At 37.4% G+C, this 1,039,259-nt stretch overlaps 6 protein-coding genes across 13 annotated transcripts; 3 read left to right on the top strand and 3 right to left on the bottom strand.

Moving 5' to 3' along the window:
• Positions 1-31,201: 31,201 nt before the first annotated feature.
• On the bottom strand, positions 31,202-54,292 carry LHX8 (LIM homeobox 8). The gene is made up of 8 exons (XM_046645880.1): positions 54,212-54,292; positions 53,666-53,827; positions 49,749-49,870; positions 47,488-47,708; positions 46,871-46,974; positions 42,058-42,153; positions 35,720-35,903; positions 31,202-31,278 (listed from the first exon to the last, which is right to left on the bottom strand). Exons 1-8 carry the CDS (start codon positions 54,284-54,286, stop codon positions 31,202-31,204), a joined length of 1,041 nt encoding a protein of 346 aa, XP_046501836.1. The 5' UTR covers positions 54,287-54,292.
• Positions 54,293-338,225: 283,933 nt separating this feature from the next.
• TYW3 (tRNA-yW synthesizing protein 3 homolog) lies at positions 338,226-353,765 on the bottom strand. The gene is made up of 6 exons (XM_046645701.1): positions 353,580-353,765; positions 350,711-350,791; positions 349,204-349,302; positions 348,914-348,985; positions 346,329-346,462; positions 338,226-338,470 (listed from the first exon to the last, which is right to left on the bottom strand). The coding sequence occupies exons 1-6, from the start codon at positions 353,751-353,753 to the stop codon at positions 338,245-338,247; spliced, it is 786 nt and encodes a 261-aa protein (XP_046501657.1). The 5' UTR covers positions 353,754-353,765; the 3' UTR covers positions 338,226-338,244.
• Positions 353,766-353,867: 102 nt separating this feature from the next.
• Positions 353,868-377,254, top strand: CRYZ (crystallin zeta). Its single transcript, XM_046645699.1, has 9 exons — positions 353,868-354,003; positions 359,188-359,311; positions 360,732-360,884; positions 364,313-364,476; positions 369,064-369,115; positions 372,995-373,144; positions 376,345-376,446; positions 376,547-376,642; positions 377,081-377,254. Exons 2-9 carry the CDS (start codon positions 359,201-359,203, stop codon positions 377,240-377,242), a joined length of 990 nt encoding a protein of 329 aa, XP_046501655.1. The 5' UTR covers positions 353,868-354,003; positions 359,188-359,200; the 3' UTR covers positions 377,243-377,254.
• A 33,252-nt stretch (positions 377,255-410,506) lies between these two features.
• On the top strand, positions 410,507-513,280 carry ERICH3 (glutamate rich 3). Of its 5 annotated transcripts, XM_046645868.1 has the most exons (16): positions 438,935-439,028; positions 440,286-440,989; positions 441,116-441,239; positions 441,473-441,598; positions 445,113-445,184; positions 446,772-446,900; positions 451,559-451,717; positions 456,016-456,234; positions 467,456-467,639; positions 472,324-472,510; positions 478,079-478,380; positions 483,265-483,501; positions 492,897-493,346; positions 504,319-504,444; positions 507,897-510,307; positions 510,998-513,280. In XM_046645868.1, exons 2-15 carry the CDS (start codon positions 440,859-440,861, stop codon positions 510,287-510,289), a joined length of 4,839 nt encoding a protein of 1,612 aa, XP_046501824.1. In that variant the 5' UTR covers positions 438,935-439,028; positions 440,286-440,858; the 3' UTR covers positions 510,290-510,307; positions 510,998-513,280. The 5 variants fall into 5 exon arrangements, with proteins under 5 accessions (XP_046501825.1, XP_046501824.1, XP_046501827.1 ...); XM_046645869.1 differs by lacking the exons at positions 440,286-440,989; positions 441,116-441,239 and adding an exon at positions 410,507-410,881; XM_046645871.1 differs by lacking the exon at positions 440,286-440,989.
• Positions 513,281-530,001: 16,721 nt separating this feature from the next.
• On the bottom strand, positions 530,002-828,831 carry TNNI3K (TNNI3 interacting kinase). 4 transcript variants are annotated; one of them, XM_046645714.1, is made up of 27 exons: positions 828,683-828,831; positions 827,175-827,342; positions 825,870-825,962; positions 798,451-798,559; positions 787,203-787,288; positions 785,992-786,089; positions 768,239-768,349; positions 722,759-722,857; positions 717,770-717,908; positions 711,599-711,743; positions 711,406-711,510; positions 707,621-707,715; positions 706,881-707,030; positions 694,486-694,572; positions 693,385-693,441; positions 692,352-692,444; positions 692,213-692,270; positions 691,893-692,087; positions 691,042-691,146; positions 625,486-625,538; positions 624,886-624,938; positions 620,929-621,061; positions 606,055-606,164; positions 581,601-581,660; positions 578,396-578,565; positions 533,768-533,847; positions 530,002-530,535 (listed from the first exon to the last, which is right to left on the bottom strand). In XM_046645714.1, the coding sequence occupies exons 1-27, from the start codon at positions 828,762-828,764 to the stop codon at positions 530,459-530,461; spliced, it is 2,811 nt and encodes a 936-aa protein (XP_046501670.1). In that variant the 5' UTR covers positions 828,765-828,831; the 3' UTR covers positions 530,002-530,458. The 4 variants fall into 4 exon arrangements, with proteins under 4 accessions (XP_046501670.1, XP_046501668.1, XP_046501667.1 ...); XM_046645712.1 differs by lacking the exons at positions 825,870-825,962; positions 827,175-827,342; positions 828,683-828,831 and adding exons at positions 799,164-799,304; positions 800,947-801,142 and having other exon boundaries at positions 785,992-786,053; XM_046645711.1 differs by lacking the exons at positions 825,870-825,962; positions 827,175-827,342; positions 828,683-828,831 and adding exons at positions 799,164-799,304; positions 800,947-801,141.
• A 106-nt stretch (positions 828,832-828,937) lies between these two features.
• Positions 828,938-1,032,265, top strand: LRRIQ3 (leucine rich repeats and IQ motif containing 3). The gene is made up of 8 exons (XM_046645668.1): positions 828,938-829,083; positions 847,621-847,869; positions 851,606-851,929; positions 876,946-877,079; positions 935,032-935,182; positions 979,163-979,292; positions 1,022,547-1,023,276; positions 1,031,995-1,032,265. Exons 2-8 carry the CDS (start codon positions 847,621-847,623, stop codon positions 1,032,149-1,032,151), a joined length of 1,875 nt encoding a protein of 624 aa, XP_046501624.1. The 5' UTR covers positions 828,938-829,083; the 3' UTR covers positions 1,032,152-1,032,265.
• The last annotated feature ends 6,994 nt before the right edge of the window (positions 1,032,266-1,039,259 follow it).

The following is a 1,039,259-nucleotide window of genomic DNA, read 5'->3' as shown; positions in this document are numbered from 1 at the left end:
AGTATGGGCAGAATCTGACCTGCTACACAGAATGAGAGACTATCTTACTGACATAATAACAAGGGCTGATTGTTTTCTCATAGTTATGTTTACAATAACGTTCATGCCAAACGATGCTGTTTGTTAAAAAAAAAACATTTTGACCTGCTGTGAAGCAAATGGGCAGCAGATGGCGATGTTACTTCTCTTACAGTTTTGCTGTGATATTTACTCTGTGCCATTCTTCCTCCTAGTGGAAGATTTAGAAAGAAATGATGGTTCTACTGCAAGACCCTATTACATGAGTCAATCTCTGCTGAAGATTATGAGCAAGCAAAGTTCACAAACTAAGAAGCAGTAGAAGTGCAAACTCTGGTCATCCTGTAGCGGTGTGTTACCTCTTCCTCATCTGCTGTGTCTGTGCAACACTCGTCTCATAAGTGCTTTGTGTTTGCAATACTGTATTCATGACCTTGTTGGCTTTTATTTGCATGTTTTATACCAAAGCCTACACTGTAATATGTGAAGCCATCAGAAGTCGCAAGGGAATTGTTAATAACATGGAACATTTTTATACTAAGAGCTTTTGTTTTGTAGTTCATTTTTAAGTCTAGTGGCTTGGATGTTTTGAAAATACTAGTGAATATGTTAATATTCTTTTAAATATTAGATTGAAAAATGATACCTTATTTAAATTGATAGCTCCTAATTAATATGTTTTTTAAATTACAACTAAAAGACTTCTGCGGGGAAAATTGGTAAACAACATGAAAGAGAAAATTTTAAGGTTTTCCCCACTGCTGTTTGACCATAAATTGGTAAAAGGACGGTCCCAGTCCGGATTTTGCTCTAAGTACAGAATGTTTCCTATTAAACGAATTGCCAACCATCCAGCCTTTACTACTTCATCCTCTCTGACAAAGTGCCTTACTGGCTGTTTAATATTACCCAGCTTTTGCGGGCAAGTTTACAAACATTAAAAAGAAAAAACAACCTGTAATGTTTAGTGATTAAAATAAGTCTTCTTGTATTTGCTTTCTTCTTAGTGCACTGGTTGGAAATATTTGTCGTTCCAGTATGTCTGATATCCTCACTAAATAGAGTACATTTTGCAGCATCAACAATTTCCCTTGCGCCTAGTGGACATTCTTGAATGTGTACTACACGCAAGAAAAAAAAATCTGAAAGGACATTTGTTGGGTTTGTTTTTTTACTAAAAGCAAGAAGTTTAAAAATGTAATCTTTTCTATAGCAGATCTTTGAAAATACAATAGGTGTGCAACTACATTTCTCAATGTTTTACACAGCTTCGAAAGGGAAACCGAGAAATTACAAAGGGAAACTACCCCTAGCAAGGGTGCTCCTACATGTCATGTACTGAATTGCTCCATTTTAAATGATCGTTTCTTATTATCAAGGAGTGTTCTATGTATGTTATTTCATTTTCTAACTTTTGATATGAAATAATCAGTTTACTTATATTGATTTTTATTGTGCTAATATACACAGGAACATAATTTCTAATTCAACTTTCAATAATTTTACTAATACTATTAACTTTAAAGAAAATGAATTCAGAAAGAGTCTATAAAGCATTCACCCTAAGGGAATGTCAATCATATATGATAATTTGTGAAAGCTTTGAGAATCAACAGTAAGTTACTATCAGTTTATCTATTATCACATTTGTTTAAATGTGACTTTAGATATTCTTTTATGCCAAAAACACTCACATGAGCACATGACAGTCTGAGCTCTATAATCAGTGTGCTTCTGCTGTGCAGAAATATTAGGAACATATTGTCTAAGTATCTTTGATAACTGAAATGTTTAATATTTAATGAAATTTGTTGTTACTCATTGTTTTAAATCTATTTGTTTCTTCTTCTAATAAAGATTTAGATAAGAAAAAACTGTCTGCCTTTTTATTTCTTTAAGCTAGAAAAAGAGAAATGCTTTAGTTGTTAAAACCCACCTTACTGTGACAGGATCTTCTTTGTATCAAATATCCAGGTATTTTTTACATCTAGTTTTTTTTTAATTTTCATTTTTCTCTAGTGTGCATGGTTTCTAAATGAAATAACTGACACTGATAATTTATACAAGTAAATAAATCAAAGCTAAATGAATAAGAGGTGGATTTTGTTCAACCCAAACAATGGCCTAAATTAGTTAGTTGGTCTGTTTTATTCTGCCAAAGGTTTGTTCAGTCCGTCATTTGGTTTCGCCAACATCCATAAGAAACAAATCTCATCATTTTAAAGGCAGGGATAAATTCAAAGAACCTAAAATATGTGAACAGTAATTATCAATGATTTTACAAAGCAAGATTGAATGTACCTATCATTGGTTTATCTTAAGCTATAAGTTTTCTTAGATTCAGATAGTCCTTAACAAATGTAGAAGAGTCTATTTTTAAATTGAATTATATGTTAAATCTTCAAAATTAATGTGTTTTTAAAATTTAATGTTTCTTTAAATAAACAGAGTTCTTGCAGTTTTCAATGTTCTTTTAAAATGTTCTAAATCTAAGATGTCTGTTAATACAAGTAATGATTCTTTTCTTGTTTAAAACAAAAATAGTTTGATTTTCAGAAGAAATCCAAATTCTGCTTTAGATCTTAATAATAACTCCTACTTTTAGATAATAAAGCACTGATCATATTTGTAAATAAATAGTTTGAAGTTAAACTATGATTGATTGGATTTTTCTGTGTACCTAGAAAGCTAAAAAAGAGTTTGTGAAGCCATACAGTAAAATCACACTATTGAAGGTTCTGTGGGATCATCAGGCATAATGTGGTTATTGTTTAAACTAATATTGGAAAACAGGCTCTGTGCAACCATTCCTTATTTTTCTTTTACTATATAGCTGACCAGCACTCATTCCAATGTATGTTCTTTCACTTTTACAAGTGGTGCCTCAGGAAATTGCTCTTAAACTCTAACCAGGCACAGCAATTATCTCCAGTATTATCTGGTTCTGGACTGGGGAACATGCTTTGTAAATCAGTCTTTGTTGGCATAAGATCTGGGGACAAAATTGAACTGAAATCATTATTGCAGACCATGGGATATGACATGGTGTCTTCTCATTTTTTCCAGTTTCTTGAAAATTATCCCTAGATGTCTGAAAATGCTTTTTTTTTTAATATAGCTGTATGATTATAAGAATAGAAATCGATAAATCATTGATGAAAAGAATATCTTACCAATATAGCAGGAATAAATTACTTCTCCAAAGTTACTTTCCGTACACCACGTTTTCAGCCTTGGGGTTAAAACAGGTATTGAAGATTTCTCTCGAGACTTAGCTGAGTTACTTCTGGTCTGTAGTGAACCTATCATCACCCAGAAAACAAAGCCAACTCCATTAAAACAAATGCAAATTCACTCATTCACGTAAACTGAGTACCACTTTATGCAAGGCTTGGACATCAGGATGATGTCACTATCACGGACCCTCTTAAAATTCATCAGGCCAAACAGAACCACCATCTTCCCCATTTACGACCTTCTAATTGCTTGAAATGAAAGGTAGCCAAAACAGTATAGAATCTGGCAATATCTTCTCTAATGGTTCCTGTGCTGGGAAGAATGGGGGCTGTCCTGTCACACATTTAAAAGCAATCAATTCAATTTTACTATTTGAAGTCACTAGCTTTTTTTTTTTTTTTTTTTTTTCAATGCCTTGGCTCTTTTTTCCAGACCTTAATATATTCTGTATGACTCAGAATTAATTTAAACAAGTGGAGAAATGAATCTCGGGAATAAAGTAAAATGTCCTTCCACAGCAGGCTCAAAAACATGGGCATCTTCATAGTCTGGCCCTTTGCTATTAAAGAGCACAGTGTGTTAACCAAGGTGGGAGAAGCTTATCAAACAAAAAGATGGTTTCATTTTGCATATAAATTAAAGTGATCTCAGACTTGATTCATTGTGAGATTAACCTTGGCGTCTCCATATTCTTCCAGCCAGATGTCTGTATTACTGCTGCATGTGTGTCTGCACTGCACAGAAAGGAGAAAGTGAAGGCAAGATGTGGGGAAAAGCATTGGTGTCCAAGGAGAGAACAGAAAAAGCTAAGAATATACAAAGAAATCTCTAGCAGGATCCAAGAGGTCAACGTTTTAGAAAGTGGGGTGCCTTCTGAAAGCAATTCATAACTCTATTGAAAAAGAAATTCAATAGTGAATTAGAAGCCAGTAATTAAAGAAAAATATTTTTCAGTCTTCTGGTAAACAGCATTGAAACAGACTATGTTGCAATAAAACTAATCACATAGATGTATTTAGCCCAAAAAAACAAACAAAAAAGAATGCCCCAACATGATTTATGTTTAAAGGATTAAAAAACATCTGCCTCTTTTTCTCAGTGCTCTTGCACGTTAGCCAAAACTTTGCTGCCATGATGAGCTGGTGTGCTTCTCTCTCTTTCCTCTCAACTCTAAGACGGATTCCGTTTCGGAATTTCTCACTTCCTTTAATCCAATTCAGTCTCTTCCTTTATCTCACTTTCCCTTGCCTGTGAGAAATTGAGGCTCTACTAAGGTCTTTGGATGGAAATGTAGATGGGAGAGGAAAAGGAAGAACGAAAATGAGGATTTCAATTAGCAGCTTGGGTTGTGCTAAGGAGCGGCAGGTTCACAGTATGAGTTCTGAACCACACTGGGGCATCAGAAAAGGCAAATGACAGAGCCCAGCAGCAGAGCATGGTGGCTTTTAGGATGGGCTTTAGAACCAGACCAGGTAAGCTTAGATTCCAAGTTACCCTGTTACTATGTGACAAGGGGCAAGGTGTTTAACTGCTCAGAGGGCTTCTTGGCTGAAAACTGAAGCTAGCTCCTCACAGTGCTTCCAGGAAGGCGACATGAGAGCATGTGCGCCGTGCCTGTTTCTGTGAGGGCCTGGTACACAGAGACATTCAATGCCTTGTAGCCGTGAGTGGTGGTGTTCTCTTGACTGAGGACTTTTGGTGCCCTTGGTGATTTGACTTTATCACCTCTCCTATACCAAAGAGCAGCTTACTTGGGCCTCTCAGAGAAGCTGGTGAAGGGCATCATAGCACTGGGTGCCTCCTCTCATCGCTATACCACTCCTAGGCCAGATAAATGTCTTCAGAACATGGATGGGTCCCACGCCTTACCTGGAGCTTCACTCCAAGTCCCACATAAGACCTTTGAACAGCGCCTGAATTCTTGGGCCACTGATGACAGACCCCTTCTTGAGTAGCCAAGGAGTATTTCACTGAGATTTCAGCTCTTCTGACTCAGACTTCTTCACTATTACCTTCCTTTTTATTTTAAATTCTGGCATTAAACCAGCTTTGTGAAGTTGGCAGATTGGATGGGATTTCTATAGTCCTTTAAACGTCTTGTTCTCTAAGTAAAGCTGAAAACTGAACAACGTTTCAATTTGATGTTGCACAAATGGAAGATTGTAGCCTTCAAAACTGAAGCCATGGGGCTGCTCTTTATACATCTGGGCGTCGGCTTCCTTGCAGGCTCTGCTCCAGGAATTTGTGTGGGTCTGTGGGAAGACATCTTTCACTCTGCTTCCCCACACTGGGTTCCTAGGCAGGAAGACCGATGAACTGCAGGTTTCAGGCCTTTCTTGAGGATCTACTGTTTCAGGCCTCTATGAGGGCTCCTGTTTTCCTAAGGCAGAACAAGACGGCTCCACAGTCTTAAATAAAATCAGCAGAGAAGAAACCGTGCTTAAAAGCAAGTGTTCCCTTTCTTTTGGTGGGTCCTAATTAGCTTTTGGGGGCCATAAAAGAGAAAAAAGGAGTGGCTAGAAATCATTTTATGCTATGTTATTTAAATAATTACAGTGTTTATTTCAACACAATGTAAACCAGTGAATAGGCAAATCATTTTGCCATCTATAACATGACACCTGACATATTACCGTGTTTTTGGGAGGGGGCATTAAGAAAAATCAAACTACTAAAAGATTTTAGGAATTGTACAATTAGGTTCTTTTTCGTACAATTTGCTTGGAGCATCAGGGTATTTTTAGATTGCTAATTTAGCATTTGTGATAGAAAGAATATCTGAGCACAAAACATGTTTCCCAGCTCACACAAAAAGTAGATATTAAGATAAAGGAACAAAAAATATGGTACAAAATGGATCAAACATTAACAATGTTCCTGTGTTTTCCTAATTTATTATTTTAAAGTATCTGTTGAATTTTTAATTTAACCTTTTTTGAAAAGCAAAGTTGTTTTATTTTTGCTGCTATTTTTGCTGCTATGTCTTCTTTTAAAGATAATTTTGCTTTGTTTCTGACACAATTTGTTGCCCTTATTGTTGTTATTTTGCATATGTTAGCCTTGGGCATAGAAATTGCTCTTAAACTGGTTTTCCCAAATGTGGGCTGTTATGAAATAGTCACTCTCAAATGGTGCTTAAGGGAATTTAAACGCAGAAAATAAGCCACAAGTAGAGAGGACCCTCGATGGGCCCTGATGGCCTTAGAGCACTATGCCTGCCCCGTGCACGCCTGTACGAGTGCAGGAGGTGGAAATGTGTGTGTGTCAGGAAGATGGGATGGCGTGTGAGCCCAGCACACAGTAGAGCACGTAAGTAACTCTTACCTAGCACTACTATCTCAAAAATACTAAAAATAACCTCTCTCTATCTCTTTACAAGAAGCTTAGCCAGAACCCAAAATTACCTTAATATTAAGAACAGAAATAAGAGCTGATCTAAAATGTTTCCTATTACATTCTGATCTATATCCCCAAACCACTGAACACCCTCATTAGGTCTATAACATGGTGCTATCTGAGAGAAGAACTCCACTGATGCAATCTTCAAAAGGAAGACTCACAATGATGGCAGTGTAAGCTATTTGGCTGTCATTTGTTCCCCAGCCAGCTTTTAGCTGTATGTGCATTGAAGTGTGCCATGTGTATTTCATTCAAGCTCCAGAGAATTGGAATTCCTGCCAGTACCACCCAGTCAGCCTCCAAAGAAGCAGCTGCTTGATCCAGGCTGTACTTGCAACTGTGCGGAACTGCTCCAAGAATTTCTTCCACCTGGGACTGGCTACTTGATTATCAGCCACCTCTGAGGTGTCCTAGTCCACAAAGATCTCAGAGTCCTGGCAATGATACAGGACCCAGATGCAAATGCATGCTACTAGATCCTGCCACCAGATCTTCTCTCAGATTTGAAAAAATTCAACTTGAGTTACTAAACTCTTTCTGGATAGGAGACAATGTGGAAGATTTAAAAGTATATTCAGTTGTTCCTGCCCCATGCTTTCCCTTCAGGGAAGTCGCTACGAGTACTCAGTTACTTATTTACACTAGACTATAAACCCCACCAGACTGTAATCTCCATGAGGGCACTCAGTGTCTGTGTGGTTCTCTACTCTATGCAGGACCTGTCATATAGCAGGTGCTTATTAAATATTTCTTTAATAAGTGAATGAGATTTGGCAAGCCTTCGCGGAAAAGGTAAGACTTGTGTTGTCTTCAGAAGGATATTGAAGGTAGGAGCAAGATATCGAAGGAAGAAACATATTAAAGATATCAGGAAGAAAATGGGCCTTCCAAAGGGGAGGTGAAGAGGGAGAGAAATGAGTGCCCTGTTTTGAAGATTGGTCTGTGCACTCCTGGAGCAGGCACAGCAGGCAATTGTTGACCAACTACAGCTGGGGAAATAGGTGGGGGCTTCAAACAGAGTGTAACAAGTGTTTGAGGCAGGAGGACAATGGAAACCCCAGGAGTGGATACCATCTCAGAGAGAGGGTGTGAGCCAGGAGGAATGAGGGCTGGAGAAGCTTCTCAGCATGGAGCCCACAAGGACTGAACAATGAGACTCAGAGTTCAGAAGAGAGAAAGGGAGAGAGAGTGGGAGAAACCCAACGAAAAGGTAAAGTAAGGATATCCTGATCATCTGAGGATGCAGACTGTTTCCTTTTGCTCCCTTTCATACCACCAGCTGGCAGGGCCCTTGCTGTTGGCCACCAGGTCAAGTTTTCCTTTGAGAAAGGGTTTTGGGGCATGGTGCATCATCCACACACTTGCTCCATGCTCTGGGACAGGTCACTTCACCTCTCTGAAACTCAGATTCTCATCTGTAAAATTGGGGTGACACTGGCTTCTTGGAATTGGGGTGGTAATGTCAAAATTTAGTGTGATAGGGCATCCAAAGCACCAAACACACAGTACCTGACACATTGCAGAAGAGATACATATAAATTACATGTATATACTTTTCTTTCTCCCATACAGCCACTATACCTATCTATCTATCATCTATCTATCTATCTACCTAAGCTATGGATATAGTTTGCTTCCTCCCACGTAGCCACTTTGGCCTGGACTCAGGAGACTTAAGTTTGAGGCCTCACTCTGCCGCTAGGCTAACATGCCATCATGGGCCTCAGTTTCCTCACTAAGGAAAACATGAGGAGGGGGCTGGTCCATCTCTAAACTGCCTTCAAGCTCTAAGATTCTGTAATTCTCAGATGATAAAGAGGAATGTTTGGGAATCATATATTTAAGTTTTTTAGCAATGTAATTTCTCAGGAAAGGCAGAAGTCCCAAAATAACTGGTCTTCACTTAGCCTCATCAATAAGCTTCAAGGACACCATGACAACACTTTCTGATCTTCCTCCTCACACAGGCAACGGATGCGTCCGTGAGACCTAATTCTTAAGAGAGTCATTCATGAGTGAATGAGTCATGAGAGGGTTTAAGTCCATGAGAAAAAGCCCCTGCTTTCTTTTGAGGCCCTAGTAAAGTTAAGCGTGTCAGCCTCAGACAGCAACACTGGAGTGAATAATGAAAGCACAGGTGGTGGCTATAAATGTTGGGAAGGAAGGCTATCAAGTACAGAGACAGAATTACATTGAAAGCACATTTCTAGACAAATCCTCATGGCGTGTGTTTAATAAGTGTGCTATCTCCAGAGCCATAGGCTTTTAGAACATAATAATTATGTCACGGACCAGACTCACAGCTCCATCAGTCCAGGACTCTGCCTCAGGCAGGGCTCCTAGCAACTCATGGTGGGAGCTTCAGTGATCACCCCCACCCGACCAGATGGCGGGGACGTTCAGGATACTGGCCTTATTCTTTGGATCCTGCACAGCCCTGAACATGAGGTTTTACATAGAAGCAGCACTCAGTAAATATAGGGTAAATGAAGGAAAGGTGGGAGAGATGCCCCGAAAGTCCTAGGCACCCTCAATAATGGCTAATTGTTCAGTGGTGTATGAAACTATCTAAGCCTTTTTTGGATTTGTTTCATATTCTCAGCCTGTATGAGTTTGCATAATTAGTGACAATGTGCATCCGTTCATTTGTTCTAAATGGTTCTTTCCTGCTTGGAAGCATTTCCTCAAGGAGCCCTGAGTCTGATGGGAGAGGTGGCAGATGCATAAATATATAAATTATAAAGCAGAATGTTAATCATCAGAAAGAAAGTAAACAAAGCAACATGGGCATTTAAAGGAGAGGATGAATTTTAGGGAAATATAAATGTTTTGTGGACAGAGTGGTATTTGTGTCAGGTCTTTAAGGAGCTGTAAGATTTCGAGTAACAGAAATAAAAGGAGGAAGATGACATTTCAAGCAAAGTGAAAAGCCTGAGCAAGGCATGAAGGCAGAAGGTGAAAAACACATCCCTAAAGCAACTAGTTAGATTAAATGTAGGCTAGGGATTGTAGGAGTTAAGGCAGAAACACAAATTGAAGTTTTATTGTGAATAGATTTTATTTACTACTGAATTATGTAAGTCATAATATTTTCACAGGGAAGAATAGGATCAAACCTTAGAAATACTAACCTGAAAATCGGATTAAAAAGAAAACATCTGATTTCTGGGGCTCTCACTAGAGGACTATGTGCCTTGCTCTGGAAAGTCTGGTGGGTGACCAGCAGCTTTGGTACCACCTGGGAGCTGGTTAGAAATGTGGAACCTCTGGCTGTCCAGACAGACAGAATCGGAGTCTGCATTTGGACAGAATTTCCAGGTGATGTGTGTGCACATTAAAATAGAAGAAGTACTGGTCAAAGGAGAGCCAAGAAGAGCCTGAACACGGGTGGCTGCTCAAGAATGACAGGGAGGAGACAGAGAAAAGAGATGTCAAGAGGCAATGCAGACCAAGAGCATCAAAGGTATCTGAAGCTTTGCTCTGGGACCAAGAGAATGGTGGGGTCACTCTCCAGAAGCTGAGGAGGGAAAGGATATAGCTGCATGGGATGATAGGAGGGTGAAAATCTGCCTTCACATATAGAGGTGGAGGAGCCTGCAGGGAGCACCCAGGTGGAGATGCCCAGAAGGCATTTGGAGAAGCACATCCAAGACCACAAGCAGAGTCCTGTTGCACTTTACCTCAGCAACAAAGACATTCAAATGAAAAGGTAAAAAATCACCTAAAATGTTTGAATAGAATAAGAAAATGTCACAACTTAAAAGAAGCACAGATGTGATCTAGTCCAACCCTCTCCTGTGACGGGGGGAGTTGCAGGCTCAGGAAGGGGAAGTGACTTTAACAGGTGACCCAGAGAAATAACTCAACTAGATACTGAGTCACCCACTTCATTGTTATTTTAATAATACAGGCCTTGGAAACCAGGAATACTGGAATTGGATTCAAGGAAGATACAGCTAGAAATCCTGAAAGAATCAGTGAAAGTCTTAGTAAATGACTCAGCAAGGAAACTTCAGGAACTTTATAAACAAGCTTCTCGTGGTTCAAAGACTTTGGTGAGGTTTCAGGGTTATTTCAGATCACACTTGGTATTGGTATACCAAGACCAACTCTGATCTGGAACGTTTATTATATGACAACCATATGAACTAGCATTTATATAGCACATCTTATGTGCTAGGCACTGTGCCAAGAGCCTTACATGTATTAGCTTACTTAATACAACAACCACACAAAATGGGCATTCATAATCTCCCCCTTGTTACAGATAGAGACACCGAGGCACAAATACATTAACCAACCCTCCCAAGTTCATGCCACTAGTAAGTGGTAGCGCTAGGATTCAAACACGCAAGGATTTATCTTCCTCTTGGAAGATTGGCCACACATATGTTTCCTTCTTTTCATGTAAAACTATAGACCTTTCTGCGAGATTCAGTTCTAATCCTGTACAGACTGGTGAGCTAACACAAGTGCTCGGCTTGGGTTATGCATTAGTCTATATCCTCTTTGGCTAATCCTTGTGCAGTTTTGATCTAACACTGGCTTCTGTCCAATGATGTTAATCCACTCCCATATCCTTTTTAACGCTTCTCAGTCCCACTATCTTTAGGTCATTTCTAATGACCATTTTAATGTGTTTGCCTCTCAATGTGTTTCAGTAATAGGAGTCATGAAAAGATACTGCTTCTATTATTTTCAAAGGGTGAAGGCTTCTTAACTGGGTTTTCCTTTGTTCAGCTTTGGGGCTGAGATATCTGTTCAGAAGGGCTGAGTTTCCTTAGATGGAGACCAGGGGCACTGGCTGTGGTTGGCTCCCTCTCTGCATCCTGAGGAAGATGCTTCCAGCATGCCACCTGTGCCTCCTTTGCAGCATTGCTTGGTAAAATGTGCTCCAACTGTGTTTCCCTTGGAGGATGCTGGCACAGCTCCTCTGAAATAAATCCTCACAGCTGGAGAGAGCCGGGGCTGGGTGCAGAGGGAGAGGCTGTCTTATGGGGACCTTCATTAATGGTCTGTGGGTTGTCTTGATTTTCCACACGTTTGACCAAGTCAGTTTCCTGTCTTGGATCTCGTTCCTTCTTGTCAAATACCAAGTTTTTGGCTCTTCATTCTTGGCCTGACTGTGTGGGTGATTGATTTTAATTTTTCTGCTTGAAATGTCCCAAGCGTTTGCCTTCTGGAAAGGAGTCCAGAGCAGTGTCAAGGGAAAGGCCCAAAGTTTAATTTTCTCCAAATGATAAAACTGAAAGTCTATTTTCTTCTCTTTCTCCCTCTCATCTCTTTTCTTTTTTAAAAAAAATTTCTTAATTTTATTTTTTAAACGTACATACAATAAAATCAACCCTTTAAATATATGATTCTACAAATTTTAACAAATGTATAGAGTCACGTATCTACCAACATAATCAGTTCTTTTCTTTTAACGCCAAGTCCTTGAACAAAATATTAAGTGAACATGCTAATATTTCATATAAAATAATAAAATTATTATTAGCACAAGACTTGGTGACTTTTTTCCCCCAAAGAGGATTGTTATTCATTAAGATGTTTTAAACTTTGCAAGGTTTTGTTTATCTCTAAGAGGAACTTCCAGTTCTTGAACATACAGATGTAAGTAAACAAGATCAACATTTTCATGGTCTAATACAATTGATTCTACCAAGTGTACCTTTAAATTTCTTTTTTCCCTTTGGACTAGTATAAACGATGTTTTGATGATTTATTTTAAAGAATCTTGATTTTATTACTTCATTTGGGCACTTATTTATTTAGGACAAGAAAAATAAATGATATCTGGTTGAGAAATGATATTTACATCTCGTAATGTGGAAGACAATGTTGTGAAAACAAAACAAGTAGAGGGATATGAATGTAGGCAAGCTTGACTATCACTTCAAATCCCAGTTTCTAGATTTGGGGAAAAGTAGTCACCACGTGGAAATGAGGCTACAGGGAATAATGTGTCTGCAGCTTTGTATTTGAAGCCAAAAAATATAGGGGGAAAAAAGAATTTTATTAATGGAGAGTAATCTGTATGATTTTGAAAGGCAAAACAAAACGAAAGCCCAAAAAGTCATTTCAGATAGTCTCAACTTTTAAGTTCTTGAAAGAAATTATTTTTTCTCAGATTTCTTTATTTCAGAGTCTTTGCATACTCCATCTGTTTCTCTCTCTGGCCTCTCACTCTTCAAGACCCAGCTGAAAGGAATCCTCTGAAAAGCTTTTCTGGTTCCCCAGGGTGGAGTTAGCCATTCTCTCCTCTGTGTTCAGCTCCAACACCTCCTAGAGCATTGACCATTTTGTGTCACAAACATCTATCTATAAGTCTGTCTTCCTCCTTGAGCTATGAACTCCTTGGGTAAGGGGCCATGGCTTATTTACCCTTGTTTTAACAGAGTCCTAGCAAAGAACCCACTCGTTAATGAACGAAAAATGAGTGAATAAATATCACCGAGCAATTGATTAAATAGTCAACATTCATACACATTCAATTAATAACGTTAGTTAGACGGAGCAAAGTGCTGGGAATACAATGATGAACAAAATTGCCCTGGTCTTTGCCCTCATAGAGCTTAAATCTGGTGTGGGAGAACAATAATAAATATTGCCATTTTTAGAGACGGTGTTTTTTCTTGATTGATAGAATGCATTTTAAATCGTCAGCTAATATATTTTCTGATATCACTTTTATGACACTACTAACATTTGATCTTACTCTGATGAGATTTTAGTTTCAGCAAAGGGCTTCTAAATATGACATTCACATAATTAGAAAATATGTGGGTTTTTTATTTCTTGGGTTTTCTTGTTTGATGTATTAAGTTATAATATATATAAATATTCAATCATATATATATAAATATATACTAGTGGAATCTGGTAAAATGAACAAATGAATTCAAGTTAGGAGATAATGATTCTACATCTAGATTTGCCACCAAGCAACTCACTGAAAGCTTGCCTTTTGACACCCAATTCATAAGTTACATTGTGCATACCAGCTGCATGGGCCACTTGTACCGAAATCAATAGAATGGGCTGCTAGTTCCTTTCACTTCAATTTAAGGCTTGAATTACATTTATGATGATATTTTTATAAACTAATGGTTTGCTTGGCTGATCTAGTAACTTGCATACAAAACATCCAAATTTTGATGGCAAACTTTCTCTTTGGAAAATGGTTTGATTAAATATAACAAAACAAGGGGAAAGAAAGCATCAGAATTTTCTGTTTACTCATTGGTGTTTTGTTTTCCTCCATCCCAAGAAAGAAGAAGCTTGCTTATGTTTTGATAATAGCATTTATTTGTCAGATGGTGCAGGCAGGATCCAGCTGTTTCCCATAAAGATATCTTGGGAAATAGTGATGGTGCTGTCTACAATGGCAGATGCTATCTGATACCATTTCTAGGGGGTAGTTCCTGTTGAAATGTTGTACAAGAGTTTTTTAAAGAACAGGCCAAGATGTCAAGAATGGTTAGTGCTGATACATGCCAAAGTCAATGCAAAATAAGTAGAGAGGAAAACAAAATCCTCTTTGAAAGAGGAAGGAAAGGTTCAGAAGACAGTTAAAAGCAGGCAATGCCCACAGTGTGTTGAGAGGGGGATTGGTAAAACTGTCTGATAGTGAGGCTGAAAGCTGAAAGCTATGGCCGTAGTTACTGGTGCCCAGATCTTAGTAGATGTTTTCAGAATGAAGGTTAGGAATCTGAGCTTGACAATAGGAGGAAGAGAAAGCAAACTCAGAAGCCCTCACATGCTTGGAGCTAGGTCATTTATGTAGGTTGATCTTCCACTGAAGGACATTAAGAATTCTCCTCACAGTCAGCAAAGAGGAATAAAGCCTCCACATATGGAGTGCTGGACCCAGGTCTGGGCTCCATATGGGTGAGAGGCAAGACAAATGGCAACAATTCCAGAAGAGGGAGCCCAGGGGAGAGAGAACTGTGAAGCTACGGTCCATGAGAAATGAATATGGAGACAAGGGGTTCAGGGGAGACAGGACAAGCTTCGGTCAAATGTTTTAAGAGATGTCATATGGAAAGTCTTGGTCTGTGAGTTCCTTAAGGCTGGGCTGGAATCTACAGGCAGAAGTCACAAAATGTATAATTCATCTGAACATGAGTAAAACCAGTATATGGGATAAGCAAAGTGGGTATAAACATAAATGAAAGTTGACTTTCATCTCACACTGTCTTTTTAAACCTGTTCTTTGGAAGTAGTCTTTCCCTACTCTGGATGAAAAGTTGGGCAAGCCCATGACTTTTATGTTCCCTTTTAGGTAAAAGAAAGTTCCACAGCTACTTAAAGTCGAAAACACAGCCTCAAACCAGCAATTAAAAATGACGGCGATGTCAAAGGGGGTGGCCCTTCTCTGTTTCCCCGCCTGTTGCTGCTTCTCTTCCCCCAGCTTGCTCACTGTGATTTCCCACCCTTCCAGGTAGAAGCAAAGGAAGGAAGGAGAGGAGGGGGCAGGAAAGGCCGAACTGGCTGCTCTGCTACATGGTCTCATGTCTGCAGTTCAGTTGACCTGGGGAAATGCAATCCGGTCTGACAGTTGCTCCTTTCCCCTCTGCCCCTGGGAATCCTCCTCCCGCTCCTCTTGTGCTGAATCTTTAGTGTCCTTTTAGTGGCCATAAAGAGCTAAGAAAACTAGCACTATGTCTTGTTTTTACAAACACACGATCTGGAAGAGCAGGCCCTTCTTCATATAGCAGCATTTCTCTTCTGCTTCACTGGCAAAGCAGCTGGCCGAGCCCTTCTCTCTACAGCCTCCCTTGGTTCCCTGTGCTTGCCAACTACAAGAGGCAAGCATCCAGCTCTTCTAGTGGACCCACCGAAGCCCTCTTTCCCTCGAATTGAGATGATGGTAAAGAAGGCACTCTCCAACCTTTCCCCCACAAGAGCCTTTCCAATCTCTTACAACTTGACCCTTTTATACCCTACACATTGCAGACAAGTCTTCTAATAATTTCTCAGCCATAGCCATGTGTCTCGCAATTCCTTTTGGAATTTGCTGTTTATCATCAAGAGAAACGGAAATTAGAAGAGCTCCATGTTAATACCTTATTACCCAAGGGAGGAATTTTTCAGATAAATACTACATTATTTATTGTGCTGAGTTGGGGCCTGGAGTCAGCTGGTGGTTTCCAAACTTTACCTTGGCCTTAATTTGCAGTTTTATGGCAGTGTCTCAGGGACTGTAGGTGGAGACAAGAGGGATGTCTCAAGTGGTTCTCTGGCTCCTCCACCCTCGCATCAACTGGAGCAGCCCCACTATTTTTTCCTATATTTTAAGTTTTTATGTAAAGTTTTTTTGGAAGAGGGTTATGCTGACAAATAAAAGGCTGCTAACCCAGTAAAAACCCCCTGACCGAAGACTCAGTCACTCATTTGCCTACTCTAAGGAAGACACCATCCTCAGCAGGTTGACTTTGATCCTAGGTGTTCAGAACTGCTATCACAGCTAATCAGCAGTTTCCAGTTCCCCTTACTATGAAAAATAGCTCTTTTTAGGTCAGCCATCTACTCTCTGGGGAAACTTGGTTGAGTTACTGAAATTTTGCATATTTCAGTTTTCTCATCTGTTAAATACCTATCTGGTAGTATTGTTTCTGGTAGTATTGAATCCTATATATCGAATGCCTAACCTGATATTGCAATCACTGTTGGTATTCAGGAAATCACAGCTATAGGGCCTTTCAAATCTTCCTTGGAAGTTAGCAGGCAACATCCCCAGGAATCATCCTCTGCTATGTCATCAGTTTGAGGATTTTGCTCTGATGATACTTGTGCCAAGGGGACACCATTGGTCCTCTCAAACCATTTCCTTCTCCTACTCCTGAAGAAATTTAAACCTCTCAGAGAGTTTCCTTGGAGCCTTTTATCATAGGTACAGGCACAAATTGCCCATCTGGGCAGCTGTTCCTAAACAGAAACTTGAGCAAACCTCATTACTGGATAGCCCAGAAATGGCCTCTGCAACTTGTGACAGAGCAGCCACAAGGCACCAGAAGGAAGTCTTATGAAGATAAAAGAATTAACAATTGTTATAGATTCTGCTTGGAAATTGCAGTCATCTCAAGTCTACTAACTTCTAACATTTCTTAGTGTCCCCAGGAGGTAATTCCCAATATCATAAATTCCAGATGAAGGATGGATCTTGTGAGAGTTAATTTTTTGTGTCAAGTTGGCTTGGCTATGGTGCCTAGTTGTTTGGTTTAGATGTTGCTGTGAAAGTATTTTTGCATGTGATTAACATTTAATCAGTAGATTTTGAATAGAGCAGATTACCCTCCATAATGTGGGTCGGCCTCATCTGATCATTTGAAGGCAAAAACTAAAGTTTCCTGTAAAAGACGGAATTCATTCTCAAGACTGCAACACAGAAACCCCGCCTGAGTTTCTAGTCTGTCTGCCCTGCCCTGCAGATTTCAGACTCAAGACAGCAACATCAGCTCTTACTTGAATTTCCAGGCTGCTGGCCTCCCCTACAGATTTCAGACTTGCCAGCCCCCACAATCACATGTGCCAATTCTTTAAAGTAAAGCTCTCTCTGTATCTATATATGTCCTATTGGTTGTTTCTCTGGAGGACCCTGACTGATAAAGACCCCATCTCGGTACTCCTCACAATACCCAACACAGTGCTGAACTGACTTTCCTTCGGGGGGTTGGTCATTCCTTGAACATGAGCTATAGTATAAGTGGCCACAAGATTGGGCTCTATGTGGAAGAGCACTGTCCAGGGTTTAACTCTGCCCTGCCACTTACGACCTGTACCGCGCTCATTTTTGGCGCTCAGCCCTGCAACCTTCTTGTCAACTCAGCCACATAAAGCCCAGGTCATTCCCTCTGACATTGCCTGTGGTCTTTGCTCACAAGGAATCCTTTGTGGCAGAAGTCACAATGACTTCAGCACCTAGGCCCACTAACAGGACCAATGGGGACTCTGTTTTCCCAAAATGGTTGCCAAGAGGTGATAGGTGACAAACTGGAAGTGAAGAAAAATTAATGCCAAGTGAGATAGATGTTAATAAAGAGAAAGACAGGAGATAAGAAGGAACCAGAAGATAAAGTGCATGCTCTCGCTCTCCACGGTGAGCTGTCCTGAGATGCGGTGGTTCCACAGGGATGTCTAAACTCTTCAGGGAATCCCACAGGACCAAGCAGACCACTGTAGAGAAAAGCTCCCAGTAAAGCACCACTTTGAACTGCTTTCCCTCCTTCCTTGCCTCACTTTTCCTTTTCCTTCATCTACGACTCCCTGGAATGGCATGCCCCACACCTCAATAAAGTGTCCACATGTAAGTTTTGTCTTCTAAAGACCTGAGCTAAGACACTAGCTATATGACCTTGATAAATCACTGGTCCAACCTAAGCTCCAAATTCCTCATATTTAACATGGAAACAGTAAGAATAGTTTCTTCATAGGGATGTTTCGAGGATTGGATGACATAATGCACAGATCCTGGGGATGCTTTTGATGGATGACAACTACGGCTGTTGCTGCCCCAGGCAGTAAGTGCACAGGGCCCCCTTACATGCAGGAGGAGCAAACACTTCCCAGTGCCGCCTGTGACCAAGCGGCTCACTCTGTCTAATTCTGGGACCCATTGATAGGAAGCTCAGTGCTGTCGCACAGGTAAGCCAAGTTCTCTGATAACACCAGAGCAGAATGCCTGTTCCCCAGGGGCAGCTGTCTCCCAGGTGCAAGAGGAGTGAGGAACTGACCATTCCCACCACTCCTCCTAACCTCACTCATCAGTATCTCTGTTTCCGTAGGGAGGAGCAGAGGGTGGGGCAATCAGCCAGAAGTGTTCAGAGAAAGTTCCTTCTTATGAAAACCAGGAGTGGTGAAGACATACTCCATCTGCTGCCATGCACTGTAGCACTTTATCATGTCCTAACTTGAAAAAGAAACTGTTGGGGTGGGATTGGGAGGATTTCCTAGAGGAAATGTCATTTATCCTGAAACAGAAAATAGGATGGATTTTGAGGCTGCAATTTCAGAGCTAGAGTGCAGAGTTAGGGAAAGGAGCTGGTTCTAGGCTTCAGGCCCTTGCAGACGTGCCTTGGGGAAAATGGTGTGTGGATATGTGGGAGGGGGTGTTGGGGGGAGTGTGCGTGCACCGGCATACATGTATAAAATAGAGAAGCTATAGAACCAAGCATATAAAATGATTGAGAACCTGGGTTTATGGGGGCAGGGAGAGTCTAGCTGAGTACACCCTGGGTGAGGGATCAGAAGAGAGGCATCCTCTTCTCCTCTGCACCTGGAGAACCCCCAGCCACACCAGAGACAGGAGCAGGGACCTGATGTCACCACTCTTCTTCAACAGATAGAGGTTGTACCAGGCTCCAAGATTGCCAGGCTAGGCGGTGGGGGTTCATGACCAAGTCACTAAGCTGCCAGTGTTTCAGTGACGCCATGTGGGACAGCAGCCAAAAGAACGGGAGTCTTCAACAGAACAAAAAGGGTTCTCTCTTCAGGGCCATACTGATAGAGAACTCCTTAGGCTGAGGAAGTATAATTGGGATTCTAGAAGCTACCATGATGGGAAGGAAGAAGGACACACTTGTGGTTAGGATGAGGTCTCAGAGTTATTTCCTTAGATTATTTAAAAGATCATTTCCTTTTCTTTGATTCTCTAAATTGGTAACTTAAGATGGTTTCTTGTTTACATCTTAGTTTTTTGGAGAAAGGATAGCGTAATGATTAAGAATATATATTCTGGAGCTTAACTGCCTAGATTTAAATCCTGGCTCTGCCATTTGCAAGCTTTGCGACCTATGCTTCAGTCCCCTCAAATGTGAAATACGGATGGTAATAACTAACTCACAAGATATAGGGAGGATTAAAGAAAGCTAACACAAGTGAGCACTTGGCACAGTGCCTGGCACACAATACGTGTTCACGAAATGAAATGTCAGGTAGTAATAGTGCCTTGGCTTTTCCTAGGGATCTTGCTTTACCCAGTGGAAATGGAGGTTCACAAAAGGTTCTCAGAACTGGCTGAGCACATTCACAATCTACTCAATGATGGAGCCCTTTCTTCAAAAGAAACAAAGTGAGCTGAAGAGATAGAATGCCAGAATTCAGAGTTTGATGGTAGGGCTTCCAGCTGAGAGTTATTTTAAGGTACAAGCAGGTAGTGTCATGAAGACTTGGGAGCAGCTCAGTGATCCCACAGAGACACCACTGGCAAGCAAATCGTGTAGCAGAGCCCAGGGTGTTCCCCGGAGATTCAGCCGTGGGCCTGAACTGGATTATTTTTGTTTCCATTTCTAAGGAGAAGCTGGAAGGGAGGGGAAGTTGGATTCAGAGAGTAAAATAAGGGTATTGGATAAGATGATCTCTAAATACTGTTCCAGCCTTCTGCAAAGCAGGGAGTCTGTGAGCATGACAAAAAAAGGGAGATTTAAAAATATTCAAGGCAGGGAGAATCCAGGCAGATGCTCAGGAAAATATGTCCCAATCAAATTCCTGCTGAGCCTCAGAATACCCTGGTAAGGGAAATGATGTGAGTTTCATACTCAGACTTAAGGAAAATAAAATGAAGCACATGAGGTTGGGGGAAAATCTTAGACTGGCAGAGAGATAAGCTTCTTTATCCAGCCAGTCTCTCCTCATTTCACCATGGCTAGAAGTTGTGTTTTGTCAAAGAATGCTTTAAAAGGATTTGGATGGACAAGTCCGACAGTGGCAACAATTAAGTGATCCTTATTCTCTTTTGAAATGTCCTGTTTGAGCAATGGTTATTAGGCCCGGACTTACTAGGGTAAAATAATTCATGAGTTACATTCAAGTGTGACTGTCTGAAGATCTCGGGACTAATGGAATAGCCCTACATGTCTCTAGGAGGCAGTCCAAATAGTTGTGATGTGCAGTATAGTTTGTGTGCTATAAGGTCATGAAATTAGACTGTAAAACTCCATTTGATGGATAAGGATATTAAAATGGAATTAACGTATTGTTGCAAGAGAGGAATTCTTGTGCTTCAAGAGATGAAAGACGAGGGAAGCTTTGGCAAGACTAGGGATGAGACAAGCAGCTGCTGTGCAGATCTTTTTGCCATTATTCTACCAGAGCATCCCTAAAATTTCCAGTGCAGGATCTCTCGCCCTACACAAACACCAATCATTCTGCCAAGATGTTGGCTCAACTCTCAACGGAGGAGCTGAAGCCACTCTATTCAGTCCATCAGCAAAGCCTCAGACTCACCATGCTCCTTCTCTCTTAGCCATTCTGTCTCTAAGACGGCCTTGTCACCCTGCTTGTCATTCTTTCTTCGGAAGAAAGAAGAAGAGAAGAGAAGAGAATCTTAGGAGGCATCAACTGAAATCTGAGACGAGACAGCAGTCTTCCCCTAGTGCTGTCTTCCTGCTCACACCAAGCTTCACTCTCTTAAAAGCATAGCACAATTTTAGAAAGCAAAGCAAAGCATTAATGTTATGGCTCCAGCTTGGGCACAGAGGACATGCCTGTTAGTACAAATACCCTTTATCTCCAGATGTCAGCTTCTTTAGGAAAGGATTCTCACATGAGAATGACCTCCAACACCACCAAGGATATGGGGTTCTTACCGTTTTGGGAAGAAGTAGTTATATCCATGCAACTTAGCATACCAGGTAAAGAAAATATACCCGCCTCCAAAAAATTAGCCCCATCTTCTTGGTCACTCAGTGACTCAGATTTCCTACCTGAAAATTAGAAAACTAGGCTCAAGCTAATGTCTCTGTGACTAGCCAAAATGTCTGAATATTTAAAAATATGTGGATGTGGGGTACCAAAAGTGCTCATCCAGAGGGCTGACTCACTTTTTGGCAACTGTGTAATGCCAAATAGCATCTCGGTCAAAGATTTCAAGGAATTTTTGGTGTAAACGAAATAGACCCAATTATTTGTTATAATTTCTTGAATGCCCAGGGCTGCCTTAGCTCTGACTGTGCGTTGGTTGGTTTGCTGCCAGGCCACCTGTCTCACTTTCTCAACCTTCACTGTAACATATGCAGTAAAAAAAAGTAATCTAAGACGTGGGTTCAAATTCCAGGCTAGTAGGAAAGTTTCTTGGCCACCTGAGCTTCATTTCTATCATCTGTAAAGTGGAAATGAGAATAACTTACCCTGTAGTATTGTCGTGAGGAGTAAATATAACGTATGTTAAGCCCCCAGCTCACAGCAGACCCTTAATAAAGAAATAGTAGCTTAATGAGGGCAAACACAGTGTGAATTAGCACCTGCAGAGGCAGGATCATTCATCATGAAACTGCTGTTTAAACTCCCTCCCACTGTCCCAGGGTTTCCCACAAGTGTGTTCTCTGACCATTTGCTGCAGAATCCCTCAGAGTGCTTATAAGAGATAGAGATTTCTGGTCCCCATCCCAGATGTGGCAAATCGGAATCTCCGGGAATCACCATCTCTTAACATCTCTCCAATCTCCAGACGACTCGAGTATTTTAAAATTGGAGAACCACTGAATTAGAGCACTTGTTAAAACATATTACTCTTTTTAGTCATGGGTTTGTAAAGAAATAGACGTGTCATATGTTTCAAAGATTTTTAAAGCACTCTCTGCAGTTCTTGAGTCCTGAGGTCTGCAAGTCCTCTGAAAGATTAGGTAATATGGTCAATTTGGGGGTTTAAAAAGCTAGTCAAGGTAGTTCATGGTGAAGCTGTCCTTTTATTTTTCCTTGATTTGCTGCCCAACTAAGTAATTCTGCACTATTATTTAGGCCCAATGAGCAGCACTTAACCAATTCCCTGGGCTGTTAAATACAATTTTATATTATTTGCTCATTTAGCCTAATAAAACTCCAACTACCGTAGAAGATGCCTGGTCTCAAATCCACTTATTCTTAGACTCAATCTTCCAAAAGAAACTTTGACCGGAGCACAGACGTCTTGAACTTACAGTTGAACAGAGAAAAATTACCCAGCAGCATGAGACACTGGGCTAGTATGGATACATGTGAGCACAAAGGTGAAAATCTGAACAGCAAACACTGGCCACTTCTTTGGCAATGTAGAATACGGCACAGCTCTGGGGCATCTGCTGTAAACGCAGAAACAGGGTTGGCAGAGCTGTCAGGTTACCAGTGTTCATCCAGCAGTGAAACCAGGGAATCTCCATGAAGCCTGAAAAGGAAGTGAGTCAATTTCACTGGCAAAGCCTGAAAGCTCCCCCGACGTTAGTGGAGGCTTTATTAAATGGGACCCACAGCTGAGTGGTGATATGGAGAACTTGGAGAGAGGCCATGAAGGGCAATCAAGATCAATCAAGCTTTGGAGGAATAAATTCTTTGAGGGACTGGTCTCCTTAAGACCAGAGCAATAGAGTTGTGGGCTGGAAGAGCGGCTGTTCAGGGGAGATTAACCGTACATTTAGATGACTAAGTGATAGTTAGAGTGTAAATACTTCTACTAAGAACATCAAAAGAGTAAGCTTGGGCTGAACTTCAGCAGAAATTGGGCTTGAAATTGAAGACTGGTCGTGAGGGAGAGTGTTACTGTTTCAGTGTTTTAGGGAAAGTTCTAAGGCTGCTTTTCCACTTCAGAGCACCCGCTCCCCTCCGCCTGCTACTCGCCTCACCCCTCACTGCAGTAGCCACCACTTCTTGATTTAGGACCAACAATATGCCAGAGACTAGGCTTACTGCTTTATATTTCCTATCTCATTTAATCCTCATGGTAACCCTGCTACGTGGGTAGTGGCGTGCTCATTCACCAGACAGAAAACAGGCTCCACGAGATTAAGCAACTTTCCCAGGCTCACACAGTCATAAAGTGGCAGACCCTGTGTGTCTTGTTCCAAATCTCTAAGCGTATTTTATTCTGCCCATTCGCTTGTAGGTCAAGAAGCCAGTGTGGCTGGAAGCAAGCGAGAGAGTGAATGAGTGAGTGAGTGAGTGGGGGCGAGGGCAGGAGATGAGGTCAAAAAGTAATAGGCTGGGGGCAGGGGCAGCCCCCTGATGATAGGTGCCCTTCAAGGCCGTAGAAGATGTTGGATTTTCTTCTGAATACGAAGGGAAGCCACTGCAGGTTTTGGGCAGAGAAGCACTAACCTCGGTTTTAAATAGATCTGTATGAACATATTTTAGAGAAGAAGGGGTGAAAGCCAGGAAAATAGTGGTGTAGCTGTTTAATAGTCCAGCTGAGAGATGGTGGTTTGCACTAGGTGTTGGTGGCAAAGATATGGGGAAATGCGTAGATTCTAGAGATATTTCAAGGGTCAAACAAACAGCATGTGATGAACTGGTAAGCGATATGCCCAGCATCAGTAGTAAGGCTGGGCTAGGGCTGGAATGAGGCTCTGACTACCTGAAACCAAACCCTGCGATCTTTCTCCAAACTGCAGTGAGCCATGGTGACAGGTTACTGAGAAAAGGATTTCCTGAGCCTGAGGCCAAAATACAGAAAGTTTCCAGCATGTGAAACTTAGGACTGAGTTGTCTGCATGTGTATCCTGTGTCTGTGGCCTGTTCTCCTCTCATACCAAAAAAGAAGACAGTTGACAGCAGATTACCTAGAACACAGATAAAAAACAATTGCCAACCCCATGTCCAAGCATTTCAGCCCCCTTTGAAGACTGATGGAGCCAGGTCAGCTGCTGGCCTAGAGCAGCTACTGTGGGCATGGCGAAAGGTAAATCTTATGGGTTAAGCTATATCAGGTAGAGGATGGGAGGAGCCAGTCAACAGAAACGGAAGACAGTGGCCACATTTACACAGCAAAAGCCAAGTGTAAGATTGAGCAATTACCCAATAACTGCAGGCTGGGGAGTCAGCCAATTTGGGTAACTCAGATAAAAACATGTGCTTTGGCTGCTTCTCTCGCCTGAATTACTCGATAATGACCCAACTGTCTGTTTTGCTTAGTTGAAGAGAACAAGAAACAGGTCCATCCGAGTTGGACACCTTCCATCTGAGTTGGACACCTTCCAAGGGCCATGGTGTAGCCCAGGCTGAGGGGTCGGCAGGGGAAAGGCTGCCCCCAGGAGCCTGTCTTCAAGCTGGCATGATGTAGTTAACCTTGATAAAGGGTGCGCTCTGTCAGTACCCTGTGCTGGAGACCCTAAGAGGAACAATCCCTACTCTGACGTTTCTCAAAAGCTAGACTCGAGATCAACTCAAGAAAGGATAATTATAATAAAATGTGTGAAGCATGGAGATGCCTTTGAGGAAATGATGGGAACAAGTGACCCACGCTAGGATGGGGTGTGGGCTGGGGAATAATCAGGGAAGGCTTCCTGGAGGAGATGATGCCTGAGTGGGGTCCTGGAAGATGAGTAGTTATTAGCCAGGAAAAGAAAGTTGGGGAAGGGAGAGGGAAGGCTAATGTGCAGTCTGGTGGCATTTTTTTCCTCTGGTGGTAAGAGTTTACCAAAGAATATTAACAGATAATATTCAGGTTTTACTATGCACCAAGCACCTTAGTAAGCACTTCATAAGCATTATGTTATTGCATCTTCACAATAACCATTTGGGAATGGCGCTACTATTGTTCTGTTTTGTGTATGAGGAAACTGAGGCACAGGACAGTTCAATAATTTGCCCACAGTCACGCCAGTGGGTTGTGGCAAAACCAAGACTTCAGACTGAGTGACTTCAGAGTCTTTGCATTGTTTCTCCCCATCGTGGTTTTGTTTGTAACTCGGCTTCTGCAGCCCTGGGTACTGCCATGCAGTTGCCACACATCCATGACAGATCAGAATTGATTCACACTTCACAGAGGCCAAAAGTCTGCTCTCAGAGTGGAACTCTAGCAGGTGAATACACGCAGAGGTAGCAATGCCACCTTTACTTGCCTGGTCCTGAGCCAGCTCAGCATCACCTCAACTCTGCCCGATTTGTCCCTGGCACCTAGTCCCCAGCCCTGTGGGAGCTCAGTGCACTCCTCAGAGCCCATGAATTCCCTGCAGACTCTGGCTGCCTCCACTTAGTTTCACCACGGTCTCTCTTCTTCCATCCCAATAGGAGTGCAAGCCTGCCGGAGGGTGGGATCCACGTCTTTGTTAGAATTTTCCTGATGGCTCTCCCACCTGCCTTCCATTACTGATCTCCTGTAAGTGCCAGGCTCTGCTGAGGAGACTGCGAAGCTAGCTTTGCTCATCAAGACATGTTTTTACCATTGTCATAAAATGCAGGCCATGTTCTGAAAGATAAATGATGAAGTAGGAGAATTGCACATGGTCTTGCCTGGAGGAGTTTCAATCAAAGATGAATTTTGTGGTTCAGATCCAAGCTGGCGAAGTAGCAGACTCATTCCAGTGCATCTGAAAGAAGTGAGCTAATAACTAGTGGTGGTTCTCTGGAGACTTCACTCTGGTTCCGGGAAGTAAATATTTTGAAATTGAATTCGCAACAATGGTTTCCATTTTCAAATATAGCACCATAATTCCTTTGGGTTTCAAAAATATATTTTTGCAAACGTTCAGATCACCTAAATCACACGGAGATTTTCTACATCCAAGTTACAGGTGACAACTCTACTTGCCCGCAAAACTCTTTAAGATCAAGAAGGGAGTTTACGTGGACAGCGAATAGATGTTTTCCGTTTGTACTAGGTTGGGATAAGAGAGGAACTTCATCTGAGAACATGGAATTCATTACCAGTGCAGATGCTCCACCTCTGACTCTATCTGAAGAAATGGATGACACGCCGCCTCCTCGGGTTGCTGGGGTTGGGGCAGTGCTAGCCAGGATTCTCGTGCTCCAGCACCCAGACTTGGTTTGCCTGGTCTCCTGCCACCAGCCCCACCCTCCTAAATTAATAGATCATGTTTTTACCATCTCTTCTCCACTTCTTATCTCACTTTAGCCTCACAAAAATCTTCCTTTCACTGTTGAGGAAACCAGCATCCAGGGAAGCTAAGTGTCCTTGTTACAGAGTTCATTGGTGTCAGAGAATGTGCTAAATTCTAGGTGTTCTGCATCTCACACTAAATGGTGTAAAAAGAATTTAAAATGCCCACAAGTATATCAAAAACATTTGCTGAAGGAAAGGAGGAAGAATACTTTCTGTGAGAATTTTAAGAAGAGTTCTTTTGGAATTTGAAGTCATCCTAGGATGCTCAAGCATGGAACATCATTCTGACTGTTTTTCTACCACCCTCCTTCAGTCAACTGAGTGCTTACCTAGTGCCTACTCTGGCAGGCACTGTGGAAGGCAATGGAAACAAGTCCCTCCCAGGACTCACTACCTCTTCTCTTACTTCTTAACATCCTTCTTTCTTCCTGTGATACCCCTCCCTCCCCCCTCCATACACACGGTCTACCCCTAAACTCTGCTCTCAGGCCCCACCAAGTGCAGATCCTTGGTAAGTACTGTACACGTTGACATAACATAGAAAGGGAGAAGGGTGTTTCCTGCAGGGGTTTTGACAGCCTCTAAGCCTAAGGAAGTCTATCTTCTTTGGAGCTGCTTCTGAAACTCAAGCAATTGGGAACCACTTATGAATTTATTCTCCTGAGATCTCTACAGATTTATAAAAATAATCTGGTGCTCTGGAGAACTCTTACATATTAAAACCACAGGCCTAATTATGTTCATCAAAGTTCCTTAAATTTCAGTTCACCCCACCTGTTGGATGGAGACATGGTGACACACAGAAATGTGTTTGAAGTGTGAAGGGCCATGTAAATAAAGGTACCAATATGATCATCAACAAAGCTAATATAATGTGATAACATAAAGAGTGCCAGGTACTAAAGTAAAATATCTGGTATCAAGTGAATGACACTTCAGCTGAACAAATGCTGAAGAACGTTCACTTAGCCATGGGTGCAGAATAACTGAAGGAAGAAAGATCACAAAAGTGGTAGCCTGTGTTTAACTTAACTCCCTTCACAAAGAACTAGTTCTCTGAAATGTAAATTAAAATGTCATGTAAAGTAATAAATGAAACATAAGGCTTTAAAAATTATCTTTTTGGGGCCAGCCCAGTGGCATTGTGGTTTGAGTTCTTGCGCTCAGCTTCACTAGCCCAGGGTTCGCAGGTTTGGATCCCAGGCCTGGACCTACACATCGCTCATCAAACCATGCTGTGGTGGCATCCCACATACAAAATATAGAGGAAGATTGGGACAGATGTTAGCTCAGGCCCAATCTTCCTCTCACACACACACACAAAATTATCTTTTGCCCAAGAAATTGGAAAAATAATTAAGATATTAATTCCACTGGTAGGCAACATAGACAAGTGCTCTGGAAACACCTCAACCACTCCTCATGGAGATGTAAATTAGTGCAGCATTGTGGGGGCAATTAATGACTTTCAAGAGTCTTAAAACTATGCATGCATGTCCATTCCACTTACAAGAATTCATTCTTGGGAAATGAGGATGTGAATGAAAAGGTAGCTATGAAGATGCTCATCACGGTGTTGCTTAAAATAGCGCTTAAAGTACAGAAGTGAAGAATATGGCATCTGAAGTCAGTGAGCCGTTAGATTCAAATCTTGGCTTTATTATTTCTCACCAAGACTCTGGACGTATTACGTTTTAATTTCACACTTGTAAAATAAGGGTGATAATAATAGAACCTGTTTCATGAGATGGCTATAAATATTTAACACAATACATCTAAGGCACTGAGGGCGCACTGAGAGCACTCACGATGTTAGATTACGTGCATTATAATGAAACATTAGAAACAACCTACATATCTAACAAATTGTTTCATCCAAGCAACGTAGTACTATATTTCAACTAAAATGATATTTTAGATGAAAATTTCACTTGGAGAGATGTTTATTATATTAAAGGGGAAAAGCAGGCTATAAAACAGTATTTACTCTCTGAATCCAAGCAGACATTTATTACACGTTATCCAGTATACCTGAACTTGTTTTGAATTCAAATTCATTTCTCTCTCTCAAAATTTAGTTGTATTCCAAAGGAGCAAAAAACAAATAGTGCTAATTTCAGTTCCTTTACCTCCTGGGATGGAGGCCATTGAGAATTTTTCCTGGGCTACGATACTTTTGGTACTTAGTGTATTTCAGTCCAAATGATTTCTGTTCTAAATAACAAAATAGAAGCATTTCTTTTACTAACAGGTAAAGTCCTCCAAGCCGTAGCAAAAATCCCAAGATCCCATCTAGTCTCATAATGCTACTAGAGTGATTACATACATAATTTACCAAGTCAAGAAATACTACAGCTATCAGTTTTCAAATGCCTATAGCAATTTTTAAAAGCATGAACCTTGATTCTAACAATGTTTATTATGGGACACTCAAAACAGATGTACTTACAATTTAAAGTGATATAGAATTTTAAGAATATTTGCATAATGCAAAATTACTGCTAAATGTTAACGCTACCTTGTGCTACTAACAAAAGGACACTTAAGAGTATTGACTTAATGTGACTTCTGTTTCAATGTTTCAATTGGTGATTCAACTGATTTGCATAGCAAAAATGTTATCCTTACCATTTCCCAGTTCAGGAATCTCTGAATGCCTAAGAGATAACTACTCATTACTCAGGTCTTTGCTAGCACAAAAATACAAAGGTTTCTTTCTCCAATCTTGACAAAAGCTGTTTGATCACCCCTCAATTTCAAGCAAACAAGTACTGTGCCCACATGCTTACACTGAATATTAATAGCATGGAAATACTTCAATTCTTTCCTAACGTGCAAATTCTTTTTAGTACTTTCATATCTATCTCATTTCATCACTAACATTAACAAGTATATATGCAGGATAATAAACCTCATTCGTTTTGACAGCTTTGAGGCCCTCTGTTACGGAAGTTTTACTTAACTTCGGGCATTCATCTTTGGAACTAAAAAGGGTAGTGATGTGGTTTGTAAAAACTTTTGGTACAGTCAGTGAGTGGGAGCACAGGAAAAAGACAAAAGAGAGAGGAGAAGGAATCACAATCAAGCACCTTCCAACCTAAATGATGCCAATTATATCCAGCTGGGAAGTGCTATAAGCCGCTAACAGTGCAGAGCTGGGCTAGACCACAAGAGCTCTCCTGACATCTGGGAAAGGTAAAGCTGACCTCCCCACTTGTGCCTGGGACAGGTAGACAAAAACCCAAGGAGATTAGCATCAATCTCACAAGATCAGATAGAGTGACTGTTGGCTACCTTCTTTGTGTTCGGCCAAAAAGATTTAACTGGAGTAGCTGGTTTAAAAAAAAAAGAAAACTTTCTTCCTCCCTCCCCCATAGTGAAACTTAGGTTCGTTGCTTCTGGTTTGAGGCAGATAGCAAGTTACTTACATCCACATGACTGCTTTCTGGTTGCATTTATGATTACTAGAATAGAATTACAAATACTCCGCTATTACTTCCAGTCCTCAGCCAGATGTGACTCAGCTAAGTTAAACAAAGGCTTAAACTGAAGATCTTTTCTCATTACCTTGTTTTTCCTGACTGGGAAATGAAAGACAAGAAGTATGTACTGATTGAGTTCTTTAAATCCAAAAATTGGTGAGGGTGGCACTCCTTACTTTTGCAATGCCCAGACTAGTGCCCACGGCTACCCAGAATCAAGTCCTGAGGTTTAGATCTCAGCTCTCAGACTCACAATCCCCAAAGAGAGTTCACTAGGAAGAAAAAGTACAGTCTTGGCTCAAGAAAGCTTCCTCAGCAACTCCAAATGCTTCCAGGTCTCCTTTTACTTCTTCTCCCTAAAGAAATATATTCTCATGGTCTATATTTCACTTCTGACTTAGGATACCCAGACAGTCATTTTGAAAAGTGCTCTGCCTTTTCTTTTACATTAATTTTCATTAATGTGAAAAAAAAAAGTTTCATCTAAGTTTCCTTTAAAAATGTATTCACAACGCAGCTCAAAACAAAAATTTTTTTAATTGAGTTGTTATATTTGAAAGAGACTAAAGTCAACTTACAGCTGAAAACAAACACAAAAGGACCAACTGGTTGAAATTTTCACAAGAATGGAAAATGTTTAATAAACTTAGAATGGTGGGCTTATTAAACTATAGTGTTATTTACAGCCATAATTCATCAATCACAAACACAATAATGTGTTTGCATGGCATGCTACAACAGAAGCTTTATTCAGTTCATTCAGAAAACATTGGCAAAATAAATTTCAGTTGCAAATTCACAGATAACAAGCTTCAAAGTATAAAGTTGTATATAACCAAAAAAAATACAGGTAATATTTATAACAATAACTTACAGATACAAACTAATGATAAACTACAATTTCACAAAGGATTGTAAACATTTTGCACACTTGTCAGTCCTTTCTTTTAGGCAAAGTGCTCTTTTGATGACAAATAAATTAACAGATACACACTAGAGTGAACTATTTCCAGACAACACACAAAAAAAGTTTCGATTTGTTTTCTTCTTGTAAACATAAGTTTTACAAAAAAATGAAGAATCAATAAAAGTGTCTTGCAGGCCAACTAGAGATACATACCTGGTCAGCAAAGTGATGTTGGAAATGCTTTGGGTGTTAAATAAAAAATTAACATTAATATCTTTTCAGTGGTATTTTATACATAATAAATGACAAGTTTATATCCTTAATCATTTCTATCCCTGAAAAAAGGAATTAGGTATGACTTATTGGCAGTTGTGTCATTGAATGGGGTAACAAGGGCTGGAGTCCAAGAGTTGTTGGTGAATGAGCTACAAAATAGAAAGAAATTTGTGGATCAGTTTTGTAGGGTAAATAAAACTGATTTAAAAACAAACAAAAACAACCCAAGGCACTATGCTTTCATTACTCAGTACAGCTGAGGGCACCAAACTACATTCATTCCACTGACCTCAGCAGAAGAATTAACTTATTCAGCATAGTAAGTACAGTATTAAATAAGAATCCAGGAATGGTTTACCCCTGAATTTTTATTTGGGGCCACAACTGTTTCCACTTTAATGTCCTCCATCCATACCCCATTCACTGCACTTCACCCTGCAGCTAGAAAGACACATGAGCTTTGTCTGCAGAGATGTTGCTAGATTTCATACGACAGTGTCTGTATAGGGTGACCGTCCCCCCACCCCAAATTCTCATTTATGAATGCTTAACTGCCTCTTCTCTAAACATACATCAAAACACATTTGACTCAGGCAACACTGCAGTCATTGTGAACACACACAATTTCACTGCTAGTATAAGTAAATGGCAACAATGGTACAGGCTCTGATTTTTTTTTTTTTTTTTTAACCAAAACTTAAAATGAAGCTTCCACTTTCAGCAAGGGCTATCTTGCTTCAAACCAAACCTCCCTCTAAGAGCAACTAGGAAAGCTGAACAAAATTTTTAAAAATTTGTTTGAAGGCATCTGAAAGATACCAAGGTAGTGAAAACTTTCAAAGTCAAGTCCCAGAAGAGAAGGGGAAAAAAAATGTGGCTACTTTTCTCCCAGAAGGTTAGTGATGATTTTAAAAGAAAAAGAATATCTGAGAGGCTGAGAGGTTTAGCAGAGTTTTCAGGAGTTAGAATTTGGCTAGGTTGTGGGGCACAAAAATTAAAGATCAGGGACGATGGAAGAGAAGTCTAAGTGAAAGAACAAAATAGAACACAGACTTTTCTTGGGGATTCCCTGAGGGCTAAGTCCAAGGAGGAGGAACCAGAAATACCCCAGCCCTCCAGGACTGATGCCTGATTGGATTAAGTTCATCTTCCCCTAGCCTAACCCCTTGCCAAAGGCAAAACTAAATCCTTTCTAGTGGAAGATATCGTCCAGAGCCACAAATTATTCCTTGTTTTTTATACCCAACATCTGAAATGCAAAAAATAAAATGACAAGGCAAATAAGACATGACTTGACTGAAAGCAAAGAGGAAAAACCCAAAAACAATAGAACAGACCCACAAAAGATGCAGATATTGGAGTTATCAGACACAAATTTTACTATAATTAGTATGACAATTATTTAGTTAAGGAATAGGTGACAAAATAGATGATTCCAGCATAGAAGTAGAAACTACGAGCATACCTCGTTTTATTGTGCTTCACTTTATTGTGTCTCACAGATACTGGGATTTTTACAAGATGTCCCTCAAGCAAAAGATTATGACTCACTGAAGGCTCAGATGACAGTTAGCATTTTTTAGCAATCAAGTATTTTTTAATTAAGGAATGCACTTTTTTTAGACAAAATGTTATTGCACACTTAGACTACAGTATAGTGTAAACATAACTTTTATATGAACTGGGAAACAAAAAAAATTCCTGTGACTTGCTTTATTACAATATTTGCTTTATTGTGGTGGTCTGGAACTGAATCTGCAATATCTCTGAGGTATGTCTGTATATAAAAGAATGAAATAGAAATTCTAAAATTGAAGATAAAATAACTGAAATTAAGAACTCAGTGGATGAGTTTTACAGTATATTAGTGAACTAGAAGGTGGGTCAGAAGAAAATATCTAGACAGAAGCATGGAAGGTCAAAAGGCTGGAATACATGGAATGTTTTTCATAGGGCAGAAACAATATTTGAAGAGACAAAAGCTGAAACTTTTCCACAATGAAAGGCATCCAACTACATATTCAAGAAGCACGTCTAGGCACATTATAACAAAACTGAAAATCAAACACAAAGAGAAAGGCTGGGGAAAAAAAAAAAGACTCACTTTCAAAGGAGCAAGAATAAGGTCAAAAGCTGACTTCAACAATAAGGGGTATCAGGTTAATTAACTATCCATATTCTAAACAAGAGAAATAATGGAAACCAGAAGACAATGTTATCTTCAAAATGGTGAAAGAAAATAGCTGCCAACCTGGATTTCCACATGCAGAGGAAATATCATTCACAACTGCATCAAGACAAATATGAATAAACCTAACAAAAGATGTGCAAGTTTACTAAACAGAAAACTCTAGAATGTAAGAGAAAATTCAGAAATGACCTAAATAAATAAAAAGACTAATTTTATGGTATGGAAGACTATATTATTAAGATAGCAGATTCCTACAAATTGATGTAATAGCTTGAGATTATGATACAACTGTTTTCCCTTTGTGTATGTGTGTGTGTGTGTGTGTGAGAGAGAGAGAGAGAGAAAGATTGGCCCTGAGCTAAAATCTGTCACCAATTTTTCTTTTTCCTTGAGGACGATTATCACTGAGCTAACATCTGTGCCAATCTTCCTCTATTTTATGTGGGATGCCACCACAGCGTGGCTTGATGAGCAGTGCTAGGTCTGCACCCAGGATCTGAACCTGCGAACCCTGGGCCACTGAAGCAGAGCATGAGAACTTAACCACTCTGCCACCAGACCAGCCCCATTGTTTTCCCTTTTTTAGTGGAAATTGACAAGCTGGTAAAATTTATGGAAATACAAAGGGTCAAGAATAGGCAATACAAAGTTGAATAACAACCAAGTGGAAAGACTTGTACTACTGGCTATCAAGAATTATAGGACTAGCATAATTAAAACAATTAGGTATTAATATAAAAATAAGCCAATAAAACAATAGAGGGTACAGAAAGTGACACATACATTATACGGACACTTGATTTATGACAAGTGTGGCACTACAAAGCAGCTGGGAAATTGGTATTTTCATCAATTTAACAAAAAAGCGTTGCTTCCTATCTCACACCAGATACAAAATTCAATTCCAGATGGAATGTAAATGTAAACACCAAAGATAAAACAAAGTTTCTAGAAGATAACACAGGAAGAATAACTTCACTATCTCTGAGAAGGAACAATTTCTTGAACAGGACTCAAAAACAATGCCCATGCAGGAAAAAAAGTGATGAAGTGAATTACATTAAAATTAGAAAGTTGTGCTCAACAAAACATACCCTTAAGAGAGTAGAAAAAGGCAAGCCACTGAATAGGGGGAGATATTTGCAACACATAATCATCAAAAACTTATTTAAATGCAAAATATAACAAGAACTAAAACAAATCAAGGAAAAAACAAACAGACAAACCAATAGACCAACAGGCAAAAGACATGAACAGGCTTTTCACAAAACAGGATACACAGATGCCCAACGAAAGAATGGTTAATCTCATCAGTCAGGAGGAAAAAGCAAATTAAAATAACGAGATGGCACTACACAACCATCAAATTAGCTAAAATTAAGATGTCGCACCATCCCAAGTGTTGGTGAGGACATGGAGCACCTTGAACTCTCTTGAACTCTCATATACTGTGCGTCCAAGTGTAAACTGGTTCAACCACTATGGAAAACTGTGGCAGAATCAACTAAAGTTGAGTGTATGTGTAGCCTAAGACCCTATGTTCCACTCCTAGGTACACACCAAATAGAAATGTGAATTAATGTGCACCAAAAGGCATGTACAATCAAGTCCGTAGCAGCATATTCATAAAAGCCCAAATGAGAAAAAATGCAAACGTGTATCAACCATTAAACGGGTAAATTATGGTATATTCCTACAGCAGAATCCTATCTAACAATAAAAGACAAATCACTGATTCTTGCAACAATACAGATGAATCTCACCAACAACGTAATTGGATGAAGTGAGACACCCAAGAATACGTTCTGTATGCCTCAATTTATATAAAGCTCAAAAACAGGCAAAACTAAAACATGGTTTTAGAATCAAAGAAGAGGATAATAATTGGGAGGGGACATAAGAGAGGCTTCTGGGTGCTAATTATGTTCTGCTGCTTCATGTGGGTAGCATTTACATGGATATGTTCACTTTATTAATTCATCAAGCTTCTATATGTATGCTTTGCTTCAATAAAAAATTTAACAAAGCTCAGTAAACCCCAATCTAAAAATCTGAGTGTGAATACTTTCTCTGACCATAGGAAAATAAATTATTTAAATATTTTTCAGATGAAAGCCAAAACAAACAAAAAAGCTTTCTAAGTAAAAAAAATCAAGCACTAAGAGTCATGTTCTATATCCGTATTTTAGCTGTAAAGTGGTTGTTAAATTTGTCCCTTAAAATGCAGCCACAGATATAAAAATGTCTGGATAGTTCTGCTCCCTGCTGCACCCCCCACAACATTTGTCAGCTACTACTGAGGTAATATTTCAAAATGTGAATCCTATCAATAATCTAAGATTAGAAATTATCAGCTTTTAATTGCTTGGGAGATAGCTGTTAAATGTTGGGATACCTACCATCCATATAACTATGCAGCGCAGTTAACATCGTCCCGTCTTGGGGCACGTAGGCAGAATAAGCCATTTCTTCTAACATCGGTGGAGACAGCCTGGAGGGCGGGCCTGCTGTGACTGGGGTGGAGGAAGAGTGATTAGGGCTGACGTGTTTCTTGTGGCGAGCTCTACAATTCTGAAACCACACCTGAGGGGGGAGAAAAGTAATGCAGCTGTATCACATGTCGGCTTCTGAGGATATTATCAGCTCAGTTTAAAAAGGAATGCAACCTCAATTACTTTACCATATGAGCACAGTATAAAACTAAATAACCTTTTTAAAAAGTTCTGCAGGCAGAAGAGAAACATTCTAGCACAAATAACAATGGTCATTTTCTTCTCTCAAATAATAACTATCTGGTGATTTACTTAAAAGTCAATTCTATACTAAACCAGAATCTTCCAAAAGTCTCCTTGGTTTTACTACTGGCATTTGAGACAAAAAGAAAAGCAGAAAAAGCCCTTTTAATCAGAACTTAAAATTTTTTTTTAAACCACTAAAAAACGTATTCTTAGACACCTGCTGGACTTATTTCAAATCCTTTCTCAACTGACTAAAATCCCTACTGAGAGCTTAAAGCTTTCTACAAACCTCTTGATTCAGTTATTCCAGTCACATTTTAACCTGCCGAGTTCAATTTTCTTCAGTGAATACATAGGCTATTCCCTAAGAAGCATGTTACGGTCAGGCCTATAATATGGAAAAACCGGTAACGTTTAAGTAGAATAAAATACAAATACATACATTGGTGAACGAGTTCACAAAATGTAAAGAGCTACCCACCCTCTTGTCCACTCTATCCCAGAAATAAAGGAAGTGCATTCAAGGGCCAGCGGAGTTTTCCATCCAGGTCCGAGTAAGTGAGGCTAAAATGCCAAGAATGCTTCCAGCAACTCACCTGCGTGAGTTTGAACTCCCTGCCATTAGATAAAACTTGACTATAAAGTGTTACTCTATTAAAGTATTACAGCATTTATTTGCTATCACTCCAAGACAATTCTGTCACAAGAAGAAAGAGAAATGGAGAGATAAAAACTTGAAGGAAATCAAGAACATTTGGGATCAGAGGAGAAGGCCCAGGTAAGGTCAGGGGCACAAGGTTCTGTCCAGGACTAGGAGGTAGTGACTTGATGGCACAAGGGTATCGAAGCTGGAGAATGTGGAAGAGAAGGAAGCTGCAAAAAGATTTATATGAAAAAGCTGGCCTGATTGCAAAGACACACCCTGCCCTTGGGACTCAAAAATAGAGGGCTGGTAAAGTATAAACTCAAGGGATTAAAACTAAAGGAGTAAAAATTAATAATGGAATGGGGAATGCAGCTCTGATCAGGTGGCTGAAAGGCAGCAGCCAAGGAATGTTTTAGGAACAAGACAAGGCAGATATCAAGGAAAAGGAGCAGAAAGTCACAGCCTTCTCCCTGTCTTCCAGAGTGTTAGTTGGACTCTTAGTACAAAGACCACACCCAAAGTCTCCAGTCACAGTTCTTTCCACAGGCTCCTTAACAATAGGTGCCATTACTGTCACCCAACCAGCCAAGAAGATACACTCACAGAGTCTCCAATTTGTCAGAGGCAACTGCTGCCACCTGCCTTTTCCCCTGACAGTACCCACAAGACACACACCCCAGAGGACTACATATAACCTAACACACATGGCACTGTGCTTCCCAGAGTTTCTTCAAAGTATCTTCTGTCTCCAATAACTTATATATTGGATGGAACCTACTCAGTTGTTTAAAAAAAAATCCCAGACTTTGGAAACAAAAGAAGGCATGACATAAACAGCAGAATAACTACCTTAACGCTGATTCGAATAGCCTCTTGGAAAGACCATCAACAAGTCATCAAGCAGAGAGAGGTTTTTAAACACAAAGTGTGATGTAACTTGTAGAGCAAAATATAGCTGAGGATTCCAGACATCAGAAAATAAGTTCTGACATGAGGGCTACCCAGCTTCAGAATTCAAATACAAGTCATGTTGACTCTTCTCACTGACTTAAAATTTCCTCCTGCGTCACAAATCTCTAACAAAGTTAAAATTTCTTCTGAGCAACATACTTTAAAAATTTGTGAGTTCTAAATTGTAACCTATAAAAGTTGAAACCAGGCCCTGTAGACATTCTGCAAAAGACAAAGATTAAGGTGTAAGATGAGTCTCTTAGAAAGCCCGAAGAGCCAAATAAAAGAATTTAGTGTAAGAAAAAGATGGAATATTAAATCACTGCGAAACCCTGGTATACTACTGATTTAGAGAAAGCTGGCTAATCTTTTGGGAGAAAAAAATAGAAAAATCCCTACCTCACATGTAACCAAAAGTCAATTTCAGATAAATCAAAGTTTAGATATAAATAATTGGAACCATAAATGTTTGAGGAAACAAAAGCCATTACTGATATACTCTGAGTGGAGAAGCATAAAAAAAGCCAAATCTATGAAAAAAAAAATGAGGGGACTTGAATACAAAGAAATATAAAAGTTCGATGTGGAAAAAATGAATGAAAAGGAAATTGATGAACTATGAAATTTAACATAATAAATGAATTAATAAATGTCAGTAAGATGGAGGGAAAAGAAAAAACACCAGTAGAAAAATGGGCTAAAAATGTACGATTTTTAAGATTGCAAAATAAGCAAACATTAAAACTCATTGATACTAAAAGAAATGTATAAAATAATGAGATTTTCTGACTACCAAATTGGAAAATATATAAAAGAACGGCAGTATTCAGGATTCACACGGGTTGGGGAGAGGGAACTTTCATATGTAGCTGCTGGCAGAATAAACTGGTATGAACTTTCTGGAAGGTGATTTTTGTACTCAGTTAAGGCCCCAAAAATGTTTTATCTTTTGACTCATTAATCCCAGTTCTAGAAATGTATCTATCCTACAGAAACTACTGAGTAAGCATGCAAGGTATATATACAATGTTGTTCATTGTAACATTTTTATGATAGTGAAAAACTGGAAATAAATTAGCTCAATATGTGCAGCAATAAAAATGATGTAGATCTTAACATGGGAAGGTATTCCCAGTACACCAAGTGGAAGAAACAGCAATGTTTTATTCTGTTTCTGTAGAATATACAATTCATAATTCACCTAAGAGGCTATGTGAACAGAGATTATATAGGGACACAGAGTGTTAAAAGTAAAATTACCCATTTTTATTCTGTGATTTCAGTACAATGATGACCTGTTCTGTTACTAATGTCTCACTAAGCAGACTTTAGTTAGTAAAGGTATGACTGTCCCTATAATCAGACCACTGTTTCTACCTAATCTTTAGATAACATAGTTTGTATATTAGGATCAAGGCCTAATAATCAAAACTTTTCTTTAACTTTTCTAAAGTGTGCCCAATGCTAGGAAGTAGGCTGAGCAAAGAGGTTATAACTACTATTTGAGATCACAGTAATTAATTCTTCAAAAATACTGTGAAGGACTATATATTTAAATTACATACACCTATGTATATATAAAAATAATATATATATATATGCATGTTAGTACTCCTTCCTTTGTCATCTTATCTAAAATATTTAAATTTAATCCTCACATATTAAAAGCCACCATTCAATAATGTGTTCTTCAAGTTCTAGTTCTTGGAGTCAAGTTAACTTGCTCATAATACTGATGACCTAAATACCTGGAAATTACATGACAGATGTCTGTCTGGGGTCTTTACTTCTTCAAACCATAAGAAAAGCTCTCAGAAAACCCTCCACAGGGGCCGGCTGGTGGCACAGTGGTTTAAGTGTGCACATTCTGCTTTGGCGTCCCAGGGTTCACTGGTTTGGATCCCGGGTGTGGACATGGCACCGCTTGGCAGGCCATGCTGTGGTAGGCATCCCACATATAAAGTAGAGGAAGATGGGCACAGATGTTAACTCAGGGCCAGGCTTCCTCAGCAAAAAGAGGAGGATTGGCAGCTGTTAGCTCAGGGCTAATCTTCCTCAAAAAAAAAGGAAAACCCTCCATTTTCTTTTGCTTCCAACTTCAAAATAATCTAAAAAATAGTAGTCATGAATCTGACTTAGCTGCAGCTGTCACAGTCATTGAACATATAGTCTTAGATTAGAAGGACCCCTCAGCCCGTTGAGCCTGAACTACAACAAAGGAAGCTTCACTTCTGGGCATAGGAAACTCACTACCTCCAATGGAAACCCACCCTATTTCTCTAGGCTTTCATACTGAGAAAGTTCTTCATCATGAGTGAAATCTGCCTTTTTCTACATCCCTTGCAGAGACTTGATTCTGCCGTCTGCAGGACAGCCTGTCGCATATATTTAAAGATAGCTACTCTGTTTATACTATTCCATCCCTCATCATCTCCTGATCTTATCTCCAGATAAATATCCCTGTTGCCATTAATATTAGCACATGTTTTCTTGATCTTTCATGACCTTATTTGCCTTTCTCTAAAAAAGGGGACTCTTTTCAGATTGGTTCCTTGTTAGTCCCTTTTTAAAATTTGGCACTGTGAAATAAACACAGTACCCTGAACATTTGAAAAGCACCAAGGTCATGGGACTCGCCTCCTCAAGAGAGCCTCACCCCACTGCAGTCAACCAAATCCACTGGGAATCTAGGTGTCCAGAGAAGCTGCAGTACCATCACATCTTTCCCACTGGTTTCTTTGTATAGATGATTGGTTAATTATGAAATACTTCAGTCTTAATAAGAATAAACACCTGTTTATCAACCACCCAATTTAAGAAACAAAACATTACACGTACAATGTTGAACTTTACCTTTTTTTTCCCCTGCTGACTTTCATCTTGCTGATTATGGTTACTTGCATTAATTCCTTAAACTTTTTTGAACCCTGAATGTTATTTAAAATTATTTTCCATTTCCCTGACCTCTCTATAAGATCTTGACACAGTTGACCACCTCCATCTTGAACCCACCTCACCCCCTCAGCCTCCATGATGCTTCTACACCAGACTCATTTCTTGATTCTGGCTGTTATTACATCCCATTCAACCAGCACTTCTTACCCTGCTCTCTCCCTAAAGTCCATTTTTTACTTTTTCCTGTCTATGATCTCTTTCTAAAGGATCTTATCCAATTTCATGGCATTAGATCTTTTCACTTGAGTCATGGTCATCCTTTAAAATACCTTTTTACATGCTCAATTGCCACCATCATTGTATGATTAGTAGAGCTAAAAGGGAATTCATCTCCCTCCCAACTACCAAACCAGCTTTCTTCTGACTTCAATATTCCTTTCAATAGCACCATTCCCATGGATACTTTGACTTCAAATTTAATAGTCATCTTTGACTTCTCTCTGCTTCCCCTTTACAGTGTCCAGCTCCATTTCTTGTCTCCCGAGCATCCATCACTGCCATCAGCGTGCAGTCAATAAAATGCTACTACCCCAGTTAAGTATCTGTTCAAAAATCACTATCTTGCAGGGTATCCCAACTAATCTGTCTATCTCTATCTAGCCTCTCACAACTCAAATTCCTCCCATGTACTATCTCCAGCCCTTTTTTCTTAAAATCACATATCAAGGCTTTCTCCTGCTCAGGAGAGAACACTGCATTCACAGGCCTCTCCAACAATTTCATCTCCCCAAATTTGCAAACATAGATCCTACATTCCAATAAATTTGTTCTAACTCATCCTTCCCTAGCTTTCTTCACACTACTCTTTCTACCTGGATCTTTAACAAAGACCATCAACATCCCCTACATACACATATTCACTCACATACACAATCATAGAAAAGTAGAAAAAAATATTGGCCTGAGTGGTTAAGTTTGCATGCTCCACTTCGGCGGCCCAGGGTTTCACCGGTTCGGATCCTGAGCATGGACATGGCACCATTCATTAGGCCATGCTGAAGCAGTGTCCCACATAGCACAATCAGAGGCACTTACAACTAGAATACACAACTATGTACTGGGGGGCTTTGGGAGAAGAAGAAGAGGAAAGAAAAAGAAGATTGGCAACAGTTGCTAGCTCAGGTGCCAATCTTTGGAAAAAACAAAAAACAAAAAAAACTGGCCTCAGAACCAGATCTGGCTTGGAACTGCAGTTGTCCTCTACAGCCTGAGGAACTTAGGGTTGTTGTGAGCACTGAATGAAGTAACTTCTGCGAAGAGTCATTTAACAAATGGTAGCCCAGCCCAAGCAGGCTAATTATCAGGTTTAAAGAAATTGAGTTAGAGTGTGAAGAGACCTAAAATGGGAAGCTAATGCTTTGACATTTCTTCACATAAAAAAATGCAACCTCATAAATACCTAGAATAGAACTTTTAGTATCTCTTGATTAACTTTTAAAATAATTACCTGTATCACACGTCTGCTCAAGCCTGTCCTTTCTGCCAGTTTCTGGAGGGTCTGTGCATCTGGGTTGTTGTCCTGAGCAAATTGTGCTTGCATAACCTGTTTTTTAAAAAATGTAGGTAGTAAATAGCTAAAAATAAGAAGCTCAATCTCCTGATTTTGATGACACGTGAGATAAGACATGCACAACAAAATGGGATACTTATATTTTATTACTGGGACATCAATATGGGGAAGTATGTATAAATGAAAAGAATGTATATTTTGTAAGTTTACATACAACTTGCCATGTTACATCTTTAAAAAATAATCCATTTCAATATAAGAACTTGTCTCTCAACTAAACAATCAAAAATAAGCTCAGCTTTTCTTTTCTTCCATTCTCAAAACCCACAAATGAAATGCATAAAAAGTATATCTATTTAGCATTTTTCTGCTTTGTTAAAAATTGCTAGCATTAGAAAACTTTTAAAAATACAAAAATCATTATCACATTTATCTCCAACCTCTACTGAGCTAAACAGGTTCAAGGCCTCTATCACAATTTTTATCAGTCTGCAAATAGTACACAATGCAACAGATAGACTCCATTTAATTGCAATGACTCCATTATTGTTTTGAGCACTTGCTCTATGCAAAGGAATATCTGAGATCTTAAAAAGGGAAACCCATCAGCCTACTGAATAAGAATTTCCTAGGATCTAAATATCTATATATTGAAAAAGCTCCCAAGTGATTCTAATGTGAACCTTTGGATTGGAGCCACTGTGCTAAGTACCATGAGATAGTGATACCTGAAAAAACTGTCCCTGGTCTCAACTTCCTGGGAGAAAGACACAGACATGCCAATAACTACCGACAATACAGGGTAAAGGGAGAGGCACGGAGGAGGAGGTGGAGGGAGGACCCGAACAAAAGCACAAGCCAAGGGCTTTGGATTCTTTCAGAAAAGGGAATCATGGCAATCAAGTGGGATGTTTGAATTTTATTACTTAAAAGTCAAGCGATCAAGGGAAGTATTATGAAATACAAAGAAAGTATTATAAAGAATGAGAGGGGCTCTGGCATCCAGCACGATTGTGTATGTCCACGGGCACGGAATGCGGGTGAGCAATCTAGCTACAGACCTTAAGCATCGCTGACCTCAACACCATTTCCAACAGGCAAAATTAATTGCATTCTCCACTATGCTCCTCATACAATACTGTCTTCTGCCACCGCACTTGTTACAGGGTAGCTCAATAATTGGTTGGCAAGTCCAGCTCTCCGTAGCAGAAAGTGAGTTTCTTGAGGGCAAAGGGAATGGCTTTCTCTTTATATCTCCAAGAGTTAACCTACCTTCCTGTCACATAGTACGTTTAAGAGTTTGTGACTGAATGAACCTTGACAATAAGAGGAAAATCTGAAGACAGTGTGGAGAAAAAGATCGATGTTGTTCCAGGAAACCTTATGAGGTTTACAAATTAAGTTCTCTCTGATTAGAGCCTCTTGTAGAATATGGTATTCCTGGCTTCCTGTCCAACTATATTTGTCCACATACTCACTGGAAACACCACATGTATTTTTGCTTTAAAAAATAGGCAGAATCAGCCTAAAAGTTTATAATCTCGCTCAGTGGACTTCATTCCTTTCCTACCTCCAATGTCTTACTTTAATATCTTCATGTACAAATAGAGTTGTGTTTACGTGTAGCAGAGCGTATAACATCCCAAAGAGAAAAAAGAATGAGCAAATTAATTATGTCTTTGTTTTTTAATTTTCCAAGGAGAAAAGCTGAACAGATATTTAAGGTTTTGCTTATAAGGCCATTATTGATAATTTATAAAATAAAAATAGCATGCTTTTCACAAATGCATTTCAAATTCTCAAGTTTAATAATGGAACCAAATTACATTTAATAAAGCAATTTCTCATCAAGTAATAAAGCAAAACTTAAACCAACACTGAGGGTTTAGAACTGGAATGTACTAAAGGAAAAGTAAGATATGCTTACAAGTGTTTCGTCTCTCTCACACACACACACAAAAAACCCTTTTAATTTCGACTTCGTTTCATTATTCTCCAGTCACTAATGATGCCAAAACCCACCCTACCCCTTTTCTCAGTTCTTTGAACGTGGTCAAAGAGTGAACCTCTGTGGACACTCATCATTTTACGGCCAGGAAATCTACCAGAAATGTCAGGAGTCTGCGTGGTAGCAGCTGACCAACTCAATCTGAAAACAGATTAAAGTCAGTGCTAACCTTGGCATGTTCAACATAATAATCATTGAGCAAGTGCTTCCAACTACAATAAGCAAACCATAATATTGGCAAGAACTTCTTAAATATCATTTCTACAAATGGGACAATATTTGAAAGGTTTTTGCCAACACAAAATATATTCTATTTTGTGAGACAAACTATTTTTTCTTCCCGTAAGTTTCTAAAGAAGAATTTTGGGAAATTATCTTGTTTATTCCTCCCATTTTAACTCTCCTCTGTCCAAAGCAGGTACTTCATGAATAGTCTTACTTACTGATCATCTATAATATAATTTTGCTGAATTCAAGTACTATTGAATATATTCAGCTTTCTGAAAGGTAGGACAATTTGACAATGCATTACTTGATTGATTAGAGGTTCTGGCAAAATATAATGACTCGAGTTTTTAAAAAACCTACAGCTATCCCAGATTCTAAGTTATAAAGAACCACTTGAGGACAAAGATTGTCTCATTTGTTTTAGCTATCCCTGGCATAGATACATGCTAACAAATACTGGATAAATGAGAACATGCTTTGAAGGCATATCATTTCTGTTTTCACTCTTTAAAACCTATGATTCTGATATCAATGTTTTTAACTTATGATTCAGATCACATTTTTCAAATAATAATGCATGAATTACATGGTTTATGCATGTTTGCAACTTAAAACTTTAAGATTATCTACAAGATTCAGAATCTCACTCTTGTTTTAGCTGCTGCTGCCATTAAGTGAAGTTTTGTTAAGGCAGAGTTTTACTCATGGTCTCCTGAGAGGCCAAGCAAAATGAAAAGACCAGAGGTTTGGGAAGCAGGGTCCAAATCTCTTCTCTGCCATTCCCTTGATGGTCTGCCTTGAGAGAAGTTCCTGTACCTCTTGGAAGAGGCCACCTACACTGAAGAATTGTTGAGTTAAAGGAGATAATATAAAGAAATGCCTGGCATAGGACTTAGTACACAAAGACCTCTGAAAATATTATTCCCTTTTTAATTGGCATGTGTAATTATCTTCCTATCTAAGACTGTGTATCCATTTAAAGTGGTTTTAGACTTTCACAATTACAATTTCAATAATAAATGTTTATATTAAATAAGTTATCAACCTTATAATTATTAAAATTATAGCCAGCCTTTCATGAAAACTTTAACAACAGGATATATTTATATTAGAGATTCTATTCTAACACAGACATCTTTTAGCCACTGGGTATTGCTGCCAGGTCTCGCACAGGGATTTATATCTCTAATTTAGGACTTTATGTGATCTTTACTACAACTCAGTGAGGCATCCAGAAAAGCAAGGGTCAAACAGAGATATGTCTTTAAATTGCCTTATCTTTCATTTATCACTTATTGACCACATAGTCTATGCCTAAGAAATCCCAAACCATCATTTGGAACTTTGTCAGAATGGATCTAGATTTTAATGCTAGATTGCTTTCCAATGCCATTAAGTTCCCTCGGACACATCAAGTTTTCTTTCTTAATCATTCTTTCTTAATCTTTCTTTCTTAATCATTCTGAAAAATCCTCTCTTGAAACCCTTTTATTGTATTCATCTTAAATGTTGACAAGTCTTGGAACACTACACGATTTTTCAAAAAACTACTTCCACTTATTTGTTAACATTGTATAAATGTCCTTTAGAGTCTGAGCTAAGATGGTTACTCTGTATAAAGCACCTGGCAGTATGTGTTAGGTGCTCAATAAATGTTACTTTACCTTAACATAAAACAAATACCTCAGCCACATTAATCTTTTAGAAAATGTGATTTCTTTATCTGAAAGAATGCCAGAAAAAATCATTATTTGAGTAGACTTAAATACAAAGCAAGGAGTAATTATTTAATTATTTTTGTGAAAATTTGCATAAATTGAATTTATAATAATTATATTTAGGGCAGCTAAGCCGAAAGTAATCTCTCCCTCTTCAGGGGACATAATCAACCTTTAACATCAAATTATAGAATTACTCCCTCTATCCTCTGCAAAAACAAGAAAGGGTCTATTTGATTGGAGTCAATCAGTAGATTCCTGATCATGGTAAGGCATATTCAATTTCTTCCTACTCAGAAAACATACAGTCTTGTCCATTAAAAGTCTCATTGTGGTTTGTTAAAAAGATGAACACATTAGTGTCCCATAGACCCACATACTGTATGTCTCTTTCTGTTAAGAGTCTTAGAATATTTTGCCTTCTATTACAATTACATGTAGTAATGTAAATGCCTGGGTTAAACTGATTTTATCAGAAAGTTAGGACAGATAAACATTTTGTTTCCACTTTGATGTTAATATCAATAGACCCCCAGAGAAACAAGGCTTGAATGACTAGTTCATACCATATCATGCCTCTGGAAATACTGATAAACATTTTAGGGCAATAAGGATGTTTTCATACATTCACCAAGTTAGTTTTCACAAAAACCACAGTCTAAAATTTTGAAAACATAAAAATATTTTTAGACAACATGGAGATTGTTTTTCTGTCTCATTTTGTTTGTTTGGGTTTTAGTTTTTTGTTTTTGGTAGGAAGGGGCTTCAAAAATCATAAATTCATTGTCATGGCTACCTGGAGCTGATCTGCTGTAAAGCTGGTCCGAGCTCTTTTTGCTGGTTTTGGATGATTAACATCTTGCTCTGTGAGGAGGGCACCTTCAACACTAATCCCATTACCTGCATTTAAAAAGCACACCATACATGTTGGTAACTCCAATGGGTCCACCAGTCATGCAATAATACGTTTCTTGCATCTCTTGCCTTGGTGTGAAACTGTATACATCTTCTAGACTGTCAAACCCCTTAAGTTTTAAAACACACTAGAAACATACTGTGAAACAATATTCCATATGTAGGCTTATGTATTAGTCAAAAGTGCAAAAAGTTAGAAGTGCACATCTAAGGCTCATCCTTAGAAAGGAAAATACAGGAAAACAACTGGTTACAAAAAGCAAACAGAATCCTAAACTCAAGGCTGCTGCCTGAGAATATGGCACAAGACTAAAACACATGCCATGGCTTTCCCTGTAAATAAACAGATGGAGACCATCCCTAACAGTAGAGTCCTTAATGAGTTTTACCGCAATTACACTGCACAAAATAATGCATTAAGATGACCTTAGGAAAAATCGTTTTATTCCTGTATTCACTGTCCCAAAAGACTCAAAAGTATTTTAAGTATATATTTACCATTTTCCACTTCTCTTTTTAAATTATCCAGCATGCAGTCATAATGCACTCTGCAGAGGACTTTCTCTTCCACCAAAGCAAACTCCTCTCCCGTGGAAAGTTGTCTTTTGCAAGAAAAGCAGGCAAAGCATGCCAAGTGATAGACATTCCCCTTGGCCCTCCGGACCCAGTCAGTAGAGTGGATGTGCCTCCCACAACGAGAACAGCGAGTTCCATACCTTCTACATAAATAGAAGGGCAGGAGATGGAGATTTTAATGCTTGGTGAGAAATTCATCAGTCTAAGAGTAAATTAACATGTTATAATACTCATTGGAGCAACCTAAGTATTTAAATCTTTTGAAAATGAAACAGGAATCAATTATTTTTCTAAAAGTCAATATGGTAAGCAATGAAGACTTGAGATAGGGTCATAATTCAAAGCTGTTTATAAAACAAAAACTTTCCATTGTTACTCTAAAGGAAGATTGCATTTTTTCTTTTAAAATAAATGAAATATGAGTTTCAATATCCTTCTTTAAACAAATATCAGCGCATTTATAAATTACCTAGAGATTCAAGATACAAACACACACACACACATGCTCCAGATTGAAACCCAGAAGTGCAAAGCCTACCACTGAAGACACAAATAATGACTTCTTAAAACAGAGTTGAGATAATTAAAAAATGCTCTAAATACTTTTCAAAAAGTTAAAACATTTAAACACTTAAAATTGATATTATCAAAGAATGAGTAGGACAGAAATTGTTTATCCTGGGGGCGAGGAAAGAAAACTCAGAGATCTCTCCTTTGGTCAATGAGCTGTTGCACTGCTATCCACAGAGGAGGGGAAATATCACCTAAAACGTCCAGAGACATATCTGAACATTAAATGTAGGTTAAACTTAACAAAATGCCTGATGTAAACATTTCTTTTTTCTCTCAGTCTGAGTTACTGGACATTCTGTCACAACTCTTATCACAATTAGTCATGGCCTGGAACAACTACACCAAACTGAACAAGTATGTGTCTGTGTCTCCTCCTTAATATATCTTTAGAGCTATTGTCAGCTTTTTTTCAGTTTAACTTGAAAAACTGAACTCTAAATAAATTTGAGAATATAATAAAATATGAAGTATAAAAAAATCCTGAAGAACTAGACTTTTAATAAGTCTCTGAAACCAAACCTTTCAAAGGGCTTTAAATTACCATAAAAAATTAAGATTAGCATATCCTAAGTGAAAAAGGAGGCAAATTGTTACTATTTTTGAGGAAATGGAGAATAAATCCAATGAGAAATATACATTTTCAGTAATTATAAAATTCTGTGACTTTATAAAAGACTCTGGATTTCACGAAGTGCTTTAAATTACCTAGCAATTTTATTCAAATCAATCACTAAACTCTCTGAAGTCAATTTTTGAAATGGAGTATAAACATAATTAGTATTAACAAACTTCATTATATAATACTAACGTCCCACTTTTACAATGAACATTCTTCTTCATTGGGAAGTGCAAATGAAGAAAAACTATGGTAATTTTTAAAAGTCATGCTTAAGGATGATTTCAATTTCTAGGTAGCTATACATTAGTAATTGAATTATATCTAGAAGAAACAATTATAAAGCGATCACACAAAAAATCTTACATTTAATATCTTAGGCAAATATAATGTCACAAAACAAAGATTAAAGAACAGACAAAAGAAACAAGACTTTTAGGCAGAGTAATTAGACCTAGTGCATTTCTCATACTAGAATGGTCAATTCTTCTGAATATTATGGTTTATCACAGTCTCCAAACTGCTGATATTTTACAGGCATATAACTAGGGATCGTTCTGTAGTAAACAAGTAATATTTTTATCCTCATAATATTTTTATTTCATCTTCCTGCTCCCCCATAATATTTTCATTTTGTCTTACTACTCCCAAAAATAAGGGGCTTTGTCACAATAAGTCATCTTCTGTTTCAAGCTGTATACCTGCACACAGCAAAGAAGTTTCCTAGTTTTTAAGACCTAAAACTTTCACTTGCCAAAGTGGAAATATTTAAAATTAGTTTTTGTATACTGATTCCTACAACATAAACATACTTATTTTATTTCTTTTAATACAAATTACACCTCCAAATATAGGAAACATTCTCATTTTGAAATCCATAATATAAGAAAAGCTAGGTTTTAATAAAACTAAACAAGAAAGTGTTTTTATAAAATTCTCTTTGCAGGATAATTTCTTGGAGTATCTACTTTCTAAAAAAAAAGTTTCAGTGTACCTGAAATAGTCAAGTTTGCAGAAAATATCTTTGTCTTTAATATAACAGCTGGTATGCCTTCCTAAGGAGGTTCTGCAGACACTGCAGGAGAGACACCGAACATGCCAGCACAGGTCATTCACCTGTGAAGCAAAAAGGGGCAGGATGAGATGCTATTCTAATAAGAGTATCATTCATTGGTTTTGTGTATTTGTCAATTTAAAAAGCTGACCCTTTAATATTTTAACACATTCTCTGAATGTTTCCATCTAAAAGGAGTAATTTACACAAAGAGGCATCTAGATATATTCTCTTCTAGAACCCAACCAGAAAATCACAATAGTATATTCTACATTTGTGTTAAAAAAATTTTTTTTTATTTCTTTAAAGAATTCAGATTTTTTTTTTCTTTTTAAAATTGAACTTCTATGAACACAGGGAAAATTGTGGTCACTTTAAAGTCCTACATGCTGGTTGGCTTTTTCTTTTACCAAATTCTTCCCACGACGAAAAGTGGTAGCTAAAGAAGTCAAGCCACATATCTTCTCAATCTATTTTTCGGCTAAATAATTATAAACTGTGCACCAGTTAAAGTGAGAGAGAAAGACAGTGAAAAACAAGCTTTGTATGATCAGTACTTACCCTTGTAAAGAAGCCAGCCAATCCATTTTGCTTACAAAATAGAAACTGCTAAGGTGGATTTAAATGTTGATATGGCAGAAGCCCTGGCTCCTTTCTAATATTAAGTACTAGAATCCAGGAGGAAAGCATTGGTTACCCTACTTGATTTGGTTACTGAAGAAGAAAATAAATCTGATTATAAGTGGATCTACATAGGCAGCCAGCATTGTTTGCCATTTATACTTCAAGTAGTAAGGCATAAAATGGTGTTTAATAAACCACAGCACTTTGTATCTTCTAAATAGGAACATGAAATATTGTCAACTCAGGGAACACATCATAATTACCCTCACCTTAAACTGTTGCCATCATACTATAAGATTTAACCTTCAAGAATGAAGGTGTGTATTGAATTGAACTTGCCTTCTAATGCAAGCTCCTAAAGTTTGCTCCTGTTAACTGGACACAAGAATTAGGTTTATGCTTAAATTTCATGTAAAAGAACAGTAATGATGCAAAAACACTAGTCACATCCTACAAATGAATCTAATGCCTAAAATAGGAATTAGGAAATTGGAAAAATGGGAAATTGTGAAATATGGCTTTTGCTACACTATTTCATAATAAAAACTATGTGTCCAATGATTCTATCAGATTAGCACTACTGTTCAACATGTTTTTCTGTGATCTGAAATAGAACAATTACTTCCAAGCTGAAGGAAATAGTTTCACCGACTTCTAATTATAGTTATATGCCTCTTTCCAAAGCATTAATGAGAGTATCATTTTGGTGAAATTTTGAAAGTTTTAGGTTTTAGTCTTGCTACAAAAGAGGTATACATTCACTATACAAGAAAACATGAAAAATAACAAATAAATAATAGAAAAAACCTGAGGAAATCAGAATAAAAAGATGTTAACAATGGTGAACACTGTACTGGAAATAAAGATGCGTTTTCCTTCTATCTTTTCCTAAAATGGGCCCAGTTAAGTTAAAATTTAGAAGTACAGGCTTCCTTTAGTAGTCCACTGTTTTGGGCCTTCTGCATTTCCATCTTATCCAGGTTTTCTCTTTTTCTGAAAGCAGGGTAGATTCAGACATCGAGGCAGAGTCATGGCCACCCTCCAACTCCCTAAAACCAGACCTAATGCCTCCTTTGCCACCTGTCCTCAAAGTTTACTTTCAAAAAAAAAAAAATGTTCTTTTATCTTCTATTTCTCTTCCAGGGAGGAGAGTAAGGTGAAGAGATAAAATTCTGGAGACTATAAACCTTCCTTGATGGCTGGTATTGATCCAATCTGTATACGTACATAGGACCAGCCAGAAAAACCAGCCAAATGACAGGGCACTGAAGCATTAGATAGAGCAGATGCATCTATCTCCTCTCATACTTTTTGTTCTAACTGCATTTTACCTGTCTCACAATACGGTGTTTTCCTATATTAAACAGTTACACCTTCAAATACTCTACTAGAGCTAACCATTATTTTTTACCAATGAATTGAATTGAATTCCAACTTATCTGGAAGACTAAATACTCAAAATGGAAAAAAAAAAAAGTTAAGAACTCTGTTTTTATATAATCGCATAGTACCAAGTTTTCATTAGAGCTAATATATATTCTAATACGTACAAGAAGAGTCAGAATCACACTGTACCTAGACTTCATTGGGAGGAGTCCAGTCCTGCTACAAAGGAAAGCTTTAAACAACTCATTTAGACAACTTAGATATTTTATATAATATAAATATATAATATATAAACATTTTTAATCAAAGATGAACACCAAAAACTATTTTGCCTATTTCAGAGGGTAAGAGTCACTTTATAATAACCTTTTTTCTATATCTTCTCTGCTATAAGGTGTGTAACATTTATAGATCCATTCAGAAACATTCTCAAAGATTAGGCTAATTATCAAGAGGGTTTATTGAAAATAAGAAGCTAGTTTTAACCCAAAGGATGGTTTTTAAATATCCAAAAAGGCTCAGGTCAAGAAACATTGGAATGGGAATCTTAAGAACGCAGATTTAAAGAGAAAGCCATGTTAATTTACCAGCTTTAAGAATCAACCACCAATTAAGATTAAGTTAATCACTGTTTAATGTTTTCACCAAAACTTCTTTGGGCGCTTTATCTGGGTTGTATCTGTAGGCTATCATTCTCACTTTACAGATGAAGCAGCTTTGTATGTTGAGGCAGAAACAATGAAACTCACTAACTTGCTTTTTGGACTCATATTCTCCATAATTAATCCTTTTAAAAACTGGGGGTGGAAGGGTGTTGGGGGGAGGGAATAGAAAGTGAACCGGTTTGCTACTAATTCAGTGTAGGAGAGATCATTATTTTAAATACTGGTTTTAAAAAATTATTGAAGTTGAAAACCCCTGGGTTTGGGATTAAGACACATGGGACCATGATCCTGCATGCAATGACATGGGTAACAGTGGCTTGCCAGAATTTCTACTCTGAAACTCCCCCACAATATTTTAAGAGAGAAGTAAAACAAATTAAAACAGACAGTCAACTCTCAAAGCACCACTTGAAGTACTTCATCTCAGGCATTTTTCCTTCTTTCTTTCTTTCTTTTTTTGTCGAACTGTACATCAATTTCCATTTTTTTCCCAAGTACTGGAGAAGAGATAAGAAAGCATTGGGTGGCTTTTAGATATTAAACCTTAATAAGAGGAGGAAAGTTTCAAAATAGTTTTTCTTTAAATGTTCCTATGAACTTTTACTTTGGAAAAGCCTCATGTTACTGTAAATAAACATAGGAATATGTAAAAAAAAAAACCAAAAAACAAAAAACAAATCTGTCCAGAAAAGACCCTTTAAGGAACTTGACAGTGGTTCTCACCAAAGGAGATACTGCAAAGGGGAAATCAGGTAACGTGTTACTGACCTGGAACTCTCATAAGCAGGCAGGTGTGTGGGTGTTATTGGAGGTGGAGGGACCATAACCCGGGGCTCGGGAAAAATAATCAGGCGGGACCCTGTTTCAGAACGGTAAGAGTTTCCCCACTTGCGTTCCTTTAGGAGTCGGTGGCTGACTCCAGTACATATACAACACCGGGTACCGGCACTTCCAGACCACGATGTGTCACACAAGCTGTTTTGCAACAACGCCAGAGATTCTAAGATTTCTTCTCCCACTCTTTCCCACTGCATGAGTTGCCCTTGCCTGGGCTCTTTTGCTGAGAAAGCCTACAACCTTGAGAGAGAACTTGAGTGGAAAAGAGGGAAAAAATAAACTTTTCTCTTTTCTGGAGTTCCCAGGGTAACCCCGCTCCGCTTGGGCCCCGCGGCTCCGCCCTACCTTGAGAAGGTACTTGTCCACGATCTCCAGGCCGCAGCTGTTGCACACACACTTGCCAGAGGGGCAGACGGAGCCCGAGGCCATGGACCGGGGCGAAGACGACGGGGACAGCGGGGCCGAGGAGGAGCACGAGTCCTCGTCCCCCGCTCCCTCGGGGCTCACCTGCAGGAAGCCACGAAGCGCGTCGCAGGCCGTTCTAGACCCCTCCTCCCTCCTCATCCCACCGACCCACGGGGGCCCCCCCACAGCCTCCCGTCCCACCCCCAGTTCGTGAGGTCTCGCTTCTCGCCCTCTCCCGGGGTCCCAGCTCTCACCACGCACCCGCTGGGGCTGCCGACCCCTGACCTCGAGGACCCGGGGCGCTTGCAGCCCTGCCCAGCCCGCAGCACCGGCTCAGCCTCCCACCCCGCCCCGCCCCAGTCCCTCCCTCCACCGGCTAGCGGAGGGGCCAGCTGGGCCCCGGAAGGGGCGCGAGGACAGCAACCCTCGGTCCAGGCCGCCTCTCCACCTCCAGTCTCGCCAGCACCCAGGTCCCTCCCCACTCACCAGGCCCTCTTCCCCGGCGCCTTTCCGAGTCCTCCCGGCCGCCAGGGCTGCAGTCCGCCCGCACTCCTCCGACATGAGCCCCTGGCACTGCGGGGCGGGGGTGGGGGAAGTGGGGAGAAACAGACGAGAAGTCCTGAGCCGGCACGCGCGGCCCAGAGCCTCAGCCTCTCCGCGCGCGGGGCGGGCTAATGAAGGCCCCTAGCGCGCCGGGCCGCGCGCCGCGCTCAGGGCGCCCGGGCCCGGCGCCGCGGGCAAGCGGGCGGAGAGGCGTGCAGCCTGCTTGCGGGCAGTGGGCGGCGGCAGCGCAGCCCCAGCGTGCGGCGAGGCGGCCACTCAAGCGCCGAGGGCTCGCCCGGCGCTCTCGGGGCTCCGGGTCCCCAGTGCTCACCGGAGCACGTCGGTTCCCCACCCCCCTCCCGGGGGTAACAAGTTAATAACAATCATCCCCGCACAAAGCATTTTCTTTCTAGACGTCAATCACCGCGGAGCGGGGATCACCCGGCTAAAGGAGGTGCATGGGCGGGGGGGGGGGGGGGGGTGGGAGAGAAGAAAAGAGGATTGAGGAGGGGGTGGGGGGAAGAAACTTGATTTCTTTAATAACCTCAATTAAAAGAGCAAGACACATATATATTTTTAAAAGGGGGCTTTTTGAATTGGATAGCCCGAAAGGTGAAGAGGTTTAATAGGATACTTGAAAGCTAATTACAGCGGGATTTAAGAAGCCTGGTGTTTGTTCCGATGACAATTTGAATGAAAATGCTTCAGATTAAACCGAGCCAGCAGCTCTTTCGTAAACTTACAGCAATTAGAGCTGCGAGTGATTTACACTCGTTTCTTTAAGGTGTAAATTGCCACTTATTGCTCAGTAAGTCAACATTTGAGCTACTAAAGGATTATTTTTAACCAGCGCAAAAAGCGGGTCGAATAATGGAAAATATCCAGCTGAATTTAATTTGTGCCATTAAAAAAACTCACCCAACGTCGGCCAAAATGTTTTAAAGCAGCAACGCGCATTACTCAAGTGTTTCCAAGCCTTTGCTGGAGTTTTGATCTTAAACAAAAACTCAGCCTCTCTGGGATTTTTCTGCCTTGGTTTACGAAAACCCTGGCTGGGGTGGGGAGCGCCGAACTTGAGAGGCCCCACACCTCTTAATTTCTGACTCTTCGCCTCCCTTTTTCCCTCCCTCTGACAGCATCAGGCGAGATACCGTCCGAACCCGAGAATCCCCGGGCTCTCTGCCCGGACCCTTGGGTGCGCTCCCTACGCCGGACCTGGCACCGCCGCACGGAGGCCGCGTCCTGGTAGACACAAAGAGAGTTTAAGCAGAAACGCCCTGCGTTCGCCGGGTGTTCCCCACCAGCGTCGGAGGAAAGACCAAGTCAGTGGTGCCCCGTGCGGGAACCGCTGAGCCGCTCAAACAGGCTGCAAATGTTTTCAAACTAAAAACGCGAGACACCCACAGGTCCTGCCTGCAGAGAGGTGAGAGCTCGTCAGTTTCCCCCATCCACTAGACGAACGGTGTGACTTGCATGCCCTGCAGTCTGCTTCTTTTGGTATTTTAAGTCAAATAGCCCTCCGGGCCCGCCTTGGGGATCCCCGAGGCCTTCCAGGAGCTACGTCTGTCTCTGGTTCGCCGTGGGCCCCCGGCAGCGCGGATCGCCCGGCGGCCGGAGGCGCGCCTCGGGGTCCGCAGGCGGCCGGGCTCAAGGAGCCGCCCCTCGGTTTGGTCCCACCCGACAGTCACCCGGAAGTCCCGACTCGCTCTCCCCGACCGCCACGATCACCACGGCAAATAGAACAAAAGCACCACTCACATGTACCCGAGAGCGCCTTAGGTTCGAGGCTTCGTCTCCCAAATTACAGTCTCCATGCCTCAGGTTAAGTGAGCTTGTGGGGAGGGGAGGCAATGATTACTGACTAACGCTACTACGTAATAAAAAAAATTGCCAGGTCTGAAGATGAGGCCGGTTACAGGTAATTTCTGAACCTCGTTTAGGAGCCCAAACAGCTCGCGTTTCAAAGAAACTGCGATTCAGCTGGTCTGGCCAGGCGTCGGCTCGCTCACCTTCTCAGTGGGAACTGCCAGCTCCGGCACGTCCTTTTCTTCTAGTTTACACACAAACATCTGATCGCTTTTCCAATACATGGCACTGCTAGAGCTGCTTATCACATACCAACTCCAGAGGGTCAGAGGCTGTCCGTGTCTGCGATCTTCCCTCCCTCCCCCGCCCCAATGCACTAATAAAAGCTGACACCGAAGAGTAAGAAGGCCACAAGTTAGGTCTTCGTCCAAAGAGGCCGCTGTGGCCGTAACCACTCTCTGATGGACTGTTCTTAAGATTCTTTTCCCAACTTCACTGAGGTCTGTCCCTCCAGGAAAAGAAAAAAAAAACGTTTTGTTTTCCAGAGGGTGGAACCTTACTTAAAGGGAGGGATGGGGGTGTGGGGAGCAAAGTCTTTTCCTGGAGGAATAGCCTCACCTCCTTAAGGAAAACCCGCCTTCTGTACATGTTAAGATCTTTATCAGGACAAGCCAACTTACTCCAGATTTAGTATTAAAGAAAAAAAAACCCATTGGGAATGGCCTGTTAACTTTCGACTTAAAAAAAAAAAAATCTGCTCTGTGCATTTGCAGTGGCTTTTTAATTCTCGCTCCCCAACCAAAACCTAAACAAAGATTCAGGTTACATGTCTTTCTGCAGTAAGCAGAAGGGGAAGCGGAGGTCTGGGGGACTTGAACGTTTTAGTCATCCTCCTGAAACGCACGGCTCTCCTGTCTAGCCGAGGAACGTGACCGCTCCCTGGCAGCTGACTTATCTAGCGGTTCGCGCTCCCTTTGCGAAAAGTTTTCTCATTAAAGATAAAGAAGGAACATCTGATCAGCACAAAAGCTTATGATTTGCGACTAGATTTGAAATCAAGGCTACAGGAAAGACAAAAGTATGTTGCTAATAGTATTGCTCTTTCATCTCGTCCTAGACAAAATTTAAGTCCTCGAAATGGCCTGCTCCTGCCTCAAATTTTGGCTGCGGGTTCGCGCGGAGGGGAGGGGTGTTCTCAGAATACCGTGATTTTGATTAGGATTGGGGAGTGTGTTTGTTAAATAGCTTCTTTATGGTATAAATTTTACTTCATTGTTTAGTGTATGAAGGGGAATTTGGTAAGAGACTAACAATATCTTATTTCCAATTTTCCCTTTTTAAGAAAAAAAAGTCAAACTTCCACATTATAAATAACGTAAGAATAACTGGGAGTCTCTGTTTCCTAAAGGCCTTTAACAAAACCGTGATGTTGCTCCGATTAGACTGGTATATATATATATATATATATATATATATATACACACACACATATCTTATCTCCTTGCCTTATTTGTCTAGACGAGGAAGATCGAAGTGCTCTCGCGCAGACGGGTCAGCCGACTAGAGGGCCAGTGGGCAGAGACAGGTAGACGTTCCTGTAATGAAGTGAGCCTGCGCAACAGTCTGGGACCCAGGAACGACTGCAAATTTAGCTTTTCCTCAATTACATTTTTCTCCCATAAACACGAGGGTCTCTAGAGCATTTTCCTATCGCCATTGTTTTCCTTTCCACGCAGCTGCGCACACGTTAATATTAGCCATCCCTCTGCTGGTCCTCTCTGGGAGATCTCGCTTAAATTTAGGCAGTAGGGGGAGGGGGACGCTATGATAACCTGTGCCCTCTCGCAGAATTGAAGGCTTGAGCTGGGCCAACTTCTCGAAAAGCTAACCTGTGCGTGGAGAACAGACAGACTTGTGTTTTTCATCAGGGGTAAAAATTAGTATTTTGGGAAAAATCCCACATAATGCATTTTCCATGAAATAGCATCGGTCTCGAGATGGTTCTTCGGAATGGAAAGAGTCGAGCAGAACGTTGGCTCTATCCGACCGTTGTGTAGAAAAGGATTGAAAGTGGAATTAAAAATAAAGATACAGTTCGGAGATTTAGTTACAGTTTCTATTTGTTAGGATCTGCAAAATGAATCTGGGGTACTGTTTGGCTACTATCCGGGAGAATTAATCGCGCGGGTCATTTGGAGATCCCGAGAGCGCTGGAGCTGTTTTGGGAAGTAGGGCGGGGGCGCGGGCGTTTATGCGGTCTTTCCACCCACCCTCGCCTAATCAGGCGGCTCTCAATCAGGTTTTCAAAATACTAATCTTGATCTAAGAGCTCCTATCTCTGCATAAGTGGAGGAAATGATTCATTTTTAGAGGCTCTCGGCTTGGGCAAGAAGAATGGTCGTCAGACACGAGAAGACCTAAAAGCCTGGTCTGGCTGGCGTGCGCTTTACTCCCGGGGCCGGCCGCACGCGGACCTTTCCCGCGGTGTCTTTGCCCGCACCCAGGCTTGCTCTGTAGGCCTCCGGGCGGTGAGTGTGTTTCTGCGTCCCGGGTGGTGTAAGCCGTGGGCTGGGGGTCGTGTGTGGAGGTGGGAGGAGGGGGATGTGCAGGTATTTGCTATGAATGTCGGGGCTGAGCATCCTGCCTGTCCTGGACCCACTGACCTCCTGACCCCTTGTCGGGGCAAGCACACCGAGGGGTTGCTCTTGCACAGTGGCCCGGCTTCTTGGAGCTCTCATCACACCTCTTACCCCCGCTCCTCCTTGGCTCCGGCAAAGAAAAAGTTCGCCTGCTGTTTTGTAGAGTACCTCTTTCTATGTTAGGTGCTTGTGCTAAAAATCAGGACTCCTTTTGTCTTCGTAATGAGGGCTTTTAGCCAAAAATCCAATTGAGAGCAATTTTGGTCGAACGAGGACAGACCAAAAAGCATCATCTTGTGTATCTGCAGGTGGGGGAGGAATCGCTCGCGTTGGGGCGAATACTACCTACTAACTTGAAATTTCTAGATGGCCACTCTCAAGTGAAAATCAGAGACCGCAGGCCCACCCGGGGGCACAACCAACACCCCAGGACGGCAGGGCTCTCAGCAAAGGCGGGGAAAGAAAGCTGGAGTGTCTTGGGAGTGCGTCCCGTCCTGGGCTGCGCCGCGCCCAGAGAGTTGAGAGGCGCTGGGTGTGTCTCCCTAAGCCCGAGGGGGTCCGGGAAGGGGTCTGGGTCCCTTAGAGCCAGGCCTCGATTGGAGGTCTGAGGCTGGAGAGCAGGAACACCAACGCTCCCTGACCCCCACAGTTTCCACTCACCGCGAAGAGCTGCCTAATTGGGCTGCGAGCAGCTGCGAAATTTGTAATCGCCTAATAAGCCTTCCACCTCGGTAATTCTTATCAAAAGGCATAAAACTGATATTTTCACACTCGGCTTGCACCACAGGAGCCGTTTATAAACATCCTTCATCAGTGGGATGAAATTAAGCCCGCATTGACAGAGGTCTCTGGAACTCGATATTTAAAAGCAATAGATCCGAATTAGCAAATTATTACTTTAAGTAGGGAAAGTCCCCACCAACTTGACTATTGAGCCCTTTGCCTCTGAGCTCCTCGCAGTGTGTAACCACATGTTTGAGGGAACTTAACCTGGAGTTTCCGCGGCACTCCGGCAATCTCCGAAATCTTGCTTCGGCTCGGGCTCCCAGCCCTCCCACCCGCCTTCGAGGACGCGCGCAGGTCAGACGGGTGGAGGCCTGGGCGAGGCACAGCTGGGGCCTGGACGAAAGCTTGAGCAAACTAGACGCGTGCAGGACTCCCGCGCCCGCAGGCGCAGGGCCAGCAGCAGCCCTCGGGGCCCCGCGCTTTCCCGGGCCGACGCCCCTCGCTGACTGCCCGCAGCACGCGCGCCGGGCCTGCCGGCCGACTGTCGGCGGGTGGAGGTGCGGGAGACCTCCGCGCTCCGCGCCGGCGAGTAGGCGCGGCTCTGGCTGATTCTCGTGGCGACCTCTTTACCCGTGAAAGTGAAGCTCAGCCCAGAGCGCTCTGAAACTGCGCGGGTCACCCTGGGCTCTCGGGTAGGAGAGGGTGTCCTTCGACTTTTGCCCACGCCGTCTAACCATTATTAATACTGCTCTGGAAAGGGACTGAAGGAGATAGCTTCCAGCGGTTTTTCCCACAAACTTGAGCAACTCAGAAGCCGCGTCACCCCTCAGAGATGGCGGAGCGGGAAACTCGCTCACCTTGGGACTTTACCGGTCCCAGGCTCCTTCTTTGACCTTGTCACCCACTTTCCGAGGGAAAGGGAGGGGTGCCTTTATTCACGCCAGTGGAGGCCGTCCAAAGGTGGCGAGGGCCTCGGTCTTAAACACCCTGGTCTCTCCCTCCCTGCAGGCCGAGGCCGAGGCTCGCGGGGCTCCCGGCGAGGCCAGCGTGCTCGGCCGGGCGCGGGAGAGCCGGTTGCGCACCGGCGCGCGTCCCCGGCCTTGGGGATTCGGTCTCGCGGCCTCTGTTTTGCTGACGGCAGTCGGGTGCTCCCGCTGGGGCCAGTTGTCTCCAGCGGTGCTAGAACAACAATTGAAAACCGAGTTCTGCGCCCGAGAGTTGTACATGTGGATGCGGCGTTTTTTCAGTCGGCGCGCTCGTCCCCCAGAGCGCGAATGAACTGGCCCGGGCGGCTCAGAAGGAGAGGGGAAGCTTTTCTCGCCTGGTAGGGCGGGTGACGGGAGAGAGAGTTAGGAGCCGTTTAGAGCCCGAAATTAGGCAGGGGGCAGTCTGGGACGCTCCTGGGCTAAACGCTACTGTGCCAAGCGCAAAAGTCCACTACACCATTTACTCATTGTGACATTTCCAAGCCGACAATCTCGCCTTAAGCACGCTTGTGGTTTGGAGCTGCTGATTTTATATGCATTTTATAGTTCAGAGTGAGCAACACGGTAGGAACAGCGGAAACCTGATTCTAACCTGCTTTTACAAACCTCTGCCCACACTGCTCTGTAAAAATCAAACTAGGAGGTGGAGAGAAAAATACCGAAAATCCCAACAGCTCTCTAACCCCATTCTCCCCTGCCCGGTGTTTTCCTCCACATCCTAGGCGCCTGGGGCGGATCCAGCCCGGAGCTCGCTAATCTAGAAAGAGGACGGAAACCCAAGACCCACAGGCTTCCCCTCCTCCACTCTTCTGTTCCCTAGGGACCGCTGAGAGCCGAACTCAAACCGGGCCAGGGAGACAGGAAAGCCAAACTTGATCTGAGTGCAAAAACATGGGCGCCTGACGCTGTCTCGTGGGTGGCGTGGGGAGGGGTGGCGGTGACAAGGAGCTGTGTGAGCCTCCTATTCGCAGGCTTCGATCCGGTTTTGATAAGGGAACACGCAGCTCCGGTTGTCAGGCAGTGTGAGAGCGCCCCACACAAGCCCGCACCGTCCTGCCCACAACCTCGGTGTTAGGCGTTTCTCCCAGGCAACACTTGCACGTCTCGTCGTAGCTTATCCGATGTGTCTTGTAAAATGATACTTAAAAAAAAAAAGTCTGAGGAATAATCTTGAGCCGTATATTTTTAGAGTTAAATAACTTTCTATATGGATTTCTGCTACAGGAGACTGGTTCTCGGAACTGTGGCAGTGTTTTCTTCCTTTCTTTCCTCTCCTCCCCCTCTCCCTCCTCCCTTCCTCCTTCCCTTGCCTTCCTCCTTCCCTGACTGCCTTCCTTCTCGGGAACTCAGAGTTTAAGAGCCAGACAACGTGTTATTATAGGAAGAGTACAGGATTTGAAGTTAATCAAACCTGTAATGGATTTTTGAGCAATTTAACAACTTAATACTTCGGTTTTCTCATCCTTAAAATGGAGATGACAGCAGTTATGTTGAAATGTCTTCACCCACACACAGTAGGTTCTCAATGAATGCAACTTTCTTCCTCTCCTCCGGTGCTCTCTTTCTCTGCCCTAGAGAGCCCTGGGTGCAGGGGCGTCACCAAAGGCCTCATTCCCCAGGTGAAGGGGAAAGGCCGATGCTCCTCAGCACCAACCTCGCTTCCAGTTGGCCATTTCCAGGAGTTCACCAGATCCGGTGGCCGGCTCCGGAGGAGCCTCTCAGGTCTGCAGAGGCTCTGGAGAAGAGCTCTCAGCTGGCAGCCACTTCTACTAGGGCGTCTCGGCCCAAGGACGCACAATGAACAACTTTTCCTCTCCTTTTGTCACTGGTTTATTTTGGATTGTTTAAATGCTTGGCAGTCTGACTTCTGTCAGTTTGTGCAAACTTCTGAATATTGTGAAAGTAGCAGTAATCATAGCTGTTGCTTATTACTCGTCAAACGTCCCACTGGCGCTGAGGCCCGTAACCCTACTTGTAACCTACGTGAGGCCACCTTAGGAGGCTGGGTCGGAATTCGAACCCGGATGCCAGGCCCGGCTTGCTTGCTTTCTTTTTTAAAGGCCTGCCTTTTAACTATTCCGCTATATTGCTATGTTGTCCTCTTTGCAGTGAGTTCAGAAACGGACCCTTTCACTTAATGGATTCGTATGCCCCAACTTGAGATGGTTCTTTACATAGTCTTGTTGACTTGGGTTTAGGCTCTAGCGCAGCTGGTCCAGCCACAGCCCCTGGCCCGGGCCGGCTTCCGGCCAAGCGGCAAGCTGCTGGCAGCTGCGGGGATTCTGGTATCCGGTGGGAAAGAGCGCCCCCTTCTCACCTCTACTCTCGCTGTGCTGAGGTTAAATAGCATACAATGGTTTGGAGTTGTCACATAAAGCAGCAGCAAAGGGGAAAAAGTAGTCGAGCATTTAATCGGCGGTAAAATCTTTCTCCTTTTCTTTGCACATTGCAGAATCCCATGACTAATCATCAGGGAGTGATCAAAACCTGGATAGAACAAATGACCACCGCTCTCTGTACCTCCTTCAATTTAAAGGCGGGGGCTTACTTCTGGAACTTTGCTTTCGCCTTCGACCATAGTTCGGGTCGCTACGTGGAGTCTTCAGAGACCGCAGTGCCCGGCTCAGGCTGCGCAAAGATCATCTCGCCTCACTATCACCACTCGGGAGAAGTCCTTAGAAATAGTTTTACCGACAGAAACAAGTGAATAAAGCCGCCCCCAACAGATCATCCCTCAGCTCTAGGCTTCTAGCATCTTGGAGACGGGAACCATGTGCCTGGCACCCGACAATAAAGGATGGCTTTTTGAATGAAAGAAAGAATGTACTGGCAGGTATAGAGGGTTTCGTGTCTTTCTCTGTATTCTTAATTCTAGCTTCCTACTTCTTCACATTGGCACTTTCTTGCCCAGGAGCTGAATCTTTTAATCCCTAGAAGACCGAGGCAAGGAAAGGCACGGAGATTCTGACAACTTAAATTGAGGGAATTCCAGGGCTCCACTTTCCTGCTAGTGCCAGGGACTTGTAACCTCCCATGGATCATCAGGCACAATGGTTCATTTCCGCCCCTCTGGAGAGTCTTTCAGACCTGTGTTTGCAATTAAATTGGAAACCTACTCTGGGTGCCTAAGAGACCATCGGGTCTGAGCCTCAGTTGTGGAGGAGGTGGCTACCGGATCGGGAATCGGAGTAGGAACGTGTTGGACCTCAGAAGCCTGGGAAAGCCTCTATTACCCACTCTGACTGCACACATGGAAATGCTGTGTGTGTTGGCCGGCACAAAAGCTGATATAAGTTTTGGCTTGCCCCGTGGCAAGAATGGGGCCTAAGAATGAGAGTCAGGATGGGAACCGCCAAGATTCGGAGCCACATGCTGGTGTTCTCAGGCCTCCCTGGCCTGGAATGGAGATGCACCCCTGTTTGCATACTGCAAAACGGCAAAAGACCACGGAAGAGACGCGCGGGTGGTAGATGGAGTCTTGAACAGGACAGATCCCTGCTCTGCGCCAGGTCGTAATCCTGTGTCCTGGATGCCTCGGTGGCTCGGCCCAGTCTCTAATCATCCCAGCCGGTTGGGAGCAGGAACAGTAGCCGTGGGACTCAGGGACTAAGGCCCCAGAGTCCTGGAAAAGGGCTGGAAGAGGTCTCTTGACCTTGGATGGTTGCACCAGCCCCCATGGTGTTGAATTTACCCTGACACCAAGGGGGAAAGCACTAGAGCTTTATTATGAAGACTCCAATCTCTAGGCAGACTCACCAAGAAAGTTTGCAAACTCAGCCACTGTTGCTGCAGGCATACAAACTTGGCAAAAATCGTTTTAAAAAGTGTCAAATCCCCCTCATTTCCTTTGCATAGCTGCCCCTGGAGGGACTCAGAGGGGCGATTTTTAAAAGGGTGCCTTCAGGTTGCACCACCTTTCAGGTATAACGCCTTGACCCGGCTCAGTGCTTTATAGTTTGCGTTTATTATTGCTTTTGAGTTTCAAAATCAACAGAAACAATAGGCAGCAGTTTCTTGTGAAACTTTGAATACATACAATGTTTTTTTCAAGACTTCTTCCTCCTCCTCCTTTCAAAATACTTTTGCCTTGCTTCAATAATTTATTCTAGGGGTATAGTGGGAAAAGTCTCTCGCATTAAAAACTATCTGGGTCAGTCCATGTAAATGTGCTTTTTAAAGGTCAGGGTGGAAAACAATAGGCAGTTAGTAAACTAAGCCATAATTCCAGATTCTTCCCCCCAGCCCCGTAAGATATCTTTTTTCCTCCTAAAAAAACCTTTCTATTTTTAGAAGTGTATACGTACATATGTAGCTATCCTTTTATAAGAAACACCATTTATTGTTTAGCATCCCCCACAGTTCACATATGTTGTCACGGTATATTCCTCACAATCATCTATGAGGTAGCTATCATTATGCCCAATTCACAGATGGGGAACCTACAGCTCAGAGAGGAGGCCCAAGTTCTTAGGGCGAATTAGCGACAGTCTAGATGCAAACCCATTCCAAGGTTTTAACCATTGTGCTAGATATATAGGATATACTGTGAACTGTGCAGGAGGATGTGAAGCCAAGTGCCCCCTCCTGCTGGTTGGACATGAAGCTCCTCCCTTTTTCCTGGAGTCCCAGAAGCCCGGATTCCCTTGGGAGTTGGAGGGGGGAGGGGGAGCAGGGGTAGCCTGGAAGCTTGAAGGACCTGATCGCGCCGGTGGTCAGTTGTGTAGGGCTTAGGTGCACGTGGGGAGCCCACGGGGAGGCCGGGGTAGAGGGATTAGGAAACTGTCGGGGGAGGGGGGGGGGGGTGTAGATCGCGTGCTGGGCGCACACTTTCTCAGCGTCGGCTGCTCGTAAATATTGTTGCATTTCCTTGGTAACCCCCAGGCCGCCTCCTGTGGGAGCCGAGGCCCTCCCGCCGGCGCCCGCCTTCGGAGGCGACCTCCCGAGAGCAGCCTTGAGCCCCGGAGGCCCTGGTGGCCTTCAGGCCCCTGTTCTGCGGCCCCCTTGACTTCGGCCCCGCCGGCGCGGCCCCGGGGCAGGCCGGGAGCGTCCCCGCGCGATGCACCCCGGGAGGCGCCGCGGCGGGTGGGCGCAGCGCCCCGGAAGTGTGCTCTCGTCTGAAAGCTGGGGGAGGGGGGGCCCTGCGTGAAACCCCCACCTCATCACTAGTCCACACTCGGGGAGAAGGCGGGGAGGAGGGTGGCCCGAACGCCTACCCCAGGCCCGGCTCTGAGGCAGGCTCGTCGCCCTGTAGGGTCCCACCGGCGCGCTCCTCGCGCCCTGTTCCGTGGGCGACCCGAGGGCGGAGGCTTGGGTCTCAAATGCGGAACCTCCGTCTCCTGGAATCAGATCTGGCTTCCAGAGGATGTTAAGACTTTTCCTTTCTGAGAAAGTCAGCGCCTGGAGGAGACCCAAGGCCCGGGCCCTTCTTCCCCTCAGCCGTATCTGTCTGTCCGTAGGTAGGTAATTCTTGCTCAACCCTTCAGAAGGCCCAGAAGGCACATCCGGTACCTCACAGAAAGCTGTTGCAAGAAGGGGGAAAGCCAGAAAGCCAGCCGGGAACAGGGCCTGGGGCAAGGCCGGAGCAGGCCGGAGCGGCGCGTGCCGAGCTGCTGAGTTAGTGATGCGGCCCCGCGAGGAGCGAGCGTCCTTCCAGCGAGGCATCCACGCGGGCAGCTGCGGCCGCGCACGGCTGGGCCCCGGGGGCGGCGGGCCGGAACTGCGCTCCCGAGGGGCAGGGTTACAGCCTCAGCCAGGGCCTCCCCAGGGATTCGAGTTTCTTCTACTTGGCCTTGGTTTCTGTGCCAGCCATAGTCGCTTGGCTCTTGGTACTTTTAATACTGTTGTGCAATGCTTGGGCAAATACTTGTAATTACCAGGCCCTTGTCTAGAGCTCTTGGAAAAGGGGTGTGTTTGTGTGTGTGTGTGTGTGTGTGTGAGAGAGAGAGAGAGGAAGAGATTTTGCTGGGCTGATGAGAATATTTTCAGTGCCAAATAATGGATAAGAGTCCAGAGATCCCCTCAATTTCTTATGTTAAATCATGGACTTTTCTTTTTGTATGACTAGGGTTTTTTTTGACGTGCGTAAAAGAATTTATATTCCTAATTTTGGCCACCCTGATAGAGGTTTAATACCAATGCGTAAGAGGAAACCAAACGGAAAATATTTGTATGCCAACCTTGGTCTGGAAAAATATCAGTAGCATTTCTTATTTGACAAGGAAATGCGTTTGTTCAGTCTTTTTTCTTTTCGGTTGGCAAGGGCATCGTTTTAATGTATATCCCGTGTTTATTGTTTCTGTTTGGTACTTTGGTCATTTGCAGCACATCTGTTTCTGATATTTTTCCTGTGTTAAGCACCCACTATTGTGTTAGCAAGATTTTACACCATCTGTTTGAGAAAATTCTTGCCAATGCTATTTGATGCCCAGTTGAACTTTAGCCAAACTTCTTCATTTTGTAATGTTCTCTCAGTCCTGAGCATATATAATACACTTTAATGAAATTATGCTTTTATGCTTGCTGACAGACATCAGAAACACATTTGCCCAGGTCAACGGCAGTTTAGCTAAATGTTGGATAGGAGGCACAATATTAAAATAGTAAAGATGTTGAAAAAGAAAATATTTGGAAACAAAACAATTAAATTAAAATCAAGTAATGATCGAAATAAACAACTGCTACACACACACACGCATTTAAATGTGGCTGTTGGGAGTTAATGTATAGTTCTGACTATTTATGTTTCTTCATTATATATATTAAACTTAGAAATTCGTATTTTTGACATTATTCCCAAGGGTGTAACAACTGGTTTAAAAAATAATAAAGTAGAATAACATGGTAATGTGACTGTATCAAATATATATTCAATGTAACACATACAGATGAACTTAAGCATTGAGCCTAACTAAAGTGTTTTTTTTTTTTTTCTGTGGGCCCCCCTAAAGATTTTACACCGTGTTATGAAAAGCTAAGAGGCAATGTTGCCCACTTCTGAGTTCTTTAAAAGTAGGATTATTTGTGACAGCTCAAACAATATTCAAGGATGTATATTTGATGGCTAAGTATATATATATCGAATAGTGGCATAACTACGAGACGGAATTGACTTGAAAAAGTGAATACTGGCTGTATGTTTTCAAATATCTTTTCTAGAACACAACACTCCTGTTGATACATTGACCTGTTTTGTTTACACTCAGCATGTGTACCCCGGTGTAAAGACCTAGAAATTATAATTGCACATGATATTTTAGTTATACCCCAGGAAATATCAGCCTTGACTCTTGGGTTAATAAGCTTATGACATTCATTGCTGGAAATCAGTATCCTTCAGTTGACAAAGAACTTTCCTTTGATTGAAATCTGTCAAAAACAGGTCATCACATCCTTTCAGTTGTTACCTGGACACACTGCTTTTATTGCAGATGCTGCGCTTAAAAGTGTGGGCATTAGATAACTCCTTAGGGATGCGTAGTCTCTGTTTCTTTAGGAAAACCAAATTTTCCTAAAGAAACTGGTGTATCTAATTTCTAAACAAAATGTATCCTTGGTGATATAGCTAATTCACATCATTTATGCAAGACAGTTGGAATTCAGTACCTGTTACTGTGAGATAAATGGGGTTGTAAAAAGGGAACCAGTCTCATAACATTTCTAGCTACATATACTTCTAAAAAGTTATTTATCAAGATCCACATTTTCCTTAAATTGTTAATTTAGATGTTCTGAAATATGACCTATAAATTTCTTTTTTAATAACTGATGTTACGAGAAAGCAAACCTTATGAATCTTCACGTCTGGTTCCAATTAATCTGCTTAGACTATTTAATGGAAAAAATAACAAGCCTGATTTGGTCAATCTGGAGTTCTACACCATTTTTCTATGTGCTTCTTTAAGTTCTAATGCTTTTTCCTACATATTTAGTTCATAGTTATATAAATTATATAAAACTGGGATTAGAGGAATAACTAGATGCATTTTTCTAAAAAAAATATTTTGCAGTTACATCTGTATAAAAGGAAGATGCTCTCAAAATGAGTGTCAATGATTATTGAAAGAAAGCTGTGTACATCTTTATGTGTTTAATTCATTAAGCACCTACAATGTACTGGGTGCTGGGCTTACAGAGAAGAATAGGACATGGGTGGTCCTTGTTCTCAGAAAATTCCCATCAGTTAAGGAGACTGACAGAAATACAACCAGCTCAACCCTGCAATTCTATATTGATTTCTGTCCACTGGTTGGGCTTTGAATTGGTAAAGTATCAGATGATCTCATCACAATACTTTCTATATGTTTTTTAAATTTTAAAGGCTAACACTGTATTTTAATTGTCTTCTGTTTAATCACGTCTTTTGGAGTAAGTCTGTATTATGCTTTCCTTTTAGAGGATATTGCATCTCATTTCCCTCATCATAGTCACCGATCTGTTTATGTGAACAATTGATTCCTACTGGCTGTTGTCACACATTTCATTTCTGGTTCTCTCCATTTTCCTCAAGTCTTTGCTTCTTAGAAAGCCAGAATGCTGAAGTGAAATCTCTTGCAGATGGAGTCTGCTGACTTGTATTTCAGTTTTAGCCCCTTCGATTTTTAGCTGTGTGATGACCTTGGGGAAATCACTTAACTTTCTGAGCCTTAGTTTTTCCGTCTTTTTGCGAGATAACAGTCATCAGAGTAAGCTATCATTGAAAATCTTTTTAGCTTTTAATGGTAAATCACTATTCACAAATTTTCAAGAGCTTTTCTTAAACTAGCTTTGAAATCTTAGTTATGACAGTCCTCCAGAGGGAAATTTTTCTTCAGGTTGTCTCTCTGTTTAAGAGTACCGTTATGTCATAGTATATACTAAAATCAAGTTGAGGCTGAACTTGCCTGTAACCAGCAGCAGTTTCTTCTCCAAAGCTAGAAAAAATTATCTTAAGAGACATTAACTCTGAGGCCAGCCCAGAGTCTGAATTCAAGTCTAACAAAATGAGAAATTCCAAAACAAGCTTCCTCAATCTTCCACTTCTCTTCCTTCGACCTTTAAAACCTAGCCTGAATGCTACCTTCTCCTTGAACATTTCCATTCAAGCTGGAGGTGATTTCTCTTTTTTTTGAGCAACCATTTTCATCAAGTTGGGCAGTTGCTTGTTTATTTAGTTAGGGCCTACTACAGGCACAGCTGAATGTGATTCTCCTAATGTTATAGCTCTGGCATCTTGTTTTCGGTGATTCAGCCTTAGAGTTTGGGGTTAAGTAAACCCCACTAATGATGCAGATGAGGCAGAGCTAGAAACTTGTAATGTTATCCGATAGGTTGTTTGTTAGTAAGTTCAGCGTATTCTACTTTGTGTCCTTTATTTCAAGGAGACTTCTCACTCATCATGAGTATGTCATATATTTTTATGTTTGTTTTGTGGTAGTCGTAATGTATTTGGACTGAAATGTCCATCCTCTCTTCTGGTCTCCTTAGTAGATATTTGCAGGGCAGTGGACTTAAGTCAACGATGAAAGCTGTGGCCATGAAAGAGACTAAAAGAAGCTAGGACACTGTTGGCTTGGTCTGGAGTGTGATGATATTTTAATTTACAAAAATGTATGTTTTTAAAAAAACTTATTCAACATATTTCCTGGCATTAATTATGGTGGTAAAAACATTGGCATGGCTAATGTTGTTTTTAGGTGGTTGGCATCTCAGTAACAGCTGGGTAGAACAGAAGTCTCATCATCCTGTCTGGCTGGGATCTGCAGGCCATTTTACAACTGCAGGGGATTACTTCTGTTATCCCCAAGGTATAGGTTATTTCCATATAAAGTAATTCTGTATATATCTCTCTTTTCAACTCATATAGGATTCTGTATGAATTGACCTAGTTGATTATCAATATCCATTGCCAAAATATTAATATGTGAGAGTGATAAGACATTGAAGTTGACTTACCTTTTCTGTTCTATTCCTTACACCATTGCATAGTAACTGTGCAGTTTAATTAGGAGTGAGCCTAACCCTAGGTCTAGGAGTGGCAAACTAATGAAGTAACCCAATCCTCCACCTCTCTGTAGTTGATGCAGGGATGGTTACAGGAACTTAAGCTCCATAAAGATAGGGAATCTCTTGTTCATGACTGTATTCCCAGTGCCAAGAATAGTACCTGACATACAGTAGGTGATCAATAAATATTTGTTGAAAGAATGAATAAAGCAAGATTGCCTGATCAAAATGATCTTTGGGTGTTTTGTTTGATCCTCAGAATGTTGGAGAGTCCCTATCTTTCCTAGGTACAAACTAGGAAGCATGTAGCAGGTGTATCCATTTTGTGGTGGTGAAGGAAATGCCCAAGGATGAAACACACAAGGAGGAGGGAGGGCAAAGCTAAGAATATGAGTAAGAAACAGACCCTTTGTGTTAACCTGTACGTCTGCATTACCTCTCTGGTTTAAACTATCTTGAATTAGATTTTTTTTTGGTTCAACCAAGAGCATCCTAAATGATATACTGAAAATGGTTCAAGGTATATAACAAAGAACAATTAGTACATTCATTCATTAGCTCTTTTCCTATAAATACCAATTCTTGAGGCTAAGAGTTTAAAGACTTGAAAACAAAATTACCACATGACAGTCTTTGACTGAATTAGAGTTTTTGGTAGAAAACTCTAAGACGTGAAATCTAAGCAGTTTTCATATCATGGTTGAGCCAGAGCTCCTTTAACAAACCCACAAATAGTTTCAAAAAATATAATTCAGTTTTTCTAGATCCAGAGGCTTAGTGAATATTAGATAATACATGGAAAACTGGATATGTTCCTTTTAGGTAAATTTATGTTGCTTTTTACTTTCCGTGAGTTTGCTATAATACATTCATGTGTATTTAGAACACAATGCTATATGAAGTGCTAAATAAAACATTTGAAATGGCTTTAATCTAACTATAATATAGAATAAATTTTCTTTATTGATTAGAAATAAGCATCTCTCTTACCTACCTTTTCAGTATATATTGAAGATCTATTTAAAACATTTTTAAATGTATGTTAGAATTGTAGCAGTTGGCTTTCCTCCAAAACAGTTACCAGTTTTTAACACAAATCTGTAATGATTTGAGCTGATTTGAGCTTAACCTGAAGCTAAGTCTATAGTTTTCATTCCATATGACAGAATGTTAATAAGAACTCAGAATTTAAACTTTGAAAGCTACACTCTGGAATGCCATTTGAAAATCAAAGTGAGAGAGGTAATGCAGACCTATAATAGCCATACAGTGATTACCTTCCATGATCTAATCCCCACATTCTGATTTAAATACCTGATCTTTGCTTTGTACTTGGGTGGCACTTTGCACATTCCTCTATCTGCTACCCTGTTGTCCAGATGGGCTTGTCTGATTCCCTCACTAGCTTAAAACTTTTTGAGGATAGTGACCATGTCTTATGGAACTTCCCAGTGTCTCAAATAGTGCTTGTACTGTGTTTGACAAACAAATGGATGGATCAATGAATAAATGAATGGCTGTTCTTTTGATAGGGTCTGATTGCAGATTGCTTTAGTGACCACGTAGTAATGTGAATGTGGAAAGGGGCCCAATAAAATACAATAGGGGATGGTAGGCTTGTGACGTACTTGCTTATGCACACTCAAATTATTTTTGGTTTTAAAAATCTGAGTGTCAAGACGCTGATGAAGATTGCTAGTTTGGGCTCCCTGCATTAGATCTTCTTTTAAAAAAATCTGAACTTAGTAAAAGACTCAGCTCTGCTACTTACTAGCCTTGTGACCTTTCTGTGCCTGCTTGTTTTTTTAAAGCTTGGCACCTGAGCTAACCACTGTTGCCAATCTTTTGTTTTTTCTTCTGCTTTTTCTCCCCAAATCCCCCCCGTACATAGTTGTATATTTTAGTTGTGGGTCCTGCTAGTTGTGGCATGTGGGACGCCACCTCAGCGTGGTCTGATGAGTAGTGTCATGTCCACGCCCAGGATCCAAACCGGCGAAACCCTGGGCCGCCGGAGCGGAGCGTGCAAACTTAACCACTGGGCCCCGGGGCCAGCCCCTGTGTCTGCTTTTTTATTTAGAAAATGAAGATAATAACTTCTTTGACTAACTTATAAAGTCATTTTGAAGATCAGATGAAATAATGAATCAGAGATGCTTTTTAAAATGTAAAGCAATAAACAGATCTTAGATAACCGTATGAATTTCTAGAGTATAAATTGTGGAGGACATTCTGAATGCAAACAAACAAAAAAAAGCCACAGGGATAAGGGCTCATTAGCACTTAGGGACCATAATGAGGAAGTCTGATAGTGGTTTCTATTATAATTCGTATCTAAATTCAGTGATTTGGTTTTGGTAGATAATGTACAACCTAGGGGTTTAGAACTGCTTGGGACTTTTAAAGAATTGATAAGATGAGATCCAAAAAGACTTCCTACTAAGAGAAAACGCATTGGGAAGTCCTGGTGGAATGGCAAATGGACAGACACTGCTTGAACTAGGCTACATACCCACAGAGGTTCACTACATTTCTCCCAGCAAATTTGTGCTGCTTCTTGGTCTTCACTTTACAGTGAGGCCTTTAGGAAGGCAGAGTCTAAAACTCCTCTGTGGGGAAGGAAAAAGCTGCGGCACTAAGGTTCTTCCCTCAAGAGGGGAGTAGGTAGGTAGAAGTTGTTTTTAAAAAAGTACAGAGTGTAAATAACCTAAGTGATGAGCAGAACAGCAGTACATCTTTTCTTTTGATAGCAAGAGAATGGAAAAGATGGCTTGTGAATATTCACTCAGCAAGTATTTACTGAGCACTTGCTATGTACCAAGTGCTGTCACAGGCCCTAGGGACATACTGATGAACAGAAGAGACACAGTCCCTCTGATCCCTTGATGCTCTCCGGCAGGTGGCTGTCATAGACATTAAACAACTTACTTTACAAATAATTTTTCCCATGGATGAGAATAGATGATAGTGCAAAAATATTTACGAACCAGTTCTCTAATGTAGAATAATATAATTCTTTCATCTTTTCTTTTCAAACTAATTTTCTTGCATCCTTCAGAATAAATTGTATCGCACTTCTTTGTTTTTCTTCTTCAAGGTTACTGTCAAGTCTGATTGTTTAAGTATGTAGAATCAAATTCAACCCTGAAAGTAGACATAGGCAAATTCTCCAAAATCTCAAAGTGAATAAAGCAAATAATTAAAAAACAAAAAAAGTAAGAATAAAAAGCAAGTTTGATAAATAGTTTAACTATAAACGCTCTTGCAAACTTTTTATTTAGATAAATTTTAGTGGGTTTTTTTAAAGGTAAAAGGTCCATTAAAATATATTTCCCATTACTTCTTATTCTTATTTATCTCATTTGTAGCAGATGCTCAATAAATATTTGTTGCATAAATGAATAAATTCATGGTCAGATCCTGAAGGACGTGGAAATACAGTAGGGAAAAAAATGAGATTTTACTTTCCTCCTACAGGCTATGACCCTATGGAGCTGATGATTGTAGTTTTAATTTAAAAAACAACAATATCAAAAACCTGAGAGTCTACAGGGCAGAAAGAATTAAAAAAAAACCAAAAAACTTCAAAGCCAAATAAACACTATTTAGAAATTGCTGGCTTCAGAGTCAGTTGTAAATCAGTCAGTTTTAAATACTTCCGTATTTACTACCTATCTCACATCACAAAAGACTATTTAGAAAACTATTTTGCAAAGAGGCTTTCCACATCTGTCCATTATTTCTAGCTACCAGCTAATCTGGTAGTTTAGATCAGAGAAAAATAAATAATCAGACTGGCTTGCTTATCATGATGCAGCTAGCTTCCATTTTTAGAAAGTATTTCATACTTCTAAATGACTGCCAAATCACCAATTCCACCGTTTTATGCTTTATAAAATATTTTTAAGCTGTTGAGTATGTAATGAGTCATTAATTCAGAGTGTCTGCTAAAGGATTTAGGCTTTCTTGTTTGCTAAACTTTAAACTGTCTCCTAGATGCGTTTGAGAGTTTGCTTTGGGGTATTGCCTTTCTCCTATATTGAGCTACTGTTCACTTGTTTTGCTTATGGTATTTTCCAACTTGTGGATTTACATGGGGCAAATACTCCTCATAGATTACTTTTTTCTGGTTCTTGAGAAGTAAAGAGTATGTTAAAATTTTGATGTGTTGATTTTCATGTTGTAAAGAGAAAAATTATGGAAACTTGTGGTTTAAAGTAAAGCATAGTAACCTTTTATTTTTGTGAATGTCTCTTAAAATGTACTTCTGCCCTAAATAGAACCAAGAGGAAATTAAAAACTCCAACTTGAGAGCTTTTGAAAATGATGAAATCCAGGGGGTAAATATATTGCTGATATTTGCCAGCTAGAAATTCAGAACAAGTCATGCTTCAGCTCTAATAGTTGAGACTTTCTACTATATATTGCATTCATCTAGACTTTTCTCACTATTTTAATTGTTGAGGGGTACATTTAAAAAATTTTACAGTAAATGTCTCTGTCTTCAGGTGTTTGCCTCTCTCTGGCTTAGACTCTGATTTTAAAGAGTCTCTAATGGTGAGGTTAAGTGGGAAAGTCTGTAGTTCCTTCTAGCATAGGCACTGAGTTCTAGAGCTCCAGTTAGGGTGGAGGACTTTCCAGGACTTACATGGCATGTTTTTTGGTTTTTTTTTTTGACTCTGGCTCTTTTTGCAATTTCCTCATATAAAGCTTACCAGTTGGCAACCTGTTAAACTCTCTGACCATCAGCAGTTGTGGTGACAATAGGTAATTGACCAAAGGCATATGTATTAGTAATTCTAGAGACTTTCCAGAATATTGGTGGTTTTTAAAGTAAGTTGTTAATATATAGGACATGCAGTTTGAAATACGTTCAGTGCTGATCTTTTTAGGTTGGAAATCTAGTATCTTCTTTTTTTTCCTCCTACTAAAACTTTAAGTATAGGAAAATGCTTCATTACAAATCTGGCAATTTATAAGTATATACTATATTTGATGTATTTAAAATGCTCACAAGTAATTAATTAGTTCATATCTTTTAAGTTCAATGAAAATGTAATGGGTAAAATGCCATTATTTGTCTTTCAGCTGGGGCCACTGTTAGATCTACCTAGGATATTATAGTTTAATCAGCATTTTGTCTTTGGAAAGGATTTCTAGGCATTTAGGGGAAAGGAGAGATAAAGTAAAAATACCCTTAATACTCAAGTATAACTTATTTTGGCTGCCTTGCTGTTAATCGTATCTATTGCTAAATGTGGTTTTTTTTTTTTAAGAGAACAAGCCAAAAGTCTCAGCAAGATTTAAATTTCAAGTAAAACATCTCTAATTTTAGGGCATTTCTTTTTTACTCTTCTCCTTAGAAAGCAAGAAAATGTTTAAAATAATACTGTTGATAAAACATTTTATCTTAAATTATCAAAGAGAAATGCTAAATAGAGATTTATGAACAACAGAAATGATAGAAAAAATAACCAAAATTTGAATTAAATTGCACAAATGAAGAGCTGATATTTATTCCATTTGGAAAAAATTTTCAAATAATGTGTTGTAGAAAATACATTATTATAGTGTTTTTAGAAAATTGGTCAGTCATATCTTGAATTTATTCTCTATAGGTGTATAAAAGTAATTGATCAGAATTAGAGTGTAAATAAGGTGGATTTTAATAGACTCTTAGTTCCAAGTACACTTTCACTCTTTATTTTTGATAAAGTCTTTGGAAATTGAGCTTTTATTCAAGGTAAAATAGTGATAGATTTCAATGTTTTTTATTGTTTTATTAACATCTTGATTCTTCACGTTAAGTTGCTATTATGGTGGAGGGAAATACAGTATTAAGGCAGTGAAGATTAACTTCTGTTACTGAGCTGGCAAAGTAAAATATTTTCTGGGAAAAATGATATTGCAGCAACCACTTTTTAAAAATTGTGATATATTTCTTTGGGTATTTTCTGTATAGACTTGAAATCATTACTAAAATGAAATTGCAAAAATATAAAAAGAAAGATTTTGTAGACACTATAAGAGTTTATTTCCCTTCTGATCAACTACATATTAAACATTCTTTGTATTAAGGAAATAATGCTCTTAAATTTAAGCTTTTCTTAAAGTAACAATAAAAATTAAAACACTAGTTTATATTTTAAAAAGTATTAGAATATGCAGTTTTATTACCAAAATACTTAGATAATCATAATTAAGATGTTTAATATTACATAATATTTTACATATGAGGAATTATAAATATAGTTAACATTTATAATCCTTTGTTAATTATATTTGTATCTGGTTAACAGAATATTATAGTACATATTCCTTAGTTAAGATTATAGGTCATTATAAACATGTTGGCATTAAAATTAAGGATTACAATTTAGGCATCAATTTTATATGAATTCCCTTGTGAATCTGTTCCAAAATGTTCAAAGCCAATGTCAAGGCAAAAAAAAAAAAACCAAAACAAAAAACTCAACAAAGTCATTTTGAAATAATTGATGTATTCAATCAATTTACAAAGCTACTATAATGAAGAGCCTACGTTGTTTTGTTTTCTTTTGCATTTCATAAAGTATGCCAGCGCTAGATATATTTTTACATTTTATAATTTGAAATAATGAGCTATGTTTAGACAAAGTAACAGTGCATTCAGAATTGGAAGCTTTACTTTTTATTTTCTTAGCTGCATTCCATCTGTTTCGTCAAAGGCATGGTTCCAGCAGTTTCATCATGTCCAAATCATTAGACACAAAGCCTTTGTATGTATGTGAATCAGGGTAGATTTGTTTTATGTTTGACTTACTTTGGAGAAAAGAACAGGAATGATCATGCAGTACTTAGATGATTCAGAAATGCTTGAAGAGAAAACCATATATGGATCCCTAGTTACAGTAATTGTTTAAAAAAAAGTATGATTTTGAGCCAGCATATTTTTATTTGTGAACTATTTGATTTGGTGAATTATAATAGTAGATATGATGACTTCATGGCTTCATTTTTAGGACTACTAACATTTTTTTCCCCTAACGGAAATAAATATGTAGTGCTGTGTTAAGCAAACTTTTTTTTCAGGAAGGTATATCAGAGAAGAATGTTTTGGGGCTAATTAAAAATTATTCTGTTTTTTTTCTAACTATAAATATGGTATATATACTCATTGGAAAATTAAAATATTAAACATACAAATAAAGAAACCCAGACAATATCTCACATGCAGACTGTGTTACATTGTAAATGATAAAAGATTGTTTCTTCATTTTATTGGATCCCATGGAAAAAGTGTAGATTCTTAAAATGTATACTGTTGATTTCATTGTTAATGAGAAAAATGCCCTACTTTTTAGCCAGTAAAATGTTAATACATGAGTATGTTTGTAAGGGAACAACATGGAAGTTTTCTAATTTTTTATGAAGAAATTAAGGAGAGCATATCTTGAAATTAGATTACATCTGAGCTGAGTTTTTACCATCCCCCTACCTCTGATTTATTACTGATAGAGAATATCTGAATTGGCTTTAATTGCATCATATTTTTTTCAACTAGAAAAAAGATCTAAACAATTTGAAATTGCTTTATTTCTGAAAATAATCTGAAATGTTCTGACAAGATTTTAACTAGCGCATTCTAATATATGCTTGGTTAAATTTCTCTAAGAGTGAAACATTTATGGGTAGTGGTGCTGCTTATGTAGAAATTCTTAATATTCATTGGCCAGCTTGGTTGCTAATAAATTGAAATTAATATGTTTTACTTATAGAATGAAGGCTTCAAACTCTTTTCCCATGTAGATTTTTAAATGTATTTTTTAGCTGAGAATTTTCTAAACCCCCGAAAGCATCAAAATGAGAGGACATGAATAATAATTTGATAAACTTTTTATAATTTACAAAATAACTTTCAAAGTATATAATATAATTAAAAGTATTTTAAAAAACTATGTGGAACTAGAAAGACAATCTGTCACTTGAGAATTTTGTGGGATAAATGCTTATATTGACAATGTCCATCTGATTAAAATAATAACTTTTATAATCTTGAGTGAATTAAAATGAAATAGTATTTTTGTGAAATCCATTCCCTACTATTAATGTAATGAAAGGAAGAGTTTTGCCAAGATTTTTTTAGATATTTTTCCACTTAAAAAATATATTTATTATATGAAAACTGATTTGTTTGCTTATTTTACTCTTTCAAATTAAGGATCCTGTAGAGGACCTGAAGTTGATGCTATGCATTGTTTCTTGTCTTCTGGAAATCCTTTTATGCTGAATAGGCTATAAAACTATAGAAATCCCTATGGAATGTCTATATCTGGTAGCATCTCTGTATATGCACGGACTTTTCCTATATGAGAAAAACCACATGAATTACGATTATCATTTTATGGTCATCTCTAGCCTTTAAAGTGACAAAAGGTAGGTGGCACACTTAATCTACTTTCAGAAAAGGCTTATTAATTTAAATTCTGCTAATTTAGAGTTGATGATCATATAAATGGAAGTTAGCCTTTCTTAAGAAAGAGTGACTACTCATGGATAATTTACACAATTATTATTTTGGTAATATTTAAAATATTTCAGGGAATTTTTTGGTGTACCATTTATATGTGAACTATGATATGTTAAATAAAATTGGCTTTGTGTATTATTTAAATAGTAAATTTTCTAACATGGTGAAATAAATTTGCAGTAAATGTGACAAAGAATTGATAACCTTGTTCTATAAAGAGCTCATGTAACTCAATAAGAAAAATAATAAATCCCATAAATAAATGGGCAAAAAGCATGACTATCTTAGAAAAGAGGAACTTAGCCACAAATGGCTAAGAAGCATATGAAAAAAAACTTTAACCTCAATAGTATCTGAAAAAATACAAATAATAGAGTAATGAGGTTACTCATTACTCAAATCAGATTTCAAAGCCTATAAAAGATATGTAATGCTGGTGAGGGGGTAGGTCATCAATACTCTTGCTAGGAGTAAAAACTGGTTCAGCTTTTAACAATATTTAGCAAAAAAGCTTTAAGATGTTTATATTGCAGTATTTCCCTTTTTAGTAATCTATGCAAAGGAAATGATATAAAATTCTCACTAAGGTTTATACTCAAAGACGTTTGGCACAGCCTTATTTATAACAAGGAAAAATTGTAAACAGTTTAAATGCCCAGGGATATAGTTAGGTAAATTATGCTTCACTCAAATGGTGGAACATAATGCAGTCATTAATAATAACTATAAATAAATTTAATGCCATATGAAAATGCTTCTGATATGTTAGATGAGAAAAGATGGCTATAAAAGTATATATGCAAAATAACTTCAAATATGTTAAAATGAATGAAAAAAGACTGGAAGGAAATATGAACAGAATGTGGTTGCACAAGGAGGAAAGTTATGGGCATTTTTTTCCCATTGCTTTTTTATTTACTGCTAGTAACCAAAGAACATTATCTTATTTTAAATTAGGGAAGAGGGACCTTAAAAAAATTCATAACTTTTCCTCAGCTATCTCACATCTAGAAATCTATCCTGAGGAAATAATCCTAAATATAGACTCAGATTTGTGCAAAAGGAGTACAAATTTGTAGTTGTATTTAATAGCAAGCTATTTGGAGCATGCAAGTTATCCAAAATAGGTGAATCATTAAGATATAGTATATTTCTAGAATAGAATATTGTATAGTTCTTAAAGTTATTTTTCTGAAGAGATTTTCAAGTGAGAAAATTATACAGTTAAGTAAAAAAGGATGTCATATATAAAGTATGATCTCAACTATATGCAGAATAATATAGGGATAGAAAAGAATAGAATGAAGTGTGTCAAAATGTTGGTGATTTTTATTTTCTTTTTAAAATGATTTTACATTTTCTAAATATTTTCAATATGTGTCCTCAATTACTTTTACAATCAGGAAAACATAGGAGTTGGAATTTTTAATAAGCAAGTTTTAAAAATATTTCTCCTGAATGAAATTTGTTAGCCTTAATTTAGTTACTTAAATAATAATATATATTTCTTATAACTTAAGTAATAACTTGAAAAGTAGTGACTTGGAAATAACAACAGCTTTTAAGTTTCATGTCAGACTTTTACCAGTGGACAGAACTCTTTTCTTTTAACCTACATTAAGGAGGTTTTCTTGTAGAAGCATGTAATTTCACTAATAACAAATAACCTATGGTCTATTAGGATTTTGATACCTGAGTCACTGTTCAAAAACATACTCAAACAAATGTAGAAAACCAAATCAAGAAGGCTAGCAAATGTGCCTGATGGTATGGTTTCACGCTTCTCACCAAATCAAAGTTCCTGAGTGCCATGGATAACTTTTTAAAATGAGTCTTATTTTGCAGAAAAGTGCAGTCTCATGGGGGAACGTATAGAAGGTGACACATGGAGATACTAATGATGGTGCTGACTGCAGTGTCAAACTGAATGAGAAAAAAGGTACAGCAAAGCCTATTTTCAAACAATACAGGATAGTGTGGGACCCATCTTGGTAAATAGTTAGGAAGGTAGACCCACCTACTAGCTATCATAGGTTGTAGCTAGCTGTATAGTCTGAAAAGTTTAGATGTTCTTAACAAAAAACAGTTATTTCCACCCCTGTAACATATAGGGATGGCAGGCAAGATGAACCTTTCACAGCCCGTTCACATTCATATGACTATAGAATCATCAGAAGTATTATCTTGGAATGTCAAGTACATTCCATTAATATACACACGTATTTCAAAATACATCAGTGGTCATTATAAAGACCTAAAACACTCGTGCTTTTTTAAAACGTAATTTAAAAGAGAAATTTGGCCAAAAGGGGAAAATAAAAATATTTTAAAACATAGAATAAAGTTTTTGTCTTCCTTTAAAAAATCCATTTCAAATAAAAATATATGATACCATAATAAGCATAAGAAATCTACTCACATAAGACATCTGAACTTGAAAGTACTAGAATTAAATGTTAATATTAAATGTTAATACTTATATCTTCTTTAATCACTATGTTTATAGATGAATAAATGAATGCTATAAACAAGTTTGTATTAAATATATATTCACAGGATATCAGTTCAGCTAATCAAACCATATTTTCCTGTCTCATCTCAGAAGCACACAGTAAGAATTAAACTGCTCAAGATCCCCAAATCAGCTTTCTTTCTTTTTAAAGAAATAACTGTTCTTGAAAAAGCACGTGCTTTCTGATTGTGGGGAACCAAGGATATAAGAGTTCATAAATATCTAATAGGGGATCTTGTAAGAGATGTATCTGTTGTTATATATCACAACATTTTTTTTTCTCAAATTTAGTTCCATTTTCTGTCTTTCTACAAAAAAAGGCCCAAATCAGTTTAAAACATCCCATCTACAACCCCTTTCTCCTCCCCACAACTCCCCAAAAGCAAAAAAGAAAAAAACAATTTCGTTCATGTGATATTTCCCTTGAGGTCTTAATCGGTTTAGTCTGTAGGATTTCCTTTTCGGGTGACATTATCAGAAGAAATTACCCTGTACCATTACCTATGGTCAATGAGGTTTGACAGGCTTTCCTTCTCTTTAGTCTGCATCAGGGTGGAGGTTGCAAGCAATTCCCTGAGACAGGAAGGTGTCGTCTAGATGTGACCCTTTGAAGTTTTCTTTACTTCCATCTTTAGCTCATTGAAAGTTCATTTTGGAGGGTCTTCAACCTTAAATACTCAGAGCCTGTGGACAATGCTGCTTTAGTTATAACCATTTACTGTAGTACTCTGTACTGGAGGAAAAGTCAGGCTGCATATGGAATTTGCCTGGAATTCATTCAGTGTCAATCTTGGGTGGCCCTTACCCAGGCAGTGGCTTCAGGCCAGGGAGGAAGACAGGAAAAACCTGGGAAGAGATCTTTGCAAATTGGGAAGGTGCAAGGGAGTTTATCTCAGTCATGTAATAGTAATTTTTCTTTTGTTTTTCTGAAGAACAGAGCATTCATTTCAATTTTGCAGTTTAAACTGGTAATAAACAGTAATGACAGAAAAGAATGGTGCTCCAGGCAGTTTCTTAACTAATTTAAAAAGCTTGAATTGTTTTGCTTTTGTTTTTTGTACATTACCCCCACAAAGCAATGTAGTTAAATTCTCTTGATACTAATACATTATGCAAAGTTTCAAAGGAGTGAAAGTTCGTCACCTTAGGAAAAATGCTAATTTTTCATAATGTACCCTACTTCTTCCAGTCATACAGTAGATTGGGGATAAGGGGTTGATATTTCTGTCTTTAGCATAGTCCTTGGCTTGTTCATCGTGAGTACAATATTAAAGAAATGGTAACCTTAATAAACCCTGAAACTCCCTTAGACTTTTACCTAGAAAAAAATAACAGCTTCCAGAAGTCAGTCTCATAGTCAAGGAGTACTTTTTGGGAGAGGGGGAGAGATGGGGTTAGAGTGTGGGTTGCATAGTAATTCTAGATTTTTTTCTTCTACTGGTAAAAGGATAAACTTTAGTGTTTCATTTTACATACCCATTTGTTTGTTTGTTTGAATGTTAGTAACTCCCCTTCATGTTCTCCTTCTGCAGCAGGAAAAAGGTTCGTTCATTTCAAATTCACATCTGCCTTGTCTGGGTTGCAGTTTCAGGGAAAATGTGGAAGCGGTGAGTTTGCCAAAACCTTTTGTAAGTAGGGCTTTATGGTTCCTCTGCCAAGGTCTTAATTCCAGTGGGGAATTACTAATTCCAATTACTAATTAGTTAGAGAACATGGTGGGAACAGGGCTCTTAGAAAACCCCAAGAAATGCACTTAAATTTCTCAGATAGTGCGCTAGGTCTCTTATTATCAGATAATTGAAATGAGTCCTGAGATTTAGGAGGATGATATTTGGAGTTGATTCCTATCACAGAGCAGTGAAATGGAAGAAAGGATGCAGCATAAATATTGCTAGGCCAGAGAGGGCAGTCCTGGGAATAACACTTCTTGCCTTATGGAGTGTTCTATAGTTTAAAACAGCATTTTACCTATATATCCTCTCACTTTGATTTTGATCCTAAAAACTATCCTTCGTAAATAGGCCATCATCAAATAACCATCACCAAAATTCCACTTTTCAAAGTATAGAAACTAAGGCTCCTGCTGAGTAACATTCTTAAATTTGCATAGTTAGTAAAGGGAAAAAGATTGAAACCTAGGACTTCTGATTGCAAGATCTTGCCACTATACCAAAATTTAATGAGGATACTTTAGTGGGAAGGGAATTATAGAGAAATTTGGTTCCTTGAGATTTGCCAAAGGCTAAACCTGTGTAAGCATCATTAAGCCTGAGAATAAATCGAATCTGCAAAGTACAGGGAAAATATGTATTGTTTTAAACACCCACAAATTGATTTATAAGTTTTTTTTACATTCTTTTACAAAGCATTTTACAGATGTTCAGTTTTAATTTGATTGACCTTGTACATTTTTACTTGTATACATAACCGTTCAATATATTATAAACATTCCCCCCAAATTATGCCACATATATTTGGGAAGTGGTTTTCCGACTATTTTTCAGAACAAGTTATGTGGCATGTGGGATAGAGTAAGATTTTTAAATCTGATGTTTAAGGTTGGGGACTGAGAAAGGTAGATTTTTAAGGCTCCTAAGAGATGAAAAGTTATACGTTATAGATATGCAGAAGAGTTACTAAGATTATTTTCTTTGTGATTCAAATGGGTAGGTTTGTTTTTATTGTGGATTCAGTTGTAGACTGAATTTTCTACTTTTGTTTATTTTTTAATTCATTAGATCTTAGAAAAAAATTATTGTACATCTGCTCTTAAAAACTTGTCCATAGGGGCTGGCCTCGTGGCCGAGTGCTTAAGTTCCCGTGCTCCCCTTCCTCGGCCCAGGGTTTCACCTGTTCGGATCCTAGGCGCAGACAGGGCACCGCTTGTCAGGCCACGCTGAGGCAGCATCCCACATGCCACAACCAGAAGGACCCACAACTACAATATACAACTAGGTACTGGGGAGCTTGGTGGAGAAAAAGGAAAAATGAAATCTTTTTTAAAAAAAAAACCATCCATAAAACCAATAATGAAGTTTTAAAAAGTAAAACTTTATTATTTGTTGATTAGATTATCATATACCAATACTGCATGGTCACAAATATTTAAAACTAAAAGTAACAATACTAAAAAAAGGTATAGTCAACCATTTTAATGGTGAGATTGTGTGATTTTTTTTCTTTGAGGAGTTTGGTTTGTAATGTTTTAATAAAAAATTGTCATGCCTAATTTTTTATAAGAAATTTTTTTATTATAAAGAAACTACCAGGAAAGTAATTTAAAAGCTGAGAATTTATCACGATATCATCTGTTTAATAACTTTCTTTCTAGTCTGGCCCATCACAACTTATTTCTATTTTCTGATTTTTAAAATTAGGGGACTCTTCATTAGTGCTTTATCATCTAGCAGAACCAGAGGATTTCCCCCTCAAAATGGATCTCACTGTGATTCTGAATCATTCCAGTAATTTTATTGGGCCTCAAAGTGTTCTGAGCCTGGAGGAAATACTCTGTGTAAAGCACAGATTCATCTGGTAGTGATTTGTCATTTACCATGTTTTGGGCTTGTAGCCAGGTCAGCTGTTGCCAAGAGAAGGCATACAGGGGAGTGAAATTATTATCAAGAAAAGGCTTGGAAATATACTGAATGAAGCAAACTGAGACAAACTCATACAAAATCTAGGATGTAAGACTCCCAGAAATAACTTAAAGGGGGCTAGAAAAAGAAGAGGATTCAATCCCTCTAGGCTAGTTTTCTTTTTTTTTTTCTTGCCCTTGACATAACAAGTATTAGTCTTTAAATTTATTTAATTAATTGGACAACTAGGAATAGATTTCCGCTAACATTTTAGTCAATTCGGTTTTATGACCTGGAAATTTGCCCATGTTGTTGCTCCTTCACCACTGTTTTAGTAGTTTAAAATGTAATTTCTAGCAGGTTTATCTCTCAAATGCACTATTTCTCAGATTCACTTAATAAAATATGTAAATCTATAATAAAAAGAAGTTTAAGAAAAAAAAGTAGTTTAAATCTAATAAGAAAACATTATGGGCTGAGAATTCCAAGTGTACTTGGAGGTTGAGTATATTTGAGTCTTATAATTTTAGTAAAAAGATTCTCAATAAAGGTTGATAACCTATAGATAAATCCCTGCCATATGTAACTCAAAAGTATTTGTCACAGACTTGAAATTAAGATAAAAAATCTTGAGACTTGAAAAACATCCTTTAGGAGCTCACCAAACCTCATTAGTTCTTTTGGTACTTTTTAATTGAGGTAATTATAATAATCACTAATATTTAATGGGTACTCTAAGTTGATACTATTTACTAAAAAGCTAAAGATGGAATTTATGCACAGTCAATAAATTTAAGTTGAATCCTTTTGTCTTATGGGAGCTGTAATTATAGGACAGACAATATTGATGATGACTAAGAGATAGCAGATAGAAGACACTTAGATAATTTGTTTATGTTGTAATCTATCTGAATGTAGAGAACGTCTAAGAATGATGACCATTTATATATGCCCAGGAAAGCAGTGAAATAATTTAGAATGTCGAGTTGATTCATATGTCTAAAATAGTAGTTTGTCTCAAATGAATTACTTTCTGAGAGAACTTTATTTAAAGTTAGAGGGTATTGTATAGCGTAAGTGGAAAGATCACTGATTTGGCATCAGGCAGACCCTGGCTGGAATCCCAACTCTACCACTTACAACCTGGCTGACCTTGGGCAAGCCATTTAAAAAGTTTCCTCATGTATAAAGGGGTCAGGGGTTGTAATAATAATATCTTCCTCAGAGAATTCTTGCTGATGATATAGTGAATGATAAATGATACCTGTAGGAGTTCAATAAATGGTGACTACCATTGTTGTTATAATATTTCTAATGACTGCTTTATTCTGAGCTTTTAAATTCTTAACATTTCATAATAAAAAAGTATAAACTCATGCTTCATTTCTGATGTGAAGTTCTTCTAGGATTGTTTCTTGATTGTATTATGTTGACTTCAAGCATCTTGAGATAGGCTGGTGCATGGTTTGGGGTAAACGAACAGACTTGAAGCTCGATGTTGATGTGCTCAGGTTTATCATGCTGGCTTTCTGGGCCACTGTCCTACTGAAGCCAAATTTATAAAGCTCAGGATTGCTGCTTCTGGGCCACAGGACAGGCAAAAGTGCTAATAGCATTTTGGAGTAATTCTTATTGTGTAGAGTTTGTAACTTACTTTTTTTCATTTGACATTGTATCATGAATATTTGATCATGCAATTATTCTTAAATATTTAGATTTTATAAGGAAAAAAGATAAAAATAAAATCAACAAACAAAAACACCATAAAATAGACTTTAAGAAGTAATATATATTCCTTTCTATACTGATGATGGCATGAATATATGTGGGATATGGGCTGTGCTGTGTATTAGTTATCTACTGCTGTGAAATAAATCACCCCAAAACTTAGTGGCTTAAAATAACGATAAACATTTATTATCTCACACAGTCTCTCCCAGACAAAAGTTCAAGAGTGGCTTAGCTTGGTGGTTCTGGCTGTGGCTCTGTCATGAGGTTGTAGTCAAGATGTTGGCTGGCCTGCAGTCATCTGAAACCTTTATTAGGGCTGGCATTTTCGCTTCCCAGGTGGCTTACTCAAGAGGCTGACAAGTTAGTCCTAGTTGTTGGTGGGAGGCCCTATTTTCTCTCAACCTGGACCTCTCCGAAGGGCTGGTTGAGAGTTGTCAGAACATGGTGACTGGCTTCCCCTACAAGTGATCTGAGAACCTAAGATGGTTCTTGGTTCTAAGGTAGAACCTAATGCATAAGGCCTTTTATGACCTAGCCTCAGAAGTTACATATGTACTGTCACTTCTGCAATATTGCATTAGTCACCCAGGTCAACCCTGTTCAGTGATATAAATCACCTTTGCTGAGCTATAGAATAGAAATGACCATTAGAAATATGTTGACAATAATGGAATCTGACAGAATATTCAACTGAAATTGCCATAGAATGAAAATAGTTACACTGAAATATAACCTTAGGACTTGAGATATAAGGGTGGTGTAGCTGTGGAAAACAAGGTTTGTATGTTGTTTTTGAAAGGAAAATTTCTCTTTATTACTAAAAATCATAATGGTGAAGAATAGGTTAATGATAAGTGAAGAAATTAAATTAAATTGGATTTCAGTGTTTTAGTGAAGTGGTATGTTGAGAAAAATTTTCCACCTTTGATTTAAAAATATTCTCTGTTGAAGATTAATTTATGCAGAAAATTGAGCCTGAAAAGCAGCTTGAAACCAGTAACGCACATAGTAAGAATCTATACAGCGTGAAGTAGAGTTAAGGCATTTTCTGATGGATGAAATAGGTATATATTGTAGATAGTCGATCTGGAAAATGCAGATATTACCAAAAAAGTTATTAGTATTTTTAGTAACTGTTTTCCTTTGTTGATTATCCACAAAACCAAAACTGATCCATGGAATCCTAGTGTATTAAAACTGGAAGATAGTTTGGCAATCAGTGAGACAGTACTCCATCCAGTACAATAATTCTTTCTGTAGTGTTTTGATAGATGTCCTTTAATTGGATATCTCTGTTTTGGGGCAATTCTAGTATTTTAAATATTCTTTTTTTTATATTGAATCAAAATGTAACATTTTATAACCCATCTCTTTCTGCCTTTAGAGTAGCAAATAATTAATCTCCTTCTCCTACATTCCAGTCCCCAGATATTTACCTTCATCTTTCTTTCCCTATGTCATATATACCAAGATCCAGGTTATTCACAGAAAGGATTCATTGTCGCTATCTACTTCTTTATTACTTCATTTTACCTCACTCTGCTATCGTAAAAGCAGTCTCAAAATATGACTAGGAAATATAGATATATTTTGATCTGACAGAATTTGAATTTAATACTTTACTACAGTGTAAACTTCATGAAGGTAGGGGCTACATATTTTTACTCAGCATTATATCCCTAGCACCTAGCAAACTGCCTAGCACGTAATAAATACTTGTTGAAAAAATGAATAAATGAATATAGCTCAACTCAGTGTATGTGTCTTTTTGCCAGATCCTGGATTTGTTCCTTTCTTAAAATTTCAAGGTTACATTATCAGTGGAAAACAATTCTTTGTATTTTTTAAAGTTTATCCCAACATTTCAAAATATTCGGTGAACAAATTAGTGAACCATCCCTATAACCATTGGACAATGTCTGTCTTTTATTGAACAAGCACTACCTTAGGGGCCTAAAGCCATTTTTAAAACCATGAAATGGAAATTATGTCCAGTAGGAAAGGAAAGTGGAGCAAGAACAACTCTGTGAACTGAAATAAGACCACATGACAAGGATAGACTCTTTATTCATATTCTTATAAAAGTCAACCATAGAATTTTATAATTCCTTTTGAAAAAACAGAACACAATAAACAAAAAAACCCACCTGTTCTTCCATTTGGGAATCATTAGATTTAGATCTGGTGCAGAATGAAGACTCCTTACTGTATCATCTACACACTTTCTGGAATTTACTAAAACTGTTTGTTGTAAGTATAGATTTAGCGTCATTTTATTAAGCTTGTGGTAACTGATGGAATCAGTGTCAAAGGTAAGAGGTTTACTCCACATTGAAGCTATTGGGATTAGCTGGGATGATTTTGGCTTTCATGTCAACCTTAAGTGGAATCTACTTACGTGTTCTAGTTGTCAAGAATTACTGTCAAAGCTGCCAAAACATCTGCATTAGAAAGTCCCCAACTTAATTATTTGATTGCAACCCAACTAACCAAAGTATAGTTAGTACCTTGGAGCAAAGTGAGGAGCTCCTAAAACTTGGAAGTAAGACTACTTTCTAAATGTAAGGCAAGTAAGAGTCAAGCTTTACATGAGATTAGCCATCTATAGAAACTGTTGATGTGTACCTGAGGTTGTTCATAGTTTAGATAAAAAATACTCTTCCAAACTCAATTTGCTCAGATTACTTGCTTACAAAGCTACTTTCTGATTAATAAGTCAGTCTTCTAGATATTTTGATCTAGAAGATCTATTTCCTTGAATAACAGACAGACCTGTGTCAATGGTCACTGGAAAACACATATTCCTCATTGTAAATGAATGTATTGCTTCAGGAATCAGCCTCTGATGAGCTTAGCTAGGCTAAATCAGGATTCAGGAGCCTATTCAACTCTGGGTGCACTGAAAACATTGACAATGACCTCTCAGGGTGTAAAGATACAGTGTTGTGTGATTAGCCTTTTATAAATGTGTGTGGCCAGCTAACACTTCTTTTATTTTATCCCTAATCTCTCAGCTAACTTTATTTGAAACATTTTAAAGCATTACACTACAGTTGTCAATACAGTGAGTAGATATCACCATCACCATTATTTGATAAAATTCTGATTTGAACACACAATTTTGACAGTATGCAAAGTACCAGTTGGTTCAGCTCATTAAAGCTTTCTGAGGTGTGAGCTGAATTTGACAAAGCAGCAAGGGCTGGCATGTCAAATTGTGTATTTGCCTCGTATTTTGGCACCATCAGCTCAACAATAACTATGTAACAAAGCAGTTTATCATAATATCTGTAAAGAAAATATTTTGGAATTGTACAAAATTATCTAGTTCAGAATGTGTATGGGAGATTCACTATATATAAGTAAAACATGTTTTTTAAGCATTGTAATCAAACTAGGAATCTCAGATTTTGATTGAAAAATTTTGGTGTCTAAAGTAAGGAATCTTTGCTGTTTCAGGAGAGTGCCTAAAACTGCTGTAATCTATTTACAGAACCATGAAAACCAAGAATAATATAAATATTTATTCAGATAATATAACAGTAAAAAGAGTATGTGGGTGTGGTAGAGAAAGTGGCACCCCCAAGGATATTTTCATGCCATAATCCCCAGATCCTTGTATGTTACCTTGTATGGCAGAAGATGTGGTTAAGGATCTTGAGAGGAAGAGCTTGTCCTGAATTATTGACTGGGCCCTAAAGGCAATCACGTATTCTTATAAGAGAGAGACAGAAGGGAGATTAAACAGACAGAAGAGGAGAAGAACACACACTGAGGGTAGCAATGTGACAGCAAAGCAGAGAGAGATGCCAAGGAATGCTGACTGCCACGAGAAGCTGGAAGAGGCAAGGAATGGATTCTCCCCAGAGCCTCTGGAGACAGCGGGGCCCTCTGACACCTTAATTCTGGACTTCTGATCAGCAGAACTATGAGAGAATTAGCTTCTGTTGTTTTAAGCCACCAAGTTCGTGGTAATTTGTTACAGCAGCTGCAGGAAATGAATACAGTGGGTATAGGTTTGCAAAAATTTTGTTTTCCTCCCCAACTTAAAATTTATATGGTTATGTAAACTTATAAGGATATATAATAGTTTGCTACATCAAAATGTTCTCCATTTTTTAATAATGAAGAGTCTTATATACTCTTCATGTAAAAAACATTTGGCTAGACTGGGAAGGTGTCAGAATGATAAAAATTAAGTTATGTGGTTTTGTTTTGTTTGCTTTGGTGAGGAAGATTGGCCCTGAGCTAACATCTGTGCCAATCTTCCTCTATTTTGTATGTGGGACACCACCACAGCATGGCTTGATGAGTGGTGTGTAGGTCTGCGCCTGGGGTTTGAACCCTTGAACCCTGGGCCATGAAAGTGGAGCATGTGAACCTAACCACTATGCCAGTGAGCTGGCCTAGGTTGTTTTTTTTTTTTTTTGGAAGATTAGCCCTGAGCTAACTGCTGCCTATCCTCCTCTTTTTGCTGAGGAAGACTGGCCCTGAGCTAACATCCATACCCATCTTCCTCTACCTTATATGTGGGACGCCTACCACTGCATGGCTTGCCAAGGGGTGCAATGTCTGCAACCCGGATCCAAACTGCCAAACCCCGGGCCCCTGAAGTGTAATGTGTGCACTTAACCGCTGCGCCACTGGCTCGGCCCCAAGGTTGTGTTTTAATTTACCTCAATACAATTTGTGTTTGTCGTCTTTTTTTTTTTGATATATGAATAAAAACACAATGACAACTTATGATGTTCGTTTTTCTGTTCTCTCTGATGTTTCAGGTCCAACAGTGCACATTCTAGAGCCAAAGAAAGGAGCACTTATCTCAGATTCTTGCTTGAGTTTTGCACTTACTAGTACTTCACATAGAGAATTCTTTGTTTCCTTTCTCTCCCTTTATTCCCCAAGTATTTATTTAGTTGGTATTATGTACTATAGACTATTTAAAATGCTGAGGATATAGCAGTGGATGAGGGAGATATGGTCCTTGTCTCCAGTCACCACTAGCTCATTAGTGCCTTTGCACAATTAGTAAAAGGTGCTTCCTTTCAGCAGCACAGCCTGAGGGTACAGGGTTTGTCCTGCTGAATAAAACTGGATTTTAGCCCCACTTCTTCCCTTGGCTGCATAGTTTTCTGCACAACTTGTGCAGCTATAGGCAGAAACCCTGCTTTGTCTCAAGAAGATTATTATGTAGCCATAGCAGATGGTTTTCTCAGTTAGTACCTCCAGCACTTCTCTTTGCTTTGAAAAAGAGACAAAAAACTGTTCCTGGATTATTGAATAGAGCAGGCTCCATTTCCAAATAAGGTTGCATACACCTGAGAACAGAGAAGCTGAGAAGGTGACTATTGATACTTTACGCTATCGCATGCCTTGTCCTGTAGAAGCTGATGGCTTTATCTCAACAGGTTTTCTTGAACCTAATTCTAGCCCACAGATGAGAGAATTTATTCTATTCTATGTTTTCTAGAAGGTGAAATGCTGACAAGCCTTGTCAATGGGTAAGAAACAAACTACTGTGATGCTTAGGAATATTTTGTGGGCTGTGGGCTGCTAAAATTTGTGGAGAGGTGCTAATAGGCTGTGAGAAACTATTTGGGAGGATGATATATTGAATGAAAAAAATATTACAAGAACACATGTAGCCAGAGCTACAACACAGATGTGTGTGGAGAAAATGCCACTCTTTTGGGACTACTCAGAATTATCACATGATAAAGATGGAGAAAGTTCTTGAATTCTCAGTATACTTTGTCTTCACTCGCAGCAAAGATGCATGTGGATAAATTGTTCATACCTCTTCCCAAAGTGAAGATATATTGTTTCAAAAAATAAATTATTATATATTGGAAACTTGAGAAGATTGTGGGATTTAGGGGATGTGTGTGTGTGTGCGTGCGTATGTGTGTGTGCCTGTACGCCCGCACACACACGTAGGATAATTAGGCATGTTTTGCTTTAAAAAGATAATGGGAGAATAAAATTTCTCGTCTTTCCTATCACAGCATAGGGATTTAGGGACAGAAAAATAACTAATAAGTAATTTTTTAAATCAGCAAAAAAAAAAGCCTGAATCAGTAATCTAGCTTGCCAAATGGAGTCTGATGTATAAGAAAAATTTGTATTTTAGAGGACGGGGTTGAGTGGGAGTGGAGGAAAGGATGTGAAGTGGGAAAAAGTAACAAACAACAGGCTGCAAATAGTTAGGAGGGAGCCAAGAAAGAAAGACAGAGCCAAGATCTGGAAGATTCATTCCATTCTAAAATCAGTGTCTCCATTGCTTTGTTAAATTGAGAGACTGGTTTATGTTAAAATTGCCTGGATGTGGGGGATAGCTCACTAAAACCTTTCTTTTGAGATGACTGAACCACTTATTCGCTTATAAGTAGGTTGGTCAAAATAGAAAGTTCTTTCTTTGAGTTCTAACTATTCAGATAGATTTGTTGTTACATTATGTGGACAATTGAGTGTGATACAAAACTGTGCTTGAACAGAAGTTGAGGTACCTTTAAAGTAGCCTTATTTTTCACTTACTTTTCTTTTCTTTTTTTTTTTTTGCCAACAGTGAAGAGAAAAATACCTGTAAAGAGTCATTGTTCTTTTCTTCAATTTCCATGACTCTGTTGAATATGAGAGGCAGAGTTTATCTTCTTATATTGTCTTCACAGTTTAGATAAGACAGGCCATAAGGTTAAATGTCTCTAGTTTATACCACTATACTAGCTCCTAGTGTGGGCGGGGAGCGTGGCTGTAGAACTTAAGTGGGCTCCATTCCAAGCAAAACTGTTTTTTTTATTTTTATGTTTTTGAGGAAGATTAGCCCTGAGCTAACATCTGCTGCCAGTCATCCTCACGTTTTTGCTGAGGAAGACTGGCCCCGAGCTCACATCCGTGCCCATCTTCCTCTACTTTATACATGGGACGCCTGCCACAGCATGGCTTGCCAAGCGGTGCTGTGTCCGCACTCGGGATGTGAACTGGTGAACCCCTGGCTGTCGAAGCGGAGCGTGCACACTTAACCACTGCACCACCGGGCAGACCCCTAAAACTGTTTTTTTGTATTTTCAGATTCAGAACAATGAGTTTGCAAAGCAGACCTAATCTCCTGACTATAACTGACAAGAGACAGATCTGAAAAGACACATATTGAATCAAATACAGATATAGATGATCAGTGGATTTTCGTTTCAGAGGATGGCTGCAATGTGGCAGTGGGGGCCATAGTAGTATCTATTATAAACTGTATCTTCAATACAACTAAGAGCAGTGGCATCCCTCTTCCTCCACTTCTCATGAAAGCCTGGTTCCTACTGAGTCTTTTGGTGGTCAGTCTGCATCTGGATTCCTGAATGCTGAGTCAAAGTCTCTTTGCCCCCAGCCCACCTGATGGCCACCCTTATAAGTAGAAAGATGTGTTAATTCACAAAGGAGGAAGTGGTGAGGCCCAGAAAAAGTACTTTGCTGCTCCAGATAGCTCTTTCCTCTGGCAAATTGCTGAAATATGCCAAAGTATAGGAAGCAATTCCCAGATCGCAGCCTGGGAAGAGTTTATTCACTACTGGAAGGCAGCATAATGTAGTAATTAAAGTTCTAAAGGTGGAATTCCTGGATTGCAGTCCAGCTCCTAAAGGTCAAGAGGGCTTTGAGCAAGTTAGTCAACTTCTTTGTGTGCCTGTTTCTTCATTATTATTATTTTTTTTAAAAGATTGGCACCTGAGCTAACATCTGTTGCCAATCTTTTTTCTTCTTCTTCTTCTTCCCAAAGCCCCCCTGTACATAGTTGTATATTTTAGTTGCAGGTCCTTCTGGTTGTGCTATGTGGGATGCCACCTCAGCATGGCCTGATGAGCAGTGCCATGTCCGTGCCCAGGATCCAAACTGGTGAAACCCTGAGCTGCCGAAGCAGAGGGCGTGAACTTAACTACTCGGCCATAGGACCAGCCTCCCTTCATTATTAAAATAGTGATAATAACAGTACCCATCTCATAGGAATGTTGCCAATATTGAGTTAATATAAGTAAAGTGCTTAGAATAGTGCCTGGCTCACAGTAATCACTAATAAATGTTAGTTATTTGTAACTTCAGTTCTTATTTTTTTAAAATAACAGTGAGCATTGCCAGCAAGATACTATTTAAAGGGTACAAGAGTGATATCTCAAGTTATTTGCCTTGAAGGGTTTGCTAATGCCTTACATTTGTTAGTAAAAATCACTCAAGGATTCAGAGTAGAATGAAATTAAGGCAGGGGATTTGTCATAGGGACCAGAGCCAAAAACTGGAAAGAGGCCAGTATTGGGGCCAACTGGCAGTGATAAAAGGTAAGGATAAACATTCTTTATAGTGTTCCTAGTTAGGAGGTAGTTTTGTCTGAGAATTTGGCTCAAAACTGAGTTTTCAAGTGAGAACTAAATTGGTTAGTCTAGCTTTGGTGTAGGGTCTAGCTACAGAGACACCAAACCAGGTTAGTTAGCCCAAATGATATCATCATGGTGGTCTTAAAAGATCTGAAGAGTTACCTCTTGGAAGAAATATTATACTTGTTTATTGCTGTAAGATAGAACTAAAATGAATGACTGGAGGTTTCATGAAAGTAGTTTTGACTCCATTTGGGGAAAAGGTTTTCAACCACAACTGTTTTAAAATAGAAAGGGCCGCCTTATCAGATAATCTTTCTAACACTAAAAATGTTCTAATGGAAGCTAACTTGCCACTAATCAGAAATGTACCTTTATATTCATCTGTAAAATGGGGATAATAATCATCCAACCACATAATTATGAGGATTAAATGAGATAATATGCGTATGGTGATTAGCATAGTGCCTGACACATTGTAAATATTCGGAGACTGGTAATTGTTGATACTACTGCAACCACCACTGCTGTCACCACTACTACTGTCATTACTATTATTAATGGGGATTTTTAAACTGAGCTAAGAGGCTGGACTATATGATCTCTCTAGTTTCTATGAAAATAGATTGTTAGCTTATGCTTTTTAAGTTCTCTTTCCACTCAGGAAGTTTAAAATACTTAGAAATGGGAGACGTCTTACATTGTAGGATGTGGTGTTACTCTTCATGTGTTTATTATGCTAGCTTCTTTGCCTCTTCTATTATTTATTATTTTCTACTTTATTTAGAATGGTTTAACCCGTGTGTAGTTCAGCTGTATTCTTTGTTAGTATAGTAATTATAGACTTTCTTTTGTTTATAAAGATGAAAAAGAGGTGGGATAAAGAGATGAAAAAAGTTTCAAGTTTAAATGCCAAGGTCTTTTATTTCTCAGCTGGTAAACAGGTTAGATGAGAATTATTTTAGAAAAAAATGGCACTTTGTTTATTTTCTCCTGAAAGATTCAGTATGTTCTAAATGCAGACTTTGAAAGTTTTAATACTTTTTTTGGTAAATCTTTTCTTGCGAAAAGAAATTACGTTAGCATTTAAATAAAAATCAGTGTATTTCCCTCCAAGGCAAAAGGACAGAACTTGCAACATAGGAACAAAAAATCTAAAGGAAGGATATGTCTAAATGAAGGGAAAAAGTGAAAGCCATTATTTCTCCTATTGCTGTAAATATATGCTCTTGGTATAAAGTGTTTTCTATTACTAAGGACACCTCTAATTTTTCTCACTCTATGCATTCATTGATGCTGAGGTTGGGCTTCACAGGACAAATTAAAAATTTCAGATTTATCAACATCTATGAGAAAATAGTAGACAACAAAAAGGAACACAGATAGTGAAGTTATAAAGGATTCAGAATCATAAATGGTTTGCTCTAAAATCTCTGCCAGTTAGTAGATGATAAATGGAAGCCCTATTGGAGTTTGGCTTCATTTTTATTTTTCCTCTGTTTGTGCAGTTTACATAGACTCCCTTTCCCTTCGAGGATTTTTTTCCCTTGCCTGTAGGCCTGCAGAGGCAATCAAGCCTGAACAATAGGTGCCTTCTTATTTCAAGTGGGCAATTTGCATTTCTGAGGATCTCCTGACTGGATTAAACACATTTCACAGAGGCTTCTGCAGCTCCTGGGATTATTCCTTCTAGAAATTTACCTCATGTTTGGCAGGGTAGGATGTTGCTCAGCTTTCACACTCCTGAGAAACACAAGGCACCTGAATTTGTCCAAAGTAATTGTTTTCATTTCCTCTGTGATTCAGTTATTCATAAATTCAGAGCTGTTGAGTTCATACTCTTTCCTAATTTTCACACTGTTCATTTGAGTGTTTTACTTAAAATGGAGCAGGCAAGCCATGAAAGAGCAGGAAACTGGAATTTTGAAAACCTGTCTTTGATGAGTTCTGTGATTGTAGTTCAACTACTTGGCCATTCCAAGCTTCAGTTTCCTCATTTGTAACATGAAGAGTTACTACCCTATAGAGCTCCAAGAGATGAAACTCCTGTGCAAAAGCTACCACTGGCTAACCCTCCTTTCCTTCCTGTGACAAAGAAAGAATGTGTATGTACCAAGTGTCAGGCACTATAGGTACAAAGTGGATAATGCATGGCCTTTGCCCTCAGAAAGCTTACTGTTTACAGGGAGAGGCTGACATACAGTAAGTGCAATATGTTGTGATAATTGTAAACAAAATGCTTCAGAAGCAGGATTTACAGTGGAGGTGGAATTTTGCTTGGATCTTAAAGAAAGGAAAGGAATCCAGTAATAAACAGTCTGTACTGAGAGAGGGGAGAGGTTGGGGCTATGGGAGATATCAACATCTAAGGTCTGTGTAGAGGAAGCAGAACTCACAGTGGAGACTCAAGGAGGTGTAGAGGAGGAAGACATTTCCTTTACCCGTTCTGGGTTCTTCTGGCTGGAGGACGAATTAAATTCACATGAGACTGAATAACAGGAGAAAATTAAACAAAGCTTTATAACATGTATACGTGAGAGAGGCTCAGGCAAACTGAGCAACTCACCAAAATGGCTGAAACCACCACCTTAAATATCATCTTCAGCTAAAGACAAAGTAGGATGTTGGGGGTTGGGGGTGTCGATCATGGGAGATTACCACACAAGTACAGTAAACAAGAGGTTATTATGCAGACTTGAATCCTTGCCTTCCACGTTGATGAGAGTTTCTAGAGATAAGGTCATCCCTCCTTCCTGGTACAGAGAGGGAGACATCTTTACAGATGGAGATTTCCTTTATAATGTAAATGTCTCTTAACAAAGGGTGAGTAAATTCTACTTTTCAGAGTTTCTTTCCTGTCTGCAGTTTTTAACAGTAACCAGCCCAAAATAATCCTCGTGCCAAAGAGACATATCTTGGGGTGGCCAATTCCAGTCCCCCACAGAGGTCAGAGAGGTAAGGGGAAAAGCAAGAGAGACCAGAGTCCTGGGAGCCAAAGAAGAAGGCTTCAAGGGGATGCTTATCAGTCCTTTCAGATGTCACAAAGGGCCCACTTAAGGCTCATGTCTGTTAGAACAGGCAACAAAGTTAACTGAAGACTTTTCTCATGAAGTTGGGTAGACCAATGGGATAGTAGACATATTGCAGCAGGTTTAGCAGTCGATGTGAAGTGCAGACTGGAAGTGTGGATTACTGTTCTCAGAAGCTTAGCTGCTTGGTTGGGAAGAGAAGGAAAATACAGGAAAAGTTACAGAAATGTAGGATCAAAAGAGATTTTCTTCTTAAAGGAGGAAAGACATTGGTATGTTCATATAGTCATGTACCACATAACATTTCAGTCAGTGACAGACCACATATAGGACAGTGGTCCCATAAGATTAGCACCATATAGCTTAAGTGTGTAGTAGCTATAGCATCTATGTGTAAGTACTGTAGGGGAGGAAGAAATTTTCTTCTACCCTTCTAGGTTCTTCTGGCTGGCCTAAGAATTAAATTGACATGAGACAAATTAACATGAGAAAAACAAACAAGAGTTTAATAACATGTGTACATGGGAGAAACCCAGGAAAACCGAATAACTTGCCAGAGTGGACAAAGCTGTCACTTTAAATGCCATCTTCAGCTAGAGACAAAAGAAGATGTTGGGAGTCTGGAGAGTCAGGGACTTCAAAGGGAAGGAAGGCAATTCACAGGTAAATGAAAAGGAGCAAAGGTTTGGAAAACAAGTGTTTATTTGGCCACACAGAAACAGAGTAATACAGAGGGAGCCCAACAAATAGGCTTTTCTAGTTTCCTGCCTGTCTACCACCTAGTTCATGTTTATGCTAAGGTGACAGCTCGATTTCTGAGATGGGTTTTTTTAATCTGACTTCTTTTAGGCAGTTGAGGGGGAGGTAACAAGAAAAACTTTCTCAGTCTTTTGTTTCTTAAAAATAATTGGCCTAAGGTGATCCTTGTGTTAAAGAGACGCATTTTGGGGTGGCAAATTTTGGTCCCCTTTGCTATGCTCTATGATGTTTGCACAGTGACAAAATCACCTAACAATGCATTTCTCAGAACGTGTCCCCATCATTAAGTGACGCATGACTATGGATTGGGGGAACAGAGACAGTAGAGAAGGGATAGTAGATGCATGCCAAGAAAGAGATGCAAGCCACTGTCCTGGTTGAAATTCTCTAGTCTTTTTGGCTTGGCATACAAGTCCTTTGAGTTCTGATTGTTCTTTACCTCTCTAGCTTTAACTGTCATCATCCTCCACATGCACTTGGACTAAGCAGTGCAACTGAACTAAGGACATTTCCTTGAATGTCATTGTATATGCTGCCCAAAATGCCTTTCCTTTCCTCCTTCCCCTCACCTTCCCTCTCCTCCTTCCTTTTCCCCCTGTATCATCTTCTCTCTTCTCCTCCTTCTTTACCTGGCTAATTTTCACTTATTCTTAAAGCCTTTTCAGATGACCCCTTTCTGTGGGAAACATTTCCTGATTTCCCTCTCCTCACCCTCACCTCAGCCAGCGTTAGTCACTTCAATTTGAACTTCTTTAACATTCTTTGTAGACTTTTATGTTATTAATCACATAATACTAAAATTTCCTGTTTATTTGTCTGCCTCCTACAGGTGGCCATTAATTCCTTGAGGCCAGAGAACATTACCTGACAGGTCAGTGCTCAATAAATGTTTATTAAACAAGGCAGGGAGGGCAACACGTGGGTATAATGGTGCCTAAATGAACTTTTGCTTTGCTTCAAACATCCTTTGTTTGAATGTCTCTTTGTCCCAAGTTCTCCCCTAAAATAACTGCAGCCTTCTTAGTCATTAGGAGGAACTGCTGGGATGGCAGATAGTTATAGTACTCAGATTGTCACTTGTTCCAAGCCCAAGGCAGACACCATGTATCAATTACTGCACATTGTCACACAAGCTGGACACTACCTCTTTTCTTGGTAGCTGTTATTAATGGATCAGAGTTGACGTTTGGGACAAGAACTATTTGCTGTTCTTATACATCTCACAGAGTATCTTGTTTTTCTTAATTTTTTTCTAGAAATACAATATGAAACCTCTCTTCTACTCTAAAACTGTGTTCCCTAGGCTCTCCAGAAATCTACCTGGCCACTTTCATATGTGTATGGTCTTCAAGCAATGAAGCTTAGATGGATTTTCATTTTTTAAGTAATTTATGATAGGAATTATATAAACACATTGTATTAAGCCCACTTTCAGTGAAGGGGCTGGGAACCATTAACTTTTTAAGAATTATAGGAGGGGGGATGTGGAGGGGGAGAAAAGATGACATTGTACCTACATAGAAAGATTACATTGTATCTACACAGGAAAAAATATGGAGAAGTGAGGAATTCATCCTGATCATTACCTTTTTCTTAATCCCTTGTTCTTCATTCCTCACTCCACACTGTATCATTCAGCTTAACAAAAATTTATTGAGTACTTACTTGTGCTAAATACTCTACTAGAAACAGGAGATGGAAAAATGCATAAGACAAGCAGCCCTCAGGGAGTTTGCAGTCTTATTAGGGAAGGTGTTAAGAACTAAAGCACAGGGATGCATAGGGTGAAGTGGAAAACATGCTAAGATAACTTGATCTGAATCGTCTGGTATATCCAGCTGTGTCTCTAGAATTCACGAGATCATTGCTAACCTTTTAATTTAAATGATCAAAGTTGCTTAGAAATTTTGTTCTTAATCTTGAATCATGTTTGTATATAGGATAATTCCCTTGAATCATGGAAACCGTGTGCAGATAAGAGCTGATAGTCTCAAAGTATGCTTTTATGGATAAAAACATTTAAAAATATTGCAAATATTAAGTATTATAAATGAATGCTTACTTATTTTCTGGGTCAGAGAGTCAGAAGTTAGAATTCAGTAAGACTTAAGAATTGATGAATTTAGAAAATATCACTATTTTTTTTTAAAGACCATTCAGACTTTGTTGAGTCTGTAGAATTGGTTATAAGAGGAAAAAGACAAACTTTATTTAGAAAATTAAACACAAAAAAAAGACATCTCCCCCCATTTAATTTACTCTTTCCTCAAATTGGAGCACAAGCATTAAAGAAAGCCTTGCTAAACTCATTGTGTTCTTCAGTGAATATTAAAATTAGCACCCACATGAATATTATAAAAATAAGGAACAAAATGTTCACAATAAACCTCAGTAAAATTCTGATGCCGATAAGGCCAAACGTTTCATTTTTGTTTTCTAATGTAATGCTGTTACAACTTACTTGCAACATTATTCCCTGCATGGCGGCCCCCTAATTATTTCATCATGCAGCAGGAAATCCTGGTAGGTCATATATAAACAGCCTGAGGCAAGAACCTCTTCATCTGATAGAGTATGACATCTGACATCTGTGCAGCCTGCTGCTCGCCTGCCACAATTAACCAGGAAGCTCAGACATTAGTTAATGCAAAGGCAACTGGGAGCTTGGGAGAATGTGGAGTAGCAAAGGTCTTTCCTAATCCAATAAATTCCTATGAAGATGAAAAAGTGACAGCAAATAGGTGACAATTTTCTCAGGAACTGAACCTTTGTGGTCTTTTTCCTGTTTTCCAAGAAGCAGCAAGTCACCTTTCTCATCTGCCCTCCCCTCCCACTTCTCATGTATGCATAATTTCCCTTGACTTTGAATGAGACTTAAGTGCACTTAAAGGCTGCTGGATTTAGCTCTTGGTATTGTTTATGCTCACTGCTGGAGTGGGCGTAGAAGTCTCTTTCTGGGTTTCACGAACTAAATGAAATCCAGAATGGGACCTCTGTGTAGAATGTGTTAAGGGATTGAACCAGCACCTGCTTTAGAGGCTAATTGTTTCTACCAGACATTTAATGTTTATTATTCTGTTTGGAGGCAAATGCTAAGGGCAGTGAGCAATTTTCATTACCAGGAGTTTCATTATATTACCTGCTAAGAAAATATAATTTTAATATTTTATTTCAGTGTTTTTATTAAACAAATATTTACTGAGTATCTACTATATGTCAGACACTATGCTTGACCCAGGGCTGGAGAAGATCATCTCTGCCCATGAGCTTGGTCTATTGAAAGAGACTGCCTGCCATGTAAAGCAAATGACATGCAAATGTGGTTACATGGACTAAGAGTTGATGAGGAGGAAGCAGCTAACTCAATAGGGGGAGGGTCTGGAAAGATAGCATGGAGGAGGTGACATTTGTTCTGCATGTTGAGTGCTGAGTACGTTTTTCAGGTTCACAAAGTGAGAAAGAGTTTTAGAGAGTAACAGAGACAAAGGCACTGAGATATTGAAGAGCCAGGGATGTCTGAGGAAATTCAGGGAGGATTGATGTTGTGCACATAGGGCTTGTGGAGGGGAGAGGAAGGAGATGGGGCTAGAAAGGTAGGCCCAGGACATTGTGGGCCATGCTGAGTTATTGTGCAGGAAGTGATTAGCTGGATTTTCTTTTAAAATTAAAGGAAAATTATTGCTGGAACTCGACTCTTGGAAGATTGTTCTGGTAGAAGTGTGTGGGATAGATTGGAGAGGGAAAAATTATTTGAATCAGGAAGTCAGTTAGAAACTGTTTCCATAGGGAGGCTTCACATTCATTTGTTGATTCCTTCAACAAATAAATGCCTAAGAAGGTCAAAAAAGATACCTTTGAATTCATATGTCTTGGTATTTTAAATGATACTGTATGGTTTTGTGATTAATTTCTCTATCCTCTCTTCTCCTTAGTCCTCTGCTCCATTCCCCATTTTCTTTTCTCCATTTCTGAGCCATCTGAAACCAGAAATCACTAAAATCACACCCCTTTGAGGTTAAAGCTCTTGGCCAACATCCCAATCATTTCAACACTATCCAAGCTGGACTCTTTGAAGTCCATGCCTTGCTGGTAATGATATAGCAGATATTTGTCTAAAATAATCACTAGTGAGTTTATAAGAGAGAAGGAAGCCTAAGAAGCAAGGATTGGAAAATACATATGGTCAATTATGAATTGACTTAAAAAAAAAAGTAGGCTGCAGGAATCTGATAAGAAGAAGTCTGTAGGATTCAGCACAAACATACTGTATTAATTATTATTATTCGTTCTACATTGCCACAAGTGTACACAATGCTTTATAAATGGTTGACAGTGCTGGAGAAAGAATAATATCCCAGCCCTGGAGCACTTATAATTTATGTAAACACATCTTTTTATTTTGTTTTTCCAAGCCATGTCTCTGAATTGTGATTCTGCTTATTTTGCTCATATTCATATTTCATCTCTGGTTCTCATATAAACTAAAAAATGAGTTGTTTTAGGAATCACACATGTTTTTTCCAAAATGATGGTTCTCCTCCATAATGCTAGAAGTGTTGCATTGGGAATTCTGAGTACAGAGCCACTCCTTTGTTGGGGTCCCCATGAATATATGAAACAAGAAAAGGGGGGTGTATTTAAGGCCCTCTGGAGATGAATGTGGCTAGAAGAGTGTAGTGTTATTAGGAGCTTTTCTTTAGTAGAGTAGTATTAAAATCCTTCGCCTTTCAGAGTTTTTGTTACTATGAAAACATAGAGGAAGCCATGTAGAGAAGATTAGTACCAATGTTTGTTATTACCCTAAGTTCCTTGCTAGTTCTGCTTCCTGATCATACTGTTAATTCATCAGGTTCAATGGTCTCCCCCAGTATACATTCATGTTATATTATTGCTTTGTTTTACCTTGGCCGTGAAAATCTTTAAGCTGGTTTAGTTTAGAAGCAGACTGAGTGATTTATACAGCCTCTTCGGTTTTTGTTAGATAGCAATAAGCATCCCACAGACAGGCAAATTCAGTATGAATATGAATGTGATAGTGGAGAAACTTATGTTTTTCCTGCAACTACACGTATTACTTGTTTCACTACATTTTATTTTACTATTTCAAAACATTTGAAAGACACAAATATTGACACAACCTGTATTAGTCTTTGAAAAGCTTTTCCTTAAATTCAGAAACAAAATTTATGACCAAATTTGAAACCTCTAATTTGAAGGTCCTATAAAATGATTGTTAGTCGTATCTATTTTCTGATTTGAAATAACCACCATTTACAAGAAATAAGTAGGAGGCCAAGAAAAATGAGTTTATTTTAATTCTCTAATATTAATTAGGCCTTTCATTGTGTGAGGCATTGTACTAGTCCTATTAATACTATGGTGAATGAAACAGACATATTCCCTGAGCTTACAGGTGTATATAATATAAACTGACAATCATAGTACTTGGTGGAAGTGTTTTGATAGGAGAAGTACAGAATAAACTGTGGACGCTCTTTTAGGCCCCAAACTCATAATTATCAGGGAAGACGTCCCAGAGGAAATGATGTCTAAGTAGTGATCTAAAAAATGAGTGAGAGACAGATGAAAGTGAGGGGTGGGGGTTTGGAGAGGATTCCAGATAGAGGGAAGAGAAAAGTCTAGAGGCAAGTGAAATCCTAGTAAGAGTCTAGAACTGAAAATAGTCCAGTGTGGTTTGAATTTAGATTGCAAAGAGATGGCAAAGGAGGAGGGAAGAGAACTAAAGGAAAGTCAAATTATTCAGCATTGCATAAGCCAAGATAATATATTTTGACAGTATGCTAAAACAGGGGTTCTAAACTTGGGTTCCTTGACCTTGAAGGGAGTCATGGATGAACTTGAGGGAATTGCCTGTGAAAATTTTGTGTGTAAACAAATTCTTAAAGGGTTTGGACAGGCCACTCTCCTTAAGAACAAAATTCTCTTCCTTGATGTCCATCCCCTACCAACATGCTATAACTCTTTGTGAAATGTTACCAGTTGAACCTTGGCAACTTTATTCATTCACATATTCATATATTCAACAAATATTTGTTGAATTTTTCATAAGCAAGGGATACAGTGGTGAATAGACAAGACAGTTCTAAAGGAGGGGGACAGAAAATAAGTAACAAATGAGATTTCATAGTAATAAGCAAAATAAAGAAACTAAAATAAACGACTTGCTAGAGAGCAAGGCTTCCCTGAGGAAGTAACATTTGAGCTAAAACTTCAATTGGCAAGAAACTGGAATAGCTAGTGCAAAGGGTCTGAGACAGAATTGATTTGATGTATTTACTAAATGGAAAGAAGGCCAGTGTGGCTGCAGTATATATAGTTGGTAAGAGAGTAGTAAAAGTAGGATGTGACATTGGAGAAATGGGCCAGGAATCAAGTCATGTAGGTCATGGTCAGGAATTTGAATTTTATTCTCAGTGTCATGGGAAATCATTGAACAAATTTAACAGTAACATTACATGATCTGATTTATGTTAAGGAAAAAAAATTGTAAGGAAGGAAATTGTGAAACAGGGAGACTCGTTAGCAAACTGCAGTAGTTCAGGTGAGAGATGATTTTGTCTTAAACTAGGGTGATGATAATGGGAATGGAGATGAGTATATAAATTTGAGATGTATTTTGGGGCAATATACGGCTGCCTGTGTGCAGGCATGGAAAGATGCCAAACTGCAGTGCATAAAATTCTCCAATACGAATACCTCTAAAAGGAAAATACTAAAGATATTTAAACAAAATTACTTTAGGGATCTGCCTGGCAGACAAAACCCAGTCAGGATATGTGAGTTTAAACCTTTAACCTATCATTTGTGACCTTGGGCTGACCACTGATTCACCTTCTCTGCATCAATTTTCTCATCTAAACGTGGAGTTAATAAAATGTGAAAGCAACCGATATGCCTGGTACCAAGTAAATTTTGTTTAGTTTTAAGTGAACAGTAATTAATTTTAGCAACAACCAAATGATCTTTGAGAATGGGTAGCTGAAAGGGGAGATAAGAAGAGAATCTAAAGAAAAAAATACCATTTTTACCAAAAGTGAAATTGCTATCTTTCTGATCATGGCTGTTCCATATTGAAAATTTGCTTTTAGGACCCCATTAAACATGGTCTTAACTACTCCTTTTGTTTCTGTGTTCAGAACTGCACACACACAAGCTAGTTGGTGAGGAGATTTCCAAGGCTGTGTAAACAATGTAGTCTGGCTTCTGAAAATTCATTCCGCATATATTACATGCATTGATATTCAAATATTCACATGAACTTCCCGGCAAGCTCACAGTGATTATGACCTTCACAATCACCTTAATTGGCCCAGCCCCTCTCCAAGAGTGTGCCCAGGAGTCACTGAGGATGAGCTCAGACCTTTGTGGCTATGTATTTACAAATCCTGTCTTCCTTTCTCTTTTCCATTCTCTGTGAAAGCTCTGCCATTAAAAGTAACTCTAAGAAGCAGGTTTGGGGCCGTGGTGTAGAATAGGGACTCAAAAAGCTTTAATTAGATACCTACTTTGTAAAAACCAGGGCCTAGCATTGTTTATGTGTTTCTTTAAAAAATTATTTGAAGTATCTTTTGGTGTCTTATCTTAAGCAGTTAGTCAGAGTTAACTAAAATTATGGCTTAATGTTTTAGAAATAGGGGGTTCTTTCTCATACTGCCTACTGGTCTAAAACCAGAGGATCACCACATGCCTTTGTTACTCCCTTGGTATAGAAATAAAGCTCTTGATTTGGGTGAGAGGTGGCTTGGGTAGGGAGTGTGGGGGATAGGTATTTAATGGCATACATAAACTTTCCCATTTGGAACGTCTGGTATTCTCAGCCTGCTCCCAGAATCCTTTGAATGGACTTAAAGCCACATGGCCAAAGCTGGTCTGGAAGGAACCTGCTAGAAATAAGCAAACATTTCAAAAATTTTAAAAGAAAATAAATGCTTTTAAGATTTCAGAAACCTTAAGAGAAAACATGCTTTTAGCTTGTGCCTATGAATATTATATAACTAGTATTTATTGCAGTGCCCCTGTGGACAAGAGAAAAGATTTTGAATGTTAATTTTGGTCATTCTCTAGATTGCTGCTCAGATATCTCTCCTTTCATCCATGTTGATGTATTTGAAGAAAAAAATCCCTTGAGTCTGGTCACCTGAGCTTTCTACACTGCTGGAATATTCCTTTGAATAGCAGGGCAGGAAATCTTCCTGTAAAGTATTACAGTAAGTGAAGTTTGCCCTAACGAAGGTGCCTCTCATGCTCTTTTGACATATCCCCTTTCATTCTTTTACCCTACAGTGTGATAAAAGATAATTAAAAGACAAAAAAAAGTAAAATCATGACTCTCATACAGATATAAAATGAACATGTGTTAAAGATTTTGTTTAACTGGTTCAATGAGGAAACCAGGCAGATGTTATAAGTGGTCAAAAGAGAATCTGTAAAACAGACGGATTTGTAGATCAGGAGTATTGAAACAAACACCCAAATGAAGGCAAAGCTGGTTTTTCCAGAGTTGGAGAGGGAAGTCCAATAAATCTCTATCTGACAGGACAGAATTTGCATTTTTATCAGTTACCTACATTTTACAGAGTTGTAAAAATAGCTCAAAGACAATGAAAGACTAAAATCAGATAACCTAAAGTGGTATCTTGTAGACAATGCATAGTTTTCCATTGAAGGTCAAAATTTCTTCTACATTTTTTCTTCACTTCTTCAAATTTATTCATAATATAGAGCAGAGTATCAAGTAAGTATGGCAAGTGTCATCTAGAGTGCAATCTTTGATCAATTGACAAATGGCTGCCTGGTGCCTTCTGTTGAGGTTTTTAGGTTCAACAGGAAAGAGTGCCACATAGATTAGCAATGTCTGTCAAGGGCAATGGAGTAGTAAGTAGTGGCATTTGTGGCAGGTTTTTGCCACTCTGTTATAGAAGAATGTCATCTGTAAACTAATTTACCCCAGAATATTGTAGATTCATTGTGTTCTTCTTCCCAGAGCATTTACATTTAAAAAGAAGAAAGATACTATCAAGGAAAATATTTAATTCCTTTTTTCTTTTACATATATGAAATTGCATACTTTGGAAAAGTTTAAACTGAAAAAATTCAAGCATTACAGAGTGGAACCCAGTGAAAAGTTTCCCACTCCTGCTTACTGGTTCCTCTGTTTCTCTAAACAAAGCAATTGCTGGTTACCAGTTTCTTGTGTATCCTTCAAGAGATATTACATACAAAGGTTGCACACAAAATCCATTGCATGTTAGTAGAAATTATTTTGTTTAGAATTATATTGTTTGATTCTTTCCAGTCTTTGTATAGATTTTAACTCTTCTCAATATTCTGCTTGACAAGTTTTTCCATGTTGATTTAATTGTAAGTAATGAGGATGGTCCCATAATTGTTTTCAAGGCCTTCAACTGTTAAGTGGACTCCCTATGTATGAGACTGTGAAAGACAAATTTCTCGTGCACCTTAATTTTTTCTTAAAGTATTTTTTTAAATTATGAAATATTGTAAGTATATAGAAGTTCAGAAAATAATGTAATAGACATTTATGTACCTACCACAGATTACAGATTTAGAAATTTTAGCAGATCTCTCTTATAAATAAATAAATAGGGGCCGACCCAGTTGTGCAGTAGTTAAGTTCGCACATTCTGCTTCAGTGGCTTAGAATTCGCCAGTTTGGATCCCAGGTGCGGAGCTACCCACTGCTTGTCAAGCCATGCTGTGGCAGGTGTCCCACATATAAAGTAGAAGAAGATAGGTACAGATGTTAGCTCTGGACCAGTCTTCCTCAGCAAAAAAGAGGAGGATTGGTGGCAGATGTTAGCTCAGGGTTAATCTTCCTCAAAAAAAAAAAAAAATTAAAAAAGAAATAGGTAATAAATAAATGTTACTGAGATAAAGTTTCACTCTCCTAGCATATCCTTTTCTCTCTTGCACCAAATGGAACTACAGTAGTATTCTGGGGTTGGGATTTATCATTTCTATGCATATTTTTTACTGCATATGTATATATCCAGAATATATATGCATATGTATATATCATATATATATGTAAGCTATTGATATGTGCTCAGAATTTTACATTATCTTGCTGTATGTATCCTTTTGCATATCCTATTGAAACTTTATTAACATTATTTTTTGAAATTTATCCATAGTGGTACACTAGATACAGTTAATTTATTTTAATTGTTATATAGTGTTAAAAGATAGACATATTAAAAATTTTAAGCGTTTGTTTGAGCAGAAGTTGATTCGAATTGGGCAGTGCCAAACCAGAAGTGATTAGGAGTGCTCCACCAACAGGATCTAGGGGAAAGACTTTCATAGAGAAGAGGCAGAAGCAAAGCAAGGAAATTATTTGCTTAGCTACAGTTAAAGGGTTGCCTTATTTGGAAAGGGCTAGTTGGCTGTTTGTGATTGGTTGTCCTTAGGTTTTGATTTCTTAACCTTGAAACATTTTGGGCTTAGGTTTTAGTTTGCTTAGGTAGGCTGCTAAGGCATTAGAACCACCTCAGCCTAATGGCCTCCTTGCTTAATTAATTTAACAATAGATTCTATTGTTTGAATAAACAGTCTATTTTCTATCCCCAACTGAGGGTCTATTAGGTTAATGTCACTTTTTTGGTGTCAAAAGTATTCCAATAAACATTCCAAAAGTATTCCTTTTCATGTCTCCTTATATTTATGTGCAAGTTTTTTTGTTAGAAACCTGGAAGTGAAATTGCTGTGTTCTATAGTATATACATCTTCGCATATAGTACATATTGTTAAATTACCTCTTCAAAGTGGTTTTACCGGTATGTACTTTAACATCAACTTATGACTATACTTTCCCTCAATCCTCACTAATTCTTAGTGTTTTCAGATTTACTACATTTTGCCAATCTGGAGACTATTGTTATTTAATTTTAATTTAATTTAATTTTATTTTATTTTCTGATTTATTAATGAGGTCAATCATCTTTTCATTGTCTATTATAGATTTTCCTTCCCTGAATTGTCTGTTTATCTGTTTGGTCCCTTGACTTTTTCTTATTGATGTGAATGAACTTTTAAAATATTCTAGATAGGAATACTTTTGGGATTAAAAAGATTTCAAATTTCTTTTACCAGTATGAGGATTATCTTCTAATTTTGTTTATTGTATCTTTTTTTTTTTTTTTTTGCTGAGGAAGATTGGCCCTGAGCTAACATCTGCCAGTCTTCCTCTGTTTTTGTGTGTGGGTTGCTGCCACAGCATGGCTGATGAGTGGTGTAAGTCTGTGCCCAGGATCTGAACTCACGAACCCAGGCTGCTGAAGTGGAGTGTGCTGAACTTCACCACCAGGTCACAGAGCTGGCCCTGTTTATTGTACCTTTTGACATCCGGGAGCTTATAATGTTAATTTTGATCTGTCTTTTCTTCTATGATTTGTGCCCTTTTGGGGTGGTTATAAGAAATTCTTTCCTAATTATGGTGGCTTTATAATGTGTCAGTTTCACTAGGCTGAACTACATTTCTCGGAATTTCCTTCTATGTGTTTCCAGCTAGGTAGGCCAAAAGAGAGACTCTTGTGTGAGATTTGGTGGGCTGAAGTTAAACAACAGTCATTTGTAACTCGTACACTTTTATCATATATCTGATAAAGAACCTCAGTGGCAGGAAGCAGGAGTCAGGCTGTAAATGATTTATTTCTTCCTGGCTCCTCCTTTAGCTTCTCTAACACCTCAGTCAGATATGTGTGTTTTAGCTCCATGAAGAAGAGCTCCCGTTTCTATAGGACACCTATGCCATCAAGGTCAGAGGCAGCAAGAACTGACAAAGATTTTAGCCTGTTCTTGTTGGTTCCAGCTTGTGCCTATGAGTTCCAGGTTGTTCTTGCTGTTCCCCACTTCACATTTATTTGCCTTTCTGACTTGCTGCCCTGTGGACTTAAAGCTCCTACATAATGTTGGAAGACAGTAGGCCTACAGAACCTGGTTAACCAGCTTCCACAATCACATAAGGTCAAATGCCTATAACAAATCTGTGTGTGTGTGTGTGTATATGTATCTCACACTGCTTCTCCAATTGAAACCCTGGCAGAGACAGTATTTTTATGTCATGAAGAAAGTCTTCTGGGGCTGGCCCCGTGGCTGAGTGGTTGGGTTTGCGTGCTCCGCTGCAGGCAGCCCAGTGTTTCGTTGGTTCGAATCCTGGGTGCGGACATGGCACTGCTCGTGAAACCACGCTGAGGCAGCGTCCGACATGCCACAACTAGAAGGACCCACAACGAAGAATATACAACTATGTACCGGCGGGCTTTGGGGAGAAAAAGGAAAAAATAAGATCTTTAAAAAAAAAAGAAAGTCTTCTATAGTTTTTTGTAATTTTATTTTTCACACATAGATATTTAGTCCATCCAAAATTTACCTTTATGTGTCGTGAGTTACACATACAAAAATTTTATTTTTTTTCATATGGATGGTTATTTGTCCATCCTTTTCCCACTGATTTGTAATGTCACCTCTGTCATAAACAAAATGTCCATATGTATGCACATGGACCTTTTAATTCATTCTGTTTCATTAGTCTACTTACCTGTGGATAGCACAATGTCAGAATTATTTTGCCTTATGGGTAGTCTTGAAACCAGGTAGACAAGTCCTCATTTTGTCCTTTCTCTTCAAAATCATATTGATTATTTTTGACTCTGTATACTAACATAGGAATTTTAGTGTAAACATGTTAAGTTCCATGAAAAAATTGAATTTGTCTGTAGTAATGCTTACTATATAGATCAAATTAGGGAGAATTACTCTGTTAACTCCAAGACCTCTTTGTATATGTTTTGTTAGATTTAAACCCAGGTATTTCTTCCTTTTTTTTGATTCTAAGGTAAATGGTAATTGTTTTTTTAATTTTTAATTTTTTAAAATTGAAGTCATAATAGTTTATAACATTGTGAAATTTCAGTTGTACATTATTATTTGTCAGTCACCATATATATGTGCCCCTTTACCCCTTATGCCCACCCCCCAATCTCCTTCCCCTCTAGTAACCACTAATCTGTTCTCTTTGTTCATGTGTTTGTCTTCCATGTATGAGTGAAATCATACGGTGTTTGTCTTTCTCTGTCTAACTTATTTTGCTTAACATCATACCCTCAAGGTCCATCCATGTTGTTGCAAATGGGGCGATTTTGTGTATTTTGAGGCTGAGTGGTATTCCATTGTGTATACATACCACATCTTCTTCATCCAATCATCATTCGATGGGCACTTGACTTGCTTCCACATCTTGGCTATTGTGAAGAATGCTACAATCAACATAGGAGTGCCTAGGTCTCTTTGAATTGTTGATTTCAAGTTCTTTGGATAGATACCCTGTAGTGGGATATCTGGGTCATATGGTATTTCTATTTTTAATTTTTTTGAGAAATCTCCATACTGTTTTCCATAGTGGCTGCACCAGTTTGTATTCCCACCAGCAGTGTATGAGGGTTCCCGTTTCTCCACAACCTCTCCAACATTTATTTTTTGTCTTAGTGAATATAGACATTTTAACAGGTATAAGGTGCTATCTTAGTGTACTTTTGATTTGCATTTCCCTGATGATTAGTGATATTGAACATCTTTTCATGTGCCTGTTGACCATCTGTGTATCTTCAATCTCATTGTAGTTTTGATTTGTATTTCCCTAATGTTTAGTGATGTTGAACATCTTTTCATGTGCATGTTGGCCATTTGCATATCTTCTTTGGAAAAATGTCTGCTCATATCCTCTGTCCATTTTTTAATTAGGTTGTTTGGTTTTTTGTTGTTGAGTTGTCTGAGTTCTTTATATATTTTGGAGATTAACCCTTTGTCAGATATATGATTTACAAATATTTTCTCCCAGTTGGTGGGTTGTCTTCATTTTGTTCTTGGTTTCCTTTGCCTTGCAGAAGCTCTTGAGTCTGATGTAGTCCCATTTGTTTATTTTTTCTTTTGTTTTCCTTGCCCAAGTAGACATGGTATTTGAAAAGATCCTTCTAAGACCAATATCAAATAGTGTACTGAGTATGTTTTCTTCTAGGAGTTTTATGGTTTCATATCTTACCTTCAGGTCTTTAATCCATTTTAAGTTAGTTCTTGTATATGGAGAAAGATAATGGTCTACTTTCATTCTTTTGCATGTGCCTGTCCAGTTTTCCCAACTCCATTTATTGAAAAGACTTTCGTTTTTCCATTGTATGTTCTTGGCTCCTTTGTTGAAGATTAGTTGTCCATAGATGTGTGGTTTCATTTCTGGGCTTTCAGTTCTGTTCCATTGATTAGTGTGTCTGTTTTTGTACCAGTACCCTGCTGTTTTGATTACTATATCTTTGTGGTATATTTTGAAGTCAGGGCTTGTGATGTCTGCAGCTTTGTTCTTTTTTTTCAGGATTGCTTTAGCTATTTGGGGTCTTTTGTTGCCCCATATGAATTTTAGGATTCTTTTGTTCTATTTCTGTGAAGAATGTCATTGGGATTCTGATTTGGATTGTATTGAATCTGTAGATTGCTTTAGGTGGTAGGGACATTTTAACTATGTTTATTCTTTCAATCCATGTGCGTGGAATATCATTCCATTTCTTTATGTCATAATCAATTTCTTTCAATAATGTCATAGTTTTCAATGTATAGGTTTTCCACCTCCTTGGTTAAATTTGTTCCTAGATGTTTTATTCTTTTTGTTGTAATTGTAAATGGGATTGTAATCTTGAGTTCTCTTTCTGTTGGTTTGTTATTAGAGTATAGAAATGCAGCCGATTTTTGTAAGTTGGTTTTGTACCCTGCAACTTTGCTGTAGTTGTTGATTACTTCTAATACTTTTCTGATGGATTCTTTAGGGTTTTCTATATATAGAATATGTCATCTGCCAACAGCAAGAGTTTCACTTCTTCATTGCCAATTTGGATACCTTTTATTTCTTTTTCTTGCCTAATTGCTCTGGCCAAAGCCTCCAGTTCTATATTGAATAAGAGTGGTGAGAGTGGGCACCCTTGACTTGTTCATGTTCTCAGAGGGATGGCTTTCACTTTTTCCCCATTGAGTATGATTTTGGCTGTGGGTTTGTCATATATGGCCTTAATTATGTTGAGGTACTTTCCTTCTATGCCCATTTTGTTGAGAGTTCTTACTGTGAATGATGTTGTATCTTGTCAAATGCTTTCTCTGCGTATATTGAGATGATCATGTAGTTTTAGTCCTCATTTTGTTAATGTGATATATCGCATTGATTGCTTTGCAGATGTTGAACCATCCCTGCATCCCTAGTATAAATCCTACTTGATAATGGTGTTTGATCCTTTTAATTTATTGCTGCATTCAGTTTGCCAATATTTTGTTGAAGATTTTTGCATCTATGTTCGTCAGTGATATTGGCCTGTAATTTTCCTTCTTTGTGTTGTTCTTGTCTGGCCGTGGGATCAGTGATGTTGGCCTTGTAGAATGTGTTAGGAAGTGTTCCATCTTATTCAAATTTTTGGAATAGTTTAAGAATGATAGGTATTAAATCTTCTTTGAATGTTTGGTAGGATTCTCCAGAGAAGGCATCTTGTCCTGGACTTTTATTTTCTGGGAGGTTTTTGATTACTGTTTCAATCTCTTTACTTGTGATTGGTCTATTCAGATTCTGTATTGCTTCTTGATACAGTTTTGGGAGGTTCTATGAGTCTAAGAATTTATCCATTTCTTCTGGATTGTCCAATTTGTTGGCATATAGTTTTTCATAGTATTCTCTTATAATCCTTTGCATTTCTGTGATATCTGTTGTAATTTCTCCTTTTTTACTTCTGATTTTATTTATTTGAGCCTTCTCTCTTTTTTCTTAGTGAGTCTGGCTAAGAGTTTGTCAGTTTTGTCTATCTTCTCAAAGAACCAGCTCTTAGTTTCTTGATTGATCCTTTCTACTGTTTTTTTGGTTTCAATTTCATTTATTTCTGCTCTAATTTTTATTATTTCCCTCCTTCTGCTGACTTTGGGTTTTGTTTGTTTTTTTTTTTTTTCTAGTTCTGTTAGGTGTAGTTTAAGATTGTTTCTTTGAGATTTTTCTTGTTTGTTAATGTGGGTGTGTATTGCTATGAAGTTTCCTCTTAGGACTGCTTTTGCTGCATCCCACATGAGTTGGTATGGTGTATTTTCATTTTCATTTATCTCCAGATTTTTTTGATTTCTCCTTTAATTTCTTCATTAATCCATTTGTTGTTCACCAGCATATTATTTAGTCTCCACGTATTTGTCACTTTCCCAGCTTTTTTCTTGTGGTTTATTTCTAGTTTCATAGCATTATGTTCAGAAAAGAAGCTTGATATGATTTCAATCATCTTAAGTTTATTGAGGCTTGTCTTGTTTCCCAACATATGGTCTATCTTTGAGAATGTTCTATGTGCACTTGAGAACAATGTGTAGTCTGCTGGTTTCGATGGAGTGTTCTATATATATCTATTAAGTCCATCTGGTCTAGCTTTTAGTTTAGTTCCATTATTTCCTTGTTGACTTTCTGTCTGGATGATCTATCTATTGATGTAAGTGGGGTGTTGAGATCCCCTACTATTATTGTGTTGCTGTTGATTTCTCCTTTTACGTCTGTTAATAGTTGCTTTATGTATTTTAGTGCTCCTGTGTCAGGTGCATATATGTTTATATGTGTTATGTCGTCTTGGTGGATTGTCTCTGTTATCATTATATACTGTCCCTCTTTGTCTCTCATTGCCTGTTTTATCTTGAAGTCTACTTTATCTGACATAAGTACGGGAACACCTGTTTTATTTTGTTTGCCATTAGCTTGTGGTATCATCTTCCACCTCTTCACTCTGAGCCTGTGTTTAGCTTTACAGCTGAGAAGTGTTTCCTGGAGGCAGGGTCTTGTTTTTCAGTCCATCCAACTGTGTATTTTGATTGGAGAATTCAACCCATTTACATTTAGAGTGATTATTGATATATGAGGGTTTAATATTACCATTTTATCTCTTGTTTTCCGGTTGTTCTGTATTTCCCTTGTTTCTTGTCCTGCGTATTTCTGATTGCCGATTCAATTTGGTTATTGTCTATGATGGTTTTCTCAGTTTTCTCTTTATTTGTGTCTCCTTATTTTCTCATCATTTGTGTCCCTATTCTAATTTTTTTGTTTACTAGTTATCATGAGGTTTGTATAAAAGATCTCATAGATGAGATAGTCTGTTTTCTGATAGCCTCTTATTTTCTCAGACTAAGCAGTTTCCATCCCTTTCCTCTTCCCTGTCTAAATTGTTGTTGTCACAACTTATTCCATTTTGTGTTGTGAGTTTGTGGTTAAAATGAAGTGGTTATAGTTATTTTTTGTGTTTTCCTTCCCTTTATCTTTAATGTTATAATTAACTGTTTGCAAACCTATTCTGATAGAAAGCTGCACTTTTCTGATTTTGTCTGCTATTTATCTCCTTGCTCCAAGCTTTGTAAACCCTTTCTTTCTTTCTTTTCTTTTTTCTTTTAGGTATGAGGGCCTTCTTGATCATTTCTTGTATGGGGGGGTCTTGTGGTGATAAACTCCCTCAACTTTGTTTATCTGGGAAAGTTATTATTTCTCCATTGTATCTGAAGGATATTATTGCTGGATAGAGTATTCTTGGCTGAAAGTTTTTGTCTTTCAGAATTTTTTATATATCTTTCCACTCTCTCCTAGCCTGTAAGTTTTCTGCTGAGAAATCTGCTGAAAGCCTGATAGTGGTTCCTTTGTAGGTTATTTTCTTCTGCCTTGCTGCCCTTAATATTTTTTCTTTGTCATTGACTTTTGCCAGTTTTACTAATATATACCTTGGAGAAGGTATTTTTACATTGATGTATTTAAGAGTTCTAATAGCTTCATTTACATGTAATTCTAGCTCCTTTGCAGGTTTGGGATAGTCTCAGCTATTATTCTCTGAACAAGCTCTTTGTTCCTTTCTCCTTCGCTTCTCCCTGTAGAATACATATAATCCTTATGTTGCATTTCCTAATTGAGTTTGATATTTCTCAGAGAATTTCTTCATTTCTTTTTAGTCTTAGTTCTCCCTCCTCCTCCATCTGGAGCATTTCTGTATTTCTGTCCTCTAAATTACTAATTCTGTCCTCCATAAACCAGCTCTGTTATTTAAGGATTCCAGGTTTTTCTTTGTCTCTATCATCATGTTTTTCATCTCCAAGATTTCTGATTGTTTTTTTTTTAATAGTTTCAATCTCTCTTGTGAAGAATTCCCTTTGTTCATTAATTTTACTCCTGATTTCACTGAAGTGTCTTTTTGAGTTTTCTTGTAACCCATTGAGTTTCTTTATGATAACTATTTTGAATTCTCTGTCATTTAGATTGTAAATTTCTGTGACTTCAGGATTGATTTCTGGGTATTTGTCATTTTCTTGGGTGTTAATATACCTCTTTATGCTATTTGATGGGGTGGACTTGTGCTGTTGTGTAATAGTAGTATCTGGTCACAGATTCCACTTGCTGCCATGGGGCTGGGGGTAGGAGCTGTGTTTTCTGAGCCTGCTATGATCCTTGGCAGCTGTGCCATTCTGTTGGAAGCTGTGCTGGCAGGGTCTGTCTGTATTTGCCTGCTGGCTGCTACTGCTTTATACAGTTAGGTGTGCAGGAGCTCTGGTGTGGGGGGGGGTCCCCTGCTTTGGCTAACCAGTTGAGCTGGTGCATTGGGGGGGGGCTGTGGGGAGGGGCGCTTTCTTTCATGCATGTGATCCCAGGCACTCCTGCTCTTCACTGGCTTTCTACCCTCCTGGGCTGCTCTGCCCCTGTGATTGCTTAGCCTCCTCAGTGTGGAGCATTCCCATGAGCTGGGAGGCAAGTCTGAGAGCGAAGGTGTTCCCACAGAGGGCTGCCCTTTCCCACCCCCTCCTCTGAGAGTCATGTGCCAGCCACCACACAAGGTCCCATGCCCTAGGTCACTGCTGTTTGGGAGGGAGAGGAGATCCCCTTACCTCCTTCCACTGCTTTCCAGGAGGTCTGGCATCTCCACCGTCAGATCTATGGCTGTGTGGATTTCTTAGATGTCTAATGTGTTGTGTGAATATCCTCTGTTGGTTTATGAATGTCCTTTTCATTATATCTTAGTGGGGAGAGACTAAGCAAAGAGCTCACTTCATGATGAAGCTGACATCACATGCTGGTATTGTATTTTAAATATCAAAATCTAATTGTTTATTGTTAGTGTGTAAGAAAGCAATTGACTTTTTAAGCCTTTTTATATTCATCTTGCAACCTGCAGTCTTGCTATGATTGCATATTAGTTGCAGGAGGGTTTTTTGTTCATTTTTAAAGATTTTCTATTTAGACAATTATGTCATCTGTGAAGAAAGAGTTTTATTTCTTCCTTCCCAATCTCTATGCCTTTTGTTTCCCTTTCTTGTCTTATTGCATTAGCTAGGACTTCCAGTGTGACATTGAAAAGAATGAGCAGAGTGAGAGGGGACATCCTTGCCTTGTTCTTGATCTTAGTGAAAGGACTAGATAGTCCTTTCTAAGGACCTTTTTCGTGTCCATAGCCAGACATGATGTACCAGGCATATAAATAGGCCTGTAGAAATGTGGTTGTAATGTGTTGGGGGAGGGGAGCTTTCTTTAGTCCCATGATTAGGTCTTAGTCTCTTAGTGAGTGCCTCTGTACTGTGAACTTCACATGTTCTCCTCAGTTTTTTTTCCTACTCCCTTAAGTGGGACAGGATGGCTAGAATTGGCTGCGGTTGAGCATTTCCCTTCTTCCATGTGGAAATCTAGAGCTGACTAGAGTTGAGTATTTCCCTTCCCCGGGTCAGTTAGGCTTTGATAATACTGCATCAGGTTAGGCTCTAGTTAACCAGTTTCCCCTGAAGGCAGGCCTTGTTGAGAAGAACAGAGCACTCTAGTACATTACAAAATGGTTCCTTTTTCCCTCTCCCTGCCAGAAGCCTGAGGGAATTTTTTTCCTGATATTTATTGTGGGAATCTAATCTAGGTCCTGGAGGTAAATCTCATGATATTGGGGGGCCCTCTCTCTGACTGGGTCTTCCTGGATTTTCTAACTCTCACAGTTGTCTGCAGTGAGCCTCCAGGAATTCATCAATTACAGCTCAGGTTTTCCTATCCTGGCACTGCTTCCCATGGTGGCTTTTGCTTCTGAGTCTCTGATTTTGTAAGCTATGACTGCCTGTATTTACCTATCTCTCTCTCTAATCTTGGGGCACAGTGGGTTCTCCTGTGTCCTCCCCTCTCTTAGAGATGCAAAAAGTGCTGTTGATTTTTTTTTTGTTCAGCTTTTACTTTTTATTAGGATCGAGTGGCTACTTTCAAGCTCCTTATGTGTGAAATCAAAAACTGGAAGCCCTATACCTCTCATTTTTATCCTTATTTTTGAACAGGACTGTGTCTTGTGGTTGACCTATCTCTGTCTCTCTATTGTATGTGGGTGTATACATATATACAAGGAAACATATACGTGTATACAAGGGGAAATAATTTGTCTCCTTGGTTCCTAGGTCTTCAAATTGAAAGAAGAATTGTATGTGAGGATCCTCATGCACACTTGGACTTTATTTAAGTCATGATATCTTGTACTTCAAACCAGAGCCTGATTCTGTAATGGGATGAGGTTTTAGAGGTAATCGGAGTGACTGAGCGTATTTTACTTGTGGGAAGAACATGAATCATTACATGATAGAGGGTAAATTAGTAGTCTGTTACATTGTTCATTGCCAATGGATCATGCCATATTCACACTCTTGTGTAGCTCTTTCCCTTGACTATGGACTGGCTTAAAGACTGCTTTGAACACTATAATGTAGGTTAGAGGCCTAGGACTTCTGAGTTCAGGCATTAAGAAGATTTGGTAGCCCTCATTTATTTTTTTACCACTTGAGAGCCCTGAGCTGCTACAGAAGAACTCCAGCTGCCATGTTGGAGAGGTGACATGGAGAGGAAGAGGCATTGAGACTGGAGGAAAATTGAGGAACCTAGGTGATTGTGAGCACCATGGCCCCAGACAAATGATGTCACTTGAGTCTGCTTACTCTACTTACTCTCCAGCGATTTGAACTATTCTAGCTGAGGTACCAGTTATGTGAGTGAAGAAGCCATCTCAGACACGCCAACACCAGCATTCACAAAGTAGGGTAGGGGCCGGCCTGGTGGCACAGCAGTTAAGTTCGCATGTTCTGCTTCTTGGTGGCCTGGGGTTCACCAGTTCGGATCCTGGGTGTGGACGTGGCACCACTTGGCACACCATGCTGTGGTGGGCGTCCTACATATAAAGTAGAGGAAGACGGGCACAGATGTTAGCTCAGGACTAGGCTTCCTCAGTAAAAAAAGGAGGACTGGCAGTAGTTAGCTCAGGGCTAACCTTCCTCAAAAAAAAGGGCAGAAATGAGCCATCCCAGTTGTGCCCTTTTCAAATTCCTGACTCCCAATCCTGAGGAATAATAAAGGATATATATGCCTATCTAACACAGATACTTCAAATCTCACTGGATCTTTTGAGTCACAAAGTCCAAATGGCAGGGAGGGTTGCACTTGGCCTGGGTTTGTTAAGGAATCCACTCAAAACTGGCAATCTTTTGGGCTACTTGGTGACTGAGTTAGAAAATGACAAGAAATGTGGCACATATTACCTTCATAATCCAAGGACATCCACCAAATGTTGTGCCTCTTCTTCACTGTGAGCAGTGTAAGGTTAAAAATTACCCCCATCTTGTGTGTTTATCTCCTGGACTGTTATTATTTCAGTTCTGTGTCAGGCAGGATCCAATCAGGAGACCAAAACCACATGGTAATTTGAACAGAAGTTTAATATAAGAAATTATTAACTCTCATAGACAGTTGGAGTAATGACTAGAATTGGGTTAGGATAACTAAAGAATACTGGAATAGCAGACATAGGGAGCAGTTACCATCCCTAGGGCTGAGATAGAGCATCCAAGGAAGAGCCTCTCTACCACTCTGGGCTAAGATCCAGATCTTGTTGGAGAGAATGCAGTTCACTGGATGGTGGAGGAGTTTGCTGAGGTGGTGTGCCAGTAGGACTCACTGAGAATGTGCTTTCTGGGAGCTGGAGAAAGCTGTCCATCGAGAGATGGTTCACCTCAGAACCTACTACCAAGCTTTCCAAGGGCTGCTAAAGGAAGGCTTCTAAAGGGAGGTGCCATACTTCAGAAATCATTGCAAAGCCATCCAAGGATGAGCCATTCATGGGTGGTGCCAGATGCTGTTAGCTCCAGGTACTGCTGACCCTCGTGTCCTTTGGGAGCTGAGCACTACAGAAGTCACCTTAGAGGGCACTGAGGGAAGCTATTTACGGGGATGTGTCATACATTATTGGCCCATAGTACTATATATAGTATAGGAGAAATATGTACAGGTTGCAAAGCAGGCAGTGAAGGGTGGATTTGGATGTGAGAGGCACTAAATTAGTAACTGGAGCACCAGCCATTACATATTTATTTCTGTTAATTCTATATCAAGGAAGTAACCTAAATTAGAAATTTTGTGGGTATCTTGTTTCACAACTACGTACTGATTACAATAAATGCTTTCATTTTAATGTCATTTTATTAATGACCCAGAGGTATATAAATCAAATTTATATATGACTCAAAGCTGGAAGAGCTAGCCAACAAATGGTGGGTAATGGCACATAGTGGGTATTCCAATAAATATTTGTTAGATGAATTGTTAGGTAAATGGATAACTGTATTATCCTTTAAAAAGATTTCAAAAGACTCAAATCAACTTTTGACATTTTAATAAATTTTCAAAAATTAATTCCAAGTAATAGGATGGAGGAGGAGTATAGGAGATTTTTATGACAATTCTTTAAAAAGATAGAAGGATTTTAGGTGACTCTAAGCTCAAAATGAGCTAAATGAAAGAAAGGGGGAAAAAAAAATCTAGGCAGATTCCAGATCTAGAAATGAGGTTAGTTTCTCCTTTAGAGATTCCTCTGGTAAAATGGTAGTATCTTCCCATAGCTATCTTTTGATAAGAATTGTGAATCTGCTTTGGGGCTCAGTGGTAAATAGTTTAGTGATTGATTAGCATTATATGAGTGTGGGAGGGAGCAGTATCAAGTGAGATAATGGCTTCAATCTTGCCCACTGGTATGTCAACTTCTGCAATATTGTGTTCTATGCTGGATATCACATTTAAGGGTTACATTGAAGCAAATGTTTTTACTATTTTTAGAACTTTATGAAAGTCATGAGCTTTCTCTTGGAAGAATGCACATTGCATATATATGTAAAATTTTGTATGCAACTGCAAAAGCTTCATGGAATCTAGATTAAGAATTCTTGAGTTGGAGGATATAGGAAAACATACCTTAAATAATAATTAATAGGAGCTACATTTAGTGAACAGTTCTATGGGCCAGTGCTCTACTAGGCAATAGCATATATAATATCTCCTTTAAGATGCAACAACAATCTTGCAAAATGGATAGTATTACTTCCATTTTGCAATAGAGGTAACTGACAGTGAGAGACATTCTGTAATTCACTTAAAATCACACAATGGCACATCTGGAATTCCAGCTCAAGTACCTCTCACTCAAAGCTCATTGTTTCCGTTTTCTATAAAGGAACATATTTTGCATATAATGCTTAGTAAATGTTTGAACAGTAAATAAATGAAAAGCTTCCATGTGGAAAATAGCTTATTTTGTATTGCTCTGGAAGAAGTGCATGGGCAGAACTTATATGGAGTGATGTTTGATATTTGAAATTTATTTTTTGAAAAACCCTACTTTACTAGTCCTTTGCATTTACTTATTTGTTTGTCTCTTTTAAGACCTTGCTTTCACGTATAACTTCACATGACTTTCACCCTATGAGGAAGATAAGGTAGATATAATTACCACTGTTTTATAGATAATGACACTCAAATAAAAGGATTAAGTGATTTGCTCAAGGTCAGACAGCAAATTACGATCAGAGTTCCAGGTCTCCTCTAGTCATCTAGTCTCAGCTCCTTCAACCATGGTATTCTGCTTCTCAGAACATCTCACTGGAAAATGAGACATAAGACAATAACAGGGACGTGATATATTTAGGTGTGATACAGTCCACTTTGGCTGCCCAGATAAATGAAAACATCCCTTTAGAAAGTCTAAATTAATTATTAATAATTCATATTTATATTGTCCCTACTGCTGTAAAGGAGTTCAGAGATGTACAGTTAAACCTCCTGACTCTTGGAATTGAAGAATATGACTTCTGAAATCTTTGGGGGGAAAATTTCACACTAGGGCTCACTGGTAACAAAGGATTCCATAGGAGCTTCCCTGCTGCCTTTTTCTCTTCCTTCTACTACTATTTCTCCCAGGATTAGCAAAAGTTCCTTCTTCTTCCCTGTATTTACAAAGCAAAGTGCAAGGTTTCACAGGGTACCTTAGCTATGACCTAATTCCAGTGCTCATATTAATTACTCTAAGTGTTTTATGTGGAATTTTACAATTTACAGAGTTCTTTCATGTACATTGTGTCTATTGATCTTCAAACCACTCTGATAGGCAGAACAGACCTTGTTTATCCTGATTTTAGGAATAAAAAAATTGGGGTCCAGAGAGGTTGAAAGACTTCCACTAATCACACAGCTATATGTAGTAGATGCAGGGTTTAAGTCCACCTGCTTTTCTGCCTCTTTCCACTAACAGACCTGAGAGAAGAGAGTCCAATAAGTACAAATTGGAAAGTGGATGATTTTTGTAGTTAGCAGCAGCACTGAAAGCTTTGAGGACGACTTGGATCTGTTTTTTGAGCTACCTTCAATCTTGTTTTTTAGGACAGTCTGTTTACCTATTCTGGTATGGAGCAATCTGGTTTTCTTTGCTGTGTTCAGAACTTCTCTTAGGAAAAGTAAAGGGGACAAATTGTTCTCATGACAGTTCCAGGGTTTTGGATGGATCCAGAAGTTTTTTCTGAACCTGTCAAGTGCTCCCAATGATTGAGATTTTGGCTGGAGATGCTTTTGGCAGTTCACTCAAGTACAACCCTCTTATCTTTCTTCCCTCTGCTTGTTTTTGTCAAGTTAGGGCCCAACTTACATAGGTCTGACTATTTATTAGAGAGGGCCAAGAATGAAAACAAAAAGGAAATCTATTCACACTTTCAAAGGTAAACCACACTCCATTTGCTTTTTTTAAAAAATGAGATATTGACATATAACATTATATTAGTTTCAGGTGTACAACATAATGATTTGATATTTGTATATGTTGCAAAATGATCACAATAAGTCTAGTTAACATCCTTCACCACACATAGTTACAAAAATATTTTTTTCTTATGATGAAAGCTTTTAAGATCTACTCTCTTAGCAAATTTCAAATATAAAATACTCAATATTATTAACTGTAGTTACCATGCTGTACATTACATCCCCAGGACCTATTTATTTTATAACTAGAAGTTTGTACCTTTTGACGTCCTACACCCATTTTGCCCGCTCCTACCCCTCACCTCTGGCAACCACCAATCTGTTCTCTGTATCTATGAGCTTGGTGTTATTTTTTGATTCCATATATAAGTGAGATCATATAGTATTTGTCTTTCTCTGTCTGACTTACTTCACTTAGCATAATGCCCGCAAGGTCCAACCGTGTTGTCACAACTGGAAAGATTTCATTGTTTTTTATAGCTGAATAATATTCCATTGTATATATATATATATACACCACATTTTCCTTATCCATTTATCCATTGATGGACACTTAGGTTGTTTCCATATCTTGGCTATTGTAAATAATGCTGCAGTGAACAGGGGAGTGTATATATCTTTTTGAGTTAGTGTTTTTCACTTTCTTCAGACAAATACCCTGAAGTGAAATTGCTGGATCAAAGCTAGTTCTATTTTTAATTTTTTGAGGAACTGCCATACTGTTTTCCACAATGGCTGCACCAGTTTACATTCTCACCAGCAGTGCAGTGTTCCCTTTTGTCCACATTCTCACCAACACTTGTTATTTCTTGTCTTTTTGATAGTAGCCTTTCTAACAGGTGTGAGGTGATACGTCATCGTGCCTATTCATTTTTTTAAAGAAATTGTTATGATAGCTTCATTTCTTTGTTGTATTATTTTTCATAATAGCTTTATTAACAATAATTCGCATCCTATAAAATTCACCCTCTTAAAGTGTACAATTCAGTGCTTTCTAGTATATTCACAGAGTTGTACAACCACTACCACCATCTAATTTTAGAATATTTTCGTTAGTCCAGAAAGAAACCAGCACCCATTAGCCTCCACTTCTCATACCCCTCCTTCGGTTCCTGGCAGCTACTAATCTACTTTTATCTTTATACATTTACCTATTCTGGACATTTCATATAAATGGATTATATAATATGTAGTCTTTTGAGACTGGCTTCTCTCAGTTGGCATAATATTTTCAAAGGTCATCACTGTTGTAGCATGTGTGTTTCGTGATGTAACATGTATGTTGTAGCATGTATTATAACATGTACTCATTTGTTTTTATTGCCAAACAATATTCCTTTTGTATGGGTATACCAAATTTTGTCTATCCGTTTATCAGCGATGGCCATTTGGGTTGTTTTAATTTTTTGGTTAATATGAATGTTGTTACTATAAATATTTATGACAAGTTTTTGTGTGGACATGTTTTTGTTTCTCTTGTGTATATACCTAGGAGTGGAATTTCTGGGTCATATGATAACTCTATGTTTAACATTTTGAGGAATTGTCAATCTGTTTTTCAAAGAGGCTGGACCATGTTACAGTCCCATCAGCAAAGCACAAGAGTTTCAGTTTCTCTAGTCATCCTAAGCACTTGTTGTATGTCTTTTTTATTTTTTATTTCAGTCATCCTAGTTGGTATGAAGTGCTTGCTCATTGTGATTTTGACTTTCATTTCCCTAGTGACTAATGATGTTGAGCATCTTTTCAAGTGCTTTTGGCCGTTTGCATGTCTTCTTTAGAGAGATGTCTATTCAAATCCTTTGTTCACTTTTTACTTGGGTTTTTATATTATTGGTTTGTAAGAGTTCTTTATATATTCTCAATACCAGTATACCTTATCAGATATGTGATTTGCAAATATTTTCTTCCATGGAGTCTGTGGATTGTCATTTTGTTTTCTTGGTGGAGTTTGTTGGAGAAAAGTATTTGATTTTTTTTCTAAGTCTAATTTATCTATGTTTTCTTAGGAAACAATTGCCTGGAGCTGGCCCCGTGGTTGCGTGGTCCCCGGGTTCGGATCCTGGGCGCAGACATGGCACCGTTCATCAGGCCATATTGAGGTGGCGTCCCACATGCCACAACTAGAAGGACCCACAACTAAAATATACAACTATTTGCTGGGGGGATTGGGGGAGAAAAAGCAAAATAAAAAAAAAAAATGAAACCGTTGCCTAACAAAAAGTCATGAAGAAATAATTCTATGTTTTCATCCAGGAGTTTTATAGTTTTAGTCCTTACATTTCGGTCTGTGACCCTCCTTGAGTTAATTTTTATGTATGGTGTGTGGTCGGAGTTGAACTTTGTTCTTTTGTATGCAGATAACCAATTGTCCCAGCACCATTTGTTGGAAAGATTATTCTTTCCCCTTTGAATAGTCTTAGCACCCTTGTTGAAAATCAGTTGGGCTTATTTCTGAACTCTCAATTCTATTCCATTGATTTATTGTCTAGTCATTTGCCAGTACTATGCTATCTTGATTTCTGTAGTTTGGTAGTAAACTTTGAAATTAAGAACTATAAATTCTCCAATTTGATTCTTAGTCAGGATTATTTTGGCTATTTTGGGTCCCTTGCATTTCCATATAAATTTTAGGATCAATTTGTTAATTTCCGCAAAAAGGGAGATGGGATTTTGATAGAGATTGCTCTGAATTTGTAGATAAATTTTGTGAGTATTCCCGTCACAGCATGTTAAATCTTCAGATCCATGAACATGGATGAATTTCTGTTTGTTTAGATTTTCTTTGAACAGTGTTTTATAGTTTTCAGTAAACAAGTCTTGCACTTCTTTTGTTAAATCTAAGTGTTTAATTATTTTTGATGCTATTGTAAATGGAATTGTTTTCTATTTTTGTGTATGTTTGTGTGAGGCTAACATCTGTGCCAATCTTCCTCTATTTTATGTGGGATGCCACCACAGCATGGCTTGACGAGCAGTGCTAGGTCTGCACACAGGATCCAAACCTGTGAACCCTGGGCTACTGAGGCAGAGTGAGCAAACTTAACCACCTTGCCACTGGGCTGGCCCCTGGAATTGTTTTCTTAATTTTGTTTTTGGATTCTTCATGGTTAGTGCCTGGAAATACAATTGATTTTTACATATTAATCTTGTATCTAGTACCTTATGGAAATTTTTTATTTGTTCTAGTAGTTTTCTTTTTTGGTGCATTCATGAGGATTTTTTTATATTAAAAATATGCTAATAGAGGTAGTTTAAATTCTTCCTTTTCAATATGCATGACTTTTATTTCTTTTTCTTGCCTAATTGCTCTGCCTAGATCCTCCACTACAATGTTGAACAGAGGTGGCAATAGTAGACATCTTTGTCTTATTCCTGAGCTTAGATGGAAAGTATTCTGTTTTTCAGTATTAACTATGGTGTTAGCTGTGGGTTTTTCATAGTTGCCCTTTTATTACATTGAGGAAGTTCCCTTCTATTCCTGGTTTGTTGAGTATTTTTCCCATGAAAAACTGTTGGATTTTGTTAAATGTTTTTTGTGCAAATATTGAGATCATGCAATTTTTGTCCTTTATTCTATTAATATGATACATTACCTTCATTGATTTTTAGATCTTAACCCGACATGCATTCCTGGAATAAATCTCACTTGGTCATTGTGTATAATCGTTTTTATATGTGGCTGGATTTGGCTTGTGATATTTTGTTTGCTCTTTATTCGTAAAGGATCTTGGTCTATAGTTTTCTTGTGATGTCTTCTGTCTGGTTTTGGTATAGGGTAATAGTGACTTCATAAAATGACTTGAAAAGTGTTCCCTCTGCTTCTGTTTTTTCAAAGAACTTTTGAAGGATTGGTATGAACTTTTCTTGAAACGGTTGATAGAATTGACCAGTAAAACCATCTGGGCATGGGCTTTATTTTATAGGAAATTTTTAACTTACGAATTTAGTCTCTTTACTTGATATAGGTTTACTCAGATTTTCTATTTATTCTTAAGTCACTTTCAGCAGTTTGTGCCTTTCCAAGAAATTTTTCACTTTATCTAGGTTATTCAGTTTTTTGGTATATAGTTTTTCCTGGTATTTTAATCCTTTTTATTTCGCTAAGATTGGTAGTAATATCCTCTTTTTCATTCCTAATTTTCATAATTTGATTCTTCTTTTTTTCTCCTTAGTCTAGCTAAAGGTGTGTTAATTCTGTTGATCTTTCAAAGAACCAGTTATTGGTTTTGTTGATTTTTTAAATTGCTTTTTCATTCTTTATTTGTTTGCTCTGATCTTTATTATTTCCTTCTTGCTTTGGGTTTAATTTGCTCTTCTTTTTCTAACTTTTTAAAGAGGAAGTTTGCATTCCTGATTTTAGATCTTTCTTCTTTTTGAATATAGGTGTTTACAGTTTTAAATCTCCTTAACCACTGCTTTAGTTGCATTCTGTAAGTTTGGTATATTCATTCACCTCAAAATATTTTCTAATTTATCTTCTGATTTCTTCTTTGACTCATTGGAATTTTAGGAATGTGTGTTTAAATTAGACATATTTGTGAATTTCTCACATTTCCTTTAGTAAACGATTTTCTAACTTCATTCTCTTGTGGTTTGAGAACATTGTCGATTCTGGAGAATGTTCCATATGCAGTTGATAAAAATGTGTGTTCTGCTGTTATTGAGTAGCATGTTCTATAGATGTCTTTTAGATCTAGTTCATTATAATGTTGTTCAGATCTTCTATTTCCTTGCTGATCTTCTGTCTAGTTGTTCTATCTTTTATTGAAAGTGGGATATTGGAGTCCCTGACTATTATTATTGATGTGCCTATTTCTCCCATCATTTCTGTGAGTTTTTGCTTCATATATTTTGAGATTCTGTTGTTAGATACATATGTGTTTATCATTATTATGTCTTCCTGGTGGATTGATCCTTTTATTATTATTAAATGCCCCTTTGTGTATCTAGCAAACATTTTTATCTTAAAGTTTGTTTTGTCTGATGTAGTTTATTCACTCTAGCTCTCTTTTGGTTACTATTTGCATGGTATATAATTTTCATTCCTTTTATATGCAACTTATTTGTGTCTGTGAATTTAAATCGTCTCTTCTAAACAGCATATATTTGGATCATTTTTAGAAAACAATTATGCCAATGTCTGCCTTTTGATTGGAGTGTTTAATTCAATTATATTGAATGTAATTTATGGTAAGGTAGGATTTATGCCTGACGTTTTGCTCTTTGTGTTCTATATGTCTTGTGTTATTCCCATATTTTTCCCATATTTTTCTGTTTGTGCTGCCTTTTGTGATAGATGTTTTCTAGTATACCAATTTAATTTACTTGTTTCTTTTACTACATATTTTTTTGAATTATTATCTTAGTTGTTGCCTTGAGGATTACAATTCTCATTTTAGCTTAAAACAATCTAGTTCAAATTAATACCAACTTAATTTCAATAGTATATAAAAACTTTGCTCTAACAATGCTCCATTCCCTACTTCTCCTTTGTGCTATTATTATTGTAAAAATTATATTTTATGTATTATAACCTCATCAACATATAATTATTGCTTCATGCTGTTGTCTTTTAAATGAGAGAAGAAAAGAGTTACAAACAAAAACACATTTTTATGGTCTTTTATGTCTACCTGTGTAGTTACCTTTATTTATGATCTTTATTTCTTTGTGTGGGTCTAAGTTACTGTCTAGTGTCTATTTACTTTAGACTTAAGGACTCCTGTTAATATTTCTTGTATGGCCGGTGACAAAATATCTTTTTTTTTTTAATCTGAAGTGTTTTAATTTCTCCTTCATTTTTGAATGATAATTTTGATGTTTATAGAATTTTGAGTTGGCATTCCATTTCTTCCAGCACGTTGAATATGTCCTACTGCTACCTACTGGGTTCCATGGCTACTGATGAGAAGTCAGCTGTTAATTTTATTGAGGATCCCTTGAATGTGATGAGTTGTTTTTTACTTCCTGCTTTCATTAGTCTCTCTTTGATTTTGGTTTTTGACATTTTGAGTATGATATGTTTAAGCATGGATCTCTTTGAGTTTGTCTTCTGGTGTTTGTTGAGCTTCTTGGTTGTGTAGATTGTTTTTAATCAAATTGGGAACTTTAGGCCACTTTTTTTTCAGATATTCTTTCTGTCACTTTCCATCTCCTTTCCCATATACATATCTTGGTATGCTTGATTGTGTCCTATAGGTCTTTGAGTCTCTGTACGTTTTTCCTCATTCCTTTTTCTTTCTGTTATTCAGACTGGCTAATCTCAATTGACTTATCTTTAATTTTGCTGATTTTTTCTTTTTGCTAGTCTGCTCATTCTTCTATTGAGATCCTCTAGTGGATTTTTTATTTCAGTTATTATACTTTTCAACTCCAGAATTTCTATTAGCTTTAAAAGAATAATTTCTGTCTCTTTACTGATATTTTCTATTTTATGAGGTATTGTTCTCATATTTTCTTTAATTCTTTGGACACCGTTCGTTTAGTTCTTTGAACATATTTATGATCATTTATTTAAAGTTTTTATTCAGTAAGTCTAACATCTGGACGTCCCAGGCATATTTCTATTGATTTCTTTCTATTGATTGCTTTCTTTCCCTCTGTGTATGGTTCATACTCTCCTGTTTCTTTGCATGTCTCATAATTTTTTGTTCAAAACTAAGCATTTAATGTAGTGTGACAGCTCCTGAAATCATATTCTCCCCTCTCATGTATTTGTTGTTGTTGCTGTTGTTTGTTGTTGTCTCTGTTTGTTTGTTAAGTGATTTTCTGGATTAATTCTGTAAAATCTGTATTTTTTATTGTGTGTGGGTACTTAAGTCTCTGTTCAGTGGTTGAATGGTCAATGAAATTCAGTCTTTTTTTTTTAATTTTAATAAACTCTTCTTGGGTTGTTGCAAGCCTTCAGTTAATTTTCAGAGTTCTGAAAAAGTTGGTTTTGGCAATTGTTTCTAGTGTTTGCAATGCTTTTATAGAGGAGTGGATTTTCTGAGTTCTCTACTTCACTATTCCCGAAGTGCTTCCTTCTGCATTAATCCCTATTCATTTTTACCAAGGCTAATGGAAAAATGTAACTCCTTGAAGATTCCTAGCAGTACTTATCTCATATCATTTTTTCTGCAATGCTATTGAAGTATGTCGAGCTGAACATCAGATTGTCTTCTTATGAGCAGAGATTTTATTTTGAATTCATTTTTGTATGACATTATTCAAGAGTACTAACTATGTATCATTAGAAACAATGTTAGGCCTGGTGACTAAATTCTATTGTTCCCATCTATGTTATTTCTCACTAATGTAAATATGCCTTCCTCAACCCTCCTGGGTCATCTTACAGCTATAATAATAAAATCTAAATGTAGCCACTATTTATAACTTGTCAGCAATTTAATTAAGTGCTTTACTTGCATTATCTCATTTGGTGTTCACAGTAACTTTACATGGTCAATCCTTTCTTTAGCCCCGTTTTACAGCAGAGGAAACTGAAGTTGGAAAGGTCAAGCAACTTGTCCAAGGTCACCCAGCTAGTAAGTAGCAAAGCTGATATTCAAACCCAGGAAGTCTCATTGCAGAGGCAAGATGTGCAGTGACTGCATTCTGCTGGTCTTTGCCTCACAGAGGTATCAGGAAATCGGAGGGTCTGGAAAGTAGAGGAAGACTAAACTGATCTCAGAGAGCTCTGCTGGTGGAGACATTTTTGGCACTATAAATGTATATTCTTCTTTGTCTTTGCAGATCTTTCCTTCAGAACTGCTATGAAGAATCTTTAGGGGTGCTTTGTTAATTAATCTGACCAGTTTCAGAGGGAAATCACAGACATTCTGGGCACATGGCTCAAATATCATAATTAAATTCTTTTTCAGATTTAAATGTAAAGATGGAGGTAAGGGATTTATAGACTCAGAGTATTTCAATTGGGTAGAATAATTATAGTGATTTTTGATAAAGAGAATTAAAATGCCAAGTTATATGCCTTTTACATAATAGATAATACACTAGAAGAATGAATGAGAAATGTTTTATAGGGAATTTATAGGAAATATTTCAAAAAGTCAATTAAAAAATCAAGGTAAGTATATTTTTCTTGATTTTGTGATGTAATGGTTGTAAAAAAGTAGTTTATTTTTCCTAAGAAAATTATGGTTTTCTTAGTGATGTTTATAATCACAAATTCCTCAACTTGGAATTATGGTGTTAAATGTAACCATATTTAAATTTTTGAGGTAAAAATGCTACACTCTAGGAGCTATATAAAAATATTCCTTGGGCCAGTCCGATGGTGTAGTGGTTAAGTTCGTGTTCCCAGGGTTCACGGGTTTGGATCCCAGCCATGGACCTACACACTGCTTATCAAGCCATGCTGTGGCAGCATCCCACATACAGAAGATGGAGGAAGATTGGCACAGGTATTAGCCTAGGGACAATCTTCCTCAAGCAAAAAGAGGAAAGATTGGCAACAGATGATAGCTCAGGGCCAATCTGCCTCACCAAAAAAAAAAAAAAGAAAGAAAGAAAGAAAAGAAAAGAAATTCTTGTACATATTATAGTCTTTTCATTCATTTTAAGGAAATAAAGCTAATTTATATAGCTCAGAGAAACAATGAATTGGAACCTGTTTGCCAAGCTCAAGAAAGTAAAAAATATCTAGGCAAATTTTATTTCTAATTATATAATATGCATACATTGATATTATTTAAACATACAAACTTATATTTTATTCATTAATGTGTGCATTGATGTCATGTAGTGGTATTTAATATTTTAAAGAGTGGCATTCTGAATTAAATTTTTCTCCTATTCTTATTTTTCCTTCCACTTGAAGGAAAAATCACATTAATTTTATAGAGATTTCAAGGTCACTTTCAGTTTACCATGGATGAATATATTAATAACATTTTATTTAAGGTGTCTGTTGGGGTTTAGCTAAGAAGCTCCTAAATAACTAATGGAAAAGGACAAAAGAGTGAAAGAAATGTTCTGAACTATTTCTTCAGATTAGAGTCACTGAACATTTCACCTGTGGTAGCTGGTTTGTTGTTGGCACCCATACTCCTCTGGCTGGCCACCACGCAGAGCAGAGGAAAGCAATCCTTGTAGTCTGGGTGTATGCTGGCACATCTGTTTTGGAAGTCTGGTGGATGTGCTTCTTGCAAGCAACACACTCCAGCTCTTAAGCTTATGTTCAAGTTGCTTAGTTTGCTCTCTTGGTCGTGTGTCCCCAGCCACTTGGCCTGAAAGTGGCTAGAAAGGCCTGTGAGAACTGCTGCTGACCCTAGAGCAAGGGGCAGTTTCCAGCGTCCCTTCATAAATGGCAGGTAATAGAAATCTGGCTACCCAGAAGCAACCTTGCACAGCTGCCTCCCATCAGAGTTGCAGTCAGCTAATCCTGCTGGAAGATTAGCTGCTGTAGACAGTTAAGCAGGTTATTGGATCAATGTTTTCTGGCTTGCAGCCCTGCCAGGTGCTTCAGGTTTTGCCTCATTTAGCCAGATTTAACCAGAGATTTTTTTCCTCTGGGTATTCCATCAGCCTTTGAACCCTGGGGACATGGACTTTGGAACAATAAAGCTTACTCCTTCAGAATTCTGTCAATTGCAGGTGTTTTTCTGCTGTGCATTTCAAGCCATAATAATTGGTATTCAAAGATATGGGTCCATAAAGGGAGGAGGTTATAGTGTAATAATTAGGATATCAGCTATGGAGTTAGGCTAATGTGGATTTGAATCCTGGTTTCAATACCTACAAACCCTATGACTAGTTTTCTCATCTGTAAAGTGGGATAAAGTGGGAAGATATCTTCCTTATGGGTTGTAAAAAAGTTTAAGCTAGTTAATACACACAGGGGTTTAGCATAGTATCTGGCAAATAAAATTCCATTTTTTCTGGAACGTTCTAAAATGTTCTAATGATTTGACAAATGGTATTAACTATATGGGATATGTATCACTTTGTTATCCAAGCCCTTGATTAATCAGAATACTACATTCCAGATGATATTAATTCTAATATATGTATAAATTCCAATTTCTGAAATCTTTCTAATTGTATCCTTTATTTGAACAATAACTGTCTTAGTCCATTTGAGCTACTATAACAAAATGTCACAGAGAAGGTAGTTTATAAACAGAAATTTATCTCTTGCAGTCTGAGATCTGGGTGCCAGCATGGTCAAGTGAGGGCCCCTCTTCTGGGTCCTAGACTTCTCATTGTATTTTCACATGGTGGAAGAGTTTAGAGAGCTCTGTGGGGTCTCTTTTATAAGAGCACTAATCCTGTTTATGAGGGCTCCACCCTGGTAACCTAATTACCTACCAAAGGCCCCACCTCCTAACACCATCACATTAGGCATTAGGATTCCAGCATGTGAGTTTTGGGAGGACACAAATGTTCAGACTACAGCAATAACCATTTAGTAAATTTGTAATATATCTCCGGATTAGGTATCAGGAGGCATACAAAAGAAGCAGAAGACAGTTTCTATTCTAGAAGAGGTTGTAATCTCTTTTTAGCTTTGTAAGAAAAGCCAGTTAGCTCACTTCTAGCATCCTTCTAGTCTTGGAATTTGGAACAGTTCTTTAGTGTTATACTGGGCTGGAGCATCATACTTCTCTTGGGGTTTTAATCATATGTAGAGGTTTCACCGACGATCTAGCAGTAATTTTATATACATACCTAATAATATGGGGCTATCACCATGGTTTATTCTGCAGTGAAGAGCACTAAAGTACCTTCTGGGATATCAAAATGTTTCCTGTTTCTAATAAGATATTCTGGCTAATGACAGCCTCTTAATTTTCCTTTCTACTGTATTTCTAAAGCCATAACAGGTGTTTTCTCTACTGGGTAGGTTGGATGACGGAATATGACCAGACACTGAATCTTAAAAATTGGCTAGCGTGTGATATTAGGAATAGGGAGAAGAGGGGACAACATCTTTTTGGTATATCTCTTCTTCTGAGAAATTGCTCCATTTTTAAAAATACTTACTTTCAGTTTTTTCTTTTTAGTATGACCACAGTTTAGCTGGAAGCTGCTACGGTCTAAATGTTTGCACATCCCCACCAAATTCCTATGAAATTCTAATGCCCACTGTGATGGTATTTGGAGGTGCAGCCTTTGGGAAGTGACCAGGTCATGAGGGTGGAGCCCTCACGAATTGGATTAGTATTCTGATAAAGAGACCCCACAGAGCTCCCTATCCCCTTCCACCAAGAGAGGACACAGACAGAAGTCGACAGTGTGCATCCTGGGAGAGGGCCGTCACCAGAAGCTGACCGTGTTGGCATTCTGATCTTGGACTTCCAACCTCTAGGACTGAGAAATGCATTTTTGTTGTTTATAGGCCACTCAGTCTGTGGTATTTTGTTATAGCAGCTCAGATAGACTAAGACATCAGCCGAGTTTTTTAGGAATGAATGCATCAAGGTGAGAATTACCAGAATAATGATGGCCAGGTTTCCTAAACTAATGGGACATTTGAAGCAATGATCAAGAAACTTCAGATTTTAGAGAGGTTGTTAATTGACAGTGAGATTTTCTAGCCTGGCTTGAGTTGGCCATCAAGAGATTTCCGTGTACAACTGCTCCACCCTGTTTTGTGCTATATAGAGTAGTATTGAAAGAGGCAAGGTCTGCAGTTATCCATATGATTCTAAACCCCAAACCTTAAATCTAGCAAATTATTGAATTGTCTATAAATATGTATATAGCCAATAGCTGCAACACAAGCTAAGAATCCTTTTCTTGAAATGCCTCGATAATGATAATAGTAGTTATCTGTGTTAATATGCAGCATCCAAATTTTACAAATGCTCTCCACCTACCTTATTTGTAAACTAGCTTCATTTGATAATGAAAAAACAGATGGGAAATTGGGATACAGAGAGGGTAAGTGACTTGCTTTAGGCTACACAGCACATCAATGGAGAAGGACTCAAACCTAATTATTTTGTTTGCAGGACAAGCCTAACAAAGTCTAATACCATGTCGCTCTCTGTGAGTTAAACTCCATTCAGAATATGACTGATAACCACATGCATTGGTAGCAGACTTTTAAAACTTGAGCTATACTCTCAATTAGTCTTTTGCTTGTCAGGTGCAAAATTCACAATGGAGTCAGCTTGCCTGTCACGTGAAGTGTAATGATGACAAATCACATTCCACATTGCTAGGGTTTTTACAGTATACTTAAGCTTTACTGGCTGTAGATCTTTCTTTGAGAAATGGAAATGTGAACAATACATTGGCAGAATACAAAACATCTGTTAGATTTTCTTGTCCCTAAACAAGTGATGTTTAACAAGAATTTCAAGATAAGAAATAGCATGCCAGTAACAAGGTATGGAAGCTAGAAAAGTAGTAATTACGTGAGTTAGCTTCTGAAGGATGGTTGTTTTTGTATACTTAAGCTTCTAGATGACCCTTGCATAAAGTATATCCCAACTTGATCTAACTTGACTGTGGCTTTTAATACCATGTACAAAGAAAAGTTTAGGCTAAAAATGAATGATTGTAACTTACAAACAGTGTAATGGGGAAACACACAGAGCCAACATACTGAAGTGTTTTCTGTTATTTATACTAAACAGTTATAGGAATTATATAGATGTAGGATATAATGACTCTAAATTATATACCTTCTATAATAGTCTTATTCAGTAACGTTTATCCTCCACTATGAATAGACCCTTTTCCAGAAGTGGGATGGGAATAGGAAAAAGAACCAAAAAGTTCACATAGCCCTGGATTAGACAGTGCTGAGTATAGCTGACTATTTCCCTTATTTTGAGCACATATACATTTTTTCCTTTGTGCTAATAGAGGACGTTTGCATGCCTTTATCTCAGCGATCTTTCATCATTCTTGATAATGTGGCTTGTATTTTAAGTAATTGAGGGAAAAAAAAATCTGGTGCTCAATTAATTCCTTTCTATGAATAACTGCCTGGCAAACTGGTGGGATGCTTGGAAACAGTTGGGATATGGTAAGCAGCTATCATTCCCGATAAAATAAACCCGGGACACTTTATTATAGCTCTTGAATACCATTTGACATATGCAGTTGTGAAAGAACATTTACAAACATGCAAGAGGAAAACAAAAATATTTTCTGTTCCTTTGCATCCCTTTTGGAAATATACAAATTTTCATATTCCTTACACCAGGGGATTTGTAAATAGTTATTCTAAAATAATTCTTGAGATAAGTAATAAGTGGATATTCAAGTTTTATTCCATCTCTTATAGAAACATGGAAGAACTGTTGTCCACTTTGAGCACAAGTTTTTCCTTTCTTTTTTTCAATCATGAATCTACACTGTCCATAAATAAATTTATCATGCAAAATCAGAAGACTTATGTGTATGTTTTTGGCTAAATATTTACGACATGGAATGAATTAGCAGATAGCTATTAAATTTGGGCTTTGCAGACAACAAAAATCAGTGTAGGCCAAGATCCAAACAAAAAGAAAAACACTCAAACATTCAAATAAGCAAAAAGCACACACTTGATTTAGCCTTAACTAACTTAAAATTCTAGAGTTCTTTTACCTGGTTTCCTTAGTTCTGTTTGTAAAATCAAAATAAGCCTTTTCCTATTTTCATTAAAGACTGGGCTTAAAGAAGATGATGAAAGTAAGAAGATTTTAAGAAAAATGTTTTGCATATTCAGAAAGAGAAGTTTAAAGACAAAATAAAAAACATTCTTGGTTCCTAATAATTCTTTAAGAGTACCATGGGTATGTTTTCACTCAGCCAATATGATCATCAAAGAAGCCTGGATTTTAATGAGATAGGTATCTCAGAGATCAAACGATTGGCAGAAGCAGTCTTTTTTCCTCATGTGTCAGATTTCAAAATCCAAGCGGCTCCTGCACTTTTCAGTACTTTAAAAATGTATGAACATTGCATGGAAAATGCTTTCATTACCCATTGTGTCATGTCAGTTACAGGTCAAGGCATTATTTGTGCCATTTACTATACTGCCTAGAACATGTTTAGGATCTATAAAAAATGTAAAATAACTTGAAGACAGTAGTTGTCATCAGCATTAACAAAGATTGATAGTTGATAATTTCTCATCAGTATTGTATAACCTAATTTCTCAGGAAACCAAGGAATAAGTGACAGAGGAAAGAAAGAGTTCAGAGTAGATAAGATGTCATTGTGAGTGGACAATAACAAGGTTATAGGAAAAGAAAGGCCTGGCCAACCCTTAGGAGAAAGGAGAGGAGCGCTATCACTGCTCTGAAGATAGTTATCATTCTGTGCCAAAAGCTTCGAGAGGGATTTTTTTTTGGTGCTTCGTTCTGGGTTTATGAAATGGGAATAAGAGAGATCTTAGTTTTGGCCCAGCTCTGCCAGCTGTGTGCTCATGGACAAATAGATCACTGAAGCTTTTTGGGCTTTGATTTTCTAACCTATAAAATTAGAGATTTGGATGGGGATCTCTATGGCCCTTTCTAGCCTTAAAATTCTAGAATTCTAGAAGAGAATAAACAGGAGAAAAGCACGTGAGGATTATAATCAATTTCTAAGCAACACTTCTCCTACCTCCCTGAAAGAACTTTTTTGGGAGGCAGCCCTGTGGTGCAGCGGTTAAGTGCGCATGTTCCGCTTCAGTGGCTCAGGGTTCACCGCTTGGGATCCCGGGTGTGGACATGGCACCACTTGGCAAGCCATGCTGTGGAAGGTGTCCCAAATATAAAGTAGAGGAAGATGGGCACGGATGTTAGCTCAGGGCCAATCTTCCTCAGCAAAAAGAGGAGGATTGGTGGCAGATGTTAGCTCAGGGCTAATCTTCCTCAAAAAAAAAGAACTTTTTGGAAGTAGAGGTCTTTAGGTTTTCCAGGTCCTATCTATAAATATGTGTGTAAGGATGAGGGAACATCTATTGAGCACTTGTAAACGTTAGATGTCACATTCTCCAGGAAGTTTTTCCTACCCTCCTGCACACTTTTTAAAATAGATATTCACTCCCACGTCTATGTTCCATCTGCATCTTCTGCGAGCTCTTATTATTATTGCATTGTACCTATTTAAGTGTCTGTTATCTGTACTAGACTGCTACTTCCTTGGGTATGGAACTGCATTTTAGTGTCTTATTCAACTTTTTAATCCTAGTTCTCTTACCCAGACTCTGGCATATTAAAGGCACTTAATAAATATCTTTGGAATAAATAAATATTTGTTGGTTTACATATGCTATCTCACTGAACCCACATAATATTTTTATCTCTAAGAAAATGAACTCAGCACGGAAACATAACTTCTTCATGTCACACTGCGGATAAATGATAAAGCAAGGATTCTACTTTGGATCTCTCTAATTCCAAATCTGAGTTCTTTCTATCTGATCAAGCTGCCTTCCATACAGAGTAATGAGAAGGCCAGTAGGACTTACAGAAAGTCAGAATTTGGGTCATAGCTTGAAGGGGAAATTTGTTCAAATTCAACATTGTTGAACAATGTACATACACGTTTGTCTCTCAGTATGGCTGATGTACCTGTTTTCCCTAGGGAAACGGAGTTGGTTTGGATGCTTATTTTGAATTTTTAAACTTTGAGTGCTATTGATCTTTGCATTAAAAAAAATCATTTCAGCCACAAGTGAGATTGTCAGAGACAATGGGGAAAGCAGAATTCACTTGCTGTCTTCTCAGTCTGGGCTCCATGATGGGTTCCGCAACCCTCTATTCTCCTTTGCAGTCAACTTATTATCTCACTGCCTGTTTTGTTATGTTCATAGGCTATCAGTATTCCTAGAGAAAGTCACAATATCTCTGTCTCTGACTCCACCACAAATCCTTGCCCTAACCTTGGCTGGACGTCATCACTGCTTTTGATAATGCTTTCGTTCCTGCCAGATTGATTCCCTGTTGCATTCCCCACATCTTTTCCAAATCTTTTGCTCTTTCCTCAGCCTCCTTATTCCACTCTCATTTTCCTTCATTTGCTTCGTCTTCATCTCCAACTTTGTGGATAGATTTGCAATTACTTTATAATGGGAATTTGAGATTTTCTCTCCTCTACCTTAATCTTTCTTTTCTATTTTTCTCTGCTTCACTGGCATGTCTTCTTCCTCTTGCCTCTTAAATGGTGGTGTTTCCTAAGGTTGTACCTTCCACTGTCCCCTCTTAATTTGCTATTTTGTGATCCTGTGTTTCCCATGACTTAGACTATCATCTCTGTAGGTATGACTTTCAAATCTACATCTAGCTCTGACCTCTGAAATCAGTTTCCATCCTTGCCTTTAAAATTGCTATTTGGAAATCTCCACTTAGCTGTGTTTTACTTACTTCAAACTCAGCATGTTATTATCCTGATTCTAAATCATCTTTTCCTCATTTCCTTGTTTCTGATAATAGATGAGAGTTCTTCCTACATGGTTGCTAGACTCATCTCCTGGAGTATAGTTCTTATTATGTCATTCCCATTGCTGATTCTGTATTTAACCTTCATAAGCCTCAGTTTCCTCAACTTACTGTGTTGTGAATGTTTGGATTATGGTGATTAAAGTATAAACTCATATGTACTAGGCCAAACTTGGTGCCTGGTGTATGGTAGGCGTTTGTGGGTAGACTTTCCCTTATTTAAACACCTCTGCTGGCTCTGTATTGTTTACAAAATAGAGTCAGTGCTTCTCAGCCTGACATGCAAACTCTCATTAAGTTGTCTCCTGAAAAGTGCTTCACTTTTCCTTATTTTTCTCAGGTTTTTTTCTCTTCATCTCTTCATCATCTCCTCCTCAGAAAGTTGGCCCTTTATCATCTATACCTGTTGAAATCCTAACCACCTTTCAAGGCCCAGTTTAAGTACTTTCATTAAAGACTTCCATGAAAGTCTCCTAATGTTCACAATTAGATGTGAAGTCCCCCTTTCCCTTGGTAACCCTTTCTCCACAAATTACAAATTCTGCCTTGAATTATAGTTACAGGTAAGGATGACATCTTTCTGTTAGAGTTTTACATTCATTTTGAGAGCTAATCTTATTCTTAACTATTTTTATAACCTTCACAGTGTTAATAGAGGGCTTTTTCCATAATAGACCCTAAAAAATATTTATTGATTAACTATGTTTTGTTTATACTTTCAGATTTCCAAATGCTTCAGTGGGAAGAACTGATTGTGAAATATGATAGAGTCATGAGTCATGACATTCTAAAAATATGCTAAAATGACATTTGATTAGATCATGGAATAGTCTGCTAGAGAAGGCATATATGGCTTGTTCACTTTATGTTGCATTAGGAGAATGGGACCAGGCCTAGACTAAACATTTTCATAATCTTTCATTGACCTTCCTGGAGAGAGTCTCCTCAGTCTTTGCCATCTCTAATTATTGTAATTTTGTGCTTAGAACACATGTGTTATATGGAAATCTCCCTTTCCTATACTACCTCCCCATGCCTTGCTAGCAAGGACTGTAGGTAGTTTTTGAAGTTCCACTTTGCAAAGCCTGCAGTTAAACTCAAAGAATTTGGAAGAGAATTCATGGGTCTATTCAGTCAAAGTGAAGGGGGAATTAAAGAAATTAAAATATCTTATTCATGAAAACAGCTTTTAAAAACCAATAAAACCTATACTATAACAGCATCATTATTGAGGACAAGAAGAGGAGAGTGTAGGGGTAGGGAAATGAAACATATGAAAATATGAAGAACTTTCTACCAGAAGAGCTCTCTACTCTGATTATAATTTCTCAGCTCTTAATCTGCCTTTCTCTGTATACATACGGCCTTATGATTCCTAGAGCGCTTTGTACAAAATTGGAATGTTCTTGTTTAGGAGGCAACTTTGGTATAATGGAAAGAATGTTGGCTTTGGCATCAGAGGAACTAGGTGCAAGTTTTGGCTCTTGTGTTACTATCTGACCTTAGACTAGTCACTTAACATCTCTCATGCCATGGTTTCCATCTGTAAAATGAAGCTATTAATATCTGACTTGTGTGGTTGTTGTGATGATTAATTGAGAATAATGTTGTACAACACTTCCCAAATTGTAAAGTGTTCTGTGAGTAATCACTCAATGAAGGGGCTATGGTGGTTCCTGAAACCAGAAGATGTGTGAAGCTTTTAATTCTCACCTCAGGGGATCTTGGTTTTTCCTCTGTCTGGAACTCTCTTTTACTCTGCTCATTATGCAACTTCTAATTTTAAATTTGCTCCCAAGGGAAGAGAGGCTCCCCTTGACTATGGTATTAGTTTTCTAGGGCTACTCTAACCAAGTACCACAGATTGGGTGACTTAAACAACAGAAATTTATTTTCTCACAGTTCTGGAAGCTAGAAGTCTGAAATCAAGGTGTCAACAGGGTTGGTTTCTTTTGAAGTCCTTTTTCCTTGGTTTGTGGATGGCTGTCTTCTTCTGGCATTTTCACGTGGTCTTCTCTCGGTGTCTGATTGTGTCCTAATCTCTCTTCTTATAAGGTCACCAGTCATACTGGATTAGACCCCACCCATACGACCTCATTTTACCTTAGTTATGTCTTTAAAGGCCATATCTCCAAAGACAGTTACATTTGGAAGTACTGGGGGTTAGAACTCCAACATATGAATTTTGGAGTCCATAACAACTATCTTATGGAAAGTAGTTCCCCCAATATTCTTTACCTTGTTTTCTTTTCCTTTTATAGTGCTTATTTAAAATTATTTTATTTGTTTATTCTTTTTGTCTGACTTTTTCATTTGAATGTAAACTTTATGAAGAAAAGTAGTAGATATTACTACTTTTGTATCCTCAGCTTTTGGCAAAGTACCTTGCAGATGGTAAGTATCTTGTTTTGTCACTTACTAGTCATGTGACTTTGGGAAATTTTTTTTTTTTTTTTTTGCTGAGGAAGATTCGCCCTGAGCTAACATCTGTGCCAATCTTCCTCTATTTTGTATGTGGGACACTGCCACAGCATGGTCACCAACAAGTCGTGTAAGTCTGTGCCTGGGAACTGAATCTGGGCAGCTGAAGCAGAGCATGCCGAACTTAACCACCAGGCCATGGGGCTAGTTCCTGGGCAAATTCTTTAATCCCTCTGTGCTTCAGTTCACTTAGTAAGGTGGAGATCTTACAATTATCCACTTCCTTTTATGATTGTCATTTTTCAGTGCTTAGAACAGTATCTGGCACATAGAAAATGTTCAATAAATGTTAGCCATTATTCTTGCTTCTCCACACATTTATTGACAAAGTGAATGAATGAATCAAGGGCCTTTTAAAAAATTTTTAGTATTTAAATATTTCTGAATTGATTTTCATGGAGCAATCTATTCGCAAAGTAGACTTTTTTTCATTTCAGAAAGTGGTATCCTTCACTGAATACAGAAACAACCATAAAACTCCCTTGGTGCTGGAAGGGTTGTGATTTTAGCTGCATCTTTAGTGACTTCTCTCCAGTTTCTTTGACTGCATGCACTGGGTCTCTTTGGTGTGTCTTTTTGTACTTGTGTTGAATGATGGTTTTGTGTGTCTGCAGTTTTTTATTCAGAGTTAACTGGAAATAGGAAAACAAGCATGTCTACAAGATAAAATGACTCTAGATTCCAGGAGAACTAGAGATCAAAAGCCTAGCTCTGGTAGAAGAAGACATGAGTTCATGGAAGTTGGGATCCAGAGAGCTGTTGAGCAAAGAGCCAAAGGAACGGTTCAGGAACTCAGCGTAGCTGGGACCAAGAATCCAAAGAGGGCTAGATAAGAGCTAGTCCTTCTTTGGATGTCTAGCCTGTTTCAGGGGCGGACACAGCTGGAATCTCAGAGAGCCAATGGGCTTCTCAGTAGGAGTTGGACCAGGAATGCCTGTGTACATCCATGTCAGGATGGATGTATCTGGACTGAGAGATCTTGAAATGATCTAATCAGTTCAGAGGTACTTCCTACTTACTTTAGGGCTCTATAATTCTCTATTTATATGTAGAGGGTCCCAGGTCAATCTCCACTCTTATAGGAAAATAAATGAACTTATTTCACAGAAGATTTTCCTGAAAGTATACTAAAATATGTTATTTATACATGCATTCAAGAAATAATGAATTAATAATAATGGCTCATGTATAGATGTGCCAGGCACTGTGGTAAGCACTGTAAATGTATTATCACATTTAATTATCACACGTCTGTGACATAGGTGATATTACAGTTTAAAAAGAAAGAAACGGAGGCTTAGAGAAATTAAGCTGGCCAAGGTCACACAGTTTGTAAGGGTAGAACAGGATAGAAATTAGATTGTTTGCTTATAAACCTCTCCACTCTAGTTCCTTTCCAATTAGCTCTTATTGATTATGTCCCCTGTGCTGTATGTGCTAAATGGTATGTGAAGGTTATAGCTTTAAATCTTGGCAAAAGTTTTTTTTATGTTCAATATTGTAATTCCTAATTTCCCAATGTGGATGCTGAGGCTTAGAGAGGTCTGCCCAGGGAGTTCACTTTGGTAGACAGAATCATAAGGAAGAATTTCAGGTCTTTGAGTGAAAGTAGTAATGGCAAAGATTTTGTCTTATTGTCACCACTCTACTTATATTTGATGTATTTTTTATATTTGCAGTCCAGATGTAGTTAAAAAAAACCCCAGCACAGTTCAGTTACCATAAATAGAAGGAGGAGGGGTCTCTGGATTAAGTGGTGGTAAATATCATGCGGTTTTATTCAGTGTGAGGCACAGAGGCTTCCACACAGGAGTGCCTCCAACACTAATGTAGCATCTGTGCTTCTCAAGCCAGTTCTTTCTCAAACTGAATACCCTCTTATTTGGACAGTGCTGGCACTAGAGACCATGACAGGAATGACTCCTGACAACACATTTTTGAGAGAAATAAGATGGCAAAAAAAAGTGCATATGTAAAATGAAGATTTGGCAAATGGACTATCCAATTCTAGACATCCCTGCAAATTCACTGTAATCAAAAATAAAATATAGCTTTCCCTTTCATTTCTCCTAGGATAATCTCTGAATTCCCATGTTGAATGGAAAATACTAAAATATCAACATCCCTATGAATCACTCCCTTACCCCAATAAACCCTGAAATTCAACCTCAGAATTCTGTAGTTACAGGCCCACCGCAAGTGTGTTTCTTTTAACACATGACAATATCCATGTGCACTAATGCTGCATGTTCATTCTCTCCAGAGGTTGCAAATAATCCTACACAGTATATGTGGCTTCTTTTCTTTTTTATAACTGCAGAAATAGATCAAAAGCTGTGGGGAAAACGAAGTATCTGCTTTTCCCTCACTTCATGAACTCTTTAGTCTGATTGTTGGACCCAAGATAAGTAAGACCCAAGATAAGTAAGCTCTTAATTAAAGCTCTTTTCATGGTGTACCCAGAGGCACCGCTTAAGAGTGTGCAAACCAGATGAGATGAATAGTAAGTACTATGGTTCACTCCCCCAAAGATTATCTATGCATTTTTGTTTTGAGAAATTGATGTTAGGAATTTAAACAAGAATCCTTAACACTTAGGAGAAAAGTATGCATATTTGTCAATCATTCTTATGTATTTGTGCTTCCACAACAAGGGCTTTACAAAGAAACTGCCATATGGGTTGGGAGTGAGGGAAGGAACAGGAGAGTGTTCTCACCTACAAAGAAAGAAAGTATGCTTCTCGTGCCCTTGAATTGCCTTAGCACTCTCTCAGTTCTCTTAATTTTCTTGTCATTGAAACACATGATTATAAATTTGTAGTTATGTGATTGTTGTGTGAATAAATGAAAATAGAAAAATGATAGTACTCATTCTAGAAAACAGGATGCCTCAACAGGATCTCATAAAACTTGAAAACAAAGACTTCACTTTGCTTTTTAGATATAGGAACAAATGGAGAAAATGGGAGAAAATCTGCTTGTCTAGATTTAGTTTCAAGAACTATGAGTCAAACACAAATAAACAAATTGCCCAGCATTTAAGCTCTAGATTCCTTATCCATCCTATTCTCCATTTTTATAACCTATCTGTTTGACTTTGGGTTTTTAACCTTTCTGATTCTCAGTTTTCTTATTTGTATTAATGTTAAGCAAATTTTAGGCATTGTGCAGAGCTCTTCTTGCATCATCCCTTTTAATCTTTACAATAATACCATGAAATAGCTATTTCCTATTATACAGGTGAGGAAACTGAGGTTTAGAGAGGCTAAGTAACTTGTCCAACTTGATACAGCTAGTAGAAGAGTTAGCATCAGACTCAAGACATTCTGACACCAACACTCAATGTTTAACCCCAGGTGGTTGTAGGATTGACTAAGATAGTGGTTACATAGTATGGGCATAACAAATGGTTTATTAATTTGACAAATATTTAAGAATGCTTCTACTACGTGCCATGTACTGTTCTTTGCATTTAGGCTATAGCAATTAATAATAAAGACAAAGTTAATGGACTTATGAAACTTACATTACAATGAGGAACACAGATAATTAAAAAATTTTAATATTTCAGGTAGTGATGACTGCTGTTAAGAAAAATGAGGCAAGGTAAGGAATAGAGAATGATGGAGATGGGATGACTATTTCAAGGTTTCTCTGATACAGTGACATTTGAGCAGACCCTTGAATAAAGTGAGGGAGTGAGGTACTTAGAAATAAGTGGGAAGAATATTTCAAGCGGAGGGACAAGTAAGTACAAGTATTCAAGGAACACCGAGGAGTTCTGTCTGGCTAGAGTGGAGTGAGCCAGGGGAAAATGTTGGGAGATGAAATCAGAGAACTAGGGGCAACATCATGAAGGGCCTTGTAGACCAAAGTAAGAACTTTGGATTTTAAGCTAATAAGAAGGGAAGCTATTATAGAATTTTTAATCAGAGGAATGATACTATCTGGTGTAAATTTTAAAATAAGTGTTAAAGCACAAAATTCAGTCAAGTAAATTTGAAGATCTAATTGGCTTTACTGAACGATTCATGAATCTGGCAGCATCCAATCTAGCAAATACAAGGGTGCTCTGAGGAGTTGTACAAAATGGAAGGTTTTTATAGGCAGAAGGAAGATGGGGTAAGGATGTTAGCAAAAGAAAAGAAAGTGTTATCTTAGGCCAGGACATCTCTGCGGGGAAGGGAACAAGCAAGGGTTTTATCATGCAGATTGCTTCATCCTCTGGGAGATAGAGAGGACCCAGGTGACAGTTACCTCATTATTAGTGACCAGAAAATTCCAGACTGGTTGATTAAGATTATATTTCTGAGGAAGGTCCAAACTGCAGTTAGGTTAGGTGTTAAATCTAGGTTTGGTATCATGGGCTTTAGTACAAGTGACCCCATTTTGGGTTTTGTGGTTTTTATCTTTAACATAAGAAATACCCTGATTGTTTATTAGATTTTAGGGTAAATTATTAGACTGAAGCCAGATTGAAGGTAGAGCTAATAGGACTTGCTTATGGATTGGATGTGGCTGGGAGTGGTGGTGGAGGATGTCAAAGAAGTTTTTAACCTGAGCAACTGAAAAAAATGGAGTTGCCGTTTATAGAGTTAAGGAAGTGTGGGGGGTAGAAATAGGAAAACAAGAGTTCAGGTTGGGAGATCTTATATATGAGATAGCCACTAGGCATACAAATGGAAATATCCAGTGGGCAATTGGATATACAAATCTGGAATTCAAGGGAGAGGTTGGAGTTAGAGATATCTATTTAGGAGCTATTAGTCTGTACATGGTATTTAAAGCATGGAAGTGGATAAGATCACTAGAGTGGGGTTAGCTAAAGGACAGAGGGATCTAAGGCCTAAGGTATCTAGTAAAAGTTTTGGAAGATAAATAGAAACCAGTGGAGAAGATTGAAAGGAGAACTGAGAGAGTAGAATGAAAGCCAAGAGAGTGCTGTTATGGTTGCCAAGTGAAGCAAATGATTTGAAAGGAAAAAATGATCAGCTGTGTCAAATGGTGCTTATAGGACAAGTAAGATGAAGACTGGATTTGGCAAAGAGGAGGCATTGGTAATGTTGACAAAAGAGGTTTTCAAAGAGGTGTTGGGAAGAAAACCTCATTAGGATGATTTCAAGAGAGAGAATGGGAGGAAAGGAAGTTTAGACAGTGAGTATAAACAGGATTTTGAAGATTTTGTTTTAATGTGGAGAATAAACATTGAATGATAGCTAGAGGGAAATCTGCACAGGAAAGCTCTTTTTTAAGATAAAGCATATCATCCTGATGCTGATGGGATCATCTCTGTAGAGGGAACAACAGATGATCAGGAAAGAGAGGGAACAGTTTATTATTGTTATTTTACTGATTCATTATTATTGCTACTAACTTTTACTGCTACTGTACAATGAGAACTGATATTGAAATTTTATATCCATAAACTTTATAAATCTCTCAATTATACTAATAGCCAATATTTTTTGAGTGTTTACTGTGTGACTGGGACTATTTCAAACACTTTCAGTTATCATTATCTTGCTTAATCCTCTCAATGCCTCTATTATCACCCCTCATTTAACATATGAGAACATATAAGCTTAGTAGAGTTAAGAATTTGCCCAAAGTCACACACTGGAGCTCAAACCCAAACCCAAGTATGACTGCTCTCAGATGGGCCATTAATCTTTGCTAAACTGCCTCTGGTCCACTGTTTACTATGCTTCACTCAGGAAGCATTTGAGACTTTTTGTGGAGATTTCAACAAATAACTTTCTGGTCATTCCAAAGTCAACCAGAAATTTTATATCTTAGTGAAGGTATGGTCTTTACTCAGATTACCCACTCCATATATCTTACTTTTCACTTAAACGTAACTATGAATCTTAAATCTCTGTGAATGACACTGGACATTATGTAAGTTAAAGGGTCGTTTTAGGACAGCAAGACAACTGGTCCCCTATTCTTATAGTTGTCTTCAAGACCAGCATATGGGGGAGATACTAAAAGATCACTTACCAAATTTTTTGGCCTTGGGCAGATTATTTAATATTTATTAGTCTCAGTTTTCTCATCAGTAAAATGGAGATACTGTGTACTTTGCAGGATTATGGCAAGGATTGCATACACTTGAGGGATAATGTGTGTAAACTGCTTAGTACTATGCCTGGCACAAAGTAAGCACTTAATAATGCTCATTATTGTTTGTCTTCTTTCAGTAGCTTGGAAAAGGCAGTTCTTCATTTCCAACTGTATTCCAAGGAGCTTTGTGAAACTTACAGGGCCAAGGGAATTCCTTAATTGGAAGAAACTATTGGGGGGATTGAACAGGAAAATATATTTAGAATTTTGAGTTGCAAAGAGACTATCTCATGCTCCACTTCTACTCAACCCAGTTTCAGCTGGGCACCATATGAAGCACGTCCTTCTCATTATAAGGGTAACTCACCTAGACAGCTGGTTCAGTTTATCTTATAAAAACATCTTCATGAAGCAAACATTTTGAAATTGTGCTATATTATCACTGACCTAATCCCAGTGTTTTTCAAACTTCTTGTAGCAGTAGAATCCCTTCTTATGAATAAAATGTTACACAGGGTCTCAAAACACAAAATAAATAGAGGCAAACTGCTTTGATTGAAGCTAAGCTAGGAGTGGGGGCCCACCTCACCCTCCTCATCAGCAGTTTCCCTTCCCCACCTCAAGTGGTCCCTAAGGCACAGCAATGGCACTTTAGGATTCTGTGGGGTCTAGTTTGAAAATCACTGGCCTAAACTGTTTGGTCACTAAGAGCATCAATAAATATATCTTTCAATAGTATTTATCAGTTATATACTATATTCCAGGCACTGTGCTGAGTGGTGATAGGGAGACTATGGTGAATAAGTCAGGGCCAGCCTCAAATTATGTAGACTTTAATCATAGAGAAATTTATGGTATCAAATGACTATAAGTCCAGAACTAGAGTGGCTATGGAAGGCAGTATAATGGCTGCCCAAAGGTGTCCAAGTCCTCCTTCCTGAAACATGTGACTATGTTACATTACATGACAAAGGGGAATTAAAGTTGCTAATCAGCTGACCTTAAAATAGGGAGATTATCCTGGGTTATCTGGATGAGTCCAATGTAATCACAAGAGTCTTTAAACGTAGAAGAGGGAGGCAAAAGAGGGGTCAGAGTCAGAGAAAGAGACATGATGATGGAGCAAAAGTCAGAGTGAATCAATGTGAGAAGGACTCAAACTACCATTGCTGGCTTTGAAGATGGAAGAAGACCAGAAGCCAAGGAATCTGGGCAGCCTCTAGGATCTTGAAAAGATAAAGAAATGGATTTTCCCTAGCATTGCTAGAAAGGGATACATCCCTGCTGACACCTTGATTTTTCCTCAGTAAAACCCATTTTGGACCTCTGTTCTCTAGAACTTTAAGATAATAATTTTTTTTTTGTTTAAGCCATCAAATTTGTAGTAATTTGTTGTAGCAGCAATAGAAAATGAATATAGTAGTTGTCAGAGTTTGTTAATTCAGCAACTCAAAAAGTCATCAATGGCATAAACATAGACATATAGACTAATAGAATGAAATTGAGATTCCAGAGGTAAGCCCATATATTTATGGCCAATCGATTTTTGACATGGGTGCAAACTCCATTCAATTGAGAAAGAATATTCTTGGGACAACTGGATTTCCACACACAAAGGAACGAAATTGGACCCCTACCTCACACCATATACAAAAGTTAACTTAAGATGGGTCAACAACCTAAATATAAGAGCTAAAGCCATAAAACTCTTAGAAGAAAACATAGGGATAATCTTCACACTCTTGAATTTGGCATTAGATTCTTAGATCTGACACCAAAAGCAAGAGTAACAAAAAGAAAAATAAATTAGACCTCATCAAAATTAAAAACTTTTGTACATCAAAGAACATTGTCAAGAAAATGACAACCTACAAAATATTTGTAAATCATATCTATGATAAAAGTCTATATCCAGAATATATAAAGGACTCCTACAACTCAACAACAAGAAGACAATCTAATTAAAATATGGGCAAAGACTTGAATAGACATTTCTCTAAAGAAGAGATATAAATAACCAATAAGTACATGAAAGATGCTCAACATCATTAGGCATTAGGGAAATGCAAACCAAAACTACAGTGAAATACCACTTCACACCTACTCAGATGGCTATAATAATTTTTTAAAATGAAAATAATGAATATTGGCAAATACGTGGCCAAATGGAAACCCTCATATGTTGCTGGTGGGAACGTAAAATGCAGCTGCTGTGGAAAAGTGTTTGACTGTTCCTCAAAAGCTAGGCATAGAATTACCATGAGCCAGCAGTTCCACTCCTACGTATATAATCAAAAGAATGGAAAGCAGGGACTCAGATACTTGTACATCAATTTTCCTTGCATTATTATTCACAAAAGCCAAAAGGTGCTATTGGGGAAGTGGGAGAATTCCCCCCCCTTTCCCTTAAGGTTCTTATCACTGGTCAAATAATTAAAAAAGGAAGGTTAGCAGGAGAAAATCAAACAAAATTTAATAGCATGTACACATTGGAGAAACTCAGGAGAAACCGAGTGACTCACCCATCTGGCCGAGGCTGCTGTTTAATCATCTTCAGCTACAGACAAGGAGGACATTGGGGGTAGTGATTTAGGGCTTCAAAGGGGAGGAAGGCAATTCACATAGAAATGGAAAAGCAAATGTTTGGTAAATAGAACTTTGATAAGAGTGAGCTTAGCAAGGATCCTCCCAGTGTACGGAAACCCAGAGGTATCTATGGGATGGCCTGTCCTGGGAATAGGCCTTTATTTTAACTTTTTTTTAGGCAGTTAGTGGGGAAAGGTCGAATGTTCTTCCTGATTCTGAGCCTTTATTGTCTTCAGGTTGGAATAATCCGCATACCAGAGTGGCGCATCTTGGGGTGGCCTGCCCTGAACCCCGTCAGTGCAAATAATCCAAGTGTCTATTGACAGATGAATGGATAAACAAATGTATACATGTACAATAGAATATTATTCAGTATAAAAGTAATGAAGTTCTGCAGTATTTTTTTACACTAAACATTTATTAAGCTGTAATTTTCACAATATTTTAATTCTATTCTGAAATCTATCTACAAATATCTCTATATGACACCAAAGCCAGTGATTTAGTAAATGAGAGTAATGTATGTATCACTTTGCCAAAAATATATGTTTGTTGCCAAACAAAACATATTTATGTTTATATATGATATTTTTAGAATCAGTTTCCCAAGGCTCATGGAACTAAAGTGGGCACACATCTCACACACACACACACACACACACACACACACACACGTACTCACCCCACTATCTTCAAATCAAATGCATTTATATTGTGTCAAATTAAATGCCATATAAAATTTATATCCAGATACACAAAATATGAATTGAACTGCTGTTGATAATGGATACCATACCTCACAACCCTTGAACCTTGAAAACATTGTGCTAAGTGAAATAAGCCAGACAGAAAAGGACAAATATTCTATCATTCCACTTATGTGAAATATGCCAGACACAAAAGGACAAATATTGTATGATTCCACTTATATGAAATATCTAGAATAGGCAAATTTATAGAGACAGAAAGTAGATTAGAGGTCACCAGGGGCTGGGGACAAGGGGGACTGGGAGCTGTTGCTGAATGGTTACAATGTTCCTGTTTGGAGTGATGAAAAAGTTTTGGAAATAGATAGTGGTGATGGTGGCACAACATTGTGAATGTAATTAATGCAACTGAATTGTCTCCTTAAAAATGGTCAAAATGGCAAATTTTGTGTTAAATGTATTTTACCACAGTAAAAAAAAGTCATCAAGGACCCAGGTCTTTTTATTCTTTTCTCTTTGCCACCCACAGCATCAACTGTATGCTAAGGCTAGTTATTTCTTCCTCATCCTCTTCATCCTCCTCCCTCAGACAACAGAAACTGTAACTGAGTTATGAGATCACTAGAACCTTAGGAGAGCAAGATGAACTATATTAACATGCAGATCACAGGAATGATGCAGCCGAAAACAGTGATGTCAAGAAAAGTAAGTGATGTCAATGTGGATTTCAATCTCCAAAGACACGTCAGCATCAGTCTAGGTCCATCTGGAAGGACAGCAGGGCTACAGTGGCAGGAAAACTCAGGCTTTCCTGGGTCCTACCAGCGTAGTACAAGACTACATTGTAATATGAATTCAGTGAATGTCGTTCATCATCTCTAGAAAACTCTTAGTTTTCTAAGGGTCATGGAAAAATTTGTAGAGATTTTAGAGCCTGATCCTAAATAAAATAAATTATTCTGGGTCCTAAGGAAGAGAGTCATGGTTAAAAATGGTCAGTTTAAAGGCAACCACAAACCAAATGTGGCATTTCTGGGAGAATAAGGAGAGATGTTGTGGGTGAGGCAAGACCTATAGATAGTAAAGAGGATATTGGGTTGATTTTAGCAGAAATCTACTAAGGGAGGAAGAGGATTCAGCAACGGGGCCAACCTTAGGAAAATGTGATGGCTAAAAAATTGGTCTGCTATTCTGCTCCCAACAGGTACCTTGAAGCCTAGGCCTGCTTTCTCAGCCTAGGCTTGCTGCCCTCCTGCTGTTCCTCTGGCATGCTGGTTATGGCCAGAATCTCCCACAATGAGAGCCCTTCTGGACATGATATGATATTTATGGGGCAATGTTCAAGGGTAGGGCCTGGGTTTCACAGATTTTTGTTCTCTAGAACTTAGCTCTATGGTCTTCGCCAGGGTGGATATTTGTTATTGTTGTTAATAAAGATAAGGATATGGTAAGCCCTTTTGGTCTTACTGAATGAGATTTTTATGACAAGTAGTTAAGGAAGACAATGAAATAATATGTAAAGAGAAAAACACTGTTGTGAAGTTTGGTGTTTTAAAGCCCATAAAATACACCATATTGGCAGCCACATCAGACCTTTTCCCTATATTGGGCTGAATGTTGGTTGGGCCTGGGATCACATTTATCACTAGTGGAAAGGGTGGTCAGCCTCGGGGGAGTAAGATGTAAAAGGCTGAGGCATGAGATTGAAACCAGATCCAGGATGTCAGTCAGAAGGTAACATCTAGGGGGCTGAAACTCAGGAAAGATGATGTTCCCAGAAAGTTGAGATATTGTACTACCAGCCAGACTCAAGTGTGTTCAAAGAGCTTGGAATCAGCAGGTCTGAAATATAAACAGAATGCTAGATTTTACTTACTCTCTAGCCTCAAGCTGACTTTTATAGCCTTGTTGTTTGTTCTGTATGATTTAAAGTTCTGGCAGTTTCCTCTGTAAGCAAAGGTTCTGATGGGCAGAGATTGAATGGATTCATTTAATGGTTCAGGCTCAAAGTCATGATGATTAGAGGGAAGAATGGTATATCCTCAGATTGATGAAGGCCTTTGCGATCTCTGGAACATATAATTCAGAAGTTTGATCTTCTAGGGTTACTTGAGAGCTGTGACAGTATCTGAGTCTTAACCCTTTCAAGCAGGATCCCTACCATCCATTGAGAACCTTTGTGTGGATTAGAAAAAGGTGTCCTCTCCACTGGTGTTGCAAGCCCCAAGCTGGGGTACAAAGCTTGTTGAGCTGAGTTCAGGCTGGATTTCAGCCCCCAGTCATTGTTTTCATGAACATCTTTATGTAGTAAGCAACCTGCACAATCATACAGGATAGCTGCCTAACCTTTAGAGAAAGTACATGATGTTGACCATGATTAGCAGATTTTAGCAAATCTCAATGCATGAGAGTGTTGTCAAGTACATCAAATAGAAAGTGTTTTGATTAGCTAATGAATGGAAACAGAACTAAGAAGCCTCACTTTCTGACCGGTCTTAGATGCAACATTACTGTGCCCCGAGGATCCTTGCTTTTTTCTTACATTATCATGTAAAATTTCTGTTTTATTTCAACTCGTTTGATTTCAACTTGTTCAGTTTTCTACGTAAAAGGGGTGTGCAAGAAGGTTTCGTTTCATTTTAGCAGACTAACATCTTGATACTTGATATCAAGGTTAGGTTTTGGTTTTCCTTGTGCCTAGGATGGCCTCAATTTGGGGTAGGTAGAATTTATGTGTGTGTGTGGGGGGGGGGGGTGAAAAGAGGATTTATGGTCAGCTTGGAGCAAATTGATCTAGACTCAGTATTAGAATGAGTTATAAAAGGAGTTTCTTGAAAAATAGAGATCTCTGAAAGAAGTGTCTGAACAGATTATAGTATGTAATGTTCATTTTGAAATATCATTACTATTTCCTGCCACCATAGAAAGTTCAAGAAGCTCTGTTTGGATGAGGAAATATTATTACCTCTGCCTGGTGTTTTGTTTTTGTTTTTGTATTATTTTCTTTTGTTTTTTCCTTTGCCTACTTTAATTGTTTACTGCTGATTCACTGAAATACCCATCCAGCCATCTTACAAACTTGATAGAAGATTATTCTCATTGGGTGTAGTCACATTCTTCAGATTCAGAATCTGGAGGCAGAGCCACAATTCTTGGGATCTATGTCCCTTAACTCTTTTTTAAATTTAAAACATGTCTCCAGCTATATTGAGATGTAATTGGTATATAACATTGTGTAACTTTAAGGTGTACAGTGTGATGATTTCATAGAGGTATATATGGCAAAATGATTATCACAATAAGGTTTGTTAACACATCTGTCATCTCACATAATTATCATTTTGTTGTGTGTGTGGTGAGAACATGTAAGATTTACTCTCTTAGACACTTTCAAGTATATAATACTGTATTGTTAATTATAGTCACTATATAGTACATTAGGTCCCCAGAACGTATTTCTTATTACTGGAAATTTGTACCCTTTGACCAACATCTCCCCATTTTCCCCAAGCCCCAACCTTGGCAATCACCATTCTACTCTATGTTTTTATCCGTTCAGCTTTTTTTAGATTCCACATATAAGTGATATCATGCAGCATTTGTCTGCCTGACTTATTTCACTTAGCATAATGCCCTCAAGGTCTATCCATGTTGTCGCAGATGGCAGGATTTCCTCCATTTTTTTATGTCTGAATAATATTTCATTGTATATATATATATATATATATATACACCATATTTTCTTTATTCATCTGTCAATGGACACCTTGGTTATTTCTATGTCTTGGCTATTGTGAATACTGCAGGGAACAAGAGGATACAGATATCTCTTTGAAATAGTTATTTTATTTCCTTCAGATATATACCCAGAAGTGGGATTGCTAGATCATATGGGAGTTCTATTTTTTTGTCTAATTCTTCTTTTAAAATATCATCTAGATTCAGAATGTGATATGTCGGGAGTATAGACCCCAAGTCGCAGAATCCGGTCCACTAATTAAATATTAATTGATGGCCTTCTGTGTTCTAGGTGGCGTACTAAGAGCTGGGAGTACAAAGTTGATCAAAAAGACAAAAGCAAGCAGAGGAAGCTGCGGTGTGGTATTCTTAGCTCTTATTATAGGTTCTGCAGTAGTACGGGGGTGGGACAGTGAGCTCAGTCTTGGGAAGCCCTCTTTGAGGAAGTGAAGGCATAAGACTTAGCCAAGTGGAGATGTGCAAACCCCAGAAGCAAGAGGGAGCATGGCACATGCAGGGAGCTGTAGGTAATTAGAGAAGGCTAGGGCACAGACTCCATGGGAGGTAGTGGTAAGAAGAGGGAACTTGTAGGAAGGCAGGTAGAATAGTTAGGAGGTTATATTAGTAATCCATGTGAAAGTTGATGGTGCCCTGAATGGAGGTATTGACAGTGGAGATGGAAAGAAGTGACAAATTCAAAAGACATAAAGGATGTGGAATGAAAGGATCCGTGCTTGATTTGGATATGAGGGAGTGAGAGAGTGAAGTGTCATGTATGGTACCTAGGTTTCTGACTTGGGCATTTGAGTGGTATGTTGGGGCTAGTGACAAGAGAGTGAAATATGAGAAAGAGAGGAGTTTGTGGGGCTTCACTTCCTACTTGGTAGCCTGCTTGGTTACCCTTCCTGGTATCCCAGTCAGGTCTTCTAGGGATCTAGCATCCCTCCTGAACTCAGGCTATTGCAAGGTCCTGACAGTCTCATTTGTCTCTGTGAGGGCTAGTACTATGCCCCTAGAAATAAGTCCATAGTCACCACTTCCACTGGCAAGAGACCTCTCAAATATGGACAGAATTCCTTGGATCATAGTTACAATACTCCAGGACACTAATGTAAGTTCCTGCCTAGATCCCCCTATGCAATGCTCAGTCTGACAAACAGGCCCCTGGTACTAACAATCTTATGCCTGGAGTTGCTCTGACCTTTAGCATGACCTTGACCTATGTCTTCACTCAGTCATCATCTATTACCAGGTCAGCAGCTCTAATAATGATTTTTTCTCTTTCCTTGGTGACTTAGTATTGCTAGTGACACTGCAGCCTTATACCAAACTGGCCTGAGTGATAACACTGTGGATAATGGGGTGTGCAAGCTTAAGTAGCACCCAGAATTCTACTTCGCCAGCTCATCTGCCTTTGACAGATGAACTAAAATTGAATATCACTGGAGCTGCAGGAAGCGCATACTTTCCCGTTATTTCTCTCAGAGAACACATAACTGAAGGGTGCCCTCTGCTAAGTACCAGTGACTTTTACCTTCTTAGCTATGATTTGAAGCTAGTTCCTGGTCCTGTAAACTTAAAACAAAGGGCAACTGAACCAAAGAGAGACCTAATGAGAATTAGAAGGCTCTCAAGCCATTAGGTTGCCTCTTAAAATTCTTACCCGTGGTGAGTACACAACATTCAACACCTTCGCTCCATGTGCAGCCTCTCACTAGGCAGTTATAACCAATTACCTTATGTATGGATTTGTCAGAGTGCTTGAGTTAATGTGACTCATTAAAACCTCATGGAGATAAGTGACTCACAGATCCCTGCTGGCCAGAACACCTCTTCTGGTCAAGTTTTCACTGCTGACAGGAAACCTGACTAACCAGCAAATTTGACAGGGTTTGAAATGACTCAGAAGTTAAAACCTGCACAGGAACTTTATGAAAACCTCATGGGCTGCCATGCTGGGGAATCAAACCTTTTCCTAAGAATAAGGACGTGCAGGAAAGTGTTAGAGCTGGGGGGAGCAGTCAAAAAAAAATGTCCTGTGGCCATTTTCCTGTATGGAATTGTGGTATAGTTCTTGGCACATTCCCCAGCCACCCCATTTCCATCTCCCTCCTTGAGCAAAAGTTGGAGGTCACAGAGAGGCAGAAGCATGGCACCCAGATAAGAAAGCATGAGTAGTTGGTAGGGAGGGGGCTGTCAATATCTCTTCTCTTTTCTCAGAGATAATGGACCTGAACATTGGAGCTACCCTGAATACGCCTGCACATTGGGCTGTGCTAGCTCCTCCAGCCGTGGTGGAGTCGATGAGCAGAGTGCTGGAGCTGAGGTGGACCTGAGAAAGAGCTATGACTTCCTGGAGGCCAGTAAACTCCCTAAACTGGTAGTAGAGGAGCCAGCTGGATTTTAATGGCAAAAGGGAGGCTCCTGTAACAGTGGTGCTGTATTTTAGTTAGCAGGAGCTGGATTATGGCAGGCCCTGCTGTTTGACACTCTAACCTGACACATGCTGGAATAGCCTCAGTCTTCAAGTAGCCAGCATGGCGTCCCAAAGGGCACACACCATGAGGTGGAGAGTTGTAACTTGTGATGGAAGTGGTCCCAAGCAACCACTTCCAGATGTGTGGGGCCTTTCGTTGTCTATTGTGTGCTTGGGGAAGTGTTCATCAAGAGAGTTTGCAGAGAGATCAGAGGGACTTGTTTTGGGAAGGGCTTTAGGCAGTGACACAGTCTGGCTCTGACTGATTGTTGGAGAAAATAAACATTGAGCACATCAATATACACATATTTCTTATGTAATAGTTATCATTTACTGTGCACTTACTCTCAGGAACATTGCATACAACTTCCCACTCTATACTCACAATGCTCTTAAAAGGCATGTATTATTACCCCAGTTATACAGAGGAGGTACGAAAGACTGAGGTACAAAAAGACCAAGTAATTTGCTCTCCAAACATGTAGTCTTAATCACTTTTTATGCTGTCTCCCAGTTCTGTGTGGTTCTACTAGTAGCTAAGGACTTCATTTCTTAAAATTATCAGCTTAATTTGATGAGGAAAATGTTTTATTTTTTTCAGTTAACCTGTTAGACTCAGGCTGTTTATAATAAACAGGTTGACATCTCCAGGTGAAGAGAATAAACCTGAGTGAAATACAAATGCCTTCTCTCCTCTTTGCGTGATGGGGACCTGAAGCTGGTTTTTGGTGGGATTGAATAAAGAAATAATGCACGTGATATACATGAATAAAGCATGCACCCTGGAACCTAGTAGAAGCTTTAAAAATCTTAGTTTAGTTTATTATACTCCATCCTAGAGTTTGTAAGTTAAATCTTTAATTAGACAGAGATTCAAAAGAAAATCCTAACAAGTCTAAAGAATATTTCAGATTTTCTTTAAAACTGAAAGACTTTCTCATTTGAGACAGATTTTAAAAAGACTTCGAAAATTTATTCTCTCTTTCTTTTTTCAATCACCTCTAAATTTAGGTCTAAACATTTTACCTGTCAGCTATCTGTGTACTTATACCCTTTCCTTATATTAAGACCATAAACATAGGATAGGGATGAATTAGGGATGGGTGAATCCAGCTGTACTCTTGAGTTCACTGAACATCTCAGATGCTTTTTCAAATGTTTTGGGCTCAGTGAAATCCAAAACAGGTTTCACCCATGCTTATACTCTTCAGTTCAGAGCATGTGCAATTTAAGGGAAATTTAATCCATATGTTTCTGATTCGTTTACACTTAAATAGTCAAAATATTGTTTTTAATAGTTATTTGATGCCCAAGTAGCCTTTTGAACCTTTTAAATAAGCTTTTAGAAGCCTGCATTTCTCTTGAAAACAGGAAATTGTGTCTTTCCAAGGCGGTAAACTAATTTATACATCTGAAAATTCAGGTTCAGTGAAAAACACCCGAAAGCACAGGTTTTTAATGGCCTGTCTGCTTGGCAAATGAACACTCAGCTTTAGACTAAATGCTATTTGAATGCACCTACTTCTTGCTATATATTTGGACTGGACATCCATTTCAGTTGGTGTTGGGATGTTTTGAGTACTAGATTTAGGGTCCTGAAGCTTGGAATTTACCTAGTTTTTACTTTGGTACAGTTATTTTCTGTTTTAATTCATTCTAGCTCTCCTAGTTAGTAGACTAACATGGCTACTTGTTTTTCCAAGTATTTCATGTACAATGAATTCTTTTTGTGGTTTTCTTTTTTCTTCCTTTTCTTCACTGATTGTCTTGTATTTTTTTAAAGTAAATCAACATATCTGATTTCCAATAAAACGATGCATGACTTCAACTGAGATATGAACACTATCTTTTACCTGCAAGCCCAGATACTGAGTAAAATCATGGTAGCCCAAAGGAAATTAGGCAATACACCTTGCAAAAGAAAATAAATAAGGAATAATGAGAGTTAGTGGAAAAAAAAGAGGGTTAATTATTTTTACTTATTTTGTGAATTTGTTTTAAAAGGATAAGGCACTTACTTAGAGAAACTGAAGTATAGTTGCATGACTCCCATCTCCTACCCCTCTCTCCTCATTAAATATTTGTTAAGTGAATGAATGAGGATAGTTTTTGGCTTACATGTATGTTTTATGATGCAGTCATTTTTCAAAGAATTTACAAATATTTATTATTATTAATATGGATACAGATTGCTGACACATGCTTAGTCACTAGCTGTGTGAACTTGGATATGTCATTAAACCCCTATCTGTGCACTTCCCTCATAAAAGGAAGATTAATAATAGTACTTAGGGTTTTTTGAGGATTAAAAAAATGCACATAAAGCCCTTATTACCAAGTCTGTAAAATAGTAAGTCCTCAGTAAATAGTGGCAAAAAAAACATTAAACAAACTTCGGAGAGGGGGTACTTACTGTGTCTGAGGCATGCAGCTATTCTGGAGACATAGATTGTACTTTCTTCCCCTGATGGAACTGTTCTTCCCCAATGCTAACTATTACTATATAGTTTTAGAAATGCTTCAGTAGAAGTTCATCTAGAGTGATAGTGAAATCCATTTGAAGGGTATTTAGACTTGGTAGGTGAGGAAAGGCTTGAGCCGCATCGTCTAGGACAAATAGACCTTATCGGTAAAGGGGAAAGAGTAGAAGAAAATGGTGTGCCAGGTGGGGGAACAACCTGCAGAAAGGCACTGAAGCACAAAATAGTGTAACCTGGGTAGTTTGGTGTGGTAAACTCTGGGGGGCTTACTATAGCCAGATCACATGGTAAGACTAAGATGGTCACATTTTTCTGACGCTGGTAGAAAATCATTGAAAAATTCTAAGAGGAATGATATTATCAGATTTGGGTTGTAACTCAGCAGTCAGCAAGGTACAAGGCCATTTAAGAGTCAAATGAAGTTTGCTTGAAGTTCAAACCACAAGTGATGGAAGTCCTATTTCCCTCCCAATCTCTCAGGGGATTTAGTGGAAGAGCAGGGAAGAGAAGGTAGTTGGATTTCCTTGGGACTCTGGCTCAAAGTGTCTGTTCCTGCTGAACTGGTTCAATGTATAGATCCTCTCCTTATCCTGCACATATCCTTAATCTTTACCTTGTCCAAATTGATGCAGAATTTAGCTCCTTTCTTCCTTTGTTTTTCTCTCCTTCTCTTTCAGGAAACAATCTGTTCAAATTTGTCCTGTTTTACCATGCATGCTACTTATGTGAAGGAGGAGAATATTTTTTTTTTCTTTTTCTTTCTTTCTTTTTTTTTTTTTTGAGGAAGATTAGCCCTGAGCTAACATCTGCTGCCAATCCTCCTCTTTTTGCTGAGGAAGACTGGCCCTGAGCTAACATCCGTACCCATCTTCCTCTACTTTATATGTGGGAAGCCTGCCACAGCATGGCCTGACAAGTGGTGCATAGATCTGCACCCAGGATTTGAACCAGAGAACCCCAGGCCACCAAAGTGGAACATATGAACTTAACCGCTGAGCCACTGGGCTGGCCTGAGAGGAGAATATTTTTTGCCTCCTGCCAAAACAAAGTCCCTCTAGTGGAAGTGTGAGTAAATAATGACTTGGAGAGGATCAGGACAAGAGACAAGTAGCCAGGTAGGAGGCTATTATCAAAGAGCAAAATGCTGAGGACCTAAAGTAAGGCAGTGGCATTGACAGTAGGAATGGCGAGGGAAGAATATTTAAGATATGTTTATGAGATAGAATCCACAGGACTGGACCCAGTGACTAAGTCAACCTGGAGCAGTGGTACAGGGGAGCATGATAGACGAAAGGTATAAAAGGGATTGGTAGGGCATGCAGGGTTCTGTTTGTAATTTGAGATTTTTGGGGGATAAGTGAACAGTCAGAGGTGACATTCACTGTTGTTTGAGATACAAAAAAAAGTGCATATTTTGGGAGAAATTTATGAGTCCAGTTTTGGGCCAGTTGGGTTTGAAGTGTTAAACGGAGACATTACTAAAATACTTAGATGTATGTATCTGGAATTCCAAAGAGTGATCTGGACTGGAGAAGCTAGGTTTGGGAGTGGATCATTTGGAGACTATGCTCAAGTCTAAGTCTAAGAAACCCATGTATAGGAGATTCACCAAAAAGTGAGCTATTTTTCTTACATTACAAGAGACCCAGAGTTAAGTAGTACAGAACTAGTTGTGGTGGTTCCAAGATTTCACATGTTTCAAGCTCTTTTTTATCTTTCCGCTCCATCATCCTTAATGTCTTTAGTCAGAATTCCTAGAAGTTAAGTCTGAGATGAGAATTCAGGTCATGAGATTCATTAAGGGAATGCTCTTCAGGAAAAACTCATAAGGGAAATTGTAAGGCAGGATAGAGAAGGAGAGAGAGCAGGTAGTCTGACCAACTAACCAAATTATTAAAAGTGGGCCATGGATGAACCAATGATGAGTGTGTCATGAACCAAGCGATATGATTAATCCCATTCTGTGAACATGTGGCCCAAGGAAAAATCAAAAGAATGGATGAAGAGAAGAAAGAACTCAAGGAATACACAGCTCTTCTTTCAAGTAGCTTGACTTTGAAAGGAAGAAGAGTAGGGAGTAGTTGACATGGGTTAAAAGAGAATTTTAAATAATCGAACTGTTTAAGAGAATGTGATAAAGTGAAAGAACCAGTAGAGAAGACAAGATTGAAAATTTAGAAATGAGAGGAATTGGTTGGTGGAATGATAGGATAGAGTTGGGAGGGAGTCCAGAGCACAGATGAAAAGATTAAGCTTTGGATATAAGAAAGGACACCTTTTTACTGATCATGGAGGGAAAGATATAAAAATAAGTGGATTTACAGATAAATTCATGATTGCAGCAAGTCAGGAGCTGGGAAATTACTATGTGATTGCATTTAAATTTATTTTCTCACCAAAATACAGAAAACATCATCTGTTGAGCATGTGTGTGTGGATTAGGAAGTGTCAGTTATGGTAGGATGGGGAAGAGGTGTCGAAGGCTTGAGTGGTGAAAGTTTGGAACAGCCACTGAGAGGAAGAGGAGAGAGATTGACTCAAACTGCCTGGCAGCATTTCAGGCCAAACTGAGGTTGAAGATCATGAATTTTTAGTAGCCGCAAACCTGGTTGTGTGATTTTCTCCAGCTATGCTTTATAGTTGGGGATAGCATCTGGGGGGATGAGTTGGGCTGTTAAATCAAGAGGCATTACACATGTGATACATTTTCTAGTTGTTAAAGACCTTTCAGTTGTAGGTCACAAAGAGACCATGGATATATATAAGTGTATGCACCTATGTTTAGGCAGTAGAATGTAACACTATTGTTTGATTTGGGTGGATTTAGGAATCAGCCAATAGAAGTTTCAACTTTTCTTTTGGTTATTTGGTGCTGAAGTTATTATTGATTACAATTTAGAGACCAAATGGGGTTACATAGATGGATGACTCTAAGGGCGAGTTTGTAGGACGAAAAGAATTGACCTGCTCTCCACATGTTTGTGTCTACTTGATTTTCTTAGGGCCCAAAGATTTCTAATCCTTTCAGAATTCTGTGGCCTGATAAATTTCTCTAAAACACATCACTGTGCAGAAGCCTTCAGTGGCTTTTCACTATCTGTAGTATTTGACCTAATTGTATTAGCCTGATGATTTCAAGGCCCTCAATAATTTGGCCTCAATCTACTTTTCTTTATTTTCGCACTGCTTCCTATACTCAGAAAGTATAGCTTTGTGGTTAAGAGCATAGGCTTTGCATTTGTGTTTGAATCCTAGCTTTTTAAATTGCCAGCTGTCTAATCTTAAGAAATTTCACTCTCTTAGTTCTAGTTTTCTCACCAGTAACACGGAGATAACAATACATACCTTATAGGATGATGAAAATTCAATGAAATAATATAGTGTGCTTAGTCCATTGCATGGAGTACAATGTATTTGCAATGATTTCAGTACTTCATATAGTTAACTTACATAGTGCTTGGACACTACTCTAAATACTTTATAAACTCATTTAATCCTTATAACAACCCTCTGAAATAGATAATATCATTATCCTAATTTTATAGATGAGAAAACTGAGGTTTAGTGAAATTAACTCACTTACCATGTTAAAAGCTAGTAAGTGGTAGAATCATGTTTCAAACCCGGGGAGTCTGTCTTCAGAGGTCATGCTTTTAAACACTAAGCCATGTTGCCTTTCAATAAATGACAACTCTTATAAGTACTCTACTTACGGTTCCTTAAAACATGTCATGCATATTTCTATATCTTTGTTATTATTCATATCATCAACTATGCCAGGAGAGCCCTTTCTCCTTTTGTGTACAAATCCTCTTAATCTTTTAAGTCTATCTCAATGTCTGCCCCTTCTGTGAAGCTTTCCATAATTCCTCAGTGACCAGTGATCCTTCTCCTCTCCGAATCCTTGGCGCCTGTTGCCTACATAATTTAGTTGGCACTTAAAATACAGTGTTCTGTAGTGCCTATATTGCTTTATGTTGTTATTTAATCTGTCCTTGGTTTTCAGCTAGATGAAATTTCTGAAGGTAGGAACAATGTGTTGTTAGATTCTTTGTGTCCTTAGCACTGTTTAATGGGAAGTTCACTGAACTTTGCATCAGAGGACCCAAATTCAAGTCACAGCAGTGACACTTAATAACCTGGTTACCTAAGACATATTAACTCGACTTCTTTGAGCTTTAACTACATTATCTCTAAAATGGGATTAAGAACTCATCTGTCTTAGAGAGTTATTGTGGAGATTAAATGAAAAGTATATGTGAAAAATTATGAGGTTCTATGCAGAAGTTAGATGTTTTGTGCATAGCATGCTCTCTGGAAATATTTGTTAAAGAAATGGATAAATGAATTAATGGATTCATGAAGGATGGAAAGAAGTCAAAATACGTGAAAATAAACTATACAACTTTTAATCTGTATTGTCTTCAGGTAATCACTTAACCACTCTGATCATTCTTTTTTACCTGAAAATCAGATAAGCTAGGTGTATATAAGACACTTTGAAAGAATGTAGGCCTTTACGGATTTCAGCTTTGGACTGAAGTATAAAGGGCCTGGGTCTCCAGGATAGAGAAGAAAGGTAATAGGAGATAGGGTACAGACATACAAGAAATGGGACATTGTAAAACACAAACTCTTACCTTTTTGATCAAGCTAAGCTCTGTGCCTTTAGCATATGAAGAAAGGCTAAAATTCCTTAGATTCATATTTTTCACAGATATATCACTGACTAGCATATCTGAAGTTCCTCTCTTGGCGCCAGGGTAAAGAATTCCAGCCAATTTCTCCTCATAAAAGTTCAGCTTGAACTTAAATTCCCTACCCACAGGAAAAATCTATCCAAACTTTCACATTACTGACATATAGCCTTTTAAGATTTCTCAAACCACATAACCATGGATTCTAAATAGTATGTGAAACTTCTTATTAGGCTTACTGGTATAAGTCCAGCCAACTTTCACATTTTTCCCCCTTCTTGATAATTCTTCCAAAATAAACCACCAGTTGCTAAATTCTTAGAGCTTATGATATGCCCTTATATCTCAGGTATCTGTCACCTTTCCATAGTCAAGGTTTCCATAACCTAATCCCCCTCTGGTCACTTGCTACTTTTCTTTCTATCTTATTCTGATGGCTAATTACTCTTTGTTTTTGTCTGGCATCTGTATCCTTATGCTTAGAATCGGCTCAGGTCTCTTTTTTCTCCTTTCTCAGACTTAACACAGACAAATTCTGTGGCCTACATGTTGTAGGAATGAAGTAAAAGAGGAAGAGAAAAGACCTTAGCTGCTAGTAGAAGAGTTGGGGATGAGGTGGTTAAGAAAAAATTTTGAAAATGAGAGACATGAAACCACCTTGGAAAAAAAGAATTTCAATTTGTGGGGAGAGAGTCTTCCAGGCAGCCCTTAGCTCCAAAGAAATGGTGCTTTTGTTGGAACCTGCCTGCCCTACTTCCACCCCTGGTCTATAATTACGTATGTCATTTACAGGCTCATCACAGTCCATCACAGTCTAGTGAGATTTAGAGTCTCTCTCTCTGTTTATTTCCTTATAAATAGGACCTGAAAAGAGATTATTCCACCCTTTCCATAGTTGTATAAGGACCTAGAGAGTGATTAGCACATTAGAGGCCACTACCTTGTGCTTCAGGACCCTACATAACCTCCATCAGGCTCTGGTACTTGGATATTCTACCCACTTTCCCTTTGCTTATTCTCCCAGGGAATATGAAATCTAACCTTAAATCCTAGCCAGGAGGCTGGAGATTCTGACTTCCTTGTTGAGTTTTAGCTAGCTACTTTCTCTAGAACTGAGGCCTGCTTCTCTGAAATTATTTAATTCCTAAGAGTGATGTCAGCAAGAAGGAGGTATAGAGTTTCTAGTGCTTGTTCTGTCCTATAAACATCAATTTGAACAAGTATCCATGCACAAAAATACCTTTATAAGGTCTAAGGATTTGAGGTGAGGGTTAACAGAACCTGGTTGGAGCATAGAATTAAGAAAAGATGCATTGAAGAAGGTAGGAAAGACAGTTTCACATTACCCTGCCACCCCTCCCCAAGCCTGGGCAGCCCAGCATGGAGAGAGACCTTCTTGTGGGGGAGGAAGAGTGAAGTGAGTGACTTCATCATGGACCACAGCACTGGCCCACACCAGCACCTGGTTATCTCCCATGGTCCTTGACAGCTCTTGCCCCAGGCTCCTAGCCCACTGCAGTGCCAGGCCAGCCCTCACGGGTCTAGATCCAAATAAGCTACTGTGGGCTCCTGACCCTCCTAAGCACCACACTGGTTATCATAGTCCCAGACTTCTGGCAAGCCCCAACCCAGGCTGGCTCCCACAGACCTAGACTCCAGGCCAGCTGCCATGGCCCCAGGCCACAAAGATCATGAATAATCAAAGAAACATGACATCAACAAAGAAAAGTAATAAAGCTTCAAATGACAGATCCTAAAGAAATGGAGATCTATGAACTGTCTGACAAAGAATTCAGAATATTTCTCCTAAAGAAATTCAGTGAATTACAAGAAAACCGATAGACAACTAGATGAAATTAGGAAAGCAATACATGAACAAAATGAGAAGTTCAACAAAAATAAAAAACCGTTATAAAAACCAAAAGGAAATCCTAGAGTTGAAGAGTGTAATGACAGAACTGAAGAATTCAACAGAGATCTTCAAAAACAGACTAGGCCAAACAGAAGAAAGAATTAGTGGACTAGAAGACAGGTCATTTGAAATCATCCAGTCTGAAGAGCAAAATGAAAATGAGTGAAGAAAACCTATATAAACTATGGGATACCGTTGAGAGAAACAATGTACTTAATATTGGAGTCCTAAAAGGAGAAGAGAGGGAGAAAGGGGCAGAAAGCTTATTTACAGAAATAATGGCTGAGAAATTCCCAAATCTGGGGAGAGATTTGTACATCCAAGTTCATGAAGTTCACTGTCCCCCTAAAATTTCAACTGAAAATGATCTTTTTTGAGACACATTACAATAAAACTGTCTAAAACCAAAGACAAAGAAAGAATTTTAGGGAGCTGGCCCCGTGGCCAAGTGGTTGTTTGCACGCTCCGCTTCAGTGCCCCAGGGTTTCACCAGTTCGGATCCTGGGCATGGACATGGCACTGCTCGTCAAGCCAGGCTGAGGCAGCATCACACATGCCACAACTAGAGGGACCCACAACTAGAATATACAACTAGGTACTGGGGGGATTTGGGGAGAAAAAGCTAAAAAAAAAAAAAGAATTTTAAAAGGAGCAGGAGGAAAAAACCTCCTTACAAACAAAGGAATCCCCATAAGGCTTTCAGTGGATTTCTCAGCAGAAACCTTGGAGGCCAGGAGAGAGAGGGATGATATATTCAAAGTGCTGAAAGAAGAAAACTGTCAACTAGAATACTTTATGCAGCAAAGTAGTCCTTCAGAAATAGAGGCGAGAGACAGATTTTCCCAAAGAAACAAAAGTTGAGGGAGTTCATCACCACTAGACCTTCTTACAAGAAATGATGAATGAAATTCTTCAACTTGAAATGAAAGCATGCCAATTCGTAACACAGAAACATGAAAATATAAAACACACTGGTAGAGGTAAGAATATAGTCAAATTCAGAATACTCTACTACTGTAATGTGGTGTGTTAATCACTTAATTCTAGGATAAAGGACAAAATTATTACTAATAATTATGGCTACAATAATTTGTTAATGGATACACAATATAAAATGAGGTAAACTGATTTCAAACACATAAAATATGGGGGAGAGTAAAAGGGTAGAGTTTTGTATACGATCAAAGTTAAGTTTTTATCAGCTTAAAATAGACTGTTATAAGATGTTTTATCTAAGCATCATGCTAACCAGAAAGCAAAAACCTACAGTAGATACACAAAAGATAAAGAAAAGGGAACCAAAACATACCACTATGGAAAATCATCAATTCATAAATGAATACAGTAAGAGAGGAAGAAAGAATAAGAAACTAGAAAACAATTAATGATATTTTAAAAGATAATCTTTGAAAGATGGCATTACTAAGTACTTACCTATCAATAATTATTTAAATGTAAATGGCCTCAATTGTCAAATCAAAACGCACAGAGTGGCTGAATGGATAACATAAGACTCAATTATATGGTACCCTAAAAGACTCACTTCCGCTTTAAGGACAGCTATAAGCTCAAAATGATGGAATGGAGAAAGATATTCCATGCAAATGGAAACCAAAAGAGAGCAGGGGTAGCTATACAGTCATGTGTCACTTAAAGATAGGGATATGTTCTGAGGAATGCATTGTTAGGTGATTTCATCATTGTGTGAACATCATAGAGTGTACTTACACAAACCTAGATGGTATAGCCTACTATACCCTTAGGCTATATGGTACTAAACTTTTGGGACCACCATCGTATATCTGGTCCATTGTTGACCATAACATCATTATGCAGCTCATGACTACTTATATCAGACAAAATAGACTTGAAGTCAGAAACTAACAAGAGACAAAGTCATTACATAATGTTAAAGGAGTCAATACATTAAGAGGATATAATAATTGTAAATATATATGCACTCAACATTGGAACACCTAAATACAGTAAGCAAATATTAAGTGTTCTGAAGGGAGAAATAGACAATACAATAATAGTAGGGGACTTCAATACCCCACTTTACACAATGGATAGATCCTCTAGACAGAAAATCAATAAAGAAACATTGGATTTGAACTATACTTTATACCAAATGGATGTAACATACATAGACATTCTATCCAATAGCAGCAGAACACACATTCTTCTCAATTGTACACAGAAAATTCATCAGGGTAGATCATATGTTAGGCCACAAAATAAGTCTTGCCAATTTAAGAAAACTGAAGTCATACCAAGTATTTTTTATGAGCACAATGGTATGAAACTAGAAATCAATAACAGGAGGAAAATTCACAAATATCAGGAAATTAAACAATATGCTCCTGAACGACCAATGGGTCACAGAAGAAATCAAAAGGGAAATAAAAATATATATTGAAACAAATGAAAATGGAAACACAACATAACAAACTTATGGGATGCAGCAAAAGCAGTTCTAAAAGGAAAGTTTACAGCAATAAATGTATACATTAAGAAACAAGGAAGATCACAGGTAACCTAGAAAAAGAAGAGCAAGCTAAGCCCAAAGTTAGTAAAAGGGAGGAGATAACAAAAGTCAGAGCAGAAATAAATGAAATAGAGACCATAAAAACAATAGAAATACTCAATGAAGCAGAGATAGTCTCCTCAATAAATGTTGGTGGGAAAATGTTGTTCATATGCAAAAGAATGAAATTGGATCCTGTCTTGTAGAGTTCACAAAAATTAAAATGGATTAATGACCAAAGTATAAGATCTGATACTGTAAAACTCATAGAAGAAAACACAGGGGAAAATGTCCTTGACATTGATCTCAGCAATGATGTTTTTAGATATGACACCAAAAGCACAAGCAACAAAAGCAGAAATAAACAAATTGGACTATATCAAACTAAAAAGCTTCTGAAACAATCAACAAATGAAAAGGCAAGCTATAAAATGGGAGAAAATATTTGCAAATCCTGTGTCTGATAAGGAGTTAATATCCTCAATATATAAAGAACTCATGCAACTCAATAGCAAAACAACAGCAATGAATAATATTGCCAACAGGTACTTGAAAAGGGGCTCAACATCACTAATCATAAGGGAAATGCAAATCAAAACCACAATATTATATTACCTTACACCTGATGGAATGGTTATTATAGAAAAAAAAATAAGAGATAATAAGTGTTGGTGAGGGTGTGGAGAAAAAGAAATCCTTGTGCACTGTTGGTGGGAATGTTAATTGGTATTGCCACTATGGAAAACAGTATGGAGGTTCCTCAAAAATTTAAAAATAGAACTACCATATGATACAACAGTCCCACTTCTTGGTATATATTTGAAGAAAATAAAATTACTATCTTGAAGAGATGTCTGCACCCCCATGATCATTGCAGCATTATTCATAATAGCTCAGACATGGAAACAACCTAAGGGTCCATCAATGGATGAATAAATAAAGGAAATGTGGTATACATGGAATATTATTCAGCCATAAAAAAGGAAATCCTGCTATTTGTGACAACATGGATGGACCTTATGGACATTATACTAACTGAAATAAGCCAGACAGAGAAAGACAAATACTGTATGATCTCACTAAAAAAACCAAACTCATACAAACAGAATAGAATGGTGGTTACCAGGGACTGGGGGTTGGAGGAAATGGGGACATGTTTTACAAGAGGTACAAACTTCTAGATATAAGATGAATACATTCTGAGGATGTGATGTACAGCATGGTGACTATAGTTAACAATACGGTATTATATACTTGAAAGTTGGAAAAAATATAGGAAAACAAAATTTTCCACAACTAGAAGGACATGCAACTAAGATATACAACTGTGTACGGGCCGGGGTGGGGGGGGGGGGGATAAAGCAGAAAAAAAAAGAAAAAAATGGTTGGCAACAGTTGTTAGCCCAGGTGCCAATCTTTAAAAACAACAAAAAAAATTTAATCCTCAAATTTAAATCTTAATCCCTTACTTGACATGAGAACCACTGTTGCTTAGAAGTCTTAACATTAGTGGAATGTGGGTAGAAGTTACATACACTAATTCCGTGCCTAGTCCATAAAACCGTCTGAGCAGGTCACTCTCTCTCATATATGGATCTGTTTATTTTTGCCTATTTCTTTTGTCCATTTTGATATACCAGCTTCGTTTTGGTTAGTGCTTGCGTGGTGTATTTCTCCCATATTTTTTACTTTCGACCTTTCCATATACTTATACTTAAATTGTTTCTTGTAAGCAGCATATAGTTCTTATATTCTTTTGCCTTCTTTTGGAATAATTAACTTTTATTTCATTTTTCACTTCTATTATTTTATCATATGCTCTTTCTTTTTTTGGTGGTATTTTTTCCTCACCACTTTGAAGATATTATCCATAGCCTTCTAGCTTCCATTATTTCTATTGAAAAATTCTATTGTAGGTTGTATTGTTGCTCTGTTTAAAATAATAAATTTTTTTCCTGTCTGCCTTTAAGATTTTCCCTTAATATTTGGTTTTTAGCAATTGTAGTGAGATAAAATTTAGTGGATATGGCTTTCTTTATTTATTCTGAATGGAGTTTATATTGCTGCTTATATTTGTAACTTGATGTCTTTAATCAATTTTGAAAAACGCTTGAATCTTATATTTAAAAATGTTGCTTTTGTCTATTCTCTCTCTCTCTGCTTTCTCTCTTGCTTGCTCTCACTCTCTCCCTTTCTCTTCTTCTGAGACTCCAGTCACATGCATGTTAAACTTTTATATTATATTTCATATCTCTTTTTTTTTTTCCAGGCTTCAGTCTGGATATTTTCTTAGACCATATCATGTCGCTCAGTAATACTTCTTCAGCTATGTTGAAGCCCATTGAATTTTTCAATAACTTATTTATATTCAATAACTTTATTTATTTATCTGTGAGGAAGATTGTCCCTGAGCTAACATTTATGCCAACTTTCCTCTATTTTGTATGTGGGTCACTGCCACAGCATGGCTTGATGAGCACTGTGCAGGTCCATGCCTGGGATCTGAACCTGTGAACCCCAGGCCGCCAAAGCAGAGGGTGTGAACTTAACCACTACGCCACCAGGCTGGCCCCTCAATAACTTTATTTTTTGTTCTAGAATTTTCATGTGATTCTTTTTTCATAATTTCCATTTATCTCATGGAATTCTCCACTATGTCAGTAAATTATTTGACCATATTAATCATAGGTATTTTACAGAATGTATTTAAAATTTCAATATCTAGATATCCTGTCAGTTTATTTCTATTTTCTGTTTATTTGTTCTTTTTCTTTTTAGTCAAATCTTGTTTTATTGTATGCCAGGTTATTTTTATTTCAGTGCTAGGCATTTGTGCATGAAAAATTACAGACATTGTTTAAGCTCTAGATGACATCTTCTTCCAGAGAGGATTTAATTTTTCTTCTGGCAGGCAATCAAATTCAGAGATCACTATAATCCAATAAAGATTGAAATGATTCAAAGCTGGGCTTCACTTCTTTTGAGAACTGACCTACTTCTTACTCTTTACTATGTAGCCCTGCCTTTGGAAGGCAGGTTACTAGCAACAATTTTTCCTTTTATTTTTCCTTCATTTTGAAGAATAATTTCTCAGAGTAATGAATTCTAGGTTGGTGGCTTTTTTCTCTCAACGTTTTCAATATTTCACTCCACTTTCTTCTTGCTTGCATGGTTTCCAAGAGATTGGATGTAATTTCTATCTTTGCTCCTCTATAGGTAAGCTATTTTTTCCTCTGGCTTCTTTCAGGATTTTTTCTTTATCTTTGATTTCCTATAGTTTGAAAATTATGTTCCTAGGAGGAGTTTGTTTTGACATTATCCTGCTTGGTGTTCTCTTTGCTTCCTGGATGTATGGTTTGGTTTTTAACATTAATTTGCAGAAATTCTCAGTCATTATTGTTTCAAATATTTCTTCTGTTCCTTTTTCTCTTTCTTCTCCTTTTGGTATTCCTATTATGTGTATGTTACACCTTTTGTAGTTGTCCCACAGTCCTAGGATGTTCCGTTGTGTTTTTTTCAGTCTTTGTTCTCTTTGCTTTTCAGTTTTGGAGTCTATTCTATATCCTCAAGCTCAGAGATTCTTTCCTTAACTGTGTCCAGTCTACTAATAAGCCCATCAAAGGCATTATCATTTCTGTTAGTGTTTTTTATCTTTAGCATTTCTTTTTGGTTCTTAGGATTTCTATCTTTCTGCTTATATTACCCATTCTGTTCTTGCATGCTGTCTACTTTATCCATTAGAGCCCTTAGCCTATTAATCATAGTTTAAATTCTCCACCTGATAATTCCAACATTCTTGCCATGTCTGGTTCTGATGCTTGCTCTGTCTCTTCAAACTGTTTTTTTTCACCTTTTGGTATCCCTTGTAATTTTTCTTGATAGCCAGACATGATGTACTGGGTGAGAGGAACTGTTGTAAATAGGCCTCTAGTAATGTGGTAGTGAGGATGGGGGAGAGGAAGAGTTCTATAGTCTTACGATTAGGTCTCAGTCTGTTAGAACTATGCCTCTGCACTGAGACCTTTACAAGTGCTTCTCTTTTTTTCTCCTCTGTTAGGTGGCACAGGATGGCTAGAATGGGCTGCAGTTGGGTATTTCCCTTCTTCCATGTGGAAGGCTAGAGCTGACTAGAGTGGGTGTGTCCCTTTCCCCAGGTCAGTTAGACTCAGATAATACCACAGCAGGATAGGCTCTGGTTAACTAGTCTCCCCTGAGGGCAGGCCTTGTTGAGAAGAACAACTCTGGTGTATTTCAAAATGGTTTCTTTTCCCCTCCCCTTGCCAGAAGCCCGAGGGTATTTTTCTTTAGTATTTATTGTGGGAATCTGTCCAGCTCCTGGAAGTAAATGTTGCCATATTGTGGGCCTCCCCATGACTGGGGCCCCCTGAAGCTTTGAACTCTCAGCGTTGTCCACATTCAACCGTCAGCAGTTCATCAATTACAGTTCAGAATTCCCACCCCAGCACTGGTTATCGAGGCGGTATTTGCTCATGAGTTCCATTCTGGTAAGATAAGATGCCTGTATTTGCCAGTCTCTCCAGTCTTGGAGGCAGCAGTTTGCTTTGTGTCTTCCCCTCTCTGCGGATCCAAGAAAAGTCATTGATTTTTCAGTCTGTGCAGCTTTTTACTTGTTGTTAGGGCAGAGTAGCAACTTCCAAGCTCATTACATCCAGAACTGGAAACTGGAAGTCTTCTTCTCTAATTGGATATTTAAAAAACGTTTTCCTCTTTTCTGGTTGTTCTTGGTGTTGAGGTAGGCCTGAACAGCTTCTTCCACTGTTGCCACAAGTAACTCAGCTCTGCTTGGTCATAATCCTACTTTTTAACTCCCATTTTCAGCCCTAACCTTGTGCTTTAATCTTGTCTACTTATCTTGGTTTCCCTGGTTAGATCTTCACACTTTCTGAAATCTTCGGCTTGGATTCACATTCTCTGTGCTTCCTCTTCCTAATTCTCACAAGCATTTCTAGAACCCAAACAGCACAACTGGCTGTCTTGACTGATGCTCTACTTGTCCAACCAAAGCTCTTTTCTTTATAAAGAATACTAGTGCAAGTAAAGGATAGTTTTTGTGAGGATACAGCTGATGATCTTATGAACATTTAATAACAGGAAGTGAAAAACAGCCTGCTTTCATATGTCTTAGCATTGGAAAAGGTATTCTTTTTATTTCTGTGCACACACATTCTCTCTGTCTCTGTTTTTTTTTTTAATTGTTTCTCAGTTTACATAGGGAAGACAATTCAGTTCTACACTTTTTCTTATACCATTTATAGACTTTTTAATTTAGGAGTGTTTTAATTTTGTGCATACCAATTTTTAAATCCCTTAAAGGTAAGAGGGCATGATTACTAATTATTTAAAGATTCAGTTACTTGAAGCCTATCACTCATTTCTTCTTTCTTCTAAAGGATTTATACAAAATTAGTAACAGTTAAATGATGAATAAAGTACAAATATATTAATTTCTCTGTAAGTACTATATATCCCTAAATAAATGTTGAATCAAGTTGGAGCACATGGCTGAGGCTAAAGGCCAAAATTAGGCCTCTTCCTTTTCCTAAATCCTTATCAGTTTCCTAATTCCTTATCTATTCCTCCTTCCTTCTCCCCACACTGAAGGTGAAATCTTTCTTTCTAGAGCAATAACACACACATTCTTCAATATTCACTTCTTTCTGCTTCTTTAAAGGTATCTAATTAATTATTTCCTCTCTTTAGCAACAAGGTTTTTCTCTTACTGATTTTTCACATGGCCTCACATGGGCGTCCTGGCCCTGATCATCCAATTCAAGTCTTTTTACTAATTACTATAGTCTCCATTTCTTCTTCTTTCAAATTATTCATTTGTTTGTGGCTAAGCAAAGAATTGGTCTTGGACCTGGTGTCCATTCTTGTCTAATAAGCTGTGAACATGGTGGTAGGGTCATATGGCATTAGGAGTTCTTCTTCCTGGCTCTCTGAAAGGGAAATTAAATCCAGGAAAAGGAATTAGATGTGTGGGAAAAATTGACATCTTCAGAACACCTGCCTAGATTGGGTTATTCACTAGGATTAAGACATATGTGGACAGAGTAGAATGTTAAAAGGAATAAAATGGGTGACAGATAATCTGATTGACCAAAGAGAAGGATATGTTACGAGATCCAGGACTAGGACAATATCACAGTTTTTTTCACTAGCATATATTACTAATAAATTGCTGCATATTTATATATGATTAAATTAATAGTTATTGAATAGTGACATCCAACCATACTTAAGTAATAATCTTTGAGTAGGTAAATATGAAGTTATATCCCTATGCATATTTATTGATACAGGCATAGATAGGCAGATAGATAAAAATAACTTGACAAATACATTGATCATAAATTTTATGCTCTTATAAATAAGATCACTTAATTTGGTCTTATTTAATTTTAATAGAAGAAAAACTGAACTGAAGCTCCTGAGCCACCATATTCAGTTGTTCAGATTACAACATGAATGGTGCTCTCTGGAGCTAGGCAGTGAAAAATCTGCATAACTGTATGTTGCAGCCCTGTCAACTTCAAATATAAATTTCTACTTTGTAAGAAGTATTGTTCCATAAAAATCCCTCTAAAGTTAGTATAAAGATTATGGAAAATAAGTTTTAAATGACATTTTCTTTTTACATATTATACTTTCTTACACTTCTCTCTTCTTGTAATTTGCATATTATATTATTGTTTTTTCATTGTTAAGATTAACAACCTTTAAATCAACCTTCATTCTTTCAGCATCACTTCTCCGTTCCTGACTTTTTGATTGACTTACCTACTAATGGTCTAGATTTTGAGTGGCTTTTGAAAAGTAGCTCATGGCTGCTGTATTCTCTGAGTTTTTCATTTTTGAAAATATCTTTTTTTAATTTTTGGAAGATATCTTGGCTGGATACAATATTCTTGGGCCATACTTTCTTTCTCTCAGAACTTTATAGATATTGCTCAAAGTTCTTTGGAAATCATTGTTGTGGGGAAGTCTGAGGCCAATGTGACAATGTGACATTTTTTTTCTGCAGAGAATTCCGAATTTTTTGTTTATTCTTGAAATCTAGTAACAAACATGGCATACCTTTTTGCTGATCATTGTTTTTTTTCCTGGAACAGAGTGTCTCTTTGATATGCAAATTTAGGCTTTCCTTCATTTCTGGGTAATTGTATTATATCTTTGGATATATTTTGTTCTTTTAGGGTTATATAATTCAAAATCACTCATTATATCTTTATTGTCTAGGCTTGTCCTTTATATGTATTATCTCTTCTCTAATTGCTTTAATTGTTTTGGCTTTTTCCTCTGCATTTGCTATGATTACTTCAAGGTTTTTCTCTATATCAGGAATTCTATTTTGTTTCTTGCTTTCTCTAGTTTGTTGAGTAGTTCTTGAAAAATGCTATATTTTCCTTGTGCTGCAGTTTCCCGTTTCATCTCATCTTATTGCTTTTTCATGTCATCTTTTAGGCTGATGAAAAGCTTATTTTATTAAATTAATCTTTTCTATTATGTTCTTCTATAGCAACACACTCATAATGAATTTTTTCCGTACTTTGGATTTTTGTTCCAGAAAAGACTATTGAACTCCATTTTGTACACCCTTATTATTTCTCCACTATTTTATTTCCATAGTGCAGTATCTATAGTTGCTATGCCATTTCACTCCACTAAAATGTTGCTTATGTTTAACATAGGTATCACTTTTACAGACATTCTATTTGCTTTGACATAATATGGGTTAATTTGATTTTGGTTCATTTTTTCCTCTAAGCTAAATTTTTGGGCTGGGTAATTTGTGCTCCATCTACTTTTCTGTAGCTCAAGGGTATGGAAAGGTTTCTGGAATTGGTTAGAAAATTTTATGAAGTTTTACTGTAATACCCTGAGCTTTGCTCTCCTGAGATTTGTAAAATATAGCATATCAAAATTCACTTTACCTTATCATAAACATATTCCATTCCCATGGTGAGGAGATACCCTAGGGCTTTAAGTAACCCTCTTAACTCAGTCTAGTGCCCCAGAGACTTTGTTTCTAATACAGCCCTAAAAACTTCTCTAATTTTGCCAGTCTCTAATCTCTCTCTCTCCACATCTAACTCCTATCCTTTTTCCCCAAGCTAATCAGGAGAGAGAAAGAAAGAGAGAGAGAGAGAGAGAGAGAGAGAGAGTGAAAGATGGATATCATCTCACCTTAGGTTACTTATCTCCAAATTTGGGTTGGTTACTGAGAATTCTCAGAATTTTTCAAGTCAGCAGAACTTCTCTTGCAGCATTAGAAGGCACCTGGTGCTAGAAATTCATAGTGTTTATAAAGGCTCTATGAAGACCTCCACTAAAGAAATCTACTTGATTTTGCTAAGTTCAGCAATCCCTATATTTATATAAATTCTTTTCTCTAGGATAGTGCCCAGTATTAATTTGGGAACCCTGATTTCTGAAATCCCCTGAATTCACATATCCTAAATAGGGATTTGACAGCCAACCAGAATTAAAGTCAGTCCCAGTGTGTAGTTGACCAGAAACTGTGTGTTGGGGAGGAGGGAGAAGCCTACATGGGGCACAGGTCAGTGGGACATCATGAATGGTGCCCCATGGCTGGAGCTTCACTGACATGATTTTTTGGTATTGGCTGAGAGTAAGAAAAGTCAGAGAATCAGTATAAGTTGTATTCTAGAGAGGATGGAGGGTTCAAACTAGAAAAATCAAATTCCAGGGACTAAATGTTCAGTCAGGAACAGAAGATTAAAGCAAGAAGATTTAAGAGTTGGATAAATGTAGGAACAGGGTGAGGAATGAAGAGCAAAGATAGGAGGTAGGATATATCAAAAGTATAAAAGATAATTGCCTGGCATTGAGCTGGGGCACCCAAGTTTGGTGTCTCTGGGAAGCTCAGTCTATGTTAGAGGCTCTGGAGTGTAGGCGTATTGACTGTTAGTGAACTCTGTTTCAATTATAAGTTCTGTCTCTGATGAAGAGGACTATTTCATTTGATCCTTGGGTATTCAAACAATATGAGGTTTTCTAGTTTCTAGCTTACCCTGGAAGTAACTGTCAATTGCATAAAAAAATATTTTCAATGGCCTGACATTAATACAATGAGTATATACATGACGTAACTGGCACAGTGCTTTGCCTATACCTGTAGAAGATTTTTCGGTAAGTTTTTCAAGAATTCAAGTCATTTGAGGTTCTTGGAAACTGTGGTATATTTAGCTCTTACTCAAAATCACACAACAGTAGGTTGGGGTGCTCATTCTATAAGACAGTTACCAGTCTGTGTTTTATACCACACATTTTACCAGGGTGTTGATACACAGAGTTGAACAAGATATAGATCCTACTCTCAGAGAACTATTTTATTTATTTATTTATTTATTTTACTGAGGAAGATTCACCCTGAGCTAAGGTCTGTTGCCAAGCTTCCTCTTTTTTTGCTGAGGAAGATTTGCCCTGAGCTAACATCTGTGGCCCGTCTTCCTCTATTTTGTATGTGAGCTGCCGTCCCAGCATGGCCACTCACAAGTGGTATAGATTCATGCCTGGGAACCAAACCTGGGCCGCTAAAGCAGAATGTACTGAACTTAACCACTAGGCCGCTGGTGCTGGCCCTCAGAGAACTATTTTAAATCCTAAGAGAGACCACCATATTAATTAGTTCCATCGGAGTTAATGCCAAACTCTCTTTAACAATATTTGAAAGAGTTTATTTAAAATGACATCTTAGAGCAACAGTTCTCAAATTTGGTATCACATTAGAATCAACTGAATAGCTGATATCCGGGTCCTCTTCCAGGCCAGTTAAATCAGAATACTTGGATTTGGGCTTATGCATCAGTATCCTTTAAAAACATCCTAGGTTTGATCTATGTTGAGAACCCATGTGTTAGAGGGAAAATACAGTCAATTGGGGAAAACTAAAACAACACAATGGGTGAACTGTGTACGGGGTTTTAAATAGTTAAGCATATCTATAAGTATGTATACAAAAAATTATAAATATAACACATAGTTATGTAGATCATCAGTTTTGTTTTGGTGTTAATTACCAATCTCCCTTCATTAGGGTATTGGTAAAACCCATAGCTAGTTTTGACTGAGTTAGTGTCTTTGTTCTGACTTTGTTATTGACTTTGATCCAATACTTTTCTATTTTATCTTATCCTTCATTATTTACATTAGAATGAAATTGCTCATTCTGTAACTGCTATAATTTAATCCTTGGAATATAAAACAGTCGTTCTTAAATCTGGCTTACATTTAATTACCTGGAGAACTTTTAAAAAATGCTGATGACCAGGCTTTACCCCAGAATCTCTAGGAGTGAGACCTAGTCATTAGTATTTGTTTAAAAGTGTCCCAGATGATTCTGTGTACAGTTGGGTTTAAAAACCCTAGGGTGATTGAGTGTTATAATAATGGACCCCAAAGAATTATGCCTCCATATGTTCATAAACTTTTACGGTGTGACTTACCCCATCAACAGGTGGAGTCTATTTCCCCACCTTGCCTGTAGGCCCTTAGCTGACTCTCCAGGTGAACATAGCACATGAGTTAAGTACATGTGAGATCAGAAGAGGAACCACCCAGCCAAACCCTCAGAATAGTGAGAAGTAATAAAACATTTTTTAAGCCATTTAGTTTAGGGACGGTTTGTTACCCAGCAAAATCTAACTGAAATACACAATTATGGATGCCTTCTGTCATAAGTTATGACAAAGAAGGGCTACTCTTGATTTTTTCTTTACCTCTATTTTGTTGCTATTGCAAGAACCACGTAACAGTTGCCTCTGAAGTTCTTTCTATTCTCCCAGGATTCTCTTTCAGACTCTCTTACTGCTGGCAGAATGAGATTTAGGCAGAAAAAAACCCGAATTTTATGTCGTTGTACAAATCCCCTCCAGTTTTTCTGTGGTGTACTTTTTCAGTCTGATTACCAAATGTTTCCTTTACAACTGTAAAGACCAAAGGAACCACCTGCCCCTGGGGCCATGGCTCAAGCTGACTTTCATAACACTACATGTGGATTGCATCAACACATCCTGAAATTTGCCGAGACTCAGTTTCACAAGTTAAGGTCCAGAATAAAGAGATCCCCTTGCGTTAGCAAGATAGCCACACTGAGGTTGATCCAGGAATAATGTGAAGTCTCCAATCAATTTGCTTAGTGCAAATCATGTAAAAGAGTTGTGGTTTACATCTTCACTATGCTATTAGTGATGAAAATTACTGTAATTTTGCCTTAATAATAAGATCAACTCTTTTAACATGTCTGACTAGAATGTCTTCCTTGTGAAATCAGCAGTGAATGAAAACAAAAGTTGTCTGTATCAATACTTGGTAGGTAAATCTAAGTTGGTGGGAGGAAACGTCATGGACTTGGAGTCCAAAGACATGGTTTTGACACTCAGTTCTACTACTTAGCTATTGTGTAACCTTGAGTCAATCACTAACTTTTTTTTTATCTTAGTTGCCTTATCTGTAGAATTGAGATAAAAATAATTATCGCCAGAGTATATCTAAGGATCAAAAAAGATAGCTTATATTATATCCCTTTGTAGTCTTTAAAGCTTAATTTAAATGTAAGATGTTATTTCTTTTGGTATAGATAGCTGTTGTTTGGATAGCACCAGGAAAGAATAAATATGGAAAAAATGCTTTGACAACAGCTGAGAAAAGTCACTCACGTTCTCACAGTGTTACGGAAAGTGAATACCTTATTTGGTTTCACAGTTTTCTTTAATCTCTAAATTGCAAAGCACCTTGCAGAATACTTAATTAATTTATAAAACCCCATGAAATACATTTGTTCCCCCTTAAACTTTCTTTTCAACAAGGTAACTTTTCTAGGACATGTAAATTTAAGCCTAACCCACTAAGGGCCATCAGATTTGTGAATGAATAAAGAGGGCTTATGATCCTTTTTTATGTTGTAATTTTTGTGTCTTATTTAAAATATGCAAGTCTCTTGATCTTGTCTGCCTTCCCTCAAAGCCTGTCCCTTGATGCTTTGATGTGGCGAACATGCCTATGAAATTCAAATCCTAGACAGGTGGCAGTCTTTTCATTCCTTACATGTTAGGGATAGGGTTTGGAGATAATTTATTAATCTCTTTCTCTCTTAAGTGTTTGAAAGATGCCCAGTAAAAATATGTGAACCAGAGTCTTATTCTGCCCAGGTTGAATTCTAGTTGGAGTCGGAGTCTGGGTGCAGGGTATGTTTTAATCTTTGGTCCTTGACTAGCATGTAGGAGTTTTTTCATTTGACTTACTAAATGGTAATCTGCTGATATGCATGAGCTAATGGGGCTTACAGCCTAGATGTGTTTAGGCGCTAGGAAATGTAGCTATAATTATTCTCTGTATTTCTATGGCTTCTTTTTCAAGGAGTTCAGACAGCTCTATATACATTATTTAATATTCCTAAAGTAAGGTGAGCTAGATGAATTATGTTAGAAAAATTTACCTTGACTCCAACTTTCTATTGTCATATCTACTGGCACTTTTACTTATCTTACTGGTATTTAGTGATCTGATTTTTTCCATGGATGTTCCAGATTGTTCTGTTTCTCCTATTGAAATAAACCTGATTTCTATCTATTCCCTCAAACTCTGCTCTTAAAGGAAAGGGTATGTATGTGTATGGATAATTAACATATATTACATCCTAGTCCAAAGAAGTGCCATTACTGGTGAATTTCTTAATTTGAGGCCAGTAGTGTGTGAGAAAGGATGATACATTTTGGGGACACATGGACCTTTGGCTATGCTTCAAAGTAAACCGCATAGATTTTTGCATGTGCATAGAACTGATGCTGTTTATAATATCTTCTTTTGGACAGGAATTACTTGTTACAAACTCTATTTTAGGAGGAGGGAGACTGAGGCACAGTGCAGACTGGTAACACAAAAAGAAAACGTAAGTTAATTTTTGGTAGGTTATGATTCTGATTAATAACGTTTATGGCCTAATATCTGCTTTTGACATGGTCTCACTTACAGAGATTTCCAGTACCCATGCTGAAACTTTGATCAGATAATTAGAGCATTTGAATTTGAGGCTGCCAGAGGTTTATCAAACTGATTTTTCTTTATAAATTTTGCTCAATGATTTCCTCTTTAACTCAACACATGTTTTTTGCAGGGAGTTTTCCATATTAGGCTAGTTGAAAAATGAGCCATTTTTTTTTTTATGAGGATGTTTTTTTTTCCCTCCGAGACAGACACACACAGACATAGAAGTTTTTAGTTTTGAACTCTGGTAATTATTAATTCAATGGTATGTGCAATATACATGTGCAGGTGATATGAGTAGTTAAAACACCAATAATGTTTACTTCACTTACTAATGTAGGACCCATTCCTCTAGGCCTCAAATTCATCATCAAACTGCCACAGGATTGTTCAGTTTCATATAGGATTACACTTTCATGGATGTCTTCCAGAGTTTATTCACAGGAGACTTACGCAGAGGTCATGCTGGCTTTTCTAAGTAACTTTCTGGAAGAGAAGAGCATAATTGCCCCCTTCCAGGAAACTGGTATTCATCAAGAAAGGTTTGCTTTTCATGTCTTCCCTGGTGGACATCAGTGGATTTATCAGGATGCTGTTCAGGATCTCTCCAATTCTCTCTGTGTTTTTTGCTTCCATCTGTCTTTCTTTGAATTGCATTTTTCCTGATTGATCTGACTAAAGGTAAGTCAAACTAAAACACAAGAAGGAAGTAAACATTTATAACAAAATGATCCCTTACAAAGAAGAATAATTTCTTAGTATATTTTTATAAAGTAAAATCTCTAAGTAAAATATATTTTGATGTTCAGACTCAATTGGCATTTTTCTCCTCTGCTGGAATTGTTTACCATAATGAAAACATACATGTGCTATCACAGGCAAACCCTAAACTTGAGAATTTTCTTTATCTTTTAACACATAGATGATTGCTTTTGCAGTTTGAATATGTTTTCCTTTGGCAGTTTGATACAATAGAAAGAAAGAGTATGAACTTTGAAGTTAGAAGGGTCTGGGTTTGAATCTATGTTCTGCTGCTTATTGGTTGTATAACCTTAGGCAAGTTAGTTAACCTCTTTAAGCCTATGCCTCTTTCTCTGTTAAAGGAGATTAATAATGCCTACATTATCAGAGTGCCTAAAGAATGAGACAATGCAAATGATGGTGTGTGACACCTGCCAATCTTAGTGAGTCCTCAATAAGTATTCGTTACTTTTCCTTCCTGCTATGTTGGCCAGAGAGTAATGTGGTATTTTTGCTTAATAAGATAAAATAATGTATAAAAATAAATAATGAGGCATACAAATATAATGAATCTTAAGAATCATTTTGCACTTTGTAGGGTACCTAATTAACTCAGGGAACCTAATAGTTATATATAAAATGCTACCATATTCCTGTGAGATAGAAAAATAATATTAATAAAAATGCATTTGCACTTTTTTTGGTCAAATATTGATTGAGTACTATTATTTGTTAAGTAGTGTGCTAGGTCCTAGAGGTAGAGTGATGAGGAATAGAGACATGGTTCCTAGACTTGACCTCCTAGGATACTGTCAGTTTAGAAATAGGAAAAATTAAGAGGGAATCCACCTAAAGAGCACTGACTTTGATCTCAGTTAATATACAAGCCCTAGTGTCATGCCTCAACTGGGATTTATCGTCATCTTGCAGCCAATTTACTCTCCTTAGTTCCAGTCAGTAATTGGGAATTTTTCCTTAGGCTGTGCCTCGAAGCTCCACGGATGTGATGTTATTCCGGGTTTTTCAACCGTCACAAGGATCTTTGACTGAAGGTCAATTTTAGGTCATTTATAACCCTGAGGCCACTTAATATTAAAAGAAAGAATTGGGGCTGGCCCTGTGGTGTAGTGGTTAAGTTTACGTGCTCTGCTTCATCAACTCAGGGTCCATGGATTCAGATCCTGGGCATGGACCTAGGTACCCCTCATCAAGCCATACTGAGGTGGCATCCCACGTACAAAATAGAGGAAGATTGGCACAGATGTTAGCTCAGGGCCAATCTTCCTCACAAAAAAAAGGGTGGGGGGAAGATTCCGTTTTTTCCCTCTTAAGAAAGCAATATTGACCAAAGCCAGTTAGTACTCCAGGAAGAGAGAAAATTCACCATTTTTGCGCTAAACAGCTCTACCTCTACCTCATCTTTACCCCCAGGAAGAAAGCTTGGCATGAGGATGGCTTATGTTTCCTGTGTTACTGCACTCTTTTGCTCCCACGGGAGCAACTTGCCCCATCCCCTGGAATGATGAGAATGAGACACTCATCCAAACTGCTGCTTACTCACTTTGTTTAGTGCCTGTGGATGATGGTTTTAAACCAAAGGATGGTTGAGAATAACCACCAAAGAGATTATTTTCCCTTATGCGCTGTCTCTCCCTTTCCTCCTCTCTCCTCTTTCTTTCATTTCCTTTGTTACCCTCAACCGTTCTCTTTACTTTCTCTTCACCTCTGATGCCCAGCAACTTAGTTTGTTGGAGTTTTGCTGTTGTGTGAGGTTTAATCATGTCCCCAGGAAGAGGGATAATTATTAAACCACTGGAAATTTAATGATGGGTATTTATTCCCCAACCTTAGTCATTTTGGTGTCTGAGGTTTGGCATGCCAGTCAGTGGAAACCAAAGTGAATAAATGTCGTCAAACCGCACGTGATTTTCCAGTGATTTACGTGTGTTTATTGTACTCCAGATGGGCAATTACTGATGCCCTGCTCTGCCCTTTATCTGCAAGCCTCTCATCATCAAAATAACAAAGACTTAAAACAAGTTCGTCTCTCCATCGTGGTGGAGAACAGGTGTCGGTTTCCCCAATGTGAAGCCACTTCTTTGTAACACTGTTCTGTGCAACATTTCCTCTTTGGTGCGCTTAAGCTCAGGTCCCCTGGGCTCCTTTTTGTTATTTTAAAAGTTGTCTTTCCCTCTAACTTAAGAATTCAAATTGTTAGGAAAAATGTTGGACTTCATATTTCCACCAATGAATTAATGTTAACCTTCTAACATATGTGTTTACTTATTTATTATATTTATTTTTATTGTCTGTCTCCTCCCACTAAGATTTAAGTTCCCCAAGGGCAGTGATCTTTACCTCTTTGGTTCGTTAATGTATCTCATGTGTTTAAAATAGTGCCTGGCACATATTAGGCATTCTTTTAATATCTGTTGAATAAATGCTGAATGAATGAATGCTACTAAATTCTCAGTAGAAAATTTGCATGGAATTGCTATTCTTATAGATGGGAGAGAACTGCGTTAAATTTGCTTCTTTTTATCTGTGTAACCTTAGCAAGTTACGTAACCTTTCTAGGTATTTATTTCTTTATCTGTATAGTGGGGATTTTTTGAAGATTAAAAGGGATTAATTGAATGGGATAATGCATGAAAAAGTGTTCACCACAGTACCTGGCATACATGGTCAGTGCTCAAGAAATTGTAACTGTTACAAAGTTGTTAACCTTCAATTTAACATTGTATAATTGTGAGAAATATAGGACTATGTTCATGAAAGAGAAGTTTTTTCAATGTTGGTCTTTGTTTTGTTTTAGCTGAAGCTCCACTGGAATGTAAATTCAACGAAGATAGGAACTTTGCGTGTTTTTTGTTCCTTAATGTACCTTAACAGCTAGAATGGTGCCAGACATAGAGAAGGTACTCAATAAATATTTGTCAAGTGAATTATTGAATGTTTAAGATGAGGATTAACTCCACAAGCCTAACCTTGGGAACCCCAGTGGTAATCAGTTGAATTAACGCCAGAGATCGCAAAATACTGTTCTAAAAATGCCTCAAATCTTTTGTTGTGTGGAATCAAGACGAAGGTTTTGAGAATTAAAAGTAAAGCGGGGAGGAGCTGGAAATTACCTAGAAATTCGGGCCATGCAGAGTTATTTTGGGCAATTCAGAATCAAATGGACATTTTATTTTCTTATTATCCCATTTGACTTTCTAAAATACGTGGATCCACAATACTTAATTTCACTTTATATCCTATAGCTTTTGTCCAAAACAGAACATTTCATTTAATTTTAGCTGCTTCTAGGTAAATGTCTTGGTGTTAGGCATGTAGGTTTCAGGAGAAAAGATACTATGCACTCACTGGTAAATATACCTTTCCAGTCCTGCTGCAAGCCTGGGCTCTGAAAATACCACAATCCAAAGGGCATGCTGAAATGTAGGTCTACTATGAAGTTAAAACAAACCAAACCAAACAAACAAACAAATCCTTGGTCTGTTTCCCACCCTGTTAACTCAAGTTGTTCTGCTAACTGACTGCTTTGCTTGCTTGATCCTCTATTGTACTTTCAAATGATTAAGGGGGTCGTCAGTCTATTTGTAACCAAACATTTACTGGTGACTCTCTATGGCTACTTAAAAAAAATTGCATTTTATTAAAACAACATTTGATAGGATCATCAACTAAGTTTTTCTCAAAAGAATTTACATCAGGCAATTGACAGCTATATGATTTTGACATTTTCATACTTTTTTCAAGGCGCAGGTTTTGGTTTTGTTGTTTGCCTTCTAACAAATACAGTTCCCTTTCATTAAATTAAATTTTAGCAATCAGAAGTATTGCTATTGCTATCCACAATGATAAGTGTTTTAAATGCATGCTATTATTTTACTTTTATTATTTGTTATTTTAGAGGATAAAATGTTTTAAGTGGATTTTGCAACTGCTGAGGTAAAGCCTGAAACTTTTCCAGAAATAAAGATTCTGAATAGTTTAGGTTTTAAAATATGTTCACAACTGCAGCTGAAGACAATGAAAGTTGCAGATAACTTTAAGAATACTGTGTCCATATCATGTGGATAAATTTAGATAATCTTTATATTGCCTTTTGATGACCAGTATTTTAAGTAAAATTATGAAAATCCAACATCTTTTGCAGTTGTCGGAAGAACAATTTCGCCAGTACTTGTTAATTCAGTTGGAACCAATTCGTAAAAAACTGAACCCCCAAATATTTTCCTACACCTACGTTTTGAGGTTTTCTTTTTTCTTGCAAAATATATTTGCTTTTAAAAAGTATAAGAAAGCAGGGAGTATCTTTTAGAAATTTTCAAGAAAAAGAACTGGAACAGACACAGAAGTGTAGAAATGACAGAATTACACTGTGGACATATGACGGTGCGTGTAGTTTTGAGAAATATTAATCCTGGGGACTCAGATGCAGTGTGATCATAGCCTGTGACTCCACTAAATTCACAGTCATTATTAGGAAGGGCAGTTGTCTTGAAGTCGGCTTCCTTATCTTCTGCATTGACGGAAAAAGCAGACACGGTCTGGTGGCAAGAAAAATAGATTTGTACTTATAAAGTTTGAAAGTTGTTTTTCAAGAAGGAGAACATATCAGCTTTTCTCCCCCCTTGCTCTATAAATAGCTGCTGGCAGGCAGAAACAACCCTGATTGCACGAGATGAAGGAGAACAAGCAGCAGGCTGTAGTGCAGAATCAATGGCACTGTGCCAAGAGCTTCATCAAATGAATAATAGCTTCCACTTGACAATCAGTAAAGTGCCTCTTCTCCTACGGATTTAGTTTTTAATGATGATTAGAGAGGATGGGCCCCTAAAATTTCTCTGGTAGAAATGACCTCCTATTAATTTCTATTCCTTGAAATGCTGAATTTCAAAGCTATTTTACAGCTGCAAAACCAAAGGCACTGACATAAAGGAACTATTATCTTTGTAATTGTAGCAACAAGTACTAAATTTGTCATTGATTAACAGAGACTTTTTAACTTCATGATCCTTTGTTGCTTGAGTCCCCTATTTGGAACTCTGGTGATTTACTTGCTTTCAAAGACCCAACAGCTATCAGAATAATGTCCTTTGTTTTAATATAATAAACACTTCCTTATAACGTCTTACATTGATTATTATGCATTGAAGGGTGAGGCTCAAAGTTAGGGTTTATTAATTCTATACTGTGTTTTATTTTCTGTGCAGGTAAAAAAAATTCTAAATAGGTATGCTTAAAATACATACAGAAAAGCAACATTTATTAAGCAAAGAACTTCATCAGAATTTTTAAAATTCCTAACAGGTTTTCATCTATGAGTATATATATAAAGTATATTTTCCAAGAGGAATTAAAGACAGAACAGAGCCCTTTAAAGAGTGAAGATGTTTATATTGATATCAAGTAATGAGACTATAGGCCTACTTTGTCAAATCAGGCTATTAGTTACAAAGTAATGTTACAGGTATTAAATCTCAGTCATATAATATGTGGCATTCTGTTGTTTTATAAATGAAAGTTTTGAGCGTAAAAAGCAATTCAAGAGAAGATAGTGGCACTTTACAGTGCTTCCTGTTTAGTGTTCTTAGTAGTTAGAAAGAAAAGCATAATAAAATGCTTATTTCAGGGGTTTTTAAATTTAGGATGGCTTTGTAAAGCCACAGAGTCCATACTGTTGAATCTCATATATTGTCATATATCAGTTCATAAAACTTACAGAAAAAATAATTGAAAAGTTTGGAGGGAAATACTATTAAGAATTTAAAAATTTTGCCAACCTCTGGTTCAAGAGGCTGCCCAGTGATGATCAGATGTTCTTTTTCAGTGTTCCCCAGAGAAATGAGAACATAGTGAGTTCATTGCTTAATTTATTCAGTGAAAGGACCTCCGTCATAATTAAAATGTCCTTTCTTTTATGAAATAATACGGTTAGTATCTATTACTTTTAAATGTCTTTACTTGATAAAATAAAAAGTTGGCAATCATTTGTATGTTCCACCTTTGCTTTAAAAATACCATCCTGTGAAATCCAAAAGTTATGCATCTACTAGCTTAGGAGAACTTAGAAGTTAGTTGGCAGAGCTTTGTTTTTTATTATGTAAGCTGTTACAAAAAATCTGTCACAGCCACAGGTCAACCAATTGCATGAGGAAGAAATATGACAAAAAATTAGCAAGCAACAACACCCAAAAGAAGAATAATTTCTCAAACTGGTTTTAGAAAAGATCAATCGGGAATTAAAACAATAGGATAAAACTTTCAGGAAGAGTCAAATGTCAGAGCTCTGAAGAAAAGCTTAAGCATGTTACTTTCTTTGCATTGCCACTAATATACATGTTACTTTTTTAATGGAACCTACAGAACACATCATTGTTTGAATGTAGAAGATTTAAAAGGAAAACAAAAATATCCATTAGGGAACATTGTCTTTGCTACTATATCACTTATTTTCCATATAAGAATGAAGTAATTTTGTACTTTATTAAGATATGGCTATCCCGGTAGGCCTACAAAGCTAAAACTACACTTTTTTTTTTTTTTTTTTTGAGGGGGCAGCATTTCCTTTGAAGTAAGACTTAATTCCTGGTATTAGTCATCCCGGGAAGAGAGAAGTCTCTCTGAGAGGAAACTAGGACTCTCTGAAAGAATTAAAAACTACTTAAAGGGAAAGTTTGTGGGACGGTAAGGGGAGTAGAATGGACTGTTATGTGGAGTGGTTAAGTCATAGGCTTTGTAAGAACAAGCTTGCTGTCCTAGGGCCACAACCATTACTCTGTCAGGTGGACAATTTCTATTCCTTGTGCATTCTGTGTTTATTTTTCCTTTTTTTCCCTTGCTATTTAACAAATCCTATCTGAAATTTCTGACTTGGTTCAGCTGCACGAAGTGGCACAAAGAGCATTACTTGAATCTACAGAGTAGTCAAGGGAGGAATGCAGCCCAGAAGCCAGTGTGATGGTGGCACTAGGACCAGAGTGAGAGACTCTCAAGAAGAAGATCAAATTCAGAGGAACAGAGCCATATGATTGGTATGCTTCTTTTTCCGACCAGGAAAGTTTTCTTTCACTACTGATCCTGAGAGATTTAGGCAGAGCTGGCTATATAATTTGCAGGGTCCAGGACAAAAGGAAATTGTAGGGCCCTAACCAGGGGTAGAGAAGTCAATCTCCTCCTTGCACAGACCTGCTGCTGCTCAGTTTACTGCAGATGGGGTCCAGTACCAGCTCTCACTTGATATCTGGGTGAGATTAGGAGAGAGATCCCATGGAGTCACCCACTGAATGCACTGCTGCCCTGCTGGCCTGAGACACAATGGGGTACACATCTGACCCAGACCGTCCCTGGACCAAGCTCCCTGAGAGGGAGCAGGGAGGATGCTTGGAGGAGGGGGATGTGCCCTCCTCCAGCCAACTCAAATTGTACTCCAGAGAGAGGGTGGCAGTGTTGGTGGACCAAAGCTGAGAGAATTTCAAGATGGCCACCCCAGAGCATTAAATTCCAAGCACAGGGCATTAAACCCTAAGCAGGGCCCTTCTGAACATGAGACGTTGTGAGCTTGCACTGGTTGCACATCCGGGAAGCTGGCCCTGGATATAGGATATATTTTATTAGATACTGGGCCTTTGTAGCTATACCATGGCCTTGACTCTCTTCCCTAAACATTTGTTTGTTGCTATAATTGGTCACTTTTTTATCTCTTTGCTCTAGTAGAGTGAAAACATTAAACACAGATACCCTGGAGGTTCCCTAGGCCACAGGACTTGGAGGGTGCACTGTTAGCAAGCTAAAGCTCACTTTTTTATAGTAGGGGATTGTCAAAGTGAGATGCAAATAACAAGGCCAAATCTGATTTTGAAAATGCAAGTGTGGATTCATTTCTGATAGGAAATAAGTATAGGTATCCATAGTGCTGTTGAACATGAAAAAAGTTAACCAGTTCTGGCTTGTAGCCATTGAGAACTTTATAGAGCAGAAGAGTTAGCTGGCCAAGGAGACGGAAAATGAAAGGATTCTGATAAATTGTTGCGTGTCTCACTAATGTGAAGACTGAGCTCCACATTCAGTTCTTTCCTTTTTAGGGTTAGTTCTCTCAACCCTAAAGACATAGGAGTCTACAGTGTACGGACAAGCAAGATACTTATTTTACTAGTCTTATTACTTTTCACCTTTCTTCTGTTTCTCTTCTGATTCTCTTCCCAACCTCCTCTTTATTTCCTTTTTGATGTGGTAATTATGAATAGAGAGAGGTTCACTAGGAACATAGATTTGTACTGCTGGCCTAGGGTGATGAAGGAAGGTAATGCTAGGACCTAATATTAGAATAACTCACGTTTTCAGAGATAATATAGATAACATTTAAAGTTTCTCCTTCTATATGCCCCATATTCTTACTACCGTTACCCTCAGGTCAGCTTCCTAGATTACAGACCTGTGAAAAGTAATTTTCACCAGATTCACAGAATTGCTTGTTATATTTGGAAAACACCTTAAGGAGTATACAGAGGAAGCAACAGTATATAACATAAAGAAAGGCAGACTTAATTTTGTAGCATTTATATTTACTTGATTATGTAGTATTTATATGTATAATTTTTTTATTGTTTTATTATTTTTTTGGACTTAGAGTGCAGAAGACTGAGTTAGCTGCATTTAGAATGTGGTACACTGTCATCACTAATCTATACAATGATCTTTTCTTGCTTTATTTATTTTCTCTTTTATCATTATTCCTGACCCATTCTAAAATGTGGTTTGTTTTTTTGTAAAATATATGTTTATTTTATTATCTGTATATTATAAATGTATATTATTTATATTATTTTTGTGCACATACATTTTTATTTATATAATGGTATAGTGCTATAAATCTCATTCTGTTTCTTGCTTATTTTATTCAACCCTCTGCTTTTAATACATGTTAGATATCTCTTGTTTCTAATGGTTTTATAGAATTCTACATTTTACTTACCCATTCATTCAATGATGGAGACCTCCAGTGTCTCCATTTCCCTACTACCAGAAACAGCCTGTAATGAACATTCTTTTATGTATCTCCTTTTCTACCTGCATAAGGATTTCTGGGGATATCTACCTAGGAGCAGGATTGTTGGGCCAAAGGGCATATGTATACCTAATTTAGCTGGGCTCTGTCAGACTCTTTCCAGTATGGCTGTATCTACATTCACATCAAAAGTGCAAGGATATACCTATATCCTTATTGCTTGGCATTACTCAATATTGGCCCATTTGATGGGCGCAAGTGATATATCATCGTTTAAATTTTTATTTTTCTAATTTCTAATAAAATTTAGCATCTCCTAATATGCTTTTTAGACTTTTGGATTTCTTCTTGTGTAAATTGCATGTTAATAGATTTTGACCACTTCTGATTTTCATTTTTTTATTTGCTTGCATAAGTTCTTTTTTCATATTTTAGATTTTATGCCTTTTTAATTTTAGACATTGCCAATATACTTTCCCAGTTTGTTATCTGTCCACTAACTTTGTCCATGGTGTTTATATTATTTAGGAGGTAATTTTGGCTTTGTAATAGAGCCCCTCATTAACAATGGCTCAAACAAGAAAAGAGATTTATTTCCCTCCTTAGTAACACTCTGAACGAGGTGATCCTTCTGTTTTACTATTCCACCATTTCTAAGGTATTGCCTTTTTAAACATGGTGCAAAGTGGCTCTCACTAGCTATTAGGCAGGGGAAAAGAGGGAGAAGAGGGTAGTAAGTCCCGTGGTTTTAAGGGCATGGCATAGAAGATATGTACATTTGTTGGAAGTTTGCTCCCATTTAATTGACTGGAAAGTAGTCATAGGGACATATCTAGTTACAAGGAAGGCTGAACAATAGTCTTTTACCCAGGTGACCATGCTTCCACCCCAAATTTAGGAATTTTGTTAGGTTTAGAGACAGGGGAGAATGAATTTGGAGGAAAATTAGCAGTCTATGCCACATTGTCCGTCATTGGACAGAAATCTTTAATTTTGATGTTCTCGAATTAATACTTTTGCCTTATTTGTGCTTTTGGAGTTTTGTTTAAGGAATCTTTCACTACCACTCGATGATTATCTTCTTTTAACTTTTCAGTTATACCTTTCTTAAGTTTTAATCTATCTAGAATTCACCTGCAATTGTGGTATGAGAGAAAGATGCAATTATGTTTTCTTTATACAGGAGGCAATTTTTCCAATAACATATCCAACAATCTATCCTTTCATCATTTTTTGTATGTTAGTTCAGGTCCTTTTAGAAGCAGATGCTAAAATGGGTTTAGACATGCAAGAGATTAATTGGGGGAAACACCTGTGAAGGATAAAGGGCTGGGGATCCTAGAAGACCACTCTTATATTTCTGACACCTGTGAAGGAGAGGCGGCAAGCAGATGGATTGAGGAGGAGGAATCTCAAATCACAGCACAGTTCTAAGAGAGTTGTGGCCAGGCCAATGGAGAGTCCTCAAACCAAAGTTACCTGTCATGGGAGAATCATGTCCTGTGGGAATAAGCCTGAATTAGTACCTTCACTGTGATCAGTCATTGGCTGGGAACACCCTCCAGGAAGTGACCTTTGCATGAATTCGATCATGGATGCAGAGGGAGAGCATCTGGGGCCATCAATTAACTATGTTTTTGCAACAGGAACTCTGAGCTGTTCATTTGCATGACCACACTTTGTAGGGCTAACTTTATCAGATATAATGTTCTCATATTTGCATGTGTCTGTCTTGAGTTCTTTATTATATTCTGTTGACCTATTCATCTCATACAGTCCCATATTGTCTTTTTTATTTACTCTTCTTTTTCAAAGTTGCCTTCAACTAATCATAACTTTTTATTCCTTGAAACCAATTTTAGAATAAGTTTTATCTTAAAAAATATACTTGGAATTTTGATTGGAATTACATTGCATTTATAAATTAATATGAAGAAGAACTGGATCTTTATTATCATCTCTTCCAAGTATATAGAATATCTATTCTTTTATGATTTTCAATAGAGTTTAAAATTTATCTCTATAAAACTGTGGGTACTTTTTAACTGATAGAATTCTTTTAGTTTTTGTTACTTTTATGAATGGTATCTTAATTTTATTATATTTTCTAGTTGCTTATTGCTGCTCTAGAGAAATGCTGCTGATTTTGTATAGGTTGAATTTGAATCTGGCAACCTTGCTGAAATATCTTAGTTAATATTGTTTATATGTTGAATTTGTTGTTTTTACTATGTAGAAGATCTTCAAATAATGAGAGTTTTATCTCCTCGCTTTTAATACTTTACTATATTCAACAATAGCAAAGACAATGGGTATCTTAGTCTTCTAAATTTAAAGGGGATGTGTTGAAAGTTGAAGGGTTTGTGCACATAAATTTTACCTGGTTAAGGAAGTTTCTACTAATTCCTAGTTTGATAAAAGGTTATATTATAAGGTGTTGAACTTTTTCATTTTCTACGTATTTATTTAAAAATCTCTGATTTTGTTCTTTATTAATGTGGTGTATATCATTGATAGATTTTTCTCATGTTAAACAATATTGCGGTCCTGGAATAAACTCCACCTGTTAATGCTGTACTTAAAATACAATGTTGGATTCATGTAGCTAATACTTTATTTTGAAGTTTTACATCTATCCTTATAAGTGAAATGACACATAATTTTCTTTTCTTGTGTTATCCTTACCCAGTTTTTGAATAAAGAGTACAGTAAACTCATAAAATGAACTGGTCAGTCTTCTTTCCCCTTCTATTTACAGGATTAACTAATCTTTGAAAGTTTGGTAAAACTCAGCTGTAAAACATTCCATATTGTTGGGGCCTGAGACTTTTTTGGAAAACCTTTGCTCCTAACTTAAATTTCTTTAATGGCAATTTGTCTATTCACATTGTCTTTTGTTTCTTGTATATAATTTTGAATTTTATGTTTTTTCAGAAATTTATCCATTTCATTGAGGTTTTCAGATTTACTTGAATATAATTTTTCATAATATTATTTCATTATTATTAAAAATCTATGTTGAGTTTATAGTTATTTCTCCTTTTTATACTATATATTGTTTATTTGCATCTCCTTATCTTTTTTCTTTTGTATTTAGCCCTATCTGAGACTTATTTAACTTATATTAGTAAGTTAATAAGTTTTAAAATAATGAACTTTTGGTGTTATGATCCTATTTTCTTTTAAATTTTCTATTTAGTTGAATTCTGCCCTTATTTTCTTTTATTGTTTCCTTCTTTGCAGGATATTCTTCTCTTTGACCTTTTTTCACCTTCTTGCTTTGCTGTATTTTTCCTTAACCCTAATACAAGTATTCAAAGTTATAAATTTCTCCACAAATACTGCTTCTGATGTGCCCCCCCAAATTTGGACATATAGTGTGAATTTCATTGTTCAATTCTAAATGCTTTGTCATTTCTCTTAGGATTTCCAAAGGCTATTTAGTGCGTATTTTGTAGATTTAAGACATGGGGGATTGAAAATTTTATTAACTTTTCTTTTTATTGCAATACAATTAAGAAGCTAGAATTTAATCTTGTTTTCTTGATCAGTTTCCAAGGGTGTATGTTGAAGTCTCCAGCTACAATTTTTGATTTATCTATTTTTTTCCCACAATGCTATCTATATTGTACATTTATGTTTATGATGACTAAATTTCCTTGCTTTATTGTTCCCTTTATTGAGATATAATATCTCTCCTTGTCCTTTATGATATTTTTTCCCATGAATCTTTATCTTGTTAGATGTTAAGATGCAATTTCAGCTTTTGTTGGATTTTGAACAATTGACAGATTGTCTTTTCCAATCCTTTCTGTATCCTCTTGTTTGAATGGGACTTCTTATAAACATTATGTTATTAAATCTTTTTTTAATTTAAAAAAGTATGAAAATCTCTCTCTCTTTTTTTTTTTTTTACTGAGGAAGATTAGCCCTGAACTAACATCTGTGCCAGTCTTCCTCTACTTTATACGTGGGTCACTGCCATAGCATGGCTGATGAGTGCTGTAGGTCTGTGCCTGGGATCTGAATCTGCAAACCTGTGCTGCTGAAGCAGAGTGTGCCGAACCCAACCACTATGCCACAGGGCCAGCCCTGAGAATCTCTGTCTTTAGGTAATATTAAACTCATTTAAATTTGTTGTAGTCACTATTATATTAGGACCTATTTTTACAGTACATCTTGGATATCTGGCACTCCATCATGCATCTCCTTTATATTCCTGGTCAGAGGCAATCCCTTTAGTTATAATCCACCAGCTCTGGGAGTTTAGATAGGGAAGAAGTATAGAAGTGATTGATGGCATGTGACTAGTGGGAATATAATTTCACTCCAGCAGGACTTTTTTCTGCCTTGATATTACCTCAACTGTTGTGGATTATTTGGTGATGGGGCAGAGGATGACCATTCTAACATAAGAACAGAATTTTAAAGCTCTCACTAAACCAATCCTTAATGCTGAGACATAGTACCCTTTGCCCCAGGCTGCCCACCCTACACACTGTCTTCTATAGCTTTCTCGCCAGGAGTTTCCTCATTGTTTTTATATTAGTTATTCAAATCCATGTTTCTCTTTCAAGTCTGTAGTTTCTCCAGGGTTGATTTTGGAGAAAAAGAACTCATATTCTGTGCTAGTATATCATCTTGTTAGGAATTCACAGATATATTTTATGAATATAGTCATAAGAATGATAGTACAGAGATATTTTGAAAAAAGTTACCCATTAAAAACTACTTGAGGGCCGGCCCTGGTGACCTAGTGGTTAAATTCAGCATGCTCTGCTTTGGCAAACTGGGTTCAGTTCCTGGGCATGGACCTACGCCACTCCGTTAGCAGCCATGCGGAGCTGGCTGCCCATATACTAAAAAATAGAGGTAGATTGGCATGTATGTTAGCTCAGGGCTAATCTTCCTCAGGGAAAAAAATAATAAGCCCTATTTTAAACCCCCAAACAAGGTGACCTTGGGAAATCACATAGTAGGAATATTAGAAAAGCCAAAATGTTTCACACTTGCATCCAATACTTTCTTCATGACCCAAACAATCACCCCACTGTACTCCTAAATCTTGGAAGATAGCTTACCACGTTAATTTCATTAGTTTTCCCATCTTTTCTTTCTCCCTTTAAGAATTTCTGTGCATCCCCTTTTTTATGATCTTCCTGTGGCTCAGTACTTTTTTGCAGCTCATTGTTGATACCATGCCAGTCTCTGCTGACTGTGGGCAGTTCAGCTTCCCAGGTGGTGGGCTATTTAACAGGTTGAGATTGCTTTCTCCTACTATCAGCAGGCAGCAGTGTTAACAGCATTAATCCTTAAACCCCGTTCATTTACCTTAATGACACACTCGTGCACTCACGTGTGTTAATCGATGGCATAAGGGGACATCTAGTCTGTCCCTACCTCCTCCATTAAGTGACTCACTTAACTGAAGACCAGAGTCACTATTTCTTTACTGCTTTTCGGAGGAATGACTCTTGCCAGTGTTTCTTGAAGAAATTCTTGTAGTCCCTCCTCTCCTGTGATTAAGGGATGGCATTGCCAGCCACAAATGAGCAGGGATGCAAACCAATTCAGTTAAATAAGTTGTGGAGTATAAAGGTCTGTTTTAGAAAGACAAATCCCAGAGGATTGATTTTATTACATTTTGTATCAGAGCCTAAATTCCCCATCTTACTATTCATTTGGATTAAGGGATCAGAAACTCTATGTCTAAATGAAAATATTTTCTTAGAAGGCTGAAACATTAAGCAGCAAGGGGCTATGGATAAAAACAATGGAATGGGAACTGAGAAACATAGATGTTAGTTCCAGCTAAAGTATTAAGTAGCTGAGTGAAATGAGACAACTTCTCTGGGAATTTGGCTTCTTCATCTATAAAATAACCTTCCTCAAAAATCCAACATTCTATAGTTATAAGATCCTAAGACATTTTTAGCTAGGATCATTTTTGCCCCTATACAGAAGTGTTAACAATTTATCTAGTAGGGTCATAAGTGAATGCATGTAAGTTTTCAGAAGAATGGGTGTATCCTAAATTGGGGATTGTTCTGCTGGGGAGAACATACCCAGGCAAGTTGCTGCAAACTAGAATGTGAAGACCTGGGATTCGAGGAGGCACAGGGGTTGAAAGGGAGGGGCATGCCTATAGGAAAGCGAGGCCATTGTAAAGATACTCTACCCCTAACAAAATCCTGCCTAGGGCCATTCCCGAGTCCCTGAGTGAGAGGAGGACCTTTTGCTTGCTCTTTATTTGTAGGCTGTGTGTGAAACTCCCTGCCTAGACTGATGAAAGGCATACACACATGATATATAATGTCAGTTTTTTAACTGTAAGTCAGCTTTGTTACAGATTGATGGGTTCTTTTTAGAAAAGGCTTTTCGTGTAGAATGCTCATTTGCCACCCCCATCTTACCCATCTATCTCCACCCTACCCCCTACTTCACCTAAGAATCACATAGGAGTGGAATAAAGTGGTCTAGACATATTTTCAAGATTGGAGCATTTTTTCCAGACGATGATAGGACAACCCCAAATGTGATGCAGATGGGTTTTCCTTGGGTGGCCTGTGGTGCCTCAACCCCAACCCTGATTCTCTAAGCAACCTAAAATTCATGTTTTTCAGGTCTTTAATTAAGGATAGAGACAATTTTATAACCTTGCTTACTTGAAGGAGAAGTAGTCTGACTCTGTACAGGAATACTAAGGGGACTTATCTAATGCTTTTAGCTTTTCAGGACCAAAAGTCAGGTTTCTAAGTTCCCCTATCTTTTGGCCTTTTGCATAGCTTAGTTAGCAACGACTTAGAGCAGAATAAGTTAGCTCTCTGCCTTTCTCAGATGGCAACGGATGGCTGAATAGAGCCGTAAATGTCACCTTGAAATAAATATATAAAAATGTAAACAAAAATGTAAGCCTATTCATCATCCACTAATGACTTATGTTCAACAATAATTTGGGAGGCACAGAATAATGTTTGGGAAGTATACTAGAGGTGTAAAAAGAGAAAGATGCTTTAAAAAATAATTATACTGCATTTTGGCACAACAGAAAATCTTCTCAGTCATATCGTAAGTGATATAATTAGGTGTTTGCAGGAAGGTAACTATATACCCCTTTGGCCATCTCACCCTTTAGGACAATTGTAAATGGACAAAAACCAGCAGCAAATGTACCACAGTTCTTTTTCAATGGAATTTATTTATTTAATTTAGATTCCACTAAGTGAAAATAATATTTTAAAATTCCAATCAGTCCCTGAAGGCAGCGGGAGATCCGTGGCCTCCTGCCTAATGATGTAATTAAGCTTAGCTCATCATTATCCAGGCAGACAACACATACACACACACATACTGCTATGAATTGCAACTGTGTTTGGAAGATTAAGGGGTCAGTAAATGATTGGGGGCATGTGGGGGTTGAAGAACAAAAAGTCTTAAGGGAATTTTAGTCTTTGGACTAGGTATGTGTTGACGTGTTTTTATAGAAGCTAGACAAAGACAGGGATGTTTTGGTGTGAAAGAACTGGAAATCATTGTAAGAGACAGTAAAATATGCAACACTTGTTATCCATTACAAACATACTTAAATAAAAATGAAGATTTTATGTACTTAAAGAACACATATTTTATTATTTTTCAAATTTTAGTGTTTATCTTATAGATTAATGCAGAAAACACTGAGTCTCTTTGGAACGTAGAGATTTTAGTTGTCTCATAGCCACTTTAAAATCACTCTCAGCCATGATGAGAGAGTGTTTCTTTCAAATACTGTTTTAGTCTGTCTTGTAAAGACTGCAGGACGTGAGAGTGAGTGTTGTATAAGATTTTGAATACCTATCCTGGGTATGCCTTTGCACAAGAGGATCATTTATCAAATATAATTTATCTTGCCAAATGGAAGTACAATTAAAGAAATTATTTTGAAAATAAGGTTTATGCTACATGAAAAACTGTCATGAAGTGCCTTTAAACACCTGCGCAAGAATGCTCAAACACTAGCCAGTCTCTGCTCTGCACGGTTTAGTTTGACTTCTCTCATCACATTTGAGACTTTTTTTTTTAAAGCTATAATTACCTGATGGGAATTTTCACAGTTGGTATTATGGCCACAGTGGTTAATTATTAAGGATGTAGGACATATGGAAAAGGAATTTCTTGCGCAGCTATTGAAAAAAATCCTCACCTATCTGAATAAAACTGTTTATTGATTTATTGTTAGATGATTCCATGTACTAAGAAACTAATTTATTCCGAATACATAAACAAAGTACTCCCAAATCTATTGCTTTGGGGAGCCTCTAAAATCATTTCTTAGCTCTCCTGAGACATCTATCTGGCACCAAAGCTACAAGTGAAATGAGTTTGGGGAAGTCTTATGGCTTTGCCAATGGCTAACAATAGCTATGTAGAAGTAAGAAATAGATTACATCACAGGGTGCATTAAATTCTAGCTTGCATAAAGGACAGGCCATAGAATAAACTTTAAATTCTCTGGACAATTGAGGATGATGTAGGGACTGAGGTACTTTTATGGTAAAAGCCTTGAAGAAAAGAGAGTCAAGCTAGATAAAGATGTTCTTGTTGGTAAGAGAAACAGGGTCTTGAAAACCAACTAAGAACTACAGGAATGTTTATTCTGTGTGAGTAGGATACAAGATGTGATAAGAAATAAAAAGCTGGAAAACTTTAAGGTAGGATGGATGGCACAGGCCATGCTAATTTCCATTCTTCCACTGTTTCATTTGTTCCATTAGTAAGAATTTATTAAGTGTTGAGATGAGCCCAAAAGGGTGAGGAAGAGGCAGCCAAGTGGACCACTGGATAAAGAGCGCTCTAAGCAAAAGGGTAATACGTGAAAAAGCCTGGAGTGAGGAAGGACTGGTGCATTTGAGAAATCAAAAGGAGGCCTATACAGGCGGAGCGTGGTCTGCCAGAGGAATGGTGATACCAGAAGAGGTTAGGGAGGTCGGCAGGAGCCAGATCACGCAGGGCCTTTGTCATTATGGCAAGGAGTTCGGATTCTCTTACAAAAGCAATGGAAGCAATTTAAGCAGGGGAATCATAAGATCCAATTTACATCTAAAATATATCACTCTAGTATGCTTTCATTTTGAAAATAAAGAAAGGATTGTTCATGGAAACTGAATCAACACTTTTTACGGAAATAAGTCCACATTATTGAAATCTTCAAGGATGATTAGACAGAGAAATTTGTGGCAAAATCAGACAAGGAATTATCTTGCTGCCTTCAGATTCCCCCACATGTGGATTCACTATCAGGAGTTTTTATAAACCTTCTCAAAATAATATTTCAGCCAGAACACAAATCTTTTAATTCTGGCAGAAATATCAATGGAAGTTCACAAGGTAAAAACATGTTCTGATGATAAATCTATTGGAAGTTTTAAAAATGGCAGGACCATTTTTTTGTGTATCATTGGCAGGGCCTTCCTCGGTCCAGAAAAGCCCTCTTTGTTGTAGGAGAAGAACAAGACAGGGGAATGATGGCCTGATCCAATCTTTCCCGTTCTCAGGAGGATATACCTCCGTAGTCTTTCTAGGCCTAATAGAACTTCTTGATCCTCTATGTCTAGACTTACCTGTGTAACATTCTCTACTCTATGGCCAGCCCTGAGTAGAAACATTTCTTGACTTCTTCTTCATTAGTATTTGTCTAATATTCATTAGACATTTTTACAACAGTACCTGGGATAGATGTCATTGGGATATTCAGAATCAAAGCAATTATTAAAAAAACTTAAAATATACAGTTAAAGTATAAATAAATTTACTACGTTATTCCTATAGAAATGTTTACCAACTATAGGTATTCTATGTTGATAGCATTCTAAAAGAAGAGCATGGAAAGAATAAAGAGTTAGCCTAACTTGCACTCAAACCTTGGCTTAGCCACTTGCTAGCTCTGTAATATTGGTCATTTCATGTTTCTGGCTCCAGTTTTTTCATTTATAACATGGAGATAGTAATATCTGCCACACAGGGTTATTATGAAGTTTAGAGGTAATGTATATACAGTGCTTGGCATATAAAAATTGCTAAACTAACAATAGATTTGATTATGTTTTTATTGTTATATTTGGCCAATTTCTCTCCATAGAGTTAAAAATCTCTTTCTAGTCTCAGTGTTCCAATCCCTTTTGTCCTCTCTGATCTATTTATTCGATTGTTCATTTCAGTCCACTTTGGCCACCTTGTTTCCCTCTCCCCCAAGCGATACGTCACAACTAAACTCCCAAGTTTCCCTTCACATAAGTTACCTTTGACTTAGGCTCTTGAATAGGATGCTGTAAATGGAGCTTCCAGTTTTGCTGATGCAGGTGGTAGGAGAAGGACTTGTGACAATTGTCCAGGATTTGCAGTATTTGTTTCTGAGGCATCAGTAGTGCTGGTGATGGTGATGTCAGTGATTGCAGTAAAGTCCAGCTCCTGGGGTTGGTGGAGTTCGCTGGAGAAACTGGGGGGCTTTATTCCTTAGCCTTGAGGATCCTTGACCTAATATCCTATATTAAGTCCCCCTTTCAGCTTTTTCTAGTCAGAGTTTTTCTAGTGAATTCTGTGGTTTTTTGGTTTATTTTGTTTTGTGTCATTTTTAATAAGAACTCTGACTTTGGTACAGATAGTTAGTTTCTATCCTATTATTAATCCTTAATATCTCCATTATCTGGTTCCTTTCAGTTCCCACCCTGCTCTATATCATGTAGGGGGCTTATCGATTCCCTTCTGCATAGACCTAATTATAAGCCTTTTCCACTTGCTTGTTACAAAAGCATGTGAACATAGTGTATTGAAAATTAAACTCGTTCATTGTCTTTCCCGAAACTTTCTTTCTCCAGTATTTCCTACTTTGGTGAATGACCCTATACATCACCAGTTGTCCACACCTGAAATCTGGAAGTCTTTCAGATCCCTCACTCCCCTTTACACATACATACTATGGATTCTGTTGCCTAAAACTTTTCCTTCTTTCCATTTTCATCCTTCTGCTTTATTTGGTTCAGACTCTTAACATCCCTATACTATTGTCATAATCTCCTTGCTGGCATCCTTGTCCTCACTTTCCTCACCTTTTTTTCTTTTATTTTGAGGAAGATTAGCCCTGAGCTAACCTCTGCTCCTAATCCTCCTCTTTTGGCTGAGGAAGACTGGCCCTGAGCTGACATCTGTTCCCATCTTCCTTTACTTTATATGTGGGAAGCCTGCCATAGCATGGTTTGCCAAGCAGTGCCATGTCCATACCCGGGATCCGAACCGGCAAATCCTAGGCTGCTGAAGCAGAACGTGCGAACTTAACCTCTGTGCCACTGGGCTGGCCCCCTCCTCACCTTCTTTATATCCACTTACACCAGAATGACAATTCTGCTATAAAAATCTTCTGTTATTACTCTTCTGCTAAAAAATCTTAGTTGTTCCTCAATACCGATAGGATAAAATCTAAACTTCTTTGCATGGCATTCAAGGCTCTTCAAATTGTAGCCATTATGTTTCAGTCCAGCTTGATTATCTGCTACAACTCCCCTTGAATATCATATGTTAGCTATTCTGTACCAATTTAAGTTCCCCAAATATTGATTACTTTTTCACATTTGAAAATTTGAACTTATTGGCCTTCCTTGCTGGAACCCACTTCTCTATTATCTGCTTAGAAAACTCCTTATCCATCTACTTTCAGTAAAAATAAAACATTCTCCCAGACAGACTAGGATCCCTTCCTTCTAAAGCCCACTAAACATGATTCTCTCCTCACTACACTTCTTGTAGGCAAGGATTGTCTTTTCATCTTTGTAGTCTTATCTAACACCTGGTTGGTGCTCAATACAAATTTGTTGAATGAATGAATGATAATTTTCTTCCCATAGAGCCAACAGTTATTGGAATCTTTTCTGTTCCTGCAGCTCTTCTGGTGGCTGCTCTTGTTTCTGGCCTGCATTCACTACAATTTTCTCCATTTTCTCTGTATCTACACATTTATGCATTATGTTTACGGGGCCCTTTTCACTCTCTTCCACTCTCAAGGTTATATGTTTTTTAGATAGATAGCCCATAAGCATAGGTCTCACTTCACCACTAAGGGACCTCTGCCTGGTCACAGTGCCAATTGGTTAACTCTGTGTTTTTTTCTGTGCACGTTAACCACTCTGGCTATAGTGGTCGTACTTGTCAGTCTGATTCCAGGGCTATGCTAGACACCCACTGGCTTTCACATACCTTGGGTCTTACTAGTTTGATTAATCACAGTTTTCTCTGAGTCTGATCATAAGTATTAATTTCATCCATCTACAGATAGAAAAGGCTACTTATATACCATCCTCATTTTGGGCAAGAAAGTGTTAGCTTTCTGACAGAAAGTTATAATAAATAGTATTTCCCATAGGAGACAACAATATGTTTATAAGGGTTTCTGTTCCCCTAGTTCAAAATCTGTTCTAGTATAATGACAGGACAAATAAATCCCAGCTCAGAAAGAACTACTTCCCATTGAAAAGATATTTTGGAACTTTTAATTCCTTATCTATTTCCCTTCCATTATACTTGAGATAAACTTACAGCAAAAAGGAACAGGTAAAATTTGACCAAACTCATTTGAAGGCCTGACATCCTACAACTTGCTTATAATGAAAACGAAAATAAGCAAACAGACTCTAACAATAGAAACCAAAAAGAATAAAAAGCTATTTGTGACTATTCCTTTTATTCCTGCAACTTATGGTTGGTGTGACTTCTAGCTGTCTGCTGAGATGATCACGATACACTCCTGGGACTGTGATCTTCCAGAATGACATGTAATTCAGTCATAGTTATGACTAAAGTGACTTTTGTGGCGCTTTGAATTTAAAAAGGCACACTATGAAAAACTGGCTTTGGCTATAGACTAGATGGAGTTACTTGGTTCAAGAATGATTTATTTTATTTGGTGTTTCCTGCCTTCACTTATGCTACGTAAGAGGAAGGGAAATGACATTCCTTGAATGCTTACTTGGCCAGGCACTGTAGTAAGTTCTTTAAACTTCTCAGCTACCTTATGAAGAAGACATTGTTACCTCATTTTACAAATGAGGAAACTAAACCTCGTATAGATTAATACATTTTCCAGAATTGCACAGCTGGTAAATCGACGGCCAAGGAAGAAGCCCTGTTCTGTCTGACTTCAAATCCCATACTTCTCCTACCATTTGGTGATGCATTTTAGCAGTTATAATTATGGACTGCAGATATAGTTGAGTTATTCTGGATATTTCTGCTTCCCTTGGGAACTTGTGCAACATCACATATTCTTTTCCCACCATCATCCAAAGAGATTTCATCCTTGAAGAGATTCTCAAAAAGAGAGGATTTTTTGCCACTGGAGACCTGCATAATTTGCAATGGGCAAAGATATAAGAAATATTTTTTTGCATGGAGGCTCTGCATATATTCTTTGACCATTCTCTTTTTCCTTTCCTAATACAAGGGAGGCTGCGAAAGGCTAATCTGGAATGATTGCTATCCAGCAGTCACCATTTTGCAAGATACCATGTAGATTATGATGGCATGAAACCACTAAGTGCCAAACGTATAGATGTTAAATGTTATAGGAGTTCAAAGGTAAGATTAAGAAAGGTTTCATGGAGGAGGTTGGAATAAATGTTTGTGAAACTGGTAGGTGCTTGAAGGATGAGTAGGTTTTGATAGGTTGAGGTAAAGAGGTAAAAATAGGCATTTCAAGATAGGAAAAATACGAATTAAGGGACAGAAACATAAATAAATATGCCTCGTGCAACTGGGTCACCTCCACCACATGACTTAACTGTCAGAAGCTATGCATTGGTACCATCAAAATATAACAAGTAAAATTTATTGAGTGTGTGCTATATGTCATGCACTACTTAAAACTCTTATATTGTGTACTTTATTTAACCTATTTAATTCTCACAGTAATCCTGTGTGGCAGGCATTGTGATCATCCCCATGTTACAGATGAAGAAACTGGTGAACATGAAGTTCAGTCACTGTCACACATCTAGGCAGTGGGAGAGCTAGAGCAGTCTGGCTCCAGAGTCCGTGCTCTTAAGCCCTAACCCTGGCACAGTTATGGAGGCATTACCCGAGAGTAGCTGAGGATGAAGAGGGTTGAAAAAAATGTCCTATATTGGGAAAATTCACATGAATTTTAAGACCTTTTTATTTTTTTGCTATTTCCTTTCCCTTCTCTATTTTCCCAATTTAAAAAACTTAATTTCTAGTTAGTCTTCATTCTCAGATCTGCACTTGCATGCTCCTTGTTCCATCCCATTTGATTCTTTTTCTTTTGATTTTTCTCCACTTCTTTTCTTTTTCCTTTTCTTCCACCCTCCTTTTTTATTTTCTTTTTCCTTCTCTTCCTTCCTCCCATTTCTGGATTATTGGAACCTGTAATATTTCTTCCTATTTGTAGGACTATGGTTCCGGAACTGCACTATTCCCATAGGAATCTCCAGGGCACGAGTGGAAAAGGTTAACAAATTGCAGAAGTTAGGGACAGCTGGAAACAGAGCTCAATCAAGGGTCAGTGAGCTTAGCTCTCCTCTCCCTCCACCCACCACCCGCCTTGTCCTGTCAGTCTAGCAAGACTCGAATGTCAGAGAGATGAGAGTCCTTAGCACAGAGAATCAGCCTCAGAGCCTGTGCCAGGATACGTTTTGCCTCCCCTGCAGGCCCTTAGGAGACAGTTGTTTTTGTCACCTTGCCAAGCACAGCAGTGGATTTATTTGTTGTACAGGAGGTAAAGCCAAGAGAATCTGGGCATAGTATTCCACAGCTCTATCTTAGTTTTCTGGAACTTGAAACCCATACCTGTCTAGAATTTTTTACTGGGTATTGGAATGGGTCTCTTTGGTTCTAAAAATGGAAGAAAAGAAACAAACAAAAAAGCAATTTCTGATGGAAATAGAACCACTAATTTAAATCCACGGACTCTGAGTTGGTTGGAATTGCCCAGGTGGTTTTTATTATGTCTCTTTCTGATTGCTAGTTGCCTCCTACAGAAATAAGGGCAGAGAAGTTTTAGCATTATAGACATTGGTTGAGTGCCCATCATGTGTCTTCGTTTTACATAGTACTGAGGAGAAGTGTAGGGGGAGATATGAGACTAAAAACAAACAGTCCTAAAATGATATATAAAAATAAGTAAAGTCTATAACAATGTCAAATCAATAGGAGGCTGAAAGTTATACATTTAAAAAATTTGAGGAGCCCCTTTTTCAGGAATTATAGTCATAACTATTTGAGATACAAAACAGTCAGTCTGAACAACACTGTGCTTACTCATTTACCTTAGTACTGGATTTGGTGACAAATAAGTACTGATTGTTTTGCACAATAAATTTCATCTTCAGAGAAAGAAAAGTCATTATTACTAGGGCTGCACAGAAGAATTTACTGTAGGCTTCATGTACTAAAAATGGCAGCAGTGTAGAACAGGGACTAAATCCCAAAGTGACTACTTTGAAGAGAATAACTTTCATCTGAGGGTATTAAGTTTTTGAATGCTTGCTTAAAAATAAAGTTGCATTATTTTATGGTTATGTTATGGACACAATGTCACTGACGTTAGATTAAAATTTTGTGAGAGCTATACATATAAGACTTTTAAAGAATAACTGAAGGCAGAATAAAAGCAATTGTCAGTGTGGCATACACACACACACACACACACACACAATGAGATGTTATCCAGTCTTAAAAAAGAAGGAAATCCTGCCATTTGTGACAACGTGGATGAATCTGGAGGGCATTATGCTAAATGAAATAAACTAAACAGAGGAAGACAAATATGCATGGTGTTACTTATATGTGGAACCAAAAAAAAATCAAACTCATGGAAACAGAGTAGAATGAGGGTTAGCAGGGGCTGAGGGGTGGGGGAAAATGAGGAGAGCTTGGTAAAAGGGCACAAAATCTGAGTTATACAACGAATAAATTGTGAGGATCCAATGTATAGCATAGTGACTATAGTTAATACTGTTTCATATGATTGAAATCTGTTAAGAGAGTAGATCTTAAGAGTTTGTACCAAAAACAAAACTATGTTAAGTGATGTGTGTGTTAATTATCTTGATTGTGGAAATCTTTTCACAATGTATATGTATATCAAATCATCACGTTGTACACTTTAAATATATTACAATTTTATTTGTCAATTATACCTCAGTAAAGCTGGAAAAAATTTATAAAAGAATGCATTATACAAACAAAAACAAAAACAAAACCCAATTGTCAAAATAGTGGTTGAGGAAGGGAATCATATAGACTGGAATTCTTGCAACAGACCTTGGGGAAAGTGAAACTTCAAATGAGTAAAATTTGGGAATCTGGAACATAAAAAATTTGAATCTAAGGTTTAAGTGCAAGAGCAGCCATTAAACATTATCTTTAAATTAAGCAATCTATTGAAATAATAACCATAAAGATATTGGGTGATGTTATATGAGTTCTCTAATCAATGTTAAAAAATGACCTACTTTGTCCTTATTTGACCTGTAAAATAGTGGTAGCTCTTGACAGGTGTCTTAGGAAATAATCTTGGGAACATTGCCTAGTACATTAGATGTATTTTCTTGAGGCTGTTCGCATGTCTGACTAACCCAGAGACTATAGATCCCTTAGAGTGCCGTATTCCCAGAATCCCATAGAATGTAGTGACTTAAGAAAGTCTTGCAGCAAGAAATAACAAGTGCTGCAGAGGATGTGGAGAAGAGGGACCCTCATACACTGCTGGTGCAAATGCAAACTGGTTCAGCCGCTATGGAAAACAGTATGGAGAGTCCTCAAAAAAATTAAAAATAGAAATTCTATATGATCCAGCTATCCCATTACTGGGTATTTATCCAAAGAACATGAAATCAACAATTCAGAGATTTATGCACCCCTATGTTCATTGCAACATTATTCATAATAGCCAAGGCATGGAAGCAACCCAAGTGCCCATCAACAGATGGATGGATAAAGAATAGGTGGTATGTATATACAATGGAATACTACTCAGCCATAAAAAAAGACAAAATCGTCCCATTTGCAACAAAATGGATGGAGCTTGAGGGTATTATGCTAAGCGAAATGAGCCAGACAGAGAATGACAAACACTGAATGATTTCACTCATGTGGGAGACAAACACATGGATAAGGAGAACAGATTACCAGAGGGGAAGGAGGTGGGAGGTAAAGAGGCACATGTGTATGGTGATGGATAAAAACTAGACTATTGGTGGTGAACAAGAGGCAGTCTATGTAGAAACTAATATATAATAATGTACACCTGAAATTTATACGATGTTTTAAGTCCATATGACCTCAATAAAATAATTCAAAAAAAAAGAAAAAAGTCTTGCAGTCCCAGCTAGTAAAGTCAGCCAGGCTTCCACAATAGCTAACAGTCTATAATTATACATGGTTGTTTGTCCAGAAAGTACTCCAAGTAGTAAATGAAGATTAATAGACAAATATACAGGGCAAAATAAGTTCTGAAAACTAGCGACATATTTATTTCTCTAATTATGATCTGAAGATTAAAAAATATTGAAATGAACTAAATGGCTGTAGTTTTACTGGCTCTTTGCTTTGTAATCAAAAGTTCCAAATTCGGCCTTTTCTTCAATCAAGCAGTTCCATATCAATCCAATCAATCAATATGTTCCATAGATTTAAGAAAAAGGAATGTGACTTTAAACTTGTCACTAATTTCCAATTATAACATTAAAGGCTTAGATGAAAATCCACTATGAGGAAAAAGATTCATTCTGAATCAAATCAACTTTCATAGGCATTTAGTACAATAATAAATTATATTTACTGAGCATCAGTTAAGTGCAAAACACGGTACAAGGTGATCTATTTAATCCTTATAACAAACCTTCGAGATGAGAACTGTTACAATCCTTATTTTGTAGATGTGAAAAAACGAGGCATAGAGAGGTTATGGAACTAGCACAAAGTATTGAGAGGCATAAATAGGACATAAACCCAGCTATTTCAACTCCAGAGCCCCACTTAAAAAAATTTATTTATAACAGTAATAAATGCGCATAGTTTAGAGGTAAAATAGCTACAAATCTTGTAATTAGGTTGAACACTTAATTTGTTGTGCACTTTTGAGATGAAAGGGGGTTGCTAACTGCTTAGGACACTGGGAAAACAGGCATAAAACAGGACATTTCTGAGAAACGCGGCATGTACGGTCACCTGATTTATAATGCAAAGTAGCCCTGCCTGTCTACAGTAGCCCTTGCTCCCCAGTTCCTGCTCCTCAGAGGCAACTATTTAAATTGTTTTTGCTGGTGGTTTTTTTTTTTTTTTTGGATTTTACATTTGGGAGTTCTTTTTTCAGGGATCATATCGACGACTATTTATCCAAATAACATGCTATACTATAAATTTTTGACTTTTCAATTTTACATAATTATATATTGATTCCTACTATGGAACACAAGACTTTAGCTTTCTCATACTTTCTGACTAAACAAACTTTTCCTACCTTCATTCTTCTAATTTGTTTGTTAAATAATTTTGTATTTATATTAGTAAGACTATACAAATTTGGTTACAGTTGATCCACATGTAATAATCTACTGTATTTTTAAAATCTACTTACTGTTTTTCTTGGAGCTAACTATCTTGGGTGTTCATTTTTGCTTAGTTTTCTATGGACCTGTTGCTCATTCAGCCCCAAGCTTTTTTGCTAAATTCTAAAGCTCCTCTTATTATTATCAAACCTCATAGGTAATAGATAAGTTCCACTTTTCCCCTTAGTGACGTCTTTCTTGGGTTCTCCATCTTTTTGATTCAGTATGACAGACTACCTTCTAAATCTGCTATTCCATAGTTTTCTTGGAATCTATCATCACCATTACCCTGGGATACTTTCTCTTTCTTTTTTTTTTAGATTTTCTATATCCTGGATTGCATGTCTTTCTCTTAGCGTCCCCCACACCAGAGCCTCTCTGAGTCAGTCTCTTACTAGAGTAATGTCGTGTTTTCTGTTGGCAGGGAAGGGTGTAGTTGACTGGCCGTGTAGGGTGGGGGAGAGCATCTAAACTCTGAATGCTCACATTACAAACTCAGAAGTGAAGCCTCACCCTGTCTTGCTCCTTACTCTTCAAAGTCACCTGGTACCTCCAATTCCTGAATCTTTCTGGAGTTTAGCAGTGTGAATGTGCTTGTTTCTCATTGACATCTCCCTTTCGAGGCAGTTGGGTTTCAACTTTCTCTGACTGACTGAGTCAGTTGCTATTCATTTCATCTTTTTTACGTCCTCCAAAACTTTGTTTTCTTTGTCCTGAAGAGTTTATATCATTTTTTAAAAAAAAAATTCTTTAATTTTTAGAGCAGTTCTAGGTTCACAGCAAAGTTGAGCAGAAAGTACAGAGTTCCCACGTACCCTCTTCCCCCAAACATTCACAGCCTCCCCCACGCTCAACATCCCTCACCAGAGTGGTATATTTGTGGTAATTGGTGAACCTACATTGACACATCACTGTCACCCAAAGTCCAGAGTTTACACTAGGGTTCACTCTTGGGTTGTACATTTTTGGGTTTTGACAAATGTATAATGACATCTATTCACCATTGTAGTATCATACAAGAATAGTTTCACTGCCCCAAAAATCCTCTGTGCTCTGCCTCTTCTACCCACCCTCCCCGCTAACCCCTGGCAACCGCTGATCTTTGTAATCTTCATATTCTTGGCTTTTCCCAGAATGTCATATAGTTGAGATCATACAGATTGGGTTCTTTCACTTAGTAATATGTATTTAAGATTATTCCCTGTTTTTTCATGGCTTAATAGCTATTTCTTTTCAATGCCAAATAATATTCTATTGTATGGATGTACTAGTTTATTTATCCATTCACATACTGAAGGACATTTTGGTTGTTTTCAAATTTTGGTGACTATGAAAAAAGCTGCTATAGACATCCATGTGCACGTTTTTGTGCAGACATAAGTTTTCAACTCATTTGGGTAAATACCAAGGGGCGTAATTGTTGGATTGTATGATAAGAGAGTATGTTTAATTTTGTAAGAAAATACTGAATTGTCTTCTAAAATGGCTGTACCATTTTGCATTCTCACCAGCAATGAATGAGGGTCCCTGTTGCTTCACATTCTCACCAGCGTTTGGTATTGTCAGTGTTCTGGATTTGGCCCATTCCAATAGGTGTGTAGTGGTATCTCTGTTTTAATTTGCATTTCCCTGATGACATATGGTGAGGAACATCATTTCATATGCTTATCTGTCATCTACTTTTCTTCTTTGGTAGGGTGTCTGTTAAGGTCTTTGGCCAACTTTTAAATAGTACTTTTTTTCCTTATTGTTGAGTTTTAGGAGTTTTTTGTATATTTTGGATACCAGTCCTTTATCAGATATATCTTTTGCAAATATTTTCTCCCAGTTTGTAGCTTGTCTTTTCATTCTCTGAACAGTGTCTTTCACAGTACAGAAGTTTTTAATTTTAATGAAGTCCATCTTATCAGTTATTTCTTTCATGGATCATGCCTTTCATGCATTATGTAAAATGTCATCACCAAACTCAAGGTCATCTAGATTTTCTCCTGTGTTGTCTTCCAGGAGTTTTGTAGTTTTGCATTTTACATTTAAGTCTTTCATCCATTTTGAGTTAACTTTTGTGAAAGGTGTTTCATTTTGTGAAATGAAAAAAGATTCTTTTTTTTGAATGCAGTTGCCCAGTTGTTCCAGCACCATTTGTCAAAAAGACTGTCTTTGCTCCTTTGTATTGCCTTTGCTCCTTTGTCAAGGATCAGTTGACTGTATGTGCCTGGATCTATTTCTGGCCTCTCTGTTCTGTCATGCTGATTTTTTTGGTCTACTCTTTCACCAGTACCATGCTGTTTTGTTTACTGTAGCTTTATAGTAAGTCTTGAAGATATCCACAAAATAATTTTCTGGGATTTTGATTGGAGTTACATTTAATCTATTTATCCAGTTAGGAAGACCTGGCATCTTGACAATATTGAGACTTCCTATCCATGAACATGGAATATCTCTCCAATTTTTCATTCTTCTTTGATTTCTTTCATCAGAGTTTTGTAGTTATCTTTATAGAGATCTTGTATATATTTTCTTAGATTTATACCTATGTATTTCATCTTGGGAGCTGCTAATGTAAATTATATCATGTTTTTAATTTCAAGTTCCAATTGCTCATTGCTGATATATAGGAAAGTGAGTGACTTTTGTATGTTAACTTTGTATCTTGCCAGCTTGCTATAATCACTTATTAGTCCCAGAAATTTTTTTTTTAATTCTTTGGGATTTTCTACATTGACAATCATGTCATCCATGAACAAAGGCAGTTTTATTTCTTCTTTCTCAATTTGCATACCTTTTCTTTTCTTTCCTTCTTTAACTGCATTAGCTAGGACTTCCAGTATTTCTAGTAATGTTGCAAATCAGTGGTGAGAGTGGATATCCTTGCCTTGTTCTTGATCTTAGCAGGAAGGTTTCTAGTTTTTCATAGTTAGACATCACGTTAGTTGTAGGGTTTTTTGTAGATTTTCTTCATGAATTTGAAGAAGGTTCCCTCTACTTCTAGTTTGCTGAGAGTTTTCAACATGAATGAGTATTGGATTTTGTTAAATGCTGTTTTTTAGCATCTATTGATATGAACATGTGGTTTTTCTTCTTTAGCCTATTAAGGTAATAGATTGCATTAATTTTTTAATGTTGAACTAGCCTTACATGCCTGGAATAAATCCCACTTGGTCATGGTGTATAATTCGTTTTAAACATTGTTGAATTCAATTTACTAACATTTTGTTGAGGATTTTTGCATCTATCTTCATGGGAGATGCTCATCTGTGCTTTTTATTTTTTTATGATGTCTTTGTCTGGTTTTGGTTTTAGGATAATGCTGGCCTAGGGCTGACTTTTTCCACTTTGTTTTTGTTGAGAAAAAGTGTTGTTTTCTTCTGGTGCCTGGTGGTATTCACCTCACCTTCTGCAGAAAGGGATGTATGGGGGAGATGGAATTAACCTGGGCTTTGAAGGAGCAAAAGGGAAGAAGGTAGTAGAGTGTGGTGGCCAAGAATGCAGGCTTAGGATTCAAATGAGACCTAGATACAAGTCCTGGCTCCGCAATTTACAAGCTATCTGACCTTGAGTAAATTACTGAAACTCTCTAAACCTCAGTATCCTCATTTGTGTAATGAAAACAGTAATATTGCCTTCCTCATAAAGTTGTCAGGAGGATTATAAAGAGGGTAAAACACATAGAGTGAGTGCCCAGCACTCAGTAAGGATTTGATAATTGTTAGTTATTAATTTTTTTTAGAAGGCAAAGGGTGGGGCCAGCCTGGTGGCATAGTGGTTAAGATCTTGCTCTCTGTTTTGATGGCCTGAGGTTCACAGGTTCAGATCCTGGTCATGGACCTAGCATCACTTGTCAAGCTATGCTGTGGCAGCATCTCACATAAAATAGAGGAAAATTGGCACAGATGTTAGCTCAGTGACAATCCTCCTCAAGCAAAAAGAGGAAGATTGGCAACAGGTTTTAGCTCAGGGCCAATCTTCCTCACATACTCACATGAAAAAAGGCAAAGGGCAATGGTAAACTCTTTTTAAATGGATGAATAACATTGAAATAATGACCAGAATAGCAAAGATTTAAAGCAGAATGTGCCATGGAGGGCCTTAATTAAGCCCAAGGATTATGTGAAGAGTCTTTTAGTAACTGATAAGATTTTGTGAGGGCATAGGAGACAAGTTAGAAGTTAACTTTCACCTGTCTCCTACGTAGAAGCTGAGCCTCCAGGTCTCAGCCTTCAGGAAGCCTGCCTTGACTTTCCACCTTACATTTCATTAATTGGGTGTTCCCCTTACGGGCTCCTATAATAGTCTGTACTTCCCATATCCTGGCATTTACCATATTATATTGAAACTTGTCAGAATACCCTGCTACCCTCTATGCTCCTCAAGGCCATGATTTATGAATGTCTTATTTACAGTGCCAGTGTCTGGCACATAATAGGCACTCAATAAATTCAGGTCAACTAAGTGAGTGAGTAAATGAGAATACAGTAGAGAAGCAGCACATAGAAGGCCTTGGGTTGATAGTGTAATTATGGTGCATATATGGTATAAGATATACAATGTTTGGGAACCTGAAATGCAGTTCTGCAACATTATGCTTCTGAATACTGAGTGATATGATAATAAAATTGGACATATAGGAATGAGCCTAGCTGAGTGTCCAGCACACATGCAGTAAATTTGTGTTAGATTTGGGCTATATAGATAGAGCTAGGGCTTTCTCAACAAATGTTCTCAAAGTTCATAGGGTTTGGGGTTAGGTGCTGGCATGGGGGGGATGGAGGCAAAATTGTATATTTTTTTTACAATACAGTAAAATTTGAAAATAGTCTCTAAATTTGGAGAGATTGACTTGGAATGATGGGCTTCTCTTTGGCAAATCTATTTTTAATTAAATGGCATTTTTTTGATCATGTATTTGTTATAGTAGTCTAACTTTTTTAAAAAAAGAGTAAGTATGTAATAATTTTTCAAAAAATATACAATGGCTAGTTCAGTATGAATTGGTGATTCCCAATCTTGCTATTACAAAGAAAAATTTGCAGTAATTTTGAAAAATTGCTTGGAATCACCAAGTTTCATTATTCTCTTGCTTGTTCCTAGTTTTATTGCATGTTTGAGTGAGTTAAACTATCTGATTATGTTTCAGACACACCTGAGTGAAATACGTGCTGAGCTGTGGACTGCTCTTCCATATGAACATAATTTCTTCCTTTCTCGGCCTCAGTGCCTTCTGGGTCTTTTCTTTTTTTCTCTACTCATTCCTACAATGTTTCCTTTTCTTTTCTATATGCTGCATCTTACTATTTCTCTCACCCAAATTTAACCCACATTAGTTTTATAAAAAGGAAGAAAACTGTTACCTATTTAAAAAATCCATTTTTTCTTTTTTCTCTAGTTAATGCCTTATCTAATTCCATCACATTTGGCTAAGGTGTTGGGCAGTTGCTTACTTAGTCTGTGTCTTTCCTTTTTGACTATAAATCCCAAATGGATAGTTATTTTTTAGACTACTTTTGCATGGCCCAGATTTTCTTAATGTGGTATTTAATTAATACCACTCCAACTCTATTCTACATTTCTAGTCTAAATAAATGTTTAAGTTATAACCACAGCTTATAATTCAGTCCGGAGAAAGCTAGAAAACTCTGTGTGTGTGTGTGTGTGTGTGTGTGTGTGTGTGAGGGGGCGGTGCATATATATAGGGAAATGATATGTAATATATCTGTTGCTCATTTAAAACTTTGGCGTGGCCTTCGTTACCTACATGTCCTGTATATCTGTGTAAGATCACAGTGAGCCTGTGTGTAATATTTACCATTGATACTGCCAAAGTCCTGAATTGAATTCTTTCCAGAAATGGTAAGGTTTGAGTTTATTGTTTCAAGTTAATGAGTGTGCCTTTAACTCAAGGCAAAGACAAGGGTTGAAACCAGATTATGTGGCCTTAAACCACACAACAATTTCCCTTGTGAAATTTTTTGCTGTTTGAGTTTAGTTTGTACAAAATAATCAAAACACTCTGTAGGAATTATAAGCTTTTAAAGTGTTTTATCCCCACAGAGCAGTTTAGATCATGTGTGGCAGTCCGGAACTTAGAAAGTGGTTGACAATTTATCGTAAGCATTAGAAATCAAAGTTAGCATTAAAAATCTACCCCTTGTGACTTTCCCCCTCTGAGTTGAGCTTACATAAAACAATCGAATACACTATAGGACTCATCAGCTTTTGGTGAACTTTTAATTTGATTGTATAATGGTTTAAATTGGTTATAAAAGTTTTGGAATCAAACTTGAATCACTTCTACTTAGCTCTGAAAGTCATTAAAACATAGAGACCTGTAGACTTTTATTGGTAAACATTTTGATTACAGTTTTATTTTAGAGGACAATTCTTAGTTTACATGTTTGTGTACTTGTGGGCTTCCAGGAAGATCTTATCGGTCATCCTTTCTTCAGAATTATTCAGATTAAACATATTGTAAAGGTTTTTTTTAGTTTTATGTTGAGAAATGGATGTATTCTTTGTCTTTTCCAATATAAACTTAATATATAAGAAACTTGTATATTGTGTGAGCATTTACATATGCTTTGTATATGCATAGAGTAATTTATTTAAAATTAAAGTTAGCATAGGAGAGTGGAAGCTTAAAAAGCCTATTGCCTAATAACTTTAGTTTGTTGAAGAGAGCATTAGTTCAAAACAAAATGAACAAATTAGAAACTGACTTTATTTACTAAGGTTTTAAAATACATCAAATTCTCTATAGTTAACGGATTATATTGTTAATAAATAATATAACATCAATGGCATATAATTTTCTACAAATGAAATTTGTGTATCATATAAATATTTTAATACTCCTTTTTATACATTGCCTTTTTTCCAAGAAGAATAAAGAAAAAAATCAACTTTTCTAAAATAAATACCAAAAAGAAGGGGAGGGATTGGTAACTGTAAAGTCAATGGACTATAATGTGGGATGAAAGTGTCTTTACTTAATACTGATCACTTTTGAGAAATAACTGGATATTTTAAGGTGACAACTCTGTAATTATTTTTGGAATACTGTGTTTGCTTTATGAAATCCGCAATCATTTCTGTTTTCCTCTTAGTACAGCAATTTGGTGAACTGTAATTTACTGCAATTTGTGTGGACAAAGATTGTAGATTATATTCTGCTAATAATATTCCCAAATACAAATTTGTGTCAACAAATCCAGAGGTGGCATATGACCAAATTCAATGACTTATGCTTAAGAAAACAATATTAATTATAGTTTTAAAAGGTAGTATATTTTTCAGCCATTCAAAAACACAAAACAGTCTTCCAGCAGTAATCTGGGGTTTGTATCAAATGAAGGCATCTTGCTGGAATGTCTGTGGGACCTCTCTGAGGCTTGGTGTTCACTGGACGTGCATGTAGAACAATTTACTGTCCAGAGGGCTGATTAGGACAGTACAAAACCAAAGCAGTCACTAATAGCCTAGCCCCTTGCACTCCCAACAATTCAGTCTCTGTATTTGCTAATAGATTGGAAGGTGAATATTCATTATGGTAGATACATATACATTAAATTGTGCCTCTGAGTACTATATGGAGTTATGTGCAAAGAGGAGACAGCTGGTTTGATGTTTGTTTGGAGGACACAGAAAGATCTTCTCAGCCTTCCAATTAACTCCTATATCAGTCACCTGTGTCACCTGACATTCTTATTATAAAAATTCATCCTATGGGTTAAGACATTAGCCAAGAAATAAGACTCCCTTAAAGAGTTTTTGACTCACAAGTCAATAATTTTATATATTTTTTACCAGTATTTTATAATTTACAAAGTTATTTATGACAATTCTGCGGGCCATTGTCATTCTCGTATTAGCAATAAGGAACTGAGGCTCAGAGAAGTTATATAACTTGCCCAGGCTCATATAGCTAATGGCAGATGGAAGCTTCCAACTCTAAATCTAACACTTTTATTATTACATTGCAACAAGGATATAAGAAACTCCTGGCTCACTAGTTAATACACAGAATAGTTTAGCAGATTAGTGGGTCAGAGATGAGAGAGAGTTGGAAAGGTGACTTAGATCACAGTGAAGAGGGAGGCAGTCAAAGACACGGGGGACCCAGGGTTGGGGCTGGGTAGGGGGTAGAGTTGAGGTGAGAGATGGAGCTGATCACAAAGAATCAAGATGGCGAAGACAGAAATAGAAATCCGATGACCAACCTCACTCTTTTTGATTGTTCATGTCTGTAAGAACAGTAACTCTTTCTCCTCTTGCCACAGCTCCTAAGAGGTTCCATGGCATCTTTTCACCACCATTCTTCCATGTTGGGAGATAGACGAAAGGGAATTTAGACATTTACCTTTTTGAAAAATTCTTTATGGGACTTATTTAGGCAAGAAAAGATATATGGCACTCTATAAGTACTCTCTGTGTGAATGGCTTCAGTGATATATAGGAGAGTCACATGCTAGCCATGTGACTTTGGGCAATTTCCTCATATGTTAAATAGTCATAATAATAGTAGCTACCTCATAGGTTGTTGTAAGAGTTACATAAATAAATACATGCAAAGATCTTAGAACAGTGCCTGGTTCAGAGTAAGCTTTCAATGAATTTGCTATTATTACAATTCACAGAAAGTTATAATCAGGGCATGCCACAAGAAATGTGGATATACAGTAGTCTTTCCTTATCTACAGGGGATACATTCTAAGACCCCCAGTGGATGCCTGAAACCACGGATAATACTGAACCCTATATACTGTGTTTTTCTCTGTACATACATATTTAGGTGCAACAGCAAAACTAGCATGAATTTCTTTCTCCTTCTTCACAATTTCATGGATAGAAGATTCATTCTTACCATAGATCTCAGCAACCTCAGCATATAACTGTTTTTCTTTACTTATTAAATTGAGAACTTTTACCTTTTCACTTTAAGGAAGCACTTTGTGGCTTCTCTGGCATATCTGAATTGCCAGAGTTATGACTCTTGCACTTTGTGGCCATTATTAAGTAAAATAAGTGTTACTTGAACATAAGCACTGTGATACTGCAACAATCAATCTGACATTCGAGAAAGCTACTAAGTGACTAATGGGCGGATAGTGTATACAGCGAGGATATGCTGGACAAAGGGATGATTCATGTCTCAGGTGGGATGGAAGGGGATGCTGCAAGATTTCATACACTACTCAGAGAAGCATGCAATTTATATCTTATGAATTCTTTATTTCTGGAATTTTCCATTTAATATTTTCAGACCATGGTTGACAGAGGACAACTGACACTGCAGAAAGTGAAACTGCAGATAAGGGTGACTATTATAATTGAAAAGACTACCTAAAAATTTTTGAGGTTTTGATTTATAGTAATTCTTAGTATTTTTCTTAACATTTTTTTCTTTTATAGTTAATCAATAGCTCTTTGATGAGACTGCTTTTCTAGATGGGGACACATAATGTAAATTAGTAATTTTATTCCATAAAAATGTTTCCTAACAAAGTATCAGTTGCTTCTTTCATCTTCTTTCTCATCCTTGAGAAAGTAAGAGTCAAGTCTTTTGCCTTATAACACACAGAATACCAAGAGAAAGATTTATTTAATAAGCAGCTGGAAAGACCAGGTACCACGAGATGTAAGAAATAAAACATAAGGAGACTGGACAGAATTTGAACAGAGTAGGAAAGGGGACCTTTGGCCTAAAAAGAAGGTTCTGAGAAACTCAGATGTGGGGAGAAAAATTACTGTACTCTTTTCTTTGTTTGTTGAAGCCAGTTTATTTCTCATCCATGTTATATGAAGACGATAGAAGCTATTTAGGGTAAGCTAAAAGAAAATAATGCAGTTGCTTGGTACTTATTTATCTGAATTTTTATTCTTTGTTTCTTCATAGTTGTTTCTGTTTCTTGAACATTCTATGCTCTCTTGCCTTTTGAAGGGTGGAACTTTGCACATACTGTACCCATCTTGCAAAAAATTCCAAAACAAACTCACCCTTTGCCAGGTTAACTTCTCATCTCTGAAGCCTCTGTTTAAATGCCTCATGCTTGAGATACTTTACCTTCCCCTAGATCAGGTTAATTCCCATTAGATGCTCTCATACAACCTTCAGAACTTCCCCATTGTCTTACTGTATTGTACTTCTCTAATGTTTGTCTTCTCCTCTAGGTTGTAAACTCCATGAGAGCACTCCCCCCATTATCTCTGGGGCTCTGGATAATGTACTCTATCTTGATAGGGATGCTGGTTTATATACACAAAATTCATTGATTTGTACATCTAAGATCAGTGCTCTTTATTCTATGCAGGTTATACCTCAATAAATAAGAATAAAACATCAAGCACTTATTAAGACATTTAATCTGCAAAATACCAAACCTTGAATTTAAGTTGAACACGTTGTTAGTAAAGTTCTTCCTTTACTGAGTTGAAATATGCATTTCTATAATTTTAGTCCGTTGGCCATATATCCATTCTTTGAGCCAACATTAAAAAATTCTATTTCTCATTTTACACGATGCCTTTTAAAATATTTGATGAAAACTTTTGTGTTCCAGGCTAACCTCAACCATACCTCTCATGACAGTTTTAGTTTTTTAATCATCTTGATCTTTCTCCAGCAGATGTTCTCTAGTTTATTAATGTCCATCAAAATGTGGTACCTAGAACTGAACACAGCATTCCTAGTATTATCTGACCAATGCAGAGTACAGCTTGCCATCACTTCCCTTGTAATGCATATTTTGCTGCTATTAAATAGACTAAAACACTTTTCATTAATTGTGTTTAATATTATCTCTTCTCATATTAAGACTCTTTTTCAACTCCATTTAAAAATTGCCATTAAACTAACTCCCTTCCATTCGTATTTGCATAATTCACTTTTTAAACCTATTTCAGGCCATTACACCACGTGGGCTTCAAGTGATAATGGGTTCCAACTTATTCCACCCAAAATTACATTCTCTCTCTATTTCATAGGTTTGTTATGACACTTAAATATGATAAGGCCTAGAAATATGTTTTACAAAATGCATAGTGTATGCAAATTTAAAGAAAATAATTGTTGAGATAATTTTGAAACCCAAGTCTTTCGTCATTCCATGTTGTTTATTAAGAATATTAAATATAAAAAGCACAGGGGCAGAGCCTATAGCATAGCTCCCTTTCCAGTTGACATCCATCATACTTTTTCTCTTACTTGTTTAATCATTATTAAACAGAAACATAGCATAATGCCATATGAAAAATCAAAATATATTAAGGAGCATATAGAAACAAGATTGAATAGTTTCTGGTTTTTGCTGCCGTCTCTCAACATATAATTAACTCCTTAAGCAGTAATCCTATACAGTCTTAATTACTACAGCTTTATAATACATTTTTGTATCTGGTAGATCTTGGCTGTTCTTGGCCCTAGAAATTTCCATACACTATTGAATATGCTATTCTAATCCTGCACGCACACACACACAACTTGTTTAGGATTTTCACTCGGATTGCTTCGAGCATATAAATCAATTGGGAGAGAATTGACATCTTTAAAATAATGATTTTTCCAGTCTATGAGCGTAGTGTGTCTCTCCATTTATTTAGATCATTTTTATTGTCTTTCAGTAAAGTTTGTAATTTTTTCTATAAAGGTCTCACACATCTTCCTTTGTATGTCGTATTTTTGTACTAAGTGGTATGTTTTTTTAAATACTATTTTCTAACTTTGTTGTTAGTATATAGAAACATAATTGTTATTTGTTTATAGATTTTGTATCCGCTAACCTTGAAAACTCTAACCAAGTCTAACAATTTTTTAGAGTTTTTTCCAATTATTATATACGAAGTCATGCTATCTGTGAATAATGACAGTTCTGTTTCTTCTTTTCCAATTCTTTTAACATATATCTTTCTATATCCTCCTACTCCAACCCATCTCCCTGCCTGCACTCTCCTGAATCCTATTTTTAATCATTTATTTAATGTTTTAAAATATTATTTTATCATATATATGTATTCCTTTAAAATAATACTGTAACTTTAATTGCTTTTAACTTTATAAAAAAGATACTGTATTGTATATAATATTCTGGGACTTAAAACAAATATTGGATTATGTCATATTGCTACATAAAGAAAACATAGCTGAATACCTTCTTGATTTGGTGTAGGGAATGATTTTTAGCAGACTACGTAAAATTAATATCTCTTTTCAGCAAAGAAACTTTAAATAAAGTAAAAACACATATTACAGAAAGCAGAGACTTGAGCAGATTTGTACACCAGTGTTCATAGCATTGCATTTCCCTCAAATACCTGCCTGGTCTGCTCCCTCATTTCCTTCTCTACTAAAATGTTACCTTCTCAGTGAGGCCTTCCGTGACCATACTATAAAAAATATCAATTTCCCTCATCACCCCATTGTGTTCTATCTACTCTACTTTATTTTTTACATTTGCCACATATAAAATAATATATACAATATAAAATTTATATAAATTATGAAACATAATCATAAAATGATCATTCATGAACACTCTACCCTACTTAAGGGTCAGACACTACCAACGGTATGGAATCAAACTTTGTTCTTTCTTTCTTTTTTTGAGGAGGAGGATTAGCCCTGAGCTAACTACTGCCAGTCCTCCTCTTTTTGCTGAGGAAGACTGGCCCTGAGCTAACATCCATGCCCATCTTCCTCTATTTTATATGTGGGATGCCTACCACAGCATGGCGTGCCAAGCGGTGCCATGTCCGCACCCAGGGTCGAACCGGCGAACCCCTGGCCACCGAGAAGCGGAACGTGTGAGCTTAACTGCTGCACCACTGGGCTGGCCCCTGTTCTTTCTTTCTCTTGCCCCTCCCACCCGCTGAGATAACCAACATCCTGGATCATCTACCCTTTGCTTTAAAAAAATTGTTTTATTACATATATTTTTTATTTTTGCATAACTTTTCAGCTTTATAAGGTGATGTCGTTATAAGTCTTTTTTGGATTCATTAGTATCCTAAAATCTAAAATTGGGTTTGTAAAATGAATCTGTTGTTGAGAATTTAGTTCATTCATTTTCACTGTTATACTATTCCATTGTAGGAATATATTGTCCCATTCTCCTGCTGGGTTGTTTCATGGGTTTTTTTTGCTATTGAAATCAATGCTGCTATGGACATTTTCATACACATCTGCTGGTACATAGATGCAAGGGGTTCTGTAGGGTATGTACTTAGGAGTGGAATTATCCCTGTTCACCTTGATGAGAAAATTCCAAATTGTTTTCCAAAGTGATTGAACCAAGACACTCCAGCTAGTAATATGCAAAAGTTCCCATTGTTTCATATACCTACATGGTATTGTCAGACTTCTTGGTTTTTCTCCTTCTTCTTTTTTTTTTTTCCAATCTAATAGATATAAAATGGCATTTATTGTTTTCTTAATTTGGTTTCCAAGATTACTAATGAGACTAAGCTTTTTACCACATGCTTATTTGCCATCTATATTTACTTTTATATGAAATGTATGTTTATGTATTTTGCCCATTTCTCTATTGGGTCTTTTGTCTTTTTATTGTTGAAAGATTCTATTTTAGATATATGCTAATTTTTAATCCTTTGTTGATTGTAGCTGTCATAAATATCTTCTCCTTTTTATTGCTGCTTGTATTTTCCCTTTCTTTATATTTTTTTGCAGGGTGGAACTAGATAATTTGTTTTTCTCACTAGTTATAGAATGAAAAAACTTCCTAACGTGTTACAGTTAATTCTCAATTTTTCATTAAAGAAAGGTTGCTTTACCCTCTCATCCACCATCATTTTGAAGGTCAGTTTTGTTTTCTTTCCTCTTCAAATGAAGTTTTCTGTAGATCTCAAGTAGATCTTTCTTCTGACATCCCTTCCCCAAGTCTGATAATAACATATGCTGGAGGCAGGGACAGAAGCAGTGTAGGTGGGCCACTACCCTTGATGGCAGAACAAAGGGGTCACCCACTGTTTTCAAGATGGCCCTAATCTTCTCTGTCTTGGCTTTAGCAACATTGGCTTTGATACCTCGGGCCAATATTTTACAACTTTTTGAGGTTTATGATCTGTTTCACTTCACAGTTTTGCCTCATCATATGGAAAATGTACATGTACATTAAATGTACACTAAAATGTATGCATTCTTTTGGTTTACAGATGTCTTTCTCTTCTACTAGCTCAGGAATGCCTTGGCAGAGGGTACCTGGCACCATGCCACCCAAGTATTCTATCTTGGATCTTCAGTTTTTTTCTGATTTCAGTTACTCATTGAGGCCTGAAATCTCCCGGAGTATCAAATCAGACGTATCCTGAAATAACTATTGCATAGTGTGTGTTTGGCATAAGAACGTTTACCTCTTGGGGGTATTATCCAGGAAAGTGCTGGTGAGGACCTTGGCCTTCGCTCCTTAAAGCGTTGAGACTCCTCAGCAGCCTTAGTACATACTTTGTAACAGTTGATCAGGAGGACGGTGTCCAAAGGAGGTGAGGAATCAGGAGTCATGGTCAGGAAGCAGAAAGGTCACATGCAGCTCTGCAGGCAGAGGGAGAAGAGGTAGATACTGCTCCTGAGGAACATGCAAGCAAGGAGCGACTCGGTGGTTTCTTTGGCTGAATTTGACTTTTATTTTTACCTGTATTGAGGTATAATTGACATATAAGAAAACAATCCATACTTAAATTATGCAATTCGATAGATTTTGACTTATATGTTCCTGTGAAACATCACCACAATCAAGATAATCACCTCCAAAAGTTTCCTCCTGTTCCTTTGTAATTCTCCCTCCTGTCCCTTCATGCACCTTCTTCTACCTCCAGGCAACCACAAATCTATTTTCTGCCATTATAGATTAGTTTGCACTTTATAGGGTTTTATATATATGAAATAATAGAGTATATACTCTTTATTTTGGGGGCTGGGATTCTAGGTTCTTCATCGCAGTGTATTTGAGGTTGATCCATGTTGTTGTATGTATTAATACTTTGTTTCTTTTTATTACTAAGTAGTATTCCATTGTAGCAATGTACCACAATTTAGTTATTCATTCAAATATTGATACATTTGTGGTGTTTCTGTTTTTTGCCAATTACAAATAAAGCTGCTATTAACATTCATGTACACATCTTTGTGCGGACATAAGCTTCCGTTTTTCTTGGGTATTTATCTAGGAGTGGAATGATCAGATCACATGGTAGATGTGTTTAACTTTGTGAGACTGACAAACTGTCAAAGTGGTTATACCATTTCACATTCCCATTGGTAGTATATGAGAGTTCTACTTGTTCCACATTCTTGCCAACACTTAGCATGATCAGAATTTTAAATTTTATCTATTGTAATAGGTGTGTAATGGCATCTCAATTTGATTTTAATTTGTAATAACTAGTAATAACTAATAATATTGGTAACAATAACAATTGATGATGCTGAGCACTTTTTCATGTGCTTATTTTTAGTCTATATATCTTCTTCAGTGCAATGTCTGTTCAGATCTTTGCCCATTTTAAAAAATTGGGTTGCATTGTTTTCTTATAATTTGAGAGTTATTTATTGTTGTGGATAGAAGTCCTTTATAGGATATATGATTTGCAAATGTTTACTGGCAGTCTATGGCTTGTCTTTTTATTCTCTTTCCTGAAGTAGAAATTTTTAACTTTGATGAAATCCAATTTATTGTTTTCTTCTTTTATGCATCAGGATTTTGGAGTATCTACCACATGAATTTTAATGTCAAATTTGCCAATGTTTCTTTTTATGGCTAAGACATTTTTGCTTGGTTTAAGATATAATTCCAAGTCTGAGGTCATAAATATGTCATCTTGTGTTTTCTTTACGAGTTTTAAAGCTTTTAATTTGTTTTTTATTCATATGGCATTGATTTTTATGTATGCTCTGGGGAACCATCCCATTTTTTTCTGTATGAATACTCAGTTGACTAAGAATAGTTTATTGAACAGTTCATCTTTTCCCCACTGCATCAGTTGGGGTAAACTCACTTATGCTGTAGTAATAAACAATCCCAAAACCCCTGTAGAATAACACAATAGTCTGTTTCTCAGTTCTTGCTTTATGTGTGAGACAAGTCAACACGGACTCTGCTTATGAAAGCCACTCAGGCACCCAGGCTGACGAAGGCTCTGTTCTGACATAAGCTTCTAGAATTACTTTGACAAGGGAAGAAGAAGACAAATTCGTGACTGGTTTTTGAAGCTTTTTCAAGGAAGTGACATACTTGTACTCACATTCCAATGTGGGTCGCAAGTCCACACCTACCATAAAAGGGAGTGGGAAATTGCAATCTTCCATGTACCTAGGAGGAAAACAAAAGGAAATATTTGGTGAATAATATTAATAACTACCCTATGACTTATCTGTAAAGGCACCTATGTAATATGTCGATTTTCATGTGTGTACAGATCTGCTTCTGGGCTCTTTATAGGTCAATTTTTCTAATTTTTTTCTAACTCTAATTATAGTGCAATTCTTAATTATTATCACTCTGTATGTATTTTGACATCAGATAGGACAAGTCTCTCCAGAGTTGGGGAAAGGTAAGAAATAAGGTCAGAAGTAAAAACGAAAAAAGCCAAAAATTTGAAGGTCTGGAAGATGAGAGATGAATTAGGAGTCTTGAATTTCTTATGGTAACCAAGGTAAACAGAGTTAAAGGGCATAATGAGATGGCCTCAGGGCATATAGAGTAGGAGATGCTCTGCATGTGGACAGTGGAGGGAGGAGAAAGAGTCTCACCAGGAGCATAAAGAGTTCTATGGCTCTCTCCTCTTCTCTACTGCCAGTGATGGTGTGGAGACAGATTGGGTGGAGGGTCTTATCTAGAGCATTTAGTGCCTGGGCCTTCTCTCAATGCTTGCCCATGGAAGCACGGAGACTTAGGGAAGAGGATACTCAGGAGCTCCCTCCTCTAAGAATGACAGAATATTTGAGAGAGAGATAAAAAGAAACTGGGAAAATAAAAGCAACCTGGAGGAAACAGAAAAACGCACAATAAAACTTTGCCCAGACTCTAATATCCTCAGAGAGATAAAAGTAGGTATTACCTCTATAAATAAGAATAGGATACTATGTAAAACGAGCAATCAGAAAACAAGAATAATCTCTTAGAATAAAAAAAAATAGTCAAAATTTGAAAAAAAATGCAATAAAAATTTTGAGAGTTAGAATCAAGAAAATCTTCTAGAAAATAGAATAAAATGATAAAGAGATGTAAAATAAGAGAGAAAAAGTACGAGGCTTTGAGGATCAATCCATGAATTATACATCTAATTAATAGGAGTTCCAGAGAAAGAAAATAGAGGGCATAGAGGGGAGGAAATTATCAGAGAAAAAAAAATCAAGAAAATTTCCTATAATTAAAGGATATTTGTCTAGATGAGTGGCTCTTAAACTTTAGCATGCTTCATCAGAATTATGTGGAAGACTTGTTAAAACACAGATTTCTGGGCCCCAACCCCAGAGTGTCTGACTCATTAGGCCTAACATGGGGCTCAAGAATTTTCATTTCTAACAAGGTCTTAGGTGATGCTGATGCTGCTGACCCTGGGACCGCAGTTTGAGAATTGCTGTTATAGATTAAAAGGGCACATGGAATGGCTACCACAATAAGTGAAAATACCTACACCAATGTATATAATCATGAAATTCTCAATATCAGGAACTTTTTAAATCCTCAGAAGATTTCAGAAAGAAGAAAAGAAGTTACATACATAAGAATGAGAATTGGGCTTCCATCAGACTTCTCAAATGCAGCAATGGATAATAAAAGACAATGGAATACAGTCTTCAAAATTCTGAGGGAAAATGATTTCTTACTCAAAATTCTGTACCTAGACCAAGGATTAGTGAAGTGCAGGAATAGAATAAATAAAATTTTCAGAAATGCAAGGTAGAAATGCACAACTTCATAGGAAGCTATGAGGTTATGCAGCAAAACAAGGAGGAGACCAAGTTAAAGAAAACTATAGCGCCCAGGGAATAGTATATCAACCATAGGAGAGCTGTGTAACAAAATCCTAGGATGACCACATCAGGCCTAGAGAGTAGCCAGTTCATACTGGAGGACTGCAAAGAAACTTAATTATACAAAAGGAAGTGTGCAATCATTGTATACTACTTAGCTCTGAAGTGGGTACCATTTATAGAGTCCTAATAATGTAAACTGTAATGATTAACTAAAACTTGTAATATAAATATCTTGGGTGGATGGGGAGAAGTTAAATAATTGCATCTTCATTTGCCAAAACAGAAAGCCAATGGAAAAGATCTAAATGTGATAAGTCAAGGAATAGTAGTATTGCTCTAGGGTGACGGAAGAGAGTCTGATTAGGTAAGCAGAAATCCTTCCTGTCCTAGTGTCTAGGTATCTTCCATTATGGTCTAGCTAATGTTGTTTTCTGAAGCTATATCAGTAGGTCTGGATTTACCCTCATGAGGCAGAGTCTGATACCAGTAGTATAGCTTTCATGGTACAAAGTGTCTCATACATCTCTTCTGTGTTACATTTTCCACTCACCAGCTTCTTAATATTCATGTTGATTCCTGCTCCCCTCTCAGAATAATTTTCTTTCTGGTCTCTTTCCTGGAAAGTTCACTATGTCGTAAGAAGGCTTCTATCTACAGGTACAGGAGACAATTTATAGGGACTTAAACAAATAAGCAGTTATTTTTTCATACTATGATGTGTGGAGGTAAGCAGTAGCTGACAGGTGTTTAGTGGCTCAGATATATTAGTGTCACCATCTCTGTAATGCTCTTGACCTCCTTCTCATGCTGTGAAGATGGCTTCCCAGTTTTAGGCTGCTGTCTAGTTATCTCTTTTCAAGGCAGAAAGAGGAAGTAGTGGTATCCTCTGTTTCTTTTAACAGGAAAGAGAAACTTTCCTAGAATTTATCCCCACTCCCAAAGACTTTCAGTTCCATCCTAAATGAATAAAATTCTGTCATGTGGCTAGCCCTAACTGCAAGGGAAATTGGAAAGCAACTAGAAGATGACAAGGACTAGGAATGGATTTGCAGTCAGCCATTCTATCTTGGGGCACTTCATTCTTTCTTGTAAGTTGAAAGATAGGGGAGAAGGTATGTTGAAATGGCAAAGATATCTTTAATCCATTTTCATCATTTCTCCAGTTAGAAAACTGGTTTGCATTGGCAGTGCATAGAATTGATAAGTCTCTCATGCTAAAAGTCTCTCAGTGCAATGCATTGTCAGTGCATATAATTGACAAAAGTCTCTCAGTGCATATAATTGATAGGTTTCTCACTGTTCTGATACCATTCTTCATTTCAAATGCCACTAGGCCATATAGTTGCCTCTTATCACCCTACTGGAAACAATTCCTCTTTCCTCTGAATTCTCATATTTACTTATCTCATATGACACATGTTCCTTTTAATCTTGTATTTTAAAAAAAATGATATTTATTTTTATCTAATATAAAATTAACATTCACAGAATTTTTGACATTTTTGAAAATTCAAAACAGTAGAAACGAAGCACCTACAGATAGAATTCCTCAGGTAGATATTCTCAAAACATACTATAAGTATTCTTTAAAACACTCATCAGTCTTGTAATTACTTGTTTTATGTTTGTATTTTTTTATAAACACCATGAAGACAAAGATCATACTGTCTTATTCATTGATGCACCCCCATGTATCCAGCACAGTGCCTACCACATACTAGGCATTTAATAAATACTCATCAAGTGAATAAACTCAGACTACCATTAATGTTTTGTGCATCTATTTTACTTTTTAAAGTGATTTTTTATTCATGACTATAAGTTCCTTAAGAATAGAATCTGTGCCTGATTTGTCTTTTTACCTACCCTCCCCCAATCAACAAACAGAAGACTTGACACATATTAGGTGCTCAATAAATAAATATTTTTGAATGATTATATGAGTGGATAGTATTCCATCAATCTGTTATATGAACACATAGTAACAAATAGCACCTTGCTCACGGATGCTCACTCCTCTTCTGCCACTCTTTGGCCCGATCCCAGAGCAGACTAGGATGTTCTAAAGCTCCAGCAGGAGGGTTTTTGTGACCATGACTCAGGCTCTAGATCAGAGATTTGAATTTAAAGCCCATCTCTGCCATTTCTTGGTTGTGTAAATCCAGGAAATTACCTTCAACTCTGTTAGCCTGTGTTTCTTCATTTCCAAGGTGGGAATAATAATACTACTTCATATGGTTATTTTGGGAATTAAGAATTCATGAGACAGCACACAGTACCTAGTAACTGCTGTATAATTTTCAAAAAAGTTCAAAAGCATAATTTTCACACAACTATAGAATGGACATATGTCAAGATTTAACTGATTAATCAGGGAGTCAGCAGGATAATAAAACTGACTCAAAGGGCACTTGAAGAACTGTGTACTTAAGGCATTGAAGAAGAAATGTTGGAATAAGACTGTCAGGTTATATCCCAAACTGGTTAAGGTCCTGGAGAGCGTACATATAATCCTTGGGTTTACCTCTTGTCCTAGACAGAAGTTATTTGAAGTTTTACTAGACAAAAATGTGCAAAATAACACTAAACTTAATAGTTTGGCCCCTTGACCAGCAGTCAAGCAATGCTACACCCCTCCAGGGAGTCAAATAATCCTTGGGGGACCTGCTAGACAATGTTCCAGTATGATATTGAAAGAACATGTGGTCTTCTTTTTACTTTATTTTTAAGCTTTAGACAATTTCCTTAACAATATAAACATAATGGTGTATAATACAAGATATGTTAGAAGATGTAATGAGGAAAGAATCTCTTCTCTTATGCAACAGTGTTATGCTCAATTGATACCAAGGTTTACACTTTTCAGGTAGAGAAGAGTTTTTCTCCTTAATCCTTGGAAGATCAGAGTTATAGGGAAAAGTTTTGTGAAAGATATGAGACTGCATCTGACTCCTAAAGGACAGATTTAAATAAAGAGTATGACATTAGAATAAAATAATGTGGATCACTGTTAGCTAAAATGTGGATTTTAGTTTTATTTTAATTGAACTGTCTCTTAAGACAGCAGCTTAGATTTTATTAAAGAAAAGAGCAAAAAGCAAGCAGGGCTATGAGAATCAAAGAATAAAAGAGACTTCAACAAAATGAAACAAAAATTGCATTTGCCTGAAGGAGCTCAGGAGATAACATTCATTCATTCAAGGCCATATGCCCATTCTGGCAGTGTGTCTCAGGGCTGGAGATGCTACAGAGGACGGTTCAGTTAGTTATTAAGCACCATGATGTCCACCACTCACACTCACACTACTATATAGTCTTTTTTAATAAAGGTGCTTGGAGGGACTGGTCCTGTGGCCAAGTAGCTAAGTTTGTGCGCTCTGCTTCAATGGCCCAGGGTTTCGCCAGTTCGGACCCTGGGCGGGGATATAGCACCATTCATCAAGCTGCATTGAGGTGGCATCCCACATACCACAACTAGAAGGACCCACAACTAAAATATACAGCTATGTACTGGGGGGATTTGGGGAGAAAAAGCAGAGATAAAAAATAAAAAGAAGATTGGCAACAGTTGTTAGCTCAGGTGCCAATCTTTAATTAAAAAAAAAAAAAGATGCTTGGACTTGATCTGGTCTGAGAAGTGTGATCTGTGTCAGCAAAGGCAAGATTCAAAAATCCCTTAGGAGCTTGAGCTTGGTAGGTAGGACTTGCTGGGGTTATTGCGGGAAAAGCACTAAATTTGATGGATAAAGAACTAGATGCGAAAACTGTGTCAGTTAGCAGCAGTGATAACACTGGGCAAGTCATTTGTTTTCAAGGTCTTATTTTCTTCATCTGCAAAATGGAAACAGTAATATCTATATCACAGAGTTTCAACAAGAATTAGATAAAAGAAGGTGTCTTAGTCTGTTTGGGCTGCTATAACAAAATACCACAGACTAGGTGGCTTATAAACAAGAGAAACTTATTACTCACAGTTCAGGAGGCTGGAAGTCTGAGATCAGAGTGCAGCACGGTCAGGTGAGAGCCCCTTCCAGTCGCAGACTTGTTGTTGTATCCCCACTGGCGGAAGAGGCTAGGGAACTCTTTTGGCCCTCTTTTACAAGGGCACTAAGTCCCATTGATAAGGGCAGAGCCTCTCGAAGGCCATACCTCCTAATACCATCACCTTAGTGGTTAGGTTCATAACATTTTAATTTTGGGAGACACAAACATTCAGACCAAAGCAGGAGGTATGTGAAAGTACTTCTGTTAATGATTAATGTAAAGGGAACTCTATCTGGTTTTCTTGATCTTGCCCTCTGCTGGCCGGGAGGTATCCTGTAACCTAACAGAGGTGCTTTTTCTTTGACCTAGTTTCCAGGCACAATGATTGAGGCTTAGAATAACCAGTCATTTTCAAGCATATGGCAGATCCTGATGATATTCTCTAGCTCTGTGCTCTGTATTGCCTTTTATTTTAACCATCATTAAGAACTTTCAAGCAACTTTGAGGAAGAAACTGGAGCAGACTCCAGCTTGTACCTGTAGCTGTTTTATTTTATTTTATTAAGATCAGGCCTAACACATCTGGACTATGGTGGGATGTTTAGAGACAGATCATTTTATGAAAGTCTTGACAGCAGGATTTGGAGCACATGTTGCATGTACTGTCACTTTTTACTTCCATCTGGTGAACAGAAGCCTAGTTGAGACTCAGAAGGGAGAATGATTTATGCATTTTAGTGGAGACCCCATTTATAACATTCATAAAGCAAGATAAAGTTAGTAGGTTAATTTATTTACTAACTATTTCTACTCTGCTTCATTTCCACAGAAGATTCGAGGAAGTTAGGTAGGAGAGTTGATTGAGAGTAAGTCTGTTACTTAGAAAGCTGTCAAAATTGTAGCAAAATTAGCTTGAAGTGTTGATTTAGTTGTGTTCTTCAAGAAGAATTTACATGAGAGAATATATGTTATAGCCTGTGTCCATACAGGGAAAATTACAGGAAGAATTTATGTATAATTCAAGACACTAAGGACAATTCCTTTTGCTTTAGTAATATTGACATATAAATATATGTACATTTGTATGTGTATAAATGCACACACATATATTTATGATTTTTCTGGAATTAACTGAATTTCATGATTATCCTGTTTACTGTGCTCTGTATGAGCAATTCATTGACAGGAAAGTAGCAGAAAAGTTTTTGTCAGGCAATTTTGTCAAAGATATTCCATTAGCACACAACTGAATCATTGGGTCTGTCAGGTAGTAAATGCTTAACCAGAACTTCTAATTTCTTTACTGTCACGTATTTCTTAGGCAGATGCCTTTTGATGAATCAATACATTCTGCTTTATGTATATGAAACCAGTCTGATGTCACATCTTGTTGTGTGTGTGTGTATATATACATATATGTATATCTCCTTTGTTCTGGGTAGGTTACTACATCTGCCCTTATTCATGTAAGCCAGGAATAATCCTTTTTCACTTATTCTGTAGACATTTTATCATCTCCAGGACAAGGTTTAATCAGGGAACAGTAAGATTGGGGGAAAATTTGATTAAGGCCAGATCTTTCTTACTTTTCATTATTTTAAAAGAAACTGAACTTGGAATAGGCAGAGAAAGTGATCATTCATTAAATACTTTTCAGGAAGTAAAACATATTTCAAGTTAATTTCTCAAAATTTTGGGTATATATAACATGTGACTCTCTATTTATACTTGTATTTCTTAATACTTTTTTCATTATCTCCCTGCTACTATCAAGTGTGGTGTAAAAACTGTGATTTTTTAAAAAGTAAAGTAAATAAATTTAAGTAAATTCTATTTTGAGAGAATAGAGGCAGATAGCTTCTGAGGAATCAGTGCATTTTACTTTATGTATATAAAACCAGTCTGACTTGTTACAAACCTTAAAATAATTGGGTTATTCTTGAGTGTTTAGTCATTCATCTTTTCACCAAATATTCATGAGCTTCTACTATGTATCTGCCACTTTGATAAGGCAGAGGATTTAGCAGAGAACAAAATAGACCAAGTTCCCAACTTTATGGTCTTTACAGCTTACAGAGGGAGGCAAACAGTAAACAACCACAAAAGTGGGCAGGTATTTAGAAATTGTGATAAATGCAAAGAAGGAAAAACATGGGATTCAATGACTGAAAATTAAAGGGACACCCAGTTTAGACTGAAAGAACAGGAAAAGATTTTTGGAAATTACAATTAAACTGGTAAAATATGGGAGGGTTAAGTTGAAGGTGTCTGAGGAATGAGAGAAGGCAATGTTTCTGAAGTAGAGTGATGGAAAGAGAGAATGGGACAAGGCAAAATTGAGAGATAGATTCAGGTAGATTATACGAGCACCTGAGGGCCATATTATAGTTTTAAAATTTGCTCTTACGTGCATTGGGAGTCATTGGAGGATTTTAAAGGCATCTGAAAGAATAAGATTGGTATTTTTGACTGATTCACTGACTTCTGGTTATGTGGAGACTAGATTACAAGAGAACAAAAGTGAAGAGAGATGGGGTGTTAGTGGAAGATATCCATTAAGAGGTCATTGCATAGGGCTAGGTGAAAGATGATGGTGATTTGGACCAGATTACTGCCAGGCAGTGGAGACAAAATGAAGTGGACAGATATCGTGAAGGCAGTGTAAATCGACCATGGTGTGGATTGGATGAGCCAGGTGAGACAGAATGAGAAGCCATTATTAAGAATGCCTTCCATTTTCTATCATGAGCAACCAGGTGACTGGAGGTATTATGGATGCACAGAAATGGAGAATGGAACAGGAGCAGATTTAACAGAACTACTAAAAATGCAGAGGTAGAAATCATTGTTCTAGAGAGGTTGAGAGGAAAGATGTAGTGAAAGGCAGACATTTATAGTAGCAAAGGAGCAATCCTGAAGATAAAAGAACCGGTAGTGAAAGTTCAACGGGGATACATCTTGAGTGACAATCCTCATAATTTAGGAGAATGATGGACCTAGGTGCTCCGTAAGAACCTCAGAAGCAGACACAAGAACTCTTGATTACTGACAACTTGTTTGCCTTTGGACAAATCACTTAACCTTTTGTTCTCTACTCATTCATCTCTTAAATGACCACGCTGGATAGAATAAGGTACCTTTTTATTCTAGCATTCTATGCTTCTATGTAGTGGGAGACAGCAGGAGTTTTGGAGTTACAAAGGCAGAATTCAATTCCAGGTCTTTAAATCCAGATCCATAAAATGGGACTAATACTAATGAAGTAGCACATATAACGTACCCTACATGTTGGAAGTGCCTTTCTTTCTTTCTTTCCTTTTAATGCTAATCAAGAGTTCTTGCATATTTCATTTAGAAATTAGTCATATACTTTACTATACTCTTTTCTAAAGTTTGAGAGAGAAACTTGGAGAAGAATCTCACCTTCAATACCTTTTTATGTGTTTTATTTTTGTCACCTGATGTTACTTCTCTGAGGCTCTATTTTTTTGTTTGTAAAATGAACATCACAATATGTAGTTTATAGGGTTGGTATAAAGTTGGAATGAAACAATGCATGCCAAGGGCCCAGCGAAGTAATCTGTAACATCGTAGGCTCTCAGAAGATTCGGTTCTCTTTTCCTTTATTTCTTAAGTAAAATTAGTTGAACTATAATTTTCTCTGTAGATTTCATTTCGAGGCAAAATGGAAGTTAGGAAAGTAATCTTAGGCCAGAACTACTTTCTATAGTTACTGGGTGAGTGATCATGTTTAGATAGAGAATATGTACATCTATACCCGTATCTAAATATAGATACATAGAATTGTTCTATAGTCAAGAGTTAACTGAATTTTTAGGCAGTCACTAAGTATCTTGATAATACTTTACTATAACCAGGGGAATTCTGACTTTCTCATTGGTGAGAGAAAACAGCTCCAAGAACATGGAAAACTTCCCTAAGCCTAACTGGCATCCATCAAAGCATTGTGGTATATGTTGTTTAATGCCAGTGAAAGTCCAGTTTGTATTTTAATGGCAATAATGATCTTTAAAATAGGTAAAAAGATTCTGGAGTGCTCTGTAAAAGAAAACACCACACACACCCTTTGTCTTTAAGAGTGCAGCAAGCCTGATTTGGGAGCCATTACAATCAGTGAGCTGCTCAACTCTCTCTCAGACTGCCCTTTTCTGTTGTATCCAATTTTCTGCCTTTTAGACCTAAGGTTATCTTAAGTGAATTGCTGAAGAGAAGACAAAAGGTCCATCCCATAATATGCCTAGCATACTGAGGCCAGGTTAAATGGGATTCCTAGCACCTTTGTGTTTCAAGCTCTGGTTTAGCTCACAGGTGGCTGTAATTCTGCCTGGCAAGGCCAAGAGCGTCTTGAAATATCGACCAAAGTTCTTTCTTCACCCAGCCTTTAAAGCATGCGAATTGGGAGGTTTAAACAATGTAAGTTTAAGATTTTATCACCTCAGGCTCTGGCTATTACAATAAACCCTAACTCCTATCTCTCCCTCGAATCTCTCTGCCACCAGTTTCTCTCTCCTTCATTTCTGACTTCCCTTGGATTAATCTTCCTAAAATAGCTCTTGAACAGTCTCACCTCATCTTAAAACTTGTCAACCTCTGTTAAACAAAACTCCATAAAGTGGCAAAATCTGACCCAAAACTATCTGCTTAGATTTTTGTCTCATTATAATCTTTCATGAACCTGAGATATGATTTACATTCCCACCAATGGTGCACAAGGGTTCCAGTTTCTCCACATCCTTGCCAACACTTGTTATTTCTTGTCTTTTTGATAATAGCCATTCTAACAGGTGTGAGGTGATAGATATCTTATTGTGGTTTTGATTTGCATTTCCCTGAAGAGTAATGATTTTGAGCACCTTTTCATGTACTTATTGGTCATCAGTATGTCTTCCTTGGAAAAAATCTACTCAGATCTTCTGCCCATTTTTTAATCAGATTGGGGTTTTTTTGCTGTTGAATTATATGAATTTTTATATATTTTGGATATTAGTCTCTTATGAGATATATGATTTGCAAATATTTTCTCCCATTCAGTAGATTGCTTTTCGTTTTGTTGATGGTTCCTTTTGCTGTGTAGAAGCTGTTTAGTTTGATGTAGTCCTACTTGTTTATGTTTGCTTTTATGGTTTTGCCTTTGGTATCAGATTCAAAAAGTCTACACTGAGACCCATGTCAAGGAGCTTACTGCTTATGTCTCCTTCTAGGAGTTTTATGGTTTCAGGTCTTATGTTCAAGTCTTTAATCCATTTTGGTTAATTTTTGTGTATGGTGTAAGATACTGGTCCGGTTTCATTCTTTTGCGTGAGTCTATCCCATTTTATCCAACACCATTTATTGGAGAGACTGTCCTTTCCCCATTGTATGTTCTTGGCTTTTTGTTGTAAATTAATTGACCATATATGTATGGGTTTATTTCTGGGCTCTCTATTCTATTCCACTGATCTATATCTGTGTTTTTGTGCCAATACCGTACTTTAAAAAATTACTATAGCTTTGTAATATAGTGTTAAATTAGGGATCATGATGCTTCCAGCTTTCTTCTTCTTTCTCAAGATTCTTTTGGCTATTTGGGGTCTTTTATGGTTCCATACAAATTTTAGGATTTTTTGTTCTATTTCTGTGAAAAATGTCATTGAAATTTTGATAGGGATTGCATTAAATCTGTATATTGCTTTGGGTAGTATGGACATTTTAGCACTATTGATTCTTCCAATCCTTGAGCATGGATTATCTTTCCACTTGTGTCCTCTTCAATTTGTTTCATTAATGTCTTGTAGTTTTCAATATACAGGTCTTTCCCCTCCCTGGTTAAATTTATTGCTAGATATTTTATTCTATTTGATGCAATTGTAAATGGAATTGTGTTCCTAATTTCTCTTTCGATAGTTCATTATTAGTGTATAGAAACACAAATTTTTGTGTATGGATTTTGTATCCTACAACTTTATGGAAGTTTTCAATTAGTTATAACATGTTTTTTTCAGTGTTTTCTTTATATAATATCATGTCATCTGTAAATAGTGACAGTTTTACTTCTTCCTTTCCAATTTGAATGCGTTTTATGTCTTTTTCTTGCCTAATTGTTCTGGCTAGGACTTCCAGTATTTAGTTGAATAAAAGTGGTGAGAGTGGGCATCCTTGTCTTGTTCCTGATTTTAGAGGAAATGCTTTCACCTTTTTACTGTCGAGTATACGTTAGCTGTGGGCTTGTCATATATGGCTTTTATTATGTTCAGGTACATTCCCTCTATATCTGCTTTGTTGAGAGTTTTTATCATTAATGGATGTTGAATTTTGTCAAACGTATTGTCTGCATCTGTTGAGATGATCATATGATTGTTATCCTTCATTTTGTGAATGTGGTGTATCACATGGACTGATTTGCAGATGTTGAACCACCTTTGCATCCCTGAATAAATCCCACTTGATCATGGCATATGATCCTTTTAATGTATTGTTGAATTTGGTTTGCCAGTATTTTGTTGAGGATTTTTGCATTTATGTTCATCAGGAATATTGGTCTGTAATTTTCTTTTCTTGTAGCATTCTTGTCTGGTTTTGATATCAGGGTACTGCTGGCCACATGAAATGAGTTTGGAAGAGTTTCCTCTTCTTCTATTTTTTGGAAGAGTTGAGAAGGATTGGTATTAATTCTTTGAATGTTTGGTAGAATTCACCAGTGAAGCCATCTGATTCTGGACTTTTGTTTGTTGGGAGGGTTTTAATTACTGATTCAATCTCCTTACTAGTAATTGGTCTGTTCAGGTATTCTATTTTATCATGATTCAGTCTTGGTAGTTATGTGTTTCCAGGAATTTATCCATTTCTTCTAGGTTGTCCAATTTATTAGCATACAATTGTTCATAGTAATCCTTTATGATCCTTTATATTTCTGTGGTATCAGTTGTAACATCTCCTCTTTTATTTCCGATTTTATTTATTTGAGTTCTCTTTCTCTCTCTGTCTCTTTTTTTTTTTTTTTTTGGTGAGTCTAGCAAAAAGTTTGTCAATTTTGTTTGTCTTTTCAGAAAACAAATAGTTTCATTGATCTTTTCTGTTGTATTTTTAGTCTTTATTTCATTTATTTCTGCTTTAACCTTTGTTATTTTCTTCCTTCTGCTACTTTGGATTTTGTCCTTTTTCTAGTTCCTTGAGGTGTAAAGTTAGGTTGTTTATTTGAGACTTTTCTTATTCCTTGAGGTAGGCATTTATTCCTATAAACTTCCCTCTTCGAACTGCCTTAGCTGCATCCCATAAATTTTGATATATTGCATTTCCATTTTGTTTGTCTCAAGATATTTTTCTATTTCTCCTTTGACCTATTGTTTGTTCAGTATCATATTGTTTAATCTCCACATATTTGTGATTTTTCCAGTTTTATTTGTGTAGTTAATTGCTAGTTTCATACCATTGTGCTCAGAAAAGATGCTTGATATGATTTCAATCCTTTTAAATTTATTAAGACTTGTTTTGTGGCCTAACATATGATCTGCCTTGGAACATGTTCCATGTGTACTTGAGAAGAATGACTATTCTGTTGCTTTAGGATAGAATGTTCTGTAAATATCTGTTAAGTTCATCTGGTCTAATGTATCATGTAAGGCCAATGTTTCCTTATTGATTTTTTATCTGGATGATCTACCCATTGATGTAAGTGGGGTATTAAATTTCCCTACTATTATTGCATTGCTGTCTATTTCTTCCTTTAGGTTTGTCAATGTTTGCTTTATGTATTTAGGTGCTCCTGTGTTGGGTGCATAAATATTTGCAAATATTATATCTTCTTGTTGGATTGACCCTTTTATCATTATGTAGCACCCTTCTTTGTCTCTTATTACAGTCTATATTTTAAAGTCTATTTAGTCTGATATAAGTATAGCTACTCCAGCTTTCTTTTGGTTTCCATTTGCATGGAATATCTTTTCCCATCCCTTCACTTTCAGTCTATGTGTATCCTTACATGTAAAGTTAATCTCTTGTAGGCAGCATATAGATGAGTCTCTTTTTTTATCCATCCAACCAATCTGTGTCTTTCTATCAGAGGATTTAGTCCATTCATATTTAAAGTAAGTATTGATAGGTATGTACTTATTCCCATTTTGTTAATCGTTTTCTGGCTGTTTTTTGTAGTTCCTCTTTGTTCCTTTCTTCTTCTCTTGCTCTTTTCCTTTGTGGTTTGATGACTTTCTTTAGTGGTATGCTTATATTCCTTTATCTTTTGTGTATTTAATATAGGTTTTGCTTTGTAGTTACCAAGAGGCTTACATATAGCAACTTATATCTGTAACAGTCTACTTTAAGTTAATAACACCTTAACTTTGATCTCATTGTAAAGCTCAACATTATTACTCTTCCCTCCATGTTTTATGTTTTTGATGTCACATTTTACATCTTTTTATCTTGTGTATCCCTTATTGTAATCTTGTAGTTATTTTTACTTCTTTTGTCTTTTAACCTTCATACTAGTTTTATAAGTGATTAATCTACTAATTTTGCTATATATTTACCTTCCCAGTGAGATTTATTCTTTCGTATATGTTCTTATTACTAATTAGCATACTTTCTTTTCCTCTTAAAGAAATTCTTAACATTTCTTGTAAGACCAGTTTGTGGTGATGAACTCCTTTAGCCTTTGCTTCTCTGGAAAACTCTTTATCTTTCCTTTACTTCTGAATGATAACTTTTCTGGTTAGAGTACTCTCAGATGGAAGTTTTTTTCTTTTAGCACTTTGAATATATTAGGCTACTCCCTTCTAGCCTGCAAAGTTTCTGCTTAAAAATCTGCTGCTAGCCTTGTATGTAACAAGTTGTTTTTCTCTTAATGCTTTTAATATTCTCTCCTTGTCTTTAACTTTTGACATTTTAATTACAATGTGTCTTGGTGTGGGTCTCTTTGGGTTCCTGTTAATTGATACTCTCTGGGCTTCCTGGACCTGGATGTCTGTTTCCTTCCCCAGGTTGGGGAAATTTTCAGTCATTATTTCTTCAAATAAGATTTTTGCACCTTTCTCTCTCTCTTCTCCTTCTGAGAGCCCTTTGATGCGAATGTTAGTCCATTTGATGTTGTCTCATAAGTCCTTTAAGTTATCGTCACTTTTTTCATCTTTTTTTCGTTTTGCTGCTCTCATTGGTTGAGTTCTACTGCCCTATCTTTGAGTTGACTGATCCTTTCTTCTGCTTCATCTAGTCTGCTTTGAAACTCTCTAGCGTGTTTTTCAGTTCAGTTATTGTGTTCTTCAGCTCTGTGACTTCTATTTGGTACTTTCTTATATTTTCCATCTCTTTGTTGAAGTTCTCACTGTGTTCATCCATTTTTCTCCACAGTTAGTTGAACATTTTTATGATGATTACTTTGAACTCTTTATCATATAAATTACTTATCTCCATTTTATTATGGTTTTTTCACTTTAATAGGTTATCTTGTTCTTTCACTTGGGACATATTCCTTTATTTCTTCATTTTGCTTGACTCTTTGTGTTGGTTTCCATATAGTAAATGAAACAACTACCTCTCTCAGTCTTCAAAGAGTGGACTTATGTTGGAGATGAACCTTCTTATTTAACCCTGCCTCAACTCCTGTTTGTCTCTCAAACCTCTGTGCTGTCCAAGCAGCCTCTTATATTTTTAGTAGCTCCCAGTAGTTGAGGATGTGCCAAGACTTGTCAGTGTCTAAAAGAGGGAGATCTCAGCACCTAGATTCAGGCTGACTGGAAGCCAGATCCCCAGGCATAAGCTGTTAAAAGAATGAAAATATACAGTCCTGTGGGACTGGCTAAAGATATCCATTTGGGAATCATTGGCTTATGGATGATATTTAAAGCAATAATACTGGATTCATTCACTAAATGAGTTAGTGTAGATAAGGAATAGGTCTAAATATTGAGTGCTGGGGCACTCCAATTTTAAGAGGTCTGCAAGAAGAGGAAAAACAAGGAAATGACTGACATGATGCAGCCAATGAGATAGGGCAAAAACCATGGTTGGTTATATGGACATTTTACAGGAAAGGCAGAAATCAAACCTAAGTTGCCTCAGTTGCCTCAGTTTTTAGGCAGGGCAGGTTGACTTCCTCTTCAGCACCATCACTGACTATGTTTTCAGGTGTGCCTTAGTTGTACTGTCATCGCTAACTAGAGTTGAAGCACTGACTTAAGAGTCATAGAAAATTTTAATATCATGCTGTTACAGCCATGGGTTGGTAGGGGTTGAAGGGAAAGATTAATTTTAATGTTAGCATTTCCTGATGAATCTCAATTTTAAAGTTCATTATTTTTGTTTTCCTGGTGGCTATGTCAGAAATGAGCATTTTCATAAATCTTATATAAATACCAAATCTCGGATTCATACCACTCAATTATTTCATCCCACAGCTTAAACTCTCAGAATAATTTCAAAACTCTTCGGATGATATAGAGGAACATTTGTGGTCTGGGTCTTGATTTTCTCTTTGCTATCATCTCTCATCCCTACTCCCCCACTCTCCTTGTTCCAGCCAAATTGACATACTGTACTTGCAGTTCCCTGACTGGGACATGCTCTCTCTTGCCTCTAAGTCTTTGCATGTGACCTTCCCTTGGAATACTTTCTCTACTCATCAACTGGTTAGCTATTTGTTCATTTTTACATCTTAGTTTAAATGTTACCTCAGTCTTCCTTAATCTCCAAATCCTGATTTGGAACTGCAAGATTCCCACCTCACAGCTCTTATTAAACAGTATTATAATTTCCTATATACTTGTCCATTTCTCCCTCTAGACCAGAGGTTGGTAAACTTCTGCTGTAAAGAAAAAGATAGTAAACCTTTTAGGCTTTGTGGGCCATACATTCTCTGTCACAACTACTTGACTCTGTCATTGTAACATAGCCATGGCAAACTAGCCACAGACAACACATAGTCAAATGATTGTGTTCTACTAAAACTTTATTTATGAAAAACAGACATGACGGGGATTGGATTTGGCCCATGAAGGTAAAAAATATATTTTTGTTGATTGTTATGTCCCCAGCACCTCACACAGTCCCTGAAACACAATAAGAACCCCACAAACATTTGCTTAAGGAATAAAGAAGAATCTAGTAAACCTTGCCAAGAAAAATAGCTTCACTGTGATCATGAAAATGTTGTGCAATTTAAGTGACTTTGTGTGCATTCTTTAAAGCAATCCTCAGTCATTAAAATCTTTCCTTTGTTGCTCCTGTCTAACATCAGCATCCATTTAATAGTTCAACTCAATTTTGCTGATTTATTCTGTGTGGTAAGGCAGTTGTTACACAGACAAATAGGGCTATTGTTTAATCTGCACATTTCTAGCTGGAACCAGGAATTGTAGATATTGCTTTCTCTTTACATGAAGTTGAAATGGAGTTGTCCCTGAGATTGAGTCTGTGCATTGTGGTTATTGGGAGTCTGGTATTTATTGACCATTCTTGTCTCTCTGTAGTGCATGGAATTTGGGTAAGAAGTGACTCATTTGCAGAGATATCATTTATTTAGATTTATTTAATGGAGTTCCTTGTGGTTTCTCAGCCATAGTTTACTTCCCCAAATTATGAACGGGAAATCAGAAGGTTTACGAGAATTTTGGCTTGTACCTTTGCCAGGTAATGAGTAAAACATGGTGTAGGGGATGAGAAGCTATGTTTGCGGTAGTCACATCTTTTAACCAGACATTGTCAGGAGTTGAGCCAGATATGGTCAGATGAGCAAGTTAATCCCTGGGAAGTCTCATTACTTCTGGGTTATTTAAAACAAAAGGAAAATAATAGAAAAGATGCTTGTATTTTTAAAGTGACTCCACAGAACCATAATTATTTCTATGTTTTTTCTAGATTTAACCCTACTTATGTAGTACCAGGGGATTTTCAGTTGGTTTTGAGTACCAAACCCAGAAGAGAAGGGGCTTTAATACCCCATCCATCCTTAACTGGCCACATGAGCCAGACATGGCGAAAGGCAGGCATAGCCTGCCCTTGGTGCAGAAGTCTTGACACTGGGCTTACAAGCATGTGCAGAACTTGCCACTGCTGTGAGTTGAAGTACTATCTCAGGCCAAGTGGTTTTTCAACTGTTTGTGAATTTTAATAAAATCCTTTCATGTTTTAAAGTTAAATGCAGACTAAACAAAGAGGGACAGGGGTTAATGAGAAGTTAGAACAGAAGAGAAAGGATTAGAAAAGAAGCCATAAATAGGAATAAAAAATTTTAAAATTCCCTTTATATTTATATTTATATTTATGTAGTGCTTTATAGGGTAAAACACATTCCTAAATAACTTTTACCTTTAATTCCTTCAACAGCCATCTGAACTAAGCAGGGTTAAGAATTCCCTTTTTGCAAATGAGGAAACTGACTTTCAGAGATATTGAGTGACTTGATCCAGTAGAGATCCTTATGATAAATGAGGGAAAGGGCCTTGCTTATTTTCATTGCCACTCACCTGTTCAATTCGCTACTTTCTTCCATAAGATTCACTGTTTCTTCCATAGTTTCTTTTCAAACTCTAAAACTGGGGGTTCTCAGAGTTTAAGGACTGAGTATTTGTCGGCCAACGTTTTTCTTTATCCTCACAGCTTGGTTTAGTTGTTTCATTGTTTTCCATCACTCTTAGAGTTCAGTGTATCAGCCTAGGGAGAGGTGAATATGGGAGAACAGAGACTCGGTGAAATGGTGACCAGGACTGGGCAGTTATGTGTATTGAGTTAAGAGGAAGTTGTAAGTGAGAAGACTAGCAGTTGCTATAAAAATGTTCATTTCCCAGATAGGAGGAAACATTACTTTTTTTTCTTTTTGATGATTGGTATAATAATTGATGTTATTCAAGGTTATACATAAAATGATGTAGTCATTTTATAAAGAGCATAAAGCACACATCCATTTTATAGTGGTCCATTAAAGGTATGTCAATGAACATTTTAGCAAGCAAGATCAGTTGTAGTTTCCATTTGAATTAAAATGCTACACACAGTTTTCTATTAGGCTGGACCTATGAGCCATATGAATAGACTTTCCTGTTTTAAGTTTAGAAGGTATATTTGTTTCTTTGAGATTTGATCCCTGCTGTTCTCAGATGGCACACCTCTAGGTGGAAGAAATCTTACATAGAGATATAATCTGCTTTACTTGATATAGCATGATGCTATCGTTGCATATTAACATTGTATTTATTTATGTCTTGGAAACATTTAAGAGTTGTGCCCATATTTTCTTCACTAGCACTCAGGGTACCCTACTGGAAATTACCACCTTACATTTATGTAAACAATCATCCAACCATGCAAAATGTTTTAGATACAAATCCCAGATTCCCTTGTCTGTGTTAGGGAAGGTGCCCCAGAGCTCACTTCAGCCAGACCCAGTTAAACTTATACACATGGAAATGCTATTCTTTGTTTGCGTAATACCTTTGTACTTAAGTTTTCTGCTCTGTTTTAACACATGGAGTTAGTTCCTCAGACTTCATATCAATCACTGAATAAGGAATTCTTTCATCTAGTTGCAGATATTTAACATTTGTCTTCACATTTTTTTATGCCATTCCTCAGTTTCAAAAGAAACTCTAATCCTATACATGACAGGCCTTGGGTTGTTATTGTCATTATTATCACCATCGACATTATTTTCTGCCAGTTTTTTAGGTCATTCCTGGTTCACTATCAGAAGAGGAATCAGACTACAGAAAGTTAAAAGTTAAGTAAAATTTGAAAACACAGATTAAAATGATTTGGTATATTCACATGGAAGAACAGAAAAAAGAAGTGTACAATTGGGTCCAAGAATAATAATCAGTTTATAGAATGAAAAATCTCTGAACCAAGTTTTAAAATAGTCAGGTGGCTTCTCAATTCATCTATTCTTTGGCCTCTGTCATCATTTCCACAACATAACCACTATTTTGTCCTTTCACAAGCCACTGGCTATAGATGTGGGTATTGAAAGGGCAAATGGACGAGAAGCCAAGAAATCTGGATTCAAGATCTGACTTCACTGCTAGGATAAATCACTTAAAGTCTCTAAGTTTGTTTTTCCAGCTGTAAAATGGGATCAATGACATCTGGCTGCCTCCTCTATGGGATTAAGGTGAGGTAAACATAAGAGAATGTGGAAGCATTTAAAAAATTCTACAACTTTTTGCCTACATAAGGAATTTTTACAGTGAGCATTATTTCTATACTCAGTTACACTAGAAATTTCAATAACTTACTTTATGCTCCCGCAATTTTTTTAGAAGAGGTATTTTACCTGTAAGGGACGTGGATTTGGGGACTGAGGCTGTTGTTTCTCAGCAGCAATTTTTAGATTGTGTATATTGATGAGCGATTGCTGCCAGAACCCAGCTGATTCAAAAAAGAAAAGCAGAACAGAAGAATGGAGGCAGATGTGATAAGAGGAATTGGTGAGAAACCATGGAATTCCAGAGAGTTCTTGATAAAGTGTGAGCTGAATTTCTTGCCCTGGGGTTGTGGGAATATCCCTGATTCTTTATAATACACTGTAAATCTCTCATTCCTAAGGCCAGCTTAAGTGTAGTTCAGTTTTTTTGAATCAACTCCAAGCGACCTGACTGTGAAGAAAAAGAATGTCGGTAAAAGAGAAAAGCAACCAGAAACAGATCAAGGAAACCAACTGACTGTTGTTACATGAGCTAGTCCACAGTGCTCTGGAATTGACACTTGATGCTACAGTTGTATTGTCTTTGGTGACATCTGAGTAGGCTAGTGGAATGTCACTGTTGATCATTGATTATTTTTATATTTATTTTGAAAAACTATTTTGTGCTGAAAGTGTGAGGCTCCTCCACCTAGGAAATCTCAAATAATCATTAAGACATATTTCAATCTCCACAGGAAACTAAATGACATCACGAGTGGCATAGAATCATGGAAAGAACTTGTACTAGGATCAGGAAACCTCTAATCTTAGGCTTAGTTCCACATATGTGATGCTGGATATGCTGCTTCATTCATCAGGGCCTCAGTATCCTCATCTTTAAGTTGTGGAAGTTGGCACTGATGATTTTCCATGCCCTTGCTGCTCTAACAATTTCATTATTCTACTAATGATGGTGCTATGTAGGTGCCATCACAGTTGGTTGACATAGAATAGAAATTTTTGCAGAATGCCTAAATGATAATAATTCGTTATATAGATAAAAATGCTAACTGGTAGAATCAGAGTCAGTCAAATACCAAAGACCTTAAAACAATGAGGAAATAAAGTCGATTGAAGGATTAAGAAAACTGAATCCTTAAGTCAAAAACTATGGATCACACAAATGGTTAAGAATATTTCCTTATCCCAACTTGAAATTCTGTCAAATCTATGGGACACAGTTAAGTCTCTGTCTGTCAGGTACTACTTCATTCAAAAAAAAAAAAAATGGTCGATATATTTTCACTAGATCAGAGGGATATATTTGGGATAGTTTAATATAATAGAGATGGGTTTTGACAGTTTCAATTTTCTCCCAAAACATCTATTGGGACCTTCCTTTTCATACCACCACTCCTTTCCAAGTGACAAGGATCCCATTGTCTCTGTTGAGGAATAACAACTTAAGAATGCTCAGCTATTAAAGAAGGGGAGTATCCACATGGAGCAGACCAGATAAGGCTCAGCAGAGGCTGGGAATGGGTAAATGTCCTGTTGAATGATAATATAACAAGTAATATACCAGGGGCTGTCAATATAAGTCCTTTACTCAACAGAAATGAAAAGAATATGTCATGGTGCTCCCACAAACAGTGACTCATGGTCTGTAGATATCAGCACAGATTTTGTGAGTCTCCTTGGCTCTGGCCCTAGGCTATAGTCAGAGCCTCCTAACACTCACTCTTCTCCTTTCCTAGTGTTTTATCCTTGTTTTGTTTTATCATTTCCAGTCCCCTGACCAAGGTAATACTAATACCATCTCCATTTCCCTAATCTCCTCAGCTCCAGTTATTATCATCTGTTCCCTTGTAGTAAAGATGAGAGTAGAGTGCAGAAGATAAAAGAGTATATCTAGGGTTGTCTGGCCTTTTTTCTATTCTCTTTCTATTTCTGATATTATGACACAAACTCTTTGCTTTTCCTTTCTGGAAAGTTGTTTTAATCCTCAAGAACCCATTTTGGCAGTTAAAAAATATTATCAGTTTCTTGTTTGTTTGCATCTTATTTATAACAATTTTAATTGACTAACTAACTTGACTAACAAGAGGAAGGGTCACATAAAAGACTGGAAAATAAAAGAACAAAGATTAATATTTTAAGCTAGAGGTTGGCAAACTATAGCCAGAATATCAGCCACTCATTTTTATAAATAAAGTTTTATTGAGTCTCAATCACATTCGCTCATTTGTGTATTGTCTATGGCTGCTTTTGTGCTACAATGGCAGAGTTAAGTATTTGTGACACAGACTGGATGGCTAACAATACCTAAAATAGTAATGTTATAGTAGTAGCAGTAGTATGCTAATAGTGTGTACCATCCAGCCCTTTAAGAGAAAGTTTGTTAATCCCTGTTTTAAGATATTATCTTGCAAAAATTTGACTTAAAATATAGTTTAATGTTCTTATCTCTGGTCAAGATAGACTGGCAGGGGCCAGATTTACCCTTTCACCTAAAATAACCAAAGGAAATGAGATAAAATGTAGGAAACAACAGTTTTCAACATTCTAGATGTCAGGCAATTGACTGTGATAATTCAGAGACAAGAAAAAAAACGAGTTAAGCCCTATGATTGCCTCACATTACTATCTTGAGACAGTTTCCAGGTCACAGTGGAGGAGTAACACCCAATGCAGAGCCCAGAGGGCTCCCTGAGTTCAGGAGATGGAGCTAAGAGTCTGTTGCTTGCCTGGAAATACATGAAGCAAAAACTAACAGAACTGGAAGAAAATATAAACAGTTCAACAATAACAGTTGGGGATTTCAATGTCTCACTTTCAAAAATGGATAGAACAAGTAGGCAGAAGATCAACAGGAAACAGAAGACTTGAGCAACAGTATAAACCTACTAGACCAAAAGACATCTATAAAACACTACCTCCAGTGGCGGAATATCCAAGAATAGCCTCCTTGAAGGTATATGGAACACTATCCAAGACAGACCATGTGCTAGGCCTTAAAACAAATCACAATGAATTTAAAAGGATGAAACTCATAGAAAATTGTATCTGAGTACAGTGAAATAAAAGTAGACATCAATAATAGAAAAAATTTGGGAAATTCACAAATATGGGGAAATTAAACTTCCTAAATAGTCAATGGGTTAAGAGAAGAAATCACAAGGGAAATTAAAAAATTCTTTGAGATAAATGAAAATAAATACACAACATACAAAAACTTATGGGATGTAGCTAAGGCAGTGCTTAGAGAAGGATTTATACCTATAAATGCTCATGTTAAAAAATAAGAAAGATCTCAAATCAATAACCTAAGCTTCCACCTTAAGACACTGAAAAAAGAAGAGCAAATTATATCCAAATCTAGCAGAAAGAAGGAAATCATAATGATTAGAGCATAAATCAATAAAATGGAGAGAAAAAAACACAATAGAAAAAAGTCATGAAACCAAAATTTGGTTCCTTGAAAAGATTGAGAAAATTGACAAACCTTTAGCTAGACTGACTAAGAAAAACAGAGAGAAGACTGAAGTTACTAAAATCAGAAGTGAATGAAGGGACATTACTACTGACCTTATATAAATAAAATTGATTGTAAGGGAATACCATAAACAACTCTGTATTAACAAATTAGATAAACTACATGGAATGGACAAATTCCTAGAAAGACACAAACTACAGAGATGGACCCAAGATAAATGGAAAATCCAAATAGTCCTATAATAAGTAAAGAGAATGAATTAATAATTTAAAAACTACCTAAAAAGAAAAGCTTAGGCCCAGATGGCTTTTCTGTTAAATTCCACCAAACATTTAAAAAGAATTAGTAACAATTCTTCACAAACTCTTCCAATAAATAGAAAAGGAAGGAACATTTCCCAACTCATTCTATGGGTATGCTGCGTAAAGTGAATGCACTTTATTTTTTTATTTAATTTTTTTTAATTGTTTTTATTTTTCAGGAAAAGATTTTCCTTGAGCTAACATCTGTTGCCAATCTTCCTCTTTTTTTTCCCTCCCCAAAGCCCCAGTACATGGTTGTATATCCTAGTTGTAAGTTGTTCCAGTTCTTCTATGTGAGCCGCCACCACAGCATGGCAACTGACAGACAGGTGGTGTGGTTCCGTGACTAGGAAATGAACCCGGGCTGCTGAAGCAGTGAGTGCCAAACTTTAACCACTATGCCATCAGGGCTGGCTCAAGAAATGCACTTTAAATATAAAGACACAAATAGGTTAAACAAAAAGGATAAACAAAGATATACCATGCTAACACTAGTCAAAAGAAAGCTGGAATGGCCTTATTAATATCAAAGTAGTAAAGAATAGTACCACGGGTAAGGAAGCTCAATCCATAATGATAAAGAGGCCAATTAATTAAGAGGACATAATCAATTAAGTTTATACACCTAGTAAGAGAGCTTTGAATACATGAAGCAAACTGATTGAACTGCAGGATAAATAGCAAAATCATCAGAGTCAATCATTGATAGAATACGGGTAGAAAATCTACAAGGATTTGAACAAATCTATATAGATTTGAACAACACTATCAACTGACTTGACTTGACTGACATTTGTCAAAGACTCCATCAAACAACAGCATAATGCACATTGTTTTCAAGTGCATACTGAACATTTACGAAGCCACGCTATATTTGGACCACAAAACAAATCTCAATAAATTTAAATAATTCAATTCATACAAAGCAGGTTCTCTTACCACAATGGAATTAAATTAGAAATCAATAACAGAAAGATTCCAATTAAAATCCTAGCAGATTTTTTTTTGTATTTTGTAGAAATTGACAAATCAATTTAAAAATTCAGTCGAAATAGGAAGGATGTAGAACAGACAAAATAACTTTGAAAAAAAAAAGATGGAGGCTAACATGATCTGATTTCAAGAATTATTACAAATTGCAGTAATCAAAACAACATTGTATTAGATAAATTTAGACAAAAAGATCAATGGAACAGAATAAGAAATCCAAAAATAAACTCACATTTATGCAGACAACCGATTTTTCACAAAAGTGCAAACCAATAGAGTGGAGTAAGAGTAGCCTTTTCAACCAATAGTAGTGGAACAATTAGATATCTGTGTGTGTGTGTGTGTGTGTGTGTGTAAAAGAACTTGGATACATCCCTCACGTTATATACAAAAATTAACTCAAAATGGACCATAAGCTTCAACATAAAACTTTAGAATTTCTAGAGGTAAACACAGGAAAAATACTTTGTGATCTTAAATTAGTCAAAAATTCCTTAAATATGACACCAAAAATATAATACATAAAAGAACAAACTGGTAATTTGGGCTTAATTTCTGATCATCAAAAGAATGGAAAAAATAAGCCAAAGACTGGGAGAAAATATTCGCAAACCATTTATCTAATAAAGGACTTGTATTCAGAATATATAAAGAACCCTCAAAACTCAACAATAAAAAAACAAACAACAAAATTAACAAATGACAACAGACTTGAGTAGACACTTCACCAAAATGATGTTCCGATGGCAAATGCTAAAAAAAATGCTCAACATTATTAATCGTTAGGAAAATGCAAATTAAAACTACAATGAGATATCGTTACACACCTGTTTAAATTTCTAAGCTAAAAAGACTGACCATATCAAGTACTGGTGAAGGTTTGGAACAACTGGAACTCTCATACACTGCTGATGAGAATGTAAAACTGCGTTGGCAGACAGTTTGACAGTTTCTTTAAAAGTTAGAAATACAGTTAGCATACTGCCTAGTCATTTCATTCCTAACTATCTCCCCAAGAGAATAAAAGCATATATCCATAGACAGACTTTTAAATGAATGTTCATAGCAGCTTTATGTATAATCATCAAAAACTGAAATCACTTTTTGATTTCAAAACCATTTGAAATGTCCACCAAGAGGCGAATGAATAAACAAATTGTGGTATAGCTGTATATTGCAATAGTACTTAGCAATAAAAAGGAGTGAACTATTGATACATGCAACAACATGAATCAGTCTCAAAATATGCTGAGTGAAAGCAGTCAGACAAAAAAAGTGCATATTGTATGATTCCATTTAAATAAAGCTTTAGAGAATTCTAATCCACCAGTTTATATACTGCGCACTCTGCCTTTCCTTTTTTCATGATGGTCTGGGCACCCGTCTATGGAACCCCACCTTTTTGGATAAGGGATTCATTTTTTCGATCTCACATGTAGATGTGGGAGTGCCTCAGAGTTCAGTCTTTGGCCATCTTCTCTATCTACACTTGTAACCTACACCTTCTCTCTGGGTAGTCTCACCTAGTTCTATGGCTTTAAATACCATTAATATGCTGCTGATTCCAAAATTTTATCTCCAACCCTGGTCTGTCCACTGGATTCAACTACATTTCACCTTCACTGCCACCATTTCAGTTTAAGCCACTTTCATGTATTGCCTTCATATGTTACCAGCCTCCTGCTTCCATTCTTGCCACTCCCTTCCATCCATTCTCCATTCAGCAGCCAAAGTGATATTTTTAAAGCCTAAATAAGATCATATTAGTTCTCTATTTTAAAACTACACACTGGTTTTTGCAGCCATTAGAATAAAATAAAAATTCCTGACTATGACCTAGAACAGGAGTCAGCAAACTACAGCTTACAGGCTGAATCCAGCCTGCCACTTGTTTTTTAAATAAAATTTTATTGGAACGCAGCCATACCCATATATTTGCTTATTATTTATGGCTGGTTTAGTGCTACAATGGCAGACTGAATAGTGACAACAACGACTATATGCCCTGCAAAGCCTAAAATATTTACTCTCTGGCCCATTCAGAAAATATTTGCCAACCTCTGATCTATGACATCTTGGGGCAGGGTGGGGCATAGGGGGAGAAAGAAAACAACAGCAATTAAAAAAAAAAAAAGTTTGGTGATATTACTTGAAGTCCAAATTAAGGAATTTGGAGAGTCTTTTGGCTTCCTTGGTAACTCTTTCAGTTGGCCATGGGTTTTGCCAGTCATTTTATGACTTTTGAAAGAAATTTGCTGATAGAATTTCTAAGTTTGTGCCTTTTTGCTAAGAATTCTGCCAATGAAGTAGATGCATTCTTGAAAAATTGCCTGTGTAGATGTAATTAGAACACTACTTATGTCTCAGGATGAAAATTTTTTCCATAAAAACAATTTTACAATTTTTTAATATAAGTGAGAAAATAGCTTTGCTACTCAGAATTTTGCATTTAAAGCAATTTTTCAGGAACACATCTGCTCTTGTTCATAGATAAACACCAAATTGGTCTTTCCTCCTAGAATTTATCCAGGTGATTTCAGGCCAAGGAATGCCTGTCAGGCCATTTAAAATCCCTCTTGCTATGGTTGATTCTTCTTGTAGATGCTTTGGCCTTGCAGAATCAAGAAATGTGTTAAAAGTGAGAGTGTAACGTAAGGGAAACAGGAAGAAATCAACACAGGATTTCCTCAGCTATAGTGAGAATTCCTTTCTTCATATAATATTTTTCTGGAGATAAACAGCCAGAATTATGTTGCTATGTTTCTAAATCTTATTACACTGCCACATCCCTAACTCCCTAATATTCGTTGCAATATAAATACTACCAAAATATTGAGCCTGCACACGTATCGTACGTAGTAAGCACATAAGCATATTTGTTGAACAATTATAACACAAAACAAAAAGGATTTTTTTCCTGTTGGTTTTTCAGGGTTTTTTTCTATTGTGGTAAAAAAATATATAAAATTTACCATCCTAATCATTTTTAAGTGTACAGTTGAGTAGTGTTAAGTACATTCACATTGTTGTGAAACAGACCTCCAGAACTCTTTCATCTATCAAATCTGAAACTCTATACCCACTAAATAACTCCCCTTTTCCCTCTATGGCTTACTCCTTGTAGCCACCATTCAGCTTTCTGTTTCTGTGAATTGGACTACTTTAGATACTTCATATAAGTGGAATCACACAGTGTTTGTCTTTTTGTGACTGATTTATTACACTTAGCATAATGTCCTCAAGGTTCATCCATGTTGTAGCATGTGACAGGATTTTGCTCCTTTTTGAGGCTGAATAATATTCCATTGTATGTATATATGTACCACATTTTGTTTATCCATTCATCCATCCACTGACATTTGGGTTGCTTCTACCTCTTGGCTATTGTGAATAGTTCTGCTATGGACATGGGTGTGCAAGTATCTTTTTGAGTCTCTGCTTTCAATTCTTTTGGACATACATCCAGAAGTGAGATTGGTCTATCATATTATAGTTCTACTTTTAATTTTAACAAAAAGTTTTATTCAGTTTAACTTAACTTAATGGATTGGAAATTTGGTTCATACTGTATGGTCTGTTTCCCAGTGTGGTTCGATGGAGGCTATGAAGAGTAGAGAAGATATAAATAGATTTTATGGTGAGTAGGAGAATGAGGTCACAACAGGAACATAGTAAGAGCATACTAAAAATGCTAGATAGAGTTGAGGTGCAAGTTTAGGTTGGTGATCAGAAATTTATAATGATAGTAATATAGGTGGACGCTGTTATTACAATCACTACCACTACTGTTACCACTACCACTACGACTACTACACTATAGTGTAGTGTAGATTGGCTTTTGAGTTAGTAGCTGGGGTATTTTATGGTAGATGAGGAGTCTGTACCACTAGGAACCGTCAAATGTGGAGTTCTGAATTCGAAGCACTTTCTCTGGAATATGCTTCTCACTATTTGGTCATAAAGAACAACATGGTCCCAGAAGTGACCTACTCAGAGCCACCAACTGAAAATGCTAGTTCGGGAAGCAGCAGGAGTGCAGGCCCTGAGGTCGTCACCATGTGTAGCTTTCTTAAGTTTCTTTCTTAAAGTTCAAAGTCATTAAAGTAATTCCTCAGCAGGAGCTCCACTCATCATACTTTGTTCTGCAGGGGTAATTACCATCAACACTAATGGGAATTCTGTATTTGACTCAAGAAGTAAGCACAACACTAGCTCCTAAAACAGAACAGAAGACTTATTGATCTGCATCTAAATGTTCTCCCAGGTTTCCAAGGAGGAGAAAATTCAGTGGGCATTAGAAAAATACTTAAATAAATTCTTCCATTACTTCTGTACTTATTTATATTTTTCTAGAATTTAAGAATGCATGAAAATGTAAAATATTGTTTACTGAGACTAGAACAGCAATAACAATCATTTAAATGCTTACTATGTGTGAGGCAGTAAGCTTAGCATTTTACTTATTTACTCTATGTTTTCCTTTTTTTCACAGCAGCCTTTGAGGTAAGTGTTAGCCCAGCCTTACAGTGTGGAAACAAAGAATAGAGATGATCAGTAGTTTCCCAACACTTAGCACAGGTTCTCAACCTGTGAGCCAAGGACTGTGGGAGAAATGTAGAGAGGACTCCTTGTAGGTCACATTTGAAAAAATAAATCCATGTCTGTTACCACAGAAGAAGAAAGTTATGATATTATGTACAGCAATGCAGGCCCAACCCTACTTCTCAGGGTCCTGTCTAGAAAAATGAATGTGTCTCTGATACCAATGGCAGCATGTTCAGCAACGTAAGCCAAAACCTATAATTTTCAGGGACTGGAGTAAGAGTATATACATGGAGGCACGCATACCATATATCTGAATGTTTAAGCCAAGCTATCAAACTATTGAATTAAATTTGTACTATCTTCCTATTTTGATAAGTGTACTTTTACAGTGACCTATAAGGCTGGCATTGAATTTAGAATTCTGACACCCCAGAGTTCCATGCCAGAATGTGGCAGAGTGGAGAAAGCCACCAGCCTGTGGCTTGCCACCATTCTCTTCCCACCCCTGACTCTGACCCAGTCTGCAAAGGGCCTATCACAGATGTGTGTGGCTCCATCCACAAACCCTCCTACCCCACATTCAGCCATCCCCTAGCTATGCACTTGGCTTAGGGGTGCATGTGTTGATAGTCTGGCATCCTCTTGAAAACATGGATATCTGCATAGCTCTTGGAAATGGGTCTGGGGCATTTGACAGGGAATCCCAGAATCCTACATGAAGCATGATCTAGAAGAAGAGGCTGAGTGACACATCCTCTTGGTTCTATGGGAGCCTCACCCTGTAAGGAGGAGTGACCAGGGGAGGGCCAAGTCATGTCTCCCTAAAGTCTGGGCTCAGTCAAGGTGTCTAAATGCTCAACTTGACTTTTCATTTTAGAGAGAAATTAGAATATCAACGGAGAAGTTCAACATTTTCTAGATTCCCCAGACTCTGTGATCATCTTCCCCAGGCCTTTTCCTCATATAGTCCTCACCATCTCAGTAAATTCTATCAGCATTCTTACAGTTGTCCAGGCCAAAAACCTTGAAGCCATCCTTGATTTTTCTCTTTTGCTCATAAGTCGCATCCAATCCCTGAGGACAAATCTTGTCAGCACTATCCCCAAAAGGTATCCAGAATTTGACTACTCTTCAACACCTCCAGTGTTACCACCCTGGTCTGAGCCACCGTCACCCATCTCCTGGATTAACTAGTCTCTGCATGTCCTGCCCCACGCCTAGTCTATTCACAGCACAGCAGTCCAAAGGACTTTGGTACTTGCTCTCCTCTCTGCCTAAAATGCTGTAATACAAGTAGTGGATGGCTTGCTACCTCACCTCCTTCCCTCAAACGCCATTTTCTCAGTGAGGCCCTTTCTACTTGCCCCATCTAAAATGGCCACCCGCCTGGCACTGCCTATCCTCTTTCACTTCTTTATTATTTTTCTCTTTGCACTTATCATCTTCTGACAAACATTTATTTTGCTTATTTGATTGCGTCTTTTCTGTCTCCCTCCACTATAATACAAGCTCATGAGGACAGGAATTTTTTAGCTCTTTTGGTGCTTGGTGCACAATTGTCACTAAATAGATTTTTGATGAATGAATGAATGAATGAATATCAGCAGGAGTACAAGCTAGCCAACTCTTGATTCACTGGCTATATGATATATATAGATATATAGATTTATCTATACATAAATAGATAGAGAGAGAGGGAGAGGGAGAGAGAGAGATCTATATATATATGCCAGAATAGGAACACAGGGGCAGCAATCAGAGTGGTTTCTAAATCTTGCCTTGGACCTATCCTGACACACACTAAATCCTGGATAATAACCTAACTGATGCTTGATCAGAAACTTCATGAGACATATTTTATATAGTAGATTTTTAGAAGTGACTGAATCAACCCAAACCCCTTCTTTGGTACCAGCCCCTAACCATCAGTCCTGCAGAAAGGCCAGGTCTTAGGAACCACATTTGTACTATGAGTTTCAACTGTTCTGACCCAAGTGTAACAGAATTACATTTGGCTGTGAGTTGTGCAAAATCAGAATAATAGTGGCCTAAACAAAGTCAATCTCTCTCTCTCTCACACACACACACATAAATTGTCTAGTGGTAAGCAGGCTAGGCCTTGTTTGGCAACGGCTAACAAGGGCCAAGACTTCTAGTTTGTTCTTCTCCCATCCTCAAGATAGGCTTATATTTCATGGTATAATATGGCTGCTTAAGCTCCAGCAATCAAGCTCACATTTCAGGGGGGCAGAAAGGTTGGAAAACTCAGGATGGGTCTGGAATATCTTCTTGTCAGAAAGCAAGTGTATGTCCAATGATGTTGGAGGCAGTGTTAAAAATATAAAGGAGTCAATGTGGGGGGGCTCCCACTAGTCAATTTGAGCATCACAAGGAGAATAATAATTTAGGTTAACAAAAACAAGTAGAATCTAGGATTGGGCAAGCATTCATAACGATGCCAAAAAGAAGCAAATTAATAAAAAATGTGTGAAAAGGTAAATATAATATAAAAGAAAGATGATTGTAGTAGGTTTTGTTTAAATTTTATTTTATATTTAGAGTTATTATAGTGATTTTAAAATTTTTTTAAGAATATATGTTGCTTGGAAAGCATTTATTCCAAACAGTGGGCTAGCATATGGTTATGAAAAAGATCTCTGGAACCAGACAGTCTGAATTCAGTCCCAGCTTTATCATTTACTAATCTTTCTATGCCTATTTTCTTAGTTGTAAATAAGAATAGTAGTACCAACTTCATAGGATTGTTGTGAATTTAAATGAGATAATACAAGTCAAGCACTTAGAACTTTGTCTAGTATATCACAAACATGCCACTTTTTAAAATTTATCTATCTGTCTACTGACCTACCTTACTATTTGTCTCTAAAGCAAAGAAGGGAAACTGTTTCTATTTACCTACCTACCTACCTATTTCTGGCAGGATATGAACATAAAATCTTGTTTTCTCTAAGAAATACCACTTTCTAAGTCACCTATGCAATTGAGCAGCCAAATATTTGATCCATCGTGAACTAAATTTTCAAATTTATTCCAGCTATGTAAGCACAAATTCATAATGATGGCAAAACAAGTGATCTGTTCTTGAGCATATTAGTATGCTCATATTTACACATTTGACTCAGAGACTGTTTCCTTTCTTTGCTTTAGAAATGTATAGGTAGGTAGGTAGGTAGATAGATAGATAGATAGATAGATAGATTTAAAAAAATAGCAACAAACATTAGTTTGAATAGGGTTTCTGTTACTGTCAATAGAAAATGTCTTGGCTACTGTAATTATAAATTCCTCAAAGGAAGTATCTCCAATGCTGAGAAGAGTGCCTGGCATATAGCCTGTGGTTAATAAGTTGGTGCTGAAGTGCAATAGACTGAAAAAATGGAAAGTTAATTTAATATTAAGATTTGGAATATATTTTCAAATATTCCATTAGAAATAATTAGCTTTGTTCATCTTTATGGGTACTTGTGACAGATTGATATAGGTCTTCCTTAATATTCCCTCTTAGTAATTTTATTAACTTATCAGTTAAACTTTATTTGAGACACCAACACATCCAGCTATGGGACCACATTTACTAGTTTCCCTTCTAGTTAAGTGTGGCCATGCGACTAAATTCTGTTCAGTAAAGTCTAAGTGAAAGTGTGGTGTAGGACTCCTTAGAAGCCTTCTTAAAAGAAGGGTCCATGATATTCCTTTTTCCCCTTATTTGTTTCTGCTTCCTGGCATACAGATATGATGGCTAGAGTTCAGGCAACCATTTCAGATCTTGAGGCGATGCACTGTGGATGATAAAGCAGAAAGATGGAGGAAGCAAGACATTGCGGAGCTACCGTACCATTCTTGGACTGCCTACCTATGTATTCGTTTTGAACATGAAAAGGATATGTGCTTCTGTCTTATTTAAGCCATTGTTATTTTTGTATTTTTTTATTATATTCAGTCAAATCCAACTCCAAATAACAAACTAATATCCAGTTATTTAATATGTATTTGAAAATGTACTGTGTACAAAGCACTGTACTAGGTACTATGTCATATACAAAATTGTTTAAGATGTTGATCTCTATCCTTCAAGATCTTATAATTTAATAAGGAACAAAAATATATACACAAATAATTGCAATATAATGAAGCTTGCATTAGTTGCACAGATTCAAATTTTTTAATTTGTTTGCTCTAGATAATCCTGTATAAGTGGTTGCCCATAAGTACATGGGAAATGGATTAAGAGTGATATAGCTAGTAAGAAGTGTATAGAATATTAAGATACTAATAAAGACGGGATTCATTTTCTCTCTCACACTATGTATTTTTCCCTCTCAGCCATCTCAGTGTCAATTAGAGATATTGTGATGGGAAGGTAGAGTCTTGATAACATACATCTATAAAATTATATTTCACATTTGACTGTAGCCTAGATTGAATTCAGAATCAGTAAGACTGTATAGATTTAAATCAAAACTTATGTTTTGAAGGTTTGATGTCGTGTTTATTTCACGATAGGATGAGGGCATGGCTTACGTCTTCTGTATGAAATTACTCCTTACATTTGACCTCAACTCATCACAGATGATAACAAGAAAGGATCGAAAGACAAATGATAAACGAATAGGAATTACATTGAAAACATACTCATTGGACTTTTAAGAGATGTAAATAATCAATAAAACTTCAGTGTAATTTTCTACTAATAAAAGATAACTGTGGATTCATGCCAAAACAAAATATGTAAGTGATACAGCATGTTGCTTACTTTGGTTTAAAAGTCCCATTTAAGAATGTCTTTAAGAAAATGCAAATGGGTATATTTTTCTGTATCTATCCCAGGACTAGAAACTGATAAGCTTGAGCATACAAATATGTGCAAGAACACATCACTTGTTTTACCATCATTATGAATTTATGCTTATATACCGGGAATAAATCATTTGAAAATCTACTTCAGGATAGATCAAATATTTAGCCACTCAACTGTATAGCTGATTTAGGAAATCTTGTTTCTTAGAGAAAACAAGATTTTATTTCATATCCTGTCAGTGAAATTTAGATAAAAAAGAACTATTTCAAGCTATATTACCTTTGCCCAAGCCAAAAGTGTCAATTTTATTTTCACTGTTCATAACACCTTTCACAGTTTCGTTGCTTAACTTCTAAATACCATCATCAACCTTTCAGTGTGTCTAAAAGACAAAGTCTTCAGGTCCAAGAATGTCTCTTTTCCGTCTTATATACACAAGAAGAACTCAATGAGTCTTGATATTTAAGAGTTTGTGTTGTGGGCCTTGTGGTAAAATCTCATTGCCAAAGAGATACTCCTCAGAAAGGCAACCTGGTGATGACGTGGCAAAAACATGGGCTTTGAAGTAAAAACCAAAACCAAACAAAACCCTGGGACTGAGTTCAATCTGTTCTTTATAATTGTGTGATCTGAGATGGGTTTTTAAACTTCTCTGAGTCTGATTTTACTAAGTTGTGAGGAAATATTATTCAGAGGTTAAAATGATGGATGTTGAAGTTTTAATCCTCACTGGCTGTGTAATAAAATTACAAATTTTATTACAATTTACTTAAACTCTTTTAGCCAAATGCTCCATGTGTGAAATGAGTATAACAATAGTACTTGTTCCACAGAGTTGTTTAAGGCATGAAAAGTATTTAGAACAGTGTCTGTCATAGAGTAATTTTTTAGTATATGATAGCTATTATTATTATAAGTATATAATCACTCCTTCCTTATTATTTCTAATGTATATAAAATGGGGAAAATCATATGTACTTTGTTGAGGATTAAGTTGAATAATATACATAAACGATCCCTAATGTTGCAGAGTAGATGCTCAATAAATGTCAACTATTGTCTGTAAAATACTTTGTCCTTATTGTGTGAAGAGTAACTGAGATAATACATTTAAAGCCCAGCATAGAGTACAGAATAGATGCTCCATAAATGTTAGTGCTAACATGGAAATATTTTCTTTTTCCACAGACTAAACTGTGACAAGACATGAAAAGAAATACTAGAAATAAATTCCTTGTTAGGCATATTTCTGGTAGCTTCAGTGTATTGACATTTTAAGGACAAGTCAGTCCTCATTCATGTTAACATTGGAGAAAACCACTGTGGTGTCAATTCAAATATCTAAAGAATTACCTACGAACTAAAGACTAAAGTTGACCTCTCATGCTTGTGATTCTTCCACATTCTCTTTCATTCTTTGACATCAGTGAGGGGCTTAAAGATGCATTACATCTTCCTGTCCATGAAAGGCTAACTTTCTTGGGACATCCATCTTCCATGTGAAACTGCTGATGCTGTCTGCCTCATTTCCCCTTTTGGGCTTGCAGCAACCCAAATCACATCACTCCCTGGTGCCCCACCAGTACTATGGATATGTAATCACTGTCCACGCATGCACCTCACCAGCCTTCTGTGAGCATTTAACAGGGGAAACCACATTTGGGACTGAGAGCACTGGGTTGTAAGCCCTGGGGGTCCAATGGGAGGTGGGTGCTGCAAGAGTTCCAGACAATCTGTTTATTTTTATTGTTTTTATTTCCTATGTGAAAAGCATGTACCTCCTAGTACCACAGCATAGATGCTGCTGCCAAAACTACTCATGCCCCAGCCTCAATTCCCAGGCTGAGTCATACTCCTGCATTTACTGTGATTATCAACATTCTTTACACCAAACTGCCCTCAGAGCAGCGGGCTTGGCAGGGCTCAGCAGCAGTGTCAGCAGCTTCTCAGTTTTGGGATTTCAGTTTCAGAAATGGAAGATTTCAGAGCCCAGAACTACGGATATTTTGCTCAACATCTGCTTCCCTCTGCAGGGGGCAGGAGGTAGCCTGGGAGTGGGCTGGGTGTCTGTGGTGATTGTTTCCATTGTTTGTCTCGGGCACCCAGGGAGACAGCAGAGTCTAATGGAAAGAGCATTGGCTGTGGAGTTAGTCAGACCTGTGTTCACATCTCAGCTATGTCCTTAGTTGTGTGTACTTGGGAAAATCACTTAAATCTTTCCGAGACCATTTTTGTCATCCATAAAATGGGTTTCCTGATTACAGAACTTGCAGTGTTGGTGTGAGGATTCAATTAAGTAATTACAGACAGACATTCAACAGATGTTCCTTTTCCCTTCAATTTTTGCTCAACTATCTTGAGATAGACACATATGACTTCTTGACTTCCCTGAGCATAGTTTCATTGCTACTGTAAGTGTCAGAAAGCTTGTGTCTGCTCAAGCGCTATAAATGAAATAGGTAACTGATCATTATCCTAAATATTCCTATTTCTACAGGTTGCACCAAGCTTAGTGACAACAGAGTATAGGGATCTGACATAGTGGTTTTTAACTCCAAACTCCATCCTCCTCACTCCCCATCCCCTGCCATCTTTCCACCACTACTGAAAGTTGATGATTTCTGGCTACTGTTGCTGGTGTAGTCTCCATTCTATCCACTCCTGGATGTCATGTTCTGTAGCAGCTGTTGCCGTTGTCGGAGCCTGTTAAAAATGACCAGTTCTGATGCCTCAGGTGCTGTGGCTGTCAGCTTTTCTGATGGCATTTGTCATCACAACTTCTCACTTCTTGCTGCTGCCTTCATCACAATGACTCCTGGCATTCCCACCCCACGCATCTTCTTAGTCTGGGAAGCCTGTCTCCTTGGAGTGATTCTGGATCTCGCCTCACTCTAGGTTTTAGGGGTCTGCTGAGGAACTTGAAAGACACAGATTTCCAGAGGCTGGCCTGGTATTGTACAAGAGACACCACTCAGGATTGTATATGAACATACTTGGTGTCTCTGAACCAGTCAGTGTCTAAGGATTGGGCCTGTGTACCTCAAATTCAGCTCCCTTCTACCAAGAAAATCTTTGCCATAGCGTCCAAGGGATTATTTCAGCCTCCAAATATCTTCTCTGACCCCCAGATGTAACTAACCCATCAAAGCCATGAGGAAGTAAATAACAAAGGCCTTACCCATGCAGCAGTTTATCCTGGTGGGCAGCTTGGTACTTTATCCTTAGAGTTCAGTTTTAATTATATACAATTATATAGCTGTTGGTGCCTTGGGGCACGGGACAATTGTGAACAAAGGTAAAAATAGAGAAAGTTATCTTGGGTGATGGTGGAGAGTCTCCAGACAGGTAAATGTAGCCCCAAAGTGTGGAAGCTTAGAGTGCATTGCACAATTTCACATCTGGAAGAATTTGGGTTAACACATCTAAGTGATGGCAATTAGTAACAGAAATAGTAAGGGCTAAGACATGTACTTGCTGATCTCTGTATGGAAGAGGAATAAAGATTTTGAAAGATTGAACTTTGAGCAGTTTAACACAGAGAAACTGCTAAGCTCTTCGTTCTCTTTACAGTATTGACTATATTGATATTTTTAGCCAGGAGGGCCAGACTAGTGTGAACCAAGCAGAGACAGGATATGTAGAAAAAAAGAATATAAGAGAATTCATGCTAAGAGACACATATAAACCATTTGGGGCTCAGATAATGTAGCCATAAAATGTAAAATCTATGCTCTAACTCTCTTGAGAATAACAGGGGTGCTATTATAATGAAACTCTCTCAGACACAAAATTAGAAGGTATGGTCACCCTAGGCTTAGAGCCTCACCAATTGCTAGTGAGGATTGATCCATAGCTACACCAAATGTGTGCCTGTGTATGACTTATAATTTACTGTGATTGTTTATATTTAAGTTTAATGTTGGTTAACTGTATGTTACTCCATAGCAAAGATTCAAGTCATTTGAATTAATTTTTTTGCTATTGTTACACATTTTGAAGTTAAAAGAACCCTTCAGGGATTGTTAGAGAGGTACTTGATCCAATTTGAAATTTGTGGTCCCTATATTTATGCTCAAAGAAGGATTAACATTGATTTTATATTTCAAAATGCTAGTTTACCACCAACTTCATTTTACTTCATGCTCTGAAAACTCTGGAGCAAATGCTGATGACTGAGCTGCTTACTGGAGTAAATATTTATATTTATGCAAACTACTTATTTCTATTCACTACTAAGATTTAATTTTTTTAGTGCCCCTTTTAGTTATAACTGATCCTAAAATAAAGTTTAATTTATTTACTTATTTTACATACATTATACTATTTTGTGGTTAAAAGAAAGTGCATTCATCTTTTAATCTAAAGTAGGGAAGGAATACATTTTGATATATTTTATAGGTCAGGAGACTTTGCCCTGACCTTGTAGTCTCAAGATAATACCTCTCTAAGGTAAGTCATTTGCTAAGATGTATAAAGGCATCTAACTTAGAAGTAGTACATTTGGTCTTAGCCAAAGGCATGAGAAATGCTGTACAAAAAAAGCTGAATAAAGGCACATTGATTCTGACAGCATATTACAAAATAAAACTTTGCTCTTGATTTTAAAAGCCACTACTTCTTAGATTACTCAGATGTTGAGTAAATGAATAAAATGTTCCAACTTGCTTTATTTTCTCGGTTCACTGGATAGTTTTTCTGCCCATCCCATTTCAAAATCAATCATATACTTGAAAGAAGTAAAGATAAAACTCTGCGCATCTCTGTAGGTGCTTATAGCAAATAGTATATGGCCTGCTTACCTCGACCTCTTCTTCGTAGATTGAGGGAAGTCACTCTCTGTACACATCTGTTGTTGGCATCCTGCCATTCCTAATATTGACTAGATTACTCGTGGGGCATGTCCTTTTATCTCTCCTTTCCAAGCAAAGTCTGATTGGTTTCCTGATAACCTTATTCTCGAATGTCTATACTAAAGCGAGGGCCTACAATTTCCCTCTTCTAGCCAAATTTCACTTAAAAAAAATAGAAGATTAGGAAAAGACTTCCTTCATACTCAATACAAAGAGAAAGGAGTACTTTTCTGGTAAAATAATGATCTCTGCTGGTGTATTTGCAATGGATTTGTGATTGGGTCATTCTTGCTTGTACCACATCATCTGATGTCACCTATAACTCACTAGTAGCTAGTAAGCTTCTCTTTCTTTCCTGAGTTTGGTGAGGACCTGGAGAGATTATTGTTGTATAGCAGTGAGTGAAACAGCCATTGTTTGCTTTACCTGGAATCAGGAGTGAGTGTGTAAAGACGTTCTTATTCGTTTAGCAGGAGACGAAGATAGAGGGTTCTGTTTCTCACTTATCACTAGTCAAAAAGAATTACAGTTCTCAGGAGCAAATTGAAAAGTTAGGAGGAAAAAATATTTTCAAGAGTACAAGTTCTACAGGTGCTGAAGGGATTGAAGACATCAGATCTGATGAATGTATCAATACTGACATTTGTGAGAATGTGCCTGAAGAAATATACACTGATTTTAAACTGCAGGCCACAAAAGCCTGAAAAATAATGCATGATTTTCCATCTTCTTACTTAGATGGAAAAACATGTGTTTTGCTCACAATTTTGTCTAAGGGAAAAGTGAACTCACAACCAATTGCATTCACATCAGGCCGGTTTTCTGAGATTGCTTTCAAATGTAAGCATAATATGTGCTGTTCTGTTAGAAAAAAAAATAGTAAAGTGAACTTTTACAATGTAAGTTCCTAATATATAGGATTATAGGAAAAAGTTGTGTTGTTTAAAACAATGCGTAGTTTTACCTGTAGGTGGATTCATAGGGATGGGGGTGAGGGGTAAGGGATTTTAACCCTTGCGTATTTTACATTACCCCATGGTGCCTGCGTGTGTCAGAACAACTTTCCTCTGTTGGGGTGTAGAGAGTCAAGCTCAATAACCACATTAGGAAGAATAATAGGCCAATGGCACAAGTGTTGACAGATGTTTCTTATCCAGTGGAAAGGAGATAGAGGAAATTAGATGATGAATTTTAAGGACTGAAGTATACATTGTACTTTTTCTAAATCTCCAAGTATTGTGTTCTTCCTGAGGTCACCAACTATGTGTTGGCTGCCTTTGGTGAAGCTGAAAAGTCCTTGGAGTCTAAATGAATGAGCTCTGGAATTGCTCCCATGATAAACTGCTGACCAATTTGTCTCAACCGGCACATGAATGCAAAATTAAAAATGAAGGTCCTCTGGACTGCATTATGGCTTGTGGAAGAGCACTGAATGATTTATTCTCACTCATTTTCTCCACTTTCCATGCTAAAATATTTTAACACGGTCAATAAATTATGAAGGCTGACATTAACAAGATGAACTGTGGATGAAAATATGTGAACCTGAATATTTATAAGAATGTGGAATTGATATTTTACTTTTCCTCCAACCAGCTCTGGACTTGTGGGATCTCAGTTAAATGGGGGCATCTAACTTAATTCAGATTAATTTAGTAAGAGGTCCTGGAGACTGATGAATCATACATCATTAATAATGGAAAAGAGAGTGCTTAATTACTTAGGACATTTTAGAGAAAGAAGGTGACATGTTCAGAACAAGTTAGATGAGCCCCTCTCACTCCCTTTTGGGGAAGCCTTTGGCATCAAAACACTGGACTTGTTGCTGACCTGGGGCCATACATGAGTTCTGATGTGCTGGTGATGTCTGCTTATCATTCAAAGGATCAGGTTAGCATTTGGCAGAGGTTGCTGAGGGGTAATATTACAAGCTGTCTCAATGATGGAGGCATGTTCTAAGAAAAAAGGAAGGGAAGTTTAATTCAGGCATAGTCATTTAGGCATGGGGGAGAAGGTAAAATGGTCTACTTGGAGAATGTTAAATGACTTACTGCTGAGAGGAAAAAACCCCAAATGATTTGAGAAATTGAAATGCTGCAAAGGAATCATCAAGAAATGAGTGTCTTAGGTAGTTGACAGGGAAGAGCAGTCCTAGCAGCTAACATTTTGATCTTTACAATATACTATGCTTTGCACTCTACTTCTTGTACTTTAGTTAACTCTCAAAACTATACTATGAGATGGACATGTCGTAGGACCTTTCTAATTTTTTGGTTATGGACTCTGGCATTTGTAGCAATAATAACAAATGTGTTAAGCCTCTGTAGGTTACAACTCTTCAACCTAATTCTTTGAGCAGGAGGCAGGTAGGCAGTTTTAAAAAATCAGAAGAGAAAATCATTGCTAAATACTTCGTACTATGTTGATTTATATCTGGATTTTGCATAATCAGTAATCTGAAGCTCCATGTGTTTTTCAGTCCTGACGGGGATAATTTAATATATTTCCTAGAATCCGTTAGGATCTAAATATTGACATTTTTTTTAGATGCCAACTTCCTGAGCTCAAAGGAACTGACATGACAAGCACTTGGAGTGTGTGAGATGCTTGTGACCTCATGAACCGTGAAATGAGAGATGATGAAGCTTATTTTTAGCAGAGTATTTAGAGGGGCCCCATAGGCTAATTTTCACTTAGGGCTGCTCATATAGCAGTTGAAGATGCGCTAATAGGGCACAGTGCCAAGGTCTAGGATTGTTGTTATTTAGCACTTTATTTTAAGAGCTTTAAACATCATCCAGAAATATTTATCAAGTACATGTATGTGCAGGGCGAGGCTGTCTGAGTGCTGGATAAGCTTTGTAGATCTCAGAAGTGAATAATTTCAGCCTTCAGCACGTGATGAGAAATGAAGAACCACTATTCCCTATGCCCCTATTGAGCAGAAGAGAGCACGATTTGCTTAGTTCTTTACATAAAACCTATCAAGATCCTTGAGGATTTGGAATCAAGCTTTTTCTACTCAAGTTACCTTATCACACACTATATATTACATATCATCAGAATGATCTGGAACCCCAGAGCTGATCAAGTTCTTCTTGCCGAGGAAGGGAACAGAAAGCTTTCAGCCTTGCATGGCAGCCAGAACCCTGTAGAGACTATCCAATGACTTGTCCAAAAAGGGGTGGGATGCTCTGATTGCTCCATGACTTTTCCTGAGGAAAAATGTGAGAGTCTGTGAAGACTTTTGATTATAACTTCTTTTTGCCTTATTTGCACAAAGGACAGGTTTCTTCGTCCTCAATCTGTGGTTAAGAACATAACTAAAAGAGCAAGAAAACAATTCATAGACAAGGTGCTTTCAGCAAGTATTTGCAGATATTGCTTATTTTTCTTCTCTGCAAATAAGCATCTTAAATTTAGGGAAAGAGTATAATGACTTCAGCATACCCTAAGAATAATGATCATAATCTAATTAGACCATGCATTGCCATGAAAAGAAAAACTCATTACCAGGGGTGCCAGAGATCTGAAGTCTCAGGCCTTGATACAGTTAGTCTCATGAATGTCTTGGCTGAAGTTCATATATTTTCAAATGACCAACAACAATCAATAAAAGAGTGCATTGTCCTTACTTTGGCATTTATTTGTTTACCCAATGATTTATTTAATTATTCTCTAGTAGATATTATTAACACAACACATATTGAAAAATATGTATATTTATCTAATAATTAGCCATGTGAACAAAGAGTAAGCATAAGCATGCATTATTATTTTGCTAGACCCAACTGTTAGTACTGCATAAAATAAAGAAACAAAGCCATGAATTAAAATAATTACATTAGGAATTTGTTATGATGATCAAATAGATATTTCTGTAATGCCTTTCACAGTGCTTGGCATATGTAGGTGCTTAATAAATCTTTAGTAGAATGTTTTTGGGAAAAGGTATTGATCACCTATTAAGGAAAGATGAACTGCTTCCCTTGCATCTATTTCTGAGGGTAGGGATTGTATTTTATTAATCTTCGTATACCCAGTACTCTCCAAAGCTGTTTTTTGAAATGTGCCTTCATTTTTCTCTTGTGTCAGAGCCACCAGTTCTTTGATTTTATGTCTTCCTCTTTCTTGCTTTACTCCATTTTCTGGAGCACGTATATAATATCTTCTTTTTGTTTCTTTTTCTTTTTTGATTGTTAGAAGATTCCCAGCATTTAGTTAATTAACACATCCACCACCTCACATATTTAGCTTTTTTTTTTTTGGTGAGAAAATTTAAATTCTACTCTCTTAGCAAATTTCAATTATGTAATACAGTGTTATCAATGATAGTCACCATGTTTTACATTAGATCTTCAGATGTTACTCATCTTATAACTCAAAGTTTGTACCCTTTTACCAACCTCTCTATTTCCCCCATCACTCAGCCCCTTGTGACCACTTTCCTACTCTCTGTTTCTACGAATTTGACTTTTTTTAGATTCCACATATAAATGATACCATCCACTATTTGTCTTTCTCCATCTGGCTTATTTCACTTAGCATAATGCCCTCAAGGTCCATCCATATTGTTGCAAATGGCGAAATTTCTTTCTTTCTCATGGCTGAATAATATTCCATTGTGTGTATATATATATATATATATATATATGTACATACATATATATATACACACCACATTTTCTTTCTTTTTTCTTTTTCTATTCATCTGTTGATAGACACTTAGGTTGTTTCCCTGTCTTGGCTTTAGCGAATAATGATACTATAAACATGGAAATGCATATCTCTCTTCAATATTCTCTTTTAATTTCCTTTGAATAAATTCCCAGAAGTAGGATTCTTGGATCATATGGTAATTCTAGTTTTAATTTCTTGAGGAACCTTCATACTGTTTTCCCTAGTGGCTTCACCAATTTACATTCCTAATAGTGCACAATGGTTCCTTTTTCTCCACATCCTTGCCAACACTTATCATTTTATGTTTTTCAATAATAGTCATCCTAACAGGTGTGAGGTAGTAGATATCTTATTGTGGTTTTGATTTGCATTTCTTTAATGATGAGTAAGGTTAAGCATCTTTTCATGAATCTGTTGGCCATTTGTATGTCTTCTTTGGAAAAATGTCTATTCAGTTCTTCTGCCTAATTTTTAATGCTTGTTTGGTTTTTTTGCTATTGAGTTGTATGAGTTCTTTGTATATTTTGGATACTAACCTCTTATCAGATATAGGATTTACAAATGTTTTTTCTCATTCTATAGATTGCCTTTTCATTTTGTTGATGGTTTCCTTTTCTGTGCAGAGCTTTTTAGTTTGTTGTAGTCCCACTTATTGAATTTTGCTTTTGTTGCCTTTGCTTTTGGTGTGATATCCAATGAATCATTGCCAAGACCAATGTCAAAGAGCTTACTCCCGGTGTTTTCCTCTAGTTTTATGGTTTCAGGTGTTATGTTTAAGTCTTTAATCCATTTTGAGTTAATTTTTGTATATGGTGTAACATAAGGATCCCGCTTCATTCTTTTACGTATGGCTGTTCCAGTTTCCCCAACACCATTAATTGAAAAGACTATCCTTTCCCCATTGTATGTTCTTTGCTTTTTTGTGATAAATTAATTGATCATATGTGTGAGGGTTTATTTCTGGGCTCTCTCTTCTGTTCCATTGATCTATGTATCTGTTTTTATGCCAATACCATACTGTTTTGATTACTATAGCTTTGTAATATAGTTTGAAATAAGGAAGTGTTATACCTCTAGCTTTGTTGTTCTTTCTCAGGGTTGCTTTGGCTATGTGGGGTCTTTTGTGGTCCATACAAATTTTAGGATTGTTTTTTTCTATTTCTGTGAAAAATGCCATTGGATTTTTGAACCTGTAGATTGTTTTGGGTAGTATGGACATTTTAAGAATCAGTTCTTCCAATCCATCAGCACAGAATATCTTTCCATTTATTTGTGTCTTCTTCAAATTCTTTCATCAGTGTATTATACTTTTCAGTGTAGAGTGTACCACCTTGGTTAAATTTATTCCTAGGTATTTCATTATTTTTGATGCAATTGTAAATGGTGTTTTTTTTAAATTTCTTTTTCTGATAGTTTTTTCTTAGGGTATAGAAATGCAACTGATTTTTGTATATTGGTTTTGTATCCTGTAACTTTATTGGACACAGTATCTTCTTAAACTAAGGTATGTGGCAAGAAGATGTTTTGAGATTTTGATTTCAAGTGTTTTTATTGTAATCTAGACAATATAATTTAGTTGGTTAAAGAATTCTAGGTTAAAAGTAATTTTTCTTCTGTTTTTTGTTATGAGTTGGTTGTGTTGGTTCTGTTGGATCTCAGTTATCTGGATTTTTTTTTTAAAGGCATTGTCCAATATCTCCTGGCATCTGTTGCTGCTGCTGAGAATTCTGATTCCAGTCTGTTTCTATATGCTTTGTAGTTTTCTTTGATTTATCTTTGAAAGTTTTCAGGATATTGTCTTTATTCTTAGTGTTCTGAAATTGAAAAAATGATAAATTTCTTGGAAAAATGTTTGCCTTTCATTCTTTTTTTTTTTTGGTATATTCTTTTGTGTAAGTGTTTCCTTAATTCCTTTATTTGTGTCTTCTCTTTCCTTTATTCCTGTAGGTCTAATTAATCAGAAGTTGGACCTCATGGATTTATGCTCATGTCTTTTAATTTTTGTCTATCATTTTCTCTCGCCTTTTTGTTCTTTTAAGGAGACATTCTCAAATTTATATTCCTTTTTAAAGTTTTGGCAGTCATATTTTGATAGTTTTCCAAGAGCTCTATTTCTCTTAGTTCCTTTCATAATATTATGTTTTTGTTTAGAAAATACAGTGTCTTCAAAAGCCATCCTGAAGATACCTATTAGAATTAGGTATATACATATATTTTTTAAAAACTAAGTTCTTTTCCCTTAAATACCAGTTTTTCTCTGGCATCACTTTGTTCTGTAAGCAGATCGTGGTTTCTCGTTCATGTTCTACAATTTCCTTAAACGTCTGGGAGCCTTGATTGAAAGTTTGTATTTAAGAATGAGGCAATAAAAAGCCACGTTAGAGCTCTAGATTCAAGGATAGGGCTTGTTAACTTTTGTGCTTTGGGTTAGTGGGTTGAAGGACCTGTTCATTACATCAAGGGATCTCCAAATGTCAGAACACAGAAATCTTCACTGGAGCCATTCAGCTTCATCAGTGAGGAACCCTTCCAACTCTGGCCCTCTTGGGAATAGGAGAATGGGAAGAAAGATGTCTGGCTCCTGGGAATTCTGCGCCATGGGGATATAAGAGTTTGAAGACATCCTACACAGAATTTAAATCATTACCCTTGTCTTCAGCCCCAAGTCCCAAGTCCTGAGCCTCTCTAGAGTTCTGGAGGAACATGGACTTACTTTCCACTGTATTCCTGTCTCTTTGTACTCTAGGTTATCACTTCACCTACTCTGCTTAATCAGATCTACTTCTCTATTTTATGTTTTCCAAAAATTTTATTGACAACTTTCAGCTGTTCATGATTTCCCCCCATTCCTCTGTCTTTGTACGATTATTCAGTTATATTTTTTAAAAATTGCTTTGCTGTGATTTACCAAGATCTCAAAGAGTGAGGATATTAGCATGTTGTCACTCTACAGTATGACTCCAGAAGTCTCAAAGGGGCTTCATATTGTGTTCCTATTCCAGTCACTTAATAGTGGATACCTAGAGCACTATGTTCAGAAGGATTCTAAGACAACGTTTGGGCTACATCATGGAGCACAGAAAGGGAGAGAAGTGATACCTGTGCAATGTAATGCTGTCCCTATATGTATCACGATATGTACAAAACTAGAGCACATAATATACATTTCTGTACAGGATGTATGTAAAAAAAAGCTTGGAGCTGGAGTAGATTGAGAAAATAATTAAAAAGTTAAAGGTGGACACAGAATCTCTAATTTAAAAATTTATACCTTTTCATTATAGAGAGATAAAAGCTGAGTAAACCATCAAAAACTTTATGGGTACCCTCGTAGTTTGATAAAGAATATGGAGTTCTAGAATTGGTGATTGTCCCTAGAACTTATACAAGCTTAAAAAATAAATAGATTCAAAAAGTGTTTAGATAAATTTATGGATTGTGGATCTGTAGCAGTGAATAAAGGAAATTGGGGATATTTACTGATTTGTTTACTTCTGAGATAAAAGAACTTGTCATTATTGAAAAGATATGTTGGTACCACTGTCACTTTGATAGGAATGGGCTTAATCAGCATGGCATTTATTATGTAATCACTATCCAGAGATATTAAAATTCTCAATGCATTTTATACCCGAGTAGATAACCATGCAAGCTTTGCAGTGATCTTGAGAAACCATGTTCAATGATAGAATAAGTAAGAGTTAGGAGGCTTGGATGCCAGTCTGGGATAAGCAAATAACTCCATGAAAGCCTGAGCTAGTCATTTAGGCTTCTCAACAGGACTTCATCTCTAATGAATGATGGGACTGCTATATTTCCAAGACTCTGTTAACTCTTACAGGAGAAATCATACCTCTCATCTTTCTTGCTCCCCAGGCTGCATACCTTATAGCTAAAAGCCCACATCATATAGCATATCAAAGTACCACTAACATTTGAAAAGTAACCAAATGCCCCAATGTATTTATTACAGTCACTTCTTTATTATCCATGTTAACAGACAGAAAAAATAGAGGATCATCTTTTTTAAGCAGATGAGCTTTAAAATTGTACTTGGCTTGGGATAGTGTCACGCATAATAATATTTTTATGAGAACTTTCTTTCCAGGCTATGTTTTACTTTTGCTATTGTAAAAGTTGTAGATACTTCCTAAGAACACAACATTTGGAGAAGGCAGCCTTAGAATCAACTCGATATGAAATGTTTTACATTTGTTATTAATAGTCCCCAGAGAGAATCATCTGCAGCTGGATAAAATTAATAATAATAATACCTACGCTTTATAGCAGTTTCTGGTTGTTTTAAAAGATGTCTGCAATTCTTTGGCACTCCCCCTATGAAGAGGTGGAGTCTGTATCCCCTCCTATCAATCTGAGGAGGACTTGAGGACTGCCTTGATGAATACAATGCAGAGAAGTGATGCTATATAACTTCTGAGGTTAGGTTAGGAATGGCTATGCTTCCTCTGCTAGTTTTTCTTGGGATACTAACTGATGGAGCTTAAGCCACTATGTAGGAAATATGGCTATTCCAGAGCTGCCGTGTGGAGAGCCTACATGGAGTGATGACATATGGAGAGAGAAATGGCCCCAGCTCCAATCCCCAGATGTTTGAGTCTTTCCAGCCCAAGCCCTGTGAAGAAAGAAGCTTTAGAGATGACCAAAGCCCTAGTCACTGTCTGACTTCAACTCCATGAAAGACCCTGAGCAAAAACTGTCTAACTGAGCCTTATCAAAACCCAGACTCATTATGGAAATAAATAACAGTTATTAAATCATTGTTTTTTGTGGGTTGTCCTGCAGCTATAGATAAATAGAACACACTTAAAAATCACTTTTATCTCCCAGATTTCTCTGGGCAAGCAGGCTTATATTCCTGTTTCATAGACGAGGAAATTGAGACTCAGAAAAATTAAATGGATAGGTGCACTAGTCTAGTCCAAGTTTCAGAGAAATGAAATGGATCGTTACTAGTCTAATCCAAGTTTCTCTGTCCACCAATGAGGAAAATGATAGGTGAGATGACTCAGAAACATCACACAGCCCGTCAGTGGAAGTGGTGAGACTTGTCCAGTCCTCTTTCCAGTAATTGGCTATATGTATGTCTCCTGCTCCACACCAACCAGACTTGCTTTTCATCCAGGGAAATAGAAGTGGCCAGAATCACTTTTATATTCAGGTCATGTTTTTCTTGGATCTGTAGAAATAGTGGAAAGACCATAGGCCTTTTGGTGACAAAAGGATTTAGTTTCAGATCAACTTGCTCATAGTTAAGTTATTTAACATCTCTGAACTATATCTTCATCATCTGTAAAATGGAGATCAAAGTGCTTTCTTTGGAGTATTGTTATAAAAGCAAGATATAGTGAATATTAATTGCCTGGCCCAAATAAGTACCTGATAGATGCATGTCATAAAAAGTCTCTTATAAAGTAAATTTTCATTATCATCATTATCATTTTTTTCCAGAGAGCCTAAAATGATACAATTGATAATATTATAGTATAGTGATAATAGCAACTATAATTCAGCTCATTTAATCTTCATAGTCATCACATAAGTTCAGTAATATTATTCACATTTTTAGATGAAGAAATAAGTGTGGAGTGGTTAAGTAATATGCCAGTGTTAGCTGGGAGTTAAATCTTGGCAGATTGAGAGGGGAGAAAAAATAATCTCTTAGCATTATGGTAAAAAACGTATATTGTTACTATTTGACCTCCCCTTAAGGCCCTTTAGGGGAATAAAACTTAGTATACCTGATAACAGCCAAGTCTTCCACCAAGCCAGATTTTTTCCTAATCTTGCTGGAAAGTAAATCAGATTGTATGCAATTGCATCTAATGTTTATGTTGCTTTAGAGAAGGTCTTTCTGGGATATCTGGGATTCATTGTCTAAGGTCTTCAGTGTAATATTCATATTCCAGATAAGGGCTCCTAACCTGAAATGTGCATGTTCTAATGATGCTATGAAGTGTGTTTGCAAACTGAAGCACAAAATACTGTCATTAAGGACTGTTTCAGGCTCAGGGTGAACCTGAAATGTGTGTTTGAATTGCACTATAATTTTCAGATTCATGTTTATTGTAATGTTACAACTATCTAGTACATGTGGATTATATTACTTTTTATTTCCAGTCTTGTGGTTTTTACATTATAAAAAGCCCAGCCATTGGTCACATCATTCTTTAGTACATAATGTAATACAGTTATTACACTAGTACAAACTTCTAGCGTGCAAGTATCTTTGAAAGTTGTCACAAAGAAATTCTAATAGTTTTGATCATATCTCTTGGCAGCTCACTAAGTATTGCTCTCTGGGGAAAAATCTCAGATGTTAAAGCTCAAAGGCACACCGTATCTGTGAGTTCTTGATACACTCAGAATTCAGACTATTACAACAGTCAGCTCATGCTCTATACTTTCTCTTCTGCCCTCCATAAATATCTCCAGGCCCTTCCTTATCATTCCCTGAAGCTCAGATAGTAAATGAGAATGCATTGCTTAACTAATATAGTTACATGGATACTTTTGGTTCAGGAGAGAGGAGCTGATGATTTAGCATGTTTGAGAATCAAGGCCAGCCTTTCACTTTCCTAGAAGCAGTTGGTACTTACATATCATTTGAGAGTACTGGGAAGTGAAGTGTCCACTCTAAATTTTTTCCCAGTTTTGGTAGCCATGTCTAAAATTTTACTAACGGAGATGGATTCCTACAGCTTTGACAACATAAACACATAGAAATGCTGGGTAAAATAACTTAAAACATAGCAAACAAGAAAAGGAACCTACATGTGTTAGAATTAAGAGTGAACAATAGCTGTAATGATAATCATGTGAGCTCATGAGGCCATGGACCAGGAAGACATAGCACCTAGACAGAGGACGTAAAATCTACTCATGAAAAAAATGTAGACTACAAAAAGAAACAATCTATCACCAGGTAGAGAAATAACACAACAAAAAGGACAATTTGCACCCCAAGAACCTGAAATGACAGAACTACCCAAAATATATATATAGATATCGATATAGATATAGATATCGATATCTATATATATATAAAATAAAGACATTTAAAGTGATTAAAGAAATAAAATATGAAAATAGGGATTTTTATGAGATTATAAGGAACTATAAAAAAAGAACAAGATTATTTGAAAGAGGACATTTTAGAAATTTTAAAACAGCATTAAAATTTAAAAGTCAGTGACAGTCCTATGAGGAAAGTACTGTCATCATCATCTCCGTTTAACAGATAAAGAAACTGAGGCTCAGGAGGTTAAATAATTTATCCAAGTTCACATAGCTTATAAACAGTGGAGCTGGACTTGAACTCAGGTCTCTCTGACTCCAAAGTTTATCTTTTTAACTATTACTTTATACCACCTGACTAAAGTATGGATCCCATAACTATAATAAGGGCGAATATATATCTTTATATTTTTATATATAACATGTAATGTGTGCTATATATATATATATATATATATATAAACATGTGTGTACGCAAACACAGGGATATAGTAATATTAATAGTGGTGAATTATGGTGGTTGATTTATTTGTGATTTTCTTTGTATCTAGAATTTTCTACATTAAACATTATAATAGAATAATAAATAAACACACCCTAAATCTTCCTCAATAAATACATTAGATGAAGCAAGGAAAAATTGTGAAACAATTCAAAACAAACCTCAATGATGAAGATAAAAAGCAGATTAGGCTCAGCTGAAGAGAGAATGTGTGGCATGAAAAACAGGTTGAAGAAATTACCTAGAATGCTGCAGAAAGAAAAGTTATACATTCTATGCTGCCCTTATATTTTTAACATGCATATCTGATTTTACATACTCTTAAATTAATCAATATCTTTAGCCTCTTCCCAAACAACACAAGTTCCAACTTTTAACTTTGATCATCTTTTTGTTTCAAATAAAATTTTTGCTAGTATTTTATTTCCAACTTCTTTGCATGACCCCATTATTGCCATTATTTATTTTTTTATTATTATTATTATTTTTGGTGAGGAAGATTGGCCCTGAGCTAACATCTTTGCCAGTCTTCCTCTATTTTGTATGTGGGATGCCACCAAAGCACAGCTTGATGAGCTACATGTGGGTCCGCACCCAGGATCTGAACCCTGGGAACCCTGGGCTGCTGAAGCAGAGTGTGCAAACCCAACCACTATGCCACTGGGCTGGCCCCTATTGCTATTATTTATATTTCTTATAGAGTCAATGCTTGTTTAGAGTTACTCATTGCTTCTTATATCTCCAGTTTTCATCTTAAAATATATTGTATTGTATTCCATGGCAGTATAACAAATTATTACAAACCTAGTGGTTCAAAACAATATACATCTGTTACCTCTGTTTCTGTGGGTGAGGAGTCCAGATGCAGTCCAAAGCTTGGGCTTCTGCTCACTTTCTCTAAAGGTTGACATCAGATTGTCAACGGGGCTGCACTGCTTTCTGGAGGCTCTAGGAAAGGATCTCCTTCCAAGATTATTTAATATGTTGGTAGAATTCAGTTCTTTGCTGTTATAGGACTTAGATTCCCATTCTATTGTAGACATTGGCCACTCAGCTCCTAGAGGCTTCCCACAGTCCCTTGCCATGTGTCCCTCTCTATGTACCCTTACATACTTTGAATCTCTCTCACTTCCTCTATCTCTGACCCCTACGCCCAGATTTAATGGCTCACGTGATAATCTCCCTATCTTAAGATCAAATGATTTTGGGGACTTCGATACATCAGTAAACTCTCTTCACAGCAGTACCTAGATTAATGTTTGATTGAATAACTAGTAGAAAGTGTGTTTACAACAGGGGCAAGTATCATGGGGCCATCTTAGAATTCTGCCTACCACATAAACTTTTAAAGATTTTTTTCAAAAGAAATTGTTAATAGTAAAATCTCTCAGAATTTTCCTATCTTAAAATCTTTATATAACTTCACTCTTGAATTTTTGTTTAGCTGAATATAGAGTTCTGTGTTGACAGTCATTTTCTTTCAGCTTGAAAATATTATTCCATTGTCTTCCGGCTTCTTTTGTTGTTGTCTGTGAGTCTGATGTCAGTTGAGTTTTCAATCTTTGCGGCAAATTTGTCCTTTTTTTATAGTTTATTCTTCTTTAAATTCCTCTTAGTTTTTGATGTCCTGCAATTTCACTAAGGTCTATCTAGTGTGGATTTATTTTTATTTATCCTGCTTGTTACATTACCTGAGTCTGAGCATTCATGTCTTTTAGCAACTTTGGAAAATTCTCAGCCACTATCTATTTGAAAATTACTTCTCTTTGCTTTTTTCCTCTTGAAACATCTATAACCTTCTTATTCTATCCTCCATTTCTCTTTATCTCACTGGACTGGACTCTGATTAATTTCATAGATCCATGTTCTAGTATATTAATTCTCTTTTCACCTGTGTATAATATATATTTGATTCATCCATTGACTTGCTAATTTCAATGACATTGTCTTTCATTTCTTTGCTTCTTTTTCAAATCTTCCTGGTATTTTTTCTCCATTTTCTTTTCAGATCTTTTCCCTCCTTTATTTTATATCTTAATTTATTAAAAGTATACTGATTTACTGTCTTTTGGCAACTAATATAGTAATAATTGTTTCAGGAAGGAATCACCAAGGGATCCTAAAACTAATGAGTGAAAAGTTTGACAAGAAATAGTATATTTACATAGTCTCAAAGTATCTCCTCACACAAAATTCACTCATCACAAAGGAGAAATAGTAACTTTATAGTAAAGAAACCTGGCACACATTACTTAGTGCTCAAAGTTAACTTCCAAAGTAATGGGGAAAATAGACATCATTTGCCTCCTGATATAATGCACTGAGAAGGATACAAGATTACCTCTGTGGCATTCCTGCCAAAAATGCCTAACCTGAATCTAATCATGATGCTTTGTTCCCCATCAGTTGTAATTTACCTTTTGAGAGCTATCAAGTTCTATTAATCTATAATGATGTAATATATATTAGCTACTTATTCAGAGTACAGGATTTGGAGTTATATGGACCTGATTTTCAGAACTTGAGCCATGATCCACCTTGAAGATATGGAAAGTTAAAGCTGAAATGGCTGGGAAAAAGGATTACTGTGGAGAATGCTCTTGCTGTGTTTTGCTTTTCCACTCCTGTGGGATAGACCTCTTCCCCCTTAATATAAATAAGAAAGAGGGCTTCAAGGGAATTACGTGGAGGGTTTGACCTAGTATCCTGGAGCCTAGAAGCATAAGGATCGCAAGAGAACCTGGAGATAGATTGGCCCAAGACAGTTGAGCAGAGAGAAAGAGGACTACCTTGGGAGTAAAAATCTCTTCCACCAACAGCATGGCAGCACTAGGATGTATGAGTTTTTCTTGTGGATCAGATATGGGCCACATGGGAGAGAGACAATATGGAGCTACTTTGAATTCCATCTCTCACCTCAAGACACTGTGTGGAGGAAGGTGTGACCCCAATGAGAGCGTTTACTGCCACATGCTCAGAGACTGAGGGAAGAAGTTTAAGCAGCCAGAAAGCAACCAGGGAGCATCAGGGAAGTTGTGATTGGAGAGATCCAGTGGGATATCACTGAGGAACTCACAAAAGCATCCTACAAGGGGAAGTACTAGCTTTGGAACACTGCCACACTCAGAGGGTTCCATCACAGATTACTTCCATGCCACTCAAGTAAGATCTTTCCTGTTGCTTAAGTGTCCTCCCTCTCTGCCCCACCCACCTTCAACTGTGATGGACCCAGAGAAGGCCTAAAAACCTAAGAGGAGAAGAAGATGGAGAAAAGAGAGAAGCCACGAGTGCTCTTCCCCCATTCTGGGTTCCAGGCCTAAAGCAATACCAAGATAAGGGTGAGGTAAGGGCCGGTGGTAGGGTAAGAATAAGGAGCAGTGATTATGACATTGTTAGTCCTATAATGAGACTATGATTATGCATTAAAGTGACTGGAGTACTTCCATCATCTGAGCATACTGGAAAGATTCTGCCAAAATTTCATCGTAGCAGTGAGTGAGAAACGGCCCATAGAGTATATTTGAAAGGACAGCAGTGAACAAAAATGAAGTCATTTTATTTGTTTTTTGTTTTGTTTTGTTTTTTTCTGCTTGTATCCTATTGAGTTCAATTCATTCAATCTCCAGATTCATGCACAAATTCTCCAGATCATGTGGTAGTTAATTGACAAGCTGGAACTGAAATTCAGGTACTATTTACATTATGTGATAATGACTTTCATTAAAAAAAAAAGAGATTAAGTGAGAGACAGAGAATATTGGGTACTTATTTGCATAATTAGAAAGCTTAGTTTCATCTTTGGATAATTTTTGGCTCAAAGGATAAACATGTGCAAAGTGCCGGATCTACAAAATCTTCTCTCCAAGAAGGACAAGCCTAGTCTTTGCTGGCTTGAGTATGGAATTCCCTGGATGTGAGGCTGAGACTTTGAGAGGCCAGGATTTCCCTGGGGAGCCAATACTCATGGAGAGAGCAGATGGTTTCCAAAGTGAAACCTAGAGAGTTCCCCAAAGGGGGACCAGATCTTACATTTTTGGCAGAGAGGAGGTTGTTTTACTAGTAGAGTGAAAACATCCCACCCCCCAAATCCGCTTCCCTCCATACACTCACTTGCTGAACTTTTTCTCCAAAATGACAACACACAGCACGGGGTTCACCACTAAAGGATGATCATATCTTCCTGTTGAACACCGTGGGCTTTTCAAACAGATTATGAGGAGCCTGTGTTTTGTCGATAAACCTCTAGTAAGACCCAGAGGGAAACCAGAACACGGACTTGGGATTTGAGACTCTAGCCTGGCTAGTGACAGGAACCAGGCCTGGGTCGTTCTCCCCTCTCCGCTGTGGAGGGGCTGGCAGGGAGGTGGGAGGGGGAACCAGGTGCAGCACGGGAAGGGGATTTTGTGCAGGATCGGCTTTCAGCTCTGCATCAGTTGGAAACGTCACTCTCGCTGGAAACCATGTTAATGAATGGCAATCAAAGCACACAGGGGTGTACTGTTTTATAACGCAGTGTTTGTTTCTACCGCCGCTGGCCCAACTATTTGCATGAAATTTATGTTTCAATGTAATATGGCTGCAATGTATTGTGAGGGGCAGGACACCAGGCAGAAATTAGATGGGAGTTTGTTACAAGAAATTTGCTGTCGAAGCACTTTGCCAGCCCTAAAGCTCTGAAAACCAGCATGTCAGTTCCCTTCAAGCAAACCATCTCAAGCTGTCTGGAGGACTCAGTATTGACAGGAGCCTTTGGAATCGGGTTTATTCCTCCATCTCCTATTTTATAAAAGTTACATCTCTGCCTCTTTTCTCCAAAAACACCTGCAAGTAATTTTCATTTACTTGTAGATATTAGGAAGGGAAGAAAATAAAACTGATAACAGCCAATGTTCTTTTTATTTGAAATTTTAAAACATTCTTCAAGAACACATTATCCCCAGAAATCATTCTCCATTAATGGCAGCCTTAATTATTTGGACATAATTTGTTAGAAGTTCAATGTTTAACTAAAAAAAAATTTAGCAAAATGTATTAAATTATGACATAGAAAGTATTGTAGTAAACTATAATAATAAATATTTCTCTCTTTGAACAGTGACCCAAAATATATAACCTACTTCATTTCTTTATACACGCCTTCATTTCCTGCATAAAGGCATAAAGAAATATTGATTGTATGTTCATCATTTTTTCCATCCCTGGTTCTGATTTTATTATTAATGTTGACAGTCAAATGATAATCTTTCAGTTTATACATGTTTGTTGTGTTTAGAATAGGAGTCATGATGGGGAGGTAGATTTAGGACAATTTCCCTGAAATATCCTTCCCTCTCAGACCTGAACTTGGTGTGAATGACAGATAAAAATAACCATTTACGTATGTAGGATCACAAAATAGTAAATGTGAAATCTGTTGCTTTTCTCTCTCTTACTCTCTCAGTAATTCTCTGAGTGTGTCTACTATTAATGGACTGGCCTCCCCTAATTCTAGGAGAAATTGGAATAAGTTGCATGCTGATCTAAGAAAATATCTGATGAGAATATGAATTATTTTAACATATTGGGAGATATAAAAATGAATACTATTATATAATTGGAACAGTTTTTCATTTACATGTTTATATACTAGGTATTTCATTACCTTGGTGCCTGACATCTGTTAAAAACAATACCCTACTATCAAATATTTAAGGAAAAAATAATACCAATCCTACACAAATTCTTTCAGAAAACCAAAGAGAAGGGAATATTTCCAAGCTCATTTCATGAGGCTCACATTACCCTGATTCCAAAAGCAAGAAAAACATTAAAAGAAAAGTATAAAGCTATATCCCTCGTGAACAGAAACTCAAAAATCATTCACAAAATATAAGCAAATTAAATACAGCAATACATAGAAAGATACTGTATCATGACTGAGTGGATTTTTATCGCAATTACACAAAGTTGGTTAACATTTGAAAATCAATCCATGTAATTCATCATATTAACTGAATTAAAAAAGAAAAAAACATTGTTATTTTAAAATATATAGAAAAAGCACTTGACAAAATCCAATGTCCATGACTGGTTAAAAAAAACCAACAACTCTCTTCAAATTAGGAGCAGAAAGGAATTTCCTGAATTTGACAAAGTGTATTTATGGAAAACGTACAGTTAATATTATCCTTAAGAGTGGAAGACTGAGTTCTTTCCCCCAAGATTCTACTCAACATCCTAGTCTATACACTAAGGCAAATAAGAGAAAGGAAAGGCATGAAGATTGGAAAGAAAGAAAGGAAATTGTCTTATTTGTGGACACCATGATTGGGTACAGAGAAAATCCTAACAAAACTAAACAAAAGCTGTTAGAACTTACAAATGAGCTTGGCAAGGTCACAGGATGCAAAGTCAACAGACAGACACCAGTTATATTCCCCTATACAAGCATAAAGCTGGAAATTAAAATTTGAAAATAAAAAAATGCCATTTACAATTGCATAAAAATAAGAAATATGTAGCGATATAGTTAGTAAAATAGTTTGAGTCCAATGAACTGAAAACTGGCAAACACTTATGAAGTTGAAGAAAACCTAATTTAAAAGTATGCCATGTTTATGAATCAGAGAATTCGATATTGTTGTCACTTTTCCCCAAATTCATCTATAGATTCATGCAATCCCAATCGAAGTCCTAGCAAGTCTTTTTGATAGAAATTGACAAACTTTTTAAATCCATATGGAAATGCAAGTACTTATAATATCTAAAATATTTCAGAACAAGAATATAATTAGGGACACATTATTTGATCTCAAGACATATTATAAAGCTATAGCAATAAAAACAGTGTGGTATTGGCCTAAGGATAATAACATAGATCAGTAGAAGAGAATAGAAAATCCAGAAATAGACCCCCAGTTGACTGATTTTCTACGTGCTGCCAAAGTAATTCAATAAAGAAGGAAAAGTTTTTCAACAAATCATGCTAGATAAGCCCTCTCTTTATATAGTATCTATAATATATATATGAAAACTAATAGAACCTCAACCATTACCTCATATTATACATAAAAATAAACTCAAAATGGATCAAGGCTAAACAAAAGCTAAAACTATAAACCTTCTCAAGAAAAACGTAGAAAAAAATCTTCATGAGCTTGGATAACATAGATTTCTCAGATAAGACAAAAATAGCACGAAGAGTAAAAAATTTGATAAAATGGACTTTATCAAAATTTAAAATTTCTGCTGTTCTAAAGATATCGTTAAGAAAATCAAAAGCAAGTGATAGACTTGAAGAAATATTAACAATTTATATCTCTGACAAAGCACTCATATTCAGATTATAGAAAGAAATCTTACAACTGAATAATGACAAACTTGTTGTAGTGCAATAAAAAATGGCCAAAAGATTTGAACAGATGACTCACAAAAAAAGTTATAAATAACTCATAAGCACATGAAAAGAATCAATATATTTAGCCATCAGGGAAATGTAAAACCACAAAGAGAGAAAATATCAGTAAAGCCATAGGATATTTGAATGATCCTATCAGAAACCTTGAACTAATTGACATTTATAGAATACTGCATCCAGCAATTGCAGAACACACATTCTTTTCAAGTACATGTGATAAATTCATCAAGATAAATCATATGTTGGACCATAAACAAGTCTCAATAAATTTTCAAGGATCGAAATTATATAGACTGTATTCTCTGACAATAAATCAATTATTTATGAATAGTAAAAATAAGATATATAGGACAACTCCAAATATGCTGAAAACAAACAACATATTTCTAAATGATTCAAAACCCTTCCCCAAAAGAAAATTCCAGGCCCAAGGTGGTTTCAGTGGTGAATGCTATCACACATTTAAGGAATTAATAACTCAAATCTTATATAACATTTTAAGAAAATAGAGGATGAATTATCACTGCCTAACTCATTTTTTGAGGCCAGCATAATACTAAAACCTGATAAAGATATTGTAAAAAACTGAAAGGTATAGACAGATATTCCTCAATAATATAGATTTAAAAATCTTTAACAAAATATTAGCAAAACAACCCAGCAATATATAAAAAAGATAATACATTGTGATCAAGTAGGGTTATCCCAGAAGGAATGAAAAGTTGGTTTAATATGTAAAAATTAATCAGTGTGATTAATCTTTTTAACAGAATAAAGGAGAAAAAAACCCCACATGATTGCTTCAATATTTTCAGAAAAAGCATCAACACTCATTCATGGTAAAAATTCATGGCAAAATAGAAATAGTAGGAAACTTTCTTAAACTGATAAATGTTATTTCCACCCCCCCCCCCCGAAATTGAAAACAAACAAGGATGCCCACTTTTAGCACTTCTGTTCAACATTGTGCTGGAGACATTAGCTTGCAATAAGTCAAGAAAAGATTAAAAAGACATGAAGATCAGAAAGGAAGACATAAAACTGTCCTTATTTGCAGTTAATATGCTATTTATGTAGAAAATCCTAGGAAATCTACAGAACAGTTTCTAGTAAATGAATTTAGCAAGTTCAAATGATATTAGATTAATATACAAAAATAAAATCTATTCTCATATACTAACAGCAAACAATCTTGAAAGAAATTTTTAAAATTTTATTTACAATCATGCCAAAATACAATATACCTAGGAATAAATCTAATAAAAGATGTACATGTCCTGTATACTAAAACCCACAAAATATTGTTATGAGAAATTAAATGGAGAGATATACCATATTTGTGAATTGAAAGACTTGATAACATTGCAGCTCTCCTCAAATTCATCTATAGATTCAATGCAATCTCAATCAAAACTCTACCAGCTTTGTTGTAGAAATTGGCTGACTGATTCTAAAATTCATATAAAGCACAAAGAACTTAGAATAACCAAAGCAATTTTTTTCAAGATTTTATTTTTCCTTTTTCTCCCCAAAGCCCCCTAGTACATAGTTGTACATTTTAGTTGTGGGTCCTTCTAGTTGTGGCATGTGGGACGCTGCCTCAGCGTGGCTTGATGAGCGGTGCCATGTCTGCGCCCAGGATCCGAATCGGTGAAACCCTGGGCCGCCGCTGCAGCGGAGTGCGCAATCTTAACCTCTTGGCCATGGGGCCAGCCCCAGCAATTTTTAAAAGTAAGAACAAAGTTCTATCTGATTTCAAAACTTTCTACAGTACGGTTTAATAGAATTCTCTGTCCTAATGGACGTGTTCTATAATTTTGTGGTGCCGTATGTAGTAGTCACTACTTACATGTGGCTGTCAAGTACTTGAAATGTGGCTCTTGCACCTAAAGAACTGAAATTCCAATTTTATTTTATTTTAATTAATTTAAATAGCCAAGTTAGTGGCTACTGTATTGCACAATGCACACATATTATAAGGCTACATTAATCAAGACTGTTTGGTATTATCAAAAAGAAAGGCTTGTAGATCAATAGAACAGGTAGAAGTCTGGAAATAGATCAATGCATACATAGTCAACTGATTTTCCACAAAGGAACCAAGGCAAGAAGTCTTTCCTCACCCTCAGCGTTACATAGTAGCAAATAAGTAGGGTACTGTTGAAAGGACGCTGGTCCTTTTAATTTATAATTTTAAAAAGTAACTATAGGGGGGCTGGCCCCGTGGCCGAGTGGTTAAGTTAGAGCACTCCGCTGCAGGTGGCCCAGTGTTTCGTAGGTTCGAATCCTGGGCGTGGACATGGTACCGCTCATCAAGCCACACTGAGGCAGCGTCCCACATGCCACAACTAGAAGGACCCACAACTAAGAATATACAACTATGTGGGGGGGGGGTGCTTTGGGGAGAAAAAGGAAAAAAAAAACTTAAAAAAAAAAAAGTAACTATAGGGGCCAGCCCAGTGGTGCAGCAGTTAAGTTCGCACGTTCTGCTTCTCAGGAGCCCGGGATTCGCCAGTTTGGATCCTGGGTGAGGACATGGCACTGTTTGGCAAAAGCCATGCTGTGGTAGGCATCCCACATATAAAGTAGAGGAGGATGGGCATGGATGTTAGCTCAGGGCCAGTCTTCCTCAGCAAAAATAGGAGGATTGGCAGTAGTTAGCTCAGGGCTAATCTTCCTCAAAAAAAAAAAAGTAACTATAAAAACATTCAAGCAATTGATAGAAAAGTGCAGGGAGGAAAACAAAAAATAAAAATTCTTACCATTCAGAAATCACCAAAGTTAAAATTATATAAATATCATTTCTGACAACTCTCATTGCAGATATACTGATAGTAGGGTAGATATTTACAGGCAATTTTTTTTTTAAATTTTCATTTTTTTCGGATGTACATCATATTTCAAATTCTGGATACATTACATCATGTTCACCACCCGAACACTAATTATAGTGCATCCCCTCACATGTGACCCTAATCACTCCTTTTGCCCTCCCCCCTCATCCCTTCCCCAATGGTAACCACCAGTCCAATCTCCAATGCTATGTGTTTTGTGTGTTTTTTTGTCGTTTTTATCTTCTACTTATGAGTGAGATCATATGGTATTTGACTTTCTCCCTCTGACTTATTTCACTCAGCATAATACCCTCAAGGTCCATCCATGTTGTCACAAATGGCCGGATTTCATCATTTCTTATGGCTGAGTAGTAGTCCATCGTGTATAAATACCACATCTTCTTTATCCATTCGTCCCTTGATGGGCACCTAGGTTGCTTCCAAGTCTTGGCTATTGTGTATAATGCCGCAATGAACATAGGGGTGCAAGTATCTTTATGCCTTTGTGTTTTCAAGTGCTTTGGATAAATACCCAGCAGCGGAATAGCTGGATCATATGGTAGATCTATCCTTAATTTTCTGAGGATACTCCATACTGCTTTCCATAGTGGCTGCACCAGTTTGCACTGCCACCAGCAGTGAACAAGGGTTCCCTTCTCTCCACACCCTCTCCAACATTTGTTGTTTCCTGTCTTGTTAATTATAGCCATTCTGACCGGAGTGAGGTGATACCTCATTGCAGTTTTGATTTGCATTTCCCTGATAGCTAATAATGTTGAGCATCTTTTCATATGCCTGTTGGCCATCTGTATTTCTTCTTTGGAGAAATCTCTGTTCAGATCTTTTGCCCATTTTTTAACTGGATTGTTGGTTTTGTTGTTGTTGAGCTGTATGAGTTCTTTGTATATTTTGCATATTAACCCCTTATCTGATATGTGGTTTGCAAATATCTTCTCCCAATTGTTAGGTTGTCTTTTCGTTTTGTTGATGGTTTCCTTTGCTGTGCAGAAGCTTTTTAGTTTGATGTAGTCCCATTTGTTCATTTTTTCTTTTGTTTCCCTTGCCCGGTCAGACATGAGACTTTAAAATATGCTGCTCAGACCAATGTCATAGAGCGTACTGCCTATGTTTTCTTCTAGAAGTCTCATGGTTTCGGGTCTTACATTCAAGTCTTTAATCCATTTTGAGTTTATTTTTGTGCATGGTGTAAGGGAATGGTCTACTTTCATTCTTTTGTATGTGGCTGTTCAGTTTTCCCAACACCATTTATTGAAGAGACTCTCCTTTCTCCATCGTATGCTTTTGGCTCCCTTGTCGAATATTAGCTGTCCATAAACGTGTGGGTTTGCTTCTGGGCTCTCAATTTTGTTCCATTGATCTGTGTGTCTGTTTTTGTGCCAGTACCATGCTGTCTTGGTTACTATGGCTTTGTAGTATAATTTGAAATCGGGGAGTGTGATACCTCCAGCTTTATTCTTTTTTCTCAGGAATCCTTTGGCTATTCGGGGTCTCTTGTCCCATATAAATTTTAGGATTCTTTGTTCTATTTCTATAAAAAATGTTGTTGGAACTTTGATAGGTATTGCGTTGAATCTGTAGATTGCTTTAGGAAGTATGGACATTTAACAATGTTAATTCTTCCAATCCAAGAACATGGAATATCTTTCCATTTCTTTGTGTCTTCTTTGATTTCTTTCAACAATGTCTTATAGTTTTCAGCGTACAGATCTTTCACCTCTTTCGTTAAGTTTATTCCTAGGTATTTTATTCTTTTTGTTGCAATTGTAAATGGGATTGTATTCTTAATTTCTCTTTCTGCTACTTTGTTGTTAGTGTATAGAAACACAATGGATTTTTGTACATTGATTTTGTATCCTGCAACTTGATTGTATTCCTTTATTATTTCTAAAGGTTTTTTAGTGGACTCTTTAGGGTTTTCTAGATATAAAATCATGTCATCTGCAAAGAGTGACAGTTTCACTTCTTCTTTTCCAATGTGGATCCCTTTTATTTCTTTTTCTTGCCTGATTGCTCTGGCTAGGACTTCCAATACTATGTTAAATAAGAGTGGTGACAGTGGGCATCCTTGTCTGGTTCCTGTTCTTAGAGGGATAGCTTTCAGTTTTTCTCCATTGAGAATGATATTTGCTGTGGGTTTGTCATATATGGCCTTTATTATGTTGAGGTAGTTTCCTTCTATACCCAATTTATTTAGAGTTTTTATCATAAATGGATGCTGTATCTTGTCAAATGCTTTCTCTGCATCTATTGAGATGATCATATGATTTTTATTCTTCATTTTGTTAATGTGGTGTATCACGTTGACAGATTTGCGGATGTTGAACCATCCCTGCATCCCCGGAATGAAACCCACTTGATCATGATATATGATCTTTTTAACATATTGTTGTATTTGATTTGCTAGTATTTTGTTTAGGATTTTTGCATCGATGTTCATCAGAGATATTGGTCTGTAATTTTCTTTTTTTGTGTTGTCCTTGTCTGGTTTTGGTATCAGGATAATGTTTGCTTTGTAGAAGGAGTTAGGGAGCCTCCCCTCCTCTTCAATTTTTTGGAAGAGTTTGAGAAGGATAGGTATTAAGTCTTCTTTGAATGTTTGGTAGAATTCACCAGGGAAGCCATCTGGTCCTGGACTTTTATTTTTTGGGAGATTTTTAATTGCTGTTTCGGTCTCCTTACTGGTGATTGGTCTATTCAAATTTTCTACATCTTCTTGGTCCAGTTTTGGAAGGTTGTATGTTTCTAAGAATGTATCCATTTCTTCTAGATTATCCCATTTGTTGGCGTATAGCTTTTCATAGTATTCTCTTGTTATCTTTTGTATTTCTGAGGTGTCCGTTGTAGTCTCTCCTCTTTCTTTTCTGATTTTATTTATTTGAGCCTTCTCTCTTTTTTTCTTGGTGAGTCTAGCTCAGGGTTTGTCAATTTTGTTTATCTTTTAGAAGAACCAGCTCTTGGTTTCATTAATTTTTTCTATTTTTTTTTAGTGTCTATTTCATTTATTTCTGCTCTGATTTTTATTATTTCCTTCCTTCTGCTGATTTTGGGCTTTGTTTGTTGTTCTTTTTCCAGTACCTTTAGGTGCACTTTTAGATTGTCTATTTGGGATTTTTCTTCTTCGTTGAGGTAGGCCTGAATTGCTGTAAACTTCCCTCGTAGAACCGCTTTTGCTGTATCCCACAGATTTTGGCATGTCGTGTTTTCATTTTCATTTGTCTCCAGGAATTTTTTGATTTCTTCTTTGATTTCTTCATTGACACAATCATTGTTCAGTAGCATTTTGTGCAATCTCCACATTTTTGTGGCTTTTCTGGTTTTCTTTCTGTAGTTGATTTGCAGTTTCATACCTTTGTGGTCAGAAAAGATGCATGGTATTATTTCGATCTTCTTAAATTTATTGAGACTTGTTTTGTGGCCTAATATGTGATCAATCCTGGAGAATGTTCCATGGGCATTTGAAAAGAATGTGTATTCTGTGGTTTTTGGATGGAATGTTCTGTATATATCTTCTAAGTCCATCTGGTCTAATGTGTCCTTTAAGGTGAGTGTTTCCTTATTGATCTTCTGTTTGGATGATCTATCCATTGGTGTAAGAGGAGTGTTAAAGTCCCCTACTATTATTGTGTTACTGTCTATTTCTCCTCTTATGTCTGTTAATAATTGCTTTATATGTTTAGGTGCTCCTGTGTTGGGTGCATAGATATTTACAAGTGTTATATTTTCTTGTTGGATTGTTCCCTTTATTATTATGTAGTGCCCGTCTTTGTCTCTTATTACAGTTTTTGATTTAAAGTCTATTTTGTCTGATATAAGTATTGCTACCTCCGCTTTCTTTTCTTTGCCTTTTGTGTGGAATATCTTTTTCCATCCTTTCACTTTCAGTTTGTGAGTGTCTGTAGGTCTGAAGTGTGTCTCTTGTATGCAGCATATACATGGATCTTGTTTTTTTTATCCAGTTGGCCACCCTATGGCCTTTGATTGGAGCACTTAATCCATTGACATTTAAAGTAGCTATTGATAAATATGTATTTATTGCCATTTTGTCACTTTTTCTTTTTTTGGGTGTTTTAGTAGTTCTTCTCAGTTCCTTCTTTTTCTCTTGCTCTCTTCACTTGTGGTTTGATGGCTATCTTTAGTAATATGTTTGATTTCTTTTGTCTTACTTTTTTTCCTGCTTGTTATAGGTTTCTGGTTTGTGGTTACCATGAGGATCCTATTTAATATACTATGCATATAACAGTCTATATTGAGTAGATAGACTCTTTAGCTTGACCTCTTTCTAAAAGCTCTACTTTTTCACTCCCCTCCTCCCACATCATATGTTTTTCCCATCATATATAGTCTTTTGTTTAGTGTGTGTATGTCCATTACCCTTTTATCATTGAAATAGGTAATTTTAGTACATTTGTCTTTTAACCTTCATATTACCTTCACAGGTAGTTGATCTGCTGCCTTTACTATACTTTTACCTTACAAGTGATTTTATTGCCTGTTTTTTCTTGTTGTTGTTTTGGGATTTTTTGATAATTTTTTTTCTTTTATCTCTATTTGTGGTCATTACTTTCCCACTTAAATAAGTCCCTTCAGCATTTCTTGTAGAACTGGTTTCTTAGTGATAAACTCCTTTAATTTTTGCTTGTCTGGGAAGCTCTTTATCTCTCCTTCCATTCTGAATGACAGCCTTGATGGATAGAGTATTCTTGGTTGTAGGTTTTTTCCTTTTAGCACTTCAAATATGTCATGCCATTCTCTTCTTGCCTGTAGGGTCTCGACTGAGAAGTCTGCTGACAGCCTGATGGGCTTCCCTTTATATGTCACTTGTGGCCTTTCTCTTGCTGCTTTTAGGATTCTCTCTTTGTCTTTAACTTTAGACATTTTGATTATAATATATCTCAGTGTGGGCCTCTTTGGGCTTCTCTTGTTTGGAGCTCTCTGTGCTTCCTGAACTTGGATGTCTGTTTCCTTCCTCAGGTGAGGAAAATTTTCCTCTATTATTTCGTCAAATAAATTTTCTGCCCCTTTGTCTCTCTTTTCTCCTTCTGGGATCCCTATAATCTGAATGTTAGCATGCTTGATATTGTCCCAGAGTTCCCTTACACTGTTCTCATTCTGTCTAATTCTTTTTTCTCTTTTCTGTTCTGCTTGGGTGATTTCCTCTAATCTTTCGTCTAGCTCGCTGATCCGTTCTTCTGCTTCCTCTAATCTGCCATTGAGTCCCTCTAGTGAATTTCTCATTTTGATTATTGTATTCTTCATTTCTGATTGGTTCTTTTTTATATCTTCCAATTCTTTGCTGATGTGCTCACTGTGTTCATCCATTCTTCTCTGCATATCTGTGAGCATCCTCATTGTATTTTGTTTGAATTCCTTGTCTAGGAGGTCGCTAGTTTCTATTTCACTTAGTTCTTTTTCTGGTGTTTTGTAGTGTTCCCTTGCTTGGAAAGTATTCCTTTGTCTCCTCATTATGCCTCTTTCTCTGTGCTATTTTCTTTGTACTAGGTGAGTCAGCCATGTCTCCTGATCTTGGAGAAGTGGCCTTATGTATGAGATGCCTTATGAGGCCCAACAGTGTGCTTCCCTCTCATCACCAGACCATAAGAACCAGGAGTGACCCCTTTGTGGGCTACTTGTGTTCTTCTGCTGTGGCATGGTTGCTCCCACTGCAGGTACCCTGGGAGTCTGATCTTTCCTTCCCTGGCCAGCTGTTTGTAAATCTGGTTTGGAGGGGCCTCAGCACTGTTGGCTACAAAGTCTATTAGCAGACTCGTATTTCAAGTGTCCTCTTAATTGGATTGGTACCCAGTGTAGCTGGTTGCTAGGCTCAGGGGGGTACAGTTGTGATAGGCCTGAGGCCAACAAGACTGATGTCAGTTCTCTTAGGAGTGCAGCTGAGTGGGGCTAGCCCTTGGCATGGAGGCACTCAGTTGTTTCAGGCTTTGAAAGGTGGGGCTGATCCTTTTTATGGCTATTTGTGAAGCACAAGTCTTCTGCCTCTGATAAGCCTCACCCCCCTCTGGACCACATACACTGTAAACACAGTCCTTGTCTGTGCACACTTCTCAACCCTCTGGAGTGTACCCCACCGCCACACTGCAGAGGCCCCCACCTCTGCCCCAAGGCTCCCCTCACAGTTCACCTGGTCCTCACACAAGCCCTGCCCCACAGAGGCAGACACCCTTGCCTGCCTGTAGAGGATCAAGGTACTCAGTCAATGCAGGCTGAAAAGTTGCCTGAGGGCGTGCTGTTAGGTGGGGCCAATCCCTAGGGCAGGTTGCTAACAGCCCAAGGGATGCACCTCAATGGCCCCCACCAGTGTCCCTATCAGCATGCCTGGACCAGCTCAGAGCAACGGCCCCCACCAATGTCTCAGTCTCAGGAGAGGATCCTCCTCTCACCAAGATGCCCCCAGAGCCCACTAGGTGAGTCTCGTTTCACCAAAGGACAGTCAGCCTTCTCTCTGGTGATTTTAGGTTGCTGCAATGAGTGAGTTTGTGCATGGGTCCTTTAAGACCCGAATCTTTTCGGCTTTCGCCGATAGCTTTTCTGGGGTGTCCTCCTCGCTGCAGTTAATAGCCAGCAAAGCCAGATAGTAAGACCCCCCTCTCAGTTGGGATGAGTCCGAAGGATGGTTATAGCAGTATTGCCGCTGCTCCGGACCTCACTCCTCCAGGGAGGGCTGCGTACCTTAGGGTGGCTCCCGCCTGGCCAGCCGAGAAGCTCCGCTGCTCCCAAAAGTGGCTTTTTTCCTCTCTGGCCGGAGTTACTGCCTCTTCTGCTTTCGTCAGGACTGTCCCTTGTCGTGGGGGTTCTTTTTATCCAGTTTTCAGTTTTAATCCAGGGTGATTCTCCCCAAAATTGTTGTAACCTGGTTGTGCTCGTGGGAGGAGGCGAGTTCAACGTCTGCTCACAGCGCCATCTTGACGAGAACTCTAGAGGCAATTATTTTAAGGGAGGATGTTATAGACAGAATTGTGTCCCCTCAAAATTCATATGTTGAAGCCTTAACCTGCAATGTGACTATATCTGGGGATAGAATCTTTAGGAGGTACTTAAGGTCAAATGAGGTCATAAGGTGGGGCCCCGATTTGATAGGACTGTGGCTTTATAAGAAGAGGAAGAGATCTCTCTCTCTCTCTCTGCCATGTGAAGATAAGTGAGAGGGTGGCCATATATAAGGCACAAAGAGAGCTCTCATCTGAGAGCTATGGTGCTGGAATCCTGATCTTGACTTCCCAGCCTCCACAGAGGAAAAAAATCTCTGTTGCTAAGCCACCTACTCTGTGGTATTTGTTATTGCAGCCTGAGCTGACTGAGACAGATGAGGTGATACTGTACTTAGAAAACTTTTCATTAAAAGTAGAAATTTAATTTTATGTGAGTTTAAGAGGAAAAGAAAGAAAGCAAAGTGAGACAAAAACAAATTATTAAAGGTTCCCAGAGGAGGAATTACCTTTTTCTTGATACAGAGTTAAGTTTTTTGTAGAGGCTTACACTCCCTTCACAAGGAAATGAGAATTCACATTTCACCACATTCTCGCCAAAAATGAATATGGGTATTTTAAAAAGAATTTTGCAATTTTTTCAATGAAATATTGTATTTTTCGATAATTTACATTTCTTTGATTCTTAGAGAGGTAATGATGTTTTTCTTTTTGTGGATCATTTATATGATCGTTCTTTTTCAAATAATAATCTGTCACTCTATTTTCTCCATTTTCTTATACCAGGATGTTAGAGATGTGTAAACTAAAGGAATGAAGGAATTGGAAAACCTCCTTTGAGCAACTGTAATAATACTTCCCGACAAGAACCATTAGTGGGTCCTAAAATTGCCCTCTACTAAAGAGAGCTGCCTTGCCCAAGGTTACCCTCTCCAAGGGGATAGTCCCCATCCAAAGCCAGGAGAGTACATGTGGGACTGGATCTTGAGTACTTAATCAAGGGGATAGAATTTAAAATTGGAGAAGCACTAGTAAGCTTCTAGAATGACTGTTGAAAGCTTGGGAAAAGTGATAGCCCACACTAAAATGAAGGAGAAATGCCCAGAAATGCCATGGCAGATGGTGGAAGAAGGGATTAAAAGGCTCGAAAAGGTGAGCAGCTAGACAGTCAACTATGTTTAGCTGGAGGATACTCTGTTTGTCAAAGCAATAAGGAATGTGCTGGTGAAGGGGGCATTAGAATCATTGAGAAGATTAATGGTGCTGTCCTCTATAATTCAGGACTGTTCTAGAATTTGGCTACCTAATAGCAATGGGGGTGAAAGGATTCTGAAATAATAGAGGCAAAATGGCAGCATGTAACCATCAGAAGCAGAATGAGTAGAATTATCATAAGTAGTAGCAATTTCAGAGTGACAGCCAAGGGGCCTGACCTGCACAGAGCTGTAAAGATAGTTAATAGAACATGGTATTCCCACGGGTAAGATAATGGGCAGCCAATAAAGGTATGCTTAATTTATTTAACCCAAAGAAATGAAGATGGATAATCAGAAGGCTGAAGGCCCTAACCCCAATTCATGATTCATGATTCATGATTTGGACCTGAACTAGGCAATTTTCAGACTTACCTAAGAGAGAGGCTCTGTCCCCATGATGCAGGATCCTCGAAAAGCATGGCAAGTGTTTGTGGTAATGATTCCCACTATCCTTCTTGAAAGGGACTTAGGGCTTTTTACTTGGGTGACCACACACTGGGGAAAAGGGAATACCCAGGCATTTGGAGGACTATTGGACACAATTGTACAAGTCGACATTGAAGGAAGTGTCGTAGTAGCCCCTCCCTTTAAAGCCAAAGAGGGCCAAGTAGTAAATGAAATTCTAATCTTGGTCTCACTCACAGTGGGTCCACTGTGTTCACAAACCCAACCAGTGGCCAGCTCCCCAAGCCTTACGTGTAAAATTGGAATGTACATGCTTAGTAATTGGCAGAACCTTCTCACAGATTTGTTGACCTGTGGGATAAGGGATAGCACAGTGACAAACACCACAGGGAAGCTTCTGAAACTGTCCCCTCCCCTTGGCCAAGTAATGAAAAGTGTTGTCACATTCTGGATTGGGTTTTTAATGGCTTGAAAAAGTATAAAGTAGTTTTGGAAGCAGTGACACTATTATGATATTCATCCTTCAGTTCCCAGAGTGATATATATGTCTTTCCAGTTATTCCAAGTTTCTTTTATGTTTCAGTAGATGTAGTTTCTTACATATAAATATCATATTTTTTGAGAAAGTTATTTCTATATATTTTACAGATTTAATTGCCATCATGAATAGAAAAGTTCGTTACATTCGCTAAATGTTGGTGGTTTCTGAAGAGCTGTCCAGCTGCCATTTTAATTCCTTAATCCAGGATGGGGATTGTGACCTGCATGATTCAGAAAAACACTCAGTTGAGGAACATTCATAAGGACAAAGGAACCAATTCAATTTTGTTTTGTTTTAGGGAAAGGAACAACTAATTGTTTATTCAACAAGTATTTGTTGAAGGATTGAACTGGGCGCTTTGTAGGTATAAAAAGATGAATATGTGGGCCCTGTCCTCAACAAGCTTATCAGTTTGTAAGAGAGATAAATCTTCATATCAATAATAATAACGACACTGACAACAAGAAAGGTAGGGAATTATTAGGGCAGAGGGAGAGAGAAGGAGAAAGGGAGAGAGAAAAAGGGAGGGAGGGAGGAAGGGAGAGAGAGCGGGAGAAAGATGGGAATTGTAGAAGGAGTTGTGTTCTGAGTGACGGAATTGCAGATGGCATCAGGGCACAGGGCACACTGTCAGTCTTGGATAGGCAGTTCTCTTTCCCCCAATTATAAATAGAAGGGTTGTAAAGATAAATTCAGGAAAGAAAAACAATAGAGACATTCTTAGTGGTTGTCAAAAGATGGAAACTGAAGAAATTTACCTTAGTTACCTTGTTCTCTGTAAAGTAATATGCAAGATCATCTGTAAATAGTGGATATTGGAGTTTAAGAAGAAAAGAAGAGGTTTTGAAACTGGTAACATTGGAGATAGTGTTGAGAACAGCAAAAGATGAGTGAAAGCAGGATTTCACTAAGTGTGATCGTAGAGAACACCTACAGCAGAATCACCTGTGCGTGTTCGGTAAAAATGGAGAGTCCTCAGTCCCACTCTAAAATGACTGTTCAGATAAGGTTAGGTAACTGGAATTTGTCTATGAAACACTCAGTTAATCTGAATTTTATGTTAAGACCAAGGAGTAGGAAACAAAAGCTGTCTTTAATACTAATAGCCAAAAATAGAAATATACTTAATATTCTGATAAAGGCCAGCTAATGACTTGTGGGAAGGTGACAAAAAGATGGGAGGTGTATTAGAAGTATTAGAAATAGTAGAGTAGCAGAGTTCAGGTATATTGCTGGAAACAAGACAATATCCAAAATTCATTTGTGTAACATCTATACTCAAGCATCAAACTATATAATGAAGTTATAAAAAAGGTACCATTTGTGATACCAATAAAACCTATATAATACTCAAGAAAAATCTAGTAAAAGATGTGAAAGAAAGACTTACATGGATAAAAATTGGAAAAGATGACTCAAATAATTAGAGAAATATGCCATGTGTATTAGTTAAGTTTCCCCAGAGAAATAGAACCAATAGGATGTGTGTATGTGTGTGTATATACATTTATATATATATTAAGTAACTGGTTCCACAATTATGGCAGGGGCAAATCCCAAGATCTGCAGGGTGAGTGGCAAGCTGGAGACCCAGGAGAGCTGATGGTTGAGTTCCAGTCTGAGTCCAAAGGCTTGAGACCCAGAAGAGCTGATGCTGTAGTTGCAGTCCAAAGGTCAGCAGGCTCGAAACTCAGGAAGAGCCAATGTATCAGTTCAAGTCTAAAGGCAGGAAAAAAAATTGATGTCCCAGTTTGAAGACAGACAGACAGGAAAGAATTCTTTGTTACCCAGGGGAAGGTCAGAGTTTTTGTTCTATTCAGGCCTTCAACTGGATGGATGAGGCCCACCCACAATAGTGGGAGCAATCTGCTTTACTCAGTCCACCAATTTAAATGTTAATGTCATCCAAAAACACCCTCACAAAAACACTCAGAATACTGTTCGACCAAATATCTGGGCACCTTGTGGCCCAGTCAAGTTGACACATAAAATTAACTGTCACATCATGGTTATGGATAGAAAGAGTTAACATTATGAAAGTGGCAATTCGTACCAAATTGGCTAGAATTTAATCTAATAATTCTCTCTAAAATTCCATTTTTCACACAATTTGATAAATTCTTTCTAAAATTCAAATAGAAGAGTTAAGGGCCAAAAATAACCAAGATAACCTCAAAAAAGAAACAGTAGGAGAGAATTGTTCTTACTCTTGTATTAGTTTTCTATGGCTGCTATAACACATAACCACAAAATTAGTGGCCTGACATAACTCAAATTTATTTTCTTACATTTTTGTAGATTGGAACCTTCACAGATCACACCAGGCTTAAACCATGGTGTCAGCGCGGCAGTATTCATTTCCGGAGGTTCTGGAGGAGAAGTTTTCTTGCCTTTTCCGGCTTCTAGAGGCTGCTGGCATTCCTGGCTCATGGCTTCCTTCCTCCATCTTCTAAGCCAACAGTGTTGCATGGGTCTTACCAGTCTTCTGTGGTCGGGTCTCCGTCTCACTCTGCTCTCAGCTGGGAATGGTTCTCCTCTTTTGAGGATTTGTGGATTACATTGGACCCACCTGGCTAATCCAGGATACTCTCCCCATGTCACCGGACTTAATTTAATCATATCTGCCAAGTTCCTTTTGCCATGTCAGGTAACGCAGTCACTGGTTGCAGGGATTAAGATGCCTACGATACTACTTATCGAATTTAAAATTACGTTATATAAGACAGAATGGTATTGGTATAAGTCTATAAGGATAGAGACCTAGAAAGAAAACCATGCGTATTTAGAAGCTTAGGCCTTTAGCTTTTCATAGGAGCTTTAGGCCTTCTATGAGAAAGGAGACTTGCAAATAATAGGGCGAAGGATAAATTATTTGATACTTGGGCCAGCCTGGTTGCATAGCGGTTAAGTTTGCATGCTCCACTTCGGTGGCCCGGGGTTTGCAGGTTCGGATCCCAGGTGCAGACCTAGCACTGCTTGTCAAGCTACGTTGTGGCAACATCCCACATGAACTAGAGGAAGATTGGCACAGACGTTAGCTCAGCCACAATCTTCCTCAAGCAAAAAGAGGAAGATTGGCAACAGATGTTAACTCAGGGCCAATCCTCCCCATAAAAAAAAATTTAAAAATATTAGCTGATACTTGGCACAGGGACAAGCTAAAAACAGATTCCCATATTATATTTTATGCAAAAATAAATTTTAAAAATAATATGAAAAGAGAAGCTGTAAATCTTTTAAAAGAAAACATTAGAGAATAATTAGAAAATACTTTTATGGCATTTTTTTGAAGAAGCATTTCTTTACAGGCTACAATAAGCAGAAACCATAAAAGAAAAGATTGATAAATTTGAACACTTTAAATGAAAAGCAATTTTCATGAAAAGACATCATAAATAAAGTGAAAAGTGATACAGACAGGGACATATTTTGCAACCTATATTTTAAAAATCAGTAAGAAGAAAAAGACACGCAAGCTGAAAGAGAAATGGGTAAAAGATATGAACAAACAATTCACGGAAGGAGTGTAAACAGTTGATAAAAATATAAAAATATTCTCAATATCATGAATAATCAGAGAAATAAAAATCAAAATCTCCATGAGATATAATTTCATAACCATTAAATTGATAAAAATTAATTAGTGGGATGACATCAGGGATTAGCGATAATGTAAGGAAACAGCAATTTTTATTTATTGCTGGTGGTAGTGTACACTGTTACTACCATTTGAGAGAGCAATTTAGCGATACCTGATAAGGTCAAAGATGATCATTCAATAGGATCTAGTAATTTGACTCCTAGATTTCCCTCTAGGAAAACTGTCGTATATGTGCTCAAGGCTACATGTACAAAAATGTTCATTTCAGCATTGTTTGTAATAGTAAAAAACAAAAACCCTGCCATCAGGAGTCACATTTTTCTGTGAACTCTCATACCTACATACATTAATAAAAATACCTGATTAAAAAAACAATCTGCCATCCTATTAAACAAGGCCAATCTAGCAGCTACTGAGGACATGGATGGTCCCTCAGGAGAGGAAAGGAATGCTGTATTGCTGTTAAATTGAATGAACTAAATCTACATGTATCAATATGAATAAATCTTAAAAATGTGTTAATTAGAAAGTTGCAAAAGGGTAAATACAGCAAAATGATATGTATGAAAATCGTTAAAATGATAGTACATAGTGTTCAGGAACACATACTTATGTTAAAAGTTCAAACATATGTGCAAAAATGATAAAAACAATTTCAGATAAATTTTCACCTCTGCGCAGGGGTGAGGGGAAAAGGATGAAGGCGTGAGGATATATCTATATAACATTTTATGTCTATAAAAGAGGGAGATATCAAGCATATATTGAAAAATGTTAACATCTGCTTAATTGTGGTGGTGGAAAACAGAGGTCTGTTATATTATGTTCTGTACTTTCCTGCATTTTTTATATTTCACATGAAATGTTTCATCATTTTTTTATAAAGGAAAGACAAGCAGAGATGGGCAAGAGAGAAGAGACAGACCAAGCAGTGAAAGAAAGCAATTCTTGAACTGAAAATTATTCACTACTTTTTCAACAGGCATTTATTACAGATTTACTATGTGACATTTTTGTGCTAGGAATTTGAACAAACACCTATTTTTTTTAAGCCACGCCGATAGTAATTATATCACTGTTATTTAATAGTGGAACACTATGTCTTATGACTTCAACCAGCTGAAGTTAAACCCAGTAGGGACGCTTTATTTTGGATAATACAGACCAGTCCAAGTCTTCAGTCACTGCTAGATTGTTCCTGTGTAATTGGATGGCTGCTGAATCTTTTAAGGATATACTGCTGTTCATTCACTCAGCTTCTTCCGCATCATTCAGTGAAAACTAAACCATCTGTTGTAATGAATATAAGGCTTCCTGCTCTCAGTTCTATCTTCTGATTCCCCCGCTAAATGCTGGTTGTCTCTTTCAATTTAGAGAAACATCGTTATACTCTCCAATTCCTCCTTTAGAATTTTCCTGTAAGGATCTCAAAGCACTTTATCTATTCAAGGCAGGCATTGCAGTTTGTCCAGGGGATTCAGTTGTGGTGGTAGCTCCATTTTATAGCCTGGACAAATGGAGATTTCAGACTTCCAGGGTTTCGTAAGCATCACTGTGAAAGTTAGTGCCAGTCAAGAAGCAAAGTATGAGTTGCTGCTCTCAGACCAAAAGTGTCAACACCAGGCAGTGCTCTGTGGAAAGATTTCAGAAAACCGTTCACAGCATTAGAATCTAACCTGATGGACTCTGTGTCAGCTGTAGCTGACAGGTTTCAGCACTTTTCCGTTTGCAGGCTGTGGGTGGTCTCCAGGCTGCAGGCCCTAGTAGAGCTGGCTAGTGAATCTGATGGGCCTGGAGGAGAGAGGTGCGTGGGGAAGAGAGGCTGTGGGTGGTGAGCAGGAGTAGGGAAGGCTTTTCCCAATGAAAGCAGACCTTAGAGTGGAAAAACTGGACATTAGAAGGGAAAGTGTGAAAAAAGCTGTTAATTAATCAAGTTGTAATAGGAAAGGCAGAAAATTCTTATTTGGGCATAGGAAATAGAAAATTTCACCTTAGTAACCACAAAGCAAGGAATTAAAAAGTGAATTAATCAGTTCTCCTGATGTACTTGTTTCCTTTTCTTCACTGCTTTCTTCTTCTCTTCCTTTCTCTCTTCTTTCAGAAGCCTCTTGATATCCATTAAAGATGGTCCATGGGATGTTGTCATGAGGCAGCTCAGCAGTCCGACCTTCTCAGATCCTGAACCACAAGATGTTCTCATTGATTGTTTTCTGAGACTCCAAGTAACACAATTCATTCCACTCAATTAGGAAATTTAAATTTTCATTTTCTACTCTCTGTTAAAACAGAAAATCAACTTCTTAGCAATCTAGGATATACCTTGGTCTTGAGCACTGAATCCAACCTATTGTTGTTGTTTTTTTTTAATGGAGGTATAATTGACATAACATTATATTAGTTTTAGATGTACAACATAATGATTCAATATTTTTATATATTACAAAATGATCACCATAATAATTCTAGTTAACATCTGTCACCATACATAGTTAAAAATTTTTTTCTTATGATGGGAACTTTTAAGCTGAACCCATTTTTTTAAAGAAAATATAACCTATATCATGTTTAGATATTAGCCTAACAAAAATTAATGAGACTACATTAAAGAACAAAACAACTAGTGACTTCACTGTGCAAGCACAAACTTCTGATTTGTCAAGAAAATGAACTTTTCAGTCTGAACAACCAAACACCACTCTTCTTGTTTGAAGACTATATTAATCTGCTTTGTACCCTGAATATGGCCACTCAAAAGAAATCTTATGAGGTTCTGGCTTGTCCTTTTTATTGACAGATTCAGATCTCAACTATATCAGGCCCATGTCTTAAGTCTCTTTGTTAGGGACCAGCAATAAATTACCTGAGGTCAAGTTCTGTTTATACAGTGGACTGTTCCGAGAGAATTACCTTCTTGACTTAATAGCTTCCTTTCGGGTGACATTTCTCCCTGAAAGAAGACAAATTGTCTAAGGTCAGCCTGCAGATCAACTCTGAGTGTAGGAGGAAATTGTAGTGGATCAGCCAAATTGCACCAGCTCTACCCACCAGCATCAGGCAGCACGCCGCCAGTCAGAGGCCTGCCCTGAGGGACCGCAGCCCATGAAGCCTGGGGCTGCTCCCTGAAGAGCAGAGTTTTCAAAATCTTTCTCTTTGGGCTGCTCTTGAATTTGATTCTGCCCCCCGCCTCTCCCCCTCATCAAAAATGAAGTGGTTCAGAGCTGAGTTGCTTTCAAAGTTCTTTATTCCCTTCCATCCACTAAAGCTCATTTGGGAGTCTGAATGGGAAATGAGGGTGAGTTTAAACTCAACGTGAGTTTGAGTCTGGTTCCATCCACTGGAGTGGTGGGGAGAACTCCAAACGGTCATTGTTACTAAAGGGGGAACTTTAGAAGTTAGAAGTGGACTCAACACAATTAATAGGTTTGGGAGCACTAAAAACAGAGTAGTTTATTCTTAAAGTTGACTGTCTTCTACGTGGAGCAATTCAAAAATACAATTTCCTTATTTCATGTTCACCTACAAAGGAACTGGTGGCTTTGCCCAGTAAGTGGGTATTTTACTCCTCCTTTAAAGGAAAAACACAGAGAAAGGGAGAAAAATAGAAATACAAGTCCCTTTTTAATTAAGCATTTTGTCCTTTGAAGTATTTCTGATTTTTTTCACATTGATGATGTAATTTATGTAAATAATCATCTATCTATGAAAGGAGTGTGTCTGTCAAAAGCTGAAATAAAAAACATCCGTCATTTTGAAGTGATTAACATTCTCCAGATGTTTAAATCATCAGATTTCAGGAGTTTCTCTTTGTTGTGATAATGATATAGTATCCAGAACAAGAATGTTTACTTTTTTGTATGGGTCAAACGCAGATTTTTCACAATCCTATTAAGGCATGCAGCTCATTGTAATTGTATGTGCAGATGAAAGCATATGCAGTTATTATTATTCCCCTTAATTGTAAACTGCTGCTGGTAATTTTACTGTAAAGCTCAAACAAAAGGAGTGTACTTGAAAGGACCACCACTGCCCACTTATGTAATCAATTTATATATGTCAAGTTTGTACTGGGATGGTTATCCCCTTCTGTTACCAGACATGTGACATGCTACCACCCTGCAGCACGGGGCCATGCACGCATGCTGCTGGCTCCCTTTGCAGGCTGCTTGGAAATACAGTACATGTCGGTGGTAATGTTAAATGACAGTTCCAAACTATTTCCCTTAGGCCTGTTTGACCCTTGGGTGCAGGGTAAAACAAGAATGGTTCCGCTTACCTTCAAGGCCTGAGCATCCTCACCACTTAGCAGATTTAACTTGGAGGCTCAGAGAAGCTCCCAGAAGGCCCAATTACCCTTGTTACGGGACCTATTGAAACATTAATGACATGTAGGCACTTCATTCATAAAGTTGGGCTCAATTCATGTCTAGCATTACCCCCCACACACCCTTGCCGGCTTCAGATCTGAAATGCTTGTAGGGATTTATTAAAACCGTGTGACTAGGGCACAAACTGACTACACGCTTCTTATGTGCTACCTAAATGCAGACAAGGCTTAGGGGGTGGTCTCCATGTGCCCAGCTCAGTCTTACAGAACTGCATTAATTAAGAACAAGAGATACAGAATAATTTCTCAAGGACTGTGCATTAGTAACAATGTCTCTGGCCTTTTTTGTCTATTGACCCCTTGATAGATATGTTCAGGAATTTAATGCAATATTATTCCATCAATGGCCACACAATTCTTCTCTCCTGAACATCAGAGCGATCTCTTGGCATCAACAGAGGGAGAGAATGTCTTCCTTTACTGTTCTTACAAGAAATCAAAGCATTACAAGGGTTAGATGATGATGAGTAAGACATAGAATACCTTCTTTCTTACTGAACTGAAGCCTTGGTAATAGGCTAATAATTAATAGTTACCATCTGCTATCCTTTATGCCCAACCTTCAAATCATTCTTCAATTGTATTTGAACACACACATTCCTTTTAATCATTCCACGGCCATTTAAGTACTTTGATAAGCCTTGGGTCCCAAAAATGTTTCCAAATCATCCCCATCTGACATAGACCCTTGAAATGGAACTTTATTAAAGAGGAAGTGTGCATAATAAGTGACAAAAGGCTGTAGCACTGCACTGGGAATTGGTATCTTGGGCTCTCTTCCTTGTTATGTTCAACCATCAAAGCAAATGCTCAAGCCACTCCATTAGCATTCTCGTCCCTACCTCTTCTGAAGAATTGTAATGGTTCTTCTGTCACATAAAGATGAATGTTTCAACCCTTCTCCCTACATACCTCTCCTCTTTCCTCCATCTAGAAGAATGTTGGCTCTGGAATTATTTGGGACCTGAGCATCCATTCTTTCTTTAAATTAGAGAAAAAGATTTTCTTCCAGATTTTTGTACAGCCTTTCAATTCTGTTCCTCTCATAGTTAATGGGTCCAAATTTTCCTGAATAATGGAAAACATGTGCAGAGAAATCTGGAGACATCACAATATCACTTTCTATTCGTCACCATTGTCACATTAAGTCAACATCACTTGACTTAATATTGAGAGAGCACATTTTATCTCTTCATAGCAAATTAAAATGAGAATATTATTTAGAAATTTTAAAGTGGATCCAGATAGGGTCAATGGCTTACCTGAGGCCTTATATTTGTCCATTTACTGAGCACCTACAATTGCTGGGCACTGTGCTTGATGCTTGTAATAGAGCAGGAATAAGATAAGATCCCCTGTCCTAAAAAAAGGAGTGGAGCCGAGACTAGAAAATTAGGAGCAGGACAACTGCTTCTGCTTCTACTTCTGACATTTTTTTCTCACATGTGGACTCATTGTTTTTAAGCATAAAAAGATTTTCCGTCATGTTATGATTCTATTTTGACAATTAATCCCCTGGTGTAGATGGTAGCCATACTTCTCCAGGTGGGATAGGTGATGGCCACAGAGGAGGAGAAAGACCACACAACTTATTTTTTCAAAGTGTTTACCTCCATGTTATGATAATTATTTTTGCCTGAGATCTACAACTAGTGTTTTTGCTGACACTAAAAACCAAATCATGTCATTGCCAGAACAAGGTTCTTTAATAAGCCAAAAATTCCTAGCCCAATTTTTGGCTCATTGGAAATTTGTGACAATTTTCAGAAGAGCTCTGAAAAATTTTATGACAAATTTTTCATCTTGAACAATTTCTCACCAACAAGCTAGTATCGTGGACCAGTGATGCTAAAGAGCTTTGAAGTTCACGAACGTGAGAAGTTGGAAAAACAATGGAGAAAATATCGACAAGATATCTTCAAGACTGGTCAATCCTCCTGGATCCCTAGGAAGTAACGTAGCAAGAGACAGAGACAAACTTGTTTACTTTTACAAAGCCAAATTAGTCATGTTTCTTACCAAAGCCTGTAGGTGTCCTCTTCTTTGGCTTTTGAGGCTTTTAAATTATGGCGCTTGAAGTCTTAGGTAAATCTTTCCTATTTCATCACAAAAATGTGATGTTCAGTTTAAACCTACGTATTTTAAAAAGTTCAGTGTGAGTGGCTACAGCCTGTTGACAGAATAAAGTTTTTGGTTATTGGTTATGCAAACGAATCTAACAAAATCCTTTCTCTCTCTCTCTCTCTCTGTGTCTGTATTACTCTCTTTCCCTTCCTCCTCTCCCTCTCCTTCCTCCTCCCATCATTGGTTTTCCCTGGTATATTGCCCATAGAGACTTACTGCCTTTTCCTCCTTGGTCTGTGTTGGACCTAATTGTTTCTATTACCATACCTAGGCCTAGCAAATACTTCCTAGCTCTTAGCTTTAAGTTCATTTTTTCATCTCCTGAGTCACTGCCAGATTAATTTTCTTCGTATTTCATTTTTGTATTAATACATATCCACTAGCTATTATTAAATCCAAACTCTTTGGCGTGAACTTTACAGTTTTCCATCACCTCACCCTCTCAGAACTCATTTCTAGGCAAGTATGATCTAACACATTTCTGTTTGGCATGTATTTCGCATCTGATAGCCTGTGAGAGCCTTGTAAAAATCTGAGATGAAGCTCAGAGAGGTTGAGTGACTTTTCAAGGTCTCACAGATACTGAAAGACAGTGCTCAGGCTTGAACCTTGGCCTATTGCATCTAAACCCTACTTACTTGTAGAAGGGTTGGCAAACTCTGACCTGAGGGCCAAACACAGCCTGCTGCCTGCTTTTTACTTCACTTTGTAAATGAAGTCTTAATGGAACATAGCTATGACCTTTGACTTTTCCTATACAGTGGCAGAGTTGAATAGTTGCAACAGGCAGTGTATAGCCTGCAGAGCTGAAACTATTTAATATCTGGACCTTTACAGAAAAAGTTTGCTAACCCTTGGTCTAACGTATCAGAATCTGACCTTTAAAATAAAAAATACTCCTTAAAAAAAATCACCCTTTAAAAAATTATCAAAGTAATGCATGTTTACTGTAAGAACTTTGCAAAATATCAAAAAACTCCAATACTCATCCTAGTTTTGTTTTCTTTCCTTTCCCCTGCTAGACTAATTGGATCTTAGAGCCATTTGATGCGGCAGAGCAGGCACCTGCACCTTGGGGTGGGAAGTTGCCATGGCCCAGAGCAGGGGTTCTCCTTACCCTATCCTCTTGGAGTCCTTAGGATTAGGACTTCTTCATAGGAGGACTGTCCTGAGCCCGAGCAAGGTAAAGAGGGCATCCCTGTGGATGGGCAGCCCAACATGTAGTACAGAGCTCCGGTGGGGTGAGGTGGGTCGGGGTGGGGGTGGGCTGCTATGAGGAGTCAGAGCCCTAGCGGGACAGGAGATTGGTTACATCTAGGGGCGTTAGTCACATAACTTAATATATTAAGAATAACGAGGCAGGCCTAATGGCAAAGTGATTGGAATTCTGTGAGCTCTGCTCTGGCAGCCTGGGTTCGCAGGTTCAGATCCCAGGTGCAGACCTGCTCCACTCCTCAGCCATGCTGTGGAGGCATCCCACATGCAGAGTGAAGGAAGACTGGTATGGATGTTAGCTCAGGGCTGATCTTCCTCAAGCAAAAAAAAAAAAAGGAAAAGAGGAAGATTGGGAACAGATGTTAGCTCAGGACGAATCTTCCTCACTAAGAAAAGAAAACAAAGAAAGAGTAATAGGAGCTAGGTTTCTCAATGTCAGGGAAGGGATTTGCAAATACAAAAAGGAAGAACCCTGTGATATGTGATTGGAACCGAAGACATTGGTATGAACTGATAGATTTCTATAACTATAGAGAGATATGCTAGTAAATACAGATATAAATATGTATGTAAATACATATATTCCCCAGCTCCATGCACTGAGAGAGCCTGAGAACAGTGACACACCAATAACAATGAGCACATCTAGCTCCACTATCTTGGCTTTTAAATACCATTCTCCAGTAAAAGGCAACAGAGTTCTTTGGAGAGGAGACTAATTCCAGGACTGGGGCAAAGAAAGTAAAAGATGAGCCCACAACATCTTGCTGTGACAGAAAGCAAAGTACTCAACAAATGATGGGGGCATGCCAAAAAACATGTAGAAACCAGCTTGAATAAGCACCCCCTGCTCAAACAGGAGACAACTAAGCATCAAAATGAATAACACTATTAATGAATTATAATAAAGTGGGAAACCATGAATCCTTAGTGTTAAAAATGAAAAACTTGATGTTTGATGAAGTGCAGTATATTTACGTAGTCCCAAAATGTCTCCCCACAAAAGTACTCTTAATTACAAGTGAGGAAAGAATAACTTGGCAGTGAAGAAACCTGGGAGACACAGGTTTAATAAAGTGGTTGAAGTGAATATCATTGCAGTGCTGACAAATCAAAATCGTGAGCTCCCTGATAAGATGCACTGAGAAGAACGCATTGTCACTTTTCAGCATTCCTGCCGCAGATGCTTACCCATAATCTAATCGTGAGGGAATAGCAGACTAACACCTCTCTCAAAAATGGAGAGACACTCCACAAAAGTACTGGCTTACAAACTTTAAAAGCATCAAGTCATGAAAGTCAGAGAAAGACTGAGAAACTATTCCAGAACAAAGGAGACTAAAGGGACCTGAGAACTAACTGCAACATGTTATTCTGAAGTAGATTTATTTTGCTATAATATGCATTTTGGGGACATTTAGTGGAAATTGAATGGTGTTGAGGAATAGATGGTAGAAATGTATGATCAACGTTATTTCTGTGATTTTATAGTTTCATTGTGGTTATGCATAGGAATGTTCTCATTTGTAAGAAATACACCCTAAAGTATTCAGGGGTGTTGGGGCAACATGTTGACAAATGACTCTCAAGTAGTTCAGAACATAAAATTTATTTTTACAGTACTTACAACTTATCTGGAAATTTGAGACTGTTTCAAAATTAATAAAAATTTTTTAAGTTAAAAGAAGAGAACAAAAGTCACATGTGAGTTCCCGATCTAGAGATATATAACCATTGGCAACCTTGATTTATAGCTTTCCAGCTTTTGTTTCTATATATATATTTTTAAATATTATTTTATTATTCATTATTTTAGTGAATCTAATCATACCATTCTTAATATTTTATAGTTTTATTTTTTACTTAACAATAAACATGATAATTTTCTCATTTTGTTTAATATTCTTATTACTAAAGTAAAATATCTCCTGATGTTTCATCATTTGGATTATAACAATTTATTTAATGAATTTCTTATTATAGGACACTTAGGTTTTTTTCAATCCACCTCTAGTTATTTCCTTATGGAAATTAATAGAAATATAATTGCTGAGTTGAAGAATATGGATAATTTTAGGGTTTTGATACGTATATCTTCCAGAAAAGTTGAACCAAGTTACATTACCATTATCAAATATTAATGTCCATTTCTCCATAAGCTCACCAATGATAGTTATTATAAATAATTTTATCTTTTATTAAAGAGTCAAAACAAAGTCTAATTTTCACTTCAATTTTATATATATTATACATTTTATAAATATTATTAGCCATTTATATTTCTTCTTTCGGAAATTTTCCAAATTTTCTTTGCTTTTTTTCTGTGACAGTATCCTCTTCTATTGAATATACTTATACATTCTCTTTATATAGAATGATATTTACCTTTTCTCTCTCATTTATATTGTAGGTATCTTTTTTCCATTTATATTAACATTATTTCTGTTGTAATTATTCTTAGGAAACAAAAACCTTTTCAGTTATGATTTGTCTTTTCTCCTTTTTATGCTGCCAAATGTATTTATTTTATTTACAGTCAAGTTTAGGAAAGCATTTACCACCTGAAGATCATCTATTTTATATATATTCTATTTTAAAAGTTATTTTGTCTGGAATTATTTAAATGTACATTGTGAAGTAGGGATACAGCTTTTTCCGAAAAAATAGTGATTGTGAAGATCCATCGTTGGTCACAGAAGACAACAAGACTACAAACAATGAACTCTGCTCACTTCAGTCTGCTCCAAGACGCTGAGGCTCGCTCTCAGCTGAGGAAAACCCTTGTTTATAGGCCTGGTTTCTTGGAGCAGGGGGAGGAGCAGTTGTCAAGCTCCAGAAATAGAGTCTGACTATGCAGTTTGGGGGCCAATCGGATGCAATGAGGCTTTCCACATGCTGGTCCTTGTAATTTTTCTGTTTGTAGTTTCTATCTTGAAGGAATAAAAATCTGTGCTTTTTATAGTGCAGCAGAACAAACAGAGTTGCAAAAATTTACATCTTTTAAAAAATACATCTATTCAATAAAATATCTGTGGTATTAAGAGGTAAAGATGTCTTGGTGTATCTGAAGTATGTTGAAAAATCGGTGATTTGTTTTCCAATAACTTACACCCAATTGAGATTTAGAGTCCAATTTCTGAAACAACTTCAGACAACAATAATTAAGATTAACCCTTTTTGAGTCTAGATGGCAACTTATTTTCTTTCTTAAATTTAGTTTTTATTTTTACTAAAACATGTTTATAGATTAAAGAGTCAAACACTAACACTAACAAGTGTGGTAGTCTTTCTGCCAAATATTTCGGGTCCTCTCCACTTTCGAGCACATGAGAGGGTTGCGTGATTTGCTTCCCTTGTAGGTGATGCAGCCAGTGAGCTGTAAGCAGAAAGAAGGAAGGAAGCAGTGTCACTTCCAGGTTGGAGCATTTAATTACTAAAGTGAGACTCTCCGGAGTTTTTTTCACTCGGGCACCGTGACTGGCACCATTCAAGATGGAAGCTGCTCCATCAGCCCACATCTATGAGAATACAATGAACAGAGACTGTTGCTGTCAGCAGCGGACATTTCATTCGAGCAAGAAATAAACATTCCTGCTTAAAGTCACTGAGATCTTGAGATTTTTGATGCTGCAGCATAACCCAGCCTGTCCTGATTGACATGATAGTAATGTATAAATACTATTTTATTATTTTATGTCATTTATCATAAATATTTTATCTTTACTATCATTTTGTTTTATATTGTTAGTTTATGTTATTTATTCATATTTATTAGTGTATCATTATAACTATTACAATAGCAAATACATCATTCTTATTATGTGTCAGGCACTATTCCAGTGCTTTACATATACCAACTCACTTAGTGTTCATAATTATCCACTGAGGTGAGTACTGTTATTATCCCCATTTTATACATGACAAAACTGAGAACACGGAGGTTAACTAACTTATTCAAGTAAGTGGTGGAATTGAATTTTGGACTCAGGCAATTGTTCCAGAGTCCAGCGTCTTAACCACTGAGGCAGTTCTGCAAAGCTTCATTACTTTTCTATGCTGCAGAACATATTACCAAAACGTGGTAGCTTAAAGATTTATTGATTATTTCAGTTTCTGTGGATCAGGTGTCCACGCCTGACTTAGTTGGATTCTCTGCCTCAGGATCTCAGCCGGCTGCAGTAAAGGTGTTGGAGTGAAGGCTTGACTGGGGAAGAATTCACTTCTAAGCATTTTCAGATTTGTGGTAGAATTTCTTGGCAACTGTATGACTGAGGAATCTGGCTTTTTGCTGGTAGTAGACAGGTGGCCACCCTCAGGTCCAAGAGGTCACCTGCAGTTCCCTGTCATGTCAACCTTTCCATAGGCAGTCCACAGCACAGAAATTTGTTTCTTTCAGGCCAGCAGGAAAGTCTCTCTAGTATGTGTGTGTGTGTGTGTGTGCATGTGTGTATACACACACCCATATATATATATGGTTTCACCTTGCTAGTTTCTCTCTCTGTATGAAGTCTTTCTCTATATATGAAGCCATGTACAGTGCCATCTTGCTAGTCTCTCTCTGTGTATGTATATATATATATATATATGTATATGTTTATCATAATGTAACCATAGAATTGACATCATATTATCTTTACCATATTACTTAACCTACTTATGGAAGTGTCAGTGCTTCAGCTTTGCTATATGATGAAATCTAATCACGTGGGTGGCATCCCATCACCTTTGTCATATTCTATCAGTTAGAAGCAAGTCAACATGCCACGCACACTCAAGGGGAGGGGATTATACAGGGTGTGAACCACTGGGGGGGTGGTCCCCCTAGGGTCTGTCTATTAGAGGTGGCAAGCAGAAAATGGAAGTGGAAGGACAAATAGAAAGTATCTACCACATTTTCCGAATAGCTCATGTACAGAATTCTATAAAAAGGGAAAAGACATTCAAAGAGTAAAACAGGCTTGTGGATATTAAAAATATGATTAAGTTTTTTTTTTAATTTATGCAATCATATTTTTAATTTCCAAGGTCCTTCTTATTCTTTGAACATCCCTTCTCCTTTTGATAGAATTCTGGGCATGTATTGTAGATGCATTATCTCCTTTTATCTCAGAGAATTTTAATAATAGTTGCATTTTTCAATATTTCTCATCCCTGTATCTCTTTGCTTCATCTAAGTTTCTTTTATCTGTTTGTTTATTTGGGTTTCAATCTTGCATATTAGGTGCTTGCCTCAAAGGTCTAGTGATTGTTGACTATTGGCTCATATTTAAGGATGTGGAATTAAAAAGTTGAGTGACAGCTCTGTGATTGTGGGTGAGGTTTACCTATTGGATTCTTTGCTATAAGGTGATCTCATTGGGCCCTTTCTTGCACCTCCATTGTTAGCATTTTGGGGTCTATTCTCTTGCATTGGTCAGTTCCCCCTGTAAAAGACTCTTTCAGTCATGTGTGTGGAGGGCACGTGCCTGGCTGTCAGCATTTAGGGAGCTGAGAACTGGGAGAAGCCTAGAGACCTCAGAATTAAGTGAGAAAACATGCACAGAATCCCTCAACTATACCCAGTGTCCCCCAGTTCAGAGAGTAAACCTCAGAGAGTAAAGTCTTTCAGCTGAGTAGGGGAGGGAACCTGATGACTAACTGCTTTCAATTACATCCCCCAATTTCTAGCCCCACCTTCATCTCCACTTCCAGAGGTACCTAGTGCTACCAGTTCCTGAGACTCTTCAGAGCTCCTGGATGTAAATCATGCTGCCTCTGAGCTTTTTCCACTGACAGCTTAAGATGCTGTTTTCTCAAGTCTGCAAGTTCAGTTACCTCTCATCCACGTGTTTGCCAGCTTCTGGAGTTGCTGCTGCAGCCTCCTCTCCCATTCTCTCTGCCTTTGTGATTTATGTCTTTAAAACAGAAAGCTCAATAAGTTTCAGGGAAGAATTGAATGCAAATGTGTCTGTTCAATCTGCCGTTTTTAACTTGAAATGATGGCTTGCAATTTACGTCATTGATTTCATGCAATACCAAATTTCATGTTCTACCATATTTCTAACAATTTCCATTTTTTCATCTCAAGGAATGACAAGATGTTACACTGGGATATCACTCCCCTGCCTGTCTCACCCTCCATCTGAACCAAGCTCTTAACATACTCAAAAGAGTCATCTTGGTTTTTTCTTTTTCTCTAAGGGACATATTCTCCTCTTCTTGTCCAACAAAGGTTTATGGGGATCTGTACCTGTGTATCAGGTATATTATACACTGAAGACAGCTGGTCCTTTAAAGGATGGTTTAGACATGCATACGGTATGGAGAAATAGCAAAAGCAAAAAATCCTCTTGTTTAGGATAAAAAGAACTAACTTTCCTGGGTCTTCTCTGAGCCTGATTTTCTCATTCTTAAAAACTAATACTACTTCTTATTTCAAAGGTTGTTGTGAAGTTTCAAAGGATAGCACATACAAAGTGTATAGCACAGATAGATTACTAGTTTAAAATGCCAGATAGAAACTCTAGCAGAGAAATGTGTCCCTTAAGAAAAGAAAGGTGCCACCACAACAATCAAATAAGAAAATGGTCAATAAACTTCAAAATCTAGCAACCATAAATAAGAACTGCACATTCTAAGAAGCCTTGGTTCCTGAACAACTACCCTCCACCCCCTACCCTGCTCAAAGACCAGTCTGGTCCATCAACTGATAGGAGCCAAAGCCTGAGAATATTTCTCACATAGGAATGACATGATCTCCCCCCAATTAGTTTTTTTATTATAAAAAATACAGACAAGAGATCATGGTGGCTTGGAGCAGGATGCTGGATGAGAAGAGTGATAGTGGGAAAGATGATTAAATTCTGGATTAAATTTGAAGGTAGAGTCTACAAGATTGCTTGTGGGTGTGAGAGAAACAACGGCATCAAAGATAATCCCAGGTTCTTTTGGTGTGAAGATCTGAAAGTATGGAGTTGCCATTAATTGAGTTAAGGAAGATTCTAGGGCAGTAGGTTTAGGTAGGTGGGTGGGAGAGATAAGGTGCTTAGTTTTGGATATGTTATGTTTGAGACACCTGTTAGACATTTAAGTAGAGATGTCAAGTCAAGTAAGTAGTTGGATATATAAATGTGGCATTCTGAGAAATCTGGGCTAGATATGTAAATTTGAGAAGTATTAGAATATACATATGTGTATATGTGTATGTATATTTGTATATACACGAACGTGTGTGTGTCATGGGATTGAGTGAGTTTATTATTAATTCAAAGAATGAGGGAAAAGAGGGGTACTAAATACCTAAGGAAACAGTTGTAGCAATCACCTAACTTAACTGAATATTTTATAAGCCTATGACATATAAAGTGAAAGAGCATTACTTTTTCTCTGAAAACCACGTTGGGGAGATTTCTGGTTAGGATGTAATAAGTTGTAAGAAACCATTACTCTCTACTTAATTACCAACACAAGCTGGATAAGATTTAAAATCATTGTAGAACTGAGAACACAAAGAAACCAAAATTAACCATATTCCAGAAAATGACATACCCTTCATAGAAGAGAAGAGACACATGGCTGCTCTCATCCCTACTGGAAGAGTAGGAGGAGGAAGAGTTTACCAGAGATAAAGATAAGGAGAAACCAACGAAAGCTTTGAAGAACTTTTAATGGCTACAAGTGGGCAGGTATGACAGATTAGAATTCCAAGGAGCCTCTGCCCCAGACAGAACTGTATCCACCCACCAACGCTTTTCTAAGGACTGCACTGAGCACTAGGGGGTAGTATGCCAAAGCCTGAGGGCAGAGCAGGCAAGCTGAGAAAGTGGAAGACAGGCAGCCACCTGAGGGCAAGAGACAGGACAAGAGCACTGAAGAAACTGCCATTCAAGGCACTCTGGGATTTCAGCTACCAATGTTGAGGTTGGGCAGAAGGGCTAAGAGAAAGCTTTCCAAGGCATTCTGGACCTTCATAGAGTATAAGCAGCCACCCTCTGAAGTTGGGAGCAGAGCAACAGGGAGGAGAGAGATTTCAGGTGCGTAAATCCTGAAGCCAGCTGGAGAGCAAAGATAACTTTCAAGCAACTCCAAAATCTGGCATCCTTGCTGTAAATGGAGAGAGCTCTCCCACAGTTCAGAAAGCTACAGGCACTGCTGTAAAGAGATCTCAGGACCCTCATCAGTACTCAGAGGCTAACTCCTACTGATGGGAAAGTCCCAATCCCATCCTCAAAACATTTAAAGCCAGTAGTGAACTGAATCAAACTAATGCTGCCAAAAAGACCAGATCCACCTTGACAGCAAGATAGAGTCACTCAGCACCTCCTCCCCACTCAAGCTGCCTGGCAGGAAAAGGGGTGTGTCCTCTCTGCTGGAGGTAAACAGGTAAACATTATTTACTTTATTCTATACTGTTCGTTTATTAAAAATATCTGAAATACAGTAAGATATTACAAGGTACACATAGAAGCAAGAAAATGTGCTCAAGAGAGGAAGCAGTCAGTAAAAGTAGACTCAGAGATGACCCAGTTGTTGGAATTATCAGACCAGGACTTTGAATAACAATGATACAAATATTGACGGATCTAATAGAAAAGGTGAAAAACATGCATGAAGAGATGAGAAACTTAAGCACAGACATGGGAACTATAAAAAAAGAGCCAAACTGGGATAGAGCAGCAAATCTGAGTACTGTGTGTGTAGTGCTTGGCACCTGGATCTATACCCAAACAGCCCCTATGGAGAGAGGACTATAAGTTCAAAAGAAAGAGGAGGAGGAGAAGGAATGATGATGTTTGGGGCACACTATGGTACCTAATAGAAGCAGCAGTGAAGGTCAATAAATGTGCTAGCACCCCATGGGAAGAGTCGAACAGCAAATATCTCAAGATCACTCACTCAGTTTATTCATAAATACACGATACCTCCTGAGGACTCGTAGGAAGAAGAACTGAGGCCTTTTCAGGGCTCTGAGGTCTTGCAGAGTGTGCGCGGGCAAAAAACAATAAAGTCTGGGTGATTACCGTTAATATCATTCCAGCTATAAAGTAGACTGATGAGACCTGCTTGAACTCAGGTGTTGATGAATTATAACAAATCTAGTTCCTTTCTTCTAGAACTTTCATGATGGGGAAAAGTGGCTTATTTCCTTCCTGTGTATAAAGTTGCTCAGTTGATATAACACAGTCACTGAGGAGATCAGAGAATATTCGCCTTGTTTTAGAATAAGTCTTATTGATCTAAACCACAGGTGGTGTTCTACTCACGGTTCCGTTTGTTCCTTGGAGAAATCAACAGTCTTTCTCTCCTTCTATTTGTCATTTCTTTCTTTCCAGAGCACAGGTTATTGTGTGGGGCTATGCCTTTTCTGTTTTCATTTTATAAAAGCTACTAGGAACCGTTTTAGTTACGTGACATTTATCTAAAAATTTCTTGTTCCCAACTCACCTGTTTTTATTTCTAGTGAAACTTGACTGTAATTAATAGGTCTTTCTATTTTAATTAAGTACTTATTAGCACTGCATTTCAACTTGACTAGGTTGATTACAATCAACACCTTTAACTTCACCTTCCTTCAGTTCAGGTTTCAGTGTGTTAATTTGAACAAATATGCAACTCTGTCAAAAATGGATTAATCGTGTCCTTAAGACTCAGTTATGTTCTTAGCAGAGCCTCAACTGAAAGTCGCTTTTTAAAAAAGCAATCCAGGTGACACATAGTACTAGGTTAAGTGTAAAAATAATACAGATAATCAGTTCTTCCTATTCATGTACAACAGAGTTTGAGGAAACATTTAGGCTACACAACAATGGCAATTTTTAACTCTATATTTGCAGCAACATTTGCATCTATAAGATAAAAGGTAACAATAGTAATTACTGAATTCTTAGTTATAGCCAGAGTTTTGGTTAAAAAATAAACACTCTGAAGTTTACTATAAAGTCAAGTAAAAATGCTCCTCAATATTTTGTGCAATTGTATATGCTTTTTGGGTATTGGGGGCTAAAATCATAATGGTACAAAGGTGGAAAAGAAGTGAGAGGCATCTAGGGCGACCAAACTGCATTGTGGGTATATCTCGCCTATGATGAACAACAAACGTCAGATGAAAATCTGGACTTACAAAGTCAGCTCATTAACAGTTGATTCTTTAATTTTCAAAAGGATTCATTGCTGGGTACTTTTATGTTGTAGGCTCTGGAAAGTATTGAAATGCTCACCACTTTTGCTGCTAGAAGCAAGGTACATGTACCTGTGCTATGCTGATCTTTGGCAGTGGTTGTAAATTTGCTGCTACTAATCACTTATGTGGGTGTTCCTAAGAAGAAGGAATTTCGCAAATAAGGTGAAATAGTGGGCCTGGGAGGGCAAAGCTTAGGGTCTCCTGCCTGAGAATAAGCTTCTTTGCATCCTGATTTTTTTTTCAGCCGTTTACTCTTACTCAGAGGTAGAAGCACAAAGAGTAGAGTTCATGGCTTCAGGTTTGTTTATATATGCGCCCTGTTCAAAACCATCTGTGACCTGGGCAAGGATGAATTTTGAATTTCTGCTACCCTAGTTAACAAAAGATTCAATTGACACACTGAAGTTAGCGATGAAGAGTTAAAAAAAAAAAAAACACCTTATTTTCCTAGTGAAAGCTTTCAGATTATTTCAAAGGAAATGGATTAGCAAAATCATTTTCCCACACTGACTCAAGTATAGTTACTGATTTTGTTTTTAACCTTTTACTTCTTTCTCTCTGATCCTCTAAATAATTATATTTAGAACTGATGGAACGTTGTACTCCGTTAAGAATTCAAGAGAGATTTTCTCAAAATTAAAAACTTTTGTGCTTCAAAGACACTATAAAGAAAGTGAAAAGTCAACCCATGGACTGGGAGAAAATATTTGCAGATCATATATCCAATAAAGGACTTATATCCATAATATATAAAGAATTCTTACAAGTCAATAATAAGAAAACAACCCAATTAAAAAAGTGGGAAAAGGATTTGAATAGATATTTCCCCAAAGAAATATATAAATAGGTAATAAGCACACGAAAAGATTGTCATCATCATTAGTGATTAGGGAAATACAAATCAAAACTACAATGACATCAATTTTTCATCTACTAGAATGGCTATGATAAAAAAGATGGACAATGATAAGTGTGGACAAGAATGTGGTGAAATTGGAGCTCTCATACATTGCTGGTGGGAATGTAAAATGATGCAGCCATTTTGCCAAACAGTTTGGCAATTTCTTAAGTTAAACAGATTTAACATGACTTAGAAATTCTACTTCTGGATATCTAACCACAAAAACTGAAAACACACATCCATACACAGACTTGTACATGAATGTATGGAGCAGCATCAATAGCAACATCCAAAAAGTCAAAACAACCCAGATGTGTGTTATCAGATAAATGGATAGACAAAATGTAGTGTATCTATTCAATGGAATACTACTCATCAATAGAAAATGACAACATGCTAAAATATAGATGAACCTCCAAATCTCAAAAATATCTCAGTGAAAGATACTGACATAAAAAAATATTATTTCATTTATATGAGATGTCCAAAAAAGGCAAATATAAAGAGACAGAAAGTAGATTAGTGGTTGCATAGGGCTGGGAGTGGGAATGGTGAGTGATTGTAAGTGGGCATGATGTTTCTTTTTTGGATGATGGAAATATTCTAAAATTAGATTGTGGTGAGAATTGTACAACTCTATAAATAAACTAAAATACATCGAATTGTACATTAAAATGGGTGAATGTTATGGCTGGTAAATTATATCTCAATAAAGCTGGGGAAGAAAAAAGATTTATTATGAATTCTGCCCCAGATCTTGAGGGAACTACTGCTTACCAGATGATATTCTTAATTTTGGTGAGCTTCACTTTATTATGCAGGTTTATTATGAGCCAGGCTTGGGAAGTGTATTTATAAAATTGCACATTTGGTATTTATTTCATGGAAGTTATCTGGGCATTTTTATTTGGGGCAACAGAAGCAGAATTGGGGTGATAGGACACAGAGTCTTATATGTGCATTATTATTTAATGATGACTCACAGGATCCAGGAAAGTGCCCAAGATGATAGCTAATTCTAACTTTGAAATTCCAGTTTCTTCTGGGAATTCTCTAATGAGTAAGATGCGCTGAACTTAACTTTTAGCAAAAATATTCCCTTATTGCTGACAACAAGAACAGGTCATCTTAAATTAGAGGAGGTATTAAATAATTTTTAAACCTGACAAAACAGGACTCCAATTTCAAGAGCTTTTAATACCTTTTTCGTATAGACCTTAAATTTGGCGAAAAACTTATGAGATGCCCTCCAAAAGAAAAGCAAAGTAAAAAGCCCTCGTTTCTGTATCATTTCCCAGAGAACAAAAACTATGGTCATGCTAAAGCTAAATGTGCCCTCAGATGCCTTAGTGTCAGCTCTGTACCCCTACACCTGTTTTTTTTATCGTGGGATAAAGAAAGAAATGGAAAATATGCTCTAACAAGCTTCAAGTCTCTGTCCAAAGTTATTTATTGCGTGTAGAAGTCCAAGTTCCAAAATGATTGTTATTTTGAGTGAAAAGTTTTCTCTGAACATTTAAAATGGCACATTAAGAAGCCAAATATACGTTAGTTACCTGCTCCCATCCCCCACCCTTTGTTATTTTTTTTAAAGGATATATTCTGCATGATGGAGGCTAAAAGGTGGCAGCTGTGCCAAAGTAGTGGACCCTAAATCGCTGAGCAAAAATGAGAGAGGGGAGCCTCTGATTGCTCGCAGCACAGGAGTGAATATGCGCTCTCAACCACAAATCAAGCAAGCTGGAAAAAAAAAAGGCCCAATCAAGGCAGTAATGGCCTCCACTTCACAATCAGACAAGTGCTTCTTACTTGAAAAATCCTACCATTTATAGCTGATTGCTAACCCTGGCCTCATTTCTAATCTAAAGGGCGAGTAATAATTTGGAAAAGGAATTATAACAACTTCCCAACAATTTAGCAAATTGTTATTATTTCAGGGGGAGGAGAAGAGGGTGGAAAGGAGTTGCTTTTGTAACGTGTTTCTCTTGTGGGCTACCATTTTCATGACATCAAATCCCAATGCTGCCATGCTAGAATAGCAACTAACATATATTGGAAATATGTTTTTTTTTAAATGGTGATATTGTATGCTATGTCACATATTTCATGTGGTCAAAGTTATGGGTCTCCAAAAAAAAAGAGAAGAAGAGGAACCGTCAATTCTTTTGGACACATTTACCTCCAATATTCCCAAATAAGTTTAGTGAATGTCCTTGAGTATCACTGTTTTAGAAAGGATTTTGACTTCATAAAAAATAATGCTCCACTGAGTTTTCCTTTCAGGGTTGCAGTGTTGATGGATTTGGTTCAGGTAAGGTTTCTGTTACTAGAAACATAGTAATATATAGTCATCTTCTGCACTCATTTTTTGAAGTTCTACATTAAAATGAATACATATATGGTAATCACTTAATTAACATGTTACATCCAAAAAAGCTAGTTACCTTTTACATGGGTACTGTTTTGGAAATTAATGTAATTATTTTCTACTGAGCAAGACACTCACACATGTCTGTAAAGTATTTTCTTCACAAAGCAGCTGAACATACGTATCTAATGTAATGTACGAACGAGGTTAGGACCATGTTGCTTTCTGAGAAAGAAAACTAACTGATCAGAGTAGAGGACAGAGGGCTATATTGAATCATAGAGGTAGAAAAGAAGGTGGAGACCACCCTATTCAGCCTCTTAATTATTATGCAAATAGGGAAACAAGGGCTGGGCAAGCGTAGTAACTTCCTAAAGGTCACGTGGCCAGTAAATGACAGAGATTAAATTAAAACTTGGATATCCTTACTCCCACCATCATACCTTTTGCATTACAGCCTATTCTTTCAACGTCATTCTTCCAAATGGCTTTAAATTATGTGTGTTTAGGCGTGTGGCATGTTAGCCTCATATAGTACAGTCATCAGTGATTTTTGTACTAGGATGGCCTTCACATCAACATGCATCTTTAAGACTATAGTGTGAGCAATAATATTGTTTCTGCATGTTTCACCACTTTCCATTATCCTTGTAATAAAAGTTCTCTGTAGTTTAGAACACTTTTGTCCTTAGATATGAGAAGATTCAAATGTCACCTATTAAAAATATACTTCATTCTATTTTCCAAATTAAGACCGGTTCCCTAAAACAAAACAGACAATTAGTAGCAGAACCAAAGCACAGCATCGTTCTTTCATTTCTCTTTTCAGGTAGGCAACCAACAGAAGAATTCTCTGGGCAGAATGCAGGCCTCTGCAGCTGTAGCCCAGCACAGGGCAGCCGACGTGCCAGCAAAATCAGGCCGCAATTCCGATTCTAAGTTAGAAAAGGTGGAACTCCCCATCATTTGAATCAGTGGAAGCATAATGAACATTTTTTTTATTATTTATTCATTTTTAGTAGAAAAAATAACTTTCTTTTGGTATTTTCCATATGTCTAGCAAATACTAGTATGGAAAATATATCTAGTTTTTGAATCAAAGGAAATACTTTGATTTTAAATTGAAAATGTTAAACACAATACACTATGCTTTCTGAGGCACAACAGATTTTAAGCAGATCTAAAAAACTGGATTTAGAAAAACAAATATAACTATCTTTATTTATGTGTGTAACTAGAGTAAGAAGGCTAAAGTTTTCAGATACCCAGAAATGATTTATAGCTCGCAATTACCCACTCCATTCAATATAAACAGGATCACAATTCATATTACATAATCTACAACGCATTCTAAAATACAGAATGCTACTCTGAAAAGAATATTTTCCTTATATCATCTCTTATGTCCAGCACCACAGCCTTAAAATGAATTTTTTAAAAGAAATAAGGAATTGATATTATTAAGCCCCAGAGAAGGGAACCAAAGTACTTTTAGGAAGGAGCTTGAAATTTAAAAAGTTTAAGAGTAGGAAATCTGAGTATTGTATTGGATGGTATTCATTTTGTTATGGGGAGGAAAAAGCTCGGTTCTAATGGATACATTTGCTAGTCTTCACAGCAGTTTGAAAATTAGGGAAAAATAAGCAAGACTTTCACTGTGGCTCAGGAGGATCAGAATGTAAAGGCTTGAGGAAAAGGACCAAGCAAACCCAAAAGCTGACAAAATAAAAAGTAGCGACCACAGGCAAAAATGTGAGCTAAGAAGTAGCCTGCAAATTTTAGTAGAATTAATAAAACTGAGCTTTAGATAAGAAACTCAAAGCATACCTTTGTTTTGCAATTTTAAAATTAGACAAAGTAACGGAATCTATTCACAGTCCAACTAGGGGAAAATAAGGGATCTGAGTCCAGCAAAATGTTTCTCAAGGATAACACTTTTTTAGGAAATGTCATATGTCTAACTTTCTCTTTTATTAAAACGAAATATCTTAGAATATTACCACAGGCTAAAATGACCCCTATGTTAGGAAATAGATTCCTTAGGGTGAGCCATAAGCACCAAATATCGTTTATAAAGACAGTAATGTCAGCACACTCATTTAGTCACTGCTTGTAACACAACTGGCTGTGTTAACACAAAAAGACACAAAGTGTACAAAAAAGGCAATCTCTTTTCTCTTGCCCATTAAAGAAAAGAATATCTAATGCCCAGATCCACTCAAGCAATTTTAGATTTTTGTCTTTCAGAAAGCACTTTTCTCTCATTACAAAAAAGATGTTTATAAGCTATTAGTTATAGCAGATTTAGCTACAAGGAGGAAAAAAGGCAGGATTTTTTAATAAAAATTCTGGTAGCACCGTCAAGGACAATGTGTGGAACAATTTCAAGGCAGGCTTCTTGAGTAGTAAAGTTACCTATATATGGGAAATCCTAGCTTTTATGGAGTAAATGGAAAAGTACTCAAGTGGTTTTAGCTGTGTAAATCATTAGACACGTTATAAGGAGACTAAAATTTGTAAGTATTAAAAAGCACTTGTATCATTAAACCTAGACAAATGCATTTTGTAGTAGCCATTTAACAGTTAATTTTTATATTTGAAAGAGCAAATTTTGGAGGGGAAATATAATATTAAGGAATGCAGTTCCCACAAGGTGTCAGAGAGTGCGACACGCATGTTGTAAAGGGATCTTTTCACTAAGAACAACACTTCCGAAAGAGGGTTGCATTAAGATTTAAAAATGAATAACTAAACCTCATTATGATTTTTTCGTGTTTGTGGCAAATAAATAAAACTAGGAAATACCAGTCAGTGTGGTTTAGAAAGGCAAGGAGCTGTTAGAACAAAAATTAACAAAAAACCTGCACTTGTAATAAATGCAAAATGAAACATTAAATACAAAATATGGGCATATATTTAAGCTTTTTAGAAACTATTGATCATAAATGATAGACACGTGTTAAAAATGAAGTTTTATTTGCACTGAATTATTTATCAATGAATATTAGAAAAAAGTGAAAGTAAGAGCTGAAAAAATATAGATTTATGATATATGTTAAAAAATAAAAATTACTTACCTAACATCCAAGTACAATGTAATTAAATTTGGAAAAAGATTAATACAACATACATATGGATTTAAAAATAAACAAAACCACTTGCAAATATGTGTTTTGAATTCTGCTCTGAGCCTTATTTAAAAGCTTTCCTGGAAAAGAAAACACCGTGCATCTTCCTATGCGCTTATTGCTACCAGAGCAATTATCTGAGAAGAATGTGCCATGATGATAAACTTCATTACTCAATAACATTAGTAAACATTAAAACATTTAAAGAATATTGTACTGCATTATGGTTTATTCTATTTAAATCTCACAATTATAGCAGCCTTTTCTTCTTGTATTTCTCCGTGGGATGAATTGCTAGGATTTGATAATCTGCTGTTAATGCGAGCTGATATTACAGTCATATGACCTAATTAAACATCAGGATTCATATTTAAAATATATAATTACCAGAGTGTCATTTTTAAAAATGTAATTACTAGTTTCTACTTTAATAGCAAAAATTGATGTTCATATCAACAGACTATGGAAAGTTTTTTGGAAAATGTTTTTCTTTTCTGATTATAAAGAAACAATGGAAAATCTCAGTGTTGAAACCCATTATTAATATTATTTTCATGGAATAAATTCCCTTGTCTTTTATCACTGTGGAAATTTCTGCTTCCAGAAGTATATTACGTGTCATTTCTTATTGTCACTTGGAAAGTATACATGTTTCTTTACAGGAACATATTTTCATTTTTGGCATTTGAGAAGTCCATGCACAACACTAGCATGATAGGTAAGTGAAGCAACAAATTCCCATTATTTTAAAACAAAACAGACTCAAAGATTTGGAGCTTTGACGGGGGGGATTTTTCATTTCTGAATTGCACAAAATCATTCATAATTACCTCTTAGTGATTTCAATATCACAAATCCCTTCTGATTAGCCCTCTTAAAAAAAGAGACAAACCCGCTTCAGAATTGTTTGGCCCTGTTGGAAGCCCTGTCTTAAAGAACGACAGATTATGTAATTAAATTGAATCGTGTATTTTCCATAGAAACAAGGCATGATACTGGAACTGATGCAAGCTATACGCTCATTTCTATATTTAGACTGTTCAGCATCAACAGGGCAGCAGTCCACTGACCGACCGACCAAGAGTTAAAGCATCATATGCAGCTTTTCAATTTTAAAAATATGGAAAGACGGAAAAAAGAAGTGACTATAGAAATGGCTGATGAAATATAACTCTTTGAAAGAACTATCCTTCACTCCTTGAGGGAAAGAATGTCCCCACAAATAGTATTTTCCCATTTAGAGGACTGAGTGCAGGATAGAGAAGTCTGGGGAAACAGTTAAGTTTAGGATCCAAAAAGGAGATGCAGAGAAGAAAGCAAAGACGTAAGTTCACGGAGGAACACATGCCAAGTACCTCCAAAAGTCTGTAAGCGAAAATACAAATGTAATATTTAAGAAAAATGCTCCTTTGTTTTGCAAATTCAAAGTGTAAATTAGAGATTACAAGGACAGACCAGATGTCACTGTGACGACATCTAACGCACAATAGTGGGAGGAAGGAAACAAATCGGTAAAAGTTCCTCAGCATTTGATTCTCTTCATCTTTGTATTAAGGACACTATTTCTTACGAAGCTTCACTTCCAGATTCTCTTACTTTGTTTCTGCTTTTTACCACCAAAGCACAATTGTAGTCCTAAGTACCCAGCTGTGCTGTATTTTGAAATCCTCAGCACTACACTCTAAATGGAAAGTGTATTATTTACATTTTACCTCTACAATCACAAAGAAAACCCAGTGTCACAAAAGTACCTCAAAATCAAGGGATCAAAAAATCTGTCAATGGTTGTACAAAATCTAGAATACATTGTCATCAGGAATCAATGAACATTGATCTTAGAAGGATTGTTTTAAACCAACAGCAATGGATTATTTATAGACTTGGTGATTGAAGGTAGATATATAAATTTTGTAACTACTTGTCTAAGTATTGAACATTATATTTGACATCAAGAATAAACAGGACAGCATGAGGGATAGTAACACTAAAAATAATAAAAAAAATTTGACTTGGAAATCTACAGTCCTGGTAAGTTTAACTATAATTACCCACTCTTTTTCTAGGATACCTGTAGATTAAATACGGATACACAGAGAGAGAGAGCAATTTCCTTAGAGGCCTATCCACAAATAAATACATAGATTCATCTTTTGAATTTATACAAAGTGATGTTTATTATGAATTCCTTATACATACACTTTATGTGTGAAAATATTTAAAAATATGAAGATGATCTAAGAATTCTAACTACATGTAGATTTTAGACTCAAGCAGACTAAATATTTGAAGTAAAGCTTGTTCCTAATATTTCTTTCATTTTACATCTTAGACAGAATACAATTTTAGTGGCATATTGGAACAACAAAGGTGGAAACTTCTGGATATATACCTTTTGCTATTAAACTATCAAACGACTAAAATATCATATCTGGTCATTTGACATTATACTACTTGATTTTATAGAATAAGAGGCAGAGTTCTTTCTTCATAATATTTAATATTATTTTCCTTAAAAATAAAAACATCAAAATATTCTGGAATTGGTTTTATAAGGAAAATAAAACAAACCAAAGCCGGCACTCACCACCTCAGTCTTAAATGACGCTCATACTGCTCTGCCAGGTCCGCTGTGTGCAGTGTGCTCTGCCACCTGGTGGCTGCTTGTGAAAAACCTGGACACTGTAGCTGGGCATTCTGTTTCTTTCTTTCCGCTCCCCTTTATAGAACTGATGAATAAACTTCAATTTGACAATATGCTTGTTGCTGCGAGGAACATTGGCTAGTTTATGTACTTACTAATTTGCTTTTGCCTCATCCAAAGCATCAGTCAAAATTAGCTGCAAGATTAACAGGAAGTTTGAATAAGTTACTGGCAATTGTTAAGTAAAATGAAATTAGCCAGAATTTCTTGATCTCTGCATAGTGCTTTTCCCCAAGGAGTTAAGAACAGTTTATTTAAGTCTTACCATATCCTGGAAAATAGGTAGGGGCATATATTAAGTCATGAAAAGCAGAGGAACAAAGTAATACATTAAATGAATATAATGAGACAGCATTTCTGTGTATTAATATGAACATTTCTGCAGCTATATCACAGAGAAATGAACTTAGTAGGTGGTTTTAGAGGTCATTTCTCTCAACAAATCTCATGGATGATGTAAACTGCAAGATTCAACCATTGAATAACGATCACTTACTAAATAATTATTATACATTGATGAATCATTCCATAATTACATATACGTGTATATATATATATGTGTATATATATATATATAAACTTGCTGTCATGAACACACCTAGTGTTCAGAACGCAGTTTCTAAATGCCAAGGAACCAGAGCTCTGTGGCTGATTCTATGGCTGGGGCAGTACAAGATGAACCTGGAGCATCTTCCTGTGCGAAATAATAAGGACATGCTCAAAACCTGATGGGAACATGTCAAAAGAGCACCCGAGCCAATGTGAAGTGCCCCCCACTGCCCAAATCTGGGACAATATAAGCATTAAAATAAAGAGTGATGGCAATAGATTATAACCCATTGAATAAAGTAAGAATCTATGAATCCATATTGATCACACACACACACACATATGGTGAAGAAGCTTTCTTCTTGAAGTAGATTGTCCACTAGTAAATGGAATAAAGAAATACTAAATCACCATTTTGCAATCATCCCTTATAATAACTGATTCAGACAAGAAATATGCTAAAACTAGCAGGTAAAAGTTTGATGATAAACGGGTTATTTACATAATCCTGAAGTACAGCATCCTACAAATTTCTTATGGAATACAAAAGGAAAAAATATTACCTTTCAAGTGGAGAAATCTAGAAGGTACCACCTTAGCCAAATGATCAAAGTTAACATCACCAATATTGGGAGAAACTGAAGTCACGTGCCTGCTGAAGTTTCACATTGACATGAACATATTATTTATGCAGTATTCTTGCCAAAAATGCATAACCTGAATCTCATTATGAATAAATATGAGAAAAATATAAGTTGATAGCTATTAAACAAAAACCCTCTTTATATATTTCTCAAAAATGTCTGCATTATGAAGGACAAAGTCTTACTAACTGATTATTAATGATTAAATGAGACTAAAGAAACACAACAACTAGATGAAATTCCTATTCCTAAATTGGTTCCTGGACCAGAAAAACAAATTACTAAAAAGGATATCATTGAGACGATTGATGAAATTTGAATAAGATTTGTAGATGATATGATTATGTTGCATAAATTTTAAATTTCCTAATTTTTATATTTGTGCTGAGATTATGTGAGACTATCCTTGTTCTAAGGAAGTATGCATTGAAGTATTTAAGAGTAAAAAGGCATGGAATCTTCGACTTACTCTCAAATGGTTCAGAAATAGAAGTTTATATATATACTTGTGTATATATACACATACATATAATATATACACACATATATGCGTATATATAAGGAGAGAGAGACAGAGACAGAGGGAGATGGAGTGGTCAATCAGGGTAAAGTGTATTCAGAAGTTCTTTATACTATTATAACTTTTCTGTAGATCAGGAATTATTTCAAAATAAAAAGCTTTTAAAAAGGCTTGCTTTATGTAAAAACAGACAGGACCTATAGCCTTTAGTCACAAAGTATATCGTGGAACTTGGGATGCTGGGTCTGGAAACTTGGATATTTTGTCAGATATACAGCACGATATTATGCACACAGTGTCCTTTAAGCTTATTTTTCCACTCTAGTCCCTTAATTTGATCAATCATATAGTCAAGATACTTCCAAGAAATGAATTTCTTGTAATGAATGAATTTCAGGTATTATGATTTGATTAGGAATTTTGTCTTTTGTCTGTAAAACAATAAATTAGATAATGCTCTGGAACTCTCATACAATGTACTTATAAATTGAAATAGCGTGGAGAGTACTTCTTAGAAATCAACAACATGCAAGACACTGGAGATACAAAAGTGATGGAAATACATCTTTCTCCTTCAGGTAGTCAAAGTTTAATATAGTGGTGGTGTTGGATGTATATGTGTGCAATTAAATATTAATCTACTCCTTGATATGTATGATTATAGAGGTGTGAACAAAGTGCTATGTAACGTATAGCATTACAAAGTCTAGCAATGGGAAAGTGCTGTGGGAACACAGAGATGGAAGAAGTTAATTCTGAAATGGGCTATCAGGAAAGCTTCTCGGAAGGAGCAACATTTGAGCTGGGCCTTGATTGATGAGTAGAAGCGTCACTGGACCAAATGTGAGTCCCCTTTTTGGTGAGTTAAATCAAACTACACCAGAAGTAGTTGTCATGCAAAGCAGAAATTTTATTTGTGGCAAGCATCAAAGAAAATGGAGGGCATAGGGAGTAACTTCACAAAGCTATGGCTCCCTGAGCAGGGAGTGGGTGCCTTTTATTTGGGGTAAGAATATGTATAGAGGAAGCTTTATCTCGGGGCATGTGCAGATCTCCCTTCTTTTGCATGGCACCTTCTGCACGTCTCCTTCTGTGCACAGCACCCCATTGCCATCTTGGATCTTTCTGGTTTGGACTGGTTCTGTGGTTAGGCCATCTGACAACATTCTGTCCCAATGTGCTGTCTTAATTCCTGTAAGCAAGCATAACTTCAAAACGAAGTGCCAGGTATGGAAAGTTGTCTTAAGGACTTCCCAACTACTTTGAGGAACTACTAACTGCTGATGGGGCTTTTCTTTTTTAAGCAACTAAGCAACAAGCAACTCTTTAAGCCTAAGTAACTTTTTAAGCAACTCAGAGGAGCTAGCTGGTGACAGAATTGAAAGAGCACAGAAGATCCTAGGCATCTGTGTGACAGTGTCCACAATATAACATTACTAGAAGGAAAGCTCTGTGAGAGTGGGGACTTTGTCTTCTCCTTATGTGACTGACACACAATAGGCGCTTCTTAGCAAGAACCGGATGCATAAAAATCCAGGACTCTAAGCTGTTGAGCTTAAGAACATAAGCATTTATGGGTATTAAAATAATTTTCCATTAGGAGAAGCCCGCATGTTGAGACCAGCACAATAGACAAAGAAAGGAGAGGCTTGAGGGTCAAAGCCCAGTGTAAAGGCCAAAGATCCTAACCAAAAACTATTCCCTGTTATAAACCTGACATGGCGGTGTTAGATTTGCTCCCCTCTCCCCACTAGATTAAAGCCAGTTCAAGGGCCCACCCATAGAAGGATGACAGCAGCTGTTTTTCAAGGTTCTTCAACACTTAGCCGGGGAACTTACACAACTCCTGTCAAAATGGGGAAAGCCCTTGTTTCCAAAACATGGTGCTCCTCACTGCCTTTGCTCTCATTTGAAGCCAGGTGCCTCTGAAGAAGGCTCCATTTCACTTGATCTAAGCTTAGCCACGGAGATCTTTGCCTTAGCTTCCAAAACATCCGTGACGAGCGCTCAGTCCTCGCAGGTTCCCAAACAGCACCCATGGTCCTGCCACTGCGAGCAGGGGGCGCCTGCGAGCAGGCGTCAAGTCCAAGCGCATCGCAGAACCTTCGGCACTATGCGCCTTTCCTAAAGCGGGGCGGAAGGGCGAACACTCATTCCCTTCTTTAGCTCTTGAAGCACCGCGCCTCGAACCCAGGGCCGGCCTCCTGGGTGCATAACTGTGCAGTTGCACAGGGCCCTGTCCTCAGAAATGCCCTGCACTTGACTTAGTGCTCTGCTGTTGCCCTTTTGTAATTCTTTCATTTATTTATTTATTTTTTAAATTTTTTTTTAAAGATTGGCACCTGGGCTAACAACTGTTGCCAATCTTTTTGTTTTTTCTGCTTTATCTCCCCAAACCCCACTGTACACAGTTGTATTTCTTAGTTGCACGTCCTTCTAGTTGTGGGATGTGGGACGCCGCCTCAACCGTGGCCTGACGAGCGGTGCCATGTCCGTGCCCAGGATCTGCACCCTGGGCCGCCACAGCGCAGCGCGCCAACTTAACCACTCGGCCGCGGAGCCGGCCCCCCTTTTGTAATTCTTAACCGTTTTTTTAACAAGGGCCCCCGCATTTTCATTTTGCACTGTCCTCTGCAAATTATGTAGCCAGTCCTGCTCTAATCTCTTATGTATTGTGTAATATATTAACATCATAATATAGTTTAATTCTCCCCAAAGTTCTAAACAGGGTTGCCAAGGCTCGTTGCCACACGGACCATGGAAGTGGGAAGGACTGCAGCAGGTGAGTCAGGGAGCCAGTAGGGGGCGCTGTGACTGTGGCGATCAGGAGAGCAAGCTTTATCCAAAAGGGGCAGCCAGTTCTTGGCTCCAAGTGTTGTCATGTGGGAATGTGGGCCCAGTGTAGCCAGATCTTCCAATGTTCAAAGAAAAACTGGAGATGTACTTAAAAAAATGAAATCATCATATTTTAAAATATTGGCTCAATTAGAAAAAAGATCCTTTGTGTGGGCCAAGCAAAACACATCTGCTTGGCCATACCTTGGCCACTAGTTTATGACCTCTGGCCCAGAATTTCAAAAACAAAAGCGTGTTTCTTAGTTTCCCTCCCCGTTTCTCAATAAATCTGACAACTTTTTTTCCTCTTTCAGTTGTTAACTTGTAGGCGATATGGAGAAATGGAGAGTCCAGGCCTTAGGAATAAATCCCTGCCTCCATCCTGGGGGAAGGAAAAAAAATTCCTTTCCTTTTGGATGGATCAACAACAATGAAAACAAAACACAAGATAATTCTCAATAAGTGATCTTGTATATTAAATTATTAGTAAATTGCCCTGCTGCAGTTATTAATATTGTTCATCAGGCACGTGGATTGACTAATACATAAATAATATAGTAAGGGGTGCTAAGGATTGAGTGGGATTCAATGTCTTCTTGGGTTTATGGCCAGCACCTGGTCTCTCTTCTCTACCAACCAAAGAGGTCCCAGGCAGTCCTGTCGCTATCTTAGAGAAAGGGATCAGGAGGCAGCCCCTCTCTTCCAGATTCTCATGCATGTTCTCAGTTTATAGAGTCTTTGGAATACATAGATCCCTGGGGGATCAGTTTAAATGAGTGAAAGAAAGCCAACGGATTATGAGCGCTTTAGAGATATTTTTAAACAGCAGAATACACAATCATGCCACCACAGGGCTCTCTTCCCCAAACACTGACCCCCCACCCCTTTTCCTACAGGGGCTTATGTATTTAGGACTTAGTTTTAAATTGTTTCTCTTCTCTTTCCATCTATCTGCCTGGCAGATATTTCCATATTTTATTCATTAAATTAGAAGAAATGGTCCAGACCTTCTGACACTGTAAGATTTATTTCCTGCCCAAATTCCCTTTTGGCAGGACTGCTGTATATGTTAGGATCTAAGAATGTGCACTGCACAACTTCTGTGAGTGCCCTGTGCCACTCATATTGTCGTGAATGGGAGTGTCCCCTCCTGGAGCCATACAGAGTGCAATTCCCACAGCTGTACATGTTGCCATGCCTCCTGGCACCTGCCTTAGACCTAAGGATAAGGACAGAGAATTAATTGATGCAGTAGAAGCTCCTGCTTACCCTCCTATAATGTGCAGATACAGAATCTGTGACACAGGTACATTGCAACATCTGATCATCTCACTTTTCTTCTTCTTTACTAAAACCCCTCAATTCCTTTCCAATGCCTTCAGGATGAAGTCTGTTACCACTGGACTCTAAAAGTGCTGGGCTGATTTTATCAGAATCACTTGAATGAGTTGGTTAAAAAATAAAGATTTCCAGACTCCAGATTGAAGATTCTGGCTTGAGAGATCTAGAGGAAGGCCTGAGAGTCAGTGTTTGAGAAAGCAGCCCCCACGCCCCGCCCTAGACTGGCTAATTCCACCTCCATGCTGGACTACAGCGCCTTTCACAATTGGGCTTCACTTCACAGCTTGATTCATTTCGTACCACATGTTGTATCTCAGCTTTTCTGGAAGATTTGCCGTCACTGAATATATCATGCTCTTGGGTGCTTCAGTTGCATTACACATTCCCTCTGTCTCCAAGAGCTTTCCTTGGATTTTTTTTGTCAAGTGAACTTGTTTCTTGTCCTTTAAGACCTATATGAAATGATAGTCCCTTGAATTGGACTTCTAGTACTCCCTCACCCAGAATTAATTATTCCTGCTTCTGGGTTCTTCTAACGTATGTGTTATAGAAGTGATCCTCAACAAGTGTTGGTTAGATACTCCCCCAGAAGAATTTTTAAAACTATGTACTTAACATCATAAATTTATCTGCATCATTTATATCATGTTTAAATCACTACCAATGATATAATTTTTAGCATATTAAAACATCAGCTCTATAATAAATGTATGCCATCACTTTTTAAATATATGCAAAGTAATCTCAGTACCTTAGGTCAGGTTCCTGCAGATGAAGACACCATTCTAGTGCAAGTGATTGATTAAGCAGGCGCTCCCGGGAGAAACGGCAAGGGAGTGGGAAAAATATGATAGGATTCAGGTGGAGTCAGCCTCAGCCTGATGCTGCTGGGAGCTGAAATGGCAATTGCACGTCCAAGTTTATCCCATTTCTGGGCAACAGAGTTGTCTTTTGAAGCTCTGCACTTGTCATTATTGGCTAGGAGACAGCGGGTGTGTATGTGTTGATGGGGACTGGGGAAGAGAAGAAACAGACGTCCAGGCTTTTCCCTCTGTTTCAGGGTGGAGAGGCCCCAGAAGCCTAAAGCAAGAGCAGCAAACCAAGTAAGCCGGGAGATGGGGTGCAGCACTAAATTAAGGGTCTGTGGCTATTTGGATGGGTTCCACGGGTGTCCTGGACACCCCCACAATGTGATATTATCAATAATTTAAAAAATACACTAGACTTCTGATTTGGGGAAGATGGAGTAGATATACTTTTTCCCATTCCTTCCACTAAGTGCAGCTAAAGACTCTGAACAGTGTATATAAAACAAACATTAGAAGACTCTGAAAGGTCAAGAGGGGAAGTAGGACTCCCTAAGATTTAGGGACCTAAACAACAACACAGGGGTGAGCTCTCTAGGCTTTCTTTTTACCTCACGTATCCCAGACTCAGCATTGGAAAAGCCAGCAACCCAGAAATGCCAATGGGGGCAGACAAAAAAAAGTCCCAACAAAAGCCTGCTCTTTCTAGCCAAAGAACCAGGAAAGGAACAGTCTAACGAAAGAGAAAATGTTTAGAAAGGAACAGCCCTACAGGAGAGGCCCAGCAGTTAACGGGAGCGTAAGAGACAGGGTGGGACAGGAGAATTGGGAGAAACTGGCTCAGAGGTTAGGGCCGCTGGATGGATGAGATGGCAAGGGTGAAGAGAGGAGTGCAAGATGAGGGCCAAAGACAGACACCTGGCAATGCCTACAGCGTTATCACTCTTTGGTTTGCAACTAGAGAACTTGGCAGCTTTTACAAAAACACACATGCCCTAGAGATTTTTTCGAAGTTCTAAACATGATTCTAAGGTGCCGTAAATGTCAAAACTGAAAGGACTGGAAAGAAAAAGAATCCAGAAGGATTCACCATTAACAGGGAAATAACTTAGAAGACAGTGTTCAGGACACCAGGAAAGGGCAGAGCCATCGGATGTGAGGGGTCGCCAGAGCCCAATGCTGCAGGATGGCGAGGGGACTGAGGGCTCCGTGGGGGGTCTTTCTGAAACAGCCAAGCAGAGGACTGTATTAAGACTTCCTAAATGGGCTGGGAATACTAAGAGAAATTACGAAAGTAAATATTCGTATCTCGTTTTAAAGGCCAAAAGAGAGCTCAGTTGTGATAGAAAAAAGGAGTAAAGAAAAAATCTCACAGTTAACTCTAGAGCTGTCTCGACAGTATCTTTTATGATTTTATTTAGAGGCTAATAGATGTCTCTGAAGTCAATATATTTAAAAAATGAGAATACAAAATGTTAGAAGGTAAGCATCTGAGATGCAGATCTAATTTATATAAAGACTTAAATTTCTAAAATATTAGGAAATGCCAAAATCTCAACTCAATGTTTACTATCTTATATAATTTTTGTTTTATGTTCAGGTATTTTTATAATTTATTAGTTCTATGACTAGTAATTTCCTTTTAAATGCATATTTTTTATGATTTGCTACATCCTGAAAATACCACGTGAAAGCATCTTCAGTATATAACGAAAATAAACAGGACAGTACATAGTAGCATACATGCAAAAGTCTACTAACTGCCTTCACATTTTTATTTAACTTGATCCTAAGGTATAAATATAGCAAGTATTAGAATTACGATTATGCAGATGAGAAAGTGGAAGCCCTTGGAAAGTAAGTGATTTGCTCAAGGACCCCCAACTCCTGTGCAGCAGTTAGAACTCGAAACTAAAGACTTCTGATTCCTTGCAAGTTTCCATAGCATGTTCTATTAAGATTCCTGAGTTTTAACTTATCACTTCTTATCAGGGTCAGCAACAAACCATGCCCACCTGTTTCAGAGACTGCAGTGGTGAGCTCAGGTCTGTGAGGAACAACAGAGGATAGTTCAGGTATCTTGTCCTGAACAGAAAGGGTAACAGTTAATTTTCCTCCATTAAAGAGAGGAAAAAACTTATCATTGGACTCCATGGCAACAAGAAGCAAACTCTGATTCCCTTTTAAAGGGTGGAGATTTCAAAAAATAAATAAGACATTACTATGATTTTTATTCAAATATTCCTAGTGTTAAGATTCTCTTGAAAGGGCATTATAGTTCTCTAGTTTTGTAGAAGTAGAAATTGAAACTTAAAAAAAAGAGAGACATTAAAAATCTTTTTATTTTTGTAATGAATCTCTACGTGACTAAAAGATGGTATTTAATGAGCAAACATTATACACAGCTATTTTATCTTTTTTTGTGCGTGAGGAAGATTGTCCCTGAACTAACATCTGTTGCCAATTTTCCTCTTTTTGCTGGAGAAAAATTGTCCCTGAGCTAATATCTGTGCCAATTTTCTTCCATTTTGTATGTGGGATGCAGCCACAGCTTGGCTTAATGAGCAGGTCCACACCCAGGATCCGAACCTGCAAACCCCGGGCCACTGAAACAGAGCACGCAAACTTAACCACTATGCCACCGGGCCGGTCCCTATACAAAGCTATTTTAAAAAGGCATCTATGTTTATAAGATGGGTTTCTCTAAAATATAGAGAAAATTAAATCTTGCTTTTCTGAATGTCTCATACATCAAAAAACTAAAATACTCTTATAAAGAGCAGCTTTATAATATCTATTAGAAACATTATTCTACCAAGACACTTCAGAACCAAATTTTAGTAATCTTCAGGGAAGAAAGGAACACTGATTCCTGGATCATCGTCATCATCATTTTCAAGTTCTTTATCATTTTCTTCAGTAATACATTTGCCACGTGCTTTTTCTGTGTTTCTTTTTTTCTTAGGAGAATATGATGAGTTCTTTTCCCCTCTGATTTTCTCTCTGGGATGTGAGTTAGTAATAGCTTCTCTTTCCAAAGCATGTTGTAGGCAGCTGTAAAACCTGTAAAGAAATAAGTACTACTGTTATAACGGTGTGTACTGAAATGGAATAACCAAAAGAGACTTAGAACTTACAAATTATATAAATTTGATGTCTCATATTAACTTTTAAATATAAAATGAATCAAAGAAATAATATGCTCCTTGCTTTTATAATTGTTTAATTAGGAAAATAAATATGTTTTCAGTTCTTTAAGAACAGTCCTGAAAATTGGGTTGGAATCGCCTCTTGACAACCTCTGTCCTACCTCAATTTCTATTCCACATGTAGGGGTCAAACAAAGAAGGTAAAAACAAAATTATTATTTCTTTGTAAAAAACCATAAATGCAATAGAGGCTCGTTTTAGAGAGTCTGGAAAATACATGAAGTTACAATATAGATCACCTCTACATAACTACCTAGAAATAACCAATCTCAATAATTTTCTTTCTTTCCAGTTTATTAATGTATTCTGAATTTATGTATGTATGCACACAGATACCTATCTTTTACACAATTGTGGTATCACATAGAAAGGTTAACATTGTTTTTTCAAATTTAATATTTCTTGAAAACAGTTTCCATATCATCAAATTAAATACAAAATAACATGTTTTAATGGCTGTATAACATTACGTCATCTAGATTGGCCTTAATTTATTTTCAAATTTTCCCTAATACAAACAACGTGACAAACATTTTTGAAAATGTGATCTGACTTTCTAGCTATTTCTTTACAGTAGACACCTAGAAATGTAATGGCATAGTGAAAAGGTATACATGTTTTAAGGCTCTTGATAAAGACTATCTGTTTTCCAGAATGGATGTTCAAAACACATGCCTCTGACAGCAGTACTCGAGAGAGCACTTCACCCATACATTAAATATTTCCATCAAAAAATACACTTTAATAGGTTACAATGGTATCTCATTATTTTAATTTTCATTTCTTGTTTGCAAGTGAAACTGAGTGTTTTTCATTTATTAGCTATTTGAATTTTTTAAATGTAAATTTTTCTTTTCCTTTAATTTTCAATTGCAGTTTTAGTGTTAATTCCGTGACAAAATAAACTGTCAGTCCCCTGAAAATCGGGCTTCATTTCTCTTCCACTCCCACAGTGATACCTGGCACGAGCCCCGCCTCACAGGGGAGCCTTCGGCGCGTGTTGGAAGGCAGTAAGGGCTGCATGTGCTTCACACCAGCCTTCCACTGAGAAAGCTGAGGTTAGCTAATTCCAACCTTACTGAGTCTTGATTTCCTCATCTACAAAACTGGCTATTATCCTGTACCTAGTGGGGTTGTCAGCGGGTTACAGGTAACATATGGACCTAGCACAGTGCCTGGCACAGAGTAAGTTCTCTATAATGACTATTTTTATAGAATGTAAACTCCACGAGATCAAGGACTCCATCTATGTTGCTTTCTGTTATATTCTTAGTATGTGCTACACTGCTGACACACTTGGTAAAAATAAGCTAAATAAATGAATAAATAACTACTGAACAAAAAAGGTAAATATGGATATATTATCCTAGTTCCAAAATTAGAATGATCTGGAAGTTGAGAATTCCCTTCACATTGTAGGGATCTCATCATGCTACTATAATGAAAGACTAAGACAGGAAATTTTTGACATCTACAAAAAAGATTGCTATTTGGACCAATTTTCTCCTTTCTTTAATTTAATGAACAGGCTAAGTTCTACCTGCAAAGGCTCTACAACTGCCCTAAAAAACTCCTAAATCCACCTATTCCCAAATATTCCACAGAACTCTAATATATACCTAACATGATTACTACGTACCCTGTCTAGATTTCAAGAACGTACATATTTACCACAGTACACCCTGATATCCAGCACCATGTTGGCATCTAACAGGTGCCCAATAAATGTTTCTTCAATGATTAAATCAATCTCAAAGAGAGAGATACAGTAAAAGGAAAAACTGTATAGTAAGAGGTATAGCAAAAGCTTTGAAAAATATTAACTGAGATACAACTGTTTAGACTCTGTTCCATGGTAACAATCTTTTCATTTAATGCACCCTTTAGGTCCTTTCTTAACTGAAACCTGGCCTCCCTACAAAGGCGCCATGTGCCCTTTCCTCTCATGGGGAGACCACTTCTTCTGTCTATATCCCGCCTACCAGAGCTGCGGGCTGAGGTCAGAATTCAGCAGGCTCACTGCCACTTTGCCAGACTAATCCAAGCATGCCACCCTGCACTTCAGACTCAGGGAACCAAGGACTTTTTCTGGCTTATACTTTATTCCTAGGAAATTAAAGGGAGGATTAAACTGCTCTTTTATCATCACAGAGAATTAACAGCTTGTGTAAAATATCTTATCAATCAATTAAAAAAAAGCTAATTAAAGAGGAACAGGTGTCTTACTTCAGTCTTCCATTAAAGAACCTAAGAATTCAAAGCTACATCCTTTGGGGCCAAAAAACAACTGGTAAAATGGAACAAAGACTTTTCATGCTGAAAGCCAAGAATAAAAACTTCAAATACTTTTTCCTTTTCCTTTTGTAAGGGAACCTTTAAAAAGGCCTTTGGGAAATTATCTGACTCAATAAGTCAGAAATTTGTTTTCCAATTACACATTCTCCCCTCATACTATGACCCTCGACACACCATTCTAAAGCCCAATTCTCAAAGAGTAATTTTCTCAGCTCTCACAGGCCACAAAAAGAGCTCAGAGGACAAAAAGAAAGTAATGCTCAGGCAACTGGTTTTTCTCCTCTCAAAAGAAGATCAAATTGTCTTCAGTTTTGCGTCGGCAGTGGAGGGTATCATGCCATGGGGCAAGCTGTACTTAGTTCTCTTCTTGAGAGAACTTTCCAGGCCAGCCCTAGGAAAATCAGTTCTTGGTTTTCAAGTCAGTTAGAGGACCACTTGCAATAAAAAGCTGACATTTCTTTGACTTCTGAAATAGGAATATAAAATTAATGAAATCTAGGTATAATTTCATACCCTTTTAGGCTTCCATTATTCACAAATAATAAAGAAGACTATTCTCATATATTATATATTTGGATTTTAACTGATTAAGCTCTATCTATCATTTTTATTAAAAAAATATGTATGTGACAAGGCCTGTGTCAGGTGCTGGAAACAGAGGTAAGTGACATGGTCTGTGCCCTCAAGGAACTCAGAGTTTAATGGGAGCTTTAGAGCTCTAAAGATACATTCAATGTGCCATGAAAAAGATAAGATAAAGTGGGAGCACACTGCTTCAAGTGAGATTGTAAAGTGCTCCCTGGAAGAAACCCAGCCTGGGCTGAATCACAAGGATGAATGGAAGTGGCTAGGTGATGGGAGATGAATTATGAGAGGAAAAAAACGATGGAAGGGGATATCCAAAGAGAAACTATCAGAAAATATATGTTTTCACTTTACATTTTTTACTTTTTTGATCTTAAGTATATAGGGAAATGGGTGAGTTATTTATTTACTGGTTTTAGTCCATTTTTAAAAACAAGACTGGCAACTATGGAGTCTAAGACACCTGTTGTCCTGGTCTCCTCCTCTTCTACCGCTGTCGAAGCTGTTGCCATGTTCAGTTTCTATTCGCAGCGTCACTCCCATTCATCTTGCTACTCAGGGTCCTGCACTTCTTACCTGGGTTATGTAGCAAGAGCCTACTCCTGCTCACTCCATCTCTAAGCCATCTTACATGTCTTCCAGAATAATCATCCTAAGACTTTGAAGCCTTAAAAGTAGCACTATTGAAGGAAAAAGTCAGTTAACTAAATTTACCAAACATCTATTAACCACTATTTTCATGCCAGACACTTAGAAGATACTGATGAATAAGAAATTGTCTTTGCCTTTGGGGAACTCAATATTAATGTGTTAATTTTTAAGTTGCTTTACTGTTTATGATTAATTCCATAAACATTTATTGGGTTCCTCCTAGAAGCCAGATACTATATAAAGTTTTAGGATAAGAGATATTTAAAAACTGTGTGTGTGTGTGGTTGGTGGTGGGGAGAAGTCAGTCCTATTTTCAATGTGCCCGTGTTGTAGTGGAAAAAAAAGATACACATGCAATTAAATAAGTGTAATTCAATATGGTTCACATTTCTGTTTTGCACTGAGGCATGAGCTGTAATGATACTGGTAAACGATAAGAAAAATCCAAACCAAGGGGTTGAGACTAGGATAAGAAGGATGTTAAGGAAAGGCTGATGGGATATTTTAGTTTGATGTGTTCAATAGGTTATTGGGCATATGGGCCAAGACTTGGGAGAAATCTGGAAGACCCACCAGTATATAGGGAAGTAGCTGAAGCAAGGGACCAGGGATGGAATCTTGGAAAGCAACAATGTTTAACACTAGGTAGAATAATAAGAGAAATCCAGAAGGAAGCTAAGAAGGAACACCACAAACAGGAAGGAAAGCAGCAAAGTGATATAAGAGAAATCCTTACCAACAGGTATCTGAAAAAATGCTCAATGTCACTTATCTGCAGGGAAATGCAAATGAAGACCATAATCAGATATCACCTCACATCTGTCAGGATGGCAATTATCAAAAAAATAAAAGACAACAAGTGTTGGCAAGGATGTTGAGAAAAGGGAACCCTTGCGTGTGGCTGGTGGGAATGTAAAATGGTGCAGTTCTTGTGGAAAACAGTACAGCAGTTCTTCAAAAAATTAAACGTAGGATTAACATGTGATCAGCAATTCCACTTCTAGGTATACACCCAAAAGAAGTGAGAGCAGGGACTCCAACAGATAGCTGTATGCCACGTTCACAGCAGCATTATTCACAACAGCTAAAAGGTGGAAAGAACCCAAATGCCTATTGATGGATAAATGGATAAATAAAATGTGGCATATAAATACAATGGAATATTATTCAGCCTTAAAAAGAAATGAAATTCTGATACATGCTACAACATGGATGAACCTTGAAGACACCATGCTAAGTGAAATAAGCCAGACACAAAAGGACAAATATTGTATGATTCCACTTATATGAGGTACCTAGAATAGTCAAATTCATAGTGACAGAAAACAGAATAGAGGTTACCAGGAGTTAGGATTTCGGGGAATTGTTGACGGGGTAGAGAGTTTCGGTTTGGGATGATGAAAAGGTTCTAGAGATGGATAGTGGTGATGGTGAATGTACTTAAGGCCACTGAACTGTACACTTAAAAATGGTTAAAATGGTAAATTTTATGTTATGAATATTTTACCACACACACACAAAACAACCGATTGGAAGTAGATTCATTTTCTTTCCGATTTCCTTTATTTTTATCAACAATATTATAGGTCAATATATTCAGCCCTTTTATTCTATAGTTTATTTAACATTTATTTTCTTATTACTCAGTTGGTGGAAAGATGAACATGGCTAATTTTATTCTGCTCATAGCCAAATGTGGGGTTCATTGGACCCAAGTGAGACCTGGTCTCTTATTAACAGGTACAAAGATAGCCTTTGTCATGTGATTAGTGAACAGATCTCCAAATCTCACATTTTTCACCTGGAAATAATTATATATGAAATTATCTTACTCTTTCCACTAAGAAGTAGGCTTGAGAATTGTTTTTCACAAACAAGATCTTTTTCCTATCAAAAATATTTTACCTTTTAACTTTGATTTTCCCATTTCCAGAATATTTCTTGTTGCTGAAAGTTACTCATTAGGATTTTGACTTTTAAAAATTCTCTTACTATAACTATTTGAATTGTGTAACTTTGGTCCTATGACAAACCAGTTTTAGTATTCAATGTCTGATTGCAGAACTCATCACCTCCAGTGTTTATCATTTTTTCTCTTCAACATCAGAAGAGTAACTTTCTCTGCATTCGGTTGCATGTACAGCTGTTCCCAAAGGAGCTCCCTAATTTGTTCACCCTTCCTGAATTCACATGTAATCTTCTAATCAGTATCTTAAGACACTTTTTACCCTTCTTTAATTTTTCCCTGATTTTGTATGATGAGCATGGCTCTCTTGATAGCAGCATGCACACTATAATCTCAAAATACATTTTTGAGTCAATGGATCTAAAGCATAATTTGATTTTATAGTTGGTGAACGTGGCTCAATTAACTTCACCAGGTGTATAGTTAGTTGATCTTCAGCTATATTTATAATCTTGTTGAAATTCAAGTAAGGAAACAGAGAAACTGATTTGCTACCTCCTATGTTTTAGCAAACAGTCTCGCTGGAATAGTGTCTAACAAATGTAGTAAACTTTTGGAATGGTACCAATAAGCACCTACAAATAGTTCAAACTCTGTAGTCTGGTGGAGTGAGTGGCCAGGTGCTCTTTAGTTGCTTACTGGAAATCGTCACTTTACTTAGAATGTTTACTCAAAGCACCTTGAGGCCAGGTAACCTCTCAGAGTTCTGCTAGAAAATTAGCCCTAACGCCCTAAGACATCCATTGTATATAATGAAGTAACTTCTCCCCAGTATCTAGAATGGTACAAGTTATATACCATCGTTGGGAGAACAGAGAAATAGTCATCCAAATGATTTTATGAATTCTGTCATTCAACTGAGAAGCCCTGGTTGAGAGAGGCTGCCTAGCGGTAGTGAAGTGATATAGGTTTATTCTCACATGAATTAATGAAGAAAAAGAAGGGCTTTCCTATCCTGAGAATCCATGACATGACAGAGGCAGGGCCAGTCATTACACATACGCTGTTTAATGTCTACTAAAATTGTTCTTTAAGATAGGTATTTCCCTCAAGTTAGAGATAAGAAAAATGGAGCCAAGAGAATTGAGTAAGCAGTGATGAAACCTGGATTGAACTCACTTTGGCCTCTGGAGCCTAGGTCTACCTCTTCCCACCATGCTACACTGCTACCACTGGCACTCCTGGCCTTAGCTACTTCAAAAAAGTTCTAGGTATTAAAGAATTTTAGGAAGGCAAGTTAAGCAATAGGATTCCTTTGCACGTTACAGACAGGATTCTGATGGTGCTAAGGGAGAATGGCTTAGCAAAGAGACATACTAGAAGCATCCTACTATGAGACCAGCTAATGAGGCTATCACCATAGTCTTGAATGAACAAAGTGGCAATGAGGATGGAGAGAAGAAAGATTCAAGAGTTATTTAGGCAGTGACTGACGGGTTGTGAAGTGGCTAAGGGGGTGGGAAAAGGGGAAAAAGAAGTTATAAATGACATCAAGTTGCCATAATTCCCTGAATAACCAGGAAGTGTACATCTTGCTAATGGCAGGTCAGTGGCATAGGTCAGTGGCATTATCTTCATATGTGAAAGGCAGCACAAGAGTCACTCTTTTATATCAAAAACGCTATTCTTAGGAAAAATTTGGAAAAGAAAGTGATGTAATACTTTAACCTGTCAGGATGTGAAGTTTAAGAACAAGAGAAGTATAAAGATGTGAACTGACAGCCACGATCCTTCCTACTGGGACAATTATGGCAATTTAGATCTCATCCATGGTGAGAGCTGGGTATTGAACTAGCCAGAGGTGTAAAATATTTATCAGGCTAGAATTAACCAGGCTGTTCTTCTCAAAAGGAGATTCTAAGTAATCTCCAGTAGATCACACCCAGGGGCAGTGTGGACCTCTTCCCCGGCTGCCTTCAACTTGATCAGTATGGTCCCTGTGACTGTTGGGCTCTCTTGCCTGAATGATTACATTTCTGTCCTTAATGCCTGTGGCCGGGAGTCATGTGTCCCACTATCCTCCATGGAGCTTCCCCATTATGCTCCATCACGGTCCGGCTACTCTCATCTGTTACTTTGATCATCTTTTTATTATTGGTAATAAGGCTACAAGTAGAAAAGCAGATGGGCAAATAAACTGAAGATGGTGTGTATTAATATTTTCAAAGATGACCTAGGCATGTAAGACTATCATGGAAGTATCCAATTAATATACCTTTCAATTCTCTTCTTGTTTTCCTCCATTTTTTGATTTGCTATCTTTAATAGGAAGTCTATATATTCCTCTGTCACCATCAGTTGTCCCTTATGGCTTAATGGAACTTCTAAGCCATGTGTGCTCCGGACAGCCTACAAAGAACAAACAATTTAGATATGAAGACTTATGTACTAGAGACACTGACGATAACTAAAGAAAAGTCCCAGTCAGGGCTGTGTGTAAACATAGTTCAGTTCCATTACAGCATTTAAGCTTGTGCTTTGATATAATTTAGCTAAAAGTTGAATCAAAGGAGATTCCATAAAATTTCCCATCAAATAAAGTCATTTCTAAAGAAAGTCATTCGACACATTGTCTTTCAGAGAAGCAGATAATATCAAAGAATCCAATAACTTTAACAGTTTCAATCTCACTAAAGCTTAGGAAGCTTTAATACACTATTTAAAGAAAAGAAATAAATGAAATCTCAACAGAAGCTTCAAGGGAAAATCAAAATGGACTGGATGCAAAAGACCCTCTTATTGCTGCGTGAGCAGAGTGTGGGCACAGGAATAAACCACGCCTCTTCTACCCACGAAGCAGGGGCTTTCTCAGGGCTTTAGGTTGCCAATCTCAGTAACCCTGCCCATGAAACACTCAACATGTTCTGAGTAAATCCAAACACTGGATGGAGGTGAAGAACAACAACAAAAATTATGAGAAATAAATATTCATTCAACAAACCTTCACTGAGCATCTGCAATGTCCTAAGCCCCACATAAGGTGTGAAGACACAGGATGAATACAACATGGGCCCTGCCCTTAAAAGCCCACACTTTAGAACCGGAAATAAACACATGAACAAAGAATTGCAACAGAGGTGCTATGAAGGGAGAAACACGTACATGTATGTGGGCATGTGTGCATGCACGCATGCACACACACACACAATGCTAAGGAAATGTAGCAGAGGAGCAGCTAACTGAGACCGAGGCCTTGGCTTTATGAGAAAGGTGGCATTCGAGTTGGGATTTTTAAGGGATAAGTTCAATTTTGCCAGACATAAAAATGGAGGAAGGGGGGCATTCCAGCCAGAGGAACAACTAATCTATAGTCATGGAGACATGAAAAGCATGATACGTTTGGGAAATAACTAATAGTTTTCTACATGGCTGGAGCATAAGTATGCTAGCAAGAGAGGAGCAAAAATAAGGTAGGTGCAAAATGGTTTACATAAGGCCTTGACTATCAGGGAAAATATTTGGAAACTCTGACTTTTTTAAAAGGCGGATTCTCATGGTATTGGTGGGAAGGACTGCAGGAGAAGATGGATGGCAGGAAGACCAGTCAGGAGGCTCCTGAAAGACTGAGGTGAGGGACAATGAGGGCTTAAGTTGGGGCAGTGGCTTGCAGGTGGGGTCAGGTGTAAGAAATTAGAGGCAGATGTGAGAGGACTTGTAACTAACTGAAAATGGATGACAAAGGAGGAAGGTGAAAGAATGGCTCTGCTCTCGCTTGGCCACCAGATGCAGGGGGAGTGACACAGGGACACAAACCGGTACTGTGGGCTTACATTTTCTATTTAGTCAGGCTTTATGGGTGTCTTCTTTTGTAAGCCACCTCTGTTGGCAAATAGGCTATTTGTTAAAAATAGACAGAAAATAGCAAAGTCTATGGAGCTAGAATGGAGGACAATTTGAAATAGTTCAAAAGCAAACAATGCATACCATGCCAAACAGTAAACCCAACCGTAACTACTACAGGAGATGAGAACAGGGCAAAATCGCTAGGAGTTAGCTTGGCCAGGAAAGGACTCAGAGAGAGTGAGGGACGTAGAAGGGACCTTAAAGATTATCTAGCCCAGGGCTCAGCAAACCTTTTCTGTAAAAGGATAGATATTAAATATTTTCAACTTTGTAGGCCATACAGTATCTGTCACAACTACTCAATTTTGCCATTGTAGCGCAAAAGCAACTTCAGACAATAATTAATCAAATGAGTGTACTGGCATCTGGCCCCTTTGAGCTGGACCCCAGTTTGCTGGACCCCTGACATGGCTGAGAAAATTCAGACCCTAAGAGATCAAGGAGCTTGCCCAAGTCCACATAAAACAGCTGTGGTCCCACCAGTATCTGTGCAGGGGACTTTAGACCCCCAGTCTGTGATCTTGCCACCACATCATGGTGTCTATTAAATTGGGCCTTGACTATTTAGGATGGACGGCACAGAGAATCAGGTTATAAGTAAGTGGAGAATATGATAAAATAAGACCTCAAATGTGAATCTAAGAACTCTGGACTCTGCCCTGTAGGAAACAGTAAGTCACTGAAGGTTTCTGAGCACGGGGATGGCAAGAAGATATGAATCGGGAGAGACTAAAGGCAGGAGCCTAGTTAGAAGTGATCCGATAATCTGGACCACTTCATGCTTAAAGGGTTGCTCTTTGCCAAAAGGTATTATTTTTAATTATTTTATTGAGGTCACAATGGTTTATAACATTGTAAAGTTGCAAGTGTACGTTATTATTTATCAGTTTCTGTGTAGACTGCATCATGCTCACCGCAAATAGTTTAATTTTTATCCATTGCCAAAAGGTCTCTTACCAACATGGTCTTTCCTCTCTTTCCTACTGTTATGCCCGAGTTCCTGAAGCCAGAATCTATTGCCACTGAATGCTGTAAGAAAACAAATTTGTTAAATTCTGATAATTTGCCTAATCAGATAAACTGTTTAGCTCTACAAACTGCAGAAACACATATTACCCCAAATGTGTAATTAAATAAAGAACTAGTTGAGTAAACTAACATTGCATTAACTTTTGGTAGGAGATTTAAATCTTAAAATTAAACCTACCTACATACCTATAAATTCAAGTATAATTACAAAGTTTTACCAGAATCTGTGCATCCTGCAGCTGTCGACACTGCACATGAAGAATAAATGGCTCAAACTTCAAAATGGCATCACTGTTCGCCTTCTTCAGAGCTACAATCTAAATAAACGAAAGACGTTAGGATCAGACACAAATACATGATCGTCCTGATGACCCTTTATCATACATAACTTCAGTTTTTCCCGGAAACTTTCAGACTCATTCAGCAGCCTTTTCCCACAGACTGTTCACTCTGCTTTCTTGGTCCTTCTCTCTCCAAAAACTTATTAATCTGCTTATTTTTTGAAAAGACTTGATTTCTAATTCTCCCATAAACCTTCTGTGTCATTCTTTCCAACCATACCTTGAAAAACTAAACTACTACTACTCTATTTAGTTCCATCACAGATTTCTCATTAGGCAATATGGTATGTAAAGACTGTGCTCGAAGGTCTGTTTAAATGTTCTGAGGTTAGACTGAGGTTTAAGACACACGTACTATTATGTCTGAGCTGGAATTTATACAAGGCAGTTGTAATTTCTGTCTCCCTACTATCCCTGGGAGCATCCTCCCTCCTTCCCACCATTTGATGCTGGTGGGCCTGTCAATCATGACCCTGCCACTCATCAGTCCTGCCATCATAGTATCAGAGACGCCAAGTGCCTCAGTCTGATCAAGGCCAGAGGGAGAACACCTAACCCAAGCAGGATGACTCAGGGCCCTTCTCTGGGAATGACACACGGATCTTAGGAAGAAGAGACTTTTTCTGTTGGGGTCGCTGGCAGCTATCTTTCCTGTCAAAAAGATCACCTGCAGCAGAAGAGAACAAGGGCAAACATGCAGAGAGCACCAGGACCCAGAGGTGGAGACACAGCGAGCACTGGGGAGGCAGCATGTCAGCACCTGAACCAGGAAGGCCCGAGGCCAGGTCTACTCCTGTCCTTTCCAGTTAAATCAACTATCTTTTTTACTTAAGACATTTAGAATTGGATTTCTAAATTCACCAGGAATGTAAAGCCCCTCACTAATACAAACTTATATGAACTCATCTAAACATTTTAATTTAGGAAACTAAATAATCCAGCACAGATAGGAAGATGTTCAAGAAGCAATCCAGGTAAGTAATGTATAATTTATTTACATCAGTATGCTGGTAATACATAGATAGTACTAATCCCTTTCTCCTAGCTCCCTTCTCGTTCTATAATTTTTTCCAGGTTACAGAGTTATCACATGGCAGGACTGAAATCAGAATCTGTATTTGACATGTGTCCAACGTCCATGAACTCTCTGCTATGTCCAAGAGGATAGTCCTGCTGAGCAGCCGTAAGTAATGTTTGCATACATGTTTATACTTTTACCTCCTACAACTCAAATAAGCCATTGTAATGAATGCTCTTTGGGCTTTATAATCTTCAGTTATTATAATTATGCGCATAAGTCACCCTGAATTTTCTATTCTTTTCATATATATTTAAAGTGACGGCAAATTAAAGTTTGTTTCTAAATTTATATATAAAAACTTACCACATCATCTTTTACACAAGGTTTGTGTGTAACCAGTAGCCAGCAACAGTTTTGTTTCTGAACCTCAAAACCGTCTACACCCTAAAATAAAAAAATGATATAACTTAATCATATAATATTTACAAAAATAATAAGCACAATGCATAGCATTTTGTAGGCTTTGTTAAATTAATAGTCCCAAGCGGTGATTTTAAGTATTACTGAGAACAATTCAATGGGCTTCTGGGTAAAGTTAACCCCAAACAAAAATGAAAACAAATCACTTGAGATAGAAAGAAAATAATTTGTTTATTAGGGTCAAAGTACTTAATAAATATTTTCTGAAATATGGTCAGGCTTTTGTCAGGAGAAAAGGGATTGTTACAAGGGTTGTAAACTAGCAACCCTTGAGTTGTACTCTAGCTGTTTTACTTGGCTAGCACAATATTAAAAAAGAAAAAGAAAAAGAAAAAAGAATTTGAATTCCTTTTGTAAGAAAGCACTGTCCCAATCCTGCACAGGACCCACTACTTTATTTTTGCAGGGGAAGATTTGCCCTAAGCTAACATCTGTTACCAGTCTTCCTCCTTTTTTTTTCTTCTTTTTCTCCCCCTAAAGCCCTAGTACACAGTTGTGTATAGTTGTAAGCTCTTCTGGTTCTTCTATGCGAGCTGCTGCCACAGCATGGCTACTGACAGACGAGTGGTGTGGTTGTACAGCCAGGAACTGAACCTGGGCTGCCAAAGCAGAGTGCACCCAACTTTAAATGCTAAGCCATCAGGGCTGGCTCAAGACCCACCACTTTTTACTGACACCTCCAATGTTCACATCCTTTAAGACATCCTGATCTTTACAGTAGAAATTTGTGACCTCTGGATTAGACTTTATATGTAGTCACAAAGGGCAGAACTAGGACTGAACGGGCAAAGTTTAAAGAAAGCAAATATCTTAACACTAAATTTTTTGTTTATTAGCTAGAAAAATGTTTGTTTGCAAAGTTCTATTAGGTACTTTGGGTATAAACAGATCTTACCCTCAAGGACACTAGAAAGAGGATGCAGGAATGCACATGACTTTTAAATCACTGTACTTCTACAAAGTAACTATTTATACAGTGAGTCTACAGGAAATTTTTCTCTCTGGACTTGGAATGGGGAAGAGCTGTGCTTGTCTTAAATAACCGGTTTGTTTTAACAGAATGACCCCAGTGACTTATGTATCTGATCTGATGCTGACCACTCTAAATCTTAGAGCCAAATGTGTGTCCCACCTTTAGCAAATTTACAGAATCTCATGGCATGTTTTGAGAAGTGACACCATGACTGGCTTTATCTTATCTATACTCCCTTTATCCAGACTTTCCCACTTTTTATTTTTCTTCTTGTACTGTCCTTTTGTAAGTTGCTCCAAATCCTTCCTGAAATAACGCAAAGTGAAAATAAATACAATACAAGGTATGAGATACATAAAATGAAAAGAGGTTCAGAAAAAGTCCTAAGGCAGTTCAGAAGAAGCATTTATTCCTTCCAAGTGGATGTGTGTGTCTGTGTTCAGGTGGGAGGCGGGAATTTAGGGAGCCATGTCTCAGATATGCAGAGATAGGGAAAACATTTCAGGAAAGACAAACATGAGCAAAGGGAGGTAATATAAGATGAAAAAAAGAATAGTTTAGTTTCAGTAAATAGATAAAAATGAAGAGAAATAGCAGATAATAGGGTTGAAAGATATACCAGAGTAGGGATTTGGATTTTCTGATGATGAAAAATGTGTAATAAAAGATTTCAGCATAGATAAGTGACATGCAGCACAGAGCTGTGGTTCAGAAAGGTGAATATGTTAACAGTGTGTAACAAGATTTGGGGTAGGAAGACTGGTAGTTCAGTGACCTGTTAGGAAGCCACCACAGAAATCCAGGTAAGATAGGACAGCAGAAATGGGGAAGAGAGAGAGCAAGCCAAGCAAGAGTGCCAGTGCTCAGGAGGCAATGGAAGCAAAATAAAAATGAACAGGCCCTGCTAACCTGGGAGACTGGAAGATGATCAGTGAGGGATCTAAAGAATGAGTCTGAGTGTGCTGATTTTCATGCTCTGGACTCAATCGGAATACTAAAATTAACACAAAGCTAACTTTTACACTGCACTTCATATGGGCCAGGCACGATGCTAAATGTTTCAAACAAATTATCCCATTTCTTCTACACAAAATCCCCACGAAGCAGACACTCTTTATTATCCTCAGTTCATGGAACAGGAAGGGGCTGAATGTAGATAACTTTCCTAAAGTCACACGCCAATAATTCCCATAACTGGTTTAGAATCTAAGTAGTATCACTCCAAAGCCTGAGGGGTCCGCCACTCTCTCGGACTACATAGTACTATTGTACTCAATGTAATGTGAGAATTACCGAAACTGTAATGATGGAGTGGGCCACTAGGAGGCAGTGAACTCCTTAACCCTGGCGACGTTCAATCAAGTATGTAGTTAGGATGACCTGATAGAGCGGTTGAAGAGGACACTCCAGCTTCTCCAGGCTGGGAAGTCTTTGTTTCCTTAGTATTCAGAAAATCAAATTCTCTAACCCTTGCAACTCAAGATCATTCCCAGGCCAGCAATTTAGGCATCACTTGAGGGCTTGTTAGAAATGAAAAGTATCAGACTCCACCCCAGACCTACAGAATCAGAATCTGTATTTTAAGACTCCCCAGGTGATTAATAGACACATTAAAGTTTTAGAATCACGGATCCAATTCGCCCTCTAAGTTTCAAAGATAAAGAATCCGAGACCACCCACGGGAAGGCTGGACTGAGGGGGTGTTGCACTGGGTGGGCACAGGGCTCCTGGTGTTGTACGCTACAGGCCAGGTGCGGGCAGGGGACAAAGGGGCCTCACCCCGTCCAGGAGGATGATGCGGCCAGCACAGGAACTGGTAGTGAAAAACTCTTCTCGCCCATTCAGGAGCTGCACAAGCTCTACCACATCCTCGTCCACACTGCCCTTCCGGCTGAGGTCCGCTTTGCTCAGACACTGCGCCTTCCATCTCCTGAACTCTGCGCTACGATCCATGCGATGAGGGATATAGAGTCTGTGCTTTCACGTTCTCTCTCGCCTTTCCCTGGGGGCAGCCATATTGAAGGGAGTGGTGGCCGAAAAGGTCCAAACTTACTCGTCGTTCCGAACTCGGGAGATTCTCCCGTCGTCTTCTGGGGGCGGGGCGGGGCGGAGCCAGCAAACGGTGAAGCGGGCCAGGCCTGCCCCTCTTTTCTGTAGAAGCCGAAGAACCCTCGCAGATTTTGATTCCCTACTCTAGAACCAGGTAAGTAGTTGGAAAAGTCCCCATAGTTATTCAGGCAACGGTCCTCCTCGCCGCTCGTCCCTAGGGAACCGAGCTGATTTTGGCTGCGCTCTTGTCCTGCCGGAGAACCAGTGAATTTCGGACTCTCGCCCGAATCCCGTCCCTCCAGGGGCTGCAAGTTCTTCAGCCGTAGAGCTGCAGGGTAGTTTGACGTGCTGGTCTTGAGCGCCCAGCCCCGGCTGTTCAGCGCGGGGCGTCCCGCCCGCCCCCCGATTTCCCTATGGTGAAGGCGGCCGTGGACGGCGGCCGCAGCGCCCCGCTGGGCGAGGGGGGTTGCTCCTCCGCGGCTCCCCAAGCTGCGGGCTTCCCAGAGCTGCCTTCTTACTTTTGGAAAGAAATGTGTAGGGTCTTATTTTTTTGACTTTTTTCCCCCGTGGCCCCTACCTAGAATAATCTTCAAAGGAAAAAATTACAAAACTCTGTTAACACATCTTGGGGACTTATGCACCTTCCCCGGTCGCTGAGATTGATGATTGAACCATCTGAAGGCTAACCTTTGGACTGTTTGTGCGCAGCTAGTGGAAATGGCTTGTGATTCCCACTGAAGCCGCTGGGACGCCCCGCGAGTGTCTGGTTAGGGGCAGCAAATCCCACCGAGCCTGCCCCCCCCCCCCCCCCCCCCAACACTGGCGAGCAGCCTGCCCCATTCCATCCAATCTTTTCATCAGAGGACCTGGGGGCAGTGGGTTGGAATTTTCTGTTCAACTCCTCCTCCTCCACCCCCTTTTATCAGAAGTGGACACTGAGATCCAGACCAGTGAAGTCACCTGACAAAGTCACCGAGCCAGGAAGAGACTTTTCTTTGGCCAGTTTTAATTTTTTTCTGGGTTAAGAATAATAAATGTTTACGTGAGTCATTCTTGATCAACAGCAGCACATTTTTAATTAGTGGTTTTTCCACGTTTTTATTTCTTGCCAGAAATTCTTATTTAATTTTACTTCTGCTTTCCTCTCATAATGTGGCTTTGCTCTGGCTTTGTGAATTGGTCTGTTCCTTCTGTGTTAAAATGTATTTCTAACATTTTTCATATTCCTTTAATTTTCATTTAAACTAGATGGATTCAAGCGTAGCATGGAAAAGATCACTGAGGATGAATTTTCAACTCTCTATTTTCTGGATTTGTAAAGTATGGTTGGCAGTCTTTCATAGGTGAAAAGTAAAACCAAATATTAAACCAAGGAGTACTCTAAATAATTTTTTAAAGTTTATAATTGATAGAAAAACCTGTTTAAGTATCGTTTAATTAAAAAACACAAGCAGGGCACGGCCCCGTAGCCAGGTGGTTAAGTTTGCATATTCCACTTTGATGGCCCAGGATTTCGCCCATTTGGATCCTGGGCGTGAACATGGCACCGCTCATCAAGCCATGCTAAGGTGATGTCCCACATGCCACAACTAGAAGGACCTACAACTAGAATATACAACCATGTACTAGGGTGCTTTGGGGAGAAGAAAAAGAAGGAAAATGAGATTGGCGAAAGATGTTAGCTCAGGTGCCAATCTTTAAAAAAAAAAAAAAAAACACAAGCAATATGACAAGCCTGCTGACTGCAAATGATTTCCTTTGAGTAATAGTGCAGCCAGGTATGCTGTGAAACGCTCACCATGTGCTGTGGTAGTTAATTTTCACAAGGATCCTATGCTAGGTAGTATTGGCCCCATTTTATAGATAAGGAAATTGTTAGTTTTCCTAATAGAATCATGCCCTAATTTATGAGCATTTGAGAAATTTCAAACTGTAAGCAGATGCCTTAATCATAAAATATGTAATCCTCCTTGCAGGTTAGTTGAATTTCATATTTCTAGCTCAGTCTGTCTCACTATCATCATTATAAAGTATATCTCTAAGAAATTAAGGGTCCTCCATGCCAGCATTTAAAAGGGTGAGATGAAAAGGGTGGTACAGTAAGAGAAAAAAATCATCTAACAACACTTAAGGTTGTTAAAAAACAAAATTCAACTGAGTAAATTTGAAGATCTAATTGGCTTTATTCAACGATTCATGAACTGGGCAGCATCCCATTTAGCAAATTGAAAAGAGCTCCCAGGAGCTGTACAAAATGGAAGGCTTTTATAGGCAGAAGGGGGCAGGAAAAGGAAGTTTCTAACAAACAGTGGATTATTTCAGACAAGGTTACCTTCCATTGGGGGGAGCACAAGGGTCTATGATGTGGATCACCACTCTAGTGCTGCCCAGGTGATTCCAGATTAACTGGTTAAAGGTCACGTTCCCAGGACAGGCTGAAACTGCAATTAGGTTAGATATGAAGTCTTGTTTTGCTGTCATGAGGCAAGTGACTCCATTTTGGGCTTGTTTCCTTTTTTAAAGGACTTGGGTTCTAGCTCTGCTTCTTTGTGACCCTGCTGAGTCTCTTAACCTCTTGGAATGTTTTCTCCTCCATAAAATAGATGGCGTTTTATTCCCATTTCTGCATACAATTAAATGGTGGTTTTAGTAACTTGCTTCTCTACATGTTGTAAAAATAATTATATCAATGGATGTCAAAGATGTGCTTTTTAGAAGAAATCAGGTATTGCAGGGGTTTAAGAGTCATAATTACTATTAGTGTGTTGTGTTTTTTCTTTTTGTTGTTCCTTTTGACCTAACATTCCAAGAGGTCAGGAGACTCACCAGGGTCACACAGAAGCAGAGCTAGAACCCAAGTCCTTTAATTTTGGTTTTATTATCTCTACAGTTTTTTGAGGATAATAGTGATGTCTGTTGGTGAAAAGATAGATGCGAGTGTTTGAAAGAAAGAAATAGGTAGGAAGTAGGTAGATATTGAAAGTGGATAAAGAGCTACGAATCTTCCATGGCATGTGTGTACATGTGTGAGAGAATGAGGGCCCAGAGTGAGCAGCAGCTAGGGGAGGGGCTGGGCACTTTCACGTTGCCCTTTGGGTTCTTGAGTTTAGGACAGTGCCTCGCTTACAGCTAATGTTCAACAAAACACTGAATGAATGAATGAATAACAACCGGTGTTTTGTAGTAGTGTTTTTTTTAAATGATTCTCTAGACTGCAAACACTTTGAGGCTAAGGACTTTTTACAACCAGAGGCCTGAAATAGTGTTATATTCAATCAAAGATGATTATAGAATAATAGAATTTGGAACATTTTAATTAATAAGAAATTGGAAAGGAGAAAATAGATGGGCCAGGAATACTGATATCTACTATATATAGGAGTAAACATTTGCCAGGTTCTGTGCTTGATCTGTCATGTCTCCAGCACAGTAACCCTGAGTGGGAGCCCAGTTTTCAGCTGAAGAGGCTCAAAAAGTCGACTACCTTGCCCAAGGCAATGTGGCTAGTAAATGATGATAGAGCTGGGATTCATACTGAGAGCCGCCAGATTCCAAGGCCTACACTCTTTCCATAACACCTTGTCGAAGACAAGAAGGAAAAAAATAAGCAGCTGTGTTCTTATTTCCAGAATGGAAAACTCTGATCTGGGCAACCTTTTCTTTTTGTTTTATTTTTCTTCATTTTTCACTTTATTGTCTAAGAAATACCAGCTTGAGTGAAGACCCAGACAGAAATGCAGCAATGAGACGTTGGGTAGGTGCGGAGTGAGCTGCCCTTCTCAGTCCCGGCTCTCTGCGTGGGTCTTCCACACCCAGGGCCTGCCCAGCTCCTCCACAGGCGGTTAGGTTTATGACTTCCGCCTGCTTCTGTCCCCTTTTATTAGAGGGCTGGCCTTTGGGATATCTCATTGCTAAACAACCTTTTAGCAATGGAAAATTTACTCTCCTCTATGCTACATACTATATTAAATTATTTTAAATACAGGGTTTTAAAATGACACAACTTCCGATTAATTATGTCAAGAACTTTTCATTAGTAACACCATGAAAATGCCCTTGATTCCCCCGTGCGTGGGACGACACTTAGGAGTTAGCATGGGCTCTGTCCTGAGTAGCCCTGTGTCGAACTTCAATACAGTAAAAGCCTGAGTTCTTTCATCTCAAGTCCTAGTTTCTGCAGCTCTTCCTGACGTTTCAGCTGCTTGTGGTTGATGCATATGATTATTCCAGAAGTTAGCAAAGATGTTCTAGGTGGTGGCAGAGTCTAACAATACTTGATGTGGGTAATTTCAAGAAATTTTGATAATGCACAAATAAAATTATGAAGATAGTCAAAACCCTTTCATTACATCTCTATAGGTATGGAAGATTTCCCAAGTTGTCTAATTTTATGTACAAATGTTCTTTACCTTTTCTTTGAGTTTATTTTACTCTGAGTTTCTTTTCATTTTAATATTAACAGTGGTAGGACAGAAAGGTTAACTGTGAATTACCCTTGTAATTTACAAAAGATCACATACAAAGCAGTGTTTTTATTTTCTTTATTTTTATTGAAGTATAGTTGACATACAATATTTTGAAAGTCGTGTTTTTAGTTTTTAATGCTTTTCCTCCTTTGTTAAAATGAATGAACTTCCTAAAGCCAAGTGCTTCCACGTTGATTAAAATCCCAAAAACTTAATGCTGAAAGGAAAAAGCAAGTTGCAGAATTAAGTGCAGTACGAGCCAATCTAAATAAAGTTGAAAAACATGCAGAACAATAGCACGTATCTTTTACTCCTGCGTCCACGTGAGGTAGTGGGAATGACGAGCATGGGGTCCATGGTAATACCGCCTCATTAAAAGGGCGGCACAGAAATGGAGTTGGGAATGGGTACAGGAGGCTTCAGTTATGTCTATAACGTGTTAAGTTTTTAAAATGTTAAGATTTGTTAAAGCTGGGTGGCAGGTAAATGTGCTTATTATATTCTTTATTTTTTTCTATTTATCTCATGTTAATAAAACTTACATTAGCTCCTAAAATTTCCGAGATGTTGGAGCCCAAGCTTACACAAAAGGGAACCTAAGTATCATGCTATGTCTATCCAGACATTTTTGTTTGCATGTTTGATTCCCTCGTGGCAGGCCGAGTCCCTACTGGAAGTAATATGAAGTATTTTGCTTTGTGAGCTGAAGGATTTGTAAGATGAAAGGTCCTTAAACTTGAAATGAGATCAGTGGTAGGCTCATGATTTAAATTGTTGTTTGAAAAGTTGTTTGATCTGCCCCCTCCAGGGGAAAAAACATAGTGAGAGCCTAGATACAATAGGACAATACATGAATTTGTTTTTTTTTTTAGTATCTAGATCACCATGGCAACTGGACAGAAGTTGATGAGAGCTGTTAGAGTTTTTGAATTTGGTGGACCAGAAGTGCTGAAACTCCTGTCGGATGTTGCAGTACCAGTTCCAAAGGACCATCAGGTGGAAATAATTACTTAAAAACAGGCAATAATTACCCTGAGTGTGAGTCTCTAGCACATCAGGTTAATGTTCGAAAGAAGCATACTCACATTTGTGAAGACACTGAATTAGGGCAAAGTTTACGCTGTTTGTATCTACGAGCTCTGACAGAGAGAACTTAATTCCAATAATTAGTGGAGTAGAGGTATGAAAAGGAGTAACATCGTGTTATGAGAAAATTTTTGAAGTTGGGAATCATCTACACAGTGCAATAATTGAATTTTTCTGAATGAAGTCATAAGTCATTTTGAACAAGTTATTCTTTTACAAACTTTCATGATTTTTATTTTGTGCGTGGTAGGAAAGCAATTTTCTTCTGCATACGTGCTTTTTAGCATATGATTTAAAAGAATTTAAATGTAGAGTTAAATCATTTCCGGTGACTTTTTCAATAAAAATTATGTATTTTTATTACTGTACCTTCCATGACTCCCAAATCTAATTTCCTTAGCAAACCTTATGAGAATTTTTACAGTTTGGCCATAACCTATCTTTATAGATTTATTTCTATCACTCCTTCTCGATAGACCGTGCTGTGACAGCATCGAGCTTTATCTGGTTTCCCCAAGAAGCTCTTTCATTGCTTCTGTTTTTGCACATACTATTCCTTTGACCTGAAATAGCCTTTTTCTCCCATTCCAAAAGAATTCCTGCTCATCCTTTAAGGCATGGTTCAAATAGCACTTCTTTTGTAAGGCTTTCCCTTACTCTGATAGCAGAAGTAATCATTTGGTATTAATTAAGGTAAAATTAGCTTTTATAGTAGATGTAACCTCAAAATCTCAGTGGCTCAACAATAGAAAATTATTTCTCATGCACTAAATTCCAAAATTCTAAAATGTTCTTGGGTAGCTTTCCTCCAACAGGGATTTGGGGACTCGGGCATATTCCATCATGTGGCCCTGCCACCTTCAACACCTGTCCTCTGAGGTCGCTGTGAAAGGGAGTGAGCACAGTGTGGATTGCCTAGGAAGGTCTTTATGGGCCAGGCCTGAAAGTGGCTCTCATCACTCTTGCTCATGTTCCGTTGGCTAGAACTTAAACATATGGCTACTCATAACTGTGAGGGAAGCCAAGAAATCATATTCTTCCTATGTACCGAAGAGCAGGAGGAAATAGGTTTGATGAGCACATAGTGGTCTCTGCTACACATCCCCTCAAATATTTCCACCACTGTTTTCCCAAAATGTTTTTAATAGCACATAAACCATTCTGTCACATCTTTTCATTTATTTGTTGGTTTGCAAAACTGGAATGCGAGCTAACTGAAGGCAAGGTTTTTTCCTCCATTTTTATAGCTCCCATAATCAGTACAGTTCTAGCATAATGCTAAATGAATACCTAAATGCTCTGTGTGAACTTAAATACATTGTTATTGCAGGTTCTAATCAAAGTCCACGCATGTGGTGTCAACCCAGTGGAGACATATATTCGCTCTGGCACTCACAATATAAAACCAGTCTTACCCTATACTCCTGGTTCAGATGTGGCTGGGGTGGTAGAAGCTGTTGGAGATGATGTATCTGCTTTCAAGGTATTACATTTTTAGTTATTTCTATTTTGGCTTAATATTTTTTCTTAAAACATTTTAATGTAGCTTTAAAATGTATCTGTATTTAAGTCTTTAAAAGGCCCCATTACACAATTTCTACCACTTGGGGGACTCCTCTAGTCAAGAAAGAAATTACCTTTATCCACAGGCCTTGCTTGTTTGCATTGTTGGGAATAAGTGCTGGGTGATTTCTGGATCTTCACATCCCCACAGAATTGAACTATGATCCTTTTGATTTAATGGAAATACGTAAGGAAAGAAAACAAGCAAGGAAATTAAACTATTTCCTAACTCTTGATAACACACAAGCCAATGTAATCTTTAATTCCTTCTCTAAATTTAGCTTCACAGAATAAAAGGAAGGCTAAATCTTTTGAAGAAGTGAAAATGAAGAAAATGCAAGATCACTATGCAGTTTTAGAGCTCTGACTCAGACCAAGGGGACTGAGTCAATGACAATGTTATAGTGAGGGCTTTTGTTATTTATATGCCAAAAGACTTAGAAAACGTAGATAGCATATTCATGGTCTAGCATCTTTCCTCATAATTCCTTGACCTCCTCAACTTTGGCAGCACATATACCAAAATTGGACTGAGACTGAGATTAATGCTGCCCTGCACAGGAAGAGAGGCGGATTCCTACACTTTCCACTCCTCAGCCTGTGGCAATCTGGCCTTTGCCCCCATCGCTTCACTGGAATGATTCTTGGATTCTTGCTAATGTCACTAATGGCCTCTATATTGCTGGAGTTAATGGGCCCTTTTATGTCATTATCTCTCTTGACTTCTCTGTGACATCTGACACTCTCAGCCACTTACTTATTCTTAAAAAAACTTTTCCTTCAGCTTCTGTGACACCATTGTCTCCTGCTTTCCTCCCTGCTTCCTCTCCGGGCATTCTTTCTCAAGCCTCTTTTTCTCTGGGTGCTCCTCAAATCTTAGTGTTGCCCAAGGCTCTCAGTCCCTACTTAGACATCTGCTCTTTGTATTGTTACCTTCTTCTTATCACGCATGATGTCTTTAGCTTAGAATTTTCTACTAAGCTCTAGACCTGTCCTGTCCAATACAGTAGCCACTAGCCGCATGTGGCTATTTAAAATTCAAATTAAATTAAAATAAACAAGTCACTGCCTCAGTCACACTAGCAACATTTCAAATGCTTAATAGCCCCATGCGTCTGGAGGGTCCTGTATTGGGCAGAACTGATGTAGAACATTTCCGTCATCACGGAAAGTTGTTGGAGAGAATGGGACCCACACTGTCAGCCTCTAGGAACCCCTTACTCCGTGTCTAAAACCGAGCTTGGCTTATCTCCCATCAGATCTGCTCCTCTCTCTTGTGACTGTCTTGGTGACTTCTGGGGTTTGACTTACTCCTTTACTCTCCCTCACTCAGCTTTCCCCTTACTAAAACCCTTTTCTCTCTCTTCTTTCTAATCCCACTGCCTGTAGTTTCATTCAGGTTATTTTACCTAGTCCCTTACCTGGATTTCTGTAACAGATGCTTAATTTACCCCCCCCCGACCCCGGCCCCCCTTGAATCTATCCTTGCTTTCTAAGGAGTAATTTTCTGAAATGTAATTCTGATTGTTTTATACCTCTGTTTTAATTCTTGCATTAATTCCTTGTAGATTTCAGGGTATTGTTGAAACTGCTTATGTTTTGAAGGAAGATTGTTTCATGCTCTCTCTCCCACCTTTCCATTCTTATCTCCCATTCCTTCTCGCCCTGTAGTTTATTCTTTAGTAATGAGTTTGGTTCTTCCCTGCGCATCCCATGCTCTTTCATCTCTGTGTCTTTGTTCATACTGCTTCTTCTGCTTGGCAGGATTAAACTGAAACTTATAAACACGGATTCAAGGGATTTTACACCCTAGCTTTAATTTCTTTTCATTTTACCTCCTGAAGCTATTACATTCCATACATCGGACCACTTACTCATTGGGGATGAATGCTGGCGATTTCTCAGCATGTGTTCCTGTCACTATTCCTTTACTTTGTCTCCTTCACCTCTAATGACTCTTCCCAGTTATGCTTTTCAAAATCTTGTCCTATCCTTCCAGACCGACCTCAAATATGAGCTTCTCAGTGAAGCTATTCTTGATTCCCTCAACTGAGAAATCATTCCTTTCTTTTTCTTATACTTATCTTTGATGGCTCATCATGTTTGCCCTGCTTTGTAATTCCTTCTATCCCTTTCTTCTCTCTCTTCCTAGAGTTTAAGCTGCTTGAGTTTTAAGGAGCATGTTTTGCTATTAATAATCCTCACAGAGCTTGAAGCAATGCTTATATAGTGGATTCTTAGTGAATGTTTGGGTTATATTGAAATCAATGCAAGATGTTTTGAAGCTATAAAAACAGGATTAATCTTAACACAGTCATTCTTGACCATTTGCAGGCAACGCTGTTAGCACTGATGCTTACCTTTGACTCCTCGATGCCTTTGAATCTTGTTTGTCAATCCCCTACTGCACAGTGCTGTTACTTTTTCAGATCTCTTTATAATAGGACAAATTCAAGAATGCTGAGAGTTACTGCCTTAATGTTTTGCTTATTCCAAGGAATATTTACATTTTTTTTCAAGAAAGAGAAGTTAGGGCAGGTGTCTGCAGTGGGCAGGCTGATTTCCTAGCATGCAGGTCCTACTGGGCAGGCCTGTCACGCTCGCACAGTGCCTCACCTCACCTTCCGTTACACATCTGCTGTTCAATAGAGAGGCCCTGGCAGATGTTTATGGAGAGTTTGCTGTGTTTGTGGTGCCCTGACAAGTGAACACACCTATCCTGGCTTATCCTGCTGTTGGGATCGGGGAGGAGTTTCCTGCTTTTTGGTATATGCATGCAAAGTGAGCGAAATGCTGGTTGAGGAAATCTATGGAAAGGATTTAGAACAGGTATTTAATGTGTGGAAGAAACTTTACATTTTATTTGTTTCTTCTCTGTAGTATTTTAGGCAAAAAACGATTTATATTAACTGCCATTTACTGACTGCTTGACCTGAGCAAGTTACTGAACTTCTTTTTGCCTCAGTTCCCTTACCTGTATAGTGGGATTAGTCTAAAATGGGGATGATAAAAGTTTTTATCTCATAGGCTGTTGTGAAGATCAAATTAGATGTTACTCAGAAGAGTCTTAATGCAGGGCCTAGCACAATGACCTCTCAGTAAAGCCTAGTTATTCATTCTAGGGGTTCTCTTGCGTCTTTTCCTATTTCTCTTAATTTTTCTTCTCACTGGTTCCCATTAATAAAACATTTAAAAATGTTCAGTACTTTAAGGTTATTTTTATAAAACTTTAAGATGTAGAAAACAATATATGAATACTTCTTGTTAAAAAGGCTGCATTATAAAAGATTGTACCCATTTTGACATTTTTAATCCCTGGTGCATTTATGAATTTATTGCTTTTCCCAGAAAGGTGACAGAGTTTTCACTACCGGCACGCTCTCCGGGGGCTATGCAGAGTATGCTCTTGCAGCAGATCACACTGTTTACACGCTGCCAGGAAGACTGGACTTTAAACAAGGAGCCGCCATCGGTATCCCATATTTTACTGCGTACCGAGCTCTGTTCCACAGGTAATTATATAGCCCACACCAAAGAGGGCAGTACTAATTGCCTTCCTTCCTAACATCCGTCCATCCATCTATCTATCATTTTTGGTTACCAATTAGTTACCATTAAGCTTTTATGGTGTACAAGCTGTGCTAATTTGGGAGATTATTCTAATCACTGGGGATACAAAGAAGAGCAAAACACTGTCTTTGTCTCCAAGATCCTCATAGTCTAGTTAGGGAGATATACATAGGAATACTATTTATATACAGTGTGAAAAGGACAGTGACAGAGATGTCCGTAGGGATTTATGAGATCACAAGGGATGTGCCCTGGTGATGAGGTAGAGCTTCCTGAAAAGGTGTAAAACTTAGATTATTTTAAAGCTACGGTTTAAAAAATCTCATTATCCAGCCGTGGAAACTAATTGCTGCAATTTGAAAATGTAGTATAGGGCCCCACCCTAGACCCACTGGTCAGTTTCCATGGCTGGGATATGAGAACCTATATTTTAATCAAATTCCTTAGGTATTTGAAAAGGATCAGAATTAGGAATTGCTGGGGGAAGAGTAGCTGGGAGGGGAGAGAGCATTCTAGACAATAGGAGTAGCCTAGTGTGTGGGGAAAAACATGGCATCTGGGGAGAGCTGTAGCAATTTGGTTTTGTTGGATAGAAGATTTTGAGGCAAAGAGTGGCAAAGAGTAAGGTTGGAACATAGTAATCTCTCAATAAATGTTAGCTGTCATCATCAAATAGGTAGATTTCAGATTCTCAAAAGCTAGATTATAGAGCTCACACATTGTTCTGTGAGGGATTGGCGTCATGAAATGCTTTATTCAGGAGAGTGTTAGTGTCATGTTTGTGTTTTAATGAGATCACTTATCTGCTGTGTAAAGGATGGATTTGATGACAGGAATGGAGAAAGAGATGGAAGGATCTTATAGTAGTGTCCTCTAGGCCAAATTCTTATGGGCCAGAGCAAGGGTCATGCGAGAAAAGGTAGAGGGGAAGGGACAACTATTAGGGGGTAAAATCAGGACTATTGGGTGACTGTTTGCATGTGAAGAATGAGGGAGAGGAGAGCTTAAGAACACTTCCAGCTTTCTAGCTCGAGTCATGTCTAACTGTGACAAAGAAAAGGAGGAAAAACTTTTAAAGGGAAGCTGAGTTCAGTTTTGGACTTGAAACCGACATGGATGTCATAATGGAGAAGTCCAGCAGCCTGGTGGATGAAAGTCTGACACTTGAAGGCTAGGGATATAAATTTGGGGATATCAGCATGTGGGTGAGAGTTGACGAGATAAAAGTGATTGAAATCCCTCAGGGAATGAGAACAGCGGAGTGAGAATAGAACCTTAGTGAACATCAACATTTAAGAGTATAGTCAGACATAGAGGTCAGAGTCCTAAAAGAACCAAAGAGAGTGTATCCCAAGGCCAAGAGAGTCTAGAGGTCATGGTGTCCATTAAACGTCTGTTAAGCTCATGGGCTTTGAAGACAGGAAGACTTGGGTTAGAATACTATCTTCCCCTGCTACTAGCTGGAAGACCCTGGTCAAGGTTCTTCCCTGTCTCATCTGCAGCTTACTGATTGAAAAACTAATAGCACCTTCCTCATAGGGGTGTGGTGAGAATGAAGTGAGGTAACACATGTAAACCTCTTAATACAGAGCCCAGCACAGGGTAAGTGCTCAATCAGCATTGATAGTGTGGGGTGGAGGCTGGTATTGCTACCAAGGAGGGAAGCTAGCTGTCAAATGCAGCAGTGAATAAAATGACAGTTGGGCTTAGCAATTAGGAGGTCATTGGTGACTTTAGTTAGATCATTTCAGTAGAGTGGTGGGACAGGAGCTTGATTGAGTAGGTTGAAGAAGAAAGAGGAAATCAATTCCTTGAATGGAGACTATTCTTTTTAAAAATGGGGGAGGCAGAAAGGAGGGAGTAGAAGAGTATTTGAGGAAAGTGTGGAGACAAAAGGGTTTTTTTAAGGATGGACAAGACTGAGAAAGGATCTAGCAAAGAGGGAGAGATTGAAGGTTTGGAAGAGAGGGCAGAGTGGCAGATGGAACAAGATCCTGTATAAGGCAAGGTGGAAAGGACTTATGACACAGGTGGAGAGATTGGCTTCAAATATCGAAAGGACAGCTCATCCGTTAAACCTAGAAGAGGCAAAGATGGTATAATTATGGAAGAGTTTGTGGGGAGGGGATGGGATGTTGAAGGAACTCAGATGTGATTCCTTCACTTTTCATAGTTAAATAGGAGATAAGTGACCTTTTGAGAATCAGAATGGAAGGGGCACCAAAATGCATGGTCGTGTGATTTCTTTTTTTCATAGACTTTAGCCATTTGGATAAATTATCAGGGAAGTTAGATTTTAATAATAATCCAGGTCAGGAATATTAGTGGCAAAATAGACTAGTGCAAAGGAAATGAGAGCACTGGAGAGAAAGAGAGAGAAGTTGGGGCAATCTACTAGCGGGTCCAGGCTGGCTGGGGAAGGAAGGGAGGCCAGGAGCAGCAAGTGGGCAGAAATAGAGCAAGCGAGAGACAGCAGTCTCTGTGAATCTTGAAGCTGAAGACAAGGTTTTTAGAAAATACGGGTTTACAGAATTAGGATAGGAGATTGCTGTGCTAATATTGATTTAAGTGTCTCATATTTCTCAGGTAGAGTGGTCAGGGGTGTTACCAGGTTTAGCCCTGGGAGTGGCTAAAGTGGAGGAGAATTCAGGAATTCTGATGCAAGGTTTTCCTCCAGGCACATGTTGAAATCTCCTTGATTGGGCCTGGATTTGAGGTGGAAGAGACGGCCTATGTGCCAGGTACTAGTCTTTAGTGACTAGAAGGGAGTCGGGGATAGCAGCATGGAAGGCCAGGCCATGTGTTGGAGCACCTGCCATGAGCCTCAGCGGGAGGTGACTGTATTAGTCAGGGTTCTTCAGAGAAACAGAACCAAGAGAATGTGGAGGGGAATGGGGGTGGGGGGGGCGGGGCTGTTTTTGAGGAATTGGCTCATGTGATTGTGGAGGCTTGGTGAGTCTAAAATCTGATAGGGTGGACCAGCAGGCTGGAGGCCCAGGGAAGGGCTGCAGTTCAAGTCCAAAGGCAATCTGCTGTCACAATCCCTCCTTGTTTGGGAGAAGTCAGTCTTTGTTCTGTGAAGGCCTTTCAGTGATTGGATGAGGCCCATCCACGTTATGGAGGGCATCTGCTATTCAAAGTCTACCAATTCAGTGTTAAGCTTATCTGAAAAACACCTTCACAGAAGCATCCAGAGTAATGTTTAACCACATGTCTGGCACCATGGCTCAGCCAAGTTGATACATAAAATTAACCATCACAGTGACTCTACATAAGGATAGAAGGATCCTAGCAGTGGGCATCTGGGAAGGGTTAGTCCTTTTTCTGCACCCACCCCAGGCCCAGGGGTTTAGGAGAATGGGCTCTTAGTGTCAGAGGGGTTGTTTATAAGATAAAAAAAATTCATTAGGAAGTATTTCATAGCCCATAGAGTAACTTTAGTTATCCTGTTCCCTTACATTTGTATTATACTTTTTAGAATGTAAAGTGCTTTGGTGACAGCTATCTCCGTTTATCATTTCATACCCTCAGTTTAACTCCCTGCCCTCAGTGTCCTTATCTCCAACCCAGAGTGTTGGAGAAATAATCTTTGTCTACTGCTCATAATTGCCATTTGTCAGCAGTTAGCACACAGCCTCGAGCTGGACTCCAGGTTACTGTGTTCTCACGCCCAGACTGAACATGATGTCTGTACAGGGTGGCCGCCCCTGTTGTTCTAGAAAGTGAGATCCGCCCTGAGAGGCAGATCTGGATCACACAGCAGCTGCTGGCTTGTGACATTAGCACTGGTCCGTCTGGAGTAATAAAGCAGCCCCTGTCTGTCTTGCTGCAAGTGTCTTGTTTTCAGTAGAACAGAAAAGTAGTGGTATGAACCACAAGTAAAGAGAATATGTCATTTCACCAGAGCACCCTTAGAGGGTGCAAGGGAACCTTTGTGACAGATTTACTGTATTTCTTGCTCTCCTACCACTGCTGACTCAGCTTTGCTTTCTGAACCGAGGGCTTACAGGCTGTGCAACCTGGTGTTTGAGGCATGGAGAAGGAAAAATGTTCTTTAAGTAGTCCAGCCGCTGTGTATACTTGGGTGTTACTCTGGAGCACAGAGTGAGACTGGGCTATAATAAACCTGTTTTGAGACGCTGTCTGTGGGAACCTGTGGGAATGAGAGACTCCAGTGCCTCTTGGTTCAGCAATTTCACTGAACACACCTGCACGGAGTGCAGCCTCTTAGAGGGTTCCACCCTGATGTGACCCTGACACCCAGCACAGTGCCTGGCACGTAGCAGACTCCCAGTAAACATGTGTCGAATGAATAAATGAATTGAAATTTCTTTTTTATCTGTGACTCTGAAGAACCATTGTTTGAGCCCATGGAGTTTGGAGAATATCTTGGGTTGCGTGTCAGGATGAGTTTCCTCTTTGGGTAAGTGGTAGCTGAACTGAGGGTAGAATTTCCTTAAGGATGGTGAGAAACACCTGAACTTAATTAGCTCCAAAGGCCGGCGATGAGCCTGTGCTTTGTTTTGCAGTGCCCAGGTGAAAGCTGGAGAAAGTGTTCTGGTTCACGGGGCCAGTGGAGGAGTAAGTATTTTTTTTTAAGTTTATTTTTAAATGAGCTTATGTTTGCGGGTTTCATATTCTGTTTCTTTCAAGTCAGTTTTAAAAGCCAAATTTATAAATATAGTCAAGGGCGCTTTCTCCCTTTGTGTCGTGAAGCTTCTTTAAATTGTGTCTTCTGAAGGTGATTCCTTGTCATTAGTTTAGCATTTCTTGGTTAATAAAATTAAACAGGTTACCCCATCAAAAATGTAATATATTAGGTTTTCCCCCTTATGTTGGGTGTGGACAAGATAACCCATCTTTGTTTTTGTCTTCAGGTAGCAAATGTTATAAGAATATTTATTTAGAATTTTAAAGAGTCCTTGAAGGTTAATATAAATTCCATATTCCCTTAGATAAGGAAAGTAGGCTCATTAAGGCTTTACCTGTGTCACCCCAGACAGCACGGCAAAGCCACACCGTGAATCCTTAGTCCTTCCCTCTCCCTTCCACTGCCTGCCTGCTGCGCTTTGATGACATTCATGGAGTGCACAGTATACGGCTGTGTCCTCAACACCGCAACCCGTGGCTTAAAATGCTAATGGAGGGGCTGGGGAGGGAGGACTCAGAACTTATCAAATAAGCCCTTCAGTGAAATCACCCAGTGCCGGGCTGTCAGAAACCTCTTCAAGAGACAGGCTGTCAGTCTGCCTCTGAGGAGCTTAGGGGGAAAGTTAGAGCTGTGAGGTTGGAATTTAACAAGAAATCCACATGACCTCTATCCTGCATGGAGAGGCTTTAGAAATTTTGGAGACAAGATTTCAAATTTTTAAAATAAAGGGCCTGGGGCTAGATGGCTCACCTTGAGAAGCTGGTTAACCCTTTCAGAGCGCTGTGTATTCCGGAGAGTAGATTGAAGGAAGTAACCTATCAAATGGCACATTGTCCCCGGAATAATGAGCGGCATTCTGAAAATGTGAATTTACCTCTAAAGGTGGCCAGGTAATACAAACAGAGAATTCAGTCCATTGTGTTTCTCTTACTTTAGATTGGTGAATCACAGGGTTTCACCCCCAGCTTCCTCTGTACCGCAAATAGATCAATTCTGAAGGATTTCGCAGATCAGACTATTTACTAAAAAACACCAAGATTGTCTGTATGGGGCTTGGGAAAATATGAAAGACATACCTTGGAATAAACTCCCATTGTTTAGCTTCACCAAAGAGGCTATTTTGGGGTTAAATTTTAACCCTAAATAATGAAAGCATCTGTCAAACACATGCATTTATTTAAATTTCTTTGGCTTTCAGAGAGCTAACCTTGTGCTCTGTATTGAGGGAGAGATTTCAGTAGGAAGGGGAGAGAAGAGTTTAAAGAAAATCTCTTTTTATTCCCTTTACCCTTTTGTCGAAAGCCTCGTTGCTTCACCATGACTTTTTTTTTAAAGGCAAAATCCGCCCTGTTCTCTGAGCTGGCTGAGTTTGTTAAATCCTCAGCTGGCAGGGGTGGGCCGGCGGCCCCAGTGTGTGCAGCGCTTCTAATGCTGCCTGCCCTATCACAGGGAAACAGCGCCGGGTTTTGTCTTGCTTCTGTTTGTACTTTCTGTCCTCATTTAATTCAAATTCCTTTGGGATTATTCTGTGTATTTAAAATGGTGTGAAATTTATGAACACAGCTATTATCCAGATATGTTGGTGGGGAGTACCCTACTTTAGTGTCAGCAAAATAAATAGAAGCAAAATATTTGACACATAATGGTACATAATCTATTGAAGGAGTATTAGTAGTGTAATTGTTGACAAGAATAGAATAAATAGTGTCTTTAAAATAGCTATTGAGTGCCCCTTTAAAGTGGTTAGAGCATAAGTAGATGTATTTACATTAAATCTTTAGTTTAAAATGTGGTTTTAATAGAGGCCTAGTTCTTTTTAAATCGAAAATTAAAGTAGAAAAAAAATCAATCATGCTAACCCCAAGGTGATTGTATTTCATGGGATCGACTGTCTCTCCCCCTCATCAGTGAGGTCCATGTGTGTGTGTTGTGGTTCAATCAAGCAGGTCACCGCCATCACCCAGCTGAGTTCAGGCTCATCACCCCCAGACGCTGTACGGTCCTGAAGGTCTGGTTCAGGCCTGGGAGTCTGCGATTCTGTTACAATTTTAATTAGTTTCTGTCATCATTTTTCGGTTGTCACTACTGGGTAGAGGTTGGCATCTAGTGGGTGGAAGCCAGGCATGCTGCCAGCCATCCTTCTATTCACAGGATAGCCCCACAACAAGGAATTCCAGCCCCAAATGTCAAAGGGCCAAGTTTGAGAAACCCTGCTCTAAATATACCTGTACCGTTCGTTTGACATGTAACCAAACATGTATTTCCTAGTACAATTTAAATAATGGCCTTTACCTATATTCCTAACTGCTTTCATTTCTCCTTTAAGCACATTTATCTGATGATCTAGTGATTTCATCTGATCCCATGGCTTAAATACCATCTATAAACTGATGAATCTCAAATTTATATTTCCAACTCTGAACTTTCAACTCCATACCCGTATTCAGCTGATTACTGAACATCTTCAGTTAGGTGAGCAGTACGCAGCGCAGCGTGTTCAAAGGGAAGTGATGCTCACACAGACTTGATCCTCCCTCTTCCTCAGCCTCGGTAATCTACCCAGTTAATCTGGCCATAGACATGGAGACATCCTTGATTTTTCTCTTTTCCTCACCTCTCACATTCAGCCTCTAAGGAAGGCCCAGTCTTCCTATTCCCATTTTCCCCCTCACCTTTCTTTTTGCCTCTCCTATAATTGGAGTGTTCTTTTGAAAGCCTAAATCGGATCACATCACCCTCCTGCTTAAGCTCTTCAGCAGTTCTGCATAGTTCTTCAATATACTCCAAAGTCTTTACCTCCAAGGGTCTGTGTGCCTGGCATCTCTATGTCCCTGTGGCTTCACCTTCCACTGTCTCCCACGTGCCCCGCCCTCAAGCCACATTGACCCTCTTTCTGTCCTTTGAACACCCCAAGCTCATTCCCATGTCACCAGGTTCACCACAACATTCTGCCCACGACGTTCTCCACGAGGTTTCCCACACCTGCCTGTGGCTCATCCCTCACTTCATTCAGGTCTCATCTCTTCCGAGTGGCCTTTCCTGACGACCTAACTAGCCCCTCTCCCTGTCTCTTTCTAACCCAATAGACTGTTTTTTTTCATGGCACCTTTAATTTTCTGAATTTACTTTATTCATTCATTTGTTAGTGTGTTTATTATCTTCCCCCTTCCTTAGAATGTCGGTTTCTTACATGAAGTACCATGTCTAGCACATAGTAAACTCTCAATGATCATATATGGATAAATAAATTAATTTGTCCATGTACTTGTCTCTTCCACTTAAATGAGAGCAGTCTTACATTTGTTATATAGTATTTTATATGTGCAGTTAAAGTATGAAGTCAGCATATTTGGATTATCTTTAAGCCCATCCCCCTTTGTGCAAAGCAGATGCTAGGTAAACCCTTTCATGCAGTGGTTAAAAGCTCAGGATCTCCAGTCCAATCTGGTCCAGCTCTGGGATTGGCCCTGATTCCATCTCCGTGACCTGAACAAGTTACTTACATTTTATAAGCTTCAATTTTCTCATCTCTAGAATATGGATGATAGTAGTATCTACTTCACAGGCTCATTCTGAGGATGAAATAAAGCAGTGCATAGGAAAGCTTTAGTTTGGTACCTGACACATCCATTGTAAATGTTCCATAGAACTTAGCCAGTGCTGTTCTCGTTTCTTCATTTAGACTCGACGTTCCTTGAGGACAGGGTAGGGCCTAGAAGCACCTTGAGTTCACTATATGTATTTAATAAATGTTTGCAGGGATGCAAAGAATCAAAAACTGCTGTGTTATATTTTGTTTTGTTCTTCAGGTTGGACTAGCAACATGCCAGATTGCTAGAGCTTATGGCTTAAAGGTTTTGGGCACAGCTGGTACTGAGGAAGGACAAAAAGTTGTTCTGCAAAATGGAGCCCATGAAGTGTTTAATCACGGAGAAGTTAATTATATTGATAAAATTCAGGTAAAATTGTTCTACAATTTTCTAGTAAAATTTTGTTTCTTGGGAGACTTGCATTTTTTTGGTAAGTTCTTTTATCAACTACTCTCTTAAAGTTCTTTGCTCCTTTTTTTAATGCGTATGTGTTTTTTTATGCCTATGTGTGTTTAAAGTTTTAATTAATTTAAAGGGTAGAGATGTCTCATTTTCAAACCTTCACTATCATTTCTGTCTTATGTTTATCAGATAAAATATAGCCTTTCTAGAGTCTTATAGCTATAAAAATTGGTACTCCTTAATGCAAATCACATTTGAAGTAAAGCCAAAGCTTTGTATTTGGAGTTGTGAGGTGTTCTTTCTTTTCTTTTGACATCTGTATATATTGTCAAACAATCACCATAGTAAGTCTAGTTAACATCTGTCACCACAGAGTTACAAATTTTTTTTCTTGTGATGAGAACTTTTAAAATCTCCTCTCTTAAGAACTTTCAAATATGTAGTACAGTATTATTAACTATAGTCACCATGCTGTACATTACATCCTCATGGCTTATTTATTTTATAACTGGAAGTTTGTACCTTTTCACCCCCTTCACCAATTTCGCCCACCCCACCAACCCCCGCCCCTGGCAACTATAATATGTTCTTAATATAATTTGTATTGGTGTAAATTTTCCATGGAAAGTTAGGTGTCCACAGATTACAAACTGGATCTGTCTGGCCTAGGGAATAACGTTGATTATTAACTGGATGCTTTGGAGGAATAATGACTACCTTATCCAAAGTGGTGAGGCAGCTTTAGTTAGTTGTTGCATATATTCCATTACTGCAAGAGAATTCAAGAAGATTCTGAAGTTCTCCATATGTACTGTTGTAGCAATTTACTAAACACTGATTACTTTGCTAATCCTCAAACTAGTTGCTCATGTTGAGAAAGAATTAGAATTTTTCAGGTGCTGATTACTGTGTAAACTAGGTAATTACCAACTGAGGAACAATATGAGTGAGAGTTTGTTTATTACCACCAAATCATGAGGCCAAGAAAACTGAGAAAAGGCACTCCTTCATTATGTTAGGAAACCTAAAATTAATTGAGTATCCACTCCTGATGCCATTATCCAAGAGTATTTACAAAGGCAAAAAATGGCCAGTTATTTTAAGAATATATTTTTGTTTTGCAGTAATGTAATTTTAAGACCATGAGGTCTTGTAGCTTCCATCTCTTCTGTTGGTTCCTTCTGCTTAAGTCTCTCTCATTCTTCACGTCATTCTCTTAACCTTTTATCTCACCCCACTCCTCTGCTTTACCACCAAACTTCTTGAAAAAGTAGTGAGTACTTAATCCTTTCACTTCCTTACCTCCTATCACCTCACATTGCTTTTTACTTCCACCCTCACTACTTACACTGCTCCTTAGAGGTGCTAAGCTCCTCTTACCAGTCTGCTGTTCTTGTCTTAGTCCTCATCCTGTTTGAGTTTTCAGCAACAGTTGACCCTGACCACATCTCCTGGAAGCTGGTTCTCCTCTTACTTCCCTGACTTCATTTTCAGTCCTCTTCCTCTTCGTATTACTTAATGTTGATGTTCCTTAGGTTTTTTCCCTTGGTTTCTCATCTTCTCTGGTGCTAGCCCTTCATCCCAATCAATCTTATATATGCCCATGGCTCCAGATAGTACCCGTATACTGTGGATTTCCAACGCTGTCTCTGCCCTCATCAGCCTACTCGACATCATCACTCATCTGGTCACCCAAGACAGAAACGCATGTTTCATTTTTTATTTCTATCTTTTAATCACCATTCTCCCCCCCACCCCGGAAGTCGGTCATCTCATTCTATCACTTTCATCTCTCACATGCCTTTCATATATAGCTCTTTTCCTCTATGCTCTTCACCAGTGTGACTGAGTTTAGTCCTCAATCTCCTCAGCCTTGACTATTATTTATCACTGAGCTTATATCCCCTTCTATCTTCTCTGCTGCCTCCAGAGTTATTTGGTTCACCTTTAAAAAAAAAACATACCTCCAGAAATAACTAAAATGGGAGTTTCATGAGGATAGGAATTTTTGTCCCTTGTTCCCTGCTGCACCTCCAGAGCCTAAAACAGTGCTTGACGCAAAAATTAATTAATACTTGCCCCCCAAAAGTCCAAATCCTTCAACGTGGCATTCAGTGTATTTTTACAATTTGTACCAGTTTACGGTCTCGTCCTCCCTCTTCCTTCCCTACCCCCAGCCTCCCCAGTTACACTCCTGCTCTGCTGGGCTCCTTTCCACTCCCGCCTTGTACTCTCAGTTCCTACATCATTGCTTTTCTGTTTCTTCTGTCCAGACCATCTCTGCTTCCCCTTGCTCCTCTTCCTTCCTTTTTGCTTAAGGAACTCCTATTCATCCCTTGGTGCCCACATCATCATCTCTGTGGAGCTTTCTCTGACCATTACAGGTGATCAGAGTTGTAACTTTTTTTTTTCTCTATAGCCTATGGTTTATTTCGGCTAACGTAGTACTTAGCCCATTACATTACAGCTATGACTGTAGAATCTTCCATCTTTCTCCCTGGCTTTGTTTTGAACTCCCTGTGTCCATCTTTGAATTTCCAGTACCTAGCACAGTGCCTGACATAGATATTCCTTTTTTTGTTAAAATAAAATGAATATAAGGCAGATATGTGTAACTTATTTAAGAACTAGTTTTGAATGTTGGGAACCAACATCTGAGAGCCCAAAAGAAAAGAAGTAGTATGCCAAGCTGACTATAAACCACTGGGAACGAAACTGAATGCCGGCAAAAAATCTTGCAACGCCGAACAGCCAATGAGGTTTTCTTTTGTTTTTCAATAAAAATGGGAACCCCGTTGGGGTTTTGGATTTTTAACTTGTTTGTTTTCTAAGAAAATACATTTTGAAGATAGAAAATTTTCAACCAAGGAAAAAGTATTTTATAGTCAAGTTGAGTCTAAGCATCTAAAAATTCTAGACAAATGTTATTTCATTATAGCAACTTATTTAGTACAAATGTTTATCATTTTAGATGTTGTGGCTGATACCTTAGAATTACATCAACACTTTATAAATAGATCATTTTAAAATTTGAATTATTAGTCTTAAACCTACAGCATTTTATATTATTTGAAACACATTTCTGTAATATATTGGACTATGATAACTATTTTACAGTGTTTTTTAATTGTTTTCTTATCTTGCTCTGCATTCTTTTATATAAATAGAAATCTGTTGGTGAAAAAGGAATTGATGTGATTATTGAAATGTTAGCTAATGTAAATCTTCGTAATGATTTGAATCTTCTGTCACGTGGAGGACGAGTAATAGTAAGTATTTCATTTTTTTTTACCACTTTGACAATTTTACCATAATTTAACACTATTTTGCAGTAATCTTTAACCATAGATGTGTTATTTTTCGTAATAGGTTGTTGGCAGCAGAGGTCCCATTGAAATAATCCCACGAGCCACCATGGTAAAGGAATCTAGGATAATTGGAGTTTCTGTCTATTCATCAACCAAGGTAGGAAAAGAAGGGATTCTGATTTTGGTAACTTAAACATTGAGATAATTTGCCTAGTCAGGCACACTGAAAGTTTAAGTAAATGTTAAACATAGTTATCTGACTACGCGAATGGGTTAAGGATTAGTCACTAGAAGATAACTCGGGCTACCGTATAATTTGTTTTCCAAATCAGGACACTTTTGAGAGAGATAGGAGATACTATTAGTAATTACTCCAGGACAATAGGTATTTTGTGAACTGAGACCGTCTCAGACAAATTGGAGTTACGGTTGCCTTATAGAAAACTACTTTTTCTGCAGTTCTGGGCAAGTTGACAAAATCCACACATTTGTAGGAAATCTTTATGCTCTAACTCTTAGATTCTGAGAATTTTTAATGCTTCTGAAAATTAAGTCATATATTCCTCTACAAAAAAAACCTTTTTCTTTCACTTAGGAGGAATTTCAGCAGTATGCAGCAGCCCTTCAAGCTGGGATGCAAGTTGGTTGGTTGAGCCCTGTCATAGGTTCTCAGTATCCACTGGAGAAGGTGGTCCAAGCTCATGAAGATATCATTCACAGCAGTGGGGCTAAGGGAAAGATGATTCTTCTCTTATAATGATTAATTCTCTCTTGTGTTTCCTATGTAATGAGAGGTTTCTTACCCCAGTTTCACGTACACCATCTGTGCTTTATTTAGCATTCATTTGATTCAGCGAGTTTCTTGTATTAAAAAACAAGATTTATCTTTAGCGATCATAAGCTTTGGATACAGGTTATTTTATAGCTGGCAGTACTCTCTAAGCCTTTCACCTCAAATCAAGAAGTCTTCATAAGAGGAAGTAGAATGTCAGTGATCATAGCATTGAGGTGCATTACAGAAATTCCTAACTGATACTTGATCGTTAGTTCCACACCTTCAAGTAAAACATTCAAATTCAAAATAAGCCTGCTTGATTTCCAAGCCTGCTTCCCCTTATAAAGGTTCTTTACTCTCTAATTAGCCGAGAACTGTATTAGACTCTGAAGATTTTCTAGACTAAACAAGACCCCTTTTCCAAACTAATCTCATCTAGATCTGCAAGTATCTTGGAAGGGCAAGATAAACAATGTCCAGAGAAATTTTGTTAGTTTTCCAATATTTCCTGCAATTTTAGAACATTCACTATGTTAGTGGTTGATTACCAGTGATCCATAGATTCTATGAGGACAGCAGCCTTATATTTGGTATAATATGATAGTAGGTACATAGTCTCCAAATAGATACTTCTTGATTGATTGAATTTTCAAAGTAGATTTAGAATTATCTGTTTGGGGGCCAGCCCTGTGGCTGAGTGGTTAAGTTCCTGCACTCTGCTTCAGCAGCCCAGGGTTTCGCTGGTTCGGATCCTGGGTGCAGACCTAGTGCCGCTCATCAAGCCACGCTGTGGCAATGTCCCACACAGCACTAGAAGGACCTACAACTAGGATATACGACTATGTGCTTGGGGACTTTGGGGAGAAGAAAGAAAAAAAAGATTGGCAACAGATGTTAGCTCAGATGCCAATCATAATAAAAAGAAGAATTATCTGTGTGATGGGGATGATATAAACAAATTTGATACAATAAGAATGATCTGCTTTTGCACAACCAGAGGCACTCACAGCTAGAATATACAACTATTTACTGGGGGTCTTTGGAGAGAAGAAAAAGAAAGAAGATTGGCAACAGTTGTTAGCTCAGGAGCCAATCTTTAATCTGCTTTTGTTTTCACAACATGGTAACCTGCAATAAAGTCTACAGGGAATTAAAAACTGTGTTTGTCTATTTTGTCTTTATGTGGAACTTGCCTTACCTCTCTTGCACAGCTCCTGATGGTTGCTTCATAACAGTGTTCTGTGCTGAAAGTCTTTATCAAAACTAATAAAGGGATGATTCCTTAGAAACCTTACCGTCCGTATTATGTCTGAGGAAATGGAGTTTGATTGTTATTTTTGTTTTTCTTCATATGAACACAGTCTTCTGTTGTTGCATTATGTGGTGGATTCTCTTGACCTAAGTTGTTCTGTTGAGTGACAATTTCTAGTTTGAACATGAAACCTGCTTTAATAGTGAACTGTTAACTTCCGTAATCGAGGGGTGTCACTGACTTCTGCTGTATGTGCCATGGCCTAAGTGTTGCTATTAGCATTTTCTAGGCTTATTTACTATTTCTTTTATAAGTTAGCCATCCTGTGGAATAACATGTTTGATAAAAGTTTTAAAAAACAATGTCGTGAATCTAGAGACTAGCATTTTATGTACATCCTAAAATGGAGGATTCCTTCCCATACAACAAGATAAAGGAATAATTATTCTGTGAAAGTCAGTTTAATCTGTTTTCACATTTGCCTCATCTATAGAATGAGCTAAAGCCCACACTGCCTTAATACTTCACAATCCATTGATACAGTTCAGTGTATCTCAAAGCAAAACTAGTCCAACTTTATGCATTAACTACCATATTTACGGTTGTGTAGCATTGGACCTGTTCCCTGCATGAATCTCCTTCTAATTCTAGTTCTATTCTTGTCCTACCCTTCAGTCAACTGTTTTCACTGCACCGTTGGGGCCTAGAGCCTAAGGGCTACCACACAGTCGCCAGCACCTGTCCAGATACAAAGTAGAGAGTAACCCGCAGAATCAACAAGCGTCATTTCACGCCTCAGCCTGCTGTTTCTGTTCCTGTTTCCTTTGACCGTAGATTTATATTTGCTGAGAATCATATAACGTGTTAGAGATCAAGTGGATCAGCCACCCTGGGCTAAGAAGGTGGAACAACATGCCAAAGGTGACATGATGAGTAGATTCAAACTCAGCCAACATTTTATAGTAGGCTTTTGATATAAAACCTGAATTTTAATTTCCAGGCCTTTGGATTTCCTGGCTTACTGTACCTCTAGCTACTTTAGGAGCTGAGCTGCCTGCTTTCCAGCCTCATTTTGCCTGAGATTCCTAGTTCATGCCCCTATTAATCATCCTTGCATCAGTTGTCACTTACCTCCTGATTGGATAGTCGTTTATGAAGGGATTATTCTATTCATCCATTAGTTCAAAATATTTACTGAGTGCTTAGAGTTTGGGAAGGCACTGTGCTGGAATTTGAGGATACTAGGATGTATAAGATAGTCCACATACTTGACTTACAGTTGAGCAGGGACAAGAGCCAAGTAAAACTTTTTAGAGTATTGTGTACGTGTATATACAGTCATGCGTTGCTTAATGACAGGGATATGTTCTGAGAAATGTGTTGTCAGACGATCTCACCATTGTGTGAAATCATAGCGTGTACTTACACAAGCCCAAATGGTATAACCTGCTACACACCTAGGCTATTTGGTACTAATTTTATGGAACCACCATTGTATATGTGGTCTGTCATTGACTGAAACATCATTATGCGGTGCATGAATGTTTATATCTATACACACATGTGCATTATACATACATGTGTATGTATAAAGAGATTTATTTCTAAGAGTTTTCTCATGCAGTTATGGGGGCTGACAAGCCCAAACCTATGGGGCAGGCCAGCAGGGTTTCTATATTGCAGTATTAAGGCAGAATTCTTTCTCTAGGAAATCTCAGGTTTTGCTCTTAAGGCTTTCAACTGATTGAATGAGGCCCACCTGCATTACTGAGGATCATCTTCTTAAAGTCAACTGGTGACCCTTTGTAAACAAAACATGATGACATTATGTTGACACAGAAGACTAACCATCACAAGAGGGTGACACAGGGAGACAATGAGGGGCCCTTCTACTTTATATGTGGGAGACCACCACAGCGTGACTTGATAAGCGGTATGTAGGTCTGCAACCAGGATCCAAACCCGCGAACCGTGGGCCAGTGAAGTGGAGTGCACGAACTTAACCACTATACCACCAGGCTGGCTCCCACATTTAATATTTTTGATGCATTTGTTATCTCCCTTTCTCCATAGTAGCTTTGGCCATAAAAGAACAAAATAATCTGGATGCATCCGAAAGGGGGAAAAAAATCAAATAGCATTTTATAATGTCCTTAGCTCGGCTTTATTGAGGCAAGAAATTCTCTGTGTGCCAAGGGGCGTCCATAATTTACGGTATGAAGAGCTTTTTTTCTGCATAAGATAACTCTCAGGAACAGAACAACCTCTCAGGTCACTTTGACCCGGCTCTCAGCTGTCTCAACTGCGTCTCAGACAGGAAAACACCCAGCTCAATGCTTAATTTTATTTCAACACTACTGCTTTTTAGTACAGTGATTTTTTTTTTAAAAGTCGTTTGAAAATTGTAAGAAAATTTTACTAATCCATAGGGCTTTAGGAATAGCTCATATTGGGAGAACTTCCTACGTCCAAGGAAAGAGCCTAGGAAATGTTACATTGCAGAAAGAAATCTAGACTCTCTTTGGTCTGTGTCAGTGAGCACTGAGTACTGATGCAGACAGTCTATATATGTTCTTTTCAAGTGAGTCTAAATCCCAAACCCATCATATGATATAGATGCTCATTAAATGTGTGTTAAACATGGCCGGGGATTAGTGGTCCCTGATTGTCCTTTCCCAGCTTCATGTAAAAATACCCACAGAAACTGAAATAGTACTAGAAACTAAAGATAAACGGAAACTCTGCCAAAATCCACTCGGAATTTATGCTAACTCCAGAGTCAATCACTGAATACATTGACCCAAATTAACTGCAGAGTAGGTAGGGAAAAGCCTCAACTCAGACACTGCCTCTAACTCGGGTCAAAGGAGCTGCACTGCCTGGAAAATCAAGCCCTTATTGCCCAGCCACCATCTGAGCTAGCTAGAGTTGAGATCTGTGCCCACCCCTCAGCATCCCTCAGCTCCTTGCTTTTGCCTGCATTTTAGAGACGATCAATTTCAACTTTTGGCACCACTGCAGATTCAGGAGGGAGGGGACGTTGCAGCCTTGGATGTTCAGTCACCACGAAGAAAACCTTGTAGAAGGGCGGAGAGTGGAGGATCCCTGGATTGTAGCAAATGCTGGGGAGTGTACAACAGTTGAACAAAGAACATTTGTCTGGCTCCAGCAAAGCCAGATGATCTAAGAATTGGAGCAGAAGATGCTCATGCCTCAGCCCAGCAGCCAGACAGTGACACAAGGTCCTTATGAGGCCACCTCACTCCAGGTATAGATCCGAAAGGAACTGAGCTCCCTTATGAGCAGGGAGGAGGCCCAAGGGCACATGAAACCCCCTGGTGGGGTTAAGAGCTTGGGTAATGGAGGCAGAAGACCTGGCTTTAAATCCTGGCTCTACTACTGACCAGCTGTGGGGTCTGGGGCAGATTATCCAGTCATTTTGGCTTTTGATTTCCTCACATTTAACATGGGAGTGATATCTACCTCAGAATTTGCAGAACGTAGGCAAGCTAATGTCTGTGAAGTACTTCGCACTCACTTGTACAAAGAAGTATGTAAATAATCTTTCATTTTTATTAGTTGTAAAGAAAGGATAAGTTGAGATAAACAGGAGGAATGAAAGGGGATCATCCTGAAATATACAAAAAATAAAAGGAAACCCAAATGCGAATTCCCGTGGGCGTACAAATCAGCATAACTGACACTACGGAAAATTTCAGGGTCATATGGGCACTCTCCAAAAATCTAGAGAAGAGGGATGAGAAAAAAATAAGATAGAGCAGACAAAAAAGAAATGAAAATGCGACCTTTGAATTATGGGTTTTCCCCTAAAAAACAAAAGAAATGAAAGAAGTAATAATTAAAGAAAACTTTCCTGAACTAACCAAAAGAGCTAAGTTTATTTACTGATAGTTTTTATTATGTGTATGCAAAATTAATGAAAACTACTAGTAATAAGACATAGCCTTTAAAATTTTACATAATTAGATATTGGCAGGGAGCATACAGAAGAATCATTATTTACAATTATGTTATTCAAAACCTGAGAATGCAAGAGAACAAATGGAAAAACTATTAATGAGTTCGGAAAGGTAGCCAATTGCATAATAAACATACAAAAATTAATATAAGCCAGTTGATCGATTAGAAAATATAATGGAAAAAGCTGTTGTTCACAGTACTATTACTAATTTAAAATGCAGTGAAATAAAAGTGACCAAATTTACAAGAAATGTACAAGACCCTTAAAAAGAAAACTATAAAACTCTCCAGGGGACACAGAGGAATATTCAGAGAAAGAATTCTTGGTCAGATTCATGTAAAGATTTTCCCTTCAAACTCTAGAAATTCAAAGTAATTCATAACAAAATCTCAGTGGGACTATTTAGGAACTTTTAAAAATGTTTCCAAAGTTTTTTTGTGTGAAAAAGGGGCAAATAACCAGAAAAATTCAGGAAAACAAATGAGCTGGAACGAGTCCCAGCAGATATGAAAATCTTTCCCGAGTTAGAGTTGCTGAAATGGAGTCACACTAGTCCGAAAGTGACTAGATCAGTGGAACCAAATAGTCTAGAAAGACTTCTCACTCTGTGTGTGATAAAAATGGCTTTTCAGTGAGGATAAAGGCTATTCAATAAGAGAACTGGCTACCCATTTGGGAAAAAGAAATAAAACTAGAATCTGACTTCACATATAAAAACAGAAGACTTTTAGATGGTTCAAAAATTTAAATATAAAAAATCATATAAAACACAGACATGGTAGAATAGTTTTTATAATCTTGAGAGGTGAAAAGCCTCTTAGACCATTAATCAAAAGCCCGAACTATAAAAGAAAGAGCAAAGTAGGCAAAGTAGAAAAAGATCTCCAATAATAAAGATTAATGATCTTAAAAAAAAAAAAGAATTCTTCAAATTAGTTAGTAAATGATGAACGCCTCACAAGAGAAATGGACATGAGTAGATAATCCATAAAAGAATAGATACATACAGCCAGCAAACTTTTGGGAAGAGTTATTCAACCTCACTAGTAATACAAGAAAGGGACACCCATGGACTATTGAAGGGAATACAAAATTGTTTCTGTTCTGGAGAGCAGATAGGCAATGTCTATAAGTTTAAAATGGGGATCCCCCTTCACCCATAAACTTCACTACAGGAATTTATTCTAAAGAGATAGACATGTCTGTAGACATGTGTCAAGATTGTTTTCATTGCAGCGTTGCTTATCATCCTACAGCATTGGAAGCAACCTGACTGTCCATCAGTTGAGTGATTAACAAGCTAATTCATTCCTACAAGGTAATACAAGGTAGCTACTATAATGATCATGTATATCCATAGTGACTAACATGGGAAGATATTCAAGGCACAGTATTAAGAATATAAATTTAAAGAACAGATATAGAATATGTATAATGTAATTCCACTTCTATATAATTGTCTGTGTTTACTTATGCATTTCAAGAGATACCTGGTAGATATTTATCAAATTTTTTTGTCTTAGTGGTGGGGTTAGGTTCCCAGCATTTTCAAATATTTTTTTAACGAAAAGTCATTTCTGAAAAATCAATGGCTAAATTCCATTTAAGATAAATGCCTTCTTAAATAATAAATAGTAGGATCTAAAGAGTTTAATATCAAAAAGCAAAATGACTGACATTAAATTTCTGAGTACATGTATATCTTACTTTGAATATTCTGTAGTTATATGTCTGCACATTCAGAAACATTCAGAATTCACTTCTTGCCAGTGCTGATAATTTATGATTTATTCTTATGACATGCTCTGTAAAAAATTATAGTGTGTTTGTATTAAATTTGCACTAAGTGGATCATAACTTCATAACTGTTTATTTTATTCTTTTTTTTAAAAAAAATAATAAATTGTCCTTAGAAAATATTCCATTTCGTTTTAAAAATATAAAGCATTCTTCAGGTGGTGTGAACAATCTGATCCTGGGAAAACTTTGTGTTTGCATCCCTCGTAATGAACCCTCAGATTTAACTCATGGTTAATAAAAAACCCAAGAGGAACTTGGGCTTATCAGTTTGTTTTGGATGTTTATTTTGATTGCAGCATCACATCTGAAATCCAATTGTGAGCATCACTTCTAATCAAGGCACTTTTAGTAGGTGTGACAAATGCATTTTAACAAAATCGTACCCATGTATTATTTGGTGAAATCTTATTTTGCTTAGGAATTAACACTGTAATTCTGCTTCACAGAGTATCCATGTAAGTTGCGTTTTTGCACGTCTTGCAGTTTCCTTCATCCTAGAGTAGTTTTAAGTTTATTAGCTGGCTATTAGTTTTGTTTATAGACCTATTGCTATAGCTTCTAAGTGTTTCTCAGGTTATGTTCCCTTTTACGTCTATCAAATGATGTTTCCACATAAATGAAAACTCATAAGTTGCTGGAATTCTTTGCCTCTTTATTGTCAGCCTGCTGGTTAATCAAATGAGGAACATTGTTTTCTAGAGTTTTCCTCCACCCAATGGTGGGCAATTTATCTGGAATTTTTTCCACAATGGAGAAAATATGAACCCTATTCACACTTACAAATTTATTTGCATCCTTTTGTCTTTATCTTCTGTTTCATTGGAAGTGATGACAACCCCCACCACCACTTATTCAGCATAATTTCTCTATCTTTTCTCTGAATCCCATTGCTGTGGCCTCTTCATGAACTTTACTCTATCAGGCAAACCCTGAATTCTGTAGCTTCATCATCTGCCTAAAAATATAAACACCTCCATTTCTTTCCCATCCTGACTTCCATAGCGTCATTCTCCTGATGCTGCTGGTCCCTTCTCAGTTTCCTTTGCAAAGATCTCTTCTTCTTTTCGCATCTTAAGTGTTGGTGTGATTTATTTTTTGACTTTGTTCTGTATACATTCCCTGTGACTGGCGCTGGAACCAAGGCATCAGTATCACCTTTGGGCTTTCAGACCTTCATCTCCAACCTGTTCTAAGGACCAGCCACTGAACAACACTTGGATATTCCACAAACTTCTCAAAATCAATATGTCCAGAATTGAATTCTTCCCAATTACAAACCTGTTCCTCTTGTATTTCCTATCTCAGTGAATGAAGACAACTTGTACCTTGTTACCCAGGTCCAGCAGTCATTCTCAAGGCTTCCCTCTCCTGTGTCCGCAGGCCTGCATCCAGTTGGTCAATAGGTTGCATGGCATCTATTGTCTCTGTACCCACAGAACCTGCCTCACTGCCAGTGCCTTGGTCTGAATCCTTGCTGCTTCCTTCTTGGCTTTCTGTCATGGCATTCTCTCTGGCTGCTCCGCCTTTATCCTTGCCCTACTTTAGATCCATTGGCCACACACTGCCAGAGTGATCTTTGTAAAATGTCTGATTAAAATCCCTTAATGTGCTTTAGGAAAAAAACATTAACTCCTTATCTTTGCACAAAGGCCCTGTCTCAGTGCTTCACAACACCCTTATCCTTCTAGGCTGATTGTTCTTCCTTAAATACATCGTACTCTTTTATATCTCTGGTATGACATGCTTTTCTCCATTTCTCCACCTACCTAAATCTTATTCATCTATCAAAACTCAACGAACCCAACTGTTCCAATCACCTCCTTCTCACTGTGTTGAAGGAGGGATCCCCCACCCTAAATAGTGTGAGATGCCAAACACACAACACCCAGCACCAGTCAGATGAGACTGGCAAGAGTTATTAGTCACATAAATTCACAGCCTGAGGAAGAAGGCGCTGAACGCCATGCAGGGCCACATGGCCCTTCCTCTCTGCTCCTTGAGAAAATCTGAACACTTGCCACCCTGCCAAGGGTGTTAAATTCTTTTTGGAAGAAGATGGATGTACACACACACACATACACACACACACACACCCCCCACAAACAAGCACATCTTGCACTATTGCAATTTACTATTTCTTTGGCTGCTTCTCTCACTAGAGTGGTGTGAATTTCTTGAGTGGAGGGACTCTGTCTGTCATTTGCTAAACCCATCTCTGTGCCTCCCACACAGAAGGAACTAGCAAATGTTTACTGAATAAATTAATAAATATTTATTATGCACTGATTTGTGGAATGTATCCTAATTTCTGCATGAAAATATAGGGACAATGCATTTGAAAAGTAAAAATTCAGAACACTATATGATTTTACCAAGGAATGGGGTGGGTCCTAGCACCGTGCCCATTTTTCCCAGGGGAGGGTCAGAGGCAGACGGGGGACTGGTGTGCCCAGAAGAGTAGCAGCGCTCAGTTCTTGGAGCCACAGGCCCAGCGAAAGGAGACATGGTCTAGACCGGCCTGGGTCCCCCAGAAATACTTGGGAAAGATTTCTCAGAGAGCTGGAGGGCCTGAGCCGGACACTGGACTCACTGAAATGACAGAATCTCTGTTATTACTATCAGGAGGCCCGGGGAAATTTCAGTTAACACACCTTTCTAAAGTGATTACAGAGGGGAGAGATCAGCTTCCAGTTTAAAGGCCTTTTCCCTTATTTTAATTATTTCTGCTCTTCGACTTCATCTAGTCCCTCCGTTCCTTTGATCCCTCCTTGCTCCTCAGTCCACCAGCCTTCACCTTCCACCAAGCCTAGGTGGTCACTAGAATCTAACCCTCAGGGGCCAGCAGCACGGCCAAGTGTTTAAGTTTGCACGCTCTGCTTCAGCGGCCGGGGGTCTGTCAGTTCAGATCCTGAGCATAGACCTGCACACTGCTTCTCAAGCCATGAGGCATCCCACATAGAGGAACTAGAATGACCTGCAACTAGGTTATACGACTATGTACTGGGGCATTGGGGAGGGAAAAAAAGAGGAAGATTGGCTCAGGGCTAATCTTCCTTGCAAAAAAAGAATCTAACCCTCAACTACCTTGAACCACCAACCTACAAAAGTCACTCAATGAAACTAACCTGGATCACACCCATAATCAGCCTCCAACTTGCAGCCTCACTTTCGCCACTTCACTTCATCTGGGCAAGCTCTAGGCAATCAAAGGGAGCACGTGCTGCTGAGCCTTCTCTTCTGATTTGCCCTTCAAACTCAGAACTTTCCTGCCTTTACTCCTGTTCATGCCATTTATTCTCCATTTATTACCCTTTCTCTAGATACATTTGGAAATTAACCATCTGATTAATTGTAAGATGACCGTGTCTGTCCCTGTGTGCAGTGTTTAGAAGAGGAGCAAGGCTTTCTCCCCGTGGAAGGTGGGTGGAATATGGGAGCAGCTATTCATCAGATGCCACTCAAACCACGAGTGGAAGTGAATTGCTAGAAACCACACAAAGGAAAGAAGATGGAAGGGCTGAAGCTGAGTCTGATACACTGTTGCTAATCAGGAGCAGTGAATATTTTCATCTTTCAATTTAGCGTTTTTGCACTAGACCTTAAGCCTCGTGAGGTGAGGACGAAGACCTAGCACAGAGCTCGTGGAGGGCAGGCACTCAGTGTCAGAGGAGTGAAGGGCTATAATGGTGGTTAGGTTTTCCTACCTCTAAAATGTTCTATTTCAAGTTTTATATACATATTCTTTTAGGTATTTACATTTTTTATATATAACGTTATTTATATATACATTATAAATATGTGTGTGTGTATAATATAATGTATATTATGTATATATATTTAATTTTAAGTTTAAATTGTATCACAGAAGAACACACAGAGGCATGTAAACATGTTTGTACATTACCTGTAAATTGGAAGTTTGATATTTGGATCAAGTAGGAAAAGTTGGCTTTATGTGCTGTCAAAGCTCAGCTCTGGATACCTGCCATCTTGCTTCCAAGAAAACCTCACTTTGGATGGTTAAGAGAAAAAAAATGGAATCCTTAAAAAAATAGAAGTAAAACCAATCCATTAAAATATTTTATTTTTCTTTATTATTTTGTTTGGATGAAACCAAGCATCTAATCCTCTTAACCTTATTTAATTTTTACCTTGAAAACTTTTAACAGCCTAACTCTTAAACTTATATTCTAAATATAGAAAGTGCATAACTGGGTCAATATTAATTTTTAAAATGTCAAATCAACTAAGTAGGAAAGAAAGCAATTGATGCTCTTCCGTAATAACTTCCACTTGTTTTCAACTTGTTTTATTAAAGCTCGCAATTCTATTTAATTGGCACATAATTTCGTTGCCACGTAAGTTATTTAATTATATACTATAAATGGAAAATGTTGTTTATAGACAATCATATGTCTTTTGTTAAAATCCGGAATAGCAGACCATCCTCAATCTTGTGTTTATATGTAATTCCTTCGTGCTGATTATCTGCATTGCATAATTGAGTTATATCACATATTAAATTGATTTTGCCGTTGTTTATAATGTGGTGTGTGTGTTTGTATTTTCTACTGTGTTTCGATAACTAATTCAGAGAGCCAAAATTTAACCTACTTTGTAAATGAAAACAAGGGCCCAGAAGATCCACGTTTCTTTTTTTACGGGAAGTACAATATCATGATGCTTCTTCACACATGCTATTCGCTCAGGCCAGCACGCCCACCCTCCATTCTTCGCCTAACTCCAGCGTATTACGTTTGAAGGTTTACCTTAGGTGTTACTTCTACTTGGAAGGCTGTTCTGACCCCACTAACAGGTTAGATGGCTTTTCTCTATGCTAACAATATAATAATAATATATATTATCATAGAATTTATATAGAATTTTATATAGAATAATATATATTATAGAATAACAATATAAATCTTATTATGCCTTTGCATAATGCTTCACACATAGAAAGCAGGAGAAAAATTTAGCTCTCTTCTATTAAATGCTCAATAAATATATGGTGAATGAATGAATGGATTATAACTATCTATTTTTTTCCCAGCTGTATTGAGGTTTAATTGACTACAGTTATCTGTTGGCTTGTCTGACTCCCACTGCTCTAGTGGTTTATCCAGGGATGGGTTGGTGGGCCTTGTTCTCGTGTAAGGTAGAGAACAGTACCGGCCACATAGCAAGTGGTTGGTAAAGTGTGAAAACCTCAAGCTTGCCCATCTGACTAAAAACTTTCACAAATACTGCAAATAAGCATCATTCATTTAAGAAATATTTGTCAAGCACCTGCTCTGAGCCGGGCATTGTTCTACAGGCAGGTTATACATCAGTGACAGACGCTGGTTTCACAGCATTTGCATGTTAGTGGAGAGAGACAGTGATAAGCAGATAGACAGGTAAGTACATGGGATGTTGAATGACGGTAAGAGCCACAAGGAATAAAACAGAGTAAGGGGTGAGAGAGTGTTGGGAGTAGCTGCTGTTCTGTGTAGCATGGTCAGGGAAACCCCCCCCCCCGCCCCCCTGAAGGTGATATTTGAACAAGAGACTTGAAGGAAATGAGGGAGTCAGTCATGCAGACAGATATCTGGACATAGAGCTTTCCAGGCAGAGGGAAGAGCAAGTGCAAACGCCCCAAGGAAGGAGTGTGCAGGTGTGTGTCAGGAAGATGAGGGGGCTCTGACTGGGTGGAAGAAGGGAGAGGGAGGGTACTGGAAGATGACGTCAGCAAGTTAACCAGGAGCCTTGAAGATCAGTGGAAATATCTAGATTTTTAATCTGAGTTAGATGGAAAAGTGTATCCATTAGGGTTTGGATACAGAGATAAAAACACTCAGCTGTGTAAAGTAGAAGCAGTTTCTATGGGGAATAAGTGCTTGAATATCACGGGAAGGGACAGAGGGAAAGGGTGTAGGCTGGACCTCAGGAATGACTCCTGGAACAGGCCTTTGAAGTGGCTGCTAGGAGGAGTTCTATCTCTCCTTCCATCGGGGAGGTGGCGAGTTAGGAGGGCCACTCACTGCAATCCAGGGATTAGCAAACCACTGGCAACACCACATCCACTCTGCCACCAAAGAGTTTGTGACCGACCTCAGAGCACTGATGGAGGGAAACCCAAGGTCTCCATAATCCTGCTCACCAACGCAATGGCCAAGGGGCAGGAAGATGGCCCCACTTAACTTCTGTCGTTCACACCTGGCTCAGGTGCGTGTAATTGAGAGAACTTAATTTTATCACAAAACTTGGCTTTCTAGCATTTGCAATACAAAGAGGCAGACTAGAAGGAGGCCCCCATAGCTGCTGACATCCAGTCACAGGATAGTTCACTCACCATCCACTACTGGCAGCTACGAGAGGAAATCAAGGAAATACATGATCTGAGTTGAGTTTTAATAAGACCACTCTGGCTGCTATATAGAGAATAGGCAACAAATACCACTTGGCAGTCCATGCAATAATCCAGTGAGAGATGACGGGATTTTGGTGTAATCTTGTGTTAGAAGAAATGTATAATCTAGTCAAACTCACTCATTGAACTGATGTCATTCATTCATTCAACAGTTTATGTATTTTATAATAAAATAGATTGCGTCTCTAAATCTCGAGGAAACACACGTGTGTGATCTGATTGAAAACTGACTGAACATTTCCGGAAAACTGACAGAGAAATGTGTGCAGCTGTATGAATCAAAGCTTAATTTAAAATCATCTTCCCTATAAATGGCTAAATATGTCCACAGATTTCAATAGATTTTTAAAAGCTTTCTTTCATTCATTAACATCAAAAGAGAAGTTGGGTTATCTCTTATTTTGAATTCACTTGGCTACATGTAAAAGTTTGTGGGAAAGCCAGTTATGGACAATTATTCCCTCTCCGGCCTGACAGAGGACCAAAACACCTTGCACATTTGGCAGTGTGTTGCTTATTTATCTGACACTTGTGGAGGTTTAGTATTTTGTAGATCAGAATGTGGTGAACATTCTGATAAAGAAATCAAGATTATGTAGCCAACGCTAGTTTTTTTTTTTTTAAAGATTTTATTTTTTTCCTTTTTCTCCCCAATGCCCCCCGGTACATAGTTGTATGTTCTTCGTTGTGGGTCCTTCTAGTTGTGGCATGTGGGATGCCGCCTCAGTGTGGTTTGATGAGCAGTGCCATGTCCGTGCCCAGGATTCGAACCAACGAAGCACTGGGCCACCTGCAGCGGAGCGCACGAACTTAACCACTCGGCCACGGGGCTAGCACCCAAAGCTAGTTTTTATAAGAAATTTGGAGTTATATTTTTTTAGTTCTTGAAATTCACCTTGATGTAAAATCCCAAAATAGGAATAAATGCCACCTGATGACATTTAAATTAGCATCTGAAATACATGTTGTAGATATTAAGCAGATGATTCAGAAATAGACTTCATAATAAACATAACTTTTATTTTCTAATCAAATATTTTTATAGGTAAAAATAACTCAGCTCACCTGTTTGGTTACTGTGGGACACGTGTTCTAGGTGGTGGTTGTAACCACATTACCTGGCAACAGTAAACCACTTTATGTTTGAATTTTGATTTTCCTTGTGCTGCTTCTAATATATTCAATACCTATTTTGTCTTTGAAAAGAATACAGTAGTCCACCCTTATCCATGGTTTTGCTTGCCATGGTTTCAGTTACCTGCAGTCAACCAAAGTCTGAAAATATTAAGTGGAAAATTCCAGAAATAACTATTCATAAGTTTTAAATTGCACATCCTTCTGAGTAACATGATGAAATCTTGCGCCATCCCACTCCATCCCGCCTGGGACATAACTCAACCCTTTGTCCAGCATATCCACGCTGTATATGCTGCCCCTCCACCCCATGGCCCCCTGCCCCCCATTAGTCACTTAGTAGCCTCCTCAATGATCAGATCTACTATCTCGATATCATAATGCTTGTGTTCAAATAAGCCTTATTTTACTTAAAAATTGCCCCAAAGTTCGAGTAGTGATGCTGGCAATTTGGATTTGCCAAAAAGAAGTTACCCTTGTTAACCTCTTACTGTGCCTAATTTATATATTAAACTTTATCATAGGTATGTATGTATACAAAAAAACATTGTATGTATAGAATTCGGTACTATCTGCAGTTTCAGGGAATCACTGGGGGTCTTGGAAATTATTCCTCTGTGGGTAAGGGGGGACTACTGTACTGTCTATAATAATTATTCTTGTGGAACCATGTAATGTATTAAGTGAAACAGTTTTTAAAATGCATATCTTCTGTATATAGTACCCAAAGAAATACACATACATATGTGTCTCTCTCTATATATATACATGCAGTCATGAGCCACATAATGACATATCGGTCAACAACAGACCACATATACAACAGTGGTCCCATAAGGTAAGTACCATACAGCCTAGGTGTGTAGGAGGCTATACCATCTAGGTTTGTGTAAGTTCACTCTGTGATGTTCACACAGTGATGAAATTCCCTAAGGATGTGTTTTTCAGAACGTATCCCCATCATTAAGTGATGCATGACTGCATATAGATAAACACACAATGATTTGGGGTTGTTAATTCAACAGTTGCCTGATTTCTTCTTTTTTTAGTTTCTACAAGTTTCATTTTAATGCGCCTCATTAAGGAAAGGATAGCATATCATAGGTGTATGACATAGATTGTTAAAGGTATGGTATAATATAATGCATTAAACCTGTAAGGATATGTTTTTACATTAAAAAAGATGAGTTAATCTGTTCTCTTCAGCTGTCACAGGTCAAATATGTTAAATAAAAGAGATTTTTAGTTGTTTATGCCTAGCATATTTCCTCACACCTCATGGTTTGAGACTATTGTTTAAAGGGATGTAACATATAGTGTTATATGTGCACATACATATATGTATCTGTGTAGACTTAATATATTGTACATACATGGATATGTACATATACATTTTTTAATAAACCAAACTGTCTATTCATGGAAGGCAAAGGATTCGCATTATTTTTCATAACTGTATCTTTCATGGTAGCTCATACATACAAACATCCAGTAAATATTTGTTGAATAAATAAATATAAGTGTGTGCCCTTGTCTGATACTCAATGGAGACAATATATTCCTTACATTTATTTCGACAGCAAGGGAAATCATGGCTTCTTTTGCATTATATTCAACTTCTCAACTTATAACTAGAGCTGTTCATTTAAAAATTTCAAACTTTCCTTTGAAAAACATTATGGTGATCCATCCAAATTTCCCAAGGACCTTGGGTATGTTTTTTATGTGAGTACTTAAGCACTGTTGATACAAATTGGTGTCTCCGGGCCCTTGTTTCCAAATTGCAGTCATAAAACGTTTTCAGGTGCAATCAATATTTTTTGAAAGTCTCCAAATTTAGTTCGTAAAATTGCATGCTTGGATTGTGGAGCAATTATGCTCTCCTATGATGAGAAATATTTAACTCTTTTCCTAAGACCACATACAAAGAAAATGAAGATATCTGCATTAAAAGGTGGGGCTTTCTCTCTTACAATGTTCCCTTTCTTTGTAACAATAAGCATAAAGCAACTTTGAAAATCCTTCTTCTTTCTCAGAGTCCCAGAGTTCTTTCTCAGAGCATCCGAACATGCTCTAACATTGGCTGATGCCCTTTTTCCTAAAACACTTTCTACCCCGCACATCCCTGCATTGTCTGCCCCAGTTCAAACTCTCATGTCTCAAGAGCTCTTTTGACAGCTTCCTACTTTACCTCCCTGACCTTAACTAGTCTTCCTCTCTCCCTTCACACTGCAGCCAGGGTGATTTTTCTAAGGCGAAAATATGATCAGATCCCTGTCATGCTTACCTCTTCCAATGGGTCCCTGAAGCCTAGCTCATAGAACCCACACTTCTGAGTTGAGCTTTCAAAGCCCTCTGGCTTGGGGCCCTCTCCATCTGCCTAGCCTCATCCCTCTCCATGCACTCTATTCTCCCGGCAGACTTAAGTTCTGTCATAGGGGCCTCTTAAGTAAACATTAAGTAAACATAGGGGCCTCTCAGCCTTCTGTACATGCTGTTCCTTTGGTTTCCCATGTGTGGCACCTTCACCTCCGCATGCCCTACCACCTACGTTACTGTCTCACAAAATTTACTCATCCTGCTAGACTTCAGCATCACTGCCTCTGTGAAGCCCTTCCTGATGCGTGAGAGTAAGTTGCCTCTGTGGCATCTTACGTGTACCCAATCCAAGTACAGCGCTGACACGCTTGATTGTAATCTTTCTATAGATGGGTCTGTAGATAGAGATATTTCTTCCCCAGGAGGCGGTTAGATTCTTGAAGGGAAGGATCATACTTTGCCCCATCAGTAGTTCCAGTGGCTGTCACTGAGCCTGAGACATACCAGGCATTCACAAAAGACAGATTGTCGGAATAAAACGGATCCAGGAAGACCATCGTCTGAAGTAGCTTTCGCTGCTGTTGACAAAATGCAGTCTGTCCCTCACCAGAAGGTGTCGCCCTCGCTCTACGTTTTCCGCCGGGTGTTTGGCTTTGCAGCTTTACTCTAACGTATTAATTGGGTTGTTACGGGAAGGAGATGATAATTTAGGCACTGTTTACAGAATAAAACTGATTTAACCTTCAGTTTCTCTGTGAACGCTTCTTCAAATGTAGTGTTCTAACTGAAATTGCCAAAGTAAAAAGGAAGACTTCAAATTTAAAAAATGATGAGAGTGAAATAAAAGATTCAAGATAGGGCATCAAGTTAAGAACACAGGGAAAATGTGAATCACAAAGTCAACACCTTGGAATGGTAATGCACAATAATAGCCACACGGCTGTTTCTTTCCATCTCACAAGCAAAGCCCAAATCATGTTTGGCATTTGAGCAAAAGAGATAGAAACAGGCCCAGAGTGAAATGTGCCTTTTTGGTAGGGTTTCTTTAACTTTGAAGAGCTCAAGATCCTGCATAAAGAACTTTTCATCATGGATGTATGAACATTATGCATGTAACGCTTTTACAAACGGAGAACCAGGGGGAACAGAGAAGCAGGCAGCAAGGGAAACACAAGGAGATGATAAATGATCCTTGAAGGTAGGAAGACACAGAGAAGAGAATGTTGTCAATAAGACAGAAAGTGTCTGGGTATGCGTTACTGAATACTTGCAGCTCGGAGATGTAAAGGAGAGAGAGGGGCTTGGAATCAGAAGATGCAGGTTATGGATTCTAAAACGTACTAGCTGTGTGATCTCAGGCTACACAGGTCTGACCTCTCAGATAATCTGTATTTTCAAACAAGAAATAAAGCCTATCTCCAAATGGTCTTGTGAGTTTCCAATAAGACAACGCATGTAAACACGACTTGCGTTCTTTAAAATGCCATGTTAAAGTGAAGTAGTATTAGAGGAGTATTGGTGGTATTAATACTGAGCATTTACTCTGTGCCAGGTAAGTGCTAGGCACTTTACATAAAAACACCTTTGTTTTCTTCCAATGGGCAAGATTCTCTCTTAGTCAATGAACTGCAACACTGCCCTCTCCTTCCTACATCCCCTTTCTTTCTCAACCATCACCATGTTCCCATAAATCTCTCCCAGATCTGGAAATTATAGATATCCTTACCCATCCCTAAACATTGAGGGATCTTCGCGAGGGGTGAACTTTAGCAGAATTGGTAGTTTCCAGCTTGTAGCTGCCTTGTGGTAGTGAGGAGTGACAACTTCTCAGGAAGCTTGGGATGTGTTTGCCAGCGAATTCCTGGCGGAAACTTTCTTTTGAAGGAAAAAGATGTCAAAGAATTTGTCATCAACTCAAGATCGCATATACCTCTTAGACCTTATCAGGTGGATAGAGGAGCCTTTTTTTTTTTTAATTCAAAGGTTTCTTCTACTACAGGGTAAAACCAGTTCTGGAAGACACCACCTGGGGACAACGGCAGTAATCTTGCCCCAGATGTGCCCTCAATAAATGTTCACTAAATAAATGAAGATTAGTCTCTATACCTGACAATATTGGCAATCTATACTTCTAAGTTTATTGATTTCAACATATGAACAGAATTACAAGTTGTTTAGTAGTTTGTGATTTCCATTCCAGAAATAATTGGATTTGAACAGGCAGAATATGTTTGCTTGCATGTACATATTTCTGGATGCATTGGAGTCAAGGATGTTATTATTCTAATGAACTCCACATGGGCTGGGTGAAAAAGAAGTAGCAAATAATAGTGAAAGAGAGAAAGGAAATCCCAAGATCTTACTTGGCTTGAGGTGCAGAAAGCGAACTCCACGGCAGTGCATGTCCTCAATTCAATCTTTTTATTTGTCCTTAGCTTTTATATAGACTATATTTGAGGGATTTGCTGCTAAAGGAAACCAAATAGAGCAGGAAATCAAACTTTTCATGCTAAAAAATTTGTAGAAATTTGCATCAGTATCTCACAAACATATTAGAATATCAACAATCTAAGCAAGGGATTATAAGGTCCATAGATTTTCTTGTGCACCTCTGCAAAACTTTATTATTTCCATGGCTGTTGAACTGAAACTGTTGCCAGTTACTAAAAAGGCAGGTCCAATATCATGTCAATCGCTGATTAGTAGCTCTATGCCCTGATGAGTTACCAGGGCTGCCATTTGATGTTCTGCAGAGTGAAATTAGTGTTATTCCAGGAGGTAATGGTAATGAACTAAATTTCACATCCACAAAGGAGACTGGACAGCAGGGCAGTCTTGCACTTTGGTCTTTATCTGTAATCAGATGCTTTATCACCACAAATTCTGTCTGTCAAGCTCCCCCAAATAAGCTGGATTTATTAATACGGGCTGTTACTCCTTGTTCCGATAATGAGCTGCACTACTGGTGGTTGCTCAAAGAACCAGAGAAAAGAAAAGCAGAGGACCTGTCATTAGACAGCAGACTACATAGGCAGTGGGAATTGGATATGGCTTTTAACTCCATGCCATCGATGGTAATTTTTGGTTGCTTGCCTGATTTGCCCGGGGCAACTAAAAACATCACCTTAGTTTTATTCAGGCTAATTGTCAGCCTGTGCAGTGGTGCCAAATTTGAGAACTGATTGACAACTGGATATATATCCTCAGGTGTACGACCCTCCAGTTCATAGCCATTAGCACTCAGTCACTCAGGGCTGACCTGCCCCAAAGACATTGGTGGAAGCCAGCCGTCTGATGAGACCAAAGAGCTCTGGGGAGGAACGCAGCACATTCTCCCCAGGTGTTCCCGATTCTTGTTGCATCACTGACCATGCCTGCACAGGAAAAGCTGGATGGCTTAGGGCCTACTGACGACCTTGTTTGACACCCGTTTGTGTGCAGGGGTGGTTCAGGCTGGACGCCATCTGGCCTGACTTGGCCGGCCGTTTCATCATGTGGCTGCCTCTCCATATTGATGGATTTCTCTGCATAGCTCGAGAATGTCGAGCATTAGCTAAGTAAGTAAAAAGAAATGTGTAAACACTAATGTTGCTCATCACATTTCTTCTCAATCTAGAAAATCATAAAGGCTGCCTCCCTGCAGTTTGTCTATAATTTTGAGGAACACGTATGATTATAGAGTAGATTATTATAATATCTGAATATTATGTCCATCACCTTTACAATTTAACCATATCTCAAGCTCTTTCTCTTTTTTTCTGTTTTAACACATTCCCCCACACAGTGAAACATAATTATTCTGCACCTGTCATTTTTTTGGTACTTCTAGCGTTCTATTGTTTAACCAAACTTGTATCAAAACTAAAATCCATATGAACAAGCTGTCAGAGTTTACATCTGAAAACAGGGCCCCCATCAGATGCTCTGGGTCCTGAAAGGTTACACCTTAGTCAGAGAAAGGCACAAAATTATACAGTAACTATGACTTCCCCCCTAGTCTGAGGAAAAAGCATCCAAGGAATGAAAGCATTCACAGGGGTCTTCTGGTGGTCATTCTGTTTCTATCTTTGCTGAACTTCCTTAGATCTCTGCTCCTTCCTAAGAATGTCTTTCTCTTTAAACTTGGCCTTGAGAATTTTGATTTAACACTTGGGAACAATCTACTCCCTACAGGGGCTGGCATTGCCTGAGGATCCAGTGGTCTTCCCAAACTTATTATTCATTTGACAATGGACCACCCAGGAGCTCCAGCAGGATGGCACAGGGCAGTCTCTAGCCCTTCAAACCCTGCAGAGCAATCTCAAGTGGGGGAGTCACCTTAATTGGGCCTTCTTTAGATCTCCCTACCAGCAGAGTTGTTCATGATTTTCTTTGTCTTCAGTTGCCCAGTAGACACCTGTTGGCTCACATGGAGATGTACGTGCCTGCATGGGCTCCCACCCACCCTCTCTGAAGGACAAGCCTTCCTTTCCAGAGACAGCAGAGTTCTAAAGCTGGTAGGCAGAATTCTAAGCGCAAATAATTTTTGCTTGGCATACATAGTGTTCTAAAAATTAGAAAATTTCACCAAAAACATCTGGCTTCTTTGGAAAAATAAGATGTGGCCATTCTAGAAGGCATTTCTGGAAAGTAACAAACAGCCAAGCCCAGGAGCAGCTGCCTTTTAGACAGGCCCGTGTGGTCTCTTCTGCTGCAGGCCTGTCACTCCCTTGTGTCTTCTGTTTTTCTTCCTCCTTTGGGTTTATTGATTCTTGGTTTAAGACAGTAAGAAGCAAGAAAAACATTCTAGATCAGATACCTCTCTCACAGTAGAGTTGGAAGAACTCAATATACAGAGCAATGTTACAATCTTTATTTCTATTCTTACTCCCTTTTCAAATTGTGAATCTTGGGTTTTCAAGAAATAAAAAATAAAACAGGTCCTTTGCTAAACCATATACTCTCTGTGGCTGTTTGCTTAGCTACATAAGACCTGACAGAAACTTTGAACTTGCCACATGAAAGGGTTGGATCAAGCACCTATCTAAGGCCTCAACCTCCTTCCAGGAGGGAGGTGAAGGGATTTCCTTCTTCCAGGGCAGGTGGAAGTTCATAGGGGATTGTTGCAGTCTGCATACCATCTCACAGTCACAGAGTTAAGTTTCCTTGAAGAAGCGTTATAATCCATTTAGTTCAATGTAACTCTATGTGAGCATCTCCTCTAAAACATTGATGATTCCCCTTCTTGATCATTTCTAGAGACAAGGAGCTGTCTACCATCAAACTGCCCATTTTCAGATGTATCCTCTATAACATGAGTATAAAATGTGCCTTACTCATAGGGTTGTTGCAATAAGATTTCTACTTGTTGTTTGGTTCTGGAAAGTTCTTTCTTTTACTGAGTTAAAAATCATCTTATAACTTCTTCTAATTATCTCCCATGAAACTTCTCACTTCTGCATAAGATTCTTTCAAATATTTGATAACATGTTACTTTCCATAGTCCTATCATGTTTAATTTAGAATCACTAGTTATTTCAATGGTTTCTCCTATGAGATGATTTCTAGAATATTCACTATTTTAAGAAACTTATACTTGATATTGCATTTTTAAATGCAACTTTTATCTTGGAATATTGAATGTAATACCCAGAGGTAAGTGAAACAGCCTTTTTCTATCTTAATTTCAGCAGAATCCCATAGGCAGAGAATAAAATAATAGGTGTCAACAGGGCTGCCAAGTTGCACAGCTGCAGGGGGCACCATTCACATCACAGCCTATGTGAACAGTACACCCAGGAGTTATGCATGCTGTGCACAGCGTGTGTGACCCGTCCTGGGAGTCCCAGACACATTCTAGAGAAGAGTGCTGGATACACATGTAGGATGTGTGTTAGCTCCTCTCTCACTTCCAGGGCAGAAGAAAGAAGACAATTCATTGCAAGAAGGAAGAAGCTGGTGGTGAAGATTTCACTGGAGAGAGCTATAAATGTGTTGATCTCTCCTCGTTCCCACACATACCTACCAGAGACGAGAGGGAACGCTTCTCCCTTATCTTAAACCAGACAAGGAGGGCTTTCAGAGCACAACTCAGAGAGCTTTAGCCTTGCCTTTGAACTTGAAGAATGCAGTGACTGATAACTACCTTTAGACGTAACTCTACCATATAAGCACAGTGGTCCAGATGTGATCAAATCAATGCAAAATACAGAAGAACTTGTACATCTGAGGATGCAAACCAGTGTCACATTGATCTTTTTAGTTTTGAGATCACACTGATCTCAAATTGCCTTATATTCAGTTTCCAAGCAACCATCCAGATACTTCTCATACAAACTGCAATTCGGTCAGATATCTTGATATTTTATATGGGTAAATCATTTTTTTGAGGCTAAATCAGAATCAACTTGCTACAGAGGCAGCATCATTAAACGTGGATTTGGAACACCTTGGTTTGTCTCTCCCTTCATCTACTTAGTTGGCCGACCCCTTAATCTCTCAGAGCCTCAACTGTCTCATCTGTGCCATGAGAATAATACTACCTCCCTCTCCTCTCCTGGAATTGTGAGAATTTAATGAGATAATGTGTGTGTATGTTTAGCACTTTGGAACCCTTAATAAATACGAGTTCCCTTCTGCCTCTTGATGGCACCCTCAATTCGTGGTTTTGCTCATCCCCAGCCACCCTGCAGGGGACAGTGTAACACAGGGGCTGAGAGCCACTGCTAAGGTGCCGTCACCACTTAGAAGCCTCTGACTCCAGGCAAATTGCTTCAATTCCCTACTTCTCAGAACTTTTCTCTATAAAAAGGGGGAAATAATAGTATTTGAGTATAAGATGAGACACGACATTGAAAGCATTTAGCACAGAGCCTGGCACACAGCATGTATTCAGTAATTTTATTTTAATTGTCATTACTGCTGTGACTCTAGTGGAGTTTTTTATTTGCTTCGATGACAAGGCCTATAACCATCCTCCAGAAATCTGAACAAAAGTTCTCTTAGAAATGCTCTTAACTGCTGTGCTTTCTCTGGGGACTACTGAAGTGCCTTTAATTGAGTCAACCTGCAAATGAGGAGCCGATTTCCAGCAGGGGGAGGTGGAGGGAAGAATGGCCACAGAAGGCCCTTTTGACCGTCTCTCATTCATTTAGACCCACATTTCCTATAAAAATCTCTTTCCAATTCTTCTGAGATGTATCCTCCCCAAAATTCTAGGCGTCCTGTCTATGTCCCCCAAAGTGACAAGGTTACTTTGATTCTGTCACTTTAATTTCATCCATCAGCACCTCCTTATATGACATTAACTAAAGAGTGGTTGCTTCCCTCAGGGTTCCTCTGAGTTCCCGCCCCTGCTGACCCGCCTGCTAATACCACAGTGTTTGCATCTATGTTTCTTGCTGCGCTGCCTCCCAGCTGCTCTCTGGACTGTAGGGGACAACCCAGGCTATCAGGAACTAAGTTGCAAAAACAGAGAAAAAGGTAAATTTAGGCTTGTCCTGGCCAAAATTTGAGATTTGGGATATCGTAGTGTTTAACAACCTTTTTATAACTAAGAGCCCTTGTATTCTTTAAAAAAATCCACCTAAATGTACCAAAGCACGTTGTACATTGTGCCGATATACAAATGTGCCATAATAGGATGATCCATTATAAATTATGATAAAAAAGGATACTGTTACTTTTATTTAGTTTGGGCCATCTTGCCCTCTGTAAATATATTGTTTATTCTAGATTTGTGGAAATCCTGAGAAAAGCTTGAAAACCCATATTATTACCTTAATAAACCCTTAGGAGTTGGCAACCTTAGATTTGGAATTGCTGGGTATGGCTTTAGCTAGAACCATCAAAACCAAATCATTTAGTAGGAAAGATGCCATGTATATTGAAGAAACTTATGCTTTAAGACTCTAAATAATTTATTCCCTTTTTGTTTCTTTTTTTTTTTAAAGACTTTATTTTTTCCTTTTTCTCCCCAAAGCCCCCCGGTACATAGTTGTGTATTCTTCGTTGTGGGTTCTTCTAGTTGTGGCATGTGGGACGCTGCCTCAGCGTGGTCTGATGAGCAGTGCCATGTCCGCGCCCAGGATTCGAACTAACGAAACACTGGGCCGCCTGCTGCGGAGCGCGCGAACTTAACCACTCGGCCACGGGGCCAGCCCCTCCCTTTTTGTTTCTTTAACGTTAAGATGTTTATTTTAATTACTAATATATTGTAACTAAGTTCTCACTTATTTGGAGGTGGATTAGCTACTTTTAGGGGAGAAGATGTGGTGGAGAAAAACAAGACTCCTGGGGCAGAAAGATCTGGTTCTTCTACTTACAAGCGGGTTGATCTCCATGAAGCTAGTCAACCTCTTTGAGGCTTGGTTTCATCACCTATGAAGAGATCGACACCACCTACCTTATATGATTGTGTGAGGACGAGAGGTGACAGCCATAAAGGGAAGATGGTGACTGGCACAGCGTTCGTAGTTAGGAAAGTGTAGTTGTTATTATGAGGAAGAGCAAGTTACCATTTTCATAATGCTTACTATATACCAGGCCCTCTTCATTTTCTGATGAGAAAACTGAGGGTTGGAGACTGTCAGTAGCTGTCCCACAGTCACATCGCTGTTATGCGGTTGTATTAATCACTGTAGGCCAGCTTGCCTGTGATAACCAATAACCCCCGAATATCAGTGGCTTTAAATAACAGAGCTTTGCTCCTCATTTGTGTTCCTGTCTCTTGGGGGTTTGTGGGGGGCACTGGTCTATGTTGTCCTCACTTGGGAGGACAGGCTGAGGAAAGCATTGCCATCTGGAACGTTGCTGATTGCTGGGGCCAGGAAAGAAAGATGGAGAATCCTGCAGGAGCTCGTAAAAGATTCTACCAAGAAGTGACACGCGTCATTTCTCACTCATATTTTATTGGTCAGAACACTCCCATGGCCATAAATAACTTCAAGGTGATGGAGACATGCAAGTCTCTCCTATCACCTGAAGCGGAGAAGAAACAGACGCTGCTGAATAGGAACACCTTCCACAGTGACAGAGCCCCAGTTCAAATCCGGGTCTCCGATTTACATATGGACACCGCAGCAGAGCCCAAACCTCTCACCTCTTCCTAAACCAGTTCTTTATAATATGGCCTCACTGGTACATCTGAGGAAAATTCTCACAATTTACAATATCATATACACGTAACTACTCAAGTCTGGTGCAAAGGCACAATGCCAAGCAGAGTAGAGGAGTTTATGGGTTTCCTGCTTTTTGTGATCATGGATAATTGAAACTAAGTACCTTCCATTGAAGATTTTGCCTTTCTTTGTCATTTATTTGCTTTTTAAGTCAAGAAAGCTGTATTTTCTCCTCTTGACTTCTTTCCCCTGCTCACTAAATGCTGCTCCACACGACAGCACACCCCAGTGCTAACAACTCTGCCTTCACCCGCTTCGGCTCACCGCTGAGGAAATAGCCTCGGTTGCTGCGTGTGACTGCAGAACACATGGGAGGGACGAGGCCATGAAATTCCGTGCTTCCGTTTCCAATGTTGCAGAACTTCTACTCATCAGATCACTTCTGCCTCATCCCCGCCTGACCGACCATTAAGCTCAGGGATGAAAGCTCCTGCTGGTGACAGCCTGTGCAGGTGCAGACAATAAACCATGTAGTCGTGATTCCTCCTCCTCAACCAAAATGTGGAATCTGAGGTGGCCTTCGTTAAATGAGAGAAAAACTTACTTAAAACAGAAACTTAGAGGAAGGGAGAAATCCCATAATTCTGATCTTGGGTCGGCTCTGGGGGCCATGTTACAAAACTCTCCATATCTCAAGGAATCACCAGATTTTTCTCTCCAAAGGCATTTGTACAGCTCAGGAGCTCATGGCTTTTCTGTTTTAGTCTGCCTACATATTGATTGATTTTCTCTGCTTTGGGTTTTCCTAGTTGGCCAGTGGATAACCTCTCTCTCCAGCTCCCATTCCAGAAGGATATTTCCCCTTTGTGTGTTCTTTGATGCTTCGTCCACACTTCCACTTCTTTTATCACAACAGGAAAGTCTCATTAATCCAGAATTTGTGATCACTCCACCAATGATGAGCTTTTTTGTTAACCTTTTTCTCTTAGGGAGAAAGAGTTGGCTTGAGCAATTATTTGTGAAAGCATACTCAAACTCCTTCAGTGGGGCTTACTTACACGAAACTAATATGTTAATCACCAAAAAAATGTTTATCTGGACAATATCTATTTCTCAAGGACCCTATCAGGGAGCAGTTATTTAGTTTGAGTTACAATATGAATTTGTAAGTAATAAAGCTATGATTTTTATTTAAAAATAGTATAGTTCAGATGGTTGATTCTATGAGCTTGACTTCCATCTACTCCCCATGTGAACAATCCCAGTTTTCTGCTCAAAACCATGAATCTACGTCTAATCTGAGTTTAAGAAAAGCAAAGTTTTGTCTATGAAATCGGAGCCAGGGGCTCACAGTTCCCCCTTTCCCTCCAGCTGTAGAGATGGGGAGAACAAGATAATTCAGTGGGCAGTTTGTGAGGCCAGAATACTTGAAGACAGTGCTGTTCTGCTTCCATGGAAGAGCCAAGTCCAATGTCATTTAAACCAAATGAAGCTGTAAAACTTGTTTTTTAAAGATTGGCACCTGGGCTAACAACTGATGCCAATCTTTTTTTTTTTTTTTTCTGCTTTATCTCCCCAAACCCGCCCTGTACATAGTTGTATATCTTAGTTGCAGGTCCTTCTAGTTGTGGGATTTGGGACGCCGCCTCAAAGTAGCCTGACGAGCGGTGCCACGTCCGCACCCAGGATCTGAACCCTGGGCCGCTGCAGCGGAGCGCGCGAACTTAACTACTCGGCCAAGGAGCCGGCCCCGAAGCTGTAAAACTTTTTAGAGTCAGTTGCTCTTAAAGGCCGGAAGGTGTGGAATATTCTACTTACTCTGTCAGAAAACAAATGTGAGGTAATAAATGAAATTCTTGCTCTTCTCTTTCTTCTTACCAGCCACATTATTGAGCCACTGTGCACGGGGCAAGTTGGGAGGAGAATGGTTGGTACAACTGAGAACAACTTTCCTTTGAGATCAGTGACCTTACAATTATTACCCTCCCCATGTGTGGTTGGGATTCCTTACTGCTGGGGGTTAAGAAGGAATAGAGCAAAATATTTAGGAGTGTGAGTTCTGGAATCATGGAGAATGAGATCTGCTCTCAGCTATGCCACTTACCAGCTGCTATTTAATTTATCTGAACCTCAGTTTCCTCATCTGTAAAACAGGGATAAAAATAACACACACCTTAGAGTTGTAAGGATTCGGTGAATGAAGCACTGACTGTAGTGATTGATAAATGGAAAGTCAATGGATATTCTCTGATACTGGGCTACATGGTGCCTAAGTGGAGTTTTGTGTACTCCAAGTATGCTCTCTAGTTCTCATGGCAAACAGTAGTGTCAGTCATCTGCAGTGCTTAGGAAACATTTGGTCAAGTAAGCAAACCTAGTCTCCCATTGCATCAGGCCATTGTGATGGCTCTGTTCAGTTCCTCTCCCCAAATCCCCCAAATTCAGTGCCTGTAGTTTAGAGTATATTTTTGGCTAATGGTGGAAAATCATAGATATGGTGAGCTCCTTAACATCTAACAGATTCACTCATATGCAGGTGGGGCCAGAGCCAGAGAAATAATTATTTACGACTCTTATTATGTCACCTTATTTACACCCTTTCCTCCAACTGGAGTATCCAGGGAAATATGGATTACACTTCTTATATCATTTATTCAATAAATACTTATTAAGTACTTCCTCAATTCATGGTGATTTGATTGGCACTGAAGGAGAGAGCAGGACCTTAGCCTGGCATTGCGGGAGGAGTACATGCGTGCAAACAACACAGTATATGAATATGCGGCGTGAGCCCCACAGACAGTACACATTAGAAGAGGAGGTGACCCCGCAGCAGTGTCTTGACACACCTGAGCCCTGTTCAAATCCTGTTTCCTTGATGAAGGCATCACCTTCCTACCTCTTCTCCTTTTTCTGCTCTTCCTTCTTTCTGTTCCAAATCACAACCTCCATTAAGGTTTGGGCTTCAGAAACCAGGACAGGGTCTAGAGACACTGGCTGAGTCTGCTGTTGGCTTGAGGAACTTAGATGGGGAGGTCTTGGTTTGTAGAAGACATACCTCTTTCTCTTCAGCCCCATCTACTTGGCCAACTCCTGCACATCTTTTGCGGCTCATCTTAAGCACTGCCTCCTCTGTGAGTCCTTCCCTGACTGCTCTAGACAAACGTTTTTGGGGTAAGGTGGAGAATGTATTTATCAGTGATATAATTATTAAAAAACCACCACAAATGTACTTTATTATGCTGCAGATTTCTTGGCTATGCCTCCCCAACAGCCTCTGTTTCTTTTTCCGCTTTTCTTCTCCATCATCTTCCCAATCTCCAATCTCCACTCTCTTCCCTCTCCTGCTGTAGAATCCCTCGGAGAGGATGATGAGGAAGGATCAGAGCGTCAGGGTAGAGGAAATAATAATGTGCTCAGTGAGAGTGATTTGCAGCATCACAAAGAGGGTGTGCACGGCTAGAAATGGTTGGGGATGGGGACAGGGCAGGCACATTACTCAGAAGAGACCTAGATAGTGCACCTCATACACACTTCCATCACAGCACTTAGCCCTTTACCAAATAAGTTCATTGACTTCCCCATTCCAACTGATTGGTCTTCAGATTCAATCCAACTCATGAATAGGGATAGAAAGATCTGGAAACACCTTACCTATCCAGGTACTCAGAACTCTAAATCAGGGATATTCCTTTGAGTTTGTCAATCTGTCTGTTGTACATGCCCTCTGAGCCCTTCCTGTACCTAATGCCATGCTTCAGTAAATAGCTCCTGGAATTAAGCTTGTTAGGGAAGGCTGGAAAACCATTCCAGGGTAGTGCATGCCCTCCTGCAGTGTTGTGCAGTTAAATCCTTGTACATTTGCTGTCCATTCTCCAGCTTCTCAATGCTACAGGTTTGAGCTACAAGAGCTACCACTGCGGGGTGTGAGGTATTAGGAAGCTCTCCTGTAAACGTAACCACCTGCAAGATGGAGTGTGTCCTGATGAAATTCTCACATTACTCACCTCCCCCTGGGGTTTGGTATGTTGTTGATAAAAGAAGGTAGCCCTGGGCTCACTTCATATCATCATGCATATCTGTTAGATCTGGGGAGAAAGTCTTGATGACTTGACCTTCATCTGTGGGAGAACGATAAACACCTGGGACAACTTATCTCTCCCATCTATTCGTTCATACCTTCATCTGTTTATTTACTGAGCATTCACTCTGTGAGAGGCGCTGTGGTGGGTGTTGGGGATAAAAGGGTGAAAGATGTGGTATCTGTTCTCAAAGGACGTGGGGAAATTGCCTCTCCGATTGTGGTGACAATCTAGGCCTGGGGTCAATAAACTTTTTCTGTAAAGGCCCAGAGAGTAAATATTTTAGATTTTGTGGGCCATAAGGTCACTACTGCAACTACTCCACTCTGCCATTGTAGCATGAAAGCAGGCACAGATAATTCATAAACAAATGGGTGTGGCTGTGTTCCAATGAAACTTTATTTGTGGATATTGACATGAATTTCATGTAATCTTCATGTATCATATAATGTTATTCTTCTTTTGATTTTTTTCCAACCATTTACAAATGTAGCAACCATTCGTCATTTGTGGACTATATGAAAACAGGCAGTGGGCTGGATTTGGCTCACAGACCGTAGATTGTCCACCCCTGACCTAGGAGGTGGTCACTGACTGTTTAGATCTGTGATTACTAAGTCTGGCTCCTGTTCAACCAAAGCAGAGATCCCATCAGCATCATAGGAGGGGTCCTTGTCTTTTCTCCCCTCCTACTTCTGTCAGTCTCCTGTCCCCAAACCCCAACTCCACAGGTCTTTCTACAAAATAGAAATCTTTTTACAAATTTTTGGTACAACTGGGGACATCTGGGGACTTGTTTTCCTGTGAGAAAATGAAAATCTCTCCAGTCACTATTTGGTCTCTGAAATAGTTAATTTAGTTTTTTTCTTTTTCTCCTTTCTCTGTCTCCATACTAAAAATTAACATAAAAATTCCTTCTGGCTAAATTCCCGATACATTTTCACAGTGAGCATTTTCTGAAGTGAAAATTAGTAGCTTCCTTGCAGTTTTCATCAGGGATGTGAAATTGTGCAGCTCACAGGGGTGGAGAACTCAAACCCCATTTATGAATTAATACATGCTGCTGAGGGTACCTCGCTGTCTGCTGAGTGCCAGCGATTCTTTTCTACAGAATCCAGAGTATCTAAATAGTGTATTTTAATTTCCTTTCTCATTCCACGAGCGAGAGAATACCACTTTCTATTTGCACAAATGAATTAATACGTAACAACTAGCACCTATATAAGATTATATTATTTACACCATTCTTAGGGGTTGGCAGCACTTGGGCAAATTATCATGTCTCTCTCTTGTCCCTCCTCCCTCCCTCCCAATTTTTATCCAGGTGAAATCCAGTTACAATGAGCATTAAGGACACCCTCAAATGGGGACCACAGTCAGTGGCGGCAGACACAGAGCAGGAGGAACTGGCTCAGCTCCCATTTATAGCTGCACTATGATTAGGTATCTACAGGGCTTCGTTGTTTAAGCATAAGATGCCACTTTCACACATCACATCTTCCTTCTTTGATAACCTCTGCCTCTTTCTCGCTCTAGCCATCTGGTCCTCAAAGCAGCCTTAACCTCAGTCTCAAGATCTAAGCTATTGAGCTAAAACCCTATTCCCCGCCCCCACCCCCAGGATGGCTCTGTTCTTTCAGGTCAGAAAATCTGATAGTATATAAAACATGACATTTGCAGCAATTCACAAGAGTTATGGGAAAAGGAATGTTGTAATTGTTAAAAACACAGGCTTTGGAATCAGACAGACTTGGATTTGAATCCTGGTTTTCCCACTTAGGAGTTATTATAGACTTCAGGCAAAATAATTACTTCTCTGAGTCTTTGTTTGGATAGCTCTGAAATGAAGGAAAAAAGTTGCCTCATAAAGGAGAGACGAAGATTAAATGAGATAATGAACAGTTAGTAAGCACTCAATGACAGGCTGGGGAGAAGATTTAATAAGAACTGGACAAAATGCTACCACCTTGAAAGAGATTTTTTTTTTCCTTCATTTGTACTCAAACATTGGTTGAACTGCCGTTTGCTTCTGAGAATAGAGAAAAATAAAATAAGTGTACAATGTGAAATAGAAGAGCTCACGTTCAAGTAGAAAAAGAAGCCAGAGAACAGCAAGTGTCGTACAGGTGGATGAGTGTAAAATTGAAGTATGTCCAGGCAGAGTGGGGCCCCAGAGGTGGGAATCATCAACACACCTGGGCACCTCAAGGAAGGTAGTATTCAGCTAAATATTGAAGGATGAATAGAAACTTGTCAGGTATTCAAGGGTGGAAGTATGTTCCCATTAGAGGGATAGAATTTCGGGTAGCAGAAGTGGAGAAAGTGGTCACAGGTGTGACTGATGAACGATGCTGGGGACAGATGATGAAGGGCCTTGAACGTCAAGCACAGAAGACTGGACTCTGACATGCTCAATGGGCCTTTATGATGTGTGGGAAAGCAGAATGCCATAAATGAGGTGACACCTCCCCCCTGTAAGTGTGGCTGAGCTAGAATAGAGATCCATGTAGAGCTCAGTCACCTCGGATGTGTCCAACTCATCACTTACACGTGAGGAACTTGAGGCCGGTGATCAAGTCACCCAGCAAAAACTCTGACAAAGTATGAACAAGACTAGGAATAGGTCATCTGAATCCAGTGCTTTAAGTTCCATCCACACCAAGGCCTTCTCATCTAAATCCAGGCCTCTTCATTTAAGCTGTGCGTTCTACAGACTGGATTCAGATACAAGTACCATTCCAGCATGCTTTACTGAGTAACGGCATCTTCCTCACTTTCTGAATGTCAGAACTGTCAGCCTTGCCTGCTGGGAGTGGGGATATCAGCTAGGAGCAAGGATGGGGATTTTGCAAGGAGGAAATGAACCAATTGCAACGCCTTGCAGATGCAGAAACAAAATCAAAACCTAAAGCAGACTGAGAAAGACTTCTTTCTTCCCCTTGAACTTGCAGTCTAAGCTCTGTTTTACAACTGGTAAGGAATGCATCACACTGCAGCTGCTCCCAGCCCTTATTCCCTTACCTCCAGCCACTACCCAGCCCTTCCTTCCCCAGGGCCTAGCAGGAAGCACACCAGCCTGAACAGGTGTGTGTGTGTTTGCTTGTTTTCTGATTACAGGTGCCTGGGGATCCCATGCTCCAAGCAACAGAACAGGGGCCGGCCTGGGTCTCTTCCCACACTGGGACCCAGAAAAAGGGCTGGAAGCTTCACTTCACTTCCAGCTTCCCCCGGCTCTGTTCCAGAAGCGCCTGGGCTTCTCCAGAACCTCTGCGCTTGACTCCCTCCTCTCTTAGCAACCGGAAGGCTGTGGATACCATCAGCGGGTGGGGGCCGGGCGGCCGCGAGGCCGCGAGCAGCCCGAGAGCTCAGGGCAGCGGCGGCCCAGCCCAGGTGTCCGGCACCCAGGCGACCGCAGTGCGGAGCCACCCGCGAGCGCGACTGTCGCGGCGTCAGCGTGCACGGGGTCCCACCCACCCACCCTCCGCACCTGCCGCGGGGTCCAAAAGGGATCCTGCAAAAATGAGCCATTCTCACCCCGCTGGGTAAGTGACAACGGGAGCCGGTCCACGCCGCAGCAGCTGGTGGCTCCAGCCAGCGGCCCCTCCTCCCTCCTGCTGCGGAGGGAAGGGGCGAGAGGGGAGCGCGGGGCGGGGGCTGGTGAGAGGAGAAAAAGAATACGGATTCTAGGTTGCAGCGAGGATGGCAGAAATCCCAGGCTTCGCATCTCCTCCCTCCCCTTCCTCGCTTCTCTCACCGACGTTCGCCCCTTTTGAAATTTTCACCCTGGAAGGATTAAAAAATGGATGTGAAAAACGCATACATTAAGCAGGGACGTTAGCTGAGATCGAGAGGATCCTGTGATGTGGAACATATGTGTTTAAATGTAAGGGTAGAGGTCACGAAAATAAGCATTCGTCATTGTGGCGACTGGCATAAAAGGAGGTGTGAGTTGATTTAAAGTTGAGGGAGGTTTCTTTGGGAGGAGTGCCCCTTATTTCAAGATTCTTACTCTGCCCAATCTCAAAAGGATCCTGGGGGCCTTTGAAAATATTTTGACCAGGAAAGGTGGTGTGACACAGCAAAGGAAGGAGAGAAGGAAGGAGTCCTGTGCCTGTGTGTTTACACAGGATCTCCCGTTGCTTTGGGCAGGGTGACTCCTCAGAAGACATATTTTGGCAATTATTCAATCTATTCTAGAAAGTTAACTCGGTCATTATTGGCTGTTGCAAAAAACAAAAAAGGTCTTGGTCCTTTCCTTGGAAGGGAGAATATCCAGTTTCCTTCTGAATTAAACAATGTAATGCTTATTAGATGTTTTTTTAATTATGATAATATCCTAGTTGATCTTGCAACTAATTTGAAGATGCTTTCCTTTTAAATTGAATTTATTGCACATTTTCAAGAGCAGCAAATTAGCAGAGGACAACATATTTAAGATCACTTGGAGTTTGTGATGTCTGAAATACCACGTTAGTCGTTATGCTTCGGATTTACAGTCAGAGAGAGATTTTATTTTTTAATGAGTTCTGTGAGCATAATGACATAAACGAGAAAGTGTTTGAAAAAACGAAAAGCATTTAAGGGGCCATGTTGGAAGTCAGTTTGAGAACTTTCTGGAAAAGTCACATAACTCTGACTACACAAGCTGCTGCTTTTATCTCAGATTGAATTTAGCTTAGGTGTTTTAAGCCTGCAACGCTGAACTCCTGTGCAGTTTTAGTTAGCCGGGGGCCATGTGAGATGTAAATAGCACTATTTTTCTACAGCTGCTGTTTGCGGGATGTCCACATTTTGGAAAATGAATGTGTCAGTCATGGTTGTCTTCCTGTGTTTTTCAAGTTTTTGGCTAAGTTAGAATCTGATTAGACCATTTAATCGTCTATTTTAGAATGTGGAAAAACCTGTAGCTGCTTATTAAATTGCGCGTGATTAAGATTTCAGAAACTGAAGTGAAATTTTTCTGAAGCTGTTAGTTCCTAGCTCATGGGAAAAAGGAAAATTTGTGATCTCGTGAAAGAGGATGCTTCCGGGTACTCTTCAAGAAAGATATTAATATAACAGCAGTAAGTTTGCACTAAAATTGAAAGCTCCTGGAGATTAGGCACCAATCTCATTCATCTTTGCGCCCTGTTTGCCTAGCAGAGTGTCATGCATAAAGGAAAGCTCAACAGATGTTTGTTGAATGAATGGTGTGGCCCGGTGATGCAGCCAGTCTAGAGCTGGATGTAGTATTCACGTGTGAAAACCATATTTCATATATGAAAACCAAAAAACATTTATCAGGTGCCTACGATGTGCCAGGTTCTAGTCTAATGTTTTACGTGAAATACCTCATTTAATCTCCCCACCTCTTCCACGAGGCACGTTCTAGTCACCCTTATTTTCACAGATAAGGAAACTGAGGACTGAGAAATTTCTAAAGGTCTCCCAGATAGGAGGGGTCAGGGCTGGAGTGCAAAGAGCCTGTGGGCTTAACCGTTGCACTACATTGCCTCCCGTGGTCAACAGCTGAGACGCGAGGAGCCCCAAATACATAAAAAGTCGTATCCAAATCAGACCAACATCTCGCAGGTGACAGCTGTACATAACTACCTAGTATTTTGATACCTAATTAGAAAATAATTTTATAATAGTGTGTTTATATTTTTTGTTTTAGGCCATCAAAAACAAATGAACACAATAAACGTAACAACTCTAAATGCCTTAAAATTCACTCAGGAACCAAATTATTCAAATTGCTACAGTTTTCCCTCAGTATAAGGAGTGATTATTTTTCTTGCCTATGCTACCATTTGGAAATAATAAAAGTTTCAGTAGCAAATAAAAGGTTTCATTAAAGCTGAGAAAGCTTTTCCATCATTACTGAAGCAGTTTGTACTTATTCCATCTTAAGGATAAAGTGGTAATAAAGTGCAGTTGTACAATCAGACAAACTTGAAATCCCTGAAATTCCACCCATTAACAAGGGATGCCCTAATGCTTTCTCTTGGTGCTTCCTTTGAGTTCACTGCTTGCTTAATTACAACATGAAACACTTGACACAAAAATTGCAAGAGCTGTGTTGACTTTGTTCAGCTAGAGTTTGGAGTAAATAAAAATGATCTTAAAAACTTCTGCCAAAGATTATAATAGACTTTGAATCTGAGCTGCATTGTAATTTGCAGGAAGTCGACTATACAATACCGTTTCTGGCACCGCCATCTTTAATGAAATTGTTTCAGAATGGAAAATTTCAATTGATAGTCCCTCTGGTTTGCTCAGTCTCACCCTGAGTTGTGATTTGTTTGTGTGTGTGTTTGTGGGTTGTGCACTAGTCCTAGAGGAGGAATGGGGAATTTATATCCCTCAGTCATGCATGAGGATAAAATGATCCGGCTCTTCTGACTCCTTCAAAGGACTGCCACTGGATCCGTGTGAAGTCGGCCTCTTGTTTGAAGGATACGCTGAGCTCTAAGTAGAGATAGTCACACTCGTCTGTAAATTTGCTTTGAGGAACTGGAAAAATGGGGAGCATTATAGTTTATGACAACATAAAAATGCAGAAGGTGTTGTACGTTTGGAAATGTTGTTCCAAGGTTTAAAAACATTTTTTTTTGTTTACATTTATTAATTTACACTTTTTACACAAGTGCTTCTGTGGTGACAGAGTATACTGCAGTGTGGTACAGAGAGAATGAACACATCCTGAGTACTCCCTGATCACTCAGTCCTCCTTCATCGAAGGCAGAGTAAAAGCTGCTGTAAGTGAAACTGTCAATTTTTAGGTAGCAGATATGTGTATCCAGAAGTGACAAAAAATTATAAGCCCACCATGTCATTTATAATTGGAGTGCCCATTGCACTTTGTTTCTGGCTCCCTCTTTTTTTAGATCCAATGTGGTGTTTTTTAACTTTTTAAAGTTGAGATATTATTAACATATTATATTAGTTTCAGGTGTACAACATAGTGATTTGATATTGTATATGTTGTGAAATGATCACCACAAATATGATCTTACCTATATGTGGAATCTAAACAAACAAAACTCATCGAGGGGCCGCCGGTGGCTGTAGTGGTTAAGTTTGCGCCCTCCACTTCGACACCTGGGGTTCTTGGGTTTGGATTCTGGGAACTGACCTACACACTGCTCATCAAGCCATGCTGTGGAGGCATCCCACATGTAAAATAGAGGACGATGGGCACAGATATTAGCTCAGGGCCAATCTTCCTCGCAAAAACCAACCAACCAACCATAAAAACACAACTGATCAACACAGGGAAAAGACTAGTGGTTGCCAGAGGCCAGGGGGTGGGAGGTGAACAAAATGGGGGACGGTGGTAAAAAGGTACAAACTTCCAGTTAGAAAATGAACACTTTGTAACCATGTGTGGTGATGGATGTTAGCTAGAGTTACTGTGGTGTCTCTGCTCTCTCAGTTGGCAAACAGCAGTAGTGTGTACCGCTGTAGCAGCATTCTTGTCTGTTGCTCACCACTCATTCCCACCTTCAAAATTATCTCTGTCACACAGAATTTCGGACTTGAAGTCATTAAATATTTGAATTCAATTGGATAGTTTCTGTTCACCCTCCTGTTAAATAGTAACAACTTACCATTAAGGAGTGAATTGTTTCTGGTTAAAAGAGGTGAATCAAATGTGCTCATTTGTCTTGACTTCCTATCTGATAATTTTGTTACAGATTCTGCTCTTTTTTCAATAGATATGATGTCTTCTCTTATCCCTTCAATTAACAAACCTTTTCAAATAAGTAGTTGAAAATGGGAACAGATTTGTTATGCGACACCACTCAATTCTTTGAATGCCTTCAGAGTTATGTGCCAAATATCACCTAGGGATCTATCACCAAAAAGTGTGTTCGAGGTTCTGATCTTTCAAAGGACGACTCAATTATATCCTCCTTTAGTTGTGTTGAAAGCAAAGGATTGGAAACTCTTTGCAGTCACATTTGTTGCAAACATGTGTGTTGTATCAACATCTATACAATACTTTAAATTGTCCCTTTGTTTTTCATATGTTTTTATAAGTCCAGTGCACTGAATAGGATGCCAGACGGTGAGAGGTGTGCCTTTCTGTTGTAAAAACAGAAAGATGATTATAAAAGTGAAGAGTAGGGGGATCAGCATGACTGGAAGTGCATTTGCAGGCAGATCAGTTTTAGGAGAGTACAAAGGAAACTTGAGTGTCTAGAAATTGATGCCCCTAACACTATCCTTGCCTGAGTTCCCCTAGGAAAGTCTTTGGGTGTCCCCAGGGTGACATGTCCTAGTTTATACACTTCTGGTTTGGAGAACAGGTGCAGTCAGATGCAGTCTGCTATGGCGTTCCACTTCCTTTCTCCCCGTCTCTGCTGAAGAGAGGCATCTTTAACTGGGAGAAGTGCAGACTCCCCCAACTTATTTTGATTATTAATAAATATGTAAAAGTTTTTCAGGGAGATGAGAAAAATAAAACTTCTCTGACCCAATTTTCAATTCTAAAGTCAGCCTCAAATAATCTGGACCTGGGGTGTTTATGTATTTTTGAGACTTTGAATTTCCAGAAATATCGTTTTCAATGAAAACTTCAGATTCTGGAAGACAGTACTAAAATAATCTTTTAAACTTTAGTTACTAATTTTGGCACAGACCAAGAGAAGCAGTGCGCAGATTGGATTATTGGATCTGTCCCTTCAATGGCTTACTCACTTCCCCAAACAAATACTTGAAAATACTGTATGCTTTGGAATGATTCCAGAGATGTCTATCAGTTTTAAAAAAACTGTCAAATTAGATGGGGGTAAAATTTATAAAAAAGAAAAAAATCTGGGATTCAACGTTCATATTGGTTTGCAAGTCTCTTTGTCACTTTTCCCTAAACTTGAAATCCCAAATGATATATTCTGAGTATGATTTATATTAAAGAGAAGGATAAGGAAAGAGGGCAATCAGTTGAGTCACATTAAAGTAAAATCCTTGGCACTACAAAAAAAATTAGTGAGCAGACATATATTTATGCTTTCCATTAAAATAAACTAAGGTAAATGTATTTATATATAGTTACCTCATTAACTTAGTGTTGTGTTTAAGTGATCAACTACTGGTCCTGATTGCATTGAATAAGACTTGTGTAGTGCCCTCAAAGGAGAATTATTTGAGTGTGTAGACACTGCATTTTGATTTCTCTTTAGTTTTTGGCTTTGGCCTAGCTCCGTGGTTCTCAAACTTCAGCATACAAAGAATTACTGAATAGTTTGGTATAGACAAAATCATGTGTATTGTACTTTATGGGTTAAATTAATAATTTTTAGGGACATTTTTGACCATATAGTACATTTGCATCTTGTGCTGACTAAAAAAGTGAACGCAAAAGTAAGACAGGACCCTGATTTCCAGCTGAGCAGAAGCCTTTTGGTTCTTCACTAGCCAGAACCTCTAAATCACCTTTTCCTACAAGAGCCCCAATTAGGGAATACAGCTGTCATTGGCAACATCTTTGCTGCCAATTGTTGTTTCAGAAAATAGATCTAGAGTAAAGTAATTCACCAGAGAGCTTGCCTTTCTGGATTGATGCTTTTCCATCCCAACTTCCTACATGAAATGAGGTAGGATCCTGAAGGTGTCTGTTCCTCTTTTTGATGGATCAGCAATAATCCTTTTCTGTTTGCCAGCACAGATAATTCAGAGTCCAAGTGTGGCAGTTTGGATTTCTATGTACCCAGGAAAGTTCCTGTGCAGCCCTTTGTTTCTTCTTTCTGAATCCATGCTATGTACTTAAATTGGTCGGCCTTCTGGTTACACCTATTTTATGGACTGACTTGGGTCCCCCGCTCCCAACTCATATGTTGAAATCGTAACTCCCGGTACCTCATATGTGATTGTATTTGGAGGTAAGGTCTTTAAAGACGTAATTAAGATTAAATGAGGTTGGTGGGTGCACCCTAAAACGATGTGACTGGTGTTCTTATAAGAAGAGGAGATTAGGACACAGACACGTACACACAGAAAGACCATGTGATGATGCAGGGAGAAGATAGCCATCTGGAAGCCAGAGAGAGAGGCCTGGAACAGTCTCTGCACTCAGGACTCTCAGAAGAACCCAACCCTGCTGACACCTTGATGTTGGACTTCTAGCCTCCAGAACTATGAGACAATAAATTTCTGTTGTTTACACCACCTGGTCTATGGTACTTTGTTATGGCAGCTCTAACAAACGAATACGATTTGTCTGCCACTGCTGATGCTCTTCATTACCTGGTCCTGCAAAAACCGAAGATGGTTTTTGTGAGAAATGCAGGGTCATTGCAAATAAATGATTTAACAATATGAGAGTCATGAGGAGTGGAGATTGGAAGCCAAAAGTTCAAAAGGGAGATGAAAATCAACGCAGACAGAAAATATCATTCAAGGACTAGCGAAGAGAAGCAGTTAAGATAATAAGTCAATGCTCTCCACTGGTAAGTATTAAACTTTTCTTTTGTTAAGTCCGGTTAGTAATCAAATTACTCCCCACCTCTCAGTGCCTGACACTGGTTGAGAAAGAAAATTGAACATTTTAAGCTGGTGATCCATTTTTCTGTGACTGCTATTATTTTCTTATAATAGTAATAAACACTTATAAATTAATGAAAATTCTTCAGGCAAGATATTGAAGCAAGGGAAGAAACAGCAGGGAGCTAAACAGACAATATAAATTGCACATAGTAGTTATGAAACAGCATTAAAAACTAAGGATTTTAAATTGAATTGAATCCTAGTGTTTTATAGTAGCAGTTAATTTGGCACTCTCTGTATGCCATGGATTGTAATATTTCATATTTGTGAATATTATGTGGCTCTCATATTAAGAAGTTGTTCTTCGTAGCTTGCTCCAAGATATTTACAATAATACTGTTTCTGTTGTTTAGATTCAAATAAAAATAATCTCTTGTAAATTAGAATAATTGATTTAGCAGGGATTGCAAATCTCTGGGCACTAAGGATGCAAGTGGTTTTTAGTTTCCTCTTTGTACTTATCTGTATTTTGAAAATTTCTACTTTCAGCAGAAAAATACAAAGAGGAAAACAAAACTTGCTTGAAATTCTACCATCCACAAACAATCATAGTTAGCGTTTTTGTCATTTTCTTTCTTCCCCATTTTCCTGTGGATTATTCCTATTTTTAAAGCTATACTGACAAAGCTATACTGTTTGAAAAGCCGTTTCTAAGACTACTGTTTTTCAAGCTGCACCAGCCAGCACCATGTGGGCGCTTCCCTCATAGCGTTCTGGTTGTCTTCAATTTCCCTTATAAACCGCAAGCTCTTTGTGGCTGGAGGCCACACCTCTCTACATATTTTGCTCCTCCATGTGCCCCTAGGACTATGCCCTGAACTTAGCTTAACAATTGCTGACATATGTCTCCTATCTTAGTGATCACTTATGATAAGTCCCAAGAGTACATTTGCTCATTCATTCAATTAATATTTGCTGAGTGCCTACTATGTGCTAGTCACTAAGCTACCATATTAAGCACTTACTTTGTCCCAGAAATTCATTTGAGTTCTTGAAAAAATATGAATAGTGAGTTTTTAAGAAAGCTTTCAGAAGTCACTGATCTTCACTGAGTTTTTCTGTCGTTGGGCAGCAGGGGGATTGTACTAGTTAGAATACGTTCAACTGCAAGGGACAGAAAACCAAATGAATAGAGGCTTAAGCCATGACAATATTTGTTATTTATTTGAGAGGTAGTCTGGAGGTATATGATTCTTTTTTTTTTGTAATATCAGGACTTGGGTCCTTATCTCTACAATTTTCTTGGTCTTTTCCTTATGGTAGCAAGATGACTACCCTAGATTCAGGCATTGTATCTTTATAAAAGCATCCCAAACAGAAAGGAAAAAGACAGATAAAAGACGATATTTTTTATTCAGGGAGAAAAACATTTCCAGAACTTTCCAGCAGACTTTCCTTTATATCCTGTCGGTCAGAACCACATCAATGAGCATTCCTACTACAAGGGAGAGCGGGAAAGAGTGTATTTGACTTTTCCAACTTCTGTGGGAGATAGGCAAGGGAGAAGAGTTTGGGAATGGCTTCTGGTAGCCAGTCAACTGTGTCCAGCACACTGCTTTAATCATCAGCTGTCTGGCTCTGGACTTAGAAAGTCTGAGTTCAGATTTGCCTCATAGCTGCTGTGTGACCCTAAGCAAATTCTGTGTAATCTTTCTGATTTTTGTTTTCTTTTCAGTTCTGAGCTAGGTGTAGAGTTGGGTTAATTAGACAAGGCATCCCAGAGGGGTTAATTTTGGGAAAGAGTTTTGAAGGAGGGGAGAAACATAAAATAATGTATCTGAAAACATTTAAAGTAAAAAGTACACTCTCAAAACACAGTATTATAATTACAATCATTATTGACAGAGCAATAGGGGCCCATTGTGATTTTGAATAAGTGAGAGGAGACAACATTACTTGTTTAGCTGACATGTTCTTAGGAGCAGGTAAGGGTGCTATAAAACCAAGAGAAAGTTGGCCTGGCCTAAGAAGTCAATACTTCAAATTTGGTTTTGTCTTTATGTGGAACTTAAATATCTTTAAGTGATATTTAAACTTAAATGTCCCTTGCTCATATTTTGGAACCTTGGATACAACACTAAGTGTACATACTAGGGTTTTTCTTCTTTAACTGAAAGATCTTTGCCTTCAATTCAAAGTCAGAAATTAATTTCAGATTTATTTCTGTTCATATCCTGGACCTTTATAAGAGTGAGTTTGAATATTTCTTCTCCTTGAAATCAATGGTTTGGAATCTCTTTCTTGAACTGCCAGCAAATGACTATTTCATCACAATTCATAGGGATTTGTAAAAGGTTATCACTGTTAAATTCTTCTTTCCTGTAATTTCTTCTTTCCTCTCAGTCAAACTTGAGGTTAGAGCTTTGACCCAGGCTGGAATCTTCCAGAACGGGAAGTGGGCTTAGGGAGCGGGTGAGGCTGAAGCAAGGCTGCAGTCTGTGAAAGGTGTTATTGAGATTCCAGTCCTTGGTGAGGAGATTGGCTCAGAGAAGAAAAAAAAGGAAAGTCTGAAGTTTCAGGGCCAAATTCAAGAGTGTGGATCAGGAACCAGATCTCAAAAGTCCTCTGATGGGGAGCAAGGAAGCTGGGAGACAGGGCCCAAGGAAATTTAGGAACTGTAGTGGGGAATGTGAACAGAGCTTAGAGCATTTCAAAGGAGGCACAAACATGGGTTTGAAGTGTCTGAAGGATTGGAACTGTCTGAAAATTGTCTTTCTTGTTTTGTTGTGTTCTTCTAAATGAAGAGGAATGAAATCCCCAAAGGAATATCAATGTTCCATAAAAAAATTCTGAAATAAGCATGCTGTAGTGGAAAGAGGAATGTTTTTGGTGTTAGCAAGATGTAGGTGTGAATCTCAGTCATGTCTTATGTGAACTTGGGAAACTTAATTTCTCTGTGCCGCACTTTCCTCTTTCAAAAAATGGGGCTAATAAGTACCTTCTCTGCAGGAACATTGGTACATATTAAAGACTCAATGAATGGCAGCTGTTGTGTACTTATTTTGACCTTTGTGCAGAGCATATGTTGCTTGTCTTTTTAAATTTTTTTCCCTCGTTTTATTTTTCCAGGTTTATTGGGATGTAATTGACCAATAACACTAAAGTGTACAATGTGATGATTTTATATGCATATATGTTATGAAATGGTTACTATAGTAAGGTTAGTTAACATATCTTAAGTCTTAGGATTTAATTCTTAAAGTACATCAACCAAAAATACATAAAATATACAACTTAAAATAAGCAGAGATATCCCAAACTAGTTGCGAGGGAAGACAGGGAATGTGTTCCCAGTCCATAAATCACGTTGTTGTTTAATCAAACTAATTTATTTTAAATGGTAACCTGTTCTTAAATTCATGAATTTTTAAAAAGTAAATTAACACTGACCCATCTATTAATAATCCAAAAAGTATGGTTGCCCCTTTAAAGAAATGATGATCTGGATAACCGAGAAATCTAATAAGACTGAAAACTATGACCCAGAGCATTTGTACTTCTCCAGCATATTCTCAGGCTTATTCTTCTTCTCTAATTTGAGAATTCAGGATAAACTCAGGAAGCTGCATCATTACTTTGACATTAAGAAATGGTAGAAAGACTGGTGAAAATATTATGGTTGTTTTTCTTAGTGATTGATCATTTAAAATTTAGTCAACCTCTTTAAGCTTTGACCAGATGTCTTTACTATTTTAAATTTCACTCTGGTATGTAAAAATTACATTTTAGGAGAATGAGAAGATTTTTGAAGAGATTGATTATGTTACCCTTCCCCACTCAACACACACAGTAATTTTGTTGGTGTTGACCTCTTTGGTGACCATGTTTTGTTTTTGTTTATTTTAAATTTTAAGTGGGCTCTTTGTATCTCTAAGAGACTGCATCCCAAGATCAGGTATAAATAAAGAGTGATCAGAGTTCTAAGCCAACACAGCCCACTAAGCCCGTTTGACATATAATGGGTGACTGACTTAATTGACAATTTAATAACACTATTAGAACGCAGTTCCCTTTTGCTGTACTAATTCTGTGGTAAATAATTAACAAGTTTCAACTTGAGCATCAGGAATTTGTGATGTCCCTCTCTGGGACATTTTGTATATGACGTTCCCACTTCTTAGCAGGAGTCTGGACAGAACCTCTGCCCCATCATCACCCATCCACGTTTTACTCCCTCCCTCAACACTTGACTTGTCATTTAGGATGCAGTTCAGATTTCAGTTCTTCTGGAATACTCGTCCTTTGTGGGCATAGTTCACTTATTTGTGAAATGGGGTGAAAACCTGATAAATATAGGATGTTTTGAAGTTTAAATGAGATCGTGTGTGCCGGGCACAGTAAATGTCAGCTGTTATGATTGTAGCCCATCAGACTGTCCTGCCATTATTCATTTGTTGGATTGTAAGTGCATTGAGGGCAGGGACTGTGCTTATACTGCTCTGTAACCTTACAACAGCAGAGGGCCTGTTATCTGGTGAGTACTCTGTATTTGCATATAATAATTGTATTAATCTCCTTCCTGTCTGGCAGCAGACGTGCTGAGCACTCTCTTCTTAGATTTATCCTCTGGCCTTTGAAACACAGTGGGTTCCTCCATGTTTCCCATGGGGGCTCTGAAAGTGTGTATGTGTGTGTGTGTGTGTGTACGCATACGTGTGTGCATGCAACAGGGATGGAAATAAGAGCTCCACCTGTGGCAGGAGGAGAGCCTGGCAGAAGGACAGAGTAAAGAGAGGGACCATGGTGCTCTCTAGTCCCTGGGCCTTTGCATATGATAGTCCCTCTTTCTAGAAAAATCCTGATGCAAGTTCCCTCACCTCCCCCTCACATGGCTTGGCACTTATTAGATTTCCTTCTACTGGCTCAGACTTTACTTCGTTCCTGATGTTTTGAATGGTCCCTCTACTCTCAAGTCTCTTTGATATACCTCCTCTGTGATCTCAAAGCATGATGTGTTTACCCCTCTCAGAGCACAAGTAAATGTATATGTGGCTCATTTAAGATAAAACATTACTAAACAGTAGAGCAGCTAATGGTGCCCCACACTGTATTAAATGCTTGATTGCGTGATCTTGTTTGATCCTTATCGGAAGCTCTGTGGGAGAGGCACTTTTACTTCCCCCCTTTTACAGATGAGGAAACTGAGGATAATAGTGATTAAACAACTTGTTGAAACTCATAGAGTAAAAGTGGCAATAAAGGCCTTAAACTAGATTTTTCTGATTCCAGAGGGTGGAGGTAAGTGGGTAAACCACTGGTAACATGGTCTTGAAAATGATTAGAAAAGCCTGATTTTTTAAGAAGAACTAGCATTCTGAAACTAACTTAAACTTTGGAGGACATAAATGACAGACATTTGACATAAATTCTTTAGTATAATTTTAATTTTTTTCCTCATATGATAGCCTCAATAATACATTTAGAAAGCATAGCACCATTTTTTGTTAAGTGCACAACTGCTGGTAGGTCTGACCCATTAAGAATTTATCAATTGTTCATCGATAGCTCAGCCCCATGCCGAGAGCTGTCTACACGGTTATCACTGACCCAGCAGAAGGGCTGAATATTAAATGTGAAGATAAAACCAGTTTGGGGAAATATGAGCATCCAGAAGCACATGGAATCAAAGTTCAAAATTCTTTTAGTAAATTTGAATTTTGTTCAGAAGTAATTTGAATGAGAGTTACCACAGAAATTTTCAGATTGGATTATGAGAAGGGAAAAAAAAGGGACTTCCCAAATGAAATCGGTTGTGACATCAAGGAGTGGCAATACTTATACTACTTGGTGACATTTTGTGTTCTAACTTGGATTAGTGTGGTTAAAGCAGGTAAGATCTTTATGAAACAGAGAAGATTATTACCTCCAAATTGGATTTCGGAAAGCATTCTCTGCTCCCCAAAGTCACCATTTAACTTGAGTTTCTGATTCCTAATTCATAATCAGAGCTTGTGCCCTAGAATTAAGAATTTGATCCTGTCAAAATATAAATATCCCCGCAAGAAGAATGCTGTGCTGTGATTGACACAGAGAGGCACCACCCAGATCCCCTTGTGTGGAGATGTGTCTCTAGATCCTCCAGCTGTCAGCACCTTCAGGGTCTGCTTTAGCTCCAGAGCATGGCCTTGTTCAAGGGAAACCTTCCTTCCTGAACAGCCTCATTGGTGACAGCCTGGAAGGATATAAAGGCTCGGCCCTTTCAGACTGGTGCTGGACAACCTGAGGAGAATACTTGCTCCAGAGTTCCCTGCTGGGCTGGTCAAGGCTGTGCTTGATCTGTGTGCAGTTTGAATTGTCCCTCTGCCCAGTCCTGCTTTCACGTTCTTCCTTTCACAGATGTTGGCCCCTACTAAACGTCTTGCCCCTAAACTGCATTTCAGCATGTGTACTGAGCAATTCTGACAACTGCTTTCCTGAGAGTAGCTGAATATGGAAAAATAGGACAAGGAGGCAGGGGGAGGAGGAGGAAGAATCTGACATTGCCAGATGGTACTCTGTGCAGAAAGATTGTCATTTAGGAGTGAGAAAGGATACAGGAAAGGAAGGTTGGGTGTGTTGGCAAAGCAATCTTTACCTACTTATTAATTTTACATAAGCCAGCTCTGGATATCAGAATATCTAAGTAGAATAACATGGAGGTTTTTCAGGTCCAAAAGACTGCAGTTTTCTGAATGTTAACTCAAAATGGATATTGACAACTAGAAAAGAATTTTAGGATCTACAAAAGGAACCATATTTATTTATTTGTACATTCAAAAATTATGTTCCAGGAGTTGTTTTGTGTAACTGGAATACTAGGCCCTAGTGAACAGGACAAAGCTAATGTTCTCATAGGGTTTACAATATAGAGAAACGATAGTTAAGGAACCTGCTTTCTATCTTCAGAAAGATGGTGCTCACACTTACATGAGCCTGTCCCTAAGCGGGTCATGATTAACCACTTGTTGAAGAACAAATAGGGAGAAATAGATTTTAAGCATAACCTCCTTAAGGAAGGTTTTTCTTGCCAGTAGGGGAGGTTAAATATGGGAAGAAATTACTCATGGTGGAAGTCTTTAAGGAGTATTTGGTTTTATCAGTATAGTATTACTTCAGTTTGGGCTTAAATTGTTGGGAGAGGAGGTGTGTACTCAATGATAACTTCCTACATTCATTGAGCCTTTACTATGTGCTAGGTAAATTGCCAAGTATTTTATACACATTGACTTGTTTAATACTCTAAATGACTCTCTGAAGAAGCACCATTACTATTTCTGTTTTCAGAGGAAGATATAAGGCACAGGGACATTAAGTCCCTTTGCCTCTGGTTGCTAATCTACTAAATAATCTAGTTAAGATTCAAACTCAGGAAATCAGACTTGAGAGATCAAACTCTCAACTACCACACTCTGCCTCCTCAAGACACAGCAGGAGGATTTCGGTGTTAAAAGGAGAGTTAGAATAAGCCAGTCATGCCATTTCCCTCCTTAAATCTCCACTGCACGGGGCCGGCCTTGTGGTGTTCCACTTCGGTGGCCCGGGTTTGCTGGTTCAGATCCCCTGCGTGGACCTACATACCGATTATCAAGCCCTGCTGTGGCAGGCATCCCATATGAAATAGAGGGATGTAGGCATGGATGTTAGCTCAGGGCCAATCTTTTTCAGCAAAAATAAGGAGGAGACTTGGCAGTGGATGTTAGCTCAAAACTAATCTTGCTAAAAAAAAAACACATGTCTCCACTGCTGTCAGAAAACCATCCAGTCCCAGGAGCGTTGGGGAGGTCTTACAGGTCACTCCTTTGATTTTTAAACAATTTTCCTTTAATTGAGCCAAAATATCCTCTCTGTACTTTTGCTCATCGTTTGTGATGATTCTGCCTTCTTAGCATCTTTCCCAGGTCAACCATTCACTTACCTGACCACCTACGTGTCTTTCCTTTTCCAGGCTGAGCTCTATGGGACTATTGACTGTACCTCATACAGCACAGTCCAGTTTAGTGGTTAAAACAGAACAGTCCCTGATTTGAACCCTGGACCTGCCTTTAACTAGTTGTGAGCCAGTTATCTAACCACTCTACACTTGTTTACTCGTCTCTGAAGGGGGAGAATAATAGTACTTTGCAGCTTGTTTTAGAATTAAAATATACAGTGCATGTTATATAGAGTGTTGACGTTGTGCACTGTGAAAAAAGTAAGTGATCAGTAAATACTAGTGGTGAAAATTGTTGGTTTCTGGAACTTTCCCTCCTATCACTCTTCCTCCAAACAGGCTCATTATCGCCTCTCGTTTGGATACTGTTTTTCTAATAATGCATATTTTTAAAGTGGCCACAATTTTTTTTTTTGTCTGTTCAACGATGTGAAATTCTTATGTCTCTAGAGAAGAGCTTGAAGGCTCAAACTGCGTCTTATAGAGAACTGGCCCAGCTTAGTGGGTCCCAGGCCTGCTGACTCCCCAGGTACTGTTTTCCTATTGCCTCATCTGTGAACATTGCAAAACTATCTCGCCAGCAGTCAGCACAGTTGGAGACTAGTTTTGTTTTTACTAGTCACTTCAAACCATCATATTAGGGCTATAAATAAAATAATATGGTTTTCATCTGGCCGTATCGTCAGAATAAGCTGAGAGAAATTGTAAATCAATATTTAGCATAATTGCTGATGATCTGTCAGGTTTGGATGCAAATAAAAAGAATGAAGAATGTAATATAAAATCATTTATATGATATCAGTTCAGTCACCCTCTATGAAGTGGCAGGCAGCAGAGCCTCATGGTCCACTTTTAGTTGGCAAAGAGTTCTCTTCTAAAGAGTCAGAAAATAATTGACCTTTATGTCAATTGCTCTTCTGTATTGGTCTTTCTTCAAGTTTCCTCAAAAGGTTTTTTTTTTCTGTCTCCCAGGGAACTTTTTCTTCTAATGCAGTGTTGTAGCACACTGCAAAGGCACTTATTTGACAAAAACAAAGCAACAAAACTAACATTGTCAGCATGATCATTCCCACTGAGCGTTCTGCATTTTAAAAAAAGCCAGAATATGTGCAACATGCTTTTGAACCTATTTTGTTATAGCCTATTTTCAGTTATCCTCAAGCAGAAGAAAGGTTATGATCCTTATACATGGATTTTTTTAAAAGATTATGTGTCAAGGAATTGGACCAGTATGCTTTGTTTCCATGAACTGATGTATTCATTCATTCAACAAATATTGGCTGAGTGTTTACTGTGGGCATGGTGCCATAGTACAACTTGTGAGAGGGCTATGGGGAGGAATCTTAGATGAATCTAAAAAGAGTGATGGATGAAAGAAATTCTGCTGGAAGGTAGCGAGACAAGGACCCTAGAGAAGGGATAGGTACAATTCTGTGGGAATTTCTGTGACATTCTGGCATCTTCTTTTTAAGGCATTTGATCTGAGTTTACAATGAACCATGCCTACTTTAAGAACCTCAGCTTCCGGAGTATAAAGTGAGGGAATTGGCTAGACCTTATGTGGTCATTTCCACATAGGAATTTCTATAACCCAATGATGTAGCAGGTCTAGGTAAATACATTTCCAGACTAGCAAACTTCGATCATCCTCTTCAGGAAGCAGTCACAGCATTTTACTTCATGGTGATAATTATAAACGGAAGAAGATTGAATTCTCCAGGGGCGTGAATCTCAAAAGGGGTAGAATTAGAATTTGACCTCAAGCCTTCCACCCCCAAATCCCATCCTTTATTTTTATCTCAGCAAATTTATTTTGGGCAGGAACTGTTTGATATAGATTTATTTGCCTTAAGTAATTGAAGGAAAATTGTTGCACCTCTTTAGAGTTAAGGTGTCTGGTCATGTATTTCCTACATTTTCTCATGCAAATAACAGATGCGATTTTTAGTGATACAAGCTAAATAGTTTAATTTTCCTTTATTTTTCTGGTTATTGGTGCTGCTTTCAGACATTTTTTAGGGGGAAGTTGTTTCAATTTAGATTTTATTAACTTTTTTGCTAAGACTCTTGTTGAGATTCAAAGTCTTAGACTTGGGTGGCTTGAGTGTGATGAGTTTCTTCATAAAACTGGAATTCAGTGGATTCTTGCAAATCTTTTCTGATGGACAATAAGAGAAGCATTTGGGTCAGGAGAAGGAGCTCTGTTGCTTGTGAATTATCACATAATATTAATCAAGGTACAATATCCTGTGATTTGTTTAACTTGACTTCCCAGTACAAGGACTTGATATGTGAGTTGCGGAGATGTTTTATCTGGCTGTCATTGCTAGAAGCTTGCCTTTGCAGTGGAGGTTTGATATTGGCCCTCCTTGAACGCTATCAAACTCCTACAAATTGCAGATTTAGTGACCTCTGAAATGCAAAGCACCTCTCCATTAGGCTTCTCAACTTTAGTAATAAAACGGTGCTCATTCACCTGTCTCCCTTGATTCTGTTGAGCATAAAATGGTGTAACCAGTTTTTCCAGATTGGTAGGTGAGTTGAACTTTTCCATTTGTGGCAATGTAAAGAGATGTCTTGCATAAAATTTTTTGATTGAAATGCTGCTGAAAAATGTCAATGCATTTGCTAGAGTCCTAATGTTCTTTTTGTTAGGGATAGGAAATAGTTGAACAGGTATATGAGCCCCTTTGGTCAAATATTGCATACAAAAGATGAGTTTCTGGATTAAAGGTAGGTAAAAAAATACTTCTGTACGTTGGCTCATAAAATGAATCATTTTATTAACCCCTTGTGATATACCTTGCTAATCACTTTCTAAATTTAGTTAGTGGTGTGCTGTTAAACTGGCTTTTCAGAAAGAAAAAAGAGCCCTGATCTGTGGTGTTTGTCAGTTTCTATGATATAAACACTCCCACGATGGCCAATTTCAAGCTAACAATGTTAGCTTGCAAAAATCCTGAAAATTTTAGCAATTATCTCATCAGAGCCAGTATGAGCCAGACCAACACACCATTGTTGGTGCTTTTTTTTTTTTAACAACTTGAATTTGAGGGTTTTTTTTTTAAGGTATGCTTTTGGGTGAGGAAGATTGGCCCTGAACTATTATCTGTTACCAATCCTTCCTCTTTATTTTCTTTTTCTCCCCAAAGCCACAGCACATATTTGTATAGCCTAGTTGCAGGTCATTCTAGTTCTTCTATGTGGGATGCTGCCACAGCATGGCTTGATAAGTGGTGTGTAGGTGTGCGCCCAGGATCTGGACCAGTGAACCTCGGGCTGCGGAAGCAGAGTGCACAAACAACCCCTCGACCACAGAGCCAGCCCTGATGCTTTTAAATATGCTTTTGTATGCTTTCTAATTGTTTTAAACATAAAATCCTTGTCTCTAATCTCATTTTGAGGCTCTTAATGCCTCTGCCATGTTCTTGTGTGTGCCTTTTTTCCCTCTTCCCTAGTGCAGTAGTCAGCACGTGCAGCAGTAAGCATGCATGGTAACCTATTTCATCAATACCGAGATGATTTTTTAACACATTTTAACATTACTAAAATCGTTTGCTGCTTATAATCAATGGCATGTCATAGTGTAATTGGCAAAATTTTCTTCTTAGAGTTTCGTATAATATTTATTTCAACTTAGCGAAATATATTAAGTGCTGAATAAATGGAGTTTGACATGATTACAATTACATCCTGTGGGCTAATCTGTCTTTTCACATGTTAGATTCACCTAAAGCAAGTTACCTTTACACTGTTATCCTTATGGAAAAAAGTGTAAATAGTTTGAAATGCTCCTTAGTGTACCTCCTGTTCTTTTGTCTCAGTGCTCACATTTGGCACATCAAAATTAGATCAGCAAGGTAGGCCTGTTGCATACATCCCAGTGTGGTACTGAGAACTGTCTTCCTCCATCTGGGAAGTATCCTTTTAGACAGCGAGGATCTCCGGCATGATTGATCATTGGATGATATATGTTATAGCCCAGTTGCCATAACATTCAGCATCCAGTGTTTCAGCTCCTTGGCATCCGGCATATAGGAAAAACCTTATTATAGGCAGAATAATAGTCCCTCAAAGATGTCCATGTCTTAGTCCTCAGAACATGTGAGATGACTAGGCACATGTGTATGGTGATGGATTGTAATTAGTCTTTGGGTGGTGAACGTGATGTAGTCTACACAGAAACTGAAGTATAATCATGTACATCTGAAAGAAAAAAAAAGAACATATGAATGTGTTCCTTTATGTGGCAAGGGGAAATTAAAGTTGCCGATGGAATTAAGGTTACTAATCAGCTGACTCTAAAGTAAGAAGATTATTCTGGATTAGTCTGGGTGGACCCAATGTAAGTAATCACAAGGGGCTCTACATGAACAAGATGGATAGAAAGAGCCAGAACTAGAGAGATGGCATCATGAGGAAGACTTGATCGGCCATTGCTGACTGGCAATGGAAGGGGGCCAGGAGCCAGGGAAGGTGGGCAGCCTCTGGGATGTGGAAAAGGATTCTCCCTTAGAGCCTCCAGAAGAAGTGCAGCCCTACTGACACCTTGATTTCAGCTTAGTGAGACCCCTTTTGAACTTCTGACCTCCAGAATTATAAGATAATGAATGTGTGTTGTTCAAAATACTAACGTGTGGTACTGTGGTACAGCAGCAAGAGTAAACTAATACAAACTAATAAATAGTAAACAGTACTAAATAGTAAACTAATACAAACTTCCTTAATTCAGAGAGGCTAAGCCACAATTTAAGCTAAATAAAGCTGGTCATGTCAAATGTATTCTTTATAGTCTCTCTGAACAAATTTGCTAAGTAAATTTGTAGTATAAAACGGATTTCAGAAATATATACATTTAAGAAAATAAGACTTTAATCCATTTTGAGTTTATTTTTGTGCATGGTGTAAGGGAATGGTCTACTTTCATTCTTTTGTATGTGGCTGTCCAGTTTTCCCAACACCATTTATTGAAGAGACTCTCCTTTCTCCATCGTATGCTTTTGGCTCCCTTGTCGAATATTAGCTGTCCATAAACGTGTGGGTTTACTTCTGGGCTCTCAATGTTGTTCCATTGATCTGTGTGTCTGTTTTTGTGCCAGTACCATGCTGTTTTGGTTACTATGGCTTTGTAGTATAATTTGAAATCAGGGAGTGTGATACCTCTGGCTTTGTTCTTTTTTCTCAGGAATCCTTTGGCTATTCGGGGTCTTTTGTTGTTCCATATAAATTTTAGGATTCTTTGTTCTACTTCTGTGAAAAATGTTGTTGGATTAAAGACTTGAATGTAAGACCCGAAACTATGAGACTTCTAGAAGAAAACATAGGCAGTACGCTCTATGACATTGGTCTGAGCAGCATATTTTCAAGTCCCATGTCTGACTGGGCAAGGGAAACAAAAGAAAAAATGAACAAATGGGACTACATCAAACTAGAAAGCTTCTGCACAGCAAAGGAAACCATCAACAAAACGAAAAGACAACCTAACAATTGGGAGAAGATATTTGCAAACTGCATATCAGATAAGGGGTTAATATCCAAAATATACAAAGAACTCATACAGCTCAACAACAAAAAAACCCAACAATCCAATTAGAAAATGGGCAAAAGGTCTGAACAGAGATTTCTCCAAAGAAGATATACGGATGGCCAACAGGCATATGAAAAGATGCTCAACATCATTAGCTATCAGGGAAATGCAAATCAAAACTACAATGAGGTATCACCTCACTCCGGTCAGAATGGCTATAATTAACAAGACAGGAAATGACAAATGTTGGAGAGGGTGTGGAGAGAAGGGAACCCTTGTTCACTGCTGGTGGGAGTGCAAACTGGTGCAGCCACTATGGAAAGCAGTATGGAGTATCCTCAGAAAATTAAGGATAGATCTACCATATGATCCAGCTATTCCACTGCTGGGTATTTATCCAAAGAACTTGAAAACACAAAGGCATAAAGATACTTGCATCCCTATGTTCATTGCGGCATTATACACAATAGCCAAGACATGGAAGCAACCTAGGTACCCATCAAGGGACGAATGGATAAAGAAAATGTGGTATTTATACACCACGGACTACTACTCAGCCATAAGAAATGACGAAATCCGGCCATTTGTGACAACATAGATGGACCTTGAGGGTATTATGCTGAGTGAAATAAGTCAGAGGGAGAAAGTCAAATACCATATGATCTCACTCATAAGTAGAAGATAAAAACGACAAGAAAAAAAACACAAAACACATAGCATTGGGGATTGGACTGGTGGTTACCTTTGGGAAAGGGGGGGGAGGGCAAAAGGGGTGATTAGGGTCACATGTGAGGGGATGCACTATAATTAGTGTTCGGGTGGTGAACACGATGTAATGTATCCAGAATTCGAAACATGATGTACATCCGAAAAAAATAAAAATTAAAAAAAAAACCCAGAAGAAAAAAAAAGAAAATAAGATGATTTAAAGATTTCAGCATTTTGTTTTCATAGTAATGATATAGCTAATTATGAATGAAAGTTATGTATTCACTAATTTTTGTCTATAAGAATTTTCTTTTAAAGTTTTCCTATCTCTACACCGGGGAATTGGTGGAATTACATCTCTCTGTCGATATTTCATGATTTTTATTTTTCCATGAATATGCTTGGCATTCTGGTCCCCACCTTAGCTAGCCCTTGTGAGTAGTGTTTCACTGATTTGGGGAATGTTATCAGGAAAAGCTTTAGGTTATATGGTCTTTGGCAATCGACTTAAACTAAGGCTTGTTTTCCTCATCCACAAAATGGGGACAATTGTGCCTTCTGTTATGGGCTACATGTTTATGTCCCCCTCAAATTCACGTGTTGAAATCACAATCCCCAATGTGATGGCATTTGGAGATGGGGCTTTTGGGAAGTCGGTCATTAGGGTGGAGCCCGTGATGGGATTAGTGCCCTTATAAGAAGAGACACTCTAGAGAGCTTGCCTCTCTGCCTACTCTCTGGCATGTGAGAACACAATGAGAAAATGGCTGTCTATAAACCAGGAAGAGGGCCCTCACCAAGAACCTGACCATGCTGGCACCTTGATTTTGGACTTCCAGCCTCCAGAACTGTGAGAACTAAATGTTTGTTTTTTAAGTCACCCAGTCTATTCTGTTACAGATCCTGAACAGACTAAGACAGAAATCGGTGCCAAGGAGTGGAATGCTGCTATAACAAATACCTACAAATGTGCCAGCAGCTTTGAAACTGGCAATGGGTAGAGACTGGAAAAGTTGTGAGGTGCAATAACTTTTTCTCCATCTTTCCTGAGATATAATTGATATATAAGATTTTGTAAGTTTAAGGTGGGCAATGTGATGATTTGATACACGTATGTATTGCAAAATGATTACCACGATAAGATTAGTTAATGCGTTCATCACCTCAAATAATTACCTTTTTTTTGCTGTTGTGAGAATATTAAAATCTACTCTCTTAGAGCTCTCAAGTATATAGTACAATATTGTTAACTATAATCAACATACTGTACATTAGGCCCCCAAAACTTATTCTTCTTATAACTGGAAATTTGTACCCTTTGACCAACATCTCTCCATCCCCCCTACACTCTGGCAACCACTATTCTACTCTCTATTTCTATGAGTTTGGCTCCTTTAGATTCTACATATAAGTGTGATCATACAGTATTTGTCTTTCTCCATCTGAATTATTTCACTTAATATAATGCCCTTGAGATACATCCATGTTAATGCCAATGGCATGATTTCCCTTTTGTATGGCTGAATAACATTCCATTGTGTATGTATATACTAGATTTTTTTAAATCCATTCATCCGTCGATGAACACTTAGGTTGTTTCTGTGTCTTGGCTATTGTGAATAATACTGCATTGAACTTGGGGGTGCAGACATCTCTTTGAGATCCTGATTTCATTTCTTTTGGATATATGCCCAGAAGTGGGATTGCCGGATCATATGGGAGTTCTATTTTAATTTTTTGAGAAACTTTCATACTGTTTTCCATAGTAGTTGCACCAGTTTCCATTCTCACCAACAGTGCACAAAGGTTCCCTTTTCTCCATGTCCTCACCAACACTTATTTCTTGTCTTTTTGATAATAGCCATCCTAACAGGTGTGATAGCTCATTGTGGTTTTGATTTGCATTTCCCTGATGATTAGTGGTGTTGAGCATCTTTTCATATACTTCTTGGCCATTTGTATGTCTTCTTTGGAGAAATTTCTATTCAGGTCCTCTGCCTATTTTTAAATCAGATTATTTGTGGGGTTTTTTTGCTGTTGAGTTATATCAGTTCCTTATATATTTTAGATATTAATACCTTATCAGATATATGGTTTACAAATCTTTTCTTGTGAAGGGACTTTTAAAGGTGATTCTGGTGAGGGTTCAGAAAGAAAAGAGCTAGAGAGAAAGCTCCCATCTTCTTAGAGAATACATAAATAATAATCACGTACAAAATGTTAGTAGAAATGTGGATGGTAAAGGCCATTTTGATGAGGTCCCAGACAGAAATGAGGAACATGGTATTGGAAACAGGAGGAAAGGTGATCCTTGTTATAAAATGGCAAAGAACTTGGCTGAATTGAGTTCACGTTCCAGTGTTTTGTGGAAGTTAGAACAATTGAGGAGTAGGGAGGTTAAGTCACTCACTCCCAGTTTATGGAGCCAGTAATGGTGGAGCCAGGATTGGACTAGAGCTGGAATCTTAACCACAACGTCCATCTCCCTCTGAAGGGGAGACAGTGTGGAGACAGGCAGTACTGGGAGAGGAGGTTGGGATTCAAGAGGGCTGCAGGCCGGAAGAAATTCCTCTATTAGTGTGATCCATGAAGAAGTGTTATTTTAGTCAGGTTTCCCTAGGACTGACTCACATTAAGCAATAATCTTGTTTTGGAGCTTTTCCATTTTAGGAAGATGGAAGAGCTATAATACTTAGCTCACATTCCAGGATCCTCAAAGAAATCACTGAGACTATGTATGTGGAAGTGCTTTGTAATCTGCAGAATGGAACAGGGATGTTACACTCCTTCCCCAGGAGGGCACAGTGTCTGACATGGGGACCCTCAGACACTCAGGAAGTATTTGTGAATGAATTAGCCTATGAGACTGGAAGAAATGAAGTGCGCGCGCGCACACACACACACGCACGCACCCTCTATGTGTATGTACATATACTTCCCCATTAGACTGGGAGCTCTGTGATGCAGTGTCTGTGCCATCTCTGTGTCCCCAGTGCCTTACAGAATGCCCTGAAAATAGTCAGTACTTAATACATGTCTGTGATTAACAATATTATAGTGCCTCTCCTTTTAGTGGCAGTTTTTATGGGATAGACTCTCTCTTTTTGGGGGCAGATGGAGGAATTGCTAGGAATCACTGACTTTGTTACTTCAGAGCCCTATTTTTATGTTCCACGTGCTGGGAGGCAGGGGTTTGCGGCTTAGTGTTGAAAGACTGTAGCTAGGAAGGCAGCACTCCCAGTGATTCAGCAGCCTCTGTCTAATCCTCAGCACCACGGGGATGTGTGCATTGGAGTGGGGGAAACAGGACCCATCCTAGAGACAGGGTTGCTTTGTTTTCTGGGGGACTGTTTTCCCTGGTACATTGAGCCAGAAGGTGAGTTGTTCTTCACCTAGTGACCAGGAAGTGGGTAGGTGGTCTTGTCCTTGGGATAAAGAAGCTAGCAAGTTAGGCCAGTCTGGGCAGGTAGTTGTGGGACTTGGTGTGAATAGCATGGCCTTTGAGTGATATAGTCACAGTGGTCTGGTGGTTCCCGTGACCAATGCAGTGGTTGATCCTATGGACGGGAGCAGGGGAGGATCATGGGACTGAGGTATGTGACCAGGAAGTCCAGCTCTGCCAACAGATGCAGAGAGTGACTTACAAAGGGAGTGGAGTGCTCAAGGTGTGACACAATCAACAACACAATCAGCAGGCCCAGGGGAGGTGACCACATCTGGTCCAGGCCTGTGCTGAGCACAAGAAAGAAAAGAAAAGTATGTGTATGGGGGAAACAGTGGCAGTGAATGGAATGGAGAAGACCGAAGCAGAAACATCAGAAAAGCTTTACTAATCTAAGTTTGCGGCTGGTCGGGAAAGCTCTTGTACTTGAGTAAATGCAAAGGGCGGCTACAAGCCCATACCCAGCACACATGAAGAGGAGTGGAGTGGAAAGGATCAGACAGACCATATGGATTACTACCATCCCCCTGTGAAGGGGGCTTGATGATCAGAATGAAGTGGCATTTGTATGTATACAGTAGAAATGTTTGCATTGACTGCTGTCTTAGTCTGTTGGGCTGCTATAACAGGATACCATCGACTGAGTGCTTAAACAACAGAAATTTATTTCTTTCAATTCTGGAGGCTGGGAAGTCCAAGGTCAAGGGTCAGCAAAATCAGTGTCTGGTGAGAGCCGCTGCCTGGCTCAAAGGTGGCCATTTTCTTGCTGTGTCCTCACATGGTGGAAGGGATGAGGGAGTTCTCTGGGGTGTCTTTTATAAGGGCAGTAATCTCCTTCATGAGGGCTCCACTCTCATGACCTAATCACCCCCAAAGGCCCCACCTCCTATACTATCATATTGGGGGTTAGCATTTCAACATTTGAATTTTGGGCGGAAACAAACATTCAGTTCATGACCTCTGTTTTACTAAATCTGTATATAATTTACTCTAGTACAATGTCTTACTGTCAAACAATTCATTAATCTAAAGTTTTACTTAAAAAAATTCAGGCATTGTCTGAAAAAGAAATAACTGAGCCTGGGTGGAGTCAGCTAGTTATCATTCGGCTGTCTTGCCACAGCCAGTTGTATGACGATAGTTATGGAAGGAGTTGCTTTACAAATGGCATCCCAACGAGGGAGGCTCAATCTTTCCTGGACAGAAAAAGGTGAGAAAACTGATGTGCGCAAAGGTTTCAGCTCAGCTGGATCTCCTCGACCTTTCAGTAAGACTGGAGGGGCATCATGTGCACATTCTCGTTTAATAGGAGCCTGAGAGAGAAGAATTAAATGAAGTGCCAAAGCTGGCTAAGCATTATTATTAGGACCCAAATATTTAAAAAGCTACAAATTCTGAATTAAAAGAGGGAATCTTTCATTAGTCAATAGGGAAGTTGAAGTCCAAGTTACGCTCCTTTTTGACCCTACTCTACTTTATTTAATCAGGGTTTTAGCACTCACAGCTATTCCAAAACTATTGATTTTTTAAAAAACTTGAGCCTGAAAAACAGACAAAAGATATATATGCTATCAGTCCAATGATTTATCTTAGGCGTCTGTGGACTGGAATCATGATTGTTAAGACTGAGAGGCACCTGCTCCTTTCCGAAATGAGTTGCTGAAGAAAGATTCTGAGATTCAGAAAGGGTAAGGGATGCAATGTTGACCTTTCGGAGACAGGAAACCTTTGAGGAACTATAGGACACCAAGACAGTTCATTTAAAAGATGGTTTCAAAGCATTTTCTGGGGCTGGTTTTGTATGTGCATTACTGAAGCCCTCCGCTTGTCTCTTTACATAAACCCAGTGAAATGATGGTTTCCGCAGTTGCTCATATGTCTGCAGCCTTCATGTGGCACCTTGGCTTCCAGGCTTTGTAACTGCTTTTCAGTCTCCTTTGTGGATGAAATTAAACTTTCTTTACCATTTGACAGCATGGAACTTTCCTGAGATGGGCATTAAGGAGAAGAGAGACAGGAAAAAGTCGCCGATACCATCTCCATGTAATTAAGGCAGTGCAAACAGCTAAATAAAATCGTTGCTAATGACACTTACTGGATTCTGTAATATGAGTCCTTGCTCTAGTCTTGGGATAAATTAAGGATGAGCTGCTCATGAAATGTACAGATTGTAATCTTTGTTGCAGGTAATAGGGTGTGCATTTTTTTTTGTAAGGCAGCTTTATGTTAGGGCTATGTTTAGGCTTGTATGTTCTCTTTCTCTGCCTCTGTCTCTCTGTTTCTGTGTCTGTCTCTCTATATACGTACACTCACATTTATGTATATATATACATATGGATGCACATATATGCGTACATGTATACGGACATGTATACGGACATGTACATGTATGTGTTTTTGTAAGGTAATAATAATTAGTAAAGGATAGGTTAACACTTAGAAAAAATAGCTTCAAACTTTGATTTATAGACTTAGCTGACCAGCTACCAAGGTATAGCATGTAATCAAGGAACCAATTTGCCCTCTTTTAACTCTTAAAATGAAAGACTAAAAATCAAAACTAATCTATGAATATGTTTTTTCTTTTGGTTCTGGATGTGGAATTAATGAAATTGTCTGAATGTATATGAGAAGGTGAAGACTTCTAAACTGCTGAGCTTAAATTTAGTTAGAAATTTATACCAGTGAGAATGAGTTCCAAACAAAACTGTCTTCATTTATTGAACACGTCATTATTTAGGAACACAATCAATAACATTGCTAGAGATACTAAGAATAATGCACCATCCTGGCCTTCAAATCTAGCAGAGGAGACTAAGAAATAAATAATAACATATTGCGGGATATGTAATGTGACTCAGGGTCTTAAGGGAGTGGACTGGAAGGTGACACAGCCCCCCTAATTTGTATCTGGGAATGTTGCCTGGGAGAAGAGATGCTTGTGCATCATGGGTGTCATCCACTAGCTAACAGGTGAAGGAAAGGCCTTCACAGGACAGGGACTGTGCATTGTGACCTGAAGAAGGAAAGAATACGTGGAGGGTGTGCAAGTCAGTTTGAGTAACTAGAATTCAGGGTGTGTAATGGGAGGCTGAATAGTCCTCTGAAGGAGCCCCAACTTTTCCATCAGGTTTCCTCCGTGAAGACTCTCCTGACAGCTGGAGCTGGTAGTCTCCTCCTCTGTGTCCCCATAAGTTTTTGCATATTTCTATTATTGGATTTTTACAGCCAACTTAATTATTCATGTCTGATTTCCATATTTGTCTGGGGGATAAACAATATCAGGACTGTCTCCTACTTCTTATAAAACCTAGAAAACAGTAGGTGCTCGATAGCTGTTTATTAAGCACATATGTGAATGTTTGGCTGGCTGGATCAATGAATGATTATGCACTGTTTGGGGATGAGAAAGTCAAGGATTGCCTTGGTTATCAAGTAACACTTCATAAAACCTTAATGGTTTCATTTTTCTGTTTCAGATTACTTGCAGCATATAATAGTCTTACCGATAAACACCTGGCTGGATATTTTAACAATACAAGGATAAGGCGGCATCTCTTAAGATCAGGGCTGGTAAGATTTGGTTCACTTTCTTCTACCCGCCCTCTTGTTCCATGAAGTCCAATAATTCCCTCCCTTTTCTGGTTTCCTCTTTGCCTAATCAGTGACATCCTTTCCTTCCTCCTCATTTTAGAAAAAGCTCTGATTTATCTTTTTTTAGGCTGTGTTCCAAAAGATAGGAAGAGAGGTCACAATAACCGCTAACACAACTTGTAAATTATTGAGGAAAAACTCTGTGGGTTTCCAACAGCATATTTCACTTGTTTGTTTATTTATTCATTTATTCAACACATATTTATCGAACACATTGTTTGAGCCGGGAACTGTTAGGGATTAAGGATAGAGAAGACTTTACTGTCTTCAGGAAAAAAATAGTGTTTTTAATAATCACAGACTATGATGTGGAAAACATGGACAGTTCAAAATTTCTCCTTGAATTTTTTAAAGCTGTTTCATTTCCTGGGATGGTTTATTGATACATTAGTGTTTTTTTGTTAGCTCCCAAACTATCATTAGCACAAAATTTCCATTCCTCTAAATGTGTTTAATGTGAAACCTTTTAAAAATGCTGTCGTTTTGCATTGAAAGAAATAGGTGTGGTTATAGAAAGTGTGATGAGTGATTTTAGCTGTTTACCTTCTTAAAACACAGTGGCTTTCCTTAACTATTGTTGCCATGGTGTTGAAAGGACATGCGTTGCGTTTCTAATTGTTGTTTTACGCGCTCTGGCTGGGTAGATCTTAGAGAGCTTGCTTTTTGTCCCCTGGGGCTTTGTTATCAGACAGACCTGACTGAAACCTGGCTCTGCCATTTACAAGACAGAATCTTGAGCAAATCACTTAACTTTCTCAGCTTCAACTTCCTCAATTCTAAAATGAAGATAATGATACCCAGCCCTCAGGATTGTTGTGGCAATTAAAGATGTATAATAAACGGTTGTTGTAATTGTTGTGGTTACTATTGACATTGCTTCTTTGGATAACAATCCGTGAGCTTCAAGTGTAAATGGAAAGGACTTTTTTATTTACTCATCAACATCATTAACAAGCACTTACTGAACATTGGTTATGTGCATGGCAACTCAAATAAGGAAGATACAGCCCTAGCTGACTCTAGCGCAGTCATTCACATAAAGTCCCTGAATCAGCCGTGTTCAGCATCACCTGGGAACTTGTTAGAAAATGCAAATTTTAGAGCCCCACCCCAGACCTATTGAGTCAGAAACTGTGGGGTGAGGCCTATCAATCTGTTTTTCAACTTGCCTTGCAGGTGATTCTGATGCAGGCTCAAGTTTATGAACTTCTGCCCTGTGCCAACGTCCAGTCTAGTTGAGGAGCTCAGACAACTCCCAGGGGAGAGATAACAATGACTCAGGTTAACTGCAGAGGGAGCAGCAGCGCAGGACGCTCTCAACACTTTCCCCGGTGGACACACATGACATGATAGCCGATGGACAACACACTTCAAGGACTGTAATTGAGTTATTCATAATTCCAAGCACACTTTCTGTAACCACAACCCTTTCTTCCATTGTAAAATGTATTCATCAAAAAAGATTATCAATAACTAATCGCTGGTAGCCCATCTCTAGCTGATCTCAACAACAGTGTTAAAAGACCAAAGTTATCAAAATTAAGAAATACGTGGTCTTGGATTAGACCTGAAAAGAAGAGCAGGGCTTAGGTAAGTGGAAAGGAAGAAGATGAACAATCCGGGAAGAATAACACCCTCTGCTTACAGAAGATGTAGAAAAATACAACAAATATGCCCATAGAGAGGATTAAAAGAAAATAAAAACAAATAAATAAAAACCAGAACCTACCGCTCCTGAGACTGGCATTAATGCCCATTGAAACCAATCTGGAACACTTTATATCTGCAGTACTGCATAATCTGAAAAAATCTGAATCACAACAAATTAAATTACATTCTGGGCTGGAGAGTGAAAGAAGAAAATGCAGTGTGAAAACAAAGTAATTAAACCAATTATTTTTAGAATAAACTGATGAGCGCCTCTGTAGCTTACATGTTTTGCTCTTCAAAGTATTTCCTGTGAGATCATCAGACCTGTGAGCACTGCTTCTTTTCATTGTTTCAAGGTATCGCCCCACCCCTTCTTCCCGAATGTGTTCAAAAAGAGAAGTGAAAACCACACCTGGGTTCCATCAAGGGAAAATTGTTACTCTAATGAGAACCTTGTTTTCAACGTCAAGTGCAGCACCTGTGTGTATTTTCACAATGATGGGTATATGAGCCTGCCTTTCTCTTCTTTTCCCTTATGAAATATTCATTAAAAGTGAAAGTTTATCAACCATAGTACAATCCTCCTTTAGGCTTAGAAGACACTGCCACTCTCTCTGTGTGTCTGTCTGTCTCTCTCTCTCTCTCCCTTTTTGGTAACTAACACCACATTTTCTGCTTTGTATTTCTATGTATGTTCTATTTATTCATGACAGATCACAAGAAGTGGAAGAATTCTTTCTGAAAAAGAATACAAACTAAATATCATGAAGAGGGATCACCAAAAATATATCCGGGAATGCTTAGCCCAGGCTATTTTCCATAAGGTTCTTGATATGGAGGTACAAGTATTTATTATTTTCTTTATAACTTATATTTTTTAATATGATAATTAATAATACTTCTGTACCCAGAAGCAGGGGAATTCTTCCTGTATTTCATGAAAAAGGAATGGAACAAGGTGACCTGAGAAATACCCTTTATCCCTCCAGGTGGCAAGGAGCTGAGACTGAAGTCAGCTTTTCTCCATTTCATTTAGGGACAAATGTGGACATCGTTATATATTTTGTGATATTTAATTTAACAAATGCAGATTTTTAATCCATAATGGCTACTCTAAAACATACCATCCCTCACCATCTGCACCTCAATTTCCATTTGCTAAAAAAAAAATGTGACATCTGTTTAAATATCAGTAATTCCACTGCCATGAATTATTTCAGATTTGTTATTCTTTTAAGGCTCTGAAGCTTGGCCGTATGCTAAATTTCAAGGAATAGGCATTGAAACATCTGCTATTCCTCCTACTTTAGGCCGCATTGGTCAGCACAGATTCACAACCCAAGCACCAACACTTTTTTTAAATCTGACATGGCATTTTTAGTAGGATATCTAGCTCACTTGAAGAATTATTTTAGCCTTACTCCATGGAACTTGTAGTTTCAAGCATCAACACCGTTTTAATTTGTGTGAAAAAGGATGTCACTTCTTGGCTTGACCATGCAGCGGTAAATCAGGACACTTGGCTCATAAAACCATTGACCTGTGGGTGCAGTAAACATTTATGAACAACTGTAGAATCATTGATAAACCAATGGTAAGTGTAGTGCCACTGAAAACATTTATTATTATGCTACCGTTATATTGAGTAAGTGTTATATTCACTTACGATGTATATGATCTGTTAATTTAGGAATTCATTTTGTGCTTTAGATCATGTGCATGAATTACATAGAATCATTGTTCATGGTCCCCAAATTCACTTGCTTATAAGTATTAGTTGAAATTTACAACTGATGTTAAAAAAAAAGTACAGTGTGAAATTAATCTATATCTAGTTTCTAACTTAATCAATAGGCACCAAGTTCCTTGAAGTTTGGTTTTCTAAAATTTCATGTAACCGACACATCATAACTGCTAAATATGCTATTATTTAAGAGTATTTGTGTATTCTTAAAGTTTGGAATAAATATCTTAGATAAATATTAATATGTATGTATAATATACTTTTATATAGTATATAATTATAATATATAATGTATGTTAATATAATTAACAAATAGAATATTTCTAAATTGTCACATTTGTCTCACATTTAGTTTATGCTGATGCTGTTTACTAATGTTGTTGTATTAATATTCATGTGTTCATTCATGCAACAAACATTAATTGCAGGCTTACCATGTATCAGTATGAGGTTATGTGATGTAGCTGCAAGATGTAATTAAAAAAATACTGTAGAAAATGATCAAGCGCTAGAAGAGAGGAACAAACAAACGGAGGTCAGAAAAGAAAGGAATGATGGCTTGCCTCTGTGAGAGTCAGGGGAAGCTAAACGGAAGTCCTCTATTTGAACTGGACCTTGAGGACTGTGCAAGAGTACATGAACACATGAGAAAGGCATTCCAGAGAGTGAAGACAGCAGGTGTGAAGTTACAGAGGTGTGAAAGGACATTGTAAATGGACAGGAAAGCTCACTGAGGCCCGACTGCACAGTGGGTTGATTGAAAGACTGGCAGGAAGTGACACTCCCCAATAAGTTGGGGCCCAGTTTCTGAGGGCCTTCACTTCCCAGCTAGGTTTGGAGTTTAGGAGATGAGGTGATAAAACGTTTTTCAGCAGGGGAGTGAAATAAATGAGCAGAGCTGTCTTAGAAAGATGATGTTGCTAAAAATGTGGAAGATGGATTAATGAGCTGGAAAAGATGAGAGGTGGGAGGTCAATTAGGAAGATGGTGCCAAGGGGTGTGGGCTGACAGCGGTAGTGGAAGCGCTGGGGAGATGCAGCTGTCCACAGAGCCATGGAAGAGGGAGAAAGACAGACATTGCCTGAACAAAGAGGGGTGAAGAGATGGAGCCCAGAGCAACTCTCAGATTTCTAGCTTAGTGGGTGGTGCATTGCAGGAGATCAGGAACAACATGGGCTGGAAAAGAACCTTTAAATGGTGGAAAAATGTGTCTGATAGAGTGGTGTCCTGGAAGCCAGGATGCTCTCATAAGCTGTAGAATGGTTAAATAAGATGAGCACTGAGAAAAAAAAGAAATTAGGTTTGACCCCGAGGACAAAGACATCGGTGGCCGTGGTAAAAGTTGTTTCAGTGACGGTGAAGGGTGGGGGGTGGGAGTGGATGACTGCTGTGAGCTGGAGGTACATGGAAGATGGAAAATGGTTGATAGTGAATTTAGTAATGAATGGGTGAGAGAACAGGAAAAGGGAGAGAAGCAAGGGACTTGTCAAGAAGAGGATTGATGACGCTTAAGCAGGGAATGAATGAGTCTGCAGGGTCCCAAAGGCAACGGGAAAGGATCAAGAACAGAGACACAACACTTTTTAAAAGGGCCAACAGGTAAAACACTCTCAAAGTGTCTAAATGATTTCAGATCAAATTGTAAGCAGATTATTTTCACATGGGGTTTACTTTTAAACTATATAATTAATATATTACAGAAAATTTGGAAAAGAAAGCTTAAAAACAAGAAAGCATAAAAAAGGAAAATAACCATGTATGATCCCTCCTCTCAGAGATAACTGCTATTGACAGGCTCACATTTCCTTTCAGTCTCTACTTATATGTAAACATTAATAAAAGCTCTATGTTGTGAGAGGGGCATGGTTTTGTGAAAAAAATAAGAACCAAAAAACGAGAAGTTAGCGTCAGACAGACCAAGGTTCAAATTACCGTTCCACTGCCTACGAGATGTGTGACCCGTGGCAAGCTCATGATCCTCTGCCTCAGTTTCTTCATTTGTCAAGTGAGACTGCTTCACAGTTAGAGTTGTTCAAGAAGGGGCAATGCACCTTCCTAGCACAGGGACAGGCACACATTATGAGCCTGATCAGTTAACTTGTATTTCTGGGCAATTCTGTGTCCTACTTTTTTTCTGCATTACGTGCATTTTCCATTTTTTTATACAGAATCTTTATGAATCTTATTTTAATGATTATATTCTATTCCATTATATGGATGTGCCAAAAACTTAACCATTCACTTTAAGGCTTGTGTTGCTTCTGAATTTTTTCTTTGAAGGAAAAACATAAAAAAAACTTTCAGACAGCATCTTTGTTCATAACACATTTAAAAAAAATTATTCAGATTCTCCCCTAGGTTTGGAAGTGAAATTTACTGGTAAAAGGGTAGAGACACTTTCAACAGCCTAATCTACGTTAAGAATTGGCTTTCCAAAGAGTTGTACCAATTTATATTCCTGCTTGCACACTTATGCAGATGATTCTCCTCCATCTCAATGACAAGAGGGGTAATTGAGAATACAGTTGGTTGCTAGGGTTATTTTCCTCTAAAAAATTCTTTGCTATAATTGATATGATTCTCTTCTCTGTCCTTTCCTGTATGCTTAGCGTTACCATCAGCTTGAAATAAGAAAGAAACTGGAGACCTTAGCTAGGAAGGAGCGAATTCAGAGATTTAAGGTAAGGACCTACATAACTGTCTTTTATTTGACAATATTATTTTGTGATTTTGAAAGCCAATAATGCTATTATTGAAGTTCCTTGGGGCACTTACATTTGGGTAACTCATAGCTGAGGTCAAATGACAGTTCCATCAAGCCTAAATTTTGGCCACCGTTGTTACAGAAGATCATAACAAAGTAGGAGCTGCCTGTGCAAAGTAAGTTTTATAAGGCACAAACCTTTCAAAGAAAAACTTGAAAACATTCAGGTTTTAAGTTTTGCTCTTGTATTTTCTTAACTGATATGTGATAGAGGCCAAAGGATTTTTTGCTTTTTTGTCTTAGGAAGGTAAAAATAGATAGTGATGTTCCCAATGTGATGGAAACCAGGGCATTCTAAGAATTATCCAATGGCACATTTTCCTGTGAATGTGAGCCTTGAAAATATATGGTAGGAAAGATCTACCTTAGCAAACAAAAGCATAAGATTTAGACATTTTCTATAAGGTATTTGAAAATCCTTACTTGTTTTCTGTTTTTGTATTTGATATTCCTACTTCAAAGTGAAGTTACGAAAATGTATAAATTTGAGTCAAGAGATGAGAGACTCAGTTAGGCATGTTTGAAAGGTTTCTCCTTAGGCTGGCAGTTTTACTCAATTTCTTGGGCCATTCAGATTTACACGTTGTTCTTCATTTTCTGTGTCGTATTACAGATGTGGGGCTCAAGACTCATTTCACAAACTGATCAATATTTGTAAAGCTTCTGTAGAATAACTTGCCATCTAAGACAGTAATTTTTCCCTCTCACTTGACAGACTCAAATCTGTCTATTTTATCATGGCCAAAAGATAATCGTGTTACAAAACTGTTATTAAATACTAGAAGATAGGTCAGTTTTTCAAGATCAGAAAAGTTGGTGTGTAGAGATTTGTGGTTAATTCAACGTTGCCAATATTGTCCTACATCAAGGACTGAGGTATAGATTCTGTAATGTTGATGGACTAAAATGGTTACTGGAAATAAAGAGTGACTGGCACTGCCTGAAGCAGATTGCCAGACCTGCTAATGAAGTACATGTTATAGCACGAGCGAAGTTCATCAGAGACACTCCAGTTCCTCCTGTGTGATTTTTATCTGTAACAATTTTCACTTTATAGCTGCGCTTGAGGAGATACCTATGTTTAAGTCTCTTTTTTGTAATAAGCAACCCTTTTGCTGAAGGCATTCTTTAATTATTTTTAAAGGTAGGAAGTAATATTTTCTGGTAGTCCCTACTCATCAGTGTAACGAGGAGCACTGTGCTTCTTGTGGCGATCTACTTAAAGCAGATGAATAAATATTATCACAGCATTGAGGATACTCTGCTTCCACAGCTATTTCTTTGAGTAAAGTAGACTCAGTTTCCCACCTTTCACTACCACACCCAACTCCCAAGGACAGCTGTGAAAACTTTTTCTGACTCTCACGATAGGTCTCACAAGGAACATTCTTGAAAGTAATGAGAAAGGACTTTTTAGTCATATGGTATCTCTTACTTGGCAGACAAGAACATAACCTAGATTACTAATGATGCATTAATTTGTTAAATCACTTTCTTATTCTAGGGAGAGCCCACAAGATGGTCTATAGAAAATAACATGCCAATCCTATCTCCCCACCCACCAGTTGGCCCAAAGACCAACCGTGGCCATAGTGTTCTGGTTGATGAAGGACATTCCAGTCTAACAGCACTGGTGAGTCGCATTAAACACTCTGTCATACACTATCCCAACTAATTAATTTATAATTTCTTATCATTCCTAGAAAGAATGCTCTCTGGGTATATGTCTGTACAATCCTGCAAATGCTGCTGAGTAAAAACATAGTCTTGCATCTGTTCAACTCTCTCTTTACAGAATGCCCCACCTCTAATCAATGTCACCTCTGTCAAGATCTGTCAAATCCATTTTGCTTGTTACTGCTAGATTTGTTTTCTTGAAGTGCAGATTACTTATGACACATGCCCGAATGCCTTCACAGCCTCTGTGTCACCTATAGAAAAGCCTAGACTTTTTCACCTGACATTTAAGACCCTAAACCATATGACCTCTATTTAGCTATTGACATGATTACCCTTTTGTACTGTGCAATGCAGCAAAAATGTACCACTACTTGTTCCATACACGTTCTGTATTTCCTGATCTCTGGATTTTGTTCTTGCTGTTCCCTCTACTCTCACCTTGTTTATGCACAAAGTCAGTGGTACTGTATAGCATTTTGGCCAGATACTTATATTTGTGCTTCTTTTATGAAAAGTATGTGCACATACTCTAAGATAAAAACAATTAAATGTACAGAAATTCTATTTAAAGAAATTATACACTGATATTTCATTCCAATTTCATTCATTTATAACCTAGAGGTGGTATTTGCTTGAAATAAGGTAAGGTAGCTTGAAACAATACAGATACAGGAAAAGATTTGCAAAATATTTCCTGGAGGTTGATGGTTTATGTTGTAAATGACCTGCTTGATCACGTCTTTATTCTTGCTTTGTGTAGCCTAATATGTTTCCTTGTTAGCATGAACATTTTTTTGGATTCTACAATATTTATAGAAAAATTGCAGTGCTTTCACAGATTGATGAAGTAGGTTTATCACATATATGTAGTGTTAAGCTTTGACATTTTTCAAAAGGTAAATATGTTTTGACATTTCCCGAGGAACAGCTCAAGTTAGGAAGAGCAACTGTCTTCCCTTTGTTGTTACCATATTTCCAGGCTTCATTTAAATGGATACGTACACAAATAATTCTTTTATTTGATGGCAAATTCACTAGAGTCTCAAAAGCTCGGCCTGGTGAAACAAGAGAAACAATCAGGTGCTATTTTCTATCTTCCCACCTGTTTAGGAGAGGAAAAACCCTTGAAAGGCTTTCTTTTCAATTTTCCAGCTGAACACCCTCAATAAGTAGTTTATGATACATCCAGGAGATCTTAATGTGGCAGGAGTGAGAAGGTAATTTAAAAATTACAGGAACACTGACACCAGCACTTCAGAAACCTTTCTCTCTGGTGAGCCGCAATTCTTCGCTCGGTCCCCGGCTATGGTGCTTCTGCTCCGTAAGGGATACCTGTTGTGATTCTGGAATCATAGTTCCCATTTTACAGAGATACATGTTCTCCTCTTTGTTTTCCCAATCTGGATACGTATCCTTTAAATTTGACTCCTGTCCTCCAAGTGCTGTTGAGATGAAGATAACAATCATTTTGGGATGTTGCTGTTGATTTTTCTTGTTTAACTTTCTTGAATGAATAAGGAGAGCATCCAGTGAATGGTTATTGCACTTGGTCACTAATTGCACCTAAACTTTCAAAATAGCATATAGGCTTTAGCTGCACGGTTCCTATTAAAACTGGAAAATCATTCAACTAAATCTGTACATGCTTGGAAAATTCAGCCCCAGAGATCTTCTACTGAGAATTAGAAATGCTCAGCTAAGCTGAGTAATCACCAGGTAGTCCATTTCAGTTCACATTCATGTGCAGTTTTGGAAACGTTAAGCTACAGTGTCATATTTATTCCAAGAAAATATATTACAAACGATTTAAAATACAGCAAATTTAAGGTGGCCTCTCATGTGAACTACGATAGTTTGTAGCTCACAGCTGGTAGTTGAATGATGCAGATTTATTTTTACAGATAAATGTAATCAGTTAAACATTTGACTGCCTTATTCATCTAACTGAGTGATATCTGTATGCAAATGTGAAAAAGGAAAATTTCGCGTTTAGCAGACAACAGATCATGTTCTAATTTGCAGTAGCCTGCTTTCTTGAATTCCTACATTAGATTTTCAGTGTTTTTGTGTTCCAGTGGATTATTTGACAGGAAAGAGTCTTAGATATATTTGTTTTACAGAGTTCAAAAGAATTCTTTTGGATGATCTAATTCCCTTGTTCAGAAACCTTTAGTTTGATTTCTCTTTGTGGGTTTAAAGACAGTTCACCTTTTGGCTCATATAGTGTTATGTCCTGTTTCTTTAAATCAAAGGCTGCTCCAGTCCATCCACTTGGCTTCCTGTATTAGTCATGACATAGGTTTGTGTGCAGAGACCCAAAGTAACAATGACTTAAAAAAAAGGATGCCCTCCCCACCCCAACAGGCATATGCGACTCTCAGCTGGTGTGCCATCTCTACTATATTAAGTCATCAAAAGCTCAGACTCCTACTGTGTCATTTTTCTGCCAAACTTAGTTTGTTGTCTTCATCCACATAAGCCAAGATGGTGTTTCATCATGTGGCTATTTCAGCCAGAGGGGAGAAGGTAAAGTGAAAGTGACAGCACACTTCTTCCAAGGGCATGATCTGGAAGTTTCATGTATCATTTCTGCTCACGTCTTATTGGCCAAAGCTGAGGCATACATTATACAGATTTGCAAGAGATCCTGGGAAATATAGTCCTTATTTGTGAGAACCATTCTCCTTGATAAGAATTCTGTTACTGGTGAAGAAATGAAAAGAGATGTTGGGGAATATTTATGTTTGCTACCCTTCCCATGTCTGACTCACAACTGTTCTCTTCTTACCCAGGTATTCAAATTTCCCATTCCTCGTCTCTGCTCATCCATTTTCTTCTTTTGCTCATCCATTTGGATAAAATATAATTGCTTCTGTGAAACTTTAATTTTTACTCGTCTCATTGGCTTGCTCCAAATAACTTTAAGTTCTAAGATGTTTTAATTCTCAGGTATCTTGTTGTTATTGTCTCTTTGGCAGTACGTGCGTGGTTCATTTGGCACTAATTGTCTTATGTCACCATTACATGTTAAAAATTACTTTTTCATCTCCACATAGTGCCTATAGTTGGAATCCAATAAATGTTGACTTAACAAAATCAGAGATTTAGCAACATATGACATGCTTTTCAAGATGGCGCTGAGGCCGAATTTTTGTAGTAGGACCTACCCCGTCGTCATTTTTTTTCTGTATTTACACAACACTTTTCCAGAGTTGGATATTTGTTGTTCATGATTCTTTAGAGTCAATGTATTGTACCTTATTCATGAGTCATTTATATACCATCCTTTTCACAACCTCTTACCCAAATACTCATGTATTATTCTTAACAGATTTTCTACTCTCTTATTGTAATCAAACAACTGGGCCAAAAGCCTTGTTTTTCCCACTTTTGAAACATTTCTGATCTTTATACTAAAGTTACAATGTTCTGTCAGTGCCCCAACAGGCACTTCTAATGCTTCATACTGGCACTTTTGGTATTCTCTGCAGTACAGTGTTGATTAGAAAATGCATCAGTCAGGGTCTCAGCAGGAAACAGATGGCTCACACAAATAGGGTAATTAGGAAGGGTTTAATAAAGAAACTATTTACAAAGATGCAGGCAGGGTTAAAGGAAACCAGCTAAGGATGTTAAGCATGCTGGGGTCAGCAAAATGGGAAACAACACCACATTGGCCTAAGGGAGAAAGGGAGGGATTGGATACCAGAACTGGCAGGCAGGACTTGTAAAGTAGGAGAGGACTTCCTGATAGAAACTGTGGACTTTGGTGGAGGGACTCAGCTGGCCCATCACGACCTTGGTGGAAAGGGTCCAGGAGAATTAAGACTGCAATCTCGTTCCCTTCTGTCTTTTGATCTACCAGTGCCTTTCATCGGCCAAATCCAACTGGCATCCTGAGGTTAGCTGGTGTAGTCCATAAAGAAATGACTCCCACCGGCCAGAGCAGGGCAGAGAAGAGGGGCAAATGGAAGATATCCAGCCTGGAAAAGGTCTCCATTTTTACACAGTGTTATCTAATGTTGCCAGTTAACTATTTTTCATTTTTGTTTTCCTAATATTTCAAGGAAGAAGTAGAATAAATGGTAATGCATCACAGTTGAACATCCGCCTTTCCTGTTTTGAATCACATTGTCTGCTTTTATTTCAGCACCAGTCTTAAGACTTAAAAGACTCACAGGAGAATTTATGTTGAAGACATTTAAACAGAAATGAGTCCATTCTAATCATATCCCTTTAGATCTCTAAAATAGGAACATTATTCAACTTAACATTAAATAGAGCAAAGCTATTCTACGCATAGCATAAATTGGGTGTTGTCAGCAAGTTTACAGTATGAATAAAATACAGGAAACTAACAGAGAACATCTCCTTTGTCTAGAATACTCTAGAATTGTAGCATTTAGTTATGTAGAGGACTTCCACACCATATGTTTTAACAAATACTTTGGGTCATAAGGGTATGGATAATGGAGGGACATAATTAAAGTTTAATCTGTTCAGTAAAAAGGCACCATTAATTACTCTAGGCAATTTGTTGGGTTATTAATTGGTTCTGGAAACCTGTCAAGATACTAATTTAAATGGAATTTTTTTTCCCTAATTGTCTAGACAGCCCCTCGACCATACACTGCCCCAGGAAATATGCAGCCTCCAATTCGATTACAGCCTCTTCCCAGTAATCCTGCAATAGGAACTGTTCCAAAGATGACTTCGGGGTCCAGATCAAAAGCCTCATTGCTGGAAAATGAAGCTCCGTTTCCCATTGGGGTAAATGTTATTTCTTCAAGAAATATCTTTTTTATTCTTGATCACTGTATTAGATTACCACAGTTTTTAAGGTGCCAGATTCAATTAATCTACTCTGCGAAATTTATATTGAAATTTACTGTTTTTTCCGTGTATTTCTGTTTACTTATACCTTACTCTAACTGGAAAGCCTATAATTTCTGTATTATTGGGCAAAAAGAATAAGGCATAAATTTGTAATAATATAAGGTGATCTCTCATTAATTTGAAGGGTTGTATGAAAAATAGAGGACTTTTTAGAGCCAGATATGACTTCTATCAGAATAGACCCAGTGTTGATCCAAATTTTAAATGCGTGAAAACTAGAAAATGAAACTTTCCAAGAATAGGTTTGCATTTGCATGCCGACTGACTTTACCATCAGTGTATGAAATTGCTGCAAGTTTGACTCTGCAGAAGGTTAGATATAGAAGGAAAAGAATGTCCATCTTTAAAAAATGCTGAATTAATCACACACAGGAGCTTGAAGCTGCTTCCTTTTCAAGGTTGTGTCTCAGATAATTTTTACTTATTTTATTAGAGTACAGGAAGGAGGTATGGTAACCATAAAATATGAGTTGCTTAACCAGGGAGGAATAATTAGGACATTTAGTAATTAGGGATGGTATTGTTTGTATTTCTAACATGAAGAAGAAACATTTGCCAGCTTAAGAAAGAAGCTGTGTCATGAGTGTAATTGTCATTGTGTTCAAATGGGTGAATTTAATTCCATTCCTTATTAGGAAATGTAAGACATATGAAATTAAGATATTTTTATCTAAGACTGACAGATAATCTTGACACTAAGAAATTAATTCAGACAAATAAATGATTGTGTTTCACAGTAAAAGTATAAATGTAACTCTAAAAGTGGTAACCAATATTTTAGTCCATTTGATATGCTTTTCAGCTTGTGAAGCAATTTTCACAAATCATATTTAGTATCTTCTCAGAAAGCAGGAGAAATTAAGCCAAAAGTAGTGGCACTTTGTCTAGGGAAGACTGCTTAGAGCTAAGCAGGAACTTGTTAGGTCAAAAGTCAATTAGGTTGACAACTTCTAGGATCTGGTCTCTTTTTTGAGGGCCCAGAGATTTCCTGTTCCAGCTCGTACCAGGAATGGTCAGGTCCCGAGAGATTGTCTCAGGCTAACTAAAATAACTCATAACAAGCTCATTTTTCTCCCTTTAGTAGACCAAAATTGGGAACCAAATCATAATCAGGCGCCATTAATTCACCAGATATTAAGTAATCAAAGCTTGTAGAAGCTGTGCATTTTCCCCTGGAGACAGACCTACATGAGAAGCCAGTTCACAATGAGAAGGTTGCCTGGTGAGCATGGAATCAGAATGAGGGGATAGGGTGAAATGGAATGTTAATGGCATCAGGCTAAGATGGCTTGATGCATCTATCTCATCCTAGGAATGGGCTTGCCAAAGGTACCAGAAAACTCCAAGGTCTTTGGCTAAAACCCCCTCTATCCTCCAGGGATAACTTTGCCGTTAGGACCGGAAATATTCAAAGTCCAATGGGTGGGATTTCCTCTCCCCTAGATAGTACTCAGATGGGCACTTTCCACATTTGCCAAGGTGATTATATTCTTTTCTAAGCTCCTATAAGTATTAACTCTACTTTGATAGACACATTTTCCTGTTAGATATGTGAATACTATCAATCAGGTAATATTCAAATTCTGCTGGCTATGGAGGGAGTTTTTATCTTTCAGGTGATTTTCCAAATCTGCTCTGAGACACTGGGTGGATTTGTTAATTAAATCCGCACAGGGCCTTTTATTTTCCTGTTTGCCAGTTTTGGGGTGTGAGTGACTGAGGGATAGGCACTTAATGGAAGTTTACATGGGCTGACAAGATTGGGATCAATTCTGTGTTAATTTAAACTAGCGAAACATAGTTTTCCCATTCAGTAACTATTTATTGGGCACTTACTATGGATTAGGTACTGCTCTAGGCATTGGTGATACATCAATTATCAAGTCAGACAAATGTATCTAACTTATTGGAGCTTATACTGTATTGTACATAGGCAAAATATACTGCTAGAAAAGACGTGCAGTTTTTTCAATGTCGTTGATGATGAAATGATTTAAAATAAAATCAGACAAGAAATTCCTAAAGAATACTAGTCTGCATGATTGCTGAGTATGTAGTGAACACCCACTAAATTCTTATTGTTTTCTTAAAGAGTAAAAGATATGCATGTGGGAATTGTTTGAAAGTGCAACAGATATAACCAGGTTGAACTTTCTAAGCATCACGAATGAGGATCTTTGATTTAGGCAAAAGCAATGTGGTCAAAAAACAGACTGGTTGAGATGCAACCGAGTAAAAATAATGACTTGATTGAAAATGATTATCCTTAGAATGAGAGTTTCTTGTACACTATAGATAGGAGTAGAAATTGGTAGAACTATTTGTGAAGGCAATATTGGAATATCTATCAACATTTTAAATGAACATGCTCAAACATTTTAGCATATAGGAATTTATCCTGGGAATACACACAAATGTGGAAAGACATAGATTTAAGAATATTTAACAGTATAATATTTGCTATAGTGAACAATTGAAAGACACCTAAGGATTTAAATAGAGTATTATTTAAAAATGTTATAGCATATTAAAGTATGTTAAAAAAATAAGGTAGAATTATTTATACTGCCATGGAAGGATGTCCAAGATACTTTGGGCTAAAAAAGCAAAGTAAGGAGCAGCATGTTTCTTAAAAATTTACTAAACCATTCCCAAATAAGTGATGCAATTGACTGATAACTCCTTAGAAATTTAAAAAACAAAAATCCCCAGGCCCCAAAATTTCTGGATTCATTGATTTTATTATTATGATGATTTTTACTTCTTTAATTTATACTTCTTGTTACAATATCAAAGCACACATCACAGAAAAATTGGGAAATGTAAGAAAAGCGAAAAGAAAACATAACACTTGCAATTTCAACTATTCTAACGATTCTAAACTCCTTAGTGAATATCTGCTTAAATCCCTTTCTGTTCACATAAATGTTGTTTTCAATCAAAATATGGACTATACATGCGTTTATTTAACCTGACTTTACTTATTTAGCAATGAGAAATGTTTGGAGAATGACTTCTCTTTCTTAAAAATGAGTTTTCTCAAAGTTTAAACATCTCAAAATAAAGAATAAGTTGGGTGAAAATTAATTTAAAATCATACCAAATAAATTTGTATAAAATGGATAAAACTGATTAAAGATTCCTTAAACTTTGAAAAACTATCCCAGATACATAAAAATTACCAATTTATGAAAATTCAGAGACTCAAATATGCCTGAAAAATGTAATATAATTATTGGTTACACCTTTGGTGCTTTTTAATCATTAAGGTAATGCACATTGATTAAATTTTCAAATAATACAGAGATATATGAAATGGAAAATGACATCCCCCTGATAATCCAAATCCCCAAAGGCAACCTCATCTTCAAAGTCTTCCAGTCATCCTTGATTTTGTCAAAATCCACATATAAATTATTTAAAATAAACATGTGATCACACCGCATGGACCTTTTTAGGTCACATTATTCTTTTTAAAGCCTGATGAGAATCTATTATAAGAATAAAGCAAAATGTAGTTAAATATTCTCCTATTGATGGACCTGATGGTTCAACTAAATTTGTTATACGTGTGTGTGTGTCTATGTATGTATGTATCCTTATACACATTTACATCAGTGTGCTTGTGTAATTATCTGGGTAAGATATATTTCCAGAAGTTGAATTTCTAGGAGAAAATAAGCTATATAAAGTCTTTGGGTCAGCATCTGGGTTTGGTTCCTTGATGTTATATTATCAAGGACCATTACAATACCTGGATGGGTGAAATCAATGTGAAAAAAGTACTCACACCCCATTGTTAAGTGGACTATCTAACCCTACTGCAAAGGACAACACTTCAAACTTCTTGATTTTAAATTGTTTAATTATGCTGAGTCCCCATAGCTTTAATGGGTTGTTGAGAAAAAATGTCAAAAGTACTATAAAAGTGCCATCACTGTCTCTTTGGTTTAAAAATATACTTAAGTAAAGTTAGAAATTCATGAAAATTTAATTTGCTGTGGATACTGCAAAATGCCATTTTTCAGCAGACTGGAGTGCTTTGAGTTTCCCTATTGATATCAGTTGTGTTTGCATGCAATGCCAATCATGCAATCTTCTCTTTAATTTTGGGTTACATTGGGTCACCACTTCTATTTCACTGGTTCTGATGTCATGAAATGTGATTACAGGGCAAGAAAGCAGTGATGAAGTTCAGGAACTCCATGGAAAATTCACAGGGAATGAATCGATATCAATTTCCGAACATTAACAATTACATGCTGCCTATTCCGCCTCCACCTCCTCCCCACAGTGGAACAATCACAAGGGGAAATAGACCTGAAACATGCAGAAGGAGAAGATTTCGCCCAATCACTGCTCCAAATGGCTTAGAACCTCTCTTTACCAAGGTGATTGTGGAATCAAGTTTTCTTTTATTAATTTAGCACAGATTACATTGCACTATTAGATTTCCGGATGTGCAGGAAAAGAATCTAGGGAAATCAAATGCAAAATGCACTGTGTAAAGAAATGTATTAATTTTATAAATGTAATTGTAAGCTTGAATGAATCTGAAACCAAATATTTGAATAGTTCAGTTGAGTAACTAATTTAGCACAATTGATAAAAAATCCAGCAATTCTTGTGGTCAAATTTAGTTTGTGTTCTACCTATTTCCAAATAATTTATTACCTTTAATTTGCCCATTCAATTGTATGTTGTCAGAAGTATTTTAAGATTTAATTTGTGAAAATTCAGGGACTTACATATACCAAAAAATTTATACCATATAAAATACCTGATTAAAGCTTACTCTTAGTGATTTTTGGCAAATTAATGTACGATATTAAGAAAAATTTTTCTTTCAGTGTTCTTCAAAAATAGTGTAGTTTGTTGTACTTATTTCCTCAAAATACTGATAAAGAAAATAGTCCTAAGGCCAGTTAGACTTTATGCAGATACAGGCTAGTAAAAAGGCAAAAAGAGCTCTTAATTTTTATTGTGTAAATATACAACTAATAGTAACTATAGGTGACTTCTATGATTATTAGCAGATAGCTGGGTCAACGTTTCACCGATGGAGAATCAGGGTGCGGTATTTACTGCTTGTCCACATCTCGCTCCTGGCATCTATCCTCACAAATAACTTTCTCAAAAAGTTGGTACTGTCTTCCTTGTGCTTGCTCAAATTTCGTCCTTTCAATTCTGTTTTCTCCACTTCTCTTCCTTTGTTCCAGTCTCTGGCAGAGGACTGTATCCCTTATGTCTGAGGCCTACCCTCCACCCTGTGTCCTTGATTTTCCTTTTTCACTGCCTGTGGAAAACCAACACCATCTGTCATTCTCCTTTCTAATTTGCATTTTCATCCTCCCTCTGATATTCATCTCTGTCTTTCAACACATCCAGGTCTTATATGGAGTCACATTCTGTAGCCTTAGACTTCTGTTTTTCTTCTTTCCTACTGCAGAGTTCTCTGAAGCATAGTTTACTGCAACTTACTCTAACAAACAACCGCAGGCAACTCAGCTGACAACAACAAAGCTTTCTTTCTTATTTTCATTATTGTCTGTTGTTGGTCAGCTGCAATTCTGGAACCAGACCAGAGGAGTGGTCCCTGTCTGGGATATGTTGGCCTCATGGACAGCAGAACCATGGAATGCTTTAAGATTCTATTCAGGAGTGACACATGTCACTTACACTTGAACTCCATTACCAAAGCCTGACAGCAATGGAGTAGGAGGTATCCTCCTGTCACAGAGAGGGGCAGTGAATATTTGGGGCAATGATAGAATCTACCATATCCACTAACTTACTTTTGAACTCTTTGCCTGCTGGCATTGGTCTTCACTAGGCCAAAAAACATGCTCTCCTCAAGGATGTGGCCCCCGCTTAGCAAAAACAGTGACTTCCTAATCATCCTCACTTGGTGGCAGCATTTGATTTTCTGATGTTAAAATACATTACTGGGATAAACTCTTCCTGGTCATACTTTTTAAAAAAAGTTTAAATGTCTCATAAACCCTAAGAGTATGTAAAATCTTTGTGTACAGGTTAAACAACAATAATCAAAAAAACACCCATGTTCACACCATTACTTCTTAACAAAGTAGAACACTACAGTCATGTTATGAGCACCCTATTTCCTGCCCCATCATATCCCCTACAGCTTCCCAGAGCAACCACCACACGGACATCTTTGTTAACTGAGTTCCTGCTTTTCTTTGGAGTCCTATCACTTATATGCATTCAACTTCAGAAATGAGCTCAAACCTAGCATTGTAATGAAAGGACAATATTTCCAGAAGAAAATAAGTTGAACAGAGTCTTTGGATCACAGTGTGGGTTTGGTTTCTTGGCAATTTTAAAAGCCCCTTCTGGGGAAGTCAGAGAGGCTGCGTCATGAGTGAGTCCTAGGAAAATGGGCTCACCGGAGTCAGGGCATCTAGTGAGGTCCTACTGTGGGCCAGCCACTGGACATCCAGCAGGAACGTGCTCAGGGAGGTAGGCTTCTGTAGCTTGGCACAGAGGAGAGAGCAGCAACTTCTGCGTTCCGTGGTCATGACAAGTGAAGCACAGATAAGCATCTGAGGCAGCTTCCCCTGGGCATTCTGCCTCCATGGTGCCAGCAGGCGTCCTGGCTTTGACAGACCTTAGCAGTCTGTCTCTTGAGTCATAAGCCTTCAGTCCGACCTAGGTGATTTTTTTTTTTTTAAACTTCTGTTCTCTCTTTTTGAAATCTCTTTTTTGGGAATGTTGGAACTACTAGACTGATGCTCTAATATTCTTAACTTTTCTCTCCTATTTTCTACCTCTTAGACTTTTTGTTCTTCTTGCTAGGAGATTTCTTCAATTTTATCTTCTACACGTTCTACGGAATTTTTCCTTCTGCTGACTTAATTCTAAGAACTCCTTCTGTGATCACTGAGTGTTACTTTTAAAAAGCATCTTATTCTTGTTCTGTGTGGTATTGATTCTTTGGTATTCATGGAGACTTACTTTGTGGGCTAATACATGTTTATTCTTTGTAAAGAATGTGATTCGCTAAATGCTGGGAGCAGAGTTCTATAAATGTCCAATAGATAAGAAATTTAAATTGTGTCATTTGTATTTTTACACCCTTAGCCTTCTTTTTTATTTGCTTGGTCTCTTTAGTTCCTGAGTTCTGATGATGATTCATTCTCTGTCATTATAGATTTATCAATTTTTCCTATAATTATGTCAAGTTCTGCTTTGTAAGTGTTGACAATACCTTGTTATATGCTCTCAGATTTAGGATTACTTTGTCTTACTGGTGAAGTGATTCTTTATCATTAAAAAATGATCTTGTTTGTCACGTTGCTTTTGGCCTTAAAATCTATTTTGTCTAATAGATTCTCATTTTCTTTAGATTGATGTTTAACTGGTACATACATATTCCTTTTACTTTCAGCTTTTTGAGTCTTTATGTTTAAACTTTAGGTTTAAAATGTTTTCATGGAGTGTATGGGTGTTCTGTGTTTATTTCAAGCTGAGAATCTCTGTTCCTTTAATAAGTGAGTTTAGTCCAGCTACATTTACTTTATTTAGTAGTATATTTAGACTTATTTGTGTGATTTTAGTTTGTATTTTCTGCTTACCTTGATTTTTTTTATAGTAGCATCTTATGCTATTATTGCCTCTTCCTTGAAACTTTCCTCTCTTGCCTTCCATAGCACTCTACTTTCATGGTTCTTTGCTGTCTCCTTTTACCTCTCGTCTTGCTCCTTTGTAGATCTTCTTTGTGTTGACTAGCTATCACCATAGGCTTACACTTTGTTTTTCTATTCAAGATGTGGTCATCTTTGCATGTGGCTTCAATAGCTTTCTAAATGTCTCTTGGATTTGTGACTATTTCCTGGGTCCTGGGGTGTAGAATGAAATTGGCACAGAGGGGCAAGTCATGTACTTTAATTTAGTACTTGGATTTATTTTCTCTTGATCTAGAAAAGATTCATTTAAGGGAGAGGCAGCTCTCATGACTAATTTACACATTAAATTCAGTCTTTCATTTTATGACTACCACCTTTAAAGCATCCTTAAAATGCTCTGAAAAGGAAAGAAAGAGGTAAAAGGCAAAGGAATATGGCTTGCTGGTGGCCTCCCACCTGTTCTTCTATGAATGTGTAGAACATGGTCCCTGGCTTCAGTGATCTCTGTCTCTAGGGGATGATGGGTGGAGCCAAATGACAAGGCGTGGTAGCTCTCACAGCCCAGCATGATGCTTCTATACCCATTGCTTTGTTTCATTCTGTTCCAAGACCTGAAGAGCTTTGTACAGCTTTTATAGAATCCATAAGACTAGTTAGCTTTTGCTCTGAGGTTTGCCTCACCCATCTGCAGAATTTTGTGTTCTCACTCAGGATTGCTGGTCACCTACTCTACAGAGCAGCCTACTGAAAATGGGGATGGTCCCATAAATAGTGTTTATAAATGTGAAAATACAGGCTTTAAATACAAACCTATTTAACCATTATGTTTATCAATTAAAAAAACAAAACAAGTGTGTTTTAATTTTTTATATGTTTTGTGAAAGAGAGGGCAAAGAGCTCCTCCAGGCATGATTCAGTCTGGGGCTTTCTCCATGTCTGGTTGAGGCCTCCTGTCCACTTCCTAGACTGCAAATGAGCCCTGTGCAATTACAGATGCCTGACTGGTAGGTCCTACTGCCCCTCAAATTTGACATGGTTACAATTTAAGCCAGCTTCTCTGTTTAATTGCGTTATTGCTCATAAAGCATGACCTTTTCCCCCAGTAATTTAGGCTCAAAATCTAGGGTTCCTTTTTCCCTCTTCATCACACGTCCAGTTAACTGCTAAGTCCTCTAGATCAGAGATGTCCAACAGAAATATAACGCAAGTCACATTTGCAATTTTAATTTTCTAATAACTACATTAAAAAAGGTAAAAAGAAACGTGAAGTTAATTTTAATAATATGTTTTCTTTAATCAAGTATATCCAAAATATCATTTCAACATGTAATCAACATGAAAAATTTTCATAAGTTATTGCACATTAAATACCATGTCTTTAAATTCAGTAAGTATTTTATACTTACTGTATTTTATATAACACATCTCATTTGAATGAGCCACCTTTCAACTGCCCAAGAAACAAATGTAGCAAGAGGCTGCCGCCTCAGTACAGCTCTAGCACCTTAAGAGTGGCTCGTGTACCTGATAATCCTTTTCCATTCTCACTGCCATATCTCCAGTTGAGGGGCTTGGTACTTGCGTCTTGCCTTTAAACCAATAAATAGCTCAATTCAGCTTTTATGGATAATGACAAGAACTATGCTAGGTGCTGAGGTTACCAAGATGAATAAGACCGAATTCTAGTTCTCAGAAAGGTTGTAGTTTAGCAAGGGAGACAGAAATATCTACAATTATCCGTGATACATTGTGATGAGTACTATCATACTGGTATAAATAAAGCACAATGAGAACACAGAGGAAGGAAATATTAGTTCTGACTGAGGAAATTGGAGAATGCTTCAGAGAGAAAGTGGCATTTGGAATTGCCTTTGAAAGATGAGTAGGAAGTTAGCAGTTAGAATCAGGGAGCAGAGGGTAAAAGGCAATAAAGGGAAAAAAGAGTAAGGAAAGTCCATCTCAGTATTAGTAGATTCTACATAATGATGTTAAATTAAACTTTGTAGAGTAGCTCCCAACATGCTCCTCGCCTCCTTAAAATCATCAGTAGCTCCCCCTTTCCTAATGAAAGCAGGTATATTCTTCTGCCTGGCTCTTTTAAAATGTAGGTTTTATTATTATTCAGATATTTTGAGACCTGTAGATCAAGAGACAATTGCCATTAAAAAGACAGTTTGTAACTTACAGTTCCCAAGAGGAGGGGGTACACCACATATATTCGTCAGGGTTCCATCCAGAATAATGTATGACAACATATCTGGGCACCATGGCCCGGCTAAGGTGACAGATGAAATTAACCATCACACCATATCACACAGGGCCACGCAGGGAATCACCAGGGTTGGTCAGGAGGCTGAGGGAGTGGGAGGAAAACGTGGGCAAGAACCTTTGTTGTGGTTTCCGAGGGAAAGGATGGGCCAGGCAAGGTAAACAGGTTTAGGATTGGATAGTATGAATAATGTTGGCAGGTTCTGGAGTGTAGGGGCTGTCTTGAGTTATCTGATACCTGGTCCAGGGGTGATTAGGCAGAGGAACATTGGCCCAAAGTGTAAGATCCCGATAGAAAAGGTGAGGGCAGGGTGGATGTGTGCTCTGCGTTGTCTAGTTTGCACGTGAAAAGCACTCTTCTAAGCAAGTCATTTATTAAGTGTAGGAATTGGTTTATCCTGGGAAGGGATAGTCTCCCCAGGGTCAGTAAACCCCAGGTGTCAAAACATCAGGATAAGAAAACATGCTCAGTACACTGGCATTCAAGAGCTTTCAGATTTCAGCCCCTTTCCAGCTTTCTCTCCACTCCTATCCAAGCCAAACTGAATGACTCCCTACACCCTCAGTGGGTTAGTCCACCATTTCCCCACCTCTGACCTCTGCCCTTTTTTGTCACTTTCTGCTAGAAGTTCACCCACTGTCGAATCATCTATATTCTCTTTTTTCTCATTTAATTGCATGCTATCATGTTTTTGCCTTTTGTTAACTCTTAAAAAAATATGTAAGTTTATACTCAATGATGACAACAATGACTATACCTTTTATTTAGAGGGCCTTTGCCATGTGCTGGAAGTTTTGCCCGGGATTTTACATGCATTTTCTCGTTTAATACACACAATAAACCCAAGAGAGAGAATAGTTTCTCCATTTTAAAGATGAAACTGAGACAAGAAAGGTTAAATAACCTGCCCAAAGTCAGATCGCTAGTTAGCAGCAGACTAAGTGTACACACCCAGTAGGCTGACACTTAGAGCCCGGATTTATAATCCTCAAATCCGAATTATATGGATTTGATTTGCAAGTCTTTTTCTCTCAAATCTTTGAAGATATTAATTGTAATTGATCATCTATTTCTTCAGCACAGAGACCAGTTAGATCTCTAACTGATATTTCTATTAGGAAGGCAAATGCTGTTTTTCTATGAATTGCCTGAGTGCCTGAGAGAGATAAGAAGGGTGTGTTTCCATACCCGCCCTTCCCAGCCCTGCAAAGGCTTTGTGCTCTCCGGTGTATTTCTCTACATGGTAATAGGATTCCATCTCTTCCTCTCTTCAAAAGGATTTTGTTACTTTTCTTATTTCCCTTACTACATTCTGCTTAGTATAAATACTCAAGTACCTTTATTATTCCCTATTTCTACTACCAGATTATGAAGCTTGTTGAGGGCAGGCATTTGATTTTCCTTATATTTGAGCAAGTATATCCATGCAAAAAATTAAACTCTTAATTTTACTTTTTAGGTGAGGTAAATATCATGGAAATCAATATGCCTTTCAGATATAGATCTGTTTTCCCCAACAACCAATAAAGCCTAATGAATATTAGCTTTGCTGGAGAAATTGCACATTTCTTTTGTTTGACTTAATTTTGAAATATTTGTTCAATTTCCATTCTAGTCAATGCATTATCTTGGTATTTTTACTCTTGGTTTTTCTCACCAGTGGACTCAGGTTTGAGAACGAGAAAGGAAAATATTAGCATGATTTTAATATATAATTCAACATGTCTCATAGTAGGCTTGATTTATTTCAGATAAACCCTTTGCTGTAAACAATGTTTTTGCTTAAAATTAACATTGCAGTTTGGTAACTACATAACTGAAAAAGACTTTAAAAACAGTTTAAAAAGCCAATTCAACAGTCAAAATATCTCAGCAGCTGGTACTGTGGAACACAAGCCCAGAAGAAAGGAAGTACCAAAGATGCTTCTGGGTGCCTGCAGCAGGTGGCGGTTAAGGGCAGACCTCTCTACTAAGAGGGTCAGATTTTGAGGCCTTTTCACCAAGAGCAAAATCCAACTGGGTAATTTCTGGGTCTTAACAAACTTACTGAATTCATTCTGTGGAGGGAGATGAGGAAGGGGAGGCTCATGTGTCAACTCAGCATCCTCAAAATCTGAAGCTCCGATACCTCCAGGATTGACGTGTTTGAGGGCATGTCAGGTATAAGCATGAGGTATGGGTTACACAGTAGTAAGAAAAATGGGCAAGAGGAAAGTGAAAAGAGGAAGCACAGTAAAAGCAAAGGAGGGAGGAGGAGAGAACAAGGAAAAAGCAGCGCGAGAAAGAGAAGAACCAAATGAGTATAGCGAGGAGAGGTTTCCATTACAACCAGCTCCTCTGAACCTTCAGGATGTGAACACTTAGTGCTTGTCCTCTGGCTCCTATCAGAATTTTCTCTTTGTAAGATCTGAATCAGAGTCAACATGGGGACTGCCTGCCACTCGTTATGGTCAGAGTTTTTGTCAATCTTCATCAAGACTCAATCATTAAGGGTGGTGTTTTGTTGAACAGGACACTGCGAATCAGTTTTCATGTTCTGGTACCTATCAAGCTCTTATAAATGTAGAAATCTCCTGATTTAGGGCAGGGTCAACCCTACTGTAGCTTTTGTCTCAGCAAAGAACAGAATGTGGAATGCCTAATTGTTCCATGTCTGTGTCTAGCCAGATCAATGTTTATGAGGCCCTTACTAGATGTCAGCACTGGCAAGACACTAAGGGCATAAAGATTGGTGAGATGCTGTCCTTATCTGCTGAGAGAGAGAAATACAAGGAAATAGTTTCAATACTATGTGATTCATACAGTTAAATAAGCCTGTAGATTAAAAACATGTTGGTAGTGTTTGGGCCACTACAATTAGTTCAGTTGCTGGAACTTTAAATGTAACATGAGGAATTGCAATAGTTGAGAGACAGTAGATTAGAGAATGCAAGACATTTTATATTGTCTGAGGAATGTCGGACCTCATCCCGTGGATGTTGGGAATCACTGAAGGATGTTAAGCAGGAGAGTAATGTGATCTATTTAGTGACAACAGATCACTCTGATACCCAGGAGGAGGGAGATTTTGAGGGACATAGGCTAAAAGTGGAGAGACCAATTAGTAGGGTGACCTTACTAACTAGAAGTTTACTGTAGTGGTCCAAGTAAGACTTCATGATGTCCAGAGTTCATCAGGGCTTGGCCAAGTGGATGGAGAGGAGTTGCTATCAGCAAGAACGGGCGCTTTGACAGCCATACAGTCTCTCAAATCCACCCCTCACATAGGCCTGGGCAGGGATGAAAGAGATCCCAGTGAAAATTAGTATGTCAATTGAATGCTGAATGTTAAAAATATATCATGGCTGACTGGTTAACCACTCAGTGAGCTTGCTGTTTATTTGTCAGCTCAGATTGTGCTTGCCTGAGAAATAGGAAAAGAAATGGGAAGGAAGTTCACAAGCAGCTGGTGAAGGGAAGTGTGGAAGGTAACCCTTAGTTGTGAGGGGCATGAGGCCTTGCTCTTGTTCTTGAAATTGGACTGAATTTTTGTGGGAGATTTTAATGCTTTGTTAAACTTTCATCAGTCTGGGGTCACTATAACCTTGGAAGATGGTGTGTATAGAGGCAATTTAGTCAACTGAAAGAAACAACCGTTCATTTCCTAGTGCACGTATTTAATCATGAGCTGTCACTTGGGCCTCCCTTAGAACCCAGAAAAGGTTACTCAGTGGCAATAACTGGGGAATATTTTAAAAAGAGTGAAGTAACTAGGCCCAGGAGAAAAGAGATGTTGCTATCAGGAATACATTTCAGCAAAAAAAAAAAAAAAAAAAAAAAAAAAAAAAAGAAGAGTAAATGAAAAGGGTAAAAGCTGTCATTTCCTTTATTTTATTTTTAACTCTTCTTCCTTCCAGTTTCTCATTTTGCACATACAAGGCAGGCCTTTCCTCCACTCTAATCCTACTATTACCTTGTATTTATATAGTGCCTATCTCCTAGAAGCTCACAGGGCTGCCTCTGAATCCATGCCACTTTAGAAAGTGTTGCTTAGCAAAAGGGGGACACTCTTATTTAATCTGTCCTATCGTTAAATGTTCTAGTGGGAGCTTGGAGCTGGATTTTCCATAGGCTGCTGATTGTGCATTGGGCTGCACACATGCATGTCACAGCAGAAGTGGCCCAGGCAAGAGGAAAGGTAGGATGATTTTGCATCTAGGAGCCAAGCCTGCCATCATCCCTTTGCTTCAACTGTGACTCAGGGGGGTGTTTTTAATCTGCAGAGAATTATCCAGTTTGCTGATTTCCCTTCATGGCTCTTGATGTCCCTGAAACATTTCTGTTGATTATCTCTCTATTTGGGAGCTCCTTGTCCATAGACAGGACAATTTGCTTAAATTTCAAGTCTCGGGCTTGTCCCCCCATTTACAGTTGTCGGACTGTCACTTGCAGAATTTCACTTATTTCCTCTGGGTTTTGCTTCAGAGAAATAGAATTTAATGAGAAAAAAATTCCACTGAGGTGGAAGGGGATGGGTTTGGAGATGGAAATATTGTGGTAATTCCTTCAGAAATTTTTGTTGCAGGTTTGTTATTCTTTAAAAAAAATGCATCCTTCCAAGGCATCCATAATTCAATGAACTCAAACTCCAATAACTACATTGGATTCATTGAAAGTTGGTCTCTGCACATTTTTTGTTTAGCTAAAAGTTGGTTTTTAGAAAAGTGAAGTGGGTTAAAAGTCATGAGTGACCTCTGTATAATTTTAGAAGCTGACAATATTCTTACTAGGCCCTCTTAAAGTCTCTCCACGTGCCATTTCTCTTTCTCTGCCTCGTCCTCCTCTTCCTTTTCCTGTTTCACTTTCCTCATCTTCCTCTTGGAGGTTAGACAAACACTATGCTCTTTCACTATTGTGAAAGTACTTCAAAGTATAAACTAGGAGGCAACGCATAGGATGTTTCCTTTTGTCTCTGGAATTGATTATTTTATAAATAATTTAAATTTGCCAACGCCATAGAATATGAGATAGGCTTATGAGGTGATTATTCTCTTGTTGGGTATATTGTTTGATATTAAAAATAATATTAATGTTGGTTTTTCATTGAACTGAAAGCCTCCTATGAAGCTGGATAATCCCAGACACATAATGTACGTTGTCCCTAGTCCTCAGAGTGACCACAGAAGGAATCAAATGTGTTTCATCTCCCTCTCACATAGAATAAACTCAGGGAAGGATATATTGTCAGTGCTCCAATGTGAAGACAGCTCTCAATTACAAACACAATTGCTAAATCACAGTCAATATCTATTCAAATTAGAACAAAATTATGTCACCAATACTTAATTAATTAGTTTGATTTGGATGTTTATTTCATAACTAGCTAAAAGAGCCAAAGGCAGTGTCCTCTTAGAGTCATTGACATTTCTCTTGTATGTAAAACACACGCACACGTAAAATAAAAAGTGACAAACTTTGTCCAAATCCCCAGCATTTACATTAAAAATACAAAGCCAAAATGTATGTGTTATAATTGCTAGAGGCATTTATTTTGTAGTGGGCTTGACTTTCTGTGCACCAAGTAGACTGACATATTATAAAGGTTTTGTTGCTAGGTACATAAAAATAGCCTTTTCTACTCTTCATATTACCATGTCATCACACTCTGATTAGAAGGTAATTAGTTGATAAGCTCCCTTTTGTTGTTTGTTCTAGGATTCAAGAAGAATTCATAATAAAACACCACTGCATAGTAACGCAGCTATTACAATGATCTATTTGGGGAAAAATGTGCACCTATCCTATGATGACCCAGACTTCCGGGATGAAATAAAAGTTTATCAACAGCACTGTGGTGGGGAAAACCTCTGTGTCTACAAAGGCAAACTACTTGAAAAAGGTATACATAAAACACGAATTTTTTTTAACTGCTTGGAGTTGATGCTATAGATAAGCCATTGTTGATATAATATCAAAATGACTTCAGTCACTCTATGAAATTACGCATATCCAGGGACTTGTAAACCAGCTGCCTAAAAAGCAAATCTAGATTTACTTCTCCGTGATTGAAACCGAAGCAGCAATTACCCTTGCAGACTGGGGAAGAAAGAATTTGGAGTGATTTAATCCAGTAACAGATTAATTTGGGGACGGAGAAATATGATCATTAAAATGTTGCACGAATAAATTGTCCCCCCAATTACAAGTTAAGTATTTGGCTTGCCATAGTGAATTATATTGTACATTATTCTAAGAGAAAAGTACCAGATTGGCAATTTGTTCTTTCGAAGGATGTTGAGATAAAATCACAAATTCAATAAACTTCAGGGTGAATCACACCTAAATAACATGGTGCAGAATTTGGCTAAATGGCCTTTAGTACATTTCTGCTTTCATTTGACCATAAATCCATGTTTGTTAGCATAAGATAACTTTTGCATCCAATATAGGGTTTCACATATTGTACTCAAGTGGTTTTCATCAATATTTAGTTCTGTGGAACAGCAGTTAAAAGGATGAGTTGTTACAGGATTGTGTTTGTTATTTCCTTGCTTAAGAAACTCTGTTTAGAGAGTAATAGTGTTTTTACTAATTAAAAGAAATATTGATATTTGGGGAATCTTGGTATCGACTTGGGGCTTAAGGGAGGAGTTCGGGGCAAACATGGCGCTTGTTACTTTTGGTTTTTCTGATTTATCAATCAAAAACAGGGACTATTAATTTAAAAAAGAATTCAGGTACTTGAAGAGAAACTATACCTATGTAGAGATTAAATGTTTAAAACTTTCCAACGTATGAAAGAGTAAACATTTGAATGTTAGTTTCAACTTAAAGTAAAATATATAGTATTTTACTTTATAAAAATGGATAAAATTTATTTATAAGAAATAATTCTCAATAATGCTAGAAACTATTTTTCCCCATTTTATATACTTGGCTGAAATATAATTTACTTTTGTCTCATTTTGTTATAGCATTTGAATGTTCATTCCTCCCATTTTGTAGATGAGGAAAATGAGAGGAGTCCACAGCACAGTGGCTTCTCAAGGTCACGTGTGCAGCCCTGGACAGGGTCAAGAGCCATCCCGGCCCCCTGACTAGTTGCAAGACCCTTGCTCAGCACTATTCAGCCCCACTTAGTTATTCTCAGTAGCAACAGGTTTCCTATACTTTCACAATATGAGGGGTATGAAACCCTTAACGATAGTGGCATAGATACATACACTTATATTTTAAAAGTATAACTTTCAACTCTTCCTTTAGGAGAGTTACTGAAATTAACCATAGTCTAAAATCGGAATTAACACAATGAAACTTCTCCTGTGCCTTAGATCACACTTCATTTAACAAAATGCGTGTATAATATCTATTTTACTGCTGGAAAAATGTACATACAAGTGAAAAAAGAACCAGACTTAAAGACTTAGCCGAATGATTTTCTGGGAGACCGTATGTACTCTGTGATCAGAGTGCAAAACCAAAGGTTATGGGAGAGTGTAACTTGGCTGAGTGTTATTTTGCATACATAGTGATCCTGGGGCTGACTTTTTGTTATGTCATTTGACAGTCTTGAATAATAGGACGGAATGGGGACCTAAATAATTGAATCCTGTCCACACAATAATTTTGTCTCAGCTTGCCCTTGATTGCCAGGAAAGTAATTGTTCAAAATTGAAAAGTTGGGTGGCTCAGAGTTGACTTGTGGTTCAGCAAGCTTAGCAATTTAGCTGGACTGAAAAGAATCTGCCCTTTTTACAAATCAAAGCTGTGCATGATTCAGTGAAATGTGAATAGGTTTTTAGAAGATTTCTGTTAAAAAAAAAAAAGAGTGTTTGACGTCAAGCTTGGAGCAGTAAACTCATTAAAAGTGTGGCATTCGTTAATTTGTCTTGCTTTTGGATGAGAAATAACAATAAAATTAATTATTTAGGAGTGTGGCAAGCGCATCTTTTATTCCCATGGTAATTCATGGTGTCTCGCAGTTTGATTTTAGACATCAAGCCACACGTTGATTGTTTATTGAGTATACCTATGAAGTCACCAAGTATATCTGCTCCTTGTAAAAAATACAGGTCTTCTCATTTTAATTTTTTTCTATCGTGTTCATCCTTTCAAACAAGGCAAACCTTAGCTCCTGGGTTCATGTGGATACAAAGAACAAAGTAACTTTTTTCTGGCCCTCTTATAATCCCCTTTTTCTTCTGCCTCATTTTCTTGTATTCCCATAACCTGATCCTGTTGTACCTGTCTGTGCATTCCTCATTACTCCCTCACAAATACGGCTGCTTCACTGGCCCCGGCACTCCCTAATACTGTTATCTTGTCTTTTCTGTGCTATTTCCTTTGTCTGCAGTAGGACAAAGGATTTTAAATTCAAAATAGGATTTTACATGTCTTCCTCACTTTTTAAGATTCAGATTAAGGCTGTGAAGCTTTGTCAGCTGACTTCTAGTCTTTTTTATCCCTCTCTCTTGATGTCTCTGGCTCTTAGACTACATTTAAAACTGAAGCGTTTCATTGTACTGTGACTTATATTAATTGTGTTTTATTTTTCTTTTACTCGTTATTGTATGTTGATTTTAGTTTTTAAAAATAGCTTTATTGACGTATAACTTACATTCCATAGAATTCATCCATTGTAAGTGTACAATTCACATATTTTGGGGAATTGTGTAGGGTTGTGCAGCCATTATCGCAACCCAGTTTTAGAACATCTCTATCACTTCAAAAAGTTCCCTTGTCCACATTGGCAGTTAATCCCCTCTCTCATAGCCAGCCCCAGGCATCAATTGATCTGCTTTCAGTCTCTCCAGGTTTGCCTTTTTGGGACATTTCATATAAGTGAAATCATATAATAGGTAGTATTTGTGTTTGGCTTCTTTCACTTAGCATAATGTTTTTGAGAGTCATCCATTTGTAGCATCATCTAGCAATAGTTGCTCTCTTCTTATATCACTGAATATATTCCATTACGGGAATATACCATGCTTTCTTGTTTTTTTTTTTTTTTTTTGAGGAAGATTACCCCAGAGCTAACTACTGCCAGTCCTCCTCTTTTTGCTGAGGAAGCCTGGCCCTGAGCTAACATCCGTGCCCATCTTCCTCTACTTTATATGTGGGATGCCTACCACAGCATGGCGTGCCAAGTGGTGCCATCTCCGCACCCAGGATCTGAACCAGAGAACCCCGGGCCGCTGAGAAGTGGAACATGAGAACTTAACCGTTGCACCACCGGGCCGGTCCCTATACCATGTTTTATTTATCCACCCCCAGATGATGGATGTTTATGTCATTTCCAGTTTTGGACTATTATAAATCATGCTGTTATGAATATATAGATACAAGTTTTTGTGTAGACATCTGGCTTCCTATACCATTGTCCTGGGATCTGGAGAAACAAAGATGAGTAAGGCCAGTTACAGCTCTCATGGATTTCACAAACATGCAGGGCAGCAAACATCTAGATCAGGGTTCTCAAAATGTGGTCCCTGGACCAGCAGAATAAATGTCACCTGGCAACTTGATAGAAATGCAAATTCTTGGACCCTACCTAATCAGAAACTCTGGGGTGAGGCCCAGCAATCTGCGTTTTAATAAGCCTTTTAGGTGATTCTGATGTACACTAAAGTTTGAGAATCACTGGTGTAGCTATATTTTAATATATTGTAATAAGTGCAACAATAGGAAATATGTCACAGCAGATAGGTGAAAATTATCACCTCTATTATTGGTAAAAGTGGAAGAGTCCAGAGAGGCTTCTTTTGTAGGAAGTGACATTAGAAGTGTCATGAGAAACAGACTTCTGAGTCTTGGTAGACTCTGAAGAATAGGGTTTCTCAGACTTGGGGTTTGGGAACTCTAAGCTGAGACCTTTTCAAAGAGCATTATAAAGACTTGGAATGATTAAAAACTATTAATTGCAAGCAGTGGTTCTTAATTTATTGGTTGGACTTTTGGGTAGGTGGGGGAACAAGAAAGATTCTCAAATCCAGGCAGAGCTGAGAATGCATTGGAGATGGAATAATTCTGCCTCATCCATGTATGTGTTAGGATGTTTCAAAATGCAACTAAAAATATAAATTTATTTAAAAGCATTACTGAGCTCATGGTAGCCTTTTGTCACGTACTTTATTGCTAGATAACATAACAAAGTAGAGGCATGGCATGTAGAGAGATGTCTGGAGTCAAACACTAACTCTTCCACTCACTGTGTGATCTTGGATAAATTACTGAATTCCTCTAAACTTTAATTTCCACACAAAGAAATGAGTGATAACAAATTCCCACTTCATGCGCTTGTTAAACACAGCCAAGATAATCAGGCATAATGCCTGGCCATAGTAAGTGCTCATATAATGGTAAGTATTATTATTTTCTTAGAAATCAAAGAGTTTTATAACATCTTGGAGTATTTTATTATAAATAAAAGTAATAAAATATTATTTATGATTAAAAAATTGTCCTCGAGTTAAAAAGGTGATCTAGAGCATAATATTGTACTTATCTAACAAGAAAATGTGATTTTGAACCTGTTAGTCCAAAGTCAGTAGTTTTCACTAATGTATTTCCTTTTTTAATTGCAGAGACCTTTCAGTTTATTTCCAAAAGGCACCATGGTTTCCCCTTCAGTCTCACCTTTTACCTGAATGGGATACAGGTGAACAGGTTAAGCTCCTGCTGTGAATATAAGCATCGAAAAGGTTCCAGACTTGGAGGCAAACGAGGCTACTTCGGATTTGTGTGTGTCGAGAGATCATCTCCTTGCTACAAGTATGGAAACACATGTCCTTTGGTAGAGGGCAAGTTTTGCTACATTTTCTTCATATGCTTTTACTGATGTATTTCTCAGCACAATTTGTTAAGAAAGATATCAGTGTAGATAAGCCTAACATATCAAAGTTAAAGGTTATTTATTACAACCCTGTGTCTTGCATTTGAAATTATAAGACATAAATTAGATTTCCAGATGTGTTATGTAATGGGGATAAATGCTGGTGCTGTTTCAAATTTCTCTTTCTCTTTCTCCCTTTTCTCTTAGTGCTTTAAGTTCTGTTTCTGAAGTAAAGGAGAGAGTTGCTTTTTTTCCCTCATTCCTCTTAGTAACTCGTTTTGGGCTGAACCCCAAAGCATGTGCCAAGCATCTGTCTTATATGGTTGGATATTATAGGATATACATATTAGATGTGTACTTGCGTTATGACCTGGCCCAATTATCATCTCATGCTCCTAGTTTTAATCTCAGGAGTAACAAAATGCATAATAAAAGGTCAGTTTTGACTGTTGGTTATCAGCTTTCGTATTGGACATTCTGTTTGAAATCAGGATGCTAGCTTGCAGGCTTTCTTTAACTTTTTCTGAAAATACTCATGGAGAATTAACTATATGCCAAGCTAGAACACAGGACTGAACCAACCAAAGTGCCTGCCCCATGGAGCCCAATCTAATGGGGGAAGGGCAAATAACGTACCAATAAACCAATTAATATATGTCAGATGGCAACAAACTTGGTGAACACAATACAGAGTAAGGGAGATACAGGGAGTGAGGAGGGGCAAGGGTCAGAGGGCGGTGTTATTTTGTCTAGGATGGTCAGGAAGGGCCTCTCTGAGAAGATGTCTTTTGAGCAGAAACCTGAGGAAAAGTCTCCTCTTTCACATAGTTTTTCAGGGAGAGAAAAAGCATGTACAAAGGATGTGAGGCAGGAGCGTTCTAGGTGTGCCTAAGCTAGTGTGGCCAGAGCAAAAGGAAGGAATTGGGCAATGATAGAAGATGAGGTCAGAGAGACAGTGGAGCCAGGTCATGTAGAGTCTTAAAGTCACTGCAAGGACTTTGACTTTTATTCGAAGGGAGATGTGAAGCCTCTAAGGTAGGTTTGGAGCAATGACCTGCCATGATCTGACTGTAGCTCCTATGGGAAAAACAAACTAGGGGGGAGGAGGGGAGAAGAGCAAAACCTACTTTAATCCGGAGGAGAGAGGATGGTAGAAAGAATTAGAAGTGATTGGAGTCTAGATATATTTTGAGAGTAGAGTTTACAGGATTTATTGATGGATTGGATGCAGGGCATGAGATAAAGAGCAGAGCCAAAGATGATTAAAAAGTTTTTCGCCTGAACAACTGGACAGATGTCCAGTTAACATGTACTAAGATGAAGAAGACTGGAAGAAGCAGGTCTGGGAGTGGAATGAAGGGGTTTTGGTTTTGAACACATTAAACTTGAGACGTCTACGAGATATGCAAGTAGAGATGTTGAGTAGGAAGTTGGATATGTGAATCTGGGTCCAGGCTGGAGATATAAATTTGAGAATGGTTTGTATATAGATGGCATTTAAAGTTATAAGATGAGATAAAATTCCTTAAAAATTGAATGCAGATAGAGAAGATGTCTGAGTAATGAGCTTCAGGTCACTCCAGTTAAAAAATGAGGGAGATAAAGAACAACCAGCAAAAGGCCCAAGAACGAAAGCCAGTGATCAGAAGGAGTGATGTCTTGAAATGAAAAAAATGTTTGGAGAAGAGGGCATCATCAACTGGGTTGAATGTGTGGAGAGGTGAAGCAAAATGAAGAAGGGAGATGGAGCATGATTTGGTAATGTGTTGGTTATTGGTGATCTTAGACAGATTAGAGTGGAGTGGTAGGAATGCAAGCTTGATTGGAGTAGGCTTAAGACATAATTGGAGAAGAGTTAAGGGCAGAGAATATAGATAACTCTTTTTAAATAGTTTTCTATAAAGGATAGAAATTGGGTGGTAGCCAGGAGGGAGGATGTAGGGATCAAAGGGGGCTTTTTATTTCTTAAGATGGGAGATATTATAGTATGGTTATATGCTAACAAATAAGACTGATACCCTAGAGAAGAAAAACTTGATCAGCATCACAAAGAGGGAGAAATTGCTGGAGCAAATTGCTTGAGTGGACTAGAGGAGATGAGATCTGGGGCTCAAGTGGAGGCATTATCCTTAGAGGAGGAGAAACATTCTTCCATAGTCACAGGAGGAGAGATGGCACATAATATATAGAGAGGTAAGTTGGTGGATGTCTTGGGACCAACTGGAAGTTCTCTGTTGATTGTTTCTATTTTTTCAATCAAAAAAGAATTTATCAGCTGAGGTTAAGGCTGAGGGAGGAGGGATTGGAGACTTTAGGAGAGAGAGGATGTATGAGAGTCATCCAGCAAGTGGGAGAGTGAATGGCCGAGAACAATATAGTAGGAGCGCCCAGGTGTACTTAGGACCCACCTGAAGTTGCTTTCCTGTTCCAACTCAAATATGCTTTCTCCAATTTTGTGAGCAAGTCATTTAATGAATTTCTGTTTGGCTCCCAGGAAAACTTATGAGCTTATACAATCATCCACATGCAAACACTTTGCATTCTTTGGGAGTTGCTGTATAAATACAAGCTGTAAATGTTTGGTCTTAAACACTTTCTATGGAGGTTTAATAATCAGTACCAAAATCTGATTGATGACATCTACTCTCCTACTCAACACTTACTAGCCTCTGTACAATTCTTTATACGATTTCACTTGGTCCCTTCTAGCTTCTTTCTTTGACCTTTTCAAATAATGATAACAAAATGGTTGAGGTATTAAAAAGTAAGGCCTATTTCCTTCAACTAAAATGGCACAGTCCTTACAGGACATTGATTTTCAATGTTTTCTTAGCTGCATAATCATTTCTCCAAATGAAATCTGTGAATGTCCAAAGTAGAACAGTGTGGTGTCATTTTATGTCTCCCTGGCGCAGACTAGGTAAAAGTCGAGGCAGACTGGTTTAAATGGGGCAGGGAGGCATGGGTGAGTGCTAGAGCCTTGCTTATTTGGTTCTGTCCTGCTAGAGACTACTCTGGTTATTCCAGAAGCACCAACACTGCAGAACTCCAGTGAAAATTGAGAACAACCCCTAAGGAGACTCATATCACTTATCATATTGCATGACCTTGTTTTTTTGGTCACATCCATAAAAATACTTTCAGTTATTTTAGGGATGTACATTATGCCCTCCAATTTGTTGGAAATGAAATTAATTTTAATTCATTTAAAAAAATTGGTTCCTGAAACATTTATTACGATAAAATAAAACAATAGGGAGTTCTATTTCTAAATATGATTATGAATTACCTGTTTAAGGTCCTCAGAAAACAAGAAAAGCTCAGCTGTGGTCACTTCCAAAGTGTGGAGATTCCACAATTGTACTCATCCTTCAGTTTCTGGAACAGTGTGAAGAGACATGGTAGCTATTTTCAGCTGCTGGAGTGAAACACAGGAAGAAGAATTGCCCAACCAAATAGGACGCAGACTGCTGTGAGCTTTAGTGATCAGAATCAACACCTCAAATTATACTCGGAAGTCACATAGGTAGTCAGTGACGAGGACACACAGATGTTACTCACTTTGTGCGTCCAATTCCCTCAAGCAGATGGGCACTAAAAAGTCTGTGTGTGCAGTAGGGAGGCATCAAAGCCTCTACACGGTCACAACATAAACTAAAAGTAACAGCATATCAGAGGCTCCAAATCAATGGATTTGGGGTTGCCATTGACAAGGGAAGAACAGCTTGAACAGAAGGCAATGCTAGTCATCATATTCTGGGGAGATTCATGACACTTCTATTCCAGGGAAAGCAATGTGCTAAGTACATCATCATTACAGTCAAGAAATATTTATCATGCTTAATATGGGTGAGGTAAATGTATTCTTATTATCTCATTTTTTAGAGCCTGATAGTTACTTTGAGTGCAAATCCTTTTAGCTTTATTTTATGGGGAGCTATTGAAAAGATAAGTGATATAACTAAGTTCTCATATTTGCTTGTTGGGAAAATTGATTAAGATCAATCTCTATGCTATTTCTAGACTGGGGATGGCTGAAATTCAGCGAAATCTTCAGTTTAAGAAATTACCAGTGGCTTTGATTCACATTGAGGCAACTTTCAGATTTTACATATTATATCTGTTCTTCCCGACCTGACAAGTCTTGACTTTATTCTGATCCCTGTTCACCTGCTCACTCTAATTGATCAGTTCCCTGATAGTCGTGTAACACGTAGAGAAGGTGACGTGTAGTTCTAGAGGAGGAGGTGTGTGAAGACGGATAACTGCCAGGCGCCTTCCTCAGGTTGTGGATTTTCTCTAGGCGTAGTTTTCTCGGTGAAAACTTCTCCGGATTGTGTTCGTTTCTGGTGAGGAGAGTGAGTGCTTTCCCTGGCGTCAGTCCAGCAGTGCAACGTTCGTTGGTGTAACTCGGCATCTGAGAGGCTCTACCCACCGTCTAATGATGTGGTTGTACTTCTGTGTGAGGTGATGGAGTCTAACAGTCCTGGGCTGGAATCCAGCTCCATCACTAACCTGCTGGGTGAACTTGGGCAAGTCATGGAACCCTTTAAGCCTCAGTTTCCTCATTTGTAAAGCAGTGACAATAGTTCTTAACTCATTGGTCTGTGGGGTAATGAATCCTGTAAGATAATGTATGAAGTACCCAGCAGCTCAGCATAGAGGGAGTGCTTAATAATCTTGTTATTAGCATAATCATCATTTTTATTAATGTATTATTGTTGTTATTGGAATTCTTATTTCAATATTAACTCGAGAGAGAGAAAAAAACTATATAGAATTTATTCCCATTACTTTCATTATAATTGATTTAAAAAATATTTTTTACTGTCTTAATATGTTCAGATTATCTGCTCAGTTCACCAGATTTGTCTTTGAATGACTTTATGACCTCTATAAATTATTGCCGTCTTCAAGGAACAAAAGCTTATTGCCAGCAAAAATCACCAAGATTTATAGGCTTCAAAAGGCCATTCTAAAAGCAATAATGACAGTTCTATTAAAATAAGTGTGCAGGCTCCCCAGGTGTTTATTTAAAGGGCATAACAACATTTGACTATATATGTTTCTTAAAAAGTCAGTCATATTTATTTAGAGTCAACCTTGTAAGTCAGTCTTTTGCTGTTGTGTTGTTGAAATAGTAAATTGTCAAACACTGAATGGCATCTTTATTCTTCTGATATATACACATATAAATCATATATATAGATCTCTGTTATGAGGCCAAAAATATGCTTTAAGGCACAAATTATATTTTGAGACTATAGTTCTTAATTGTTTTCTTTCTTTGTTTATTATTGTGGATAAAATTATTAAGAATTTATTGTGTTCACTTATGAGATTTTAGTGTTAATAAAGATAAAACAGTTTATTTTAATTAACTCTGTACTATAATAAAAATATTCCTTATAACATGTCTTACTGGAATAAGTGATTTAAGAAGCGCTGAGGTTCCACTGCACTATATATAAAAGTTAATAAATACTTTATGTTAATATTTTTCATAGGTGCATTATTGCCATGGGCCTTGACAAAAAACCAACATCACCAAAACTTCGGAAAGAAAAGAGTATTGAGAAAAGAGAGGAACTGAAGAAGGGTGAGGGGAAACTGAAGAAGGATAGAGAGTACATGATGCCAAGAAGGAATGAGATGGAGGGGAGCAAAACATCGGCTTCAGCCATTTTTTCAGCTCAAGAAGAAAAAACAGGGTTCCCAGAAGTGAGAACTGCTGTAGAAGAAATGGAACTGCGAGGAAAACCAGGGCAAGATGTTTGGGAAGATGACCAGGAAAATATACTTAAATATGGTAATGGATAACACTGGTTCTTTTGTTGTTGCTTTTCTTAAGTCTTCAAAATCTGATTATTAAAATTTGCAAAAATATCCATTAAATGTTGTTCTCGGTTATCAACTTTAGGCAGCTCCATTCCTTGTGAGGAACCCCTGACCATCTTCCTCCGCTGCTTTGCATGGAGCCCTGTGTCACCTACCTCGGAGGAGGGCAGGCCTAAGTCCAGAGGGGTTGAAGTGCTTGTAGGGGCACGAGGGGAAGGGGAGTGTATGGTTGTGTGAGCCTGAGGCTCTGTGCACTTCTGCAGAGAGAGACCATTTTGACCAAATAGAATTTTGCCAATTTCTTTTTTAGTATTTGAATCTACTTGCTTTGGTGAAGTTGATGATTTGGCCTCAGGTAGGCACAACCTATATAGTTGTATGGTGATAGAATATTCCATAACTAAAACAGTTGACATACGCTTGGGGTCCTGGAGCCTGTCTGTCTGCCTGTCCGGCTTTCTTATTCTTCTCTCCCTTCCTCACCCCTTCCCACCTCTCTCTTTCCCTCCCCTGCCCTCCTCTCCTCTCCTCTCCCTTCTTCTTCCTCCTCCTCCTCTTCTTCCTCCTCTGTCTCCTTTTCTTTCTTTCTTTCTCTCTTTCCCTGTCTCTCCCTCTCCCTCTCTCTGTTTCTGTCCACACACACACACACACACACACACACACACACACACATCCATATATACAGTAGTAGTAGTAATAAAAGTGCCAGGCACTGAGTACTGGGTCAGGCACTTTCCACACACTATTTCTTCTTAGCCTCCCCATTCCATGTGGTAGAACTATTACCCCCTCCAGTTTACTGGTTGGGAAACTGAGACTCAGACATACAGAGAGAAAGTAACAGAACTAGGATTCATACTGTAGGAGAGGAAAAACTGTTTTCCCGCTCCCCATCTTAGGTTCATTGGCTGGGGTCTTGTGAATTACACTGACAAAAGAGGTTCAAAATGGAAAAAGAAACAGACGATTATTAGCATGTGCATTGCACACACACATAAGAGCACTCAGAGCTGAGTACCTCAAAGAGATGGTTAGAACTTGGGTTTATATGGCATCTTAACAAATGAAAAATGCATTTTTAGAGAAATGCCAAGACAAAGGAAAAGGCTTTGAGTTTCTAGGGGCAGCAGATTGTGGGAAGGCAAGTATATGGGGGAGCTAATGTTAGTTTTAGTGAGGTTTGTAATGTTGATTCCTCTGGTGCCATCTCTGGGCTGATAAGCGTCTAGAGTTGTCCCCTAGGATTAACGTCTGTCTTCCTGGTAGAGAGGGGAGCAGAGAAACCTCCGAAAATTTATGCCCTGCTTTTAGGCAAATAGGAGGAGGGCAGAGAGCTTTTCTTGCATTTATACTTCTCAGTTGCCTTCAGCTCACAATAATCCTTATGCCAGAGTGGCGTATTTTGGGGCAGCACACTCTGCTACCCTTAATCCCCAGGCTTGTTTAATTCCAAAGCCCAGGCTTTCAAGCACTGTCCAACCTCCTATTCTGTGCAAGTTATCCCTGATGTTACCTGGTTGTGGGTGAGGTGTTCAAAGAATCAGAAAGGAGGAGCTGCCTGAGTGTCCCTCTTGCACCCAGGAGACAAAGCTGGACTAGAGGAGCAGTAGCCATGGGCTGGGCTGAGCTGCGGAGGGGCTGGCACCAGGAAAGGGGCAGATCCCAGGTCTCTCCTTCCTCACCGCATCTTGTTGCTGCCCAAGGGGATCAGAAATCCAAGAGAATAACTACAGGGCTGTTATAGCACTGGACTTCATGTTTATTTATTACTGAAAGAATGTGACTGTCTTGAAGAAGATTTCACTTACAACACTTTGACCCAGTTTAGCTCTCTCATGATCCCTTCTAGCCTTTATTCTTATCTTAGACTGAGAATGAAAAATATCTATGGCAACAGTAGTAGCAGAGAGATTAACAAATGGGATGTGTTTTTACTTTCAAGACGTGGGTTTATTAAGGCCGTGTTCAATAGATGCTTTTCGTTTTCTTCATTTTTTTCTTAAACCAACATGGCCAGTACTACGCATAGTGTACATTATGAGTATAATACAGCTTTCCTCAAGATCTTTCTTCTGTGTTGAATAGTTAATGGACTTTAAATGCCCATTGCTATTTAAAAAAAGAAGAAGAAGAAGAAGAAGAAACAGCTGCAGCCAGGCTTGAGCTGCCTGCAGAACAGCCGCTGATGGTAAGGGCAGTAGAAGCTTGAGTGGAGGTCAGCGAGGGAGGGTTGCAGCTGGATTGATGTTGACCTCGTATTGACTTGCTTCCTCATTAGTGGGGATGATAAACAACAAGCTAATTAAATTCTCTGGAAGAAGGAACATGAGATGGGGGAAACAGAAGAAATTACAAAAAGGAATCCAGAAAGCATGCCACCAGTTCATTCACATTGAAAACACAAGTAGATGACACCGAGGAGGTGTGCTTTGTGCTGTAATGCTAATACAGTGCTCCTGGTTAACAGAAGCCTAGTATTCACATATGGTGGTGGTGGTGAGTAGAACAAAGCCAGGGCAGCCTTGAATTTCATATTTTGAGAGAAAAACAGAAGCTCCCGCAAAGTAGGATGCAGGGACTGTTCTTGTGGTTCATTACATGTTCCTTCAATTTTATGCTTTGTTTCAATAATATAAGTGTAATGGTGTCCTAATTGTGGACATTTGTACTTCTCTTAATCAGGTATCTCCATTAAAGTGTATTGCTGTCAACAGAGCACATATTGTGTGTGATTTCTCCTGTTCTTTGATGAACTCCCTCCACCCCAGTCACAATCACTGTGACTACTAATCCCTAATATTTATTAGGCACCTCCTGGCCAGGCACAGGACTAAACATAGCCCAGGGATTACTGCTTATAATACTCACCACAGCTTTGTGATGCTGGTACTACCCGTGTCACAGATGAAAAAACTGAAGCTTAAAGATGTTAAGCAAATTGCCTAAGCTCACTCAGCTAGTAAGTGTTTTAACTGGGACTTGGGCATTGCTTGACTCCAAAGATCTCCTATTTCACCACTATGTAATACTCTTGATGGAATTGCAGCAATTCACTCATGTTCTGTCCGGCCCCCTGCTTGTTCTGTGACCAGCAGCAAATATCTGTAAAGAGATGCTTGTTTCTCTGTGTGTGTGTATTCTGTGGCTAACGTATACTCCTTTTATGAAATCTTTCATGATCTCCAAATGACATTCTGCCCTACTATGATTCCATTCCACTCATCTGACACTATTTCACACAATCATAAGTCCTATATAAAAATCCATAGCAACTGAGCCCAGTAGTGTTGAAACTAATGTTACTGAGGACCACGTATAAAAACTACTATGAGTACAACATGTCTTGTGTACCTACATCTTATTTCTTCAAAAAAAAAAAGAGGAAATTCCTTGATAGCAGGGGTTGTGTTATTGTAATGTCTTTTAGCTTGCAATTTTATCCCTTTCTGCATAGAAGATTCTCAATAAAGGCTTATTGATTGACAGCTAACTGGGACTAGTCAGGAACTATCCTATTACTTGGCCTGAAATATTTGGATCAAAATATACGTTTTCATTAGTATTTTCTGTTTGTTTCATGCAATATAAACTGAATTCTTCATCTTCTTTCTTATTTTACAGTTTTGTTTTATTGATAATAATTTGCATTTCTTGTTCCCCATATTAAATCTCTTTCATGAAAACCTTCTTGTGATGAATTCTCTTTGTTTGCCTTTCTTCGTTACAATTTCCGATTTCACTTTTCCTCGTACATCTCCCTCGTACATTCTCTGCCTTTACAGAGCTTTCTTCGTATGCACAGGGCGTGCATTTCTAAATTAAGTTTCTTTCCTTGCAACAGGGTGGATAGTTCTCAAGTAATTACCCGAGAGGCCCCCACCACTGGAAAAGAAGCCAGAATATCTAATAACTAAAGCACAGAGAATACAGAAAGCTTTATTTTTCCTGTAGTTTTTATTTTAAAGATAATTGTTTATTTGCTTAATTGGTTCTGCTTGAAATCATTTTGCTCTCTATCCTTGGCATGTTGTCACTTCAAGATTTTTAGTTTTTGGCAGAAGCAAAAAGGGGAACAATTAAATATGAAAGGTGAAAAATTATAACCACAAGGGACAGCTGGAGTTTATCTGATGTGACAATTTTCTTTTTCTGCTACAGATTTGTTACACCTCTGTAGGGAATGAAGCAAATTAGTGGCTGTGACAGGAATGTTCTATTTTATAAGAATTTTTATCCTTGGAGAGTAATTATTTTATTGATTGTAGGGATGAATAATGCATATGATTCAGTTCTGACCTAGGTATAGAATCCTTCCTAATGCCTTTTCTTGATGTCCATTGGGTTCTAAAAGAATGTGCTATTCACAGTGTTACTTCTTAGGTCCTTTGGACTTGATTAATTGAATTTTTCCACTTCACTATTCATTAACTTGATATCCAAATATTTTGAACATTCTTCACATGAAATATGACTCCCTGGGTCTCCAAATTAACTTTTATTATTATAATCCTGTTCTCTTCATTTTTAATTTATTTCTAATGTATTGTTTTCTATCAAGTTCTCCTCTTGTCCATTTTGGTTATTGTAGATGATGATATCCATTTGTAAATGAACTTTTATTAGGTTTCAGGCTTGTCATTTGGAGCTTCATTTCTTTTGTGCTCTTGTGTATGTAACTGATTGCAATCTTTGATCATTTGCTGTTAGTTTTTCATGTTCACTAATTGTGTGAAAAAGAAGTGAAGAAAGGCCGGGAGAAGAGAGGATAATGGAGTCAAGGTTCTCATTAAAGTGAAGTGGATTAAGTATCAGGGATTCTATTTTCATTCTCATAGTGGAGATTTTCTTTTCTCAGAATATGAAGAAGATTTTGAAGCAGATGAAGAGAAACAAGATGAGAAAGCTAATGAAGAAGGACAGGCTGATGATCAAATGAATGGAATGTCAAAGTCACCCTCAGATGATGAAAAAGATAATTTAGACCCTGAAAAGGAGAGTGAAACCTCGTGGCAGAAGGCACCAGATGCTGATGACAATATGAAAGATGAAGGTGATGGATGCTCTGAAAGTGAATTGGAAGAGGATAAGCAAGGCAAGTTGTTCAGCTTATCATATGACATAGGCTGTTTAGCAAGTGTGCTTACTGCTTTTCTTTCCTTACGTTTGCTGAAATAACCCTCTTTTAAGGGACTATTTAGAGCCCTGCTCCATTCCCTGATCAGGGGATGCTGATGAATCAATCTTCTGTAGATATCCAGATTCTAGAGTCACTCTTTAATCTTTTTTCTTCCCTTAGTTTTCTGAGATTTTTCACGGTGTCAGGTAAAGCTTGTAGTGATGACCGTCTTCTGTTTACTTACAAAGTTACTACTTTTTTTTCTTTTTAAGTTCCAAACTATCCTCTCTTACATACACACACACACACACACACACACACACACACACACACGACTCATTTTGTGGGTTTTGAAAAATGAAAATTACCTCCTATTCAATTAATGGAAAAGTTGAAGATTCCTGTCTTAGGTTCATTTTTTTTTCTCAGCTTACTTTGAACACAGGATGCTGGCATATTAGTCTCATGCAAGGATTATCTCTCTTTGCAAAGGTGCATCCCTCATAATCTTCAAGCCTGAAATGACTCTGAGAAAGAAATCCTCCTCATCTGAAGCCTATCTTAAGTTTTTAAGACCTTTTTAAAGAACTTAATTCACCAAAATAATGTCTAGTCAAAGAAGGAAACCATTGCCTGCTTTGTCCTGTGGAAGGATTTGGCCAAGGCTTTGTGGTTCTTAGTTAATCAAAGATCCTCCTTGGTACATTGAGAGCATTTAACAGTAATAACAATAACCCTCTCTTATATGTAAATATGTGTGTGCCTGTGTAGTTTGCTTTAGACTGGAGAACGAGGTCACCTTATGATGACTTTTTGAATTGCTCTCCCTTTTCCCCATTCTTTTCACCTCTCAAATTTTTTTCTGTATAAAATCTTAAAATTTTGAATTCAAGGAATATATTAGAATAACATAAAGTAAGAGTAAATTAAGTAATGAAGTAATCACAAGAGCAAATATTTATAGTTCTACTCTCTTCAGGAAGGAATTCAAGCAAACTTATTCTAAAATTTCATGCATGCAGATACAAGGCAATAAAATAGAGAGCAGAAATTCTATAGAGTGAAAGAGAAGATAATTTTACTAGGAACTGTAGATGGGAGCATGACTATGCTAGAACTAAAAATTTAACACTGAGCTTCCTGACGGGCAAAGGAAAGAGTGAAGCACAATGTGAAAAGTTAGAGTGATGTTAACTTTCAGTAAATTTGAACACAAGATTTGCTGCCCTTTTTATTACACTTGAAGGAACTACTCAATAATAATAGACATTGAAAGATTTTTTGTAAAGTCTTAAACTAGGCCTTTTCTATAATTTTTCTTAATACTTAAATTTTGTATTTCTAGACGTGCTTAATATATAAGCTCTTTTCTCAACCTGAATTTAAGTTTATATTCCTATATGACATAGGGAAAGTTAAAGACTTCAATGGAAAAGTGTTATCACCTGAGTCAGTGATTTTAAAGAAACTATACCAGTGACTTGAACCTGGAAGAAGATCGAAAGTCTGTTTGCATATAAACATAACTGGTTCAAAACACAAAGGACTCAACTTTTTATTTCTTCAGTAATGGTGGGGAGTTTTCAAGTGTTGATTCATGGAGATTCAGTACATTCTTTCAATATATGGTCATCGGGGGATTATTTTTGTGCTGCATAATCACCTTGCTTTCTCGAGATCAAATGGATTTTTTCTAAGACAGAGTAATTTTTTTTTATGTTCAAACAGAGAAGGATGTAGGCAGTACTTGAATCTTCCTTGGAGAGAAAGCTTTAATCATTAGACTTGTAATTATAGGATAACTGAGAGCGATAGGTGAGCTTTGGCATTGAATACTGCTTGCATATAAATAATTGGAATCCTGTGTTTGGAAAGGCCTCCTATAGGTATTGCTTATTAAGACTCTATTTTGTGCTAAGCCCTGTGCCAAATATTTTACATGAATTATCTGATTTACCTCAAACAACCTTAAAAAGCAGGTGCTTTTTCTTTTTATCTCCATTTTACAAATAAATAAACTTGGAAATGGTGAGATTAAGTAACTCACACAGCCAGAAAGTGGTGGAGCCAAGATGCAAACATCTAACTTCAGCACCTGGGTTTTGGAGAAACAATATAACATTTCTCCAAATCAAAAAATATCTACTTATCTAAAAGTAAAGCAAATCCCCCCACTACAAGGATTTTGCTTCCTTAAGAATATACATTTTAGAGGCATCTATCTTGAGCTCTTCACCTTATCCTATTCTCTAGCTTCTTTTTTTGTTTTGTTTTGAAACAGAGGAAATAAAAATGGACATTTTCTAATTTTACCCAAATTTACCCTTCTCCTCCCTGCATGGACCTCCCTCCCCACTCCCTGTCTTTCTGCTCAGTTCCAGCTCATCCTCCTCCTCTTCCATGACACTCTCCTATTTTGGCAGCCTTCATTGAGCTCTTTACTTTAGAAACTCCATCATTCGGTAGTTCATTTTTCACTTGTTCATGTGTGTTAAATTTTGCCCCTCGAGTTAATTACACTAGTTCATAGCACACAAATTAATTACACCATGAAAGCTCGGATTGTATGTTGTCTTTGTTGTTCCTCATAGAGGTGATTTCCTAAAAGATATTTTGCGACTATTGAGCAATTACTTGATTGTGTTCACACCAAGAATACTAAGGTGCTTTTGTTAGCGCCATGATATCTAGTTACATTTATGCTATATGATTACCAGTGGGAGTTTATTGAAAAAAACTGTATAGAGTTAGAGGCATTAAATAGATATAGAATATAGAATATAGAATATTTTAAATAGGTATGTAATGAAAGCTATCAGAACATATGAAATCTAGTCCACAAATGTTGGGAAATTTTAGAGCCAAAAATTAAATTGGCCAACTATTTTATCTTGTTGTTTTAATCATAACAGTATAAAACTATTCTTTTAAGAGCTCCTTTACCTTCTTGGTATTTACATTAAAACTTTGCCATTATTCTGAGATAAAATCTCATTGCTTGTTACTGTTTCTTTTTCCCACCTCCAGGTTCTTTTCTTTTCCATCCCTTTATTTTGATAACCTGACCTTGTGTTATTCAAAAACATGCCTTTTAGCATGTGGAGTATCAGAATTAGAGATTTCATCCAGCAAACAAGAAGCATGTATTAAAAATGATAATGACATGATAGCTTCCTTCGAACATTGTTGAAAAGCCAGACAACATTTCATCTTCAAAAGTGTAAGAGGCATATTGTGACCACTGAATGCCAGACACCAGTACATCCCTTTTATTGACATGATTAAGAATCTTGCTGTTAGTATTTGGATGTGTTTCATTTGAACCTGCCTGCACCTGTTCCCAGAGGGCAAACAATTGCCCGGGCTGTCACTCTTGTGACAAGTTGGCCCCATTTGAACTGCCAGCTAACAATTGCGTTGGCCGCCTTGATGAATACACTGTGCTGAGCAGCCCGTGAGTGATCGAGTGCTGCGGACTGAGAGCTGACTGAGAGAGGACCCCGCTTTAGGAGTGATGTGTGAGACTCACCATCGTTTAAAAAGAACGACAGCTTCCTTTTCTCTGCATTTATGTTGGCAACCCCAGGCGCTAATTCACCAGTTGAAAAGATATTGTCATAGATGAATGTTATAAAGGCTGGGGGGAAAAGTGTCATGTTGCTCAGAGTAGCCTTTTAGACTTTTATGGGCAATTTGGATGATAGTGCCTATGAGTAAGAGGGAGAGACTAAGTAGCTCCTCATGAGAAAGTTGAGAGAGAACTTATTCCCACAATACGAAGAAAAGAAAATAAGACTAAAAACAATTAGTTTTTTTCTAGTAAGAGAGATATTTTACTTGTGCTATTTTTCAATCTGTTGAAGAAGTAAACTTTAAAGACTTTTAAAATCCCAGAGTCACAAAACTATTGTTTACTTGGCTCACTGACTTCAGAAGCTCACTCTTCATTTCTTGGCCTGATGGTGGGCTTGAAGAGAAGGCCGAGGGGAGCTGCTCCTTCTGTGGTGAGGTTATACACTCCATGGACTCACTGTAACTTGTCTGCTCACTGGGCCTGAGAGGATTAGGGGAAGATTGTGTGTGTCCTTCTGGTCAGAGTCTATATGTGTGATTTTTGCATAATTAGTCAAACTCTAATTTTTCTTAATGGTGAGAATTCTTCAATCTATATTCACTTTTTGATTGTTGAAGTAGAAAGTCATGGCTTTCAGGTGAAGACTTAAATTCAGCTTCATCTTTTCATTCACATAAAATACTTTTCTATGAGGGTTTTCTCTAGTTTTGAATCTGCCTTATACATGGCAAAGGCGCTACTGAGACAACCAATAAAATCTTGTGGAATGCACAGGTGATTGACTAGATTAATGGATAAATATAAAAAGACTTAGGCAGCACATTGTGATAAAAGATTTGATTATATTCTCGATATTCTAGGTGTGCACTTTAGTGTTTAGAAAGTGCAATTAAAAGTAAATATGGAGGAACTTTTAAGCTTTCTTTATTTCTTCTTCTCCTCCTGCTGTATCTGCATTTACCTTTAGATATTTACCCTTACAAAGTAATGTATATATTTGTCTCATTGATTAATTGAGTGAATGAATTATCCATATGAGGACATATGCTCTCCTTTGAGACAAATAACTAGTCACTGTTCATAACTGGGAGTTAATGATTTCTACTTCTATTTTCATTAAGCATACTCTTATTCTACAATATTTGTGGAGTACAAAGCACTTGTCTAATTAGGCATTATTGTACATGAAGATATTGACTGAACTACAATATCTAATATAAAATATAAACAGATTTTTATGAACTCATGAGTATAATCAAGATAGAACTATTAATACAGTGATAGTAGGATATATAAATTCACATGTAATGGTTGATTTGAGGAACATAGGAGCAGTATTTATGCAGATTTTGCTGAACCCTTGGACTAAAGAAAGGGAAAGAGAGACACAATTCGTACTAGAGTTCAGAAGGGTTTTGTGTCCACTGGGTTGGGACACATGGTACGTCATTGGAGTGATCTAAATATTTAACTGAATTTATGTATTTGAATTTGTGCACTTTAATCAAAGCATCTGTATAGGCTTCAAGCTAGTAAGCCAAAACAAAGTAGTTAAAATCAGGCCACTAATGGAGAAAATGACGAATTTAAACTGTAGTAACACTGTGCTCCATGCTAGGGGGTGAGGCAATGATTGAAAACTAAGGTCAGGACTTGTAATTGGTTCAGAACAGACACTATGGCTACTGATTGCAGTATGAGAATAACAACAGCTTCTAGGGGAGCTAGCCACAGTCACTTTAGGAAAATGAACAAACACTTTCCTGAACATGCACAGTTGACCCAGTGTGCTCATGCAGAGGGAGGCAGTGTGTGTCCAGAGTGTGTAACCTCTGTGGAAGCAGGGACCTGGCCTGCCTTTTTCTCCATTGTGTCCTCAATACCTAGAACATTGCCTGACACATGGGAGGTGCTCCTTTAGTGAATGAATGAATCTATGTAAGTGGGTAGGAAAGTGGAGGACAATTCAGAACCTCAGTTATGAGGAGGAAGAGCTGAGTTCATCCTGAATTTGCTGGACTGGTGTTGACTGTGGATGTGTCTGTGGTTTTTGCCCTTGGTCAGGTGTATATCAAGTTTGCTAGGCAGGCAGTATAAACAGTGGAGATTCAATTCCACTGGTTAAAATCAGTGGAGTTAACTGATATATACATATAATTTTTGTGAACGCCCACACAGTGTTCAGTAGCTATTTGTTAAGTAACAAATCACTGGATGACATATATTTTCATGCACATAGTGTCATGGCCAGTATTATAAATAAACCAAGGAAGGTTTTGACAGCTATCTTTTCCTTTGTATTCATATTGTATGCCTCAGAGTGTTTTAATTGGACTGTGTCTGGGTTCCAGAGTGGTGAACAAAATGAAGAATGACCAAAAGATATAAAAGGGAGGGCAGACCATGAATTCCATGAGTTCTGGTGTTTTGGAGGGAACTATTTTCCATTCGTATTCTGGGGTAGTAGTAATAGTGGAAAGTGAGGTGAGAGAAGCAGTGGCGGGTCCCTGACAGTGGGGACTTTCTGTCTGAAGGCCTTTTGGCAGATAGAAGGGTCTTGGTTTTACTACAGTGGGTCATTACAAAGAAGTGTTTTACAAAACTTGCTACCTTATAGCTAGTGGACATTTAACTTCCCGGGGCCTTACATTCTAGATCTAGAAAAAGAGGATAAATAACTATTCTTTGGGATTAAATGAGATGATTGTAAAATGCTTACCTTATTATTTGGCACATAGTAGGTACATAATCATGATCAGGTTTTACCTTTTATCCCTCAATAAATGGTAACTGTGATTACTGTTCTTAATATAATGTACAGGGTGGAATCATGAGAAAGACATTTATTAGAATATACTATACGTATGATTTCATAGAGGGAAAATGACTGAAAGTCATAAAGAAATGATTAATTGGTTTGATTAGGTGAAAATTTTTTTGTCATGTAATTTCTACAATAACTTATGGAAAGCAAGTAGAGTTATCTCATTTTGCAACCAAGAAAACAGAGGCTTAGAGAAGTTAAGTAGCAAAGCTAAAGTCAAAGCTAATAAGTAGCTGAGTCATGATCGGAACACCTAGGTTTATCTTTACAGGAAAACATATTATTTTCTCTCAATCTTATGTTGCATGAAATAGTAATGATGCAAAAGAAGGAATAGTTATCAATGACAGGAAAAGAGAAGGCAGTAAAGGATTTGAGGACTGACTGAAGGTGGAGAGAGAAAAGTCAGAGATGCTGTGTAGGACATGGAAGCGCAGCACCAAACTCGCTGGCTTTGGCCAAGGACTCAGGCAATGAGTGCAGGTCATTTCTTTACCATAAAGACCAACAGCAGATTCTTTCACCATCAGTCCCTGGGGGGAACACTGGAGAGACAAATGGAATTGGGTAGGAGGCAGAGTTGTTTACCAACCTGCCTCGAAGATAACTTTTTACCTCCTAATGACAAAAAAACTTACATATGTGTCCTCAAACTTCCTTTATATAAAAACTTGCTTTATTTCTAAGAGAATAAATAAAAGCAGTGTTGAAAATCCCATTCCATGGCCCTAAAGCATTTTGGGCTTTTTCTTAACCAAAGTCCCCAAAGTGTCGGTATGAAAATGAGAGCAAGAAATGAGAGTGAAGCTAAATCATGCAATGAGGTTAAAGAGAGATTTGAAAGCGGAAATGAGTTTATATGGGAGGTCAGGTCCCCTCTCTACTTTGAGGCCATTCATTCTCTTGATTTTTCTTCTCTAAAGGACTGACCCAAAGTTGAACTAGGGCGTGTTTATTTCAGTGTTTTGAAATAAAAGAATACAGTTAATAGAAGCTACTCAGGAAAGATAGAGGAGCACTCAAGTATTTATTCTGTGAACAACTTTTAGAGTCAAAAGTAAGAGTCAGCATGTCAATATTCAGCTGGTAAAGATGCATATTTTTGGAAGTGCAAAACAAGTATAACATTGTGTCCTAGTTAATCGTGCAGTTAATGAAAGCCATTGATCAAACTACTAGCAAACAGGAGTTGTTTTTCTTTTTTAAACAAACAAATGTGAGATACTTCATAGAGGAGGAGGTCATAGTCCCTAAAGTTTCTGAACTGGTACAAATAAGAGAGAGGACAACTGTCCTTGATCTGCTTTGTTCCCTACGGAGAGACAGCATATCCAGGTTTTATAAAATGGAGAGAAAGAATGAGTGGCTAAAGCATGTGATTCCTCTGAGAAACAGTGGTCATCAGGTGCCTGTCAAGGTACTGGGACACAAGAACAAATGGAATTGTGCTTAAGGGGTTCTGTTGCTTAAAGGCTCTTTACAGTTTGTTTTTTACTGCTGTGTAGCATCTCTTGAATCTTTGTGGAAACTCTGATATGTCTCTGCGACTATACTTAAAATGCTAAGCCCTGTCATGGAGAGCCGTTGGGGCTGGAGGAACTGAGATGAGAGGATAAAAGTAAAGACAGGTTTTTCTTTCCTTAAACCCTGCACCAGCTGCTGCAGCCATCTATGCCGCTGCCACGCAGAAATAAGAGAAACAGAGAGCAAGGAGAGAGCAGAGAAGAGAAAACAAGAAAGTTAGGCAGGTTGAAGTATAGGGTATTTAATTTGAAAATGTGTTCTATAAAAACAATTATAAGCACAGACTTATTGGTTAAAAAATCAAAAGCAATTTTGTATATCTCTGGCCTGCATTGTGAGCGGTGACTTTTAGGCGTCCTCTTCCTTATAGAGATTCAGTGTGTATATTACTTTCTTGGAGATTTTTGGAAGTTTTTTGGGTAGTACCAAACCATTTTTGGCTACCGTAAATTTCTAGACTGCATATCTGTAGCATCATATCAGAGTACTGCCTAGATCTCCGAGAATCTCTTTCACAGATTCTGTGTGCCCAGCTCCCAGCTTCCATACCGTCTGCTGTCTTCAGAGGACAACCCTGGGCTACCAGAGTTACTTCACCCTCAGGCACAAAGTGCCTGGAAGTGCCAGGGAGTTATGTCCCCTAGGGTGGCCCGCAGCCATGTCTGACTGGAGCAGAGTATGAAAGTTCAACTCCTTCCTCCAGGGAGGAAAATTCTAACGTCATTTAGACTTCAGAGGGCCCCGTGGGATCCAGCTGAGGTTGAGATGTTGCTTGAAATTGGTCCCTTGATTGACTTCTTCCCTTCTCTGCCCTGCTTCTCCTACACTCTTAAGAGTTTCTCCTGGAGCATATCCTTAATACGTCACTTCCACATGAATCCTCATCTCATCGTCTGCTTCAAGGGAACCTGAAATAAGACAATATCTCCTTCTCCACACAGACACGTACACAAGCATCACTTTAAAATATTTATTAAGTGTCCAGGTATTGTGTAAATGCATAGACCTTCTTACCATACCCAGCTACCAGGGTATACAAGTATGGTGGATATTACAATTGATAAAAATTTAAATTTGATGCACAGAGAATACTGTGGCTATCCAAGGCAATAATTAAATAAGGGCTCTTGCTGAACAAGCAAAAGATTAGTCAATTTCTTCTATAACAAAATAGGTGCTTACAAAGCTATCCCAATAAAACGGCTTTCAACAAATAAAAAAATACAGTTGGTTTTCAGTTAAATGCGATTTCCTGTTGAAGACTTCTATAGATTCATAGATTACAAAGGTTTTTCTTCAACATGACAATTATCTAGAATATATGGGGAAAGGATATAAAATCTAAGTTATGTTAAAAATTTCAGTATGATTCATTACTAACATAATTCTCACAGTTAAATAAGTTGCTTTATGGAAAAACAGTGATGTCATCATTTTTATTTCTTGTAGATATAAAAACTGCTTCATCAACCTCATCCAGAAGTCACTCGTATTCTAGTTGCAGTGAAGATGAATCTGCACTGGGGGACAGGGAAGTCCACATGGAAAACAGTCCAAATGAAAGTGCCAGAAGTTCATCTTCACAGGACCTGAATGGAAACGATGAGCCAGGAAAACCCCACCTTCCAATTGAGGATCCCCTAGAAATTGACACTGAAGACCAAGAAATGATAAAAGCAGATGTGGAGACAAAGCCTCTGCCAATAGAGGAAAGCTTGGAGAATGTTCTTGAAGAAGAAACGAAGAAAGGAACCCCAGAGATTGCAGAGGGCTCATCTGAGGAATCCAGGGAACATGTTTCCAAGGAAGAAAAGGAAAAGGATAAGAGTAAGCTTTGGGAAGGAAGCACGGATAAGGCAAAGGACAAAAAGGCAGGTGCCTGTAGGGTGGAGCAAGGTGGTAAGTATGGTCAGTGAGTTGACTGCCATTGTCCTCATGCATGGAAGCTGATTTTGGTCATTGCATTCTGCCAAAGCTTGAGAAATACTATTGTGATAATCCCAGAGGGATTCAATTTTTTTCCTATTTCTCTCTTTGTCACACAATCATACATGTATTTTCAGCTTCCTGTTTTCCTTCTATTGCATTTAAAAAATTACTTGAAATTCTTATATGGCCTGTTTCCTATTTTCTGTAAATTCCTTCCTATGGTAATTCTATCTCAAGAATCAAATAAAACACAATATGTGTCTGAAGGCAAGGGTATGTGTGGCTTTTTAGAGGTTATTTAATACTAGTAATGCTATTTATTTTTAGCTATATATGCACTTCTATATACATAGCTAACACTGATAGCGCTTACTATGTGCCATTTCTAAAGACTTACAGACATTAACTCATCTAATTCTCACAACAGCCCAATATCCCCATGAGTTAGGTTCTATGATAATTTCTCTTTTTTACAGCTGACAAAATCATGGCTTGGAGAGGTTAAGTAAATTGTCAGGGATTCCACAGCTAATAAGGATTCCTAGGATCTAAATGCAGGCAGAGTGATTTCAAATTTTCTAAAGATTCCCTATTATATCTGTCTAATAGGAATTTAGATTTAGATAAAAATATAAAAATTTCATAGAAAATTCCAAACTTTACTTTGAGCTCTTCTCTGAAACCATGTAACTTCCTCGTCCAGGTGGTGCCTGGGTGTGTAGGACAGTCCCGTTTGACGCGGGAGAGTGAGAAGTGTCCCAGGGCAATCAGGCCCCAGTACCCTAGACACATGGGAGGTCTGACACTTTTCTTGACTTTAGAGGGCAGGTAAAGGACTGAGTTGTATCCTGTGGGCAGCAAATTGTGCCTGCCAGATACTTGACTCTCACACAGCACCCTGTGCCCTGTAACTCATGCCTCAGTCCTTTCCCTGCTCTCTCATCTGTCTCCCGTGCCAACATGCCAAGCATTCTACTTGATTCCAAGATAAAATATGTTTTTACATTTTAACATTACTAGAATCCATCTGTATTTAAAACTTATGAATACTTTAACAAATGTCTATAATATTTCTTTTAGGACCTTACAAGCTGTTAATAAACTACTGGGGCCTGAATTTAGGAATTGAGGATGTTGAATAGTTAGCTTTCGATCCAACCATTGTTATTAACCTTCTACTATGTGCAGGGCACCGTGGCCAATAAGAAATGTGTAAGAGAGGGTTCTTCTCATAAAATATTAAGGGGAAGGCTTGGCACACCAATAACTGGACAAAACCAATAGTCATACATAAAACCAGACAAGGTACAAAGGCTGTGGAGTTTCAAAGGAAGAGAAGTCACATTTGGTTAAGGACACCCTGAAAATGTTTATGAAGGAGGTGTTTGAGGAAGACTTTAAAAGTTAGGTAAGATTTTGAAGGCAGGGTGGAGAAAGATGAAAGCATTCCAGACAGTGAGGTGTAGCAAAGAATATGGCCTTTGAATAAGTTATCAAAAATCACACTAGAACGAACAGTTTGACAAACTTCAGCCCATGGGCAAAATCTGGCCCTCAACCTTTCTTTTTGTGTTGCCTGTAAGTTGAGAATTTGTTTTCTTTTATTTTTAAATGGTTGGAAAAAATCAGAAGAAGAATAGTATGTGTTGACATGTGAAAATTATATTAAATTCAAATTTAGATGTCAGAAAATAAAGGTTTTTTGGGAACAGAGCCATGCTTATTCATTTACATCTTATTAGTGGCTGCTTTGTGCACTACAAGGGCAGAACTGAGTAGTTGCAACAGAGATCCTATGGCCCACGAAGCCCTAACAATGTACTCTCTGGCCCTTTATAGAAAAAGTTTGCCAATACCGCCCTAGAATTATAATGCAAAGACCCTTCACATTTTCAAAAAGATTTTCCCACCTATGAGTCAAGATTCTTGTTAAAATATGTATAAAACAATTCAAATCTTTGATCTTAGATTTCATTGCTCCATTCTGGTGTATATAATGTATAACCTAGAAAATTTGTACCATTTGGCAACCGTTGATCACAAAAGGTAGAGATGTTAAAGTTCAATAGTAATACTGACATCATTATTATTATTCCTTTTATTTCCACTTCAGAAAACTAGATTGTTTACTTGGACTTATGTAATTAGACATCTTTTTATAAAGATGCACAAAATGTAGTCTGTAATTAGGCGATGGACAGAAGCAGAGGTGTTGGACTAGGATCATGTCACTGGAAGATAGTGTTTTTTTCTGGATTTGTGAAATGAAAAGTGTGTTGGTTTATTATTTTTCTCAAAAACATTGGGAAACCTGTTTTCTTGACTTGATAACATCTATAATTTTAAAGCATTTTGTTATTATCTTTTTATTAAGGCAGGTTCAACACTAGATGGCAAGGTTTGTGACTATTTATCTTTCTTACACTCTAATATATGTACCAAGTCTCTTTATCAATGTTTATTTTTCATTAGGAGCTTATGAAATACATGAAATAACATTTAGAAAATACAGAAAAGTAGGGGCCGGCCCAGCGGTGTAGCAGTTAAGTTTGTGTGCTCCACTTCAGCAGCCTGGGGTTTGCTGGTTTGGATCCTGGGTGTGGACCTGCATGTTGCTTATCAAGCCATGCTGTGGCAGGCATCCCACATATAAAGCAGAGGAAGATGGGCACGGATCTTAGCTCAGGGCCAATCTTCCTCAGTAAAAAGAGGAGGTTTGGGGCCCGGCCCCGTGGCTGAGTGGTTAAGTTTTCATGCTTCACTTCAGTGGCCCAGGACTTTGCTGGTTCAGATCCTGGGGCGCAGACACGGGACTGCTCATCAAGCCATGCTGAGGTGGCGTCCTACATAATACAACCAGAAGGACCTACAACTAGAATATATAACTATGTAGTGGGGGGCTTTGGGGAGAAGAAGAAGAACCAAAAAAGATTGGCCACAGAAAAAAGAAAAAAAAAAAGAGGATTGGCAGCAGGTATTAGCTTGGGGCTAACCTTCCTCAAAAAAATAAAGAAAGAAAAGAGAAAATAGAGAAAAGCAGTTTAAAAAAATTACCCATAGATTTATCACACACAAAAAATCTTTGCCTTATTGGGTCAGGCTTTTTATTTATAAACTTAGTTTACAAAGGTGTCATATTTTTTGTCATCTTTTTATAAAATGTTATATTCTGCTTTTTATTCTTAATGTTATACTATAAGCATTTTTATGTTGTTATGTAATCTTTATGAACATATTTAATGTCTGTGAATTATTCTATTCTGTGGTTTTCTCATAATTTAACCATTTCCTTATTATTGGATATTATATTTTTTCCTACTTTCACTATTATTAATACTTTAGTATCTTATTACCTAAGGTAATTTCAAATTTATAATTACTTTCTTAGGCTAGGTTCCTAGAAGTATAATTTCTGGAGCAAAGGTTATAGACATTTTAAGGTTTTTGATACATGTTTTTTCTTACAAAAAATTGGTTGAAAAGTTTAAACAACGCAGAACGGATGAGAATAAAATGAGAGCTGAATTCTTCCTTGTCCAGTCTCTACTCTTTTTCCCGAGACAGAGAGAGAACTGTGGATAACACGTTTTTTGTACATGATTCCAGAAATTTTTATATGTATATATATATATATATATATAAATGTATTGATATATTATGTACATGCATATATTATTATATACAGATGGAAACATATGATACATTTTGTTTTGAAACTTCCTTTTTTCACTTAACAGTATCTTGAATATCTTTTCATATCAGCACACATAACTGTACTTTATTCCTATTTATTGTACATATTATTTCATTATATTGCCTTAGTATTTTATAACTTGGCAAATTTTCTTAAAAACATCTTGCTTTCTGTGCAAGAAATCCTAGTTTCGTTCTCTGGCCCATCTTATAGAAAAAAACAAAATTTCTGGGTTATGGAGGCCTAGAGAGTATAATGTGCACTAGAAAATAAGACATTAATAGATAAAACAAAACAAAGACTATGTGAAATATTCAGATGATGTCGAAGGACTAACGCCTTCAAAACCTGAGCATGAGTGGATTATAACAGTTGGGTGCTGATGTTTTTAATTTTTTATTTATTTTTTTGGAGGTAAGTGCCAGGCTGAGCTTATCTTGAACTTAGAATTATAGAACACCAGAGCTAGAAGAAAAATTTAAGATCACTGAATTCGACTTAAACATAGAGAAGGAAAACAAAATGACTGACAACTGGAAAGTGGCAGAACGAGGATTAGAATTCACATCTGGTTTATAACTCGGTGTTCTTCCTGCCATACCGTGCTCTTTGTGGTTCTCAACTTTTCACTGAACTGTTCATCGACATAAAGCTAAATCAATTAGAATGAGAAAATATAACTGTGAAATTTATATATGCTAATTCATATCAGTTTCTGGAATTGGAGTAGATTTGAGTAGAGGAAAATCGGAAATCAAATTCAACTTTTTTATAGTTTCTTTTGTACTTTATCGTATGTATAATTTGGCTTACCCCTCAAAACCTATGACCTTTTAAATATATACACAAGGAAATAATGCAATAAATTTGTAAATATTTAAAGTAACAGACTAAAAGAAGTTCTAAATATTCTCAAAGTCCTTTATATTAATAAACATTTCTAAGAAAATTTCAGATAAAACCAAGCAGGTCTTGATTGCATAGTTCACTACGTTGATATTAAAGTCGGGCAAAGAGGTTATGGCTAGTTTCTCTTTCTTAACCGAGTCTTCAGTTAGATGCCTCAAGGAGAGAGGGATGGCACCTGTTATATACTTGAAATGAAGGTCATTTAGGTGACTATGCTGCAAAACCAGCTTATACAAATTAGAACAGAACGCTGGTGAAGATTGAAATGTGTATATTTTACTTAGATCTGGACTAAGTAACCTTAGGTCAAAATGAAATGTGGGCTGAGATAATGTATAAAAGATTTTCTCTCTGGTGTCGGCCTGGTGGCCCAGCGGTTAAGTGTGTATGTTCCGCTTGGTGGCCCATGGTTCCCAGGTTTGGATCCCGGGTGCGGACATGGCACCACTCGGCTTGCTGTGCTGTGGTAGGCATCCCACATATAAAGTAGAGGAAGATGGGCATGGATGTTAGCTCAGGGCCAGTCTTACTCAGCAAAAAGAGGAGGATTGGCAGAAGTTAGCTCAGGGTTAATCTTCCTCAAAAAAAAAAAAGATTCTCTCATATTTATATGGTGCTGAATTAATCATTTTTCAATTAGACTTGGATTAAGAACTGTGATTATGTTAAGAATAGTCTCTGGTCTAAAAAATTACCTACAATTAATGATGTTTTGTAGTGTCTGAACTAATACAACTTAATCTGAATTGTTTTCACTTAAGTTCATAGCAGGAGTTAAATTAGTAAAGTACTACATTCAGTGCCTTTGTACCTTTCAGATTGATAACATAAAATGATATTTTACTTCTAACTACTTTATAATACCTCTGACTTAATTGGGCTTTGCCCAGTCTACCAACAAATCAGGTGAATTGATGTAAAAGATGTGTTGTCCTCAGTTAAGTGGATGAAGTAAAAGCTTATAATTGCTAGCCAAAATGACATAGTGTCCTTGGGAGTTAATTCAGTATTATAGGGCATAATGTTATTTTAATGTGTTTATTTTTCTTTGTTATTTTTGGTTTAAGCTGTCTTAATGCATTGCGACACAATCTTTGCAAGGTTCTAATGGTGGAATAATTCAGGTGCATTAATTTGTGAAGTTAATATAATGGATACATTATGAATATAAAAACATAATTGAAGAATAGAGTATTTTGATGTAAAGTATAATATAAAAAGTATATGGAAGTAGGCATTTTATACTTTTACAGGTTTTCCCTGCCATCCGAAAGTAGAGCATTTCTATAAAATCTTTTGTAAGCTGAAACGGCGTAAAGCAAAGAAGCAATTACCATTAATTTGTATGGGAAAAATTTGGGGGCGTTTCCAGACCCCCAAAATAACCTCCCAAAATAAATCGAGATAAAGCACAGATGCTCACAAACACAGTTCAAAGCTTGGTGCTGAAATGCTGAGTGCAGTTCCCGGGGACGGAGCTGGGAGCGCCCACTCTTGCTCTTGGGGTGTGCGGGGTGCCTGCTGCCTCAAGCAGGGCTCACTGCCAAACAAACACTAAAGCTATTTTTCACTTTTTGCCTGTTTTCGTAAAAACGGACAGCCTCTTCGGATTTCTTTCGATTGGTGAAAACAGGTACTAATGTAGGTCTTTCGTACAAGTAAAGTGACTAAAGTGAGCAAACTTTTGGTTGATAAGGGAAACCTGTATATGGGATTCAGGAGAAGTCCTAGTGCTTGGCCAGGTAATTTAAACCTAAATAATGGTATGAGGAAAGTACAATGCAATTTTGTCATTGCACAGGCAGAATAGAATCGTCCTGACGAAAAAACAAGAAAATTCTGTGTTCTAAGACTTGCAGTCTAAGTACAACTTCTGAATGAACTGTGAAAGAATGATTATTGGATCCAATAGATTTCTTTTTGTTGGGCGTCTGCTTTATGCCACACACTGTTCTTGGTGCGAACATGATGAAGTCCTTGCCTATATGAAGTTTCTATTCTAGGGGGAGAAACGCCCAGCAAGTAAAAGATAACCATGTAATGGGCTATCTGGGCTAAGTGCTAGGAGAAAAATAAATTAGGGTGAGCCATAGAGTGATCGTTTGGGGAAAGGGTGACATTTTAGGATGGCTTCTTTGGTGAGGGAACATTTGAGCAGGGACCTGAATGAAGTGCAGGCGTGAGCCACACTGTCATCTGCAGCGGGAATGACATTTGCAAAGACCCTAACTGGGAGCAGAGTTGCTGAATGAAGGATTCGGAAAGGAGGCCAGGGTGACAGCAGCAGAATAGACAAGCCAGAGAGTGGTAGAAGATGAGGCCAGGGGGAGAATTTTATTCTGAGGTAGGAAACCTTTGGAAAAATTGGGGCATACAACTGACCAAATGACATGACGGGAAAGTTTTGAAAAGATTATTCTGGCTGCTGTGCGGAGGATAGACTCTAGCTTTCTGCAACTGTTATCTTTGAACAGCTGTGGTCTTGAGTTTGTAATTAATCCTGGGTTTTCATGGGCCATGTTTCAAAGCCAAAGGTAACACAGGAACATCTTTACTGTGTAGGTAGATGATGTTAGTGATGAATTTTGTCATGAGGAGTTGTTGGGAAGATAATTGATTGGCTACATAAGGAATGATCCAAGAGCTGGGCTAGTTTTCAAGGTGACCGGGAACTTGGAACAAAGTTAGGTATATCTTTACTCTGCTTTTATAGCCTCCTTACATTCTTAAAATGTTCTTGAAATTCAGATGAAAATTTCTTGGCAAAGCTTTCTTCTGATATTGACTTGCCAAGAATTATTATTATTATTATTTTTTTAAAGACTGGCACCTGAGCTAACAACTGTTGCCAGTCTTTTATTTTCTGCTTTATCTCCCCAAATCCCCCTGGCACATAGTTGTATATCTTAGTTGCAGGTCCTTCTAGTTGTGGCATGTGGGACGCCTCCTCAACGTGGCCTGATGAGCGGTGCCATGTCTGCGCCCAGGATTCGAACTGGAGAAAACCTGGGCTGCTGCAGTGGAGCACCCGAACTTAACCACTTGGCTATGGGGCTGGCCCCTTGCCCAGGATTCTTAGCATGTTTTAAGATGGGATCAGTTTGTTTTGTTTCAAAACAAGCAGAGGAGAGGGGCTGAATTTAGACAGCTTGCTTACTAATATTGAAATCTATATCCTTGCCACTACTTTTTAATTACTAAATTATCAAATGTAGAAAGAATTGGTGGAAATTGTGGCATTGTTGGCTGTAGTGCAGGAACATAAGGCCTGTCATCATTATAGGTGAAATTGTCAATTGATACCTAGATTTTTGAAGAACATCTAGAAACATATATCAAAAGCTTCTAAAAGTATCATGTTCTTTGACCCAGAAAATCTAATTCCAGGAATTTATGCTAGGGGAATAGTCAGAAATAAGTACAAAAATGATTGTAAGTAGTACTATAAAAGTACTAGCTTTATAATCACACACAAAAAATAGAAATAACTCAATATCCAATACCAGGCACTTGGTTAACCAAATTTTAGTAAAACCTTATTAGAACATTCTATGCAGTTATGGAGAATCTTTTTTATTTAATGATATGTGGAAATCATCACAATATATCGCTCAATGAATAAAATGGGATACAGAATGCTATCTATAGTAAGAGTAGAGTAAAAAAATACTTAGAAATCCACCAAAATGTTAACGAGTAGTTCTCTCTGAGTGGTGGAACTAGAATAATTTTAGTTTTCTTCTTTACACTTTTTTATCTTTTCAAGCTTTAGGTAATAAATATGTACTATTTTGATATTTAGGGAAATTACAGTGCATATTATTCTAAAATGTATTTATTTTCATAATAAAAAAGCTAAGATTATAATCCAAAAAATTTTGGTACTTTAAAATATATCTTATGATATCCTATATCATTTGGGTGGAAAAGGTGCTTTTCTAAGAAAGTCTCTGTATGGGTCTCTTTGATTTTGCTATTAATACTCTGAGAACTGACAACTACCTTTGCTTTCAGTGGTCACCTTTATGGAGAGGTAACGGAGGGAGCCTTGGGGGATGAAGGGCTAAACAGATAGCGGAAACAAAGTGATGTGTCACCTTGCTGGCATGGGGGTCTCAGCGTGCACAGTCCTCCCTCACTGTAGTAGTTGAAAACAGTCAAGGTTACACACTGGCCATGTTCTTGCTTTTAAGTTTCAGTTTCAGAAGAGCATCTGAGAAAAAATAACCAAGTGAGGCCTTTTCTGGTCTCACACCTGATGAGCCCTTGATGCTCAGGCCAGAATCTCACTCTTGCTGAATCTGAAACTGCCACCATCTAACTGTACAGGCTCTCATCTACTTCCAAAGCCTAACTCACCAGGGGCAAGCAGCAGACGTGGGCAAGTGGCCAGCACAGTCCTGAGACACAGGGACTACAAGCTTCACTGGCAATTCTGAGTGAGTTGTAATTTTGAGATTATGCTAGCACTGTTTGGCTTCTTAAAATAGTCTTTTGGTTCAATAGCTGCTAATTATTTATTTTAATTATTGCTTATTATTATTATTGTAAACCATATTTCTTTATAGTCTGGCAACTACTTGGGAAAAAGCCCTAGAGGTATTGTTGGTTCTAATGAAAGAAAGCTTCATGTAATTGCTATGAAATCAGACTTCCTCCCATCCCCCTGTCCTAGGGATTCTTGAGTTAAGACAGTTCTATTGTTCAATTAGCCAAGCAGATTTATATGCAAAGACCTAAAATACTCTTTATTTAAACTCTGTAGTTATACGGTATCAACATTATTATAGTGGGTAAGATGGTATTTAACTTATATGTACTATGTATATGAAGTTTCTAAAATAAAGGTTGACTTGATAACAAACCCAACTATAATGTAATTGTCATGAGTTGATGTCATCTCTAAACTACATTTTTGTAAAAACTTTTTTGTTTGGCATATTGGATGAATGAGGAAAAGATGTTAATTTTGTTTAAGAGAATACATTTGAATTCCATGATGTAACTCTCTTAATTTCCATGTTTGTCCTCTTAAGATTAATATAGTTAAGTCATTCCATTTTTTCCCCAAAAGCCACATGAGGCAGGCATTTCACTGTTTGTTTTCAAACACAGAGAGAGATCAGAAAGTAACTAATTACTCCTTAGCAATTCACCTTAAGGTGAGCAAGAGACCATATTCTAGTTGTTTTTCTATAGTTACAGTCTTTGGATAAACTGAATCAGAATATCTGAGAGGAGAGGAAGGAAGGGAGGGAAGGAGAAAAGGAGAGAAAGAGGGAGAGAGACATAGTGGGAGGGGGGAAAGGACATTTTGGCGATACCATGTTCTCACCTAGGAAGGCAGATCTAGGACTAGCGTTTCTTGAGTGAGCTTTTGTTAACCAGAAAGTGGCATAATGGCAGATGTCAGGGATTTGGAACATGGATCATCAGATGATAGGCAAGGGATGTAGACAGGAAGGTGTTAGAGACTAAAGACAAACTCAATTGATGTTACAGCGTTGCCTAGAAGAATACCAGATTGGGTGATGATACTTAGAATAGAAATGCTCATCATCTTCATCATAGCGATTACTAATTACATGCTTAGGAACTTGCTGATGAGTGGAAAATAAGCACGCTCTACATAGATTCCTTCATTTAATCCTCCCAATAGCCATTGAGTAGATGTATCTTTTTGACAGATGAGTAAACTGAGGCTTAGGTTTAGGTCAAAGAACTTGCCCAAGGTGACTCAGTTAGTATGAAATCTGGGCCCTGAACTTAGGTCTTCGTGATCCTGAAGCTCCATGCTAGTAATCAGCTGCAAATAATGGAATTCACACAACAGCTTTTACTGTCAAATTTGTAGGAATCATGCGGTAGCTTTTTTGCTGTGTCCACATGGAGTGAGTATTGGGGTCAAATCACTAAAATCTACTAATGGATGAGCTGCTCGTAGTGGACTCAGCTCTGGTAGTTTTAGCAATTTAAAAGAGCAGTGATGATTAGTGTCATAAAAGCTATGACACATGTTTGTAGAAAGGAAAAGGCAACTAAACTGCATTTTCAATCATTTCATTGCATGTGCATTTGGCAAATCTCTCACTGCTTCTGGCTGTTGTTTTTTGTTGATGCAAATATTTCTTTGCATGGATTCCTTTGCTTCATGATCTATTGTCTTTTCTTTTTGAAATCATAGCTTGGAAGCTGTTTAATCTTCATAGATTTTTAAAACATGGTCACATTTTAATGTGAATGCTTTTAAATTAACCCCACTTGCCGAAATGTGAAACAGCTCAGCAATGTTCCCATGACTTTTTATACCTTTTGATATTTTATATGGTCTCCAATCAGTTGGACAGATAATAGATGAAGCCGTGGAGCCTGGCTGCCACTGCCTCGATGATGCTGAGTCTGGTGTCAGCAGCCCAGACGAGGGGGAGAAGTGCTCCAGGAGGCCAGAGATGGATACAGGTGCAGGTAAGGGCACATCATTACCTACGAGAGACCTTCTGAATCCTCTGCAAAAGACAGCCCCATCCCATCTTTCATCTTCCTGTCCCTGTTTCCTTCTTCTGCCACCTTTCTTTTCTTTTCAACTAGTGAATATGGTGGCAGGAGGTGGTTGCGAAGCCTGAAGGGGACCTTTAAAGCTGACATCAGATAGGAATGTCATTATCCTTTTTTGAATGCATTGGTGCCTAGAATGAAAAAAAGGACTTCAGATAATAAAAAATATTGGTAGGGATTTGCAGATCAGTCTATTTCCTAGCCCACCTCCCAGTTAGTTGACCAGGTAGGTGGATTTGTCTCACCGACCCGTTGGAGACATGGAGAGCCAAGGCACATTTCACAATGATTTGTCTGAGCTCCTTATTTTTTAAAATTAGGGAAGAATTCATTGCCATCAGTATGACCTGGCTCTTGGTGATGAGCATTCCAGCTGCAGGAGTGCCAATTAGAGTGACTCAGCAAACCATGACTCCTATACATCTGGTCAAACGGCTGTGTCCTTGAAATCAGCTTTCTCCATATTTAGTGGGTAACTTTTTAAAGACATCCTGATTTGAATACATGTGTCTGTGTGTGCGGGTGTGTGGGAGGGGATGTTATTCATTTTATTCATCATACGGTCGCATCACTCCACCTCCCATTTTCAAAGATAGTCATCAAGCATTCTGAGGTATTTGAGATTTTACCCCATTTTCAAGCCAAGTTACCCATTTTCAATGATAGTCATCAAGCATTCTGAGGTATTTGGGATTTTACCCCATTTTCAAGCCAAGTTACCCAAGTTTCAGGGATGCTAGCAGAAGATACAAGATTCCTGGGTCAGAGAAAAAGGACTTTATTACTCCCAACAAATAGCAACAGTCAGAATATTTGCACTTAACACTGGCTCCGTGAGCTCCAATTCCCCCTGGACAAGGTGGAGAGGGCCAGGTGGCACTTGAACATGCAGTGGGCAGAGTGACAGGAGAAGGACCCTGAGCTTAGAGAATCCACATCTTTTAGAATGGGCATTCAGCCAGAGGAGTTCTGGTGCACCTCCCCAAACATTTTGCAAGGCAGGCACAGGAGTTGTTATCCATCAACTCCTATTTCAGCAAGAAAATCTAATCTACTGTAAGCAGTGGGAGGAAAGAGTGGAAGGAAAGTTGGTTAGGGCTTTCTGTGTTCCAGGCACCGTGCTGAGCATTTTACCATTTTCTATCACAAGGATTCTGTTCCCATTTGATGGCTAAGAGAATGAAGGCTTAGAGAGGTGTTCTTTCCCAAGTTCATCCAGATAGTAAGTGGCAGAGCTGGCATTCTCACCCAGGTCTGTCTGACTCACAAGCACACACTCATTCCACTAAATCAAATTGCTCCTGTTTGTGAATATTGCTTGCTCTCATATTCATTATTTTTTTCAAAAGCCAATGAGGTTACCATCAAAAACCCTAAGTCATGTATTTACACTGATATTTCTTAGAAGGGCTTTAATTACTCTTTCTGACTTGCTTCAGGGATGTCCTGACGCCCCTATGGTGTGTGTGTGTGTGTGTGTGTGTGTGTTCATATAATAGCTCAGCTGGATGCCATTAGCACTTTCTTTCCTAGAATTTAAGCATAGTATATTATTATATAATGGCAAGGCAATTTTATTCCTCTGTTTTCCTAAATGTTCTTTAATTAATCTATAAATTTAGAGGCCAGCTTAGCAAGATAGAGGACTTTATTACAGTTTTTCATAACTGATTTTTAAATATACTTTCATGCAGGAATTTGATTAGCAACAGATATACTATTAAAGAGACTTGACACGCACTGTTGTTTCTCATTGTTTCCATTTAATTTTGTTTTAAACCCAGTAATAATCTGTAATGAAATACAATGGACCATAATCTCCCAGGTGTGTGGGCTGCATGTCCTCTGAGTGAACATTCAGTTCTACATTTCCCTTTGGGAGCTTCTAGGTACAATTTAGGAAATAACTGCTGTGATATGCTGATGGCCACCAATGAAAGTCAGCACCAAACCCACTGATAGACCTGAAATTTCTATCTTACTCCTTTGAAAGAAGATATTAAAACTTACCTTCCAAATACATTTTTAAGGGAAATGTAATATCTGCTATTATTGGCTTGCCTCAAAATGGTTTATTGTAATAGCTGGCAAGAGACCAAGGGAATGCAACAAAGGATAGCCATGTTTTTTATTGGGAGAGGAAATGGAGTGATAAGACAGTCTTGAATGAGGTAGCAGAATAGGAAAGAAGTGAGTAAGATTAGGGCTTTAGGTTTCTGGTAGACTGTGGGTGATGGGATGGGGTGTGATGGCTAGCAAGTAAAAAAGGCAAGTGAGTAAAAAAAATGAGGAAGACACCTTTGCCTACTTCATAAGTTTACATAATTTGAAGGCTGACACCTTGGTATGATAACTTCTTTTATAGTATCTGGTCCAGTGTCTTCTATAAATGAATAAGATTAGATTGATGGAAATTATGAAGAAGACCATTTTAGAAGCTCCTCTCTCCCTAAGAATTATCCTGCATTTGGAAAATTTAAATGCTTTGTGTATTTGGAATGACATGCCTTTATTTATTTTGCACGAATCATTCCAACAAAAATACATGTATTTGGTAAATAATAAGAAATCCATTTGAAGCCTTTTAAGAAATACATTGAAGTTATATTTATAGAAGTATGATAGCTAGTACACCCAAATTTGCCAGGGAATTATGGATGAGAACTTATGAAATACTTCAAGAAGGTTATTTATGTTGAAAATTGTCCCAGACTACAAAGTTCTGTCTTGCTCTGTGATCCTGTTTTGCCAAAGGCAAATCAGTTTCTGAACATAGATGGGAGGTATCCTGACCTGTAATACAAATTGGTATCTTTAGTAAAAAGTCTTACCTTGAGCTACAGTGTTATTTGATGACTAAATCTAAATAGAGTAGCTTTAATATATGAGAGTAATGTATTGTATAATGATCAGCTCACACTGTATTATGATTGTGTTGCTAATGCCCACATGAGTATAAGAAACATAAGCCCAGGACAGGCGTAAGATGATGCTATAGGGAATGATGGTTTTTCTAAGAAAATAAAATACTCATTGCTTTTCTTATTGCATAATTTTTCTGCAAGTCCTAATATTTCAAATGAAAGTAGGAAGGGGGTATGTGTGTGTGTGTGCACGTGCATGTGTGAGTGAGAGAACGAGAAATTTTGCTATTCCAAGATAAGGAATTTTTGTTTTCAACATTTCTGATGCTCAATTTTCCTTTAATATCAATGTGTCCATTAAATTTGATAGCATTTCTTTTCATCATGGAAAACCCTTGATATATATAAATGTCTCATATTATATAAGATTATATGTAATATCTCCTCCCTTGTGCTCTTTGATTAAAGTAACCTTATTTTCTAACCTTATTTTTATAGCACCGAATGGGAATTTAATGATGGTAATGATGGAGGAAAGTCCAGCATTCGACTCAAACAAGGAATCAAAGCAAGCTGTATCAGAAATGTCTACACTGGAGAAGACAGAAGCGGTGGAGGAAGACGAAGTTCCCCGGGGCAGGGATGCTGACATCATAGAGGAGAAGGGGGACGTAGCACTGAGGGAAGAAGCAGGGGCCGCCGAGGTCCCCTTGGACCGGTGGAAGCCCGAAGCAGAGCAGTCAGCAATAGTAGGGCAGTTTACAGAGGAAAGAGAGATCCCTCAGGGCATAGCCAGTGGGGCAGAGGTAGCAGTAGAAGGGGATAAAAGGCTGGATAAAGAGGAGTTAAACCCCATGGGAAAAGAAGCAGTAAGACACTCGGGAGGTTTGAGTGAAGACCAGGCTCCTGAAGAGCAGGCCTTGACGCAAACAGTGCTGCAGACAGAGAAGGCAACTCCTGAAGAGGAACAGGGTTTGGAGAAGGTGGTGCTTGCAAGCAAGGCAGCAGCTCTGACCTTTGAGCACATTCCGGAGGCAGCAGCCCTGAAAGAAGCGGTGACTCCAGAGAAGGGAGAGTCTGAGAGAGGGGCAGCTGTGAGCGAGGCAGGGCCCGAAAAGCCACATATGGAGGACAGTGAAGAGGAAGCATTCACAGACCTAGAGGACGTGGGGCCCGTGGAACACACTGCATCTGAGAGAGAGGATGGGTCAGAAGAGGCAATACTCAGGAGAGAGGAACCAGCCAAAGAGAGGAAGGCAATTAGGGAACTAGAAACACCTTTGAGCCCCTCAACTTCTGAGAAGGTCCAGGCAACCCAGATGGGGGTTTCAGAAGACAGCCTGGAAGAGCTTTGTGAGGAAGACGTGGAAAGGGAGAAGGCTGAGAGTGAGGCAGAATCTAATAGGGAAGATGATAGGAAAGAAATGTTACCTGGGGAATTAGATGCAGCAACAGAGAGGAGGAAAGCTGAGAGGCCGAAAACAACTCTGGGGGACACTGAATCTGAGAGAGAAGAGGTGACGAGGGCAAATGCCTTTCAGGATGAAGAGCAAAAGTGTAAAGGGGGAGAGAGGGAAACTGTGAGGGAAGGAAGACCTGAGGAAGAGACACAAGCCCCCCAAAATGAAATGGAATGTGATGCTGAGAATGAAGCACTGGTGGGGACATCTAAATTGATTGAAGACACAGGGCCTCAAGGAGAAGATTCACTGAAAGAGGGACAGGTGACCATGTTTGAAGCAGCACCTGGATTTGAAAAGTCACTGGAAGATATAACAGCTCTGAGGAAAGAGGGAGGAGGGGAAAGACTGAGAGACGGTGGAGACAGGGAGCAGGAAGGCAGAGCAGAGCTGCTCGGCGGGGAGAACATGGCTCCCCCAGAGAAGGAGAACAGAGTTTCCTCAGAGCAGGATGAAGGGCCTGGACCAGAGGGAGAGGGCATGTTAGGAGCTCCTGAGAGTGAGCTAGCAGGAGAGGCACAGGCCCCTGAGGCCAGGATGACAGCCACAGGCGAGGCCCAGGAGTGGGCAGCCAAAGGTCAAGATGGCCTTGCAGGATGGGAGGGGAGAGAAAACAAAGAGCCTTTACAAGGGCCAGAGGGAGTGGGGGTCATGACAATGACCCAAGAAGATGTTCCTGAAGGTGACTCCATGATGGCAGGAAAGTTGAGTGAGGAAGTGATGGATGAGGATCCAGAGGAAGAGGTGGATAAAAAGTGCACACTAGGGACAGGAGTGATGAGGAACAGGGCCACAGAGGGGGACAGGAGCTTGCAAGGAGGAGTGGCTGTGGCTGAGGAAGCTCTCCACCAAGGAGGAGGAGCCGCAGAGAAGAGGGAGTTGTTGGCAGATTCGAAGACAGCTGAGGGGAAAACAGAAGCAGAGAAAGCCGCCTCCTTTTTAGATGTTGCTGGTGAGGAAACTTGCCACCAAGCAGATGAGTTCCTAGGAAACACGGCAGCTGCAGAGAAGGTGGTGGCAGAGGAAATAGAGCTGAGCAGGGAGGAGGTGCCAGTGGTGGAGAAGGTGCCAGTGACTTGGGCACCAGAGGTGGGGGTGGGGGCTCTAGGGGGACGCTCAGATCTAGAAGGGAAGGCCCCGCAGCCAGGGCAGGATCAAGAGGACAGGGAAGCTGAAACCACTCAGCGGGCAGAGTCAGAGGGGAAGGAGCCTGGTGCGGGGAGCTGTGGTGGGAGGCAGGAGTGGGGCACAGCTGAAGGATTCAGACTAGAATTATCCCAAGAGAGAGAGCCAGAGCTGAGGAGAGAGAGTCTGCTGGATGGGGAAACACTTCCTGTAAAGCCTGATTGCACTGGAATCCAAGAGAAGCAAGAGCAGACAGTGCAAAGAGAAAGCAATACAGACATTTCCCTGAACAGCAGGAGGGCCTAAGAGACCTGGTGACAGATGGTGAGTTTAAGCCTGATCTGTTTGCAAGACTAAACAGATACCCCACCTGGAGTCCCCTCCCCTTTGGGATGGCTCATCTCTTTATCAGTCCCTGCATACACACAGGCTTCAGTTCTGTGCTGCTTAGCCCCAAGCCCATCAGGACACAGCCAGTAACATGGAGGTGGGCCCAGAGCACATGCAGCGACCCACCACCCACCTCTATCCCCTTTGCAACTCTGAGTCACCTTCTCTGTCTTTGCAAGCACAGCTCTCTGGAATAGGGAGCCCCGTACCTCTCCTCCAGGGCCCCAAAGATGAAATACAGAGAGAACGTGCCACAGGGACCCACCACAGAAGGAAGGAATCAAACTCTCTTCCAGAATTCATTTCTCTTTTAGTGTTTAAAAGGATGGCTGAGATTATTTATTTTTAAATGGGCTCTATGCCTTCCTTCCTGTAGTTTTGTGAAGTTGAATATATATATATGGATATATAGCATAAATATATGATATATCAAAATATTAAAAATTTATAAAAATATATGTATACATGTAAAATATTGAAGATTGTAACCAAAGGCCAAAATTATTTTTAGCGTTTCCTTGTTTTCCTGCTCTTTCCTTGATGCCCTCAGATCCTTTGTGCCCAGTTCCTACTATCCTGAGTGATTATATTCATAGTTCCCCTATCCTTTTTATTATTTTCCAGGATGTTTTAAAGATGTCTTCCGGAAGACGTAAAGAGTGGAGAAAGATTCACCCAAGCATCTCACCAGGACTTTAGACTTTATCTGGTTTGTTGTTAGTCACTGTGCTTGTTGGAGCTGGTTCCCAGTTGTCAGTGCTGGTGGGCAGCTCAGTGCGCACCCGGAGAATAGCTGACTAGATCCGTAGGACCTCCTGAGGGCAGTGCTTCCTAAGGGAGGACTGTGAGGCTGTTAGCTAACGTGTCTATGTTCAAATCAAATGACTAGTTTTCAACTGTTTGACTTTTACCAAAGATCACCGGAAAGGCCCAGTCCTGATGTCTGGGGTTTGTTTAAATTCCTCTTTATTTGTAATCAAATATTACTCCCAGTTTCATACACGAGAGTTTTATTTAAAGTCTGTGGCTTGAGGCTTTAATGACTTGCTCTGTGAAGATGCGCCCTAAGGGTCCTTCCATGTACATTCAGTTCTACAGTTGGCTCCAGACCTGTCAGCCCTTCCAGGACAGGATTCCATGGCGTGTGTATTCACTTACACTGAGAAATGTCCATTCTTTCTATTTATGCCAGAAGCATAATTTAAAGCAGAAATCTTATTTCAAAATGCCCTTTTTTGTGTATGTTTCTGTAGTTTTGCTTTCTGAGGTAGACTGGTGCATGCATGTGGCATTTTGTCCCTGGGGGCCTTATTTACAGGGCTGCTCAAATTTAAATTGAAGTAGTGAATAATTTAGCTGAGTGAAATGAGTAACAATAATTATAGCAGGTAAACGTTGCACCTCAGTACAAATACCAACATTCTAGACTCTAGACTCTTCGCTTGATGTCATTCAATGGAAAAGAAACTTGGATTGAATTAGTGTGCAGCTCACCTTCCTGAGTTAGGTTATTTCAAACCTGTGAACTGACCTTGCAGTGCATTGTAAATCAAGTCACCTGGCTTTCTAAATTACTCCCTGATATTACTAGAGATAGTTGTGCATCAGTGTGCCTCCTGGAGATTTTGATTTCCGTGAAGACATCTTCGTTCACACCAGTCCTCCAAAAGGCACACATGTTTGGCCATCCTTTCTTCATGTGAGGAGGTGAAAGAAAATTTCCTATTGCAGTGGTTCTCCAGCCACACTACACATTAGACTTTCATGGGGCGCTTTCATGAATGAGTCAACCCCTGGCCCCACCCCAGAGATTCAGATTTAATCAGTTGTAGATGGATGTAGGTGTCAGTATTTTTTATTTTTAATTCTTTAGTTGATTCTACTGTGTAGCCAAAATTGAGAACTGCTGCCGTAAATCATCATACGATCCATGCTGGCTGCCCTATGTCCCTAGGGACCAGGCATATTCTCTTTATAGGTGTGTTTCGTTCTAATAAATGAAGGAGTCATTCAATGATCAAAGATATAATGGACTAGTTGCTCTCAAAATATGGTCCCTTGATCAGAATATCAGCATCACCTGGAACTGTTCCAAATACGAATTCTTGCCCTCATCTCATGCCTATTAAATTGGAAGCCATGTGGGAAGCGCCTAGCAATTAGTGTTTTAACAAGCCCTCCAGGTAATTCTGATGTACACTGAAGTCTGCAAACTGCTGTCATGAACTACTGATTGTACTGAGGATTAGTCTCAGTTGGAAAATGGGTTGCAGAAGTATTGTGAACTTTCTCTCTTTGTTTCTCTACATCTCTCTCTCTCTCTTTTTCTGTCTACATTTCTTTCTTTCTCTGGGAAAGGGTACTCACTATAAAAGTGATGAATTCAACTTTAAACTCATTTTTATTACGACTATGATGATGTGTACATGAAGTCCTTCAGCCCCAGCCCCTATTGAGGATGAGCATCACTCATGCACATCATAGATCCTATTGTCTGTCTGAGGTTTTACAGATTTTGTCTACATTGTATCCAATTTTGTTTATTACTGAGCTGCATTACTGTGGAGCTCTACAGTATTTTTTCACTGTTCTCAGTCTCAATGCTACAGAGCACTTTGAATACGTAGCACCTTATGGGCAAGATTGTAAACTCGTTAATTCCATTGAAGAATGAGATTTGTACGATGTGCTAAATGGAAATTGCATTGGATTATTTTTATATGTAACACATTCCGTCAAAACATTCTGTAACATAATTCTACAATCTGCATGTGGGTTTAACTGTGAAATTCAGTGTTGTGATATTTTGATGAAGTGAATTCTTTCTCTGCAAATACCATGTTGATAAAATTATTTCTATGTTCAATTGAACTGATTTTTTCCCTAAGTTCATTATTAACGGCATAAATAAACCATATGTTTACAGATAAGACATGTGAATGATTCTTTATAAATGACTAGACTTTCGACATCTTCTTTGTCCTTTTCTTACAAAACTGAAACTCCATAAAGCAGAGCAGAGAGAATTAGTTTCACTGGGCTGTGTTTTTGAGTATATGTGTTTATATCAACTGACTGCATTCATACATGTCTTTCACATAAATGGAATAATGCCAGAGAGGAAAATTATCACCACCGTTTCATACATAAGTAAATAGAAGCTCAATAAAGTTAAGTGGCTTATCTAAAATCGTGGTCAATCTCAGGTTTTCTCAATCCAAACTCTGATTTATGTTTTTAGTCACATAGATTTCCTTCTAGGAAGAGGTATAAAATAGATACTAGGATACTGTATGTGAATCTTACATATTTTCGTTTATTTGCAGAAGAGGAAAAAGCAAATTTTATTAATATATCCTGTACCAACAAGAAGGAAGTTATATTTCCAGCCAGTGTAGGTCAAAGAATACAGTAGATTATTTAAATAATTCAAGAGAAAAATAGATAACCAAAGTAAAAGTAGGGAGAATTAAGTGCCTTGAATTTCTTGAGTTAAGCCTATTCTATGGCTTTGTAAACTCTTGTGTTGCAAATGTAAAGTATAGTTGTGTTCCTTAACACTTCTACGATCAATGATTTTGCCACAATGATTGCGCTTGGAAAATGATTGATTGTTTGAGAAAAGTAAAGAAAGCCTTAGAAAAAGATTCCTGTAGTATGCGAAATATTCCAACAGCTTCAAGGATGGCCCAGGACAGGCCACTTCTCACTTTGGGTAACATTTCCTTCCAGTTTTCTATACCACCTGATTGTGTCATTTAAAAGAAGCCACTATACCAGCAACAAGAGATATAAGAGAACATGGAATAAATGCAGCTGGAATTCTTTAAAAGTTGCTCTCAAACTCACCCTTCTTTCAAAAATTTATTCAGTTTTCCCCTTCCCTCTAATATCATGCCCTGTGACAGGAAAACTATGCTCTTCAAATTAAAGGGAAATATAAACTCTGTATGATAAAATGCCGGATATTTGAGAATGCACATTTCTTTAGAAATTTCTTCCAGAAGTCTCAGACTGTTTAATAATCTGTGCAACTTTTAAAATATTTTGGAATGATGCAATACCCCCATTTTTTATTAGAGAAAATGTACACAGGAGATTCCTGTGACGGATAAGCTGGTACCAAAGTCTAAGAATCAGATCTCTGCCTCCTTTGTCAAATGTTTCCTGGTCTTATGAAATATCTACTTATAATTAGAAGTTATATTAAGAACAAAATTGTAGGAGAAATCTCACAGTTGTTCAAGAGCTGTGTGCTAATGTGACACGGAGTCCTTCAAGCTGGTGGGGGTGTACCCCTTGCGGGGAGATGCGGCTTTTCACAGACTCACTGGCAAGGTTCCTTTGCAGATGTTCAACCTCCTCTGCACGTTTGTCATAAAATGGACTTGTCTGAGAGCTAGCCTGCAGTCAGAGCCTTCTTTTTTGCCAATCCCCCATTCTCTCTTCATAATAGAGGCCAACTCTTTATTCATTACCAATACTACTGTGTTGTCTCTGGAATGTCACAATTGACAAAGGAATGATTTGAAATATGGTGTAGGTATCGAAAAAGAGAATGACTTTGATGCCTGGTTAACAAATCCTTCTGTAAGCCAAGTGGTTTCCAATTCTTTGTTTTCAAGCAAACTAAATGAGGACCTACTGGAATTGTCAGCTGATAAGCCATTAAAATAATTTTTGGTATTTAATCAGTCTGTGATTTTTGGTAAATCACTCAGAAGTTTATAGAAGAACATTGCTGCACATTACTGCACCCAAACTACTCCCATTCCCATCTACATATTTATGTGACAGGCACCAATTCTGTTTGCACATATGTACAATAAAATAGAAAATGGAATAGAACTGATGTTGAACACTCTCATTCTACAGGAAATAATATTTGTTAACAGATATACAAACTAATTAAAAATAGAAATCACTTAGAGAAGCATTTCTATTTTTATGTGTAATGTTTATCAAAATTTATAATATATGTATGTTGTTTTGATCAAATGTATATTACTAATTGTTGCAATGATAGCTCAGTCCAGAATAAATTTAACACATGGAACCTTAGGTTCATAAGAAATTTTTTAAATTAAATTTTAATTTACGTAATAATTTAGTTTCAGAGAAATATGACAGGGTGATCAATAAAAGGCTTCCAAGCATGAAAATATACCATGGTAGGATGAAAACCTGTGGGCAAAGTGGAATGGAAATGTAAGTTTATTAAGAAAAAAAATAACATGAGATTTCCTAAGCTAAAGAAGAGCTTATATACATACTTTTGAAAATGGCTATCTTAGACCAGGTTCCCCGGGACACACTCAAGAATACAGGTTTGTACACAGAAGGTTTATTGAGGTGTGCTCTTGGGAATAACACTGTTGGGGAGTGAGGGAAGCAGAAATGGGTCAAGAGAAAACAAGGGCGGTGATGTACTTGCCCTGGAGGCTGCATCCATCCCATGGGGAGCTCTGGAGCTTGGATGGCAGGATGAAGGTGAGGGGGCCAGGTCTTCGAGTGCCCACAATAGACCAGTCACTGGATGTTGGCTGCCTCCCCAGGAGGGAGCATAACCTTTGACTAGGTAGCTCCCTTCAGTCAAAAGCACTTCCTATGTAGAGACTCAGATAGATGCCAGCAGCAGCCTCTATTCTGGGAAATGAATGTGTCAGCTTACATAAAGAGGGTATCAGGGTGGCACCCCACAGCATCCATTACATGGATAAAGGTGAGACAAATTGAGATAGCATTTCGATTTCTTTGGATACATTTAGGAAAGAGATGTAACCATTTTATCTTAAAATATCCCATTTTATAACACACTAGGAATTATATCTATAGTTACTCTTTAAACTTATGAAAATTTGTAGATGTCACTGTAAAAAATGTGTGAGAGAGTACCGACAGTTTTTTAAAGCTCTCTTAGTGGTATGTGAGCAAAAATATTTGAAGAGCTTCGGTATAATGGACGAGGTGAACGAGTTTCTCAAGATACAAGGCACAGCGGCCATCACAGTTGAGTTGTAAAAATTTTGATTAATGTGTGAGGTTTCTTGTGGCTGCATACCATTAAAGCGATGTCTGTCAGAAAAATAAATGCGTGGGTCCTGCAGTTTAGTGTTGCTACAAGGAAGAAGTAAGAGTCCTAGCACAATGTCTAATTGTTTCTAGGGAAGGAAACGTGCCCCTTGAGTGTGTCTGAGTACAGGGGAGCAGTCAAGAGTTGTGCTTAAACAGGAACTCTGTGTTAAAGAGCAGGGGCCAGCAAACTTTTTCTATAAAACTTTTTCTAGTACACGTTTCAGGTTTTGCACAACACACAGTTGAAACTACTCAGTCCTTCCATTTGAGGGCATAAACAGCCATAGACAACACTTGAAAGCAGCCGTAGACAATACTTAAATGAATGCACGTGGCTGTGTTCCAATAAAACTTTATTAACCAAAAAAGATGGCGTGCTAGATTTGGCCTGAGAACTGTAGTTTGCCAACCTGTGCTAAAAAGCAATGAAGTAAACAGTTCTATTACTATGTAGTCTAATACTTCCTCACCCCAATATGCCACAGAAAGTTTAGTTTTCAAAAGTACGCCTTAGTCACAAAAGTTTGGAAACAACTAGTGCAAGAAACTAATTGCCCTTTAACCCCTTGTTAGAATGGATGATTTATTATCTTTCTCTCTTTTTAAGACTATTATTAAATTTGAGTCAGGTTTTCAATCCCTCCTTCACCATCTTCTCTGGTACATCTGTTGGAATGCAAATGTGAGACGTTGTGAAGAAGGAAACAGGAACTGTACAGGAAATTGCATTTGATGTAACACAGGCTGACTCGTTCTTCAGTAGAATGTCAGCTCCATGAGAGAAGAGACATGGACCGTTCTGGTGCGTGTTCAATTCCCTGTGCCAAGAACAGTGTCTGGCACATGACACGCGCTCGATAAATTTCTGGTAAATGACTGACAAAATGAACTGAAGTGCAGATTGAGGTCATATTGTTACATGTTGTTCTGAAATTTTTCGAGTCCAAATCTGATTGATGCTGATAGGAAGTAGGGAGTATCTGAATTTATTGACTGCAGAGAAAAATGATAATTACTTTCATAAAATAATAGAGGTAATGGGGACTAGAGATCAAAGATTCTGCCAGCCCCTCTTTAGATATCAGACTGAGAATGCAGAGACCCAGAGTCTGAGGAATGGGCTAGGCATTAGAAGGAACAAAACGGACTGCAGCTCCTCTCTAGTCCCGAGCTTGTTTCACTTGACAATGCTGCTTCTCAATAGATTTTCTTCTTAGAGATACAGAATCTTAATTTCTAATCAAATTCACTTTCTAAAACTTGTTTTGTTTTTTTTTTTTTTAGAACAGCCAATTTTGTTCTTGCCTTGCAAACACTGAAATACAAGTTTTCAAATGCAGCCTAAGTGAACATTTTGGTTGTCTGGGTTATAGACGTCCCTGAGGTTTCTCATTGCCCATTTGAAATCCCAACTGAGAATGCAAAGGTTTATGGTTAGAGACAGCAGAAGCCCACATACTAGTTATTTTATGCACACACACACGTACATGTATACACACATACACCTGTCATTGATTAAAGCAAAGACAATCTCTGAGAACGAATGGAAGTGCTCCCCATTGAACTAATCATGTTACTGCTCCCTCCTTAGCACAGAACTCCCCAGGAGAATTCAACAGATTACAAATCCATCTAGGCATATACAAATTGACTTCAAATCAAATCTCAAACACTGGTTCTCAACTTTGGCTGCACATTAGAATTCTCCTCAGGAGATGTTTTTAAATCTCTGGGCGTGAGAGTTGAGCATCAGGACTTAAAGAGGTCTCCCCAGGTGATTACTATGCGTGGCCAAGGTTTTGCCCCACACAAGCCAAGTCAGAATAACCACTGAGATTAAAGGTAGACTGTAAATGTGATTCAGATGCCTAATTTAAATCTGTATAATATAGCTTAACCCACTATGCCTTCACTATTTTACTCATTTTATTCTTTTACTCCTAAGCCTCACAATGCTATGAGGAAGGTCCTAGTAGCCCCATTTTACAGCTGATGAAACTGAGACACAAAAAGACGAAGCAACATATTCGAGTCACAGTGCTGGGAAGCGTCAGAGCTGGGATTTAACCCCCCAAAAAATGGCTCCACGTGGACGAGGAGCTCTCAAAGTTTAGCTCGCATTGGAATCACCTGGAGGGCCCATTACATTAAAATTTCCTAGGTCCCTCTCCCAGAGCTTCCAACGCATTAGGGCTGAGAGGCACCTGAGAATCTGCATCTCTAACAAGTCCCCACATGATGCTGATGTTGCTGAACTGGGGACCAGACTTTGAGAACCGAGAGTTCAAATTGTGTTTTAAAAAGCCTACCAGGTGATAATGGTCCAAAAAGAAATGTGAAAAACACAGTTCTCAAAGGTTCTCAGCCTGGGCTGCACTTAGAATCCACTTGGAAGTATTAAAAAATCCTGACACCCAGGCTGTTCCTCAGACCATCAGAATCTCTGGGGAGTAGGGCCAGGAGCCAGTCTTTTCTAAAACTCTCGTGCAGCTAGGGTAGAGAACCACTGCTTTAGAGCCTACTCTCTTAGCCTCAACATTCTATCCTGCCCTCCATGCCATGGAGATGTGGGCTTCCAATGCACAGTACTACTAATTACAAGAATAACTCTGGTGGGGCTGGCCCAGTGGCACAGGGGTTAAGTTCGCATGTTTCGCTTCAGCAGCCTTGGGTTTGCCGGTTGGGATCCCAGGTGCAGACACAGCACCGCTTGGCAAGCTATGCTGTGGCAGGCATGTCACATATAAAGTCGAGGAAGCTGGGGCCAGTTAGCTCAGGGCCAGTCTTCCTCAGCAAAAAAACAGGAGGATTCGCAGCAGATGTTAGCTCAGGGCTAATCTTCCTCAAAAAAAAAAAAAAACAATAAAAGAATAACTCTGGGATCATTGTTCTGTCAACTGAGAAGCAGTAATTCAGTCATATTGTATTAGTCCACTTTAGGTGAGCAGGATTTGCCACCCCAAAAAGTCACTCTTTGGCTTGATTATTTTTAAGAACAAAAGACTCAGGAAGAAACTTTGACCTTCCCCCTAACTGCCTAAAGGAATTTAAGATAGAAGACCTGTTTTAGGCAGGAGCTATCACCATAATAACTATAGTGTGATAGGAACTTGGTGTGATAGACAGGGAGGAATCTAGCGAGGCCCATTTGATCCAAGTCCTCTCTATTGTCTCTGCATGGCATGGCAAACATTTGTTTACCAAGCATTTGCTTTCCATCTCCATGTGAATTGCCTTCCTCCCCTTTGATGTCCCAAACCACCACCCCCAACATCCTTCTTTGTCTTTTGCTGAAGATGGTATTTAAGGTGGTGGCTTTGGCCATTTTGGACAGTTAGTCAGTTTTCCTGGGTTTCTCTCATGTGTACATGTTATTAGTCTGTCTCAGATCAATTTAATTCTTAGACCATCCAGAAGAACCTAGAAGGGTAGAGGAAAATTTCTTCCTCCCCTACACTACTTATACAATGCTTATAAATATTGTTCCCTTGACCACTGAGGCCTCTTCCAGAGAGGAATGCTTGTCAATAATTAGATTCTGTTGTTTTCAAATCTTTAATGTCCATTTTCAAACTGTAAGATCTATGAAGCTATCTTGGTAGATTCGTGGCTGATTTAGCTTCTGGACAGACATGGAGTGTTAAATGCTGCTTCTCAGTAGGAGAGCCTGTGCTCCTGGCACTTTTTAGCCCATGTGTCTCCTAAGGCTTAGTGTAAAATGGTTGTGCACCCTGACCCACCCAAGTCAAGGGGTCTCCTCTAACCTGAGCACCTCTAACCAGTATGATAAATAGCTCCACACTTGTCCAGTTCACACCTGAAAACAAGTGCTCGGTTGATTTAAGGGGTTGAGAAAGGGCCCTGTTTGTATTCACATTGCCTCCCAATAGCGAGGTTTGGGAAAGTCAGGTTTGAGGAAAACCAATGAAGAGAAAAATAAGTTAGATGAGGATAGCCTGAGGGAAAGAGACAGAAAGGGACAGAGGTAGTCTGGTTATACCTCGTTGGTATACAATAGTGGTTTCCTCTCACAGGTTATTATGTCTCATACTTTGCATTGTTCTCATGAAGTAGAATCTGGTAGCAAACAAGCGAACAAGATAGGGCAGGTATTTTAATTCCTATTTTACAGATGAGCAAAAAAGCTCTCAGATTTTTCCACCTTTCTCCTCCTAAATGTTGCGTTCTATGTAATTTCAGAGCTATCTGCCAATTCTCTTTTTTCTTTATCTGTCTAATCTTCTGTTTAACGCATCTGGTAAACCTGTGCTTTCAACAATTTTATCTTCATTTCTTAAGGTTGTATTTAATCTTTAGTCCAAATCTACCTGTTCATTTTTGATGGTCCCATGCTGCTTGCTAATTTTTTCCTACTTCATGTCATTTCATTTTTTAAATTTAAGTATTTTATATGTAGTTATTTTCTACTCTGAAATCAGTTCTTCTGATATCTGGTGTCCTTGGTGGTCTGGATCTGTAGTTTGTTATTTCTGCTGACTTTTATTCATGGTGGTTTGTTTCTCACTTGTTTGTGAATGTTGAGTTAATCTTAACTTGTGAGTAATCCTTTCAGAGTCCAGTTTAATGTGGCGATCTTCAATCAATGCTCCCCTCATTGTTGCTCAAGGCTTAATCTCCAATTTCATTATTAATATTCCACTGCCCTCAGGGCAACCTTGGTTTTCCCAGATCACTAATGGTTTTAGGTCCTTTTTTTTTTTTGAAAGAGTTTCCTTATTCCCTGCAAATTCAGCAATAAAATAAAAGTTTAACCTTTATGCAGGATCTACTTGTACTGCAGTGGGAAGGCCCTTCAACGTACTGAGACCCTATATTACAAGAGGCAGACTTTGACATACCCTTCAAAATGATTACATCATTTAATTGTAAAGGGGGAGAATATATTCATGGGTACAAGTTCCCAAGAATAAAGTTTGGATTGACTATGACGATACTAGGAATTGAGACTAAAATTTTCCACAACTGAAGCTTCTTAAATGATGGTTTAACACAATTGTCTTCAAATGGTTGTGGAGAGATTTTAAAAGCGCAATGCTCTTGTTATTGGCATTTAACATTGTAATGCTCTTTTTAGTGGCATTTAAAATTGTAATGCTCTTGTTAGTGGTATTTCTTCCCTTATTTCAGCTCCAAGGAAGAGTTCATCTAGGGGTCACGGGAACAGCTAGGCTGTATGAAACTTTACAGAAGCAAAGAAGTATCTTTGGAGTATCTCATTTTTCAGTTTTTCTCACTCTCATGTAACTTGTCCACTGCAGCTGGTAAAATCAGATGGGCTCACGGCCTCTTTCCACTTAGAGGCTAGCAACAGGCCCTTTAAAAAGGGGAGTGGACCAATGTCAAGTTCTAGGTTTCAATATTGTGCTGTAATTATGCAAGATGTCCCACTGGGGGAAACTGGGTGAAGAAAATACAGGACCTCTCTGTACACTATTTTGCAAATTCCTGTGAATTGACCATTATCTAAAATAAAATGTTTTAAAAAAATAGCAGAGTGGAAACTAGGGTAAGGCCCAGAGGCAAGGGGGTGTGCAGGAGGATGTTGCGCCTGTCTCTGACTAGGCCTTAAAAGAGTGGGAGAAAGGGACTCTTTGTGTCACACACATGATTTATCCTAGTTCTCCGAAGGCATTGGGGGCCAAAGCTCTAACTATTGATAACAAGCATTCACTTACCCGCTGTGTACTCAGCTCTGAGATCCTCCAGCGACCCAGCAGGGTGACAGGCTGCTGTGTGAGGTTGCCCAAACCAGTCATCTTCTCCTTGGAGACACAACTAATAGCTCACTTTAAATGCATGGTGTTTTTTGATAGTTATTAATGCCAATGTTTACAAATAAATACCATAAATTAGCACCACAGGAGAAATGAACTCTACAGAGTCTATAAAACTAAGAGAAAACATGACTTTGAAGGCAGATCATTTAAAATTATAAGGGGAAAAAGGAAGACCTGTTTTTGAACTAGGCTGGGAACTAACAGCATTTGTAAACATTTGTAAATACCTCTGTTTGTCGTGCAATTTGGCTTTGATTAATTGCGATGTATGCTTCTATTATGAATAATCACTTTCAATACAGTAGTAAGACATCTAACAGAGAAATTGCAAATAAGGAGGTGTCTCTCTGTGATTCTTGAGCTATATTAATATTTTAAATCAATTGACAGTTTAATGGATACGGTGGGGGAAAGGAACAAACTAATTTAGCTTCAGCAAGCAACTTGAACAGTTTCCACTACTCACTACTTCACATTTTGCAGAACTTCCACTTGTATTAATAACTTATTGCTTCTATTAAACATGCATTTTCCCTAAAGTCTAATGTTTCTTCAGTAGAGATCAATTAACTGGGACAGTCTTTTCTTAGCTGGCCAATTATTTTAATTACTACAACTTGAAAAAATGTGCTTGCTTCACATAGATTTGACCAGTTGCACTTCCCTCCGAAATGCATAGAATTTGTATTCCAGGAGACGGAAGGTTTTTGGTGAATATGTGGATGCCAAAAAAGCCTTTTAGACCTTTGGGATTCTGTAGAGCAGCAGACTAACAATCCTGCACCTTGACTCCATTGCTTTTCACCCTTAACCTGGTCACTTTCCAATCCAGCAGTCCTTTGTTCATTTTTTATTCAGCTTCCTTGTTCTCTTTGTGAGGAACTATGACTTGAAGGATGGGCCTGCAATTACTGTAACTAAGGAGGAGCTGTAATATGGTAGGTGGGGCTCTATCATAACAAAACTTGAGCATTTGCTTCCTTATTCTTTTGGGACTGGTGTTAAGAAGTGTAGGAAGCTCATATTCAATGAGCATTGAAGAGTTAAAAGCAAAAGCAATCAAAGCGCCTTTCATTCATTAGACCTCCAAAGGGGTGAGGGCTGCTTAAGCTGAAAGGACAAGACGCACCATAGCTACAGAGTTTGTTTGGGGCTTAGTACCCACCTGGCAATGCCAGGAAGCCAGTCATTTTCATGCAAATGACAGGACTTCCTGAAGGGCTTGTCAAAAGTCATTTCCAACTTGCAGAGAGACACTGGACATGCAATGAGGGGGGAAAATGAATCCAGTAATGATGAGAAGGTTAAATAGGAATATGCTAATAAAGTAGGAGAATGAGTAATCAGATTGGCAGAATGAGAGAAATAACAAGAATCAAAAAGGGAGAGAAAAAAAATAGCCTATAGAAATTTAGAGCAAAGGTAGCAAAATCCTCATGACACGGGACGAGTTTTGCTGGTGATGGGGGCATTTCCAAAGGGCGTTTGCTGGGTAGAGCACCCCACACAGAAAACTGTGAAACAGAGTGGAAACAGTGTGAACAAAGAAGGAGGCCATTGGGCTGAGATGGCTCTAACGTCTCAGGAGCCTACAAACAAACCAAAACCTAAGCCTGAAATGCCTCAAGGTTAAGAAATCAAAACCTAAGGACAACCACTCACAAACAGCAACTAGGCTTTCCCAAATAAAGCAACCGCTTAACTACAGCCAATCAAATAATATCCTCGCTTTGCTTCTGTGTCTTCTCTATAAAATTCCAGCCCCTAGCTCCCATGGGTGAGGTATTCCTAACCACTTCTGGTTTGGTGCTGCCCAATTTGAACAGATTTTTGCACATAAACTTACAATTTTTAATATGCATCAGTTTATCTTTTAACAAGAGGAGACTCAAAGGAAGCTGAAGGAAACAAGGTTAAAATTATGATCCGAACCCCTGCATTCATTGGTTAATTCATTCTTCCTCTCATTCAATCATTCAATTATTCAGTTGCTCACTTATTCCTTCATCCCATAAGCTACTCCTTAGTAAGGAGGAAGTAGAGGTCAACACTCAATTTATCTGCATCCTGTCTATTCGAGTCTTGTCTCCCCAGAAAGCAGAGCCTGAGCAAAAGCTCATATGTTACTACATGCTAGGAAGTGCAATCTTGTGGAAGCAGGAATGAGAAAAGTGGGAGTGAGACAGGAAAGGAGGGAGAGCCACCCCTACAGTTGTGGTATTGAGCTGGATGCTGTTTGACATCAAGGGGAACTGTCAGCCTCCCCAAATCACCCTCTGCAGCTCTAAGAGTAACCATGCATCAGGACAACTGGGGTTGCCGTGGAGAAGGGAGAAGAATTTGCTCCCTGGCTCTGGTCTCCCAGTGGTCAAAAGTTCACTTCACAGGTCAACAAGTGTTAACTGCCAGGTTGAGTTGCAAAGGCCCAGGAAAGCTGGGACATGTCTCCTCACGGCAACCTGGGAGCTCTATGGCAGTGATCTGGGTGTGGAGGGCAGTAGGGAGCTGGCCTGACATGAGGCAAGGTCTAATCAGGCTGTGTCCACAGCAAGTTATGGCGATGGTGATGGTGGGTGACTCAATGGCCAATGGCATAGGTAAGGCTAAGAAGATCTGAGGCGACATCTAAGAGGTGTCTAATACACATTCCTTGGAGATATTTGTAATTAACTGTTTATGTTTAACTTAACTGCACCTTCAAATCTGGTTGTAATTTTATCCATGTTGTGCTTTTTGTGTTATCCACATGTTCTTTTTGTCATATAGCCTTGTTGCAGGACCTAATTTAGAGCTTCTTTGTCTTACAAACACGTAAATTTTCTCAAGCTGTAATCCTTTCAGTAGCATCCAGGAGCTGAATGATTAATCCTTGGTTGATTTCCCTCTCAGTCATGTCATATCCAGCATGGCCATTGTTATGGAACATTTATCAGGTGCCTAGGACTACGCTATGTGATTTTCATGCATTATTTTACTCAGTCTTCTCTATGAGGTAAGAATCATTTTCTCCACTTTATAGATGGCCTATCGAGGATTGGAGAGACTAAGTAACTTGCCCACGGAAGCTCACACAGCGAAGGGAAGAAGCAGCCCTTCACCCAGGCCTGACTCTAAAGATCCCGCCCTGTGTCACTATGTCAAGTCTGGTCCCGGGACCAGCAGCATCAGCATTCCCCAAGAACTTGTTGGAAATGCAAATTCTTGGGCCCTACTCCAAAGCTTCTGATTCTCAAACCCTGGGGCCAGGGCCCTGCAATCACCTCCAGTGATTCTGATGTAGGTAGGCTGAAGTCTAAGACCTGCTCCATGCTGTTCTGCCTCCTACAGGTTCGCACCTGGTATAGGATAAACATACACCATCTAGTGACCCATTCATTTTGATTCTCATCACCTCAGATTACCCCAACCTTGACATTGATTCTTTTTCCTTTATTTTGAGTTTGTGAAAGCCAAAAAAGTACCCTGAAAGAAGAACCTCATATTTTTCACTGAGGATTAATTTTTGAAGTGGTGTTAAACAGACCATGTGTTATTACAAGTAAAAAAACTGAAGGACAAACCAACATTTGAATTATTTTTATTGCATTTCATGGTCTTGTTGGAATCTTACTCTTTCCTGATTAGTTGAGATAAAAAAAGAGATGGAGGTTAGTGAAATTAGTGAGCTTCAAAACTGTCTTTAACGATGGTGGAGGTATCTTTTTCTTTTTTACCTATGAGGCCATTGCTTAAAAGACAGATACTTCAGACAATATTCTTTTTATCTCACTAATTAAACATGAAGCTGGACCAAGAGTGCTTTGGAGATGTGTCCTCATCAGCAGGGCCTGGCACCCATGGCAGTGTTTTAATTCCAGGAGCCTAATTTAATTAGCATCCTGCCACAGGGTCGGCTGCTGTGCTGCCTGGGATCTCTGGCCTGAGGAGAAATGTGCATCCCCTGCTCTTTTTATTTCTACTTAGCCTCATCAAAGGTAGGATGTCCAAGGAGGAGGAGGAACTTTGCTTCTCCATCAGGTTTTACAGACAGTGCTAATTGAGCTCACAGTCTTCGACCACAGTCTGTTATTGCAGCAACTGAGCCTTCAGCCGACACCTTGGGAAGGGCTTGCAAATGTCAAATGCCTCATCTTTGCCCTCGTGGCTCTTGAAATATGGAAGGGAATTGATCTGGGGGAGCTCTTCAGACTGCACGCTTGAGTAACTGCAAGCAACACAAAACCAGGAAGGAATAAGGTATTCAGATCCTACTGGTAATGGCTACCTCATCTCCTCGCTTTCCCCACCCAGCATGCTAATGAGGAGAGCAAAATGTGAAACTCCTTGGCTTCCCTAATTGCTGTGCTTTGCCCTCATAGCTGTTTTGTTCCTGCTTATCATGGTGAGAGTCTTGCTTCTGTCAATCATTTCTGGTTCTTCCTGCCTAGAAAATAACAATGGATGCTTTTCGAGCCTTGAGATTATTCCAGCCCCATCTCTTCCAGAATTAAAACAGGGAAAATGTTGATGATTTTTTTGGTTTTACTTTGCAATCATGAGCCATAACAATCAGGAAAGGCTTGTTTTTCTGGTCCCTGAAACTTCTTCTGGGTTGGTTCCCAAATTTCCTCAGGACTGCAGAACTGTAGACTGGTTTGCTCCCGCCGCAATTCTGGATCGTGAGTGTCTGCTCTTCTCGTCCCTCTCCCTCCGTCGTCGTGGAGCGAGACTGGATAGCGAACAAATCAAGGAAACTATACAAGACAGACCTAGTTTTGAGACCTGGCTCCCTTCTATACAGCGTGTGTTCATTACTTCACCCACTCGAAAAATAAAGCAAAAAATTCTCCTTTCCAGAGCTATTCAGAGAACTAAGTGAAATAATACACTTAAAATCACCTAAAAACAGTTCCTACTATATAGCAGGGGTCAACAAATGTGTTTTCTTTCTATTGGTACTTAGTATCCCCCCTTGTTTTGGGAATTCTTTCTGGTTCTTGTAGTTGATTTAAAGGATTTGATTTCTCTTTTGGTTTTATTTCAGGTGTAAATAAGACATTGCTACCCAAGTCTGCTGGGATGGCTCAAACTGCCTCAGAAGTGTAAGATTGGCAGCTTGCTCTTTGCATAGATGGGGTTTGTAGAGATGTTGATAGTTATTATCACAAGAGGAAAAAACTCCACCCTTTTCATGCTCTCCTTTTGTAGTACAGCTCTTTGGCTACATGGTGATATAACAGTAATAATAAGCAACAACAATATTTACAACAACATCTGTTATGGTGTGCCAGGAACTGTTCAATGTACTTCATATTATTTGCAATCCTTATAGCAATTCTACAAGCTGAAATTTGTTTTTACCCTCTTATACATCATAAACTGGAGCTCAGATAGGTTAAATGACTTGCCTAAGGTCACACACGGTAGAAGGTCTGAGTGACTTCAAAGTCAATATGTATTGTTCGAGAAAGAGAAGGAAGGAAGTTTCGAAGGAAGGAAATTAAAGAAAGAAAGTCAGAGAGCAAGAGAGAGCAAAAGCAATCAGGCCTTTCATTTCAGATGGATTATCTACCAGCACCCATTTTTTTCTCTTTCCCAGGGAAATGCCAGCTTTGGAAATAATTTAACCCAAATAATCACTCTGTTGGAATAACTCTCTCCTGGTGCTGCTGTAATTTGGCTTACAATTATAGCTAATTGAACATCTTCAAAGTGAGCTCAGTGCTGCATGCACGTGAAAAAAAATTTTAATGTGCTAAGCATGCAAAAACATGATCAGAGAAGTTCATTTTTACCAGCAGAGAAGGAAAGCAATTAGTGAGACATTTTTGAGCAAGGAGGAAAAAAAAAAGCACAAAAAAATCCATGGTCTTGAGACAAGCTCTAAGATGATCCGTGGGCCCCATTAAAGGTGCAGTAATGAAAAGGGTTTGTGAGCTACAGGTTGGCATCTGTGAAAAGGTTCCCCTTCTCAGGAATCAAGACACATTAGTCTCATTATTTGCAGATACTTGACAAGACAAGAGCCAGAGGGAAGCGGCAACATAAGGAGATACAGTGTGGAGAGAGGAGGTGGCTAATTAAAGGAAACAAAGAAAGAGAGCTTGACAAATTTGTTCTAGAAAATTCTCCTCTAAAAGAGGGGTATTTTAGAAGCAAACAGTCCTTCCTCTGGATATGAAATGACCTCCATTGAATGGGAACCTGGGAGCACACCTAGTTTGCCCCAGCACTGTTCTTTACTCACAGATCTGGCATTACATCTACCGTGAATCTTTTAGTTAAGGCAGGTATTTACTTATTTTTTAACCTTCTAAGGTATTCCTTTCAACTCAACACATAAAAGGATTAAGCCCCAAACTCTCCCGGGCTAGGGGCTGGCTCATTCCCTGAAGCCTCCAGAGCAGAGGAACAGAGGGGGAGCCGTGGAGACAGGTTCTCTTCAACCAGCTCCTTTTCTCCTCTTTTCTGTCTTCACCAGAGGCTTTATGGCTGTCTGGCCACTTTAGGCTCCTTGGTCCTGCTTATTCTAAAGCCCCTTGACAACTTGCTTGGTGGGATAGAGTACTTGTGACTCCAGAATAATTGGGTGGGGAAATGAAAAGGCTGGGGGCTCAAAACGGGTAAATCTAATTGGAAGTACCATGGTTTTAACTTCTACCTCTGGACTCACATTGGGCAATTGCCCAGCTATTCAGAGCAAGTGGAGACTTTCAACTTTGCAACCACAGGTCATAAGAAAAGGCTCAGAGGGATTTTAGAGGTGGGGTTGCAGTTCTGATGGAAATTGCCCTCGAGAAATCTAATTTCTAATTGGTAGGGGGATTGTGGAGGATGGAGAAACTTGCCACAGACATGGAAGGAGCAATCAGCACTTCTCTTCAGTTCCATTTGTATAGCAATCCACATTACTCCACACCAGAGTGCGGCCCAGGACACTGGAAAGATATCTGAGGTACCTGCTGCCTTCATGTACCTCAGTCAGTCAGAGTCTGCTCCCTATTGCCTTCATTGCTCTTCAGGCCCCTAGTTCTAAAACTCCTCCAGGATTCAGAGCAGTACTTCTCAACCTGGGGCATTTTGTCCCTGAGGACACATTTAGAAGTGTCTGGAGACAGTTTTGATTGTCCTTACTTACGGGAGCTTTCACTGATATCTATGGTGTAGGGGCCAAGAAGCTGTTACACCTCCCCCAGTGCATACGACAGCCCCACAAAGGATCACCCCCCTCCCCAAATGTCAATAGTGCTGAGGTCGGGAACCTTGATTCAGAGGATGCCCAATCATCATTTACTAACTTGATTTCTCTTGCCAAGCTTAAAAGCAGTAATGATCACGTTGAATTCTCATGGTTTCCTGCCTGCTTTTCCCAAATCTGACTCTCAATGCAAAACTATTTTGTTTGGTGGAAGTGTTCCTGTCTTCTGGTTGGAACCAGCATGGAGGGCAGAGTTCTTGTTTTCTGAAGGCAGCAGATACCTCTGAATTCTTTCCAGTGCCCTGGGCCGCACTCTGGCGTGGATGGCAGGTTTGCATTCATAGGCTGATTTCATAACTGTACCAACAGCATGTGTGACACCTTGGTGCTGACACCGACAGGTCCAAGCAGAGCACAGAGCACTCGGTACGATGTAGGAAGGAGGTTAAATAACTAAGTGCTATACTTTTGCAAGCTTCTTGATCTGAAGGTCATGACTCCTTTTTCTCAGTACGTCTGAAGGAAGGTAGACTCAGGAGAAGTCTTTTGGAATGAAATACACTTCTGAATCAATTTCGTACGCCATCAAAGAATCTTTAATCACAGAGCTCGACACTAGAAGTAACATAATGAGGTAAGAAAATGAACAATATCCTAAGAAATCAAACCCGTGGCTCTCAAATACAAGTGTTCATAATTCAGTCTAGGATAACATAGTAATTGTTAAATGATTGTTAAGTGCTCACCATGGACTTGGGCTCAATCTCCAAGTAACAATATAAATTTTTTTTTTTCCATTTACAAAATTAAAACCAATTCTTCAAATACATTCTGTCTTGGTTATTTTGCATTTCATTCCTTAGCCACAAATCCAAAGCCTAACCTGTGATAGGGATTTAAATAGGACCAGTATAAACAGGCCAATTTAAGGAGACCTTAGAGGGTAAAATATTATAATTGGAAGCACGCCTGCCATGGTCGGAACTGCTGCTGTCAGTTTGGGGGAAAACTCTCCTTAGGTGTGTGCGAATGCTGTCAGCTGCTGTCCTCAAAGCTGCCACTATTCCGGCAAGAATGAAAATGCATCGGGCTCAGGGGATCAGACACGTAGCCTGCATCAGAAAAGAAGTTCAGCTGTTACTTACTGGCCTTTCAGTCCATCTCCCCATTTCTCACACCCAGCCTCACCCGGTGCAATTCCCAGCTGCCTAGCTGCTTCTCTCAGCTCATGTGAAAAGGGAGTCTGGACAACAGTTGTTGGCAAGCAGTTGCAAAACAAAAGTAAAACGTAAAATGAAAAGACAGAGCTGAGACCAGAGGAACATAAATGATGGATGAATGATTTGGACCCACGCTGGCCAGGTGACATTTTGAGTTTGGAGTAAAGAAGGGTGCAGTGCAGGAAGGTGGTATATCCTGATGGCTAAAGGCTCAGGTTTTCACGTCAGGCAGATCTGGGTTTAAATCCTGGCTCCACTGCTTACTGGTTCTCTGATTTTTGTTAACTTAACCTTTCCAAGCCTCAGTGTCTTCATCTGTAAATGGGAGAAGTATTAGCACTTACTTATAAGGTTGGTAGCAAACATAAGACAATTAGTACAGTGACGCATAGTCAGTGCTAAACAAATGATGGCTAAAAAGGAAGGGGAAACAGCAGTAGAGAAAAAGGAAAGAACGATTCTCTATTGCAGTTTGTTTTCTTATCCCCGAGAACCCAATTTTTAAGTGTGCATCAATGCTTAAGTGTAAATATCAGTGACATTTGAGGCTCGTTGAAACAATATCTCATGGTGTGTCTAGAGAAGGGAGCTCGTGGCTCAAGACCGGGCCACTGTCATAGAGAACACACGACACGTGCAGGGAAGCAGTTACCTTACGCTTGAAGTAAGGAAGCCATTCATTGCTTCTGTGAAAATGGGCCTATTTGCCAATAGTGATTGCTGCTTTAGCTCCCCTTGGATAGCTGGATTTTCAGAACCAACTCAGCCATCTACATTTTCATGAGGACGTGGAGCAATAGGCAGTTGGATGGCATGTTTATTTTCATAAGTAAGGTCTCTGTCCAAATCTCTCAGGCAGCACACAAACTCTCCTGAGAGGAGCAGCCGGCTGCTGTGGCCTCTGCTGCTGCCATCCTCTCTGACTCATCTCTAGTGGGGCTGCCCCGGTCAGATATGAGGAAGGTTGTAGCGGGGGGGGGGGGGGGGGCGCTAAGACAGGAGTATGCATCAATGAACAATAATACTTGGTGGACTAAAACAAAATCTACATCCTAGAGCAAAACATTTCCTTTTGTCCAGCCTGAAATGGTGACTTCACTCCAGGCATAGATAGATGCTTTAATAAGCTCATAATCCCTTTATCACTATACTCAACCCTCTAATGTACCACATGCGATTTTACTGGCCTGTGATTCTGCATGCCTCTCTCCCCACAGGACTCCACTAGGCATCTGATGGTGAGTGTACAACCCTCCAGTGTGGGCAGGCTCTCCTCAGGGATAGGTAGCAAAATCAGCAGGGAATTGATGCTGGCCTTTATTACTGATGCCATTATTGCCAGAGTTGAGGGATGAAGGTGTTGCACTTATGTAGCTGCTCAGCTTAAGAGGGCCCCAAGTGAAATATGACCACAGGCTTTAGGAAAAGACTGAACCACATCTGCACGTTTTCTTACTTTAGGGTGAAAGGTCTCAAATACGGAGAAAATAGCTACGTACTTAATTTTATCTTCATTCTCTAGCCTGCTCTTCGGGGAAAAAAAGAAGAAACTTCATACAGTTGCCATTATACCACAAGGGGTTTATGAAATGGGAATGGAGGGCAGTTGAAGTGTTCTTCCTTGTATGCTGTGATGCTCCTGGTGGGAAATATTAAATGAATCTTCTTTGTCTATAGACGCTCTCACTCCCTTCAAACAGCGCGGTGTTTCCTTAGACCCTGGTACAGATATGCACAGGAAGACTCAGCTTTTGTACTATTGCATCACTTTGTCTTACTTCTCCATCTTGAGGAATTCTGCTCAAGGTCTTATCCTTTTAAGAAACAGGTAAAGAAATGCCTCATCTTGAAACTCCACCATGAAAGGAAAGACTTCTGGTCAAACACACATTTCAAAGGGTGCCCTGTATTTTGTAACTGTGCAGTCAGATCTGTAAAGGTTTGAGAAAATGATATTATATCTATAAAAAAATGTGATGATGTGACACCTAGAGCACATTTCCCTCTGTTATTAGACTGCCTAATTATGCTGTAAAGCTGATGATAAAAAGCATTTGGCTGCATTCTAGACACGTATCGGGAATCAGAAGCACGGAATTTCCTTTCTTTAAGGTTCCAAGTAGTTTGTCTACATCTATCCAGGCAATTTTTTTTCTTTGTTTCCTAAAGTCTTCCTGATGCTTGAAGTAATGATGCTCTGCAGACAAGGTCATTGGTGATGATCCCAAAACCAAGCGTCCCCAGGGTCTACTGCTATCTAAATCAGAGAACTGGGAACACATCATCCAACTGATTCTTCTCCAAACCCAGTTCTTGTAATAAATCTGATCTTTTCAGCTGGCATACATTTTTCCAGTCCTCCATATTGTCAAAGGAAGTTGCCATGAAGAAATGGGCCCATTGTGCTAAAATTCCAATTAAATACAGAGCCTCTCAGGCTTAGAGTTGGGAAAAGGACATCCCAGGTCTAGCACATTAACATGGCAGCTGACGATAAGGGCAATTGCCCGTCTTCTGGCTTCCCAGGCCCAGCATAGAAATGTGCTAGTTATTTCAGAGAGCTTCATTAATTCTTTTTAAAGCAGTTCTGTGCAAAATGAATCCATCAGCAGTACCCTCACCTCTTCTCCAGATGTTTGAGGGAATGGCCAGGTTTACATTTTCCTCTTGGGTACATGCTAAAGGGGAAGTGCTCCTCCAGCATATTGTGGAAACTCTTCTCTTGTTTTTCTCCTCCCTCCCTACATAACTGTGATGTGGGGCTTAGAGGCAGTGGACACAATAAGGTGGCAACAAGCTGTTTGGCATGTCCGGAGATTCAGCAGATTATTTTCATATGAAGAGTTGTGTTTTTCCCTTGTGCACAGGCACTCCCATGAACTCGCACATACACACACACCTATGCACACACAGTCACATACGCTCACCTCGTTATTAACCTCAAAGGTAAATGTAGAGTTATACAAGACTTCTAAGATCCAGGTTTGTACCTTTATTATATAATATTTTTAAAGTATCCCTCATTTCTAGTTGTTAAAAAATACAATCTTTTCTTCCTCATTGTCAAATAGATATCACCTCCTGGGGTAGTTTCCTTAATCATCTGAAGAATCTGAGTACTTACCGTATTTGTCAATGGGTGAGAACTGAAGACTTCTCTTCATCTCCTCCAAAGACAGGCCTTGAGAGGAACACTGTCCAGCACTGGAAAATTCATGAGACGCACAGTTTCACACTGTAGTGGTTTGCTAACAACACTTTTATAAAACAGAATTTATTCACTAAGCAAAGACCCCCAGAGAAATGGCAAGTGATACAAAGGTGTTTTTGTCTCACAAGTGACTAGTTGAGGAAAAGTTCAGAATTATTTGGAGTAAGTCAGATCTGGCTGTGAGTCCTGGCTCTGCCAGGCAGGCTACAATTCCTAGCTGTGTAACCACAGACATGTCACTCTTTCTGAGCCTCAGTCTATTTATCTGTAAAATGGGGAAAGTACATAAATAATTTCCAATTTGTTTTGATATTAAATATAATAAAAAGGAGTATTGAATCTAAAGTCTGTGTTAATATACTTGCAATCCTTACTTAAAAGGAACAATAACCAGAGCATTATTATCTGAGTAGTGATTAATATAAATGGAACACATCGCAAGGAGTATCATTATTATTATATTGCTAATTTTTTTTTTGGTCATTCTTTTGCTCAGGAAGATTTGCCCTGAGCTCACATCTGTTGCCAGTCTTCCTCTATTTTGTATGTGGGTTGCTGCCATAGCATGGGCACCAATAAGAGGTGTAGGTCTGGGTCCAAGAACCAAACCCAGGCCACCAAAGTGGAGCGCACTGAACTTAACCACTAGGCCATGGGGCTGGCCCCTATACTGCTATTATTATAATGGTAATTATAAGACACAGTGAAAATTATGGTTACTGCATGATTCCTAGGTGTTAAGCATTTACATTTGTCATCTCATTTAATCTTTGTCCCTATCTTATCATCACTATATCATTTCTCTCACTTTACACATAAGAAAACTGAGGCTGAAACAAGTAACTTGTTACACAGTTTGGTAAATGGCTCATCTAGGATTCAAATCCAAGTCTTTCAGTTTCCAAAGCCTGTGTGCTTGTCCACTATTCAAACGTGAATTTCTTCCTCACTCCTGGCCTTCATTAATTCTTCTCTTCCTCAAACTCTTCCTACTCTTTCACCATTTTGGAAAATGATGTTGCTTCCTTTCTACTGCAACACACTCAAAACTTAAATTTACCTAAACCTTCACCCTAATATCTAATCAAATCTGTCAGTTAATTATATATTGATAGTGTCTCTTGTATCCACTTCTCTCATCCATCCATTAGCTTCCCCAAAGAGCCTATCCTAGAGACCCCCAGAACTGTCCACAAGCTCTTCTTGTGACAAAAATCTCACGAGGGCACTCTGCTGCTCCCCGCTGTACCTCCTCAGGCCGATGTCCAGACCTTCTGTAATCTAAATCAACTTGCATTCTGTGTGTATCTTGCATTGTATAATTCCTCAATCCATTTTTTCCCCAAATTCAAGCCACACTAATGGACTTTGGACTTTCCAAACATTCCTGAACTTGCCTTTCTCCATGGTTGTGGCTGAGCTGCTCCCGTTACTTGAATCTGCTTGTGACATTTTATTTATCCCTAATAGGAGGCAGTATGGTGTTATGGTTAAGAATGAGCATTCTGGGACCAGACTCCTTAAATTTGAATTCTCACTCCATCACTTATTAGCTCTATGACTTTTGGCAAATTATCTAACTGCTCTATGTCTCAGTTTACGCAACTCTAAAAGGGGATTCCCACTAGACAGAGTGCTCCTGGAGATCAGAGGTCCTGTCGAACATCTTTGGATCTCCCACAGTGTGTAGCCACTACCTTGTAAGTAGTTAAAATAATAAAAGTTGTTAAATGAAATAAAGCTATCACAAAATGTTCATTTAAAGAAATTAGATTTTTCTAAAAGCTGACATCGATTCACACTGCTTCATTCACTTAGCTGCCTTAAAAATGACCTTATATTTGACCTTGCTTTCTCAGGTTATAAAGTAGAAATGTTGCTTTTTAGAGAAAAGCAATGACTAAAAAGAAGAAGAAAAAGTATTGGCTTAAAGTGGGACATGATGTGACCTTGGTCAATGTTAAATGGCAAACTACACTCAGTTCTGGGCAATTGAATGTCATTCAAGATATTTTTCCAAATAAAATTTACCTTACTAATTCCTGTAACCTCTTTAGCACTCTACCTCTTTTTAAGAAGGGTGCTATACTCAGTAGTCTTGGCAACAACAAGATAATAGGTAATAAATATTTTATCACCAAAAAGGCTATCTGTTTTCCTATGAATAGAAAGCCCATCTTATTTATTCAGTTGCTGAAGGCAATTCATGCCAGGGGACTTAACCTTCCTGCCCAAGAGATACCACATAGGCTGGCCCTGGACACTGTTCTAGAATGACAGACAGATGGGAGCTAAGCACGCCCAAGTCAAACAAAGCTGAAGAAACAAGACCCTGGTTAATGGAACTAGTTGTCCTCAACCCAAGAGCATCCAGACTTCAGCAGGAACTTCACAGGAGCCCCGAGTCCCCGAGGCACACCAGGACCCCTGTTTGCTGAAGTCGTGCTCAGGGAAAACTGGCCTTTCCAGGGATGCAGCTGCCCCATGCGTTCACTGACAGCAAATGGGAAATAATGGCAGGTAAGGAGGGCACTCGGTGCCGCAGTGTGTCCATATTACTGGTCAACGAGGTAACCTTCTTTATGCTAAAGGAAGATCCATATCAAATATGGGCATACATATGAATGATATATAATTTTACATGGGTAATTTCATGTATACTTCCTACGAGAATGGAATGAAATTTTCTCTTTTAAAGAGAATAAGGTAGTCTTTAGGTCAGTTTTTCCAAACTACCACATTATATTGATATATCTTATTTTTGTTTCAGTCATTTTATGCTAAAAGGTTCATATTAGTTCTGTGATATATGTGTAAAGATAAATATAATCAGCAGCGTTGTCTCTTATAAAGGTGCACTAAGGAATGAACGATTTATCCAGAATGAAGAACAGAACAAAAATTTTAAAAATATTTCTTGTTCCTCAATCCATGCTTTATGGGTATAGACTACCTAGTACACTGTCTGCTAATTAGGCCAGTACACACCCAAATCTACAATATGTAATTTATATTTTCGTGTGTGCACGCCATTGAGGCCATGGTTTGTCAGCACAAACTAGCATGTTTGTAAATAGTCACATGGCTTGTGAATGGACTCATGCACCCTAAGCAAAGATAACAAGAGCATTCAAAACAAAAATATGAGGCTATGTTGGCTGAAATGAATGCAGAGATAATGACGCTTATGACAAGCACATTAAGCAAAAAATATTATCCAATGAAAAGTAAATCAATATGTATATAAGACTATGGAAGAGCTATGAAGAATGGGAAAAGTGGTAGAAGATAGAAGATACCCAAATATAGCTTCAGTTCTTCAAAGCAGGAGTAAGGCAGAATCTACAAACTAAACTAGTGGGTTAGTGTACATCGTAGGCAAAGCTCCAGAAAGGAATATTAAAAGAGAGTTTTTCTGAAAATTTTCAAAAAGCACTGATTACTAGAAGCTACCATGGGTTTAGTAAGAAAAAGAATCATGCTAGATTTGCTTAATTTCTTTTTGGTGAGGATAAACTTAAAGGGGAAATCCACAGGCTAGAACACTGATCTGGATTCCCGCAGACACTGGACAGAGTTTCTCCTGATTGCTTGGTAAGTAAGAAAGGGAGATCCATGCCAGATGACAAATGGTCAGATTGGATTGTCACTGTTGAATATCCAGAACTGATACAGATCTCAGGTAGGTGACATTGCCCACAGGGTTAAATTGAGCCTTAGACACTGGGAATAGATAGAACAAAACACCACATTTCTTAAAGTTAGAATTGTCTACAAATAGACTGAATTATTTCAGAAGGGGTTACTGTCCCCTCTCTGAAAGTGTCCAGGCTGTGACTGGAGCACCTCATGGCCCTGGGTGCTGTAGATGGATCCAAGCATCACATGATGTGACATCCCAAGTTCCTCCATTTCTTTAGAAGGTATTCGTGAACCATGTTGGCTTTGTGAAACCAGCTTTGACATGTTGGAAAGGTAGAGTGAGATCACACATTCCCACTTAGGCAGAAAATTTTTCTCTTCCTTATCTGAAGTGTCTGACGTTTGGCCAGGCCTGAATGCCTGATTCCCACATGCACGCCACAGCCTATCTGGCTACACACTACCACTACCGCTCAGGGTTGTGTTTGTAGCTTTTTGTCTATACACATTTCATTTGAAATAGTAACTGAACCATGCTATTTGCTTGAAGGACCCATCTCCTTTAGTGCTCTGTTTCAAAAGAAGAACCACACCGCCATCTAAGATGAAGCAAAGGAAAGTGTGGGGAAAGCACCTTTACGTAAACCCATCATTAGGGATCTGAATGACAGGTTGTGTCAGGCTGGTACCGGAAAATCTGTCACTGCTTCACAAAGGTTTTTATATGAGGTAAATTTGTAGAATATTCATGTTGCAGTGCCTGAGGAGGGGGAACCTAAAACCCTATGTCATCTCTTAATCTAGAAAGGTGCATTGTTAAGCAAGGCCCAAGAGGAAATAAGGAAAATACTGTTTTGAAGAGACTGCAGGGAATTTTGGTGCCATCTCTCCAGATTGGTGGGAACAGGCAGTGCCACAGTGAGTCCAAATGGCCTCATTTAGAGCCACACAGCAGCCAGTATTGTGGCTTCCAAACGATAGCCCGCCAAATGCTTTTGGTATTGGAGCAAGGAATCATGATTTTGGCTGTGGGGTTTCATGAATTCTCAGTATATTTGCTAGTGCCATAATTGCTTCTGACTGAATTACATTCCAAAGACTTCAGAGGGACACACAATCCAAAAGAAACCATTTTTATCACATTCTTCCAAGAGTGGCCTTTGCAGAGCTGAGGACTTTGATTTGGTAAATTACAGCAAATGTAGACTTGTCTACATGGCTTGAAAGCAATAGTGAAATTAAAACAATCAAATAAAAATAAAGAGACCTAGAACATTAAGGGGCCAGCCCTGTGGCTGAGTGGTTAAGTTCACGCACTTTGCTTCGGTGGCCTGGAGTTCGCTGGTTCAGATCCTGGGCGTCGACTCAGCACCATTCATCAAGCCATGCTGAGGCGGCATCCCACATAGGAGAACCAGAAGAACCTACAACTAGGATATATAACTATGTATTAGGGGGGGCTTTGGGAAGAAAAAAAAAGAGGAAGATTGGCAACAGATGTTAGCTGAGGGCCAATTTTCCTCACCAAAAAAAAAAAAAAGAAGAAGAAGAAGAAGAAGTGAGGAAGTGAGCAATGATGGCAAACTTCATATTTACCAAAAAAAAAAAGACCCAAAATATTAAGTTCTACCAAAATGATATAATAATAATTTCTTATATTTGCTGAGGCTTTGTAGCTTGCACATACTTTTCTATTGATTAGCTGAAAGCATTTTTACAAAACCTCCATGAGGTGTCTGGGAAGGCATTAATTTTACATCCGTTCTATGCAAGTGGAAAGTCAGGCTCAGAAAATTTGAATAACCTGCATAAACTCACAGAGCTAGCAAGAGGCAGAACCAGAACCAGAAGAAAAGGTCTCCAGATGTCCAGTCCATGCTCTTTCTTCTAAAACACACATTTAATAGCAGCACATGTCAAACTCTTGGTTTGTTACCATTTGAGGAGCTCACTGAATTAGTCACACATTACAGACCTTCAGACCCTTCCTTTGCATATAAAGATGCAAATGACATTCTTCATGGAGAAATATCCCTCATCATCATAGAGAACCCAGAATCAGCTTTCCTGTGTCTTGCTTTGTATAAATGAAAAAATTATACTTTCCTCTGTGCAACAATGGCTGGCCTGTCCCCATGCAGTGATGTCAAAACATGAGACACACAGAGTAAAGTTTCCAAATGAGATGTTCATGTTCCCCCCAACTTTCTGTAAGGTTTTCTAAGCTGCATGCATGGATTCATCTTCCTATATACTGCCTTCCTGTGCCAAATGAACAGAAAACCATCACCAGTGTGATGAAAGACTTCAGGCAAAATTTTCTTCCATTCAAATTGGTCCAATTAGTTTTTATGCAGCTAAAAATGCCCTTAGGCTACCTGTAACCTGGAAGACTTAGCCATTCGGATTTGGCAGAAGGCAACACCATCCAAGCTTTGCAAATATGCTTTAGGTTTGTTGGATCATTTTGCCATTTGTCATAACGATGCTACCTGTGTAAGAACATTAGCATGAGGATCAACGCCATATGCACCCTTATCCCTCTACTCAAGAGGAATGCATCATTTCTTTCACTCAAAAAGAAATACATATGGGTAACATCTGGCCAGAATTTCAGTTATTTGATGCTAATCTAAGGGACTAATACAAAGACAAGGTGGGAGAAACAGCCTGCTGAGATCTCTAATAAGGTGTTTACACTCGGAAAACAAATGCCCTGCCATAGAAAAGGCTGTGAGAGTCATCTAGTTGCTCCTTTTGGCATTTAGCTGAAAACAAATAGATCTACTTAAAACAGATCTGTCAGAAGGGATAATTGCCTTTCTACACTTCGCAATGTCTTTCTATGCAGCCCACCTTTTCTTCGGCCTAAAGAGAAAGAAGAGATTTCTATTAGAAATGAGATCACCTTTGGCTTAACTTTGAAATAGTCCAGTCAGACTCTTATGAATAAATATTTGTTAATTTATCAGCTAGATTCAACATAGTTATTTATTCATGATTTCATTCTGGCTGTTTTCAAAACATTATTTTGTCTTTGTCCATATTCCCTGTTTGATAATATTCTAAATTAAAACAAATTTTTTGCTCCCATTAAAATGAATGGGCAATGGCCAAAGTATTTAATGGGGCCAAGAGGTCAGTGCAAAATATCTCTTTCAGGAAAATCAACCCCATCAGCTTTCTTTCAATGGCAAATGTCCCCAGGCTCTAAAAGGACTGAAAGCCTTGGCAAAGGGTCAGGGCTCTGTTTGAGCCATTAGGCAAATATCCAAGTTCTAAGCACCCTCATTTTTAAGAGAAAAAGCAATTAGGCAAAGAATTATGAATAAGGAAAAATTCAGCAAGAACATAAAGTGTGTGTGAATTCCTTGATGGCTCAGAAATTATTAATGTGCTCGACAGTAACCCAACAACACTGCCACTTCTCAATTTACCTGTAGGTTAAGCAGGTATAAATGAGTCAATCGTACAATCCAGTAGGAGGTGCCTCGCTAAAACTGAGGAACATCCTTTAAATACAGCAAAATCTTTCCTATCTCTCACCTTCTGTACTCACTATCATCCAAAAACAGGAAAGCATTTTAACTTTTGAAACTATGAGATTGTGGTAGCATGGCAGTCCTAAAACCCACTCTTCTCTCGTCCATTTTCCCACCTCCCATTTTACAGAAAAGGAAACTGAAGCCTTTCAAAGTGACAGAACTTATCCACATTCATATATTAAGGTTATAGTGAAGTCAGGAATATAATCTGGAGTTCTAAACTGCTAGTCTTCTTTGATGGTTTTTCTTCTTATTTTTAAGGATTAAAGAGAAACTAAAATTTCTTCCATACCTGCTAAAGTGCCAGGGACTCCACCAGATATTTCCCAAAATTTATTGCATTTGTTCCCCGTAACAACCCATTTCCCATGTGAGGAAATGAAGGCCCAGAGAGTCTCAGTCTTGCCCAAGATCACACCACTGTTAATTCAGACCTAGGACAGGCAGTATGCAAATCTCTGGCTTTCTCCACTTAACCCTGTTGGCTCTAGAAATGATTCCCAAATTCATACCTGTAACCTTGCCTCTCTCCCTCTCTCCTTGGCTGTTTATCAAGCACAATGCCTGGCGCTGTGCTAAATTCTAGGGGTACAGATTTGAGAATTACAGACATAGACTGTGCCCTCTGGGGTAAACAGAAATGTAGACACGCACAGGTAAGCTTCAGCACCCTGGAAGAGACACATACTCTACAGGGTACCCTTCCTACACAGAAGATGAAGGACAATCAAGGGTTTCCCAGGAGAGGGGGGATCTGGGGATAGGTAGGGGCATGTGCAAAGACCTAGGAAATCAAATGGCCATAGTAAACATATAATATTAAATATGATATTAATGTGATAATATATTAATATTAAATATATGTACTTTAACTCTTCATTTTGAAAGAATCTCAAACATGAAGTTGCAACAATAGTACATTTTTCTTTTCTGAACTGTTTGAGAGTAAATTGCCAATCTGATGCCCATCATGTCCCAAACACTTTAGTGTATTCCTAAAATAAAGATATTCTCCCACATAACCGCAATATAACCATTTGATTCTACCATTTACTCTCAGATCTTGTTCAAGTTTTGCCAATTATCTCAATAACATTCTTTATAGCAAGAGGATCCAATTCAAAACCATACACTGCATTTCATTGTCATGTTTCTTTAATCTCCTTCAATCTGAAACAGATTTTCAGTCTCGACTTGAATTTTATGACCTTGACATTTTTGAAGATGACAAGACAGTCATTTTGCAGAATATCTTTCAATTTGGTTTTATCTGAGGTTTCCTAATGATTAGACTCAAATCATGCGTCTTCGGCAGGAAGTATCACAGAAGTTCTTTTCATTGCATCTTTTCATTGCATCCCATCACACTTTGATTTGTCCCATTATTGTGCTGCTAATTTGATCATTTGATTAAAGTGGTACCTGACAGGTTCCCCACTACAAAATTACTCTTTTTCTCTTTGTAATTAACTATTCTGTGAGGAGGTACTTTAAGATTATATAAAGATTCCATCTCTCAACCAAATTTCAATATCTTCATTTATTTATGTCTGTATGGATTTAAAGTTACTATTTTATTCAATGGATTATAATGTTACTGTCATTATTTATTTGGATGCTCAAATCATCTCATAGCTGGTACGTGGGAGCCCCTTCAAGCTGTTCCTTTGACATATAGCCATCTTTCTTTGAGTAGCTCTTTACTTTCTTACATAAGATGTTCCAGGCTTATTTTGTACATTCCTTGTCCCATACTTGAAATCTGCCATTTCTCCAAAGTCCCCTGTTTTCTGTTAGTGGAGAACAGTATTTAGAAATACTAAATACTTCTGCTTGCTTTGCTCCTTGCCATTGATGTGTTGTTGCTCCCAGGCCCTGTCATTGAGCAGGCAAAGCTGGAGAATGTGCATATATATACATACAGGTGTAAAGCTATTTAGGTCTCCCCTGTCCTTAAATCATAAATTCATCTCCAGTTCCAATCCAACATGACAGGGTTTTCTAGTTTTCTCCCCTTCCACATCTATAACACCCTTCTCTGACAATGAGAAACCTGCTTCCCATTACCCTTAATATAGTTACTTATTTGATCACAAATCTCTGGTTGCTGTCACACTGCTTGTCAACATACACACAGACACACTCCTTTACTCCACTTGGGCTCCAACATCCCACACCCACTGTTGCTTCCATGTGGATGCCCTCCTTACCCTCCTGTGTTCTGACACCCTGCTCTGGGCTATTTCCTACCTGCCTGCCCCAAGTGGGTGCTCTCCTCACTTACGTTGGGCTTCGGCACTCAGCACTGAGCTGTGCACCGTGCCATGCCCTGCTCGAGTTTCCATCACTTGCACTGGGCTGCCGGCCCACACTTACACCCTCTCGCCACCCTCATGCTCCAGCTTCTCCACCCCAGGCATCTTCCTCTACAGACAGACCTTCTCAGTGGGCATGGAACCACAGTGGCCACCACCTCCCGGCCTGAACACCCTTCTTACTGTGCTTGGGCTCCAACACCCCATGTGGGGCTACTGCTTTACCACCCCCTCTCAGAGATGACCACCTTCCCAGGCTAGGACACAACCTCCCATGCCAGGTTGCTCTCCCATGTGGACACCTTCTTCATCAGACCTAGGTTCAGCACCTTGGCAGGGCTGCCCCAAGGCCCAGAGAAAATCCTTTCCTCCTCCCACTCTGGCTTTGACACCTTATGCCAGGCAGCTGCCACTCACCACTCTCACTGTCCACATGGACATTTTCTGCACCATACTTGGACTCAGACATCCTGCTCCACACTCTGGGGAATTCAGTCTTGCTTTGCCCTGTCTAATGTCTTCTGGACTAAACCATTCAGGAAGGGAAGAGAGAGAAGAAGAGTAACAAGGATGAACTTTTAAAAATGTTAATCAGATCATGTCACGTCCCTGCTCAAAATCCCCCAGTGCCGCCCAACATGTGTAAGACAGCAACCTAACGCCCTGTCCTGGTGAATACAGCCCTCATGGTCTGACCTTTACTTACCTACCTGGGAGTTCATCCTTTTCCACTCTCCCCCTGCCTCCTACTCTCTGTCCACCACGGAGGCCATCTATTTCTCCTCTTTATTCCTCCCTTATGAACTCTACACTTGCTTTTTAGCTCTGCCAAATGCTGTTTCCCAGGGTCTTCCTTGTTTTTGCCATTCTAACCACCCCATCTGAATTAGCCTTTCAGTCACTCTTTGTTCCATCAGCCTATTTTGTCCGCATAGCACTTACCAGTTTTCCTGTATGTTTACTCATTGTTTGTCACCTGTACAGGCAGGTGAAGTACTCTTCTTATACTCCTTGACCTCTTGGAAGTCACCTTCAGAGGTTTCTATGGATGCTCCAATTTTTCTGTGTCTCTCTGTCCCTAAAGGAGAGGCGGGAGCTAATGCTCCTTTCCACCCACCCAAATGACCCTTAATCAATGAGGCACAAGAGTTGGTGGATAAATACTCCAGCTTCTTTGCTGCTCACTGGGAGAATTCTGAGGTGTGTTCTATACCCTCGGAGGTTACAAGATGAGATTAAGCCTCAGTTGCCCACAGCAGTGACTTACTCACTAACATACCCCTTATTTACTTTCCTTCCTTCCCTTTCCCTCACTTTGCTTGAGATCAGATCCCTGAAAAGTGATTTACATGTAAATCCTTGTCTCATGGTCTGTTTTTGGAAAAATCCAAATTAAGATGGCCTCTCCTGACTAGAATGAAAGTTGCCAGACAGCAGGGACTTGTCTGTCTTGCATGCTACTGTGTCTTGATCCCAGTGCCTTAAACTTATTGTTATATACTAGGTACCTAATAAATATGTATTAAATGTGATTGAATGAATGATTGAATTACAATGATAATTCTTCCCTCACAACTTTATTTATGTTTATCGTTGTTTGTTTATCTTTGATTAATTGGTCAACTTCTTTCCGTTTCTTTAGCCACAGCTCAAGAACAAGCTGTATCCCCTGACTGTTACATGCTTAGAGCAGTGACCTTTGCAGAAGGCTCTCTGTTCCTACTCCCTGTCCAGCCTGTTCCATCCCCTACATCATTGCCAGAGAAATCTGAGAATGGGTCTCCGTTATGGCACTCCTCATTCATTCGGTGGGTCTCAGTGCCTTCTTACAGATGGGAAAGTGAAATGGAGCACAATGGGGAGTTTCTGTTCAAACTTCATGTCTTATGGGCTGGAGGTGATGGCCATACAGGAAGGAAGAAGGAACCGCAGTGGCCTCAGTGCTGCCCCAGCCATTTGCTCTCATCATTGGCTCAGAACTTGTCTCATATTGCATATTCATCTGACCCACAACAAGACTATGGATTCTTCACAGGGAGGGACCCTGCCTTATGAGTCTTTGTACCCCCAGGCCTCACACAGCATTGCCTCAACCTGGCATTGCCTAGTTGAAGTAAACATGTTGACTTCTTGAACGCAGCCTTTATATTTTCCCTGGGGAGAACATGAGTTTCCAGTGCATGCAGTTTCAGAAATACGTGACTTGGAAAAATTGGATTTTTGTATGTTTCTAGAGCAGGGGTCAGAAAATTTTTTCTGTCAAGGGCCAGATAGTAAATACTTTAGGCTTTGCAGACCATATGGTCTCTGTTGCAACTATTCTATTTTGTGCTGCTGTAGCACAAAAGCAGACGTAGACGATATGTAAGCAATTGAGTGTGGCTGTGTTCCACTAAAACCTTACAAAAACAGGTGGGGAGTTTGATTTGGCCTTTGAGCCATATTTTATCAACCTCTCCTTTAGAGCAATAGATAAACCCTATATGTGTTGCTTCCCTAAGCTGTCTTCTACCTTTGGGCCAAACGAAGCAATCTCAATGAAAGTAGGATTTCCACTCATGTTTCATTTTGATAGTTTCTCCTAGAAGAGGAATAATAAAGACTAAAATACATGAGCTAATGGCAAAACCAAAAAAATCCATAGTTTACATTTATTCAGTGTTTACCATATATCAGACATGTATAAATTATATTCTCACTTCTCCGACATTGAAATGCTAGGAAAAAGGTGATATTCTTATTTTCATCCTATAGATGAGGCATTTGAGGTTTGGAGAGCTCAACTTGCCCAAAGTCACACAGCTTATAAATGGTAGAACTTGAATTTGAACTCAGGGCCATCTGAGCCAGAGCTCTTAACCACGACTTTATAATAATGGCCACTGGGTGGGTCTATAAATAAAAGTCACAAAACCAATTTCACTGATGGAAGATAAAAGCAATAACGAGATCCATGCCTGCAGAGCAGTACATATAGCTTCCCCTTTCAGATGGAGGAAAGTTCGAAGGCCGTCTTTGTGGATTTGACATCTCTAGGCTCCGTTGTGTGAATGCGGATCCCTGCAAGAAATTCCATGTTCCTTTGTTCTTTATGACAGGCCAGTCTGAATGGGAAGATTTTAAAACTCCCTAAACTCTTTGAACATGCAGAACATTGATCTTCACAAACCATTTGAAACACCCTAAGGAGGTTACAAAATTACAAGCAATGTTTTTTTGTTTTGTTTTGTTTTAAGTGAATGTATACCAAACCTCTGGGACCCTTTGCCTCGTCATACAACACCAAAGCTCCCTTTTCCTCCTCTGTGTATTCTTTGCTGTCAGACCCTGAATAATAAAATGGTATTATGTTGCCAGGGTGCCTTGTTCTCACTGAGAAGTTCTTCTCCTGCCAGTAATGTGGGGTCCCTTACCCTGGTCTGTGTGATGTGCTGTGTGATGCTTCTTTGAATCCTGGGGCAACCCAGGGTTGGACGCTTCCTGCTGAGCCGACCACTGCTCCTGCCTTCTGTGTTGGCAGGAACATGACTGTAGATCCTGTAAGAAGTGCTCTGCGGCCTTCGGCACAGCTACACCTCCAGGGTCATTTTTGTCTTGTGTATTTATTAAGCCCTGCTTCATGGCACGCCAGACGGGAGCCTGCAGAACAGGAGCCACGTTCTGTTATTTTTCTCTGTAGCCCCGGCATTTGGGGTCTGGCACAGAGAATGCTCTCAATACATACTCAGAAAATGAATTTGGTGGGTGAACTCCTGGTCATTTCTCAAGCCTCATCTCGCAGCCCTAGTGCTCTGTGCAAGTTGGCCAAGTGGTTAGGAGCAGAAGGTGTGAGTCAGACAGACTCAGATTTTCAGTCCAGGCATCTCCACTGCCTGGCTGTGGCCCTTGAGCAAGTTACTTAACCTTCCTGTGCCTGACTTTCCCATCCTGTACCATGGAGGATAATAACAGTGCCCATCATGTACGCAGAATCTTTGTGTAGGTTACATAAGGACACACGCGTGAAGTATATAGAAGAATCCCTAACACACGATTGTCATTCTCGTTCCCATTCAGCCTATCGCACTCTTTCCTTCTCTTCTTCCTCGAGTAATGCTACTCACCCTGCAGGCCTTGCTTCCTCCTCCCCAACATGGCTTAGCCGCCCTCTTTAGCATGGTCTTCATCATATCACTCATCATTGCTTTTTTCACTTGCTGTCTCCCCCAGGGCCCAGCCCACAGCCTGTGCTAAATAAATATTAAATAATTGAATGAGAGGAAGGTAGGTTTAAAAGAGCAGATTAACTGACTACCATTCCTCTCAGTGCCGTAAAGTATGTCAGATAGAGTGATCCTTTTAAGAAGCAGCCCAGTCGTGTCACTTCTCTGCTCAGATCCCGCAGTGGCATGCCTCTCGATCTCAGCAAATGCCCACGTGCTCCCAACAGCCTGCGCCTTCTTCATAATCTGGCCCCCTGTCACTTCTCTACTTTGTCTCCTGTCACTCTTCCCTGTGATCATTTTGTTCCTTCTTGCCTCCTGGCTGTTCCCTGGATTCACAGACATGTTCTCACCTCAGGGACTTTGCACTTACTGTTCCTACCATCTGGAATGCTCTTCCAGGCACCTGTGGTTTTCTCGTTCACTCTGTTTACATCTTTGCTCAAATGTTACCTTCTGGGGGAGGCTTTTCCTGACCATCCTGTTTAAAACTGCAAACCACATCTCTTTTTGCACTCCTTATCCCCCCTCCCTGCTTTAATACACTACATAATTTACTTTAAAAAAAGGTCTGTCACTCCCTTCTCCCACTAGAATAAAAGCTCTATGAGGGAAGGGATTATTTTGTTTGTCTTATTTGCTGCTGTATTGAATAACCTAGAAGTGTAAGCCCAGGATAAATATTTGCTGAAGGAATGAATGAATGAATGAAATTAAAGGATGCCCACAGCCCCCAGAGCAGAGAAAAATCTTTTATGAGCTTCTTTCTGGAGAGATTTATGTGGCTTTTTGCTAATGCATTTTTCTGTATAATTTTTGCATAAAAAGGGGTTTGTGGAGGCCCTGCAGTGAGTCATCAGCTGGCCCTACCCCAAGTCTGGCCACCGCCAGGGGACCAGGCTGCAGAGCAGGAGTCCAGAGGGTGCCAGGCGCAGAGGGTCTGCCCTTCCCAGTTGGAAGGACCAACCCCCCTGGACTCCAGGAAGCCCCCAGAGGCACCCCCTCTGCAGGTCTCGGGAACCAGCTGAGTGGGGCGGAGATCAGGCTGTTAAAATACCCAACAGGCCCTTCTGAATGCTTCCAAATGCTAGCTGGTACCAATTACCACCTAGTTACTGTGTGTTTTAAAGACTTTTCACATAGAAGCCTTTACTTTTGTGGACACTGCAGCAAACATTACTCCACTGTGTTTGTGGCGGGCGACAGTGGGCTGTTGCCAAAAGCCAAAGTTTTGCAAAAACACTTATCTCGTGAAAGCAGGAACTCCACGTTGGCCCGTGCCTGTGGAACTGTGGCTTGGGAGAATTGCTCTTTTCTCTTAGATACGTGACCCAGAGCACACAGCCAAACACAAGTATCACACTCACAATCCTATGACACATGTCTTTCCAAAGCCGCAAGTCTCACAGAAGTATCAATTAGGATAATGTCTATAAAAGCACTTTCTAAAATCCTAAGTGTTAGAACATCTATTTTACATATATATTTAATTTCTCATTCACTCTTCCCAGCAACCATGTGGGATGGGTATTATTATTATTATTTTATGAAAAAATCAAAGGGCAGAAAGGTCAGGTAATTAGTCAGAGGTGAGTGACCTGGCCAGTGACAGTGTGAGGGGTGGGACGCACCCTGGGGCTCGCTGGCTTCCTGCTCTTCAGTGTAGCTGCGTTACAGGAAGCCTCAGGGCCTGCCGAGTGAAGTGGACGTGTGGGGCTCTTCTCTCTCATTAGTCATTTGGATTTTTCCATTTCCAGTGGACAAGTGGGCTTGCTGTTAGAAATTCGGGCTCTGGTCATGAACCGATTGAGGCTTTGGATCACGCAGTGCTGGGTTTTATGTGTTCACAGTCTAATCTAGAATTCTCTCCACAGGCAAAGTTTCCACTAAAGTCAGGGGCTGAGGGAAAAGACAACAGATTCTGAACTTGAAAAAATACCAATTTTAATCCAGATTTGAATCATGCAATCAATATTCCAATCAGAAGATGAATAATGTTATTCTGAGATTGCTTCCTTAAATATTTCACACACACACACACACACACACACACACATACACACTTTAGGGACTTAGAAAAACAACAGCTTACATTTTTGGAATAAGTGGAAAAAAGACCCCCTCTTTTTCATGCGACTCTTTGAATGTATAAGATCCTGAGGAGTAAGTCCTCTATACTGTGTTGGAGATTAGCCACGCAGCTCCCACTACAAATACGCCCCCAGCACCGCTCTGGAAGCGCATCCCTGGTCTACCTTTTAACATGAGACGCGAGGCTGAAAGAAGCGGTGTCTGTGGGCCGGTAATCCGAGCTGCCGCGGGTTCCCATGGGAACGCCAGGAACACGCTTCCTTTATTTATGCACATTTGCAGCAGCTGCCTCCTTCGGATCCTGGCTCTTAGCAAGTGCAGGCAGCAGCTCCCAGTGCAGAACTGCCCTAAATGGCTCTCTTTGAAGCCCTTCAGTCCCCAGCCTTCCATTTGTGTCTGGCTCTGACTCATCAGGGGCCTGAATGCTTCACCTGCTATCTTAAGTTTCCAGTAGAGCCTGAACCAGATTTTAACAAAAGAACAATCCTTGACCAGAATCTCAGCAGGAGAGAGTTGGAGAAGTGAGGAGGGTAGGACCCAAGGCAGATCGCAGATCACAGTCACTTCCTGCCATCTATCTTTCGAAAGATACTGATCTTTCTCCCTCCTCTGGGTTTTTTGCTCTACCTGGATCCCAGCTCCCTGTTTACAAGGTTAACACCAGCTGGATGCAGACCCACACTCACTCTGGGCTTTGGAGTAGTTATGATTCAGAGCAGAAATGGCAGCATGAATAGACTGGCACAAGTTTTAAAGAAATTTTTACCTATTTTCAGGGATCAAAACACTTAATATTTACGTAGAAGTAGCTAGAAACATTCATCCACCCATTTATTCATTCATGCTTCACTTATTAGACCCTGTATGTGCCCCTCTTATCACAGAATGTATCATGCTGTGCTGAAATGGCCCGTTCACCAACTCTGTGAGGGCAGAGGTTGGGTGCTTCTTGCCGATCACTATATTCCCTGTGCCTGGAATATAGCAGGTCCTTACCAATTATTTGCTAAACAAAGAAAGGAAAAAAGGGAAGAAATGAAAAAGGCTTTATGGAAATAGTAGCATTTAATATAGAAGATATATATATGTGTGTGTGTGTGTACGTATGATAAGGTAGGAATTTATCGTACTAGTATATTTCATATAATAGCTAACATAGATTGAGCAGCAACTATGTGCCAGACGTTTTAAGTGACTAACGTATATTGTTTCATTTAATCCTCAGAATAGTCATGAAGTAAATGTTATTATTTTCCCCATTTTATAGGTGAGGAAGCAAACAGAAAGAGGTTAATGAGCTTGGCCAACATGACACATAAGAGATGGTATTGCCAGAATGTGAACCCAGACTGTTCGACTGGGAGGGTCTGTTGTTTATCACTACTACACACAGCCTACAGATAGACCATAATTTCACCTGTGCTAACCCTCAGGGAGATGGAGAGAAGACATTTTCTAAAAATGTTCTGAAGTTGAAGCTGGGGGTTGAGCTGTTGCCCAAAATGGAACTACCTCTAAGAACACTGTCCCCTCAGGGCACAGGGAGCACAGAGAAAGTGGGTCTGTAATCTCATAGATAGGACCCTGACACTGCCATACGGACCACTGGGGACTACTCAAGCTCCTCTTTACCTCTGCTCCTGTGTCACCCCTGTTCACAACTGAGCAAATTAAATCCTCAAACACCCCAAGATGAATCAGCTCTACATGGAACTTCCAGGTCTATGTTTGGTGAGGGGCTTCCCTGCCTTCTATCAGCCTGACTTCGAGTCTCCCCAACCCAGCTGCTTAGACATGTTACAATTCAGAGACCTTTCTCTGTCACCCCCAAGTGGACCAAGACCCACTACCTCTAAATACGCTCCAGGGCTCCCTCCTTCTCTCTCTTTTGCTGTCAGTATATTAATATATTAAAAATGGAGGTGGAACAACAGGTTGTTGCTTTTTAAAAGCTGTGAGACATAAATTTTGGTGTCAGAGGACAGCAGGGAGAGAGAAGGTCAAAGGAGACAAGTAGGGACTGAGGTAGAAAGAGCCAGAGGCAGAAGAAGCGAGAGGGACGTGGGTGGACCAGCGAGGCCTGGGAGAAAGGGAGGTCAGGCCTCGGAAAGGAGAGGCACTATTTCTCTATCTGAACGTAAAGAGGGGATTCATGTTTTAAAGACGTTTGGAGGAACTGAGGAAGAAAGGTAATGGCAATCATGAAGATGGTCTCAAATTTTTAAGAAAAATAGGAGGCAAGGGCAGGTGAATTCTATGAGTGTATTTAAATGTCCTGCATTTACGTTTTCACACTAAACATCCTAGCTCGATGTTTTGAAAAAGTGAATTGTCATTCATGATCAAAGCATAGATAACAAACATTTCTTAAGAGAATGGTGAGCATTATAAACATTAACCTTTGGTTCACCTCAGCCATAACGTGTCCTCCTTACAGACACCTGTCCTCACTTTAGGAAAATTCCATGTGTAAAATCTAACTTTCCTTTAAAAATACATTCTGTGGGATTGTTTTGTAAAACCAATTACTTTATAAACAGAGTCTCAGAAGTTTTCTTTCCTATCATTCTAGCTCCCCTGTTATTTTAGTTTGGAAAAATCAGTTTAGGGACTTCTAAAAATTGTTCTTTTAAGGTAAGGTAATTTGTTTTAAGTTGAAGACTGAGTACTCCCTCAAGGATGCATATTTGTAAATGGTGTTTTAAAATGCATCCTTTACTTATGGAAAAGAAATTACGTAAAAACAAAATGTGAGACCAAAAACCAATACAATAATTTTGAACTTAAAAAACGGATATTATTTTGAAAATTGTTTATCATGGGTTACGAGGCCTCTGTCACTAACAGTATGTTCCCCACATAGGCTTCAGGTAAAACACAGAAACCATAAACTTAGTCACAATTCATAGAAGCCACTAAGATCCTTGAGCAGAGCGTGAGCCACACTGCCATGCCACAAAGTGGTGCTTGCTGGCAGGAGTGGAGAATCAGAAGTCCTCTGGGGGCAAGAATAGCATCTCAGAAGAGAACAAGAGTCTATAGCTGCCCTTTGGAGACATTTGTCCCATAGGTAAAGAGGAAGAAGGCAGTGCTATGGAAATCTTATCAATAAAAACAATAAAAGGAGTGGATGATAGGAAGCTATGTGGAAATGGAAGGTGAAATACACAAGAAGGCAGATGGCCCTCCTGTTCTCTCAATTTCTATGAATGGCTCAACAATTCTTCTAGCTACTCCAACCAAAAAATAGAGGGTCACCTCTGATCATCCCTTTTTCCTCAATCAATCAGCAAATCCTCTCCATCTATTACCATCTCTCTGTTTCTACTTGCCTTAGCTGGCAACCTCCTGGTCTGCCACCTGTCCTCTAGTGCCCTACACACAGCTGCAAGATTTTTTTTTTTCTTGAAGAAGATTTGCCCTGAGCTAACATCCATTGCCAATCTTCCTCTTTCTTCCTTTTTTATGTGAGCTGCCAGCACAGCATGGCCACTAACAGACAAGTGGTGATGGTCTGTGCCCAGGAACTGAACCTGGGCTGCTGAAGTAGAGCATGCCAAACTTAATCCCTAGGCCACCAGGACTGGCCCCCAGATTAGTCTTTTAAAAGCAGAAATCTGGCCAGGTCACCACTTGCTCAACAACCTTGAACGACTTCTCACTGTGTCCTGAACACGGTCAAAGACGATTACATGAAGTCTTGCTTACCGCAGTGGTTCTCAAAGTGTGGTATCTGGATCATCAGCCTCAGCATCCCCTGGGGACTGGTGAGAAATGCAGATTTTTGGGCCTGCATCACACCTACCCAATCAGAAACTCTTGGAGTGGGCCCAGCAATCTGTGCTTTAAGAAGCCTTCCAGGTGATCCTGATGCATACTAAAATTCAATAACCATTGGCTTAGTGATTGAGACCATGAAGTCTGGCTTTAGATGGTCTAGTCTCAAATCCTTTTTCTGCTTGCTAGCTGTCTTCCTTACACAAGTCCCTGTCTAAGCCTGTTTCCTCATTTTAAACATGGGGTGTATTTGAGGTTGCCACTGTGAATTACAAACAACAGATCATATATAATGCTCAGCACAGGGCCTACACCTATGAAGCCCTCTATAAATATCACTAACTATTGTTATGAAGGGCTACCCCTGCACTGATCCTAAACAGCTTTCCACAGGCTGGCTAGTTGACCCACACACCATTCCCGGCAGGTCTTCTACCACTAGCACGGTGCCTTGCTCCTAACTCATATATGGGCTCAACTGTTTGACACATGAATCAGTGAGGAGCTAACGCCAGAAAATTCCTGATACTAATTAAGTGCCTTAGGGAAAGAGCTTAGTTTGAAATTGAATGGAGTGAAAATTCTAATGAATGCTAATGAGGCATTGATTTACTCTCTGGCCTGAGAAAATATGATAAACCAGTTGCTTTTGTTCCCATCTGTAAAATGGGATTAATGTTATTAACGTCCTTTAGAAGAATTACCCCTACAGATACGTTGCACGTAGAAAGTGCCCACAGGTGCTGAGAATGAGTCCTGTGATCCATCATAATGAATTGCATCTGCCGAAATGGGGACAAGCTTTGAAGAATCTCTGTCAACAGAGCTGGGGACAATGATGTATCTGTTTTGTTTTGAATTGTTATCAGTGTTTCCTCATAATTCTGCTCATGGGAACATGCACTGTAAATATTTCTTTTAGACTTCTGTCACATTTGGAGAGAGCTTGCTAGAGAAAATAGTCTATTGTGTGGTTCACAATTAGTGAGATCATTTGTGTGAATTGTCAGTAAGGACACATCACCCATGTAGAGTATTCTAACACCAGAAAATACTGGAAATAAGCTGCCGTAACCTGTCATTACAAGGGTTAGGGAAAATGTGGACGTCTGAGGACACATCCATTATTACTACTGGAGAAACAAAATGTTTGAATTAGTGGTGGGGAATATGTAATGCCATCCTCATCTACGAAGTAGATACTATGTTATTTACGATCTGAATTACCCCCACAAGACTTGTCATTCCTCTTTTAAACCTAGTAAAATTAACTAAAGCCTGATTCTGACAATATTATAACTGTTTTCCTCTGCCACCAGGCAGCCCCTTCCCCTCTTCAGGCCACAGCACAGCTGTGGAAATGAGCTTCCTATAAAATAAGGCTGACCTTGCCACCTCCTGCCGAGGCCCCTTGGCCCACAGGAGTGAGGCCCCATGGCCCAGGTCGCTAGCAGCAGACCTGGGTTGACTTCTGCAACCTGTTGCTCTCTGCCTCATCAGGTAGGCCTGCCCCAATAAACTCCTTTCTCACAGTTTCCCTCACATACTAAGCCCCACAGTGGAAGGACTTGCTCTCGATTATAGGTACCTTGCATGTATTGTGTGGATTTGATAATGCCTTCCTGACTGGACTGTTATCATCTTAAGTCGGGAACCATGTCTTATTGTCGCCTTTATTTTCAGCATTTAGCAAAATATCTGAAAGTTAGGAAGCCCTCCCAATTCCAGTAAATCGTGCTTGAACAAACAGGCAGATAGTGAGTAGAGAGCAGCATTTGTTGACCAGTCTCAACATGAGCTAATCTTTTTCTGGCTAGTGAGAAATTTCAGAACAAAAAGAAATGGCCAGATTTTTAAAAATCTTGAAATACAAAAGTTATCATCAATAAAAATTACAGAGATGGATGATTTGCACTTCAGATTCACATTTTCAGCCCAGTTCCAGCTCAAAGAACCCCGAGGATGACTTCATGAGTAAGTGGATGATCTTTTCCTCCTCTCCATTGAAGCTTCTAAAGACATCAATACTGTTCTCCATTCGCATTCTCTGCTGAAGGCAAGTTCCTCCTTCTCAATTGAGTCAGATATCAACATCTTGAGGGAATAAGGGAAACAAACTGGCTCCCCTGGGCCTTAGGCTGATGTAGGTAAGTATAGTCCTTTTAATAACTGAAGATCTCCAGTCTAAAGAAAAGGCCAACTGAGGAAGACTAGATTTCTGAAGACGAAAACCTCAGACTTACCCTAATTTCATCAAACTTATATTTGACCTAGCTCGAACGCCCTTGTCAGATCCAGCTTTTAATTATTTCCCTCAGCGTTCAGTCTCCAGACCTCACCTGTTGTGTCTGTCCGCCTCAAACCTTGATCCCCTTCATTTGCCTACTTCAGATGTCAGTCACCTGCCTGACCTCAGTTGTGTTTGACCTCAATTACCTGCAATCTCTTCCTGACTCCTGCCCTAATTAGGACTTCACTTGTGCCTCTTGTAGGACTGGTTGCCAACAGCAACCATCAGAGAGACACCAGTGAAACCTCAGTTAAAGAGCACATCCTCTTCCAGTGTCCTTGTGACATTTACGGGCATTATAAAATGTTAGAATTTAACCATAACTTTGGTTTGTCATATATATTTTCTTTCTGAGAAGGCACCAAAAACATGTCTTTCAAATCTCTTATTGGATAAGGTGTGGGTTTTCCGTGCGACCACAAATGATGAAGGAAAAAGAACAAATGACTGTGTCTCCCCATGTGGGCCACTGGCCTAACATCGAGTCTTGGGCTTGTTTTCTTCCTGGGCTCGATAAAGCTCTATTAGGCCCTGGGTTCATTTCCTAGGGCTGCTGTAACAAAATTCCACAAACAGGAAGGCTTAAAACAACAAAAATTTATTCTCTTACAATTCTGGAAGCTAGGAGTCCAAAATCAAGGTGTTGGTAGGGTTGGTTCCTTCTGAGCACTCTGAGGGAGAGTCTGTTCCATGCCTGACTCTAGCTTCTGGTGACAGCAATTACTGATGTTCCTGACTTGTAGATGCATCGCCTCTGCCTCCATTGTCTTCACATGGCCTTCTCCTGTCTGTCTCTCTCCTCTTTTTATAAGAACACAAGTCATATTGGGTTAAGAGCCTACTCTACTCCAGTATGACCTCATCTTAACTTATTATATCTGCAACAACCCATTTCCAAATAAAGTCACACTTTGAGGTACTGGAGGCTAGAAGTTCAACATATCTTTTTGGGGGACACATTTCACCCATGACATCCCCTCACACTTTTAAGCAAAGCTTTGACCTTGTTTTTATCATGAGTTCCAAACAAAATTTCTTATTTTGTCTTGGAAAAAACACACATGGGCTTGGGGTTAGTCAGACTCCCTATTTACCGTCTCAGGGCATATTTCATGTTTTGACCAGTCCTACCATCTTCAAAATGGAGATAGTATTGACCTTCTAGGTAGCTAGGAATATTAAATTAGATAACATATGACAGTACATAGTAAGTTCTCAATAAATCCTGTTGAGAATTTCCTTCTTTAATAAATGATAATTAAACAGCAGAGATAAGAAAAAGCAATTTTTATTAAAATGAACCTTCACATCAATGTTTCTCTTGGACTTAATAATGAACATTTGAGCACAAGAACGTATATAGTCACAACAGTTGCTGAATGCATCATAAAGCCCTTTCAGTTTGTCAGCTTGTGAACCTCAAACAGAAGCAGAATTGTGGGGAAGCGCCTTAAAACAATCACTCTTGACATTTTGGTAAGAATGCATTTACTAGACTGGATCTCAGACTTGATTGTGAAAATAAACAAGAGCCAAAATGATCTGGCTTTAAACGCTCTATAAAATCTGCATTTCGGTAGTACCCTGTTCTATGAATCATAAAGAAAGCTTCTATTATGGTGAGCCTGGGTAAATCTGGCTATGTAAACTTTGAAATGCCTTTGAATTAAAAGACGTGGTTATGATTTACTGCTTGACAATCTTCTCAAGGGAAAAGAGGCAGCACTGCTTCACCTAGATAACTTTATTTAAACTTAATTAGTCGTTGGAAGATTATTTACTACCCTTAGTCTGTAAAAAAAAAACCAAAGGTCTGTCAACACCAAATGCATCTGATTTTTGCAGATGTGGTTGTGGTTTCTGAAATCTTTAAAGATTCATCTTAAATATGCCTTCAGGTCTCCCTGTTGTGAAACTTTGACAGCATAATAGAATTAGATTTGCTGAATTTCACTAAACTGTAAAGTAACGTGTCATCAGCTTCACTTACTTCTGAAAAAATATTTCTCTCTGGTAATGCTCATCACTCTAGCTTTTCAACCCCTAAACATGAAACTGAAACAAAAAGGATGACTCCATCAGTTTCACAAGTGACAAGATGTTAAACATTTAACACTCCCACATTGTAGTACCAGCTGCCTCTGGATAATGTAGATTTGCTTAGGTTTAGTTTAGAGAAAAAGGGAGGAGGAGGAGAAGAAAGAAGGAAGGATGGGAAAGGAATTACTCTTGCAGTGAAAATACAAAATTCTCTGCAGATGTGGAGGATTCTGAAGAGAGATGTGCCGACTGAACAAACCTCTTTTCCCCAGAGGACACTGCAAGTGAGTCACCATCGGGTTCTGCACTCCTGGCTGTGCCCTGTGTCTCCAGCTTCCCATGGACTCCCTCTGATAAGATCACGTAGTGCTTTGGATTAGAATAAATTGTTCCTTGAGAGAAGGTATAGGCCTGGTCAAGTATGTTCCCAAACCCTATTTAAGTGCTCAATGAATGTCGGCTGAGTGAACGAGCTGGAAAAGCACGTGTGGCCCTCTGGGTCACTCCAACTCTTTCTCCACAGCCGATTCCTCATCTCAGGCACCTCTGCTGTGATCTCAGGCCAGTCACACAGTATTGACTGAGCAACCTGTGTGCTCAGTTGATCTAACCAAAATCCTTTGACAAAGTCTTTGTTAACAATCCAAAACTAGTATCCACTTTAAAGAGCCAAGAGTGTTCTCTTCTTAAAGTGTCTTGTCAAGAGAGGTGGTTGTGAGATGGAAAAGTTATCTATGGCTTTCCATGGTGAGCCATTTTCCTGGGTGAGAGGCAGAAAAGGCTAACTTTGGGATCTTGCACAGCTGCCCAGTCATAAGGCTTGTTAAGAGCGAGGTTTTCCATGTGGACTGAGGCATGCCACAGCCGAGGGCCCATTTTGAAGAATATACTATGAAGCTCCCAAAAGGGAAGACAGAACTGTATAAATAGCACCCTGTCAGTGGTAGGTGGTAGTTCTTCTACTCAACAAACTTTTGATGAGGAATTACCATGTGCCGGGTGCTATTCTAGGCACTACAGGACGAAGGCAGATGGGAGTGGTGTGGGAGTGGAGATGCATATAAAGAGGAAAAAGGCATATGGCTGAGACGCTGGGCAGTTAACTCAGTAGGTCTCAGTTTCATCATCCATCTTTCAATGTAGAGATTAGCAAACTACAAGCTGTGAAACCTTTGGGTAAGTTAATCTTTCCTTCTTTCTTTTTTTTTTTTTTTGTTCAGTCATGATGCCTGGATCCTCACATCTTTATTTCTCTTTCCTCACCATTTAAAGAGACATCCTCAAAAACAGATGATCATGTGCGTGGTGTCATCAATACAGGACTAGCTGAGTGCCAAGAGCCACCCTGTAGTGCTGCCAAGTTTGCACAGTTCCGGGGCCATTCTTGGGTTCAAGGTGGAGCCTCACCGTGTCTATGTCACTCATGTCTCATCTGTATCACCACATTTTCTCTACCCCACTTGAGTCTTTCCGATGACCCATTCTAAACACAGCTATAGAAATCATGCTCGTTCAGAGTTACTCGAAATTTAGAGTCATGCCCCAGTGCAATTTCAACAAAGAATACTGGTTTCTGTATCCAGTTCCATCCAGAGCCTTACATGTTCAGTGTCTGGGTGAAGAGTCTAAGGTCTTAGTGACTGGAGAGGAAGCTACATAAAAGAAAGCTGTTCTCTTCCTTCCAATATTCCTTGGATAACTGAACTCACTTGTCTCCACATTCCTCTCTTATTTCTACTTCTGCCCACATTAAATCACCATGCATCTCTTCTGCTCTAGTCACACCCAACTCTTTGCCATTCCCCAAATGTATCACGCAGGTTCCCACCTCCCTGCCTTTGCTCCTGATGCTTCCTTTCCTTAGCACACTTTCCTTCCCTTCTCTGCTTGGGTAATTCTCCCAGATTCAAGTTAAACAGCATTGGCTTCAGGAAGCCTCCTCTGACCCTCCCCCAACCCCCAGGGTCTTCTACACCTGGCTCAGTACTAATCTTCCTGTTTGTTTCTCTTACCCCCTCACTAGACTAAATTCTCTCAGGGCTAGAGAAATACGGTATCCATTCTGTAGTCCCAATATCCACTAGGACCTGGCACATAGTAGGTGCTTAATAAATGTTAAATAAATGTATCTCCAGTAACAACCCAGAGAAAGAGCAATAGAATCAAGTAAATGAAGGGTGAGAGTAACAAGGGAACATGGCACACACTTTGGGTTTTCCTCACTTATATGTGAAATAATGCTAATCCTTTAAATGAAGAAAAAAAGGGAAAGATAAAACAGGAGGAAAGAACAAAAGATAATGTACTCAGTTTGTCAAAAGTGTTTATATAAGACTAGCTATCAAAATATTGGGGGTTCTCTGGATAGGGCACAGTTCTGAGTACCTAGTAGGAGCTCAACACATATTTGTGAGTTAACTGATTAATTCCATGAACTTTCCAATTCTAGCCATATTCAGATTAAATTAAACTTTGAATATGGTTCAAGTTCCTATATATGTTTCCCTAAGATAAAGAGGCGTTTATTTAAACAAATGTAACACATAGATCTTTGTACTTTAGGACAAATGATAGTGCAAGGTGCAGGCTTAATTTAATGGTCAGTAATTGAAAAACAAACAACAAGAAACTTGATAATATTTCAATTATCTCTTTTTTCCTCTTCCATCCAAATATAAGAAAAAGAATGGGAATTTATCGCCCTTTGTGGTAAGGATCTTAGTAAGTAAAAATCTGGAGGTAAATAACACAGTTCAAGTTTTCTAAGTAGTCTTTAAACTCAGAATTGTTCACACTTTAAAAAAAAGAAAAATAGCCAAAGAATACACAAGCAGTATAAAACTTATTTAAAAAAAAGAAATTCAGATCACTCAATACCAGAAAGTAGTTCACAGGTACCTTTCATGGTCAAACACTCTATTTCTTAACATGTCACATGTCAAAAACAACAGCCAATGTATTAACATGGTGTTTTGGCGTCAATTTTTATTTTATTTATTTTATGATTCCATAATTTTTTTCCTCTATGCTGATTTGGTAAAATGTTATTGAAGAAAAGAGTATAAGCCTCATCTTGCCTCTGACCAATAAAGATTTTTTTTTGGTAGAATGAAAAATGTTCATTTGAGTAAAAACAGTATATTGAGATTTGTTGTTTCTCAAGTATTTTAAATCTTTTCCATTTTCATGTAGTATTCTAGCATTTAGCAGGCACAGTCACAATTAACCATAGTTTTTTTTTCAGGGATTACAAAGAAGGAAAAATTGAAATCCTCGAAAGTCATTTCCCCTGATTTCTGTCATTTTCATGTAAATAGCTGCTGCATAGAAAACATCCAGAAACCTTGACTTTAATCCAAATGGCACCTTGACTGAGGAATGATCAACATTATTGAATTGGACAAACAAGTAGTGTAGATAGGTGAGGAAAAGGGATGAGAAATTTATGGGCAAAGCTGCTATTTAATGAGCAAAAGGAGTGTCCTATGATCTCAAAGAGAATAAGTGATAAAAAGGAGAAGAGAGTGCCCGAATTAGGATTCTGAATCCCAGGCAGACAGAGGGTTTCTCTTCTCAGCCTCAGAAAGGTGTTTATGCATCTCTGGGTAGAGCTATGAATTACTGGACAATTATCTCTGGTTTAAAACAACACAAACTTCACAGGGGTGATACTGTTTTATATGTATTTTCTCCAATTTTTGCAAAAACCAGGCAAGATAACATCATGATACCTATTTGAGTAAACCCAGGCCCAAATTCACACTGTTCTTAGGAGGCAGACCTGGGATTTGAACACAGATATCTGGGGCTCCAGGATGCATGCTCCTTTCCAGTGTAGCACACCAACTCCCAATTCCATTATTAACAAACCACCTGCTTCCTCCTGAGCTTCTCTTCTACCAGACACCTGCCCGGGGCCAGGTTCTGACCATTGACTCACTGTCAGGATTCTCAGAAGGCTTTTGATTTCCTGCTACAAGGATATGGGACAGAAAAACATGCTGGTACACACTGGCCCCCATGCCTGCTTTAAATGAAGACATGATGCCTGGAGCTGTTGTAGTCACTTTGTGACCATGTAGCTACAAACGTGAGAAAGATAGACCAACATGCCAGAGATGATGAAGGGGTAAAAATGAGCCTGGGCGTCCATGGGCTGTGAAGCTGCAGAACCACTGCCCATGACTATCTCCTTCCAGACTTCTTGTGTGAAAAACAAGCTCCTATTTTCTTAAACAACAATTATTGAATTTTCTGTTACTATCAGCTGAAGGCTCTCCTACCTGATACATTAGTGTTAGCTGAAAGCTAACTAATTAGGTATTAGGTGACTAATGATATATTGAGTAGGCAAGGAAGAACTTGATCTCTCTCCCTTCCCACTTCCTATTCCTTATCCTGACACCATCTGGAGGAGAGACAAACCTGATATGCCCTGAAGGCTTGTGTCTTTCTCCTGTCAGAAGCGTAGGAAAGGACTGGCTCTGTAGGTCCAAGATATCAGAGGTCAGCTCCAGAGACTGCCCCTTTCTAACAAGGCCATTTCTCTGCCTGGCAGAGAAGTGTCACCATTAAATAGTCATCCAGCTCTTCCCTGTTTCATTTTCCTTTTAAAAATATAGAGAGTAAAAGCAGAGGATCCTTCTATGGAGTGGGCCATTCTGAGGGATAACGTGAGCTCAGGGGATTGTGTACACTTGGATACTTCTCTGTTTATAACTTCCTCTCATAAACCTTGTTTAAATTTACACCCTGTGCTGCTAATGAGCCTGTGCCCCACAGCTTTCCTTATCTTCCGTTCTATGTTTTCAGCGTCTCTCCTCCTCAGTAGGGATTCATTGCCTGGCAATCCACAGCTAGTGTTCTTCTCCCTTTCCAATTTCACTGTCCTTTCCAGAGACAGAAAAATGAGTGACCTACTGGACATACTTCAAGGCCACTGGTCTGTCTCTCTCCACTCTCATTAATACTGCCTTCTTTGTTTACATGACCCAAGAGTCACGTGCCCAATATAATATCATATTGTATTATAAATACATTTGGGGTCTATTTTCCATCCTCGTCTATTTAAAAGGAGGGAAGACCATACTATGCACCTTTCTTACCATCTCCAATCCCTGGCGAACTCCTGGCACAATGTAGGCACTCTGTAAATGTTTGAATGTATGGATGACCGACTGACCGAGGGAGGAGAAAAACAAACACTGCTTCAATTTTTAACCTCAGGTGTCCAAAAGGTACTCAAGTTCCTAAGTCTCAGGGCTCACATGCCTGGATGACTACTCATGTGACACTAAATTAAAGTGCCATATTAGTAGAGAATGCCAACATGGCTGAAACAAGTACTTCTTAAATCTCACCACATGCTTCTCCATTTTCTCGGTGTCAATGAACCCTAATGTGGAGCAAAAAAGAGACTTTGGAGTCAAAAGATTTGTATTGATTGAGCCATTCATTCATTCATTTGAGATACACATGCCTGCCACTTACTATGTGCCAAGCGTTGTGATACATATTAGGAAGGTAAAGATGAAAGACACAGTTTCTGACCTCAAGGGAGTGTGCAATGTGTCTGTGTGTCTGAGTCCAGGGGGGTAGTTGAAATGATTATAAAATGGTATCCATGTTCTGATGGGATATGCACAGAATAAGACGGCGATAAACATGACAGGTATTTAACCAGTTGTGGGCATCCAGGGAGACTTCCTAGAAGAGGAGATTTTGGGGTTGAGCTTGGTCTTAATTGAATCTTTCATTTATTTGTGTGCTAAAAAGGTGGAATGAGAAAGTTTGAAAACCTCTTATGCGTGCTATTTGCAAGCTTCTTTGGACCCATATTAAAAGAACTGTTAGGGTGTGTCTGCCTTGAAATATTCATAATAGACAATATGGGGATCTTGCAATCAGAGCACTATAGATACAGTAACTAGATTAAGATAATGATTTATTCAACATTTCTGTCAACATATTTTCTTTAGTGCAACATACTATGCCAGTTGATATTACAGGTACAAAATTATTTCACATGGATGGGTCTTCCCCATCAAGGAACTTACACAACACAGTCATGATCTAAGTAGAAGGTGGAAAGTGAATTAAGGTAAGTGAAACTTTCCTTAGAAGAGAGAAAAAAATCTTTCCATCAAGTGTAAGGATGGGATTAGGAATGTGTGTTTGAAGAAGTGATGCAAGCTTGGAGGAGGAGCAGGACCTAGGAATACAGAGATAAGGGGGACAACATTCTAAATATACTAGAGCTAGAAGGGTCAACAGAGACTGACAAGTCCTACGCTTCTAAAATTTTAATGTACATTCACAAGTCACTTGTTAAAATCTTGTTAAAATGCAGATTGTGATTTAGTCGGTCTGTGGGGGGCCTGGGTGTCTGAATTTCTAACAAGCTCCTAGGTGATGCTCAGCTGCTGGTCCATGGGCCACACCTTGAGTAACAAGGATCCAGTTCACATGCCTCAGAATAGAGGAGAATCATGGAACCCAGGGCAGGAGGGGACTTGCCTATGCCACACAGCTGATCAGTATGAGAGCAACTCTGTCTCGCACGCACCACAATAGCAGCTCAGCAAGCAGTGCAGAGATCATGGGCTTTGGAGTCGCGCTGCTCTGGGCTCATTCTTGGCCCTGCTGCTTACTAGTTGCAAAGTCTTGGGCAGGTCATTTATCCTTTCTGTGCTCCAGTTTTCTCATTTGTAGAATAATGATAAGTAACTCCTACCTTGTGGAAAGGTTGTGATAAGTCAGCGATATGACTAGTGTACAAAAAAAGCAAAATAGTGTCTTCTGGAACACAGAGGTGATCAAAACTCAGAATGTGTCTTCTCTTTTCCTTTTTTTGGCCAGGTTAACTTTGCCATCAGTGCACACGCCCTTATCTCAATCATATCTCCCCTAGGGCCTGGACTGTGCTAGCACCCAGTGACACATAGTAGAAGAGTTAACACTGGCTGGCAAACAGGTGCCTGATTAAGGCCAAAAAAAGAGGATTTCATTTTTTTCTTTTTGCTGTCTCTTTGGAAGAGGATTCAGGAAGGTAAACATATGTCCACTAGTGATTTTTTTGTACTTCTTTGCAATAGAGACCTTTAAAACATCTACTCATTAATAGAAAATGCTCAGCTAATATCACAAATATTAAGGGTGGATGTTTTTCATTCCACTTTAGTTAATATCGGAATTATTTTTTTTCCTGGGTCCACGATTTTGTCAGGCTGTCTTAGCTGCTTACTTAAATATGAAGAAAAACTCAATCTCATAGTTTCCAAGGTGATAATAAGAAACAATGACTTGTGAAATATCTCCTTTAACAAGAAACTTCCTGTTTCAAATACCAGCAAGCTAAGGGAAGGATGTTGTCACTTTTTGCATTATTTGAGGGTTAGATTTAGTCTCAACTGGACTAAATTGGAAGGTGCTAAAGGTGAAAGAAGAAAAGAAATCTATAAGGAATTAAACCTGTTAAACTGTGCAGTGCCATTGCAAGAGCTGCTTCAGAAATCCATTTAGAAATCATTGCTCTTGTATCTGAATCATTACAGAGACACCAGCATCACCCACTTCTTATTACTGCAAACATAGCAACAGTTGCCATGCTAGCAACAGCTTCGTAGCGCAAACACTGGAGTCAGGAGAGAGCAGGGCGGGGCCGAGCTGGAGTCAGGTGTTGAAGGCGCAGGGCGCTGGCTGTACAGATTTAATGAGGCCAGTTGTTCTCTTTGGTCCCTGTGCTGTGTCCTGTCAGACATTTCAGCAGAGCAAAAGAAGTCTCAAAAACAGCATTTTGGGACCAGTCTTACTTTCAATTGTCCACAAACGTCACCGCCAAAGGCAGGATGTGTGTGCTTTGATGTACCCGAGTGGGTCTCGGCCCTCTTTTGGTTATGAATGGAGAAAAGGCCAGGGTTTCTCTTCATTTCCAGGAATGAAAAACTCATAAAACTCTCATCATTAGAACATCAGGCTATTCATTGTCCCAATATGTCATTTCTTCTAATTGAAAACGGAGAAATCTGTCACCGTTTATTTAGCCGTTTGCCTCTGGCGAATCTTTGTAGGTTCCCTTCCTGTGGCTGGGATTAGTTAATTAGTATCACAAAACACTTGAAGAGGGAAATGCACTCTGGCTCGCCCTTTGGGTTATGAGGGAGCCCGTTTCAGGTTGCTAACAAGCACGCTGAAGGATGGAGAACACTACGTTACAGCATCAGAATGGCCACGGCAAAGGCTGCGTCTCATTCTCTCAAGTGCATATGCTGTAGCCTTGCTCACTCTTTCCATGCAAATCTTTTATGGTTGACAATAAATTCAGGTCCTCACAGCTCATAAAGAAGGTGCCAATTTTACACACGTAGGGCTCTTCTCATATCTCCACTGTTATTAATTTCCCATTTTTCATCACTTCCTCCTCTGAACAGAATATTTGGTTTGATGTTCTTTCTTTTACATTTTTCATGGAGAAAGGCTGTTTCAAACTAAGGGTGGTTTTGAAAGTCAAGGAATGGAAGGAAAAAATTGACATTTTTTACATGCTCCTAACTCTCAGGCTGACAGCCTTTGTTCCACGTGAAATCGCAAAGCCTCTCTCCTTGGTACAGCGGGCAGAAAGGCAGCAAGCCCCACTCGCCGTTTGCCAGCTGATTGCTAGGTGGTGCTAGAGAGCTAAGTCCACATGAGCTGAAAGGGAGTTCTTAACGGAGAGCCCTATCGCATTTCAGCACAGACTATTTCCAATTCTGATGATTTGTAGCATAACAGTAGCATGAAATGCAGAGGGCTCTAGCAATCAGTGCATAGTCTTCCGTCCACTTTTTGTGTGTATGAGTGCATATGGGAACTGTTGGCTTATTTCACCACAGTGCTTTCTGGGCATGGCACCTAGGGCTGTGGTGAAGAGGTTTTATGTAAATACAAATAGATGGCTATGCTTACTTTTTGGACCTTCATGGAAACAGTGTTAACTTCCTGCAAGACCCCTCTCCACTTCCTTTAATTCTCCCTCCTTATTAGATGACATTCAGGGACATGATTAGGAGGTATACCAAGTTCTTTCACACCCTCAAATCAATGTGAATAGCTCTATATTTTCTCTCTCAACTCCATACTCCATCACATTAAGAAATTTTCTGCTTTTGTTAATTAGAAAAATTTATGGGCACCTCAAGAAGATCTGAGCTTAAAAAGAAAGAGATAAAAGGCAACTGACAGGCATCCTGGCACTGGCTTAGATTCTAGCTACACTCCTTTGGCTTTTATGTTTTTCCAGTGCAGACCCTTAATGAGCTTGATAACTGACCTTCAGCAAGTGAGTGTCACAAAAATTATACATCCCAGAGGTGATAACTATCCTGAGAAAAGCAGCTGTCTTGTCTCTAGATTAGGCAAACAACATCTTACTCTCCTCATTATACAAACAATGTGAGCAAAGCCCGCAGAACTTAAGCCAAGTGAGTCAGTAAGGCCTCTCTTTGTACAAGCTCAGACGACAGCACTGAAGTGAGAGTTAGATACCAATGTGATGCTCTGAAATGCATTGAGGTCTTTTGTAAATTCCACAGATGTCATATTTTAAATCAATAATCTTTAATAAGTAAGAAACAGTTCAGAAATCCAAAGATGATATATTTTTATTGTTTCCTTAATTTTATAAATCTTAAAATTATTTCTATGTAGAATCAGCTAAGAGAGTCTAGGCATTCACTGTGTTTATGAGTGAGAAAGGGCAGTCTTGTTGAGATTGAAAAACTCATGAAATCCTCATCATTAGATCGTCAGGCTTTTTGTTGCCTCAAAATGGCAGCAAAAGGATTCTCTTAAAAAATACAGTGAATGCAATTGATTACTGTAGTGGAGAATATATTTAATGAGGAAATTAAAAATAAGCCTAGTTTTACAGTGTACTTAATTCAATAAAGAAATCATACTAAAGTAGAATTATCCTCAAAATTGGTCCCCAAATGTCTAGAGGGAAAGAGTTTGTCGTTTTATATGTTCTGATTGGGTTTTTGCTGCTTCAGAAATGTGGCCACGAAGTTAGGCTGGCTTCCAGAGACATCCATTAAAGAAGATAAGGGGGCAGGGTTAGGCCACAGCATGCTGGTGAATGAGGCAGGAGATGTGGAGTTTGCTGTGTTGAGGTTAGGTCTATATTAGTGCAGGCAGCTGATTACAAAGATCTGTTATGAGCAGGCCTAAGCTGAGGTAAAGTGGCTAGTTTCAGAGGTAGTCAGAATGAGAAAGGAAAATTTCCCTGCAATCGAACTTTATATTTGCTATAGACTGAGAGTGCACTATGTCCCATTGGATCTGGCAGAGCTTCAGAGGGAAGTGGTTCAGCACTGTGGACAGCTCCCTACTGATTCTCCTCAAAGTGCAGACCAGAGGTTAGACGTTTCTGCTTCTTAAAGATGGTTCAAACATGCTGGTAAATCATAGTCTCCAGAAACAGCATGGTATAATGGAAACACTACCAGACAGGCCCAGATTCAACCATTAACTACCATTTTCCCACTACATAGTTTCATACAAATTACTTAAATCATTTGGGTTTCGATTTGATTTACATGAAAAATGGAAACCATGAGGCCTACTTTACAAGACGGTTATGAGGATTAAATGGCATAATATTTGTGAGGACCTGTCATGATCATTCATTCATTCCACAAATAGGTATTTAGCACCTACCATGTGCCAGACATTGTTCTAAACATTGGAGATACAGCATCAAAAAGGAGAGAAGTTTATGTTCGCATGAGGCTTAAAATTTAGTAGAGATAATAATGAAAAAGTAAATGATTGGCTAAAACTATAATTACAGGTGGATGTAAGTGCTATGAAGAAGCTCTCATACTGATTCTTGTTGGTCTAAAGTTTGAACTTTACTGGACCAGCTGGGGGAAACCCAGCGTGGCCCAAGCAAGGTGGGAGGTCAGATAAGAAACACTGGTATAAAGCCAAAATCCTAAAAGATAACCCCAGGGTGAACCAGCAAAAATAAAATCCACTCTATATAGGGAGATCCAGTGGATAAGTGCCCTATTTTATCCTTGGCTCCAGGTAAAGTGAGAAAATGAGAAAATGAAATATTTGCCCTGAGAAGTCCATACACAAGGCCACACACATATAAGTTTTAAAAACAAAAATATTACTACATGAGTTTTATGAAAAACTCCAAGTTGAAGTTTTAAAGTGGTCCTGTGGGGTTAGTGTTCCTAGATGATCAGCAAGAGCCAAAGCAAACCATCTGTGAAGTAACTTACACCAAATAAGGGCCAAAGAATTGGCAGAGATAAAGTTCCAAGGAACAAGATCTCACAATAGGAACAAAAATTTCTAAATACATGATGAAACCAGGTGCAAGAATTAGCAGAAACAACAAACTACACAGTTAGATCTACAAAGACTGCAGAGATTAGAAATATTGGATATTCAGATATAGAATATAAAATAAATATGTTTGAAGAAAGAAAAGAATCAATTAAAAGTATGTGGAAGGAACAAGAGATTTCCAAAACTGTCCAGTCTAATTGCAAAAAACCACAACTTTTAGAAATGGAATAGAAATTAGAGATGAGTTGAAATAGAAATGCAGTGAACAGAACAATATATTAGATCTAGTTACTGAAAGAATATGTGAACTGGAAGATAGATTTGAAGAAATTACCAGAAAGTAGCATAGAGAAAGTAAAGAGCAGGAAATATTTAAAAAAATAGATTGAGAAATATGCAAACGTGAAAAATAGTGTGAGAAGATCTAAAATACTTCTAGAGTTCCAGAAAGAGAGAATAAAGAAGATGTGGTAAAGAAATATTAAAAGAGATAGTGGCTGAGAATTATCCAGAATGTATGAGTGATGCCAACCCTCTGATTCTGGACACCCAACGAATCCAAAGCAAGATAGATAAATTAAATCCATAACTTCACACGACATATTTAAATTGTAATGTACCAAAGACAAAGAGAAGCTCTAACAGCAGTTAGAAAAGGCAGATTGAAAATAAAAGTAATGATAATTAGATTCACAGATGAAATTTTACCAGCAACAAGGAAAGTCAGAAACACGTGGAATGCATCTTGAAGGTGCAGGGGAAAAGTAAACACCTCAAATCCCATATCCACTAAAATATCTTTTAAGAAAGAGGGAAAATTAAGATGTTTTCAGATGCTTAGTTCTCTAACAGAGTCATGTTAAAGTAATTTTTAAAGATGCACCTGAGGGGCCGGCCTGGTGGCGCAGCAGTTAAGTTCGTATGTTCCGCTACTTGAGGAAAAGGAGAATGATCTAGGAGGAAAGTGTGAAATGTAAGCATAATTAACAATGAAACAGTTAATATGGGTAAGTCTAAATAAACCATAGCTGTATAAAATAATAAAATAATATCTAGGCTGTCAAATTAAAAAAATCATGATGAAACTAAAATAATGGACAGAAATATAGATTTCAGGAAGGAATAATTTGCAACTAAAATGCTCTAAAATCTCTCTTTTGTTTGGGAGTAGGACAAATATATTAAGTATAGAATTTGTTAAGTTAAATAATGTGCTAAAGTTTTTAGGATACCCACTAAAGAATAGAAAACAGAGTGCATATTCAAATAATACCAAGGAAAACAAAAAAAAAGGATAGGGTGAGAGGGGTAAAAAAAATCAAGAGAATAAAATAATATGGTAGAAATGAATGCAAATTATTTCAGCAATCACAATGAATGTAACAATCAATATGACAAAAGGTGTATAAGAATCTCACAGAGACTACTCTAAAGTCTAACTAAGAGATATTAAAGAACATCTAAATAAATGCAAAAATGCACTATGTTCATGGGAAGGGAAACAATATCATAAAGATATCAGATCTTCCGATATTCATTATAGGTCTAAAATATCTATAAGCAGGGGCCAGCCCGGTGGCGCAGTGGTTAAATACGCACGTTCTGCTTCTTGGCAGCCCGGGGTTTACTGGTTCGGATCCCAGGTGCAGACACGGCATTGCTCGGCACGCCGTGCTGTGGTAGGCGTCTCACGCATAAAGTAGAGGAAGATGGGCATGGATGTTAGCTCATGGCCAGGCTTCCTCAGAAAAAGAGGAGGACTGGCAGTAGTTAGCTCAGGGCTAATCTTCCTCAAAACAAAAAAAATCTATAATCAAAATCCTACTTTTTGTATGTGGAAAATGCAAGCTGATTATAAAATTTAAATGGAAGAGTAAAAAGCAAAGAACAATCAAGAATAGCCAAAATGAGACATGCCCTACCAGATATTGAGACATTTAATAGTGCTACTATAATTAAAATTGTGTACTACTGACACAGGGATAAATAAATATCCCAATGGAACAGAATAGCAAAACTGAAAACACACCTATCTAAATGTAGATCTCTGATATTTGAAAGAACTGGTATTACAGATCAGTCAAGAAAGGGATGCCTATTCTTTTTAGGAAGGAAGGAAAAGAAAGTTCATGATCATTCTTTCATGTTTGTTCATCCTTTTCTCTTTATACCTGGACTACGTCTTCATCATCTGCCTCTTCAGTGAAACCTTTCTTTCTTTTGAGGAAGATTAGCCCTAAGCTAACATCTGCCGCCAATCCTCCTCTTTTTTCTGAGGAAGCCTGGCCCTCAGCTAACACCTGTGCCCATCTTCCTCTACTTTATATGTGGGACGCCTACCACAGCATGGCTTGCCATGCGGTGCCATGTCCGCACCCAGGATCCGAACCGGCGAACGCCAGGCCGCTGAAGCAGAACGTGCACACTTAACTGCTGCACCACCAGACCGGCCCTGAAACCTTTCTTAACCACTTCAACACAAAGCAATCTCTCCTTTTTCAAACAGATTGGGAATGAATGCGTCAGTCACTTCTCTCCTCACGCATTTCAGGTACCTACATTCTATCTTTTGTTTGTTAAAAAGAAATAAGTGGATATTTAATGCCCTAATGGTGAGGGAGTGAGGGGGAAAAATGTTTGAATTATCACGTGGTTCACTATTTTTGGATAAGAGTAGACTTGAACTTGACAGGAATGGAGGGGTCAAAACTTGAAGTGCCAGAGTTTTACTCACTTAAATGCAGAAATGCAAAGCATGGCATCCATAGCCCAACCAATTTTCCCCTAATTTATTACAAATAAAAGTATTTAATATTCACCACATACGGTTAAATTATAAACGAGATATTGTAGGCACCTGAATAAAAACAAAAGAAAAGACAATTTCTGTTCTTAAACTACTTGTGAGTTAATGGGGAATAAAGATTAAATAATTATAACATAAGACAAGATAACGTAAGTGCATAAAGTAGCACAAAATACTACGGCCTTTCTTAAGGCATGGGTGGGCATGGGGTAGCCCCAGAAAAAGCTCTCTCGGGACATAGTGATTAAGCTGATTGAGATATTACAGGGGGCTGATTAATATTTTAACAAGATTGGGGGGGTGTCAAAGTTAAAAACAGTTGGGATACAGGGACAGGTCAACAGTACAGTAAACACAGGGTGTGCACACGAACCAGCAGAACTTCTGGTTTTTCTTTAGTGTGTGTCACCAGCGATTCCATCACTGTTTTGTGCAGGATAATTCTTTATTATGTAGGATTCTCCCAAACACTGTAGGAACTTCAACATTCTGGCCCCAGCCCACTAAACATCAGTAGCACCTCCCTAGTCACTGTGTCTACCAAAAAATGCCTCACACAGTTCCAAAAACCCCAGGATGCAATTGAGAAGAGAAAGAGTGACAGTATTATTCTGTCTGGAACCACTGGAATGTGTCATGTTCAGTGGGAGTTAAAACTGGAAATGTGTATCATTGATCATTTGGGATTCCAGAATGACATAATTTCATTTCATTTTAGAGGCAATGGAGAATTATTGGTGGTTTAAAAGTAGAGTGAATGATGTAATTGGAGTTCTACAGAAGGAAAATTCTCCTGGCAGTAGACGGTTAAGTGGATTAGGGCATAAGGAAGCTGGAATGGGAGAGAAGTTAAAGACTTTACAAAGAAAGCAGCGTGGTGTCAAGGTTGGACACATGAACTGAGGTTAACTCTGTGTGTGAGTGTGTGTGTGTGTATAGTGCGTGCGTGTGAGAGAGAGCTGGAGCCATGGATTGCATGAAATCACAAGTAAACTCATGAGGAAGAGAGAAGCAGGGTGGGAGGAGTTTGAGGTGGTCATGAGCTCACTGTTGAAACTGTGGTGAGCTGGCAAAAGAAATAAAATGGAGATGAAGAAAGAATTGGAAGAAAAGAGAACATTTAAGGAGCCTGAGGGAAGTTTTAGTGCCAAACAAGCATGAGGAGAGGTGGTAGTTTAAAAAGGGCAGTATTTGACTTTTGGTGATAAGGAGGAGACACCACTCCTGTTACTCTGTTCCACAGCAGCAAATGGACACAGTCCCCTCAGCGCTCTCTTTTTCTCATTCCTCCCAGCAACATCAGTTTCGTAGTGCTATCATCTTACACAATTGCTTCATTGCAGAAAAACTATGTGTAAATTAAAATTTTATAACTTATATTCAACTTTTATAGTTGAATTGCATTCTAAGTACACTAGGCAAGCTTTCTATTTAAAGGAACCCTTTGATGCACCCTTTTGTAATGTGAAAAATTAATTCCAATGTATCCGTTTTACAGTTCTGATCTCTGGATCTCTGATTCTCTTCTGGACAGCTAACTAGGTCACAGCTTTCTATTCTCAGAGCCCAGCCCCACACAAACACTAATTGGTTTTCGGATCTGAAAGGTTGTGCATCACTTTGCCATTTCTAAATTTACATGATGTAATCCATGTACAAGATGGCAGATTTCATACCCTGTGGGAGGAGCAAGTGCCACATGCTTAGTTTTCCAAATATATCTAGAGACATAAAATATTTTAAAAGAGGCAGAACTTCAGGAACGCCTTCCTCAATCTCAGATTTCAGCAATTTGTAGTTTTAATAGAAATTAGTGCACTTCTATTACTTATGGAGAAAATATCTGACACAATTTCCCATCTTGACATTTAATTTATGAAGGAAAGTAATAATCATTAAAAACAAATATGCAAACAAACAGCAACCAAAACCTCCATCAAATCAAGCATTACAAAACTACGGACTGTAAACTCCAGAACCAAAAACTGAAAAATAAACGCACTATTTTAAAGACATTGTTGAGGGCTCTGAGGCCCAGAATTGGAAACATTCATTAGGTAGGACTGTAGGCCAAATCTTGTACCCTTTTATTCACAGGCATGAAGCCAGGCTAAAAATTATGCCTTGTGTGATTTCAACGAGTGAGTTAGAATGCCTCTTAGATCAGAGGTTACTAGTACATTACAAGGACTTTTGGGAGAGACCATACAAGTAATCGACCTTCAAAATGATCTCCTTCGGTCACAGCTGCTGTTTCACGAACCTCTGCTCTCGCTTTTCTCTTCTGTTTATCCCATCAGTTGCATCCCCTTCCCACAGAGTGACTGGCAGCTTAGCACTGTAGCACTCTGGTCTAGCACGCTTCTCGGACTTGGATGTATATTGGAACCACCTGGGAAACTTTGAAAGCTTCTGACGTGTGGGTGCCACTCCTGCAGATTTTGGTTTAAATGGTCCTGGGCATTGGTATTTGTAAAAGCTCCCCAGGTGATTATTTTAACTTGCAGCCAAAGTTGAGAGCCACTGTCTTCCAGGCTGTCAAACTGGCCCTCCCAGAGTTAGCCCATCAGTTCCTGTGTCGTCTGGCTCTTTGACTTTAAAAACCTATTGATCTCTGGTCTCACTTGCTCAGTCTTCTATATACACAAGCTGAATAGGCAGGCTTGGGAGGAGGAGCTGAATTCTTTCCCTGACCAACTTCCAGAAGAAGCTGGAAGAAGTCCAACAGATACAAGTATTGGCAAAACATATGAAGCTTCTGAAAAGTGCCACCTCTTGTGCCAGAGAAATTCAGAAAGCATGGGGGAGTGCTGGGTGAGAAGTCGAGCTCTGCCTCCATAAACCTAGAAAGCTACTTACCCTGTCTGAGCCTCAGTTTCCTCATCTATAAAAATTGGCATATCTACTTCCTGAGGCTTACTTAGATGACTATTCAGTGTCTAAGATAGTGTGCAGCATGCAGTGTATTCTCGATAGTGATAGCAATTTAAATGGAAAGAATAGAGAAAATAGTTGAAGCTCGTTCACTGATTATGCTCCAAATTAATAATAATTAAGATTTATTGAGCCAATTTATCCAATTCTTCACAAAACAAATATTTATTACATAGTGACTTTATGCCAATTATACCGCTAGATACCAGGGATACAGTTATAAATAAAACAGACATGATTCCTATCTTGGTGTACCTTACAGCTTAGCTAAATGGTTTACCTATTTCTGGAGTTGGTTTCAAGCAGTCCAAAGATTGAGCTCACCAGAGGGATGGGAAAACTCACAAACTGAACTTCAAAGCCCTCTCACAGCAAATACTCAGGGTGTGTTAGGTTGTTAAGAGAGATTTGAACCAAGTACACAGACAAACACTTATCAGAGTTCCGTAACACTTGTGAAGGGCCCGGAGGGTATAAAAATCCTTGTGAGAATATCAAAGGGAGAATCTCAAAAATTCTGATTTTTTTTTCACTCCATTCTGGCAGTTGCATGAGCGGTGGTGTACCTCTCTACGTTCCCTCTACCCCCAGCTCACCCAGTTGGGAGCGCTGCTCTCCCTCCCATGCTGTGTAGCTGTCTATGTATTGTAAGTTGAGTGACTTATCTACATTATAGGAACTTGTGTCCTTTGCTTGGGTCTGCTGGCATCTTTTAATCACTCACTCACTCCTGTGACAATACTGTCTCTCTAAATAACAATTCTAAGAGCTGGTATTATTATCTGTGTTTTACATATAAAACCTCGGTAACTTGCCCAAAGTCATTGAGCTGGTAAATGGCAAAGTCGAGATTGAATGTCAGATCTGACTCCGCAACTCATCCTCCTAACCTCTGCCTCAAGTGCACAAACCTCAGGTGACTGTGCTTTGGAAATATCAAAATCTGACTGCTCAGAGAATTAATTTTAAAATCACAAGCAGAGAATGAGAAGAACAGATGGAACTAGAAGATGACGCTGTGACCGAACCTAATCTAATCTTGGCCTATGAACCGCTTAAGAAATTATGTGAGAGACTGGAAGCCAATAAAGAATTGTGTCCAGTTGGCCTGGTTATCAATCAAATCCGCTGATACTTAAGATCATGACATTCTGTAGACTAAAATCTTCATGATTCAGACTCCCATCTATTCATAGCTGCAGCTGCAACTCTTTTGTCAGACCAGGAATATAGTACCTATGGCTAAAAAGGCAACCGTAGCAATTTGTAGGTGGGATAAGAGCCTTGCTAACTCCGGATAATCTTTCCCCACCTTCAAGATAAAAATTTTTACTCTGATGATGGAGTGTGAATGTGTGTGCGTATATGTGTGTGTGTGAGTGCACATATGTAACGACTCACGTGCAAATGCTCGTGAGCTCATGTGGAAGGACAGAGATTTCAAGCCAGTCTTTTCTGATTTTCCGTGGGTTGGAGCACGCACTTCCTAGAGTATCCATCCAGTTCATACACATGACTGCCTTTTCTGCTCCCCATCCAGAACAGGGCCCCCAGCAGACATGTTTATATTAATGAAACATGACCCCACCTCCATTCCAACCACATTTGCTTAGACCGGAAGTGTCCATTTGATCCAAAAAAGGCCAGTCAGTCTCTCTTATGGCAGACTGCATTTACTCCTAATTCATCATGCTTTTTGTGTCTACGTTCTTTGGCACGTGACTTTGCAGTTCCTCCCACTGGAGGTTGAGTATAGTTTCTCTCCCTATTGATGTTGGACTCAGCTATGTGACTTGCCCATGGGATGTCAGAGGATGCAACTTGAGCAAAAGCTTTAAATGTGCATGCGAAGTTGGGCTTATCCTATTGAGTTCCTAACCTTTGCTCATGAGAAGAACATGCCTTAAGTAGCTGCCGGTCCAAGGAGTGGGAGAGACACGGAGCTGACCTGGGTACAACCTGCAGATCAGAGTGAAGCCCACCTAAAACCAGCCCACAGACACATGAGCAAGAAATAAATACTTATGGTTATATATCCTTAAGTTTGCATACAGGTTTATGTAGAATTATTATGGCAATAGATGACTGATGTGGCTCTCCTTGAAACTTCCAATTAAACTGAGAGGCAAAGAGACTATTGGGAACTGGGGCATGTATACGGCAGAGCTTGCTATGGAATAACACTGAACTTTTTTTTTCTCCTTTTCTGACTTTCCCCTTTGCTTACATTTTTTTTTTTTTTGGCTTTTTTTCATTGAAGTGAAGTTCACATAACATAAAATTAACTCTTTCAAAGTGAACAATTGAGTAGCATTTAGTACATTCACAGTGTTTTGCAGCTACCACCTCTATCTAATTCCAAAATGTTTTCATCACCCCAAAATAAAACCTTGTACTCGTTAAGCAGTTACTCCCAATTTCCCCCTCCCCCAGTCCCTGGCAAGCACCAATCTGCTTTTTGTTTTTATGGATTTACCTATTGCTATGGACTGAGTTGTGTCCCTCTTCCACAAAATTCATATGTTGCAGCTGTAACCCCATATGTGACTGTATTGGAGAGAGGGCCTTGAAGGAAGTGATTAAGGTTAAATGAGGTCAGAGGAGCGAACCTTGGTATGACACAACTGGTACCCTTATGAAAAGATGAAAAGATGCCAAAGCTCTCTCTGCCGCTTGAGGGCCCAGTGAGAAGGTGGCCATTGGAAGTCGAAAAGATGGCCAGCTGTAAGTCCCACCAGAACCTGACCATGCTGGCATCCTGATCTTGGACTTTCAGCCTCCACTGTGAGAAAATAAATTTCTGTTGTTTAAACCGTTCCATACATGGTTTTTGTTATGGTAGCCTGAACTGTGTAATACACCTATTCTGGATATTCATATAAATAGGGTTATACAAAATGCGACCTTTGTGCCTGGCTTCTTTCATTCAGCTTGCTTTCAAGATTCATCTACTTTGTAGCATGCATTGGTACTTCAATCCTTTTCACGGCTGAATAATATTCTATTGTATGGATACAACATTTTGTTTATTCATCCATTGATGGATATTTGGGTTATTTCCACCTTTTGGCTATTGTGCATAGTGCTGCTATAGACATTTGAGTACAAGAATTTGTTTGAGTACCTGTTCTAATTCTTTTGGTTATATATCCAGGAGTGGAATTACTTGGTCATATGGTAATTCTCAGAATTCTGAACTTTTGGTGCTCAGATCTTCAAAGCTGTTTCTTGGTTCCCACACAAGGAATTATTCCTTGAATTCCATAAGATAACCCCAGAATACTTCCAATAAATTCCTTTTGTTGCTGTAGCTAGATGATTCTTCCCTAAGCTAGAATTAATTGCTGTTACTTGAAACTTGGAGAACCTAAACTAATAGACAATGAAATTTCTAATTTTTGGTCATAACATTATAAGAAAAATGAGCTCAAAACTCCTTTTTCAAAGTTTGCCACAGGGGTAGTAAATCCCCTGTCAATACTAACCAAGTCAGATGACTATTTTGATGAGATTCTGGAATCTGACTTGACTAGGGGACTGTTGCTTAGATTACACTTACCTTTGGGAGCAGGCAGCATAGGACCTTGCATTCAGAGCGTATTCCAATTCAAAACGGCTCCTTAAAGCTGCCACATGGCTCCGGCCAGGCCCTCCTCGGCTCGCCAGGCAATCAGAAGAAGAGGAAGGCGAGAGAGACCCGCTGCTGTTACTCGATGCAGGAGACATCAGCTGAATGAAGGAGAGGCAGCGTCAATCCTTTAATAAATCCAAGGGCTTAAAGGCATAGAATATGCATTTATTTTAACTTTCTATTCTAGGATTTCTCATATTTTAATTTCTATTCTTCTCAGCTTGCTTCTGGCTTTTCCTTTTGGCCTCTGATGGCAACAACTGGCTAGCTTAATTTACTTTTTTGACTCAGTTCTATGCTGAAAGCTGGCCCAGTAAACTTAGGCTCATCTTCCAGAAAATACAGTAGGCTCAAATCTGATTCATAAAATAGATATTTAGAAGGTTATTATTTAATGGGTAAAAGATCCTCTACATTTTTCACTATGATGATAAGATTTCTGGCAGAGTTCCTTTAAATTGTAACTTAAAATTATTCCCTTTCCATGAGATTATTCCCTTTACATAAAGTGGATTTGCACACTTTTCCAAGGATACATCTGTTTTAGGAAATGAAGGATGCTTTACTGTTTGGCAAGCATGAGGACTAAATAGAGTTGTTGCAAAAGCATTTTTAAAAATAGTTACAAATAGTTAAGTATAGTTGGAAAATAGAAGATGGAAGAAAATGAGAAAAGAAGAAGAAAAATAGAAGATTAGTTTTCTTGAATTTTTGACAACCTTACTGTTTGTCCATTCTACCTAACGAAACCGAGAACATTAGTGCTTTTGACATTATAATTTCATTAGACATGTAGACAGTAGACTTTGGTTTTAAAAAAACAATATATATAAATTCTAAGTTCTTCATAGTAGACAGGACATTTCTAAGTAAAGCTCTGAGAATCATGTGATTTCAGTGTTAAAATGAGCCTTCAAACTTGTCAATGATTGAATCTCTTCTGTGCATCCTTTTCAAGTCAGCTATGCAGGCTGATGGGGAACCTCCAGTGATGGGGAACTCATTGCTTCTAGATCCGTTCATTTATCTTAGGACAGCTCTCATCATTAGGAAGTTCTTCCTCATAATAAAGCAAATCTATTATTGCACTTCATTTCCATCTGTTGCCCACAGAGAACAAGGCCAATCCCCTTGCCATATGATAGTTCTTCAGATGTTTAAAAACAGCTGTTGGACTCATCCTAATTTTTCCTTCTCTGGGACAAGCATCCCTGGTTCCGCTAATTGATTCTCACATAATGATTTTCCATTCATTCACCATTCTGATCTCTGTTCCTTAAAATTTGTCTTCCAGTTTTAACTCTCCCTTTCAAAGGACATAACTGCGTACTATTTTGTTTGGCTATCTCAGAACGGAGAGGAATGATTACATCCTTTTTTTCTGTAGCAAGACAGCTACTTCAAATTCTAACTCCCAAGAGCTTATTATGCACCAACATTCATGATGTTCCTAAACCATATCTCCACCATTTAATACTTTTACTATTGTTCCTTTGACTCTGGTGAGTGACATTCTATTTATTCCTGTTAAATTTATTCTAGTTAGACATGTCATATTACTTTATCTTCCAAGATATTCTAAAATCCTGCTTTTGAATATTCGCTGTCTCTCTCAACTTTGTTATATTTGCAAATGTGATGAGCAGCACCCTCTTGACCTTGATCTAAACCACTGACTAAAAAGTTAAAGAGTAGAGAGAATAGAGCATCATGGAACTCCATAAGTCAAGCCCCTTAAAGTTGATTCTCTTCCATTAATTAGTGCAACCCAGTTCAGCAAATTCTCTTTGCATGTAGCCCATAGTTATTAATCTTTTCCACTAGGGGAGATTGTGTTAAGAGGCCTGGTCAATATAACAAGACAAGATAGTTTGGCAGATCCTACCATCGTCCTGTTTCTGGAATCCGCTCTCTGATCTAATTGGATGTATCCCCAGACTGGGAGCAAATTTGCCCTGTCAAACACAAAGGTTCAAAGTGAGAGGATACTTGGAACTCAAGTCTTAAAGGCATCTGCCAGCATCCAAGGCCTCTGGCAGGTGCTCTGGTTGGTAGGGGCTGCTGAAGCCCCACCAAGTATACTACTACTTCTCTCCACTATGTATATTTCAGGACTGAAGAGAAGAGAAAGGAAGTTTTACATCTAAAGACTGAAACATCCCTCTACAGAATAGGCTTACTTTTCAGAAGTTCTAGTAAACAGTCATGAGACAGAGCCACTCACTGCAGGCTGCAACTGCAGACCTGGAACCCTTTGCCAACAGACGAGGTTCCAGTGACTCTTACTTGAGAATTTTTTTAAGGACAGAAAAGTTTCTTTGAATGGTTCCACTTTGGGATTTAGTTGTGCAATCTCAGGTTGATGCTGTTTCCCCCCATTTTTGCCCCTTCCCTTCACATACGCATGTATACATGAGCCTATGTGTGTAATGTCCATCCTCCTTTCCTGTGGCTCTCATTTGCACTTGGGAATATATTATTATTTTTTAATTAGTGCTCATAATTTAGCTCCTTTGACTATCTTCAAATGCTATCCCCTGACCAGGTGTATAGAAAATTAAGGCAATTATGGAGAAAATTAAAGCAAACATCTCCTTGATATTAAGGGAAGACAATTTCATTAGCCTGATTAACAACATATATCACTTTATACAACATGTGTGGTATAAAAGCCATGCCTCCCAATTAATTTATGCACTAATTTTAGTGATAACTTTTCTTTTTCTTGTTGAACATAAATAAACAATGGCTTAATCTTTTAGCTTATGTTTCACGTATGCAGGGATTTGTGTATGTATAGAAAAAATTGATTTAAATAATTACCTTCTAACATATTTGTCATATTTTCAAATTCCTACATAACAATTTTTTAAGCTGGGTATACCTGTGTTCATTTGCCTGCCTGACTATTTGTTGGAAGGCCTCAAATTCATTCTGAACTTGCCTTTGCTCCTGCAGATGCAGTCAATTCTGCTCCACCCTAGGAACTTAATGAACAGAGTAAAAATATGCAGGGAGTTATGGGCCCTCACACTTACATTCTCTCCACAAGCACCATTTTACCTACATTCCCCAACATCCTTGGGTAGTCACGGCTTCTCTAAGGATGTATTTCAGAAGCTAAAGTTCTTACCTCAATGTTGCACAGACACTCTTCTAACTTGGTAACAACTTCAGAAAATTCTGGTCTTCCCTGTAAATAAAGAAAAGAATTTTTTCCTAAAGAATAAAAGGGAGGCAACTCTTTGGATTTTAAAATTGGGTATTTGCATTTGTAAAGAATGAGATTAACAATAAAGTATATTTTTTTATTTCAAATACACTTGTATTGAGGCGTTAATTGAATGTTCATTTGCTGCTCAGGGAAGAATGTTGAGTTTTCCTCTGATAAGAGTTTCAAGTCAGAATTTGCAACTACATTCAGATAATGAAATAGTGGAAAAGCTTTAATTAGCTTTGCCTGTTTTTAAATGGCAGGTTTTCCTCTTCAAAATGAAAGAATAAAAGTGAATGCTAAAAACTATTAACTATCTCAGCGCCTTATAATATACTGTCCAATGTGTCTGTAGGAAAAGAACTACTCAAGCTAAACTTTGAAAATAACGTCTCAGATTCAAAACTAAGATATATAGAAATCTCATGACGATGACCTATTTTAGGGGTTATGGTAAGCTTTTTATTTTCAAAAACTGTGATTACAGATATTGTTCATGAACCTCTGTGTCAAATGAGTTTGGTTAAACAAACATGTACTGTATTCTGATTATATTCCAAGTTTTGTTCTAGCTGCTAAGGATATAAAAATGTCTATGGATCTATGGAAAAAATTCTTGGAGATTTTAGAAAATGTTGGTCTCTTCTGAAGGAATTATATGCCTCCTTTTGTCATATCCGGAGGACTACATAACCCATCATTTCTCCCTTTATGAAACTTTCACTGCCAGGAGGTGGATAACCCAATTTAACATTCAGGTGCAGTAACCAACTAATTTAGATTCTTAGTAGAACAATTTCTTCCTTAATATCTAGCCCTCCCCTGAGGACACTGCTTTCCCCAGAGCCCTCTCAAATGGAAGCTGTTTTCTGTCCCATATTCCTTGTACCTCTAGGTTGGTGGAGGTGGCAGTGGGGTGAGTGGGGGTCTGTATCTTCGTTACTGTCATTGCAATTTCCAAATGGCTTCTCTTCTAAAAACCACCAGCTTATAAGGCTATTCTACTGAGTCTCTCTCCTGAAGGTTTTAGCATTTGGCTCACTGTCATATTCTACAACACCACTCAGTGCTTTTATTATCCAAGTAGATAATCATGACAAGGGCCTGATCTCTGGGTTCCTTTGTCTCCTCTTCTGCAGTGGTCTTATCCTCCACCCTCCCTTCGTCACTTAGCTCCTTGGTCATACCCTAGACCCTGTTATGAACAATGCCTGCAACCCCTCCATGCTCTCTAGCCTCTCAGTTTCCATCAGATCACTTTCTCGGTTCAATCTCCTTCCTTTCTAGCTACTTCTTCTGGAACCCTGACTCCAACAATCTTTGATCACACAAATCATCTTACCATTAACAAAACCCAGCTTTTTATTGTGAACATTTCCAAATATACTTTAAAGTAGAAGAGAATAGTACAATAAACTCCATGTATATATCACTCAGCCTTAAAAACCATACTTTTGCTAATATTGTTTTATCATCTCTCTATCTGTCGAATCTATCTCCCTTATTTTTTGTTCACATTACCATCTTCTCACTGTCATTCACTCATCTCATTTCTTCCCTCACTTAGCTCAGATTTCATTGGAAATCATAATCACAGCAGGTTTGTTTGCTTGAAGAACCAGAGGACAGAATCCAGGGCAACCAGAGCGATTGGCTATGGTTTTGTGACACATTCATCACAAATTTACTGGTTTAAAACAACACCTACTTATTATCTCACAGTTTCCATGGGTCAGGAGTCCAGTATAGATTAATTGCGTCCTTTGCTTAGGGTCTCATCAGACTAAAATCAAGGTGTCAGCTAGCTCTGTGATTCTCATCTGATCCTCAGGGGCCTCTTCCAAGCCCACTGGTTATCAGAAGAATTCATTTCCTTGTGGTTGTACGACTCAGGTCCCTGTTTTCTTGCTAATTGTTGTTTGGGGTTGACTCAGCTTCTAGAGGATGTCCACAGTTCCTTGCCACATGGTTCCTATATGCAGTTCACAACCTGGCCATTTACTTTCTCCCAGACCAGCAAGGGCATGCTTCTCTTACTTCTTCCTCTGTGACCAACTGGAGAAAAATTCTTTGCTTTTAAAAGGCTGATCTGATTAGGTCAGGTCGGGCCAACCCAAGATTATCTTCTTTTTGCCAAATGAGGAAACATAATTATGGGAGTAATATCTCACTATTTTCACAGGTTCTGCTCACACTCAAGGGAAGGGGATTATCCTTGGCATGTACACCAGGGGGCAAGAATCTTGGGAGTCGTCCTAGAATCTGCTTATCACACATAGACACTAGAAAACAAGAGGAGATCCTGGAAGAAGAGTCTGAGACAGGGAGCCCTAGAATCTGCATATAAACTCTTTCTAAATCTCTGGCTGACCTCTGAACCACATGTGCAAGGGGCAGACTCTAAGCAGCCCAGGTAGGCTAAGAAAAGTGAACTGAGATTAGATTTTTTGTCCAGTGCAAGGACATTGTTCTATTTCGTCAGACTGGAATTATCTAACTCTTATTCTCTAACCGTGGAAATCCTCTGCTCTCTTCAAGGCCCAGCTCACAAGACACAACCTTTTAAAGTTTCCAAGTGATTCCACAAAATAATTTTTCACTTTTTTGTTTTTTTGTGAGGAAGATCAGTCCTGAGCTAACATCTGTGACAATCTTCCTCTATTTTGTATGTGTGACGCCACCACAGCATGGCTTGACATGCGGTGTGTGGCTTTCATGCCTGGGATCTAAACCTGTGAACCCTGGGCCACTGAAGTGGAGCACACAAACTCAACCATTACACTACCAGGCCAGCCCCAATTTTTCACTTTTATTTAGATTTGCTTCATTCTTTCCTGTTCTATAACTATGTATTTCCATGTCTATATCACTAGCTAGAAAGTGCTTTGAGGGTAAGCAATGGTTTATTTACTCCTGTATACCTAGCATCTTCCATTGCACAGGATAGCTTAGTTGAGTTCAAATTTGTTACATGAAATTACATCATACTAACAAAAAATTATTTAGAATCTGACTACTTCTCATCCTTGTCTAAAATATCATCATGTCTGGCTTGTATTATTATAATTGCCTGTATTATAATGCCTTGTATTATAACTTTTGCTGCTTCTGTTCCTTGCCTATTAAAAGTACGTTTCCAACATGGCAGCCAACCCACAGCTAACATCATACTCAATGATGAAAAACTAAAAGCTTTTCCTCTAAGATCAGGAACAAGACAAGGACGCCCAATCTCACCCCTTTTATTCAACATAGTATTGGAAGTCCTAGCCTGAGCAATTAGGCAAGAAAAAGAAATAAAAGTCACCCAGATTGGAAAGGAAGAAGTAAAACTGTCACTATTTGCAGATGACATAATATAATACATGGAAAATCCTAAAGATTCCACCAAAAAACTCTTAGAACTAGAAAACAAACTCAGTAAAGTTGCAAGATACAAAAATCAATATATAAAAATTTGTTGTGTTTCTATATACTAATGACAAACTATTAGAAAGAGAAATTAAGAAAACAATCCCAATTACAATTACATCATAAAGAATAAAATTCCTAGGAATACATTTAACCAAAGAGGTGAAAGACCTGTACACTGAAAACCGTAAGTCATTGATAAAAGAAATTGAAGAAAACACAAATAAATGGAAAGATATTCCATGCTTATGGATTGGAAAAATTAATATTGTTTAAATGTCCATACTGCTCAAAGCAATTTACAGATTCAGTGCAATCTTTATCAAAATTCCAATGGTATTTTTCACGGAAATAGAATAAAGAATCTTAAAATTTGTATGGAATCAAAACAGAATAGCCAAGTGATCTTGAGAAAGAAGAACAAAGCTGGAGGCATCATGCTCACTGACTTCAAACTATATTACATAGGTATAGTAATCAACACAATAGCCAAAAGAATCATTTCAAAATGTACTATAGATCAGGCAATGCCACTCACAAAAGCCTCCAATTACTCTTATCTTACTTGGATGAGAAACCAAAGTCCTTGCATTCATCTGTAAGAATAGTAAGAGCAGCCTGCCCCTGCCATTCTCTGGCTGTCTCTTCCTCTTGTGTACTCCACCATGCCGACCTCCTCAGTCCAAGCACTCTATGCTTTCAGGGACTTTGCATTTGCCATTCTGTCCATCTGGAGTGCCCAGCGCCTTCACCTTCTCCAGGTCTTTGTTCAAATGCTACTTTATCAGAGAGTTTTTCCTTGTCCACCATATTTAGAACCCCCAAGCTAATGCTATCTACTCCCTTTCTTGCTTGATTTATTCCATAGCACTTATCATCAGGTGACTTAATACAAATCTTCAATTTTATTTGCTTATTGTTTATGTCCCTTCATAGGATATCTACCCATGAGGGCCGGGATTCATTGTTGAACCCTCCTCAATCCCCAGGGCCTTGAGCAGTGCCTGGCCTGCAGAAGGTGTCCAAGAAATACTTGTTGACCGGAGGATAGTATTCATAATTTTATGTTTTATTTATATTTTATTTAATTCTCAAACTATCTTATTGTATGGGTAGAGGGTTCTTATAATTTGTTTCAAGTTTTTTTTTTCAATTAATCAGGGAATACATTATAAATGAATGGCCTTTTTTTGAACATTAAATCTAAATGGTGTTAATATTTCATTGGAGGGCTGAAAAAACAACAAAATAATGGTAAAATTTAACATTTACTAAACACTTAGAGCATTTCATGTAACTCTTACAATGCTCTTAATGTAGGCATTTATTATTCCTATTTTAAACATGAAAAGGCAAAAAATAAGAAAAAATAAATAATTTCTCTAAGATGGTATTCTCTAAGATGGTCATTACAGAACTGAATCAAAGCCAGGTAGATCTTGTGATCTTGGTTCTTCTTCATACTCCCTCTTTAAATGTGGCATCTAGATCCGTGGGGAATACTCAGTTGCAATCATAGAAAATGCAGTGCCTGAGATGAGCTTCTGCACAGCAGAGAGAACACTGGACTAAGAGTGGATAGACTTGAGGTTAAATACCGAATGGCTGTGTGACTTTGGATGGTTTATGAACCACTCTGAGCTTTAGTTTTCTCAGCCTCAAATTGGGTTGCAGAATTAAAAGAGTTAAATAAGATAATGCGTGTGCAAAAGCTCAATACTGTAAAGTATTTTACAAAGTAACTATGTTTTAATAATCGATATTAATGGCTGTGCCCTGGATGTCAGATCTCTGAATGTACGGTCAAATGCTTTAACAGTTCAGTTTAAATTCCATACAAATTAAGGATTCTAGCCATTTCATTTATCTGACACCTTGTGAGAACCTAAGGTGCTCAATAAAAAGCAGAAATCATCAAAATGCCTATGAGCTGAACATACTGAAGTCACGGATAATAACTGCCACCATCATGACGTGCCCTTGTGTCTACTTTCCTTTCAGGTGGATGGCTCATACTCTTAGCCATCATGCTGCGGTTGGTGGTGGCTTGTCCTGCGTCATGTGCTGTGTGTGCCAAAGATGTGACCCTCTGTCACCAGCTAACCTATATAGTAGGTAATAAAACCGACAACTCTAAAAAGTGTTTCATGTACCTAGCAAATTTGTTGCCATGCCTTTCATTGTACTACTGCTCTCTAGGCTCAGCCTGAAAGAGGTAAACTTTTAAAGAGTAAGCCTTGCATGGTGACTAAAGAATGATAATATTATTTCATTTTCTTGGTGGTTCCTGGTGGTTCATTTGGTTGCTGGTGGTCTCACCAAAGCTGTTTTAAGACATTTAGAGGTAATTGAGATATCTTGCCACTACAAAAGAATGCCACCATTTCATGCAGCTACACACATTTTTTTAATTAAAGAAAAAAATAGATCCCTTTAATTATATTTTTGTCCACACTTTGTGCAGGTTTGAACCCTACCACTGGCTGGAGGAAATATCAATGAATCGAAAATCTGAACTGCAATTGTTCAGCATTAGTAAGATTAAGTGATGTACCAGCAAAACAGATTATTATCAAAGTGCATCTAATTTTGAAAGTCTGGTCTTTTTTTATTGGTGGCAAATGAGCTGTAGAAATGCTAACAAGATGCACTGCCTGTATTCATTACATATTGCTTGCTTAAGTCAACAATTTAATAAGACACCTTATTAACAAATTTGAGGAGAATGTGATTTACATCCTGATATCCAAGGAAAGATAAACAAGCTATAAGCCCTGCCAACGGAAAATTTTCAGAAACAAGTCTGAGTTAAGATGGAGTGAAAGAAGATGATTTCTTTTATTTGTAAAATCCTATGGCTCTCTGAGAATTAAGAGGTAGCTGTTATTGTCATCCCTGACAGAAGAGAGACAGCTTCAAGGCTAGTTGGTTGCATACTGTTTCCAATCAGTATTGAAAACACTTAAACCCTAAACTCTCATCCTTTCAAGTGGATTTCCTGACTACATATTTTTTCTGATCAGAGATAGCTGATGTCTGCAAGAAAGAAACATTGTGCATCTACATTGCTGCACCTCTGCAACTGTATCTCCCTTCTCATTTACAGAATAACACATTTGCGAAGTTAGATTTCATAAACACTGAAAATTAAATGGATGATTTGTGAGTGGAGACTCTGTCTACTGCTGGACAAGAAGCAACAGACAGAAACAATAGCCTGCTCCCTCAGGGTTGACAAATCCCTAGAGGATGGGGGACCCATAAAAGCAAAACTCCCTCAACCCATGCCAAAACAATGATGATAAGAACAAAGTGCCAAACCGGCCAGAATTAATAGAAGTCAAATAATCAGTAATACGTACTACAAAAAATACCATGATTTACGCTTGCTTGTGCTGCAGAGATGGGAGCAATTCTTCCAAAGGAAGGCACTCTGAAAATCCTTTGTCTTTTACTTTTTTTTTAATCTCTTTATTTCAGTGGTGTTGTCTGAATTTCATAAGGGAATAGTGATTTGCTTCTCCCACGGTCGATTGTTCTAATATCACCTGCAGACCTCCCAGGGACAATGGACTCTTCCATCCTTATGACACTGTCATCCGCAGTCAAAACAATTTTAGCATGATAAAGATGTGGCACAATAACTCCTGATTATAATACATCTTTATTGAGTTAAAGTGCTTTGATTTCTAATGACAGAGCAGTGATAGCGCTGAGGTGATTATGGTGAAGGGATTTAACAGTTGGAAGCCCTGAGTACCACCTGTCATCACATGATGGACTTCATTGGAGGGAACAGATAATAGACAGGAGGCCAAGAAGGCCCAGACTATAATGAGAACCCCACTGACAGATCCTCGGGTTGTCTGGAGAGAATATAGATCCTTACCAAGTTGCCAACTTTTAGCCTGGAGCTAAAAAGCAGAAACCAATGCTCCTTCTCACTCCCCTAACCCCAACCCACACCTTTATGTTTGAGAGAAAAGATGATTGACTTCACAGCATAAATATACATTGCTGGTGGAAAACTGTTTAGGAAGCCAGACGCAGAAGCGGCTTTGGGTGAATCTGTACAGGGCCAGCAGGGCTGGAGCAGGTCAGTACACAGCCCCACAGAGAGGAAGCCTAAAAAGCCACCTTCAGAAAACATCAATGATGATAATCCCAAACAACGAATTAACTTTGACATCTAAAGGAACAGATGGGTTTATGTTTCTCAAACAAATATGACATAGTAACAAAGAATATGAAAATCCATCATTCTGATAAAGAGCTGGCTTCCCCCTCAACTAAGGAATCAGAGAATTATCTTCCTTTTGCATATTGTCCTTACCCAGGTGATAAGCTTGCTCAGAGGGTAGAGATTATCTGTGCCCTCCACTGTACCCACCTGCGTGTACCTTGCTTCTAGTTTGTGCTTTTCTTCCCCACAGCAGCTCCTGTGACCACGAGGGTTTTAATCCTCACTGACGGATACCTCTCCTCTATAGAGAGCACAAATCTGTCTCTCCTGTTTAATCTTGCCCTGCTCTCCTTGAGCAGAAATGGCATCGAGGATGTTCGGGAAGATGCCCTGCATGGCCTCGCAAAGTTGCGGACGTTGCTGCTGGAGCACAACCAAATATCCAGCTCGTCGCTCACTGATCACACCTTCAGCAAGCTTTGCAGCCTGCGGGTGCTGGTGCTCAGCAATAACGCCCTCCGCACCCTGCGGGGCTCCTGGTTCCGAAACACCAGGGGCCTGACCCGGCTCCAGCTGGATGGGAATCAGATCGCTAATCTGACAGACACTTCCTTTGGAGGCACACATCTCCACAGCCTCAGGCATCTGGATTTATCTAACAATTTTATTTCCTACATTGGGAAAGATGCCTTCCGGCCCCTGCCTCAACTGCAGGAAGTGGACCTTTCCCGAAATAGGTTGGCCCACATACCGGATGTTTTTACTCCACTGAAGCAGTTAATCCTTCTGAGCTTAGATAAGAACCAGTGGAGCTGCACTTGTGATCTCCACCCCCTCGCTCGATTTTTAAGAAGCTACATTAAGTCTTCTGCCCACAAGCTCAGGAATGCCCAGGACTTAAATTGTCAGCCCGCCACCACAGCCGTGGTCGCTGCAAAGAGTGTGCTAAGGCTGTCTGAGACCAACTGTGATTCCAAGGCTCCCAACCTCACTCTGGTTCTAAAGGACAGAAGTGCCCTCCTCCCAGGGCCGGATGTGGCCCTGCTGACTGTCCTTGGCCTTGCAGGTATGCCATGGAGAAGTGCCCTCCTCTTTTCCCTTCTCTTGTCCATAAGCCTGTTTACACTCAATGATGCCTTTCTCAGGCAGCTGGGGAAACTTGCCAGGGCTGGTGGAAGAGAGGTTGTCAGTAGATGCGGGATGATGTTGGCTGATTTGGCACAGGTTGCAAGAATTTCCTGTTGCAGAGAAGCTAACATAGAGGAAAGGGTTTTGCACCAGAACTCAAGAGCTCTAGTCCTGGTATAACTAGCACTGTGATCGTAAGTTCATTTGCTATTTAGACTTCAGTTGTCCTAGAGTATCTGTGTTTCATCAATCATCCATTCGCCGAGGAGTACTGGTACATCCATTAAGACGCTAGGAGACAGGGATTAAAGGAGTTTGAGACCCAGTCCCTTTCCTCGAGGCACTCATCTGTGTGCCTCTCCATGGTGTAGTAAGCATCAGTGGGCTTTACCAAGTGCATGGGGAGATGCTATTATGACAGCCACACGCATCCTACTCTATAGTGCTTGTATAGCACAGCGACTGAGTGCATGAGCTCTGCTGTTGGACTACCTACGTTTGAATTTTGGCTCTGCTCTTACTTGCCATGTGACTTTGGGCAAGTTATTTGACCGTTCTGTGTCTTGATTTCCTCCTGTTTGGAGTTTTGAGTTCTTCTAAGATTTCTGTTTGTTCAACTCTTTCAAAAACTTGGCCCATATTTCCCCAGACTGACTAAGGAGAAGATAATGTTCAACCCATTAAATTTTCGATGGTAATTAAAAAAAATTTAAACTATGCACCAGCTATCATTATATCTCACTGGATGAATGACATAAAGTGATGCTTGGTGTGATTAGTTGAAGACCAAATATGCATGAGATTTCTTGAGTTATCAACCTCCATGTGTGTTTTTCACCTATGCTTTCAGTGCATGGTGAAATCCTCTGCACCTGTGGGTAACTATGGTGATGAGAATTGTGCACCTGTGTGTCGGGGGCGGGGGTGGGGGGGTGGGGGGGCGGGGGGGAGGACCCAAAGCAGAAAAACCAAAGGCTCACAAATGGCATCCAAGACTGAACTGATGTCTTTTGAATATGTGCTACAAATAATTATTCTATAGCCGGTTTCCAGTGAATTAATTGAACATCAGATTTTTAACTCCTGACCATTACACTTTAATCATGATAGATGGAGACCAACATCAGGTTGAGACAATGGAGCTACCATTAACAATAATCAAACTCACTTGGAAGTGAATTCAAATGTTCTCAGAAAGATAAATTGTTTTAAAAACTGTGTAAACATGTCAGTAATTATATGTATTGAGAAATAATTTACCATAAAACACAAAAGCAATATGGCAGCAGAGAATTTTTCCTTAAATGTGCTTCTTAGAATACTAGTTCGAGAGGATAATTAATAGATATTCCAACAAAAACACACACAGATGCACATATAAGCAATATGCTGTGGGGTTCAAATAGATTTGGGCAATGCTGGATTAAACAAAGTGAAACAGACTTCGTTACTGCGGCATCTCTCACTGCCTCTAATTTTCTAATAAGCATTATGAATCTCTAAGAGGAAGATAGAATATGGAGCATTTCTCAACTTTATTTGACCATAAACCCTTTTTTTCACTCAGGATTTCATTGAATTAGTGTTTCACAGGACATTGTTTTGGAAACATTACAATAGGGTAATTTTCAGTATCTTCTAGGTATCTTTTGCATCTATTTTCAGAAAAGATTTTGCTAACTTATCAACTGCATTGTGTAGAGATAAATAGAAGTTTTGGAAGATTCCACAGGTTTTGTCAAAATGATAGGAAGCTTAATATGCATGGATAAATTCTGATAAGTTATAAATATGATTATATACATGTTAGATTTAAGGTGTGAAATTATCACACTAACGTATCTTTCATTGAGTAATTGTTAAAGGTAATATTTTTAAAAGAGATTCTTTTTTTAAAAAAACTCTGACTTTTGATATCAATTTATTCCATTAAAATTCTACTCCTTCTAAAGTAAAAGTTTAGTCAATTATCTATTCCTCTAGATTGTGGGGAAAAGGCTTAGAACTATAATTTGGCCTCTGATTCCATTTTCTTTTTCAGCTATAGATAAATCATCACAATTCAAAGGAATATAAATAATCATATTCAGGGAATTTAAAACTAAAAGTGGTTATTTGGCACCAAACATTGACATCTTGATGTTTCCCATTCTGTGACCTGGTGGATATAAAGAGAATGCTTTCATGAAGCTGTAACTTGTTTCCAATACTTCAATGAGAACTTATCATTAATTTTGCTTTTTGCTTTGTTTTGTTTTTCCAACTCAGAAAGATTGTTAGAGTACTTTTTAAAAATAGCAACAATGCCCACGGCAATGAAACGTCAGCCATCCGAACAGCACGTTCAGCCTGCCTGCAAGTTTCCTTTGCTGCTGTTGCTCTCTGCACTAATAGATGGTGACCACAGCTGAGTGGTCACACGATACAGACACAACTCCAGCATCGACAGTGGGGGAGTCAGTGGTTCCTTGCCGATTAGACACAATTAGAAGAGAAACTCTATCCTATAATCAGATTATGCCTACTCTCATTTCAGTGGCTGCTGCATGTATCTAAGAAGATTTAGGTCTTTCTTTCCTTTATTACGTGGTTTAGTAGATGCACCAGCCATACAGAGTATTCTTTTAATGATTTGTTTTTTTGATTTTTTTTCCCTAACGGCTGGGTCTTCTAGAACATAATAGGGCAATACAAAACCTCAACAGCAGCAGCAGCAATCACAACCATAAATCACAAGGACCACTCATTGAACCTTACTATATCAAAGCACTGTGTTAAACACGTCACATATATGACGTCATTTAATCTCCGAGTGGTGTTGATTATCCCCATTTGACAGAGGAGGAAAAATAAGGCTCAGAGAGGTTAGAAAGCTTGCCCAAGAAGTGTCAAAAGAGAGCGCTGAATCTTGAGTTTTCTTACTCTATGTAAGCGATAGAGTCTTTCTAAAACTATTATTTTCATATGTTTTTAACATTTTAAAACTAAAACCTTTGTTTAGAATAACTCAAATTCTAGGATCAGCCAATAAAAATGTTTTTATTAGTAGGAGTTTTGCTACTACTTTTAAAAAATCTGTGCCTTTAATAAAAATTAAATTATTTCAATACGTTGTAGCACTCTCCAACAGTGTATTGTTGTCAAATAAATTAAAATGGGGCTTATAAGACCTTAAGATCTGCTAAACTGCACAAAGGTTGGAGGATTTTACCAGAAACTGCTATTCTCCTTAGTTAATCTTCATCTTAACAGAAAAAGTGAAATAACTATGCCTGACACCTTCCCTTTTTTTTTCAAGTTCAAAAATTACCGTCACATTTCCACTAAAGTTGTCTGCAGTGGAGAGAATCAGGCATGAGGCAGTCAATCAATGAGCCTAAGAGGCTGACATCATCTCATTCACATCTCATTCATCTAGGGATGTCTTCACTGCCAGAGTCAGGGAGCTGAGGTCTCTGAGGGAGCTGACTTGCCCAAGGTCACACAGCAAGTTGTAGGCAGAGCTGGACTTAGAACACAGAGCCCCTAACTCAACTGATACTGACACCATGTCTTCCTGATCACCATTTTGGGGATTTGTAGGATTAGACCACTTAGCACTTTTCATTATTAGGATTTATAAACAGAATTTCTTCTGCTTATTTAAAAATATCTAATAAACATTTCTGGAATGCCTCCTCTGTACCCGAGTCATGGGCACTGGAGACACAATATTGAACACGACTGAAAAGATTCTCTTCATCACAGTGCTTGATTCTAGCAGGGGAGGACAGACGGTGAACAAGAAGATGCGTAAGTGAACACAATAATTTTATACTGTTATAAGTGCCAAGGAAAAAGGGAAATCACTGTGACAGAGAGGGAGACGGGGTATAACTCAGAGACGTGGGTTTGAACATCTAGGTGGTTGAAGATGCCACTTCTTGAGATGGGAAACTGTGGGGGAAAAGCATGTTAGACTCTGCACTTGGGTTTGAGAAACATTGTCCTTTACACTTTCATTCAGAAAGTAAGCTATACCTACATAGAACATGCAATGATAGGACCAGGCAGTCTGAGACTAGATGTCAATTATTTTATTGTGGGAGTTCATAGAAGGGTGTGATCTTTGCAAGATGGAAAAAACAGCAAAGGTATCAAGAAATGTGGAGGTATTGATTTAGATTTTAAAGGATAAATAAAATTCCAATAAGCAGAGATAGGATAAAGTATTATAAGCACCACCAAGAGCACACAGAAAGCCTTAGAAGTACATTTTAAGACTAATGAATTGAAGAGTTTGAAACATGGTATTTGAATGGGGGAAATAATGAAAAATAAGGGAGGTTATAGCCGGATTGCACTGTGTCTTGAATGTCAAGCAGTTTGACCTTTATGCTAATAGGAATCCAATGACGTATTCTGAGCTGGGGGTGGATCTTTAGGAATGATTAAAATATAGCAATAGCATGTAGAATCAATTTTTCTTTTTGAGGAGGTTATGGTATATGAGAATTTCAGGGTATATACTAAATGAGGTCTATTTGGGGGATTGATTACAGGATTAAGAAATAGGAAATTTGGAATTAAACTGGTTTGCCATAGGCAGAAAAAGAAATTTAATGCAGGAATTATTTTATCTTGAATGAATTTTAGTCCATAAAGAAAGCTTTTTTCTACCAAAGATATTCCAGATGGTATTGTTTCTTATAATTTTTAACAGATACAGATAAAGATCCAAATTAGAAAGCAGAACAATGTTGATTAAGCAGCCTCTGTCTGGACCAATGTTTTTCCACATGGTGATGGACTTCCCACGCATTCCGATGCCCTTTAAACCATTAACCTTGATATTTGTGGATTTCACACTCGGTGATTTATATGTTTCTCCTGTGATGTTATCTTTTAATGGTCTCTCTATTTGTCACAGGAGCTGTTGGTCTCACTTGCCTAGGTTTAGTTCTATTTAACTGGAAACTCCAACAAGGCAAAGCAAATGAACACACATCAGAAAACCTTTGTTGCAGAACCTTTGATGAATCCTTGTGTGTTCATGAGGCAAGAAATTACCACGCTAAGGGATACTGTCACTGCCACTTAACTCAGGAAAACGAGATAAAGGTCACGTCCATTGTGGGATCCAGAAAGGAAATGCCACTTTTACAGGAAAGCAGCCATCAAGCAGCACTGGCCTCTGAGTCCACAGCCCTTGATGGATCATTTAGAAACCTGAAAGGGAAGGACCACGGGGCAGACAGCACTTTCTTCTGCCTTGGTGGCAGATTGCTACAGTCAGGATGTTCAGAGCCTCCTGGGAATACGGCAGCTTTTAATGAAGCAGGCTTACTTACAAGAGGTTGTCCAAAGAGAGTTGAAAAGCTAAGGAATCTTGAGCCTGGGGAAGTTCAACCTCAAACTCTGCCACAGCATGTAACAAGAATAATAGGTGAGTTGTCTTGTTTTAGAAAATCCAACTCTGTTTAAATACCTCTGAAGGAGGTGGCCTCTTTTAATTTCCTCAAAAGAGGAATGCCCCCAAAATCATTGTAGCACTAATCTATTCCTCTTCTAAAAATACTGAACCTGTGTGTATATGTGTGCTCACACGTGTGTGTGTGTGTCTGTGTGTTTGGGGTGAGGTGTCGATGGAGATTCCTCACCCTCAGGAGCTGAGAGTACATCTTGCACCTGTTGGACAGTGAATTTTGTGACCTAACAGCTATCAATGTTTTTTTTTAAAAAAGAAGCCTTTTAAATAGCAATAGTGCTGGTAAGATTTATGGGAGGCTAAGTATCGGCTTCCAATCCAACATCTTTCGAGTTCTAATGCCAATTCTGCAGTAAGCAACCCTCCCAGAGCATGACATGTTAGAGGAATGGGTCTTCTAATGCTAGTGATTCATTTCAGGAATGATGTCAAGACACACACTTTGCTTGCTGAGCTGTCAGGGATGATAACTTTCCAGTCCAGGGAAAGTCAGGACTTAATTCATCGTCCCATGTTGGGAGCCAAGTGAATCTGGCCATGACATCTACCCACGGTATGTGGGCGATGTCAATATTTAGGTGGAGGCAATGAATTAAATGTCTTCCTTTTCCTTCCTGAACAGTAAGGCAATGCTTTCAGTCTCAGCAGTGAAAACTTTGACAGCTGCTCTGTAAAGGAGTTCCTGTCATTTATTTGAATTGGTTCACAACAAGCAGAGCTTTCTCTCAGAACACGAATGACAGAAGTGCTGCACCAAGAAATTCTTATCATGGGGATCCGGATCTCAGGATGGATTTGGGGGCAATTGGAAAAGAATGAAACTGTATGTTATTTCACGTGTGGCATAAGGCAGGATGTGAATTTACTCCATTGCATTCCCCAGACTCTACTTCTTAACAGTTTCTGGGAACCGATGATCTGACTCAAGAGAGCAATGGCCGACAAAAGAAACATCTGCCATAGAAACCAGATCAGATTGGTTTTATTTTATAAAGAAATAAGCACTTAGCCTTTCAATAGAATCGTACCTTAGGCAGATGTTTCTTTTTGGCTTTGTCCAACGCCTTAACTTTCTCTAGGAAACTCCTAGGTGGGAGGAAATGTGGTCTCTTAACCATTTAAAACCCAGTCCCTTGTTTCACACAGAGAACACTGGTTTGTCAAATTAATACAGTTACTTTTAAGAAAGACTTGAAATTCTGTTTCATGCCCGGCATTGTACTGAAGCTGGAGAGGACAGGTGTTTGAGGAGAAAGCAACTAAGGCCACACCTGCTCCAGAACAGAAGTCAGTAAGAGGCAATCTCAGTCTGATTATGTCTTCTCCCTTGGGCACACAGAATCTGTATTTCAGGAGAAAAGGAGACTTTAGAGGTGATCTAATCCAAAGTCTTAATATTTATCTTCGAATCACAGAGCTCTCTTAGACTCTGATAAAGGCTACAAATTCTTTCCCCAGAATAATTTTGTATCCACATGAAGTTCCCATCTAAGTCTAATCTCTTGACACCCAGTGAGTAAATGGCTTCTCCAAGGTCACTCAAAAAGTTTAAGGCAGATCTTAGATTAGAATTAGATGCTAGCCTGGGGCTTAATTCATGTCTTTCTTTCTATCACTGGACAGAAATACTTCTTTCCTCCTCTGGATAAAACAAAATTTCACAAAACAAGAGAAAGTACAGTGATAAGATGTAATTTTAAACTTAGTATGTATCGTGGTTAAGAGGATAGGGTTTAGTATCAGACAGACCTGGGTCAAGTTCTGCCTGTGTCATTAAGCTGACACATGACTAGGGGAGAACATTCAGTCTCTCTAAGCTTCTTCCTTCATCTCTACCAGTGATAGGATAATAGGACCTGTCCAATGGATCAGGTCTCCTGTGATTATTAAATGAGATAATGAACATACAATACTCAGCACAATGCCTGGCTCTTAGTGTATGCTCAATTAATGGTAAATATTACTATTACTTAGTCATTAATATTATATTAAAATGCACCATTTAAAAGTTCCAGACAGAGATTCCTGCAACACAGACCAGGCCATATTCCAAAACACTTATTTATTTAACAGATATTTAATGAATACTGTATTATGTGGTGGGAAATAAACCAGATATGGTTTCTTCTTTAATGACACCAACAGTATCACAAGTATTTCTCTTCGGTTGTTGAGATTTTTCTCTGTTTGAAACCTGAACACTACTCAATATTAAATCATGTTCTTCCTTATATTTAGTTCCAAGTGGGAAATAAATGAAGAAAAAAATTACTATGGCCATTTGAGAAGAATTTAGATATTACTCATATTTAAAGCTAACCTAATCAACAACTAATCTAAAGGTATACAGCTATGAACATTTTTATTTCAAATCCACAACTTTTAAGTCAGTATCACAACTGATTAAAATGAGGCACTAAAGACTGCCATTGTAAACACACCAAATAGCCAAAAGTCATTTGTGGGTTTGGTCAAAAATTAGGAAATATTCAAGAATTGTTTAATCAGAGGAGCCATTTTTGCACCTTGCATAAGATTTCTAAGCATCTGTTTGGTTGGGGTAATAAAACTCTGCTCAGTGCTAAATTCCTGCATTTATTGTTCAGCAGATATCAGCAGTGACACATTTAGTAGAAGATATGCAACATCCGCTTCAGCCTTGGCAAGAGAAAGTCTTGAAAAGCATTTAACAAATGAATCATGGCAGCCTCCAATAGAAAAAGAAGACAATGGCTTACAACCTCACAGGCAGAGACATTTTATTACAAGCTCATCATCCAAGCCTTGTGAGCCTGAGGAACACTATGTACAAAAGATCTTACAAAAACATGAATCAAAATATGATGATCCTTGTGGACTGTTAAACCGGAGTAGGCCTAGGTATTTTCAGCCAAACAATTCTCTCATCTGTAAATATGTGCCCTGTGATCAATTTCAAGATTATGTGAAAGAAAAGAAGCCAAATCATCAAGAACATTCAAAACCCAAGAAAGAGCAAATCCAAATTAACAGTGCAATAGAAAGATTCCTTACGAGTGAGAACAACATGGAGTTGTTGGGGTTATCAACAAAAATCAAGAAAACATATTCCCCTAAGAGGGTTAGCTTCCATGATCCTGATTTAGTAGAAAAAAATAGGTTGGTGATGTCATCCAAAGCATCAACCCATTGGACACGGCAGAAAAATCAAAGTAACCACCTGACCAAATTGGATCTCAAAAATCGTAGCAATCCTCAGGAGAGATACAAAGGAGGAAAATGGCTTACTGATCCACAGATTCTGAAAAAGAGGAAGACCATTCAATCTGACCTTAAAGGGAAAATTAAAGGACAAAATTTAAGGATAAAATTAAATTTACACCCTTTTAGAAAAATCAGAGTCTATCCCGAAAAATCCTTGCCAGAACTCCCAAATAAATGCAAACAAACATTGTTACCTCCTAATAAATTATCCAAAGCTTCTGAGAAAGAAGCCAAAACAAACCTTGTGTCCTCTGCTGATTTTTCCCAACAGCCAGAGAGTAATAACTATTCTAGACTCACTTCAAAGAGGCTGCCTCTCAAACATGCTCCAAAGCAGACCCCATATTACAAAAAAAACACTAAAAAAGCTCTTCTGCTCAATGCTAGCAACTTATCTGTAGTCAATCAGAGCTCTGTGGAAGGCAACAGTCAGCCTAATGGTCACATTCCTGGTAGAAACCCATCAACATTGCTTCAGCCCACACCCATCGTACCTGAATATGGGCATTCACACTCTCAACTCCCAACTGAGCAAGTGGAAGGTGCAACTCACCTTGCATTGGAAGTTCCTAGTTATTTACCAGCTACCTGGGAAAATACAGGAAGTGATGTTTTACCATCCTGCCATTCCCGGGAAGCTACTGATCAAGGGGCACCAGAGTCCACTGAGCACATGGAGCAGGACAAATCAAAGACCAGTGAGCTGAACCAGTTTGCTTTGTCCCTGGGGAATCAAACACAACCTGCAGGCGGCCACAAGACTGACACCTACAAGAAACATACTTTGGATCAAAATCAAACTTTACAACATGTAGAGCAACACTTAAGTCGTGAACAATTTGGAAATGAAGAAAAACCACTAATGATAAAACCCAAAACATCACATCAAGTTGTGGAAAGTTGTATTATGGATGAGGGAAATATTGCAGAAAAAAACCTTCCTAAAACTGACACTTATGATGCCTCTCCCATTCCCCGGACACAATCCAAGGGCAACCTAACATTCATGAAGACAAATTCTATTCTATACCATGATAGACTAGAGCTTCCTGAGGATATCAGTGCTTCTCTCAGATCTCAAACCATGGGGCATCTCACCGATAGTGGTGAAAAGGAAAACGCATTGGTTAGAGATGACAGCACTGAAGCACTAGAGATAAAAATAGCAGGGAAAGAAGAGAAGAAAATGCTTGATGAAAGCAAGGCAAATTCCAGTATATTAAGTAGGACCACGCAGATGACTTTAAGAGGTACCACAAAAGAAAAACAGCAAACCTGGGAAAATGGAGAAAGTGGAAAACATGTATTACATGATTCAAGCTCTGTTGAGGCGACTATTATAGCTAAGGATTTGAGTACCACGAGTTTCCACGGAACTGAAAATAGACTACCTCATAGTGAAACAGATCTTAAAATTAACGGTAATATGCATACTTTCAGAGAAGTTCAAAATACTCAAGCAGATAAAGATAACAGTGCACACAAAGAAGATGCAATGACAGTGGAGACGCATGAAGCATTCTCTCTCTTACCAGAGTTAAAAGACTTCAGTTTTGAGGCAGAAAATGAGATGCCTCTAATTCCTAGAAGAATAAATGAAGCTGAAAACTCGGCTCCCAAACCTGCACTGTCTCCCCCATCTGCTGATTACGCTAATCCATCACCTTTAGAGGCAGAACCGAGTGAACAAAATAACTCAAATAATAATCATTTTCTACTTTAGCTTTCTTCAAAAGGACACACAAACACCCCCTAGCCTTTGCGTGCATTTCAAATGCATTATTTTGGAGGAAAAAATCCCAGTAACTCTTTGTTATCAGTGAAATAAAAGTACGTGGTTGAATATAATGCAAAAATCAAAGACGGAGACACAAGATATGTTTGACACAATTAATTGAATTTGCTTCTCTAAGGAATGGGAAAGAAAAGTTTTGCCTAGTCCTGGAAAAGAAAGCAAACTAAGAAAAAAAAAAAAAAAACGCCTTAAGCAAATGGAAGATTAAATAAGAAAAAAATACTTGAGCAGATTTACACTTGATGTTTATTTTATGGAAATTACCATACACATCTCAATTAGTGGTATTACAATATTGCTTTGTACACAGATGATTATATATTCATACTCGTGCCTGATCTGTTTTCCTAATTATGTTATGAAAATAAAAATTGAGCTTTGTTTGTTAACTATAGTCTAGCTGATACGCATATTGGTATATTTCAACCATTAGCAACCGTTCTGTTGACAATTATCCTAAATCGTAAGTAGAAGTTTTTAAAACCTGTTATTTCTCTAAGAAAAAAACATCACGGTACTTCCAGGGCTAGTAGGACATTTCTGTATGATCTGTAAAATCCTGTAAATCCACTAGGTGGAGATCTCGTCTTCAATCATTTTAGAAGAACAAATGGGGCTTCAAGAACACAATGGATCCTGAACAAAAGGAATTTTAATGAGATTTATTGCCAATTGTTATTAACTTTAGATTTTGAAAACTAAATTACCCATTAGCATATAAGCTTTCAAGGTTTGATCTCTTGAATTTAGCATGCCACTGTTGTTTGCTGTCAGTATTCCTCCTTGTGCACAAGAATTAAACATCCTTATAAATATTAGTTTAAAAGCAATAGTAGAATAAGCATCTCTCATTCAAAGCCACACATTTGAAAGACAGAGATGTACTCAAACAATTTTCTTACTGATCTCCCAGTAAGATGTTGAAAACAAACCTTCATGGTATATAATACAGTATTTCACGTTTCCTAGTGGGAAAAGAAGTTGCAAAGGTAATTAACTTTCTCTGCCCCTAGCGCTATATCTAAGTGTCTGTATCTTTATATCCATATTTGGCAACATATAAAGCTTAAAAGACTATTAGAACAATGTAAATATTGCTTACATGTCCCACCTAGCTTCTGTTTTCTTTCCTATTCAGGATTGCCAGCAATGATGTAACTTTCTTATTTTGAAAGTCCCTAACCTTCTTCTCTCTCCTTCTTCTCTCTTCTCCTTGGATTCAAAATTTTCTTGCTTTTAAGTCCAACTCCTCTCCCCTCTATTTGTGCTCAGCCTCTCTGCTTGAGCTTAACTCCTCTGCCATCTGGCTGCCTCCCCTGATCTCACTTCGTTGGGGTAAGCACCTTTAAGGTGAGAAGAGCATCTATGCCAACTTCTTGCACAATAATTTCACTGGATTCTAATTGACAGCTCCCTCAGTTTTGCGGACTAGGTTACTTTTTTTCTTGGTAGCTACCTTTCTTTTTCCTTTCCTTTTTTGTTTTAAGCACCTTCACCTTACTGCAGAGCCCTTAGCTTTGTTCTCTCTCACTGCCAACAAGATGCCAGATATCTAAGGGTCTAATGAGTACTCTGGTCACTAGCTGACTCTCAGGAGGCAGTGATGATGGTTCTCCTGGACTCTCTCCTCTCTTCCATTTCCTAAATCCAGTCTTTCACCTCCTTATGATGTTATGTTTCCTCTGAAGTAGTTCTCAGGTTTACCCTTGCTCCTGGATCCCCCTGGTAACTACTGTAGTCTTTGTGTAGTAATCGGCTGGATTCCTGCAATCAGAGCCCTGCTGGATGCTCTGATTGCAGTGTCTTTTGCGTCCGTTTCAGCCCACTAGTTAGTTCTCTGTCTTTACTGGGCACAAATCTCCTGGGGTACTTGTTAAAATGCAAAGTCCCAGGCTCCATCCCAGAGATTTTGATTCAGCAGATTTAGAATAGGGCCCCAGAATCTTCGTTTTAACAAATACTCCAGGGTAATCTGGAGTGTAATGTGCAGCCCACACATTAAGAACAACGCTTAGCTGTTAGCGAACAATGCCCGCTAGGAGATAATTCAGTGCCTGCCTCACTGTAGGAACTGCATACAGTTCTTTGAGTAACTGAATAAATCCTTTTATACCAAACTCAGATGAATTTTCCAAAACAACTACTTTTATCATATCTCTTCACTGCTTTAGAGACAAAAATATAATTTCCCAGGATTTTATGTCCAAATTCCCTGTTCCGGTTTCCAAAGATTTCCAAAATCTGATCCCATCTAACTATCGGGACTTTTTCTACCTCTCACTGTTTTCTGATAAGCATTTCGCATCTCCAGTAGGCTGGTGTTCTCACTGTCCTTTCTGTCTCCATGGGTCTTGACTATGAGGACGTACATAAGAGACAATAATGAGCTTCAAATTCAAGGAGTGAGGCAAAGACAGACACGAAAGAAAGAATGAGTAGTGAAGTTGATAACCTAGAAAGCGATGACCAGGAGAGCATGATGTTAGTGTCTAAAAATGAACTTGTTTCAAATGATGCCTGGTAGAGAGATTTAACCCCTCAGTGGCTACAAGTTTCCAATAACTAATAAGCCTCTCCCTTGTGTCCTTTCTGTAATGAAGCTGCATGTGGTCTCTTCACTTGGGCTGTTTTTCTCTCTCACCAACCCCCTTCATTCAGCAAACTCCTATTTATGCTCATGATCTCAGCTCAAGTGTCACTTCTTCCAGGAAGCCTTTCCTGACCTACACTATTTTTTTGTCCCCCACCTGCTCATGTCCTTTAGTATGCATTCTCATCTACTCTTGTTTTCCTTCATTTAGGCTTGTAACTATAAAATCATTGTTTATTCATATAAAACCAATGTGTTTATTCAATTAATCTCCATATGGCCACTAGGTCTTAGGCTCCATTGAGAGCACATCACCAGTGATCCGCCACTCCTGTTCCTGGGGCTGTATACAGTAGATACTCAATAAATAACTGTTGAAGGAAAGAATGAAAACTAGCACAATTGTTCCCTTTTCCTCACCACTCAGCCTACTGATATGGTGAAGAGCTTACAGGGCAATGCAAAGATGACTCAGGCATGTCACATACAGAAGCAGCTCAGCTTCGTGCTGCTGAGGTGGCTACCACAGCCATGCCAGGGCCCACCTGACTGACCAGCCCAGATACTAATAGCCGGTCAGAGCCTCTGCTTTCCTGCCATGCTCTGCCCCATCCTCCACCCCGAAGGTCACCCACAGGGCCCAGACCCTCTGCTCATACGCTTCACTGAACAGCAATCAAACCTTTCCACTTAAGTACTCCCAATTTGAGCCCTCTTAGGATTTTTTAAAATCTTAAATGTACTCCTTTGGCCCTATTCTGCTTCTTTTCCATTTTTTAGCCTATTACTTGTGACATCATTCTACCCAAAAAAATCTTTTTAGAAGCTGCCAATGACTTGCTTCTATCTCCAAATTAAAACTCCCATATGTCCCTTATCTACAGTCATGAAGAGTCAGTTAATAAAAGCAAAGGGAATTCCCTTGGTTGTTACTTTACATTATACTGTGGAACAGCTCACATCCCACAGAGAGGAGGAGATTCTAGATTAAGTGCTTGACACACATATTCCCGGAAAATACACCTCAAGTTTATATTGAAAGACAAGGGAAGCTTTTCCCAAACTATTTTATGTCATGTAATTTTCAAGACAAAATTTTCTGGACATCGAAATTCAGATGAGGGATTGGAGGCACTGAGAAGCAACAGTGGTATTCATTCATTTACTCAACAAATATTTTTGAGCATCCACTCTGTACAGGTCTAGGTGCTGGGGTTACAGCAGCAAACAAAACACAACAAACAAACAAAAATACCTGCTTTTATGGAGCTAACATTGTGGTAGTGAGAGAAGATTCTGTACAAACATATAATGTGTCAGATTGAATGGTCAGGAGAAGAGGTTATTTCTTCTGCGATACTCAGTCCCTTCCCATAATTTTCTTCATTTGTCTTCATGAGGGTTTCCCTGCACATTTGTGGGATTGGGTAATGACTCGGTCTGGGCTTTGCCTTTAGAAAAAGGATGGGAAACTTGCTTTTTCCTTCCAAACATCTGGACTGGGGCTGATTCTGTTTCTCCTCCTTGAGATAACAAAAGCCTCACTTTATCTGCTCCCTTGTCGAAGAGAGATAAAGTGCCTGGGAAGGATCTGAAACAAGGTTGTATAAGAAAAGGACAGCAATAACTAGGATGATTTGGACTGGACAAATAAGGGCCATTGGTCTTTATGTACGAGGATCTCCAGTGTGAAGAATGTGAACTAATTCCCTCCACTCAGAGCAGAAAAATCAATGTGGGCTGATGTCAAAACACAAGGATTTCAATAGAGAACAAAGCATCCTGGCAGGGAGATTCTTCGACACTGTACTAAACTGTGTTATCAGAAGAGAGTTGTGGAATCTGCTCCTTCGCCAGCCTCTGAGAACAAAGTAGACATCAATCTGCCTGGGATAGTTAAGAGGAATCTTTCCTCAGACAGACGGTCTGGGATTTCATTCTGGGATTTTCTGACTGTTCCCCTCCACTCTCTTAGATCTATGATCATATTTAAAAACATGTTTGTCACTGTTTACATATCCTACCGTACTTATTCCTTCCCTAACATCGATCCCTCCACTGGGACTCTCAATCTCTGTTCTTAAGCACTTTCTCACACAGTCACTCAGGGAGCAGAGAAGGACCAGGACCAGGGCTCCTGGCTCCTGCTGGAGCCAACACTACCTAAAGACCACTTGTCCGGGGGCCTCTGCCTGAGGCCTACCTCACGGTGCAAAGCCCACACAAATCCATCTTCTTTCTTCAGAAAATGACTAAGTGTGGCTGAAGCGTAGTTAATAAAATTGCAGCTGAGATGAGACTGTGAGTCATCTGTCATAGCCTGGTCTCTCTTTCACTAATCAGTGGGAGAAACATTTCAAAACCAGAGAACAGCAGCAGAGAAATATGCGGTCCTTGGACTTCTCGAGGCAATTAGAGACTAAAGAGCGGAAGGCAGATCAGTCTTCCTGCCTTAACGGCCTTAAAATACACGCTCAAAGTAGATTGTGGAGTTACACTGTTTGTGACAGATTTTGACCATAACACATTTTCTAAGAGGAAATAAAAATTACTCACTTCAGGACATGCATTCCATCCTCGCATCAGCAGAGACGATATGGGCTTGGGAATGGAATAGCCAATGGGAGGTCTGATGTGGTGGTAAGCCATGTCCGCTGCGGCAGCCGCTGCAAACCAAGTGGTCGTGTCAGTTTTGAAGTTCATGTATTTATTTCAGGAAACAGATGAACAGACAACGAAAAGTGATCAGAGATCAATCTGTGCAACATCAGCAGAGATTCATAGAGAACTCAATGCTGTTTTTTTAAATGCGTAAATAAAGTATTGGATAATTTGATACTATAAGTTTATCTTTATAATTATGCATTAATCCAGTTGTTAATTCAACAAACAGTGAGCAGAGGGAATTTATACAGCAGCAAAGGAACATATAAAGGAGCTTTCAAATAGCAAAGAGTTTAGTGTCTGTGTCTGAAGTGTAGGGCATGTACATGACGTTACAGGAAGTAAAGAATGAAAGGTAGATTGGACCAGACTGTACAATGTCATAAACCCCAGGCTAAAGAGCTTGTGCCAGACACAGCAAGACATGGGGTGCCACTGAACTTTGCACTTCTGAAAACATCTCTATCACTTGGGAAAACAGATTTTTTTGTTGAAGATTGGCACCTGAGCTAACATCTATTGCCAGTCTTCTTCTTTTTTTTCCTTCTTCTCCCCAAAGCCTCGCAGTACGCAGTTATATATTGTGGTTGTGGTCCTTTTGGTTGTGCTATGTGGGATGCTGCCCCAGCACGGCCTGATGAGCAGTGCTAGGTCCGTGCCCAGGAGCCAAACCAATGAAACCCTGGGCCGACGAAGCACAGTGTGTGAACTCAACCACTCGGCCACACGGCTGGCCCCAGATTGTGTTTTTAAGCACAAATTCCATTGCTGGTTACAAGAATGTTGGAATTTTAATTTTTAATATTTATAAAGTAGTTATTATTTGCTGAACTTGTTAGATACTTCAAATCCACCATTTTAGCTAATATCACTCATTGATTAAACTCCCTCGTGATGCCTGCCTGCTTGGATTTCTGAACGTTGCTCCTCTCAAACTCCCCATTACTGTATTGTGATTCTTGGGACTTCATTGTAGATTCCTGATTGCTGAATATTTTTCTGTTCTGCCACCAGTGATTTCTATACTCCCTGGGAAATCAGGCTTATAGCTACTTTTATGAAAATGTTTTGTATTAGGCATCATGGTGGATACACACATAAGCACTTTCAATCCCCCTAACAGCCATGCGAGGTAGACCGTACTGGTATGTGTGTGTTTGTTTAACTATTTTCTAATTTACAAAAAATTTAAATATAACTGGTAGTTGGAGTAGCCTCTTATTCCAGATTCCATGCTCTCTTCAGCCACTTCACAGTGGAAACACTTTGTAAACAACATGTGAAGCTGTTTTCATTCCTCAGAAAAATTGCTCTGCATCAGTGAGCGGCTGAAGCTCCAGGACACTGTGCTTCTTATCTTCTAGACCGTGATGTCATGAGTGTCTGTCTAAATCTTGATGACTTTTGAAATATGACCCACAACCACTACTTCTTCTCTGCCAACGTTTACTCCAATTAAACTCTGTTTAAAGTAGATCTAGTAAAATTATATGTAGTGTAATTGGATCAACATTTTGCTTTATGAATCAGTCAGAATTACTACCTAATTTCACCATATGTAACATTTATACTTGTTTTTTGTAGAATTTTAGAAAATTATGAGAATTAGCAAGAATAAAATCTTATTCAGAGAGAACAATTGTTAAAATATTTTGAATATTTCTTATATATTCCTTATAACATTGAGTTCATGTCCAATATAAAGTTATGTAATAATTTTTTCACTTAAATTAAATATAAGCATTTTCCCATGTTATTAAAATGCCATGTTAGCATATTTTTAATGACTCTGCATTTAGTGTGATTTACTTAATCACTCCTCAATTTTAGGTTGTTCAAATTTGGGTATAAACACTTTAAAGAATGAATTTTTCAATATGACTTTTCTGATTCCACAGATTTTATTTATGATATTTTTAGGGGGTGAGATTAATACATTGAAGGACGTAACTACCTTAAAGACGTTGGATACACACCAATAAACTGCTCTCCTGAACAGCTGCACTAATTTCAACTCTCCATAGCAAGTGTGTGAGAGGGCTTTCATTACACTTGAACCAAAATTAGGTTTTCTCACTTTATAAAAGATTTTGCTAATATGAGAGGTAAATATATCAGCTCATTTGTTGTTGTTTAAATTTTGTTCTTTGATAAGTAGTGAGGTTTAATATTTTCCCAAACATTTATTAGTTATTAGTATTTAAAATCTTAAATTCATGTCCTTTGCCTGCCTGGTATTTTAATATTTCCCTTCAACAGCCATTCTAATTGTCCAATGATTCCAGATTGAAGGCAGAGTCAGGAATTTCATTTCTGCTTTTGTCTTTGATGCCCTTTGTAGAATATTTGCATTGTCACATTTGCCAATCATTTCTTGGCACTATCAGGTAGAGTTTCAGTTGCTGACACTAAGAAAAAAATATACAAAAGACTGGTCAAAACAAACTCAGCAAACTTAACATGTATTACAAAATGTGTCTTCCGTGTCAAAAAACTAGACATGTTAGATTCCTTCTGTTGGCTATTCTTGACTATTTTTATTTCTTTTTGGAATGAGGTAAATAAGGAAACAAATTGATGCTTAATGATCACTAATTTTCTAACTCTAGCTTTTCACCTTATGACCACTTCGATATTGTTGAGCTGGTGCAGCTATAAGCACATAAACCAGTGTAGTGAACACATTTAAACTAATTACACATATCCTAATGAGTGGGGAGGGACTATTCATAAAGTGAGTTAAACTCAGATGCAGGTGCCAAACGTCTCCTTTGAAACTCTTTTAGACTCTGATATTAAGAATATGAAGTTACTCGTTAGCTTCTTGGCACTGCATCTGGAAAATCAGTTTAAGATGAACGATATTTAATTCTTCATTATTCAAAGTAGATTCTGTAAGGCCTGGGCTTCTCCTTCTCCCTCTGCTTTAGGCAGTCTTGGCAGTGATGGTACTCATTAGCATCTCCGCCAGAAAGTGGGCAATGCAACATGAGGGGTCATGGAATTGAAATTTGTCACCTTTAAGATTGTCTTGTCGGTCTTGCCTAAGTGACCACGCTACACTAGCAGCTGGGAAATTTTCTGGTATTCAAGATTCAGGAAAAAGACTGTCAGCCCATTAATCTAATTTTACCTTGATTGCTACATAAAACATGTTAAATGATTTATGTAAATGTTGGTTTCTGCTTTCACAATTGAAGCTTTGCTATTAAAAGAGAATAAGGCTAAATTTAAAAATATCAATAACTATTTATTGAGCACCTATTGTTTCTTCAACACTACTCTGGGATAACTATCAATAGTTCAGTAAAGCTTATCATCCAGATTTTAGAGTAGGACTCTCCAATAGAACTTTCTGCAATGATGAAAATGTTCTTCTTCGCTGTTCAATATGGTAGCATATGGCTACTAAGCACTTAAAATGTGGCTACTGTGATTGGGAAACTGAACTTTTAATTTTATTTAATTTCGATTAATATAAATTTAAATTTAAATGGCTGTGTGTGTTTAGTGGCTTCCATATTGGACAGCATAATTCTAGAGCATAGCTGTCTCCCATTTGGATAATTCCCAAATGAGACTTGAATTAAACACAATTTTGTGAGTCAGCCTCAAGGGTCTACAGAACCATGGTGTCAATTTGTGGATTCAATTTCTTCATTGTTTATCAATACCTTATCAAGAAAAGAAAAGACATGGATGGAGATTGTCAGTGTTGTCTCTCAAAAGATATAGGCCAGGGAACTACACAAAAGGCATTCAATGCAACATGTGCTAATCTTTACTCGTGTATTCATGTGAAAAAATATATTAAACATTCTATGTGAGAGATAATAGGCTAAGAAAAAAATGGTGTTATGCTTTTCAATAAAATTTGGTAGATCAATGAATAATTAATAAAGAAATGAATCACTGGATTTTTCACTGCTTTTTATGGTTCAATCGTAAGTTCTGAAATGTGATACCTTTTTCCTGGAATGTTCTTCCCTACCCTCTCTTCCTGTATTACATCTAAGGACATTTAGGTCTTAGCTTAGGAGAACTGTCTCTGGGTGCCCTTCTTATGTGCTCCCATAGCACCCTGTACTGCAATATTATGTATTATATTACACTTAATTGTCTATTTACTTACTTGCCTTTGCAAATAGATCACAAGCCCCTAGAGGTCAGGGACCATGTTTTTTCACCATCATATCTCCTGTGCCTAGCACAGTGACTGGCAATCAGTAGTCATTCAACTGATATGCACTGAAAAAATCAATAAATGAGAGAGTCTAAAGTATGACTTCACCAGAAATAGTACAAATCATGGTACATAGGACTCAGTAAATATTTATTTATTTATTTTTTTTCTTAAAGATTGGCACCTGAGCTAACAACTGTTGCCAATCTTCTTTTTTTTTCCCCCCAATCCCCTCAGCACGTAGTTGTATATTTTAGTTGTGGGTCCTTCTAGTTGTGGCATGTGGGATGCCGCCTCAGCATGGCCTGATGAGCGGTGCCATGTCTGCGCCCAGGATCCGAACCGGCGAAACCCTGGGCCGCCGAAGCAGAGTGCGAGAACTTAACCACTCGGCCACGGGGCCGGCTCCAGTAAATATTTATTTTACAAACAAATGAAGATGATGGATCAATGTCAATATCTTGCTCATTATTATGTTTTTAGGCCAGAGCATTCTTATGCCTAGTCACCAAGAAACACTGTAGAATGAAGATGATATTTAGTTTAATATTAATTTACAACATGATTAGGTAAATTACTGAGACCTAATGACATATTTAGTTCATAACACTATCTTCTGTTCAAAACATTTGTGCAGGGGGCTACAATAAACTGAAGCAGTAAGACTGTTAAGAAATGCCCTTAACAAGGAAATCTAGAGGCCTAATTTCCAGTCTGGCTCTGCTTTTAACTCTCTGGGAGATCCTAATTAAGCCAATTTGCCTCTGTGAGTGCTGATTTCTCTAAATGAAAGATGAAGCAGTGAAGACACAGTGTAATGGTAACAAGCATGGACTTTGGGGACAAAGAGCCATGCACTGAAATCTTGACTACTCTTCTTACTAGCATGTGATGTTGAACATATATCTTAGCCTAATAGAGCCTAAACCACAGGTTATTGTTAGAATTAACAGAGATAGTGTACACAGAGCATCTGGCACATTGTTGGCTCTCCATAAGTGTTAGCTGTTGTTGCTATGAGTATTGTCATCTACAGATCTAACAGTCTTACTGATTCTTTTTAGCCTGAACCTAGAGAACTAGATATCAAAAAAATTGTTGCATAATTCCTGTTATGTTTAGACCAGAAATCTTAGTTCCTTTTGAGGTTTTCTTTGGGTATCAATACCAAGTAAAATATTGCATTGAGTCACTGCAAATTACAAGGCCACAAACCATCTCATCTGTCATTAGCCCCCGCTCATAATGCAATATGGCCATGGTGGAGAGGATGACTATGCAGCTCTCCATGATGAACTTAATTAGCTATATATTGCTTATGGATACATTCTGAATTCCTAAAGTAACCTATCACTTACTCTCTTATGTTATATAAAAGTAAACGTAGGCATTCATACAAAAAAAAGCAATAAAGAACAATGTTTTGTTTGTGAGTTTGAGATAAAATTGCCAGAATATTTTTTTTTTTCAATTTTGATTGTGCGTGTGTGTGTTCTAAAAAAAAACATAATTGATTCTACTTCATTGTTTTTAAAGGTCAGGGCTGTGATGAAACAAAGCAAATGCATTCTACCATCCCAGCAGGAGCTAAGACACATTCTTTGTTAAGCTGACACTTTTCGATGATGTGTCACCAGAGCATATAGCATCTGAGAGAGACCATGGGATTGCAATCTTGAGATTGTACTAAGAATGGCTTAATTTTTTAAACCACATCCCATTCTCATTACAGACTGTCAGAAGAATAGATTAATTTGCACCATTGTCTGTTCTCATTGCAATCTTTGTCAGTGTAATGAAGTACTGGAATGTTAATATCAGCTATAGTCACAGAAATATCACCATCCATTGGACCGATTTGATCTTTCCAGTGATCTGTGTAGTTATTGGATGGCTTTGCTTTTCTCAGTGATAAACTGATAAAGATTAGCACAGCAAACACAGGATTTCAGAATGTTAGCTTACTCCTAGGTCCCTGTCACTTGTCAAAGCACAGTCCACATCATCAATGTGCTTATATCCTTTGAGGTTATTATATTTGGGATCTTAATAATATATGGAGAAGAACATAATCATCTAATATTTAAGCAGGGATACCAAACACAAATGGCTACAAATATGAGACCTGTTACATAACTGTGTCTCTAAATGTACTTTAATTTATATTTTTTAAAACCATATGTAAGACAAAAAAGGTCTGCAAGCCATAGTTGACTCCTGGACTACAGTTTGCAACTCTGAGTTAAAGCCTCAATATAAAGTCCTACCAAAATCTGGCTAGAATAAATTGGCAGAGGTTTTTAATTTGCTGCCATATCCAAGACTTAGTTAGAGCCTGGCGTTAAGGAATCCCAGGGCAAAGAGTTGAGTTTCCTTGTGAATCAGATGGCATCACACAAGAAAATAAATGTAAAACAAGAGACTCTCTTCTTGGACCCAAACTACAATTTGAAAGTGATCTGCAAAATTTGGTACCTGGTTATAAGGGGATGGCACTGGATAAAACACATATTGATGGATTCATTCATCCCAAATTTCTTCTTAATTTTTCATGAGATATCAGAGGAGACAGACCCAGAAGGGAAATAAAATCTGGGAAGTAGTGTTGATTTCTTCCCCTGAAATATATCCAGGACAGCTTTTGTTTGCCAGGTCACACCCGTGCTTTTTTTCATCTTGCCCAGTTCTTCTCTCTCTGCTTGACTTCATACCTTAGCTCCTTCTCTTCCTAATCTCATCATTTCTCTCACAAATCTGTTCTTTTCCTGTATCCATCACTCTCCTGCTGACTAAGCCCGAAGGCTGGAAGTCATCCTTGACTCCTCCTTCTCCCTTGTGCTCCCACCTCACTCCATCGGCAGGTCCTATTAAAATCTCCCAAACTAACCTCTCCTTTCTCTTCCAAAGCTACTACCCTAGTTAAAGTCTTATACAGTCTCTTCTAGACTGCTTGGCCTCCTTGCCTCTGGTTTTGAATATCTCCAATAGAGCCTTTGCTTTGTAGTAAGAGGGAACGTTCTAAAATAATAGTAGAATTGTACTATTACCCCACTTAAAATCTTGCAGTGACTCCTACTGTTGACACACAAGGCCCTTCACCAACTGGTTCTAGTTTATATTTACAGCATGAGTCTTGCGAATGATTCCCTTGTATTCTCTGATTCATCCCCCCTGAATTATCTGTGGATCTCTCAGACCTCTGCACCTTGCCCATACTGCTTTCTGCTGGGACACCCTCTCTACTTCCCCACAATTTACCTATCTAATTAGCACTCATCATTTTTTTTCTTCTCTCTCTTTTTTATTGAAGTAACATTGGTTTATAACATTACATAAGTTTCAGGTGTACAAAATTATAATCTGACAGTGTTCTCACCCCATAAACTCTAGTTTCCTTCTATAACCATACAATTGACTCCCTCTACCCATTTTGTCCATCCTCCAAGCCCCTTCCACTCTGGTAACCACCAATCTGTTGTCTAGATCTATGAGTTTGTTTTTGTTTAGTTTGGTTTGTTCATTATTTTAATATTCCACATATGAGTGAAACCATATGGTATTTGTCTTTCTCCATCTGACTTATTTCACTTAGCGTAATAGCCTCAAGCTCCATCTATGTTGTCGCAAATGGCGAGATTTCATCTTTATTTATGGCTGAGTAGTATTCTACTGTACATACATACCACATCTTCTTTATCAATTCACCTGTTGATGGACACTTAGGCTGTTTTCATATCTTGGCTATTGTAAATAATGCTACAGTGAACACAAGGGTGTATATATCTTTCCTAATTAGCGTTTTCATATTCTTTGGATAAATACCCAGAAATGAAACAGCTGGATCATAAGGTAGTTCTATTCTTAATTTTTTGAAGAATCTCCATACTGTTTTCCATATTGGCTGTACCAATTTACATTCCCACCAACAGTATACAGGGTTCCAGTTTCTCCACTTCCTCTCCAATGCTTGTTATTTCTTGTCTTTTTGATAATAGCCATTCTAACACGTGTGAGGTGATATCTCATTGTAGTTTTGATTTGCATTTCCATAATAACTAGTGATGTTGAACATCTTTTCATGTGCCTATTAGCCATCTGGATGCAGTTCAGGTATCATCTTCTCTAAGAATCCTCCTATGATAACCTTTTCCCACTACCAGTCTGGGCAAGAGACCCCTCCAGGGAGCATCCTTAGCATTCTGTGCTTCTCTCTAGTTGGGACTCTCCCCCTCTGTACTATGAGGGCCTGAGCAATGCTTTATTTCTCTTTGCTTTCCTCCTACTCTAGCACAGTTCCTAGCCAGAGGAGCACTCAATGATGGATTAAAGATAATAGCTAATATTCATTTAGTACTTACTATTGCTAGTCACCACTCCAACCCTTTGAGATAAGTGCTATTATTATTCCCATTTTAAAAATAAAGAAACTGAAGTATGCCTAGGTTAAGTAGCTCGCATAAGGTTGCAAGACTCATGTTCTTATACATTATGTCACTTCTCTGTAGCCCAAACACTGTTAGCTAAAAAATGTTTTCTTAAAAATCAAATAATTTGAAACATTTAAAACTCTTTATATTTCTAAACAAACACACAGAAATTAATTGACATGGTAAAAGTGAGCAGGCATCCCTACATCCCTCATGGCACGTTTAGCTGGAGCTGGGTAGCAGCTGTCCCCTTGAGTCAGAGCATTGGATTTCCTCTTCACCACCTTGTCCTGCACTGAGCATCTGCCTGATTCCCCCAGCTCTGTGAGCATTTGATCTGGTGTCTCTTGGGATGCAGGATATCACGGCTTTTTTGGTTCTTTCTAAACCTGAGATTATAAGGTTAATTTGAATATGTACTGTGCAGAAGAGACCCTAACTTCAAGTTCTGAATGCATATCTATCACTTGCATAGGAGTCAATGCTAATATTTGCATTCTATGTTTATATTTCTCCCAGGAGATAGGATTCTGCTAAATCCAGGAGGAAGAGCCATGTGTAATGTTGCTACTACCATAACTGATAATGCTGTCCAACACTGTAGTCATGGATTTGTTCTTCATTCTAAATGGCTAATATGTAGCTTATATTGAATCTGATGCTTTACATAATTTATTGCTGAACATATGCTAGATTGCCTAACCACTGCAATGATATTAACGGTTCGTTTCTTGATGCATGGTCACTGCCCAACTTTAAAAAATTCCACATCTATCATAAACAAACTCTCTTTCCAATAAAGTGCTATAAATTCTAATATCTGGGGTATTGGAAACAAATTATTCTTAGGCAAAACTTTTAACTGTTTTATTATATAATATTCTCCCTCTAAAATAAGTAAATATTTCTGGGGGTCTATAAGAGAGGGCATATCTACCTCTCTGAAATATTAATTGTATAATTAGCAAAGGACAAGGAGTAGAGAAAATTGCAAAACTGTATGAGTAAAATATAATAAATACTGTGATAAATGATGACTTGGGGCATGGAGGAGACTGCACTTAACTCAATATTGAAGAAATAAGGAAGATGTTTTTGCAAGAAGTAATATTTAAGCTAAGACCTAAAAGTAAATTGGAGTTAGTACAATGAAATGTGGGGAAGAGTGTCTCTGGCAAAGAGACAAACATGTGCAAAGACGTGGAAGTGAAAGGAAACACGTCATGTTGGGGAGATGAAATAAGTCTCTGCAGCTGGAAAATAGAAGAGAGGCTTGCAAGTGGCAAGAGGCAGGCTTGGGGAGGAAGGCAGGAGTGTAATTATGAGTGGCTTTGTAGTTTGTTTTAAGCAATTTTGTTTTTGTCTTAAGAGCAAAGGAAAAAAATTGGAGATTTTAAGTAAGGGAAGCCAGATGATCAGATTTGAGTTTTTAGAAAGCTAACTCTATCTGTAGAATGGCAATTGATGAAAAAAAGATGGTAAGCAAAACTGGAGACAAGGATGCCATTTAAGATACTGTGCAGTAGTCTGTAGTGAAATAAGGAAGTAGCAGTGGAGAGGGAGATATGTGGATAGATTCGAGAGATATTTAGAAAGTGGGATTGAAAAAAGAAAACAAGTGAAAAAAGAAGGAAAAGAAGGAAGGGAGGGAGGAAAGAAGGAAGAAAAGAAGAAAGAGGAAAGAAAAGAAGGAAAGAGATGCATCAGGATGACTGAAGTTTTTATATGGACTTTCTGGCGAATGAGAGGGCCACTCAAGGACAGAATTGTAGGAAGACTAGATCTTGGGTTAGACTTTGCCTTTGTCTCTTATCTTACAGTTGCAGAGAGTTTTCAGTCTACAAAGTTCAATCCCAAACGTCATCTCACTTGATCCTCGCAGTAATCTTTGTGGAGTCATCGTTAACTGCATTTACTGAGGAAAGTGAGCTTATAAAATGGCTTGGAGGCCAGAAGAAACGCTACGCATTGAAAGAAGCAAAAGAAGGCTGGAGTGGCTGGAGCACAGAAAGTAAAAGGATAACAGCAAAGAGACAGAATCACATAGAGTTTTGCAGGACATATTAAGAATTCTGAGATTCAATCCAAAGAACATGGGAAGCCACAGGATGATTTTAGGCACCGGTGACATTATCAGGTTTATGTTTTTAAAGTACCATTCTAGTAGATGTGTAGAAATTGGGGAGGAAGGAAAGACAAGAATAAAGGGAGGGCAGTCAGATGGCTATTGCAGCAGTTAAAGTGGTAAGGATGGCAGTCTGAACCAGGGTGGGGGTAGATGAAGCTTTGAGAAGTAGACAGATTTGAGCCCTGTATGCCACCTCTTCTATTTAGTCTTGTACTGGAGGTGTCTGCCTGTGCAAGAGGGCAAGAAAAAATATAAAAGACGTACAAATTGGAAAGAAGAAAAAAAGTTTTCTTATTCACAGGTGACATAATCATCTATGAGGAAAATCTCAAAGAGTACCAAAAAGATACTTGAACAGATATGTCAGTTTAGTAAATTTGTAGGGTACTAGATTGTTATTTAAAAATTAATTATATCTCTATTCTAGCAAACCATTGGATATTGAATTTTAAAAATTAACATTTATAGTAGCATCAAGAAACACAAATACACACAGCTAAGTCTAAAAAAACATATGCAAGGTTTGTATGCTGAAAACACTGATGACAGAAATTAAAGAAGACCTAAGTAAAGGGAGAAATGTACCATGTTTATTGATTGGAAGATTCAATATGATTAAGATGTCAATTCTTCCCAAACTGATCTACAGATTCAATGCAATCCAATCAAAATTCTAGGGGCCAGCCCTGTGGCACAGCGGTTAGTTCACACGGTATGCTTCCACGGCCTGAGGTTCGCCAGCCCAGATGCCAGGCATGGACATATGTACCGCTTGTCAGGCCATGCTGTGGCAGGTATCCCACATATAAAATGGAGGACGATGGCACAGATGTTAGCTCAGGGTCAGTCTTCCTCAGCAAGAAGAGGGGGATTGGCAACAGATGTTAGCTCAGGGTTAATCTTCCTCAAAAACAAAAAAAAATTCTAGCACGCTTTTTTTCTTTTTCAGTAGAAATAGACAAGCTGATTCTAAAATTTATGTGGGAAAGGAAAAACCCTAGAATAGCCAAAGTAATTTTAAAGGAGAGCAAAGTTGGAGGATTCATATTACTTGATTTCAAGACTTACTATAACCTATCAATACAGTGTGGTAGTAATGTAAGGGTCGACTTGTATCAATGGAACAGAATAGAGTCTAGAAATAAATGCACACATATATGGTCAATTAATTTTTGACAATAGTACCAAAATAATTTAATGGAGAGAGTTTTTCAAGAAATTATGCTGAAAAAAATTGGACGTTTGTATTAAAAAACAAATAAATTAACAAAAGAATTAACAAATGCAATCCATAGCTTGTACTATTTTTTAAAAAACTCAAATAGATCTTATAAATGTAAAACCTAAACCTACAGACTTCTATAAGAAAAGATAGGAGGAAATCTTTTTCTTTTTTTTTTGAGGAAGATTAGCCCTGAGCTAACATCTGTGCCCATCTTCCTCTACTTTATATGTGGGACGCCTGCCACAGCATAGCTTGCCAAGCGGTACATAGGTCCGTGCCCAGGATTTGAACTGGCGAACCCCAGGCCACCGAAGTGGAACATGTGAACTTAACCTCTGTGCCAGAGGGCCAGCCCCATAGGAGGAAATCTTTGAGGCCTTAGGTGAGGTAGGAATATTTTAGATAGCATACACAAAAAATTTGATTTAAAAGTCTGATACAGTAAACTTCACTGAAATTAAAAACTTATGCTCTTTGCAAGACATTGCTAAGAATATGAAAAGGCAAGCCACAGACTAGAGAAAAATACTTGCAAAACACAAAGCAAATGAAAGACTTCTACCTAGAATCTAAGAACTCTTACAAGTAAATAATAAGACAACTTGAAAAAACACTTCACCAAGAAAAGGATATGAACAGCAAATAAAAACATGAAAAGATTATCAACATCATTATTAGAGAACTATAAAATAATACCACGATGACATACCATCATACACCTACTCAAATGGCTAATATTTTATTTTAAATAGATAATGGAAAAGTGCTGATAAGAATGTGGAGCAACTGAAATTCTATACACTGCTGGTGGGAATCTATAATGGTACAAATGCCTTAGAAAAACTTACCATAAAAACTTTCTCTCATGTATTTATCCAAGAGTAATGAAAACATCCACACAAAGACCTGAATGGTTTCAGCAATTTTATTTATAATAGCCTCAAAGTAAGATTGATTCAAATGATCATCAACCTGTGAATGCATAAATAAACTAAGGTACATCAACACAATGGAATATTACACAGGAATGAAAAAGATTGAACAACTAATAAATGCAACAACATGATTCCAATTATATGACATTCTGGAAAAGGTAAACCTATAGGGACAGAAATCAGATCAGTGGTTGCCAGCGCTGGAGGTAGGAAAAGTGAATTGACTCCACAGAAGCACCAGGAAATTTTTTGGAGTGATGGAAATGCTCTATATAGTGATTGCAGCTGTGGTTATACAACTGTATATATTTGTTAACACTCCTTGAACAGTTAACCTAAAATGGTAAATTTTACTGTATATAAGTTATACTTCAATAAACCTGACTTTACAAAAAGACTTGCAATAGTTTAAATGATAAAAATAGTGGCTTGAGCTGGGATGGTGGTGGATGATGGTAAGTAGTAGATAAATCCACAAGGTACCTAGGATATAAAATCCATGGGAAAGGTGAATGAATTGAGATGAGAGGTGAGGGGAAGGGAGACGTATCTCTCTCTTATGAAAAATACCACAGCATGTCTAGAATGGTGACGGACTTTTAAAAATACACTCATCTGTCTTATCACAATGCAAATGCTAAGAGGTAAAGAGACAGCAGCACGATAGAACAAGGCGTGACAAATGGCAATGTTAGTCCAGTTCAAAGCAGAGTCCTCCCATCTACACTATAATAAGGGGCAAATCTCATCATGCAAAACTATGAAGTATGTAGAGAAAGATTAGGACAATTAAATAATCATCGTACTCAATAACTATGTACAGAGCCTGTAATTTGTGAAAAGCACTCTGTTAGACACTATGCAGACTGTAATTAAAGACCATATGGTATTGGGGGAAAAACACCTTGAAAAGAGAGTAGGAGATGTGGCTTTTGTTCTGCACACGAATTCTAATAAATACTGTGATCCTGGTTAAGACTTCTAACCTGTGAGTATCCGTGTTTGTCAGATTTGTCTTTCCCTAATACCCCTTTGATGTTATCCTTCTGATATATTACAATAGGGCAGCCACTAGGAGCTGAAAATTCATTTAAAATTTAATTTGAAACCTTCTTTTCAAGCATGTTAGGTTCTGGGGATGCAAAGCCCTTAAGGAGCTTCTAGTCTAATGACGGATCCGAGTAAGTAAACGGTGTGACAAGACCCAAGAGCAGCCCAAATAAAATAGAGGGTCAGATACAAATAAACTTTACCTTAAACCTCAAATATGTGCACATTTTTCCTGTGATTAGATTCCCCACCTCCACCTTCGACATGCACAGAGTATGAGGTACCTTATGAACAAAAATTGGCTCACTCACAAAGCCCCGGGTTTGGAATGTATCCATATATGTAATACAAAATTATTAGGAAAAGCAATTCTCTTTTTATAATGTGAGATGAGCAGAAAGCAGTCCTGATAGGTTATTTTCACGTATTGCTACTTTCAGTTCACCCTATATACACTCTAAAAAGGCACTTCTAAAATCTAATCTCAAAAAACAAATATCACATTGTCCAAATTATTTGCACCCACATGCTACATGGCCACGAGTCATTTGCTTGTTTTATTAACAACAGATAAATCAAAGCCTGAAACGTCAATAAAATTTACCTTTACTTCTGTGTGTCTGTGTCTGAAATCACAGTTAGGTCATTAAATTTTCTGGATTGGGCACACATCTTAAAACAATTTGAGATTGATTACTTACCTCTCACCTTGCCAATCCACCAAGAATAATCATTTTGAGGAAAAAAATGTTTCTTGAAGTTGTGAAAATGCACGGAACTCTGGAAAACAGAGAAACTTGAAGTGCAGCATGGCTTACCTGGCTTGAGATGAGCGAACGGAATTTCTCCTGTGAGAAGTTCCCACAGACACAGAGCGTAGCTGAAGACGTCAGCTTTGATGGTGTAGCGTGTGCACTGGGTGAACACCTCGGGAGCCATCCAGCGGAGGTTCTGCATGTCAAGAAACATCCACAAGCCATTTACCAAGTGTCGAGTTCTTCCACTGTAGCACAGCGTTCTTCTTAGTGGGGAGTCGTCAAGTGTTCTCCCCACACTCTCAAAAGACGGAAACTTAAAACAACATCCATACTGCCCTCAACGTGTGCAATAAACTGGCCTGTTTATGCATAAATAGCATAATGACTGCTGCTGCTCAGTTTTTCGAAGGGCATTTTTTAATCATTGGAAGATCATGAAATCCATAATTATTCTAAGATCTCATAATACTAATCATCAAGCAACCCTGCCTCTTATAAAATGATGATCGCAGCAGCACTTTTCCTTATCTCCGAACATTTTCCTGCTAGAAGGTCTATGAGCTTCTGAATAGCCAACCACGGATTCATCCATGAACTCTATGCCTCCCTGGGGGTGAATCACGCACTGTGGGAGGGACCTTCTCTCCTTTAAATCTTCAGGTAGTAATTGAGGAAGTCACTAGATTAGTGCATGAATAGTGCCCTCATGACTGAGGAGAGAAGGGGCCTTAGGGAATGCTCAGAACGTTCCTGTGAAGCGCACTGCTCACTGGCAGGACCAGGTCTGTCAGACCTCCCCTGTTGGCCCGGTCATGTTATTTCTGAATGCTGTCAGTGCAATATGTTCCAGAAAGAAAGCCATAACGTGCTACAAGGGTCTCTGTACAAAGTTCTATCCTCATGTTTCCACGGCATTATTTACATTTTTTTCACTTGCCATTAGATAGCTTTCAGTTTTAAATATAAGTTTCCATTCTGGGATGCAAATGCATATGTTTGGTTTATCTGTGGTTTAGGAAACAGAGCACCGGATTTTTGAGTTAGGAGATGAAAATTCTAGTTCTGGCTCCACCACTGACTGTTTGGGCAGCTCTAGGCAAGTCCCTCGTGCTTGCTGGGACTCAGCTTCCTCAAGGGCAGAACCGGGGAGGAAGCCCTTCAGCTCTAAGGTCCCATGGCTCCGTGATCATATCAACGGACTTTGCCAGACACCTTCTGTCTTTGTATTTCCACTGAAGGAAACCAGCGTTCTTTTATTACTCTAACTGAAATTCTGAGTGTGGTGCAGGCTGCTGATAATTCTTTTGAAGTGTCTACCTTATTTTGAAATCATGCATAATTACAGCTTTCCAAGAATATCTTTATTCCGATTATGGTGCTTATGTGTGATTCTTCCACACGAGCTTTCACATTCCAAATGGCCTCCACGTACACAGCAGATTAAGCACTGTGTCACAACATTGCATAAGTGGGAGTAGGCATACAGTATGCCCATTGTTTCTCAGGGGAGTAATAGAGTAATTAGCAAACTGACATAAGGCCACATAACTAGTAAGGCCTTCAAAAGAAATCTAGAGTAGTGCTGTGCTTAAAGACTACACTACTAGGATAAAACAATATTACTTGATGTTGGTGAAATTCAATTCAATTCCATTAAACAAAAGTTTATTTAGTCAGAGAGTCTCAACTGGCTGCATTCTAGAATCACCTGGGGGGATGTTTTAAAACATACAGGTACCCAAGATCAACCTCAGACCAATGGAATCAGAACTGCTGCATGTTGGATTCAGGCAGTGTGTTTTTAAAAAGTTCCCAGAGTGATTTCAGCGTGCAGTCAGGGTTGAGAATCACTGATTTAGCTGTCTCTATGTCCCAGGACTGGATGAGGTCTGTGTGTCCTATCAAAAGAGGACTCACTCTTCCCACCTCCCTTACCTCACATCCTACCCATGCTCCTCCTGCTCACTCCCTCCCAGTCACTCTGCCCTTGAACACACAAAGAACTCTTTTGCTTCAGGGCCTTTGCACTTACCATCCTCCCTGTCTACACTGCTCTTCCCCCTACATGGCTGACTCCCATGTCAGGTCTCTTATCAAATGTTATTCTTCCCCCTGACCCTACCTACATGGCACCTTTATCACTCTCCATTCATATATTCTACTTTGTTTTTTCTTTATAACACTTATCATCACCTAATATATATTTTGTTCATTTGCTCAATGTCTATCTCCTTCTAATAGAATATTAGCTGCACAGGAACAAGAACTTTATTTTGTTCACTGCAATATCCCCAGTTCCTAGGAACACATCTGGCATCTAGTAGGTGTTCCATAAACATTTATTGAATGAATGAGTGAAATCTAACTGGGGAAACGAGCATGCACAATCCCACCTACAATACAACATGGCCAATCTGTGGTTCCTGCTTCCTCTCTAACTCATCTCTCTCTTTCTCCCCCTCACACAGAGCACGCCAACAACGCTAACCTATCTGACGTTTCCCCCAGGAAGTCTGGTGTTTCTCATCCTCCCTTGTGCCTTTTGCTCATGCTGTTGTTCTCTCTGCCTGGCACCCCTGCCATTCTCCCTGCATTTAATTTACTCCTATTTATCCCACCTGAGCTCCTGTCATGCTTTGTCATACCTCTGTCACTGAACCTCCACTCTGCTTTAAATCTATCTGCTTGTTCCTATGTTTTCCCCACTGCTTAGTCCTGTTTTCCCCACTAGCTCCTTGAGATCGAGGACTAAGCCTTTATTCACATTTTGCATTCTTGGCCCTTTGCAAAATGCCTGATACATTGTAGGCCCTCAATAAATGTCTGTTGAATGAATAAGAGTACAAACTAGCAGTACATACAAAGTGCTACAAAAGCACAGAGAGAACAGTGTATGGGAGGGCAGAGGGCAGAAGGTACTGAAAGTGGATACAATTTCCTGAGCCTTGCAAGATAAGGAGACTTCCTCCAGGTGGGGTGTAGTGAAGGGCTTTCCAGGCAGAGAATACCACACTGGGAGGGTCACAGGAATGTATGTGCAAGGGAATGGCATGTTTGGGGAATGGCCAGGTGGCTTGTGTCTGGGGCACAGGGCACTTGAGAGAACTTGTGGTGGAAGAGGAGATCACAGAGGAGCCCGGGAGCCAGACTGGGGAGGGCAGGAGGCTGCTGGCATCGTTGATGGTTAACAGGAAGAGGTGAGTTGTCAGAACACAACCCTTGGCTGATGTTGCAAAGAATGAACTGGAAGAAAGGACTGGAGTTGGAAGCCTATTGCAGTGGTCCAGAAAAGAGATGATGAGGACACGAACTCAGGCAGCAAAATATGAGGTTGGGATGGACTTAAAAAAAGAAATAGAAACAAACAGAAAAAGTGATTCACTAATGTGTAGGCAGAATCAGGAAAAGGAAGGAATAAAAAATTACCCCATGCTTGGGTAACTAAATAACATGGGTAGTCCAGAGAGAGAAGCGTACTTCCTTTTTGAGAGGGGGAGTGAAGAAGAGGTCAGGTAATGCATTTAATTGCAGACATTTTGAGCACAATTATGCCTGCGTCAGATGTTATAATTTATATTTTACTTTAACATTAATGCTTGGCTATACCACCTATTGCCTTATAATGCTGAATTGGAAAACTATGAATTGTTAACAGATGCAGGTAGACTACGAATGTTATAGTTACCTATTGAGTGTTGATTCTATTACTTAATAGGGAGATCTAAATATGAAAGCCAATTATCCATGCCCACCGTGTACTTTTGAATTATATTTGAAATAAATTCTGTATTATTTTATCCGTAACATTTCCCAAATATATATCTAATCTATTTCTCTGGTATGGCCTTGAAATAGATCTTTTGAGGGCTTACTGAAAATAAAAATGTAAAATATTATCCTGCCCCTGGGACAATGCCATCTCTTCCAGTTAAAGCTGCTCTCATCTCACTTCCTCTCATGCTGAGTTTACGCATTTTAATTGTTTCATAATTATAGGGAACACAAGCAGCAGCTAACCCCAGGTTGTTTTGTCATGTTGTCTTCATCCAGAGACTGTAGAAATCTTGATTCTATAGGAAACAGAAAATGAGTTCATGTCAAAGGAAATATCTTAAAAAACCAAGGTCAAAGATTACAGCTAAAATTTTGAAATCCCAAGAAACTTCTATCTTATTTGAATTCTCACTTCTTTATTTTCTAGTTGAAGATATCAAAGAGAAAAAACTGAAAATAGGGGCTGGGCCTGTGGCCGAGTGGTTGAGTTCGTGCGCTCTGCTGCAGGCGGCCCAGTGTTTCATTGGTTCAAATCCTGGGCGCAGACATGGCACTGCTCATCAAGCCACGCTGAGGTGGCGTCCCACATGCCACAAGTAGAAGCACCCACAACGAAGAATATGAAACTACGTACCAGGGGGCTTTGGGGAGAAAAAGGAAAAAAAAATCAAATAAAAAGAAATGATATACTTTTAAAATCCAGGGTTATTGAAATCTGAATGACTTAGAGACGTACAGCTGTCAGTGTGAAATCTATTTTCAGAGGCATCATGTGGTATTAGGCACCGACCGGGAACGAAGAAAGAACTGATGTCATTCGGGTAGTGTTCATGGAAATCTCACCTCCAAAATCTGCCACCACAGCGTGCCCATCCTCATAGAGAAGAATATTGTGACTGTAAAAAAAAGTAGACTTTGAGTAAACTTTACTATTTCCCAGTCAAACTGACCCCTGGAGGAAGAGGACAACCGTCATCATTTGCTTACCCCAGAGGCTGAGTGAGCCCTGAAGGCTAACAGAGATCTCAGGTTAGTGGTAGTGATTTTTTCAGTTTTGCGAATTCAAAAGGGATATTTACAAAACATGGTCCTCTTATATCTAACTTTGAAAGTATACAAAGCATCCTACCTTAGATAAACCCTCTAAACTTTTCAAGAAGCCCCCTTAGCTGAAGATCAGTTTTTCAGCTCATTGAGGCTCATTTTCTAACACAACTGTGGTTACAGGAAGAGGGTAAGAGGCATCTGTGAGCATATTGGAGTCAGAGCAAGGGAGCCAGCTTGCCAGAACCCCTAGGCACAAGGCAGGGTCTGACATGAATATAGTCAAAGGACTCTATGGAGAATGTTTTGGCCAATACTTTCTAGCCACAATCCCAGGACAAAGGAGTGTTTTTAAGGCTGTAAAAAGAGGCCAGCTGAACTTTTTAAGTTCACTTTTTAAGGTCTTGGATAGGAAAAGGTTTGTGGGTCACCAAAAGTCTCCTTTCCAAGCCAGAATTAAGCTAGATTAAGAGTCTTTCCTTTTCAAGAAGTAAATCAAGGCTGGGACAGTTCAAAGAGAGGCCATTCCTCCCACATATTGGTGAGTTGAGTTGTGGGGAATCTTACAGACAAGCATATTGTGACATGAGGTTGTCTTCTTATCGAATGCCTTTCTTTATGCTCATTTCACATTTGGCTTGTAAACGAGTGATTCAGTATTAGGAGATCCCCCACTGGATTTCTTATAGTTCACATAGGCTATACTATAGCTATTTTATCTGCTTTATCCTTAATTGCTTTGCTTCACGATCAAAATATGGAAAATAGTGTTATTCTCTAGTCTTGAATAAGTCCAGTAATATATTGAATCATTTATTTTTTGTGCTGACTTGAGCTTTACAAGAAAGTTACTTTTGAACTTCTCTTGTATCATTAATGAATTTTATTTTTCTGGTATAGATTTAATCCTCTTTTCAACTACCAAAAATCTAGAATGTCTTCAAAGTTACTTTGCTTGGAAAAGCCCAACAATAGAGGATGTCAAAACAAAAACCCCCCAACATGCTGTCTTTATAAATTATCAATTAATAAGTGTGATGAGAAGAACAGTGTCATGATAAAGAACTCTACAGCATCAGGAGCTTTGTGGAAGTTCCAATGCAACAAGAAAAATCCATCTACTGCTGTACCACTAGGTTCTTTGAAGGATTTAGCAGAGTTTCAATACCACAGTCCCTTGGCCTATCAAGAGATAATAGGTGTTACATGTCATAGTTATCATTAAAACACATACTGAGCATGGATTCAACAATCATAATAAATTTATATGTATGGCATCCTTGCCATTATTTTAATTTTAATTCCAATTGCTTATCTAGAACAATGGTTAACGAAAAACATTTTCAGCAGAACAAACTTAATATATAAAACAAATTTATGAATGGAGCTGCTCTAGTTAATATAGGGAAAAGCTCACAGAGCTGCTCCTTAACTTTCACCTTTTCCACAATAGCAATCATTGAGGAAATAGCCTAAAACCACGAATCTAGAGAAGCCCCCAAATAAGTTATGATTCTAAGGAATATTTTGTTAATTCATTTGTTTGTTGAAATTTTTTCCAAAGTAAACATTTTATGTTACTAAGGACGATTATAACAGCTAGCTGAAATTGGGGTGGAGTGTTTAGAAAAATTTTATTCTTTTATCAAAGAAATTTAAGTGAGTTTGGTCACTGGTTGCCCAGTGTATTTGGTCTGAGAGACAAGATATCTCAGGAGGCAGGGATTATCCTCATTGCTGAACCCCCAGGATTGTTAGCAAACTGATTATTACACAGGAGTGTTCAATAAACATTTGCTGGACAAATAAATTAATTAAAAGAGACTGACATTGTCAGTTTGACATGAGTTTGGAAGGGTAAAGATTATATTAGTTAATCAGCAAGTACTTATTGAATACCACTCATCAAGCCATAAATAAATATTTAGAATTCAGAGAATCCTGGAATTGGAAGAGACATTAGAACTAACCTAGTCTCACCCTCTGAGTTTCTAGAGGAGGAGTCCAAAGCTCAGAGAATTTAAGTGTATCGACAGCTAGTGGCAGTGAAGATACAGAATCCAGTTCATCTAGGCCCCCATCTCAGATCTTAGAACAGTGATTGGTAAATAGTAGGTGATCAGTGAATTTTATGAATCATCCGTGTCATATTATGGACCTTTCCCCAAAGCATGATGTTTACTTTCCTCACATCTTCAAGACACCCTCCCCTGAGCGATACAAAGTGATGCAAGTTAAGGATTCCATCTTCAAGGACCTACCTTATAACTGGATGATGAAAATGAAGATGAATGTGGGCAATATGAAATTCAAGGAAATAATGTAGGTTAAAAAGGGAATAAGTTTTGAAGTCGGCCTTGAGGGACTGTCAGTAAGCCTATAAATGAAAGCTGGTCATGTGCCAGGAAATTTCCTTTGTACTGGGATATAGTGGTGAACAAGACAGGCAAAGAGCTTGTGAGCTTCTGTTGCAGTGGGAAAGAAATGAGGCAGAGACAAAGAGGAAAAAAAATCCAGGTTAGGGGAAGAACTGAGTAAAAGCCAAATTGAGAGTGTGTGTAGTCTGTAATAGGAATTACAGGAAGAATGTGCTTATTAAACTGGAGAGAACATGCTGAGGCATAATCAGGAGAAAGTGAGTGGAGGTGGTGTTGGATTATAATGGAATTTGAAAGCCAGGACAGGAACTCTAGACTTCATACAAGGAGCTAGAAGTTTTTATGGCTAGGGTGAAATGCTCTGAAAGCAGAAAGACTAATGTTCAAGAATAATTTTAGGCCCTAGGTACTGAATGACTAAAGTAAGAAGATAGAGTGGAAAACAAAGAAAAAGATTGAATCCATCAAAACATCTGAAAGAAGGGTCAAGATCTTGGAACAGTCTAATTTTGGAAATAAAAAGGAACAAAAAAACAAGGATCACCTTCAAGTTTTCTAGTTTGGAGTTCTTAAGCACAAAGCAGTAACATATCCAGTTAGAAAGTGTTGTCTTACTAAAAGTCCTATGAATTTCAATGAAAAGGATAGTGGTTGAATTGGGAGGCTGAGAAACTTGGCTAAAGTCAATGCTGTGTTTGGCAAGACTCACCAGACAAATAACTATTATTTTTGTCAAATTGAAATATCATTCAGAAGAACTCTTGTGCTCTTAACAAACAGTAGCAAACTAAACAAAACTCAGGATGCAGTGACAACTTAGGAGCACAGAATAATGTGAGTTCATAGCAGCAAACGGGAGAAATGTCAAACAGGATGCTATGAAAATGACACTACAGGATGAGAACATTTTGGGAAGTTCTGTAATTAAATGAAATTTTCTATTCACTTCAAAATGGTCTTTTGGATTTTTTCATTCCTTCTTTAATCACTCAGTAACAATGAAAACTAATTTTTACAACTACCTCTAAGATTCATGCATTCATCTTTTAGTTAGAGCTAAGCGAGACAGGCAAGGCTGAAGCTGACAGAATTTGTGCTAATCAGCGACAGCATCAAGGCCTCGTGGCGGGTGTCACCTCAGAGCCAGAGAGCCATTGGAAGAGTCATCAGCATTGGGGTTGAGTGTACCTAGGGAAGGGGATGAACTGGGAACTGAAGCCAGCTACGGCAACAGAAGTGGTACAATTATTACTAGTGATGAGTTCAAGAGTTTACTAGTGAGGTGTGTCATGAACTGGAAGTTTTGAGAAGAGTGAGAACAATGAGAATTGTGGAAATGGTGGGGCAGTAACAGCGAGGGTGGTAGTAAAGACAGAGGGAGTAAACATTGCGTGAGAGCCTCCTGTGTGCAGGCACTGGTGCTTTCAAGACTTTTCCATTCCTCATGGAGCCACTGAGTGGTTGGTTTTAGCACATCTATTCTATGGATGGATAACTGAGGCTCAGAGTGGTTACAGAAGATGGCCAGTATCACAGCTGGTAAGAGGTGGAACATTCAAATTTCAGTCTCCAAAGTCCAGCCTTTTTAGGAGATGCTGACTGCCATATCACCTAGACCGGCTCTCAGGAGCCAGGACTGCTCCAACTAGATATCTAGGCAGAAATTCCAGAAAGCCTGCTTGGGTGAAGAGAGGCCTACCTGCTAGTGCCAAAATACCTGTGTTCAATGTCTGACCATAAGGTAATGAGACTGAAGTCAACGAGCTCCATGGAAATAAATCTGATACACCAGTGTACCACCAGGACACAGCAGGCACAGACTAACCCCACTCCCTTCCAGAGCACGGTTAATATGTCATATGTGGTGAATGAAGCACAGTCACCGTGAACATGGAACCTGCAATCTGACCTGGGAAGTAAGGCAGGCACCGGGGAGTATCAGTGCCATCCAGATCAGGAGAGAGAAATAAAAGAAAGCTGACGGAAATTCCAAGACTTTTTCTTTCCCGGAAGGCTCATTTTCATCTGTTTGCTTTGTGTAAAATTCTGGGGACAGGCAGTCTTCTGTTATATATGACACTCTGCAGAGTACCTTCATGCACATAACATTTGGTGGAAACAGCCCTGTGAGTCAGACCCTTTTGATTTGAATTTGTTAGATCAGCAAACCTGTCAGTAATTGGTTGAGCTGGCACCTTAGCCCAAGTCCTACCATTTAGGGGAAAGGAATCGAGGGGCAGGAGATGAAAACACATAGGTTTCACTGAAGGGAAGAAGGAAAATGGTGAGCAGATGCTGTAATACACAAACACGTGTACATAAACAGTGCACACACACTTGCCTTCTAAACTCTCCAGAAACATCTTTAAGGGTGAAGTGCCACGGAGGAATGCTCTCCAGAAAGCAGTGAGTTTGGTAAAACTATTAAAGGAAGTTAAGTAGATAAAAGTCAATAAGTCTTTAATTCTTACAGTAATTTTCAGCATTTCTGGACTTAACATTTTGATTTCATCTAAATAAGTGTGATTCTAAAAGTCTGTGCTGTTTGTTAACTTGTAATTTTGTTGTGTCCTGTGAGCCTTAAGCTCAGAAGCAAGTTGCCTAGCTATGAATGTGCTAAGTCAGCCTTGCAGCATCAGCAGCTCAGAGGCCTTTATTGCTGCCTTTAGTCATCCTGCATCACTGGAGAAATAATGTGCCAGAATGATGTTCACCAGTGTGGGGATCTGCACAGCTTTACTCTTCTTGCCGTGATGGCCTAGTTCTGTGCTGGAAACTGTAGCGGCTGCCTTCAGAGAGACTACAGTCTGACTGAGAATGAAATACAAACTAACAGGAAGAAACATTATCATACATAGGCTCGAATTTAAAGTGGTTTTCACTGTGAGAGACATAGAAAAAAATATAGAGAATCTAAGAATTAATTCTGAAAAAGATCATTAACATAGTAGAAGAAAAGTTCTTAAGGAACCGGAGGGAGTATGTAGGACAAGGGCCTAGAATCGGAATACGTGGTTTTTACTGTTACTTGTCCTGTGACTTTGGACAAATTATAATACTTTAACATTTTGAGTCTTTCTTTCTCATCTTGAAAACTTGAGAGAGGAATGAAAGAAATTAAAACAGATAATACATGGAATTTTGCAAATTCTGAACTGCTAAATAGGGATTGGTTATTATTAATACACAGAAGACCTAGCTTACAGAGTGTCTGTACAACTCAAATGTAGACGTCCTTTGTACACTATAAAGCTGTGTAGACGTTAGGTAGTAAGTGATGAATCTTGAAAGCAAAGTACCTTCCTGAATCAAAACTTAGAATAGAAACTGACTTTACTACGGAATATTTCAACCCACTCTCAACCCTAGAGTCTCTTCTCTTTCCACTTCCATTGTCTAACTCTACAAAACTGTCACTGCTTTGCCTGAATGACTGCACTTCACCTGAAGGAATCTTTGTTGCCGTGCCTGCATTGATACCGCAGTATTTGGACAAGGCTCTAGCTTTGTCTTTTATCATGAAGCAAATATTTGGGTCAACTGTTTATGGAACAGAACTGAGTATTTATCTTTTTGAAGTGTCTGTCCCTTACAGATCCTTCCACAATAAAGTCCTTCTAACCTTAGCAATGCATGCACTTAGCAGAATACATAATAAAACTGAGGGCGAGATTTTCTTCATCCAAATAACTGATGCGAATACAATCCATGCTCTGACCTTCAGTTCCTTCTTGCACAATTGCACAATTCACTTTCAGAGAAGAATAAGCTGTTTTCAATGTGAGGTGTGTGTGTGTTTGTATCTTTTACATGTTTTCTCCAGTTTTCTTTTAAATAAAAGTGAATGGAAGTTAAATTCTGCTGGTTCCTTGCAACAAAAGAAAATTTTCTCCAACCTCAGAACTGAATTAATTTAATGAAGTCATTATGTAAGCATCATGAGTCTTTTCATTTTAATTGCCTGTATTGAAAATTTACCTAAAGTGCTCAAATGATTCATAATCAGTTGGTTATGCACTACAGTCCAATACTAATTGTCACTATTAATCAGACTGGCCTGATTATTAGACCATTTTCCAATTCTGACTTTCTTCCAGAGCTGGACTGAAGTTCACTGTGGCCTTAGAAGTATCAAGGTGACTTGCTACTCTCAGTCTGCTACAATTAAGAGGGTTTTTTTTGGTTACTTAAAAAAAAAAAAGCATAAATATTAATTCTTTTTTTTCTGAATTATAGAGCCATGTAATTGCCTGTGTCAGTCCCTACTAACGAACACTAGTAGTTTAAGGGCACCATGGCCAACCTCTCAGTGTCCTTATTTGATGAGATGACAGCCATGGAAGTGTAAACCTAATAACGCAATAGCAATGCTTCCCAGACTTCATCTGAGCCACTGTTTTCTGTTGTGTGCCTGAAGGTGATTAACTTACATGATTAAAGACACATGGCTATCGGCATGCCTGGAAGCATTCCAAGGGTTAAATCAGTGGGAGCAATTAGGCTTCATTTTGAATCTCATCACACGGTGAAAGTCATTAGTTTACAAACACATCTGCCTGACAAGCAATCATTCAGACCTGATGCTGAGTCCGGGTCTGCCTGCTGCTACATTTTGCTGTGGTGTATGTGATGGCCCAGGATGCTCTCCTGCTACAGACCTCTCTCTGGGGAGTACCACCTCCTTGACCTTCAGCACAGGCACCGATATTGTTCTCTCCTCTCGAACCACCCTTGAAAACCCCTCCTGAACCTTTGCCACTACCAAACTCAATGTGGTCTCTTGACCTCTGAGTATGTGACCCCCGTGCACTGAACTGCTTCCAATTTGTTTCAAGTATAATGCAAAGTGCTAACTAGACCCTTGAAATGCAGTGCAAACTCACATCTACTTGCTTTGGAGCATCATGATCTTTCTTAAAATTTACCTTCAGGTCATCTAGATTAGCTCCTTGTAGTCAGATATAGTCTCATAGTCTCACTATTTTGGCAAATTTCTGCCTCTGATTTTAAATTTCTATTGCTGCTTCTTACATCATTAGGTAACAAAAACTAATTAAAAACTCATTATCTTCATGAGGGTAACTGCTGGAGGTCCCAAGTTTGAGCCCCAGATAATGGAGACAGAACAACTGGGCTCTGAGAGCTTATTTATATCTCCTTATTATGTATGCTATGTGGTGATTGGGCCCTCAGCAACCATCTGAGGGTCCTCATGATTTTGGCTGCACATAGAAACCTGGTAACAATTATATTGTGACGTCAGAAATCACGTAGTTTTCTTCACAGACAAATAAAGCCTCTACTTATATTCTTGATACCTCCTTTGTAACTTGTGGCTCAACACAAACTATTCCAGGACTCCTACCACAACCAGAAGATTTTATTGTCATTCTTCTTCTGCAAGAAAAGTGAAGCCTCTGAAAATCCAGTTTTTAGATTTTATTTCATCAGGGCACCTCTCCTTACCAAAGGCCAGAGAAACCCAAGCCTAGTTTCCCCATTAATATCTTTGAAAGTAGCTCTTTACCAAAAATAAGAATTGTACTTCTATTTTTTCATACTAGCAGAAAGCAACCCAAGTGTGGCTTCATACAGACTGACTTGGGATATTTTGAATATACCCCTAGTTCTTTAGAAAAGGCACGCAGGCAAAGAGCCACGTAGACATTACAATAGCCCCCCAAGCTCATTCAGGAGTAGCAATATACAGATCTTGAGCATAATCTAGGTAAGAGAGAGGAATTTACCAAAGCCCCATATCATGAACTCCTAAACACTGAAAGCCTAATTTCAGTGAACTCTTGGCAACCATGGAAACAGAAAATTCCAATAAATGCAAAGGATTGCAGAACCTTGACTTTTCCTAAAACAAACACCAGTCTGTCAGGAGAAGTATATTTGAAAGCTTACCTCTAAAGCTACTGGATTTGTCCCACTGCCAGAGGGACTGAAGAGGTGGATTATAAGATTTGTACTGTGGTTAAACCCATTTATTGAGGGTAATGTGAAAAAAACTCCATAGTCTTCACTTACTATTTGCTCAGCACCATGAAATGCAAGTGGAGGAGCAATAATGACTGAATAAATCTAACCACACACACACACATGCTATTGATTGTGAGGTTTCTACGAGTTAGTGCCCTAGAGTCAGCAAGCAAGTATAATTTTCCTTTCTATGTATGGCTACAGTTATTGCTTATCCTTCTTATTGGGTACAATCTTATGAGGAATCTTAGGTACACAAACTACAAAATGGAACACTTTTGAATGCTGAAGCTAAAATAAGATAATATCACAGGAGATGGCAGATATGCATTCATTACGTATCACTTGTTTAATTTTTAATTTAAAATTGAGAAAGGGAAGAATAACATTGGAAAGCACTATATTGACTCTATTTTCTTTATAGGGTCTAACATTTTCTAACGCACTGGGACCATGGGTGATCAGAGGCTTTTGACTTCAGGCAGCTGATTGTGAAACCTATATTTGAGAGTCACAGGAGGTCAGTGTGAGAAAATTTTCTCCAACAAAGCACACAGCCAAAACTTTGAGGAATGATGAAAATGACTAAGATAGGTAACATCCAAGTGTGGAAAAGTAATAATTAACTAATCTGATTACCAAAACAGCCACAAAAACAAAAGCATCATCAAAGAAGTCTCCAACTTTTGCTCTTTTGCTATCACCTAAATAATGCCTCCTAGTCACTTTTCTGAACACCCATTTTTAAAAATACTGAAAACTCTAAGGTCTCTATGCAAATCCCTCTCTGTAGGTAAGCGGTGAAATGAGTTGAACATTTACATGTGACAAGAGAAGATGAGTCTTCCAAAGCAAAATACAGACGGGAAAATAATATGAATGTTTATGAAGCAGAAACTTGAGGGGCTTAGGCAAACAGGAGAGAGAGCAAGCATATTTTAGAGGTGGAAGTGATATTAAAGGCTATCAAACAATCTCTTTATAAAGGAAGAATATGAAGAGCTTTGGTTTTTTGTCAAGGTCACCTAACGGATCTCCTAAGAACTGTTCGTTTTCCTGCATCACCACTTCCTTCACCCTGATCTCTGAGGGTCCAAGCCCATCCCCAGCCCACGTGATGTGTGGAGACACAGATGCTAAGGGCACCAACTACAGGGCATGCATTTGTACTGAAAAGTGTCACGGGACTCTTCTCGCTCACGTTTAAGAAGCAGGATCCAGCACTAACTCTCTGGGAATGTGCCACGGCCCTTCTGAATATCTTTTTAACACTCAGACACAAAAGGTCTGTGATAGACCCTCTATGTCTGCATGTTAAAATTAAATCCTAGACACTAATGGGGAAAAAGAAATAAGGCCAGACAGAGGAGGGAAGAAGAGCAGAAATATATGAAAAACAAGTAAGGCAAGGAAAATCTGAGTTCGGCATGGCAGACACCACTGATGTTTTGGAAGCCAAGTTTCCTGCTAAAAGACCCCAAAGGAGGTGCACATGTGTCCAGCACGGGAGGGCCGAGCTTAAAAATAACAGCTCAGAGGAGAGCTGGGCTTTATCAACAAATAAGGCTTTCTGCAATAAGGAACGCGTCGGGGACTCCGTGACTCCCCGTGCAGTGGCAGCTATCTCTCTGGAGACAGAGGCTGTGCTCCTGCAGAGCCCGGCCCCACCAGGCTTCGCTCTCTAACCTCTCGGAATAAGCCGCAAACAATTGTCTGAAAGCATGGCTTCAGGGGAATTTGTTTGCAGTCCTTTGGAGCAGGCACTTGTAGGTAACTCAGGAAAGGCAGCAGCTTCCTCCTGGACGAATCTGGAGCTCTGGCTTTACCACAGTGTCTGTGTGCCCCCTTAGCGACCACAGGGAGACCAAACGCCCATGTCTCTGCAAAAGGGCAGGTAAAAATGTACTTAGTTCCACATGCCTTCCGTCAAGGACACTTTGAAAATTCAAAAGAAATGAACGGGTCTATTTTTAAAAAACTCACTGAACCATTCAGCGTCTCTTCAGTTGCTGAGAAAAGGAGCTGTTGGTTTTTTTCAAGACACTAGATAGTCTATCCCTGTGGGATAGAAGTATTAGTCACAGAAATGTAAGTTACCAACCATGACAGTTTAGGTCCATTTTCGTTCTACCCTTTGTCAGTGCGGTGTGACTGTCCCCACCATGCCCCCTGGCTCCTTCCCCCTCTCACCTTTACTTTATTCATCTTGTCCCCTCTAAGTCTGAACTCACTTCCAACTTTTCCTCTAAATAAATATCCCCATTTTCAATACCCCATCCAGTGATTTCTTCTTATCCTAGTGTTCACTTATCCTAGTGCTTGTCCCCCAAAAGATTATAAACTCCACAGGAGCAAGACCCATGAGCCAAAGAAATTATTGGTGATCAATAAACTCTTATTGAATTAAAATTTTTTCTTGATCCTGGAGGAGCAAAGGGCAGGAAAGAATGGGAATGATGGCGAGATTTTATGGAGTGGTTATACTCAGCAGTGACTTCTCCTAAACTCCACAGAAATGAATTCTCTAGTTACTCAGACCAAATTGTTGTTTCATATTTTCCATAAAGATCCAAATTTGCAACTCAAAATAAATTCTCTGAGACTTAAGACCTTAATTTTCCATTTTTAGTCTTAGTCCAGGCAAATTCTTATCTGTTAGCTTCCTATATAATCAGCATTTACCCAACAAATATTTGGTTAATATTTGGCATCTACTATACTGCTGGATATTGTGCAGGACACAGAAAAAGCTTTAGAACAAACCCACCTTTCCAGGGAAGATAAGGAAATGAGCTGAATAAACACTACTTCGACCCCTCTAATCACTGCCTGCCATGCACAAGCCAGGCCCCTCCTCCTGAAGCCATGCTTACCCCATCTAGCCCTCCCCACCAGGCCCTTCCTGACCACTTAAGTCCTAGCCCTGCTTCAAGAACACCTTAAGTTTTGTGTCCCTTTTGAAACCTTACCTAAATATTCTAGCCCGCACCAACGACTCAGAGACTGAATACTATGACAGTATTTTCAGTTCCATACAGTTGGTACTTTGCATATGCTGTCTGTGCTTATTTATTTTTTTTTCTTTTTCTATGTATCTCCTATTTCCTCAGATAGATTAAGACCATTCTTAAACCACTTTTTATCCTTTGTCACCTAGGACTTGGCAAATTATAGCACCTCAAGAAAAATTATGGCTATGAATAAGCAACACAGTTACTGATACAACATCCTGCCTTTTTCAAAGTAGCCCTCTGAACAACATTCTATTTCCGCCTCTTTAGAGTCAGTATTCTTGGAAGGCTTTCCTACACTTACTGCTTTTACTTCTTTACTGACCATCCCCTCTTTAATCCACCAGTCTCACTTTTTCCCTAACTCCAATAAACCTTACCAGCGTGAGCTTCTGAGTTGCTAAATGCCATGGACTCTTTAGTTCTTGTACCATATAACATACTGAGCCCTTCTCCTTCTTGACCAAAGCTTGTTTCTCTTCTCTGAGTGCAGGATATCACCACGAATCAAGTTACACAAATAAAAACTAGGGAGCCGTCCTTGACTCTTCCCTGTCCTTCAAGCCCCTAAGAAAATCAGTCACCATGTCCTATCATTGCTACTTTTCTAGTATGTTCTACATCTGTCCAGTTATGCTTTCTATGCATTGAGCACTTATCTCCTTTTGAGAAGTCAATAATCTAAGAATATGTTTATTTACATCCTTTTTTAGTAAAAAAAACTGCCTGTAGGAAATCTCCTTTCAATGCTAAGCATAAGTCAATAATAAGTGACGCATATATTACTAGGTGCTAGCATAGATCTAAGCAATATATGTTAACCAATTTAATAGTCACACAACTCAATGAGGTAGATATGATTATTACACCATTTTAAACATGAAGAAATTGAATTGCAGAAAGGTGAAATAACTTCCCTGAGGTAACATGGCCAGTTACTTCGAATTCCTCATCTCATTTTAGTCTCCACAGTAATCTTATATGGTGGTATTAATATTTCATCTTACAGCTGAAGAATTGAGGCTGAGAAGCTTAAAATAATTTTCCTAAGGCCACCCATTTGGTAAAAGTGTCAGAATTATGATTAGAATCCACATCTAGTTGTCTTCAAAATTCATTTACTTTCCTCCACATGTCCTTTGACAGAGTCACATGGAATGGTTTAAGAAAAGCTAAACTAGAAAGTACAGCCTAAATTTCTAACTTTTTTCATTAATTTGGGGACTTTTGTTTTGAATGCTGTTTCTAATGGAAGCAAAGGGGATGAGTGTTAAAATACTGGAGTCTATAAGTCAAAGAAAGTAAGTGCAGCAAAGGTCAAAAGAAATGATGACTAAGGTGAAAAGACTAGACACAGAGAGGGAACAAAAAAGGACCAAATGAAGGAGAGGGGCGAGGTGTGGGAGTGGTGGGGTGCAGGAGTCGGGGTAAGGGTCGTGGTAGTGGAGGGGACCTATGAGACCTGGAGGAGAAGCTACGCTGGAGCATGAAAGGATGAATTGTCTTGATAGTCTTTAGGAAATCTAATGAGAATGTGTTAATAGAAAATGTGATATGTGACTAAATAGTTCAACAACATGCATATTTCATGATGTTGGCTTTATGTGACTGGGTTACTCATGAATCTACCAGTTGAAACAAAGCCAAAAGATACCCAGTGATTTTATTCGAGTTTACCAACAGCTACCCAGACTTTGTATGCAGAATGAAGTGACAAATGATTAGTATTCTCAAGACGTCTACAAACTATCCAGCATGTTGTGGATACTTTGTATTCTGTACTCACCCAGCACTGAGAACATTTTGTTCCCAAAGAATTTATGTAGTGGTTTTTTTGTGGTTTTCGTTTTGGTTTTGATTTGTGTATAGCTCTTTTATTTAACTCTATGATGATGGAAACAACAATCATATAAATGTTACCCTCACACCCTGTATGGTCAAGGAAACAAATGCAAATATCAATCTGTGTGTCTGTTCCCAGGAGATGAAGAATGGGAGTGGCCCCAAACTCAGGCCCTTGCAGGTTGGTTAGAAGGCATTTGTGGAACATGGAATTAGTAAGAGATTAGGAACCAGAACGTCTGGATTCAAATATCAGCTCTGCCATTTAGCCAACTGAAGGACTGTGGGGGAAGAAATTAATTTACTGAACTTCAAATTTCTCTTCTTTAGCATTGTGAGTTTTTTTTAAAATCAAGATTAGATGAAATAATGCTTGTGAAATAAAATCATGTAGCATAAGCCTGACACATAGTGTTTTCTCAATAAAGAAAGAAATAAGGGAAATGAAATGCCAGTGCCAGAGAATTAATTAGTTGGTTTCTGATAAGACAGACCAAAGATGACAACTCAAACAAATGATACTTTCATTACAGAATGATAAAATATACACATATATCTTCACTTTATGGCATGTCAATGGGGATGTGTGAACAATCTTAAATAGTGAGCAAAAGAACAAATAACCTTAGGTAGAAATCTCCTTAAGGCATTAGGTCTTCTAGCTGTGCTAACATCTTGTGGTTCCAAAGATTACAGGTGATTACACCTCTCAAAAGCGTTCATTTAGCCCCCAAATATAAAAAGTCCTTTTTGGGAGGAGTAGGTTCCTAAGAAGAAGCTATTGCACTGAATAAATTAAAAGGCAAAGTAAGCCGGGGCTCTTGTTTTTCCCCTGACTTGCATGCTATCCTTGGTTTTTCAGATTTTGCCCAACTCGGAAAGAGGTTTTCAGAAGGTTGCTAGATAGAGAGTTCGGTGATGAGGAGGACATTCCACGTAAGAGTGCCTATGGTGGCAATCTATACAGCGGGCCTGAGGAGGCCCACCAGATGCCCACCTCTAAGACATGATTTATGTCTTTACTCCTGCCAGCTTTTCAGGTGATGGAAGACCCCTTTTCCTTAGCAATCAGACTGAGTTACCCCTCCTTATGAAGTCTCCACCAATTTGCTCATCTTACGATCATCTTTCTTTCCAGTTTTAACTGTTACAGCTATAATGTAATAGCAAGAACAGTGGATTTAGAGAAACAAGACTTAGACTCTAGACTAGCTTTGCCAATAAAGAGAATTTTTTCAAAAATTTCTGAAATTATTTATGTTACCTGATATTCTCTTATCTGTAAGAGCTGTCTTGTCAGGTTATTGTAATGATTAAACACTAAGTCTGTACGACCTTTATTATTTGCAAAACATTATATAAATGCAACCATTAATCATTTATGTCTACTTCTGCATCCTTCACTCAGCTATAAGCACCTTAAAAGCATGAGCCCTCCTTTTTATGTCTTTGAATCTTCAGGGATTAGAAGCTGGTGAAGTTTTTGTTTTCCTTACACACTGGACGTTCAGTAGATACTATCTTTGCTGGCAGTGTTATCAAACATCAGGAAGAGCCCTTAAACTTCACAGGAACTCTTAAGAAAATCTCAGAATTTCTCTCCCATCTAGAAGCTAATAGGTAACTGATGAGGACTATTGATGGAGGTAAAATAGTTCAAGATAAGAAAAAGAACAAAACTAATTAAAATTCCGGACAAGTAAGAACAAACCATTTTACCCGCATTTTAAGGTGCTGTGTAAATTTGAAGTCAATTACTTTCAAAGATTGATAAAAGTCACATTCCTAACTTGAAAGAGCTACCATGTGATAATATTTCCTCTGACACTTATTACGGCTATTGCTAAAACTGGCATCTGTGGAACATTACACCTTAATGCCGACATTGCCTTGTTATAGCTTGAGTGGAGGCAGGGCAGTTTGACTGCAGCTGCTTTAAGACATGATAAAGAATTCTGAAAGTTGCGATGCTGTTTGCCGTGTCCTTTCCTGATAAAGTAATAGTGTGGAGATGTATGTTGGTATTTGATAATTTTGAAAGCTTTGAGAAAGCAATGACAGCTTGGCAAAACATAGCTCGCCAAAAACCTCTTTGAAGTATTTCTCAAGCCCTGTGCCTATCCTTGAAGGCAAAGTGAAAGTCAAGAAGACACTTCATGGAAACAAATGCAAGCACCTGCCTCTGGCAGTCTTGCTAGAATCTTCAGTTTCCTTTCTCTCTCTTTATTTGAACAATTAGATGCATAGGATGTATCATGTGAAATCTAAAATGTTTATTTTCAAACAGCAGTTTTTAAATGTATAAATTTAAACAAAGAAAACATCTAGTGAATGTTTGTTTGCAGTTTTATTCCTACAAATATATTAAAATTTCTTCCACATAATTTCTGGCTTATACTTACACGGATTTCTACCCCTCGGTAGTTTCACATGCATAAAAATGCATGCAAGTCTATTTATTCAATCATTTCATGCATATGTGGCAAAGGATCAAAATGTAGATCTCAACACCAAATACTGATGAGGATGTGGAGCAACAGGAACTCTCATTCATTGCAGGTGGGAATGCAAAGTGGTAAAGCCATTTGGAAGAGAGTTTGGCAGTTAAATACAAAATGAAACGTAACTCTTACCAAAGGATCCAGCAGTCGTGCTCCTTAGTATTTACTGAAAGGAGCTGAAAACTTATGTCCACACAAAAACCTGCACATGGATGTTTACAGAAGTTTTATTCACAATTCACAAAACCTAGAAGCAACCAAGATGCCCTTCAGTAGATGCTTGGATAAATAAACTGTGGTGCATCCAGACAATGGAATAATTTCAGTGCTAAATGAAATAAGCTGTCGAGCCATAAAAAGAAATGCATGTTATGAAGTTAAAGAAGTCAATCTGAAACAATTGCATACTGTATGATTTCAAATGTATGACATTCTGGAAAAGGCAAAACTATGGAGACAGGAAAAAGATCAGTGATTACCATAGTTAGTGGGGAGCAAAGGATAAATAGCTGGGGCACAGAGAAGTTTTAGGGCAATGAAACTACTTTGTATGATACCATAATGGCAGACACATGTCATTATAAATTTGGCTAACCTCACAGAATGTACAACAAGAGTGAACCACAATGTAAAACATGGACTCTGAGTGATAATGATGTGTAATATAGGTTCATTAACTGTAAAAAATGTACCACTCTGGTGGTGAATGTTGACAATGTGGGAGGCTATGCACATGCAGGGGGAAAGGAAGTATAGGGGAGATCTCTGTACCTTCCTCTCAATATTGCTGTGAACCTAAAACTGCTCTAAAAAACAGTCTATTCATTTTATTTTGAATGCACATCTCTCCTAAAATTTTTGCCTTAAGTTTCTCTTCTTGACTCCCACGTCACCTGATTTCATTCTCTCCTAGGATACGTATTATCTTCTATTTTGATGTGTAGCCATTTACATTATGTCATACCCTTCTGAGATACTGTGAAATCTCTGGGTACAGTATATGTGTCTTAATTATCTCTGTACTCAGCATGATGCCTAGCATATAGCAGTCATTTCAGAAATGTGTATTTAATGAATAAATGAAATAATACTTAGCTTTTGCCATCCATTTTCATTTGCTCTGCTACCCTGATAATATCTTATGTAGGTTATCAAAATTTTCTAGCTGATAGCTGAAAACTCAGGTGAAACTTCTGCCTGAAAAACAATCAATTATATTATTTAATATATGTCCTGAATATCTAAAGTTGTAGACACAGCTCATTGGGTACCCCTGGTTTCCTTTTGAAATATCAAAAAAATACAAAACACACACACATATGTGCAAACATACATCACAAATACATATACACACAAATTCACAATAGCATGGTGATATATACATAATATACAATAGCTCAAATCAGTGATTTGCTGATCTTTTGAAGGAAATACCCTTAATTGCAACCTGGATATTATAGTGGGGGGAATATTGACTTCAAAAAGATACGTCCATCTCCTAATCTTCATACCCTGTGAATATTATCTTATTTGAAAAACGGGTCTTTGTAGATCTAATTAAGTTAAGGTCCTCAAGAAGAGATCATCCTGGATGATCTGGGTGGGCCCTAAATCAAATGACAAGCATCTTTATAAGAGACAGAAGAGGAGGAGACACAGACACATAGAGGGGAAGGTGATATGAAGACAGAGGCAGAGATTGGAATGATGCAACCAAGAACCACCAGCAGCTAGAAGAAGCTGAATTTAAGATATCTTTTTTAGCAGTTTTTTGTTTATTTTTTACCAAATTGTAACTTAAGGAAAATTTCAGATCTTCAAAAGTATAGTACAAGGAATACTCAGCCAACATTCTCCTAGACTTTCCAGTTGTTAATATGTTGAGAGATTTGCTCTCCTTCTCCTTTGCCCCCTCCCTCTCTCCCTTTCCCTCCTTCTCTCACCCTGTCTCTCTTTCTCTCTCTCCATTACTATATATACATGAAACCTATGAAAGTAGAGGGAGCAAGAAGCAAGAGAAGGCAGGGTGAACTGAGACTCCTGTGAAGGAGAGGGAGAGGGAAGGAGGATTGGACAGGAAGAGTCTCAGAAGGCAGCACAGTTCTCAGAGAGGTTTGGTCAGGCCAATGGGAAGTCTTGGAGACAAAGCTGCCTGTTTAAGAAGTCCACCCTTTGCAGGAATGGGTTTGTATTAATACACTGACTATGCACAGTCATTGGCTGGGAGAAGCCTACAGGAAGTACATTCTTAGCTTGAACACGGGGGTGGATCACAAAGAACAGCAACTGGAACACTCAATTATGCTCCCTACAACAGGAGACCTAAGAGGTACATTTTCACAGTTGTCACAACCTCTAATACTTCACTATGTATCTCTTAAGAACAGGAATATTCTCCTACACAGCCACAATCTGAATATTATGCCCCTGAAATTTCACGCTGACACAATTACATTATCTGATATATTCTGAGATATCTTTTAAACATTCACGTGGAGATAACCAGTAGGCAGTTAGCTATAATCTTCTGGAGTTCAGTGGAGAGTGAAAAAGTAGAGACAATCTAGCCAAATCTTTATTAATATCTAAAAGTAATGGGAGGAAATTGTCAGATATTCAAAGGCTCAGATCATACACACATCATGGGGTCTTTCACAAAGATATACTCTAGAAGAAATGCATACAAAATAAAAAGACAGAAATGGAGAAATTGTGGTAAAGCAGAACTCCAGGGAACATTACTACTAGCAAAATAAGCAGGTTTTTTCAAATGAGAGTGATGAATATAATGAAATTAAATAGCAAGAGTGAAAATTATTCTTGAAAGACATTTAATAAGAATAAGAAAAAAGCATTAATCAAAATCCATGTATCTAATTTCAGATCATATTAGAAAATATTAAGGAGTAAGATAGAGAGTAGAAAATGCTAAGGAGTGGGAAATAAAAGCTTATTAAAGTCCTTGCTTTCAATCAGAGGAGTCCAAAATTATAATATAGTTCTTGGATTTAAATATATAAGTTATCTTTCCGCAACTGCACCTATTAATTTATGATCTCTATCTCCTGGAAAAGTCCACTCTAATAATTTCTATGATGCTCAGAACTACGTCACATGTGTTAACAAATACTTCTTTTCGCTTGCTCTCTGCCAAGTCAACAGTCCCTACTTCAGCTCTGCCCATTACTCTCTGGCATCAGTGCAGCCCTTCAAGGGCACCACACTCTGGGCTTTTTTGGTGGAACCCACCATGACATCCAAGGTGATTTTCACCAGAGGTCACTGCACATCCATGAACTGAAAAACTGCCTCAGCTCTTTGAATTCCTCTGGTCTTAGAACTCCAGTGCTGGTCTATGCTTCATGCCAAAGCAAGAAAAACTCCCTCTACTCAATTACGTGCCATAGTTGGACATCTGAGAACCAGATACGCTGTTATGAAAAGGGTACCTGTGACTCTCATGTACAGCTCCTTCTGCCAAAGATTTCAGAACAGAGCCTTTGAGGAGGTGCCTGGGACCAGACTGAGCCTGGGCTATACTAGAAGTTCTCCCGTTTACACCAAAGATTCTTTGTGCTCCTTCTGTCCACAGAATTCCTCATGCCAACCATCTAAAGCACAGTCTCTCCTGAAAGGAAAACTAGAAATGGCTGCACGTCAGTAGTAGTCACAGCTTGGCCAAAAGCTAGGACTCCCACCTTGCTCATAATAAACAGGGAAAAAAGGTTCAATAATGATTTACAAAAATGTAAAGAGCATCACAACCCAGAATCAAGAACAGGGTGTATATCGTTCAAATCACCGAGGAAAAGAAAAACAAAGAAAGCTTAGCCTAAATACAAAAGGCATAAGGAAATAGCAAGTACAAAAAATAAAAAGAAAATATATTTCATATATAAATATATAAAAATATATTAAATATATTATTTTGAAATATTTAATATATATTATTTATATATAAATATATATATAAAAATCAGTAAAGTAGAAAAAGAATAGAAACCAGAAAGTAGTAAAACCTCATAATAATGATGACAATAAATCTAATTGTATTTAACTTCAGTATAAAAAGAGAAAGATTTTTACAGGAAGATTTTTTAAAAAGTAAGGAAAGGGTCCTTAGGAGGATCCAAGATGGCGCCGTGAGTAGTCCTCTTTGTCTCTCCCCCTTCGAGTCTACAATTATTTGGACACTCATCGCTTAACAAAGGATATCCAGATAGCATCTCTGGACGTCTGAGAGACCCACACGACTATACATCGGAAGGCGGACAGACTTCCCTCCGGGAGGTTGTGGAGATAGGTGAAAACTCTCCGACCCCTACCGAACAGCCTAGTACCTGCAAGTGGCTTTCTTCCAACAGACGCCCCCAGAGGATCAATGCACACCTAGGGCAGGAGCGAGCACACAACAGAGGAGCGACGGTGGAAACAGGTGACCAGAACCCTACCTAAACCCCCCGCAATTGCTCCTAAACGCAGGGGGAAACTCTGGAGTTGCACACCTGAGCCCGCGGGGAGATCCCACCTGGTGTTCGCGGTGCCCGGAGGGTCCCAGAGAGAATCTCTGAGGGTACGGAGGCCCCCCGGCTGCCACTGCCTGCACAGTGGGGAAAGGGATTGCCGGAGATCTCGGAGAGGACTGGGGCTGGGTGAAGCTGCAGAGGCCCGCTCTGCGCCCCGGAGGGGAAGCTCCAGAGTTCTGCCCAGGCAGCAGACAAAGCTCTCTGTCTGCCATTGGCGGAGGGGCCACGCCCAGCATTCACAGCTCTGGGAGAGTCCCGGGGAGAGAATCCCAGAGGGCGAGGCGACCCCCAGCTGCCATTGCCTGCCCCGTGGGGCTAGTAGGGGAAGCTCCAGAGTTCCGCCCGGACAGCAGACAAAACTCTCTGTCTGCCATTAGCGGAGGGGCCATTCCCAGCATCCACAGCTCCGGGAGAGTCCCAGAGAGAGTCCCAGAGGGCGAGGCGACCCCCCCAGCTGCCGTTGCCCGCCCCGTGGGGCTAGGGATTGCTGGAGATCTCGGAGAGGACTGGGGCTGGGTGAAGCTGCAGAGACCGGCTCCACGCCCCGGAGGGGAAGCTCCAGAGTTCCGCCCGGGCAGCAGACAAAACTCTCTGTCTGCCATTAGCGGAGGGGCCATGCCCAGTGTTCACAACTCTGGGAAAGTCCCGGAGAGAGTCCCAGAGGGCCAGGTGACCCCCGGCTGCCGTTGCCCGCCCCATGCGGTAAGGGATTGCTGGAGATCTCGGAGAGGACTGGGGCTGGTGGGAGCTCCAGAGGCCGGCCCTGCAGCCCGGAGGGGAAGCTCCAGAGTTCTGCCCAGGCAGCAGACAAAACTCTCTGTCTGCTATTAGCGGAGGGGCTACGCCCAGCGTCCACAACACCGGGAAGGTCCCGGAGAAGAGAATATCAGGCAGGGCAGCAGCTGACCAGCTACCACTGAAATCGGGATCTCCGACTATCCTCCAGACAGGGCAAAGGGCTCCCCAAGTTCCTGGGGAACAGGACTGGGGCTGGGGGGAGTTCCAGCGACCCAGCACCGTAGCCTAGGGGGAAATCCCACAGGCTCACAGCAGCCTCAGGGAAAGCCTCTGCACAGCACTAGTAGAGAGCACCCAACTGGCAGCCACAAGGCTGGAAGACCCCGGGACAAAAGTAGCATAGCTAGGTGAGCTAACCACAGACTGTAGAAGATGCCAATAGCTCTGCTGCGACCCATAGTGGACAAGTGAGATTTTGTGGGTGCCGACAGTGATGGAGCAGCAAATATAAGTGATCCTACCCCTGGCCGCTGGAAAAGCCCATAACACTGTTGCAGACCCCAAGGAGGGAGCATGTCTAGGTGAGCTGCAACAGTAGGCACCAGCAGCCTGAAGCTCCCCCGTGACGGCCCCCACGGCAGAAGAGGGAATCCAAAGGACCACTGTGACTACAAGGAGGGGTACAGTTAGCAACTGTGGATAGAGTTCCTGGTTGGTGCAGTGTAAACAGCTGCTCCCCCACCACAGCAGCAGAAAAAAATGGAAGGAACAACTAAACTCTATCTCTATGCGGAGGCACAAATCAACAACATCAAGCAATATGAAAAAATACATTAAATCTCCAGAACAGAAGGAAAATAACAAATACACAGAAAACAATCCCAAAGAAAATGAGATATATAACCTAAATGATGATGACTTCAAAACAGCCATCATTAAAATACTCAATGAATTAAGAGAGAATTCAGATAGACAACTCAACGAGTTCAGGAGCTATGTCACAAAAGAGTTTGATACAATAAAGAAGAACCAAACAGAAATACTGGAAATGAAGAACACAATAGAGGAGATTAAGAAAAATCTAGATGCACTGAACAGTAGGGCCGATAATATGGAGGAAAGAATTAGCAATTTGGAAGATGGCAATATAGAAATGCTGCAGGCAGAGGAGGAGAGAGAAGTAAGACTAAAAAGAAATGAAGAAACTCTCCAAGAATTATCAGACACAATTAGGAGATGCAACGTAAGGATTATAGGTATACCAGAGGGAGAAGAGAAGGAGAAAGGGGCAGAAAGCCTATTCAAAGAAATAATGGCTGAGAACTTCCCAAATCTGGTGAGAGAGATGGATCTTCAGGTGACAGAAGCCAATAGATCTCCAAACTTTATCAATGCAAGAAGACCAACTCCACGGCATATAGCAGTGAAGCTAGCAAAAGTCAACGACAAGGAGAAAATACTAAGGACAGCCAGGCAAAAGAAACTAACCTACAAAGGAACCCCCATCAGGCTATCAGCAGATTTCTCAGCAGAAACTTTACAGGCTAGAAGAGAGTGGAATGATATATTCAAAAATCTGAAGGACAAAAACCTACAGCCGAGAATTCTCTACCCAGTGAAAATATCCTTCAAATACGATGGAGAAATAAAAACTTTCCCAGATAAACAAAAGTTAAGGGAGTTCATTGCCACAAAACCTCCTCTTCAGGAAATCCTCAGGAAAACCCTCATTCCTGAAAAATCAAAAAAAGGAAAGGGGCTACAAAACCAAGAGCAGAGGAGATAAGTAGAAGGACAACAACAAAGACTAGCAGCTCTTCATCAGAACAGATTAAACCATGGGACGAGAAACAAAGGAAAATGAAGAAAACCAGAAAACAAGACATAAAATGGTAGTGGTAGGCCCCCATGTCTCAATAATCACTCTAAATGTAAATGGATTGAACTCCCCAATCAAAAGACACAGAGTGGCAGGATGGATCAAAGAACAAGACCCAACAATATGCTGCCTCCAGGAAACACACCTCAGCCCCAAAGACAAACACAGATTCAGAGTGAAGGGATGGAGAACAATACTCCAAGCTAAGAATGAACAAAAGAAAGCAGGTGTCGCTATACTAATATCAGACAAGGTAGACTTCAAAGCAAAACAGATAAAGAAAGACAAAGAGGGACAGTATATAATGATAAAAGGGACTCTCCACCAAGAAGACATAACACTTATAAATATATACGCACCCAACACAGGAGCACCAAAATTTGTAAAGCAACTCTTAATAGAACTAAAAGAAGACATCAACAACAATACAATAATAGTAGGGGACCTCAACACACCATTAACACCAATGGACAGAACATCCAGACAGAAAATCAACAAGGAAATAATAGAATTAAATGAAAAATTAGACCAGATGGACTTAATAGATATATATAGAACACTTCATCCAAAAACAGCAGGTTACACATTCTTCTCAAGTGCACATGGAACATTCTCAAGGATTGACCATATTTTGGGAAACAAAGCAAACATCAATAAATACAAGAGAGTTGAAATAATATCAAGCATCTTTTCTGATCATAATGCTATGAAACTAGAAATCAACTACAAGAAAAAAGCAGAGAAGGGTGCAAAAATGTGGAGACTAAACAACACGCTTCTGAACAAACAATGGATCATTGAAGAAATTAAAGAAGAAATCAAATATTATCTGGAGACAAATGAAAATGAGAACACGACATACCAAATCATTTGGGATGCAGCAAAAGCAGTCCTAAGAGGGAAATTCATTGCAATACAGGCTCACCTCACTAAACAAGAAAAAGCTCACATAAGCAACCTCAAACGACACCTAACAGAACTAGAAAAAGAAGAACAAACAAAGCCCAGAGTCAGTAGAAGGAGGGAAATAATAAAAATAAGAGCAGAAATAAACGATATTGAAACAAAAAAGACAATAGAAAGGATCAATGAAACAAAGAGTTGGTTCTTCGAAAAATTAACAAAATTGACAAACCTTTAGCCAGACTCACCAAGAAAAGAAGAGAGAAATCGCAAATAAATAAAATTAGGAATGAGAGAGGAGAAATCACAACAGATACCAATGAAATACAAGGGATCATAAGAGAATACTATGAAAAACTATATGCCAACAAATTGAACAACCTGGAAGAAATGGACAAATTCCTAGACTCCTACAATCTCCCCAAACTGAATCAGGAAGAAATGGAGAATCTGAATAGGCCAATCACAAGTAAGGAAATAGAAACGGTAATCAAAAACCTCCCCAAAAATAAGAGTCCAGGACCAGACAGCTTCTCTGGAGAATTCTACCAAACATTCAAAGAAGACTTAATACCTATTCTTCTCAAACTGTTCCAGAAAATTGAGAAAGATGGAGTACTCCCTAACACATTCTATGAAGCCAACATCACTCTGATCCCCAAACCTGACAAGGACAACACAAAGAAGGAGAACTACAGGCCGATATCACTGATGAACATAGATGCAAAAATCCTCAACAAAATTTTGGCAAACCGAATACAGCAATACATCAAAAAGATTATACACCATGATCAAGTGGGATTTATACCAGGGACACAGGGCTGGTTCAACATCCGCAAGTCAATCAACGTGATACACTACATCAACAAAATGAAAAACAAAAACCACATGATCATCTCAATAGATGCAGAGAAAGCATTCGACAAGATCCAACACGCATTTATGATAAAAACCCTCAATAAAATGGGTATAGAAGGAAAGTACCTCAACATAATAAAGGCCATATATGACAGACCCACAGCCAACATCATACTCAATGGACAAAAATTGAAAGCCATCCCTCTGAGGACAGGAACAAGACAAGGGTGCCCACTTTCACCACTCCTATTCAACATAGTACTGGAGGTGTTGGCCAGAGCAATTCGGCAGGAAAAAGAAATAAAAGGAATCCAAATAGGTAACGAAGAAGTAAAACTCTTGCTGTTTGCAGATGACATGATCTTATATATAGAAAACCCCAAAGAATCCATAGAAAAACTATTAGAAATAATCAACAACTACAGCAAAGTAGCAGGGTATAAAATCAACATACATAAATCAGTAGCATTTCTATACACTAACAATGAACTAACAGAAAAAGAACTCAAGAACTCAATCCCATTCACAATCGCAATGAAAAGAATAAAATACCTTGGGATAAACTTAACCAAGGAAGTGAAGGATCTATACAATGAAAACTACAAGACTTTCTTGAAAGAAATTGAGGACGACATAAAGAGATGGAAAGACATTCCATGCACATGGATTGGAAGAATAAACATAGTTAAAATGTCCATACTACCTAAAGCAATCTACAGATTCAATGCTATCCCAATCAGAATCCCAAGAACATTCTTCGCAGAAATTGAACAAAGAATCCTAAAATTCATATGGGGCAACAAAAGACTGCGAATTGCTAAAGCAATCCTGAGCAAGAAAAACAAAGCTGGCAGAATCACAATCCCCGATTTCAAACTATACTACAAAGCTACAGTGATCAAAACAGCATGGTACTGGTACAAAAACAGGTCCACAGATCAATGGAACAGAATTGAAAGCCCAGAGATAAAACCACACATCTGTGGACAGCTAATCTTCGACAAAGGAGCAGAGGGCCTACAATGGAGAAAAGAAAGTCTCTTTAACAAACGGTGCTGGGAAAACTGGACAGCCACATGTAAAAGATTGAAAATTGACCATTCTTTTTCACCATACACCAAAATAGACTCAAAATGGATCAAAGACCTAAAGATTAGGCCTGAAACAATAAGTCTTCTGGAAGAGAATATAGGCAGTACACTCTTTGACATCAGTTTCAAAAGAATCTTTTCAGACACTATAACTCCTCAGTTGAGGGAAACAATAGAAAGAATAAACAAATGAGACTTCATCAGACTAAAGAGCTTCTTCAAGGCAAGGGAAAACAGGATTGAAACAAGAAAACAGCCCACTAATTGGGAAAAAATATTTACAAGCCACTTATCCGACAAAGGGTTAATCTCCATAATATACAAAGAACTCACAAGGCTCACCAACAAAAAAACAAACAACCCGATTAAAAAATGGGCAGAGGACATGAACAGACATTTCTCAAAAGAAGATATGAATATGGCTGATAGACACATGAAAAGATGTTCATCATCGCTAATCATCAGGGAAATGCAAATCAAAACTACACTAAGATATCACCTTACACCCGTTAGATTGGCAAAAACATCCAAAACCAAGAGCGACAAATGTTGGAGAGGTTGTGGAGAAAGAGGAACCCTCATACACTGTTGGTGGGAATGCAAACTGGTACAGCCACTATGGAAAACAGTATGAAGATTTCTCAAAAAGTTAAAAATAGAAATACCCTATGACCCAGCCATCCCATTACTGGGTATCTATCCTAAGAACCTGAAATCAGAAATCCCAAGAGTCACTTGCACCCCTATGTTCATCGCAGCATTATTTACGATAGCCAAGACGTGGAACCAACCTACATGCCCAGAAACTGATGATTGGATAAAGAAGATGTGGTATATATACACAATGGAATACTACTCAGCCATAAAAAAAGACAAAATTGGCCCATTCACAGCAACGTGGATGGACCTCGAGAGTATTATGTTAAGCGAAATAAGCCAGTCAGAGAAAGATGAACTCTATATGACTCCACTCATAGGTGGAAGTTAGTATATTGACAAGGAGATCTGATCGTTGGTTACCAGGGAAAAGGGGGGGTGGAGGGAGGGCACAAAGGGGGAAGTGGTGTACCCACAACATGACTAACAAAAATGTACAACTGAAATCTCACAAGGTTGTAATCTATCATAACATTAATAATAATAAAAAAAAAGTAAGGAAAGATTTACCAGATAAATATAACAAACAAAAACAATGAAAGAAAGGATGGTAAAAGTTAAAAAAAATAGACACTGTATCAAGCAAAAACTAGCAGTCAACAAAACAGGTCAGTCCCTACATTCACGAAGTTGCACATAATGGAACAACACAGTTAACATTTAACAAACCATTTAAATAAATGGTTTGTCAGGGAGTGAGAAGGATGTGGAGAAAACTGCAGCAGAGTAAGGAAAGCAGGACAAGCTGTGGGGATGAGGCTGCTGTCTGTGAGAGGGTGGTCAGGGAAGGCCTCCGGGATGAGGTGATATTTGAGTGTGGAAGGCAGTGAAGATGATAGCCATGTGGATGGATGGCAGAAGAATGTTCCAGGCAAAAGGAGCAGCAAGTGCAAAGGTCTGAGGTTGAGCATGCTTGGAATGTTCAAGGAACAGCAAGGAGGTAATGTGACTGGAGTGGAGTAAACCAGGAGGGGAGTAGTAAGAATTCACGTGAGAGCCTTAGCAGGGATCAGATGACACAGGGTCTGTTAGATGATTGTATTTTGACTTTTATTGCAAATGATCTGGGGAGCACTGGAACATTTTGAGAATAGGAGTGACATGATCTCGCTTTTTAAAAGAATGACTTTTGTTGCTGTCTTGAAAATAGAATGAAGGGTTGAGGGGAGCAAGAATGGAATGAGGAAGATGAATTAGAGATTTACCACCTGTGATAGTCCAGGTGAGAGATAAGAGTGTTGGAATCAGGATGGTAGCAATGCACCTGGAGAGAAATGGTCCAGTCCTGGACATATATTCAAGAGAGAGTTGACAGATTGGTTAGGTGCCTTTCGTAGCTGTTGATTTGCTTGTTTGTCTTCCTTATAAGACTTTAAGTTCCACGGTGACAGAACAAATGTATTATTCAGCTCAGATCCTTTGCACTAACACAGCATTTGCCCTATAAGAAGCAATCAATATTTTTAAACTAAATTTAATTTCTATATAAAGATATTTAAAACGAGCATTGTGGAATGGTAATAGGAGCAGAACAAGGTAAAATGCACTCAACATCACTCAAAAATTATCAGCCCATTACTTGATGTAAGTTCATCAGCAGAAAAACAATGCAAAGTGCACATGAAGAAAAGCTGAGATTAGTATGCTAGACCAAATGGGCATATGTTTCTTTCATTGTTATAATTTTTCACACAAAACTCCTTGGATATTTTATTCTTTAAAATGAACTATTAGATTCTCACATTATAATGTCAAAATAAAAATTCTAGAGAAAAGGCACAATACCTTTGGTAGTATAGAATCAAAGTTGTTGTAAAATAACCAGCTTAGACTGTTATATATCATTAGAACATTTTCAAGGAAAAATTTCAGAGGACTTTTAGTATGTGGTAAATTCAGATGCTACAAGTACAAAAATAATAAACACAGCAGCTCAATTATAAAATCATTACTTTTGATGCACTCAATGATCCATTAATTCGAAATTTTTACAGTAGGTTTTGATGAAGCTAAAAGTTGCAGAATGCTCCTATCCTACTACCACACAGCAAACAGCCTCTGAAAAGGATGTGCTCATTGTTACAAAATCCAATGCAGAATATGCATCTTAAAACATTCTAAATGCAAAATAAATATACTAACCTTAAATCCCTTACCATCAAACAGCTGAAAGAACGGATTGCTACTGATTTCACCGAAATCTATATAGTGTTCTAACTTTACACATTCTTTTCTATTCTCTTTGAAAGGCATCTTGAGCATTTCTAGGAAATAACACTAAAAAGTAAAATAATTTCAATGCACACTAAAACACCAAGTGTAATGTAGTACCCTACTTATAACACATTTTTTTGGCACTCTCTTGCATTCAAATTAAGCAGAACTCTGAACATTTTCACACAGAACTTAAAGGGCCTTCAATTAACTTCCATGAAAGTTGAAATTTTTTTAGTTACATTAAATGTAATGACATGTATAATTTGCATTAAAGGCATTTCATCAGAGGAGATCGGTTAATTTCTTGAACAATAACAAATCAAACTTTGCAATACTCTTGAAATTTAGGAAGAATATGTGGCTCTCCCGTGACCACTCCTTTATAATTGATTACCACATTTTTAGGAACTACAGCTTTCTTAATATAGCTTAGAATTGTTTAGGATAAGGTATGAAATATACTTTATATAGCGAAATGTATTGTATTACTATATTGGGAAGAGGCTAGAAGAGTTAAATAAATCACATGTAGTGATTGTTTTATACTAAGATCTAGGACTTTCCTCTGTGTCCAACACAATTATGAATGTAACCAACATATCTATCTACTTGTTATTTATATGCTTTCTAAAAGAACCTGTCTGATTCCTTTCTCTGCTCCTACAATGCCTGACACATGGCAAATGTTTAATAAATGTTTAAATAAATGGTTACAATATGAATTAAAGAATAAACAGATGAATGAATGAATGAGTTAACCAACCAATTGATTAATCAAGGTGGCATTGTTAATCTGACATCATTTTTATAACTCTTGTACTGAATTGTTTTTCTAGCCATAATAACTGTCTTTTCCCGAATTACCTACATTTCATTACCTGGCCCACTCAGAACTCATGGCCTATATTTGAGGAACAGTAAATTGAGATTGAGTGTGACCAAGAAATAGTAGAAAATTATGTGGCCCGTTGTTATTAAGTCAGGGTGAGACAGTATTTCGTAGGGACTTTGAATATCCCAAATAGTCAACAACCTCCTACACTGCATCTCCCTCCTCCTCCCTACTCCTAGCTTGGGCTACACATGGTAATGGCAATGTTCCAGAGGTCAAGTCTGAATGAACAAGTACTTATTAAATCTCTGCTTGTGTCACGTTTGCTGATTTCCCTTTGGTCAATTATGTCACTTGTCCAAGCCCAGATTGGGGTCAGAGCAGATTACATAGGGATATGGATACTCAGGAGACACGATTCATTGGGGCGGGGTGTGATTAATATAACAATATACCAAAGAGTAACATAATTGATTAGATATTCTGGAACAGTCACCCCAGGTGCAAAGTAGAGAACTGATTAGATGTGAGGCAGACAAAATTTGGGGAGGATTGTTCAGAGCCTATTTCAGCGACTAAAGGAGAGACATTAGTAGCTCAAACTAAGAGGGTGACAATGGGATAGAAGGTAGTGGGTAAATCTGAAAGCTATTTATGAGTTAAAATCAAAGAACTTGGTATGATTGTATATGGGAGTGAGAGAGAAGAAATTACGCAAGGTGACTCTAAAACTTCAGGTGTGTGCTCCTGGGTAAATGGTGGTACCATTTCTGAGAAGAGAAACATTGAACGAGAACAGTACTGTGATCACAAGTTTGGTGCTGGATATTTTCAGTTGGAGACTCCTTTTAGTTATCCAAGTGAGAATGCCAAACACGTAGTTGGATATTTAGGTCTAGAGCACAGAGAGGTCTGTGCCAAAGATAAAAACCTGAGATCGTAATTAAAGTCATGGGGCCACCTTGAAAAAACCACTGCAATGGGATAATCAAGGTAGAAATTCAGGTTGATGAGTATAGCAAGGGAATGGGAGAAGAAACAGAGATCAGTCAGTGTCTTAAACTTTTGCCAGAAGCTTGCTCGTGATGGGGAGAGACCTACTGGGATACCTGGAAGGAAAACGGAATCAGTAAAGTTATTTTTCTTTTGTTTGTTAAATTTCTAAAGAGAGGAAACATTTAAAAAATTCTCACAGCCAGAAACTTAAAGAGGGAAAGATGTTGAAGACACCAGACCTTCTTGACTCATCTATCTGTCTTATTGTTGAATCTAGTAAATTAATCTTATCACCTGCCATCAATAGACAGGAGTACACTCAAGAGGTATTTGGACATTAAGGAAACAGCTCTTTAATTTACCTAATTTCCTCAGCCTGGAATGCCCTTTCTCCATGTTTCTATGTGTCCAAATCCTGTCCACCCTTCTTTTATTAACATAAACCTTCTCTATTTCTTCTTTCCCCATGCCCTCTCCTCCAATAGTTTGATGTTAATAGCTCCCTACTTTATCTGTATCTATGTTCTTCTCTTCTTTTTGAATGTCCTTTCTTTACCTACCTGACTATCTTCTTGAGAGCAGCGATTGTTTCTTATTCATTTTTTTATCTCTTTAATGCAAGATATATAGTAGGCAATCAAGAAAGGTTTAGCCAATAGGTGTTTTGGCAGAAATTCAGGCAGCAGTCACAGGTCTTTAAGGCCATTATTTCTGGACAAGAGGAGTGCATGTGTGTATGTAAAATGGGGGAGATCCTTCTTCAATGCACACCATATAGTTTGTTACCTATTTAACCTACTCATTAGATCCCTTTTGGCTGCATTTGTAATAAGAGAATTTCTAATTGAGAGTTGTCTCGGGTTGATACCTACAACAGCCAACAAGTTTTACCCAAAAAGATTTTATCTCAGGATATCCACACTTAGTTGCATCCCAAATGGTTTATAATGATTATAATTAGCATTTAAATAGAACCTTACCTGTTCAGGGACCTTAAAGCCATGCTTATTATTTAATGGAACAGTCACACTATTATCCTTCACTGCGAAATCTTCAAACATAAAAACCTACAGTATATAGGTATCATAAAAGCCTAGGAGCTGATAGAGTTAGTGATGCTATGCATTTTGCCAGTAACTTCAATTTTATGGTATAAAATTGAAACGTGGAAGACCATTAGTACTCTTCCAGCCCTGAAACTTAGCATGCAATGTATGCTGTAAGGTACAACCACGGAAAGACAAAAAAATTCCTTCCACAATAACCCACCATTTGTCAAGGAGAGAAACCTTTTCTTTTCAACAATCTCTTAATCACCACAGGACATGAGTGAGCAGCGAAAGAAATCAGTCTGTTTGAAACTCTCAGTGAGATCTTTCAAAGCCAATCTCAGGCTGTGATCACTCATAAGACACTACTGATTTTGAGAGCACCATAAGAGCATAGTTAGGCCTTCAAAGAACAAATCTCAATTCAAGATCCCTATTGGTTTCTGACAGTTATCTCATCATCTTGGCTGTTATCCTACTGTATCTGGGACGGAATGCGAGGCTTTTGTTTTTTGTTCATTCTCGTCTTATATCAAGTTTATTTCTGATCTTTCATGGCTTAATTTTGCAGCTGGTGAGCTCTTAAGAAAAATACAGAACAAGGTCTGAAACCAGGTTATTGAAAGAACTATGCTATAACTTGAGGTAAATGGTGAAATGCAAATAAAATAGAAATTTCTTATTTTGTTAGAAATTGAATATAGTTTTCTATTTCTTAAGAGGCACAACATTTATTGCCCATGAAATTTGGAATATTCAAACATTGAGTGAGCTTGGAGTAGTGGAAAGAACATTAGATTAAGAGTCAGAGATAGGAGAGTTCTAATCTTCCTTTACCGTTAACTAGCTGCATGATTTTGGGGAAATGAATATAACGTCCCTGGGAAGTCTTAAACTCTACATTCTTAAAATAAGGATTTGGGAGTTAATAGCTACTTTAATCCCCTATTTTGAGATGAGATTCTATAAATGGAAATATACAATTAAAAAGGAGAAATGGCCTTTATTGATGTGATTAGGAGACTAGGTCCTTTAATTTTATCAGAGTTAATTCATTATGTAACATCCCACTACTATATTCATCAAGCAAGAATTATTTTAAAACAAAATTGTTCTTTCATTTATGCTTTAAATTACTGCTACTCATCTAGCTTTTTGCCTGGTCAACTGACTTTAAGCAGAAGTCAGGGCTAGAGGTCTTTCCATAGAACCTGTGTTTCTCAAGCATCCAGGAATAATCACTGAATCAGTTGGAATGTTCGTACAATTTCACCCATTTGCTTTCCCAGTGAAGTCACTAAACTATCCAAGTGCCAATAATAAAAGAATAATAATAATTAAAAAAAACTTTGCAAAGTCTCTACATAAAAATTCGCATTCAAATTTAAGATATACAGAAATGCAATCAGAAATATGAAATAAAACAATTTACATATTGCAGAATATATAGTTTAAGTGTTACGCATGGAAGCGCAAGCAAAATCACAGCAATAAAGAACCCTTCTTCGTATTTAAAAATAACAAAAAGAAAAGAGGCAACACTGATGAGAACAAAGTGTGCTGTGTTCTGAGTAAGGAGACTGGGCTGGCTCTGTTGTAATGGGGAGGAACTGGGGCTATATCCTCAGTCAGACTTGGGTTGGAACACTGGTTCCTGGACTTTCTAGTTACATGACCTTGGGCAAACAACATAACCTCTCTTAGCTTCAATTTCTTCAAGTGAAAATCAATGATAAATGTGTCTTTCCTGAATATCTTACAGGCTGTTGAGAAGATCAGATGAGTAATGGACGGAAAAGTATTTATAAATTGTGAAGTACTGTGCCAATGTAATTTTATTTGATGGAGTACCTAATTCTGTACTAAGGAGATCCTTTGTTCTCCTGTCTATATGGAGTCATTAGATGAGTGCCATCTTTCTTGAAGTCTTCTACATTCATATATAACGAAGAGAGAGATTTTTCTAATTAAGGGGTATGTGTGATGAGTTGAAATAGGTTTTCTACAAAAAGTACAATACCACAAAATGCCTTAAACAGATGGGTTATGAAACTCAAATTGAACGCCAAACTATAATCTTAGCTTGAAGGACTTAAAAAATGTAACATTATGCTGCATTTGGATTTGAAGCAAGGACTTTTGATTTGTTTATGGAGACACGCTAAAAAAGGAACGATTTAACATTCTAGGCCTATGACTTGTGACTAACTTGACTAAACTTGATTAATAGGCACACAAAATTAGGGTGTCTATTTTTTCTGAACTTGATTTGTGGGAGGATACAACATGTCATATAGACATAGATTGCCTAGAGAGAATGAATGATTGGGAAAATAAGAATGAAAACCTGACAAAAGCAAGAAAGAGAGAATTAGGGAAAGGATACTAGTATTTATCACACTTCTGCTGCACACCTGGCTGTGTGGAAGGTATTTTAGAAACATATCTTCATTTATTCTTCATAGGAATGCTGAGCAGATGGCAATATTAATTTCAGTTTTTATAGAAGAAGAAAGTGAGAGTGAATAAAATGGGATATTTGATTAATCCCCTGAGCCACTAAGTGGCAGAGGGAGATGACTTTCAGTCATTGCAAAGGTCCTTTCTAAAGCCAAGACTTCATAAGGAAGCCTGGCCATACTTGAAAATTGTCATCAGCTTTGCGTTCAGAATCCCACCCACACACCTGTAGAACTTTGTAGTAGGAAGTAAGGTTGACTGATTGTTATGAGCTATACGGCTCTCATAACCATAATATATGGTGAGGTTGAAACAAAAACATCTTGTTCTTGAAGTGGTTGAGGAGGGTTTTCTAGGAATCTGGGAATTTCCTGAGAAAGATGGTTATTGTATTGGCCATGGGGTTGGTAGTAGTTAGGCAGTGACCGAAGCGGAGTGTAAAGTAGTTAAAATTCATAAATGAGATCTATGAGGATTAGTGACATCATGGAACTGAGAGAGAAAAACTTGGTGATAATCATGTACATAAACCTGAGAGCCTGCAAAAGGAATAGGTGGCTGCTATAATGCTAAAGTTCTACCTTTATTCCTATTTAGGAATCATAAATGGTGTCTCTTTACGTTAGCATATAGCAGATCTAGTAAAGCTAAAAGATCCAACATCTTCTCCGGCTTGGACCTAGGAAGAGGTTCTAGTTTGGACCATCCTGTGCAATTCATAATGCAGACAGAAGATGGAAGTTAGAGACCAGAGAGCTGGTATCAGAAGGCATCATCTCCACTTGAATTATAACATTCTCCATGTTTAGAGCACAATGCTTTTTATTTTGGCCATAGCACTTTTCATCCCTCCCACTCCCCTGCATCTTAAGTATTCTTTCAGTCTCCGACGCCACATGGTCTAGGCTTACAGAGCTTCTTTTCCAAAAATTAAAACAAAAAGGACCTGAAAAAGGCCAACAAAGATAGGAGAAATATTCTGATAATCATTTGCCTTGCTGAATTATTCTGTCACCAAGGATTGTGCTTTGTTCTTCCATATTTTCTATAACACTAAAAGATAATAACACATGACAATCCAAGTATTTCAAAATGAAGAAAGTGATAAGTCTGGAGGAGAAGATATAAGGATCCAAGCCTAAACTCTACGCCGATACATAGTTTTAGAAAAACAAAACAACAACAAAACCTGTGATTGTGCCAAATGCAAAAATGCAAATCTTTAATCATAAGACTTGAAAAAATAGTTTTCTGGACATACTTTTAGTAAAACTTAATACTAATTTAATTTCCTACTGATACCTGCCATCACATTTCCTTTTCACATTAGGTACCAGAATCACATTTCTGTGTATCTGATACTGCAGAAATCCCTGCTGGAAGGCAAAACAGTATAATAACTGCAATAAAGGATATTATACAATTATATCTTCCAAAGAGTTCTGAGTTAATAGCATATCTGGAAGCCCCTGGTAGACTTTCCAGTATATATTAACCACATCATCAATAGTTGAGTTTTTTTCACATAATAGTGACTTTCAGTGGGGAGGTGGTGGCAAAAATGTGAGCAAAATAATCTTCACTGATTTCCCCATTTACTTTGGCTTTAATTGAACACCATGGCTTCCAACATACGTGCTAACTCTGTGTGTTCATTAGCTTAAAAAGAACTCAAATCAACAACTGATTTATTGTTGGACAGCTTTGACAGAAATTCATTTTCACTGATACTAAAGACCATACTTAGACAAATGGAGTGATGGAAGAGGAAGAAAGAACGAAGCAAAGAGCAAATCATTAAGTAGTTAGCCTGATGTGGGCTATTTATGGAGGTTCTTTGTGCTAGCTCAGAGCAGAAGCAGAGAAATTCTGCAATGGCAATGGTAAATGTCACAGGCGATTTACACTGGACTATGATTTCTGTTTATCCCAGTAAATGGAAAGGCTTTAATATGAATTGTAATAGGCAGAATGGCCACCCAAAGATGTCTACACCATAATCCCCAGAACCTATAAATATGTTAACTATACACGGCAAAAGGGACTTTGCAGATGTAATGAAGGTTACAGACCTTAAAAATAGGGAGATTATCCTGGACTATCTGGGAGGGCTCAGTTCAATCGCTTGGGCCTTTAAAAGCATAGCACCCTCTTGGGCTGGAGGCAGAAGAGAGGTGGCAGAGGAAGTCAGACAGATTCCAAGCATGAGAAGGATTCAATGTACTTGCTGGCTCTGAGATGTAGTGGCCAATGTGTGGGGACTGGAGAGAGGTCTCCAGGGGCTAAGGGATGCCCCCGCTGACAGCTGGCAAGTAAACAGGCACTTCAGTCCTGTAACCTTAGGAACTGGATCTGCTAGCAACCTGAAGGACTCTGGAAGTGGGTTCTTCCCAGAGCCTCCCAATAAGAGCCTGGCTGACCAACATCTCACTTTTTTGGTTTCTTTGTCAAAAAAACCCAGCCAAGACAACCGAGATTTTTTACCAATATAACTGTGAGACAATAAGTTTATATTGTCTCAAGTTGCTAAATTTGTGGTAATTTGATACAGTGGCAACTGATTAGTAGAAATTAATACATGAATATAACAAAATGTGAAGATGCTCATATAAGCAGAAGTTCAACGTTCAGGTACAAAAATTTCAGATTAGTACTCTATGAGGTTTTGAAAATCATAAGGGAATAATATTACATCAGTGGCTTATTTTAACATTACCCAAAAATGTTGATGAGGAACCCAGTAGTTGATCATAGGAAATCATATTTCCTTCTTTCTACTCCTAGAAAATTTCTTCTGCCATAAAGATACTGAGACAGTCCTTGGTGCTTTTTTCTTCTATGTTATGAAGTCATATAAGTGCTATTTCATAAACAGTCTTTAAAAATCTCTTTAGTTTTCTGCATATAAGTTTTCACTATTTTGGTTTATTTTCCCATTATCATTCATTTAGTTCATTGCTTATTTCCCTAAGACACTTTCCAAATCTAAAAATGTAAAGAGGATTAGATCATTTACCTGCTTAAAATCCTTCAATGACGCCCCATAGCTCCATACTCATTTTCTTGGCCTAAACAACCCTGTGTATTTTAGTCCTTGCTTAATTCTTCAGCCTCATGTTCTTTTTAGACTTGTATCTATTACCCTTTGATCAACCAAACTGAGATTCTTAAATTTTTCAGAGCTATTTGTATATGCTCCACCCCCTCTGGCTGCCTTGTCTTTATTCATCAATTGGATAACTTCAACTGGTACCTCAGGGCTCAACTTAGGACCTTCTCTTTCTCTCTCTCTCTTTTTTTTTTTTTTAGATAGGGCCTGAGCTAACATCTGTTGCCGATCTTCCTCCTTTTTTTCTCCCCAAAGCCCCAGTAAATAGTTGTATATCCTAGTTGTAAGTTCTTCTAGTTCTTCTATGTGGGATGCTGCCACAGCATGGCTTGATGAGCAATGTGTAGGTCTGCACCCAGGATCTGAACCTGTGAACCCCAGGGCACCAAAGCAGAGTGTACAAACTTAACCACTACACCACCGGACCGGCCCCAGGACCTTCTCTTTCTAGAAGCCTTCTCTGCTCCAATAGAGTCAGAGTTAGATCTCTCACCTCTGTGTTTCTGTAGAACTCAATTCTTAACACTATCATAAAACTTATTGTATTGACATCATCAGCTTACTAAATGATATCTTCTTAAATGATAAGCTTCTTAATAATAATAACTATAGTTTTCTCATTTTGTATTGACAATGACTGTCACATACTAGGCATTAAATAATATGTGATGAATGATGGAATGGATAAATGAACCAATCAAACATACAATCAATCAATCAAATTAGTTAGCAGAGCTCTGGTTACTCTTCAGGATCTGGGAAAACCTAAGTCAGAACCAGGTTGTTAGTTAGCAGGGGAATAGTGGGCTATAAATATGTACAGATAAGAATTAGAGCCAAAAACATAGGAGAGTCACATAGAGGATGATCCATAGGAAATTGAACTTAGATAGAATGAGTCCAAAATCTGGGGGATCAGCATAGGCCACTGATTCTCAAAGTGTGGTTCCCAAAACAGCAGCATCGGTTTCACCTGGGAACTTGCTAAAAAGTCAAAGTTTTGGCCCTAACCCAAACTTCCTGTACTGGAAACTGAGACTGGAGTCCAGAAATCAGTGCTTTAACAAGCCCTCCAGATGGTAGTCTGAGAGCCACTGGCATAGGCCAAGAGAATTAGATGAGGGACTTGGAATTTAGCAAATAAGCATCAACTATCTAAGGGATCAAGTTGCTGAGAAGAAGGGGCAAAGTTAAGAGACACTGGATATGAAAAGTTAAGCTGTCAATCCGGATGGAATTGAACAAGCATAAAGAGATAGAGCAATAGTTACAGGGAAACAAAAGCAAATAAGACTGCAATATTGAGCCAATATTTCCTAAGATGGTAGGTCTCAATAGGCTAGGGAGTAATGTGAGGTGTGGATTCTGAAACATCCTTGGGGCTGACAAAAGAGAGGGCAGTAACAATTCATATTTAATAAAATCTTTCCAAGTGATTCAGATATTCATTACCTCTTGTTCCTAGTTGAGATGTATTATCTTATTATAATCCTTATTCAAATATCCTGACTTAGAACCAGACTGAGATTTAAGCAAAGGTACGAAGCAGCCAATCGAGCTCGAATAGTAGGATATTGGGGTGCAGGCCAGGTTCTTAACGGACACCCGTTCCTGAGTAGGTAACACACAAAGCAGAGTGAAGTTTCAGCTCCTTACTCAAATGATGGTAATGAGAACAGGATGTAGGCAAAATAAAACAAGAAGTAGAACTTTAAAAACAAATACTCAGCTTACCCTTCATTATCCACGGTAATATGATTAGCACGGACCTTAGCCAAGTCTTTCAACTATGTTCCTCATAAACTATGTACAAGAATTCTTAACAAGAAACACAATTTCCATGTGGTTGTGTACTTTATGCCAAGGATTCATATAAGAATGAAAACCCAGTAGTTTATCTAGGAATTTCCCCAAATCTAAATATTTGGCATTGCCTAAACAAAGCCACTGATTTATTTTTACTTTTCATGTAGCTGTTCTGGTAGCTATAGCCAGTACAATGTTCTGTTTTCCCTCTGGCAACTCGCTATTGTTTTGAATCTATTGATCAAGTATCTATTGAATCCCACTATATGTTCAGTAACGTCTAATTAAATTAGCAATGTGATATCGAAAGTATGGCAGTAATATAGAGGAGGAGAGAAACAAATATAACTCCAGAACTAAGAAAATTCAGAACAAAATATAATCCTATTTGCTATATGGAATTGTACCTGAAACTTGATGTTGACAAATTAAAATCAGTTAAAAGAGGATGTGCCTTGAGAGTTCCACTTTTGGTAATCGGAAATACAACCTTGATCTGAGAGGAACGATGCAAAACATATTTTTTAAATCTTTTGAAGGCACAAAAACAGCTGAAAAACAGTGAAGAATTAAGGGGCTAAGATCAGGAGGAGAAGGAAACTCAGAGATGTGAGCCCAGAATTGGGGATCAATTTCCCCCTTTGGAAATCTTCCTGTTCCATTCTTAAATAAATAACCAACAGAAGCACAAGTACACGACCACCAAAACATGTACAGAGTGTTCAGAGAAGCATATTCTTGCTATAGAAGTAGCCCAAATATCCATCAACAGTAGAACAAAAAAATAAGTATATTTGTAGAATGGAATACTCTAGAGGGTTTTCAGTGGATGAATTCAGAAAAAAGAATACTGAACAAAAGAAGTCAGATATAAAAACCATCTATGAATCCACATATATAAAGCTAACAAACAGGCAAGACTAATCCATGATATCGTACTTCAGGAGCAGGGAAGGAGTAATGATTAGAGACTCAGGTTTGGGTCTGACCTGCTATGGTTCAAGACCCCAGTTTATCTCTAGAATAGGGGAAAAAACCAAGTTTTCCATATGGTCCAGACCAGAAACAAGTTTTTCAGTGGGTTTTGGGGCCAAATTCTGAGCTAAAAATTCCTTCGTATTCTTTTCTTCGTCACAGCTTTCTGTACATAAATTTTCCTCAGGGACTTCCAAAGGAAGATCAAGGCAGGTTTCAGTTTCTTGGATTGCCTACTGAAATGTCATCTTAATACTGCCCCATTCCAGCACCCCAAGAGTCACATAAATACCTTCAAGAAATGATACAAGAAGTAAGGTCATTTGGCCCAGTGCTATTTTCATTTATCTAAATTTGGATAACTCTTTATGATGGAACAAAAGTTAGCTATTAAAAAACAAAGAAATAAACTAAAAAATATGAAGGATGAGAAAACAGATTATTTCAACTTGAGTTTATCATTCAATGTTCAATATACACAAATCTAAACTTTTATTATTTCTCTGAATATCATTTAGGTAGGCAGTAACAAGCATAGATCTGAAATTACATTCTTTTCTCTTAAAAGAATGAGCTCCCCTCCAGATGCAAATACTATGAGTGGTCCAAAATCCAGATGTAATGGCGGACCCTTGTTTGAAGAACTTAATATTGAGAAATAAAATAGGCAGAGTTTTGAAATAATTGCATAGTAATTTTATTGTTTGAATTTATACGGTAAAGACAGATCTGATCATATTTGACATCTTATTTCTTTTGTTATTTCCGTCTGTGTTAAGCTGTTATTATCTCTCTTAGCCTCCTAATGGGAGAATTATATTTGAGCAATTGCCTCTCTAGCAACATTTGTGAAAATGAGTGTAGTGCTCTGAAAATACTTCCCTCTGTAGTTCCTTAAGTGCTCTTTTCTAACTTGTTCACACGGAATATGGATTATTTAGCTTCCCATAACTGAACAGTAGAATTTACCAAACAATGGCAAGCTATTTATATATTTTCCTTTTTGTTACAAAATGCAGACAGGTACATGCCTTTTCATTGATAGTGTTATTAAAGATTCAATACTGCTTGTGAATAACAAAGGGATGAATTATATAGCTAAGTATTAAAACCGATAAATAAAAAGTCTTTAAAAAATCTTTCTTCCCACTGTGAATGCATTAAAAACATCTTTTCTTTAGCTCATCTCAAAGAAATGTACAAAGTACTAAAATTACTATGACCTGCAAAATTAACCAAATATGGCATTCAGTGCATCACATGTATGTACGCATATTGATTTGAATGAGTTATAGAAAGAAATATATCTATGTCTCTATCAAAGTTCTATCTATATAGAAGAAAGAAAAAACCCCGTAGAGGCTACACTCACTCAATCCCTTTGCCAGTAAAGAATAGCCACTTAAAACTGCCTTTTAGTATAAGGCTCATTGTCAACTTTGAAAAGTAAGAAAGTGAATCTTGAATTTAAGACTAAAACTTTTCAATATTCTTGACATCCTATTTCTAAGTGCTGGTAGCTCTTAAAGGTCAGCTCTCTTTTAGATTGTAAAAATCACACAAAACTTTTCTGATGTTTTCTTTTCTTCTTTCCTTACAAGTGGAGAGATTGAAATGGTTCGGGTCTCTGCTCCCAATGACATGAGTACAATAATCTGAATTTCCTCTCGTTCCTCTCTCTCTCAGCAAAAGGCATTGGTGGACCCTTTTTTCTCTCCTTTTTAATTGGCTTCTCTGCTGCTAAATAGCTCTTGAGAAAAGTTGCACTATCAAACAGTAGTCTGCAATGTCGTATAGGATTTTTCTCTAAATTCCCATAGTGCTTTAGAGTGTTCTCAACCCTCCTCACCCCATTGGTGTTTGTGTCTGTGCTATGTGTGAGCACTCAGATTTCCCTCGTGACAATCATGTACCTTCCTCTCTCAACTCACACGGCAGTAATGGTTTAGGTATGTCGATTGAGCCCCAAAATACCCTAGCTTATTTTAGTCATTGCTGTTTTAATTTATTTCATTTTATTTATTTTATTTTCTGGCTAAAAATCCTATTCTTTCAAGTCCCAGCTCAAGTATCAATATGGCTGTGAGCCCTTCACATTCTCTGTACAGAGATGGTTATATTTTCCTCTGTACTTTCATAATACTTGGCTTATCACATTTATTTTGTCTTCCCACTAGATTTAGAGCTCCTTGAGGATAGGAACTACGTCTTAGTCAAATTTGACTTACCACAAAACATAATAAACAACAGTCTCTCAATTAATTCTTGCTGAATAAATGAATAAGCCAATTAGTTGTAAAAACAAGGCAAGGATACACATTCTTCATTGTATAGTCTTTACAGCAGTGATGACCAACCCATGTTCCATGGTCCCTAGGGTGGCAATGGAGTTATTTCTGTGGGGGTTACACAGTTGGTAAACTGTTATCTTTGCTTGTTCAGTATATACTCACACTTCTTTATTTTCCTTGGGAAGTCCCCTTCCTCACTTTTAGTTTATGAGGTTCATGCAGATCTAGGATTCTAGGAGTGGTTTATGAATTATCTGGCCAATCGGAACACCACATTCTCCTATCTATTGTGATCAGTCTAGGAATAAGCATGAGAACATCACTAGCCCAATCAGAGCCAACGATAGATAATTTTAGGACATGTGTTGGTAATGAAGAACTGGAAGACCCCTTTAAACTGCAACACTGGTCGCCAGATGGAGATTGAAAATAAAGCCAACAATAATAAAACCAATAAGAAAAAAACCTAGAGATGGAGAACGAACAAGTTTTGATGATATCATTTGAAATCCTAGATGTGGCCATGCTTAAAACACATCTACTCCTGGACTTCCCACCTATGTAAGTGAAAATCATTTTCTGTTTGGCTTAAGCCAGTTAAGTAGGTTTTCTGCCATGTGCAACTTAAAAATGCCTAATATAGTCTAACAAACCAAATTTGCACTAAACTTTGTCTAGATTAGAGATTAAATATGCATGTACCACACACACATATATATGTATATGTATACTGTTTTATGTATATAGGGATAATGTTATTTCTCAAATATATCCAACACTGCTGTAATAAATGAAAAACAGAATAGTTGTTTATAAGAGTTATTGACTTTATGCCAGCTTGGTTATGCATTCTCTCACTTGATGGACTCTAAAAATACAGTAGCATCCCTTGAGGTCTGCTTGACTTATAATACTAAAATGGACTGTCATACTCAAAGTCTCTGTTACCACTGATTTGGAACATTTGGTGCAGTCCTGAATCTATAATCCACGTTCATAAAATATATATTGATTGATAAGAGAAATTTTCTCCATTAGCTTAAAGATAGTACTACCTAACATCATATGATTTTTTTATATGATATTGTTGATTTGAAACCATTTTGACCACAAAAGGGCAATTTCATATGGTTCAGCCTAAGAGAAGCCCAATATATATTTATTGAATGAATGAATAATTCAATAAATACATCAATATATTTTTACTGTTTTTATTCTATAAGTATATGATACTATTCCAAAAGAAGTAGAAATAGCAATTTTGTGAATATTTGTTACTAAATGCACTTTGTTTTTTCGTTTAAACTGGCTTGTGTGTTTAGGTATAGCCTAAGAGATACAAATTGCCTGGGAAATTAATTTCTGTTTCCATTTCTGGGTCTGAAATAGCCATTTCAGATGCTAGAACATCAGTAGCTCTTTCTCCACCAGCTAAAGTAAATTCACTTTCTTTTTCTCTTCCATCTTGATGAATGCACCATATCTAAGTTTTTTTATATTTTTATAATTATGTAGTATGCCGATCCAGAGAAATCATGGATCTTTTAAATCATGTTTTCTTAAGCTTTCAAATCCTTTTTGTGATTACCTTTTCCCCAAAAGCCTTTACCATCCTATCTGTATCCACTTCTAATTCATTATTCCTTTCTCTCCTCGCTGTTTTAATTATCTGAGATATAATCTAGAATGAAATTGAAGAAAATTGCACTGAAATTATGAGAATAAAAGAAATATAAGATCAGTGCCCACCCCCTTTCACCTTTTATACCCTACCCCTCCTCAGCACGTTGTTTTCTGCTAATTGTCACAATAACAGCCATGCTGATTATTTACTGGCTACCTCTGTGAAGATGGCATGCTCTGTTTCTTCACAGTTCCCAGAGTGCTTGTGGAACAAAAGAAAACAGCTAGCAGAGGATTGTGTTTAAGCAGAAGATATTCCCCAAATTCTAGATGCAGAATATAGTTTATTTTGTATTCCTGAAGACATTTATGTACTGCCTGAACCTTAATTATGGTTCCCAACATTTGCAAAATTAAAACCTCAAATTAAACATCTCACTAATGTAGCTCCTTTGCAATTCATCCATTTGTTTCAAAAATGATAAAGGGGGGAAATTATGCATTTCAGGAGGTACTTGGTCACAACACCAACTCACGTTTATTTGAATGTCTCAGAAAATAGAAACGGCAAAGCCTGTTGTGGGAAGAGTGTGGAATACGGTAAGTCAATCAAGTGGTAAACATGAGATGGTGGATTAGCCTTATTTGTGAAGAATCCATTCCAGCAAGAAATTGGGGGTTCTGCATCTAAAACAGTGGGGCTGCTGACAGCACCAGAGGGAGATGAGAAGTAGACTAGACTAAGGACCGTGAGCCAGCAGGGTCTAGTGGCCTGAGAACTAGACCAGGAGTCAGAGATTGGGGTTGAATCCCAGTGCTGTTAACTGCCAGCTTTAACCAATTTATTGTAAGTCAGCAGACTCATACTGAGCCCCTAGCTCTGCCAGGCCCTGAGCCAAGGGCGAGGACTTTGTTCACACAATTAGATACTTCTATCCTGCAACATCAGTTTTTCCTCTTACGGATGAGTCCGTCAGCGTGTTCACATGCTCTGCTAGTTCCCATCTTTAAAACCCTCCCTGACCCACAGAACCCTCCAGTTACAATGGAATTTCTCAGTTTCTGACTTCAAAAATTCTCAAAAATTTCATTTGTTATCGCCACTGCCCTGCCTTCCATTATCACCCTCAAGCCACTTTGATCAGGTTTTAGAGAATAGTACAGTGAAGTGGTAAAGACTCAGATGCTGGAGGCAGCCTGCCTTAGGTTCAAATCCCAGCGCCGTCCCTTAGTAACTATGAGCCTGGTTATTTTCTGCCTCTGTGCCTCAGTTTCCTTAACAGTAAAATGGAACAAAAGCTGGATCTAATTCACAGAGTTGTTATTATGATTAAGTGTAAAATATGTAAAGCACTTAGATGGAAGCTGATATACAGTAAACACTGTGTAAGCGGTAACATTTATTATTACAAGTCCCCACCACTCAATAAAAACTGTTCTGGTCATAGTGCCTGGTGACTCCCATCCTGACAAATCCAGGGGTCACTCTTTTGTCCTCATCTTACTTAAATTCTCAGTTGCATTCAACACAGCTGATAACCCCTTACTAGTTGAAATACACTCTCCTCTTGGCTCCCATGACACTATGTTCTCCAGTTTTCCATCTATGCTTCACAGGCTTTCTCAGGCTCCTCTGACAGCATCTACTCCTCTGTCTTAGGGCCTCTTCTCTTCTCTTTCTTTTCTCTCTCCTTAGATGATTTCACCAACTCCCTTGGCTTTAAAAACAATCTATTTGCCGAGACTCTTAAATATATATCTCAAGTATGGTTCTTTTCCTGAGCTTTAGATTTGCATTTGCAACTGCCTTCTAAAGGTCCTTTCTTAAATAGGCACCTTAAATTTAAAATAGACTCAAAAGACACCTTGGTTTCTGTTTCTCAAAAGCTATTACCCAACTTTGTTGTTGTTAGTGCCACCAAGTGATTCTCACTCCTAGTGACCCTGTGGAAAGCAGAGCAGAACCCTGCCCTGTCTTTTTGCGCCATTGTCTCACCATCTGGCACTATATTAGACAATGCTCTGCTGCTGTTCATAGGGTTTTTACAGCCAATTTTTTCAGAAGTGGGTTGCCAGATCCTTTTTCCTAGTCTGTCTTGTCTGAAAGCTCCACTGAAACCTGGCCACCATGGGTGACTCTGCTGGTATCTGATATCCTGGTGGCACAGCTTTTGGCATCACAGCAATATGCACCTACCCCAGTGTAACTGAAGGACGGGTGGTATGGCTCCCTGACCAGGAAACAAACCCAGGCCACAGTGGTGAGAGCACTGGATCTTAACCACTAGACCACACTGGCTCTATTTCTCAACTAACACCTCAAAAAAATGGCATCTACATCTACAAACTTTTTCTCTTTCTCTCATCACCCATATGTATCCATCAGCAACCTAGCAGACTCGACTTGCAAAAAAATACCAAATCTGTTCACTACTCTCTATCTCTGCTGTTAACATTCTTGCCCAATTCACTTTCCTTTCTCACCTGGAACACCACTTTAGACTTTTCACTTGCTCTCCCTGATTCCACTCTTGCCCCATATTAACCCATTTACACAATACATTAGAATATTCTATGTTAAAAACATTAATCTACTAAAATCTAACCTTTTTAAAGGCATGATCTAGTTTGCTAACTGCAGTATTATACTCAGTAAATATTTGTTCAATGAATAAATGAATAAATCAGATTATGTTTCTCTCTTGCTTGAACATCTCGGTGGCTTAATATCACATTCAAAATAAGATTTCAACTCCCAAATGGCCCATAAGGCCATAAATGATCTGACTCTTGCTAAAGTCAGGTTGTATCTTCTCTCACTCCTTCATTATATAGGATGCTTCAGTCACTCTAGTTTTCTTCTTGAATATATATTTTGAGTCTATATATATCTATACCTATATAGACATATATATAACATTTATTTTTCATTCCTGCTTTGGGATTTTTCACTTGCTAACTTGTTTCTCTGGAATCATATCCCACTCCTATCTTCACCAGGCTGGCTCTTCTGTATTATTCAGATCTCAGCTCAATATATAACCTCACAGAGGTCTTTGATGACCAACAATCAAAATTAGTCCCTCCATCCCCAATAAGTTTTTATCATCTCTATACAATTTATAGCACTTATAATTATCTGAAACTATCTTGCTTATTTATTTTATTGTCTGTCTCTTCCCACCTACCCACCCCCTACCCACCTCTGATCTGTATGCTTCGTGAGAGCAGGAACCTTTGTCATCTTGTTTAATCCTGTATCTTCAGCATAGAGCACAGTGCCTGGTACATAGTAGGCGTACAGTAAATGTTCGTTGAATAAAGGAATGTCAATGTAAATGTTATCACTACTACAAGATGCTCTTCAATGGAACTCAAAGAATACATCCCCTTCATAGAGTTATCAGAACTAGGAAGATTTCTGACTTAAACATTGAGAGTGCCCATTATTATACCTTTTACAACTAGAGAATGTAAACCTGTTTGCAGTTACACAGTCAAAGCACCATATCTGAATATGCATTCCAGTGAATATTATTTCCTCTGGAACGTTAATAGGTAAGTTGTAAGTTGTCAAAGAAGTTGGTGAAATGCTTTGTTGAAATTGAACAATTACTACAGAACTGCTAATATATTCTCTGCATCTCTAAAAGTGGGAGGTAATACTCAACCTTACCCAAACTTCTTTTAACAGAGAGTCTTGTTCCAAGGCATATCTCACTTGACTAGAATTCTGAGGAATATCCTTTAGGGAAACACTGAATTAAAGAATCCAGTGATTGTAGGGATTGTGATGCCCTTTACATTCTTCTTAAGCTCATCCTTTCAGTTTTGAAATAATAATGGACATCCTTTATTTTTGGTCTGCCATTGCTTTCCATTGTCCACTGCCTTGCAAAGGTCTCCAGTGTCATTGTCCTCTCCCCAGACACACTAGACTTTTTGAGGTACTGGACATTTCTGACATCTTCTTTTAAAATTCCCCCCTTTCCCTTTATCCCTATGATTATTTCTCTCTTCCTTCTCTAGTAGCTTCTCATCCTTTATCAGCTCTTACCCCCTCTGCCATTTCTATTTGGACTCCCTACATAAAGTCAATTAAGCCCATGGTCATAGGTATAACCTCTTTGAAATGTACAATAATCCCTTTACAACTTCCAAAGGTTCCAAGGCACTATTAATCACTCAATAAACAGTTGCTGAGCATTTATTATTTATTAGGCTTTATGCTTGGTATAATGGTACTAAGGTGAGCATAATAGTCACAGTCCCTGCCCTCGCCAGGCCTATGGTCTAATTGAGATGACACAATGAAAAAGGCAATTCCAAAAAAGGGAAGTAAGTGCTAAGGTAAGGAAGGAAGCAAGTGCCATTGGAACACAGAAAGGAAGTCCATAACCTGATATAAGAGGAGAGGTGGATCAGAGAAAGCATCCAAAGGAAAGTAAAATTCAGGCCACTTCCAAATGCCCTATACCATATTCCTCATAATTTTCTATAAAGTAGTGATGATTATTTCACTGGTGTTTCAAACACACGTGGTTGAAATCAATTTTTTTTGCTTCTTAGTGTGCTAATCACCGTCTACCCAGCCACCCAGGCTGAAATCTTGATCTCTTTCAATCCTTTCTTCTCCTCACCCTCACTTCAGTTCAGTTACCAGATCCAGTCAATTTCATCTCTACCATAGAGCAATAGACCTTATGTTCCTTTGCTTTTCCATTGCTACTGTCTCAGTTCAGACCCTTATCACTGCTGGCCTAGGGGTATTTTAACTTTCTCCTAACCTGTGGCAAATGCTCCTGCATTAGATCACTCTACAACGTTGCCAGAGATTTTTGTTGTTGTTGTTTTTTTAGCATTTATCTTATAGTGTTCTGATTCTGTGGGCCATCCCTTACCTGTTAGCTAACAGTGAGGTAGGGCATGCTCTCTCCACTCAACAATGTGCTCACAGTGGCACAGGGGCTTTGAGGAAGATTAAAGTTTTGAATTAGCTGCCTGATGCAGGCAGCGTGCAAATGTCACAGATGGGGGACAAGAATTCCTAGAATGGTAGCTGCTGTTCTGTCCTGGACTTCCCAGCTGTTGTTCCATTGAAACCTGGAGGTGGGGAGACATCCTGAGACACTTCTCAGGGCAGGGTGAAAGTTTCGAACGGGATTCTGTGCCTGTGATTTGATGGTATATTTTTCCAAGAGTCAAAGTAAAATAATAAAACACTTTAAAAATGTCCAAATTTGAGGACCATTTCCCTTGTTCTTTTTTCTAGATAAGCCAGAAGATCTAAGCTATGATTTAAAAAAATATTAACAAAAGTAGGAGAGTGTCAAGTCTCAATTATCCATTTATGAGTTATTTATGGTGATCCAATATTACCTTTTTTACTTAACCAGATCTCAGGTGGCTGAGTTAAGGTACAGTCTGACCTTGCAGAAGAGGATAGGAGAGAAAGACTGATTCCTTATGGTTTGAGCGTTGGAGGGAATATTTTAATAATGGCCTCTAGGCTATTAGTTTCTCTGCATTAACATTGTTTCTGCATGTTTTTGTCCTCCTCTTCTTCCTCTCTCTCTCTTTTTCCCTCTCCTCCCTCTCTTTCTCAGCATGATTAGTGGAGTTAAACAAATCACATTATGACCATCAGGAGGGGAATTTTTGTTGAGTGGGAGATGGGAAGACAGAGAAATAATTAGTACATATTTTTCTTTAGAGATATTCTTTGCAACTTTATTTGTGGTAAAGATATGAATTGGAACTTTGATAAACATACAGAAAAATAAATTACTTCTGGAATCACTTTAGATGAAAGAACCAAGAACTAACATCTATTGAATGTCTACCATGTGCCAGACACTGCTATGAGGTAAATACTTTCCCTATTTTATAAATGAAGAAACTGCTGTTTAGAAATAACTTGTCAACCATTACAGTATCAGAAAGTGACAGAACTTGGATTGAGCCTCGATATTTCTGACATGAAAGTGCAGAGTCTTTCTGTCTGGGATATGGGTTCTCTTTCATACTACCACTGCTCTTAAAGAAACTGCCATCTCAATTCTTAGTCTCTGTATTGTCGTCCAAAACCTATAGTAACTTTTTCATAAGAAACTATACTGAAAGCTAGTGTGGGCAAAACAAGCCCAACTTTTGAAAGAAGTGTTTCAATTTGAGAAGTCTAAAGGGATCTCTTTTTGTAACAAATCCCAGTTCTGAGTGTTGACATCCAGGGCAGAAACTTCTTGTGCTTAAAGTTGTGTAAGCTGTCTGGTTATACAAGTGTAGCCGCCCCTGACGCAGGAAGGGTTTATAATCCCTGGAAAAGGCTTGCCAACAAACTGTGACCCGGAGGTGAGAAGGCCGGTTAGCCAATGACGGGTAAGATCTCCAGAGGGAGGCAACCTAAGACAGGCATCGGTCGCCCGGGGGCACAGATGGAGACAAGATATCGGGAGCAGGAGGGGCCGTTGCCTAGGAGGCCTTGTCTGCTCCGAGATAAAATATACGAGCACAGCAATAACACGATAATATCAAAACAGAGGCCGAGGGAGGGCTCCTTGAGAAATCACTAAGAATTCTCGGCGTTCGCTAATTACTTCATCCAGAACACCTGTGTATGTTTAACAGCTGTAAGCTATGTATATATTGAAATGCTGGTTATGATAAACTCAGAGTGGCCATCAGCCCTCTCCGCATCTATCCTGATGTGTACATTGGAATGCGACACCAACAATCTATGACTTTAACAGCACTTCATTGATCAAAAGCTCAAGATAAAAATTTTAATTTAATTAATTAATTAATTTTTGGGGGGGTGTCTTTCACGTAGAGTATATTCTCCTTAGTTCTCACTACTGTAGGTTTTATTTACCCAAAAACACCATACTTTTCCTTAAAACAGTGTAAAAAAATGAAGCAAAGTAGAAAAAAATATATAAAGTAAGGCATTTGTAATCTCTAATTGCTGAAACATTTGAACAAAGGAGGTAAGATTTTGAAGCCAGACCATTCCAGCTTCCTTTAGTGCTTGTTTGTTTTTGTACCAAAAACTATGTGTTAAATGTATTTGCTGAATAAGAATATATATATAGAGATGATACAAGTTGTGTAGTTTATCCATAGATATTTTAACCTTTACAAGTAAACAAATGGCTGTCTGAAATGGCTAAACCTGCCTCTCCCTGCCAATGCGTAGAGAAGCTTCATATCCAGCTAAGTTTAGCATAATAAGTAAACTACTGCTCAAACGAGAACTATTTGAGCTACACCTTTCTGAGTCGTGTATAGTCATCAAGAGAAGATCTGGTCTACCACTGATACCTTCATTGTGTTTATTATTGAAGTTTGAACATTCACATTGCTAATTTCCTTGTCCCAATTAATTTTGAATTGTCCACTCCAATTTTCTGAATTTGGGCTAAACTGACTTTAGATCAAAGTGCAAATGGGAACATTTTTCACAGGTCAGTTACTGCTTGACATATACTTTCGCATTTGTTGAGACTTACAAAGAAGTGCTCTACAATTATAATTTTGAAGAAATCTGATTTTATATCCATGCACATGACTTATGTTGTTTATACAATCTTACTTCCATGATCTTGATTGTACATTAATTAATTCATTGTATCTTTTCTCTGTCATAGCATCCATTTTCATTAGATCTCATAGATGTTTTCTCATTTAAATGACATTTTGAAAATGGAAAAATTCATTCTGGCTGCATCCTCATGTTCCACAGCTCCATGCTGCCTATCTAGCAGTACATTGCTTTTAATCAAATTAGAGATTTAGGGTAGTTTTCTTCTTTTCAGATGTTGTGTATGCCAGTTTGCAATTCTGAGATCTAATGTCTTCAACCCACCAGGTTTTGATGATACATCAACACTTGGGTCTTTTCTTTGCCATTCAGTGTATGCACTTTCACATTTGGCTGAGGAGTAAATTCTGGTACTGAATATTGTTTGCATCAGACCAGAACTGGCAAGTGTGAATAGAGGATAAGTGCACAGTCTCAAAGACTCTCTCTCATCTCCCTTCCTGTCAACGTCTGCGGTTCTTTGACTGAACGCTAACATTTGCAGACAACTAGCTCGACCTCCGTGCGATACAGATTTGTATTCAGTGATGGCATCTGAGTAAACCCTTTTTCTTTCAATTCAGTTATGTTGATTCTTCTCCTTTAGCCAGAATTGGTTTTGATATCCTTATTGAGATTATTTGGCAAATGATTATTTCTCCTTTTTAAGGTTTTAAAAGGGACAAATATTTTTTGTTCATGATTAGAAAGGTGCCAACTCATATTACTTTGCATATCTCTTTTTAAGGATTTGACTTTGTATTTACCACTTATGCTACACAATTTACTTGTATCCACATTAGAAGTAAGAACTCATCTATTTAAAGACTACAATTCAATGAGTTTTAATGGACATATACTCCTGTGAAACCACTGCCTCAATCAAGATACAGAACATTTTTGTCACCTCAGCAGGATTCCTCACTCCCTTTGCTGTTCCTTCCTCTTAGGAAACCACTGATTTGTGTTTTGACAAGAGAGATTAGTTTGTGCTTTCTACGGCTGTACATAAATGAAATCTTATGGCACATCCTCCCTTATTGTGCCTTCTTTCACACAGCATAAGTTGAATGCAGGCAGAGAATGCTGACCATATTTGACTCCATTTCTGATCAATTAGGAGTGAATGGTAACTGAGAAGTGAAAAGGATGACTTAGGTATTTGTCTTAAAGGAACCTAAGGAAAAAAAATTAATATAATTAGAAGGCATAATATATTTGTTTTGTTGAAACCACAGGGAATATTCAAAAAAGGAACACAAATCTTTGCCAGAGAATAATTTCTGGGTCAATTAAAAATTAAAACTTCTCCATTAAGGCATCCAATAATCACTGTATTTAAGGAGCCAAGCATCAACATAAAACAAAATTGTGAAATGATTAATTTAGACATAAATATATAACAAGTTCAGGAAATGTCGCCACTGGTTTTTCAGGTTCACATGAATCTGATTTTAGTTCCCACATACTCTTTTCAGAGGATATTTAAATAATTTGACTGTGACAAGCCAAACTGTTATGAGACCTCATTGAAAGTCAAATGAAAACATTAATCAAATGCAAAAATATTCCAGTCAGGCACAGAAATGCTGCAGGTTAGAAAATAAAAGTGTTGCCTATGAGAAGGAAAATCAATCGTTTCAGAAAAAGCAGGTATCGGTTCAAATCTATGTGGTCAGTAGCGACAAGAAATCACTAGAATTTCAGAGGATTGTATTTTTCTTAAGAATCGTCAGATAGTCTTGGGCTATGTCTCCATTGCAAAACCAGTTTGTTTGGCTAACTTTTCACCTGAGTAAATTAGAAAATCAGAGCAGTCAAACAACTGATTCTATTTTCTTTTTCACCGTCTTCGGTGTTTTTTTGGACAGGCTTTAGTGACCAGCATTCAAATAATTATCTATAGCACAAAACAGCCAGATAAGTGACTTGTAGAACAGCAGTCTTAACTGAGCAAAAGAATGACTTTCATATTACTAAATGCCACTGAATTGTTCAACATTAAGTGAAGACTACCTTCTCATTTCTGCTATGGATTCTACAAACTATGCCTCCCTTGGGAAGGCAATCTGACAAATACTGCTGTGTTACTCAGTCAGAGCTACTCCTAGCTTGTGGGACTAAATGACTATATTTCCCTATGCTTGGACTATATAACTATATAGTGTGGGTAATAACTTTAGTCTGTTCCTTACAGCTCTATCATGTTGATAATGCTTAGTCTCTTTAAGCCTTTCTGTCTTTATCTGTTTAAAAAAGCCATCATATAGGGGCTGGCCCAGTTGCCTAGTGGTTAGGTTCCTGTTCTCCACTTCAGTGGCCCCGGTTTCACTGGTTTGGATCCCAGGTGTGGACCTATGCACTGCTTATCAAGCCATGCTGTGGCAGGCATCCCACATATAAAATGGAGGAATATTGGCATGGATGTTAGCTCAGGTCCAATCTTCCTCAGGAGAAAGAGGAGGATTGGGAACGGCTGTTAGCTCAGGGCTAATCTTCCTCACCAAAAAAAAACCCATCATATAGAGTTATGAGTATTTGATATTTGATATGCTAATAATGCCTGCAAAACATTGAGCTTAATGCCTGGCACAAAGAAACATTAATATATGATACTATTATATCCTTGAAATGTTATTAATTTGTTCATGCATTTGACAGATATTAATTGACTTTTTATTAGGACCCAGGCACTGTGATAATCATTTGGGAATAAAATGGCAGAAAATCCACAGACCCTGTCCTGATTAAGCTTAGTGTATAGAAAGGGGATATATTCAAATAGATGAGCAATTTTAACAAAGAGCTAACCTGAGATAAGCAAGAGCATGGTGAGCTATGGGAACACATAGGAGGGCTTCCTGGAGGAAGGAATAGGAATTAGCCAGGAGAAAAGTGCTACTGGACGAGGGGAGTGAAGGGGCACCGGGAGGAAGTGGGAAGGAAGCAGCACAGGGGTGGATGTTTCCATCAGAGCCAAAGCATGTGTTATGGCCAATATTAAATTTACCTTCTCAGAGAGACTATGGACGCAATTCAACTGAGAAAGCCAAAGAACAAAACAAAACGAAAGAAAAACCAAAAAAATTCCTGTTTTCTCTCTACTGCTTTCAGTGCTGGGGAACAAGCCTGGCAAAGAACAGCTCTGTAGCCTCAGATGTAGGAAGCAAAAAAGAAAAAAGCTTTGTCCAACCCACAAGAGGTTAATAAAAGCTCAGTGCTAAAATGTCTGCCCTTACGGCCAAGCATTTCTCAGCAGAAGGAGACTCAGAATATCTTTCTCATTCTTTGTATGAAGTTGGGAAAAAAGAAATTAAAGAAAAAGAAAGAATTAGAAGAAGCATGTAATCAGTCCTTTCCTTTACAAATGCCAGCAATTCAGGAGGCCTGCCAGTGGCTAAATCTTTCAGGGACCACAGACAGGAAAAAGCCTATTAAAATGTGCTCCATTCCCAAAGAAAGGGGTCACTCAAGATCCTCAGACCCTCAGCTCTGAATAGATTTAATGAAAGCCAACTGCTATTTTAAGAATTTAGACCAGGATTTCCCTCCCCAAAGAAAAGAAACTGGACATCGTCAATACTCTAATGCTATTTCATCTATGGCACCAGGCATGCTTTTCACTAGCTTTCTGTAGGTTGTTAAAGCCATTAAATGAGGGTTTAGTAACTGAGAATACGGTTCTTCACATACAAGGCTTAAAACGTAATTGATACAAAGACCATCCCTCCAGGATTAGAGTTCTAAGCATTCTGTGAGGCTTGCATGCTCTTTTCTCCTTGTTGGTCAAAGTAATATTAAGCCTTTCAGAAAAGAAGTATTCTGTTCCCCACACCATTTTGTAACCACCACACCTTTCCCCTTCAGTGGGAGGAAGATAATCCAGACTCTACAAATAGTACAGATCCAGCAGCTGGAGACAAAATGAATCTTAGTTTGAGCCTTTCTGGCAACTCAGTTTCACGCAATTAACATAAACAATACACCCCTATTGATTGCAAGGATATCTCTGTGAACAGGGTTGACATAGACATCATTGTCTCCATTTGCAAATGAGGAACCTGAGGCAGAAAGAAGTCAAGTGTCGTAACAACAGTGAGACAATAAGAGCAGGAACAGAAATGAGAAAAATGATTATCTCTTAGGAATCAAGAAGGTATAACGGATGAATACTTCCTTTTCTCTGACTATTGAAGGCAGGGCAGGGGGCAACCTTCTCAATGATAACTTTGAAAACATATTCTCCTGCTCTTTACAGTGAGGACAATTGCTGAGTGGAGTTGCTAGGTGAGCTAATTGGGCATAGGAAGGTAAGCTGCCTAACTACGTAGATGCACCATATATCCTCTGCAAAACTAAGGCTTCTCCTACTTGACCTTTTTGCCTGGCATGATCTCTGGGATGTATCTCTGATGATGTCTCCCATTCTTTGCCATTATAGTCACCAACAAATGATTGTTGAATGATTGAATGGCTGGCTAAACTGTATGCTTCTGTTTTGTGAATGAGCCCTAGGAAGAAGAATCACTGAGAAGGATCTTGGGTAATCAAGCAACCCTGTCAATCCCCAGCTACGTTTTTATCCAAATTCTGTTCCAGATCTGCATCTACCTAATGGGAGTGTCAGACTGAGTCCCTACTGCACGTTTGAACCATGAAGGGATAGAGAGGTCTCAATGAAGGCAGTCAAATAGAGTTAGAATTCCCTGGCCCTTTTCCATACATATAGAGAGAGATCTGCAGTCAAACAATCCAGTTATCTCCTAGATCTTTATGACAAGAAGAAATTAGCCATCTGAGATATTATAAGCAAAGTTTGTGGTAATATAATCCAAAGGAGAGACAGGCACCTAGAAGCATTTAATTCAGTAAAGAAACTTAAACATCCAAGAACATTAACTAGTGAAAATATTCTTTCAGAAAAATAAATAAGAAAAATAATGACAATAATGTATTTTCCCATTTAAACCCAATAAGGTAGTTATTATTATTACCATTTTACAAATTAGAAAACTGGTTTTTAAACAAATTGCCCGAGGACACAGGAAAGATGTGACAGAGGTGGTATTTGGACCTGCATGGTCTGGCTCCATAGCCTGTGCTCTTGACTGGTTCATCCTCTGGACTTCCAGCAGGGTGGTGTCCACACCAACACAGATTCCCAGAGAAGACTAACATTTGAAAGGCTGCTTCCTCCCAAGGCTGATCGGGAGGATTTTGAAATAGAAAATATTAAACAAGGCAAGAAAGTTTACAATTATCTGTATCTCTTTTTCTAGGCCAATTTCAAGGTATAACTATTGAAAATTCAATCAATGGAAAAAGAAATATCTACCTATTAAGATTGTTACTCATTTATTAGCTAGAAATTCTGGCTCTGGGTCCCTAGTCAGGTTGCACTCAAACTCCAGGATCTTAAGAACACAACAACATAAATGAATCTCAGCAAGCACAGGTGAAAATGATGAACTGAGAAATGCACAGATAACCACAAGGCGGCATTCATATAATTATTGAAAGGTTAGCTGCTGAGGAAATCGACAAGGTGCCAAGAGGGGCACTCAGGGTGCCTCCCAAGAAATGAGAGCAGAGAGGAAATGGGGCCAAACAGAGCAAAGCCTTTGCTGACATTTTCAAAAGCTGACTTTATACAGGCCACATCCCCGAGGAGTGGAAAATGGCAACATAAGGAACCAGCAACAGTAGAAAATTGCAGGCCAGTAAGTTCACCACCAGTCACCAAGAAGCGTTTGAAAGGTGTTAGAGGATCAAGACAGGCATCACTTCTACTCCTCCAAGTTCAGCCCTCAGATGAGAGAAGGTAACACTGTTACAGGGAAAGCACTCCTGTCTCCCCAGCTTTGGGAATTCTCAAGGTATGGCTGCGCTATACAAAGGAAAGAGGCAGCAGAGTGAACTACTTCATCACAAAAAGCACTGGAATAAGAAATCCTGAGGCCAGATCCAGTGTGGAGCAGTAGGATTTTTATGTCAAATCAAAAGTGAATTTTGATATCACAGAATTCCTGTTTTTGGCCAAACCTCGAATTTTTATGCTCTGTTATATACACAGATACATTTATTTTGCACACATAGATAATCTTCTGTAGTGTTTCAAATGGCACATGGTGGCTTAGAACCCACCTTTAAAATGTGAGATTCGGGGATTTTGTCTGAGTGGGATGACTGAGGCAAAGGTGCTGAGGGCAGTTACAGCGAGAGATGGCAGGTTTGACCAGGTTTGTGTGAGCAATATGATAGTGTGTGCAGAATGAACGAGGTTTCCTCTGATTTAAATATACCTGTTTTAATTTAAAGGGAGTATGTGTCTAAGGGAATTTACTTAATGGGGTGTTAAGGAAGACCACTATTTTTAGAATTAGTGGACGCAGCCAAAATTAAATGAGACATTCTAATTGAGGCAGCTGAGAGAGGAAGAACATTTTAACTGGGCCTAGAAGGAAATTTTAGTTAATTCCATTGGAGTACAAAGAGGACGACTCAGGACTAAAGGACATTGCAGCAGTGGAGTAGGAGTGGGAGGGACCTGCTATTTGGGTTCAGGATGAGGAACCTGAACCAAAATGAAACGTGATGAGAATGTGTGGGACATAGCTGGCCTTCTGGGAACTGTGAGAACTAGGTGAGGAGGAAGGCATGCATCTACGTACTGTCAAAGACAGGGATGAGTTGAACGGTGAATTTCTATTCAAGTGATAGGTAGGAACTTGAGAGTCAGAGGGAACTCTGCTTCATCTGGAGCTTCCGGGAGCTGAGGACAGACTGACTTTAAATGGAGACTGAGCATGTCAGAAATGGGAATGGAAATTATGACTAAACACCAACACTTGAGTGAAGCTTCCAAACAGGATTAAAGTAATTTATAGAATTAAATGGTTGAGGAACTCCTTCTGTTGGGTATGGTGCAACATGATTTTCTGAATGGAGTGATCATAGCCTTTCTGTGCTTTAATTTTTACTGACATAGAGCACATGGATGTGACTCATGTTTTTGAATTTATGTAGCCTATTTCATGCTATTATATCTCATTACAGCACATCTTTTTACTTTTAAACCATGCTTTGTTTCAGGGACATATGTCCCCATACTCCCAAAGCTATTCTGATGTTATAACAAAAGTGAATGAGAAGTATTTCAAAATTAATTCATATATAATATGCTTTATTAAGTAGCTTTCACTACATTTCCCAATTAGTGGTATTAGTTTATAAATTGTGAAACTGTGTTTATAAGCTAAAAATATTTAGTATGCAATTAACATTATATTTGTGCAACTGATTCATGCAAATCTAGATCAGGCTTCTCAATTATTATGTTTACCCAAACCACAGTACCTGTTATCACTAGTGTAAATAGAGTGAATGCAGCACAGACTGCTGGCTGCCCACCAAAACTCATTTCTTCTTCTGGGCACACAGCTAGACTATACTTCCCAGCACCCTGTGAAGTTGGGTATGGCATATGATTGAGCTCTAGCCAATGAGATATAACTGAAAGTGTTGCATGCCACTCTAATGTCTGACCATAAAACATTTCACGCACATCTCACATCCTCTTGTCCCATTTATGCTCACTTGAATAGAGACGATTCCTACGGAGACCCTGGAAACCACATGTTGAAAATGGCTCCTGAGTGACTTCATAGATAAGGGCCACCTCAACAACCTGTTCATTCACACAATCAAGATATAAACTTCTATTATTTTGAACCATTATACATTTGGTGTCTATTATTGCAGCAGATAACCTACCCTAACAAATCCAAATTTCATCTTGGAAAATTGTACAGCTTAGCTTTTTTCCCCATTACTGGAAGTAGTAATGAAATTGACACAGATAGCAACTGATTGCTTTTTTAAAAAAATTTTCTTAATTTGGAAATCTGAAGTCACATTACAATTTTGGACTTAAACATTTCAGAACTACAGGCACCCCTGAAGCCCATAGGCCCTAAGCCCTAAGCCACACAGTGGATGTAATGAATTAAGTTCTCTTCTATGCATCCCAAATGATAACAGCTATGTCTCATCCTTGGGAGAACTGACAAAATCTTCCCCTCAAAACACTTTCGCTAGGGCTTAATTCCCTCAGAACTCCAACTGAGAAAGGCTAGAGGTATCATAAAAACATGGAAGTGGGTATGCTTATATGTACATTGATACATAAAACACACATACACATTTATATGTTTTTCTTTCTATACACATGTATTGATTTATTATACATAGTTCTGTGTTTTTTCAGGGTTTCATAGGCCTTGAATACTCACATGAACTGTGTGTACTGCAACTGTCCGATATTTAAACTTTTACTTCTGTTTTGGCTGCCTATCAAGATTCCAACTCCTGGGAACTCTCTGGTATCAACCATGAATTATAAATTAGATGCTCCGGAATGCCTTAGTATCCATAGCACAACTCCTATGGCAACTGCTGGATCTTGAGACCTACTCTGTGCCTACGTACCATGGCCGGTGGATCTCTGTCTTCTACACTCACTATTGAGTGATTATACTGTATTTAGGGCAATGATTCTCAAAACATCGGGAGATACATTGTGACTTGATTCTCCAATATTCCCACTTCACTCTGGGCAGGAAAGAATGCAACTGTATGGCAAATGGTTACGAGGAGTAATTGGCATTAGACTACAAGGTAGTTCCCCATACTGCCTGCATATTGGAATCCCCAGGATTGCTCTCTAAAAACGATACCTGGGCCCCACTTCTGGAGAGTCTGATTTAGGTGGCATTAAGATTTTCCGAAAGTTCTCCCACAGATTCTAATGTGCAGGCAGAGTTGAGACTGCTGCATTAGACCAATGTTGCCTCTCATTGCTTGATCATAAGAATTAGCCAGCGATCTTATTTAAAAGTTTAAATTCCCAGGCTCAATTTAGGACATTCTCAATCTGTGCCTTCGAGGGAGAGGCCTTGGAATTTTTTTTTTAATGTTTGCCCCCAGATGATTCTTACGATTCAGAAATTTGGGGAAATACTTCATTAGGCTCTAAACTCTGCTAGGAAAAGTGCTGTGTGCTGTCATTCTCAGCTGTATCCCCAGGCATAGCGTAGACTCTGGCTCATATCAAGCATTCAAATATTTTATATTAATTAATTGATTCACTTACTTTTAAAGTGGAAATAAATGAAAAAATTTTTCGACAAAATTTAAAATGTCATTTGTGACTAGTTTTGTACTAGAGATTTATAGGAGTAGAGTTGTCAAAGATTTCACAAGTTTCAATGGGTTCTTTTTCAAGACTTTGTCTAAGTATTGTAATGTAATCAATTAATTGGTCTGCATTCAGGTATTCAGAATTCTCTGCAAGATGGTGTTTGCCAGTGAACATTAAATTATTTCTGTCTAACAGCTTATTAGAAAAGTCACAAGTGAAAGGAGTAGCTGAGAGGGGACTTTATAATCTATGTGAACCAAGAAATGCAATTTACCTAACAGGTAATTAGAAAAACAATTAATAATTTGTTTATTTGTACTTGATTCTTGCTTTTTAAACATGCAGGACTTTTATATTTTGTATTCAGTTGAAAGGCAAATGCAACATCAACTTAAAAACAATTATTAAAATTTTTTATCAATAATTTTTCTGATACTTTCTGAAATCTTCACTAATTTAGGTATATGTCATCTTCAAAATTGAAATTCCTCTATCCCTTACCAGCTTTGTCATCTTAAATTATCTGTCATTTGCTGTCAGTAAGTTGGCTGTTTTTAAATTATCACTAATTATTTTCCTTTATAGTCACCCAAATAAGCTGACACTCAAAAACCAACAGGGAATCTTTCTCAGATCTAGACCTAGTCCCTCAATTAATTAGTGATTTATATAAAAAGAAATATCTGCATGTATGAAAATATTGTAGAGTGTTTTCTTCATCCTCAGCGTCTAAGGGAACAAATGAGGCATTAATAGCAATAACATATGGCATTTGTATAGTGCCTCACAATTTACTAAATGCTTTCACAGACATATCTCACAGGAGTGCCATGGCCGCTCTGTCATGGAATTGTCACTATTTCATTGCTCACAGTGTTGTTATACTGTGCACTTATAGAAAGAAAAGACCATTCATTTGATCCATATATGTCTGCAGTGATGTTTCGGTTTCAATGTCAAACAATTTGGAAAATGTACTTTTCCAAGAAAACACAGACAGCTGCTAGTAGTAAGCAAAAAGCTTTAAGGTTTTTAGCTGTAAACCATGATTTGCAAGCTCCACTGACACAAAATAAGTGTATAAATAGAGCCAGGTGTAAGATGGTAAGTTGGTAGGTGGTGGGGTCTATGACAAATTGGAAAGTGCATTCGTGCCTAAAGTTATATACGTTTAAAAAATATTTAAACACTATGGGCCAAATAAAATATATCTGTGTGCCTCATATGCAAACTCTGATCCACACTAGCAGAACATGAGGTGCAGAAGAAGAAGAAGAAATAAAGTAGGAACACAGAAACATCAGAAGATGATATGAGAAATGGTTTGGGTCGTGGCAATTGAGCCCGTTGAGAACTGAAGTACAAAGAGCAAGGTTGATAAATACGGCTAATGCTCATCCAGTATCACCAATCTCCTTCCATTTCTCTGTTTGGACTTCGTTTTGTTCTTGTTGTTGGGACAGCATAATATAGTGTTTAAGAACATTGTAAGGATGTGACCGCGCACTTAAATCTCTTTCGTCAGTTTTCCTACAGTAAAATGGAGATAAAAATAACTATATATGTATTACAGAACTGTTGTGAGATTAAATGATAGCCTACACGACAAGGGCTTAGCAGAGCTCCTCTCACATTGGAAGCGCCAAATCAATTCTCATCATCATCAGAAAGAACCATTTCCTTACTCATTCCTTGAACTTCTTAGTATATATGGAAAATTGAAATGAACTTTCAGCCTTATATGGTAAGAAGCTTGCCAGGGGAAAGGGAGAGTTTTTTCTTTCACACAAATAAATCAACAAGCACAAAACCAAAGATAGAAGTGTCCCCTCTCTGTGGGTTGATCTGTAAGCTCTAACAGCCTTTTTGCCTCGGAACTATAAAAGGTATTGGGCAAGTTAGTCATACTCTGTCTGCAAGTAGCCATACTCGTGCCAAATAGGCCATTACTTCCTGAAACAACAGTCACAGAAACACCTCAAGAATTTGGTTCGATTAAAAACGCATTGATTGAACATCCTCTCTGTGTGAGACACTATGTTCAGTTCTGGAAACCTGAGATGAAGAGACCAGGATCTCTGCCCTGGCAGCCCTGACGTGCCCAGAACGTGAGGGAGAGAAAAATGTAAACAGGTCATTTCAATACAAATGCAAACACATGTCTGAGTTCCTCCCTCTCTGATGTGCTTCTTTCCCTTTAGTCTCTCTTTCAGTGGGACTTTGTAAGCATTGGAGAGATGTGAAGATTAGTATGCTGTGAAAACACGAGGAAAGATACATGTCTATTCTTCAAAGTCTACTTTTAGCTCTACGTCCTCCAGGAAGCTTTCCACTCTACTTTGATCTTTGATTTACTTGAAATCCTTTGAAAATTGCTGCTTAATCATCTTGGTCCTTAATCATTTTCTACCTTAAATAGCAATAAAATTGCTTCCTGGGCATACGTGCTATGTCCCAACCAGATCCCAGTGAGCCCTATGAGGGGAAGGACAATACTCTTTTGGGCAATATGCAATGCTATGTCTGCATTAATCTGAAAAAGTGAGTGTTTTATTGTTGCCAGATTAGAGATTAGTAGAAATTAGTCCACAAGTAATAAATGCAATAGTTTTGGACTATATTATATCAAAGGCACCTATGAAACAGTGTTTCATAAAATTTGAAGACTTTTTGGTACAATTTACAAATTTACATTTAGGTTAGATTAGAGACATAAAGAATGGTAAATATAAACTTATGTCTGTTATATAGTCAATGTTCTATTTTCACTTTTAATCAACACTTATATTTTTGGTTCTGCTTTATAACTTGCACTTACTCACAGGGCAACAGAACACACATTAATTGCCCCACACATGCAGAGTTACAGCTAGAGGAAGCTTTCAATGACCTCTCATTTGTTTTAATCCCCCATGAAACGATGGTTAGGATGACAAGATAATACTCCTAACACTCACAAATTACAAGTTTGCATTATGTTAATTTATCACATAAATCTATTTCCTAAATATTTTCCTGAAACTCAAAGAAAAAATATGTTCATTAACATAAGTGTTTTTAAAAGAGAGGTAAGGAAAAGAACTAATAACTAACAGTGAAGAAATGACTTTTATTTGAAAACTAGAAAAGAATTATAAATAGATTGAGTCCTTCATATGTTTCTTTCCAATATCTAAGATTTAACCACTTTCATATCTAATTTATTTTCTCTCTCCTATCTTTCATATCTGTCTTTTCCTTTCATTTCCACCTCCACTAGTAAAATTCCGCTTTTCATTACTTCTCATCTAGATTACCACAACAACTCCTTCACCAGTTTCTTGACCCCCTTCAAGCTGATCTTTTACAAAGATGCTGGATTAATCTTTCCATAAAACAGTTCCAAATTTGTGATTCCTAGCGCAAACATCCTCAATGCCTCCTTCTTGCTTATAGAACAAAGTCTAAAGTACCTTCTTCTAACTTTCACTCATTTCTGTGTTCTTGTTCCAATTTATTTTTCTGAATTTCTTTCCCAATAGTTGGCATCATAAATTACATACACCACATATATTTATACACCTCACTAAAGTGAAACTATTCATTGTTCCTATATATGGCTTTAACTTTCTAATTTCTATTTTCCTCATGCCTTCCCTAACCCTAGGATACTATCCCAAAGTCTGTCATCCTTCAGGGCCAGGCTCGAATGTCAACTCTTCCATGAAGTTGTGTCTAAATTCTCAGAAGTAACTCATATTTTTCTTTCTGAAATTTATGAAAATTTTCATTATCTCTTTTATAGAACTTGTCATTTTATACCTAAAATAGATTTAAGTAAGTATTTTTCTTCTCTATTAGAGTATGAAAGCTCCTTGAGAATGGAGTCCATGGCAGTTCCTTTTGCAAGCTCCATGCCAAGTATAAAGACTGTAAACAGTAGATACTCAAATAGCTGTGGAATAAATGAGTGGATAGTGTAATTAATTAATAGTTAGTAGTTTCAGAACTGTGGACTTTGTGCAAAGTACTATAGATGGGATCTATAGGAACCTTATTGATAATCATGAAATGAAAGTTAGTGATTTTGAAATATGACTTGTTTCATAAGGTAGATTGGTGGTTGTCCATCTATTCTCCACAGCACCTTCGGGATTCCACTGAGGTGGCCCAGGAATCTGCCCCCTTGTTAGTGGGAAACGGTAAGTGAACAGAATTCTCTACCCTACTCTCTGCCTTCAACTAAAGCTGCTCTATTTTGTATAACGTCCTTCCTGTAAGACTTTTCTTAGAGAAAGCTTTCACTGTTTGAAAAAACATTTTGCAATCCCTTGGGGTTCCACCCCTGGAACACTCTAATTCTCTATTTGTTTCAAGTCTCTATTCCACATGAAAATATCTTTACATGAAAGCTAGGTAAATGAGTTGCTGTGCTTTGGCTGAATTTACTACTACAAAAATACCAAAATGGTAGCACAAAAGTAGTGTTTCATATAATTTTATATCAGGTCTTCCTATAACACCTGACTTTGTATGAGACATGACATTCTATAACAGTCATTGATCTCAATCTTTGATCTGGCTTTACCGATCTGAGATCTAGCTAGCTGGTGAATTTTACAGACATCACTATCTTTCTGGACATTTTTCACAGATTTGAAAGATCCCTGAGAGGCAGTTATACCGTTTTCAATTTCTGTAAAAGAAAATACAACACTTTATATTGCATTGGCTTACGGTGGCCTGTCCACTTACCCACAGAGTAGAAAACCCTGATTGCAATACATCTAAACTATCTCTTCACTGAAATCCATCTTAGACTCCTCATCAGTTACACAATTCTAAGTTCATTATTTAGAGGAAAAAAATACCTGTTTAAGTCACGGTGTATAATTGGCTGTGTCAGGTTGTGAAGGTACTCCATACCTTTGGCAACATCTACTGCAATAATTAATTTAGACTGCAAATCAAGAATCCTAGAATTTAAAAATAGATTTAATGAGGATGAAACGGTCAAAGTCAATACCATATCTTTCTAAAAGAAATCAATGGTGCGTGTGATTTGTTATTCTGTATAATTTCAGCCTTTTTTGCTTTATTGGAGGTTAAGCTAAAAATTCAACAAAACTGGAACAATAGCTTTTCTACATCAGATAATGCTTAATTATAGATCAATTCAGATACCAACCCCTCTTATTTAAAATATTCTACTTGATTTTATAACATTTGCAATATTATACTTAATTTCTTTGTAATAACATAAAAATGAAATCTACTTTAATCACTGAGTGAAACCACATTCTAATTATTGTATGCATAGATCTAGGAAGTAAATTCAAATTAGACTTGTGCAAGACTATTCTTTTTTAAAACTTTTTTAAATAAATACTGTGACCCCTGGTAATTATTTTACCTGAGCTTACAGATATCTGCTTTATTGGTATGTCAAATTTAGCCTAATTATTATAAGCTTTAGTTACTAATTTAAATTCCTTGAATTTGTTGTCTTCAACTGAATTCCTGTTAAAAAGAGCACAGAAATATTTCTTTTCACTAAAACACAATTATTGGGCATAAAATATTAGCCACCTTTAAAATGCCATGTTTCCTGGCACTCAGAGGTTTAGGAAGGTAAAGACTCATCAGAGCAGAGAGCCTCTGAAGTGTTGAAGGATAGTTCCAATGATGTGTCAAACACTAAGCCAGAACAAGAGACCCATACCTCTTCTGTTCATGAAGGAGGGAGAATAGAGAACCCCCTGATATGTACTGAGTGACGATGGCAAACTGGCTGGGGTCATTCAAGCAAGCACCCACAAACTGAATTACACAGGGATGGTTGAGCCGGCAGAGAATGGACACCTCTCGGCAAAACATATCCACATCTGACTTAGAGCAGTAGGTGTTGGCTCGATAACTGGAAATGGCAGCAACAGGAAATCCTCAGTCAACAGATGGGTCAAAACAAGTGGCTCTCCATGCATATGCTCTCAAACTGCACAATACTACGTGGATGCTAAATTTTCTCATTCGCTTTCTTACCGTTTTATAGCCACTATTTTATTTCTGCATCGTCCTTTATATACTTTCCCAAAAGAACCTAAAATTGTTTAAGAGAAATAAATGAACACATTATCTGGAGCTCATTAAACTAAAGCAGACTAGTATTTTGTTAGATTACCTGAGCCGATAATCTCATGGAACTCAATTTCTGAGAGTTGAAGATGGAAATGCGAAGGCAATCCAGCCCTTAGGAGGAGAACTTCTGCCTTCTCTGCAAACAGTAATTGTTATTTTATTTTTCAAGATAAAAAACAAGCATGTAAATGTATATACACACATGTACATATACACTTAACCAAAAATATCATTCCCTAGTAACATTTAATTTTTCAACTATAATTGACTACTTGGAGATACTAAAACCTTATCACGAATGATCCTTAACCCCCCGCATTAAAAGCGTGTTAGTTCTCTGTCTCTATTACCCGAACTTTGTTATCAGGGCTGAGTTGATTCCTGATCTGATCAACAACTAGCTTGTCTATATGACATGGCAACCCTGGAGTACAGTCCATATTACGTCATGATAAAGAGTCTTATCTGGTCAATCCCTGCAAGCTATCACAAGAGGCTTAGGCAAATATCCACAAACTAAACCTCAAAGGGATGCCAACTGGATGTCAGGAAATAAGCACACGAATCATGCAGAGGAGACATCTCAAATCCAAAATCATTTTTAAAAACTTCAAATTCTAAAGAGTTAAATATAAGTTTACAATTGATTCATATTTTTTACTTTCCTGATCCAATGGTATTAATTTCTGTGTACAGCATACATTCAAAGAAGTCCTCAAAGTATTAGTTATCTGAGATCTTCTGAAAAATAATTTTTTTTCTCTATGGCAAATCTATTCCAAATTCTCCTTAAAGATACTAATATTTTTAACTTAAATTTTGTTAAAAATACAAATTTCTATGAGAATTTGATCTTTTGTTAATACTCATACAAAATTTTCAGTCATAACTTCGTGAACTGAGAAGGCATATGCAAAACAGTAGAGCTGGTAAGGTTAATTATGGAAAGAATGGTCTGTTAATAATATTGTTTATCCTTGCAAAATAGTCCTCATTTGTAACATGTAAAACAAAATAGAAAGTGGCAATACTTATCCTTAGTCATAAAATATAACAACTGTCCCATATTAAAATACCTTTCGTCATGCTTTTAATCTTCCCCAAGGGGGATGGAACAGAGACATAGGAGCCATCTAGAAATCAAATTATATCATAGAGTTAAAAAGAGAAATAGTATTTTTCCTCATAAAAGTTAAACATCAGGGGCCAGCCCGTTGGCACAGCAGCTAAGTTCGCACGTTCTGCATCTCAGCAGCCCAGGGTTCTCCGGTTCGGATCCCGGGTGCGGACATGGTGCCGCTTGGCAAAAGCCATGCTGTGGTAGGCGTCCCATGTATAAAGTAGAGGAAGATGGGTATGGATGTTAGCTCAGGGCCAGTCTCCCTCAGCAAAAAGAGGAGGATTGGCAGTAGTTAGCTCAGGGCTAATCTTCCTCAAAAAAAAAAAAAGTTAAACATCATAAAAAGAAGCAGGTGACAAAAAAATTTTGCTAAGAAAACCAAGTGAAATTATAGCTTAACCCCAGGTATTTCTCTGGATACTGAAACTGTACAGCAAGTGTTTATTTAGAGTGTACATAAAAAGTTTAAAAATAAAAATCTAGGGGCCAGCCTGGTGGCATAGTGGTTAAGTTCACATGCTCTGCTTTGGCAGGCCAGGGTTCGCAGGTTTGGATCCCAGGCACAGATGTGCACACTGCTCACCAAGCCATGCTGTGGGCAGCATCCCACATACAAAAAATACAGGAAGATTTGCACAAGTGTTAGCTCAGGGCCTATCTTCCTCAAAAAATAAAACAAAACAAAAAAAGCTAAGGTCTAGCAGACTCCAGCAGGTTTAATTTGTGTCTGGCTAAGAGTCTTCTCCATCCTGCCTTAGTAGATTACTGAAATGGAGAATGCTCTCAGCTGGCCCAGGCCTTCCTAGTCATACACAAGCCTCATAAACATCCCGTCCAGGGAATGTTAAACTCGGAGGGACAGCAGACTGGTGAGTTAGAAAATAGCCTCACTGAGGCTTCTTTATTTTCAACCTCACCCACATAAATTTTCTTAAAATAAAGGTAATCTAACATGCCCTCCTCCCTAACCCCAGAATGATAGTCCTAATAGAAACACAGGTTTACTTTCAGGCACAATATTGCATTAATAAAGAAAACTGAGTAATAAAGGGGGTACCTCCGCCAGGCTGAGAATATTCATTACAGGGCAATTCATCCTGCGGTCTCTTATAATGTTTCAGGAGTGTGACAATTGCATCATGTCCTTTGTGAAAAGACAAAAAGGGCAAAGAGTCTTAATTTTTGTTTGATTTATGCAGCTCACCATCTAACCCAGAGGTGACTAGAGGTAGCTTGAAACATAGGATGTATCTTAAGAGATAAGATATTGCAGTAGGAATTGAGTACTTGCATCCATTCGTTCAAAATAATTCATGAAGACTCTGTGTAAGGCACTATGTTAAGTGCTATGCTGGGTACTGGGGATACAATGAACAAGGTGACTATGGTCCTATCCTTAAGAAGTTTAGTTGTAGTTGAACAAATAATAAGAATGATGAGAATTTCTAAAAGAGGAAATACCAAGTGCTATGGGAGTCTATAATAAGGGTGCCATTAAAAGGGTGATACGCACATACGGTAACCAGGAAGGAGAGATGTATCTGCTGTGATTGAGCATTACATTTGGTTGGCAACTGTAGTGTAACACGGCGCTAAGATAATTTATATAGGTTTTTGGAGCAGGAGACAGCTGGCTGTCCACCAATATTTGTACTCCCCATTCATGAGGCATTTTGTCACTGGGAATGTCCACCCAAGGACAACAGTTCCCTATCTCCTTTGCATCCAATTGTAGCCTTGTGACAAATTCTCACCAAGGGAACATGAGCAAAAGTGATGTCACTTCCAAGTCTGGGCTTTAAGAAACAGGTGAGCCTTCTCTACTCCCCATCTTCTGGCTGGAGGCAGAGGGTTCTGAGGCCCTAAGGGATAGTAGAACGCCATCCACTGACCGGAAATGCCCACCCTGGACTGTTATACAACTGAGAAATAAATTTCTATTATATAACATCACCAAAATGCGGCAGTTTATTAATTGCAATAGGGACTTATTGTGAAGGGTAAAAAATGCTAAATGCTCCTCTGAGTAGACCAATGATTTTCAATAGAACTAAATTTTGATACTATTTTATGTTTTAACTATAAAAATAATCTATTGAAGCTAATTTATGCAAGAGAAAGACAAAGTCAACCTTAAAGACTCTGCCAAGAGACTTCTGAAATGCAACAGAATTCATTGTAAAAATGGCATACTCTAGGAACTGCAAAAGCATAAGTTCTTATCCATCACAAAGGGTTTATAGTTAACATTGGTTCAGAATACACCTAGTTCATGTGTAGAGTATATGTTGAGAGTTGTTCCTGCTTATCAAAACCACCCTTCAAAAACAGAATTAAAATTAATAGAGCATGCAAGATCATGAGATGGAAGAAAGATATTTACTAGCACTAAAAGCTTTTCTAAATGTAACATCTCAAGATCAGTGTCTTCAAGGAAAAAAAATAATTGTGATTATAATTACTAAAACTTGTAGCAAAACAAATCTACAGAGTTAATTACTAGTGTCCATTTTCTTATCATCCATAGATTTCTATTCATGACTGCTGAATCTGTGATTTTTTCAACTCACAGACATAGTTATGATGAAATAATAGGGAGCCAGTCCTATTAGCACTTTTTCTTTGGCCTCTTGTGTGCTCACAAACAGGGAAAGCTCAAGACCCGAAAGACAGCCAACAGGCAAATTTCTAAAGGAAAAGCTAACAGTTAGAAGGAACAGATAGTGTGAAGGTCCCAAGATGGGTGCAAACGTGCCATGTTCAGAAAATTAAAGAAGGCCAGTCGGGCTGCAGCAAATTCCCAGAGCTGGTTGGAGAAGTAGGTAAGGACACACCATGTGCAGGAGTGCTTCACAAACTTTTCAGTGTGTATAAAAATCACCTGGAACGCAAGTTCAACCACAGGTTCCTGAGCCCTACCCCCAGAGATTCTGATTGGAAAGGTCTAATAGGACCTGAGAGTTGCTTTCCCAGCTTTTCCCAGGGGAGGCTGATCAGGGGTCCACAGTTGGAGAGTACGGATGTGGAACTTTACAGGTTAGGAAAGGATTTGGGATTTTAATGAAGGAAAGATGGGGGACCACTGAAGGATTTTAGTTAATTAAAGGACATGATGTTTTACTTTTTATAAAGATCCTTATTTACAGAGTAGAGCTGATGATATTTCCTCATAAGGCTGTTGTAAAGATTAAGTGAGATAATGTATGTAATATGCCTAACAATTCTAACACACAAATTTACCTTTTGGAGTTTCACTGCTTTCTTGCCTTACTATTTTGCTACAAGAATTGTAAATGAACTTGGAAACTCATTTATGGAACTTCAGATAAATTTCTAAGTATCAATATATTCCGTTTCTTTCACTGCTACTGTTAATGATCACAAACTTGGTGGCTTAAGCAATACAACTTTATTATCTTATAGTTTGGAGGTCACAAGTCCAAAATGGTTGCTCACCGTCTAAAATCAAGGTGTTGGCAGGGCTGCATTCCTTTCTAGAGGCCCTAGAGGAACATCAGTTTCCTCGCCTCTTCCAACCTCCAGAGGCCACTGATAGGCCTCGGCTCGTGGCCCCCTTTACACAGTCAAAGCTGGCAATGGCTGGCTGAGTCTCCCTCACTTCCTATCACCCTGACCTCCGCTTCTGCCTCCCTCTTCCACATTTAAGGACCCCTATCATTACACTGGGCCCAATGGAATAATCCAGGGCAATCTTTCTCTTAAAGTCGGGGAATGAGCAGCCTTAATTCCACCTGCAACCTTACTTCCCCTGTCCCATCGAAGGCCACACACTCACAAGCTGCAGGAATAGGGCTGGACATCTCCAGCGTGTTTTGTGTGTGTGTTGGTGCCTCCTGTGGGGCACCTCCCCTCCTTCCCCACTGCTGATGGCCATTTTAGCCTGAGGAAAAAAGCAGCAGCACCAACAAAAATTTCTGTGGAATTAAAATACCCCTTCATCTGTCCTGTTGCTAGATTCATAGATTCTGAGGTTTGCTCTGCTCTTCTCCACACTGTTTGCCCCACTTTAACAAGATCTTAGGTGCTTTTGGAGTGTTTTTTTAATGTAATTTTGTCTTTAAGTGTTTGGGACCAGAAAAAAAAAAAAAAAAAAAGAAAGTTTTTTTTCTTATTTCTGTTTTTTTCTGGGAGAGGCTCCTTTGGGGGGAAAAAATCAACTGAAACCCCAAGCATTTACCCAAGCACAACAAAGCTTGATTCAGAGAGCCCCCTCCCCGCCTGTCTCAGCCCCTCTGTTGGACTGACTGGCTGACAGCTGAGAGGGCCTCCTGCTTTCCCTCATGAAGCAGAAGCCGCATCGTGAATCCTGAACGCCTGTGTGAGTCAGTGATCACACCTTTGATGTTACCTTTCATTTCAACAGCTCTCTTGGCTCCACTTACTCTGAGCAGTTTTAATTTCCAGCCAGCACAGTGGCACAATTTGCTGGCATTTTCTTTGGGATGCTTTTCATCAAGAACCTAATGAGTGCCTGGGTTCTGGCTGATGATAAGCATGAGGCTGCCAGGGAAATGCCAAGAGGCCCCCTTGGCTCTGGAAGGCATCTCTGCCTGATTTCCCACCTCCTGCTAACTGTGGGCTGAGGCACACACGGATGGGAAATTCTCCACTGCTCTCACTGCTCTAACAAACTACCAAAGTGCATGTAAAGAAACCTGAAAAGCACTAAGGCCCAGCTCCCAGCCTGATACTTGGCCACAAGGAGTTAAACAGAAAAATGCCCTGATGGAACTCACTAAATGGACTCGTTAAACCAAACTCCTGATAACGGATACACCTAGATAACCAAGGCACACTAATGGAACACATCCAGAGATAATCAAACTTCCACTAATTGAATAAAATGTTTTCCCATATCGAAGAATTTACTATCTACATCCAAGTATTTTATCCAAATAGGAGGGTGCTACGTTATTAGTCTAATGCAGTTAGAATAATGATTTGCACTTTCAGAGTATTATTCATTGGAGCCCCTGAGGGTCTTGGCAAAACGGACTCTCCTGTGGGCTTGAAGACTTTTTTATTTCCTGCTCCCCACTCTTCCAGTGCTGTCTGTAACCCCCAAATTCCATGCTTTCTCTTTACTTTGTCTTCTTGTGTTCCTTCACTCCTTGCATATGGAGTGACATCCCCCCCCGCCAAACCTCTTTGCTTTCAACTTTCTAAATAGCTCTTCATTTTCAAACCTAAGTTGTTGTTTAAGCCTACAAGTCCATCCAAAGGGCAGTTACATGGACAGTTTAGTATCTACATAATGGCCGTGTACAAAAGGGAGGATTCATAATTATTCAAGAAGGAAAAGTACAAATTTTATTATTTCCCTATAAGGTTGTCCCTCTGTCCCCACCATTTCACATTAGGAACAATGAATGCTGTTCATTGCTATAAGAAATTATTTTAAGAACATAGAAGAAACTTTCCTATGAAAATTATTTTAAGAACTAGGTTTGAAGATTAATGGCAAATGACACCAGTAACTAAGATCTTCTCCCTGACTTTGTGACTCCGAGGCTCTCTGGTCCAACGTTAAGTAAAGAACACAGAGATTTAGTCTCCATTACAGATGCCAACGAATTCCTATAGACCTCATATGTCCCACATGCCCAGGTCATCAAAGGAGCAGTCTGGGCCTCTGTTTCTACCTGCCTCAAAGAACGAAACATTCATAGCAATGGTATAGATGAGATTTTGCTTAATACTTTGCTATCTCCCCTTCCCATCCTGTTAATAACTCACTTTCCAGAAGCATTGAAAAGTGGGATCAGAATATGGCTCCTGACATTTGCCCTTCTGTGGCCCATTTTCCTCCTGACAGTTCTGGTCCCATACACTGTCAATTAAATGAGAGGAAACAAAAATTCCAGACTTGCTGTATCTTCTCATGACTTATATCTGAAAGACGTTTTAATTTTATCTTACAAGAAAGGGGACACACAGCCCCTTTCCCCCATTATTCTTGTCCCTTAATCACCAGGCCCAAACAAGAATGCCACCAGTCCTTTTTCACCTTGAGATAAGAATCCACAATCCTGAATGCTTTTGACAAAAGAAGATTATATACAAACCAAGTCATTTGGCATTCCTCTTTCGTCTTTCTCTCTCCTTCCCATTTGGTCTTTCTTCCCTTTCCTTCTACAAATATTTACTGAGAACTCATTAGAGACCAGCTCAAACAGCATCTTCCCAGGGAAGCCCTCCATGACTTCTCAGTTTTAAATAGTGTCCTTGAACATTTTACTTATCATTGTGTTTCCTTTTTACTTGATTCATAGCACTTACTATTATCTGATAGTTTCTACTTGTTTTCTTCCTCATGACCTGTCTCTTCTTCTAGAAATGCAAACTGCCTAAGAGCAGGAGAATATTGTCTGTCTAACTCACTGTGTTACCTTTCTAGTACAGTCTCTGTCATGTATTAGGTTTATAATAAGTTGTTTTGAAGGAATGAGTGGTACAAGGTACAGGAGATAAAGTGTTAAAATAAAAATGCTCATTACTCTTGTGATGAATTCTGTCTAGTACAAAAGAAAAGAAAAACAATTATACAAATGTTCACTCAAATTTAATTTAGCCAGGCTCTAGGAAGGAAAGGTAGAAGATGCTGTGAATGTGCCTAATGATACTATGTTACAATAGGCTGGAGGGGTCAGGAAAGAGTACTTTGAGGAATTGTCTTTTAAGGTGAACTTGAAAGATGAGGATGAGTTGATTAAGTAAAAAGGGAGGGGAAAAGCATTCCAGCCAGAGGGAAGATTTTCACAGTTCCAATGCATAGAAAGAGGAGCTGTATTTAGAGCATTCTTCACAATCTTCTGCCCGCCCGTTAATTTGAGTATTAGGACTGTGCAGTTAATAAGAAACCTACAAAATTTAAAGATATACATACAGAGACAATTGAATAGTGATAAATAGTATTCTTGAAAACATCAGCTATATTATGACTGACCAGATACCATTTAGTGAGACATGGAATAGAATGTTATGGCTGAAATATCTGCTCATTCTCTATTTCACTTCAACAAACATGTATTGAGCATCTATTACGAATCAGCTGTTGTATTGTTTTTGGAAGATGAAGATGAATAGTCCAAATGTTTTCCCTCAAGAAGTTTACAGTTTGGTAATGAACAGAGTGTTTCAATATGGAGTGGTAAATACAGAGATAGAGGTGTGCACATGGTACAATAAAACATAAAGAAATGACATGTTTGCGAGGCTGGAATTCAGGGAAGACTTTCTGGAAGAGAGGATCCATGAACTGAGTCTTGAAGGCCAAGCAGAAATCAGAAATTTAAAGAATGGAATGAGGCGGGGAGGATAGGAGGGTGTAGAGACAGAGAGGACTGCACGAGAAAAGGTTTGGAAACACGGAATAACATGATATGTGTAGGGAAGAACAAGTAGTTTTATATCATGGTATGTAAATAGACACTGTCTCACAGGGCTATTGTGTAGATCTGGTGACTTAAGACATGTGAAGTGTTTAGAATGCGCCTGGTACAGAGTCAACCCCCAGTGAATGTTAGTGATCTAGTGAATGTGGAGATGATTATGGCGTGTGGGTCACTTGTGATAGGAGTGACTGGCTATGAGTTTCGAGAGGTAAAAAGGGCATAGGGCATAGGAACAGGGTGTTTCATGATAATAAATGGGGACTTTTTCCTATGGGTGATAGTATGTCAGTGAAGGATTTTAAGCTGGGGAATTATTGCTCTATTTACACTGTGAATATATCTTTCAGACTACAGTTGGCAAATGGAATCAAAAGATGCCGAAGACAAAAAAAGAGTAGTTAAAAGGCTATTAAAATGGATAAGGAGAAAGATGATAAAGTTACAAACTAAAACAGTGATAGTAATGATAAAGAAGAAAGGATGGATTCAAAATGTACGTCTGAAGTAAAATAACAAGACTTTTTGATTGAATGTATGTGGGGAAAGGGAGATTGAGGGAGAAGAAGCAGTCGAGCATCAATCCAGATTTCTAACTTACGTTATCAAATGGATGGTAACGCCATTAAATGACAGAATGAATAAGAGATATGGACGAGAAACTGACTGAGGAGGACAAAAAAGATACTAAGTTCAATTCTGGATTCGTTGAGTTTTACATACTTCTCAGCTATCTCAGTAAAGGGATCTAGCATATCAGTCAGTGTGGTGGTTTGAAAACATGGCCCACATTCTTTGACACTTCTCCATGACTGAGGGGGACAACCCTGCCACAGTAGAGACTTAAAAATTTGTGCTAAAGTTGGTAAAATATTGTTTGATATATTTGCATGCAACTATACATATTAGAATAATGGTTTTAAAATACTTTCATAATATTTTGATTAGTGATTTTCAAAACTTCCTTGATCTTGCCTCAGTCCTGAGGTTTTAAAATAAATGGTATTACTTGAGTCACAAATAAGAAATATAAATACAATAAAACAACACATGCTGTTATATATTACAGGTTTGTTCAGTGGAGTTTGGCAGGGATATAAACCCTTCATTAAAAGGTTTACAGAAGATGCCCATCATCCTCATGTGTCAATATGTTGTATTTCTTACTGGACACTAAGGCACATTCTAAATTAAGAAAGACCATGAGATTTGGGACTTATGTAGAGCTTGACTGAATCTCTGCTATGCACTTAATAATAGCAACAGATACCACTATTTTTATTAAGAAGCTGTTATGTTCCAGACATTTACATCTTATCCCTAACCCTCAGCAGAATTCTGTAAAGTGGTTATTAATTTACTCATTTTAAACTTGAAGATTAAGCCTTAGAGAGGTTAAATAATTGCCCAAGGTCATTAAGCAACATGGATGGAATTTGGACTTGGAGCTCTCTGATTCTAGACTGAGGTGGTAAGAACTCGAACTCTGCAATAAGACAGACCTCTGTTTGGTACCAGCTCTCCACTCAAGAGCTGTGTGGCTTGGGAAAGTGTGACTTAACAGCTCTAAGTCTCAAACTTTTTATCTGAAATAGAAAGGTAATACCAATTTAAAGTGTTATTTTGAAAATTAAGTTATATATACACATATATGCTTACGTAAAAGGTGCTTAATGAATGTAAGTTCTCTTCTACTGTCCATTTTAATGTGTGTGGCTTCTTACATAATTGTGTTAACCCCCTAAATGAATGAAAGTTCTTCCCACTCTAATGAGAGTTGGTGTTATTTTATTCATCTATTTTTAAGAAAGAGTAACTAAACATGTAGACAAGTAACCAGTATACACAAAATCCCATATAGATTTTGAAACACTCTCTAAGTCTTTTGTTTATTCCTTCCTCTACCCCACCCCTAATCCACTCTAGCATACTAAACTAGGTTACTAAACTCCAAATAAGTAAGAATTCAATACAAAAGCAGCTTGGGAATTTATATTCTATTGATGAAGATTTATCAAAAAATGTAATGAATCCACCTCTTCTTCCTTCTCCTCTTCTCTTACCCTTATCTCTTAGTTATTTTTTTCTGGATGAAAACTGTGGAAACTCACAACTGTAAGACTTCATTACTTTTAGAGAATACACTATAGTTTACTATAAATAATTCACACCATACTACACTTGTCAAAAGGAATGAACAAAGTATATATCATGGTACAGGAGCCTTGATTTTTATTGTTTTTGCTCACTTACTCACTAATTCTCCAACTGCAGCTCCCTGTCACTGTGAATTAGAGTAGTCCTGCTGTATACCAATATTGTATTCTGGGTAATTAGATATTGGGATAGGAGCCTCTGTAAATTACTTTAACTGGCGTCAGTACTGAAGCAAGTAAGAAGTTTTTAGTTTTGTTTCTAGTTTGGGCTGTTTTCTGACCCTAAACAGCCTGACATAAAGGAGTGCTTTTCTTTGTCAAACGCAGTCTTTTCAAATCTAACTGCCAGAAACAGTATTGAGCTATGTGTTCAATTCTAATTGGCTGAGATCTTTTCAATTCGGTAGTTTCATCTTTAATGCAACGGATGTAAGATTATGTGTAGGTCTTTTCAATGGGTTTTCCATACTGGTGATTAGGGCAGAGGATTTGAACATAAGCAGGCTGCTGGCTATTTCTTCTGGCCAATTTAAATTGATTCATACAAGTCCTTTGTACCCCAGGGAAAGGGCAGAACAAATCCAAGTAAGCGAGTCAGCTATCGCTACTCTCAGATGGAATAGCAGAAAAGAAGAGGTTGGGGGGAGACTTGGGGAGGGGAAACACTCTAACTATTGCAAAATTGGAGATCTGAGGAGTCTGGCAGAGAAATATTGAAACTTAACCAGTAGGCTTCTGTGTAGAATCAAGGTCACCAGAAAAATTATTTCCAAGATTGATTTTGATATCCTTAGGTTAAAAGGGCTATGTAAATAGGAAGGTTTCTTCATATCTGATCCCACAGGGATCCATAGTGAGTAAACTCTTTTCTGAAAGTATTCTAAAAGAGAGTAGATAACTCTTCCAGAACTACAAGGCACCACTGAATGTGTCATATCAGAACAGTAGAGAGGGTCAGCTAAAAATTTTGTTTGGGTGAAAAATTTATCTTAGAACCATTCAGAGATGGGTGCTGTTGAGAAAGACTCGCAGTTTTCTGTTAAGAGGGTAGACTAAGATGAGCTATTCAAACTGGGCACATCAAAATGCAGACCCTGGTTATGAAGCTCCCTCCTGGTTTCTCTCTCCTCGGGTAGGATAGGGTACAGGGTAAACCATGCTGGGGCCATTTCTACATCATCTCTATTCTATAAAGAAGGAACTCCAAGTGAAGTTTTAGTGCTTCCTCCACTCCATCTGTAAGTCGGTCAGGAAAATCGTCAGTATGCCACATCAGTTAATTTGGTGACTGTCTCTCTAAGGGAGAAAGGAGAGCTCTTATTTATCTAAAGAAAACAGGGACAGTGCTCTGTTGACAATATTTTAACAAGGCCATTTCAGTCCTCGCTGAACACATGGAAACAATGCAAAACTTCTCTAGCACGAAAAAATAGCAACAATTTCATTTTGTTGGTTTGGCTTGCTTTGCTCTAGAACATATGCAAAACATCCATCTGTCTCCTGAGTACTAACATTCAATTTGTTAAAATTCATAGTAATAATGAAATGCAACGCTGATGCCTGGCATATTAGTTGAACAAATAAGGGTGACAAGTATGGCATATGTTGCAGAGACCGGTGGGTAAGTCCTCTAAGCTAAAGGACTTTTGTTGTTGTCATTTGGTAGGATATCTTAGGAGCTTACACAATGATTCATTGTTTTGTAAAGTGTGGAATTCCACAAAAATAAAAGTAAAACCAGTTTTCAACTATCACTCTCAATCATCTAAAAACAAACAAACCCAGCCCCTGTGAAGAGCGAGCTGCAGCAGCTATTTCTGAGCTGTCTTCCTGAAGACTAATGCTTTGTAAACAGCTTCTCTGAAACTCAAATTTCTTGAGAGATGCTGTCTGCGAATCACTTGAATAAATGAAAAGTGCTGAGTAACTAGAACTTAGTAAGGCCTCCCAAGGCTTCAGAATATGTAAGATTTTCCAACCCATACTCAAATATAAAACTACCTGGAATTCCTGTTATACAAGGTAGAAGGCTGTTATACCTAACAGAAATGCATCCAGAGATCAAAAGGCATATACATAAATGTTCAAAGAAGCAATATTCTCAACAGTCCCCAATTAAAAATTATCCAAATGCCCCTAAACAGTAGAATGAATAAATTGTGATATAGTTACAAAATACTACACCATACAACAAGAATGAACAATGTACAGCTACCTGCAATGACATGGATGACTCTCACAAACGGTCAGTCAAAAGAAGCCAGACACAAAGACATATATACATAATAATCCATTTATATACAGAAAAAGGCAAAGCTAATTTATGCCCCAAGAAGGCAGTGGTACCCTCTTTGGGGAGTGACTGGAAGAAATGTATGTGGAGCTTTTGGGTACTGGCCTTGTTTAGTTTCTTCATTTGGATGCTGAGTGAGTTTAGTTTGTGAAAATTCATTGAGTTATCATGTGCAAACACGTGTGTGTGTGTGTGTGTGTGTGTGTTTGTATTTATACAACACTCAAAAAGTCAAAAACACAGCAGGCCTATCTCTAACTCATTTCATACTATTCCATGTCCGTTCACCTGTCTCTGTTAAAGTAACTCCTACATCACTTTTTCACTAAAAGTCTTCAGACCTGTATGTTTTCTTTCTCCTCTATGTGCTTACAATAGCTCCCCATTTCTATCCATCAAACTCCATCTCTCTCTTCATTGATGGACTTTCATGTCCTACTTCAGGCAGACAACCTTTCAGATCAACTTGGTAGCCTGAGCAATCTTCCAGGTTAGTAAGTACTCTTTTTTAGTATGGTCTTCTAAGGGTCTAGAATTTAAAAAGTTAAGAACATTTCTTTATATACTTTAAATATTCTAATAAAACAATGCAGGCAACAAAGTCTGATATATTTTACAGTATTTAGTTGTAACTCTCTGATTTCAGTGACAATGTATACTGTTCTATGTCACTTGAAAATTTAAACTCCTTAGGAGCTTACGTGCATATGTAGATCCCACTTAGAGGTAAAATATGTATTAATAACAATGACAAAGATGCTATCTCACTTTCTGATTGTCTCTGGTTTCCTCTTCCTTAAAATTGGCGAATAAATTATTAGTCTTCCTTATTTCTGAACTACTACTGTTACCACTGCTATCATTACTGAAATACCAATTATTAGGTAGTTATTTTGTGCCAGCCACTGTTGTAAGCAATTTGCCCATATTATCTCATTTAATCTTTACAATCTTGTGAAGTAGGGGTGGTTATTATCCTAATTTTTCAGATGAAGAAAGTGAAGCTCGGCAAGAATAAATAATGTGCCCAAGATCAAAGAACATGCTTGAGTTAAACCCAGGTGTTCTCGTATCACAGCCCAAGCTTTTACCACTTTTGAGCTCAAGTAATTTTATACTTAAGCACTAATCATTGGCTCCCCTGATTTGTCCAATGCAGGCATATTGTCATTAGGTTTAGATCTGACAAATACTCCCTTTGTTTATTTGTATTTATTTCATTTTTAAAAATTTGAATCCACATCAAAATTCCCCTGTATAAGAGATAAAGACTAGCTCTATGTCTACTCTAAGAAAGTGGCTATTATTACCTACAAATTTTGTTTCTTTAGTACCTAGGAATGTGATAGCTCGTTCTCTTTTCAAAGCGCCAATACCAAGAATGCCTTCAGCTCATCTGTAGCCCAGGAGTTGCTTTCCCTAGTGGTGGTCTATTGGACTCTTTGATCCAAGTCCCCAAAGACTCAAATGCAATCTACAGGGAAAATAGGAGTATACAAGCGAAGCAAGTAAAAGAATTATTGATGCATTGACATAATCTATGTACACAGTTCAATGTGTGACGACAGAGATGCAATGATGAAAAATATACCTTTTTCATAAGCCCACATCAAACATGTCTGCTCATCTTTTTCACCACTAGACCTGCTGGAATCACAAGCTACCAGATTCATATCAGCTCCATTATCCAGTAAGAACTGAACCAGGCGAATGTGACCATGGTAGCAAGCAGAGTGCAATCCTATTAAAGAATAGAATAAAAGTGCTAAAGGAGAAAAGAGGAAAACTGAACACTGATTTTCAAAAGACAGTCATAACCACATAGTAACAATGTCACCAGAGATACAAAGCTAGGATTGATTTCGTTGATCAAGAATTAATTCTGCCATTGAGCAAACAACACATACTTTAAGCAAAAGAAGTATCCTATTCTAGTCTGCATTTTGTTTAGCACAATTTCTAGTATTTCTACATCCACTGTAATTACCAAGAACAAATGTTAGCTCTTTGTACAAATCAAAGAACAAAGATCTCAAATAAGTATTTTTCTTGAGCAGAAACCAAGGGCATGGCCATATAGTCAATCTGTGCTGGTGCAGGCCATAATGGAAGCACGGGCTGTAGATAATTTAGCACAATAACGAAACTGACCAAAAGTTAGTCTGCTTTTTATTACTACCATGCACCATCAATTATAAATGATGCCACTGATAAAATATCCCTCCTCACTGGGGTTGACCACTCCCACTACTCCCTTCCCTCTTGAGCACAGCATTGTTCTTGAGCATTCATGTGCATCAGAAGTTGGTGATGTTCTTACTACAGTCTTACCCGTGTGCCCGTCTCTTCCTTGGTGGTTGATGCTTACGACATTCTGATCAAGAAGAAATTTAACCAGGTCAATGCTCTTGCCATAGGTACAAGCACTGCAAAATACAACATAAAGAAAATAGAAAGGCCCTGTTATGGGCTGAATTGTGTGCCCCTCAGATTAATATGCTTAAGTTCTAACTCCCACAACTTTACAATGTAACTGTATTTAAAGAGGTACAATTTAAAAAGTAATTAAGTTAAAATGGAGTCATTAGCGTGGGCCCTAACCCGATATGGCTGGTGTCCTTATAAAAAGAGAAGATTAGTGTACAGATGACTGACAGAGGGACAACCATGTAAAGACACAAGCAGAAGGTGGCCATCTGCAAGCCATGGAGAGAGGCCTCCGAAGAAACCAGACCTACTAACACCTTGATCTTGGATTTCCAGCCTCCAGAACTGTGAGAAAATAAATTTCTGGTGTTCAAGCCACGAAGTCTGTGATATTTTGTTATGGCAGCCCTAAAAAACTAATACAGCCCTGATTCACCCAGGCTATTGTAGATGCTGATGTGTATATTAGACAGCCAAAGAGACAGAAGGGAAAAGGAAGGAAGAGACAGAGAAGGAAGTGATAAAAAACAAGCACATAGAGCAATAAAATCCTGAAGATTCTCAAATCTGGCCCTTCAAGAAAGGAACTGCATAAAATTTCTAATATTTTCTTATTAAGTATTTCCTATTATATTAATTCTGTTTCATAAGTGGAGGGGAAACATTGTGAAGAGTTCCATGCAATTTCAACTATAGGACCTAAGCATCCTGCAGGACAATCAAATGGGGGAACCCAGAAGTGTCCCGAGAGATTTAGGTGACAACCTGGACTTGTGATTAGCATCTGAAGTGGGAGGTAGTCTTGTGGGACTGATCCCTTAACCTGTGAGATCTAACTCCAGGTAGTGTCAGAATTGAATTGAATTGTAGGACATCCACTTGGTGTCTGCAGAGAATTGGAGAATCGTTTGGTGTGGGAAAAACTCACATACAGTTAGTGTCATGTATTCTGGAAGTGAAGTATTGAGCGTAGTAGGAGAGTAAAGAAAAGGAGGCTTCCTTCCAGATTTGGTTTTAAAAACTGTCGTTCACTAGGTCTTACTATTTCATCTTCCTGGGGTGGCCTTGCCCAAATCCTTTTTCTTTTATGAATTATAATTATTCTCTTTAAAGAAAACACCATTATTCATCAAGCTGAACTGGTGCTCCCTCTATGAAGTCTTCTCATGAACCAAAAGCTGAGTTGACTGCTATCGCCTCTGCTTCCTTGTCATTTCAGTCTTAGGGCACTTGTTACCTTGTGCTTTGGCAGTGGACACACCTATATTTACTCTGACACTTTACAATAGAGTTCCCTTAAGGAGGGAAGGGATTGTGTCATGTTAATGTTCCTACCGGCGCCAACACAAGGCAGGTCCTTCATAAATCTTTTTTTGAATAATGAGTGAATAAAAAGCCACCAACTCAGGGCAGGGGTGGCCCCCTGGTCGAGTGGTTAAGTTCGCACGCTCTGCTTTGGTGGCCCAGGGTTTTGCCGGTTCAGATCCTGGGCACGGACATAGTATCGCTCATCAAGCCATGCTGAGGTGGCATCCCACATAGCACAACTAGAAGGACCTACAACTAGAATATACAATATATACTGGGGGGCTTTGGAGAGAAGAAGAAAAAAAAAGATTGGCGATAGATGTGAGCTCAGGACCAATCTTTAAAAAAAAAGCCACCGTCTCCGTGCAATAGATCATATCAACATTAATTATTTGCATTATAAATAGGACCCATAACACTACACTTTTAATGTTCCATTGTCTGAATGGCCTCATTGCTTCTTTTCAAAGCAAATACTTACAGGAAATGACGAGTTCTGAATATACACATATTTGTGTATACATATATGTATACATGTGTGAATATATATGTGTGTGGATATATACATATGAAAATAATAACAGACGTGTACTGAGTCCTTACTATGTGCAAAGCATTGTAATTTGTATGTAGAAAAATTCATAAACAAAGCGAATTCCTCATGTAAAAGAAGAGTTTATTTTAATAGATATGTGCCTAAAATGAATAGAATAAAAATTTTAATATGTTATTCCTAGTAGCTACAGGCTTGTGCAAAATTAAACAATTGGACACATACTTTCAACTTACTTTACTAATCTTGTCACATAGACAATCTTCTGGAGGTGACAATCGCCCTCTGATTATAGTTGGTTCCAATCTATGTGCACAGAGCGGCAAAAGGATTTGAAAACTAGCCTGAGGTGTCAGCCTCAACAAGCATGACCTAATGGGGAAAGAGGACACCAGTAATCTGCATATATCAGTTCTGCCCATTGTCCCTTATGGGACAAATTTCATTGATCCTCTTTGACTGAAGGCGTGATCTGAAGAGTTCTTGCATCTGTTCTCTTACAGAGTGTGTAGAAAAAAGACAAAATATTTTGGTACTAGAATATGAAGATATGTAAAAAGCATAGGATTTGGAATTAGTCAGGCATTAAATACATGCTTTCCTAGCTATAAGAATCTTTGGCAGTTTACTTAGCTTCCCTGAGCCTCAATTTTCTCATCTGTAAAAGAGGGATAATAAATCCAACTTCATAAAAGGGTTATGAGGACTAAATGAGATAACGAACGCAAGCCATCCAGCATATATTCAGCGCTCCATAATGGAAGTCTTCACCACCCTGTTCCTGATCTCTTTGGTTGATAAGAAAAATCTGTAAATCCAAGTGAAATTTGACAAGTTGATGCCTGATGCAAAAGCACAAGCTTAGTTTTAGTTCAGTATGAAAAAAAGAGTCTCCTCTTTTCTATTATTCACCAGTGCAATAAAGATACTATGTAAATAACACAATAGTCTCAAATACATTTTTTTTGAGGTTGCAAACTAGCCAAGAAATCTATCATGTGTAGGTAAATGATCTTCTATTCAAGGTTTGCTAAATTCAAATTGCTACATTTTTTGCAGCAAAATGGTAACTCATCAAAAGTGAGGGTTTTAAATTTTATAAAATATCTGCCTTCCTTTTGGACATTTTAGGGAGTTATGGCTCTGAGTGTTTAGCAACCCTTTCCTTCCTCCTTCCCTCCTCTCCTCTTCCTTCCTTCTCTCTTTCTTTCTTTCTTATTTTTTGCAGGTTTTCCAAACCTAGTGGCTCCTTCAGTGTGCTTTTCTAGAGGACCTTGTAAAGGGCTCTCATGGATTCCTAGAAAGGAGCTAACGCTTTCTTAGATATCTCAGTGGCAACCCTGACTAAGCTTCTACAGGCTGACAGATGGATGTCTTAGATAGGTAGATACTTTTGCACACAAGGTTTAAGTGGTAAGAAGAAAGTGTCACATTTAATGCTGATGAATTCCAGTAATGAGATTCTTGTCGGAGGAGGATTATGGGCACTACCCTTTCGGCAGCTTTCTGCAGAGTGAAGTGGAATAGAAGCAATATGCTTACAGATGTTGATATGCCTGTTGCCTTGGCAACATCAGTCCCTGTCTTTGTGGCTGCTGCCAGGAGCGCAGCATCTGGCTCCGGCCCCATCTGTTGTACTGACTGCAGCATCTGCCTCTACCTTTGCTTCTGTGCATCTAGCTTGGGCTCCTTGTCCTCTGCCCACCCTCTGCTCTTGCTCTTTGATTGCAACATCTGCCACTCCTCATTCTTGCTTTGTGTACACAACTTTAGGTGCTGCAGGGTGTCAGCTAAGTTTAGTGGCTATTGCACTTAAATATTCTTTTACCTGTGAAAAGCTGTTTCACTGAAGATGTTTTCCTTGGTCAGACTTTCTATTCCTGATATTTGGATGATTTCTTTGGCGACTTCAAATTTGCCATTGTAGCATGCCCTAGAGTTAAAGAGAATATTTTGATGACAATAAGAAGGTACACACAGTATAGCTGGAGGACCCACAGAACTATATACACAATACTCACAGGTGCAAAGGGGTATCTCCATAGATATTAACAACATGTGGCTGAACTTCCAAATTGCTCTGAAGCAGGTACTTCACTATATTGTGGTGTCCAAAGCGAGAACAGAAATGGAGTGGGACGTGGTCTTCATTGTCCTGAGCGTTCACTGTCATCAACAAGAAACAAAAAGGATGTTATCTTTTTTAGAATCCTCTGTTCCTCAGCCTTCCCATGTGTAGTGTCAGGGACTTTTCTGAGTGCCTGAGAGACTCCTGGAAATTGCCAATTAATGATAATAATAAAGGAAATTAAGTGCAACCAATTTAAAAAGTTATAATTTTATTCTATTACCTATTACCACATTAAAAAGGCTTTGTTCTAGCTCCCATAAATTCTATGGAATGCATCTAATCAAATCTATCTTGCACAATAAAATAGTTCAGGAAACTAGTAAGCATCTAAAAGGTACTCGTGGTCTCATTTCCACAAGTATCTGTGTTCAAACTGATTTTTTTTCTGTAGAAGATCTTACAAACTACAGATCATGGCCAGAGCAACATTCCCAGAGATTTTGGTTCAATAGGTTAGGGTGGGGCCTAGCACTCTGCATGTTTACAATGCTGTGAAGGAGGTTCCTATTTTCCTTAACTGAGAATTGTCATACTACAGAATACAAAGCATGGTATAATGAAACGACAAGGAGCTTTAGAGTGGGGCGGGGCTCATTAATTGTATTGCCTTAGACAGCTATTTAACATTCAATTGTTTACTCAGTAGTGGGCATTTGTCCTTCTATTTGGCCCATTCAGCCTCATAACCCCTTCCCACATTTGGGGAATTCCCTGTACTGAAAGTTCTGACTGGAGGCCAAGATCACGTTCTATCACAGAGGCTGAAAATATGCTTTCCAAGCCTCTTTTGCAGCTAGGGCACAGGATTTGTAGAGGGTGACCATATGTCTCAGCGTAGGCTTGTCATCCTGACATAATTTTTAATAGTGATCCTTTCACTCTCAACAGCACCCTGGTTTGGACATTATCTATGGGTTCCTCCAATCAACACATTATAGCAGACTACGACATGAGAGCCAATGACACAAAAAAGCAGAGCCTAATCGATCTTGGTAATGTAGCAGTGGTGGAGTGGGCCCATCCAATCTCTAGTGGTAGTGATAGCAGCCACAGACTCAGTGCCCTGCATTGTTGGTGCTAGAAGCACAAGTGTTGGTGTGTGTGCCTAGCAGGGGTGGCAGCGTGTCCTCAAAGGACTAGTTTGGGGTGTGAATTTTCTTTGAGGAAGATTAGCCCTGAGCTAACATCCACCTCTTTTTGCTGAGGAAGATTGTCCCTGAGCTAACATCCATGCCCATCTTCCTCTATTTTATATGTGGGACGCCTACCACACCCTGGCTTGATAGGCAGTGCATAGGTCCGTGCCCAGGATCTGAACCAGCAAAGCCCAGGCCGCCAAAGTGGAGCACAGGAACTTAACCATTATGCCACTGGGCCAGCAATTTGGGGTGTGATTTTGGACATTGCTCCTAACTGTGAGAATTCCAAACTTGGTTTTCAACCTTGTCCTGAAGAAGATTCCGTGTGCTAACTGATACCTTCAATATATTCCTTTTATGCTTAAATTACCAAGAGTTAGTTTCCGATGCTCACAAATAAGAACATCTGACTGATAGATACTCATTCCTCAACAAGTATTAAATGATCACTATGAACCAAGCACTGTGCTAGGCGTTGGAGATATTGATTTCTTATCAGTAACAATGGATACAATAACACTATTGTTCCAGGGATGCTGAAAAAATTTAAGGAGAGCACGATTGGAAAGCATCTAGCATGATATCTGTCACATATTAGACAATGTCAACTCTCCCTTTTTATGAATTTTCCTCCCTAGAAATCTGCTAAGTGTTAAGAACAATGAGCTATAAAAGAGTCTATACCCTCAAATAACTTATAATCTAGTCAAATTGTCAATAATTACAGGGCTGAAGTAGTAGTAACTGAATACCAAGCTGCTAAATTCTGGATTTGCTTTAGCACAATTTTTAAAACTAAAATAACTGAATCAACTGCTCTATAGCCATTTGTTTTACTATTTTATTACTTTGTCCATCTGTACAGGGTGCTTTATTCAAAATGGAAAAAAATAGCCCTTAATAAGCCTATTCCTTCTTATTCTTACACGTATCTATAATAGAAATTATCCACAGAACCAAAAGAATTGAAGGAAAGAAAATTAAAAAAACAAACAAACAAAGGATACGAAGAGAATGAAAGGGAAGATAATAGTTAATTTTAAAAATGTGCAAGTAGTTTATTCCTACTGTTGTTACAATCATCATTTAACATTTAATAAACACTGACGTAGGCCTTGTGCTTGCTATATTTGTAGACAATGATTCTCATTTTATTGTCCTGCAAGATCTTAAGGCAGAGGAAAATCTTTAACAAAGTCACTGAACTCCTCCTCCCAAGGCTGTTATTGAAAAATAAGTTTTGGAATCTTTTCTATTAATAAGTGGCTCAGAAGGATACCCTTCCTTCAGAATAATGTTCCCGGTTGTTTTGATTATCTTCTTTTTATGATACTTTTCCTTTGTTCACATTCTGTTGGAAGCCAGGGAAAGTCAATACCATGAGTCGATGCTTGGGAACAGTAGGAAGTCCAGGGCATCTGGAGGTCACATAAGAGTTCTTGAGGTTCAGAAGGGACATTGTAAGGTAAAAGGCAACATAATCTTCCATTAATTCATAATTTGCCTTTGACCATCCCTGGCCCCACCAAACATTATTCTTCAGTTGAATCAATAAACTTCAAAGTAGATTATCCACTTGGTAAATTACCTGCAGTGGCCTAGAAATTCTTCCCATCAAAGAAGATATAAATACCAACAGAAAGGACAAACCAGGAGAAATTTGGATCAGATGCAGAGTTTATACATATGCATCTGTATTTCCACTTCAGTCATTGTGGTATACTTAGTTTTGTCTTGAACCAATTTGCAAAGACAAAAAATATATATATATATATATATCTATATAATTATATCTTACCTGAGAAAATTGAATATATGAATGATATTCTATTTGCTTTAACTTATCATCTTATTAAATAAAGGAGAATTTCAAGCAAAGGAACACATACAAATCATTATTAGGAAAATATTTAGTACCTAGTCTTCTACTTTGAAGAGACTATGTGTTCAGTGATGACTTTTGAGAGAAAGATTGCATGAATGGGTAGGTGGACGGATGCTACTTCTGTCTTATTTCTGCCTATTGATCTTAAAGATAAATTAAAAATTTCTATATTAACCCAGCAATGTCAGCACACCCCATTAACTCTGGAGAACAAGTTCCAAGTGTGTCTTAAATAAATTTTCAATAACAAATCTATGTAATAGCTCTGACAAGATATTTATTTAAAAATAAAATACTTCCTCTTACTAACCATGCTCTAGAAGTTTTTGTGATTTTCTACAATATCCAAGTCCATGTTAAAAGAACTATAGCATTTACCATTCAAATCACAAAAAATTAGTAAGTTCTGAATTTTAAATTTTCCATGGTTAACTTTATTAAAGTGATAAATTGTGAGGACTGTATCACTATTTTCTTCTTACAGAGTCTGACAATATTTTGACCTTTTTCAATCTCATTCAATAAGCATTACATTTCTCCTTTTTCATTGCCCTAAGAGGTACAGGGAAGAAGACCAGAGAGTTAAAACACACATGACTGAATAGGTCAGCCTCCCAAGCATGCTGAACTGAAGAGATTGCTTTCAGAATTACATTTTGGCTAATTTTGTAACCTGAATTTATTTTCACTTGTGACATTCTGTTATCATGGAAACAAACTGTAAATACCAGATTTCAATTTGTGTTCCTTTTGGGGTCATTCATTTACTTTTCCTAGTATGTCCATTCACCACAGGCAAAGTCCAGATCTAAAATAAATCATCTGGAGGCTTAGCTACATTTTGGAGTAAGTGAACCAGCTGATAATAAATCCTGTGCAGTGTCTGTCAGCACAACAGATCTTCTGGTTTATTCTTTCCAATTGGTTGAAATGCAAAAGAGACTTAAATAGCAATTGTGCATTAGAAAGAAATAAAAATACTTAAAAATCTGAGTCATGCTGTCTCTTGACTTGTTAAATGATTGAGGAGGAGGCACGTAGTGATTGTGTGAGTCAGAAAGAAAATTTTAAAAATTATATCCTATGACGCTGGTATGTAAGGGGAATACGGGTACACATTTCAATGCCTTTCATAGAAGAGTCCTTTGATCCTGGAGACATGCTGATCATAAATGACACTCATTTCAACACCACCGAGCTTTGGAGTTGCACAGAGGAATAAAAAGCTAAAGTTGGCATCGGTAATAAAAGGAAAAAAGTGAGTGGATCCTGAACCCTTGGCAGAGCGAAGCAGTTTCAAAAACACAATTATGTGTTCAGTAGTTCACACAGGTGTACCTCTTCCTATTCTAAACCAGCAGAATCAAAGAGACTGCTTAAACAAGGTCCAAGGAACATGCCCCTTGCATCCTGACAACACAGATTGCTTATGATAATGCTATAGAGAAGATGCCTGAGTTACTGCACACTGACTCATATAGAAACTGACATAAATTATGTTTCTCAGACTCTACAAAATAAAATGCCCCTATTTCCAACATGGAAACTGGAAAGTGCCCTAGCCTCTTGCCATAGTTGTCTCTATGAACCTTTGTATTTTCCTTAGGAGTAGATGAAAATATTGATTAGCTTTATTGACTGCGTATTAATCTCAATTTTGGACCAAGGAACTGGCAGTTCTGGAGCTTTGACAACCTTGTCCTTTTGGAAACGTGCATCATTTCTGTTGCAAAGGCCAGCAGGTCTTACAGCTGGGCTTTTAATTAGGTCTCTTGAGGGTCAACGGAAGAATGTTGGATATGCCTGAGAGAATTTAATGATAAGATGTAACTCTGAGTGAATCTGCGTCAAAAAATAAAGTTTGTAAGGAAGAAAAAAAGAAAGAGAAAGTAAGAACTTTTTCCATAATCTATTTTTAATTAATTTTCAAAAATTCATTTTATAATTTAAAAAATAAAAAGTTGCAGGGAATTCTACTCTGTTTATTGCATCTAAAATCTTTCTGTGTATTCTAAAGCTTTTTTCCTAACTTGATCATATTCTAACTCAATTTCCATTAAAAATAAGAGTAATATCAAACACTGGGGAGGATGTGGGGACAAACTGGAATTCTCATGTGTCGCTGTGGGAGTGAAAAATAGTACAAACTCTTCGGAAAATTTGTCTGAAATTTCCTAAAAAGTGAAACATATGCAAACCCTTTGATCCAGCAATTCCACTCATGTATATATATATAGCTAAGAGAGGTGAGCACATATGTCTACCAAAATAATTAAATAATAATATTTCTGGCAGCCATATTCATAAAAGCTAAACACTAGAAACATTCAAATGCCCATTAGTAGGAGAATGGATAAACAAATTGAGGAATATTCATATAATCTTCACCAATAAATAATCATGGTAAAAAATAAGCTATGATTCATACAACAACAAGGATTACAGTCAAAATCATCTTATTGATCATAAGAAGGAAGTCACAAAATTATATGAAATTTAGGAACAGAAAAAACTAACCTATGGCAAGAGAAACCAGAATTTTGATTACCTTTGGTGGCGAAAGCTATTTACTGAGAATGGGGCATTGGGAACTTTCCAGATGAACTATTTTCAACTTTTCAGATGAAAATAGTCTATCTTGATCTAGGTGGTTTTTACGTGGGTGCGTGCATAAGTAAATATCCACTTATGTCAATACTCATTTAAGATCTGAGAATTTTGGTATATGTAAATTTTACCTCAATTAAAAACAAGATCAGTGAATAACAACAAATAGGAATAATTTATCTAGGAAAATCCCTTACTTTTACTGGAGCACCAGATATATTAAGAGTTGAGCTACAATGTGTAAAGAAAAATTAACATATAGGTTTAATTAATATATTAAAAATAATAAATTATGACTTGTGGAACAAAATAGTATATGAGTACAGGATTAATCAGCTTCAAGATTATTTCCTAGTAAATAAGGAAAGTACAAGTAAAAAGTACATGCAAAGTAAAAGATAGCAAAGGTCTTCTAAACGTACAATCTTACCATCTGCTTTGCTGCCTTCTTCCATCAAGAGTTTTGCAATATTAAAGAATCCTTTTGCAGACGCTAGGTGGAGGGGCCTATCTCCAACTTCGCCACTTACATTTACATCAGCACCAAATTTCAAAAGGAGGCGTGTTACCTAAAGGATCCATTCATTTGAAATTAGTATCAAAAATTAAACAATAACATAAAGCTTTCAGTAATATGGAAGAAGACATATCATTAAGGCCTTCTCTTAGATTATTTTTACCCGAAAATAACAGAAAATCCTAACTCAGCTTGCTAAACAACAGGAAATTTATTATTATATCACCTAACAGGAAGCCCAAAACTGGAGCGATCTCAGGGTTGAGTCTTCATTGTACGTAAATAATCCTCTCTAAAGCCACCCGTAATCTTCTCTGAACAATCTTTTCCAAAGTCTCCTTCTGGCCAGAGACAGCAATGTTCATTTGATTCTTGATTTTCACAGCAGCTCCAGGCATGGGTCACCGATGTTCACCTTGCTACTGGAGTTCTGAGTTCTTTTCTGGATTTGTGAGTAAACGGAAGATAGCTACGCTAGCCCTCGCATCTTCCCCAATTAGTTGAGATCCACATCCAAAGGAACATAGAAAGATAAAGTATTAAATAACTTAGGAGTCGTCCAGGGGTTGTTTCAGGTGACTTAGGAAATTCCTTCAAATTATGTACATATCCATCTAGAAACTTTCTAAATAATTTCTCTAAACCTGACATTGCCTCCCCTGCGAATTTCAGAAGTCATCACAGTGATCCCAAGAGATAAGTTAGGAGGCATGTGTCATTAAAATAACAGTTTTGGGAGGACCCCTGCAATTGTCCTGACCACTGAGGTGTCAGTACAAAAGCGAATTCAAGCTCTAAAACTATTTTGACTTTCTATGTGGCAGCAAATAAAAATGTCTTGGGCAGAAACCTCTCAAAAATATAGTACATATTTGAAAGAAATTCTGGGCAAAAAGTTAGCCAGGTGGCATGTGGGGAAACTTCCTATTGAGTTTAGTGGGTGAAGAAAAAGTGTTCTGAAATCAGGCTTCTACTCATTAGCTACATCAACTTGAATACATTATTTGACCTTTAGAAACCTCAGTCTCTCCATTGCTAAGATGGGGATGATAATAGTTCGACCTCACAGAACTGTCGTGAGGAATAAATAAATTATTACATGTAAAGCATTTTAAAAAGTGCTTGGTACTCAATTAATGCTAGCAGAAGTAGTAGCCCCAATGTGGAATACGTGTATTTTATCAGTTTGTCAGCTAATGGTCAGACAATACTTAATTCAGGAGAAATCAGAACAGTGTAAGTTTAGTCTCAAGAACTTTGCACTCCTCAGCAGATATTTCCACTTACACAGATTCCATAAATTCTGATTACGTGACTTTATAATGGACATATTTAAACTATCTTTGAAATCGATTGTCTATTAAGCATTATTATTATATACCTAGGAAATATTGCTCTTGGTACAAAACATCTACTCTCCCACTTAAAAATAAGTAAATAAACAAATGGCTAGGAACATGGCACATTAGGCATATTTATATATCGAATGTACCATTTTCCTGTCAGCATATTTTAGAAAATGACAATAGCATCCATAAATTACTTACGTGCTGTCTTCACACACAGAAAGTGAGTCCCTTATCATAAAAGGGCCATCCACATTTTAGCATAATTTTATAAGACTGTGACTATATATTCAGGGAAAGTAAGCAAATTTAGCTCTCCACCCAACATGCATAGCAGCTCTTTATGTTTCTGCTGGGTGACAAGGTTAATCGCCAAAGAGGACGACTCTACAAATAACATGCATTGTGTACACTCTGTCTGTGCCTGAAGTCAGGAAAGTATGGAATTTTTTCATCACCTGGGCTGTTGGACCCTGTGCTTTCAAAAGCCTTTTCAGTGCCCAGCTCTCCAGTGCACTCCAGTGCACTCTGAGCTGCACATCAATGAAATGAGCAATCTTCCCTAGCTGCAGGTCACGCTTCACGGGTCTGAGAGTGTCCAAGCATATGCCAGCTAGCCAAGAAAGAAAGGCACAATGACTAGAACAGCACAGGGACACAAGTGAGTTTGATTTTCAACTTGGGATTCTCAGGCAGTGCAACGGCATGACCTCTACGAAAGTAAAAAGGTATAATTCTACCTCATAGTTGAGTAAGACTAGAGATCTAGAGATATAACATGAGGAAGAGTGAACACGCCATGTCAAAAGTTTTGTTATCCAGTAATGTTTGTATTTCTGTTTTATTTGGTTCTATTTCGTTCCTTCAGTGTAATTAAAGGGCAGCATTTGAAAGTAGCATATAAAAATTTTGTCTTTGGCTATGTTAAGGTTGACAATGAATGGACTTTGGAGTTAGAGCACCTGACCTTGAATTCTAGCTCTACCACTTAAGCAAATTGCCTGGACTTTATTTGTCTCAGTGATAGAAAAGGGGTAAGAAGAGGCTCTTTGCTACCATAGGATGAGTATGGGCTTTGGGATCAGACAGACCTGAGTACGTATTCCAGCTCTTCTACTTATCAGCTGCATGACTCTTGCATGCTGCCTGACTTGAGCGAGTAACGTGTATATCATTGCTAAGAAGGGGCAAATAATAGCTAATTTCAGGCTTGTGGCAAAATTAGAAAAAAAATCCACATAAAGGTCTTAACACAATGCCTGTCCCACAGTATGAGCTTTTTCACGTGGTAACTCTTACTAAATTCATAAGGTTGTCCCTGTAGGTCAAATGAAATTATTTATTGAATGAAGGGACACTGTAAACTTTAAAGCATTCTATACATATTATTACTTTATTACAGAATCTCAAATTTTATAAATATGTATGTTATATAATTATTTATTTAAAGCAGATTACATATTTAAAACACATTTAGTGATTGTTCTTTAGTTTATCTAGATTATTCCACATATTAGTTTCCCATTGCCACTGTAACAAATTACCACAAATTTATTAGATTAAAACAGCACAGACTGATTCTTTTATAGTCCTGGAAGTCAGAAGTCTAAAGTCAAGGTGTTGGCACGTTTCATCCCCTCTGGAGGCTATCATTTCTTTGCTTTTTCAGCTTCTACAGGTTGCTGCATTCCTTAGTTTGCGGCCCCTTCTTGCATCATTTTATGCCGGGAGCAGCCCACCAGTCAGCTAAGCCTCTACCCAAGGGCAACGGTCCGGGAGAGAGATGAGGGAACGAACGGTGGACCCTCAGAAGATGGCGGTCGGCCGCTCCTGATCCTACTCATGCTACTAATCTTAGCAGTATTGCTCTCGCTGTTCTTTTTCTGTACATGGGGATATCTTGGGGAAAATCTCTCCACGCAGGACAAAGAAGCTGGTGTAACCTGGCCTTCTAGGGTGGGTTCAGGGGAACAACAGCCTGAAGGGAAAAAACATTCTGATCCCCTCCTGGAAAGGCGGTAAATGAGCTTGGACAGCCCTCAAGGAGGAAGCCTTCTAATAATCAGCCTCTAAGGAGAACATTCCCTCCTCAGGTCCTTCTAGGAGGTAGATATTATCCTAGGCCTGTTAGGACAGAAGGTAAATGGTGGCACCCACCCAGGGGCAGAGGCATGCAAAAACTACCCCTTCCTAAGGCAACTCACGATCCTGATAAAGTTGCAGAAAAATATCATAATATATTGACACAGGGGAACTGGGATTATGATGAGGATTGAGAACCTTATAAAATAGTTAATGGTAAAAGAGAAACCCCAAGCACTGTACCTGTGTAGCTTTCAATCCCCTTATGCTTTGCAATACTTCTGCTTTCATTATTATAGGAATAAAGATAGAGGCTTAGGGCCATTCGACTCATGGGGAACTGAGTCTAGACATTACACCCCGTTTTGCAATCAGTCTTAGACATCTAGACGCCTAGTAGACATATAGAAAAGGTCAATATCTATAATTAACAAAGGTTGCTTGCTTCTCACAGACATACTGTGCTAATATTGTAACAAGATATGCTTATATACCCATTTTGTTTGCCAAAATTATGTACTGAGACAATTCCATGAAATCATAAGCGCGTGACCTGGACCCTATATAAGTGCTTGAATGCTTTGAATAAATCAGACTTGGAAACCTCACTTCCAGTCTCACCGTAACTTCTTTTTTCGCTGACACCGTTCATCCCTCAGGAACCCTACCAGCTGGAGCTGCACTCCGGCAACTTTAACCTCTTGCTTCCATTGTCACATGTCCTATTATCCATTTTGATTTCCTGCTGCCTATTATAAGGATCCTTGTGATTGCATCAGGTCCACCCAGATAATACAGGATAGTCTCATCATCTCAAGATCTTTAACTTGAGCCCATCTGCAAAGTCCCTCTGGAAGTAATGCTCACAGGTTCAGGACATTAGAACATGAACATATTTTGGGAGACTTCTTAGCCCACCACATGCCAGGACAGTAGAAAAGAGGCAACCATGTTTCTGAAAGACATCTTTTTTCAGAGAACTGTTGGAAAGACCATTAAGATTTGTTTTATTGTTATTGTCATTAGCATCATCACAGTGACATTTATTGAGCATTTCCCAAACACTATAAATTAATATCTCATTATAACAGCAACACTAAGAGGTAGGTAGTATTAATAGTTTCTCTATTTTGTAGATGAAGAAACTGAAGATCAGAGAGATTATATAACTTACACATGGTCATAAAGCTAGGAGCTTTTCAACTTCAGGCTGACTGACCGCTGCGGCTGTGCCCTTACCCACGTACCCCACCGCCTCCCTGTGTACTAAAGTAGGCAGTAAAAATGAATAACTCAGCAGCTGCAATGTTTCTGTGGATCTGCAAGCTCCTCCAGGGTGGAGCTGATGAGAATACAGCAAAAATAATTCAAAGGATATCTTAAATATCCTTTCTTTGAAGCTAAGACAGTTCAACAAAAGCCTGGAGCACTTAAGTGGTCGCCCAGCCTTCGAAAGTTCTCTTGTCAGACTTACCTGTTCGTGCCCATAGTATGAAGCAATGTGCAAGGGAGTGAAAAAAACTGCATCTTGAACATTGACATTAGCTCCATGTTGCAACAGTATATCAGCAGCCTGGACAAGAAAGAGAGCTCAGTTAGGAGCTTCATTTGGGGCATCTGCCCGTCAAAATTCATTTTACAACCACAATGCACAGCTCTTCTTCAGGAGTCACCATCTGAAACAACTTTCTTCCACCTCCCTTCTCTGAAACCTCCAAAGGCTTGCTCCTACCTAGAACATAAAGACCAAACCACTTACTACGGCATTCAAGGTCCTCTCAATCAGATGGTATCCTTTTTAACATATTCCCATTAATCTCTTTTCATATACCCAATTGTATAGTCAAACTTCATTCTGTTTCCTTCTCCTTTGAGTCTTGGTTCACATTATTTCTTCAGTCAGGAATCCTCTTCTGCCCAATCTACAGATCTTTAAACTCAAACTAAATGCCATGTCCTCCAAGATTTCTTTGATTTTCCTCCTTTAATTGCCAACTAATTTGCTGAAATTTTCTTTCTCTTAAATCTCATATATCTTTATTTCATGCTGTTTAGAACATTTAAAAAGTTTATATACACGCCTTATCATCTCTATTAAAGAGCAAATTTTTTAAGGACAAATCTGTCTCTATAATCCTACCTTAGCATGTTGCTATGCAAATAGTAATCATTCAATAAGCATTCATTGAATGAATGAATGAATGAATGAATGAATGAGCAAGTGAAAAACAGTGCCAGGAGCTGTTATCCAACTATCTTGATGGAAAGCCATAAATTGCCAACAAATCTGCTGACCCTTCAGATTTCTTCTCCTCCCAAAGACCCATGTCTAAGTCCCTCTTCTCTGGAAAACTGATTGGAATCATTGCCTTCAGATGTGCTCATTTTCACTGTGGATTTTTCTAATGCACTGTCTATTCTTCAGTTGGTCAAATAATATACATGTGGGGAAATTTTCAAAAGTCTGTTAGACTTAAGAGAAAAAAGGAAGATGAGATCTAAGAGCTCTGGGAACTTATGCTCCAAACACCGCTTCTGTTTCTATAAACAAATGGCTTCCTTGCCTGTTTGAATCATAGCCCGTCAGGAGTGGAGAGGGACCATGGACATTACATATCAAATCCCTATGTTTTAAAGAGGAGGAAATTAAGAATCAGAGGAATCGGGGAATTTTTTTCTTATTTTTGAGGAAGATTAGCCCTGAGCTAACTATTGCCAGTCCTCCTCTTTTTGCTGAGGAAGACTGGCCCTGAGCTAACATCCGTGCCCATCTTCCTCTACTTTGTACGTGGGACGCCTACCACAGCATGGCTTTTGCCAAGCGGTGCCATGTCTGCACCCAGGATCCGAACCGGAGAACCCCGGGCTGCCGAAAAGCGGAGCATGCAAACTTAACCGCTGCGCCACCGGACCTGCCCTGGGAAATTTCTGAAAGTCATGGAGCAAGTCAATGTTAGCAGAGAAGTGAATCTTCAGTCTCTGGCCTCAAGCTTTGTTTCTGAGTGCTCCATAGTTTTAAATAGTTCATTCATTCAATCATCCACTTATTCATGCATCAATGCACAACTTATTGAGCCTATATGAGCTAAAACTGTGCTATTTTATATGCTCCTTCTCACAATTTTTTTCAATCACTGGGATAACATTAGAACTTATTGTAATTGTCACACAAAGAGACAAGGAATTCTTGTTGTAACATCTGAAATTTCTGGTGGGGCCAAAAATATAAGCAGGTGTATAGGCTTCTATACATTCCCAGACCAATGTTTTTGCTGAGATCTGGATTTTGCTGACTAGTGATCAATACAATATACAATGTGTACAGTGAGTTGTTTTTCTAATGAAAAATTAAAACCACGATTAACATTTGTGAAGAGCATATTATGTATCAGACCCTGAACTAAGTGCATAAACGGTAACTTGAGTGACCTTTAACTGTTCCACTCCAAAACACAGAAAGATAGGTGCTACTCTCTCATTTTAAAGGTGAAGAAACTGAGCCTCTAGGAAGCTAGGTAACTTATTTGAGGTCACATAGCTAGTAAGGGGCAGAAATGGAATTCAAATCTAGGTCTGTTTGACTTCAAAGTTTCTTTGCATCAGGCCCCTCCTGTGACCTTGATCTCATTAATATCAACCTTTAAGTAAATGAACTAACTAACTCAATCTCAGATGAAAAGAAGCTTTCTGTCAGTTGGAGCTCTGTAGATTCAGCTTGGAAAAGAATGCCAGGGCCATTTATATCAAGCGCCTGGTATGTTAAACTTCACATGCCTGCAAGTTCAATCTTAGGAACCTTTAAAGGAGGTCACAAACGATCAAGGTAAATGAAGCTTTTTACATTTTCTCTGATTTTAAATATAGCATAAAATAAAGAAGACAGCATGAATTTTTATTGTAAAAAGGACTCTCAAATGTTAACATATAGAGCCAATTTCTTAGGCATGGTTCCAGAACTTACTTTCATTCTAAAAGATAATGGCTCTTAGGCTTCAATAAATAGCCCAAAGCAAATTTTTTTTCCTCCTAAGTTTGCACTTACCCAGTCATTCAGAAGGTCAATCTTTTGGCTGAACATTCATTAATTATGAAGTGTTGGCCTTCTGAGAAACTGTCAAAATGTAAGTTTTAATGAAACCGCACAGAGTCATTATTGAACTGTAGGTTTTATTTAGTTTGTTTTAAAATTCAAAGAAATATTTCACCATTGAGAGTAATGTACATTGGAATTATCTGAATAATTTCACATTATTTATATGAGAAAAATGCATTTATTGATTTTTATGGTTTGGAGAGTCATGATGGGGAGAGTATCTTCTAAGCAATCTTATGGGAATATAATATATTTTGATGTACAGATATTCCTGTCATGTGGCTAAGACAAATACACTCATATTAACATTTAGGCTGGGACATATATCCATCAAATCATTTTATCCTTGCTTCTCCTCCAGAACCTGAAAAAGTTGGTAAAACAACTTCACATTCTTTCTACTACATGAAGCCCCACGAAGTCATAGTCTGAATCTATTTTATTCACCACTATACTAAGTATATAATAGGCATCCAAACAATTGTTGAATTGGACTGTATTTCTAGTAAAAAAAAAAATTGGAATATATACCTACCACAGTCATAAGGGAATTTAAACATTAACAATTAGGACCCAATTATATGACACAAATTTTAAATAATTCAATTCAACAAACATGTATTGATCATTTATTTCAAATTAACCTTTAGCAAACCCCAAGTGCCTGCTTCATGCCGGGAACTGTGATTGGAGTTTTACATACTTTAGCTCATTAAGATTTTTATAGGGCATAAAATTCTGTTGTTTCAAATTTTTTTGACAACATAGATAGTTTTGATTTTTTTCCTCAAAAACAATAACAAAACTACTAGTGAAATTGTGAGACACAAGTTTCTTCACAGAAAAGATATCTTAATTTTTTAAAAACTCTTTAAGGAACTGAAGTGAGTCATACTTAGGTTTGCATAACTGACATACGTATCAGCATTACTGTTATTAAAGAACTAAGATTCAAATATGGGCTGGTAACTTGGTACCTGCTATGATGGAAGGAAGGATAAGCCCCACAAAGTGCCTCCCATTAAGTGGTTGTTTTATGAGCCGAGAAAATGGATCAAAGCTCTTTATTTTGATAATAGGGAAGCACTATGTACATAACACTTTAAAGATATTTTTATTTACCAGTTGACTCTCAAAAAGATCTCCATGAAGTCCTTTCAATTCCCAGGTTGTAATTTAAACATTTATTTGCATGTTCTGCTCCTTCTTCCTAGAAAGCCTCCCTTACCTTTCTCTTGCCACACACCCAGTCTCAAGCCCAAGCTCAGTTTTCAAGTTCTCCATGAGAATCCCCTACAAATACCTTACCTTATTGATCATGTTTTTCTCTGAATGCTTATACTACTTACCCTTGCAACTTAATCTTCCCATTAATTATCACTATGGGTGAACCACTATTACATAAAATTTTAAACTTTTTTTTCATGTTCTAAACTTGTCACAGTAAAATGTAAGCAGTAAAATGATTTCTCACCTGAGGCACTGGAATTTGATCCTTTTAACTAAAATAGGCTGATCTTATCATTTAAATTCCAGAGATTCCAAAAGTAACGCCTATAAGAGCACAGGCCCTACTGTTCTTGCTGAATCTTTCTCCTACTTTAACTTATTTGACTTGGCCCCATTTAGCTCCCACTCTATACTGCATCTTATGAAAGTAACTGACAACTATGAAGAAGGAAGAAATGACCATATCAAGAGGAAATAAATATCCCACAGAAGAGAAAGTAGAATAAGGTAATGTTCAGATGGAATGGAATGGCAATAAATCTCGGTTGAAATTGCCAAAATTAAATATGGCATCTTATACCTAGTAGGCCTTCAATAAATATCTACACTTTGAAATTAAATTTTTCTTTGCTTTAAGTGGTAACTCATTTCCTATGACTTCCTTGGAGTCTTCCTCAATTTATGCTTATGCCAATGTTTTCCTTAGAATTTGTAGTTTATTTAAAGCCACAGTTTTCTCTTCTGTATGCCTTTATCTAACTTTTATTATTGAAACTTACAGAGAGCACAACCATGAGGCTATACTGGATTAATACTCATTTCCATTTAGTGGAAAAATCTGTATTAGCAAAGCTTTAGAGGAAAGTATCTTCTAAATCTATGCCTCATGAATTCAAAATGATTCCCAAAACATTAATATGCAAGGTGAATTAGATTTGATATTTCCAATTCTAACTTTCAACAACCAGTTCTCAATTGTGTCCCTTTGAACTACTGCCCTTTCTCCCAAATTTTACAATCTTCTTTTAAGAGTAGTCTACACCTTTTGTCCAAATTTCCTCACCTCCTATTCACTCCTCAGCCCACTATAATCTGGTTTCAGACCTCACCACTTCAGGGACATTTCTCTGGAAAATGACATCGAAGGCCTCCTAACTGCCCACTCCAAAGGACACTTTCTGGTCTTTTCCCTACTTTAATATTTCTCCAGCATTTGTTCCTCTTTGTTTGCTCCTTAAGATCCTATTATCCCTTGATTGAGCAACATCATGATCTTTGAGTTTGCTCTCTGTCTCTCTGCCAACTTATTATTATTCCTCTATAGAGGTGACTTTTCGCTGTTCATCTCTTAAGTGTTTTTATTTCCTCACTGACAGTTGTGTTTCCTTTTGATCTCCTTTGTCTGCATTAAGTCTCTTGTATTAATTAACACATGCAAAGCATTTAGCACAAGGCTTGGTACATAAGGGAAAGTGTTCGATAAGTGGTAGCTATTAGCTGTCTTGCTCTACACATTCCCTGGTTGATTCCATCTATTCCTACTACTACTAGTATTGCTACGACTGCTGCTACAACAGCAACTACAACTACTTCTACAACACACACACACATATTTCTCTCTCCAGTTGCTTGTGTCTTCCCAGACTTCTTCCAACACAGGGCCTACCTTCTTTGTCAAATGGTAGTCCTGTTAGGCATTTCCACCATATTTCCAAACCACTTTTACCCTGGGTTGATACAGTCCCCTGCACTGATTTCATCTTTATTATTTGCCCTTTGATTCTTGTTAATGTGAATGAAGCATTAGAAGGCAAAAGGAACTACTATTTCTTGAATGTGCTTTGAGAACATCTATAAGCTAAGTGAGAAAGTCTATCTCATTTAATGCTCACAACAATCTCATGGAATTGTTATTAATAGCCCCATTAAAAATAAGAACAATGCAGTTCAGAATTACACAGCATGTAAAGAAAAGCACCAAAGTTTAAACCCAGGTCTATGGGAGTCCAAAGTACCATACTACCCCATGCTGTTTTTCTTTTTATGTGTGTTATTATTTGAGGCCAGTTAGCAATCCCTCACCATCTCAGACAATACTGTAGTGGATATACCTTTTGGTTAATGTTATTCTTCAAGGATTTTCAGGGATGGCCATTTAGGCAGCATATCAGTACAAAAGATCTTGACTATGTAACCATTTTCAGTTGACTGAAAAAAAATCAAGTTAAACTTATTCTAAGTAGGATTTGTGTGCTAGGATGTTGAAGAGTCTTATATACTATGACAAGAAGCTTAGGATCTCTCCTAAACTTTTTTCTTGCAGGGACTCACTAGGAGATTTTATATAGGAGTAAGGTATGTTCTGATTTGCATCTTAAAATGATCCTTCTAGTAACAGTATAACAAATGGATTGAAGAAGGAGCAAGACTAGAAGCAGGGTGATCAGTTAACACGGTCCTGCAATTAGTTAAGAAAAGAGAAAAGGATAAAATGAGCTGAGGTAGTGGTAGTGGCCTGGGGGCGGAGAATGGATTTCAGAGATATTAAGACGGTAGAATCATATGATTCAGCATATGGGAGGACTGGGGATGGAGAGAGATGATGAGAAGTTGTCAACAAATGATGGCAGTCAAGAGGAAGCCTATAAGAGGAGATGAACACGAAGATAAAACTTTGTCTACTTCACTAATTTAGGAAGTAGGAGGATCACTTACAGTTTCTGTCTCTCAGAGTAATCACTTGTAATAGCTGGTTTCTTCCAATTCCCCTTGGTAGTTCACTGTGCTTTATCCAACAGCATAAGCTGTTTTGATTGAGGCCAATCCCTCAATCAAGATGTGAACATAATTCTCAAGTTTTCAAACAACTACCAAAAGCTATGCCAATTAAAGATATCAATAATTGTTTATCTATTTGCATTGAAGGCTTATATGACTTAGAAAACATTTTAGATGGTAGCATTTGCTTTAGATTTGGTAAGTACTTCTTTTGAATTTATGTTCTATTTTCTGTAGAATTTTCTATTTTTAAATATATATATTCACTTCTCAACACCCATTGCCAATGTTAGGTAAGAACTCTCCATCATGTAGTTGCAGAGTTTTTCACTTATAATATTGGCTGAATATTTTTGTAATGACTTTTTTTTTTTTACCTGACATAGCTCTAATTAAATATTTGAGTACAAAAACTTATTGGAAAATGGTTTCTTCAGGCTGTCACAGAAATGAGGTTCTCTTATTTGATCTTTCTCTTATTATCTTGGGTTAAAATTAAATTTTGTCTCAAAATTACTCAGAAAATGATTCCACAAGATAATATTATCAAAGAAATTAAGGGGAAGCTCCACATTCTTAAGTTGTAGAAACAGAGCTTAAAAATATATTAACTTATATACAAATAATAAAAAGAATTCCATTGAATATATAAATTTATCACTTCTCAGGAAATGATGAGAATGTAAGTAGAAAAGCCAATGGATAAAGAAGAGTGATGAGAAGCAGTGAGGTCAAGGCTGGAGACACAAGTGGTAACATTTTATAGAAGTAATAATTGAAGTGAGGAGATAACATCACTTCCTTAAGGTCAGAGGAAATATCTGTAGGATATTTATAGCTAAAAAGAGGGAAAGAAGGGAGCCAGTAAAGAAAAGAGATGAGTGATCTAAGAAGGAAAAACAGAACAAAGGAATGCGTGTTAAGGAAGCCCATGGAAGAGATATTTTTAAGAAAAGAGGGGTAAAATTTTTGGAGCTTTCCAGCTAATCTTGCTGTGCTATTTTCTTCCTTATAGATATACTTTTTCACAGCATTTCCTTATGTGAGGGTTTTATTTAAAATCCCTGGCTGAGAAAACAGGTTTTAATGTTCACTATGTTATGAATATATCAAGTTCTATGCATTTCCAAAGTCACAATTTTTTTCTTATGAGATTTATTTATATAGCTTGCCAAAGGACCAATATTTTTCACTGTCTTGCAATTGTAGAGACTTGAAAATTGGAGTTTGAGTTAGGCTCCCTCTCACTGGTGCTCCTCCCCACACTGCACACACCCTAGACATTATAATCACAGAGGAGTGCAAGAACCACCTGACAACCAGTTTTCTCATGACTTTCGTTCTCCAGCCCAAGTCACTTGTCTGTCCATTTTCTCAAAAGAAGCTCTTCTGCCAAAGCATTTTGAAAGCAAGTGATTTGCCTCCACTTGAAAGATCAACTTCTAAATTATACTTTGAAGATGAGTTGGAGTCAACTCACAGAACGTAAGAAGGAACACACAAAGATTTTTGCTCTTAGACAAGACTAAGTAATAAAAACCTTCCTAAAAAGTTATATCAATGATCAATTAATATCCAGCAGCTGAAATTTAAAAACAAAAAAGACAACACCAACAGCTAAATCTCAAGCTCAAGGGTTAGTCCTGTTACAAGCACAATATATGGGATAGTTAGTGCTCCCCTTATTGAGCTTCCTCATTAATTAAGCCAGAAAACTCATTATTTGATGAACTGTAAGATACTACCTTAATTTATTTTAAGACGCAGATGTGGGCAATCATTTGTGTCCTACAGTCTCTTTACTTAACAATATAATTGAAAATGCTGGTCTGCAAAAACTCAAAATAAGTGACACAATGATATTGGTAAACCCACAGCTGTAAAAATGTTTTAACTGGTATGAAACACTATGCACTCACAAGTATAAAAATCAATGATAGATAATTTTCTTTCTAGAGAAGGAGTTTACTAAAATGAAGAACATACATGATTTACTCAGAGACCTATTATCAGGACAGAAAACAGAAGGTATAATGGTGGTAAACGTATTGATTATTCTATTGGTCATGCTAAACTAAGATAAATACAGGGTGGCTAAGAACAGAAACCTACAATGAAAATAAAAAGAAGCACAGATTCAAATCTCTCCAAGTAGTTTTGGCTTCAGAAACAGAAAGGGCCAAGAAACAACTGTGGATGGGACTCAAGCCCAGACTTCTAAATCCCGTCACATGGCTAGCAAATGGCAGAAGCTGGATACAAAGAAACCCAGGCAGGCTGGTTCCAGAGCCCACAGGCTTAATCACTATGCTCTATGATACTCCTACAGTCAAAAACCATTGCTCTAGGATCCCAGTTTTTCAAATATTTCAAACAGTTTTTTTCAAACTTTCATTTAATGAACTCAGAACTCAACATAAGTAATATGATAGAATTGTGCTGGGTGGCATCAGGTTAGGGGGCATAGGCCTAATACTCCTTCCTTTATTCTTGAATAACCTCTGAGGTACCATCGGAACCCTAGACATCCAGAGAATACATACTAAAATCATTGGTCCACAAAACAGAGTTGGCAGTTTTTGGAGAATAGAATTGCCACCATATCTACTTGTTAGGTCCTCTGTGTGCCTAGGAGAAGACTGGGTCAAAGAATATGAGTGTAGCATCATGCCAAGTTTCCTGGGTTAATAGAGCCCATATCTTCCAGACATAACACATAAACCCTCTATGAATCCATCTCCGTAAATATCTGTTATCATCTTTGATAAAATATGTGATATTGGCTATACATGAGGCTAAGCAGTTCCCTTGAGTGTGGGCTTGACATAATGATTCATTTCTCATGAATAGAATATAGTAAAAGTTATGGACTATCACTTCCAAGATTAGGTTACAAAAAGACTGTGACTTCATCTTACATGCCTTCTCTTGATCTCTCCATCACTCTCTCTGATGGAAGCCAGATGTCTTACTGTGAGCTTTCCTATGGACAGAATGACATGGCAAGGCATTGATGTCTTTGGATAACAGCCAGAGTGGACTAAGCCTGTCAACATCTATGTGAGCAAGCATGAAAGTGGATTCTCTCTCTTTCAGTTCTTGAGATGACAATAGCTCCACCTGACATTTTGTGAGAGACTCTAGGTCAGGGGACCCAGCTAAGACACCCTGAGATTCCTGAACTACAGAAACTGCAAGATAATAAGTGTTCATCGTTTTAAGCCACAAAGTTTTGGGGTAATTTTTAATTTAACAATAGTTAGCTAATATACTGTTATGCCTCTCGATTCATTATTGAAAATATCCAGGTCAGAACTGACTTCCACAGTTGCCTATTGCCCATTTGTGAATATTAAAAGAGTAACAGTTCAAATCAACAAATATTTTTGAGCATCTAGGAATTCCAAACATTGCGCTAAATTCTGAGGGTCAAAGGTAAATTAATAGCTCAAAAGCAATATACAAATTAGTGGAAGAAACAAAATAACTATGATATAAGGTAAATATGGATTTGACAGAGATAACATATGGGCTATAATAACAAAAACATCAATTTTCTCTGGGGAAGATAGAGAAAGCTATAGAGGGGGAATATAAATTTAGTACTTGAAGTAAGAGTTTGCTAAGAAAAAAAAGGAAGATCAATGAATTCATTCATCTTTCAAACATATTTGATCATCCAACTGTACCTAGCACAGACTATTAGCTTGTCAAATTCTACTATTTCTTAAAATCTAGTTCAAAGTCTACTTGCCTCATGAAATCTTTTTAGACATCTAGGCTTATTGAACTAATCATCAAGACAAATGATTATAATATCCTGATAGCTTTAGAGTCACATTGAGGCTTGTAAAAAGAATTTATTAGATACCCTCCCAAGAATTACTAATTCAGAATCTCTAGATACTACAAATGTGCATTAAAAAAACCTCCTTAGAGACTTCCTCTTGCATCCATTATGTAGTAACAGGGACTAGTCTGGAGAAGCCCAGGTGGCTAGAGTTCATAAGACAGAGTACCACAGACAAGAGAACTATCCAAAGAGAGAACCACGAAGATCTGGAGAGGGCCCTCTAGGGGGTTAAGCTGAGTGATGATCATGTGAGCGTGTAGGAAACTGCCGTTGACTAAGAAAAGAATTAACAAGGAGATTACTGGTAATAATGCCCAGTGCTCACACAAGTCCAGGGATAGTGCCTATTCCCACCATCCAAACTGGAAAACCTCATGAGTCATGGGCATTGGGTAAAATACTCAAAAGAGACTGCCCTCAGCAGTTGGTTATTAGCCCCGCACTGAGCACTGCTCCAGTCCCATCAAACAAATCTTAAAAGCTAGACCTAAAAGGACTAAATTCATTCCAAGTAAGTTAACTGCATCCCAGTAGGGATGGAGAGATTGTCTCAAGAAGATTTACATGAATTCAAAAATATCCAGCAACTAACAACATAAAACTCATAACATCTGGAATTAATCAGAATTTAACAGGAATGTAAAGAGGCAGGAAAATATGACTTATAATGAAGAGAAAAAGTAATCAATCAAAATTGACCCCAAATTGATATAGACGTTGGAATTTTCAAACAAGGACAATAAAACAGTAATTAAAACTGTATCCCTTATGTTTAGGAAGTTAAGTAGAGGCACGAAATATATAAAAACGACGAAAATCAAATTTCTAGAGATGAAAGTTATAATATGTGAGTTAAAAATGAACTAGATAGATTAGCAGCATATTAGACATTACAAAAGAAAAGTTAGTAAACTTGAAGACATAGCAATAGAAATTCTACAAAATGAAATATGAAGAGAAGAGAGAATTTTAAAAAATGAAAAGACCATCATTGAGGTTTTGGACAATCAAATTTTAATAACAATTAATTTTACCTACTTTGAAGGGTTGTTTTAAGGAGTAAGAGTTAATACATGTAAACCATTTAGTACCTAATCAGCACTAAAGGTAATTGTTATTACTACCACTGCTACTATCATTATTTTTTCTTCCTCTCTTTACTTGGTTAACATCTACTTAGGTCCTTGAGTTATAAGCCAAATTACGAGTTTCTTAGAGATTTTCTCCCGACCTCCATGACAGTGGACCTATTCATTCAACAAATATTAATTGTATACCTACTATGTGCCAGGCAGGGCCTGTGCTAGGAACTGAGAATAATGGAGAAAAAAACAACAGCAGCAAAGTCTGTGTCTTTGTTGAGCTTATATTTTAGTGCAGGAGACAGGCAGTAAAGCAAAGTACAGAAACAATAGGCTGTTATATAGTGATCAGTGCTGGAGAAAAATAAAGGAAGGAAGAGACTAGAGAATGCTAGAGATGTGATTCTTCAATTTAAAATAGAAGGCCTTATAGAGAAAATTATATTTGAACCAGGATCTTAAGAGGTAAGGCAGTAAGAGATTCAGTTACTAAGAAAGAGCAGTCTAGACAGTGAGAAGAGAAGTGCAAAGGCCTTGAGGCAGAAGCATCCTTGCTACATTTGAGGAACTTAAAGTTGAAAAAAGAATGAGTAAGAAAAGGGTGGAAATTATATTTAGAGAAGAAATGAGTACTTTTGCTCTGAATGATATGAAAAGTATTTGGAGGAGAGGAAGCACAGGATCTGACATACATTTTAAGAGGCTCACTCAGGCCACCTTGTCAGAGCAGGCTGAGGGGGAAAGGGCAGAAGAACGAAGACCAAATTTCCCTCTTTAAGGCATAGCATCGTGGTAACTTTCATAGCTCTCATCACCGTGGCAATTTTATGTTTGTTTGTGTGATTATTTGATTGCCTGTCTTTTCCACCAGACCATAAACTCTGTGAGGCTAGGAATTGGATATCATTTTACTCACCATTGATTTACCAGTGTCAAACACAGATCTGGGAACCTATTAGTTCTTCAATAAACATTTGTTGAATAATTGAAAGAAAAAATGAATGTATATTATTATATTCCAATTTTTGATTTCCTTAACAGATTGCAAGCTCCTAGATGACATTTAAAGCTATATTTCATACTTTCAATTTCTACCACAACTAGCCTATGTTCTTGTGTATAAATGCTCAATAATCATTTGCTAACTTGATTTGCTCTTCCCTAGTCAATTTTTACATCTTCTACACTATAAATATCCTTGAGGAAAAAATTTTAAAATAACAAAAGAAAACTTCTGAAAGTCAAAATAAGCTCCGAACAGGGAACATGAACTCTTAAGGCTTACATATTGCCAGAAACTATGAAACTCACCCAAGGGAAAACCAATAATGGATTTTTTTCCTTGTCTTTTGGGAAATAAGACTTGATAATAGAAGTTTGTTTATAATCATAGCTGTAAAATTGCCTCTAGGAAAGCAATAATAGTGGGGCAAGCTATCTTGTTTTCTTACAGATCCAATTAAAAAAAAAAACTAAAACTTGGTCATATTTGTCAAAAATACACTGAAAAAACCAAAGCTACAGTATTTACTAGTCAAGTCTCAGTCCAATTTACTAACGTTGTAACATACAAATGTAGGCATTATTGGTCGACTAAAATATGCAATAATGATAGATTTTTTTGCTTGAGAATATTTAATAAATTCAGTTTGTATGCAAATCATGGACTATATGCAGCATTCATGTAACTGAGAAGTTCCAATGAGTGTGCCTCCTTTCCAGAGATATCCTTCAGTATCATGTCACAATTAGTGGACATTTAGTAGAAGGCATATTGTGATTTTTTCATGATGGGATAAGTTTAGATAGAGACGTAAAACACAAATTTCAAATTGTTTTCATTTCCTTTGACCTATTTCCCAAGTATCAGTTACGAATGGCTCAGAAAATTTTCCCAAGCTCTAGCAAAATAGAACATATGTCTTAAGAGGCTATGGAGTAGCATTACTATTATTTAACTAAATATGCTTTTTCCATCTCTATTCTAATCAAATTAGGGAGAACAGAAACATTCTCAGTCTTTCATTTAATTACCATTTTGATAATTTTCCCACTAAGAACATTTTCAGCAATATTTATAAAATTGTATGATAAGTAGGGCAACATCATAGTGTGCAACCTATGCAATCACACAGGACTCCATACTTAGAATGGCCGTATGCTCATTTTAATGCTCTGCTGTGGCTATCTTGAAATGATTCCTATTTTTTTTTAAGAAGGGGATCCAAAATTTTTTTTCATTGAGACCTGAAGATGATATAGCCAGTAAGTAGGCTAGTCCAATCTTTAAGCAGATCAATAATATAAAAGTTTCTGAACAAAGAAGAAAGCAATAGGTGGAACCATAAATCTTTATGTACCAAGACAGCAGCTGAAGTAAATGATAGAGCAACAAATGAGACAGAAGCAATGACAAAGCAAGTGACACTTTCTTTGCTGCAAAACTTTTTAACAAAATGTTCTTTGATACTGAATTAAAAAAATATTTCAGCGGCCGGGCCCATGGCACAGCAGTTAAGTGCGCACATTCCTCTTCTCAGTGGCCCAGGGTTCACTGGTTCGGATCCCAGGTGCGGACATGGCACCGCTTGGCAAGCCATGCTGTGGCAGGCATCCCAAGTATAAAGTAGAGGAAGATGGACAAGGATGTTAGCTCAGGGCCAGTCTTCCTCAGCAAAAAGAGGAGGATTGGCAGTAATTAGCTCAGGGCTAATCTTCCTCAAAAAAAAAATTTAAAAATATTTCAGTACTATAGAAAATGAGTCCTAATCAGAATTAATCAAGAAAACATTTATATTGAAAAGTTTTGAAAAATAAGTCTTCCTTGCTTTTCTTGTTCCTTTAGAATACACTCTTAACACTCTAGCCTTTCACCAAAGACAAATGAAAAAAAGAAAACAGGAAGCATAATTTTCAAAAGATTTATTTTATTTATGAGGAATCATGGGCATAATCTTTAAAAAAAAAGCCAAATTTAAAAGTGGAAATACTGAAAAATATACATAAGCAATGCACTTTCTCCTGTTAGTTTTCCTGAGGTAATCTTTCCAAAGGTCCTCTCTCTTTGGTTATATAGAAAAAATTGATTAATAAGAGCTCAGTCTTTGGAGATAGACACTCTGGGTTAGAATTAAGTCTCTGATATGTAATAGCTATGTGGTTCAGTGCAAATTAGTTTATCTCTTGAAGCCTCAGTTTCCTCATCAATAATGTGATGTGATGATTTAATTAGATGGTGTAATGATAAAATAAGCAAAAGACCTAACTAAAGGAAATACTTCACAAATGTTCATTTCCTCAGCTCCCAGTTTCGAAGATCAACCCTATCAACAGGGAGAGAAAGAAGCTTCCCACCAGGACAGAGCAGGCAGTGAGGTGGCAAGAGTTCCAAGCCATGCTTGGTTCCATGTCTAAAGGCAAGTCTAGCTCCAATGGGGCAACTCTGAGGGCTGAATCTGTGGAAGACGCCCAGTAGTTGGGAGTCCTGAGTGCACTAATACAGTCCAGCAGGCAGATGATTATCTTCTGGGCAATCTGTTAACCTCAACGAGGCTCAAGAAGCCAGGACTCCAGGCTTAGGAAGAAGTCTGACAAGAATTAAACAGGAAAGGAGGAGCCTAAACACCGGGCCAGATCTGGGAATTGGTGTGAGGAAATGGTGACTCCAGGGCCACTTCAGACTGAGTCAGCCAGTCATTTATTCACAAGTACCCACTGCCTACTCTGTGGCAAGCATAGGAGACAAAGAGAAATGCCTGGTTTTGGATTTAATAAGTTTATTGTCTAGGGTGAGAGAGAAATAAATACATGATATCAGCATAGTGAGAGAAGTATGCTAGAGATAAACCTGCTGTTAGGGGGCAAAGATAAGGCACTGGAGGAGTGACTTCCCTACAGACAGAAAGTCTATATTAAATCTTGCTTGGAAGGCTGTGTAGGAGCTATCCAAGAGAAAGGTGAAAGAAGTTCCAAACATAAAACGACTAGAGGAATCCCAGGCTCTAGGGTCCAGGACAGTGAAACATTCTTAATTTCATAGGCAGGGACTGGGTAAAGTATGGCTGAGGCTGTTTGAATATTGTCTGCTTAGGTCCAGATTGGTCCTAAAGCAAAACTGAGTCTTCTTAGGAGAGCTCAGTTGGCTCAACTGGATGAACTAGGAAGGCAGAAACTAAGAAACTGGGGCAAGAGGAACAGGGACAACAATAGAGAAGATAGTAGCAGGAATGGGAAATACACAAGAAATCCCTGATGCTTATTTTAATTAAGATTCCCCCTTCTCTCACATAGAAACTTAACTCAGTGACTAGTGAAAAGGCCAGATGTCTTGGTCTTTTCTTTTCCTAACCCTCCCATTAAGGTAACGATAAAGAGAGAAATGGCCCAAAAAACCATTTGGTAAGAGTTAGCTGGGACACTTTGCCAATTAGAAAATAGTTCAGAATAATCAGGAATTGACTTCCTGTTCTTTTTTTTTTTTTTTTTTGAGGAAGATTAGCCCTGAGCTAACTACTACCAGTCCTCCTCTTTTTGCTGAGGAAGCCTGGCCCTGAGCTAACATCGTTCCCATCTTCCTCTACTTTATATGTGGGACACCTACCACAGCATGGTGTGCCAAGCGGTGCCATGTCCCCTCCCAGGATCCGAACTGGCAAACCCTGGGCCGCTGAGAAGCGGAACGTGTGAACTTAACTGCCGCGCCACCGGGCCAGCCCCTGACTTCTTGTTCTAATCCCTCCTCATTACATAACTTAAATTACTTGTGTTTATTTGTATTGAAAATGTACAAGACCTCACCACCATCTCTCAGTAAGTCTGCAAAGGCAAGAAGATCAGTTACAAATAACCTCAGTTGAAAATACCCTGCTTCTTTTTCCTTATGTTTGGTTTGTCCTTAACTCATCTCTGCTGCAATTCCATGGACACATTCTGTGGCGAGCCCTGCATATTATATAAATATGTCACCCTGACCCCAAACCAGCCAATGCCACACACCATAGGACACATGCATTTTGGGACAGAGGACCACAGAGAAGCCAGAAGGACCTCCAGCTGCTGGTCTCTTAGGCAGGTGACCGCTTATAACAAGTGAGATTGATGGTGACTGATCCCACTTTTAGTAATCTATAAAAGAGAGTTCCACAATTTCTCTGACTTTCTTTTTATGGCCATATGCTTCATAAATTCAAAAATAAATAAATGAACATATGTAAATCTCTACACAAGAAGCATAATAATCTGATATCCCCAGAAAAGCTGTTCATCTTTCAAAAGAGCAAAAGAACAAGAAACCCACAGAACCTTAACACATACAATATAAGTGGAAATCACAGAGGTTATCAGATTGTTAATGCTATAAAGTTAGACGGGCATAATCCAAAGATCCATAGCTTATATTTTAATTACTCATGATTAAGCCAGAATGTTGTGAAGTTTATAAATTCCTTCACAACACACACCTACACAAAAATATATTTTATTTGTCATTTAGCAAAGTCCTTTATTTTCTCTGCACAAAATTTCAGTATTCAGAAGAGAAGCTCAAACAAAGAAATCAAAATTTCATTTTCAGACCCATGGCAAGACTCACTCCAATTTACATAATAAAATCTCCCTAGAACAAAGAAACCTCAAATTTGGTCCAGATAACAGAAATTTCTTAATTATATTAAAAACAATTTACTACTCGATATCTTCATAAATTGTGCCCTGGGAATTTATTGTGGAAAGAAGGGTTTGCATCTACTTTTGTCATGTTTCAGGTACTATATTCTATTATGTTAATATATTTTTAGCTATTTTCATAGAAAAAATAGGGAATGTAACATATCCAATCCTAGTTCATTGGAACCAAGGGGACTTATAATTGGACTAATGACTTTTTTTTTACTGAGGGAAACTAATTAAGCAATAATTTAAAAAAACTCTCCATTGTATATGACAGACTTTTTTTCCCTGACAGCTAGAAGCCTACAAGTTCTGAATTAATTTGTCTAGTTATGAGAACTGAAAACTTATTAGTATAACTCATTTTAACTCCTAAATTGCTCCACATTTGTGAAAGAAGAATAATGACTAAAAGTTAAGTTTTCAAATATTAAACAGCTCTATATTTACTGGATAGCCTAGTTCAAAGGCAACGAATCTTGCACATCAAGATTAATTGTGAAAAAATTTTAAAAACGAACTTATATAACAATAAGTTGATCCATAATTTGAAATGTTTATCCTGAAAAGAAATAATGCTTATCTAGGGACCAAGTGACTTAGAGCTGTCTAAAGGTTAGCCCTGTTTTATTTGTAAGTACCCAGAGAAAAGTACAACGAGGTGGTAGAGGTTACCACACTTGGCTATCCTCTATCTTCTTGGCTAGAAGGAGGTGCCCCATCATTGAGGCTAAGTGAACATGAGGTGTCAGGTCACAAAATTCAAACAGAAGCATGGCAGATACTTGTGGGCTAGACAGGAATGAATTTATATCCTATGATGCTATGTGTAGACAGCTATCTCCTCAGAAGCAAGTCAGAATCAGCACAGTGAGGGGGTGTCTGGGAGTGATATCAGCAAGAGGGTAGAGTAGGAGATACCAGCCTTTGTTCCCTCCCTCCCAAAAGAAAAACAATTAGACTGCTATCCATGAAGGAAAATAGATCTCAGAGGGCCCAAGAGTTCACTTAAGAACCTGCAGCAATACAGTAGAGCAAAAAACATAGAATAACCACACACATAGGATTGCTGGGGAGATCAGAATAGCTGAGATGTCTGGAGATGGCTAGGAGCAAAGAAGGGCAAGGGCTGTCAGCAGGTGCAACCATGGTTCCAGTGACCTGCACTGCAGTGGACCCCAGCAGCCTCTGTTCTGAGGACCTCAACAGCCCCTGTAGCAGACGGCAGCCACAGACTCCCCACAGCTTTCACAGTGGAGGACCCCATAGTGTTTGCTGGTGTGGACCCAGTGGCCTGCTCCACAGAGAATATCAGCAGGTTTTGCTACGGAGGTAGGCCACTGTTACTGAAGATCCCTGGAGAAGAAAATGTCATTATGCACCTCCCAAGAAGGAGCTGCTGTTGCACCACCCTGGGACTGGGACCACCATTCCCATTAACCTTGCACATGCCCTGGACTTTAGAGCTGCAGTGTTCTACACACATCGGCTCACTAGACCTACAACAGAACTACACACACTTGTGCCTTAGACTCCAGAGCTACAGCCTCAGGGGGCATGTCTGCCCCCTGAACTCCAGAGCCACAGTTGCTAGACCAAACTCCATGAGTACCCTTGCCTAAGACAGCTCAGCTGCTGCCACAGTGAGAATGCCCATGGCCCAGATCCTAAACATTCTATAGCTCTATGTGTTCCTGAGCTATGGACCCCAGCTCTACCACCTCTCTGTGTGTTTCTGGACTCCAGACCCTGGCTCTGTGTCTGCCCTACAGGTGCCTATGTATCAGGCACTGGTGCCACTGCAACCATGAGTGCTTTCGTAGCCAGTCCTGATGCCAAGAGGGAACCCCTTGGCCACAAACATTCCCATGGGAGAAAAAGAGATCAAGAGGACCCCACCAGCCTTTGCCACCAAAGACCCCAACAGCCCTTGCTGCCACTGTGGACACCTGCAATCTTGGCTGTAGAGAATTCCTACAATCTTCATTAGTGCTGACCTCAGCTGACAGAGCTGCAAGAATATACCACTGAGCCCTCCTCAGAACTGGAACTGCCACACTACGTCTGGGTTGCACTCCCACACTCACCCATGGGTGAAAGTCTTTCTCTACTAAAAGCAGTCCATAAATTCTGGAAGAAGTAACTGCTCCATCAAATGTGTACACATCAATACAAGGATACAATAAACATGAAAAATCAAGAAGACATGACCCTATCAAAGGAACAAAATAATTTGCCAGTAACTGACTCCAAAGAAATGGAGATGTATCAATTGCCAGACAAAGAATTAAAAAGAATTATTTTAAGGAAGCTCAGCAAGCTGCAAAGGAACACAGATAGACAACTCAACAAAATTAAGAAAAAAATACATGAAAAAAATGAGAAATTCAACAAAAAGACAGAAATTATTAAAAAGAACCAAACAGAAATTCTGGAGCTGAAGAATACAATCAATGAAGTGAAAAATGCAATACAGAACATCCACAGCAGACTCAATCAAGTAGAGGAAAGAATCTGTGAATATGACAAAAGATCATTTTAAATTACCCAGTTAGAAAAACAAAAAAGTAAAAATAATGTAAGAGTGAAGAAATGGGACACCACCAGAAAAACAATGTACACCTTATGGGGGTCCCAGAAGAAGAAGAAGAGAGAGAAAGGGGCAGAAAGCTTATTTAAAGAAATAATGGGTGAAAACTTCTCAATTCTGGGAAAGGATATTGATTTCTAGGTATTTGAAGCTCAGAGGCCTCCAAACAGATTCCCCAAAACACATTATAATATAACCATCAAAAATCAAACACAAAGAGAGAATTCTGAAAGTAGCAAGAGAAAAGAAACTTGTCTCATACAAGGGAAACCCCATAAGACCATCAGGGGTCTTCCCAGCAGGAAAACCTCATCGCCTTGCAGATGAGGAAAGAGAGGGCTGATATATTCAAAATGCTAAAAGAAAATAACTGCCAACCAAGAATATTTTACCCAGCAAAGTTGTCCTTCAGAAATGAAAGAGAAATGAAGACTTTTCCAGACAAATAAAAGCTGAGAGATTTCATCACCAATAGGCTTGCCTTAAAAGAATTGGTGAAAGGAGTTCTTCAAACAGAAATGAAAGGACAGTAATTAGTAACATGAAAACATATGAAAGTAAAAAACTCACTGGTAAAGGTAAGTATACAGTCAAATTCAGAATACTCTATTACTGTAATGATGGTATGTTATTCAATTTTAACTCTAGTAAAAAGGTTAAAAGACAAAAGTATTAAAAATAGCTAGAGCTATAAATATTTGTTAATAGATACACAGTATAAAACAAAGTAAATCATGCCACCAAAACCCATAAAATGTGAGGGGAAAGGGAGTAAAAAGGTAGAGGTTTTGTATGCGACCAGAGTTAAGTTGTTATCACCTTAAATACTCTGTTGTAACTTTAAGATGTTTTACATAAGCCTAATGGTAACCACAAAGCAATACTATGAAGGAAAGATAGTCTTTTCAACAAATGGTGCTGGGACAACTGGACATACACGTGCAAAATAAAATGAATTGATACATAGACTTATACCCTTCACAAAATTAACTCAAAATTGATCTATGACCTAAATGTAAAAACTATAAAACTCTCAGAAGATAACCCAGGAACAAACCTAGATGACCTTGAATATAGTGATTCCCTTTTAGATAAAACACCAAAGACAAAATCCATGAAAGAGATAATCGATAAGCTGGACTTCATTAAAATGAAAAACTTCTATTCTGTGAAAGGCAATATCAAGAGAATTAGAAGACAGCCTACAGACTAGGAGAAAATATTTGCAAATGACAAATCTGATAAAGGACTTTTTATCCAAAATATAAAAAGAACTCTTAAAACCCAACAATAAAAAGATGAACAGCTGATTAAAAAATGGGCCAAAGACCTTAACAGGCACCTCACCAAAGAAGATATAGCAGAATGCTCACCCACTGTAAGTGGGGATACAAAATGGCACAGTCACTTTGGAAGACGGTTTGGTGGTGTCTTTCAAAACTAAATATGCTCTTCCCATATGATCCAGCAATCGTGCCGCATGCTATTTAGCCAAAGGAACTGAAAACTTAGGTCCACGCAAAACCTGCAGACCAACGTTTGTAGTAGTTTTATTCATAATTGCCAAAACTTGGCAGCAACAAAGATGGCCTCGTGTAGGTGAATGGATAAACAAACTGGCACATCCAAACAATGGAATAGCATTCAGTGGCAAAAAGAAATGATCTATCAAGCCATGAGAAGACAAGGAAGAACCTTAAATGCATATTATTAAGTGAGAAAAGCCATCCTGAAAAGATCCATACTACACGATTCCAACTATATGACATTCTGCAAAAGGCAAAACTATAGAGAAAATAAAAAGATCAGTGATTGTCAGGGGTGGGAAGCAGGAGAGGAATAAATAGAACACAGAAGAATTTTAGGTCAGTGAAGATACTCTGTATGATATAAGGATGGATACATGTCATTATACATTGTCCAAATCCACAGAATGTCCAACACTAAGAGTGAAGCCTAATGTAACCCATGGACTTAGGGTGATTATGATGTGTCAATGTAGGTTCATCCTTGTTAAGAAATATACCACACTGGTGAGTTATGTTGGTAATGTGGGAAGTTATGCATCTGTTGGGGCAAGGAGTGTATGGAAAAATCTCTGTACCTTTCCCTCAATTTTGTTGTAAACCTAAAACTGCTCTCTTTAGATTTAACTTTTTTTTTGGTGAGGAAGACTGGCCCTGGGCTAACATCTGTTGCTAATCCTCCTTTTTTTGCTTGAGGAAGATTGTCACTGAGCTAAAATCTGTGCCAGTCTTCCTCTATTTTGCATGTGGGATGCTGCCACAGCATGGCCTGATAAGCGGTGTGTAGGTCCATGGCCTGGGATCCAAACCCACAAAACCCGGACCACTGAAGCAGAGTGCACAAACTTAATGGCTACATCACCAGGCCAGTCCCCTAAATTAAGTCTTTTTAAATTAAATCTTTAATTTAAAAAAACAAACAAGACCCAACTATATGCTGCCTACAATAGACTCATCTCAGCTTTAAGGACACACAAAGGCTGAAACTGAAGGGATGGAAAAAGATAGCCCATGTAAATGGAAACCAGAAGGGAGCAGGAGTAGCTATACCTATATCAGACGAAATAGACCATGTCAAACCTGTAGTAAGAGATAAAGCAAGTCATTATATAATGATAAAGGTATCAATACATCAAGAGGATAAAATAATTGTTTTCCAAAAATAATTCATATTTCATCCAAAATCTGATAATGCTACTTTTCTCGTTATTTTATATATGTAATTTGTACTAATGGAAACTAACAAAATATAAGTAGAAAAAAGTAGTAATAAAAAATGTATCAAGAATCTGTACTCAAATTACTTTGCACGTGTCTTTAAATTCTTAATTTACTCAAAAGAAAATAAAACAGTAAATTGCAGCTGATCCATTACAAGTGTTAAACAAGAAAGAGGATTCTGAATACCAACCTGGTGACTTGCATTTAAAGAAAAGGCTTTGGCCTCATATCAAAAGTGTGACGAATAAATGTGTATTTATATGTTAAGTTAGAACAAAATATTCAACTATGGTATGTGTTTTTAATATAAGTTCTCTCTTTTATCAGTGCTTTTTTCAATAAGCCAATTAAATCTGGGTCCTGATCCCTGAGATAAGAGGGCTTTGTAATGTCTGAAGAATGTATCACCTAAGCTGCTGAGAATACTGCTGGGCCAATAGCTTAGCTCTCTGCTGTCTATCATCCCTGTCCCACTTCCAGCTCCTCTCTTCATGCCCCCTCCTTCTGTGGAGGCCCACAGAAATGGACACCAGATGTCCTACTTCAGTATACTATAACTTCCATTTATCTCATTGCCATATTATTGTTATTAATAACTATCATAGGGTAACAGTTGCTGCTGTAATAAATGGATCCACAAATTTATGTCTCAAATCCAATAGTTCATCTCTTAATCATTTACCAATAATCACTAAGTGAACAAGTTGGCATGGTAGCCCTCTTCCAGAAAGTCGTTTAGAAGTTTTGGCTATTTTCACCAAATAGTTTCCAAGGTTCCTCTGAGAGCTGGCTTCACTCCAGTCAAAAAAAAGAGGAAAAGTATATGGAAGAGCAGCTATGGAGGTTTTTGAGGCGACACCTGGAAATGGTGCATCTCACGTTCATTGGGTGCTAAGTCATGAGGCCACACTCAATTACAAGTGAGACTGGGAAACACAGTCTTCCTGAACATCCAGGAAGTAGAAAAGAAACATACATTTTGGTGAGAAGTTCTGCCACACTAGGATCATCCAAAGGCTTCACCTCCCAGGATGCAGTGGGTCAATTCTCTGACTTCAAGTCTTATTTTGGGACTTATGACAAATCTATGAATTTGAATCCTTCTTCTGTTAGGCCTTCTCCCTACCTGAGCATCTAATGTGACTGATGCTGTTGATCTCTTTTCTGTTCTTACCTTTTCTAGAATTATCTAGGTTACTCCCAATTACACTCCTTCTCACTAACACAGATAAGAGAGAAATGTGTACATATTTTATTTTTTACACAGTTTTATTGAGGTATAACTTATACACAAAGAACTGCACATATTTAATGCATACAATTTGATAGTTTGGACATATGCAAACAGCCATGATATCTTCACCACAATCAAGGTAATAGACATATCCAACACCTCCCAGAGTTTCCTGAGTATGACACCAAAAGCACAGGCAACGAAAGCAAAAATAGACAAACGAGACTACATCAAACTCAAAACTTCTGCACAGCAAAGGAAATAATAAACAGAATGAAACGAAAACCTATGGAATAGGAGAAAAATGTTTGAAAACCATATATCTGACAAGGAACTAATTTCCAAAATATATAAAGACCTCCCACAACTCAATAGTAAAAAAAAAAAAAAACACAAGAAAACAATCTGATTAAAAAATTGGGCAAATGACTTGAACAGATATTTCTCCAAAGACGATACACAAACAGCCAGCATGAATATAAAAATATACTCAATATCATTAATTATCAGGGAAATGCAAATCAAAACTCCAATGAGATGTCACCTCATACCACTTAGGGTGGCAATTATTTAAAAAAAAACAGATAAGTGTTGGTGAAGTTGTGGAAAAATAGGAATTCTTGTATACTGTTGGCAGGAATATAAAATGGTGGAACTGCTATGGAAAACAGTATGGAGAGTCCTCAAAAGACTAAACATGGAACTACCATATTATCCAGCATTTCTGTATACATATAAAAAAGAATTGAAATCAGGATATCAAGAAGATATTAGCACTCCCATGATCATTGTACCACTATCCACAATAGCCAATATATGGAAACAATCCAAGCGTCCATTTAGAGATGAATGGATAAAGAAAATGTAGTATATACATACAATTGAATATCATTTAGCCTTAAAAAAGAAATAAATTCTGCCATTTGCCACAATGTGCACGAACTGGAGGATATTATGCTAAGTAAAATAAGCCACTCACAGAAGGACAAATAATGCATGATTCCTCTTATGTGAAATATCTAAAATAGTTAAACTCTTACAAGCAGAGAATACAACAGTGGTTGCCAGGGGCTGTTGGGGGTCGGGGGGTGGAAATGGGGAATTGCTGTTCAATGGGTATAAAGTTTCAGTTGTGCTAGATGAATAAATTCTAGAAATCTGCTGACAACACAGTGTCTATAGTTAACAATACGGTATTGTACCCTTCAAAGTTTAAGAGACGAGATCTCACATTAAGTGTTCTTACCACAAATAAAACAAAACAAAGAGGATGTGTATGTATTTTATATACAGGCATGTCTATAACAGAATTCCAGTATACATCTCCATAGAAATGAGCAATCACACTTTATCAGCATCTTTATGCTAAATAAAGGAAACAGAGCCTGCATATATCAATACTGGTCACGGTACCAGGCTCTTTAGTTACATTTATTCCTCACAACAACATAAAAAGTAAACCATGTTACTAAGATTATGCTAGAAAGAAATTTAGGGTTAGAGATGAAGTTATTGCCCCACCCCCACCCAAGGCCAACCAGGTAGAAAACAGCAAAATTAAGATTTAAAACTAAATTTGTTTACTTCCAGAGCATGCTTACACATTTAACCAATAGGTATACTGCCTCATGACTGGCGTCTTCTAGACACCGGGATAGGAATTATGAATAATCATGCTCAATTCTATCCTAGTATCTTAGTAGAAGTATAGTCTTAGTAAACTCAGAGCACCAAAGCTGTGGCCTTAAGATGTTAGTGCTCTATTTTCCTCCCCAAGCACTCTCCTGACTTTTACTTTGCCCTCTGGCAAGTCATTTATGTGCTTTAATCTTCAGCCCTAATACTGAAATGATAATTCTGTAATTCCACTCAAGGAGTTTCTATCAGGAATAGTAACTAACATTGGCTGGAGGTCAAGTATAACTTGTGTTTAAAGAAAACGTTTAGAAAGCTGAGATACTGATATAGCTATTTAAATACACTGTGAAATATATGACTTTGTGAATGTGCTAGGTCTTTTAAAAGTCACTTTTTCACACAAAAACAAGTCTTGTGGACCACAGCCTGGATTTAATGCATCTCTGGCCAAGTAACTCTTTTCAGAAATGTTTCACTTTCTTACTGTGTCTCTAGATGTTCATGGGTTGCTTAGGTTTCTGTTTCCTGCAATTTATGATAATCCTGTCCACAAAATTGATAAGGTGAAGAAGATAGTTTTACTTTCAAAATCAGAGCAAATATATAGAATTCTAAGTTATAAAATTAGCTATAGTTTGGAAAGCTTTTTGAATGTGAAGAAAAAGAATGAAACATTTCTTTGTATCATTTGGTACTTCTTTAACTCAATATATTTGTTTATATGTCACTATCAGCAAATAATTCAATACAATATAACAAATATTGGCTTCCCACTCCATAAGATGACACACAATTCTCACCACAAAAGAGCCTGCCTTTCCAGCATCTGTCTGCCTCTCCGGCATCATCTTTCCAAATACCCTTATCTGAAACTGCAAAGTCAGACATCGAACTTCTTTTATTTCCCTGCATACATCATGATGTTTCTTGCCTCTGTGACTATGTTTATACTGATTCCTTCACTTTGAATGTTCCCACACCTAAAAGAGTGACTTAGTTTCCTCATCTATAAAATGAAGATAATAATATCACCTATCTTGTGGAGTTACTAGGAGAATATAAAGAGATAATCAGTGTAAAGTGCTTAGAAAACAATCAGCATATTGAAAAGGTTCAATAAAAGTTGTTTTCATAGATAGGTGGCTTACTCTGTGTTATATTTTACTTCCCAATAGTTTAGCCAATTACATACTGTTAGTATGGAAATCTACTGTATCAAAAAATGTTTTTCCTCAAAATTGCTGAAGTCTACCTTATTTGATATGTAACTTTGTAAAATACTGGGCTCACACTAGCAATATGATAAAACAGCAAAATAAACAGGATTACACAAACATACGTTGGTAAACTATCTAAAGTAAAATAAATTTCACTATTGTCACAAAGGTACAAAAGCCAGTGGACCATACGCATACAAACACTTAAAGTCATCACCAGTCAGCACATCTCAGGTTAGAGCCTGCTACATTTATGGTGGCAGATAATTTGACATGTTTCACAAAATCAATAATTTAAGAGATTATTTCTGTTTTCTCCCCCTCTGAAGAACAGGACCTCACTCTGTCTCTTTCCACCTCTGATATAATTCAGAAAGAAAAACATCAAGTCTTAATTTAAAATGAGTGATGAAGTATAGAGTTTCAGAGCATATATCTCTTCAAAGCTGTCAGTTTCCTTTCACCACTTTTCCTATATTCGAAAAACAAGTTTAAATTAAACATAGATCAACAATAAATCTGCCAGTTGCTGTCTTATTTACGGCACTGTTAGAGGAGATACTGATGTTCTTTTATAAGCCAAGATGGACACTTTCTGATTCTTTCAGAATTAAAAATAGAACAACTAAAATATTTTATGGAATTTTATTAGCCATGAGATGTCTACTATTTCAATGCTCTTAGATGTTATTCCCGCATCTGTCTCCCATATAAGGGACAGGGAAGCATGTTTTACACAGTATATGGGCCAAAAGCCTCAGTTTTCATGGCCCAATCTTGATAAGTATAAAATTAGAATTTGAGGATTTAAAAGGAGAGAAAGCTGCAGTAAAAGATGATTTAGCCAAATACCTAGGATCTGATCTATTGCAGATTTATGAAACTTCTAAAAGTTTAGATGCTTTAACACCCAAAGTTGAATGATCAAAAAAAGTAGCGTACTACATGGCACTATAAAACTTGTAATCATCAATTTGCAGTTGTACATTTATATTTAAATGCAACATGCACACATGACAGTTTATTGCTTTGAAATGCTTACCTTCAAAATTGTATAAATGACTAAGAGCCTTCACAACTTACTAACGATTGCTCATTACTATTTGCACTGCCTGACTACAGTGTGGTGTCTGAGTCTTTGTGACACTAATATCAGGTTATCTGCTGTGTGCTTTCATTTTCCACCTTTTGAACAGGTATGTCTACTGTGATTATCTATGCCCACTTCACCATTGTATCCTGGGTATGCGGGAGGCAGGTAACTTGTCTCCTTGGCTCAATGTGGATTGAGATTAACCATAGTAGAGGATCAAGGATCCTTATCCACACTTGGATCTGATTTATTTGATGATATCCTAGAATCTGAGCATGATGTGGTAAAGGAATGTGGCTTTGGAGGGAAACTGTAGAGGTTGAGTGTATTTTGAATATGAGATTAAAGTAAATAAATGAAAAAAATAATTGTAACATCAGAGAAATTGAAACTCTGATTTTAAAATTTATAATGGATGTAAAAGGCCAAAAATGTCAAAGAAAATCTTAAATAAGAACAAGATAAGCACATTTATTCTCCTGTATATCAAAACTCATTATAAAGCTTCAGCAATGAAGACAGAGTGGTTTTGACATACAAGAAACAAACAGAACAGTAGGACAGAGTAGAGAGTCAAGAAACAGACTGTCACACATACAGACATGATTTTTGGCACAAAAAAAGATGAAACAAATGGAAGTACAAAATATGTTGGTATATTTAACTCTAAATTTATAGGTAATAACACTCAACACAAATGGCTTATTCTCTAAACTAAAAGAATGAATATCTGGGTAGGATAAAATAAAATTCAATTCTATGCTATTTATAAGAGACACATCTAAAGTACAACACTTGTAAAGGCTTAAAGTAAAAGGATAGAAAAAGATATGCCAATAAATTCTAAGGAGGAAAGTTGATACTGTTATACTGATATAAGAAAATTAAACTTCATGGGTAAAGTAAAGCATTGCTGGAGATAAAGAAGGTCAATTCACAGTAATAAAAGGATCTATACCCTCAGGAAACTATAATCATGTTAATTTTCTGCATACTTAATAATTCATCAAAATATATTAGGCAAAACCTTATAGGATTAAACAAGAAACATTTCCACAATCATGCTGGGAGATTTTAACACATAGTTGATAGAATAAGCCAAAAACACACAAAAAAGTATAGAAAAGATATGAAGGACACAAACACTTGACCTAATTGGCACATCAAAAGCATGTAAAACAACTACAGGACGCGTATTCTTTTTGAGAACATACAGAATATTCACAAAATTGACCATATACTGGCCCAAACAGCAACACTCAAAACATTTTAAATAATGGGAAACCTAATGATGAATTTCTCTAACCACAGTGCAAATTAACTTAAAATCAGTGAGAAAAGGGTAAATAAAAAATACTAAGTTTGTAAAGTTGGAAACTTACTTCTAAATAACTTGTGGCTCAAAAAAGAATTGAGAGTAGAAACAAGAAAATATTTTGAACTGGATAATAACAAAATATGATACACCAAAACTTGAACAATATAGCCAAAGTGGAACTTAGAAATGTATAACCTTAAAGGCTATATACATTAGAGAAAATGCTAAAAATCAATGAGCTAAGATATGTATCCATCTTAAGGAATTAGAAAAAAATAACAATATTAACTCAAATAAATTTGAAAGTAAGATAAGAAAAAAAGCTAAAAGCAGAAATTGATGAAAAAGAAAACAAACCTATAATGGAGAAAATCAACAAAGCCAGAAGTTGATTCTTTTGAAAGACTACAAAATTGCTAAACTTCTGATAAGATTGACAAGTGAAAAGAGAGGCCAACATAACCAGTATAAGGATTGAAAAAGAACATACCACCATTGATGCTGTGAAAAATTAAAAATATTAAAAGGATACTGTGAGCAATTTTATGTAAGTTTGAATACCGAGATAAAATGTCTAAGACTTTTCCATAGGTAGTAATTAATGTGATGATAGACAAATAGACCAGTTGAACAGAATAAAGATCTAGAAACAGATTCACAATTAAATGGGTACTTGATATATGACAGAGTTTGTATTGTAGATCACCAATAAGGAAAATATAAGGCTTTTCAATAAAAGTTGCTAAGACAATTGAACATAGAAAAGAATTAAGTTGGACCCAAATCTTACCATAAACTGGAATTGATTTTAGATAGGTAAAACACTTAACATTAAAGACGAATCACCAAACTTTAAGAAGATAATATAAGAAAATAGCTTCATGAAATTAGTTCTGGGGCATTCTTCAACACCATATGAAAGCATTAACCATTAATTAGGAGCAGACATTTGTAGCACATATAACAGTAAAGGAAAAGGAGAGACAGTTTAGAACAGTGGTTAAGATCATGGACTATGAAGTCACAACACCTAGGATAGAATGTCACCTAATCACTTACTGGCTGTGTGACCTACGTCAAGTTATTTAACATTTCTGTATCTCAGTTTTCTAATTTGTAAAACAAGATTAATAATGATGTCTATCCCAAGATAAAAACAAGATAATTTGTGTAATGTGCTTAGAACATTTCCTGGCATATAATAAGCCTTGTATAAGTCTATAATTGTTATCATTATTATCTTTCATAGTACATTGAAAACAATTAAAATAGACCAACAATTCAATAGAAAAATATACAAAGGTGCTTCACAAAAAGAGGAAATTCTAACAGTCACATACATATGAGAAATGTTTAATCTCATAAGTAATTAGATAGCTGCAAATTAAAACCAAAATGTAATGCTATTTTATACCTACCAACTTGGGCTAGGAGGGAAACAAGTGTACTACACAAATGTTGGTGAGGTATGAAGTAAGATGATCGTACCTTCGATCATAGACTCGGTGGGATTGTCAAGTAGTTCAATCCCTTGAACATTCACATACTCTGTAACCTCACAATTTTAATCTTAGATTTATGTCCTAGAGAAGATCTTGTGATAATACTCCAGAAAATACATACAAAAATTATTATACAACATTGTCTATAATAGAAAAATATTTATAGCAACTCAAATGTCCATCAAAAGTAAATTGGATAAATAAATTGTGGGAAAATAAATGAACCACAGCTACACAAATTAACACGGATTTTACACATTTAACGTTGAACAAAATAAACAAGTCACAAAAAAGGTACATGTGTGATTCATTTACATAATGTTCAGAGACATAAAAAAGTTAAAAACAATATAATTCATGATGTTATACACGCACACACACACACACACACATACATAATATCTAGGAAAACAGAATAGCTATTATAAGTCAAGAGAGAGAGAAGTCTTACTCTAGGGGAAAGAGATGGATATGAGGGCAGAAGGTCAGACAAAGTTCTTTGGAGGAAGCTCTTATATGTTACATGTTTATACACGTCCTTTTGTATGCATGATATTTTCTCAATAAAAATAGTTTAAAAAAAGAATAAAGGAATGTGTTTTACAGCTGGAATGCTGTCCAAAGTACTTTTTTCAATAAGAAAAAGATGTTTGAGAAGCATTTAGTGTGATTCCATTTTTGAAAAAAATATATACAGAAAAATCTGGAAGAATATCCATCAAACTGTCAATAGCAATTACCTTTGGGTCGCAATGAGTGGCGAGAGGTGTATAGCCATTAACTGTGATCCCATTTCTGTAAAGTTGTATTTTTAAGGGAATGTATCCACTCTAGTAATAAGATAAACTAAAATGAAAAAAAAACCTTAAATGTAATAATTAAGCTTAAATAACACTGTATGTTTCACGAGTACTTGTGAGTCTCTTTCCATGTCAATGTGTAGTCTTGTAAAATGTCATGTTTAATGACTGCATACTGTATTACACTGTATCCATCTACCATTTAGATTTAATCAATATTTATTGCTGGGCATTTAGTTTGTTTTACTTATTTATTTTGCATGAGCACCCTTGCAATTTAATCTCTTATTATTTCCACAAAAAAAACTTCTAGAAGTGGATTTGCTGGATCATGATGTATGCAAAATTTTGAGACCTAAAGTGCAGAAGTTTTCATCATAACTTTGACAGCAGCACTTCAAAGGTAAATTTGTTATTCACATATTGGTACTGAGTTTTGTTCAGTTACAAATGTTATGTAAGCTCAGAGAGATTTAGAAGGCTTAGTTACCTAAATTACAGACAATTTCAACAATTCCAGAATCCCCAGAGAGGGCTCAGACTTGATCTCTTGCAAAAAGAAAGAAATGTAGAATGGCAAAATATCTTAAGCCAAGGATGCACCCCATACACCCCTGTAACCCTAGACCTAGCATATTACCTCATACGTGGAGGTGCTCAAAGAGTGCTTGTGTAGCTGGAAATTACTTAGTTTGCCTGATTCACAGGAGATTTTTACTTTCCTGAGGAATACCCAGAAAAGTTAGAAGCAACTATCTAATAGAAACAATAACACATCAAGCTAAAAACCCAGAGGACTTTACTATAAAATACTATAATTCCAGAGCTTGTTGACTGGATTTTTAAGGATTTATGTTATCACACTTGCTCACGGGAGTGCCACAATCTAAACCAAGTGACTGTCCTTTATTGGAACACATTTCAATCCTTCTTAGCATCATCAGTGTCAAAGTCGTGTATTCAGTTTAGCAAGCAATTAGGCTAAAAGATATAAAATCAAGTTGGAGAGGGACTAGACATATAATAATTCTCTAAGTATGAGGTTATTTGGAAAAAATGGCAGATATAAATAATCCAAAGATCTTTATTTATCCTGACAGTTCATAAATGGATCACAAGCTATCAATGCTGAGGCTGTGTGATAGTATAGGACTGTGAGTCGGTAACTGATTTTATGCCAGAGAGCACAATTCTCACGTTAGATTGGAGACATTATTGATTAGAATGGAGATTAGGAAAGTTCAGCAAGTCACAGAGATAGACATGCAGATCTGAAAGAATAACGATGCTCCCTTATGGGTATGTTGGAATTCATTTTTGTGGAGTAGAATAAATCTAAACTCTGTTACTCTCTTCTCTTTGGGTCAAACTTCATCATTAGATTAAGTCCAAATTCCTCCTTTATATTTTAAATAGCTCAAAAGATATATTGAATGGGCAGGGAAAAGTTTTTAAAGACAAAACTTTATCATTATTTTTGTTTGTATAGGCTGTATACTTACTTCATTTTATAGATTTTATGAGTAATTTGTATGAAGCTATTTTGAAAACTGCTTGTAATTTTGTAAGCTACTTTTCTCATGAAAGGTGTCATTATAATCGCCCCTGCATTTATTGAGAGGAGAAATAATTTTCCTCATTCTGTATAATTTCTAAAACAACATTGAATAATCATTAATTTAGTCATCTAACAAGCATTTGTTAAAAACCTACTATATGCAAAAGCACAATTCTGGAACTTGTGAAGGCTATAAAGATTTTAGCATGCAGTGCCTATGCTCAAGAAAAAATATATAAGAAATCAAATAAAACCATATTTATAAATCAGGATGTGTTAAATACTAGGAGAAAAGTATAGATATAGTGCTATGGTTGTTGAGAGCACGGAAACACCTCAAGCTAGGGAGACCCAGTGGTTTCATGAAGGTTGGCATTTCGGGTGAACTTTGAGGATGGGTGGAAGAGGCAAATTATAAAGAGACTATGGTGTGATAAAAAGCACAGGGCATATACATGAGAAAAGGTTAATTTAATCTAGAGTCTGGGTTCAAAATGAAGAGCATGAGGACCCATGGCTGAAAAAGTAGGAGAGCTGGATCACTACCACTTAATCCCTTACTGGGTGTATCTTGGAGTCAGTAAGGTTCTTGGTCAGAGGAGTGACTTTACTAAAGTCATGCTTTACAGAACCTGGTAAATTTTCAGGAGTGTTCAGGATGAAGCAGACTGTAAAAGATTGAGAGACAGGCCTTATAAGTAGGAGTATTATTGCAGGAAGTCCAGGAGGCTAATGACAGAATGACTGTAGAGAAGATTGTAGTAACATATCGACGTCTACTAGGAATATCTTTGATAGTTCTAGACAAAAGATTTGCATTCACTGCCCTTTGTCTTATTTAACTTGGAATTTTCCCAAAGTCTCCTGGATAGCTCAATGTGTACCTTTTCAGGAGGGACTTATGAAAATGATTCTTCAACTCCTGGCAGGACCTGCCCAGGGGCGGACATGTGCAGTAATTATGAGACAGCTCAGCCCAGAGCTAAGAGAGTTAGTTAGTAGCTTACTTTGGGGCACAGAAAAAAGTAAAAGGGCAGCAAGGTTAAAGATGCTTCAAGGGGTTATGTTTGAATTGCTTCTCAGAGTAACTCTAGACGGCTCTGTTATGCTTTATTATAGCTATATTGGCCTGCCATTCAGTTGTGCAAGAACAAGTGATAAGAGGCAGAGGTGCTGAGTGCCTTTGAGGGACACCTCAGGAGAAAGGTGCTGTGAGAGAGGGCAGCTGCGAAGAGCCAGACATGAGGGCTCTAGCCTCTCATTCCCACTACCCCAAACTCAGCAAGTTTCTAAAGGCTCTTTGGAGATCCACCTCAGGGAGGCAACAAGGAGAATAACTCACACAATGTTCAGAGGAGAAGATTAAGACACCTAAAGGGCTCTACTCCCTAACTACCATCCAGAATGAATCATCCCTGAGAGAAAGCAGGTATCACTCACTGTCTACTTTAATACTCTATAGTTGATGGTTGAGTAGAAAATATTGGTTTTCCAATATATTCCTAATTGAAGGGAAGAAGAGTAATAACGTCGCACCCTCCTGAGACACAGGGAGCTGGGAGGCTCTGAAACTCTGGGGATGTGACATGAACAGCTATAGAAACCTTGATTCATAACCCAGCCTTCAAATTCCCGGTGGGGAGTATGCATGGGAAAAGAAGGTTAAGTGCAGATGCACCAAAATATATAGCTGTTTTTTAGCAGCTGTCACAAATATCTAACACAGAAACTATTTCTGCCTAGCTGATACATTGCATAACATAATTTATATATAAATGATATGTCTATCTATAACTATCTGTATATCTATCTATTGATATCTTTTTTTAAACAAATAGAGGGCCTGGGATGTTGGAGTCAGATTCAGTGCATAGAAGGGCTGGCATAAAGAGGCAAATTCAAACAAAACACTGAATAGTTTCAAAAGGATTTCTCATTCAGATTGATTTGATTAGCAATAATCTTTGAATCTAATTTCTCAGGTAATGTTTCTTTCATCATTTTCCAGGGTAGCAAGCTGATGAACATTTCATTTACATTTTTATTTGCCTATAAAACTTTTCCTGCTTAAGCTTTTTACCTCACCCCAAAAAGTGACACGAAAGCTAGTGTCTTCTTACATCACTCTTACAATTGATACATGCTTAAGGCATTGCTTCTGAGATCGTAAAATTACTGATTATGATACATGATCTATGATCTTGGCTCAATCTTCAGACCAAAAGCCTAGACAGTAGGAGACTGACTTCTTGCCTTTAGCAAAAAGTATTCTGTAACACAGGGCACATTCAGTAGTTGAGACATAGAGTTTCTGGTTTTCACTTCTGAGAAAACCACTTTGGAATGCCACAGATGATGTAGTGTTCCTAAATCAGGTCTCAGTTTTTTAAGGCTATGTGTACAATAAAGGTTTAGTTTCAGACTTGACCATGTGACACGAAGGTATATCAAACTTTGGCATCATGGAACTGCAAATGACGATTTAGGCCAAGTTTCAAGTTAATACCAATGAATGGTGATTAGAATACCTATCAATCATTAATGGCATTCACTAGAACGATATTTAAACAGTAATTTATCATGATGTGCATTGACTGGTACATTTGGCCCTTGCTATGCTATCTGTACCTGAATTGTGGTAGCTCATGATTTTCTCATAGAATTTGTTTCACCTTCTGAAAAATTTTGGGAGCCATCAGAGATAGGGTAACAGTGCTGTACACTGTGAAATGACGTAGGGTTACACACCAGAATCTCAGAGAGACTGAGTGAGAGAGAGAGAGGGAGAAGTCTCTAAACTCTTTTTACAAATCCAGTGCAGCATTTATTCCAAAACCTGGCAAAGATAATTGTTATGGGCTGAATTGTGCTCCGTCACCTACCAAATTCATATGTTGAAGCCCTAAACCTAGTAGCTCCGAATGCGACTGTATTTGGAGACAGGGCCTTTAAAGAGCTAATTAAGTTAGGGTGGTTTCTAAGTCAATATGACTGGCCTCCTTCTAAGAAGAAAAGATTAGAACAGAGAGAGACAGAGATGCCAGATACGTGCATGCACAGAGACACAACCTTGTGAACACACAGCAAGAAGGCAGCCATCTGCAAGCCAAGGGGAGAAGCTTCAGAAGAAACCAAACCCGCCTACACCTTGATCGAGGACTTTCAGGTTCCAGTCTGTGAGAAAATAAATTTGTGTTGTTTAAACCACCCAGCCTGCGGTATTTTTTTACGGAAACTCTAGCAAACTAACTTAATAATGCAAAAAAGGAAACAATAGATCAAATTTACTTATGAAAATTAGCAAAACACGTCCAGTAGCAAGCTAAGAGGATAAAGTGCCAGAACTAACTGTGTCATTCCAGGAGCGCAAGATGACTCGACTGAAGAATGATGATTGTCTGGAAGCATCAGCCAATACAATTAAGACAGAGAAAACAAAAATGTTTAAATATTTGAAAGGAAGCAAAATTATTACCACATCTAGCAAATTTAGTTGTAAACCAGGAATATCCAAGAGACTCACCAAAGAAATCTATTCGAAACGATAAGATAAATCAGTAAGTTCAATGGTTACAAAATTAAAAATCAATAATCAATGTTTCTTATATATAAACTATAACAAGTTAGAAAACATAACATCATTCGCGTTAGCAACAAAAAGATAAAATATCTAGGAATAAATTTTAACAAACCTATGAGGAGCATATTCCGCTGAAAGACAAAAATAAACTGAAATAAATGGAGAGAAATATATTGTTCTTGAGTGGAACAGCCCAATATATTGGCTATATTAATTTTTCAAAAATTAATTTATAAACTAGGATTTATTTTAGTCAGTACACCCACTTTTTTTCTAGAAAAAGCAAATAACAATAAAATCAGAAACAAAATAGAACAAACAAAAAAAAATGATCGCTAACTTTCTTAGCACTTGTCTTCTAGGCAGTGTCTAAAGTTAACATATATTAAGTTATTTAATACACGCATGTACACAACCAATAAGGTGGGTAATAACATAACCCACTTTCTAAAGTTAGACAACTGACACCCAGAGCAGATGAGTTACTTTCCCAACGGCATATAGCTGGAAGTGAGAGATACTTTCTGGGACTTAAATGCAGAGAGTCTGGCCTTAGAGTCCATGCTTTTTGCCACTGTACTATAGTGCCTTTCCATGGATTAAGTTCACATAGAAAAATAAAAATGGAAGAATAGTCAGGAAAGTTCTGAAACAAAGAAGTGCCAGAGGAGAGTACTCGCACTTTTAGGTATTAAAACATAACCTGAATCCATACTAAACAAAACAGTTGTGTTTGGTATTAGCACAGGAATACACAGATCGACCTAAGTAGAAGACAGAGGAGAAAATAACAGAGTATTCGATAAATACTATTTGGGGAGAAAGGACATTCCAGATACAATCTATAAACAGGAGGGAAAAAAAGTTAAAAGTACTTGAAGTAAACATTTGTGATTTCTTTTTGCACAATCTTGAAAGGAACAAGTGTTTCTAAGCAGAGGCCACAAAGCAAAAAACTGACAAATCTGGCCACGCAAATTTAAAAGCACTTATAAAAAATACTCAAAAAAGAGGAAACTAATAAAATAAGCTGCAATAATTATGACAAAGCGTAATTCCTCAATATACAAAGATCTTTTACAATTAAGAAAAAGACACTCTGTTGGATAAGGAATATAAAATATAAATAACATATCAAATTAAAAAAAGACTTAGCCTGCCTTACATTTAAGAAGATTTCATTATTTTTTTAAACTGGCAAAGATAACAGAGACTAATAATTTAAGCAAACTGAAGTATGTATTCATACTGTAAAAGCCTTTTTTGGAAGACTTTTTGTCAATAACTATCAAAATTCACATACCCTCTTGCCCAGCTACATATAAAAGCATGAATAATCACGGATGTTCGAAGAAAGATAATTCCCTTGCACCCCTCCTCCCAGGTCATTCACAGGTCAATGGCATTCGCAGGTCAATGGCATTTTCAGGGTTCACCCATGTTCTACCATGTAACAGTACGTCATTCCTTTTTATTGCTGACTAATATTCCACAGCATGGATATACCAAATTTTATTTATTCACTCATCAGTTGATGCACATTTGTTTCCACTTTTTGGTTATTATGAATTAAAATGCTACGAACATTCATGTACAAGTTTTTATGTGTCTTGCGTATATACCTAGGAGTAGAATTACTGGGTCCTATAGTAGCTCTATGTTTCACTTCTTGAGGAAATGCCAAGCTGTTTTCCACAGCAGCTGTACCATTTTGTATTCCCACCAGAAATGTATGAGTGTTCCAATATCTCCAAATCCTCATCAACCCTTGTTATTGTCTTTTTTATTACATTCACCCTACTAGATGTAAAGTGGTATCTCACTGTAGTTTTGATTTGCTTTTCCCTAATGACTAATGACGGATATCTTTTCATGCAACTATTGACCATTTGTATATCTTCTTTAGAGAAATATCATTTCAAATCCTTAGCCCTTTTTTAACTGGGTTATTTACACTTTACATATTGTGTGTATCTCCACTACATTTTAAACTTCCTTCTTTTATTAAATATTGTTCCTATAAGATTTTGTATCTAAAGAAGGAAAAGAGAGGTAACATGCATGGAATGCCTACCATGTACTAGGCATCTTTTATGTATAGTGAGTGATTATGATCTTGGGTTCTGGAATAAGCCCTGAATGTTGCTTTAAGAGTACTAAGACATTCAAATCAGTCAGTCAAAAGCAAAATTATAAAGCAAATGAAGAGTCCCTCTTTCTAATCATTCATTCATTGTTTCAAGTTATCTTTCTCTCAGATAACTCTTTCAAATCTAATGTCTCCTAACACTGTTTAGGGCAGTGCTTCTTAAATTTAATATGTACATAAATCACCTGGGAATCTTGATAAAATGCTGATTTTAGGTAGATCTGAAGTAGGACTTGAGATTCTGTTTTCTAACTAGGTCCTTGATGATCCCACATTGCTGGTCAGTGGACCATATTTTGATTAGCAAGGTTTTAGAGTATGAACTGATTACTAAGATTTTAACTATAAGAGCTAACCCCAAGCATGAGGAAATTTGGCATTTTTACAGTGGTATCTTAAAATTTGTAAATGCTTCAAAATCTAAAGAGTGAGCCTATGGTAGGCAGGGGGATTGATCATCTTGAGCAGAGGCCTTGTCTAGTCCCCATGTAAGAGGTGGTATGCCCATTCAGAAACAGGCCCTATTTGGCCACTTTCTGTAATGGGGATGTTCCTAGACTGACAATTTGAGCACATGCTTGTGACTACATAATACAGTTTGAGGATCTGAAGTTTTAGTTGAAAGTTTTCTTCCAGCGTGAATTTTTAATGAAAACAGAGGAATAAGTGAAAAGAACTACAGTTACACTATTGGTTCAAATAAATACATTTTGCTGTTTTGCTAAATAAAGTTATATATCATTATAACATGATTCTGATAGAAACCAACCCTGTTGAAATGGGTGAACCTTGAAAACATAATGCTGAGTAAAAGAAGCCAATCAGAAAAGATCACATATTATATGATTCCACTTAAATGAAATGTCCAGAATAGCCAAATTTATAGAGGCACGTGGTAGATTAGTGGTTGGCTAGGTCTGGGTAGTGGAGGGTAGATGGGACTGATGGCTATTGGATACTGGGTTTCTTTTTGGGGTGACAAAAGTGTTCTAAAATTAGATTATGGTGATGATTACAGAACTGTGTGAATATGCTAAAAGCCATTGAATTGTACATTTTAAATGGGTAAATTATGTGGCATGTGAATTTTATCTCAACAGAGCTGCTTAAAATGTAACGCAGAAATATCAGAAATAAATAATAGAGCTTATAATAATGAGGTCCATTTAAAGAGGCCAGATTATCTTGATTGGTTCGGTCTTTGAGATGATTCAGACCTGAGTATAGAGCACATTTTCTTGACACTTATTATTCTAAGCTTCTACCTACTGTTTCCAGAGCTTACATTCTGGTCAGGTGGGCTGAGAGGTTGTTGCCTAGGTTAGGAGAAGGGCAGTGCAGCATGCTGAGTGAGAGCTGGCTCGCACGCTAGACAGCATGTGAACATCTGCTCTACCAGTTATTAGCTCTGTCACCTTGGACAAGTTACTTAACTTCTCTGTGCCTCAGTTTTCTCATTTGGAAAATGAGGATAAAATATCAAATGAGGATTAAGACAAGTGATATGATTTGCACAACTTTATCACTTTAAAGTTGTTAATTATTATTATTTTTTACTATTTGTTCTGATTCTAAATGAAGTTCTTAAGAGACTACTACCTATTTATGAGATTGGAGGCAGATCTTTTAGTTATAAAATTCATGAGTACATTATGTCTTTAAAAAAAAGAGCGAAAGAGAGAAATTACATTTTATAATTCCAAGCATTTGCTTGTTGGCGCCTTTGGGGAGAAAACCAAAGCCATTTTAAAAGAAATAAATTAGAGTCAGAAGCTTCTTGGTAAACAAAACTCTCTCCCAAAACATTCAGATGATTTAGTTACGAATGAACTGGAACAACATCAATTGCATTTCCTTGAAATCAGAAATAAATTTCAAAATAACTGGGAAGCATTTCTGAAACAGGGCTTGGATAACTGTCTGCAATCTGAAAATGGGTTAAGGTGGGATAGAATAAACTCAACTATGAAAATAATACTCTCACCTGCACAAAGCGTACATGAAACTACGCCTTTCTGTGAAAAATAAAACATTCCTTAACTCCTGTGCATTATATATTACACCACCTCAGACACACTTTTCTGTTTGATATTCAAACAGTTTTCTACAGCTATAGACAATCGATTTGTCTCCTGATAAGTGCAGAAACAACTGCATGAAACACCAAAATGTAACAGCTTTGTAAAGAGTTATTTGACCAAGTACAAAGTGTTTTACACTTGGCGTGTGTGTGTGTGCATGTGTGTGGTGTGTATGTGTGTATTGTGTGCTCACATACACGCATTATATCTCCATGGGTTCTGGAGCTCATATACTAAGTGCCATGTAAAATTGTTCTTGAGCCAATTAATGTTGTTTTAACTGTATATGTAGCAATGTCTGAGCTTTAGATAGTAACATATTCAGTTTATGTTTTGTTTTCTGAATACTTTTTTTGTGTCTTACGGGTGTAAGCCCTGTTTTAGCAATGCACACGAGTCAAAAAGGAGTAATTGTTCTTTTATTTACAAGAGTACGGATTTGAAGTCAGATAACTAGCCTTGGGTCTTATTCATCTCATTTATTTGTTGTCCGAATGGCCCTGTGGAAGTCATCTAGCTTCTCTAATCTTCAGTTTCCTCAAACTGAGTCTAATGGTAGCTATTTCACAGGAGAACCAAATGACAAATGTATGTGAATGATAAAGCACCACCAATTGTTAGCTAATATTTTTCATTTTCCATGCTGAGAGAGCATATGACTCATGTGCCCCTGGACTCAAAGGGGAAAAGAGCGTTTAATGCATGTTCATTGATTGCTGACAGGATCCTAGGCCTTGTATAAGGCAGCATATGCACATGTATTGATAGATGGATAAATCGGTCATAGAGTAGTGCGACTCAAGACAACCAATATTTGCCTGCTTTTCAAAGCACACTAAATCTCAATCTGAGTCTCAAATTGCAGTCAGCATATATAGGAATCTGCAGCACAGGTTCTCTTCTATTATTGAAGGAGACAGCTGCCTAGTCAATGTAAATTTTATTGTAAACTTGTTTAATAGAATTCACAATTATGGGAGGACAAACACACTTGAGACACTAATGGAGGGTCTGAGCTTGATATGTGTAGACAGAGGCCTATCAGACTTGGCATCAGTTATTGTTTCATAGAGAAAGGAGGGCAATAAAAGAAAGTGACTACTAATGAAAAAGAATTCCTGCTGATCCATTGCCACCATCCCTGCTGACCAAGAGTACAAAATAGGAGTGGAATAAGCATCTAAAGTTTTGGTATAGTAAGTAAATACTGTATGGATATTTTATCCTGTGGTACTCAACATTTCTGCCCCATTTGATACCTAGGATCCTTTATCTATTGAAACTCTCTATACCCCTAATTATTGTGATACTATAGCATCCTTGCTTTCCTCATACCACTCTGAGCAATCCTTCTTTGTCTCCTCAATGGCTCTTCAGTAATTCCTCAAGTCTCTGTGGATATTCCCTTAGGCTCAGTCATTGACCATCTATTAGACCCAATTTGCAACTTTCAGAAATTGTGAAGGTATCGAATATCAGCTCTACACATATAATTTCCAAAAACTTACATTAAGACCCAATTTCTCCATAAAATGTGAATTGTATATTTCTAAATTAACGAGTATTTCCACTTGAAAATTTAAATGTCATCAGCAAATCAACATGTCTAGAGCTAACTGATTTTTACTCCAAATTGAATCCTTTACTCAATCCTTTATCTCTGTCCGTTTAATCATCATATCATCACTCTGGGATCCATACTAAATACTGCAGTCAAATAAATCCTCTTTCACACATTATCAAATCTCCAATTATTCTCTTGCTCAAAAAGTCTCAATGACTCCCCATTTCTTACTGGAACAAAATCCAGTTGACTGTAAGTGTCTTTAAGGAGCAGAAATTTCTGTGTTCTATTAATCTCTTTAACTACCACAACATCAAGTCTTGTGTGTTGTACATTGTAAACTACAACAATTGCTTATTGAAGTGAATTAAACTCCTTGGGCTTCTATTCTCAGTTTCCTTAGCACGGTCCATTCCTACAGGGACTCTTCACAATCTGTTTCATGCTATCATTCTATTCATCCTCCCCTAAAGGTGCTCAGCTCATTCTTCCTTCCTATTTGTGAACATGATTCCTCTTCTTTCTCTCTCCAGTTCTCACCACTCTTCAAATTTCAGCTGAATTTCAAACCCCACTCTCATAATTTCTTCCCTAACTCCCCTAGTCCACATTGCTCTCTATTCCCAGCGAACTCTTAACCCTTCTAATTTTGTGTTCTTTGCTATTTCTAGCTATACAATTATCGTATTTCTAATTATCAAACCCCACTCTGATATTTGACTCTTTTCTGTACTTATGACTATTTTGATTGCTTACATAATTTTGCTGATGTATTCATTTTTTTGTGTCTAGCTACACTATAAAGTTTTTAGGTGGAAAAACTATGTCATATTTTCTTGTATCATTCCCATATTCTATCAATACACTATGGCAAAAGTAGAGATTCAATAGTATGTGTTAAATGAATGAAAAGTGTGGGGGAAAAGAAAATATATTCAAAGTGGGTATTTATTGCAATTAATAGCTTTGAAAGAAATAATTCAAAGAAAAAATTTCTGCATTTCAAATATGGCAGTTTTAGGTTTTCTGGATATCATTTTCCTTTATTATCTGACGTGTAACTTAATTAGTCCATTAGATAAGAGAATAAAGCCTAATGCGAATATACCTGCTTTCTGCATCATCAGTGATTGACTATATAAGTTATTAAATGTTATACAATAGCTAATGAAGGAAGTTAGAGAATCCATGAAGAATTGCAGGACAAGAGTACAGATCTATTTGGAATTATTTTGGTAAAGTTTGCCCTAAGGTTGGTAGAATCGATACAATATTTTCTTCCATGCTATGACTTACAAAGCAAGAAAACAGCTATGTGAATAGGAGATGAAGAGACCAAGCTCTTAACCACCTTGCTTTTGACCCTGTTATAATTCTGTCACTCACGGCATAATCTTCTCAACACTAGACAGAAAGGATGTTGTTTTGCAAAACCTATTCTGTCATTTTCCTGGCATTAAGAGGTTGTATGTGCTTCACTCAAACTTAATATCTATCTCATCAATTCTTCCACGCAGACTTCTTTATGTTTACCTTCCATTTATTTTATCACTAGCCTTGGTTTCTTTTTTGGAAAACATTTATATATAACTGATTCTAATGGCATTCCCCCTCTCCCCATAAGTAACATAAATTCACTATATTTACAATGAATATCACCACAAAGATTTATTTCCTGAGAAATAAGATAATATGGTAATAGGTGAAAATGTCAACATGAAGGAAACTATTTTGCTTACAATGAGGTATGTTAATATTCATTGAATGTAAGAGCCCTTAGAAGTGACACTGCTAAAGAGAGATGGATCACACCTATTTTATAGGTTTTATTTATGATTTTATATGCAGCTCTATTTGTTCACAGTTGGGGTGTGTTTTTGTGTGTGTGTGTGTTAGTGAAAAATGTACAATTTAACTTGCAACATGAATAAAAGAGAGAAATAGATAACTATTTAACAGTGAAGTTATAAGACTTCTCATTTATTGCGTTTCTGAGCTTACATGTGGTTATCACAACTGATAGAGTGTGAAAATCATGGGATTTTTAGTGAAATGACCAGGATTCCAGACATGGCTCTTTTTCTCAATGGCTTTGTAATTTGTAGGGCAACTACTGTACAAAAGCCTTGGTTTTACATCTATCAAATGGCAGTGATAATAAAAACTATTTCATGAGGATTCATAAAATAACTTAAATAAATAATGCAAACAAAAGTGCTCTGCATAAATGAAACTAATATTTCAACAATTAAATTTAGAACAAGATCCAAAGTCCTTCCCATAGTCTTTAAAACACTGTAATCTATTGTAACCATCCATCTGACCTCATCTCCATTGCTCTACCTCCAGCTCATGCCAAACTAATAACTTTGGCTCACTCATGCTCCTCAGACACACCTAGCTCTTTTCTGCCTCAAGGCCTTAGCATGTGCTATTATTTATATTACATATAGCTTCACTATATAGTTTATTTAAAATGGTGCCTACTTCTCCACTCTGTTTTCGTTTTACCTCATTTTATTACTTTTCTAGTACTCACTACTAACTGACCTTATATAATATTTGTATTTATTGTCTATCTTGCTCTCTACAACTAAACTCCAAGAAAACAGAGATATTGCCTGTCTTTCTTGCTACTGTCACCTCAGCAAATAGAACAATATCTGATGCATAATAGATACTTAACAAATCAAATAATGAATGAGTGAATGAACAAATGAATGATCTTTCATTGAGTACTCTGTATGAAGCAATCTGAAAAATGCTTTATATGGATTATCTAATTTAATCATTACAATAGGCCTGTTACTATTTCTACTTTATAAATGAAGAAAACAGAGATGTCATGAGGTACAGTAACTTGTTGAGGTAAACACAGTAAGTGGTGGAAAGTGAGCTGCCTGACTCCAAAACCTATGCTCTTAATCACTGCCATAGAGTCTCTGTATATCCAGTCATCCTTATATTCATTGACATTTGATTACGCTTTAGCAAAATAGACTGAACTGACCACCAAAATAATTTATTTAGCTTAATTTGATCTTTAAAATAAATGCGTGTGTTTGGTAGCTAAAAAATAAACTAGCTCCTTGAATCTCAAAAGCCAGTATTTGAAAACAGTTGAGAACAGGAATCCAAAGAGGCAGGTTTGTTTCTACAGGTAACCAAGGTGTGACTTACCTCCAGGTGACCAGCTATTGCAGCAACATGAAGGGCAGTGAGGCCGCCATACCCAACCTGCTGTATATCAGCTCCACTGTGAAGCAGGGAAGTAATCAATTCTGCACTATCCTGTAAGGAAACACATCTTTAGTGTTACTTTTCTGCTAATAGCAGGTTTGAACACTGTGCAACAGGATTTATTGATTCCCTGACTGTCAGCCAGTTTAGGCGCTCACAGAAAACTTAAATGTGATTTCTGGCATAAGAGCACATAGGATAGCAGCGAGCAGCTCTCAGATGGTTGAAATGTAGGAACAAATGACAGGGCTGTTCAGTTACAATAAATCCTCCACCACTTGACCATGAAAGACAGAAAGGACATTTACCTACGGTGAGGCTCTTGGAAACTCAACTCAAACTTACATGGAGGTCACTCCACTAAGTGTGCTTTCCTTTGCAATTGCACTATAGAACTGACTGCAGTGGACCATTTCTCGATACTTCGGTAATTGCTTCTTCTCTAATACATACATGCCATGGGTCCTATACATATTTAATCAGCAGTGTCTTTCTTAACTTGACTCATTTAACAGTGGAAATGTTTGAAGCATCATTTAAGCCTTTAAGTTAGAATAATTTATGCAATGACCAAAGTGATCCTTACTTTCTTCACACTATAATTTGCATTGTATTTCTGTCTTTAGAGAGATGTGGAACTTTTTAATAATATTAATAGCAATTAACATGCATTGAATTTTTATTACGTAATTAACCTTTATGTGCATTCATTTGTTTAAACCTAGCACATGGTAGGACTTCAAAAATAGTTGTCTATAAAAAAGCAAATTAAAAACTAAACATTTCTTTAAACAATCGTATGAAAGATTACTCTTATAAACCTCATTTTATAAGTCAGAACACTCAAAGGAGTGATGGGAGGGTCACATAGTCATAAAACCCCATACTTGGAAGAGAGTGCAAAGAAAGGCTTTATGTTGAATCCTCTCCCCCAAAGGAAGAATTCAAACCTCAACTTCTATAATACTTGGCCCATGAACATCTCAAACACATCCCGTGGCAAGAAAGTCAAATCTTCACAGGATAGGCTGTTGGATTTATGCTTTTACATATAATTTCAAATACCGTTGGTTAGGAAAATATTCCCATGCATGTACATATAACTTCAAACGCTGTAGGTTAAGAAAACCCTCCCATTAAAAAACAAGGTTCGGTTTCTTAATGCTGCCACACATAAATGAAGGCCTAGGAGAAGTTATAAAAAAGCGAAAAAAACTTTGATAAAGAACTTCAAATAGAAAAATTAAGGTTATAGTTTCCAATTCTTCCACTCTATATGCTTGGTTTACCAAGAAAGTTAAATAAAGATTTTTGTCTTCTTTTTCTGTTCCATTGGCTCCTCCTTGCTCAGTCTACGGACTATTTTCTATTCTAAAAAAAAGCCACCATTTTTTCCACCGAATCTAAGCTAATTTTATCCCCCTCTTTGCCTTCATTTTCCAAGATTCTGGAAAGTTATCAACACTACTGAAAGCTCGGATTTCGTTTCTTAGTAATCTCTAGCTATGTACACCCAAATCTTGCACAAATCCTGAGCTCACCATACTCCTTACACATTGAACCTTGCTTTTTCTCATACTATCCCTTCTCACAAAGGCAAATTTATTCTCCCTTCTTCCTTGTCTTGTAATATTAAGAGAAGACACCATGCCTGTTTCTTCCACCTAAGACATAAGGACCTCACCACTGTCCTGAAGTCACCTCCTTAGTTTCAGAAGGTAACCTTCTGTTTACCAAATCCAATGTCGATCATCTTCCTCCTCTCTATAGTCAGAACATCTCTTTCTTCTCGAAATCCCATCCCTTTTGCTTTCCTAAAACCATATATTTCTTGTTTCCTTCTCTTTGCCTCTTCTTTGTTTCTGTCCGTCTACAAAAAGTGAGTGGTTTAGGAGTTTAGCCACAAACCATTTTCTCATTCTAAATGCCACCTTTGATAATTCCTACACAATCTGATGACTTCATCTTTGGTCCTGACTTCTCTGCTATGTCCAAATCCCATATATCCTGCCTACACATGGCATCTCAAATTGAAAATTCAAATTTTCTCTTGTAAATACCATTCATAATTTTCAAAGTGTGATCTTTCATCTCCTAGCATTCCTTATTCATATTAATGGCACTTTCTTATTCCAAATGACCTTGAGTTCCTTCAACTCAGTTTCAGAATTCTGCTGGTTTTAACTCACTAGTACTCTTCAAATTTCTTCTCCTTATTTTTAACATCACCCTCCACTTTACACAGCCTCTTAACTAGTCTCCTTGACTAAGACTTTTCTCATTGCAGTTCATCCTCCACATTGCTACCAGATAAATTTTCTTACACACACTTTTGATCACATCATTCTCCTTTCAATAAAACTTTCATACACTCAACAAATATTTATTGAGCGTATATGGTGTGTGAAACATTGTTCTGAGCAGTAGGGACACTGCAGTGAGTAAGATAGTTAAATCCTTGCCTTCATGGAGCTTATATTTCTACTAAGTATATGTGAGAGGAGAGAGAGAGAAATTAAATAAATAAGAACATATTATATAAAGTATCATAAAGTACCAATGGCTATGAGATAAAACAGTCAATGATAAAGCAACTACTTTAAATTGAGTGGTCAGGGAAAGCTTCACTGAGGAGGTGACCTTTGAAATAAATGGTAAATACCAGAAAAGAGAAATCAAAGCCACAATTTCAAGGAAGGGCATTCAAGCACAGGGAGTAGTTAGTGAAAAAGTCCTGAGATGGAAATAAGCTTAGTGTGTTTGAAGGTCACTGTTGAGTACAAGGTTAAAAAGAAAAAAGAAGGGAAAAGTAATGTTAAAGATGAGGTCAAAGACATCTGATCTTGTAGGACCTTGCAGACCATTGTATCGAGTGTTTGGATTTTTTCCAAGTGCAATAGATAGCAGGGGAATGACATGAAACTGAGACAGGGAAGAAGCAGGAAGTAGTTTTTGAGGTAGAAATAAAATGTTTCATTTTTCACATGTTAAGTTCGAGATGCTTACAATGCAGGGTTAAGATTGTGGGTACTAGAAGTAGCCTCCCTAGTTAACATCCCAGCTCTGCTAATGCAAGGTGTTATATAACCCTTTACACTAATTCCTTGGTTATAATAAAAGGGGGACAATAAATGTATCCATCTAATGTGATACACATAAACTGTGTATCCACAACTGATGTGATAATACATATAAAGCACTTACAAGGTACCTGGCAAAATACTGCTCAATAAGCTGATTACCATTGGACCTGGAAGTCTGGGGCTCAGTATAGTCCTCACTGGAAACTTCCAGATAAGACTGTGATGTGACTCCATCATCTAGCTCCCCTTTCTCCTTTCCCTTTACCTCCTCCATACAACTTCACTTCCTCTGCTTCACTAGTTACTGAAATAATCAAAGGAATAAAACATAAGAAAACTCTGAAATTTCCAGTACTGAAAATTAGGAAATGTCTACTAGCTTTGCCTCCTCCAGAAAAAATAATTCATAAGAGTTAACTCTAACCCCACCAATAACCTTTAATTTTGAATGGTGAGGGCTAAAGACATGGGTAGTCTCTGAGATAAATAGGAAAGACATCACCTTAAGGCATTTTTCCCTGCAAATGGGCAGGCATTCAAAGGCAGGGAAGTGGAGAAGGTCTTTTTACACATAAAATCATTTTTAAAAATAGAGGGAAAATATGATAAATTTGAGCAAATGAAAGTATTTAAAAAACACAACATTATAAGGTAAATGACAAATTGGAGAAATATTCACAATATGTAAAACTGACAAGTGGTTTGTATATTTAATATATGAAGAACTCATACAAATCTGTAGAAAGATGGATACTCTTTAATTCGATGAATATTTATTAATAACTGTTTACCTTACGACAAGCACTGTACTAGGCTAAGTTAAAATAAATTAAACATTAATCATGGAGCATATGAAGTATATATCCATCAGGCAGATTCTAGTAAACACACATTCATCCTTCCCTCAGCTGACTTTGTATTTTCTTATTTAGCCAAAATTTGTGGAATTTAAGAGAAAATATGTTATGATTTCTTCAGAATGGGCAAATGGTGAAGTCTAAAGTTAGAAGTACTAGATTATCCTGTCATGTCTTAGTTGGATTTCTCAAGTTGACCTCTGACTGATCTAAATACTTTTTAACTAAATACTATAAAAATAGAACTTTTATCTTACCAAGCCATGCTACAGAGAATGTAATAAAACAATCGCTGCTGCTTGTAAATTGCTTACCATGGGGTAAGTACCATGGCAAATGTTTTGTCTAGATTATGTCTTTCAAGCTTCACCTATGAGGAAAATATTACTATCACTATTTATGGCTGATGACAGTCAGGCTCAAAGAATTTAAAGTACTTGTAGAACCTAAAATAGTTTGTAAAGCGTTGGAACTAGATACAGGCTTAGGTCTGTTCGGCTCCAAAATCCAAGCTTCACTTTTCACTTTCCATGGTGTGTTAGCTGATCTTTTCTTGGTTCCAATCTCAAGGAAAAACTTGAGTGGGTGTACTTGTGTTGTATTTAACTGACAAGTCCCAAAAGTTTCTCCCCTACTCTACAGCAATATTGTGTCCTAATGGAATAATTTTAAAAGTCAGCAATATGATATGTACCTCCTGGAAAGAATATTTACATAAAATAAAAACACTAGGCAAGTTTTAAATATTATAAAGCTGATCTCACTTATTGCTCGCACTCTACAGTTTACAACAAGTATCTAAGGGTAAATTTTTTTTTTTTTAAAGATTGGCACCTGGGCTAACAACTGTTGCCAATCTTCCCTTTTTTTTTTTAAGGATTGGCACCTGGGCTAACAACTGTTGCCAATCGCTTTTTTTTTCCGCTATGTCTCCCCAAACCCCCCCTGTACACAGTTGTGTATCTTAGTTGCAGGTCCTTCTAGTTGTGGGATGTGGGACACCGCCTCACCGTGGCCTGACAAGCAGTGCCATGTCCGCGCCCAGGATCCGAAGCCTGGGCCACCTCAGTGGATGGAGAGCAGGAACTTAACCACTCGGGCACGGGGCCGGCCCCTAAGGGTAAATTTTTTCAAAGAAAGACTCTTAGGACTTCCATAGGGAATAGTCTTCTGGAGGTACTGACAAATTTTCCGGCACACACTGTTAGCCAAATTTACATCATTATTATTCAATAGGACACAGAGAAGCAATCTCAAGTGTGAGGTAAATAAGCTTTTGTAATGCAGTCATGTGTACAATATTTACTATTTTTAAACAAAAGAAAATCCATGTGTGGAAGAGTGAGGCCTGGATAAAAAATCAGTCCAGCCATATCTTTGAAAAAATAAGATTTGGGGTACAATAGACCTCCAAAGATTTATGTAAATGGATGGAAACTTTGGTAATGATAGCAACTCCAACTTTGTATTATGCATAAAATTCTAACACAGCATCTAATATCCTGCCTGTTGCTTGCTCCGTGATTGTTACTATGGATAAAGCCAAGATAAGTAACCATTAGTATCAGAGAGATCAGGTTCTCTACCACCAAATTACATAAACTAAAAAAAAAATACATATATATTAACGATATTAATATGTTTTTGCCCATTCTATTCCAGAGTAAAAATTAAAGTGGGACTTTTTAATGTGTAAAATTTACTTCCTTTTGATTATGGAAATATGTCCCCTGGAAGTTTTAAAACATGACAACCATTCATTTACAGTCTTCCTATTTATATATGAAATCTGTGTCCCTTCTCCTTGAATCTGGGTAGGTTGTGACCAAAATAGTGTAGCAGAAGTGAACTATGCTTCTTCCAATGCTAGGTCATAGAAGGCCACATAGCTTCCTCATTGTTTTCTGGAAAACTTGCTCATACAGCTCTGAGCTACCATGTAAGAAGTTGACTAAACTGAGGCAGCCATGCTATAAGGAAGCCCAGGCCACGTGGAGAGGCTACATACCACATAAAGGATCCCCAGTGAAATGACCCAGCTAAGGCCAGCCTTATGGTCATCGCAGCCAAGGCACCAGATGTGAAGCCTCCAGAGGATTCCAGTTCCCCAGCTGATGGAGTTACCCCCAGTCATTCATGTCTTCTCAGCTGAGGCCCTAAATATGGTGAAGAATCAAGCCATCCTCACTGTATCTTGTCTGAATTTCTGAACTGAGAAGCCATGAGAATAATAAAATGATTGTTGTATTAGAGGACAAAGTTTCTTACATCTCAATAGATAACCAGAACATCTCGTAGTAGAAAATGTAGAAAATAAAGGAAAAAATAACAATTTAATAACTTGTAGTATTATCATATAATCACTGTCATCATTTCTGTTTGTTTACTTCCTTACATTCTTTTTCCTAGAAATAAACCTTAATGAAACTAGATAGAGCACAGACTAATATAGTAAAGCAAACCTCTGTTTGCATCCTGATGGCCACTTCCTACATTTGGGACATGTTTCTTAGCCTCTTGAGCTGTGGGTTTTTGTTTCTTTTGTTGCAAAACAGAGATAATAATTGTATCAATCAATCAAGAATCAAAAGGCATAGTTTGTGTGCAAATGTTTGTAAACTCAAGATCTTTACAAATGTTAAGTTTATATATTTATAGTAAATGTATCACCCCCAGGATTGGCCTAAGTCTATGAGAATATTCACTTTATGTCTCAGTCTGTCCCCAAAGATGTTTAATCATGTAATACCTCAATTTCTTCACCTGTAAGATCTCAGTCGGACTAAATTGCTTTCTGTAATATCCCATCCACCTCTAATATTCTAAGGTTCCCTAAAGTGTCCTCTCAAACTCCAAGGCAGAGCTGAACTTCGTTCGAAAAGAAGAATGAACTTCTGGGTGTGAAAATAGAGATCTATGCATGAATATTTTAATAATTGTTTATCTAAGTAGTTTTTTCTTCATCAACCCAATTTACCCGGTAGGGCAATTTGTACAGCCTGCTTGTGTTTGTAAGGAAAAAAGTAATAAAAGCAGTTTTGTAGTCTTCAAGAATATTAAGGTTTCTTCTAGGACAAGAGACTACGCAGGGCTTCAGTATAAAATGTCTTTAGTTCCAGGCATTAAAATTTAATGGACTAGAGCTGCTTCATGCATCATAGACACCTCCAATGAAAGGATCCATTAATCAGTACAAAAATAACTGCTCACGAAGGTTCACACCTACATGCCTCTTGTTGAAACAATTCTGAATTTATCTTCACAAAAGATATCAATTATTAAAGTCCTCAGTATGGTGGAAATACTTGACTTTGTTTGAAATTTTGAAAAAAAAGAAAGAAAAGAGAGAAGGAACACACTTTTTGATTGATAACCTGTACTCTTTCCTGGGTAATGCCTTCAAATTTGCTTTTGACCTATTTTTTCTCATCACCTTGGTTGACCCTTCTTCTACTTTCTGGTTCCCCATTATCACTTTCTTCCTGTGGGTGCTTCCAATTGCCCTTTGACTGTACTTGTCCTCTCATTCAATGGTGTAGTATGATTTAGCAGGGAGAGGCTCATCATAATCTCTAGGGTTTGGGGGAATGCAAATACACACTGTTTAAAAAACAAATTGGCAGCCAGTCGGCGGCATACTGGTTAAGTTCATGGCTCCACTTGCGTGGCTCTGGTTCGTGGTTTCGGATCCTGGGTGCAGAACTGCACACCACTCATCAAGCCATGCTGTGGTGGCATCCCACATACAAAACAGAGGAAGATTGACACAGATGTTAGCTCAGTGACAATCTTCCTCACCAAAAAAAAAAAAAAAGGAAGAAGAAGAAGAATATTATAATTTCTTTAATGTGCTTTCACTTACATTTTATTTATTTCAAAATTAAAGAAAAACATTTAAACAGAGTGTGAATTTATATGTTTATCCAAAGGGACAAGACTCTAAAAACATTGAAAAACTGTTGTAGAAATCTTCCTGTTATCCTGCCAGTCCTCAAGATACTGCCCAGTCTTTTGCCTTTTGAAAGAGCAATCAATCTTTACTGCCTCCATTTTCCTAACTCCATTTACTTTCAACCCATTTTTGTAATTTCTACTCCCAGAAATTCACTAAAATATCCCTTATCTGACAATTTCCTAATTTCCAATTCTAATGGCCAAAATAGGACAATATTTTGTCCAATATCAACATTATTCTTCCTCCTTTGAAGTACTTTTTTCCTTCCTAGTCACCAGAGAATGATAACTTTATTGATTTATTTATGTAACATGTACTTTTTGATGAATATACACCAGGAATTGTTCCAAGTGCTCAGAATAAGATGATAAGCAATTTTGATCTGGTCCCTGCTGTGGTGATGTTCATAATTCCTATTGGAGATTACAAGCCAGCCACAAGGGGAAATGTGTATGTGGTTTGGCCTGCACAGTATTTACAACTAAAATTTTGGATTAATGGCCAACATTTGAATATCAAGAAACTTCACACAATAACTGGTTCTCTGAAATTTTGGGCAATACTGGGCTTCCATTCCTACGTGGCGACGATGAGCTGGAGCTAGTAGTGACTGCTCCCTTTATGTGGGGCATAAGTTCTCTAATTTACCACAGTATCCACCACTTCTTATATCTCAAAAACATTGAGTCTCTGTGTGAATTCCCATTTAACGTTGTGATATTACCTGACACCTTCAGTCATTTATGTTACCTGCCTCATTCCTGAAGTCATATGGGATTTGTGACCCCTAATCTAGAGGAAGATGTAGAAAAGTAATCAAGTAATTAAATATAGCTTCATTCACAGTGTGATAAGGTAAGTATAGGGACCAAGAGAGTTCATTGGCGGGGGACCCAACCCAGCCATGGGAGGGGTCAGGGAGGGTTCTCCAGGGAGTGTTGCTGGCTAATACAAGAATTGAAAGATAAGTTAACATCTTCAGTCAGTATCCTATTAACTTTTTATTGAGAACATGGCAATTTAGAAAGAGATTATGAAATATTTAGTTACTAAGAAGAAATGTGAGTATAAAAAAATCCATCTTAATGATTGCTCTAATTTGTGGGTATAAATGTTCTCTAGCTCCTTAAAGTGAGGATCAAGTATTAAACAGTGTTTAAAAGTTGCAATTAACTGAAGGATTTAGTTAAGTATGCAAACAGTGAGATTCACTTTTTTTTGAGAATTTTTTTTCATCAAAAAATTTATTATTATCTTGACAAATTCTCATTTGGGGAAAATGCAATCTGTAATTAGGAAACTTGTTCAGATAAAAAGGCAACTTGAATTTTTAAAAAATATTAATTTACTTTGCCCTCTAAATTAGTGGTTCTCAACTGGGGGTGACTTTTGTCCCCAGGGGCAATATTTGTAGATACTTTTAGTGTCACAACTGGGGATGGGAGAGGTGCCTCCTGGCATCTAGAGAACAGAGACCAGGAATGCTGCTAACATATTAAAATGCACAGGACAGCCCCCAACAACAAGGAATTATCCAACCCAAAATGTCAGTAATGCCAAGGCAGAGAAATTTTGGCCTAAATAGAAAGAGGATTCAGAAACTATGAAACACATGCTTTGGGTCCTGGATTTTAGGATAGTTGAAAAAAACTCCACTTTACAATCATATACGTGTGCTAAGGAAGAAAAAAATCAGGGAAAAAAAAGGATACAATAGTTTCCAGGCTATGAATCACCATGAATAGAAAGCACGGGGTTTTCTGATAGGCATGGTGTGTTTAGATCTGGGGAGCCAGACAGACAGAGGCGTATAAAAAATTTTTCCCTCCTTCCTTTACCTTCCCCTTTGTAATAAATAAATAAAATGACTCCTTCTGAATGATTGGAATGAGGTATTGATAGAAATCTGTAGAATGGAATAATTGACCATTCAACATCTGCTTTTATCATATGAAATCTTAAAAAAAAAACCCAACAAATCAAAACGCTACTTTCCATTCATTAAAGAAATTTCATCAAGTGGTTTGTCTGTGTACTGAAAGAGAGGTATGTGTGAGGTTAAATTAGATGTTCTAAGACGACTTTGTTCATTAACATTTTTATTTAAGATCTTTGAAACTATATAAATCTCAATTTTTTCCCCAAAGTCTTGTGTTTCATTTTAGGAGTACAACTCAGATACCATCTAAAGAAATATGCCCCAAAGTGGAATGCAATTATGCAGGAATCTTGTAAGAAAATTCACTAGCGTGCAAAAAGAAAATAGTAGAAATTCTATTTACATTTACTTATATTTAAAGATGATAAAATTTCACTAATATTTAACATAAAAATTTGCACTAGTGGTCTTAGTTCATATATCAGTTAGTCATATGTCACGTACAGTACCCAAAGTATAATAAATAAATACTAGGAATTCCAAACGGAGAGGAGTTGAGAGTTACCCCTCATTCTTATTTAAGCATTTAGTACATAACTACACATTATAGTTTATGTGAGTCAAATTAAGTAGATTTATACATTTTAATACCTAATTTTAACTGAATCAATCCTTAAAAAAATGGCAGATTATCTTTAAAAGATTCCTGTGAAGAAATCACAGGTCAAATATACATTACTAATGTAAGAAGAAGAAAAACTGGCAGAGCTGGTATTTCTCTTTCTACTAATCTGAGCTTTTTGTAATCCAAATTTCCAGGTGAAATGAATCTAATAGTATTTGAAAATAAATTTATCAAAATATTTTGATATTATCAAAAAGAATATTTGAAATACGGATTTACGGCCACAAATTTTAACGCTGTTTGCCAAACAGTGTATTTTGCCTTTAGCTGGTGAGTTTTATTCATGATTATAATTTATGAACAAATATATACACTTTGAGGTGCTAATGTTTATATGGCACATGATAAAAACTGTTTGGAGTCCATTGATCTAAGTATAGATCCCATTGTTTTGATGTTATTAGGTTACATATTCTCCTCTCTTTAGAATGTTAATGTTCCAGAAGACATGGTCTGCTTCTTTTTGATTTTCTGTATAAAATGGTTGACGCGTTAAATCTCCAATAAATGTTTGTTGAAAGGAAAGCTCAACACTAATACTTGAGTACTTACTATGTGCCAGGTATTTTGCTAAGTACTGCATATGATTTGTCCTTTTTCAAACTCTAAACCACTCAGTGAAGTAGATAATTCTATTTGCTCTACTTTCGAGAGATAGAGGGAGACAGTAATTTGCCAAAAAATGTACAGCTAGTAAGTCTCAGAACTGAGAGATGAACAGGAATAGTTTAGCTTCTAGGCTGGCAGTCTCTATTAAGTTTTATTACATCAATAAATACACAGAGTTGTTTGTGCTAATGTTTAGATACTCATTAATTTCTCAAGAGTATTTATCAAGGACCTTTTACAGGTCTTATACACTGAGGAATGAAAGAAAAAGACTCTCAATGCTCAAAGTTCACAGAACAACATGCGAAACATTCAAATACACAAATAACTGTTGTAATAAAAAAGAATGTGAATTTGTAATTGAAACCCAAAAAAAGTACAATAAAATCTGCTCGGAAGTTCAAGAAGGCTAAATTTATCTTAATTTTAAATGAATAATATTTATTTATTATTTTTTAATATAACTAACAATTTTTTATCAAGAAAAGAAATAAAAAGATATTTAGGGAGAAGAAATAACAAGAATAAAAACACTGAAGTGTGAAAGTGCTTGACCAAACGAATGGAGTAATCCAGAACAGTGCTTTTCAAATATTAGCCTGCAAATATGTCAGCTGAGGTTTAAAAAAAAAAAAAGCACCCTCTGCTAGAGTAGGGTGGGGGCAGAGAGTGAGATTCTGCATTCCTAAAAATCTCTCATTTGAGACTAATGCTGTTGATCTTCTGACATAATTTGAGTTGTAAGACTTAAGCGGTGATCTTCACCAGTAGCCCTAGACTGCTTGGTTCAAAATTGCCTAGCTGTTTGTTAAAAATTTAGACTCCCCGCCTATCCTAGATGTACCAAATTAGATTGGGATGAGATGGAGAGAAAATATCCATTTTAAACATGTAGGTACCATATGATTCACATGCATATTAAATTTGAAAATCATTAGGGTTGGGAGGGCAGAGACTGCACGAAAAGACTCTGGAAAGTAATTTCAACAAAATCCAGAATTAAAGAAACTTCAATCTCTTATTCAGGAGTTTGAATTTTATTAAACAGGAAATGGGTGACAACAGAAAGTTTTAAACAGAACATTGATGTCATTGATTTGTGTCTTATGCAGACCGTTTTGGAAGCAATCAAAAAATAGAGGGGGCTGGCCCTGTGATATAGTTGTCTATTCGCACCCTCTGCTTTGGTGGCCCAGGGTTCGTGGGTTTGGATTCTTGGTGCAGACCTACACACCTCTTGTGAAGCCATGCTTTGGAAGCATCCCACATACAAAAAAAAATAAAGGAAGATTGGCACAGATGTTATCTCAGGGACTATCTTTCTCGAGCAAAAAGAGGAAGATTGGCAACAGATTAGCTCAGGGAGAAGCTTCATCAAAAAAAAAAAAAAAAAAGGTGGGACCATGACAGAATAACTTGTATGGACTTTCCCTACTGACAAGCAAAATCTCTAAAATGGAACAAAATATATAACACAACTGTTCTCAGGCACTGAAGAACATGAACAAAGAAGTGTGATCTTTGAGAGAAAGGAAAGATACAAAGTGAGCCCTTATAATATTCCATGATTGCTCTGGCTTTCTGCCTGAGACAGTTTTCTGTCACAGCTGTCTTACTGAGTTGAGAATGAAGATCAGATTTCTGGGATTATAAAATGGCTGTAATTTGTAGAACAGGATGACTGAGCAGAAGAAGAAGCTGCACAGAGACAGGATTGCAAAAGTTTACATGGAAATTCAATATAGGTTCTTGATTTGGGCTGTATAGATACAGAGAAAGACTAGGATCTAGAAGAGATCACCTGATTTATGGCTGAAAGGTGAATGGTAACGATAACAGATGTCAGCCATGCTGGGAGATTTTGGATTTCCAGCCAGCCCTAATAGAGGGACTTTACTGAGTAGCTTGGGCATTCAGGTAAGGTACCAAAAATCCATGCCTCAGGAGTAAGAACCATATTCAGGAGTGAGGACCACATCCTAGCGTAAGAGGTATGCCATTAGGCTAAATTCAAAACTGAAGCAGACCCATGCTAACAAAAAATCAAATCAAGACTGACTAGATTAAGTGAATCCAGCAAAAATGAGAGTGCCTGCCAAAACAAAACAAAACTAACAAAAAATCTCAACACTCTTTAAAGGGAAATGACATGATGAAGATTTCCTATAACAAATTATATATAATGTCTAACATGTAATAACAATTTAATAGCTAGGTCAAGAAACTAGAAAACGTGATATATAGTCAAGAGAAAAAGCATTCAATAGAAACAAACACTGAGATAATCCAGACATTAGAAACAACAGATAAAGCATTTAAAGCAGTCATTAATGATAGTTAGAGAATTTAAAGGAAAATGTATAAAAATAAAGGAAGAGATGAGTACTCATAGCAGAGAAATTGAAATTATATTTTAATGCTAAGTGGAAATCCTAGAACTGAAAAGTACAACCTCTGAAATGAATAATTCTTAGTAGATTAGCACCAGATGGAGATGGCAGAGAACTGCTCTTTGAACTTAAATTCAAATAATAGAAATAACTGAATTTTGAGAAGAGAAAGAAAGAAGACAGAAGAAAATGAACAGAGACTTGGTCATCTGTGGGAGATTATTAAACAATCTAACATACATATTTGAAAAAGGAATGGTCAAGATTTCTGAATCTGATGAAAACACAAACTTGCAAATTTAAGCAGGTCAATGAACTACAAAAAGCATTATACAGGACTATTGCAACCAATTTGCGGAAAACCAAAGATATTTTCTTTAAAATACATGAGTGTTCAACAGAAAAATTCTAAAATATATTGGAGTTTATAACATGTATAGACGTAATGTATATGGGAGCAACAGTACAAAGAATGAAGATGAAAATGGAAGGTTTTTATGTTTAAAATGAAGCAGGTCAATATTAATAGGCAGTGCCTGTGATATATTAAGAATACACAGAGTTAATCAGTTAAAAAATAATGCATGAAAACTTTTGCTCTTTATATGACATTGTTAAGAAAATGAAAAGGCAGGCCATGACTGGGGGAAATTTTTACAAAATGTATATCCAACAAAGGACCTGTATTCAGAATATATAAAGATACCTTACAATTCAAGATAACAATAAACAAAATTTAAAAATGGGAAAAAAATTTAAACAGACACTACACCAAAAAAATTTGGTGACAAATAAACACATGCAAATCTATTCATCTCTATTATTCATTATGAAAAATGCAAATTATTCATAGTGAAATAGCAATATACATTCAATACAATGGCTAAAATAAAAAATACTGACCATACCAAGTGTTAGCAAGGATGTGGAACAACTAGAATTCTCATACACTGCTGATGGGAACGTAAAATGATACAGCCAATTTGGTAAAAACTTTGGCAATTTCTTATAAAATTAAACATGCGTTATGATATGACCCAGTAATTCCACTCCTAGTTATTGCCCAAGAGAAATAAGAACACATGTTCAAACAAAGATTTGTACATGAATGTTAATAATAGCTTTATTTATAATAGTCAAAATCTAGAAAGAATCAACAATCAACAGATGAATGGTTAAACAAATTGTGGTGTATCCATATAAAGAAATACTACTCTGCAATAAAAGAAATGAATTATTGAACACAACAATACGGATGAATCTCAACAGCAGTATGATAAGTGGGAGAAACCATATATAAAAGAAAACATACTGAATGGATTGCATTTATATAAAATTCTAGAAAAGGGAAAACTTTAGTGATAGAGAACACATCAATGGTTTTTAGAGCCCAAGTGGGATAGAGGAGGGAACTGAACGCCAAAAAGGTATGAGGGAGTTTTGTGTATGATAGAAAAGTCCTATATCCTGACTGTGATGATGGCACATGATTATACACATTTTCAAGAGTCATCAAATTATACACTTAAAATTGTGAATTTTATTGTGTATAAATTTTATTGCAATAAACCTAACTTTAGGAAAAAAAATAAAGAAAACCATAGCAAAATATGTATGAGGGCTAATCATCCACACAGCATTAAAAATTAACATCTGCTCCATTCTTACTAATGAAAGCAGAGATGCCCCAGTTGGTAAAAAATACCCAGCCCTGAAGCAACCACAGCATGCCAGGGTATGTCACTGAAAGAGCTGTGATGTGGCCAATAGAAAGATGGGAAAACTACAGTATTCATTTTGTGAGTGTTAAGAACAAAATAAAGTTCAATTGCAATATTTTTTTTAAAAATCCAAAGAAATATATATAAATAACTCTTCTGTATGCATCAAAAATATTAAGATCAAGAAAGGCAAGGAAAGGGAGAGTAACTCCTTCAGATTAAAGGAGACTACAGAAACAAGAAACCTGAAAACATATAATTCTGGATTGAATCCTAAACCAGAAAAAAATAAACATCTATAAATTACACTGTTGGGAAAACTGACCAAATTTGAATTTGGACTATAGATTAGATAATAGTATCATATCAATGTTAAATTTTCTGATTTTGATAATTGTGATTATGTAAGTGAATTTCCTTTTTCTTAGGAAATAAAGAGTGAAGTATTTAGTAGTAATGGGGCATGTAATCTTCAATTTACTTTCAAATGGTTCAGGAAAAAATAGAATGACAACAGAGATGGGACAAAATGTAAACAATTAGTAAATCTGAATAAAGTGTATACAGGAGTTTCTTGTAATATTCTGGTAATTTTTTGTTTGAAATAATATCAGAGTAAAAATATGTTAAATATATATGGGGGAAGGAAACTGGAGCCCAAAATGAATTAGATACTTATTGCAGTAGTTCAGAAAAGGGGTAATTAGAACTAGATTTAATGCGATGGTAGTGTGAATGGCTACTTTATACTGTTTCTGTGTTTAAAGCGGAGAGGTAGATTTAATTTGTTTTTGCCTTTGTTAAAGAATAAGGAAAGTAATCATGCATTCTATTACGGCCTTTTAAAAAAGAATTTTTGCCTATTTTCTGTCCTAAGATTCTAAACTTATTTCAACTTGCTACAAAAAAGTTATAGTTCATATATCCTTCTGTAAAATATAAGAAAACAGAAGAAATAGAGCAAAGAAAACTCTATAAATGGAAATTTAGTTTTGATAAACAGAGTTGGAAGAAATATATTCCCTAAAGACTGTAGCACTAAATCATTCAGAACCCATTTGTGCGGTTGTGTCATGCTAAGTCTTAGGAAAATGAACTAACATAGAAAGAATCTCCCAGACAGACAGATTCAGAATTCATGGTTTCACATAGGGCCTTGACTATCCATCACCTGCTTCCTATTCCTTAGAGCTCTTCTACTTTCCCCACCGGCCATCCAGCAGAAAAGCCAGCCTCAGACACTGTTTCCTGCTCCCTGGTCTCAGCCTCCACTCAAGCTTTGCAGGATGATTAGTAAGTATTAAAGATAAATTAGGGCCTAACTGATGCTTTCTCCCAGAAGGAATCAGAAGAATTGACTAGGCATTGACTGGGCATGAAAAAGGATGAGCATTAGAGCATTTGCAGTGTGAATCACAGGAATATGTGAATCTGAATCACGGGAAAATATAGCTCTCCTCCTCCACAGTGATAAACCCTAAAGGTCAGGAGAGGGATGAAGTGCAAAGTGATCCTGATATGAACAAACAGTTACCACCCCCCCACACATACACACACATACCTGCACATGCAAAACTGAAATGAAATCCTGTCACAGATTACACAATATTGAAAAAGAACAAAATACGCAATATGACAATGAGAATCTGGGAGTATGAGCCAACCGTACTTGATTCTAATCATTATTCTAACACTTACTAAATATCGAAATTTATTCTTCAGTTTCCTTTTCTGCAAAATAAACCCTAATATGCATCTGACTAATTTATTTCAGCAGTTAAAGAAATAATCTCTATCATACCTAGTGTGATATTTAGCTCATAATAAGTACAGAGTAAGTAGAAGCTTATAATTAGAGAAAGAACATTTATATTCAATTTATATAATATATAAATATATATTTGTGACAATCTCAGGGATGTAAGCCAACTCTGAGTATCCCAATTTTCCAATACACTTTCATATTTACTTTCTGGTCAGGTACTGAGATTAGGTTGGAAACAGGGACTAACGTAAGGAAACAAGCAACTGAAGCAAATGTAGGAGAAATAAAAGAAGGAAACTAACAGGAACTCTAGAGATATTTTTTTTATTAACGAAAACATGCAGAAAAAGAAGGCAGCTCCAATGCGTTTCTTTCATCCTCATTTTTTGCACAGAGGCAAGTTAGACTCCTGGTAAGGAGCTCCAGCGAGGGAACCAGACTGGTAGGCTTCACATCCTGGCTAACCATCGGCTAACCATGTAACCTTGGGGATACTAAGAGCATTCACTTGCAGGGTTCTTGTGAGAATTAAATGTTAAACATGGACAGCATTAAAAAAGTATGTGTCTGGTATATAGATGGTACCTGCTCAATAAAGAGAAAAGTCCATCCAATAATGTAATACTCCAGTCACTCTGAATGTTTTCTACGACTATTAATTTGTCAACCAAAAAAGAAGAAGAAAAAGCTTAAAGATACACATCATCCTTGGTCCTAATACAGTATTTATGGGAACAAAAATGTTATACCTTGTAAACTGCCAAGTGCAAGGCTGTAAATCCATTTTTTGTCAGTCGAGATGGGCGGAGCCCTTTTAACATAAGAGTTCGAATATGTGACTTGTTGCCTCAAAGAGAAAAGAGGAAAATGGTTAAATTGTTGTGGGAGTGGACTAAGTGACTTTAAAATCTCTCTTTGAGTTAATGATAAATGTCACACTGATGTATGAAAATGTCAGATTGCTGTTCTGCAGGCCATTAGATTGCCATTAATTGACAGCCTTACTTAGTAGTGAACATTTCTATTACACTTATAAAACTTTGTATCAATGTTGTATATTTTAATCCATTTGTCTTACATTTTTTATTTAATGCCCTCATCATCAGATGGTCTTAAAACATAACAACATGAAAAAATTCATCTCAATAAACTGTTAGTGGAATCTTAGATAAAAATCTAGTTGTACAGGATTTCCCAGAGCATCATTAGCTGTAGAGCTTATTTAGATCAGAGAAATCTGGAGGATATGACTAAGGTTGGGAAAGTATGTTTAAATTTGGGAGGAAGATCTGTCAAGTAGAGTCTGCTAGTTTGGGAGGGATGGTTAAGCGATATGGTTAGAGTTGATACTTGTACATCAGTGTTCTATTTGAAAAGCCAAGTTCAGTGAACACTAGTTTGGGTTAACAAAATAAATATTAGCCATTCATTAGTTCAATAAATTTACTGAGTACCTACTATATGCCAGGCACCATCCTTGGTGTTTGGGAGATATTAGTGAACATAACAGAACAAAATATGAGCCCAATTAAATTCTCAATCTTCACTTTGATCAATCTTCACTTTGAGATTTTATCTTTGGCATTTATTACCTCCTAAATATCTTACTGTAGATTGTGAAGCAATTGCTTGATGATATTTTGGGGAACACTTCAAGCGCTTCTGAATTTAACCTAATCCTTGACTGGCATGCCCATTTCTAATACTGAAAAATGCCTTTTTGATTTCCAAGCAAACTAAGTGACTTAGTTCAGGGTGGGAACACAATGAAACTTAAATTCAGAACTAAATCAATTGGAATATCTGTCTGGTTCAACTAAAGCTTATCAGGGATGTAGGAGCAAAGCAACAGAGAAAATTGAGTATGAACAGAATTCTCTTGTAGACTATTAAGCAGCTAAAATCACTGGCCAGAGATACATATAACTAGTTTATAAATTATTGAGTTTCAAGCACTTACCTCCACAAATGCAACATAAATGAAGTAGAGACAGCCCATTTTCCGTGCGGTAATTTAAATTGACTTTACTGAAGGCATCATCAGAGCTGAAAACAATATTTTACAGATGATCACAAATTTCATCTTTCAGTTTGCTATTTTTCATTTGAAAAATTATAAATGGGAATTCTATAACATAAATTTGGAAGTATATCTTTTCTAGGATTCTTTCCTGCCTCTAAAAAAAATTTTAAATATACCTCTATATAAAGAATAATTAAAATCAAGAGAAAACATAATATTGAAAGTTTGAGAGACCAAGTTTAAATTAAAGACTTTCATGAACAATTCTGTGTTCTATATATAATTTGAATTGTTCAGGGCACCTCGATGAGTTAAAATTTATATATAAATAAAAAGCATAGACATTTGAAAGTAAACTCATTTCTCTCACACTCAAAATTTCACATCACATTTATGGAGAAATTCAAGAAATTCTCTCTCTCAAATAAAAAGTATCCTTTGGAAAAAGACTGGAGAAAGGAATACAGTCCCAATGTATTACAAATTCTGCCTGAAGCAAGGTTTCCTCGTACTCTGAATGGGTCAGATTTCACAGATAAAGAGGGTCTAAACTCTGATAGGGTACCATCATACCATCCCAGGTGAGGAGTAGTGTTAGTGATTCAATTAAAGAAATCCTTGCCTGTGTCTGAACAAATACCATTGTCCCAGGAGGGCCCTAGAGAGCCATAGGTAGCCTTTGAAAAGGAATGTAAAGCTAAAATTCATGACCTCTTGAGGTCCTTGGTACTCCCAGGACATTTTTCAGTGGAAATGAGATCATATCATTGGCCTCCCAGGTCAGTTTCAAGCTGCCTCCTACCTATTTAAGCCTTCAGCAGCTTTAGTGAGAAAGCATAATCTTTGGAGAGTGAGCCTTCCACATCATTTGTAAAGTCCTTATACTTGAAAGGTACTATAAATTCAGAACATTATCATCAAGTCACCCAGGTAAGAACTTCAAAAGCCAATGGAATTTTAAAATAGAAAAAGAAAAGGTGCTATTCTCCAGGGTGCTGCTAAAAAGAGAAAGCCTCTAAATCTAGGGACATTGAAAGACCTCAGTGAAATGTTTTAACTAGCAATGGGAGGCCCAGTGGTTTGTTTTCATGGACATAGGAATATTCCAGAACTTTCCCACCCTCCCAACTTTCTTGCTTTCTATGTTCAACCTCCCAGCGGCAAAGTTCACAGACATGCTTACTCATATTGAGAAATATAACTAAACGTGCTGTGGAATGCCATGTGCAGAAGTACAATAAACTCCAAGTCATTTGTACAAATGTTAATAATATAATATAGCAAGCAATCCAGAATTTCATGAAAAATTAGGAATTTAACTCCTATTTTCACTTTCCCCCAGCTCAATAAAGGATGCAAAAAAGAAACTATTTCTGACGAAAATACCACCATTTTAAATGTCTACCTAAAGTGAGCCTAATTTTAAAAAGTATAGCTATTTTATGGTGTGTGCAGCAACTTCACAAAGTAACATGTTTCCACATCAAAACTTTGCCTGAGCCCGGCTTCTAAATTCTCACAGCCAATGGCATTAGAGATATCTTGGAGAAATTCACTAAACAGGTAGCACTAAACAAGGGGCATGCAACGGCCCAGACCTGGAAATGCATCCACAGAGGTCTTCCCTGTGTTTACAACTTCAAAAAGGACAGGTTTCCCGAAGAGCTGAACTCTGCTTTTATAGATAAGTAGACTGGATTTTTCCCTTAAAGTTTGTCGGAAATCAATGTCCGTAAATAAAAAGGGAAAGAAAACTGTGCCTAGCAATTGAGGATGTTGACTGACAATGATTTGGAAGCTCTGAGATGCTTGGTCCTTGGTCCTTCCATTATCCAGCAAACAAAACACACAGTAAGATCAGGAGACAGAAAACAAAGTAGTGGTGTGGGGAGGAGGGGAAAGCCTTCTGTTAAATATAAACAACTATATAACCTTCAGCCTAAGAGAAAAACAGGGAAGAGATTGCTTTCTTTTGGGCTAACCATAATAAACTTAATGGCAAACACTGAAAGAAGAAAAAGCTTGGGAGCTCCTCTGTAGCAATAAACCCTTGAGGAAATTAGTTTTTCAATGTGTATCTCTGATATTATATAGCAATACCTGCTGTGTTTTGATGTTTTAAAACTGGAAAAAATCATTTCAGCAGTGTGGGTCATCCTCAAAAGCTTGGTCCTTGTATTTACACCAGCATTGAAATCCTATCCTGCTTCTGCCTTTTAAGTAGTTTTTTTCCCCCCTCCAATTTGGGCAAGTTATTTAACCTCTTCAAGCCTCAATTTCTTCAGTTATTAAGTGATAAAAGTAATATATATGACACTGTGTTGTTGTGAAGAATAAATGAGGTTAAGTGCTTATTACAGTGCCTGACACATGATGTTATCAACAAATGGTTACTTTATTGTTATCATTACTATCATTATCAAGTTTACTATGAATGTACAATTTTCCTTTTGTAGTCTAAGTCCTGGGAGAATTTTAGCACAATTTTCAAACCAAGTTTGACCTTCTTCGACCTCTCACATTTGACAACCTGTAAAATTCCTGATTTTGATAATTATTTCTATAGATATAAGTATGTTATGTTCACAATGATTCTCAAGCTCCTAGAAAATCTCTGACCTTGTCTTCACGTTTTTAAAACTGGCCACCAAGTTCCCTATTGTGACACCTAGCACTTATCAGTGATTCAGAGCAAGTACTAGAATCACAGTTTTGTAACGCAAATCAAGCGGCATCATTACCATAAGGAAGCTATTTTCAACACTAGAGGTATTAAAAGAACAAAAAATCCAGAGGAAAAAAAAGTTTGTGCTAAAAGTCATTTTATTGACAAAGTAGCCTCTACTGCTTTCTTATTCCAGGATCTAACTTTGATGAAGCATTAAGTCTGGCACAACACCTACTGAAGACCTACTGTGTGCTCCACCTCTCTTAATGCTCACTTCAGGTTACTTTCAACAGTCAGCTTGATATAAACTACCCACTAATTCTTGGATCCTTTAAGTGCATCAGTCCTGGGAATAAGCATGCTAGATAGGCTCCTGAAACTGACTATAGCATTAGTCCTGATCTCTAATGCCCCAATCAACTTTAAAAGAAAGTAAACACTGAATAAACCAAAAATATAAGATGCTAATATCCATTGCTTTATTTAAAAAAAAAACACCAAATGAAAGTCTATTGTTTATATAAGTAAAATTGAAAGCACGAATTATATTAGTGACTTTTTATTCAACAATTATTCTTTAGCTCATTGAATCTTAAACTAGATTTGACCATTCAGAAAGTGACTCAGTATACAGTTCTAAAGAGTTCCTTGCTCAACACTGAGCTGCTGCCTGTTGTTTCTGTTCCCTTGAATTCTGACCTCCTTGAACTCATGCAACTTCTATTAATACCAACAAAATGAATCAACAGAGAATAGACTCTCACAATATTTGGCAGTCAAGCACAATTTGAAGAGTACCATTTTTATCTTAACTTTAAGAACTGGAATGTAATGTATTTTTTTAATGAGAGTTACTTTGGGGGCTATATTTTTGAATCCTAATTCTTACTTCCCATTAAATTCTAGTCAAATGTTTCTGTTTGGATACATGCAATTAAAATATTCAAGATTTTAAAGGAATCATTCCTAGGAGAGAGAGTTCATTTTCTCTTCTTTTGCCTCTTCTAAAGGAATGTGTATGCCAAATTCACTGCCAATTGAGCATCACTTATGTATTCTAATACCCTAAGCTCAATTTATTTTTTAATTTCCCCTTACATTTTTCATCACCTACCATGCCATAGTGTAACTTAACATATCCTAATGAGTTCATAGTGCTTGCTGGGGCATGAATGAAGTTCCTAATTAAAATGAAGTCACTACTATGAATATATTTCTAATAGTAAATTCTGTCCTTAATCATTAAAAATGGTAGTTCTGTACCCAAAGGTTACTTTCTTTCTTGTATCATAATGAACTCTTTTCTTAGCCTTCACCTTTTATTCAGAAAAATATGCAGTTTTATGATCCAATTAAACTTCTTTCTCATGACCTCATCCTTTCATCAAGAAGATATCTGACAAGACCACAAGTGGAAACTTATTAAAATGTAATATTTGAACAGTTTGACAAAAAATAACACACTATTGTCCAAGATATTCATATAGGTAGATACATTTTTTTAAATTAATTCATTGGCTGAAATTTAGGGAAAAGCAAAGAAGGTAGAAAGAGGTAAGTATTCTTTATGGATCATCTAATTTCCAAAATTGATAATTTAGGTTTCAAATAGCTGGTTGTAACTTCTTGCGTAGTTCTTTGTGGCTGCTGCTGATTTTCCCCCCAAACAATAGAAAGAGAAAAATTATCAATAAGGTTGTTCCCAAGATATATCCCCAAGAAATATCTAGAAACAAATTTTTCTAATATCTTCTAGATCAAATCTGCAAGCTAACAATATGAAGTATATTTTCATACAATAAACATTATAGAGATTTGGTGGCAGATAGAGCAAGAATAGCTAAGGATGATAAAAATGGGGCAATAATAATTCTTATCTCATAGGGTTATTGTGAGGTTTAAATGAGTTAGACTTTGTTAAGTATTAGCTGCTATAATAATACTTTTTACTAAAGCATCAATATTGATTGTTTTCACTTTTTTATTGTTTTGCTTTGCATTTGAGAAGGGGGATAGGGAAAGAGAAAGGTAAGGTGGAGGCAACATGACATGGGAGGGAAGAATAGAAGGAGGCTAAAGCGGGGAGGGATAGTGAGAGCAAGAGAGGTAGCAAGCTAGAGAGAGAGAGAGACTGAGACAGAGAGAAAGACAGAGATTGAGATCAAGCTGCTTCAGGAAGTTTTCACAAGATATTCCTGTAAAATTGTCATTCCTAACTAGTTTTACCTAGACAAGCAAGAAAAGAAGTAGAGTGGTAGACAGCCTTGGGGCAATGTAATTCTCTGCTTTTCGGTTTGAGGTATTTTTGCTGTTGTTGCTGTTTGTTTTGTTGCTAATTAGTAAAATGCACCAGCCAAATATGCCAAATAATACTTTCACTCTATTTTAATTTTATGGGAGGACATTTCCCTCCACTCCCCATATTCTACTTAGCACTTTCATGGGGAATTTCTCTCTTCTTAGATGAGGTCAGCCTCAAATGTTTCCGGAGCTATTTATTTCATAATAGCTAAATTCCATAATTGGTTATTGTTCTGAAAAAGTAGGTTTTTGGAAGATGTTTCATTTGGAGAATAAGTGTGGTGGACTGCAGCTGAGTTCAGAGCAACATTTCAGGGAGAAAATATCAGGAAGGTACATGTCAAAAAACCTTCATTTTTCCCCCCTTTTCCTTTTTTTTATTTCCTCTAAATATTGCTTTCCCATGGAAAAGAGCATTCTTTTAACTTATTTTTGTTCCTTTATTAAACCTAATCAAAATGAGATATTACATAATATTGACCAAGACATATATACTCACTGCCAAAATAGATTAAAAATGAGAAACAATAGGGTTCTTTTGATTATGTTAAAAAGCCATGATATTGGAAAATTTTAATTTCTCTGGAAGCTCCTCATACAGGTTCAAATTTCATATTACATATTTAGCAGACAAAAAGTAGCCTTGACAATGAAATTAGCAAAACATAGTTCTTAAATTTCTAATGACTTAAAAACATATGGAAACAAAATAATTTAATTGGAAGTTGTATATGGAAAGCCATCACATAACTGGTTTTCAAAGATCACGTATCACCAGGGTATGTGAGTGGGGGTGTAAAACATATTCCACTACTCCCACACATAGGGGCAGTTCTAATACACAGGATATACAAAACTGTGAAGAGGCAAGAGGAAAGTGAACATTTTTTAAGGATAATTCTGATCCATACCTCTTTCCCCGTCCTAGGTTGAGAACCAAGATCATGAAGATCATACATTTTGAAATTAAGTACAGTTGGGTGCAACCCCAGCATAACCATACAAGCTGTGTGACCAGTTCAAGACAGTTTAATCTGATTAGGCTCATTTTCTTCGAGTATAAAATGGCAATTGCATTACCTAACTCAGAGGGTTGTTAACATAAACAATGACGATTAATTTTCAACGAACATTTTTGAGTGTTTACCATGTGCCAGTCACTGTGCTAAAGCACTTTACATTTAGGCTTATATGAGCTAAAACATATATATATTTTTTTTTTTTTGAGGAAGATTAGCCCTGAGCTAACTACTGCCAATCCTACTCTTTTTGCTGAGGAAGACTGGCCCTGAGCTAACATCCATGCCCATCTTCCTCTACTTTATATGTGGGACGCCTACCACAGCATGCCTTTTGCCAAGTGGTGCCATGTCTGCACCCAGGATCCGAACCGGTGAACCCCAGGCAACTGAGAAGCGGAACGCGCAAACTTAACCGCTGTGCCACTGGGCTGGCCCTGAGCTAACATGTATTAAAATACCTAGTAGCATGCCTAGCATATGGTAGGCACTAAGTTGTCAGTTTGTTTCAAGTGCTATAGAAATAGATATTACAAATAAATACAAATATAAATAAAAGTGAATAAGACAAAGAAGCTGCCTTAAGTGAACACATATACTAGTGGTTAGACAGACCTGTAAATGGATAAAGACAATACCATGTAGTAAGTGTTATTATATGGATAAACATAAAGATCAGAGACAGCATAGAGAAGGAAATAATCAGACAATGGTACTACAATGTACCACCTCTTTCCTTCCTTCTTCTCCCTTCTCTTCCTGTCTCCAAAGTTATGAGTGAATGGAACTTTATTGTGGAAGGTGAAGGAACATTCCATTCCATTCACCTTCTTTCCCGCATCAAGCTCTCATTCCAAAGATGCTATGATTTGACATGAGCAAGATAATGGTTTGGTTCTTTTTGTCTTTTCTAAGCTTAGTACTATATTGCTCTGGGTTGTATTGTGGGTGAAAGCTATACCAAGACATTGTGTATTTGAGCTGACAGAAGGCTTGGTGCATTATGGTGTGGAAAATCTCTCTCTCTCTTTTTTTTTTTTAACGATTGGCACCTGAACTAACAACTGTTGCCAATCTCTTTTTATTTTTTCCTTCTTCTTCTCCCCAGAGCCCCCCAGTACTTAGTTGTATATTCTAGCTCTAGGTCCTCCTGGTTGTGCTATGTGGGACGCACTCTCAGCACGGTCTGATGAGCGGTGCCATGTCTGCGCCCAGGATCCCGCCCGGCCAAACCCTGGGCCACTGAAGTGGAACGCGCTAACTTAACCACTTGTCATGGGGCCAGCCCCTCTCTCTCTCTTTTTTTTTTGGCAGGGGAAGATCTGCCCTAAGCTAACATCTGTTGCCAATCTTCTTCCTCCTCCTGCCTCAGCCCCTGCTTCCCCACAAAGCCCCAATACATAGATGTGTATAGCTGTAAGTTCTTCTGGTCCTTCTGTGTGAGCTGCCACCACAGCATGGACACTGACAGATGAATGGTGTAGTTCTGTGCCCAGGAACAGGCGTGGGCCGCCAAAGCAGAGTGTCCTGAACTTTAACTGCTAGGCCATCAGGGCTGACTCTGGAAAATCTCTTCTAATGAATGGTATTAGTATCTACCATGAACACCATAAAGAAACTTGTCAGCAAATGAAAACAACAAAAAACTCCCAGAATCCCTCAGACAAAACTGTATTTACATCAGTGATCCTCCACCCGTGACTCTTGTGTTAAATGTTTCTTATACAGTTTTCCTGCTATCTACATGTTTGAAGAAATCTTGGATATCAGGCAGCATAATACACTTGTTCATCACGGAAGAACTCCTTACATTATATAAGGCATAAATAAAGATGAGAAAGGAAAAGTTTCTAACATCTATTTAACACCTAAAATGTCCTACATACTCAAATGTGTCTCATACAATATTATGTCTAACCTTCCTGACTACCCTTAAAATTTTGGTGTTTGAGTCAATGAGTAAGACAATTTATATTCTTAGCACTCCATTCTTTTCTTTCCTTGTCATCCATCACTTTATTCTAGAGAAAAGAAAATCCTCAGAACTTTGCCCTCGGCATGATTGACTCTCTTTCCCAATGATGCTATCTGCCTTGCTGGGACCAGACAAAGCAGAGGGTTCTGTATGTATTTGCTTGCTCCCTTGGCTCTCTGTAGATCATACTAGTTGCTTGCTTTCTATTCTCATGTTCCTCAATCCTTCACTGATATCACCTCAGGCAGATTTCTCAGTGCAACTTGGATATCTTTCTAGAAGTGTAGTTTCAAACTTTAGCAGAAGTATCATTTTTAGCATGCAGAAGTATTACCTGGGGAGCTTGGTAAAAATTCAGGTTTCTGGAAATCATCCCCAGAGATTCTGATTCTTTTGACATGGAGTGGAATCATGGAGTCTAAAATTTTGGCAAGCACTGCCGGCTACTCCACTGTAGGAGGTCCTCAGCCCTTGGAGAACACGATTCTAGGCTGTGGGTAATCCTCTCAGCTCCCTTGTTACCACTTCTGGCTAATGGGACATCTCCACAGCTTCCTTAATGGCTTCAGCACCAGGCTAGTGGTCTTCCTCTCCACAAAATGCCCTATCATTATTCTCAGGGAATTTGACATCCATTTTGATGAGCCTTCTAATACTCTAGTCCAAAAACTCTTCACATCCCTCTTGATCACAATTTTTAAAAGTTATATTTCAGATTTTGGCACTACCTTGAATTGTTCTAACATTTTACACTTTTACTTTTAAAAAATCCTCTTAACTTAAAAACATTTTATCCTGTTCTCATTTCCTAACTTTTAATAAACTATTTGTTACTCCCACTTGATAACAAAGTCTTTAGTCTTTCAAATTGCCCTTATTTATCCAATTAGTCATGATAATAGAAACCTCCAGTTATTCAATGCCTACTATTAACACAGTAGTGTGTTAGGCTCTGTACTTAGCATTTAATTGACATCATTTTGCAAATATCCTGTTATTATTAACCTTTCAGAAGCAAATGAGGTTCAAGAAGATTAAGTAATATATCCAAGGACACACAGTTTGTAAATAGAAGAAACTGGATTTAAATCTGTTTGTATGACTGCAAAACCCTTACACTGACTGACATAGCTTTCTTACTCAACTTTGATAAAATGGTCAAGATATTAGTTTTCTTGCCTCCCCTGGACTTTCCATGATACTCATCCACTCTTGCCAATATAGCTTTACCTTACTATGCCTTTTATCTGGAACACTTTCCAAAATCAATGAATAAATCAAGACCCTAAATCTTTTTTCGTATTCGAAAACCACCTTGTTTTTCCTTCTACTTAGCACTTGTCATGGACTGTCTTCTGTGAGTTGGTTATATATGTTTGCCCTCAACCAGACTGTGAACTCCTGGAGCAAGAAGCAGGGTGTGGTAGGAAGAGTCCTCTCTAGGTAGTCAGGCAGACCTTGCTACAAATGACAGTTCCAGTACCTGCTGACCTTATGATCTTGACAAAGTACAATGTCTCTAGTCCTTAGTTTATTATCCACCAGAATTGATAATATCGCCTATACAGGGTCATGGTGAGGATTAAATAATGTCTTGTATTTGATGTGTCTGGAGTAACACGTTGAATACAGCTGGCACATAAATTCCAAACTATACTCTCCCTAACACTGATTCTTGCCTCTCACCCCCATTACTAACCAGCAAAAAGGAGGTCACATTTATTACATATAGTGGAAATGTAGGAAAAGTCAGCTATAGCAGGAGCTGTAGAAACAGCTGCTGGTTGTTGACATGGAATGAGAAAAACATCTCATACTTATTGTTAAGCTTATTCCTTTAAAGGATATGTTTTGTTTGTTTAAATTAGTTTTGACATATTTGCACAATACTTCTTAAATTAAAAAAAATAGTAAATGAGGTTTTGACTTTACAAAGTTGAGGAAAATCTCTTCAATTTAATCACATTTCATTTGGCATATTTATCTGAGTCAATAAGAGCTATAAGGCTTATGATTAAGTTCTATATTCGTATCTCTTTTCCAACAAGATAAATACGTAGTATAAATCTATTATACCAAAGTGCCAGTCACATCTCTGTAGGCATTTCAAATGTTTTCCCATAACTGAGCATGTGATACTACTTACAAAATTCAGCTCAGAGTATCTCATCATGAGTATCAATGCTGAGTTAATCATTTTGGGCCAAATAACACAGAGAATCAACTATTTCCCAAACCGTAAACTGAACACTTGTGAAGATCTCATTAACCCACTCATAAATTTCATATAAACTATATTATACATGGATAATTTTAGTTGCCAGTTATGTGAGCTTCGTATGTTTACTATATTTGAAATTTCTTTTGAAAAATATAATGCAATTTGGTCATTACTTTACCCTTGTTTTCCAAGTAAAACAGCAGGAGATTTTTTGTCATGAGTGTGTTACATGAACAACACAGCTGTTAGCGAACATGGCTAATTGGCCGACATGGAACTTTTCCTCAGTCAGGCAGCTAACTTAAACTGACCCTCCAAAATGCATCTAGTTTCTCAGTGCCAGATTCAATTTCTCCAGAAGGTTGCTTGTGTATATAAGGGTCCTGCCCCTCTTTTCTGAACATTTTGTGTCTTCCAAGGTTGTGACACTATGCCAGATTATTTTTCTCTTGTTATCATGGAACAAAATCCACTGAAAACCTGAAGCCAATATTACACCTTGTTATATGATTGTTCAGGGGCAGAACAATACTCAGTTCCATTAAGAGACAGCTTTTCAATATCAAGAGATCAGAGGGTTTGTTAAAATTGGACTTACCTAGTAGTCCAAAGAGAACAATGTGGCCAATATGCTAGTACCATTTGGGAAGAGAAGTCTTGCTGTTTGTTGCTGGCATGACTTACAAGAATTATCTAATTCCAGAGAAGATCATTCAGATCAGCAACAGCTTCTGTTCAAAGGCCAGCCCTACGTTTCCTCTCATTTTAAACTTTAGTGATGGGAGCATGCAATATGCAAGTCATATTTTAAGGAGAGGAGATATTTGCCTTTTAGGAGTTAAATGAATGGTCAAGAAGGGATTATCTTACATTCTAAGGCTTAGAACACAACCGGTTACATCTGAGGTTATATGGGTTGTCCTTTTAAATACAGATATATCTAAAAACAAGATAAATGATGAAGACACTTATACAAGAAATAATAACTCTGACAACTTTACCCAAATATATTCCTTAGTTCTGCAAGTTCTTTTTCTTTGATCTGCAGGTCATCTTCTAATCTTTCTATTATAATAACATAAGATTCACTGACTTTCTTCTTCCATTCATCTAGTAAGGGAAAGCAAATGAGATTGATTCATAGCTGAGCTTTGCAAAATGTAGACACAGATCATAACATACAAGTAATTAAAACTCTGGGTTTTATTCTGAATTCTACAATACTTAATTTAAATTACTGATTGTGAGTTTAAAATGCAGATGTTTATATTTAAAATGCAATCATATTGAATTGTAGCAATTAAGAACCCATTTGATATTGGATAATATATTTACATAGAAGAAAATATTTGACTTATTTCATTTGATTTTATTGCATTTTAATTATAGCAATCTCTAGTTTCTAGACAAGAGTTTTTAGGCTTTAAATACTAGATACTTGAGATATAATTCTAAAATTTGTATATTCAGCAGTACGCCACAATCTTTTCTATAAAATTATACCTAGAAACTAATATAGTTTTGTAAGAAATTTTCTATTTTCTTTAAAGATATTTCGATGAAAAATAACTTGAGTTCAGATAATCTTCTTAGTACTTTTGTATAATATGCTATCTTATCCTGTGTGTAAAAATTAACAGATATTCCAATGAAATGTTAATTATCCATAATTAGTATTAAACCATGTTATATTTAAGGATATAAGAATAATTACCAGTGCAAGTTTGCGTTGGTCTGGATTTATAATTTCCCATTTGTTAGAAGTTCCTTCTTTTCCCCAGTGCAGTTCGTCAGTTACAAGATTCCAAGTTCAAGTGCAGTGACAGTTCAGTTGAAAAATACTTTGATAGTCTGGCTAAAAATAAGCTGACTGTCAAACAGAATGTCATGCAACAATGACAAAGGACAAAATAGTTTGTGCTTTCAAGGGTGAAATCATAAAGGGAAGTAATCAGTCTGTTTGAAAGAGCTGTATCGAAAATAAACAGTAAATGTTTCAATAGGATTATTTGCCTCCATCAATTGATTGTATACCCATACACACCTTCATGGGCCATTTCTTTAAGAGGTAAACCTAGAAAGTGGTTCAGTTTCATCTTAGGTTCACAAAGAGCTATTAAAACTACCTAGATCTTCTTTCAGGATCATTTTCTCCTGAGCCAGAGTAACGGCAGTTGGAAAAGAGTGACTGGTGATGGAATTTGTCTCTCTCTACAAATAATGGAAACTCACACCCTATAGCATACTACTAATAGAAATTAGTGTAGGTTTTGCCTATATTAGAGCTACAAAATTATGTTTGTAAGCAGAAATTCTCAACATAGACCATGATTAATTTATACTACTTGATTATGTTGACTGTAAGAATCATAGATAAGAATCTAAGACACTGAGTTCTATAGACAGTAATTCATAAAATAATAATGATGAGAACAATAAGATTATAAATAATAATCCATTTTCCATGTTTTCTGTGTGCCAGACACTAGTCTAAGTGCTTTATGTATGTTTTGTCATTTATACCTCATACAATCCTGCAAGGTATATATTATTTCCATATTACAGATGAGAAAATCCAGACTTCTTAGTAGGTAGAGGAGTCTGAAGCCAAGTGTGGGCTGTATAATTCTAAAGTTCAAGCTAGATATTATTAGTGATACGTCTCCCATAATTCCTCTCTTAGTCACCTTCCATTTACTTAATGGGGACATTTCTCTTTGTATATGAGAATTTCTACTGACATAAATGAATGCAGGGTATGATGTAGAATAAATGGAAAATCTAGAAAGAAAGGTTATCTGATTTTAACTATATATTTCTTTTGGAAAATGTAATTATACCTAGAAGATATAGATTTGAATCTTGAAATTCCCATCCAGAGGCTATAGCTGTAATGTAACAGGTACGGATTTCATATTTATTATAGTTGAATGTTCAAACAACTATTTCTTTTGAAGCAAATGCTTAGACAAATTTAGAATTCCCCACATCTTTTTCTCAGTAAAGGTGATCTAAGTTCCAGAGGCAAGGTTTCCATACTGATCAGATATAGTTGGAGAAGTAGGTATCTGATTTCATGAACATCTCCGTCTTCCCCTGGATATAATTCTCCTTATCTCTCCTCATCAGTACATGCTGCCATGTCTGTTGATGTTTGCTATACTGGGGGGGCCTCTGGTTACTTGGCCTAAGCATTCTGTGTTTTCCTTGTTTGAAGACTAGACATCTTCAGCTGCATCATCTTTCTCTCAGCACTTGTCTGTCCCCCATCTCCTCAGGGTGGAAAGTCTTTGTTTTCCCAAGACAAGCTGCCCTCAGGTAGGCACCTGACTTCTTCAGTGCTTGGCAGTGAAGACCAAGCATTTAGTACAATTCTGAAAACCATACTGGATAATCTTCTTTAAGAGGCTTGCAATCTCCCAGGGCTACACCTTGCGAAGTAAAGAACAAGCTCTCCCTTCTCTCAGATTTCCCTAAAACAGTCATGGTTTCCATACCTTGAATCCAGAGGGACAGGGATGGGAGGTAGGGCTGTAGGCCTTCTTGAGGACAGCTAAGTCTATTTTTCCTGATCTTCTTTCTTCTTTCTCTCTCTACTACCTCAAATATTAAACCAGTGTGTATGTGTGTATTTCCTCTACCAGCGAAGGAAAAGCTAGTTCTTCTATCATCTTGCATTGTCTTTCCAATTTCCTGTTTGAGACATAAATTTGATACACTGATTTTTAGGACTTTTCCTTTTGATTTTCAAAAGGCTTTTTATTCTCTCAAAAAGGCCAGCTCTTACAAATGAAAGCTTCGTCTTTCAAAGCTTCAATTTCTGCCATAAATTTGAAAAACAAATCAGCAACTCAATTGAATTTTTCTACACTCTGAGGCAATAAATTTTGCTCAAAAAAAAAGGGGGAGGATAGCAACATAAAAATGCAGGAAATGATGGTCTCAATACTTAAAATACTAAATGTTACTGAAATATAACAACTTCCTACTTCCAAAGGAACAATATCTAGAAGCCTTTGTCATGAATGTGAATCTATGTCATGGGTGGAGTAAACCTCTTGAGTGCCTTCAGGGAGGTGAAAAAAAGGCTGGACTAAGTAAAGATCCAAGATAAGACTCCTGCTTTCCTTTCCTAAACAATGTTGGAGGAATCCACATGGAAGCAGGAAATATTTTTGCCACTACTCAGTACCTTTCTGTAAACATTACTTCTATCTTGAGTTGGCCACATGCTCTAGATTGAATCCTACTCTTTTCAGTTCTGAGACTTCCAGAAAAGCAGGAAGCATGTTATCTCATAGTATCAAAAAACAAAACCTAAATACACAAGTAGTCAGCTTCTCAAACTTTAGTGAGAGCAGACCCTAGGTGAGGAGCTTTATAAAAATTTAGAAGCCAGGGCTCCATCTCTAGAAATTCTGATTCAGTAGATCAGAAGTAGGGCCCAGGAATCTGAATTCTAACAGGCACCCCTAGTGATTCTAACGTAGATGCTACTTGAGGCATACTTCGAGGAGCACTATTCCAAGGTTGCTTAAAGTGAGATGCCTACTTGCCTGAAGGTTTTTGAGACTTTGAATTCCATGTAAGAGAAAGGAGAAGACGATAACTGGAGTAAAGAGAAAAAGAAGATTGTTTCACATTCTCTTAGAGTTCTATCCTGTGGTAATCACTGGGGCAACAGATGATTTGGCTGTGCATGTAGTCTCATATTGTAAAAGTGAATCACAAAAATGGAAGCACCCACGATGCCTTTTCATAGGTGAATGGATAAACAAACAAACTGTATGTGCAGCCATACAATGGAAATTCATTCAGCAATAGAAGAAATGAGCTACCAACCCAAGAAAAGTCATGACAGAGCCTTAAATGAATATCACTAAGTGAAAGAAGATAGTCAGATAAGGCTACATACTATATGATTCCAATATATGACATTTTGGAAAAGGTAAAACCATAGGGACAGTAAAAAGATCAGTGGTTGCCAGGGGAAGTGGGGAGGGGGAAGGGATGAACAGGTGGAGCACAGGGAATTTTTAGGGTAGTGAAATTATTCTGTATAATACTGTGATGATGGATACATGACATTATGCATTTTGAAAAATCAATAGAATGTAAAACACTAACGTAAACTATGGACTTCAGTTAATAATAATTTATGAATACTGGTTCATCAATGGTAACAAATGGACCAGACCAATTTAACATGTTAGTAAGAGGGGAAACTGGGGCAGGGGGTGCGAGGGGAGGAAGGAGTATATGGGAATTCTCTGTACTTTCTGCTCAATTTTTCTGTAAATCTAAAACTTGTAACAAAAGAGTCAATTAATTTTTGAAAATTAAGGAAAAAATATAAAACAATAAATAAGACCAAAAGATAGTAATTCCTTAACAAGACCACTTGAGTTTTCCAAGGAATATTTAGAACTTATAAGGAAAAGCCTTCTCTGAGGAATACCGAACTAATAGTAAGCACTTTTTCCTTTTATACTTGCTTGGTCTTTTTTTCATTCAAAATATCAGGGTAAATTTAGTAAATACCTTATTTCTTCAACTATTCCTTTTTGACCAACCCTTGTGTTCTATTGACTTGCCTAAATCTAATGATAACAGCTCCATCTTTTCAACTGATGTATCAGACCGCTTCAGCACATACAGAGATATGTACTAATAGTCCTTCAATAAGGCTATTTACATTCTTTCTGAATTCCTTTATTTTGGGTTCATATGATTTATTTATCTCAATCTACACTTGTGCATTTGCTATTTATATTTTATGCTTGTCATTTTATAAATATTTAAAAGGATGCTTTCAAGATGAAAAATACAAAAATTGACCTTGACACTTTTCTACCTTTACGAGTCCAACAAAGAAATCATAAAGAACACATATCATGAAATAAAAGTGATGCACAATTCTTACCACAACCTAGACCATTCTTTCATCATATATGAGTTCTTATTAATATGTTCCCAAGTTTTAGGGAAGTTTAGATTTTTGATGTGTTGCATCTGGTTGATAAGCAATTAAGAGAATCATTGCTTTAAATAAGACTTACTAATTGGTAAATATTTAGACTTTTTCCCTTCTTTTTAATAAATGTTAAATTACTTATATTGAAACAAAGTTACCTAAAAGAAAAATTTAGCATTGTCTAAGATGTCTACAATTATTCAATTAAAATTTTTCTTTGATTAATTAATTTATTTTTTTATGGTAAGGAAGATTAGCCCTGAGCTAACATCCACTGCCAATCCTCCTCTTTTTGCTGAGGAAGACTGGCCCTGAGCTAACATCTGTGCCCATCTTCCTCTATTTTATATGTGGGATGCCTGCCACAGCATGGCTTGCTGAGCAGTGTGTAAGACTGAACCTAGGATCTGAACTGGCAAACCCTGGGCCGCAGAAGCTGAGCACGTGGACTTAACCACTATGCCACTGGGCTGGCCCCTGATTAATTTCTTTTTTAAACAATATATTTCTGGTTTTAAAAAAGCATAAATTGTAAGATTCTTATTTGTCAAACAAGTTTTCTTTTCCACTAGAATATCTAAATTTATACTATGTTGGATGGAAATATAAATCATCATTATGATCTGAACATTATTGAGATAATATTCAGGTTAATCCTCAAAAACGAATAGGACTTGAGAATATATAATAATGAAAGTAAATGTGAAAAAAATCAATATCACAGTAATTTAAACAGGTATTCTCAGTATCTCTGTGAGAGTTTATTAAAGAAATAAAAAACCCCAATATCGCTATTTTTGTTTCCAGTATACTGAAACTGCCAATGCAAAGATCTTAATCTTTCCTGTGCCTTCTTTTGTTGCTAGGTGAACATAAAGTAAAGTTTTATTAAAGAATCTAAACTAAATATTGATGAGTCATATCTGTCATTTGCTAAAACTTCCTTTTCCAAATTGATAAGATTTCTTTCAATTGTCAGTTCAGCTCTTCATTGGTTGATTGAATCATCTATTCATTCAATAAGCATGAATTGTACCAAGCACTCTAAAAAGCTCATGGGGACCAGGGACAGACAAGTACAGAGGCAACTGTGATACAGCATTCGCCCTATGACCGAGATACACATGACAGTGATAAGAAAGTGCATCTAAGAAAGCTTACATTCCAATCAGAAAAAATTTCTTTGAGGCATTAAAACCATCAGAATAATCTAAACCTCATGACTCAGGCCACTTCCATTTCTCCTTCACCTTATTTTCCCCTCCTAAGAGTCAGCTGGCTGGTAAGGACATAACATTGTGTTCTAATTTTAGTTCAACTAATAACTAAGATTGTCTTTGGGAAAATAACATTTTCATGTTTGAAGTTTGTCCCTTAAAAAACAAACAAACAAGAGGTGGAGGAAGGAAACAAAACTAGTTAGTTCTACTTACATTGCATTAGTTTTCTTTTCACTTGTCAACTATCCACTTGTTGCTTTCCTCAAAGTAAAAAGAAAACTAATTTGATGTAGGTAGGAAAAATTACTTAAAGGTTCAAAAAGTGGATTATATAACATGTTGTTAGAGAGCCTGCTAAGTGATTCCATACGACCAGTTCTTTGCTTAGACCCTCCAAGCAGAAACAATCTCAGAAAAGAGTCTGTCCAAGCACAGTTATCACTATTTTTGTTACATCTCCTCCTATATCTTAGTGGAAGAATAGTGACAATGGTTAACCTGCTATAGACTTTTATGCCCCCCTCCTGCCATCTTATATCATATCAGTGTCAGAAATGGCATCAGTCTTTGGCATGTACTCAAAGGTTCATGATCTCCCTTCTGTCCACATTGTCCAGCTCAGCATCCTAGCAATCAGATATTACAACCTTACATTGACTTGATTATATAACATTTTCTATCCATTTTTTTTTTAAAGATTGGCACCCAGCTAACATCTGTTGCCAATCTTTTTTATTTTCCCTTCTTCTTCTTCCCAAAGCCCTCCACTACTTAGTTGTATATTCTAGTTGTAGGTTCTTCTGGTTATGCTATGTGGGACACCGCCTCACCATGGCTTGATGATCAGTGCCATGTCGGCACCCAGCATCCGAAGTGGTGAAATCCTGGGCTGGAGCGTGCTCACTTAACCACTTGGCCATGGGGCCGGACCCCCATTTTATACGATATTTGTGGAACTAGGCTGACTCCTTTCACAGCTGAAATTTCATATAAATATAATCTTGAATGTCCTGACTATAAATTAAAAGGAGTGCTATGGTTAAATTAGTGTAAAGCTGTTGGGGATACAAAAAAGTCAACTTTTACCCACAGCTTCATTAATGGATCAATACATTTGGTTGGGTGAATCAACAGAAAATCAAAGTTTGTGGGGCCACACAGTTTTCTGATTTCTTGTTGCAGGAACTCCTGCTTCTGAAGCCAATTATTAGAGGACTTGTTACAGCAAGTAATATTTGAGTGCATCCTTAATGCCAGGCAGACTTTTGATAATAAACCCAAGTTAAGTGCTTCCAATTTTATATAATCAACATATGTCCTAATAGATTTATATCATATTTTATTAGCATTCAAATAACATACCCTTCCCACCCAGTATTCAAGTTCAATAATCAAAATGTATATAAAAACATTTATGTTTTCAATTAGAATTTGTGAACAAGTTGCATATGTTTTCTTTACAACTTTACTCTCTGTCTTTAATATGGATTATCAAGAGTAGACTGTAATTGTTATAAATTTCAAGATGATTTGTTTTCATGTAAAGCCATTTTCAGAAGTAACCACTGCATTTGAAATAAGCATGTAGCGTATTGTACTTTCCCAGTCTGGTAAGATGGAGAGCGATTGCCTCTACCATTCTTGCCCTTATCTCCCACGAAAAGTCCTATTCCTACTTCAGGACTCAATTTAGGTGTCGGCACCTCTGAGGAGTCTGTACAACTCCATAAACTATTATGACCACCTTCTCCTTGTTGTTCTCATTGTATCCAGTATCCTGCTTTGTCTCTTGAATCCATAATTGTGGTCACTTGAGCTTCATACTAATGAGGAAAAAAAGATGTGAGTTAGTAGATTTAGCTCAGTCTAAAAATCTTACCTTACCATTTAAGATCACCAGCTCCGGAGAGCTAAAGCAAATGAGGCAAAGACGCTGCTAAGCTGGCTGTCCCTCATGCTTAGATCTATTAAGCCATGGCAGAATATGCTGGACTTAAATTTCAAGTCTGGAGTCTAATTGTTTAAGCTGTCTTACCAAGCGATACCATTTCCTGAATGCTGCTCAGAGTTTCCCAAGTTGAGGCCTAGGTTTGAGTAGACAGACAGTCCCCTAAAATTGTCCCCATATTTCCCTACTTCATACATGCAGCCAGGAAGAAATGATGGAGCCTGTGCTGAAGGACAAAGTACAAAGTACAAAGCATTTGGAATTTGTGAGGGCCTTAGGGATAGAATGAGAGATGAGTGCATGTTATTAGTTGAGGTTTAACAAATTAGTTCCATCATCATCTTTCTGAAACTTTCATTTCCCATGATGCTGAAAGGCATACGTTTTATTTAGCTACATAATAGTTAACTTATTAGCTAATCACAATAGTTACCTATGAATCCTCTAAAGACCACAATTCTTCTCTTTGAACTATTTCATAATTCTCAATTCTTCTATTGAGTCTGGATATGTACTAATCCACAAAATCATCTTGAAATGACATATCAGGGCTGCATCCTTTAATGTTATTAAGGGTGGCTGTTACACCTGTTCCTTTTTGATGGCCAAACATATTTATATTTGGTAAATATGTACTACAGTTATACATGTGTGTGTAGACATTACATATATGTACATATGTATACCTTATATACATATATGTACATTGTATCTATCTCTCACATATATATAAATATTTCAAGAGCAGCAAGAAAATAAAACAAACTGATAACACACTTAAGTCCTACTCTAAGTACAGTCTGTGTGAATGCAACACGTACTTCTATTAAAGCACCTATTACAGAAGATAAGGTTAATGCCTTTGTCTCTCCTATTAGGCTTGGAGCAACTTAAGAGCAGGAATTATGTCTTATTCATTTTTGCTTTCCCAACAGCCTAATACAGCTCCAGGTATAGACATAAATTTAATAGTTTTGGATTGAATTGAATTGAACAAAACTGAACAAACTGAATTGGATTGAACCAATTGAATTGAGTAGAATCAATCTCTTCAGTAAGGAAAACATTGCAAAGGTCTGGAAAAGAGGTAAGGTGAATGTAGATGAAGCCATTGCCAGTTCTGCAGTTAAAACATGCAGCATTTTGAAATTCCATGCAAGGATAATTCACACAACTTTTTTTTTTTTTTAGGAAGATTAGCCCTGAGCTAAGATCTGCTCCAATGCTCCTCTTTTTGCTGAGGAAGACTGGCCCTGAGCTAACATCTGTGCCCATCTTCCTCTACTTTATATGTGAGACACCTGCCACAACAGGGTTTGCCAAGCGGTGCCATGTCTGCACCCGTGATCCGAACTGGCAAACCCCGGGCTGCTGAAGCAGAACGTGCGAACCTAACCGCTGCACCACCAAGACAGACTCAGACAATTTTTAATCTCTTTATTTTCCTCATATTCCCTTTAAAAATTTGCCTATAACTCAAGAGGTTTTGCGTTACTTGGAGTTACTAGCATTAGTCATTTACACAAGGTATTTGATGCTCTAGAGATAATTTACAAATCAGACTTTCAGAGAGCATTTAAACATTTCAATTACCAGAATCTACTCATGATCAACTAAATCAGAATCTGCTGAGTTTAGGCCCTTGAATTTACAAAAAAACACACAAAAAAGTGATTTGGACACAGGTTGTCCATAAAATAAGCATACAGCGGCTCCTGTCTGCAAAGAATTTATAACCTAATTTCATATTCAAAAATATAACTTACTCTACAAAGGAGCTTTTGATAAGTGTCAAACGAAGGTGCAAAAAAACACATAGTATATAAGTTAAGAGAGGACAGGGTTACATTGGGTGGCCACAGAAGGATTTTTGAACACAGCATGACTTGAGATAGGTCTTGCCACTTGTAGCGTTTTTAACATCTTGGAGCAGAAATAACTATTTAAGCTTGAGCGTATGATAAATTGAGAGCCTGGACACAATTTAAATCATTATATCACTTTAGAGGATTTAGAGAAACAATTAAGACAGTGTTCATTAAAATCCCTATTATTGCTCTACACAGTTAAAACAAATTAAACAAAACCGATGGGATCGAAGTAATTTAAAATTCATCTTGGATTTTTTTTTTTGAGACTAACAATTGATCAGAGTAAGTTAGGCAAAGTCATAAATAGCAAATGACAGAAAAATTACATACAGTGGCAGCAATGGTGGAAAATATGAACAGGAAGGATAGCAAGAGTCAAAAGGAAAAAGTCAGGGGCGGGCCCGGTGGTGTAGCGGTTAAGTTTGCATGCTCTGCTTCAGCTGGCCTGGGGTTCACCAGTTTGCATCCCAGCGCAGACCTAGAACCGCTTATCAAGGCATTATCAAGCCATGCTGCGGCAGGCGTCCCATATATAAAATAGAGGAGGATGGGCATAGATGTTAGCTCAGTGACAATCTTCCTCAGCAAAAAGAGGAGGATTGGCAGCAAATGTTAACTCAGGGCTAATCTTCCTTAAAAAAGTAAAAAATAAAAATAAAAGTGAAACCAAGAGAGCTTAGAAAAGCTAAGAAAACCATAATTATCAGAGGAGAGAGGCACCTGGGGAGCAGCATAAGCACGTGTTCTATCAGTGAGAGGAATATGCAAATTATAGATGAATTCATGGTACATTATGGCAAAAAACACACTGAGGAAAGTGAGTGCTTTAAATAGAAGCATCATTTTATAAAGAGGATCATAAAAATTTTGCATGTTGTAAGTCTACTGAGATTACATTTGAAATGTAGTGTTCAGTGCTGGATACCTACCTCATTATCATGAAAGAAAGAAAGATCAAAGAAAGAAAACTTTTCTTGCAAATGCAGAAATGGATTATGAAATATATTTGTCCTGGCTAAAGAGAGTAATTGTACATATTCTCTAAATACTCCTTTAATAATTCCATTAAATTGTCCTAGATATCATGATTGAATGGGCAGCACATTTTCATCCATTTAGGTTTTATTTTCAATTTCAATTTGCAAAAGTCTTTCTAGTATAGTAAATTTTATCAAACCATTTCAGACTCACACTGACCAGGGGCCCCTGGTGGCCATATGTCTTGACTTTTGGGTTAATGCAGATCATGGTGAGTTAATCGTGGAGCCGGGAACCAAGTTAAAACGTTGTCCAATTTTTATACTTTGCCCTATGTTGAGCTTTATGCTTAACTCAGAAATTATCTTCTGTTTTTATTCACTGGAAAACTTTGAAGATTGTTTCACTGCTTTAGCTAATGTCTTATTATGGGCTATAAAATATGCCTTTATGTAAGTATTTTGGTTGTCACTGATGTTATTTTTCTACTAAGAGCCATGAAAGGAAAGGTTTATTTAGTGTGGCTAACTACATAAACACATTCTTTTTACTCTTTATCAGATTGATATAATAATATTGTTTGTGGTGTCATTTCTGTATCAATAAAAAAACATTTCCCAGAAATATTTGTTTAAAGAGAATATAAAACATAGGATTAAATACTAAAGTTTTGAAATCAATTTAACTTTTTTTCAGGTTCACAGTAGATTAGTGTCTGTGAGGTATTAGTACGATGTTAATTCACTTGTGAACTTTCTCTTCTCCCGTTCCCTCTTGCATTAATTCTATACAGTTCAATGTGCACTACTTATGGTTAAGCAAAGCTTTTATATGAATCACCACTTTCCGTTAATTTATAGTGCTTATTACTAGAAAGTGATCTGTGGGGAGACACTGCGTTTTTTTCCTTCCCTCTTCCTTACTGTTCATCAGAGTCTAGAGCCAACTTTGTCATTTGCTAGCCAAATAGTGGAATGCTTACCCTCACCCATCACACACACACACACACACACACACACAACTTCACCACTTCCTCTCTTCTCTGAAAGAGATTATGGATCTTATTTTGGATCAGCATTTTAACTTCTAAGAAGGTACCTGAATATTTTCATAAAAGATTGTAAGTGAGCTTAAAATCTAGACATTTCCCAGGCCACTCTTTCTTTCACAGACTACACTTGAGACTGGGCTTCTTCTAGGCCCTTCCATGCACCAGGCACTCTCTCCTACCAATCTTCACAAATGCTGTTCCCACTGCCAAAATACACTCCGTGCTCACATTCTCTCCTCCTACCCCTCTCAAAAACAGATAAAGAAGTATGAACAGGCCAATTCTATTCTTCTCTCAGGTCATAGTATACATGTCCCTTCCCCTGAGAGGCCTTTCCTGATCGCATTGCTTCTGTTAGTCCCTCTGTTGACTGCTCCGTGGCATTCTGTAGTTTGCTTACTGCACTCCAGTCACAAGTTATTGCAATTACTTTTTTTCCTTGTTTATCATTTGCTAGACTGGAGAAACCTGAGAGCAAGGAAAAATATCCCTGACACATAATTAACATTTAATATATATTTGATAATTTGATGTCGGAGACGGCATAGTCAGTGGTCTATATAATTTATCTGTTCTAAATGATAACTTTATTTTTGAGGGAATAGTGTAGGTTCCTTTCCTATTTCAAAGCTCATACATTGAACACACCTTTTGTCTGCTTATGCATATGCTGACTTCCTCTGTAAAAGACTTAAAGTGGTTTATCATCTTTATAGCAGGCATTAGGCTGGGTGCTGGGCTGTCTATCTGATTATATGGTTTCTTTAATGTGGACTAAAAGGGATGAGGGTCTAGCTGTTTACCTTATGTCAGTTTTTTCTTTTTTTTCTTCCTAAATTTAGCATTTCCATGATCATTATATTCCATGACCATAAGATCCATTATAAAAATATACCCTGTACTGGTACCATCCCCTCTGCTAATATACCATGCCCTCTACCAATAAAAACATACCATCACTAGGAAAGTGTTCAATAATGAGTCAATAAAGTAAAGAATTATAATTTATGCTTCATATAAATGAGGATACAAGATTGATTTTAAATGATAAATAAAATATAAAAATCATAGTCACAAAAAAACTGAAGAAATAAAACTAATAAAAGAGCATACACAAGCCATTTTGGGAAAAGTATGAACCCAGAAATATAAGTGGAATATGGAATAAGTTTTTGCCTTGAGGAATTTGCCAAAAACACACTTTTGGTCTTAGGTTCCAAGGAATCAGAGGGTGGCCCAGGGCCCCCACAGACTGGGGATTCTTCGAGTGAATCTTTGACAAATTAAGCTGGAATTCCCCCAAAAATATGACTTCAGATTAAGGATCAACTAGAAGCAAATCTGTCATCCCCTACTCTGGACCAAAGGAATTGTGGAATAGGCTGCTTTGGCATTGAGCAAAGCAGGAGAAATTAAAAAGAAAGTAAAATAAGGTCTCTGAGAAATTATGGCCATAGATATGCTCACTTTGGATTTGCCCCCGGATACACAGAGCCTGCTAGGCTAGACAACTTCAGTTGAACTTAGTCTAAGGTTATTCTCAATCAGTAATGCGTCTCAACTCTCACCACAGAAGCAAATGCAAAGTCCCTGGAGGAGGGTCCATTCATCTTAGGCCATGGGGAATCTCTATAGATACCAAGGACAATGACCAGCAAAAAATCAAAGATAACCACAAGTGCAAAAAAGTACGGCAACACGAGCTGAAAAACAAGCCTCAGAAGGAGATCCCCGCTGACTTCAGCTAGTGGAATGATCAAATACAGCTTACAAAACAGCTGTACTTGCTTACCATATTTAAAAGAAAAAAGACTCAGTTTTCTCACCCAGAAAATAGGGCTAATAATAGGGAAAACTGAGTCCCAGCATGGTTAATTGGCTTGCTTGAAGTCATACAGTTAGTGAAAGCTCCCACCACACAGTATTTTCTTTTGCGGTAGATTATTAAACAACAAAAAAGGAGAGCTAGGACTCTAGAGTCACATCACCCTGTTCCCTCTGTTGCATCACTTCTCTCTCCTTTCCTTCCTGCTTATTATCTTTGCAGATATTCTGGGCACCAAATATTTATTCATTTAAACATTTATAACAAATATGTAATGTCAATCCACTGTAATCTGTAGAAACAGGCATTTATATCAATCTGAATATAAAAGAGCAGTCCTAAATTATATATGTTCCTTTAAGCTGGCACAGTGACTGAGGTAGAGAACAATGGCTGTGCAAATCAAAGGTGGATCTAGCTCCTCATACCAACATCTTGATTTTGGAAAACTTTATGCTACGGATCAAAGCTCTGAGACTGCCTCTGCACTGGTGCAGGGTTCTAGTAATCAGAAAATTTATTGAGAGTCACCTTTATTGGCCTGCTTTCTACACAGGAAAGAGTGTGGGAACCAAATATATAGCTGAATATCTCAGATATAAGAAAAAGAAATATTTCACATAATTCAACTTGCAGAAGCAAATGTACGGTTAAGCTTAGAACTTAAAAGCAGAACTAAAGAACCAGGACAAAAGTCAAAAAGCTTTCATTAAAAAACAAGAAACCAAAAAAAACCCCATGATAGTCTTAAGGCAGCATTCCAAGATGGTCTCATCCACATTTGTTACTTTGGCTGAGATGGCTGGACTAGCTCGGGTCTGGCTACATGGTCTCTCTAGGAAGAGACATGGTGGCTCAAGATTCTAATAAAGCAAAGGCTGCCAATTCTTAAAATCTAGCCTAGATTAGACTAGACTAGCATCACTTCTGCCACATTACGTGGAACAAAGCAATTCACAATGCCCGCCCAGATTCAAGCGGAGGAGAAACAAACTGCATCTCTTGATGGAAAGGAAGATAAATAAATAAATAAGATGCAAACAATGAAGTATATCAGAAAGAAGAGAAATGACAACGATAAATATATCTCTAGAGAATAGGAAACTCTAAAAAGGAAAAAGCAGATTTCAATGAAAAGAAAACTCAATGAATTAAAAAATAGGAAAAAATTAGAAATTTATCATTTCACCTTTTCCAAAGTATTTTCAAGAAATGATGATTAGATTACGTTTTCATCTTTTTTTAAATCACATCAGAGATTTCAACCTGAAAAGAAAAAACATATATACACCCTCAAAAAATATTTATCAACTTAATAAAAAATAGTTAATTTTATTGTGCTATATATTTGAATTTTTAGAGACCTAAGCAAGTTATTAAAAAACATCCTTGCAAAATTTAACTTTCTTCTTTACCAAATGCTAGCCCTTATTGCTGAAACCTCCTTATCTTAGATTCTTGATATTTCAAGCTACTGGGAAGTAACAATATTTATTTTGCTATTAGAAATTCTCAACTACGCACGGACTTAAAGCTCAACACAAAATACGGTTAGTACTGGACACCTGTCATTCCTTGATTCCTTTCTGAAACCAAATTATTAGAAGTCCTTGCTATGATGACGGTGTATTTTGTGCACTTCTTGGAATAAATAGCGTACAGGAATCATTTAAATGCATATTCAGAGGGAAGCCATCTGTCTCCATGTGAATTTATGAATATTTTAGCTTGCTCAGCTAGTCAAAAGTAAAATTTGGCACTTGAGATTATTATGCAGATTTGTGACATATATTATAAAAAAATTTGCTTCTATAAATCAATGATTGACACCTCTACTAAAGCATAGTTTCTTTCATCATGGATTGAGTCCACTTAAACTATGTACAATATTGGATGCTTACTTTGGAAGTCATCATAATTCAACTTGAATTAGAACATGCAATGTTTTATTAAAATAGAGAAAGAATCTTGACATTGGGTTGAACTTTATAGGCTAGTGTAGTGGACACTGTAATGTGGAACTCAAATCCTTCTTCAATGAAGGACTTATTACCTCAGCTACTGGGAATACTGTGAGTAGACAGCTTTCAGCTGTCAGCCCCATTTGCAGATTGCCTCAGCCAAAGAGAGCTGTCTTGCCCAAGATACTCCTTCCCAAGGTGCCCACATCCAGCGATGCCTGACGTGCAGCATAAACTGTGGCTACTTAGGTCCAACTCAGGACAGGACTACAGTACCATTCTAGCACCAGAACTCCTCCTGGGGTCAGTCAACGAAGACTGTCTTTGGGCCTGCACCACAGCTTGACTTCTCCACTCTGCTTCTGTCCCTTTCCTTGCACAATTATTAGTCCCAATGGCACTCTTTAGGAAATATACTGTGCTCTAAACACCTGTTTTTGCAAATCCTGTTTTCTAGGAAACTCAACCAGCAGCCATTATTTCTGATATTATTCTGAAAGTTATTTCTGATATTGTATAAACATTTTCTTCCTTGGAATATCCAGAACAATATAAAACCAATTTCATCATCCTACTGATTTAACCATTAATGAATTAAATGACATTTTGATGCATGCTCAAAATTTATAGGAGAATTATATTTTTAATATTTTTGAGAATTATACTTTGATAATTAGAAATATAGATTTGAGAATTAACAGCACATAGATGATATAAGAATGGATGATATCCCAAAGATTGAATGTGGATAGAGAAACCTAGACACCAAAGACCTGTGATCTTCCAGTGATACAAGGTAAGAATGATGATAAGTAATGAGTTAAGGAGACTTGAAAAGGGTGACAGATGAGTTAGGAAAAGAACCAGTAGTGTGGGGTTCCTTGAAGCCAAATGAAGAACGCATGTCAAAGAAGGAGTGATCAACTGAGACGAATGCTACTGAATGGGAATGAAGATGAGAACTAGAAAGAGTTCTGGATTTATCAAAATAGAGAGGACTGGGGAGGGTAGAAGAACAAGTTCAGTGAGTGAGGGTAGGGGAGTAAAGACTGACTGAACTAGGTTAAAGAGTGAATGGGAGATTTGGAGGACGGAAGTGCAGACAATTTATTCTAGGAATTTCAGTGTAAAGGAAGCAGAGAAATGAAGTAATAGGTGAAGGAAGTGGAGTTAGAAAAGAAGTTTTTTTTAATTATAAAAATAACAGCATATTTGTGTACTGATGAGAATGATCCAGTAGAGAGGGAAAACGATATAGAAGAGAGAAGATAGAATTGTTGGAATTGTGTCCTTGTTCGTAAAAATGTAAAGTTACAAAGAAATCACCACATTTCAATGCCCTTATTGCTAAATGATGGTGTTTTAGAAAACTCTAAATAAATGCTTATTTGAGGGGGCAACCTCAGGAATAACATAGTGTATTCCTAGGACCCATTTCAGAAGTTGTACCTTCTCTGGAGTCACTAGAATACTGCAACAAAGACAGAGGCAAGATTACAGAGCCTTACAGCACATTCTAACATCAGGAGAGAAGGCAGTAAGATGCTTTGAGCTCAGCTGATAAGAGTAAGCCATCTTAGTTTTTATGAATCAAAACTTTGTTCATATGATAATATTCACTGTGTCCTTTAAGGTCAGCCTCCTCCCATAATCACAGGAATTGTTACCCAATAATACACAGCAGATGCTATCACTTAGAAAAGGGTTGTAGTAATGATATATGGCCAGTCAGTCACTAACAACAGGAACACTTTTTGGTTGTACTACTTTCCCTTATGCCCAACTTTCAAAGTTAAATAAAGCATCTGTATAACAGGGGGAAATGTCTTTTTGTATCTGTAAAGCTGCCTAATGAAAGTGGATCTTGGTAATGAAAGGCCTTTAGATTCTGTTAAGTATCCTGATGTGTCTGGGTATAGAAAGATCAGCCTAGTGTTTGGAGTATGGTCTGGAGAGAGCAACATTGGGCAACCTATTAGAATGAGAAGGATTCAAGTTCCTAGAGATAATCTAGGGGACTTGTGTATATATATAATGAGGGGCAAGAGATTGGTTGGGGGAGAGAGAGTTGTCAAAGAGATAATTTTAAATTCAATAAAACAGACAGTGAAGAAATTCTTGGTGATGAGGATGTCAAAGGACTTCTAAGAACAAGACTAGGTATTATTCAATTTTATGTTTTCACTGGTCTGATATATATCCTTCTCATTCCTCCCACCAACTCCCTCCATAGCTGCAATTATTCAGAGGAGTTTGCTACACACACAACTTGTGTGAGAAGGACTTTTTTTTCTGGAAGGCTTGGGGTCAGGTGGTAAGTATGGGAAAGAGGAAAAGTCTGAGACTCTCAATAACTCATATAGCGAAAAAACAGGGAATTAACTCACAGAATTGTGAGAAAATCACATGCAAGCCCAAAGAGAACTAAATCACCAGAAATGGAAGCTTAAAACCAGAGAAGATTGTGAAAACATAGTCTCTCCAAGTATTCACAAATATTTGGGAGAAGCTTTGGACATCTACAGAGTTTCGAATGGAGGTTGGGATAATGTTGCCTATATCTAAAGGGGAAGCAAAATTCCAGCTGACATCTGATTACATATAAATCTGGAAAAGGTAAAAAATAACGAGTGGGGTGAAGAGATCGCAGAGCATCAACACGCAAAACTTCACAGAAAAAGAAGTGTTGAATGTTAGAAATTACAATGAACTGTCTTCCTAAGAGGCAGTCTTCAGGGGAGCAAAATGAGATACAAATACAGATCAAAGAGTTGAAGCAAGGTTGGCATGGCCACAGTATTCCTTTTCCTCTCAATGCCCAATACAACTCGATGCCAATCTTTTAAAATATCTTTCTTTTGCAGTCTCTCTGCAACTTTGTCTTCATACACAATTATAAAAATCAGATGACAATTTGTTACTACACACAAAAGGGTGTTATGTTGCATTAGCTTAGTTAAGAGTGAATGGTAGCTCGAATAAGGGTTCAGAGAAGTGGATGGATTTTGGTTATGTTTTTAATGTGCAGCCTGCACTTACCAAAGAATTGGATAAAAAGGACGAGGGATAAATATGTGAGAAGTCATGGATTACTTCTAGGTTTTCGCCTTGAGCAATTTGGTGGATAACTGGGGTATTTATCTAGATGAAAAAGATCATCAGGAGTGATAGAGGGAAGATAGGAACCCTCTAAATAGAGGATGCTTATTGGATTTCTTTTCAGTGAGGGAGAAATATGAAGGAGGCAGGTACGTATACAAATCTAGAATTCAGGATTGACTATATATAATGGCTAGTAAAGACAACTTTAAACAATTTTAAATGAAACATAAAATATGCTGTATGCTGATGAAATGATATGGCTAAAATAAGTTTTGTTTTTGTTGTTGCTTATTTCTTCATTTTTATGTTTTAGGAAATTATAGCATGTTTGTAGAGACATTGAAGATACAAGAAACATGGATAATTTAGCAAATGGCTCTTTCTCTACTGAACTCATGGCAAACATTTTTGTATTTAAACATCAGTAGTTGTAACAAAATAGAATTTCTCTAAAACTCTAGCTTTCTCCCTTCCTTCTCATAGGCTAGCTTCCATGACAGCTTTTGATTTGACTAGATAATGGTTAAGTAGAAACTCTATTAACTTTAACCAATTATAATGAGTGATGATCTTTCTTACTAAATTTCATTAAAAATTGATCACAGTGATATATAAGTAGTGAGTTTTATGTTAATTTATGACCTTGTCAGTGTGCCCATACATTTAAAATCTGCACTTGAACTACTTGTTATAATCATAATTATTTCTTTGTGTATTAAAAGTTTTCTAGTTCTAGATTTTATTAAAAATGTTTGAAACTTCTCTGAAGAACAGCATATTGGTAGATATAATTTACTTTCTCAAACCCCAAGGCTAAAAATAATAAGAAACCAATCATGTAGAAATTCATTTGAGTAGAGCAACATTTCTCAACCTGCAAATGAAATGAACACTTACTTGATTTCCAGAGTTGCGTTTTAAAAGATTTTTGCCTCAAGATGTAAATGCTTTAATTCTTTTCCGAGCAATGTGATACTCTCCTACAATGAAGTGGTAAATGAAAACTAACTTGAACCATCCGAATGTTCTGCAGAGAGAAAGAGTGGATACCAGTGAAGAAAAGAAATTTTAAAAAACCATTCACATTACTTAACCACAAAGTGTTGGTTGTAGCAAGCATTTTAAGAGCCTGTAAGGAGGCTTGAGATTCAACAAGTAGATGGGTAACACCCATAAAACAGTGCCCAAAGAATATAGACTTTGGAGTTTAGATTGTTTCAGCGATGAATTGAAGCACAATTGAAGGAATATAATTCTGGCACAGAGAACTAGGAAATGACAGTAGCAGATGGATTACACCAGTCTGCAGCAATCAGAGATGAATTGCTCTGTTTGAATGTTGAATTTCATACTTTGGAAGGCTACTAGATTTCTGTAGCCAGAGGCTTCAAAAGATAGACTATTTGTCCAACCGCCCAGAAGGAAACACTAAGTCTGTTAGTTTCAACCATTTACTTGCATGGGCAATAATGCCCTTGGGAGAAACATCTTTAGACAAATGTCAATAATCAAGCTGCTTTACAGGTGAATGATAACAGCAACTAATTCACAAGCATCTTCCTCCTTCACCTCCTGTTCTTGCAAACATCAGTGCAGTAGGGAATCAGCGACTTTAATTATCCCTTTATTCCAATTTTTAACTTGACCCAAAATTGTGGGGTACTAGACTACAGCCAAACTGGCACGTTTGAATGACGTGGCAAGTTTGGTTTGTTGTGGCTCATGTAGATAGCTCTACCAGGTACAGAAACTGGCACTTTCCTACCAGAGACTGGTGTCATTTTCCCTCCAAAAAAACAAAAAACAAGGGCCTTCCTGGTAACATGGCACTTGAGTTCGCACTCTGCTTTGGCAGCCTAGGGTTCTCCTGTTCGGATCCCGGGTGTGGACCTACACACCGCTTATCAAGCCATGCTGTGGCAGGCGTCCCACATATAAAGTGGAGGAAGAGGGGCACAGAGGAGGATTGGCAGTGGATGTTAGCCCAGGGCTAATCTTCCTCACAAAAAAAAAAAAAAAAAACTAAGAAATTTCTGTGAATATAGACAAACAGGAGCATGAAGACCACTAGTACATTATACTGAGTTCAGCACACTGGTATTGGAGGGAAGGAGAATGTGCAGTAACCTCTGACAAAGTTCAAGACAAGGAATATTGAAAGTACAATTTCATTAAGTATAAACAGTTAAAGTTGTGTTCCTCACTCAATAGAAATTGGCTTTGTCTAAACAAAATTTTAGAGGCACAAAAGATTTAAGTTAAACTAAGCAGCTAATGGCTATTCAATTATTTCTTTTGCACTAAGTGAATTAAAGACAGTACCCTTCAAGTAAATTTAAAAAAGGTCTTTTTTTCTTTAATAAGAATAATTTAGTTCTGAAGACTTGTGTTTTATTTAGCTAAACAAGAACAAAGAGAGCATCTGAAAATCCTCTGGACAGTTTTGAGCAAATTAATAATGTTCTTTTTTCAGCTTTCTCTTTCCTTCTTAATTCTGCTAGACTACATCCTGGTACCTAAATCCTGGGCCTCCAAGTTACTTGAGTCCAGAGGACAACATGGTGTATGTGAATGGTATCCTTGAATTTGTGTAATACACCAGTTACCAGCTGTATGTGACAGCCATATGTACATTTTGCAGAAGGCAAAGTTTTGATTTTGGCTTTATGCTGAATTTGATAATCTTTATACAACATGGGAAGTATTGCTTAGCCTCAGAAAATTAATGGATCACCACAGGTTGTGGGAATTAATTTTGGATTCATACCATCAAGTTTTTGTGACTTTCAGCATATTACCTGAATTTTTGAAGTTTTATTTCAACTAAGTATATATTGATACAGTCTTTATTTCTGTTTTACTTAGTTTGGAGACTAAATGTCTAAGGTGGAAGATTAACACCAAATATTGGATTTTTTTCCATGCTCTGCTTGGTCATTGTTCACTCATCAATAAGTTTGTGGAATATACTTAGTTGCAAATAATAGGAGTCTTTTACAAACTTTGAGAGTATATGATTTAAGGGCTAGGATTTTATAAAGTAAAAATGATATATCAAGAGAAATGGTTCAGTTTCTTACTTGTCCCTGCATGTGATTATCACTTTGGTTGAGTCAGGTACATTGTTGGTGGGACATGTGTGCTACTACGCGCCAAGCAACGCATCTTAAGGCAAGAGATACTCAAGTTCTTCAGAACACGTAACATTTCAGTGACTAGAATCTACACACTGTAAAGAGTATGATTAAAACGGTGACCGCCAACTTGTCAGAGACTTCCTACTGACTGAATAGAAGCCACCGCTCTATTAGAGTTTTGCGATTAAACTGAGGCAAAAATTAAAAGGAATTTTGTCAAATATGAAAGCATCAGCATCAAACCTTGCAGAACAGGTATCTAATGCCCACAGCTTGGAGCAAAATCTAGACAGTACTGTGGTGGTGTCATTCTTAGGACATGCAGATACCAATATCTTTGATAGCACATAAGATGGTACTGGGTGGAAATATAACTTTTAAGTTGAAAAATGCTTCAGAAGAGTTTGATTCTGAATGTGAAGTTTTAGAAAAGTACTGACTATACCTCAATATTTCACTTTTTTGTTTCTTTATATGTATATACAAGAGGCTTAAACGATAAAAATCTATATTTAAGTTCATTTAAAAGAAATCATCAATAAATAAAAACTTCAAGTAACAAAGAAGGCATTGCATCATATTTTATTGGTAGTGTTTTCTCTTTTTTAGTGGAACATAAAATAATGGTGATTCTTAATAATTGATGGCACTTTAGATTATGTGAAATACAGTATTAAACATTTAATGAACGACAAATACATAACATCTTCTGAAAGGTCTGCAAGTAAATCAGTAAATGCTAAGCAATAGCTACCATACACCTTCATTTTCTCTTTCGGAAGAACCTTGAAACAAGAAACACACACACACAAATATCATAGAGGGTTGAGGACAAGTTACTTCTGGTTTACCAAACAATTACTTTCATATTGACATGTTAATATATAAACAAAAGTGGCAAAGACTAGTTCTTATTTCAATGTATTCATGTTGAAACACAAAACTCTGACACATCTTTTCTCTAATTATTATTAGACTTTGATATGAAGAAATTTCACATGCTTATAGAAAAATAGGAACACACAACTTAGGATTCCAGCCAATATTTATTTTATCGAAGCTGTTTAGCACCTGTGTATTTTCTTAGTCTTTCTACTCTTTGGCTCCTTCCTGCTGTCTACTTTTTGGCCATTTATTGCTTCTCAGCATCACCAGTGCATGGACAGGAAATAAGAAATGGAAAGTAAAATCAGTCCATTTGGTAATTTAACAGTTCTGTTAAAGGGATTAATAAGAAAGGATGAGAGTAATGTCCAAAATGAACTTATATGATTATCAGTGAATCCAATTATACATAACATATTCCCCACACAGATATTTGAGAGGGGTGTGTGTGTGTTTGTTTTCCTATGGATGCAATTTTAGGGAAAAGCTTTAAGATATACAAACACATGTTCAAGTTTATAAGGATAAAATAACACATATCCCCTTGGTGTTTCATGCTGATAAGATCAATAAATAAGATAAATTTTAATCATCAATTTCAGAGCTGTCTGTATCTAGCTATTTATCAGTTAAGGTAATCACAATATTTTAAGCATTGATCTAATCTGAATCGGTCAGCTATAGATCTGTCTCCAAAAAGTATCTCTATAGTATTCCTACAGTGCTCTGAAGATCCTATAGTTGCCATTTTTATTAGTTGATCAGAATAGGACTATGATGTTTGAGAAGGAACTGCCAGTAACTTAGAACTTTATTGGAACCAAAGCCCAAAAGAAGATAGGAAAACTCTAAAGGTATGTTTAGAAAATTACCTTTAAAACTACTATAGTATTGTGTGAACAAAACAATGCTCCACAAGTCCATCTTTATTAATAATTAAAAGTGATAAACATAAAAAACCCCTTTTCTGAACTTAGACTTATTTCATAAAAAAATAGCTTATCTGTATTTTTGTGTGATGTTATGCTACAGCAATTATGTTAATTTTCATTAATTCATTTCAATGAAACAAACATCTACAGAAAACCCCTATATTTGCAGTCTTGCTCCATCATGAAAGGCAAAGTATACAATATTTAAGATGTCTCTAAATCAGACTATTTTCTATTCAAAGTAATTTCTAGAAAAATTTGCTCCCTATAAGTTATCATGTCTTCTACATCTTTGTAAACAAGCATTTCTTCAATGGACAACAATTTGTAGTTATTCAGGCTGAATGTTGACTTGTTCTGCACAGCATTTAACATCTTCAGGGATGTTGTAAATGAATCACTCAAAGATGAACAAACTGGGAAAACACGAGCGTTCCACAAACTCAAACATGTCTTATTTCCAGAGAACAGCTCCTCTGTAATTTTCAGATTCCAAATATCTAAGCACGACAGGAAACAGACTCCAAAGAATTGAAGTAACTTTATATCTGACAATGTTTTAACATTCTTTTTCAAGTTGTCTTGCACTCCAAATGCCATAGTGGAATACTTTAAGTGTCCATTCATCTTCAAGCTTAAGGAACACACAAAAGAATATGCAGGCAGGACAGCTGTTGTTACGATATGAGAACCACTAATGATGCAGTTTTCCCCTACTGAAACATCCGGCCCCAATCTGGAGTACTCCACAACTGAGCCAGGGGCCACAGAACATCTTGAATCCAGTATACTCTGAATGATACAGGACGTGTTGCCAGAGCATTCTGGTACTGCTGGAAAGATGCTAAAGGCTAAGGACTGTAAGCCAAGCTCTGACTTCAAACTGCTATCTGAAGTAAAATGAAACAAATATTCTTCAGTTGTTCCAATGTGATAAAATTTGGAGTTATTAAGAACAACAACATTTAGTGATGTTCCCTTAAGAAGATGAAATATTCTCTGCCTCACGTCTACCAACTCGGACTCTTCTTTAGTGACATTTGATGTGTTTCTGGTATACTCCACAGTTGCTCCAGGTCCCAAAGCCTGCAGAAAGTCTCCATAGGCATCTATTTCACAGCTCAGTGTGCCTATCTTTTCATAAAAAGCAAGTAACTTTTTCGCTGATTTTTGATCCATATAAAATAGGCTGTCTGTGTAGACATACTCAGGGTCTACTTTAAGAGAGGGAATATCGTCCCTCACAAAAGCCTGTTGAGAAAAATTTCCATGTCTACACACAGCACCAAATTGATGCATCTTTTCTATGCTGGGCTTATGAAGGAAACAATGGCAACATCTGTATTCAAGGTCTCCATATTCTAAATAATTACAAGGTTCTAAAACAAAAACTCCATGTGTAGTACCTATAGTCAAACTAGAAGGATGAGCTAAAGCGGTAAAGCCAGGTTTGTCAAACCTAATAAACTCAGATTCTCCAACACTATAAAGTTCAATATCATCTGCACAGGTAACCAGAATCCCAGGATTCATATGTGAAGGGAAATCAATGTACATGGCGAGCTTTAATTCTAACATCTGATAAATGGGGTTACCAAAAGGTAAGGCAGTGAAAATTTTCCCCAGAGCACTTGCATTTGGAAGGCGTTGACTGTAGCCACCTATGAAATTAAACAAAATAACTGTTTTGAAATGCTTATAAGATTGTTTACAAGATTTAAAAACCCAGGGGCATCAGTTATAACTCAAAATGTCTCTAAAGCTATTTAATATATACAATGCATTACTATAACTCAGGAAAAAATAATAAATTCCAGAGTACAAATTCAAAGAGCAATTCTCCTGTAGCCATTTCATATAACGCAGTTTTAAAGATTCTCGCTTAGAAAAGAATTCTAACATACCTTAGAGCCTGTGAATTGTTTTGAATCAACTGCATAACTAGTAAAAAGGACCATGGGCTAAACATGATCTCATATCTACATTTTACACAATAAATGTCAACCATGTTATTGGATGCAGTTTTCCTCTACTAAGAATCCACTTCCCAGGGGAAAGAAAATTCATAAATAACTAACATACCAATTCCAAAATTATCTATTAAACAGTAATTTCCAGATGTAGTGTCTTTCCTCAAATTATTACACACACTTAAAGGAAGTAAAGATATTTTATTTAAAAGTATTTTAAAATTTATACTTTTTTAAAATTTAAACAGGCTTTTTCTAGGATGAGCCTTATGACTTAATTCCTTGAAAAGTGTGTTCTCTTAAATACATTAAATAGCTTACATCATTTTTATGTAACTAATTATAGAGAGAGGCAGCATAGAAAGAGTCAGACAAAAATGGGTTCAAACTCTGGTTCACCACTTTTTAGTTGTTTATCTTTGGATTTACTCCAAATCAACAAATGTGGAATAATACTTTGCTTTATCATGTTTTATGAGATCAACTATATATGTAAAGCACTAGGCACATAGTATATTGTTCTACAGATGAAAGCTAATAGTTATTTTCTACTTCTTCCTTTTCCAAAGACTAGCCAATAGTAAAGGTTAGCATTATGAGAACTACCTATTTCTAACTACATTTTTTTCTGGTGTCTAATTTAAATTTACTGAATTGGTAATACTATGACTACTTGTTCTGGAATAAAACTATAAATTAGAATTTTTTACTCTTTTAGTTAGTCTTAAAATCAGAACCTGGATGCTTTACTTGATATCATCTTTACAAAGAATCATTGTTCTGTATGTGAATCATAAGAAATGGAAGGTGCTTTGGAAGCCACGTAGATGAGTGGTTCTAAAATAACCTGTCCTGGGCTGGTACCAGTCCATGACAATGTTTTCACCAGCCCCCAGTACACAAAGAAAAATAACACAGGTTTTTATACAACCGAAATTTTCATTCACCTAAATTTATCCAATTTAAAAAACTATCCTTCATTCTGAGATTCTTTCTTACTTTTCTGCTTTAAAATGTCCTCTTTTCTTTGGGTGATTTTTCCTCTTACACATTTTCTTGTCAACTCTATGTTTTGTCACCACCTTTTTTCTGTTTTTAAACTCTTTTAAGGATTACAGACTTTGGCCACCAATAATCAGATAAAAATGCATGATAGAAGGTTTTTGCAAAAGTCTGGTAATTATAGCACTAATCCAGCCTCTCCTCTACAGTAAGACTCCCTTCTAAAGCACTACCAAGAAATGTTCATATTTTGATGAGCTCTGTCTTAGCAAAATAATTTTCTATATACATACTAAAAACAATATCCATGAAAAGTTGATGATGTATGTGATCTACAACTTTAAGGATAAATTTTGTGAAAAACATTATGCTGCTTACAACTAAAATTATCAAGAAAAGCATGAAATATTTGTTTTCAAAGCAGAATAAGTTCAAAGACCAATAAATAAATAAATAAATAAATAAAAGACAGGGGAAAGTATTTGCAAGGGAGAAAAAAGTTCCTAAGATATTAAAGGTAAAATACTGAAAAAAAAAATGTAAATTAGTAAAGTATAACTTTACCAGAGTGAATTAACAGGATGGTAAAAGAATTCCATTTATCTCCATACAGCTTTTCCAAACATCGAAGGGCACAAAGTGTCGATCCTCCATTTCCTTAAAAATGAAGATAAAAAACAAAATTTATTTCATAGAAATCTATTAAAACTTTGTAATTACGGTAAATTCAGGTCACAACTTTGAGGATATGGCTTTTGGTTACAATTAACTAGGCAGAGAGCAAAGGCATGGCAAAAGAATTAAACTAAATACACATTTCAGAGCAATTAAATAAATAAATAAAAACTAGTAATGAAACCCAGAAATCAGCCCTTGGTAATAAATGATCGGCTAATCATCTTCTGAAACAGTACTAAAAAAAACAGAAGAAATGATAAATTAGGCAATCTGCAACACTAGAAGACTATCAAAATGCACATTCACTTGAGTTAGAAATTGCAAAAGCAATATTTAAAATATTTAAATATTAAATATTTAAATATTTAAAAATATTTCTCCCATGACATAAATACGCAAATTAGATTTCCTTTCTAATAAGTTTTCAAAACCTAGTTTCCTAAAAAACTTCTTCAATGTAACTACCACTTACCAGTTACTGTGGGCAAGTTATTTAACTTTCTGTGTCTCAAATTCTCTTCTATATATTAAGAATAATTAACATATTGACTACATAGTTGTAAGGATTAAAACAACATTAGCTAATTATAACAATGCCAGTGTCATATACATATATATACACCCTATCTCTGGGATCAAGGGGTTTCAGGTTTAAGCATCACATGGAAAATGGCCTCCAGAAAAGGAACATGTATTTTTATTTGTAATGGAAGGTCAAAAGGCAAAGTTGCCCTAAACTAAAATTTTAAAGTAAATATCTATGATACTTAAGCCATTAGACTGTGGTCTTTCGAATTCTGCATTGTGGTCCCAAGAGGCCAAGTATATATTTTGTCTTGATTTGTATTCTTCATGTAAATTTCTCAAGAAACTGTGGTGTGAGAAGGGATCTTAGGAGCCCTACTGATAAGGTCCAAAGGAATACTCACCATCTGAGTAAATTTTATTAAAACTAATAAAATTCTCTTATAAATAACATAATATTCTTCATGGTAAGTCACAATGTGTAAGAACAGTTGCTATCCCTTTTATCTTTCTGAAAAAATAGTGAATTTATATTAAAATTTTAAAGTCTGTAATGATTACGGGTGGAAAGATGCACAGCTTATAAACTGTAAACCAAAGGAAAGCTTTTCTTCGATGATTATTCTGCCCAAAACCGATGGTATAAATCTAAACATAAATGCATACCAATTTTGGCTCCAGGAGGATCAACAAAAACATGATATTGAACTCCAAGAGGTAACTCCTTTTTTTTCAGCTTTTCTGACAGCTGTTGCTTATAGGCAAGTTCCTGTTTTTCATCAGCTGCTGTTATTGCAACAATGTCCCAGAATTCTCCAGCTGCCACAGGTTTGCCTATGTGGGAAAAGCAAAGAAATGATAAGTATCATTATAATTCTCTAGCTGTTACAGGTTTACCTATTTGGAAAGAAGAAAAAAAAGAGGCAATATTACCACCTTCTTAAATGTATCTTCTGTTTTTGAAAATTAGAGAATGAATAGTGGCCAGCTGTATGATTCAAAAGTTCTAATGAGGATTGTTCACAAATTCTATTTTTTTTTTTTAAGATTTCTTGCTTCTTTTATGGTCTACCATCCCATTTATTTATACATTCTGAAAGATATCATGTTCCTTCATTAAGAGAAGTACTTTCGACTGGCTAGAGATTATTACTTCAATTCTTAAATAAGGAGACCAAGGAATAAATGAACCTTCAGCTTTGAAAATCAATTTTCATATATCAGGACCACTTAGTGTTTCTCGGCTAAGAAAGACTCAAATCAAGGATCCATTCCTACAATGTTGCTGTTTATAAATGTGGGTATTTTATTTTTTATTACGTTAAGATGAGCCCTGCAAGTTTAGAGAGTATTGGAGTACGGTATAAAATTCTGGATAACAGAAAAGTTCCCAACTCCCTGATGAAGTCATAAAAAGACAAGCTGAACTTTCGGCAGACAGTTGGAAGCTCTTCTTTACTGATACACAAGATGCGTAAGGGTTTTTATTGGTTAACAAACAGGACTTGTCATCTGGAATTTAAGTCCTAAACATTTCTCTGTCATTCATGTATTATTTTCTGTACTCTTAAAGCAGTAACTTCATAAAAAATCTAACATTTTATTAGACAATTGTATAGAGAATGACAAGCGGCATGGCCTTTTTTTAAAAAAAAACCATTTTGATAAAAACTTCCCCCTTTTAATTTGTAATCCCTGACTCTTCCATGGTTTGTTTTGTTTTTTACTCAGTAAGCGTTCACATTATGGAACAAACCAGTGAAGCAGGCTGGGGGTGGAAGAGGGCTAAAATCAGATTTGTAAGGTGAAAACACTATGCTTTAGATCTTTTAGACTTATTTAAAACAGCTTTTGTTAATAAGCTCGCCAAATGCATAACTGCGTTTATAGCTTCATTGGTCAAGTTAATTTTTTCTTCTTCCTTATTTTATTGTGAGATATATATATATATATATGTTACTAGGAATAAGGTTAAAGAAAAGTAACGAGCATAATGTAAAGAGAGGACAGTGAGAGAGAATAAAAAATTCAGGAGGAATTATTAGCTACGCCTGGGCCAGCGCCCCAGGTCCGCAGGTGAGACGCAGACAGGAAGCGAGAATCCAGCCAGTTTCCCAGCGCATAAGGCGCCCTCCTGGCCAGCGGCCGGAGAGCTGGGGCTCCTCGTTCTGTACCTCTCAGCTCTGAAAACCTCTGCAGCCTTCGCTGCGTGGCCTCTCGCAGAGCTATGCCAGGAGCGACACTTGCAGCAGCCATAACTCCACCTTTCCCGGGGCCTGCTGCGGCCTTCCAGGTATCCCGCCGCCCGGCACAGCACGCGTGCGCCCTGGAACGTAACCCGTCCCTCCTTCCGGGTTCGCCTCTGACCCGCCCCCTGCGTGCGTCACGCACGTAGCCACGCCCCCGAAGCTCTTGGGGCTGCCCAGGGAAAGCCTTGGTGGGGTGAGCCCAGAGTTTTGCCCCGTTTCTCTAGCAACGGTCTCCAGAGCAGATGGCTACCTAGCGATTTGTCAGACTGTGCCGGGACTGGGCCGCTTGTTCCCAACTCATAAGGCTTTGCAGCCCGGTTGACCCGGTGAGTGGTTCAGGGTGGGCGACGAAATTGCTAGAACTGACCCGCCGAGAAGACGGAACTACAACCTACCTTCAGCTTTCTCTCTCCGGAAGGCGATTTGTCCTTTCGCGCTCGTGGTTGGTTTCATCCGGGAGCGGTTCCCAAGGACCTCTTGACAATTAATCTCTCCCCGGGCGTCGTCTTTTGATGCCCTGTGCCCGACCCGGATCCAGATACACAGTCTGAACATTTAAAATCTCTGCCCTCTTCAAGAACCATGTGTTTGTGGCTTCTTTGCCCTTGCAGTTCCTAGAGAATGAGTCCCTCCACCCCTCTCGGTTTTGAGCTCACTTATAGTCTTTTTGAAGTTGTATAAAAGTCAGTCTGCAACCAGGCCCTTAACATTGTGTGATGTTTTAGTTGCTTCTCTGGCGTCCTTTTGTATATACAGATTAATCTAGAACTTTCAGTAACATTCCCGGGAATAAGTCAGCTTTATTAGATGAGTTTTTGGTAGGTATCTATAGGTATTTCTTTTGTAACGCACCAAGTTTATAGTGAGTTTTACAGATTAGTCTGTTAATCTTTATACATAAAAAAGCTATGAATCAGAATAGTGACTTTGTCAAAGTCTCACAATTGGGATGTAGTAGAGAAGATTTAAGCAAGATATTTCAACCCCAAACCCAGAAATCATTCTGGCACACCATACAGTTTGACTTATTTGGGAAGTCTGTCTTCATTGAGGTCTTCATCAGGAACATAGGCATTTAAGGCCCTACAAGCTCTTGCCATGAATTTAACTTGAAACGTTTTTCTTCTAAAGATTTGACATAGTTATCTTATTCTGTACTTACAGAGGAAACATTTGAGTAAAAAGAGAGATTGCTGTTTCATAGTTGTCACTTAAAAGTTTTTTTTTGTTCATAAAAACAAAACATTCTCATTAAGAACATTTAGAAAATACAGAAGAGTTAAGTGAGGTGAGGGTGAACGAAAGGGAGAGTAGCAAGAGAGAGGATCAGAGAGTTGACAAAGGCCCAAAGAAAGGATTTTGTTTTTATCGAGGGAAGCGCAGCCATTGCAGGGTTTTGATGTGACTTGCCCTATGTTTAAAAGGATCACTTAGAAATGTGAAGACAGACTGTAGTCGAGGCTGGGGCAGGGATAGAAGAAGCAGGGAGACTTGTTTGGAGGGTACTGCAGTAATGAGGTGAGAGCTGATGAAGGCTTGGCCAGGATGCTTACAGTGAGGATGATGTCAAGTTGATTAGATTCTGGATGTAGTTTTGAAGGCACAGTCGATATGATTTGCTAATGGAATGGCTGTGGAATGTGAGGGAAGGAGGAATCAAGGATGACTGCCTGAAGGATAGAGTGGTCATCAATTGAGATGGAAAAGGCTCTAGATGGGGAATGTTGGTGGGGTAGTAGGGAGAGTCCAGAATTTGGTTTTGGACATGTAGGATAAACATGTATATGTATAAAGTGTTGTAATGGAAATTTGTGTGTGATGTGGTGTGTGCATTATACATAGGAGTCTGGAGTTCATGAGCGAGGTCTGGGCTAGAGAGAGAATTTTGGGAGCTGTCAGCATACAGATGGAGTTAATTTTAAACTTTGGAACTAGGTGAGGTCTCAAGGGAAGAAAGGTCAATAGAGTCTATAAGCTGAGGCATTGTACATACTAATGAGGTAAAGTAAATAATGACAAAGTAATCAAATAAGAAAATTGTAGATGGTGATAAGAACTGTGAGGGGACTAAAACAGGGTGATGTGATAGACTCTATCACATAGAGCATTGAATATATCATTTCTTGGACCTGGGAAGTATGGCCATAGAGATAGATATTATTTTTTCCTGATATGATTACATTACTCACATAAAATGTGCTAGAAGTAAATATATCACATTGTCAGCTATAGTTTTTGTTCTTCCCTCTTTTCTGTTTTTTCTCAAATTTTCACTGTTACTAATTTTAAGTAAAAAATGAAAAAAATGTATACTATGTGAGTGGGAGTAAATTTCCTTGGCTTTTGATTGTAGGGGGTGAAAAAGCATTGGGATTTTCTTTACGTTTATGTTTAATATAATCAAACTGTGATATGGTCGTTTAAACAGTCGTAAGCTAAAGTAACCAGAATAAAACATGCCAATACAGCTAAGTGGTAAACCCATCAATTCTGTACAAGTAAAGCACAATGGAAATGATGTGTATAATTTTGGATTCCACGTTTTAAAAGGGACATCATACAAATTGAACTATAGTAAGTTGAAAAGTGATATTCTGTGGAGGCATATGGGCTTTTTTTCTAGGGCGGGAGAGTAGAAAGTACCTGAAGAAATGTCGTAAAGAAGAGTGAGGTAGATTTTTTTAATAGAACTTTCTTGCGGTATACTTTATCTACCATTAACTTCACCTGTCATAAGCAAACAATTTAATGATTTTTAGTAAATTTACTAAGTCATGCAGTCATCATCATAGTCCAGGCTTATAACATTTCCATCACCCCAGTAAGATGCCTTGTGCCTGTTTACAGTTAATGCCAATTAAGTTGTTTCTGTTACCATAGGCATAACTATGACGGTTGTGTGGAAGTTATAGAGAAGCACATTAAAATTTTTTTCCTTTAAATTCAATTTTTTCCCCTTCTTCCTAAGAAGAAGCTGAAGCCAAATAAAGAGGATCCTGGATTATGGACCATGGAGTTCGTGGTGTGTGGCTTGGCCAGCTCATGCTAGGGCTCTGATCTTTTCCATTCCTTGTGCTTCCTCTCTCTGTTTAACCACTGTTCCTCCTCCTACTCTTGCTGAAAAGCAGTGTAAAGCAAAAATCTTTCTACTGTTTCCTTTATTTCAATTTATTTACTCAGCTAGCCTGTTCTCAACTTATTTCTTCACTATTTTTTTCCCATTGTGTCCTGTTGAAGGAACCCTCACCCTGAACTTCTGTTTTCCTTTCTCCTTTAGTTATTTTTTTTAAAGACTTTGTTTTTTAGAGCAGTTTAAGGTTCACAGCAAAATTGAGAAGAAAGTACAGAGATTTCCAATATACCCCCATATATACCAACACATGCATAGCTTTCTCTGTTGTCAGAATTCCTCCACCAGAGAGGTACATTTGTTACAACTGATGAACCTAAATTGACATATCATAATCACCCAAAGTCCAGGTTTACCTTAGAGTTCACTCCTGGTGTTGTATAGTCTATGGGTTTGGACAAAGTATAATGACATGTATACATTGTTATAGTGGCCCTAAAAATTCTGCCTATTTATCTCCCCTCACCTCACACCCTGCAACCACTGATCTTTTTAGTATCTCCATAGTTTTGCTTTTGCCAGAATGTCATATAGCTGGAGTCATTCAGTATGTAGCCTTTTCAGATTGACTTCTTTCACTTGGTAATATGCATTTAAGGTTATACCATGTCTTTTCATGGCTTGCTAACTAATTTATTTTTAGTGCTGAGTAATATTCCATTGTCTAGTTGTATCACAGTGTATTCATTCACCTAGTGAAGGACATCTTGGTTTCTCCCAAGTTTTGGGGATTATGAATAAAGCTGCTATAAACATCCATGTGTTGGCTTTTGTGTGGAAATAAGTATTCAACACCTTTGGGTAAATACCAAGGAGGGCAATTACTGGATCTTATGGTAAAAGATGTTTAGTTTTATAAGAAATTTCCAAACTGTCTTCCAAAGTGACTGTACTATTTTGCATTCCTACCAGCAATGAATGAGAGTTCCTGTTGCTCCACATGCTCACCAGCAGTTGGTGTTGTCAGTGTTCAAGATTTTGGCCATTTGAATAGCTGTGTAATGTCATCTTCTTGTTTTAATTTGCATTTCCCTGATGACATATAATGAGGAGCAACTTTCATATGCTTATTTGACATTTGTATATCTTTGGTGAAGTGTCTTAAAGTTTTTGATCCATTTTTTTTAATCTGGTGGTTCATTTTCTTGTTGAGTTTTGAGTTCTTTGTGTATTTTAGTAACAGTCTTTTATCAAATCTCTTTTGAGAATAGTTTCTCCTTGTCTGTGATTTTTCTTCTCATTCATTTGACATTGCCTTTTGCAGAGCATGTGTCTTTAATTTTAATGAGGTCCAGGTTATAAAATATTTCCTTCTTGGATTATGCTTTTGAAAAGCATAATCTAGAAGTCATCATCATACCTAAGGTCATCTAGGTTTTCTCCTAGGTTATATTCTGGGAGTTTTATAGTTTTGTGTTTTATATTTAGGTCATAGATCTATTTGAATTCTTCTGATGGCATAAAGTCCATATCTAGACTGATTTTTTTACATGTGGATGTCCAGTTGTTCAGCACCATTTGTTGAAAGTATATCTTTGCTCCATTGTCAAAGACCAGTTAACTATACTCATGTCTGTCTATTTCTGGGTTCTCTATTCTGTTCCATTGTTCTATCTTTCCATTCTTTTGATAATACTGCACTGTCTTGACTATGATAGCTTTATACTAAGTATTGAAGTTGGGTAGTGGGTCATTCCTCCAACTTTGTTCTTTTCCTTCAATATTTAATTAGATATTGAGGATTTTTTGCCTCTGCATGTAAACTTTAAAATCTGTCGATATCAATAAAATAATTTGCTGAGATTTTGATTGGAATTGCATTGAATCTATAGATCAAGTTGGGAAGAACTGATATCTTGACAATATTGAACCTTCTTATCGGTGAACATTAAGTCTCTCTCCATTTATTTAGTTCTTTGATTTTGCTCATTAGTGTTTTGTTGTTTTCCTCCTGTAGATCTTGTACATAGTTGTTACATTTACACCTAAATATTTCATTTTTGGAAGTGCTAATGTAAATAGTATTGTATTTTTAACTTGTTCGTTATTGGTATATAGGAAAGTGTTTGACTTTTATGTATTAACCTTGTATGTGCAACCTTGCTATGATCGCTTAGTAGTTTGAGAAGTTTTTTTGTCAATTCTTTTGGATTTTCTACATAGATAATCATGTCATCTATGATTAAAGATGGTTTTATTTCTTCTTTCACAATCTGTACATTTTTATTTCCATTTCTTGTCTTATGGTGTTAGCTAGGACTTCCAGTACAATATTGAAAAGCAGTGGTGAGATGGGACCTCCTTGCCTTGGATGTCATCTTAGTGGGAAACCTTCTAGTTTCTTACCATTAGGTATGTTGTTAGCTGTAGATTTTTGTAGATATTCTTTATCAAGTAGAGAAAGTTGTCTTCTATTCCTAGTTTACTCAGAGTTTTTATTGTGAATGGATGTTGGATTTTGTCAAATGCCTTTTCTGCATCTATTGATATGATTATGTGATTTTTCTTTTTTAGCCTGTTGATTTGGTGGATTACATTAATTGGTTTTTAAATGTTGAAACAGTCTTGCATACCTGGGATAAATCCCACTTGGTGGTATGTGTATTATTCTTTATGTACATTGTTGGATTCAATTTATTAACACTTTTTCAAGATTTTTGCATCTATTTTCATGAGAAATAGTGGTCTGTCATTTTCCTTTCTTCTAATGTCTTTTTCTGGCCTTAGTGTTATGATAATGCTGTCCTCAGAGAATGAGTTAGGAAGTATTCCCTTTGCTTCTATCCTCTGGGAGACTGTGGAGAACTGGTAAAACTTCTCCCTTAAATTTTGGTAGAATTCCCTAGAGAACTTATCTGGGCCTGGTGTTTCTGTTGTGAAAGGTTATTAATTATTGATTCAATTTCTTTCATAGATGTACATTTGTTCAGATTGTCTATTTTATTCTTGTGTGAGTTTTGGCAAATTTTGTCTTTCAAGAAATTGTTCCATTTCATCTAGGTTATCAAATTTGTGTGCATGGAGTGGGTCATGGTATTTCTTTATTATCCTCCTAATGTCCATGGGATCTATAGTAGTATTTCTTCCTTCATTTCTGATATTAGTAAATTGTGTTCTCTCTCTTTTTTTCTTTGTTTGGCTAGAGGCTTATCAATTTTATTGATCTTTTCAAAGAACCGGCTTTAGGTTTTATGGATTTTCTCTATTGATTTCCTATTTTCCATTTAATTGATTTCTGCTGTAATTCTTATTATTTCTTTTCTTCTTTTTACTGTGGATTTAATTTACTTTATTTGTTTTAGTTTCATAAGGTAGAAGCTTAGAGTATTGCTTTAGCTCTTTCTTCTTTTGTAATATATGCATTCAGTGCTATAAATTTCATTCTAAACACCACTTTTGCTGTACCCCATGAATTTTGATAAGTTGTATTTCTATTTTCATTTTGTTTAAAATATTTCTTAATTTTTCTTGAGTTCCTCTTTGGCCCATGTGTTATTTATAAATGTGTTGTTTAATCTCTATATATTTTGGGGTTTTCTAGCTGTCTTTCTGTTATTGATGTCTAGTTTAATTCCATTGAGATATGGCATAGGTATTGTATGATTTCTTTTAAGTTTGTTAAGGTGTGTTTTATGGCCCAGAATGTGGTCTATCTTGATAACTATTTCTTGTGAGCTTTTGATGAAGGTATATTCTCCTGTTGTTGGATGAAATAGTCTATAGATGTCAATTATATCCAATTTGGTGTTGTTGAGTTCAACTACGTCCTTACTGATTTTCTGTCAGCTGGGTCTGTCCGTTTCTGATAGAGGGATGTTGAGGCCACCAACTCTGACAGTGGATTCATCTGTTTCTTCTTGTAGTTCTATCAGTTTTACTTTACATAGTTTCACCCTCAGTTGTTAGATGCATAAACTTTATTAAATGACTGTTATGATTATGTAATGCTATTTTTATCCCTGATAACTTCCCTTGCATTGAGATCTGCTCTGCCTGAAGTTAATACAGCTACTCCTTTCTTTTGATTAGTGTTAGCGTAGTATATATTTCACCATCATTTTGCTTTAATATGTATGTATTTATATTTAGAGTAGTTTTTCGGTAGACAACATAGAGTTGAGAATTTTTTTTAATCTCCTCTGACAGTCTCTTTTAATTGGTACATTTTGACCGTTGACATTCATAATGATTTATTCATATAGTTGGATTAATATCTGCCATATTCATTACTGTTTTCTATTTGTTGCCATTATTCTTTGTTTCTGGTTTTTTCTTCTACTCTTTTTCTGGCTTTCATGGTTTTAATTGAGCATTATGTTTGATTCCATTTTCTCTCAACATATCAGTTATGGTTATTTTACTTTTTTCAGTGTTTGCCATAAAGTTTGCAATATTCATTTACAACTGATTTAATTCTATTTTCAAATAACACTATGCCCCTTCCTAAGTAGCGTAAATTTTTCTTATTAAGAAATTGTAATTTCTGTGTAGATGTTTTTCTGGATGTTTTGATTAGTTTTTATTGTTTTATATCCATCTTCTGGCTCATCACTCTTTCAAGTTTATGGTTTTACAGTCTACAAGTGTGGAATAAAAATAAAAGTTGAAAATGGTGGTTTTCACAATTTTTTTTAATAGAAATATACAGCCTTCTAAATTTTAGAAATCAAATACATTTAAAGGAGAAAAAATCAGATGTCTTGATTACAAGTCAATCTTGATTCCTTGTTTCAAATGACTTCTTATGTTATTTGAAAACGTGTAGAATATACCACGAAAATATAATGTTTCAAAAATTAAGCTTATTTATAAACTTATAAACCAACTTGATTCTATTTTCATTTGCCTTGAGATACATAATGTTCTGACTGTTCTACTAGAACCTCTCTCTTTAAGTTTTCAAGTACATTTTCTCTGTGATGTAAAATCAGGGCAAGTCTTCATCAAAACAGGATTGACTCAATAAATCTATTGGCCAAATAAAAATATGTAAAAAGTATAATTGCTATATTTTTGATGGGCTTAAATATATTGTAGACATTCTACACCAAAAATAGTTTGCAACCACAATAGATGTAAAATATTACTAATTATAATTCTTATAGTTAGATTTTTTAAAAAATAAAACTTTGTTTTTTTCCCTTTTAGTGATTTTATTTTATATGCGGAATCTTAGTAGCTTTTGTATAATTCTGGAATCCAGTGTCCATAATTCCATTTATTTAATAATGTTATAACGAATGTTTCCAAAATAATTTACTGTAACATAGATGATCAAACCCAATATTATATTTTAATACACTTTTTACTTAAAATAATAAAGTATCTAAAATTCCAGTGAATGACTGTGATGTCTAGAGGTCATTGACACAGTCAGCAAAGCATTTCCATGAAAATTTCTTTTAAATATTTATTATGTATCCACTTGAAAAGGAAATAAATGAATAAAGATTTTTTACTTTTCAATATTTAATTTAGATATTTGTTAATTATAAGCTCATATGATTCACCTCATGTATTTGCCACCAGTTTTTTTAAATGGAAAAAGTTGTGAACAAAGATGACACTTATAATTGATGTATATTGTATTTTATAAAGATATGGTTTTTACAGTATTAAAAATGTATGATAATTTTAAAATTGGTACTTCAGTTTTTACAAACTAATGAAAGATTTACTGACAATGATACTGATTTCTTTTTACCACAGAACTTCTTTGAAATTATAATTGAAGTGCTGATGGTTTCTCTGTGTTGCTGTACTTTAAATTTGCCTTTTTAATATTATATTATTATTTGAACTTGATAATATACACATTTGTATGCACATTTTGCAAAGTAATTGTAAAATCATCAAAGCCTAAAAGGGACAAAAGTACCTGGATTCCTCTTTAATGGTCGTATTTAAAATTGGCAGCAGTTGGTTAGCCAGCTTTTAAGTAGGTGGAGGAGGAGATATCAATTGTAGTGGTTTTCAGCTTCCCTTGGTGGACAGTCTAATCATCTGGGCAGTTAGCTGCAGAGATAAGATTCAGGAGGTATGCAATGGGGCCTAGGAATTTGTGTTATTCTAGTTATTCTGATGTACAATAAAGAATGAGAGACAAAATTAAATTTTGCATGAGGTAGTGTAAAACAAAATGTGAAAAATCTCCACTTATCCAAAATGATTGGGGTATGTGACAGACTGTTTAAAAGAATAGTCCAAATAGCTGAAACATAGTTTATATTCTGAATGTAGATTACTAGTTCTTAAAGAAATGGAAAAATTGGGGCTCGTCCCATGGCTGAGTGGGTAAGTTCACATATTCTGCTTCAGTGGCCCAGGGTTCACCCGTTTGGATCCTGGGTGCAGACCTACACACTGCTCATCAAGCCATGCTGTGGCAACATCCCACATAGAAGAACTGGAATGACTTACAACTAGAATATTAACTATGTTCTGGGGTGGGCTTTGGAGAGGTGAAAAAAAGGAAGATTGGCAACAGATATTAGCTACATTTATTCCTGTTCCCTACTAATCATATGTTAATCTTTCCTCTGGATAGTAATAAGTTGATATTGTATAATAATGTTCTATTCTGGAATTTTTGTGTATGCGTTTGAGGAAAAGTGGCTCTTAGCTACCATCTATTGCTAGCCTTCCTCATTTTGTTTGAGGAAGTTTGTCATTGAGCTAACATTTGTGCCCATCTTTCTCTGTTTTATGTGGGATGCTGCCACAGCATGGCTTGATGCACGGTGCTAGGTCGGTGCCTCAGATCCAAACCCACAAATTCCAGGACACTGAAGCAGAGCACATGAGTCTAACCACTACACCACCATGCCAGCCCCTGGAAATTTCTTTTTTTTTAAAGATTGACACCTGAGCTAACAACTGTTGCTATTTTTCTTTTTTTTTCCTGCTTTTTTTCTCCCCAAATCCCCCCAGTATACAGTTGTGTATTTTTTAGTTGTGGGTCCTTCTAGTTGTGGCCTGTGGGACGCCACCTCAGTGTGGCCTGATGAGCGGTGCCATGTCCATGCTCAGGATCCGAACTGGTGAAACCCCGGGCCACTGAAGGGGAGCACGTGAACTCAACCACTTGGCCACTGGGCCGGCCCCGGAATTTTTTTTAATATTAAGGTTATTTATATACTAGCAAATAAATACTGTTGGTGGAAGTGAATATTAATGCAATCGAGAGTGTGAATATAAATTAATCTAGTATATGAGAAAGACTGATTTTAAGATTGTTTAAGAATTCATATCATACCAAGTAATCAATTGAGAATGGTTTAAAAATTAAAATACAGTCATGCGTTGCTTAATGCTGGGAATACATTCTGAGAAATTTGTTGTTAGGTGACTTCATCATTGTGGGAACATCATAGAGTGTACTTACATAAACCTAGATGGTATAGCCTACTACACACCTAGGCTAGATGGTACTAATACTATGGGACTACCATTGTATATGTGGTCCATTGTTGACTGAAACATTGTTATGCAGTGCAAGATTGTATATAAAAGAAAAATCAGTTAATAGGAACCGAAAAGTATATTTCAGGTACCTGGGATAAGATTCAGTATTTAAGCATTAAATTAACTGAATGACATGCCAGATATGGAAGAGATATATTTTGGAGTAAGATTTCTTACTGTATGATAAAAGGAACCTCACAGGGTATGGAGAAACATTTTTTTACCCCCCTCACTAAAGATCTGAAAGGCAAGTAAAGAGTTAATTGCTTTTTATCATAAAAGATCCTTCATATAATCTGGTTAAAGTATTTAAAATATAGATATTTATAGAGACTTCTGGGGTGAGATAAAATATGTCCCAACCCCCAACTATTTGAGACTATAAGCTAGGATTATAATATTTTGCAAGTTTATTTATTGAAAATACATTTATGACTGATTTACTTTTTTCTGCTTACTTTGTGTTTAATTTGCTCTTCTTTATCTAGTTTCCTAAGGTAGAAATTTAGATTGTTAATTTTAGATCTTTTCTAATACATGGATTCAATGCTGTAAATTTCATTCTAAGCATTGCTTTCACTGTATCCCACAAATTTTGATAAGGAATATTTTAATTTAGTTGAAAATATATTTTAACTTATGATTTCTTCTTTGACCCATATGTTATTTAGAATGTGTTGTTTGATCTCCATGTATTTTGGGATTTTTCTAGCTATCTTTTTCTTCTTGATATCAGTTTACTTCCACTGTGGTCTGAGACGGCACTGTATGCTTTCTATTCTTTTAAATTTGTTAAGGTATGTTTTATGGCCCAGAATATGGTCTGTCTTGGTGAATATTCCATGTGAGCTTGAGAAGAATGTGTAATCTATTTTTGAGTGTAGTTACAGACAGATGTCAATTATCCAGTTGACTGGTAGTGCTATGGATTTCAACTGTGTTCTTTCTCATTTTTGCCTGCCAGATCTATCCATTTCTGATAGAGGGGTGTTGAAGATTCCAACTATAGTAGTAAATTTATCTATTTCTTCTTTCCAGTTCTCTCAGTTTCGCCTCACGTATTTTGATGCTGTGTTTAGGCACATGTACATTAAGGATTGTTGTGTCTTCTTGTAGAATTGTCTCTTTATCATTATGTAATGCCCCTCTTTATTCCTGATAATTTTCCTTGCTCTGAAGTCTACTCTGAAATATTATAGCTTCTCCAGCTTTCTTTGGCTGAGTGTTAGTATGGTATATCTTTCTCCATCACTTTACTTTTTTGTTTTTTTACTTCTTTTTTTAATGTGTCCTACAGAAGAATGAATATTTTTAATAAAAGATTAATTCCCATACCAAAAAGTCACCCTTTTAAAATGTACAATTCAGTGAAAAATATTTTTAAATAAAAACAACTTGGTTGTCTATCAACACCTTTTTATGTTGTTAACTGTATTCTACAATATAAGTTTTAATACTTTCATAGTATTACATTGACTGTAATGCAATACTTTAGTTAATTTCACTTTTTAAGAAATTTAGGATGTGTCATGTTTTTGCTAGTATATACCATATTTAAATGAATATTTTTGTAACATTATCTTTTTTTCATATCTGTCTTTATTTCTCTTATTATACATTCTTTTTTAGAGGTATAACTGACATGTTACATTATATTAGTTTTGGGTGTACAATTCTCTTTCAGTATTTGTATATATTGCAAAATGATCACCACAATAAGTCTAGTTAAAATCCATCACCATACATAGTTACAAAATTTCTTTCTTGTGATGGGAACTTTTAAAATCTACTTTCAGCAACTTTCAAATATGCAATACAGTATTATTAACTATAGTCACCATGCTGTACCTTACCTCCCCATGACCTATTTATTTTATAACTGGAAATTTGTGCCTCTTTACCTTCTTCACCCATTTTCCAACCCACTACTCCCTGTCTCTGGCAACCACCAGTCTGTTGTCTGTATCTATTAGCTTTTTTTTCTTTTTTTTTTAAGATTCCACATATAAGTGAGATCATACAGTATTCGTCTTTCTTTGTCTGACTTATTTCACTTAGCATAATGCCCTCAAGGTTCATCCATGTTGTTGCAAATGGCAAGATTCCTTCTTTTCTATGACTGAATAATATTCCATTGTATATATATATATACTGCATCTTCTTTATCTATGACTGAATAATATTCCATTGTATATACATATACTGCATCTTCTTTATCCATTCATCCATTGGTGGACACTTAGGTTGCTTCCATGTCTTGGCTGTTGTGAATAATGCTGCTAGGATACATCTTCAAGATAATTATTTCTTTCCTTTGGATATATATTCAGACAAGGGATTGCTAGATCATATGGTAGTTCCATTTTTAACTTTTGGGGAACCTCCATACTCTTTTCCATAGTGGCTGCACCAATTTACATTCTCCCCAACAATGCACAAGTGTTCTCTCTTCTCCACAACTTTGCCAATGCTTACTTCTTCTCTTTTTGATAATTGCCAATTCTAACAGTTGTGAGATGATGTCTTGTGGTTTTGATTTGCATTTCTCTAATGATTAGTGATGTTGAGCACATTTCCATATATGTGTTGGTCATTTGTTTGTCTTCTTTGGAAAAATGTCTGTTCAGTTCCTTTGTCTATTTTTTGGTCAGATTATTGTTATCATTTTTTGATACTGATTTGTATTAGTTCCTTTTACATTTTGGATATTAACCCCTTAGATATATGATTTGCAAATATTTTCTCCCATTCCCTAGGTTGCCTCTTCATTCTGTTGGCTGTTTCTTTTGCTGTGCAGAAGCCTTTTAGTTTGATGTAGTCCCAATTGTTGATTTTTGCTTTTGTTGCATGTGTTTTTGGTGTCATCTACAAAATATCATTGCCAAGATCAATGTCAAGCAGCTTTTTCCCTAGGAGTTTTCTTCTAGTTTTGTGGTTTCACATCTTACATTTAAGCCTTTAATCCATTTAGAGTTAATTTTTGTGAGTGGTGTGGATAGTGGTGCAATTTCATTCTTTTGCATGTCAATATCCAATTTTCTCAACATTTATTGAAGATACTGTCCTTTCCCTGTTGAGTGTTCTTTGTTCCCTTGTCAAATATTAGTTGATCATACATGGATTGGTTTATTTCTGGGCTGTCAATTCTTTTGCATTTGTCTTTGTACCTGTTTTTATGCCAGTACCATACTTTTTCAATTTGTATAGCTTTATAATATGTTTTGAAATCAGGAAGTGTGAGACCACCAGTTTTGTTCTTCTTTCTCAGGATTTCTTTGCCTATTTGGGTTTTTTTGTGGTTGCATCTGAATTTTAGGATTGTTTTTCCTTTTTCTGTGAAAAATGCTGTTGGAATTTTGATAGGGATTGCATTGAATCTATAGATGGCTTTGGGTAGTATTGACATTTTAAGAATATTAACTATTTCAATCCATGAACACAGGTTATATTTCCATTTATTTGAGTATTCTTCAATTTCTTTCATAAATCTCTCAAGTTTCAGTGTACAGACCTTGCACCTCCTTGATTAAATTTATTGCTAAGTATTTTATTCTTTCTAATGTAATTGTAATGGGAGTCTCTTCTTTATTTCTTTTTCAGATAGTTCATTGTTAGTATACATAAAATGAAACTGACTTTTGTATTTCCATTTTGTATCTTGCAACTTGACTGAATATATTAGGTCTAACAGTTTTTTGATGGAGTCTTTAGGATTTTCTATATATAAGATCATGTCATCTGTAAACGAAGACAATATTACTTCTTCTTTTCTTATTTGAACGCCTTTTATTTCTTTTTCTTGCCTGATTGCTCTAGCTAGGACTTCCAGTATTATGTTGAATAGGAGTGGTGAGAGTGGGCACCTTTGTCTTTTTCCTGATTTTAGAGGAAAAGCTTTCAACCTTTTACCATTGAGATGATGTTAGTTGTAGGCTTGTCAAATATGGCCTTTGATATGTTGAATTACATTCCTTTTATTCCCACTTTGTTTAGAGTTTTTACCATTTAAGGATGTTGAATTTTGTCAAATGTCTTTTCTGCATCTATTGAGATGATCATATGATTTTTGTTTTTCAGTCCATTAATGAGATGTTTCACATTCATTGATTTGTGTTGTTGAACCACCCTTACATCCCAGGGATAAATTCCACTTGATTATTGTGTATGATTCTTTTAATGTGCTGTTGAATTTGATTTGCTAGAATTTTGTTGAGAATTTTTGCATGTATATTCCTCAGGGGTATGACTTGTAATTTTCTTTTCTTTAGCGTCCTTATCTAGCTTTGGTATCAGGGTAATGCTGGCCTTGTAAAATAAGTTTGGAAGTATTCTCTCCTTTTCAGATTTTTGGAACAGTTTGAGACAGATTGGTATGTATTCTTCTTTAAATGTTTGGTAGAATTTGTCAGTGAAGCCATCTGGTCCTGGACTTTTCTTCAATGGGAAGCTTTTGATTACTGATTCAGTCTCCTTACTAGTAGTTGGTGTATTCAGATTTTCTGTTTCTTCATGATTAAGTCTCAGCAAATTTCATGTTTCTAGGGGTTTATCCATTTCCTCTAGGTTGTCCAATTTGTTGGGGTAGAATTGTTCCTAGCATTCTCTTTGACCCTTTGTATTTGAATGGTGTCAGTTGTAATGTCCCTTGTTTGCTTTCTAATTTTATTTATTTGAGTCCTCTCTTTTTTTTCTTGTTAATTCTAGCTAAAGGTTTGCCAGTTTTGTTTATCCTTTCAAAAACAAACCCTTAGTTTTGTTGATCTTTTCTTGTTTTTTATTCTTTATTTCATTTTTTCTTGTCTGATCTTTGTTATTTACTTCCTTCTGCTAACTTGGCTTTAGTTTGTTCTTGTTTCTTTTGTTCCTGGAGTGTAAAGTTAGGTTATTTGAGCTTTCGTTTTGATGTAGTCATTTATTGCTGTAAAATTCCCTCTTTGAACTGCTTTTACTGTATCCCATAAGTTTTGGTATGTTATGTTTCCATTTTTGTTTGTTCCAAGTTCTTTGTTTTATTTCCCTTTTAATTTCTTCTATGACCCATTAGTTATTCAAGAGTAGAAGTCTTTTAAACTTTTATTCCCCAAAGTTTGCTGTCTTTCTAAGGAAAGGAAGTGATAGCCAGCTACATCTATGAAACAAATATTTATTGAAATCTGATTCAGTTCTAGGTCTCATGATAAACTATGAAAAATATATAGCTAACTACATAGTAAGTGTGGTATTCTCAGAGTGCATGTAAATTAGTTGGAAAGAAAACAATTAGATTATATGACATATAAATATATAATTACTAAATTGGGAATGTAAGCATAAAACTGGAATCTAAATGATTAAGAATCAGCTACGCAATGATTTCCTGAAGAGAGTTATACCAAGAGAGAGAATGACATCCTTAGATAGCAGAGTTCAGCATATTTCATTAACTAAGAAGGCACGGTTATTAATTGTTTAGAGTTTTAATTGTTGAGTTAATTAAAAATTATTCCAACTTTCCCATTTTTCTTTACAACATGTTAATTTAATTGTTTTCATGCAATTTGCTTTTAAACATAAAAGAATCAGGCAATGTAGATTCTTTTAAAATTCTGTAGCTATGAAACTTTAAAGTTCTCTCATCACTCTAGTATTTAATTCTTAAAGAGGATTTTTTTCCCCATTATTGGCATCTTTTTGATTAAAGCTAGGAAGTAGTTGTCCCAAATGAATAAGAAGACATTCAATGAAGTAATGTTATGAAGATTATCTCAGATTTGGATTTGTGTGACCTAATAAGTTTTTCTTCCTCAGACTATATGTCTTATTTGTAAGCAAAGTTTCCAAGTGAGGCAATAATGCTGATCACACCAACTCCCTCACTAGGAGTTATAAAGAAAAAAAAACTATACATATTTAAGCATTTTGGGGAAGAGAACTATGTTATCTTATGAGACTGGTTAAAACAATATCAGTTAAATTCACAGAGCTAGTAACAAGATTGTTCAATTGCTAGCTATAGTTAGAATGCTTCACTAAGTGCAAAAGCTTTCATTTAGTCAAATTATCTAGTGTGTCTGATATCATAAAGGGAAATAGAAAAAAATTTACTTTTGAATAATACCAGTAGTAGGTCACTGACATCATGTTCAATTGACGTATGGATAGTATTAATCCAGAAAACTTTAAAATAAAATATTTTAATTTCTTGTTGATGAGTTTGTAGATGTTATAACTATATTTAGTTGATAGCACTATTTAGAATCTCTGAAAATAAATGCTAGGAAGAAGATTACATCTTCTATGGAAAATATAAAAGTAAACTATTAGAGATGGAATAATCAGTTGAGAAATGGATCCTTGAAATAAAAGATTTTATTTATTTTATATAATTTTATATATATCTTCTTTTGATATATATATAAATATTTTACATATATAAATATATACTTATGTACCAATGCAGTAATGAGAGATATAAAGTCAGCTTCAGCTTTATGTGAAGAAATGGGATCTCTGCTACCATGTTGATGTGTGTTGGTTATCCAAAGATTTTGTTATGAGTTTATGAGCTAAAAAACTTTAATTTTAGTTAATAATAGTGCATTAAGATTCCATCATAAATTGTAACAAATATTACACTAATGCAAGATGTGGAGTGTGGAGTGGGGTATTAGGGAGTATATTGGAACTCTGTGTACTGTCCACTCAATTTCTATGTAAAACTAAAACAGCTCCATAAAATAAAGTCTATTAATCTTAAAAAAGTCATTTGACTATTAAAAAAAAGGGAAAAAATATTTGTTTGGTATATTACTTTCACCTTACAGATTTCTTGCAGAATTGTTATTGACTTCAAAAATTGAATTTAAGAGCTGAAACTTTTGAGCACTCCATTGTCTGTCTTGAAACATCATGATTTATGCCCTAGATATGGTCTCTTATAAGCCCTTGTTATAAACTGGCATTAGATTATGTTAGACCAAAATGGAAAAGTTGGTCTTTGAAAGCAGAACCTGAGGAAAGACTTCTTAAAGACTTCTAAATAAAGAGTCTTAAAGTTGAGATGCATTCTGGACATTGCCCTTCATTTCAGAACCTACAGAGTTTATTGAGTTTGTAAGGGTTTATTCATCTCTATTTATTCCATGTCTGGCTCCCTCTGTTTGGAAGACTGGTTTACTGGTAGTTTAGGCTTGTCTTTCTCGGTGTCCGTGAATTACCTAGGTGCATACTAAATTACAGATTCCTTGGCCCTCAGCCCAGAGACTGTGTTAATGTAGTTATGATGTGGGCCCAGGAATCTGTCTTTTGATTAATTCCTTTGGTGATACCTAGAGTTTGAGGTGTAATTCTAGAGGATTATAGTTTTAGGCCTTGGCTAGGATGTAAAAAGTAACCATTATATTGAAAGAGTGCAAGGGTTTATCTGGATTTTCACATTTATTCTTATTTGGATTGTGATCTACCTCCACATGGTAGAAATAGTCTTCCAACGGGGAAAGTGGTTAATCTTACCAATTGCCTTCAGATAGGCCACTTGCTAAACTATCACTAGGTGACTGCCTTTTATGAAACCAGAATTGCCCACAGGTAAGGAAAATTTTGTAATTTAATTTTAATTTATAATAAAATACTATATAAAATTATGTAAAAAAGATTTTATCCTGAAATTTTAGATAAACTTAGAGTTCAAAACCATTAGACTTCTCTATCTTATTTGCCTAATTGAATTGGACATAAAAATAAATGATGTAATTGCAAATTGTCTTTTTAAGGAATAAATGTTTATAATAGTTGAAGCACTTTATTACACCTTAATTTCGTTTAGCTGCATTTTTCAGCCTCTTCCACAAAGATTATCACTCTCCTGACTTGCAGGTTCATCATTCAGTGCATTTCTTTCCTTAACAGAATCTTTTAAATAAAATTATTGTACAAAGTATGGTATGGTATAGTTTTCTTTGTTTTAGTTGTCTTGCCTAGAGGTGATGTTTTTATCTCAGTTATTTCACTGAATTCCATGTTCTCTAAGTATTCTAGAAAAAGGAAGTTTTTGTTCTTATTGATATTAGTTCATTGTTGAGGGCAGTGGTGCATTTTTGAGTTGTAGTTATATAAATGTTAGGCATTTAAGATGTTTTGGGTTAGAAGGTTTTATGGGAATTAGATTTTTATTTTAACTTTTCTATCCATTTTTATCTCACTATCTGTTAGCAAATATTTTTTGTTTTCAGATGGAGTTATTTTGTTGAAGTTAAAAAACTGTTTGAAAGCAATTTCCCATTTTTCCTAGATGTTTCACGGAACAATTACAGAAGAGCTAACCAATCATGAAGAATGGAGTCACTATAATGAAAACATGATACAAGATCACAAAGATTTTGTTTTTGTGAAGTTCAGTGGCCTTCATTTAAAATCTATGGAAAATTTGCAATCTTGTATCTCTCTTAGAGTATGCATCTTTTCAAACAATTTTATTACAGATATTCGTCCACTTAAGAGTTGTATAAAATTAGTCAAACTTGATCTCCATGGCAACCAGGTAAGCAATAGCCATTTCAGATATTTTCAGATAAATGAAATTGATATGTAATAAGCACTTATGTAACTATTCACAATATTTCTTGCAGAATAGTCTTTTATATAAAACATAAATAAAAATATATAATGTGTATAAATACAAAATTTAAAATATAAGCAAACATTGTAAATTAAAAATATATAAAGAAGCATTGTGTGATTTGGTTTATTTTACTTCTTAAATCCATAGTCTAGATTAAGAATACTTTTTGACTGCTTAATTCTTTTTTTAATGACATATAATTGACATACATTATATTAAATTCAGGTGTACAACATAATAATTTGATATTTGTGCATGTTGCAAAATGATCAACACAATAAGTCCAGTTAACATCCATCACCACACAGTTACAATTTATTTTTAACATGATGAGTACTTATAATATAAGATCTACTCTTTTAGCAACTTTCAAACATACACTTCAGTATTATTAACTGTAGTCACCATGCTGTACATTACATCTCCTGGACTTATTTTTCTTATAACTGGAAGTTTGTACCTTTTGACCACTTTTACCCATTTCACTCACCCCTGCCTCTCACAACCATCGGTCTGTTCTCTGTATCTCTAAGTTCTATTTTTAAAATTTTTTTTAGATTCCACAAGGTCCATCTATGTTGTCACAAATGGAAAGATGCCATTCTTTTTTGTGACTGAATAGTATTCCATTGTGTGTGTGTGTGTGTGTGTGTGTGTGTGTGTGTGTATGTGTATGAATAACACTATTTCTTTATCCTTTTATCCACTGATGGACTACTTAAGTTGTTTCTGTGTCTTGATGATTGTAAATAATGGTGCAGTGAACATGGAGGTTCATATATTTTTTTAAGTTAGTGTTTTTGTTTCCTTTGGATAAATACCCAGGAGGAGAATTGCTAGATCATATGGTAGTTCTATTTTTGAATTTTTTGAGGAAGCTCTATACTGTTTTCCATAGTGGTTGCACCAATTTACATTCCCACCAACAGTGCACAAGGGTTCCCTTTTCTCAACATCCTTTCCAACACTTATTTCTTGCCTTTTGGATAACAGCCATTCTAACAGGTGTGAGGTTATATCTCATTGTAGTTTTGATTTGCATTTTCCTGATGAGTAGTAATGTTGAGCATCTTTTCATATATGTGTTGGCCTTCTGTATGTCCTCTTTGGAAAACTGTCTACTTGGATCCTCTGTCCATTTTTGAATTGGATTGTTTGTTTTTCTGCTATTGAGTTGTGTCAGTTCTTTATATCTTTTGGATGTTATCAGATATACGATTTGCAAAAATTTTCTCCCATTTGACTGGTTGCCTTTTCATTATGTTGATAGTTTCCTTTGATGTTGTCAGGGAGTGGGAAATTCCCCCCCTTATGTCTTTCTTGTGTTGTTATGGCTGGACTAATAATAAAATTGACACGAGCAGATTAACAGTAGAAAAACCCACTTTTATATGTACATATTGGAGATGAAACAGAAGTGATACTCCAATGGTGAATAAAGTAGGCAATATATCTATCTTTTACACAAAGAAACAATAAATTCATGAGGAATGATAGGACAAGGAAACTTAGGTTTGGGGTATGTAATAAGAGAGATATTTATACAGTTTAGGCTTGACATAGTAAATTAGCAAAGTTTGTTTATATAAGTTTTCTCGGGCCTGAATTCCCTAGTTCTGGTGAAAGGATGCAGGGAGAATACCTTTTACACGGGAGATTTATTTCCTGGTTTCAGGGAGAACCAAGAGAGAAAGGTGAGAATGCTTTTTTTTTTTTTTTGCATTGGCTGCTTCTCAAGTAAGTGTAATTCAAAATAATCAGTATACCATTGTGGAATATTTTGGGGTGGCCTGCCCTGGGCCCCAACACTGTGCAGAAGCTTTTTATTTTGATGTAGTCCCACTAGTTTGTTTTTGCTGTTGTTGCCTTTGCTTGTTGTGTGAAATCCAAAAAGTCAGCACAAATACTGATGTCAAGGAGCTTACTGCCTATGTTTTCTTCTGGGAGTTTTATAGTTTCAGGTCTTATGTTCAAGTCTTTAATCCATTTTGAGTTAATTTTTGTATGTGGTGTAAGATAGTAGTCCAGCTTTATTAAGTTTGCACGTTGCTGTCCATTTTTCTCAACACCATTTACTGAAGACACTGTCATTTCCCCATTGTTTATTCTTAGAATATTTGTCATAAATTGACCATATATGCGTGGGTTCATTTCTCATTCTCTATTCTGGTCCATTGATCTATGTGTCTGCCTTTATGCCAGTACCATACTGTTTGATTGCTATAGCTTTGAAATATAGTTTGAAATCGGGGAGCATGATGCCTCCAGCTTTGTTTCCTTTCAAGATTGCTTTGGCTATTTGGATTTCATATAAATTTTGGGATTGTTTTTCTGTTTCTGTGAAAAATGCCATTGGAATTTTGATAGAGATTGCATTGAATCTGTAGATTGCTTTTGGTAGTATAGACACTTTAACAATACTAATTCTCCAAATCTGTGAGTATTTAATATCTTCCCATTTATTTGTCTTCAATTTCTTTCATCAATCTCTTACAGTTTTCAGTGTACAGATCTTTTGCATACTTGTTTAAATTTGTTCCTAGGGTTTTATTTTATTTTATTTTTATTTATTTATTTTTTTGAGGAAGATTAGCCCTGAGCTAGTATCTGTGCCCATCTTTCTCTATTTTATATGTGGGACGCTGTCTACAGCGTGGCTTGATAAGCTGTGTGTAGGTCCGTGTCCAGGATCTGACCTGGTGAACCCTGGGCCACCAAAGCAAAGCATGCAAACCCAACTGCTATGCCACCAGACTGGCCCCATATTTTAGTTTTTTGATACACTTGTAAATGGGATTGTTTTCTTAATTTCTCTTTCTGATAGTTTGTTATTAGTGTATTAAAATGCAACAGATTTTTATGTATTGATTTTGTATCCTGCAAGTTTACTGAGTTTGTTTATTAGTTCTGCTAGTTTTTTGGTGGACTCAGTCCTTAGGGTTTTCTGTATATAATACCATGTCATCTAGAAATGGTGACAGTTTTACTTCTTCCTTTCTAATTTGGATGGTTTTTATTTCTTTTTCTTGACTACTTGCTTTGGCTAGGACTTCTAATACTATGTTGAATAAAAGTAGCAAGAATGGGCATCTTTGTCTTCTTCCTGATCTTAGAGGAAAAGCTTTCATTTAGCTTTTGACTGTTGAGTATGATGTTACCTGTGGGCTTGTTATATACAGCCTTTATTATGGTGAGGTACATTACTTGGATACCCATTTTTTGAAAGTTTTTATCCTAAATGGATATTGAATCATATCATATGCTTTTTCTGTATCTATTGAAATGATCATATGATTTTCATCATTCATTTTGTTAATGTGGTATATCACATTGATTGATTTGACTCCTTAATTCTTCATGTAAAGAAAGTATTTTAGAAAAGTTTAAAGAGTCAGCCTATTCCAAATTAATTTTTACTGAATGAAGTATATTTGTTTATTCATTTAATTGCACTAATAATCATAGCTTATTCCTGATGCCCAGTGTATTTTGTTTTTACTCCAATCATTTGGATAATTAGAAATTCTGTTTTGCTTATTAGTGGGAAATTTGCTGAAAATAGTGAATTTTAGATGTTTGATGCTTTTCCATTTTCCATGCAATTTATAGAAAATGAATATTTGTATTTAAAGTATTATTGTTAATAATATTTCAGATAAAAAGTCTACCAGATACCAAATTTTGGAGTGGATTGAAGAACCTAAAACTCCTCTATCTTCATGACAATGGTTTTGCAAAGTTAAAGAATGTATGTGTGTTATCAGCCTGTCCAAGCCTCCTTGCCCTCACCACGTTTGATTGTCCAGTAAGCCTTAAAAAAGGATATAGACATGTTCTTGTCAACAGTATATGGCCTCTCAAAGCACTGGATCATCATGTGATTTCTGATGAAGAAATAATTCAGAACTGGCATCTTCCTGAACGATTCAGAACATACAACTGTCGACTTTTCTTTAATTTCTGCCCTGCTTTGAAAAAGGTAATTGGCTTCATTTTAAATAAATTTATAGAAGTGAAATTTTAAGTTCTAAGTTCTATACCCAAATTATATAGATTAATATTTCACATCATGATCATTTATATAAAATAAACTAGTGAATATATTAGTATTGTCTTATATCTGAAAACTTAAAAAAGCTTGTGTGTCTACTGCATAAAAATTGTTGAGCAAAGAAGTATTAATTTGTAGAGAAACAAATATTTGGGTTTTTTGTTTTTGGTCTTCATTGTTTTAATAGCTTTAAGGAAGTATAGCTTACATATTATGAAATTCACCCATATTACATGTATGATTCAATTATTTTACTAAATTAACAGTGCTGTATGACCATCTCCGCAATCCAATATTAGCAATTTCCACCACTCTAAAAGTTTTCCCTGTTCCCATTTGCAGTTAATCTGTACTTCCTCCCCCTAGTCTGGAGTAACCATTGATTTGTTTTCTCTCTATAAAAGTTGCTTTTTTAAACATTTTATATAAATGGAATCATACAATAGGTAGTCTTTTGCATCTACATTCTTTCACTTAGTGTGATGTGGTTGAGGCTGCCTCCTGTTGCAGCAAGTATCAGTAGTTTGTTCCTTTTTTTTTTCTTGGCTAAGGAATATTTTCCCTGAGCTTATATCTGTTGCCAATCTTCTTCTATTTTATATGTGAGCTGCCATCACAGCATGGCCACTGATAGATGAGTGGTGTAGGTCTGCGCCCAGGAACTGAACCCAGGCCACTGACGTGGAGCCTGCCAAACTTAACCACTAGGCCACGGAGGCTGACCCAGTAGTTTATTCCTTTTGATTGCTCAATAATATTCCATTATATGTATATACTACATTGTATTTGTCCATTCACCAGTTGATGGACATTTGGATTATTTCCACTTTTTGCTATTATGAATAATGCTGCTATGAACAAATACTTACGTATCTTTGTGTAGACATATGTTTTCATTTTTCTTCGCTAGATTCTTAGGAATGCAATTACTGGGATGTTTGGTAAGTTTATGTTTAACTTTTTAGGAAACTTAATTGCTTTCTAAAAAGTGGAAACCATTCATTAATGGGGGTTCCAGTTTTTCTGCATCATGGTAAATGCTTAGTATTTTTTTTATTTTGCACTGTAGACATTCTACAAGGTCTGAGGTGGTATTTCATTGTGGTTTTAATTTTTATTTCTCTGAGTGATGGTGATAGGCATCGTTTCCTCTGCTTATAAAATATGTATATATCTTCTTTGGTCAAATGTCTATACAAATTTTCTTGCCCATTTTAAAAGTGAGTTGTTTGACTTACTGAGTTGTAAGAGTAGATATCTGGATTTAAGTCCTTTATCAGATATTTGAATTGTAAATATTTTCTCCCAGATTCTAGCTTGTCTTTTCATTTTCTTAATGGTTTCTTTTAAGGGAGAAAAGTTTTCAGTTTTATGAAGTCCAATTTACAAATGCTATTCTTTTATTAATCGTGCTTTTGGTGTTGTATCTAAGAACTCTACTTAATTCCAGGTCATAAAATTTTTCCTCTATGTTTTCTTATAGAATTTTAATAATTTTAGCTCTGAAATTTATATCTGTGTTTCATCTTGAATGAATTTTTATGTATGATGTGAAGGGTCGAAGTTCACTTTTTGTATGTGGATATTCACTTATATCAGCCCATTTGTTGAAAAGATTATTCTTTCCCCAGTGAATTATCTTGCTATCTTTGTCAAAAATCAATTGGCCATAAATGTAAGAGTTTATTTCTGGACTCTCAATTATATCCCAAAGGTGTATATATCTATCCTTATGCCAGTAACGCACAGTCTTTGATTACTGTAGCTTTGTAGTTGAGATTAGAAATAGGGAAATGTGACTCCTCCAACTTTGCTCTTATTTTTCAATATTTCTTTGAATATTGAGAATTCCTTGTATTTTACAAATGAATTTTAACATCAGTCTGTCAATTTCTACAATGATTCCTTCTGAGATAGTGATAAGGATTCTACTGAACTTATAGATCAATTTGTGGAGGATTGCCATGTTTATATTAGTTAGTATCCTTGTTTTTAAACATGAACTGTCTCTCAGTTTATTTAGATATTCTTTAATTCTCTCTGCAGTGTTTGTGGTTTTCATTGTATAAGTCTTGCACTTGTCTTGTTAAAATTTATTTCTGTGTATTATATTCATTTGATGATGTGAAGGGAATTGTTTTCTGAATTTCATTTTTGGATTGTTTTTGCTAGTATATAGAAATACATTGATGTTTTTATTTAATCTTATAGTCTGCCACTTTGCTATTCTCACTTCTTAATTCTAAAAGTTTTTTGTTGATTCAAAATATTTGTTTTTTTAATTGAAAGTAGATCTCTAAGTTTTTTTAAGTTTTCCGTATTTGAATATTCTATTGAGAAATGGTTTATTTTTTTTCAGTGCCTTAAAGGACAGTTTGGATTATTAATGGAAGAGGATAAAAATATTCAATTCCTAAGCAATTAATATGATTACATTGACATGCTCAAATCATCAGTATATGTTGACTTTTAAAATGTTGGAAGAAGTGATTGGGACACTTGATCTCTAGTTGGATGGTTACAAAGCACTTTAATGGGTAGATAAAAATATAAGAAAACATGTTTTATGGCTTATCAATGTTAGAGCAAATAGATCATAAAAGATTTCAAAAAGAGGGTATTAACTTTGCAGGTGTTAGAAAAAATCAGGAACAAGATACAGGAAGTAAAAACGTATGTTGGAGAATGGTGTTTATAGTATGTTTTAAGTATATATAAATCTCTCAATATATACATTGGAAACTGATGAAGAATAGAAAATCGTTTGAGCAGTCATCGCATCTGAAATGGTATATAAACAATGAAGAGTGATTATGTATATAAAGGCTAGAGATTAGGAAGTTGGAAGACTTTTTATAACTATTTACAATTCTTAAAATAAATTCTAAGTATATTAATCATTTTGTAATAATAGTTAAAAAAATTTAGAGAAATAAGAGGCAATATCTGAGTCTGAGTGCCTTAACCTGGGCCGTAAATTTATTCTAGCTTCCTACTCTGTTCTTTTTAGCAAATGGGACATTGTTCTGCATAAGCAATGAGCTTCTTCATATCCAGGCATGTGCTTAAGTCAGGAAGAAGATTGGTAGGAACAAGAAGCACATGCCAGCTAAGTCTGCCCATTTTATATTAGGAAAACAATAGCTTCTCCAGGTGTCCCACCTGAAAGGCTTCTACCACTAGAGGTGGGTCACATGGCTACCACTAGATAGAGGGAATCTGGTATGATGAGTATTTTTAAGTGAGCACATTTACTTGTTAAACAATATCAATATTCTATTAATAAGGAAAAAAGGAAGACAGATTCTTGGAAGTCAGTTAATATATTCTGTTCACACAGTGAAAAATAAATTGAAAATGCAGTACAGGATTGATATTTCAAGGTAGAGATTTTTGCTCAAACATTTAGCATCCATTTGTTCTTAATTACAATGTAAATGTGAAAATAAAAATAAAAATGCATATATAATTACCAGATAAATATTTTTAAATGAATTCATGCTTGATGTAATAGATTAATATAGATTAAATAGTGTTTGTAAAATTTAAAATGTTTTTACTTTCCAAAAAATAAAGACAATAGGGTAGTGGCACTGTGGTTGAGTTCAGCACGCTCCTCTTCAGTGGCCCAGGTTTGCAGGTTTAGATCCCAGATGCAGACCTACACCACTCATCTGCCGTGTTGTGGTGGCGACCCACATATAAAGTGGAGGAAGATTGGTGCTGATGTTAGCTTAGGGCTAATCTTCCTCAGCAAAAGAAATTACTATATATTGGGGCCAACCCGGTGGTGCATGGCTTATGTTCGCATGTTCCACTTTGGCAGCCTGGGGTTTGCTGGTTTGGATCCTGGGTGCAGACCTACCCACTGCTTGTCAAGCCATGCTGTGGCAGGTGTCCCACATATAAAGTAGAGGAAGATGGGCATGGATGTTGGCTCAGGGCCAGTCTTCCTCAGCAAAGATGGGGAAGATTGCTGGCAGATGTTAGCTCAGGGCTAATCTTTCTCAAAAAAAAAATACTATATATTTCATTTATGAATGTGTTGTGATTTATAAATAAATGTAAATAAATTTATTATAGATAAATGTAAATACCAAAGTCAAGATGTTTATTAGTAAGAGGAAGTCTAAAAAGCAAAGTAATGCAGAAAAAGTAAAAGTAAAATGCTAAGCAACTATATATTAAGCAGAATAAAGCAAAGGACTTAACATTAAACAATGTGGAATTTAGCACACAAAGCATTAAATGGCATAAATAGGATCTCTTTCAACTGATATGAAAAATAACAGCTTCAATAAATAAATTTTTGTTTGCCCATTAATGTACCAAATGGTATTATACAAAAACATATAAATATTTTTGGGAATATAAGACTAAATGATTAGAAAATATTACAGTAGAGGGGAGAACATAGCATTTATTTCAATAAATTATTTTGTTAAAAATAAGCATACAGGATTCTACTTCTGGGAAGATGGAGTAGATGTTCCTCTTGCAAAGTACAACTCAATTCCTTGGAAATTAGTACAAAAGAAACATAAAAATGCTGTGAATGGTGAAGAGCAGAGGCTGACTGGCTTGGACAGTCAGAACTTGAGGAATGACACTGGTGAAGTGAGTTCCCTGTTTTGCTGCTTTGCTATTTTGTTTTCTGTATATATCCTAAAATTGAAGCTGAAGAAACCATTGACCCAGAAAGGCCAAAGTGTGCACAACAAACAAACAAAATGCCAAAAATACTAACAGAAGCCTACTCTCTCTGTCCAAATGACCAACAAAGGTTCAGTCTAGTAAAACAGTTGCCATTTAGGCAAAAACCATTTTACTCCAGTCAAAACCACAGAAAAAACTGTAGTCCTTCCTCCATCCATGCCAGCAAAGGCTGGCTGGGAAGCCTAGACTTTCATCCTCATGAAGCTCTAATGAGGCAACCCAGTACACTCTGGGGTGGTGTCAGAAGAGATCAGGACCTTCACCACTGCCCAGCTATAACAAGGCCATCCCCATAGCAGTGTCGATGAAGACCACATGGAAGTTGGAACTCCCATATCTACCTAGAAGTAAAGAGAAGCCCACCCCTCAATTGGGAGTTAATAGAGGCTGAATGGTGGGGAACCTAGACTTCTACCCTGCCTCAGGGTAAAAAAGATAATGACCTCCAGTCCCCCTGCTGGAACAATGTCAGAGAAAGCCAGCTAAAACAAAAGGTTTAAGATTAACAGTTTTATAGCATAATGCAAAAGTGTCTAGGCTTCAATCAATAGTCACAAGACAGACAAGGAACTAGTTGATCTTAAACTGAATGAAAAGAGACAATCAATAGATGCTAACGTTTGAGATGATAGAATTGTTAAAATTACCTGATAAAGATTTTAAAGCAGCCAGGATGAAAATGCTTCAATGAGCAGTTATAAACATGCTTGAAATGTGCAAATAGAAAGCCTCAGTAGAGTGATAGTAGATATAAACAACCAAATGGTAATTTGAGAACTCAAAAATACAATAACCAAAATAAAAATCTCAGTGGATAGACTTAACAGCAGAATGGAGGGGAAAGATGAAAGAATGAGGGAAAGTGAAAATAGAACAATAGAAATTACCCAATATGAACATCAGAAAGAAAATAGACTGAAGAATAAATAGAGCAGACATTCCTAGCAAGTGGAAACCAAAGGAAAGTAGGGGTAACTATACTTATATCACATGAAATAGACTTTAAGCCAGAGACTGTAATAAGAGACAACGTCATTATATAATGATAAAGGGGTCAATCCAACAAGAAGATATAACATTTGTAAATATTTATACACCCAGCATATGAGCACTGAAATATATAAAGTAAATGTTAACAGGCTTGATGGGAGAAATAGACAGCAATACAATAATAGTCGGGGACTTAAGTACCCCACTTTCAATAGTAGATACATCATCCAGACAGAAAATCAAAAGGAAACATTGGACTTAAACTAAATGTTAGAACAGATAGACTTAACAGACATTTACAGAACATTCCATCCAATAGCAGCAGAATACAAGTTCTTCTCAAGCACACATGGAATATTCTCCAGGATAGATCATACTTTAGGCCACAAAGCAAGTCTTAGTAAACTTAAAAAGACTGAAATCATATCAAGCATCTTTTCCAACCACAATGATATGAAACTAGAAATCAATTACAAGAAGAAGACTGGACAATTCATAATTAAGTGGAGATTAAACAACATGCTACTGAACAACCAAAGGGTCAAAGAAGAAATCAAAGTAATAAAGCCATATCTGAGAGCCCACAGCTATCATCATACTCAATGGTGAAAAGCTAAAAGCTTTTCCTCTAAGATCAGGAACAGGACAAGGATGCCCACTCTCACCACTTTTATTCAACATAGTATTGCAAATCCTAGCCAGAGTAATTAAGGAAGAAAAAGAAATAAAAAGCATAAAAATCAAAAAGGAAATAGTAAAACTGTCAGCAGTTTCAGATGACATGATATTATATATAGAAAATTCCAAAAACTTGACAACTAAACTATTAGAATGAATTCAGTAAAGTTACAGGATGCAAAATCAATATATAGTATTGCATTTCTGTGTAGTAACAATGAACTATCAGAAAGAGAAATTAAGAAAACAATCCCATTTACAATTGCATGAAATAGAATAAAATAACTAGAATAGACTTAACCAAGGAAGTGAAAGATCTGAAAAACTATAAGGCATGTATGAAAGAAATTGGAGAAGATAAATAAATAGGAAGATATTTTGTACTCATGGCTTGGGAAAACTAATACTGTTAAAATGTCCATATTACCCAATGCAATCTACAAATTCATTGCAATCTCTATCAAAATCCCAATGGCATTTTTTCACAAAAATAGAAAAAATAATCTTAAAATTTCTATGGGACCGTATAAGAACCCAAATAGCCAAACGAATCTTGAGAAAGGGATGTAAAGGAAGGTAAGGTATATATATACACAACCACTAAAAAGAGTCTACAAAGGGATACACAAAAAGCACTATAGAATAATCTAAATGTAATTCTAAAGATCTGTAAGTAGTAGGAAATTAAGAATAAGAAAACAGGGGCTGGCCCAGTGGCTCAGTGGTTAAGTTCATGTGCTCCACTTCAGCGGCCCATGGTTTGCCAGTTCAGATCTTGGGCATGGACCTACCCACTGCTTATCAAACCATGCTGTGGCATGCATCCCACATATAAAATAGAGGGAGATGGGCACAGGTGTTAGCTCAGGGCCAATATACTTTAGCAAAAAGAGGAAGATTGGTGGCGGATATTAGCTCAGGGCTAATCTTACTCAAAAAAAAAAAAAAGAGGAAAACAAGTAACAGAAAAAACAATAGAAAACAAAAAATAAAATAACAGACTTAAGCCCTAACCTATCAGTAATACATTAAAATTTTAATAGTATAAATACACTAGTTAAAAGATAGATAGGGGAAAATGGATTTAAAACATGACCTGACTACATGATGTCTGCAAGAGACTCACTTCAAATATAATGATATAGGTAGGTTGAAAATAAAAGGATGAAGAAAGATATATCATAGCAAAATTAATCAAATGAAAACAGGAGTGATTGGCTATCTTATCAGATAAAACTTCAGAGCAAAGAAAATTATCAGAGGGCAGGAGGAACATTATATAATGATAAAAGTTTCAAACCGCCAAGAAGACATAGTAATCTTGAATGTGAATGCACCAAACAACAGAGCTACAAAATATTTGAAGCAAAACCTGATAAAACTGAAATGAGAAATAGACATAATTACAGTTAGAGACATCAAAACCCCACTCTTAACAATTAGAACAACTAGACAGAAAATCAGTAAAGATAAAGAAAAACTCAGCAACACCCTCAACCAATGGAATCCAACTGATAGTTATAGAATACTCTACTCAACAACAGCACTTTTCAAGTGTCCATGGAACCATATATAGGCCATACCCTGTTCCATAAAACAAACTTCAACAAATTTAAAAGAATTTAAATCACACAGGGTGTGTTCTCTGACCACAGAGAGAAGAGGAAAATCTCCAAACACTTGAAAACTAAAGAACACTCTTTTAATGAGTCCATAGGTCAAAGATGTAGCCAAAAGGGAAATCTAAAAAAATACATTAACTGAATTAAAATAAAAATACAAGATTCCAAAATTTGTGGGACACAGCTAAAGCAATGCTGAGAGGGAAATTAACAGCACAAAATGCATATATTGGAAAAGAGGAGACTCCTCAAATCAATGGTCTAAGATCCCTTCTCAAGAACCTAGAAAAACAGGAGTGAAATAAACCCAAAGTAAGCAGAAGAAGGCAATGAAAAAGATAAGACCATATATCAGTGAAATCGAAAACAAAAAAATTTGAGAAAATCAGTAAAACAAAGATCTGGTTCTTTGGAAAGATCAGTAAAATTGACAAACCTCTAGCAAGACTGATGGAGGACAAAAAGAGAGCCGACTCAAATTACCAATATTAGGAATAAAACAGGGGCTGTCACTACAGACCTTGCAAACATCAAAAGGATAAGAGAATACTACAAAAATGCTACACACACAAACTTGACAGTGTAGATGAATGGACCACTTTCACAAAGAAACACAAACTACCAAAATTCACTCAACATGAAATAGATGATTTGAGTGGTCTTTTAACTATTAAAGAAATTGAGTTTATAATTTTAGAACTCCTAAGAAAGAAATCTCCGGACCCAGATAATTTCACTGAAAAATTGTTCCAAATGTTTTAAAAAGAATTAACACCAATTCTATACAGTTTCTTCTAGAAAATGAGAAGGAACACTTCCCAATTAATTTTATGAAGCTAATATTACCTTGATACCAAAACCAGACAAAGACAGTACAAAGAAAGAAAACTACAGACCAATATCCCTCATGACAAAAGCACAAAAATCCTTAACAAAATGTTAGCAAATAGAATTCAGCAATACAGATCTTCCTCAACTTACAATAGGATTATGTCCTGAAAAATCTATCATAAGTAGAAAATATTGTAAATTGAAAATGCATTAATATACATAATCTACCAAACATCATATCTTAGCCTAGCCTACCTTAAACATGCTCAGAACACTTACATTAGCCTGTAGTTGGGCAAAGTCATCTTTAAAAAAAGCCTATTTTATAATAAAGTGTTGAGTATCTCATGTAATTTATTGCCTATGGTTGAGGAAGTGAAAAACAGAATGGGTGGATGGGTCCAGAATGGTTGTAAGTATATTGGTTGTTTATCCTTGTGGTTGCATGGCTGACTGGAAGCTGCTGCTCACTGACCCTGCCCAGCATCACAAGAGAGTATTGAACTGCATATCACTAGCCTGGGAAAAGAAAAAAATTCAAAGTATGGTTTCTACTGAATGCATATTGCTTTCCCACCATTGTAAATTTGAAAAATTGTAAGTTGAACCATTGTAAGATAAGGACCATCTGTATATAAAAAGAAGTATGTACCATGATCAAGTGGACCTTATTGCAGGGATGCAAGGCTGGTTCAATCTTTGAAAATGCGTTAATGTAACTCACCATATCAAAAGACTAAAGAAAAAATCTATCAAATATTATATCATTTAATGGAGAAAAGACATTTGACAAAATTCAACTTCCATTCATGATTAAAAAACAAAAACTCTCTGAAAAATAGGCATCAAGGGGAACTTCCTTTTCTTTATAAAGAATATCAACATAAAAACTACAGCTACCATTATGCTTAATGGTGAAAAACGGAATGCTTTCTCACCATGATTGGGAACAAAGGAAGGATGCTTGTTATCACTTCTCTTGTCAGCATGGTGCTGGTAAGTCTAGCTAGTGCAATAAGGCAAGAAAAGAAAATAAAAGACATATAGATGAGACAAGAAGAAATAAAACTCCCTGTTTGCAGATGAAATGATCTCCTATATAGAAAATCCCAAAGAATCTACCTAAACAACTCTTAGAAGTAGAGAGTCAGCTTAGCAAGGCCACATGATGCCAGGTAAACATATAAAAATCAATCATATTTCTACATACTAGCAATGAGCACATGGGCACCAAAATTAAAAATATAATATCACTTATAATCACTCAAAGAAATGAAATACTTAGGTGTAAGTCTAACAAAACATGCACAGAACTCGTATGCTGAATATTATAAAACACTGATGAAAAACTCGAATATCTAAATAAATGGAAAGATGTAGCATATTAATAAAATAGAAGACTCAACATAATAGAGATCTCAATTCTCCCAAAATTGATATACAGGTTTAGTGTAATTCCTATGAAAATCGTGCAAGATTTTCTGTGGTTATAGATAAGATTATTCTAAACATTTCATGGAAAGTTAAAGGAACTAGGATGGTAAAACAGCTTTGAAAAACAAAGTGAAAGGAATCAGTTACCTGATCTTGAGACTTATATTGCTGAAGTAGTCAAGACTGCGTGGTATTGGTGAAGCATAGACACATAGATCAATGGAACAGAAAACCTAAAACTAGGTTCACACAATATGTTCAACTGATTTTGACAAAGGTGTAAGTGTAATTTGATGGAGAATATATAACCTTTTCAATAACTGTTGCTGACACAATTGGGCATCCAACCATACACACACACAAATGAACAACTTGAGTTTCATACCTCAAGTAAAAATGACTCAAAATAGATCATGGAGTTAAGTGTAAAATTTAAAACTATAAAACGTTTAGAAAACAAATGGAAGGAAATCTTTGGAATCTAGGACTAGGCAAAGAATTCTTAAACCTGACACCAAAAGCACTGTCTTTAAGAGAAAAAAGTGATAAAGTGAACTTAATTTTTTAAAATAATTTGCTGTATAAAAGACTGTTATGTGAATCAAAAGATAAGCTATGAAAAGAGGGAAAATATTTGGAAGTGAATATTTAAAAAATGGTAATAGTTCATTAGAGTGGTGGAAATTTGGAAGTGAATAAAAAATGACAATAGTTCATTTGTGTGGTGGAAATTTGAGTAAGGTTTTTCTTATATTTGCTTTTATTTTCTAAAATTTCTATACTGTTATATTATTATAATTCTAAATTTTATTTTAAATTATTTAATGGTACTTGATTCAGGTGAATCTTTTTAAAACTTGAGAATTGATGATAGATGTTTCTAAAGTGTTTACCAAGTGATTCTTAGAAATACTGATTTAAAATAATGCAAAATCTTCCTAACCAGTGTGCGGAGTTTCACACAGATTTTTACCATTTCATATGATGATTAAAGTGAATATATTATGGATATAATATGCTTTCTGATGGAATAAAAAGGTAGAAACTGTATGGATTTACTCTATCTGAAATAAGTACTTATGGGATTAGTGTGATTTACATTTTTCAAATATGCTGAGAAAATGTGTGCCAAATTAGGAAATTTTGATGAGAAAAAATCACAAATGGAATAGAAAAAGATAGACCTAAGGGACAAGATACATATAGAAGAAATAAAAACTTGGGAATAGGAAAGAAAGTCTGTACAAATCTATTTAGAATATCAATTAATTGAGAATCTCTTTGTGTAATTGTATACAATCTGGAATATAGTTCTGGAATTTGTTTTTTCATTTTGTGTGTGTGTGTGTGTGAGGAAAATTGGCCCTGAGCTAACATCTGTTGCCAATCCTCCTCTTTTTGCTTGAGGAAGACTATTGCTGAGCTAACATTCCTATTTTATGTGGTGTGCCACCACAGCGTGACCTGACAAGCACCAGGTCCGCACCTGGCATCTGAACCTGTGAACACCAGGCCACCTAAGCAGAGCGTGAACTTAACCACTACACACAGGGCCGGCCCCTAGAATTTGTTTTTAAAATACTCTTCCTGTTAGAACACAAAATACTCTCTTCCATATGATTCATATTGTAAAAGTCCTTACTATTCTTTTGAAATGCCTCATTATGCTTTATACCAGGATTAGCAATAGCCACATTTTCATTCCAGGGTTAGAATAGCAAGTGGTAGAGTATAGATATTGCATTATTCTATATCTGTTTTGTTGATTGTTGACAGTTTTTTGCCTAAGCATATGTTGTTCTTTGCCAAGTGTTTACTATAATCCTTTAATTGCTTTTATTGGATTGAAAACATTAGTACTAATTGTCTTTTATAGTTAATTTGTTGATTTCATAATTTTACATTATGTTAGTTTGGATAATTGCTTAGTAAATTGCTGTAGACTAATTTCTTGAGTATAAAATAAGATATATAGAAGTCCTTTGTAAACTCTAAAATGCTGTATCATTTTGAGTATTACTATAAAACTGTTGACAGATAGCGTTTGGATATTGAAATGTTTTAGCCACTGTTCTGAGTGCTTTGCAAATATTCCCTCATAACATCCCAAAGAGGTAGTACCACTGCCATCTCTATTTTACAGATCATGAACAGGGGACAGATAGGTTACTTACCCTAGATCACATAGCTAGCAAGTGGTAGAACTGGAATTTAAACCCAGGCAGTTTTTCTCTAGAGCCATCACTCCTCTAGTGGAGGAAATGCACTACTTTCCCTTAGAAAGAGGATACATCCACTTATCTTCAGATATCAAATAGTTTATGGCACGTGTAGAAGTTTTCAGGGATAGCTTTTTTGGCATTTACAAGACGATTGTTTTAGGACATTAGAAAGCTTGAGTATTGTCTAGAGGTTTTTTGTTCTCTGGCGGAGACACTAACTCTGCCCACAGCTGATGATGATTCTGTTTCTCTCTTTAAAGAGAAGGAATTATTCATGCCTTGGTGGGAAGCAGGGCTCTTTGCTGTAATGGTTCTCTGCTGGTGAGATCTGTAGCATCTGACTAGGACCACTAAAGCATAGTCATCTAAATTCCTTTCTGTATCCTTCTCCCTCACTTCTTGCTTACGTACTCAACCTCTCTGTAGGGGAGGAAAAATAATTTTCCTTCTGCCCTTCTGAGTTCTTAGCTGAGACCTCAGTAACAAAGGACAGATAAGAAAAAAAAAGTTTATTAACATGTATATCTCATGTACACATGGGAGATACCCAGGGAAAAATGAATCACCCCCTCAGATGGCTTAGAATTCATGCTTAAATACCATATTAATACAGAGTGGGGAGGGAGGATGTAGGCCTCTTTAGGAGAGAGTAAATGATTTTTAGGAAAAATGAGTGAGTTCTTAGAGGAATAGACAACGTTTGTGACAAAGTTTGTCTGGGTGTGGTGTCCTCTCCTAATCTCCTCTTCTGCTAATTTCTTTCTGATCTCCTCTCCGGTGATGAGTCCATCTTGGGGGCCGGCCTCATGGCCGAGTGGTTAAGTTCTCATGCTCTGCTTTGGTGGCCCAGGGTTTCATTGGTTTGGATCCTGGGTGTGGACATGACAATGCTCATCAAGCCATGCTGAGGCAGTATCCCACATAGCACACCCAGAGGCACTCACAACAAGAAGATACAACTATGTACTGGGGGGCTTTGGGGAGAAGAAGAAGAAGAAGAAGAAGAAGAAGAAGATAGAGTCCATCTTCCCTGATTGATGAAACTCCTGGGGAAGGAAGGAATTTATAATTGAACGCCTTTTGGAAGATCTATCTTTAGGCAGATAAGGGAAGTCTAGAGAAATCCTCTCCCTGAATTTGCTGTTTTTCAAGTACCTACCACTCAATCAGTACACCAAAGGGGCATATTTTGGGGTAGCATGTCTTGAATTCCAACAGTCATATTTTGGCATGGCATATTTTGCTACCCTTGACTCACACACACACACACGTGCACCCCATGAGCCCGGATGCAATGAACAAAGAAACATAAAGATTAGAGGAAATCACATCTATACTAGAAACCAGTAAATGATAACATTTAAATAAAAGATTATTTAATAGAATTGCTTCTAGATGTAGTGAAGATTTTTTTCAATATAATGAAGATGAGACTGAATCAAAGGTAGAAGCTAGGTCAGTCTGACTTTAAGCTGTTCTTCCTAATACATATAACAAGATGACAGGAACTAGAGCAAATTCTGCAAATCCTCCTATTTGTCGAGGGTAATAGTGTACCAACTGGCAGATAAGATCCATTGCTACAGGTCACAGGATAAATTTCATGGAGAGGCCCTAGTCCAGGCAGGGTTATAATAAATAGCAAACTGGTATGTGGCAGGACTCATCCGTGATAGGGAAATCAGGAGCTTCAGAAAGGAGCTTAGTCTCAGCTACATAACTAAACTGGAGTAGTTGACAGGCTAATAGAAAACTCAATATGAGAAAGCTGACTTTTGACAGAATGGCTTCACCAAATTGAGAAGAAATACTTGAAAATCATGAGAAAAGATATAAGACATAGAGATGAGTTCTAAGATATCTACTATGCATGAATAGGAATTATGGTAGAGAAAGCAAATTAAGAAGCAGCAATAATAAAAGAAATAATGAAAAACAGCATCATGGATCCAAGTATGGGGCAAGATCTATGAAAGAACTACATATATTTTCTTTATAAATCTTTGAAGTTCAGCTCTCTAGTCATGGAGAAAAGAAAAAGCAAAAGTATTCTGATGAGTTTTTCAAATAGAAGAAATCATTAGGCAAATAGAGGTGCTGGCAAGTGTAGAGCATGTGAGGCAAAGTGAAAAGCATTTGCAAAGGAACAGAGGTCATGCTAGAGCTTGGCACAAGCAAGTGACAAGTAATTTAGTGTTCTTGGAGTTGAGAGGACATGTTTGGGCATGTCAAATGATGCTGGAAGAAAGCAGAATTAATATAGCAAGGGTGTTAAGTGTAATACAAAGGAGACAGGACTTTATCTTGCAAGATCTTAGGGAAACATTTAAGGATTTTACATGACCCAATTTTCATTCTAGAAAAATCATAATATATTCTGTAATTTTGGAGAGGTGGGAAATTTAATGTAGGGAAATTTGTGAGGAGCCTATTGCAGTTGTTTGAGCCCTAGTTTTTAAAAGCTGATTTAATAAATTGGTAGAGGATATAAATTATATGTAACAGTTTGAAGAGATACCTTTTGATAGAATTTAGTGATTCTTGGGTGGAAAGGGAAAGCGAGAATTAGGAATGTGGGTTTATTACTTGGTTGACAAGGTGGAGAATAGTTTTGTTTTGTTTTTTAATTGAGTTCGTAATAGTTTAATCAATGTGAGATTTCAGTTGTATGTTATTTCTTGACTGTCACTGTGGAAGTGCTCCACTTCAACCCCTGTGTCCACCCCTCACCCCCCTTGCCCTGGTAACCACTGAAATGTTTTCTTTGTCCATGTGTTTGTTTATATTCCACATATGAGTGAAATCATCTGGTGTTTGTCTTTCTCAGTCTGGCTTATTTTGTTTAGCATAATTCCCTCCAGGTCCTTCTGTGTTGTTGTAAATGGGATGAATTTGTCTTTTGTATGACTGAGTAGTTTTCCATTGTATATATATACCACATCTTCTTTATGAAGTCATCAGTCGGTGGGCACTTGAATTGTTTCCATGTCTCGGCTATTGTGAATAGTGCTGCAATGAACATAGGGGTGCATATGTTACTTTCGATTGTTGATTTCAGATTGTTTGGGTAGATACCCAGTAATGGGATAGCTGGGTTGTATGGTAGTTCTATTTTTAGTTTTTTGAGGCATCTCTGTACTGTTTTCCATAGTGGCTACACCATTTTGCATTCTCACCCGCAGTATCTGAGGGTTCCCTTCTCTCCACAACCTCTCCAACATTTGTTACTTTTAGTCTTAGTGATTATAGCCATTTTAACAGGTGTAAGGTGGTATCTTAATGTAGTTTTGATTTGCATTTCCCTGATGATTAGTGATATTGAACATCTTTTCAAGTGTTTATTGGCCATCTGTATATCTTCTTTGGAAAAATGTCTGTTCATATCCTCTGCCCATGTTTTGACTGAGTTATTTGGTTTTTTGTTCAGTTGTGTGAATTCCTTATATATTATGGAGATTAACCCCTTGTCAGATATATGATTTGCAAATATTTTCTCCCAATTGGTGGGTTGTCTCTTTGTTTTGATTCTAGTTTCTTTTGCCTTGCAGAAGCTCTTTAGTCTGATGAACTCCCACTTGTTTATTTTTTCTTTTGTTTCCCTTGTCTGAGAAGACATGGTATTCGAAAAGATCTTTTTTAGTTTGATGTCAAAGAGCGTACTACCCATATTATCTTCCAGAAGTTTTATAGTTTCAGCACTTATCTTCAAGTCTTTGATCCATTTTGAGTTTATTTTTGTGTATGGCATGAGATAATGGTCTACCTTCATTCTTTTGCACATGGCTGTCCAGTTTTCCCAACACCATTTATTGAAGAGACTCTCTTTTCTCCATTGTATGTTCTTTGCACCTTTGTTGAAGATTAGCTGTCTGTAGATGTGCGGTTTTATTTCTGGGCTTTCAGTTATGTTCCATTGATCTGTGTACTTGTTTTTGTACCAGTATCATGCAGTTATGATCTCTATGGCTTTGTAGTACATTTTGAAGTCGGGGATTGTGATACCTCCAGCTTTGTTCTTTTTTCTCAGGATTGCCTTAGCAATTTGGGGTCTTTGGTGGCCCCAAATGAATTTTAGTATTTTTTGTTCTATTTCCATGAAGAATGTCATGGCGATTCTGATTGGGATTGCATTGAATCTGTAGATTGCTTTGGGTAGTATGGACATTTTAATTATGTTTATTCTTCCAATCCATGTGCATGGAACCTCTTTCCATCTTTTTATGTCATTATCAATTTCTTTCAGTAATGTCTGATAGTTTTTATTGTATTAGGTCCTTCACCTCCTTGGTTAAATTTATTCCTAGGTACTTTATTCTTTTAGTTACAATTGCAAATGGAATTGTATTCTTGAGCTCTCTTTCTGTAAGTTCATTATTGGAGTACAAAAGCAACTGATTTTTGTAAGTTGTTTTTGTACCCTGAAGCTTTACTGTAGTTAATTATTTCTATTAGTTTTCTGATGGATTCTTTGGGGTTTTCTTTATATAAGATCATGTCATCTGCAAACAGCGAGAGTTTCACTTCTTCACTCCCTATTTGGATTCCTTTTATTCCTTTCTCTTGTCTAATTGTTCTGGCTAAAACCTCCAGTACTATGTTGAATAAGAATGGTGATAGTGGGCATCCTTGTCTTGTTCCTGTTCTCAGGGGGATGGCGTTCAGTTTTTGCCCATTGAGTATGATGTTGGCTGTTGGTTTGTCATATATGGCCTTTATTATGTTGAGGTGATTTCCTTCTATCCCCATTTTGTTAAGAGTTTTTATCCTAAATGGCTGTTGGATCTCATCAAATGTTTTCTCTGTATCTGTTGAGATGATTGTGTGGTTTTTATTCCTCAATTTGTTGACGTGATATATCACATTGATTTGCAGATGTTGAACCATCCTTGTGTCCCTGGTATAAGTCCCACTTGATCATGATGTATGATCCTTTTGATGTTTTGTTGAATTTGGGTTGCCAAAATTTTGTTGAGGATTTTTGCATTTATGTTCATCATCAATATAGGCCTGTAGTTTTCCTTTTTTGTGTTGTCCTTGTCAGGCTTTGGTATCAGAGTGATGTTGCCCTTGTAGAATGTGTTAGGAAGTGTTCCATCTTCCCTAATTTTTTGGAAAGGATAGGTATTAAATCTTCTCTGAATGTTTGGTAGAATTCCCCAAGGAAGCCACCTGGTCCTGGGCTTTTATTCTTTCATATGCTTTTGATTACTGTTTCAATCTCTTTTCTTGTGATTGGTCTATTCAGATTGTCTGTTTCTTCTTGATTCAGCTTTGGGAGGTGGTAAGAGTCTAAGAATTTATCCATTTCCTCTAGATTATCCATTTTGTTGGCATACAGTTTTGTTGTAATATTCTCTTATAATCCATTGTATTTCTTTGGAGTCTGTTGTTGTTTCTCCTCTTTCATTTCTGATTTTGTTTATCTGAGCTTTCCCTCTTTTTTTCTTTGTAAGTCTGGCTAGAGATTTGTCAACTTTATTTATCTTCTCAAAGAACCAGCTCTTTGTTTCATTTATCCTTTCTACTGCCTTTTTTGTTTCAGTAGCATTTATTTCTGCTCTGATTTTTATTATTTCTCTCCTTCTGCTGACTTTCGGCTTTGTTTGTTCTTCTTTCTCTAATTGGGTTAGGTGTAGTTTAAGATTACTTATTTGGGATTTTTCTTGTTTGTTAAGATGTGTCTGTATTGCGATGAATTTACCTCTTAATACAGCTTTTGTTGCATCCCATATGATTTGGTACGATATGTTATTATTTTCACTTGTCTCCAGATATTTTTTTATTTCTCCTTTAGTTTCTTCAGTGATCCATTGCTTGTTCAATAACATGTTGTTTAGTCTCCACATCTTTGTCCCCTTCTCAGCTTTTTTCTTGTAATTAATTTTTAGCTTTATAGCATTATGATTAGAAAAGATGCTTGTTATTATTTCAATTTTCTTAAATTTTTTGAGGCTTGCCTTGTTTCCCAACATATGGTCAATTCTTGAGAATGTTCCGTGTGCACTTGAGAAAGATGTGTATTATGCTGTTTTTGGATGGAGTGTTCTATATATGTCTATGAAGTCCAACTGGTTTAGTGTTTCATTTAATTCCACTGTTTCCTTGTTGATTTTCTGTCTGGATGATCTATCCATTGAAGTGAGTGGAGTGTTGAGGTCCCCTACTGTTGTTGTCTTATTATTAATATCTTCTTTTAGGTTTGTTAATAGTTGCTTTATAAACTTTGGTGCTCCTGTGTTGGGTGCACAGATATTTATAAGCCTTATTTCTTCTTGATGGAGTGTCCCTTTGATCATTATATACTGCCCCTCTTTGTCTCTCTTTACCTTTCTTATCTTGAAGTCTACTTTGTCCAATATAAGTATTGTGATACCTGCTTTCTTTTGTTTGCCATTAGCTTGGAGTACTGTCTTCCACCCCTTCACTCTGAGCCTGTGTTTGTCATTGGAGCTAAGATGTGTTTCCTGGAGGCAGCATATTGTTGGGTCTTGTTCTAATCCATTTTGCTGTTCAGTGTCTTTATTGGAGAGTTCAACCCGTTTATGTTTAGGTTGATTATTGATGTATGTGGGCTTTATGCTATCATTTTATCACTTGTTTTCCATTTTTCCTGAATTTCCTTTGTTTCTCATTCTGTGTGTTTTGGTCTACCCATTGAATTATGCAGATTTTTATGATGTGTTTTTTTGTTTTCTCCTTATTTATTCTTTGTGTCTCTTTTCTGCTTTTTTGTTTAGTGGTTACCCTGAGGTTTGTATTCAGAATCTCGTGTATAAGATAGTCCATTTTCTGATGGCCTCTTAGTTCCTTAATCTAAACCGATTCAGTCCCTTTCCTCCTTGGCTCCTAAGTTGTTTTTCTCATATCTTATTCCATCTTGTGTTGTGAGTTTGTGGTTTAAATAACAGGATTATCTCTGTTTTTAGTGTTTTCCTTCCCTTTAGTTTAATGCTATCGTTGAGTATTTGCTATCCTATTCTGATTCTGTCTACCTGTTTATGTCCTTACTCTGTGTTTTGTGACCCTATTCTCCCTTTTTGTTTTCACTTATGACGGCCTTCTTGAGGATTTCTTGGGGGGGGGGGTGTGATGGCTACAAACTTTTGTTTTTCTGGGAAAGTTTTAATTTCTCCCTCATATCTCAAGGATACTTTTGCTGGATAGAGTATTCTTGGCTGAAGATTTTTGTCTTTTAAAGATTTGAATATGTCATTCCATTTTCTCCTATCTTGTAAGGTTTCTACAGAGAAATCCTGATAGAGCTTCCTTTGTAGGTTATTTTCTTATGCCTTGCTGCCTTTAGTATTCTTTCTTTGTCATTCATTTTTTCCAGTTTTACTACTATATGCCTTGCAGTAGGTCTTTTTACATTGGCAAATCTAGGAGATCTGGAAGCCTCTTCCACACAGGTTTCCCTCTCTTTCCCTAGGTTTGGAAAGTTTTATGCTAGTATTTCTTTGAACACGCTTTCTGCTCCATTCTCCTTCTTTTCTTCTTCTTGAATACCTATAATTCTGATGTTGCATTTCCTCATTGAGTCAGATATTTCTCGGAGACTTTCTTCATTTCTTTTTTAGCCTTAGTTCTCTCTCCTCCTCTGTCTGGAACATTTCAACATGTCTATCTTTGATTATGCTGATACACTCCTCTATGATGTTCACTCAAGCATTCAGGGAATCCGTATTTTGTTTTATCTCTTCCATTGTGTCTTTCATCTCTAATCTTTTTTTTTTTTAAATAATTTTTTTTAATATATTTTTTTTCTGCTTTATCTCCCAAACTCCCCCGTACAAAGATGTATATCTTAGCTGCAGGTCCTTCTAGTTGTGGGATGTGGGACGCCGCCTCAACATGGCCTGATGAGCAGTGCCATGTCCGCGCCCAGGATCCGAACCCTGGGCAGCCGCAGCGGAGCGTGTGAACTTAACCACTCAGCCATGGAGCCTGCCCCTCATCTCTAATCTTTCTGTTTGATTCTCCTTTGTAGTTTCAATTTATTTTGTGAAGTAGCTTGTGAACTTGTTGAATTGTTTCTCTACATTCTCTTTTACCTCATTGAGTTTTTTGATGATAGCTATTTTGAATTCATTGTCATTTAGATTACATATTTATGTGTCCTCAGAATTGAATTATGGGTGCTTGTCATTTTCTCTGTGGGCTGGAGATTTAATATAGTGTCTGATGTTGTTAGTTGAGGTGGGTCAGGTCTTTTGCATTCTGGTATTATTTGGTTGCAGTTACCACCTATCACCATTGGATGGTGGTCAAGAGCTGCATATTCTGAGTCCTACACCTTCACCCAAAATCCCAGGCAGTGGAGCAGGTGCGGGGCAGGTGGAGGGAGGGGTGCTTTCTCCTGCATGGTCTGTGGGCTTTCTCATTCTCACTAACTGGTCTCCTGGGGTGTGGCTTGATGAGGTCACCTCCCCTTGAAAGCTCTTGCCCCATTAAAGGGCTTCCATCTAGGCTGCAAGGGCCCTGTGGAGTCCTTGTTCCTGCAAATGAGTGTCCCCTTCCCCACTCCTTCCCTCATGAATCCTCCCATGGTTGTGATCACAGTCTTTATGGGAGGGAGCGAAGTTCTCTCTTACCCCATTCCAGATCCTCCAAGGGGGGCTTCAGCCTCGCCACCCTCCATTGTGTGGCTGCGTGTTTCTCTGACCTGTTTGTGTTGTGTTAGGATGTCCTCTGTTGGAGTATGGATGCCCCTTTTCATTGTATGTTGGAGGGGAGAGAGTCCTGGGCAAGTTCACTCCACCATGATGCTGACATCACTTTCTGGAGAATAGTTTTAATGACTATATATAATGCAGTATGAGGTGTGGATTGGGGATGGTTTTGATTGGGGAGATAATTATTTCAGTTTTTGACACATAAGTAGAGAAATGGAATTGGAAGTAATTTTAAAGGTTTGTAATTTAAGAGAGAATTCTTGACAGGAGATACAGCTGTGTCGATAGTCAGCTTATGTGAGATAGTAAGATGTAGCAAGGAAGCTGATCATTCGAGGAGAGTTGGCAAAAAGAAGTGAAAAAAGAAGAAGGCCTAAATTATACCAATATTTAAATGCCTTGCAGAAGAAGAGGAACCAGCAAAACAGATCAGAAATAAAAATTAAAAAGGTAGAAAACTTAGGAGTATGATATTACTGCGGCCAGGTAAGAGGTGAGTTACAAAAACAGATTGACATTGCCAGATCAAGCTTGGAGGCCAAATATGACAATGTGCAAGTGACTATTACTTAGTGATTTAATAGTCAACTGATAATTGAATGCTAGTTAGACCAGATAGCTTACTTAGTCCTAGAGATATAGGATAAAGAGAGAGTCATTAAACTTGGTGAGTTTATGTTGCAGTGGGGAAGGTAGACCAATAATGGCATTATAGCATAAGCTTGTTAATAAAAAAGAAAAAAAAATCAAGATTTAGTATGGAGAAACTTTATTTGAAAGGATTACTGCAAGAGTGGGAAAGGGGCTGTTGCAAATAGGGAGAATGTTCTGACATTAAGATCTGCAGACATCATAAAATACAGGCAAAAAGGTTTTTTCTTTTATAGGGAGGAATAAACACAGCTGGAAAGATCTAGTGTGGGTAAATAGGATGAAGGGGAGTGGCATGATCTCACACTAGATCAGAGAAGGTTTTACCCTGACAGTAGCCCGTTCTCAGGAGGGGCTATTAAGAAGGTGTCTGTGCTGTCTCAGGGTGAAAGTGGGCCAAAGTTCAGGGGCCTAGGGGAAAGAGAGAACCTTAACCAAGTTTGGTTAACAAACATTTTGTTCTGATTGGTCAGTGGGGACAAAGCAGTTCAGCTAATTATTAATAGGCAAAGACTGGGAATTTAGATGGTCTGTGTCAGGAACTTGTCAGAGGTAAACAAGGGGGGCATTCATGGGTATTATCTAAGTAATATAGGGGAAGGGCGCTTCTTTGCAGTAAACCATTTCCTGAGACAAAGGCATCAGGAGAATTCTTAACCTTTACTGTTTTCCAGGATCACAGGACTCAAGTAAAATTCAACATTGTCGAGTGTGACAAATGGGTTATTGCACAGGATAATATTATAGAAGGATATTGAACTCAGATCAATATAAAGAAAGGCTTCTTGGAGGAAAGAACTGAGTCTTGAAAAGACTAAGATAGACAAGTAATTGAGAAGGGCAGTCAAGAAACTGGAATGTCATCTGTAAAAAGCACTGGGGTTTGGTTATGAGGTAATTTTCACAGGGGTAAGTGGTTGGATATTGTCAGAGTGGAAGGTATTATATGTAGGGTGAAGGAAAATGAGATTGAAGTGGTAAGAAGAAACTAGATCAAAGATTTTGTGTACCAATTCAAGAAATTTGTAATTTATCTTTCAATGATGTGCCAGTGAAATATATTAAGCAAGGATGCCATATGGTCAGATTTGCATTTTGGAAAGTTCACTTTAGCAATAGTACATATTATGGTTTGGAGGGAGAGGGGGAAGGGGGATTATTTCAGATATTAGGTAGGACATTTTTAGTAAGTTAGGGAAGCAGTGATAAAGATGTGCAATAAAGTGGTGACAGAGAATAGAAGAAAAGGGAGAGGTCAGACAGATATTTGAGATGTTGAATATACTGGGCCTAGCAACATTTGGATGTGAAGAAGCATGAGAGAAAAGAGAGCCAAGAATGGTTCCAGGGTTTCTGCATTAGGTAACTAAGGGCACTTGTACCACTCACTAGAGCATATGAGAAAGCAGATTAGGGAGGAAGATTCATGTTTGGGAAAGTTGAGTTTAATTGGAGATCGGTTTGACCGTATAGTTCTGTAGCTTAAGAGAGAGTTCAGGCCTGAAGCTAGAAATCTGTGAGTCATCAGCACATAGATGAGTGTTGAAGCTGTAAATTTGAATGCAATCACATGCAGAATGTGTTCATATTGAAAAGAGACAAATGGAGAAAATCCTTTCAATATGACCTTAAGCAGAGTATGGATAGGTCTTTAAAAAGTCCAGAAGTAAACAAGATTTATGTAAGGAAAACTAGGAGGAATGGTGTACAAAGGCCAAAGGAAGTGTTTCAAGGAGGAATGTCCAATGATAATTTTGTAAGAAAAGTACCAAATAGGATGGTAGGGTTAGAAGCCAGTGGAATGAGTTACAGGAAGGGAGAAGGTGGGGGCAGCAAATGTGGAATTCTGTTTCAAGAATTTGGGCTCTTAATGAAAGTTAGATACAAAGGATAGAGGTTGGGATATGTGTGATTATTTGTGTGCGTTTTAAAGATGGCTGAGGCTACATCATATTTATAGGTAAAGGGATAGTGACCATAGAGGGGAAGTAATTGAAAACAGAGGGAGATGGGACCCAGCAGTGATGGAGTGCCAATCTTGGACAGGAAGTGAGATACTTCTTGTTTTATGATTGAGTAGAAGTCACTTATACTCAGTATTTATAGGAGTATAGTTAAATGGTAATATAGTTAAATTTGTAGAGAATGGAGGAGAGTTAGTTGATGGAGCTAAGACTTGATGGCCCTCTTTTTTCTGTGAAAAGGAAGCAAGATGTTTAGGGAGCTCTAGGGAAAGGGTTTGGAGAGTATTGAGAACAGTATTGAAGGTTTGCGATAGCTCCTGTTGGAAATGGAACCAAGTGAGGGCCAGTAAAGAATTTGCTAATTAGCAATGAATGTTCGCAAGTATAAATCTGAAGTAGTACTAATCTGCAAGGCTTTGTGATTTTTTTTCTAGCAGTATGTAGCTGATTGAGTGTAAAGGAGGAAAAAAATGTATGTTTTTAATGTGATGAGGTTGGTCATTTTCAGGCTAGGTGCCTTACAAACTGTGTAAATTTTAGGTTTTTAATGCTTAACCCTTACATTCAAAACTAAGTAAAGTGGCTTTATTTCTAACTAGTCAAATGATCAATAGGATATGTGGAATCTGTGATCCCAAATCTAAAAATTTGCAGAAACCAAGATCTTAGAGGTAATTTCTTTAAAGACAATATAGAATATATTTCCCCCAGGGGAATGTGCTGTTTTCCAGTAAAAGTGTCCGACATTCTAGTTAAGCTGCAACAAAATTTTGAACTACTGTAAATTATTTTATAAATGTAACGTGTGTCAGTTTTCTCTAAGGGGAACTTAGAATACTTTTAGAGTTTCATTGGAGACCTATTCATGGGCTACTTTTCAGAAATCAACATGATTACGGTCAAAATTTTATACCTATGATATCACATTGAGAGAAGGAGATAGAATGGAGAAAACTGCGTTTTGTGTAGAGAATTGAAATTATTTGGTGCTACTAATTCTTGATATTCTGTTCTTGATTTAATAAAATAGTTATTTTTTAACTCTTAGCCTATAAGACAACTGTGAACATCTTAGTAATTTATACCATCAGACTATCAAGTTTAAAATGTCTTTTGGAAATACCTTCATGAAATGTAAATATAAAATATGTTTTCTTTTTACAGGGATCAACCTATGAGGATGAAATTAATAATATTAAATATGTTATTTCAAAAATTAATGAAATCATGGCTCATAATTCCCCAGTTTTGATTGTTCAAAGGTGGATACGTGGTTTCTTAGTTAGAAAGCATCTGAGGTATGTTTTAGTTTTTTACTATTTGAATATTAAGATAAGATGATAGTAAATCAGTGATAAAAAGATAATTCTCCAATAATATACATTCCCTATCAAAATGATATTTTATAGACTATTTGAACTAGTTTTAAGGAAAACACCACATGCTCTGTAGTAATATATTTTGATATTTAGCATAATCAAAATTTGATACTTTTATTTTTTCTTTTAAATTACCCATATAAATAACTAATCAATAAAGTTTTTATTAATCCTTCTTTGAGTAATTCTGACAGGTTTTTTATTAAACTTAAAAATATAAAAAATATATACATTAAACTTATCTCATGTAATGGGATGTAATAGAAATATAAGCCATATACTATATAATGGGTTACAATAGAACTATAAAGCAGGAAACAGATATATGAAGATTTTATATTTTTTCTGGATGTGAAGATAATTTTCCTGGAACATCTGCTACCACATCAGTCTACATTATCCTTTGGTTAATTGTCTTTTCCTCTCTTTTTGTCCCTTGCATTCCTTTCCTGTAGCTGACATTTTCAATAGAGGGAAAGTTTTCTTGCTAGAATCTCTCAATATTGTACTTGGGGAGATAAGATAGGATGTTCTGTCATTAATTTATTTATACTAGTCATGCCAAACACCAAACATATGAAAAAATACCCTTCTTATATAGCTTGTTCTCAGATGCAAAATGGTAGAGTTCAGAAGACAGAAATGAAATTTGACCCTGCACTATAGGTAGCATTAAATAGGTCTGGGGTCGGGCAATAGACATTCCCTGAGAAAGCAAGATTAGGAAGCTTCACTGAACTGATATTCAACATTCTGTGGTATGGCAAAGATAACATTCTCCTGCATTAGCTTGCACGTGCTAAATCGTAGAAGGCAATAGCCCTGATAGAGAGCAGAATGAGGGACAAGCAGCAAAACCGACCATAATACCGTGCCTGCAGCTTCTGAGGAAGAGGTTCCCTATACTTTTCAAACCAAGGTCAACCTGTGAGAGAGAGTGGGCTCACAAGTGGGAACAAGTGAAATGATTTGAAATAAAAGATGTAGAAAAGGATTAGGCAGTTGTTGACAAGTACATATTTATTTAAAATGTTATTTGTGTCTCATATGTTCCGTTTAAATTTAGTATGTGTTTTATATGAAATAAACATCTAATTAAAGGGATTTGTCTTTGGTTTATGCCCCTGGGATTGAATTTTTCTCTCTTAGAATCAAGATTTCCTCTGATATTTGTGTGACATGAGATCAAAACCCTATGCATGGAAACAATCTCTGCAAATTCTGCGTGCGTGAACAGAATTTGAATGAGCTTTGTGGGGAGACCTGTCAGTAATAATGATGTATCACAGTGGTTTAAAACAGATCAATTTGAATTATTTTTCTCTTTAAAATACTGTTTCATTAGGCGCATTACTTACCTACTTTGAGCATGAGTTTCCTCATATCTTAAATGGTACAGAGCAAGGGCTAATAGCAGCGCTTATTTCACTGTTTGCTTGTGGGAATTGAGATCATTAATATAAAGCTCATAGCACCTGGCAAATGTGGATATTACATTATTATTAACTGCTATTTTTTAAATATCATTTTTTTTGTTGTTGTTATATCTTGTGCTCTTCACATTATTTGACTCCATGGGAAATTTACTCTTTCCTTGGATTTCTTACTCCTTTCCAATTACATTTACCACAGCATGCACAGAGTAATCTTTCAAAAATATAAATCTAATTTTATTCACCAACTTAAAATCCTCCAATTGCTCTCAATTTACTTATGGCAAACAACTGGGATGTCTGCCCCTACAATGTGCATCACATACTTTCCTTATCATAAGCACTTACCATACTGTACTGCAGTTGCGTGTCTAGTTATCTCTGTCTCCGGATGTACTGCACACTCTGTATCTCTAGCATATCACAGAGTGCTTGATGCATGTTAGGTGCTCAAAAATACTTGCTGAATTGATGAATACACCAATTAATGGAGAGACTGTGGAAGCTAGAATCAGAAAAGGTTTTCTGGGTTCATCTGTGGGAAAGTGAAAATGGAAAGAACTGGGAAACATACAAAGCTGCCCTGAGGGGTGCCTATGGATCCCCACAACCTAAAGGTCCAAGTGATTAGTCCTCTCACATGTCTATTTCCATTCAAGAGAAATGTCTCCCCACACCCAAATATTTTCACCTTGCTTGAAATTTGTTCATGAAAACTGCTTGAAATTTTATATACAGCCTTGAAATATATACTGCCTAAATTTAGAAAATTATTATGATTAATGCTATTATCCTTTAAAGTGATAGTATTTATAATGTGGATGATATAGTGCAAGGGAGGTACACTTTTATTCTTAGAAGAAATTATTGTGATCAGATTGGCAGTCTCCTAAACCTTAGTAAGGGCAGCTATAAGAGGTCATAAGGAGGATTATTGGTTGGGTCAATGCATGTAAAAAAGGTAAAAGAGTGGAAAAAATAGGAAACAAACATTTATTGAATGTGCAGTATATGTCTAGTACTACGTTAGATACTTTAATCTACTTTAAATCATCGAATACAGCAGAGCTTTTGAGTTTGGCCTGTGTTTTCTATTTTACAGATGAAGAATTAAGAATTTAAACTTGGTTGGGAGGTTAGGATATGTATCCAATGTCAGACAGCTATTATGTATTGGACATTTGTGGTCAGTTATAAAGAGATGAAACTGTGTATGTCAAATCTGCAAAGGTCAGGTTCTGTTGTTTAAAATGTCCCAAAGTTTGTTCTCTTTTTACTTTTCTTTCTGTTTTCCTGGAGTCCGCTATTTTCTAAAGAGCCCTCATCCTCTGGAAGGGAATAGTATTTGGAGACTAAGATGTGGGAACTAGATGCATTCATTGCTATTGGAGTACCATGGTTCCTAGGCCATTTCGGCTGACAGAATAGAAAATGGATTATTTTCTCCATCGTGAATTCATATGGATTCCTCTAACTCTAATCCAATACGAGGGTTCTTCACTACCTTTCTTCGGAAATTTCCACATTATACTTCCCTTCTTCCACCATGTGAATTCTGGTTGCCAACATTATCAATAATTTTACTCATTAGCTTGCTTTTAATAGACACAAAATAGTTTCAGGATTGCTATACATAAACTACTATCAACAACAAACATATTCCATAAAGTTAAAATTTGTTGCAGGTTTCTTTGTCTTTAGTCTGGAGACATATATGTTAAAATAATTGTTGAATAGGTACCTAATGTTAAAGTATATTAGTTGTTTTTCTAATGATTTTATTTCTTTTTAATTTTTAAAATCTTTCTTATTTTCATCTGCTGTTTCTCTTAGGGCATTTTCTGTTCTGTTCATTATAATTATGCTTATTCTGGTTTAGTATGTATTTCTAAAGTGAGTTTTAAAATTCTGATTCTTGGGACCAGCCCAGAAGAGTAGTGGGTTAGTTCGCAGGCTTGTCTTCGGTGGCCTGGGGTCTGCGTTCAGGTCCTGGACGTGGACCTACGCATGGCTCATAAAGCTATGGTGTGGCAGCATACCACATACAAAGTACAGGAAGATTGGTAAAGATGTTAGGTCAGGGCCAATCTTCCTCACAAAAAAAGAAAAAAAGAAGAAAAAATTCTGATTCTTTTCTGAATCCCTTCATTGCATTTCTAAATTTGTCTAGTTCTAGTTTATGTGGTCGTGTATGATTTTTATCATTTTCTTGATACTTTTTAGTTCATGTTTTAAAAAATAAGACTTTATTTTATTTTAGAGCGATTTAAGTTACACAACAAAATTAAGCAGAAGGTGCAGGGATTTCCAATATACCTCCAGGCCCTACCCATACATAGCCTCCCCCATTATAAACATTCTCCAACAGATTGATACATTTGTTAAAATCAATGAACTAATATTGACCCAAAGTTCATAGTTTACCTTAGGATTCACTTGTGATCTTGTACCTTTGGACGATATTGTGGGTTTGGATAAATGTGTAATGACATGTAGCCAGCATCATGGAATCATATAGTATATTTTCACTGCCCCCTAAAATCCTCTGTGCTCTGCCTAGTCATCCTTACCTGCCCTCTCTCTAACCCCTAGCAACCACTCATCTTTTTGATTGTCTCCATAGTTTTGCCCATTCCAGAGGTCATATGGTTGGAATCATAGAATATGTAGCCTTTTAAGATTGGCTTCTTTCACTTAGTAACATGCATTTCAGGTTCCTTCATGTATTTTCATGGCTTGATAAGCTCATTTCTCTTTAGAACTGAATAATGTTCCATTGTCTAGATGTAACAATTTCTTTGTCCCTTCACTTACTGAACATCTTGGTTACTTCCAAATTTTGGCAATTATGAATAAAGCTGCTATAAATATCATGTGCAGGTTTTTGTGTAGACATGTTGTCAACACCTTTGGATAAATACCAAGAGGCATGATTGCTTTATTGTGTGCTGAGAGTTTGTTTAGTTTTATAAGAAACTGCCAAACTATCTTTCAAAGTGGCTGTTACGTTTTGTATTCCCACCAGCAATGGATGAGAGTTCCTGTTGCTCCACATGCTCATCAGCATTTGGTGTTGTCAGTGTTCAGGATTTTGGCTATTCTAATAGATGTGTAGTGATATCTTATTGTTGTTTAATTTGCCTTTCACTGATAACATATTATGTGGAGCATCTTCACATATGTTTATTTTCCATTTGTTTTTCTTCTTTGGTAAGATGTCTGGTAAATTGTTTGGCCCATTTTTAAACCGAGTTGTCTGTAATCTATAGCTTGTTTTCTCATTCTCTTGACTTTGTATTTTACAGAGCAGGCATTTTTAACGAAATTAAGATTATCAGTTCTTTCTTTCACAGATTCTGCATTTGATGTGGTATCTAAAAAGTCATTGCCATACCCAAGGTCATCTAGATTTTCTCCTACATTTTTTTCTAGGAGTTGTATAGTTTTGTGTTTCACCATTTAGGTCATAGATCCTTTTTGAGTTGATTTTTATGAAAGGTGTAAGATCTGTATCTAGATCATTTTTTTTTTTTTTTGCACATGGATGTTCCAGCATCATTTGTTGAAAGGACTATCTTTGCTTCATTATATTGCCTTTGCTCTTTTGACAAATATCAATTGACTGTATTTATGTCTGCCTATTTCTGAGCTCTCTATTCTGTTCCTTTTATCTATTCCCTGGCTAATACCACATTGTTTTGATTATTGTAGCTTTATAGGTATCTTGAAGTTGTGTAGTTTCAGACCTCCAGCTTTGTTCTTCTCCTTCAATATTGTGCTAGCTATTCCACTTTTTGCCCCAATAGAAACTTTAGAATCAATTTTTTGATATCCACAATAAATTGCTGGAATTTTGATTGGAATTGCATTAAATCTTTAGATAAATTGGGAAGAACCGACCTCTTAATAATACTGAATCTTCCTATTTACGAACATACAATCTTTCTATGGTCTTTGATGTATTTATTTATTTACTTCTTTTATTTCATTCTTCAGTATTTTAATAGTTTTCCTCAAATAGATCTTGTACATATTTTGTTAGATTTGTACCTAAATATTTCAGTTTTTTGGGTGCTAATGTAATGATATAGTGTTTTTAATTTCAAATTCCACCTGTTCATTTCTGGTATATAGGAATGTGATTGACTTTTGTTTATTAACCTTGTGTCTTGCAACCCTGATATAATTGCTTATCAGTGCCAGGGGATTTTTTGTCAATTTTTTCAGATTTTCTACATAGATGATCATGTCATCTGCAAAGATGATTACCTTCCTTCCCAATTTGTATACCTTTAATTTCCTTTTGCTGTCCTATTACGTAAGCTAGAACTTTTGGTACATGATGAAAGGAGGGGTAATAGGGGACATCCTTGCCATGGACCTCATCTTAGTGGGAAACCTTCTAGTTTCTCACCATTAACTATGATGTCAACTGTAGATTTTTTGTAGATATTCTTTATCAAGTTGAAGAAATTCTCCTCTATTTCTAGCTTACTGAAATGTTTTTTTTCTATCATGAATAAGTGTTGTATTTTGTAGTTTTTCTTGATAGTTAAACATGATGTACCTGGGAAAAGGAACTGATGTAAATAGGTCTCAGTAATTACCATGGTGAGTTGTGAGGGAGGGTAGCATGCTATAGCCCTATGATTAAGTCTCAATTTTTAGCGAGTTTGTGCCTCTGGGCTATGAATTTCACGAGAGTTTGTCAGTTTTCTTCTCCTCTGCCTTAGATGTGACTGGATTGCTAAACTGAGCTGGAGTTTGGTACTTCCCTTTTCCCATGTGGAAGGCTCAGGCTAGCTGTAGTTGAGCTTTTCCTTCCCCCAGGTCAGTTAGGCTCAGATAACACCCTGGGCAGGTTGGACTCTGGTTAACTAGTCTCCCCATAGGGCAGGCCATGTTGAGAAGAAAAGCGCTTTGGTGCATTTCAAAATGGCTCCTTTTCCCCTCCTCCTGCTGGAAGCCTGAGGGGATTTTCTCTGATTTACTGTGTGAACCTAGTTGAGCTCCTGGAGGTAAATCTCACAGTATTGTGGCAGCCTCCTTATGACTGGGTCCTCCTGGAGTTTTTAAACTCTCAGTGTTGTCCACACTGAGCCTCCAGCAGTTCCTCAATTACAGTTCAGATTTTCCTTCCCTGTCACTGGTTTTGGCGGCATTTTTCTCTTGTGTCTCTGCTCAGATAAGCCATGATGACTTATATTCACCTGTCTCTCAAATCTTGGAGGCAGCAGTTTTCCCAGAGTTCTCCCCTCTCTTAGGGATCCAAAAAGAGTTGGTGGTTTTTCAATCTGTTGAGCTTTTTAGTTTTTGTTAGGACAGAATGGCCGTTTCCAAATTCCTTATATGTAGAACTGGACTTAAGTTTATTTTGAAATAATAGATTATAATTTTCATCTTTTTTGTAGGCTTCATTGTCTGGCTTGCTTTTATTGTCTATATTGATTTTTTTTGCTTCTTAATCTCTTTTTGCTTTATAATAACTCTGTATGGGATTAGGTTGTGATCCTTTTGTATTGCCCTTTTTATGAGAATTCAGTTTTTCTGAGCTTTAAGAAGCTTTTCTTCAAGTTCTACAGTTCCTTCTTCTGTGTTTGTTTATTTGTTTGTTTTGTGTGTGTGTGTAGTTTCTGAAAATATCATGGCTTACTTTCTGAGTTCTCTGACTCTCATCCCTGGCACCCCCTTTTTAATGTGGACATTTTTATTCTTTTACTCCATTGTCTCCATGCTGCTCAATTTTGATTCTATCTTCAAGAGTTTCATCTCAGTTTGGGGCTTTGACCTTGAGGGGACCGTTGGCTAGTTAGTTTGGGGGGGGCGGTTTCATAGGCCCAGAATACTCCGGACCCTTCAAATCTTACCAGGGACCCCTTGTATTCACACACTTTTGGAATATGCAAAATCCCTCCAGGTCTTAGCTTCTGTTCTTGTCTCTCTAAGCTTCCCAGGCGGTGTCTTTAACTTTGTTTTATTCCTAGCCATTGGATGCCTCATTGCTTTCATCTGTTTCCTCCTGCATAATTGCTAATACTAGTGATCTTATGGGTTTCAGTGGTTTTCCCCCATTCCTTCACATTTTGGGTTTTCTTATCACATAGTCTTGTTATAGATAATTAAAATTTTTTATCTAGTTGTTATATCTGTTTTTGTATGGGAATCTAAGTAGATTCAAAAACTATGTCACTGCCGTCACCATTATCCCAGGGTAACTTCACAAAACAGGAGTTTATAAGCATCATTTACCAACTATTTTTAACAAATCAACCTTCTGTGGCTTCCATATTTTAGGTGACATATATTAGCTGAATTTATTTCTTAAAAAATATAAGGGGGGTACAGAAAGAAAATATTCTATAATCACATCATGAGAGAAATGGTTAGAAGAGCTTGGATATTTAACTATTAAAAGAATTATTTAACAGTAATTCAAATAGTTCAGTAGTATATGATAATAGCATATGAAAATTGTATATGTTTAGTATACATATTAATAGAGTATACTATTAATATATGTATACTGTATACAAATAGTATATGAAATAGATAAAAAGATCATGTGATGTAGTGGAGAGAAGTTTCAGAAAGACAGATTTCAGCATATTTTCTAAGAAAAACCTCTATTATGATCATCTGAATTATATGGCTATAAATTTCTTTTGACATGTAGTATTAAAGTGGGAGCTGTCTGAATGCCAAGATTGTAATAAAATGGGTTTTAGCAGAGGTCAGAGTTTATTAAGAATAAAATCTAAGATACCTGGACTCTATTTCCCAGTAAATATGATTAAAATATAGTTATATATATAAGAAGACAATAGAAAAATAATATGTGATCCTGTTCAGACCAGGAGTAAGATAAGAAGGCTCATAATCATCATTACATTACAATTTCCTAAAAACTTTATCTAATTTGGTAATATTTTTTAAAATAAGAAACAATATGTTTATATGTTTTAGTCATAATTACATTCAGTTCTGTGTAACCAAGACCTCCCAAAATAGTGGCTTTAGGCAGAAGTTTTCTTTTTTCTTTTCTTTTTTTTTGAGGAAGATTAGCCAAGAGGTAACGTCTGCTGCCAATCCTCCTCTTTTTGGTAAGGAAGATTGGCCCTGAGATAACGTCTGTGCCCATCTTCCTCTATTTTATAGGTGGGATGCCTACCACTGCATGGCTTGATAAGTAGTTCGTAGGTCCAAGCCTGGGATCTGAACTGGCAAACCCTGGGCTGCGAAAGTGGAGAGTGCGAACTTAAGGAGTATGCCACCGTGCTGGCCCCTAGAAGTTTCCTAGAAGTTTTCTTTTTTATATTAGAAAAGTCTGTGGTCCGTGAAATCCAGGCCTGTGACCCTGCACAAAATTAGGACCCAAGTTTCCTTTAATTTTTCACTCTATCTTCCTATGTTATGCGTTCCGTCTCAAGGTCACTTGTGGTCCAAAATGGCTGCTAAAGTTCCAATCATTATATCTGATTGCATTCTGGAAGGCTCAGACAATACTGAATGACAGAAAGGGCACATCTTCCCACTAAAACAGCAAACTTTAATTAGCCTAATTGGGAATAATGTGTGTCCCCTTACAACCCTTGGCCAGATTTTAGTAAGATGGGCACACTGGGAGCAAGGGATGCTAAGAAATAGGATCTTTTGTCTGGCCACTTTGCCACCTATATGAAATTTGTCTTCTGTTACTAAGGCTAAAAGAGTGAATTTGAGGGGCCAGCTCAGCGTGTAGCAGTTGAGTTCATGTGCTCTGCTTTGGTGGCTGGCTCATCTCCCAGGTACGGACCTAGCACTGCTTATCAAGCCACGCTGTGAAGGTTTCCCACATATGAAATAGAGGAAGATAGGCACAGATGTTATCTCAGGGCCAGTGTTCCTCAGCAAAAAGAGGAGCATTGGCTGCAGATGTTAGTTCAGGGGTAATCGTCCTCAAAAAAAAAAAAAAAAGAGAGAGAGAGAATTTGAATTGGTTGGTATCTAGCAGTTTCTGCCACAGCATATTTGAAAGCAAAAGAAAAGATTATAATCATTGCCTAGTGCTCTGAATGCATGTATAAAAAAAGGAGAAATGCTGGAGTACCAACTGTCTAAACATTGTCTCATGAAGATAGAAAAGTAGCAGAAATTATACCCAAAGAGAGCAAAGGGAAGGGAATAGAAAAAATTGTATCAGAAATTGATGAAATAGAAAACTAGTGTATAATGAACATGAGAAAATATGCATAAAAAATCAATAAAGCCAAGAGTTGGTTCTTTTCAAAGAGTAACAGATTGATAAAGCTTCAGCAAGACTGATATAGCAAAGAGAGAGAGGGGAAAAAAATACAAATGACCAAGATAAAGAATGGAAAAGGAGACATTGCTGCAGGTCCACAGATATTAAAGAGAATGCAATGAACAACTTTATGCCAAATAATTTGACAATTTGTGTGAAATGGTCAAATTCCTTGAAGAAACACAATTTTCAAACTGGCACAAGAAGAAATAAAAATGCCAAACAGTCCTATATACATTAAATAAATTAATTCCATTATTCAAATCCTTCCCACAAAGAGACTTCGGGTCTGGATGACTTTACTGGTGAGTTATTTTGCACATTTAAGGAAGCTGTAACACCATCTTACACAGTTCTTTTTGTAGAATAAGAGAGAATGCTTTTCATATTGTTTTGAGCGGTCAGCATAACATTGATATCAAAACCTGACAAGGACATTACAAGAAAGAAAATTTCAGGCCAGTCTTGTGAATATGTATGTAAGCATTAAGATGTAAACATCTTAAATAAAATATTAGAAAATCATATCCAGTGATATATGAAAAGGATAATATGCTATAATCAACATAGGTTTACTCTGAGAATATAAGGTTAACATTAGAAAATCAATCATATTAACAGAATATGAGTGGGGAAAAATGTCACAGGCATTCCTCACTTTGCCCAGTATCAAGTTAATTGGAACTTGTTCGTACTTTGAATGAACGTGTCCTCATTTTTTGAGGTTCCAAGATAACTGAAATTTGATCTCATTTGATCTCATCTCACTTGTGTTAGGCAGAATTCCAAGAAGGCACACATGACCTTTGTTCCTGGTGTTAGTCCCATGATTATATTATGTTATATGGCAAAAAATATTTTGCAGGTGTAATTAGGGTTATTTACTAATCAGTTGACCTTAAGATAGATTATCTGAGTGTGTCTAACCTAATCAAACAAGCACTTTAAAAACATAGTTTTCTCTGGCTGGTGGTGGAATCGGATATCAGAGAAATTTGAAGCACAAGAAGGATTTGATGCACTGTTGCTGGCTTGAAGTTGGAGAGCACCACGTGCAAAGGACCTGAGAGTGACCTTTATGAGCTAGGAGTGACCCTTAACTAATAACTAACAAGAAAATGGGGACTTGATTCCTACACAAGAAACTGGATTCTGCCAACAACCTGAATGAGCTTAGAAGTGGATTTTTTCCCTAAGCCTCCACTTAAGAACCCAGACCAGCCACTAAAGTTGTGGAATTTATTACTCAGCAAATATAAGAATAATACACTATAGAGCTGTGTAAAGTGAGGATATAGTTCTGGTATGCACAAGATTTTGTTAACACACTACCTTGTAAAGTGAATACTGCCTGTATTCGGTCATCTCAATGTTTGCACAAAAATCAGTTGATAAAATTCAACACTCATTTAAGCTTAAAAAAAACTCCTAGCAAACTAGGATTAGAAGACAACTTCCTTTATATAATAATATATATGTTTTAACACATTTATTAACACTTAGTAGTGAAATATTGGAATTATTCTCCCTGGGATCAGGAACAAAGGAAGAATGTCAAGTGTTAGCGTTTTTCTTTAACATTGTAGTGGTGGACTTGGCTTAGTGGAACAAAGTAAGAAAAATAAAAAGGAAGTTAAAAGATTAGAAAGGAAGAAATAAAATTGTAATTACCTGCAGATGTCATGATTGTGAATGTGCGAACTAGTAAAGTCATAATATAAAAGCCAGTGGTATTTAAATATATGGTAACAATCAACAACTTGAAAATGAAATTAAAAGCTACCATTTATAAGGGTATAAAAACCCCACAATTTGTTGGTTTGATCTTTAAGAGGCAGACACAAAAACAAGAACTTTATTGGGGGAAATATCTCTGAAAACCAAAAGGGGAGGGAGTAGGAATAAATAGGGAAAGCCAGCACAGGTGGATCTGACACCTGTGAAGGGAGAGAGAGGACTGGGTAGGAAGAAACTCAGCAATATCCCTTAGAAAATCTAGGCCAGACCAGTGGGGGATCCCTGGGCAAAAGTTGAGCATTAGAAGAATCTTACATCAGGAAGAAATGGGCCAGCACTATTACAATACTCAGTCATTGACTTGGGAACAGCTTTGGTGAAAATGTTGTGGTGGATCAAAAAAAGTGTCAGCTGGGACTGTCAGTCAGCTGTGGTCCCCATAGTGGGTTCTCTTCAAAAAGATCTGAGCCACACACTTCCATGGCCATCATGCACCACGTACTAAGGATACACCTAAGGGAAGATACAAATTAGCTCTAAGAAACCTACCAAATATTAGCAATACCACAAGACCAAGATAAATAAAAGGATATATCATTTTTATGATATTGGGTGAATCAGTGTAGTAAAGATATCAGTTCTTCCCAAATTGATGTATATCTACAGTGTATTCCTAGTCAAAATTCTAGGAGTTTTCTTCAGTAACACATACTTTGAAAAATAATATTATATTGGCACTTCAGTTTGTCTTTACCCATTCTTAAAATCCCACTAAACTGATAATAAGAAGATTTAGAAAGGCAGAGGGCAAGAGAAGGGCAAAGAGAAAAAGCAAAAAAAAAATGGAAGCTGGAAAGCAAATGGATGTATACAACCAACTTTGGAGATCTTAGAAACCTATAGCCTAGAGATCAGCAGACTGTGGCTTGCAGGGTAGCTACCTGCTTTTATGAATAAATTTTGTTGGAACAGTCACACCTGTTCTTTTATGTATTGTCTGTCACTGTACTTTTAAGCTACAACGTCAGAGCTGAATAGTTGGGACAGAGATTGTAGTGCTCAGGAACCTAAAATATTTACTATCTGGCCCTTTAAGAAAAAATTTGCCAACCTCTGCTGTAGTCTATCCTGATAGTGTCAGAAACCCAAGAGAATGTGTGGTTCATACCACAGAACCCAGGAATGATTATGAATTAAATACTCTAGGAACTTCTATAAGTGGGAGTACAAGTGCTGCTGCAAATATGAGCATTTATTGAATCTCTGTTTTAGAAGCAAGCTGTCCCACCCTATCCTGAACTGCTGGGCAGCTGATTCCCTCTTCTCCATTTAGTCCCCCCTCTCTGCTCTATTCTCTAGAAAAGTTAAATCAAATTTTTCATACTCAGAGACCAGAGATAGTTTGTGGTGGGACTATATTCTAATGAAAATGGGAGAATTTGTTAAAATTTCATGAGGTTCCTAATTACATTCTCTGCCAAGTGGCAATAAAGCTTTTACCTTCTAGTCCAATTAGATAATTCCTTTCTGGAGAAACTGCCATCTCAGGAGAAAAGCCTGACAATTGACAACCTCCCAGTGAAACAGCAGTCAGATCACCCTACATGAAAGCTTAGTTGATAATCATCATTCAAATACACAGAGATATTTACTGTTTTATTTTAGAGATGAAAGGATAACCCAGGATCTCTAGATATTGATTAATGCCTCTAAAGTTATGGACTAAAACAAAATAAAGGAATGCAGAGGAAAGAAACAGTTTAAGGGGGCTTTTTTCCCCTCTCTCATACTTGGAATATACTTTCGTTGAGCCTGTAACTTTAGGCTGATAGATACTTTCTATCAGGTCATTGAATATATTTTTCACTGTTTTTTGGCTTCCATTGTTGCTGTTGAAAAGTAAGCGATTATCTTAGTTTTCCTTCTTACTACTTTTAAATATAATATTTTTCTATTTGTTTTCTGAAGATGTTTACTTTGACAATTCTAAGAATCAATTTCTTTATATTATTCAATTTGAGAGTTGCTAGGCTTAATGTGTCTATGGATTTGTTTCTCCTTTATTAATTCTGGATGATTTCCAGTCATCATCTTATTGATAATCCCTTCAAAACAGTTTCACTATATGCCCCATTTCTCATATCATGGGAAATTACCTGTGGTCTCGAAAACAGGTAGATTATAGCAGAGGTCATGCTCAAAGACCAAAGCGTGTGTGTTTGGTAACACCATTGGCTTGGGATTTCCTTCTGCTGATTCCAGGTTCTTATTGGGGACAATAATCAGTCTTCTTTTGAATTTTGGTTTGAATTTATTTTCCAAACTCTTAGTTTCTTCTCTACCCTACATTATGGATAAGTTTGTAGTAGTTCTCTGGGATTGGGGGCTCTTAAATATTGCTTGGATTTTAAAGATCATTTTTGAAGCATGATCTTATTTCTTTTATAATTGACTTAGGATGCCTTTTAATTGCATCCCATTCTGATTGGCAGCTGTAGTGATGAGAAATTATTTATGATAGCCTCCAAGTAAAGTACTAGGCAGGCTATTTCAGAGGTCACAGAATAGAAAATCTCACAGATCAAATTAAGATGCTTGAATCATAGTTTATTTAATCTTCTTAAAACATACAGCAAGGAAGAAAGATGGAGTAGATGTGGATGCAAGTGGGGTGAAATGAACACACTATCTGAATCGTGTGTTACATAATGCTTTTATGTCCTGTCTGCCACTTTGTTGCATCAGGCTTCCCTACTGATATTTGGATTGTGAGGACCAGAGTTGAAGATGGGCATGGGTCTTCAACAGCCAGAAAGTGACTGGAGCCAATACACTCTTGATTTATTGGAGAGATGCAGGAGCAAGTGTGCCTCACCATAGCTGTAAACTAACTGATAACCTCCTGAACAGTTATGAATTTTACTTGCATGTTTTCAGCGGAGCATGCATGGGGTCAGGTTACTGGTGGATGATTGGTCTGGTGGAAGACATAGCTGTCCATCTGGAAGTTAGGTGATAATGCTTTATGACTTTTTAAAGGTATTAGTTGGTCCTTCTATATCTTTCTATCTATAAATAACAGCCTTACTTTGTCTTTTATATCAGTGTTCTGCACATACCTATGTTTCATCTATTCTATATAGTGGGTTTTTCAGGTTACTAGCTTACTTACTATCTATACTTAACACATCTTATGAATATGCCTATATCTTACACTTGCTTATTCAGTATCTATACTTGGCAGTTTATGAGATTTGCCTCCTTGTTTATTTCTATTTTCCTTTAAAGAAAAATTGAACGTTCTCAAATAAGACAGCAAAGACAAATTGCAATGTCTCTTAACCTTTTTTTCATAATTATTCCTATTTTACATCCTCTAAGGAAGATCTTTAGATTGCTCTTCCAGTTGCATAATTCTCTCCTCAGTGATGTATAATTTATTTAATCTAGCTATTGATTTTTGAATTTTAATTATTATATTTTTTAATTTGTAGAAATATTATTTGGTTCTTTTTCAAATTTTCTTATTTTTGTGTTAATAGCTCTTCTCCTTTCCTCATATTTTTAATGCCCTTTTATTTTTTAAGGTATATTAACCATACTTATTTCATTCGGTATCTCATAATTCCAATAGTTGCTATCTTTACAAGTTTGATTCTGTTGTCTGCTTTTACTGTAGATTTCACATACTGTGTGTCATTTCCTTGTGTATTCTCTGATTTTGAACGTGAACTTATATTCCTTGTAACTTTTTCTAAATTCTTTGGCACTCTTTTATCAAGGTTGGTTTCCCCATAGAGAATGTTTTGTTTAAGTGCCTTTTGAAGCTGCCTATCCAAGACATCTTAAAATGATCATCTCCAGTTTTTTCAGATCACTTGGATAGTCTGAATTTGGCATGAAACCCTATATGAGGACTAGATTGCCCTTAAAAATTTTCAAGAGAGATTGTTTTTCAAGGTAGTCTTAGACACTAATTTTTCTCTTCTGGCAATTTGTAGAATGAGGAAAATAGTGATATTGGTGGTTATATTATAATTCATCTTTACACTGGAGGTGCATTCCATTGGATCCTAGGTTTTTGTGAAGGTTTCTTACTATAATCTCCATCCTGATCAAGACACTAGGCTCTCCTCTGCTTGTATACTCAAGGCAATAAATAATACCAAAGGTCAAGATTATCTGAGTGAAGTAAATGCCCTGAAATTAAAACCTATTCAAAGCCCCTGCTTAGCTCTTTGAACTGTTGGCTTAATTTGGGTTTAGATTCTAAGGAATGTATATGTATATATGTTTTTCCCTCACTCATCAATGCAGTATATTTTATCCATTATATTTTATTTTAATTAGGAAATTGAATTTTACCTTGGGTTTTCATGAAGTGGGCAATGACTAGAGTTTATTAAAGAAATTGATCTAGGTTTCTGCATTAAAGTATATGTTTATGAGAAAGATGATTGCCGCATTTTTTACCTCTCTACAATCTAGTTAAATAAAAAGGCCCTTATCAAACATCCATTCTCATATTCTATATTTTTAAATCCTAATAAAATGTTTCTTAATAATATTGAAATAAACTCAAAAATAATAAGCAGTAATTGATAATTCCAGCAACGTTAACTACCTATTGTGAAATATTTTACAGCTGACAAAATTCAAGGAATAAAAAATTATATACATAAAACCAATGATCCTATGTATCATCAGCATTTTGCTCACCTCCTCTGCATTTAACTATTCCTCATTATGTACAATTGTGATTTGGACTGATTGACCACACGCTTCACACACAGATGAGTGATTTCTGATAGAAGGCAGTGTGTTTTGTTCGGATTATTTTGATTATCTTAGTAAAAGAAGTAGAAGAAATAAAAGAATATTATCCAATACCAAACAGTTTGTAAACAATAAAAGGGATAGATATATATAAAAGGGATATATTGGTTTACATGACTTAAAAGTCCTAAAGAAACTGATTTGGAACCCTAAATACACCCCGAATCCTACACTACGCCTGTACTAAGCCTTTTGAATATTTAAACCAGTTTGAGCTTGTTGTTGTGATGTTTAAAAGGAAGTGGATATTATAAGAAATAAACTTCAAAATGTGAAATTGTCTAAACTGAGGTAGAGAAGAGAGTGAAGAGGAGAAGCCCTTTATCCTGGGCTGGGACATCGGTCATCGTTTTTATAAAGTTAAGAAAAGATTGGTTAAACTGTGTTATTTATATTATATTATACATTGACTTTTGCCTACAGAAGGTATGAAGTTATTGAGCTGAGTAGGAAAAATGCCAGACGTTGGAGTATTCTGATTACTTCTTGTAGTCTACAGTAGATTATTTTAGGAAAGACACATAATTAGCTTGAAATGGGTATAAATGAAAGCAGTGATGGAAGAAAATATGGTTTTGTTATAAAGGATCTTTTTTCCCATGATCTGTAATTCAATTTGATGAAATGTTTCTTAATTTGTGAGTCTGTCAAGTAGGAAAGATGATTTATTTATCCTAAGCTAAAGTTAGGACTTGGGAAGATGGAAAGGTAAGATACTAGAAGAAATTAGTAAGCATTATGCATTCTCTGCCTGACTTAAGGGATAGTAAACAGCAGTAGAAAGATATAGCTTTTGATTGAGTGATTGGACCATATAGGAATATTAATGGAATCCCAGGCAGAGCCCAGATAGATACAAATCATTAAACTTGGTCCCACAGGGAGGGCAGAGCATAATGTCTTCATGCTGGGAGAAAGAATTTTCTACATTGAAAAGGTTTGTTTGTTTTAGCGAGTGGGCAACAAAAATGCAGATTGCTTACTAAGTGTTTAGAGGGGTTGAGTGGCCAGATAAATCTAAAGCTTCTCTAAAAGCATTGATGTTTCTTAAACCCTTTGGAACATCCAGTATTACAAATTCTCAAGACACAGTCTTCTGCTACAGTGACTTCTCTCACACAGGCATCCTTATAATTGTTCCTCTCAGGGAGAGGATGGTATACAGGGAGTGCCTCCAAGAAAACCCAACTTAATGCTTGCTGGTTCACTGACCAGGCAACTCACTCTACTGCCCAGACAGAAAGTCTTACCAAATCTTGTTTGGCAGGATATGATATGAGTTATGGTCCAGTGATCACTTTGTATTCCTCTGTAGTCATTCTGCTTTTTATCTACATTTATGTATTGGGTAGGTAAGTTGGGGGTGGATAATTCATTATTTATTCTGATTTCTTGGACCATGAATTACCAAGAATACTGAACTTGGACCTAGATTCAGTGTTAGGTGTGTTTTTCGATTCTCTTCTTTTGAAAGAGGGGTGCATATGCTTCATGTAGACATTGCCAATTTTGCAGGTATATGTAGGAGAAGCAAAGTGCTAACAATGTTGATATCCAAAGAGGTATCAAGAGGTAGATTTTAATGGATATTCTTCTTGTATCCCAAACATCCATTTGACTCTTCATCATTGTGAAGAGTAGAACAAATCAAACTCTCAGATACAGAGGTGGGACCAGATTGTTCTGAGCCACTGAGAGTAAATTTATTTCTCTTGCCATAGGGATTGGTAGGCTTACACTAGCCAATCCATACTAGTTCCTTGGTCATAGCAATTAATTTGGGTTTGGCCCAAATGAGCTTGAAGTACAGGGCTTTCTTTTTGTTTTGTTTTGTTTTGTTTTGTTTTTGATAGTCATGTATCATCTATTCTCTTTCTCCTGGATTATTGCTATGCCCATTTTTTGAGCTTAAGAGACACCTGCTTACCTAAGTGCCCATCAACAGACGAATGGATAAAGAAGATGTGGTGCATATATACAATGGAATACTACTCAGCTGCAAAACAGAACAAAATCATTCCATTTGCAATAACATGGATGGACCTTGAGAGAATTATGTTAAGTGAAATAAGCCCGCAAGAGAAAGATAATCTGTGTATGACTCCACTCATATGAGGAATTTAAAACTACGGACCAACAACAGTTTAGTGGATACCAGGGGAAAGGTGGGGTGGGGGGTGGGCACAAAGGGTGAAGTGGTGCACCTACAACATGACTGACAAACATTAATGTACAATTGAAATTTCACAAGATTTTAACCTATCAATAACTCAATAAAAAAAAAAATCACAGAAAAAAAAAAAAAAAAAAGAGACACCTGCTTGGGGGAAGTATTGACACATGGAAGAAGGGTGAACCAAGAGAACTCCAGAGGAATGAGGCTGAGCCCCAAACAAACCAACTGTGGAGCCCTACCCCTGGATTTTTTAGTTTTTGGAGCCAATAACTTCTCATTTGTGTTTAAGCCACCTTAACTTTAGAGTTTTTCTGTTTCTTAAAACCAAATGCTACTAATTACTAAGTATGTTTGTTGAATTATTGAGTAGCGTTCAAATTATCTTCAGGGGCTTAATTCAATCATAACTACTGTAGAATAAACAAAATATTTCAAGTATATCTCTCTTATAGATAATTTCATTCTTCCTTTACTTTATTTTTAAGGATTATAAGAATAAATTGTTGCTGCTTGTGTAATACCTTAACTGGTGATTATAGCCATTGTCACATATTTTCAATGTTGAAATTACTTAAACTCTAAAAATAAAGTGAAGTTAATTGCTGCTGCCCAATTTTGAGTAAGTCTTTCTTGCTAAAGGCATTTTTGTTACTTTAATTCACTTGAAAGTATAATGCTTATTTTAGATATTTTTTTATCAATCAGGAATGCATTTTTGATGAAGTTTTTAAGATTCTTGATACTTTTACTTTATTTTCTGGACATTGTGTTGGATATTGGAAAGGTTTCCTGAAATGATTAGCATTTGACATAAAATTCTTTCTTCTATGATAGTCATGTAGCAGCTTATGTTATTATCAGGTTATATAGGTTTAAGTAATACTTTAAAGCTTTTATTTGTCATCAGTGATTTTAGAATCTCATGTTCGATCAAAGAAAATGAATGTGTCAAGGAGGAAAAAGTCTTATAGAGCATTTAAAAAATTTTCTTCTTATTTATACAATGAGAAACAGAGAAAGATTTAGAAATTAAATGTACCAATCAAATTTGGATGTTAATTTTTATTGGTCACAAGTAATTCTTATTAAAAGACTCCCTTTTACCCTCTTTTTCAGTTATTAGGAAATAGTATAAAGCTGACTGAGTGTAACTAAATATCCTTAAATATTGTGAATTTTTTGGTGTTATCCAAAGTTGGTGGTAGATTAGAGTCAGCAGATACGTATTCAAGTTCTGGTTTGGCATTGTGTGCCAGAGGTTTTATGTAATCTACCTCATTTACTCCTATGAATAATCTTATAAATAACTTGCTGAGGTTATAAGCTGGTAAGTTACAGATAAGATTCAAGTCCACATCTTGTGGATCAGGGCTAAATAAAGCATTTTTATTATTCTGCTAACACTTGCTAGGATCCTGGGAAAATAATATTCCTTTATGAAATCTCCATGTACAAATTAAAAAATTATACAGATGTACCTTACCTGTATCATAGGCATGATATAAATTAGGATATATGATTATTAATTTTTATTGATTGGTTCATTCTAAAAAAATTTATTGAGTGCCTACTATGTGCTAGGAACTTTCTAGATCCTGAAGATACAACAGGGAACAAAATATCCAAAGTCACTCCCTTGTGGAGATTACATTCTAATATAATTCTTATTTTTGCATATATAATACTATGTAATGGAGCATGTTATATAATAGTACACTAAATTTATATTACTTTACAAAAATAACTTACAATGACTTTATTGATAATAGATTATTTTTACTGAAATATGCTTTTTTCTATGTTTAAGTTTCAAATCCAATTTTATATTTATTAGCTCAACCAATTCTCACAACAGTTATGTGAGATAGATATTATTACTTCATAGATATTATAAAAGAGACAAATTGAGGATTCATAAAAAATAGATAAAAGAGAAAGTACTACATTTAGATATTTAATACAAATTTAATAATAAAACTAATCTATTATATTTTAGTAGTGAATTTCTCACAAACTCTTTTCAAATTTATATAACAGGCCTAGCAGAGAACATCACTCTCAGAGGGAGTATAATATGCTTGTGGTGGTCTTCTGGTTGTGTATTGATGAATAACTCATTAGTTGTTACTTCTTTCATAAAAATTATTAAAGCAAGTGCTGATTTCTTGCATAAAAATTTTGAAGATAGATTGTGCAGCACCTGGGGTTGTTAATTGCAAACCACAGAAGCTAACTCTAAATGACTTGGACTCATGACTTAGGCAATGGTATAATTTGTTGGAAGTTTATCCAGGAAGCTAATAGAATATTCAGGAAGCCATGATAACTGGACTTGAGAAATGAGCAGCAATGAGAAGCAAGGCAGAGGCAAGACTCACAAGAGAAACAGTTTGCTCAGGGTGCTTCCATTTGTCTGTTATTAAAAGCGTACTTGTCACCTCATCATTCTGCTGCAGCTGCCATCAACACTTTCATTGTCCTTGTGCTTTTTGATCATTCCCTAAAAACTAAAAATTGAGGGACAAAGCATTAAATTGGCTGGAGCTAGGTCATAGGACTACGTTTTAGCACTTAGGAAAATGGAAAAGGGAATATCTGCTTCCTTAAGCCGTCCATACATAGATGGCTTACATACATACAGGCAGCTAGAATGGAAGGGTCTTCAGGTGCTATGCAGCTCTACTAAATGTCCATTAAATTAATTTTTATTTGCCCAGCCATGATATCATAATTAGCAAGACTGATATGGGATCTCTAGAACATTTCTGTAGGTAAAATATTTCTTATTTTAAATTTAATTTACAATTAAGTTTGTGTGTGTGTGTGTGTGTATATATATATATACATACATGTTTATCTGTCTATATCCAAAGATATATATATATATATATATATATGCACTTCTTTTCCATTCTCCTCCAAAAGTCTCTATGGCAGAATGGGAGAAAAATCTGTGCGTGTGTATGTTTGTGAATGGACATATATGTATGTTTTAGAATATTATATAGATCAGGGTTTGAAAACAGCAGCCTATGGGCAAAATCTGATATGACTTGTGAGCCAAGAAGAATGGGTTTTACATTTTTAAAGAGTTATTAGAAAAAAAAAGAAAAATATGTGACAAACTAAATGTATACTGCAAAGCCTAAAATATTTGCTCTCTGGCTCTTTACAGAGAAAAATTTTTAGCACTTAATATAGAAGGCTATGATGAAGATAAGGAGCAAATTTCTAATTTAATTGAATTTATGATGTGATAGATAATTTTGTTACTGGTTTTTATTATATATGTTACTGGTCTTTGAGTTCAAGGCTTGCTTGAAGCTGTGTTCAAGAAAGCAAATAACATTTTTCCTAATTTTTAAGCTGGTAGAAAAATGTCAATTTAGTTTCCTGAACTATAAAGTAAAGGACTGCATCATGTTAAACAGGACTACGGAAATTTGTCCTAGGTAGATTCTGATCTGTTAACTAGCTTAGAAATCTATATTGTTGATTACTTGAGATCCTGGAATCATGCAAAATATGTTTACAAATAAGATTCCCTGTGAAAGGAAGAGATGCTATTTGTAATCCAGGGAATTAGACCATAGGTCGGGACTGAGTAACCAATTGGTCCATCAAACTTAAGGACACCTTCTTAGGTGGGAAAAGAGAACAAATAAAATTTATTAACTGGAAGGCCCTCAAACAGGGTAAAGAATAAAGGGTCATAGTTGGTTTTGAAGCCAAAACTTTAAACTTTAACATCTATTAATGCATTCCTTTTATGTACATTATTAATCCTTCATTAGTTTTTAAAGAGCTAAGAATTATCAAATAATACTCAACGTAGTAATATCACAATGTATGTGATTCTAGAAATGATGTCTCATTTCAAATTATTCATATAAAAGATTTACTTTAAATATAAAGAATTTATAATGTACTTAACATGATTTCATAATGTAAAAGCATTATAGGCAACTTTTAATTAATGCATCTATTAGTCAGATGGTAGTTACCTCTGCTACTTTCAGAGTACATTTTGAGACCTCATTTTGGAATTATGAGATGAAAAGTTATAAGAGTCTGTTATTTTGTTATAGTAAGTTATGTAATTCTGAATCTGATTTCGTTCAACAAAGACTACATTACTTATGTATAATGAAGATTAAGTTAATTCCTGCCTTAAAAACTAGGTATATTGAAGATAGCAGTAACACAAGTTTCTTTCAAAGTATATCCTATTTTAAATGATAAATTTAGGTGAATATTCCTATGAAAACATTTTCGGCAAGGTGAATTTGTCACATATAGATGATGTAAAATAACATTTACCTTTGTATATCTTGGAGATCATTAATCATAATCTGTAAAGACAAGGTACATATTCAAGCCAGTGTTATCTAAAATTTGAAGCTTTAAAATTAACTTTACTTAGTTTAATGCTATCTTGGCACACAGATGTTCTTTCTTCTATTTGCTAACCAAAAATCATCTTTGCTAAAATATTACTATAAGTTCAAGAATATTTTATGATTGGGTAAACAATTTTAATTTAATATCAATAAAATCTTGTGTCTAATTTTATGTTCATTTGACTGAGTTGAATAATGAATGGCTCTATTTAATTTGTTAGAATTAGACTGGATCATTTCCTCTTTATTTCAAGTTTATGCAGAATAATTTTAATTGTACTAATACTTTACAAGTTGTTTTGATTTTGTTGAAACTCAGAATGAAAAAATAGACTTTTGTATTAGTCTTTTTAGAAACTAGTTTTTCACATTCAGAAGTGGTGCCAGAAGCAGAATATTTTGTATGTTCATTTTGTTTCAAAATGAATGGACTTCAACATAGACACACAAGCAAGCTTTATTGCCATCTTCTTCTCCTCATTAGACCCAATAACAGACCATGGCATAGAGAGGTGGATGCACTCATTGCAACATTGTGTGAGTCTTCCTGTACTTGGGGCAGGAACAGTACATCCATCAGCAAGATTCAGGAGGTATAATAACAGCAGCGTGGACTCAGTTCATGCCCTGATGATTCGAGCTATCATAGCAGAATCACTTTGTCTGCCTCCTCTTGTGGATTCGGATGAGTACAGTTCTGACTCTCTTAAGCAAGCAGTTGTGATTATTCCAGAAACAAGTGTCCTTTAAAAATATATAATTCAAAACAAGTCACATGCAAAACCTGGCACTTAAATTTAAGTCAGTCTACCAGGCATCTTTGTAGCTCTGACCTATAGGTTTTGACTATCCACTTCAGATGACAGTCTGTTAAACAAAGTCAGAAAGCCCCATTAAAATGAAGCATTTTCTTGGGGTGGACTGGGTGTAAATGTGATTAACTTTGCTTGTGGAAGGTCAGAGAATACTTTCAGGAATAGATCATGCCTAAACTGAAGCTTTAATTATTCCTGAGGAATATGCAGATCTTATTATCTCATTTAATAGCATAAGTAAGAACTTGAGAAGTAATATTTTTAGTAGAATAGAACAAGGATGCTTTAGAGGAAGAAGTAATAATTCTCAGTTTACTCTCTCCAGGGTTAAACAATAAAGCTGCTATCGAGTTTATGTGCTGCTTATCTTTGATAGTGAAGACCAGTAGTGGATTAGGCAAATTTTTTACAAAGCAACAAAATGTGCCCAACATTTTGCCAAAATAATTTAGTATTATTTAAGAATAGACATGACAAGGAAAGAACCTCTGAGCTTAAGGATATCTCGATAGAAACTTACAAAACTGAAAAGCAAATTAAGTCTAAAAAAACAAAAACCACAACAGAATATACAAGAACTGTGGGACAACTACAAAAGGCATAACATACATATAGTGAGAATCCCAGAAGGAGAAGAAAGAAAAGACCAGAAGAAATATTTGAAACTAGAACTATGGAAAATTTCCCCCAGTTGATGTCAGACACCAAACCACAGATCCAGGAAGATCAGAGAACACCAGGCAGGATAAATGCCAAAAAACCCTACACCTAAGCATATCATGTTCAAACCACAGAAAAATTGAAAGGAAAAATCCACAAGATGAAAATACCTTATTATAGAGAAGCAAAGATTAGAATTACGTCTGACTTCTCCTAGGAAACTGTAAGCAAGAAGAGAGTGGAATGAAATATGCAAAGTGTTGAGAGATAAAACCACCAACCTAGAATTTTGTACACTGAAAAATTATCCTTCAAAAGTGAAGATAAAGACTTTCTCAGACAAACAAAAACTGAGGAAATTTGTTGCCAGTAGACCTGACTTGCAAGAAATGTTAAAAGAAATTTCCTACAGAGAAAGAATGTGATACAGGTCAGAAACATCTACATAAAGAAAGGGAACGCATTGGGAAAGGAATCAGTGAAGGTAAAATAACTTTCATTTTTCTTCTTTTTAATTGATCTATCAGATAATAGTTTATTCAAAATAAGAGTAGCAACAATATTTTCTGTGTGTGTGTACACACACACATTTATGTATGCTTATGTATAGGTCAAATGAATGACAGCAATGATATAAGGGACAGGAGGAAGGAATTAGGATTGTTTTGTTATTATAAGGTACTAACACTACCTATGAAGCAATATAGTATTATTTGAAACTAGACTTAGATTAATTGTAAACATATATTTCAAATTCTAGGGTAACTACTAAAATAAGTACAAAAAATCTAACCAATTTGTTAAGAAAGGAGAGAAAATGGAATCATATGAAATGTTCAATTAACACCAAAGAAGGAGGAAAAAGAATGAAAGACAGAAATAGGAACAAGGACAACAAATAGACTATAGTAAGAAATATGGTAAATATTAATTCAAATTTATCAGTAATCACTTTGATCTTCAGTGGTCTAAATGTACCAATTAAAAGACAGAGATTCTCAGATACCCCAAATATATGTTGACTACAAAACCCCACTGTAAATAAAAAGACACATATAGATTAAAAGTAAATAGATGGAGAAAGATATGCCATGCTAACACTAACCAAAAGAAAGCTGGAGTAGCTATATTACTTTTGGACACAGAAACTTCATAGTAAGTAAGGTTATGAAAGATAAAGAGTGGCATTACATAATAATAAAGAAGTCAGTTCTCCAAGAAGGCATAACAATGCCTAACGTGTATCCACCTAACAACAGTGTCAAAATGCATTAGGCAAAAACTGATAGAACTGCAAGGAAAATTCGGTGAATCCATTATCGTAGTTGGAGACATCAACACCTGTCCATCAGAAATGGAAAGATCCAGCAGGCAGAAAATTAGTAAGGACGTAGTTGAACTTGGTCAACAACACCATCAACCAACTGGATATAATGGACATTTATAGACTTCTTCCTGCAACAACAGCAGAATCCACGTTCATCTTAAGCTCACATGGAACATTCACCAAAATAGACCACATTCTGGTAGACCATGAAACACAACCTTAACAAACTTAAAGTAATAGAAATCATGCCATGTCTACTCTCAGACCACAATGAACTGAAACTAGACATCCTAAAAGAAATATAGCTGGAAAATCACAACTTACTTAGAGATTAAACAGCTTCTGATACTTCCAAATAATATGTATATGGGAAATCTCTGTAGCTTCTTCTCAATCTTGCTGTGAATCTAATACTGCTCTAAAATACAGAGTCTATTAAAAATAATTTTGAAAATTAACTTAAAAAACTAGCACACAGTGGGTGTCACTGAAGATTTTGGTTTAAGGGATAACATGAATAGTGGTCAAACCTTACTTATTCTCTCTTTCCTCCTTCCTTTTTCTCTCCCTCCCTTGACAGGTTGAAGTCAAGTTCTACCTTTTTACTAGCAATCACAATTCCATACTTGTTAAGATTTTACAGATGTATACTTATAGTTCATACAAAGTTGCTGATTATATCAAATCTATAGGAACAAACAGTACACAAACTATTGTGTCTTATTGGGTTTGATTAATTTAAGAAAAGTGTTGCGTATCAGATAAGCGTGAATAAAAAAACTTAAAGACAGGATGTTTTTGAATTTGTGATCACTTTTTTTCTATAATTATTCTAGGTATATGGTCTGTTAAATATGTTATTTTTATGCAGATAATTGGAAAGACCTCCTGGCTCTTAGGAGCTGAAAGTTGAAAACGAAAGCAATCATAAATGCAAGAAACACATAAATTTTACAATTTAAAAACACTTAAGATATTTCTAACAATGACAGGGAAACAATAAACTTAATTTACTACTTGAAGATTCAGTAAATAAGGATCCAGGCTGAGAACTGGAAAATAAGACCAAAAGTTTCCTATTCCAACTGTTTATGGTTGGAGCTGCAGTATGAAAATGAACTAAAATGGTTTCCTTCTTCAGCCTTATTTTGTGCTGAATGGTAGTGAAGAGAGGAGAAAGAATGAAAAAGGATAAGGAATTTTGCATTTAGAATTAAGAAAAATAATGATTAAGAACAGGCTTCCTGGCATGCCTCTTAGAAAATGATTAGAATAACCAAAGTAAAAGCAAAAATTGTGAGTGTTGAGTGAAAAGGTAGATTGGACTCATTAGTCCTCAAAATGAGGAATAGTGCCAACCACATAACCAAAAGTCCTGAGGAATTTTTGCTATTTCTAATATATATTGAATGAGGCCTATTTATTCTTCCTGGATGCCTGTGGGGTTCTTTATTCTTGAAATTTCTGATAAGCTGCCCACCAGGGTGCCAGCGCTCCCCTGGAAAGATGCCCACCAGTGTGCTAATGAATCTTTCTAGAGGATGAGAAGAACCTTGACCTAGGAGTCAGACCTGGTGCACCCATGCTCCACCTCTTGGCCCTTAAGTAAGTTGAGTCTCCTCTGAGGCTATGCTCCACCTCTTGGCCCTTAAGCGTTGCCATATCGGCACCCGAGATCTGAACCAGGGAACCCTGGGCTGCCGAAGTGGAACGTATGCATTTAACTGCTGCACCACCAGTCTGGCCCCTCTAGTTTTCTATTTCACTGATTTCTTCTCTAATCTTTATTTCCTTTCATTTTGCTCGCTATAGGTTTGCCCTATTCTTTCGCCTCCCAAGTTTCTTAAAGTAGAAGCTTCCTTGCTGTAATATATCTCCATGATCTTCCTTCTCCATTGTGCTTTTTTAATATATGTATATAAACATCTTTAAGAAGATAAGAGGAGAAAATGCATTCTTACCTTTTTTTTTGTAATTACCTATGTAATTGCCATTACTGGTGCTTTTTGTTTCTTTACGTGAATTTGAGTTATTGTCTGTTGTCACTTTCTTTCACCTGGAAAAATTTCCTTTAGAATTGCCGTAAAGCACATCTGCTAGCAACAAATTCTCAGTCTTTTTTTATCGGGAGATAAGGATTTTCACCACAGTTAAGAATAAAGTTAAAAATATATAAATGACTAATTTGTGAAACTAAAACATTTTAAAATTTAGAGTTACACTTCTCAACTGGCTTACTATAACACATTGATATTCCTAGGAGGGGTTACAGGTGAGCAGTCAGAGCAATCCTCTTGCACCTCTTGACAGGTCACTTCTACACAACGTGTTGTTTTGTTTGTTTTCACTATTAAACAATATAATTTTCTTTGTGTGCCATGACACGAAAAAGGTTAGATGGCGCTTATCTACCAGAAGAAAGGGATATCAAAGCAAATACAAACTATGAAAATTGATCCAAGAAGGATATAATATCTGTGTAGACCAATAAACAAACAATAGAGTAAGGGAATACCATTTTAAAAAGACACTGTGCCCACATGATTTTCTGTCTGAGTTCTGCCTAATCTTTAAGAGAAAAGCTAAAAATATTAACTATTCGTTCCTATAAGAAAAGGTTTTAATACACCACTTAATTTTATAAGGTTTGTGTAATTTTAAGTCTAACATGTGATAGAGTAATGAAAATGAAAGTTATCACTCAATATCAGGAATAGGTGTAGATATAAAGATTAAACATTAATGAATTATAATGTCCAAAAATATGAGAAGTTTAATAAATTATGACCAAATAAGATTTATTTCAGAAATGGGGGTGGGGTGATAATAAGCAGGGAACTTGTCACCACAATTAAAGGAAAAAATGGAATCTTATTAGTACGTGCCTAAATAGCAATTTAATAAAATTCAGCGGCCATTTCTAATAAACCTAATAGTAATATAGGACTGGGATATTTATTGAATGCCATCATACTAAAGTTTGAAATGCTAATACAATAAAAACTCTAGGTTTTAACTTGGTTTTGGAATTTCAAATTAATGCCATAAAATAATAACAGTAGGGCCATATTTTAGAAACTCAGAAAGAAATTATATGTTTACATGATGTGTTTATATACATGGTAAACCAAACAGACTAATAGAATCAATAAATTTATTTTACTCATTGCTACGTATACAATACTCATATAAAGAAATGGATGGTTTTTCTCTATACTAATAAAACCCCAATTACATAGAAATGGAAAAATATATTTATATGTAACATTCTGTCAAAACTGGAAAATATTTAAGAAACAACGTACAAAACGTGAAGGACCTATGTAAAGAAAACAACTTCTTCTTAAAGGTTAAGAGCCAAACAAATATAAATAATTACCATGTTTTGTGGTAGGAATTCACTATAATACAAATAACCTCCTTTCCAAGTTCATATTTTTAACTTAAAGTGATATTAATTAGAATCCTAGTTTTGTAGAGACACTGGAAATAAGCTTTAAAGTTCCTGAGGAAAAAATAAGTGCCTTAGAATAGCCAAGAAACAACTGAAAAAGAACAACTTCCCAAACATTAAATGTTACTATCAAGCCATTATAATTAATATCTGGACATATCAGCACAGGGATAGAGAAAGCAAATAAACAGAAAAAAGGGCCTCAAAAAGATCTGTGACTATAGGAAATCTTTAAGTATGATAGAAGTAATATTTTAATTTGGTAGGGAAAGGATGGTTTATTTAATAATTGTGATAGTAAAATCGGTTATCTTTCTGAACAAAATGATAGTTGTTTCCCTATTGCATACCATGTTAAAAAAATATATCTTATATAGGTTAAAACATTAAATATAAAACTTTAGAAGATAATTTAGTTGAATATTTTTGTAACCTTGATGTGGGGGAGGAGTAAGCTGTAAATGGAGAGTATTTATTTACGTTAAAAAGAATATGTCAGTAAAAATCAGAGAAAGTTAACATATAAAGAACTCAAAGAAAAACAACTCAAATAGGAAAAACCGGCAAAGGATGAGAATAGACAACTCATAGAAGAAATACAAATTACCAATATACTTATGAAAAGATCTTTAAACTCATTAGTAGTCAAAGATATGCAAATTAAAGCTGCAATGAAATATCATTTTTTTCCTAACAGATTGATAAAGATTAAAAATTGTGATAATATGGGGGCTGGCCAAGTGGTATAGTAGTTAAGTATGCAACTTCTGCCTGGGCGGTCCAGGTTCGCCAGTTCGGATCCCAGGTGTGGACCTGTGCACTGCTTGGCAAGCCAGGCTGTGGCAGGTGTCCCACATATAAAGTAGAGGAAGATGGGCACGAATGTTAGCTCAGGGCCAGTCTTCCTCAGCAAAATGAAGAGGATTGGCGGCAGATGTTAGCTCAGGGCTAATCTTCCTCAAAAAAAAAAAAAAAATTGTGGTAATAGTTCTTATGAGGATTTAAGGGAAGGAGAATTATGTTACTGGTGAGAATTGCTACAGCCATTTAAAAAAATGACGTAGCAGTTTTCATTACAATTAATGAAAAATGTTATACTATTTTTGATGGTTAATTTTTTTTATTGACTATCTCTTTAGAGAAGTTTTAGGATCTCAGCAAAATTAAGGAGAAGGTACAGAAATTTCCCATCTGTAGCCTCCTCCTTTGTCAACATCTCCACTGGGGTGTCATATTTGTTGCAATTGATGAACTTACACTGACGCATCATAATCGCCCAAAGTCCATATGGTTCACACTTGGTGCCATACATTATATGGGTTTAGACAAATGTTTAACGACATGTATTGATCATTATAGCATCTTACAGATTATTTTGACTGCCCTAAAAATCGTCTGTATTCTGCCTATTCATCTCCCGCCTACCATGCTGGTTAATTTTAGGTATCAACTTGGCTAGGCCGTGATGCCCAGTTGTTTGGTCAATCACCAGTCTAGATGTTGCCGTGAGGGTATATTTGAGATTCATTTAGCATTTAAATCAGTAGATTTTGAGTGAAGATTACCCATTATAATGTGGATGGGTCTTATCCAGTCAGTTGAAGGCCTTAAGAGAGAAGACTGAGGTTTCCATATGAAGCATTTCTGCTTCAGGACTGCAACATAGGAACCCTGTCTGAATTTCTATTCTGCTTGTGGATTTTGCACTCAAGACTGTAGCATCAGCTCATCCCTGAATTTCCAGCCTGCCAGCCAGCTCTACAAATTTTAGATTTGCCAGTTCCCATGATTGTGCGAGCCAATTCCTGAAAATAAATAAATCTCTCTATATATATCTTATTTGTTCTGTTTCTCTGTTGAATCCTGACTAATACATACTCACACCAACAATAACACTTCTTAAAATTTCTACTAGAAAATTCTACGAGAAAAGTAAAGTGTGTGTGTATGAGTGTGAGAGGGAGAGGGAGAGAAGAGTGGTGGGAGAGAAGTTGAGGGGAGAGGGAGAGGAGAGAGAAGTGAGGGGAGAGAATGTGTTATTTGTAATGAAAAAAAAATCTGGGAAAACTTATATATCCTTTGTTGAAAATTTATGATTCAGAGATAATATAAAATATTATGCCATTGTTAAAAATGTTAGTTCTAAGATCTATTGAACAAGAGAATTCAGTGATGTATTAAGTGAGAAAAACAAATTACAAAGAAATGCATTTACCAAACTCTCATGTTTATAAAAAGCAAAGGCAGAAGGTTATACCCATGTGAGCAAGGGAAAAATGTGGAACCTAATGTGCAGATGAGGGTTTGGGCAATGATGAGTAAGGAGAGGGCATGGTAAAGATTGATAATTTGTGTGTGGGTGCATTTTTATAAATGTATACACATATGTATATATTTTTTACAAAAATGATTATACCTGTTATTATCTAATATGCTTGCTTCTATTTTCTGTAGTGTTAATGTCGTTGTGTAAGAATTTTTAATAGCTACACGTATTCTTTTAAATGGACATATTCTACTGGGATATAATAATTGATATATTAATGGATATTAATGGATAATGTCTACTCCCTGTTGACATTCATATTGCTTATCTTGTCTCCAAAATATAAAAATTATAGGGATAAAAAACCATAAACATATATTTATGCATGTTCATTATTATGTTTTTAGAAATAGTCTCTGGAATTTGAATTGGCACATCAATGGGTATATACATTTCTATTTTTTATTATTTTATTACTAATAATAGTAGTTACCAATTATATTGTGTATTATTAATTTTATGAATACAATATCTGTTACTCTACTACTTATGCTAGTAACAGTACTATTGCTAATAAGTATAACAAAACAAGGCCTTATGAAAATTTTCTTATCTCTCCTTTATACTTTCTAGGTGAAAATCTTATCATTAAATCTGTAATGTAATGAGCCACGTGGGTAAATGTGGTTGGGGAAGCATTTAAAGGCTATGTCAGGGGCTGGCCCGGTGGCGCAGTGGTTAAGTGCACACGTTCGCTTCCCTTTGGTGGCCCTCGTTTCGCTGGTTGGGATCCTGGGTGCGGCAAGCTTGGCAAACCATGCTGTGGTAGGCATCCACATATAAAGTAGAGGAAGATGGGCATGGATGTTAGCTCAGGGCGAGGCTTCCTCAGCAAAAAGAGAAGGATTGGCAGCCGATGTTAGCTCAGGGCTAATCTTCCTCAAAAAAATAAATAAATAAAAAGTAAAGGCTATGTCAAATACTAATGCTTCTATTGGATTAAATTATTTATGCATTTAACATCTATATTTTTTCTTTCAACCACTGTCCAAGTTACCTGCAAAATTGTAATAATTTTTCACTGCTTCTGTCTTAACTCCTATTTGAAATCTTCTGAGTTACAAGTGTTCTAAAGATGATGATTTTTATTTTACTGATTGTAATTATTATTTTTTAATAATTTGCTATACTTTTCTTTGTTTTACAATGGTAGAAGACTGAAAGGTGGAACTACAATGTAACTAATCATTTTCTTTGGGGAACAAATAGAGCTAAAGACTAATTACATAACAGGACAACTGCACCCTTTTAAATTAATAACTATTTGAATTACAGGTCTTTATAAGATTTGCTCTTCATGCTTATGCATTTTATAACTTAGTAATGGTACATTACATATTACCATAAAACAATATTATATAATTGCTTAAAATTTTCATTAAATGTAATTTAATTTATGTAAATTATGTAATTTAATTTGTGTAAATTTAAAGCTTTTTGAAGATAATATTTTGCAGATATTTTGAAAGTATTCTAAAAGCATATATATTATTCATTATCAAAAGATTACTGTGATCAACACTTCCTTTGAATTTTGATGTTTACTTCCCAATATTTGTGTATTGAACCCAGCTAATTAACAGCAAACTTTGAGAAGTCAAACAACTTTTAAACAGTCATTGTATAATTTTATTTATAATACCTAGGTGTTGAATTGTAAGTTAATAATTATCCAATGATTTATTTTGTTATTTAATCCCACAGAGAGAGATCTCAATTTTTTTTCTAAAATTGCTAAAGTTATTACCTGGCTTCTTATTCAGTGGTGAGGAGCACTGGATCTGGCGAATAAATGTCTTCATTTTAGAAACTATTTATGGGCCCTTATATTAGCTTTCTAGTCTTCAAAATTTCAAGTCATTATAGTATTCCTTAATATATGATCCCACTTTTTCAGAGTTGTAAAAGGACAGTGAATCATATAAGTGGAATCATGAAGTATGTGTCTTTCTGTAACTGGCTTATTCACTTAACATAATTTCCTCAAGGTTCATCCATGTTATTGTGTTTTGCAGAATTTGCTGCTTTTTTTTTCCTGGGGAAGATTAGCCCTGAGATAACAACTGTGCTAATCTTGCTCTACTTTTTAGTATGTGGGCTACCAGCACAGCATGGCCGCTAACAGAGCAATGTTGGTCCATGCCTGGGAACCAAACCTGGGCCACTGAAGCGGAGCGTGCTGAACTTAACCACTAGGCACCAGGGGCTGGCCCAGATTTTGCTTCTTTTTTAACGCTGAATCATATTCTATTGTAGATATACACCCCATTTTATTTATCCCTTCATCTATCAATGGACACAAATGTTTCCACACCTTGGCTATTCTGAATAGTGCTGCAATGAGTATAGAAGTAGTAGTATCTCTTCAAAATCTTGATTTTAGTTCTTTTTGACAAATACCTAGAAGTGGGATTGCTGGATCATATGGTAGTTCTATTTCTATTTTTTTTAAGAACGTCTGTACTGTTTTACATAGTGGCTGCACCATTTTGCATTCCCACCAACAGTGTGCAAGGGTTTCAGTTATTCCCCATCCTCACCAATACATGTTCTTTTGTTTTTTTGATAATAGCCATCCTAATATAATGCCTTTGATAATAGCTAGACAGATGTGGGGTGATATCTCATTGTGGTTTTGATTTGCATTTCCCTTATTCTTAGTGACATTGAAAGTTTTTTCACATACCTATTGGCCATTTGTGTATCTTCTTTGGAAAAATGTCTATTCAAATCGTTAGCCCATTTAAAAAATTTGGATATTTGGTTTTTTGTTATTCCATTGTATGAATTCCTTGTATCTTTTAGATATTAACCCCTTTTCAGAAATATGATCTGCAAACATTTTTTTCCCATTCTATAGATTGCCTTTTACCTACTTGGTTGTTTCCTTTGTTGTGCAGAAGCTTTTTAGTTTGATGTAGTTCCACCTGTCTATTTTTGCTTGTGTTGCCTGTGCTTTTGGTCTGATATCTATGAAATCATTGCCAAGATCAATGCCATGAAGATTTTCCCCTTTATTTTCCAGGAATTTTACAGTTTTGGGTCTTACATTTCAGTCGTTAATCCATTTTAAGTTGATTTTTTGTGTATACTGTGATGTAAGGTTCCAATTTCATTCTTTTGCATGTGGAGATCAGCTTTTCCAAAACCCTTTGTCGAAGAGACTGTCCTTTCCCTATTGTGTGTTCTTGGCATCCTTGTTGAAAATCAGTTGACCATATATGTGTGGATTTATTTCTAGGCTCTCTATTCTGTTCCATTGCCTTTTATGTTTATTGTATGCCAGTGCTGTACTGTTTTGATTGCTATAAATTTGTAGTATATTTTGAAGTCACAAAGTGTGCTACCTCCAGAGACACCTTTTAAGGGCCAGCAGTGTGCTTCCCTCTCATCACCAGTCCAGATTTTCTAGGAGTGAGCACTGTATGGGCTGCGTGTGTCCTCCTATTTTGGCAGTCTTGCTCTTGCTGCAGGTACCCAACGGGTCTACACTTTACCCACCTGGCCACCTGTTTGTCAACCAGATCTGGGAGTCCTAGCACAGTTGGTTGTAAGTTCTAATAGCATACTCTTGTTGCAGTTTTTCTGTTAAGTGAGTAGGTTCCCATTGTGGCTGGTCACTAGGCTCAGGGGCTTACAATTTCTATAGGCCTCAGGCCTGCAAGGCTGTTGTCAGCTCTCTCAGGATTGCAGCTGAGTGGGGCTGGCCCCAGGCATGGGAGCACCCAAATGTTTCAGGCTTTGGCATGGGGGTGCTGATCCTTTATGTGGCTGTTTGTGAAGCACAGGTCTTCTGCCACTTATAAACACCATCCGCCGCAGGTTCACACACACCATAAACACAGTCCTGGCCCATGCACATGTCCTGACCCTCTGGAATGTACCCAGGTACCCTACTGCAGAGGCCCCTACACCCTCCACCCACACCCCCCATACTCTACCTGCTCCTCATGCAGACCCTACCCCACAGAGGCAGACATATTTTCCTACCTGCAGAGGATCGAGGCACCCAGTATATGCAGGCCAACAATTAGCCTGATGGGTTGCTGTTGGGTGGGGCCAGTCCTTAGGGTGGCCTGCCTCCCCTGGCTGAGCTGGATTAAATTGGTGCTCTAGACCTCTGGGCTAACAGGCCAGGGGAAGAAATTCAATGGTGTCTGCCAGTGTTTGTGTCAGCATGCCTGTTCAATGTCACCACAATGGCTGCTGCCAATGTCTCAGTCTCCAGAGAGGTCTCACCTCTCACTGAATTGCACCCAGAGCCTACCAGGTGAGTCTCTTTTCACCAAAGGACTGTGCACGTTTCTTTCTGGTGATTTTAGGTTGCTTTCTGAGATGGGTGAATTTGTGCATGGACCCTTTAAGAGCTGCTTATGTCAATAGCTTTTCTGGGGGTATTCTCTGTTGTAGTTAATAACCAGCTAAGGCAGATGTATGACACTCATCTCAGTTGTGCTGGGTCCAAAGTATGCTTATAGCAGTAATGTGCCCCCACTCAGGTCTCTGTTCCTCTAGGGAAGGGTGTATACCTTAGGATTCCTCCCACTCAACCAGCTGTGAAGCTCTGTTGCTCTTGAAGGTGGCAGTTTTCTCTCCAGAGAGGAATTTCTGCCTCTTCCACTTTGGTCAGGACTGTCCCTTGTGGAAGTTCTTTTTATCAGTTTTCAGTTCTTTTTCACGGGTAATTTTTCCAAGTAAAGTTGTGGTCTGGTTGTGTTCATGGGAGGAGATGAGTTCAGAGACTGCCTATCCTGCCATCTGGACAAGATCTCAATTCCATGATTTCTATTTTGTGCTTTTTAAATATTTTCTCTTTGTTGAAATTCTCACTTTGCTCAATCATTTTTTACTTGACCTCAGTGAACATGGCATTTATTTTGAATTCAGCATCAGGTAACTCATATAACTCTTTTATTAGGGTCAGTTTCTGTAAATTTAACTTAGTTCTTTTTTTGAAACGTCTTTGCCTCATTAGTCATTTTCCTTCACTCTGTGTTTATTGTCTTCACATTTGACAAAGCAGCTACGTCTCCCAGTCTTCATGGACTGGCCTTATACAGGAGAATACCCCCACCAATCAGCCTGGCAGAGATTCTGGGGCCTCTCAAACCTTCATGATAATCCAACTTCTTTCTTTGTTCTTTGTATTTCCCAAGTGTCTATGGTATGCCAAGTCCCATTAGTACACCAGGACAAGTGCAGCTGAAGCCAGTTCTTCAGATGAGCCCCAGAAAAGTTAGATCATTGGGCATCCAATTCTTTCCCTCTCCAGGGAGAAGCTGAGAGCTAGGAATTTGTCCATTTTCTCTGTGCTGAACTAGGAAAGGGATGGTCTGATGACTCCCAGCCCAAATTTCTGTTTCTGTTCTGACTAGTCCCTAGGCAGCTAAGTTATGCCAGTTCTTGTCAGCACTCTGATATAGGAAAGTCAGAAGCCAGTCCTTTGAGCAGCCCCCAAAAAAGTGTGGCATTGTGAGCCACTGTGGTTTCTGTCTGCTTACTCTTTGCTGAGCAAGGGGGAAGAATTCATGGTAACTATCAGCCCAAGCCACTGTCTCCATTCTCCTGAAGGTGCCTAGACTGTGTCAGACCTGTCAGAGCTCCAAGGTTGGGAAGACAGAAGCCAGTCCTTTGGAGAGTCCCCTCATAAAAGTTGGGGGCAGTGGACATATGAACTGGCTCTTTTCCTCCCTTGGGAAAAACTGGGACCTAGGGGTTCTCTTCCTGATCATATCATGCTTACCAGTGGTAGGGATTCTAGAGAGAGGATGTCCTGAATATCCCTACCAGCTTTGATAAATCTAGTTTCATGTTCGCCCAAGATACATGAGCCTTTCTTTTAATCTGTGGATTTCTCACCTTAAGAATTTGTGAATTGTTGCTGAATTGGTATATTTGTAGGGATATGGGAGGGCCCAGGGCATCCTCCTCTGCCATCTTGTTGACCCATTATACATTTTAAATGTTTGAGACTGTTACTTTTTCTTGTTATTTATTTTGATTCCTCTACTTTTTTAGAACATTTTTGGTTTATTTTAATGTCTGTTCCGAGGTTTACATTTCGGGGAGGTCACAGATTCCTTTGAGAATCTGATGAAAGTTGTAGGCATTATTCCAGTGTAATCTATACATGCATATTCAAATAAGATTTGCTTAGTTTCACTGAGTTAATGACCCCCAGGTTAAACTCTGGTGTATACCAGATTTTTTTATTTTCATAAAACATTTTTATTTTCATGTTTTAGCCTTTGTTTTTGGAAAATTAGTCAATGTAAATACTTCTATGGAATTTTCAAGACTGCTCCCCACCCAAAGTTTCTTTGACCTCTTGAAATCTATACTGTCTTATGCTGTCCAACAAGTATGTTGATGGATTGATGAATCCATTTTTCAGAGGCAAACCTAATTTTTAAAACCACCCATTTTTTCTTAACTCATAAGCTATTTAATATTTTCTTGTGAGAGTTTCAACATTTTAAGGAGACCAGGTAATCCAGGTCGTTTGGCCAGTAGTTCAATAAGAAGCCAATTCCTAATCAGGATATTACTTAGGGATACTCAAGTAAAAATAGAATGAAAGGAAATATTAAGCAAATTTTATTGATATGAAATAAATGATCTCTTTAATCTATACATGCAGATTTATATAAAATTTGCTTACAACTTCACTGGGTTCATGACCCCCTGATAAACTCTGGTGTATATCATAACTTTAAAAAAAACCCAGCGACTTAATTTTTTCATTTAAGTTTGTTCTCATAACTTTATTTTTTGTTTATTTTTCCTTATAATTCATATTAATGAGAGAAAAGAATTTCCTACCAAGAAGTGTCTCCAACATAAGTTCCATAAGACCAGAAACTTTGGGTTTTTACAACATGTCCTGAGTCTAGGACAGTACGTTTTGAATAAATGAACACTTGAGCAGTAAATGAAAGAGTAAAATGAGTGAATAACCCTGATGAGAAGGAAATTAACTTTTAACATCAACAGGTTGTGTGAATGATTTGCACCTTGTCTAACTCTATGGATTTACCTACTATCAGTCAGTATAAAAACAAATCTTTAATAAGTGACTTTCTTTTAAAAAAGAAAATTTTTTTAAAATTAAAATATTTAAAATAGGAGCCGTGTAAGTATAATAATATAAAATATTAAGAACATGAGCTAATTCAAAATAAACCTAAATATTAACATATTTAAAGATACATCTCCTATCGTTTTGTTCTTTTCCTCCTTCTTTACTACTTTTGTTGCATCAAGTGCATATTTTATAGTATAAAATTTACATTCCTTCAATGATGTTTAATTGTATATTTTTAGTTATTTTCTTAGTGTTCTTTTTAGGGCTTAAGATATACATCTTAACATCATATCTACTTCAGATTTGTGCTAACAAGTCTAGTGAGATATAAAAAATGTCACTTCTGTATATCTTTATGCCGTCTTTCTCTTTTTTGTGCTATTAATGTTATACATATTACATCTATGTATCTTACAAACCCAACAGTACATTATTATAATTATCACTTTATATAATATTGTGTCCTTTAAAGGAGCTAAAGGAAGAAATAAGAGCAAGTATATATTCATTGAGTTTATTATACTGACAGTCCTATTTATCACCTTTCTAGTTTTCATTTTTTTCTATGGCTTCAAGTTATCATCTGGTATCATTTCATTACTCCAAAACAGCTTTACTTTCGCTTGATATCTTGTACTGTTACTGTCAAATTTATTACATTTATGTTTCAGGCCCAACAATACAATTATATAGTCATGCACTGCATGATGATGTTTAGTTAAAAACAAACCACATACGCAGTGCTGGTCCCATAAGATTATTACCACACAGCCTATGTGTTATACCCTGTAGGTCTGTGTAAGTACACTCTATGTTGTTTGCACAATGATGATGTCACCTATTGACATATTTCTCAGAATGTATCCCCATTGTTAATTGATGCGTGACTGTATACGTATTGTATTATATAATTGCCTTTTAAATTAGTTAACAGAAAAAGAAGTAGAAATAAAAATTTATATTTTTTTATAATTGCATAATTTCCTTCACCAGCACTCTTCATTTTTTCTATGGATTCAAAATACTGTTTGAGTCACTTGCTTTCAACCTGAAGAGTTTCCTTTAGTATTTCTCATAAAGCGTGTCTGCTAGCAATGAATTCTTAATTTTTATTTGGGAAAATTTTTATTTCACCTTAAGTTTTGTTTCCAGTTTTATTGAAATATAATTTACATAAATCACTATATAAGTTTAAGGTGTATAGCGTAATGGTTTGACTTACATATATTGTGAAATGACTACCACAATAAGTTTAGTTAGCATCCATCATCTCAGATAGATACAATACAAAGAAAAAACAGAAAAAGAAAAAAATATTTTTTTCTTGTCATGAGAACACTTATAATTTACTCTCTTAATAACTTTCTTGTATCTCATACAGTATTGTTAACTATAGTCATCATGTTGTATGTTACATCCCTCATGCTTATGTATCTTATAACTGGAAGTTTGTCTCTTTTGACCACCTTCCTCCTATTGCCCCTCCCCTCACTCCACCTCTGGTAACCACAAATCTGATCTCTTTTTCTATGAGCTTTTCTTTTAGATTCTACATATAAGTGAGATCATAGAGTATTTTTCCTTCTCTGTGTGACTTATTTTACTTAGCATAAAGCCCTCAAGGGCCATCCATGTTGTTGCAAATAGCAGAATTCCCTCATTTTTTATGGCTGAATAATATTCTGATGTGTATATATACACAACTTATTTATCCATTCGTCTGTTTGAGGGCACTTAGGTTGTTTCCACATGCTATTTATTCTATTAGAATATTCTAAATAATGCTTCTGTGGACATGGGGGTGCCAGTATTTTTTTGAGTTAGTGTTTTTGTTTTCTTTGGATATATTTTCAGAAGGGAAATTGCTGGATCATATAGTAGTTCTATTTTTAATTTTTTGAGGATACTCCATACTGTTTTCCATACTGGCTGTTTCACTTTACAATCCCACCAACAGTGCACAAGTGTTGCCTTTTCTCCACATCCTCACTAGCATTTGTTATCTCTTGTCTTTTAGTGATAGCCTTTCTAACAGGTGTGAGGTCATATCTCATTGTGGTTTTGATTTGCATTTCCCTAATGATGAGTGATGTTGAGCATCTTTTCACGTACCTGTTGGCCATTATCTATCTTCTTTAGAAAAATGTTTATTCAGGTCTTTTGCCTATTTTTAAATTGGATTATTTGGTTTTATGCTATTCAGTTTTATGCATTCTTTATATATTTTGAATATTAACCACTTATCAGCTATATGGTTTGCAAATATTTTTCCCATTCCATAGGTTGTCTTTTCACTTTGTTGATTGCTTCTTTTGCTATGCAGAAGCTTTATAGTTTGATAGAGTCCTGCTTGTTTGTTTTTGATTTTGTTGCTTATGGTTTAGATATCATATCCAAAAAATAATTGCCAAGACCTATCTCAGTAATCTTTTTTCCTGTTTTCTTCTAGGAGTTTCTTGGTTTCAAGTTTTATATTTACATATTTAACCCATTTCAAATTAATTTTTTGGGAGTAGTATAAGATAGGTGTCTAGTATAATTCTTTTACATGTGAATATCCAATTTTCCCGGTACCATTTATTGAGGAGACTCTCTTTTCTCCATTGAGTATTTTTGGCTCCCTTGTCAAATATTACTTAACCATATATGCTTGCCTTTATTTCTGGACTCTTGTTTCAACGGTTCTATTCATCTATGTGTCTGTTTCTATGCCAGTACCATACTGTTTTGATTGCTATAGCTTTATGATATAGCTTGAAACCAGAAAGTATGATGCCTCTTGCTTTGTTGTTATTTCTCAGTATTTATTTGGCTATTCAAGGTCTTTTGTGGCTCCATGTGAATTTTAGGAGTGTTTTTTCTACTTCTTTAAAAAATGCTGTTGAAATTTTGAGGTTGCATTGAACCTATAGAAGGCTTTTGTAGTCTTGACATTTTAACAATATTAATTCTTCCAATTCATAAATATGGACTACCTTTCCATTTATGTGTATTGTCTTAGATTTCTTTCATCAATGCCTTATAGTTTTCAGTATCTTTCACCTCCATGGTTAAGTTTATTCCTAACTATTTTATTGTTTTTGATGCAGTTGTGAATGGCATTGTTTTCTCTATTTCTTTTTCAGGTAATTCATTGTTAGTATATAGAAATGCTACTGATTTTTGTATGTTAATTTGGTGAACAAGATACAACTTATTACTTGTTCAATCTCCTTACCAGTAATTGGTCTATTTGGACTTTCTGTTTCTTCCTTATTCAGTATTGGTACTTTGCATGTTTCTAAGAACTTTTCCATTTCTTTTAGTTTCTCCAGTTTGTTGGCATATAGTTGTTTATAGTAGCCTGTTATGATCATTTTTATTTCTGTGGTATCATTGTAATGTCTCCGTTTTCATTTATAATTTTGATGATTTGATTCCTCTTTTTTTCCTTGGTTAGTTTTGCTAAAGGTTTGTCAGTTTCGTCTGTCTTTTCAAAGAATAAATTCTTTCTGGTTATCTTTTCTATTGTTTTCTTCTTCTCTGTTTAATTTATTTTTACTCTAATTTGTGTTTCCTTCTTTCTACTAACATTGGGCTCAGTTTGTTCTTTTTTCATAATTTCTTAAGACTTAGAGTTAGATTGTTTATTGGGATCTTTCTAGTTTCTTCATGTAGGTATTTATGGCTATCAACTTGCCTCTTAGAACTGCTTTTGCTGCATCCCATATATTTTGGTATGTTGTGTTTCCATTTTCATTTGTCTGTATACTTTTTTATTTCACCTTTAATTTTTTCTTTGATTCATTTGTTGTTCAGGATATTGTTGTTTAATTTCCATGTATTTGCAAATTTCCAGTTGTCCTCTTGTTATTGATTTCTAGTTTCATACCATTGTGTCAGAGAAGATACTTGGTATGATTTCAGTCTTCTTGAAAATTCTAAGACTTGTTTTGTGGCCTAATGTAGGGTCTTTCCTAGAAAATATACCATGTGCACTTGAGAAGAATGTGGATTCTGCTGTGGTTGGATAAACTATTCTGTATATGTTTGTTAGGTCCATTTGGTCTCTGGTATTGTTTGAATCTGCTGTGTCCTTATTAACTCTCTGTATGAATGATCTTTCTATTGTTGAGACTGGGGTATTAAAATCCCCAACTATTATTGCATTTCTGCTTATTTCTTCTTTTCACTCTGTTAGTTTTTGTTTTATGTATTTAGATGCTCTGATGTTGAGCACATGCATATTTACAATTGTTTTATCTTCTTGATGTGTTGACCAATTGATTATTATATAATGACCTTCTTTTTCTTTTTTTCTCATTTTTAGTTTAAAGTCTATTTTGTTTGGTATAAGTATAGCTACCCCTCCTTTTTCTTGGTTAGCATTTGCTTGAAATATATTTTTCTATCTTTTTAGTCTCAATTTATGTGTATCTTTAAGGCCAAATGAGTCCTCTGAGGCAGCATGTTGTTGGATCTTGTTTTTTATTCATTCAGCCATTCTGTGACTTTTGATTGGAGATTTAATCCACTTCTGTTTAAAATAATTATTGATAAGTAAAGATTTACTATTGCCATTTTGTTAATTGCCTTCTGGCTCTTTTGTAAATCCATTGTTCCTTGTTTCTTATCCTGATGTCTGTTTTTGTATCCGTATGCTTTTTTTTAATGTTTTTATTTTTCTTTTTTGCTGAGGAAGATTCGCCTTGAGCTAACATCTGTTGCCAATCTTCCTCTGTTTTTGCTTGAGGAAGGTTCTCCCTGAGCTAACATCTGTGCCAGTCTTCCTCTGTTTTGTATGTGTGCTGCTGCCACAGCATGGCTGCCAAGGAGTGGTGTATGTCCACATGTAGTAACTGAACCTGGGCCACTGAAGTGTAGTGCACCAAACTTAACCACTGGGCCACGGCCCGACCCTATATCAGTATGCTTTTGTCTTTTGCTATCAGTATGCTTTGACTTCTTTATTATGTTCTTTTGTTTAGTTCCTACAGGTTTGTCCCTTGTGGTTACCATGAGGCTTACGTAAAATATGTTAAAGCTATACCACCCTATTTTAAACTAATAACTTAAATTCAATAGAATTTTTTTTCTATTAAGGTTATGATAGTTAACAACCTTGTGAAATTACAGTTGTACATCATTATTAGTCATGTTGTAGGTACACCACTTCACCCCTAGTGCCCTCCCCCCCACCCCCCTTTTCCCTGGTAACCACCGATCAGTTCTCTTTGTCCATTTGTTAACTACCACCTATGAGTGGAGTCATACAGAGTTCATCTTTCTCTGTCTGGCTTATTTCACTCAACATAATACCCTCAAGATCTATCCATGTTGTTGTGAATGGGATGACTTTGTCCTTTTTTATGACTGCGTAGTATTCCATTGTATATATATACCATATCTTCTTTATCCAATCATCAGTTGCTGGGCACTTAGGTTGGTTCCACGTCTTGGCTATTGTGAATAGTGCTGTGATGAATATAGGGGTGCATGGGACTTTTGGAATTGCTGATATCAGGTTCTTAGGATAGATACCCAGTAGTGGGATGGCTAGGTCATAAGGAATTTCTATTCTTAACTTTTTGAGGAATCTCCATACTGTTTTCCATAGTGGCTGCACCAGTTTGCATTCCTACCAACAGTGTGTGAGGGTTCCTTTTTCTCCACAGCCTCTCCAACATTTGTCACTCTTGGTTTTGGATATTTTTGCCATTCTAACAGGTGTAAGGTGATATCTTAGTGTAGTTTTGATTTGCATTTCCCTGATGATTAGTGATGATGAGCATCTTTTCATGTGTCTATTGGCCATCCATATATCTTCTTTGGAGAAATGTCTGTTCATGTCCCCTGCCCACTTTGTAATTGGGTTGTTTGATTTTTTATTGTTGAGTTGTGTGAGTTCTTTGTATATTATGGAGATTAACTCTTTGTCAGATACATAACTTGTAAATATTTTTTCCCAATTAGTGGGCTGTTTTTTTGTTTCAATCCTACTTTCCCTTGCCTTGAAGAAGCTCTTTAGTCTGATGAAGTCCCATTTGTTTATTCTTTCTATCGTTTCCCTCATGTGAGGGGTTATGGTGTCTGAAAAAATTCTTTTGAGGCTGATGTCAAAGAGTGTACTGCCGATATTCTCTTCTAGAAGACTTATTGTTTCAGGCCTAATCTTTAGGTCTTTGATCCATTTTGAGTTTATTTTAGTAAATGGTGAACAAGAATGGTTGATTTTCATTCTTTTACATGTGGCTGACCAGTTTGCCCAGCACCATTTGTTGAAGAGACTTTCTTTTCTCCATTGTAGGCCCTCAGCTCCTTTGTTAAAGATTAGCTGTCCATAGATGTGTGGTTTTATTTCTGGGCTTTCAGTTCTGTTCCATTGATCTGTGCATCTGTTTTTGTACCAGTACCATGCTGTTTTGATTACTGTAGCTTTGTAGTATGTTTTGCAGTGAGGGATTGTGATGCCTCCAGCTTTGTTCTTCTTTCTCAGGATTGCTTTAGCAATTCGGGGTCTTTTGTTGCCCCATATGAATTTTAGGATTCTTTGTTCAATTTCTGTAAAGAATGACATTAGAATTCTGATTGGGATAGCGTTGAATCTGTAGATTGCTTTAGGTAGTATGTTATTCTTCCAATCCATGTGCATGGAATGTCTTTCCATCTCTTTATGTTGTCATCAATCTCTTTCAAGAAAGCCTTGTAGTTTTCATTGTATAGATCTTTCACTTCCTTGGTTAAATTTATCCCAAGGTATTTTATTCTTTTTCTTGCGATCGTGAATGGGATTGAGTTCTTCAGATCTTTTTCTGTTAGTTCATTGTTAGCATATAGAAATGCTACTGATTTATGTATGTTGACTTTATACCCTGCAACTTTGCTGTAGTTGTTGATTGTTTCTAATAGTTTTTCTATGGATTCTTTGGGGTTTTCTATATATAACATCCTGTCATCTGCAAACAGTGAGAGTTTTACTTCTTCGTTGCCTATTTGGATTCCTTTTATTTCTTTTTCCTGCCAAATTGCTCTGGCCAAAACCTCCAGTACTATGTTGAATAAGAGTGGTGAAAGTGGGCACCCTTGTCTTGTTCCTGTCCTCAGAGGGATGCGTTTCAGTTTTTGTCCATTGAGTATGATGTTGGCTGTGGGTTTGTCATACATGGCCTTTATTATGTTGAGGTACTTTCCTTCTATACCTATTTTATTGAGAGTTTTTATCATAAATGGATGTTGGATCTTGTCAAATGCTTTCTCTGCATCTATTGAGATGATCATGTGGTTTTTGTTTCTCATTTTGTTAATGTAGTGAATCACGTTGATTGACTTGCAGCTGTTGAACCATCCCTGTGTCCCTGGTATAAATCCCACTTGATCATGGCATATAATCTTTTTGATATATTGCTGTATTCGGTTTGCCAAAATTTTGTTGAGGATCTTTTCATCTATGTTCATCAGTGATATTGGCCTGTAGTTTTCCTTCTTTGTATTGTCCTTGTCAGGTTTAGGGATCAGGGTGATGTTGGCTTCATAGAATGTATTAGGGAGTGCTCCATCTTCCTCTATTTTCTGGAATAGTTTGAGAAGGATAGGTATTAAATCTTCTTTGAATGTTTGGTAGAATTCTCCAGAGAAGCCATCTGGTCCTGGACTCTTCTTTTTGGGGATGCTTTTGATTACTATTTCTATTTCTTTACTTGTGATTGGTCTAATCAGATTCTCTATTTCTTCCTGATTCAGTTTATGGAGGTTGCATGAGTCTAGGAATTTATCCATTTCTTCTAGGTTGTTCAATTTGTTGGCATGTAGTTTTTCATAGTATTCTCTTATGATCCTTTGTATTTCTTTGGTATCTGTTGTGATTTCTCCTTTCTCGTTTCTAATTTTGTTTATTTGACACTTCTCCCTTTTTTTTTTTTTTAGTGAGTCTGGCTAAGGGTTTGTTGACTTTGTTAATTTTTTCAAAGAACCAACTCTTTGTTTCATTGATCCTTTCTACCATCATTTTTGTTTCAATATCATTTATTTCTGCTCTAATTTTTATTATTTCCCTCCTACTGACCTTGGGCTTTGTTTGTTCCTCTTATTCTAATTCTGTTAGGTGTCGTTTGAGGTTGTTTATGTAAGATTTTTCTTGCTTATTGGGGTGAGCCTGTATTGCAATGAATTTCCCGTTTAGGACTGCCTTTGCTGCGTCCCAAATAATTTGGTACGGTGTGTTTTCATTTTCATTTGTCTCCAGATAATATTTGATTTCTTCTCTAATTTCTTCAATAATCCATTGTTTGTTCAGTAGCATGTTCTTTAGTCTCCACATTTTTGACCCTTTCCCAGCTTTATTCCTGTAGTTGATTTCTAGTTTCATAGCATTGTGATCAGAAAAGATGCTTGATATTATTTCAACCCTCTTGAACTTATTGATGCTTGCTTTGTTTCCCAAGATATGGTCTATCCTTGCGAATGTTACATGCACAGTTGAGAAGAATGTGTAACCTGCTGTTTTTGGATGAAGTGTCCTATATATATCTATTAGGTCCATCTGATCTAATTTTTCATTTAATTCTATAATTTCCTTATTGATTTTCTGTCTGGATGATCTGTCCATTGGTGTTAATGGGGTGTTGAGGTCCCCTACTATTATTGTATTGCTGTTGATGTCTCCTTTTAGTTTTGTTAATAGTTTCTTTACGAATTTTGGTGCTCCTGTGTTAGGTGCATATATATTTATAAGTGTTATGTCATCTTGATGGAGCATCCTTTTTATCATTATACACTGCCCCTCTTTGTCTTTCTTTATCTGTTTTGCTTTGAAGTCTACTTTGTCTGATATAAGTATGGCAACACCTGCTTTCTTTTGTTCATTATTAGCTTGGAGTATTGTCTTCCATCCCTTCACTTTGAGTCTGTGTTTGTCTTTGGGGCTGAGGTGTGTTTCCTGGAGGCAGGATATTGTTGGATCTTGTTCTTTGATCCATCCTGCCACTCTGTGCCTTTTGATTGGAGAGTTCAATCCATTCACATTTAGAGTGATTATTGAAATATGGCGGCCTACTGTTGCCATTTTATCACTTGTTTTCTGGTTCTTTTGCATTTTGTCCTGATGGAGAGCTATTACTTTGTGTTATTGTCCTTCTGCTTATCTCCTTTGTTCTTGATTTTGTAACCCCTTTCCTTTTTTTGATTTTTCAGGAATGAGGTTCTTCCTGAGCATTTCTTGAAGAGGAAGTTTTGTGGTGATGAACTCCCTTAACTTTTGTTTATCTGGGAAAGTTTTTATTTCTCCATCGTATTTGAAGTATATTTTCACTGGGTAGAGTGTTCTTGGCTGCAGGTTTTTGTCCTTCAGAGTTTTGAATATTTCATTCCAATCTCTTCTAGCCTGTAAGGTCTCTCCTGAGAAATCTGCTGATAGCCTTATGGGGTTTCCTTTGTAAGTTATTTTCTTCTGTCTGGCTGCCCTTAGTATTTTATCTTTGTCATTGACTTTTGCTAGTTTAACTACTATATGCCTTGGGGTTGGTCATCTTGCGTTAATAAAGTTTGGAGATCTATTGGCTTCTGTCACATGAAGTTCCATCTTTCTTCCCAAGTTTGGAAAGTTCTCAGCTACTATTTCTTTGAACGGGCCTTCTTCCCCCTTCTCCTTCTCTTCTCCCTCTGGTATGCCTATAATCCTTATGTTGCATCTCCTAATTGAGTTGGATAATTCTCAGAGAGTTTCTTCATTTCTTTTTAGTCTTAGTTCTCTCTCCTCCTCTTTCTGCAGCATTTCTATATTCCTATCCTCCAAATTCCTAATTCTGTCCTCCATATTATCGACCCTGCTGTTCAGAGAATCCAGAGTTTTCTTGAGCTCCTCCATTGTGTTCTTCATCTCCAGTATTTCTAATTGGTTCTTCTTTATAGTGTCAAGCTCTTTTGTGACATAGCTCCTGAACTCATTGAGTTGTCTATCTGAATTCTCTTTTAGCTCGTTGAGTTTTTTCATAATGGCAGTTTTGAAATCATCATTTAGGTTATAGATTTCATTGTCTTTGGCATTGTTTTCTGGGTGCATATCATTTTCCTTCTGTTCTGGAGATTTAATATATTTTTTCATACTGCTTGATGGCATGGATTTGTGCCTCCACATAGAGATAGCGTTTATTTACTGCTTCCACTTGTTGTGACTGGTGTGTGTGGGGGGGGGCAGCTGTTTAGACTGCACCAACCAGGAACCCTGTCTGCTGTTATTGGCTGGGCCTTGAACTCTCCTTGTAGTCACGGTGTTCCTGTGGGGTCCCTCATCGGTTGTGGGAGCAATCGCAAGTGGGCCTCAGGCTGCTGGTGCCTACTGTTGCAGCCCACTTAGATGCACTACCTCCTTGTGGTCTGCAGCGGTGTTATGGGCTTTCCCAGCAGCCGGGAGCAGGATCACCTATAATCGCACCTTTGTCACTGACAGCCCACAAGATCACACTTGTCCACTATAGGTCCAAGCAGAGCTATGGGTATCTTCTGCAGTCTGTCGTTGGCTCACCTAGCTGTGCTACTTTTGCCCCAGGGCCTTCCCACCTTGCAATTGCCAGTCGGGACCTCTCCACTAGTGCTGTGCAGAGGCTTTCGCTGAGGCTACTGTAGGAACCTGGAGTTCCCCCCTGGGCCATGTAGCCATTTCACCGGAGTTCCACTCTGCCCCACACCACTCTCACGGGATCTCTGGTAGCCCTTTGCCTCGCCTGAGACATGGCCACAGTTCGTGGGCCTGGCAGTGGCTGGTAAGCTGCTGCCTTGTGGGGAATTCTGCTCTAGGGAGCTTCCTAGTGTTCCGAATGCTGGGCGGGGCCTCCCTGCCAATGGTGAGCAGGGGCCCTCCCTGCCGGGCGAGTGCGGGACCCTGGAGCCTCCCCCTGGGCTGCAGAGCTGGGCTTTGGAGCTCCACCTAGTCCCCAAGCACATCCACGGTAAGTCCAGGCGCCCTCTGCACCGACCCATGCACAGCTGGAGACTGTGGGCCCAGCAGCAGCTGGTGGGCTGGTGCCGTGCCGGGGAATCCACTCGCCAGGAGCTTCCATTTGTACTGGTTTCTGGGCGGGTCCTCCCTGCTTTCAGCAAGCAGAGGCTTTCCCTGTGGGGGGTTGTGGGACCCTTTAGCTTCCCCCTGGGCCACAGAACTGGGTGCTGGAGCTCCACCCAGTTCCCAAGCATGTCCACGGGAAGTCCAGGCACCCCCTGCACCGACCCATGCAGGGCTGGAGACTATGGGCCCAGCAGCAGCTGGTGGTCTGGTGCCGTGCCAGAGAATCCACTCGCCAGGAGCTTCCCTTTGTACTGGTTTCTGGGCAGGGCCTCCCTGCTAATGGCGAGCAGAGGATTTCCCTGCCGGGGGGGTGCAGGACCCCAGAACCTCCCCCCAGGCCACCGAGCCAGGCGCTGGAGCTCCAACCCTGTCCCCAAGCACATCCATGGGAAGTCCGGGCGCCCCCTGCACCGACCCGTGCACTGGAGACCGTGGGCCCAGCAGCAGCTGGTGGTCTGGTGCCATGCTGGGGAATCCACTCGCTGGGAGCTTTCTTTTGTTCTGGTTTCTGGGCAGGGCCCCCCTGGTAATGGCAAGCGCAGGCCTTCCCTGCCGGTGGGTGTGGGACCCTGGAGATTCCCCCTGGGCTTAGGTGTAATCGCGGGGGGCTTAGGTAGGGCTGTTGTCACCTGTTTCCACCATCACTCTGCTGGTGAGCGCACACTCCCGCCCTTGGTGTGTGGCAATGCTATGGGGGAGTCTGCTGGAAGAGAGCCTCTTGCAGGAACTAGGCTGTCTGGGGGTCAGGAGTCGGGGGTCAGAGAGTTTTCACCTACTTCCACCTCCTCCCGGGGGGATGTCCATCTGCCTTCCGATGTATAGCAGCACAAGTCTCTTAGGCATCTTGAGATGCTATCTGGATATCCTTTGTTAATTGGTGAATGTCCAATAAGTTGTAGATTTGACAGGGGAGAGACAAAGAAGACCACTCACTCTGCCATCTTGGTCCCACTCCCAACTTCAATAGAATTTTTAAGCTTTACACTTTTACTTCTCCTCCCCTTTATATTTTAGGTTATTGATGTTACAATTTGCATAGTTTTTATAGTGTGTAACTAATAAGAGATTATTGTAGTTATGGTTATTTTTAATATGTTTGGTTTTTGACTTTTAAACAAGAGTTGTTAGTGAATTATGCACCATTGCAATATTGCAGGATCTAACTTTGACTATATATTTATCAGTACCACAAAGCTTTACACCAACTTATTATGTTTTATGATGTTAATTAGTGTCCTTATATTTCCACTCAAAGAAGTCCCTTTAGCATCTCTTGTAAGGAAGGTCTAGTGGTAACAAATTCCCTCACCTTTTTTTTTTTTTGGAACATGTTTATACCCCCCCTCATTTCCAAAGGACAGCTCCACTGGGTATAGCATTCTTGGTTGACAGTTTTTCCAATATTTTGAATATGTCATCCTATTCTCTCCTGGCCTGAAAAGTTTCTGTTAGGAAATTTGCTGATAGTTTTATGGGGGTTCCTTTGTTTGTTCCTTCTCTCATTTCTCTTGCTGCTTTCAGAATGCTTTCTTTTTCTTTGACTTTTGACAATTTAATTATGTATTGGTGTAGCCCTATTCAGGCAACACATTTGGGTTAATTTAGGCCTCTTGGATCTGAATGTCTCTTTCTCTCACCAGGTTTGGGAAGTTTTCAGCCATTATTACTTTAAATACATCTTCTATCTCTTTCTCTTTCTCTCCTCTTCCTGGAATTTCCATAATGTAAACAGTATTTCTTTTCGTTGTATACCATAAGTCCCATAAGTTTTCTTCAATCTTTTTCTTTTTTGTTCCTCTGACTGGATAATTTCAAATTATTTTCCTATTTCCCAGGTTGCTGATTCTTTCTTCTGTCTGGTCAAGTTTACTTTTGAATGTCTCTATTGAATTCTTCAGCTTACTTATTGTATCTTTCAGTTCTAGGATTTCTGTTTGTGTTGTTTTTCTTTTTTTTTTTTTTTTGATGGTTTCTGTTTCTGTGTTGATCTCATTTTGTTTGTACTTTGTTTTCCTGATTTCTTTTAGTTGTATATCTGCGTGTTGTTGTAGTATACTAAACTTCTTTAAGAAGATTATTCTGAATTCTTTGTCTGACAGTTCATAGGTATCCATTTCTTTAGGGTCTGTTATTGGAGCTTTATTAGTTTCCTTTGGTGGTGTCATATTTACCTGATTTTTCATGATCTTTGATTTCTTACATTCGTATCTGCTCGTTTGAGTAAGTAGCCTCCTCTTCCAGACTTTATAGATTTGCTTTGGCAGAGACAATTCTTCACCAGTCTGTTCAGTTTGAGTTTCTGGATAGGTCTGCTAGTAGCATCCTTGGACAGGTGGGTCCTGATATTAGGATCTACTTGAGGGTGAGGCACCCGTTAAAAGTCTGAGGTTGGGGGTTGGAGGTGTGTGCCACTGGCTGAGAAGTACTGGTTAGGACTGTTAGCTCAGACTGCCCAAGTGAGGCTGTAGGATAGGCTCTGCAGAAGGGTCAGGCTTATTAGATGGTAAGGACTAGGTACTATTTTCAGCAATAGGTAAGGCTATGATTTAGCTTCTCTGCTCTCGTGGGGCAACTGGATGGGACCTAAGGCATGTGTGGCTTTGTTTGGGGACTGGAGTCAGGCACAAGTGTGACTGAATATCCTGGTCCAATGAGGCTACTAGTTTTGCTTTGAAGACAGGGAAAGCCAAAGGTAGTGCTGTCTGTTCAGGTGCCACTGTAAGCAGGGCTGTTGGATGGGCTACACAGCTTCCTGTGTGCTCTAGTATGATTTCCTGGTCTGGCAGGCTGAAAGTTATATTCAGCAATTAGTGGGGCTACAAATTAGTTTCCTTTTCTGGGTACATCAGAAAATGCAGCTCCAAGGCTAGTAAAGCTCTTTGTGGTCTTGACTCAAACAGGCTCATTCCCCAAGTTCCCTGGCCACTGGCTTTGCTCAGGGCAATCAACTCTGTGTGCCCACCTCTTGGCTCAGGCTTTGCTGGGTTATACAGAAACTTCCAAGTATTTGCACTAGCCCTTCCTGTCATATGTGTCTAGGAACCATGGTGCACAGTGAATGGGGCTATTACTCAGCTCTCCTACCTAGACAGGACAGGGAGGACCCACTTCAGACAACTCCCAAATTTTCCAAAATAGGCTTTTTTCTTGGGAGGGATCAGGAGCTATGCTCCGTAGCAAGTGAGGCTGTGAATTAACTCCTCTGCCAGAGTGTAGAAGGGAAACTCTCTGTACCTGGTACTGGCTTTGCTCTGGAAGCAATCAGCTGTGTCTGACTGCCTCCGAGCTCAAATGTTGCTGGGTTATACAGCTTCCACATGTTCTTGCCAGCCCTTCCTCTTGGATTATGCCAGGGGCCATACTCCAAAATGAGTGAGGCTACAACTCAGCTTCTCTACCTGGGCATGGCTAGGCTTGGCTCCAGGAAGAGCAAAACTCCTCATTTAGGGACCCAAATCAGGCAGACCTGTACCCTGCTGAGTTCACTGGTCAGATTGTGCCAACAACTTGGTTTTGCAGATTAGCAAATCTGCTGGTTTCAGCTACTACTTGGGCTCTGCAGTTAGGAACTTGGTCTGCTTAGATCCAAGTGCTGATTGTTGGGAGCTCCTCTCTTCTTTTCTCTCACAATCAGATTCCAAGTAGTTGACCCCTGCAGATTTCTCTGTGGTCCCTGTGATGTGAGAAAGAATTTGGGGCTCCTATAAGGTGACTTGCAATGTTGGGGGTGCCAGATGTCACGCCTGGGCTTTCTTTTCTCCCTGGAGGAAACGTAGGCTCAGGGGAGACTTCTTGACATGTTTCTTCACTGGCCTAGGGGAAGAGCAGAGTGGTCAACCTGTAGCCATTCCTCTTACTCTTCTAATGTGGTCTGTCTTGATCTCTGTGGTGCAGGGAGGTGTTTTAGCCTCACCCCCATGTTCTAGGATTCTCTCAGTTGTGTCTTGTCCATGTTGTTTTGGGTAGTGAGTTGAGGAACAAACTATGTTGCCATCTTGGTGATGTCACTGCCTCTTCTCACCTCCTTTTTTGAAAGGTAGTTTTGCCAAATATGAAATTCTTGATTGAAAGTTTTTTCTTTCAGCACTTTGATTATGTCATACCTTCTGACCTCCATTGTTTCTTATGAGAACTCAGTAGTTAATCTTATTGGGATTTTCTTGTACATGACTAGTCATTTTTCTTCTGCTGTTTTCAAGAGTTTCCCTTTGTTTTTAGATTTCAACAGTTTTACCATGATGGATCCGCATGTAGATCTCTTTGTGTTTATTCTACTTGTAGTTTGTTGAGGTCTTGTATATGTAGATTAATTTTTTCATCATATTTTAGAATGTTTTAGCCACTACTTCTAATATTTTTTCTGCCTCTTTTCTCTCTCTCTCCTCTGCTTTTGTGCTCCCATTATTCATATATTGGTCTTAATGGTACCCCACATTTCTTTGTGGGTCTATTCACTCAACTTCATTATTTTTTGTCTTTGTCAGCATAGTCTTCAACAATCTCTTCAAGTTTTCTGATTCTTTCTTCTCCCAATTAACATCTACTGTTGAAATACTCTAGCAAAATTTTCATTTCAGTTATTGTACTTTTCAACTGAAGAATTTACATTTGGTTCTTTTTTATAATTTCTATGTCTTTATTGATAATTTCTATTCAAAAAGACATTGTCATTATACCTTTCTTTACTTATTTGAGATTTTTTCCTTTAAATATATTTATAATAGCTGCTTTGAAGTCTTTAGCTGTTATGTCTGTCATCTGTGTCCTTTCAAAGGCATTTTCAAAGGTCTGCTCCTTTTCTCTGTATAGGTTACACTTTGTGTTTCCTTGCCTGTGTCATAATTTTTTGTTGAAAATGACATTTTACATAATATGTTGTGACAACCCTGGATACAGGTCTCCTCGCCCAGGACTTATTGTTTTCTTATTTATTTGTTTAATGACTTGGCTGGACTATTTTATTGAAGTCTATTTCCCCTATGTTGGGCAGCATCTGATAGTGTTCCTTAGAGGGCACAGCCTTGGCCAGATGCAGTTACCCTTGAGGTTAACATTGATTTTTGCAGAGCTCTCTTTTTTTTTTTTTTTGAGGAAGATAAGCCCTGAGCTAAATGTTGCCAATCCTCCTCTTTTTTTCTGAGGGAGATTGGCCTGTGCTAACATCCGTGCCCATCTTCCTCTACTTTATATGTGGGATACCTACCACAGTATGGCTTGCCAGGCAGTGCCATGTCCGCACCTGGGATCTGAACTGGTGAACCCCGGGCCACCAAAGCAGAACAAGCACACTTAACTGCCAAGCCACCGGGCTGGCCCATGCAGAGCTCTGATTGTCTCTTTTTCTGATTTCTCTGTTATGTTGTCTGAATTTCTTTCATATTACAACTATTATTAGCCTCCATTAATTGCCAGCTGATTATTGTTTTAACAATGCTCTGGGAAGTCAATTGCTTCATAATCTGATCCTTTTAAAATTAGGCCCTTTGCAAAAGTAATCTTTGAGGCTAGTTTTCACAGTTTTTTCCTCATCCCAGATGGGCTCTTCTTAGCTGTCTCTTCTGGTTCCCGCTGGTAAACTTCGAGATATTTTACAGTTTATCTTTCTATTCTCAAGGAACTCCCAGCCTACTCTTAGTTGTTTATCACTTGCTGGGGGCAAGGGCAATCAGGGCTCCAGTATTCTCTACCTATTGCACCTGCATTAGAGCTTCTACCTTGCAAGTGAGGGCTGAGTGGAAGACAGCCCAAGACGTCTCAACCATTCTTGCCTGGAATATATTCTCTAAAACATGGACCTGGACTAGGGTGAGTCTTGGGGAATTACTCTAGCTCTCAGCTGGGGGGGTCTTGGCTGTGTCTACTTAGAACGGAACTTCTGTCAGTCTGAACTTGGGTGGGGGGAAGGTAGAAAGAAAGGAGAGAGCAAGTTGTTTCAATGTCATAGTTTCTCGCTGTTCTTATTGAGATTTAATAGATTTTCTTGAATAAATGTTTATTTGTTTATTTGCTGTATATGCTTCTAGGACAACTTCTAGAGATTTTTAAATGGTTCTTTTTTAAAATAATTTTAATCATTTATGGTTATTTCACTGGGAAAAAGGATCCACAGACTTCTTGCATCTGTGCTCCAGAAATTGTCTCCCCAATGTGATCTTTTTCAAAGCTACTCATATGCTCAAGACTTTGCAATGACTGTTCATTCCAATGACCTTCTTCCTGTTCCTCAAACATGCCAAGTGTCTTCTTGTCTTCCTAAGCATACTTCTGCCTTGACTTTTGTATTTGCTATTTGCTCTGCTAGAATGTTTTTCTGAGATTCCCACTATATCTTGTTTCTTCTCAGCAATACTATCCCAGATTAGCCTATATGAAAAGCAATTCCCTTATTATATATTTAGTGTTTTATTTCTGTATGATCTAGCTCTACTTATGAGAGAATGTAAGCTTCATGGTATTAGGGACTTTCTTCACATAGAACCTATTGGTCATTTTCAGAATACTACTTTTTCATGAAAATCCATTATTTTCTTTTGTCAGTTGAGTTACCACCAGCAATTTCATTAGCTAGTTTTATTTGCAGCTAAGTGTGTTCATATGATCACATTTTTGTTACATTTTGTAATTTAGCAGAAGTAATGAGTATAATTGCTGCTTTGGGTGCTTAAATGGTAATTATACCCACTTTGTTATCGTGTCTTTCCTTTCCCTTGGGCTAGAATGCATCAGTTACGTGGGTTCATGACAGTTCCTTTGAGTATGATGAGGCAAGATTGAATGACTTTATGGAGCAGAGCTGCCCCACCAGCTTAGACTGGTCAGCATAAGAGAAGAGTAAATTTCTGTCTTATTTAAGCCATTATACATTTTATTCTTTCACAGTATTTTACCCTAATTTGTAGATCATTCGTGAAATATTTTGAATGAAGGAATGAATATAAGGAACCCACTTAAAAAATCTGAAAGGAGTGACCCCATTGCAAAGTGGTTAGGTTTGGCATGCTCTGCCTCACGAGTTTGGATCCTGGGCACAGAGCTACACCACTCATCAGCCATGCTGTAGTGGTGACCCACATATAAAGTGGAGGAGGATTGGCACAGATGTTAGCTCAGGGCTAGCCTTCCTCAAGCAAAAAAAAGAGGAAGATTGGCAGCATATGTTAGCTCAAGGCTAATCTTCCTCAGGAAAGAAATATCTGAGAAATAGGAAGATTGTTTTTCTTGATTGATTTTGTTTTCCTTCTGCTATTTAATAATAATAGTAACATTAAACTTCCTACCTCATTCATCATTTTAATTCAAATTTTTTTTGCTATTGCATCATATAGAATAAATGCTATTGAGTTTTGGTAAGTTGTCTCCATGATATTTAAGTATTTTACTTGGATATCATCTCTTATAGACATATTTAAATAAGGATTGGCAACTGAATTTTATCTACTGCCTTTTCTACATCTATTTATGTAATCATACATATTTCCTTCATTAGTTTATGTAATGAGCTTTGTAATACTTTATCATAGTGTTATTTTTTTTACTTGCATTCCTAGATTCTTTTTATTAATATTCAGAATTTTTTCATCTGTATTCAAAGGTGAGATTGGTCTATGGTTTTATTTTTATTGCCTTATTGGACTATGTAGGACTTCCAGTAAAATGTTGAATAGGTTAGGTGAGAGAGGACACCCTTCCCTCACTTTTGATCTTAGAGGGAAAATATTTAGTACTTTACTATTTAGTATGATTTTAGTTTGTTGATGCCATGTTTTAGGTGATATTTTAGATATAGTGGGTTAAATAAACATAATATTAATATTAATCTCACCTATTTTTACCTTTTATTAGTGTAGCTCATAGAAAATGTAAAATTATTTTGTGGTGTACATTGTATTTTGTTGGACAGCACTGCTCTAGAGTAATTTTCCTAGCTGGAAATAAAAAGTTACTTCTTTACTGGAAAGGAAAAATGAAAAAGAGTTCATACGAGTTACCTTAGATTTCTGTAGATAATTTAGTCATGTTCTCCTTGTCATTATATTATAAAATCCATATCCAGATGTAAGTAGAGAATTTCTTGTGGGTTCATATCACCAGAGATTTCTCAGCACTCATTCATTCTTTGATGAATGTTGATGAACAAACCTTAGTACCTAAATAGTTTTATATAGTAATAATATGAAAACAAATATTACATTAAATTTACCACTTTGTTTTCTAAGATGTAAATGAACTCATGTTTAGTTTTCTTATTTATTTATTTTTCTTTTGGCAAAAGAACTAAATGACAATTTCCCCCCTTATGTTCAGACCCTTGTTTTTGTGTAAAAAGTATCAGGAAAAGCTTATTGATGAAACAAAATGGATTTACATACACAAAAGATTTGAAGATAAACTCTTTAAGGAACTCTTTTTTCATCCTGAAACTAATATAACAGGAATGCTTGCGCATAGGAAACGTGTAAGTATAATTAGTTTGTTACTTTTTTTTGAAATATTTTTATTTAAGTTGCTACGGTTATAATTTATGTAGGATTAATAAGAATTTCTTCAATATCTTTTAAATATCTTCCATTATATTGTTAATATTCATCTTGAGATTATCTTTATGTGAGGAAAATCATATAATAACATAATAAAAATATACTTTTTGTAGTGTATGAATTACTTGTACCATTTTATAATTTATGCTTTGTATATGTATGTTTTCTCATTAATTATTGCAAGTAGTTATTAATAGTAAAGTAAAATCACTTCTTACTACTGGAAAACATAGAGAAATATTAAGTTTATTAAAGGCTGATAATTTTACATACAGCATAATATTATTCATTGTTTTATGCAAAATTGTGTATTGCTTTGAGGGCACAATGGAAGTAGAAAGGAACATGTTTATTGAGTGCCTACTGTGTACCAGGCACTGTGCTAGATATTCTGCATGTGATATATAATTTATTCTCTACAACTATGAGATAGGTATTTTTATTTTTTGTTTTTACATTTTAATTAATTAATTATTTTAATATGATAATACTGGTTTATAACATTATATAAATGTCAGGTATACATTGTTATATTTTGATTTCTAGATTACATCACGTTCACTACCCAAAGACTAATTACAATCCATCACTGTACACATATGCCTAATCACTCCTTTCACCCTCCTCCCTCCCCTCTTCCCCTCTGGTAGCCACCAATCCAATCTCTCTATGTGTGTATTTGTTCTTGTTTTTATCTTTTATTTATGAGTGAGATCATATGGTATTTGACTTTCTCCCCCTGACTTATTTTGCTTAGCATAATACCCTCAAAGGTCCATCCAAGTTGTCACAAATGGCCAGATTTCATCCTTTTTTATGGCTGAGTAGTATTCTATTGTGTGTATATATCACATTTTCTTTATCCATTTGTCCCTTGATGGGCACGTAGGTTGCTTCCAAATCTTGGCTATTGTGAATAATGCTGCAATGAACATAGGTGTGCATATTTCTTTATGTGTTTGTGTTTCCATGTTTGTTGGATAAATACCCACCAATGCAATAGGTGGATCATATGGTAGTTCTATTCTTAATTTTTTGAGCAATCTCAATACTGTTTGCCATAGAGGCTGCACCAGTTTGCACTCCCTCCAGTAGTGTATGAGAGTTCCCTTTTCTCCACATCCTCTCCAACACATATTATTTTCTGTCTTGTTAATTATAGTCATTCTGACAGGTGTGAGGAGATATCTCACTTTAGTTTTGGTTTCCATTTCCCTGACAGTTAGTGATGTTGAACATCTTTTCATATGCCTGTTGGCCATCTGTATATCTTCTTTGGAAAAATGTCTGTTCAGGTCTTTTGCCCATTTTTTAATTGGGTTTTTAGTTTTTTTGTTGTTGTGATGTATGTGTTCTTTATATATTTTAGGTGTTAACCCATTATCAGATATATGGTTTGCAAGTATCTCCTCCCAATTGTTAGGTTGTCATTTCATTGTGTTGGTGGTTTCCTTTGCTGTGCAGAAGCTTTTTAGTTTGATGTAGTCCCATTTGTTTATTTTTTCTATTGTTTCCCTTGCCTGGTCTGACATGGTACTTGAACAAATGCTAAGACTGATGTTGAAGAGCATACTCTCTATGTTTTCTTCTATAACTTTCATGGTTTTGGGTCTTAGATTAAAGTTTTTAATCCATTTTGAGTCAATTTTTGTGCATGGTGTAAGATAATGGTCTACTTTCATTCTTTTCTATATGGCTGTCCAGTTTTCCCAACACCACTTATTGAAGAGACTCTCCTTTCTCCATTGTATGTTCTTGGCTCCTTTGCCAAAAATTAGTTGTCCATAAATGTGTGGGTTTAGTATTTAGCTCTCGATTCTGTTCCATTGATCTCTGTGTATGTTTTTCTACCAGTACCATGCTGTTTTGATTACTATAGCTTTGTAGTATATTTTGAAATCAGGGAGTATGATACCTCCCACTTTATTCTTTTTTATCAGGGTTGGTTTGGCTATTTGATTTGCTGGTATTCTGTTGAGAATTTTTGCGTCCAAGTTCATCAGTGATATTGAATTGTAATATTCTTTTTGTGTCGTGCTTGTCTGGTTTTCGCATCAGGGTAATGTTGGCTTTGTAGAATGAGTTAGGAAGCTTCCCCTTCTCTTCAATTTTTTGGAAGAATTTGAGGAGGATAGGTGTTAGGTCTTCTTTGAATGTTTGGTAGAATTCACCGAGGAAGCAGTCTGGTCTTGGACTTTTATTTTTGGAGGTTTTTATTAGGGTTTCAATCTCCTTACTGGTGATTTGTCTATTCAAATTGTCTATTTCTTCTTGATTCTGTTTTGGAAGGTTGATGATTCTAAGGATTTATACATTTTTCCTAAATCATCCAATTTATTGGCATATAGCTTTTTGTAGTATTCTCATAATCTTTTGTATTTCAGAGGTATCCATTGTAATTTCTCCTCTTTCATTTCTGATTTTATTTATTTGAGCTTTCTTTCTTTTTTCCTTGGTGCATCTAGCTAAGGGCTTTTCAATTTTGTTTATCTGTTCAAAGACCAACTCTTAGTTTCATTGATTTTTTTTTCTACTTTTTTCACTCTCTATTCCATTTATTACTCCTCTGATTTTTATCATTGACTTCCTTCTACTGATTTTGGGCTTTGTTCTTCTTTTTACAGTTCCTTTACGTGCAGTGTTGGATTGTTTGCTTGAGATGCTTTTGGTTCTTCTTCCTGAAGCCCCCTAGTACATAGTTGTATATTCTAGTTGTAGGTTCTTCTGGCTGTGCTATATGGGACATTTCCTCAGCATGGCTTGATGAGCAGTACTAGCTCCGCACCCAGGAGCCAAACCAGTGAAACCCCAGGCCACCGAAGTGGAGAGCGTGAACTTAACTACTCAGCCATGGGGCCAGCCACTCTCCTTTGACTACTTCATTGGCCCAATCATTGTTCATTAGCATCTTGTTTAATCTCCACATATTTGTGGCTTTTCTGATTTTCTTCCTATACTTGATTTCTGGTTTCATACCATTGTGGTCAGAAAAGATGCTTGGTATTATTTCAGTCTTCTTAAATTTATTGAGACTTTTTTTGTGACCTAATATGTAATCTGTCAAGGAGAATGTTCCATGTGCATTTGAAAAGAATCTGTTTTCTGGCATATCTGTTTGGAATGTTCTGTATTTATCTACTACATCCATCTGGTCTAATGTATCATTTAAGTCCAGTGTTTCCTTATTGATCTTCTGTTTGGATGATCTATCCATTGTCATCATTGGAGTGTTAAATTGCCCTACTACTATCCTGTTGCTGTCTATTTCTCCTTTTATGTGTGTTAATAATTGCTTTATATACTTAGGTGCTCCTGTGTTGGGTGCATAGATATTATCTTCTTCTTGGATTGTTCCTTTTTCATTATGTGGTGCCTTTCTTTGTCTCTTCCTATAGTTTTTGTATTAAAGTCTATTTTATCTGGTATAAGTATTGCTACCCCAGCTTTGTTTTCATTGCCATTTGCATGGAACATCTTTTTCCATCTCTTCACTTTCTGTATGTGTGTGTCTTTAGGTCTGAAGTGTGTCTGTTGTATGCAGCATATATATGGGTCTTGTTTTTTATCCAATCGGCCACCCTATGCCTTTTGACTGGAGCATTTAGTCTGTTAATATTTAAAGTATCTATTGATAAGAATGTACTTATTGCCATTTTTTTACTTTTCTTCTCAGTATTTTTTAATAGTTCTTCTCTGTTCCTTTCTTCTTCTCTTGTTTCTTCCCTTGAAGTTTGATGTCTTTATTATTATGCTCGGATTACTTTCTCTTAATTTTTTTGTGTATTTATTATAGGTTTCTGGTTTGTGATTATCATGAAGTTCATATATAATAACCTATGTATATAACAATGTATATTAAGTTGATGTCTCTTTAGTTTGACCTCTTGCTAAATGCTCTACTCTTTTACTCCCCTCCTCCCACATTTTATGTTTTTGATACCATATCTAACCTCTTTTTTTGTGTGTCTCTGTTACCCTCTTATTATGGAAATAGATATTTTAGTACTTTTCTCTTTGACCTCCATGTTAGCTTCATAGGTGGTTGATCTGCTACCTTTACTATATATTTGCCTTTACTGGTGATTTTATTGCTTTTTTTTGATAATTTTCTTATTCCTATTTGTGGGCTTCTCTTTTCTTCTTAAGCCCCTTTCGCATTTCTTTTAATGTTGGTTTCTTGGTGATAAACTTCTTTAGTTTTTGCTTGTCTGAGAGACAGTTTATCTCTCCTTCCATTCCTAATGATAGCCTTGCTGGGGAGAGTATTCTTGGCTGTAGGATTTTTCCTTTTAGCAGTTTAAATATATCATGTCACTCCTTTCTATCCATTAAGGTTTTTCCTGAGAAGTCAGCTGATAGCCTTATAGGGTTTCCTTTGTATGTAACATGTTTCCGTTCTCTTATAGTTTTTAGGATTCTCTCTTTATCTTTAATTCTTGACATTTTAATTATAGTGTGTCTTGATGTGTCTTGGTGTGAGCCTCTTTGAGTTTATCGTGTTTGGTACTTTCTCTACTTTTTGTACCTGGACGTCTGTTTCCTTCCTTAGGTTAGGAAAAGTTTTCAGCTGTTATTTCTTTAAATAGATTCTCTTCCCCTTTGTCTCTCACTTCTCTTTCTGGGACAATTATAACATGGATCTTAGTGCACTTGATATTGCCCCAGAGGTCCCTTAGACTGTCTTCATTCTTTTCAAATCAGTTTTCTTTTATCTGTTCGGCTTCTGTGATTTCCTCTAGTCTTTCATCCAGCTTGCTGATCCATTCTGTATTATCTACTCTGATATTGAGTCCCTCTAGTGATTTATTCCAGTATTGTATTTTTCATTTCTGATTGGTTCTTTTTTATATTTCTCAATTCTTTGTTAAGTTCTCACTGAGTTCATCCATTCTTCTCCCCAAATCAGTGGTCATCCTCATGACTCTTTGTTTGAACTCTTTGTTGGGTAGATTGTTTATTTCTGTTTATTTTAGTTCTTTATCTGTGATTTTGTCCTGTTCCCTTACTTGGAATGTATTCTTTTATCACCTCATTTTGCTTGATTCTCTGTGTTTAGATCTGTGTATTATGTAGGTCAGCTACATTTCCCGATCTTGAAGAGGTGGCCTTATGTAAGAGATGCCTTATGGGGCCCAGTAGTGTTCTTCTCTCTCATCACCAGTTCTGAATGCTCCAGGAGCATCCCCTGTGTGAGCTGTGTGTGTTCTTCTGTTAGGACAGGGTTGTTTTTGCTGCAGTGTCCCAGGAAGGCTAAGCTATCCCCCTGGCTGGGTGGTTGTAGTGCCTGATTGCGTGTGGCTGCTATGGTGCTTTCAGTCACTCTGCTGGGCCTGAGGAGCCCTGGCACAGTTGGCTCTAAGGTCTAATAGCACATTCCTGATGCAGTTTTTCTGTTAAGTGAATATGCCTCCAATGTGGCTGGTTGCTAGGCTCAGGGGATTACAATTGCTGTAGACCTCTGGTCTGTAAGGCAGTTGTCAGCTCTCTCAGGGTTGCAGCTGAATGGGGCTGGCTCCAGGCATGGGAGCACTCAATAGTTTTAGGCTTTGGAAGTTGGAGCCTATACCCTATGTGGCTGTTTGAGAAACACAAGTCTGCTGCAGCGGACAAGCCCCACTGCCCACAGGGCCACACACTCCATCAACACAGTCCTGCCCCTTGTATGTGCCCTGACCCACTGAAGTAGAGCCAGTTGCGCCACTTCAGAGCCCCCATACACTCCACCAATGCAGGCCCACCCCTCATGCACACCCTGCCCAACAGAGGTGGACTCACTTGCTGGGTTGCAGAGGTTCCAGTCACCCCGCCTATCCTAGCCCACAAGTTTCCTGAGGTCTTGTTGTTTGGTGGGCTGCCTGCCCTGGCTGAGCTGGATTAAATTGTTCCTCTAGTAGGTGGGGCAATCCCTGGGCTAACAGGCCAGGGGAAGAACTCCAATGGTTTCTGCTAGAGTCTGTGTCAACACAGCTATACTAGGTCACAATATTTGCTGCCACCAATGTCTCAGTCCCTGGGGAGGTCTCACCTCTCACGAGATGCACCTAGAGCCTATCAGGTGAGTCTCTTTTCACCAAAAGAGTGTGCACCTTTCTTTCTAGTGATTTCAGATTGCTTTCCAAAATCAGTGAATTTGTGTGTGGGCCCTTTAACAGGATGCTTTTTCGGTATTTCCCATTGTAGTTAATAGCCAGCAAAGATAAGTATTATGACATTTGTCTCAGTTATGCTGAGTCCAGAAGCTGCTTATAGTGGTAATGCTCCCCCACTTAAATCCCCCACTCCTCCAGGGAAAGCTTTGTACCTTAAGATTGCTCCTGGCTGGCTATGAAGAATTGCAGCTAGACAGTGATTTTTTTTTCTCTGCAAAAATGAATTTCTGCCTCTTCCACCTCAGTCAGCACTGTCCCTTGTTGTGGAGGTTCTTTTTATCCAGTTTTCAATTCTCTCTCAGGGGTAGTTGTTCCAAGAGTAGTTGTAAATTCATTGTGCCCGTGGGTGGAGGTGAGTTCAGAGTCTGCCTATGCTGCCATCTTGATACAGTCTCCCAGATATGTATTTTTAATCTCATTGTTATAAATAGGAGACTAAGGCTTGGAGGCATTTAGCTCCCACAGTTGAGTGACATTGCTAGTTCTTAACTCTAGCTCTTTTGACTCTAGAGTTTGTGCTTTTTTAATCTTTAAAATTTTATTTTGATTTGGACATTAAGTAATGGTAGAAATGAAGACTCGACATTGTAGTATAATTAAGTAGGATGAACTTTTTATAATTAGTAAATCACTGTGTTTGTGAGAAATAAACTCCTTCCTATGTGGACCTGTTCCTGAGGAGCCTAAGCTACAAATGTTTCCACTACATAGCATGATTAGAAGGGACTACAAAAGGTCCAGACTGTCATTAGTCTGATTTCAATGTAATTGAAGACATCTGTTCTTGATATAGCACAGGAATGTTCTGCAGACCCTTAAATCCCACAAAAGTTATCTATTGAATAAAAACATAGGTTTAAAAGGCAAATGTATACTACTCAAAAGTTTTTCCTCATTAGCATTCAATGCCAACTGTATTAATCTGCTCCAGATGTTAGTATGCCATATGAAAGTATAAAGTTCATATGAAGTGTCCTTTGGCCCTCTATTAAGAATATAAACTCACTGATTTCAATCACATCACCTGCTTTTTTATATGCTTTATACATAAGAGATTTCCACTGAATCTTGTACAGTGATAACCAATTTGGATATGGATATGTTATATACTGATAACCAATTTGGACATAAATATACACACATATACACACACACATTACAGATATATGTATATATATGTATTCATATAATGTATATTCATCTATATGTGTGTATATTGTGTTATGGCAAGTGACTATTATATGTGCATAAATAGGAATAAAATATTCATATTACAAAGGTTATTTTATTTAATATCTATAAAGTTGCATAGCACATACCATTGTCAGAGCTTTGGAAGTATTTTGAATATTATGAAACTTTTGGTAGAATATATTCATTATAAGGAGTTTACTAAAGCTCTTTATTATTATTGATAATTCTGCTAACATCATTATTAATGCCACTTATTAAGAATTATTCTTTCATATTCTATAAATATGTACATTGTCTTCTGCTTTTTCATTTTTTCTAGCTACCATTCATAAAACATTATAGAAGTTGTCTTCAGCTCAATTTCTCAAAGTAATTGAAATGATTTTTAATTATAAGATTCATCTTTTAATCTTTACTCCTTTTATATAAAATTGTTCCATCTTCTTCTGGCTTCATTTGTAATCTCCTCTTCAGCTCACTTAAGTGATATACTATTCTTTTATTTTTACTACTCACATATCTAGTCTTTAGTGAATTGGAGCTTGGTTTATTAGAAACTATACTGATAACAATTGATACCATAGAGTGCATCAGAGAACTTAGGATCTGAGAAATATTAAAATGGTTAGGGAGTAGGGAAAGGGGTAAAGAGGAGAAAATATCAACATTTAATTCTGGGAGTTCATTAAAAAAATGCTATCATGAGCAAAGTATTGGAAAGGCTTAGTCAAGGATGGAATTTAAGTTTCAGTGATTAGATAAATTAATCAATGTATGAATCTGCTCTGATTTGAGGATGAAATGTGCTTGCATCTAAAGTGCTTAAAACTTCCCATATTCATGGTAATCTAAAATGGAAAGAGCCAGAGGAGTGAGTTCAAGTGAAATTCACTTAGGAAATGCCATGCTACAAAGCCAGAAGTCCATATAAACATCCAGAGTTTATGGTGTGAAAATAAACTGTAAATGAGCTACAGAACAAAAACTCAGGAGATGTGAGGAAGGAATCTGGTAAAAACTGGGTCAGAATAGAAGAAATTAAGGATCTGGAACAATTGCAAGAGACATTATTTATCCATGGCTTACAGATATTGGTCAAAAGGTGGTTGCTCATCTTGCAGAGTAGGTTGACATAAATATAGAATTATGGTGGTCAATTAGACAAAGTTTTAGGGAAACTTGTATATTATTATAATGGGTTTTAGGGAAATCTAGATACTATTGTAGTGGATTATGCTGGGACACCCAAGAATATTTGAAATCTGCTTTGACATAGTCAACTCTTTTCCTCAAAGGTTGCTGAGTTAAATATATGTACAGGGAGTAATAGCAAACAAAGCAGTTCCTAACAGGTTTTGGACTATAATTCCATTGCAAAGCTGTAGTAACATAAGCTGAATTATTAGATATTCTTCGTTACCTATGTTGTGTTGGCTTGTATAGTTTTCTTTCACTTATTTCCTATAATGCAAATATGAATTTTATGAGAGATATAGAATGAGGAAAAGTCACAGCATTGGAGCCAAAAGGAAAGAGATTCAGAGGAGGGAAAAGCAATTTGTCATATATTTATCTCAGAGGTAGCCTAATTGCCCTCTTTGCTTCTACTCCCACACCCCCACATCTGAAGCTTCCTTAAGTTGGTTTAGTCATATGTTGTTAGAAAGGAAAGAAAGCATATAGGAGGTAAGAAAGAGTGGTGCTAAGAATCTTTACTGTTTCAACCTCAGAGAAAGAAAGGACAAGTCTGCATGTTGTGGATCTCTATCCTCTTTAATAGCCCACCTCCTAGAATCATGGCGCAATTTTTTTCTGAGAACTTGAGAACCACCCTCCTGTGAGGCATGAAGATTGGAATTTCACACCCTTTGTCTTGACTCATCTGCTGGAGAGGGTACATATGTTCTCCTTGGTTATCAATAACAGGAAAAGGATCAATAGGGCACGCCAATCCAATTTTTCTGGAAGAGATCTCTTAATTTGAACCACTTCTAATACATTGGGTGTTCGCATCTTGTACTCCTTTATGGCATCGTAGAGTTCCTGGAAACACAGAACATAATCTAATATAGCAGTCACCTATACTAAAGTAAGATTTGCTTTAGAACTGCTGATTTGGTTGAATTCCAGATTTCTTTTATTGTTTTTATCCTTGCTTCCAAAGATTCATTTTTCTTGTAATTAATACTGATAGAACTATATACATACCATATTGAATGCCATTTTTGTAAAACAATGTATAACAAAATGTCCTGAAATTCAATCCTTCTGTGATCCGTTTCCATTAATTATTATGAAATACATTTCCCTAAGGGTTTATATGCTTATTTTTTAAACCTGAGGAACTGTTTGTTTTTTAATATAATGTTTAATAGTGGTTCAAAAATATAAGCTAACTTTTTAATTATACCACATATGCATGAAAAAATACATGAAAGCATTGTCATCAAGATGTTAATAGTGGTAAAGTGGCAGAATTTTAGGTGATTATTGCTTTCTTTCTGACAGTTTTATGTATTCTTTTTTTCCTAATCAGAAATCATGTTTCATTTACATAATAAAAACAATAAAAATTTTTCATTGTGGATAAAAAGATTTTACCTGCATTTTTATAACATAAATATAGAAATATTGCCTTAAAAAATCTCTTTTTTGTATCATATCCCACATTATCAGTTCTCTTTTTAATTAATAAACAATATTGTTAGAGCACTTGTAGATTCACAGCAAAATTAGTAGAAAGTTCAGAAAGTTCTCATATATTCCTTGTCCCCACACATGCACAACCTCCCCCACTATTGACATTCTATGCCACAGGGGTACATTTGCTACAATTGATGAACCTACCTTGACACCTTATTATCACCCAAAGTCCATAGTTTACATTAGGGTTCATTCTCGGTGTTGTAGCTTCTGTGGATTTTGACAAATATATAATGACATGTATTCACTACTAGAGTATTATACAGAATAGTTTAATTGCCCTAAAAATCCTCTGTGCTCTGCTTGTTCATCCCTACCTCCCCCTAACCCTTGGAAACCAGTGATATTTTTACTGTCTCCATAGTTTTTTTCTTTTCTGGAATGTCATATACTTGGAATCATATAGTATGTAGTCTTTTGGGGTTGGCTTCTTTTAGTTAGTAATATCCATTTAAGTTTTCTTCTTGTCTTTTCATGCCTTAACAGCTCATTTATTTTTAACACTAAATAATATTTCATTGTCTGAATGTGCTACTGTTTATCCATTTATCTGTTGAAGAACATCTTGGTTGCTTCCAAGTTTTGGCAATTATGAACAAAGTTACTTTAAACATCCATGTGCAGGTTTTTGTGTGGACCTAAATTTTCAGTTTTTTTGGTGAATACCAGAGAGCATGATTACTGAATCATATGGTAAGAATACATTTAGTTTTATAAAAAAAAAAAAAAACTGTCAAACTGTCTTCCAAAGTGGCTATACCATTTTGCATTTCCACTGGCAATGAATGAGAGTTCCTATTGCTCCATATACTCACCAGCATTTGGTGTCAGTGTTCTGGATTTTGGCCATTCTAATAGGTCTGTAATAGTATTTCATTGTTGCTTTAATTTGCAGTTCCCTAATGATATATGATGTTGAACATCTTTTCATATCTTCTTTGGTGAGGTGTAGTTCTCTTTTTACCATTAGAAAAATGAGTTGTACAGAGCACAGCCTGCATGACAGGGTGAGGTTGCCCTAATTTTATAAATTCAAGTAACTAATCATATTTGAATTTTTGTTTTATTACACCTTCTTTTAAACTCAGATAAATATGTTGATCAAGGGCTCCATAACATTATAAGCCAAGAAATAGTGAATCTACTTTTGCTCTCTGCTTTGTCTAGTTTAGCAGTAAGTGATACTAAGAAAGTATTGAGAGGGTTGACCTTGTATCAGATTCAGGAGATGTGGAATGGGTCACCTCGTTTATTTTGTAGGGTGTTAAAAAGAAACTACTTGTGGTCAGACTTTTCTTTAAATTTCATTGTTTTGTGAAGTGAGTGTCTCCTTATACTGGAAACTGACCTTTATTATCAATGAGCTTCTGGGATGTTGTTCTAGATTATATAATTCTAAGAAAGGAGCTTTAAAATGACATTCTTACACCTTCTCTAAAAATTCCCCATTGTTATTGTCTAACAGTCATGTGGGGCCCCTTCAGCAATACAGTTCATTTCGAATGGATATTTTGTGAATACATAGAGTATCCTTAGCACTGTAACAAACTCTAAGGCCTCAAAAATTGGAATCAAGCAAGTTCTCTGCTGGAACTTGTAGGGAGAGGGGGAAGAGCCAGGGAGAGCTCCCTGGGCAGGGACTGATTATATAAAGTATAGAATTGAGAGGAGTGTACAAATTCAAATCCAGTTTCGTCAGTTGCCTACATCTAATGGGTCTGATCAAGGGAGTTAGAGTTGTCCTGAGTCAAGGGAAATAGTGGCGTTTAGTGTCAGGTGAAAGTATGATATATTTATCAGAACAGTTTGTAAGGGCAGATACTAGCGCTACCAGAGGCTAAGGGTAATTTAATTCAGCCTTCTTTTGGGGTCTAAAGAAGCAAAAATGATAGCTTGGAAGTGAAGCTGTACCTTAAGGACCTCATCAACACATAAGGGGCTAAATTTAGCCATTTAATAAAGTTTTGAAGATAGTTATTATATGCTTTCTTGGTATCAGGCCATCTGCTTGTCACTGGCAGTAAAAATAAAATAAATGAAGCATGTCCCCTTTAATGAAAAATTTTACTGAGACTAAAGGGAAAAGACTTGAAGTTAGATGAATAAGATTAGGGCAGGAGCATACAAGAATAACATTAGACATCATTTGTGGCTGCTCAGATGTGAGGAGTGCAGTTAGCTGACAGCTCCAGCTGTTAGTTTTTTCAGGGTCCACCTCTGCTTTCAAGTTGAGGTCACACTATTCTCTAGGCAGCTTCCAGCCAATTACTGAGTAAGACAGTGTTACAACGACCTGGCCATTTCTGCCCAGTGTGGGACTTTCAGATAGACAGACATTGCTCCAAGCTCCCGCTTGGTTGGCAGAAACTGGCTCTCCCTGTTTAATTTGCTTTGTCCATTTTCCTTTAACAGGTGGTACTTCTCAATAAACCTTTTGCACATTTGCCTCTGTCTTGGTATCTCTTTTCTGGGAAAACAAACTTATGACACCATTTATTATGCTTAGCTCCATAGATGTGGATAAGAAAGATCTGAAACCAAACAATTGCAGAATTAGCTTTGAAAAGCAGCACATGGATGCTAGATTAGTATATAATTAGTATATTATTATATTATATTATTATAGTATATAATTAGTATATAATCTGAGATGCAAAACTGTGGGTGTTGCCAAAGTCAACTGAGAGATCACTAGGAAAATGAGAAAATTGACCAGATGACTTACCTAATAGCATAACACATCTGGAAAAGGTAAAGGGATGGGAATTATGAAGTACTCATAAACTGCTCAACAAATAACTTTGTGCATTGAGGTGAATAAAGGAAAATTAAGTGACTTAAACGTGAAACAGATAGAACTTAGGAAATATTTATAAGGGAGATCCTTATAAATTATGCAAGATAGTAACTTTATTGATATCTTTTAACATTTCCTTACAAATGTCAGTTCTATTGATCCTATCCATGTACCTAAGAGCTTTAATATCAATAATATACAATACATCATCTATCATCTTGGAGTCACAAGAAAAATATAAATACAAATAAAAATTCCTTTATTCTTAATATTTTTCAATTGTGTCCATCTTTTCCCTTATTGAAAGTATAATAATTTCTTTTATAATCATAGCTCCATCTTAGCTATTGACACAGAACACTCACATATCTGCATGCTATCCTGACTTTCTAGAACCAGTCAGGGGACAACTGGCAGGGTATCCATAGATCTCCTTTTGTTAAAATACGCAATTTGGAAGTAGCCTTTGGCTCTGTGTATAAAGACACTGTGTCCACATTTCCAAGGACCACAAGGAGTACCGCTGCTTGAATTATTTCACGGAGAAGCTAGAATTCTACTTGGTACCCTTAATCTTAGTCCTCTTTGTTATTCAAAATTTCTCAGTGTTTTTGGGCAACTTACTAAAGGAAGCCTAATTTTATACCATGCAGAAAACTGGCTCTCATTTATGTCCTTCAGTTAATCTTGCCTGGCTTGTTCTCCAGACTTTAGACCCTTATGCCGCTCTTTCTTGTCTTCAGACAGGTTTTCTGGCATTATCATGTTCTTCATTCTGTCTGAAGCTATATCTTATGGCACATTTCCAGATAGCTCTCCTTTTGGTTCTCCTTCTCTTTGCCTAGAAATAAACTAAATTTGCTGTAAGCTCCCTTCCTAATAAGCCCCTCCCCTATTACTATAATTTCTGTTTCCGTTATGTTCCCAACTCTTAATTGTCCCTTCTAAATCTCATCTCATGGCTCACTTGTTCTTCCCTCTTATTGGGTCACTATTTGATAATTAATTTTAAAAATATGTAAAACTTAAATGATGTTTAGGAAATATTTACCTCCTTTGGAAATGCCAAAAGTAATGGCCAACAGATTTTTTATTAAGAAACATGCAGATTTAACTTACATCATATTTATCAGTAGTGAAAGTAAACTTTTTTTATATCAATCATTTTCATTCCCTACTTTGTGACTTGCCTTTGTTTATTTTCTTTTTCTTTGTTCATATCCTTTGTATGTTGTTCGATTGGTATGGATTTGCTGTATAGAGTTTTACTCCATTTAGTTTGGAAAAGATCATTTCAGTCAAATTTGCCTTTATCATATGTTTTTCCCAGTCTATCATTTGTGTACTCATTTTGTTGATAGTGTCTTGCTATCCATAAACTTTTAATTCTACTGTGGTCAAATCAGTGAGTATTTGGGGTTTCTATTTTTTATATAGTGCTAAAAAAGTCATTCCCAACCATGGGATTATAGAAAGATGAATCCTTTTATTCGAATGTTTTCCTGTTTTTATATTTTCACTTTTAAATATTACTCCATTTGGAGATTATTTTAGTTTTGGATTGTAGTAAGGATAAAACTTTGTATTTTTGTATATAGTGATTAAATTATCCCCACACCATTTGTTAACTATTATTCTACCAGGTATTTATAATATCCTTATCACATGTGATGTTCTTGTGTCTATTTATTTAAAAGCAACAACATTTTAACGTTCTAGCTTTATGATGTTGACTTTTGATAAGACAAGTCACTTTTCATTGTTATTGGCTATTCTTATGTTTTATTTCTTCAAATGAAATTTAAAATCATTTTGTATAATAAAAGATATGTGTTTTTAATGGAATTATATTTAGAAACTGATTATGGGAGAATAGACATGTTATAATATTGAATCATCTGATTAAGGACCTCTGTATATATGACATTTATTCAGTTATTCTTATGGCTTTCACTAAGTGTTCAGTTTTATTCACATAGGTCTTGCACATTAAAGATTATTCCAAAATGTTTTTTATGTTTTATTGAGAATTGAAGAAATTTTAAATTATAATTTCAGACTAATGCTTTTATAAAAGACTGTGTTGATTTTTCTAGTCTCTAACTTATGAGTTTTAAATGATTTTTTAGTTGGTGCTGTCAGATTGTTAAGGTATGCATTAGAAAAATGATCATTTTTCTCCTCTTTTCCAACAATCGTACTTTTGCTGTTTTTCTTGTTTACTTGCATAGGTTAGAAATTCTAGAATAATATTGGTGGTAAATGGGGATTTTTGTATTATTTCTGACTTTGATGCTAATGCCTATGTTATTTCATCTTCAAATATGATGTAATTTCTGATAGGTCATCTTTATCATGTTAAGAAAGTTATTACTGAGATGCTGGATTAAACATAAAGCACAAACATTTGTTGAATATTATCACGTGCCTTTACAGACTCTATTGAGAGTCTTATTTTTTCCTCTAATATACTAAGATAAGGAATTAAGTCAATATATTTTCTTATTTTAAACTTTGTTTGCATTCATAAACCAAACCTTAGTCATTGTGTGTTTTTGTTTGAATGGGAAACACTCAATTGGGCTTGCTAATACTTATTTTAAGATTTTTCCCTCTGTAGTAATGAGTGAGATTGTATTATTTTCTTTTTGTGACTACCTTTTGAGGTATTGATATCAGGACAATGGTCTGTCTTAGAACACTTACCTCTTTTTCCTATGCTTTGGAAAAATTTACGGAATACAGAAATTAGGTATCTTTTGAATATTTACTAATTAAGCCTTGCCGATACAATTATCAAATTCCTGTGGTCTTTTTAGTGCATAAATTTTGAGAAGTTTTTGTCATTTCTCATAATATCATTCAAATTTTAAAAATTCTTGAGTCAATTTAGTAAACAAACTTTGAATATAACTAAAATTGTATCTTTCAACTAAAATCTTTTTAAAGTTACTTCTTGTGTCATGCTTATTTTTTCTTTATTTTCCCTTTCTGGCTTTCTGGAATTTTTTAAGATATACCTTTAAAATATTTTTCAAGTTTATCTGTTTGAACATATGGTTCTCTCAAATTTATCTGATTCTTAATGAACACATTCAACATTATACCTTTATTTATCTCTCAGGGCAGATAATATTGTATCTAATGGTTTTGACAGTAGTCGTCTTATTTTCTAAATATTCTTTTCCTGTTTTTTTCCCTTTCTTTTGACTCAAGAGAAATAGTGAAGAACATGTATTCTTAGAATTTACTTTATCTCCTTGATATAATCTCCAAACTCTATTCCTTTATAATCTTGAGTATTTTCATACATTTTGACTGGCCTTCCTACAAACAGTACAGTTTTGTGATATTTTTCTCTATAGCTATTTTGTACAATAATGGTTCTCAGAGTATAATCCAGGGACCACTATGGGTGTTTAAATCCTTTTAGGGGATCCACAATGCCAAAATAATTTTAATAATAATACTAATGCTTATTAGTATATGCTTATATACTAAATAGTATAAAAAATAGTACTTTTCTTTTTTTACTCTCATTCTCTCATATCATGGAGATTTTTTAGAGGCTACATGAGTTGTAAGAGATTGAATATATAAGCAAATGTGAAAATCTGTCTTCTATTAAGCCAGTCATTAAATAGATTTTCAAAAATGTAGGATAATCCCACTCTGCTCACTAAATTTTTTTGAAAATATAGTTTCATTTTATAAAATCATATGATTTCTGAACATGGGACAGATTTATTATTGTTATTTTATTTTATTTTATTTTATTTTATGCTTATTTTTTTATTGAGTTATTGATAGGTTACAATCTTGTGAAATTTCAGTTGTACATTAATGTTTGTCAGTCATGTTGTAGGTGCACCACTTCACCCTTTGTGCCCACCCCCCACCCCACCTTTCCCCTGGTATCCACTAAACTGTTCTTAGTCCATAATTTTAAATTCCTTATATGAGTGGAGTCATACACAGATTATCTTTCTCTCACTGGTTTATTTCACTTAACATAATTCTCTCAAGGTCCATCCATGTTATTGCAAATGGAATGATTTTGTTCTGTTTTGCAGCTGAGTAGTATTCCATTGTATATATGTACCACATCTTCTTTATCCATTCGTCTGTTGCTGGACACTTAGGTTGCTTCCATGTCTTGGCTATTGTAAACAGTGCTGCAATAAACATTGGGATGCACAGGACTTTTGGGATTGCTGACTTCAAGCTCTTTGGATAAATACCCAGTAATGGGATGGCTGGATCGTATGGTAGTTCTATTTTTAATTTTTTGAGGAATCTCCATACTGTTTTCCATAGTGGCTGCACCAGTTTGCATTCCCACCAGCAGTGTATGAGGGTTCCTTTTTCTCCGCAACCTCTCCAACATTTGTTGCTATTAGTTTTAGATATTTTTGTCATTCTAACGGGTGTAAGGTGATATCTTAGTGTAGTTTTGATTTGCGTTTCCCTGATGATCAGTGATGATGAGCATCTTTTCATGTGCCTATTGGCCATCAGTATATCTTCTTTGGAGAAATGTCTGTTCATGTCTCCTGCCCATTTTTTGATTGGGTTGTTTGATGTTTTGTTGTTGAGTTGCGAGAGTTCTTTATATATTATGGATATTAAGCCTTTGTCAGATATATGACTTGCAAATATTTTTTCCCAGTTAGTGGGTTGTTTTTTTTGTTTCAATCCTGTTTTCATTTGCCTTGAAGAAGCTCTTTAATCTGATGAAGTCCCATTTGTTTATTCTTTCTATTGTTTCCCTTCTCTGAGAAGGCATGGTGTCCGAAAAGATCCTTTTAATGCTGATGTCAAAGAGTGTACTGCCTACGTTTTCTTCCAGAAGCCTTATGGTTTCAGGTCTCACCTTTAGGTCTTTAATCCATTTTGAGTTTATTTTGGTGAATGGTGAAAAAGAATGGTCAATTTTCATTCTTTTATATGTGGCTTTCCAGTTTTCCCAGCTCCATTTGTTAAAAAGTCTTTCTTTTCTCCATTGTATGCCCTCAGCTCCTTTGTCAAAGATAAGCTGTCCATAGATGTGTGGTTTTATTTCTGGGCTTTCAATTCTGTTCCATTGATCTGTGCACCTGTTTTTGTACCAGTACCATGCTGTTTTGATTTCTGTAGCTTTGTAGTATGTTTTGAAGTGAGGGATTGTGAAGCCTCCCGTTTTGTTCTTTTTTCTCAGGATTGCTTTAGCAATTCTGGGTCTTTTGTTGCCCCATATGAATTTTAGGATTCTTTGTTCTAATTCTGTAAAGAATGTCATTGGAATTCTGATTGGGATGGCGTTGAATCTGTAGATTGCTTTAGGTAGAACGGACATTTTAACTATGTTTATTCTTCCAATCCATGTACATGGAATGTCTTTCCATCTCCTTATGTCGTCATCCAATTCTCTCAGAAAGGCCTTGTAATTTTCATTATATAGGTCCTTCACTTCCTTAGTTAAATTTACCCCAAGGTATTTTATTCTTTTTCTTGCGATTGTGAATGGTATTGTATTCTTGAGTTCCTTTTCTGTTGGTTCATTACTTGAGTATAGAAATGCTACTGATTTATGCAAAGTGATTTTATACCCTGCAACTTTGCTGTAGTTGTTGATTACTTCTAACAGTTTTCCAATGGATTCTTTGGGGTTTTCTATATATAAGATCATGTCATCTGCAAACAGCGAGAGTTTCACTTCTTCCCTCCCTATTTGGATTCCTTTTATTCCTTTTTCTTGCCTGATTGCTCTGGCCAGGACCTCCAGTAGTATGTTAAATAAGAGTGGTGATAGAGGGCATCCTTATCTCATTCCTGTTTTCAGGGGGATGGGGTTCAGTTTTTGCCCATTGAGTATGATGTTGGCTATGGGTTTGTCATTTATGGCCTTTATTATGTTGAGGTAGTTTCCTTCTATGCCCATTTTGTTCAGAGTTTTTATCATAAATTGCTGTTGGATCTTGTCAAATGCCTTCTCTGCATCTATTGAGATGATCATGTGGTTTTTATCCCTCAGTTTGTTGATGTGGTGTATCACGTTGATTGATTTGCAGATGTTGAACCATCCCTGTGTCCGTGGTATGAATCCCCCCTGATCATGATGTATGATTCTTTTGATGAATTGCTGAATTCTGGTTGCCAAAATTTTGTTGAGGATTTTTGCATCTATGTTCATCAGTGATATTGGCCTGTAGTTCTCTTTTTTCGTGGTGTCCTTGTCAGGTTTTGGTATCAGCGTGATGTTGTCCTCATAGAATGTGTTAGGAAGTGTTCCATCTTCCCTAATTTTTTGGAATAGCTTGAAAAGGATAGGTATTAAATCCTCTCTGAAAGTTTGGTAGAATTCCCCAGGAAAGCCGTCTGGTCCTGGGGTTTTATTCTTTGGGATGTTTTTGATTGCTGTTTCAATCTCTTTCCTTGTGATTGGTCTGTTCAAATTGTCTGCCTCTTCTTGAGTGAGCTTTGGGAGATTGTAGGAGTCCAAGAATTTATCCATTTCCCCTAGGTTATCCATTCTGTTGGCATATAGTTTTTTGTAGTATTCTCTTATAATCTGTTGTATTTCTGCAGAGTCTGTTGTTATTTCTCCTCGCTCATTTCTGATTTTGTTTATTTGAGCTTTCTCCCTTTTTTTCTTTGTAAGTCTGGCTAGTGGTTTGTCAATTTTATTCATCTTCTCAAAAAACCAGCTTTTTGTCTCATTGATCCTTTCTACTGCCTTTTTTGTTTCAATAGTATTTATTTCTGCTGTGATTTTTATTATTTCTCTCCTTCTGCTGACTTTGGGCTTCATTTGTTCTTTTTTCTCTAGTTCAGTTAGGTGTGCTTTAAGATTGCTTATTTGGGATTTTTCTTATTTGTTAAGATGTGCCTGTATTGCGATGAATTTTCCTCTTAATACAGCTGTTGCTGTATTCCATATGAGTTGGTATGGCATGCTATCATTTTCATTTGTTTCCAGGTATTTTTTTATTTCTTCTTTAATTTCTTCAATGATCCATTGCTTGTTCAGTAGTGTGTTGTTTAGTCTCCACATCTTTGTGCCTTTCTCAGCTTTTTTCTTGTAATTAATTTCTAGCCTTATAGCACTATGATCTGAGAAGATGCTTGTTATTATTTCAATTTTTTTAAATTTGTAGAGGCTTGCCTTGTTTCCCAACATATGATCTATCCTAGAGAATGTTCCATGTGCACTTGAGAAGAATGTGTATTCAGCTCTTTCAGGGTGGAGTGATCTATATATGTCTATTAAGTCCAATTGTTTTAGTTTTTCATTTAGCTCCACTATTTCCTTGTTGATTTTCTGTCTGGATGATCTGTCCATTGATGTGAGTGGGGTGTTGAGGTCCCCTACTATTATTGTGTTGTTTTTAACATCTTCCTTTAGGTCTGTTAATAGTTAGTTTATGAATCTTGGTGCTCCTGTGTTGGGTGCATAGATATTCATAAGCGTTATTTCTTCTTGATGAAGTGTCCCTTTGATCATTATATATTGTTCCTCTGTGTCTCTTTTTACCTGTCTCATTTTGAAATCCACTTGGTCTGATATGAGAATTGCAACACCTGCCTTTTTTTCCTTGCTATTTGCTTGAAGTATTGTCCTCCACCCCTTCACCCTGAGTCTGTGTTTGTCCTTGGGGCTGAGATGTGTTTCCTGGAGGCAACAAATTGTTGGATCGTGTTCTTTAATGCATTTTGCCACTCTGTGTCTTTTTATTGAGAGTTCAATCCGTTCACATTGAGGGTGATTATTGATGCATGTGGACTTAATGCTGTTAATCTGTCGCTCATTATCTTGTTTTCCTATGTTTCTTTTCCTGTGTGCTTTAGACTACCCATTTAATACTGCAATTTCTTATGCTGGGTTTCTTAGATTTTTCCTTATTTATGATTTGTGACTCTGTTCGGTACTTTATTTTAGTGTCTACCTTGAAGTTTGTATTTAGAATCTCGTGTATAATATAGTCTATTCTCTGGTGGTCTCTTACCTACTTGACCAATACTGATTTAGACCCTTTGCTCTTCCCCTCCTAAATAATTATTTTCATTTTTTATTCCAACTCGTCTTATTCATTTGTAGTTACAGTGCTCAGATTGTCCTTGTTTTGGTAGTTTCCTTACCTTTACTGTAATGCTATAATTGAATATTTGCTATCCTGTTCTGGTTCTATCCATCAGTCTCCCTAGTCTGTGGATTGTGTCCCCTTTCTCCCTTTTTTCTTTTTTCAAGTATGAGAGCCTTCTTGAGGATTTCTTGTAATGGAGGGCTTTTAGTTACAAATTCCCTTAACTTTTGTTTGTCTGGAAAAGATTTAATTTCTCCCTCATATCTGAAGGAAGTTCTTGCTGGATAGAGTATTCTTGGCTGAAGATTTTTATCCTTTAAAGCTTTGAATATATCACTCCATTCTCTCCTAGCTTGTAGGGTTTCTGTAGAGAAATCCGCTGACAGTCTGATAGGGGCTCCTTTATAGGTTATTCTCTTCTTTTTCCTTACTTCCCTGAGTATTCTCTCCTTATCATTCTTATTTGCCAACTTTACTACTATGTGCCTTGCAGTAGGTCTTTTTACATTGACAAATCTAGGAGATCTAAAACCCTCCTCTACACACATTTCTCCATTGATCCCTAGATTTGGGAAGTTCTCTTCAATAATTTCATTAAGCACACTTTCTGCTCCATTTTCCTTTTCCATATTCTCGGGAATTCCTATGATCCTTATGTTCTTACTCTTCCTTGAATCCATTATCTCTCAGAGATTTTCCTCATTTTTAAAAATTCTTAGTTCTCTTTCTTCCTCTGTCTGGCGCCATTCAGCCTGTCTATCTTCGATTATGCTAATTTTCTCCTCTATGTTGTCTACACGGGCATTCAGGGAATCCGTATTCTGTTTTATCTGGTCCATTGTGTTTTTCATCTCAAGTAATTCTGTTTGATTCTTCTTTATGATTTCAATCTCTTTTGTGAAGGAACTCCAGAACTCGGCTTGTTTCTCTATCTTTCTCTCTACCTCATTGAGTTTTTTGATTATAGCTGCTCTGAATTCATTATCACTTAGTTTACCTAATTCCAAGTCCTCAGGACTTAATTCTGTGTTTTTATTGTTTTCCTTCTGGTCTGGGGCTTTTATAAATTGCTGGATGGTAGAGGAGCAGTTTTTTCTCATGGTGGTAGAATTCAGTTGCCGTTATAACCTGTCGCCACTAGATACGGGTCAAGAGCCACGTGTTATGAGCTCTCCGCCTTGGGTCAAGATGGCTGCGCCCACTGGCTTTGCCAGGGGGGGAAGGGGCTGTTACTCACACATGCCGGTCTGGGTTCAGATCAGTTCTATTCTCTGGTCTCCCAAGGCCCTTGATTTATGGGATCCCTGCAGACAGAAGCTTTCCCCCTGTCAGTGGGTCTCAACTGAATCAGTGGCAGGAGTCCTGGATGATCCCCTGGTCACGCGGCCCCTCCCCCGCTCCTTCCCAACCCACGCCGCAGCGATGGCAGACTCTAGGGGAGGGAGCAATGTTCTCTCCTACCGTTCCAGCACCTCCGAAGGTGTAAGCAAGGTTTATGATCTCCACCTTCTTGGTATTGTAGGTCTCTGACGAGCTGGCATTATGTTTATTCTCTGAAATTCAGTTCTTCCAATCTTTTGTTGTATTTTGGAGGGGAGAGAATCCCAGGTCAGCTCACCCTGCCATTTTGCTCTGCCCCCTCCCCTCTATTATTGTTATTTTAAAACAAATTAATATGTTAAAAGTTTTACTCTTAATTTTCAACATGGTAAACATTGAAAGATATGAAACACAGCAACAAAAGTTCTTTGGGGCCTCATAATTTTTTACATAATTTTTTACTCCTTCAGAGTCCTGTGACCCAAAACTTTGAGAGCCTTTGCTAAATACCTACTTCATCAGATACAATTTTATCATTCCTTTTTAAATAGAACTTCTTAATGATAAAGTAGCACTTAAATTAGGCGTGCTTTGTGTAAACTTATTAGTTAGTAGTAATGACCTAAGTGTGTTTCTACATTTTTTATGTGCTGTGGTCTCATGTGGCCATAGGTAGTTATGCATATAATTTTAGAGTGCAAAAGTACCCAATAGTGTATATGCTGTCTACATAAATAAGCATTCTCACTAATTACCTAGAATTCCTGTGCCTAATGTCAGTCGCTCATGAGACTTATCTAGATATATCGCATATTTAATGAAGTTTCTCCTAATCTCTTAGTTGTAATAGTTCACAAGACATGCACCTTTAAATGACCACACCAGTGTTATATTTTAAAGGCAGAATTTTGTTATACATGTCATGGATGTGCATCTAGAGACATCAGTGAAAATTAAAGTGAAAAGTTCTATGAGAGAAATAAAATAGAAGGAAGGGAGAGCATTAGTTAGAACTGGGAGTAATTGACCCCTAATGGCAGCGACTTAAAAAAACAGAAATTTCTTTTTCTCTAACATAAAAGGCTGAAGATAGACAGTGCATGGCTGGTATAGCAGCTCTGCATCATAACATTCTCAGAGTCCTTCACTCTTTCTAACTTGTTGCTCCACCATGCATGGCATCTATTTCCAAGGTCATTTCATGGTCCATGATGGCTTTGCCAGCTCTAGCCATTATGTCTTCATTGTAACTAGCTGGAAGGAAAAGGGAGTAAAGGTTGAGGGGCCAAAGGGTGTTGTGTTCACTTTATGGGAAATTCTTGGAAACTGATGCTCAGTTTTCTCCTTACATCTGGTTGGCCACAAATTAGGCATATGGCTACAGAATGCTGAGAGATACGGTTTCATTCTGACCAGACATATATCCAGCTAAAACATGGGTTTCTTTTGTAGAAGAAGGGTATAATGAATACTGAAGGACAATTTCAAACATTTGCATATATCCTTCCAAAACACAGAACGCAAACCTCTACCAAAGGAAGCAAACCTAAAATCTTATGCTACTACTGTATTCAGCAAAAATTCCAGGATCTCTGAGTGTGGCATGAATGATGGTTGCTCCCCAATATCTTTTCTCTCTTTCTTCCCTAGTAATAGAAACCCTGTATTTTTTGTTGTGTTAGTGCCATCGAGTCAATTCTGACTCCTAGCAACTATACGTATAGCTGAGAAGAACCCTGCCCTGCCTTTTTGTGCCATCCTCTTACCTTCCAGTGCTGTGTCAGACAATGCTCTGCTGCTGTTCCTGGGGTTTTCCTGGCCAATTGTTTTGGAAGTGGGTGGTCCTATCCTTCTTCCTAGTCTGTCTTATTCTGGAAACTCCACAGAAACCTGCCCACCATGAATGACCCTGCTAGTATTTGAAATACCAGTGGTATAGCTTTCAGTATCACAGCAACATGCAGCCGCTATAGCATGACAACAGACAGACAGATGATGTGGTTCCCTGCCATGGAAAAAAACCAGGCTGTGGCAGTGAAAACATTGAATCATAACTACTAGACCACCAGGGCTGGCTCCCCATATTTTAGCTGTGAAAAATAAACCACATTTCCCATCTTCTCTTCCAGCTATATGTTGCCATGTATATTAGTTTTCGTTTGCTGTTGTAAAAAATTACTGCCAACTTGTGGCATAAAGCAACACACATTTATTCTCTTACAGTTCCAGAAGGACCAGACGTCTTAAATTGGTTTTACTGGGCTAAAATCAAGGTGTTGGCAGGGCTAGTTCTTTCTGGAGGCTCTAGAGAAGATTTCATTTCCTCGTCTTTCCTAGATTTTGCAAATTATCTGCCTTCTGTGGCTTGTGACCTTCACCTCACATAAATCCAACCTCTTGCTTCTATTGTCACAGCTCCTACTTCTCTCTGATTTCCTGACCCCCTCTTATAAGGACTGTTTTGATTAAACTGTAAAATCTTCTCCCCCAAGATAATCAACTCATATCAAGATCCTCAATCATATCTGCAAACTCCTTTTGCCATATAAAGTGTTATAGATTGAATATTTGTGTCCCCCTCAATATGCACATGTTAAAGCCCTAATCCCCAGTGTGGCTACATTTTGAGATGGGGTCTCTAAGGAAATAATTAAAGTTAAATGAAGTCATAAAAGTGAGGCCCTGATCTAACAGTATTTGTATCCTTATAAGGAGAGAAGAGAGAGTGTATTCTCTCTGCCCCTCCCCCCATACATGCACCAAGGAAAGGTCATGTGATGACATAGAGAAAAAAGGGCAGTCTGCAAACCAGGAAGAGAATCCTCACAGGAACTTTAATTATCTAGAATCTTGATCTTAGACTTCTACCTTTCATAACTGTGAGAAAATAAACTTTTGTCGTTTAAGCCATCCAGTCTATGGTACTTTGTTATGGCAGCCTGAGAAGTCTAACTTATAATGTAACACTCATAGGGATCTGGGAATTAGGGGTAGACATCTTGGCAGGCCATTATTGAGTTTACCATACTATGTCATGAGTTCCAGTATTGTGTGGTAGATTCTGGGAAGTTTCCCCAAAAGACAATTGGTAATGTATTTTTATCTTTTTCTGCCTTCCTCCAATCTTCTTGCTTGAAGCATATATATCATGAGTGGAATTCCATGTTAGACCATGAGAATGAAGCCACATTTAGGGTGGTGGAATGGAAAGCTGAAAGTAAGGTAGATTACAGGAAATTGTGTCATACTAGCGCTGGACTTTGTACAATTGGATATTCATGTAAGATGGCAGTAGTTTCTCTCTTGAAAAAAATCACTACTTGTTCTAGTTTCTGGTCTAGCTTGGAAGAAGCTTAGAAGAAGTTTAGAAGTAGCCACTCCATCCTAATAATAAGTAAAAATATAAAATGAAGAATCAACTCACCTTAAATCTGTGAGACAAATAAGATCACAAGGCAAAACACTGCCACCAAAAATGGAGAGACTAACATGCAAATACAGAGAGCCACACTCACCAGAGCAGAAGTCCATTAGCTGAAACCTCTATGTGAACCAGTACCATAGTAGGGAAAGCTGAGTTGTAACTGAGGAATTCCTGGAGGCCAAGTGTAGACAAGTCTGAGAAATAAAAACTCATGGTGACCCAATCTTTTGTGAATTTTACCTCCTGGAGCTCTACCAGGTTCCCAGAGAGAATATCTGAGAAAAATCTCCTTTTGTTTCCAGCAGGGGGAGGGCAAAAGGAACCATTTTGAAATATACCAGAACATTCTGTTCTTCTTAACAAGGTCTGTCCTCAGGTGGAAAATAGTTAACCATAGCCTAACCTGCTGGGGTTTTATCAGTGACTAACTGACCTGGGGGGAGAGAAATATCCAACTCCAGTCCACTCTAGTCATCCAGTTCTACCTAAGGGAGAGTGGGACTGAGAAGCATGTGTGAGATTCGTAGTCCTGAGGCACAGACTCACTAAAAAACTGAGACCTAATCAAAGAACTATACAATTCTTCCCATTTACCCATACCTTACCATTAAATTATTAAAGGCCTATTTACAGCAGTTTATTTTATCCAGTACGTCATGCCTGCTATCAAGAAAAAATTACAAGACATACTAAAAGGCAAAAAACACAGCTTGAAGAGACAGGTCAAGCATCAGAACCAGACTCAGATATGGCAGGGATCTTGCAATTATAAGACCAGGAACTTAAAACAAATATGATTAAATTGTTAAAGGCTCTAATGGATAAAGTAGACAACATGCAAGAACTGATGGCCAATGTAAGCAGAGAGATGGAAATTCCATGGAAGAACCAAAAACAAGTACTAGGGATGAAAAACACTGTAACAAAAATGAAGAATGCCTTTGATGAACTTATTAGGTGACTGGACAGAGCTGAGGAAAGAATCTCTGAGTTTGATTATATCTCAATGGAAAACTCTGAAATTAAAAACCAAATGGAAAAAAAGACCAGGGAAAAAAAACTAGAACAGAATTTCCAAGAACTGTGGGACAACTACGAAAAGTATAACAAACATATAATGGGACTACCAGAAGGAGAAGAAAGAGAAGGGACAGAAGAATTACTTAAAACAAGAATGACAGAGAATTTCCCCAAATTTATGTCAGATACAAAACCACAAATCCAGGAAGCTCAGAGAACACCAAGCAGTATAAATGAGGGACAAAGTTATACTGAGGCATATCATTTTCAAAATACAGAAAATCAAAGATAAAGGAAAAAGTCCTGAAAGAAGCCAGAGGGGAAAAACAACTTACCTATAGAGTAGCAAAAGCAAGAATTACATCTGCCTTCTCCAGAGAAACCATGTAAGCTATAAGATAATGAAGTGGAGTATTTAAAGTGTTCAGAGAAAGAACCTACCAACTTAGAATTCTGTTCCATGTGAAATTATTCTTCAAAAGTGAAGGGGAGATAAACACTTTCTCAGACAAACAAAAATTGAGGGAATTTGTTGCCAGTAGACCTACTTTACATGGAAATGTTAGAAGAAGTTCTTTAAAGAGAAGGAAAATAATGTAGATCAAAAACATATTTGCATAAAGAAAGGAATAGCTTTAGAGAAAGAATGTGAAGGTAAATTAAAAAATTTAATTTTTCATGTTTTTAATTGATCTAATAAACAACAGTTCAAAATAATGATAGCAACAATGTATTTGATTATGTAAGTTTATGTAAAAATATATTTGCTTATGTAGGCTTATGTGTAAGTTTAGTGACAATAATGATACAAAGGACAGGAGGGAGGCATTAGAATTACTTTGTTATTACAAGGTGTTCACACTACCTGTGAAGCTGTATAGCATTATTTAAAAGGAGACTTGGATTAATTGGAAATTCATATTGCCAACTTTAGGACAGCCATTAAGAAGGTTAAAAAAACAAAAAGTGTAACTGAACATGCTAAGAAAGGAGAGAAAGTGGAATCATATAAAATGCTCTATTAAAAACTAAAAAAGGGAAGAAGAGTATAGAAGACAAAAATAAGAATAAAGAACAGAAGAGCAAATGGAAAACAGGAACAAATATGACGTATATTAATCCAACTATCAATAATCACTTTGAATGTCAATAATCTGTATGCACCAATTAAAAGACAGTATCATGGTGGATCAAAAAATAAGATCCAACTATATGTTGTATACAAGAAACTCACTTTAAATATTAAAGACATATATAGATTAAAAGTAAGTGGTTGCAGAAGGATATATGATGCTAACACTAATCAGAAGAAAATGGTGGTAGCTGTATTGATTTCAGACAGAGCTGACTTCAGAGCAAGGAAAGTTATAGGCATAAAAAGGGGCATTACGTAACAGTAAAGGGATGTATATATAACTTCAAGAAGTTATAACAATCCTTAATATGTCTGCAACTAACAACAGAGCATCAAAATAATGTGAGACAAAAACTGGTAGAACTACAAGGAGAAGTAGATGAATCTACTATTATAGTTGGAGACTTCAACAACTGCCTGTCAGAAATGGACAGATTGAGCAGGCACAAAATCAGTGAAAACATACTTGAACTCAACAACACTATCAATCAACTGGATGTAATGGACATGTATAGACTACTTGATATAATAGCAGCAGAATCCACATTCATCTCAAGCTCCCTTGGACCATTCACCAAAATAGAGCACATTCTGGACCATAAAACATACTTATATTTTTTATATAAGAAGAGTTATTTATATTATTTATATAAGAAGAGAAGTCATACAATGTCTGCTCTCAGAGCACAATGGAATGAAAGTAGATATCAATAACAGAAATATGGTTGGAAAATCCCAAATTACTTAAGAGTTTAAACAACTAACACTTCCAAATGACATTTGGGTCAAAAAGGAAATCTCAAGAGAAATTTAAAATATTTTGAACTAATTGGAAATGAAAACACAACTTATGAAAATGTGTGGTATTGCAGCAAAAGCAGTGCTTAGAGGGAAATTTATAGCATCGAATGCATATATTAGAAAAGAAGAAAGCTCTAAAGGCAATATTCTAAGCTTCCATTTTAGAAAAATAGAGAAAGAAAAGAAATAAAAAGCAGAAGAGAAGAAATATTAAACATTAGAGCAGAAATCAATGAAATTGAATATGTCATTACTGTCAGCCAAAATTAATTCCAAGTGGTATACTAGTGGATGTCCAGTCTTCTTCACTTAAACAAGATGTAATCCTTCATGGTTTAATAGCCTATAAGTTAAGATATAAGTTAAAACATGACCTCTATATCCCCATATAGAAGGTGGCATAGAAACAGAATAACCATAACAAAAGCTTCCCATTTGGAAAAGGGGAGTGGGAAACACTTTTCGCTACACCCATGGCGGTTACCAAATCTATCTGATAGAAATAGTGAACACAGTTAGTGTCGAGATGGTGGCATAGGAGGATTTTGAACTCACCTCCTCTGAAAGACACAACAAATTTACAACTACTCTTGGAACACTTACCTGTGAGAGAGAACTGAAAACTGGATAAAAAGGAATAGTGAACACTTCCTTCTTTCACAGTTGAGGTAGCACTTCTGGAAAATCTTCTCGATCTTCCCTGTGACAAGATTTTACTTGTCCATTTTCATTTATGGCCACATCTAAAGTGGACTTTAGAGTGTTTGTCCTTCTTGAATGTTGCAGTTTCATAGCCTTAATAGATTTCAGGGCTGTGAGTTGCTTTAGAGATTGAAGAACCACAGGCATTTTTAGGCCAGACTTTAATTTCCTTCAAATACTTAGTAGCCTTCTGAATTATCTGATTTCAATAGGTTCCATGGTTAAGTAACTACAAAGATTTTGTCTAGACATAGTTTATAATCCTTAAGACTCTATTCTCTTACTCACTGGCTTTTGTTCTGTACCCATTTTCCTCTCTTTCAAATTAATAATACCTACCATGGGTGGACTCTCTCAAACAATGGGCTTTGGAGGGAAGGCAAAATCCATTATCTTGCCTTTGCCTACAGACGTCTGCACCTTAGGCTATCAATATTATTTCTACTTTGAAGTCCTCCATTGAAAACACTTCAATTTAAGGAACAGAGCTATTGGCATTTTTATCCATCCATGGCTCCAATTACTAGATTCTACTATCTTGTGGTAGGATATTTGTTATTTATTACTAATGAACTTGCATTCTCTATGATCCTTCTTTTTTTTCTACATATTTCATTTTTTAGTCTCTCCTTGATGCTTTCTGAAATTTTTATTCAGCTACTTCTCCAGTTCACTAATTCTCTTGTTATCTGTGTCTAATCTGCCTTGAGAAACATTGTCACTGAGCTAACATCTGTGCCAATCTTCCTCCATTTTGTGTGTGGGTTGCCACCACAGCATGGCTTGATTAGTGGTGTGTAGGTCCATGCCTGGGATCCAAACCCATGAACCCCAAGCTGCTGAACCAGAGCATGTGAACTTAACCAACACACACAAGGCCAGCCCGTCAACATCATTCTTTTATATGTGGATGTCCTGTAGTCCAGCGCTATTTCTGAGAAAAACCACAATAACTCATCTTTCTCCTACTGAATTGTCTTGGTACCCTTGTCAGAACTTAATTGACAGGGTTTATTTCTGGATAAGTTATTTTCCATTGATCTATGTGTCTATGCCCCACAATCATTTTGGCATTTCAGAATTTTTGTTATTTAAATACTATATTACTGAAGAAAAAGCCCAATATCTTAAGAATCTTCAGTAGTATAATTTGATTATTGTGTTATGCTTAAAATTTGTCTATAATCCTGAAATTTGTATTTTATATCATTATATTCAAATTTTAAAGTTAATCAACATGCAAACAAATTCCTCCTATGTGTACACATGATATATTATTTGCTTCTAAACTTTTGAAAAGTTTGGAATTTTAAGATTTGTGGGTGGATAGAAAATCTGGTATGGAAAGAAAGTTTCTGAGAGTTGACAAATGGAAAGAATATTCAAAGCCCTTAGAGACAACTGATGATTTTTCCGTCCATAGAACATGGACTTATCCTACTGATAGACCACATGGTATAGCGCAAATTTCATGGCCTTTATTACAAAATAAGCTTTGCCTAAACACTTTTTTAAAAGCAACATATATACACATAAATTTATACATATAAATAAGTATCAGTATAGATATTTTTTATATAAGTGTTAAAGCTTAGTTTAAATTTCAGTTTCTAGGCTCTAACTTCAATGCCTTTTTCACCTAAACGTAATATGGGAAAATCAAGAAGAGTGGAATTTTTTTTCTGTAGGAATTTGTTGTTTAGGTGAGGTAATAGAATAATGACTAGTACATCTATATAATTAAGCACCAAATGTATGTTGGGGCATATAAAAAAATTGAATGTCAGAAAAGAAAAGGTCAAGAGTAAAATTAAAAAATAAACTACAAGAACAAAGCTGTGGAGGTGAGAATTAGTTTGGCAAATGTGCGAATGGAAAGGAAAGTATCCTAACTATATGAAGAGATTTATGAGAGGAATTATGGAAACTGAAGTTATATAGGGCTGTTAATGGACATTTTAATTTTCACTTGAGTTTGTAAAATGATTATTTGGCAAGAAAAAGTCTCTAAACATTCTAATACCATATGTGCAGTTACACCTATCAAAGTAGTTAGAATTAACAAATTATGTTCATTATTCAAACTTTGTCTAAGATAGTAGGCAAGCAAATGGTGGGACAATTACTTAATTGTTTTGTTTATAATATAAAGAAGAGAGTAAAGAGTGAAATCGTATACCCATCAGCCTAAAGTTTTCTAGGCAGTGAAATGTCACAGATAGATGACAAGAGAATGTAGGAAGATTTCCAGAGTTTAGATGAAAGAACATAATACAGCATGTAGATTTCAGTAGTTTATGGGCCTTTCATCATTTTGTTTCAGTTTACCTTTTCAATGTTTTTTGCTTATTATTCTATTATAAACAGTACACTGCAGCTGGTTCAGTCTCTTCACTTTTCTCTTCAGTCTCCTTGTTCATTGTTACCTTTTTGCCTCATATTTTCCTTATGTAAATTAAGCATTATCTACTTTTTCACATCTGCCTAATTCAAGTTCCCAGTTTCTTCAAGATGCTTTCCAATGAGCCGGACCTTCTGATAGTGTTTACAGTTTTTTAAATATCACTTAAACTGGAGGTTTAGCATACATTTTATATTGGGATTTATAGAAAATGGTATATTAATTAAAGCAAAATTTGGCTAAGAAAGAATTTGGACTTGGCCACTGGAGCAGTATAGGAGACAGAAATGTTATAGTGCTGGGACTAGCAAAGGAGGGTCAGTCTGATAAGTAGCTTCATATCCAGAGAGAACTATAAGCTCTCTTTACTTTCCATGTGGCTAGCAATAATTGACCAACTGGTATGAAGAGTTTAGCAACATTGAAATTGAGTGAGGTTGAGCAAGGAAACTGGTATTGGTGAGGTCTGTCATCAGGTTTCAAAGCCTAGACCCTATACTAAAGGAATGTCTTAAGAAAACTGGTACTAAAGACTGGATTGCTAGGATGGAAGCTTGGGAAGTAACCCAAGGCAGATGTCAAGTTAAAACTGGGAAACATTGCAAAGGCAGAATGAAGTGATGAAGCCTCAAGAATAATATAAAAACCTAATTATCAAAATTATCTGTTAAGATATGAGCAAATTTAAATTAATAGGAAACTCTTAGAATTGATCTGAAGAGGCTGATTGTCTCCTATCTTAGGTGCTAGAATTGGAAGGAGAGTGGGGGAGATTTGGTAGCTCTAAAGGATGGAAAGGATGATTATAGAAATAGAGCAATATATCTTACCAGCAGGTTTTCCTTCAGAAAAGAACCATTGCTGCATATTAAGAGATTCCACTGATCAAGAATTAAGCTCGGTAGAATTAACTATATTTGATCTTGGCTGCTATAAATCAGTCATCCAATTAGTGAGAGCAAAGTCTCTTCTTTGTTGTAGATGGGGCTAATATATAAAAGCTTTGCTATGTGTCCACGCTCCAATTCAACTGCATTCCAGCACATTGCCTTCTTTCTACAATTATGCCAAACAGTCTTCATCACAAAGTAGGCACTAAAATGCCTTGTTCATTCACCTTAAATTAAGTTCTTGTTGCCAAGACCAAAACCTCCCTCCTGGGATCTCATCTTTACTTCCTTTTGTGTAAGAATGAGATTATCCTCAGAATTGTACTTCTTTATCTGTTTCCCTCTTCACTTTAGCTTACAACATTAAATAAAGGGATAAAGTCCCTAGTGCACCCCAAACAGAGATTTGTTCTCTGTTACTATTAGGGGAAATTATTTTCTCTGATTTAGTTGGAATGTTGTTATCAATATTTTTCTTGTGTATATTTCTATTTAAGTTTACTTATACTGTACTTCCTTCAAAGGTGACTGTTTCATGTGAATGTCTTTACTCTAGGAATATAAACCACTGTTTGGGAGGTTGTATTTTATTTGTGTTAGCCACCATTTACCTAGCACAGCGATATGCACATAGGAGGCACTCAACAAATATTTATTGATTTAAAATACTATTTGTTGCATTTAAAAGAAGTATAATCCAAATTCCACTGATATTATTTTGGGTTATAATGTATAACTCTGGAGTCATTTTAGGATATTTTCTGAAAATGTTAGTCCAATGTGCTACTGTAAGAGTAGCTAACAAAATTCTGCTTTTCATTAAGATCTTTGTATATGGGCAGGAAGAATTAAAGTTAGCAATGCAAGAAATAGATTAAAATAAGATGCAAGTCAAAAATAAAATATACAGTGCAAAAGGATCTTGCAAAGTTATGAACTATGTAAATAAAACCAGATTTTCTTGACAGTCCTGTTAACACTAGAACTTAAATATATCTCTTCAAAGATAGAGAAGGTAAAGGGACTACTACATACTCTGGTCATTATAATAAAACTCAGTATTCCAGAAATGCTATAGGCTGATGATATAAGCAGACTAAAAATAAAATATAGAGATAACTTAATGAATAGTAGATCCTTAATGGGCTATTAAAGAAAATGAAAATATTTTGCTTGATAGCTTTTACTTTTCACAGCATGTTTTTTTTGCTACGATTAGAGGTAGGATACCTGTTATAGGGGCAATTGATCTGACTCACCATCCCCAGTAATTTCTTCTCCAAATCTCAGGATGCTGATATAATCTTGAAAACACTAGGTCAGAGACACCATTATAGGTTTATATAAGATACATAATTTTTAAAACTGGTGCATAGTCTTTGTGTGGGAAATAGTGTATATTCTCAACTACTAAATATTTATAGGAAGTGCATACACTCATTTCATAAGAAACATCTTAGTGGAGAGTAGAGGTTTAGGAAAGTTTATAAAAAGTGTGCCTTTCCTTTTAGTTTTAATTTTTGAGTTCATCAAAATGTGAAAAACCTATCATTCATATTTTTATGTTTCTTGCTATTATATAGAAAGCCTTAATTTTAGAATTCATTAGCACCTAAAAGCAAATCTGGAGCTCACTGTCCTCAGGCAAAATGTAATGTTTTCTGACTATCGTTAACTAATGGTACACCTCAAGAAGTTAACTGTATTTCCCCCTTTAAACTTTATTACTGTATTTTCCTTCAGGGTAAAAAAAAATTATGGGTCAATTTTCACTGAAGTGGGCTGGATTTATGTATTCACCTCTCATCAGTGTCAAAAGGAATTGTGCACATCTTTCCCTGGACAACAGGATGAAACACTGTCTCTGATTGGACACTAGGGATATCAGCTGTACACACAAGATAAGTAAAGTTGAAAAGAGAAATACACTTAGTAGTTCATCTAAGCCAGCATATTTTAACAGTATGGAACTTGAATAAAAATGTTCATGAAATTATTTACTTCCTCATACAAGAAAGCTAAAATTACCATTTTTAAATCCAGTGAAACGTTATGATCATAAAAAATTGCTTTGCAAAGACTGCTAATGCAAAAAATTTCAAGCTGTCGATCCTTTTCTAATAAAAATGACAACAAAGTCAATAAAATGACCATTCTTTACCACTTACTTAGAATGAATTTTTATTTATTCAAGGTGAGAGAGAGTGGCTATTTCAATGTATTTCCATATTGGTCTAAGCCTTAAAAGACAAAGATTTATGTTTCATGACTCCTAGAAATTGGCAGGACTGAATTTTCTCAAAACAAACATAGGCACCATGACTTGGGAAACGTTAACTATTGAATCACGCTGCTGATCTCTGCTCTAAGGTAGTTTTAGAGATACTCCATCTAAGCATAGGTTTTTGCTGACAATATTCACCTAGAAAGCCTCGAGAGACTCATAATAAGTTGTAGGCATTTCTTTATATTTAAGTCTTGGTTTAATAAAATATAAAGATTTTGACAATATCTACTTTAATAGTTTAAGAACCCAAAATAAGCTTGTTTGCATCCTTGAAAGCTTTGGTAGCTTCAGTTTTGAGTCATTTTATCCAGCCACAGGAATATTAGACTTCATGTAAATAATAAGCATTTGGACCATGGCTGGACTATTTCCAATAAGAGCAGTAGAGCTGAGGTTGTTAAGAAAGCTGTGCTGAATACACTGTGAAGCCAGAGAGACTGAGTTTGATACTGAGGTTGTAGAACTTGCAGTCTGGCTACCCAGAGTCAGTGATAGCTTTTTCCTGAGCATAGCTATATATATACACATATACATGTAGCATTTGGAGGAAAGGAGCGTAATCATACTGCATTTGAAACAGTCATTTTAGGCCCAAGTATTTTAATAAAAGCTTATATGAAGCAACATTTATAAATATTCTGAACTCCCAAAATGAGTATATCACTCCCAGTTACAGGAGGCTAAAATGTCAATTTTAGAAAATATTATCCAAGTAATAGTTATTGAGTCAACTTGGTAGTTTTTCAATATGTATTTGTAAAGCATATTTAAGTTGGTTATAATATGCTTTACTTTAGAAACATAATTATGTATATGGATACTCTGTTAATTTATTGTAAATATAAACCCCTTTTCAGATTCTAACCCCCAATTTAAAACATATAAACCCTGTAAAATGCTGAACTTGCTTAAAGTGTTGAGGGTAAAGAAGAGCAACCTAAACATCAGTAAAATGTTGGCCAGTCTCTATTCGTTGCTCTTTTCTCTTCTTTTTATAACTATGGGCATTGTTCAAATATACCTAAAAATATAGACTCTTGAACCGTATGTCTTACTGTTAAAGGTAAAGGTTTTTTTCTTCTAGAAAATTCTGTTTCATTGCCCATAATTAAATTTTACACTACCATGTGACCTTGTCTCATTTTGGGATTTCTTAGGCAGTGTTAACTTATATTACTGATACATACTATATCTCTTTCATTTCAAAATGATTTACTAATTGAAAAATATTAACCAATTGAGTTAATACATGAGGTTTAATAAAGTGCAGATTTTTATCAGGAGTGTGTTTAGCATTCAGCCTATGCTTTCTACCATGTTTTTCTCACTTTCAACATCTTTATCTTGCTTCTCATGTTTTCCACATCTACACAGAGGATTTATCATTAAATTATGAAATATTTTGGGAAGTATAGAATTTAAATATTCACAAAGTAATAACTTGGTACCTATGTCTAGCATGTGCCATGGATATCATTGGCACTCAATACACATTTGTTGAATAATCAAATTTCTCAATCCTTTTGTGTTATTTGTGAGTTGATACTGCAACAGAGGTTGAAGAATCCAATCAAAGTGTGGTGCAGGGATATCAAGATAAATAAACCACAGCCCCAGTCCTCAGAGAGAATAATTTCTTCTAGGGGTGAGAAATGTACTTACCTATGATATAAGGTAGAATGCAATAAATGCTTTCACAGTTATAAGTGAAATGATATTGATTATGTAGAGTTATACTCTTTTTAAAATGTGATCTTTAGGTAAACCAGATACAGAATTATTCTCAATTGTTACTATCTAAGATGTTGGGATGTTGTCTATTAGACAATGTAATCAATGTATTGGGAAGAAATAGCATTATGAATAGAATTACATTGTCATGTAAATAATAATTAAATACATTTCTGGAGAGATTTTCAGAGAAACAAAAACCTGTACACACTGACATTTCCTCATACCCTTTTCTTACCCCACCTAATATCAGTTATTATTGTTCAAACTAGCATTGTGTTTTCTCAACTTGAAATTATAATCTACTCTAAAATCTCACAGAAGTCTGCAGCATCTCTTTTTCCCGGGTTCGACATCTACTACTACCAAGTATCCACTGTAATATAGCAAAGAGTGGGCCTCAGTAATTTACACATTGGTGCCTCTAATCCTGGTAAGGATAGACTTACACTTCAACCATTCTTGAACTGAGGAAGCATATCTTTCCATGATACTTTTTTTCTCATGTGTTCTTTAACTGGACATTTGCAACAAAATACAATATTCAGCCACTCTCATTTCCCTTGGCTCCTTTTTGTATAGACAAGAAATGTCAAATTTCTTTCTATATCTATTATGTGTCTCCTGTATTTATTTATCCAGATAATCCTTTATGAATTTTCTTCTCTATGTATCAAGAATACTATCACTTCTCATCTTCTTTGTTAAGATAGAGTGATATTGGGGTCAAATACAAGGTAGTAGCAATTTTTCAAATAGCAGTTAAACCTGCCAGTTGCTTATATGGGAATATCTTAAAAAGTAACTTTTTCTCATAAAACTTTATTTTAGATCATGCCCCTTTCTCCTTACCTTTCCTCTTAACCAGTACTTATTCTTGAAAGCCGAGTGTAAGTGGCACTTGCCATACATGGATCACTGTACATTAGCCCTCTATGTTGAAGGCTTTGCTTTCAAAGCTAATGAGAGGCTGTGTAGCCAAGCACTAGAACTAACCATTTTCATTCTGACCAAAAAGGACAACTCTTTAGTTTGGGTTTTAGCATATTCCTAAAGTTGTCTCTTTGAGCATTATATGAAAAACCTACGATCTGGATTAGCACTTTTAAAGATGATGTCTTGGCTGAGAAGAGGAAAGGGAATGAAAACAACAACAAAAAACAGGGTAGGTTATCAAGTGGCTGGTGAATCGGCTGTAATTCTAAAGAAGTTGTTGAGAATCTTCCTTGAAATGGAGCATACTTAGGATGAACAATATATAATATAGACAAAAGCAAATGCTTTTTCAGGTGTAGATAGTCTAGATAGTACTGAATAGGAATAGATAGATAATATAATGAGTCTCTTTTAGTAATCTGCTTTGATCAAAGACTGATAATAGCCTTTAAAGTCAAAGGGCTCTGATTTGCTTAATGCATAATGTGAAAACAAAACCACAGTCTTCAGAACACTAACTAGGCTAAGCTGGGAAACTCAAACCATGTAGTGTTGAAAATGAATCTTGATTTTTAGAGACAGGAGAGTTTAGTATAAAATATTTACCCTTGGTCTAGAAAGGAGATGGAGGAAATTGTTACCTCTGTCACCACTCCTCAGGTTTTAAATGATAAATTATCATCTCTCTCGGGGGAAATGAATATCTAGTCCCATGATCCATGTGATATTTTACAACCAGGTACTTATTTAGTTTGTCAGTTACAGGTAGCTCTACAGCTCCTCAGCTAATCTATTCCAATTTTCAGTAACACTCTGAGAATTTTTTTCTTGTTATGATTGGACGAGATTTATTAATATACAGATGTCTCTCCCCCCTTCCATACCTATTATAGATTATTTTTATTAGATTCTCCACTCAATACCATCAAAGGAGAGCTCTTTCATTGCCATTTTGGTTCTCTGGCTTATTGTGATGTAGAGTCAACAGAATAGGTAGATAGATTTGCCTGAGTAAAGGTGTAATTATTCCAAACAGGTGGTTATGTTTATGCTTTGTGTGTGTGTGTAGCATATTGAGGAATAGTAAAGTAGAAAAGACTGGAAAATTCAGAGTCTAAGTTGGTATACATGATAAAGAGCTTAGAAGAACGGGATGGGAGAGTTGTAAAGAGTTGCTGAGTGAAAAGCTTTGGAATAACTGTAGAGTGTAGAAAATTTCAGGAGTAAAAGAAGGGAATGTTGAAAAGCATTACTTGAGATAGAGTCCTTTAAAAAATACAAGCTGGGAATTTCTTTTAAACTATGTCTGGTTTTTGGACTCTCTCCAAAAAATGGAATTTCGTTTTATATTATATTGAGCCAAAGTTCCTAAACTTCCACTTATTCCTTCTACTACTTCTCTTTGATAATATTCACTCAACCTTTAACAAATTAGTTTTGAGCATCTGCTGAGTGCCAGGGGCAACTCTTGGCACTGAGTAAACAAGACAAGCAAAGTCCTTGCCCTTGTGGACTAGATTCTAGGAAAAACAAACAAACAAACAAAGTTGTAACCCAAGTAAACAAGCAAATAAAATTGTGATGAATGTTTGAATGAAATAAATAGGATCCTGAGATAGAGAAGAATAGGAGGAAGCCTACTTCTCATAAGATTGTCACAGAACGTTTTTCTGAGGAAATAATATTTAAAGTTAAGACCCGAAGGATAAGAAGCTAGCCATGCAAAGTATAGGAAGGAGAGTGTTCTAGGCAGAGGGAAGAGCTTGCACAAGATCCTGAGGCATACAGTAGCTTATTTTCTTTGACTTGGGCTGAAGGAACTGAATAAAATGCAGTGCGGCAGGAATATAGTGAACAAAGTCAAGAGTAGCATACAATGAGTTGTCTATGTGATCACGGGCCATATTTTGCTGGGTTTTTGTAGCTCATAGTAAGGCCTGAACATCTTGGACAGCCATCAGGATATTTAAAGCTAAAGAGAAACATGATCAGATTTACTTTTGACAAATGAAATTGTGTCTTGTAAGAGAAAGGGTGAAAGCACAGACCAATAGGAGGCTATTTGTGGTTGGAAGGAATGATTATAGCTTAGACTAGAGAAGTAAAGTGAAATGGAGAGAAGTGAACAGATCTGAAATACATTTAGGAGATTGAATCGCCAAGATTTGTTCATGGCTTGGATATAGGGTTTCAGGAAAAGGATAAAATAAAGGACAAATTCTAAGTTTTTATGGCTTGAACAAAAGAATGGTATCATTTTACAAGATGAGGAAGATGGAAGTTGGAGGAGGTGAGAAGTCTGAATCTCTTTGTTGCTGTTTCTCTACTCTGGATTTAAACATAGCTTATTTATAGAAGGCTTACTTTAAAAATAATTCAGTTGGTAGGCTTCTATCCTTTTATGATCCAGGTTATCTGTAATAATCTGAAAATACCCTGACCTGATATAGTGTTTCAGTTACGGTTCTGATCAGAAATGAATATGGTAAGACTGTCATTTCCCTCATTCTAGATGAGATGCTTAATACAGCATAAGTTTATCACACAACAGACTCAATTAATTTACTCTTAACTAAAATGTTTTATTGTTTATCACTCATATTTTTAAATCATATTATGTATTGCAGTGATTACATGCACTTTGCCCAACTGCAATATTTATTCCTATTAAACTTCATCTGTTTAGTTCGACCTATTATTCCAGTCTGTTGATAATATTTGAAATTCCTGTTTGATGTTAACTGATTTCATTCTTTTACCACCTCATCTGAATATTTGATAAGCATTTTCTTTATATTTTATTCAAGGTATTCAGATAAATATTGATGAGGATAGGGCTAAGAACAGGTCCACATATCATAACATTAGAGATCTCCCTTCAGGTTGGCATCATTTTATTAATCCTTACTCTTTTCCATGTGATGAGTGAACACCTCCCTAATCATTTTGTCTTTCCATAAGTAGTTAAAGCATTTAGCAAACATATTGCTGAAATAATCCAGGCTTATCATATCAAGGATATCTGAATCTGAATTAATTTTGACCCTGTTAAAAATAAAATTATATCTGATATAGTTAGTTTGTTGCCAGTTTATACTGCTCTTTGGTGACTATCCTTTATTAAATGCTACCAAATATCCTTAAAATATTTTCTGAAGTTATTAAGAACAACTATTAGGTTTAAGGTACTTTAGTTAATAGAATATACTTTCTATTACTGAAAATGAGATATTTCTTAGATTATCCTCAGTTTTCAGATAACTTTTCCTTCTTCTTGATTTTGAAGATGAATCAACAAGTAGGCACATACTTTCTTTTTCTTCTTGCAGGACATAGAAAAGCACATTTTCCTTACCTTGGCAGCTTGTGTAAGCCTCAGTTCATTTAGAGTTTTAGACTCTCTGATCATCTTCGTATACATTTGTTTCACTGTCACATATGCGTCCTTTTCCATGGATTCTGTTTTTATAAAAGCCAAGAAAGGGAAAATTATTTTAAATGATGCCAAACAATGATGTGGATATAGGAAAAAGGATAAGTGGAGAACTAAAGAAAATATTTTTTTGAAAGGAACTAACTAGCTGTCAATTTAATTTTTGGACTTTTAAATTTCATGATTCTGTAAATTAGCTTTATTTGTGATAAAGATTAGATACTCAGATTTGACAGATAGATATATACTTTTTACAAAGATGTCTTTATTCTTCCGGGGGAAGGTAAAGGAATAAGTACTAGTAGAAACATAGCTGGTGAGCATATTCGTGCATTCCACTTTCATTATTTCTTCATGGCTAGATTATAAGTGAGAGACCTAGAAGAAAGGGCCCATTTTCTATGGTTGAAATAGAATTTGAGGTGATTTTTAACGTATGATGAATTGCGTCATTAGGAGGCAGAGACAGAAAGAAGTTACCAAAATAGAGAAAAATTCATAAAAGAAAGAAGATACAAGAATGGTGATGTAATGCGATCAATGAATTTGAGATTTAAAAAGCATTTGGGGAGGCAGCCCTGTGGCCAAGTGGTTAAAGTTCCGCACACTCTACTTCAGCGGCCTGGGGTTCACCAGTTGGGATGCTGGGTGCGGACCTACTGCACTCATCAGCCATGGAGGTTTCCCACAAACAAAGTAGAGGAAGATTGGTGCAGATATTATCTCAGGGATAATCTTCCTCAAGCAAAAAAAAAAGGGAGTATTGGCAACAGATGTTAGTTCAGGGCGAATTTTCCTCACACATACAAAAGCATTTGGAATTGAGTTTTACAGATTTGATTGCAAAACAGTGGTCTACATTTTTTTTTGGTCATACTTTGTTTAATAAAAAGAATTGAGCCCAAATGAAAATAGAAGCAACATTATTTAAAATAAAGTTGTATTTTGATAATGTGTTGATATTGTGTTATTATATTATAGTTTTTCTTGACAACCTAAGAAAATTTCTAAAAATAAACAGAATATATGAGCTTAAAAGTACCTACTTATTTGTCTTTCTAGCAAAAAGGAGTATTTTTGTCACATAAAGACTGAAAAGAAATTGTGTGAGAGTTAATTAATGAAGGATTTTTTAGTAAAAAATAAAAACTGAGATTTATTCCAGGACCAGATAATACCTAGTACCTATCATGAGCATTAAAACATCCTTACACAATAAGTTACTGCATAGAGACAAATTGTTTTCAATAAATTAGAGAACATCACATAGAAAATGTAAAAGATAGAAACTCAAGGATATTTAATTAAATATATATGTTTTGTGTGGTGTAGGAATTTGGACAAAAAATTGTAAATACAGGGGACCAGGACACATATCCAAGTGTCACTTCTAAATTGTAGAATAAAGGAGGTTTGGACAAGTGGACAGGTCAAGGTAGGGGAAATATGATGAGTTTTCTATTTCAACATTCTATCAGCTATCACATCATGGAGAGTTTATGTGACTTTCCTCTCATTGGATAAAGGTGGTGCTATTCACCAAAAGTAAAAATAAAATATCAATAGGTTTGGAGGAAAGATATGACTTCACTTCTCTTAAGTATGAGATGTCTGTGACCTTTTCCAGGATGAAGGACCACAGCTCATGCTAGTTAAGAGTATTACATAAATGAATATCTTTAAAGAGCTTAAAACAATGGTAAATGATAAGCACTATACAAGTATTCCATAGACAAATATACAAAAGCAAACATCTCAGAAAGGAGATCTATCTGAAGATATATATTATTGAGTCTTCAGAATTTAGACCAGTGGTTCTCATCAAGGAAACCATAATATACTGGGAAGATTTCTCAAAATATGAATGTATATCCCCTCCCAAGACTCTTAATTTTTTCCTTGAAGCAGGCTGTTGGTTGCCTACCAATATCTGTCTTTTTCTTCTTTCTTGGTAACAGACCCCCAATTTTACTCCTGGCATAAAGTACCTAGCAAAAAGCCTGCATTTCTTACCCTCTCCTTTGTAGCTGTGGGTGGCCAATGAGATATAAACAGAAGTTATTGAAAGGAATTCTGGGAAAGTTTCTTAAGACATGCCCTGTACTCTTTTGTCATTTTACCCTTTCCTCCATCTTGCTGACTGAAATGTAAACATGGTATTTGAAGCTCGAGTAGCTATCTTGACTCATGAGTAAACTTAGAGGATAGAAGCCATATAGATGCAGTAGGATAGAGATGGTAAATTTTGAAAGAGCCTGGATTCCTCATGAACTGGTGGATCTTCAGTACCAGTTCTGGACTGACTGTGAAGAGAAAGGGAGATGACCTTCTATTATTAAAACTTCCCAGCCAGTTTACAGACATTCTATAGTTTACATGTGACAGTGCTCCCGTTCTCCATGAAGCTCCTTTTCAATATTCTACTTGTTATTCTTTCCACACATCTGATCCATTCGTACTTTTAAGACTTGTGATAATTCTGGTCCCATTTCTCTTTCTTCCATGTTACCACCTTTTAGTGTTCTATGAAATAATTTTGTCTCTCATTTCTCATTCCGAATCTTCCCTCAGGCTTCCTGGACAACACTATCTTGCTTCTCTTTATTCCTTATTTCTCTTCCTCCACTGGTTCCTTTTGTCATGGCACCCTCCTGATAGGTCTCCCTTTCCCTCAGTCTCCTTTAGAGCATTGTCCGGAGTATATCATTAACTCTTGATAGAAAGACGATTTATCAAAATCATACACAGTGGAGCTCTTGTCTCAACTCTGCCTATCTCACAGGTTTTGTTGTTGTTTTCTAAGTGAAAACCAATCATGATAATATATAATACATGTGAGAGTTCTTTGAGAATTCTAAAACATATGTAAACGATATTATCATTGTTTCATTTCTTTGGTTTTGTTTCCACAGAATATACATTCTCCTATTGATTTAAAAACTTCTAGCGAACAGAGAAAACCTGTTTCCTCTGCTTTATATGAATTAAAAACAAAAGATATTGACTTAAAACCAAAAAAATCGAGACATCTTTTTCAAAAAGGTTAGTTATATGAATTTTTAAATTATATTTAGTGAACATACTTTGATGAAGAGTAATTAAATTCATTAGAAATTGGTCATGTTAATTTTGGACTATAAATATGACTCTATGAAATGTAAGTTGAGATTTCTAAATAAAATATCTGTATCTAATTCAATATTTTATATGTATATACATATTCAGAAAGTAGTTTCATGGATATCAAGGACTTGATTTTGAGTAGAAGTTGGAAATTAGGAAAATGGATATTAGCAAGAACCATATTGAACTATTAGTCTATGGCTATGTCAGCATGGTATCTCCTTCAGGAAATCTGTCAAGTATCAGATTAATATAAATTATTTTTGTTAAATAGTGATATTAAATTTCTTTCAGGCTTTGAACATAATTATTTTTTGTTACATGAAAATATATTTCATCTTAAAATTTTAGTTATCAAATATGTACTTATTTTTCTTTTGTTTTTGCAGGATTTTTTTTTTCTGATCAGATGACATTCTTCTATCAGAAGAAAAATCATTAAATCATTTTTGTAAAATTACTTGAAGGTCTTACCAATTTTCTCAGGAGTTTCTCTTAAATCTTTTTTTTTAAATTACTGTGATAAGGACACTTAACATGAGACCTACCCTCTTAAAAGATTTTTAAGTGCATATTACAGGGTTGTTAACTATAGGCACAATCTTGTACAGCAGATCTTTAGAAATTTTCCGTCTTTTAAAGCTGGAACTTTATACCTGTTGAACAACAGCTCTCCATTTCTCCCTCCCTCCAGGCTTTTAATTCTTAAATATTTAAATCTTTCTCTTTTTAAAAGCTCATGGTGGTGTCTTTATTCTTATTGATTTTCTCATCTTTATATATGAACTGGTCTAACTCTGCCAGATCCTCATTTGTCAGTGGCTCTATTTGCTATTTCATCAGTTCTCCCTTAGTTCCCTGTACTTTATATATTTCACAAAGCTCTGCATCTTCTATTTAAAAGTAATTTTATTTCTATCCAATTATTTAACTCCTAGGCTTATAAACCAAAATTAATTGAAGAAAAAATAGTAATCTCATGTTCCATACCTCCCTACTCACTCTTCCTACTACCCCAAGGCAATATTATTTAATAATTTAACTGACTCTTCTATTATTTACTTCCATAGTTCCAAATAATATGCTTATTCTGCTAAGATTTCTTTTTCAATTTTAGATTTTATCTACAAATTTCCACTGTGAAAGATGGAGATTTAATTCTCTTATAAATCCCCCTAATGCGCACACATGCATATCCCCTCCTCTATTCTCCCAATAGAATCATATCATCACTAATTGGGGGTTAATTAATATTTAATGTTTTAATTACTGTGATTATGTAAATACTACTCTCAGCTGAGCCAAGCAATATATTAGGATATGTTTGCTTTCTTATACTATTTTTTTTGAAAACTTGTTTGACAATCTCATACCATTCAAACCACCACTATCCCCAAGCACGCCAATATGTATACATATTTTTTTTCCAAGATATTTCTGCTTGAGTCTTCATTTTGCTGATTTAATCAGGACTGCTTACTCTCAAAATCTGCTAATACAGCTATTATCTTTGTGCATCTCTTCAACTGTGATCTGGACAATTCATTTGTCTCTCTACTGTGTTGGGGCCCTTGTTTCTGTATCATGTTCTGTAGCTTGTTCTTTCTTGGTTTGTTATGTTATTTTAATGCAGTGCCTTCTCCATTAGTTTACTAAGAAATTGTACATAGGAGATAAATTTATTAAAACCTTGAAAGTCTAAACATGTCTTTATGCTGTACTTATATTTGGTTGATGATTTGACTGTGTAGAACTTCTTTCAGAACTTTTTCAGAGTTGCTTTATTGTCTTCTAGATTCCAGTGTTACCCTCTGAGAAGTCCATTGCCATTTAGTTCTCAGTCTGATATATGTGAACTTCTATTTATTGTTTTTCCCTTTTGACTGGAAACTTTTAGCATTTTCTCTTTCCACCAGGTATTCTAGAGTTTCACAGCAGTTTCTTTCATAGATATTTGTTTGTTTGCTTGGGTGGATTTTCTTTCTATTCACTTTATTGTGGCTTTTCAATCTGAGAATTTATATCCCTCTGTTCTGAGTATTTCTCTTGTGTTATTTTTTTTTTTGTGACAAAATACATATAACACAAAGCTTACCATTTTAACTATCTTTAACTGTACATTAAGTACACTTGCATTATTGTGCAACCACCATTATCTTTCATCTGCAGAACGTTTTCATCTTCTTCAGCTCAGACTATGTACCTATTAAGCACTAACTCCCAATTCTTCTGTCCCCCCAGCCCCTGGAAACAACCATTCTACCTTCTGTGTCTAGAATTTGATTTCTCTAGGTATTTTATATAAATGGAATCATACAGTATTTTTGTGCCTAGCTTATTTCGCTTAGCATAATGTCTTTAAAGTTCATCCATGTTGTAGCATGTAAGAATTTTTTCCTTTTTAAGGTTGAATAATATTCCATTATACGTGGATACCACATTTTGCTTTTCCATTTATCTGTGGATTGAAACTTGGGTTGCCTCTACATTTTAGCTTTTGTGAATAATGCTGCTATGAACATGGCGGTACAGATATCTCTCTGAGACTTTGCTTTCAAATGTTTTGAGTAGATACACAGAGGTGGAATGGCTGGATCATATGGTAATTTTAGTTTTAATTTTTTGAAGGATCACCATACTATTTTCCACAGTGTTTGTACCATTCTACATTCCCAAAAACAGTGCTCAGGAGTTCCAATTTCTCTACATCCTGACCAACCCCTGTTATTTTCTATTTTTTTTAATAGTAGCCATTTTAATGAGTGTGTGGTCATATATCATTGGGGTTTTGATTTGCATTTCCCTAATGATTAGTGATGTTGAGCATCTTTTAATGTAGTTTTTGGCCATTTATATATCTTCTTTGAAGAAATTTCTATTTGAGTCCACTGCCCATTTTCTAATTGTATTATTTGCTTCTTTTTGTTGTTGAGTTGTACGATTTTTATATATTCACGATATTAATCCCTTATCAGATATATGATTTGCATATTTTCTCCCATTCTGTGGGTTGCCCTTTTATTTTGTTGATAGAGTCCTTTGATGCACAAAAGTTTTTAATTTTGATGAAGTCCAGGTTATTTATTTTTTCTTATGTTGCATGTGCTTTTGCTGTCATAACCAAGAAATCATTGCAAGATCCATTGTCGTGAAGTTTTTGTCCTGCCTTTTCTTTTAAGTGTTTTACAGTTTTAGCTTTTATGTTTAGGCCTTTGATCGATTTGCAGTTAATTTTTGTATATGGTATAAAGTAAGAGTCCAACTTCGCTTTTTTGCATGTGGAATCCAGTTTTCCCAGAATATGTTGAAGAGACTGTCCCTTCCCTATTAAATAGTCTTAACACCTATGTTGAAAATAATTTGAATATGTATGCAAGAGTTTACTTCTGGGCTTTTATTCTATTCCACTGATCTATATGTCTGTCTTTATATCAGAACCATATGGTTTTGATTACCATAACTTTGTAGTAAGTTTTGACATGAGGAGGTGTGAGAACTACAATTATATTCTTTTTCAAGATTGTTTTAACTCTTTGGGGTCCCTTGAAATTATGCCTGAATTTTAGGATGGATTTTTCTATTTCTACAGAAAATGCCATTGGGATTTTGATACTGACTGTAGTGAATTTGTAGATTACTTTAAGTAGTAGTTTAACAATATTAAATCTTCCAGTCTGTGAACACAGAGTGTCTTTTCCTTTATTTGTGTCATCTTTAATTTCTTTCAGCAATGTATTAGAGGTTTTAGTGTATAAGTCTTTCACCTCCTTGGTTAAATTTATTCTATGTATTTAATTCTTCTTGATACTATTATAAATGGAATCGTTTTCTTAATTTCCTTTTTAGATTCCTCATTGTTAATGTATAGAAACACAAATGATGTTTGTTTATTGGTTTTGTGTCCAATATCTTTGTTGAATTTATCTATTAATTATAACGGTTCTGTGTGTATGTGTTGAGGGGGAATCTTTAGGATTTTCTACATATAAGATCATATTCTCTATGAACAGAGATAATTTTGCTTCTTCCTTTCCAATTTGCATGTTTTAGTTTTTTTTCCCCCTTAAATGCTCTGGGTAGAACTCCTAGTACTATATTAAATACAAGTGGCAAAAGTGGGCATTTTTTCTTATTCCTGGTCTTGAAGGAAAAATTTTCATTGTTTTACCATTGAATATGATATTAGCTGTAAGTTTTTTCTTACATGACCTTTATTATGTTGAGGTAGTTTCCTTCTATTTCTTGTTTCTTGAGAGTTTTTATCATCAAAGGATGTTGAATTTTATCAAATATGTTTTCTGCATGGATTGAGAAGATCATGTGTCTTTTTTTCATTCTGTTAATGTGTTACACTGATGGATTTTCATATGTTGCACCATCCTTGCATTCCAGGAATAAATTCCATTTGATCCCAGCATATAATCTTTTTCACATGCTGTTTAATTGAGTTTGCCAGTATTTTGTCTAACATTTTTGCATCAATATTCGTAAGGGATATTGGTTTTCTTTCCTTGTAGTTTCTTTTTCTGGCTTTGGTGTCAGGACATGGTAGCCTTATTGGATTTAAGAGGTATTCCCTTCTCTTCCAGTTTTTGTAAGAGTTTGGGAACGATTGCTATTAATTCTTTTTTACTGGTGAAGCAATTTTGTCCTTGACTTTCTTGTTGGGAAGTTTTTGATTACTGATTCTATCTCCATATGAGTTATAGATCTATTCAAACTTTCTATTTCTTCATGATTCAGGGTTGATAGGTTGTGTGTTTCTAGGAATTTGTCCATTTCATCTAAGTTATCCAATTTATTTGCATACAATTGTTTATAGTACTCTTTTATAATCCTTTTTATTTTTGTAAAGTCATAGAAATGTCCCCTCTTTCATTTCTCGTTTTAGTTATTTGAGCCTTATCTCTTTTTTTATTGGTTTTTCTGGCTGAAGATTTGTAAATTTCGTTTATCATTTTGAAGAATCAAATCTTGTTTTTATTAATTTTCTCTTGTTTTTACAACTCTATCTTGTTTATCTCTGCTCTAATATTTATTATTTTCTTCCCTCTGCTAGATTTGAGATAGTTTGCTTTTCTTTTTCTAGTTCCATAAAGCTTAAAGTTATATCGTTTATTAGAGACCCTTCTTTTCTTATAATGTAGTTTTTTACAAGCATACACTTACCTCTTAGCATTAATTTTGATGCATCCCGTAAGTTTTAGTATATTGTGTTTTCATTTTCATTTGTATCAAGATATTTTATAATTTCCATTGTGATTCCTTCTTTAACTCATTGGCTCTTTAAGAGTGTGTTGTTTAATTTTCACGTTTGTGAATTTTCTGGTTTTCCAGAAATATGCCGTTGATTTCTACTTTCATTCCCTTGTAATTAGAAAACATACTTGATATGATTTTAATATTTTTAAATTTATTACGATTTGTTTTATGGCTTGATATTGCATATCCTGGATAATTTGCACTTGAGAAAATGTATGTTCTGCTGTTGTTGATAGAGTGTTTTGTATACGTCTGTTAGGTCCAACTGGTCTATAGTATTGTTCAAGTCCTCTGTTTACCTATTGATCTTCTTTCTGGTTGTTCTATCCTATATGGAAAGTGAGGCATTGATGTCTCCTTTGCAATCATTATTGTAAAGATGTTTATTTCTGCCTTCAATTCTGTAAATGTTTGCATCATATATTTTGTACCTCTGATGTTTGGTGCATGTGTGTTTATAACTATTATATCTTCTAAGTGAATTGACCCTTTTATTATATAATGTCCTTGTTTGTCTCTTTACTCATGGCCTACTGATGTAAGTGTTAATCTCATCTAAAATATGCCTTCACAGAAACATCTAGAATAATGTTTGAGCAAATATCTGGGTACCATGGCCTAACCAAGTTACCACAGAAAATTCACTATCACAGTTTTACTAAATATGGAATTCTCAGTTGACAAAAGTTAAAAAAAATCAGCATTTTAAATATATCATCCCACTCACTTTTAGCCTACAACATTTCTGCTGATATATCAGCTGATTGTTTTATTGAAAAAAATCCCTTATATGTGATGAGTCACTTTTCCATTGCAGCTTTCAAGATTCTCTCTTTGTCTTTGCCTTTTGACAGTTTATATATATATGTATAACATCTCTCACTGTGGGTCTCATTTTGCTCATCCAACTTGGAGTTCATAGAGCGTCTTTGATTGTCAATACATGTGTTTCCTCAAATTTGGAAAGTTCAGCCGTTATTTCTTCAGAGCTTTCTCTGCTGCCTTCTCTCTTCTTCTTGTCCAACTCCCATAATGTAAATATTAGTCCATTTGATGGTATTTCATAAGTTCCTTAGTCTCTGTTCATTTTTATTCATTTTCTTTTCTTTTTGTTCCTCAGACTTGATTACTTCAAATGATATGTCTTTAATTTTGCTGATTCTTTCTTTTTATTCAAGTCTACTATTGAATCGCTCTAGTGAATTTTTCACTTCAGTTATTTTATTTTTCTGCTCCAAAGTTTGTTTGATTCTTTTCTATAACTTCTCTCTCTTTGTTGATGTTCTTATTTGTTCGTATATTGTTTTCCCTATTTTCTTTAGTTCTTTGTCTGTGTTTTCTTTTGCCTCTGAGAATACTTAAAGCATTGTTTAAAGTCTTTGTCTATTAAGTCTGATATGTATGTTTCCTTCAGTAACAGTTTCTGGATTTATTTTGTTCCTTGAATGGGCCTTGTCTTCCTGATTCTTTATATGCCTTGTGATCATTTGCTAAAAATTGAGCATTTATAAAATAGATACCTTGTCTAGTCTTTGCAGACATGCATGGAAGAATTTCATTATTTAGTGAATCCCTGAGCCTTGAGATTAGCTCAAGGTGAAGGCTTAAGCTCTTCTTAGATCTTTTGTGGACATACATCCTGTCTGGGCCAGTATATGTATAGTTTTATTTTCTTTCAGTTTTCTCCAGGTGCTTTTAAATGTCTTAATTTCTCAAAGAGTTTCTCCCCAGCTTCATTTTGAGGCTTTAGATTTTTCAGTTTTATTTCTCTGCCTGCAATCATTTTCCCCAGAAATCTTTGGATCTGCAGTTCCCCTCCAGTTTCTAGTCCCCCATGGTGCTGACCACTGCTTTCTGTGGTTTCCGGACTGAGATCTAAACTATATTGCCATTCCTCTTCTGAGGTTTGAGTTAGGCGAGACCCAAACCAGTCCCTCAGGCAGCCCAGAGGCAGGCTAGAACATTCCAAACAAGTTCTTCTCTGCTCCTTTCATCCAAAGGGAGAGAAACTAAGAATAGGCTACTTCTTCCTGATGGTGCTACCCCATACTGAGGGGAGGGTGGGACAGGGCAAGTAAAAATGCCATGAAATTTCTGTTTTGAATATGGCTTTTTCTTGATTGGATATTTGCTTAGTTGCTGTAAACTTTGACTCATTTCCAGAGCTCCTATAAAATTATTTTAGTCAATCTGCAGTTCTTTGTTTGATGTTTCCGTGGGAGAATAAGGTGGTAGGGCTTCCTAGTCTGCCATCTTGCTAACTCATTATTCTTGTATTTATTTCATCATTTTCTCCATTTCATTTTCTCTTTATAGAACTCCTCTTATTCAGATGGACCTCTTGGGCTGATCCTTTAACTTTTCTACTATTTATCACTTATTTTCCCACCTCTTTTTATATGTGTTCTATTTTATGGATATTTACTCAATTTTATCTTCTATTTTTATTTTATTTTTAAATGATGTAATCAAATTTTTAAATACACGCTTCCTGCTGTTCTTGGTTCATAGATACAATATCTCCTCTACATCTACATCTCTGAGGATATTAATACCATAGAGATTTGTTTGTTTGTTTGTGAGTGGTTCTTCTGCATGCTGTATTCTTCTGTTCCCCCAAGTTGCTTTATTCTTGGTGCTTTTCTGAAAAATACTGCTAATCCTTGTTTGTTCACTCATATTTAAGAATAAGGTTCTGAAATGTTACTTGGAAACTCTGTTTTTGTATATGGTTGGGTTTCCTTGACTTGTGAGCTTTAATGTGTGATTAAGTGGGGTCCAGACTCTTCATTCAGGGGCCTGTATTATGAGGTTTCTTCATAAGAAGACTGTTCCAATATTTTGCCTGTGATATATGAGTAACTGCCATTGTTCTCAGCAAAACTTGGTGTGAAGTTCCATTTCCTCTCCCAATTTTCAGTCAATTACCTATCCCCCATCCTTAGCTGTACCTGATGTCCCTGAATCTAGAATCTCTCTGGTTTAACTTTTCCAGAGGATAAATCCTGTCAGGGCACAGGGGTAGCAGAGTGACCTGGTTATGTGTGGTTGCCAAAGGATCAGTTAATCTCATTATGTTTTACAACAAATCTTTAAACCATGTCTCCAATTCCCTGCCTTTTTGTGTTCTGCATTGTGAATTAGCTTTCTTCTTTGCTTCCTCACATCAAACCTTAAATTTCAACTTTATAGTGTCTGTTGTCAGTTATCTTTCATCCATCTGCTTTCCAGCTTCTAAATGTATTTTGGTGTCACTGCTATTTTCTGCCTTTCTTTCGCATTGTCTTTGCACATTTTTTTTTCCTTTTTGATCATGGTACTGGGGTGCAAAGAGGGAAGAAAATCTATATACAAATGTTTAAACTATTTAATCCAGTCTGTTGCGCCTGAAGTCTATATTGATATTTTAAATTGAGCTGGTTTGGTTCCACATTTTATATTAAATATATAGGAAGAAGGAAGATTAGGAAGGAGAGGAGGTAGTAGAGAGTTTGGGACACCTATCCTGTTCCAGGTAAGGGATATCTGAATCCTTGGAAAACATCACTCGTAAATCATGCTGAGTCCTGACTCACTTTCCTCTCAAGTGAATGCTTTGTGCAGCCAAAACCAATTGATCGTAAACATTAAAATGTGTTAGCCATCCTAGTGCTAGATAATGTCACATTGTAACATTTAATTTAATTTATTATTTCTGCTCTACAGATGAGGGAAGTGAGTTTAAAGAGCTAAGATAATTTATCCAAGGTCATAAAATCCAGAAGTGCCAGAGTTGGTACTATTTCCAGGCTCTGTTTCCTGATTCAAAGTCTAGTGCCCTTTCTATTTCACCATGGTGCCTCCTGAGGACTGTAAATGTATCACTATGTAATAATTAAATCATATGCATGGGAATGTGGTTGTGTTAGATTAAGCTGTCTGAATCTGTGAAATCTAATAAAATCTGTCATTCTTTCATTCCAGATATTGCGGAACCGCCCATTTTATGTAAAATTCTATTATTTCCTATTTATTTTTAATATTTCTGATGCTACAAAAAAGCCCTGGGAGGGGCCAGCCTGGTGGCACATTGGTTAAGTTTGCATATTCTGCTTCCCTGGCCCAGGGTTCGCTGGTTCGGATCCTGGGTGCAGACCTATGCACTGCTTGTCAAGCCATACTGTGGCAGGCATCCCACATATAAAGCAGAGGAAGATGGGCACAGATGTTAGCTCACGGCCAGTCTTCCTCAGCAAAAAGAAGCGGATTGGCTGGAGATGTTAGCTCAGGGCTAATCTTCCTCAAAAAAAAAGACAAAAGCCATGGGAGTTGAAGAGTATCTTACTTATCTAAAATCATTATAATTAGAAGAATTAGAGTATAAATAACATTTTCCCCATATTTCTTTTATTTAAATCAGCCAATTGTCTTCTACTTGTTTTAACAGTGATTAATTTTAAAAGCAGCCAGAAATTGTACTGATGTTGCTTGAACAGATTATTATTTTTGGGATAAGTTTTTATCAATTCAGTATTAAAAACTATTTTTATTTTCTTTCACTCACTAATATCTTCTGTTACTTTTCAAATATTGAATTTTTCTATTTAGGATTATTTTCATATATTTTACCAATTTTTACATAATAGCATATATTCAAAGTCATGTAGGATGAGAAATATCTATTCCTCTTAGCAGTGTCTCTCTTTCCTTCAATATAAACTTTTTCCTTTCAGAATAATTACTATAATTTCTTTCTCTGAACATACTCAAATTTGGGCTCAAACAGACCTTAGTTTGGAAGATTAGGAAGTTTGGCAGTCTCTTCCTTCTACCATTTAGTTAATATTAAGTAATAGCATTGTGTTTGAGATGCAAACCCTTGCTGGATTACTTACTCATTTCCCCTAAATTGAAAGATGAGCAATGCCAGGAGTACTGAGTGGGAAGAGTGCTGTGACAGTCTCATAAGAAGCAGTGTCTTTTAACTTTTGTGATTTTCATAAGGAGAAACCAATTCAATCCTGGCTTCTACCTATTTGGTGTTTATTAAAATCTAGTTATAATAAATGAGTAAGTCCAGTAGATCAAACTTTTCATTGTTAAGTATTCTATTTCTTTCCTGATTTTTCTTTTGTCTACTGAACCAAGAAATGAGAGAGATATATTGAAATCTTTTATTATAATTGTGGATGTGTTTGCTTCTCCCTAATTCTATCATTTTTTTCCTACATTTTGAGTTGATTTTATTAAGCACCTACATGATTATGCTTCATGCATATTCTTGGTGAATTGGACCTTTTATCATTGTGTATTTACCTTCTTTATCCCTAATAATGCTTTTCCTCATACTCTGTTTTGTCTGATATTAGTATAGGTGCACTAACTGTATTTCAATTAAAATTTTCATGATATATTTTGTGTCCTTTTTCTTTAGGCTTTTGCTTTATATGTGTATCATGAAAATAACAAATAGCTGGGCCAGCCTATTTGATCTATTTAATATGTATGTATTTATTGAGATAATTGGGTCTATTTCTATCTTCTTTTTTTTCCATTTTGTTCTACTCTTTCTGTTTTTGTTTCCCTCTTTCTTTTTTTTTTAATATTTGATATCTATATTTCCCCCTGCTCTTTGACTTTTTATTTTCTAATGACAAATTATTATTGAAAGTTTTCACCCATTCCCCAAATGTTATCATCTTATATAATCAGAGTACAATTATCAAAACCAGGAAGTTAACACTAATATAATACTATTAACTTATCTGTGAACCATATTTATGTTTTTCCAACTGTCTGACTAATGTTCTTTCTCTTGTCTAGGATCCAGTCCTATTATTGTGTAGATTTTAATTGTGTCATCATATATATATATATATACACTCTTTCTGTTCTATTTGATTTTAGCTTTAAGAAATTTTATTTTTAAGAAACAGCAAATCTTATCTAATTATTTGATCAACGTTACTTTCCATATCATTTGCGGCATCTCCTAGATTTATTTCTCATCTTATTTCATCTCACTTTCCTTCAAAACTGTTTATAATGTAAGGCTATAGCAGAAAACCTTCCTTCACCTGTTAGCCCAGAGACTATTTTTTTACCTTGACATTTGATCAATAAGATGGCTAAATTTTAAAGTCTATGTTCAAAATTTAGTTTCTGTCAATATGTTAAAAATATCACTCCATTATTTTCTTGCATTCAGTATTGCTATTGAGAAATCTGATGTCAGTTGATTCTTGTTCCTTTAGAAGTTTCTAAAGTTGTCTCCCTGTTTTTGGTATCCTTAAATTTCACTATAGTATATATAGGTGAGGTGTTTTTCCTCCTGCTTTCTTCTATTTCATGTACATTCCATATTTCTTCACAAATTTCCTCTTCTCCATTTTTACTTTTCTCTCCTTCTGGGACACTAGTTGCCTAAGTACTTTTACTTATATCCTCCATATCTTTCAATTTTTTTTTTTAATTTTATATCTCTTCACCCTTCCAAGACTTCTTTTGGGAGAATTCCTTAATCTGATCTTTAACTCATGAATTATTCTTCAGTTGCATCCATTTTACTATTTGTATCATCTTCCTACCTAAGGTTTTCACTTACATAGTTTTATTACTATTTTTTCATATTCCCATTTCTTATTACTTCTTCCCTTTTCTTTTTTGATACATTCAATATAATTATTTAAAATTTTTATTCTATCTAATTTTGCTCACATTAACATCTGTTGTTCAGTTTATTATCTTTCTCTTGATGTGGTTTAGCCTGTGAGGTCATATTCCTAAGGGTATTGGATTCTCTATTTGATAATTTGTATTGTGAAATTGCCAATTCAATTATATATAAATATATAATTATGATGTAATAATGATATAAAGTTCAGTGTATTAATAGCCCCTAGTCTATGCCCATCCAGAGAAGTTCAAGGAGCTTATGTGGCAGAGCTCTCTGGCGGAGACCAGCAAGCTCCATAGATAAGACGCTCACATTTGGTGTTATCGCACCAATTTTTCAGATTGGCTACTCTTCAAAACCTTAGAGAGAATCTACCTATATTGTGATCCACCATCCACAGGCCATATCTTCATATGAATTTTTTGTTGCCCAAATTATTCCAATAAACTCCAACTAATCTTTCTGATACCAATACATCATTTCAAAAACATATATTTGATTATATGATTTCCTTCTTCTAAACTTTAAAAAAAAGATCATTGCCTATGGAATACATTTTTTTGTGTGGCTTTCAAGTCCTTATGTAATCTGGTTTGGGGTTATTTTCTAGCCTCGTATCTCAGTATTTCTCCATCTTTACAAAGGCCATGTTCTAGTTATACAGACTGCTTATAATTCCAAGAGTATAACACTGTGCCTATGCTTATGTTTTTTTCCTCCACCTAGAAGTCCATTTATTTTTGCCTGTTGAAACCCGCTTATTCTGCAATACTGTAATTACATTTGTTTTCTCCACTGCATTTTGTTCTCTCCAGTAATTACAACTAATGCCTTGATCTTACGCATCCCACAATACTCTGTTGGTACCTTTTGTTATGGTTGTTTTTGCAAAATTTCCCCTTGCCCAAATATGAATTCCTTGAAAACTGACTGAGTTTTTTTATCTCTGATTTCACAACATCTGGCAGTGTATTGTACCCACACAAACGATTCTTAAGTAATCTTGAATCAATGTATAAGTGAAATCTGCCTATATCCTGGAGAGAGAAATCGCATGGCAATAAGTAAGCAAATAGATAGTAGTAATTCCTTGTTCCCTCTCAACTTTCATGCTTTGCTATAGAGTCAACAAGGATTCCATAAAAGCTCCTTATACCCTTTATATCTAATTATGTGTTTTATCCTTTTATTCATTAATTTTTTCAACAAGTTTATAGAGTAACTATGTGCACTTGAGATAAGGTAGAGAACAGTTGTTCTGAGAGCTTATAGAGCAGTATTTCTTAAACTTTCTCAAATCATGGTATGTGTTAAAAATGATACAATTTGCATGGCACACTGAGGTAAACAGAGTGGTTTAGAAGAGACTGTAAAAGGGCTTGGTAAAAAATTGTATTGTTTTCTTTATATTATATAATTATGATAAGGATAATAAAATATAATGTATTAGGTAACATACATATATGTAGGTGTATTATATGTATTTTTATATACATATGAAACTTCTAAATAAAATATTTGGAATATTTTGAATAATAAACTGGAACTTCTTTCTGTAAATGTGAATTTCTATTTTATGCTTAAAATAACTGCATAGCATTTCTGATCAATACTTAGTATTGATTTCTTATTTTTGCAGTCACTATTAATGAGAATTTTTTTCAAATTTTATGTTTTATAAAGCTGTTTGATTTTTTTAAAAATATGCACATATGCCAATTTGATAAGAATAATTTAATTAAAAAAATAGACTGTTCAACTATATTGAATACTCACTAAAAAGTCTTGAAATAGGAGAACAAAACGGTATTTATTGAATTTGGAACATGGAAACTTAACGGTGACCTTGACAGAGAGCAAGTTCAGCAAAGTGGCAGAGACAGGAGCCATGTTGGCAAAGGTTAAGAGTGAATGGAAGTAAATTGAAGACATTACCTAATTTAATTCTTTTGAGGAGTTTTACAATCTATAATCTTTATGTTCATAATGACCTCAAGGTACTGAAATAAAGAAATCAACTTTCTGAATAACAGAATTCTTAAATTATAATCCAAAGACATTTTTAGTGTTATAATTTTTTTTATATTTATAATTTGAAAATTGATCATTGATGTATGAAGTATAAGAAAAATTAGGATCTGAATATTTGAATAATCAAAGCGTTATACTCAAAGTTAATCCTGGATATCAGAGTTTAAAAAATATATGTTGTTAAATAGGTGAAAGAGAGTTTGGTAAAGGTATTTAGGTAATTACTCCTCTCCTTTTAAGGTACAGGGGATTTGAATGAATGGCTACAGGTTAATATTTTCAAACTGGTCCTAATTGCTACCTAACTCCTACTAGGCCAGAAACCCCGTCATTAATCTGAGCATGAATGTGAGCCATCATTGTCACACAATATGCGTCATTGCTAAGAGGACTTATCCCCTAGATACTATTCCCCTTGAGCACTGATTTTTAATCTTTTTTTCTTCTTTGATCGCAAATCCAAATCTGATGAAATTTAAGAACATGTTAAAAAATAATAATTTCTCTCTGTTCTGAAAAATGCACAGATGAGCACACATTCATTTATTTATAATTTCAAGGAGTTCATGGGTCAAATGAAGACTCAGTCATGTTCCTTTAATAGTTGATAAAAACAGGAATCACATAATTTAGATCACAAATAAGTTTTTATGCTGCCTCTAAAATCTCCAAAAAAAGTCTACCCCAGCATGTAATGGTATGTTTTTATATCTTCATACCTTGAGCAACTCCTAAGCGTTAGGCATTGCATAAGATTCCCTTGAGACACATGAAATGCTGTTATTCTCAAAGAACATGAATTAGTCTGAGCGCTACTCATATCATCTGTTACTATAATTCCAACTTAAAGATATCATTATGAAATATTAGTATTTATACAGATAAATACAAGAATAAACAAACTATCCACAAGAGTGATATATGATTTTTAATGTTTACTTAGAAATAACATATAATTATGTCATACAGTGTTTTTTCTGATCCTTATATTGTTGCTATAAGATCAGCCAGAATAATTCATAATTCGTATATTGCCGAGTATCGCAACTCCTACATGGGACCATATTTTCCCCTTCACTTTATCACCAGGACATTTCAAGTTGGCAAAACTTTGAAAATATTTACCAGATAAACAAATACACTACTGAATGAGGGACCCGTGGCTATTTATACAATGACTATATGTGTCAGTTTTGCCCTGAAAAGTCTCAATTAGTGCCTGTTGTCTTGGTATAATTATTAATAACAGTGCCTCTCAGTCTCGAAGATGTTCCAATTTGAATGATATATGATTACACAATTTGTGTGCCATCCTCGTTTTCTCTCATTCATAGCCAAATTTAGCATGAGTGGATTGTCAAATTAGATTCACAAATCAAGCATCTTATTCTTGTCTCAAACTTTACTACAGGCATACCTTGGAGAAATTGCGGGGTCCATTCCAGACCACTGCAATAAAATGAATATCACAACAAAGTGAGTCACATGAATTTTTTTGGTTTCCACTGTATATAAAAGTTATGTTTATATTACACTGTAGTCTATTAAGTGTGTAAAACATTAAGTCTAAAAAAATAAACATTCCTTAATTAAAAAATACTTTATTGCTAAAAAGTGCTAACCATCATTTGAGCCTTCAGTGAGTCGTAATTGTTTTGCTGGTAGAGGCTCTTGTAAAAAATGCAATATCTGTTAAGCACAATAAAACAAGATATGCCTGTAATAATTTCAAGGATACAAATACCCAAGAGGCTCAAATGAAGCAGGGAGAGATCTGGGACATCAAGAGTCGCTCTCCAGGTTCTTTCTTCCCTTGAAGAACCTGCACCTGTGGCCCAGCAAAATAGATGCAATCTCTAGTGAAGTTTATGGGTTTATCTCATACAGAGGCAAGTGTCTATATTATGAAATATTTCTGTTTTATATTTCAGACAGTTGTATAGTTTATACTACATTCTCCCGGAAAGTGTAAACTCACGGGTTCTGGGTTTATTTAACATAAGCAATCCTTTAGCCAGGCACCGTTCTGCTAACGGCATTCAATAGATAAGGTCTCTTCCTTCTGGAAAATATCATTTGTCCATTTTTTCTGGGGTCCAAGTTGACATGGGTATTAGATTAGATCACCTGCCTTCTTTCCTTTCCCCATGGGCATCCACCTTATAAACAGAATGAACGACTGACGCTTTAACACCTTCCTCCCACCCCATAACAGGTTTGGAAATTTAGAGAGTATTTTATTATACTTAGATTGTTTTAGTACATTTTAGGTTATTACTACATATATATTTTTAGCAGCTCTAGACATTCAAAATCCAACAGTAAACAAGGCATATAAAACCCTACCCTTATGGAGCTAGCCTATTAGTTGTAAGGATGATATTATATGTTTCAGTGGAACTTCTATCAAATTCTGAAGTTAAAAGGCCCTGCCTATAACTTGTGAATAATGATAGGTATTATATTTTCTCACTTATATTATCAAATAAATCAATCAAATTATACATGACAACATAACTGCTGATTGCTTTTATTGTAAATATTATCCCAAATTCCTGTTTTACTAATTATTAGCTTGTAATAAATAGATGCTTTTAACTTGTTAAACCTATTTTTCCTTCTAGTTTTTATTTTATATTGCTTGACCAAATTTTTTTTCCTTATGAAAATGATATATCACTGCAGGTCAAATGTTTTAGAGAGAGATGATGCTTCATGAATGGCTATTCTATCTTATATTTTAAGAGATTTTTTTCAGTGTTAGAAATTAAACAGATCAATTTCTTGATTTATACTAAAAGGATATGGCATACCAGACAGACGCTGTGACCCTAAAAGTGTGTGTTATGTTAGTGTTTTTTTAAGCCTTTTTAGAATGTGTAGCTGGAAGATGGGCCAATCCTTTACAGTTATTTCAGAGCAGCATTTATATTTCAGATATAGTTATGAAGAAGTAAATTCAAATCCTTTACAAAAAGTACCAGCAGTTATATAAAAGATATTTCTGAGAACAAAACTGCTATTTCCTATTCTGAATATAAGGTCACAGGGTTAATTATTTGAGGGTCATTATATCAAAGTGCCTGTGATCAGATTTATACAATCTTTAGTTATTTTACCTCCATTACATACTTCATCTTGCTCTAAATCCACTTACGAGTTTGAAATGAAGACTCTAAAGGAGATTTTATGGTTTCCATTGAAACACATTACATTTTCTGCCTCCAACATATTTCTTCCAAATTCATCCAGTTTATCATATCTTGCTGATTTCAACTCACTTGTGCTTTAGGCAATTTTAACAGTGCTTTTTTTTCTTTTCTCCTAAATTGTTTGCTGGAATTACTGAATTTAGTCCAGGATATAAAATAGTATCAACTAAATTACTTCAGATGAGCAATTAGAGCATACTCATGCATATAAAAATAGAAATCTTTGTTGCCAGATTTAAAATTAAAAGCAAAAAAAAAATTCTTTTATATCAGTATAGTAGTTCAAATTGCTTTTTAAATATTTTTAATGTCCTTAGACCAAGAAAAGAGAGGGAGGAAGTTAAATTCAAATGAAAGTAAGTAAAACTTGAGGGAAAGAAAATAGGCTTTGAAGTCAGATGTATTTAGATTTATTTTCTGATTCTAAAAAACAATGCCATATATCCTGTATACTCGCTGCATTGCCTATCTTCCCATGCAGATAGATAGGAATTGTGATCATTTCTGTCCACTTGACTGTGAGCAAAAGTGAAACTTACCACTTCAGATTGAAAGCAATTAAGAGCATCATTCTCTTCCTCTGCTATGTAGACCTTGTAGGCCATGTGTTCCATTAGCATATCTGTGAGGACCTGCTGACACACATTGGTTCCCATATGAGGAATAGATAAATATTTACTGTGCTAAGCTACTGAGATTTCAAGGTTTACACGTGATAGAAGTTAAGATTAACTATGCTGATAAATACAGAAATTGATACTATAACAAAAACTTTAAATATAGTCTCATCTTAGTGATCAGATTAAAAAAATGATGTCAGAGACTAGAAAAATGGCAATCCAAGGTTTATAGCAAAGCATTTCCCTGTGACAACTTGGAAGACAAACTATGTGTCTACTAACTTATGGCTCTAAGGGAAAAAGTTGAAAAACAGAGTATTGATTCTGTGTGTTGGTTGTACTGGACTGTCTTTGGCAAGTTACCCTATAGAAAAAAGAAGAGCTCAGCAAAGTAGCTGGTTTTCAAGGCAAAATAAATGAGAATGGAGTGTTCAGAAATTTAGAGCCTTTAGCTTTGGAGAAGCTGTCTGCGTCTATAATCTCAAATAATAAAACCTGTAATTTCGTAAGTCTTTGAGACAAGGCCCAAACCTCTTAGTTTGGAATGATGACTCAGGATGATTTAGATTAAGCGTGTGGGTTTCCCACCTATTGTTCCAGATAGCTTCATAGTTAAATCGTTAGAGTGAGAATGGAAGAAAGTAAGAAAGAAAAGGAAGATTTGAACACTACGTATGACTCCAAAAGAACTTTGAATGTGATTAATGGCACATGGAACTGACAGAAAAAAAATGGATAAACATGTGCAGTTTTAATATAAGGGTATTACCAGAGAATCTTAGTATGAAATACCTTTGACCATTCAAGACTTAAATATACACTTGAGTCCCCAGTCTTTAGCAAGTAGGAAGTTCACTGAAAAGGACTTTGTGGCATCCAAGGTGGGCAATTCTCCCACCTGAGATATGGTCAGGGAGGAAAACGAAAAAGAAACAACCTCCAGAAGACAGAACTCACAAAAAGAATCAGGGACTAATCCGGGAACCACCCATACCTGAAAATAGGAGAACTTCACAGAGTGAACCAGTAGCTAGCTAGTGTGTGCCTCCCGTTCTTCCCATTCGTGGTTGGCCTTTCCCTATTCCAACTTTATATGTTCAATACGTGTATGGATGGGTAAGGCAGGAGGCAGATGACGTGTCTTTTTAATTCATTAGTCTTGGGACTAAAACCTTATCCAGACCTGATTATGAGACTATTGCCCACATTTAGAGATTCTGGATTTGATGGGACTTTCAGTTGTCTCCCTTCAGGAATGTGTTCAATGTTTAGGAAAAATGGATCAAAGGATATTTGGTGACCTGTGACAATGATTTTGTGCTTAGAAAATATTCCACTTGTTTCTCTGCATTTCTCAGCTTCCCTCAAAGTTTGGTTGGGGCTACATAATTTAGTTCTCGTCAATAGATTGTGACTTGAATTAAGTGTGTCGCTCCTGTTTCAGAGGGTCTACTACATTATGGAGGAGAGATGCCCAAACCACTTTAGATTTACGTGAGCAAGAAGTCAACCTTTGTTATGTTAACCATTATGATTTTGTTTTCTCTGTTGTGACAGCTAGTGTTAATTATGCTAACCATAGTGGTTGCATTTTATTTAGTCAAAAGAGTATAATAAAAGCATATACTAAAAGGGTATTCCTGAAGTGTGTTGTAATAATTAAATGAGAAAATACATGTATAGAGCTTGGCATAAGGCTTAGCACACAGCATATATTCGGTCATGCAGTAAATGTCTAGCACATAGCAACTATTCAATAAATGTTCGCTGGTGTTGTTATTTTTTGTTGTTGTTAGAGCTCATATACCCATAGGCCTGAAATTTATGTATGAAAATTTGTTCTGTAGCTTTACTGAGAAATTTCTCCATTGCATGATATTTTTTGAGAATTTGCAAAAAAGAATTAGTAAGCAATAGAAGCCCATAGGGGATTACTAAGTACAATTGTATCAAATAAATCTAATTTCCATTATTATTGGTGTTAAAGTAAAAATAATTTAGATAGATAATGTCTATACAATCTGTCTTGATTTCAGGAAGATCTTTGAATTTAAGAGATTCTCATAATAACTTTTTGGATAAAGTGGAAAATATTTAGACATGGATACAGCTTTTTTCTAATACAACAACAGTTAAAAATGAATCAGTGTTAATCTGGAGTTAGGTTTGTAATGGAATATCTTGATATCACCCTCTTTACTTCAATATTTTTAGGAAACGCCTAGAGTAAAGTATAAACAATGTGATTTTATGTTTCCTGAGGCTGGGAATGTTAGCTAATATTCAGTGAAAGAACAGGATTATAAGTACAGTCATGCACCACCTAACGATATTTCAGTCAAAGATGGACTGCATAGACAAAGGTGGCCCCGTAACATTTGCACCCTATAGCCTAGATGTGTAGTAGGTTATTTTATCTAGGTTCATGTAAGTACACTATATGATGTTCACACTATGACAAAATAGCCTAATGATGCATTTCTCAGAATGTATCCCTATCATTAAGTGATACATGACTGTAGTGAGACTGAAACAATGAGCTCAATCCAAGAAGATAACATTTTATAAAAATAAGTCTAAGTCTGTCACTTAAAAAAACTATTTAAGGGCTGGCTCCTTGGCTGAGTGGTTAAGTTCGCGTGTTCTGCTGCGGTGGCCCAGAGTTTGGATCCTGGGCGCGGACATGGCACCGCTCATCAGGACACGTTGAGGCGGCGTCCCACATCCCACAACTAGAAGGACCTGCAAGTAAGATATACAACTATGTACCGGCGGGGGGGTTGGGAAATAAAGCAGAAAAAAAAAAAGGAAAATTGGCAACAGTTGTTAGCCTAGGTGCCAATCTTTAAAAAATAAAAATAAAAATAAAATAAAAAACTAAAAAAACTAAGCACAGACTAAAGGATTCATGACTTAAAGCAAATTTGTGTAAAATAGACTTACGTTTTCAGTTGACCTCAAACCTTGTGAATGAACAGTGTATTTTGTACCTGTTCAATAGCTGGTGGATCATTGGTTTTATGAATTATGGTATCTAGAATAAAATAAAAGCCTATTGTTTTACTCTAATGGTAGGTCTCATTACTTGGTGTTCAGATTATTATTCACCCTTTAAAAGCATCATAACCAATTAAAGCTCATTTTGGAAAGTATAATTGTGATGCTTATGGGTTTTGGAATCAAGCAAAGGGATACTCTTCCTTAATACAAAAAGTTTCTTAAAATTAAAGAAGTCAAAATTAAAATGGGCTACTTCAAGAATTAGTAACATCCTTCACTGAAGGTGTTGCTAATTGCACACTAAGGTGTGCAAACAGAAGCTGAGATAAGCATTTGCTCCGATTATTGTGTGAAGAAGACAAGAAAATTAATTGGCTAGGTTGTGCTAAAAATCCTCTGTACTACTAACTATCTTGTAACAGTCTGTAGTTCTTTGATTGTAAATACGTTGTCTTTAGGTTGCTACTATCATATCAAAAACTGTAGGTCAGCAGTTCTTTCCGGAGGTATAAAAAATTTAAATTATCTTCATGGTAATAGTAAGACATTATTTTTCTTTTGCAGTTCCATTCTCATAGGTATAAAGTGGAGTTTTCCAAAGGCTGCATAATATATAATGATGACATCTCTGATTTTAACATGTAATGAGTTTATTATTTTATTCTTAAATGAATAAATATTTTTTAAAATTCTCAGTTTTTATTTATAATATAGTAGAAATCGATAGATATAATTTATCTCCCCCTCAAAAAAGCTCTTTGAGATTCTCAATAATTTTTAAAGGTATAAAGGAATCCCTATGAACAAAAAGTTGATCTAGGTGCTTTGATTACAGAATCAAACTCCCTGATTTCATGGGATTTACATGCCAACGCAGGAATATAGACAACAAACAAATAAATAAAATGATTTTAAATGGTGGTAAGCATCATGAATAAAACATAGAAATGTGATACAGAATGAAGGGACGGGTGATGGGGTACTTTAGGTAACACAGCCTTTTTTATATTAGAGAGTCTTCTTTAGATAGGTTAGGTCACTTCTGAAGACACAGTATTTGTTCCCTGATGAAAAAGAATGATCCATGTGTCAACCTACAAAAACAGAAACCAGTTTAGGAGACAAAGTGTTTATTTGGGATCAACGAATTGCAATATGGAGAGCACAGACTCAAGTAGAAATCCAAATAGTGTCTTGATTACTGGAGAGTGGCTCAGGGTTTTACTGGGAAAAAGGGGGGAAGATGAGGTAAGTTGTATTAAAGAAGAGTTCATTGGTGCTAGATGAAGTAAGGCTAGGTTTGTATTGCATAGATTGGCTTGAGATTCAGTCATCAGGCAAAAGGCCAGATTTGTACTTCATTCATGGGGTAGTGATTCTATCATCAGCCAAGTCCAATTTCATCACTCTTTACAAACAGGATATTCTGTCCTTACTGACATCTTGGAATGTTGGTGGTTTGGTCCAGTTTAGAAGATAAAGAAAACAAGACATCCAAGGCAATTTCTCTGAAATGGCTATTCCGGCTCTTTTGTAATATGGCTCCACTCATGTTATCTTTCACACGTGTGAAGATTGTAGGAAAGAGTATGACAAGCAAAGGCAACAACAAAAGCCATAAACTAGGAACAAGCTTCACATGTTTGAGGATCAAAATTAAGTCCTCTGAACCTACTGTATAGTGAGTGAGTGACGAGTGATAAGATTGGATAAAAGGGAAGAGCCTTGTAAGGCAAAGTAACGCAAGTATCATAACTCAGGCCTAACTGTGGTAGTCCTCTCCATACTTACCTTTAAGTTTAGCCTTTTTCAGCCATAATCATATAAAAAAATTATGTTCATAACCCCCCAAATCAATATATTTTAAATTTAAATGCATATTATTAAGTGTAAGAAACCAATCTGAAAAGTCTACATACTGTATAATTCTAACTATGTCACATTCTGGAGAAAGCAAAACTGAGGAGACAATAGAAAGATCAGTGGTTGCCAAGAGTTAGAGAGAGGCAGGAAAGAGAGATGAGTAAGTGGAGCACAGAGGATTTTTGTAAGACAATGAAATTATTCTGTATGATATTCTAATGAGTGATACATGTCATTATATATTTGCCCAAACCCAAAGAATGTAGAAAACCAAGAATAAACTCAAATGTAAACTATGGACTTTGAGTGATAATATTTTGTCAATGTAAGTTCATCAATTGTAACAAATTTACCACTCTGGTGGAGATGTTGATAGTTGGAGAGGTTATGTGTGTCAGGACAGGGGATATATGGGAACTCTCTGTACTTTCCCCTCAATTTTTCTGTGAACCTAAAACTGCTCTAAAAATGAAGTTAATTAATTTTAAAAAACACACACAAAAGTTTAAAATTCAGTGCTTTTTGTTCACTTTTAATCTCAGGGCAATGCAACCATCATGACTACCTAATTAAAGATTATTTTCATCACTGCTAAAAGAAAGCTGACACCCACTAGCAGTCACTTCTTGTTCCCTCCTCTTCCTAGCCCTTGATAACCACAAACTTGCTTTATGTCTCTATGGATTCTCCTGTTCTGGACATTTCGTATAAATGTAAGGGCAAAATATGAGGGATTTTGTGTCTGGCTTCTTTTATTAGCATAATGTTTGCAAGGATCGTGTATGTTGTAGCATGTTTCAGTATTTCATTCCTCTTTATAGATGAACAAGATTAATTATATGGAAGTAACACATTTTGTTTATCCACCAGTTGATGGACATTTTAATTTTTCAATTTTTGGACTATTATAAATAATACTTTTTTCATATACACATTTTTATGTGGACATATGTTTTCAGTTCTCTTGGGTATATAGATAGGGGTAGAATTGGGGAGTCATATGGTAACTCTGTGTTTAACATTTCAATGAACTACCAGGTTGCCACCCATGTATGGGAATCCATCGGCAATATATGAGGGTTCCAATTTCTTCTAATTCTCACAACACTTGGTACTGCTTTTTTTTATTATAGCCATACAAGTGGGTGAGAAAGGAAATCTCATTGATTTTTTATTTGTCTTCCTTTGATGACCCTTTGGATGAGCATGTTTTTATATGCTTACTGGACATTTGTATATCTTCTTTGGATTAATTTACATTCAAATACTTTGCCGATTTTATAACTGAGATATATTTCCTTTTATTATTGACTTGTAAGCATTCTTTGTATATTCTGGATACAAGTCTCTTAGCAGATATGTGGTTTGCATATGTTTTCTTTCTTTCTGTGAGTTGGCTTTTCACTTTCTTGATGGTATCCTTTGAAACACAAAGGTTTTTGTTTTTTTTAATTTTGATGTAGTCCAATCTCTCTCTCTCTTTTCTCTCTCTCCTTCCTTTTTGTTTCCTCTCCTCCCCTTCTCCCCTACTTACTTTTAGTATTATTGGCTTGTGCTTTTGGTGTCATATCTAGGAAATCACTGCCTAAGCCAAAGTTATGAAGAATTGCTCCTATGTTTTCTTCTAAGAGATTTATAACTTTAATTCTTATATTTAGGTCTATGATCCATTTGAGTTAATTTTTACATTTGTTGTGATATAGGGGTCCAACATCATTCTTCTGAATGAAATATTTAGTTGTTCTAGCACCATTTGTTGAAAAACTATTCTTTACTCATTGAATTGTCTTGGGATTCCTGTCAAAAATCAAATGACCATAAATAGGCTTATTTCTTGGCTCTCAATTTTGTTACATTGATGTAAATATCTATCTTTATGCCATTATCACTGTCTCTTAATTAATTCTAATTTTGTGGAAAGTTTTCAAATGAGGCAGTGCAAATTCTCCAGTTTTTCATTTTTCAAGCTTCTTTTGTCTCATTAGAGTCACCTGCAATTCCATATGGAATTTTGGATCAGCTTGTCCATTTCTCATAAAAAGATCCTTGGAATTTTGATAGGGATTATTTGAATCTCTAGATTTTTTTGGGTAGTATTGCCATTTTAACAATTTTAAATTTTCCAATCCAAGAACATGGAGTTCTTTATATTTAGTTAGATCTTCTTTAATTTATTTCAACAATGTTTTGGGGGTTTTGTTTTTGTTTGTGTTTATTTTTACTTTCAGTATACAAGTCTGCCTGGTAATTCTTTTACTAAATTTATTCCTAAATGTTTTATTCTTTCTGATGCTTTTATAAGTGAAATTGTATTCTTTTGTTTGAATTATTTGTTGATAATGTATAGAAATACAATTGATTGTTGAATATTGATCTCGTATCCCGTAATCTTGCTGAACTTATTAGTACTAACAGTTTTTTTAGTGTATTCATTAGATTTCCTGTAGAGAACATCATCTCATCTACTTAAGGAGAGAATTTTGCTTCTGCCTTATCAATTGTGATGCCTTTTCTTTTTCTTGCTGAAGTGCATTGATGAGAACCTCCAGCATAATGTTGAATAGAAGTGACAAGAACAGTCATCCTTGTCTTGTTCCTAATCTTAGGGAAAAAGCATTCACTATTAAGTATCGTGTTAGGTGTGGGATTTTTGTAGATACTCCTCATCAAACTGAAGCATTTTCTTCTACTCTGAATTTGTTGAATCATGAAAGGGTGTTGGAGTTTATCAACTACTTTTCCCCCATCAATTGAGATGATCATATAGTTTTTGTTCTTTACTCAATTGATTTTGTGTGCTACATTAATTTTTGGATGTTCAATTAACCTTGCATTCTTGGTATAAATTCAACTTGGTCATGATGTATAATACTTTATTATATGGCTAGATTCAATTCACTAGTATTTTGTTAAGGATTTTTGTGTTTATATTCATAAGTTATGTTGGTCTGTAGATTTTTTTTGTTATTTTTGAGGGGGCAATCAGGGTAATACTAGCCTCATAGAATGAGTTGGAAAGTGCTTCCTCTTGTTTTTTTTTTTTTTTTTTGAAGAGTTTGTGAAGAACTCATATCAGTTTTTATTCAAATGTTTGGTATAAGTCATCGCTGAAGCCATTTGCATTTGGTTTAATGGTGTTCCCCAAAATATCAGGATCTAATCTCTGAAGGTGGAGGAAAACTGTATAAAAGGAAACTTGAAAAGGGAAGAAATCATAAAGCTGCAATTGACTTCCTTGGGATAATGAAACTCATCACAAAAGACCACCTATTGTATGATTCCATTTATAATAAATGTCCAGAATACGTAAATCTATAGAGATGAAAGGTAGATGAGTGGTTGCCTAGGCTTGGAGAGATGGTGGAGGTCGAGGGATGGAGAGTGACTAATGGTTATAACATTTCTTTTTGGCATGGTAAAAATGTTTTATACCGACATTGTGGTGATGGTTGCACAACTCTGAATATATTGGAACCATCGCATTGTACACTTTAATGGTTTAATTGTTAATTTTTATGGTATGTTAAATATATCTCAATAAATATCTTGAAAAAATCACATGTAGACATTTTTAAAACATGCTGGATGTCAACAGTGAGGATGTTTATCTGAGATATTGCTGTCACTAAAAGGAGCCTTATCATTGCAGTTGAAAGAACTATTTGTAAGCAACCTCATTTGTTGATGATCAAGCAACAATATTTTAAGTATTTTACATGTTCATATGAAAGGTATTTATAATTATGTGTTTTATTGCTTTCATATTTACTATGTTTTTTTCCAAAATTATAAGATTTTGTGGTTAACATGTAATGCATTACAAATTTTCCTATTAGAATATAGAGAAATGTGCTCCTGGATAGCATTTCCACCCAGAATTTCTAATTTTCAGAAATGTATTAATGGTATTAAGTGGGAAGATAATTTCTCTGCATCTCTATAACTTTCTATCCTATTGCAGTCAGTCCCCAAAATATCTCTGTTACATGTGAGATGTGTGATCTTTTGTAAACTTTTTTCTTTCTAGTGATAGTCCTGGATCATATCTTAGGCCATGTATACCACATAACATGTATATATGTAATGAGGAGGGATGAGAGAAGATCTCAGAGCCTTTTGTAATGTTACTAATAAAATTAATCCCAAAGGAAGAAAATGGCCAATGTGTCACCATAATTTAAATGACATTTATGCATCTAACATATCAGGGAAAACTCAGTGTATGACAGAAGCTGATGTCATTACTTTTTTCTCTATCTTTGCTTTCTTTTTCCTTTCCCTTCTATTCTCCTTTGCTTCACCTGAACTCAAAGCTGCCTCAAAGCCTATTTATCACACAAGGTTATCCATTTATGCTAAGATATCAGGGAGTTTTGCTGAAGAGAGCAACTACTTCAGACCCATTTGTGAGCATTCAGATCAGAGCTGCGCTGATTTTAAATAGTCTTAGACCATTTGTTTCTTCACAGATGGCTCATAAATCTGTAATACATTTAGAAGAACCAAACAAGCTATGTTGACCACAAATGGTACTGGTTTCTGTGTTCCTATGAGTTCTAAAAGTTGCATGTGGCAGTTAAAACTATCCGTTGAGACAATAGAAAATACTTTGACTAAAATATGGTCTAGTTGTTTTGCTCTTAAATAGAGAAGTTCATATAAAGTACAAATAAAGGATAACTGATTTTTAGCAAACAGTTCTTTTTTCACAGGGTAGACTATATATGAAAAAATAATTGTGTTGCCCTCATGTTGAAGAATTCAGTTTGTGGAAATTATGACTGCATCTCAAAATTGTCGGGTAATATTAGTAAAAAGTATACAAAGGTGTCATTTTCCTCAATTTTTATCCAAGTACTGTTAGTAATTGTGTAAATGAAAACAAATAACATTAGTTCAAAATGATTTTCTTATTTTTAGGATAAAATACTTTAAAATAACATTGTGTTAATGAAAAATTAAAATGATTTTTAATGGTAAAGAATTTAAATATGACGCATTAGTGAAATGTTGGCTTGTGTTTTGAATACAAAAGCTATGAACTTCCAAAACAGTAACACAAATGAAAATGTTTAATCTAATTCACAGTCTGATTTTCCTCCAGTATTTCCTTTCTCAACAAATGGCATCACCATCCATCTAGTTCCTCAAGCCAAAATGCTGGCATTCACCCTTGATTGTTTCTCCCCCTCTGCTCCCTAGGCTAATTTATCAGCAAGCCCTATTGGCTTTGCCTTTAAAACATATCCCAAGTCTTTCTTCTCAGCAATTCATCACTTTCACTCCAAGCCCACTTCCATCAAATCTTGCCTGGGCCTCTCTAGTAGCCTTTAAAGCAGTTTCCCTCCTTACATTCTTGGGGTCCACATTCAAATCCATTTTATTCGTGGTAAAATCACATATCACATCACTCACCTCCTTAAATGGTTCAAAATCTCGGAATAAAATCCAAACTGTTTTCTGTGGCCTACAATGCCCCATGTAGTCTGGCCCCTGCCTTCCTCTGACCACATTTCACCCCACCCTCCTTTTGCTTACTGGGTTCCAGCAGAAATGGCTTTCTCTTTGTATCTTTAACAGGCCAAATGTGCTCCTGCTTAGTGTCCTTACAGTAGCTTCACATTTCTCCCGAAACACTCTTTCCCCCAAACTTTCCCATGCTTATTCTTTCTTGTCTTTCAGATTTGAGATTAAATTGAATTTCCTTTAAAAAATCTTTCTGGTCTACCCAATGTAATTATTAGATTCATTGTCATTTTACCCTGATTTTCATCAAAGCACTTTTTCCTGTTTCTTATTTCTTGTTTATGAGTTTTCTATCTGTTTTCTCCCACTAGATTAGGAGTCCCATGAGACCTGGAATTATGCCTTTCACAGTGCCTCATCTCCCTTGTCTACAAAGTGCCTTGTACAAAGCAAATGTTCAATGCACTTTTTACATGTATTATATTTGTGTCTGATTGCCCTCTTTAGCAAAGAAAACATTTTCTTATTAAAGAGAGATTGATAATACCCATAGAAACCAAACAATTCTTACACAATTAAAAAGGAAAACAAAGTTTCTAGGAAAACATTCAGAACTGGAGGGAGTTGGAATAAGAAATTTTGTAGTTGTGATTTGTGAATTTCAATTGAATTTGCAAGCTACTAAAACATAAATAGATGGATGGAAGGATGAATAGATAGATGAATTAATAGATGAATAAATCAAAATAATTCTAGGAAGTTAGAAGCTATTAAGTTCTTCATTGAAACCGTATGTAATTTTAAGTAGCTGCTGTTGGGGGAAATTGGTATCTATTATATTAATAAAACACTGAAATTGAGATTTGAGATCTGAGATTGGATAAATGCTCACAGAGTCTTAGAGATACTAGCTACATTATCCCAAAAGAAATTAAAATAGGAGAATCATTAACATATCAGGATGAATTATAATTGAAATGAAATAGAAATTAATAATTTAGGAATGAGAAAAAGAGAAAAATGAACTCATATAACCACAAGTAGCAGTTAAAAATGCTGAATATCTGTTTTATAGTGTACTGTATATAGCCTCTGAAGGTTCTGTGATGCTTCTGACATTTCTATTTGTTGATTTCTACTTTGAAGCCTGTATCGTTGGGACTTACAAAATTGGATCCTTTGGAGGTTGATATTCTAAGAATTATTTAGATGGACTTAATTAGACAACATTTAGAGTTTAGCTACTCTGGCTACTTTAATTGCTGAACTGAAACTTGACAATGTCTTTTGGTCTGTGCATATTTCAACGGAAGAGAAAATATAAAAGAAATTTCAAGTGAAAGCAGGGAGTGAGGAAATCTCTCTCTCATCATTATTTGCATTGTAGACAGTTGCTAAATTCAAGTGGGAAGGGGTACGTTTTGTGAGTTAGGCCTAACTGTGTACTTTTTTTTATGATAAGAATGCTTAACATGAAATCTACCTTCAATAAACAATACAGTATTGTTGACTATAGGTACAGTATTGTACAGCAGATCTCTACAGTTCATTCATCCTGCTGAACTGAAACTTTATGCCAGTTGATTAGTAACTCCCTATTTCCTCGTTGGTAAGAACGTTCCACTCTGATTCTATGAACTTGACTATTTTAGATATTTCATATAAGTGGAGTCATGCAGTATTTGTCTTTCTGTGACTGGTTTATTTCACTCAGCAGAATATCCTCAAGGCTCATTTATGTTGTCCCAGATTGAAAAATTTCCTTTGTTTTTAAGGCTGAAGATATTCACTTGTATGTATATGCCACATTTTCTTTATCCATTCATCTGTTGATGGACGTTTAGTTTGTTTCCACAACTTGGCTATTGTGAATAGTGCTGCAATGAACATAGGAGTGCTAATGTCTCTTCAAGATCCTGATTTCAGTTCTTTTTGATAAATACCCAGAAGTGGGATTGCTGGATCATATGATAGTTCTATTTTTAATTTTTTAAGGAACCTCTATGCTGTTTTCCATAGCAACTGCACCACTTTGAATTGCCACCAATAGTGTGCAAGGCATCAGTTTCTCCACAACCTCACCAACATTTGTTGCCTTTTCCTTTTTTGATAATAGCCATCCTGGCAGGTGTCAGGTGATATCTCATTGTGGTTTTGACTTACATTTCCCTGATAATTAGTGACATTGAGCATTTTTTCATATCCATTGGCCATTTGTGTGTCTTCTTTGGAGAAATGTCTACAGGTCTTTAGTCCATTTCTTAAAGTGGAATATTACTTTTTTGCTGTTGAGTTTTGAGATTTCCTTATGTATTTTGGAGATTAACCCCTTATCAGACATTTGGTTTGCAAAGATTTTCTCCCATTCTCTAAGTTTCTTTTTACTCTGTTGATTGTTTGCTTTGCTGTGCAGAAGGTTTTTAGTCTGATATAGTCCCATTTTTTTATTTTTTCTTTTGTTTTCTTTGCCTGAGGAGACATGATATTAAAAAAGATGCTGCTAAGACGGATGTCAACGAGCATACTGCCTATGTTTTCTTCTAGGACTTTTATGATTTCAGGTCTTAATCGAGTCTTTAATCCATTTTGAGTAAATTTTTGTGTATGGTGTAAGATAATGGTCTGCTTTCCTTCTTTTACGTGTGGCTGTCCAGTTTTCCCAGCACCGTTTATTGAAGAGACTTTCCTTTATCCATTGTATGTTCGTGGCTCCCTTGTCGAAGATTAGCTGTCCATAGACGTGTGCTTTTATTTCCAGGCTTTCTATTCTGCTCCATTGATCTGTGAGTCTGTATTTCTGTCAGTACCATGCTGTTTGTATATTTTGAAGTCAGAAAATGTGATACCTCCAGCTGTTCTTTATTCTCTGTATTGCTTTGGCTATTCAGGGTATTTTGTTATTCCATATAATTTTTAGGATCCTTTGTTCTAATTCTGTGAAAAATGTCTTTGGAATTCTGATTGGAATTGTATTGAATTTGTAGATTGCTTTAAGTAATAAGGGCATTTTAACTATGTTAATTCTTCCAATCCAGGTGCATGGAATTTCTTTCCATTTCCTTGTCTTCTTTGATTCATTGCAACAATGTCTTATACTTTTCAGTGCATAGGTCTTTTAATTCCTTGATTAAGGTTTTTCCTAGGTATTTCATTCTTTTTGCTGAGATTGTAAATGGGATTGTATCCTTGATTTCTCTTTCTGTTAGTTCATTGTTAATGTATAGAAACACAATTGATTTTTCTATGTTGATTTTGTACCCTGCAATTTTACTGTGTTTGTTAATTATTTATAATAGTTTTTTTGTGGATTCTTTAGGGATGTATATATATGAAATCATTCATCCACAAATAGTGACAGTTTTGCTTCTTCCTTTCCAATTGTATCCTTTTTCTTGACTAATGGCTTTGGCTAAGAATTCCTATACTATGTTGAATAAGAGTGGTGAGAGTGGGCATCATTGTCTTGTTCCTGTTCTTAGAGATATAGCTTTCAGTTTTTCACTGTTATGTATAATGTTAGCAATGGGTTTGTTGTATAGGACCTTTATTAAGTTGAGGCACTTTACCATATATTCATTTTATTAAGAGTTTTTATAATAAATGGATGCTGAATTTTGTCAAATGCTTTCTCTGAATCTATGGAGATGATCATGTGATTTTTATTCTTCATTATGTTAATGTGGTATGTCACATTCGTTTGTGGATGTTGAACCTGCCCTGAATCCCTGGAATAATTCCCACTTGATTATGGTGTATGGTCATTTTCATATATTGTTGTATTGGATTTGCTAGTGTTTTGTTGAGAGTTTTTGCATCAATGTTCATCAGTGATATTGGCCTGTAATTTTCATTTTTTGTGTTTTCCTTGTCTGGTTTTGGTACCAGAGTAATGTTGGCCTCATAAAATGAGTTAGAAAGCATCCCATCCTCTTCAATTTTTTGGGAGAGTTTGAGAGGAATAGGTATTAAATCTTTGGTTGTTTGGTAGTGTTCACCAGAGAAACCACCTGGTCATGGACTTTGTTTTTCAGAATGATTTTGATTATTCTTTCTATCTCTTTACTAGTGATTGGTCTATTCAGATTCTCTATTTCTTCCTGATTCAATTTTGGGGAATGTATGATTCTAAGAATTTATCCATTTCTTCTAGGTTATCCAATTTGTTGGCATGTGACTTTGCATAGTATTCTCTTATAATGTTTCACATTTATGTGATGTTCACTGTAATTTCTTCTCTTTCATTTCTGATTTTATTTATTTGATGAGCCTTCCCTCTTTTTTTTTCTCCTGAAGAAGATTGTCACTGAGTAACATCTATTGCCAATCCTCCTCTTCTTATTTTTCATATGTGGGATGCTGCCACAGCATGGATCAACGAATAGTGTGTAGGTCCTTGCCTGAAATCTGAACCCGCAAACCCCAGGCTGCCAAAGCAGAGCACACAAACTCAGCCACTATGTTACCAGGCCAGTCCCCTCTCTTTTTTCTTAGAAATTCTATCTAAGGATTTGTCAGTTTTGTTATCATTTCAAAGAAACAGCTATTAATGTCATTGATCCTTTCTTGTCTTTTAAGCCTCTATTTTATTTATTTCTGCTCTAATTTTTATTATCTCCTTCCTTCTATTGACTTTGAGCTTCATTTGTTCTTTTTCTAGTTCTTTTAGGTGTAATGTTGAATTGTTTATTTGCTATTTTTCTTGTTTCTTAGGGTAGACCTGTAATTTTATAAGCTTCCCTCTTAGTACTGCTTTTGCTGTATCCCATAGATTTTGGTATGCTGTGTTTTCATTTTCATTTGTATCCAAATATTTTTTGACCTCTCCTTTGATTTCTCAATTGATTCAATAGTTGTTTAGTAGAATAGTTGTTTAGTCTCCACATATTTATGACATTTCTAGCCTTCTTCTTGCAGTTGATTTCTAGTTTCATACCACTGTGGTTTGAAAAGATGCTTGATACGGTTTCAGTTTCTTAAATACATTGGGTTTGGTTCCCAACATATGTCTATCTTTAAGATTGTTCCATGTGCACTTCAGAAGAATATATATTCCGCTGGTTTTGGATGCAGTGTTGTATATCTATCTATTAATTCCATCTAGCCTAGTGTTTCATTTAAAGCCAATATTTCCTTGATGACTCAATCTGAATGATCTATCCATTGATATAAGTGGAGTATTAAAGTCCAATATTATTTTTTATTTCTTTTTTATTCTTTCCATAACATTGGTTTATAACATTGTCTAAATTTTGGGTGTACATCATTATATTTTGATTTTTGTGTAGATTATATCATGTCCACCAACCAAAGACTTAATTACAATCCATCACCATATGCACGTTCTTAATCACCCCTTTTGCCCTCCTCCCACCCACTACCCTTCTGGTAACTACCAATCCAATCTCTGTCTCTATGAGTTTGTTTGTTGTTTTTAGATTCTATTTATGAATGAGATCATATGGGATTCGAGTTTCAACCCCGTGACTTATTTTGCTTAGCATTTACCTTCATGGTCCATCCATATTATCACAAATGACCATATTTCATCCTTTTCTGTGGCTGAGTAATATTCCATTGTGTACATATACCACATCTTCTTTATCCATTTGTCCATTGATGGGCACCTAGGTTACTTCCAAGTCTTGACTATATGAATAATGCTCCAATAGGTACATAGGTGTGCATGTATCTTTATGCATTCATGATTTCATGTTCTATGGATAACAACCTAGGATTGAAATAGCTGGATCATATGGTACATTTATTCTTAATTTTTTGAGGAATCTCCATAATATTTTCCATAGAGGCTTGACCAGTTTGCACTCTAAACAGCAGTATATGGAAGTTCCCTTTCCTCCACATCCTCTGAACACTTGTTATTTCCTGCCTTGTTAACTATAGCCATTTTGACGGGCATGAGGCAATATCTCATTGTAGTTTTGATTTGCATTGCCCTGATAATTATTGATGTTGAACATATATTCATGTGCCTGTTGGCCATCTGTGTATCTTCTTTGGAGAAATGTCTGTTCAGATCTTTTGCCTATTTTTAAATTGGGTTGTTCATTTTTTTGTTGTTGATATGTATGACTTCTTTATATATTTTTGATATTAACCCCTTATCAGATATATGATTTGCAAATATCATCTCTCAATAGTTAGGTTGTCTTTTCATTCTGTTGATGGTTTCTTTTGCTGTGCAGAAGCTTTTTAGTTTGATGTAGTCCAATTGGTTTATTTTTTCTATTGTTTCCCTTGCTCAGCCAGACATGGTACTTGAAAATAGACTACTAAGACTGATGTAAAAGTTCATAATACCTGTGTTTTCATCTACAAGTTTCACGGTTTCAGATCTTACATTCAAGTCTTTAATCCAATTTGAATTAATTCTTGTGTATGGCAAAAAATAATGGTCTACTTTCATTCTATTGCTTGTGGCAGTCCAGTTTTCAAAACACCATTTGTTGAAAAGACTTTCCTCTCTCCACTCTGTGTTCTTGGCTCCCTTGTTGATAATTAGTTTTCCATAGATGTGTGGGTTTATTTCTGGGCTCTCGATTCTTTTTCATTGATCTGTGTGTCTGTTTTTGTGCAACCACCATGCTCTTTTGATCACTACAGCTTTGTAGTATATTTTGAAATCAGGGAATATGATACCTCCAGCTTCATTCTTTTTTCTCAGTATTCCTTTGGCTCTTTGGGGTCTTCTGTCATTCCATACAAATTTTAGGATTCTTTCTTCTATTTCTGTGAAAAATGTCATTAGAACTTTGATAGAGATTCCATTGAATCTGCAGATACCTCTGTTAATTCTTCCTATCTAAGAGTGTGGAATATCTTTCCATTTCTTAGTGTCTTCAATTTCTTTCAACAATGTTTTATAGTTTTAGGTGTAAGGATATTCCAACTCTTTGGTTAAGTATATTCCTAGATATTTTATTCTTTTTGTTGCAATTGTAAATTGGATTATGTTCTTAATTTGTCTTTCTGCTACTTTGTTCTTAGTGTTTAGAAACACAACTTATTTTTTATGTTGATTTTATATCCTGCTATTTTACTGTATTCATTTATTATTTCTAAAAGTTTTTTAGTGGGTTTGTTAGGGTTTTTTGTATATAAAATCAAGTCATCTGCAAATAGTGACAGTTTCACTTCTTCCTTTCCAATTTGGATCCATTTTATTTCTTTTTCTTTCATGATTGCTTTGGCTAGGACTTCCAATACTGTGTTAAATAAAAGTGGTGAAAATGGGCATCCTTGTCTGTTTCCTGTTCTTATTTTTTTGTAACTCTCTATTTCATTTATTTCTGCTCTGATTTTTATCATTTCCTTCCTTCCACTGATTTTGGACTTTGTTTGTTCTTCATTTGCCAATTCATTTTGCTGCATTGTTAGATTGTTTATTTGGGATTTTTGCTGTTTGTTCAGGTAGGCCTGTATTGCTATAAAATTCCATCTTAGAACTGTTTTTTCTGTATGGCATAAGTTATGGCATGTCATATTTTCATTTTCATTTGTCTCCAAGCATTTTTTTATTTCTCCTTTGATTTTTCATTGACCTAATCGTTGTTGAGTAGCATCTTAATTAATCTCTACATATTTGTGGCTTTTCCAATTTTCTTCCTGAAGTTGATTTCTAGTTTCATACCTTTGTGGTCAAAAAAGATACTAGGTATTATTTAAATCTTCTTAAATTTATTGAGACTTGTTTTGTGGCCTAATATGTGATCTATCCTGGAGAACGTTCAGTGCGCATTTGAAAAGAATGTGTATTCTGCAGTTCTTGGATGGAATATTCTGTGTATATCTACTAAGTCCATCTGGTCTAATGTGTCATTTAAGTCCCATATTTCCTTATCGATCTTTTGTTTAGGTGATCTATCCCTTGGTGTAAGTGGAATGTTCAAGTCAACTACTATTATTGTGTTGCTGTCCATTTCTCCTTTTGTGTCTGTTAATAAATAAATGCTTTATATATTTAAATGTTCCTATGTTGAGTGCATAGATATTTACAAATGTTATTTCCTCTTGTTGTATTGTTCCTTTTTTCATTATGTAGTGCTCTTCTTTGTTTCTTCTTACTGTTTTTGTTTTAAAGTCAATGTTGTCTGATATAAGTATTGCTACTCCAGCTTTCTTTTCATTGCCTTTTACATGGATTATCTTTTTCCATCACAAAGTGAGTGTTTTTAGGTCTAAATATGTATGCAGCATAAATATGAGTTTTGGTTTTTTATCCAATTAGCCACCATATGCCTTTTGATAGGAGAATTAATCCATTAATATTTAAAGTAGCTATTGATAAGAATGTACTTGTTGCCATTTTGTTACTTTTTTTCTGGGTGTTTTCATAGTTCTCCTCTTTCTCTCTTCCCTTGTGGTTTGATGGCTTTATTTAGTGTTGTTTGGGTTCCCTCCTCTTAAATTTTTGTGTATTTATTATAGGTCTCTGATTTGTGATTATTATGAGGTTCATCTATAATAGACTATGTATATGGCAACCTATATTAAGTTGATGTCCTTTTTTAGTTTGACATATTGCTAAAAGCTCTACTCTTTTACTCCCCTCCCTCCACAGTTAATGTTTTTGTTATCATATCTAATCTCTCTTTTTTTGTGTGTGTATTCATTACCCTCATATCATGGCAATAGGTAATTTTAGTATTTTTGTCTTTTGACCTTCATATTAGCTTCATAGGTGATTTGTCTGCTACCTTTACCTTATATTTGCCTTTACCAGTGGTTTTATTGCTTTTTTTCATAATTTTCTTAATCCTATTTGTGGTTTTCTCTTTTCAATTTAAATACATCCCTTTAGCATTTTGTGTCAAGCTGGTTTCTTGGTGTAATCTCCTTTAGCTTTTGCTTGTCTGGGAAGCTCTTTATCTCTCCTTCCATTCTGAATGATAACCTTCCTGGATCAAGAATTCTTGGCTCTGTGTGTGTTTTTATTCAACACTTTAAATATATCATGCCAGTACTTTCAAGCCTGTGAGGTTTCCACTGAGAAGTCAGCTGATAGCCTTTGGAGTTTCCTTTGTATGTAACTTGTTGACTTTCTCTTGAAACTTTTAGGATTCTCTCTTTATCTTTAACTCTTGACATTTTAATTGTAATGTGTCTCAGTGTGGGCCTCTTTGGGTTTATCTTGCTGGTGCTCTCTGTGCTTCCTTTACTTGGATGTCTGTTTCCTTCCTTAGGTTAGGAAAGTTTTCAGCTATTATTTCTTCAAATAGATTGTTACCCCTTGTCTCTCTCATCTCCTTCTTGGACACATATAATACAGATGCTAGTGCACTTGATGTTGTCCCAGAGGTCCCTTAGACTGTCCTCATACTTTTTAATACTTTTTTCTTTATCTGTTCACCTTGGGTGACTTCCTGTAGTCTTTCGTCCATCTTCCTGATCCATTCTTCTGTATCATCTACTCTGCTATTGACTCCCTCTAGTGAATTTTTCATTTCCAGTATTGTCTTCTTCATTTCTGATTGGTTCTTTTATACATTGTCCAATTACTTGTTGAAGCTCTCATGAGTTCATTCATTTTCCTTCTAAGATAAATGAGCATACTTATAACTTTTAGTTTGTACTCTTTTTCAGGTAGGTTGTTTATCTCTGTTTCATTTAGTTTGTTTTCTGGGATTTTGTCCTGTTGCCTTCCTTGGAAGGTATTCTTTTGACTCCACATTTTGCCTCTTTCTTTGTCCTTTGTCTATGTATTAGGTATGTCAGTTGCATCTCCTGATCTTGGAGAGGTGACCTTATGTAAGAGATGCCTCATGAGACCCAGCTGTGTGCTTCCAGCTTGTCACCAATCCCAAATGTTCCAAGAGTGTCCCCTGTGTAGGCTACATGTGTCCTTCTGTTGTGGCAGGGTTGCTCCTGATGCAAGTGCCTTGGGAGGCTAGAGTGTTCCCTTGGCCAGCTGGTTGTAATGCTCAGCTGTTTGTGGCTGCTACGGAGCCTTCAGTCACTTTATTGCATATGGAGTGCCCTGGCCCAGTTGACTGCAAGGTCTAATAGCACACTCCTGTTGGAATTTTTCTGTTTGGTCCCCCAGCATGGCTATTTGCTAGGCTCAAGGGCGTACAATTGCTGTAGACCTCTGGCCTGCAATGCTGTTGTCAACTCTCTCAAGATTGCAGCTGAGTGAGGCTGGCCTCAGGCATGGGAGCACCCAATTTTTTTAGGCTTTTGAAGGTGCGGCCAATTCCCTATGTGGCTGTGTGAGAAGCACAAGTCTGCTGCTGCTGACAAGCCCCACCATCTTCAGGGCCACACACGCCATCAACACAGTCCTGCCCCATCTGTGTGCCCCAACCCACTGAAGCAGATCCACTTACCCCACTGCAGCAGACCCAGTCACGCCACTGCAGAGGCCCCACACACTCCACCAATGCAGGCCCACCCCTTGCACTTGCCCATCCCTACAGAGGCAGACCCACTCACCTCACTGCAGAAGTTCCAAGCACCCACCTATGATGGCCCACAAGTTGCCTGAGTGCTTGCTGTTGGGTGGAGCCAGTCCCTATGGTGGGCTGCCTGCTCTGGCTGAGTTGGGTTAAATCTGTGCTCTAGTTTGTGAGGTACATCCTGGGCTAACAGGCTAGTGGAAGAACTCCAATGCATCTGCCAGCATCTTTGTCAGCATGCCTGTACTAGGTCACAGTAATGGCTGCCACCAGTCTCATTCCTGGTGAGATCTCACCTCTCACCAAGATGCACCCAGAGGGTATCAAGTAAGTCTCTTTTTACCAAAGTACTGTACACCTTTCCTTCTGGTTATGTTAGCTTGCTTTCTGAAATGGGTGCATTTGTGCTTGGGCACTTTAAGAGCAGGCTTTTTTTCCTTATGTCCAATAGCTTTTCTGGTGGTATTCCACATTATAGTTAATAGCCAGCATAGACAGATATTGTGGTACTTATCTTGGTTGTGCTGAGTCCAAAAGCAGCTTATTGTGGTAATGCTCCCTTTCGCAGATTCACCACTCCTCCAGGGAAGGCTAAGTATATTAGGACTGCTTCCAGCTGGCTGTGAAGCGCCATGGCTCAAAGGTGGCTTTTTTCTCTCCAGAAAGGAATTTCTGCCTCTTCCATCTCAGTCAGCATTTGTCCCTTGTTGTGTGGGTTCTTTCTAGTTTTTGGTTCTGTCTCAGGGGTAATTGTTCCAAGAGTAGTTGTAAACTTGCTGTGTCCATGAAAGGAGGTGAGTTCAGGGTCTGCCTATGCCACCATCTTGACAACATCTCCCACTACTATTATTCTGTTGCTGTCAATTTCTCCCTTTAGGTCTGTTAATAGTTGCTTTGTATACTTTGGTGCTCCTATGACAGGTGCATACATATTAATAAATGTTATATCTTCTTGGTGCATTTTCCCCTTTACCATCTTTGTCTCTTGCCTTTTTGGCTCAAAGGCTATTTTGTCTTAGATAAATTTGGCTATGCTCTCTTTCATTTGGTTGCTTGGAGTATCATCTTCCAGCTCTTCATATTGAGCCTATTTTTTTCTTTAGAGCCAAAATGGCTCTCCTGGAGGCAGCATATTGTTGAGTCTTGTTTTTTAATCCTTCCAGTCACTCTGTGTTCTTTGGTGAACACAATCCATTTACATTTAGGGTGATTATTGATATGTAAGTGGTTAATACTGACATTTTATGTTATTTTTTTCTTGTTGTTCTATATTTCCATTGTTTCTTTTTCCTTGTATTTCTGTTGGGTAGTTTTCTGTGATGTGTGTTTGAGTTTCTTCGTTTTTCTGTGATATGTGTCTGAGTTTCTTCTTTTTTCATGTTTCATGTCTCTACTCTAAATTTTTATTTTTTGGTTACCATGAGGTTTGTATAAAAGTTCTGATAAGATAGTCCTTTTTCTGCTAATAGAATCTTATCTCCATTAGACTAAGCAAGTTCTGTCTTTTTCCTCTTTCACGTCTATGTTTTTGTTGTCACAAATTATGCGTTTTGAATTATGAGTTTGTTACCAAATTGAAGTGGTTATAGTTATTTTTAATGCCTCCTTTCCCTTTAACCTTTATGTTATAGTGAAGTGTTTACCTACTTCTTCTGATATAGTTTCAGTTTTCTGATTTTGTTGGTCTATTTATCACTTTGCTTAAATCTTTGTTTACCTTTGCCTTTTTGTCTCAGGTAAGAGAGCCCTATTTGAGATTTCTTGCAAGGAAAATCTAGTGGTGATTACTCCCTCAGCTTTTGTTTGTCTGTAAAAGCCTTTATTTCTCCTTCATATTTGACAGATAACTTTGCTGGGTAGAGTATTCTTGGCTGACAGGTTTTATCTTTAATTATTTTGAATATATGATTTCCCTCTCTTCTGACCTGTTGAGCATCTTGTGAGAAATCCTCTGATAGCCTAATGGGGGTTCCTTTTTAGGTTATTATTTTCTGCTCTCTGGCTGTTGTTAATATTCTTTGTCATTGATTTTGACAGTTTTAATGTAATGTTTGCTCTTATTATCTGTTATTTATTTCTTTAAATAAGCTCTTTGCTCCCTTCTCCCAGTCTTTTCCTTGTTGGATACCCATTATCTTTTTGTTGCTTTTCCCGATTGAGGGAGATATTTCTCATAACATTTCTCCATTTTTGAAAAAAATCGTAGGTCTCTCTTCTTTTTTCTTTTTTTTTTTTTTTGAGGATGATTAGCCCTAAGCTAACATCCACCCCCAATCCTCCCTTTTTTGCTGAGGAAGATTGTCCCTGAGCTAACACCCATGCCCATATTCCTCTACTTTATATGTGGGATGCCTGCCACAGCATGCTTGATAAGTGGTGCATAGGCTCATGCCTGAGACCAAACTGGTGAACCCTAGGCTGCCAAAGTGGAACACATGAACTTAACCACTACTCCACCATGTCAGCCCCTCTTTCTCTTGTTGTTCACCTGAATCATTTCTAGATTTCTGTCTTCAAGCTTACTAAGTCTTCCATAGGGTTTGCTGTGTTTTCAATGACTTTTTACTTTATTCTTTATCTCATTTATTGTGTTCTCCAGCTCCAGAATTTATTTGGTTCTTTTTTAGAGTTTCAGTCTCTTTCATGAGTTACTCCTTCTGTTCATTAATCTTATTCCTGAGCTCATTGAGTTGTTTTTCTGAGTTTCTTGTAAATGATTGAGTTTCTCTATGAGGACTATTTTGAATTCCCTGTCAGTTAGATGACAATCTTCCATGACTTCAAGTTTGGTTTCTGGAAAATTGTATGTTCTGTTTGTGATACAGTGTTACCATAGTTTTTCATGATGCTTGATGTGTTTTTCCTCTGCTGGTGCATTTATGGCAACAAACACCTTTCTTATTTGGGTACAGCTTTGTTTACTTTGATTCTGAGCTGCTTCTGTTTGTGTTTGAGAGCCTGTGCTTTCCATATTCATCTCCCTCTGCCAAAGGCATCATCAGTGCCCTCCTTATGCTGCTTGTGCCCCTGAGCTTGCTGGTACCTTGATGATTACAATGTGCAGTCGTGGGTTTTACCACCAGGGCCACCAGGCTGGTGAGCACCTCTGCTGCTTCTGGGTTGCTTAGGTCACTGGTTTCCCCACTGTGACACAAGGAGGGGGAGAGTGAGGCAGAAGCCAAGGTGCTGGGCACCCCCACCACATCTGAGTTTGTTGGGTCTGCAATTCCTGCTGCTATGGTGGAGGGCAAAAATTGCAGGCATCACTGCAGCTGTCAGGGAGCAGAGTCATGGGCTCCTCTTTTGCTGTTACCTGGTTCTCTGCAGGCTCTGTATGGGCTCAGGCACTGCTGCCCCTGAGTTTTCTGGGGGTGCTAACACCACTGCCAGCAGAGGCACTGGGTTTGCAGTGCCATTGCCACTGCTGGGTGGGCTGGGGTCATGGGTGACACTGCCATCACCATGGAGGGAGGGGTACCTGGATCATGAGTGCTACTGGAGTTCCTGAAGCCTCTGGTCTCAGGTGCCAGCTTGGTTCCTAGAACCTCAGGTCACAAGCACACTGCTGCTTCTTGGGCCCAGGGTCTTGTATGCTGCCTCTGCTGCTATAAGGGTGGTGTCAGTGGTGCTGCCACTGGGGAGAAAGAAGGGAATGGGTCATGGGCACTGCAGCAGTTCCTGAAGCCTCAGATTGCAGGCACCACCCACCCTGCTGGGGGAAAGATAAGGGCATGATCCATGACTGCCACTTTGGTTTCTGCATTCTTCAGTCTCAGGCATCAGGATGATTCCTAGAACCTCAGGTCATGGGCACCAGTGCCACTGCCAAAAATGTTGGGATCTTGGATGCAGCCCCTGCTGCTGGGAGGGTTGGAGTTGAAGGCACACTGCCACTGAAGGAGGGGTAGGGGAGTTGATCACAGGTATCATAGTGGTTCTTGGAGTTTCCAGTTGTGGGCCCATCAGAAGTTCCTGGTGCCTCCAGGAGCATAGGCTGCCTGGGTTCCTGGGGCCTCTGTTCATGGGCATTACCATAGTTCCTAGGCCTCTGGTCGCAGATATGGCCGCAGTTTCTGGAACATCCTATCTTGGAAGCTGCCACTACTGCTCTTTTGGTTCTGCTGCCTCCAGGAGGTCCAGTCCACTCACCATCAGATGTGTAGATGTATGGATCTCCAGGCATTCTGGTGTGCTATGCAGAGAGTCCTTTGTTGATCTATGGATGTCCTACTGGTTGGAACTTAGAAGGGAGATACAAAGGAAACAACTCATTCTGCCATGATGCTGACGTCGCTCTTCATTTTTTTGTTCCTCTGTTTCATTTATCTTATCTTCAATTATTCAAATATTTTTTATAATCTATTTTAATTTATCTGTTGTATTTTCAGTTGAACTTCTTTGCATTATATATTTATTTTCTCTAGGGATTATAATATAAATCCTTAACTTTGCACAATTTATTTATTATCATACCACTTCATGTAAAATACAGAAAGGAGGCTAAATGTCACTCTAGAAAAAATGCTTCTTAATAAAGTAAATAACAGGTTTTTGTCAACTTTATTAATGTAGCTTTCAAAACAATTGGGACAGAAAATAAACTGCACTTAGCACTTGTATAATGCATTATATTTGTCTGCTGTGTGATATAGGTCAGAAGGAGTCTGAAGATGAAATTGAAGATGAGGAATTGGATGCCAGTTTTAGGATATCAGTGTTCAAACTACCCATACATACTACAGATTCATTGAAGTATGCTCAAGTATTGAAAAAGAAAGAACAAGATTCTTTTCCTCTATATGCCCAGCCACTTCCCACCATTCATCCAAAACCAGCAATTAAAAAAAAAGACATGCTGTTGAAGAGGAATGTAAGTAGAGAGTTTTTTACAACACACAGAGCTGGTATAAAACTCCAAACACTTTGTGATATTGATAAATATTATTCAGAACAAAAGAAGCAGGAAATCCATAACAACAAAGCAACAGCTGTAACCACAGCGCAAGTTGCTCAAGAAAGAGTTAGCTTAACTGTTCAAGAAAATTTAAATAAGAAAAAGTATGATGCACAAAAACTAACTGCAAAAGCTAATGAGGCAATTCAGCAAAGGTTACAACAACTTTTGCAGGACAGACTAAACTACCTTGAAGAAGTTCGAAAGAGGAGAGCTCTGTTTCTAGAAGATAAAAAACAAAGGGCTGAAGAACGTTTATTAATTCAAAATTTAAATAATGAGCGCACTCTTTTGGCCAAAGGAATGATGAAAATGGCCAGATCGAAGAAGAATCAGGCTACCTTAAACAAGAAAATTCTGATTGTTCAGCAAAAACTGGAAACAGAAGAATATCGAAGGGATTTACTGAAAAAAATGAAGGAAACTAGGTAAGTACAGTTTTGCTATAATAGAAGCTTTTACGTCAATTGCATGTGAATATTGCATACTAAATGTTGAGATCTAGTGAACAGTACTTTGTTTATAACATGATACATTATACGTTGGAAAATAGAAACAACAACAAAAGAGGAAAAATATGTCCCAATATATTACCAAAGATGAGACAATAAAACAACTATCTTCTCCACCCCCAACCTTATCCAACAAAACTTGCTTCTTAATTAATGGTTGTTCTTATCATAAATGGCATCATCCTTAGCCTCTTGACCAGTGCTAGAAACCTCAGTCTTTTACAACTCAATCTCCCTCATTGCCAACGTTTCCCTATTCATTTTACTTCTAAAAGGAGTCTCAGACGGATCCTTCCTTTTCGCTCCCACTTCTATTCCAATTCAGATTCTCATAATCCCTCTAAGAATATACATTATCCTTCCAATTGAGAGCTCCATCTCCATTCTGCATCCTTTCTTCAACCTATATCTGTTTTCCAGCCTACAAATATCAACTGTCTTTTAAAATTAAGTTCTGATCATGTCATTTCCTACTAAAGTATGTTGATACCTTGCAATTGCCTACAGAATAAAATCTAATCTCTTCTGAGTGGCATTTCGGACAACATGCTCTGTTCCAGTCTATCTAGACTCATCTCACTAACTTTTCTGTTATAGCCTCCTCCCTTTTTCCCTAATAGCACTCTTTGCTCCAAACAGACTAAATTTTTCACCACTCCCTACCCAACTTTGTACTTTTTTATCCCTAAAGCATTATTGCTACTATCCCCTTTTTCCTTAAATATGTACCCTGCAAGGACACTACATGCCTACAAGATTGCTGTTGTCTACATATTATTATGCAACACAAGCTTATATGTTATTGTGAAAATTAGAATACCTTGGGGTGTCAAATTGGTGAAAGGCTAGTGCCTGTACATGAAGGAAAAGGCACTCCCTTCTCCAGGGAAACACATCACTAGTGGCTGATGCTTGGCTGAGTGTAAATGTAATTCACCCTTATTTGCCGCCATCCTGCAGTGCATGAGCTGTACAACCACTGACAGAATTCATCTTTTTATTATCCATCCTTTAGTAACCAACTGAAATGGAACATTCACTTTTAATCTCTCCACAACTGCTCTTCCAGTCTGAATTAGTCTTTTTCATTTGGTGGTGCTCACTAGCATTTTATTTAGATCTCAATTGTAGCAGTTATCACAAGAGGGCCAGCATCAGGTTAGCTTGTGTAGTCCTTTATAAGATAATTTGGTGTATTTTTCCATTTCAGTGCCTCCTACAGTACATAGTTTCCAAAATCTATTCAATAATTAGTTACTGAAGAAAATTGGTAAAAATCTCAGTTTTTAAATTAGTAATTAGTAAGCACAATTAAATCATATAATAGCCTCTGGGATGGGTGGCTGTTTTTAATATATTTGTTTTCAATACTTAAGCCATTGGAGTGAGAAACAATGCATTTTTTTTCTGAATGTTTGTATAGTGAAGATATGTAATCAGAATTATTAAAAATATACTAAAAATATAACTAACCAAGCTATAAAAATAGCTTCACTAGTCATTATAATAGGAATCTGTCTTAGAACAAGCACTTATTTCATGACAATAAATTTATCCTGCACATTTTTTTTTCGGTCCCTCTGTGATCATTGGCATTTCTACTAGGGAGTACTTACTTCAATTGAAATCATTCAAATAGTAACTCACTTCATCTATTGAACATGCCAGGTGATGCAGAGACATAAAGATAATTTCACTCCAAGAAATTGAAAATCTAGGTGGGAGATAAGTCATCAGCCAATAAGACTGCAAAAGTTAAGTGATAATACAAGGAATAATAGAAAAAAAAATATCAAGGAACAGAATGAAAATTTTCACTTAAATGATAGGTAATAAATAGGTGAGAGTAATCTAGGAAACCTACAAAGAGAAGTCTTAACTAAAAGTCAAAGTGTTAATTCATTTCAATTCTCCTCTATAGCCTCATACAAAAATTAATAAGATATTCCTGATTCTCTAAGAACTCTCAGTCTGGTGGCAAATATAAGCCATATTTGAATTATTACAAAAAGTAGAAGTAGGAAAATTACAGTTGTCAATTAGAATTTGGAAAAGCAGAGAGATGAGGGGAAAGCATTGTTGACAGAGGATGAGAAAAATTGGAAAGTTCAGAATAGGTAACATGGGAGGTGAGGGAGGAGGTAGTGATTATTGCTCTGAGTATAGCAAAAGTTTTATGAAAGAGAGTAACTGAAGGTGTGATTGCTTAGGGAACATTAAACTGGATTAGAAAGGGCCTCTAAATCTCAGTGGACAGTCACATGGTAAAGACCACTAGGAATTCTACCAGAAAAAAACCAATGCACTTTAAGCACACATTTTACCATAGATCCTTCTTTTCAAGAAATATCTCAGAACACACTTTGGACAAAGCTGTCTCAAACAAATGCAAAAACTTTTAAATTGTTCCGTGATGAAAAGTTTTAAATTTTAAACTAAACTTAGTGAGGAGGCTCTGAAAATTAGTATTGATTCAAAATATTTTAACCTACATTTAGTAAATTTAAATTTCATTAGTTGTCAAAGGATGTATTTTTATTGAGGTATACTTGATATATGACATTAGTTTGAGGTGTACAACATAATCTTTTGATATTTGTATATATTGTGAAGTGATCACCATAATAAGTCTAGTTAACATCCATCACCATACATGGTTACAAATTTTTTTTTTATGATGAAAGCTTTTAAGATGTATTCTATCAGTAACTTCCAAATATTCAATACAGTATTATTAACTCTAGTCACCGTATTGTACATTATATCCCCATGACTTACTTATTTTATAACTAGAAGTTTGTATCTTTTGACCACCTCCACGCATTTCACCCACTCCCCACCTCTTGCCTCTGGCAACCACCAATCTGTTCTCTGTACCCATGAACTCAGTTGTTTTGTTTGTTTCTTTTACATTTCAGATGTAAGTGAAATCATACAGTATTTGTCTTTGCCTGTCTGACTTATTTCACTTAGTATAATGCCCTCAAGTTCCATCCATGTTATTGCAAATGGCAAGATTTCCTCCTTTTTTATGGCTGAACGATAGCCATTGTATATATACCACATTTTCTTTATAAAGGATGTTTTTTAGGAACACAAATCCATGACTCATATAAATATAAAATCAACATGTCAAAGATTTTATTTGACTCTTTAATTAATGAAGGTACCAGTAAGATATCACAAGCAGTTCAAATGAGTATTCTAAGAGCATGCATATATAGGCAATCAGGAATGTCAAAATAAATGGTCGTTATCCACTAGAATCAACTTTAACTCCATTGGACAAAATTCATTTACATTTCTATATGCAAGAATCATTCGCACTACTCATAGTGTTCCTCAACTTACAGAGCTGTAAAATAGCTCAAAGAGATTGAAAGACACAGATAACTCTGAAGGGTACACTAGATAGGACCCCCAGTAATTTTTTTTTTACCTTTCAAAGTCTTCAACACAATTTTTTCTGATATTAGATTGAAATTTATCAGTGACAGTTTTATCTTGGTGATATTTTAAGTGGCCAAACTATGTAAATACATCTAAGCCTTGTCTAGAAATACTTAGAGATCGTTATAGCTGCTAATGTCATTTACATTTTTAAATGTTATCATTTAAAATCATAGTTTGTGCTGAGAAGGAGTGTAAAATAAGGAGAAGAGTGTATTTGCCTTTTCCTAGTTGTAAGCAATTTTTAAACTATTTACTGAAGTACTTTACATACTATCTTTTTAAGTGTGAAAAATATTTTATATTTATGTCCTCCAAAATTTAAAAATATTTTCCTTAATGTATGTGTGTGTAAGAAATTTTTGGAAATAATTGTTCTATGATTTAATAAAAAATATATTTTGAAAAAGAGAATGAAAGCTAGTTGGTATACCAAAATACAAATTTAGTGTAAATCAATGTTAGAGAAATTTAATCAGCTTAGTTTTATTACAGCAAATTGAATGTCTGGCCATCATTAATTTGTAGAGGATATAGATTCAAGTGAACTTCCTAATGTATCTTACTGAATTATCTTCTCTTGCAAGCTGCTGCAAAGATACTATCCTTGAAAGCACACAGGAATAAGGCAATGTTCTGGTTATATCAGTAGTGTGTCCTAAAAGGCATTATTGAGTTTTATTACAAATGTTTTCAAATAGAGATTGAGTATCAACATGCTGAAAAGTACTGTGACTCAAAAAAGTAGAGACTGTCTAGAGATTTTCAGTTTGTTTTCTGCTGGTTGATTCTTCATTAACTTATCAAACACTTGACATAAAAGCATCCTGATGAATCTTAATTACTAGTGAAGTCATTATTGAGAATATAGCTCCTTGATCCTTCTGTGGAATGAGGAATAATGAAAGAAGAAGGGAACTATAAAACTCTAGCTTAGGAAGTTGATAAAAATACCTACAGAGATATTTAAGAATGAATTAAAACGAGACTTTGAAATGAAAGAACTTATATATCAAGTAAAAACTGATCATGAATTTCCCAAAATATTCTTGTCCATACTCTGAAAAAGTGATGATACTGCTCAGGTCAGAACAGCAGGGTGTCCATTTTCAAGTAGAGTATCAATTACCATGGAATATTTGGCATATAAGGCAGTTATCCAGTTACATCATCTTCTACTCCTCCTTATTTTGATCATCAGACCTCCTAGACTATGCTCTTCATTTGCTGTGGTCTTCATATCCTGAGTTATAAAGCTTTTCTCCATCCAACTTCTGCCATAATCATGATTAACTTCTAAATTTATAAGAACAACCCTCCCAATTGCCCAACCTAAACATTTTTGGATCCCAACAACCTTTAAACTCATTTCCATAGACACATAAAAGCCCCCTCTTGGAACTGCCTCACTTGGGACTGCCCCACTTCTTAAATTTTAAACTCTTATATACTTGTAAATGGCTAAAATCTTCTATCTTTTCAAATATTTTCTTCCTTTACTTTTCCCACATGTATTCTTCGAATATATTGTGACAGTCACCCCTCAAATAACCTTCCTTATAGACTTCTTTTCATTTTTAGTGTAACTTCCAGGGTTCTTCAATTCAGTTATTCTTTTCTCCATTCCATTCACTGTCTCTGAAGGTCCTTCTTTTCATTGCCTCCACCATGCTAACCACCCCAACTCCTACCTTGGAACAATCTAAGTTTCTATCTTCACTTCTTGTATTCAGGTAAAAACATTTGAAAACATCACTGACTTGTAGATTTATGCTGATGTTAATTATATGGCCTCTGACTTTAGCTATTCCCTTAGGTGCTTGTTCTTTCTTTTATTACCTACAAAAGTGATGTGCAACCTTCATCAACTATAGAGCTTCCTTTCCAAACACCACCTCTGACCTATCCTTTTCAGCAAGCCAATTTATCTATTTCCTAAAGAAATTTTAGGCCTTAAGCTTGACATCATTCAACTTTCTATATCCATATTTATAAAATTCTACATATGCTATATTTAATAACTTCTTTTTCTAACTGTCCCAGGACTAGGTTCTTCATTTTCCTGTTAAAAGCTCATAATTCCTCTGCTTGTGCTCTTAGAAGGCTTGAAATTGGGTAATGAAAGGCCTCTGCACTAGGCAGAATTATGGCCCCCCAGAAGATATCATGCCCTTATCCTTAGGACTATGAATATAAGATACCACACTCCTGCATATACTGTCCTACACGACAAAAGGGACTCTGCACATGTAATTCAAGGTACTAATTTTTGGACTTTAAAATAAGGAGATTATCCTGAATTATCCAGGTAGGCCCTATGTCTATCACATGAGCCTTTAAAGGCGGAAGAGAAAATCAGATTCAAAGTAGGAGGATTTGATATGACATTGCTAACTTGAAGATGGAGGGGGTTATGTGGAAAGAGTGAGAAGAAAATGAATTCTGGCAATAACTAGCAGTCTTGGAAAGGAGACCTCAAGATCTGGATGAGAATCACAGTAATGGCTGACACTTTGGTTTCAGCCTTGTGAGAACCTAAGCAGAAAACCTTACTGGGCCATACTCTGCCTAGACTTCTGACCCATGGAAATTATGAGATAATAAATGATTGTTGTTGTAAGCCAATACATTTATGATAATTTGTTACATAGCAATAGGAAATATGGACTCTTAACTTTGTTCTTCCTTTTTCAAGATTGCTTTGGTATTCCAGGACCTTTACATTTCCATATAAGTTTAAATTTTAATAAATTCAAAATACCTAAATTTAATACATTTAAAATAAATCATAATCTAAATTTAATCTCATATATTTAAACAAATTTAAATGTTAATTTCCACCCAAAAGGCTCCTGGCATATTAATTTGGATTACATTGACTCTATAGATAAATTTGGGAAGAATTGATATTTAATAGTATTGTCTTCTAATCCTTGAACATGATATAACTCTCCATTAATTTAGGTCTTCTTTAATTTTTTTTCTGACAATATTTTAACATTTTCAGGCATGGGCCTTGTATATCTTTTGTAAACTTATGGCTAAGTATTTTACGTTTTTTTGATAGTATTGTAACTGGAATTTCTTTCATAATTTCACTTTTCAACTGTTTGATTCTGGTATATATAAATACAATAGATTATTGTGTTTCTCAATCTTTAATTCTTTTAAATAATTGGTCTTTTACATTTTGTGCACAGTTTATAACTGTTATCTTTAGAAGGGCTATTTCAATACATTTCTTAGACTTAATTAGTACCATTAATTACATCTCCAAAGTCCCTTTTCTTATGACTTCTTCTCTGCTACATGTCCAGACATGACTACTCTCCAGAGCTCCAGACTCAAAATAGTTTTAACTAATTTCATTGAGTGATTATTAAATGACAGGCATTCCTCTGAGGATTTTAAATGTATTAGCTCATTTACTCCTTACTAAACCCTCTGAGTTGGATTGTCCCTTCTTAAAGATGAAGATAATGATGCAGACAAAGCTTAAATAAATTGTCCAGATTCACTCAATAACTTGCAGATCTGGGTTTCAAACCCAAGCACAGTGGCTTCACTACCTATACTTTTACCTGTAAGCCATTGTTTCTCTATATTCAGCTCCCTGGGCATCACCACATGGATAGCCAGACTGTTTAAATTCAATATTACCAAAACAGAACTCCAATCTTTCTCCCCATCTGGCTCTTCCTACATTTCCTACCCTGATGAATGCCACCATCTAGTAAAAGGAAGTATTAAATGTCAGGCACTCCTCTAAGGATTTTAAATATATTAACTTAGTTCAATAAGTTGCAGACTTTCTAGACTTAGTCCTCTCTTCTGCTCCCCATGTTCAGATTTTTGAGTACACCTAAATAGAAATAGAGGGCTCCATGACTGAGTCTAAGCCTGTTTCTCCAGGCTTGTCTGCTCCACTGTTCTCCTTATCAGAACTATATGACCCAGAGAATTGTAGTGTTGTCACTTCTTGGAGCATGTCAAGCTATGCTACCTTCTCCACCTTTATTTTAGCTATTCATGCTATATAAGTAAATGTGCATGAACAAAATATTCTTGCCCTCCACTTTCTGCCTGGAAAATACCTATCTTTCAAGGTTAAGTTCAAGGGTTATTTCAACTCTGGAGCCTTTCCTATCTTCCCTCACTCTGTTCTCCGGGTTATATTTACTAATTTTTTCATCATGCCTCACTCTGCCTTATTACATAGTACTTTCATTATGCTACTATAATATTTCATCTGTATATTCATAAACCTTTATTTCTCTTTACTTTCTATAAGCTTCTCTCACTTATGTCACGTCATATTTATCTTTATGTTTTCAGCATCTAGAGATAGTGCCAAGCATTATAATACATAACTATTGAATGAATGAAGATGAGTGAATGAATTTGCTAAGGCCATGGCATTTCCCAGCTTTGACAGAGTAACCTGGTTCACCTTTCTCCAACATAATGAGAGTCTTAGTCTGCTAGGGCTGCCTTAACAAATTACTGGGTGGTTTAAACAACAGAAATTTATTTTCTCACACCTTTAGAGGCTGGAAGTCCAAGACCAAGGTGTTGCCAGGTTTGATTTCTCCTGAGGCTTTTCTAGGCTTTGCAGATGGCTGCCTTTTCACTGTGTTGTCACACAAGGCCTTTGTTCTGGGTGTGCACAGCGTTGGTGTCTCTTCATCTTCTTTATGGACACCACTCATATTGGATTAGGGCCTCCCATATGATCTCATTTAGATTCATTATCCCTTCCAGTCCCTGTCTCCAAATACCAGTCACATTCTAAGGTACTAGGGGTTAGGACTTCAACACATGAATTTGGGGGTTGGGAGCACAATTTAGTCCATAACAGAGTCCTAGGAGAAGCTTCTGTTAGTGAAGCTTAAGTAAAAGTTCTGCACATCATGGCAGAGTATGGTTTGGATGCCCTTTAGGAATCTAAGTTAGGGTTTGTGAGAATTCTCAGTTACAGCCAATAAAAAGCTTAGTAATATTGCCCAATATGAATATTATTGAGTGGTAAAATAAAATTCTGTGCAGTAAGTGGAGTTCTATCTATTTCTCATTTGTGTATATCTATTTTGAAGATATCTGATTATCATTAACAATCTGATTGATTGTTATGGTTTTAGTCATTTAAAAGTATCTCATTGTGTTACCTTTCTTTTTACCTCTTAGGGCTCAAGAAACACACAAAAGACACTGTGAAGAAAAATTTGTTATTGATATGCTTGCCTTTCAGAAAGCTTGTGAAAGACTCCAAGATGCTAAAACAAAAGTTGCAATTGTGAAAACGAATTTAGTCTTTAAAGTTCCCCATGGAGTGACAAAATGAACCAATGTCAGATCACACCCTACGATCATTTTGAATTATAGGCATTATTTTTAGTTAAAGGACTTTGAAACAATACTATGAAAGAAAAAATACTCTATGTCACAAGATGGATTTGTATTTAAATCTTATAAAAATATAAAGAATAATTAAAATGTTTCTCTTTTTGATCATAATTTAACTGAAATCAAATTGACTTGAGACCCCCAAAAGCTTCCTTATATATCAAGATGTCCAAGCAACAATTAAAACTGATTTTATTTATTGCAAGAAATATTGCAAAGGCATTGCTTATATTGTTTAATATCATGAGTATAGCAATTCATAAGCTATTTTCAGTTTCTTTGGCAACCTTAGCATAGTAATTTCTGCCCCAGCTGCTGACTTTTATTAAGACACTGTATACTTTGATTAATTTCATTACCTGCTTGCAGATATTTAATTATATTTCCTGTTTATTTTGTGAAAATGATTTCTGAATTTATTTTTTCAAAATAAATGTTTCACCATTATATCAGTGATTCATGCTCTTATAAAAATTCAGAAAACATGAAATATAAAAGGGAAGTTAAACCTTCCTATTAACTTCCTTGGAGATTGTAAGATTTTTGTATATTTGCATTCTATGTATTTTATATGTGGGGGCATAAAGGAGAGAGAAGGCACATGTAATTATGTAATTGTGATCATAAAGTACATAGAAATGGCATATATTAATTTCAAATCTATTTAGTACATACTCATGGTGTAAAATTTGAAAAATAAAGAAAAATTTTTAAAAAGACAAAATTCTTTGTAAAATTTGTCAATTTTCAACAGTGTTTTCATATATCTAGAAGATAAATGTCTCACTATGATTATGACATTGCTTACTTAATACAACATAGTTAATGCCATTCAAAATTTCTCTTTAATAGTCACCAGTTACCTTCTTTTAAAAATTCTCTAATTTTATTAGTCTATGGTAAATTTCCAAAAATTGAGTATATTACAACAGCAGTTATTCAGTTGTGCTCCTATGATGGACTGCTAAAAAATGCTGGTGATATTTTCCTAATTTTCTATCTAAATCCATGGCACCAGCTCTCACTTTCCTGTTAATTTGTGGATAATTAATGAGCAAATCATATCAGTATTTTTCATTATTCTTCAAAAAGAATAAAAGGAGATACTGTGAGGTGGTGAAAAGCATGGCATATGTAGGTTCTCATAACAAGTTAGACAATAATTTCTCTGTTACCCTAGTTTTCTGTTCTGCATTTGGAAATAATATGTATCTTTTTGGGGATTCAATGAAAATAATAATCCATTTCATATATTATTACTATGAGACTTAAATGAGAAAAACACAAAACAACACAATGCCTTCCACAGAGGGAGCCTTTAATAAAGGTAAGTGTGTAGAAGTGGAGGCAGAAGTCTTCTCTGTGTAGTTACGAGAGGATTTGCCAACTATCTACGTAAGATTTTAGGGATACCATCAAGGAATAGTAGAATATTTTGTGTGATATATTTGAATATAATTCATTCATTTAATCAATACACTTATTGAATGTTTGTTGCTCTTTCTCTATGCTCCCATTCCATACTATGGACTTTTACAGCCTTTATCACACAGCAGGTAAGCAAATTGGGTGAAAATTGATTATTTTCACCCAACTATAAGCTTGTTGAAGGCAAAGACTATTTTACTCATGTCTGTGTTTCTAGTACTTTGTACTAAAGCAGATACATTACACACAATACCTTTTCTGTTTATAGCTCTCTTTTCCCATTTACGTGCTGTCCCAGGTCAATCTCATGACCTTTACTGCCACTTACTGTTTATATTTTGAAGAATTAAAAATATGTATGTCTAGGTTATATATTTGTTATTAATATGTCTCCTATATTTCCAAATGCATACTAGACACCTCTACTTAGAAGACCTAAAAATATTTTAAAAATCATGCATTAAAATAGAATTCATTTTTTTTTTTACTATTTTCCCTCTCCCCAATATTGTTTGTCTTTCTATATTCCTAAACCCCATAGATTCATAATCATCTAAATGGTTTCCCATACTGAAAATTTAAATGATATTCTTGACTCCTTTCTCTTACCCTACCACATCTTATTAAGTACGAAGCCTGATAAATTCTATCTGCAGAAGGTGTCTGTGGCAGAGACTGGCTAGCTTTTCACTAGACCTATCTTTTACTTCTCCAGGACACAATTAGTCTATATTTCCCAGCTTCCCTTGCATAGTTAATTGAGGCACAGGACTGAATTCTGACCAATGGTATCTGAGTAAAAGTGATTGGCAGCCCTTCCAGATATACCATGTACTATCCTCCATGATCTTTCCTCTTCTTTAGTGACCTTGAAAACCAAGTGTTAAATATGGCTAAGCCACAAGATGAAAAGAGCTTGGATTCCTGAATCACTGCTTGTGGCATGATCAAGAACATCTATTTTGTTCCTTACATGATCCAAAAGAAAATTCAATTATATTGAGAATGTAGTCCCATCAATTACATTAGGCCAGCAGCTAATAGTGATTTAAACTTTAGAGAACTTGGTACCAAAAGTAAGAGTCCTGCCATCACAAAACCCCAACATATGTGCTGGTGGCTTTCCTGGGTATTGAGGAAACTAATATTGACGGTAAAAATATGGAGACTCGGGTTTACCAATGGTGTAGCTGAGGGATTAGCAAACTTTTTCACTAAGGACCAGATAGTAAATATTTTAGGCTTTGTGGGTTGCACAGTGTCTGTTGCAACTACTCAATCCCACTGTTGTAGCACAAAAACGGCCATAGATAAGATGTAAACAAATGACTCTAACTGTATTGCAATAAAACTTTATTTACAAAAACAAGAAGCTGGCCAAATTTGGCCCATGGGCCATAGTTTTCCAACTCTTGGCACAGATAATTGGGTTTGCAATCTTTTAGACCTTATATATGCAAGGGTGCTAGGTCCTCTCTTCTAACCTAATACAAATCTTAAACATAACAAATTTCTCAAATAAATAACTATTTATAACCTTATGCTAATAAAGCCACTCTAAAGTGTTGTTGCAGCCAGCTCTGGTGGGCTAGTGGTTAAGACTCAGTGCACTCACTGCCATGGCCTGGGTTTGTTTCCTGGTCAGGGAGCCACACCACACATCTGTCAGTTGTCATACTGTGGTGGCTGTGTATTGCTGTGATGCTGAATACTATGCCACCAATATTTCAAATACCAGCAGGGTCACCCGTGGTGGACAGGTTTCAGTGAAGCTTCCAGACTAGACAGACTAGGAAGAAGGACCTGGCCACCCACTTCCAAAAAATTGGCCCTGAAAGCTCTATGAATATCAGTGGAGCACCAGAAGGTGAGAGGATGGTACAAGAAGAATGGGCAGCGTTCTGTTCTGCTGTACTCAGGTTTGCTAGGAGTCAGAATCAACTTGATGGCACTAGCAACAAAGTGTTGTTGCAGATTAAAATAAATTTGTTTACACATGCTAAGAATACTGAGGTATTAAAAAATAAAAACCATTAAAAACTATATATAAATACTAGGACAAAATTTGCTTAAAAAAGAAAGTGACACACTAAAGCCAAGGTTAACAGGAAGAAATAGCAACAGGTTATACTAAAAAGTGGGGTGACAGAAAAAGAGTGGATTAGAGCCAAAGAGATGACATATTGTGAGCCCTTTGTTTGAATAGTGAGATAGTGACAAAAGAAAAGCTTTCCTTTCACTTCTTTCTAGAGTTTCCTTAGGAGAAACAGTGGCCACTACAGGCCCTATCCAGGGATCGCAATAGCAGCATCTCATCTTAGAAGAAAACTAAAAGAAGTTCATTATTATCCTTCTCTTCTTTTTCTTTCTTTGAACAAAGAGTAAATTTGTTTTTTGTATCTGATGATCAATCTACTAGTTCAAATTGTGTGATGATATAGTATAATGATTAAGAGCTCAGTCTTTGGAAAGAAAGAAAGACCTGGATTTAAATTCTTTATCATTATATTGGTTGTGTGACCTAGAGAAAGTTATTGAAGTTCAATAGAAATTTCAGTTTTTTCATTCATAAGTGACATAATGTATGTAAGGCATTTGGGACATTACTATATCATGATAAGCAGTCAGTTAATGGTAGTGATTCTTATGTATAAAGGCAGAGTTTCATGAACACATGAGAAATGAATCAATCTCTTGAAATTTTCCTAGTGTCTTTTTGATACCTTTGTACTGTATTTTGAAGAAAATGTTCCAATTCCCTGGAATTTCAGAAGTTAACAAAGCCTATCAAAAGTCATTTGATGAAGAGAGGTGAGGGGGATGGACAAGAAAACATCAAGAGAAGGGAGGCTGTTATGCAAATGTATGCTCATTCACATAATCACACAAGGACAAGCTTGGAAAAAGAGTCTAAAAGGGTTCTCAGATAAAAGTTTTCTGCCTACTATTTGATTATTCTGCCTATTATTTTGACTATTTATTATTAACTATGATAATTGGTTATTGGATACAAAGTATAAAAAACAATGTAAATTATAACATCAGTAATTTAAAACGTGAGTAGAGGGAGAAGTAAAATTATAGAGTTTCTGTATGTTATCAAAGTTAAGTTGTTATCAGCTTAAAATAGGATGTTATAACTCTAAGATATTTTATGTAAACTTCATGGTAACCACAAAGGAAAAACCTGTAATAGATACACAAAAGATTAGGGTAAATGGAGGCCAGCCCCATGGCATAGTGGTTAAGTCCAGTGAGCTCTGCTTTGGTGGTCTGGGGTTCGCAGCTTGGATCCTGGGCAAGGACCTACACCACTCATCAGTCATGCTGTGGCAGTGACCCACATATAAAGTGGAGGAAGATTGGCACACATGTTAGCTTAGGGCTAGTCTTCTTCAAGCAAACAAACAAACAAACAAAAAGATTAAGATAAATGAATCAAAGCATACCACCACAAGAAGTCATGAAAATGAAAAGGAAAATAGCAAGAGAGGAAGAAAGGAACTCCAAAACACTCAGTAAAATAATTAACAAGATGGCAATAGTAAGTTCATATCTATCAATAATTAAATTTAAATAGATTAAATTCTCCCATCAGGAAATAGAATGACTGAATGGATTAAAAAAAACAAGAGCCAATGATACTGCTGCCTACAAGAGACTCACTTTAGCCTTAAGAAAACACATAGGCTCAAAGTGAAGAGATGGGAAAAGATATTTCAAGTAAATGGTAACCATAAGGGAGCAGGAGTAGCTATACTTATATCAGACAAAATACAATTTAGACCAAAAATGGTCACAAGAGACAAGAATGTCAATATATCATAATAAAGGGGTCAGTTCATCAAGATATAATGATAATAAATATTTATACACCTAACATCAGAGCACTTAAATATATAAAGTATACTAACAGAACTAAAAGAAGACATAAACAGCAATGCGATAATAATAGAGAACTTTAATACCCAACTCACAACAATAGAAAAGATCATCAGATAGGAAATCAAGCAACAGTGTATTTGAACACATTATAGAAAAAATGGACCTAGCAGACATATATAGAATGTTCCATCAAACATCCACAGAATACACATTCTTTGCCAGTGCACACACAATATTCTCCAGGATAGATGATATGTTCGGCTACAAAACGTGTCTCAACAAATTGAAGAAGATAGAAATCATATCAAGTATCTTTTTGAAATACAATGCCATGAAAATAGAAATCGAGAACAGGAGTAAAATTGGAAAATTTGCAAATACATGGAAATTAAAAATAGTCTCTTGAAAAGCCAGTGGGTCAAAAAGAAACGAAAAGGGAAATCAAAAAATATCTTGAGACAAACGAAAATGAAAGCACAACATACCAAAGATTATAAAATACAGCAAATGCAGTTCTAAGAGGAAAGTTTATGGCTATAAATGCCTACACTAAGAAAAAAACTCAAATAACATAAAATTATACCTCAAGGAATTAGAAAACTAAGAACAAACTAAGCCCAAAGTTAGCAGAATAAAGAAAATAATAAAGATTAAAGTAAATGAAATAGAGAGTAGGCAAATAATATAAAAGATTAACAAAACTAACAGTTTTTGGAAAAAACAAAATTGACAAAGCTTTAGCTAGGTTTACTAAGAAAAAGAGAGAAAGACTCAAATAAATAAAATAGAAATTACAACTGACAGGACAGAAATACAAAGGATAAGAAGAGACTACTATGAATAATAATACACCAACAAATTGGACAACCTAGAAGAAATGGATTAATTCCTAGAGACATACAACTTACCAGTGCAGAATCATGAAGTAGAAAATCTGAACAGATCAATAATGAGTAATGAGATTGAATTAGTAACAAAATCTCCCAAACAAAGAAAAGTCCAGGACCAGATGGTTTTCCTGGTGAATTCTACCAGACATTTAAATGAATATTAACATCAATCCTTCTCACATTCTTCAAAAATATTGAAAAAAAGAGAATACTCCCAAATTCATTTTATGAGGCCAGCATTATCCTGATGCCAATGCCAGATAAGGACACTACAAAAAATAAAGTTACAGGCCTATATGTCTGATGTATATACATGCAAAATTCTCAACAAAATACTAGTAAACCAGATTTAACAGCACATTAAAAGGATAATACATCATGATCAAGTAGAATTTATCCCTGAGATGCAAGGATGGTTCAACATATGCAAATGAATAAATGTGATAAACCACATTAGTAGAATAAAGATAAAAATCATATGATCATTGAAATAGAGGCAGAAAAAGCATTTGATAAAATTCATCATCCTTTTATGATAAAAATTCTCAACAAATTTGATATAGAAGGAACATACCTCATCATACAAAGATCGTATATGACAAGCCCATATGTAACATCATATTCAATGGTGAAGAGTTGTAAGCTTTTCCTCTAAGACCAGGAACAAGACAAGGGGGCCCACACTGTCCAGTCCTAGTCAACATAGTACTGGGAGTCCAAGTCAGAGCAATTAGGTGATAAGAAAAATAAAAGGTATCAAATTGGAAAGGAAGAAATGGAATTGTCTGTGATATGATATTTGATCTTATGTAGAGATAATCCTGACTACTCCACCAAAACAAA

The sequence above is a fragment of the Equus quagga genome, chromosome 18 (genome assembly GCF_021613505.1).
Source record: "Equus quagga isolate Etosha38 chromosome 18, UCLA_HA_Equagga_1.0, whole genome shotgun sequence".
Classification (NCBI taxonomy): Eukaryota; Metazoa; Chordata; class Mammalia; order Perissodactyla; family Equidae; genus Equus; species Equus quagga.
The sequence above is the reverse complement of the archived record's forward strand: the minus strand, read 5'-3'. Positions and strand labels throughout refer to the sequence as shown.

Excerpts from the sequence above, each read along its gene's own strand:
- LHX8 (XM_046645880.1), bottom strand. The coding sequence starts at position 54,286 with ATGTCGGAGGAGTGCGGGCGGACTGCAGCCCTGGCGGCCGGGAGGACT. Across the intron at positions 49,871-53,665 it reads TGGACAAGTACCTTCTCAAG|GTGAATGACCTGTGCTGGCA; the intron begins GTAGGGCGGAGC and ends TTTGCTTCACAG. Across the intron at positions 47,709-49,748 it reads TGCAAACTTGACTATTTCAG|AAGGTATGGAACTCGCTGTT; the intron begins GTACACTGAAAC and ends CTATTTATGTAG.
- TYW3 (XM_046645701.1), bottom strand. The coding sequence starts at position 353,753 with ATGGATCGTAGCGCAGAGTTCAGGAGATGGAAGGCGCAGTGTCTGAGC. Across the intron at positions 349,303-350,710 it reads CTTGTGTAAAAGATGATGTG|ATTGTAGCTCTGAAGAAGGC; the intron begins GTAAGTTTTTAT and ends TCGTTTATTTAG. Across the intron at positions 346,463-348,913 it reads AGAGAGGAAAGACCATGTTG|GCTGTCCGGAGCACACATGG; the intron begins GTAAGAGACCTT and ends TGTTCTTTGTAG.
- CRYZ (XM_046645699.1), top strand. The coding sequence starts at position 359,201 with ATGGCAACTGGACAGAAGTTGATGAGAGCTGTTAGAGTTTTTGAATTT. Across the intron at positions 360,885-364,312 it reads ATGATGTATCTGCTTTCAAG|AAAGGTGACAGAGTTTTCAC; the intron begins GTATTACATTTT and ends TGCTTTTCCCAG. Across the intron at positions 369,116-372,994 it reads TTCACGGGGCCAGTGGAGGA|GTTGGACTAGCAACATGCCA; the intron begins GTAAGTATTTTT and ends TTTGTTCTTCAG.
- ERICH3 (XM_046645868.1), top strand. The coding sequence starts at position 440,859 with ATGCCCATTGAAACCAATCTGGAACACTTTATATCTGCAGTACTGCAT. Across the intron at positions 441,240-441,472 it reads CAACGTCAAGTGCAGCACCT|ATCACAAGAAGTGGAAGAAT; the intron begins GTGTGTATTTTC and ends TATTCATGACAG. Across the intron at positions 445,185-446,771 it reads AGCGAATTCAGAGATTTAAG|GGAGAGCCCACAAGATGGTC; the intron begins GTAAGGACCTAC and ends TTCTTATTCTAG.
- TNNI3K (XM_046645714.1), bottom strand. The coding sequence starts at position 828,764 with ATGGCTGCTGCAAGTGTCGCTCCTGGCATAGCTCTGCGAGAGGCCACG. Across the intron at positions 707,716-711,405 it reads AGTGAAACAGCTTTTCACAG|TGCTTGTACCTATGGCAAGA; the intron begins GTAAAAGAATAT and ends TGTATTTTGCAG. Across the intron at positions 621,062-624,885 it reads ACATGACAAAACAACCTGGG|AACCTCCGCTGGATGGCTCC; the intron begins GTTAGCTGCTGC and ends CTTGACATGCAG.
- LRRIQ3 (XM_046645668.1), top strand. The coding sequence starts at position 847,621 with ATGTTTCACGGAACAATTACAGAAGAGCTAACCAATCATGAAGAATGG. Across the intron at positions 847,870-851,605 it reads TTGATCTCCATGGCAACCAG|ATAAAAAGTCTACCAGATAC; the intron begins GTAAGCAATAGC and ends ATAATATTTCAG. Across the intron at positions 1,023,277-1,031,994 it reads AAAAAAATGAAGGAAACTAG|GGCTCAAGAAACACACAAAA; the intron begins GTAAGTACAGTT and ends TTTACCTCTTAG.